Source organism: Pseudophryne corroboree, chromosome 8 (genome assembly GCF_028390025.1).
Source record: "Pseudophryne corroboree isolate aPseCor3 chromosome 8, aPseCor3.hap2, whole genome shotgun sequence".
NCBI classification, from domain to species: Eukaryota; Metazoa; Chordata; class Amphibia; order Anura; family Myobatrachidae; genus Pseudophryne; species Pseudophryne corroboree.
Window position 1 is genome coordinate 261,036,725 of NC_086451.1, and position 914,964 is coordinate 261,951,688.

Sequence of the window (914,964 nt, forward strand, 5' to 3'; positions counted from 1 at the left end):
AGAAATGTATCCTTCCTGGGCAGACAGCATCTTCAGTCGGTATTCACTATTCATGTGGGATATCACATGGTCCGGAAGATACCTGTTTGTGTAGGAATATAACCAATGTCATCATCATACAACAGAGGTTCAGCCAGACTCATGTCACCTCCTGCATTCTCTCAGCCACATCATCATCTCCCACCTGCGTCTATCTGCCAAACCATCATATCTTGCCTGCGTCTCTCAGTCACACCATCATCTCTTCCCAACTTCTCTTAGCCACACAATCATCTCCTCTCAGCGTCCCTCTGCCACACAATCATCTCCTCCCTGCATCTCTCAGCCAGACCATCATTTCTTCCCAGTGTGTCTCTGCCACACCATCATCTCCTCATGTCTCTTAGCCACGCCATTAACTCCCTCCTGCATCTCTCATCTACACTATAATTTCCCGCGTGCATCTCACTGCCATCATCTCCCATCTGCATCTCTCACCAACCCCTTTGTTATGTTGGTGCATTAGAATGCTTAATATTTATAGACACTCCCTTACTAATATGTATAAGCCTTAATTGTGAATGCCAAATTGCTTTCTCACAAATATTTAAAATGCCCACTCTAATATATACTGCAGACGCCAGGCGCATCTTATTACCATATACGATAAAAGTGTGCTGTACATCGCAAAACACTGCATCCCATAAGAGAAAACAATACACCCACACATTATCTGAGCTCCAAAGCTCATTGATGTATATATTTGTTATTAAAGGGATATGGATTCAATATATTACAATGTACAGTATACCTATAGTTACAACTCATACAGTAAGCAGTTAATACATACAGTTACATACAGTTACATTACATACAGTTACAGTTACATACAGTTACATACAGTTACAGTTACATACAGTTACAGTTACAGGCCAGCGATACAATTACCATATATTTCAATGCATCCTCCTCTTAATATCTCTCTCTCTCTCTCTCTCAGCAAATAAATACAGGAACTGATCTGGCAATAACTCCATCATCGTCTCAGACCAAACAGCAACTGACTCCTGTGTGATCAGCAATGTGTTATCTAGTTGGGGGAGGGAACTTACTCATTCATGATGAGTCACTAGTCTCTTTGTATATGTTAAACAGGTTCAGCCTTGGGGATGTCCAAAGGGCTGGCCTGAGCTTCCTGTCCACTACCTGTTTGGAATATACATTGTTCTAATAAAAGTGATTTTAGCTTTTATACATTTAATCATAATTATTTGTTGCAATGTCCTACAACTTAATAACAAGTATCAAATGAATCTACACATTAATCTGGTTGCTTTAATAGTAAATATGACAGGTCTATCTTGCGTCATTCAAATAATACACATACATGACATTACTTCATTATATAATTTTAAATCATCATGATGTCTGGCGCTTGATATTATTATAATTATGTACTGTATGAAATAAGTGTCGAATCCATCTGTGTGGCATGTTCGTGTAAATGCGTGTGTTACCATATATTGCTGTGCTCGCTGCGCGTATTTGCAAGTATATCGACTCATAATGTGTGTAGTTTGTATGTTCTTTTTATGTAATATTTTTGACTTCGACAGTCCACCCATTGGCAGTAAACAATAACTGCCATCAATTATTAACATAAGGAAAAAAAATATTTCATACAATAATCGGTGACCTAGACACAAGTATGTATTAATTTTGCAAATCAGACACTTGTCTATATTTGGGGAAGACAGGGAGGAGGACGAGACATCCTCTATATGCACTCGGCAGTCACGGGAACACTGGTTGGGTGTGGGACAACATTCAACCTATAGAGTATGCTGGGACAGTGCTTTGGCCTATAATGTCTAATTTGCGATGAACATTTCACACATACGTTTTTGTACACTGATGTTTGGATTCGATTGAGGTTCTGTTGGGTAGATGAAGAAGACACAAACAAATCGTGACAGTGACATAAAATTTTAATGATCTACATATTCCTATCATTTTCTGAACATTGTTTCCATTTCTGGAACGTATGCTAGGTCTGTTTAATAATTGAACAAGGGTTATAAGTAGTGTCCTTCCTAAATAACATAAACCTTCGGAGTTTGGGGAGAGCCACTCATAAACCTCTCTTCCACATATATTAATGAGTTCTTTATCTGCAATGTGTGAGTAGCCATTGTCTGATTGTTCCTGATTACCTCTGAACTCCATAACTACTAGACCTTTGATTTTTCTCTGACTTTAACAAACTGATCGGCTAATCCTGGGATCCTATAAGGAAATCACTCCTTCCTCCAGAACCAGTTCCAGTCCCACACTCGACTCCTCATAAAAAAATCTTGCAAAAATAGAATATCCTGAAAGAAAATGTTTGTCAGCGGGAAAGAGAGAAAAGAGAAATAGAACAAAACAACTCTTGTTCATAACAAATCAATTACAATGACTGGTCTTTCTGCAATCCTTTAGTACGCTCAGGTAGTGTTCAACAGTGCCGCCTCTCAGTCTTCACGGAACAGAGTCTCTGGTGATACTTTTGCGATCTCACTCCATTTATGAGTTCCTTCCGGACTATCAACTTTCCTGCAATGGGAATCGTGGACCCAAGTCTCTCTCTCGGCTACTTTCACTGGAATAGTGCTGTCAACAAAACTTGGTATGGTCCTTCCCACCTGTTTATTAGGCAACCTGAGCGTAAGAACAATCACACAGTCTCTTGGTTCACAATCAAGACAGTTAGTATTTGGCATACCAGCAATCAACAGTTTCAAGTTCTTTTGTCAAGTTCTCAAATGCTCGCTCATCTCAAAAAGGTACTGTACTGTCACCTCACTGGTGTATTTCTGATCATTGTGCGGATCAATCATGACATGAGGTTGTCTTCCAAACACAACCCAAAAAAAGACACAAATACCAAAACAAAAACAAATTTCGAATAGGGTGATTCGTTGAGTGAAGATCTGGGAGTGGTTCCGAAGCTACATAATACTAGTGGCAGTATCTATGATCACAATAGTACAATTTCAAGCTTTGCTCCTACTTCTAGGGGTACCATTATCTACACACAAATTTCTGCGCAATTTTTCTTTGCGGTAAATACAGCAGCATCCGTGGCGGCAGGAAATGCCTCTACACAGTTTGAGAAAACATCAGTGCACACCAATACATAACAATAATTCCTAAAGGGTGTTAACTGTACGAAGTCGATTTTTATTTCCTGAAAAGATCCGTCTGCAGGAGGGATATGGGATGGCTCTGTTGGTATTGCTTTACCAATATTCTTCCTCAAACAAGCAAGACAGGCCATTGCTCTCTTACCTGCATGAGAATAGAATCCTGGCGCACACCAGTAGGCTCTCATCAGCCTGCACATGCCCTCTTTGCCTAGATGAGTCAGACCGTGTGCCATCTCAGCTAGACTTGGAAGGTATGCTCTGGGGGCTACTGGCTTACCGTGTCCACCTGCCCACAGTCCTGAGGACTCCTGGCCATAACTTTTTGTCCTCCAGACTGCCTTTTCCTGTAGGGAACACACATTTTTTCATTTTAATTTACTATCGTGTGTTTACAATGTAGAGTACCATGAGCATAACTCAAAAAAAAAAAAAAAAGAAACATTTCTAGAGGAGAGAAAGAAGAAGAAAATGAAAAAGAAAATGTCAGGTTTGCCATTCACCAACAGGCATATCAGTGTCTATACAAAATTTCCCTTCATCAGTATTCCCATTCTCCACCCTTTGTGCATGACAAGGCACACTGCAGTAATACTGGTGTTATCGTGCTGTTGAGATATACTGGGTTTGGGCAGAACTCTGAAGGACCTAGGCATGTGGAGTTTGAACTGTAATTGGGTCCATGTATTGTACCACCCTGTGTGAACGCAAAAGATGAAGAGGAAACTGTAGAGAAACAAAATAGAGGTTGGTGACAGATGAGTTTGTAGAGGTGAAGATTTTTTATAAAAATTTGACAACTGGATTGGGCACTACGGGTAAGTGATTCTCTACTTGGTCTACTCCCAAAAATTATGTGTTTGTCGTATCGCTATAGGGACTATCCCGGCCATCAATCCAGTGTCCTGTCCATCCTAAGTTCATAGGGAACCCGGTATCTGTGAGATAATTTCCTCTACCTGTGATGGACATGCATCTAGAACAGTAGAATGCGACATTAGTCTTCGTAAGTGTCTAACATACTTTGTACTTCCTGCGCGGGAGCATATTATATGTATATCATATCTAACAAAATTAAGTTAATCAGGGGCCATTTCTGCTAGGAAAAAGAAGCAAAAGTTTAGAGGCCCCATCTTAACCCCAGCAAGTTTTGTCAAAGGGTAATGTTGCATTTATTTTGTTCTTCCCATTAGCCGAATCTGTGTTTTCTATATGGCTTATGATTCCTTGCTATATGTCCCTTGGTCCCGTCTATGTGTTTAATAATGTGGCTTGTGTTTTCTGTCTAGGGGATCTATATTGACTATGTGTCCTAATAATCCTACAATCTCTGGCAAAATGCCCTTCCTTCCTACAAGTGTAACATATTATTGACCATTAGGGATCTGGGGTTTGGACTGATGGGTCTTTCCTGTATGTGCCAGTATACTTACCGTCCTCAACCTCTCCACCTGTTGTTCTCTGCGCCTAGCACTATTCTTGTGATGTTCAATAGCACACTTATCTAAGATTAGCTACTGTGACCCCTTTCCAATTTTGCAAAGAAGTCTGCACCCTGACACTCAATGCCTTATTGAGCCCGTCCATTTGCACAGAGACAGCTACCTCCTATTTGCCGAATTAGTGTTTACCAGTGGTCTTATCCAGATGGAGAGTTTTCTATTACTGCAAGAGACAAAAACAAAAAAAAAGTTTAACAAGCTTCTAGGTCATGCGAAGTATTCACTCAATCCTTCTCATCCCGTATTAAGGGTCTGTACATGGTCCAACAAACATTTCCGAGCTCATCTTTACTAGGGACATTACTAGGTATGAATACTTCTTATATGGTAACTGAAAGAAATACCTGGGTGTTACCTTGTCTCTGTCCGCTTTCCTACTGGCAAATACTAATGTGCGGACAGGTTTTTCTCCATTTCTGACGTTACTTTCTTGATTTTTTTGTTTTATTTTTTTTGGTTTTACTATATATGTACACGAATGATACCATACTTACCTGTTCCACTGGTCTCAGCCACTTCCCCCACAGGCTACTGCTCTTCTTTTACCGGTTGGATACTGCTCTGGGTGCATGAGAAATGGCTGAAAACAATCAGGTCACCTTCTCCTCCTAAATAAAACTTCAACATTCATTAATACATATATAGGTTACAGTCATATTTGTCATATTTTTATTATTTTCTATAGTTTGTATGCTGGCCGTAACTGCTTCCACATCTACATATGGCGGTGTACTTGCATTCTCTTTTTTTCTTTCTTCCTACTTGTTTATTGTTGCTACAAGTTCAAACAGTTCTTATATCTTCATTTTTGTCTTATATGACTTTGGTTAGACATACCACCTGCAATACCTTAGGATCAACCTCACCAACCCCTCTTGCTGCCACAGGTTTAAACACTTTGTATGTCTGACCCTTTGTTTTCTGGATTTTATCAGACATATCTTTATCCTTAAGTTCTGCAATACCTCTGGTTCAAAGCTGCCCACCTTAGGGAATGGTACCCTATCTTTGTCAGTCATACAGAACCATTCATTGCAAAAAGCCTCCGTGTGTGAACCATACTTTTCACACATAAAAAACCTTGCTGACCCTCTCGGTCACAATTCTGACCTTCTCGGTCCCAAGTCTGACCTTCTCGTCCCAACTCTTCTTCAGCCTGAAGCCTAGCTACCAAACGCCCACTGCTTGTGCAATTGGATCCCATCGTGGACTTTTTGCCAATAAACGTAATCCCCAATGCACACCGCAGATAGACGGTGAAAGACAACTAGCGCTTTTACTCGCTCCATCTCTGCTGAGTACCACGACTCACTCCAATAGTGAACACCGCGTACCCAGTGAGGCCCTATTGGTTTCTATTTACTGGAAGTGTTAGGAGTGACTTACCTTTTCCAGTAAATATCCGCCGCTGGAGATTTTCCTGAGAGAGACCAGCGAAAACTCCCTACACACTTATACACAAATCACGCTTGCGTATGCTCTATACAGCGCTAATGATACCGCGATTCTACGCAAAAAGCTTGTATAAGGGGTATCAAGTTGAGCTATATATCGCACCCACAAACGCGCGGTCCAATCGCACAGCATATAGGTACTTGTTACCTATCTGCCGTACAACCACGGGTCGATGTACAAACTGCGACCCTCAGCTTGGAGCGTAACAAAAAACCTTTTTACTTCAATACTACACAATGCACAATTCCCTAATACGCTTCTCTGCAAATCTCCTCACGATTTGCGTATTTCAATCTATATTAACGTGAGTCAGCCGCCTCACGCCACCAAGCCTCCACTTACTTGGTGTACACCGGGACCCGATTTCCGGGGTTCTAATCCACTCACATCTACGTTCGCTCACTCGAATACACTTTGGTTTTTCTGTACAGAAAATTTCAATTCATTCAGATAGGCAGCTTTACCCCAGAGGCAATACAGTTTAAACAAAAGTTTTATACTAATCTGCTTTAGAAACCGGGTAGTTTTGTGCTATTGTATTAAATGTCTACTATCCCACCTTTGAACTAAATGACACTATTGTATAATTTGTACTTAGCGCCCGCATTCTTACGCACTTTGCGTAAACACGCGACCGAGCGTGTCTCTTACGCTGCGTGCGCAGTCCTGTACTTTGTCTGGGACACGTATACAAATCCCTGCGTCCGCAATAAAACAAATCACACAGCTCTATAAATGTGAACAATACTAATTACTATTGCCCACTAGACACAACTTGTTCTGTATAAACTTTTATGCAGACCTGCGTTTGTGTCTTTACACTTACTTCCTTAAAATACTGTTATTTCAAATTTACCTATATAGCAACAAATGTATCCTATTTCACACAGATCTATAATATCTCTAGCAATAATCAATAATTTAAATGATATGATTCAGATTGGATAGCTATCTTGCAGAACATACACTGATATAAATAAACACATAATTATTATAATATTATATATATATACCATTTACTGGTCTCATATGAGACACCTTACCTCTTATTTGCATATCAAAGCTATTTGCTTTTCCACTGCTAAGAAAAAGCAGTTACACAGGTTAATTTGCATTTCAATGGCTATTCTACAGCAAGCAGATTCTACAAGTCTTGGAAGGAAAAGGAGGGAAAAAAAACCTTCCTTTCCTTTTTCTATCTGTGTGCAATCCCCTCACTTGATGTAAAGTAATTACGCACAGACAAGAAGGACAGGAAAAAAAAACTTATCTCACTATTTACTCTCACTAGGCCAAATTGAAACTATTTGTAAGTGACTATGGCATGGGTTAAATAAATGCATTGGTAACTCATAAACGGTGCTTGATGTGACCAAGGAAAGCTGATTGTTCTGAGCAGAGTGGAAAATCAGCTATTTAGAAGATGACTTTCCTAAAATGGCCACTGCTCCTCCCTCTTCCACATCCATGAGGTTTACACAAAAGGTTGGACAGGCCATGTGGTTAGTCCAAAATGGAGGACAGACCATGCGGCTTCCTTTGTCACAAAGAAATCACACATTATACAAGCACCAGAAGTTATTTTAGGCCTGAGTTAAAAAAAACTATATCAAGGCTATGCAGCAACTTTTAAATGTACTTTTTAAACCTACTTAACAGATAAACAATCCAATCTGAATCAAAGACAATATGACTTATTTGAACTTTGTTTTGCAACAATAAAAATACATTTTAGCATCTTAAATATTATGAGAAACGCATTGTCCCTTGAAATTTCATATCATTGGCTTACTGATATCACAACAATACACGTGTATGTTATTTTCATCAACGTCGCGATGCATCCATCGGAGCCGGTCGATTACAGCCGCGTTTGTAATGTACAGTGCATCATTAAGACCCTCATATCAATATATTACAATGTACAGTATACCTATAGTTACAACTCATACAGTAAGCAGTTAATACATACAGTTACATACAGTTACATACAGTTACAGTTACAGGCTAGTGATACAATTACCATATATTTCAATGCATTCTCCTCTTAATATCTCTCTCTCTCTGTTAGGCGCCGTGGTCCGCGACGTCCTTGCGGCCCGGCGCCTAGCAACTAGTGACGCCAGGTGTGCGAGCCGCCGGGTCCCTAGCAACGCTGGGACGCCGTGCGCGCTTAGCCGCCGGCTCCCTAGTAACACTGAGCTGCCTGGAGCTGCTGCACGGCATCTTGTTAATCAGGCTCCAAGCATCTGATTGGAGGACTCCCTGCTAAATACCTGCTCAGTGCTGCACACAGACGCCGGTAATAGCTTCCTGCATGCTGCTTTGGTTTGCTGAACGTCTGTTCCTGTCCTGCTGTATCCGGTCATTCCTGTCCTCAGAAGTTCTGTATCTTGGAGTTGTCATCTCATCCCAAGAAGTCGTTTGGTCCCCTGTTGTCCTCAACGATCACCAGAGAATATCGAGTGGTGTTCGTGAGTTGCGGCTCTGCCGTGTGTTGCGGCTCAGCTGCTTTATCTTTATATTCTGTTTCGGAGCATTTGCGGAGGGTTCCGCTTCCACAAGTCCTCTCCGGAACTCGGCGGTGCCGGGTAGGAGAGTGGACAAGTGGATATTTTGGTTGTCCTTTTCCCTGGCGGTTTTTCCGCACATATTCTAGTTTTTAGTTTCTTGTAGCCCCTGGCCTGGTTGTTTAGTCAGAGGGCCCCTTGTTATCACCCTGTCTCGGATTTCCCTTTGTCTCCCATTAAGACCTGAGAGGGCATCGGAGTTGGGCAGACATAATTCGCCCTTCAAACGCGGCTGCCATGGGCTCAAGCAACCATAGTCTCGCAGGGGATTTCTGACAGCACGGGCGAGACAACGGAGTTAGGGCGCCAGGGGCTATTTTCCATTCCCGCTCCCTTCCCCAGCATTACGTTCCAGTGCTCCGGTCCTCGCAATAAGATCTCCTCAGACCAGAGTGCTGGAATCATAACATTATTACCGGCCATACCAAAAACTAATATTAAACAGGGTTTAATTTTTTTTCATTCAGTTTTTGTTAAAGTTCTTTGGCCTCATGAATCCGACAGGTTTAGGGCCAAATCCTGGCCAGCTCTTAGTCAATCAGATTCAAGAACTTACTCAGATGGTTCAGGATCTTTCTCTTCGGATGAGGTCGCAGGAAGATCTTTTGCGAGCCTCCCCAAAGGTAGTCCCTGAACCAAAGATGCATTTGCCCGACCGTTTTTCTGGTGATAGAAAATAATTTTTTAATTTTAAAGAGTCCTGTAAACTTTATTTTCGTTTAAGACCTACTTCCTCTGGTACTGAATCTCAGCGGGTTGGGATTATTATTTCTTTACTCCAGGGGGATCCTCAGACCTGGGCATTTGGTTTAAGAGCAGAGGATCCTGCGTTGTTGTCAGTAGACACTTTCTTCAAGTCTTTAGGGCTCTTGTATGATGACCCAGATAGAGAGGCGTCCGCTGAAAGTCAGCTGCGCGCTCTCAAACAAGGTAGAAATCCTGCAGAGGTTTATTGTACCGAGTTTCGCCGTTGGTCTAACGACTGTGGCTGGAATGACCCAGCCCTGCGCAGTCAGTTTCGCCTCGGTTTATCAGAGTTTATTAAAGACAGTCTCCTCCAGTACCCCGCTCCTGAGACTCTCGATAAACTCATGGAGCTTTCTATTAAGATTGATCATCGTCTCAGAGAGCGGAGGGCTGAAAGAGGAACAACTGTAAGGTCTAGTCCTTGTGTTTATTCCATTCCTGAGGACGTTGAAGAGCCCATGCAGATGGGTCTCTCCCGGCTTTCTCCTGAGGAAAAAACCAGAAGGCAAAATTCCGGTCTTTGTTTGTACTGTGGTGGTAAGGGACATTTTGCTCGTAATTGTCCGAACAAGTCGGGAAACGCCTTGACCAGGTGAATTGTGAGGGGGTTCACCTAGGTCTGCAGCTTATCTCCTCGAATAACTCTCTTTTAGTTCCAGTTAAGGTTTCCTTTGGCAGCCTCAGTTCTTTGGTGTCGGCTTTTGTTGACAGTGGAGCTGCAGGAAACTTTATGGATTTAACTTGGGCTAAGGCCTTAGGCATTCCACAGTTACCATTGGATAGGTGTATCACCATGCACGGCTTAGATGGGAGTCCGCTTTCCAATGGGGTTATTACTCACCGTACACCTCCCGTAGTACTTACAGTAGGAGCCTTACATTCCGAAAATATTGAATTCTACCTAACACATTGCCCAGCAGTTCCAGTTGTTCTGGGTCACCCTTGGCTGGCCTTTCATAATCCCACCATTGATTGGCAGTCCGGGGAGATTTCCCAATGGGGTACATTTTGTGCTAAGGAATGTATTTCGTATCCAGTCAGAGTAGCAGCTATCATTCCAGAGCTCATTCCTGTGGAATACCAGGAGTTTGCCGATGTATTCTCCAAAGGCAATGCGGACATTCTGCCTCCCCATCGGCCTTATGATTGTGCTATTGAGCTAGTTCCAGGTGCCGCATTGCCAAAGGGGAGATTATATGCATTGTCCGGGCCAGAAACATCGGCCATGAATGATTATGTTCAGGAGAGCTTAGAGAAAGGATTTATTAGACCATCAAAATCTCCTTTAAGTGCAGGTTTTTTCTTTGTGGAGAAAAAGGATGGCTCGCTTAGACCATGCATTGATTTTAGAGCCCTGAATAAGATCTCAGTAAAAAACACCTATCCTTTGCCGTTAATTTCTGTACTTTTTGATCAGTTACGTTCTGCTGTGATTTTTTCTAAAATTGACCTTAGAGGAGCTTACAACCTCATCCGAATTAAATCTGGAGATGAGTGGAAGACGGCTTTCAGCACTCAGTCGGGTCACTACGAATATCTGGTGATGCCGTTCGGCCTGTCTAATGCTCCAGCAGTTTTTCAAGACCTCATTAACGATGTGCTCCGTGACTTCCTAGGGAAATTCGTGGTCGTTTATTTAGACGACATCTTGATTTATTCTGAATCGATGGAACAACATGTTACCCAGGTTCGTCTGGTTCTTCAAAAGTTACGTGAGAATCATTTATATGCCAAGCTGGAGAAGTGTGATTTTCACGTCACGGAAGTATCTTTTTTAGGGTACATAATTTCCCCTCAGGGATTTTCCATGGAACCAAAGAAGCTCCAGGCCATCCTTAATTGGGCGCAACCCACCAATTTAAAAGCAATTCAGTGCTTTTTAGGGTTTGCGAATTATTATAGGAGGTTAATTCATTCTTTTTCTGACCTGGTTGCTCCTATAGTAGCTCTGACAAAGAAAGGAGCGGATCCTACCAACTGGTCGCATGAAGCTGAGTTGTCCTTCCGGGCCTTGAAACAAGCCTTTGTCTCGGCTCCAGTCCTCAGACATTCTAATCCGGAGTTGCCCTTTGTTGTGGAGGTTGATGCCTCAGAGGTTGGAGTGGGGGCTGTCCTTTCTCAAAAGGATCCGGAGTCTTTGGAGTTACATCCTTGTGCCTTTTATGTCCAGGAAATTCTCCTCCGCTGATTCCAACTATGACGTTGGTAATCGGGAGTTACTGGCGGTAAAGTGGGCTTTCGAGGAGTGGAGGCATTGGCTGGAGGGAGCAAAACATACTATTTCGGTTTTGACTGACCATAAGAACCTGCAATACATTGAATCAGCTAAACGGCTTAATGCCCGGCAGGCACGTTGGGCATTATTTTTTACTCGTTTCAAATTTATAATCACTTTCAGGCCTGGTTCCAAGAATACTAAAGCTGATGCCCTGTCACGTAGCTTTCTTCCGGTTCACAATAGCAATCCTGTTGTTACCCCCATACTTCCATCTTCGGTCATCCGGGCAGGCCTCACACAGGATTTATTTACCCAGTTAAACCAGCTTCAACACCAAGCTCCTAGATTTACTCCTGCTGGTCGTCTTTACGTCCCTGAATTTTTGAGAGCCACTGTTTTAACTGAATTTCATGACAACAAAGTTTCAGGGCATCCGGGAATCACTAAGACATTGGAGTTAGTCTCTCGCTCAGTATGGTGGCCTAGTCTTTCTAAAGACGTTAAGGAATTTGTTTATTCATGTCAGGTTTGTGCACAGCATAAGGTTCCCCGTTCCTTGCCTATCGGGCAACTTATGCCGTTAACTGTTCCTCTCAGGCCATGGTCTCATATTTCCATGGATTTTGTGGTTGACCTTCCCCTTTCAGCCGGATTCTGAGTCATATGGGTGGTAGTGGACCGTTTTAGTAAAATGGCTCATTTTATTGCTCTTCCTCGATTGCCTTCTGCTTAAGGGTTGGCAGTTTTGTTCCTCCGCCATGTGTTCAGGCTTCATGGGTTGCCCACTGATATTGTTTCTGATCGGGGTCCACAATTCATCGCACAATTCTGGAAATGTTTTTGTGCCTCATTAAAGATGAAACTGTCGTTAACATCCGGTTACCACCCACAATCCAACGGGCAAACCGAACGAGTCAACCAGTCATTAAAACAATATTTGCGCTTGTATTCAGCCAAACTCCAGAATGATTGGTCCGAGTTTCTCCCTTTGGCTGAATTTGCTTACAATAATTCTTGTCATTCCTCCACTAAAGAGTCTCCATTCTTTTCAGTTTTTGGTTTTCACCCCAGAGCCAATTCTTTTTTTCATCATTCTCCAGTCTCCTCGCTAACCTTAACCTCCCATCTCAGAGCAATTTGGAAAAAAGTGCACCTTGGTCTCAGAAAAGCGGCCTTCCGAGAGAAGAAATTTTCTGACAGGCTCCGACGTCCTTGCACTTTTAAGGTGGGAGATAAGGTGTGGTTGTCAACTCGCAACATCAGGCTTCGACAATCCTCGGCTAGACTGGGACCCAAATTTATTGGACCGTTTCTTATTATAAAGAAGGTCAACCCAGTTGCCTTTCGGCTACGTTTACCGAGATCCCTTAAGATTGGAAATACTTTTCACTGTTCCCTGTTGAAACGATTTGTTTCTTCCAGTAGATTTCCTCGGAAAATCTCTCAGGGTGGATCTCCAGTGGATGTGCAGGGACAACAGGAGTTCCTGGTAGAGAAAGTTCTTGATTCAAGAATATCCCGGGGCCGGCTTTATTTTTTGGTTCATTGGAGAGGCTATGGTCCGGAGGAAAGGTCTTGGGTCCTGGACAAGGATCTTCATGCCCCTAGACTCAAGAAAGCATTTTTTTGAGAATTTCCTCAGAAACCTGGCTCTAGGGGTTCGTTGACCCCTCCTCAAGGGGGGGTACTGTTAAGCGCCGTGGTCCGCGACGTCCTTGCGGCCCGGCGCCTAGCAACTAGTGACGCCAGGCGTGCGAGCCGCCGGGTCCCTAGCAACGCTGGAACGCCGTGCGCGCTTAGCCACCGGCTCCCTAGTAACACTGAGCCGCCTGGACCCTAGCAACGGGGACGCCACGGGCGGACCGCGCTCCCCGTTGCAGGGTCAATCTAATCAGTTAAAACATTCACACATTTGTCTTCTGCTCGTGCAGCAAGCCAGCTGCACGGCATCTTGTTAATCAGGCTCCAAGCATCTGATTGGAGGACTCCCTGCTAAATACCTGCTCAGTGCTGCACACAGACGCCGGTAATAGCTTCCTGCATGCTGCTTTGGTTTGCTGAACGTCTGTTCCTGTCCTGCTGTATCCGGTCATTCCTGTCCTCAGAAGTTCTGTATCTTGGAGTTGTCATCTCATCCCAAGAAGTCGTTTGGTCCCTGTCACAACTGAGGGCCTGAGTTGACGGGAGGCAACCTCAGTTGTAGGGGCTGAGATGTAACGGAACCTGGGAGGTTGTATCAGACCCCTAGACATGTAAGTAACATGTAGAATAACTGCCCGAAGGCGTGACCACGACAACCAGGATAAAAGTCAATGATGTTTATTATGACAAACTCCGTAACACAGCAGAAAATAAGAAAACATAAAAGTCAGCAGGGCAATAATACAGTTCCTGGGTACTACAGGGTGGCAAGGGCCACAGGCACTGGTAGTGTGAGACAGTTCTAATAATCTTCTAGTTGGAAAGTCCTTACCAGGCCTGACTGTAGCAATGGAGAGAACCCAGGATCGTACCAGCTGGTGTTCCAGGAAAGGCTGGGCTGCTGAAGATAAAACGGCTGCTGTGGATACTGGCTGGAACCAGACTGTTGTTGGTACGGAGTGGATACTGGCTGGAACCAGTTAAATAATAAACGAACTTGAGAGCGATGAAATAATAATACCGGTGGAGAGTGGTAAACTGCAGAAAGGACACCGGCCCTTTAAGGGAAGCTGTACACTGCTGGAAGCTGGGCTGGAAGCAGGTGATTGACTTGAGAGCGATGAAATAATAATACCGGTGGAGAGTGGTAAACTGCAGAAAGGACACCGGCCCTTTAAGAGAAGTTGTACACTGCTGGAAGCTCGGCTGGAAGCAGGTGATTGCTGTAGCTGGAAACAGGTGAGTCCAGAATGGATCGGAGAGTCAGGCTACACCGCAGATGGAATGCTGGTGCGGGTCTCTATAGCAGAAGTCTGGAGACAGGAGCTGGAACCTGGAAGACAACCACAGGAGAGAGACAAACTGGAACTAGGTTAGACAACCAAAGCACTGACGCCTTCCTTGCTCAGGCACAGCATATTTATACCTGCAGCAAGGAAGGGGTTGGCTAGGCAATTATGCAGATTAACAATACAGACAGCAGATTGGTGGAAATGATCAGATGACAAAATCCAAGATGGCTGCGCCCATGCAGACACTTGGAGGGAAGTTTGGTTTGTAATCCATGTGAGAATTGAAACAGCAATGGCGGCGCCGGCCACAGGAGACAGGAGACGCCAGACTGATGATTGCACATCTAAACCACGCGGGCACAGCGGAGGCCGCGGCTGACGTAATCGCCACTCTGACACTCTGCATGCAGGAACTCAGGGACAGCGGTGGAGGCCGCGGGGAACGCCATTCCAGATGTTACATGGCGCCGCGGTGACCGCGTCTCAGAGTGACAGGAGAGGAGGCAGGAATGTGGACATCAGTGTAACGGATGGGATCCGGTCCTGGAACGCTGAGCCAGCCTCAGGAGGCATCTGAAGGGTAAGTAATGGCGTCCAGATACCCGGATCGTGACAGCACCCCCCCCTTTAGGAGTGGCCCCAGGACACTTCTTAGGCTTTAAAGGAAACTTTGCGTGGAAATTTCGGACCAAGGCAGGAGCATGGACGTCTGAGGCATTGGTCCAAGAGCGTTCTTCAGGACCATAGCCCTTCCAGTCAATGAGGTATTGTAACTGACCGTAACGGAAACGTGAGTCCAAAATCTTGGCCACCTCGTACTCGACTCCCCGTTGAGTCTGAACTTTGGGAGCTGGAGGAAGTGCGGAATGAAACCGATTCAGGATCAGCGGTTTCAACAAAGAAACATGAAATGTCCTGGGTATTTTCAAGAAGGATGGTAACTGTAACCTGTAGGCAACAGGATTGATGACTTGTTCAATCTTGAAGGGTCCGATGTAGCGAGGTGCAAATTTCATGCTGGGAACTCTCAACCTCAAATTCTTCGTGGACAGCCACACACGATCACCCACCTTGAGAGCAGGAACCGCTCTACGCTTCCTATCGGCAAACTTCTTATACCTGAATGAGGCTTTAAGCAGGGCTGCGCGGACGTTCCTCCAGTTATTTGAAAACTGACGCAAGGTGACATCCACTGCTGGAACAGAAGTTGCGGGAAGCGGTTGGAATTCTGGGACTTTAGGGTGGAATCCATAATTAATGAAGAATGGTGTAGAAGAAGATGAGGAATGGTATTGATTGTTGTGGCTGAACTCGGCCCAAGGAAGGAGTTGAACCCAGTCATCTTGAGAGGAAGACACATATATACGGAGGAAGGCCTCCAAGTCCTGATTCACCCTCTCGGTTTGACCATTGGTCTGAGGATGGTAAGCCGTGGAAAACTTTAACTTGACTTGGAGGGCTTGACACAAACTTCGCCAAAATTTGGCTACAAATTGTACTCCACGATCCGAGATGATCTCTTCAGGAAGACCGTGAAGTCGGAAGATCTCTTGTATAAACACTTGAGCCAACTTGGAAGCTGACGGAAGACCGGTGAGAGGGATGAAATGTGCCATCTTGGTGAACCGGTCAACTACCACCCAGATGGTATTAAACTTGTTGCAGATAGGTAGATCGGAAACAAAGTCCATCGACAAATGGGTCCAAGGTCGACGGGGAACAGATAATGGAACCAGTTGCCCCGCAGGCGACTGGCGGGAGACTTTGTGTTGGGCACACTTTGGGCAGGAGGCAATAAATTCCATAACGTCCTTCTTCAGAGTTGGCCACCAGTAGGACCTAGAAATAAATTCAAGGGTTTTCTGAATGCCTGTATGTCCAGAAAAACGGGAAGCATGGGCCCAATGCATGAGCTTCTTCCTTAGAACTGGCTTAACAAAACTTTTCCCTGGTGGAGGCGTAGAGTCCATCCCTACCGTGGAGAATGCCAACGGATTAATAATAGGATGCTTGTCTGCAGACTCGGACTCATTTTCTTGCTCCCATGAGCGGGAAAGGGCATCGGCCTTACGATTCTGAGAACCCGGACAGAACTGGAGTTTAAAGTCAAACCTAGAGAAAAAAAGTGCCCATCTGGCCTGACGAGGATTCAGACATTGTGCGCCTTTGAGATATAAAAGATTTTTGTGGTCGGTAAGTATGGTGATTGAGTGGGAAGCTCCCTCCAACAGGTATCTCCACTCCTCCAGAGCGAGCTTGATGGCTAGCAACTCCTGATCGCCAATGGCATAGTTGCGCTCAGCTGGGGAGAACTTCCGGGAGAAGAAACTGCAAGGATGTAGATGTCCATCTTTGGCCCTCTGGGATAACACTGCTCCTACTCCAACGGAGGAGGCATCTACCTCTAAGATAAAAGGAGAGTCGGTGTCAGGCTGTTTCAGAACTGGTGCAGAGATGAACCGTTGCTTCAGAAGGTGAAAGGCCTGTGTAGCTTCCTCGGACCACTTGGACGGATTAGCACCTTTCTTGGTTAATGCAGTGATAGGCGCCACAATGGTGGAAAAGTCTCGTATAAATTTTCTATAATAATTGGCGAACCCTAAGAACCTCTGGACCCCTTTGAGGCTTAAGGGTATAGGCCAATTCTGGATTGCTTGGAGTTTCTCAGGATCCATCTCTAGTCCGGAACCGGACACAATGTAACCTAGAAACGGAATGGTTTTAACTTCAAACACACACTTCTCCAATTTACAATAGAGGTGATTGACACGGAGACGGGAAAGAACCTCTTTTACCCAGAAACGATGATCTTCGAGATTATTAGCAAAGATGAGGATGTCGTCTAGATAAACCACGACATGGCGGTACAAGATGTCCCTGAAAATTTCATTCACGAAGTGCTGGAAGACTGCTGGAGCGTTGCTCAATCCGAAGGGCATGACGAGGTACTCATAATGTCCGTCACGGGTGTTAAAGGCGGTCTTCCACTCGTCACCCTCACGGATTCGGATGAGATTGTAGGCACCCCTCAAGTCCAGCTTTGTGAAAATAGTTGCACCACTAACTCTATCAAAGAGCTCGGTAATCAGGGGTAAAGGGTATCGGTTCTTGACGGTAATGTCGTTCAGACCTCTGTAGTCGATGCACGGACGCAGACCACCGTCTTTCTTCTTAACGAAGAAGAAGCCTGCGCCGGCTGGAGAAGAAGATGGTCGGATGAAACCCTTCGCCAGGTTCTCTTTGATGTACTCTTCCATGGAGTGTGTCTCAGGCAGAGACAACGGATAAGTTCGGCCTCGCGGTGGAACCTTCCCTGGAATGAGGTCGATTGGGCAGTCCCATTCTCTATGAGGAGGAAGGATATCAGCAGAGGCTTTACTGAACACGTCCGTGAAGTCTTGATATGGAGGAGGCGGAACATCAGATGACCTGGGGAAGGAAGAACAAACAGGAAGAACTTTGGCTAAACAAGTCTCAGCACAGGAGGGACCCCATGCCAGTATTTGCGTAGTCGTCCAGTCAATTGATGGGTTGTGGAGACGGAGCCATGGAAGGCCTAAAACCACTGGATGTGTGGCTCTTGGAATCACTAAAAAAGAAATATACTCAGAATGAAGAACTCCCACTCTCAGACGAACTGGAAGAGTCCTTAAGGAAATGACTGCGTCAAAAATCTTGCTGCCATCCACGGCAGTCAAAGAGATGGACGAGGACAGTCTCTCGGTGGGTAGGGACCACCGTTTAACATAAGCTTCGGTTATGAAATTCCCAGCTGCTCCGGAATCAAGGAGGGCAATGACGTTCCTGTAACGTTGAGCAATTTGGAGCGACACTGGGAGGTTACAGTCATGAGGAGATGGAGAGGAGATCATTACTCCTAGCCGGCCCTCTCCTTGGCGAGCTAGGATCTGGAGTTTCCCGGACGTTTGGGACAGGCATTGATAGTGTGCGACGGAGCTGCACAGTAGAGACAGAGAGACTCAGAGAGACGTCTTCGGCGCTCAGCGGGAGATAGACGGGAACGACTAATTTGCATAGGCTCATCCTTGGATGGAGATGGTTGACGAGGAGGAGGAGCAGAAGATTTAGGAGTAGATGATCTTCCTCGCTCAGTTGCTCTCTCTCTGAAACGTAGATCAACCTTCGTGCAAAGAGAAATTAGCTCATCCAACTTAGAGGGCAAGTCTCTGGTAGCTAACTCATCCTTGATGCGTTCTGATAAGCCATGCCAGAATGCAGCATACAGGGCCTCGTCGTTCCATGCCAGTTCGGATGCCAGGATTTTAAACTGTATAAGATACTGTCCCACAGTACGTGTTCCCTGGCGTAAACGGAGAATCTCAGATGAAGCAGATGTTATCCGGCCTGGCTCGTCGAAGATGCGCCTGAATGTAGCTACAAAGTCAGTATAGGAGGATAGCAGGGGATCAGACTTCTCCCATAAAGGTGATGCCCAGTCAAGGGCTGAGCCACTGAGAAGGGAGATGATATAGGCAATTTTGGTACGGTCACTGAAGAAATTGCCAGGTAGAAGCTCAAAGTGGATTTCACATTGATTGAGAAATCCCCTGCAGAACCTTGGAGATCCATCAAATTTTGCTGGCGTTGGAAGATGAAGATGTGGACTGGAAATGGGTAAGGTGGGTGGGGTTACAGCTGGTGTCACTGTAGTGGACGCACCGGACGTGCCAGGTCCACGGAGGGTCGTTTGAATCCCATCCAGCCGTGTAGAGAGATCCTGGAGACAGCGGATGATGTGGCCCTGTGCAGCCTCCTGATGTTCAAGTCGGGCTGCCAGTTCTTGCATTGGCCTGGCCGCTTGATCCTGGTCTCCGGCTGGATTCATTAGGTCAGTGCTTACTGTCACAACTGAGGGCCTGAGTTGACGGGAGGCAACCTCAGTTGTAGGGGCTGAGATGTAACGGAACCTGGGAGGTTGTATCAGACCCCTAGACATGTAAGTAACATGTAGAATAACTGCCCGAAGGCGTGACCACGACAACCAGGATAAAAGTCAATGATGTTTATTATGACAAACTCCGTAACACAGCAGAAAATAAGAAAACATAAAAGTCAGCAGGGCAATAATACAGTTCCTGGGTACTACAGGGTGGCAAGGGCCACAGGCACTGGTAGTGTGAGACAGTTCTAATAATCTTCTAGTTGGAAAGTCCTTACCAGGCCTGACTGTAGCAATGGAGAGAACCCAGGATCGTACCAGCTGGTGTTCCAGGAAAGGCTGGGCTGCTGAAGATAAAACGGCTGCTGTGGATACTGGCTGGAACCAGACTGTTGTTGGTACGGAGTGGATACTGGCTGGAACCAGTTAAATAATAAACGAACTTGAGAGCGATGAAATAATAATACCGGTGGAGAGTGGTAAACTGCAGAAAGGACACCGGCCCTTTAAGGGAAGCTGTACACTGCTGGAAGCTGGGCTGGAAGCAGGTGATTGACTTGAGAGCGATGAAATAATAATACCGGTGGAGAGTGGTAAACTGCAGAAAGGACACCGGCCCTTTAAGAGAAGTTGTACACTGCTGGAAGCTCGGCTGGAAGCAGGTGATTGCTGTAGCTGGAAACAGGTGAGTCCAGAATGGATCGGAGAGTCAGGCTACACCGCAGATGGAATGCTGGTGCGGGTCTCTATAGCAGAAGTCTGGAGACAGGAGCTGGAACCTGGAAGACAACCACAGGAGAGAGACAAACTGGAACTAGGTTAGACAACCAAAGCACTGACGCCTTCCTTGCTCAGGCACAGCATATTTATACCTGCAGCAAGGAAGGGGTTGGCTAGGCAATTATGCAGATTAACAATACAGACAGCAGATTGGTGGAAATGATCAGATGACAAAATCCAAGATGGCTGCGCCCATGCAGACACTTGGAGGGAAGTTTGGTTTGTAATCCATGTGAGAATTGAAACAGCAATGGCGGCGCCGGCCACAGGAGACAGGAGACGCCAGACTGATGATTGCACATCTAAACCACGCGGGCACAGCGGAGGCCGCGGCTGACGTAATCGCCACTCTGACACTCTGCATGCAGGAACTCAGGGACAGCGGTGGAGGCCGCGGGGAACGCCATTCCAGATGTTACATGGCGCCGCGGTGACCGCGTCTCAGAGTGACAGGAGAGGAGGCAGGAATGTGGACATCAGTGTAACGGATGGGATCCGGTCCTGGAACGCTGAGCCAGCCTCAGGAGGCATCTGAAGGGTAAGTAATGGCGTCCAGATACCCGGATCGTGACAGTCCCCTGTTGTCCTCAACGATCACCAGAGAATATCGAGTGGTGTTCGTGAGTTGCGGCTCTGCCGTGTTTTGCGGCTCAGCTGCTTTATCTTTATATTCTGTTTCAGAGCATTTGCGGAGGGTTCCGCTTCCACAAGTCCTCTCCGGAACTCGGCGGTGCCGGGTAGGAGAGTGGACAAGTGGATATTTTGGTTGTCCTTTTCCCTGGCGGTTTTTCCGCACATATTCTAGTTTTTAGTTTCTTGTAGCCCCTGGCCTGGTTGTTTAGTCAGAGGGCCCCTTGTTATCACCCTGTCTCAGATTTCCCTTTGTCTCCCATTAAGACCTGAGGGGGCATCGGAGTTGGGCAGACATAATCCGCCCTTCAAACGCGGCTGCCATGGGCTCAAGCAACCATAGTCTCGCAGGGGATTTCTGACAGCACGGGCGAGACAACGGAGTTAGGGCGCCAGGGGCTATTTTCCATTCCCGCTCCCTTCCCCAGCATTACGTTCCAGTGCTCCGGTCCTCGCAATAAGATCTCCTCAGACCAGAGTGCTGGAATCATAACACTCTCTCAGCAAATAAATACAGGAACTGATCTGGCAATAACTCCATCATCGTCTCAGACCAAACAGCAACTGACTCCTGTGTGATCAGCAATGTGTTATCTAGTTGGGGGAGGGAACTTACTCATTCATGATGAGTCACTAGTCTCTTTGTATATGCTAAACAGGTTCAGTCTTGGGGATGTCCAAAGGGTTGGCCTGAGCTTCCTGTCCACTACCTGTTTGGAATATCCATTGTTCTAATAAAAGTGATTTTAGCTTTTATACATTTAATCATAATTATTTGTTGCAATGTCCTACAACTTAATAACAAGTTTCAAATGAATCTACACATTAATCTGGTTGCTTTAATAGTAAATATGACAGGTCTATCTTGCTTCGTTCAAATAATACACATACATGACATTACTTCATTATATAATTTTAAATCATCATGATGTCTGACGCTTGATATTATTATAATTATGTACTGTATGAAATAAGTGTAGAATCCATCTGTGTGGCATGTCCGTGTAAATGCATGTGTTACCATATATTGCTGTGCTCGCTGCGTGTATTTGCAAGTATAGCGACTCATAATGTGTGTAGTTTGTATGTTCTTTTTAAGTAATATTTTTTACTTCAACAGAATCTTCAGTGGGACCTCCCTAGGACCAGAGGGATTCTGGGAAGTTGGTGGTCCAGTGTGCAGTGTGTCTGGAGTTGTTGATGGATAAAACAGCACAGCAGTGAACTGACATGTCTCTGTATCCTTATGACTGGATTTACAAACATATGACCAAAACATGGTGCCAGAAGAAGTTTAACTTGGACTGCTAGTGCTCTCAGAGTGTGAAAGAATCCTGCAGCAGTCTGTAAGGCTGTGATACTCAGTGTCTGCAAAGCCTGCTGTGTGCTCCTCTCTTCAAACAGTGAGTAACCATGGATAAACTGGCTCCTCCAACCGGCATGCTGATGTCTGGTAACTTGTCTGAAAACTGGAAAAGATTTAAGCAAAGGTTTAATATATATCTTGTTGCATGTGGAGCTGATACAGAGGCTGACAAAACTAAGGCATCCATTTTCCTCCTTGTGATGAGAGGATGTCCTGGACATTTATAATAGTTTTCAGTTTGATGAGGGGCAGAATATGGTGCTATCTTCTATAATGCAAAAGTTTGAAGATTACTTTGTGCCAAGTAAAAATGTTACATAAAAAAGATATAAGTTTTTCACATGTGATCAGAAGTCTGGAGATCGATTTGATCAGTATGTTACAGAGCTGCAGTAACTCTGTAAAACCTGTGAGTTTGGTGATTTAAAGGATTCACTGATTAGAGATCGTATTGTCTGTGGAATACCTGATAATGGACTCAGAGAGAGACCGCTGAGAGAGCAAGACCTAACACTAGATAAGGCAATGACTATGTGCAGATCTGCAGAAATAACTAGATTTCAAGCCAAAACGTTACACAAGGAAGTTGATGGTGCTGTACATGTAGTGCAGAAGACAGAGCCAAGCAAACCTCCATTCTCAAGAATGAAGCCGTCTAAGCCACAGTCTAATAAGGAAATTTGTAGTAGATGTGGAAATGCTCACAATCCTAAAATGTGCCCGTCTTATGGTAAAACCTGCATGAAATGTGGTAGACTAAATCACTTTGCCAAATGCTGTAAAATGAAAAGTGAAACAACCAAAGTGCATGCTGTTAAACAGAGGAATTCTTTGTGGATTGCATTGAACTTTGCAGTGCAGATAAGAAAGAATGGATTGTCCCTTTAACTGTGAACGAGATTGTCATTCCCTTTAAGCTTGATACTGGTGCACAGGTGAATTTAATATCATTTCGAGACTATAAGACTTTTAGAGTAAAACCTAAAATTCATCCAGCCAAAGTGAAAGTTACAGGGTACACTGGGGAGGAAATTCCTGTGAAAGGTACATGCTTAGTGACACTGAAATATAAGGGACAACAGTTTAAAACATCTCTACTGATTGTGGATAAAAATGTGCAACCGATTCTAGGATTAAGTTCCTGTGAAGTTTTTATGGTGACATCACAAGTAGAAGATGACTGCAAATCGATGTTTACAGAATACATAGACTTGTTTGAAGGTCTAGGTTGTTTGCCTGGAGAGCATAAAATAAATATAGACACACAAGTTTCTTCAGTGATACACCCCTGTAGAAAAGTGTCATTTGCGCTGAGAGAAAAACTGAAACAAGAGTTAAATCGCATGGAAGCCTTGGGTGTGATACAGAAAGTTGATGAGCCTACTGAATGAGTAAGCTCCTTAGTAATTGTTGAAAAGAAAAATGGACAACTCAGAATATGTCTAGACCACAGAGATTTAAACAAAGCTATTAAACAAGAACATTTCAAACTACCAACCAGAGATGAAATCATGTCGCAATTTGCGGGAGCAAAATGGTTCAGTAAATTGGACGCATCTTCAGGATTCTGGCAAATGAAGCTAGATGAGGCCAGCTCAAAGCTTTGTACATTTAATACACCAGAAGGTCGATACAGATTTCTTTGACTACCATATGGAATATTGTCTGCTCCAGAAGTATATCACAAAAAGATACACATGATTTTTGAACATATTCCAGGTGTTGAAACATTGATGGATGACATTATTGTCTGGGGATCTACAAAGGAAGAACATGATTCTAGATTGAGACAAGTAATGGAACTTGTCAAGAAAGTGAATCTAAAACTAAACAAGGACAAATGTGAATTTGGCATGAATACACTTACCTTTATGGGTGACGTGGTCTCAGATCAAGGTGTAAAACCAGACCCAAAGGAAAATATCAGCCATAGTGAACATGGAACGTCCTAACAACAAAGACAACATCAGAAGATTCCTAGGAATGATTACTTACTTAGGAAAGTTTATTTCTCAACTCTCTGAACGAACAGCCTCTCTTAGATGGTTGTTGGACAAAGATAACGAGTGGATGTGGTCACATGAACAAGAAGAAAGTTGGCAAAACTTGAAACAGATCATTACAGAGCAACCAGTGCTAAAATTCTTTAATCCTGCGAAAAGAATAAGAATTTCAGCAGATGCTTCACAATTTGGCTTAGGCTCAGTGTTGTTACAAGAACATGAGGATACATGGCAACCAGTAATCTATGCATCAAGAGCACTGACAAGTGCTGAAACAAGGTATGCTCAGATAGAAAAAGAACTTCTAGCGATCACATATGCATGTGAGCGATTTCATCAGTTTGTGTATGGTCAAACAGTTACAGTGGAAACTGACCACAAGCCATTGGTAGCTATCATGACTAAATCATTACATGACTGTCCCATGAGAATTCAACGAATGCTTATCAGACTACAGAAATATGATGTACACTTGCTGTACTGTCCCGGTAAATACATGTGCATTGCTGATACACTTTCTCGTGCTGTGGACAAAAGTGAAGGTTCCAAAAGTCTGATGGATAAAGAGATAGAAGCCTATGTTAATTTGATCATAGCTTCTCTACCAGTGTCTCTTGCAAGACAAGAACAGATTAGGAAAGAAACTGAGACAGATGACACAATTAAAGTGTTGAAAGATATCATTCTGAAAGGTTGGGCTGCAGAAAAAAATGTGTGCCCGCTGTCTATTCAAGATTATTGGATGTACCGCAGTGACCTTACAGTTGTCGATGGTATTATTTACAAAGGCAATAGGTTTGTCATACCTGCACGACTAAGAAAAACTATGCTGTGCAAGATACATGAAGGCCACTTAGGAGAAGAAAAATGTAAGCGGAGAGCACATGAAGTTATGTATTGGCCAATAATGAACCAAGACATAGCACAGACTACAGCTACATGTGAATTATGTCTTACGTATAGACCAAAACAACAGGTCGAGCCACTGAGTCCTCATGCAGTGCCAGAGAGACCGTACCAGAAAGTTGGCGCAGATTTGTTTGATTGTAATGGGAAAACGTACATTGTCGTGACTGATTAATACTCTAACTACCCTGAGGTGAAGACACCACATACAACTACTAGTAAAGCCGTAATCAATTGCATGAAGTCAATCTTTGCAAGGCATGGTGTTCCTATGGAAGTGTTCACTGACAATGGTCCTCAGTTTTCCAGTGCTGAATTTAGACAATTTGCTGATGAGTGGGAATTTGTCCATACTACGTCAAGTCCCCACTATCCACGCTCAAATGGGTTGGTGGAAAGTTCAGTAAAAACTGTAAAGAGTCTCATGAAAAAAGTTCAAGAAGGTAAAGAAGATTTCTACAAAAGTCTTTTAATCTACCGCTGTACACCTATACAGAATGGACTTTCTCCTGCACAAATGCTGATGGGAAGGAGGATAAGAGCGAATCTCCCGATACATGATGAACTGCTTAATACACATAACTCAGCGTTGGTCAGACTGAGTAAGGAACGTCAACAGGCGAAACAGAAACTGTTCCATGACAGGCGAGCAAAAAGCTTATCTGATCTAAAATCGGGTGACCAAGTTCGTCTCAGAGATCACGAGAAAGGTATTTGGGTGCAGAAAGGTATTGTGCAAGCACAAGTAGCACCAAGATCTTATACTATACGTACAGAGCGTGGAACGGAAGTAAGAAGAAATCGGGTGGATTTAAGATCTCAGCCTAACCATAATGAAGACAACATGACTAAAGAATACCCTTCATCTGACATGTATGATGATCCTTTTAATGGTGAACCAACCACGATTCTAGAAAGGTCCAACATGGTCGATGAAACACAGACTGTGTATGAAAGACCCAAAAGGGAAATACGCAGACCTGAGAGACTCATTGAAACATGTTAGATGATGTTCTCAATATGACGTTGTTAATTGTTGCATTGACGCATACAGGGCTTATCTTTAAAGAAAAGAGGATGTGATGTTAATGTATTAGAATGCTTAATATTTGTAGACACTCCCTTACTAATATGTATAAGCCTAAATCTTCAGTGATGGTCCCTAGGACCAGGGGGATGCTGGGAAGTGGGCGGTCCAGTGTGCAGTGTGTCTGGAGTTGGTGATGGATAAAACAGCACAGCAGTGAACTCACATGTCTCTGTATCCTTATGACTGGATTTACAAACATATGAACAAAACACCCCTCACTTTGTGTGTATCAGCCTCCCCCATTCACTCTGTTCCTTTCAGCCTTCCTCCCTCATTCTATGTCTCTCATCCTGCCCCTCTTCACTCTGTGCCTCCCATCCTTCACTCTGTGTTTCTCCGCCTCCCATCCTTCACTCTGTGTCTCTTGGCCTACTCCCCCTTCACTCTGTGCCCTTCAGTCTGCCCCCCCCCCCTCATTCTATGTCTCTCAGCCTGCCCCCCTTCACTCTGTGCCTCTCAGCCTCCCACCCTTCACTCTGTGCCTCTCAGCTTCACTCTGTGTCTCTTGGCCTACTCCCCCTTCACTCTGTACCTGTCAGCCTAAAACTGAAAAGTGGTGATGTTGCCCCTAGCAACCAATCAGATTATGTCTATCATTTTCTAGGATGCAACAGAGAAATGATAGACAGAATCTGATTGGTTACACTTACTATGGGCAACATTACCACTTTTAATTTTTAGAACCTTTAGTAAATTTACCCCTATGTCTCTGAGCCTGCCCCCCCCCTTCACTCTGTGCCTCTCAGACTTCCCCTTCACGGTCTCTCAGCCTGCCCCCCTTCACTCTGTGTGTTTCAGCCTTCACCTCCCTTGTCTCACAGCCTCCCCCATTCATTCTGAGTCTTTCAGCATTCACCTCCCTTGTCTCACTGCCTCCCCCATTCACTCTGAGTCTTTCAGCCTGCATCTCCCCTTGTTTTGTGTGTCTTGGCACCCCCCTCCCTTCTCCGTTCTCTGGTAGCTGCCCTCACTTGTATGACTATGTGAGTCGGTGGACAGTGAGGCCGGGCATGCACCATTTCTTTGCGGTAGGGGTCAGACAGGGCAGGGAGCATTACTGTGATGTAATGTCGGCATTTTGTTCCCGCCTTTCGGTAGCCCTAGCAAGGTAGAAGGTGGCGGTAAGGGTGGGTCAGAGGTGCATAGTGTGCGGCAAGCGGTACCCGCATATTTGCACCACGGGCGGCTCTCTACATTAGGGTTTACCTGTGCACACCAGGCACACCTTGTTCAAACGCCTATGTATTCTTCACTTACCCGCTGATCTGCCCCTCCATTCTAGACCATCACATTTAGCCCTCTTCTCTTCCCTGTTACCCCAGGCCACACATCACAGGTTAGTTTATTCTTAATCACCTCCCAAGTAAGATTCCTATTTAGGGATTATGTGTCTGCCTGTTTCAATTTACCCTTTGATCTCCGCTCACCTACTTATTCCATTTACTCACAATACACACCTTTACTCTGTGCCCCGAACCAAACTCTTTCCTGTACCCCAGTGTCCACAGCTAATTAAATCTGTCCATAGGACTCACTCAGCAGGGCACCTTTCAATCTTAATGTACATTAATTTTGGACACAACATGGAGATGGGTGCAGGACAGGTGTCTAGGCTCTCCCAGTTTTAAAATAAAGTTAACTGTATTTTGTGTTTTACCCTGCAGCACCAGGAAAGTTCAATACTGGGCTGCATAGCTGTAATAAAAACACACCTATACATTCATCGGGCCAATGACACAATATCAGCTGATAGTATACTGTATGTATATATGCAGGAGGGTTAGCTGATTAATGGCTTAAAAATGCTCCTGCAAACAATCGGATTGGAAGGTCACATCTTATGTGCAGTTTAGTATTTAAATTGCCTAACCTCCCTATCCAATTTCTAGCACAGTGTGTACGGGAGTCACAATGATCGCATTAATGCTCTGATGATTGGAGCGTTTATCTGATCTGCCGAGTGACAGTCATAGTGTGTACCCAGCTTAAGGCGTCTAAATGTGTGGAGCTGCAGCACTGGGAACAATAATTGGTGATGCATCGTCTAATGGGGGTCATTCCAGCACTGCAATCAGATAGTCGCCGTCTATGGGGGAGTGTATTTACGCTTTGCAAGTGTGCGAACGCTTGTGCAGCCGAGCGGTACAAAAAAGTTTTGTGCAGTTTCTGAGTAGGTCTGAACTTACTCAGCCGCTGCGATCACTTTAGCCTGTCCGGTCCAGGAATTGACGTCAGGCACCCGCCCTGCAAACGCTTGGACACGCCTGCATTTTACCAACCACTCCCTGAAAACGGTCAGTTGACACCCATAAACGCCTTCTTCCTGTCAATCTTCTTGCGATCGGCAGTGCGAATGGATTCTTTGTGAAATCCATTGCCCAGCACCGATCCGCTTTGTACGATTCGCCTGCACAATGCGGGGAATACGCAGGCACAGTTTTGCTGAGTTTTGACCTGATCGCAGCCCTGCAAAAAATAGCTAGCGTGCGATCAGGTCGGAATGACCCCCTCTGTGTTGAGTTCCAGCACTGAGCGCCAGACACGCGCTGAAACTTGTTGGCTAAAGACCTATTTGTATGCTGCCCTTATAGTTTTGTTAGTTGTGTGTAAACACACACTATTTTCAGGGCCCCTGTAATTCAATTAAGTTCAACGCGCCCCAACATGCTGCCTGAGCCCCCTGGTTCAATCGGGGGGCGGGGGGGGTTGCTGCAAAAAGAGCTTGCTCTGGGCACCATGGCCCCACACTATGCCTCTGCTTGTACACTATACCACTGCCCACACCACTCCTGCTTTCTTTCTCTTACCTGCATCAGTGGATGAGGCCAGGAAATTTTCTTTTTATCTATGCTGACAATCCAGAGCTGAAACAGATTTCAAGGGTCTGATGAACCATATTTCTATGCAACTCTTCTGCTTGTTTAATACACTGTCCTATTTCATGGCATATTACAGTGAACTTAGGTGTGTGGCCAAATACACAGATTTTTTTTGCACGCCGCTCAGGCAGAGTAACAGGGACTGACTACACGGTCTGCAAGAACTGTGTATGGTGACGGGCGGCAGAAGTAGCCAGATTACAAATATGACGACTAGGTTTTGTAGTATAAAAACAGGCAGACTTCCTGATTTAATGCAGCAGATCTGTACATATATTACTCGTACTTGTTTTCCTATCTCATATGATAAAACGCTGCAGATAAAGTACTGCTCACATTTCTACTATTATCCTCACATATGGTTACAATTTTGCAAAGCTATAACACATGATTAGGAAAGCTAGAACTTCTCTGACACAAGGAGACACATGTTATACAGAACCATGGACAGCGAATTAGAAGTACTATACTGGCCATTTCTATACTATATAGTAGCAATTATGCTCTCTTTTACTATATGTATTTCACACGTAATGCGGTCAGGATCCCAGCGTTCGAGAACCCGGCAGTTGGAATACCGACATCGGAATCCCTACACTGCTCGGAATACCGACGCTGGGATCCTGACATAGATCACATTGCCGGCGCTGGGATCCCGACACTGCTCAGAATACAGATGCCAGGAATCCGACATGGATCGCAATGCCGGTGCCGGGATCCTGAACACTTTACATACATTTTTAGGTACTGTATAGATCCTTTTCTTTGTATGTATGTAAATATTCATGACTGGTGTCTGAACAGAGATGGCATGCATATTTCTTATAATGTACTATTTTCCTTTAATTGAGATCTATCAGATTGTCTTAAATTTATTTATTATTATACTTTTTTTGTGAAGCATTAGCATATTGGCCCTCATTCCGAGTTGTTCGCTCGGTAAAAATCTTCGCATCGCAGCGATTTTCCGCTTAATGCGCATGCGCAATGTCCGCACTGCGACTGCGCCAAGTAAATTTGCTATGCACTTAGTAATTTTACTCACGGCTTTTTCATCGTTCTGGCGATCGTAATGTGATTGACAGGAAATGGGTGTTACTGGGCGGAAACAGGCCGTCTTATGGGCGTGTGGGAAAAAACGCTACCGTTTCCGGAAAAAACGCAGGAGTGGCCGGAGAAACGGAGGAGTGTCTGGGCGAACGCTGGGAGTGTTTGTGACGTCAAACCAGGAACGACAAGCACTGAACTGATCGCAGATGCCGAGTAAGTCTGAAGCTACTCAGAAACTGCTACGAGGTGTGTATTCGCAATATTGCGAATACTTCGTTCGCAATTTTAAGATGCTAAGATTCACTCCCAGTAGGCGGCGGCTTAGCGTGAGCAACTCTGCTAAAATCGCCTTGCGAGCGAACAACTCGGAATGACCTCCACTATGCAGTGTTGGACATTGAAGGGATCATGAATCACATGCAAGTGACACACAATTATTATTATTATTATTATTATTATTATTATTACAATTTATTTATATAGCGCTCACATATTCCGCATCGCTTTACAGAGAATTTTTTGCCCATTCACATCGGTCCCTGCCCCAGTGGAGCTAACAATCTATATTCCCTATCACATGTGCACATTCACGTTAGGGTTAATTTTGTTGGGAGCCAATTATCCTACCAGTATATTTTGGATTATGGGAGGAAACCCGGAGTACTCGGAGGAAACCCACGCAAGTATTGGGAGAATATACAAATTCCACACAGTTAGGGTCTGACGTGAAACAGAAAGGATGACCATATGCATTAATGTAAGTGGTGGAGAACAACTGATAAGACAATTGTAGCTAATAGTGGGGAAATGTACAGGAAACGATAAGGCAGAAAAATTAGTAACTACCAGCTATAAAGCAGTTATTGGTACTGTAACTGGCATTGTTGTGCAGCGTGTGGCGTGTGGAAGGAATGGGGAGAGATAGTGGAAGGTGGAGAAATGCAAGGTGAACCAACCTGCAAAGTGGGAGGGTTATGGTTAGGCTGTGTGCGGTAGGATTAGGTTGCGTGTGGGAAGGTTAGGGTTAGGCTGCATAAGGGAGCTGTGTGTGGAAAGGTTAGAGTTAGGTTGTGTGTGGGAGGGTTAGGCTGCGTGTTAGGGGTTATGGTGCGGGAGGGTTAGGTTGTTTGTGGGAATGGAGGGTTAGGGTTAGGCTGTGTGCCGGAAGGTTAGGCTGTGTGCGGAATGGTTAGGGTGTGTGGGAAGGGAGGGTGTGGGTTAGGCTATGTGTTGGAGGTTTAGGCTGTGTAATGGAGTGTTAGGGATAGGCTTTGTGCAGGAAGGTTAGGCTGCATGTGGGATGGTTATGGTTATGTTGTGTGCAGGAAGGTTAGGTTTATGCTGCGTAAGGGAGGGTTAGGCTGTGTGCAGTAAGGTTAGGCTACCTGTGGGAGGATTATGGTTAGGCTGTATATGGGAAGGTTAAGATGTGTGCGAGAGGTTCAGGCTGCGTAAGGGTTAGGGTTAGGCAGGAGGGTTAGGCTGCATGCGGGAGGATTAGGCTGTGTGTGGGAGGGTTAGGCTGTGTGTGGGAGGGTTAGGTTTTGTGTGGGATGGGAGGGTTAGGGTTAGGCTGTGTGCTGGAAGATTAGGCTATGTGTCGGAGGTTTAGGCTGCGTAATGGAGTGTTAGGGTTAGGCTGTGTTCAGGAAGGTTAGGCTACATGTTGGAGGGTTATGGTTAGGCTGTGTGCAGGAAGGTTAGGGTTAGGCTGCGTAAGGCAGGGTTAGGCTGTGTGCAGGAAGGTTAGGCTACCTGTGGGAGGGTTATGGTTAGGCTGTTATGGGAAGGTTAAGATGTGTGCAAGAGTGTCAGTCTGCATAAGGGTTAGGGTTAGGCAGGAGGGTTAGGCTGCATGCGGGAGGGTTAGGCTGTGTGTGGGAGGGTTATAGTTAGATTTTGTGCAGGAGAGTTAGGGTTAGGCTGTGTGTGGAAGGGTTAGGTTGTGTGCAGGAGGGTTAGGGTTAGGCTGTGTGTGGGATGGTTAGGTTGTATGCGGGAGGGTTAGGCTGCGATTGGCAGGGTTATGGTTAGACTGTGGGCAATAGGGCTAGGTTGGTGCAGGAGGGTTAGGCTTAGTCTGCATGCGGGAGGGTTAGGCTGTGTGTGGGAGGGTTATAGTTAGATTCTGTGTGGGAGAGTTAGGAGACTTCTGAGGAAACAGCCCCATTACAGAGGCTGAGAAACGCGTCAAGCACCGCCTCCTTTCTGACGTCTGCAGACCCCATTCATCTCACATTCGTTTCAACATAAATTGAAAGCAAAAATTCACCAGGGGATTTACAGGCGCTAAGTTTTCGATAATACAAATGCTGCGTCTTCTGAGAGATCTATTAAATACTCAAACATAAAAACACTCATAGTGTAGTTAGCTAGTGGACCTGGAAGACGCTGCTTGAGCTGCTGCAGCCACCAGGAGAAGGTAAGTCAGTGCTGGGACACCAGGGACAATATGTCAACATTCTAACTTGGTCAATGTCAATATTATGACCATGCTGACATTCTCATGTTGACATGATGACTGTCGAAATTATGACTGACATATTGTACCCAACCCAAACCTCCATTCCTCCTATGATTTTGGCGAAGTCCTTTGCCTCAGCACTGTATGGGATCTCCTGTGACCATCTGTCAGCTCAGAGTAGCTTTGTGGTCAGCATCCTTTTCTGTAATCATGTTCGCTGCTGGACACAGAGCCAAGATCCCTATTCGCCATGTTTGCAAAAAATGTAGCTGAACCTGCTGCCGCTATGGGAAATCAATGGAGGAACAGTGATGCAGCAGCAATGACAGTTCAACTTTCTGGGTTCAGCTACTAAACTGAGATACATCCAAGTAGATGTCCAAAAAACAAAACTGACAATCATGACTGTCCTCCAGTGTGACAACACTCAGGGCAGCCATCAGGGGGGGACTATGGGGACTGGTGTCCCGGGCCCTTACAGATGGGGGGCCCAGCCCTTGCTCCTACCGCCAATACCTGTAGAGCTGCACCAGTCTGAATCAGCAGCAGGCCTTCTTAAAACAAGCCTTATCTGCGCATCAGTTCTCTGTAGACCGTTCCTGTAGGTCCACAACGCTTAACCTATATGTAAGGTCACAATGTATGACATTACATAGGGGTGGAGCAGTGCGGCAGAATTTGTTTGGGGGGAGGGAGGGCCCTGTCTATTTTGTCAGTCCCGGGCCCCGCAATTTCTGGTGGCAGCCCTGACAACACTGCTCTGCACTGTGTTTATTTAGTGGGAGGTAATGCAGCTGTCTGTAACTGCTTTCCATATGCCAATATCTGTCCAAATATATAAACTTGGCAAATACATAGTCCCAGTGTAGGGTGTGAGCATCTGTTATAATCAGCTATCTTCTTTCAGTCAGCAGTTTTCTGCACTTTTAAAAGAGGTAGCCTTTGCTTACAACAAATTGAACAAAACAAAAGATGAACATAATTACCAGGCTATGATATCTTTCTCTGGGTTACATACTATTTACCGGTGGGCAGGATGCTGGCTGTCAAGATCCCGACAGCGGCATCCCACCCGCCAGAATGCCGGCAGTGGGGCGAGTGCTAAGAATCCCCTTGCGCGCTCGCCGCGCTCACCATGCTCGCCACGCTGTGAGCTCGGTGGCTTGGTGTGCGAGCGACAGGTTCTATTCTCACTCTATGGGTGTCGTGGAAACCCACGAGTGGGAATAGCCCCTGTGCGCCAGGATTCCGGCTGTCTGCATTGCTGGCTGTCGGGATTCCGGCATCGGTATCCTGACCACCGGGATCCCGACAGCCGGCAAATTGATTGCATCCCCTTTCTCCAATCTGGTTATTTTAGGATGGTAAATGTATTTAGGACTGCACTTAGATCAAGGCAGTGTGGCTCAGCATATGACAGGATGGACAATGTTAATTCTCTAAGCTTAGGGGTTTATTTACTAAGCCTTGGATGGAGATAAAGTGGATGGAGATTGTGAGGATACGGATTCTCTGATCACTCAGGTAAACAGTTTAGTAAAGTGGCAAATGCCCTTTATTGTAAATATACACACACAGTACACAATAACATTAACAATTGTAAGCCAGGATGGTATTTTACTAAGTCCCCACAGTAATTTAGGATTACAGATGCCTGCAATCTCCTGCTGTTACACACTGGCCGTGGTTCTGTGTCCCCCGGTCTAGGATACCAGCTCACAAAGCGTCCTGTGCCACGGATTCTCACCACTGACGGCACCGCAATGCCTAGTCAGTGTCTGCACTTCAGAGGTACATCCTCTCTCTGACCTTCTGACTGACCAGCTTGTGTGATGAATACACAGGGGAGGGTATAACAAGAGGAGTGAGCTCTTCTGGTGAGGGAGAGATCTGCCCAGAAGGTCAGAGAGTGGATGTTTGCACTTCCGCTCACATGCTCTGACCCAAAATGGATGCAGAATGGGGCTGATTCAGGTGCGGTTGCAATGCCAAAGCAATAGCAGAAAGTTTTAGTGATGTAACTGCGAGGCATCGCAAGGGAAGCAGCCATCCACAAGTGAACAGAGACGCCCACCAAAGTGATCACAACTTGCTAAGTAACTGCATACTGCATCGCAACTGTGACGCATATGCGAGGAACAGAAAACACTTCCCCAAACGGCCTTTTGCTGTCACTCATTCTGCAACTAATTCCTAACGGCGAACGGTAATGAAAAGGTATCTGGGCACATGCACAATGTGGCCATGATGCATGCCCAGTCTGACGATAATGGCTCAGTTGCGACAGCATCGAAGTTGCGACCACATCTAAATCAGGCACCATGGCCCTCATTCCGAGTTGTTTGCTTGCTAGCTGCTTTTAGCAGCATTGCACATCCTAAGCCGCCGCCTACTGGGAGTGTATCTTAGCATAGCAGAATTGCGAACGAAAGATTAACAGAATTGCGAATAGAAATTTCTTAGCAGTTTCTGAGTAGCTCGAGACTTAAGGTGCATACACACGGAGAGATTTTGACTATGAGAGATTTTGACTAACTTTTCCCTTGAACTGGCAGTAGGAGATTTTGACTAACTTTACCAGAGATTTTGTCTAACTATGCAAGAGATTTTGGCTATGGGAGATTTTGGCTATCTCATTTAAATAAGGGGATGAGTGGGGGAGTGTCATATATAGGACGATTTTATAGGGTGGCTGGTATTTAAATAGCTAAAAGTAAAAAAAAAAATTGCGTGGGGTCCCCCCTCCTATGTATAACCAGCCTCGGGCTCTTTGAGCCTGTCCTGGTTGTTAAAATACAGAGGAAAAAATGAGTAGGGTTCCCCCATATTTAGACAACCAGCACCGGGCTCTGCGTCTGGTCCTGGTTTAAAAAATACGGGGGACAAAAGACATAGGGGTCCCCCGTATTTTTAAAACCAGCACCGGGCTCCACTAGCCAGGGAGATAATGCCACAGCCAGGGGACACTTTTATATTGGTCCCTGCGGCCGTGCCATTACCCCCCCAACTAGTCACCCCTGGCCGGGGTACACTGGAGGAGTGAGGACCCCTTAAATCAAGGGGTCCCCCCCTCCAGCCACCCAAGGGCCAGGGGTGAAGCCCGAGGCTGTCCCCCCCATCCGTGGGCGGTGGATGGGAGGCTGATAGCCTTTCAAAATGACATAAAAAGAATATTGTCTTTTGCTGTGGAACTACAAGTCCCAGCAAGCCTCCCCCGCATGCTGGTACTTGGAGAACCACAACTACCAGCATGCTGGGAAATAACGGGCCCGCTGGTACCTGTAGTTCCACAACAAAAGAAATATCCAAATAAAAACACAACTCACACACCGTGAAAGTAAAACTTTATTTAAACACACTTACACACTCACACATACTTACCTACATCCCACGCCGCCAATCACGTCCCCTTGTCCAGTAGAATCCAATTAGGGTACCTGTAAATAAAAAATAAAAAAATCCCCTTTTTACACATTACGGCAGACAGCGTACCCCATTTTACACATTACAGCAGACAGCGCAGCCATTGTACACATTACGGCAGACAGCGTACCCCATTTTACACATTATGGCAGACAGCGCACCCATTTTACACATTACAGCAGACAGCGCAGCCATTGTACACATTACGGCAGACAGCGTACCCCATTTTACACATTACGGCAGACAGCGCACCGATTTTACACATTACGGCAGACAGCGCACCGATTTTACACATTACGGCAAACAGCGCACCCATTTTACACATTACAGCAGACAGCGCAGCCATTGTACACATTACGGCAGACAGCGTACCCCATTTTACACATTACGGCAGACAGCGCACCGATTTTACACATTACGGCAAACAGCGCACCCATTTTACACATTACGGCAGACAGCGCACCGATTTTACACATTACGGCAGACAGCGCACCGATTTTACACATTACGGCAGACAGCGCACCCATTGTACACATTACGACAGCCAGCACTTCATACCCAAACAATTCCCACACACACACACACACACACACACACACACACACACACACACACACACACACACACACTTTAAACAACAGCTCTGCACATGCTGTCTAAAATATTCCCCCCACACGCAGCGGCTCCCAGCAGACGTGCCTGGCACCCCCTCACTGTGCAGCCACGGACCTGATACTAATGTGCGTTGCCCGCCCCGGCTACAGGGACGCACCCGGCGCCATCTCCCGCTGTGCAGCCATCTTTCCCCCACGGACCTGACACTACTGTGCGCCCCCTGCCCGGCTACAGGGATGCACCCGGGCCATCTTTCCCCCACAGACCTGACGCTAAAATGTGCGCTGCCGCCCGGCTACAGGGACCCCCCCCCCCCGGTGCTGCCACTACAGAGCAGCATCTTCCCCCTCTCCCCACCTCCCGGACAGACTGGAGCCGTGTTCATACTTACGTATTTAGGAGTGTCTGGAGCTCCGGAACGCTGCTGTGCTGCTGGCTCTTCCCTCGTCTCCGCGCACTGTGACTGAGGTAACTAAATGGGCAGCGGGGAGTGGCTTTGCTTAATGAGATCGCTATCGCTGGGAAAAATCGCTTGTGCAGACAAAATATGAGCCATTTTAACTAACTTTTACAGCGACATAGTCTAAATTGACTTGCCTGCACTGTCTATTTTTCCCAGCGATAGCGACCTGGCGGGGACGCGCATCGCTATCGCTACCTGTGTACACACGGAGCGATATGCACTTACTTTCTGAGCGATTTTGACTATATAGTCAAAATCGCTCAGTTATATCGCTCCGTGTGTATGCACCTTTACTCCTACACTGCGATTAGTTCAGTCAGTTTCGTTCCTGGTTTGATGTCACAAACTTACCCTGCGTTCGCCCAGACACTCCCCCGTTTCTTCAGACACTCTCGCGTTTTTCCCAGAAACGCAAAAGTTTTTTCGCACACACCCATAAAACGGCCAGTTTCCGCCCAGAAACACCCACTTCCTGTCAATCACACTCCAATCACCAGAACGATGAAATTTCTTCGTTAGGCCGTGAGTAAAATACCAAACTCTTTTGCAAATTTACTTGGCGCAGTCGCACTGCGAATGTTGCGCATACGCAGTTTGCGACTAATCGCTCCGTTGCAAAAAAATCTTACGAACGAACAACTCGGAATGAGGGCCCATGTTCATTGGGTTTGCGTCCAACTCTGAATCAGGCCCTGTATAATTATGGGATGTAGTTATTAGTTATTAGTCAGGATACCACCTTATTTGTCAGGAGACTGCCGGCCACAATACCGACGGCTACATCCCGCCCCCTCTAAATCATGACAGTCAGCATGCCGACTAATAGAGACTATTCCCACTCGTGGTATCCTCAGCGCCAGTAAGGTATACCCAACCCATAATTAATGAGTAATCTTTTTGAAATTAATTTATGGTACCAAACATGAACACTCATGAGCACTGTAACAAATATAAAAAATTGCATGTGCACACCTCCATTCACTTGCATCGGTCTTAATATGCAGTGAACGTCTTATGTTGGCATATTTACATTTTAATTTTAAAAAAGTGGTACAGCTCTATTATACCTATCTCCTCCTTATTCAATGGAATAGTGCTAGACCGACTGGCGACATCTAAAGTTTTGTAAACACCCAGAGGCGGATTGGCCATAGGGTTTACAGGGAAGATTCCCGGTGGGCCGGTGCACCCATGGGGCCTGTTTTGTTTGAGGACATGTGGTCCTTTTTATAGACATAATGAATAAGATGCAAAATAATTTGCATATATGAAAATTACTTTGCCACTTAGCCTGTGATTGCAGATGATCTAGTGTATGCTCTGTCTGCCTGCTTGGCTGACATATAAGATTGAGTGAATAGTGATTGGGATACGGTTGGTGTAATAAGCAAGAAAATATATCTTTCTAAAGAATTATATAGTTTCCTAAATTCTGAAGGTGTATCATATAATGTGCTCATAATATTTAATTTTATTTCTTTTTAATTTCCTCCTTGATGCTGGACATGCCCACTATCTGGAAAGTCTTGGGGGGAGGGTGCTGCTGCCATGGCCCATGGCTAGACCTTGCACCTCTGGTGCTGGCCATGTGGGGCCACTAGTGCAAATTTTTCCAGGGCCGCTTTTTGTTCCCAATCCGCCCCTGTACACACCTACACAACTGTTGACGCGATCACCCAATATCAGCTGATCTGCCCGATAATTGCATAGGTGTATATGCAGAAGCGATTGCAATAAACGGCTTAGGGCCTGATTCCAATTTGTAAGCAGTGCCAATGTTCACACAACTGAGTGATTATCAGCATCTTTGCATGTACCACAATCGCAAAGCGCACACGCCATGGTCATTTTAAGATGCCACTCACAGTGAGGATTTAATTGCAAAGTGATTGAATGGAATTGACCCTATGGGGGAGCAAAGTCGCAGGTATGCAGAAAAAGTTTTCAAGGCACGTCTCTACCTAAATCTGGCACTAGTCTCTCAGTTCCTGCGGCCAGTCTGTGTGACCATAGACTCACTCTGGGAGTCGATGTTCCTCATTTCGGTGTCGGTGCTGCATATGTGTACACAGTTGCTGAGGACTTTGTATTGGATTGGTGGGCGTCTCTGTTCATTTCTGGGTGACAGCTTCACTTGCGATGCTTAGCAAGTCTGTAGCCTGAAAGATCGCAGCTGTGTGGGCATGTGCATACAAATAAGAATCAGGCACTTGAAACGAGCTAAGATATCTTTGTGAGAGCCGTCCATTGGAACATGATGTGCAGGAATTGGAGATTTAGTGAGTGACCTTTTCATTTTGGACCATAATACTTCTGAAGAAGTAAAGCATCATTGCTATAAGGGAGGTATTTATTATTGACTTTTATTGGTAGAGCCTGTAAAGGGATTTTGTTTTTATACAGGGTTTGAGGATTATCTCTGGAGTTTTCATTTCTCTGGCAGTTTCAGGTTGCACAATTTTGGAATACCCACACTCTATTATTGCCTTAAAACGGTCTTACAAATGTTGGATCAGGAGTTGCCTCTTATTTGCATTTTAAAAAGTAAGATGCCTGACCTCCCAACCCATTGAAGAACATGCACACAACTAAAATAGCTCCGTGTGTATGCGGTGCACACTGACTGAATAATTGTTCCAAGGATCAGATCGTTTAGCTGATCTGCAGAGTGTGTACTTAGCTTTTTGTTTCCCACCTCCTCCTCTAGGGATCAGGTTCCAGTACATTATGATGCATGCACTACAGTATTTACTGTATATATTTTTCAAGGGTCCCAACCCATGCAAAATGGTTAGGCAAACCAATGTGGCGGCTGGCCACACCCCTAAACATGGGCCCCTAACACTGCATTCTCCCGCTGGGCCCTACATGCCCTAGACACTGAACGGGGGATGTCGCTAGCGATTAGTTATATGGGCCCTCATTCCGAGTTGTTCGCTCGCTAGCTGCTTTTAGCAGCATTGCACACGCTAGGCCGCCGCCCTCTGGGGGTGTATCTTAGCTTAGCAGAATAGCGAAAGATTAGCAGAACTGCTACTAAATAAATCTTTGCAGTTTCTGAGTAGCTCCGGACCTACTCACAGATTGCGATCAGCTTAGTCCGTTTAGTTCCTGGTTTGATGTCACAAACACGCCCTGCGTTCGGTCAGCCACTCCCCCGTTTCTCCAGACGCTCACGCGTTTTTCCCTGACACGCCTGCGTTTTTTTAGCACACTCCTGGAAAACGGTCAGTTACCACCCAGAAATGCCCCTTTCATGTCAATCAGTCACCGATCAACAGTGCGACTGAAAAGCGCCGCAGGATCCACAGCAAAACTGCTAAGTTTTTAGTTAAATAACTAAGCGCATGCGCCCTGTGTGCCTTGCGCATGCGCAATTAGCAACAAATCGCAGCATAGCGAAAATCGGCAATAAGCGAACAACTCGGAATGACCCCAATGGTACGGCAGCTGCACTGCCAATGATCAGAGTGTTTACAGCGGATTAGTAATGCTAGTAAAATCATTAGCATGCCGTTGCCGACCTTTTGCAAGCTTTACAGTCTCCGGGGCTTAAAAAAAGCTAGAAGTATCATATCAGAATGTGGCCATCCTTTTAATGAGTTATTTTGTCAAACTCCCATCTCAAAAGAGGTTTTGAACCTTGCTCACATGCACAAGTCCCTTTAGAAATAGCTTTCTCCCATCTGCAGTACGGATGCTAAATGTATGAGTGTATAATTTAATTTGTTTTTATGTATGTTATGCTAATGGGTGATATGTACTTTTGCAATTTCGTTTGTCAACATGTTTGGCTGATGACAATAAACTAAACTTTGAACTTCTGAACTTGATTACATTCATCACTTGGCTTTCTCCCATTGGACCAGGCATCAGCAAGTGTGTATGCACTTGCCGCATGCAGGGTCCAATCGGTAGCGATGTCAGGCTGGTCACACAATGCAAAGTGTGTACTCAGCTTTAGACAACTGAGAGATTTTTACGTTATTGCGACAATGTTGCAACTCCTTGCAGAAAGCCTTTGTGGTGCAGACAAGCTACTAAATATTATTAATCTAAAACGTAGCTATGTGAGAATGCAAAAGACAAAATCTATAACGTAACTGCACATTTTCTTTTGCACTACTTTACATAGGAACTAATTCAGACCTGATTGCAGCAGCAAACTTTTTCTCTAATGGGCAAAACTATGGGGTTAATTCAGACCTGTTTGCTCGCTAGGTTTTTTTTTGCAGTCCTTCGTTCGCATAGTCGCCGCCCATAGGGGAGTGTATTTTCGCTTTGCAAGTGTACAAACGTATGTGTAGCAGAACTGTACAAACAGATTTTGTGCAGTCTCTGAGTAGCCCAGGACTTACTCAGCCGCTGCGATCACATCAGCCTGTCCGGGACCGGAATTGACGCCAGGAACCCTCCCTGCAAACCCATGGACACGCCTGCGTTTTTCCAACCACTCCCTGAAAATGGTCAGTTACCACCCACAAACAGCTTTTTCCTGTCAATCTCCTTGCGATCGCCCGTGCGAATGGATCCTTCGCACAAACCCATCGCTGAGCGGCGATCCGCTTTGTAACCATGCGACGTGCCTGCGCATTGCGGTTCATACACATGCACAGTTTAGACCTGATTGCCTGCTGTCCGAAAACACAGCCTAGGATCAGGTCTGAATTAGGCCCTATGTGCAGTGGAGGTGGGGCAGATATAACATGTGCAGAGAGAGTTAGATTTGGGTGGGGTGTGTTCAAACTGAAATCTAAATTGCAGTGTACAAATAAAGAAGTCAGTATTTACCCTGCACAGAAACAAAATAATCCACCCAAGTCTCTCTGCACGTTATATCTGCCCCGCCTGCAGTGCACATGGTTTTGTCCATTAGAGGAAGATGTCGCTGCTGCGATCAGGTCTGAATTAGGCCCATTATTTGCAGGTAAGTGCATGGATTTGGAGGCCATGATTATGCTATATGCAGGGGTACAAAATCTTGCACTACCTGACAGAACGAGTTGGTTGCATCAAGGGTGTTCCATGTGTCATGTGCTGTCATTTTCACCAACATGTAAACACATTTTTGGTACATTTAGTGGTGAGTCTCCTGCTTTGTTGGAGGAAGCACAACTTTTTCCACAACAAATGAACTTCATTTTTGGAGACTGTCGGCATAATTTTGAGTCAGACGCAATGTTATATGTTTGCAGAATTTAAGCTATCAATGCATAACATTTAATATTTGTAAATCATTTACTGTAGTTGTCAGTTGGATATGAATTTAAAATGTCTACATTTATGTACAAACAGATTGGAAGAAAGAGAATATAAGGTCCTTTTGGGAAAACTTGCCTAAAAAAAGTTTCATTCATATGAGCCTCTAAATATTGCTGTGTTATTGTAAATAATCAATAGAATGCAAACAATGATATTGGCCCAACAAACAGAAGCAAATTAGGGTCTGATTCAGAGACGGATGTAGTGTCCATGTTCCCGCAGTTTAAACAGTTGTTTGCTACTGCACATGCATGAACAGTCCTGGAAACCCCTACTTCACATGCACGAACCCAAGTGTCCAATAGTATTTGCAATTTCGTACGGTATTGCTAACACTTGAGAAGTGGTTTGTGATCCTTGAGTGTTTCACAGTGGAACATGGGAGGTGTTCTACGTGAGAGCAAAAAGGGGCTATTTCAAGTATATGTGGTGACGGTGTCTCACGGGCAGAGCCGGACTTGGACTTAAAATAGGCCCTGGCTTTAAAAGCACAAAGACCCTCCTCGGTGTCAGCGTCTTGCTCCTGGCATAGACTATTCCCCAGGATAGAAGAGAGAGAGGAGGAATAGGGTGAGATGTGTGTGTGTGTGTGTGTGTGTGTGTGTGTGTGTGTGTGTGTGTGTGTGTATGAAGGAGATGTGTGTGAGAGAGAGAGAGAGAGAGAGAGAGAGAGAGAGAGAGAGAGGTACAGGTACAGGGGAGATGTGTGAGAGAGAGGATGAATATTGGTAGATGTAAGAGAGAGAGAGGATGAATAGGGTGAAACAGGAGAGAGAGGAGGAATATGAAGAGAAAGTAGAAAGAGGAGAAATAGGGAGAGATAGAAGAGAGAGGAGGAATAGGAGAAAGAGAAAGGAGGAATGGGGGGATACGTAAGATAGGAGGAATAGGTAGAGACAGGAAAGACAGAGAATATGGGGAGATGGGAGAGAGAGAGAGAGAGGCGTAATAGGAAGATGAGGGAGAGGAGTAATAGGGAGATTAGGGAGATAGAGGAGGAATAGTGGGAGACATGAGAGAGGAGGAATAGGGGAAGACATGAGAGAGAGAGAGAGAGAGAGAGAGAGAGACGAGGGATAGGGGAAGACACAAGAGAGGAGGAATAGAGGGAGAGGGGAGAAAGATAGGAGAAGTAGGGGCAGATGGTAGAAAGAGAGAAGGAAACAGAAGAGGGAAAGGAGGAATATGGAGAGAAGAATAGGGGAGACGGGCAGTGGCGTGCTGGGCTGAGGGGCAGGGTGGCATGTGCCCCAAAGGCCACAGCCACTTTAACACTTTTGGGCCGGCAACCAACTGACCCATTAGCGCTTGACGTAGTTGCACCATAGCCCACTGAAACACAGACAATCGGATCAAAGCAGAGGCGGAGCAGAGAAGTGCTTGTAAGTAGTGCACTCGAGTGTGCAGGTCAGCAGGCTTTGCTGCTCTCCCTGCTCCACCACCTGTGGTCTGCAGGGCTGGCCCCATGCATATGCATTCTGGGATGTGTGGGAATGCATCTGCAACATATAAATGCTAAGAAATACGGGCAGGTACTTATTCATCATGCAACATCTTCAAGGCATCTGATTGGCTTCAAATGTATTCTGCAGCAGGACAATGACCCCAAACATACAGCCAATGTCATTAAGAACTATCTTCAGCGTTAAGAAGAACAAGGAATCCTGGAAGGTATGATATGACCCCCATAGAGCCCTGATTTCAACATCATCGAGACTGTCTTTGATTACATGAAGAAAGAGAAGGATTTGTGCAAGCCTACATCCACAAAAGATCTGTGTTTAGTTCCCCAAGATGTTTGGAACAACCTCCCTGCCAAGTTCCTTCAAAAACTGTGTGCATGTGTACCTAGGAGAATTGATGTTGTTTTGAAGGCAAAGTGTGGTCACACCAAATATTGATTTGACTTAAATTCTCTACTGTTCACTCACTTTGCATTTTGTTAATTGATAAAAATAAACGATTAACATTGCTATTTTTTAAAGCATTCTTACTCTAGCAACCTTTTTCCACAGTATTGAATATGTGTGTGTGTATATATATATATATATATATCTATAGATATATATAAATCCAGTAAATAGGAGCACTCACCAGTCTTCATAATATTCTTATTTTTATTAGCAGCAAGACATCAAATAGGGGGTGTAACCGACGTTTCGTTCCCAAGTTGAATCTTTGTCAAGATCATATAGCTTACACCCCCTGTTTGATGTCTTGCTGCTAATAAAAATAAGAATATTATGAAGACTGGTGAGCGCTCCTATTTACTGGATTTATATTGGCACTGATGGATCATGATGATTCATCATTCTGTGGAAGTCACCCCAGCATTTGTGGATAAGGCCAGAGTGTGGACTGCTTTGGGAATATATATATATATATATATATATATAGGGTTGCAGGGGCGATGCAGGCTGTATATCGGGTATGCCCCCAGAGTGATGAAAATGGTAGTGCACCGTGAAGCCACTCCCCTTATCCAGCCTTGAAAATTAGGGATGAGGGGCACTGATTCTTTTTCTGGCACAGGGCATCAAAATGTCTAGTTGCAGCTCTGATTAATCAAATCAAATGAATTAAAGAATTGTTATGCTCTGTCTCTGTGAACGCTCTGCCCATTGTAGCCACTGGCAGAGCTCTTACCAATGCGGGTGTCTTGTCTCCCTTTTGTATCAGGTGCTACTTCCAGGGTGTGCTGGTGGACGGGGCATGGCAATGCGTTTCACCTGGCCAATCATACCGGGCTTTATCAGTGCTGTGGCACTTATATCTGTCCATTGGCATTTCTGGCATTTGCAGCAACTACCAGACACTCAGTCCGGCCCTGGTCATGGGTGTGTTGTGAGAGGGGTGTCATGTGCGTGTTATGGGGAATGTCACTGGCGTGTTGATGGGGTGAGATAGGTGTGTTGTGGGGATGTGTCATGGGTGTGTTTTGGGGCATTAATATTGATGATGGAGTGTCTATAACAATTGCACAGAGCCTGAAAGTGTGCATTCCATCGCTCGCACGCTCCATCATATGGTGGAGCACAAAGGGAAGGCTGACAATAGCAATTGCATGTTTCCACAAACACTAGTGAGGGAGCAGCTGCATCACCAACCATCTCTGAATCAGACCCCTGTATCAAAGATTGGAAAAAGCAAATGTTTAAGGAATTTCTCTTTTCTTCTGTGATCACTTTACAACTAATCCCTTAAAAATTACAAATTTACAAATTGAATTTCTCATCATCAACGTGACACTATGTAGCCAGTGACGCAGCTGTAAATATTTATAGAAATCCGTTTGTGGGAGGGAAAATCTAGATTGGAGCTGACTAAACTGTAGAAGGGCACTATCCTTAAATGCTCCGCCTAGTGAGGACAGACCATGGGATACCCATACATGTAGGTTTAAATTCAGGATGAGGGAGGCTACACCAATTAATGACAGGTCCGTCATTGGGAGATGGACGTCCTTCATTGTAGAAACCAATTCGAGCCATGCCTTACGTGCTGATAACGCCACAGCTGAGCGTGACACAAAACGTAGACCCTCTGATTCCGGGAGCCTTAATACATCAGCTAACGGAATCGGGGAGACTAAGCTCCTTTCTAAAATAACCCAGAATTTGGGATTATCTTCAACCATACAAGCACCGGTTTAGGAAAGGATACATGCTATATGATAGGATCGAATATCAGGGAATGCTAACCCCATTTCCGATTTGGGGAGTGCCAATGTGGTCCGGCCAATCTGGGTTTCTTCCCCTTCCAGACGTAATGAATAAATGCTGAGTTAAATTTAGCATACAAGGCCTTAGGGAATCAAAAGTGGAATCGTCCTAAACAAATAGAATAACTTGGGGAGTACCATCATTTTTAAAGCCGCAATGCGGCCCATCCAGGACACGTGATCCATCATCCAGTCAGACAACAACAGGGAAATGTTACTGAGGAGGGTTAAATAATTACTCGATACAAGGTCTGAGACCTTCGGAGTGATCTGGATCCCCAGGTATTTTATACTCCTATCCTGCCATGCATAATTATATTGAGCTTTCAATAAAAGTAACTGAGGTGGACGGAGATTATTCGGTAATGCTTCCATTTTGGAGGCATTCAACTTATAATATGAGACCAAGGAATACTCCTCCAACGTCAGCTGTAATTGCCGAAGCGATGAGACTGGATTTATCAGAGTGAGAAGAACGTCATCGGCGAATAGGCTAATCTTGTACTCACGGCCATGTACGACCGGACCTTGCACTGAGCTGTTGGATCGAATTGCTTCTGCCAGGGGCTCTATTGCTAGCGCAAAGACTAACGGGGATAGTGGACAACCCTGATGGGTGCCATTGGTGATCTGGAACACAGAAGAAAGGATGCCGTTCACAAAAACTCTAGCCGTTGGGTTCGAGTAAAGCGCTTTTATAGAGGAAAGAGCCCTGCCCCCTATTCCGAGCCTCTCAAGAACCGCAAAGAGATATCCCCAGTGAAGTCTATAGAATGCCTTCTCCGCGTCCAGAGAAAGCAAAAGGAGCGGCCGCGAGGACGCGGAGGAGGCATCCAACACATCAATGATCCTCCTGGTATTATCTGGGGCTTGCCTGCCCTGAACAAACCCAACCTGATCACGTCACCAAGGTGGGGATCAGAGGATTCAGCCTAGTAGCTATTAGCTTCGCGTAAATCTTCACGTCGGTGTTCAGGAGGGCTATTGGGCGGTAGTTGACCACCGAAACCGGGTTCTTTCCCCGTTTAGGGAAAGTGAAAATCCTAGCCTCCAACATTTCAGATGGGAAAGTCCCCAATGTGGAGGCTTCATTAAACACCTGGAGTAACACTGGGATCAACATCTCCTGGAAGTGAGTATAGAACTTATTAATATAGCCATCCGGGCCCGGGACTTTATCTACAGGGAGGGCTTTAATAACCCGCCGGAGTTCACTCTCCGACCAGGGGAGTGACAGGGATTGGAGGTCCGCTGACTCTATATGTGGGCGAGACAAATTCTCTAAAAACTGATTAATAACAGCAGGAGTTGGTTGTGGAGTCAAGGGATCGGCTTTCAGGTTATACAGAGAAGCATAATAGGTGGCAAAAGCAGATGCTATGTCCACTGGATCTGTCACTTTTGTACCATGCGGATTATTAATTACCTTCACCCAATCCCTCGCCGTCTTTGCTCTCAGTTTCCTGGCTAGCAATCTGCCTGCTCTAACTCCCTGGACGTAGACCCGTTGTTTCAATCTAAACAGATTCTTCTGAACTTCCACCAGTGCGAGGAAATTCCACTCCTCTCTAACCTTAAGAAGTTCTCGGTATAGGGATTTATCCGAAGGGGTAGATTTAAGTTTATTCTCGAGAACAGCCAGCCTGTTCTCCACATCCTTCTGGAGGGCCGCCCTTTGCTTGCGCAGCCGGGCCGCCGCTTGTATCGCTGACCCGCGGGTGACCGCTTTGAGAGCACACCAGTGCGTGAAGACCAACGTGTCAGCCAGGTCATTAGTGGCTAGGTACATGGCGAGTGTTTGAGTAATGGAGGTCCTGGCCTCTTCATTAGAAAGAAGATGGTCTCCGAGGCGCCATGGACAGGGCGGAGTACCAAACAGAGAGGGATCCCATCTAAGGGATAGGGCGGAATGATCGTACCATGCAACTGGCAGGATAGTAGCTTTTTTAATCTGTTGGAGGGTCCATTTATCCGAGAACATCAGATCGATCCTGGAGTACGATCCATGTACCGGAGAATAAAAAGTGTAGTCCCTACCAGTGAGATTTTTGGCTCTCCAGACATCGTATAATTCGTATTCGCGTGTTAAATGTCTAAACGCCGCAGAATGATCACATTTAGATAGAGCTTTCGGACACCGGTGCTTGGATGTTTTATCTAGGGTCGGATCTAGTACCATATTGAAGTCTCCTAAAAGAAGCAAAGCTTCCGTTAAGCAGGATTGGAGGACGTTACTTAACTTCCGATGAAAGGGGATCTGTTTGGAGTTGGGGGCATAGACTACCGCTAAGGTGACGGGTTTATCATCTAATTTACCTATCAGTACAAATATCTGCCAGAAAGATGTTTGGTCAGTATAAAATTACAGGATTGGGATAGTAAAATGGCCACCCCTGCCTTTTTGCTAGGGCCATTGGACATGTAACATATCGGAAACTTATTATTATGAAATGTAGGAGGAGAAGGAGACATGAAGTGGGTTTCCTGTAGGGTGACAATGTGGGCTTTCAACTTAGCAAAGTGGGAAAGGGCTAATTTTCGCTTATTAGGGGAGTTCAGACCCTTGACATTTAGAGAAAGTATACAGTATACTTTCTCTAAATGTCAAGGGTCTGAACTTCCCTAATAAGTAATAGTATTACTAATCATTGGGAAACACAAAAAAAGTGCGTCTCGGCACTGACCAGTAATAAGATACTAAAACAGGAGTGAAGAGCATACGCCCAAATCTATTACCTTGTGCTGTCTTGTAACAACCGTAAGTTGAGAATAGGAAAAGGCAATGGGGGGTGAAAGGGCAAATATAGAGAAAAGTGGGACTAGAGAAAGGAGACAAACCAGGCACCGTATAGGTGCACCCTTAGACCACCAAAAGCGGTGGCACATTGGGGGAAGTGGCATCTACAGCCACCACCATCACTTTAGAAAGCCCCCCAAAAAAGTAGGAACGGGACTAAGTACAACAGAAGCTGGAATCCCCCGGTGTTCCGCCCCCGACCGAAACAACTCAGGGATGGGACACCGGAGGAGACACATATCTGTGAAACACATAGCCTATCCTCTATTAACTGCAACAACAAATAAAAACAAACCATGGTAATATGGAGAACAATTATCAGACAAACGAACCAGAAAATGGAGTACATATAAAAAAGAAACATGATTCTACTCACGTAGACGGACCCTACATTAAACGTTAGTATCAATAGGAGTCCGTGTTGCAGTCCGCCAATTGAAGTCCTTGTTTGAAAGACTGAGCTAACTCGGGTCGTCTAAAGAAAATAACTGGGCCAATAAACATAGGGGATAACGATATTCAAGGTGATTTACGTATAGTGGACCACTCTTGGGGTATTCTGGTGCATTTGGGCAGCTATCGGAGATTGCCTCCAAGTTCCTCCAGAACCCGGGAGCCTTATCCGGAGAGGTGATGACATTTATATTACCATTTCGCCTGACAATCAGACATGTGTGAAAACCCCAGCGGTACTGGATATTTGCCATCCGAAGCGCTCTTGTGATTGGGGTAAAGGACCTCCGGAGTGCCAGCGTAGCCGCCGATAGGTCCCCAAGGACTTGAAGATCTCCCAATATTGAGCCCGAGGTATCCGCAGCTCTCAGCACCCTTTCTTTAACATGGTAATAATGGAACCGCATGAGAGTGTCCCTGGGTGCTTCCTTCGGGGCCGAACGCACCTTGCAGAGGTCAGTAACAAACTCTGTTAAGTCGGAATTAGCCACGGACTCCGGGATCCCTCTAATCTTCACATTATTCCGTTGCAATCTATCTTCGAGGTCTCCAACCTTACTACGTAGTGCCGTTACTTCTACTTGCAGGTCTTCATGCAAAGAAATGAGGTTGTTGTGGGATTTGACCACCTCTTCTAATTTGCGTTCTAAATGGTCAGTTCGCTGACCTACAGCGTCGACGGATTGTTGGCAGCCGTGCAGAGCCAGTTTAAATTCTTGCAAAATGTCCGATTTGAAGGAGGTTAGTAGCTGCTTCATGGAGCCAATCGTCAATGGGGCATCATCCCCCATCCCGGTCACCATTACCACAGTCGACGGAGATGGGTCTGAAGAGGTATGAATTGCAGCAAGTGGTTTGGATGCGATATCGGTCGCGGGTTTGCCCTTGCCACTTTGTGAGGAAGGCGACTGCTTGAAGAAGCTCACCGGTGGGACCCCGGATGGGTCTTTCTGACGTTTAGGTGGCATTCCGTCTCAGAGAAGGGGAAGATCTGTGGATGCTAAGCACAACAGACCCGGATATGGTGCTATGTTGCAAGTATTGTCCCGTGCCTGGAGTGTCACATTAAATATTTATAGACATATAGAGCGGTGGTGGTGTGAACACATCAATCTGCCACGGGGGCATCACATCCGCGTGTCACGGTCAGTCCGGATAAACCTGCGTCTACTGGGGACCTGCAGCAGTGTACGTATTATATATAAAATACACTGAGAGGGAAAGGCTTGTAATTGCGACCAGTGACCCCTAGATGGTGCTGATCCTGCATGAAGTATACTGATAGAGGGAAATCCTTTCGACCCAGGGTGAAAGGGTTCACAATCTTCTATATAGTGGCCCACAAAGGGGTGTCAGGGGTCATACAGTGCTGGAAGGATCCCAGACTCGGTCCAGCCTAAGGCCTGTTCCTCCCACAGCACCCAGGTACACTACCTCAGCCTGTCTGATGCTGGCAGTGGGATCCAAGATGGCCGCCGTGTCTCCTGGCTGGCTGCTTTGCTGCAGTCTCCCTCAGCCGGAGGTCCTCCTGGCTCACTGTGGCCGCTGTGCTGCTCTGGGGAGGCTTGTAGGGCAAGCTGGTGGTCCGGGAAGGGGCCCGCGCCGCTTCCCGGCACCGCGTCCACGCTATGGAGCTCCAATCGTGGGTACGCGAATCACGCGAGGCCCCGGCTTCTAGATGCGACTAGGCCGCAACCTGCGGGAACATGCCGAGACATTCCCCGGCTCCGCAGCACTCAGCGCCCGGCACAGGGGGTCCCCAGGGAGGCAGATAAGGCCGTTTTAGGAAGCCTCAGTGTGTATTAGCCCCTGAGGAGAAAGAAAACAGGGGAGCTTAGCAAATGCACTGCTGCACTCCTCCACAGCTAGGCCACACCCCATATCCCCTCTTTTCATACATATTTACTTTCAGGGCCAGTTCTAGACCTTGTGGCGCCCCCCATTCAAAACAGGATTAGTGTGCGCCGAAGGTGCGCAGAAAAAAATAGGGACGTGGCTTCATGGGGAAGGGACATGGCCACAGAATAGTACCAGTAAGGGGTTAGGTGCGCCAAGGGGACAAGTTGGTATGTATTTGAAAAGGGGATGATGTGTGAAATGATGGTCAAAAGACTTGTAAATATCACAAAAAGATTATTTTATTAAATCAGAGAAAAAAGGGGGATAGGGGGAGGGGATGATATGGGTATAGATGAAAAAAAGGGGGGGGGGAGTGAATGTCTCGATGGGTTAAAGTAATTGTCTCAAAAATCCGTAATTGGACAAGGTTGGTGGATTAGTCTAGTGTATGAAGGCACTCTGGTCAGTGGCGTCCCACCTTCAGTAGTGCCTATAGTCTTATGATGCTGTCCAGAGCCTGTATATGGTAACTTTGGTTGAGTCAGGGAAAAAATGAAAAAAGTTCTTTGCAGAAAAAAGATTTGTGGAAAAAAGATAAAAGATGGGGGTCCCCCCGGAGGGTCGGTGCGGCAAGCGGTTCTGGTGTATGCTAGGATTAGGTAATGAGGGCTCCGGACATACCGTCCACCCCTAGACTCCGTCAGTGCACAGTGTCGCTCCTTTGAGAACACTGTGACTGGCTGTGTCAGAAGGGGAAGCGGTCACCGTCTTGGAGAGGGAGAAGGACGACTGCTTCTAGCCCTGCTGGGCTATCTGCCGTGTCCTTTCCTCTCCTACAGAGTCCCTTACCTCGTTCACGTAGCCCCGTCTTGTTCCCTCTTGACGGCGGCCTTCTCCGTTCCTCTCCTGCGGGAACATGCCGAGACATTCCCCGGCTCCGCAGCACTCAGCGCCCGGCACAGGGGGTCCCCAGGGAGGCAGATAAGGCCGTTTTAGGAAGCCTCAGTGTGTATTAGCCCCTGAGGAGAAAGAAAACAGGGGAGCTTAGCAAATGCACTGCTGCACTCCTCCACAGCTAGGCCACACCCCATATCCCCTCTTTTCATACATATTTACTTTCAGGGCCAGTTCTAGACCTTGTGGCGCCCCCCATTCAAAACAGGATTAGTGTGCGCCGAAGGTGCGCAGAAAAAAATAGGGACGTGGCTTCATGGGGAAGGGACATGGCCACAGAATAGTACCAATTCACATTACATCTCACAGTTGTGTCCATCAGTCACATTATATCACACAGTAGTACCCCTTATACACATTATGCCATGTCAGAGCCCCTTACATGCATTATACCACAGAAGAGCAGAGCTCCTTATACACATTACACCAGGTAGAGCCCCTTATACACATTACACCAGAAAGAGCCCATTATACACAGTGCGCCAAAGCCCATTATACACAGTGCGCCAGATTGAGCCCCTTATACAGTACACCAGATTGAGCCCCTTATACAGAGTGTACCAGATTGAGCCCCTTATACACAGTGTGCCAGATTGATCCCCTTATACACATTGTGCCAGATAGAGACCCTTATACGGCATGCCAGATTGAGCCTCTTATACACAGTGAGCCATATAGAGCCCCTTATAAAGACTTGGCCAGATTGATCCCCTTAAAGTGTGCCAGATTGAGCCCCTTATCCACACTGTGCCAGGTAGAGCACCTTATACACAGTGTGCCAAATTGAGCCCCTTACATACACTGTGCCAGATAGAAACCTTTTACACACTGTGCCAGGTAGAGCCTCTTAGTAGAGGGAGGTGGTGTGTGTGTCTCTTAGAAGAGGGTGGTGGTGTGTTTGTTTCTTAGGAGAGGGGGTGGTGTATGTGTGTGTGTGTCTCTTAGGAGAGGGGGGTGGTGTGTATGTGTGTGTTACTCACCAGCTTCGGATGCAGCAGGTCCCCCAGCTCCACATAAAACAATCCACCTCCTCTCCTTTTGCAGCCCCATCCTCTCTAGCAGGAGTTGGACAGCACGGTAGCCGTGAGGCAGACACCATGGTGAGGCCAGCGGGGCTGTTAGTGGCTGCTACCCTCCTTCTCTGGCACGCACCCACTGCTTCCACACCGCATGGTGCTTAGATGCTAGTGCAGCTCAGCTCCTCTGCCTCTGGAGTAGCAAGGCTGGGATAATGCCTGAATCTGTCACCATCCCATCTCCATGCTGCAGTTTGTAAATGGCAGCTGGTGGCAGGCAGCGAGGATGACTGCAACTGCGCCCTGAGGTCGCAGCACTCTGGGCAGTAGCCCTGCTTGCCTGCACCTAGAACTGCCACTGTTTAATTCCTCGTAACAGCTTTGTATGACCGTTCCTCAGGGGTGTTTCTGGAGGAGGAGCTAGGGCAGTGCAACAGAGCTCATCAAGAGTAATGGGGTCACATAACTATAGACCAGTATGTCTGACACCTATTGCAGAAAAACTGGACTTATATTACTATATGAACTGGCAACAGAGCAGCATTATAACAGATCAGCCATGTCCAATTAATTGAATTACATTCTATGATCGTGTACTATAATGAATATTGTTTATATGGTTTGAGCAACAGGTTTTGATACAGGTCCACATAAAAGATAACTGTATAAACTAACCTCTTGCCACAAAGTCACATTTAAAACCATCATATGTGACTGACGGCTCTATACTGAAGATTGACATTTCTAAATGTCATATCAGAGATGAGGGATCATTCTGCTGCACAACCCTCCATCTCTTTTATCAACTACCAAGAGATAATCCTAGATGTTCCAAAATATCTAATATATTTGCTTGAGTAGGCTAGGAAATAAAAGAGCTGCATAAACGTGAAAATAGTCATGGTGGGAAATTGGATCAGGATTGAATTTTGCTTTATGAAGTACTAAAGTCTGTGAATAAAGTAGCATGTTTCTGCCCCAGGTCCTCTACCTTTTCATTTATTTATAAACGATGTAGTAACTGAATTTGAAAGTGATGTTTCGCTGTTATGTAATACAGCTAACCCAGAGCCTAATATATGCTCACTGCAAACAGATTTGGACACTTTTCCTGTCTGCGCTGCTTTGATGCAAAAGAAAGTTAGGTGTAGACAAATGTGATTAATTGTAGCTGCTGGAACTGCTAAACAAATGATGTATTAAATTGCACTATAACCAGCTAATTTGTGTGCGCGAAAGACATAGGCTAGCCGCTAGGGCCTGATTCTGAGCTGCATGCAGTGCCGATCTTCACAGTTTTCTGCTACTGCGCTTATGCGAAAAGCCCTAAGAACTCTAACAGCGCATGCGTGACACTGAGGCAAAGCTGTTGCGATGAGGTGCATGGTATCAGAAATGTATTGGAAAAGTGCTGGACGTTTCTGGGTGGTGAATGGGAGGTTGCACGGAGATGGTCTAGCTTATGGGCATGTTATAGGGGTGTTGCAGGCAGTAGGGGCTGCAGCATAGACCAACATTAGCCCTAGGGAAGCCAGATAAAGCATAAACACTAACTGCACCTGTAAATGTTTATCTAATATCGGTGGGTGTCTGCAGGAACACAAACTACCGGGGTATCACAGCTGCTGCAGCCGGGACAGAGCAATCAACGCCTCCCACTTGTATCTACCGGCCCATCAAATTCCCATTAGTTTACACAGTCTGGAGGGCAGCCAGATACAGTATGGAGGCGCCGATTGCTCTGTCCCAGCTGCAGCAGCTGTGATATATGGCGTTGATCCCCAGTGAGTTTGGGTTCCCACAGACACTCGCCAAAATTAAATAAACATTTACAGGTTAGGCAGGATTTCCTCTTCAGAGCAAGACTCATTTTGGAATATATTTGGATGTCACGATTGCTATATGCAAACTGAATGACAGATTAGGATCAAGACATATAAAAGATTTTCTAGTTGGATACTGATAAATACTGGAGTTTGTACTAATCAGTACAGTTTGCAAGGTAATCCTTAGTCCCAAATAATATGGCTACTATTTTGTCAGTATTCAAAAACAATTTGAGAAGATTGAACTGAATGCATTCAATAAAGTATCAGCCACAACCATTAATTAGAATGATTAACAGACTGTTGCTAGGTCATTTATAAATCTGGACAACAGTAAAGGCCCGTACACACTGGTCGATGTATCGGCCGTTCTCTTGAACGGCCGATACATCGCGGGACCGTCGGCCAGTGTGTACGGGCGATACGTCTGTGAACTCCATCGTTCACAGACGTATCGCGTCGGCCGCGCAGCACAGCCGACAGCCAATATATCTAACGATATATTGGCGCGTCGCTGTGTGTGTACGGACGACCGCCCGTACACATGCTGCGGCGGCCGGCGGTGATTGACAGGTGAACTGGGCGGGCGCGAGCGCCCGCCCGCCCAGTTCATGACGTCAGTCCCCCGACGGATCGGGCTGTGTGTATGCACAGCACACTGCCCGATCCGTACATAGATATATCTGCAGATCAATTGATCTGCAGATATATCTAATAGTGTGTACCCACCTTAATGTTGGTAGGTCATTAATAAATCTGGATAAGCTATTTATACAATAAATTGGGATAACAGTTACAGTACATGTTAAGTCATTCATGGACACAACAAGTAACATCTAGGTGACAAGCGTTGGAGATTGACACAATTTTGCGTATTCTTTATAAATAAGAATTAAAGCCCTTTAGAAAATATATTTGAAAACATGGCCCCAAAGTTTTCTTAAGAATATATTCTGGTCCACAGTGTCAAAGGCTTTTGCAAATCTAGGAATAGTCGAATGATTGTTTTTCATTACACATTAAAATTCATGGCCTGCTTTCAGAAAAAGTGTTATTTCTGTAGGATGGTTGAGTTGAAAGACAGACTGAAACACACTAAGGAAATGTGTTATTTTGTAAAACTACGATTTTGGAATTAGTAACATATTTTTGCAATAACATTGCAGAATACAGACTGTATAAAATAGGTCTACAGATTGAAATAATGCTTCAGACACTTTTGTGGATTGGGATCAGTCTAGTTGTTTTCCATGGCATGGAAATTTTTACCAGATCGATTGCATATAAACTTACTGCAACTAGTCTGGTTCAAATTGTTTTTCTGTTTGCGCACTCACATATTGTAGTAAATGTGATCTTGTGAATATATTTTGATATAGGGTAGTTGTTGTGTTGATTGTGGTTATGATTTACCAGTGGCAGAATTGAGCAACATGCAAAGTAATCACTGAATATGTTGGCATAGGAAGTATTGTCAGGCAAGTTTTGCCATTACTATTGCAGCAGTGGGATTTCGGATGGCGAGAGTGCTCAAATACATTATTAATGACCTGTGGGAATTTTGCAGGACTGATTTGGATTCTGGAAACGGTCAAAGTAGTATCAGCTTCTGCTACTGATATGTCTAGTGCATGTCTTCCACCTGGGCCTTCAATCAAAGTGATACTTAATAGTTTTGTTAAGCTTCCATGTATTCCAAAATTGGGTGCAATGGCACCTTGGGGTTCCACAGGGCACTTGTAGAGAAGCCAAGATTTTGTAGTCCACTACAAAACAGAAATTATTTATGGTTTATGTGATAGGCAAAACTAGTATTGCTGGCTGTCAATCAGAAAATACATGGACAGTCAGATGTGAGGAAGATAGATGTATTCAGCTTAAGCATGTCAGCCATTTTGTTAAGTAGCAGCCATGATGTAGACAGTCTAAGTATGCTTTACTGGTTAAATCATAATAATGCTGACATTTCACTGTAAGATCTGTGCGAAGCAAGGTCGTAGCTATAAGTCTTGAAAACATGTTATTAGACAGACTCTGTGTGTTTAGACTTCTGGTGAAGGACAAGTAGGAGGGTGTCAGCCTGAGAGGAGTTATGAGAAGAGATGCATTATTGTTTTGAAATGTGACGTTTATCAAGTGTTCATGCAAGTACCTTTTTCCTCTATATAATGTCATGCTAAATAAAGTGAAGCCAGTCTCATTTTGGTGGACATAACTACATGTGTTGTCTGCTTCCTGGGATTCCCAATCGATTGGTAAACAAAGGGTAACGAACAGACAATTGAAGGAGATTGATAGTAGGAGGTTTATCTCCGACAGATGTGCATCCATAACCACATAATTGACCTCAGGATGACAGGTAAGCACAATTTACATTTTTTATATTTTTCATATTTTTTGCTGAGTATTGCCTAGGGGTGCTGTGAATATGCTGATACTTTAGGGCGCCATGATTCAAGAAAGTTTGGGAACATCTGCCATAAGGTATCTCTGAAGATGTATAAAGCAGTGACTTTGGACGTAACCCAGCTCTGCAGAATGGTGCACTGAGTATCGAACAGCTTTATTCTGATACAGAATCATGGTCCAATATAAACTGGATTCTTAACCAGGTACACTTAGGTAGATCATTAAGACAAATGTTCAAGATTAATATGTTTCAATGTTCTTGTGTACAGGACATCTAGCATTTGTGTACAGGACATCTAGCATTTGTGTACAGGACAAATAACATTTGGGGTCAGTTCAATGAAGTGTGGTACAGTCTTGGTGCCGCCAGACTAGCAGATTTTTATTTGCAGCACCTTAGGGCTGCGTACAAAAATCTACAACTCCAGGGTGAGTCCGGAGGGCGAGTAGCAGGGCTGTTGTCTGAATCACATATACTGTACAACACAGGATTGCTGAAAAGAAATGGCAGTTAGAAATCCAACGCAGTGCATTCGGCTGTGACATGAAGAAAGGACCTGGTCTGTGAGCAATTGTAGAAATTATATGTATTGATACAGTTTTTGGGGTCAAGGTAATTCTGAGTAAAGTCCACATGAACCAAGTGAACTTTTTTTGCATTATTGAAACAATGCTACCTAGAAGGTGTATAACATTAGTTAGGGATTGAAGAGAGGTTTTAGGATGTTGATAGATGACAATACCACTGATCGGATCAGAGAAGGGAAGACAAACTTTCCCAGCTATCAATTCAAATGTAGATGAAGCACAAGTGTCTCCTAGTAGTACATAATCAGGGAAATCCTCTAAACATGATTAAACATCCCCTTTCTTGTCAAAACCAGAATATCTATGACTAGTAATAGGCAAATTATGAATTTTAGTCCAAATATGAAGGGCTATCGTCATAAATCTTCCAATTTAGGTCAATTTCACCTGGTAACGACAGCAACAGGATGAACGTACATGTTTAAAACTTTTTCTTGTGCGGCAGGCATTGTTGACATCTGTTGAACTTACAGGTAGATGGGAAACTTGTTTTCAGCAATTGCTAACAACAGTCACTACAAGTACAAGACTCCTAAGTAAATCAGGATAAATAACTACATAAAGGACCTGATTAATATTTGTACACTATTCAGATGTTAACACAATGGACAGATTATTAGTGGTCTGCGCATACGTTATTGCAGCAATGGTGGCAAAAACAAGGGCAAGTCAGGACCATTTTCAGGGCGTGTATCAGTTTACAACTGTGATCCTGGAAACACATTTCCTGCATCTCAGTTGCTGTGACCATTCTGAATAACCATAGACTCACTCAGGAGTGCGATGTTTGACTAATCTGCGTTGATTCAGTGAATGTGTATGCAGTTGCGGGCAGCTGAGAAGGCTCTTGCGGGAGTCTCTATACAAATCCCGGCAGCTGTACATTTACATATATTCACAGATCCTCTGAATAAAAAATGGCATCTGTGGAAGTATTAGTGTACAGCTAAGAGTCAGACACAAAGTGTATATCTGAGCGCAGGGTTTGTTGTACAGACCTATGGAGGCTGCTGTACTGTAGTTAAGAAAATGAGGTCATTAAAAGAACCAAAATTACAGTTGGTAAAAGTTTTCTAATACAGATCAAACAAGAGAATAGGTCTTATTAGAACCAAGATACAAATGATAATAAGTGATAGAATACTAACAAAATCATGGAATGATTAGAACTGCTGTTCTAAAGAATCTCAAATATGGCTAAATTAGTGACAGCTGGGCTCAGTGGCCCAGTAATGGAGTTAGAGATTGTAACAACAGTGACATTCAGGTTCCGTGACGTGGGTCCAGTAAGTAGAGAGGATGATAGCAGTTGGGCTCATTGGGTCCAGAAGTCGAGTAGTGATAGTACAGATGGGCTCAGTGGGACCAGTAGCTAAATAGAGACATAGTGGCCATGACTGTTGGCCTCGGTGGGTTCAGAAGAGGAATAGATAGTAAATACAGCAATTATTGGGCTCAGTGGGTCCAGTTGCTAAATAGACATGTTAGTGACCGTCACTGTTGGCTTCAGTGACCTCAGCAGAGGAATAGATGGTAAATACAGCAAGAGTTGGGCTCAGTAGGTCCAGCATCTGAAAGTAGACGATACAGCATTGATAGTTCAGCTCACTAGGCCTAGCAGCCAAACATGGGTAATGTATTTACATGGGCTAAGAATTTTTAATCCACCTATTTACATTCTGCCTATATGACAGATGATGAAAAGACTCAGCACCTACTTCTTCTCTTAATATGATTGGTGGTTCCTATGAATTCGAGGTGGGGATCTCTGAGGTTGCCATAGCATACGGTTTATGTACAAACATATTTCCAAGGATGCTATTGCTATATTGTGAAGGCCCCAAAAAATTAGTCATTCAAAATAAGGTTCCTTTAAAATTGCTTGAAAACACTTCTAGTTTTAGATACTGTAAGTACAACTACTTAAGCACCAATATTTATTCTTACATGTTATATACTGTATCGTTTGATCATATGACCATATACATTTCTATACCTAGTTTTGTTCTATAATTGTTTGTTCCCAATTGTAAGGTGCTGTGAAATATGCTGGCGCTATATAAATAAATGTTAATAATATCCACGTATACAGCAACTGCATGTGTTGCATGTTGATCATTCACTCACGGCACATCTCTCCTCACAGCACAAAGTAATTGTAGCTTGCAATATCACTAATTAACCTAATAGCAGTGGTTGGATCACAAACTTGAAAAAGTCTATCATTAGGCAAGCGAAAGACTCATTGGTTAAGAAATGTGATACATGCATAGGTGTTTTGTGAGTCAAAAGAGGTCGGAGATGTATTCCTTAAACAACTGATTCATACTCATCTAACTAAATGTAAAGTCTATTAAAAATTACTTTTTATACGCGTGTGAAACTGACACACATAGGAATAATTATGTAACAGATAATTAACAGAGTTAATCTATCTCTTCTAGAGCAATAAAGTAGTTAGGAATAAGGGGCTATCAGAAGCTCAGCACATGGTACTGGTACCTAGTGTACAGTGTCTCTTGTTCCTCCTGTGATCTCACCTTACTCCAATAAATCAAGCGTTACTTTTCATAATGCAAGTGTGTATGTGAGGACATGGCAGGACACCCTTCAGGGGAATCCGTAGTCAGCAGGAAGAGTAGGTCTCCAAAATCTCTTCCATTGTGCATATTTCTTACATACAACGATAAAACATTTAGTATAATGCTTAGCATTCATATTTAAAGCACAACGGTAGGTTAAGGTAGGTTGGTCAAGGGCCCAGACATGAAGGAGACTTTGGGATCACTATGGCGGCTCATCAACCTATCAAACTGACGCCAACAGCTCTTGCATTCATTACAGATCAATATTTGGCACCCAGTTTCCTGAGGCTTCTATTTGACATCTTGGTTAAGTCAACAGCGGACAATTCTACTTTCCATGGAAGGACAGTTGTATGTTTGTTGTAGAGCACAAGAGTGATTTGACAAGCTTGTCTTATATTGGGTCTACTGGCTTGCACTTTAAATGTGCATGCTTCCCACGTACCAACTTGTAATTTTGCAGAAATGTATATTCAAGCCATATGTGAAAAGGGTTTGTGTTCCTCATGGACAGGCTGGAAGCTTTAAGTGACAGACAATACCTGTAATCGTCTTGAGGTACATAACAGATGAACAAACAATTTATTTTGTACAAAACAGATGCCTAGGCATTGAAGCTGGGCTATTAGTGACATTTAAAAAACATTGTAGGATGCACATATTCTTTTTAGAGCAGTAGGATCCAACACATTTAATTTTTGTACATAAATAAAATATTTAAAAATACTTTAAAAATGCCTTTTTCCATTTTTTTTATTTATCCATAAATATTTTTTTCTCATAAGGCTCAGTGTTTTCTGATAACACTCTAAAACAAATTTTTGTTTTCCTTTACACAAAACTTTTACACTTGTTTGACTGTGCCAAACAACCCTTTATAACAGAACAGAAGAGACAAAACATTTGGAAACAGTAGCTAAATAACAAACCTCTTAGTTCTGACTTTGAATAAAACCAAGCAGTGATGTCAAGGTTTTTTTTGGCTTAGAACAAGAAGTGCAGATCTCCTTTTTTTCTGCATACTAAAAAACATCACAATGATATTGATCTATGTTCAATTCCACCTGTGTATCTTTTGAGCAATAAAATAATAAAAAAAAGAAAATAACTGAAGTGTGATTTCATGCAGAACTTACTGTAGCTACGAGAGATTATAAGTTCCCTGAAATGTAGCCGCAAATAATATATCTGAGCATTTATCAAACAGAAACGTGAGAAGACAAAATAATAATAATAAAAAAACACAATTACAATAATCAATAACACAGAGGATGTTAAGGTTGACATCCCAAAGCTGAAATAAATTTGTTCCAATGTTATATTATATGTAGGCATCATATTTACAAAGGATATGTGAGTATGGAATGGTTGACGATATAACATTTCATTTTGGATTTTCATTATATACAGGGGCCAGTTATCAGAAAGGTGCAACCATTTTTAAAAAAATAAGCTTTGCTCCATTGCAGGCCCTACTTTGTACACTGCTCTGCCTCATCTCTCACACATTCATTACAGACCACAGCTTGAGCTGCCCATATGAGGAAGCTGACTGTGAAACACAGTGGTGACGACTTAAGTGCAGCCCACAGAACACAAAGGCATTCATGGATGAACAATAAACATGGTCCCTTACATGACAGGTTTAGTTAATGAACATTTACACTACAATGCTCCAGGTGTGATGTTTTTAAATATCCTGTACACTCTGTGCATTCTTGTAAAACAGGAATGAGTACTAGGAAATATTAGCAATTGTAGGTTTCTGCGACATTAGGATTCTGCAGGAATAACATTGCTGGAGGCTGATGGCCCACCCCGAAGGCTGGCTGTCAATAACTCCAGCAAAACATCACCACACAAGAAGCAGGGGCTAAGGGAGGTATGGTTGATGCTTTTAGGAAAGCTGGTGAATGAGCAGTAGGACTGAGACAGAGCTGGTGGAACTATCACACATCACCACCAGAGCAATAGAGGACAGGAGACAGATCTGAAAGGCTTTGGCACTGGTTGAATGAGTCTTTGGATGGATTTGGGACCATGCAATGATGAGGCAGCCTGAGGTGAGCAGAGTTCATATAACATGGGGAGTTCTCATGGCACATGGATGAATAAAGTGTTTTCATTAACTTGTGCAGGATTTTGCTTCCTTTCACCAGTGGTTAGGATAGGTTGCCGCAATGCTGTCATACCCACAACTTATGTGCCACCAAATGTCACCAAGATCATTTATACACACAAATTATCTGTACGCACATTTATAGCTTCAGTTATGCTTTGTGATAAGGCTTAGAGAGAAGAGAATAGGGTTTCATTTTGGGTATTTTTTTCAATATATACAGTATCCCTGACAAGACAATCTGAAAGACAGGGATGAAACTAGCAAAGGCAGGTAGGACAATTACTCTAGTACTGTGGTATACACGGATCTTCCTAACCTACCTCTTAGACCAGAAGACTCGAAGCTACAGTAATGTGTGTTTAACATAAAACTAGAATTTAGTTACATTTCTTTATCCATTGAAAGCTATTTGTAGCATCAACACTGAAATGTAAAAAAAAGGAAACACAGGGCTAGATTTATTACAGAGGGAATTTGGGTAGGAATGTTATATTGTTATTAAACTGTTCATACATTAGATTCACTTAAAAATGTAATTACATTTTGTTTCAACTTTCTCTAGCAAGAATCTAAGTTAAGAAAACATTCGCAAACTGTTCCTTGCCCAAAATATCCCCCCATGAATGTAATTATACACAGGCATTGGCATACTATAGTTGTCCTTGATAAAAGTGCTACCATGGCTTACACAAGTCTGACTAACAGCGACTTGATGTTCGAGCATATTAAATTACCTCTTCTTCTATTCAAGTGGCCTGCAATGACTTGATTTTTCTATACCAGGCTTAGGTAACAAATGACTCACCACCTGTTGAGGAACTAAAAGTCCCAGAATACCTAATGCAAACAGGTAATGGTGATTGTTGTTTCCCAACAGCTGGAGTGTCACTAGTTTCCTAAACATTTTGTGAAGAGTTGAGTATGTGTGTAGACTCGCACAATGTTTCACATATAATAACACAATAGCATTTACCACTAATGAGTCATAGTACACTTACAAGATAATGGAGGCTGGTTCAGTGATCTACAACTACAGACCACATTAAATAACATCTAAAATAGCACCAAGTTTGGATAAACACCCTGCTTCACTACCATACTCTACGGCGCACCTTATCGTAAAATAATGAGATAAAAAAATCATATGGTTAATGGGACGCTTTGCTTTAAACTATGTAAGTGATTTTATTAAAATACAAATAACTGAGCAGAGATCTGGGGGCTCACTCCCCAGAGTTTACCTGTATCAGTAATCTGTGGCACAATACAGTTTTGGCACAATAAAACCATAGCATTTGTAGAGCTGTTTAGACTGAAGTAGCTACAGCTTTTATAGTATGTCTAACGTGCAATAATGATTTTCCACATTATGAAGCAGTGAAGATGCTGGTGTAAGCAATAGGCAGGCAGCACATAGGATCCGCACTGGATTACTGTAAAAATAGATTGTCATCCTGGTGCAGTATTCACAGTTACCATCTCCAAATACTAATATAGAGAATCAGCAGTAGATGCTAACAAAGATCACATATGCCTCTGTCACTAAATAAATAAACGACACATATCATCATCAGCAGCTCATAGAAGGCAAATCTGGGAATTAAGTAAAATGTGTGAAGAGGATTTGGGGCTGAATTGCTGCATCTGAATATATTTAAATTATTAGTGTATTTATACAGATATGTATCATTTGGTTAATTTTCAAAATGTGCAAAACTGTAATTAACAAGTCTGTTCAATAATTTCAGAAACCTTTTTCCCAATTTTGCTTCCATCACATGGTTGCAACAGGAAGCCCTTAAGTGATGAAATGTCGCCTAGCTGGGTTCTTATTCCCTGCATTGGGGTAAATTTACTAAGGTGGGAGATTTTTAGAACTGGTGATGTTGCCTATGGCAACCAATCAGATTCTACTTACCATTTATCTAGCTGCTTCTAGCAGATAATAGATATAATCTGATTGGTTGCTATGGGCAACATCACCAGTTCTAAAAATCTCCCACCTTAGTAAATTTACCCCATTGTCTGCTATACCTGGCAGCACTATTAGCTTGTCATAAATGACACTGTTTAGGTTCCATTAAGATGAAATCAGATGCTCTCATCATATAGGACTTAGAAATAGGGGACTCATGTAGAGGTGGATGTGCATCTGTCTCATACTTGTTTACTTTTATGGTCCATGGGGCACGTGTGGGAGGGGGCTTGGTGTCATTATTCACATCACATCATACATCCACGACAAAGTGATTTCCCATGGACAGCATGATCACACCCCTGCTCACTTTATTGGATTCAGGAGTGTGGTCTGCTGTTCTGCGAGTAGACGGGCCCTAATGTCCTACTATGTATGCGCACAAAAAGTATATGCACACATTGGATCACATTTATTGTGCATCTTTCACTTATGAGTGGAGAAGGGAAGGTGTGTACAATAAAGGTGTGTTCCTGTGACAGACATGGATGCAGATACATCAGTCAGGTGGCATACCTCTTGTGGGTGCCGGAGAGCTGCTGCAAATATATACTATGATGATGATGATAACTGCATTATTTAGCTGCTTGCCTATTGGTGCTTCCGGCTAGTGCAGTGGCTATATCATATGGGCTTAATTAACATTTTCATTTGGACTCCTGCAAGAAAGAAGATTGCAGCTTAATTTTTAAATAGGAAAAACAACAGATGTTTGTATTTAAATTAATTTATAGAGTACTTGTGTTTTGTATTTGTGTTACAAATGCAACTTTCATATTTAATATTAACCTCCCTCTCCTGGGTATATAACATTATATTATTAAATTGTTTATGATCAGGGTAACAACTTTCGTCACACTATCAAGCCACATCCCCATGCTATTGTGGGACACAAGCACTTGAATGACTGGCATAAGTCTGACACTAATACTTCTGTAGTACAGCTGGTAGTTCTTGGAATGAAGCTGAATAACCATATACACGTCAATGTGCTTTACTTTATACATGTATTTCCAGTGTATGGTTGGGGAGCAAATGTGTCCAACTGTACATGAGCCCCAGGGCGCTCAGACGAAGTGAGATCTGGAAGAACATTTACTAACCAGCAGGTGGTCAAAGCCGTCGATCATCTATATTTAAAATGCCAATAGAACTAAATGCTAATCAGACTTGCTTAGTATTTATTTCTATGGATGTGTTAAATCCATTAGTCAAAGACGTTCGGGATCAGCAGGTTAGTAAACAGTAAAATGACATTAAATAACACGCTGCTTAGTAAATGTACCCCCTGGACTCATTCTCTCAAGGCTATTTGAGTGAGGGCTGCAAACCTGATACGGTATGATTTCCAGCCCTGTTATCAGAATGCATGGCCTTGCTATAATTCAATCCACAAAATAATATATCTTCATTAACACAGCTGGGATCTCTTTCATCTCATTCAGCTAAAAAATAAGACGGCCAGGTGAAGGGGAGACTTAAAAATGGTGAGAAAAATCAGGGCGGTGTGGATAGGGATACCCTATTTTTAAAATAGAAAACTGAGCCACCCTGTAACCTTGTATTTATCCAGCCCATAAAAACAACAACCTATGACCTTGTTATGCAGCTATAGGATTTTATTCTTACAATGCCTGCCTAATAATCGTTATAGACTTATAACCACTGGCGTCAATATTGTAAACTGTACTGGTGTATTTAATGCAAGTACAAAACGCGTCTGAAGATATAAATCATTGCTTCCAATGACCCTGTACAAACAGGTGATGCTACTCACTTTGGGAGCGTTGTGGCTGTCTGCTCCATTTAATGCATTTAATGCAATTTAAATGCATTATAGTTAATGAAGTGTCCTTCAATGACCTGCAGAACACAAGTAAACAACACATCTGAGATTGACTGGAAATTCCACAGATATTTAAATGTGGGTTTTACACAAAGATCAATCAACAGATGGTACTTGGACTTACAATTACAAGCAGCAGATATTGGGGTGCAGTAAAATATACAGATTGTTGCAGCAAAAATCAGTCAGTGGCTCCTGCTTTATCAGTAGCTCTAAATGCTAAAGTGCAAGTATTTGTGTTATAGTGTACAGTAGAGTACAACTATGTGTAGTAGTCTGTGTGTTAGATGCACTGGGTGCTATTACAGATGCTGCTTCAGGCAGCAGAATCACTAGAACACCCTGTATGATAATACCTGCAGTAACTGCAGAAAATTCCAGGGCACAATTTTCCAGCAATACATATTCATTGTTCTACTGAGGTGACCTGCACCTACCTGGCAACCAGAAATGTAAGACAATGTAGGTAGCTATAGATGGGGAAATGCCCTTCTACATGGTAGTCCATCACTGAGGGTTTATAGGGAACAGGGATCTGAACTATAGATATGTTTGTATTTCTATACAATTACCAGCTTTGATACATACATGTCTTCTTCTACTGTAGGCTTTTAATGCCACAACAGTTAAGCAGAGAGGTAGAGATTCCAGATAAGCATATTTCATGAGAGCTGTTTTGGATGGAAGGTGCATTCATTCTTACTAACAACACTACATTCCCTTACCACAATTTATTACAATGTCAGCATGTATAATCTGGGGATTGTACTGTAATAGTTTACAGAAATCTGCAAACATCAGACACAACTTCTGGAAATAGTGTAATCAGTCTGTGATTTCTTAGCAAATTGCCGGTACTGTAAATCATTGAAGTCATGCTTAAAATGTAAATTGTAGTGTGCTAACTGTATTATTCCTTTTTGTTAAACACATTGTTCACACTAGACTGCAACTTGATAGGACGATTGCCATGGGCTGTGCAAGCAGTCCTCTGACAGGTTAGTAATACAGTATGCTAAAGTTGCTCTGCTTAACTAATATTACGTCGTAGTCAGTAACTTGAGGGACCACATGTACCTTTGTAAGTAAAGGGAGGAGAGTCACACAGGTCAGTTACTGAAAAAATGTCTCAGTTGTGCTCTGATCTGGACACAGTCATTACTGTTATATACCTGAAGGAACATAGGTAATATTATATGAAATCTATAGAAAAATAGTCGTTTTTCAGTCTTATATTGTTTTAGGTTTTAGGTTTAATCCACATAATAGATAACATGCACCCTCTCTGGTGTGAGTGACGCCCACACAGCATTCACAATACATGCTGGTCATATGATTGTCATCAGGTGATTGGTGTGAAATCAGTGCATACTGTATCTGTGTATTGTGGAGCTCATTAACAAAGCACACTCAAAGCGCATGGCAAAACACCTTGGCCAATGGTCCATCCAGCGCGCATCAAAGTGCATGCCCCCCTCTCTCGGAACAGCCTTCACAAACTGAAAGTGCACCTCTAAGTGTGCAAAAGGTATTTAGGAAGTGCACTGTATATGTCCCGTCAAAGTTCAACCTCCAATCCCTTTTCATAGAATAAATATTTCCATTGGTGTCATAAAACACACGCTTGGTTTATCTTACAGTATTTATGGCTTTAAGAAATGATGAGAGCGAGGGCACACTGGAACTGATTTTATTCCATGTACGATTATCATATCACTGTGTGTGGCGTTTCCCATTACATTGGGCAGAGTGCCTCTAGTAATGTCCTTTGCTGCCAAAGACTTTTCATTTGACCCATATTGTGGAGAAGCCCATTTGTAGGAATTGTTATGCAAGAGTCTTATGTGGTGTGTACTGCGTATTCTCTCTTCGTCATAGCAAACATTAGAAAGCCTCAAACAAGTAGACCCACAAAGTAGTGAAGTAACCAGGAGTAAACGGGACTCGCTTCCACTAGCAATCACAAGTGGCCAATCATAAGCAAGCCTATTTGCGTCAGCCATTTGAAGTAAATCGGCAGGTTATTTTTAGAGTGATTTTTTTTCTCCATTTTTTTCATTTGGACTATGAAGGATCAGGAAAGAATTAAAGATCTGTAGAAAGAATGTAATAAAACAGTCTTTTATCAAATAAAACTTTGATTGAAAATTGTGAGTATGCGTATTTCTTTTACATTTTTGGTCATGGCCAGTGTTAAGAAACCTGCACAGTATACAAAAAAGGAACAGCCCTGCTTTGGCCAGAGTGTGGTTGGCTTTCACTGTAACATGGGATCCCACCCTTGAAACCAGCCAAGGACTACTAATGCTTATGGCTGATGCAGCTTATTGGGAGGGAACATCATCTATGTGATTATTATGTACATATACTGTATATGTATTATGTATATTACACAATTCATTGTGCATGGCAAGTGTTTATTGCATTAAAAGTAAAGGATGAGTTCCCAACTCAGTGAGCAGTGACCTGTTGCTGAAGTCCTAATGTGTAGGAGGAATGGCCGTGCATGGAAAGGACGTCCATGGAACCAAACTCTGTCTACTCCTTTAAGTCATTCCAATAATGTCGCGCCACAAAATGAAATCTTGTTCCTGTACTTTCTGTAAAACAAGGCGCACGGGTGGCATGACATCACTCTGTTTATGCTGGTAAATGATCTCCTGTGACTATGAGGATGTCAAGCTTGATAAGCCTCATAGTGTCTATTTATGATATCTCTTAGTAATAGAATATTGCCTGCTAACGTGTATTTATTCTAGATACACAGCTCATGCCATACAAATCATGGGCGGCCCTGCATTACTGCATACTGCAAGAAGGTTTCTCAGTTGTTAGGATTGACAACAGATGTGTTAGCTTATAAAACATTATACCTATATATGACTAAAAAGAAAAAATAACATAATCAGCCACCACGTTATTATTAATTATACAGAGAGAATTATTTTTAACCAGCAGTAAGAGTGGATGCACCTTCAAAAGTCATGACTGAAGCATGAATGAAATAATTTGCTTTTATTTCCTGCTGGTGGTCTATAAAGAGCCAGTCCCAAGGAACCTGGCACAGGGATCTTACGGCACAGTGAGAGGTGGGTACAGCTGGCAGTTGTGAGCTTGGAGACTCCATCATCAAAGTGTTCCAGGAAGAGAGTGTAGCAAGATGATGGGGAGCGGATAAACCAGCCGGATTCTACAAACAAAAGGACAGAAGCACCTTGGGAAAGCAATGTAAGAGATGAAACAAAGGCAACTGTTTAATAAGCTCTGACGCCGTCTTCCTCTATACTCAGGGGCATACAGACCCATTTAAATGAATGAGTCCATACAGTCTGCAGAATGGGAAGATGCACTCCACAGCATATTAAACACTAGAACCAAAGGAAAATATAGCAGACAGGAGAAATATACAGTAAGGACATAGTGTTCAAATATTTTGAGCAAAATAATGTAATTGCTAGTTAAAAAAAAAAAGCAAGGAAGATAAGAAGAGGAGTTCTAGTGATGACTGGTGTTATAATTGGCAAAGAGAATGTAACAGCTTTAAAAGTACTTGTAAATGTGAATTTACAGAGACGCCTATAGGATGCTAAATGAATCAGTATGTAATACTTGTCATGACATATTTATACCTCCAGCCAGCACCAAGACTGACAGCCATTATTACAGTGCGCTGCTGCCCTTCCGGCTAAAGTGCTCTACACAGTACACAAAGAGCCTCAGGGATTTAACACCACAGACGTTATTGCCATTTTGACAAGGAACTATTCCACTAACTGTGTGGCTGGATTCCCCACTCAAACATGGCTTTGGGTTTCACCTGCGCAGAAAGAGCATGCAGCATTTAAGTATACCAAGAGTGTAAGGATATCAAGCAGCAGATGTTTTAACATGGTCTTTTAGTTACAAAGCTCACAGTGACCCCAAATAAAAACAACAACTAATGGCAATAGAAATAAAATTGTGCCAGTTTGTTCACTTAGAAAAGTGGAGTGACAGCATTGTATGGGAGCAAATAAACTAAAATTAGGGAGAAAAAAAATCTTTGGAAAGAAGAAAAAATAAATATTCCCAATGTTATAAAATGTAGCAATCCCTGTGTCATGGACTTTCATCCGTATTCCAGAACATATACAGAACAGGTAAAGCAATAGATACCAAGCAGACTCACTGGGAACTACAGAGCTCTGGCACTGCTAAATCAGTGGGATGATTGATAGACAAGCGAGAAGCTCATTTCGTCTGTTCCTGCTTCTGTATACCCTTCTGAATGAAAACAAATTTAAAGAATAGTAATTCAAAATGCACAGGCAGCTTGTAGTGCTGTCCTTCCGCTCCTTTCCAAAGCTCTGCATCTACTTCCATATAACCTTTAACTAGACTGTAAACGCTCCCTTTTGCTGCTTGTGCCGCAGTGCTTTGTTGAGAACGGGACAGAACGGTTGCTCTCATGTGTGAATGTGACAAGGACAACACCTTCAGGACCAGGGAGACAAAGAAACGAGCTGACAATCCCTCTGGATCTGCAGGTGTTCCTAAATGTGGTTGTGTGAATATCGTGAAATGAAAGCAGGATGTGTATTTTCTTTAGAGCGCTTTCCATTAACCACTGTATTTGCCCCCTGAATTAGGGAGAATGTTCTTATAAGCAAAATGTGCAATTTCCACTGGTAACCAGACACCCCAGAAACATTAGTGGTCACTAACACGGAAAGCAAGAGAGGTCCCAGAGTCCAAGGAAAGAAACAACGAAAGTCTTGTGACCATGAATGAACTCTTCAGAGAGAGAAATTGCTTCATGGAGCTTTTCAAAAGCAGAGCAGTTCCTGTTGTCCGACGGAAAAAAAAAAAAAGATTTTTTTTTCTAAGGAAAAAAACAGTTTAAAGTTCGTTTTCCTGTCTTGTTTTTTTTTTTTGGTCCTTTCATAGTATAGTTGCAACAGTGCTTCTCCGAAAAAAGGTCCATCTATAAATATAATTTCTTTTTTTATTTTAATATTCCTTTCTCAATATATATTTATATATTTATATTTCTGTATTATTTTTTGAAAGGCGTCAACCTGCTGAAGTTTTGCCAGAATGGGGACTGACTTCTCCTGGGTTCAGTGAACTCGAAAACTTGTGGTTGTGATATGCCATCGGTCACCATATACTGTCCTTGGATGGCCCCTGGCTCCTGAGGCGGCGGATATGCTGGAGGGACTGAGCGGGGGCAACTGACTCCAGCTACAAGAGAAAGACACACACCAGTTACTATGTTGTAGGGCAGATCTATAAAAATGGATGGCATGCATAAAAAAGTGTTATGGTTATCTTGTAATTGGACATAATGAAACATTTACCATTTGCACAGTCATCATCAAATGTTGGGTAAAATTATTCCTGTATGTGCATCAATCAATACATATTTATGTGCAGATTTTCAGTACATACACGTGAAATAAAGATTATCCCCATAAATCACCCCATTTTGTATCACATATTTTGCTATATATTAGTTCAATTATCTAAATCAGTGGTTCCCAAAATTTTTGAATCACGGCGCCCTAGAGGATCAGAATTTTTTCTCACGGCACCCCTAGGCCAAACATTTCTTACTGAGAGATTCAGAAAAAAATATAAACTATGTTTATGTGTCATGTGTTAGGCTAAGTTATGTGGTGAGGGACATGATTTGCTTCTGTATGTCCACATAGTTCATGACTGGAAGCCACAAGCACTGGTTTTGCCTATTACATTGACCATAAATAATCTGAATTGGTCTTGGACCACCAACCCAGGACAGCCCTGATCTAAACTATTGATTTTGTATTTTACACTGTTTTATTGTTGGATTGTTTTATTAGAGCTGTATATTACATCGATCGTTCCACTGGAACACATAAGTGGCCTGATTTTGAAGTCGCAATCCTGGTTTTTGAAGACCAAAAGGGACATAGGGTGAATGAAATGGCTTGGCTTAATGGAACAAAGATGCTATGGGTATATTTAGTGTTGATTGGGAGTAAGGCCTAATTTATTCTAATTTCAAACACAGAAAAAGAAAAAAAGAAAACTAAAACATTTTATGAAGAATAGATTTTTAGACACCTGAATAAAAGTACTCATGCTTAGGTAAGTTCAGTAATAAGTATCAATTCCAGTTATAAAAGACGACAGAAGTCATTCCATCTTAAGCCATACCAAAATTAGGAAGGAAATGAAGGAGAGGGTATGGAAGTACCCATAAACCTAAAGCTTCATAGGTCTGAGAGATGGGCACATGTTCTTCAGTGATTCATTTGAAGCTACTGGTCCAAAATGGGATTATCTTTGGACAGGATCAGTCTATGGGGAACCTTCTAAAGAGTGGAGAAGTTTCCATTAGCAACAAATAAGCTTCTAGATAGCATTTATCAAGTACATTCTAAAAAATTATGGGCAGAAGCTGATTGGTAGCTATAAGCAACTACTCTACTTGTCCTTAAACTGAGTGTGGTGGCATTGTGCAAAGTTTAATAGTATCAGATGCCTTCTGTACCAGCATTTATATTGGGCCTTCAAATTACAAATGTTATTAAATAGGTAACCCCACCCCTTAGTTTCCATTGTAATGTTCAGTTTCTTCTCGATGCAATTAGACTCGCCCTGCGACTACATGCAAGTAAGTGTGGCTATATATCAAACATACGATAGCTTTGTATTAGCTGAGTTTTGTTTGCAGCCCCAAGGGCAATATACTGTAGGGCTACAAGAGCGCGAGTGTTGGTGCTGTTGTTGGCATTTCCACACCACTGAAACTGCAACTAGCATCCCGCACACCTATTTGACTCATCCCTTAGTGTTTTAGATGGTGTGTTAAGAAGTAATAAAACTATGCGTTTGTGTATATATTGGATGTTGGTATTTCTTTATTTTTTTTATTAAAGATAATATTGGTAAGAGATGCGTAATTTGGAGGAATTCACTAGATTCTTTTTTTGGATTGTTGACTTTGTAGGCTAACTTTAGAGAAGGATTTCATTGTTTATCCACAATATAAGTCTGTAAGTGAATCTATGCCTCCATCCATTTCTTCATCAACAGATCAGGAATGGTTCATACCTATACCACAAGCGACTTGAGTTCTATTGGAGAAAGTGCGCTATATATATAAAATTATTATTATACCAATATTTTAACTGGATACAATTTTGAACAGAAAGTCAAATGTAGTTCTGAGAGTCTCTCTTGGTCCAGGACTTTAAACCACATGACAGACTAATACCCCTTTCACATCGCACTAAAAACCCGGTATCGACACGGCATATTGCCGTGTCGAAACGGGTCCGTGTGCGATGTGAAAGGTCCTTTGGTGAATTAGCGGGTCGCCTAACCCGGTAATTCAACCCGGTAAAAAAGAAGGGTTATTACCGGGTTGATTACCGGGTCAGGCGCAGTGTGAATGGGAGCCGTTCCGATGCGACACGGCTCCCATTCACAGCATAGGCAGAGGCGGCGCAGGAGATGAGCTCATCTCCCGGAGCCGCCTCCACCCCCGCCCCTGCTGCTGCTGCGCCCTCCGCTGCTATGGCAACCGACCCGGTATATTGCCGGGTCGGAAAGCCAGCAACGGAGCGCAAATGCCGGATCCCACCCGGTAAGTACACGTTTCTCTTACCGGGTAGGATCCGGCATTTGCGATCTGAATGCAGCATAAGGGTATATCATGTAGAGACTGGACTTGGGTTATTTAGTGGGTATATAGTATAATGGCTCATTATGCAACTGTTTGTTAGGTGCGAAACAGAAAATAAACAAAATGTACCTATCAAAAAAATAATGAGATTACCACCAACCATTTTATTAAATAAGAATTTGATAGCAATATTAGCAAGATTTAAAGTGGCCAAAAGTTCTGTATCTAAAAAAAAAAATGTTTTGTTAATTTTAAGTTGTTTTTTTGTGGTCTATTTATCATTAGGTATAACTAGAGGGTATACTTATTACAGAAGTCGCTGGGGACAGAAACATAAAGGCAACGTATTAATAGGCAATTATGCTATAAGAAATTAATTATGTGTTTTCTTTGCTTGGGGTGTGCAAAATATTAATATGCAACACAAGGAATCAGAATGCATGTGCTGTATTGTCATTATAGAGCCTGGCCCTGTGTTAATTACATGTACATTAGCAGTAAAAGTGGTTCACTTGGTCACATGTATTTGCATACTTTAAAGGGACAATATCGGCAAAATGAAGAAAACAGAACAAGATTTAGTGTGTAACACATCACTATGTTTGGCCTCATATTTGCATTCCATCTTTGAATAAAAATGTGAATTTATTAAAATATACTTTATATAGGTCATTATATTGTATTCTGTTGAAATTCTCCTTGACTGGTTCCCTGGAGCAAGATCTCATTTCGGGGCTGCTTACAAATGGCAGACAGAGCGATTAATTATGCAGCTGTAACAGAACGTAATGAATGAAATTATTTCTCTTAGAATGACATCTAAATGAATGAACGAGTGAACTAAACAGATGCATGAGGAAATTATTTGAAATGTTTCCAATGTTTTTGATTGGCTGAGTGATATGGTCCTATGAGATTGGCAGTGAGTCAGTGAGAGAGCTCCTGTTATTTATTTATCTCTGGCCTGCACCAGTGGATTGGGGGAGTGGAAAATGTTTTTTTTTTTTTTACATTACCTTTCTGTGATTCATTTTCTCTTTATACTTGAACCCCTTTTTTCAAGGGACTTTTTCAATTAAATCTATTTAAACATAACTTGCTATATTATTCAATATAGTTTTTTTTTTAGGTATAATGGACAGAAAACACAAAAGAAGTCCTGTAGGCAACACATGTGATCTGTGCCGCTATGGCTGCTGTTTCACAAGTCCCATCATTCTGAGTCTTATATTTCCAAAATAGTGCCCTGTATTCCCAAATGCTTTCTCTATGCTGCCTTGTCTCTGTCGCACATTATTATCCAGGTTATCGCTTAGCACAGTTTGTTTTAACTCCTTAAACAAGAGCATGGATGGAATGGGAGGTACTGTATGAGATCAGACTTCATAGCAGAGAAACGTACAACAGGTTGCTTGTGTTATATACAACCCTTCGTGGACAACATGTGACTCTCTAGTTGTAGAACTTGGCATCCCAGCATATAACAAAAATGCATGTTACTATAAAAATAGACTATTTTGCAAAAAAAGTGCAATTCATTTATCAAATAAAATCCAAATGTAAGTGTTGTAATAATAATTACATTGTCTTAGATTATTCTTTAGATTCAACGATTTATAGTACTGCAGCACATGACGTCAGTATGTTACACAACAAGTGCTGGGAGGAGCACTGAGAGCGGCACGGGTTGGGGATCTATCATGGCGACAGATGTATTAAGCCTGGAGAAGTGATAAAGCAGTGATAAGTGGAAGGTGATAACGCACCAGCCAATCATTACGGGTTTGAAAATTGACAGGAGCTAATTGGCTGGTGCGTTATCACCTTGCACTTAGCACTGCTTTATCACTTCTCCAGGCTTAATACATCTGGCCCATGGTACAGTAACATACAGTAACTAAAACAAACACCAGTTAAAACTCCACGCACCATATGGAATCTAGTGTTCTCCATGGAAAGACTAAGAAAATGATGCTTTCAGAAAAAGTAATAATCCATAAGCCTTCTTGTCACTAATGCTGGATGGGTAAGCACACAAAGCTGTAATAGTACTACAGAATGTCATCTAATAAATGGGCAGCAACACAATTCAGAGCTACATTTACTCTTGCTGGTGTAGTTTTTCTCTTGGCATACACAATTGATGCTTCCAGAGAGAATAACTGGGGCATTCTCTTAAAAAGAAAGAGGAAAAAAAAACCTCCACATGTGACGCCTGGTTTCTCCCAGTAGGAAATTAAAGTTTCATTTGATACAATTCGTACTGCCAAGTTCCTGGCTCCTGAACATGTGAGCGCCAAGTGCCTCCTGTTTTCCTGCAGTGAGCAGCTGCCCGAGCATTTCTCCCTAATAAATATTGCAAGCTGTTTGAGTGTCTGAGAACACATCATGGAGACAAAAATAAGAATAACTGCAGCTTGAACCACTGGGATTGTCTCTAATACCCCAGCATGAATACACAGCCCAGGAGGATTATTACAGAGGCAGGGCGAAATTGGCCTAATCGTTTTACAGCCACCTATGCTGATTTTTTTGTTAGATTTTATATATATATATATATATATATATATATATGTATATATATATATATATATATCTTTATATTTCTTGCAAATGTAATTTCTGCAAATGGGAAAGTATTTGTTACAAAGGGGGTAATTCCAAGTTGATCGCAGCAGGAACTTTGTTAGCAGTTGGACAAAACCATGTGCACTGCAGGGGGGGCAGATTTAACATGTGCAGAGAGAGTTAGATTTGGGTGTGGCGTGTTCAATCTGCAATCTAAATTGCAGTGTAACAATAAAGCAGCCAGTATTTACCCTGCACACAAACACTATAACCCACCAAAATCTAACTCTCTCTGCACATTTTATATCTGCCTCCCCTGCAGTTAGGGTGGCCAATCCCGGGATCGGGATCGGCGGGATCCCGGGATTTGGGGCCAAAAATGCCGGGATTTGAATCCCGGGATTGGAGCCTTCAATCCCGGGATTCACGTGCGCATGCGCACTACTGATTCTTGACCGGGCAGCGCCGCTGAGCACTAGCGCTCGGCTCAGCCTCAGACGCTGCCCGGCCCCGGCTTCCCTGCTGTGTGCGGCGTGACGTCAGCGAGGTCACGCTGCACAGCCCCTTCAGCCATGGCCGCTCCTTCCGCCCTCCAATGCGCCTGCCTGCCAGCCAGCCCTCCTGCCCGCCACAATTTGAAAGTAAAGAGGACTCTAAAGCAGGTGCACTGTGAGTGATACTCACGCTGCGCTGCCCTGCTGCCTGCCTCTGGACCTCAGTGACCCCTCTACTCCATAGTGAGTATTATATATATCTATATATATATATATATATATATATATATATATATAGAATTAATTAATGCTGCAGCACTCTGAGTCTTTTAAACATCAAAGGTGTATTGGAAAAATCACATCATGATTTTTTCAGTACACCTGTGATGTTTAAACGACTCAGAGTGCTGCAGCATTAATTTATCCCATTGCTTCCATCACTTTATTCCCTGAAGCAGAGTGCCAGGCTGTATGTACCATAATATATATATATATATATATATATATATATATATATATATATGTTATACATACACAGTACAATCCCGGGAATCCCGGGATTGAGCATTTTTCAATCCCGATCCCTGGGATTGGAAAAACGGCCCGGGATTGGCCTCTCTACCTGCAGTGCACATGGTTTTGCCCAACTGCTAAAAAATTTCCTGCTGCGATCAACTTGGAATTACCCCCAAAGTACTGAAAATTAAGTTGTAGACATAATACAAGCAATGTCTCAGAGTAAGAAGTTTCCATGCATATATTCTGTCCTACTATTTTCAAATATCCAATGTAGACTGTGACATTGGTTGGAGTTGATATCACTGTTGGTATTTTGCGGCACAGGTCGCAACTCCAACCACATCTGAATTAGGCCCATTGAGTCAATCTGTGCAGATAATTTGTAATTTCTTATTTCTTTTTTTTAACAGTGTCTACATATACTGTACATTTCACAAAATATACTAAAAGCATAACTGGAGAAGAATTTGCCCCATAACAGAACTGTAATGAAGCCTATGCACCATTATAACCTCCACAGATACTCCCCAATAGAGCACAGTTCTAATTGCATTAGTCTGAATTATATATATAGTTAATGGGTTCACTACGATATGCCGGCGGTCGGGCTCCCGGCGACCAGCATACCGGCGCCGGGAGCCCGACCGCCGGTTTACCGACAGTGTAGCGAGCGCAAATGAGCCCCTTGCGGGCTCGCTGCACTCGCCACGCTACAGGCACGGTGGCGCGCTACGCGCGCCACACTATTTTATTCTCCCTCCAGGGGGGTCGTGGACCCCCACGAGGGAGAATAAGTGTCCGTATGCCGGCTGTCGGGATCCCGGCGCCGGTATACTGTGCGCCGGGATCCCGCCAGTCGGCATACTGAAGACCACCCATAGTTAATTGATCCTCATTTCTTTCCATATCCAGTTGTACAGAAAACTAAATCTGCTGGCGCTATACAGGGGCGGATCCAAAAGATAATGAAAGGGGGGGCACCATGATAGGGGAATGGTAATAGTTATATGTACATGCACCTAAGGCACGTGTGCTCCCAGATAAGGGGTGTGGTATCACAGGGGGCGTGGCCTCACAGAATACGCCATCAGGTATTGATTGGCTGTAGGAGCGCATCCTGGTTTATTGCCAATGTTTCACCCTGATGAAAAGGCTGATTGGGCCTTGAAATGTTGGTCACCGGTTCCATTAGTTATGGGCGCCTGGAAGGCACCCCAGCACAATATAATTATTATAGTTTTTAGTTGGTGGTGGCAGGTGCAGCATACCTTGTTTTGGGCACTGTAGTGAGACTCAGACTGCAGGACACGAACTGCAAATCTTTGATTAGCAGAAGCAGCCAGCTGGATCTCCAACAAGCAGCATAAGACATCTGCAGGACAGCCCTCTCACAATCACACGGGCCACCTTCTCAAAGCTGAGCTGAGTGTGACTGCACCTAGCCTGGTGGTAAAGGAAGTGGAGGATGAAGTGCTGGGAGGGCTAATAAAGCCTTCTGTGCCGTCATAAGTAACAGTCTTACTCGATGCTGGCATTTGAACCCCGCGCCTGGGCTGGACTCTGGCCGGCTGGCAGTGGGGGAGGTAGGTTGCAGTGTGAGCAGGGGAAGGCTGGAGCTGCAGCTCCAGCATCCCCATTGGTTACCACACGGACTTGCTGTTAGAGCAGCGGTGGGTCCTAGTGCCTGCCGGCTCTTTTATCAAATCTGACTGACGGAAATAGCAGTAGTGCTGCTGCTGCTGTTCTCCTTTTGAAAAAAAAGAAGTCAGAAACGACAGGGGGGGCATGGGCCCGAGTCCCCCCCCCCCTCTGGCTCCGCCTGTGCCGCTATATAAGTAAATGTCAATAGTTAAATCCCATAATTGCTTGCATACGTTTATCCTGAAGTGATATTAGGTACTGTGCGGCACATAACTTCCTCTGTGATAGGTCCCTTGTGCTGCAGGACCTCATAACACTTTTGTGAAATTGAGCTTACAGTCTAAAATCTCTACTGCATGAATACCATGGATTCATTTTGTTACAAGCCAATTCAAACAGTGGGAGGAAACTGGAGTATGATCATTAAGTCGACTCTAATTAGGTCGACAGTCAATAGGTCGATCCCATATAGTTGACATGGAAAAGATCGACTTGGTTAAAAGGTCAACCGGGTCGACAGGTAAAAGGTAGACACTGGAAAAGGCCAACAGGTACAAAAGGTTGACAAATGAAAAGGTTGACATGAAAAATGGTCGACGGAAAAAAAGTTGACACAGCATTTTGACCTTTTTTGGTGTAGTTTTCTCCATCAAAGCACATGAAACCCCAATTAGTGTACCATGTCCCCCTATACTTCATTCACCCAAAAAAACTTCATTGAAAAAAAATTAAACAAATCCAAAAAACTTGTCGACCAATGACACATTGACCATTTGAACCTGATGACCATTTTACCTGTCGACCATAAGCACTGTCGACCTTTTACATGTCAACCTTTTGACCATGTTGACCTAAAGCCTGTTGACCATACGGGTCAACCTATTGACTGTCGATCTAATTAGGGTCAACCTATCATCTGGATACCAACTGCATCACCCGACGGAAGAACAATATTCACACAGATAGGGCCCTGCTTAGAATCAAGCCATGGCAGTGCCGTGAGACAGCAGCGTTGACCACTGTGCAATCTATTTGTATTATAACTTGATAAATATGTACTTATGCTGTATTTGCCATAATGGGTATGCAATATTCTATAGATGGCAATGGGCAGCTAGGCATACAATGGAGGCTTATCCCCCTTTGTTTTTATTTTAAGAAATGGAGAATGTTTTAAAAAATATGTAAAATTCTGTGACATTCTTGTATTTAAAAAAAAACAAAACCTTGTTTTTCTCAAAATAGGATTTTGGTACTTACCAGGTAAATCCTTTTCTTTGAATCCATAGGGGGCACTGGAGTACTCTTGGGATATGGACTGCTTAGCAGAAACAAAGGCACTGAATATTTAAATTTAGAACTCTCCACCCCTCCATATCCCCGAGTACCTCAGTGTTTTTTACTGAGCCGAACAGGAACTATAGAGAGGCTGACAATGGAGAATTCCTATAACATAACAGACAACAACAAAGTTGACACATAACGTTACTGACAACGAAACAGTTGACACCATAACCGATAGAACCTTATAATTTGAACCAGTCGGTGAAAATGTGTTACCATAAGATCCCCTGAGCTTAATACAACCCAGGTAAAACTGCTCTGGGTGGGCGTCCAGTGCCCCCTATGGATTCAAAGAAAAGGATTTACCTGGTAAGTACCAAAATCCTATTTTCTTTTTCATCCACTAGGGGCCACTGGAGTACTCTTGGGACGTACCAAAGCTTCCCCCGTGGAGAGCTGTTTGACACCTGTAACACTAGGCGGCCAAAGCTAGATGCTGATGCCGCAAACGTATCAAACCTGTAAAAGCCCACAAACGTGTGCACTGAAGACCATGTAGCCGCACGGTCAAGCTGCGTCGTAGAAGCTCCACGACCAGCTGGCCATGACGTTCCCACAGAACCTGTGGGATGAGCTATTACTGATGTAGGCGACTGTAACCTAGCCTTAAGGTAAGCCTGACGTATAGTCAGTTTTATCCATCTGGATAAGGTCTGCTGAGAAGCTGGCCAACCCCACTTGGCAGCATCATAGAGAACAAACAACGTATCCGTATTACGAACTGTAGACGTTCGGGACATATAAACGCGTAATGCGCGTACCACATTCAGAATTCTAGAATGTGCTGTCAACACAGGAACCACTATTGGTTGATTGATGTGAAAAGATGACACTAGCTTTGGTAAGAAATCGGGATTCGTCCAAAGTTCCGCTCTGTCATCAGGAAACACCAAATACGGTGGCTTGCATGACAAGGCACCCAAATTTGAAAAACGCCTTGCCGAAGCTAAGGCTAGAAGAAAAAACGTTTTCCAAGTCAGAAACTTAATATCCACTTGCTGTAAGGGTTCAAAATATGACGACTGTAAGAAATCTGAACCCAAATTCAAGTCCCATGGCGCTGTAGGTGGAATAAATGGAGGCTGTACTCTGAGGACACCTTGCAGAAAAGTGTGTACCGATGGCAATAGAGCCAATCGTCTTTGAAAATAAATTGACAACACAGATACCTGCACCTTCAGTGTAGATAAACGCAGTCCTCCATCCAACCCCGTCTGTAAAAATAACAGAATACGGGATAACTTGAAAGATGATGTCGGAAACTTCCGAGCTTCACAGCAACCTATATACAGTAGGCACGCCAAAATCTGTAATAATGAGCTGCCGTAACCGGCTTCCTAGCTCGTAACATGGTTGGTATAACCGATACTGTAATGCCCTCTCTTCTTAAGAGGGCGGTCTCAACAACCACCCCGTCAAACGCAGCCGCGCTAAATAGGGGTAAAAGAACGGACCCTGTTGTAACAGGTCTGGACGTAGTATGAGTAGCCAAGGATCGTCTGCGAGTAGTCCGCGGAGATTCGAGAACCAAGCTCTCCGAGACCAATGAGGTATCACTAGTATGACTGTGACGGACTCTCTTTTAATCCGTTTTAGCAACCGAGAGAGCAGCGGACAACGGTGGAAACAGATACACAAGGCTGTACGGCCACGCGATTGTTAGAGCATCCACCGCCACTGCCCTTGTGTCGTTCTGGACACATACTGGGGCGTTTGTAATTGTGGCGAGATGCCATCATGTCCACCTGAGGGTAACCCCACCTGTGGACCAACAAGTGAAACACCTCTGGATTTAATGCCCAGTCTCTTGGATGAAAATCCCGACGGCTGAGATCATCCGTCTAGCAGTTGTCCACTCCCGGAATGAACCCAGTTGACAATATGACCTTGTGGTATTCTGGGCAATTGAGGATTCGAGCTACTTCCCGCCTTGCCATGCGGCCTCTCGTTCCTCCCTGGTTGTTGTGTATGCGACTGCCGTCGCGTTGTCTGACTGCACTTGGACAGTCTGAGAGCGAAGCATGTAGTGCATTGTAAATTGCACGGAGTTCCAGGACATTTATAGACAGCAATCTGTCGTGATCCGTTTAGAGACCCTGTCGCTGACCATTTTAAACTACAACTCCCCAACCTCTGAAACTCTCGCCCAGAGTAGAGACACCCTCGCCCCCCTGTGGGAAATCTGCCTATGTGAGGGCGACCACTGCTGTTGAAATGGACGCGAGTGAAAAACCTCCGAACTGAAGCACTTCGAAAGCCCATCATTGTTCCTAATAGGCGAATACACAAATGTACCGATAGTGTGCGTGGTTTGAGCACTAATTGTACCAGATGGCATATAATCTGTACTTTCTGGTGTAGTAGGTAAATTCTTTGATTTACCGTATCTGGAATCATACCTAGGAATTGAAGTCGTTGAGACGGAATTAGATGCGATTGTTTTTGAAGTTGACACTGCAACCGTGGTGTACGTTAGCAGCGCAAGTCGGAGGAACATCTGTTGAAATGGAGCTCTTATGAGCAGATCGTTAAGTATGGAACGATTGTCACTGCCAAGAATCTGAGATGAGCTATCATCACAAACATCACTTTTGTGAATACCCGAGGCGCTGACAAGAGGCCAAACGGTAGAGCCTGAAACGGTTAATGGCTGTGGCGTATTGCCAAACGCAAGAACCTGTGATGAGGTGACCAAACCGGAATGTGTAAGTACGCATCCTGGAGATCAAGCGCAACCATGCAATCGTGTGGCTCCAAATATGCAAATACTGACCGCAGAAAATCCATCTTCAATCTGTAGTAAGTGACTTACTGATTGAGACTGCGACGGAGCCCTCCGGCTTCGGTACCACAAACAGACGGGAATAATAACCCTGACCTTATTGGTGTACCAGGCCTGGAATTAAAAACTGCTGAATCCAGCAGAGACTGAATGGCAACCTGCCAAAACGCCTTATTTCGTCCGACAGAGGCAGTCCTGTCTTTTAACCCTAAATAGCGGATCCATCCATGAGTGGATGGCTGGAAACCATGTAACGTGTAAAGGCGCGCTCCCACAATTGGAAATTCGAGATGGGCTGGGAGCCCGTCAAGCCACTGGCTTGTTGTGACTTTAGCGCCATGGCGTTACAAGGCGTGACTGTTTTTGTACCACAGCCTTGAAAAGACTAAAGGCTTTAAACGCCGGACCAGAGTATTTCCGTCTTGATACCGGAGGAGGCAATGGCTAGACTCCCCCCCCCCCTCCCCCTCGCCTTGGCCTGAAATATCAAATTTAGGACCAAACAACTTCTGGCCTTGTCGTGCTGAAACTAGCGACGATGAAAAGCGAGAAGCGAGGTAACAGGCGGCAGCAGAAGCTTTACAGAGATACTCAGCAGCTTCTCATTAACGATAAGTCTAACGTGATCGTCATTGTTTCCATACATAGAGCGCCCTAGTGACCCAAATGTATCTTGGGTCTTTATAAGGTTTGACACAGACGAATTCACCAATGGCGGATTCTCCCATTTAGATGTCACTGTGTGGAAACGGGTAAATAGACTTAAATCTTAGTAAGATATCCTAAATAAGAAACCCATTGAAGATCTGTCGTTTAGTAAATACGACGGATTAGATGTTAGAGGCTCCTTAGTCTCTGTAAATTTGAGACACTGACTCACTGGTCATTAGCAATGTATGGTTGTCAAAACCCGCACTATCTGACTGCTGGTCTAATGTACCCTCCTCACTCGTAGTTAGCGCTGTGAGGTCTGACATAGAATTGTCAGACTGCAACATAGCAGAAATGTTTAAATTATAAGACCAGTTAAATTAACACCCTGGTACCCAAAGGGAAGTTGGACCTTTGGAAAGGCTGAGACTCCTCCGTTAGAGCTGGCGGAGTAACTTCCGAGACTCCGATCTTACCGCTCCTGTCGAGCGGAGTCAATTTGAATTGCCAATGCTTAACATAGGATCTGGGAATGAACCGGCTTCCGGAGTGGAAACCTACAAAACAAACTGAACCTGTGGTAGATTTATGTACAGACATTGTAGTAAACCTTATTTTTAGTCTGTGCTGGAGCCGTACTCCTTATACAGACAGACAACACAATAGCCAAAGGACAGACACTTGCACGACTCAGTAAAATCTTTACTTAAGGTGTGTAATATATATATATATATATATATATTTATGGCCGAAATACAGTTCACATGGCCAGCCTATGTGAAACCTGAACCAAAATTCCCACTAACACCCCTGCGCCTCCGGTGGAGTAGAGATGTAAGGCAGGAATGTTCTGGAATTACAAACTGGAAGAAACAGAAAGCATGGTTAAAATGGCCCCCATGCCATGCTTACACTGATAATCACAGGACAGGTTACAATACCTGCTGCAGTGTTAATATAGGCTCAATAGACTATTATACAGTGATAATCACAGTCTAGTATACAGTGATAATCACAGGCAGGTTACAATACATGCCTTCAGTGTTAATATAGGCTCAATAGCCTATTATACAGTGATAATCACAGACAGGTCACAATCCAGTGTTAATATAAGCTCTGCCTGCTGACTGCAGTTTAATATAGGCTCTGTATTAATACCTTCTATAGATATGGCAGCCTGTCATCACTATTCTTTCCCTTACATTTTCCCCCTTGCAGCCGCGCTGTAATCAGCCAGGTCCCCCCCCCCCCCTTCCCTGTACTCCCTGTAGCGCTGTGTCTCAGCGGGGAGCCGGGAAGCTCATTGCAGGGAGGCGAGGGACACTTATTTCAGAGCAGCGGAGGTTTCCGGCGTCGCTAACCGAGCTGCGGCGGGTCTCCCCCTCTGAGCGCTGCACTTTCAATACAGCGCTGACGGAGCGCCTGGCGGGAAGACGGAGCGCCTGGGGCGGGCGGTCGGAGCGGGCGGAGAACTTCAGTTTATGGCTGCGACGGGGCTTCTATCTGTAAGCTCCGTCCAGCTGTTGCAGGAGGCAGTGGACCGCCTGTGGCTGTGAGGGTGCTCTTTGTGAGGACCGACACGCTGTTGCAGGAGGCAGTGGGCTGCCTGTGGCTGTGAGGGTGCTCTTTGTGAGGACCGACACGCCATGTGCTGTCCGTGCAGCGGCACTATCCCGGACCCATGTTTTTACAGAAACTGGGAAGGGATGTGCTAAGTGAAAAAGTAAAAATTGAAAAGTAAAAATGAAAAATTAATAAAATCTTCAACAAAGTGTGGGAACTCCACACAAGCCTTGTTAGTGCTGTGAGCACAGAAAAAACACTGAGGTACTCGGGGATATGGAGGGGTGGAGAGTTCTAAATTTAAATATTCAGTGCCTTTGTTTCTGCTAAGACGTCCATATCCCAAGAGTACTCCAGTGACCCCTAGTGGATGAAAAAGAAATAGTGTGTGTGTGTGTGTGTGTGTGTGTGTGTGTGTGTGTGTGTGTGTGTGTGGGGTGGGGGTGGGAGGGGTGGGGTTACATGTAAAGCAGGGTAGCGAACCAGTAGCTCTTTAGACACACTACAAGTCTCAGCAGCCTCATCTGTAATCCAATAGGCTACTTATCTTTCTCTGATTTAAAGAATGGTGGATCTGTACTGTACTTATTGAGAACACTTAGCTGGTGATGTTAGACCGTATTATTTATTTATTAACAGAAGATCTGGTTACCCTGTCCTTGTAAGGAGCTGCTGAGACTACAGCTGCCGTCAGGAGAATGCCAAGCAGCTTTAGCCCATTTGTTCAATAAAAGCAGCAGGCACACTTACTAGTGGCGTGCTGTCACGTGTGCTCACTCAAAGGAACGTCCTACAGTTTGTCTGCAGAGTTCACTTGCTTTACGCATCATGCGTGTCATTACACTGCAAAGTACTGCACAGACAGCTGATGATACTTAAACCCTTTAGTGCCAGAGGGACATACAATTCAATTTAAGCAGTTAATCTAATAGAATGCATCCCTAAAAGGTGATGACATGAGGCATGGTGACAGCCAGGCGTAGCAGTTACTATTGAAGTCTGTAACAAATAGCTCATTTTATGACTGTGTTTTACTTATAGAATCTAATGATAGATAGTAAAGGGAGGTCAATAAACAATGCCAACAAAAGGCAGCTAGCAATATATGAGCATTTGTTTTACAACATTAAGGAGCAGTAATAGAAAACGTTCAAAGTAACAGAAAACGTTCAAAGCTACTGCTATTAAATATAACACACAATACCTATCCTGCGACCAATGCATACCAATAATACACGATGCCCAATAATACATGATGCCTATCCTGTGACCAATGCCTACCAATAATACAATACATGATGCCTATCCTGTGACCAATGCCTACCAATAATACATGATGCTATCCTGTGACCAATGCCTACCAATAATACATGATGCTATCCTGTGACCAATGCCTACCAATAATACATGATGCCTATCCTGTAACCAATGCCTACCAATAATACATGATGCCTATCCTGTGCCCAATGCCTACCAATAATACATTATGCCTATCCTGTGACCAATGCCTACCAATAATACATGATGCAATCCTGTGACCAATGCCTACCAATAATACATGATGCTATCCTGTGACCAATGCCTACCAATAATACATGATGACTATCCTGTGACCAATGCCTACCAATAATACATGATGCCTATCCTGTGACCAATGCCTACCAATAATACATGATGCCTATCCTGTGACCAATGCCTACCAATAATACATGATGCCTATCCTGTGACCAATGCCTACCAATAATACATGATGCAATCCTGTGACCAATGCCTACCAATAATACATGATGCCTATCCTGTGACCAATGCCTACCAATAATACATGATGTCTATCCTGTGACCAATGCTTACCAATAATACATGATGCCTATCCTGTGACCAATGCCTACCAATAATACATGATGCCTATCCTGTGACCAATGCCTACCAATAATACATGATGTCTATCCTGTGACCAATGCTTACCAATAATACATGATGACTATCCTTCGATGAATGCATAATTATAATACATGATGCTTATGCGACCAATGCCTACCAATAATACATCCTGCGACCAATGCATACCAATAATACTGTGACCAATGCATACCAATAATACATGATGCCTATCCTGTGACCAGTGCTTACCAATAATACATGATGACTATCCTGCGATGAATGCATACTTATAATACATGATGCTTATCCTGCGACCAATGCCTACCAATAATACATGATGCCATTCCTGCGACGAATGCATACTTATAATACATGATGCTTATCCTGCGACCAATGCCTACCAATAATACATGATGCTATCCTGTAACCAATGCCTACCAATAATACATGATGCCTATCCTGTGACCAATGCCTACCAATAATACATGATGCCTATCCTGTGACCAATGCCTACCAATAATACATGATGCTATCCTGTGACCAATGCCTACCAATAATACATGATGCCTATCCTGTGACCAATGCCTACCAATAATACATGATGTCTATCCTGTGACCAATGCTTACCAATAATACATGATGCCTATCCTGTGACCAATGCCTACCAATAATACATGATGCCTATCCTGTGACCAATGCCTACCAATAATACATGATGTCTATCCTGTGACCAATGCTTACCAATAATACATGATGACTATCCTTCGATGAATGCATAATTATAATACATGATGCTTATGCGACCAATGCCTACCAATAATACATCCTGCGACCAATGCATACCAATAATACTGTGACCAATGCATACCAATAATACATGATGCCTATCCTGTGACCAGTGCTTACCAATAATACATGATGACTATCCTGCGATGAATGCATACTTATAATACATGATGCTTATCCTGCGACCAATGCCTACCAATAATACATGATGCCATTCCTGCGACGAATGCATACTTATAATACATGATGCTTATCCTGCGACCAATGCCTACCAATAATACATGATGCCATTCCTGCGACCAATACATACCAATAATACATGATGCCTATCCTGCGACCAATGTATACCATTGATCAAGAAAATAAAACAAATGTTTACAGTATAACCAGAATGATAGAAAAATGCCTTACAGTTTATTAACCTGTATTAATATTAAATTTAGTTGGAGTAGACTTTTTTACAACCATTTACTTAAGTGGAAATATTAATGAGCCATATGAGCAACATTCTGTGCTGCGGCCTGCTCCAGCGGTGGTACGTCATTCACAGGTCATACCTTTCTGCTTGGTCACTTTCCGCACAGTCATTGCCGCTTGCCTCTTCTGATACTCGGAGATTTCAAATCCTAAAAGGGGGAGACAGAGCACTGCTGTAACTTCCGAAAAATCACTTTTGGTTTCTCCAGTCCCTCTAAAACAGTCACACTCTAGATTTTTAAAGTCCAAGAAAAGTGGGGGAAGGTGGTCGTGTAACTTACAGTATGTGCATTACACATAGATAGCTTTATTCACATTCTGCAAACCGCTCACACCGAGAGTACCTATCTGGCCAAACATAACAGTGCACTATTATTATTGTACAAACTCTTAGGTATCTCGTTAACTTTCTTTGTGAGTTAATCGCAGTCAAAGACTCAGACATTCATAAAAATAATAGGATTTTACTCACCGGTAAATCTATTTCTCGTAGTCCGTAGTGGATGCTGGGAACTCCGTAAGGACCATGGGGAACAGCGGCTCCGCAGGAGACTGGGCACAACTAAAAGAAAGCTTTTAGACTACCTGGTGTGCACTGGCTCCTCCCACTATGACCCTCCTCCAAGCCTCAGTTAGGATACTGTGCCCGGAAGAGCTGACACAATAAGGAAGGATTTTGAATCCCGGGTAAGACTCATACCAGCCACACCAATCACACTGTATAACTTGTGATACTATACCCAGTTAACAGTATGAAATATAACTGAGCCTCTCAACAGATGGCTCAACAATAACCCTTAGTTAGGCAATAACTACATACAAGTATTGCAGACAATCCGCACTTGGGATGGGCGCCCAGCATCCACTACGGACTACGAGAAATAGATTTACCGGTGAGTAAAATCTTATTTTCTCTGACGTCCTAGTGGATGCTGGGAACTCCGTAAGGACCATGGGGATTATACCAAAGCTCCCAAACGGGCGGGAGAGTGCGGATGACTCTGCAGCACCGAATGAGAGAACTCAAGGTCCTCCTCAGCCAGGGTATCAAATTTGTAGAATTTTGCAAACATGTTTGCCCCTGACCAAGTTGCAGCTCTGCAAAGTTGTAAAGCCGAGACCCCTCGGGCAGCCGCCCAAGATGAGCTCACTTTCCTCGTGGAATGGGCTTTTACTGATTTAGGATGCGGCAATCCAGCCGCCGAATGCTCCAGCTGAATTGTGCTACAAATTCAGCGAGCAATAGTCTGCTTAGAAGCAGGAGCACCTATTTTGTTGGGTGCCTACAGGATAAAAAGCGAGTCAGTTTTCCTGACTCCAGCCGTCCTGGAAATATAAATTTTTAAGGCCCTGACTACGTCCAGTAACTTGGAATCTTCCAAGTCCCTAGTAGCCGCAGGCACTACAATAGGTTGGTTTAAGTGAAAAGCTGATACCACCTTAGGGAGAAACTGGGGACGAGTCCTCAATTCTGCCCTATCCATATGGAAAATCAGATAAGGGCTTTTACATGACAAAGCCGCCAATTCTGACACACGCCCGGCCGAAGCCAAGGCCAATAACATGACCACTTTCCACGTGAGATATTTCAAATCCACAGTTTTAAGTGGCTCAAACCAATGTGATTTTAGGAAACTCAACACCACGTTGAGATCCCAAGGTGCCACAGGAGGCACAAAAGGGGGCTGAATATGTAGCACTCCCTTTACAAATGTCTGAACTCCAGGCAGTGAAGCCAGTTCTTTCTGGAAGAAAATCGACAGAGCCGAAATCTGGACCTTAATGGAACCCAAGTTTAGGCCCATAGTCACTCCTGACTGTAGGAAGTGCAGAAAACGACCCAGCTGAAATTCCTCTGTTGGGGCCTTCCTGGCCTCACACCACGTAACATATTTTCGCCAAATACGGTGATAATGGTTTGCGGTTACTTCTTTCCTGGCTTTTATCAGCGTAGGAATGACTTCCTCCGGAATACCTTTTTCCTTTAGGATCCGGAATTCAACCGCCATGCCGTCAAACGCAGCCGCGGTAAGTCTTGGAAGAGACAGGGCCCCTGCTGTAGCAGATCCTGTCTGAGCGGTAGAGGCCATGGGTCCTCTGATATCATTTCTTGAAGTTCTGGGTACCAAGCTCTTCTTGGCCCATCCGGAACCACGAGTATCGTTCTTACTCCTCGTTTTCTTATTATTCTCAGTACCTTTGGTATGAGAGGCAGAGGAGGGAATACATAAACCGACTGGTACACCCACGGTGTCACTAGAGCATCCACAGCTATTGCCTGAGGGTCCCTTGACCTGGCGCAATATCTAGTTTTTTGTTTAGGCGGGACGCCATCATGTCCACCTGTGGCCTTTCCCAACGGTTAACCAACAGTTGGAAGACTTCTGGATGAAGTCCCCACTCTCCCGGGTGTATGTCGTGTCTGCTGAGGAAGTCTGCTTCCCAGTTGTCCACTCCCGGAATGAACACTGCTGACAGTGCTAAGACGTGATTCTCCGCCCATCGGAGAATCCTTGTGGCTTCTGCCATCGCCATCCTGCTTCTTGTGCCGCCCTGTCGGTTTACAAGGGCGACTGCCGTGATGTTGTCTGATTGGATCAGTACCGGCTGGTTTTGAAGCAGAGGCCTTGCCAGACTTAGGGCATTGTAAATGGCCCTCAGTTCCAGAATATTTATGTGTAGGGACGACTCCTGACTTGACCAAAGTCCTTGGAAATTTCTTCCCTGTGTGACTGCCCCCCAGCCTCGAAGGCTGGCATCCGTGGTTACCAGAACCCAGTCCTGTATGCCGAATCTGCGGCCCTCTTGAAGATGAGCACTCTGCAGCCACCACAGTAGAGATACCCTGGTCCTTGGAGACAGGGTTATCAGCCGATGCATCTGAAGATGCGATCCCGACCACTTGTCCAAGAGATCCCACTGAAAGGTTCTTGCATGGAACCTGCCGAATGGAATTTTGCTTCGTAAGAAGCTACCATTTTTCCCAGGACTCGTGTGCAGTGATGCACCGATACCTGTTTTGGTTTCAGGAGGTCTCTGACTAGAGATGACAGCTCCTTGGCTTTCTCCTGCGGGAGAAACACTTTTTTCTGTTCTGTGTCCAGAATCATCCCCAGGAACAGTAGGCGTGTGGTAGGAACCAGCTGTGACTTTGGAATGTATAGAATCCATCCGTGCTGTTGTAGCACTTCCCGAGATAGTGCTACTCCGACCAACAACTGCTCCTTTTGACCTCGCCTTTATAAGGAGATCGTCCAAGTACGGGATAATTAAAACTCCCTTTTTTCGAAGGAGTATCATAATTTCTGCCATTACCTTGGTAAAGACCCTCGGTGCCGTGGACAGTCCAAACGGCAGTGTTTGGAATTGGTAATGGCAATCCTGTACCACAAATCTGAGGTACTCCTGGTGAGGATGGTAATGGGGACATGTAGGTAAGCATCCTTGATGTCCAGGGATACCATGTAATCCCCCTCCTCCAGGCTTGCAATAACCGCCCTGAGCGATTCCATCTTGAACTTGAATTTTTTTATGTATGTGTTCAAGGATTTCAAATTTAAAATGGGTCCCACCGAACCGTCCGGTTTCAGTACCACAAACAGTGTGGAATAGTAACCCCGTCCTTGTTGAAGTAGGGGCACCTTGACTATCACCTGCTGGGAATACAGCTTGTGAATTGCCTCTAGCACAGCCTCCCTGCCTGAGGGAGTTGTCGGCAAGGCAGATTTGAGGAAACGGCGGGGGGGAGACGCCTCGAATTCCAGCTTGTACCCCTGAGATACTACTTGAAGGATCCAGGGATCCACCTGTGAGCGAGCCCACTGATCGTTTGAGGCGGCCCCCCACCGTACCTGGCTATGTGGAGCCCCCGCGTCATGCGGTGGACTCAGAGGAAGCGGGGGAAGAATGTTGATTCTGGGAACTGGCTGACTGGTGCAGCTTTTTCCCTCTTCCCTCGTCTCTGTGCAGAAAGGAAGCGCCTTTGACCCGCTTGCTTTTCTGAAGCCGAAAGGACTGTACCTGATAATACAGTGCTTTCTTAGGCTGTGAGGAAACCTGAGGTAAAAAATTTTCTTCCCAGCTGTTGCTGTGGATACGAGGTCCCAGAGACCATCCCCAAACAATTCCTCACCCTTATACGGCTCTATGTGCCTTTTAAAGTCAGTATCACCTGTCCAGTGTCGGGTCTCTAATACCCTCCTGACAGAATGGACATTGCATTAATTCTGAATGCCAGCCGGCAAAATATCCCTCTGTGCATCCCTCATATATAAGACGACGTCTTATGTTCGCAAAATAGTATCCCTGTTTGACAGGGTTACAGACCACGCTGCAGCAGCACTATCTGCAGGTCTCAGTCTAGTACCTGAGTGTGTAAATACAGACTTCAGGATAGCCTCCTGCTTTTTATCAGCAGGTACCTTCAAAGTGGCCGTATCCTAAGACGGCAGTGCCACCTTTTTTGACAAACGTGTGAGCGCCTTATCCACCCTAGGGGATATCTCCCAGCGTAACTTATCCTCTGGCGGGAAAGGGTACGCCATCAGTAACTTTTTAGAAATTACCAGTTTCTTATCGGGGGAACCCACGCTTTTTCACCCTTCATTCACTCATTTGATGGGGGAACAAAACACTGCCTGCTTTTTCTCCCCAAACATAAAACCCTTTTTTAGTGGTACTTGGGTTAATGTCAGAAATGTGTAACACATTTTTTATTGCCGGGATCATGTAACGGATGTTCCTAGTGGATTGTGTATATGTCTCAACCTCGTCGACACTGGAGTCAGACTCCGTGTCGACATCTGTGTCTGCCATCTGAGGGAGCGGGCGTTTTTGAGCCCCTGATGGCCTTTGAGACGCCTGGGCAGGCGTGGGCTGAGAAGCCGGCTGTCCCATAGCTGTTACGTCATCCAGCCTTTTATGTAAGGAGTTGACACTGTCGGTTTATACCTTCCACCTATCCATCCACTCTGGTGTCGGCCCCACAGGGGGCGACATCACATTTATCGGCATCTGCTCTGCCATCACATAAGCCTCCTCATCAAACATGTCGACACAGCCGTACCGACACACCGCACACACACAGGGAATGCTCTGACTGAGGACAGGACCCCACACAGCCCTTTGGGGAGACAGAGAGAGACTATGCCAGCACACACCAGAGCGCTATATAATTTAGGGATTAACACTATATTGAGTGAATTTTTCCCAATAGCTGCTTGTATATACAATATTGCGCCTAAATTTAGTGCCCCCCCTCTCTTTTTAACCCTTTGAGCCTGCAAACTACAGGGGAGAGCCTGGGGAGCTGTCTTCCAGCTGCACTGTGAAGAGAAGATGGCGCCAGTGTGCTGAGGGAGATAGCTCCGCCCCTTTTTCGCTGACTTTTCTCCCGATTTTTTATGGATTCCGGCAGGGGTATTTATCACATATATAGCCTCTGGGGCTATATATTGTGATATATTTGCCAGCCAAGGTGTTTTTATTGCTGCTCAGGGCAACCCCCCCCCCAGCGCCCTGCACCCTCAGTGACCGGAGTGTGAAGTGTGCATGAGGAGCAATGGCGCACAGCTGCAGTGCTGTGCGCTACCTTGGTGAAGACTGATGTCTTCTGCCGCCGATTTTCCGGACCTCTTCTTGCTTCTGGCTCTGTAAGGGGGACGGCGGCGCGGCTCCGGGAACGAACACCAAGGCCAGTTCCATGCGGTCGATCCCTCTGGAGCTAATGGTGTCCAGTAGCCTGAGAAGCCCAAGCTAGCTGCAAGCAGGTAGGTTCGCTTCTTCTCCCCTTAGTCCCTCGATGCAGTGAGCCTGTTGCCAGCAGGTCTCACTGTAAAATAAAAAACCTAAAATAAACTTTCTTTCTAGGAGCTCAGGAGAGCCCCTAGTGTGCATCCAGCTCGGCCGGGCACAGAAATCTAACTGAGGCTTGGAGGAGGGTCATAGTGGGAGGAGCCAGTGCACACCAGGTAGTCTAAAAGCTTTCTTTTAGTTGTGCCCAGTCTCCTGCGGAGCCGCTGTTCCCCATGGTCCTTACGGAGTTCCCAGCATCCACTAGGACGTCAGAGAAATTGTCTATTTTGCTTGAAAGTTGCCCTACTACTGTACCTAGGGGACAAACATTTAAGTTTGTCATTTTAAAATGGCCACGTAGAATATAGTGTATATATTGTATGCAGGAGTACCAATCCTAGGCTGTAATATCTGTGGTTGCAGCCTATGACTGGTCATCCCTATTCCACCCCCAGAGTGTCTCCCTACTGAAGCAGAGCAAATTTGCGCCCTGCGCCAGCCCCTGCTGTCATTATGTCACACAGAGGAGGAGGCCACCAGGGAGTATAGGAAGGCCTTAGGACACTCCGGCGGGCTGTACATGATGCAGGGTGTGTGCTAACAGCATCTCCAGCAGTACTCTCGCTCTCTCTGTTCCACGCTCTCTATGTACCCCATCTGTGTCACCCCTGTCTGTCTACCCCTCCCCTTAGAATGTAAGCTCTCACGAGTAGGGCCCTCTTCCCTCATGTGCTTATACTTTTCTTACTTTAATAATCCTCAACTGCCCAGATCCCACAGTTTTTTGACCACCTGGAACTTATCTCTATGTTTACTGATGTAGTTATGCTTAGTTGCCCTGTACTTGTCCTATATTGTATTCAACTGTAAGTCACTGTTTTCCTATTTTTTATGTGCATTTGTACTCTGTAATTGGGCGCTGCGGAACCCTTGTGGCGCCATATAAATAAAGGATAATAATAATAATACTACAGGCTGCAATGCTGTCTTTCTGAGTACCCTTCAGACCAAATGCATGTGTCATGGGGCAGCAATTGTGCCTCCCCAAGGGCCCAGTGCCCTGGGTGACGTCACCGCTCACCAACTCCTCGTCACTTCCCAGGTGACATGTTGTCAAAAGAGTATGCAATTTAGCATTTTAAATGTAGCAAAAAGAGAACGCTCTTTTACTTTGTTAGAAAAAAAATTTAATGTCTTTTTTCATTGGAAAGTATAGTACAGATGCAGTGGCTAACGCAGGAATTCTAGTGGGGGGGTTTTCAAATACAACTGACAATATGCCATTCTGTGGAACATTGGAGCAAGTGTGGGAATCTGGGAGAACGGTAGAAAAACCTAGTAACTACCCTGGACATTAATGTAAATATTAGTATTTTTATACACTGGATACTGTATGGAATACAGTATTAATATTCATAGATTGTCTATAGTATAGGCTGCATCAAACATATTTCAATAATATAAATAAGGCAAGTGGTCAGGAAAAGGTTAAACATACCATAATAAATAAATACACAAACATACTGTAATAGCACCAGCACTGCACATTCTAAGCACACAATCTACCACCGCATGATAAGGCTCCTGTCCCTTTTTGATAAATAGTTTCAGGGAGATTTTGCAGTAGAATGCTCTGCGCCACTGAGAGGGTGTGTCAGTCCCGCTCAAAGGGTGTATCTAGCTTCACCAATGCCACAATGAGGGGTGTCCTAAAGAACTAAGCGCAGCATAATGCCAGAGAGGGTTTGTTTGTGTATGGGTGTCTCTCATTTATATACATTACTTACATACTGTACATTTTTGTTAGCAGTTGGGCAAAACCATGTGCACTGCAGGGGAGGCAGATATAACATGTGCAGAGAGAGTTAGATTTGGGTGTGGTGTGTTCAATCTGCAATCTAATTTGCAGTGTAAAAATAAAGCAGCCAGTATTTACCCTGCACAGAAATAAAATAACCCACCCAAATCTAACTCTCTCTGCACATGTTATATCTGCCTCCCCTGCAGTGTACATGGTTTTACCCAACTGCTAAAAGAAATTCCTGCTGCGATCAACTTGGAATTACCCCCAATGTTCATCTGTCACAGCAGGCAGAGGTGTTTGCATCCCTGCGATGAGACTCTAGGACCCGTTCGGTCGGTAACTGCCAGCTGGATCACGAATGCGATCCATCCCAAATTAGGCCCCTTTTCCTCAATTTTGCTACTGCTTCCTCAATTTTGCATCTTACTTTGCTTATAGTGCACTAGGGGGGTCATTCCGTTCGCTAGCAGATTTCGGTCGCTGCGCAACGATCAGGCAAAAAATCAGCACTTCTGCGCATGCGGCGCAATGCGCACACACGTCGTACCATTACAACGAATGATGTAGTTTCACACAAGGACTAGCGAAGCTATTCAGTCGCACTGCTGCCGCAGAGTAATTGACAGGAAGAGGGCGTTTCTGGGTGTCAACTGACCGTTTTCAGGGAGTGTTCGGAAAAACGCAGGCGTGCCAGGAAAAATGCAGGCGTGGCTGGGCGAACGCAGGGCGTGTTCGTGACATCAAAACAGCAACTGAATAGTCTGAAGTGATCGCAAGCGCTGAGTAGGTCTGGAGCTACTCTGAAACTGCACAAAGTTTTTTTGTAGGTGCTCTGCGATCCTTTCGTTCGCACTTCTGCTAAGCTAACATACACTCCCAGTGGGCGGCGGAATAGCATTTGCACGGCTGCTAAAAACTGCTAGCGAGCGAACAACTTGGAATGACCCCCATGGTACTTAGGATTAGTGTATTTGTAGCAAAGGAATGGTATGAAGTCGCAGATTAAGTATAACGATGCATGCTACAGGTCACTTGTTTTGGACCTGTCTTTTGGCTTTTTACTCATAGGGGCATATCCAAATGGGTTCAAGGTTTTGGCAGCAAAAATGACTCACGCCCAATATTGGATTGCTACAGGTATGTGTGCTACTGATACCCACAGTATCCAAATTAAAAAATTGGTTGCAGTTTTTTTTCCAGCTAAAATCATGTGGGGTGATTTAAAAACAAAAAAAGATTGGATACTTACCTGTTTGTTCCAGCCGGTCAAGTGGTCTATACGGCCCCTGGTCATCTCACCTCCATCTTTTCACTGCAGAGGAGAATGCTGGAAGGGGAGGGGACTGCTTAGAGATGTAGTCCTCCCTGCTGCTACCTCCCTCCAGAAACACGGTGGTCACGCACGCACGCACGCACGCACGCACGCACGCACACACACACACACACACACACACACCTGGTGCCGAAGACCAGCCAGTAGGGATCCAGAGGAAGAAGACACCACTTCAGAAGGTAATAATTAGGAACTAATTAAGGTAAGTGGCAACTTGTAATTGCTTAACTGGATACAGGGGGGGGGGGGGGGGGGGTCCCGATGCGTGTCAAGCACAGCGAGCCCGCAAGGGGGACTCGCTGCTTCGCTATCAGGATTCCAGCAGACAGGATGCCGCTGTCGGTATAGTGGCAGACGGAATCCCATCTGTCGGGATATCATATGTATCCCTTCTTAGGCTAGTCCCTATAAAGCTGGAAGTGATGAAAACATTCCTCCTAATCAGTACAGTGCAGACAATAACCTCTCAGTGCTTATATTGAGTTGCTTCTATGCCCTTTTCCTTAGTTAGTATAGCATACACAAATACATGCCCACAAAAACAAATTAATAAAATGTATATCTACGTGCATTTGCAGATTAGACACTTGTACCTCTTTACTCTTAAAGAGGCGGAACAGGGGAGGAAAGGACAGTCACCATCCGATTATAGTGTGTATCAAAGGAGAAAAAGAAAGACTTTCATACCCATCTGAATATAATAAGGGTATCTTGGCATAATTGCAGGCCTGCACGGAGGCACCGATACACCTGGCAGTAGCCATATTACTTGCAGGTGCTAAGAGCTGATGAAAAAAACATGGATGATGATGAGGCTTGTCATAACAAGCTGGCAGCTTCTAATAATTGATCAAGGCTTCACCTCTGAAGAATGAGAATATTATGTGATTCTGTGGGGATATTTAGCGTACTGTACTTTTTTTTTTGCAGCTTTCATTTATACTGACTGTATTGCAGAGAGTTTATTTAAAGAGAACATTCAGTAATAGCAAATGTGTTTTTCGTTATTAAAACAAATGTTAATCAAATATCTGGTGCTTCTCATCTGAATGGGGTAAGTGTATCTGGCTGTGGCCTGTAAGTACACCTGACATAAGCCAGGCACTGATGCTATTGGTGCAGAGCTGTTTGCATCTTGAGATGCCTTGAACTAAGCATTCAGTAAAGGCATAAAATATGCTATTGTTATGTGTATCTTTTATTTGGAAGTGTTAGCCCTCTAGCATCTACTTAGTGTAAATGGTGGAATTGATATTAATCAGTTATTTGGTGTCCTTTCCTGTGCTTTACAGAACCTACACCAGAAGAAACTGTACGTTCCATTAGGCATGTAATAAGTAGCAAGCTGTCTTTAGAAAGTTTGATGCAAGTTATTTGGGGGGTTATTCAGAGTTGATTGCAGCAGCAAATTTGTTAACAGTTGGGCAAAACCGTGGGGCTACTTCAGACCTGATCGCTGCTGTGCGTGTTCACACAGCAGCGATCAGGTCTGAAGTGCGCATGCGCCAGCGCCGCAGTGCGTCGGCGCTTGGTAGACAGCCGACGGCTGTCTTAGCCCTGCGATCGGCTCTGCCTGATTAACAGGCAGATACGGTCGCTGGGCGGGCCGGCAGTGATTGGTTGCCGTTTAGTGGGTGCGGTCCGGGCAACGCAGGTGTGTCCAGACCGTTGGGGAGGCAGGCCACGGCGGCTGCGTGACATCACACGCAGCCGCTGCGACCCGGGCAGCGACGAGTAGCTCCCTGCCAGTGTGCAGGAGCTGCGCTGGCCGGGTGCTACTCCCACAGTACAAAAGCATCGTCGCTGTGCGATGTTTTTGGACTTGTACAACCGAGTAGGGCCTGACATGCGGGGCTGACTGGCTCTGTGCTGGGCATCCACCCCCCCACGCATGTCAGGGAAGCTGATCGTAGATGTGCTAAATTTAGAACATCTACGATCAGGTCTGAATTACCCATTATGTGCACTGCAGGGGAGGCAGATATAACATTTGCAGAGCTAGTTAGATTTGGGTGGGCTATTTTGTCTCTGTGCAGGGTAAATACTGGCTGCTTTATTTTTACACTGCAATTTAGATTTCAGTTTGAACACACCCCACCCAAATCTAAAGGGCCCTACACACTGGCCGACATGACTGCACAATATGAACGATCTCGTTCATTAATGAACGAGATAACGTTCATATCGTGCAGTGTGGAGGCTCCAGCGATGAACGATGTGCGGCCCCGCGCTCGTTCATCGCTGGTCCCCCGTCGGCTGTACATGCAGGCCAATATGGACGATCTCGTCCATATTTGCCTGCACTTCAATGCAGCCGGGTGACGGGGGGAGTGAAGAAACTTCACTCCCCCCGTCACTGCCCCCCCCGCCGCCGGGTCGCCCATCGGCCGTATCCGCCGTCTGGCAGCTCGGCGGCGGATCGGCCAATGTGTAGGGCCTATAACTCTCTGTGCACATGTTATATCTGCCCCACCTGCACTGCACATGGTTTTGCCCAATTGCTAACAAATTTGCTGCTGCGATCAACTCTGAATTAACCCCTTGCTTCAGACAAATGGTAGTATAGTAAACTTATTACCTAAATGTTTCTCATTGCCACATGCTTCAAGAAATGCAACATACTGAATAATGACAAAAAAAGGCAAATGCAGTGCTTTCTTATTACACTCATATCTATCAGAACTCATTATTGTGTCAAAATAAGCCCACTTACTTATGTAAATAAGGTTAGTAATCCACAAATATCCATTCTTTAAACCTTGCCTACAGACATGCCCATATACAGTTATCTTCAAATCACATCAAATAGACCCATTTAACACACCAAGGGGTAAATTTACTAAGATGGGAGTTCTATTTCAGATGGGATGTTGCCCATAGCAACCAATCAGATCCTACTTCTCATTTATCTAGCACCTTCTAGAAGATAATACCTGGTATCTGATTGGTTGCTATGGGCAACATCCCATCTGAAATAGAACTCCCATCTTAGTAAATTTACCCCCAAGACTTTGTGCCTTAGCTGCATCACAACACTAACCTTAAGTACTTAGGGGGGTCATTCAGAGTTGATCGCTAGCTGCCGTTGTTCACAGCGCAGCGATCAGGCTAAAAATCGGCATTTCTGCGCATGCGTATGCACCGCAATGCACACGCGCAACGTACGGGTACAAAGTCCTTTGTGGTTTTGCACAGGTTCTAGCGACGTTTTCATTCGCACTGGCGGCCGCAAGAAGATTGACAGGAAAGGGGTGTTTCTGGGTGTCAACTGACCATTTTCAGGGAGTGCTTAGATAAACGCAGGCGTGCCAGGTAAAACACAGGCGTGGCTGGGCGAACGCTGGGCGCGTGTGTGACGTCAAAAGCCAACCCTCCAACCGTAGAATCAACGCACACGAACAGTAAGTACAGGGCTGGTCTTGTTTTGCACAAAGTGTGTTTGCAGGCGCTCTGCTGCACAGGCGTTCGCACTTCTGCAAAGCGAAAATACACTCCCGGTGGGTGGTGACAATGCATTTGCACAGCTGCTAAAAACTGCTAGCATGCGATCAACTCGGAATGACCCCCTTTGTACACTGTAAGTGAACTAAGATGCAAAATTATTTTAAAAAAAATAGCAAGATGGATGAAAAAATACACAGTCCAGGTCAAAAGGGCAAAAGACAGGTACAAAACAAGTGACTGTCACCATGCATCGTTAAACTTAATCTGCGACTTTACACCAATTTCTTTGGAATAAAAATGCCACTCTCACTGTCCAGGTTGTGTGAGTTATTTCTCTACAAGCTTTGATAAATACCATCCTAAGTACCTAGTGTACTAGACTAAGGGGGTCATTCCAAGTTGATCGCTCTCGCTAGCTACTTTTAGCAGCCGTGCAAACGCATAGTCGCCGCCCACGGGGGAGTGTATTTTCGCTTTGCAGAAGTGCGAACGCCTGTGCAGCAGAGCGCCTGCAAACACATTTTGTGCAAAACAAGACTAGCCCTGTAGTTACTTATCCTGTAGGATGATTGCTGCGACGAGTGACACGCTAATGACGTCAGATACCCACCCAGCAAACGCCCGGCCACGCCTGCATTTTTCCAAGCACTCCCAGAAAACGGTCAGTTGACACCCAGAAATGCCCTCTTCCTATCAATCTCCTTGTGATCGGCTGTGCGACTGAAAGCTTCGCTAGAACCTGTACAAAACCACGATGCTCTTTGTACCCGTACGTTGCGCATGCGCATTGCGGTGCATGCACAGATTAGCCATTTTTTTCACTGATCGCTATGCAGAGAACAACGGCAGCTAGCGATTAACTCTGAATGACCCCCTAAAAACAAGAATCAAAATTGAGGAAAAAGTAGCACACTGGGGAAAAGGAAAGCAGTCTGTGAAAAAAGGGAAAATACACGTCCAATACGAGTGACCTGCACCATGCATAATTATGCTTTATATGCAACTTTATACTAACTCTTTTACGACAGAAAAACTACTTCTAAATCCCTAGTATTCTATATGCGAACTTAGATGACCTAAATTCCTAGAATTCTATATGCGAACTCAGACGCCCTAAAAACCTAGCATTTTATATTATTTAGACACCCTAAATCCCTAGCATTCTATATGCGAACTCAGACACCCTAAATACCCAGCATTCTATATGCGAACTCAGACACCCTAAATACCCAGCATTCTATATGCGAACTCAGATGCCCTAAATACATAGCATTCTATATGCGAATTCAGATACCCTTAATACCCAGCATTCTATATGCGAACTTAGGACCCTAAATCCCTAGCATTCTATATGTGAATTTAGGACGCCCTAAATCTCTAGCATTCTATATGCGAACTTAGGACGCCCTAAATCCCTAGCATTCTATATGCGAATTTAGATGCCCTAAATCGCTAGCATTCTATATGCAAACTCAGACACCCCAAATTCCTAGCGTTTTATATACAGTTCAAATTTAGACGCCCTAAATCCCTAGCATTCTATATGTGAACTTAGACACCCTAAATATCCAGAATTCTAAATGTGAACTTAGGCACCCTAAATCTCTAGCATTCACTTGGCAAGATTCAAATCTTCTGTCCCCCCCTCCTGCCCCCATCGGGCCCGCCAGCAGTATTCAAATGTTACTGCGATAATCAGCATTCACCCATGGGTGGTGAGCTGAAACGTGCAAAAAGTGACCCGTTTGGACGTCAAAACGGTACTTTTCATGATCGCGCCCATGTGTTTAGTCGGGTTTAGCTGCTTTACGCGGCTAAACCCGTCTCTCATGGGCGCAATCAGCGCGATAACGGGGGGCCATAGAATATCGCCCCGCGGCCTCCCGTCACTTTAGACGGGAGATCGGGGGTAATAAAAGATTTGAATCCCGCCCTATATGCAAATTTAGATGCCGTAAATACCCAGCATTCTAAATGCGAACTTAGACGCTCTAAATACATAGCATTCTATATGTGAATTTAGATGCCTTATATACCTAGCATTCTATATACGAATTTAGACGCATCATAACCCTAGCATTTTATATGTGAACTTAGACACCCTATGGGTGGACTTCAAATGTTTGAAAAGTCGGTTGGGAGTCTGTTTTTTCCTGTCTATTAGATAGGAGAAACTGACTTTTCAAACATTTGAATCTCCCCCAATATGTGAATTCAGACGCCCTAAATCCCTAGCATTCTATATGCAAACTCAGACACCCTAAATACCTAGCATTTTATATACTAATTTAGACGCCCTAAATCCCTAGCATTCTATATGCGAACTTAGACACCCTAAATCCCTAGCATTCTATATATGTGAATTCAGACGCCCTAAATCCCTAGCATTCTATATATGTGAATTCAGACACCCTAAATCACTAGCACTCTATTTGCGAACTTAGACACCCTAAATACCCAGCATTCTAAATGTGAATTTAGATGCCCTACAGTAAATCCCTAGCATTCTATATGCGAATTTAGATGCCCTAAATCCCTAGCATTCTATTTGCGAATTTAGACACTCTAAATACCCAGCATTCTAAATGTGAATTTAGACACCCTAAATACCTAGCATTCTAAATGTGAACTTAGAAGCCCTAAATCCCTAGCATTATATATGTGAACTTAGACACCCTAAATCCCTAGCATTCTATATGCGAATTTAGATGCCCTAAATCCCTAACATTTTATATTTATGAATTTAGACGCCCTACATCCCTAGATTTATATATGCAAACTCAGATGCCCTAAATACGCAGTATTTTATATGCTAATTTAGATGCCCTGAATCCCTAGCACTCTATATGCGAATTCAGACACCCTAAATTCCTAGCATTCTATATGCAAATTTAGATGTCCTAAATCCCTAGCATTCTACATGCTAACTTAGACACCCTAAGTACCCAGCATTCTATATGCGAACTTAGACACCCTAAATCCCTAGCATTCTATATGCGCTCAGATGCCCTAAATACCTAGCATTCTATATGTGAATTGAGATGCCCTAAATCCCTAGCATTCTACTGTATATGCGAACCTAGACACCCTAAATACACAGCATTCTAGATGTGAACTTAGACGCAAAAATGAAGGAAAAAGCAGTAAAATTAAGAAAAATTTCACAGCATGCATCTCATGCCTTATTGGGGGAAAGGGATAGGTTTATGAAAACACATCTGTATATTGATTAAATGTTTTATCCCTCCTGTAAATAATGAATGTTCTTCAAATTATTGATCAATTGTATATAGAGAGACATTTGTGCTGTATGAAAGCTATACACTACAGTAGGAAATATTTTACCCAACATTGATCTCACCAGTCCACACCTTATTTTACAGTGTATCTTGCAATATTAAGTAGCAAGTCCGGTCCTCCCAGCTAGTAGTTAATCTTCTTCATGCTCTTGCCTAGGGATCGCCATCGGTGGGGTGTCCATTGATGGTTGCCATCGATGATGCCATCAATGATCACCATCGATGGTACACAAACCATCTATGGTGAACCATTGATGGTTTGCACCACTCGATGGCCACCACTAAAAGGTGCTGACTGGTCCGCGGACCAATGAAAAACCAGGGGCAGGGCTTAGCGGGTGTCAGGGGTGGAGCTATGCTCCGTGTCCTGGCACCACATTAAAAAAAAAAGTATTTGGTTATACCTTTCCATCGATGGAGGGAAACCATCTGGTTCTCCCCCACCGATGGCAAAAATATTCTACATCGGCCATAAACCATCGATGATTTTTAATCATCGATGGTCGATGGCCATTCCTACTCTTGCCCCAGAGTCATTTTGTAAAGCACTACCTATAAGACTGCTACTGTACTAGTGACATTGATTAAACATACAGAAATTTGGTTTAAAATAAATGAAAAAGAATATAATATTTGCCCATGAGACACATAAATATTAGTATTCAGTCTGCCAAGCACAAGAGTATTACCAATCTTCTCATCTTCCTGCACCATCTTCCTCTCTTCCCGGAAGGCACGCAGCCATCTCAGCTTCTCCTCTAGCTTCTTGGCAAAGTAAAGGTGCATTTCCTCGGTTTCCTTGTTATGCAGTTTAAAGGCATTCTTCACATTCACATTGAAGTCCTCATCTCGTCCATCATCCACCTCTATAACCTCAAATTTATCCATGTCCATGCGACCCTTGTAGTAAAGGATGTCCCTCCGGATCAGGTCCTGTGAGCAGCACAATGGTGGGTTACAGCAAGACACTGCAAGATTATCTGATACAATGTTATATAATGTGAAAAGGACTAAACACCAATAATCTTTAGTACAATCCAGTAGCTCAGTAATGAAGGACTGCTCATCTGGAATATACAGTATTTCCAATTAAAAACTGTTTTTTTTTTAAATGCAATTGTAAATCACATAGGAATAATTGTTCAGCTGGGGGATAAAGCTTCAAGTGATATATTCACTTCAAAGACCATCTTCTTAGCTTTTTAATAAGCTTCATTCACATTGGTTAATCTCTATATACAGTATTTCCTAAACATGCTATCAATAATAATCAGTAGTTACATGTTTATGATGTGAGGATGTCTTTATTTCTATGTCATATTAAAAATATCCTTGTTGTCACCTCCAAGCTTTTCATAAGTGATGATACAACTTTATGCAGCAATTTAACACTCAAATGAAATAGACTTAAAGGTTGGTACACACTAGGCGATGTGCTCTATGAGCAACGTCACCACGTGTGTTCCCTTCCTTCCCTGCCAGAGCGGTCGGCGGCAGTGCGTACACACTGAGGGTTATGACGACAATATCGCTTAGTGACGTCACACCGCGGCTGGGCATGCACTTTTTGGATGACAGTGCTAGCCGCAAAGTGAGATAATTGTGGAGCACGCAGGAATAGCATCCCTCCTCTGCCTGATAATGACACAATGGCTTTTCCCCTTCTCATCTCCTGACGCAATGTTACCTGCTACATGTACAGCAGGGGTGGGGAACCTCCGGCCCGCGGTCCGTATAAGGCCCGCGAAGCCGTTTGGTCCGGCCCACCCGCTCCTCTCAGTGAGACATGCCGCCGCACAGTCCGGCGGCAGCGTGTCTCAGCTGTCACCACACGGAGGAGAGCGCGGCTATTGTCGGGCAGCGGCGGCGTGTAGGACTTGAAACCAGCCGCCGGTTCATGAGCCAATCAGAGCTTGCGGAACGGCAGCCAATCAGGAGCCGCGGCTGCCGGTCCGCGAGCTCTGATTGGCTCTCGAACCGGCGGCTGGTTTCAAGTCTTACACGCCGCCACCCAACATAGCAGCGCTCTCCTCCGTGTCCCCGCCAAAAGGATCTGTAAGCAGGATGGGGACGGGGGGGGGGGGGCATCTGTATACCTGGCACTGTGGGGGCATCTGTATACCTGGCACTGTGGGGGCATCTGTATACCTGGCACTGTGGGGGCATTTGTATACCTGGCACTGTGGGGGCATCTGTATGCCTGGCACTGTGAGGGGCATTTGTATACCTGGCACTGTGGGGGCATTTGTATACCTGGCACTGTGGGGGCATCTGTATACCTGGCACTGTGAGGGGCATTTGTATACCTGGCACTGCACTATTGGGGGCATATGTGTATCACGTCCCATTTTAACTGTCCACACCCATTTTTTTGGCGCGCGCCGGGGCAGACTTGTATGGCCCCCGAAGGATTTTATAAATATCCAAATGGCCCTCGGTAGAAAAAAGGTTTCCCACCCCTGATGTACAGTATAGCTCTATGCTTTAGTGTGCTGTTACATATAACACATACTTCTCAAAAAAGTACAGTCAAATGCACCATGGAGATGTCAGTGTCCAGTTCCGTCCTGTTATTATCAGACACACATAAGAGGTGTATGCCCTGTATGATACTTACCTACTTTATTAAACACCAATCCAGGACTTTCTGTAGGGGAGATGGATGTTGCCTGTGCAGTTGGCAGAGTGACGCAAATAGTGCCATTGCTCAGATTACACTGGCCAATGTTTGCTGAGAATTGGGTCAACATGCCCCACCACCTTCCTGCACATGTCACTAGGACATGGGCGGGATGCGTGAGGGTGACCTGCTCTCTCAGGAATCTTTCGGGACTCCCCGAAAATTGTGAGTCTCCTGGATGTACCATGAGAGGAGGGAAGTGTGCTCTGTACTATACCTTGGTAATTCGCATTGCAGCCAGATCTGAATAGGGTAAATAGTTATGGGTGCAGTTAATTCTAACATACAAGCAAGTAAATTATGTAGAAAATATGCTGCTATGGAGATTGATCCATTAAAAAAATATTACTTTAGGGTATCAATATTAACTTATACACCCAAATTACTGGTACTGTAAGCTAATTTCCAAAGTATTGTTGTTTAATATCTCTGATGCCTTTGGGTTTAAATACAGCACTTATACATGTCACCACCTTTGCAGCATCAAGGTAAACCTCTGAATTATGCAGACCCTGCCTAATACATCAATCACACTTACAAAATAGAGTGCTGTGAAAGACCAATTAATAGCTTCTTTTAAAAGTATGAAAGGTTCAAATCAGTCTCCTGCAGGTAACATGGGTTAAACTTAAAACAGCTACAGTAAGTTTCTTTCCACCAGAAAGCAGCAGAAAAAGCAGTAATGATTTGCCAATGATCTTATTATCAATTGTGTCATGTAAAGTGTCACAAGAAAATGGGTGTAATTCCTTATTGGGTACCAACACTTTGATATTTTTGCAGTTGTGCAATGTTCTAAGCACCAGTAAGGATAACAAATAAAAATATTACATAATTTTCTTTTGTATTTACAGCTAATTATTGGTCACATGGTAAGCACATTTTACCTACTGTGTTCTACCAGAATTCCACATTATAATGAAGCATAAATAATATACATGTAGTGACAGATAGAGATCAGCAGGATTACATATCTGGGCAAATCCTGATATTATAAACGCTATCAATGCATGCATTATTAAACGTCCATACTCTTGTAGGAGGGACAGCTGGTTGCTCAGTTCTTGCTCTTAGCTATGGACATATCTCAGTCACGATTACAAAGCTGCTGATCCAGAGGAAACTACAGAAAAGGAGGTAGGCATCACTGATAACTCCAGCTAAATGTCACCTATTTATATGCTGTCTACAGTATCAGTAGTTGCTTGGTTGTACAGTAATTGATGGGAAATGCCCGATGCCAGACTGGCTAAGAAACAAAGAGGAAAAGGAAAGAAGGAAAATCCTCTCTTGGGGAAGTCATGAAAGCATAAACTGCAATTATTTGGAGCAGATCCAAATGGATGCAAGAGACCATCTGGAATAGAGGTTTCTGCTGTTTTATACACTGACAGGCATGGTGCAGAAGGTTTGTGAGATAGCAAGGTGGCTAAGTGACATATAGCTGAGTGTGCAAGAAGCAACAAATATATCAGGAACTGACAATATAAACCACTGATGCGCCCTATGCAGGATTAAAGATGCACAGAGATACCGTATTCTTCAGTGGAAGAGCACACCACAGTCACATCATGTTGCTGACCATCTCAAATAAAAATCTTTAGTATTAAGCATTTGATGCAGGTGCTAAACAACATTGGGTAGAACAACACAGTATCTATTCAGATGATTGACAGTAACCATGTTGACACCACAATCTTGAAATGTGTCAAGCTGTGGTCGACATCTAAACTGTTGCTATGTGAAACGTCAACAGTCTGAGAAGGCCGTTAGGGTTAGGCACTGCCAGGAGTGTTAGGATTAGGCTGTGGGGGGAGGCTAGGGTTAGGCTGTGGGGAAGAGGGTTAGGATTAGGCTGTGGGGGGAGGCTAGGGTTAGGCTGTGGGTAATAGGGTTAGGATTAGGCTGTGGGGGGAGGCTAGGGTTAGGCTGTGGGGAAGAGGGTTAGGATTAGGCTGTGGGGGGAGGCTAGGGTTAGGCTGTGGGGAAGAGGGTTAGTATTAGGCTCTGGTGGGAGGCTAGGGTTAGGCTGTGGGGAAGAGGGTTAGGATTAGGCTGTGGGGGGAGGCTAGGGTTAGGCTGTGGGGAATAGGGTTAGGATTAGGCTGTGGGGGGAGGCTAGGGTTAGGCTGTGGGTAATAGGGTTAGGATTAGGCTGTGGGGAAGAGGGTTAGGATTAGGCTCATGGGGAAGGCTAGGGTTAGGCTGTGGGGAATAGGGTTAGGATTAGCCTGTGGGGGGAGGCTAGGGTTAGGCTGTGGGGAAGAGGGTTAGGATTAGGGATAGTGAGGAAAATACTCACCAGAATGCTGCTGCTGCTGAGACATCGCAGCCAGAATTGATCCTTGCGTGACCGCAAGGACCTGGATGAAGACCCTGGAGCCACTGCTGCCGCCGGAACAAGGTAAAACAGCACTAGACCACCAGGGATCATCATGTCAACATATGATCCATGCAGACATAGCGAATGTTGACATGAAAACTGTTGAGCAATCATACCCAGCCCTACAGAGTATGCACTATAATATGAAATGTTCCACCATAACTAGAAGCAGGCAGGGTGGGTGGTCATTTATCGGCATTAGAGGCTGCATAATATTACTCCATGAGGAGAAACTCACATTACTGTTACTTTCATTTTCATACATAACTCTCTCATACCGCTTTCACATCGCAATGCCGGGTCGCACCCGGGAATTGAAAATAGGTCCTTCCCAGGTACAACCCGGCATTGGACCCTATCACATTGGCTTCCTGACCCGGTAATATGCCGGGCCAGGTTGCTACTGCGGGTGGGGGGCGGAGTCTTCATCGGGAGCAGGTGCGGAGGCGTTGGGAGATGAGATCAGCAACCCGTTCACACTGCAGCTGACCCGGTAATAACCCTTCTTTATTCCCAGGTTTAAATAGCGGTTCAGGCGACCTGGGAATTCGGGTCTAACCCCTTTAACACCGCATAGCAACCCGCGTCGACCCGGCAAAATGCCGGATTGATACCGGGTTATTTGTGTGATGTGAAAGGGGTATTACTAAAATAACATTTGTCATACACATAACTTAAAGCTTTGGTGTTATAAAGCCAGAACTGATATTCATTACAGAGCATCAGTGTAGCACAGTGTTTGTCATTTTGTTATGTGCAATCATTATGGGGGTAATTCCAAGTTGATCGCAGCAGGAAATTTTTCAGCAGTTGGGCAAAATCATGTGCACTGCAGGGGGGGCAGATATAACATTTGCAGAGAGAGTTAGATTTGGGTGGGTTATTTTGTTTCTTTGCAGGGTAAATACTGTCTGCTTTTTTTTTTACACTGCAAATTAGATTGCAGATTGAACACACCACACCCAAATCTAACTCTCTCTGCACATGTTATATCTGCCCCGCCCTGCAGTGCACATGGTTTTGCCCAACTGCTAAAAAATGTCCTGCTGCGATCAACTTGGAATTAGCCCCTATGTGTGTAATATGTGCATGTTTGTATATGATGTAACTGCTCTCCAAAATATGATGGCATCAAGTTGGCAAACAATGAACATGTTCCATAAAATAAGCTCTGTAGGTGCTGGAATGGGTCTCGTCTTTATTTATAAGTGTGCTCAGAAAGGCATTGCAATTTATTTCTCAGTAATACTGACTTCTGGTACACGTGTGTTATAGTACAGCTTGTATGGATAGTGGGCATGAATGAAACTCTTTGGGGTATATTTACTAAGATTCTTATTTCTGCTTATTTCAGCCAAGATCAATCTCGGCTGACATCGGCAGTGTGAGAATGCAACTTTTTGAGAAAAAACACAGTAATTTACTTAAGTACCGTGTTTTTTCAATTCGATTTCACCGATGTTGGTGTAATTCGTATTGCCGGCTGTGTTTTACGGGAGAGAATAGTAAAACACTGCCAGAATTAACACAATGAAGCCCGGCCGGATCAGTGAGATCCGTGCAGGGCTTCATTGTGTACAGTATAGAAAGAGTTAAAAGGGGAGAAGGGGTCCTTCTCCAAAGCATAACCAGCCCCGGGCTCTTTGAGCCGGTCCTGGTCGTTTAAATACCGAAAAAATTTAGTAGGGTTCCCCGTATTTAGACAACCAGCACCGGGCTCTTGGGCCAGTCCTGGTTCCAAAAATATGGGGGACAAAAGACGAAGGGGTTCCCGGTATTTTTAAAACCAGCATCGGGCTTTACTAGCCAGGGAGGTGATGCGGCAGCCGGGGGACACTTTTATATAGGTCCCTGCGGCCAAAGCATCACTCCCCCCAACTAGTCAGCTGGCCGGGGTTCCATGGGGGAGTGGGGACCCCTTAAATCAAGTTTAATCAAGGGGTCCCCCCCTCAAGGCACCCAAGGGTGAAGCCCAAGGCTGTCCCCCCATCCATTATTCTAATTGTAAAGCGCAACGGAATATGCTGCGCTATATAATAAACTGTTAATAAAATAAATTATAGTCTGTGCGCTCCGCCTGATTGACAGGCCAGGAGCGCACTGACTATAATGGAGGATCGTGGTCCTCCATTATAGTCAATGGTGGGAAAATTGTGATCTGCGGCTAACCACGAGGTTAATTGTGGTCACCCACAAAAGTTTCCCACCATTGACTATAATGGAGGACCGCGATCCTCCATTATAGTCAGTGCGCTCCGCCTGATTGATAGGCCAGGAATGCACAGCCAATCAGGAGAGCGCTATGATGTGGCGCTCCCTGATTGGCTGCTGGGTCCTCTAGTGACAGGAGCAGGGACCTGTATTGTCCCCCGGCTGCAGCATCACCTCTCTGACTAGTGGAGCCCGGTGTTGGTTTTAAAAATATGGGGGACCCCTACGTCTTTTGTCCCGCATATTTTTGGAACAAGGACCGGCCCAAAAGCCCAGTGCTGGTTGTCTAAATACTGGGGTACCCTACTCAATTTTTCTCCGGTATTTAAACAACCAGGACTATCTCAATGAGCCGAGGCTGGTTATGCTTAGGAGGGGGGACTCCACGCAATTATTTTTTTGATTTTTAATTATTTCTGACACTATTACACACAAAAGCATGCATGGATCTCAGCGATACATTCATGACTATCTAAACAAGCCAGCCAGAAGCTGGCTTATTTGAAAGTTAAATTTTTTAACAAATTCTATGCTTTCCCGGCAGTGTTTGGATATTGTTGGCAGTTATTGAGAATGCAAATTCTTAGTAAATTCCCGTGTTGTATAAAATAACAGCAGTGTTTGACCGATGGTTTATTGATTCATATTTTTTTGGATGGCTGTGTATCTCAATACGAATAGCCCCAACCTTGCCGAGATTTGTGTTTAGTAAATTCCCTAGATCACACTTAGAAAAAACTAAAAAACTAAAATGGAATCGGGAATTTAGTAAATTTTCACCATTGTTCCCAGCTTGGAATACTGTAGGTGTAATCTGACTTAATCACACATTAGGGAGTGCTGCCAGGAACAATTACAATGCTTATTTGATAATTACAAACACAAAAATACTGTTTGGTAATTTAATCTTTAAATGTTACTTAAAATCTTTAGAGTATTTCGAAATTGCACAGACATATAGGAATTAATGCAGATTTGGCTGGAATTACTTCCCAAAGGCATGAGTGAGGTTCACATAACAGCCACAAATGTATATACTGTATAAGTAAGGAAAGCTGCACAAGATATAGGAAAGTGGTACCAGCAGCATATGAGTCAGGCTTACCTCAAGCACATACAGTTATACCAATGATTACAGCCATTTCTCTGACGTCCTAAGTGGATGCTGGGGACTCCGTCAGGACCATGGGGATTAGCGGCTCCGCAGGAGACAGGGCACAAAAGTAAAAGCTTTAGGATCAGGTGGTGTGCACTGGCTCCTCCCCCTATGACCCTCCTCCAAGCCTCAGTTAGATTTTTGTGCCCGGCCGAGAAGGGTGCAATCTAGGTGGCTCTCCTAAAGAGCTGCTTAGAGTAAAAGTTTTGTTAGGTTTTTTATTTTCAGTGAGTCCTGCTGGCAACAGGCTCACTGCTACGAGGGACTTAGGGGAGAAGAAGTGAACTCACCTGCGTGCAGGATGGATTGGCTTCTTAGGCTACTGGACACCATTAGCTCCAGAGGGATCGAACACAGGCCCAGCCATGGAGTCCGGTCCCAGAGCCGCGCCGCCGACCCCCTTGCAGATGCCGAAGAGTGAAGAGGTCCAGAAACCGGCGGCAGAAGACTTTTCAGTCTTCATGAGGTAGCGCACAGCACTGCAGCTGTGCGCCATTGTTGTCAGCACACTTCACACCAGCGGTCACTGAGGGTGCAGGGCGCTGGGGGGGGCGCCCTGGGCAGCAATGAAATACCTATACTGGCTAAAAGATACATCACATATAGCCCCTGGGGCTATATGGATGTATTTAACCCCTGCCAGGTCTCAGAAAAACGGGAGAAGAAGCCCGCCGAAAAGGGGGCGGAGCCTATTCTCCTCAGCACACAGCGCCATTTTCCCTCACAGAAATGCTAGTGGGAAGGCTCCCAAGCTCTCCCCTGCACTGCACTACAGAAACAGGGTTAAAACAGAGAGGGGGGGCACTTATTTGGCGATATGATTATATATATTAAGATGCTATAAGGGAAAAACACTTATATAAAGGTTGTCCCTGTATAATTATAGCGTTTTGGTGTGTGCTGGCAAACTCTCCCTCTGTCTCCCCAAAGGGCTAGTGGGGTCCTGTCCTCTATCAGAGCATTCCCTGTGTGTGTGCTGTGTGTCGGTACGTGTGTGTCGACATGTATGAGGACGATGTTGGTGAGGAGGCGGAGCAATTGCCTGTAATGGTGATGTCACTCTCTAGGGAGTCGACACCGGAATGGATGGCTTATTTAGGGAATTACGTGATAATGTCAACACGCTGCAAGGTCGGTTGACGACATGAGACGGCCGGCAAACCAATTAGTACCTGTCCAGGCGTCTCAAACACCGTCAGGGGCTTTAAAACGCCCATTTACCTCAGTCGGTCGACACAGACACAGACACGGACACTGACTCCAGTGTCGACGGTGAAGAAACAAACGTATTTTCCATTTGGGCCACACGTTACATGTTAAGGGCAATGAAGGAGGTGTTACATATTTCTGATACTACAAGTACCACAAAAGAGGGTATTATGTGGGGTGTGAAAAAACTACCTGTAGTTTTTCCTGAATCAGATAAATTAAATGAAGTGTGTGATGATGCGTGGGTTTTCCCAGATAGAAAATTATTGGCGTTATACCCTTTCCCGCCAGAAGTAAGGGCGCGTTGGGAAACACCCCTTAGGGTGGATAAGGCGCTCACACGCTTATCAAAACAAGTGGCGTTACCGTCTCCAGATACGGCCGCCCTCAAGGAGCCAGCTGATAGGAGGCTGGAAAATATCCTAAAAAGTATATACACACATACTGGTGTTATACTGCGACCAGCGATCGCCTCAGCCTGGATGTGCAGCGCTGGGGTGGCTTGGTCGGATTCCCTGACTGAAAATATTGATACCCTTGACAGGGACAGTATTTTATTGACTATAGAGCATTTAAAGGATGCATTTCTATATATGCGAGATGCACAGAGGGATATTTGCACTCTGGCATCAAGAGTAAGTGCGATGTCCATATCTGCCAGAAGATGTTTATGGACACGACAGTGGTCAGGTGATGCAGATTCCAAACGGCACATGGAAGTATTGCCGTATAAAGGGGAGGAGTTATTTGGGGTCGGTCCATCGGACCTGGTGGCCACGGCAACAGCTGGAAAATCCACCTTTTTCACCCCAAGTCACATCTCAGCAGAAAAAGACACCGTCTTTTCAGCCTCAGTCCTTTCGTCCCCATAAGGGCAAGTAGGCATAAGGCCAGTCATATCTGCCCAGGGATAGAGGAAAGGGAAGAAGACTGCAGCAGGCAGCCCATTCCCAAGAACAGAAGCCCTCCACCGCTTTGGCCAAGTCCTCAGCATGACGCTGGGGCCGTACAAGCGGACTCAGCTGCGGTGGGGGGTCGTCTCAAGAGTTTCAGCGCGCAGTGGGCTCACTCGCAAGTGGACCCCTGGATCCTACAAGTAGAATCCCAGGGGTACAGATTGGAGATTCGAGACGTCTCCCCCTAGCAGGTTCCTGAAGTCTGCTTTACCAACGTCTCCCTCCGACAGGGAGGCAGTATTGGAAACAATTCACAAGCTGTATTCCCAGCAGGTGATAATCAAAGTACCCCTCCTACAATAAGGAAAGGGGTATTATTCCACACTATATTGTGGTACTGAAGCCAGACGGCTCGGTGAGACCTATTCTAAATCTGAAATATTTGAACACTTACATACAAAGGTTCAAATCAAGATGGAGTCACTCAGAGCAGTGATAGCGAACCAGGAAGAAGGGGACTATATGGTGTCCCTGGACATCAAGGATGCTTACCTCCATGTCCCAATTTGCCCTTCTCACCAAGGGTACCTCAGGTTCGTGGTACAAACTGTCACTATCAGTTTCAGACGCTGCCGTTTGGATTGTCCACGGCACCCCGGGTCTTTACCAAGGTAATGGCCGAAATGATGATTCTTCTTCAAAGAAAAGGCGTCTTAATTATCCCTTACTTGGACGATCTCCTGATAAGGGCAAGGTCCAGAGAACAGTTGGAGGTCGGAGTAGCACTATCTCAAGTAGTTCTACGACAGCACGGGTGGATTCTAAATATTCCAAAATCGCAGCTGTCTCCGACGACACGTCTGCTGTTCCTAGGGATGATTCTGGACACAGTCCAGAAAAAGGTGTTTCTCCCGGAGGAGAAAGCCAGGGAGTTATCCGAGCTAGTCAGGAACCTCCTAAAACCAGGCCAGGTGTCAGTGCATCAGTGCACGAGGGTCCTAGGAAAAATGGTGGCTTCTTACGAAGCGATTCCATTCGGCAGATTTCACGCAAGAACTTTTCAGTGGGATCTGCTGGAAAAATGGTCCGGATCGCATCTTCAGATGCATCAGCGGATAACCCTGTCTCCAAGGACAAGGGTGTCTCTTCTGTGGTGGCTGCAGAGTGCTCATCTACTAAAGGGCCACAGATTCGACATTCAGGACTGGGTCCTGGTGACCACGGATGCCAGCCTGAAAGGCTGGGGAGCAGTCACACAAGGAAAAAATTTCCAGGGAGTGTGATCAAGTCTGGAGACTTCTCTCCACATAAATATACTGGAGCTAAGAGCAATTACAATGCTCTAAGCTTAGCAAGACCTCTGCTTCAAGGTCAGCCGGTATTGATCCAGTGGGACAACAGTCGCCCACGTAAACAGACTGGGCGGCACAAGAAGCAGGAGGGCAATGGCAGAAACTGCAAGGATTCTTCGCTGGGCGGAAAATCATGTGTTAGCACTGTCAGCAGTGTTCATTCCGGGAGTGGAAAACTGGGAAGCAAACTTCCTCAGCACGACCTCCACCCGGGAGAGTGGGGACTTCATCGGGAAGTCTTCCACATGATTGTGAACCGTTGGGAAAGACCAAAGGTGGACATGATGGCGTCCCGCCTGAACAAAAAACTGGACAGGTATTGCGCCAGGTCAAGAGACCCTCAGGCAATAGCTGTGGACGTTCTGGTAACACCGTGGGTGTACCAGTCGGTGTATGTGTTCCCTCCTCTGCTTCTCATACCTAAGGTACTGAGAATTATAAGACGTAGAGGAGTAAGAACTATACTCGTGGCTCCGGATTGGCCAAGAAGGACTTGGTACCCGGAACTTCAAGAGATGCTCACAGAGGACTCATGGCCTCTGCCGCTAAGAAGGGACTTACTTCAGCAAGTACCATGTCTGTTCCAAGACTTACCGCGGCTGCGTTTGACGGCATGGCGGTTGAACGCCGGATCCTAAGGGAAAAAGGCATTCCGGAAGAGGTCATTCCTACCCTGGTCAAAGCCAGGAAGGAGGTGACCGCACAACATTATCACCACATGTGGCGAAAATTTGTTGCGTGGTGGGAGGCCAGGAAGGCCCCACGAAGAAATTTCAACTCGGTCGATTCCTGCATTTCCTGCAAACAGGAGTGTCTATGGGCCTCAAATTGGGGTCCATTAAGGTTCAAATTTCGGCCCTGTCGATTTTCTTCCAGAAAGAATTGGCTTCAGTTCCTGAAGTCCAGAAGTTTGTCAAGGGAGTACTGCATATACAACCCCCTTTTGTGCCTCCAGTGGCACTGTGGGATCTCAAAGTAGTTCTGGGATTCCTCAAATCACATTGGTTTAAACCGCTCAAATCTGTGGATTTGAAATATCTCACATGGAAAGTGACCATGATGTTGGCCCTGGCCTCGGCCAGGCGAGTGTCAGAATTGGCGGCTTTGTCTCACAAAAGCTCATATCTGATTGTCCATTCGGACAGGGCAGAGCTGCGGACTCGTCCCCAGTTTCTCCCTAAGGTGGTGTCAGCGTTTCACCTGAACCAGCTTATTGTGGTACCTGCGGCTACTAGGGACTTGGAGGACTCCAAGTTGCTAGATGTTGTCAGGGCCCTGAAAATATAGGTTTCCAGGACGGCTGGAGTCAGGAAAACTGACTTGCTGTTATCCTGTATACACCCAACAAACTGGGTGCTCTTGCTTCTAAGCAGACGATTGCTAGTTGGATGTGTAGTACAATTCAGCTTGCACATTCTGTGGCAGGCCTGCCACAGCCAAAAATATGTATATGCCCATTCCACAAGGAAGGTGGGCTCATCTTGGGCGGCTGCCCGAGGGGTCTCGGCTTTACAACTTTGCCGAGCTGCTACTTGGTCAGGGGCACACCCTGGCTGAGGAGGACCTGGAGTTCTCTCACTCGGTGCTGCAGAGTCATCCGCACTCTCCCGCCCGTTTGGGAGCTTTGGTATAATCCCCATGGTCCTGACGGAGTCCCCAGCATCCACTTAGGACGTCAGAGAAAATAAGAATTTACTTACCGATAATTCTATTTCTCGTAGTCCGTAGTGGATGCTGGGCGCCCATCCCAAGTGCGGATTGTCTGCAATACTTGTACATAGTTATTGTTCAAAAATCGGGTTATTGTTGTTGTGAGCCATCTTTTCAGAGGCTCCGCTGTTATCATGCTGTTAACTGGGTTCAGATCACAGGTTGTACAGTGTGATTGGTGTGGCTGGTATGAGTCTTACCCGGGATTCAAAATCCTTCCTTATTGTGTACGCTCGTCCGGGCACAGTATCCTAACTGAGGCTTGGAGGAGGGTCATAGGGGGAGGAGCCAGTGCACACCACCTGATCCTAAAGCTTTTACTTTTGTGCCCTGTCTCCTGCGGAGCCGCTAATCCCCATGGTCCTGACGGAGTCCCCAGCATCCACTACGGACTACGAGAAATAGAATTATCGGTAAGTAAATTCTTATTTTCTTTTGTTTGCAAAATATGAATTCACTATTAGGAATCAATAAAACATCAATGTTTCTCTAGTAGATCGGAAACAACTCTGCTAGAGGATATCTTTGCTTAACCCATTTGCTGCTGAGGATTTTCTCATCCCTGCACTGCTGAGGCTTTTCTCACCCCTGGTCAGAGCCTATTTTGGCAATTTTCCACATAGCAAACTCAATATCAGCAATTTATTTGTAAAGCACCCACACAATGGCGTATCTATAATAGTGATGAGCGGGTTCGGTTCCTCGGAAACCAAACCCCCCCGAACTTCACCCATTTTACACGGGTCCGAGGCATACTCGGATTCTCCCGTATGGCTCGGTTAACCCGAGCGCGCCCGAACGTCATCATCCCGCTGTCGGATTCTTGTGAGATTCGGATTCTATATAAGCAGCCGCGCGTCGCCGCCATTTTCACTCGTGCATTGGAAATGTTAGGGAGAGGACGTGGCTGGCGTCCTCTCCGTTAATTAATCTTGATGCAAATATTTGTGCTTATTGCTTAATTGTGGGGACTGGGGAGCAGCTGTATTATATAGGAGGAGTACAGTGCAGAGTTTTGCTGACAGTGACCACCAGTATACGTTGTCTGCCTGAAAAACACTCCATATCTGTGCTCAGTGTGCTGCATATATCTGTGCTCACACTGCTTTATTGTGGGGACTGGGGACCAGCAGTATTATATAGGAGGAGTACAGTGCAGAGTTTTGCTGGCAGTGACCACCAGTATACGTTGTCTGCCTGAAAAACACTCCATATCTGTGCTCAGTGTGCTGCTTATATCTGTGCTCACACTGCTTTATTGTGGGGACTGGGGACCACCAGTATATTATATAGGAGGAGTACAGTGCAGAGTTTTGCTGACCAGTGACCACCAGTATACGTTGTCTGCCTGAAAAACACTCCATATCTGTGCTCAGTGTGCTGCATATATCTGTGCTCACACTGCTTTATTGTGGGGACTGGGGACCACCAGTATATTATATAGGAGGAGTACAGTGCAGAGTTTTGCTGACAGTGACCACCAGTATACGTTGTCTGCCTGAAAAATACTCCATATCTGTGCTCAGTGTGCTGCATATATCTGTGCTCACACTGCTTTATTGTGGGGACTGGGGACCAGCAGTATTATATAGGAGGAGTACAGTGCAGAGTTTTGCTGACAGTGACCACCAGTATACGTTGTCTGCTTGAAAAACACTCCATATCTGTGCTCAGTGTGCTGCATATATCTGTGCTCACACTGCTTTATTGTGGGGACTGGGGACCACCAGTATATTATGTAGGAGGAGTACAGTGTAGAGTTTTGCTGACCAGTGACCACCAGTATACGTTGTCTGCCTGAAAAACACTCCATATCTGTGCTCAGTGTGCTGCATATATCTGTGCTCACACTGCTTTATTGTGGGGACTGGGGACCAGCAGTATTATATAGGAGGAGTACAGTGCAGAGTTTTGCTGACAGTGACCACCAATATATATAGCAGTACGGTACGGAAGGCCACTGCTCTACCTACCTCTCTGTCGTCAAGTATACTATCCATCTAGATTCTATACCTGTGGTGCATTTTAGTTTTGCAGTTTGCTGACAGTGACCACCAGTATATATAGCAGTACGGTACGGAAGGCCACTGCTCTACCTACCTCTGTGTCATCAAGTATACTATCCATCTAGATTCTATACCTGTCGTGCATTTTAGTTTTGCAGTTTGCTGACAGTGACCACCAGTATATATAGCAGTACGGTACGGAAGGCCACTGCTCTACCTACCTATGTGTCGTCAAGTATACTATCCATCTAGATTCTATACCTGTGGTGCATTTTAGTTTTGCAATTTGCTGACAGTGACCACCAGTATATATAGCAGTACGGTACGGAAGGCCACTGCTCTACCTACCTCTGTGTCGTCAAGTATACTATCCATCTAGATTCTATACCTGTGGTGCATTTTAGTTTTGCAGTTTGCTGACAGTGACCACCAGTATATATAGCAGTACGGTACGGAAGGCCACTGCTCTACCTACCTCTGTGTCGTCAAGTATACTATCCATCTAGATTCTATACCTGTGGTGCATTTTAGTTTTGCAGTTTGCTGACAGTGACCACCAGTATATATAGCAGTACGGAACGGAAGGCCGCTGCTCTACCTACCTCTGTGTCGTCAAGTATACTATCCATCCATACCTGTGGTGCATTTCACTTGTGCGCAGTATATATAGTAGTAGGCCATTGCTATTGATACTGGCATATAATTCCACACATTAAAAAATGGAGAACAAAAATGTGGAGGTTAAAATAGGGAAAGATCAAGATCCACTTCCACCTCGTGCTGAAGCTGCTGCCACTAGTCATGGCCGAGATGATGAAATGCCATCAACGTCGTCTGCCAAGGCCGATGCCAATGTCATAGTAGAGAGCATGTAAAATCCAAATAACAAAAGTTCAGTAAAATGACCCAAAAATCAAAATTAAAAGCGTCTGATGAGAAGCGTAAACTTGCCAATATGCCATTTACGGCACGGAGTGGCAAGGAACGGCTGAGGCCCTGGCCTATGTTCATGGCTAGTGGTACAGATTCACATGAGGATGGAAGCACTCATCCTCTCGCTAGAAAACTGCAGTGCCACTCCTAAATGGGCCAGGTGTTTGTGTCCGCCACTTGTGTCGCTTAGCTTAGTCACAGAGCGACCTTGGTGCGCCTCTTTTTTTCTTTGCATCATGTGCTGTTTGGGGACTATTTTTTTGAAATGCCATCCTGTCTGACACTGCAGTGCCACTCCTAGATGGGCCAGGTGTTTGTGTCGGCCACTTGTGTCGCTTAGCTTAGTCACACAGCGACCTTGGTGCGCCTCTTTTTTTCTTTGCATCATGTGCTGTTTGGAGACAGTTTTTTTGAAGTGCCATCCTGCCTGACACTGCAGTGCCACTCCTAGATGGGCCAGGTGTTTGTGTCGGCCACTTGTGTCGCTTAGCTTAGTCACACAGCGACCTTGGTGCAAATTTTAGGACTAAAAATAATATTATGAGGTGTGAGGTGTTCAGAATAGACTGAAAATGAGTGGAAATGATGGTTATTGAGGTTAATAATACTATGGGATCAAAATGACCCCCAAATTCTATGATTTAAGCTGTTTTTGAGGGTTTTTTGTAAAAAAAACACCCGAATCCAAAACACACCCGAATCCGACAAAAAATTTTCAGGGAGATTTTGCCAAAACGCGTCCGAATCCAAAACACGGGCGCGGAACCGAATCCAAAACCAAACCACAAAACCCGAAAAATTTCCGGTGCACATCACTAATCTATAATGGGTGCAGGGTGTGTGGTTCACATGCGCCTCTGGGTCCAGGGGAGCCCACACTGCACCCATATAATTATATTTACCTCTCAGTAGTCCCATGCAAACTGGCACTGCAGACAGAAATCACTGGGAAAAACTGCCGCTGCACCATTTTCCTGGAGATTTGCACATGCACATTATAAAAGTCCCCAGTACAAGGCACGAGTAACATGTGCAATAGACTCTGGAACAAAGCTAGAGAGGAGGGGGCCCGCACAGGCCCTCCCCACTCAGACTACACCACAAATTATACATGTTTGTTTTTTTAGATGGCTTTGAATTATATATCCTCACACTACCAAAAAACACAACCCGAAATGGCTAAATAAAATAAAAAGTGGGAGATGCTTTGCTGACAGGCCCTGTGCAACTTTGTCAGCATCGGGTGTCTTTAGGGGCCAAATATCGCATAGTAATACAAATAGGACAGACAAGCAGGCTCTGTTAATTAAAATTATATGCGGCATGCCTATATTCTGTGTGCGCCTGCATCAGTATCTGCATACAAAATGGTACGTTACAGTGTTTTTAGGGAATCACTGTAACATAGCATTTTCTATGCAGATATAGCCGCAGTTGCACAAATAATATAGGCATGTCACATATCGTTTTAATTAGCATAAGCTGCGTTTTGCAAATAGCATGCATTTTAATGGAAAAGTTGCACGTAAAGATGCTCGACGCTACCCAGTCATGCCACGGCATGGTGTGACAAGAAGGGCAGTTTAACGTGCAGGGAAGCTAGATGATAAGTGGACACATCTGTAAAAGCAAAATGTGTGTATATTTTTTTTTTAATCACCATCAAGAAATATTTTTATGACTCTTGTTTCTTTTCCCAAATTAAGGGGGGAGGGGCTGGGGGGGTTTTGCCGAGATGGTCAGACAGAAAAAACGGGAAACCCGTGATGATTCGGAAACTTGCCATGTTGTGGGTAGGCTTCAGAAGGTAGGCCAGGGCCCTATCTGCACTGCACGTCATGATGTTACGTGCATTAAAGAACAGTGTGCAAGGAGCCTGCCATCACCACTTCCTTAAAGAGGAGAGGAGCAAGGAGAAGATCCAGGTAAGTGGTGGTGGGGGGCAGTGCCGTAACTAGGTATTTTAGCGCTGTGTGCAAGAAACAGCATTGGCGCCCCCCCCCCCCCCCCTATGCAAGATAGGGGCAGTGCACGCGAAAAATATATAGGGGTGTGGCTTCATGGGGAAGGGGCGTGGCCACAAAATAATGCCAGTTCATACTATGGTGCATAGTAGTCTCCATTATTCAAATTACGCTGCACAGTAGTGCCACTACACCAGGTAGAGCCCCTTTTTACACATTACGGCAGACGGCGTGCCTTTTTACACATTACGGCAGACAGCGTCCCCCTTTTTACACATTATGGCAGACAGTCCTCCTTATTACACATTACGGCAGACAGTCCCCTTTTTACAAATTACGGCAGACAGCGTCCCCCTTATTACACATTACGGCAGACAGCGTCCCCTTTTTGTACACATTATGGCAGACAGCGTCCCCCTTTTTACACATTACGGCAGCCAGTCCCCCTTTTTACACATTACAGCAGCCAGTCCCCCTTTTTACACATTGCGGCAGACAGACACGAGAGAGAGAGAGAGAGAGAGAGAGAGAGAGATACTTACCATCTCTCCCGCTGGCAGCCAGGCTCCTCGTGCTGACAGAGATCCCGGGCAGCCACAGGGGAGAAGGAGGAGGAGGGAGTGGGACTTGAGCCGCAGCAGCGCTATGTCATTGGTAGCGGCGCCGCTGCAGCACTCCCCTCTCCTTCCGCATTGGCTGACCGCTGCTGAGAATGCTGGGATGAGGGAAACGCATCCCAGCATTCACAGCAGCGCCGGGCAGCCAATACGGAAGGAGATGGGAGTGCTGCAGCGGCGCCGCTACCACTGACATAGCGCTGCTGCGGCTCAAGTCCCCCTACCTCCTCCTCCTTCTCTGCCTCCGGCGCTGCTCTCCCTCCAGCGCGGCGCACGGCACCCAGCAGAGGCGGCATGTAATGAGTCAATTTGACTCATTACATGCCGCTGGCCGTGCGCCCTCAGTGTAACTGCGCTGTGTGCCAGGCACACCTGGCACATAGGTAGTTACGGCGCTGGTGGGGGGAATGGTAATATAAACACAGACTGCTGCAGAGATATAGGTGGAGCAACACAGGCTGCCGCAGTGATATGGGAAGGGGAGGGGGGACACAGAGACTGTTGTAGAGACACCGGGGGGTACAGGCTCCTGAAGACACCAGGGGTGTGGCTAAATTATTACCTTGACCCGGGTGACAAAAATTCTAGTTTCGGACCTGCCTTGGCAAGGCATTATATTTCTGGTTCTGATTAATATGATGCACCTAGAGATGTGCAGAATAATGGCTTTATCCATGTCATCCTACAGTATATTAGCTAGGCACAATTGGATAATGGCAAGTACTGCATAAGTTCTGATGGCATTTTCAGAATGACGAGATCTACAATACAGCAGTGATGTGGCTTATACAATGCAACATAGCTCCATTATGATGGTCCAATATCTGTAAATAATCTACCTTGCCTTGTCCAGTTTCTGACTGGTGACACAATGACATATAGCAAACCACATTATACACAGTACTGTGCGCTGTTACCTTTTTACATAGAACCAACTGGTGATCAAATAGGAAGAATACTCTCTGCTGTTGGCGTCCATACGGTTGGTAAATCCATTGCATCTCCCCAGTGTAGATTAGTTCTGAGCTTCTGTCCAGGATATCATCCCCCTGTCGAATACAGAAACAAGTCATCAGTCTCCAAGTAGCAAGAAACACTGGGAAATATCTAGCTGAAAAGTGAGAAACATGAATTGTTTATGGAAATAACATAATGTGCATCACTTTAAGCCCTGACATATTCTTTAACCAATTAAATACTGACAAAAACTTAACTGGAAGCTGTGACCCTAACTCTGGGGGAGATGTACTAAGCAGAGAAAAGAGTGGAGAGGTGAGCCAGTGGAGAAGTTACCCATGGCAAACAATCAGCATTGAAGTAACATTTATAATTTGCATACTATAAAATTATACAGAGCAGCTGATTGGTTGCCATGGGCAACTTCTCCATTGGCTCACTTTTCCCCTCTTCTCACTACTTAGCACATCTCCACCAATGTTTTTAAACAATTACCAGACACAGGTTGTATTATTCTGCATGCAAAAGTCACTACCTGCTCTAATTCTGTATTCTATACAAGTTGCAGCACATTTAATAGAAAGTGAACATGATGGATTTATTAACTTCACTATAAAGACAGGATTCTGCTCTGTCACATATCTTATTCTCTTATTTTCCATTATCTATCATGTTTATCTCCCTTTTCCTTACAGCATCACTGCTCTGTATGGGTCATCACCAATCTAACTCTCCTCTTTTCCAGGATATCTCCCTCCCCTCTCTTTTCTGATTTCTTCACTTTGCCCTTCTTCTCATGATGAATGCTTTGAAAGCTCCTACAGCTACATGAAAAGCACATCAAAAGCACACATGCGCTTTTTCAAGTGTTGAGCAGGATTCCAATAAATAGAAACTTGCTTGAAAAACAGACGTGCAAATCAGAACTGGCTACAGACTGAAAATGGATTACATAAGGTGGTGCTTATGATTTTAATCAGTGCCATAACCAGACATTTTAGCGCTGTGTGCAAGAAACAGCATTAGATCCCCCCAAAAAATAATACCAATTCACAAAATAATACCAATTCATACTACACTGCACAGTGGTCTCCATTATTCAAATTACACCTCACAGTAGCGCCACTTACACACATTATACCAGGTAGATACCCTTTTACACATTATGCCAGGTAGAGGACCTGTCACACATTACACCAGGAAGAGCTCCGTTTTACACATTGAGCCAGGTAGAGCCCCATTTTACACATTATGGCAGGTAGAGCTCCCTTTTACACATTATGGCAGGTAGAGCTCCCTTTTACACATTACGGCAGGTAGAGCTCCCTTTTACACATTAAGGCAGGCAGAGCTCCCTTTTACAAAGGCAGGTAGAGTCCAGAGAGAGAGAGTGAGAGAGAGAGAGAGAGAGAGAGAGAGAGAGGGTTGGGAGTGAGAGAGAAAGGTGGCAGGCAGAGAGACAGAGAGAGAGTGGTGGGAAGGAGACAGAGAGAGAGGGGTGGGAGGGGAAACACCATCCTCCCACACCTGGGTACATGTATATCATAGTGTCATTGATAATACAATGCAAGCATGAAAAAACAAATTTAAATACACCTATGTAGCATAACTTTGAAGTCTTTAAGATGGACGTGCATGCTGGTGTGTACCTAGTGCCATATATAGGGTATTTATATGTTGCCGCAACCAGAAGTGCTGTTAACTCTTGAATATACAGCATTCCTCAGCTACTGGGGACTTGGATAGGTCTAAAACAAAGTTGGGGAAGGGACCTCTGACGTCACCAGGGGGAGGAGCCACGGCCAAACAGGGTGCCCAAAATGTACACCCGCGGGCTCGCTTCGCTCGCCACTGGGTTACTAAATGGAGTAGATGGTGGCGTGGATAGCAGAAGAACTATCTCCCTGGCCTAGCTCCTCCAACTGGTGTCGTGGCTCCTCCCCATGATGTCAGAGGTCCTTTCTCCAACTTGATTCTAGTATCTATCCTGGGGACATAGCATTCAAACCGCTGCTCCTTTATGCAGCTATGGGTCTGGGAATCTTGACTGAAAGTGGGGATTCCATGTATTAATGCAGCATGTGTCAGCAGCACCGCTGCTGTCACACACATACTCGCCCCCTCCCCCCCCCCCCCCCCCCGCAGCAGCAGCTCACACACAGGAGGAGCCTGGGTAAGTCAGCAGATGAGCTGGGAAGTGGGCGGACTGAAAGGGAGAGGGGACTGGGCCTGCAGACGAGTCAGGGAAGGGGACAGACCAAGAGAGGCAGACAGCTACAGCATTGTCTGCTGCTACTGTATGTGTAATAGCCCAGAAAAGAAGTAGCCAGGCGCTGCAACTGGTGATGGCCGACCGCGAACTTACTAGTGCAGCGCAGCCCAGTGGGTGTTGCCAGCGGTTCTGCGCCCACAGTTCTTGTACGCTGTGTGCCAGGCACCGCTGGCACACACCTAGTTACGCCTTTATTTAAATATGATTTTTATCAGAGCATTTGGAAAACTGCTCATACTGTCATCGTCTTCTTATTCTTATTATTATTTTTAGCCATTATATATAGGGTATCACAAAGGGTCCGCAGTGCCATAAAGTATGCATACAAAAGTACAATACAAACAGAGCAGGACACAAATATGATATAGATGGAAATCAGTAACTATATAACTGGCATATAAAGTCCCTATAAATATTACATCAGCGCTGGTTGAACCCGTACGCAATAAGATGCAATGGGAGGAGATAATGACACAAGTAAGTAAAGGAAAGGAAGAATACACAATGGGAGCAAGTCCTCTTGTGTGTGCTTATAATAAATAGGAGAGAGGCAATCAAACATGGATGACACAAAGGGATGAGTCAGTGTTTGGGGAAAAAATGAGAAAAAAGCCAGTCTGAATACTTTTGGAGAGAGATGGAGAGTGAGATAGGTAGAGGGAGTGAGCTTCATTGTTGGGAAGCAGCACAAAACAAGTTTAAGAGGCGCAGATGGGAAGAGGTACTCCGCTCGGAAAGATGCTGTGGTCATTAGAAGAATGAAGTAGGTGGGTGGGAGAGTATAGTGGGAGTGAAGTAGGTGGGTGGGATTGTGGAGGTTAGAGCTGTAGGAGAGAGAGGATTGTATCTGTGCTTTAAGGTGAGTGTAAAGGTTGTGAATCTACAGGCAAAAAAGATCCAGTGTAGGGCTTGGCGGAGAGGGGGAGTATATATATATATATATATATATATATATATATATGTGATGAGCGGGTTCAGATCCTCGGGATCCGAACCCCCACGAACTTCACCCATTTTACACGGGTCTGAGGCAGACTCAGATCCTCCCGCCTTGCTCGGTTAACCCGAGCGCGCCCGAACGTCATCATCCCGCGGTCGGATTCTCGCAAGATTCATATTCTATATAAGGAGCCGCGCGTTGCCGCCATTTTTCACTCGTGCATTGGAGATGATCGTGAGAGGACGTGGCTGGCGTCCTGTCAGTTTCTATGTTCAGTGGGCTGCAAATTGTGCTGCAATTATCTGTGCTCAGTGTGCTGCAAATATCTGTGCTCAGTGTGCTGCAAGTGCAAATATCTACGTTCTCTACCTGAAAAACGCTCCATATCTGACTGTGCTCAGTGTGCTGCAAATATCTGTGCTCAGTGTGCTAATTGCTTTATTGTGGGGACTGGGGACCAGCAGTATAATATAGTTGGAGGACAGTGCAGAGTTTTGCTGACCAGTGACCAGTGACCACCAGTATTATACGTTCTCTGCCTGAAAAACGCTCCATATCTGTGCTGCATTGTAGTATATAGTAGGAGGACAGTGCAGAATTTTGCTGACCACCAGTATAACTATATATATAGCAGTACGGTACAGTAGTCCACTGCTCTACCTACCTCTGTGTCGTCAAGTATACTATCCATCCATACCTGTGGTGCATTTCAGTTTTGCACAGTTTGCTGACCACCAGTATAACTATATATATATAGCAGTATTGTACAGTAGTCCACTGCTCTACCTACCTCTGTGTCGTCAAGGATACTATCCATCCATACCTGTGGTGCATTTCAGTTTTGCACAGTTTGCTGACCACCAGTATATACTATATAGCAGTACGGTACAGAAGGCCACTGCTCTACCTACCTCTGTGTCGTCAAGAATACTATCCATCCATACCTGTAGTGCATTTCAGTTTTGCACAGTTTGCTGACCACCAGTATATATAATATATAGCAGTACGGTACAGTAGTCCACTGCTCTACCTACCTCTGTGTCATCAAGTATACTATCCATCCATACCTGTGGTGCATTTCAGTTTTGCACAGTTTGCTGACCACCAGTATAACTATATATATAGCAGTACGGTACAGTAGTCCACTGCTCTACCTACCTCTGTGTCGTCAAGTATACTATCTATCCATACCTGTGGTGCATTTCAGTTTTGCACAGTTTGCTGACCACAGGTATATAATATATAGCAGTACGGTACAGTAGGCCACTGCTCTACCTACCTCTGTGTCATCAAGTATACTATCCATCCATACCTGTGGTGTATTTCAGTTTTGCACAGTTTGCTGACCACCAGTATATAATATATAGCAGTATGGTACAGTAGGCCACTGCTCTACCTACCTCTGTGTCGTCAAGTATACTATCCATCCATACCTGTGGTGTATTTCAGTTTTGCACAGTTTGCTGACCACCAGTATATAATATATAGCAGTATGGTACAGTAGGCCACTGCTCTACCTACCTCTGTGTCGTCAAGTATACTATCCATCCATACCTGTGGTGCATTTCAGTTTTGCACAGTTTGCTGACCACCAGTATATAATATATAGCAGTACGGTACAGTAGGCCACTGCTCTACCTACCTCTGTGTCGTCAAGTATACTATCCATCCATACCTGTGGTGCATTTCAGTTTTGCACAGTTTGCTGACCACCAGTATATAATATATAGCAGTACGGTACAGTAGGCCACTGCTCTACCTACCTCTGTGTCGTCCAGTATACTATCCATCCATACCTGTGGTGCATTTCAGTTTTGCACAGTTTGCTGACCACCAGTATATACTATATAGCAGTACGGTACAGAAGGCCACTGCTCTACCTACCTCTGTGTCGTCAAGTATACTATCCATCCATACCTGTGGTGCATTTCAGTTTGCTGACCACCAGTATATACTATATAGCAGTACGGTACAGTAGGCCACTGCTCTACCTACCTCTGTGTCGTCAAGTATACTATCCATCCATACCTGTGGTGCATTTCAGTTTTGCACAGTTTGCTGACCACCAGTATATGGCATACAATTCCACACATTAAAAAATGGAGAACAAAAATGTGGATGGTAAAATAGGGAAAGATCAAGATCCACTTCCACCTCGTGCTGAAGCTGCTGCCACTAGTCATGGCCGAGACAATGAAATGCCATCAACGTCGTCTGCCGAGGCCGATGCCCAATGTCATAGTAGACAGCATGTAAAATCCCAAAAAATAATGCACAGTAAAATTACCCAAAAATCGAAATCAAAATCGTCTGAGGAGAAGCGTAAACTTGCCAATGTGCCATTTACGACACGGAGTGGCAAGGAACGGCTGAGGACCTGGCCTATGTTCAAGGCTAGTGTTTCAGCTTCACATGAGGATGGAAGCACTCATCCTCCTGCTAGAAAACTTAAAAGAGTTAAGATGGCAAAAGCACAGCAAAGAACTGTGCGTTCTTCTAAATCACAAATCCCCAAGGAGAGTCCAATTGTGTTGGTTGCGATGCCTGCACCTCTTTTTTCTTTCATTTTTCATTGCATCATGTGCTGTTTGGGGACTATTTTTGGAAGTGCCATCCTGTCTGACACTGCAGTGCCACTCCTAGATGGGCCAGGTGTTTGTGTCGGCCACTTGGGTCGCTTAGCTTAGCCATCCAGCGACCTTGATGCACCTCTTTTTTTCTTTGCATCATGTGCTGTTTGGGGACTATTTTTTTGAAGTGCCATCCTGTCTGACACTGCAGTGCCACTACTAGATGGGCCAGGTGTTTGTGTCGGCCACTTGTGTCGCTTAGCTTAGTCACACAGCTACCTCATTGCGCCTCTTTTTTTCTTTGCATCATGTGCTGTTTGGGGACTATTTTTTTGAAGTGCCATCCTGTCTGACACTGCAGTGCCACTCCTAGATGGGCCAGGTGTTTGTGTCGGCCACTTGGGTCGCTTAGCTTAGTCACACAGCTACCTCATTGCGCCTCTTTTTTTCTTTGCATCATGTGCTGTTTGGGGACTATTTTTTTGAAGTGCCATCCTGTCTGACACTGCAGTGCCACTCCTAGATGGACCAGGTGTTTGTGTCGGCCACTTGTGTCGCTTAGCTTAGTCACAAAGCTACCTCATTGTGCCTCTTTTTTTCTTTGCATCATGTGCTGTTTGGGGACTATTTTTTTAATCTGCCATCCTGTCTGACACTGCAGTGCCACTCCTAGATGGGCCAGGTGTTTGTGTCGGCCACTTGGGTCACTAAGCTTATCCATCCAGCGACCTTGGTGCACCTCTTTTTTTCTTTGCATCATGAGCTGTTTGGGGACTATTTTTTAAATCTGCCATCCTGTCTGACACTGCAGTGCCACTCCTAGATGGGCCAGGTGTTTGTGTCGGCCACTTGGGTCGCTTAGCTTAGTCACACAGCTACCTCATTGCGCCTCTTTTTTTCTTTGCATCATGTGCTGTTTGGGGACTATTTTTTTGAAGTGCCATCCTGTCTGACACTGCAGTGCCACTCCTAAATGGGCCCGATGTTTGTGTCGGCCACTTGTGTCGCTTAGCTTAGTCACACAGCTACCTCTTTGCGCCTCTTTTTTTCTTTGCATCATGTGCTGTTTGGGGACTATTTTTTTGAAGTGCCATCCTGTCTGACACTGCAGTGCCACTCCTAGATGGGCCAGGTGTTTGTGTAGGCCACTTGTGTCGCTTAGCTTAGTCACACAGCTACCTCATTGCGCCTCTTTTTTTCTTTGCATCATGTGCTGTTTGGGGACTATTTTTTTAATCTGCCATCCTGTCTGACAATGCAGTGCCACTCCTAGATGGGCCAGGTGTTTGTGTCGGCCACTTGGGTCGCTTAGCTTAGCCATCCAGCAACCTTGGTGCAACTCTTTTTTTCTTTGCATCATGTGCTGTTTGGGGACTATTTTTGAAATCTGCCATCCTGTCTGACACTGCAGTGCCACTCCTAGATGGGCCAGGTGTTTGTGTCGGCCACTTGGGTTGCTTAGCTTAGCCATCCAGCGACCTTGGTGCACCTCTTTTTTTCTTTACATCATGTGCTGTTTGGGGACTATTTTTTAAATCTGCCATCCTGTCTGACACTGCAGTGCCACTCCTAGATGGGCCAGGTGTTTGTGTCGGCCACTTGGGTTGCTTAGCTTAGTCACACAGCTACCCCATTGCGCCTCTTTTTTTCTTTGCATCATGTGCTGTTTGGGGACTATTTTTTTGAAGTGCCATCCTGTCTGACACTGCAGTGCCACTCCTAGATGGGCCAGGTGTTTGTGTCGGCCACTTGGGTCACTTAGCTTAGTCATCCAGCGACCTCGGTGCAAATTTTAGGACTAAAAATAATATTGTGAGGTGTGAGGTGTTCAGAATAGACTGAAAATGAGTGGAAATTACGGTTATTGAGGTTAATAATACTATGGGATCAAAATGACCCCCAAATTCTATGATTTAAGCTGTTTTTGAGGTTTTTTTGTAAAAAAACACCCGAATCCGACAAAAAATTTTCAGGGAGGTTTTGCCAAAACGCGTCCGAATCCAAAACACGGCCGCGGAACCGAATCCAAAACCAAAACACAAAACCCGAAAAATTTCCGGTGCACATCACTGATACACACACACACACACACACACACACACACACACACACACACACACACACACACACACACACACACACACACACGTTGACTATCCCATATCCGGATATGGTTTTTTTTCTGGATAACAAAATACCTGTTAACTGGATGGTTCCTGGGGGTCCGCAGCGTGTCTGGGGCGCCGTCAGGGGGAGTCCCGGTGGGTCCGGTGTGTCGGCTGTAAGGGTGTGTACACACGGTGAGATAAATCTGTGAGATTTTGACTATATAGTCAAAATCTTATGAAAAGTTAGTGCATATCTCATGGTGCTAGTCAGCTTGCGATACAGAATCGATCCCGATGCGCGCTCCCGTGGGGTCGGTATCGTAAGGCTAGATAGACTGTGCAGGCAAGTCAATCTTGACTATCTAGTGTACAATCTAGTACAAAGTATAGTCAAAATTGGCACTTAGTCAAAATCGTACATAGACAAAATCTCAAGCACAGATAGTCAAAATCTGTACAATCTGTGCTATCTGGGCTCTGGGGGAGTTCAAGGGAAATCGTATAGTCAAAATCGAACATAGCAGGGATCTCACTGTGTGTACACACCCTTAGGCTCTGCGGTGGGCCCAGCGCATCGGTGGGGGGTCCGCATCGGTTTTGGCTTATCCACGGCGTGTCTTGGTAGCAGGGACAGTGAGGGAATGGCTGCAATGCCACTCCCCCCACCTGTCTGTTATTGGCCGCCAGCTTCAGTAATGTCATGACGCCGGTCGCATCATGACGTCATTACAGGCCCAAAATATTCCGGATTTCGGGTACTATATATATCTATATGTACCATTCAATTTAATTCTAACACCACAACACAAGAACTCAAAATTCCTATAGCCACAGGGAAAAATATATTCCTAAACATATTGTAATCAGTAGTCTCCAGGTATTTCATGGTCAAAAGAACTTATGTGCAGTAAAATCTGAGAAGGTTCTATATGTAAATATGGCTGTAATTAGTCTGTCCAGAAGTTAGTTGTTAATACAATTAATGGTTTAGAAAGCATTCATAAACAAATTCAACAGCATTTCATCAATTATTACTGATCTGTCCAGCTGAATCAGCTACAAATCAGATGTTGATATTTCAGTGTAAAAGGCCCTACACATTGAGCGATCCGCTGCCGAGCTGCCCCGACGGGCGACCCGGCGGCAGTGACGGGGGGGGGGGTGTGAAGTTTCTTCATTCCCCCCGTCACCCGGATCCATAGCAGTGCAGGCAAATATGGACGATCTCGTCCATACTGGCCTGCATGCACAAGCGACGGGGCACCAGCGATGAACGAGTGCGGGGCTGCGCATCGTTAATTGCTGGTGCCTCCACACTGCACGATATGAACGAGTTCTCGTTCATTAATGAACGAGAACGTTCATATCGTGCAGTATCATCTGCCAGTGTGTAGGGCCCTTTAGTTGTTAAGATATCAAAAAACATCTTCTTAGATCTATTTCTGTCAAATAATGCACTGTGGTTAATTCTTTAAGCATGTGGCAGACAAACACTGATCACCAATCAGCATAGTTACTGTGTACCCTTTACTGTGCATGTCATTTCACCCATGTATGTAAATGTATTGACAATTATGCACATTGAGAAGTAAAAGTAATTTGGCACCTTAATGTCACTGTGGATGGCAGCGAGTAGTGCGGCTCCCTCACCCTCCTCCTCCCCAGGCAGTGTGCATACTCACCCCACACACAGCTCCGCTCCCGCTGCCGGCATCCTGTGCTCCGATTTGTTTTGGGGCGTGGCCTAATCGTGGGAGGCGTGGTCACGTCCCCTTATGCAAAAAGTTAAATAAAAAATCTTTTTAATGCCTGATCTGAGCCCCCAGCCAGGGTCAATTCGGTGGGCGAGCGTGATCAGTGTGATCAACCCCCCCCCCCCTCCTTACCTGTACAGAAACAGGCAGAGGCTCAGCATTAGCAGCAGCCTCTCTGCCTAACTGCAGCATGTGCTGTGCTCCCAGGATGAGAGCTTATGCTGCTGCCCAGTAAAGTGGGATGGTGATGGGAGTGCGACAGACCATGGTCCCTGCTGGGCCACTCCATAAGTCCCATGCCCGGGTAATTAGTACCCAGTCCCTCCCCCCCTCGGCATCACTGACGATATTTTACATCCACTGCTGCTGGAGTAACGGAGCCTGCGAGAAACCGGAGGTGGAGAAGGGAGAGGAGGAGCAGCGCCCGAGCCGGGACCTCCTGCAGGTACTGGGTTCGCACTGTGGAGGCAATGAGGGCTGTACCTAGCATTAGATGACCGCAGATGGCTGCATATGCAGCCAGATTTGCATTCATCTCTGCACATGTTGAGGGCCGCCCAGCACAAGGCAAGGCTGCCCAGCATGTGTGGCGCCGCCTCCTGATGCATCCACAATTTGATTGAGGACGCATCAGATCTAAGGTTGACCCCTGGCAGTGCAGCCTGGTCAGCAGCCATTTTTTTGGGGGAGCGGCTGTGTGTGATGTCCCGTCCCGCCCCCATTTTTCCGGCGCCAACCCCGCAACACCTTAACTCTGCTACGCTGTCACCTGTCAATCACACTGTGGTCGCATCCATCGGGGAAGCGACTGCAATGTGTGTGGCCTCATGTCCACTGCGCATGCACAGTTTGCTGCCACTGGGAAATTGCGCTGAGGGCCGCTATTGCGGCGGGGTCTCAATGACCTTCATAATGTGTATAATGGACTGTACTTGGCATAATGTGTATAATGGGCTGTATCTGGCATAATGGGTATAATGGGCTCTACTCTGGCGTAACGTGTATAAGCGGCTCTCCTGTGTGGCATAATGTGTATAAGGGTAATACTGTGCGGTGTAATGTGACTAACGTACACTGCTGTGCGGTGTAATGTGACTAACGGACATTGCTATGCGGTGTAATGTGACTAACGGACACTGCTGTGCGGTGTAATGTGACTAACGGACACTGCTGTGCGGTGTAATGTGACTAACGGATGCTACTGTGTGGTGTAACTTGATTAATGGACACTGCTGTGTGGTGTAATGTGACTAATGGACACTGCTGTGTGGTGTAATGTGACTAATGGACACTGCTGTGTGGTGTAATGTGACTAATGGACACTGCTGTGTGGTGTAATGTGACTAATGGACACTGCTGTGTGGTGTAATGTGACTAATGGACACTGCTGTGTGGTGTAATGTGACTAATGGACACTGCTGTGTGGTGTAATGTGACTAACGGACACTGCTGTGCGGTGTAGTGTGAATGACGGACACTACTGTGTGGTGTAATGTGACTAATGGACACTACTGTGTGGTGTAATGTGACTAATGAACACTACTGTGCAGGGTAATGTGAACTGGTGCTATTCTGTGGCCCTATATTTTTGGCGCGCACCTTCGGCGCGCACTGTCCCTGTTCTGAGCATGGCCAAAGGAAACTGTTGCCCTGAGCTCTTCAAGATCTAGAACTGGCCCTGTCGTCGATTTTAAATGTGAATAAGGGGCACTATTACGTGACGTAATATGAATCAGGGGCACTATGTTTGGGTTAATGTGCATAAGATTGTAATAATGCGTGGCGTAATTTGAATTGTGGGTACCATTGTGGTCACGCCGCTTCCTTGTGTGACCACACCCTTTTTTGCAGTGCGCACTATCCCTTTTTTACGGATGGGAGGGCGCAAATGTATTATTTGCAGGGGGCGCCAAACACTCTAGCACCGGCCCTGACTACACCTATAGCCATGTATCCCTGACTTTCCTTTACTAGTTACGTGTAATAGCAACATTGGTCAATTCAACCATAGCTGCATTTACATTTCTTTCAAGTTTCAGATTCCAAACCTGTATACAAAAGAGTGCTTGTGCAGTGCTCTACATGGCAGCTTAATAGCTTTTATGAATTATTTAACCAGTATTTCTTTTCTGGAAGAGGGGTGGGGGGATTCTGAGCGTCTTTAATCCCCTCTGGCTTCGCCTGTGCCAGTTGTTGTTAAGGCAGGCTAGATTGCACTAGTGATACAAACACTGTGCTAGTTTTATTGTGATAATGTACCTGACACTCCTGTGACGTTAGAGGGTGCGACATCACTGGCGTTACATAAGGTCTGTGTGCTGTCATGGAAACTGACACAGGACATATCACTTCCAGAAGACGGAAGTGATGTGCTGCAATTTAATTTCTACAACAAAACACATTGTATATAACAACAAATAGAAAAACTGTGGATAAAGCAAAACCCTATTTGTTTCACATTGAGAAATTCTTTGAGGCCTGGGAATCTTTTATTGATAACTGCTTTAGTATGACTTTGTGGTATGAAACTATAATATTTTTAGCCAATCCTTATATACAATTTAGTTGATACCCTGTATTATCTACAGGGCATTACTTGGCTGCAGGCGATCCTTCTTCTTTTCTTTCTCTCTCTCCTCTTCTTTCTCTTCTGTTTCAATCCTTTCTTTATTTCTTTCCTAATTTTCTCCTTTTGGGAGACTGCTCATAATTTCTCTTTTACTTGCACATGTATACCTATTATACAAAATACTGATATTTCTGCGACTTTTATTTTGACAGTAAAAGACTTCGGCCGTCATTCCGAGTTGTTCGCTCGTTGCCGATTTTCGCTATGCTGCGATTTGTTGCAAACTGCGCATGCGCAAGCACGCAGGGCGCATGCGCTTAGTTATTTAACACAAAACTTAGCAGTTTTGCTGTGGCTTCTGCGGCGCTTTTCAGTCGCACTGCTGATCGGTGAATGATTGACAGGAAAGGGGCGTTTGTGGGTGGTAACTGAGCGTTTTCCGGGAGTGTGCTAAAAAACGCAGGCGTGTCAGGGAAAAACGCGGGAGTGTCTGGAGAAACGGGGGAGTGGGTGACCGAACGCAGGGCGTGTTTGTGACGTCAAACCAGGAACTAAACGGACTGAGCTGATCGCAATCTGTGTGTAGGTCTGGAGCTACTCAGAAACTGCTAAGAATTGTTTAGTAGCAGTTCTGCTAACCTTTTGTTCGTTAATCTGCTATGCTAAGATACACTCCCAGAGGGCGGCGGCCTAGCGTGTGCAATGCTGCTAAAAGCAGCTAGCGAGCGAACAACTCGGAATGAGGGCCTTCTTGTTTTGGTATTCTATAATGTCATGTACTTACTTGATATTGCGATTGTAATATCTATTGCTATTGTAATTAAAATTTTAAAACTCTAATAAAAACATTTTAGAAAAAAAACAAAAACCCCCCAAAGACTACACTTATACAAAGTGATGCTTGCCTTAAAACCTCCTGCACAGAAGATTGCCAGCTGGCACATAGGCTGCTATAGGGCTATTAAAGACTTAAGAAAGCATCTTTTCTGATTTTAAACACCATTTAAGCTGGGAACATACTAGGCCGTCTGAGTGTGTATTGGCAGTTCAAAGGCAGGATGTAATGGAGTGCCAGTTTTTTTTGCGGGACAAACCCGCAACTTCTCGCACATTATAAGGTGCAGGTTTGTCCAAAAACTTGACCAATGTAATAGCCTGCAAGTTTTTACATTTGAGGCTATTACATTGTGTGATGTAGAGAGAGTTTTCTAGAGTGAAAACTTGCACAATGTAATGTGAGTTTCATTACATTGTACGAGTTTGATAGTAGCATGAACAGATCAGTGAGATCCGGGCATGCTTCTGTCTGTAAAAGTAAAGAAGAAGTTAAAAAAGTTAAAAAAAAAGATGAGCAAGTCCCCCCAAAAGCATAACCAGCCCTGGGCTCTTTGAGCCGGTCCTGGTTGCTAAAATACAAAGAAAAAATTGGCTAGGTGTTCCCCGTATTTTAACAACCAGCATCGGGCTCTTGGACCAGTCCTGACTCTAAAAATACGGGGGAAAAAGAATGTAGGGGGGACACATTTGTATAGGTCCTTGCGGCCGTGGCATTACCCCAACTAGTCACCCCTTTTCTGGGGCTCCATGGGGGAGTGGGGACCCCAAAATAAATTTGCGAATTTGCTGAATAGCCTTCCATGCTGATTTTCTGACCTCCCGTACACTTGCTGTTGGGGGTTGATGTCACAGCTGCGGTAAATTCAAATGCCCGCCCAGCTGGGTGTCCTGACTGACACATTAAGTGGCTGATCGGTGTGTATTCTTACCTGGACCATTGCCCATATAGCTTCCTGGTTCTCGCACTCTATTACATTCCCCCCATAAATTTAGTTAATAAATTACCAAAGGGACCACACAAATCTTGGATCATTCAGATCACAGTCTGCTGACAGTGTCATTTATTCTTCTTCATTTTACGCTTATAGACAGTTGTTAGATTTCCACACTAGTTTTATTTATGCTTATAACTTGATAGTGAAAGCTACAATCCAATGAAAACATTTTTATATTGTTATTATTTTGTTATATTTTACAGTTTGCTACTACCAAGCAACCAAAGTCACATGACATAATTACTATGGTGGGTAAAGAGGCTTAGAAATACCCCTCTTGTCAGCATGCTCGTCAACAGTACAATCTCTGCCATCATGTACATGGAGCGAGGACTCTGACGCAATATCAGGTTATACGCTCATTGGAAATTCCCAATTTAAGCACTGAAATGCAAATGCCTTCCAGCTGTGAGACCTTGCAGCCAAATAACTGTATTGCAAAGAGATAACTGAATTATAGGAGAACAGCCCACAAAAATCAGATTCATGCTAAATAGGCAGAAAACTTTAACTACCTATGTAACGCAGCTATGTCACATTTTTTATGTTTAACTGAAACAAGAGCTTGCGCATTCCCTTATGCATCCATGCATAAGCATAGTGCAGCACATTATACAGGCCGTAGTGACAGATAACACTTATTCTTCTCTTGAGTAACTGTCATTTAAGAGAGACCACGGAACTGGCAATTACAATTAATTGCGTTGGTGGTTCTGGAGCTTCACTTAAATGACAGCTGAGTGAGCTGTCAGGGTGACACTAAAGTAGAATGATCCTGCTTGCTTAATTTTTCTTTTGGTTGGTGAATTCACATATCACTACACAAAGTGTAGCTGGGGGTGTCAATGTGCAGGGCTGCCATCAGAAATGATGGGACCTGGGACTAACGAACTTGGAAGGCTCCCGCCCCCCGACCCGTAGCTCCCCCAAAGCTTACCAGAGGGGTCCCGGGAGGCAGCAATGAGGATTGCGGGTACAGGTCAGCTGCCTGCGCGGTGAACACCGGCAGGGTAGGCAGCCACGGAGACACACAGAGCAGCAGTGTGTATTCTTTCTATTGAGCAGGCCGCGAGCCAACTGGAGCTCACGGACCGGCAGCCAATCAGGAGCTGGAATACACACTGCTGCTCTGTGTGCCTCCGTGGCTGCCTGCCCTGCCGGCGCGCACTGCGCAGGCAGCTGGCCTGTCCCTGCGATCCTCATTACAGCCACCCGGGCCCCCTCTCAGCCAGGGCCCAGGACTGGAGTCCCCACCATCCCCCCTTGATGGCGGGCCTGTTAATGTGCCCCAGATGACAGAGGGAGAAGGGTGCTAGCAGGGGATCTGGAGTTACAACTGAAATCTCAGAGAACAGGGAGGGAGGGCAGGCCAGCATACAGTTACTTCGTCAGAGGGGCCATGCTCTGCATCAACAGGCTGTACAGCACCTGTCCTTGCATGGCCCTGCCTAGCCATTAAGAAGACTATAGCAATACTCAATGTGGGAGATAATGAGCGCATGGTTTAGAGTTTTTGCAGTGTCTTGTGTAATATATGGTCATATTTTGGATATTTTTTTAGATGTATATAACATGATTTTGAGATAGATTGAATGTGGGGAGCAAAGGACAGTTCAGAGTGAAGGATGACGCATGGGCAGCGAGCTTGTGGTGTTGGACTGATTGTCGAGTTCTCAACAGTGACAGAGATATCAGTTTGGTAAATACTATACGTTGGTGGAAATATATTTGATTCTGTTTTGGAAATATTAAGTGTGAGGTGGCAGGATGACATCTAAGATGAAATGGCTGAAAGGCATTTAGTGATACTGACCAATACAGATGGTGACAAATCTGGGGAGGATAGGTAAATTTGAGTATCATCTATGTACAGATGATACTAAAATCCAACAGAGCTGATTAGTTTGCCAAGAGATGTGGTATAGATTGAGAAAAGCAGAGTGCCTAAGACTGAGCATTGGAGGTAGCAAAGAGGAGGTAGATTCCGAGAAGCAGACACAGAATGAGCGATTAGATAGGTAGGATGAGAACCAAGAAAGCTGTGTCCTGAAGACCTATGGATTGTAGTGTTTGTATGTAAAGTGAGTGGCCAATTGTGTCAATTGCAGCAGAGAGATCTAGAAGTTTAAGAAGTGAGTAATAACCTTTAGACTTAGCAGTGACCAAATCATTAACTAGTTTAGTCAGTGTTGTCTCTGTGGAGTGCTGGGAATGAAATCCAGACTGAAGTGGATCCCAATAAGTTGTGTGAGTTAAGAAAGTGTGTGAGGCGATGGAAGGCAAGTCTCTTAAGTAGCTTGGAGGGGCATGGGAGCTGAAAGATGAGATGGTTGTTTAAAAGAGAGACTGGGTCAGAATTTAGGTGTTTTTTTGTCAGAATGAGAGAAATGACTGCATGCTTGAACAGTGAAGGAAAGATATCAGTACAGAAAGAGATAGAGATTACAGATGTTAGTTAAGGTTGGGCTGAGCACCGCAGACAGAGCTTTACTTATTTGTGAGGGTATAGGATCAAGAGGAAAGGTAGTAGAGTATGAGGATGAGAGTGTTGATACTTCATCTTCATTCTGTTGATAATTCATGGGATTAAATGAAGACAAGGTGCCAGAGGGTTTAGATAAGGAACTGAGCTGGTCACTGGATGGCCATTTCATCTTGGATCTTATCAATTTTGTTTTTGAAGATCTTGCATATTTATAGTGGCTGGTGGGTTGAGTGAGTGAGGAGTGATTTAAGGTTAGAGGCTTGAGCAGAGATGGGAGTTTGGAATTATGTTTGTTTGGCAGTGTCCAGGACATTACGATTGAAGTGGTAGCTATGGTCTTATATGAGAGGAAGTCGTGTGAGTATGAGATTTATGCCACTGATCTTCTACTTTAAATAAGAGTTTTTGTAGGTGTCTTGTTAATTAAGAGTGCCACGGTTTATATCTAGGCCTATGTGGCGTATGATGGCTAGTTGAAGCCACTTCAAAAAGGGGTATTTTTAGAGTCTGGTGCAGGAGTGATGAATGCAGAAATGTATTACTGCAGAGACGTGGAAAGTTCTTGAAAATTAATAACATTAATTAATTACTAGCATTAATATTTCTGCAGTCTTGAGGAGTATTGATGGCGGAGAGCATGTAGGTGATCTGAAAAAGGGAAAGGGGTGTTAGTGAATTCGTAAACTGAGCATAGTCTGGTGAATACAAGATAAAGACAGTGGCCTTCCTGATAAGTAAAGGGGTCAGTCCATTGGGAGAGGCCAAGAGAGGAGGTTAGAGAGAGTAGTTTGGAGGCATGAGCAGCAGATTTTGCACTTTCAATAGCGATACTGAAATCACCCATGATGATGGTGGAGATGTCAGAGGATAGTAAGGTAGGGAGCCAGGCAGAAAAATCTTCCAGACATTGTTTGGGTTGCCCAGGTGGGCAATAGATAGTCGCAACATGCAGAGAGAAAGGAGTATACATCCTTATAGAATGTACTTCAAATCATGTGAATGTGAGTGATGGAACCTCTGGTAGAACTGAGTATGTGAAAGGCTAGAATAGTAATATCCCAACCCCACCTCCTTTACTGTTACCAGGCCGGGAGGTGTGTGTGAAGTGAAGACCACTGTGTAACAGTGCTGCAGGGGAGGTCGTGTCTGATTGTATGAGCCATGTTTTGTTACAGCCAGCAGGTTGAAGTTGTTAGAGATGAAGAGGTCATGAATGGATGTTAATTTGTTACAAACAGAGCATGCATTACATAAGGTACATTTTAGTGATTTGGAAGGTGATGGGAGACATGTGATGTTTATGAGGTCAGCGGGATTTATATATTGCTGAGAATCAGGTGAATGTGAGTGAGGCAAGTGGTTCAATAGTTCCCATCAAGGCCCAACAACCCACCTCCAACTACAAAGCCTGCAATAAAGCAACACTAAAAGCAAACATTGAGATAGCTGATTAGCAACGCATTAGGAAGTTAAAATAAAGTTTAATTCTAGTACAGATTAATAACTGCTAATACAGTATAAATATTGGCAATGTAATTACCCAAATATAATAAATTCAGACTATATAAGCTTATGGGGCTTTTTATAGCATAATCCACAGAGAGGGATCGGAAGGACTCATCTCCAATACCCGTGGTTAGCGAATGCGCAATACAATGGCTGCACATTAGAAGTCCTGGGTCATAAAACTCGAAAATCAATGTTTCAGAATAGCTGTCCCTGCAGGTAAGTATACATATATACACCGGCATTAAAAAATACATGCAAATAGAGGCTGGATTACTTGGTACATCCTGCTCTGAGGGAGATAACAGGCTAATGTAAATAAATGGTATTATTTGATGATGTAAGGGATAATTAATAATGGTAATTACGTATGTAATTACTGTAAATTAGTTAATTATAATAATTCCATTGAATGGGGTTTATATGATGCTGCTGAAGCAGTTAATACTTTTGTGGAAAGGTTAATTATTGATGAAGGAATAATATTGTACGGTGATAAAAAAATAGGATTTTAATTACCTATCAGTAAATCCTTTTCTTGTAGTCCGTAGAGGATGCTGGGGTCCATTTAGTACCATGGGGTATAGACGGGTCCATCAGGAGCCATTGGCACTTTAAGAGTTTGAGAGTGTGGGCTGGCTCCTCCCTCTATGCCCCTCCTACCAGACTCAGTCTAGAAACTGTGCCCGAGGAGACGGACATACTTCGAGAGAAGGAAATACACAGATAGTGGTGAGAGTCACACCAGCACACACATAACAAAAAGGAAAGCCAAGCTAACCAACTTGGAACAATTCAGCAACGGCTGAAACAACAATACTAAACCAAGTAACAATGCAGGAATATGAAGCACTGGGCGGGCGCCCAGCATCCTCTACGGACTACGAGAAAAGGATTTACCGGTAGGTAATTAAAATCCTATTTTCTCTTACGTCCTAGAGGATGCTGGGGTCCATTTAGTACCAAAGCTCCCAGTACGGGAGGGAGAGCGCTGAGGTTCCTGCAGAACAGATTGACCAAACATTAGGTCCTCAGAGGCCAAAGTATCGAACCTGTAGAACTTAGCAAACGTGTTCGACCCAGACCAAGTAGCTACTTGGCAAAGCTGCAAAGCCGGGACACCCCGGGCAGCCGCCCAGGAAGAACCCACTTTACGAGTAGAGTGGGCCTTAACAGATTCTCTTCACATAAATTTTCAAAGCCCTCACCACATCCAAGGACTTTGAAGGAATTGAGGAGTCAGTAGCCACTGGCATCAGAATAGGTTGGTTGATATGTAAAGCTCACACAACCTTTGGAAGAAACAGCTGATGCATTCTGAGCTCAGTCCTATCTTCATGGAAAATCAAATAGGGTGCCCCTAATTCTGACACACATCTAGCAGATGCCAATGCCAACAGTGTGACCACCTCCCAAGTAAGAAACTTGACATCCACCTTCTGCAAAGGATCCAACCAATCTGATTGCAGGAACTGCAGCACCACATTAAGATCCCAAAGTGCCGTAGGAGGCACAAATGGTGGTTGGATGTGCAGAACTCCTTTCAAGAATGTCTGAACCTCAGGGAGGGCAGCCAATTGTTTCTTGAAGAAAATGGACAAGGTCGAAATCTGGACTTTTATGGAGCCCAAGCGTAGGCCCACATCCACACCTGCTTGCAGAAAGAGGAGAAACCATCCCAGTTGAAACCCCACCATTGGAAACTTCTTGGATTCACACCAAGAAACATACTTTTTCCAAATTCGATGGTAATGTTTAGACGTAACTCCCTTCCTAGCCTGTATTATGGTAGGAATGACCTTTTTCGGAATGCCCTTCTGAGCTAAGATCTGGCGTTCAAACTCCACGCAGTCAAACGTAGCCAAGGTAAGTCTTGATAAGCAAACAGCCCCTGTTGAATAAGGTCCTTGCGAAGGGGAAGAGGCCTCCGATCCTCCAGGAGTAATTCCAGAAGATCCACGTACCAAGCCCTCTTTGGCCAGTCCAGAGCAATGAGGATCGCCTGAACTCTTGTTCTTTTTATTAGTTTGATAATCATTGGGATGAGGGGAAGTGGAGGGAACACATACACTGACTGGAATACCCACGGAGTTATCAGTGCATCCTCCGCCACTGCCTGTGGGTCTCTCGACCTGGAACAGTACCTGCGAAGCTTCTTGTTGAGGTGAGAGGCTATCATGTCTACCTGAGGTACGCCCCATCGGCTTGTCCCCTCTGCGAACACCTCCGGGTGGAGGCCCCATTCTCCTGGATGGAGATCGTGTCTGCTGAGGAAGTCCGCTTCCCAGTTGTCCACTCCCGGAATGAAAATTGCTGATAGTGCCACTGCGTGCTTTTCTGCCCAGAAGAGGATTCTTGTTACCTCTGACATTGCAGCTCTGCTCTTCGTTCTGCCCTGTCGGTTTATGTAGGACACTGCCGTTACATTGTCCGACTGAACCCGAATGGCCTGATCTTGCAGAAGATGTGTCGCTTGTAGAAGGCCATTGTATATGGCCCTTAGTTCCAGAATGTTTATCGGAAGGATGTATTCCAGACTGACCACTTTCCTTGGAAGTTTTCCCCTTGGGTGACCGCTCCCCAACCTCTGAGACTTGCATCCGTGGTTAGAAGGATCCAATTCTGAATCCCGAACCTGCGGCCCTCGAGTAGGTGAGAAGTTTGCAGCCACCAGAGGAGTGAAATTCTGGATTTCGGCGACAGACGTATCTGCTTGTGCATGTGAAGATGTGATCCCGACCATTTGTGTAGGAGATCCAGTTGGAAGGACCTCGCATGGAATCTTCCGTACTGAAGAGCCTCGAAGGAGGCTACCATCTTCCCCAGAAGTCGAATGCACTAATGAACCGATACCCGGGAAGGCTTCAGGACAACCCGTACCATTGATTGGATCACCAACGCTTTCTCTATCGGTAGAAACACCCTCTGCAAATCCATGTCGAGTATCATTCCCAGGTAGTCTCCTTGTCGGCTCCAAATGTGACTTTGGAAGGTTCAGGAGCCACCCAGGAGTAGTCGAGTTGAGAAAGCAATACTCTGCAACAACCTCTCCCTGGATGATGCTTTTATCAGGAAATCGTCCAGAAATGGAATTATGAGTAGCATCATCTCTGTCATGACCTTGATGCTGTGGAGAGGCCAAAAGGCAGTGCCTGGAACTGACAGTGACAATCCAGCAGCGCAAATCTGAGATAAGCCTGGTGAGGCGGCCAGATCGGAATGTGAAGGTACGCATCCTTGATATCCAGGGATACTAGGAATTCCCCCTCCTCCAGACCTGAGATCACCGCTCTCAGAGACTACATCTTGAATTTGAATTCCCTTAAGTAGGGGTTCAATGACTTTAGGTTTAAAATCGGCCTTACCGAACCATCCGGTTTCGGCACCACAAACAGGTTTGAGTAATAACCCTTGTGGTGTAGGTGAGGTGTAACTGGGACAATAACATCTGTTTGGAACAATTTTTGAATGGCTTCCTGTAGGATAGCACATTCTGTCAGCGAAACTGGTAAGCCTGATTTGAAGAATCTGTGAGGTGGGAGTTCCTGAAACTCCAGTCTGTAGCTCTGGGTAACAATGTCTGTCACCCAGACGTCTAGGCCTGATGAAGCCCAGATGTGACTGAAATTTTTTAGTCTCGCTCCCTCCTGCCCGATCTCCTGGCCGTCATGCTGAAGATTTTGAGAAAACAGAACCTGGTTTCTGTTCCTGAGAACCTGTTGGTGCAGGGTTTTTTTTATTTTCCCCGACCACCCCTAAAGAAGGTGGAAGGGGATTTGGATTTTTAAAATTTTGCGGTCTGAAAGGACTGCAGTGTGGACATAAGATTTCCTAGTCGGTGGAGCCACTGAGGGGAGAAAGGTTGACTTACCCGCAGTTGCCGTGGAAATCCACACATCCAATGCATCCCCAAACAGAGCCTGACCTGTGAAGGGTAGGTTTTCCACACTTTTCTTAGATTCTGCATCCGCAGTCCATTGGCGTAGCCAGAGTTCTCTGCGTGCTGAGACCGCCATGGAAGTAGCCCTTGCATTCAGCATTCCAAGGTCTTTCATGACCTCCACCATGAACCCATCAGAACCCTGTATGTGACGCAAAAACAAATCAATGTCACTCCTATCCATAGTATCTAAGTCCTCTAGTAATGTGCCTGACCACTTTACTATGGCTTTCGAAATCCACACACAAGCAATAGTGGGCCTTAAAGCCACGCCTGTAGCAGTGTATAGAGATTTGAGCGTAGTCTCAATCTTGCGGTCAGCTGGCTCTTTTAGGGCGGTTGAACCAGGGACAGGTAAAACCACCTTTTTAGACAATATAGATACAGAAGCGTCTACTATAGTTGGGTTTTACCATTTATTTCTGTCCTCTTCAGGGAAAGGAAAAGCAATGAGAATTCTTTTAGGGATCTGGATTTTTTTCTCTGGGTTTTCCTGGGATTTTTCAAATAAAGAGTTTAGCTCTTTAGAAGCCGGGAAGGTGAGGGAGGATTTCTTTTTTCCCGTAAAATAAGATTCCTCTTCCGGCTCAGGTACCTCCTCAGTAATATGCAAAACATCCCCAATGGCTTCAATCATCAGCTGCACCCCCTTTGCAAGGGATGCATCCCCCCCCCTGCATATCCCCATCACCGTCCCCTGTATCAGAGTCGGTATCAGTGTCAACTTGTATTATTTGGGCAAGTGTACATTTTTAAGGGTATGTAGGTGGGGTATTTGAGGAAGTAGGAGCTGAATGCTGTAAACCCTCTACAGACTTTCTCAAAAACTGCATCTCTTTCTCATTATTTGACATCCTTGATGAAATCTGGGATATCATTCCCCTTAAAGAATCCACCCATGGGGGTTCGGATTCGGAAGGTTGGGATAGCACATTGCAGTCCTGAGTACATGGGATAGACTCCTCAGGAGAAGATACACACTCTGCAGCACATGATACAGAGCCCTTAGACATGGTAATGTGGATATATACACATACACACACACACACATACAGGAAAATGTCAGACACAGTTTCCCCCACAGTACCTTCAGAGAGTCATAGAGAATAAGGAGCCAGCCACACAGTGCCCCAGTTAGCAGTTATTATGATAACAGCCCGGCGCAGACAAAAAAATAACCTTAATAGGTTAAATAGCACTAACTACACTCTACCCCCCTGCTCCCCGTCAGCGTGCTTCAGCGTTCTGCAGGGAGAAAATGGCGCTGGTGAGTGCTGGATCCGCTCTGAGAGGAAGCCCTGTCCCCTGTAATGGCGCGCTGCTTCCCGCACCCAGGTGGTCATTCCGAGTTGTTCGCTCGCAAGCTGCTTTTAGCAGCTTTGCACACGCTAAGCCGCCGCCTACTGGGAGTGTATCTTAGCATAGTAAAATTGCGAACAAAAGATTAGCAGAATTGCGAATAGACACTTCTTAGCAGTTTCTGAGTAGCTCCAGACTTACTCAGCAACTGCGATCAGTTCAGTCAGTTTCGTTCCTGGTTTGACGTCACAAACACACCCAGCGTTCGCCCAGACACTGCCCCGTTTCTCCAGCCACTCCCGCGTTTTTCCCAGAAACGGCAGCGTTTTTTCGCACACTCCCATAAAACGGACAGTTTCCGCCCAGAAACACCCACTTCCTGTCAATCACATTACGATCACCAGAACGAAGAAAAAACCTTGTAATGCCGTGAGTAAAATACCTAACTGCATAGCAAATTTACTTGCCGCAGTCGCACTGCGGACATTGCGCATGCGCATTAGCGACTAATCGCTCCGTTGCGGAAAAAAAAATAACGAGCGATCAACTCGGAATGACCACCCCTATGATTATACTGGCCTGAGGTCTTTAGTACTAACATCGGGATTAGGCCCTGTTATCTGCTTTACCAGTGTTAGGGTGATTTGCGCTGGCCCAGGATGCCCCTCAGCTGCGTCTACATAGATATGTTGCTGAGCCTTCATGGAGCGCAGCCTGACAGAGCTGCGCTCCCACCCTTGTGCCGTCATTCCCGCCGGCGACCCGCTAACCGAGCCGTCGGCGCAGAACTCACCACTATTCGTTTTTTCTGACTCTGTTAGGGGGTGGCGGCCGTGCTGCGGGAGTGAGCGGTCGCCTCGTGGGCTTGCGATCAGCACCCTCAGGAGCTCAGAGTCCTGTCAGCGGAGATAGAGAACCATTAACTTCAAGAGTTGGTTCTTACTCCCCTACTAAGTCACACAAAGATGGGAGGCTGTTGCCAGCAGCCTTCCTGTACCTAATAACTCTTAGAAAAAAAATTAAACTAGAAAAATTCCTATGAGCTCCCCTAGCTGTGACCAGCTCCTTCGGGCACATCTTCTAAACTGAGTCTGGTAGGAGGGGCATAGAGGGAGGGGCCAGCCCACACTATTAAAATCTTAAAGTACCAGTGGCTCCCAAAGGACCCGTCTATACCCCATGGTACTAAATGGACCCCAGCATCCTCTAGGATGTAAGAGAAATACTCTCTGTATTGTATGGTGGTCACACTACTCTGTATTATATGGTGTTCATTGATGCTTTATATATTGTATGGCACAGAGGCGTATCTAGGGTAGGGCGAGTGGGGCACGTGCCCTGGGCGCCTTGGCAGGCCCAGGAGAGGGGGGGCGCCACCGGCGGCCAGGGCATCATGCCCCACTCGCCCCTGTCAACCCGAGATGTGAGGGGAGGAGAGCGCACTGTCTCTCCCTCCCCTCACCGCCGCTGGAAGCCCTAGCAGCTGTATCTGCCCGGGCTCCGGCGTTAGCCAATCAGAGCTTGTGGACCGGCTCCTGATTGGCTGCCGGTCTGTGAGCTCTGATTGGCTAGCGAACCGGCGCCAGACAGCCGCCGGAGACCTGGAGCGGTGAGGGGAAGGAGAGGCGCTGCGCTCTCCTCCCCTCACATAGACACAACAAGCGGCCGGTGAGTGACCGGGGGGGGGGGCGCCGGCGGCACAGAGGGGCATGTAACTGGCACTGTGGGGCATGTATCTGGCACTGTGGGGCAATGTAACTGGCACTGTGGGGCAATGTATCTGGCACTGTGGGGCAATGTATCTGGCACTGTGGGGCAATTCATCTGGCACTGTGGCATGTATCTGGCACTGTGGGGCATTGTATCTGGCACTGTGGGGCAATGTAACTGGCACTGTGGGCCATTTTCAGTGGCCACACCCCTTCTGGAGCGTGGTCACACCCCTTCTGGAGTGTGACCACGCCCATTTTTTCGCAGCGCGCGCCTCTGGTATGGCAGCCAGTGATACTCTCGGCATTATATGGTGGTCCTAATACTTGGTATTATATGGCGGTCACTGTAGTGCACTCTTTATATTATTACAGTCACTGCGATGCTCTATGTATTGTGTGGTGGCCACTGTGATGTTCTTAGCATGATATGGCTGTCATATAGGTAGAGGGTACCTACTACATTATCTTCTGGGAAGGAGGGTAGGGCAGAACCGAGCAGACTCTTAGCCCCATGTGACAGAAAGTCCATGTAACAGAAAGTCACGCATCATCCTTGTCACTTCATAACTCTTTGTTCCCAGTTTTTGTAACCACTCTGTATCTCATCTCCCACTTTATGTATTAGAGCAGGGGTGGGGAACCTTTGGCCATCCAGCTGTTGTTGAACTAAACATACCAGCATGCCCTGTGAGAGTTTTGCTATTTGGCCATGCTAAAACTGTTGCAGGGCATGCTGGGATCTGTAGTTCAACAACAGCTGGAGGGCCGCAGGTTCCCAACTCCTGTATTAGAGGGACATGGCCAGTGTTGGCGATATCATATTCTCTGTATGACACATGAGGGCACAGAGAAAAAAATATGGAGGATATGCTGTTACATTTATTTGGCAACTGCAGATGCAAGAGAAGGGATAAGGATGACCGACAGTGGGGAAGGGGAAAGAAAAGTAAGGAAAGGAACAAATCTGTGGGGTAATTCAGACTGCATCGCTGCAGACAGAGCCGTAACTAGTCTTTTTTGATGCCCTGTGCCAGGAAGAGAATCGACGCCCCCCATTTTTCCAATATGGACACAACTCGCATGCCCTCGTGGACAAAATAAATTCAAGAGAAAGCCCGTGCTAGGATACACACACACACACACACACACACACACACACACACACACACACACACACACACACACACACACACACACACACACACACACTATATACATAGACAACTTTGGGCAACAAGTAATAATCAGCAGGGAGCAAGTCCAGATTACCAGCTGTATATTCTGTGTCTGTGATCAGGGCTGGAGTAATGCTGTCGGAGGCCCAGGGGTAATGAAGTTGTGGGGGGCCCCCACTACTAAAATTCATGCCAAACACCAGAGCAACCCCCCACACACACACACACACACACACACACACACACACCTCATGTGCACAACTGGAAACAAACACACACACACACACACACACACACACACACACACACACACCCCTATCTGAACAGTCACAGAGCAGAAGGTCACCCCTCCCTTAATCCGGCTGTGAGATACTGTAGGTTCTGTTCACAATAACTGCACTCGTAAGAGAAAAATCCCAATTGACCAAAGGTAGTGATGGCCACCGGTGTGGCTACCATTGATGGCTACCATCGATGGTGATATGGCAAGTGACCATCAGTGGTTGACAACTACAGTGCATCCGGAAAGTATTCACACAGCGCTTAACTTTTTCCACATTTTGTTTTGTTACAGCCTTATTCCAAAATGGAAAAAATTACTTTTTTCCATCATACTTCTGCACACAATGTGACAACGTGAAAATGACAACGTGAAAATATTTTTTTTTTTAGATTTTTGCTAATTTATTAAAAATAAAAAAATAAAAAATCACATGTACATAAGTATTCACAGCCTTTGTTCAATACTTTGTTGAGGCACCTTTGGCAGCAATTACAGCCTCAAGTCTTTTTGAATATGATGCCACAAACTTGGCACACCTATCTTTGGGCAGTTTCACCCCCATTCCTCTTTGCAGCATCTCTCAAGCTCCATCAGGATGGATGGGAAGCGTCGGTGCACAGCCATTTTCAGATCTCTCTGGAGATGTTCAATCGGATTCAAGTCTGGGCTCTGGCTGGGCCACTCAAGGACATTCACAGAGTTGTCCTGAAGCCACTCCTTTGATATCTTGGCTGTGTGCTTAGGGTCGTTGTCCTGCTGAAAGATGAACCGTCGCCTCAGTCTGATGTCAAGAGCACTCTGGAGCAGGTTTTCATCCAGGATGTCTCTGTACATTGCTGCATTCATCTTTACCTCTATCCTGACTAGTCTCCCAGTTCCTGCCGCTGAAAAACATCCCAATGGCATGATGCTGCCAGCACCATGCTTCACTGTAGGGATGGTATTGGCCTGGTGATGAGCGGTGCCTGGTTTCCTCCAAACATGACGCCTGGCATTCACGCCAAAGAGTTCAATCTTTGTCTCATCAGACCAGAGAATTTTGTTTCTCATGGTCGGAGACTTTTTCAGGTGTATTTTGGCAAACTCCAGGTGGGCTGCCATGATTTTTACTAAGGAGTGGCTTCCGTCTGGCCACTCTACCATACAGGCCTGATTGGTTGATTGTTGCAGAGATGGTTGTCCTTCTGGAAGGTTCTCCTCACTCCACAGAGGAATGCTGTAGCTCTGACAGAGGGACCATCGGGTTCTTAGTCACCTCCATGGCTAGGACCCTTCCCCCTGATCGCTCAGTTTAGATGGCTGACCAGCTCTAGGAAGAGTCCTGGTGGTTCCGAACTTCTTCCATTTATGGATGATGGAGGCCACTGTGCTCATTGGGACCAACAAAGCAGCAGATATTTTTCTGTACCCTTCCCCAGATTTGTGCCTTGAGATAATCCTGTCTTAGATGTCTACAGACAATTACTTTGACTTAATGCTTGGTTTGTGCTCAGACATGCACTGTCAAGTGTGAAACCTTATATAGACAGGTGTGTTCCTTTCCAAATCATGTCCAATCAACTGAATTTACCACAGGTGGACTCCGATTAAGCTGTAGGAACATCTCAAGGATGATCAGTGGAAACAATGCACCTGAGCTCAATTTTGAGCTTCATGGCAAAGGCAGTGAATACTTATGTACATGTGATTTCATAGTTTTTTATTTTTAATAATTTGCAAAAATCTCAATAAAACTTTTTCCACATTGTCATTATGGGGTATTGTGTGCGAATTTTGAGGGAAAAATGAATGTATTCCATTTTGGAATAAGGCTGTAACATAACAAAATGTGGAAAAAGTGAAGCGCTATGAATACTTTCCGGGTGCACTGTATGGAATGGATGACAGGAGTATATATCAATATAGATATAGACAGGCGCACGTATGGGCGTTTTCTCTAGCAGCTATATTGGGAGGTAGTCAGTCTCCCCAAGAAATAGACAACAGTAAAATGAAAAACAGCGCTAAATATTAGTGATGTGCACCGGAAATTTTTCGGGTTTTGTGTTTTGGTTTTGGGTTCGGTTACGCGGCTGTGTTTTGGGTTCGGACGAGTTTTGGCAAAACCTCACCGGAAATTTTTTGTCGGATTCGGGTGTGTTTTGGATTCGGGTGTTTTTTTCAAAAAACACTAAAAAACAGCTTAAATCATAGAATTTGGGGGTCATTTTGATCCCATAGTATTATTAACCTCAATAACCATAATTTCCACTCATTTCCAGTCTATTCTGAACACCTCACACCTCACAATATTATTTTTAGTCCTAAAATTTGCACCGAGGTCGCTGGATGGCTAAGCTAAGCGACACAAGTGGCCGACACAAACACCTGGCCCATCTAGGAGTGGCACTGCAGTGTCAGACAGGATGGCACTTGAAAAAAATACTCCCCAAACAGCACATGATGCAAAGAAAAAAAGAGGCGCAATGAGGTAGCTGTGTGACTAAGCTAAGCGACCCTAGTGGCCGACACAAACACCTGGCCCATCTAGGAGTGACACTGCAGTGTCAGGCAGGATGGCCCTTCAAAAAAATTGTCCCCAAACAGCACATGATGCAAAGAAAAAAAGAGGAGCAATGAGGTAGCTGTGTGACTAAGCTAAGCGACCCTAGTGGCCGACACAAACACCTGGCCCATCTAGGAGTGGCACTGCAGTGTCAGACAGGATGGCACTTGAAAAAAATAACTCCCCAAACAGCACATGATGCAAAGAAAAAAAGAGGCGCAATGAGGTAGCTGTGTGACTAAGCTAAGCGACCCTAGTGGCCGACACAAACACCTGGCCCATCTAGGAGTGACACTGCAGTGTCAGGCAGGATGGCCCTTCAAAAAAATACTCCCCAAACAGCACATGATGCAAAGAAAAAAAGAGGCGCAATGAGGTAGCTGTGTGACTAAGCTCAGCGACCCAAGTGGCCGACACCAACACCTGGCCCATCTAGGAGTGACACTGCAGTGTCAGGCAGGATGGCCCTTCAAAAAAATACCCCCCAAAAAGCACATGATGCAAAGAAAAATGAAAGAAAAAAGAGGTGCAAGATGGAATTGTCCTTGGGCCCTCCCACCCACCCTTATGTTGTATAAACAGGACATGCACACTTTAACGAACCCATCATTTCAGCGACAGGGTCTGCCACACGACTGTGACTGAAATGACTGGTTGGTTTGGGCCCCCACCAAAAAAGAAGCAATCAATCTCTCCTTGCACAAACTGGCTCTACAGAGGCAAGATGTCCACCTCATCATCATCGTCCGATTCATCACCCCTTTCACTGTGTACATCCCCCTCCTCACAGATTATTAATTCGTCACCACTGGAATCCACCATCTCAGGTCCCCGTGTACTTTCTGGAGGCAATTGCTGCTGGTGAATGTCTCCACGGAGGAATTGATTATAATTCATTTTAATGAACATCATCTTCTCCACATTTTCTGGAAGTAACCTCGTACGCCGATTGCTGACAAGGTGAGCGGCTGCACTAAACACTCTTTCGGAGTACACACTGGAGGGAGGGCAACTTAGGTAGAATAAAGCCAGTTTCTGCAAGGGCCTCCAAATTGCCTCTTTTTCCTGCCAGTATACGTACGGACTGTCTGACGTGCCTACTTGGATGCGGTCACTCATATAATCCTCCACCATTCTTTCAATGGTGAGAGAATCATATGCAGTGACAGTAGACGACATGTCAGTAATCGTTGGCAGGTCCTTCAGTCCGGACCAAATGTCAGCACTCGCTCCAGACTGCCCTGCATCACCGCCAGCGGGTGGGCTCGGAATTCTTAGCCTTTTCCTCGCACCCCCAGTTGCGGGAGAATGTGAAGGAGGAGCTGTTGACGGGTCACGTTCCGCTTGACTTGACAATTTTCTCACAAGCAGGTCTTTGAACCCCTGCAGACTTGTGTCTGCCGGAAAGAGAGATACAACGTAGGTTTGAAATCTAGGATCGAGCACGGTGGCCAAAATGTAGTGCTCTGATTTCAACAGATTGACCACCCGTGAATCCTGGTTAAGCGAATGAAGGGCTCCATCCACAAGTCCCACATGCCTAGCGGAATCGCTCTGTTTTAGCTCCTCCTTCAATCTCTCCAGCTTCTTCTGCAAAAGCCTGATGAGGGGAATGACCTGACTCAGGCTGGCAGTGTCTGAACTGACTTCACGTGTGGCAAGTTCAAAGGGTTGCAGAACCTTGCACAACGTTGAAATCATTCTCCACTGCGCTTGAGACAGGTGCATTCCACCTCCTTTGCCTATATCGTGGCCAGATGTATAGGCTTGAATGGCCTTTTGCTGCTCCTCCATCCTCTGAAGCATATAGAGGGTTGAATTCCACCTCGTTACCACCTCTTGCTTCAGATGATGGCAGGGCAGGTTCAGATATTTTTGGTGGTGCTCCAGTCTTCTGTACGCGGTGCCTGAACGCCGAAAGTGGCCCGCAATTCTTCAGGCCACCGACAGCATCTCTTGCACGCCCCTGTCGTTTTTTAAATAATTCTGCACCACCAAATTCAAGGTATGTGCAAAACATGGGACGTGCTGGAATTTGCCCAGATGTAATGCACGCACAATATTGCTGGCGTTGTCCGATGTCACAAATCCCCAGGAGAGTCCAATTGGGGTAAGCCATTCTGCGATGATCTTCCTCAGTTGCCGTAAGAGGTTTTCAGCTGTGTGCGTATTCTGGAAAGCGGTGATACAAAGCGTAGCCTGCCTAGGAACGAGTTGGCGTTTGCGAGATGCTGCTACTGGTGCCGCCGCTGCTGTTCTTGCAGCGGGAGGCAATACATCTACCCAGTGGGCTGTCACAGTCATATAGTCCTGAGTCTGCCCTGCTCCACTTGTCCACATGTCCGTGGTTAAGTGGACATTGGGTACAACTGCATTTTTTAGGACACTGGTGACTCTTTTTCTGAGGTCTGTGTACATTTTCGGTATCGACTGCCTAGAGAAATGGAACCTAGATGGTATTTGGTACCGGGGACACAGTACCTCAATCAAGTCTATAGTTGGCTCTGAATTAACGATGGATACCGGAACCACGTTTCTCACCGCCCAGGCTGCCAAGGCCTCAGTTGTCCGCTTTGCAGCAGGATGACTGCTGTGATATTTCATCTTCCTCGCAAATGACTGTTGTACAGTCAATTGCTTACTGGAAGTAGTACAAGTGGTCTTCCGACTTCCCCTCTGGGATGACGATCGACTCCCAGCAGCAACAACAGCAGCGCCAGCAGCAGTAGGCGTTACACTCAAGGATGCATCGGAGGAATCCCAGGCAGGAGAGGACTCGTCAGACTTGCCAGTGACATGGCCTGCAGGACTATTGGCTTTCCTGGGTAAGGAGGAAATTGACACTGAGGGAGTTGGTGGTGTGGTTTGCAGGAGCTTGGTTACAAAAGGAAAGGATTTACTGGTCAGTGGACTGCTTCCGCTGTCGCCCAAAGATTTGAACTTGTCACTGACTTATGATGAATGTGCTGCAGGTGACTTATAAGTTAGGATGTTCCGAGGTGGTTAATGTCCTTACCCCTACTTATTACAGCTTGAGAAAGGCAACACACGGCTTGACAACTGTTGTCCGCATTTGTGTTGAAATAATTTCACACCGAAGAGCTGATTTTTTTTGTATTTTGACCAGGCATGTCAATGGCCATATTCCTCCCACGGACAACAGGTGTCTCCCCGGGTGCCTGACTTAAACAAACCACCTCACCATCAGAATCCTCATTGTCAATTTCCTCCCCAGCGCCAGCAACACCCATATCCTCATCCTGGTGTACTTCAACACTGACATCTTCAATTTGACTATCAGGAACTGGACTGCGGGTGCTCCTTCCAGCACTTGCAGGGGGCGTGCAAATGGTGGAAGGCGCAAGCTCTTCCCGTCCAGTGTTGGGAAGGTCAGGCATCGCAACCGACACAATTGGACTCTCCTTGGGGATTTGTGATTTCGAAGAACGCACAGTTCTTTGCTGTGCTTTTGCCAGCTTAAGTCTTTTCTTTTTTCTAGCGAGAGGATGAGTGCTTCCATCCTCATGTGAAGCTGAACCACTAGCCATGAACATAGGCCAGGGCCTCAGCCATTCCTTGCCACTCCGTGTCGTAAATGGCATATTGGCAAGTTTACGCTTCTACTCAGACGCTTTTAATTTTGATTTTTGAGGCATTTTACTGATCTTTTGAGTTTTGGATTTTACATGCTCTGTACTATGACATTGGGCATCGGCCTTGGCAGACGACGTTGATGGCATTTCATCGTCTCGGCCATGACTAGTGGCAGCAGCTTCAGCACGAGGTGGAAGTGGATCTTGATCTTTCCCTATTTTTTTAACCTCCACATTTTTGTTCTCCATATTTTAATGCGCACAACTAAAAAGCACCACAGGTATACAATGTAGATGGATGGATAGTATACTTAATGGATGACGAGTGACGACACAGAGGTAGGTACAGCAGTGGCCTACCGTACTGCTATATACAGTATAATGCACATGGTGGACACTGTCAGCAGACTGCTAAACTACTAGTATAAAAAAAAAAAACCACCACAGGTATACAATGTAGATGGATGGATAGTATACTTTATGGATGACGAGTGACGACACAGAGGTAGGTACAGCAGTGGCCTACCGTACTGCTATATACAGTATAATGGACCTGGTGGACACTGTCAGCAGACTGCTAAACTACTAGTATAAAAAAAAGCCACCACAGGTATACAATGTAGATGGATGGATAGTATACTTTATGGATGACGAGTGACGACAGAGGTAGGTACAGCAGTGGCCTACCGTACTGCTATATACAGTATAATGGACCTGGTGGACACTGTCAGCAGACTGCTAAACTACTAGTATAAAAAAAAAAAGCCACCACAGGTATACAATGTAGATGGATGGATAGTATACTTTATGGATGACGAGTGACGACACAGAGGTAGGTACAGCAGTGGCCTACCGTACTGCTATATACAGTATAATGGACCTGGTGGACACTCAGCAGACTGCTAAACTACTAGTATAAAAAAAAAGCCACCACAGGTATACAATGTAGATGGATGGATAGTATACTTTATGGATGACGAGTGACGACACAGAGGTAGGTACAGCAGTGGCCTACCGTACTGCTATATACAGTATAATGGACCTGGTGGACACTGTCAGCAGACTGCTAAACTACTAGTATAAAAAAAAAGCCACCACAGGTATACAATGTAGATGGATGGATAGTATACTTTATGGATGACGAGTGACGACACAGAGGTAGGTACAGCAGTGGCCTACCGTACTGCTATATACAGTATAATTGACCTGGTGGACACTGTCAGCAGACTGCTAAACTACTAGTATAAAAAAAAAAGCCACCACAGGTATACAATGTAGATGGATGGATAGTATACTTAATGGATGACGAGTGACGACACAGAGGTAGGTACAGCAGTGGCCTACCGTACTGCTATATACAGTATAATGGACCTGGTGGACACTCAGCAGACTGCTAAACTACTAGTATTAAAAAAAAAGCCACCACAGGTATACAATGTAGATGGATGGATAGTATACTTTATGGATGACGAGTGACGACACAGAGGTAGGTACAGCAGTGGCCTACCGTACTGCTATATACAGTATAATGGACCTGGTGGACACTGTCAGCAGACTGCTAAACTACTAGTATAAAAAAAAAAGCCACCACAGGTATACAATGTAGATGGATGGATAGTATACTTAATGAATGACGAGTGACGACACAGAGGTAGGTACAGCAGTGGCCTACCGTACTGCTATATACAGTATAATGGACCTGGTGGACACTGTCAGCAGACTGCTAAACTACTAGTATAAAAAAAAAAGCCACCACAGGTATACAATGTAGATGGATGGATAGTATACTTTATGGATGACGAGTGACGACACAGAGGTAGGTACAGCAGTGGCCTACCGTACTGCTATATACAGTATAATGGACCTGGTGGACACTGTCAGCAGACTGCTAAACTACTAGTATAAAAAAAAAAAGCCACCACAGGTATACAATGTAGATGGATGGATAGTATACTTTATGGATGACGAGTGACAACACAGAGGTAGGTACAGCAGTGGCCTACCGTACTGCTATATACAGTATAATGGACCTGGTGGACACTGTCAGCAGACTGCTAAACTACTAGTATAAAAAAAAAGCCACCACAGGTATACAATGTAGATGGATTGATAGTATACTTAATGGATGACGAGTGACGACACAGAGGTAGGTACAGCAGTGGCCTACCGTACTGCTATATACAGTATACTGCACCTGGTGGACACTCAGCAGACTGCTAAACTATTAGTTTTAAAAAAAAAGCCACCACAGGTATACAATGTAGATGGATGGATAGTATACTTTATGGATGACGAGTGACGACACAGAGGTAGGTACAGCAGTGGCCTACCGTACTGCTATATACAGTATAATGGACCTGGTGGACACTGTCAGCAGACTGCTAAACTACTAGTATAAAAAAAAAGCCACCACAGGTATACAATGTAGATGGATTGATAGTATACTTAATGGATGACGAGTGACGACACAGAGCTAGGTACAGCAGTGGCCTACCGTACTGCTATATACAGTATAATGGACCTGGTGGACACTGTCAGCAGACTGCTAAACTACTAGTATAAAAAAAAAAAGCCACCACAGGTATACAATGTAGATGGATGGATAGTATACTTTATGGATGACGAGTGACGACACAGAGGTAGGTACAGCAGTGGCCTACCGTACTGCTATATACAGTATAATGGACCTGGTGGACACTGTCAGCAGACTGCTAAACTACTAGTATAAAAAAAAAGCCACCACAGGTATACAATGTAGATGGATTGATAGTATACTTAATGGATGACGAGTGACGACACAGAGGTAGGTACAGCAGTGGCCTACCGTACTGCTATATACAGTATAATGGACCTGGTGGACACTGTCAGCAGACTGCTAAACTACTAGTATAAAAAAAAAAGCCACCACAGGTATACAATGTAGATGGATGGATGATATACTTTATGGATGACGAGTGACGACACAGAGGTAGGTACAGCAGTGGCCTACCGTACTGCTATATACAGTATAATGGACCTGGTGGACACTGTCAGCAGACTGCTAAACTACTAGTATAAAAAAAAAGCCACCACAGGTATACAATGTAGATGGATTGATAGTATACTTAATGTACTTAATGGATGACGAGTGACGACACAGAGGTAGGTACAGCAGTGGCCTACCGTACTGCTATATACAGTATACTGCACCTGGTGGACACTCAGCAGACTGCTAAACTATTAGTTTAAAAAAAAAAGCCACCACAGGTATACAATGTAGATGGATGGATAGTATACTTAATGGATGACGAGTGATTACACAGAGGTAGGTACAGCAGTGGCCTACCGTACTGCTATATACAGTATAATGGACCTGGTGGACACTGTCAGCAGACTGCTAAACTACTAGTATAAAAAAAGCCACCACAGGTATACAATGTAGATGGATGGATAGTATACTTTATGGATGACGAGTGACGACACAGAGGTAGGTACAGCAGTGGCCTACCGTACTGCTATATACAGTATAATGGACCTGGTGGACACTGTCAGCAGACTGCTAAACTACTAGTATAAAAAAAAAAAGCCACCACAGGTATACAATGTAGATGGATGGATAGTATACTTTATGGATGACGAGTGACGACACAGAGGTAGCTACAGCAGTGGCCTACCGTACTGCTATATACAGTATAATGGACCTGGTGGACACTGTCAGCAGACTGCTAAACTACTAGTATAAAAAAAAGCCACCACAGGTATACAATGTAGATGGATTGATAGTATACTTAATGGATGACGAGTGATGACACAGAGGTAGGTACAGCAGTGGCCTATCGTACTGCTATATACAGTATACTGCACCTGGTGGACACTCAGCAGACTGCTAAACTATTAGTTTTAAAAAAAAAAGCCACCACAGGTATACAATGTAGATGGATGGATAGTATACTTTATGGATGACGAGTGACGACACAGAGGTAGGTACAGCAGTGGCCTACCGTACTGCTATATACAGTATAATGGACCTGGTGGACACTGTCAGCAGACTGCTAAACTACTAGTATAAAAAAAAAGCCACCACAGGTATACAATGTAGATGGATTGATAGTATACTTAATGGATGACGAGTGACGACACAGAGGTAGGTACAGCAGTGGCCTACCATACTGCTATATACAGTATAATGGACCTGGTGGACACTGTCAGCAGACTGCTAAACTACTAGTATAAAAAAAAAAAAGCCACCACAGGTATACAATGTAGATGGATGGATAGTACACTTTATGGATGACGAGTGACGACACAGAGGTAGGTACAGCAGTGGCCTACCGTACTGCTATATACAGTATAATGGACCTGGTGGACACTGTCAGCAGACTGCTAAACTACTAGTATAAAAAAAAAGCCACCACAGGTATACAATGTAGATGGATTGATAGTATACTTAATGGATGACGAGTGACGACACAGAGGTAGGTACAGCAGTGGCCTACCGTACTGCTATATACAGTATAATGGACCTGGTGGACACTGTCAGCAGACTGCTAAACTACTAGTATAAAAAAAAAAAAGCCACCACAGGTATACAATGTAGATGGATGGATAGTATACTTTATGGATGACGAGTGACGACACAGAGGTAGGTACAGCAGTGGCCTACCGTACTGCTATATACAGTATAATGGACCTGGTGGACACTGTCAGCAGACTGCTAAACTACTAGTATAAAAAAAAAGCCACCACAGGTATACAATGTAGATGGATTGATAGTATACTTAATGGATGACGAGTGACGACACAGAGGTAGGTACAGCAGTGGCCTACCGTACTGCTATATACAGTATACTGCACCTGGTGGACACTCAGCAGACTGCTAAACTATTAGTTTAAAAAAAAAAAGCCACCACAGGTATACAATGTAGATGGATGGATAGTATACTTTATGGATGACGAGTGACGACACAGAGGTAGGTACAGCAGTGGCCTACCGTACTGCTATATACAGTATAATGGACCTGGTGGACACTGTCAGCAGACTGCTAAACTACTAGTATAAAAAAAAAAGCCACCACAGGTATACAATGTAGATGGATGGATAGTATACTTAATGGATGACGAGTGATTACACAGAGGTAGGTACAGCAGTGGCCTACCGTACTGCTATATACAGTATAATGGACCTGGTGGACACTGTCAGCAGACTGCTAAACTACTAGTATAAAAAAAAAGCCACCACAGGTATACAATGTAGATGGATGGATAGTATACTTAATGAATGACGAGTGACGACACAGAGGTAGGTACAGCAGTGGCCTACCGTACTGCTATATACAGTATAATGGACCTGGTGGACACTGTCAGCAAACTGCTAAACTAGTATAAAAAAAAGCCACCACAGGAATGTTTTTCAGGCAGACAAACGTATACTGGTGGTTACTGTCAGCAAAACTGTGCACTGTACTCCTGCTATAGCTGCTCCCCAGTCCCCACAATTAAGCAGTGTGAGCACTCAGCACAGATATATCATGCAGCACACTGAGCACAGATATGGTATGGAGCGTTTTTTTCAGGCAGAGAACGGATAAAAAACTGGTGGTCACGACTCACTTATCAGCAAAACTCTGCACTGTACTGTACTCCTCCTAACAGCTGCTCCCCAATCCTCCCCACAATTATAGTAAAATAAAACAAGCAATCAGATCAACCAACTGTCTCGTATTAGTAGTAGTACGGAGAGGACGCCAGCCACGTCCTCTCCCTATCAATCTCAATGCACGTGTGAAAATGGCGGCGACGCGCGGCTGCTTACATAGAATCCGAATCTCGCGAGAATCCGACAGCGGGATGATGACGTTCGGGCGCGCTCGGGTTAACCGAGCCATACGGGAGAATCCGAGTATGGCTCGGACCCGTGTAAAAAGGGTGACGTTCGGGGGGGTTCGGTTTCTCGGAAACCGAACCCGCTCATCACTACTAAATATATATAATTAAAAACAATTGAATCCACATTTATATAAAACAGTTGTAAATAGGAAACGTTTCTGTTAAAAAACACACACAGGTAATGAATTTATCTCAGGACTTATCGACCAATAAATGCACTTCTTTGGAAAGCAATGTCCAATGTTTATGTGGTAATTACTCACACATGGCCATGTTTTATCAGCAGTAAGGGTATTCCAACTGTAAGGTGTTTCCAAACTGTTTTCCAAATAGGGGAGTCCAATTGATTAAGCTCGTTCGGCGACGGCAGTGGCAATGTTGGATCCTAGTTCACAGATTGCTTTAGCAGGTATTGCTGTTTAGCTGGGAGTTTCCAATTAAATGGATGGTGCTAGGTGGAGCAGTCCAGTACCTGGTGTTTGAAAACTGACGCGTTTTGCCGCTCTTGGCGGCTTTTTTTAAAAGTCCTTTGAAAAAAGCCGCCAAGAGCGGCGAAACGCGTCAGTTTTTAAACACCAGGTACAGGATTGCTCCACCTAGCACCATCCGTTTAACTGGAACCTCCCAGCTAAACAGCAATACCTGTAAAATCAATCTGTGAACCAGGATCCAACATTGCCACAGCCGTCGCCGAACGAGCTTAATCAATTGGACTCCCCTATTTGGAACACAGTTTGGAAATACCTTACAGCTGGAATACCCTTACTGCTGGTAAAACATGGCCATGTGTGAGTAATTACCACATTATCATTGGACATTGCTCTACAAAGAAGTGCGTTTATTGGTGGATAAGTCCTGAGATCCATTCATTACCTGTGTGTGTTTTTTAACAGATACGTTTACTATTTACAACTGTTTTATACACATGTGGATTAAATTGTTTTTAATTATATATATTTAGCGCTGTTTTTCATTTTAATGGAATGGATGACCACTGATGGTTTCATCAACTGATGGGCACCCCTGTTTTTTCACTGACTGAGTCATGGGCCAATCAGAAAATGAGGCCGAGGCTTTGCAGGTTTCAGGGGCAAAGCTATGCTCTGCATCCTGCACTTTGTAAAAAAAATAACTAAACAAAAATTGGTTTATGCTGTTCCATCAATGGAAGGAAACCATCTGGTTCTCCCCCATCGATGACAAACGTATTCAACTTTGACAATAAACCAATGATTATGAATCATCGATGGTCAATGGCCAGCCCTACCCAGAGGCAAAACAGAAAAACAAAAAAGTAAAGCAAAATAATGCAAGTAACTTTGTGTCTGGAACAAACCGTGTTGAAATGCTGGGGAAGCAAATACATTTATATTTTTCTGTGCAAGGTAAATACCGGCTGCTTTTGCATTTAGCCCAAAAATGTTAGCCTACTTTTTAAACTGCAATTTCGATTTTAGTTTCAACACACCCCACACAAATCTTAATCTCTCTGCACATGTTACATCTGCCCCACCTTTAGTGCAACATAGCTTTGCCCAGTTGCTTGTTTTTTTACTTTACATACAAACATGAGTGTAGGAGTGAGCTTGAGATTGGATTTTTGTGTTGTTACCCTGTTCATTTTGTTTTTCTAAAATCCCACCCCAGAGGTGGTTGCTTCAACGCCTCGGAAGTAACAGCTTGGTAAATATAAAGAACTAAATCATTAGAAGGTTTCGATTGCTAATAACACTGTTCAGCCGCATTGTATGAAAGGGAGTTATTTACTTGTGGAGTGGGTGCAGTAATTCCTGATTTAGTGAGTGGCATAGCTGTGTTCTAATTAGGGACTCACAGACTGATTAGCGCTGCAGGCAAGGGGGAGATCAGATGGGAGGGAAAGCAAAAGCAAAGTCTTTTTTTTTTTCCACCAGGCTCCCTTTTTGATGCTTTCTGTTGTTTGAAAACCCTGTTGTAGTCTCTGACTTTATTTTTCTCAAGAGATTTGCTGATCAAGCTGGCCCTGTCTCCAGAACAGCATCTTAGCGGCACGATGCACGGCTTTCAGACCAGCGTTTGATGTGAGAAGGCATGAAAAAAGGACTTTTAAATGTGAGTTTCAATGCCTTACTGGAGAATCTGAACACACATGAAAGCATCTGAGTTGACAGCTATGTAGGCAGTTTTTTTATTATGCACAAAACTGCTTAACCTTTTTGCTGCTGGAAATGGCAGCTCAACTCGAAGATGGTACGGTTGTCGTCAACTGACTATTGATCTCTGTACTTTGCAGAAAAAAAATCCAGTGACTACATGGTTGCAGTATTAAAGGTAAACAAGGCAAGCCCTCAGTTTATGACTGGACAATAACATTTCAGGCTCCTTGTCACCTGCAATCCCTATGTTGCAAGTGAAATTACAGAGAAAACATCTAGGAAAATAACAATTTGTTAGAAGTGACATAGAAAATGAGAACAGCAAATTACTGCCACACAACATGGTGTTAATATAATCAGCCTTCGACAAGGCAACCAATAACGTACGCCTGTTGAACTTGTTTCTGCAGCAGAGTATTTAATTTGGTTTCAATTAGGTTCTCCGGGTCTCTCAGCTGCCAGTCACTGCTGCCTATCAGCTCTGCGGAGGATTATTTGGGGTGCACTGAAGCACACAGCTGTGACTCCTTATTTAGAGGGGACTGGCTTAGTCAGATAACAGATGCCGCTGGGAACACGTCATATATATAAGCCTGGAGATGCAGGGGTCTTCCAAGGGGAAAATTATTCCACACTGGTTGGCATATTAACCCTGCAACCTGTGTTTTAGAATCAATTCTGTAGTAAGAAAGATGTTAAATGTACATGTATAATAAGACAGAAGAGGAAAATGTAGAAATGCTGTTATCTAAACAGTAAATGTCAAAAACGAACAGCTTTACCTCTCCTTAAAAATCTCTGGCTACTGTAATTGTGCCATCAAGGCATTAAAACACTACAAGGTGCTGCCTTAGCAGAAGTACGAGTAATGTAATCATATTATGGGGCCTATACATCAAGTTTTTTTTCTTCATAAAATTATGTAGAAATTGAAGGTTTTGCCTAACTTTATGATTTGTGGCTATGTACTAATAGAATAATACTGGCTATTTCCCAGACATCTCCTGCAGAATGCTAATTAGCACTACAGATCGTAATCCCCATTATTATCAATGGGGACTATGATCTCACCCCATCCCTGTGTACTTACCCATGAAAAGCAAAGCTTTTCTGTGTTTGGCTACATTACTTTACATCATCTCCAGATGGTATAAACATCTTTTTTATCATTTCTTTATTCATCAGGGCATCACCATATCACAAAGCAAAATATACTGTATCAAGAATATAAATAAGTAATTAGTAACATAAAAGCCTATTGAAGGCAAATACACAAAAATAATACAGCATCATTGACTAAAAAGCAATTTCCCCAGAAAGTATTGACAGAAGGCAGTATATTGCATGGAGGCATAGTAGCAGGAGAGAGATCTTTTCCTCCAGCAGCCTCTGTCCAGCGTCAGCCTTGATTACAGAAATTGACACTGTACACATGCGCAGTGTCAGATTCCCCATGAGAAGTTTTTCATAAACTTGAAAAACGCCACCAAAATGACAGAGAAGTACAGTAACCTAAGTACATAGTGGGGATATTTTCATTAAAGGGTCTTTTCATGTCGTTCTACAGTTATGAATTGTTATCTATACAGATGTAGCCACGCTCATCGTTGCAGCAGCGATGACTCGGCAAGTGTGCCCACTGTGTACAGTCCATGTTACCCTATGGAGCATACGCCCGCTGCGATTAGTCACACAGCAGCGCATTCGCACTATGCCGCGATGTGTGCAAACGTATAGCGGCATATATAAGCATGGCTACATCTGTATATCACATCAATTTGATGGTATATGTAGCTTTGCTAAGAAGCAAATCATATATATTCACCTTTCTGGCAAAGTGATCAGAAAAGGAAGGCTCCAGTGATCCAGTCTTCTGCTGCAGTTGGTCGTGTATATGTGGATTTGCAAAACATGTGTTTTATTGTGCATTCGACAGCTGGCTCTGTCTGCGCATGCCCATTGTGAAGTTCTGTGGGGGGCAGAGCGAGACGGCCAGGTGGTAATCGGTGAGCGGGATAGTTGACAATAGGAAAAGAAAAATAACCTGTGGGCTTCGTGCAGTGTGTAGAGAGAAGCATATGCCAGGTCCCATTGCTTTTTCCTCTTTGCCCAATGATCAGGTGGCGGCAGGGCACTCTGAGACACATATATGTAATAAATAATAGACAGATAAATAGATATGCATTTTTGCAGCTTTGGATCTAAGTTGTTGTTCATTTTTGGTTTTGGATTCAGTTTTGGCTGTGACTAGTTTTAGTTTTGTATTATATTTTTTTTAAATATCAAAAAAGCTAAAGTCACATAATTTGGCCCTTTTTTAGAGTATTATTAACCTCAATAACATTAATTTCAATTCATTTCCAGTCAGTTTTGACCACCTCACAATATTGTTTTCATCTGCTTTAGGCCAATGGCTGCAGTGCACTGGCTGATTACTAAACCACAGAACAGCAGCACAAACACAGAGTAGTTTAGAGCACATCTAAGAAACATTGCCACATACTGTAGCAGTTGCAGAAATGAAAAGTGTTGCAAAATGGAATTGTCCTTGGGCCCTTCCGTCCAACCCTTATGTTAGACATTAAAAAGGACATGCACAGTTTAACAAACCAAGCACTTCAGCGGCAGGGACCGCCACTTTTGTGAAGTGCTTGGTTTGTTTGGGCCCCCACAAAACAAACTACCAATGGGCTTAAGGCAGCTACACTAACAGCTCTGCAGTGGCAAAATTTCATTGTCACTACCACCCTCATCCTCACCCTTATCACTGTGTACATCATCCTCACATAATATCAATCCAACATTGCAAAAGTCTCCGTACTTTGATGTAGTTGACAGTAATGGTCTTCTTTGAGGAATTTGTTGTTCATTTTGGTGAGCATAATCTTTTCCAGATTTTGAGGATTTTGAGGAAGTAGCCTCCTACGCCGATCGCTGATAAGGTTCCCAGCTGTGATGAAAACTCTTTCTGAGTACACACTGGAGGGTGGGCAGCTTAAGTAATGCAAAGCCAGTTTGCACAAGAGCCTCAAAATTGCCATTTTTTTCTTTCCAGTAGTCAAAGGCAATGTGACATGCATATTTGTATGGTGTCATGAAAATAGTCCTTCACCATTCTTTGGATGGTGACCGCATCAGATGGAGTTATGGTAGAGGTGTCAATAATTATAGGCAATTCTTTTAGACCTGACCAGATGTCAAAATTCTACACACTGTGGAGTCAGATTGCTTTTACGAACACGCACTGGGGCACAAAGCGTACTGAGATGCAGAATACTGGGGTGCAGTGCGCATAACAATACAAATTATACTATTTTTTTGTGGTTTTTTTTACTTTTTGAATTTTAATTTTTTGTACTTTTTTTTCTTTTTTTTTAACCTACTTCTGATGTGAAGGCAGTGGGTAGGAGTTTGCAGAGTCAGAGACAACTGAGATGCACACTGCACAGCCACTTAGATGGACACTGCACAGCCACTCTGAGATGGACACCGCACAGTCATTTAAAGCAGAACGGAGAGCAGCATACAGCAGTGTGCCTGGACTGGAGTGAAATGGCGTCGTTATATAGACTCCAACACCATGAGAATCTGTTGTCATGAGGATAACGTTTTGCCTCGATTTGAAATCCATGCCTGGTGGGATAACCCGAGCCAGGGCTCGGCAAGACCCTGATCCCGGAAGTTTGGATGCATTCGGATTTCCTAAAAACCAAACCCCTCATCTCTCTCTCTCTCTCGTCCATCCACTTTGCACTGTGCATTGAGGGTCATTCCGAGTTGATCGCTAGCTGCCATTGTTCCAAGCTCAGCGATTAGGCAAAAAAGCGGCACTTCTGCGCATGCGGCGCAATGCGCACGCGCAACGCACTTTCACAACAGCCGATGCAGTTTCACACAAGGTCTAGCGATGCTTTTCAGTTGCACTGCTGGCCGCAGAGTGATTGACAGGAAGTGACCGTTTTCGGGGAGTGTGTGTAAAAACGCAGGCGTGTCAGATACAAACGCAGGCGTGCCTGGGGAAACACAGGCGTCTCTGGCCGAACGCAGGGCGTGTTTGTGACGTCAAAATAGGAACTAAATAGTCTGAAGTGATCGCAAGCTAGGAGTAGTCCGCAGCTACTCTGAAACTGCTCAAATAAATTTTGGTGCCACTCTGCGATCCTTTCGTTCGCACTTCTGCTAAGCTAACATACACTCCCAGAGGGTGGCGGCTTAGCGTTTGCACGGCTGCTAAAAGCAGCTAGCGAGCGAACAACTCGGAATGAGGGCCATTGTCAATGAGACCCGACATATGCTACACTGTGCGCAACGCAGACAAGCTCAGCTGTTTTTACTTTGGTCCCTGCTACTTTCTCTGTAGGTACCTCTGATTGGCTAGACTCAGTGAAGGGGGCGGAGAAGATGGGAGAAGGCAGGGATACAGCAGTCTTCGCTGCTCTTCTCCCCTCAGGAGGATCTTTGCCCTAATGTGATTGCAAGTTGGTTTTTTTATTGCGAAGCGGAAAGCTGAGTTTTTTATGAATCGCTCTCCCCATACTACTGTAAGAGCCACGGGAAAAGCGATACTAACACTAATCAGAAGCATCGCTGGAGAACACTGAGATTTCTCCAAGGGAACCTCTTCTGTGAATGGAGGAAGCAGTGAAAAGCTCTGTTATCACTGATAAAGGGCTTTTCACTGGTACATGAACAGACCATTAAAAATAAAAAAATCCGCCGCAAAACTGAGCGCTAATAAATGTGGCAGTTCTGCGACTATTAATACATGTGCCCCTATAACAGATATGTACTGAATCTTCATTATTCACTACAAACAACCTTGTAAGCTACAGTACGAGATACATTATCACACAAATAACTGCTGCAAGTCAACATTTGTAACATTAGAATACAATCATTTGTGAAGAGTGATTAGGAAAACTGTCATAACTCGTGCAACACAATGCCCAGCATCACTTTCGCTGAAGGTAATAAAAATATTACCAGTCACCTTGAATCTTTATACACTGTAGTAACCTGATCGACCTGAAGCCTTCAGCAATTAAATGTATAACTAAATCCTGTTACTTGTATTTACCTTATTATAAGAGTAAGTTATTCCCTTATTTATGTCAGGAAATGACTATAATTGGTAACAAAAACACAATGTCCTTATTACATTATCCCCATCTCCTATGTGCTCGATGTTAAATGCATCAAATTATTCCTATTATTATACTACATTAAATTATTTATTTTAAATTTAAACACATCTGCAAACTGCATATACATGATATTTATTCATGCTATGAACATGCGCAAAGTGGTCCAGGGATTCTTTTTAAATTACCACAACGACAGAAAATGGTACCATCACCCTCTTGTGTCATTTAAGGTGGTTAAATATAGCTATATAAAACAGGAGAGTGAATAGGGTGACCCCTGGAAATGGAGGTCTGTAATTTAAGACTATCAATCAAGCAGCTCCAGGGTTATCGGATGTGACAGCACCCTATCAGGGTCACCTCTGCTCCCCTATACAATGCAAACTAATCATCTATAAATTGACTGATTCCTTAGATTTACAACTGCCTCTCGAAGGAATTCTTATAAAAAGCTTCAAATCTCGAATAACTCCTAAGGAATGACTGAAGTCAGACTACTATAAAAGTGATTTTTACTTGGGTATAGTTTCTTTGTAATGGTGATATACATTCTGTATTCAACTTAGAACACAGCAGCCAACAAGTTCTTAAGGTAACAGTAGTAGAAGAGAATATGCAGCAACCTGCAATGGCATGGTAAGACATCACCAAATCATGTGGTCTTGTGCCCATATTACATGCCAGACCAATTGAATTATTAATTTCCAGAACCATGTTATGGCTATACTGTACATAGCACAGTCTAACAATTGCAGCCAATAATACACACAGGCTTTAATACATTTACAGTATTACATACTGTCAAATTCTCCATCAATTAGAAACAAAGACACATAAAATTTGACGGCAGATCCGAACCAGTTGGCCCATCTATGCGCACACACTTACATACTAGGGTTCATTGTTTTGTTGGGAGCGAATTAACCTACCAGTATATTTATTTGTGGAGTGTGGGAGGAAACCGGAGCACCCACCCAGAAGAGTACGGGGAGAATATACAAACTTCACGCTGTTAGGGGCATGGTGTTACTCAAACCCATGGCCTCAGTGCTGTGAGGCAATAATGATAACCATTACAGCATCCATACTGCCCACTGCCCATACTGCCCACTTGGAGTGGCAAGCGTCCGAGTTTACAGAGGTCCAGGATCTTCTTCGAGAATGGCCGTATTTTTAAAGCGGCAATCATTTACAAGGCAAAAACAACCTTGTTTTGCCTTGTAAATAATTGGCGCTTTAAAAATACATTTTTTCTTGGACGCAATCCTGGACCTCTGTAAACTCAAACGCTATTACACATACCCCATTTCTGTACTGGTCATAAATGTCCCTTTAATGAATCTCTTTATCTCCTGATTGTGTCTATTCATTACTTCTTTTATAAAGCAGCTACTGTATAAAACACAACGCTGCATATTAATCATAACATAATTATAGTAACTTTTATTTTGTATGCTTTTTCCATTTAGTGCATATTTTGTCTAAGGGTAAATTCTGGATATCTGTGAAAAGGATCCCGACATGCATGTAAATGCCGACGCCCGGAATCCAGACACAAGCCCAGTATTCCCCCTCGGCTGGTGGTCCACACCACCACCCAATGGGTAATAGAATAGTGTAGCAAGCGAAGCTCGCTAGCGGGCCAAATGCATGAGGAGAGCAGTGAGTGCGCGAGAGAGGTCTTGCTGGGCTCGCTGGCAGGATTCTGGCGTCGGTGTCCTGGCCGCCGGGATCCCATACTGAATCCCTGTGAAAGTGAGGCCATTATATCTATTAATGTAAATAGATGAGATTGTATATGTGTATGAATATGCTCTGTTTTGATCATTTCAAATGCAGAGAGCGTTGAAGGAACATTGTGACAAAATGTAATCAAGTGGAAATTTGGAAACAATATTTTTTTTTATAAATCAAGTGTAATCTGCCTTGTATAAACAAGAGCAGGAAAGGATAGACATTTTCATCTATTAAAGCACTGTCAAAGTTTAGCTAGTGATGTCCACTAAAAGGTTCTAATCTTCAATCCAGTTGCAAGAAAACAAATTTCCAATAAATCACTGATTATTGGAGAGATAAACTGTTCCTCTGCAGTTTAATCCCACAAATACACTTAAAAGGCCGTCTTCCTCACCTCCCAGTCCAGGACTGACGCTTGCCACTGTGCGATTTTGTCAATATTTTCCAGTCTCCTCTTCCGCTCATTGATCTGTTGAGTGACATTCCTCATGACAGCGAGAGCTGCTGCCACGTATCTGTAATCGCTGTAGATACAAGAACAACACACACACTTACTTTAGGTATGGGCAACATGATACAATATTTCATGGCCCTGATGTATGAATTTTAAGGGAAGGTGTCACAGTATTTGGCAAGGAAGGCTAGTTGCCATTGGCACAGAACTACTTCATCTCATACACAGCCTTCTGTGGGAAAGGAACGCAAAAGTGGAAAACATCTCCTGTATAACAGCCCCTCCGGCCAGTTTGTCTCTGTGTTTTGTGCAGTAGTCCTATGCATTATGACATTGCATTATATATGACAGCTCACACATATAAAAGCTGGCTGATCAAGAAAACAGGGTATATTTATGAAGCAGCAGCTCTTGCATGCTGACGCTTCTTAGCAGGTCTCAAGTCTAAACTTAAAATTTAAAGCACCACTAATATAAGGTTCAAAACTGGACCGGTCCGGTCCCCAGAGTACCAGTCCGGCTCTCTGCAGCAACATCTGCCATCCTGGACCTTGTAGTGTGCTTCCCCATCTGGGGGTGTCCTATCTGGGGGGATTGATGTCTGTGACAACTGTCATCAGGGAGACGGGATTACAGCCATCCCTTAAAATCCGGGGATCGGGTAAAAACCGGAATGGCCCGGACCATAGAGAGAGGCTGTAATCTCTCCCTTTCCATCTCCCCGGTGACAGCTGTCATAGATGGAACACTCATCGGATGTGGATGGGCGGGAATGCGCGCTTTAAGCTCCACAGTAGGAGCCAATCTGGTCCACTATTCCGGGGTCCAGGCCTTTTCAAGTTTTTACAGAATCCCTGCAAAACATGCCAGACATTGCAAAATCCTCTGTTTCATAAATATACCCCAACTTCATATCGAATCATGGAATATTCTGGGTCCAATGTGGGAATGAACAATATTAGAGTTTTTCTCTTATGGAAGCTGCATAAAGTAGCATGTATACTGTACTACCAAAAATGATGTAGCTCCTGTTTGTGCAGTGCCCTATTTATGTCTTGTATGAATAATGAATATATTAACATCTATTTACTTTGATACATTTCGGTATAGCTTCAAAGGCTTTTGTCTTTTAGTAAGTTTTGTCCTTTGTCTCTGAGAGGTGTCTGTCAATTTTCCTATAAGATGAATACTGTCTATTCTAACTACTATTGAAATGATTAACAGAATAACATAAGAAACTATACTATAATAAAGCAACAAATACACCAATGAGAATATATTAAACATTACCCCCTTGACGGATACATACACACACATTCATCTGCAAAGCATATAATATTTTATAGATAATACCCCCAAATTGGATATGTTATCCCCAACTTAATAAACGTATTGTATATTGAATGATTCCATTCCTGCAAGTAATTTTAAGACAGGGTCTCTGTTCACCCATACCTCCCACCATTGGTTGTTCATAAGCATGCCTAAACCATCAGGCACTCACGAAAATAAGGAATGGTCACACTGTATGGGAGGTGGCCAACAAATCTCATGGTGTGACCTGTCCGCCAGGAGAGGGTCAGCACTTCTGAAATATGGAAAAATCTCAAATCCCAAATACTTTTGGGTCCCAAGCATTTCAGATATGGGAGTCTCAACCTGTACAGTAGTATAGAATCTCTTCAGGTATAACAAGGGGTTGGGTCCAAAATCCCGGCAGTCACAATCCTATTGGTCAGGAGGCCGACAGTAGCATACCAACTGTCAAAATCCCGCCGGATCCCAGTAGATATTTTAACCCTGTTCCTAACCCTACCCGATCCCTCCCGCAATCTAATCCTAGCTGCCTCCACCCTCGCATCCTATGCCTAACCCTCCCCTAGTGCCTAACCCTAACTGCAGTACTTACCATTGGGATTCTGTTCGTTATAATTCCGCTGTCAGTATTCTGACTGTCAGGATCCTGACCCAATCCCATAACAAGGAAGAGAAGGCACACGAAGGGCAAGTCTGCTATAAAACTTGGCTGACTTATTTTTATGTACCTGTCACAATAATACTGTAGTTATACAGGGCTTTAGCAATAATCTGTTATTGGGATGCCGTCCAATCAGCCACTTCCTCTCCTAATTATTCTAGAACCAGCTCACACACCTTTATTACTGCAATGACTGTATAATACAGATTCTGTATAATGAAACCAACATATTTTTAATGACCTAATAACATTGTTTTTGGTATTATTATGTATATTTCTATATTTAAGTGATTGTTTAGGTAACAATGAAAAGGTAAGTTACAAAATTTGCAACAGTCCATGTACTGGCAGGAGCATGTTCTTCTGAAATATTAAGCTGCCAGCTTTCAGTACATTAGAGAAATATGGGAATAACCTCACTTGAGATGTGGGTTGCCACGCGCTTAGTATGGGTGGGTTCTCTCAGCAGCTGCCAGAAAATTGGATAGTCAATCCAAATAACAAACAATATAATATAAAAGGAACATGCAGCGCTATATAAAGGTGTATGCAGACAGGTGTAGATGATAAAAAGTGCAATTTATTTAAACATTACTCGGTATAATTCAATAAAAAATGAGTAGCTAAAGCATTAAAAATAGGAGCTAATATAAATGAATGAAAAACCAGTCTCTGGTAGATAGGACATATAGGGCTGTGATATTATTATCCAGTGGTTAGAGGACCTGCGAGATGTTTATCCTTTTATATGGGAAAGGAATGTTCCACAGTAAATTACCAATCTTGAAGATGGATGATTTCCTTAGCGGAGGTTCAGATGGCACAGATTCCAACACAGATGTGGGAATGAAGATGTGGATTCACAGCAGGTTGGCACACCATGAAAAAAGTCCCAGGCTTTAGAGGTCCACTGTCTGATTGTCTGGATGTCCCCAATAAGTCCGTTTTGTAATCCAAAGTCACAGTTCTGACGCGTTTCGCTGTCACAAGGGACAGCTTTATCAAAGGTACCTTTACAGATACTTTACAGGTACCTTTTATAAAGCTGTCCCTTGTGACAGCGAAACGCGTCAGCCTGTGACTTTGGATTACAAAAAGGACTTATTGGGGACATCCAGACAATCGGACAGTGGACCTCTAAAGCCTGGGACTTTTTTCATGGTGTGCCAACCTGCTGTGAATCCACATCTTCATTCCCACATCTCTGCATTGGAATCTGTGCCATCTGAACCTCCGCTAAGGGAATCATCCATTTTCACGATTGGTAATTTACTGTGGAACATTCCGTTCCCATATAAAAGGCTAAACATCTCGCAGGTCCACTAACCACTGGATAATAATATCACAGCCCTATATGTCCTATCTACCAGAGACTGGTTTTTCATTCATTTATATTAGCTCCTATTTTTAATGCTTTAGCTACTCATTTTTTATTGAATTATACTGAGTAATATATGTTTAAATAAATTTCACTTTTTATCATCTACACCTGTCTGCATACACCTTTATATAGCGCTGCATGTTCCTTTTATATTATATTTTCAGTACATTAGCTCTGAATGTTCACATGTGATTAAACTGTGGGGAATAATATGGTATACTGCAAAGGGCATAATATAGTGCAAGGGGCATTACTGTGTGGGGTATAATATGGTGCAAGGGTCATTACTGGTTGGGACATAATATGGAGGAATTTATTTTTTCCTGCGCTGGCCAATGTCTGGAGGTGCAGGGTAAAAAGCTGGGGTGTATGGTAGTTTTACTGCAAGGACATGCCCATTTTAGTGAGACCATGCCTCCTTTTTAGGGTGTGCACTACTATTTACATCTTAGAATATCTATGGTGGTGGTGGTGGGGGGTGTCGCATTTAATGTTCACACTGGGAGTCAAGTTGTCTAGAAATAGCCCTGGCCCTGTGGACTATAGAAGAGGTTGAGTCTATTATTAAGGATGTCCCTAATAGTATTTCTCCTCGTCCTGATGGCTTTATTAATACTTTTTATACTTCTTTTTCTACTGTTATAGTCCCTATCTTAATACATCTTTTCAATGAAGCCACTGTCTCTTTCCTGATTACTAGAAGCCCAAATAGTCACTAACACTAAATCAGTGTAAAATCCATCAGACTGTAGAAACTATAGGCCCATAGCACTCCTGAATACAGACGTCAAAATATTTGCTCGGCTTATTGCAAACTGACTCTCTCCCCTCCTTCCGCAGCTTATACGTACACCATGGTCAGGTTGGATTTGTGCTGGATCGACACCCGCAGGGTGTTTTCTTTAGGTGCCGATAAGGCCTTTGTCAGGGTTAACTGGGATTATATGCAGTATACAATGTCGCTCTTTATCAACGCCCCTTGGCACGGATGTTTAGCAATAGATTTCTCTCCAACACATTTCCTATTTGCAACGGAATCAGAAAGGGATGCTTCTTTGTATTGGCTATGAAACCTTTAGCCCAAAAAAATTTAGACTCTCCAAGAATTTCCTGGCTACCCAGTTGGCCGCAAAACTAATGTCTTTTTGCTGAGGACATCCTACTTTTTGTCACTAAACCTTTGACCTCCCTTCCTGTTTTACATATTTTCTTAGATAGTGTTATAAACTTAACATATCTAAATCACATTTTTTTTCTCTTTCTACATTGTCCCTTCTCAAGTGCTCCTTTCTATATACCTGGAAGACCACATCTCTCACTTACCTAGGCCTCCAGAGCCCGTATATGTTAAAGATGTTTCTGAATATAATTTATTCCCATTGCCGTCTACACTCATTAATTCATGGGGCTCCTATGAGATCTCCTGGTTAGGCCAAATAGCTGCCTTCAAAATTATACTACTCGCTAAACTAACATATCTATTCAAAACTATCCCTTACCTTTTCCCTACTCACTACTTAATGAAGCTAAGGTTTCCTACATTTGGAAAAACAAGCTTCCACGATTGGCTGCACACAGGTTGACTTTACCACAGGGGTTTGGTGGGCTTAAACTCCCTGATCTTCCCCTTTATCAATCAGCATGCATTCTGGCACAAATCTGCAACTGGTTCCTACCCTCAGGGGCCAGGCCCTGGGTTGATCTGGAGCTAAATGCTTTGACAGGATTCCCCTTTAACAGACCTACCATGGCTCCCGAAAACGACCCGTACACTCCCTAAGTTTTGTCTTTTAACCATTACAGGTACTTTACAGGTTTGAGACGCTAATGTCATCTTTAGAGCAGATTTGGGTTTGCCCTCTAGAAATCTATGGCTGATCTTCCTGATCCTTCCTCTATATCTTACCTTGTGGCTCTCTAGGAGTGTTTCCACTCTTGGCAATCTTCTCTCTGGTGATACTGTATGTCACTGTCTTTCTACCAACTTCAGTTAACTTATGGGATTGCCAATATTGGTGGTTATTCTGAGTTGTTCGCTTGTTGCCGATTTTCGCAACGGAGCGATTAAGGCAAAAATGCGCATAGTACGTAGTGCGCATGCGCTAAGTAATTTAGCAGAAAACTTAGTAGATTTACTCACGTCCGAACTAAGAATTTTCATCGTTGAAGTGATCGGAGCGTGATTGACAGGAAGTGGGTGTTTCTGGGCGGAAACTGACCGTTTTCTGGGAGTGTGCGGAAAAACGCAGGCGTGCCAGGATAAAACGCGGGAGTGTCTGGAGAAATGGGGGAGTGGCTGGCCGAACGCAGGACGTGTTTGTGACGTCAAACCAGGAACGAAACAAGCTGAGCTGATCGCAGTGTAGGAGTAAGTCTCGAGCTACTCAGAAACTGCTAAGAAATATTTATTCGCAATTCTGCTACTCTTTCGTTCGCAATTTTGCTAAGCGAAGATACACTCCCAGAGGGCAGCGGCCTAGTGTGTGCAATGCTGCTAAAAGCATCTAGCGAGCGAACAACTCGGAATGAGGGCCATTGCCCACTATTTATAATTCCAAATTGATCATTGGTTTTGTGACCTAGGTAAATTGTCTGGAGCCCAGTCCCTACTTTCCACGTTATTCATGAGTAAATTTACCTTACAAGCCTCTAAAGGAGATATTTCCTTCTGGTATTTGTATGTACAACCTGTAACTACTGATAAATCTACAGTCCAACCTATGTCTCTAGATGTACTGTAGATGTACTGTACTAACCATATTGCGGTGCATTTCAAACTACTTCAGTTATTGTATATTGTAATTGCATAAAATGTGGTCCTGTTCAAAAAATTTTGGGAGGAAATGCTCAGAGGAAGGTACTCTTTTCTGTGTTATTTTGTGATTGTACAGTGTTTTGAGGTTTCTTGGATTAAGTTTTTGATTTCCGATCTAAAATACTTCAGATAATTGTAAACCCAAATCTGGTTCTTGCTTTATTGAGTTGGTGTCCTCACTCTATTCCTAAACATGAACGTTACTTGACTGAACAAATTTTACTCGTAGCCAGAGCCTCCTTAGACCAAATATGAATATCCCCTGACCCCCCCCCCCCCAATCTGTCTAAAGTGATCTGTAAAATTCAATATATCTTTGAAATTGAGGCTTTTGCAGTTCCCTAGTCTACCTCTCCCTCTCCTCTGATGAAATGGCTTTCATGGCATTTCAATGTTACCAAGGGTGTCTGGATGTGGTGTATATAGTTCCCATTGATGTATTTGTGTTTTGGTGGAAGGTTACAACGGATCTTATTTTGTGTTTGTGTTAGTTGGCGTATGAATCTCTTTCTGTGTTCCTTGTTTTTCCTGTAGTTCTCCAGTAAAGAAGCATGCAACACTCACTGTGTCCTGGTTACATAAAAAAACTCTTACTGAAATATAAGTCACAGATTTAACACTGGCGACAATGATTAAACTCTTCTTCTGCATTGCTCCTGGGATCAGTGGAGCACCAGTGGGCTGACACAGCACAATTGTGGGGTGCAAAAAAGGAGCAACTCATTCAGACTGCCAGCACCACCTACCTTGAATAAAAGGAGCACGTGACTTATATCTTTCATTTTCTAAGGAAGGGAGGACAAACTATAAAGGAAAAATGTCAGGATATATTGGCACAATAGCTGCATTTGATGGTACTACAGAGGACTGGGCTACATATATTGAGAGAGTGGAATTGTATCGTTCTGCTAATTCAGTGCAAGGATACAAGAAGGTACCAGTCTTACTCAGTGTAATGTGTGCCAAAAACAAACAGTTTGCTGAGGAGTTTAATAGCATCCGAGAAGCCAAACAACAAGTCATTTACTGCATTGTGGACATTTTACAAAAGCACTTAAACCCCAAACCATGGGCAGTACGGATGGTGTAATGATTAGCATTACTGCCTCACAGCATTGAGGTCATGGGTTTGATTCCCACCATGCCCTAACTGTGTGGATTTTGTATATTCTCCCCGTACTTGCGTGGGTTTCCTCCAGGTACTCCGATTTCCTCCCACAACCCAAAAATATACTTGCAGGTTAATTGGCTCCTAACAAAAATTAACCCTAGCGTGAATGTGTGTGTGTGTACATGTGGTAGGGAATATAGGTGGTCATTCCGAGTTGATCGCTAGCTGCATTTATTCGCAGTGCAGCGAGCAGGCTAAAAAACGTCAGTTCTGCGCATGCGTATGCGGCGCAATGCGCACTCGCGTCGTACGGGCACAACGAATGATGTAGTTTTGCACAGGGTCTAGCAAAGCATTTCAGTCACACTGGTGGCCTCAGAGTGATTGACATGAAGTGGGCGTTTCTGGGTGTCAACTGACCGTTTTCAGGGAGTGTTCGGAAAAACGAAGGCGTGCCAGGAAAAATGAAGGCGTGGCTGGGCGAACGCTGGGCGGGTTTGTGACGTCAAAACAGGAACTGAACAGTCTGAAGTGATCGCAAGCGCTGAGTAGGTTTTGAGCAACTCTGAAACTGCACAAAAAAACTTTGTAGCCGCTCTGCGATACATTCGTTCGCACTTCTGCTAAGCTAAAATACACTCCCAGTGGGCGGCGGCATAGCGCTTGCACGGCTGCTAAAAACTGCTAGCGAGCGATCAACTCGGAATGACCACCATAGATTGTAAGCTCCACTGGGGCAGGGACTGATGTGACTGGCCAAATATTCTCTGTAAAGCACTGCGGAATATGTATGTGCTATATAAATAACTGGTAATAAATAAATAAATTACTGATTGCTGAAAGATTCAGGTTTCACAGAAGGAATCAATCTGAAAGTGAAAGCATTTCTAAATACATTGCAGAGCTGAGGAAGTTATCTGAACACTGTGCATTTGGAGCAGGGTTATCAGATGCTCTAAGAGACCTTTTAGTATGTGGGCTGAAAAGTGCAAGTATACAAAAGAAATTGCTGGCTGAGCCTGACCTGACCTTAGAGTGAGCACTGTCCATAGCTATTTCAATGGAGATTGCAACCAGGGATGCATCAGAATTGCAACAAAAGGGACCAGAATGTACTCCTAATCCAGTTCATTGGTATCAGAGACAGTCCTGTGTTTGCTGTGGGAAGTCCTCACATGATGCCAGTCAGTGCTGGTTTAGAGACAAAGTGTGCAGAAAATTTAAGAAAAGAGGCCATATTGAAAGGGTGTGCCAGTCGGGGCAAACACCAAACCGCTCGCAAGTATCCAAAGTTCCCGGAAAAAAAATCTACAACATCCCAGGTGCATAAGGTAGCCGACAATAAGTCAGACTCTACTGATAGTACTGGTACAGAAAAAGGGTTATGCAGCCTAGAGATGCACTCTATGACGGCAAAAGAGCATCAAGTGATTTGGGTCACTTTGGAAGTAGCAGGTACTGGACACAGGCTCTGCTCTGTCAGTGCTAAATGCAAGTGATTACAAATGCCTGTTTGCTGCCATTCCTTTAAAGAAAACATCCGTAACACTCCGCACATATATGGGTGAACCGGTGTCCCCATTGGGAAAAATAAAAGTTTATGTGAAATACAAAGGCAATACCCATAAGCTGTATTTGTACATACTTCCACAGGGTGGACCGGCATTATTGGGCCGCGAATGGATAAGGAAAATCCTACTTGATTGGCATTCCATTCACAGGCTACAATCTACTGCATCTGATGTATCCAACAATGACGCAGCTACTAAGGAACTTTCTAAATTATTAGCTGCCGCACAACCCATTTTCCAACCAGGGATAGGCACGTTAAAGGACATTAAGGCCAGTATAGAGTTGGATTCACATGCCGTTCCAAAGTTTTGTAAAGCTCGCACAGTACCTTATGCTATCCGACCAGCGGTTGAGGAGGAACTATGGAAACTGGAAGACTCTGGTATACTCTCCCCAGTGGAATGGAGTGAATGGGCTACGCCCATAGCTCCCATAGTAAAGAAAGACAAAATGGGTAGTTTCTGCATTTGCAGAGATGTCAAAATGACAATAAATTCAGTACTACGGACTGTACAGTATCCTTTGCCTAAAATAGGGGACATCTTTGCAGCTCTCTCAGGGGGTGACCACTTCTCCAAAATTGACCTAGCTCAAGCGTACTTGCAAATGGAAATTGAGGAGGCATCTAAGAAATATTTAACCATCAATACTCACAAAGGTTTATTACAATATAACAGTCTTGTGTTTGGACTGTCTTCTGCCCCAGCATTATGGCAGAGAACAATGGATCAAGTCCTACAAGGAATACCAGGTACGCAATGTTACTTGGATGACGTAATTGTAACAGGCAAAGATGATGTGGACCATTTAAATAACTTGGAAAGAGTATTAACCCGACTACAGGAATATGGACTATAAGTAAATAAAGATAAGTGTACATTTTTCCAAGAAATCATTTCATATTGTGGACCTGTGATTGATAGAGAAGGCCTGCACAAATCAAATGATAAAATTGAGGCAGTACCTACAAGCACCCCAGCCCTAGTCTGTGTCACAACTGAGATCTTATCTTGAGCCTATTTCATTATTATCACAAGTACTTACGAGACCTCTCCACAGTAATACACCAGCTAAATGCCCTACTACAGAAAAATGCACGATGGAAGTGGACAAAAGACTGTGAGAAAGCATTCTCAGAAACAAAAAGATTGATTACATCTGATAAAGTCCTCACTCATTTTGATCCGAAACTACCCATCAGGCTGGCATGTGATGTCTCATCGTACAGCATTGGAGCAGTGTTATCACATCAACTTAGAGATGGTAGCAAGAAACCAATAGCATTTGCTTCATGGTCTTTGACAGTGGCAGAGAAGAATTATGCTCAAATTGACCGAGAGGCCTTAAGTTTAGTATGGGGAGTAAAGAAATGTCATAAATTTTTGTATGGGCCAAGGTTTACATTAATTACGGATCATAAACCATTGGTATCAATTTTTAACCCCCACAAGGGAGTCCCAAACATGACTGCTGCTCGGCTTCAACGTTGGTCATTATTCCTGGGTGCTCATACATACGACATTGAGTTTAAAGGAACAAAACGACATGGCAATGCTGATGGTCTATCACGTTCTCCCTTGCCCCAAAGTGAGGAGGACCGTGGTGGAGACCAACTTGAAGTGTATCACAATATGTTAATGGAACAGCTACCTATTACCAATGACATGATTAATCTGGAAACAAGGAAAGACCCGGTACTATCAAAAGTAATGGACTTAACTCTCAAAGGTTGGCCTAAACATGGCGATGCTCAATTTTACGGGTTTTCGGGCAAGAGAGATCAGCTTTCTGTTGTGTGGGTCCCGAGTGGTAATACTACCTAAACTGCGAAAGAATTTTGGAAAATTTGCACGAGGGTCACCTAGGCACAGTAAAAATGTAGAATCTCACTAGAAGCTACAGTATGTGTGGTGGCCAGAAATCGATGGTCAAATCGAAACTTTGACAAAAGGGTGTGAAGGATGTCAGAGTTCAAAATTCACCACCTTTAGCCCCGTTACCCCTGGGAATGGCCATCATCTCCATGGCAGTGGGTACATATTGACTTTGCTGGTCCATTCATGGATTGCATTTTTCTTATTGCAGTGGATGCTCATTCAAAATGGCCAGAGGTAATAAAGATGAAATCCATTACTTCTGAGAAAACAATTGCTGTGCTGCAAACCATCTTTGCCAGAAATGGCCTACCGGAGCAAGTGTACAGTGACACTGGACCACAGTTTGTGTCCATGGAATTCAAAAAGTTCATGCAAGACAATGGAATTAAACATTTCACATCAGCTCCACACCATCCAGCCACTAACGGTTTGGCTGAGAGATTTGTCCAAACATTCAAAAAAGCTAGCAAGTCCATGCACCATGAACATCTACCTTTGCAACACAAGATTGACAACTTCCTGTTTATATATCGTAGGACGGAGCACTCCACTACCGGTCAGCCTCCTGCGGTGCTCTTTATGCAACGGAACTTGCGGTCTCAGTGGGACTTGATAAACTGGATGTGGGGCGGAAGGTACATAACAAACAGTTTCAATCTGTTTAGCAGAAACCTACTTGGTCCTTCCACATTGGCCAAGAGGTTCTTATCCATGATTACAGAGCAGACAAATGGCAACCGGGAATAGTTTCTTCCAAATCCGGCCCTCTGATGTACGTGATTGAAGTTGGAGGAGAATTTTGGCGTCGACACATTGATCAAATAATTGAAGCTGGGAGGCAAGCTGACTGTACGTTGACAGCTGGACATAGGGGGTAATTCCAAGTTGATCGCAGCAGGATTTTTGTTAGCAATTGGGCAAAACCATGTGCACTGCAGGGTGGGGCAGATGTAACAAGTGCAGAGAGAGTCAGATTTGGGTGGGGTGTGTTCAATCTGCAATCTAATTTGCAGTGTAAAAATAAAGCAGCCAGTAATTACCCTGCACAGAAATAAAATAACCACCCAAATCTAACTCTCTCTGCACATGTTATATCTGCCTCCCCTGCAGTGAAAATGGTTTTGCCCAATTGCTATCAAAAATCCTGCTGCGATCAACTTGGCATTACCCCCATAGCCAAGCCAGTGATGTGGGGGTTTATGTATAGCCCTCTGGAACTGCTACAGAGACTGTTCCTGACACTGTGGAGGAAATGTACCCCTCTGGGTCAGATACAGAGACTGTTCTCAAACCTTCTATGGAGTCACCTGAGCATGAGGTTCCCTTAGTAACAACTGATCCTGAACCCTCTAGTGTGATTTCGGTGAAGCAGCCAGTCACTCTGGGAGTTAAACATTGTTATCCAGACCAAGTTCATAAAGCACCTCAAAGGCTTGATCTGTAGCTTCTGGGGTAACGTATACATTGCATAATGCTAACATTTTTCATGTCTGCATTTATCTAAGTTGGGAGGAGTGTGGTGTATATAGTACTCATTGCTGTATATGTGTTCTGGTAGAAGGTTACAACGGATCTTATTTTGTGTTTGTGTTAGTTGGTGTATGAATCTCTTTCTGTGTGCCTTGTTTTTCCTGTAGTTCTCCAGTAAAGAAGCATGCAACACTCACTGTGTCCTGGTTACATAAAAAAAAACTGTTATTGAACTATAAGTCACAAATTTAACACTGGAGATTGCGCTCTTTGGCGTAGCCGAGCACCTAGTCCCCCCAGGCTCCAGATTCTCCCATGCCATAATGCAGCAACTACAGATATATCCTCATACATCTTTGCTGCAGTCAGGTCAAATAGCCTCTCTTGATACACCAGGTTGCATAAGAATCTTCTATCACCAAGTGTCTTCTCGTGCTTCTTTAATGTGTATTAGTAGCAACACAATATGACGAGAAAACTGTGCTGATTAATTTGATATATGACACTTGTACATCTGTGTGCGACTGAGCCTCTGGATCTGTACAAGAACTGCTACGATGTAGCAGCTTTTTTCCAAAACAAGTTCTCAGACTCAGTCACACACAATACACATACAAGTGTCATAAATCAAATTAATCAGCACAGTTTTATTGTGCATCCTAGTCACATTGCGTTGTGAATAGGACGCATTTTCGACAAATACAACGTTACCAGAGTTGCACAGGAACTGGCGGTTCACTCACGCCATGCATCTAGCGCTGGTATTGAGGCTAGATGTATGAGGACTCATCTGTATATGATTTGGGTTGTACAGCTTTTTTGTCCATCTGAATTTCTATGTTAGCAACCATACTAGTTTTATGTCTCTGCATTATTACTTTGTCTTTTTGTCTGTACTTTGTATGGCGCTCTCCACACTATACCTCCGGATGTTAGTTCTATTGATGTTTAATGTCTGTACAATACCCTCCCCTTTTATCTTTCTGTACCCCCACCTCTTATTCTGTGGTTTATGTATTTGAAAATGTCAATAAAACCATTACTGTAATATATATATATATATCACTTCTAGGGCTGCCATCAGCCTATGCTTTGTACAAGTAATATGCCTGGAAACCGGTATATACAGGCTTCCATCCAGCTCTTCTATCAACACCCCCTTACTGTTATGCACACCAGTGCCAGCAGGAATGTACTGGTGTCTGAACGGAGAGGGATGCAAAACAAATGAACTCACAGACAGACTGGGGAATATGACATTACATACACAGAAGGTGATAGGGTAACAAAATAAACACAAAGTGAACAGAGAAGCCCAAAGGCTAAGAAACTGGGTGTCTCCCTAGTATTAGGAATGCTCAGATGGAAAGAAGCGAGATGTTGTGATTTAATACGTAGAGAACCCGAAATGCTGTTGCTAAGGGCAACAGCAAAACCCTAAAGGGTTACCAACGGGTGTGGCAGTAAACTCCTTGGTCAGAGGTGGAATAATAGACACAAGGAGAGTCTCCACAATCCTAGTCCTCACTTGCAGTGCACTGGTTCAGCTTACTGCCACTAAACTGACACCTGAACACCTTGCACAGTGAGAAAGGATTTTGGCAGGCAAGTCTGAGAATACAGCCGCAAACTTGCTAGGTTCACAGAGTAGCAAAAGAACCCCAGCAGGTTAAACGACTGACTCCAGTCTTACTGTTAGGTCTGGATTGGCAGAGTGTAATACCAAATCCCAAGGCCTATTTGCAGTAAGCAACAAACAAATACAAAGTTTACACAGTACTAGCTAGCTTTCAGGAACTGACTAACCAACAAAGATTCAGCAGCATCTGCCTAACCTGAGAAGAGGGTTTATATAGCAGGTGCTGTCCACGCCCCACTCAGACCTCACAGACTGTGAGCACAAAAACCAGCACCGGATCCCCTGCCGTGCACAGAGCCTGTAACCACTGCACAGCAAAAGACCCGAACCGGAGTATCAGCTACGCTCAGGTTACTCCGCTAGCACTTGTCTCCCGGTTGCCATGACGACGTGGCAGCACAGAGCAGGAGACCCTAACAGTACCCCCCCTCTGACGAGGGGTCAAAGAACCCCTACCACCGGGTTTATCGGGGAACTGCGAGAAGAAAGAGCGTAACAGTCTGGGGGCATGAAGATCACAACTGCGCACCCACGACCGCTCCTCCGGGCCATACCCCTTCCAGTGCACCAAAAATGACAGCCGACCCCGAACCATCTTGGAGTCAAGAATCCTTTCAACAACAAACTCCCTCTGGCCACGTATCAGAAGAGGGGAAGGTCTTCCACTGGAAGAAGGATTACTAATCGCCCGTTTTAAAAGGGAACAATGAAATGTTTTATTGATACCCAAAGAACGGAGTAGATCTAACTGAAATGCCACCAGATTGATAACCCTAGTGATCTTATAAGGACCGATGAACCGGGGGCCTAACTTATGAGATGGCTGTCTCAACTTCAAATTCTTGGTAGACAACCAGACGAAGTCTCCTAATTTGAAGCTGCAGGGTCTTTTCCGCTTATCAAAAACCCTTTTGGTCACTAATGACACAGACACAAGGGCTTTCTTCACTTTCCTCCAAATACCTCTAAGGACCGAAACCACAGAGGAACCACCAGGCGTGGAGTCCAGGGGGTCAAAAGAATTGGCCTTAGGATGATGCCCATACACACAAAGGAAGGGAGAGATCCCTGTAGCAGAGTGAGCCGCGTTGTTATAGGCAAACTCCGCCATGGACAGATGAGCAACCCAGTCAGTCTGACACTTGGAGACATAACACCTGAGGAACTGCTCCAAGGACTGGTTCACCCTTTCAGTCTGCCCATTAGACTGCGGATGGTAGCCTGACGACAAGCTGACAGAAATCTGGAGATCGGAACAAAATGCCCTCCAGAATTTGGCCACAAACTGGGATCCGCGGTCAGAGACCACATCAAGTGGCAACCCGTGGAGGCGCACAACATGCAGCATAAATAATTCAGACAGGCGTCTGGCCGATGGCAGCCCAACCAATGGAACGAAGTGCGCCATCTTCGAAAACCTGTCAACGACAACCCAGATGGCTGTCATCCCCGAGGATTTGGGCAAGTCCACTACAAAATCCACTGAAATGTGGGTCCATGGCTTAGATGGAATAGAGAGTGGATGTAATGGGCCGACAGGAACCCCTCTAGGAGTCTTATTTCGGGCACAGATGTCACATGCCCGAACCCACTGATCCACATCCCTAGCCACCGAGGGCCACCACACCGCCCTAGATAGCAACTCCCGAGTTCTGGCAATACCCGGGTGACCTGCCGACTTCTTGGCATGGAATTCCAGGAACACTCGCTGTCTTAACCTAGGAGGCACAAACAAAAGACCTACCGGAAGGTCTGGAGGAGCCTGCTCCTGTGCTCTAAGGACTAATGACAAGAGGTCCTGGGTAATGCCCACTTTAATACATGATGGGGACACAATGGGCAATGGCTCCTCGGTGGTTTCCTGGATTGGAGCAAAACTCAGCGAGAGTGCATCAGCCTTGATGTTTTTTGACCCAGGGCGATATGTTATCAAAAAATTAAAGCGAGCAAAAAACAAAGCCCATCGTGCCTGCCTGGCATTGAGGTGCTTCGCTGACTCTAAATATGCCAAATTCTTATGGTCGGTGAGAATTGAGACCACAAACTTAGCCCACTCAAGCCAGTGTCTCCACTCCACGAGTGCATCCTTAATAGCCAACAATTCCCGGTTACCCACGTCATAATTCATCTCGGCAGGCGAAAATTTACGGGAAAAGTAAGCACAGGGATGAAGGCGATTATCAGACACCCCCATCTGAGAGAGCACTGCCCCAAATACCAATCTCAGAGGCATCCACCTCCACCACAAAAGGACGCTCTGGATCTGGGTGTCGCAGCACCTTGGCCGAGACAAATGCCCTTTTGAGACGGGCAAAAGCCGCTTTGGCCTCACAAGACCAGTGAGCAACATCCGCCCCTTTCTTAGTGAGTGCCACCAAGGGCGCCACTATAGACGAAAATCCAGCGATAAATCGTCTATAAAAATTTGCAAAGCCCAGAAAACGCTGAAGCGCCTTCAAACTAGTGGGCTGCACCCAATCCAGGACTGCCTGTACCTTGGAACCCTCCATTTGGAAACCTTCTGGGGAGATAATATATCCTAGAAATGCGATTTGCTGAACTTCAAATTCGCACTTCTCCAGCTTCGCCCCAAGCCGGTTGTCTCTGAGTTTCTGGAGGACTAAGCGTACATGCTTCCGATGTTCCTCCAGGGAATGGGAGAAGATTAGGATGTCATCTAAGTATACAACGAAGAATCTATCCAAATATTCCCTGAGCACATCGTTCATGAAGTCCTGGAAGACTGCCGGGGCATTACAGAGCCCAAAAGGCATCACCAAATATTCATAATGCCATGAGTGGGTATTAAAAGCAGTCTTCCATTCATCCCCCTCTCTCTTATTCGGATTAGATTGTACGCACCGCGTAGGTCAATCTTAGAAAAAATGGTGGCAGTACGAAGCTGGTCAAACAAGACCGAAATGAGAGGCAGTGGGTATGAGTTTTTAATCGTGATACGGTTCAATTCCCTGAAGTCGATGCAGGGTCGCAACGAACCGTCCTTTTTACCCACGAAGAAGAACCCCGACCCAACTGGAGACTGTGAAGGTCTGATAAATCCCTTAGCCAAGTTCTCCTGAATGTACTCTGCCATAGCCTGAGTCTCAGGACGTGACAGGGAGTACAACCTGCTCTTGGGAAGCTTAGCATTCGGCAAGAAATTAATGGCACAGTCATAGGGGCGATGGGGAGGTAGTACCTCTGCAACTCTTTTGGAGAACACGTCCGCAAAATCTGCATAACATCCTGGCAATCCTGGCAAACTTAGCTGCGAAAGCCTGACTGGAAGGCTCAAGCAACTCCTGAAACAATCAGTACCCCAACTAAGAATCTCCCCAGAGACCCAGTCAAATTGAGGATTGTGGGCCCTTAACCAGGGTAACCCCAACACCAATGGGGCAAAAGTACAGACAGTCACATAAAAGGACAATTTTTCAGAGTGTGTGGCTCCAATAAACAAAGAAATCTGGCTAGTGCAAGAGGTAATTTTACCCTGGGATAATGGTTCCCCGTTTAACCCACAAATCTCAATTTCCGATGCCAAGGGTACTAAGGGAACAGAGTGTTTCAGGGCGAATTGGCGGTCCATAAAAACCCCGTCGGCCCCACTGTCCACAAAGGCCTCAGTCTTGACAGTTTGACCGAGGATCTTCAAGGTCACCGGAATGATAAAAGTCTTCTTGGGAAATTCTGACTTCTGGCCTGACAGGATATTTCCCATCACCCTCAGGCCCTGAAGTTTTCCGGCTTTTCTGGGCATGATACTACCACATGACCTTTATTCCCACAGTACAAACATAACCCCTGCTGTCTCCTCCGCGTCTTCTCACGCGAGGAGAGGCGGGTAGCCCCAATCTGCATAGGCTCCTCGGAAAATTCCTCAGAGTCTGAGGTTCCCTTGGGAAAGAAGGAAACCTCGGTCTCCCTTTCAAGCCTGTGCTCTCTCAGCCGTCTATCCACCCAAATGGATAACTGCATGAGCTGATCCAAGCTATAAGGCAAGGGATATTGTACCAGTTGGTCTTTTAACTGGTTAGAAAGACCTCTTCGGTACTGGTGTCTCAGGGCTGGGTCATTCCACTGGGTATCATGGGCCAACCTCCGAAACTCCGTACAATAAACCTCAACTGGCCTTCGCCCTTGCTTAAGGATCGAAATCTGAGCCTCGGCTGAGGCCGTCTTGTCAGGGTCATCATACAACATGCCCAGTGCCGTAAAAAAAGCATCAACACTTTTAAGCGACGGACAGTCAGGCTGCAACCCATATGCCCAGACCTGTGGGTCTCCTTGTAGCAAGGAAATCACTATGCCCACCCGCTGAATCACCGACCCAGAAGACTGAGGCCTAAGCTGGAAATATAGCTTGCAGCTCTCCTTGAAACAAAAGAACTGCGAGCGATCTCCAGAAAAACGATCCGGGAGATTTACTTTCGGCTCCTTAACCCCTGAAGGTACTGCTGCTGCGGGAGCTCCGCCAGCGGCCTGCGAGGTGTGCATTTTAATGGACAAATAATTAAATTGTCGAGTCAGGACCTGCACCTGATCGACCACCTGTTGCAAAGTATTTTGACGGGTATGCTCCATATTCCCACAAAATTTCAACAGGAGTATTAGGCTGCTGAATATGTTATGCACACCAGTGCCAGCAGGAATGTACTGGTGTCTGAATGGAGAGGGATGCAAAACAAATGAACTCACAGACAGACTGGGGAATATGACATTACATACACAGAAGGTGATAGGGTAACAAAATAAACACAAAGTGAACAGAGAAGCCCAAAGGCTAAGAAACTGGGTGTCTCCCTAGTATTAGGAATGCTCAGATGGAAAGAAGCGAGATGTTGTGATTTAATACGTAGAGAACCCGAAATGCTGTTGCTAAGGGCAACAGCAAAACCCTAAAGGGTTACCAACGGGTGTGGCAGTAAACTCCTTGGTCAGAGATGGAATAATAGACACAAGGAGAGTCTCCACAATCCTAGTCCTCACTTGCAGTGCACTGGTTCAGCTTACTGCCACTAAACTGACACCTGAATACCTTGCACAGTGAGAAAGGATTTTGGCAGGCAAGTCTGAGAATACAGCCGCAAACTTGCTAGGTTCACAGAGTAGCAAAAGAACCCCAGCAGGTTAAACGACTGACTCCAGTCTTACTGCTAGGTCTGGATTGGCAGAGTGTAATACCAAATCCCAAGGCCTATTTGCAGTAAGCAACAAACAAATACAAAGTTTACACAGTACTAGCTAGCTTTCAGGAACTGACTAACCAACAAAGATTCAGCAGCATCTGCCTAACCTGAGAAGAGGGTTTATATAGCAGGTGCTGTCCACGCCCCACTCAGACCTCACAGACTGTGAGCACAAAAACCAGCACCGGATCCCCTGCCGTGCACAGAGCCTGTGACCACTGCACAGCAAAAGACCCGAACCGGAGTATCAGCTACGCTCAGGTTACTCCGCTAGCACTTGTCTCCCGGTTGCCATGACGACGTGGCAGCACAGAGCAGGAGACCCTTACACTTACAAAACTTATCTTACAAGAGAATGCCCCATTTCCGCCTAATTATGCCTCTGAAATGTGTATGTGGAGCTAAAGCATGCTAGATACGCATGCTAAAGCATGCTAGATACGCTCTTTAAAAAGCTACAGCATATAGCATCAGGCACTATATGTTACTGTATAAATTTATGAGGGCTAATTAACTGTTTAAATAAGACATTATCTCTCTCTATTTATATACCTGCTGTTGATATGAAGAATGGGACTTATGCAACAAGTACAAACAATGTCCTATTGATGTCAAGCCTACTATATGATGCCTGGTACACTCCACCACAATAGTGCGGCTTTTAATCTATATATTACTTGCTGCTGACACTTAGGAGAAGGAAAGTGCGTAGCAGAGAACTGGTAAGAAGAATGCCCTGTCACTGCTGGCGGGTGCCTCAGTTCATCATTTCAGCCTCTATTACACATGTCCCATTCAATCTGAGACGGCTTCTCATATTAACTCATTGATCTTTCTGCCCTACAGACACCAGAGCAGACCAGCACAGACACAGATAAGTTACAAGTGGGGTGTTTTGCCGCTTATATTGTCATCTTGCAGCATGCAGTAACCCATTATTACATCTCCACACAAACACTGACAATTCCTTTTTTTTAAACTGAAAAGGTCATTAATTATAAATTATATAACAAACTATTACTTAGATCAAGAGTGGTTAAATGAGAAATGCCATGACGCTCTGTCTCTATCAAGACTTGCGTTGTATTTGTAAAAAAAAAAAAGTCAGATTCTGTGAGACTGGCTACAAAAAGATGCATTATGCCACGTTGGAGGGATTCCCACCGACTGTCAAGAGGCTATTTAATACAGCAAATACTAGTGCGAGTACTTTCTGCGGCCGAGCAGTAGTAGTAACAGACAGCAGATGATCTCTTTTTATCAGGACCATTACATGTAGCAGAGCTGTGATCATCAACAAATAAAATATGATTAGGAAGGTAGCCCTATGTATGACAGGAAAAGTAATAAATACAAGATGGACCTTCCACATTTCTTCTCTTGCTTTATAATAAAGAGAGACAAAAGGCATCTGCTGTGGGAGCTGTGAGAAGGGTAATCCATCTTCTCATGGAAGATACTGCAGCCAAGTTATTGATTTCAACCTTATGTATTCATTTTATTCCTCTGGGCTTCAAAGCACGTTAATTAAAGGAATGCATCAGGGCAGCTGCCATTGGTGCATGATTAACTAGAGGCCAGCACTGACTTCTAATGAATGGCAGAGCGCTAATAGACGCCTCTGTGAGGGCTATGCAAATAGATATGTTAGCTGGGATAAAGTAATCCTGACAAGGCTGCAGGATCTCTATTTCTGTCTACACACCCATGCTGTTCAGCAGATGCTTGATTTACACCCCAATTCTTCTTTCTGCATACTACAGAAAAGGTTCAGGTGATCTAGTCATGCATTATACCTGTGGTCCTGTGCTGTGTACTTTAGTAGCTCAGCCAGCTGAAGCGGGTACTTGCAGATCTTCTGCACAGGTGTCAGAAGGAAACCATCAATAGCAATATCGATCATTTGCTGCAGTAGTCGGCATGCTTCAAAGAAATGCTGGTACCTGCCATCCTTCATCAGCTTAGAGAGCTCCATGCAGGCATCCAAGTGGTTATTGCAGTACTCAGAGTAGATCCAGAACCCATCTTGCTACAGGGGCAATCAGAGAGTACAGATGATATAAACAGAACTAAAACATAAATACACTTTACATCACATAATACAGTCATTATATCACACAGCAAACAAGGAAGAACCCTATGATGTTTTACAAGCTCTTATATGCTGCCCCTGCAGTGTATGTTTAGGTTTTGTGACTTCCTCACAAGTTTATTATTAATGCTCTAATCCAATTTCAAAGATGTCATTTTATTTCCTTTTTCTGGGAAAAACTAGAGTATTTGGCATATTTATCAAAATTATTTTTACTAAAATTATGTGGAAAAAGGGTGTTTTCACACCCTTTTCACGTCATTTTATTATTACCTTAATGTATTAAAGGGCTTTTGGAGCAGTTTTTTCTTGAAAAACTACTCCAAACCCTTTAATTCACATATTTTAAGTAAGCAGAACGCTTTTGACACGCGAAAACAACGCTATCTGGATATGCCACAAGATGATCACTGTAAAAAAAAAAAGTTTAAAATAAAATAAAAAATACTTTCCTGCACCCAGGGGTTCAGTGATCCATGAGCTCTCTACTCCAGTCAGCTTGGAACTGCATACCTCCCAACTGACCCGATTTTCGCGGTACAGTCCCGCTGTCCCACCCGCGGGCCGCAGTGTCCCGCGGTGGGGGGGGGGCAGCTGGGAAGCTCTGTCTCTCGCTGCCCTGCTTAGCAGAGCAGCGGCACAGCGTCTATTCTGTGCAGACAGAGGGAGAGCGGGCATGCCAGCAGCTCACAGAGCGCTGGGCATGCCCCCTCTGTGATGAAAACGGGGGCGTGGCTCGCGAAGCCACGCCCCTTTCCCTTAGGACATGCCCCTTTTTCGGGAGCGCGTGTCCCTCTTTGTAAGTATGAAAAGTTGGGAGGTATGAGCTGTGCTCCTGCTCTGTGACTCCGGTCAGCTGCTCTGTACTGTAAACTCAGTTTACAGCATAGAGCAGCTGACCGAGGTCACAGAGCAGGAACCCGGCGACCAGCTGACCGGAGGAGAGACTCGACAATCACCAGGTTGAGTGACACCTGTACAGTGTGTTCATGTTTTCGAGGAACTCCTCAGCGAGCCTAGGCTTCCTCTTATGGTCCTTAGACATGTTGGTAGATTAGCTATTGGCTTAATATAATTGTCCCTGAGGGGTAGCAGTTGATTTACTGACAGACACAATACCAATGGTCATAATCCCGACAGCCATTGACCATCAGTCAAAATACAGACATGGTCAAAATACCGACATTCATTATGCCGACATGTTCAAAATGCTGACATAGTCAAAATACTGACATTTGAAATGCCAACATGCGTTTTGAATGAATTTTTGCCCAAAAACAGACTTGTTCATACTTTACCATACCAGTGGACCTGAATGGGGAATATAATAGTGTGTCGAGCGCAGCGAGGCACCGTGCCCGAAGCATGGAGAGCGCAGTGAGCCATGCAAGGGGATGCGGTACACTTAGATGGTGTCCATGTCGACTTTGTCGACATTGACACACACAAAAAAAAACAGAAAAACTCACGTCTATATTTTTACATGTCGCCATTTCAAAAGTCTCTGTTTTGACTATGTCGGCCTTTTGAACATGTCGGTATAATGAATGTCTGTATTTTAACTGTAGTCCAATGGCTGTCGGGATTATGTCCGTTAATAAATTATACTGAACTCGTCCCTGATATGTGGTTTTACCTACCAAGATGGTACAACAATTGCAGTGCTCCACTGCGATATTGACAGATGTGCCCAAATAAAATTCTCTGATTGTAGTGATTGATGCAGAATAGGATTGCACTTTGGGTCTATGGCCCAATTCTATAGGAATATCCTATGACCATATTACCAGGTATTGTTGCTTCCTATTTTACTGTACTGGATGATGCAGATTCTGATTGCACTGTGGGTCTATGGCCCAATACTATAGGAATATACTGTGACGATATTACCAGGTATTATTGCTTTCTATGGGCTCCACTTTTCTCTCTGTGGAATAACTTACATGTTACACGTGTCCTCATACACCTGGGCTCAATACGACATGTGGCGCAAGACGTCTTTTTCATGTGAATGTGCAAATAAATCACTTTACCGAGTCTGAATCTGTACTTGAATCAGAACTTGGCATGAAAACAAGCCTCGGACGCAGCATCATAGCACTTCGAATACAGACTCAGGAGTCTATTTACTAAGCCTTGGATGGAGATAAAGTCCCAACCAACCAGTTCCTAAGTGTCATTTTTCAAACACAGCCTGTGACATGGCAGTTAGGAGCTGGTACTTTATTTACGTCCACTTCACCTCCATCCAAGGCTTAGTAAATAGACCCTTTAGACTCCGTCACACAGATGTACAAGTGACATACAATTAATGAGAGCAGTCCTGTGAAGTGGTTTCACATGAAGACTAAGATGTTCGTGTGAAAAGGACATGAAAAAGATCCTTGGTACAAGCCGTGTCACACTGGACCTGGCTCGCCAAGGAGGGATGTTTAGCACAACTACAGCAATAGTGTATGAGAACACATCTGTTGCTGGTACTCGCACGTTACAGAAATTCTCACATTGATACCCCAGTCTTAATGCACACTAAGCAGCGATAAATCCAGTTTAATATCCATCTATGAATAGGCTTACCATACCATCCCTTTAAACCGGCACACTTATGAATTACACAGGTTCTGCGACTGAGTAAAACCATGTGATATGCTGGATTTAAGTCAGCCAGCCACAGAACCTGTATAATTCATGAGTGTCCAGGTTTAAAGTATTAGTATAGTCAGCCTATCTACACTATGACTATCATAGATCATGTGGCCCGATTTTGAGTTTGGCGTAAAGAAAAAACAAATATCTGTACACCTGGAGAAACCATGCTGCAGTTCAAGGGGTGCAAATACATTTCATTTTCTTGTTTTTGCATGCAGGGTACATACTGGCTACATTTGTATGGAGCCCACAAACGCTGGACAGCTTATTTTTACAATACAGTTTAGATTTGAGTTTGGACATGCCCCTCTCAAAACAAAATTTGCACAAATCTGCCCCACCTGGTTTTTGCAACATGGTTTTACCAAGGTGCAGTTGCTGTATTTCCTTTACTCTCACCTCGGTATCAGGTCCTTTATCACCTGTGCTACAAAACCTGGCACTAGGGTAAGACAGAGCTTCATGACTGTGGCTTTAAACTGCTGAAGTAGAGAGTGCTGCATAAATTCGCAGATCTGCCCTTCAAACCATTAAAAAAAACTCTGCTAGTTCTCTCACCAAATAGGAAATGAGATACATGATGGTCACTGGTTCATTGCAGAATAGCTGAGTTGTCCACTGATATTAAGAAGAGTGATCTATCTCTCAACCATCAGCTAATATCTCATAATGAGGCACATTGATTAAATGCAAATGCTTTGACCTGTCCAGTCCCTGAATGCCTGTATTCTCTGTCAGCATATGGAATCTGTCTCATCAGAATGAAAAATGAGACATAATCACTGCTCATTAAGGACCACTGCCTGTTACTGCCTACATCTGCTACAATCTACAAACACCTTGATGTCATTGTTTAAGTCCAACTATGCAGGGCCGTAACTAGGGTGATACGACATGTGCCACAGCACAGGGCACTGCAAGGCAGGGGTACTGTTCTGCAGGGGTCTACTACGTTATGCAGGCTGTCGGCATGCCGGCAGTGGGGCGAGCGCAAATAGCCCCTTGCACGCTCGCTGCGCTCACCACGCTGTGGGCGCGGTGGTGCGCAACGCTCGCCATGCTATTTATTCTCCGTCCAGGGGTGTCGTGGACCCCCCAGGAGGGAGAATAGTTGTCAGTAAGTCGGCTATCGGGATCCCGGCGCCAGTATGCTGAGCGCCGGGATCCCGACAGCCAGCATATCAAATGCCTCTCGTTCTGCAGCACCTGTAAATTTTCTGTTTTAATCAATTTCACTTGCAACTTCCTCCTCTTTAATCCCCGGCAACCTGGCTGCCCCCATCTCCACTTCACGTACCTAAACACCTTCAGTCACACACTCCTTTATTTAAGGCACACATATAAAAAATAATCTCATACCTCCTGTGCAGGCGCAAACGGCTCCATGAGTAAGGTGTCTTACTGCAATATGGAAGGTCATGGGTTCGAACCCTGTGTATGACACTACTTTGAAATGTGCACTTAACTAAAAGAGGATGTGACTGTTGGTCCTAGGTATGACTGCTAAGAAATGTGTGATTTAAAATAAAGGATAATGAAATTCAATGACAAAGAGCTCTCAAATTAAGTGCATACATGATTGTATCCAAATTAATTTTCTTGGGAGTGTTCTTTAAGTATAGGTGTTCTACAATTGTATATAGCATATTTTTCATGTGGGAGGGGCATCGAAGCAAATACTCTCACTGGCTGCCAGAGCTTGCCTTATGTCCCTGTTTGATAAATATGGGTGGTGGTGGCGCCAATGCTTTTTCTGGCCCAGGGCACCAAAATGTCTAGTTATGGTTCTGCAACCATATATAGCTATGGGATTAGGAATGATACCTTACGCCTTCCATTCTTGCCATATAGGAAGCAATATCTTGACAGGCAGAACTAACACCATATATGAAGCACTGTATGCACAGGTAGAGCTAACACATAAGCTAAATGCAGCTTGCACAGACTTCTATGGAGCCACTCAGACTAATACATCTTTCCGAAGCTGCCAGTAATGAATGTATGAAGTGGCATCTCTTAACTGGAGATACTGACCTCTATCTGACAGCGAGAAAATACTCTGTGACATCTTATACACAGATATCACGCTTTAGCATAGTATCAAGAACATCAATGTATAAATTAACCTATACCAAGCTCTGAATTTATATTTTCCTAAACCATGTACACAAAGAAATGGTTATGATTGTTACTGTGCAGCCCCAGTGTTATTCTCTAGCCAGAAGTTACTATACGTCAGCTAGCATTTTAGGTGAGCATCAGTAGGCTTAATGTTATCCTAAAAAGAAAGAATCTTTTCTTTAACTAATAAAATTGTGGGTGCTGCACTCCGGATACACTGTAGTGACCAGTGGTGGACACATATAGGGCACCCCCTTCCACAACCGTTCTGCTTCTGCCCTCGGAGGCGTAGTATCATTATTTCAGCTCGCTACCCATGGAGTAGCGAGGCACCCACTCCTTTACACAGCTAAACCTACTATGGGCATGATATGCACGATAACGGGGATCATTTTAGAAAGGAGATTGGGCGTGACATATCATTTGAATACCGTACCATAGTGTCACCTTCCAATCCCCTTCCTCTCCCCACACACAGTGGTCTACTTCATCACTGCTTTGGGAACTCCTCCTGTTCATATCACTGACCCCCAACAACTCAGAACATGCCAAACAATGATTGAGGATAGGCTGTGGGCCCAGTGTGGATTTTTACATTTTAGCCTTGTCAGAGGTGGCTAAAGAACAAGCAAGTACAGTTTCTGCTCATCCAAAAATGCAGAATGCCTGTAATACCTGTATGTTACCTGATTTACCTGTATGAAGGCAAATCAGTGCCTTTGCAAAGTGTGAGAGTTATTCATATATAATCTATCATGGTGGACAGCAAAAGGTACTATGAGTAAATCAATATATTTGAAAGGTGACCCTTTTAAGCAGGGTGGACTGGCCCACAGGGGCACAGGGGAAAACCCAGGTGGCCCCCACTGCCTGGGGGCCCATCTCCTCCTCTAGGGATCAGGGCCAGACTATGCACTTGAATTATACATATGTTACTTTATACTGCACAGGACTATGGTGTATTTTCTACAGTGCATTGCTGTTTTTAATCTGGTACATTATCATGCATGCACTAGCAGTATTTACTATATAAATTTATCAAGGGGCCCAGTCCATGCACTCTCTAATAGTTAGCCAAGCCTCTGTGGCGATTTGCCACACCCCTAAATATGGGACCTTACCACTGCAGTTTCCCTGTGTGCAAAGCTTTATGCCCCAATCCGACACTGCTTTTAAGTTTATCTCAGTAGAGCAAGCAGTATACATATTCTTTGCATAGGCCTTCGGTATTGAAAGCTCTCTATCAAAACCTTCTCTTCACTATAGCCTATCCTTCCTTCACCTGATACTATACTACACTCCTAGCCTTACTTTCCCTCACCTGATACTACACTCTAGCCAGGGGACGTGCAGTGAGATAAATGGCTCAGGAGGCATTGGGTAGTGCCAGAGACAGATTTACACACAATATATGAGCCCAATGGTTCATGTGGGCATTATACACAGCTGCAGCAGTATATACTGCTGGAAATGATTTTGATTAGAGATGTGTGGAAAATATATACAGGGGAGGCTCTGCCTTACCTGTTATAGACTTTTACTCCAGAGTTTTGACTATAAAAATAATTAGAATAATAGAAAGGAGATATTTCTAATACAGGTTGAGTATCCCTTATCCAAAATGCTTGGGACCAGAAATATTTTGGATATCGGATTTTTCCGTATTTTGGAATAATTATATACCATAATGAGATATCATGGCGATGGGACCTAAGTCTAAGCACAGAATGCCTTTATGTTTTATATACACCTTATACATACAGCCTGAAGGTAACTTTAGCCAATATTTTGAATAACTTTGTGCATTAAACAAAGTGTGTGTACAGTATATACACACAATTCATTTATGTTTCATATACACCTTATACATACAGCCTGAAGGTCATTTAATACAATATTTTAATAACTGTGTATTAAACAAAGTTTGTGTACATTGAGCCATCAGAAAACAAATGATTCACTATCTCACTCTCACTCAAAAAATTCTGTATTTCGGAATATTCCGTATTTCAGAATATTTGGATATGGGATACTCAGCCTGTATATTCTTAATATTTTTCATGTACTTTATATAGTCAAAACTCTGGTTTATACATTAGTATGACAGGAAAGGCCCTGCCTCACCTGCCTCAACTTACATCACTGCTCTAGCCTATCCTTCCCTCACATGATACTACACTCTAGTCTACTCCTTCCTGCATGTGATACGATGCTATAGCCTACCCTTCCCACATCTGACACTATACTATAGACCAGTGGTTCCCAAACTTTTTTCAGTCACGGCGCCCTAGAGTGTCAGAATTTTTTTCACAGTACCCCTAGACCAAAAGATTCTTATTGACAACTTCAGAAAAAAATATTACATTTAGTAAATTGTGTTTACATACTGTATTATCCTTAGGTTCAGATATGTGGTAAGAGAGAATTAATTTCTGTTTGTCCACATAATTTATGACTGAAAGCAACAAGCACTGGTTTTGTCTATTATATTATCCATAAATAATTAGAATTTGTCCTGGACCACCAAAACAGGGCACCTCCCGCAAGTACCCCTAGGCACCCCAGGGTGCCATGGCATACAGTTTGAGAACCACTGCTCTAGACTATGCTTCCTGAATGTGATACTACTGTATGCTATAGCTTATCCTTCCCCCACCTCATCTTATACTATAGCCTATTTTTCCTACACCTGATACTACACTATAGCCCAGTGGTTCTCAAACTGTGTGCCGTGGCACCCTGGGGTGCCTCAGGACACCTGCAGGGGTGCCACTGGTTAGTGGTCCAGGACCAATTCAAATTATTTATGGTTAATGTAATAGGCAAAACCAGTGCTGGTGTCTTCAATCATAAAAGTTGTGGACAAACAGAAGCGAATCCTGTCCCCTACCACACAACTGAACTTAAGGATGACATAGAAACATAATTAACTTAATTTAATATTTATTTCTAAATTTCTCAATAAGAAACTTTTGGCCTATTGGTGCCGTGAAAAAAATTCTGATACTCTAGGGTGCCGTGATTCAAAAAAGTTTGGGAACCACTGCTATAGCCTATTTTTCCCACTCCTGACACTACACTAGAGACTAATCTCCCTACTGCATGTGATACTACGCTATATAGCCTATCCTTCACCCACCTGATACTACAATACAGCCTGTCTTCCCCCGGTTCATACTACTGTACAGTACAGATTATCCTTCCCCACCTAATACTACACTAATCTATCCTTCCCTCACCTGACATTACACTGTAGGCTATTCTTCCCGCACCTAACACTATGCTATAGTCTATCCTTCCCCCAGCTGATACTGCATTATTGACTGACCTGTGCCCACCATAGCCTACACCTCCCACACATGATACTATGCTATAACTTACTCTTTCCCCACTTGATACTACTATACATTATAACCTATCCTTTCCTCACCTAATACCACTGTACACTATAATGTAGCTTATCTTTCCCCACCTGTTACTACTCCTTCTGCATGTGTTACCTGCTGCATTACCATTCCAATCTGAGTCCTACCAGCTCCTAAGGAAAGGCGTTGGGTCTCTGCGCTCAGTTTAGAGTGTCTAATATGTATGACCGTTGCTGCTGTGAGGGAAGGTATACTCCTAAAATACAGTACCTTCAAGTAGTTTCCATAAAGAAAACTGTAACTATACGTGATATAATAGATCCTCTAGCGCAAAATCAATATAACAATTTTAATATTCAAAAATGGTTTGATTTATTTTCAATATTTTGCAATAAAAGTAAATGTAGGTAAACAGGTAGTAGTTAAAATCTATATAGTGTTTTATAATGACCTAATATCGGTATACAAACATGTGGGACAAACATTCAACATACAATAAAGGTAGATAAGGTGTGAAATAATAGTCTCTTATAGTTCTTTCTATGATACTGTTATGGCCCCTTATTTGTATACCTTGTGGGTGGGAATACACCAAAGTGGCATTTTACTTCTCGCCCCTTCTGGTATGGTTAATTGTTGTTATAGATCAGGTTCATCAATTGTGTAGCAGTCTTTTATAGTGTGTTATGCACACAATCCATGGAAATGTTCCCAAATTCTTCTGATTCTTGCAAATCAAAGTTCTTTAGAGTGGTAAACGTGAGGTAAATACCTTGATTCCACAAAGGTGAGGTGTCTGCCGGCAGACTGAATCAGCTCCTTGTCAACGCGTTTCACCCCTGGTGTGGGGCTTCCTCAGGATCAAATGGGCCTTCGATTGTGGTCGTTGTTTTGTGTCCAGACCGGCGGCAGGTGGTGTGCATTTGTTGAAAACCTTTTCCAACAAATGCACACCACTTGCCGCCGGTCTGGACACAAAACAACGCCCACAATCCAAGGCCCAAAACGCCCAACTACAGGATTAAATGAGGCAATGATGAGGAAAGAACACTCCATTTGATCCTGAGGAAGTCCCACACCAGGGGTGAAACGTGTTGACAAGGAGCTGATTCAGTCTGCCGGCAGACACATCACCTTTGTGGAATCCGGGTATTTACCTCACGTTTACCACTCTAAAGAACTTTGATTTGCAAGAATCAGGAAGAATTTGGGAGCATTTCCATGGATTGTGTGCATAACACACTATAAAAGACTGCTACACAATTGATTAACCTGATCTATAACAACAATTAACCATATCAGAAGGGGCGAGAAGTAAAACGCCACTATGGCGTATTCCCACCCACAAGGTATACAAATAAGGGGCCATGACAATATCATAGAAAGAACTATAGGAGACTATTATTTCACACCTTATCTACCTTTATTGTATGTTGAATGTTTGTCCCACATTTTGTATACCGGTATTAGGTCAATATAAAACACTATATAGATTTTAACTACTACCTGTTTACCTACATTTACTTTTATTGCAAAATATTGAAAATAAATCAAACCATTTTTGAATATTAAAATTGTTGTATTGATTTTGTGCTAGAGGATCTATTATATCACCTACCAGCTCCTAAGCACTGCACTCTCCATGTCTAGACTGTAAGCTCTGACACTCTCTTCTCTGTCTCACATCTGCATGTTCTTTGTCACACTTGCCTGTCCTTGATCTCTTTGATGCATAATTTGTATTTTTATAAAATGTGTAACTTTGTGTGGTGCTGCAGGGTTCCGTGGCAAGCCATCAGAACAAAAAATGTATATTTTTCTTAAAAAAATAAATAATGCAGCTACTATTGATTTATGAAGAAAATCAGGTAATTTAACAATTGTGAATAATTGGTTTATGTACATTGCAATGGTGAGAAATAAATTTACGCATTTTTGCATGTTTGTCCTATTCTGAGTCATACGGAATGTGACTGAATATGTCTTTCTGTGATATTGGGCGTTTAGGTATGGCAACCATGCAGCAACAATGAACTGCCCTGTTTTGTGCATGTGCCGTGTCTGCATATCTATTGCGCCGCCGCCGTGTGATTCTAATCATGTGTATAGGGAAGGGACACCTTTTCTAATGGAGCTGCAGTAAATGGCGGTACTAAAGATGATGATTGTGATGGTTGTTGTAAAATCAATGGGCAGCACAGCTTTCCGTTTTCATATGTACAACACCCGCATCAGCCCAACGGATTCTGGCATTAGCACGAGGTAGTAAATCAGGCAGCCATGGCTTGAACCACAAAGTGGCAAATTGCTAGGATATGGCCAATAGCATAGTTTATAACTCACTAGACATTGCTCTCTCGTGAACGCTATGGGAAACCAGCACCCACAATCAATAATATAGTGGAAGAAGCTGCTTAGTTTTTTGTATCTGAGCACTGTAGACTTTTACTATCTGTGTTATATACAGAGCAATATAAAATGACGACTTAAGGTCAGAAGGATCATATATGCTAAATCAACAAATGCAATCTCTGCAGATTTACGGTTAATATTTCCATTCAGCGCATGAATTTACTGCACCATTCCTTCTTTATAATCCAATATCCCGTCTCCACTTTCTTATCAGTCCTAATGCAATCTCTCCTGAACGCTTCACAGATCTGTCACCAGACCCAGCGAAAAGATACAAATGTATTAAATCTATTCTAAGATGCTGTCACTTCTTACCTCAAACCTATTTCTAAGAACCATTTTCTGAAATTAGTGCTACTGCGTACTGTACTACATGTCTTCCTCTATGGAGAGCATGTAAACCATATCACTGGACCATACGAGGTGAGGCAGAGGATACACATGTGTTTAGAAATAAAGTGTCATGCCAGTGGATACAGACTGCTCTTGTAAAACAGTACTGTGCCCAAAAGCCTCTTACATAATAGTGATCTATTCATTGTAGATAAAAATCTAAAAAAGGGGGAATTATAATTTTCTTGACGTTCCCTGACATATTCACAGATGATGAAGGCCAGACCTGTGTGGCTTATGTAACAGCACGTTAAACTAGGCTGAAACCCTCGGGCATTTAGTCAACTGAAGTGTAATATTCATTCTGCACGCTGGGCCGGCGCATTTTACTGCTCAGCTGCTGTCATTTAGGCAGTGTCAAGAAAGCAGACTCACAGCCATTTCCAGCAGCAGCAAAACTTGTAGCGTTCTTTAACTCCTTTTCTACCAGGTTCACTATTCTGTAACACATTTTATGACTTTGAAATCTAAATTTTACTATAGTGACAGCTAATGTAGTAACTATGTGGACTTCATACAAGATCATTCAGCAATAAAAAAAAATATATATACAGGTTGAGTCTCTCTTATCCAAAATGCTTGGGACCAGAGGTATTTTGGATATGGGATTTTTCCGTATTTTGGAATAATTGCATACCATAATGAGATATTATGGAGATGGAACCTAAATCTAAGCATAGAATGCATTTATGTTTTATATACACCTTATACACACAGTCTGAAGGTAATTTTAGCCAATATTTTTATAACTTTGTGCACTAAACAAAGTGTGTCTACATTCACACAATTCATTTATGTTTCATATACACCTTATACACACAGCCTGAAGGTCATTTAATACAATATTTGTAATAACTGTGTGTATTAAACAAAGTTTGTGTACATTGAGCCATCAAAAAACAAAGGTTTCACCATCTCACTCTCACTCAAAAAAGTCCGTATTTCGGAATATTCCGTATTTCGGAATATTTGGATATGGGATACTCAACCTGTATATTTATACCCCCAAAAAATGAAAAACAAACCCTCCAGGAAACAACACCCTTTGTATGGGTGACATGTCACACAATACCTATAGAAAATGTTCCCTAGCAAAGCTGGGGTGCTCTAGGCTGGCCAGATCTCACAGGAGGAAATGTACTATGGAGATTGTATAATATGTGAGAACAAAATATCCATCACTTAACAATGTAACCAGTTCAGTATCAGTGAGTGGAACATTATCCCCGCACACCTGCTCCAGGCAATAAATGAATGTGTTTTGTCTAAGAGTAATAGATTGACTGAGCTTTGATGGATGGCATGTCGTATCCCTACAGAGGCAGCAAGCACTTAAGCAGCATTTCTAGACAGCAAAGAGTTCATGGTTTTTTCATGGAACAAGAAGTGAGTTAAGGAGTCCTTTAGTGTATGTGTATATTTATATCTTGTTAAATTAAATATGTTGGGTTTTCGAAACACTGTATGTCATTTGTAATGAGTTACGTTGTCTACTGTGGGGGAAGCCTTACATCAAAGTGCTTTTTCATATGACTACTTTTAGATGAGAAAAGGAATGGCTTCACCAAATTTTACTGATCAAAAAGGATATAAGTCATGGGTAAACATGGTGACTACATAAGTCAATGTTGAGACAACTTTAATGTTTTCAAATTCCTTAGGATCTTTAAATAAAAAAGTTGTAAAAAGCCTTGCATACAAGATGGAACGTTCTGCATTTAATCTTACGTGTTCTAGAAAGCATGGTCCTATTTCACTGAGATGTGGCTCCTCATTATTGTACTGCTTCTCCAGATCTCTGACAAAGCCCATCTGGAACCGGTAGATGTCCTCAATGTTCCCAAAGATGACCTTCAACTGTTCATCACTGAACATGTCTCTCCGCTTCCTGCACTGCTTTAAATAACCCTGTTAGGAAGGCAACATGACAAAATATCATCTATATATAATAAAAACACAGCTACAAAAGCAATGAAATACAAGATTAATATTGCAATAATAATAATGATTGATATAGCAAATAACGTGCAGGACATACAGTATTTTGAGTTAAAAAATTAAAATAGTTCTGTGCTGTGCTTTAACCTGAGATGGATTATACTTTCAATATTCAGCTTTGCTAGGTTTTAAGTCAGTGCTGTCATTGCATACAGTAGGTCAATGATTGCTTGTATACCAAGACGCCATGGGGGCAGTTCAATTAAGCGCGATGTTGAATTGTGCCAGGAATGAGAACCTGGAGCTATTCAATTGTCTGCATGGTATCCAGCTCTTAAACCGGGAGATGCAGTTTACCACACCTAAAGCCAGTGATTCTCAGAGTTAAGTGCCGGACGCGATGCTGTTAGTGCAGGTGGTAAGCCCGCAACTAGCATTGCGCTGCTAGATTAGTCGAATTTCTGCTCGCATCTTATGAGGCTGCAAACAGAAATCCTCTAGTCGTGAGTTTACATTGAGATTAATTGAATGGCTCATGACACTCATTTCTGGTGCTATTCAACATTGTGCTTAATTTAATTGCTCCCCTATATACAGTATGAATAGTCTAAATGTTATTACATTTATTATATTAAACTTTACGTATACACATATTGGGGCTGATGCAGAGTGAATTGCAAATCAGTGTGAACATATCTTGCTTGTTGTTTCGCACTGCACATGCTTCAAAGATGAGTGTATTCAGTCGCATCTCCACTTAGGCAAAACGCGCGTTGATGGAAGCACAGACTATGCAGAGTGATGCATGCACATAAATACGCCTTTTTCAGGTGGATCTAATGCACCAGTTATAGGGCTGGTGCAAGCTAGCACTGATAATGATGATGGCCATGAAACCAAGCCTACAGACGGTGGCAGTCTGGCGCACAACTTAGCATACTGTACGGGGAAATATACTCTTAATTCCATGCAATCTATGTGGGAGCAATTATAGTCAACTTGCATTTAACTCCTCATCAGCCTCATAATGTAATGTTTGATACAGGAAACTCGATATGTGTACCCAGCAAAATTGGCAGGGAGCCAGCATTGGCAAAGTGCATACACACTTGCAGATGCCGGCAGCGACGGAGTGATGGCAGCCCTCACTAGCAATGTCTTCTGTCAGCACTGCGCGCAGGGCCGATGGAGGATGTTGCTGATGACCCGCAGAAACACACATCGCCAGCGACATAGTGGGTACACACTAGACAATGTGCCCAATATGTCGGTCCAATCCTCTGGATCAGATGACATATCATTAAGCTTTAGTTTACAAGAGTAGAACGGCAACAAAGTTTATGTAAAACTATAGTGCTTTAACACAGCCAAAAGTAATACAAAAATGTACATAACAAATAAACTTGCAGTATAATTAGTGATCAAAAATAGTATACATATAATAACAAAAGTAACAAGGACAGACAGACATTTCAACCACAGAAACTCACATGATGAAAGATGATTTACCAGCCTCTTTGTATAAGTGACATTGGAGAAGGGTACAGAAGATGCAGAGGAAAGACGTGTGCAGAATATTTAAGGACAGAATCGAATATACAGTGTGAGGCATAAGAAAAGGCTTATATAATAGATGTGATAAAGCAACATTTTGATAATGAGGGCAGTGAAAGGACTACACAGCAATTTAGTTTTTAATCCCGTAAAACACAGGATCTCAAACACGGTCCTTGGGACCCCAAACACCTCACATTTTCCATGTCGCTCAACAGGTACATAGGTGTAGCCATAACTCACTGACACATTTTAAAAGCTCCATCGGAGGAGATAACTATTTCACTTGTAATTCTGTGTGGAGAGCTGGAAAACATGCATGGTTTGGGGTTATGAGGACCAAGTTTGAGAACCTATAATATAAAGTATCTTGTTACAGCATACCATATGCCTTTTTAAGACAAAATGAATATTAAAGGATACAGGGGCAGATGTATTAACCTGGAGAAGGCATAAGGAAATGATAAACCAGTGATATGTGCAAGGTTATAAAGGCACCAGCCAATCAGATCCTAACTGTTAATTTACATATTGGAGCTGATTGGCTGGTGCCTTTATCACCTTGCACATATCACTGGTTTATCACTTCCTTATGCCTCCTCCAGGTTAATACATCTGCCCTACAGTATCATCTTAAAAACAAGAGTTTTTAGCAAATAAGAAAACACTCAGAACTGCCATCAGGTGAATACAGAGTGCACAGCAATAAGTGGTCCAGAATGCCTATGCAGCATAGACTACCTATGGAGCCGACCTTCTGCAGTCCTGCCCTCTGGAAGCATGGAACAGCTCATTTATGGCTGAGTAGTGATTGTGGCGGTTAATATAAAGGTTATAGGTGGAGTTGTATCATAGCTTGGAGGGAGATAAAGTGGAAATAGATCAAGTCCCAACCAATCAGCTCCTAGCTGCCAATAGTCAAACACATCCTATAAAATGAATCTGATTGGTTGGTACTTTATCTCTCCCCAAGCTTTGCTACATCTACCCCATAGTGTTTTATAGTCTGTTAATGAAAACATTCAGAATTTATTTTTTTCAGTCTTGCGAGTGCCTCATGTGCAGGTTCTGTGTTCTCCCCACTTGTATCCATGAAAAAATGACTATTCTTAGACAAACTAGCTATGTGTATTTATTTTAGAGCAGTGTTTCTCAACTCCAGTCCTCAGGGACCCCTAACAGTGCACGTCCATACCTCCCAATTGTCCCGATTACATTGGGACAGTCCTGCTATTGAGACACTGTCCCACTGTTTCTCCTGAGTGCCACAGTGTCCCGTGGGCAGGGGGAAGGTTGGGGAAGCCTTTGATCACCACTGTCCTGCACAGCAGGGGGTGATCCCTGATAGATGGCGTGCACAGTCCAGAGAGATGAGCATGGTGCTGCCTAGCTGCTCGGGGAGCACTGGGCATACCCAAAAATGACATAAACGAAGGGATGTGCCATGAGACCACACCCTCTCATCTGAGGCCACATCCCCATTAAGACAAGGTCATGCTCACTTTTTTGCATGGGAGTCTTGCTATGGACTACTGAATAGTTGGGAGGAATGCACATCCCCTAGTTGATGTACAGGTGCATTAATCATTACTTGCTGACACATTGTAAAAGATCCTCAGGTAACTATTTGATACTGTGATACTGAGGAGATCAGTAAATATGCACTGTTAGGGGTACCTAAGGACTGGAGTTGGGAACCATTGGTCTGGAGGCATTATGGCTTTGTACTGGTACTTTACTTTCAAGCAATGCTAATGGGGTAACAGGGGTGGGGGTGGAAACGAGGGGGAGGGGAGCTGTAGACAGAGACACTGTTTCATTTTTATTGGGGCCCATCATTTTTGTTGGCATGCCAGGACACACTGATTCTCGCTTTGGGCGATTGCTCCTAATTGTTCACTAAGGGCAAGGCGCATGCCAAATCTTTGGAAACCCCCACTTCTCCCCCCCCCTCCCCCCCTTAAAATTAATCTGTGTGTATACTGAATATTGCAGGTACTCTGTAAATGCTGACACTCCTTAAAATGTGCATGGTAGAAATAATGGGGTGGCGTTTTCTAGTAGACCTGCCGTCACGGATCTCCCAAAGGAGATGTAAAAATGTTAAGTCGGCCACGAAACTTCAAAACTGCAATTTTGAGGCTTAAACTATGAAGGCAGAATATCCTATTCAGCAGTAATCTGACTTTCCACTGCTGTTCTGTACAGTATAGCACTGCCACCTTCCTTCTGTATAAACTGTTGAAATCCCTCTTGTATCTTTGGAACAGTATCTTAATGGAAATTCATACAAGAGAAAGGACTAAGAGTAGAATAATTTAAAAAATTGTAATCTCATTAGACCCGCCCTTGCATTAGAATACACCAACCCACACTGCGTATTACTGAAAACCTGTCAATTATTTCCAACATTAGTTACAGAAGCACCTCCCTCCTACATAGTTGGATCGGGGGGGGGGGGGGGGGATGGGGGGGCACTCAGGCCCGTGCCCCCCCTGTCATTTCTGACTTTTCTTTTTTTCAAAAGGAGAGCAGCAGCACTACTGCTATTTCCTTCAGTCAGATTTGATAATAGAGCCGGCAGGCACTAGGACCCACCGCAGCTCTAACAGCAAGTACGTGTGGTAACCAATGGGGATGCTGGAGCTGCAGCTCCAGCCTCCCCCTGCTCAAACCGCAACCTACCTCCCCCACTGCCAGCCGGCCAAAGTCCAGCCCAGGCACAGGGTTCAAATGCCAGCATCGAGTAAGCTTGTTACTTATGACGGCGCAGAAGGCTTCATTAGCCCTCACTGTAATGCACAGTTTCCCAGCACTTCCTCCTCCACTTCCTTTACTAACCATGCTAGGTGCAGTCACACTCAGCCTCAGCTTTGAGAAGGCAGCTTGTGTGATTGTGAGAGAGCTGTCCTGCAGATGTCTTATGCTGCTTGTTGGAGATCCAGCTGGCTGCTTCTGCTAATCAAAGATGGGCAGTTCATGTCCTGCAGTCTGAGTCTCAGTGCAGTGCCCAAAACAAGGTATGCTGCACCTGCCACCACCAACTAAAATCTATAATAATTATATAGTGTTGGGGTGCCTTGCTGGCTCCCATAACTAATGGAACCGGTGACCAACATTTCAAGGCCCAATCAGCCTTTTCATCAGGGTGAAACATTGGCAATAAATGTGCTCCTACAGCCAATCATTACCTGATGATGTATTCTGTGAGGCCACGCCCACTATGATACCACACCCCTTATCTGGGAGCACGCGTGTCTCAGGTGCATGTAAATAGAACTATTACTGTTCCCCTATCATGGTACCCCCCCTTTCATTTTCTTCTGGATCCGCCCCTAGCATGGCAACCAGCTCCAGAGGGGTAATAAAAGAGAGAATTCTGGATATATTTAGTAAAAACATTAACCCTTCACTTATTTTAGATATGTTATTCAGTTCAGTCGTACACAGCCTGTGATATACATGAATATGAAATACTGGCTTTTTTCTTGCTCTTTAATTGAATTAAACTCACTCTGACTTTTGAATGTCTGACTGGTCCTACTGATTAGATGATCCAAATGATCACATTAATATTCTTTTGATGTTTACAAACGGACAGACTGACCAAATAATGGTAGATTGTAATCCTTTGTTGATGCCCGACTGGGCACTTTGGCACTAGGCATGTGTCTGTGATGGGCTGTTTACTGGCAAATCAGCATTGTCCATATCCAGTGTGTTTCTCACTGCAGACTTCCACTCTGCTTCCTTTAGATATTCATGTTATTCATGGGTCAGCTTGGCAGACCTCACCTTGGTTCATGTGTCCATTTATGTGAATTTGTGCCATGATTGAACAAATTTAAATTGCTTACTGCATTCTTCCTGCCCTAAAAAGAGCACACATTTCTAGTAGTAGAACAAATTACAGGGTATTTTATATGGAAAAGCTACTAGTAAAATTTACAACAATTTGCTTAAATATTTCAGGAGAGTAAAGTGAAGATAGTTCATATAAATCTGTGGTCCTTGGTGCAAACTTTTTTTTTATTACACCCAGTAGATTTATAGAGGTAAATTTACTGAGATGGGAGTTCTATTTGAGATGGGATGTTGCCCATAGCAACCAATCAGATTCCAGGTATTATCTTCTAGAAGGTGCTAGATAAATGAAAAGTAGAATCTGATTGGTTGCTATGGGCAACATCCCATCTTAAATAGAACTCCCATCTTAGTAAATTTATCCCATAGACTGATAACAGAATATGAAAGCTTTTAATCAATGTCATGTATCTAAAAAGTTCTATTTTGGTACAGGGAGCGCTGTATATTTCTGTATGTACTCTTCCTCCTTTGCAGAGTGTTTTTCCACATGCTAGTCCTATGCTAATGAAGAAAGACTACCACACTTATTCTTCGGGAGCACAATGCAACTATGGGCCTCATTCAGGTTTGTTAGCAAACCCAAAAAGTTAGCAAATGGGCAAAACCATGCTGTGGGGCAGACGTAACGTGTGCAGAGAGATTAGATTTGGGTTGGGTGTGTTCAAACTGAAATCTAAATTGCAGTGTAGAAATTAAGCAGCCAGTAATTACCATGCACAGAAACAATATAACCCACCCAAATCTAACTCTCTCTGCACATGTTACATCTGACCCACCTGCTGTGAAACATGGTTTTGCTCAATTGCTAACTTTTTTTGGTTTTCTAACAAACCTGAATAACCCCCTATGTCCAGTGATGAGATAGAAGAAAGTAGTTTTTTCTGTGACATTTTTTTTACAAATTATATGATGTCTGATTGCAAGGGATTGGCTTTCAAAAATTAGCAAATTAATGTCAGGTTTTGGGCACGAGTTCTCAAATTCAGTATCCGTTCAGATGGTCGACAATGGTAAGGTCGACGCTCATTAGGTCGACCACTATTGGTCGACACTGACATGGTCTACATGGACAAATGGTCGACACATGAAAGGTCGACACACCAAAAGGCCAAAATGCGTTTTTCAACTTTTTTTTTCATGGAACTTTTTCATACTTTACGATCCACGTGGACTACGATTGGGAACGGTAACCTGTGCCGAGCGCAGCGATAGCAGAGCGAGGCACCTTGCCCAAAGCATGGCGAGTGAAGCAAGCCATGCGAGGGGACGCAGTGCACTAATTAGGGTTCCCTGTCACTTTACGCAGAAAACAACACAAAAAAATGTAAAAACGCTCATGGCGACCTTTTTCATGTGTCGAACTTTCATGCGTCGACCAACTAAATGTCGACCAATAGTGATCAACCTAATGAGTGACCTTAACATTGTCGACCATTCATACCGGAACCCTCAAATTCACCCTATCTTTTCTTGGTTGCACTCTTTTAATCTTTGCTTCTACTTTTCAAATTTTTTCCCCATCTTCTTATGTTTACCATGCAGTTCATTGAGTGCTCAAACAGTTCAAATATAAACAACATAGAAAAACATTAAAAGTGGGAATGTAGATATATCTATGGAGTAGGGTACAAAATCACACTATAATATTACAATGACCCAATGACACATCTGAGTCTGGAGTGGGATGAGAAACTGTATCAGAGAAATCTGATCTAATTCGTGTTAAGTAATCTTCCATCCAGCAGCCAACTACCCAAAATAAACTGCACTGGATTTGTGTTTTAGTCTTACTGTCACATGGAATGAGATTCAGCATTGTAATGTCCTGGAGATACTAGCTTGTGAGGATGCTCTGACCTCTGCAGCATTTTCTAATTATGCTGGCTGCTAGTTCACACTTTCGCATTGCAATAAAGCAGAAGCCATTAGCCATGGGATCCCCGGCAGATGAATGCACAGGCAAAGAAAGGTCAGGGAGCAGTAGGAGGCTGGGACACTGTGAGGTGTTTCCAGACTGGTACAGCAAAGGAAGTTGGGTTACACCTTTCTCGCATCATCAAAAGTCTATAGAAATGATAAACTCAGGATGATTTACAGAAATACTGTCATAAATAGTAGTAGTAAGATTTCTCCTTTCAAGTGCTTAATCAGTGGAGCATTTAGGTTTAATCTGCGTTGAAGTTTACAAAAATTAAAAATAACATGTAAAAAACTTTTTATAGGCATCTATTGTTTTTATATTTCTGCCTAGTAATAACCCTACATTTGCATTCGCACATTAAAGCAGCAACACAACAAAAAAAAAAAAGGTTCACTGTGGAAGTCCGTAAGAAGAATGATGCTGTTTATCTCTTGGTTTGTTCATTTAGACTGCTACTGACAATTCTGCAGAAATTCCAATCTTATATGACTCCTATAGCAACCACAGTCACATAGCACATGATGTAGTGACAGGTGAGGCATGGAATGTCCCCCTGAGCTCTGTTTTCACTGTAATATCTTCCCCACCTCTGTCACTCGGCTGTGTAGCAGATAGACAGAATGATAGCCATACAAGGTGTTTTTGGTTACTTTACTATATGTATGTTGACATCATCCACCACCCTAAATGACCTAGTGAGAAGTGTGATCTCATGGCAGGGCATCTGAACTACTGGTTGAGATACAGTTGGTCAACCACATATGGTCAACAGACACAAGGTTGACATGGATAAAGGCTCAACATATATAAGGTCAACACTGGAAAAGTTTCACAGGTTCAAAAGGTCAACAGGTTCATATGGTTGACATTAAAATGGTCGGCACACATATGGACGACAACTGTTTTTTGTTGTTTTTTTTTCAGGGTTTTTTTTTGTTACTTTTTTTACTTCCTTAACTATCCATGTCACAAATAATAACCTTTAGTAACCTTGTGGCCAGCCTAAGAGCAAGACACCGTGTTTGAAGCATGGCGAGCGAAGCGAGTCTGCAAAGGGACTCTTATCAACTGGTGGTCCCAGATGCCGAAACTATAAACATTATCCCCCACCCCCCAAAAAATAAATTAAAAAAAAATAGTGTCAAAATTATGTTTGTGTCGACCATTGTCATGTTGATCTTTTGACCCTGTTGACCCTTTGACCCTGTCGATCTTTTCTGGTGTCAACCTTTCATATGTCGACCTTTTGTCCATGATGACCTTTTATCAATGTCGACCCTGTTTATGTAAACCATATGTGGTCAACTTAATGACTGTAGATCTAACGCATGTAGATCTTCTCTACTACACCCTTGTGGCTGACATACAAGTTTACCCTCCAGAGAGATTTTAAAAATGAGGCAATGATTTTATGAAAGATAGCTAAGAAAAATTATTAAATGCAAGATTAAAATGTACTTAATTTTTTATTTGAAGAAGAAAAAAAGCCGTTTATTCATTGTTTTAAGACCACATGCTCAATGGCACTGTGTATTTTTTTTAACAGTATTAAGTATGCATGTTTGACAGGTGTTTGTTACTGCTACTTTTTACTAGTGTTTGGAGATCATTGTAATAAACAGAATAAGCACTGAAAGGCTAAACATATACAGACCGCTATCGGACTGCTAATTTAGTCTGGTGTAAATACAGAATAAGAACAAAATGCACATGCATGTTTTCCCTTATTTCTTATTTACCATTTACCTTTCAGAGATCAAAAAAAGATATACAGACTCACACAACATGACCTTGTGATGTAAAAACCAAACCTACAGTACGACTAGACCAAACCCCCAGCTTGCAGTACTGTAGTGTGAGAGGATTATCATACTTACTAACACTGTTGGAAGAACCATGGCCCTCATTCCGAGTTGATCGCTCGCAAGGCGATTTTAGCAGAGTTACACACGCTAAGCCGCCGCCTACTGGGAGTGAATCTTAGCTTCTTAAAATTGCGAACGATGTATTCGCAATATTGCGATTACAAACTACTTAGCAGTTTCAGAGTAGCTTCAGACTTACTCGGCATCTGCGATCAGTTCAGTGCTTGTCGTTCCTGGTTTGACGTCACAAACACACCCAGCGTTCGCCCAGACACTCCCCCGTTTCTCCAGCCACTCCTGCGTTTTTTCCGGAAACGGTAGCGTTTTCATCCACACGCCCATAAAACGCAGTGTTTCCGCCCAGTAACACCCATTTCCTGTCAATCACATTACGTTCGCCGGAGCGAAGAAAAAGCCGTGAGTAAAAAAACTATCTTCATAGCAAAATTACTTGGCGCAGTCGCAGTGCGAACATTGCGCATGCGTACTAAGCAGAAAAACGCTGCGATGCGAAGAAAATTACCGAGCGAACGACTCGGAATGAGGGCCCATGTTAGGTAAATATGGTGTCACATGGCAGACAAAATAATGGCTCTCTGCTTGCTTACTTTTTCTTCAATTACTAAGAAATTTATAGAAACAAGTTAAAGAGGTTTAACACAAAGATTTAAAGGAAAACTTTCAGTAGGTACAGATGTAGCCACCTTTATCTTGACTGGCTGAGGCGTTTGTCCCGATCGAGCATACGCAGCGTACCGGGGCGTAGGGAGGCGCACCTAGTCACAGAGAGGCGTACCTAATCGCACGGAGAGCGTTTGGCGTTACCTTTACATGTAATACCTGTGATCATCCACCAGATGTCGCTTTTTACAATCACCACTGCGCATGTGTGTGGTCTCCCGTAAAATACAATACTGAAATATATAATAAGGACTACTTTACTAATGCATCTCATTACGCTGCATACAGTAAATACTCATTACGCTGCATTATTTAGCACAGTAAATACTCATTATGCTGCATTATTTAATACAGTATATATGGTACAGACGCAAATAGTACAGCATACATTATATGATCCATCTACAGTACTTTATGAATATGTGAGCGTCCAAGTCCCGCAGACAAAACAACATAAAACCAGTAGTGTACACTGTCGCAAATGGACGTGTTAGAAGTTCACTATTGCCTCTTGAGATTAGGAATTTTGTACAGTATGTTAGCGTCCTAATCCCGTAGCCATTATGGCATAATCAAAACCAATGGATTTATTCATCTGTCTGCGGCGAAGTGGTGAAGTGTTCCGCTTCCTATACTCAGAGTCCTGGGTTCGATTCCTATAGTACGAATGCATGTTAGTTTTTTCCAGACACTTTATTATTTTTTTTATTCACATAAACCAGGGCAAAGCTGCAGGAGCGGTTATACTGTTAAGGTTCTATGCACCGTACAGTACACATACAATTCTGTAGCAGGGTAGACTCAATAGAAATGGCTACCACCTATGCCTCCTTGCCCCATGGAGGCCCTAGGCTACAAAGTAAGTAACAGTCCAGATTTTGCAGGCTATGGGGCAATGCTGAAGGAGCGTCACAATCCCCTAGCTAAAATACACAGGGGCGATAGGAATAAGTGAGGTCTATGCACATTACGGTACACCGGACTCGATCGCATAGCACACTGGCAAAATGGCCACCACCCCTGAACCCCCACCATGTGGCAGGCAGCGCTCGGATATGGAGTGAGAGATGGTATAAGTTTTGCAGGCTACGGGGCAATGCTGAAGGAGCGTCACAATCCCCTAGCCAAAATACACAGGGGCGATAGAGATAAGCGAGGTCTATGCACATTACGTTACACCGGGCTCGATCGCATAGCAAACTGACAAAACACAAGTTTTACATAAAGCAGGGCAAAGCTGCAGGAGAGTTTCTACTGTCAAGGTTCTATGCACCGTACGGTACACATACAATTCTATAGCAGGGCAGACTCAATTGAAATGGCTACCGCCTGTGACACCTAGCTCCATGGAGGCACTCGGCTATGGAGCAAGTAACAGCACAGATTTTGCAGGCTACGGGGCAATGCTGAAGGAGCGTCAGAATCCCCTAGCTAAAATACACAGAGGTGATAGGGATAAGCGAGGTCAATGCACATAACGATACACCGCAAAGTTCCCCATGGTTTTGATTATGCCTTTTCTTTGAACACGGTATTTTCCACTGCCTCGCCCTACCCTCATCCCACTTTCCCCTTCCCCCCTGGGAGCCTGCAAAGTACATGCAGTAGACAGGGAGGGAGTTCCGATCAGGTTACAAGACATGTGCAACAGTATACTACTGTATGTAGGAAAATCCCCCGCCCACTCTGATTTATGTGAAACCTGTGTGCACCCTTCCATTGAATGTATAACAAAGAAAAAAAATAATAATAAAGTGAATGTTACAGGAACACATTAAAAAAAAGGTTGGCACTTCCTTCCCATTGGTGTTGGTTTATGCCTTAGGGGACTCGGACGCTAATACTTGTATTTCAAGAGCACGGTATTTTCCACTGCCTCTCCCTACCCCCATCGCCCTTCCCCCCTGGGAGCCTGCACAGGTCATGCAGTGGACAGGGAGGGAGTTAAGGTCAGGTACAATACACAAATGCCGACGATCTACAGCACTGTGTTGCTCAGTTAGTTGCGTCGGAATACACTAATTTATACTCATTACCGCTGTGTATTTGTATATAGCGGAATGAATCGCTGCTGCAGATTTACTTTGATTTATGTGAATCCTATGTGCACCCTTTCATTGAATGTATAACAAAGAAAAAAATAAATAAAGTGAATGTTACGGGAACATATATAAAAAAAAAGGTTGGCACTTTGGGACTCTCAGCGTGGGAGGTGGGAGCCTTCATCGCTAGGTTGGTATGGAAGGGGAGACAATTAGATACCGGAGGGTACCAACCCCAAGTTTCTGTGACCCCCACAAGGCTCATGGCAAGCGTCGGAACCCATGGTGGGTCTGAATTAACGGGCCCATTATAGTCTATGGGAAAATGGGTCCACTTTGCGTACTGATATCTCTGGTTCTGGGTGTCCCAGAGACTCAGGACTGGTAACATACAAAAGAGGAGACTCTTGGCTTTCGGGGTAGACCAACCACTAGTTTATGTGACACTGAAAAGGGAAATGGGAAGCAACCGTGTTTCGGGTCCCCTCCAGATGTCCGCCTAGCTTGCACAGGATGCAGGGTTTCTGGCTAGATAGGAAATACTGTACAGAAATGCTAAGCATGGTAATTTGACATCCAGGAACATAGGGAGGAGTTTTTATCTCTCTCCATTATACTTAGAAAAATTACACTTGCCACTGTACGTTACAAGCTGTTCGTGCTAATTAGTACACTAGTAGAACATACTGTACAGAGATACTAAGGACAGTGATTTGGCATCCACGAAGTTAGGGAGGAGCTTTAATCTCTCTCCATTGTAATCTTTCTAAGTATAATGGAGAGAGATAAAAGCTCCTCCCTAAGTTCCTGGGTGCCAAATTACCGTCTTTAGTATCTCTGTACTTTATGTTCTACTAGTGTACTAATTAGCACGAACAGCTTGTAACGTACAGTGGCAAGTTTAATATTTCTATGTATAATGGATAGAGATAAAAGCTCCTCTGTAAGTTCCTAGATGCCAAATCACTGTCCTTAGTATCTCTGTACAGTATGTTCTACTAGTGTACTAATTAGCACGAACAGCATTTAACTGAATGCCAAATCACCGTACTTAGTATCTCTGTACAGTAAGTTCTATTAGGGTACTAATTAGCACGCACAGCTTGTAACGTACAGCGGCAAATGTAATCTTACTATGAAAAATGGAGAGAGATAAAAGCTCCTCCATAAGTTACTGGATGCCAAATCACCGTACTTAGTATCTCTGTATAGTATGTTCTATTAGGGTACTAATTAGCTGTTCGTGCTAATTAGTACCCTAATATAAAATACTATACAGGGATACTAAGGACGGTGATTTGGCATCCAGGAACTTATTGAGGAGCTTTTACCTCTCTCCATTATACATAGAAAGATTAAACTTGCCGCTGTACGTTACAAGCTGTTCGTGCTAATTAGTACCCTAATAGAACATAATGTACAGAGATACTAAGTACACTAATTTGGCATCCACGAACTTAGGGAGGAGCTTTAATCTCTCTCCATTGTAATCTTTCTAAGTATAATGGAGAGAGATAAAAGCTCTTCCCTAAGTTCCTGGGTGCCAAATTACCGTCCTTAGTATCTCTGTACTGTATGTTCTGTTAGGGTACTAATTAGCACGAACAGCTTGTAACGTACAGTGGCAAGTTTAATCTTTCTATGTATAATGTAGAGAGATAAAAGCTCCTCTGCAAGTTCCTAGATGCCAAATCACCGTCCTTAGTATCTCTGTATAGTATTTTCTATTAGGGTACTAATTAGCATGAACAGCTTTTAACTGAATGCCAAATCACTGTACTTAGTATCTCTGTACAATAAGTTCTATTAGGGTACTAATTAGCACGGACAGCTTGTAATGTACAGTGGCAAGTTTAATCTTTCTATGTAAAATGGAGATAAAAGCTCCTCTGTAAGTTCCTAGATGCCAAATCACCATCCTTAGTATCTCTGTACAGTATGTTCTACTAGTGTACTAATTAGCATGAACAGCTTTTAACTGGATGCCAAATCACCGTACTTAGTATCTCTGTACAGTATGTTCTATTAGGGTACTAATTAGCACAAACAGCTTGTAACTTCCAGCGGCAAGTTTAATCTTTCGATGTATAATGGAGAGAGATAAAAGCTCCTCAGTAAATTCCTGGATGCCAAATCACGGTCCTTAGTATCTCTGTACAGTATGTTCTATTAGGGTACTAATTAGCTGTTCGTGCTAATTAGTACCCTAATAGAAAATACTATGCAGAGATACTAAGGACAGTGATTTGGCAACCAGGTACTTAGGGAGGAGCTTTTATCTCTCTATATTATACATAGAAAGATTAAACTTGCCACTGTACGTTACAAGCTGTTCGTGCTAATTAGTACACTAGAAGAACATACTGTAATACTGTACAGAGATACTAAGGACGGTGATTTGGCATCCAGGAACTTACTGAGGAGCTTTTATCTCTCTCCATTATACATAGAAAGATTAAACTTGCCACTGTACGTTACAAGCTGTTCGTGCTAATTAGTACCCTACTAGAACATACTGTACAGAGATACTAAGTACACTGATTTGGCATCCACGTCCTTAGGGAGGAGCTTTAATCTCTCTCCATTGTAATCTTTCTAAGTATAATGGATAGAGATAAAAGCTCCCCCCTAAGTTCCTGGGTGCCAAATTACCGTCCTTAGTATCTCTGTACTGTATGTTCTGTTAGGGTACTAATTAGCACGAACAGCTTGTAACGTATAGCGACAAGTTTAATCTTTCTATGTATAATGGAGAGAGATAAAAGCTCCTCTGTAAGTTCCTAGATGCCAAATCACCGTCCTTAGTATCTCTGTACAGTATGTTCTACTAGTGTACTAATTAGCACGAACAGCTTTTAACTGAATGCCAAATCACTGTACTCAGTATCTCTGTACAGTATGTTCTACTAGTGTACTAATTAGCACGGACAGCTTGTAACGTACAGTGGCAAGTTTAACCTTTCTAAGTATAATATAGAGAGATAAAAGCTCCTCCCTAAGTTCCTGGTTGCCAAATCACCGTCTTTAGTATCTCTGTACTCTATGTTCTACTAGTGTACTAATTAGCACGAACAGCTTTTAACTGAATGCCAAATCACCGTACTTAGTATCTCTGTACAGTAAGTTCTATTAGGGTACTAATTAGCACGAACAGCTTGTAACGTACAGCGGCAAGTTTAATCTTTCTATGTATAATGGAGAGAGATAAAAGCTCCTCAGTAAGTTCCTGGATGCCAAATCATCGTCCTTAGTATCTCTGTACAGTATGTTCTATTAGGGTACTAATTAGCTGTTCGTGCTAATTCGTACCCTAATAGAAAATACTTTGCAGAGATACTAAGGACAGTGATTTGGCAACCAGGAACTTAGGGAGGAGCTTTTATCTCTCTCCATTATACATAGAAAGATTAAACTTGCCACTGTACGTTACAAGCTGTTCGTGCTAATTAGTACCCTAATAAAACATACTGTACAGAGATACTAAGTACACTGATTTGGCATCCACGAATTTAGGGAGGAGCTTTAATCTCTCTTCATTGTAATCTTTCTAAGTATAATGGAGAGAGATAAAGGCTCCTCCCTAAGTTCCTGGGTGCCAAATTACCGTCCTTAGTATCTCTGTACTGTATCTTCTGTTAGGGTACTAATTAGCACGAACAGCTTGTAACGTACAGCGGCAAGTTTAATCTTTCTATGTATAATGTAGAGAGATAAAAGCTCCTCTGCAAGTTCCTAGATGCCAAATCACCGTCCTTAGTATCTCTGTACAGTATGTTCTACTAGTGTACTAATTAGCACGAACAGCTTTTAACTGAATGCCAAATCACCGTACTTAGTATCTCTGTACAGTAAGTTCTATTAGGGTACTAATTAGCACGAACAGCTTGTAACGTACAGCGGCAAGTTTAATCTTTCTATGTATAATGGAGAGAGATAAAAGCTCCTCAGTAAGTTCCTGGATGCCAAATCATCGTCCTTAGTATCTCTGTACAGTATGTTCTATTAGGGTACTAATTAGCTGTTCGTGCTAATTCGTACCCTAATAGAAAATACTTTGCAGAGATACTAAGGACAGTGATTTGGCAACCAGGAACTTAGGGAGGAGCTTTTATCTCTCTCCATTATACATAGAAAGATTAAACTTGCCACTGTACGTTACAAGCTGTTCGTGCTAATTAGTACCCTAATAAAACATACTGTACAGAAATACTAAGTACACTGATTTGGCATCCACGAATTTAGGGAGGAGCTTTAATCTCAATTCATTGTAATCTTTCTAAGTATAATGGAGAGAGATAAAAGCTCCTCCCTAAGTTCCTGGGTGCCAAATTACCGTCCTTAGTATCTCTGTACTGTATGTTCTGTTAGGGTACTAATTAGCACGAACAGCTTGTAACGTACAGCGGCAAGTTTAATCTTTCTATGTATAATGTAGAGAGATAAAAGCTCCTCTGCAAGTTCCTAGATGCCAAATCACTGTCCTTAGTATCTCTGTACAGTATGTTCTACTAGTGTACTAATTAGCACGAACAGCTTTAAACTGAATGCCAAATCACTGTACTTAGTATCTCTGTACAGTATGTTCTACTAGTGTACTAATTAGCATGAACAGCTTGTAACGTACCATGGCAAGTTTAACCTTTCTATGTAAAATGGAGAGAAATTAAAGCTCCTCTGTAAGTTCCTGGGTGCCAAATTACCGTCCTTAGTATCTCTGTACAGTATGTTCTACTAGTGTACTAATTAGCACGAACAGCTTGTAACGTACAGTGGTAAGTTTAATCTTTCTATGTATAATGGAGAGAGATAAAAGCTCCTCTGTAAGTTCCTAGATGCCAAATCACCATCCTTAGTATCTCTGTACAGTATGTTCTACTAGTGTATTAATTAGCACGAACAGCTTGTAACGTACAGTTGCAAGTTTACTCTTTCTATGTATAATGGAGAGAGATAAAAGCTCCTCTGGAAGTTCCTAGATGCCAAATCATCATCCTTAGTATCTCTGTACAGTATGTTCTACTAGTGTACTAATTAGCACGAACAGCTTTTTTACAGGATGCCAAATCACCGTACTTAGTATCTCTGTACAGTATGTTCTACTAGTGTACTAATTAGCACGAACAGCTTTTTTACCAGATGCCAAATCACCGTACTTAGTATCTCTGTACAGTAAGTTCTATTAGGGTACTATTTAGCACGAAAAGCTTGTAACGTACAGCGGCAATTTTAATCTTTCTATGTAAAATGGAGAGAGATAAAAGCTCCTCTGTAAGTTCCTAGAAGCCAAATCACCGTCCTTAGTATCTCTGTACAGTATATTCTACTAGTGTTCTAATTAGCACGAACAGCTTGTAACGTACAGTGGTAAGTTTAATCATTCTATGAATAATGGAGAGAGATAAAAGCTCCTCTGGAAGTTCGTAGATGCCAAATCACCGTCCTTAGTATCTCTGTACAGTATGTTCTACTAGTGTACTAATAAGCACGAACAGCTTGTAACGGGATGCCAAATCACCGTACTTAGTATCTCTGTACAGTATGTTCTATTAGGGTACTAATTAGCACGAACAGCTTGTAACATACAGCGACAAGTTTAATCTTTCTATGTATAAAGGAATCCCCTAGCTTAAATACACAGGGGCGATAGGGTTAAGCAAGGTCTATGCACGTAATGCTACAAGGCGGGGGTTCATGTGCCTCGGACATTTTGTCACTTTGTGATGTGATGGGGTCTGGTTTATTGTTATGTGCATAGACTTTGCTTATCCCTATCGACCCTGTGTATTTTAGCTAGGGGATTCTGACGCTCCTTCAGCATTGGCCCGTTCTTTGAACGCGGTATTTTCCACTGCCTCGTCCTACCCCCATCCCACTTTCCCCTTCCCCCTGGGAGCCTGCACAGTTCATGCAGTAGACAGGTAGGGAGTTCCGATCAGGTTACAAGGCAAGATTTATGTGAAACCTGTGTGCACCCTTCCATTGAAGGTATAACAAAGAAAACTATTACAATAAAGTGAATGTCACGGGAACTCGGACGCTCATACTGTACATGTATTTCAAAAGCACAGTGTTTATGCATTGTACATACTTTCTTTTACACAATTAGTTGCGTCTCCATACACAATCTTGCGTCTGCATACACAAGTGTTTTAACATGTTCGTTTGTGTCTGTATAAACTTTTTATGTATATTGAGAACTCTCATCGTCTGACCATTGGTCACCATCTATTAACATTAGTCGTCACTGACCATTTGCCAGAGCTGTAGATCAATCCGCCGCTATACGATCGAAAGTACTGGATTAGTGGAGCATTAGCCACCCAGTGGTGGAGATGTGTGATGCATGTGTTAGGGTCTCCTGCCCTGTGCTGCCACGTCGTCAAGGCAACCGGGAGACAAGTGCTAGCAGAGTAACCTGAGCGCAGCTGATACTCCGGTTCGGGTCTTTTGCTGTGCAGTGGTTACAGGCTCTGTGCACGGCAGGGGATCCGGTGCTGGTTTTTGTGCTCACAGTCTGTGAGGTCTGAGTGGGGCGTGGACAGCACCTGCTATATAAGGCCTCTTCTCAGGTTAAGCAGATGCTGCTGAATCTTTGTTGGTTAGTCAGTTCCTGAAAGGTAGCCAGTACTGTGTAGCTTTGTATTTGTTGTTGCTTACTGCAAATAGGCCTGGGGATTTGGTACTACACTCTGCCAATCCAGACCTAGCAGTAAGACTGGAGTCAGTCGTTTAACTTGCTGGGGTTCTTTTGCTACTCTGTGAACTTAGCAAGTTTGCGGCTGTATTCTCAGATTTGCCTGCCTAAATCCTTTCTCACTGTGCAAGGGGTTCAGGTGTCAGTTTAGTGGCAGTAAGCTGAACCTGTGCACTGCAAGTGAGGATTAGGATTGTGGAAACTCTCCTTGTGTCTATTATTCCATCTCTGACCAAGGAGTTTACTGCCACACCCGTTGGTAACCCTTTAGGGTTTTGCTGTTGCCCTTAGCAACAGCATTTCGGGTTCTCTACGTATTAAAACACAACATCTTGCTTTTTCCATCTGAGCATTACTAATACTAGGGGGACACCCAGTTTCTTAGCCTCTGGGCTTCTCTGTTCACTTTGTGTTTATTTTGTTACCCTATCACCTTCTGTGTACGTAATGTAATATTCCCCAGTCTGTCTGTGAGTTCATTTGTTTTGCATCCCTATCCGTTCAGACACCAGTACATTCCTGCAGGCACTGGTGTGAATAACAGTTCAAACACCAGTACATTCCTGCAGGCACTGGTGTGCATAACAGTTCAGACACCAGTACATTCCTGCAGGCACTGGTGTGCATAACAGCATGCTGAGTATCTAGAATCGCTTCAACGCGCCTGCCTGTGATTAAACTCAGCAAGCTAAGCTATCGCCTTAGCGTGACTAAACGCCCGTCTAGGTGGAGAATCGGTCAAGATAAAGGTGGCTACATCTGTAAGTAGGCAAGTAAACAAGTTCTTACCTAATACAGGTTGAGTATCCTTATCCAAAATGCTTGGGACCAGAAGTATTTTGGATATCAGACTTTTCCGTATTTTGGAATAATTGCATACCATAATCAGATATCATGGCGATGGGACATAAGTCTAAGCACATAATGCATTTATGTTTCATATACACCTTATACACACAGTCTGAAGGTAAATTTAGCCAATATTTCTAATAACTTTGTGTATTAAACAAAGTGTGTGTACATTTACACAATTCGTTTATGTTTCATGTACACCTTATACACACAGCCTGAAGGTCATTTAATACAATATTTTGAATAACTTTGTGTGTTAAACAAAGTTTGTGTACACTGAGTCATCAGAAGACAAAGGCTTCACTATCTCACTCTTACTCAAAAAATTCCGTATTTCGGAATATTACGTATTTCGGAATATTTGGATATGGGATACTCAACCTGTATACCAAACACACAGCCATGTACAGACTGTCCAACAGTACCATTCTTGGGACATTAGCATCATTAACCCATGCCCCTTAGGCAGGGCCGAAACTAGGATTTTTGGCACCCGGGGCAAGGCAGTAATTTAGCGCCCCCCCCTTTCCCGTGCGCGTACACACACACACACACTTTGGAATCATGTAAAAAAACACAGTAATAAACAGTTGCCAAATTGACAACTAGCACTGTCAGGGTGCACCCAGCACATACTCCCTAGGAAAATGGACAGGAAAACTAACATGCACCTCAGATACAGTATTGTGGGGGACTCTGAGTGGCCAACTGCTGTAGGACTACAAATCCCAGTTTGCCAGTCAGGACATAGGACCAATTAAAGAGGAGGAGTACCAAATTTCTGGGGTGGGGACACACACAATGCGGGTTATCCTGGCTGCAAAGAGGAGTCCCTAGGACTGGCTGGTGTTATATACCTGATACAAGCCATGCAATCACTGTATCACACATACTGGGGGGGGAGGATTCCAACTGGCCAACTGCTGTAGGACTACAAAGCAAGTTGGAACCTAGGACCACACTTTGAGAGGCAGCAGCTGTCCTTGCGTATAGAGACCTCACCTCAGTGCCCAGACTAATTATCAGCTGCTGCTTCCTTTCACCCTGTCCTTCTCTGGTGGAGCTGCCATGCAGGAAGGGGGAGGCCGGGGGCAGATATAGTTTACACAGGCACAGGAGTGTGTGAACGGCCACCCCCGCCCTATTCATAAGTGTTTTAGTTGCCAGGGGGTTGGTTTCCCAGCAGTCCATATTGGTGGTACTGGGGAGCGGGGACCTGCAGCGAGGGTTCTGGGACCTGGCAGTAGGTAGCCCCTTAGGGTCCTTTCCTCTTCTGGTGGAGCTGCATGTGGGAAGGGGGAGGCACCGTGGAACAGGCCTGGGGGCAGACATTGCTTACACAGGCACAGGAGTGTGTGAACAGAAATGGACCAGCGCTTGGGAAATAAAAAGGGGCATCTGGAGTCCTTGGTCACCACCCTTGCCCCATTCATTAGCATTCTAGTTGCTGGGGAGGGGGGAGTTTCATTGGTGGTGTAGAGAAGAGGGTACCTGCAGTCAGGGTTCCTGGACCCGGTAGAAGGTAGCCCCTTAGAGCTGAGAGGAAGGAGGGGAGGCAGAGTACCCATCTTTGTGCCCTTTCAGATTCTGCACACGGGGCACATCCCCCTTAGCCCCCCCTAGTTACGGGCATGCCTTAGGCGACATGTTTGGCAACAATGGGGCATGCACAGCAATAACTATCTAGTGCCAATCATTACCAGTAAAGAATCAAAATAATTTCAGTCAAAAGGACAAGTAACAACTGCACATAGTTACAAGATGACAGAACTGTTAAATAAAATCTCACAAACTATGGGGATATCCAATTAGCTGCAGGGTTTGCCAAGCGGGGAAAAGCTCCATGTTTTATGCCCAGAGCAATTCAAATAAACATATTTTTCCCTGCGCAGTAAACCCTGGGTGAATGCGCGCTAACCCAATGTTTGGGTGCCAGAGGGTACCTTTTATCGCTGCTCCTGAAGTTGCAAGGAAAAGTGCACCTCTGTGGTTTAACATGCAGGGTAATCCCCACTAATTGAATCAGTAAGCACAGGTAATTAGCTGCTAATTGGATTACTATCTATGTATACTGTTGGTAAGAACTATAATGCAGCAATAACGTGTAAAGGGAAGCCCTATAAAATGTATACATCTAAAGGAACTATCCAATTTTAAAGAATATGGCAGGCCACTTGGGACAGTGCAAAGAACTGGATTATGCATATCCCAAAATCTCAACCCTCACAACTATTGCATAGCAGCCATAATATCATACCATATAATACCATACAAAGACAACAACTGATACAGTAGATATCTATATAGGTAATACATATGCTGGCTTGAAATATATAGAATTACAGCAAACTACAGCATGCATACTACATTTTACAAACTTCATATTGAAACTTAGACATGTGAGGTACAGTATGAAAAATCCATGGAGATATACTAGTGTATTATACATTTTTACAGATTTTATTGAAATTCATGCAGTTTATTGTCTCAATGTACTCTGCAATTAAAGCACAGAACAAATAAAAAATAGAAGATAACATTTTAAAGAATCATTTTATTAAACAATATTGAATATACATTTCTGACTCATCAATGCAGCCCCCTTTTGCAGCTATAACCGCTGGACACATCTTGTGGTATTGTTTCAATAATGGAAATCAAATATTAGGCCTTATTCAGCTTCAGTTGTAATTTTGCAAAATCACAAATCGTCCGATTATCGGATAACTGCATATGCGCTGCGTCAGAGCTGTAATAACATTGCAGGCCCAGTAAGGTGCGATCGCATAGCGATTGCCAGGAAGTGTCCGTTTGTGGGAGGTTACATGGCATTTGTGAGGAGTTGTTGGAAAAATGCTGGTGGATCATAGCCGTTTTCGGGTCGTGTATCTGGCATCAGTTGCAATGGATTGCGACAAAAAAACATAGCGCTGGTGCGACTGCATTCTCATTATTCTGAGTAACCCTGGGTTACTTGTCGATGGCACTTGATATCTGCGCATGCATTGCAATTATGCGACTGTATACACACATTTCCAAATGCATCGGTCTGAGTTTTATGATTTCATTCTTTTCCACAAAGGTTTTCCTGACATACTGTTGTCTGGAGATACGTTTTGAATCATTATCTTGCTGTTGAACAAACCACTGCCCAACTAGGCATAAACCAGAGGGTATTGGGTAAAAAAGCCCCAGATCATCAAGCTTCCTTTTCCATGTTTAACAGTTGGTGTCACACATTCAACAACTTACAGTAAAATTGCACGATGAACCAGAGGGGATACAGTCAGTTTACCTCCAATCAAAATACCAACATTCAAAATCCCGACACCAATTGACCGATGGTCAAAATCCCGACAAGGTCAAAATCCCGACATGGACATAATACCGACATTTAAAATACCGACAAGGTATTTTGACCATCGGTCAATTGGTGTCGGGATTTTGAACGTCGGCATTGTGATTGGAGGTATTTCATACCGATCCCAACCAGAGATTTCCAATTTTGTTCAATTGGTTCGCAGGACCTTTGTTCAGTCTTCAGTAGTCCACTGGAGATGCTTCATGGCCAAGGCAAGTTTCTTTTTTTATTTTGCAATCTTAGCAATTGTTAGGTTCCTGGTGCTCAGAACAAGGGAGATGTTATGAAGCGAGTCCAGAGCACCAGGACGGAATGCTGGGAAAGGGGAATGGAAAGGGAATAGCCCCTGGCGCCCTATCTCCGTTGTCTCACCCGTGCTGTCAGTACACTCTTGCGAGACTATGGTTGCTTGAGCCCATGGCAGCCGCGTTTGAAGGGCGGATTACGTCTGCCCAACTTCGATGCCCCCTCAGGTCTTAATGAGAGACAAAGAGTGAACCGAGACAGGGTGATAACAAGGGGCCCTCTGACTAAACAACAAGGCCAGGGGCTACTAACAAACCTAAAGCCAAAGTATGTGCGGCTTGCCGCCAAAGGAAAAGAACAACAAAGGAAATGCTGACCACACGCCGACAATACTTTTGTGTACCGGCGGTGACAGCATAAGCAGAACCCTCTGCAAAACACCAGTGACAGAAATAATAAGGGAATACAGCGGCCTAAGCCAACGGACGCGGCCGTGCCGCTACTCACGGAACCGGTACGAATACTGGCAAACGGACAGGAACTCCCAATGCTGCTGACACAGACTCTCAGAACTGGAGGACAGGCAGAATCCCAAACGACAGACCGGTGGACACCAAGAAGCCAGAAACTTGCACAGGCAAAGGTACTGGACCTCAGGACAGGAACACCTCACGGCAGGACACGGGATCAGACATAGGAATCGACACAGGGACTGACACAGGAATCGACACAGGAAGCTCAGGAACCAAGCTCAGAACTCAAGCAGACTGAAAACCCAGGAATATCACCAGCATCTGTGAATTGCAAACAGCCAGCATATAACAGAGAGGCCTAATTAATAATCCCATGCAGCTGCCTTGTTGCATGATTCCAAACTGACCAGATGCAATTAGCAGCCAGGTGAGGCTGAACACAAGGGAACAAGCTGCAATTACACAGACTCACCAGCGGCAGCAGACAAGAGTATTCTAAAACAGAGCAACAGGAAATCCTGGCATGCAAGACAACTTTATAAACATAAAATAGGAATGAACCACTACCTGTGGTTCATAACAGTATCCCCTCCTTAAGGGTGAGCTCCGAGCACCCCATGACACCCACGGGGAACATAAACAGAAGTATAACATGAAATACAGAACAAAACTGCAAAACAGGAATGAGCCACAGCCGTGGCTCATAACATTACCCCCCCCCCCTTGAGGAGGGGTCAAAAGACCCCAAAATTCAGACTATCCAGAACAAGGGATACAAAAAAAAAAAAAACCTGACACACTGGTCTAACAGACAAGAAAACAAAAAACAAGTTGTAGCAACAACTTGTAACAGTGCCCTCCCCTTGATGGTGGCCACTGGACACAAGACAAGGAAAAAAAAAAATCTTTTTTTTTTTTTTATCAAGGCAAGAGTCAAAAATTATTTATTTTTCTTTTTCTTCTTTTTACAAAGCTCTTTAGGTCTGACCAAGGTAATTCCCCAAACATTGTCTGAACTGATGGTACCACCCAGCAAGGCTGCGTTCAAATCAGAGACAGGTCTCTTACCCTTGGGAGCTGAACTTTCTGGTAAAGTACTATTATTAGAAGAAGAAGTCAAAAAAGCACATCCTGCAGTCAAAACAACGGGCTGGGACTCTTGTGCAGAGTTTACAGTATTTGGTGGACTCTCAGCAGACAAGACGGGTGACTTAGAGGAACCTGAACCAATTTCTTTGGAACCGTATCTTTTAACAATTGCATCACAGAATGCTAGGGGATCCTGAAGAATGGGATCTTCAGCTTTCATTAGGCTGGTTGCCCACTCAGAAGGCTCTCCTCTAAAAGAATAAATCAGATAGAGCCCAAGGTTTTCTGAAGTGATGCCCAGAAATGGTCTAGACAACATAATAGTGTAATAGTGTTTGAAAAGCGCCAGAAATTGGGCGAAGTCCCCATCAAAGGTTATGGATGTTGAGATATCAGAGTCAGGATCTGTTTCCTTCTCATCTGACTGACTGGAGTGCTTTGCTAGGACCTGGTCACTATTGACCTTACTCGAGGCTGAGACTCTCTGAACCCCACCCGGGGCAGTGACTTTCTGAACCCCACCCGGGGCAGTGACTTTCTGAACCCCACCCGGGGCAGTGACTTTCTGAACCCCACCCGGGGCAGTGACTTTCTGAACCCCACCCTGGGCAGTGACTTTCTGAACCCCACCCGGGGCAGTGACTTCCGGGAACCCCGCTGGGGCAGTGGCCTCCGAGAACCCCGCTGGGGCAGTGGCCTCCGAGAACCCCGCTGGGGCAGTGGCCTCCGAGAACCCCGCTGGGGCAGTGGCCTCCGAGAACCCCGTTGGGACCAGCACCTCGGATTCTTTTACTGGGACCGGGCCGTTGGCGTCCCTGACTGGGATCGGGCCATCGGCCTCCCTCTCTGAGTCGATAATTATCGAAAGTTCTCCCGGGACTATGACTTCCGGGACTTTTGCTGAAGCAATAACTTTCAGATCCTCCACTAATGCTATGCTTCTTAAGTTCTTTCCTGGGGAAGCGACTTCTAGACCCTTCTTTGGGGCTGCGTCTCTCGAGACCCCACTTGGGGATATTACTTCAAAGATCCCTTCTGGGGTTTTGCTTCTCGAGTTCCCTTCAAGAACTATGGTTTTAGAGACCCTTTCTTGGGTTGCGCTTTTCAAGTCCCTACCTGGGGTGACAGCTTCTGAGACCCCTTCCGGTATGGACATCTGAACTATAATATTTGATGTCCCTCTATAAGCTAGGGCATCGGGTACCGCTCCAGCACTCTGGGCATCGGGTACCGCTCCAGCACTCTGGGCATCGGGTACCGCTCCAGCACTCTGGGCATCGGGTACCGCTCCAGCACTCTGGGCATCGGGTACCGCTCCAGCACTCTGGGCATCGGGTACCGCTCCAGCACTCTGGGCATCGGGTACCGCTCCAGCACTCTGGGCATCGGGTACCGCTCCAAGAACCTGAGCATCGGGCACCACTCCAGGACCCTGGGCTACGGGCACCACTCCAGGACCCTGGGCTACGGGCACCACTCCAGGACCCTGGGCTACGGGCACCACTCCAGGACCCTGGGCTACGGGCACCACTCCAGGACCCTGGGCATCGGGCACCACTCCAGGACCCTGGGCATCGGGCACCACTCCAGGACCCTGGGCATCGGGCACCACTCCAGGACCCTGGGCATCGGGCACCACTCCAGGGGCTTGCAACTCCGCTTCCACAGGAACCTCAAGAGAGGAGAAAAACATTCTTTTTTGATTCCTGAATCTATAATGGGGCTCCCTTGCCCAAGGACCCCAATTATAGGACAGAGAGCTTTTTAGTGTGGGTTGTGTGACAAGTACCTCTGCCACAGTAGAGACAGGAGTAGGTCTTGTATCCTGACTCAACTTGGCCAGAGGGCAAGACTCGTCACCACACTTTGGCTTGCGCAACTCACAGGTCTGCAGATAGTGGCCTAAACCCCCACAATATAGGCATAAGTTTAAGTTTCTGCGACGCAGACGCTCCTCTTCTGAGAGCCTGGGCCGCAGAAAACTTTTAAACCTTTTCTCTTCAATTAAACCAGAGGATTCTCTTGTCACCATACTGTGAACAAGAGTCTCTTTAGAGATAGATGTACTCTCAACGACTTCTGGCAAAATGAGCAAGATTTTAGTCAGAAGGTTTTGCAGTTGCTTTAGGGATTGCTGCAAAACTTCTAGTCGCTCTGGTCTCAAAGCACTGAATACAGAGTTCAGGGCTGCGAGAGATGCCTGCAGGGCTTGCATAGTAGACATAGGAGGATTTAAAACTAGACAGGACAAGACAAGACAAGGCAAGACAAGGCAAGGCAAGGCAAGACTAAATTTTGCTAAACAAAACAAGACTTTTTTTTTTTTTTTTTTAACACTGGACTGGATTCTAAACACCGGACTGGATTCTAAACACCGGACTGGACCAAAAAAGAAAAAAAAGTTTTATTTCTTTTTTGTGGTATGGCTGGTGATAATGTTAGGTTCCTGGTGCTCAGAACAAGGGAGATGTTATGAAGCGAGTCCAGAGCACCAGGACGGAATGCTGGGAAAGGGGAATGGAAAGGGAATAGCCCCTGGCGCCCTATCTCCGTTGTCTCACCCGTGCTGTCAGTACACTCTTGCGAGACTATGGTTGCTTGAGCCCATGGCAGCCGCGTTTGAAGGGCGGATTACGTCTGCCCAACTTCGATGCCCCCTCAGGTCTTAATGAGAGACAAAGAGTGAACCGAGACAGGGTGATAACAAGGGGCCCTCTGACTAAACAACAAGGCCAGGGGCTACTAACAAACCTAAAGCCAAAGTATGTGCGGCTTGCCGCCAAAGGAAAAGAACAACAAAGGAAATGCTGACCACACGCCGACAATACTTTTGTGTACCGGCGGTGACAGCATAAGCAGAACCCTCTGCAAAACACCAGTGACAGAAATAATAAGGGAATACAGCGGCCTAAGCCAACGGACGCGGCCGTGCCGCTACTCACGGAACCGGTACGAATACTGGCAAACGGACAGGAACTCCCAATGCTGCTGACACAGACTCTCAGAACTGGAGGACAGGCAGAATCCCAAACGACAGACCGGTGGACACCAAGAAGCCAGAAACTTGCACAGGCAAAGGTACTGGACCTCAGGACAGGAACACCTCACGGCAGGACACGGGATCAGACATAGGAATCGACACAGGGACTGACACAGGAATCGACACAGGAAGCTCAGGAACTAGCAGGAACCAAGCTCAGAACTCAAGCAGACTGAAAACCCAGGAATATCACCAGCATCTGTGAATTGCAAACAGCCAGCATATAACAGAGAGGCCTAATTAATAATCCCATGCAGCTGCCTTGTTGCATGATTCCAAACTGACCAGATGCAATTAGCAGCCAGGTGAGGCTGAACACAAGGGAACAAGCTGCAATTACACAGACTCACCAGCGGCAGCAGACAAGAGTATTCTAAAACAGAGCAACAGGAAATCCTGGCATGCAAGACAACTTTATAAACATAAAATAGGAATGAACCACTACCTGTGGTTCATAACAGTATCCCCTCCTTAAGGGTGAGCTCCGAGCACCCCATGACACCCACGGGGAACATAAACAGAAGTATAACATGAAATACAGAACAAAACTGCAAAACAGGAATGAGCCACAGCCGTGGCTCATTACAGCAATGGCTTTTACACTTTTTGATTTGTCAAACCTGCAGCTCAAAGTTTTCTTTTCCGTTTTTCTCACTATAATAGTAGCAATATACTACTTCACGTAATATTGTTCAAATAATAATTCAGAGGGTATTTCCACAATGCTTTAGTACAGACAGTGGGTTGTAATCCAGTGAACAACAGAAGTTGGGACACTTGTAGAAATTGTTTGCATCAACTTTTAAGGCTTCATTTATTTTCACTGCTACAGAACAGATGCAAGTTCTTAGCCTGTTGCATGTTACCTGAAAATTATTTGTCTATACTCTAAAATTTGCGTAATTTTACAATTTTTACTAAAATAAACTTCTTATTTTTTTTAACCAATAACTTTGTGCCAATTGTGGTTATTCACTGAACTTGAAATGCTTCAGATTCAATAAAAACTGGAAAAATAGGGGTGTTCTTAAACTTTTGAATGGTAGTGTATTTGAAACAAAAACTTTTTTACCCAGCCATTTCATGTATATAATATGGCTCAGTCATAAGAACACAAACCAAAATTGAACAAAGATGAGATATACTACAAAAGTCAGTAATTCCTAGCGCTATTTAAAATACCGGTCTTTCTAGCATTTTAGTAGGGGAGCCAACAGTAAGTCCAGACTCCAATAACCATCACAGGATAAAATATGGACATCTTTTACCTAAGAGACACAACGACTGATGCAAAAGGAACAGACAACAGAGTAAATTAAAGTCAGAGCTCAAACTGACAAACAACAAATCTGCAAAAGGATAAGACAAATGAAAACGAACAGAGAAACAAACAAACAAACAAACAAACAAACAAACAAAAACACCACAAGAGCAACAGGTTTTCATTAAATCCTTTTTGGGGACACAGTATTAAGCTAGTAAATCCAGAGTGCTTCAAACTGGAACAACATTTGCCCATTCTCATCAGGGCCAAAGTACTGTCCACAATCTCATAATGTAGGGTATCCAACAAATGTCTAAAGTTCTTAAAGTGCTGTGCCACTGGTCAATCAACATCTTTACCATTGATAGCCAGTCAAGTGGTAGAATAATGTTGTGCCGTCCTTTCTTCAACTTCACTTTAACTTTCCAACATAATCAACCAACAAGGGCACCTGGGGCATGTCAGGTACAATGTAATTAGAAATCTCTTCCCAGAGAGTGAATATGCAACATTTGGGCCTGTCTCCATATAAATGCAGGTAGTACATTTGTGTTATCCTGGCTGTTTGGTCATAAAGTGGCTTGGTTTATTCTTCACATAGTCACAATGGACTAACAAGTCCTTGAAGTTCTTGACACAACATGGCATAAGTTGTGTGTTCTGCAAATAGGGGATTTGAGCATACATCTTTACTATTAGCCGATGTTCCATCCAATTTTAGAGAGTGATGAACACATGGTAGAGAATCTATTGCCCTTTTTTCATTTTCCTGTAGTCTCTGCTCTGACACGTGGTTTCAGGGTTTTAGATCATGGAACTGATAAAGCTTTTTCTTTTGCCAGAATGAAATATTTCTGTTTGTACCCTCCTCTGAAGAAATGTTCACTCATAAGGTCAATTTGGGTCTTAGTTTCTTTTCCTTCATTCACTAATGTATAAATCTGTATAAATTGTTAATATGGAAAGCCCTTTATCGGAGTCACACTATTTGTAATAGTGTGAAGTTTATTTGTAGATGTTGGCACGCACTGTGTTACCTTCAAAGATTATCCCAACATTGAAGTGATTGATTGTTGTACTCAAATGTCAAATTGATTATTTCACATTTGCATTTTTCACAAATGCATCATTAGATGGAGACCACAGTACTAAAATATTGTGAGTAAAAAAGAGCATGTGTTTAATAAATTCTTAATTTTCGAGAAATAGCTTATTCTCTAATGAGAACATGAAACCATTGTCAAATAGGGACCAACATTATACGCCATAGCAAACCTAGGAGATGTAAGTAATAAGTTCCTGCAAAATAAAAAAAACAAGATTGTGCAACAGTCAACTCAAGAAGTGTCAGGAAAAAAATCAACGCCTGGGCCTTCGCACTTATAACTGTTGTTGAGAAGGATCTCAGTAGCTTGGAGACACATTACATGTGGTATATTGGTATAGGGACTCAAAATGCCAATTGTGCATATTAAACAATACGTAGGCAAGTGAAAGAGGGATTGTAATTAAAGTAATAAATGTTGTACCCTTGAGAAACATACTGTAGGTTCAGACTGAATTACAGTCTGCAGAACGTAGTCCAAATGCTTAGATACGAGCTGGTAGAGTGAATTATGTGAAAAATTACACCTCAGGTAGGGTGTAGAGTAACGGAACTCTGGGGTTGTCCTGTTGCAGGGCTTTACAAGTAGTGGAAGAAATTTTTCCACTCTCCACTGCTTGGGAAAGCCAATTATCCAGCTTTTGTATAAATACCATAGATGGTTTGCCAACTTTCTATATACAGTGATGTAATTAAATTGGGTATACGTCAACATGGTAAGGTTCAATGTCTTGTCTTACAATACTTTTGTCTGTGGGGCATATCACAATATGTGTGTTGGCAGTCAAATTTTTAAACACAATAAATTCCTTCTTAACCCCACTAGTATCGTCTCTATCCAGCATCATTGTAAAGTATTTTATTGCTGCACATATATAAAGTTATAATGTAAAAGTGTTTAGGTGCTCACAGCTAAATTTCCTCCAGCAACATTATATTATATCTGATGTGAGGCATGAGTGAACTGTGTTCAATGCCTTAAACATAAGATGATGAATACAATTACTCACATCATTGGATAAAATGAGGCCTTATTTACATCAAGCCCAAGGAAACTATTTAATGGTAATACAGTGAGACAACATTTCTACATGCATTGCCATATAAAGAGCTGTAACCAGGGGCTTGCGATGGGTCCAACTACTCAAAACAGAAAAATAATGGTGCACATTAATCTGCCAAATATACTGTAGGAGCATGTTTCAACAGAAGAGGTCTTATGATGGCAAGACAGTGACTACCAATATAATGTATATATGTATATACTGTATGTAAAGAATGAATCAGTAACTGCGTTAGTCAGCTCCCAAATATATTCAATTTGTTAAAAAAAAATCTAAAAACAAAACCTATCACAAATATACATCCTATTAATTGAATCACTGTACTCTGACAGGCCTCTTATGGACAGGTAGCCCTGTCAATAAGTAAATTTTTAGTCTGACCATGACTAGTATTAATTACATGTTAGCAAAGTTGAGTATGTTGAGGCTAAATCATTACTTCCTTTACCACTAGAGTGCTCCATCATTATTATTCCTTTGAAATGTGTAAAGAACGTCAGGACTTCCAATATGAAGGTACTGAATGCAAATGGTATCTGCCATGAGACATTCAGCACAGGTTATTTACCACGTTATTATTGTTGTGTATACACTTACAAGTCATCCTGCTTGTATTAGATTCACATAATTTACTGAACTTTTATAAAACCGTTATCGCCTTATGAGTTGGCATTTTCTTTTCTTTTTTTTCTTTTGAAAATATATATTGATGTAAAAAGGGCAGTTCAATCCATTTTATATAAAAGCTCACACACACATACAGATGTGTCCACATACATCTTTGCTATATCTGTCTTTGCTATATCCATGTACGGCACGGTTTTGCATGCTATAGACTCAGAGATTTAGCCATGCCTTGTGATTTTTCTTAATTTGTTTCTTTAATATGTTACTTTATACATATTCTATTATGGCAAACAAAAATTGTAAAATCCAACCACTCGCTACTCATGAAAAACAGCTTAGCCGTGTTTTACATGTTGTGCCAAATTGAGCAAAATAGCAAAGATTAAAGTGGACACATCTGTGTATATATATATATATACATATATATATATATAAAAATGGAATGTGACGTGATGATGACACCCACACATTGAAACACTACGGAATTAGAAGACTGATCACTTACTGTGCAAGGGGCGTTATTCAGTTGTGGAAACAAACCGAAAACGCAAGCAACTGGGCAAAACCATATTGCAGTGCAGGTGGGGCAGAGGGAGTTAGATTTGAGTGCGGTGTGTTCAAACTAAAGTCTAAATTGCAGCAAAAATAAAGCATTTGTGGGCTACATGCAAAAGCAGCTAGTATTTATCATGCACAGAAAAAATATGAATGTATTTCCTACCCTTGCATTGCAAAATGGAGTGCTTAAAACTTGAGTGTTTTTTTTCCTTTGCTTCTAAATCCGATCAAGCCCCATGGGTGGTATACAGATACAGTAGGCTGCAATAATGGCTCATTCCAACCACTCCTAAGGGATGTAGTTATGTGACACAATACCGACCCCTACATCCCGCCCATAGAAATCCTGGGAGTCGGCATGCCAACTAACGGACTACTCCCACTTGTGGGTGTCCTTCGTTGTGCTCGCCCCCCCAACATTCTGCATCCGGAGTCGGGATGCAGACCGCCAGGATCCCGGCCGCCGCCAACACAACCCCATCCCACTCCTAACTAGGTCATGTTACAACAACATTTAACAATACTTTTAGATATTTTTATGCCAAAGCTGAACAGTATGCCCAATATAATGTCCCACATAGAAGCTGATCATCCCTTCCAAACCAAAAACATGCTTCTTGGGTAAGAATCCTCAAATATCCAATGCAAATTTATCAAAGTCTGAGGAAAGCGATGGTCTCTTGTCACACTACACTTTACTGAAAAGCCTGTAATTGATATGATAGTGTCATTGTGCCACAGTGGGTCGTGGCATGTAATCACAGAGATGTAAAAGAAATACCACGCAACAGACGTTTTGGCCCATGTGAGAATCCAGCACCTCACTCATCTCTGATCAGATATAAAAAAGAACAACATAATTATCAAATACAGAGAACATTTTTTCATAACCTATTTAAAGAGGCAAAAAGCAACATGGAAGAATCAGTAATATTTTCCAAATCCACTACAAGTATAACATGTCAGCTTTTCTACTGCAACACAGATGTACAAAGTTATGTCACAATTTGCATCTTAGGATGATGTGTAAAACCATATGACTAATACAATTATGCATTTTATCTAAAATATTTTTTTAAAGGATTTATAATAATAATAATAATAATTATTATTATTATTATTATTATTATATTTTTAAACACACTCCAAAAATATAGAATAACATCAAATAACAGAACCCCACACACCTAGCAAATAAATAAATAAATAAATAAATAAATAAATAAATAAATATGTGAATGAATCAGAACAACAGCAGGGGAGCAGGGGGGGTAGGGAGTGGAAAAGGTTAGATATAGGGATATTCTTTTGACAAGGGGTCATATAGGATATACGGTTATAAAAAAAAATAAGCTGCTAAACACACATGAGCAATAGCAAAGAATGATGCAGTTTGTGCATAAGGCAAAGTTGTACCTGGATGTCACAAACTGTTCCTGTCACAGTCATTATCTCTTTCAGTATTTCACCCTTTATGACCTTATATCTGCACAGTGACTCAGAGTTACAGTTACAGAGACTGGTCGTACAGGTAAACACACACATCCACTTTGAACTCTAGGACAGGCTCTGAAGCATATGATACACAGTAACTTTGACTCCTGTCAACTACATCGTTTAACTCAGATTAGCCACAACTTGGGGACATTACTGTGAAGCTTTTCCTTTTCAATCTGATGCATTTTCTGCCCCACACATCCCAGCCTGCTTGTTCCAATAACATAGTACCAGACCAAACAGCTTAAACAAAGATAAACAGCAATGAGACAGTTAAACAGCAAAGGCTGGTGGAAAAAAAAATCACACACACAATATGTACGTCAGAGCCTACAAAACATTCCCTTGTCTACGCACAATCTTGTGCGCACTAAATAGACTCTTATTTTAGCCTTTCAATGGATAACTCCATTCCCCTCATTTCTGTACATTTGTGTCTTTGCCACATGACAGCTCAAATATCTTCCTCTAAGTAGGGATACTGTACCTCCCTTGTTCTCTGTGGATGGCTGAGCCCATAATATACACCTGTCTCTAAGAAACCACAAAGCTTTCATCAGTGTGATGCAAGCATATGCGCAAATAATGTGAGAAAAATAATTGTGTGCAAACATTAAAAAAAAACCCTGAAATCAATATAATAGGATTTTAATTACCTACCGGTAAATCCTTTTCTCGTAGTCCGTAGAGGATACTGGGGTCCACATTAGTACCATGGGGTATAGACGGGTCCACTAGGAGCCTTGGGTACTTTAACAAACCAATAGTGTGCACTGGCTCCTCCCTCTGTGCTCCTCCTATCAGACTCAGTCTAGAAACTGTGCCCGAGGAGATGGACATATCCTGAAGAAGGATGTAACAGAACAGTGGTGAGATTCGAACCAGCACACACAAACAAGAGGAAAGCCGTGCTAACCAAACTGAACAGGAACAGCAACGGCTGAACCAACAACATTACTTAACGAAGTAACAGGGCAGGAAACACGAAGCACTGGGCGGGCGCCCAGTATCCTCTACGGACTACGAGAAAAGGATTTACTGGAAGGTAATTAAAATCCTATTTTCTCTTACGTCCTAGAGGACACTGGGGTCCACATCAGTACCATGGGGATGTACCACAGCTCCCAAACAGGGTGGGAAAGTGCTTAGGTTCCTGCAGAACTGATTGACCAAGCTGAAGGTCCTCAGAGGCCAAAGTATCGAACTTGTAGAACTTAGCAAACGTGTTTGATCCTGACCAAGTAGCTGCTCGGCAGAGCTGTAAAGCCGAGACACCCCGGGCAGCCGCCCAGGAAGAACCCACAGACCTAGTAGAGTGGGCCTACACTTTAGGAACCGGCAATCCTGCCGATGAATAAGCCTGTTGGATAGTGAGCCTGATCCAGTGAGCAATAGACTGCTTTGAAGCAGGACACCCAATTTTCTAGGAATCATAGAGAACAAACAGCGAGTCAGATTTTCTGTGATGAGCTGTCCTCTTCACGTAGATCTTCAAAGCCCTCACAACATCAAGGGACTTTGAGGTAGCAGAGGTGTCAGTAAGCAACGGAACCACAATAGGTTGGTTGATATGAAATGCAGGCACCACTTTAGGAAGAACTTGCTGACGAGTTCTGAGTTCAGCTCTATCCTCATGAAAAATCAAATAGGGGCTTTTGTGAGACAACGCCCCCAATTCGGACACACGCTTTGTGGAAGCCAAGACCAACAGTGTAACAGTCTTCCATGTAAGAAACTTAACGTCAACCTCCTGTAAAGGTTAAAACCAGTCTAACTGCAGAAACAGCAACACCATGTTAAGATCCCAAGGTGCTGTGGGAGGCACAAAGGGCGGCTGGAAGTGCATAACACTCTTCAAGAACGCCTGAACCTCAGGGAGGGAAGCCAATTGTTTCTGGAAGAAAGTGGATAAGGCCGAAATCTGGACTTTTAAGGAGCCCAAACGTAGGCCCACATCCACACCTGACTGTAGAAAAAGGAGAAAACGTCCCAATTGAAATTCCACTGCAGGAAATTTCCATTTTTAACACCACGAGACATATTTTTTTCAAATACGGTGGTAATGTTTAGACGTTACCCCTTTCCTAGCTTGGATCAGGGTTGGAATAACCTTGTTCGGAATATACCTTTCTGGGCTAAAATCTGACGCTCAACTTCCATGCCGTCAAACATAGCCATGGTAAGTCTTGATATACAAACGGCCCCTGTTGCAGAAGATCCTCTCACAGAGGCAGAGGCTACTGGTCTCCAGGAGCAACTACAGTAGATCCACATACCAGGCCCTTCTTGGCCAGTTTGGAGCAATGAGAATTGCTTGAACTTTTTCCCTTTTTATTCTTCTGAGGAATCTTGGGATCAGTGGAAGAGGTGGGAACACGTAAACCATATGGTAAAGTTTTAAACCCACGAAGTCACCAGAGTGTCCACCGCCACTGCTTGTGGGTCCCTCGACCTGGAACAATAGCGCTTTAGCTTCTTGTTGAGACGAGAGGCTATCATGTCTATCTGTGGAATTCCACACCGACTTGTCAAGGACTCGAACACCTGCGGGTGAAGACCCCACTCTCCTGGGTGGAGGTCGTGTCTGCTGAGGAAGTCCGCTTCCCAGTTGTCTACTCCCGGAATGAAGATTGCCAACAGCGACACCGCATGTCTTTCTGCCCAGAGGAGAATTTTTGTTACCTCTAACATTGCAGCTCTGCTCTTCGTTCCGCCCTGTCGGTTTATGTATGTTACTGCTGTCACATTGTCCGACTGAACTGGAATGGCTTGATCTTGAAGAAGATGCGATGCCTGTAGAAGGGCGTTCTATATGGCCCTTAGTTCCAGAATGTTGTTCCTGAGAACATGCAGCTGCTGGTTTCCTGGCTTTAACTCTATTACCTTTGAAGGTAGAAGAAGAACCCTTGGATTTGCCTTTGAATTTGTCTGTCCGAAAGGACTGCAGAGTTGGAGCAGTGTAGGTTTGCACACTATTGATTTCTTAAAGTGCCCAAGGCTCCTAGTGGACCCTTCTATACCCCATGGTACTAATGTGGACCCCAGTATCCTCTAGGACAGGGGTGGGGAACCTCCAGCTCGTGGGCCGTATAAGGCCCGCGAAGCCGTTTGCTCCGGCCCACCCGCTTCTCTGTGAGACACGCCGCCGCTCAGTCCGGCGGCAGCGTGTCTCAGCTGTCAGGACAGGGACTCAGGAGGAGAGCGCGGCGGATGGCGGCGTGTAGTACTAGAAACCAGCCGCCGGTTCGTGAACCAATCAGAGCTCGCGGACCGGCAGCCAATCAGGAGCCGCGGCTGCCGGTCTGCGAGCTCTGATTGGCTCTCGAACCGGCGGCTGGTTTCAAGTGCTACACGCCGCCGCCCAACATAGCCGCGCTCTCCTCCGTGTCCCGCCGAAAGAAGCAGCGGTAAGCAGGACGGGGGGGGGGGGGGGGATCTGTATACCTGCCACTGTGAGGGGCAATTGTATACCTGGCACTGTGGGGGGCATCTGTATACCTGGCACTGTGGGAGGCATCTGTATACCTGGCACTGTGGGGGCATCTGTATACCTGGCACTGTGAGGGGCATTTGTATACCTGGCACTGTGGGGGCATCTGTATACCTGGCACTGTGGGGGCATCTGTATACCTGGCACTGTGAGGGGCATTTGTATACCTGGCACTGTGAGGGGCATTTGTATACCTGGCACTGTGGGGGCATCTGTATACCTGGCACTGTGAGGGGCATTTGTATACCTGGCCCTGTGGGGGCATTTGTATACCTGGCACTGTGGGGGCAATTGTGTATCTGGCACTGCACTATTGGGGGCATATGTGTATCACGTCCCATTTAATTGGCCACACCCATTTTTTTTATAAATATCCAAATGGCCCTCGGTAGAAAAAAGGTTCCCCACCCCTGCTCTAGGACGTAAGAGAAAATTTATATTGAAATTGACTTCAATTACATCAAAATGATCTTATAGTTTACAACATATAAACTTACACGCAGTTCTTCAATGTAAATATGGTCATATAATATGTGCATCACTGAAATTTGGCCATTTACATGTGAGTGGCCAAACTAGATAAGACCTGGCTGCTTGGCTAAAAGGCTGGCCCCATCAGGGCTATTAGTGCTTCTAGAAGATTGCCAAGCACAGTGATTTCCCATGTACTAACACACAAGCAATGGCCTATTTATTGGACTAGATTATGATAAGTCATCACAGTCATTTTCAGGTCACACACAGTGAATTACTGAACCAGCTGCCTAATTTCATAAATTCAAAATAAAACAAAATCTGAAATATTCCCAATAGTAGACTTGAACAGTTTTTCTGAGTATACATGTGCCAAATACAGTAAGAGTAAAGTTATGGAGATATGACAATGTTATCAGGTACTGAAAACAGGTTAGATGCTGCATTATATTTTACACCAGTCACAGATTTTATACAAGGGAAACCCTGATGCATCCACCGTGCACACCAGCCCTAACAGATTCAGGGCAAAAGAGACTGATTCACCGGCACGTGTCATCTTCCATTTGTGGTATGCATCCTTCAAATAAAGTAGGTTTATTTTTGATCGATCTCACACAATAATTAATACAAATTAACCTTTTCAGGGACAATTTTTTTATTTTAGAGATATATTATTTCAAGGTTTTATATATATATTTTATTGAAAAGATAATACATTTCAAGTTAATAAAAAATTGTTTTATTTATTGACCGATTTACTTATAAATATATACTCAAACTTTAAATAGTTTTGCAATCAAAAATAACCATACACATACTGTATGTGCCAGTATCCATTCTGCTGATTAAAATGATATGCAGCATGCCTATATTCTGTGTGTGACTGCGACTGTATTTGCATACAAAATGCTATGCTACATTTTTTCCTGGAAAACACTGGAATGTGGCATATTTACCACAATCCGCTTTTTTAATGCAGATAAATATTTCTGTTTTAAAAATGTTCACGTGAATTAACTAACAATCTCTTGCCAGGAGATGTGCTCCAATGAGAGCCCACCCTGGCAAACAGCTGGAAGCAGTGCGACTGCATACAGCTACCACTCTGGTTTCTGGTTCAGGCCCCCGGTCCACACTGCAGCTCCCTCAGTAAAAAAAAATGTGAATTAGTAGCCCATAGGCTACTATAGGGTAAAGCAGGCTATGGGGTCTGCGGCTGCTGCTGGAAATGGAGGGGCCACAGCAGATATCGAAAATATCTACTGCAGTCCCTCCAGGGTACATTTGGGGGATACATAATATTTACGGGTATCCCCAAAAATGGCTGTTCTCCGAGAATATCCTGAAACTGTTATTTGATAAATAGAAGGCTAAATAAGCACGAAATGGACCTTTAAAATATAAATTTATACAGAAGATTTCTAGGCAGTTGAAACATTATAAGCTGACTGGTCTACATTGCATATGCACCCTTTCATATGCATCGTGGCAATGCCTGCAGAGAAAAACGCCTAAAGCCCTCCTGTAAGGCCATCCTTCAAAGTGCCCAACAATATCTTCCTGCACAATATGTGCCCACTGGTTTGTATTGCCTTCCCGCCCAACAGTATCTCATCCAACTGAAGAAATGAGAACATGAAAAATAAAAAGGAGGGAGAAACAACCAAAATCCAGCCAAGATGGCTGCCAGGAACACCACCAGCCTTAAATACTCTATAAATAATCCCCCAGGTTCCCTAATAGGCCACTCCTGCCCAGTAGCAAAAAAAAAAAAAAAAGCAGCCTATTCTACCTGAAAACCAGTGACAAAATTCTGACCAATTACAAAAACATTAGGACTCATATAGCCTTAAGCTTTAACATCTCTCGTCTACTCTTATCCTAAATTTCCCAAATCAATATCTTTCCAACACTGTATCTATATGCATTCTCTTTTCTTTTTCCAATCTACCTACATCATTGCACTGAAATAAATACCCTTAGCAGAACTCAACATGACCAATCCTCCACACGTCTGCTCACCCCTCCTCTTACACCACATGTACACAGACCTTATCTACATGTATAGTACATGTAGGGGGGAATACAAATAGCCGTAGTAGATTACCATGGGCTAATTGATCCCCCGGGGCTATCCAATTAGCTCTTAAACCAGCTGTTAACAAGGATTTTTTTCACCTGCCTCAGCGGGTCAAATAAAAGAAAATCCCTAATAAGGGGGATATCCAATTAGCCCCGGTAATTTACCGGGGCTAATTGTCCCGTCGGGGGCTATCTAATTAGCTCTGATAAGACGCGGCACACACTGGCTTATCAGGGATTTTGTTTCACCTGCCTCCGGCAGGCGAAGCAGATTACCCTGAAACAGCCCCGTTTTCGTCCGAAAACGGGGCTGTTTCACACGAAAACACACAGGTTTCACTGAACCTGTGTGTTTTCGGGAGAAGGGTATTTTTTTTTCTTTTTACAGGCGATCCATCTGGATAGCCTTAAAAAAAAAAACAATAGGTGAAACATCGGAAAAAAGTCCAAAAAACGGCAGTTTTTCGGAACAGATGTTTTAGGGGAATAATTGGATATCCCCCTAACTATAACTGGGGGGGGGGGGGGGGTGTGGTTTATTAATAACGAGTGCCACAGCCCTGTTAACATTTGAATCCATTACATTTTCATGGATTCTATGTGTTAACACCTGTAATTTACCGTGGGTAGCTGAATTACCCCCATAGAGTGTCATTATGGTCTTAAGAATATGTTCTGGCAATAAGGTCAAGGCCATAGGCCTCCCGCTGACATAAGCGCACTGGGACCCCCAAACTTGTTCTTTTCCATTATTTTACTAGGGAGGATAGATCATTAATAACATTCAAGATATGAAAATATTATTAGAAATATAAAAAAAAGTTAAAGAATAATTTTATGCTGTCATAGACCTTTACCTAGTTAGACCATAAGGTGAATAACTATTTAGCAAAACAGCAGTTTGCCAACTATTGGGGGTAATTCAGAGTTGATCGCAGCAGCAAATTTGTTAGCAGTTGGGCAAAACCATGTGCACTGCAGGGGGGGGGGGGGGGAGATATACCATTTGCAGAGAGAGTTAGATTTGGGTGGGTTATTTTGTTTCTGTGCAGAGTAAATACTGGCTGCTTTATTTTTACACTGCAATTTAGATTTCAGTTTGAACACACCCCACCCAAATCTAACTCTCTCTGCACATGTTATATCTGCCCCACTGCACTGCACATGATTTTGCCCAACTGCTAACAAATTTGTTGCTGCGATCAACTCTGAATTAGGCCCTATATGATCAGTATCCAGGCAAGAGGTCAGGGCAGACAGCTATGAAAAGCAGGATCAAAACTAGAACCAGTAAAAGAATCAGACTGCAAAGACAGATCCAAAACAAAGGAAACTTTATCTATGATTATATAAAAAAAAAAAAAAAAAAAAGAAGCTCCCCGGGCATTCTGCTACTGATTCAGTGTAGTGTGGTTATGTGCAGGCCTGGCCTGGCCCACAGGGGAAACCACCGGTGGGCCCCACTGCCTGGGGGCCCACCTCCTACTCTAAGGATCAGGTTCTAGATTGTGCACTTGAATTATACATTATACATATGCTGCCTTAGACTGGACCATGGTGTATTTTCTACAGTGCATTGCTGTTATTAATCTGGTACATTATCATGCATGCAGCAACTGAATTTACTGTATATATTTATGAAGGGGCCCAGACGTTGCACTCTCTAATGTTTAGTCAAACCAATGAGGTGGAAGGCCACACCCCCTCAGCAGACTGGCCACACCCCTAAACATGGACCCCTACCACTGCATTCCCCTGGTGGGCCCTACATGCCCCAGTCCAACACTGGTTATGTGATCTATCTTCAAACTTCTCTACCACTAAGGGGTATATTCAATTGAAGGCGAAAGCTGCCGTCTATCGAAAAGACGGCAGTTTTTTACTCTTTAAGGTCGAATCGTGATTTGACCTATTCAATATAACCCCAAATTCTTCGACAAGTTGATAAATTCGACTTGTTGAAAAGCACGTGGATCGGCGGAATAGATGCCGAGCCACGTGCTTGTGTCGAAAACGGGGCCAAAACCGACAGTATTTGTCCCCCTTTTCGACCATCTAAGTCCGACATTAAAAAATGTCAGACTGAGATGTGGGACCCAGAGGAGGAGATGGGGGGGAGCCGCAGGGAGGCGGGGGACATCCGCGGGCAGACAGGGGAGATCAGCGCTACAGCACAGCGCTGGAGCAGGATGTCACACAACCGCGCCGCTCACGGCAGCTTCCACCCGGCTCCAGCAAGTGAGGTCACGCTTGCTGGAGTCGGGTGGACACTGCCGTGAGCGGCACGGTTGTGTGACATACTCCTGCAGTGCTACTGTAGCGCTGATCTCCTCCGTCTGCTGGTGGCTGTCCCCGCTGGTCTCCCCCTCTCCTCCTCTGGGTCCCTCATCTCAATTCGACTTGAAAAAGTCAAATTGAGATGAGATTGAATAGGGGTTGTCGGATCCAGTCCGACAAATGCATGTCGGAATGGATCCGACGCCAATTGAATATACCCCCAAGAATCTGCATGGAGAAGTGACGCATGTCTGCTGCCCCTGACAGGGACTGAGATGCGCTGAGCTAAGGGTTAGCAATGAAGAAAGATTCAGCAGGACTGGTAAAAAGTGTAAATTCTCCTCTATATAGCACAGTATTATTTATTTTTCTCAATGTCAGGGAACTCGCTTTATCCCTGATCTGTTCAGTAGGACCCTGCGATCTATTAGTCAGAGCACAATACTGCAATTTAACACACCCAGCAGCCACCACCCACAATAACATTAAAAAAGGGGTCACGGGTCCTCAACTACCTTTATGACAATTGCACATACTGTAGGCTTGTCAATAACCAGACATCCACACAGTCTTCTAAAAAGCTGCATACTGTACTTCGGCAATTTATCCCCAATTACACAGGCTCAGCAACCAGTGGCGGAACTAGCGGGCGGTGGGCCCAGGTGCGACAAAATGCTTTGCCCCCCCCCTCACCCCTGTAGAGGATCTGATGAGGGGGGACCTGCTCAGGGCCAGAGAAATGGATACCTAGCAACAGTGCCGTAACTAGACATTTTAGCACCGTGTGCAAGAAACGGCATCGGAGCCCCACCCCTGCATGTAAAACATGTGCCGTGGGCGCGCACAAAAATACATAGGGGCGTGGCTTCGTGGGAAGGGGTGTGAACGGTGCACAGTAGTCTCCATTATTCAAATTACGCCGCACAGTAGCACCACTACACCAGGTAGAGACCCTTTTATACCTTATGGCGGACAGATTCCCCTTATTACACATTACGGCAGACAGCGTCCCCTTTTTACACATTACGGCAGACAGCGTCCCCTTTTTTACACATTACGGCAGACAGCGTCCCCTTTTTTACACATAACGGCAGACAGCGTGCCCTTTTTACACATAACGGCAGACAGCGTGCCCTTTTTACACATAACGGCAGACAGCGTGCCCTTTTTACACATTACGGCAGACATCGTGCCCTTGTTACACATTACGGCAGACAGCGTGCCCTTTTTACACATAACGGCAGACAGCGTGCCCTTTTTACACATTACGGCAGACAGCGTGCCCTTTTTACACATTACGGCAGACAGCGTGCCCTTGTTACACATTACGGCAGACAGCGTGCCCTTGTTACACATAACGGCAGACGGCGTGCCCTTGTTACACATTACGGCAGATAGCGTGCCCTTATTACACATTACGGCAGACAGCGTCCCCTTTTTACACATTACGGCAGGCAGATTCCCCCTTTTTACACATTACGGCAGACAGACCCCCTTTTTGCACAGAAAGAAAGAGAAAGAAAGAAAGAAAGAAAGAAAGAAAGAAAGAAAGAAAGAAAGAAAGAAAGAAAGAAAGAAAGAAAATTAATTATACTTGCTGTCTCCGCTGGCTCAGGCTCCTCGTGCAGCTTCTAACAGAGATCCCGATTCCATTTCCCGGGCAGGAGAGAAAGAGGAGGAGGGAGGTGGAGGAGGGAGCAGCAGCAGCGCTGTGTTATTGGTGGAGGCGCTGCTGCTGCTGTCCCAGTCCTTCACCATAGGCTGTTCTCCCCCGCTGTGAATGCTGGGATGCGCTTCACAGCGGCGGAAGACAGCTTATAGTGAAGCAGAGCGACAGCAGCGCCTCAACCAATAAAACAGCGCTGCTGCGGCTCCCTCTTTCACCTCCCTCCTCCTCCTTCCCCCTGTGTCCGCTGCGCTCCTCTCTCCTCTCCGGGCGGCTGTGTACTGCGGGCAGCGTTTGCCAGCAGCACACAGCGGCATGTAATGAGTCAGTTTGACTCATTACATGCTTTGGGCCCCTGGACAGTGGCGGGCCCCAGTGCAACGCACTGGTTGCACTGGCGGTAGTTCCGCCTCTGTCAGCAACACAGACATCCACGCTGTATAGTTGTGTGCCTACTGTTTTAGCAATTAATAACCATTTGTAGCATATTCTAGCAGCCTCGCAACCTCTTCAAAGGATTGGGTTCTGGGAGCATACATGAATTAACTAAACAAAGAAAAAACGTTTTTAATTTTTTTACAAAAAGGCCCAACACTAATGTTAACAAGAAATGGTTACAAAGTACATACAGGCAAGCAATCAAAACAAAAATGACAAACCATACAGTTAACATGCAGCTAAGCTAACCTGTACCAGGAGAAACGAAAAAAATAAAAAAAGCAGACTGCAGGTTGGAAACATCTATGCCAAGCATAGAATCTACAAAGTCTGAGCACATAACAATAGGCAGCCATACCTTTTATCAGCAGAGTACTTCACTTTGGGTGAGGTCACATAAGTCACTGCTGATTGGCTGGATAGATAATTGAGGCTGGGACCCTCCCTGACTTGCTCATATAACTTAAATTCACATAATTGGGCATAACTTCTCCTGCGAAATGATGATCTGGAATATGGGGTGCCCATATTACTCTATGACACTAAGGGGGACTTTTACTAAGCAGTGATAAGAGCGGAGAAGTGAGCCAGTGGAGAAATTCCCCAATCAACCAATCAGCAGCTCTGTATCATTTTATAGCATGCAAATTATAGATGTTACTTTAGTGCTGATTGGTTTGCCTGGGAAACTTCTCCACTGGCTCACTTTTCAGCTCTTATCACTGCTTAGTAAATGTCCCCCTTAATATGATACATTGTGAGGTGGGATTGGTCCAGAGTCTTCATATTTTGGAAACAATGTATCATAAAAATATGCAACTCGCACCCCACCTGTGAATAGACCAGTTATGGAAAACGGAACGTTCACTGTGGTTATGGAAGTAATAATTTTACTTCATAAACAATATCCAATGTGATGTGTTTTTAATCTAGTGTAGTTACCATTTGTGGGAATCTCAATACACATGAGGCCTAACAACGCCCCACTGGTCTACTTTCCTGTAGATGGAAACATAGACAGGACAGGACTGTCCTGTTAGGTAATTAGCCTCTTCTTACGAATTCAATTACTTTTCATGTAAAGACTTGACGTCAACTAAAGGCCTTCCTAGGCTTCAATTAACATTGATAGGCTATTGATAACCTCCTAGGTGCTAACAAGTTTTCCTGTGGCTGTCTATTCTAATAGCTAACAAAGCCAGCAGCCTAAATAAGTCAGTCTATTGACAAGTGTGCAGCAGATTCATAACTTAGACTTATAATAAACATAAAGTACAAGTCCTAATAATGATATTCTATCCTTAATATCTAAATTTCTTCACACTCAGGGGCAGATTTATTAAGCCTGGTGAAGTGATAAAGTGGAAGGGGATAAAGTACCAACCAATCAGCTCCTTACTTCCACGTTACAGGCTGGGTTTGAAAAATGACAGTTAGGAGGTGATTGGCTGGTGCTTTATCACCGTCCACTTTATCACTTCACCAGGCTTAATAAATCTGCCCCTCAGTATGCTACAAATATTTCTTATTCTGTATGAATGGAAGTAATTTCCAAGACATGTTGGACTCTTCTCCAGGAATATCTGAGATACTCCCTGGAGAGAAGATAAAACTCCTGGATCCCATCCATATAATCTAACTCCCCATACAGTATGTGCGGCGTGATGTGACATTACACTGTAGGGGCTAAGAGGTGATGATACAATTCTTGTTACCTTTGCATCCAATATTTTTATGCGTTGTTGTTTTAAAATGAGTGTTTTAACATTAATGATCTTTTTTAGGCAATCCTTCTTTAAGTGAGCAAGAACACCTACAGTGTACTTGTCTGGCTCGCTCAGATCCAGGGCTACAGAGCTGCCCCCAGAAAATAAATCTCTGCCCAACTTGGCAGACAAAACTGGAAATATGTATGGTGGGACGAGTGAAACATTACTTGTGCTTACTAATACTTTTATTTAGTTTTTTTTTACAATTTTGCTCCTAAAGTACTGCTTGTATATTTACATCTCCAGCTCATTTATGTAACTTTATCTCGCAAATTATTGTACCTCCATAGACTCTCAACATCTTGGCCAACTAATCCACGGGGGGCCCTGTAAATGGATTTCATTGGGTAAGGACACAGTCTAAGGTGCTATTCATCAGTTTTCAGAGTTTGCTGAATACCAGGCAGAATATAGTACCTCGCAACTGTCCCGATTCCAGCGGGACCACAAGATATACTTTAATATTATATCTCTGCAGGTTATAAGCAAGGTTGGATAAGAACAAAACTAAGGGCCCTACAGGGCAAGGTCAATGACAGCAAAGATAATTACACAATAACGTAAACTAAGGAAAGCCTAGCAAAAATAATAAAATAAATTATAATAAAATAATCACTAACTACCTTAGTAAGGAAACACTGAAGCCTGCTCTAAGAAATGAGCCTTGACTTTATGGGACGGATATCTGTATTTCTTCATTGCACAAGGCTGACCTGTTTCTCAGGGTAAATGCACTAGGACGTGGACACTAAGTGATGTACAACCATTGGAGGGGAGAGGGGATGGAAGGTTTATCCTGGAACATTTACTTAGCTCACATAAAACAATGTTAGACATATTATGTTGCACCCCACTCATTCTCAAAGCATTCTGACAAGCAGATGTTACAGGGCTGTTTGCTCAGTAAGACATGAAAAAGAGCCTGCAGAAACTGACAGGCTGTCCACAACCAGCGCTAAGTACCATCCTATGTACTCTCAGGGGACTATCGCAAACTTCCATGATGTTAAGTGCTAAGTTTACTGGGCATGAGCGCTGAGAGATTGCTATTTGTCAGTGCCATTAGGTCTATAGTGCTACAATATGCACACTACGATACAGGAGATAAAATCAGTGCAAAGAAATAGAATTTAATCCTGCAGATTTGTATAGAAGTCAAATGTCCAATAATATTTCCAGAGCCCCATCTCTATAAATGTGAGACCTTTACCAAATATAATTGCCAAGTATGGAGACTGGAAAACATTTCTATCCACCTCTTACAAGCACCAGCAGACAGTCGCAGCCACCACAGTGCCAAAGCCTTGTTAAGATAGTGCAACTCCCCCTCTGGGCAATGGGTGAGCTGCGGCCAGACGGCCACATACATTCAGCACAGCATGAGACCGTGGCACCCTGATGGCCAGAGCATGGACTGGTAACACTTTCCCCGCATCAAAGCTGCTGACGACACTCAGTCTCTTGGAGCCAGAGGCGGACCCTGCACACAGGCTCTCTAGGAGATGGGAACAGGAAGAGTGGCAGTCAGATGTCCTGGTGTGGCCCTACCCATGTGCGGTACTTGCTGTGACCTTGGACGCCATAACAGCCCTACTGATGCTTGCTGTGTCACCTGCAGTGCCCTCAGAAGCTGTACTCACTGACACTTGTGCGCGCTGTGTCTTCCGCCCATGTGCGGTACTTGCTGTGACCTTGGACGCCATAACAGCCCCACTGATGCTAGCTTTGTCACCTGCAGTGTCCGTGGAAGCTGTACCCACTGACACTTGCGCGTATTGCGTGTTACGCCCATGCGCAGAAAATGTTCCGGATTAAAGGATGTCCCTAACCCCCTTTAATCCGGACAAATCAAAATTGTCCGGATTAAAAGAGGTTCCGGATCATCGGTTGCCGGAAAATCGGTGGTGTACCTGTATAACAAATTCATGCAGTGGTGCATCCTGATGACAATGTGAAGTGAAACGTTGATCGAAGCTCTCTGTCTCTGTTGTGATTATTATTAGCCTGAGTGCCGCACCACTGCATGGACTTGTTTTATATATTGTGAAGGCACTGGTGAAGGTGATATGAAAGCATGGAGTGACAGACCAAAGATGATATATATATTCTGCTATATATTATGTGAATAAGTTATACATCGTATAACATGTTTTCAGCGAAACTACATTTCTGTAATGGAAGACTGGGCTGACAAACATTTTTGGCATGTAATTTAGAGATTGTAACAATTCTGCCAGTGTATGATTGCCAAGTTAGAAAGCAGTGAAGAAGTCACATGCATACATAGCACTGTGTGAGAAGGAAGCCACAACTGACAATAGGCCATGACATTCCAGAATACAACAGGCTTTTCTAATAACACTTGTATAACTTTATTTAAAAGTGTACCGTCACTACGAATTAACATAATTCAGTACTCTGTCACAAACTATGTGTCATGCTAGCTATTTAAAGGTTGGCTCTTGCTATTGTTTTGGGTTTTGTTTTTTTTTTAAATAAATTATTGATAAAAATCTTCCTGGAATTAAACAAATTCTTAAAAGAGTGCACTTATTGTATGTGTGATTGATGTGATATTCTTTGTTTTCAGACAATTGTTTAAAAATATAAATATGAAACTGCTGAAAATGATCAAGGTGCACAAATGACCGAGGTACAGATGTGCCCTTATACTGCTAGCCTCAATACGTCATGCGGCACGCGAGACACCAGTAACTCGCCAACTTTTTCTTTAAATTTGCATATTATTTGCACCGCAGATGCATGTAAACACCACTCTGTCTGTACTAGAGACAATGGGTTGTGACTTTAACAGCACAGGAAGGAGTTTTAAATACAGAATGTACAAAATCGCAGAAAAAACACAACGCTACTTGGCATAAAAAATGTGGATGCTACATCGTAACACTTCATATACAGATATAGACTCATTCACACACAGATGTCGCATATCAAATTAATCAGTGCAGTCTTGTGACAAAGTTTTTTCACATCGCGAAGCTAAGATGGATATTTGAGTCGCACGGGATCTGGTGAGCTGAGAAGGTCCATTGGGCACGACTGAAGACACATCTGTAGAGTGCAAGGTGCTCTCTAATGGTGCCGTGGTCCTTGATTTGCTGAATTGCATTTAGTTTTTTTTGTTTTGTTTTTATCACGGCATTACAGACTTGCAGAGTATGATGGCAGAGTTTGCAGCAGTAAAGGGGAGAGCCATTCAGATGCACTGGTGAATCTAGTTTTGCAGAGCAATGGAAAAATGAAAATAAATTTGAGCATACAGATGTGTCCATTTACTTCTAGCCTCCCTACACGTCAAACAGCCCTTCTAGTCATCCAATGCAGTGAGTAAAAGGCTGTTTTAAATAACTTCTTACCCCTCCCTTACCCAACCCACCAGCTACTGTCAGTGTGTAAGATCTTGCTTCCTGTTTCAAGGACGAGATTGATAAGATCCGGAAAGAAATGGTAAGCTCTTCCACAGCCAGTGACCTGCTCAATTCCCTACCTGTACCCTCTGGCACCTGCTCTTCACTTGTTCTCACAAATGAAGATTTAGTATCTACCCTATTCTCATCCACCTACTCTACTACCTCTCCTCTTAAACCTATACCCTGTGGCACCTTCTTTAAATCTGTTCTCACAAATGATGATGAAGTATCTACATTCTACTCATCTTCCTACTCTATTACGGCTCCCCTTTATCCTATACCCTCACAAATCAGTAAAGCTCTGTTTCCTGTGCTGATCCCAATCTAAACTAAAATCTGGTTTAAAATCTGGTCAAGCATGTAGTGATTACTCCCATTCAGAAGAAAAAAAAATCTGACCCTATCTCTCTCTCTCTCTCTCAAACTACCGTCCCATCTCTCAGCAACCATGCCCCTCCAGGTTACTTGAGTGACTAACCTACACTTGCCTTACACTTTCTTAATTCACACAATTTATTGGATCTACTTCAGTCAGGCTTTCATTCCCAACACTCCACAGAGACAGCCATGACTGTGAATGATCTGGTCACTGCTAAGTCTAAAGGCCATTACTCACTTTTTCTTCTAGATCTCTTTGCTGCGTTTCACACTGTTGACACTAAAATTCCTGGGTCTTCAGGACACAATCATTTCTGGGTTCTCATACTACTTATCTAATTGCCTTTTCAGTGTTCATTTCTCTTAATCCAGCTCTGCTTCGTTACCTCTATCAGCTGGAGTACCGCAAGACTCGGTCTTAGGTCCTCTGCTTTTTTTTAATATATACCACATCTCTTGACAAACTAATCATCTCTTTTAGATGATACTCAAATGTACCTATCCTCCCCAGATTTGTCACCATCTTTATTGGTCCGTGTCACTGAATGCCTTTATGACATTTCATTTTGGATGTCATCACGCCACCTCAAAAGTATTACAGGTTGAGTATCCCATATCCATATATTCCGAAATACGGAATATTCCGAAATACGGACTTTTTTGAGTGAGAGTGAGATAGTGAAACCTTTGTTTTTTGATGGCTCAATGTACACAAACTTTGTTTAATACACAAAGTTATTAATAATATTGTATTAAATGACCTTCAGGCTGTGTATATAACGTTCACACAAAACATAAATGAATTGTGTGAACGTACACACACTTTGTTTAATGCACAAAGTTCTAAAAAAATATTGGTTCAAATTACCTTCAGGCTGTGTGTATAAGGTGTATATGAAACATAAATGCATTCTGTGCATAGACTTAGGTCCCATCACCATGATATCTTATTATGGTATCTAATTATTCCAAAATATGGAAAAATCCGATATCCAAAATACCTCTGGTCCCAAGCATTTTGGATAAGGGATACTCAACCTGTATTTCCAAAAGAGAAATATTTGTATTTCCACCATCCGATATTATTTATCAGACATGATATTTCTATTCCCTTTGATAACTCAACAATCAGCTCTACACAACAAGCTTGCTGCCTTGGTGTTATCCTTGACTCTGAACTGTCCTTTGTTCCTTACTGTCAATCTGTTTAGATGTTACATACATCTAAAAAAATAGGATGGTATGAATATCCCGGCAGTTGAAATCCCGACAGCGGCATCCCCAAATTCAAAGTTCTGACAGATCCTGGTGAGTATGCTAACCATAATCCTAAACCACCGCTCTCACAGCCTAACCCAAACCCACCCCACCTGCAGCCTAACTCTCACCTACCCCTCAAGCAGTCTAAACCTAACCGCCCCCCACAATCTAACCATAACCCTTCTCCCAGAGTCTAAACCTAACCCTGGTAAAAAAAAAAAAAAAAAAAGCGATAAATACAGTATCTCTTTTCCAGTGGCATTTGCAGCGCAGTCCAAAGTTCAAATAGGGGAGCCACACCTACTGCATGTGAGTCCCGGTCGGTGATGGTTGGCAGTGCTTGTGGTGGCAGTTGTTGTTGCTCCCATATCTGAATTTTGAACTGCACTGCTTATGAGATAATTATGTTTAATAAATATACCCCTCATACACCAACTAATACAGAACTCAAAATAGATCCGGTGTAGCCTTCCACCGAAGTACGTACACTGCAATAGGGAACTATATACAACACTACTACTCCTAATTGCAGACATCAGAAAAAAAGGTTATCACTATGCAATATAAGCAGATGTTTGGCTGATAGCCCAATAACATTGTACTTTCAGTAGAAACTGTAACATTACGTACACCGGCTCTCCCCCACAGACATACACTATCACTCCAGATAAACAAAACACGGACAGGGATATATTATGTGGAAGTAACCAATCAGTTATGTTGCTATGAGTGATGTTTTGCTACTGTGCATGTGCCAAAACCATAATATGCACATGATGAATGGATTAGCGATGGCGTATGCACACTGGACTTATTTGCAAAGTGAGTGACAGGTGGTCAGCAATTGGGGGAGGTAATGGGGCATAGCTATAAGAATGCCAGTGTGTGTGAAAGTTATAGTTAGCCACTATGGCATGCTCGTACTGAGACACATGGGGTGCCCGATGTTCCTGTTCGTAAGTGGCGAATGTGAGAGATGCCAGCAGTGGGCATCTCTATGAACAAGATGGCTTCTGGCTTGGGGGGTAATTCAGACTGGATCACTGCAGCAGCAGTGATCGCAATCTGAAGCCCTTTGTGGACTGCACACCCCGGGAGGCCCAGTGAGATGCTAACAGCATCTCAGGGCTACTATAGTATATGTCTGAGGCGGTCGCGGGAGGGGACGTGCCAACGGCGTTAGAACGCAGTTGGTGTGGCGCGGTCGGACAACGCAGGTGTGTCCAGACTGTTGTGGGGGCGGACCGCGGCAGCTGCGTGACGTCACATGCAGCTGCTGCGACCCAGGACGCGTGGGTAGCTAGGCTGCGCAAGCAGGGAGCTACTTGCCGGGTGGGAAAGCATCACCGCTGTGCGATGTGTAGGGCCTGACATGCGGGGAGGACTAGAACTGTGCCGGGCGTCCCCCCGCATGTCAGAGAAACTGATCGTAGATGTGCTAAATTTAGCACATCTATGATCAGATATGAATCACCCCCTTCGTCCGCTCCATACAAAACTGCAGCTGTACATGCAACATTGTGCAGAGTCGGATTAAGTGTGTGTCTGTGTGTATGTGTGTGTGTGTGTGTGTGTGGGGGGGGAATCTGCGGTGCTGCGCTCCCTTCTAACACCACTGACAGCCAGCCAGACGGAGGGGCAGATGTATTAACCTGTAGAAAGGATAAAGAGGTGATAAAGCAGTGATAAGTGCAAGGTGATAACGAACCAGCCAATCATTACAGATTTGAAAAAAAGACAGTGAGGAGTTGACTGGCATGTGTGCTGCCACCTTGTACTTATCACTGCTTTATCACTTCTTTATCCCTTTTCCAGGCTTAATACATCTGTCCCAGAGTTCTGCAGGGCAGCAGAGCCGAGCGACGGCTAAACAGTCCAATGATATATGAAACTGCAGCCTGGTGATCTGTGACTGGTTGGAGCGTAGGCTACAGGGAAAAAGGGGGCGGGATCCCTGACATGCACATATTTGGCGTGTGGAGCTGGTTGTACCCAGAGGAGGAGAGAAGAACGTGCAAGCTCTCTCTCATCGTGTTCCTCATCACATCTGTCTTTGCCACCAGCACAGCAGTGCAAAAGTAAGACAGGCTGCATTAACTTATTTTGTATGTTACTATAATAATTTGAAGTTAATGGGTCTTTTATATATATATATAAATATATATATATCTCCATATCTATATATATATCCATATCTATACATATATATATATATATATATATATATATATATATATTTTTTTTTATATTTTTTTTATACCTATATATATGTATATACAGACCTAGGGCAGTTTGTAATATATCAACGTTTCAATGCATTACATTTTCTTCAGCATATCCTAAACAAAATGTAATGTACTGAAGCGTTGATATATTACAAACTGGTATAACAAATTGAACTAGGGAAGGATGAGGTAGTTTAGAGATATATCTATCTATCTATCTATCTATCTATCTATCTATCTATCTATCTATCTATCTATCTATATATATATATATATCCAGTCTACCCCATCCTCCCCTGGTTCAATTTGTACAGCGTGTATCAGTTTATATATCAATATAGATAGATATATATACAATATATTTGTATTATTATTTTCATTTTAGACCTTAGGGCCATCCTGTTTTAAGTACCCAGGGCCCCCCAAAGCCTTAATCCAACTCTGACTGTGTGCGCCTCTTAATCAGGCCCAATATTACTAGCACAGCTTGGTTTGGGAAGTGCAGTCGGCAGTATGGGCATCATAGTTTAAATCCATATTTATTGCCAGTGTAACAACCTACACTAAATGAACAAAGTGCCTTCAAATTGAGCACAAGGTCTCGGGAGAACTCGCAGAGCAAACAGCATGAAAGATCCCTCTTTAATTTGATTGAATTGGCCTTATCAGCAAAAACTGGGCCAGTTTTAAGCAACCTAACAGGAAGGCTTCACAGTTTAAGTCTGTCGGGATTTAGTGTACTTATTCCAAGAAGGGCTGAGCTCATTATATTTTAAGCTATGAGTGATGTGATTCCAAAGGTTAATAAAAAGGGACTGTTTTGTGTGTGTGTGTGTGTGTGTGTGTGTGTGTGTGTGTGTGTGTGTGTGTGTGTATATATATATATATATATATATATATGTGTGTGTGTTTAGAAGGAGAGAGTGAGAGAGATAGAAAGAGCCCAGTAAGGGCAAAAGTCGCATTATCATTAAAAAAAGACAGGTGACCTCGGGAAAAGTAAAAGAGAGAAGCCAGCTAAAATCTGAAGTGGTGCGTATGAGAACACCCACTCAGTATGAATGACTGGAAATATATGACACTTTTACACTCCATCTGATGCACAGTGGCGCAGTGTTTGGAAATGGGGAAGCCTGGTGAGATGTTTTGTGAAGCATTTTAATCACTACTAAAACTAAAAGCCACTACCACGCTGCGTTCTGAAAGTACATTAGTCATGTTAAAACTGATGGAATAAATATGGACAGCTTTGTGAATGGCGTTTTCATTGTTGCTCAAACTGATAAATGAGATGTACTGTAACAAAGAAATTGTAGTGACCAACTAACAGGTTTTTAACAGAAGGAGGGATTAGGGATTTTATATTTCTATGACCCCAAACCATTTAAGTGGACATGTCACCTATATACAGAAGAAGCAGCTATTTGTATTTAAAATTAAAATTCTACTAGTGGCATCACTGAGGGATGAGGCACTAGGTGATAGGGGGGATTTCCATGCATTGTTGCAGCATATAACATGGCCATCCCCCATGTACACAATGCGCAGTTGGGGAAAGCAAACGTTGGGGAAAGTGATGTTCAGTTAACGTTCAAATAGCAAACAACATGGAAAGCAGTTGACTTCCAGTCAGGATCCAGCTTTGTGCTTACCTCACAGATATCCTTCAAGTGCTTGATGTAATGACGTTCTGTGCTCATGATTTCATTGATCACATTGGCTCTCATCTGATCCCGGTTTTGGAGGGTTCTGCCAATACACAGGCAGTCGGAACTTGGGTCCAGGTGCCCATTCTGCACTTCGCTGGTCCCTTCCTCCACGCCATCCTCTTGGTTTACCCAGAGCTTCAAAACAAAACGAGTGTGTCAGTTAAGGAAGTGGCACTGTGTCATTGCTCTCTCTTATGTAAAGGAATACACTACCTAATCGAAGCAGGTAGATAGCCAACCAGGACTGAGAATTTCTTACTGACATGTCATTTATACGAGTTCTGTGGCTAATTAACCTGTATAACTCATATTTCTCAGTAATTAAAGCTGAGTTGGAGACACTGCAGAAAGCCCATGTTGCCTGAAGCCCCACCACCTCCAATAGCCACAATATTAGGTAAATTTATATGACTTGATCGTTCTCACTTACAGGGGTAAATGTAATATGGACTGAGTTGCCGGAGGTTTGGGATTTTGTCAGAGAATGGACGTATTTTTAAAGTGGCAATCATTTACAAGGCAGAACCAACCTGGTTTTGCCTTGTAAATTATTGGCACATTAAAAATATGTCCATTCTCGTTACCTTCTGTAACTCGGACCCTATTACAATTTACCCCATTGTATTCATATTAACCTTCTGATGGGAAAAAACAGTCCCCATTCAGCTTCTGCCACAAGCCTATTGTGCTAAGGGGTCTATGTACTAACGCTTGGAGAGAGATAAAGTGGACGAGATAAAGAATCAGCCAACCAGCTGCTAACTGTCAATTTACAGGCTGTGGGGGAGATGTACTAAGCTGCAGCCAGTGGAGAAGTTTCCCATGGCAACCAATCAGCTGCTCTGTATAATGTTATAGTATACAAATTATAACTGTTACTTTAATGCTGATTGGTGGCCATGGTAAACTTCTCCACTGGCTCACTGACCGCTTTATCTCTCTCCAAGGCTTAGAACATAGACCCCTTTACCTATGTCCACTTTATCTATGTACAGGGCTTAGTACATAAGGCCTTATTCAGAGTTACACACACCCACTGCGTGGCCGCATTCAGAAGGTCTGCGCACGTGCAGCGGCTGTGTGTGTGTGCAACCCTTCACCATGCGATCACATCCCAGAAGCATGCGATAGCATGGTGATTGACAGGTGATGGGCGTCCGAGGGTGGCGACGCGGCATTGCGGGGGAGAAGAGCAGGAAATACAGGCATGTAATGGCCTTTTTCGGAGGGTTCGATGATGTTGCCTGCGTTTCCTGCGATCGGAAACATAGCGCCGGACCGGTTGCCTACGTGCAGGGGTTGTCCTCTATTTTGTTTTTTGTAATACAATTGCAATTAAATTGCGATCGCATTGCGGTGCGGTGCCACAAATGTGCTTTCACACCGCAACTCGACCCGGGTCGACACTGCAATAACCCGGGAATAACCCGGGTTATTTTGGTGATGTGAAAAGGGTATCAGTGGGTGGATTAAATCCAGTCAAATTACGTTTCTGCTGAAAAGTCACATCAGTTACAGATTCACTACATCCTGTTTCTGCAGTTGTAAAATGGCCTACAGCTGTCAGCTTCCAATCACATTTACCAGCATGTCAAAAAATTATTCTAACAAGTTTCAAAAGATCATTACTGGGCATTGTAAGTTATATACAGCTAATAGCATATCTGTTCTAGAATTAGGGAATGTTTGTCTCTACGGGGGTACACACCGGGAAATTTCTCCCAGAGATGTGTGCAGTGCTATCTAGCACAGAACACTCAGCACACATCTCAGGACGCTCAGCACACAGCGCAATGTGTAGCAGTCAAGTGAGTGATCTAACTAGATTTGCATGCATGCCAAATCTAGAGCCGGCGATAGTGACGCCCGGGACAGCGCATTGCTGTCGCCAGCACCCTACACACGGAGCGATGTGAGCTTAATTTCTAAGCAATCTAGTCAGATTGCTTAGAAATTGAGTAAAAATCGGTCCGTGTGTACCCCCCTTAAGTGTTATTGTTGTTAACTAAATACTGTTTTATTTTATTTTGTATTTGTACAGGTCTAGAGTGTTTACCTAATTATTTTGTTTCTTTTTGTTATTACATATACACTTAGGAGAAAGCACTTCTTTAACGATATCCCATATACTGTGGCTACTCTTCATTCCACCACCATTTTTCCTCTATTATGTTTGATTTAAATGTTGTCGGTCATTGACTATTTTCAGTACAGAAGACCATGCAGCTAATTTTATTTACAGATTTTATAAAGTATAGAATAGAAAAGAGAAAAACAGGAGATAAACAGAATATCACTTTATATACTGAGTTTGCCAGTTATACATACAGTACCATAGATACATTTAAAAGAGTGTGTTGATTGAATGATGATGACTATATAAGAGTGAATATCTATATATATTTAGTTTAGACATACTGGCCAAACATTCCTTTTTTGGCAGGACAATCTCTTTTTGGCACTGTCCAGCTGTCCCACCCACAAGCTGTAGTGTCATACTGGTCAAGCTACATCTTCACTTTTTTAGCTACTCTGCATGGCACATAACAGTAAGCATATTCTTTTAGTAACAATTTGCACAAGCAAATATTATTCGGATGTTAATGCAGTACTGTTAATTTGCACATTTGACCAGATTCTTGCACACAAAAATAAAACATTTTTTTGCAAATGTAAGCGGCAGCTTCCAACAAAAACTGGTGTCCCTTTAAAAGCAATTGAATACATAACATATGGAATTCTACACACCATATTCTTCTCCCAGCATAATGATCTGTTTCTTTCATTCTATCCTGCTTTATAAGTAGTGCTGCATCTTCTACTAATAATGCAGCACTCCAGTTGGATGGGATGCACTTAATGAGGAATCCTGAATATTTAGTAGACTCAGCTCAAGGAGGGAACAATCGATCCTTTTCTTTAAACACAGCCCGAGCTGATCCTGGGTGCAAATTCCTGCCAAACCCACTCACTATACACAATAGCCCACTACTGCAATGCCAAACCACAAGACAAGGGTCAATAAACTTCTAGCTCAATTTAACTAGAAATCCCTCTTCTAACAATATATCAGTCACTCTTTTTGTTTTACACAGTACAATCTCATTTGTGACTTTCAAGACAAGCCACGCTGCTGTAAATTTAAGATATATTTCTAGCAATGTGTTTGAAATAATACAATTATTTTTTTTTAACATTTCTTTCTTTATTGAAGCATTTCCGTAAAGAAAATATCAATATTTACAGGAACATTGTGGAGAATAATAAAAAAGACATAATGCAATAGATACAAAACATAGTGCATTGTGTAGGGAGGAGTACAAAAAAGGGTAATTTGTACAATGTTATGGAATAACAAATGACACCTACAGGCACGTTCTGGACCTTCAGAGAGACGGGAACACGTCATGACCGCTAGCCAGCGCTAACAAGAGTGATGGGAGGGTCTCTAAGAAAAATCCTGGTTTCATACCAGAGTGTGCTGCGGAAACATAAGCTAATGGCCTCTCTAATATGAGTAGATAGTGTTTCAATAAAACTTTCCCATGTTGCGAAAAAGAATTTGGTGCGAGATTCTTTTTGAAGTGAGGACTCAAACCAATCCATTTGACAAATAAAAAATAGTTTTTCCTTGAACATTTCTAGAGTTGGGGCGGAACTATGAATCCACATGTGCAAAACAGCTTTTCTAGCTGCCAATGAGATTGCTAAAACTAATTTTTTAACTCTGGTACCAGGGGGTATAATGCCAAATATAACCCATTCCGGTGTAAAGGGGATGTAGTTCACTAAATGTTGGGAGGCAAAGCACCAAACTGCTAACCAGAACCGTTTTAAAAGTGGACAGGCCCAAAAACAATGATAAAGATCTGCCGATTGATGGCCACATTTGGGACAAGAAGGATCGCTTAAAAGGCCTATTAAGAAACCTCTGTGGGGAGAAATATAAGACCTGTGAAAGATATTAAGATACATTTCCGTGTATTTAGCAGCGGGGAACATAGCTATTGAGAAATGTAGCATATGCAGTAACCCATCAACATCCAAGTTAGGAAAATCTTCCAACCATTGGGCTATTCCAGTTTTATATGTAGAATGGTCTATTATAGTGTGAAGTTGTTTATAGTAAAAGGAAATAGCACCCTTGGATTGTTCCGGTCGCAATAGCATTCGGTCCAATTGATGATCCCAATCAGTCGCAGGTAATAGTCTGGAAACCGTGCTAACAGAATGTTGGGCTTGAAAAAAAGCAAAGTTCTGGGGGCCAATATATGGATATTTAGATAGGGCCTCCGTGTAAGATAATGGTTTATGGGATCCAGGGTTAATGAGCTGTCCTATACTGCAGATTCCTAGTGATTTCCATTCATTAAAAGGATAGACGGCCTCTCCATTTTGAAAACCCGAATTTTGTAAGAAAGGCAAATGGATAGATAGGTGTTTGTGTAATTTATATTTATGTCTCAGGGATAGCCAAACTTTCCTCGTAGTCATTAGGAGGGGATTATTAGTTAAATCTGTGGAAATCTCAGCATCGGTTAAGTGTAGAATAGCTATCAGGGACACATGAGGAATGAAATTTTGTTCGAGAAGTGAGTCAGTGTAAGTTTGGGTACTAGACAACCAATTCTTGATGTAGCGAATATGGGAGGCATAGCTATACGTCAGGATGTCTGGAAAGTTAACTCCCCCATTGGACCTAGGCTGACCTAATTTAAATAAACCAATTCTCGCGAGCTTATTGTTCCAAATAAATTTCCTAAAGGCCAATGTCATCTGTAAGAGGTCTTGTCTAAAGAGCAAAAGAGGGAGAACTTGTAATGGGTAAAGAAGTTTTGTAAAAGATATAAATGAATTATATTTGTCCTTCCTAAAAAGAAAAGTTGTAAATGGGCCATCGCCCCAAGATCCCCCGTAATTTTAGAAAGCGTTTTCTTAATATTAATATCATAGAGATTTGCGATGTTTTTGGGAAGAAGAATACCCAGATACAGGAGTTTCTTTTTAGCCTAATTCAAAGGTAATTGTGCCGCCCACAAGGGTCTATAAAAGCCTTGTTTCAGATAAAGTACACTAGATTTTTCAAAATTAATAAAAAAGCCAGAAAGAGAGCCCACCCTATCAAGCAATTCTAGCAGCGGTTTGAGGGAGTGTTTAGGATTGGACATGTGTATCAAAACATCATCCGCAAATGCAGTGAGTTTGACTTCTACCGTACCAACCGATATACCTTACAAGATCGGCCAGGAATCAATTATACGAAGTAAGGGGTCAAGGGACAAATTAAAAAGTAGGGGAGATAAAGGGCAACCTTGGCGGGAGCCTCTAGACATAATAATAGGATCACTTCTTGTGCCGCTTACTAAAAGGAAGGTCGTGGGGGAGCTATAGAAGAACTTTATAAGATTAATGAAATCTGGGCCAAAAGTTTGAGTCGATAAAACTTTAAATAAAAAGGGCCAGGATACGTATCAAAAGCTTTCTGAGCGTCAAGGCGGTGGGGTTGTTGTTGGAAGCAATTATAGAAGCAATTACTGTGAGAATACTCTTAACCAGTTGTATGCCCCGGGTGAAACTTAGTTGGTGAGATGAGCAAAGAGAGGAGGAGAATATTTGTAGTCGAGAGGACATCATTTTTGACAGAATTTTAAAGTACATGTATAGTAGAGTAATGGGACGATAGGAACTCAACAATGTAGGGTCGCGTCGGGTTTTGGAATAAGGGTAGTAAAGGCAGCATTAAAAGAGGGATAGGATGGGCATTTTTTATGTATAGTGCAATAAAGTTCTAATAAAGTTGGTACAATGTCAGTAGATAGGATTTTTAAATATTCTCCCGAGAAACCATCCGGTCTCGGGGCTTTACAGGTATGTAGGGAAGAGATTGCTGACCTTATTTCCTCTTCAGTAATTTCCGAGTCTAGAAGGTCAATTTGGTCTGGGTCCAGACTAGGTAAATTGGCTTCCTTTGGCGCATAAGGGAAACTTAAGAGTGAGGAAGTGATAGTACTTTCCTAACTCAAATGGTACAGTGTTTTATTTGGCGTACCCCCACTCACGCAGATATGAAGTAAATTATACACATCAAGGTATCTTTAATAATCCTATGTCAAGATAATTTTGGGTGTCGTACCCCAACTCACACGGCAATGGGAATCTGGACTCCTATCAATGTTTCTTTCAAATATCCTCTCACGATAATTCATAAAAACGTATCCTCAATATGTGATGGCCTCATTAACATGAAAGATGAGAGAGAAATATCCAATGTGTAGTAATTTCTTTACCTTGTATTACATGTAAGATTTACAATTATGGATCATTTCCGTGCCTTGATTGCACCTTCATTCATTCCACCACGTGAAATGTTCTTATGATTTCATGTGTACCACCAACACGTGGGCCCTTCACCAGATTATTAATAAGGTATGCGTACCCCTCACTCACACAATAAGTATAGGTGAAGCTCCTATAACGGTATCTTTGTATATAAGAGATATATCTCATGGGCGTACCCCAACTCACACATAGATATGCAGACTGAATCCCATCAAGGTATCTTTATCTGTTCCTTGTTTCACAATTTGTATCAAGCAGAAACAGGCCTGTATAGCAATTCTGTATGGAAATGCTTAACTCCCAAATGTAGGTCCCAAAATAGAAGAGATGCAACAAGCGGGTCTTACTTCCTCATTAAACATGTGAGTCCCAAAACATCGGTGAATAAATGATCCGCAAAAATGTATTAAATACAAAGATAAACAAATCTATAAAAATTCATCTAAAAAGTCTCTTTCAGAAAAGTGCACATGAACCATCTGATATAAATTATTCACATCAAAGGTAAGTATAAATCCATAAAATATAAGTCAATAAAAAATTCAGTTGGAAGAATGGCTACTCACACAGTGGTCAGTCAACGCGTTTCGGTCTTTTGGACCTTTTTCAAGACATGACCTTCTGTGTGTGAAGCCAGCTATTTATGATGCCTGTAGCCAATCATCCCCTAAACGGAAGTTAATCCGCCGGAAGTGACCTCATTACAATAGTTTACATTCTAATTTCAATTACACCACTGATTAAATAATCAATGTGTAATCCCCACTCTCTAGCCAGGAATCTATTACTGTTTCTGTAACATTTTTTGATCAGTAGAACGTGTTTGTCCTCCCCAGTCTCTTATTTGACTCTTTCGCGAATGCGCAAGGGATTGTGGATGATGTAGTTCAGCGCAAAAATCGTCCCTCCTTGTCCATCTGAAACCCTCTAAATGAAAGATCTGACGTATCTCCACAACACCCAGGACAGTCAAAGGATCTGTAAATGCACAAAGTTCCTATTATTCTAATCTCCTATCTTTCCGAAACCGGAAGTATGCAGTCTCGGTCCTCCGCTGCTAGGCATCCTGGGAGATGTAGTGTTTACCGGTAGTTCATGTATGCACCCTCGTCATTTTGAAGCCGGAAGCCGGAGGTCCGTCCTCTCACCCTCCGTTTGTTTATAATGTTGGAAATTGTAATTTCTCCTCTTCTTCCGTGGTTTGCGCATGCGTCCTCGTCCTCTTAAAGCCGGATGCCAGAGGTCCGTCCTTTCACCCTCCGTTGTTAGAAGTATTGGGAATTGTAGTTTTTCCTCCCAGTTTGCGCATGTGCCTTTCGATTCCATCTCCTCCATTCATATATAGTCCGTGGCATAAAATGTATAAATTCCAATGGCACATACGTCCTTGTAGGTTTAACTCCTTATTCTCCTTCAAAACCAATGGACAGTTCATTCATAGGGAATGGAGTCTCTGATGATATCGTCTAAGGACTCTGGGGATGATGGTCTAGCGGAGTATAGATTACAATAATAGTCATGGAAGGCTCTTGATATATCAGATGTCCTGGTCAAACAAGAGGAAGTCCCAGTCCCTTTAATAGAGACGATATGGTTTCTCCGTTTATAGCCTTTAGTTAGTGAGGCCAATAAACGTCCCATCTATAATATTTATTTTTCATGAAATCTAAACGCGATTGTGCTTGGGAAAGTAGGAAAGTTTCCAATATAGATTTAGCTTGATTGTATATAGTGAATTTTTCCTCCGAAGGGTCTGCCACATATTCAGCAAATGTAGTCTGCAGCGTATGGGAGAGAGAACGATATTGGTCTTTGAATTTTATTACGACCAGACACGTATGAGATGATACTACCTCGCATCACAGACTTCGATGCTTCCCAGAAAAGGACCGGGTCATCCCAGTGGGCAATGTTATTATCTACACAGTCCAGCCAGTTGCGTTTTAAGTATTTCCGAAATTTTTCTGATTGGAATAAATATGCAGGATATTTCCAAGTGCGGTGTGTGGGACCCGTATGTGGCAGTCTAAACGAGAATTCAATCGGTGCATGATCCGAGACCAATATTTCAGCAATATTTGCGGAGGTCACCTCGGATACCAAAGAGTCCACTACTAAAAAATAATCTATGCGGGAGACCGTGTGGTGAACCCCCGAATGAAAAGTGAAAGACTTATCTGAAGGATTAAATAGTCTCCAAACATCAGTCACTTGGAGTCCTAACATAAATTTCACAAGTGTAGACCAAATTGTAGAATGTCGGTTGGACGGAATTGGAGTCTTATCCAAGGTCGGGTCATGCACCGTATTGAAGTCACCCCCAAGTATCAGTGGAAAAGCCTCCCGCTGTTGTATAAAGAAAGTCATCTGTGTCAAAAATTCAGATACCTGAGTATTGGGAGCGTATATGTTTAAAAGTGTGTAAGTGGCGTCTCCAATCTTAACATCTATCAGTAAGTATCGACCATTAGGGTCAGGGACAGTGTTTAAAATGGTGCATGGGAGGTGTCATGCAAAGAGGATAGCTACCCCTCTAGTCTTATTGACATACAGGGCCGAAAAGCAATCACCCAACCAACCAGCGCGAAGGGAAGAACCATCACCCTCCCTCCAGTGGGTCTCCTGCAGAAAAATGATGTCTGGGCTAAATTTCTTAAGGTGGGATGAAACCCTTTGACGCTTAATGGGAGAATTGAGCCCTCCAACATTCCAGGAAAGACATTTGATTGAGTAGTGGGGAGGTGAGTACAGTAAATTGTGGGCATTATTTGCCATCATCCAATCCCAATTTTCGCTGCGCAAAGTCCATAGTACAATCTCATTGATATATGGTGGGGTCCCCTGTCCCAGCGAGCAGGGGTCAACCCACAAAACACAGTCACGGCTACGCGTTCCCATCTCTCCACCCCCACCGCACAGAAACATAACACAAAGAATTGAAAATATAGCAGTTTGAACATATCACAATTACCAAAAAACATAGAATCATGCTTCAATAACCTTTTCTGAATTTTGCTCAAACCAAAAATTTTCTTGGAGGGTCACAGTAACGGCACTGCGACCAACCATTAGAATTAACAAAAAACAAACAGTAAATAGAAAAAGGAGAGCCAGTCTCCTAAATGATAGCATAACAACCATTATCCTAGGAGGGGCATATGAAAAGCAAAACCCCGGCCCCCACCGCCAAATGGATAATAGAACTAAGAAAAAAGAACATCACATATTTCAGCATAAACCTTCAGCGATTGGGAGACCTCAGGGACGATGCTACTGGTGAACTCAGTGGGGAGGGAGAGGGCAAAAAGTGTCTACGGGCCTCGTCTGGGTCATCAAAAAATAAGGTACGACCATTATCAGTGACCCTCAACTTAGCAGGGTAAAGAAGGGCAAAATGTTTTTTTGCGGTTCCACTAGGAATTTGCAAACTGGTGAGAATGTCCTGCGTTTTTGGGTAACCGCCACTGAAAAATCCTGAAAAATCAAGATGCGGTTACCGTCAATGACCAATTTGCCCAATCTCTTATATGCTCGTAATATTATTTCCTTTGTCCTATAATCAAAATAGCGTGCTACCACCGGTCTGGGAGGAGGATTAGGACCATCCCTCTCAATCCCCACCCTATGGACTCTTTCAACCTGGGGAAACTCCATCTTGTCAGAAATACAAAGAGCGGGAACCAATTGAGATGTTAGGTAGTCTCCCAGGAAGGAGGGTTTGACATGTTCCTGTATACCAATAAAACGAAGGTTATACCTCCGATTTCTATTTTCTAGATCATCTAGTATTTCTTGGAGCCCCCGAATCATGCCAATGGACGAGTCAGCCGAGGACTCCACATTGTGGATCGTGTCCTCTAAGTCACTAACTCTCTGCTCCACCTCCGATATTCTCGAAGTATACGAGGCCACTTCTCGTAGGGTGGACTGAAACGAATCCCTAAATTCATCTAATTTCCTATCAATATGGGGCATGAGTACCGAAAGAATCTCTTTAGCAGTTTGAGACACTGGGGGGTCATGTCAAGTTGGGGTGTGGGGTCAAGATCCCCAGCCATATTCATTACGGGTTGCGACTGAGAAGGAGAAGAACCACTGGTCTTTTGTGACTTATTTTTGACCCTATTGTCTGACACAGTCCTATTTAGAAACCTCTCCATCAATTATTAAGTACCTAGAAGGAAGGATCCAGAAGGATCGGACACAGTTCACCAGTAAATAGAAGTATCAGATGAGATACATCTGAAATCGTAAAGTATAACGCCCCAACGGGATAAGTAAAATTTCACATAACAAAATATGAATATCACACCCCCTATCTATAAAGTATCAGACCAACGAGTAACATACTCGGATAGTGTAGGGGAGGTAGTGTTGACACCGAGGTGGTATATATTACAAACAACGGGACAATCGTGAACAAAATAGCTGAGGCAGCAGAATGACAAAAAAAAATTGGTATATATAATAAAATATTACACACACAGAGGCATCAATTGGTAAATAAAATCAATGATGCCTATAACATAGATATAATAGTGGCAAAGCAAGCCAAACAAGGAGTAATAATGAACGGCCACAAGGTGTCCGTGTAAACCAAGCCAACCTGTGGAGAAAGCCTTCAATATATAGGACTACAGTACTATATTAAAGTGGAGACAGGCATAGCCTGTGTAAAAGCAGCGTGGGGAGGAGAGAGTGAAAAAAAAAAGAGGCAATAGCAGAGAAATAGGAATGAGAAGGAAAACTATAGGGGGGCAAGGGCAACACCAGAGAAGGGAATAAATAAAAGGAAAGGCAAGAGAAGCAGGAAGAGTGTTCAGTTAGGAGAGAGTGGAGGGGGCTGAAATAATACCTAACAGACCCCATGGAGAGAGCAGTTTATCAAAGTCTTGGGGTCTCAGGAAGGACCAGGGTCAGTCACAGCAGTGATAGAAGGTTGCAATAGCGCCTCTCTGGAGCAAAACAAACAGCCGTCTGCTGAGGCATATGCATCCACCAGGAGCTCCTCCAGGACTCCGAAGACACAGCAAAGCCTCAAAGGTCCAGCAGTGCGGTGGATGTTAAAACCGTAGGAGCGGGACTCCAAGGACAAAAGTTAGGCATCAGTCCACAAGCATCGGGGGAAGGACGGAGCTGACTATATCACCCGTCCACAGCAGCGGCTTAAAGTAAGGGCCCCGTACGCCAGGAAGGCAAGGTCATCACCGGGGACACCCAGACGGGAAGCGACAGCCAGTCGCAAGCAGCTATTTCTCAGCTGCTTCAATCCGGGGGACACACAAGAGGATCCCAGCAGGGAGGGGACTTCTGGAAGGCAAGGTACGCTTGTATTCAGGGTAGCAGGGTCGGCATGGCCGTACGGGAGGAGTCCAGGCCAGCGGCTGTCAGTCTGTCAGGTGAGCCGCGGGTCGGGCGGGAGCAGAGCAGCAGTTATGGTGATGGAGACCCGATCACCCCAGCCCAAGGGATAACGCCTCAGCTCCGATCCAGCAGTTTCAGGGGTCCCGTGAGCAGTGAGACGGTGATGTATATAGTCGCCCCCTCTGTCATTCACTCCCGTCGGCTCGACAGCAGTCCAGGTACCCCAAAGGCAGCTCCGCGGGCATACGGGCAGGGTCCGAAGTCAGACAGCGGGCATATAGTGAGTCAAGGGGATAGGGCAGCAGTCTCCACTTAGGCCAAAATAGAGGAGCGGCAAGCAAGCCAGTATTGTCCATGGGGGAGCTCAAACGGGAGGGTGGGGAGCGTGGACACTCACCACGTGGCGGATCGATCACGGGCCCAACTCCGGGGGACAGGGCTTCCACCCAGTATATCTCTCCAAAAAGGTTGTCAGTGGGTTCCCCAACGCTCGGGGGAAACAATCCATTAAGTAAGACCCAGAGAGGCAGCTCGAAAGCAGGCAGATGGTGATGGACGGAGCAAGCGTGAGCAGAGCTCAATTAAGATGTGGCCATCTTGGATGCGCCACCCACCGGAAGTCTACAATTATTTTTTGTACATTTTCTCTCTGTTACCCGTTATATACAATGCAGGTAAGATATATGTGACAAAAAAAAAGCATAAATGCTACTTTAATACAAAATATTGAAAACAAAACTAAGGCCCTTTGGGTCTTCATAGAAACCGGAGAGAAGGACATTATTCGCATTGAGATGATCTATAGACCACCAGGTCAGGGGCAAAATTTGGACAGGAACCTATTGCTGGACATCACTAAAATGGCTTCAAAGGGACAGGTCATAATCATGGGAGACTTTAATCTACCTGATGTACATTGCAAGTTCAACTACAAGTGGCAAATTTATAAATTCCTTGCAGAAAGCATCTCTCAGCACTTGTGAGGTAGCCCACTCGCAAAGACTCAATATTAGATTTAATTTTCACAAATGGTTACCTGATACAGATGTGTCCTCTTACATCCTTGCTGCAGTCAAGCTAAACAGACTTTCAAGTCGCGCCATGCCGTCGTGGGACTCGGTAGCGCCAAGCGTCTTTTTTGTGTCTTTTGCAGTGACAATGCCTCTTAGACGCAATGTAAAGCAATGGGATGCACAAACAGCTACTGCTGATTAAAATGATATGCAGCATGCCTATATTCTGTGTGTGACCGCCGGTCTTTAGACATCCGAAAAGATGCTCAGCGCTACCGAGTCACATAGCACTCACGCGTTATGTGTAACGCTACTTGTAGCGCATGGAGCAAAGTTGTAAGAGGACACATCTGTATCAGACATATATGTGGGTGAGCACCTAGGATCCAGTGATCATGATGCAGTATGGTTTAGTATAAAGACAGGGTCCAACTCCTGTCACACAAAAACAAAGGTGTTGGAATTTAGAAATGCTGATTGAAAAAATGATGTTTAAGCGATTCATTGGCGAATTGGAGGAACTTGAAAGGAGTGCAGGAGAGGTGGGAAAAACTAAAAATGCAATACTAAAGGCAACAGACCTTTGTATCAAAAGGGTCAAGAAAAGCACCAGGAAAATGAAGCCAGTGTGGTTCACAAAAGACTAGCGTGAAAGCAAAAAAGTGAAAGTAGAAAATCAAATAAGACTTAAGACAGAGAGTGAGAATTTGGTGGGGGACATTCATAAAAATAAGGTAGATGAAAGTACATTTACATAGGAGAAGGTCCTAACAGGACTCTCAAAACTGAAAGTGGATAAATCAATGGGGCCAGATAGGATACAACCAAGGATACTAAAAGAGCTAAAAGATGTGCTGGTAGCACCATTAACAGAGTTATTCAACCAGTCACTAGATACAGGTGCAATTCCAGAGGACTGGAAAATAGCAAATGTAGTTCCACTGCACAAAAGTGGAAGCAAGGAAGAAGCAAGTAACTACAGACCAGAAAGCCTAACATCAGTAGTAGGGAAAGTAATGAAAAAACTATTAAAAGAAAGAGTTGTGTAATATCTTAAATCAAACAACTTACAGGATCCAAAACAACATGGATTTACTGGTGGGGAACAGGATAGAAACTTTCAAATACACCAAGGGTCTTAAAGTATTATTGTTATTTATTGACAGTTTCTTATATAGCGCAGCATATTCTGTTGCGCTTTACAACTGAGGCAACAGTAATAGAACAAAACTGGGTAATAACAGACAGACCTAGAGGTAGGAAGGAACTAAGCGATGTACATATTAATAAAAAAAAAAAAGGTAATCTCTGATTAAAGTTAAACTGGTACGAGGTAGGGACTACCCAAATACTCCTACGCTAAACCCAAAAGGAAAATACTTTTTTTCTCTCTATAAAGGGACAATAATCTTGAATTGATCAAGCAGGGTTACATTGTTCTCTCAGTAATTATATAATAATATAAGAAAATAGAGAACATAGATTGTATTAGAGCTAAAATTTTATTCTTTTCATTCTCAGGCTGACAGACAATTATCCTACGTCATGCCTAATACGAAAAAAGACCTATTTTAAATAAATAATAATAAAAGTTAAGTTTTAACATTAACTCACTATACAATTCAAAAAGAGTGCGCCACCAAGGAAGCCTTCTTAGGCTGAGACCTACTAGTGGTCTTGCGGAACCCCCTAACCTAGAGATAGGAAGGTCCTGCTCACCAAATTACAATCTATAGGCAAATAGGCATTGATACACAAGGATAGGTGCTATCTATTGCACAATAGTCCTGCCAGATTGCAAAGGTTCTTAATTGGCTGTATGATATGATCACCCAGCAATGTTGGTGAAGGGTCAGGAGGATGTGAAAGTGAAGAAAGAAAAAATATGTGATGTTATGTGTGGACTGTACACAGAGGATGTCATTAGATAGGAGACATTGAAGGTTTGTAGGTGGGCCCAGAATTTGATAAGCTTGTCTGAATAGGTGATTTTTCAGGGAACACTTGAATATTTAGAGACTAGAGGAGAGTCTTATTGTGTGTGGGAGAGCATTCCACAGAGTGGGTGCAGCCTGGAAAAATAGGATTTTAATATACCTACCGGTAAATCCTTTTCTCATAGTCTGTAGAGGATGCTGGGGTCCATTTTAGTACCATGGGGTATAGACGTTTCCGCAGGAGCCTTCGGCACTTTAAGACTTTTCAACAGTGTGAACTGGCTCCTCCCTCTATGCCCCTCCTCCAGACCTCAGTATAGAAACTGTGCCCGAGGAGACAGACAACTTCGATAGAAGGATGATATTAAGCTAGTGGCGAGATTCAAACCAGCTCACACCGCTCAACCATACCGCACAACATGGCATACAACTCAAAACATGCCAACGAGCATGAATAACTTTATAGCAACTGCTGAATAACAATTTAACATGTGATAACTTGTGTAAGAAGAAAAAACATAATGCAGGAAAAAGGAGCAATGGGCAGGCGCCCAGCATCCTCTACGGACTATGAGAAAAGGATTTACCGGTAGGTATATTAAAATCCAATTTCTCTTACGTCCTAAAGGATGCTGGGGTCCATTTTAGTACCATGGGGATGTACCAAAGCTCCCAGTACGGGCGGGAAGGTGCGGATGTTCCTGAAATACTGACTGAACAAATTGAAGGTCGTCAGCAGCCAAGGTGTCAAACTTGTAGAACTCAGCAAACGTGTTTGCCCCTGACCAAGTAGCTGCTAGGCAAATCTGCAAAGCCGAGACCCCCCGGGCAGCCGCTCAGGAAGAAGCCACCTTCCTTGTAGAATGGGCCTTTACCGAAGTCGGTATCGGCAATCCTGCCATGGAATGAGCGTGCTGAATCGTACATCTGATCCAGCGTGCAATAGTCTGCTTAGAAGCAGGACACCCAATCTTGTTGGGGTCATACAGGACAAACAAAACTTCTGTTTTCCTTATCCGAGCTGTTTTCGTGACGTCCTCAAAGCTCTGACGACATCCAAGGACCTTGAAACAGCTGAGGTGTCAGAAGCCACTGGCACCACAATAGGTTGGTTCATATGGAAAGAAGACACAACCTTTGGAAGAAATTGCTGACACGTTCGCAGTTCAGCCCTATCTTCATGAAAGATCAAGTAAGGGCTCTTGTGAGACAAAGCCCCTAACTCAGACACTCGTCTGCCTGATGCCAAGTCCAACAGCATGACCACTTTCCAAGTGAGAAACTTCAACTCCACCTCTTGCAGAGGTTCAAACCAATATGATTTAAGGAACTGCAACACCCCATTAAGATCCCATGGTGCCGCAGGAGGCACAAATGGAGGTTGGATGCGCAGAACCCCCTTCACGAACGTCTGAACCTCAGGAAGGGAATCCAACTGTTTCTGAAAGAAAATGGACAAGGCCCAATCTTAACCCTGCATCCACACCAGTCTGTAGAAATAGGAGAAGACGTCCTAATTGAAACTCCACCGTTGGAGAATTCTTGGATTCACACCAAGATATATATTTTCTCCAAATGCGATGATAATGTCTAGACGTTACTCCTTTCCTGGCCTGAATAAGTGTGGGAATGACTTCGTTGGGAATACCCTTTCGGGCTAGGATCTGGCGTTCAACAGCCATGCCGTCAAACGTAGCCACGGTAAGTCTTGATAAACCAACGGCCCCTACTGTTACGTTCGCAGTACTCGGTACTCAGGGTTTACAAGCCCCAAGCACTGGAATGCAAGCTGCAGTATAAATGGAGCTCGGCAGCACGACCAAGGATCCCTATCTCCGTTGTCTCACCCTCGTTGTCAGCCTACGCCTGCGTGACTATGGTTTCTTGGGCCCACAGCAGCTGCGTTTGAAGGGCGGATTATGTCTGCCCAACTCCGATGCCCCCCGGTCTTAGTTGGAGACAAGGCGTAGACTGAGACGAGGCGATGACAAGGGGAACCTCTAACTAGAGAAGGAAGTACCCAGTTAGGGGTGCTACAGAACTTAAATAAAGTATGTGCGGCACAGCCGCCAAGACAAAAACTACAACAAAGGCAGTGCTGTCCACACGCCGATACAACGCCGCTGTGTTCCGGTGAGGACAGCACACGCAGAACCCTCTGCAGAAAATCCAAAGCAAAAGCAACAGGTAGCTACGGCCTAGCGGCAAAGCCACTACTCACGAAACCGGTACGAATACTGGCAAAAGGACAGGAACCCCCAAAGTAGCTGACACAGGCTCTCAGGACCGTAGGACAGGCAGAATTCCAAACAACAGACCAGTGGACACCAAGAAGCAGGATACTAGATCAGACACAGGCAAAGCCACAGGACTCCTGGACAGGAATGCTTCAAGGCAGGATACTGGATGAGACACAGGCAAAGCCACAGTACTCCTGGACAGGAATGCTTCAAGGCAGGAAGCAGCTAGACAGAAGCTATCACCGGCGTCTGTGTCAGGCAGTGAGGGAGAATATAACAAGGAATTCCTCCAATCACAGCAGGGACCCTAATTAATTATGTGACTCCAAACTGAGAGGTGCAATTAACAGACAGGTGAGGCTAAACACATGGAAACAGGCTGCAATTACACAGACTCACCACCGGCGGCCAACAAGAGACTTCTAAACCAGAGCAAAGGAAATCCTGGCCTGCAAGAGAACTATAACATAAAATACATGAACAGAAAGTGAACAGGAATGAACCACTGCTTGTGGTTCATAACACCTGCTGAAGCAGGTCCTCTCGAAGAGGAAGAGGCCAAGGATCTTCTATCAGTAACTCCTGAAGATCTGTATACCAAGACCTCCTTAGCCAGTCTGAGACAATGAGCATTGCCCGAACCTTTGTTCTTCTTATGATTTTGAGAATTTTCGGTATTAGTGGAAGTGGAGGGAACACAGATACTGACTGGAACACCCACTGGGTCACCAGTGCATTCACTGCTATTTCTTGCGGGTCTCTCGACCTGGAACAATATTTCTGAAGCTTATTGTTGAGACGAGATGCCATCATGTCTACTTGAGGAACGCCACAACTACTTGCTACCTCCGCAAATACTTCTTGGTGGAGGCCCCATGCTCCTGGATGGAGATCGTGTCTGCTGAGGAAGTATGCTTCCCAGTTGTCCACTCCCGGAATGAAGATTGCTGACAGAGCTCTTGCATGTCTTTCTGCCCAGAGGAGTATTTTTGTCACCTCTGTCATTGCCGCTCTGCTTTCCGTTCCTCCCTGATGGTTTATGTAAGCTACCACTGTTACATTGTCTGACTGGATCTGTATGGGACTATCTTGAAGAAGATGCGTCGCTTGTAGAAGGCTGTTGTAAACGGCCCTCAACTCCAGAATGTTTATGTGAAGAAGTGTTTCTTGACTTGACCATCTTCCTTGGAAGCTTTCCCCTTGCGTGACTGCTCCCCAACCTCGGAGACTTGCATCCGTGGTCACCAGGATCCAGGCTTTAATCCCGAACCTGTGTCCCTCCAGGAGGTGAGAACTTTGCAGCCACCACAGGAGCGATATTCTGGCTTTCGTTGACAGGAGTATCCTCTGGTGCATGTGTAGATGCGATCCGGACCACTTGTCCAGTAGATCCCACTGGAACACCCTGGCATGGAATCGGCCATATTGTAGAGCCTCGTAGGCCGCTACCAACTTCCCCAGCAGGCGAATGCACTGATGAATCGACACGTGTGCTGGTTTCAAAATTTGTTTGACCATCCACTGGATCTCCAGAGCCTTTTCCACCAGTAGAAATACTTTCAGTACCTCAGTGTCCAGTATCAATCCCAGAAATGATAACCTCATTGTCGGTTCCAATTGTGATTTTGGAAGGTTTATGATCCAACCGTGCTGTTGAAGCACCTGGATCTCGCTTTTATCAGGAGATCGTCCAGGTAAGGAATTATGTTGACTCCTTTCTTGCGAAGGAGAACCATCATCTCCGCCATCCCCTTGGTGAATACTCTCGGTGCCGCAGAGAGTCCGAATAGCAATGTCTGGAACTGGTAGTGGCAGTCCTGAACCGCAAATCTCAGATATGCTTGATGTGGAGGGTAAATGGGAACATGCAAACAAGCATCTTTGATGTCCACCGACACCAGAAATTCCTTTCCTCCAAGCTGGAGATTACTGCGCTCAGGGACTCCATCTTCAATTTGAATCTTTTTAGACAAAGGTTCAGCGATTTTAGGTTTAAAATCGGTCTGACCGAGCCGTCCGGCTTCGGAACCACAAACAGGCTTGAATAAAATCCTTTTTCCTTTTGTATCCCAGGAACTAAGGTCATTACTTTTTCCTGACATAATTTCTGTATTGCTTCCAGTAAATTTCTTCTGTCTTGAACAGAAACTGGTAAGGCTGATTTGAAAAATTGGCATGGGGCGAGATCTTGAAACTCTAACTTGTAACCTTGGGATACTATTTGTAGTATCCAAGGATCTAGATCTGATTGTACCCAGATCTGGCTGAAGAGTTGTAGGCGTGCCCCCATCTGAGCGGACTCCCGTAGCAGGAGCAGCGGCTGACTTCTGCTCCTGCGATCCTGGTGCAGTTGTAGGTTTCCTACCTCTTCCTGCGAAGAAGGGGGTACCTTTGGCTTTTTTGTTTTGTTTGTTGGGCCGAACGGACTGCATCGTATGTGAATGATATGCTTTCTTTGCAGGTGCCGCTGCATAAGGGAGAAATGCTGATTTACCTGAGGTAGTCGTCGAAATCATGACATCCAGCTGGTCCCGAAAAAGCGCCTCACCTTTGTAGGGGAGTGCTTCAATATTCCTCTTTGATTCTGCATCTGCATTCCACTGGCGAATCCACAGTGCTCTGCGAGCTGAAACCACCATAGCTGAGGATTTGGAACCTAATAACCCAACATGGTGGGCCTGAGTAACGTTCCGGTAGCCATATAAAGGGACTTTAAGGTCGTCTCTAACTTACTGGCAGCAGGCTCCTTTAATGAAGCCGACCCTGGGGCAGGTAAAATGATTTTCTTAGACAACCTAGAAACTGAGGTATCTACCATGGGGGGTGACTCCCACCTTTTCCTGTCTTCCTCAGGGAAAGGGTACGCCAAACGTATTCTCTTAGGAATATTACATTTCTTTTCTGGGTTAGACCAGGAATTTTCAAAGAATGTATTCAATTCTTTTGAAGGAGGAAAAGTTATCACCTGCTTTTTATTTAAATTAAAATAAGCCTTTCCTCAGGTTCAGGTGTTGAATCTGTAATCTCTAACACTTCCCTAATAGCAATTATCATACATTGAATGCTTTTTGCTAACATGGGGTCCACCCCTCTCAAATCCCCAGTGTCGACATCTGTGTCGGAATCTGTGTCTGTGTCACCTTGCATAATCTGCGCAAGTGATCTTTTCTGGGAACTTGAGGGGTCCCATGTGGATGACGTGGAAGGATCAGCAAATAGTACATCCTCCACTGACTTTCTCCAGTATTTTGTCTGTTGTTCAAACTTAGAGAATTTTCTAGAAAGCTTTGACATATTACTTTGTAATTTTCTCACCCACTCTGGCTCCTTCTGTGAGGGAAGGGCCACCACCTTACACTCCTGCGTATCTAAAATGGCTTCCTCAGGGGAAGAGCTCTCTTCATTGTCTGACATGTCACAAACGTGCACTTTCACACCACAATCATACAGGGGAGCTATCGGTGACAGACCCACACTAAAATCTGTCTTAGAAACGCAGAGAGATTTTCCAGTTCACACACTGCGCCCTATATGAAGAGAATTGTATATGTATATTTATTATACAAAACCTTCAGCGCTTTATTTCAATATTAGGCACGCTCACCTAATGTAATAAACACTCCCCCCCCTCTCTATAACACCCTGGTACTTGTTTCAGCGTTGTTATGAGGAGGAACAGTGTCTGTCAGATTTTCTCTGTGACTCTGCATGAGAAAATGGCAGAGTGAGTGTCTGGCAAGTCTGAGGAGAAGCCCCGCCTTCCTGCCTCAGCTACAATGATTTTTATACTGGCTGGGGTTTGTAAATCAGAGGCTATACATGTATTTACCGTTTCGCCAGTGAAAGTAAGGATTTTCCATGCAGCTCAGGGCGCCCCCCTCCGCGCCCTGCACCCTGTGTGTTTTGAGATGCATGCTCACGCAGCTTCAGCCGCTGCAATGTACCTTTTTTGCCACCAACGATGACCGGAGGACCCCTCTCTGCAGGACTCCGGTAATATACTCACCAGTCTTCTGACTTCTGCCTCTGTTGGGGGAAGGGGGGGGGGGGGCCGCAGTGCTGTGGGAGTGAACGCTGGCCAGGCTTGGGCTGTGTTCAGTACCCTTCAGGAGCTAATGGTGTCCTGTCAACGGAAGCAGAACCATTAACTAATTGAGAAGTTGGTTCCTACTTCCCCCCCTAAGTCCCATGAAGCAGGGAAGCTGTTGCCAGAAGCTTCCCTGTAAAATAAAAAAAACCTAACAAAGTCTTTTTCCAGCAGAACTCTGTAGAGCTCCACTAGTGTGCATCCAGTCTCCCGGGCACATTTTCTAAACTGAGGTCTAGAGGAGGAGCATAGAGGGAGGAGCCAGTTCACACCTGTTGAAAAGTCTTAAAGTGCCGAAGGCTCCTGCGGAACCGTCTATACCACATGGTACTAAAATGGACTCCAGCATCCTCTAGGACGTAAGAGAAAAGTCATGTAATTTTGAGTGTGAGCAAGTAATGTGTGTGGATGAGAGATGCAGATTTTGTGCAAAGTGGAGAGGTCAGGTAGGGAGATATTTTAAGATGAGCAGAGATGTATGTAGGTGCAGTTTTGTTAATAGCCTTGCATGTAAATAAAAGTATTTTATATTGAATTACGGTAGAATACCGGTAACAAATGGAGGGACTGAGTGGATCTGCAGACGATAAACCTCTAGCGAGGAAGATCAGCCTTGCAGCTGCATTCAATATGGATAATAGTGGTGAGAGCATATTTTTAGGAAGACCACTCAGGAGACTATTACAATAATCAATGCGGGAGATAACGAGAGCATGGATTAAAGTTTTTGCTGTGTCTTGTGAAACATATTTTGAATATGTTTCTAAGATGTATGTAAGATGATTTTGAGATAGATTGAATGTGAGGAACAAAGGACAGTTCAGAGTCAAGAATGACACCTAGGCAGCCAGCTTGTGGGGTATGGTTGATTGTTGAGTTATCAACAGTGATAGAGATATCAGGTTGGCAACTTTTATTCGCCGGTGGAAATATAATTAATTCTGTTTTGGAAATATTAAGTTTGAGGTGGCGAGATGACATTTAAAATGAAATGGCAGAAAGGCATTCAGCGACACAGATCAATACAGATGGTGACAAATCTGGGGAGGATAGGTATATTTAAGTATCATCTGCATACAGATGATACTGAAAACTGAAGGAGTGGATTACTTTGCCAAGAGATGTTTTATAGATTGAGAAAAGCAGAGGACCTAAGACCAGTGCCGTAACTAGGCATTTTAGCGCTGTGTGCAAGAAACAGAATTGGCGACCCCCCCCCCTCCCCCATACAAAACAGTGCCAGTGAAAAAATATATAGGGGTGTGGCTTCATGGGGAAGGGGCGTGGTCACATAGCTCCCTTTTACACTTTATGTCAGGCAGAGCTCCCTTTTACACATTACGGCAGCAGAGTTCCCTTTTTACACATTAAGCAGGCAGAGTCCCCTTTATACACATTACAGCAACAGAGACCCCCTTTTTTACACATTACGGCAGGCAATATCCCTTTTTTACACATTACGGCAGGCAGTCCCCCTTTTGTACGCATTACGGCAGGCAGTTCCCTTTTTTTACACATTACAGCAAGCAGAGACCCCCTTTTTTACACATTACGGCAGCACGGTTCCCTTTTTACACTGTACGACAACAAAGTCCTCCTTTTTCAAGCATACAGCAACAGAGCACCCCTTTTGTACAGATTATGGCAGGCAGTCCTCCTTTTAACACATTACAGCAGGAAGTCCTCCTTTTTACACATTACGGCAGGCAGTCCCCCTTTTTTACAAATTACGGCAGGCAGAGTCCCCCTTTTTTACACATTATTCTAGGCAGTCCCCCTTTTTACACATTACGGCAGGCAGTCCCCCTTTTTTACACATTATGATAGGCAGTCCCCCTTTTTACACATTACGGCAGACAGTCCCTCTTTTTTACACATTATGCTAGGCAGTCCCCCTTTTTACACATTACGGCAGACAGTCCACCTTTTTTACGCTTTATAGCATGCAGTCCCCCTTTTTTATGCATTACGGCAGGCAGTCCCCCTTTTTTACACATTACGGCAGGCAGACCCCTTTTTTACACATTACAGCAGGCAGAGACCACCTTTTTTACACATTACAGCAGCACAGTTCCCTTTTTACACATTACAACAAGAAAGTCCCCCTCACACATACAGCAACAGAGCGTCCCTTTTTTACACATTATGGCAGCAGAGTCCCCTTTTGTACACATTACGGCAGGCAGGCCCCTTTTTTACACATTACAGCAGGCAGAGACCCTCTTTTTTACACATTACAGCAGGCAGAGACCCTCTTTTTTACACATTACAGCAGCACAGTTCCCTTTTTACACATTACAACAACAAAGTCCCCCTTTTTCACACATACAGCAACAGATCCCCCCTTTTTTACACATTATGGCAGCAGAGTCCCCTTTTGTACACATTACGGCAGGCAGTTCCCCTTTTTACACATAACAGCAGGCAGAGTCCCCCTTTTACACGTTATGCTAGGCAGTCCCCCTTTTTACACATTACGACAGGCAGTCCCCCTTTTTTACGCATTACGGCAGGCAGTCCCCCTTTTTTACGCATTGCGGCAGGCAGTCCCCCTTTTTTACACATTATGGGTGGGGAGGGAAGGGAAAGGAAGGAGAGAGAGAGAGAGCAAGAGAGAAAAAGAAAGAGTGTGTGTGTGTGTGTGTGTGTGTGTTATACTCACCATCTGTGACGAGCTGTCATGTAAGATGCGCCTCTCTTCTTCCGTCTTCTTGCCCTACGCTGCGCACTTCGCAGCGCAGGGCATTGTGGATTGGCTGGGAGAGACGTCATCTCTCCCAGCACATGGGGTATCGGAGGGGGAGCTGCAGCGCTGACCGGCTACCTATGTGAAAGGTACCCGGGCAATGCAGCTGAGGGTTGGCTGGTGACGGCGGGGAGATGCGGCCAGGATGTCACAGTGCAGTGGCGGTGACAGCGGCGGCGGAGCAGCCAGACAGGGGTTGCTGGTGGTCCTGCGCCACCAGCGCATCTGCGCTGTATGCAGGCACCACTAGCACTCACCTAGTTACGGCCCTGCCTAAGACTGAGCCTTGCGGTACTCCAACTTATAGAGGTAGCGAAGAGGAGGTGGAATCAGAAAAACAAACACTGAAAGAGCAATTAGATAGGTAAGTTGCAAACCAAGAAAGGGTTGTGCCCTGCAAACCTAGGGATTGTAGTGTTTGCATGTGAAGAGAGTGGTCAACAGTGTCAAAGACAGCAGAGAGATTAAGGAGAATAAGAAGTGAGTAATGGTCTTTAGATTAAGCAGTGACCAGATCATTCACTACCTTAGTCAGTGCTGTTTCTGTGGAGTGTTGGGCACCAAAGCCTGACTGAAGTGAGTCCAATAAGTTGTGTGAGTTAAGGAAGTGTGTGAGGCGAGTGTAGGCAAGTTTCTCAAGTAGTTTGGACCATGCATGTTACAAATCATAACCTTTAGTAACCTTGTAGCGAGCGAAGTGAAGCAATGCGAGGCACCGTGTCCGAAGCATGATGAGCAAATTGAGCATGCGAGGGGATGAGTTTCTACAAATGGTGGTCCCAGATGAAAAAAATATCCACATTAACCCCAAAAATGACAAAAAAAAGTGTCAACCATTTTTTGTGTTGACCATTTTCATGTCAACTTTTAAACCCTGTCAACCTTTTGTCCATGTTGCCATTTTCCAGTGTCAACCTTTAATATGTCAATCTTTTGTCCATGTCGACCTTGTGGCTGTTGACCAACCATATGGGGTCAACCTAATGAATGTAGATCTTGTATACCACACCCATACAAATGTAGCATAATCAAATTAATCAGTGTAATCTAGCAAAGTAGCTTTGTCGCTTCCGGATATTTTATTTATGCAAATAAGATGTGCATGTTGAGTGAGAAAGACGCTCAGTGCAGCTGATTTGCCCGAGACCTGGCACACCGAGAGAGGCTGTTTGGCACAACTGAAGCTACAGTACAGTATATGAAGACACATCTGTAGTCCGTTTATAGTAGTGTTAAGTAATCATTTCACATATGTCATGTAAGAAATCTGTTCATTATTCTTTTAAAGATGATGTGGATTTATATAGAGATGATACAGTGGTGTACCAATTTAATTGCGGTTGTAAATTTGGATAAAACAATTGTTGTTTTTTAATTAAGATGTAGCTTATATATGGGGAAACAAAGGTACTGTAAGTAGTTTGGAAATCTGATGGGGGCTGTAAATCTTCTATGTCTAAGAGGGAAATTCTATTAGCCCCGATTATTTTTCGCTATTTTTTTTTTTTTACTTTTTGCAATGGGCAATTCAATTAATTAATGGTAAGGTCATGAATCTATGTGTTTTCTGTGCCGCGATAACAAAAACAGGCTATTTAACAGGGATTTTTTTGGGAGCCTGCTGAGATCCCAAAAAATTCCTTATAATTGCTTTGGCCATGCTGACTGCAGGGCTAATTGGATAGCCCTGGGGGGTCAATTAGCCCACAGTAAATTACCACATGTAATTTAATTCCCCCCTATTGTAATTCTTCAACAACCAAAGTTAAAATGTTCATATATAAATCATTCAATTAAAATGCTTCCTTGGATGTTTTTCTTTTGCTTTGAAACAGATAGGTGACAGAACTGAAATATGGGGGAGAGTTTAAGTGTCTATAATAGTCCCTTCACATTTTGGCCTTGACTCGAATAATACTTTATTGTTACATATTGTATCAACATGCAGCGATTTTACACATCAATTTATCAAACAACATTTTGCCATGACAGTGACTCCAGTAATAGCCTATCCCTGCAAACAGTGTATATAGCAGAGGTTCCCAAATGTGGTCCTCAAGAGACCCCAACAGTCTAGGTTTAAAGTATATCCATGCTTGGCCACAGGAGACTTAATCAGTAGCTCAGTCAGTTTGAGTTAGCCATCTGTGCTGAGCCATGGATACACTTAAACCCTGGACCGTTGGGGTGCTTTGAGGACCGCGTTGGAAAACTCTGGTGTATAGTAAAGTTATAGCTGTTGCTATAACTTTACTTTCTGTTAATGAACCAGCTTACACACCATGCATGCACTGCCATCAGGTCACACACAATCTAAGTGTAAGGTGGGGAGTTTGACTGGGCCAGTACACCTGTCAAACCATAACGCAGGTGCCCTATGGTGAGCTCAGGGAGGACAGAAACATCCCATGGAGCAGAAGGGCACAATCTAGGCTGAAAGAGAGGAATTCAAAGATTCTTCTCTGGCGAAACTGTAGCCTACAGACCATAGCAGCTAACACCATCTGAAGATGACCTAGGCTATATGGGCCAAGCTCTGAAAAGCGAAGCTTGCCAGAACTTGATAATTGTCCCAGACCAGTCTCTATGGAGAGTTATGGAGACTGTGATCTTCTACATTAGTTTGTCTAACGCAAGAGATATCTCAGACATCTTCTTCATTTGTTAAATAGTACAGGCAATTAACATTGACTAAACCATGCATAAAAAGTAGAGATGAGCGGATTCGGTTTTACTCGGTTTTACTCGGTTCTCAAAACCGAATCTTATTGGCTCACGGATGTCACGTGTTTTGGATAGCCAATAAGATTCGGTTTTGAGAACCGAGTAAAACCGAGTAAAACCGAATCCGCTCATCTCTAATAAAAAGCCATTTCTGCATGGTTTAAAGATTCAAACATAGAACTATTAGACTCCAACTGAAGGGTACTGAATGATGTAATCTCAAAATGACACTATCTAACAACAAATGTGAAGCTTTACGCCACGTCATAAATTGTATAGAGACCAAACAGTCCAGAGCAGGCTATGGGGTTACTGTATACTATGAAAACAGAGGGAAAGTAAGAGAAATCAATGATCTCTCTCCTCAAATAGAACAAAGCGGTGATAACCTTTTTTGCAGCAAAAAAAGCCAAAAAAAGTGGTTATTGCTGCTTCTTAACTATACCCCTTAGGACTCCATTTATCATCATAATGACTATTGTGGCCAAAAGTGTAGTCTTATAGCAGAATGATAGCATAATTTTATTGCAAAGGAAATGCTCAGCTACATTGGAAATACTCAGCTACATTGGTGAAATATATCAAGCTAATGAGAATGCAGCATGGTCTGGATCATGAATGAAACTGGAAAACCAGCTTAACCTATTAGTACCACTACTTTAATCAAAAGAAAACATAAAAAAAAGTTTTGTCTTTTTAATAAAAAAAAAAGCATTGCTATGTTAAAAAAGTTATTTACAAAATAAATGTTACATCTGGCCTATCAAAAAATAAATACATTTATTTTTGGGTCAACAGTATCATTCATTTTAGAGATTTAAGGAAAAATTATTGGAATAATTATTGTAATAATTATTTCTTCATTTTTCTGCCCGTTAATGCCATCCTCCGAGGTGTTAACGGCACAGGTATACTTGCAAAATAGGTATCGCCATGCAAGACAATGGGGAACAATTTCCAGACATTTAAAAAAATGTTAAAAAAGTTATTTACAAAATAAATGTTACATCTGGCCTATCAAAAAATAAATACATTTATTTTTGGGTCAACAGTATCATTAATTTTAGAGATTTAAGGAAAAATTATTGGAATAATTATTGTAATAATTATTTCTTAATTTTTCTGCCCATTAATGCCATCCTCCGAGGTGTTAACGGCACAGGTATACTTGCAAAATAGGTATCGCCATGCAAGACAATGGGGAACAATTTCCAGACATTTGCCAGAGAGGTTATCACTGGAGGGATGATGTGAAGGGTGATGAAAAAATAAAAAATAAAAAGCTGTTGCTCAGTAAAAAAAAAAATCCTCAGTCATCTATAAGTATGAAAGTAGTGAATGAAGGATAACAATAATGTAGCTACAATGTAGCTACAAATGGCATTAAAGAAAAAAGCATTAATTTTTTTATAAAAAAAGGACCTAAAAACAGGCAAAAACGCCAGCAAATTTGACAAAACGCTTGTATCAGCGGCAAATTCGCCGATACACGTGGTTTTCGACCATACCACATTTCTCAACCAGTCGAAAAAACAGCAGAGGCATTGAATAGGTCGAATGTAAATTCGACCTAAAAATGCAGGAAAAGTGCAGTTTTTTTTATACCCCCCTCAGTCTGTTAATACCAAGTTCTGTACTGTATAAAGTGCAACAGAATATGCTGGCGTTATATAAAACAGGGGCGCCGACAGTACTGGGGGGCCTGGTATAAGGAGGAGGCATGGCCAAATGGAGGAGGCGTGGCCAGACCCCGTGCGGATGCTGTCCAGGGCGGCGGGGTGCAGGATGCGATCACTCGCTACCCACCCACGCAGGGAGAGAAAGGACAGGCTGTCTCTTTCCCCAGCTCAGCACACAGCACTGAGCAGCGAATGATGGGCACGGAAAAGTGACTGCTGCAGCGGCAGTCAGTTTCTCTCATGTACGGCTTTCTACGACGGGGGAGGGGGAGTCACAGGACCTAGGCCCCTTCCGAAACCCTCCAGCAAGCTCAGGTAAAGAGTACCCATTCCCCCATTCTCAGCGCCACTCTATATAAATAAATGTTAATAATACATAAATAATATTAGACTGATTAGGCTGCAGCCAAACAGTCAATAATTTTTTGGGTGAAATATTACTTGTTCCGTTGGGTGCCAGCTGATGCAGTGCTGAACTGAGAGATGACAGGAGATTGGCATGCACTTATGAGAGCTGAAGCGGACAGGATCATGGCATGGAGGAGACCACTCGGGTGTGCAACCTCCACAGCACTTGATGGATCTAATTTCCTCAGATATGTCTTCATCTACAAAGGAGCAGTGCAGAGCTTCTTGCATCACATGAGTTACAGAGTCCCTGCTACATTCTCACTGCCTCACTGCTTGGCAAAGTGCTTTCCCAGGTTGATAGCGTGACTTTGTGGTGGTGATTGGCAGCGCTGTAACTAGACATTTTGGTTTCCTGTACCAGAAAGTGATTGTTGCTCCCCCTCCTAAACGAAAACAGGGACAGTGTGCATTGTAGGTGAGCAGAATAAATCTAGGAGCATGGCTTCATGAGGAAGGAGCGTGGTCACAGAATTATATTAATTCATATTACGTTGCACAGTAACCTCCATTATTCAAATTACGCCACACAGTGGTGCCACTTATATACATTATGCCAGGTAGAGCCCCTTTTACACATTACTCCTGGTAGAGCCCCCTTTCACACATTACTCCAGGTAATGTCCCCTTTTAAATATTACTCCAGGCAGAGCCCCCTATTATACATTACGCTAGGCAGAGCCCCCTTTTACACATTACTCCAGGCAGAGCCCCCTTTTTACTCATTATGCTGGGCAGAGCCCCCTTTAAACATTACTCCAAGCAGAGCCCCCTTTTACACAATACTCCAGGCAGAGACCCCTTTTACATACTACTCCAGACAGAGCCCCTGTTACACAATATATCCTGGGGAGGATGGGGGTGTGTGTGTATGTGTGCTAGGTTATAATTATGTTGCTCTGGAGCAGCAATTACCATCAGCCTCTTCCTGCCAAAATGGTGCAGCTCTTCAGATGCTGCGGACACAGAAAAGGAAGCCAGGAGGGGCGGAGCGTACTGAAAGTACCTATGTGAGAAGTAGCCGGGTGCTGCAGCTACCTAGTGGTGTTTGAAGAAAGGAGAACATTGCATTCAGCATAAAAACCTGATAACATCGGTGGTGGTATCAAGGCTTGGGCCTGTTTTATGGTATCAAGGTTTGGGCCGGTTTTGCAGCAACTGGCCAGGACGACTTGCCATAATTGATGGGACAATGAATTCTGAATTATACCAGAATATTCTACAGGAAAATGTCTGGACATCTGTCCATAAACTTGCATCTCAAGAGAACGTGGGTCATGCAGCGAGACAATGACCCAGAGCACACAAGTCATTCGACCAAAGAAAAGTTAAAAAAGAATAAAGTTAAAGTTCTGGAATGGCCAAACCAAAGTCTAGACCTTAATCCAAACGGAATGTTGTGGCAGTACCGGAAGCAAGGTTGGATAAAAAACAACAATTGGATTCACATATTCCGATATACAGTATACCAAGTGGATCCACATAGAAGTAAATTAATAGATTTGCAATGGATGGACACCAAAAGTATAGGACCTAGTGTGAAAAATATTAAGACAAAATAGGTCAATAGGTCTGTTCCTAGCTGCACAATATTTATATTGGTGTAGTATGTGATGCCGGCGGTTGGGGTCCCGTCGACCAGCATACCGGAATCCCGACCACTGGCATACCGACAGCTGGGCGAGCGCAAATGAGCCCTTTGCGGGCTCGCTGCGCTCGCCACGCAGCTGCTCCAGGGGGTTCGTGGACCCCCTAGAGGAAGAAAATCTGTCGGTATGCCGGCGGTCGGGATTTCGGCGCCGGTATGGTGGTCGTCGGGAGCCTGGCCATCGGCAACCTGAAGACCACCCTATTTATATATGTATATTGGATAAATTACAATAAATTCAACCTTTGGTGGGATGATTATTTCTATAAATTTATAGTGGTAGTGACCAACATTTTATAGGTTTATTTACTATGGATAATAGTACCACAATTAATTACATGACTGGTATATATTTTGATCTTACAACTTGATTTTGCTGTTTCCATATATGTATACTAGTGGAATACCCATGCTTCGCTACGGAATTTTAAGTACTTCCATGTGTATACCTTTAATTTAAAAGGACTGCCTGGTAAACTAATTAGACTTACAACAGGACATGCTCCGGCCGCCGCTGCCAATCTTTGTCAGGCCAAACCTCTGGGTGGGCCTTCCCCGGATTTATGCTGTCAAAAGGCTGGCACTAAGGAGAATGCCTTCCCTGCCCCTTCCTGCCTCTGATGCTGCCCTGCTCAGTGCTGTAAATGCTGGGACATCAGGCCAAGCACCGCCCACTGTATGTTAAATATGTAAGGTTTGCAGGGACAGGCTGACTCTATTCCAAAGAGTTCTATGTCTCCTTGCTTAGCTTCTCACTCTTCTTAGGGCTCCTCCTTTGAGGTGAAAAGGTAAAGATTTTCGTACAACACTTGAGGTCACTGGGAGAGCTGTCGGTACAGCAGCAGATGGAGAACGAATTGACAGAATAGGAGAGGAGTGGTTTAAACCTCAGCTAGTCTGGGGGCAGGACGGTAAGGCATTATGGGAGTATTATTGTTAGCCAATAGGAATGAATGTTGGGGGTAGGTGGAATGGGTTCTTAAGCCTGAGAAAGAGGCTGGGTCAGCCTCTTCTGCTTTTGTCGTGGTAAGGGTGAGTGCTCTACCCCCTTTTGTCTCTTGCTGTGCTGCATCCTAATTTTCTGTGCCATTGTCATAGCTGCTGTTGCTGTGCCCCCTCTGTCCTCTTGCCCGGGATTCTACTTCTGCCTGACATGCCCCGTCCTCGCCGCTCCTCTGTCCCCCCTGCCCACTTCCTTGATGCGGCCCCTACTCGGGAGCCGGCCTCCGGTGCATCGGACCGGAGCGCTCCGCTCGCGGCCGGGTCTGTGCCTGCTGGCGCTGCTGCGGGCGCTCGTTCTCGGGCGCCGCGGCCGCCGTGGGATCCCTCAGGCGCGCCTGCGGCTGCCGTTGGGCTGGGCGGCGGGCGGGTGCGCTGAGAGTCACCAGAGGCTCCCCAGAACATGAGGGGATTGCCTCTCTGGGAGGGGACGGTGACCCTTCCACGGGCCGTCCGGTGAGGCTGGTGCAGTCCGGATCGCGGGCGCGCGTATGCACCCGGGGGGCAGCTGGACTCCCGGGGCGCTCTGACCGCTCTGACGGGGGGGCTCCCAGGGGCCTCTGGTGGTGACGGCGGGGGGCCGGATTGGGGGGGGGAGTTTTCTGGCTGGTGGCAGAAGGCAGCGGGTTCTCCCGGTGGGCGGGGCCAGTGGGGGCCGGAGCGGCTCGGTGGCTCGGGATGCACCGCGGGGCCGACCTGGGTGGCGTTCCGGCGCGGTTCGACCCATCCCAGCTGTGGAACCGGGGGCTGGGGGGACCTCTGGAGCTGCGGCTCCGGATCCCTCTGCCGTTGCGTCGGCACTGTCGGCCATGACGGCGGCGTTTGTGCCATTTTTGTCGACTTTGTCCCCGGGTGGCGTTTCATCGGTTCCCGCTGCCGGCGACGCGGCCGTTCCCCCAAGTGCGTCTGACCCGGCCATGGCGCAGTTTCTACAGGCGTGTCGCAGTCTGGGCTCCGCCGCTGCGTTGCTGGGTAGCACTACCCCATCGCCCGCGGGGGCGTCTTCTTTCATTTCCGCCAGGGGAGCTTCGGCTCCGGGGGCGGTTGTCCCTTCTTTTTCAGGTGCGGATCCAGATAGCGATCAAGACGAGGAGCCGGTCGTGGCCGTCGTATCGCCTTCCGGAAGCGGGCTCGCCGGTGAGTGGGTCGCCGATACTGTTGCTATGTCGCTGGGGTCCTCTTCTTCCTCGTACGGCAGTACGTCGAGTAGATCTTCCTCTTCTTCGTCATGCCAGTCTGCGGTTAGTAGCACCGCGAAGGCTAGGAAGAGGGCTATCAGGTACGCACGACGTGAGGCGCGGCACCGGGATAAGCGATCTCGGAGGAGTAGTGGTAGTTCTCGACGGGAAAGGAGGAGGTGTAATTTGCCGGGCATGGTTCGCTGCAAGTACACGGCAGTCTTGCGGGGATTGCGGGAGAGTTGCGGGAGGAAGATTAGACGGGGGGAATACGTCGACCTCTTTACGTTGACGGAGGACACCAAAAGGGAAGGTAAGGAAGCGCTAGCGAAGGGCGGTATTGGGACTGAGGCCTTTCGATCGTATGACAACTGGTTGGCGGGTTTCTGTGTTTTCGCGGCGTGCTACTTGGAGGATCGCCCTGATGAGCACATGAACGTCATCAGGTATATTCACCTCGTGCATGACATGCAGCGTCAGTCTAAGGACGATTCGTGGCTGCAATATGACAAACAGTTCCGTCAGAAACACGATTGCCTGCACGTCATTGACTTCGGATGCAAAAACGTGGAGGTATGGCTGCGGGTCACGCGAGCGCAAGATGTGAAGGTGGTGGCTAAGGGGACGCCGGTGGCGCAGGCCGCAACGGCGAGTCAGTTTCGGCCAGCGGTGGAGGGTCCGCCGCGCCGCCCTTGGAACGCGGCCCGTTCTCCGCAGCAGACGCCAGCGAAGGGGAAGTGTTTCGCGTTCAACAATGCCACGTGCCCCCCTAAGCAACGGTGTCGTTTTCGACACCTTTGCTTGCGATGTAACGGATCCCACCCTGCTTCCAATTGCTTCCGTGGGGGGCGTCCTGGTGCCAAGGCGGCCGCTGGCCCTGCCGGAAGAGCAACGGGCGGGCTTGCCGCTAGTTAGGGCGCCGTCCCCGGTTCGTTTGGGGGCCATGCTAAAATGGTTGGGATGGTACCCAAACACAGACGACGCAAGATTTCTGCGGGAGGGTTTTGCGTCGGGTTTTCGTTTGCCTGTGGTGGGGGATGTTTTAGTTCGGGCCGCCAGGAACCTGCAGTCTGCCCGGGATTTCTCTGACGTGCTTCGAGGTAAAGTGGAACAGGAGGTTCGACTGGGGAGAATGGCGGGCCCCTTTGCGCAGCCACCTATCGAGGATTTGATTATTTCCCCGGTGGGGGTGGTGCCCAAAAAGGCTCCGGGTAAGTTTAGGCTCATTCAGCATTTGTCTTGTCCATCGGGGTCCTCGGTGAACGATGCGATTTCGCCGGAAGATTGTTCGGTGGTGTATCAGTCCTTTGAGGATGCTCTGGGCTTGGTCCGGGAGTGTGGCCCGGGGGCCCTCATGGCTAAGCTGGATGTTGAATCGGCTTTTCGCTTGCTCCCTTTGCACCCGGAGTCGTTTCGATTCATGGGTTTCTGCGTCGGGAAGGAATACTTCATTGTCTGCCTATGGGGTGTTCCGTTTTGTGTGCCTTTTTTTTTTAAAGTTCAGCACCTTTTTGCATTAGTGCGTGGAGTTTTCTTGCGGAGGTAGCGGGATTGCACATTACCTGGATGATTTTTTGTGCATGGGGCCCGCGCATTCTCCTCGCTGCGGATTCCTGCTGTTCTCGCTGCAGGCGTTGCTGGGGCATTTTGGTGTCCCGGTGGCCGAGGATAAGACGGAGGGGCCCTCTCCTGCTTGTCCTTTTTAGGTATCGAGATCGATACGGTCGCGGGGGCGTGCCGGCTGCCTCAGGACAAGGTCGTGCAGCTTCGGGAATCCATTGCGCATTGCTCGGGACGAAGTAAGGTTACTTTGCGGGAGGCGCAATCCCTCTTAGGTCGCTTGAACTGTGCCTGTCGGGTGATTCCCATGGGCAGGGTTTTTTGCCGGAAGTTGGAGCGGTCCACGGCCGGGGTGTCCAGGCCGCACCATTTTGTCCGTTTCTCGGCAGAGATTAGGCGGGACCTCGCTATGTGGGTTTCGTTCCTGGCGTATTTCAATGGTGTACGGATCTGGATGGCCCCGCTCGTTGATAGTTTCGAATTGCAGTTGTTTACAGATGCAGCGGGCTCCTCGGGATTCGGTTGTTACCTGGACGGGGCTTGGTGCGCGGCCTCTTGGCCCGAGTCTTGGGCGAGGGAGGGGCTGACCGGCGACCTGTTGTTGCTGGAGCTCTTTCCCATCATGGTGGCCTTAGAAGTTTGGGGGGAGCGGCTGCGCAATCGCAGTATTCTCTTCCGTTGCGATAACTTGGGGGTCGTGCACGCGGTTAACAACCAAAGGGCTAAGGCCCTGCGGGTCCTCCGAGTGCTGTCACGGCTCGTGCTAACATGTTTGCGCTGCAATATTCTGTTTCGGGCGCAACACGTCCCCGGGGTAGATAATGGGATCGCCGACGCTTTGTCCAGGAGGCAGTGGGATAGGTTCCGTTTGTTGGCCCCGGAGGCTGATTCGGTAGGTTTGCCCTGCCCTTCTTATGTTTGGCAGGTCATCATGGCGGGTTGGAAGGACTAGCAGAGCTGTCTTTGGCTCCGTCCACTCTCTCTGGATACCGTAGGGCCTGGAAGGAGTGGGAAGACTTTTCCCGTGACAAAGGGCCTAGAGGTAAGAGGGGTCAGAGCTTGTTGCTAGACTTCGTTTGGCAACTCTTCGTAACGGGGAGATCGAGGGCCGTGGTGTCTCGATGCCTCGCCGGGATATCCTTTTATTCTAAATTGAAGGGTATGCCGGATTTTACGAAGGGTTTCCTGCTGGCAAGGGCGCTTAGAGGTTGGGCGCGTTCGGCTCCGGTGCCTCCCGATGGCCGACGCCCTATTGATGCGTCCCTGCTTTCTTCCCTCTTAGGGGCGGTGGCGGGGGTGGCGGACTCCCGTTTTGAAACGCTCCTGTCTCAGCTGGCCTTTTCCATGGCGTTCCATGGTTCATTCAGGGTTTCTGAGCTGGTTGCGGCTTCTAAGAAAACCGAGGCCTTTATGCGGCGCGCGGATGTTATTGTGGGTGGGGGGTCCGTGCTGTGCAGGCTGCGCCGCTCAAAAACTGATCAGATGGGTGGAGGGCATTGGCTCACTTTGACACCATCGGGTGGTGGGGACTGTTGTCCGGTGGCATTGGCTGGTCGGTATGCGGAGGTCAGGCCCTCGTCTGAGGGGTCTTGGCTCCTGCATTACGACGGGTCGCCATTGACGAAGTACCAGTTTACACGGATGATGCGGCGCTGCCTGTCCAGTTTGGGCCTCTCGCCTAGGGACTTCGATTCCCATTCCTTTAGAATAGGGGCCGCCACTTCCGTAGCATCTGCAGAGCGCGCCGTGGACGAAATTAAGGCTTTGGGCCGCTGGAAGTCGGCGGCTTATAAGCGTTACATTCGGCCCGTTGTTGCGTAGGCGAGTTTGTTCTACTAACATGTTGTTTGTGTTACTGCATTGTGTGTTTCAGTTTAGTGTGTTCGTACCGTATTGTTTGTCTCCCCTGTCCTCCCTACTCGGATGGCTAGCTACTCGCCACTGCTGGCAGTGGGGGTCTGGAGTGCTTCGCGATTTTTTGCCTGAACTGACGAACTAATTTGGCTTAATTTATTCAATTCGGCTAATTGGCATCTAATTACAAGTTCCTCAGCAGGTTTTTACGTTTCACCTCCAGCCGAGTTATTCTGTGTTCCCCCCAACCCCCCCCCCCCCTCCCAGCTCTAACCTCCCCCCCTCCCTATTTTTTGTTATTTTGTTTTTCCTTTTGTGTCTTTCTGTTGCTTCGATTGGCCTGAAGCTTGTCCAAGAGGAAAAGTTATAGTTCTCTATTCAAATTTTTTCTTTTTGGCAGATCCTCGTTCTGATAGTTGGTTCCTGTTCTGGGCTGGGTTTGGTTTTACCTCACATATTCACATTTGTTTATCTGTTTTTTCCCCCTGTAGGTTGGCGGGTGGATGTGTGTGATGTGTGGGTGATTGGCCATTCCTATGTTTATTGGGTAGCCAAATTTTTAGCTACAGAAGGGGCTCCTTGCTTTGTGGGCTCGGATGATGTGCGGTGGATAGGTGTGCGTGGTATGCTTTGGCATGACATGAAAGCGAAGCTTATGGAGCAGGTTCGGCGGTTTGGCATCCCCAAACTGTTGGTGATTCACTTAGGAGGGAACAACCTAGGTAGGAGGAAGGCAGTGAATCTTCGATTGGCCATTATTCAGGATCTGCAAGTGATTTCTGACGCTTGGCCAGGCTGTAGGCTTATCTGGTCTTGTATGGTGCCGCTGTTGTGTTGGGGTGGAGTGGTGGATGGTCGAGCGATCAATGTGGCTCGCCGGAAGGTGAATGCCGTGGTGGCTAAGTTTGTGGTGGCCCATGGCGGTGCTGTGGTTTGGCATCAGCGGATCAAGTTTCGGTACTTCTACTTGTTTAGACCGGATGGTGTGCACTTGACAGGAAAGGGACTATCTATATTTTTGGAGGATCTGTTTTCGGTGGTTGGTTCGGTAGGTTAGGGGTATGGTGGCGGTGCATAGTTCTGTAGAACAGAACTTCGCTGTTGGCGGCAAAGAACGGCAAGTTAACATTTGTTGGATTAAAGAGTGAATTGGAGGTCATTTGGTTGTTGATTTTAGGTGCGCTCTCCTTCGCTGACTGGTTTTACATCTGCTGGACCGCCTTCACGGGTGGCAGCCTCATCACCTTCACGGGTGGGTAGTCAGGATGGAGGTTGAGCGGATACCTATTTGTGTGTTGGAAGGTTTACGTAAGTTCTGTTTTATAATGTAGTTATCTATGGGATAGGGTTGTTTAGCCGTTCTTTCTGGCCACCATACTTTAGTTTAATTATTCACAGTTAATAGTTCACTTAAATAAATAGCTAACAATTTCTGCCAAATTCAAGTCTCTGTGTCTTTATTTATTATAGTTAAGTGTTAAGATGTTATGGTTTATGTTACGGACAATCCTAGGACTATATGAGGTTTAAAGCAGTTGCTGACTATCAGCTTTCCTTTAATGCATTTAAGAGTCAAAATATCTATATCTCCCTTTCCTCCTACTGCTCTCTTAGAGGTTCGGCAACATTTATTTCAAGTGACAGGTTAACCTCTGATAATTGAGACACTATCCTCTCCTGGCTGGAAATATGATTGAATGAAAAAATTTGCTGGAATAAGTTATTGTGATGATTATTGTGTTGCGCTGTCTGTGGTGGGACAGTATATATGAGTATATAGGTAATATTTAGTCTTTGTCAGTAGATGTTATGACATACCTTACCTGGTGATAGACTGCAGCATTGTGACTGTGGGTCACATCAGGTTATGGGTGGTTCCGTAATTAGCCTCTATGATATTTAATTATAAAGGTTGAACACTATGTTTTCATATGCATATTTGTTTTTAATAACATGTCCGACCTAGTGGGTTCAGTATGTTTTTTAACGAGCGTGAGTAGTATAAGTGTGTGTGGACCGCCGGAGACCTGATATCGGCTTGCTAGGTAGCCATGGTGATGCTAAAGCGTCCCAGGCTACGGAGACAGCTGCATCTAGGGTCTCTATGGCAACGTGGCAACGCTGCGAGGGGCGTGATCGCTAGCCATTCGGAGGTTTCCGGATGTGAGTGACACGTCACAGCAGTGCGCCACGGAGCCGCAGGCTGGGTCCCGCCGCCTCACGTGTGGTTCATTTGTCAGTGTGGTTATAAGCAGGGTAAGTTAGCACTGTATGTTTGTCTGTCATTTGTGGTGATTATATTGCATATACATCCTGAAGACGGTGAGATGAACACTGAAACGTCGATGATGATGTAATACTGATTATGGTGATTTGTTGAATACAAGCATTTTTTGAAAAATCCTCTGAGTGCCGTTCCCTTCGTTTGGTATAGTAGTGGATACACCACTTTGGACTTGGACACCGGGGTAAGAGACTTTGATATTTTGAGTGCCGGACACAGCAAACATATATATATATATATATATATATATATATGTATATATATATACATATATATATATATATATATATATATATATATATTTGTAGGATCGGAACTCCAGATCCTGGGATCATGGGCCTATGACAACGGATGCTTAGCCAGCCACACCAATCACACCGTACAACTCGTGATACTATATCCAGTTTGACAGTATGAAAACAACTGAGCCTCTCAACAGATGGCTCAACAATAACCCATTAGTTAGCAATAACTATTTACAAGAATTGCAGACAATCCGCACTTGGGATGGGCGCCCAGCATCCACTACGGACTACGAGAAATAGAATTACCGGTGAGTAAATTCTTATTTTCTCTGACGTCCTAGTGGATGCTGGGAACTCCGTAAGGACCATGGGGATTATACCAAAGCTCCCAAACGGGCGGGAGAGTGCGGATGACTCTGCAGCACCGAATGAGAGAACTCCAGGTCCTCCTCAGCCAGGGTATCAAATTTGTAGAATTTTGCAAACGTGTTTGCCCCTGACCAAGTAGCTGCTCGGCAAAGTTGTAAAGCCGAGACCCCTCGGGCAGCCGCCCAAGATGAGCCCACCTTCCTTGTGGAATGGGCATTTACAGATTTTGGCTGTGGCAGGCCTGCCACAGAATGTGCAAGCTGAATTGTACTACAAATCCAGCGAGCAATAGTCTGCTTAGAAGCAGGAGCACCCAGCTTGTTGGGTGCATACAGGATAAACAGCGAGTCAGATTTTCTGACTCCAGCCATCCTGGAAACATATATTTTCAGGGCCCTGACAACGTCTAGCAACTTGGAGTCCTCCAAGTCCCTAGTAGCCGCAGGCACCACAATAGGCTGGTTCAGGTGAAACGCTGACACCACCTTAGGGAGAAACTGGGGACGAGTCCTCAATTCTGCCCTATCCATATGGAAAATCAGATAAGGGCTTTTACATGATAAAGCCGCCAATTCTGACACTCGCCTGGCTGAAGCCAAGGCCAATAACATGACCACTTTCCACGTGAGATATTTCAGATCCACGGTTTTTAGTGGCTCAAACCAATGTGATTTTAAGAAACTCAACACCACGTTGAGATCCCAAGGTGCCACAGGAGGCACAAACGGGGGCTGAATATGCAGCACTCCTTTCACAAATGTCTGAACTTCAGGTACTGAAGCTAGTTCTTTTTGAAAGAAAATCGACAGAGCCGAGATCTGTACTTTAATGGAGCCTAGTTTTAGGCCCATATTCACTCCTGCTTGCAGGAAATGCAGAAATCGACCTAGTTGAAATTTCTCTGTTGGGGCCTTTTCGGCCTCGCACCATGCAACATATTTCCGCCATATGTGGTGATAATGATTTGCCGTAACATCTTTCCTGGCTTTAATAAGCGTAGGAATGACTTCCTCCGGAATGCCCTTTTCCTTCAGGATCCGGCGTTCAACCGCCATGCCGTCAAACGCAGCCGCGGTAAGTCTTGGAACAGACAGGGCCCCTGCTGTAGCAGGTCTTGTCTGAGCGGCAGAGGCCACGGGTCCTCTGAGAGCATCTCTTGAAGTTCCGGGTACCACGCTCGTCTTGGCCAATCCGGAACCACGAGAATTGTGTTTACTCCTCGCTTTCTTATTATTCTCAATACCTTTGGTATGAGAGGCAGAGGAGGGAACACATAAACCGACTGGTACACCCACGGTGTCACTAGAGCGTCCACAGCTATCGCCTGAGGGTCCCTTGACCTGGCGCAATATCTTTTTAACTTTTTGTTGAGGCGGGACGCCATCATGTCCACCTGTGGCCTTTCCCAACGGTTTTCCAGCATCTGGAAGACTTCTGGATGAAGTCCCCACTCTCCCGGGTGGAGGTCGTGTCTGCTGAGGAAGTCTGCTTCCCAGTTGTCCACTCCCGGAATGAACACTGCTGACAGTGCTAGTACATGATTCTCCGCCCATCGGAGAATTCTTGTGGCTTCTGCCATTGCCATCCTGCTTCTTGTGCCGCCCTGTCGATTTACATGGGCGACTGCCGTGATGTTGTCTGACTGGATCAGCACCGGCTGGTGTAGGAGCAGGGATTTTGCTTGACTTAGGGCATTGTAAATGGCCCTTAGTTCCAGAATATTTATGTGAAGGGAAGTCTCCTGACTCGACCATAGTCCTTGGAAGTTTCTTCCCCGTGTGACTGCCCCCCAGCCTCGAAGGCTGGCATCCGTGGTCACCAGGACCCAGTCCTGTATGCCGAAACTGCGGCCCTCTAGAAGATGGGCACTCTGCAGCCACCACAGTAGAGACACCCTGGTTCTTGGAGACAGGGTTATTAAGCGATGCATCTGAAGATGCGATCCGGACCATTTGTCCAACAGGTCCCATCAGAATCCAGCCGTGCTGGTGCAGCACTTCCTGAGATAGTGCTACTCCCACCAACAACTGTTCCTTGGACCTCGCCTTTATTAGGAGATCGTCCAAGTACGGGATAATTAAAACACCCTTTTTTCGAAGGAGTATCATCATTTCCGCCATAACCTTGGTAAATACCCTCGGTGCCGTGGACAGTCCAAACGGCAGCGTCTGGAATTGGTAATGGCAATCCTGTACCACAAATCTGAGGTACTCTTGGTGAGGATGGTAAATGGGGACATGCAAGTAAGCATCCTTGATGTCCAGGGATACCATGTAATCCCCCTCGTCCAGGCTTGCAATAACCGCCCTGAGCGATTCCATCTTGAACTTGAATTTTTTTATGTATGTGTTCAAGGATTTCAAATATAAAATGGGTCTCACCGAACCGTCCGGTTTCGGCACCACAAATAGTGTGGAATAGTAACCTCGGCCTTGTTGAAGTAGGGGTACCTTGATTATCACCTGCTGGGAATACAGCTTGTGAATTGCCGCTAGCACCGCCTCCCTGTCTGAGGGTGCAATCAGCAAGGCAGATTTTAGGAACCGGTGGGGTGGAGACGCCTCGAATTCCAGTTTGTACCCCTGAGATACTATTTGAAGGATCAAGGGATCTACCTGTGAGCGAGCCCACTGATCGCTGAAATCCTTGAGGCGGCCCCCCACCGTACCTGGCTCCGCCTGTGGAGCCCCAGCGTCATGCGGTGGACTTGGAAGAAGAAGCGGGGGAGGACTTTTGCTCCTGGGAACCTGCTATTTGTTGCAGCCTTTTTCCCCTACCTCTGCCTCTGGACAGAAAAGACCCGCCTTTTCCACGCTTGTTTTTCTGGGTCCGAAAGGACTGAACCTGATAAAACGGCGCCTTCTTAGGCTGTGAGGGGACATGGGGTAAAAATGCTGATTTCCCAGACGTTGCTGTGGAAACTAGGTCCGAGAGACCATCCCCAAATAATTCCTCACCCTTGTAAGGCAAAACTTCCATGTGCCTTTTAGAATCTGCATCTCCTGTCCACTGGCGAGTCCATAAGCCTCTCCTAGCAGAAATGGACAATGCACTTACTTTAGATGCCAGCCGGCAGATTTCCCTCTGTGCATCTCTCATATATAAGACTGAGTCTTTTATATGGTCTATGGTTAACAGGATCGTGTCTCTGTCTAATGTGTCAATATTTTCTGACAGTTTATCTGACCACGCAGCGGCAGCACTGCACATCCATGCTGACGCAATAGCTGGCCTAAGTATAATGCCTGAGTGTGTGTATACAGACTTCAGGATCGCCTCCTGCTTTCTATCAGCAGGTTCCTTGAGGGCGGCCGTATCCGGAGACGGTAGTGCCACCTTTTTAGACAAACGTGTGAGCGCTTTATCCACCCTAGGAGGTGTTTCCCAACGTGACCTATCCTCTGGCGGGAAAGGGAGCGCCATTAGTACCTTCTTAGGAATTACCAATTTTTTATCAGGGAAAGCCCACGCTTCTTCACACACTTCATTTAATTCATCTGATGGGGGAAAAACTACGGGTAGTTTTTTCTCCCCAAACATAATACCCTTTTTAGTGGTACCTGTATTTATATCAGAAATGTGTAACACCTCTTTCATTGCCTCAATCATGCAGTGAATGGCCTTAGTGGGCATCAGGTTAGACTCATCGTCGTCGACACTGGTGTCAGTATCAGTGTCGACATCTGCGTCTGCGATCTGAGGTAGCGGGCGTTTCAGAGCCCCTGATGACCTTTGAGACGCCTGGACAGGCACGAGCTGAGAAGTCGGCTGTCCCACATTTGGCATGTCGTCAAATTTCTTATGCAAGGAGTCTATACGTGCACTCATTTCCTTCCATAAGCTCATCCACTCAGGTGTCTGCCCCGCAGGGGGTGACATCCCTTCTAAAGGCATCTGCTCCGTCTCCACATCATTATCCTCATCAAACATGTCGACACCGCCGTACCGACACACCGCACACACACAGGGAATGCTCTACAGAGGACAGGACCCACAAAAGCCCTTTGGGGGGACAGAGTGAGAGTATGCCAGCACACACCAGAGCGCTATATAATGCAGGGACTAACTGAGTTATGTCCCCTATAGCTGCTTTTTCTATATAAATGTACACTGCGCCTAAATTTAGTGCCCCCCCTCTCTTTTTTACCCTTTTCTGTAGTGTAGACTGCAGGGGAGAGCCAGGGAGCTTCCTTCCAGCGGAGCTGTGAGGGAAAATGGCGCCAGTGTACTGAAGGAGATAGCTCAGCCCCTTTTCCGCGGACTATTCTCCCGCTTTTTCCTATATTCTGGCAGGGGTATTTTCCACGGGTGGTCTTCTGTTTGCCGGCGGTCGGGCTCCCGGCGCTCAGTATACCGGCGCCGGGAGCCCGACCGCCGGCTTACCGACACTTATTTTCCCTCGTGGGGGTCCACGACCCCCATAGAGGGAGAATAAAATAGTGTGGCGCGCGTAGCGCGCCACCGTGCCCGTAGCGTGGCGAGCGCAGCGAGCCCGCAAGGGGCTCATTTGCGCTCGCCAAGCTGTCGGTAAGCCGGCGGTCGGGCTCCCGGCGCCGGGATGCTGGTCGCCGGGAGCCCGACCGCCGGCCACCCGTAGTGAACCCATTTTCCACATATATAGCCTCTGGGGCTATATATTGTGGTATTTTTGCCAGCCAAGGTGTTATTATTGCTTCTCAGGGCGCCCCCCCCAGCGCCCTGCACCCTCAGTGACCGGAGTGTGAAGTGTGTGTGAGGAGCAATGGCGCACAGCTGCAGTGCTGTGCGCTACCTTGGTGAAGACTGATGTCTTCTGCCGCCGATTTTCCGGACCTCTTCTTGCTTCTGGCTCTGTAAGGGGGACGGCGGCGCGGCTCCGGGACCGAACACCAAGGACTGGGCCTGCGGTCGATCCCTCTGGAGCTAATGGTGTCCAGTAGCCTAAGAAGCCCAAGCTGGCTGCAAGCAGGCAGGTTCGCTTCTTCTCCCCTTAGTCCCTCGCTGCAGTGAGCCTGTTGCCAGCAGGTCTCACTGAAAATAAAAAACCTAATTTCTATACTTTCTTTCTAAAGGCTCAGGAGAGCCCCTAGTGTGCATCCAACCTCGGCCGGGCACAAAATCTAACTGAGGCTTGGAGGAGGGTCATAGTGGGAGGAGCCAGTGCACACCAGGTAGTCATAAATCTTTCTAGAGTGCCCAGCCTCCTTCGGAGCCCGCTATTCCCCATGGTCCTTACGGAGTTCCCAGCATCCACTAGGACGTCAGAGAAATATAATATGGGGAACACACACACACACACACACACACACACACACACACACACACACACACAATATCCATTCCACTAATAAAGGTGCACTCACCAGGGACATTTTGTTATAATGTTGGCAGCTGTCACGACAGACGCCGCAGAGATAGCCAAAGAAGGAGTCGGTATGGTAGGAACAATGACAGTTGAACTAACTTGGTCCAGCAGAAGAACTGAGATGATTTCAGTAGATGACCGAAACAACCCCATTCTTGGTGTAATGACTCCTCAGCACTAACATGTCATTTGGGAAGATGCTGCTGATGTGAAGTATGGCCATAACCAACTGCCATCACCAACTGCCGCCCGCATGCCATATAGGAATTCTCTATGGCAGAAAACCCCAGTGCACAGCAATATCACTGGCATTTCTTGAGGTGAAAGTGCTGCTGACGTATGAGAAAGAGCCTCCCAAGAGAGATCACGTTTGATCACTAGTATTTGCTGCCAGCGATTCGTCAGTGGCCGGATCTCAGCACACAAACACATCTTTGTTTTTCGTTCCATTTTTCTCTTTTTTAATTTGTGTAGGTACTGTCACCAGCTACAATGAGCCGTAGGGAGTTAGTCCAGCTGCTTGGAAATGGAGGAACAAACCATAACATCAGTGAGACATGGCTGAGGTCAGGACACTGCTGACCATCCAATGGAAGGGGAACAGCTGGACCATCATCTGGAAGGGGAACAGCTGGACCATCATCTGGAAGAGGAACAGCTGGACCATCATCTGGAAGAGGAACAGCTGGCCCATCATCAGGAAGAACAGCACCATAATCAGGAAGAGAAAGTGCTGGACCATCATCAGGAAGAGAAAGAAATGAGCCCAGTGCCAGACATAATGGCTACAGATGAACCGCGTCTGTCCTGTGTGCCGCACAAGGTACTACGACCTGGACATTTTTTCCCATGTTACCTCTAGGACACCAAATTGATGCAGAAGCAGAGGACCCAATCTAAACATCAAAAGTATATAGCAGTGAGCTTGTTACTTTTTCTTCTTCTTTGTTTTAAGATAAAACATTTTTATATGATATATATATATACACACACATACATTTTAAGATCCAGTTTTAAATATAAAGCCAGATTTATCAAGCCTTAGAGAGTGATACATTGCATGGTGAGAAAGTACCAACCAATCAGCTCCTAACTGTCACTTTTCTGTGGGGATGTATTAATCTGGAGAAGGCATAAGAAGTGATAAATCAGTGATAAGTGCAAGGTGATAAACGCACCAGCCAATCAGCTCCTAACTGTTAATTTACATATTGGAGCTGATTGACTGGTGCCTTTATCACCTTGCACTTATCACTGGTTTATCACTTCCTTATTCCTTCTCCAGGTTAAAAAATCTGCCCCAATAAAATATTACATTTCCTGCTTTCTCCCTTCTTTGAGGTAACACACACATCAGAACTGGCAAGATTACAGATAGCACTTTTTGTGCAGGCCCTATGTGGGACTACACAAAGGGCCTGATTTATGTTTATAAGTAAAGCAAAAAAGCAAGCAACTGGGCTAAACCATTGCAGGTGGGGCAGATGTAATATGTACAGACAGATTTAGATTTCAGCGGGGTGTGTTCAAACTGAAATCCAAATTGCAGTGTAAAAATAAAGCTAACATTTGTGGGTTACATGCATAAGCGGGATCAGTACTAAATCCCGCTGGACGGGACCCAGGCAGTCGAAATCCCGACCACACAATCCCTACAGGGGTGGCGAGCGGAACGCAGCCCCTTGCGGGATTCCGGCGTCGGTATTTCGACCGCTGGGATTCCGTCCGGCGGGATCTTAACCGCATCCCGCATAAGCCGCTAGTATTTACCCTGCACAGAAAAATATAACCCAATATAACTAAACAGGAAGGAAAGCTGGTGATTAGGGCTTCTGGTGACATTAGGCAGCCACCTCATGGGTGTGTTGGAAGAGCTGCTAATCTGCTAATTTCTTTTTAAAATGTTGACAGTTACATCCAACTCATTGATAACTTAAGTACTTGAAAATTTCAAATAGTTAAAATTCTCTAGCTTTCTATGTAAGGGCAGATAGCTCAATGAATACAGTGTCTGACTGCAATGCCACAGGCAATGGGTATGAATCCTGGGTATGTCAGCATCTTGAAATGTAATAAAGGACAGGGTGACTGAATAACAAAGAGCTCTCAAGTTAAGATCCTGAATGTTGTATAGGTATTAGGGACGGAAGAGGTGGCTGTAGGAGACAGAGGCGGTCAGGAGATGCTGGGTTTCAAAAAGGGTGTGAGCGACAAGTGAAAGTAATTAAAACGGATACTTGACAAGTGCTGCCAACACCACCCCCTATCCTGCAGCGCTATGTGCAGTGCCACACTCCACACACACCAAATTACGGTCCTGGTGATTGGCACTGATCAAATTGCAACAAGTTCAACTGAAGGTTACAGGTAGCAGGTAGGACACTAATCAGTTGGCGTTTCACCACCCTCATCTGATGAACATTATTTTTATAAATAAAATTATATTTATTAATATGTTCCCGCTATTGTTATACAGAATGTGACCCTTGTAAACGTCTTTCTCTGAACCAGACTACAGGGTGAAGCAACTGCTTACTGAGGATATTAGTTATGAGTGGGGATGGGCACTTCAAGTGCACTAGCCAAGGGCAGCCAGATCCCTTATTCATGCCGGGAATTGTTATACTGTAAATGTAAAATTAAACATTGTCTATTTGGTTGCTACAGGTTACAGCACTTTTTATGCACCCATTTTTATTTCTTTCAAGCTGGGGATACATATAGACATTCTGTATTCAGAGACATATTGCATTTCCTTTTTTCTTTGTTGTAAAGTTAGATCAGAGACACTCATTGGTATCAAAGGGAACCAGTGCACTCTGTGCTTTGGAAGACAAGGCAGGATCACATAGTTCTCTAAACATTAACCTTTCTTATTGGGTTCTCAGTCATCGCTTCATAAATAATGAGCACTTTTTCTTTCTTTTTGCTAATTACTATATCTATGTACCAGCAAAGAGCCAGCTGTCTTTTCACAGTGAGTGCTAGATTTCACAGGATTCAAATCCCCCCACGGGGGAATAGAACCCTGCTTTGGGGAGTTAGAAAACGCTGGTTATTTTTAGAACATAATATATCAAGATATGAGAAGTGGGAACAACATTATGAAAAGGACGCCTGAATCTCCTTCTTTCAGTGTGTAGTTTTATTAAGCACATCTTTAACCATTTATGCAGCAAGAAAACTCTAAAAAAACCAGATGGGTGAAGTATTGAGGAAGTGTATCTATAGGTGGTTTGAAAATATATGAGGTTACAGGCCATATGAGCTTTAACTGACTATTGGTACCTAAATTGGTTTCTGGGTAGAGGTTCACCAAATTGTTCTGTCTAACTTGACTTCCAAGGACCAGTATCTATCTGTTCGCTAGCTGGCATTTCAAGCTTTAAATGATACATATTGTCTATCGTGTATACCATAAAAAAATGACTGGAACAGCATTAAAAATTTAAATAAAGGCACTTTGTACTTGTCAACTATTATTACTGAGCACTGATGTGATATCTCTACCTAGTATATCTATATATTTTAGCAATCTACCACTTCGGGGGTACTTATTAAAACTTGGAGAAAAATAAAATTGTATGAGATAAAGTACCAACCAATCAGCTCCTAATTGTCATTTCTCAAACACAAGGTAGAAGTTGATTGGCCATTACTTTATCTCTCACAATTGTATCTTTCTCTGAGCTTTGATAAATACTCCCTTAGAATATAAGTTCTTCGGCCGAAAAACTGACATTTCTACTTCTTTCGATTATATAAAGTGCTGCAGACATTGATAGCGCAATAGAAATTATACATACTGTGCTTCTTTTATACTCCCATAGGAAGGATATTTGTATTCTGAGGACTATACACTTAAATACGGTAATCTTAAAGCGGCAAATACCTCTCGCTCAGAACACTGCTTGTGCTTGACAGATATTCAGACGAGGGGTAAATTTACTAAGGTGGGAGTTTTTTTAGAACTGGTCATGTTGAACATAGCAACCAATCAGATTTTACTTAACATTTACTAGCTGCTTCTAGAAAATAATAGACAGAATCTGATTGCTATGGTCAACATCACCAGTTATAAAAAAAAAAACCTGCCACCTTAGTAAATTAATTTACCCCTCATTATCTCTCTTCATGTGTCTCTCTCTGTATACTGTATATACTGCTTAAGAAGAAAACATATGTATATATCTGCACCACAAACAACAAAACCATTAATAGCGGTTCCATAGAGCCAGAATAATTAGACTATACAATATGAGTAATACATAATATACAGCTGGATTAATTAGACTATACAATATTAGTAATACATAATATACAGCTAGATTAATTGGTGGGCCATATGTGCTCGAGTTCAACTCATGTTTGTGGCTCCTACTAATTTACAATTCTAAAAGCGCTGAGATGTAACTGCTTACTTATGAAGCATAAGCTGCTGACGTGATATCTTGACAGGGAAACAAAAATAAATATGGAAATCCTTGGTTAAATCCTTAGAGTTTTCCAAAAATAGAAGCCTATTCTTTTGGGATTTGGCAACACAGAAGCTTAACCAGGTCACTGCTGCCACAGAAAGTGGAGACGCAGAGATGTAAGAGAGCTGCTGTATAACTTCCAGCACTATCTGTACTATTCCTGCATACAGGAGAAATCCCCCAGCACGCAGGTATGTCAGAGCTGTCAGTGCAATGTTATACTGAGTACCTTATATATAGAGGGGCAGTGTATACTGACATATATATTTTCTGCATGAAAGCGCACTTGAATGATTTAATTCTTCGCCTGCTTTATAAGGGCATTCTCAGTGTTCCCAGTTCTTGCCAGTGTACAATAAAGGAGCACTGTACCTGTGTAAGTACACACTTTATAGAGTTTTGATTGAAGCTATAAATTATATTGTATACATGGGAACAATGAATACAGGCAACTTTAGAATGTAAGCTCTCACGAGCAGGGCCCTCAACACTTATGTGCTTATCCTTCTCTTGCTTAAACCATCTTCGACGGCACCAAATCCCATTGTTTCTGCCACCCTGATACTTATGTCAGGCTTGTCTTCTGCTGTACCTATGTTTCTTTACCCTGTACTTCTCCTATATTGTCTTCAACTGTAAGTCACTATTTTCCGGTTTTATTTTGTTTATGTACTCTGTAATTGGGCGCTGTGGATCCCTCGTAGCGCCATATAAATCAAGGATAATAATGTTAACTGATCAGTCTGAGGCTATTACAGAATGATAATAGCTTCAATATCTGGAGGGACTGATATATGAGTTGATATAAGCAATATCAATAACAATTGATTATATATCTCAGAAGGGTAATGGTGTTCCCCACGTGTTCAACCAAATTAGTGTAATAACAGCTTGTGACATTACTCACCCTCACAAAGCTGGCCGGAAACCATCCTTCCTCGTCATCGATCTGACCCCACCACCAGTCCTTGTTGGAAGCATCCAGGACCTTGATGACGTCTCCGGCTTTAAACGCCAACTCCCGGTTGGCCATGGTGACGTGATCCCATGCTGCCTCAGCACTTACAATAGATCCACCGCTGATCAGCTGCAAAACAAGTGAGGTATCTAGGGTTACTTTTGCTCAGTCACTTGAGCTGCTATGTTTATACACGGTGATCAGCTTTAGTACAAAACAATGGAGACATATTACAGAACACACAACACAGGACAAGAGACAGGAGACTAGTGTATGCAGCAGTAATGTCCAGCCTAACCTAATATTCACCGCCAGAATTCCAATCAGAACATACCTAAAAAGGTGAATCGCTACCACCGGTTTACATGCAGTGACCTAATTTAGCAGAAATGCGCCATTGTGTAAGGAACCACTATAAATCAGATAGTACTGTAATATATATTAATGTTGTCAAAATTATTGATAAATAAAATAATTGTTAAAAATGACCTGTGAGCAGGAGAACACTTTAACTAATACTATATACAACTGTACATAGCGCAAAGGATTTACAATTCACTGCACTAGAAGTGAATTTACAATTACAACAGCATGTACCATTATAGCCAATAGGTTTCTGACAGAGAGAAAGCGGCATTCATTACACTGTATATACACACAGTGGCTAATGCAGTCATATGATACATGTGAACTTTCAGGCTGCGGAGGCAGCTAGGTCGGCTCAACAGGACGGGGGGGGGAATCGGTATAGATGGGCAGTGTGGGGGCATGAAGGCATTTATGCTCATGTCACCCCCCCCCCCCCCCTGAGCACTTTCACACTGACAGCATGCAGAGGATGAGAGATAGAGGGTGGTGGGAGGGGATGTGCCCCATCTGGCCAGTTCCGGGAGACTTGCCTTTTCAGGTGTCCAGGAGTGCCACCTAATTACCTGGAGCCTCCCGGGCATTCCAAGAGAGTATGCAAGTATGAGTCATATGCAATTCACCCTAAACAGGTGTAACTGGATTCTAACCAAGCGTTTGCTTGGTATGCAGTTGAGTTGCCGGCAGTCGGGATCCCGGCAGTCAGGATACAGATGCCGGGATCCCGACCGCTGACAATTCCGACAGCTAACAGGGGCTATTACCACTCATGGGTGTCCACAACACCCATAGAGCGGGAACAGAACCTGTGGCGAGCGAGCCTGCAGAGTGGCAAACCTGCAAGGGGACTCTTTGCTCTCGCCCTGCTGCCGGCATACTGACGATCAGTATGTCATTGTCGGTGTACTGACGGCCGGCATCCCGATGTTGGTAAATCCTACTGATCCCGTTTGCATGTAGGCAAAGTTCACATAGCGTGTTTCGCCAGAATTATAGGCTGGGCAGAGTTGTGTATACCCATCAAAATGCCTGCTTCCTTTCCACTAACGATAGGGCTGGCACGAAATGAGCAATGATAATATTGCTGGCTAAGAAGCCCAGCATACCGATGGGAGAAACATGACCCCTACAATGTCCTGTGCTTACAATGCTGGAGCAATTGCAGCTGATTTGCCTCCACATTGGGCCCTCAATCTTCTCCCCACCAACATACAGTATAAATCAGACTGTAGCTACAGGTACTAGTTGCCTAACTGAAGGCATAAAATAAAACATATTCATTTGGAACACAAGATAGATGCAAATGTAATTGTTTATATAAATATCTTCATGGTTTTACAAAAAAATCCTAAAAAATCTCTGTTCTTTGATTAATTAATAAAGATGAGTAATTCCTATGAGTAACTTTAGTTGCTTCTGTGAGAGCTAACATGATGTAAGCTATGTGAAGGATAAACGGCCTGTTTGGGGCTGCTTATATGTGCCGTAGTGCCCTTGGACCACTAATCATTGCCTCCCCATAAGGATGCTGCATAGTAATTGCCATGGCTAGTAAATGAAGGAGATGGGCATTCTGCAGATAGTTCTCTCTCTGTTTACATTCCCTGCACAGAGCAGTATGGTGTCAGCTCCCCAGCTCTTCATTCTGCAGCACAGCAGGAAAGGAGAAGACAAGGCAGTGCATCCGAGCAGAGCTAACTATCTCTGGGACAGAAGGCAGCACTTGATAATGTCACAGCCCTCCACAGCCTCCCTTAATCTGTAATACAAGGACGGGCCAGTGGAGCATGCAGCTTGAATCCGGTTCAAATCCCAAGAGCTTTACTACTTGACTCCAGATTAAATACGCTAGCTTCACTGTTCCTGTGAGAAACCAAGCACTACAAACAAGTCTAATTTATGTGGATTCGTCCCATAGACAGATGCATTCCCGATGAATATCTATACTTTGGAAGGTTCACACATAAGTATATGTAAACATAGTTATGTCTGACTTTTGTAAACAGCCTCAGTCTGATAATGTTTCTGTATGAATTAACAAAACTTCTAATACAAGTACATAGCAATAGGACAACTTTTCCTTAAACTGGCTCCCAATCCTGCAAAACTGAACTTGTGAGGAAAGCAGATTCTCAATGTAATCTTTACAAACGTAAAATAATAATAATAATAATAATAATAATAATAATAATAATAATAATAATAAATTAGAGATGAGCGGGTTCGGTTTTACTCGGATTTACCCGAATCTCCTTATTGGCTATCGGACGTCAAGTGTTTTGGTTAACCAATAAGAAAAATCCAGAAAATAAGAAATGGCGATAATTCTGGTGTAAAGAACCGAGTAAATCCGAACCCGCTCATCTCTATAATAAATATACACTCATTCTAGCTAATAAAATTATCTAAAATCTAATGTTTTTAATATTTCTAGTTAATAGATTTACATTTACATTAACTATGTGCTATACATTTATTTGGACATGTATTAATTCTGTTTAAAAATACAGTAGTCTGAATGTCTACATCCTCTCTTCTATTTACTATTCATTGGCTTACTTGGGGCAGCACCGTGGCACAAAAGTTAGACGTGCTACCTCACTGCACATTGTTTCAGTTCCAACAAGGCCACTGTCTCTGAGGACTTTGTGTGTCCTCCCCATACTTCCTTGGGTTTCCTCCATATGCTCTGGTTTCCTGCACAGTGATAAGTTAATTGGCTGCTGACAGAACAAATACCTCAGGGTGGGTATATGTTTCTGTGACAGGTAAAATAGACTGTAAAACGTAATACGCAAGTTCTATATAAAAAGCTGGCAATAACTAAAGAGAAGATGTTACCTTTGATTATGCACATGATGCAATTCTATTGTACTATACAGGGATGCAGTCAGCTTCCCAACAGTCAGGATGCCAATGGTCACAATACCAACAGCAGCATCTGTCAGAATCCCGCCACATTCCGCTAACTTAGGGTTAAAGTACTTACCAATATGTGTAGGGATTATGACAGCTGGGATGCAGCTGTCTGTATTTTAACTGTCGGCATCCTGATCATCTGTATCCTGCACTAAACCATATATATATATATATATATATATAGTATAAAACGTCAGATTTAAGGGGGGGGGGGGGGGGGGGTAGAGTGAAGAAGTTGCCCATAACTAAAAAATCAGCTTCTAGCTTACATTTATCTTGCACAGCCTATAAAGTTGCATCTAGTAGCTGATTGGTTGCTCTTGCAACTTCTCCACTTAATTTCTCTCCAAGGCTTGGTCCATCTCCACCTTATTCTCTTTGCTATAGACTTGAAAACTTATAGAAAATGAGTATTAGGACCATACATGATTCTATTATTTCTGCATAGAGCGTAGCTCATGTGATGTGTACTGAAGCTCCTGAGCATGGAGTGTAGCTCATGTTGCATGTACTGAGGCCCCTGACCATAGAGTGTAGCTCATGTGATGTGTACTGAGGCTCCTGACCATAGAGTGTAGCTCATGTGACGTGTAGTGAGGCTCCTGACCAAAGAGTGTAGCTCATGTACATGTATTGAGGTTCCTGACGCAGCAGTAGTCTCCGAAATGCATAGATGCATTGCAGTCAAATTAAACTTGGCTAATACCAGCGCACTTACTTTATTCCATATATATTTAATACATGCTCAACCAAAAAAAATCACTGAGGGCAAAAGGGCTTGCATTTTGAAGGCGCGTGGCATTTTATTGTCAGAAGTAATTTCACTTTATTCACATCCAGACATTTCCATCCCTTATTACTTTAACAGTCCAAGAAACATTTCAGCTGCAAAGAATATAATTATATTGTCAAATGTGTGTGTAACACTAAATAACATTGTAAGTAATTCTGGACTGCTCTGTCTGGACTTTGTCATGCTTCATAATAAAAGAGGCATTAACTGATGGCCCAGGACATGCGGAGAATAGGACGTTGAAAGGAACAAGGAATATGTAATGAACACCTTCCCGTGGACGAGCCTGCAGGCTGGAGATAACAGCACTTATACTGCCAGGCCATTGTGGAGACAGCCTGCAACACTAGCCAAGTGTGTTGTGCCGAGGAGACAAATCAGCTCCGGCACTCTACAAGAGCAAGTCTGCACATAGCTGACACCTTATTCTCTCCTCTCACCTCAGTTCACATTCATTTATTGTCCTCCCCCTTAAATGGAACACATGTAAAAAAATACAACATGACTACTGTGGATTTGAACGGACAATGTGGCTAGAAACGCAATGCTACACCCATTTCTCAGACTGATAAGATGTAGGTACACAACATTTTCAGCCAGTCCCTAAACCAATTCTGGGATTTAAAATGTACCCCTCCTTGAAGATGATTACTGACTGACTGCTGTGGTGTTGTGTGACCATTCAGAATATTTGTGCACAGAGCATGCATTGAAGCATTCAAAAGAACTCCCACAGTGGCTCAAATCTGAAATTAAATTACTACTACATACTGTATAAATCTGTAACATAAGTTTATAAGTATATATAAACATTTTAAGAGGGGGCGCTCTACAGACTTTCAGAAAATTTTCAAGCAGAGCAAGTTTATTAAAATATACTCAACTTAGACATATCGCTCTTTTTCAAACGTTTTCAGTCCACATGGGACCTTCATCAGGAAACACAACAAAGCAGTCTAGCAGCACACACAAACACACACACACACACACACACACACACTTATTTATTTATATATATATATATATATATATATATATATATACATATATATACATACGCATATATTATAATTTTTTCTATTGCGGGTAGTGGTATTGTGAGTCTGAGTTGCCTGGAAATGTTCATTATAAAGCCAGATAGATACATTATTAAAGTAAAATGGGCGTTCTACAATGCTATTCTACATTTTTCATTTTCTACTGTAATATTGCTGCTAGACCAATAATGACCTGATTTATAATCAGGCTTTTCTATAATCTACAGTCACACACAGAAAATGATTACCACCCACTACACATGTTTCACCAATTAAAATAATACATCTTTAAATACTTCAACGTTGACAGAAGCATCCATCAATTTGAGCTAATTCCACTGTCAAATCCTTACAAGTAGAAAATGAGTATTGATTCAGGGGGGTTTGTGCGCTGTACCACAATCCCAACATCTCTATCTTAACTAGCGGATTTGTCTATATTGCTTTTGAAATACATAATGGTACTTGGCAAGGGTGCCCGCTCTCACACTTTGTACTGATGATGGAGCCCACCACCTCTGAAATTACAATTTGTACAGACATTTCTGGTACCTGTTTTTTCCCTTGGGAGTACAAAATCAAGTTATATGCTGACGACATTCTGCTGATAGTAACAAAGTATACCTACAGCAGAAAATCTATTCCTTTAATGAAATATCCTACTTTAAGTTCAACTTCAACAAATTACTGGCCGCTTTTTAAAAACACTCAACTCCATAAATGACTGATCTCCGTTCATGGACAGGGCAAGCCAACAGCATAAAGATGAATGCTCTACTGAAACTACTGTATGTGTTCCATATGCTTCCAATGGACTCACTGACAATATTTATCAGGCCCTGCAACGTTAAATGACAAAGTTCATCTGGCTGGACAGACGTCTACAGGCGAAAATGTGGATTCTTTACAACACTGCAAAGGAGGATGACCTGAGGATCCTCAACCTAAAACTTTATTTCATAGCCAATGCTCTGGCCCAATGTATTTTGTGGCATTCATCACACAGAGTTTGGGTGGTAATCTAATCTGCAGTCAAAAAAAAAAAAGGTCTCCGTCTTCTCTTTCTGGTTTTCTCCTCAGAGCAGGAGCTCCAAATTCAAAATTCACCTGACAGTAGGATTCTCCCTAAAACAATGCGAAATACAATGTTCATAGATTTTCTCTTGTTTCAGCTCCCTTCACTCCCATTCCAGTTTGGAACAACACAGCCTTCCCTCCTGGCCGTGATCTCAGCCGCAGTGGAGATTCTCCTGCATAGCAGAAAAGTAAGGACAAGTGTCGTATCCTGGATGCAGCTAAGTCTGTGTCAACATTTTCATTTCTGAAATTTTTTCAGCAGGTACTACAGAGGCCGCACCACTGCCTAGCGGTGTTAGCTTGAATCCCTATTTTGGCCATAGGCTTCCTTTAGGAGCTAGTTACCCAGCGCATATTGGTCCTCATTCCGAGTTGATCGCTCGCTAGCTACTTTTAGCAGCCGTGCAAATGCATAGTCGCCACCCACGGGGGAGTATATTTTCGCTTTACAATGCAGCACAGCGAGACGAAAAAGTTTTTTGCAGTTTCTGAGTAGCTCTGGACTTACTCAGCCCTTGCGATCACTTCAGTCTTTTTGGTCCCGGAATTGACATCAGACACCCGCCCTACAAACGCTTGGACACGCCTGCATTTTTCCAAACACTCCCTGAAAACGGTCAGTTGACACCCACAAACGCCCTCTTCGTGTCAATCTCCTTGTGATTAGCTGTGCGAATGGATTCTTCGTTAAATCCATCGCCCAGCAACGATCCGCTTTGTACCCGTACAACGCGCCTGCGCATTGCGATGCACACACATAGCAACCTGTTCGCTGCGCTGCGAAAAACGTCAGCGAGCGATCAACTCGGAATGAAACCCATTAGGCCTGATTTATGTTTGTAAGTAAAGCAAAAAAGCAAGCAAATGGCAAAGTCATGTTGCACTGCAGGAGGGGTAGATGTAATATGTGCAGATAAATTTAGATTTGGGTGGGGTGTGTTCAAACTAAAATTTTAATTGTGGTGCAAAAATAAAAATAATGTGTGGGTTACATGCAAAAGCAACCAGTATTTACCCTGCACAGAAAAAATAACATCCCTTCCTTCTCATTGGTGAATAGGCGGCGTGCAACTACAATTTTAAATCAAGCACTGGCAGCGTGCTCCCTAATTAGAAGAATCGTCTCCTTGAGGTAACCTATGGAATACCCTGCATGAGACACAACACTTATGTGGCTACAGAGGGTGATCGTACACTGCAGCATGGCGGTAGCGTACCCTCTGCTACTGCAGGAGCTCTGTCCCGGAAAACCCTCTGCATCTCGGCCATTAGACAAGAAACAAGACAGCTCCTGCTGGTGACAGCACCTCAACCCACACTGCAGCAAGCGGGAATGCACCCGCTGCAACTGCTCCCAGGAATGCACCCGCCTGACCTCTGAATCTTGCAGTATCCCTCGACTCATTACACCGCTTGTTCTGTACAATGATTTTATTGAGGGGGTGTGGCTACGTCGCTTGGATCTGTCCATGTCCCCTCGGTACCATACTACAACTTTGACCACTGACTGCATACCAATTTGTGCCTTTTCAGGTTCGTTTCTGAAGATACTTTGTGCAACATTTTGCATGCTGGCAATACATAGAGACGCGATTGCTTTGGCTCCCGCAAAACTCAAAGCCTGCCAAAATGTTCAGTCCTCATCCCCTTGAAGTTCATCAGTATATCTAGCACAGAAAAATGAAAATTTTTCATTTGTTTTCATAATCAGTCGCATTGCTCTGAGCAACCCACACTCAGCTTCCACACATCACCTCATGTCCAGCTAACTCTACTGAATATAAGGAGTTGCTTTCTGCTTCCTCTATAAACGGGTGGTCTTCAGGTTGCCGACTGTCGGTATCCCGGCGCCGGAATCCCGACAGCCGGCATACCGACAGATTTTCTCCCTCGTGGGGGTCCACGACCCCCCTGGAGGGAGAATAAATAGCGTGGCGTGTGTACCGTTCCCTGCCTGCAGCATGGCGAGCGCAGCGAGCCCGCAAGGGGCTCATTTGCGCTCGCCACGCTGTTGGTATGCCGGCGGTCGGGCTCCGTTATGCTGGTCGCCGAGAGCCCGGCCGCCGGCATACCATACTACACCCCTATAAACAACAGACTGATACAGGCGCCCATTAGGGGAGAGGTATAGAGCAACAAATAACTGTATGGTAACACAAAGGAAGAGACTGCTTTCTAGCTGTGCCTGTGCATTGTTCTACATTTGTATAAGGCCCTCGCTATCTGCCTGTGACTTCCATCTCATGAACATTTTTAAGTTAACGTCTTCACATTCCCCATTTAATTAACATAACTTACATTACACTTTCCTTTTGAAAGACATCATAATCTAGGAAGCAACAAGTACAGTGCACTTGTCAGACTTGCTTTTATCTTTCTTTCACTAGATAAAGGGCACTGAGCGCAGCACTTTCTGGACTACATTTGAAAAGCTACTATGCAGATTTTAGGCAGCTGATGTAGTGATTTTCAGATAATAGCATCTGCTTTATCAGTGATAAAGAAATCCTGCTATGATCAGTCAATGATGGTATATCACAGTCTGTCTCACACAGTGCAACTCTGCTACAAAGAGACCACTTGCTTGCTTTAGCTTGTACATTATTTTAAATGCACATCTATAGGCTGCACACAGGGTCGGGGCTCTGAAGTTTTTTTCTTGCAATCCAATGAAATGCGTAACCAGCTCTAATACATCATTTAAGCTTGCCAGTGCTTTGCTCCTGAATTATTGTAAGCTCTGTAGGAGACTTTCAGGCAACTGCTGCTGTATGAGTCACTGATTGTATGATGCCTCCTACGCTCTCCTGCCTACCCTGATCTATATTTAGAAATTCAGGCCAAGAAAGTTGGAGGCTTTAACCTCTTTGGTACAACAAACCCTGGTTTTAAAAATGTTGCAAACGGGGTCGTGGAAATGTCAGGAGCTAAAGAAGAAAAAGAGTCAGTGCAATTAGACCTTAAACATTCGGCCAGGCTCACACACATACATAACTTACAAGGATTAGAGAAATGAAAAATGAATTCATTTAACCAGTGGCTGTCTAGCTTTATGTGATGCTAAACTGGCAGATATTATTGTGACTTTGAACAGTATGGAAGATCGTATATTATAATAGATCTGTCAATAAGGAAAGAGATCAGAAGGGAAGGTACGAGTATTTATTACAGTGCAATCCTTCCTGACCTGTAAAAGATTATTTAAAAGTAAACAGCAGGTTTCACTAAAACTCATCCTTTTGTCCCTTGCTTTGAGCCTCACTGTATCTGAGCAATGAGGAAGTCCATGTCTGCACCCGTGAGGTGACAATGCGCCTATTTTCCATGCTGTCAAACTGCAGGCCACTCATTCACTGGTGTCACTGGGAATCACTGATCGGAAGCGGAGAGTCTCTCTGGTGCAATGAGGGATAAATATGAAGTGGCAGGAACGCAGCTCAGAAACGGTAAGCTGAGGGAGAGGCTGTCATAGCCGCTGTGCCTCTGACAAGGGGACCAGGTAAAGCTTCTGACAGGCCCATCAAATTGCTCCAAGATCATTCACACATCAGCTGTGTGACCCTGAGCTTCACTTATTATTTAGGACTGGAGTGACTTCTGCATTATGAAAAATATACAATCAGGTAAATTTGCAAAGCATATTAGAAGCTACTGAAACTGCCTCGGTTGGGCACTGATAGTTTGGCCAGCACTCCTGAAGGTGCGTGTCCACTCTCTGCTTGTGGGAGAAGAGTTCACAACTTACAAGTGCTAGGAGTATAGAGAAGTGAAATATATGATCCTCTGCAACAAGGAATGAGACGTACAGATGGCTAGCTTTCAGCTGGTGCAAAATTCAAATGCCTCCCTTATAGTGCGTGGTCTCCCTCAATTTTTCTGGTTTTCATAATCTTGCTCTAAAAAATGAAATCATATTTTTGGCCTGGTCAGCACAAAACAGACTGACCAACTCTTCAGACTAGACTGTGCAAACTTCTGCACCTCCACATTTGGGTAAATCCAATTAACTTCCGCCACACACAAGAGAGGCATGTTGCCATTGCAACTTTGTGTAAATGCCGTCATGGCACAGAACTTGCGGCCTGCTCTCAACCCAGATCCGCTGTGTCTCTACGCAGCCCTATGGGGCTGCAAACAAAAATCTACAAGTCTGGTGGTACCCTAAGTGCAGCATATAGTCGCACTTACTAAAGGCCGATACTTTGATGCACTACAGTAGAAGCACTAGAGAACTCTAGATGCACTTACGTAATGTTACGTGCATCGTAGAATCAAAGCTTATTGTCATTTTCTATTGTTTATAGTTTGTAAATGACCTCTCCTCTAATGATGTAGTATAGAAAATGTAAAAGTGCAGGCTAAAGCCAGAAAGATAAAGCAATATGCGTAGCAGAAGTTGCTGGAGGACATATACAAGACAAAAAAATTAAAGTTACTTGAAGGTGAAATACCCCATTAGAATCCATATCTCTGCCACTCAATGGCAACAACTTAAGGAGACATAGCGATCAATGTAAGTAATGTTGCGGAAGGAGAAATAAGAGTTACTCCACATAACAATTTTGGGTAGAATGAGCAATAACAGGTATCAAGCCTTAGTTTAACACTTACTTAGCACTAAAAATGCCCAGAATAAAAGCTGTGACAGCTAAAAACTGCTATGATGCAGCAGGAGTCTTATTTTACCTCTTGTAATTAACTGTCTTTCACAACACGTTTTAACAAAATGATCACCACTCTGAAAACATGGCCATATGGATTGATTTTGTGCCGGCAGCCTCGAGGCAGCGGAGCCAATAACTGTTCTGTATTCTCACGCAAGACCATTTACTAGAGCGTGCTGGAATTCAATCTGCGGCTTGTAGTGTGGGAAAGACAATGATTGGCAAAATCTCTGCTCCAGCACTTATTTCTACATAGGCACATACCTTACAAATGTGCCTCCACTACCAGAGGGGGCATCATCAGCAATAAAAAACACAACGGATCTAGTTTAGTGACTGGATGTTAATATATTTTGCAGAGCGTATTTTTTTACGCTGTGCTGGTTTATGAAAGTGACTCTTCCGTGTTGTCCTGTAGGCGCCAGCTGGTCGTTTCAGCTGAATACATTTTCTCTACCTAAATGTGTCATTTTTCGAAGGACGTATAATTTCATTTACACAAAGCCAACAGTACATAAAACATTTGACATGATAACAAAACAGGGGAGGGGGGGGGGGAGTACACAGCTGGCTAAAATATTAGGATTCCCTGCTAATCTGCATTAAAGACAAACACAACCATTTGTGCATACACATTTATGGACAGAAATACTATATGAAAAAGACAGCAAAGTACACTCAGTAAAAGACTGGGTTCCTCACATCCACATATTGAGCACCACTGTAAAAATAAATACTGTACTAAGGGGTATATTTACTAAGCAGTGATAAGAGCGGAGAAATGAGCCAGTGGAGAAGTTGCCCATGGCAACCAATCAGCACCGAAGTAACATCTATAATTTGCATGCTATAAAATGATACAGAGCTGCAGATTGGTTGATGGGGAAACTTCTCCACTGGCTCACTTCTCCGTTCTTATCACTGCTTAGTAAATGTCCCCCTAAATCCATTAGAAATACCCGTTGTTTTGGAACAATGCACATTACCCATTCTGCAGCAATGAGTATAGTATGTCTTATTTAACTGAATGACACCGAAAAGATTTCTTTTATATTTTCTCTTACAGAATCCACCAACATTTGAAGATATTTGAAAACACTACAGTAATACTAAAGTTCTGAATTTGGGGCCTAATTCAGCATGGATCGCATTTGTAAAGCTGTTCGCAGGCAAATGCGATCCATAGTAATGCAAAAGCAGTAAGAGGTGTTAAACACTTCCTTCCTGCATTTGCGATCCCAGCACTGCGACTGCATCATTGCGACCAATGTAAGTCTCAGCTTACTCAGGCTGGCAATTGCAGTCCTTGGCATTGCCACTCCCGGAAAACGGGGTGGCACTCCCCCATTTACGGCAAAGCCCCTCACCGCAAGCGCCTCTGCCTGTCAATCAGGCAGAGACAATAAGAATTTACTTACCGATAATTCTATTTCTCGGAGTCCGTAGTGGATGCTGGGGTTCCTGAAAGGACCATGGGGAATAGCGGCTCCGCAGGAGACAGGGCACAAAAAGTAAAGCTTTAGGATCAGGTGGTGTGTACTGGCTCCTCCCCCTATGACCCTCCTCCAAGCCTCAGTTAGGTACTGTGCCCGGACGAGCGTACACAATAAGGAAGGATTTATGAATCCCGGGTAAGACTCATACCAGCCACACCAATCACACTGTACAACCTGTGATCTGAACCCAGTTAACAGTATGATAACAGCGGAGCCTCTGAAAAGATGGCTCACAACAATAATAACCCGATTTTTGTAACTATGTACAAGTAATGCAGATAATCCGCACTTGGGATGGGCGCCCAGCATCCACTACGGACTCCGAGAAATAGAATTATCGGTAAGTAAATTCTTATTTTCTCTATCGTCCTAGTGGATGCTGGGGTTCCTGAAAGGACCATGGGGATTATACCAAAGCTCCCAAACGGGCGGGAGAGTGCGGATGACTCTGCAGCACCGAATGAGAGAACTCCAGGTCCTCCTTAGCCAGGGTATCAAATTTGTAGGATTTTACAAACGTGTTTGCCCCTGACTAAATAGCCGCTCGGCAAAGTTGTAAAGCCGAGACCCCTCGGGCAGCCGCCCAAGATGAGCCCACCTTCCTTGTGGAATGGGCATTTACATATTTTGGCTGTGGCAGGCCTGCCACAGAATGTGCAAGCTGAATTGTATTACACATCCAACTCGCAAAAGTCTGCTTAAAAGCAAGAGCACCCAGTTTGTTGGGTGCATACAGGATAACAGCAAGTCAGTTTTCCTGACTCCAGCCGTCCTGGAACCTATATTTTCAGGGCCCTGACCACATCTAGCAACTTGGAGTCCTCCAAGTCCCTAGTAGGCGCAAGAAACCACAATAAGCTGGTTCAGGTGAAACACTGACACCACCTTAGGGAGAGAACTGGGGACGAGTCCGCAGCTCTGCCCTGTCCGAAAGGACAAACAGATATGGGCTTTTTTGAGAAAAAAACCACCAATTTGACACTCGCCTGGTCCAGGCCAGGTCCAAGAGCATGTTCACTTTTCATGTGAGATGCTTCAAATCCACAGATTTGACTGGTTTTAAACCAATGTGTTTTGAGGAATCCCAGAACTACGTTTGAGATCCCACAGTGCCACTGGAGGCACAAAAGGGGGTTGTATATGCAATACTCCCTTGACAAACTTCTGGACTTCAGGAACTGAAGCCAATTCTTTCTGGAAGAAAAATCGACAGGGCCGAAATTTGAACCTTAATGGACCCCAATTTTAGGCCCATAGACACTCCTGTTTGCAAGAAATGCAGGAATCGACCGAGTTGAAATTTCTTCGTGGGGCCTTCCTGGCCTCACACCACGCAACATATTTTCGCCACATGTGGTGATAATGTTGTGCGGTCACCTCCTTTCTGGCTTTGACCAGGGTAGGAATGACCTCTTCCTGAATGCCTTTTCCCTTAGGATCCGGCGTTCCACCGCCATGCCGTCAAACGCAGCTGCGGTAAGTCTTGGAACAGACATGGTACTTGCTGAAACAAGTCCCTTCTTAGCGGCAGAGGCCATAAGTCCTCTGTGAGCATCTCTTGAAGTTCCGGGTACCAAGTCCTTCTTGGCCAATCCGGAGCCATGAGTATAGTTCTTACTCCTCTACGTCTTATAATTCTCAGTACCTTAGGTATGAAAAGCAGAGGATGGAACACATACACCGACTGGTACACCCACGGTGTTACCAGACCGTCCACAGCTATTGCCTGAGGGTCTCTTAACCTGGCGCAATACCTGTCCCGTTTTTTGTTCAGACGGGACGCCATCATGTCCACCTTTGGTAATTCCCAACGGTTTACAATTATGTGGAAAACTTCCCCATGAAGTTCCCACTCTGCCGGGTGGAGGTCGTGCCTACTGAGGAAGTCTGCTTCCCAGTTTCCATTCCCGGAATGAAACACTGCTGACAGTGCTATCACATGATTTTCCGCCCAGCGAAAAGTCCTTGCAGTTTTTGCCACTGCCCTCCTGCTTCTTGTGCCGCCCTGTCTATTTACGTGGGCGACTGCCGTGATGTTTTATCCCACTGGATCAATACCGGCTGACCTTGAAGCAGAGGTCTTGCTAAGCCTAGAGCATTATAAATTTACCCTTAGCTATATTTATGTGGAGAAAAATCTCCAGACTTGATCACACTCCCTGGAAATTTTTTCCTTGTGTGACTGCTCCCCAGCCTCTCGGGCTGGCCTCCGTGGTCACCAACATCCAAAACTGAATGCCGAATCTGCGGCCCTCTAGAAGATGAGCACTCTGTAACCACCACAGGAGAGACACCCTTGTCCTTGGATATAGGGTTATCCGCTGATGCATCTGAAGATGCGATCCGGACCATTTGTCCAGCAGATCCCACTGAAAAGTTCTTGCATGAAATCTGCCGACTGGAATTGCTTCGAAGGAAGTCACCATTTTTTTTACCATGGCCCTTGTGCAATGATGCACTGATTTTAGGAGGTTCCTGACTAGCTCGGATAACTCCCTGGCTTTCTCTTCCGGGAGAAACACCTTTTTCTGGACTGTGTCCAGAATCATCCCTAAGCACAGGAGACTTGTTGTCGGGATCAGCTGCGATTTTGGAATATTTAGAATCCACCCCTGCTGTTGTAACAGTATCCGAGATAGTGCTACTCCGACCTCCAACTGTTCCCTGGACTTTGCCCTTATCAGGAGATCGTCCAAGTAAGGGATAATTAAGACGCCTTTTCTTCGAAGAAGAACCATCATTTCGGCCATTACCTTGGTAAAGACCCGGGGTGCCGTAGACAATCCAAACGGCAGCGTCTGAAACTGATAGTGACAGTTCTGTACCACGAACCTGAGGTACCCTTAGTGATAAGGGCAAATTTAGGACATGGATCCCGGTTCGTTATCACTGCTCTGAGTGACTCCATCTTGATTTGAACCTTTGTAAGTGTTCAAATTTTTTTAGATTTAGAATAAGTCTCACCTAGCCTTCTGGCTTCAGTACCACAATATAGTGTGGAATAATACCCCTTTTCTTGTTGTAGGAGGGGTAATTTAATTATCACCTGCTGGGAATACAGCTCGTGAATTTTTTTTTTTTTTTCCCCATACTGCCTCCTTGTCGGAGGGAGACCTTGGTAAAGCAGACTTCAGGAGCCTGCGCAGGGGAAACGTCTCGACATTCCAAACTGTACCCCTGGGATACTACTTGTAGGATCCAGGGGTCCTGTACGGTCTCAGCGTCATGCTGAGAGCTTGTCAGAAGCGGTGGAAACGCTTCTGTTCCTGGGAATGGGCTGCCTGCTGCAGTCTTCTTCCCTTTCCTCTATCCCTGGGCAGATATGACTCTTATAGGGACGAAAGGACTGAAGCTGAAAAGACGGTGTCTTTTTCTGCAGAGATGTGACTTAGGGTAAACACGGTGGATTTTCCAGCAGTTGCCGTGGCCACCAGGTCCGATGGACCGACCCCAAATAACTCCTCTTCCTTTATACGGCAATACACCTTTGTGCCGTTTGGAATCTGCATCACCTGACCACTGTCGTGTCCATAAACATCTTCTGGCAGATATGGACATCGCACTTACTCTTGATGCCAGAGTGCAAATATCCCTCTGTGCATCTCGCATATATAGAAATACATCCTTTAAATGCTCTATAGTCAATAAAATACTGTCCCTGTCAAGGGTATCAATATTTTTAGTCAGGGAATCCGACCAAGCCACCCCAGCTCTGCACATCCAGGCTGAGGCGATCGCTGGTCGCAGTATAACACCAGTATGTGTGTATATACTTTTTATGATATTTTTCCAGCCTCCTGTCAGCTGGCTCCTTGAGGACGGCCCTATCTATAGACGGTACCGCCACTTGTTCTGATAAGCGTGTGAGCGCCTTATCCACCCTAAGGGGTGTTTCCCAACGCGCCCTAACTTCTGGCGGGAAAGGGTATACCGCCCATATTTTTTATCGGGGGGAACCCACGCATCATCACACACTTCATTTAATTTATCTGATTCAGGAAAAACTACGGTAGTTTTTTCACATCCCACATAATACCCTCTTTTGTGGTACTTGTAGTATCAGAAATATGTAACACCTCCTTCATTGCCCTTAACGTGTGGCCCTAATAAGGAATACGTTTGTTTATTCACCGTCGACACTGGATTCAGTGTCCCTGTCTGTGTCTGTGTCGACCGACTAAAGTAAACGGGCGTTTTAAAAAAACCCTGACGGTGTTTTTGAGACGTCTGGACCGGTACTAATTGTTTGTCGGCCGTCTCATTTCGTCAACCGACCTTGGCGCGTGTTGACATTATCACGTAATTCCCTAAATAAGCCATCCATTCCGGTGTCGACTCCCTAGAGAGTGACATCACCATTACAGGCAATTGCTCCGCCTCCTCACCAACATCGTCCTCATACATGTCGACACACACGTACCGACACACAGCACACACACAGGGAATGCTCTGATAGAGGACAGGACCTACTAGCCCTTTGGGGAGACAGAGGGAGAGTTTGCCAGCACACACCAAAAACGCTATAATTATATAGGGACAACCTTATATAAGTGTTTCTTTTTTATATATTTCTAACGCCAAATTAGTGCCCCCCCTCTCTGTTTTAACCCTGTTTCTGTAGTGCAGTGCAGGGGAGAGCCTGGGAGCCTTCCCTCCAGCCTTTCTGTGAGGGAAAATGGCGCTGTGTGCTGAGGAGATAGGCCCCGCCCCTTTTTCGGCGGCCTCGTCTCCCGCTCTTAACGGATTCTGGCAGGGGTTAAATATCTCCATATAGCCCCCGGAGGCTATATGTGAGGTATTTTTAGCCAAAAAAGGTTTTCATTTGCCTCCCAGGGCGCCCCCCTCCCAGCGCCCTGCACCCTCAGTGACTGCCGTGTGAAGTGTGCTGAGAGGAAAATGGCGCACAGCTGCAGTGCTGTGCGCTACCTTAAGAAGACTGAGGAGTCTTCTGCCGCCGATTCTGGACCTCTTCTCGTTTCAGCATCTGCAAGGGGGCCGGCGGCGAGGCTCCGGTGACCATCCAGGCTGTACCTGTGATCGTCCCTCTGGAGCTAATGTCCAGTAGCCAAGAAGCCAATCCATCCTGCACGCAGGTGAGTTCACTTCTTCTCCCCTAAGTCCCTCGTTGCAGTGATCCTGTTGCCAGCAGGACTCACTGTAAAATAAAAAACCTAAGCTAAACTTTTCTAAGCAGCTCTTTAGGAGAGCCACCTAGATTGCACCCTTCTCGGCCGGGCACAAAAATCTAACTGAGGCTTGGAGGAGGGTCATAGGGGGAGGAGCCAGTACACACCACCTGATCCTAAAGCTTTACTTTTTGTGCCCTGTCTCCTGCGGAGCCGCTATTCCCCATGGTCCTTTCAGGAACCCCAGCATCCACTAGGACGATAGAGAAATTCGCAATACCGTGATGTAAACGGTCCTGTGCATGCACAGTTTAACAGTAATTGTGAAACTGCGCTGATGCAGTTGTATAAAAAAGCTGTTTGGCTGAGATGTCAACACAGATGAATTATTACATTTAGAAGTGCCAGCATCACTAAGCAGATGACCTATATAATCTTATACAAACTGGATCAAGACTGGGACATTTTTAAAATAAAAGCAGGATTATTTTATATATTTTAAAAATGCATTTTTCTTGCTAAAACTGGGTTTTGTTTATCAAATCACATTAATGCATGCACTCCTAAAAAATGTATAATGCGTGGTTGCATTACTTTGTTTGCAGTGCTAGAGAAATACTTTTAAGCAGTTTGCAGATGTTTGATCGCAGTAGTTATGACAGAGTGCCTGCTGCTCTAGCCTACAAAAAAAATTAACTGTTGCCGATATTAGCAATGAAGCTAAATTGTTTCATAATTCTCTTCTAATGCAAATTAAGACATTTTAAATATGTGCCCATTTAGCTATTCCCTTTACTAAGCTGAAATACAGAGCAATTACACTGCATCACAGACTAACTCACATTGGGGGTAATTCCAAATTGATCGCAGCAGGAAATTTTTTAGCAGTTGGGAAAAAACATGTGCAGTGCAGGGGGGGGGAGGGGCGGGGCAGATTTAACATGTGCAGAGAGAGTTAGATTTGGGTGTGGTTTGTTCAATCTGCAATCTAAATTGCAGTGTAAAAATAAAGTAGCCAGTATTTATCCTGCACAGAAACAAAATAACCCACCCAAATCTAACTCTCTCTGCAAATGTTATATCTGCCCCCCCTGCAGTGCACATGGTTTTGCCCAATTGCTAAAAAATTTCCTGCTGCGATCAACTTGGAATTACCCCCATTATCCTCTTTTACTACAGCAAATTCACCAGGAGAAAAAGTGACACTGCACTTCTATATAACAGCAATAAAATGGACTTAAAACCCATTTACTGTGCTGACATTTTCATTGATGATACACAAAGCTGTGACATCTAAGCCCAACAGCACCAGGGGCTGGTCTGTGCTCCAATCACGGGGGCACAGCCAGGGGCATTTTAAGAGAGGAGAGGGCCTGCGTGCAGGCTATGTGCGGGCCCCCTCCTCTCTGGCAGCAAGTAGACTCTGGCTTTATGCCCGAGTCTACTGCGTATGTGCAGGTCTCCGGAAACATGGCACCTGCGCCCTTGTTCCTATGACATTTCTACTGCACGTGTGCAAATCACCGGGAAAATGACTGTGCTGGCCATTTTCCAAGTGATTTATGTATTTACCCTCCACAGCACTACAGAGGGGTTAGTATAATAATATGGGTGCAGGGTTTACGATGTGGGCCCCCCTGGACCCAGGTGCCTATGTACACGGTATATCTTGCACCCATGATAGATACTCCTATGGGCACAACACTGGGACCTCTTACACTATCCTGGCTCCACAGCAAAGCAGGGATGCAAGCATGTATATGAAGTGAGTACAAATAAGATAATTTAGGGGCAGATGTATTAAGCCTGCAGAAGTGAAGGTGATAATGCACCAGCCAATTATTACAGGTTTGAAAAATGAGTTAGGAGCTGATTGGCTGGTGCACGATCACCTTGCACTTATCACTTCTTTGTCACTGCTTTATTACTCCTTCAGGACTAATACATCTGCCCCAAAATCATTTAATAATAATGGAAACGTCTTGCTCCAATAGCCTGTTCAATTTGTAATCTACTTTTTCAAATAAAACAATACAGCTTACTATATGCAGCTTTAAGCAGCTGGAAGAAGTGAATGCCACCAATTATACACATTGGGGCTGATACAGGGGGTATTAAATTGGGCGTACATTGCTCAAAGATGGTGCACACGAATCAAAATGCATATATTCGCCTATATTCACCCATATGCAGAGCTGTATTCATCTCGGGATGCAGCCACATCTACTGTAGGTGTTAAGACTGGTTTGCTTCTAGTCATCATAATCATTCACCTGCCCTTTACTATGTGTAAAAGATGCCCCATCACATCCAAGTTCTGTCTCTTCGGATGTAAGTATACATTGTAATGTGTGTGGCACTGCCCGTACTTGCATGCACTCAAGTATTTTGAGGCATTTATGAGTCATGTGCAGTGTGAATTCATGCAAACAGATGCCCAACAAACAGGCGTCGTTCACCTCTGCACCTGTTCCAATGAGCTTTTTTTTTTTATTTGAAGAGGTTTTGGTATATGATTTTAAGAATCACATACAGAAGTAATCAAACACAAAAAGGAGTCATCTGAAAGTCAGAAGTCTAAAGGGAGAAAGGGAGTTTTCTTTAGAAAAAAAAAAAGACATGGCTTATGTGGAAGTCCGTACTGTATACAGCTGAAAGCTACACTCAAAAGAAATTGTATTTCTCTTTCTCTATTTTGAAGATAGTAGCTAATGTGCCTACAATATATTATGTACTGTATTAGTAAAAACATACAACGTAAAATAGGTAAACAAGCAGTTGTCTGAGTGGGACCCGATGCTCAGAACAAATACAGTGTATGTTATGTACTTAGAGTTATTACTATAGTGCCAGCATGTGCCATTGCACTTTAAACCATGGAAGTACAGTGCATTGTGCTGTGAAGTACAAAGTGGGCTTTTTGAATAACATGAGTATAAAGGAAGGAATACTGGGCCTGATTCAGATCTGGTTGGAGTTGCTATCACTGCAGCTTCCATAGAAGCAGCAGTGATAGTACTAATATGGTAATGCAGCAGGGGGCATCATGCGTCCTGCTGCATTACTGATCGGAACTGTGTCCAAGGATGCAGTACTGGATCTTCCCCGGTACCCAGAGCCGGCCTTAGGCATAGGCAAACTAGGCAAATGTCTAGGGCATTTGGTATGCTTAGGGGCACCAGCAGGTTCTGATGATTAAAATGATATGCGGCATGCCTATATTCTGTGTGTGACTGCGGCTGTATCTGCATAAGAAATGCTACGTTGCAGTGTATTCCTGGAAATCACTGTAATGTAGCATTTCATATGCAGATACAGCCGCAGTCACACACAGAATATAGGCATGCTGCATATCATTTTAATCAGCAGAAGTTGCTTTTGCATCCTAGCCACATAGTAATGCAAATAAGATGCATTTTCATAAACAAAAGGCGGCCGACATTAGCAGAGCTGCCAGCTGACTCATGCAAGGCATCTCCTGCAGAACTAGCGGCGGTGCTAGGGGGCACCAGCCAAAATCTTGCCTAGGGCATCATATTGGTTAGGGCCGGCTCTGCCGGTACCAATGGGTGGCTTGCAGAACCCATGGAGATGAGCAAATCACCCTGTCACAGAGGCCTGGATATCTCTGTGCAATGACTGAGATCTCTGGTCTCTTCTCTCCTTTAAACGGCGGCAACACTCCTCTCTCTGTCCCCAAACTGCCAATCACTGACATTCTGATGCTGTCCCTTTGCACTCCAAACATTGGTACTTTGCACATCAGGGCACATTTCCAACCGTATCTGAATCAGGCCCACTTTTATCTGTGGGGGATTACCACGGGCTGAAATTTGATAGGTTGCTTTCAACTTTTTATGTATTTTGTTCATAAAACATATTGTGGTTCTGTCTTTGTCACCATAATATGGTTGATCTGAAGAATTATAAAATATACAACAAAAGGTGGGTGGTCTTTGTTTTGGGTCTGCAAATTTCCCCTTAACATATAAAAAAAAAAAAAGTACCTCTAATGGGTTCATTTTATCATTCTGCCACAAATTAACAGTCCATCTTTAATAATTAATTACCCACATGAATTAATTACCATTACAAGTAACTATGTATTCAACATGAAGCCAGACACAATTTCATATAATTAAAAATAAACATTACCGATTAAGATACATGTAGTCAGTTTTTAAAGACACAGCCATCTACTTAAAATAGAATGCAGCAACAATGTATATACTCTGCAGACGCAATCTGCTGGTCTGTTTCTTAGCAGAACCATCAAACATAAGTGGATTTATAATGAATAAATGATGAGTTCTTCTAGGTTCCGCCCCTCTACTTGCTCTATTTATGGACTCTTGAAAGCCTTTTCATTTTACCACTTGCTTTTAAATGCCCAGTGTGCCTTTTATAAGATAAATATATGCAAATATACATTCATACAGGAGTGCGATGGGCAGACATATATTTGCTTCGTCCACTGAGGAAACTTATGAATGGAAGTTACAAGTAATCTACATCAACAGCTACAGTATTTACCTAATTTCTTAGTTTTACGTTCTACTTTCTTATATCATGTAATGAAAAGACATTTATTTGGCAAGTGAAGTATTTAAGGTTAATTATCGCTTATCGTAACATAAAATAATAATAAAAAAAAGTCTATGAAACAACAATTTTTAAGTTATTTGACAGACTTTGTATGTGATGAAGGTCTGGGCTTTAGCTACGCTATTACAGAACATTGGCCCTCATTCCGAGTTGATCACTCGCTAGCTACTTTTAGCAGCCGTGCAAACGCATAGTCCCGCCCAAGGGGGAGTGTATTTTTGCTTTGAAAGAGTGTGAACGCCTGTGCAGCTGAGCGGTACAAAAACATTTTGTGCAAAACAAGACTAGCCCTGTAGTTACTTATTCTGTGCGATGATTGCTGCGACGAAGGTCCTAGAATTGACGTTAGATACCCGCCCTGCAAACGCCTGGACACGCCTGCATTTTTCCAAACACTCCCAGAAAACGGTCAGTTGACACCCATAAACTCTCACTTCCTGTCAATCTCCTTGCGTTCGGCTGTTCGAATGGAATCGGCGCTAGAAGCAGTGCAAAACAACGATGCTCTTTGTACCCGTACGCCGCTCGTGCGCATTGCGGCCCATACACATGTGTAGTTTTGCCGGTTTTTTAAATGATCGCTACACAGCGAACAACGGCAGCTAGCGATCAACTCGGAAAGAGGGCCATTGTCTTCTTGTACAAAAGTAAGAGCAATTTAAACATGCATGGGATAGACATATCCTTACAAAGAAATAAGGATCAAATAAGGTTTGAGGTAAAAATATGGTAAAAAAAGGGGCAGACTAGATGGGCCAAGTGGTTCTTATCTGCCGTCACATTTTATGTTTCTATGTGGGTTGCTTTTGATCATTGACCTGCGGGGATTTAGCAATTTTTTTTAATTTTAAAAAATGATAACTGTAGCAGTCAATTAAATGGGCCCTGGGAATGGTGGTCAGAGTACCAGATTCTTAGGGGTTTACCCTGTGTTTGACAAGTGTTGCAGTCCCTGAAGCAAAGAAGCATTGCCAATTATTTTGCTATCTCCACTATGCTTCATGTTGTGTTCTTGGAATGATGTGCAATGTTAAGCTTGTGCCAAACACAGCGCCCATCATTTAGGCCAAAAGGATCTATAGTTTAATCAGATCACAGAATATTCTTCTAGTTGGTGTGTGTCTCTCCCACATGCTGTCTATGAAAACTATATTTATACTGTAACTTCCTTTTGCCACACTCCCGTAAAATGCAGATTCTAAAGTGTACAAGCTACGTTGTATCACATTGAAAAGTTGTCCTCTCTCTGCCAAGGTAGATAGTAATTGCACTGAAATTCAATCAGCCTTTTAGGAGCTCCCAAAACACGTCCTCCTCACAAGCATACTCAGTTCTGGTAGACAGCCTATCTAATCAGATTCACAGTTGTACCATAGTCTCCCAATTTATTTATGAGACATCACAGTGCTCTAGGGTATATTGAAAGTCTGTGAAAGCTTTTCCCAATCATCCTCTGATTGGGGATATTCAATAAGCTTTTATTGTATTTGCTTTGAGTGTTCTTGGATCTTCATGGTGGAATTCTTGATTTGAAAGACTGGTGTATTTACTTTCATTTACACTTAAACTGTACACAGGTACTGTATGCACCAATAGTTATTTATATGAACTCTGAAGACAACTCGCTACACTAGGGATAATTTAGGTGTATATTGGCAAAAGTGAATACTTGCGTAATTAGTTATAGCCTGTTTTTTTTATTTATTTGTATAACGAAATAAAAATGTATAACTATAACTTATTTGTGTTAATTAGTGATAAGAATTCCAGAATAAAACCATTTTTAATCCATTATATAAAATACATTGTGAATAATGCCAAATGATATTGCACTGTACAGATATAACCTAGATAAATAAAGACTTACTTTGATTATATTAAACAGAGCTGTTTTAAGGAGTGTACTGATCAAAGCCTGGAGAGAGATAAAATTGTGACAGATAAAGTACCAACCAATCAGCTCCTGTCATTTTTTAAACATAGCCTGTAAAATGTACGGCAGAAGATGATTGGCTGGTAAAGTACTTTATCTCTCACAATTTTATCTCTCTCAAAGCTTTGATAAATACCCCCCCCCCCTATATGTTTAAAGGATAACATGATGTTATGATGGTGATAAGTAGTAAGCACTAAAGCCCTGCATATCAGCAAGGAATAGACATTACATCATATTATAGTAATATTGCAGTATTAAAAAGAAACAACGGTAAAGCAATTTGGCTAGTTTTATTACCACAATCCTATTGGGAATTGCAAAGATTACACTTTTAACTTGCATCATATTTAACAGTGGGGTGAGAGAAAGGAGACAGAGGCAAACAAGGAGGAGTGAGGGAGAGTACAAGTGTGATACTGAGGAAAAAACTTGATATACTGTAGGTAGAGGAAGCAAAATACTGTACAGTAAGTGGCGGGAGAACAGGGAGGAGATAGAGGTAGGTACAGTAGAAAGGGAAGGGAGCTGTAGAAAAGATAGATGAAGGGGGTAAAGACAGAGAGGGAATATATATGTTTTCTGCTAATATATATTACTCATGATGAATATATGCATTTTTGATATCTTTATCATGGGTATATTTTTGTTATGCTTAATATCCTCTAATAAGTACCTCCCCTGCATGAGAGTATACCCTAGTTGAGTGCAAACATTAACTTAGCTATACACAAAAAAAAAAAACATTTTTTTTAATAAACATAAACCACATGACAGATTCCAACTTTGTAAATTCATATACAGTGTGCAGGAACGAAAGATATTCTGAGTTTTTTATTTTAACTACTATAACTAAATATGCATTTATACCGGGCAGCATGTACCATAGCCATTAATATACTTTCATATCTTGCACAGCGCTTTACAAAGCTTATCTTACTGCAACATCTTGACAAACTGTGTATTTCGCTTCTAGATATAACTGAAAAAGTTACCGGATTTATGAAGCTGTCTTTCTCCTAGCGTTCTTATGCTCCGCATACAGTAAATAAAAGCTCTGACTGGACATCCATTGTGTTCTGTAAAGGTGATGCTTGCATCAAAGCAGCCTTGCTATTCTATTCTTTGATAGGAGTTGAATTCTTCCAGCAGTGTAACCTCTCTGTTTGCTTCATTACTGCAGGTACATGCTGTGTTATAGGCCTAGGGCTCCCCTTACAAGAACTCCCAGGTGTCATGCTGCGCCAGGATTGCTGCAGAGATGTCCCTGCCTAGCAGATATTCCCCAGGAGTCTTTGTTGCGGCTGTTTTTCATTATCTAACAGTTCATTGTTGTCTGTGTATCAAGCAGATTTGTTGTTAAATTGTAGTAACAGCAATATATCCTTGTCTATGAGTCAGTGCCTGCTGCTCCGGCACCTGCCTGAAGTCTAGCTCTGTGGTTCTAATGGAAAATGTTCCTGAGGTAGTGTATATGGTTACAGCTAAATCATACTGTCATATTATACAGCCAATGAGAATCTTTTTTTGCTGACCCCAGTCATCACCACTTCAAGCAATCCTCAATGACCAACAAGTCGTGCAGCTACAGTACTCAACATATCATGCAGCCCTAAATACACCGCACATAGGACCCTGTTCAGCTCGGATCGCAAATTTACGCAAACCGGATGATTATCGAATTACTGCGTATGCGCAGCATACGCATTGCACACGTGCACCCGCGGTTAGTGATTATTACTGCAAACGCATTTGCTTCAAAGCAATCACATTTTTCACGCATTCACAATTTCTGCAATGGGCGTTTTTTCTCTATTTCTGGGCGGCAACTATTTGATTGCGGCAAATTCTTTTTAGCAAGATTAGCGATCTAACCTGAATAGGGTCCATAGTACAAATGTATACTGTATGTCCAATTTACAACAAAGTATGCAATGCAGCCCCTTCTGAATGATAAACAATGTAACCCTACTTCCAGGTATACATTGCCGTCCCATACAATTATTAAACAAAGTATCATAATTGATTGCTAAACACAGAAGTATAATCTTATTAATAAGCAATATAGCTTAATTTTATCAGTATGTAATGCAGCCTTCTAATGTAGTGCTGCACTGCACTGATTGATCTTGTCAGATTTCCTACAGAGAAGAACTAGCAAATCAGAGTTTGCTAAAGTTCGGTGAGCTCTGATTACCTGTAGGCAATCACTAGAAGAACAGCAACTAATTTAACCAGGCTGTTTGTTATCATTTAACCTGTGGTGCTTCAAAGCCTACATCCTAGTGGATTCTCTAATGACTCAGTTCCAGACAAATGAAGTGGGAATATGTACATTTTACTGAAAGCCATTACAGATGTCTTACATCCAATCAGGAGGCTGCCTGTGGCATGGGAAGAAACACTGTATTACATGCACCACAGTGACAAAATTGGCTTTCTTTCTATCATCTAGGAAATATAATGGTCTGCATTTTATTCCACTTGGCAGAGGACTTTCAATTACAATACTCTTGTTGAAAATAAGCAGTGAATGCCTATAAAGGGTCCTACACATTTGGCGATCCGCCGCCTAGCTGCTCGACGGCGGATACGGCCAACGGGCGACCCGGCGGCGGGGGGAGTGAAGTTTCTTCACTCCCCCCGTCAGACGGCTCCATAGAAGTGCAGGCAAATATGGACGAGATCGTCCATATTGGCCTGCATGCACAGGCGATGGGGCGCGTGGCCGCACATTGTTCATCGCTGGAGCCTCCACACTGCACAATATGAACTTTATCTCGTTCATTAACGAACGAGATCGTTCAAATCTTGCAGTCAAATCTTGCAGTGTGTAGAGCCAATAACACTGCTTCCAGAAGAGCTGTCCAGGTGGGTGTGGTATGAAAAGTTCACATTCAGAACCTCAGCAGTCAGAAGTTCTGAATGTTGGCAGACAGAATGTTGACATGGCATGCCTATCAACATGACCCTCTCAAGGAGGGACAAATGAAGGAGAGCATGATCTTCTTCATTTGGACATCTGTGTCTTGAAAAATGTCCATGTAAGGCCCGAAACGTCGACATTGTGCTGTTCACCACGCTGTAAGTTAATTAAACATTTGGAACTTTAAAGAAAGAAGTCTGGTGAGTGCTCTCTCTAGTTTTGGATGAATATATATGGCCTACTATGGATGGATTCTGTGGATACGCCTGAGGTGCACCCCAGCAGGATGTTAAATGTACTTTGTGAGTGCCAACACCTTGGATCCTTTATATATATATATATATATATATATATATATATATAAGATAGATAGATAGATAGATAGATAGATAGATAGATAGATACATACATACAATTTATTTCTGTACACCTTGCTTATGTTTTTTGCATATACAGTAAAGATGTAATATTGGGAAAAGCCTCAGACCATGGGGTAAATTTACTAAGATTCGTAATTTCCGAAAAAAGGTCAAAGTTCAATCACGAATGACATCGACAGTGTAAAACTGCAACTTTTTGAATTGATTACGATGGATTTACTAAGCTGTCGTATTCGGGTTTTTCTTTTCTTCCGATGTCGATGTCATTCGTTTTTTTTTACCTATTTTTACGGCAGTGATTAGCAAAACACTGCCGTTTTTTTTTACAATCAATCTCGGCCGGATCTGTGTGATCCGTGCTGGGGTTCTTATTTTTTTTTTTTTTAATTCAACAATGTAAAATCCCCCAAAAAAATGCGTGGGGTCCCCCCTCCTAAGCATAACCAGCCTCGGGCTCTTTGAGCCGATCCTGGTTGCAGAAATATGGGAAAAAAAATGACAGGGGTTCCCCCATATTTAAGCAACCAGCATCGGGCTCTGCGCCTGGTCCTGGTCCCAAAAATACGGGGGACAAAAAGAGTAGGGGTCCCCCGTATTTTTAAAACCAGCACCGGGCTCCACTAGCTGGACAGATAATGCCACAGCCGGGGGTCACTTTTATACAGCGCCCTGCGGCCGTGGCATCAAAAATCCAACTAGTCACCCCTGGCCGGGGTACCCTGGGGGAGTGGGGACCCCTTCAATCAAGGGGTCCCCCCCCCCCCAGCCACCCAAGGGCCAGGGGTGAAGCCCGAGGCTGTCCCCCCCCATCCAATGGGCTGCGGATGGGAGGGCTGATAGCCTTTGTTGTAAAATAAAAGATATTGTTTTTAGTAGCAGTACTACAAGTCCCAGCAAGCCTCCCCCGCATGCTGGTACTTGGAGAACCACAAGTACCAGCATGCGGCGGAAAAACGGGCCCGCTGGTACCTGTAGTACTACCACTAAAAAAATACCCAAAAAAAGACAAGACACACACACTGTGAAAGTATAATTTTATTACTTACATACACACATACATACATACTTACCTATGGCCCCACGCAGGTCGGTCCTCTTGTCCAGTAGAATCCAAGGGTACCTGTTGAATAAATTATACTCACGAGATCCAGGGGTCCAGGCTCCTCGGCAAATCCAGGGTTAATCCACGTACTTGCCAAAAATAAAAAAACGGTGTTCCGACCACGAACTGAAAGGGGACCCATGTTTGCACATGGGTCACCTTTCCCCGAATGCAAGAAACCCACTTTGCCTTCTGGCTAAGTGGGTTTCTTCAGCCAATCAGGGAGCGCCACGTTGTAGCACTCTCCTGATCAGCTGTGTGCTGCTGTCCTCACTGACAGGCAGCACGCGGCAGTGTTACAATGTAGCGCCTATGCGCTACATTGTAACCAATGATGGGAACTTTCTGCCCTGCGGTTGACCTAAAGTGACGTCACCGCTGAGCAGAAAGTTCCCATCATTGGTTACAATGTAGCGCATAGGCGCTACATTGTAACACTGCCGTGTGCTGCCTGTCAGTGAAGACAGGAGCACACAGCTGATCAGGAGAGTGCTACAACGTGGCGCTCCCTGATTGGCTGAAGAAACCCACTTAGCCAGAAGGCAAAGTGGGTTTCTTGCATTCGGGGAAAGGTGACCCATGTGCAAACATGGGTCCCCTTTCAGTTCGTGGTCGGAACACCGTTTTTTTATTTTTGGCAAGCACGTGGATTAACCCTGGATTTGCCGAGGAGCCTGGACCCCTGGATCTCGTGAGTATAATTTATTCGACAGGTACCCTTGGATTCTACTGGACAAGAGGACCGACCTGCGTGGGGCCATAGGTAAGTATGTATGTATGTGTGTATGTAAGTAATAAAATTATACTTTCACGGTGTGTGTGTCTTGTCTTTTTTTGGGTATTTTTTTAGTGGTAGTACTACAGGTACCAGCGGGCCCGTTTTTCCGCCGCATGCTGGTACTTGTGGTTCTCCAAGTACCAGCATGCGGGGGAGGCTTGCTGGGACTTGTAGTACTGCTACTAAAAACAATATCTTTTATTTTACAACAAAGGCTATCAGCCCTCCCATCCGCAGCCCATTGGATGGGGGGGGACAGCCTCGGGCTTCACCCCTGGCCCTTGGGTGGCTGGGGGGGGGGACCCCTTGATTGAAGGGGTCCCCACTCCCCCAGGGTACCCCGGCCAGGGGTGACTAGTTGGATTTTTGATGCCACGGCCGCAGGGCGCTGTATAAAAGTGACCCCCGGCTGTGGCATTATCTGTCCAGCTAGTGGAGCCCGGTGCTGGTTTTAAAAATACGGGGGACCCCTACTCTTTTTGTCCCCCGTATTTTTGGGACCAGGACCAGGCGCAGAGCCCGATGCTGGTTGCTTAAATATGGGGGAACCCCTGTAATTTTTTTCCCCATATTTCTGCAACCAGGATCGGCTCAAAGAGCCCGAGGCTGGTTATGCTTAGGAGGGGGGACCCCACGCAATTTTTTTAGCAAAAATAAGCACTTTCACACCCCTTCCCACTGATATACATGCACGGATCTCATGGATCCCTGCATGCATCTCAAATCACGGATAAAAAAAGCAGGTCTGTTTTTTTTTATGACTTTTTTACGAGTTGTAATTTTTCACGGCAGTGTTTTGTGTTTTTTTGCTTTGCACTTCTTAGTAAATGACCGAGATTCATACTTAAACAGCCGCGTTTTGACCGATGGTGTATTCATTCGTAATTTTTTACCTGAACTAGCAAAAAATTACGAATGCCCTCATCACTGCCGTGATTAGTGTTTAGTAAATGACCGAGATTTACCGAGATGACACTTTGATGAAAAAACGGCATCTCGGTCAAAATCGGGAGCTTAGTAAATATACCCCCATGTTTAAAATAAATCTGTGCATTTTACTGTAAGTCTGACGAATGTTAAATATTGCAATAAAAATTAGCTGAGATCAGGGAAAGCTGCATTATCAATCATGGATGTGAAACCGACTGAGCTGCTAAGACGATTTTCAAGATGGCATGTGAGAACTCACAAGGTGTATATAGAAACGCAGTGCAGTTTATTGAGCATGTAACATCTTGTTCACTGACATAGAGCTCAGCTGTCAGCCATTGCAACATTATCTTGTGAGTAAAGCATCCTATACACTTTTTAAAACTTATAGCGTCAATAAGGACACGGGTATTAAAGACTCCTGAGAGAGTAGACAAGCCTGGCAGATCATGACCAGTTAGGTTGGCAGTCTGGGGGCACGATGGCATGATTTGTGGTGAATCTCATCATCATAGCCCTGCCACACATTGAGCAGCACCTGGATGACCCATATAGAAAGTAAGTAATTATGATATACACACTGTGCTAAAACATGTCATGCACACACATACATGAAGAAGTGTAACTTTGAAATATTTATGAATAATATGATTTAACAATCATTTAGGACTCACCAGATTCCCTTTTTACAGTCTCTCACATTATGATGGTGCCTGACCATGTTTAATAGACAATTTACAATGTACAGTTTGTCTCTATATAGTAAGGTCCATATATATGACAGAAAACAAATAGATTAATATTATTGCTATTTACTTAATATGTGATCAACATCACATTGTTTATTTCTACAATGAGAATTTTTTTCTATACAATTCAAAAAGGATATCAAAGCCAGGGTTATTTTTTAAATGTGTTTTAGTATACTGTAGGCCAGGCTTTTTCAACCAGTGTGCCGTGGCACACTAGTGTGCCGCAACCAGTTGCAAGGTGTGCCGCGAAGCCAGAGCAGCTTCCTGCACCTTCAGAGTGAACTGTTGGCCCGGGCTCTTCTTAGAGGATCAGTCGTGCTCCGGCCGTGACCTATGACTTGAAGACGCGGCAGTGTGATATTATAGGTCATGGCTGCTGCGTCTCACCACCCAGCCAGCCCACCCGCATACACATCTTCCAGTTCCTGCCTGCATACACAACTTTCTTTTCCCACCCACATCCACACCTGCCGCCCACCCGCTGCTCAGTATTCTCAGCACTCCACTATGAACAACCCCCGCCACTGAGGGACAGGAAGAAGGACAGCTGACCGGTATGGGCTGATATTTGTTATTTTATTTCTCCTGTGGGGAACAATAGGATTTGGGGAGAAATGTGATTGATTTATGTGTGAACAACATGATTTATCTGGGGAGCAATGTGATTGATTTATGTGGGGAGCAATAGGATTTATGTATTGAGCCACATGATTTATGTGGGGAGCAATGTGATTGTTTTTTCTGTATAGGCCAATGTATGTGTGGATTTTTTTTTTTTACTGTGAGGGCCAATGTGCGTGGGTTTTTTTTTCTGTGCGGAACTGATGGTGTGCCTTGGCAATTTTAAAATATTGTTCGGTGTGCCGCGAATAAAAAAAGGTTGAAAATAACTGCTGTAGGCACTGTGCTCTTATTTATGTAAAATCCCCTCTGTCCAGAAAACGGGTGTGGTATGAGTTGCTGGCGGCCAGATCCCGGCGGGCCAGCATACCGGCGCCGGGATCCCGACCGCCGGATTTCGGACAGCGGGGCGAGCGCAAATGAGCCCCTTGCAGGCTCGCTACGCTTGCCATGCTGCGGGCACAGTGGCGAATTACGCGCGCCACGCTATCTATTCTCCCTCCAGGGGGGTCGTGGACCCCCAAGAGGGAGCAAAGTTGTCGGTATGCCGGTTGTCTGGATTCTGGCGCCGGTATACTGTGCACCGGGATCCCAACAACCGGTACACTGAATACCGCCCCAGAAAACTGTATGTCTCAAGCATTATGGATAATAATTTCATACCTGTACTACAGTAGATGGATGTTATATACTGTAGCTAAAAATGCAAAGCATCTTGCAAACATATGAAAACAACATCCTCTCCCCAAACTGCACCTTTGCCTCATTCCACCTGAACCCTCCCTCATTTTCTCCACCTCTGAGGTCCACTCTATCCGCCTCTTCTACCCCATTCATCTCCATTTGGCGGTCATCTATTGACACCCCAGCCCCTCCTCCCCATTCCTTGACAACTTTGCTGCCTGGCTTCCCCACTTCCTCTGCTCTGATCTCCCCTCTATTTATTTATTCTTTATTACAAGTTATTTATATAGTGCACACATATTCCGCAGAGCTGTACAGAGAATATTTGCCTATTCACATCAGTCCCTGCCCCTGTGGAGCTTACAATCTATATTCCCTACCACATATACACACAGACACATTCACGCTAGGGTTAATTTTTGTTGGGAGCCAATTAACATACCAGTTTATTATTGGATTGTGGGAGGAAACCGGAGTACCCGGAGGAAACCCACGCAAGTACGAGGAGAACATACAAACTCCACACATTTTGGGCCATGGTAGGAATTGAACCCATGACCTCAGTGCTGTGAGGCAGTAATGCTAACCATTACACCATGCATACTGCTCTATCATCCTCGGCGACTTTAACATTCCTATTGACATCACTAAACCAGCATCCACTAATCTTCGTGCCCTCTCTTCCTCCTTTGGCCTATTTCAATGGACCTCTACCTCAACTCACAGTCTCGGCCACTCTCTTGATCTTGTCTTCACCCACTGGTGTGATCTGTCTGACTTCTCCAATTTTCTCTTCCCCCCTCTCTGACCATCATCGACTCTTCTTTACCCTCTTATCTCCTCCTGTCCTCCCCATTTCCAGACCAACCATCACCAGACCAGATGCAATCTTGGGTCCCTTGAAACCGCTGTCCTGTCCTATCCACTTTCGATACACTCCTTTCTCCTCTATCCACCATGGCCTGACCCAAGCAGGTGGCCTCCTTCTATAACTCCACTCTCCCCTCTGCACTTGATTCTGTTGCTCCTATCTCCTCTGTCTCCCTCCACCGTTCTAAACCCAACCCACTCCAAACTGACCCATTTCCTGCAAAAATGTTCACGCACTGCCGAGCGTCTCTGGAGGAAATTCCAGTGGCGGACTTCCTCCATTTCAAGTTTATTTTGTCTTCCAAAAGCTCTATCCTTTCCCTCACCAAGCAATCCTTTTTACAATCACTAATTTCTTTTCAGTCCTCCAGTTCCCACCACCTCTTTCATACTTTCAATACTCTCCTTCGACCCCCCTCCCTTCCACACCTCCCTCACCACCGCTGACTACCTTTCCTCCAAAATTGAAGCTATAGGCCATGAAATCTCCCCTCGTCAGCCTTGCCGCCCCCACCGTCCCCTCCCTCCAGTAATCCCACCTTGTGTTCCGTCCACCCCACCACAGACATGGAAGTCCACTCACTCATCTTATCCTCTCCACATGCCTGTTCACCAGCTACCTCTCCGACAAGCCCATCCTAGATCCTTTTCAATCTGGCTTTACTCCCTACACTCCACTGAAACTGCCCTTGTCAAAGTCACCAATGACCTGCTTTTTGCCAGGGGTCAATTCTCTCTGCTCATCCTCCTGGACCTCTCTGCTGCCTTTGACACTGTAGAGCATCCTCTTCTCCTCCAGACCCTCCAGACTGTTGGCCTCTCCAGCACTGTCCTTACCCCACTAACCACTCCTTCTCAGTGTCTGCCTCTTGCTCCACCTCACCCCCTTCCATCCTCTCCATTGGTATCCCACAGGGGTCTGTCCTGCGCCCCTTTCTCTTCTCCCTGTACACCTCTTCCCTGGGTGCGTTCATAAGCTCCTTCAGATTTCAATACCACCTCTATGCTGATGATATCCAACATACCTCTCTTTTCCTAACCTCTCCCTCCTTGTTCTTTCTTGGGTATACAGCTGCCTTTCTGCCATCTCCTCCTGCATGTCTGAGTGCTCCCTGAAGCATGTTGACAACACTATCATCTTTCCTGCTCCCCAACTCCACTGCTTGGGTGTCACTCTTGACACCTCCCTCTCCCCACATTCAGTCTCTGGCTCAATCCTGTCGGTTCCAGCTACACAACATCACTTGGATCAGGCCGTTCCTCTCCCAGAGTGCAACTAAACTTATTATCCACACACTGGTCATCTCACGGCTCGACTATTGCAACATTCTCCTCACTGGCCTCCCATGCTCCCATCTTGCTCTACTCAATCTATTCTGAACTTCGCAGCTCGACTTATATTCCTCTCCCACCGCTCTACATCTGCCACTCCTCTTCGACAAAACCTACACTGGCTCCCATTCCCCTACAGAATCCTCTTCAAACTCTTCACATACAAGGCCCTTACTAACTCCACTGCTCCCTACATCTCCAACCTCATCTCCCTACATACTCACTCCTGCCCACTCTGGTCGGCCAATGACCCTGGTCACTGCATCCCATGCGTGAATCCAAGATTTTACCCTGTGCTGCCCCCCCTTCACTGGAACAAGCTCCCTTGCTCTATTAGACTCTCCCGACCTTGCAAAGCTTCAAAAGGGCACTGAAAACGTACTTGTTTATCAAAGCCTACCCTTCAGTATAATCTAGTTTCGAGGCCACTCTCCCAACCCCCTGCCTCATGCCTTGGCCATCTTCGGCTCTCTTATTTCCAACCATTCCACTGCCTTTCGCTTGCTCGCACCTCATGCCATCTCTCTCCCCCACCCCCTAGATTGTGAGCTCCTTGGAGCCGGGCCCTCTTCCCTCCTGTTCCCACAACCCTCTTCTCTTACACTTCAATTACAGTCTATGTAGAAAATGTCTATACCTGCATCTCCTCTCACTCATCTCTTCCAATGGCTGCCTGCCCCCAGTAGTATGATGACAACTTCTTTGCATTCTTTCATCTCGGCTGTATTGTGGTACTGAGAACTGCGTTGCTAATTGATACCTGTGCTGTTTTACTTTTTCTGTTACTGTAATGTTAAATTCTGTGTATGCTGTATTGTTCTAATGTTTGCCATGTGTACGGCGCTGCGAAACACTTGTGGCACCCTATAACTAAAATGTAATAATAATAACCATGCTTCTATCCATGGTTCCACCAATCTGTTCCTGTATACAGTATTGCTTTTACCCAGGGCACTTGCTGACCAATCTATCAAACTGGTATTACCTTGCTGCAAGCTAGCATTACATTGCTGGAAACACACGGGTATGTTATGCCCAACAATTAATTAAGCATCAATACGCAAGTTATTTCAGGAATATTATGTAACTCAATATTGCACTAATTTTGATATACATGATTATTTTAGCATGTATATTACACTAACTGTTCTACTCGTTCTTCGCACGGGAGTTTCTGATTTTCATGGTTGTAAAAATAAATGAGTGTTACAAATTTGGTAAATCTATATAGCTATAAATTTGATGTAAGTGAATATTAATCCATGGTTCTTGGCATTACCAGAGGAGCACCCGTAGTAGATACGGTAAAAAGTGACAGGACCATTTTTGTAGTTTATTAAATTCTACACTCTGGAGGTGCAATCCAAATTTTGATCTGATTGTTCGTTTCAGGGTTATCGTTCATGCAATGCAAGGCACGCATCGGTAATGATGTCATTATGTCAACCCCCTTTTCATCCCCTTAGGGGAGGTTTATTAAAATTCTAATTACGTAGATTTCCTATTTCCCATCTGAAGGTATATTAATACCTATATTAAATGTCAGCTTCCTAACGTATCGGGAAGTAAGAGAACTAGTGATGAGTCAGTCAGTGAGTGAGTGAGGGCTTTTACATTTATATATATATATATATATATATAGATGGCTTCAAGGAAACATCTTCTGCTTTACCTTAGCAAGGTACTCACTTTTTTAACACTGTAGTTTTGTAACAGATGGTACCAGAGGATTGCCTGTAATTGTAAAGACACCTAGTCATTCTAGCTTTTCTTCAGGATAAAAATTAGTGAATACAACATTTCTGTTGTTTTATTTTGCAAAGTTCTAAATATTAAATTTTGCGAGCTGTGATACAACTGGTTATCACTGAAAACATTTTCGCACAATGCAATAAAGCTAGCATTGTCCACAACGCAGAAAGGTCTGATAGTGTCATCAGCAGGTGAATAATGCCATTAGTCAAAGGCAATATTTATCTCTGCACAGTAAAGATCCATCTGTCTTACAATGGCACAATATTAAAAGATTTATAAGTGATACTGTGCGCTAAGAAATCGCATGCTGTACATATCATCTAATATTAATCTCCTGCTAGGGGAAGGCACAGGACTTTTCTGTCTCTCACAAAGATTTAGCTTCAGATATGTGTCACTAATTGACATATAACTCTGCAAATGTGTCACTCTGTTATACAACCCAAATGTATTTCATTAATATATTTGTAGCACCAAATATAGCATATAAACTTATTGCTATCTCTACACAAGGGCCGTCATTGAGCAATGGGTGCATATATTTTTTTGCTTGCAATTGACAGGTTTCAGCGTTGAAGAAGACAAGTAAGAATTGGAAACAGGAGTTGATGAAGGATGATATAATTAAACATTTTGTTTGGATGGACATATACTGGGAATGGACCTCTGTATGTACATTGCTGGGAAATACTGTGTATGGTATGGGTCATTTATAAAAATGTTGGACTCCACTGGTTGCCTAGAATTATAACTAACATAGCTGGACCACTACATATTGCCTCTAAATACTCCCTTTAGGAAGGACATAATGTGGAAAGCTCAGAACATGGGATATACAGTATAAGATTCATGGACTTTGATATCATCAATACAGTCCAAGAATAACTTTTGAGAACTTTCAAGATTCTTAAAGATACAAAGTGTTCAAATTGCAGCAAAGATGGGAGGTTGGCTTTAGGGTTCAGGATGATTTAGAAACCTTTATTGATACCATGGAGGACTGTCCTATGACGTTTCTGGGTCTTCTGAAAGAATTTACAGACTGACCCAAGGTGAAAAATCTTATAAACCTTGTAAAGGTGCATACACATGCTGCGATTCTTGCTAAATGACGATTTTGACTTTGCGATTTCCCTTGAACTCCCCAGAGCCCAGAACCACTGATATTGACTATATGTACTTGTGATTTTGACTATGTCTGATTTTGACTATATGCAATTTTGGCTATACTAGAAACTACATTGTACACTTTCTAGTCAAAATTGCCTTGCCTGCACAGTCTATTTTTTCTTGCGATACCAAACCCGCAGAAGTGCACATCGGTATTGCAAGCTGTATACAAACTGTGTGATATGTGCTAACTTTTCTTACGATTTTGACTATATAGTCAAAATCATAAGCACACATAGCACCATGTGTATGTACCTTAAGATGAGAGATAGCACAATCAAGACGTGCCAACCAGTGGATGTTGAAAATCAATTTGACAGGATATAATGGGGGGTTTCAGAGTATAAACTCAAGTAAGGAAAGTTATGCAAACCCATACTGGCAAATGAAGGGCCCAATAGTGCTCCATCAAAGCCAGGTCTAGAATTTTTGAGATTTTGTCACACTATTTTCTAATTCAAGCAGAACATACCTAAGGTGCCCTGGACAACTTCATTCTACATCCACTCCATAGAGCTGTTAGCATCTTAATTTGAAATTTCCCTGATGTGACCGGTTTACTATCTGTTGCCAGGTACTGGTAATATTTGTCAACAATTTGCTTATTTATATCGCCAACCCAACTCCTTTAGCCAATTATCAAACTTAAATATGATCTCACCACATCTGACAACCTTAAGTGGTGCTTTTCTTTTTAAAAAGGCAGCCGTCCACTTACTTTATCCAATAATCTAGAGATTAATACTCCTAGTAATCCAAATAAATTTTGTACAAGTAACTTTGAGAACACAGTGCTATGATAGCCAATGGACTGAAGGGTGTACTGAAGAAAAGAGTGGCTAACTGTATCAAAAGAGGATGAATGTTCAAGAAGTATTAATAAGAGAAGTAAGACTCTGTGAGCAAATCATTGATCACTTTAGAGAAGGCAGTCTTGGTGTGGTGTAGTGTGGAAGTCCAATTGCAGAGACTCGAGGTAAGGAAGGAGTGTCTTGCAAATTCTATATCTACTTCCTTTCTTGTCCTTTTGGTACTTCCAGAGAATATATGAAGGGTTCAGCTGGGTTCACAAGATCTCTAAGTTGAGCTTTTCCCTATAAACTAGGCCTACTGACTGCAGAAGGCTTGGTGTTCCATACCTCCATCTTACTAATGAGTAGTGAACATAGCTACATTTGTAGATTATAATTACAACTGAAGCCTAAAGAACTGTGCTAATATATATTTTTCATTCTTGCAAATTCCACTGTATGGGTGAATAGAATAAGACATTTAAGGCCTAATGCTGGCCACACACTAGAGCGATCTTGTATATGAATATATACAATGCACGACCCCGTGGGTTGAATGTCGCATCCCCAGATCATATGTGCAGGCCATAGTATCCGTCGTAATTGTATGCACATCGTATGCACATAAGATGCATCGTACGATGGAGCATATGATCAGCGTCCTTTTAAATTACTTTTTTTTAGTGATCATGTTCTTAGATGAGGCATAAGATCGCACGACAGATCGTATGCCTCATCGTATGTAAAATAAACACCAAATTGTGTGCCTGGGGCTCCAAGGGGGATTGAAGGGAAATTAGCTGGTCGTACTAATGTAGGGCCAGCATTAGTCATCTCTATGCGTACCTTTGTACCTCAATCACACTCAACTGCAGAAACAGCATCTGCAGCATGTTTGAAGGAAGCCACATCTGACATTCTCTTATGTGATGTGGTGGGGCCACATAGAAGAGAAAGGTCCAGGCTACCATAATTAATAGTAAGTATTTTTGGTTCCGGTTATCATATCTCCTCCCTACTGGGAAAAAAATACTCAGAACTGTACAGCAATTTAAGGGACAGCATGATATGTTAACCCTTGTTTGACGCTGACACTTATGGAAATTCACCAGGATACTTATCTTCAATGTAAACTTATGGCTCAGTTAATAGCTGCACCTTTATTTACACATATCTCTCTATATCATTTTGCTGGCTCATTATGTCATGATGTATCACGTAAGGCCTATATAAATGGCAATTCTCTATAATACTGCTACTTTTCTTTTGCTGTGTAAACTCCTCTTTCTCCTTTCTTTCCACCCTTATTTATTGTCCTAATTTTGAAAAACAAATTGCAATAAAGAAATTGCAGAAGTGAAAAAAACCATTTAATACAAGAAAGTCAGTGGAGTGTGTATGGTAGGCCAGCCAGCTGAAGCTTGAGTCATGGAAGGCCTTGTGGCCTTTCAAAAGCCTCTTCATAATCAACTGGCTTGTAATAAGCTTCATTTTGTCATTTACAATACCCAGTGAAATAATACAGCCTCTAAAACATCACAAACATTTGTGCCCTTCTCTTGTTCACAATATATATGTTTGTCAGTGACCTGGCAAGCTTTAAGTGTTGAAGGTTTTGCAAACAATGTATTGACAGTCTATCTGTTATTTGTCCTCCCTAGAGCTTCATTTCCAATTCTACTGCCAACCCATAACAATTAAAAGAAAGGCGTGGATTTTAAGCTGACAGCACATCAATTCCTGGGGCAGACACTTGTAACATGTTTCCTTTAGTATATTCATTGGTATTCATTTTGCATCTATGAATTTGAAAGACGTAATTCACGTTCACCAAGAAGCAGTGAGGCTCACCACAAGCTGACTTTCCATTTGTCATATTCCCCATCCTTCCTTGTAATGTTTTATTACCAGAGAGGTGATGTGCTCTATCAACAGCTTGAGAGCCCTGGGCTCTTCTAACAAACCCTTTCACTTCTGGTGGTAATAAATCGTCCGGGGCAACTGACTTCTTGAGCTATTTTTGTGCAATTAATTATAACTGCCTTTACCATACTCTCAGTGCTATGCTGTCCTTTTAGTTTCCTAATTGGGTTCCCCTAGGATACAAAGTTTGAAAAAGTATTGATTTGAAGTGTAGGCTAACCAGTATAGGAAAACAGCACATGCTCCTAATATGTTTTTGGAACCCAAATGCACGTCCTTTCATTAAACTATGTAAATAGTAAAAAGAGAAGTGATTTATCAGTAATTAAAATCAGCTATAACGTTAAAGACTTGTACAAAAAGTTCATGCCCAGTAACATAAAACAAAATAGTAGGCGGACAAATGGTCAAGGGCCTAATTCAGATCTAATCGCTCACTAGGTTTTTTTTGCACTGCTGCGAACAGATAGTCGCCCCCCCCAAGGTGGAGTGTATTTTTGCTTTGCAAGTGTGCAAATGCATGTGTAGCAGAGCTGTACAAACAGATCTTGTGCAGTCTCTGAGAAGCCCAGGACTTACTCAGCCGCTGCGATCACTTCAGCCTGTTCGGGACCGGAAATTACGTCAGGAACCCTCCCTGCGTTTTTCCAACCACTGCCAGAAAACGGTCAGTTGCCAACCACAAACGGCTTCTACCTGTCAATCTCCTTGCGATCGCCCGTGCGAATGGATTCTTCACACAAACCCATCGCTGAGCGGCTATCCACTTTGTACCTGTGCGACACAGGTCTGACCTGATCCCAGTGCTGCAAAAAACGCTAGCAAGTGATCAGGTCTGAATTACCCCCTAGGTGTAAGGTGATTGCCAACTAGATGACTATAAGGGGCTGGGGTTCCAGATGGAAATTAAGAGGGCCACATACCACTCCTTGGCCACCTGCTGGCCTTCACTGTGGTACATGCTAGTTAAGATCATAGCATAATATTTGTGTCGCAAAGATAACATAGGGTAACATAACTCTTGATAACATTTGCAGTGTAACTGTCAGCATTTACTAACAATCTTTGGGGACTATTAAGTTGTTGGTTGGATGCAGATTCGTGTCACTTGTGGTGTGCTCTGTAAGGACACAGGGCTCCAAATTCCATAACATAAGAAATGTTCTGTTTTCCATAGGTAATTTGTATTTCAGTAAGAGAAAAAACATACACTGACAATTGAATCCAGTAAATATAGTAAGAGTAACATAATTGTTTGTTAAAAAGTTACATTATTAAATTAAATATTTAAAGCAACACTTGCAGGAAAAATAACACATTAGTGGAAAAACCTTAATTCACGTATAACAATCTAACTTGATTAATCCTTAATAAGAAGATTTTAGCTGGCATTTCCTTATCAGCTAATCGCAAACTGAAATTAGCAGATTTATTAGAATGATACCTATGCACAAAACATACAGTGATTTAATACACTAATTTGCAGATTTATGCACAAAATACAAAGAGTATAATTCAAATAAACTGTCAGCATGGTATAAGGTTAAAAATAACCTATTGCTAAATCACTACTGTGGATATCTTGTATGTCGGATAACTTGCAAATTACTTTTTTTTTATGTAAATTGATGCATGTTGAGAATAATCATTGAGATAGAAGGCATTAAAACTGTTGACGTTATCATCCAGTGATAGAAGCCGCACCAAAAATCGGAGATTTCATGCATGAACAGCTAACAACCGAAACCTGGGGTGCCACATAACCACTCTGACAGCATCAGAACAACATTTAATGAGACTTTACTGTTAAAATCCTCATCATCATCCCCATTATCATTATATTATATAGGTCAAATTTAAAATAGGTTAGCAACTATTTATGAGTTTTAAAAAGTTAAAACTTGAATGCAACTGAGTAGTATTTGTACAATAATTTTCTATAAATTCATGTAGCAAATTCAGTATGCTATGCAACAGCGAAATCAGATAACTCAGCAGAGTACAAGCCAAATATGACAATTTGGTATATATGAAACCAAAACCCTGAGAAGCAATGTGATTAGGTATCCTTGAGCATGGAGGGTGCTTCTTTCATTTACTTAGTAATAAATAAGTTTTAGAAGAGATGCAGTACATTACAATACAAATTTCATGAATGCACAGTATAAAGCAGTGGTTCCCAAACTGGGTGCTGTGGTACCCTGGGGTGCCTCAAGCCACGACCAACTCATATTATACTTCTATTCAATGTAATTGGCAAAGTCAATGCCTGTGGCTTCCACTCATAAAATATGTGGACAAACAGAAGCAAATCCGAGGCCTCACCTCATAACTGAACCTAAGGATGACATATAAATAAACACAATGTACATCATTTTATACTTTTTTCTGAATTTCTCAACAAGAAACTTTTGGTCTAGGGGTGCCGTGAAAAAAAATTCGATACTATACGGTGTCATAATTCTAAAAAGTTTGGGTACCACCGGGTAAAGTATTAGTTTTGTAGAAAAAAAGGAAAAAGATCTGCTCAAAGTGGAGAAACACAATTCTCCTTGTACTATGGGAGAAATTCTGAGTTGATCGCAGCAGCAAGTTTGTTGGCAATTGGCCAAAACCATGTGCACTGCAGGTGAGGCCGATATAACATGTGCAGAGAGAGTTAGATTTGAGTGGGTTATTTTGTTTCTGTGCAGGGTAAATACTGGCTGCTTTATTTTTACACTGCAATTTAGATTTCAGTTTGAATACACCCCACCCAAATCTAACTCTCTCTGCACATGTTATATCTGCCTCCCCTGCAGTGCACATGGTTTTGCCCAACTGCTAAAAAATTCCTGCTGCGATCAACTCAGAATTAACCCCTATAAACACACAAGAGTTTGCATTGCTATCTCACTGTTCCCACTTTGCAAACCCAATGAATGTTATAGCTTGTAAATTATATAGAAAATGCATGTCCTGTTTATAGTTTGTTACTTTTTATATACATGTTAAAAAATACATCAGGGGGTATATTTACTTAAGTACAGGTTTATAGAAGTGGAGAAGTTGCCCATGGCAACCAATCAGTCACTGTTGGCAAGAATGCCAGCCTTCCGGAGTACGCTACCCACTCCACAGCCCACACCGCTGTCCTACGGGACAGATTCAAAATCAGCCACCACCATCCAGCAGCCAATGGGAGAGTACTGATGTCCGAAATCGCTATGTAAGATGCAGATTGGGTGGATCACAGAGGTCTGTCTGTGTAACCCTGGCTGCAGGTTTGATTGACATTCCAAGACTCCAATGAAAAGCAGGGCCAAACTACCCAGAGAGTCATTCAGCCCTGGCCACCTCAGCGGCCCGCAGCACAGTTTGTCGTTGGCGGCAAACTGCACATGCTCAGCAGCCACACAGCGGTTCCATAAAAACACACACATTGCGGTCGCATCCCCGATGGATATGAAACGCAATGTGATTGACAGCGGTGGGAGTTTGCAGGGCGGTTATGCGGCGTTAGGGGGGCTGGGTGAACGGGGGTGGGCCGGGACACACACAGCTACTCAGATAAAAAAATGGCCGCTGACCACCTGACAGCGCAGCCAGGCTGCACTGCCAGGACTCTACCTTAGTTCCGATGCATCTGCAATTAGATTGTGGACGCATGGGGAGGCGGCCTCACACATGTTGGGCAGCCTTTCCTTGTGCTGGGTGGACCCCAGCATGTGCAGAGATGAACGCAGATCTGGTTACGTATGCAGCAATCTGCGTTCAACTCCGAATAACCCTTTCCCTCCCCTCCCAGTGCCAATAATCCTGCTATGTGTATAGTATGTAGGAAGGATGGGAGGCAGAGGGAGAGGGTGTTAGGGGTGACCATCTCCACACCCTCCAAATCCAGTGACCAGGGCACACACCCCCAAGTCACGGCCAACATGATTAAACCATTCTAATACAGCTTGTTACATCCAGTTAAATTGCAGTTATTTCATTGTATTGTTTGACGCATGCTTGGCAAAACCTTACTTATTGCCTGAAATATTAAGGTGTAAATATTGCTGCTAATAAATTCACATAGTGCTGATCACTGTGTCTGTTTCTTTGTGTGGGTGGATGGACCAGATGCTATGATGAACATTTCTACTCACAACTATTGATAGTAACAGTAAAAGGAGTAGCATAAATGTATATACTGTTTTTAAAAATCTTACTTTAAACTACGGATGAAAAGAACATATAAATTCATAAAAAACAACCTGCACATACTTGTCTACTGTACAGTATGACAACATGTATTATTCAATTCTTTGCATTTCTTATCAGAGCAAAAAATAATGGGGACCTTGCTGGTCAGCTATAAAGGACAGCTGGAAATGACAGAATGCTCCTGACTGGAATAGTGCAATAGTCCTCCAGTCAAGAGCCATCTATTAATCCTACAGTAGCTGTGAATTGGGTTAGACATAATTAGGGATGCAAACTAGCAGAGGTTTCCACCAATTACACCACTAAGTAATGGGTATCCAGGCTCCAGGATATTGAACACTACTAAAGTATTGGTCCGGGGGCAAGGTGTAAAACCCCTATAAATAGATATACTGGACAGTTTAGACATAATTAGGGATGCAAACTAGCAGAGGTTTCCACCAATTACACCACTAAGTAATGGGTATCCAGGCTCCAGGATATTGAACACTACTAAAGTATTGGTCCGGGGGCAAGGTGTAAAACCCCTATATATAGATATACTGGACAGTTTATTGTGTATGCCTATGAGAACCATGTAAACAAAACATTAAGTACATTATGTGGCTTTGATCTATGTCAGTGTTTCCCAACCGCGGTCCTCAAGGCACACTAACAGTCCTGGTTTTAGTGATATCCAGGCTTGAACACAGGTGACGTAATTAGTACCTCAGTTATTTTGATTTAACCATCTGTGCTGAAGCCTGGATATCACTAAAACCTGCACTGTTGGTGTGCCTTGAGGACCGCGGTTGGGAATGCCTGATCTATGTAATAATCGATAATGGCATATCCTGAGACAGACATGCGCATTCTCTGTTGTGGCTGAGGTAAGTGGGGTGGGGCCAGGCTTATTTGACCTGGCATATGCCAGAACCAGCTTACTAGTATAAATATATTTTTAACACACCTTAATGGCAATTTATGTTTCAATGATATACAGCGAAGTGCCTGTGGAAAGAAAAATGTGCAAAGATATATTACTGTAAAATGCGGCAATGTACGCAACCGGACACTGTGATGATGTCTCACAGCATATTGCATACAAATGAATTCCTGCACTCATGTTCATGGAAAATCTGCAGCATACACTCATAAAATAGAACAAAACAATAACAGCAGTTCCTTAATCTTTATTGGTTTGAAGATAGAAAACGTTTGCATTAGGAAAAAAGATTTCATTGCAATAAGAATTTAGCTTAGGAAACATTTCTGAAGAGAGTGCTGAATCAGTACGAGCGCCAATGGAATCATTATGAGAGCCTCCTGTGGCAGCACAAATACTGTACACGGAGCAGGAATCTATAAACTAGTTCGCTAGTAAGCCACCAAGTGTCCATACAGAGTTCAAGCCATAATGAGTTTAGCTGCTCGCTTGATAATCCAGACACACATGAGAAATAAGATGATCTCCTCATAAAAACAACTTGGAAACTTGACCATTTTGGAAAGCACAAAGACACATATCTGAAAGGCTGCGTGCCTCTTGGGCAATGCTTACTACAGTAAATTATTACTAGAAATACAGTGAGGGGGTCAAAGGAACATGCATTTGCATCATCAATGAGACCATTTATTTATTAGCTACGAGAATTATACCCCTTTCAGACCGCCACCTATGAACATGGGTTATGGGCACATGACCGCGCATAACCCATGTTCAGGTGCGGTCTGAAAGGTGCAGAGGTTGAAATACCGGGTCGAGTGACCTGGTATTTCAATTCTGGTCATGAGCTGGGTTGAACACGTCTTCAACACGGCTCACTGGGGCAGATGTATTAACCCGGAGAAGGCATAAGGAAGTGATAAACCAGTAATATGTGCAAGGTGATAACACACCAGCCAATCAGCTCCTAACTGTTAATTTACATATTGGAGCTGATTGGCTGGTGCCTTTATCACCTTGCGCATATCACTGGTTTATCACTTCCTTATGCCTTCTCCAGGTTAATACATCTGCCCCACTGTGCGGTGTGAACGGGAGCCGGGTCGATGTGACCCGTTTCCCATTCACTCTCTGTGTACGGGCGGCGCTTGGAGATCATGTTATCTCCAAGCACCGCCCCGCCGCTTCACCGCTGACGTCACCAACCCGGCAATGTGCCGGGTTGCAGTCAGCTGAGGCGGGTTGCACACTGGAAGCTCCCGTGTCAGGCTCCCGTGTGTGACTTGCCTCAGGCGGTCTGGAAGGAGACACCAATTATACAGCCTAGGGATCACTAAATATTCTGCCTACCAAGTAGACGCACAATTGTCCCAATGCTGCCACGTCACACTTTCCTATGTAAATCAATTGCAAACAAACATTCTGATCACATGAGATTTACGCCCCAATCCAATTACTTAGATTTATATACTATGATTTGTTAGGAGGATAAATAGGAATGCCATTATTGAACTCTATCCACAGGTCACATGTTGTAGTAATAGTTTATGGTAAAAGGTTACAGCTTGTATTTGACACTGTGGAAACAACTCTTTCCTATTCTCTGCCTGTATACACAACTCAACCCCCCTCCCCCCCCCCTCGCCCCGGCTCTCACACGCCTTTGCCTAACAGAGACAACCGTGCATATTGTCTTCCTCACATCACTGTGCTTTTCTGTACTGTACTGTAAGTTCATATAAAACCAATAAAAACACTGAATGCAGCTCAGGGGAGAGTGAAAGTGATCCTGCACTTACTGTATAGGATACGGTGAAAAGGTGGCTTTGTACATAGTATAGGGATGAGCAGATAAGGGATTGGGAACTAGATGAACCTCTGTTGGAAGTTGGTAGAGATAAGATTTCTGCATCTACTGTACCTGTAGTTTAGTAAATTGAATAGAGGCACTTATGCATTTTATACACAGTATACATTATATAGACATATGGAACTAATTTCCCCTGCCATTATATGATCAATCCTATATAATAAAAGACTAACGCTGTTTCTCACCTCTATGGGGGGTATTCAAGTGCTTTGCGCGCCAGCAGCCACTAGATGGAGCCCGATGGAGCAATTAAAGTTTTGCACCGCTTGGGCGCACACAGCCGCTCACATTACTGTTATGTTGTTCCGTAAACAGAATCAGAGCAACAACTGATTTAGCTAATGTGCCGGTAAAACAACTGAGTTCCCTCCAAAGGTCATGTACCCTGTAAAAGTTAGTACTCGTGTATGCTACAAAGTCATGAAGATTTTGCATGGATTAAATTGTCTATGGCACTGAATCTAAAAGTGTTTGCGAAGTGCACAGGCAGACCAATGGCCGCCATGAGACATCTCAGTCCTAGTGCTAAGGAGGAAAGTGGGAGAAACCAATAATGTGGGGTTGTGGTCATACTATGCTGTGAATATCCGGCCTTCTCTGCAGATGCAGCACTGATGCAAAGTATTGGCTTGGTGGTAAAGGTGGCATGGCCACACCATATTGAGGGCCTGTCTGTGCATCTATGGCTTGCTCAGAACCCCCTCTCTGCAACCTTGACTGTACATCTGCAACAGATAGCGAAGTAGTGCATTCTGATACATTAGAAGTGAACTCAGTGAAAACTATGTCAAGAAGGCAAACAGAGAACATGATTTGCAGGAGAAGATGGGTATTTATGATGTTAAAAGAAGCAGAAAAGTTCAGGAGGATGAGTGGCCATTAGACTTCCTTGTAAATAGATCCATAAATCAATGTTGGGGGTGGAGTGCAAATCTGATTGCAGAGAAGGTTGTTAGAGGAGAGAAAGTTAGATGGAGAATGTAGGTGTAAGATCTGACAACAAAGAATATAATAAAGAAAATATATATCTAAAATACTGTATAATCTATTAAGCATTTCAGATAGTAATCTGAGTAAAAGCAAGGAAGAGTACATGGAGCAAATATATGCATATACACCATGCACAACATACATAAACAGGCAATGCTGCTGAAAAGATACAGAGTAAACTGGAGAGAGTAGAGACAGATGGTGGGGAATTCAAATGGAGGAAAGGGAGGGTTCCTGGGATATGATTTGGAAGGTATATCAGAGTCAACTGAAGGAGAATCCACCATAAGAGAGTTTCAGGTTACATAGTGGCAAAGCAGATATGTCAGCTTTATGTAATGGTTGAGGGATTTTGATGGAAAAGACTGGAAGCAGATGGGTAATTGGAGGTGTACCGGTAGTTTTGGGGTGAAAAGTGGAGCAATGCCTATTTGTATTCAAGTGGGAGAAAACTGTATTGCTGACCCAACATATGGCAATCAGATTAATATCCTGGATTAAACATCCCGATAATGCAGTCATTAACAATTATAGCTAAACGTAACACATCTTGTATGCAATATCTCTGGCTTGGTCTGCGAAATCTAGAAACGTTTCTTGTCATACTGTGCAATGTAATGTGTTTATAATGAGGGGGTTAATCTAGATAGTTCAGTGCTTTCTTGTGATCCAATGGTGTTTATTCCCAATTAGCATGTCAGACCAAAATAGAAATTCAACATATGATGCTGCTCAAGCTGATATGTAGGAAGTGTCAAAGTAAAACAATGTTGTGTTTATCAGGCAGGAGGGGCGGTAAACAAGTGAATGAAATATTTAAGCTTCTCCATTCCAAATCCATACTATAACATAACACTTTATCTGTGATAAAAAGTATAACAAATAAAGAAGACTGTTTCTGGAGCTACTCGGCCTTTAGTGTCCGGACATCTTCCTAAATCATATTGATATGTGGCAGGATATATTATCTATCTTATTTCATGTAGTTCAAGTAAAGAATGCAAAACTACATTCCGCATTTATAAAATCCAGTTCTCTAGGAAAAGCTTTATTTCTAGGTTAATACCCACAATTAAAAAATACTCTCATGCTTTGCAGACACAAATGTCTCTGATTTGCCTTTTTAGCTGTCCATGAGATATCCCACAAGTAACGGCAGACAGGGGACTGTATGGATTATAATGAAACACTAAGCTTTATTACAATTTTGGAAACAAACAGACGATTTCAGGAACCTAATTGAGCAATAAAGGATGTCCCTCATACAATATCACATTTTACTCTCTATAGATATCAGATGGGGGATGCCCCCACATCATTCTGGATGAATGAGAAGGAAACTTGGCTTCCAATCCTTCATGAAACCAGTGAAAGCACATTTCTAAAAATACAGTTACTTTAGAAAATGTTTGCAAATAACCCTGAAATCTGCTTAAGATGTTAGAAGCTCCAAGGTAGCGATCTATCTCCTTATAGCCTCAGGCCAGTGGCGTATCTAGAATGGGTGCGGTATGTGCAGTATACACGAGTCCCCGGGGTCTAGGGGGGTCCATGCCGCACACCCTGCATCAATTTTTTAAATACTCACTTCTTTGGAGTCCTGCGCTGGTGGAAGCATCTCTCAACAAATCTCCAGTAAATGGCATGGCGGTCATTTTTCTGGAGATTTGCACATAGGCAATAAGGAAATCTCTGGGAAAATGGCTGCTGGGCTCCCCTAGTGCTCAGTGCTATTTTATCAACCATATTCTATCGATCTATCTCTATTATATCAATCAATTTATTTAAAATGAGACTGGGCACCTTATGGTAGTCAATCTTAAAACCGTAAGTTAAGAGCACATCCATTTCAACCATTTCATGTGATTTTCTATACAGCGCTTCTGTAATCTGTGAAAATTTAGAATCCTGCAATAATGATCAAAAGGCAAAACCTAATAATAGGTATGTATAAGGGCAGCATTAGACACATGTGGACATATACTGTAAGTGTGTAAATGATTAAACCACTGCACAAACAATCAGATAATAAAATAGAGTCCTTACCATTATTAGGACGGATCATGCAAGGCGGGTTCAGTATGATTGACCGCCGGACGGGATGCCAGCGGTCACAATTATGAAGCTGGCATCCCAATCAAATCCCGACAGGGGCGAGGTAAGTATAGTCCCCTCTCCTCTACCCCCCATCCCTAACCCCCCCATCGCCAAAGACTAACCCCCTCCCGTGTGGCGCCTAAACCCGACCCCGCTCCCTACTCCGGCCCTAACCCTGTCCGGCCCGCTACACTTACGGTCGGGATGTCAGCTGTCGGAATTCCACCATTGGTCTCCTGACCCTGTTGGGATTCCACCATCAGAATTTTGACATTTGTCGGGATTCCTTCGTCGGGTATGCTGCCCTGGATCCAGTCAGCAGTCATCTTAACTGCATCCCCCTGAATCAGTTGCAAATTTCATTTTCTCTACTTAAGTTACATAACTTTACAAATTAAGTATATTATGTATATTTATATTAAGTATAAGAAATATAAAAAATAGTCCTTTCATCCCAAATGATAATAAGACTTAAAAATTGATTATAATTATTTTATTAGTTGGTAACACGCAAAAATAAGATGATAAGATGAAAAACGGAAGTCAAATTAAATATCTGTAATTGCCTTGTGCAGCAGAAGAGTACTGTGAGGGTTCTTACATGTAGTGTGATACATTTTTGCGTGCAGATTTTTCAACGGATTAAAGACTAACATAAAGAATATATAACATAATCTAAAAAGTTCATAGTTGCTAACTGCCTCAATTTCTAGCTTCCTTGATTTTCAATATTACTAGCCATAAATGTATAAAATAGTCTATTTGGCTTTAAACATTGACTAAATGCACAATATTCCCTCTTTTGACCATGAAACCAGTGTCATTCTGTCTGCCTAAGAGTGCACTACTTAATAGAAGAAAATCTAAAAAAAAAAAAACTACTGCATAGCAAGTAGTGGAAAAAATCAAACGTAATAATAATGCATTGAGCAACCCTACCCACCCCGGTTAATTTGTAAATCAGGCAGTTTAGCATGTTCATTAACCCAGCCAGCAAGATAAACATAAACAACTCAACTAAGCCACTAATTGTAGCCGCTGCCACCAGACTTTAACACATCAGTGCTTTACAACAGGAAGAAGCGGCGGTGTAGGGCAAGTGGCTGGTGGGAGAAGTATTCAAGTAATATATTGAGATGGCTTTTATCAGTCCTTCTTCCAAGTAAACTGGACGTAGGGAGGAGACATTTTTTTACTACAGGTTTAAATTGTCTAGGTACAGTATACTATAAACTAAACTCATCCACCACCTTGTGACTCAAGTTGCAGCAAGAAATTAATACCCTTACTCCAATAAATTATAAATAAAATACGCCTATCTAAGGACAGGAGTTGGCAAGTGAATACATTAATTTGAATCATGCTGTAAATTCTCCACATTCTATGTATGACGATGCACTTACCTAGAAAAGTAACAGTGAAAATAGCAATTATTTATTAGAAACTAAAATAAAAATAATAAAAATAAAAACATTCCTGTGAAAAGGAGCATAAGACATCCATGCAATGTCCATATCATCATCATCATCATCATCATCAATCTAAAGGTGGATACACACGGCATGGTGTGTAACTGAACAACACATCGTGCCCGGTGGGGAAAGGGGGGGGGGGGGGGGAGCATCGGCAAGTGCATACACAATTGCCGATACCGACAGCGACAAACAGTGGTGGGGCTGGAGCTGGGTCCATACTGCATTCTGCAGCATGGCATCGCTAGCGACAGCCTCAGATCTTTTTACATGTACAAAAGATCGGAGACTGTCGCTAGTGACCTGCGGGTGCACACATCGGCATTGTCACTGTTCATACACACGGAACGATTTGAATGATTGGTCGTTCCCATCGATCGGGAATGCCCACATCATTTGTCAAATCCATCCGTGTGTATGCACCTTAAAGGTGGCTACACACGAGAAGATATATCTGCAGATCAATTGATCTGCAGATATATCTGTGGACGGATCGGGCAGTGTGTTGAGCATACACACTGCCCGATCTGTCGGGGACTGACGTCATGAACTGTACACGCCCGCCCAGTTCAGCTGTCAATCACCGCCGGCCGCCGCAGCATGTGTACGAGCGGTCGACCGACCGACGTGCCAATATATCAGTAGATAAATTGGCCGTCGGCTGTGCTGCGGGGCCGACGAGATACGTGCGACGTGCCAATATATACGAGATACGAGTGACGTGCCAATATATCAGTAGATATATTGGCCGTCGGCTGTGCTGCGGGGCCGACGAGATACGTCTGTGAACGACGGAGTTCACAGACGTATCGTCCGTACACACTGGCCGACGGACCCGCGATATATCGGCCATTCACGAGAACGGCCGATATATCGGCCAGTGTGTACGGGCCTTTAGGCACCACATACTGTATATTTCAAAGCACCAGTCAGGGTTACAAATGATACATAATCTAATCACAAATAAATGAGAGAAAGTACAAACAATGTTGATGAAGGTGATGCAACAAGTGTAGAAAGGACCGCATTCGTGAAAGTTTCCAGTCTAGTATTCATTAATACTGCACAGAGTGGTAGAATTTCTTTTTTAAGCAGTGTGCACCATATTCTGAAGTTAATACACACATAGTGTCACTAATGCATGTGCTGGTTGGAGAAGATTTTCAAATGTTCAGTGTTTTTTTTAAGCTGTGCATCACACTTCGGAGCTGATGCAGAGTTGAACAAGAACCAGTGTGTGGAGCGTATCGTGCATGAATTTGTACAGTGCAGACTCTGAGACTGGACGCACACAAGTACGAGTGATGGAGAGTCACACACATTTCAATCGCATCTACACTTACTACCGAAGAAGAGGGACTGGGTTGTGATGGGGTGTTCTCATGTAGGCAATGGTCAGAAAGGTTGTGGTAATGTGAATGCTGCTGACGCAGGCATAGGCGAAGTAAAAATACGCCTCTTTGGACGTTGATCTTTTGCACACAAGTATATGGTAGGTGCAAATAAATGCTGATGATGATGATGACTAACAGCAAACCAGACATAAATGCTGCGCATGGAGATGCACTGGAAGTCTGCCTATGGATGAGAACACGCATTTTTCAGAGCACGCTTCTTTTGAGAAACATACAAACAATTAACTTCTAACGCTGCATCAGACCCTTTATATCTGTATGTAGGATTATAGAGTACAGTAAAATAGAACACTGTGTGGGCAAATTACAGCTACATCATTCAGTCATGCATGACACACAAACTGAATGCCCAGCAATGCCCAGCAATGGGAATACATTTTTCTGCTATTAAATGAAACTATATATATATATATATATATATATATATATATATATACAGTTGTGCTCATAAGTTTACATACCCTAGCAGAATTTGCAGAGCCGGCCCTAGCCAATATGATGCCCTAGGCAAGATTTTGGCTTGTGCCCCCTAGCACTACCACTGGTTCCGCCTCTGACCTTGCACCTCTTTCCCAGCACCATCACCCCTCATCCATAGCAGTCCTTATTTTGGGGTTTGTACCCCCTATATTTTAAATAGGAACAGTTCGCACATTTGGCGCACAGCCCAAAAAGGGGTATGTTTTTGCTGGCAAGGGGCATGGCCACACAATAGTAACCCCAATTACGCCGCACAGTACTGCAACTTTATTCACATTTGATCATGCGATAGTGTCTATAATTCATATTACATCCCACAGTAGTATCACTTTACCTTATAAACGTTACTCCTCACAGTAGAGCCCTTATTCACATTACATCACACTGAATTGCTCCTTATTCACATTACACCACACCCTATTGCTCTTTATTCACATTAGATGACACAGTAGTGCCCTTTCTATACGCAACGCTACATAGTAGAGCACCATATACACATAATGCTTCACAGTAATGCCCCTTACACATATGAGACACATTATTAATGTTCTTATAAACATAATGCGCCTTACACATTATGACAACCTTTATTAATGCCCTTTTACACATAATGTCCCTTACACATATGCCGCACATTATTAATGCCCTTATACACATAATGACACACAGTACCCCCTACACATTTGCTGCACATTATTAGTGCCCCTATACACATAATGACACACATACAGTAGTACCCTGTTACACATGTGCCGCACATTATTAATGCCCTTATACACATAATGACACATAGTGCCCCTTACACATAAGTTGCACATTATTAATGCATTTTTACATGACACACATAATGCTCCTTACACATATTCTGAACACTACTGTACAACCAACCTACTCACATGCACACAACACTCACACTGCCACTAACACTGTTACCTCTGCCTCTGCTTGAATACAGATGTGTCCTCATAAATCTTGCCTCAATGCTAACGTCGGGCACATTTTTTTAATGAAAATGCATCTTATTTGCATTGCTATGTGGCTAGGATGCACAAGCAGCTTCTGCTGATTAAAATTATACGCAGCCTGACTATATACTGTGTGAGACTGTGGCTGTATCTGCATATGAAATGCTACACACAGAATATAGGCATGCCGCATATCATTTTAATCAGCAGAAGCTGCTGATGCCCCATGGCATATCAAATGCCCTAGGCAATTGCCTAGTTTGCCTATGCCTATGGCCGGCTCTGAGAATTTGTGATTTTATGGCCATTTGTCAGAGAATATGAATGATAACTCAGAAACTTTTCTTTCACTCCTGGTTAGTGGTTGGGTGAAGCCATTTATTGTCAAACAACTGTGTTTACTCTTTTTAAATCATAATGACAACAGAAACTACCCAAATGACCCTGATCAAAAGTTTACATACCCCAGTTCTTAATACCGTGTATTGCCCCCTTTAACATCAATGACAGCTTGAAGTCTTTTGTGGTAGTTGTGGATGAGGCTCTTTATTTTCTCAGATGGTAAAGCTGCCCATTCTTCTTGGCAAAAAGCCTCCAGTTCCTGCAAATTCTTGGGCTGTCTTGCATGAACTGCACGTTTGAGATCTCCCCAGAGTGGCTCAACGATATTGAGGTCAGGAGACTGAGATGGCCACTCCAGAACCTTCACTTTATTCTACAGGGTGTGTAAACTTTTGATCAGGGTCATTTGGGTAGTTTCTGTTGTCATTATGATTTAAAAAGAGTAAATACAGTTGTTTGACAATAAATGGCTTTACCCAACCACTAACCAGGAGTGAAAGAAAAGTTTGTGAGTTATCATTCATATTCTCTGACAAATGGCCAGAAAATCACAAATTCTGCTAAGGTATGTAAACTTATGAGCACAACTGTATATATATATATATATATATATATATATATATATATACAGTAGCGGATCTTGCCACGGGCAAGCAGGACTTTTGCCCGGGGCGTCGCCTTTCGGAGGGCGCCGCACCATGGCAAGATCCGCTGCTGCTGTGCCACCCGCTGCCGCTGCCCGCTGTGAAGGGAAACTAGACGCTACGCATCTAGTTTCCCTTCGTCGGCTGCCCGTTGTGAAGGGAAACTAGACGCTACGCGTCTAGTTTCCCTTCATGGAGAGGACCTTTACTGTTATAATGTGCGGTGCGCGTTGACGTCATCGCGCACCGCACAGCAAAGGTCCTCTTCGTGGAGAGGACCTTTGCTGTGCGGTGCGCGATGATGTCATTGCGCACCGCACATCCTACTACAGTACAGGGGGCGTAACTGACCACGCCCCCTGTATGAAGCCACGCCCCCTAATGCCACCCGGGCCGCAAGAAGCCCCGGAACTGGCCCTGTATATATATATATATATATATATATATATTTATTTTGTTTATGAAGAAAGTGCTGGGGTGGCTTCCAATGAGGGAGGAATCTCACTCCAATATATTTCCAAATTAAGGGAGCACTCACCAGTCTTCAAATAGATCAAAGCAATTTATTCAGACCATCAGCATATAGTTTATGTCGACGTTTCGGTCACAATTCTGACCTTTGTCAAGATACCAGTGCAATGAACTAGTGTTACCTATATACCCATATAGATCCCTCCCTCCAATTAATCAAAGCAACTCCCCCACACCCCACATAACAAACAATTACATACAATAGACACATATTAAAACCAAGAGGTCACTATATTTTATTCTACCCCTTTCTTGGCAATCATTCACTTACCCACCCTTGCAGCCAACAAACATTTATGCAGTAAAGATCAGTATATGCGGCGTGCGTCCCACCGCCGGCCGTACTTCCGGTCCGTGGAACGCAGCCTTCGCATTAACATACAGGATATTACCATCTTAGCCGCGGGTCACGTGATCGGCGCTACATACAGAGAGGTTGGCTACATATTATGCAGTGAAGATCAATATATATGGCGTGCGTTCCACCGCCGGCCGTACTTCCGGTCTGTGGAACGCAACTTCCGCATTAACATACAGGATATTACCATTCCAGCCGCGGGTCACGTGATCGGCGCTACATAGCGCTGCCTAGTAACAAGTACATCAAGTCTAAATGCGATACAAAAGATGCATCTTAAAGGTGCATATATTCGTGTTACACTACTAATATACTATTGGCAATACACTATAATATAGACCAGCCTGATCAAGTTATAAATATTTGAAAGAAACACGAGTATATATACATCTCCAGCTAGGGCTGCAAAGGGAGTAAGTGTATAACAGGGGGGAATAACCTATAGTGGGTATCATTATAAATTCCATCATGTAGCAGCTTTTAACCATATTCGATCCCACCAGCATACATAATGAGTCCCATACAAATCACTAAAAAATATGATTTGTCAGGGATCCCCCGTATGCACAGTAGGATCCTATTTCACATCACAAAACTTCGGTTTCAGAGCATCGTATAGAAAAAAATGATAACCGACGACAGGAACATCAAAAAAAGAGAGAAAAGAAAAAAGAAAAAAAGAAAAAATATTACAAAAAAACAACCATGGAGCCATGGCAGGGCTGTCATTCCAGGAAAATACTATAGTGTATTGCATCATTGAGGCCACGAGGTCGTATTGTATCCAGTCTATGGATCCACGCTGCTTCGCATTTCAGTAGTAGTTTTGCCTGATCCCCACCTCTCCTGGGCATCTGAATAAATTGCTTTGATCTATTTGAAGACTGGTGAGTGCTCCCTTAATTTGGAAATATATATATATATATATATATATATATACAGAAGTCATACCGGCACTCCCAGAGACGACAACGAGTTCCTTTGCTGCGGTGCCCTCCAAGTCAGCAATGTGACTAGCATAGGTAATGAATGAACGGCGGCACTCAAGCAGACTTAGTCGTTATGAAGATAAAATTTCCTTTAATCGGCGATTAAAGGAAATTTTATCTTCATAACGACTAAGTCTGCTTGAGTGCCGCCGTTCATTCATTACCTATATATATATATATATATATCTTATAGATCTGTGAAAAACATTCTTAAATCTCTAACATACACTCAGTATCGCTTTTTTCCCAATAGTTTTATTGTTGCCAATAAGTTGTTTCCCCACAACAGCTGGAGCTGCATGCAGTTGCTGTAGGCCATGTGCAAAAGTATATATTTTGTATGTACTGTAATGTGTTCCTTACTACAAAGAACATTCTAGTGTAGGTAAGAAGCAGATTTCTATCAGGCTCTGCAGTTCTGCCCAGCCATGCTTACATATTTTACCACACAGGGAGACAGAAAGGGACTTTTTTATTAATTTATACATAGCAAACTCCTGTTATAATAGGATTTCAACGGTGATTTTCCAAGCACAAACAGAGAGCATATGTCTGGCTATACGTTAGGTTACAAAGCTCTGTGTCCTAAACTGACTGCCCAAAGTCACAAGAGAAAACAAATATGATTCAAATGTTTAAAGGGAAACCGTTATAAATTAAAATAGTATACAAAAAAGAAAAGAAAAGTAAATATACAGTGAAGTTGGTTTCTCAAGGGCATTTATTATGTGCAAATAGTGTGCATGACTACAGTGAGCCACAATGAGAGGAAAACGTCTCTGCCTGTCACTGTACTAAAAGTGTTGGCATCCACCTATTATATAATCTTGTATGGTGTCCATCTAGAGCAAGTGGAAATGGACACCATGCCATGGCAGATGCCCCTTGGTAGTGCACACATGGGTAAGAAGCACTTAACTGCAGACTTACCCTCAGGACAGCCCAAACCCACTGGAGAGAATCTCCAAGATGAGACCAGGACCAGAAGGACTATGACTGGTTGGGTATGGACTACCTGGACACAAACATCATCCTGTGGACTGCCTGAACCCAATGGTGAACATCCACAAGATGTGAGTGGATCAGGTCAGACAACTGTACCCCAACATGTCCCACCTCCTCCGTCTCCCACATTTTGCCAGGACAGCTGCAGGAAGCAGAGGAAGACCCTGATTAATAATGATTGGGACTTACCATTTACTAGTCTATTATCCCTTCCAACTAAGCAGGAGGATTTTTTGCCACAGCCTCTGTTATAGTCATGGTCAAAAAAGAATAATATAGCACATAGACCATCTGATCTTGAAGTCAACAAGCTCTTTATATAATTTGGTTGCAAATGCAGCACCCTTTATAAACATGCAAATTGTCAAATAAATCATAAAAATAATGCAACGTTACTATGTAAATTACATTGAAATAACCAGGAGCAGGAGGGAGATGCAGAGGGAGAGAAGGGTGGACAATTGAGAGAGGGAGAGAAAGAAAGAGAGAGGCAGTGAGAGAAAGAGAAAGAGGGGAAGGCGAGAGAGAAAGAGTTGAAGGAAAGAGAGAGAGTAGGGGGAGAGATAGAAAGCGACAGGTGAGGGATAAAGAAGTAGAAAGGATGGAACGAGAGATGGGGAGGGAGAAGGGGAGAGAGGGATTGGGTGAGAGCATGTGCATATCTACAATGAGCTCAGGGTGTGCACATTGTATACTTGTATTTCAGTCTGAACTACAGATATCTTCGAGAAAATGGTGCAGGCACCATATTTCTGTAGATCTAAACATGTGCAGCAGACTTTGGTGCAGTGCTTTAGCGTATTGTGGACATGTGCAAGCAAGAGAGAGAGGGACCCACACAGAGACTGCACACCAGTGACTCCCTCACTTGAACTGCTCTGGCCCCAAAACCCATTCAGTGACTTTGATACTGTGTGCTTACATTGGGTACAGGGTTACTGAGTGACAAATTGCCTTCCCCTCCCTTTGACTAACCATGTCTTGATATAGTGAGCTGCTTTATTCTCGCCCTGTCTCCTTATGCTACCATATCTGTCATTTATTGACGTATGTTGTTCCTAAAGTAGCTATATAAATTTAAATTGTATTGCACTTATGACTTGTCAAGTTACACTATTACTATGTACTGTATATTCCTTGAACAGTGCTGCAAAAAAAGTTTGCTGCTTTAAAAATAAAAGATCATCATCATCATCATCATCATCATCATTGTATTGCAGAATAGGCTGTGTTATGCCAATATGTTTTGACTTCAAACATAAAAAATAATATAGATCAGCTGGATGTAAGTGAGCCTCTTGTAGTGCACATAATTCCTGTCTGCTTTCCTTCACTGAAGTATGGTGTGCTCATTCAAACTGTATGTGAGTTTTACTTTCAGCCATTTAAAGTGTTACATTAGGGTCTCTTTAGGATATTTTTTTTTAAACTAAATAAGTAACAGTCAGGGGGCGACACAACATTTTTGGTTGGGGGGGTAAGATATAATGTAATTTTTGGTGCCCCTATAATGCTGAATGTCGCCCCCTCAGGGGCAGCTGGACTTACTTGTCACATACCCTACCTGATGACAGAGATACCTATCTCCCTCTCTCTTTATCTCTCTCTTTCTATCTCTCCATCTATCTATCTATCTATCTATCTATCTATCTATCTATCTATCTATCTATCTATCTACAGATGGAGCCACGCTCGCCGCGTCTGGGGCACGCCCATTCACTAGAATGAGAGCGTCTCTGTGCACTCCCAGTGGGGCTATGCGGATGGATCGCCTAGTCACGCCGGGAGTGCACGTATGCGATGGAGCAGCACCAGATGCGTGCGGCTCCATCTGTATCTATCTACCTACCTATCTACAGTATCTCTGTATACATACACATGCGCACACATTTATGTAAAAAATAGTATAGAGGACACTATGGGGAATGCAGATAATAGTGTATTAGAAGAAAAATACAAAATTAAGGGGCCCATTTACTGTTTATTGAGGTAAAGACTCGATAAATAGAATTTCTTAATGCCATTATTCGGACAATAACAAATGAATTTCCTAAAAGTTATATTAAAAATCACAACTAGGAACAGATGCTTTGATAGGAACCTATCCCGGCAATGTGTAAATTATAGTGATTGCATTAACTATCACTTCATTTTATGCTGCGGGCTTACTGCACATGTGTGGCCCTTAGACAGCGCATACATCAGTGTCTGTTACCGGGGAAGGATCTGGTCATTCCTTTTTCCGGTAAACTGTGCGATATGTAGCCCATAGACTACAATGGCTAGCGCCATCACAATTGCGATGGGAAAAAGCAGCAGGAATAAAACACCTGTAATACTTTCAGGGGATACCTACATTTTAAGGGTATCCTAACTTTTAGGGTGATTTCCCACAAAATGTGCATAATAAATATGCCCCAAAAGCATAACTGTAACATGTGAGTGACTTAATGTAGAAAAACAAAGAGACAGGATCCACTCATAGCTCACACCCGGGCTGAGGCTGTGCATGGAAAGTAGTGAGACTTTACAAGGTACATTTTCAGGTGAACCCGGTTGGAAGTGGAGGAGGGTCAGATTGGAAATGGGGGTGGAAAGGGAGTGGGAGAACAAAGGGGAACTAAGGGGGAATAGGTGAGCAACATATGAAGTGGGAGGTGAGAAGGGCATAGAGCTGGTCCCAGACAAGGGGCCAGCCCACAGTAGCTAGCCACACACTATAGGGGTTGAAGCTGAGGGCAGGTAGGAGTAGGGTCCTGGATGCAGGCAGAGAAGGGCTATGGAGAAGGATGAGGTGGAGCAGTCGAAAAAGGGTATTATCTCCATCCTGACACTGCCCATATTAACTACAGATAGTGGCCGCACTGCACCCCGCTACCCAGTAATTTGACTGGCGTCTCTCAAATATTTGGGAGTGGGGGGGAGCCGCCCCCCTACTCTCCGTGTTTCAGGTCAGATCTACAGTCTGCCAACGTGATTTTTCAGGGATCAGTGCCAGTGGCCATGCATCTTCATGCAGTGCCAAAATAAAAATAATAATTATTTTATTTATATAGCGCTCTTTCTCCAATAGGACTCAAGGTGCTTAACAGATACATAGCATAATATAGTACCAAAACAATGAAGTACGGAGCAGCTTTTCATAAAATACAGAAGCACTTAGATACTAAAGGGACATTATGGAAATGCTTGAGTAAACAGGAACGTCTTGAGTCTATTTTTGAAGGATTCTATAGTTGGGGCCTCTCGCACTGTGCGGGGAAGAGAATTCCTTAGTCAGAACCGCATGACTAAAAGCTTGACTCCCAGATGAATTACGGGAGATTCTAGGTACTGCTAAAAGTCCTTCATCTACAGATCGCAGTAATCAAGTGGGGCAGTATGGAATCAGAAGCTGCTTCAGGTACCTTGGGCCCTGGTCATGTAGTGCTTTGAAACTCAGTAAACCAATCTTGAAGATGATTTGCCATCTTACAGGCAGCCAGTGAAGGGAGTAGAGGATGGGTGTTATGTGGCTAGAACATGGCTGGTTGGTTAACAGCCCGGCAGCTGTGTTTTGCACCAGCTGTAAGCGGTGCAATTCTTTTGCTAGGAGACCAAGGTAGAGGGCATTACAGTAGTCTAATCGAGATTATACAAATACATGTATGACTTTTGGCAGATCATCTGAGGGAATTAAGTGCTTGATTCTGGCTGTGTTCCTCAGGTGAAAGAATGAGGATTTGATTGTGGCTGATATCTGATGTTTAAGTGTCAAGCCACCATCCAGGACAATGCCAAGATTCCACACATGAATTATAGGTGGGATTGATGTGATGGAACCCAGGAACCCATACACACTGGGGAGCCCCAAATAGCTACAATCTTAGCCCCAATGGTGCTTTCTCAGTTGCCAGATGAGAAGCACAAACTGAGGTAAGGCAGGGTAACTAATTGGGCAGAGGACCACAAAATGGTGATGTTGGGAGGGTGTGGCAACTTTGTTGGTGGGAGTCACCACAAGTTAGTTGCCCTGGGGTCCCCACAAACGTTAATCCATCGCTGTCTTGGTGTGCACTAGGCAGACAGAAAGGTGCACTTGTGCATATAAAGGGTTGCTCCACATTTTTTGTGTCTTGTACATGAACTTTATGCTTAATTAATGTGTACCTTGATAAAAAAAACTAACACTATTAATATCAGTAAATTCTAGTATTTATATCCAAGGTTGAAATACAAATATAAATGTTATAAGTTTTCTGAACTCAAACACATGGACTTTTCAGGCAATATCTGAATAAGGCCCTCAATCCCATCATCAGCATTCTCTATGCTGAAAATGTGTTTTAGTCGTACTGAGAATAGGATGAACCAAGAGACTGCTGATTAATTTGTTATGCGACTCATGTACTATGGACTGTATATTGTATACTGTATCTGCGTACGACTGAGTCTCTGAATCTATACATGAAGTGCTATGATGCAGTGACAGCTGGGTTTTTTCCATGTCAAGTCCATAGTGTTTCGTATATACAAACTCAGTTGCACACAGATATACAAGTGTTGCATATAACATTAATCAGCACAGTCTCCTAGTGTGTCCTAGTCACATCACGTTGCGACTAAGATGTATTTTCAGCAAAAACAGACCCCTGACGCTATCTGAGTTGCACGGGACCTGGCGTCTCACTCGCGCCAGGCATCTCGTGCTGCATGGCGTATTGCGGATAGATGTATGATGACACATCTGTACTGTAGGTTTGAAATTATTATTTTTTTGTTTTATTCAAGATGAAAAGACAAAACATTCTTTTTTTCCCCTAAAACATACAGTATCTACAGACATGCTACAGGTGGCACATATACTGTTGCCAGTACTATTACATATATTGTATCACTGATTGAAGGGATTTTCTATATCTTAAATAAAGGTTTTGATATAGTAAATAATGTAATTGTACACCTACACAACAATCAGGTGGAACATATACCATGATAACTGGGTAAATCTTTGCATAGTTATAGGTAATTATAAAAACAGCTACTCTGACATCTATTGACCATTTGCTACAATGTTGCTGCTATGCAGAAATGTGTAAAGTTTTACAGTGTAATGTAGGAGGTACTGTACATTTAGTCGCTGTGTATTGCTTTCAGAGCCGGCCTTAGGCATAGGCAAACTAGGCAAATGCCTAGGGCATTTGGTATGCTTAGGGGCACCAACAGCTTCTGCTGATTAAAATGATATGCAGCATGCCTATATTCTGTGTGACTGCGGCTGTATCTGCATATGAAATGCTACGTTGTGTGTATTCCTGGAAATCACTGTAATGTAGCATTTCGTATGCAGAGACAGCCGCACACATAATATAGGCATGCTGCATATCATTTTAATCAGCAGAAGCTGCTTGTGCATCCTAGCCACATAGTACTGCAAATAATATGATGCATTTTCATAACCAAAAGGCACCCGACGTTAGCAGAGCTGCCAGCTGACTCATGCCAGGCATCTCCTGCAGAACTAGCGGCGGTGATAGGGGGCACCAGCCAAAATCTTGCCTAGGGCATCATATTGGTTAGGGCCGGCTCTGATTGCTTTCTATCATTTGCCAATATCTACGTGGAACAAAGATATATTATTGCAAACTAATTTAAGATTACTTGAAAGACAATAAAATGAATGGAAGAATATATTAATATTCTGAATAAGAATAGGAAACAAAAGCAAATTGTTTAGTCTTTTTTACTGCATGTCACTGGGCAGACTATACAGTACAGTAGCCTAAGTGTGTGTGTGTGTGTGTGTGTGTGTGTGTGTGTGTGTGTGTGTGTGTGTGTGTGTGTGTGTGTGTGTGTGTGTGTGTGTGTGTGCGCGGAGGTGGACTCTGATAGTGACACTCCTCTGCTGTGTACAATTGTGCTTTGTTATATGCACACTTGTACTTTTCTCAGGGCTGCAAAAGCAGTAACTATTACAGCAAGACTGTGCTCTACTATGACCAGGGCCAGACTGGTCTCTTGACACTTCTGACAAATGCCAGAAGTAGCGTTGGCCTGATTTACTGGTCTGGCGTAAAACCTTGACCGCGCTCCATTCTTGTGCGCGTGGAATGCCAGTCCATCCCTACCTATGATTGCCATAACATAACAGGCGTCCAGAAAAAGATTACTTCAGGTTTCCCAGTATCTGAAATAAAGGAATATCAATATCATGCAAAGTAAGAGAATTTGTATTAGACAGCTTGTCACACATACACATCTGACATCAGAGTGTATGGTTATAGAGATGAGCACACAAAGTAAGGATACTACCCCCCTGGAAGCAAAGTACTGTACTGCAAAGTAACAGCAGACCAAAAAAGCACACTAAAGGGTAAAACCATGGGGGTCATTCCGAGTTGTTCGCTCGGTAAGTTTTATCGCATCGCAGCGATTTTCCGCTTAGTGCGCATGCGCAATGTTCGCACTGCGACTGCGCCAAGTAAATTTGCTATGAAGTTAGGTATTTTACTCACGGCTTTTTCTTCGTTCAGGCGATCGTAATGTGATTGACAGGAAGTGGGTGTTTCTGGGCGGAAACAGGCCGTTTTATGGGAGTGTGTGAAAAAACGCTACAGTTTCTGGGAAAAACGCGGGAGTGGCTGGAGAAACGGAGGAGTGTCTGGGCGAACGCTGGGTGTGTTTTTGACGTCAAACCAGGAACGACAAGCACTGAACTGATCGCAGATGCCGAGTAAGTCTGGAGCTACTCAGAAACTGCACAGAGATGTCTTTTCGCAATATTGCGAATCTTTCGTTCGCAATTTTAAGAAGCTAAGATTCACTCCCAGTAGGCGTAGGCTTAGCGTGTGCAAAGCTGCAAAAAACGGCTTGCGAGTGAACAACTCGGAATGACCCCCTATGTGCACTGCAGGGGAGGCAAATATAACATGTGCAGAAAGAGTTAGATTTGGGTGGGGTGTGTTCAAACTGAAATCTTAATTGCAGTGTGAAAAATAAAGGAGCCTATATTTACCATGCACAGAAACAATATAACCCACCCAAATCCAAATCTCTCTGCACATGTTAGATCTGCCCCACCTGCAATGCAACATAGTTTTGCCCATTAGTGTGCTTTTTCGATTTTCTAACTAACCTGAATAACCCCTTAAATTAGCAAAAAATAAAAGCAGGAGAAGAAAAAGACATGGCTATGAATGTATCAATTTAGAATTCCTACTTCCTATGAAGAAAACTAAGATCCATGGATATAAACATAGTGGATGGAACAAATGCCGTGTTATTTGTGTGTTGTAACCCACTAATCCTGTTAATCCATATATATCATGGGTTTAAATCTGAAAGAAGACATCTAAATTCAACATTTTATGTGAAAAAAAAAATCCTGATTATTCTGCAATAAATTAGAATAAATGGAGACCATACACTTATAAATAGTCCCTGTACTTCCACTATGAGCCAGTTTTTCTGGGTGTAGCTATCTATTCTCCCTCCAGGGGAGTCGTGGACCCCCAAGAGGGAGAAAAGGTGTCGGGATTCCGGCGCCGGTATACTGTGCGCCAGGATCCCGACAGCCGGCAACCTGAAGACCAGCCAATTTTTCTCTAAGTAGATTTGTACAGTGCTGACTACAGCTACTAGTTTAGTGGAACTGATGTAACAGGCATTATATTGCAAAACCTGTCTCTATACCTGCCAATGTCCTGCATGATGTAAGCACTACTATAACAGATGGTACAAATTTTACTCCTTATAATATGTTACAATTAGTGATGAGCGGGTTCGGTTCCTCGGAATCCGAACCTCCCCGAACTTCACCCATTTTACACGGTTCCGAGGCAGACTCGGATCCTCCCGCCTTGCTCGGTTAACCCGAGCGCGCCCGAACGTCATCATCCCGCTGTCGGATTCTCGCGAGATTCGTATTCTATATAAGGAGCCGCGCGTCACCGCCATTTTCTCTCGTGCATTGGAGATGATAGGGAGAGGACGTGCAGCATTCTCTCAGTTTCTGTGTTCAGTGTGCTGCAAATATCTGTGCTCAGTGTGCTGCAAATATCTGTGCTCAGTGTGCTTGCAAATATCTGTGCTCAGTGTGCTGAAAATATCTACGTTCTCTGCCTGAAAAACGCTCCATATCTGTGCTGCATTGTAGTATATACTAAAGGAGGACAGTGCAGAATTTTGCTGACTAGTGACCACCAGTATTATATAGCAGTACGGTACAGTAGTCCACTGCTCTACCTACCTCTGTGTCGTTAAGTATACTATCCATCCATACCTGTGGTGCATTTTAGTTGTGCGCAGTATATTTAGTAGGAGGACAGTGCAGAATTTTGCTGACCACCAGTATATAATATATAGCAGTACAGTACAGTAGTCCACTGCTCTACCTAGCTCTGTGTCGTCAATTATACTATTCATCTATACCTGTGGTGCATTTTAGTTGTGCGCAGTATATATAGTAGGAGGACAGTGCAGAATTTTGCTGACCACCAGTATATAATATATAGCAGTACGGTACAGTAGTCCACTGCTCTACCTACCTCTGTGTCGTCAAGTATATCCATACCTGTGGTGCATTTTAGTTGTGCGCAGTATATATAGTAGGAGGACAGTGCAGAATTTTTCTGACCACCAGTATATAATATATAGCAGTACGGTACAGTAGTCCACTGCTCTACCTACCTCGGTGTCGTCAAGTATACTATCCATCCATACCTGTGGTGCATTTTAGTTGTGCACAGTATATATAGTAGGAGGACAGTGCAGAATTTTGCCTACCATCAGTATATAATATATACCAGTACGGTACAGTAGTCCACTGCTCTACCTACCTCTGTGTCGTCAAGTATACTATCCATCCATACCTGTGGTGCATTTTAGTTGTGCGCAGTATATATAGTAGGAGGACAGTGCAGAATTTTGCTGACCACCAGTATATAATATATAGCAGTACGGTACAGTAGTCCACTGCTCTACCTACCTCTGTGTCGTCAAGTATACTATCCATCCATACCTGTGGTGCATTTTAGTTGTGCGCAGTATATTTAGTAGGAGGACAGTGCAGAATTTTGCTGACCACCAGTATATAATATATAGCAGTACGGTACAGTAGTCCACTGCTCTACCTACCTCTGTGTCGTCAAGTATACTATCCATCTATACCTGTGGTGCATTTTAGTTGTGCGCAGTATATATAGTAGGAGGACAGTGCAGAATTTTGCTGACCACCAGTATAAAATATATAGCAGTACGGTACAGTAGTCCACTGCTCTACCTACCTCTGTATCGTCAAGTATACTATGCATCCATACCTGTGCTGCATTTTAGTTGTGCGCAGTATATAGTAGGAGGGGACAGTGCAGAATGTTGCTGGGTTTTATGACAGAAGGACCCCAGGCTTGAATCCCACCACCTATGTGGACATCCACTGAGATTGAGTATAACTACTAATTGTCTTAGCGGTGTATACACATCCCCTATTCCATCTAAGGGGTATGAGTGGAAGTGGCCTTGCCTGTCGATAGGGGGTTCCTTGTTTTTATTGTTCTGTATTTTTTTCACTGTTGGGTGAAAATAAATTGTGTTTTTAAGAGAGAACATGCAGTTGGACTTTTAATATTGCATGAAAGGCTATATCTGGAATACAGGAAAATCCCGGTGAAGGAAGGAGTGCTAAAGATACCTTTTGGTGCATATAGGGCTCCTTATAAAGGTAAGCCATGTTTTGATGGATGGATGCCATTGGTATAACTGTATAGTGCATGGAAGAAGTGAGAAACTCTTGAAAGAAACCTTTATGGGAACATAGGGTTTGTGAACAAGGTTAGTCTCCGTGACAGAACAGGATTGCAACAAACAGATTGAGGACTTTCTCATATATGGTGTTATATTCTGTTTCTTAGAAAATTCCCAGGATATAAGGATTTCGAGTTTTATGTAGCAGCGCTTGGAGATCGTTCATCATATGTATCTGTATATCTAAGAAGGAAGTGGTGTTCTATTGGACGAGTGCCAAGCTGCAGCTAGGGCGCAAGTCACTGTTTCGTTTTCCAATACAGTATGGTACAGTAGTCCACTGCTCTACCTCTGTGTCGTCAAGTATACTATGCATCCATACCTGTGCTGCATTTTAGTTGTGCGCAGTATATAGTAGGAGGGGACAGTGCAGAATGTTGCTGTGACCACCAGTATATATATATAGCAGTACGGTACAGTAGTCCACTGTTCTACCTCTGTGTCATCAAGTATACTATGCATCCATACCTGTGCTGCATTTTAGTTGTGCGCAGTATATAGTAGGAGGGGACAGTGCAGAATCTTGCTGTGACCACCAGTATATATATAGCAGTACGGTACAGTAGTCCACTGCTCTACCTCTGTGTCGTCAAGTAAACTACAAAAGTTCAGTAAAATTACCCAAAAATCAAAATTAAAAGCGTCTGATGAGAAGCGTAAACTTGCCAATATGCCATTTACGACACGGAGTGGAAGGAACGGCTGAGGCCCTGGCCAATGTTCATGGCTAGTGGTTCAGATTCACATGAGGATGGAAGCACTCATCCTCTCGCTAGAAAACTGCAGTGCCACTCCTAGATGGGCCAGGTGTTTGTGTTGGCCACTTGGGTCGCTTAGCTTAGCCACACAGCTACTTCATTGCACCTCTTTTTTTCTTTGCATCATGTGCTGTTTGGGGACTATTTTTTAAATCTGCCATCCTGTCTGACACTGCAGTGCCACTCCTAGATGGGCCAGGTGTTTGTGTCGGCCACTTGGGTCGCTTAGCTTAGTCACACAGCTACCTCATTGCACCTCTTTTTTTCTTTGCATCATGTACTGTTTGGGGACTATTTTTTAAATCTGCCATCCTGTCTGACAATGCAGTGCCACTCCTAGATGGGCCAGGTGTTTGTGTCGGCCACTTGGGTCGCTTACAGGGCCGGTTCTTGCCCTTGCGGCGCCCCGGGCAAAAGTTAGGGGCGTGGCTTAACATGGGGGCGTGGTCAGTCACGCCCCCCATTTGTAGCGCCGCTGAAAAAAAAAAAAAAAGTATACTTACTGTACCCCGCTCCTGTTTCCAGACCCTGCAGACCGGCGCCGCTCTTCTCCTCGGATCTATGGGAGAGACGTCAGTCATGACGTCTCTCCCATAGCACAGCATAAGCGCTAGAGGTCAATTATGACCCCTAGCGTCTATGCCACAATGCTGTGCGGTGCGCGATGACGTCATCGCGCACCGCACACCAAAGGTCCTCTCCATGAAGGGAAACTAGACGCTTAGCGTCTGATTCCCTTCAGAGCGGGGGAGGACCAGCGCCACGAAGGGAAACCAGACGCATAGCGTCTGGTTCCCTTCTCACAGCGGGAGGGGGGGCACAGCGGTGGGACACTGCTGGGGCGCACACTGACAGTGGAGGATCTTGCCATGGTGCGGCGCCCTCCGGATGGCGCCGGCGCCCTCCGGAAGGCGGCGCCCCGGGCAAAAGTCCTGCTTGCCCGTGGCAAGATCCGCCACTGGTCGCTTAGCTTAGTCACACAGCTACCTCATTGCACCTCTTTTTTTTCTTTGCATCATGTGCTGTTTGGGGACTATTTTTTAAATCTGCCAGCCTGTCTGACACTGCAGTGCCACTCCAAGATGGGCCAGGTGTTTGTGTCGGCCACTTGGGTCGCTTAGCTTAGCCATCCAGCGACCTCGGTGCAAATTTTAGGACTAAAAATAATATTGTGAGGTGTGAGGTGTTCAGAATAGACTGGAAATGAGTAGAAATTATGGTTATTGAGGTTTAATACTATAGGATCAAAATTACACCCAAATTCTATTATTTAAGCTGTTTTTGAGGGGTTTTTGGAAAAAAAACACCCGAATCCAAAACACACCCGAATCCGACAAAAAAATTTCAGGGAGGTTTTGCCAAAATGCGTCCGAATCCAAAACACGCCCGTGGAACCGAATCCAAAACCAAAACACAAAACCGGAAAAATTTCCGGTGCACATCACTAGTTACAATACTTCATTTAACGAGGCAGCGGGATATCAGCTAGCACACATATAACAGATTTTCTATGACATACACTCCAGTCTACTGTCACCTGGCCCTCGCGTGCTATATCCTAATAGCAGCTTCTAGTACCCTCCTTTCATAATGGTATGGGGGGGAATAAATTAGGAACAAACCATAAAGGTTCTGAATCAAGGGATGTCAGGTTTATTTAATCACTTAAAAATCATGAGTGTATTGCTATAAAAGTGAAGAGCCTGGGAACTGGCAACAGAAGTCACACTGGCCAGTTGTATTGTGACTAGAAATCTATAGAGATATACATGCTATTGTAACCCATGCCCTCTGATAATGTCTGTTGCTTCACATTAGTCTATTTGTAAAGGTTGAAATAAAATAATAGAGGAAAAGCACACGGAGCCAAAAAGGAAACTATTGTTGTTGCTAGCAAGCCAGAGGATTGAGGTGAACCCTGGAATGACAGAATTGGTGCATTCTATACTCCCCTGTGCAGATGCTATGAGCAGTTCTTGAGCTACCTTGTGTTGCAGTGTCTATAGGGAGATGCAAATTGCCATGGCAACAGGTTTCTGTGAGGGGGAAAAAAGCTGTACACATATCCTTGAAGAAAATACTTATAGCTAACATTCTAGCTTCAGCTCTCATTGCACTCAGTGTATCATTTGAACAGCAATAGGTTAAGTATTGTAACCTGTGTAATATATTATAAGCCCTAAGAACAATGAAACAGTTAACTGGCTGCACATTTGCAATTAGCTGACTTTAGGAAAAATGCGATTACACTTAGCCAAAAACCTAGCAATGGTAATAAACAATGACAGTACCTGTGTCATACACCTCGGTATCGTAAACATTAAAACATTCTCCCAAGCAGAATATATGATGTGATGGTGAGGATAAAATATAGCCACATAAAGTGACAAAAGACACCATGAGAGGTATTACATTGTTCCCAAATGTCGCAATGACATGTCTGTATGGGGGTAATTCCAAGTTGATCGCAGCAGGAAATTTTTTAGCAGTTGGGCAAAACCATGTGCAGTGCAGGTGTGGCCGATATAACATTTGCAGAGAGAGTTAGATTTGGGTGGGTTATTTTGTTTCTGTGCAGGATAAATACTGGCTGCTTTATTTTTACATTGCAATTTAGACTGCAGATTGAACACACCACACCCAAATATAACTCTCTCTGCACATATTATATCTGCACCCCCCTGCAGTGCACATGGTTTTGCCCAACTGCTAACCAAAATCCTGCTGCGATCAACTCAGAATTACCCCCTATGTACAGGTGTTATCAAGGATCACGTTAATGTATATGAAGGTATCTCTAATGCATTTAAATACCATGGCCCACCTCAAGATCAATGTCATGTAGCTTTCTAAGCAGGGGAGTGCTTGTCTGGCAGAGAGAAAATAGCTGCAACATGCTCCCTAGTGCATTGATATATACAGTGGTGGGAACCACTCTATGCACCTGTTATGACGTATTCTTTGCTTTATGCTATATAGCAAAGAATAAGGCTGATCGTGATGGGAAGTGTTCCGCATCACATGACCTTCTCTGCATAATGCAGGGAGGTCACACAGCACATCTAATCAGAGGAGGAGGGAGTGTAAGTGCCGTCTGTCCCATATAGAGCCCTTGAGTCCTTTTCGGGTCACGGAGTGAGGAGTTACACGCATACGTTTTTAGCACTGTGTCTGCTCTGCAGCTGATTGCACACAACTACAGGTAGTCCAGAGTCCTATGCATCTCAGTATCATCTCCACCTACAGCTGAATGGGAATAACTGGGCTGCAACGGGATGCGGTCATGATCCCGCCGGACAGAATCCCGGTGGTCGAAATACCGACACCGGGGTCCCGACCAGCACAATCCCGACATGTTCTCCCTCTGTGGGTGTACATGACACCCATAGAGGAAGAATAAATTAGTGCAGGCGGCGTGGCGAGCGCAGCGAGCCCGCAAAGGGCTGCGTTGCGCTCGCCCCCCTGTCAGAATTGTGCCAGTCGGGATCCCGGTGTCGGTATTCCGACCGCCGGAATCCCGTCCGGTGGGATTTCGTACTGATCCCGCTGCAACAGAGATTTCTCTTACGTCCTAGAGGATGCTGGGGTCCACATTAGTACCATGTGGTATAGACGGGTCCACTAGGAGCCACTGGCACTTTAAGAGTTTGAGAGTGTGGGCTGGCTCCTCCCTTTATGCCCCTCCTACCAGACTCAGTTTAGAAAATGTGCCCGGAGGAGGCGGTCACAGCTAGGGGAGCTCCATAGGAGTTCTTTTAGTTTTATTATTATTGTTAGAGTTTAGGCACCGGGAGGCTGCTGGCATCAGCCTCTCTGCTTCGAGGGACTAAAGGGGGGAGTAGTGTCCGCCCTGCGGGGTCTGAGCCACTATCTCCACTGACAGGACACTGAGCTCCTCAGGGGATTGAACGTTCGCCGCCACAGGGGATCGCTCAGCCCAGCAGCATGCTGCACCCCCTTACAGAGCCAGAAGATCAGTGGCGAGTTAGTCACCCGCCCCCCTGGCAAGCAGGGAGCTGCTGTGAAGATGGCGGCAACAGGGTAGGGAGCGCAGTATTAACTGCGCTCTGGGGCTCAGCGGTACATGGTGCGATGCTGTGAGGGGCACCCTGAGCTAGCGCCTACACCCCACACTGTCCAGCAAGCCCCTCAGGGTCCCAGGATCGCTGCCAGCACAATTCCTCAGGCCAGTATAATCTTCAGAAGAGCGGGAATACAGCGCCATGAAAGGGGGCGGAGCTTCTCCCCAGAGCGGACCAATTTTCCTGCCTGCAGAAGCGCTGACAGGGAGAGCTGAACCTCCAGATCAACTCCAACTGCCTTGTACGGTACATGGGGGTTGTAGAAGGGGGGGAGGCTGTATATCTATACTGTGTAACCTATTAAGGTGCACAGTAAGCGCTAGATAAGGGTTTCACTATATCCTGAAGCGCTGTGTGTGGGTTGGCTCCAATCTCTGTGGCTCTCTTGGCATTCTTGGGGGGAAACTCTGTCTGCCCCTTCCCTGTGTGTGTGTGTGGAGTGTTTGTTGTCTCCATAAAACTATGTCCAGGGATTCTGTGTCATATGCTGCGGAGGATAATTCCTCTCAGGATGATCCCATTCCATGTAATCAGGATTGCACTGTTTTAGCGCAGGTCCCTGCAAGAGAGCCTGAGTGGTTAGCCTCTATCAAAAGTATGATTTCTCAGATTTCTACTCGGGTTGCACAAAATGAAACTGCAACTCAGGTCTTACAGAACTCTATGGCGGTTTGGTCCGGTTCTGTTCCCTCAGGCCCTCCTAGTGTACACTCTCATAAACGTGCTCTTGCCCAGATTATGCGGGATGACACGGATACCGATTCTGACACAGCAGATGGTGATGGGGATGTGCTGCGGGGGGCGGCATCTCTTGCAAAAGGGGGTGCAGATGATGATTGAGGCCATTAGAGATGTGTTGAATATTGCAGATACAACACCTGAGCAGGTTGAGGAGGCTTTCTTCACTGACAATAAGAAAACCTTGCTAACCTTCCCTGCGTCTAAGGAATTAAACGCTATATTTGAGAACCCAGAGAAAAAATTTCAGAACCCTAGAAAGGTTCTGGTTGCTGTTCCCTTTGCTGAGGAGGATAGAAAAAAATGGGAAAACCCGCCCATTGCTGACGCGTCTGTCTCCAGACTGTCCAAAAAGGTGGTTCTACCCTTTTCAGGATCTACTGCGTTAAAAGAACCGGCTGATCGCAAAATTGACACTACGCTCAAATCCATTTACACGGCTTCGGGGGCGATATTACGTCCTACTATTGCCTGTGCGTGGATTTCTAAGGCTATAGTAAAGTGGTCAGGCACGTTACTTCAAGATTCAAATACATTGGATAAAAGTGATGTTGAATTATTTTTACGTAACAGTCAGGATTCTGCAGGATTTATGGTGGAATCCATGAAAGACCTGGGTTCGATGGCTGCAGGGATATCTTCCATGTCTGTCTCGGCTCGCAGGGGACTTTGGCTGCGCCAGTGGTCTGACGACGCGGAATCCAGGAAAAGTGTGGAGAACCTACCCTACAAAGGTCAGGCTCTCTTTGGGGAAGCATTGGATGCGTGGATTTCCACGGCAACCACGGGTAAGTCACCTTTTCTTCCCTCAGCAGCACCTGCTATGAAGAAACCCTTTTTTGCAGCTACGTCACAATCCTTTCGGGCTGTCAAATCAAGAAAGTCCAAGCCGTCTAACACCTTCTTTAGAGGAGGTCTGGCAAACTCCAAGAAATCTGCTGCTGCTGCAGGTTCCCAGGAGCAGAAGCTCGCTTCAGGCATGTCAAAGTCCTCAGCATGATGTTGGACCACGCGGCCTGGAGGTAGGGCAGGTGGGAGCAAGGCTCAGATGATTCAGCCACGTCTGGGTGTCGTCCGGCCTAGACCCCTGGGTACAGGATATTGTGTCCCAGGAGTACACTCCACCTCACCGATTCTTCAAATCAGGCTTGCCAGTTTTGCTGGCAGACAGGGCTGTCCTACAGGAAGCCATTCAAAAGTTGGAAGAGTCACAGGTCATTGTGCCAGTTCCACCTCATCTGCAAAACAATGGTTACTATTCGAACTTTTTTGTGGTACCAAAACTGGATGGTTCGGTCAGGCCCATTCTGAACTTAAAATCACTAAACCCCTTTCAAGCTTTTCTCCGATTCGCCGCATCAGGCTTTTCTCTGATTCGTACTGTTAGACAGTCATTTTCAGTTACAGGCACTGCCATTCGGCCTCTCCACGGCACCACGGGTGTTCACCAAGGTGATGGCTGAGATAATGGTTCTCCTCCGCAGACAGTGGGTGAATATAATCCCGTATCTGGACGATCTGCTAATAAAGGCATCGTCCAAGGAGAAGCTGTTGCAGTCCATTGTTCTCACGACTCATCTGCTTAGGGAACACAGTTGGATCCTGAATCTTCCAAAGTCACATTTGGAGCCAACCAGGAGGTTGTCCTTTCTGGGAATGATCCTTGACACAGAAGTGCAGAGGGTGTTTCTTCCGGAGGAGAAAACGTTGGTGATACAAACAATGGTACGGGATGTCCTGATGGTCCATCAGTGCATTCGCCTTCTGGGGAAGATGGTAGCCTCTTACGAGGTTCTGCAGTACGGGAGGTTTCATGCTCGGCCCTTCCAACTGGATCTACTAGACAAGTGGTCGGGATCTCATCTACACATGCACCAGAGAATACGTCTGTCGCCGAAAGCCAGGATTTCACTTCTCTGGTGGCTGCAACTACCTCATCTTCTGGAGGGCCGCAGGTTCGGGAATGAGGCTTGGGTCCTTCTGACCACGGATGCAAGTCTCTGGGGCTGGGGCGCAGTCTCTCAGGGAGAAACCTTCCAAGGAAGGTGGTCAAGTCTGGAATCAGGCCTGCCAATAAACATTCTGGAACTAAGAGCCGTCTACAACAGTCTTCTTCAAGCGGCCCATCTTCTGCAAGATCGGGCCATTCAGGTGCAGTCGGACAATGTAACGACGGTGGCTTACATAAACCGACAGGGCGGAACGAAGAGCAGAGCTGCAATGTCAGAGGTAACAAGAATCATCCTCTGGGCGGAAAAACACGCGTTGGCGCTGTCAGCAATCTTCATTCCGGGAGTAGACAACTGGGAAGCGGACTTCTTCAGCAGACACGATCTCCATCCAGGGGAATGGGGACTCCATCAGGAGGTGTTCGCGGAGGTAACAGATCTTTGGGGTGTACCTCAAATAGACATGATGGCCTCTCGTGTCAAAAAGAAGCTGCAGCGGTATTGTTCCAGGTCGGGGGACCCACAAGCCGTGGCGGTGGATTACCTAGTGACTCCGCGGGTGTTCCAGTTGGTGTACGTGTTTCCTCTACTTCCACTCATTCCAAGAGTTCTAAAACTCATAAGGAGAACAAAAGTTCAGGCAATCCTCATTGCTCCGGACTGGCCAAGAAGGGCTTGGTACACGGATCTTCTGAATCTACTGCCAGAAGAGCCGAGGCCTCTTCCTCTTCGGGAGGACCTGCTGCAGCAGAGGCCGTTCGCTTATCAAGACTTACCGCGGCTACGTGTGACGGCATGGAGGTTGAACGCCAGATGTTAGCTCAGAAGGGCATTCCGAACAAGGTTATTCCTACCCTGATACAGGCTAGGAAAGGAGTAACGTCTAAACATTACCATCGTATTTGGAAAAAATAAGAATTTACTTACCGATAATTCTATTTCTCATAGTCCGTAGTGGATGCTGGGACTCCGTCAGGACCATGGGGAATAGCGGGCTCCGCAGGAGACAGGGCACATCTAAATAAAGCTTTTAGGATCACATGGTGCGTACTGGCTCCTCCCCCTATGACCCTCCTCCAAGCCTCAGTTAGGTACTGTGCCCGGACGAGCGTACACAATAAGGAAGGATCTTGAATCCCGGGTAAGACTCATACCAGCCACACCAATCACACCGTACAACTTGTGATCTGAACCCAGTTAACAGTATGATAACAAAAAACGAAGTAGCCTCTGAAAAGATGGCTCACAACAATAGTAATAACCCGATCTTTGTAACAATAACTATGTACAAGTATTGCAGACAATCCGCACTTGGGATGGGCGCCCAGCATCCACTACGGACTATGAGAAATAGAATTATCGGTAAGTAAATTCTTATTTTCTCTAACGTCCTAGTGGATGCTGGGACTCCGTCAGGACCATGGGGATTATACCAAAGCTCCCAAACGGGCGGGAGAGTGCGGATGACTCTGCAGCACCGAATGAGAGAACTCCAGGTCCTCCTTAGCCAGAGTATCAAATTTGTAAAATTTTACAAACGTGTTGTCCCCTGACCACGTAGCTGCTCGGCAAAGTTGTAATGCCGAGACCCCTCGGGCAGCCGCCCAAGATGAGCCCACTTTCCTTGTGGAGTGGGCCTTTACAGATTTAGGCTGTGGCAGGCCTGCCACAGAATGTGCAAGTTGGATTGTGCTACAGATCCAACGTGCAATCGTCTGTTTAGACGCAGGAGCACCCATCTTGTTGGGTGCATACAATATAAACAACGAGTCAGATTTTCTGACTCCAGCTGTCCTTGAAATATATATTTTTAATGCTCTGACAACGTCCAGTAACTTGGAGTCCTCCAAGTCGCTAGTAGCCGCAGGCACCACAATAGGCTGGTTCAAGTGAAAAGCCGAAATCACCTTAGGGAGAAAATGAGGACGTGTCCGCAGTTCTGCCCTGTCCGAATGGAAAATCAGATATGGGCTTTTGTATGATAAAGCCGCCAACTCTGAAACTCTCCTGGCTGAAGCCAGGGCCAATAGCATGGTTACCTTCCATGTAAGGTATTTTAAATCTACCGATTTTAGAGGCTCAAACCAATGAGATTTGAGAAAATTCAAAACTACGTTCAAATCCCACGGTGCCACTGGAGGCACTATTGGGGGTTGTATATGTAGTACACCTTTGACAAAAGTTTGTACTTCAGGCACTGATGCCAATTCCTTCTGGAAGAAGATTGATAAGGCCGAAATTTGAACTTTAATGGACCCCAATTTTAGGCCCATAGACAATCCTGCTTGCAGGAAATGTAAGAATCGACCCAATTGAAATTCTTCCGTTGGAGCCTTCTTGGCCTCACACCACGCAACATATTTCCGCCAAATGCGGTGATAATGTTGTACAGTCACTTCCTTTCTAGCCTTAATCAAGGTAGGAATAACTTCCTCTGGAATGCCCTTTTCTTTTAGAATCCGGCGTTCAACCGCCATGCCGTCAAACGCAGACGCGGTAAGTCTTGGAACATACAAGGTCCCTGCTGAAGCAGATCCCTTCTTAGAGGTAGAGGCCACGGATCCTCCGTGAGCATCTCTTGAAGTTCCGGATACCAAGTTCTTCTTGGCCAGTCCGGAGCCACCAGTATTGTTCTTACTCCTCTTTTCCGTATAATTCTCAGTACCTTTGGTATGAGAGGCAGAGGAGGGAACACATACACTGACTGGTACACCCACGGTGTTACCAGAGCGTCCACAGCTATTGCCTGAGGGTCTCTTGACCTGGCGCAATATCTGTCCAATTTTTTGTTGAGGCGAGACGCCATCATGTCCACCTTTGGTTTTTCCCAACGGTTCACAATCATGTGGAAGACTTCTGGATGAAGTCCCCACTCTCCCGGGTGAAGGTCGTGTCTGCTGAGGAAGTCTGCTTCCCAGTTGTCCACTCCCGGGATGAACACTGCTGACAGTGCTATGACATGATTCTCCGCCCAGCGCAGAATCCTTGCAGCTTCTGTCATTGCTCTTCTGCTTCTCGTGCCGCCTTGTCGGTTTACGTGGGCGACTGCCGTGATGTTGTCCGACTGGATCAACACCGGCTGACCCTGAAGCAGCGATTTTGCCAGGCTTAGAGCATTGTAGATCGCTCTTAGCTCCAGTATATTTATGTGAAGGGACGTCTCCAGGTTTGACCACACGCCCTGGAAGTTTCTTCCCTGTGTGACTGCTCCCCAGCCTCGTAGGCTGGCATCCGTAGTCACCAGGACCCAGTCCTGTATGCCGAATCTGCGGCCCTCTAACAGATGGGCACTCTGCAACCACCACAGGAGAGACAACCTTGTTCTTGGTGACAGTGTTATCCGCTGATGCATGTGCAGATGCGATCCGGACCATTTGTCCAGCAGATCCCACTGAAATGTCCGTGCATGGAATCTGCCGAATGGAATCGCTTCGTAAGAAGCCACCATCTTTCCCAGGACTCTTGTGCATTGATGTACTGACACAGTTCCTGGTTTTAGGAGGTTCCTGACAAGTTCGGATAACTCCCTTGCTTTCTCCTCCGGGAGAAACACCTTTTTCTGAACCGTGTCCAGAATCATTCCCAGGAACAGCAGACGAGTTGTCGGGGTCAATTGAGATTTTGGAAGATTCAGAATCCACCCGTGTTGCTGAAGCACTACCTGGGTTAGTGCTACACCGACTTCCAGCTGTTCTCTGGACTTTGCCCTTATCAGGAGATCGTCCAAGTAAGGGATAATTAATACGCCTTTTCTTCGTAGAAGAACCATCATTTCGGTCATTACCTTGGTAAAGACCCGAGGGGCCGTGGACAAACCAAACGGCAGCGTTTGAAACTGATAATGACAGTCTTGTATCACGAACCTGAGATACCCTTGGTGTGAGGGGTAAATTGGGACATGCAGATAAGCATCTTTTATGTCCAGGGACACCATGAAGTCCCCTTCTTCCAGATTCGCTATCACTGCTCTGAGTGACTCCATCTTGAACTTGAATTTCTGTATGTACAGGTTCAAGGATTTCAGGTTTAGAATAGGTCTTACCGAACCGTCCGGCTTCGGTACCACAAATAGTGTGGAATAATACCCCTTTCCCTGTTGTAGGAGGGGTACCTTGACTATCACCTGCTGAGAATACAGCTTGTGAATGGCTTCCAAAACCGACGTCCTTTCTGAGGGAGACGTTGGTAAAGCAGACTTTAGGAACCGGCGAGGGGGAGACCTTTCGAACTCCAACATGTAACCCTGAGATATTATCTGCAGGATCCACGGGTCCACTTGTGAGTGAGCCCACTGATTGCTGAAAATCTTGAGTCGACCCCCCACCGCTCCTGAGTCCGCTTGTAAAGCCCCAGCGTCATGCTGATGGCTTTGTAGAACCCGGGGCGGGCTTCTGGTCCTGGGCAGGGGCTGCTTGCTGCCCTCTCTTACCCTTTCCTCTGCCTCGCGGCAGATAAGACTGTCCTTTTGGTCGCTTGTTTTTATAGGAGCGAAAGGACTGCGGCTGAAAAGACGGTGTCTTTTTCTGTTGGGAGGGGGTCTGAGGTAAAAAAGTGGATTTGCCGGCAGTTGCCGTGGCCACCAGGTCCGAAAGACCGACCCCAAATAATTCATCTCCTTTATATGGCAATACTTCCATATGCCTTTTGGAATCCGCATCACCTGACCACTGTCGCGTCCATAAACTTCTTCTGGCAGATATGGACATCGCGCTTACTCTTGATGCTAGAGTACAAATATCCCTCTGAGCATCTCGCATATAAAGAAAAGCATCCTTTAATTGCTCTAGAGTCAATAAAATACTGTCCCTATCCAGGGTATCAATATTTTCAGTCAGAGAATCCAACCACACTACCCCAGCACTGCACATCCAGGCTGAGGCTACTGCCGGTCGCAGTATAACACCAGTATGTGTGTATATACTCTTCAGTGTAGTTTCCAGCCTCCTATCTGCTGGATCCTTGAGGGCGGCTGTATCAGGAGACGGCAACGCCACTTGCTTTGATAAACGTGTGAGCGCCTTATCCACCCTAGGGGGTGTTTCCCAGCGCGCCCTAACCTCTGGTGGGAAAGGGTATAATGCCAATAACTTCTTGGAAATTAGCAGTTTTCTATCTGGGTTAACCCACGCTTCGTCACACACGTCATTCAATTCCTCTGATTCTGGAAAAGCTACAGGTAGTTTTTTTTTACCCCCCACATAATACCCCTTTTTGAGGTACCAGCAGTATCAGAGATCTGCAAAGCCTCCTTCATTGCCGTGATCATATAACGTGTGGCCCTATTGGAAAATACGTTTGTTTCTTCACCGTCGACACTAGATTCATCTGTGTCGGTACCCGTGTCGACTGACTGAGGTAAGGGACGTTTTACAGCCCCTGACGGTGTCTGAGACGCCTGAGCCGGTACTAACTGGTTTTCCGGCCGTCTCATTTCGTCAACTGACTTTTGTAATGTGCTAACATTATCACGTAATTCCATAACTAAAGCCATCCATTCCGGTGTCGACTCCCTAGGGGGTGACATCACCATTACCGGCAATTGCTCTGCCTCCACACCAACATCGTCCTCATACATGTCGACACACACGTACCGACACACAGCAGCCACACAGGGAATGCTCTAATCGAAGACAGGACCCTCTTAGCCCTTTGGGGAGACAGAGGGAGAGCTTGCCAGCACACACCAAAAGCGCTATAAATGTATATAAACAACCCTAGAAGGTGTTGTTTTTGATATAAGCGCTTTTAATATATCAATATCGCCAAATTATGCCCCCCTTCTCTTTGTTACCCTGTTTCTGTAGTGCAGTGCAGGGGAGAGTCCTGGGAGCCTTCCTCACCAGCGGAGCTGAGCAGGAAAATGGCGCTGAGTGCTGAGGAGAATAAGCTCCGCCCCTTTTTCGGCGGGCCTTTCTCCCGGGTTTTAAGAAAACTGGCCTGGGTTAAATACATACATATAGCCTTAATGGCTATATGTGATGTATTTATTTTGCCACTAAAGGTATTTAATATTGCTGCCCAGGGCGCCCCCAGCAGCGCCCTGCACCCTCCGTGACTGAATCAGTGAGACGTGTAGCAACAATGGCGCACAGCTGCAGTGCTGTGCGCTACCTTCATGAAGACTGAGGAGTCTTCTGCCGCCTGCTTTCCGGACCTCCGTCTTCAGCGTCTGTAAGGGGGATCGGCGGCGCGGCTCCGGGACGAACCCCAGGAGGACCTGTGTTCCGACTCCCTCTGGAGCTAAGTGTCCAGTAGCCTAAGACTCCAATCCATCCTGCACGCAGGTGAGTTGGAAATCTCTCCCCTAAGTCCCTCGATGCAGTGATCCTGTTGCCAGCAGGATTCACTGAGATTTAAACCTAAAAAAACTTTTTCTAAGCAGCTCTTTAGGAGAGCCACCTAGATTGCACCCTTCTCGGACGGGCACAAAAACCTAACTGAGGCTTGGAGGAGGGTCATAGGGGGAGGAGCCAGTACGCACCATGTGATCCTAAAAGCTTTATTTAGATGTGCCCTGTCTCCTGCGGAGCCCGCTATTCCTCATGGTCCTGACGGAGTCCCAGCATCCACTAGGACGTTAGAGAAAATATGTATCTTGGTGTGAGTCCAAGAAATTTCCTATGGTGGAGTTTCAACTGGGACGGTTTCTCCTCTTCCTGCAAGCAGATTTCGGCCCAATCCATTTTCTTCCAGAAACAATTGGCTTCCCTCCCTGAGGTTCAGACTTTTCTGAAGGTGTTCAGCCTCCCTTTGTGCCGCCTACGGCGCCCTGGGATCTTAACGTGGTGTTACAGTTCCTCCAATCGGATTGGTTCGAGCAACTACTGGAGGTTGAGGTCAAGTTTCTCACATGGAAGGCTGTCACTTTGTTGGCCTTAGCTTCTGCTAGACGTGAGTCGGAGCTAGGGTCTTTGTCTTGTAAGAGCCCCTACTTAATCTTCCATGAAGATAGAGCTGAGCTCCGGACACGTCCGCAGTTCCTTCCGAAGGTTGTGTCGGCATTTCATATCAACCAACCTATTGTGGTGTCAGTTTCTACTGACGCCTCAGTTTCATCAAAGTCCTTGGATGTTGTAAGGGGTCTGAAAATCTATGTGAAGAGGACTGCTTGTCACAGAAAATCGGACTCTCTGTTTGTCCTGTATGATCCCAAGAAACTTGGGTGTCCTGCTTCTAAGCAGACAATCTCTCGCTGGATCAGGTTCACTATCCAGCATGCGTATTCTACGGCAGTACTGCCGTGTCCTACGTCTGTTTAGGCCCACTCTACTCGTAAAGTGGGTTCTTCCTGGGCGGCTGCCCGTGGTGTCTCAGCTTTACAGATTTGCCCAGCGGTTACTTGGTCTGGGTCGAACACGTTTGCAAAGTTCTACAAGTTCGATACTTTGGTCTCTGAGGACCTGAAGTTTGGTCAATCAGTTCTACAGGAGCCTCCACGCTCTCCCTCCTATTCTGGGAGCTTTGGTACATTCCCATGGTACTAATGTGGACCCCAGCATCCTCTAGGACATAAGATAAAATAGGATTTTAATTACCTACCGGTAAATCCTTTTCTCGTAGTCCATAGAGGATGCTGGGTGCCCACCCAGTGCTTCGTGATCCTGCAGTGGTAACTTACTTCAGTACTGCTTAGTTTTTGGTTAAGTACTGTTTTGTTACTTGGTAAGTAATATTGTTCAGCCGTTGCTGATATTTCAGGCTACTTTTCTTGGTTTGCCTTGTGTGTGAGCTGGTGTGAATCTCGTCACTATCTGTGTAAAATCCTTCTCTCAAAGTTGTCCGTCTCCTCGGGCACAGTTTCTAGACTGAGTCTGGTAGGAGGGGCATAGAGGGAGGAGCCAGCACACACTCTCAAACTCTTAAAGTGCCAGTGGCTCCTAGTGGACCCGTCTATACCCCATGGTACTAATGTGGACCCCAGCATCCTCTTCAGACTACGAAAAAAAGATTTACCGGTAGGTAGTTAAAATCCTATTTTTACATGTAGGCTAAAGTTAGAGATGGGCGGGCATGTTAAAGGTGCTGATAATGATATCGGCTATTTGAACTAGCATATAGGTTAGGGCTCTTCGGAGGCCTATGTAGGAGCAACTCAGCATACTGACAAATATCCACATTTAGAAGCTGACTTAAATGGGAGTCTGCAGGTGGGGGAATCTGGGAGTTAGTGGGATCGTAGTGTCATGTACAGTAGGAGTATTTTATGGAATACTGGAGGTCTATGCATTCATACTTGCCTACTTTTATGGACCCCCTTTGCAGGAGATGATGTCCAGGGGCCACCTGAGGGGGGCATCACACATACCCCCACAGACACACACACACCTCTGCTGCAAATGCTGTGCTTCATGGCACTTAGCAGTGCGGGGCCCATCCTCTCCACTGGATAAGTGGACAGGATCCGACAGGCTGCTCTGTATGGTTGGATGAAATCCATTAAGTTGCCCATCATTGATTGATCTACCATCAATTTAACTGGTAAGGCTTGTCTGCATTCTGCAACAATAAAATATGTATTTCTGATTACAAGGGTCTCTATTACTCTTTTAGGTTCAGTTAGGTTCATCCTGAATTACATAGTTACATAGTTGATGAGGTTGAAAAAAGACAAATGTCCATTGAGTTCAACCTGTATTATAAAATGTAATATCATTTAAATATTGTATCCCTGGATATTTCTTTCAATTAGAAATGTATCTAGTCCATTTTTAAACTTATTGATTGAGTCCACCATTACTACCTTCTCTGGCAGAGAATTCCAAATCCTTACTGCGCTTACTGTGGAGAACCCTTTTCTCTGATGTGTATGAAATGTTTTTATTCTAACCTCAGGGGGTGTCCTCGTGTCCTGTGTAGCCTTTTTTTGATAAACAGATCGTCAAAATCGGTAACAGACATAAACCATATTTGCCTACTTTCCCAGAATGCCCAGAATTCTGAAGAGTTGCACAAATGATGGCATTGCAATGAACAAGGGAAGTGGGTGGGGGGAGAGGTTGATGGCTTGAATTTCGTCATCACACCACTTTCACCTCCCCTCTGGGATCACATTAAGAAAGGGCAGCAGAAGTAGGCAAGTATAAGTAGATAGAGGGACCTAAATTCTGTGGGAAAAAAAATCCAAGCATTTTATGGTACAGCTTATATGTTATACTAGGTGATTCATCGCGCCCTTAACCCTTGCACGCCCTTGTGGCATGCAATATTTGTATTATATGGAGTATTACCTCCAATCATAATTGTGTGAGTGGTTACATATTGCACGGACAAAGGGCATGCGATGGTTAAGGGGTCGTATCCCCTTGCAATGGCGTGAACAGCGCACACAGGGCCTGAATATTCACCTAGTAGGTGCTGTGGTTGGGGGAGTGGCGGGTGTGGAGGAGACACGGATGGGGGAAGGGGTCCGGGGGTGCACAGCAGGCAAGCAGCCAGTCACTATTGTTAGCGCTGGTATCCCAACGCGCCGCATTACAGGGAAGAAGATGCACTCAATAAAGTACAGCTCCCAGCAGCCTTTAGCGCCAGAATGCTTCGGCGCTAAAGGCTGCTGGGAGCTGTAGTTTATGTACTGCTTCTACTTCCCTGTAATGCGGCACGTTGGGACACCGGCGGCGGCGCTAACAATAGTAACTGGCTGGCTGAACTGACTGACTCGCTTAATCAATGTAAAAGGTGAGAGTGCTGTGAAGTGTCAGTGACACTGTGCACTCACTGAACTGCACAGCACTGTCACCTTTCACATTGATTCAGCGTCCAGACATTACCCTCCGCGATATCACCCATTCTATCCATTACATTAGCCATCTTGGGGCTTCCAGGCCAGCAACCCAGGTGCTGTGTTGCGGAGTCAGGGCCTCTGGGCATGGCTGTGGTGAGGAGGCACTTCTGTGGCATCACGCGCAGAGGAGGCTCCGCAGCTCAGAGAGTATGCAGGGAGTGGGGATTGTTGATGCCGGAGGGGGCAGGCAGACTGGCAGCAGGACATAGGACGCTGCAGTAAAAGGAGTCCCCCCCTCCCCCCCCCCCCCTATCTACAGCGCAGAGGCTTGCTGCAGATGCAGTGGCATAGCCTCCAACTGTACCTTTTTAGCAGGTACAGTACCTTTTTTTTATGGTCTGTACCGATTTTTGGCTCTCCAAACTTCCATTGAAAGTATAGGAAAAGGGGCGTGGCTACACCACTGTACCCGTGGCCACGCCCCCTTTTCAAATCTGTACTGCTTTTTATGTGTAAATTGTTGGAGGATATGTTGCTGCAGATGCAGTGGGCCTATTTTGGAGTGTGGACCTAAAGCTGCAGCTCTATCAGCCCCATTGTTAATCCTGCTCTGGGAATACACAGCAGCCAAAGGGCAGAGCCTCCCATTGGATGTAACCTGTGTGGGAGGGCGTTTCTTGCCCAATCAGCTGTGGACTGGGTGTGATAGACCTGCTCCTAACCCAATGAGAGCTCCTAGCCATGCCCAGAGTTATACACACAGTCACAGATCTGAACTGTTATACAGGAGAATATTAGGGAAAGTTTGAGAACTTTTACCATGGAGCAGATACAGAGCTGCATCTACAGACTAAGGTGGATATTGAAATTGGCTGCAACGATTGCGGGTGTAAAGTGACGCCGCCGGGGGCTGTCTAATTAGACCCGATAAGCCGGAACGTGCCGCGGCTTATCTGAGATTTTGTTTCACCTGCCTCCAGCAGATGAAGCAAAATGCTCGATAACAGCCCCATTTTCATCCGAAAACGGGGCTATTTCACCCGAAAACACACAGGTTTCACTGAACCTGTGTGTTTACGGGTGTAACTGCACTCGTTACCGGTCGAGCTAATTAAATACAGTAGCCTGACCGCAACACCCAAAAAAAACATCGGGTTTTTTTACTCCCGATGTCTCTTCGGAGGCAGAAGACGATAAATCGGACAATTTGTCATTTTGAGCCGAATCAGAATGATAAATCATGAACACACTATCGAGCGCTCTTCTGCATCGTTCATCACATCTTCAGATCTGCCTGAAGGTGTCATTAAAGGATTTTGGGCCTAATTCAGTAAGGATTGCAAATTCTGCTAATTAGCAGAATTAGCAATCCTTTGGATCGCATGCTGGGGGACGCCCATCGCTGGGCAAGGCCGACCAGCATGCTGACCGGCGCCTCCCCCCATTCAACAAGAAGAAATTGCGAACGCATTGCAATTTCTGCTTGTTAGCAGAAACTGAAGATGACTCCTGCCGGCGCAGCTTAACTGCGCCCGCAGGAGGCCCGCAGTCATATTCTTGATCACGGCGGCTGCGTGTGATGTAACGCAGCCACCGTGATCACGCCCCAAACACACCCGTTTGGCCACCTCTACCCCCATTTACGCTGCACCGCCCCCTGCCCCGCGACCACCTCTGCCTGATTGACAGGCAGAGGCGGACGCATTTTCAGAACCCCCCCCCCCCCCGCCAGAAAGTGCAAGCGCTGCGCATGCGCCCGCGGGGAAATCGTAATAATTCCGTCTGGATCGCGATTTGCGATCCACCATGAATTATCTCCTTTGTTCAGATTGGCTAGTGTATACGCACTACCGGACACACACACACACACACACACACACACACACACACACACACACACACACACACACACACACCACCTCCATTTACCTGCACAGTAATTCCAACAACAAAAAACTGACCCATCACCTACATCAATAGATGTGTTACTGATGAGCTGCAGCCACCTCCCTCTTCCTCAGGTCCTGGTGGCTCCATGGTCCTCCTCCATCTACAGCCCACCCCTCCTGGTACTCACACATGCTGTGTCTGTTGGACAGCATTCATCCCCTCTTCAGGGCCCAGTAGCTTCCTTTTCCTTCAAAGCATATGTGAGGTCATGCTATCACCGCTGCCGAAGTGAAGAGGAGCCATGAAGAGGAGCAGGCTCTGTGATCTTGAAGACAAGCTGAGAGGGGGCTGGAGCAACAATAGAAGTGGGGTAGCTGCTGGAGGGATACAGGGCATGGAGCTGCTGGAGGGACACAGGCGGGGAGCTGCTGGAGGAACAGAGGCAAAGATGTATATAAGGGGCACTACTATTGTGGGCATTATGTGTAAGAGGCACTACTCCTGTGGGAATTCTGTATATAAGTGGCACTACAACTGTGAGCATTGTGTAAGGGGCACTACTACTGTGGGCATTCTGTATATTAGAGGTACTACTACTGTGGGCATTTTGTGTATAAGAGGCACTTCTGTGGCTATTATGTGTATAAGTGGCACTACTGTGGTCATTATGTGTAAGGGGCACTACTACTGTGGGAAATGTGTATAAGGGGCACTACTGTGGGTACTGTATATAAGGGGCACTACTCTATGGCATGATATGTATAGAGGATACCACTGTGTAGTGCAATGAGCAAAAAGGGCACTACTGAGTGATGCAACCTGAATAAGGGGCATTACTATGCAGTATAATGTGAATAAAATTGTGCTACTGTGTTGTGCAATTTGAATTGAAAGTACTATTATGTGACCATGTTGCTTCTTTGTGAGATCAATGTCCCTTTATAACGTATGGGAAGTAAGGCACTCATTTACTGTTTGCAGGGGGGGTGCCGAAAACACTAGCACTAGCACTGGCTCAGCTTAATGTTAGGAGAGGAAGGGCGGGTGGCTGGGTAAATGAGTTCCACCACCTCTCCACGACCACTTTAAGCCCTGGGTGTAATGTTAATAAGATTGTACTACTGTTTGGCATAATTTGAATTGGGAATACTATTGAGTGACCATGCCCCTGCATGCAATCCCTTTATTTCACAGGTGTGGGGGAGGTGGGGGGGGGGCAGTTCCACCACCTCTCTAGTACCACTTTAAGCGCTGCACACACACATATGTACACTGTAATGACAGCACAACCAATAGTAGGTAAAAGCAGCCCTGGTGCCATCTGTGAATACCCCCAGCACGGGGTCCGATATAGGAGCAGTAGTCAGGAGCACTCTATAGATATGCTCAGGTGAGCAGCCAACGTTTTGAAAGTTTAATCTTTTGTTGTAGTGACAACGAAAGATTAAACTTTTGGAACGTTTACTGCTTACCTGAGTGTATAGTTTCATTACTATATATATATATATATATATATGGATGTATATACATAGTAAATGACCGAACAATGCAAGACATAGCGTTCAGTCATTTGAAAGATTGCATAGTGTGTCAGCACTATATTGTTTGTTCTGGTGTTCAAGGGAAATCGGGATAACCATTGCGTCTTGTTTGTACATCATCTAATGTGTACCCAGCTTTAACTAGCTGTCAAAAGATAACAGAAAGTGTATGCTGGATTCACAATGTTAGGACCACAAAACCATTTCCATAGTTTGCACAGTTTGCTCTGTTTAGAACAGTCAGGGCCAAACTGACACTCAGCCCCAACTCATCCAAAGGACCAACTAGTACAGTGGTTTCCAAACTTTTTTGAATCGCGGCGCCCTAGAATATCAGAATTATTTTCACGGCACCCCTAGGCCAAAAATTTCTTATTGAGAAATTTAGAAAGAAATATTACATTAAGTAGATAGCGTTTATATGTCATCCTTAGGGTCAGTTGTGTGGTGAGGGACAAGATTTGCTTCTGTTTGGCCACATATTTTATGACTGGGAGCCACCAGCACTGGTTTTGCCTATTATATTGACCATGGACAATTTGAATTGGTCCTGGACCACCAACCCAGGGCACCCCTGCAAGTGTCCCGGGGCACCCCGGGGAGCCACGGCACACAGTTTGGGAACCTCTGATCTAGTACATTCTTGCTACATTCAGAAATGACTACAACAAATTTATGACAGGTAAAGCATATTTAAAATGGATCAAAAGTTAGCGGGAACATTGTGTCACATGACCAACCTGCCTCTTCCTGGAAATAGAATTGGTTCTTATTTTGACGACAACCAAGCCTCAGTTTGGGCAATGAGGGTTTTAATAGCAGCCAGTAGATGAACAAGTGTAAAATGTTTTACTGCTGAACACTTTCCAGATCTGATAGCTGGCAACTTATTACCATGACTACAGTCAGCTAAGAAGACTCAAGGCTGCATCTGCAATGGCTGCTGTCCTTAATGAGGAGGAATAAAACATAGACTGAAATCCTGCTGTTTATATCATCTTTTTACTAATATGTCAGCTAAGACCTCACACCAACCACTACACGTGCAAATGTTCCTGCTTGGCCCTGACGCTTGGACAAAGCTTATCATATTTAATTTGGTACTTCATTTTCAGGGAAATCGATATAAACCAAGTAAAAGTAAAGCAAGCAATGTAAGAGTGAATCTCTGTGCCGTGAGGCAAGAGAAAGTGGTAGAGTGTGGTATGGTTTACTAAATAAGTCATCTTTTGTTTTTACATAGATATACCTAGCACATTACACCAGTTTCCAGGAACACTGAGCTGCTAGACTGGTGCATATGTCAGGTTTGGTGCACTTTAGAAGCAGGATTGCCAGCAGTGTGTTACAGTGTGTACATTTTGTTCTGTCTTATACCAAATGTACAGTACAGTAGCTGGGTGGTAGTCACAGGTCAGCTGGGCCAAGAAGGGAAAAAAATGAAAGCATGACTTAGCAAGTGTTGATTTGAGAAGTGTGCATGTATAAGAAAAGACTATAAATAATTATATGCTTGCCTGGGAAAATCTTGCTTTTAACTAAAACTTGGGAATAATGGCCCTCATTCCGAGTTGTTCGCTCGGTATTTTTCATCGCATCGCAGTGAAAATCCGCTTAGTACGCATGCGCAAAGTTCGCACTGCGACTGCGCCAAGTAACTTTACTATGAAGAAAGTATTTTTACTCACGGCTTTTTCTTCGCTCCGGCGAACGTAATGTGATTGACAGGAAATGGGTGTTACTGGGCGGAAACACGGCGTTTCAGGGGCGTGTGGCTGAAAACGCTACCGTTTCCGGAAAAAACGCAGGAGTGGCCGGAGAAACGGTGGGAGTGCCTGGGCGAACGCTGGGTGTGTTTGTGACGTCAACCAGGAACGACAAGCACTGAACTGATCGCACAGGCAGAGTAAGTCTGGAGCTACTCTGAAACTGCTAAGTAGTTAGTAATCGCAATATTGCGAATACATCGGTCGCAATTTTAAGAAGCTAAGATTCACTCCCAGTAGGCGGCGGCTTAGCGTGTGTAACTCTGCTAAATTCGCCTTGCGACCGATCAACTCGGAATGAGGGCCAATATCAGTTAACTAAAGTGCACAATGGCCATGTTCGTGTCATCTAGCAGTTGTTATAATTCATTCTGATAATACCTGCCCCTAAATGGACAGTGTAATTATCTGAGTATTCCAGATGAGATGTATATTTGTGAAGACAAACTGAACTAATTATTGTAAATGATAAAGTAGATGGAAAAAGGCAAAATGTGTTTTTATTATATACATTGTTTCATTGTCTGTTTATTAAACTCTGGAGAGTATAGGGCATTATGGATATGCTCAAGATGATGGTATGGTGTGATAGAGTTTGGCCTGAACATTTATATCTAATGTTTGGCATATACAGTATCTTCATACATCTTCATACAATAAGCCACACAGCGGGAGATGCCTGGCGTGAGTGAGCTGACAGATCCCGTGCAACTCCGTTAGCGTTGTGCATTTTATTTTTGACAAAAATACAATATTCGCATCCCTATGCCTATATTCTGTGTGCGTCTGCGGCTGTATCTACATACGAAATGATACATTACAGTGTTTTCTAGAAATACTCTGTAGCGTAGCATTTAGAATGCCGCAGACGCACACAGAATATAGGCATGCCACATACCATTTTAATCAACATAAGCTACTTGTGCATCTTATTGGCATCATTTTGAGAATAAGACGCATTTTAATAGAAAAAGTTGCACAAAAAGACGCTTGGCGCTACCAAGTCACACCACAGCATGGCATAAGTAGAAGGGCAGTTTAACTTGCATGGAAGCTAGATGAAGGTACATCTGTACAATTATCTAGGCGATCTGCCGGATTGGATTCAAATTTATATTGGCTGGATCGCTTGGATAATTGTACTGTGCATTCGCGCGACCGATCTTAAAATATTGATCGGTTGGACATGCCGTAGCGTCTACCATATCCGTCAGATGCAATATTTTTGGAGTGCAGGTCACTTGGGAGGAACAGATTTCCTCCCTTGTGAAGGAACCCAGATATTGGGGCCATATACACTGTGCAATATCTCAAAGTATATGATCACAGTATATGCTGGGTTACAGGCTATCAGGTAAAATGTTTGTCGGCCTTGCAGGTATTTTATCAGACCAGGTATGCCCACCATACTTAAGCAGAACAGTGAAAAAAACTTAACTTGTACCGACTGTAATTGGACAGTAAGATTTGCACTCAGCATATACTGTAGAACAGGAAAGACAGTAACACGCAGTTGTCCCCTTTTAAGTAAAAAAATAATAATAATACATATCTACTACTATATAAAAGTGAAAATGTATCCTTCTGTCTGTATTTCTAAATAAATCTACAGTTTACAAGCGAAGATCGTGAAATTTGACATACGAGCATATTAAAACACGGCAGAAGCAACTAAAATAATTAGAAATCCCTAGCACCCCTAGGGGGGAAGACAGCAGCACAGAGTATATCAGCAGACAGCATAACTCCGGAACTGCTGGAGCAATGTACTCAGAAATTGGTACACATATGCCTTACTATCTGGCAACAAACACTGTGGGGGTCAGACACCCCTAGCACCCCTAGGGGTGGGACAGCAGCACAGAGTATGTCAGAAGACAGCATAACTCTGGAATGCCTGCAGCAATTTACAACAAACTTGGTACACATATGACTAAAGGGGGGTACACACGGAGAGATCCGTGCTTAAAATCTGAGCAATCTTGCTAGATTGCTTAGATTTTAAGCACGGATCTGCCGTGTGTATGCCCTCCAGCGATAGCGATGCGCGGCCCCGCACATCGCTATCGCCGATGCTAGATTGAGCTGCATGCAGGCTCAATCTAGCGGGTCGCTCACTTCACCGTTGTGTGAAGTGAGCGGCCCCCCGTCGGCTTTCCCCCTCGCTCAGCACATCGCGCTGTGCTGAGCGGGGTGAGAGATGTGTGCTGAGCGGTCTGTGTTAAGATCGTTCAGCACACATCTCTCCCGTGAGTACCCCCCTTTACACTCTGGAAACAAACTCTGTGGGGGTTAAACACCCCTTGGGGTGGGACAGTAGCACAGACTATTTCAGGAGACAGCATAACTTCCGAATGCCTGGATCAATTTATAACAAGCTTGGTACACATATGCCTTACAATCTGGGAACAAACACTCTGGGGGAAAGACACCCCTAGGGGTGAGGCAGCAGCACTGAGTATTTCAGCAGACAGCATAACTTTGGAATGCCTGCAGCAATTTACAACAAACTTGGTACACATAAGACTTGCACTCTGGGAACAAACACTGTGGGGGTCAAACACCCCCTAGCACCCCTAGAGGTGGGACAGCAGCACAGAGTATGTCAGCAGACAGCATAACTGCGGAAGGGCTGGAGCAATTTACACCAAACTTGGTACACATCTGACTTACAATCTGGGAACAAACTCTGTGGGGGTTAGACACCCCTAGGGGTGACGCAGCAGCACTGAGTATTTCAGCAGACAACATAACTCTGGAATGCCTGCAGTAAGTTACAACAAACTTGGTACACATATGACTTACACTCTGGGAACAAACACTGTGGGGGTCAGACACCCCTAGCACCCCTAGGGGTGGGACAGCAGCACAGAGTATGTCAGCAGACAGCATAACTGTGGAAGGGCTGCAACAATTTACACCACACTTGGTACACATCTGACTTACAATCTGGAAACAAACTCTGCGGGGGTTAGACACCCCCAGCAGTGGGACAGCAGCACAGAGTATTTCAGGAGACAGCATAACTCCCGAATGCCTGGACCTATTTACAACAAACTTGGTACACATATGACTTACAGTCTGGGAACAAACACTGTGGGGGTAAGACACCCCTAGCCCCCCTAGGGGTGAGGCAGCAGCACAGAGTTTTTCAGCAGACAGCATAACTGTGAAATGCCTGGAGCAATTTACACCAAACTTGCTACACAAATGACTTACACTCTGGGAACAAACACTGTGGGGGTAACACACCTAGCACTCCTAAGGGAGGGACAGCAGCACAGAGTATTTCAGAAGACAGCATAACTCCCGAAGGCCTGGACCTATTTACAACAAACTTGGTACACATATGACTTACAGGCTGGGAACAAACAATGTGGTGGTAAGACACCCCTAGCACCCCTAGGGGTGAGGCAGCAGCACAGAGTTTTTCAGCAGACAGCATAACTCTTTAATGCCTGGAGCAATTTACACCAAACTTGTTACACAAATTACTTACACTCTGGGAACAAACACTGTGGGGGTAACACACCACTAGCACCCCTAGGGGTGGGCCAGCAGCACAGACTATATCAGGACATGCATGATATGTCAGTGATGACAGAGCTGCATGTGACATGGTCAGTGACATGATGTGAGGAGGGGAATGCAGGTAGCACAAACCCACACACTGAGAGTTATATAGTGGAAGTAGCACGGTCCCCCAGCAGCACAGAGTATATGAGGAGATACATAATGTGCTGCGCTATATAATAAACTCTAAAAAATCGATAATTTTAAAGGGGCACTGACATGATGTGAGGAGGGGAATAGAGGCAGCAGGAAGCCACAGACTGAGAGTTGTATAGCGGGAAGAGCAGGGTACCTTGGGGGACCAAAAAGGGGTCCGGCCACTACACAAAGTGCGTCAGGGAAGCAAGATATGCCTATATACTAGATCTCCAACCAACGTAAATTAACGAACAACTATCATTCGCATTTACCATCCTCATCCTGTAGCAAAGCATGGGTAATCAGCTATCTACAATGTTATTTATACTGTGTGTTTAATATTTATATTTATTTTTGTAAACAGATATTTTTAAAATCCCGGGCATCGCCGGGGTACTCCAGCTAGTATATTATAAAAGACAAAATCTTTCTGCTTCAGTTGTTTAAAGAGCATGACTGTCCCTGCAAATCTGGGGAAACTGATAAATATGTACATCTGATTGAAAATGATCAGTAGATTTCATGCCTGCAAGCATAACCATTTCTGATTCTTGTCTTTTTTTCCCTAAGGAGTCTATTTATCCATACATGTCGAAAGGATAGTTTTCTAACGCTACTTATCACAGCAATATAAAAACACCTATCAATATGATTTCTCAATACAATATATGGACACAAGCAGTATGGCTTAACTCAGAGGACATGTGCAAGAGTGACCCGTGCTTTCAGTTTCACTTTTTGCATGGAAAAAATGCTATTTTTTTTTAATTGAAAATATTAGGCATAGGAAAAAATTAAGTATAATCCAATAATGAAGCCTTTTTTTTTTTACTTCTGCCAATGCCATACAGAGATGGCGATAACTGAGGAAGGATTGCGGTGATGCTTGTAGTGCTGTGAACCTTGTTAAATAGACTTCCCCTTGCCATGCACTTTACTATATAGGCTTCTTGCACTTTACTATATAGGCTTCTTGCACTTTACTATATAGGGTGGGATGCATCAAACATTGCATTTTGAATGTGATGCATCCCGCCACTGATTTAATGCATAGCGGCATTTATTAACGCCATATGCATGAAGACTTAAGCAAATGGCATCTCTTCCGATAAGAGCTGTACTCTGCAGTTTGTGGATTTTCGAGTTTTTGTCGGACGATGCGCGCGCTAGAGGGGACACTGGGAGGGATCTGATTGAAACCCTCTCAGTGCTCATCCTGAAAAGAAGCCCATAGACTTCTGTAAGGCAACATTATCTACAGATGTCATTGCCTACAAACCCTGGAATGTATTGCATTAAGGAATTTGGTGCATATGCAAAATGTGGCCAAACCCCTAATAACAGCATTTTCAGAGGTTTGACCGCAAAATTACAGTTGTGTCTATGTTCCCTTCGTGATCTGATCAGGACCAGGAAGTGAGAGCATGGTAGGGCAGTAGATAACTTCCACCCTTACAGCACCTAAATGTTTTCTCCATTCTCCATTCGTTTGAGGTTATTTTGTTTTTTCTATGAACCATTGGACGCTCACCATGCATCGGGCTCGGTGTCTCGCTACGCTCGGCACAGGTTACTATTCCAAATAGTTTGTGACATGGACCCAGGGGCTTATGGGAAAGGTCCTTTCCACGAAGGGAAACTAGACGCTACCCAAAATTACCTGTGATGTATCCTCCCCATAGCATACCTCTCAACTGTCCCGATTTTCGAGGGACAGTCCCGTTTTTTTTGGGTCTGTCCCGCTTCCCACCGCGGGCCGCAGTGTTCCGCGGTGGAGGGGAGGGAGGCAGTATGGAGGCACCTGTCAATCATTGCTCTGCCTAGCAGAGCAGCGTTGAATAGACGCTGTGCGCATGCGCAAAGCGTCTATTCAATGGAGACAGAGGAGAGGGGGCATGCCAACAGCTCACAGAGCGTTGGACATGCTCCCTTAGTGACGAAAAATGGGGGCGTGACCAGTTATCGCAGCACCACCACAAAGCCACGCCCCTTTTGAATAGGCCATGCCCCCTTTTCACCGTGCATAACTGAAGTATCCCTCTTTAGTGAAATTAAATGTTGGGAGGTATGCCATAGTGCCCTTACTCTTTGTGAGTTACATGATTTCTGCAAGAGGAAGTTTAATTTTGTTTCTAGACCATTATTCCATAACTATTCATACTTGACCATTTATTTTTTACAAAAATGCAGATAGTGACTTGTACCAAAGACTACAATTTATGACATGCAAAGCTTTGCAGTACTGTGAATGACTACATACAAACACAACAAGACATACCACCGGTGGCCAAAACATTGTTTTTACAATACCAAAAATCCAAGAATAAAAGCAGTATTGATTTAGCGGCCATAAAGTATCCTTACTTTAAATGCCACCTTGTAAAATCCAAAAGGCAAAGCAAAGAGTAGGTGTGGGGCTGATAAGACTTGCATTTTGGATTCGAGTCACAGAACCTGTGCAGCCCCACTGTGTACTGAGCAAAGATAAAGCTCTGCATCGCTTTTCTAAATAAAAACCCAATTCTAGATCCAATCACCTTTAGCTGATAAAACACAAGAGCCCTGGAACCTGGTCTTTTTCTTTTACTTGATATGAATTCAGGACAGCATGCCAGAATTTTCCACACAAAACAATTGTGGCTTCTTTCAGTTATTTTGCTACACATGAGCCTGACATCTTCCCCGTGCCATCCTTTACCTTGCAAGTGCTGACCATTTTATGTTTTGTGCACAGCTTTTCACGTACTCTGTGACAAATGTCAATTAGCATCCTAATTAGCCTGTGACACCCTTTACATCATTAACCCCCCCCCATTATAGCTCAGCTTTTCTCTTTCAGCACAGGATTCACTATTGCACCATGTGTACACACAGCTTCATCTAAATAGATTGACTTGAAAGAAGACAAGTTGTGACAATCTAACTGGCAATTTATCACCCGCTGCTTCAAAAAATGGCCCATCTTTCTAACGATACATGTAGAAGATACATGTACATGTCCAGTTTCTTCAGTCCTATTTTTCACATATAAGACTGAACACTGCAACCTAACCCAGCTAGGAAGCTAGGAAGTTTTAACCCTCACCATAAAATAGGTGACAATGTGTTGAAAGGTCCCCTTAGACAGTGAAAGGGTTAAATATGAAACACACACACACACGCACACACACACACACACACACACACACACAAGGTTTAGGCAGAGATAATATAGCAACGTCATACATATCACAGTGAGTCCATGGTGAGGCTCGGTAGCATTGCGAGTTTGGTACTGTACTCTCTCTCTCTCTCTCACAGGCTTCTGCCGACAGCTCACAGGAATAAATCCGTTTAACGAGTGCTCAGGAAAAACATGAGAATCACGTTCACCAGCAGTAGGACGACGATCACTGCAAAAACCACCACAGTTTGGACATCCAAGGTCATAGTGCAGTGCAATACATTATAATGATCAAGCTGAGGGGCTGGAAGATTTTGAGGTGTCAACCTTTGCTCTGCAAAACTGTCCATACATCCACCATGATAGTGTAGAAAGGGGACATAAGGTTTTCCTCCCCCTTCACCGTTATTTGTCCCCCTCCCCTCTTTAATCTTTTTTTTTTTTTCTTCTTTTTACATCTTTGCTCCAATCACTTATGGAGTGAAGAGAGAGGGGACGTCTGCTGGGACTTGAAAATGCAGAAATCTCTATCGGAAGAAAAGAGTGTAGAGCTGCCTGTGTCTCTTCTGCGTTTTAATTGGATTCCGTGCAGATAGGGCTGTGCATGAGCTGAGCCCTCCACAGATTTGGAAGCTGCTTCTGGTGCTGATGCGGCTCTGTGAGAGAGGCAGTGGCAGTGTCATGCAAGGCAGGCTGGACGCATGCTAAGCAGCAGGCATAGGGATTCAGCTGTCAATCAGGGAGCTGGGACCAAGGATGGCGATTAATCCTTTTTTTCAAGGCAACAGTGGGCATTATAAGATGGATGAAGTTGCTGCAGTGCATACAGAGCATCGCTTTATGTCAGCAAGGGAGGAATACATGGGCACAGAGAAAAAACAGAGAGGGAGATATTTGTGTGAGAGGGAAAGGGGGATGCAAATTATATACTGTACAGTAACTCAGTGGGGTAAGCATTAAGGAACATGAACCGCAATAGAGGGTAAAGATAGGATTGGGTGTGTGGGTGGGGGTGTGTGTGTGTGTGGGTGTGTTTGTGTGTGGGTGTGTGTGTATGTGTGTGTGTGTGTGTGTGTGTGTGTGTGTGTGTGTGTGTGTTACTAAGTACAAGACAGGTACTTACAGGTATAAATAATATGGGGGCAGAGCAATGTAAGCAATGTCAGAATTCTAGAAGAAATAAGTGGATGAGACTTCCCTAGGCAACCCTCCTATAAGCCAGAAATGCAGGCTTGCTAAAATGGCTTGAAGTAATTATAATAAGAATTTACTTACCGATAATTCTATTTCTCGGAGTCCGTAGTGGATGCTGGGGTTCCTGAAAGGACCATGGGGAATAGCGGCTCCGCAGGAGACAGGGCACAAAAAGTAAAGCTTTCCGATCAGGTGGTGTGCACTGGCTCCTCCCCCTATGACCCTCCTCCAAGCCTCAGTTAGGTACTGTGCCCGGACGAGCGTACACAATAAGGAAGGAATTTTGAATCCCGGGTAAGACTCATACCAGCCACACCAATCACACCGTACAACTTGTGATCTAAACCCAGTTAACAGTATGATAACAGAGGAGCCTCTGAAAGATGGCTCCCTACAACAATAACCCGAATTAGTTAACAATAACTATGTACAATTATTGCAGATAATCCGCACTTGGGATGGGCGCCCAGCATCCACTACGGACTCCGAGAAATAGAATTATCGGTAAGTAAATTCTTATTTTCTCTATCGTCCTAGTGGATGCTGGGGTTCCTGAAAGGACCATGGGGATTATACCAAAGCTCCCAAACGGGCGGGAGAGTGCGGATGACTCTGCAGCACCGAATGAGAGAACTCCAGGTCCTCTTTAGCCAGAGTATCAAATTTGTAAAATTTTACAAACGTGTTCTCCCCTGACCACGTAGCTACTCGGCAAAGTTGTAATGCCGAGACCCCTCGGGCAGCCGCCCAAGATGAGCCCACCTTCCTTGTGGAGTGGGCCCTTACAGATTTAGGCTGTGGCAGGCCTGCCACAGAATGTGCAAGTTGGATTGTGCTACAGATCCAACGAGCAATCGTCTGCTTAGACGCAGGAGCACCCATCTTGTTGGGTGCATACAATATAAACAACGAGTCAGATTTTCTGACTCCAGCTGTCCTTGCAATATATATTTTCAATGCTCTGACAACGTCCAGTAACTTGGAGTCCTCCAAGTCACTTGTAGCCGCAGGCACTACAATAGGCTGGTTCAGATGAAATGCTGACACCACCTTAGGGAGAAAATGCGGACGAGTCCGCAGTTCCGCCCTGTCCGAATGGAAAATCAGATATGGGCTTTTGTAAGATAAAGCTGCCAGGTCTGACACTCTCCTGGCCGAAGCCAGGGCTAGTAGCATGGTCACTTTCCATGTGAGATATTTCAAATCCACATTTTTTAGTGGTTCAAACCAATGAGATTTTAGAAAGTCCAAAACCACATTGAGATCCCACGGTGCCACTGGAGGCACCACAGGAGGCTGTATATGCAGCACTCCCTTAACAAAAGTCTGGACTTCAGGGACTGAAGCCAATTCTTTCTGGAAGAAAATCGACAGGGCCGAAATTTGAACCTTAATAGATCCCAATTTGAGACCCATAGACAATCCTGATTGCAGGAAATGTAGGAATCGACCCAGTTGAAATTCCTCCGTCGGAGCACTCCGATCCTCGCACCACGCAACATATTTTCGCCAAATGCGGTGATAATGTTGCACGGTTACTTCCTTCCTTGCTTTAATCAAAGTAGGAATGACTTCTTCCGGCATGCCTTTTTCCTTTAGGATCCGGCGTTCAACCGCCATGCCGTCAAACGCAGCCGCGGTAAGTCTTGAAACAGACAGGGACCCTGCTGAAGCAAGTCCCTCCTTAGAGGTAGAGGCCACGGATCTTCCGTGATCATCTCTTGAAGTTCCGGGTACCAAGTCCTTCTTGGCCAATCCGGAACCACTAGTATCGTTCTTACGCCTCTTTGCCGTATAATTCTCAATACTTTTGGTATGAGAGGCAGAGGAGGCAACACATACACCGACTGGTACACCCAAGGCGTTACCAGCGCGTCCACAGCTATTGCCTGCGGATCTCTTGACCTGGCGCAATACCTGTCCAGTTTTTTGTTGAGGCGAGACGCCATCATGTCCACCATTGGTCTTTCCCAACGGGTTACCAGCATGTGGAAGACTTCTGGATGAAGTCCCCACTCTCCCGGGTGAAGGTCGTGTCTGCTGAGGAAGTCTGCTTCCCAGTTGTCCACTCCCGGGATGAACACTGCTGACAATGCTATTACATGATTCTCTGCCCAGCGAAGAATCCTTGCAGCTTCTGCCATTGCACTCCTGCTTCTTGTGCCGCCCTGTCTGTTCACATGGGCGACTGCCGTGATGTTGTCCGACTGGATCAACACCGGTTTTCCCTGAAGCAGAGGTTCTGCCTGGCTTAGAGCATTGTAGATTGCTCTTAGTTCCAGAATGTTTATGTGAAGAGACGTTTCCAGGCTCGTCCACACTCCCTGGAAGTTTCTTCCTTGTGTGACTGCTCCCCAGCCTCTCAGGCTGGCGTCCGTGGTCACCAGGATCCAATCCTGTATGCCGAATCTGCGGCCCTCCAATAGATGAGCACTCTGCAACCACCACAGAAGAGATACCCTTGTCCTTGGAGACAGGGTTATCCGCTGGTGCATCTGAAGATGCGACCCTGACCATTTGTCCAACAGATCCCTCTGGAAAATTCTTGCGTGGAATCTGCCGAATGGAATTGCTTCGTAAGAAGCCACCATTTTTCCCAGGACTCTTGTGCATTGATGTACAGACACCTTTCCTGGTTTTAGGAGGTTCCTGACAAGCTCGGATAACTCCTTGTCTTTTTCCTCCGGGAGAAAAACCTTTTTCTGAACCGTGTCCAGAATCATCCCTAGGAACAGCAGACGAGTTGTCGGCATTAACTGGGATTTTGGAATATTCAGAATCCACCCGTGCTGTTTTAGCACTTCTTGAGACAGTGCTAATCCCATCTCTAGCTGTTCTCTGGACCTTGCCCTTATCAGGAGATCGTCCAAGTATGGGATAATTAATACGCCTTTTCTTCGAAGAAGAATCATCATCTCGGCCATTACCTTTGTAAAGACCCGAGGTGCCGTGGACAATCCGAACGGCAGCGTCTGAAACTGATAGTGACAGTTTTGTACGACGAACCTGAGGTACCCCTGGTGTGAGGGGTAAATTGGAACGTGGAGATACGCATCCTTGATGTCCAAGGATACCATAAAGTCCCCTTCTTCCAGGTTCGCTATCACTGCTCTGAGTGACTCCATCTTGAACTTGAACTTCTTTATGTACAGGTTCAAGGACTTCAGATTTAGAATAGGTCTTACCGAGCCATCCGGCTTCGGTACCACAAATAGAGTGGAATAATACCCCTTTCCTTGTTGTAGAAGAGGTACCTTGACTATCACCTGCTGAGAGTACAGCTTGTGAATGGCTTCCAAGACCGTCTCCCTTTCGGAGGGGGACGTTGGTAAAGCAGACTTCAGGAAACGGCGAGGTGGATCTGTCTCTAGTTCCAACCTGTATCCCTGAGATATTATCTGCAGGATCCAGGGATCTACCTGCGAGTGAGCCCACTGCGCGCTGAAATTCTTGATACGACCGCCCACCGCCCCCGAGTCCGCTTGAGAAGCCCCAGCGTCATGCTGAGGCTTTTGTAGAAGCGGGGGAGGGCTTCTGTTCCTGGGAAGGAGCTGCCTGTTGCTGTCTCTTCCCCCTTCCTCTGCCTCGTGGCAGATATGAATATCCCTTTGCTCTCTTGTTTTTAAAGGAACGAAAGGGCTGCGGTTGAAAAGTCGGTGTCTTTTTCTGTTGGGGAGTAACTTGAGGTAAAAAGGTGGATTTCCCGGCTGTAGCCGTGGCCACCAAATCTGATAGACCGACTCCAAATAACTCCTCCCCTTTATACGGCAAAACTTCCATATGCCGTTTTGAGTCCGCATCGCCTGACCACTGTCGCGTCCATAAACTTCTTCTGGCCGAAATGGACATAGCACCGTGATGCCAGTGTGCAGATATCCCTCTGTGCATCACGCATATAAAGAAATGCATCCTTTATTTGCTCTAAAGACAGTAAAACATTGTCCCTATCCAGGGTATCAATATTTTCAATCAGGGACTCTGACCAAGCTACTCCAGCACTGCACATCCAGGCTGTCGCTATAGCTGGTCGTAGTATAACACCTGTATGTGTGTATATACTTTTTTGGATATTTTCCATCCTCCTATCTGCTGGATCTTTAAGTGCGGCCGTCTCAGGAGAGGGTAACGCCACTTGTTTAGATAAGCGTGTGAGCGCCTTGTCCACCCTAGGAGGTGTTTCCCAGCGCGCCCTAACCTCTGGCGGGAAAGGGTATAAAGCCAATAACTTCTTTGAAATTAGCATCTTTTTATCGGGGCCAACCCACGCTTCATCACACACCTCATTTAGTTCTTCTGACTCAGGAAAAACTATAGGTAGTTTTTTCACACCCCACATAATACCCTGTTTAGTGGTACCTGTAGTATCAGCTAAATGTAACGCCTCCTTCATTGCCAAAATCATATAACGTGTGGCCCTACTGGAAAATACGGTTGATTCGTCACCGTCGCCACTGGAATCAGTGCCTGTGTCTGGGTCTGTGTCGACCGACTGAGGCAAAGGGCGTTTTACAGCCCCTGACGGTGTTTGAGGCGCCTGGACAGGCACTAATTGATTGTCCGGCCGTCTCATGTCGTCAAACGACTGCTTTAGCGTGTTGACACTATCCCGTAATTCCATAAATAAAGGCATCCATTCTGGTGTCGACCCCCTAGGAGGTGACATCCCCATATTTGGCAATTGCTCCGCCTCCACACCAATATCGTCCTCATACATGTCGACACACACGTACCGACACACAGCAGACACACAGGGAATGCTCTTAACGAAGACAGGACCCCACTAGCCCTTTGGGGAGACAGAGGGAGAGTTTGCCAGCACACACCAAAGCGCTATATATGACAGGGATAGCCTTATAATAAGTGCTCCCTGTATAGCTGCTTTTATAATATAATTTTTGCCACTATTTTGCCCCCCCTCTCTTGTTTTACCCTGTTTCTGTAGTGCAGTGCAGGGGAGAGACCTGGGAGCCGTCCTGACCAGCGGAGCTGTGTAAGGAAAATGGCGCTGTGTGCTGAGGAGATAGGCCCCGCCCCTTTTCCGGCGGGCTCGTCTCCCGCTCTTTAGTGGATTCTGGCAGGGGTTAAATATCTCCATATAGCCCCCGGAGGCTATATGTGAGGTATTTTTTTGCCAAATAGGTTTTCATTTGCCTCCCAGGGCGCTCCCCTCCCAGCGCCCTGCACCCTCAGTGACTGCCGTGTGAAGTGTGCTGAGAGGAAAATGGCGCACAGCTGCAGTGCTGTGCGCTACCTTTAGAAGACTGAGGAGTCTTCTGCCGCCGATTCTGGACCTCTTCTTGTTTCAGCATCTGCAAGGGGGCCGGCGGCGAGGCTCCGGTGACCATCCAGGCTGTACCTGTGATCGTCCCTCTGGAGCTGATGTCCAGTAGCCAAGAAGCCAATCCATCCTGCACGCAGGTGAGTTCACTTCTTCTCCCCTAAGTCCCTCGTTGCAGTGATCCTGTTGCCAGCAGGACTCACTGTAAAATAAAAAACCTAAGCTAAACTTTTCTAAGCAGCTCTTTAGGAGAGCCACCTAGATTGCACCCTTCTCGGCCGGGCACAAAAATCTAACTGAGGCTTGGAGGAGGGTCATAGGGGGAGGAGCCAGTGCACACCACCTGATCGGAAAGCTTTACTTTTTGTGCCCTGTCTCCTGCGGAGCCGCTATTCCCCATGGTCCTTTCAGGAACCCCAGCATCCACTAGGACGATAGAGAAAACACTCTATGCAAAGTACAATTTGTAGCAAACACTTCCCACTGCAGTTCAGCAATTCTGTAACCAAAGGTCATATTCCCCCACAATACTTCCAATTACATCAACTACATATGAGATAACTGTAGCAGTTCTAATCAGGAAAAATCCTGTCACAAATCCCACAATAGAAATACTCTAATTATATTCAGTGTTTCTCTATGGGAAAGCACTGCATAAGAAATAACTAGTAACGGGTTGAGACAAGAATATCTACTGCAACAGCAGACAAACTCCCTAATCAGGTTGCCTTTGTAGGCCAAGTAATGACAGAGGGGCATGTTCGACAGAACTGCTGCATAGGCAGGTTTTACACAAGCAGCTTATGGGCCCAAGAGCAAAAAGCAGGTCAGTCAATTAAACAGCATATTTATTTAGCTACAGGGATGAAACAAGACGCTGCAGTTTTATGTCATGGGACAACATTATAGCTTATTCCATTTGTACAATACTTACAAAGAAAAAAATTAACAATAATAATAGTACTACTACAGTATAATAGTTCTGGGACTTATAGGCCCTACACATTAGGTGATATAACTGAATGATATGAACGTTCTCGTTCATTAATGAACGAGAACTCGTTCATATCGTTCAGTGTGTAGGCACCAACAATGAACGATGTGCGGCCCCGAGCTCGTTCATCGCTGGTGCCCCGTCACTTGTGCATGCAAGCCAATATGGACAATCTCATCCATATTAGCTTGCACTGCTATGGAGCCAGGTGACGGGGGGAGCGAAGAAACTTCACTCCCCACGTCACCTCCCCCCACCGCCGGTCGCCCGTCTGCCGTATCGGCCGCCGAATGTGTATGGCCCGTTAGGCAGACCTACAAAGGGAGGGGGTGGAGGGGGCCACGAGTGGGGAATAATATCAAATGAAAAAAAGAGCACAGTCAAAATATCTATTATTTAGAAAGTTGTGAACGATGACTCAGGCCTACTTTATCTATACTATTTATGGAAAAGTAACAAAGTGAAGAAGATTGACAAACTTTGTCATGTAAGAACCAGGAGAACTGTAGTATAGTAATTGACATAATTGAGGTATGACTGTTGGTAACAATAGCAACTAGTTTTTAGAGATGAGCACTAGATGAAAAATGTGCAAGATTAGTCACAGAATGTACTCAGTCCATCTCTAGCATGGAGAAATCGGAATGCAGAGAACAGGAGTAAAAGTGTAGGTATAACGTTAAATAGTTTGGGATAATAAGCTTAAGGCAAGCAGATCAGGAGTGGACAACATGGTTCTCCAGCCAGGGTTGAATCCCCAGGTGGGCTCCACTGCCTTGGGGTGTACCTCCTCCTCTAGGGATCAGGTTCCAGACTGTGCGCTTGAATTATACATGTTGTGTTATACTGCACAAGACTATGGTGTATTTTCTACAGTGCTTTGCTGTTATTCATCTGCTACATTATCATGCATGCACTAGCAACATTTACTATATATATATATATATATATATATATATATTTATCAATCAAGTGCCCCAGACCATGCACTCTCTAATGGTTAGCCAAGCCATCTGGCCAGAGCCCTAGACATGGGTCACAGTCTTAGACGTGGGCCCCAACCATTGCATTCCCCTGGTGGGCCCTTCATAGGGACAGATTGGGATGAAAAACCAGCCTGGGAAATTTCTGGAAGCAGCCCTATTGGGGGGCGGAGTCTGTGGAGATGATGGCCTGATTTGGAGTTGGACGCAGTTGCGTCTGTGCCTTTATACTGATGCTGCAGTAAACCCCTTCCCTGGTATACATACATGTGTGGGAATGTGCAAGGCCTGAGACCCCCGCTGTCAGTGTGTACAGATGCTGCAATCAGGCTTTGTGCATCATAGACGCCACCATCGGTTGCACCACTGACACTTTCACCATCCCTATGCTAGGTGCAGATCATATGTCTGAGTATGGCCTACAGTGTGCGCAACTCAGCATCTCTGTATGCAGCCACTATTAGCAACACGTCCGTGTCACTCCTATAACATGCTAAATCTGCATCTGATTAGCCAACCCCCTGTAACATTTTTAATACACTTCTTTGTGGGTGCGTCTGAATTCATATCGCAAATCTTTACGAACTCTGCCACCACGTCTGACTCAGAATCAGGTCCATAATGCTGTATACTATGCCATAGCGGTGCTTGCAATATGAAAGAACTACTCGCATTCCTATTTTCATAAAAAAGTGTTCAGCTTAGCATGTAAAAAATAATAATTAGTTGTTACAAAGAAGACCTAATGAGTTTAGGTCCCCCAGTCACAAAATGTCAAAGTGGCCCCAGTTCACAACATGCCATGAAGTGCCACCCCCTTGTGTCTCTTCAGCCTAATCCCTTTGTCTCTCAAACCTCACCCCCTCTTGGGGAGACTCCAACCTCATTATCTTCTTTGTCTGCCCAGTGTCATCCTCTTGCATCTCTGTGGCAGTGCCATCCCCAACTGCGCCTCTCCAGTGCCATCATCTCCTAATGCGTCTCTACAGCCCAACTGCGCCTCTCCAGTGCCATCATCTCCTAATGCGTCTCTACAGCCCAACTGCGCCTCTCCAGTGCCATCATCTCCTAATGCGTCTCTACAGCCCAACTGCGCCTCTCCAGTGCCATCATCTCCTAATGCGTCTCTACAGCCCAACTGCGCCTCTCCAGTGCCATCATCTCCTCATGCGTCTCTACAGCCCAACTGCGCCTCTCCAGTGCCATCATCTCCTAATGCGTCTCTACAGCCCAACTACGCCTCTCCAGTGCCATCATCTCCTCATGCGTCTCTACAGCCCAACTGCGCCTCTCCAGTGCCATCCTCTCCTAATGCGTCTCTACAGCCCAACTGCGCCTCTCCAGTGCCATCATCTCCTAATGCGTCTCTACAGCCCAACTGCGCCTCTCCAGTGCCATCATCTCCTAATGCGTCTCTACAGCCCAACTGCGCCTCTCCAGTGCCATCATCTCCTCATGCGTCTCTACAGCCCAACTGCGCCTCTCCAGTGCCATCCTCTCCTAATGCGTCTCTACAGCCCAACTGCGCCTCTCCAGTGCCATCATCTCCTAATGCGTCTCTACAGCCCAACTGCGCCTCTCCAGTGCCATCATCTCCTAATGCGTCTCTACAGCCCAACTGCGCCTCTCCAGTGCCATCATCTCCTAATGCGTCTCTACAGCCCAACTGCGCCTCTCCAGTGCCATCATCTCCTCATGCGTCTCTACAGCCCAACTGCGCTTCTCCAGTGCCATCCTCTCCTAATGCGTCTCTACAGCCCAACTGCGCCTCTCCAGTGCCATCCTCTCCTAATGCGTCTCTACAGCCCAACTGCGCCTCTCCAGTGTCATCCTCTCCTAATGCGTCTCTACAGCCCAACTGCGCCTCTCCAGTGCCATCATCTCCTAATGCGTCTCTACAGCCCAACTGCGCCTCTCCAGTGCCATCATCTCCTAATGCGTCTCTACAGCCCAACTGCGCCTCTCCAGTGCCATCATCTCCTAATGCGTCTCTACAGCCCAACTGCGCCTCTCCAGTGCCATCATCTCCTAATGCGTCTCTACAGCCCAACTGCGCCTCTCCAGTGCCATCATCTCCTCATGCGTCTCTACAGCCCAACTGCGCCTCTCCAGTGCCATCCTCTCCTAATGCGTCTCTACAGCCCAACTGCGCCTCTCCAGTGCCATCCTCTCCTAATGCGTCTCTACAGCCCAACTGCGCCTCTCCAGTGCCATCCTCTCCTAATGCGTCTCTACAGCCCAACTGCGCCTCTCCAGTGCCATCATCTCCTAATGCATCTCTACAGCCCAACTGCGCCTCTCCAGTGCCATCATCTCCTAATGCGTCTCTACAGCCCAACTGCGCCTCTCCAGTGCCATCATCTCCTAATGCGTCTCTACAGCCCAACTGCGCCTCTCCAGTGCCATCATCTCCTAATGCGTCTCTACAGCCCAACTGCGCCTCTCCAGTGCCATCCTCTCCTAATGCGTCTCTACAGCCCAACTGCGCCTCTCCAGTGCCATCCTCTCCTAATGCGTCTCTACAGCCCAACTGCGCCTCTCCAGTGCCATCCTCTCCTAATGCGTCTCTACAGCCCAACTGCGCCTCTCCAGTGCCATCATCTCCTAATGCGTCTCTACAGCCCAACTGCGCCTCTCCAGTGCCATCATCTCCTCATGCGTCTCTACAGCCCAACTGCGCCTCTCCAGTGCCATCCTCTCCTAATGCGTCTCTACAGCCCAACTGCGCCTCTCCAGTGCCATCCTCTCCTAATGCGTCTCTACAGCCCAACTGCACCTCTCCAGTGCCATCATCTCCTAATGCGTCTCTACAGCCCAACTGCGCCTCTCCAGTGCCATCATCTCCTAATGCGTCTCTACAGCCCAACTGCGCCTCTCAAGTGTCATCATCTCCTAATGCGTCTCTACAGCCCAACTGCGCCTCTCCAGTGCCATCATCTCCTAATGCGTCTCTACAGCAGCATCTACCTGCATCTCTCCGGCCTCATCTCCCCTTCAGCTTCTTGTTGATTCCAGCTATCTCTACCTGTCCATATGAACTCTCTCTCCCTCTGTTTGTATCGTGCGCCTCAGTAATTGATCCCAGCACTTCCGGGTATCACAAGTTGGGCATGCACCTCAGCCTGAAGCTAGAGCCCAATGGTGTGCCCTAGTGCTGGCTTCCTTGCAAATAAGCTGACCTACACAGCACCACAGTTTACACATATTTACACCACTGTGGCTGCCTGCTGTCCTCCTGAGTGTAGGCTCTCCTTCAAAGTCTCCTGTACAGCTGCAGCCATATTGTGGGAGATTTAAAGTATGCCCAATCCCTATACAGTACTCTTGGCTACAATGTTTTTGGGAGTTGATGCTAGCAGAAAGTGGCAGCTGGCAACAGCAGAGGGGGTCTGGGGGCTGTGTTAAGCCAACAAAGGGAGTGAGGGTCACCAGCCATGTGCCAGCCTAGCGGGAAATGTCTCAAGTTTTCGATGGGCCAGTCTGACACTGTCTCGAGCTATTATATGGCTACACCTTTAACATATTTAATCAGCAAGTTCTCCACCCAATGGGACATATTTACTAAAGTGCAGGTTTACCGAATTGGAGATATTGCTCATAACAACCAATCAAATTCTACTTATTATTTATCTAGGTCACAGGGGTAGCCAACCAGGTCCTCTAGAGCTACTAACAGTTCACGTCTTCCAAACCACCTAGGTGGTGCACAGGTGTAGCCATTACTAACTGTCACATTTTCAAAGATGTTGTGCATTCATTCCTAACAGACACATTCTACAGATCCACAGGTGGTCTGGAAAACATGAACTGTTGGTAGTTCTCGAGGTCCAGGATTGGCTACCCCTGATTTCTACAACATTCTAGAACAGCGGTGGCCAACCTGTGGCTCTTGAGCCGCATGCGGCTCTTTCTTTCTTTAAATGTGGCTCCCCACACTCAAAGTCACGTGATCACAACAGATCAGGACAGGCAGCAGCATTACGATAACTGAGAACTGAGGGAGCCAGATACTGGAGGTGAGATACCCACTGGCAAACAGAGGACACATAAGGGGCTGCTGCAATGGCACGAGGTGTGTGTGTGTGTGTGTGTGTGTGTGTGTGTGTGTAGGGGGGTGGGGGGCTGTAGTGACACATGAAGGTGCTGGCTGGAATGACACAGCAGGATACTGGCTGCAGTGACCCATGGGGGAGCTGAAGTGTATTATGTGAATGTGGCTTTTTCAATATATTTTATGTGGATCTTTCTTTCTCAATTTTATGTGGAAGTGGTTTTTTAAATGTATTTTATGTTGGCTCTGGCTTTAAAAATGTCTTTTGGGTGGGTCTGGCTCTTTAAATGTCTTTTTTTTACCTGGGGCGTGGCCTAGAAGGCACAAGGGCACACCCCATTTTGCATGTGCGCTTTCAACTCAATGTCGGCTCTTTGAAGTGCCTAACAAGATTTTTTGGTTGGACACCCCTGTTCTAGAAGATTATACAGTAGGTAGAATCTGATTGGTTGCTATTGGCGACTTTTCCGCTTCTGTAAACCTACACTTTAGATATGCTTATCAAAATGCAGAGACAAAACAAGAGTCATGACAGAGGAAAGCGGACTAAACTCAGATCGCGAACAAGAAAATGCAGACTTTTAGGCAAATCTGTTCCAATACAATTTTAACCTGAGTTGTATTCTTCAGGGTGGTTTATATAATGCTCTGACTAGAATAAGATGTGCATTGTATCATACCTATAATAGCCACCCCTATATAATACCCACCTCACACAGAGCAAAGGGAGAAGTTTGGGACACCTTAAACTGATATTTCCTACATTTCATGCATGCTGCTCATCATCATCCTAGCACCACAAGAATAAGAAACAATGCTGTTTACATTGCATTCATTTCTGTAATTTAATGTATTGCAATCACTACTTCTAATTCAGATAACAAAAATATAGAAAAGCACAAATGCAGGACCAAAAAAACTTTGTTCTAAAATATTAACCACTTATCCAGTTATGCAGCATTAAACTAACAATGTATAATCCACAAATTGGAATGTAGAATATCAATATTATTTGTTATTGGCACCAATACCGTGAAGGTTAACCAGAATAGAAACTATTATACTATATATAAATTATTTAATTATTTATGCCCATTAATATGGGCAATGAAAGAGACAAAAATATTTTTTTCATTACCCCACTTAGAGTAACAAAAAGATGCAGCATACGCTTACTATGTAGCAATGCCGGGGGGGCATGCAGGGAAAATATTGGCTGCTTTCACAAGTAACACAGAAACGCTGGCCACTTTTGTTTTTAAACAGTGATTTATAGTTCAGCTAGGACTTGTTCCCCTCCCCGATTTAAATCTGTCCGCTCATTTTAAATTATCCCCCACCCTGAGGCTGAAAAATTTAAATTTCTAAATGGATTTCTTCTAACGCTAAATGAGGCCCAATGTCTTCCTAACTCTATGCTTAATACAGAAAGAGAGGACAGAAAGTGGGGATTACTTTAACTTAAAAAGTCCCCTCTGTCCTCTGTCTGTGAATAGACACTGTGCGCATGTGCAAAGCGTCTATTCACCGCAGATCTGCTAGTGACATGGAGCCTCCCAACTGCACCCCCTACCCACACACACTGCGGGACACTGTGGCCCGTGGGTGAAATAGTCCCAAAAAAACGGGGCTGTCTCGTGAAAATCAGGACAGTTGGGAGGTATGGTCATGTTATCACAATTACTGAGTTACTATAACATGGGCGGCCACAGGTTCTTTTGCTATCCAAATAGCAGCACAAAATTGGTTGCAGTAAATTTAAATACGATTTATCGCTGTTTTTTCCTTTTTTTTTTTTTTTAAAGGAAATTTTATTGAGCAGAGTAGAAAAAAGTAACACCAATTCACACTCAATATCTCCGTTAACAAAATATCATATATGATAATATAGACAAGGAATCGGAGATAAGGCCTTAAAGACAACAATAAAAATCAGGAAAGGTGTAACGTACCAAAATATTGAAAGATTGTAACAATTTTTTCTATATAGGGGAGAGTAATCAAATTGACAGTCAGAAAGGCGCATAATAAAGAAAAGGAAATTGCAGATGAAACCATTACAAAGTACAATAAAGAGAACCGAAGAAAAAAATAGAACAAGGGAAGAAGGAAGAAAAGCGGGAGGAAAAGGGAGAGAGGGAAGCGGGAAGGATAAATGGAGAGTTAAAGGAAGAAAGAGAAGAGAAGTAGCCAGCCGAGGCGTCTGCGCATCAGTATCACGAGGTGAAATTAAATGGTTGCTAAAGGGGGTTCGGCCTCATAGTAAGTGGTCCAAGGTGACCAAACACGGACAAATTGAATAGGATTATCATGAATAACTGAGGAGATTCGTTCCAGTCTGTAGCTTAACCAGATAGCGTTAATAGTGGCGGGTAGGGGGGGAGGAGTAATTGACTTCCAGTTTGCTGCAATTTGGCACTTAGCTGTATTGAGTATATGAGTGATCAATTTATGTGTGGCCGATAGGTCTAGCTAATAGTGAATAGAAAGGTGAAGGGGGCATATCAAAATCAGTAATATTTTTTATTAACTTATGTACTTCCTTCCAATAATGACTTATACAAGGGCATGTCCACCAAATGTGTAAGAAAGTCCCTCTTTGGCCACATTGAAACCAGCAAAGTTTCGACGCGGTGGAATAAATAGTATGGAGGTGGGTAGGAACGAGATACCAGAGTTTATATGCATTCTCTTTTATACGTACAGAGATCGAGCATTTCGATATTGCCTGCTTAATTTGAGACCATTCTGCAGGAGTGAGTTCCTCGCCTACATCTTTTTCCCAGGCCAATTCATGGGCTTCTTTGGGGGGGGTTGGTTGTGAGATAGTAGTAGTTGATACAGGGAGGATATGAGTCCCTTAGAAGACTGATGGTGACAGCAAAGAGATTCAATGGCTGAAGTAGATGTAATCGAGGGAGGGCGCTCGAGCGAGTGATAAAAATGGCGGAGTTGTAGAAATTTATGAAAAATCTTATGGGGGAGATTAAAACGGGATTGTAAACTAGCAAATTCTGGAAAGGTGTGTAGAGGGGCAATATCCAAAGGGAATAAGGGATTATGGTTAGTCCATAACAAGAACTGACGGTGATCTATCCCTGGGACGAAGGCAGGGTTGTTCCAGAGAGGAACCAAAAGTAGATGAAATGAACGGAGCTTGTAGAAACGTGTGCAAAAATCCCAGATGGATAATGAGAACCGTATGGTAAGGAGGAGGGAGATAGAGGTCGGTCGGTGAGAGGGGGGGCACCATAAGAGGGTAGAAGGAGAATAAACAGAGTGTATGAGGTTCAATATACGTCCACTCTTTCTGATTCGCATGCCAATGTACACAAGAGGATAAATGGACAGCTCTAAAGTATTTAAGGAGATCATGAATACCCACACCTCCAGAGGTTTGGTGTTTCTGTAATGTGCGCATTTTAACCCTCGGTTTCTTACCCGCCCATATAAAATTCGAAAGCTCACGCTGTAAATGCTTAAGGGTCGGAGTGTGGATGTGTATAGGGAGTGTTTGCAAAAGAATACAATAAGCAGGGAAGTATGTTAATTTTGACTGCTGCAGTGCGGCCGAACCACAAGATGAATTGCTTGTCCCAGGCCGAGAGATCCGATCTGATGGAAGCTAGCAATCTCGGGGAATTAGCAGTGTACAGCTGGCTATATGATTTCGTGAGATAGATACCCAAGTATTTAAGCTTGCTGGGTTGCCGTCGAAAGGGATATTCAGTCTGTAACAATAGGAGATCTGAATGCGGCACAATGAAATCTAGAAAATCCGTTTTATCTGTGTTGATATTGTAGTTGGTGTACTGGCCATAGGTGCGAGCCTCATCAAACAGAATCGGAAGGGAAATAGTAGGATTAGTCAATGTCAAGATCATGTCATCCGCATATAAAGCAATCTTATGATCTGAGCGTCCCATCACTATACCCGTGATATTTTTATTTAGTCTGATCTTCATGGCCAACAGTTCCATGATGAGGGCAAACAGTAGGGGAGAAAGGGTGCAGCCTTGACGGGTGCCATTTATAATTCGAAAGGGTTCGGATGAAAGGCCACTTACCAAAACCGACGCCGTTGGGTGATGATAAAGGGATTTAACTCCTTGGCGCCCTCAAATCCCATAGTAGAGAGAGTCTGTTGCAAAAAAGACCATGGTACTCTGTCAAAGGCTTTTTCAGCGTTGAGCGTCACCACCAGGGCCAGCACCGAGCGGCTTGTTGCTATATTAATGAGGTTTATTAACCATCTTGTATTGTCGGATGCTTGTCTGTTGGGAATGAAGCCTACCTGATCTGGATGGACCAAGGATGGCAGTATAGGGGCGAGACGCATGGCAAGAATTTTAGCAAAGAGTTTTAGATCAACATTCAGAAGAGAGACTGGCCTATAGGTTCCTAGCTCAGTGGGATCCCTCTGGGGTTTCGGGATGACTATTATATTGGCCTTGGTGGTGGCGTCATTGAGCGAACAGCCCTCTAACAGTGAATTGAAAAGGGGGCGAAACATGGGAAGTAGAGGTTCAGTACATTTTTTGTAGTAAAGAGCAGTGAACCCGCATGGGCCTGGCGCCGCAGAGCGGTGTAGTAATTTAATAGTTGCTCTAATTTCCTCGCTGAGTTAAGAGTCTGAAGCTGAGTTGCAGATAGTTTAGGTAAAGAGCAGGAGTCTAAGTAATGGTGATAGAGGCCAGATCCGGAGCCATGGTAGCTGGACCATGGGAGAGGTTATAAAGTGATTCATAAAACTGCCGGAACTGTCGAGTCATGACACGGGGGACAAGAGTGGTACTTCCGTTTAGGCATGTGAGTGCGTGAATACGATTATGGGTGCGTTTGGTGAGGCGTTTACAGGCTGGTAGGGTGTCAGCTTTATCAGACTTTTTGTAAAAAGTTTGACGAACCCACAATAGCGTCTTAGCTGCTTTTTTTGAAAGAATTTGTGATAACTGGCATTTGACAGCTAAGATCTTCAAATAAGTGCAGTGTTTGGGATACCTGGGATGGAGATCAGTCAGGGAGGCTAAAGACGTTCCAATATGCGAGCCCGTTCCGCTTTTTTGTGCGAGACTGCCAAGCTGATAAGGGTACCTCGAAGGGTAGCCTTATGGGCTTCCCACAGGGTGGGAGGGGGAATATCAGGGGTGGCGTTGGTGCTAAAAAAATCCGTGAGAGCCATAGTGAGATCCACAACATTGGACTGCTTTAAAAGGAGGAATTCGTTGAGTCGCCATTGACGGGTAGGTCGGGGACCGAGTTGGGCTGAAATTTCCAATTCAATGGCTAAATGTTCGGACCAGGGTATAGGGAGGGTATGAGCACCAATAAGAGTCTGGATAGTGGCGTGATCAACAAAAAAAATAATCTATTCGAGTGTGTAGCTCATGAGGGGGGGAATAGTGCGTATATCCCCTACCAGTGGGGTATTTAACTCTCCATGCATCGTAAAGATCATTAAGGGCAAGTTGTGAAAGAAGCAGCTTAGAAGTTTTGTCATATTTAGGGGGAGTATGGGGGGAGTGAGACATATCGAGTTTGGAATCTAAGATAGTATTAAAATCTTCTATAATAGTAAGCCCTCGGGGCAGCTGTGCAAGGCGGTTGAAAAAGGTAGCGTAAAGAGAGCCCTGTTGACCATTAGGGGCATACACTGAAGCTAAAGTGATTGGGACTTGGTTATATGTCCCAGTGAGAATAAGAAAACGGCCCTGTGGATCTGTGATAGTATCGTGTATAGTGATAGGTGAGTTTCGGTGGATCGTAATCACAGTGCCTCGCCTTTTTGTAGTCAGAGGAATAGAATACAGTTGGATATTGTTTGGATGAGAGAGAGGTATGAGGAGTTTTGAGGTGAGTCTCTTGTAGCATGATTATATGAGATAGATGGTGGTGGAAATATTGTATAGCCATGGCTCTCTTAGTGGGAGAGTTGAGGCTGTTCACATTAAGAGTCAAGATTGACAGCTTCATGGGGGGGGTCAAAATACAATGAGTAACACGGTAAAAGAGAGCAACACCTCGACTGGCTAGAAAGGCAAAGAAAAGGCCACTAAAGGGGCCAAAGAAATGGAGAGAGGAAGGAAGAACAGGGAAAGAAGGAAGGTGACCTACTCCTATAGCGGGGACAGGTCTGGGGTGAAAAGAGGGAGTGTTGCCAAGACACGTCCATCTTCTGGAGGCATGGGTGAGAAAGAACAAGAAAATACACAAGGTACGGAGTATGAAAAACATACTAGGTTAGTGTGGACATGAGATGACCTGAGAAAAAGGACTGAAGCATATATACATGTGTGGACAATGAATAGGCAATATCTGGTGTAAATCATAGTTACAGTACACACTAGAAGCTAGGAAAATAGAACAGAGTGAGGAAGTGAAAGATAGGTAGAAAAGACTGCAGGCTTAGAAGAAACCATACTAAACGTATCTCATAATGAGACAACTATAAAAGGGAGAAAAGGCGAGACCTAACAGTAAAAGAAAAAGTAACACTCACGTAGCAAACATGGAGATGAGAACTTGAAGGTAAAAACTACAGGGAGTATACACTATAACATCAGGAGTGCTCCAACTACAGAGCCAACTACAATGTAGGGAACATCAAAACTTCACATATAAAACAGTGAGTAAAGATCAAGTTATAACTTTCGGAATCGTAGCATAAAATCTCAGAACGTCAAAACTACGCAAACAGGATACTGAGTGAAGATCAAGTTATAACTTCCATAGCGACAATAGGTGAGGTGAGCAAAACAGTTAGGCCGTGGTCCAGTCTTGGGATGGAGCCACGGGTTTGCGTGGAGGAGCAGCTTGTTGTCGGTTGAGTTCCGGAACATCGCCAAGGAGACCAAACAACTGCAACAGAGTGAGGTGCACCATTTCTTGTAACCAATAGCTGGAAGGGGAAGCCCCACTTGTGTTTGATAGAGTGGGTTCTAAGAGTTTTAGTGATGTTAAGAAGATCTCGATGTTTTTTAAGTGTCGATGGGGCTAAGTCCTGAAACAGTTGAAGTTGAGACCCTGAGTAGGTGACACTTGAGAGTCCCCTAACAGCGGTCATGATCTGCTCTTTTGCCTTAAAATAATGAAAGCGGAGAATAACATCTCTTGGAAGTTGGGTAGAAGGCGGTTTGGGACGGAGGGCCATGTGAGCTCAGTCAAGATGTAGAAGATCTACAGAAATGTCAGGAACCAGATGGAGAAATAGACCCTCTAGGTAAGCAGGTAAAGAATCAGCAGTCTCCGTCTCCGGTATATTGCGGATGCGGATATTGTTCAGCCGAATTCTGTTTTCAATGTCCTCGAGGTAGTCTTTATAAGACTCCAGATCAGCCCTGAGGTCTGTGAATTTCTGATCCATGACGCTCTGGTATTGGCAGATTTCATCCACTTTTTGCTCGAGGGTGTCCGTCCTTGAGCCAAGGTCAGCGAGTTCGGACTTGAAATCTGCAGGGGCAGACCTCATCTCTGATTGTATCATTTTAGTGACTATAGAGATCACATCATTAGCCGACAAAGGGTCATCAGCGGGGGACACGTTAGCCATAGTTGAGGTATCTGCTTCTGCAGGTAGCTGAAGGAACTACTGGAGAGGTGTTTTGCGCACTGTAATCACAAGGGCAGAGAGAGTGGAAAGTGCAGGCTGGGAGCAGGTGTAACAGGGACTCAGTGGTGCTGCTGCCGGAAATATAATAGCAGTATGGTAGGGGACCCAGCATGGCATGCAGGGGCTGTGGTGCAGTCTCCTCACCTCCCTGTAAATGGCCGCCGCCCGCGCCCTCCCAAGCAAGCTCTGCCCCAGACCTCTGAATCTCCCGGCCAATGGCACAGCACAGGAGAGAGCTGGGCGGAATCTCCATCCAGGCAGTGTGCACAGTACATCCCCGCACTGTGGGAAGGAGAGGACCGCGGCTACAGGCTTCCATGCCGGCCGCGCTCCCTGCACGGGTGCGGCCTGGTACCCGAGACTGCGGCTTCCAGCTAAGGACTAGGCTGCGACCTCCGGGATCTAAACACTGCGCCCTCCAGTCCCGCGAGCGGCACTCTCCAATGCAGGGAGAAGCTATACAGCAGCGGCCGTACGTGGGGAACCAGGCCCGACCCCTGGCAATGTTTGGGGAACTGATTACCGCAGGTAGGTGCCGGATCTCTCAGAAACTGCCCACGATCAGTTAGGCAGCTAGGCCTTGCCCGCTGATGTTTTTTCTTGCAGCTTCAAAGCATGTGCAAGGTCATGGAAAATCCCTATTTTAAGGTACAAATGTTGATACTTAGTTCAAAACCCTAAAAAATGCATGTCATGTTTGGGGTGATATTATCCAAAGTATACAATAATAGGTTAACACATGTGGGACAGGTATATGGGAGTGTTGTATACAGTAGATGGGACAGTGACTTAAAATGATGCAAAAATCACCTTTTTTTACGAAACTCTAAATATAACTAGAACATTTATTTTTTTACTTTTGTTACTCAGGGAGCCTATTATGGGAGGATCTGCGACCACTGCTGCGTATTTGCACAAAATTGCTTTGATCTGCGTTGCCCCCAGTGAGCATCTCAATACAGTTCCAGGTGGCTCCAGCATTAGCATATTGTCGTACATATTTGCAGCTGTGAATGTATTAGTGTACATCTCATCAGGTCCATAGTTTATTGATATAGTAACAGTTATTTATATAGCGCCCCTTAATTATGCAGCACTTTGCAGAGAATATTTCAGTCATGTAATAGGAAATGTGCAGGGATAGACTGTTGTATCTTATTATTAGGCACCGGATTTTTAGGATCTAAAAACTTTTAAATATTTAAGTTTGGGAATTTATACATTGTATAAAAATAAAACAAAACCATGCAACATATTATTATGTTTGAATCACTGTGCCTTTATTACAGGTGTTTCCTGCTACCTCCTTGCAGCGTTTGCTCCCGCGATGTGCTATGCCGAGGGATGCTGCAATCCATTTGCAGATGCGGCTTCCCATAGAAGGTAATGGATTGTTTGTGCATGTGTACGCTTGCACCCGCAAACCTTGGGATCCGGCAGTCGCGCTTCGCAGACTATGCAGCAAGGACGCATCTGCATCTATGAATTGCATATGAAAATTACTCAATCCACAGATTTCCACAGTATTGTTATATAGTTTCAACTTAAGTAACAGAATTAGTTGTTTTTAGGTCTAGCAGTCAAAATAGGTCATTATAGGTACTAACACCCAGATTAGGTCATTTTAGGTCCTGTAGAAATTAATTATGTTATTCCCTGGTACATAAAACAGAAAAGGAAACTGAAATTTTGATTGTAATGGGAAAGGGTTAGAATAGGTTCGAACCCAAGAATCCTGGGCTTACTTATTATAAATAGCTGACCACTTTTCTCATACATACTGTATGTGGCCTAAATAGAAAGAGGCATTTATTAATGCACAGATTGTCCTATATAAGCACAAACGCCTACGTGAACCACTTCATAGGGATCATTGATCCGTATTACCCCTTGAGGCATTCTCATTAAAGCAATAGGACTTGCACAAGGCTAAAAAAAAGACACTAATGCCTCCTTGCAGCCTTATTAAATGTAAGTTTTGCAAACATCAGATATCAATAGATGCCCTGGATACAGTACATTAGGTTACTATGGCATGTGTAAAAATAATACCAGTGAAACTACAGTAATGGGCCCTACACACTATGCGATCCGCTGCCGAGCTGCCCAAGGGCGGATATGGCCGACGGGCGACCCGGCGGCAGGGGGGGGGCTCGGGGCAGTGACGGGAGAAGTGAAGTTTCTTTTCTCTTCCCGTCACCTGGCTCCATAGCAGTGCAGGCAAATATGGACAAGATCGTCCATATTGGCCTGCATGCACATGCGACGGGGCACCAACGATGAACGAGCTGGTGCCTCCACACTGAAAGATATGAATGGTATGTTGTTCATTAATGAACGAGATCGTTCATATCTTTCAGTAATATCGCACAGTGTGTAGGGCCTATAAGGCATACTTGGGGTAATGGTCCCATTTGAAAGTGTTCCATCTCTATTAGATATAATGCACTGTGTCACTGATCTGAGTCGCATATAATGCCAATGTTCAAGGAATTGAGTGATTTTTTTTGCTATGGTGTGTGCGAGAATCCCTAAACACTCATACGGCACATGCATCCTATGATGTGCATGCAGTGCTGCAGTTTCAATAAAGATGCATGTTATCAGTAATGCTTTACAAAGGTGATAGGCGGTGACTGCGACGTGACTATTCAGGCGCACAAAAACTGTCTCTCTGAATGCGTGTGTTATGGGAGTGCTGCCGGCGTGTCACCAACATGCAGGGGGAGGCTTGCTGGGACCTGTAAAATACAATATTAGTCTAACTTTAATTCAGATGTTATCAACTTGGCACCCACCACCCATGGGTGCCAGGGAATAGCCCCAGTCTTCACCCTAACTCTGGGGGATCTAACTCTTGGGGACCCACCTCTTTACTGGGGGAATCCCCTCTTCCAAGGAATCTCAGGGCTGGGGTGACTGGTTGGGGTGGCTCAAATGCTGGTCCTGGAAATACTGGGGGACCCCTATGCATTTTCCTCCCATATTTGCAGCACCAGCTCAAAAGGTGCTGGCTCATTCAAATGTGGTGGAGTCCATTTCCCCTTCCCACCCACCCCCGTATTTCTTGGACCAGGACTGGTTCACAAAGCCTGGTGCTAGTTTTGCTTTTGGGTGGGGGTGGGGGGGCCGGGACGACGGCACACGCCATTCTTTTCACAAAAAGTAAGCTTTAAATTCACTTTAAACACGAATGCCTGCATGGATCTCACTGATCCAAGCAGGCTACACAGCAAACACGCTTGCTAAAATCAAGTGCATTGATTTGGTGCACTAAGGTGATTTTGATGTGAGTTTGAGCAATTTCACAAGACCGATTCTTAATAAATTTGTGATTTACATTGGTACCAATGTTATTTTTCTGATGTGTGTTCTGATGGTGATTGTCGCGATTTTGTGTGGGAAGTCGAGTTTGACAAATGCGAATTCCATGTGAATTGGCCCTTAGTAAATTAGCAATTTGTAAAATCGATCAAAAATGATTCTTAATAAATTCTCCCCCTAGAAGTCTATTGGTGGCCAAAAGCAAAGTACCTGAGGGGTATATATGGGTTCAATATGATTTACCGACGGTCGGTATGCTGGCCGTCAGTATACCGACAACGGCATCCCGGAAGTCAGTATGACGGCAGCGGGGTGAGCGCAAAGAGTCCCCTTGCGGGCTCGCCACCCTGCAAGCTCCGTGGCTCACTGCATTCGCCACAGGTTTTTTTCCCACGCTATGGGTGTCGTGTACACCCATGAGTGGGAATAGCGCCTGTGAGCCAGGATTCTGTCAGTTGGTATTGTCAGCAGTCAGGATTCCAGTGTCGGTATCCTGACTGTCGGCAAATTAACTGCATCCCGTATATATATAAGTCGATGTACAAGTTTTGGACGATTTTGTGTTTAAGGGTCACACATTTATCAACAGAAGATTTTTGACATTGTGGAATTTAGACCCTGAAATCAACCAAAAATCAACCCAGATCGATTTTTAACGAATACACCTCTAAAGCCCACATTTACTAACAGATGATTTTTTACTTTTTTTTTTTAAAGAATGTCAAAAATCATCTGTTAGTAAAGTAAATGTTTGATTTCAACCTTGAAACACAAAATCTATCAAAATAATAATAAATAAATAAATAAAAATCAATCAACTTCGACCAAAATCAACTTTTAGTAAATACTGTGTACCCCTGGGACTCTTTAAGCAAATTAATGCACTAAGGGGCTAATTCAGGTCGGATCGCAAATCGCAACGCTCCATTTCCAGGGAGGTGACGGAGTATTGTGGGGGCGGAGCGACGCGAACATTGGGTGGTGCGGCGTGAACGGGGTGTGACATCACATGCAGCCGCCGCAATGTGTAAGATGGTGCCGGGTCTCCTGCGGCCGCAGCTAAGCTGTGCCGGCAAGAGGCATCAATAATTTTTACGATGAAGGAGAAATTGCAAGGCGATCGCAATTTCTGCTTCATCAAGGGGTGAGGCGCCGGTCAGCATGTCGGGCGGCCTTGCCCAGCGATGCGATCCAAAGGATAGCAAATTCTGCTGATTGGCAGAATTTGCTATCCTTACTGAATTAGCCACTAAATACTCTGTGCTGTATAAAAATGCCTACAAGTAGATTTGTTTGTGCCATTTTTGACACTTCTAAAAATGTTTTAAAGAAACACATATAAATTCCACCAGCAAGTCAACACCCCCATAAACCTGCCCCACATTATTTAATACATTATTCTGCACTTTTCAAAATATCATCCCAGAAATGACATGTAATTATTGGACAAATTAAGCTAATTAAAGGCTTAATTAATGCCTAAATACTCATTGGGGGGTGGGGGGGATGGGTGTTTTGAACCAATTCTTCACATATTTACCTTAAAATAGGGATTTCATTCGGGAAGTGGTCACCGTACCGACGCAGGAATCCTGCCCAGGTGAAATCCCGACAGTTGGCATGCCGACTGACAGGGACTATTCCCGCTCGTGAGTGTCCACCACAACCATAGAGTGGGAATAGAACCTGTGGCGAGCGCAATGATCCCGGTGTCGGTATGGTGACTGGCGGTATGCCAACCGCCAGTAACCCATACCCAACCCCTTAATTCAAGTGACAGTAGCTGGGTTACGTTATAGCCTTTAGCTGAAAAGCCAGTCAATCAGACACTTTTCTTTCAACCCTTGTAGCGTTCACACTACAGGCGACAGAGGTCACACTAGGGAAAAACCCTGGTCTATAGCATGGTCATGGACCCGAGACTTCAACCCGGTTAATTTCTGTTCACACATAGTAAAAACCTGGGTCAAATCACATTCACGGGCAAAAACCCGGGTTTCTGCTCTATGTTTGAAAGGGGTATAATTGAATAGCTAAATGTTTGAGCCAGCCGTGTTAGATTTTTACGACAATTTAAATGTCTGTGGTACAGTTTATTGATATATCCAAATATACTGTACATGAATCAAACTACTTTTCTTGACTTTAACACAACTGATTTCAAAGGTCAAATGAGCATTAACAGCTTTTACCTGTCTAATGCTCAGTGAGTGACACAATGACACTGAAAGTGACACTGGTTTCTGCACATAAATGCAACGTTAATAAATCTTCCCTAATTGTTAAAATTCTTCATTGTGTTGATAATGTACCAAACATCCAGTGAAGAATGTATGGAATTTTGGCATTTGTTTCCTATCAATTTAAAATCCTTACTACCATTAAGATTTCAAGCTAGTATATCACACAAACATGGTCCTATCATGTCGGCAAAATGCAATCTTAAGCAATGTTACATATCTGCACGAGTATCATCAAATATCATACTTGCAGACACTATTTTTCTCCTCTGTGAGACGACAGAAAGGAGGTTCAGGTGGTTAGTACAGGTGTGTTGTGCCACAAAACTCTTAATGGTGGCCCCGCTGCTCACTGCAGTGATATCTGCCTTCAAGCAGTAATGTGTGTGGGGGGGGGCTCAATGATGAAATGCATCATCAAGACCCAAAACTGGGCACTGGATCTGGGAGGCTTTTTAGTATCCCAGATATTCTAGGAGAGTAAGAAAGTATAACAAATATACAATTCCACGGGAGGAATGCATTAAGCATCCAGAGCCGGACTATTTATAGCAGGACCGAAAGGGGAGGCTGTCCCGGGCCCCCACACATATCCAGCCTCTCCTCTGCTACTAATATAAAACCGGAGTACAGCATTAAGGTGTCTCCGTTTTTTCCCTCTTCGGCGGCTCAGCTTTTCCCTGACAGCGGCTGCCGAGGAGCTTGACTGCAGTCAGAGTCTCGAGGGATGATGTAAAATCTTGCGAGACACTCACTGTCTAGAGCCGCGGCCGAAGCAGCCACAAGAGCTGAGTAGTGGTGTACTCAGCGCTTGGCTTGGTCGGACATCAGAGTCTCGTGAACATGAACAGATGAGTCGTCTTCAGTTTGCCGGCTGTTGGGACACCCGGCATTCCGACACCTTTTCTCCATCTTGGGGGTCCGCAAGGGGCTCATTTGCGCACGCCCAGCTGTCGGTATGCGGAGGTCGGGATTCTGGTTCCGGTATGCTGGCCAGCGGGAGCCCGGCCGCCGGCATACCATACTACACCCGAACAGATAGGTGTTACTGATGAAGTTTCACCGGACACACACTATACAGTATATATATAAGAGGCAAGGCTCTTCCTCACCCCACCATACGTCACTGATATATATATATATATATATATATATAGTCCCATAAGAAAGAACTGGCGCCTCCGTTTTCTACAATTGAAAGTCTTTATCCAAAACAGAGCAATATTAAATAGACATAAATGTGCAATAAAGTCAAGTTGATAGGTCAACAGCTATTTAAGTGCTCAAACAGCACCTTCCTGATGGTCCATATGTGCAATGTGCAATTGTATATACATATATCTTGTTGTGGATAGCCCGGCACTCCAATATTGCTGTTATTAATACCCAGGTGCCCTCTGTATCGAAATTAACATAGTAGAAGCAAAGGCACTCTGGGTATTGTATGTGAAGAAAATTGTATTCAGATAGGTCACGGAAACATCAAACCAATGTTTCGGGGCTCACAGCCCCTTTGTTGAGGCTTGTACACACCTTGACAAAAGGGCTGCGGGCCCCGAAATGTTGGTTTGATGTTTCCATGATTTATTTGAATACAGTTTTCTTCACGCACAATACCCGGAGTACTGCTGTTTGCTTTTTCTATTTTATATATATATATACGCGAAAGCCCTCACTCACTCGTCACTAATTCTTATGTCCCAATATGTTAGGACGATGAAATTTAACATAGGTATTCCGCAGGTGGGAAATAGGAAAACTACGTAATTAGAATTTTAATAAACCTCCCCTGAAGGGATGAAAAGTGGGTTGTGCTGCGTGAACGATAACGCCCAAACAGACAATTGGATCAAAATTTGTATAGCACCTACTGTGTGTAGAATTTAATAAACTACAAAAATCGTCCTGTCACGTTTTACCGTATCTGCTACGGGTGCTCCCTCGGGTAATGCCAAGAACCATGAATTAATATTTACTTGCATTAGGACATCTCAAATTTACATCTCTACAGATTTACCACATTTTTAACACTCATTTATATTTACAACCGTGAAAATCAGAAACTCCCAAGTATATATGAATTTGAGAAATTGCACATGGCTGCCCAAAACGTTGCTGTCTGTATCCTGATGCAGTCTTTACTTTTCACTATAATTTTTATATCCTGGTACCTGCAATTTTTGGATTACAGTCTATCTATCTATCTATCTATCTATCTATCTATCTAGTATTAAAGATCCAGAGCACTAAGGTCATGGGTTTACTTCTGACCATTGCCCTATTTATCTGTGTGGATGATGTACCAGTGTGCAGGGATCTCCTTTTCAATATTATAAATGTGTGTCACGAATGAGTTTTCTGACACATTTCTGTATGCACGTGCTTTGCCAGGTGTCAACAGTTTTAGAGCATTATTCAATAGAGAATTCATTTCATGAATCAACATTTCCATAGTATACTATGGTAACTCAGAGTCATAGGGTATTGACTCATTAATGTGAATTTGGATCCAATAGGAAGCTTTGGACATTTAGAACCATTGCATATACAGAAAGTAAAAAAAGTGAGTAAACAAAAGCTAAAATCATTTACAGTTTCATATAATGTGTAGTAACAATGATCTGTATGGAGGGTCTGTAGCGCCTCAAATGTGACAAGCACTTTGCATAATCCCTTTGGATTATTCACACATCACTCCGTGTGAGATCAGTACAATCTCATTCACTACGGATTATTTTATCAAACCAATAAAATGTATTATAGCTGAAAGCAGCCACTGCTCCAGAATCCATATGCAGAGCCTAAACCTCAGATCATGACACTTTGCCAATAGAATATATTTTATTGATATCACATCACTAGTCTTAATGACCCACACAATTATCATAATTGTGTTTAATTTTAAATGTGTCTAGATACACCTTTGGACCGTTCATCAGCAAAGATTACTGTGCAAATCAGAAATCACTATTTGCGACTGTTTAATGACTAACGCTAGGCCCAGAAGAAAATACAACATATATTTTGCTACAGAAGAAGCAACGTTCTCAATCAAGATGAAGTGAGAATTGCATCAGTCACCAACACATAGGGCCTTCATCCTGTTACTAGGACAGCTATGGTAACAGTGAAATTAGTGATGTACTGGGGAAGCATTCCCTCCTAGCAACAGATGTTTGTACAGGAGCTCACACTGGGAAGTGAGCTGGGCAAGAGCTGAGGTTGTGTTAAAGCGTTTATGCTTCATCTGTAGTCTACAGGAGTAGTGCACGCATTGTCTTGCTTTTATAAAAAGATGGAAAGTTCACCTAATTCCTCTGTTTTAGGGGGATGCAAACAGCATATACATATATACTGTATATATGACATATCTTCTATATATGATGTTTCTGTTGTAAACTAAGGCCTCTAGTGTGATCTTGTGATTGTGTTTCAAATTATCACAATACTGTCTTCAGTCCTATTGGAGAAAGAGTGCTATATATATATATATATATATATATATATATATATATATATAAATAAAATATTACTATTATTATTATTATTATTATTTGTATTATTATTTATTATGTACCTAACAAATGCAATATTGCACGCACACAAAAGGTTTCTAATTATGTTTAGTCACCAAATTAAATAGAAGAAATTCTAAAACCACAACCCATCATGTGACATCATTTGTCACCCTATGACATCACACCTAGTATACAGGCAGGCAATAACCTGTACAGTAATGTGTAATGTGAGTTCACTCTGCTTGGCCACATATCCATATCCACATCTGCAGACCAGTGTGAGTAACCACTATCATAAACCATTATTTTATGTCTGATTATTTAAGTGATATGCATGGCTACTGTAAATCTATAGGTATATAGAGTAGACACAGGAATACATACTAATATCAATATCTGAAGCTACACACTAACATCTATAATACTAAAAACCTAATTAAAAGCCAAGAATCTTATTATACCAAAACCTTAACACATCTGCTACTGTACCTCCCCTTTTGCAGCATTTATTAACTCTACATGGTATGTGCTGCTTCTCACACAAAGCCCCGAAAGCCAAACACTGCCAGCAGCCCAGTGGAGCTGCCTCTATTTTTAGCTGCAGCTGTCAGTTTCACGGCTGTGTGAAGCATCATCCTTTGGCTGAGTGGTTTGTACAATGGGAACAGGTCCCCTCAAAAGAGTAGAATAACCCATTCTGAGCCAAAGGAGGCCCGCAACACCAAGAGTGGAGGAATTACTGCAACAGCATCACAAAAACAGACAAGCAACAAAGCAAGTAGAGGTACCTAAACATAGCAAAGTATCCTTACATTGGTGCATGCTCTTGATACCTCAATATGGGATGAAGAGTCTAGCAACCTCCCTCTGCACAGAGATGCATCTCCATGTTCTGTAGAGCCAGAAATGATGTGTATAAAATGGCTGGAGCTTAGCCCCGTAGATCTGCGCTGCCTCTCAGAGAGAAGGGTAGAGATAGCAGCAGCTACCTGGACTCACCATCCCCTCTCTGCCGCTGGTCCATGCAAGGTTCTGTCGATCCATCCTGAGCGATGCTTGTGGCCCCTTACTCCCAGGTTTTAACCCCCTCAATGACAGCTGCAGTGTCACATCTGTCTCCCTCTGTGTTATTACCACATTGGCTCCTAGCTCTGAGGGGTTTTCTTGGGTGTTTGAAGGAGACCCTTTTGCTTTGTGTGTCTCTCACTCTCTCTTACACACACACATCCCCTCCCCCTCTCCCTGTCTCGCTCTCTTTCCCCTCCTTCTCACCCTCTTTATTCTCTCTGACTTATCAGTTTACATTCTTTTCTAAATATTGTACCATGTTTTTAAATGTCATCACAATTTTTATATTTATATTTTCCTACAGTTTTATGTTCTCTGGTCCAATAAAAAAAATATTCTAATCTTTTTCATATGTATTTTTTTTAAAGAAAAAATTATTTCTAGATGTCATAATTAACAATTAACAGAACCCACCCCTCTGATTTGTTCTCTTAGCTGAGTAATTATATATATATATATATATATATATATATACAGTATATATATATATATATATATATATATATAAAACACAAATTCCCAAGTGCGCTAAGATGGAATGTATTTACACACTTCTTCAGGCGATAATTTCGTCAGAATGTAGACTGGAGGATATTTAAAACTGGGGACCTGTAACCGACACCCCTCACCAAAATAGTCACCCAAACAAGAGGCCAATCGGCCAATTAGTAAAAAGTTGTTTTAATAACATGTAATTGAACATATGAGTTTTTACACAGTTCACAATATAAAATTATATGAATAAAATACAACCAAAAGAATACACAGCCAACACGTTTGTGAGATGGATCCTAGATACCCCTCACCTTTTGCAAGGTGCGAGCTCGACAGGGAGTATCTTCACATATATATATATATATATATATATATATGTGACTATATGGCTGTATATACATTGTATAGTGGATGTGCATCGTCTGATGAAGCAACACCAGTGAACCTGGATGGGTCAGTCTGAATGCGGACTAGGCGCAAGGTTTGCACTGCATCCACAAAAATTAGATTTGGTGGATGAGGAACAGCATTGATTGGCTTGTTTGCACATAAAAAGACTGCATTCCTGGAGGTGCTGAAGATTGGACATTGCTTTATAATTTCAATTGCTCCTTTTGCATCCTCCAAGGGATTTTATGTGAAGAAAAAAATCACACTACAAAAAAAATAAAAATAAAAATCATCTATTACAGACAATGTGATGTGCCCCTTGCTCTTATGCTTTATTTAAGGTATAATACTGGTAAAAGCAAGATTATATATATATATATATATATATATATATACATACATACCTCCCAACTGTCCCGTTTCCAGTAGGACAGTTCCGCTATTCGGGCACTGTCCTGCTGTCCCACCCGCAGGTCACAGTTTCCTGCAGGTGGGGGAAGGTTGGGAGAGCCTGTGATCACCATTGCTCTGCCCTGCAAAGCAGCCAGTAATCAATGAATAGATGCCATGCGCATGCACACGGCATCTAACAGTGCAGGGCGGTAAGGCGGGTGCTGCTCTGGGAGTGCTGGGCAAGCCCCCAAAATAATGAAACCGGGGGTCATGCCACAAGACTTCCCTCCCCCACCCGATGCTCTGGCCCCTTTTATTGAGCATGCCTCCAACCAGCAAAGGTCCCACGTAGAAGTTGGGAGGTATGGATAGATAGATAGATAGATAGATAGATAGATAGATAGATAGATAGATAGATAGATAGATAGATAGATAGATAGATAGATCTTAGCAAATGTAATACTGCTTTAAATTTTTTTTACATATATCTTTGTCAGGCGGCACCTCCGGATGGGGCTTCCCCGGATTGATGCGGTCAAAAGGCTGGTGCTGAGGAGAATAATCCGCCTCCTTCTCTGTCCTGTCCCGCCTCTGATGCTGCCCTGCTCAGTGCTGTAAATGCTGGGACGACAGGCCAAACTCTGCCCGCTGTATGTTAAATATGTAAGGTTTACAGGGATAGGCTGACACTATTCCAAAGGGCCCTAGGTCTCCTTGCTTAGCTTCTCACTGTCCTTGGGGCTCCTCCTTTGAGATAAAAAGGTAAAGATTTTCGCACAACACTTAAGGTCACTGGGAGACTCTCAGTACCCTTTACACAGCAGATCAGCAGTTGCTAACTATCAAGCTTTCCTTTAATGCATTTAAGAATCAAAATATCTATGTCTCCTTTCCTCCTATTGCTCTCTGAGAGGTTCGGCAATGTTTGGTTCAAGTGACAGGTTAACATCTGATAATTGAGACACTATCCTCTCCTGACTATAAATAGGTTGGTTAAGTACTTATATCTGAAATGTATATATATAAAAGGCAAATACCACTGACTCATCACAAAATTTCCTAAACCATAAAGCTGCACTTCCTTGCCAGTGGCAGTTGCAGAGCAGTCCATTATTCAAATAGGGGAGCCATACTCAGCGATGTTTGACAGTGTTTAAGGGCGGCAGTTGATGTGGCTCTCCTTTATAAATAATGAAGTGCTCTGCCAATGCAAAGAAGTCCAGGAATAGAGCATTGTGTCCTCCCCCCTCCACGACTTGGTTTCACCGGCACCATCCATACATTCTTTATAGGCCCGGCTGGGTGGGCTGCCTTAACTCTCCTCTGTGAGGTGGGATTTTGCTCACCCCTTTTAACCCCTTTGTGGGTGGAGTTTTGAAAAAAAACAACGTTCTTAGTGGGTGCCTACGTCACAAGCTACTGTCCAAATGTCAAGTTCCTAGTCCTTATGGATCAGGAGATTTTGTGATGAGTCAGTGGTATTTGCCTTTTATATATATAGATGCAGCAGTCTAAAAATGATAGGAGGTAAAAGTGAAGTTTATTTTATTTTTTCCACTATGGGCCTGATTCATGGACAGATGCAGTAGTACAGCGGTAGCGACTGTGCTAAATTATTCTAATGCAGCAGGAGGCATCTTGTGCAGGTTACTCAGAATGACCTCTGCAACTCCTCTGCAGCAACAAGTAAGTTTATGTTGGAAGATGCAGACCCTGGCCTCAGTACTTTGTGAAATAGGGGCTATCACTGCCCCCTCCCCACTCACCAAGCACCTGATGTCTCCAGCTGAAGTGCATGCGAGGACGCAGGACTCAATCTGCACACGCGCAGTTTTTCGAACATCGGAAAACTGTATGAACATCGCCTGTCCATGAATCAGGCCCTGTGTGCTGTCTATATGAGTCCAATCCCACAAGTATTCTGGCTGGGAATTTGCACTTGGGCACCTCCCAGAATCATAGAAGTACAGTTGGCGTGTGTGAATATGAGTAAAACAATTAGATGTAGTACCTGAACAACATTAATTGTGCAAATATCATCATACTCAGTGGTTTACAGTAGCTGAACCAGTGACGTGCGGTGAGGTCAGTAGCTGGGGAGGCACTGGCAGCTAACCAACCGACCCCCCACCCCCCAAATGGATGGAAAAAAAAGTGTAGTCCCCCATACATCACTAAAACCAGCAGCAGGCTGACCCAGCCAGGGGGGGTATTGCCTTGGCAGGGGAGACACTCAGAGTGGGGTCCCCCTGCCATAACATTACACAGCCCCCCTAGCCAGTCAACCCAGGGCTGGAATTCCTCCGAAAGTGGGGCCCCCAAAAAATAAAATGGGGTCCCCTGTCCCGAGCAACAACCAGCACTGGGCTGATAGCCCAGTGCTATGCCCCGCACGCCTGGTGGCGGTGGGTGCGGGGTTCATTGTATGCTAATATTGTTCTTTACAGGCAGCCTGCAGGTCCTAGCAGGCCTGCCCCAGCATGCCGGCACTTGGAGAACCACAAGTGCCAGCATTCCCGGACATAAAGGGCCCGCTGGCACCTGTAGTCCGCCCGTAAAGAAAATATTAAAATAAAAACACCACACGTTTTAAAAAAAAGTTTTATTATTCAGGGTCTTCACCTGGGGGCCTTTAAGCTCTTTTTATGGCTGCCGCCTCCCCAGGGCTTCCGGCGTCTTCACCTGGTGGGCGGCGGCCTTTAAGCTCTTTTTCATGGCCACTGGTCATCCAGGACTTCCACGGCATCTTCTGTCTTCAGGTGCTCTTCACTGCTCCTCCTCCGCCGTCGGACTGACGCCACTGCCTCGCGCTGAGGGGGCGGGGCAATGAAGCAATGAGCCGTGACTGGCTTGCGGTGGCCATCTTGAATTTAAAAAATGATGCTGAGAAGCCATTTTTGAAATGGGTACCGCTCCGCTGCCAAACTCTGAACAATGCCTGCCGCTATGGCTATTACCTCCGCCGCGTCCCGCTGCCACTGACGCCCGCACCTCTTCCGCGTCCCGCCGCCGCTGATGACCGGATCTCCGCCACGTTCCGCCGCACACCACACAGTGATGACAGTGGATCCAGTGACGGATCCACTGGCCAATCACTCTGGCCTCACTAACAGGGGTGTGCTTTCATGGGTTGAAAGCACGTCCATGTATCAAAGCGACACTTTAGTAGAAAATAGATTTTCAATGGGCTTTTACTGCCCATGGCTTGGCCCGGCCCCCGCCTATCCCCCGCTTCTGCCCCTGTCCCATTGACAACAGGAGGCACCACGATTGGTGCCTCCCAAACACATTTAAACTATTAATAATGATTTCACTAATATAAAGGAGATACTTATGACACAAAATCTGTGTCATAAATATCTTCTTTGTATTATTTTAATCATTAATGACAGGGGAGGCCCTGCCTCCCCTGAATGCACATCCCTGAGCTGAACATGTTTTCAGAGTGTGAAATGCATGATGGACAACAGCTTCCCATATTTCATCATCTGCCACTTCAAAACTATTACAATGGCAAGATTTGGAATTTTTTTATTCCAACTTAAATTCTTCAATGGTATTGAAAAAGGAGATTTATGGTAAGACTTACCATTGTTAAATCTCTTTCTGCGAGATACTCTGGATTCCACAGGGAAAAACATTGGGGTGTAGAGTTGGATCTTGATCCGAGGCACCAACAGGCTAATGCTTTGACTGCTCCCAGTATGCACAGCACCTCCTCCTCTATATGCCCGTCTCCTCTATATCCCCGCCTCCAGGCACTGGAGCTCAGTTTTGTTAACCAGTCCAATGCAGTAGCAGGCAAAAGAGACGACAGTAGTTAGTAGCCACAGATAACCACATTCTCATGACAGGAGAAGGTACCAGCGTCTAATGCCATACAAACCCAAAGAAGCTAAGTGCGCAGGGTGGGCGCCCCGTGGAATCCAGTGTACCTCGCAGAAAGAGATTTAACAATTGTAAGTCTAACCATAAATCTCCTTTTCTGCAGCGGGGTACACTGGTATTCCACAGGGAATAACATCGGGGATGTCCTAAAGCAGTTCCTCATGGGAGAGGACACACTGTAGCGGGCACAAGAACCCAGCGTCCAAAGGAAGCATCCTGGGAGGCGGAAGTATCAAAGGCATAGAACCTGATGAACGTGTTCACTGAGGACCACGTAGCCGCCTTGCACAATTGTTCTAGGGACGCGCCACGGCTGGCTGCCCAAGAAGGTCCAACAGACTGAGTAGAATGGGCCTTGATAGTAGCAGGAGCTGGAAGTCCAGCCTGTACATAAGCTTGTGCAATCACCATCCTAATTCATTTGGCCAAGGTCTGCTTATTCGCAGGCGAGCTACATTTGTGAAAACCAAAAATGACAAAGATAGAATCAGACTTCCTAAGAGAGGCGGTTCTCTTCACATATATATACGGAGAGCCCGTACCACATCCAAAGACCGTTCTTTGGAGGACAAACCAGGAGAGATAAAGGCCGTAACCACAATCTCTTGGTTAAGGTGGAAAAGACGACACCACCTTAGGCAGATAACCAGGGCGAGTTCTAAGAATCGCACGGTCACGGTGAAAAATCAGAAAAGGTGACCGACAGGATAAGGCTCCCAAGTCCGAAACCCTTCTAGCAGAGGCAATAGTCAGCAAAACTAAAACCTTAAGTGTAAGCCACTTAAGGTCCACAGACTCAAGAGGTTCAAACAGAGACTCTTGTAGGGCATCCAGAACAACCAACAAATTCCAAGGAGCCACAGGAGGGACATAGGGCTGAATTTGTAAAACATCCTGAGTGAAAGTATGAACGTCGGGCAGAGATGCAATTTTTCTCTGAAACCAAACCGACAAGGCTGAAATATAAACCTTGAGGGAGGCCAGCCAAAGGCCTAAGTCCAGGCCCTGTCACAGAAAAGCCAAAAGTTTGGCAGTACTGAACTTGTATGCATCATAATTCTCATCCGCACACCAGGTGAAGTAAGAATTCCAGACCCTATAATAAATCCGAGCTGAAGCCGGTTTCCGGGCTTTCAACATAGTTTGAATGACCGCCTCAGAAAATCCTTTGGCCCTCAGAACTGAAGCTTCAAGAGCCACGCCGTCAAAGCCAGTCAGGCCAGATCCTGGTAGTCACAAGGCCCCTGACGAGGAGGTCTGGGCGTTGCAGAAGTAGAAGAGGACGCTCTATCGAGAGACCCTGCAGGTCTGAGAACCAATGCCGTCTGGGCCACGCTGGAGTGATTAGAAGTAGTATTCCTCCTTCTTGCTTCAACTTCCGTAGCACCCTGGGCAGGAGTGACACCGGAGGGAGCACATACGGCAGCCGAAAGTTCCATGGAATTGCCAGCACATCCATGAACGCTGCTTGAGGATCCCTTGTCCTTGCTCCGAAGACCGGAACCTTGTGATTGTGCCGAGAAGCCATCAAGTCTACATCTGGTAGGCCCCACTTGTCCACTAGGAGTTGAAAGATTTCCGGATGAAGGCTCCAATCTCCGGCATGTACGTCCTGATGACTGAGGAAGTCCGCTTCCCAGTTGAGGACCCCCAGAATGAACACTGCCAATATGGCTGGCAGATGGCGTTCCGTCCATAGAAGATTCTTTGACCCTTCCATCATTGCCATGTGGCTTCGAGTGCTGCCTTGATGATTTATGTATGCCACCGTGGTGGCGTTGTTCGACTGTACTTGAACAGGCCTGTTCTGTACCAGAGGCTTGGCCAGTTTCAGAGCATTGAACACTGCTCGCAACTCCAGAATGTTTATCGGAAGGGGAGATTCCTCCCTGGTCCACCGACCCTGAAGAGAGTGTTGATCCAACACTGCGCCTCCAACCCCACAGACTGGCATCCGTTGTTAGGAGGACCCAGTTGGAGATCCAGAAGGGACGACCCCTGCTCAATCATTGGTCCTGGAGCCACCAGCTCAGAGACAGACGAACTTCCGGAGTCAAGGAAATCATGTGAGACCTGATCTGGTGAGGCAGGCCGTCCCACTTGGAAAGGATTAACAGCTGCAGAGGGCGAGAATGAAATAGAGCGTACTCTGCCATGTCGAAAGCAGACACCATGAGGCCTAGTACTTGCATCGCCGAGTATATCGACACACGTGGGCGAGATAGGAAGCATCATATCTTGTCCAGAAGTTTCAGGACCTTCTCCGGAGACAAGAACAACCGTTGGTTGTGTGTGTCCAGTAATGCCCCCAGGTGCACCATGCTCTGAGCAGGGGCCAGTGAGGATTTCTTCCAGTTGATGAGCCACCCGTGGGCTTGCAGGAATTGGACCATCAGTTCCAGATGATGGAGGAGAACCTCTGTTGAGTTCGCCAGGATCAACAAGTCGTCCAGATATAGCAGGATCCTGATACCCTGACGGCCGAGAAGGGCCGTCATGACCTTGGTAAAGATTTGCGGAGCCGTGGTCAGTCCAAAAGGCAAGGCCTGGAATTGAAAATGTAGGTTGCCAATAGCAAAGCGCAGATATTGCTGATGCGACATGGCAATAGGTCTATATAGGTAAGCATCCTCTATGTCCAGGGATACCATATAGTCCTTGGGTTCCAAGGCCAGAACAACAGAGCGAAAAGTTTCCATACGGAATTTGGATACCTTCACACATTTGTTCAGAGAATGGGCCGGGAGGATCCATTCAGTTTTGGAAATAGGAACAGCGTTGAATAGTTTCCCCTGCCTCTCTGAACCAAAGGCACCGGCACTATCACTCCTGTGTCCAGGAGGGATTGTACCACCAAATGTAGAGTTTTTGCTTTCAACGGATCCGAAGGGATATTTGTCGAGCAAAACTGGCAAGGGGGGCGTTTCTTGAAAGAGATGGTGTATCCGTCAGCGACGACTTCCCTCACCCAGACGTCTGAAGTGGTTTGTAACCATACCTGGGCGAACCGCAGAAGTCGGCCTCCCACCCTGGGGTCCCCCATGGGGAGGTCCGCCCCATCATGCAGCAGGCTTGTCTGGTTTGGAAGCAGGCTGACAGGCAGCCCAGGAACGTTTAGGTTTGAGCTTAGAGGTTTTGGAAGTGCAAGCCTGTTTTGGGTACGCCTGACTGTGTGCTTTACTTGGAGGTCGAAAGGAACGAAAGGTGGTACTCTTAGCCTTCGGAGCCGAAGGATTAGTACTCGGCAGACATGCAGTTTTAGTTTTAGTAGACGCTAAGTCAGCAACAATCTTGTTCAGACTTTCCCCAAAAAAGATGTTTCCCTTAAAAGGGATCACCTCCAACGCCTTTTTGGAGTCCAGATCCACAAACCAGGACCGCAACCACAGAATCCAGCAAGCCAGAATGGACGTAGTAGACGCTTTGGCCACCAGCACCAGAAGCCGCCTCCTGAATATAATGACAGGCTGTGGTAATATATGAACGACATTGTCTGGCATTATCAGAAAAATACACATGTAGCTCCGCATCAACTTCTTGAACCCAGGCTGCAATAGCTTTTGCAGCCCAAGAAGCTGCTATAGTAGGTCTATGTACAAAACCTGCAACAGTGTAAACAGACTTCAAACAACCCTCCACACACTTATCCGTCGGTTCAGAGAGGTGACGGTAGTGACAGACAGAGTAGAAGAAACCACCAGACGTGCGACATGTGAGTCCACCTGAGGTGGTGTTTCCCAAATTTTACTTAACTCTGCAGCGAGGGGATACCGAGCTAGCATCTATTTAGACACAGAGAATATCTTTCCTGGAGACTCCCAGGATTCCTGACGTATGTCAACTAAATGTTCAGAATGTGGTAAAACTAATTTAGTAACCTTCTAACGTTTGAACTTATCAGGTTTCTTAGATGTATCTGGAGGGTCATCAATCTGAAGAATAAGTGTGATAGCCTCCACTAGGTCAGGAACATAAACCTGTGTTATAGATTCCTCATCAGAAGCAGCTGCATCAGTGTCTGATGGATCAGTATATTCCCCATCTTCATCGGATGAAGTATCCGAACCATGAGTGGATTGTGAGGAAGAAATTGCCCGCTAAGATAACCCTTTGGTCCTAGGAGGGCGAGGGTTAGGTGTTTGTTTAACCAAAGACTGATTTAATTGCTGTAACAGAGTTCACAAACTATCCGCCCATGGCGGATTAACTACAGGGACAATATGCGGCTCTAATGGCACAGGAGGTCCCACAGGGGGCGTAAGTCTCGTTACCAGCATAGTCAGCATATTAGAGAAAGCAGCCCAAGGTGGGTTTTGGTGTGCCACCGATGCTGCAGGCTGACTAAGGGGTGCAGAACACCCAGTACCTGGACCCTCAGCTGAAATATTTCCCTCAGGTAAAACCGTGGCGTCAGCACTGCATGAGGCAGGAGCGTCCACGGAATTCCCGCCCTGTGTAGCAGACATTACTTGGAAACATAACCTTAGGGCGACGTAGTGCAATATAGCCAGACAAACGCAGTACCATGGATTTAAGCGGTATAGGGTGACTGAAATTACACCGAGAAAAATACCAAATAGTACATCCTGTGAAACACTATATATATATATATATATATGACCCTGACGCAGTTAGCCCCCCTCAGGGTACAGAATATAGGGATAGCAATATGTGTGAGATACACAGAATGGAAACCACACAGCAGCTACTGGCACACACATTGGCCCGTCTCCAGAGACCGCGTCCGGATCGCGATTTCGGCAGGGTCCCGCCTGGGGGACCCTCTTACCTCCTCCCTAGATGTGCGGCCACGCGATCCAGGAAAGCAGCGGCAGTATGTGTGTGCCTGATGAAACTGGAGTGCCTCCGCTGTAAGTACTCGGCAACCAGGGTGCGGAAGTATACCGCGCCGGTGAGGGAGCCCTTGAAGTCTTCTTTCTTCTCAGAAAAGTTCTTTTTAGGGATGCTTAGAGCAGCCCATCCTGTTAGCTGCCTGCACTGCAGGCACCAGCTTACAAACTGAGCTCCAGTGCCTGGAGGTGGGGATATAGAGGAGGCGGTGCAGTGCATCCTGGGAACAGTCAAAGCTTTAGCCTGTTGGTGCCTCGGATCAAGATCCAACTCTACACCCCAATGTTATTCCCTGTGGAATACCAGTGTACCCCGCTGCAGAAACTAAAATATTCGTTATTTTTGTCTGTGTCGGTATAGAACCATATCTATTTACATTTTCCCAGTGAAATATCTAGCTCTGTTGTGTTAGCGATGGAGCTGTGTAATACTGTCTAACTTATTCAGGCCCAAAAGTATGGGGGAAACGAGGGGAAAACGAGGGGAAAAAAAGCAGAAGTGTAAGGAAGAAAAGTCTGAAGGGATTTCTTCTCTGCCTGCACCATCAAAAGCCCTTTGGAATCTGTTTAAATGAAACTAGGCATATCATACCCAAAGAGGTTATATTGTGTGACTATAAGTCATTCATGGTTATTGTTGGTTAGATACAGGGACATATTAAGAGAAGAGGGGGCCCATGTGCAGTCTCCGTCCGAGCTACTAGACTCTAGTGCTGTGCCAGAGTCTGCTGTGCATGATTTTCCTACTGTGCATGAGCAAAACGTAGGGAAAATACCACCACCACATTTTCCCAGTGATTTGTGCATCGCTGCTGCTGCCAACGTGGGACTCCAAAGAGGTAAGTATTCAAGAAATGGGTGCAGAGAGGGTGGAGTGGGCCCCCATGGACCCAGGGGTCCATGTGCGCCACACACACTGCACCCATTAGAGCATAGTTACCTACTTTGCTGCCTCCTCCTCCGGGAGAAGGCAGCGTTGTAGGTGTATGGGAGGCGTGGCCGGCACAGGATAGGCGGTCCGGGGGCGTGGCCGACAGCAGGATGGGCGGTCCGGGGGCGTTACATCAGGGTCGCGTCATCATGACTCCGCCCCCCGCTGTGCTGTGCCGAGAAACGAGCCGCTGCATACAGTGTCCAGCTGTATATATGCTCCTTTTGCCAAGTAAGAGGTTTATATTACTGCCCAGGGCGCCACCCACTGCGCCCTGCACCCTTACAGTGACTGGAGTATGTGAGGTGTGTGGGAGCAATGGCGCACAGCTGCAGTGCTGTGCGTTACCTCAGTGAAGATCATGAAGTCTTCTGCCACCTCTGAAGTCTTCTTTACTTCTCATACTCACCCGGCTTCTATCTTCCGGCTCTGCGAGGGGGACGGCGGCGCGGCTCTGGGACGGACGGCTAGGGTGAGATCCTGCGTACCAATCCCTCTGGAGCTAATGGTGTCCAGTAGCCTAAGAAGCAGGACCTGCACTCAGAGAGTAGGGCTACTTCTCTCCCCTCAGTCCCTCGATGCAGGGAGTCTGTTGCCAGCAGAGCTCCCTGAAAATAAAAAACCTAACAAAATACTTTCTATCAGCAAACTCAGGAGAGCTCACTGAAAAGCACCCAGCTCCTCTGGGCATAGTATCAAACTGAGGTCTGGAGGAGGGGCATAGAGTCCCCAGCATCCTCTAAGACGTTAGAGAAATGATATGCAGCATGCCTGTATTCTGTTTGTAATTGCATATGTATCCATACCTCCCAACTTGTGGCTGTAAGAAAGCGGGACTCTCGCGCGGCGAAGCCGTGCGTTGACCCGAAAAGGGGGCGTGGCCTCACACATGATGGGTGTGGCCTCACTCGAGTGGGCGTGGCCTCGTCAAACGGCCCGTTTTTCTGCCTTTTGGGAGTGCCCAGCGCTCCCCGAGCAGCTGGGCAGCCCCCGCTCCCCTCCTAGCTCTGAATACATGCCGTGCGCGTGCGCACAGCATGTATTCAGTGATCACCGGCTGCTTTGCAGAGCAGGGCAGCGGGTGATCAAAGCCTCCCCCCAACTGCCCCCCCCACCCGCGGGACACTGCTGCCCGCGGGTGGGACAGCGGGACAGGGTCCGAATAGCGGGACTGTCCCGCTGAAAGCGGGACAGTTGGGAGGTATGTGTATCTGCAACCGAAATGCCACATTACAGTGTTTTCTAGGAAAACACTGTAGCTAGCATAGCATTTTGCATGCAAAACAGTCGCAGTCACACACAGAATATTGGCATGCTGTTTATCATTTTATTCAACAGAAGCTGCCCCTGCGTAATATTGCATTACATTGGGTCTAAGACGCATTTTCGTGGAAGAGTCTACAGAAAAAAAGACGCTCTGAGCTATCAAGTCAGCACTCACATGTTTTGTGTAACGCGACTTATGGCGCGCAGAGAAAAGATGTAAGAAGACACATTTGTACTTTATGCTTTCTGTGATTTCTAAGATTTTTAGAAAGTGTTATGTATGATTTTGACATTCTTTTTATTAAAATGTATATTCATTTGATTTGCCCAATAATGAACAAAGCATATTTATTTATATGAAAATATATGAAAAACAGAATACTTCATGGTTAGATACACTGTAAAAAGTATGCTTATAGCAGTAGTAGGCCTTAGAAAGTTGCAAAACTAATGATAACACATTAACTATTATTGGAAGTCTGAGGGTACTAAGTATCTACTATGTATGTAGAAAAAACAAAACTCACACTGTTTTTAAAAATCCCTTTTATTTGAGACATTTAAATAATGAAGTAAGTTTCCTTTTCAGCTTTCTTTGTCTAGCTTCTGTATCTAGTTTTCTACATACCTATCTATATTTCTTATGTTATTCTATATGATCTTTGTTCATCTTATCAATGTATCTACAGTATTTATATGAGTTATTTTATTATATTTACTTTATCTGGTAATTAAGCAGCCATTTGGTCACAGATGGCTGGCAGTTAATATCATGTACCATTTGAACTCTCATTGACAGTGATTGCGCTGAGCTGAAAAAAAATTGTGGGGCCCAGGGACTCCTCAATTTAAAAGGTTGTGATCCAACTCCACTGTAAGTGTGGGTGGGTGGGAGTCCACTTCCCCATCTTCCTGTGTGCAGAGAGCTGGCTGAACTCAGGGATGGAGAGCAGGCTGCTGGAGGGGCCCCCACACCAACAACATGATGGAGGCAACAACACTGTTGTAGCAGCCAGGAGAGTCACAGCTTTCACAGCAGGGAAGTTGTGCAAAGCCCAAGGCGGAGGATGCAGAGGAGGCACTAGAGAGCCGGATACAGAGCATTGGAGGTAGATACTACAGGCTGCATGGCAATTAGCTGAAGAGACACTGCAGGTCACGACATTCCCAGTCTCCACCCTATTTATATTATTAGATGCACCCACAACAAAACCGCCCCCCCCCCCTTCACCACCCAGCCAAGCCTACAGATAGATTGTGGAGTGCCTAAGCAGCTGCACCCTAAGCCCCTCCATTTGTATTAGTAGGTGCACCCGGGGCCACTGCACCAAACCCCCTACCTGTTTGTTTCAGCCACCCAACCAACATACCCCCCTGCCACTAACCCACCACCGGCTAAAACCAATTTCATCAAGGAGTGCTGCCTGGCACACTTTCTTCTCCTCAGCTCCTTGTGTCGCTTGTAGTACATCAGAGCCTCCTTGCTGGATGGTGGGGTACATATTCTATGCTGCCAGGGTCCATCTTCTAATCTGCCAGGGTCGCCTTTAAGCAATAGTCCAGAGCCGCCAGTGTCAATGTAGTCCCGGTCCCGCAGCTGCTGCATCAGGAAAAGTGCCAAAGGGCTGGCTCCTCCTCCACTTTATAGTCCTCTCTACAGCTGGGCAAGGGAGACATCAATCATTAAACCTGTAGCCAATACCACTGGAGCGTGTCTCCGGGGACCCACCTATTCTGAAAAAATGAGTCCCTGTTCCTCAATTTCGGGTAAAATATGTGTTATAATGCATATTTGCAATCATTGATTGATTTGAGGTTATTGGAAATAATGTTCTCAAAATTATAACCATCATTTAATTGCATACAATTATAGAGTACACAAGCTATTTTGCTACTTAATTGCACTGGAGTATGCCGCACATGCCATTTATTGACTAGTGGGGCAGATGTATTGAGCCTAGGGAAGTGATAAAGCAGTGATAAGTGCACCAGCCAGTCAGTTCCAATATGTAAATTAACAGTTATGAGCTGATTGGCTGGTGCGTTATCACCTTGCACTTATCACTGCTATATTGCTATCTCATATCTCAAACACCTCATCCAAAATAAAACAGTAAAGCATAGGCAAACCGTTGCTATATGCAAATTAAGTAAGCCTTGTATAACCTCTTGCCAAAAATATATTTTGGAAAATGTTTGAACCATCAATGGAACCATAAAACCCAATATCAATATCTACACCTACTAACAAAAAAAGGACAACAATTTTATAAATATCGTCTTCCACAGGAAGATGAAAAACCATCCATATACTGTAACACTGCCATCAATAGCAATGAAATTGAGGAAGCAGCATCTTTATAAGAATACTTCAGTGGTTTTCTGCCAATTTTCTTCCCTCAGTTTCAACGTCACAATTCCTTTTCGTTGGGAACAAATAAATTTGCAGGACTGATTGGCAATTTGGACAGTAGAAGTGTAACAAGTAATGATGTCATTGATTGATCCTCTGCCAAAACCCTAAAATAAATGAAGAAGAATTGTTTTTCCCTCGTGATCCTAACCCATGTCAGAAGATTACAGATAAATGTAGAAGGAAGCAAATGTAGTCAGACTGTACATACTGTGCTGAATATGGCTGAATGTCCACTTTAAGTGGACAATGTGTCTGGCTATATACAAGTGCTCTCTGGTAGAACAGTATATACTTTATAGTTCCACATCACTGAAGAGCAGTACATATAATATAGAACAATAATACTGTATGTAGTAAATAGAATATCAATGTATACGGGACTATGTAAAACATACTCCAAAACCAGACAAGTTAATTTACCTCAGAGTGACAATCAGGTGAACCTATGAGAATTTGCTGTTCCAGGCCATGGTGATTCTTCAAAAATGCAAAGGAAAGAAAATAAAGGTGGTATGGAAATTATACAGGAAATATGTTGAAAAAAAATATATTAACATCATTTAAATAAGATTCAGTTTACCTTTTGATGGACATCCAGGTATAATCATTGAGTTTCTGTGGGTAACTCCTTAACTTGATGGAAAGTTGCTTGACCCAACACTTGCTGCCCTAATGCCATAAGCGGATGGATTCAACACAGCAAACTCCTGTCGACTCTTCTTTTTTACAATATTAGAATGAATGACTATTAAGGTTGTTTAAACCATCTGGCTAATCAAAAATTGCACATTTCTTCTGGCTCTCTCTTTAACATGCGAATTCAAATAGGACAAAAACATGATTGTATGCACTGTAACTGTGAATAAACCCTCGGAGCAGCATTAGAGTAGCATTAGCAGTGACTCAGCTCTTCATTAACAAAAAAAAAAAACAATGTGAAAATCTTGAGTTAGGATCATCATATTTTATGAAAACATGCAGATATCAAACAGGTTGTGTGTGTATGTATTTTACAAATGAGTATATAGCTTTTGACAGTAGTAATAGACAAAGCAGATAATATAATGGGAATAAACACTTGAGATGCAGTAATAAACATAAGGAAGAGAAATCCATACACAGTGGAGTCATTCAGGATGACAATTTCATTGAACTGTACTAGGGTTTTGGAATGAATGAGGAATATTTAAAATATAATCAACCATTTACTCTAGGTTTTATGAACTACAACTTCTAACACGAAATAGGGCATTTATTACAACAGGCTAGCCAGTTTTATGTTGTGTAAGGGTAAAGGTAGAAATAAAGAATTGTCATTCTAAATTGCCATACACAAACATATACACATATATGCATTTACTACATTCACAACAATGCACAGTATAAATATAGCTGTTTGTACTTGAATTATTGCTGCAGTTAAAACAGATATCCATTCAATTTGTTTAATAGTCTCCAAATAATATATCACAATTTTCAAACTAATATGAATATAATTTGAAACATTAAGGGGGGTATTCAATTAGCCGTGATGATTACCCAGCGACTAATTGCCGGCAAAATCCCTGCATGGCAGGGAAAGGATATTCAATTAAATAGCCTTTTTCACCAGCCAAAAGGTTTTTCCAACACGCAACCTAATTTTGTGTTTTTTTCCATGCTGCGAGGTTCAGTCTGACTGCTGGTATTCCCCGCTAACTGATCCCTCCGGCACGGCAATTCCCCCCTAAGACTGATTTACAAAAGCGCAAAAGTGCAGTCATGCAGTATATATTCTCATTTGTGACATCACACATGTCTTCTATATTATATATTCTTGTGAGGATGGAACCTGGACCCGTTGAAACTGTTTGGCTGTTGGAGTAACTAAATGTACAGTCTTGTCCAAAAATTGTCCCTTTGATTTTGATAGCATCTTTCTAATGCAGTGCACTTGTTCTGGGGGTGCACATACTGTAGGGTAATATTGTGCTATATTGCTAATATGCCTGGTGATGTCACAACAAGCAGAACACTCAGACTGTTTTAGAATTGCATTAATGTATAACAGAAGCAAGTCTTCACACCTGTCTCTTGCAGTAAATGGAGAACAACGGAAGATGTACATTTTCTCTATCAATTATATTAACACAACTCTGGTATTGACTGTACTAACCATGTGATGTGTGTTTTAATGTTGACTAATGTGAGATACTGTATAACAATAATATAAAGTAGAATTACTCCAATAAATAAAATGTATGTATGTACTAGAGATGAGCGGGTTCAGTTTCCTGAGTACCGAACCCCCAAACTTCATGCTCCGAGCCCGGATCTGAGTCTGACTCGGGACTTCCCGCCAGACTCGGAAAACCAGAACCAGGCAAAATGTCATCATCCCACTATCGGAATCACGCGGGTTTTGGATTCCATATAAACAGCCGCTAGGAGAGTGAGGGAGACAGACCACTGTCTCTCTCTGTGGGTGGTGGCGTCAGGTGGGGTAAGTGTGTGCTCTGTAGGGGTGCTGCTGCAGTCACTGTGGTGTAACTGTGCTGTGTTAGGGGTGCTGTCCTGACTGACAAGGGTGTTTCATGTGCTGCAGCTGTACATGGGTGTTGCTGTCCTGGCTGTCACTGTGTTGTACAGGGTGCAGGGGCACTGTCCTCCTGTATGCTGGAAAATATAGGGGTGCTGTTGGCCCTGCATGTTGTAAAAATTCCAGGGTGCAGTTTTTAAAAATTAAAAGCACCCCGCTACTGTATGCTTTAAAATATAGGGGTGCTGCTGGCCCTGTATGTTGTAAAAATTCAGAGGTGCAGTTGTTAAAAATTAAAAGCACACTGCTCCTGTATGCTGTAAAATATTGGGGTGCTGCTGGCCCTGTATGTTGTAAAAATTCAGAGGTGCAGTTGTTAAAAGTTAAAAGCACATGCTGTAAAATATAGGGGTGTTGCTGTTCAAATGACATTACACTGGCCCTTTATGTTGTAAAAATTCAGAGGTGCAGTTGTTAAAAATTAAAAGCACACTGCTCCTGTATGCTGTAAAATATCGGGGTGCTGCTGTCCCTGTATGTTGTAAAAAATTCAGAGGTGCAGTTGTTAAAAAATGTAAAGCACACTACTGTATACTGTAAAATACAGGGTTGTTGCTGGTCAAATAACATTACCCTGGCCCTGTATGCTTTAAGTATACAGGGGTGCTGTGAAAATAAAGGGGCACTGTTCTGTGTGCTGTAATAATAAAGGGGTGCTGTCCTGTGAAATAGAGTACAACAATTTGGAGGAAATATTGAGAGTGAGGGTGTCACTGTAGACGTACACCAGGATGAGGAGAATATATAGGTATAGCTGGAACTGAGGAGGAAGTTGACGATGAGGATTCTGATGGTGATGTGGTTTGTTTGACTAAGGCACCAGTGGAGACAGTTTATGTCCGTAGGATGAGAAAGCCCATTGTCATGGGTAAAATACCAAAAAAGCCACCTCTTCGGTGTGGAATTATTTTTCCACAAATCCGGACAACAGGTGTCAGGCCGTGTGTTGCCTTTGTCAATCCATAATAAGTAGGGGTAAAGATGTTAACCACCTAGGAACATCCTCCCTTATACGTCACCTGCAGCACATTCATCAGAAGTCATTGTCAAGTTCAGAAACTTTGGGTAAGAGCGTATGCAATCCACTGACACCTAAATCCCTCCTTCCTCTTGTACCCAAGCTCCTGCAAGCCACACCACCAACTTTCTCAATGTCAATTTCCTCCTCAGGTAGAAACGTCACGTCAGTAGTCCTGCAGGCCATGTCACTAGCATGACTGATGAGTCCTCTCCTAACCGGGATTCCTCCGGCGGATCCTTGAGGGGTACGCTTACTGATGATGCTGCTGCTGCTGCTGTTGTTGCTGCTGGGAGTCGATCATCATTCCAGAGGGGAAGTCGGAAGACCACCTGTACTACTTCAACTAAGCAATTGACTGTCCAACAGTCCTTTACAAGGAAGATGAAATATGACAGCAGTCACCCTGTTGCAAAGCGGATTACTAAGGCCATAACAACTATGCTGGTGTTAGACGTGCGTCTGGTATTCGCCATTAGTACAGCAGAATTTAGACAGTTGATGGACGTACTGTGTCCCCGTTACCAAATCCCATCTAGATTCCACTTCACTAGGAAAGCGATTCCTGGAGTGTACAGGGACATTAAGAAAAGTGTCCTCAGTGTCATGAAAAATGCGGTTATACCCAGTGTCCACTTAACCATGGACATATGGACAAGTGGAGCAGGGCAAACTAAGGACTACATGACTGTAACAGCCCACTGGGTAGATGTATTGCCTCCCACAGCAACAACAGCAGCGGCACCAGTAGCAGCATCTCACAAACGCCAACTCGTTCCTTGGCAGGCTACGCTGAGGATCACCAGATTCCGTAAGAGGCATACCGCTGACAACCTCTTACGGAAACTGAGGGACTTCATCGCACAATGGCTCACCCACTTAGACTCTCCTGGGGATTTGTGATATCAGACAACGCCAACAAAGTTGTGAGTGCATTACATGTGGGAAAATTCCAGCACGTCCCATGTTTTGTACATAATATTAATTTGGTGGTGCAGAACTTTTTGAAAAATGACAGGGGCATGCAGGAGATGCTGTCGGTGGCCCGAAAAATTGCGGGCCACTTTCGACATTCAGCCACTGCGTGCTGAAGACTGGAGTGCCAGCAAACACTCCTGATCCTGCCCTGTCATCACCTGAAGCAAGAGGTGGTAACAAGGTGGAATTCAACACTCTATATGCTTCAGAGGATGGAGGAGCAGCAAAAGGCCATTCAAGCCTATACATCCACCTATGATATCGGCAAAGGAGAGGGAATGCACCTGACTCAACTGCAGTGGAGAATGATTTCCGTGTTGTGCAAGGTTCTCCAATTCTTCGAACTTGCCATTCGTGAAGTCAGTTCAGATACTGCCAGCTTGAGTCAAGTCATTCCCCTCATCAGGCTTTTGCAGAAGCAGCTGGAGAACTTGAAGGAGGAGCTAGGATGGAGTGATTCCGCTAAGTATGTAAGACTTGTGGATGGAGCCCTTCATTCGCTGTGCCAGGATTCAAGGGTGGTCAATCTGTTGAAATCAGAGCACTGCATTTTGGCCACCATGCTCGATCCTAGGTTTAAAGCCTACGTTGTATCTCTCTTTCCAGCAGACACAAGTCTGCAGAGGTGCAAAGATCTGATGGTGAGAAAATTGTCAACTGAAACAGAACGTGACCCGTCAACAGCTACTCCTTCATTTTCTCCCGCAACTGGGGCTGCGAGGAAAAGGATAACCTTTCCTAGCCCACCCACTGGCGATGATGCAGGGCAGTCAGGAGCAAGTGTTGACATATGGTCCAGAATGAAGGACTTGCCAATGAATACTGACATGTCTACTGTCACTGCATATGATGCTGTCACCATTGAAAGAATGGTGGAGGATTATATCAGTGACAGCATCCAAGTAGGCATGTCAGACAGTCCGTATGTATACTGGCAGGATAAAGAGGCAATTTGGAGACCCTTGCACAAACTGGCTTTATTTTACCTAAATTGCCCCCCCCCCTCCACTGTGTACTCTGAAAGAGTGTTTAGTGCAGCCTAACCTTGTCAGCGATCAGCGTAGGAGGTTACTTCCACAAAATGTGCAGAAGATGATGTTCATCAAAATTAATTATAAATTCCTCCAGGAAGACCTTTGCCAGCAACTTCCTCCAGAAAGTAGACAGGGACCTGTGATAGTGGATTCCAGTGGGGACGAATTAATACTCTGTGAGGAGGAGGATGTACACACTGAAAAGAGTGAGGACTCGGAGGATGAGGATGACATCTTGCCTCTGTAGAGCCAGTTTGTGCAAGGAGAGATGAATTGCTTCATTTTTGGTTGGGGGATTAATTGCTTCTTTTTTTGTGGGGGACCAAACAAACCAATCATTTCAGCCACAGTCATGAGGCAGACCCTGTCACTGAAATGACTGGTTTGTTAAAGTGTGCATGTCCTGTTTATACAACATAAGGGTGGGTGGGAGAGCCCAATGACAATTCCATCTTGCACTCTTTTTTTTCTTTGCATTATGTGCTCGCCTAGTTTTAAAAACTGCCATCCTGTCTACCACTGCTGTGCCACTCCTAGATGGGCCAGGTGTTTGTGCCGCCCACTTGTGTTTCTTAGCTTAATCATCCAGCAACCTCGGTGCACCTCTTTTTTTTCTTTGCATTATGTGCTCTTTGGGACCTAGTTTTTAAAAGTGCCATCCTGTCTGCCACTGCAGTGCCAATCCTAGATGGGCCAGGTGTTTATGCCGCCCACTTGTGTTGCTTAGCTTAGTCATCCAGCGACCTCGGTGCACCTCTTTTTTTTCTTTGCATTATGTGCTCTTTGGGACCTAGTTTTTAAAAGTGCCATCCTGTCTGCCACTGCAGTGCCAATCCTAGATGGGCCAGGTGTTTGTGCCGCCCACTTGTGTTGCTTAGCTTAGTCATCCAGCGACCTCGGTGCACCTCTTTTTTTTCTTTGCATTATGTGCTCTTTGGGGCCTAGTTTTTAAAACTGCCATCCTGTCTGCCACTGCAGTGCTACTTCTTGATGGGCCAGGTGCTTGTGCCGCTCACTTGTGTTGCTTAGCTTAGTCATCCAGCGACCTCAGTGCAACCTTTTGGCCTAAAAACATTGTAAGGTGTGAGGTGTTCAGAAAAGACTGGAAATTAGTGGAAATTAATGTTATTGAGGTTAATAATACCGTAGGATCAAAATTACCCCCAAATTCTGTGATTTTAGCTGTTTTTGTGTTTTTTTCAAAAATCATCCAGATCCAAAACTAAAACCCGAAAGGGTGGTTTTGGCAAAACCAATCCAGATCCAAAACACGAGCGGGGATCCAGATCCAAAACCAAAACACGAAAAGTGCCCACTGCACATCTCTAGTATGTACTGTATGTATTTAATATGGGCTTAGTTGCATATAAAGAATTAGTCCTGGAGCATTGCTTTTACATGGTAGATTTCATGTCAGTAAAGTCTGGTCAGTAAATTAAAATGATTTTGTATCAAGGTTAGGATACATTTATGCGTAGAAATAAATGGTGACAGGGAATATGTTTTGCCACATCTAGGACTCCTTTAATCCTTTAAACACATTTGGTTTTTCATGTGTTGACCTGTTTTCTATTTGACTTAACGACTCAGTCAGGAACATCTGAATTAGCAACTCATTCAGGAACCACTTCTTTCAGTCGCTGCACTAGGTTGCACTGAGAATATGGAGACACTGATGGCTGTAGAAAGCAGTGAAGATCTGGTTGTAAAAATGCCTGATAGCATACCTCCCAACTGTCCTGATTTTCGCGGGATAGTCCAATATTTTAGGGACTGTCTCGCTGTCCCACCCGCAGGCTGCAGTGGAAGGGTGGGGGGCAGTTGGGAGGCTCCTTTCAGTCACTGTTCTGCCTAGCAGAGCAGAGGTGAATAAATGCTGTGCACATGCGCACAGCATCTATTCACGGGAGTCAGAGAGACTGGGGGCATGCCAGCAGCTCACAGGGCGCTGGCCATGCCCCCCACAGTGATGGAAAATGGGGACGTGGCTCGCAATCGCGGCACTCCCACAAAGCCACACCCCTTTCATATAGGCCCTCCCCCCTTTGTTGGTCGGGCTCAGCTTCGCCACGCCAGGGTGTCTCGAGAACACCTCCCAATGTTGGGAGGTATGCTGATAGAGTGAAATGTTTTCTCTTGGCAGTAAAGGGTATCCATGCTTAACCTAACAACTATTACAGTCATCTATTGTTTAAAGTAAAATAGCAAAGCATTATATAGATAAAGGGGGTAATTCCAAGTTGATCGCAGCAGGATTTTTGATAGCAATTGGGCAAAACCATGTGCACTGCAGGGGAGGTAGATATAACATGTGCAGAAAGAGTTAGATTTGGGTGGGTTATTTTATTTCTGTGCAGGATTAATACTGATTGCTTTATTTTTACACTGCAAATTAGATTGTAGATTGAACACACCCCACCCAAATCTAACTCTCTCTGCACATGTTATATCTGCCTCCCCTGCAGTGCACATGGTTTTGCCCAATTGCTAACAAAAATCCTGCTGAGATCAACTTGGAATTACCCCCAAAATGCAGGGAATTCAATTAGGCGCAGGGTTTGCTGCTCTGGGAATAGAGCCAGCTTTTCACAAATCTGCTTTTTTTCGTGCACTAACCATGCAACCCGTGCAACTAACCTGTGCAAAGTACTGGAATCTATGACCCTCTCTGCACATTAAAATGCAGTCTGCAATGCATTTAATACAGATTTTTCCTTACAGCTCCTGGGGGCTTAGTGCGCAGGGTTCCTGCAGTTTACAGAATCGGGCAGCGCGTTCAATTAACTGCGGTGTGAACCCCCGAGCCTATTTAAATCTCTCCCAATTACTCTTTGCACTGGGCATACAGGAAAAGAGTGGTTTCATCTTCTTGTCGGAGTAGGACATTTTCTGTCTTGGTTATACAGGCAAAATAATATGGAAAAGGCACTGAAGGCAAATAGAGGCTTTTGTTAAAACTTACATTGTTCAGTTTCAGGGCTGTACTGAGGGCTGAGCCACCAGTACCAAGGACCAGGGTGTAATGTTCGAGGATGAGCTCCAAATGCTGCCCCAGTGGCACCTTGTTTGTGGGGTGCCTGGAGAGGAGCCAAGTGTACGTCACAGCCGAAGTACCACTGTATAGCACTGTTAACCATACTTGCATATTTTTTTTAACTTCCTGTCTGGAGGGGACATCCAAATGCCAAGTGTGACATGAGCACTGCAATTCCCATCATCGATCTGGCCCAGTTCGCCAAAAGATAGAGGCTGGTGAATCCCCAAAAATCATGAGACTCTGAACATTTGGGGAGAGTAGGCAAGTGTGGTATTAACATGACAATTCATTACAGCTCAGTCAATAGTAAATAAAGCATCACATTTCCACTACATTACAGCTGACTGCCACCTCCCACACCATTAGGACAGAGTCCTGATAATCTGATACAAATCACATACCCTCCAACTGTACCTTTCTGGCAGGTACAGTACCTTCTTTTAATGGTCTGTACTGTTTTTTTGGCTCTCCAAACTTCCATTGAAAGAATAGTAAAAGAGGCGTGGCCACGTACCCTTTACCCGTGTCCACGCCTGCTTTTCGAATTTGTACCGATTTTTATGTGTAAAATGTTGGAGGGTATGGAATCAAACTGCTGAGATTGAGTTGTTGTTGTTGTATCACTGGACCTGCCCCTGTGTATGAAACAAACTAATCCACACTGTACATTTCTACAGACTGCCTGCTGTCAGTCACTGCTTGTTCAGTTCCTAGCATAGCAACCTGCAGCAAAGGAATGAAATAATCAAATATGTCTACCACACACTGATGGGCTATTTATCATTCGTTGGTCTTGCAACAGGATTTAAATGTCAATTTTTATTGTCTAAAGGCAAATACCGCAAAAAAAGCCAAAATAAGTAAACACCTAAATATACTGTATAGTAACTCCAGTTAATTTATGTATAATACAGTAATACAAATATAAATGTCAAATTGTGACTTTCTTGGTATTTATATTCTGTCCATAGTTTAAGCATTTTCCTGTAATTAAGTTGTTGTTTTTTTACAGGATGACACATATCACCAACCTCAGTCTCAAATATCCCTTTTCTTGCAGAATTTGCACTTGCTGATACAATCACTTTATCAGATGGCGAGATGTAAAATGTGGCTTTGCACATGTTAACCTTCACACTGCTGAGGAAATGTTTGTCCAATAGGCACGAGGCATTAAACACTAACACTGGGCTTTGACAATGGGTCTCAAAATGTGTGCTGTAGCACCCTGGGGTGCCTCAGGACACTTGCAGGTGTGCCTTAGAGGTCCAGAACCAATTCAAATTATTTATGTGCAATGTACAGTAATAGGCAAAACCAGTGCCGGTGGCCGCTAATCATATAATATGTGGACAAACAGAAGCAAATCTTGTCCCTCACCACACAACTGAACCTAAGGATGACATATAAACACAATTTACTTAATTTAAAATTATTCAATAAGAAACTTTTGGCCTAGGGGTGCCGTGAAAAATATTCTGATACTCTAGGGTGCCATGATTCAAAAAGTTTGGGAAACACTGTCTTGTGAGTTAACAAACACGGAGCAAAACAAGATAGCATGTTACTTCTTTACTTTCAATCAATGTAAATGAAATCTGATTTCACATTCAGAATTTACTGAAAAAGACATGCCTGTTGTAAGGTGATTTAATATAACAACAATTGAATGTTATTATGTACTATACTTAAGTTGTAATTTTCGATTGAAAGAAAAATATAAAATATATGGTTAAATATAGCAAATAAAAAACTTCCTTGATGACAAAGAGTGGCTGATGCAGAGGTGAGCATAAGTCCATTTGCATCTGCATGGGTCCACCCTGTACATGCTTCGGATCCAAGTGCGCAGAAGTAAGGTGATCTACAGTTGGACGCGTATAGTCGTATTGCCACTTGTGACTGAGAGGTGCTGCTCTGCTGTGGTGAGTCTTACATAGCCTACATTCAGTAAATGTGCTTGTCTACAGAACTGCAGGTTGTACAAATGAAATACACCTGTTATTGTATGTATTATCTGCACCTAATTCAGGGCTGTTGCAAGTGCACACATGATGTTGGCAAGTATCACAGCAAGTTTATGCAGAGGTCCAAGTCGGGCCAGCCACATAACTCTTAGGGCCTAATTCAGACCTGATCGCTGCTGTGCATTTTCGCACAGCAGCCGATCAGGTCTGAACTGCGCATGCGTCGGCACCGCAGTGCACCAGTGCATGCCAGACAGCCGGCAGCTGTCTCAGCCCTTCCATCGCCTCTGCATGATTGGGCGGGAGGGGGCGGGCCAGTGGTATTTGGCCGCTGTTTAGGGTGCACGGTCCAGGCAACCCAGGCGTGCCCGGACCATTGGAGGGACGGGCCGCAGCCGCTGCGACCATAACAGAGATGAGTAGCTCCTGCCAGCGTGCGGGAGCTGCGCTGGCAGGGAGCTACTCTTCTGGTACAAAAGCATCGCTGCTGTGCGATGCATTTGTACTTGTGCAGGGGAATAGGGCCTGACATGCGGGGTGGACTAGCCCTGTGCTGGACATCCCCCCGCATGTCTGTGTGACTGATCGTAGATGTCCTAAATTTAGCACATCTACGATCAGGTCTGAATTAGGCCCAGGGCCGGCGACAGGGGGGGTCAAAGGGGACACCTGTGATGGGCCACAAGGATCAGAGGGGCCCCACATATATGCCACTTAGTGTCCGGCAGGGATGTGAGCAGGGAATCATCATGGAGTCATTGGGGAGAGACAAACTGTGGTGTTTGTGGGGGGAGGAAGGAGAGATATACATATTTATATATCTGTATACTGTAGATAAATATACATATATATATATATATATATATATGAAAAACACAAAATTCCCAAGTGCGCTAAAGTGGAACGTAATTACGCAATCCTTCTAGTGTTCACAGGAATGTAGACTGGAGGATGTTTAAATCTGGGGACCTGTAACAGACACCCCTCACCAAATAGTCACCCAAACAAGAGGCCAACAGGCCAATTAATACAAAATTTTTTAATAACATTCAATTGAACATATGAATTTTTACACAGTTCAAATTTTAAAATTGTGTCAATAAGTACAACCAAAAAAATATACAACCAACACGTTTGTAGATGGACTTTAGATACTCCCTCACCTTTTACAAGGTGCGAGCTCGAAAGGGAGTATCTTCACAAGTTAGGTTGCGATTTTCTGACAAATCCAACGCGTTTCGTCTTAACGACGTCATCAGGGGCAACTTGTTTGGGGAAAAAGAAAATGATGTTCTATTTGAGAAAAACTGCTAATATAAATTGGAAAAATTGTATATATACATATACATACATATATATATATATATATATATATATATATATATCCAAAAGAATAACTGGCACTCTGGAGTCTAAGCGAATAGATGAAAAATAACTTTTATCCAAGTCAACGTTTCGGGGGTCTTAGCCCCGTCGTCAGGACATAACAGTACAGCATACACTACATAATGAAAAACTTACCCCACCTTTGTACCCCACCGCCAGTGTGTGTCCGCCCGCGGTCTTTCCCTTGACTTCCGCCCGCACAAGTACATATGTGGTATGCAATAAATATCTACCAAATATGGAGAAAAAGACTAATTTGCTCTCGAAGAGTTTATATAAAAAGGGTCATAACCTAAAAAAAATTTAAATAAATGTGAAAACCCATTCTTAGGTGTGTTTTTGATGGAACTACTGAGATGTTCTTTCTTAATAGTATAGATGGTAACTAGACATACCTCAAATGTAAAATTAAAATCTCCTATATCGAGACTCAGTGGATGGAACTCTTATATCAGGGCTCCTGGTTGGAGCTTATATGATGATCCTTCTTAGAAGTATATTCTGTTAAAATGGGTGTTTTTTATGCAAACTACCTAATGGGAAGGAAAGGGAAATCCAATATGGACCAATTTTAAACAATTTTACCACCTCTTCAGTTCTATTAATTAATCATGGGAAATAACATACCTTAAAATTAATAGGACATAATTCCTTATAGAGTCACCTAGGGAAATTATTGATTATAGTCTCTTAGGAGTGTTGACAACCATATGTCAGCGTTTTTGCAAACTGCCTAATATATATATACAGGTTGAGTATCCCTTATCCAAAATGCTTGGGACCAGAGGTATTTTGGATATCGGATTTTTCTGTATTTTGGAATAATTGCATACCATAATGAGATATCATGGCAATGGGACCTAAATCTAAGCACAGAATGCATTTATGTTTTATATGCACCTTATACACACAGCCTGAAGGTAATTTTAGCCAATATTTTTTATAACTTTGTGCATAAACAAAGTGTCTACATTCACACAATTCATTTATGTTTCATATACACCTTATATACACAGTCTGAAGGTCATTTAATACAATATTTTTAATAACTGTGTGTATTAAACAAAGTTTGTGTACATTGAGCCATCAGAAAACAAAAGTTTCACTATCTCACTCTCGCTCAAAAAAGTCCGTATTTCGGAATATTACGTATTTCGGATATTTGGATATGGGATACTCAACCTGTAATATAATTTTTTATTAATTGGCCTGTTGGACTCTTGTTTGGGTGACTATTTGGTGAGGGGTGTCTGCTACAGGTCCCCAGATTTAATCATCCTCCAGTCTACATTCCTGTGAACACTAGAAGGATTGCGTAATTACGTTCCACTTTAGCGCACTTGGGAATTTTGTGTTATTCTTGTATGCCTTTGAGGTCTCCCAACAAAGATCTCTCCCGTTGTGCTGCTCCCAGGTTGGCGCGAGATAAAGATACTATTGTGTTTATATATATATATATATATATATATATATATATTTAATAACAGTTTATTATGTAGCGCAGCAAATTCCGTTGCTCTGAGGGGGCCCCAGAGATATCACTGTACCGGGCCCCAAGATGTCTGTTGCCGGCCCTGATTAGGCCCCTAGTCCAGACAAATATACACATTTATTTCTGTGCGCATAATGCTTCTTCCAACATACATAAACCTATACACAGACTATGGAATCAGCATTGCATATACAGCATGTAAGGAGCCACATAACTCTACAGCACTGAAGCAATACTTTTGCTACTCTTTCTGGCAGTGAAAAAGGTAATGTCAGGCATATTATCTTGGTCCTCGTTTGTCACAGATTCTTGCTCTGTATGTAGTTTAGGATTGTGATTTTTTTTTTATTCACTGCGACTGTATTCATAAGGTTGGCCAGAGTCCATACCTGACGCCTGCTCCTGCACTGATGGGATAATGACCCAGCTCAGGTGTCAGTCGCTGCCAGATGTGATCTAATGACACCTCCCCCATAATAGGGCCACAGAAATTATCTTTTCTCCTCTGTGAATCCAAATGTACCCAGCTCTCCATTCTCAGCAAATCCCCTGCTCACAGGGTAAATCAAGCTGATAATTGTAGCCCATTTGCTTGGCACCCTGCCTGTCTATTAACTTCTTCACTACTGTAGAGGCCTGACACCCACTTTGACGCTTTGCAGTCACAAACACAAATCAACTGGAGGAATTTATAACTTGGAAAAAACACCCACAAAATAAGAAAATAAAAATGCAAAATAAACAGATGGCAAGCTCGGACAGTTCATTTGCATAATTACCCAGTGGAAGGCAGGTAGCAAATGGCATGCAATTTTAAATTCTATGAAGACCCAAAAGTGCCAGTTACAACAACCCTGCATTTTCTTTTTTTCTCTCTGCAAATATTGGAATGCACTTTGGGGGTAATTCAGACCTGATCGCTGCCGTGCGTTTTTTTAGCACAGTGGGCAATCAGGTCCAAACTGCACATGCGTATGCACCGCAATGCGCAGGCACGTTGCATGGGTACAGAGCAGATCGCCGCTAAACGATGGGTTTATGCAAGGGATCTGTTTGCACAAGCAATCGCAAGGAGATTGACAAGAAGGCGTTTGTGGGTGTCAACAGACTGTTTTCAGGGAGTGTCTGGAAAAAAACAGGCGTGTCCATGCATCTGCAGGGAGGGTTCCTGACGTCAATTCCGGTCCCGGACAGGCTGATGTGATCGCAGCGGCTGAGTAAGTCCTGGGCTGCGCAGAGACTGCACAAAATCTGCTTGCACAGCTAAAATACACTTCCCCTGTAGGCGGTGACTATCTGATCGCAGCAGTGCAAAAATCGCTTGCTAGCGATCAGGTCTGAATTAGGTCCTTCGTGACAAAAAAAAACATATCTGTGTAATTCAAGATAATGGTAGCATATGGATAATATAAACTTTAGATACAGTGAGTCCAAAATAAAACAGGCACCATTGGTTAATTGCAATTGATACTGAAATTATAAATCCTAGCACTACAAATCCCAGCAAATAAAGTCCCATTATGCCCTCCCATGCTAGAACTTTCAGCTCCACAACAGTGAAAGAGCCGCAGGCTACCTAAGTCGGTATAGATTGTGTTTTCTTCAAAGAAATCGATGATCCCTATTTGAGCTCCTTTGACGCTCCAAGTGTGCTCTGTTCACTGCACGGGGAGCCACCATATTGTACAGAGTGGAATATAATTTGTGACTTTTGTCTCTGCTCACTAGTTCCACATCGCTGCAATCTCTGTTACAAGAATGCAGTTATTTACACTTCATTTGTGTACAATTCAGACAGATTCAGTGTGTCGTAACTAGAGATGAGCGCCTGAAATTTTTCGGGTTTTGTGTTTTGGTTTTGGGTTCGGTTCCGCGGCCGTGTTTTGGGTTCGAACGCGTTTTGGCAAAACCTCACCGAATTTTTTTTGTCGGATTCGGGTGTGTTTTGGATTCGGGTGTTTTTTTCCAAAAACACAAAAAAACAGCTTAAATCATAGAATTTGGGGGTCATTTTGATCCCAAAGTATTATTAACCTCAAAAACCATAATTTACACTCATTTTCAGTCTATTCTGAATACCTCACACCTCACAATATTATTTTTAGTCCTAAAATTTGCACCGAGGTCGCTGTGTGAGTAAGATAAGCGACCCTAGTGGCCGACACAAACACCGGGCCCATCTAGGAGTGGCACTGCAGTGTCACGCAGGATGTCCCTTCCAAAAAACCCTCCCCAAACAGCACATGACGCAAAGAAAAAAAGAGGCGCAATGAGGTAGCTGTGTGAGTAAGATTAGCGACCCTAGTGGCCGACACAAACACCGGGCCCATCTAGGAGTGGCACTGCAGTGTCACGCAGGATGGCCCTTCCAAAAAACCCTCCCCAAACAGCACATGACGCAAAGAAAAAAAGAGGCGCAATGAGGTAGCTGACTGTGTGAGTAAGATTAGCGACCCTAGTGGCCGACACAAACACCGGGCCCATCTAGGAGTGGCACTGCAGTGTCACGCAGGATGTCCCTTCCAAAAAACCCTCCCCAATCAGCACATGATGCAAAGAAAAAGAAAAGAAAAAAGAGGTGCAAGATGGAATTGTCCTTGGGCCCTCCCACCCACCCTTATGTTGTATAAACAAAACAGGACATGCACACTTTAACCAACCCATCATTTCAGTGACAGGGTCTGCCACACGACTGTGACTGATATGACGGGTTGGTTTGGACCCCCCCCAAAAAAGAAGCAATTAATCTCTCCTTGCACAAACTGGCTCTACAGAGGCAAGATGTCCACCTCATCTTCACCCTCCGATATATCACCGTGTACATCCCCCTCCTCACAGATTATCAATTCGTCCCCACTGGAATCCACCATCTCAGCTCCCTGTGTACTTTGTGGAGGCAATTGCTGCTGGTCAATGTCTCCGCGGAGGAATTGATTATAATTCATTTTAATGAACATCATCTTCTCCACATTTTCTGGATGTAACCTCGTACGCCGATTGCTGACAAGGTGAGCGGCGGCACTAAACACTCTTTCGGAGTACACACTTGTGGGAGGGCAACTTAGGTAGAATAAAGCCAGTTTGTGCAAGGGCCTCCAAATTGCCTCTTTTTCCTGCCAGTATAAGTACGGACTGTGTGACGTGCCTACTTGGATGCGGTCACTCATATAATCCTCCACCATTCTATCAATGTTGAGAGAATCATATGCAGTGACAGTAGACGACATGTCCGTAATCGTTGTCAGGTCCTTCAGTCCGGACCAGATGTCAGCATCAGCAGTCGCTCCAGACTGCCCTGCATCACCGCCAGCGGGTGGGCTCGGAATTCTGAGCCTTTTCCTCGCACCCCCAGTTGCGGGAGAATGTGAAGGAGGAGATGTTGACAGGTCGCGTTCCGCTTGACTTGACAATTTTGTCACCAGCAGGTCTTTCAACCCCAGCAGACCTGTGTCTGCCGGAAAGAGAGATCCAAGGTAGGCTTTAAATCTAGGATCGAGCACGGTGGCCAAAATGTAGTGCTCTGATTTCAACAGATTGACCACCCGTGAATCCTTGTTAAGCGAATTAAGGGCTGCATCCACAAGTCCCACATGCCTAGCGGAATCGCTCCGTGTTAGCTCCTCCTTCAATGCCTCCAGCTTCTTCTGCAAAAGCCTGATGAGGGGAATGACCTGACTCAGGCTGGCAGTGTCTGAACTGACTTCACGTGTGGCAAGTTCAAAGGGCATCAGAACCTTGCACAACGTTGAAATCATTCTCCACTGCACTTGAGACAGGTGCATTCCACCTACTATATCGTGCTCAATTGTATAGGCTTGAATGGCCTTTTGCTGCTCCTCCAACCTCTGAAGCATATAGAGGGTTGAATTCCACCTCGTTACCACTTCTTGCTTCAGATGATGGCAGGGCAGGTTCAGTAGTTTTTGGTGGTGCTCCAGTTTTCTGTACGTGGTGCCTGTTCGCCGAAAGTGTCCCGCAATTCTTCTGGCCACCGACAGCATCTCTTGCACGCCCCTGTCGTTTTTTAAAAAATTCTGCACCACCAAATTCAAGGTATGTGCAAAACATGGGACGTGCTGGAATTGGCCCAGATTTAATGCACACACAATATTGCTGGCGTTGTCCGATGCCACAAATCCACAGGAGAGTCCAATTGGGGTAAGCCATTCCGCGATGATCTTCCTCAGTTGCCGTAAGAGGTTTTCAGCTGTGTGCGTATTCTGGAAAGTGGTGATACAAAGCGTAGCCTGCCTAGGAAAGAGTTGGCGTTTGCGAGATGCTGCTACTGGTGCCGCCGCTGCTGTTCTTGCGGCGGGAGTCCATACATCTACCCAGTGGGCTGTCACAGTCATATAGTCCTGACCCTGCCCTGCTCCACTTGTCCACATGTCCGTGGTTAAGTGGACATTGGGTACAGCTGCATTTTTTAGGACACTGGTGACTCTTTTTCTGAGGTCTGTGTACATTTTCGGTATCGCCTGCCTAGAGAAATGGAACCTAGATGGTATTTGGTACCGGGGACACAGTACCTCCAACAAGTCTCTAGTTGGCTCTGCAGTAATGATGGATACCGGAACCACGTTTCTCACCACCCAGGATGCCAAGGCCTCAGTTATCCGCTTTGCAGTAGGATGACTGCTGTGATATTTCATCTTCCTCGCAAAGGACTGTTGAACAGTCAATTGCTTACTGGAAGTAGTACAAGTGGGCTTACGACTTCCCCTCTGGGATGACCATCGACTCCCAGCGGCAACAACAGCAGCGCCAGCAGCAGTAGGCGTTACACGCAAGGATGCATCGGAGGAATCCCAGGCAGGAGAGGACTCGTCAGAATTGCCAGTGACATGTCCTGCAGGACTATTGGCATTCCTGGGGAAGGAGGAAATTGACACTGAGGGAGTTGGTGGGGTGGTTTGCGTGAGCTTGGTTACAAGAGGAAGGGATTTACTGGTCAGTGGACTGCTTCCGCTGTCACCCAAAGTTTTTGAACTTGTCACTGACTTATTATGAATGCGCTGCAGGTGACGTATAAGGGAGGATGTTCCGAGGTGGTTAACGTCCTTACCCCTACTTATTACAGCTTGACAAAGGGAACACACGGCTTGACACCTGTTGTCCGCATTTCTGGTGAAATACCTCCACACCGAAGAGCTGATTTTTTTGGTATTTTCACCTGGCATGTCAACGGCCATATTCCTCCCACGGACAACAGGTGTCTCCCCGGGTGCCTGACTTAAACAAACCACCTCACCATCAGAATCCTCCTGGTCAATTTCCTCCCCAGGGCCAGCAACACCCATATCCTCCTCATCCTGGTGTACTTCAACACTGACATCTTCAATCTGACTATCAGGAACTGGACTGCGGGTGCTCCTTCCAGCACTTGCAGGGGGCGTGCAAATGGTGGAAGGCGCATGCTCTTCACGTCCAGTGTTGGGAAGGTCAGGCATCGCAACCGACACAATTGGACTCTCCTTGTGGATTTGGGATTTCGAAGAATGCACAGTTCTTTGCTGTGCTGCTTTTGCCAGCTTGAGTCTTTTCATTTTTCTTGCGAGAGGCTGAGTGCTTCCATCCTCATGTGAAGCTGAACCACTAGCCATGAACATAGGCCAGGGCCTCAGCCGTTCCTTGCCACTCCGTGTGGTAAATGGCATATTGGCAAGTTTACGCTTCTCCTCCGACAATTTTATTTTAGGTTTTGGAGTCCTTTTTTTACTGATATTTGGTGTTTTGGATTTGACATGCTCTGTACTATGACATTGGGCATCGGCCTTGGCAGACGACGTTGCTGGCATTTCATCGTCTCGGCCATGACTAGTGGCAGCAGCTTCAGCACGAGGTGGAAGTGGATCTTGATCTTTCCCTAATTTTGGAACCTCAACATTTTTGTTCTCCATATTTTAATAGGCACAACTAAAAGGCACCTCAGGTAAACAATGGAGATGGATGGATTGGATACTAGTATACAATTATGGACGGGCTGCCGAGTGCCGACACAGAGGTAGCCACAGCCGTGAACTACCGCACTGTACTGTGTCTGCTGCTAATATATAGACTGGTTGATAAAGAGATAGTATACTCGTAACTAGTATGTATGTATAAAGAAAGAAAAAAAAACCACGGTTAGGTGGTATATACAATTATGGACGGGCTGCCGAGTGCCGACACAGAGGTAGCCACAGCCGTGAACTACCGCACTGTACTGTGTCTGCTGCTAATATAGACTGGTTGATAAAGAGATAGTATACTCGTAACTAGTATGTATGTATAAAGAAAGAAAAAAAAACCACGGTTAGGTGGTATATACAATTATGGACGGGCTGCCGAGTGCCGACACAGAGGTAGCCACAGCCGTGAACTACCGCACTGTACTGTGTCTGCTGCTAATATATAGACTGGTTGATAAAGAGATAGTATACTCGTAACTAGTATGTATGTATAAAGAAAGAAAAAAAAACCACGGTTAGGTGGTATATACAATTATGGACGGGCTGCCGAGTGCCGACACAGAGGTAGCCACAGCCGTGAACTACCGCACTGTACTGTGTCTGCTGCTAATATAGACTGGTTGATAAAGAGATAGTATACTCGTAACTAGTATGTATGTATAAAGAAAGAAAAAAAAACCACGGTTAGGTGGTATATACAATTATGGACGGGCTGCCGAGTGCCGACACAGAGGTAGCCACAGCCGTGAACTACCGCACTGTACTGTGTCTGCTGCTAATATATAGACTGGTTGATAAAGAGATAGTATACTCGTAACTAGTATGTATGTATAAAGAAAGAAAAAAAAACCACGGTTAGGTGGTATATACAATTATGGACGGGCTGCCGAGTGCCGACACAGAGGTAGCCACAGCCGTGAACTACCGCACTGTACTGTGTCTGCTGCTAATATAGACTGGTTGATAAAGAGATAGTATACTACTAATATTATATACTGGTGGTCAGGTCACTGGTCACTAGTCACACTGGCAGTGGCACTCCTGCAGCAAAAGTGTGCACTGTTTAATTTTAATATAATATTATGTACTCCTGGCTCCTGCTATAACCTATAACTGGCACTGCAGTAGTGCTCCCCAGTCTCCCCCACAATTATAAGCTGTGTGAGCTGAGCAGTCAGACAGATATATAATATATATAGATGATGCAGCACACTGGCCTGAGCCTGAGCAGTGCACACAGATATGGTATGTGACTGACTGAGTCACTGTGTGTATCGCTTTTTTCAGGCAGAGAACGGATATATTAAATAAACTGCACTGTGTGTCTGGTGGTCACTCACTATATAATATATTATGTACTCCTGGCTCCTGCTATAACCTATAACTGGCACTGCAGTAGTGCTCCCCAGTCTCCCCCACAATTATAAGCTGTGTGAGCTGAGCAGTCAGACAGATATATATAATATTATATATAGATAATAGATGATGCAGCACACTGGCCTGAGCCTGAGCAGTGCACACAGATATGGTATGTGACTGAGTCACTGTGTGCTGTGTATCGCTTTTTTCAGGCAGAGAACGGATTATATTATGTACTCCTGGCTCCTGCTATAACCTATAACTGGCACTGCAGTAGTGCTCCCCAGTCTCCCCCACAATTATAAGCTGTGTGAGCTGAGCAGTCAGACAGATATATATAATATTATATATAGATAATAGATGATGCAGCACACTGGCCTGAGCCTGAGCAGTGCACACAGATATGGTATGTGACTGAGTCACTGTGTGCTGTGTATCGCTTTTTTCAGGCAGAGAACGGATTATAAATAAAAGTGGTGGTCACTGGTCACTATCAGCAAAACTCTGCACTGTACACTACTGAGTACTCCTAATGCTCCCCAAAATTAGTAAATCAAGTGTCTCTCTAATCTATTCTAATTCTAAACGGAGAGGACGCCAGCCACGTCCTCTCCCTATCAATCTCAATGCACGTGTGAAAATGGCGGCGACGCGCGGCTCCTTATATAGAATCCGAGTCTCGCGATAGAATCCGAGCCTCGCGAGAATCCGACAGCGTCATGATGACGTTCGGGCGCGCTCGGGTTAACCGAGCAAGGCGGGAAGATCCGAGTCGCTCGGACCCGTGAAAAAAAACATGAAGTTCTGGCGGGTTCGGATTCAGAGAAACCGAACCCGCTCATCTCTAGTCGTAACACTGATCTAACACACTGGGGTATATTTACTAAAATTCGTATCTGTGTCGATTTGGAGTGTAATTAAACACGAATGACATCGAATGTGTGAATTTGGAACTTTTTGTTTTTTTTACGCCTCATTTACTAAGCTGTCGTATTTTGATTTTTCTCATTTTTCGATGTCGATGTCATTCATGTTTTTTAAAGGTAGAATGCGGCCGATTTTGTGTTTTTACGGCCGTGTTGGGTTTTTTTTTTTCACGAATGCGTCATTTGTATGTTACGGCAGTGTTTCTCTGTTCCCGGCCGCAATTTTTTTCTAACTTTCGTTTTTTTGTCACTCGTCCATGATTGGTTTGTTTCCTGATGGAGGAGTGTCTGATTACTATGAAACCGCCCCAAACCGTCCGAACCTCGTGGGTTTAACTAGTGGAGAGGTGAGAGGAAGTGGTGTTTGGTGTTGGTGAGTAGTTTGGAGTATTTTGTGGTTTGTAGGTGGTTTTTTGCGATTGCTGAGTGCTGTACTGGGTGTGTAAGTAGTCTTGTCATACTTGTTGTGTAGTTATTTAAAAGTCTGTTTACTTTTTTGTCTTTGTAAAAAAAAAAATCAGTCTATTGTCATTGTGTGTGTGTGTGTGTGTGTGTGTGTGTGTGTGTGTGTGTGTGTGTGTGTGTATGTGTGTTTGGTGTGTGGTGTGTAGTGGAGGAGTGTGTTGTGGTTTTTTTTTATAATTGTTATTTGTTGTTTGTCCTGAATATGTCCCAGTCAGAGGTGAGTGAGGTGGAGGAGGTGAGTGAGAGGGAGGAGGTGAGTGAGGCGGAGGAGGTTAGTGAGGAGGAGGGGGAGGTTGCTGCTGCGGGTTCGAGTGATAGTGACAGTGATGGTGCTGTGGCTCTGCAGCCACGCACCACTACAAAGACTGGGCGCAATGTAAAGTTCAGCTATGCAGAGAATGTTGCATTGGTGCGGGAGCTGATGAAACATCATCAGCAGCTGTTTGGCCATGATGCTGCCAAGGTACCTTTACGCAGGAAGAGTGTTCTGTGGGGGAAGGTAGTAGCGGCAGTTAATAGTGAGGGTGTGGTGAGGAGGACCGAGGACACGTGTCGTAAGCGTTTCTACGATATCAAGCGCCGTGTCAAGGCGAAGATGGCCAAGGAGGCAAAGTCTGCCAGGCAAACAGGGGGTGGCCATCCCTTCAGAGCGTCATATCGGGATTGGGAGGAGCCTGTGCGGTACCTTATTCCGTCAGAAGTGGTTGGTGCGACTTATGTCCGGGATTCGGATTGTCCAAGGCAGGATGGTGAGTTTGTGGTACAATATTTATATTATTTTAACATAGGTGCTTTGTCCTTAGTTGTGTGAAATGTATTGTAGCTGATTCTGTTTGTAAGTGGCTTAATTATTGAAATTTGTTGGTGATGTTTTTTTTAGCATAAATAGTTATGTAGTTTCCCTTTGTCTTTAGAAGTTAGCAGTTGTCCTGTCCCTTTTGCAGCATCAAAAAAAATTTATTTCAATTTTTTTGTTTTTGTTTTTTTTCCCATTTAAATGAAGTGTGACTTATGTGTTTTCATGAATGTTTAATACATTTTATTTAATGTTTTTTTGGTTAATGTATGTTGTTGTGGATAGGCCTTTGTGTGCAAGATGTGATTATTGACGCAGAATAATTTTTTATTTTTTTATGGATAATAATATATTTGTTTATTGTGAGTTATTTGTGGCTCCAATTTTTATGTTTCTAACAGACTAATATTCTTGTTGTGTTAAAGTTCCACGGTTGGTTTTGTAGTTGTTTAATATTCTTAATTATGCATCTTAGGGCAGGCATGTCCAAACTGCGGCCCTCCAGCTGTTGTGAAACTACATATCCCAGCATGCCCTGACACAGCTTACCATTCTCTGACAACAAAACTGGGTCAGGGCATGCTGGGATATGTCGTTTCCCAACAGCTGGGGGGCTGCAGTTTGGACATGCCTGCCTTAGGGTATGGATTGTTTGTTGTAATTGGTTCATGATTAAAGTATACACACCCAATGAAGTCAGCCAGAAAAGCATAAGCCAAGTTTAGTTTAATTGTCGTAATGTTCTTCATATGTCCACATCACAATAATGTTTTGGAGTAAATATGTATTCACAATATAATGATCATAAGGTCAAAATTCCTATTTCAACAGTACGAAAGAGAGCCAGCATAGCCAGGACACAATCCACACTGGCAAGAGATGCGGATGCTGGCGATGCAGGTAAGAATGTTGTGGGTACACATATTCTGTAAACACATAGGGCTCTATTCAAGAAGCAGTGAAAAGAGTGGAGCAGTGAGTCAGTGGAGAAGTTGCCCATGGCAACCGATTAGTGGCTCTGTATAATTTTATAGTATGCAAATTATAAATGTTACGTTAATGCTGATTGGTTGCCATGGTCAACTTCTCCACTGGCTCACTTCTCCACACTTTTCACTTCTTCATGAATAGACCCCATAGAAAGACAGAATTATAATGTTTATATTATCCCATAGGAACTTCATCATCGCACCGCACTCTACTAAGACGACATTCGCAGGGGTCTGGCAGTCTCCAGAAGATGGGTAATATGAGACGCCGTCTTGAGGCGGTAACTACACCCGCATCCTCACCACCACAACAGCGCATCTCAACTGTGTTGGCTCAGCCACCAGAAGCCATTTTGGCCAGTCCACAAAGCGATGAGCCACAATCCCCTCAGCTGTCTGGTGAGTAAACCTTATTTATTAAAATTAAATGCATTTTCCACAGTGTTTTTCCAAAAAAAACTAAAGCACACACTCATCCTTGTAGTAAGCAACACCAGCAAACACATGTGGGTAACGTTACAAAGATGGGACTTCTATTTAAGATGTTATGTTGCCTATACCAACCAATCCTATTCTCCGTAACATTAATACAGCACCTTCTCGAATATAATCCCTGCAATGTTATTGGTTGCTATGGACAACATCCCATCTTAAAAACAAATTCAATCTTAGTAATTTGACCCCATGGTAAGCATTATTTCGTGGTACACATCTCAAATTAACAATATGCGCTAAATAGGTGTGGCCACTTATGGCAACCATATTTTTAAGTATATGTTTTTTCACTATAATTGAAAATGTTTACTGGGAAAGACTGACAACCTTTAACAATGTATGAGTGTATTGTTGTACACATTTAATGTATTCTGTTTTTTGGCCAAAAGGAAGCTTTAAACAGAATATGTAAAGGGTGTAATGTAGCATTTTTACATTTCTACGTGTTTGACCATTAAGTTAAGCTCATAGCCCAACATTTACCTTAAAGATTGTTGTAATGCATAGGGAACCAAAGAAGCCACATTTTTAAAATATAATGTACAATATAATCATAAGTTTAGCCCACACTCTATTTATAATTTTCTACATGCATATTAAGAAGTAATGCATGTTGTCGTAAAGCACAATAAAAGCAGAAGCCCAACAGTAACTAAATACTGGCTGTCTTCAACCCCATACAGATTCAGACATCATGCCCCAGGATACCCAGCAGGAAACTGACTTGCAGCAAACTTTCACACTACACCTGCAAGCAGTTGATCCGAACCAGCCAACCACGCCGACTAACATTACTCCCCCACCCCAAACAATCCCTACCCAACAATTGAGCCCAACACCACCCCAGCCACAAATGGGACAAGATTTTTGGTCCAGTTGGTCCACACAACAGGCCCAACACTATGCCTGTCTGCAAAACCACAGCCAATACCTTGCCAGTCTGCCACATCATCTACCGAGACTGAGTAGAAACTCAGGCAGACTGATTGTACAACTTGGCAGAGTGGCCAATAGCATGGAACAAATGAGAGCAGACAACAGCCAAATGATAGGAAGCTTTCAACGCATCATGGACGAACAAAACCGCCAGCAACAAGCCCTCATACAACTAATCCAGAACAATCAGCTAATCACAGAAAGCATGTCCAGAATAGTCGCTAAAAACACAGCCGCAACAACACAACTGACAGCAAGCATCAACAACCTAAGCCAAAACATCAATTTGTTGGCAGCCCAGCAACAAGGCTCAAGCTCGGGGACAACCACCCCTAGCCAGACCCCAATTTCCTCCCCAGTTAGGCGATCAAGCAGAACACGGCCCAATGTGCCAACAGAATCCTCTGCAGCCAACAAAAAAACAACAAAAAAATGAGCAAGCAACAAAAAAAATAATAAAGTTTTGTCACATATAACTCACGATTCTAGATTTGTGCCCAACACAATTATAGTGTTTAATATAATAAATAACTCAAATGCTATATGTGTAATGTTTAATTTGTTATTGACTGACAGTGTAATCTGAAAATGTTATTGAGTACTTGTAAACAACATGCCTAATATCAAACAAAAACGCTTCACAAACATAATTTATAAATACATATATTTTATGTTTGGGGTTAGCCAATATTCAGTTAGATAAATTAAGACTTACCTGTAAAATGACGCATAATCAGTTACTGGCTTACCTGCCTCCCTACATCTGTACTCACACAGTGGCAAGATGTTTCTATCTCCTCTACTTTCTGACTGTTTACTTCATGTGTGCAATCTATGGCACCCAGCACATTGGGCATGCCTGCAAGCTCATAGAAAGATACCCTGACTGCATGCCACTACGACTCCTGGGTAGGGAAGCAGACAGAGGCATCTATGTGTGGATACAAAGCATCCCAAACCTGAGTGGACATTTCAAAATATAAGGCGAGTGTCATGACGTGTTTAAAATACAATACTGTGTTATATTACATAACAGAAGCACAACTTAGACACAGAGGAGTATGTATGTGTTAACTTACCTGATTAGAAAATTTAGAAAAGGTGGCCTGTGAGATAGAAATTACATCGCCAGTCACAGCGTGAAAGCTGACAGTAGCCATAAAGTGCAACACAGCCAGGAGTTTGTCCAGGCCTGAGACAGAGAGAGAGCGTGCTGTCTCAGGGTCTAGGTCCAGTTTAACAAGGTCATACAGACGGGAACCAATGTTGGTATGTAGCCAGAACATCTGTATGAGCTGGTCATCGGCCAATGCATTAAAGTTTAAACGCCCCCTAAAAAAACGAGCCCTGCGCAGCCTCCACGGAACCTGGACAACCTGCTGACCATGGTCAGTTTCGTGGCCCTGGTTTATTGTAGCCTGCTGGAGCACTCTCAGGTATCCCACAGGCCAAAAAATAACTGTACTACACACGGCAGCAGCCATTTCAGAGTGAGAGATGTTAAAAATGTGCTTGTTTCCCTTTTAAATGACCAAAAATGAAGGTGTGATGAATGTAGAATTGAAAACACATGTAAACACGCTTCTCAAAAGCAGGTCTGTTTTTGTACGATTCGCTTTTTTTCACGGCCGCCAATGCACTTTCACGGTAGAGATTTCAAATACGAATGCATAGTAAATTACCGAGTTGTATTCCTAAACAGCCGCGTTTGACCGATGGTGTATTCATTCGTATTTTTTAACTTTGACTTCCAAAAAAATACGAATGCCCTCATCACTGCTGAGATTTGAGTTTAGTAAATTCCCGAGATGACACTTTGAAGAAAAAACAGCAAATCGGTCAAAATCGGGAGCTTAGAAAATATACCCCACTGTCTCTTCCGGGCTAGTGGTAATGAATATCATATGTATATATATATATATATATATATATAGCTAGATAGATATATAAAGATATATACTGTATTTTTTCTAACTATTTCCCTGCAAGACCAAACAATAGGGGTGTCTCCCTTACGTACTGCAGTATTGGTTTGCAGGTTTTCCTCATAGTCTCAGTATTACTATTACTTACAGGCAGGTCCTGATTAGGGGTTCCAGCCGCACTAGGCTAATAATGAAGTGGCAGCCCCCCTGCTACCAATTTTTTCACTCATATTCAGCTAAAAATCTGTAATTATGTATCAAAATTTAAGACAGATACAATTATTGGTTGCCGATACAAATAGTATTTTTTTTTATTCTATAGAAACAGAGACTAATAACAATTATACGAAATTATACATTAAATATAGTCATCAAATTTACCATTTACATCAACAGTTTACATCAAGCTCCTTTTTCTTGCTTTAGAGGCGTTAAACTTTTTGATTATGGGGTATCTTCAATAAAAGTCGGATCCATTCCGACATGCATTTGTCGGAATGGATCCGACCAGCCCTATTCAATGAGCGGCTAAATCCGACTGTCGGATTTGGCCATTCCCGGTGTCTTGTCCTGCTGCTGCTGTCAGCAGCTCCCCATGTGTGAGATCACAGGGAGCTGCTGGAGGGAGCCGCACTCAGCCGTGTAGCCACCTGCCGGCCGAGGAGCGCTGCCGGGAGACTAGCCGCCTGCCAGCTGGTGAACGCTGCCAGAGAGAGGAGCCTGACTGGGGGGACGCCCGTCAGAGAGGAGAGTGTCTTCCACCCACTGCGGCTCCAGCTGCCCACACCGGTAAGCAATCTCTCTCCCTCCCTCGCCCCACTCCCCGTCTGATCTCCTCAATCCGACTTTTTTTAAAGTCGGATTGAGATTGTTGGAAACGGGGCCAAAATCTGTCGGATTTGGCCCCGTTTCTGACAGAAGCACGCGGATCGGCAGCTATTCCGCCAATCCACGTGTTTTCCAACAAGTCGGAAATTCCCAACTTGTTGGAAAAAACAGCCCCTATTGAATAGGTCGGAACCCCTTCTGACCTAAATCAGTCGGAAACTGCCGTCTTTCCGACAAGACGGCAGTTTCCGACTCTTATTGAATATACCCCTATATCATCAAACTTCAAGTTCTGCAGAAAGTCACTTTCAATGAATAAGAGTGCAAGAGTTGTGAGGCACCGCGCTCTGCTGCTGAAAATTGCACCCTGATTGCCCTCTCAGCGTCCTGGAGTGGAATGCCTACTGCACATGTCAGATTCTCTGTCATCGCGCAGCAGCATAAGGAGGGTGGAGTGAGGAGGGTCCAGATGCGTAATACGCTGCAGCTCAGGCAGTGCTCAGCAGCGATGATGACTGAATCATTCATCCCTGCACTGCAGACTGTCTGCAGCAGTGAATAGGTGAGCGGCACAGACAATTACAGTGCCAGCGTTAGGTACAGCTGCACTGATGCAGGATCGCTCAGTAGAGAAAAAGAAACCTACAGTGCATCTGGAAAGTATTCACAGCGCTTCACTTTTCCCCCATTTTGTTATGTTACAGCCTTATTTCAAAATGGAATAAGTTAATTTTTTACCTCAGAATTCTACACACAATACCCCATAATGACAACATGAAAAAAGTTTTTTTGAGATTTTTGCAAATGTATTAACAATACAAAAGTAAGAAATTGCATGTACATAAGTATTCACAGCCTCTGCTCAATACTTTGTTGATGCACCTTTGGCAGCAATTGCAGCCTCAAGTCTTTTTGAATATGATGCTACAAGCTTAGCACACCTATATTTGGGCATTTTTGCCCATTCCTCTTTGCAGCACCTCTCAAGCTCCATCAGGTTGGATGGGAAGCGTCGGTGCACAGCCATTTTCAGATCTCTCCGGAGATGTTCAATCAGATTCAAGTCTGGGCTCTGGCTGGGCCACTCAAGGACATTCACAGAGTTGTCCTGAAGCCACGCCTTTGATATCTTGGCTGTGTACTTAGGGTCATTGTCCTGCTGAAAGATGAACTGTCACCCCAGTCTGAGGTCAAGAGAGCCCTGGAGCAGGTTTACATCCAAGATGTCTCTGTACATTGCTGCATTCACCTTTCCCTCTATCCTGACTAGTCTCCCAGTTCCTGTCACTGAAAAAACATCCCCACAGCATGATGCTGCCACCACCATAATTCACTGTGGGGATGGTATTAGCCTGGTGATGAGTGGTGCCTGGTTTCCTCCAAACATAACGCCTGGCATTTACGCCGAAGAGTTCAATCTTTGTCTCATCAGACCAAAGAATTTTGTTTCTCATGGTCTGAGAGTCCTTCAGGAGCATTTAGGCAAACCCTCGACGGGCTGCCATGTGTTTTTTACTAAGGAGTGGCTTCCATCTGGCCACTCTACCATACAGGCCTGATTGGGGGATTGCTGCAGAGATGGTTGTCCTTCTGGAAGGGTCTCTTCTCTCCACGGCGGAATGCTGTAGCTCTGACATAGTGACCATCGGGTTCTTGTTCACCTCCCAGACTAGGGCCCTTCTCCCCCGATCGCTCAGTTTAGATGGCCGGCCAGCTCTAGGAAGATTCCTGGTGGTTACGAACTTCTTCCATTTACGGATGAGGAAGGCCACAGTGCTCATTGGGACCTTCAAAGCAGCAGATATTTTTATGTACCCTTCCCCATATGTGTGCCTTGAGACAACCCTGTCTCGGAGGTCTACAGAGAATTCCTTTAACTTCATGCTTGGTTTGTGCTCAGACATGCACTGTCAAGTGTGGGACCTTATATAGACAGGTGTGTGCCTTTCCAAATCATGTCCAATCAACTGAATTTACCACAGGTGGACTCCATTTAAGCTGTAGGAACATCTGAAGGATGCTCAGTGGAAACAGGATACACCTGAGCTCAAATTTGAGCTTCATGGCAAAGGCTGTGAATACTTATGCACATGTGATTTCTTAGTTGTTTATTTTTAATAAATTTACAAAAATCTAAAAAAAAACTAAAACTTTTTCACGTTGTCATTATAGGATATTGGTGGTCATTCCGAGTTGTTCGCTCGCTGCTATTTTTAGCAGAATTGCTAATAGGCTAAAATCCAGCAGTTCTGCGCATGTGTATGTACAGCAGGGCGCACGCGCTAAGCAATTTTACACAAAACTATGCTATTTTACTCACGGGCGAACAAAGCTTTTCAATCGCTCTGCTGATCGTAGTGTGATTGACAGGAAGTGGGTGTTTCTGGGCGGAAACTGGCCGTTTTCAGGGAGTGTGCTAAAAAACGCAGGCGTGCCAGGTAAAAATGCAGGAGTGGCTGGAGAAACGGAGGAGTGGCTGGCCGGACGCAGGGCGTGTTTGTGACGTCAAACCAGGAAGTAAACGGACTGAGGTGATCGCAATATAGGAGTAGGTCTGGAGCTACTCAGAAACTGCAAGGAAATACTTAATAGCAGAATTGCTAATCTTTCGTTAGCAATTCTGCTATGCTAAAATACACTCCTAGAGGGCGGCGGCCTAGCATGTGCAATGCTGCTAAAAGTAGCTAGCGAGCGAACAACTCGGAATGAGGGCCATTGTGTGTAGAATTTTGAGGCCAAAAATGAATCTATCCTATGTTGCAATAAGGCTGTAACATAAAAAAATGTGGAAAAAGTGAAGTGCTGTAAATACTTTCTGGATGTACTGTAATTAATCTATTGTTCCGGCAGCTCCAAGCAGAGGCGTAACTAGGGATTTCGGAGCCCAGGGCAAGATGAAGAGTGGCGCTCCCCCCCCCAAAAAAAAAAACCCAAACAAAAAACACACACACACACACACAAAAAGAAGCATGTGCGCGCCCCGAAAAATGGTCGTCGACACGCACCAGAAGGGGTATGGCCACTGAAAATGGGGCGTGCCAACATGACTATCACCTAGCCCCTGTGTCTCCTCTCAGCACACTATCACCTACCCCTTGTGTCGTCTCTCAGCACACCTTCATTCAATTTTTGCACAGTACGCATGCAGAGTCCCCATTTTACACAGTGCTAGATACACAATTGCCCCACAGTGCCAGATACACAGTGCCCCACAGTGCCAGATACACAGTGCCCTACAGTGTCAGATCCTCAGATACATATTGCCCCACAGTGCCAGATACATATTGCCCCACAGTGCCAGATACAATGCCCCACAGTACCAGATACAATGCCCCACAGTGCCAGATACAATGCCCCGCAGTGCCAGATACAATGCCCCACGGTGCCAGATACAATGCCCCACGGTGCCAGTTACATGCCCCACAGTGCCAGTTACAATGCCCCACAGTGCCAGATACAATGCCCCACAGTGCCAGTTACAATGCCCCACAGTGCCAGTTACAATGCCCCACAGTGCCAGATGCATGCCCCACAGTGCCAGATACATGCCCCAGTGTCAGATACAATGCCCCACAGTGCCAGATACATGCCCCACAGTGCCAGTTACAATGCCCCACAGTGCCAGATATATGCCCCACAGTGCCAGTTACATGCCACATAGTGCCAGTTACAATGCCCCACAGTGCCAGATACATGCCCCACAGTGCCAGTTACAATGCCCCACAGTGCCAGATACAATGCCCACAGTTCCAGAGACGCTGCGCTCTCCTCTCCTCACATTGCAGCGGGACAGGGGCGGGTGGGCATGATGCCCTGGCCGGTGGTAGCCCCCTCTGCTGGGACTGCCAAGGCGCCCAGGGCACGTGCCCCACTCGCCCTGCCTTAGTTACGCCTCTGGCTCCAAGTTAAATTGATTATTAAAAGCTTAATTAGCCATCTGCCTGTCCACCTTAAATTGCAGATCTAGCACTTCTAATAGGATCAATTAATCAATAATGTCAAATTGGCAGATTTGTTCCCTCTACAACGTCATCCAACAAACCCCCAATAGAAGCAAGCCATGGACTAATTCTTATTATTGTAATGGTAACAATGGCCAGGATGATCAGTAATGTGTCAGATAATGAGAGTGGGAGGTATGTAAGTAACATATGCTGTACCAGGGGCATCACTCAAAACGAGGGCGTGGCCTAGCACGAGGGGGCATGTCCTCGCGGCCGGACCCCATTTTCGGCACGTCAGGGGGTTAAGGAGATGCTGTCTGCCTCTCGGGGAGTGCCTCTATGCCTCATACATGCCCACTCCGTCCCCCCGTCCCACCCTCATTAAGCCTGCAGTGTGGGGCCCCCGTCACTGTGTGTCTCTCACCTGTGTCCACTCCTCCCGGTGCTCCGGGCCCGGTGTGCGTGTGAGTGCGCGGCGATGCCGTTCTCTAACTCTCGCACTGAGGGTGAAGCAGCGGCTGGTCTCTCGCGCACAGGCCGAACGTGGTATCCACTGATTGGATGCTGTGCCGGCAGCTGCAGCGTTATCCGAGCGCGGGGAACCAGCTATGCAGTGCTGGCTCCTACACAGTGCCAGGAGCCAGGTGCTGCACGTATTGTTACAGTGTAGCACTTGGCTCCTGTCACTGAGCAGGAGTTGCCATTTTGGTGTCACTCCTCGGCGGGTGACACCCGGGTGCGGGCCGCACCTCCCGCACCCAACTTGTGACGCCACAGTGCTGTACTGCAGAGAGTTAGGGACTGCTGATGTTTTTATTGTAAGAGATGAGAAACTTTCCCCTCTTTGTCCCTGTAAACTGGGCAAATGGTCCTTATAACTCTTTAAAAAACATTATTACTATAAACTAAACTAATAATAAACGTATAATAACTAATACACAAAGTTTAAAATAAGAATTTACTTACCGATAATTCTATTTCTCGTAGTCCGTAGTGGATGCTGGGAACTCCGTAAGGACCATGGGGAATAGCGGCTCCGCAGGAGACTGGGCACAAAAGTAAAGCTTTAGGACTACCTGGTGTGCACTGGCTCCTCCCCCTATGACCCTCCTCCAAGCCTCAGTTAGGATACTGTGCCCGGACGAGCGTACACAATAAGGAAGGATTTTGAATCCCGGGTAAGACTCATACCAGCCACACCAATCACATCGTACAACTTGTGATCTGAACCCAGTTAACAGCATGATAACAGAGGAGCCTCTGGAAAGATGGCTCACAACAACAATAACCCGATTTAGTTAACAATAACTATGTACAAGTATTGCAGACAATCCGCACTTGGGATGGGCGCCCAGCATCCACTACGGACTACGAGAAATAGAATTATCGGTAAGTAAATTCTTATTTTCTCTGACGTCCTAGTGGATGCTGGGAACTCCGTAAGGACCATGGGGATTATACCAAAGCTCCCAAATGGGCGGGAGAGTGCGGATGACTCTGCAGCACCGAATGAGAGAACTCCAGGTCCTCCTCAGCCAGGGTATCAAATTTGTAGAATTTAGCAAACGTGTTTGCCCCTGACCAAGTAGCTGCTCGGCAAGTTGTAAAGCCGAGACCCCTCGGGCAGCCGCCCAAGATGAGCCCACCTTCCTTGTGGAATGGGCTTTTACAGATTTTGGCTGTGGCAGGCCTGCCACAGAATGTGCAAGCTGAATTGTATTACAAATCCAACGAGCAATAGTCTGCTTAGAAGCAGGAGCACCCAGCTTGTTGGGTGCATACAGGATAAACAGCGAGTCAGATTTTCTGACTCCAGCCGTCCTGGAAACATATTTTCCGGGCCCTGACAACGTCCAGCAACTTGGAATCCTCCAAGTCCCTAGTAGCCGCAGGCACCACAATAGGCTGGTTCAGGTGAAAAGCTGACACCACCTTAGGGAGAAACTGAGGACTAGTCCTCAATTCCGCCCTGTCCGAATGGAAAGTCAGATAAGGGCTTTTACAGGATAAAGCCGTCAATTCTGACACGCGCCTGGCCGAAGCCAGGGCCAACAGCATGACCACTTTCCATGTGAGATGTTTTAAATCCACAGATTTAAGTGGTTCAAACCAATGTGATTTGAGGAACCCCAAAACTACATTGAGATCCCAAGGTGCCACTGGAGGCACAAAAGGAGGCTGTATATGCAGCACTCCCTTGACAAATGTCTGGACTTCAGTAACTGAAGCCAGATCTTTTTGGAAGAAAATCGACAGGGCCGAAATTTGAACCTTAATGGACCCCAATTTGAGGCCCATAGACACTCCTGTTTGCAGGAGATGCAGGAATCGACCCAGTTGAAATTCCTCCGTTGGGGCCTTCCTGGCCTCGCACCACGCAACATATTTTCGCCAAATGCGGTGATAATGTTTTGCGGTCACATCCCTCCTGGCTTTTTGATCAGGGTAGGGATGACTTCCTCCGGAATGCCTTTTTTCTTTAGGATCCGGCGTTCAACCGCCATGCCGTCAAACGCAGCCGCGGTAAGTCTTGAAACAGACAGGGTCCTTGCTGGAGCAGGTCCCTTCTTAGAGGCAGAGGCCACGGGTCCTCTGTGAGCATCTCTTGAAGTTCCGGGTACCAAGTCCTTCTTGGCCCAACCCGGAGCCACGAGTATAGTTCTTACTCCTCTTCGTCTTATAATTCTCAGTACCTTGGGTATGAGAGGCAGAGGAGGGAACACATACACCGACTGGTAAACCCACGGTGTTACCAGAGCGTCCACAGCTATTGCCTGAGGGTCCCTTGACCTGGCGCAATACCTGTCCAGTTTTTTGTTGAGGCGGGACGCCATCATGTCCACCATTGGTTTTTCCCAACGGTTCACAATCATGTGGAAGACTTCTGGATGAAGTCCCCACTCTCCCGGGTGGAGGTCGTGTCCACTCCCGGAATGAACACTGCTGACAGTGCTATTACATAATTTTCCGCCCAGCGAAGAATCCTTGCAGCTTCTGCCATTGCCCTCCTGCTTCTTGTGCCGCCCTGTCTGTTTACGTGGGCGACTGCCGTGATGTTGTCCGACTGGAACAGCACCGGCTGACCTTGAAGCAGAGGTCTTGCTTGGCTTAGAGCATTGTAAATGGCCCTTAACTCCAGAATATTTATGTGAAGTGATGTCTCCAGGCTTGACCTCAAGCCCTGGAAATTTCTTCCCTGTGTGACTGCTCCCCAGCCTCGCAGGCTGGCATCTGTGGTCACCAGGACCCAGTCCTGAATGCCGAATCTGCGGCCCTCTAGAAGATGAGCACTCTGCAACCACCACAGGAGAGACACCCTTGTCCTTGGGGACAGGGTTAACCGCTGATGCATCTGAAGATGCGATCCGGACCATTTGTCCCGCAGATCCCACTGGAATGTTCTTGCGTGGAATCTGCCAAATGGGATTGCTTCGTAGGAAGCCACCATTTTTCCCAGGCCCCTTGTGCATTGATGCACTGAGACTTGGCCTGGTGTTAGGAGGTTTCTGACTAGCTCGGATAACTCCCTGGCTTTCTCCTCCGGGAGAAACACCTTTTTCTGGACTGTGTCCAGGATCATCCCTAGGAATAGAAGACGTGTCGTCGGGATCAGCTGCGATTTTGGGATATTGTTAACCCGACTACCAACTGTTCCCTGGATCTCGCCCTTATCAGGAGATCGTCCAAGTAAGGGATAATTAAAAACTCCTTTCCTTCTGAGGAGTATCAACATTTCGGCCATTACATTGGTAAAGACCCGGGGTGCCGTGGACAATCCAAACGGCAGCGTCTGAAACTGATAGTGGCAGTTCTGTACCACAAACCTGAGGTACCCTTGATGAGAAGGGTAAATTGGGACATGGAGGTAAGCATCCTTGATGTCCAGAGACACCATATAATCCCCTTCTTCCAGGTTCGCGATCACTGCTCTGAGTGACTCCATCTTGAATTTGAACCTCTGTATGTAAGTGTTCAAAGATTTTAGATTTAAAATAGGTCTCACCGAGCCGTCCGGCTTTGGTATCACCAACAGCGTGGAATAATACCCCTTTCCCTGTTGCAGGAGGGGTACCTTAATTATCACCTGCTGAGAAAACAGCTTGTGAATGGCTTCCAATACCGCCTCCCTGTCGGAGGGAGACGTCGGTAAAGCAGACTTTAGGAAACAGCGAGGGGAAGACGTCTCGAATTCCAATTTGTACCCCTGAGATACCACCTGAAGGATCCCGGGGTCCACTTGTGAGTGAGCCCACTGCGCTCTGAAATTCTTGAGACGGGCCCCCACCGTGCCTGAGTCCGCTTGTAAAGCCCCAGCGTTATGCTGAGGACTTGGCAGAAGCGGGAGAGGGCTTCTGTTCCTGGGAACTGGCTGTCTGCTGCAGCCTTTTTCCTCTTCCTCTGCCACAGGGCAGAAATGAGGAAGCTTTTGCCCGCTTGCCCTTATGGGGCCGAAAGGACTGCGCCTGATAATACGGCGTCTTCTTATGTTGACAGGCTACCTGGGGTAAAAATGTGGATTTCCCAGCCGTTGCCGTGGCCACCAGGTCTGATAGACCTACCCCAAATAACTCCTCCCCTTTATAAGGCAATACTTCCATATGCCTTTTGGAATCCGCATCACCTGACCACTGCCTCGTCCATAACCCTCTTCTGGCAGAAATGGACAGCGCACTTACTCTTGATGCCAGTCGGCAAATATCCCTCTGTGCATCACGCATATATAAAAATGCATCTTTTAAATGCAATATAGTCAGTAATATACTGTCCCTATCCAGGGTATCAATATTTTCAGTCAGGGAATCCGACCAAGCCACCCCAGCACTGCACATCCAGGCTGAGGTGATTGCTGGTCGCAGTATAACACCAGTATGTGTGTATATACATTTTAGGATATTCTCCTGCTTTCTGTCAGCAGGTTCCTTAAGGGCGGCCTTATCAGGAGACGGTAGTGCCACCTGTTTTGACAAGCGTGTGAGCGCTTTATCCACCCTAGGGGGTATTTCCCAACGTGCCCTAACCTCTGGCGGGAAAGGGTATGATGCCAATAACTTTTCAGGAATTATCAGTTTTTTATCGGGGGAAACCCACGCTTCATCACACACTTCATTTAATTCATCAGATTCAGGAAAAACTACGGGTAGTTCTTTCTCACCAAACATAATACCCTTTTTAGTGGTACTTGTAATATCAGAAATGTGTAAAACATCTTTCATTGCCTCAATCATGTAACGTGTGGCCCTACTGGAAGTCACATTTGTCTCTTCACCGTCGACACTGGAGTCAGTATCCGTGTCGGCATCTGTATCTGCCATCTGAGGTAACGGGCGCTTTAGAGCCCCTGATGGCCTTTGAGACGCCCCGACAGGCCCAAGCTGAGTAGCCGGCTGTCTCATGTCATCAACTGTCTTTTGTAAAGAGCTGACACTGTCTAATTCCTTCCATAAGCTCATCCACTCAGGTGTCGACCCCCTAGGGGGTGACATCACCATTACAGGCAATTGCTCCGCCTCCACATCAGTTTCCTCCTCATACATGTCGACACAAACGTACCGACACACAGCACACACACAGGGAATGCTCTGATAGAGGACAGGACCCCACTAGCCCTTTGGGGAGACAGAGGGAGAGTATGCCAGCACACACCAGAGCGCTATATATAGACAGGAATACCACTCTATAACGTGCTTTTCCCTTTATAGCTGCTGTTATTATCAAAACTGCGCCAAATTAGTGCCCCCCCTCTCTTTTTTACCCTTTTCTGTAGTGCAGGGCTGCAGGGGAGAGTCAGGGAGACGTCCTTCCAGCGGAGCTGTGATGGAAAATGGCGCCTGTGTGCTGAGGAGATAGGCTCCGCCCCCTTCTCGGCGGCCTTTTCTCCCGCTTTTTGGTGAATTCTGGCAGGGGTTAAAATACATCCATATAGCCCTGGGGGTTATATGTGGTGTATTTTCGCCAGCCAAGGTGTTTATATTGCTGCTCAGGGCGCCCCCCCCTAGCGCCCTGCACCCTCAGTGACCGGAGTGTGAAGTGTGCCTGAGGAGCAATGGCGCACAGCTGCAGTGCTGTGCGCTACCTTGTTGAAGACTGATGTCTTCTGCCGCCGATTTTTCCGGACCTCTTCTTGCTTCTGGCTTTATAAGGGGGCCGGCGGCGCGGCTCTGGGACCGGACTCCGAGGCTGGGCCTGTGTTCGGTCCCTCTGGAGCTAATGGTGTCCAGTAGCCTAAGAAGCCCAAGCTGGCTGCAAGCAGGCAGGTTCGCTTCTTCTCCCCTTAGTCCCTCGATGCAGTGAGCCTGTTGCCAGCAGGTCTCACTGAAAATAAAAAACCTAAAACTAAACTTTTTCTAAGAAACTCAGGAGAGCCTCCTAGAATGCACCCTTCTCGGCCGGGCACAAAAATCTAACTGAGGCTTGGAGGAGGGTCATAGGGGGAGGAGCCAGTGCACACCAGGTAGTCCTAAAGCTTTACTTTTGTGCCCAGTCTCCTGCGGAGCCGCTATTCCCCATGGTCCTTACGGAGTTCCCAGCATCCACTAGGACGTCAGAGAAAATAAGGTGTTATTTCACTCCTTAGTGTTCCTTATAGGATTAAAATAGGGCAGGGCGCCGGACTCCGGGGGCATATTGGCGCGTGCGCGACCGAAACTGGGGCGCGGCCATGTAAATTAAGGGGCGTGGCCATGTAAACGTCAGTTTAGTGGGCGGTGCGGCCCACAGACGTTGCTATAGGGGGCGTCTGTGGCTGGCGACGTCACTGTTGGGGGCGTGCCCAGCACCGACGGAGGTGCTGGGCTTCCCCCAGCTCTCTCCCATAGCGTGAATGGATGTCGTGCGCATGCGCACGGCATCTTTACAAGCTGGGAGGGCAGGAAGCGGGCGGCTGTTCTAGCAGGGCGCAGCAGAAGGGGCAGGGTGGATTTTGCCTTTAAAAAATCGGGCAGGGCGCGGCGCCCTGTTAAAACAGCCTAGCGTGAACACTACTCTAGTGGTGCAGCTGGTATAACCTGCAGCCATATATTTAATTACTGTATCTGTCTGTTAAGTGCTGCAGAAACCACTGGGATGATAAAGTATGAACAAGTCAGTTTCGATGAAGAAACCATGAAAAACGCATGTCGACTTTTTGACCTGTCGACATTTTAAATGTCTGTATTTTTAACTTGTCGGTATTTTGACCATGTTGGTATGTTGACCGTGTCGGTATTTTGACCCATCGGTCAATGGGTGTCGGTATTTTGATTGTCGGGATTTTTATTGTAAGTAAATTGACTGCATCCCAACTGTAACAAATCTGCTCAGCACGTGTCTGTGAGAGAGGGGGCACGCACAGATTCTGCACACGGGCTCACTCCTCTCCTGAATTGCCTGTGACTCTAGTGCAGGGTGGGGAACCTTTATTCTACCAAGGGCCATTTTGATATTTATAAAATCCTTCGGGGGCCATACAAAAATTATCAACTTAAAAATTAGCCCGCCCCCAGTAGTTATGATCCCAGTACATATGCACCCAGTAGTGCAGTGCCAGATACACATATGCACCCAGTAGTGCAGTGCCAGATACACATATGCCGCCACAGTGCCAGATACACATATGTCCCCACATTGCCAGATACACATATGTCCCCACAGTGCCAGATACACATATGCCCCCACAGTGTCAGATACAAATATGCCCCCACAGTGCCATATATGTATCTGGCACTGTGGGGGCATATGTATAATATGCCCCCACAGTTCCAGATACATATATAAGGGGTTAAAATGAGTTCTGCGCTGTAAATGAAAAGCAGCTCAATTAATAGGGGACTAGATAAATTAATGTGATTGAGCACTATTGTAATTGTGTGGCACCTGAAAAATAAAACTGGTTAAACAAATGTTTGCAGCTCTTTTAAAGACAATTTTTGTAAAATCCAGGATTTCCATTCAGTTACAGTGTCGCTGTAGTCCCTATCTGTCCCTACCTCTTATTTGCCAGCGGGATTCCTCAGTCGTATGTGTGGAATAGACTGTCCGCGGCTCCCCATGTGCGGCTGCCGTTAGCGATCAGATTGCGGGCCGCGGGATGATGACATCACTCGGCAGAGACAGAGGTGCTGTGGCGGCGGCTCTCGTCCGGAACGCCTGGCTGCAGCTCCTTTCCATATATGCCCCCACAGTGCCAGATACAGATATGCTCCCATGGCGCCAGATATGCCCTCATAGTGACAGGTACACACATGTCCCACTCCCCACAGTGCCAGATATGTACCCACAGTGTCAGATATGTCCCCACAGTGCCAGGTATACACATGTTCCCTACCCCACTGTGCTGCTCACTGCTGCTGCTCCAGTGCTCTGGCTGCTGGCATTCTGCTGCTGCCGCTTAGTGTGTGTTTGTGTGTATCAGGGGAGGAGAGTGCAGCGTGCGCCTCTAATGCCCCTTAGTGCTCAGTCTGGCAGCAGTGTGTGTCATCTGTCAGGGGTCAGGCAGGGAGGAGAGCGCAGCTAAGTCAGGCGACGGTGTGTAGGACCTCAAACCAGCCAGGGACAACTCCTGATAAGTACCGCTACCACTGCTGTTACCTTGTATGATATAAGGGCCCCTGATTTCCTATATCAGTATTACATCTGAGTCACCTGTGTTCACTGAATAAACCTGCATTACTGTTTAAGTCACTACGTGTGTGGACTGATGTCACTGCACCAGGCAATTCCAATACACTCTGCCAACAGGTTATGGGCCCAGTCCCGCACCCCAGACCCGTGTGTGCCTGAAGAGTAACCTCCTGAGTGCTTTTAAATAATCACACTGGCAAAGTTTAAAGTGACATTTTATACGTGCAGAAAGGATGTATAGCACAGGACACAGCATGAACTTTGCTAAGCTGAAATGTTCAGATAACTATGCTACATGGAAGTTTGCCAGCTTAAGCGGGAAAAGTTGTGGAAGGTTACTATAGACCCAGGAGCAGGTCCAAACCCAGATGACGTAGACAGAGCCATCAGGACGATAGGTTTGGCTGTGGAGCAGCATGTTTATTCAATAGTCAGTGGGAAAGTGTCAGCTAAGGACATGTGGAAAGCCCTGCAAAATGCATATGAAGATAAAGGACTAATGAGAATAATACATTTGAGACGCATGCTATATGGAACGAAACTGCAAGGACATGAATGATTACATTGATAAGTTATTGTCAATAGCTCAGCAGTTGGCATCTGTGTGGGCACAGGTGGACGAGGAAGAAGTGGCAATGGCTATGTTACAGAATCTGATGCCAGAAATTGATTTTTTGGTGTTTGCGTTAGAGTCAAATGACACTAAACTGACAACAGAGATTGTAAGGGCCAAGTTGCTGCAGTTCCAAGAACGTATTCCAGTCGAGACCATAGCTGAGGGTTCTGCCTTGATCACAAAGAGCACAAAGTTCAAAAATGACAAATTGAAATGTTTTGTATGTCACAAGATAGGACATAAAGCTTCAGATTGCTGAATGAGAAATTCCAGTGGTGCGCAGAAGCAGCGTGACAAGCCAAACGGGTCAGCACTGAATGTAGCAGACAGTCACAGGAAGGATTGTTGGTACATGGACTCAGGGGCCACTGGACATTTCAGTTGCTATAAGCATTGGTTCAATTCTTTAACACTGTGTGTTCCCACTACAGTTACAGGGATTTGAAATAAGGTCCTTACTGCATCACAAGCTGGTACAATAAGAGTACGTTTAAGAATTGGAGGAGAAACAGTTGTTACAGATATCCAAGATGCATTGTACGTGCCTGATTTTGGAAGTAATCTCATTGCTATCAGTGTCCTGGGGAAAAAAAGGCTAGAAAGTCCAATTTCAGAAGGGCAAGTGTATGGTGCAGAATAAAAAAGGGACTGTTATTGCTTCTGCAACCCAGTGCAACCAACTAGATGTCCTGGACACTGAGGAGTGTACTGCAATGATGGCTACTGAGGAAAAACAGTCAATGGAGCTGTGGCACAAATGATTGGGTCATCTGGGATATGACAATGTCCAGAAACTGCTAGATGGAATGGTAACAGAGATCACCGTGAGCAACGCTGAAAGACCCATGTGTGAGAGTTATTTATTTATTATTGTTGCATAAAAGGCAAACAAACTCGCAACCCATTTCCAAAGTCAGCTAATAGAGCAGACACCGTTCGCTCTAGTGCACACAGACGTGTGTGGTCCAATGAAGGAAGAATCAATCAGTGGCTACAGGTATTTCATGACTCTCATTGATGACACCACAAGAATGACACACGTGTACTTCCTTAAAGAAAAGCGTGAAGTGTTCAACAAATTGTGGAATACAAAAACCTGGTGGAAAATCAGACAGGTCTGAAACTAAAGATCCTGAGATCAGACAACGGTGGAGAGCATGATAACAAAGTCTTAGCCGCATTCCTTAGGAAATATGCATAAGCATCAGCTAACAATTGCTTACACACCGGATCAGAATGGCATGAGTGAGCGGGCAAACTGCAATTGTTGAAAGAGCACGAACTATGTTAAGTGATGCTGGCCTGGAAAAAGCCAAGTGTCAGTCATCTTTGTGTCTTCGGGAGCAAAGCTTTTGCACATATACCAAAGGAGAAAAGGAGAAAACTAGATCCAAAATCTATAGAATGTATAATGCTCAGATACTGTGATGAAAGCAAAGGATACAGATTTTGGGATGTTACAAGTAAACGTCTTCTTAAATCCAGAGATGTGGTATTCTACAAGACAGCACCACAAACTGGAGAAGTGGAGCAACAACAAAATGTATTATTGGATGTACAGGCAGCAGAAAGCGTGTCTGAATCTGAGAGTGTCAAAGCAGACAACAAGTCGGAGAACAGAAGTTCCATGAGGAGCAAGAAAGGTATTCCAGCCAAGAAATACAGTGAGGAGTATGCAAACATAGCTTACTGTGAACCTCAAAATATACAGGAAGCAAAGTCAAGCAGTGATTGGACAGAGTGGAAGTCAGCAATTGATACAGAACTGTCAGCACTAAATGATAACAGTAACATGAAGTATGGTTGATAGACCAAGCGACCGTAAAACGATTACAAACAAGTGGGTTTTCTGCAAGAAGTTGAATGCAGACGGGACAGTAGCTCATTACAAAGCCCGCCTTATTGCCAAGAGATATATCCAGAAATATGAAATCTCTTACCGAGAGATCTACTCACCAGTCGCAAGGTATAGCACCTTAAGGTTAGTGATTGCTATTGCTACACTACATGATCTACTGTTATATCAGCTAGACTTTGATTCTGCATTTCTGAATGGAGAGTTAGTTGAGGAAATTTACATGGGGCCACCTGAACATTATGATATGGACATATTCCAAAATGGGAAAGTTTGTCTTTTAAAGAAGTCACTATAAGGCCTCAAGCAAAGTGGTCGTTGCTGGTATGTAAAGTTGGATGCGGCTTTACTAGAAATGAACTTTGTTAGGTCAGTGACTGATCGCTGTCTATACCACAAAACTACTGCCTATATCAGTATTTTATCTGAGTCACTTGTGTTCACTGCATTACTGTTTAAGTCATTAAGTGTGTGGACTGACGTCACTGCACCAGGCAATTCCAATACACTCTGCCAACAGCTTTAGGGTCTATTTATTGCTCAGAAGCACTCAATCCATGAGGGTCTGAAAAAGTGACAGCGCTCTATAGTGCACATTGTGTTATGGTTACCTTTAGTAAGAAAGGGGCAGTATTCCTGTACCACAATTACACAAGATGCATCTAGCACTGCACCATGCAGTCTGAAAACTGTTTGGTATTATAGCAGAGAACCATGTGATTTTATGGCTGCCAGGGCATACAATATGAAGCAATTATGCCCCAATCAGTAAACAGAAAAAATGAAAACCTATAACACTGAGTTGTTCTTGTGGGTTTAGAATTTTCAAGATGTTTTAACTAAGCACTGTCCCACCCGTTACCAACCACATTAAGCATGTATTAGCAAGAAGTAGTGGTCTTACAGATGGATAACCACTAATTGTGCATTTAAGGTGCCATTTATAAAAGGCCTGGCACAAAGGTGCTAGTTTTAAGCCAGAGAAGGCAGCAGGGTGGCATGGTCACATGGGATGTGAAAGCAGCGGGGTGACATGGTCCAGCTGGCTGCAATTGCATCCTTTGTGACTGTACCAATTAAGTGGTTGAGAGTAATAATTTTATGCTGTGCATAAAGCTGGAAAAGGTTAAAAAAGCATTTCTAAAAGCTGTGGTGTTCATCAGTCCACAGTAAGTAAAATTGTCCATACATGGAGAAAGTTCAGCACCGCTGCCACTCTACCTAGGGTTCACATACTTTTCTTGAATGTTTTCAAGATATACTATCATAGGTTCCAATGTGTTGCCACAATGGCACAATATAATTGTATCTATTCCATAAAACTATACAAAATGTACTTGAACAAACTTAAACATAGATCAATTATTCCCAGCCAAACCGGCACATTCCCAAAATATATATTGGTGTGGTTACAAAGGGGCAAACCCCTCCAGGATTGCGTGGCTAATGAGTGTGATTAAGAAGCTTCATTGAAATAAAGAGGATATGGGTGAGGGAGGGCTCCCTGGACTGCACACCCTAATTCTAAACATAATGAGAGGTGCTATCATGCTGGTACCTGTAGTTCGACAGAGAAAAGAGAAAATGCAGATGCATACTCCAATTACTAAACACTGCTATTCAGAATAATTATATAAAAAACTGTGCAATATAACATTTATTTTTTATTTACTTATTACTTATTTATATTAGCACACATATGTTCCACAGTGCTTTACAGGGAATATTTGACCATTCACATCAGTCCCTGCCCCAGTGGAGCTTACACTCTATATTCCCTACCACATTTACATGCACACACATTCACACTAAGGTTAATTTTGTTGGGAGCCAATTAACCTACCAGTATATTTTTGGATTGTAGGAGGAAACCAGAGCACCTGGAGGAAAACCACACAAATACGGGGAGAATATACAAATTCCACAAAGTTAGGGCATGGTGGGAATTGAACCTCAGTGCTGTGAGAGAGTAATGCTAACCATAATACCATCCGTGCTGCCCACGGATTAAGTGTTAAAAATATAAACCACTAATAAAACACCTCTTAACACCTTAACTGCAGTGTTCACTAGTGTGATGCCTTGGGGCGGTTGGCTTGTGCTGGCCTGGGAAGGTCCCAAATGGACGCAGCATCTCAATCTTGCTGTGGCTTGAGGAACTGCGAGTGACAACACAGGATCCGTTCTTCACATGCACCGACTCGCGACAAGCGTAGTATGCACATTATCAGGTTGGCGTTCTACTCTGAATCAGGTCCAAAGCCTGACCTAGGTCAACTAACACCTATCCCAGCTGTGCCTCAAATGTTGCTCCCCTATGTGGTATATAAAAACGAAAGTTCAAAAAAATATTAATTAGAAAAAAAAATTGCCTTATTTTTTTCAAGGTGGGATAATTCTGTATGCAATCAACCTGTAACACACATTAGAAAATGTTAACAATAGCAAAACAGAAATGTGGTCAGGATGGGGCCTCCTTGCCCCTCTGTTAAACATTTCTGGAAACAAAAAGGTGGCTGGGGTCTACTTTTGGTAGTCTCTGTAGTTGCTAGGAAAACCATTTTGCAATGCTGGATACAGGAACGTCCTCCCACAATGAGCCTTTTCCTCTTAATGTTATATTTCGAGTTTTGAGTGTACTGTGTGGAGGCCTCTCTTTTTTTAACTTTAGGGAAAGTTTATTAGATTACCTGCCATCTAGGATCCGTACCCAAATATATACCTGCTTTAGAACTACAGCGTGATATGAGACACAGTTGTTGTTGGATGGCCCCTCTGTTGGGTTGGGATCGGGTGACCGGCGGTGGTGTTCCACGGCAGTCAGCATACTGACACCGGAATTCCGTCCGCCAGATTGCCAGCAGGGGCACAATGAAGGCACTCGGTGGCTCGCTACGCTCGCCACAGGTTCTGCTCCCACTCTATGGGTGTCGTGGACACCCATGAGTGAGAATCGTTCCTGTTAATCGGCATGCCAACTGTCAGGATTTCTAGCAGTCGGGATTCTGCGGTTGGTATACTGACCAGCGGGATCACGACCACCGGTCACAAGATTACATCCTCTTCTGTTCTACTACCAACCCCACCGCCTAGAGCATAGGCCTGCAAACTCGGTCCTCATTACCCCACACAGTGCATGTTTTGCAGGTAACCCAGCAGGTGCACAGGTGTATTAATTACTCACAGACACATTTTAAAAGGTCTGCAGGTGGAGTTGATTATTTCACTTGTGACTCTGTGAGGAGACCTGCAAAATATGCACTGTGTGGGGTAATGAGGACCAGGTTTGCAGACCTATGGCCTAGAGCTTTAACTCTGGCCCTTTCCTCCTTCCCCCTTACTTCCCTCTCCCCCTCTTCTATTTTTCCCCTTTCAGTAGAGGATCTGCACCCGGGAAACATTGCCCTCATCAAGATAATATTGAGGGCTTAAGCAGAGAATGATTTCTTTGACATTATGATGCTATTGCATTTGCTGTTCGTCCATTATAGTTACAGTCAAGAACTACATATAAGAGTCTCTATTAGTTGTGATGCATAATAAAAAGTAGCTAAAGAAAAAACAAACAGCAAAACAAATCAAATCAAGAAGTGTATAATGTACGTGAGATTTGTCTCAGTGTGATAAAATGACAAAGGATGAATCATGGACACATTTATTGTGTAGCTTAGTTGCCATTATCTTTGTTAATTTTCCCTTGCATTACAAAGTGTGAGGGAAAATTGTATGGGTCATTAAGTCGACCACAGTTAGGTCGACAACCCTTAGGCCGATCACTATTTGTCGACATGCAGTAGGTCGACATGGTCACTAGGCCGACTTGGTCAACAGGTCAACATGGAAAAGGTCGACATGAGTTTTTTGACTGTTTTTGGTGTTGTTTTCTTCGTAAAGTGACGGGGAACCCCAATTAGTGCACGCTTCGCTCGCCATTCTTCGGGCTAGGTGCCTCGCTCAGGTTACCGTTCCCAATTGTAGTCCATGTGGATCGTAAAGTATGAAATAGTTAAAAAAAATGAAAAAAAATGTGAAAAACTCATACTGACCTTTTTCAGCGGTGCAAGTATGCGAGTACGCTTGGGTACAGAGTGCCCTTAAGAATTTTGCAGCAGGTACGCAGTACCCCCTGGCACACACTTTACCATTACCACAATTATAATGTGCCACAAAGCAACAAGACCATGGTGCTTGGCAGCATGATGGCTCCTCCCACTTTGTCAGGGTTACTGGGAGTGCGACAGTGGCTGTATTTTCCTAAATATTGTTATTAAATTGGGGGAATTACTATATATTTCTATTATACTGGAGGTAGCACTATATATTTCTATTATACTGGAGGTAGCACTATATATTTCTATTATACTGGAGGTAGCACTATATATTTCTATTATACTGGAGGTAGCACTATATATTTCTATTATACTGGAGGTAGCACTATATATTTCTATTATACTGGAGGTAGCACTATATATTTCTATTATACTGGAGGTAGCACTATATATTTCTATTATACTGGAGGTAGCACTATATATTTCTATTATACTGGAGGTAGCACTATATATTTCTATTATACTGGAGGTAGCACTATATATTTCTATTATACTGGAGGTAGCACTATATATTTCTATTATACTGGAGGTAGCACTATATATTTCTATTATACTGGAGGTAGCACTATATATTTCTATTATACTGGAGGAAGCACTATATATTTCTATTATACTGGAGGTAGCACTATATATTTCTATTATACTGGAGGTAGCACTATATATCTCTATTATACTGGAGGTAGCACTATATATTTCTATTATACTGGAGGTAGCACTATATATTTCTATTATACTGGAGGTAGCACTATATATTTCTATTATACTGGAGGCATTACTATATATTTTTAGCCTTGCCTCCAGATTCCCCCCCCCCCAAAAAAGGGACTGTCGTGTGGCCACGCCGCTAGTGTCATGTAGCCACTCCCACTAGCAGCATGTGACCACGCCCCTCACAACACATGACCACGCCCATTTTTTCACTCAGTACCACTAAGACAATATTTCTACTTGCACCACTGACCTTTTTCCATGTCGACCTAGTACATGTCGACATATTAACCATGTTGACATATTGACCATGTCGACCAATAGTGGTCGACCTAATGACTGTCGACCTAATGACCGTATCCCGAGGGAAAAATTTGCAAAATCTGTACTGTAGTAGACACTAATGTACTGATCACAGTGATGTTCAGCGCATATTTGCCTACTCTACCGGAACGGCTAGGAGGTTCCCAAAAATCATGTGGCACACCCGGCCACCCGGAAAAGTGGGCAAGTCTTCTGCACTTTACTTGCACCCTAGGTGCTCTCCCATACTAACCTCTGCAGCCGTCCATACTGAGAAGAAATGTGGCGGGGTGATGAAGCAATTTGCATTGAATCGTGTAATCGTATCATCTATATACTGTATTATGCAATCGGCGCCCCCCGCTTTGCAAAGCTGGCAATGTGGGCACTGCATAGTGAGGGGTGGGGCTGCGATGACATGATCTTGTCTCCATGCCACTAAACCACGCCGTTTTTCCCCCTGTTGAGCCATGCAAATCTTGCTGGAAGTAAATCCCTTCTAATACCCTTTTCAGACAGAAATGTCTGAAAGTCCCGGCAGTCGTTTTGCCGGGACCTGCCTGACCCCCCCCACCCCCCCCTTCACAGAGACATGCAAATTACCGGGTCGAAAATTTTGACCCGGTAATTTGCAGATCAACACGGGTATTTTGTCTGTGTGAAAGGGTCAACCCGTGTCATAATTCCCGTGTCTCCGACAGTGGTAAATTCCTGGGTCGAAGTCCCGGGAATTACAACACGGGTTGACCCTTTCACACAGAAAAAGGATCGGCGTGTTTCATGAAATGACCGGGTGGAACTGCTTCACCCGGTAATTTCACTTTCTGTCTGAAAGGGGTACTACAGTCTACCTCAAGATCAAACATATATCATTTCACTGTTACTTCTGTATGCCAGACCTACCAATGTTCAGGTGCTTTTCATTTGTGCTGTGTATTATTATGTAGGGCAAGTGTTATCCACTAAATATTACAGGCTGAATGCATTTCAGTAATTTGAAGCCTTTATTAAGCAGAATCAATAGGATAATTACTAGGATGTTGGCTGCTACTGACACACCTGTCCCAGTCAGACTGTAATTCAGCTCATGAAGCAGAAAAGAATAGAAAAGAAATAAAGGTGAATGACAATTATCAGGAAATGTCCATCTTTCATCTGGATAAAATAATGTTCTACTCTATCTGCTACAGTGGAATACCTGGGTTACTGTCGTGATAACCCGCGTCACGGCTCATTGGAAAAGGGTTAATCTAGGTGCAGTGACCCTGGAATCCAACCTGGCTAATGGGCCCTACACATTTTACGGCAGACGGGCGACCCCGGCGGCGGGGGGGCAGTGACGGGGGGAGTGAAGTAACTTCACTCCCCCGTCACACGGCTCCATAGAAGTGCAGGCAAATATGGACGAGATCATCCATATTGGCCTACATGCACAGCCGACGGGGCACCAGCGATGAACGAGCGCGGGGCAGCGCATCGTTCATCGCTGGTGCCTCCACACTCAAAGATATGAACGATATCCCGTTCATTAATGAACGAGATTGTTCATATCTTTGACTTTTATCGCCCAGTGTGTAGGGCCTATAACTTGCAGAGTCAGTTCCAAGAAGGACCTGGCTTAAGGGGCAGTGTAAACTGGTAAACCAGGTCATCCGACCTGGCTCCCGTTTACACCATGGGGAGATGTACAGTGGGGGTGCTGCTTCCTGCAGAGCTGTAACACATATGGGGGTGGGTTCAGTGACAGCGGGCTGGGGGGAGGGGGGGGAGGCGAAGCTGGAGTCTCTACTGCCGCTGAGAGACTCTGACAGCTACTGCAATGTAAAGTGGTAACACTGATGCATAGAGCAAATGGTCACAAAAGCACCGTTATTTTCAATCATCTATATACAGTATTGTGCAGTGTAACACATTGCAGGAATATCAAAGTCTGAAGTAATGTATTACTGTAGTATGTGTTCCTATCACTTTGGCAGGTGCACCCTTGATCCCAGAGTTTATAATCAGAACGGTCAGTGGAAAATTGGGTAACCCACTTGAAAGGTCACTGAAAGGGCAAAGTATAAGTTGATGAAGTTGTACCAGCGCAATCTGCAGTTTCCAAAGATAGTCAAATACCAGTCTAAGAAAGATGGCAGTTGTAGTTAGCATACAGGGCCTGATTCAGAGGTGCATGCAATGTTGATGTTTGCGGATCTGAGCAATGTTGTCTGGACTGCGCCTGCGTCAGTCGCACTGAACACATGTTGCTGTTGATTAGCAGTGAGGATCTTTTCGCAAAGTGATTGACAGGTAGTGAGCATTTGTTCGAGGTAATAGGGGGTGACGAATCAAATATAGCCATGTCGCAACCATTTTGGTTGCGTGTTTTTGTTCGCAGTTATAAAAGCTCCAGTGGCTTACTTGCGACTGAAATTCTGCGCAAACAATGCTGTGTCTTTGTACACAAGCAGCAAATAAGAGACACCGTCAGTGGTCGTCTCAGTACAAATACCAGTGGCTGCTTCAGCAGAATATTTTTGCAAATCCACTGCATACGTATATGAGGCTGCAAATGCATTTGTATCCACCTCTGATTCAGGCACTCAGTCTGGAAGCCAGAGTTAATATCTATTTGGGTGACAACTATTAAATGAATAAGAACTGACTGTCCTATACATAAATGTAATAAAATGAATAAATGTGTTCCTATCAGTGTACCATTCCCCAAATACACTATAAACAAAGAAAAAAAGAAAAAGAAAAGAACACTTTGGTTGCTAACGAACTAAAAAAAAACATGGAGTGTTATACCTTAGACTCAAAAGAGGAGCATTATGGGTGGAGGCTACTACTGTTTCAAAATATGGGTATTTAGGAGCTCTGCTGATGTAACATGGGTATTTAGGAGCTCTGCTGATGTAACATGGGTATTTGGGAGCTCTGCTGATGTAACATTGGTATTTGGGAGCTTTGCTGATGTAACATTGGTATTTGGGAGCTCTGCTGATGTAACCTAGTTGTACTGTTTTTTGTTAGGAATTCAGATCCCCAGAGAAAGAACACCAAGGGCAGCTGTGTTTTACTTTCCCTTGAAAGAATTGCCTGCTGAATGCTACTACCCACACACAGACATCTCTCTTTACCTGCCAGATGCTACCGTCCCCCCTCCCACCTCTGCGTCCCTCTTGTCGAGTTCTGCATTAAAATGTCCTGTTGAGCGGCTTTCACAATGAAGGGATGTGGGGGATAACGAGGAGCTCATGAAGTGATGTGCGACTAAAGGAAACCTCCGTGGTAGAGAGAGAATCCAGGAAAACTGACTCACAACAATGCTCCCCACACCCCCCTCCAATGGCCAGGGTTTAGCCACAGGCCAACAAGAAAGGTTTAATTAAAGTTCAGTTGATGGGATATTGCAGCTTTCACAAATCTGACTGTTGGTTTGCTTTTTTTTTAACCCATTAATTGCTAAAAGAATGAAAAGCCAGCTGAAATACAATGACAAGTGCTCCCTCCTCCCGACACTGATGGGATAAAGATTAACTGCAGCACATCTCTATGAAATGTCTTGGCTCTGCAGTTTCCATGGTGATAGATCACCCGTTACCAGAGTGGTACCCACGCTGGCTTTTCATTGGCTGTTAGGCAAACACACACTGTTGCAATGCAAGGAGCGTGAGTGGCAACAGGGGGTCAATTGATTCCCAAAACCTTCAGAGACACCTTTGTGGGAGGATTTAATACTCAACAAACAGCGGCTTTACACAAAGCAAGGTGTGTGAAATCATAATGAATCTCAACTCTCTATTTGCATTTAGTTTAAAAAATGACTTTACCCCAGGGAATTGGCAGTGGAAAATTGGGTGACCCACTTGAAAGGTCACAGAATAATCCATGTAGATGTCAGTGAAGGTGGTCCAGCACAGTCTACAGCATAAGAGGATAGAATGGGCTGCAAGATGGGAGTTGTAGTAAACAACCAGTGACTGCATACTTTTAAGTGAAGTCTGTTAGATTAACCAGTAACTAACTCCCTTACACATGAATGCAAATGTTAATTACATAATTACAGAGCTCAGATTACATAAGTGCATAGAGAAGACAGAGGGGAGAGCTCTGGTCATGAGAGCATACACTCTATAAGGGCTATGGGTGGACACAAAGAGGGTAAGGGGATAGCTTTCGTTTTTAGGTGAGTGTGTGGGTTATGGTTGGGGATAAGGATCTTATGTTTCGAAGGGGGGGGGGGGGGGGGGCACCTGCTCATTTGTGCAATGCATTCACAGCCATGCAGCGGCTTACCCATAGAAGCTAATGGATCGTGGAGGGGCCGTATATACACTCACACCCATGAATCTCGAGAGTTGTCAGTTGCGCTGCATACGCTACTCAGCAAGGTTATAATATGACACATCTGCATATATGAATTACATGTGAAAACTACTCATTCCACACATTTCCACAGTAAATTTATATAGTTTCAACTTAAGTAACAGAATTAGGTCTTTTTAGGTTCTAACAGTCAAAATAGTTAATTTTAGGTACTAAGACCCAGATTAGTTAATTTTAGGTCCTGTAGGTATTATGGGCGATATCCAATTAGTCACGATAGTGCCTGAGCCGCGAAAAACATGTTTTCGCATTTTTTTCACCCCATCCAATTGCTTTGTGCGAAAAAAAAACAATGTTTAATGTGAAAATATATAGGTCCCGCGAAAAGCTGCAGATCTATGTATTTTCGTTGTACGTTTTGAGTAAAAATGGTCACTTGTCGGGGATTTGGCTTTGCCTGCCTGTGGCAGCCGAAACCAATTCCCTATAAGTGCAGGTATAGAGGGATAAGCGCCAGTTCTCATGGATAATAGTATAGACTCCCTGGTGAACCAATTAGCCGCCATAAATTACGGCGGCTAATTGGATACCGACAAGTATATTATTCCCTGGTACATAAAACATAAAAGGAAACTGAAATTTTGAATGTAATGGGAAAGGATTAGAATAGGTTAGAACTTAAGAATCCTGGGCTTACTTATTATATTACTGAAGACAGAGCTGCATGTTCCACAGGTAGTGTAATAATATGAACAGGCATATGGAAGCAATAACAGTTACAAAGTGTCAGGAACAGGCAGGGGCGTTTTAAGAGAGGAGGGGGCCCGTGTGCAGACTCCAGGTGGGCCCCCTCCTCTCCATGGCGCTGTAGGCTCCAGCACTGCGCCCGCCATGGTCCAGTAGCAAATTTTGTATTGCGCATGTGCAGCGGCCATTTTTGATGGAATTTTTGTCACGGCTGCAGCGCCCGTCATGGGACTTCGGAAAGGTAAGTATTATAACAACATGGATGCAGAGTGTGCACCCATGTTAGAAACGCCAATGGGAACAGGGTTCCCTAACATCACAAAAGCATTAATGTTAGGCTCCTATCAAACTGGTGCAGGAAACCAGTAGTGTCAAATTCATAACGAATACACAAAAATATAAAAGCTGCATTCAACTAAATAGAATCTAAATCAATAGAAGCACCAATCATAGGGGGCTATTCAGACCTTGACACTCTCTTGATAATATCGCAAACAGCTGTGTATTGATCGCCTGCGCATGCACTGTGGCCGCATTGCGCATGCGCTGTCAGTCACAATGGAATTGCATCCCGGAAGGATTTAATCGCAATGTGTTTGACAGGTGGTGGGCGGTCAGGGGCGGCGATGCTTCATTGGTGGAGGAGTGGTGCAGGAAATGCAGGCATGTCCTGGCCATTTTCAGGGCGGCCAGATGACGTTGCCCGCGGTGAGCCTGTATACACAGCCTGGGTGCATATACAGGGGTCGATCTCTATTTGCAGCTTTCTGTGATGCGATTGCAATTGAATTGCAATCGCATCGTTGGGCAGCGCTACACATGCTGGGCTGCCCACAGCATGCGATTTTATTAGTAGCCGTATTTGCTATTTTAGCAAATCTGCTACCGACTCTGAATAACCCCCTTAGTTCTCAGCTTGATCCGATGGAATCCAGCTGTTCTTTTCTAGAGGGCCATTTTTTTACAGGGAAATGTGCCAGCTGACCAACTGGTAATCTTATCTAACATGATTAGTGGGTAGTCTGTAAGTAATGTTTTTTTTCAACGTTCATGTTAACCAACTCACACCAACTGCCGAGAAACTGGGTGATAAGGCATTCTAGTCCTAGCACTGATCCTAATATTAGCGCACACTTTTGTCCTCACGGCAGTATGCTGCAGGGTTTATGCTCACTTTGCAGTTTAAGCTATGGCTTTTTTTTCTTACACATCCCTGTTAAGTATACTATCCTGGCTGTAGTGATTGACCAGGCCCACCAGATGTCCTGGGACCGACCTCTCTGACAGAGAGGAGAGGGCCCGTGCTGCTCATGCCACCGCCCGCCACCGCGATGCTCCGCCCACTTTTCATTACCGAGTTCTGGCACTGTCAAAGGAGGGGGAGAGGACGCTGCAAGCTTCTATTGTAAACGTCCCTCCAAAAATTGCCGCCGCCTCAGGCTCCTCTAGTATATTTAATAATTGTCTCCTCTGAGGTGGCAGCCATTTTGGCAGAGACTTTTCAATAGAAGCTTGCAGCGCACTCTCCCCTCTCCTGTGACAGTGCCAGATCGCGGTCATGAAAAGGGGGCTGAGCTACATGAAACAGAGGTGCTGAGCTACACAGGAACAGGCTGCTACAGCTCCGGTCAGCCTGTGATAGGTAAGTTGAGGGAGAGCGAGTGGGAGAGAGAAAGTGTGTGTGTGTGTGTGTGTGTGTGTGTGTGTGTGTGTGTGTGTGTGTGTGTGTGTGTGTGTGTCTGTGTATGTATATATATATATATATATTGTATGGTTTATATATATATATATATATATATATATTTCTCCAGCTCCGGCACTCCGCTGACATGTATAAAATTACTGCGCCCGGTGCCTTCCACATAACAGCCTGGACGGCTGTACATCATATACTCCTCCACTGGCGGCACTCCAAGGCTATGAAAAGATGACAATAGTCGGCTGTTTGGGCAACGTTTCAGCGCCCTCTTAATTTATGATTTCCATCACCTGTGTTGAACTAGTTAAATGATAAGAAAGCTGTTTCTTAACAGGTGATGGCAATAATAAATTAAGAGGGAAGTCCAGAAACGGAGCATATTGTACCTAGTGGGGCGGGTCATGTTGGAGGGTATGTATATAATATATTTTTTTAGGGAGGGGGGGCTGCCTATTTTTGCGAGCCCCGGGCCCCAGAACTTCTGATGGCGGCCCTGTGAGTGACGATGTAGGATAATAGCAACAGGATGCAACAACTTGTTTTGTTTAACTTTAGTTATTTTTAATGCTGTTGAGAAACCACATTCATTTAAGTGAAACCGCATTGTTGTAAATGCATTGAGAATCGATTAACAAGTGGTTACACATACATTAACGTGAACTAGATAACTTCCTGTGCATGTTTAAAAATGAAAAATAATCACCCATGCATTTACAGGCTTATACTGATTGTGAGCACACCATGTGAAAACTGTGGTTCTACTAAAGCAATTACTACTAACACTTATATTATTACATGATAATAACAATAACTTATGGTGCTAACCTAAGGTATTATTATTATCCTTTATTTATATGGCGCCACAAGGGTTCCGCAGCGCCCAATTACAGAGTACATAAACAAATAATCAAAACAGGAAAACAGCAACTTAAGGCCCGTACACACTGGTCGATATATCGGCCGTTCTCTTGGACCGTCGGCCAGTGTGTACGGTCGATACGTCTGTGAACTCTGTCGTTCAAAGACATATTGCATCGGCCGCGCAGCACAGCCGACGGCCAATATATCTACAGATATATTGGCGCGTCGCTGTGTGTGTACGGGGCAGGCGGCCGACCGCCCGTACACATGCTGCGGCGGACGGCGGTGATTGACAGCTGAACTGGGCGGGCGTGTACACTCGCTCGCCCAGTTCATGACGTCAGTCCCCGACGGATCGGGCAGTGTGTATGCTTAACACACTGCCCAATCCGTCCATAGATATATCTGCAGATCAATTGATCTGCAGATATATCTATTAGTGTGTACCCACCTTTACAGTTGCCGACAATATAGGACCAGTACAGGGTAAATAAACATAGCTACATCAGCAGATTACACTGGAATAAGTATCAGGTGGCAGAGGATTGCTCGATTTGGTGCAGTTGAAGATTATTAAAGTAAGAAAAAGGATAAGCACATGAGGTAAGAGGGCCCTACTCATGAGAGCTTACATTCTAGGGGAGGGGTAGACAGACAGGGGTGACACAGACGGGGTACATAGAGAGCGTGGAACAGAGGGTTAGGATGTGGTTTGGCTGGGTTTGATGAGAAGTGGGTCTTGAGAGCCCGTTTGAAGTTTTGTAGAGAGGTGGAGAGTCTGAGGGGGAGAGGTAGGGAATTCCAGAGAAATGGAGCAGCATGTGAAAAATCTTGGAGGTAGGAGTGGGAGGAAGTAATCAGTAGGCAGGAGAGTCGGCGTGCATTAGCAGAGTGTAGAGGACGGGTGGGAGTGTAAAGGGATATAAGATCAGAGATGTAGATGGGAGAGGAGTGGGTGACGGCTTTGTAAGTGAGTGTGAGAAGCTTGAAATGGATTCTGAAAGGGAAGGGGAGCCAGTGAAGGTCTTGTAAGAGAGGAGAGGTGGACGTAGTGCGTTTGGTAAGGAAAATGAGCCGGGCAGCAGCATTGAGGATACATTGGAGTGGAGAGAGGTATTTGTCAGGAATGCCAGTCAGGAGGAGATTACAGTAATCCAGTCTGCAGATGACTAGTTAGTGGATAAGAGTCTTATAGCATCCTGGGTCAGAAAGGGTCTGATCCTGGAAATATTTTTTAGATGAAAATGGCAGGTTTACGAGAGGTGCTGAATGTGTGGTTTGAAAGAGAGGGAGGAGTCAAGGATTACTCCAAGACAGCGAACTTGGGGGCTAGAGGAGACAGTAGTGCCATCAATAGATTATGAGATTGTAGGAGGTGAGGTTATGCGGGAGGGAGGGAGGGAAGATGATCATCTCGGTCTTAGACATGTTAAGTTTAAGAAAGCGCTGGGACATTCAAACAGAGATAGCAGCGAGACAGTTGGAGATACGAGTGAGGAGAGCAGGGGAGAGGTCTGGAGAGGAAAGATAGATTTGAGTGTCATCAGCATAGAGATGATATTGGAAACCAAAAGAACTAATGAGCTTACCTAGTGAGGACGTATAGAAAGAGAAAAGAAGAGGACCAAGGACAGAACCTTGGGGTACACCTACAGTTAGTGGAAGTGAGGGGGAGGTGGAGTCATGAGAGGAGAGCGAGAAAGAATGGTCAGAGAGGTAGGAAGACAGCCAAGAGAGGGCAGTATCACGCAGACCAATGGAGTGAAGGATTTGCAGTAGGAGAGGGTGGTCCACAGTGTCAAAAGCAGCAGAGAGGTCAAGAAGAATAAGCAGAGAGTAGTGGCCCTTAGATTTAGCAGCATGGAGGTCATTGCATGGTTTTGTAAGGGCAGTTTCAGTGGAGTGGAGAGGATGGAAGCCAGACTGGAATGGGTCAAGCAGTGAGTGTGAGGAAAGAAAGGAAGCAAGGCGGTTGTAGACAATACACTCAAGGAGTCTGGAGGCAAAAGGGAGGAGAGATGGGTCATTAGTTAGAGAGAATGTTTGGATCAAATGTAGGTTTTTTAAGAATAGGAGAGATGAGTGCATGCTTGAAGGCAGATGGGACAGTGCCTGATGAGAGGGAGAGATTGAGAAGGTGGGAAAGATGAGAACAGGCAGAAGGAGAGAGGTAGTGGAGGAGGCGGGAGGGGATAGCGTCAAGTGGGTAGGTTGTGAGGGGACAGGAACGAATGAGGTCGATGACTTCCTCACCAGATGCATGGGAGAAAGATGTCAAAGTTGGTGAGAGGGATGGAGAGGGGTGGTAAGGGATGGGAGGATGCTGGTTGCTGATGGACTGGTGTGATGTGATGTCCTGACGTATGGAGTCAATTTTGAATTTGAAAAAGTGGCAAAGTCAAGAGCAGAGAGTGAGTAAGGGAGACAAGGTTGAGGTGGGCAGAGGAGTGAGTTGAGAGTGGCAAAGAGGCGCCGGGAGTTGGAAGACTGGGAGGAGATGAGGGTCTTGAAGTATGACTGTTTAGCAAGAGAAAGGGCAGCACTGAAGGATGAGAGTATAAGTTTGAAATGGAGGAAGTCTGCCTTAGAGCGTGATTTCCTCCAGTGTCGCTCAGCAGTACGTGAGCATTTTTGCAGATATCTGGTGCATTTGGTGTGCTAGGGTTGAGGTGTTAATTTGCGAGGGTGAATAGTGGTTGGTGGAGCAACAGAGTTAAGAGCAGAAGTAAGGGATGCATTGTATATGGTAGTGGCTTGTTCAGAGCATGAGAGAGAGAGAATAGAAGAGAGAAGTGAATCAATCAGGGAGGAAAGTAATGTGGTGTCAATAGACTCAATGTTACGCTTAGTGATGGTAGTCCTAGGAGGTAGAGATGGGGAAGCAGAGAGAGATAGGTTAAAGGAAAGCAGGTGGTGGTCAAAGAGGGGAAATGGGGAGTTGCAAAAATCAGAAATATCACAACGGTGAGTGAAGACCAGATCCAGTGAGCTCCCATTCACATGGGAGGGTGAGGAGGTCCACTGGGAGAGACCAAGTGAAGAGGTGAGGTTAAGGAGTTTAGAGGCATGGGATTGTGTGGGGATATCGATAGGGATGTTGAAATCACAGAGGATAATGGAGGGAATGTCAGAAGAGAAGAAGTGAGGAAGCCAGGAAGCAAAGTTGTTAATGAATTTGGAAGCAATGCCAGGGGGGGCGGTAAATGACAGCTATTCTAAGATGGACTGGTTGGAAGAGGCGTATAGCATGGACCTCAAATGTAGAGAATGTAAGGGATGGTTCTGGTGGTATGAGTTGGTAGGAGTAACTAGAAGGTAAAAGGACCCCAACACCACCCCCATGGCGACTCCCAGGTAGGAGTGTGTGTGTGTGTGTGTGTGTGTGTGTGTGTGTGTGTGTGTGTGTGAATGTGAGGCCCCCAGCAGAGAGAGCAGCAGGAGAAGTAGTGTCAGAGGGAGTAATCCAAGTTTCAGTAATGGCTAGTAGGTGCAGGGAGTTGGAATTGAAAAGGTCATGAGTGGGGACCAGTTTGTTACAAACAGATCTGGCATGAGATTATCAAGGTTGCTGTAGCGATGAGGTGAGATTAACTTTGAGGGCAGGGATGATGAGAGAGTAGTGATGGTGTGGGTGCCTGAGCTAGGAGGGGAAACTGCAGGAGGGGAAACTACGGGAGGTGGACAGGGAGGGAGTTCAGTATGATGTGGATGGGGGTGTGGGGAGGTGACAGGGAAGGAAGGGAGGGAGCAGGGCAGAGTTGTGGAGTAGCAGGACCATGGGGAAGAGGTGAGTGAAAGTGGGGTAACAGGAAAGGAGGGGAAAAGAAACATAGGGTTGGAGGGGAGACAGAGAAGGGGAGAGAGGAGGAGGTGTAGGAGACTAGGGGGAAGGATAAAAGTGTGAACAGGGGGCAAGATACATGAATAGGTAGACACTGAGGGCGGGATGTATTAACATACATCGCCGCCCCTCGCCGGTTACCGCAGCGATGTTGATCGCATATGTACTAACATATGCGATCAACATCGCAATGCGGTGACGGAGGCCCCCCGCGATACCTGTTAGGTGGTCTGCGGGGGGTCTCCATCACCTCCCGGGGGGTCTCCATCACCTCCCAGGGGTCCCCACACAGGCTAGATGTCGGGAAGCAGCAGCAGGCTGCCCCCGGCGCCTCCTCCTCCTCCCCCCTGCAGCCGGAAGGACGTCCGGCTGCGTTGCTAGGGGGAGGAGGAGATTACCTTCCTGGAGGAAGGTAAGCTGGGGGGGAGGGGGGTCGGCGTCTGCGGCGGTGTCGACGGGTTGCGGCGGTCGATGAAAAGAAGCCCATAGGCTTCTATAGGGTATCGCCATCCAGAGATGGCGATACCCTGGACGCCAAAAACGCGGCGGTAGGGTGTTAGTAAATATGAAAATGCGGTAAAACCCCCGTTTTCGGGGGTTTTACCGTATTTTTGCTTTAGTACATCCCGCCCTGAGTGATGTGGGGAGTATAAGAAAACCTTGACATGGTGTTAAGTAGGTAAATAGTTTGAGGGAAACTGGAAGTAGGAGTGGAGGCTGTAAGAGCAGAAGAATTGCAGAAATGCAGATAAGAAAAGCAGTGCAGGCTCAATGGGTGTAGATTTAGTTTGAAGTAAATCAAAAGCGAAGATAAAGTGGGTGCAGCAATGTATTTGGACTGTAAGAAATGAGAGGATTGTGAGAGGGTTAAAAAGCAATGGTAATTCTGTAAGTTTTTTTAAGTGTTTGTAGGTAAAATTGCATTGGTGCAGCTGTGCATAAAAAAAAAACAAATTACAAAAATACAGATACAAGCATTTGTGAAATGGATGGTTTTTGAAATGTCCAAGTCAGGTAGTTCCGTGCTATTTAATCAGATGCAACAATCAGGAGGTGAGTGATATGAAGAGTAAGTGACTCGTATTTGTTATTAGTTCTTCAGTTTCCTATGTTTTGTAATGGCCCCTACACACTTTGCAATCGGATACGGCTGACGGGCGACCCGGCGGCAGGGAGGCAGTCACGGGGGGAGTGAAGTTTCTTCACTCCCCCCGTCACCCGGCTCCATAGCAGTGCAGGCAAATATGGACGAGATCGTCCATATTGGCCTGCATGCACAAGTGACGGGGCACCAGCGATAGACGAGCGCGGGTCATCAGCGATAGACGAGCGCGGAGCCGGGCATCGTCCATCGCTGGTGTCGCCACACCGAAAGATATGAACAGTATCTCGTTCATTAATGAACGAGATCGTTCATATCTTTCAGTATTATCTGCCAGTGTGTAGGGCCCATTAGATTGGTGTGCTTCTGTTTTCATTCTTTTTCACTTCGATTGAACGCTGATGGAATGCTGCTGTTATGTGTCAATTTTATCACACTTTGATAAAAAAGCACACTTCCAGAATAAATGCACAGCCAACCGGCTTTGCACAGCCTACAGGATAGAACTTAAGTAGAGAAAATGAATGTAATACACTTATATGAAGTCTTTCATTTTAGGTGTTTTAGCAAAATAAACGCAATGAGCTACTTTGAAAGCATACCTCCCATTTCTCTCAAATTGGTGGGCCAGTCCCAAATGCTGGACTTCAACAGAGGCAATTCTTACACAGAAATGGATGAAGTCTTGCCCAAAATTGGGCATTTTGGGAGGACCTGGGTGGGCTTTGGGCAGATCAGGGGAAGGACTTATTTTACCTTGATTGTGCATGTTGGAATGTTGAGTGACATGTGAATGTGTTATACTAACTATGATGTGTACCGTGGAATGTGAATTTCCTATACACGTACAGACGTGTCCTCATACATCTTGCCTCTGAAGTGCAGGGGGGCATGCTGGTGTGCAGTGAGATATGTTGGCATACAAGGGGGTATGTTGGTATGCGGGAGGCATGTTAGTATGCATGTGTGCTATTAAAATGTTTCCCTCATGCAGTGAAACATAGTTTTGCTAAGGTGCAAATTAGCTTCTTTTTTTTTCTTCTTTGCTCTTAATGCATAGAATAATTACATGTTAAAATAATAAACACATAATGTATTTACATGAATGCTAATATTGCATTCGTTTAATTGCTGTATTAGTTAAAAAGAATTGTCAAAATCCGGGTGATGTTTTTCCTGTCCTATTCAGGGGAGGTCGTGGGAGGGGGATAGGCTGATTAGGGAATTGAGGCTTCAGTTGAAATAGAAAAAACAATAATGTAGCATACCTCCCAACATGACCCTCTCCAGGAGGGACACAATGCTCTGCTTCTGGACTTTTCTCTTTATTTATGATTGCCCTCACCTGTTTTGAACAGGTTAATGGATAAGAAAGGTGTTTCAGCACAGGTGATGGCAATCAAACATTAAGAGAAAAGTCCAGGAGCAGAGCATTGTGTCCCTCCTGGAGAGGGTCATGTTGGGAGGTATGATGTAGTAGTGCCCAGTAAACACTCCATGCTGCACTGGAGCGCTTTTGCACTGTCATTGTGCGCAGAACCGAATTACCCATCATGCAGTCTAGGCTGAGGTCTAGGGACAACCATATAAATGGTATTAAATTATTTTATAAATAAACCCTTCCTTATGAACAAGCAGAGCCCAGTGACTGGGATTGCTATTCCTGGTGCCATGTCTCTATTGGCTCAGTTTCAATCACAGGAAGAGCATAACTAGCTGGACTTGGTATCATTATGACAGGGTGACTCCCATCATCATCATCATCACCACGTATTACTCCAAAGAGGCTTAGGGGTCTATTCATGAAACAGTGAAAAGTGTGGAAAAGTGAGCCAGTGGAGAAGTTGCCCATGGCACCTGTCTCTACTCCTCCCAACTCATGACAGCGGGACTGTCCGATTAAAATGGTGATGGTTGGGAGTTATAGTTATGTTGTACTAACATGCTACTGTTTTACTACTTTACTAAGCCTTGGAAGGAGATAACGTGGACGGAGATAAAGTACCAGCCAATCGGCTCCTAACTGTCATTTTTCAAACCTAGCTTGTGACATGTCAGTTATGAGCTGATTGGCTGGTACTTTATCTCCGTCCACTTTATCTCCATCCAAGGCTTAGTAAATAGACCCCTACGTGTACAGCAGTTTAAAGTTTATTTAAAAAGTATGTGAGTATGGTACGTAGCTACAGGCCCGTAACTAGGTGTGTGCGGAAGGGGTACCGCACATAGCGCTGCAGGGTAGGGGGCGCTGTTGGGAGCACTTCTCAATTGCCTCTTTTAATTACTTTCACTCGCTGCTTCCCCCCTTTTTGAAGTCCAGCATCTCCTGATCGGCCCTGATTCCTACCCCCACCACTTCTGGGGGGGGGGGGGGGGGGCGCACCAATTCTCTCTCTGGCACAGGGCTCCAAAAACTCTAGTTACCGCTCTGCGTAGCTATGTGAGTGTGATCTACTGAATGACTGAGTCAGACTGATTGATCTGTAATTTTGCAGTGTATGGTTTACTTTTAAATGTTCTTATAAAGCAGAATAAACAATAAAGTTTAATTACAAAAAAGCATCTTAACAGGCATTAAAGGCTATCAAGTTCCCAGCCACCGCAAGCAGCAGTATGGTTATGTTGATGGTTAATCCAACTGCTAGAGTTAAACATGAACGGGTTAAACTGACTGAAACCATACAAAGACAGCTATTTGCACAGGGCAGAATCTGGTTTCCAAGTGACCTTTATTGGATGTGTCCATGGCTGCCTGAACTGCTGGGGTACTATCAGCTCTCTGTGTGTAGACAGTCACAACTTCTTGTTTTAACAGAACACTATTCTTTTAACTTTTCCTCAGCCGCTTTCTGTACTCCCACACTCTCTTTAATTAGAAGCTGGTTGCTAAGAAATGCTATCTGTTGCTACAGCCCACAGCCCCGTCCTAACACAGAGTTACTAGCACTGATGCATTCACTCATTCGCTCATGTACACAGGCATTTAACACTATTGGAGAAAAACAAAAGACAGCAAAAAACAAGTGTCATCCTATCCAGCCAGAATGATTTCCACTACGTGTACGCTTAAAATAAAATAATAATAATAACAATAATATGGTGCACAAACATTAAATTTGCTTATTCCCTTCTTTGCTTCCCTTATTTGCTTATGAACCATTTGGCTCATATATTATGCATACCTCCCAACTGTCCCGATTTTTGCGGGACAGTCCCGTTTTTTTTGGTCTGCCCCTCCTGCGGGGGGGGGGGGGGGGGGGGGGGGGGCAATTGGGAGGCTCCCTATCACTCGCTGCTTTGCACAGTTCCGAGCAGAGCAGCAGTGAATAGACGCTGTGCATGTATAGCACATGTGGAGTGGTATGGACACAAGTACAAGTGAGAAACAGGGACAGTGTGACTTTTAATAGGGGAGATTGTTGAGTGGAAGAGTGAATCATGTATTGGCGATCATATAGGTGGGTGTGGAGTTTATTTCACACACACATTCACTCGCACACTAACGCTGGCACAGTCTGGCGCAGTTTCTTTCAAACAAACTTGTAATGCCTTTAGAAGGTTGTCATGCAAGACAATACTACTCCTGACTTACAAGTAATGATGTTTTTTAACACACTAAACAAAAAAAATGCAGATTGGTCTAATTTTTGTGTCACTATTTGCAAGCTTCCAGTCTCTGATGCAGTCTCAATAATGCCAAGGAACATCCTTATAGGAACATCTGATTTACTGAAGCTATTGAAGACCCCAAGCCATGATTTATCTCATGACCTCAACCTTAAATCTACTTTGATTTACAATCATATTGTCAAAATAATTGACAAATTAGGTGGGCATACACACACACAAAACTTAAAGCCGCCCATACACCTAAAGATTTATTGTCCAATTTGGCTGATTAGAAAGAAAATCTGGTAATGGATGGGAGCAAATGAAATTGACCATTTTCGTTCCAACCAGCCAGATCGGACAATAAATCTTTAGGTGTATGGGCAGCTTTAGTGATGCAAATATGGGAACAGACTGACAATCACACAAGTCAAATCTGATGCACACACTGGTACAGTCACTGCCACACCAGCGCAGTCTGAGCTGGAGAGGAAATACTGATAAGGAGGTGAGTTACTTGATATACACTGCTCAAAAAATAAAGGGAACACTAAAATAACACATCCTAGATCTGAATGAATGAAATATTCTTATTAAATACTTTGTTCTTTACATAGTTGAATGTGCTGACAACAAAATCACACAAAAATGATCAATGGAAATCAAATTTATTAACCCATGGAGGTCTGGATTTGGAGTCACACTCAAAATTAAAGTGGAAAAACACACTACAGGCTGATCCAATTTTGATGTAATGTCCTTAAAACAAGTCAAAATGAGGCTCAGTAGTGTGTGTGGCCTCCATGTGCCTGTATGACCTCCCTACAACGCCTGGGCATGCTCCTGATGAGGTGGCGGATGGTCTTCTGAGGGATCTCCTCCCAGACCTGGACTAAAGCATCCGCCAACTCCTGGACAGTCTGTGGATGGAGCGAGACATGATGTCCCAGATGTGCTCAATTGGATTCAGGTCTGGGGAACGGGCGGGCCAGTCCACAGCATCAATGCCTTCGTCTTGCAGGAACTGCTGACACACTCCAGCCACATGAGGTCTAGCATTGTCTTGCATTAGGAGGAACCCAGGACCAACCCCACCAGCATATGGTCTCACAAGGGGTCTGAGGATCTCATCTCGGTACCTAATGGCAGTCAGGCTACCTCTGGCGAGCACATGAAGTGCTGTGCGGCCCCCCCAAAGAAATGCCACCCCACACCATTACTGACCCACTGCCAAACCGGTCATGCTGGAGGATGTTGCAGGCAGCAGAACATTCTCCTTGGCGTCTCCAGACTCTGTCACGTCTGTCACATGTGGTCAGTGAGAACCTGCTTTCATCTGTGAAGAGCACAGGGCGCCAGTGGCGACTTTGCCAATCTTGGTGTTCTCTGGCAAATGCCAAACGTCCTGCACGGTGTTGGGCTCTAAGCACAACCCCCACCTGTGGACTTCGGGCCCTCATACCACCCTCATGGAGTCTGTTTCTGATCATTTGAGTAGACACATGCACATTTGTGGCTTGCTGGAGGTCATTTTGCAGGGCTCTGGCAGTGCTCTTCCTGTTCCTCCTTGCACAAAGGTGGAGGTAGCGGTCCTGCTGCTGGGTTGTTGCCCTCCTACGACCTCCTCCACGTCTCCTGATGTACTGGCCTGTCTCCTGGTAGCGCCTCCATGCTCTGGACACTACGATGACAGACACAGCAAACCTTCTTGCCACAGCTCGCATTGATGTGCCATCCTGGATGAGCTGCACTACCTGAGCCACTTGTGTGGGTTGTAGACTCCGTCTCATGCTACCACTAGAGTGAAAGCACCGCCAGCTTTCAAAAGTGACCAAAACATCAGCCAGAAAGCATAGGAGCTGAGAAGTGGTCTGTGGTCACCACCTGCAGTACAACTCCTATATTGGGGGTGTCTTGCTAATTGCCTATAATTTCCACCTGTTGTCTATTCCATTTGCACAACAGCATGTGAAATTGATTGTCAATCAGTGTTGCTTCCTAAGTGGACAGTTTGATTTCACAGAAGTGTGATTGACTTAGAGTTACATTGTGTTGTTTAAGTGTTCCCTTTATTTTTTTGAGCAGTGTATATATATATATATATATATATATATATAAATCGTTTGCTCCAATATGGCAATTGCTCACTGATTGGTGTATAGTAGTATAGTAAACTAATAAAGACTATGCTACGCTGTTACATGAGTTCTCAAACTCGGTTCTCGGGACCCCAAACAGTGCATGCTTTCCAGGTCTCCTCACAGAATCGCAAGTGAAAAAAAAAATAGCTCTACCTGTGTATCTTTTAAATTGTGTCAGTGAGTAATGAATACACCTGAGTACTCTCTGGGTGACCTGGAAACATGACATGTTTGGAGTCCTGAAGACCGAGTTTGCCCACTGCAGATGAGTTTTGGGATGAAATTTCTGACGTGTTAGAATGGAGGGAGATTACATTTCTGGGCTTTTGGAACAGATGTAGACAAATACCAATATTAATAAACTGAAGTAGAATGCTCAAGATAAGACTGATCTGTCCAGACAGAAAAAATTACAAGTAATACATTGTAAGGAAAAAAAATTGCCTGCATAAACATGAAGTATCTTACTCTTCATGGACACAAACACTTGTGTATCTAGTCTCCCAGGTGAACCTGTCACTGCTAACAGTGGAAGGCTGGGTGTAATGTTCCCTGACAGGCAGAAATAGAACAAAGGCAACTTTTCACCAGGAATTAGCTTCAGTTGTGGGGAATTTGGAAGTGACAGACATGTGACACAACAATTACACATTTTCTGAATCTGCTAGTGGACAAATATGGTGGTTATAGAAGCTAGGAATTATTTTTTTTTAAAGATCTCTTTCCAGGTGCTTCTGACTAGTGAAGGGGTTTACTGGGGTATACTTGGCCGTATCACCCTATGGAAGCACCCAAATTCAACCTGCACATCAGCTTTACAACTACATGATCTGATGATGCTATTAAGTCATGAATAATGTTAATTCTGGATTTAAATAGGGAGATCACCACAGTGAGGGCTCCTTAATTACAGTACATTAATCAACAGCCATTTTGCACCTGACATGATTGGCGGGATGTAATGCAGTCCGAGATTGCTGGAGGTGCGGGTTGCTAGCCAATCTCTGACATTATTTTAAAGGGACAATCACTTGCAAAGTATGGTTTTGCGATCTTGGACTGCATTACAGCCCGCCAGATATATATATATATATATATATATATATATATATATACATACAGTACCAGACAAAAGTTTGGACACCCATTCTCATTTAATGGTTTTTATTTATTTTCATTTTTTTCTACATTGTAGATTAATACTGAAGACATCAAAAATGTTCTAAACAAAAACGTGTTAAACAAATCAAAATATGTTTTATATTTTAAATTCCTCAAAGTAGCTCCCTTTTGCTTTGATGACAGCTTTGCACACTCTTGGCATTCTCTCAATCAGCTTCATGAGGTAGTCTCCTGGAATGGTTTTGAATTAACAGGTGTGTCTTTTCAAGAGTTAATCTGTTGTATTACTTGCCTTCTTAATGTGTTTGAGACTATCAGTTGTGTTGTGCAGAGGTAGGGTTAGTACACAGTAGACACCCCTATTTGACTACTGTTGTAATCCATATTATGGCATGAACCACTCAACTCAGCAAAGAGAAACAACAGTCCATTATTACTTTAAGACTTGAAGGTCAGTTGATACGGAAAATTTCAAGAACTTTGAATGTATCCTTTAGTGTAGTTGCAAAAAACATCAAACACTATGATGAAACTGGCTCTCATGAGGACCACCCCAAGAAAGGAAGACCAAGAGTAACCTCTGCTGCAGAGGATAAATTCATTAGAATTACCAGCCTCAGAAACCGCTACTTAACAGCACCTCAGATTAGAGCCCACATAAATTATTCCCAGAGTTCAAGTAGCAGACAAATCTCAACATCAACTGTTCAGAGGAGACTGCGTGAATCAGGCATTCATGGTCGAATTGCTGCTAAGAAGCCACTACTGAAGATGAACAACAAGAAGAGAATTGTTTGGGCCAAGAAACACAAGGAATTGACAATAAACCACTGGAAATCTGTACTTTGGTCTAATGAGTCCAAATTTGAGATTTTTGGTTCCAACCGCCTTGTCTTTGTGAGACGCAGAGAAGCTGAGCAGATGGTTTCTGCATGTGTGGTTCCCACTGTGAAGCATGGAGGAGGAGGTGTTATGGTGTGGGGGTGCTTTGATGGTGACACTGTTATTGATTTATTTAAAATTCAAGGCACACTTAACCAGCATGGCTACCACAGCATTCTGCAGCTCCATGCCATCCCATCTGGTTTGCGCTTACTGGGACCATCATTTGTTTTTCAACAAGAGAATGACCCTAAACACACCTCCAGGCTATGTAAGGGCTACTTAACCAAGAAGGAAAGTGATGGAGTGCTGCGTCAGATGGCCTGGCCGCCACAATCACCCGACGTAAACCCAATTGAGATGGTCTGGGATGAGTTGGACCGCAGAGTGAAGGAAAAGAAGCCAACAAGTGCTCAGCACCTCTGTAAACTCCTTCAAGACTGTTGGAAAACCATTCCAGGAGACTACCTCATAAAGCTGATTGACAGAATGCCAAGAGTGTGCAAAGCTGTCACCAAATCAAAAGGGGGCTACTTTGAGGAATCTGAAATATAAAACATATTTTGATTTGTTTAACACTTTTTTGTTTACAACATAATTCCATATGTGTTCTTTCATAACTTTGATGTCTTCAGTATTAATCTACAATGTAGAAAATAATTAAAATAAATAAAAACCATTAAATGAGAAGGTATGTCCAAACTATTGACTGGTACTGTATATATATATATATAGATCGATATATAGAGATAGATAGTTAGACAGATAGATAGATAGATAGATAGATAGATAGATAGATAGATAGATAGATAGATAGATAGATAATAGGATTTTAATACCTACCGGTAAATCCTTTTTTCTTAGTCCGTAGAGGATGCTGGGGTCACTTCAAGAACCATGGGGTATAGACGGGATCCGCAGGAGACATGGGCACTTTAAGACTTTCGAAGGATGTGACCTGGCTCCTCCCTCTATGCCCCTCCTTCAGACTCCAGTTTAAGGAAACTGTGCCCAGGGAGACGGACATTTCGAGGAAAAGGATTTATTGTTAAACCACGGTGAGCATCTTACCAGCTCACACCTCAAGCATGCCGCAGAACGTGGCATTCAATAGAACACAAGCCAACGGCATGAAGAATTTTCAGCACTATGCTGACAAAATCGTAACACAACCTGTGTGAAACCACAACCAATAACTGCAGATACAGTACGCACTGAAACGGGCGCCCAGTATCCGCTACGGACTAAGAGAAAAGGATTTACCGGTAGGTATTAAAATCCTATTTTCTCATACGTCCTAGAGGATGCTGGGGTCACTTCAAGAACCATGGGGTGTATACCAAAGCTCTAGAACGGGCGGGAGAGTGCAGATAACTCTGCAGCACCGATTGACCAAACTTAAGGTCTTCATCGGCCAAGGTGTCAAACTTGTAGAACTTTGCAAATGTGTTTGACCCTGACCAAGTAGCTGCTCGGCAAAGTTGCAATGCCGAGACCCCCTGGACAGCCACCAAGGATGAGCCCACCTTTCTAGTAGAATGGGCTTTCACCGATACCGGTAACGGCAATCCAGCCGTGGAATGAGCGTGCTGAATGGTGTTCCAGATCCAGCATGCAATGATCTGCTTGGAAGCAGGACACCCAACCTTGTTGGGAGCATACAGGACAAACAGAGCCTCTGTTTTCCTAATCTGAGCCGTTCTGGTGACATAAATCTTCAAAGCTCTGACCACATCCAGAGATTTTGACTGAGCGAAGGCGTTAGTAGCCACAGGCACCTCAATTCAGCTCTATCTTCCTGGAAGATCAAATAAGGGCTCTTGTGAGACAAGGCCGCTAACTCAGACACCCGCCTTGCAGATGCCAAGGCCAATAGGATGACCACTTTCCAAGTGAGGAATTTCAACTCCACCTTCCGGAAAGGTTCAAACCAATGTGATTGAAGGAACTGCAACACCACATTACGATCCCAAGGTGCCACTGGAGGCACAAATGAAGGTTGGACGCGCAACACGTCTTTCACGCAAAACTGAACTTCAGGAAGTGAAGCTAATAGTTTCAGAAAGAAAATTGCCAATGCTGAAAACTGGACTGAAAACTGGACCATAATGGAGTCCAACTGCAGTCTGCATTTCCCCCAAAACGCCCTAACTGAAACACTTCCGTTGAAACTTTCTTGGATTCACACCAAGAAACATATTTTCTCCAAAAACGGTGGTAATGTTTAGACATTACTCCTTTCCTGGCCTGAATAAGAGTGGGGATGACATCCTTGGGAATACCCTTTCGGGGTAGGATTCGGCGCCCAACAGTCATGCCGTCAAATGTAGCCGCGGCAAGTCTAGGTACACACATGGTACCTACCGTAGTAGGTCCTCGCGAAGAGGAAAAGGCCCAGGATCTTTTAATGAGCAACTCCCGAAGATCTAGCCACCAAGCCCTCCTTGGCCAGTCTGGGGCAGTGAAAATTGCCCGAACCCTTGTTCTTCTTATTATCCCGAGAACTTTTGGGATCAGTGGAAGTGGAAGGAATACACTGACCGGAATAGCCACTGGGTCACCAGAGCATCTACTGCTATTGCCTGAGGGTCTCTCGACCTGGAACAATTTTTCTGAAGCTTCTCGTTGAGACGAGAAGTCATCCTGTCTACTGGAGGAACTCCCCAAAGACTTGTCACCTCTGCGAAGACTTCTTGGTGGAGGTCCCACTCTCCCGGACGGAGATCGTGTCTGCTGAGGAAGCATACTTCCCAGTTGTCCACCGGAATGAAAATTGCCGACACAGCCCTTACATATTTTTCTGCCCAGAGGAGGATCTTCGTCACCACTGCCATTTCCGCTCTGCTTTTTGTTCCGCCTTGCTGTTACCTTGTCCAACTGGATCTGCACATGGGCCCTCATTCCGAGTTGTTCGCTCGGTATTTTTCTTCGCATCGCAGTGAAAATCCGCTTAGTACGCATGCGCAATGTTCGCACTGCGACTGCGCCAAGTAACTTTACTATGAAGAAAGTATTTTTACTCACGGCTTTTTCTTCGCTCCGGCGATCGTAATGTGATTGACAGGAAATGGGTGTTACTGGGCGGAAACACGGCGTTTCAGGGGCGTGTGGCTGAAAACGCTACCGTTTCCGTAAAAAACGCAGGAGTGGCCGGAGAAACGGTGGGAGTGCCTGGGCGAACGCTGGGTGTGTTTGTGACGTCAACCAGGAACGACAAGCACTGAAATGATCGCACAGGCAGAGTAAGTCTGGAGCTACTCTGAAACTGCTAAGTAGTTAGTAATCGCAATATTGCGAATACATCGGTCGCAATTTTAAGAAGCTAAGATTCACTCCCAGTAGGCGGCGGCTTAGCGTGTGTAACTCTGCTAAATTCGCCTTGCGACCGATCAACTCGGAATGAGGGCCATGGTGATCTTGAAGAAGATGTACCGCCTGTTGAAGGCCGTTGTAAATGGCTCTCAATTCCAGCATATTCATGTGAAGGCAGGCTTCCCGACTTTAGCATTTTTCTTGGAAGCTTTTCCCTTGAGTGACAGCTCCCCAGCCTCGTAGACTTGCATCCGTGGTTACCAGGACCCAGTCGTGAATCCCGAACCTGTGTCTCTCTAGTAAGTGCGAGGTGTGGAGCCACCACAGGAGCGAACTCCTGGCTTTTGACAACAGGTTTATCTTCCAGTGCATCTGTAGGTGGGAACCGGACCCCTCGTCCAACAGGACCCACTAGAACACCTTGGCAAGAAACCTGCCAACTGATTGGCCTTGTAGGCCGCAACCATCTTTTCTAATGTATTGATGGATTGACACTCCTGCTGATCTCGGAATTTGTATGACCAGACTCTGGATCTCCAGAGCCTTTTCCACTGGAAGAAAAAACTCTCTGTAGTATCTAGTATTATTCCCAAAACCGACAACCGCGTCGATGTGCCATCAGTGATTCTGGCAAGTTCAGGAGCCAACCCTGTTGTTGAAGAACTGTCAGGGAGAGTGCAACGTTTTGCACCAACTGGTTTCTCGATCTCGCCGTTATCAGGAGACCGTCCCAGTACGGGATAAATGTGACTCCGTACTAGAGAAGGAGAACCATCATTACCGCCATCACCCTGGTGAAATTGGTAATGACCATCCTGAATAGCAAACCTCAGGTAAATCTAATGCTGAGGAAAATGTAATTAGACCTCCTTTATTCTTTTTTCAGATTGGATCTCACTGCCCTGAGAGATTCCATCTTGGATTTGAATTTCTTTAAATAGAAATTAAGGGATGTCAGATTTAGGATTGGTCTGACCTAGCCGCCTGGCTTCGGGAGCACGAAGAGGCTTGAATCACAGCCTTCTCCTTATTGTGACAGGGTACACCAGGACCATGACCTGATCCTGACACAACTCTTGTGTTGCGTCGCATACTATCTCCCCGTCCGGAGGAGAACCGGTAATAATGAAGAATTGGTGAGGGAAAACACCTGGAAACTCCAGTATGCACCCTTGGGACACTATTCGTAAAACCAACGGTCCAAGTCCGTTCCAGGACTGACTGAAAAGTTTTAGACGTGGCCCCACCGGTGTGGGCTCCCGCAAGAGAGTCCCAGCGTCATGCGGTGGATCTGGCAGAAACAGAGGATGATTTCTGCTCATGTGACCTTGAAAAGGCTGCTTACCTCTTCCCTTTTCTCCTTCCTCTACCTGCAAAAAAAAAAGGGGAATCCGTGTCTATTGGGCCGACATGACTGCATCTGACAATTATGCGTCATCATCCGTTGTGAGGGAACATAGGCCCAGAAGGTAGACTTACCAGCGGCATCTGCCTAGATCAAATTAACTAGGCCGTCACCAAACCAGGCTTCACCCTCATCGGGAAGAGACTCCATATCTTCTCGGAGTCAGCCGCAGCATTCCATTGGTGGATCCACAACGCCCTCCTAGCCGAGACCGCTATGGAATCGGCCCGCGAACCCAAGAGTACTCTATCCCTTGCAGTCACACGATAGCATGCTGCAGCGTCCTTGGTATGACCCAACGTAAGGCGTATCCCATCTCTCCCCAGGGTATCTATAACGGATGACCAGGCAACCGACCATTTTTGAATACTACTACTCCCCCATGCGCATGTAATGGCAGGTCTAACTGACGTACGCGTGGACACATAACTAGAACATAACGTAGCTTCCTACATATGATTCGCTGGCTTTGTGACAGGGCCCCATGCAGAACAGGGGGTGACACCCACTTTATTCTATCCGCGGCGGGAAAAGAATAAACAATCGGAATCCTCTTGAGGATTTGAAACCATCTTGTCAGGGCTGACCCAGACCTTCTCAAACAGAGCGTTCAGCACATGAGAATGAAGAATGTTACTTCAGCAGTATTATAAATTTATATATATATATATATATATATATATATATATATAAATATTTATACATACATACAAATATATACATATATACACATATAGACCCCTTTGTTCGGAACAGCAGGGTCCACAGTGACGTTAATACGTTCTTATTATGCACTAATCATGTACAAAATGCTCCTTTTTTTCGGATCTCATCAGGAAACATTATGGTCGACACAGGAATTAGCATCTGTGTTGGCATAAGGTAGTAGTAACTGGGCAAAATAACCTGCTTGCGACCCAGAGGGGTCTGAGGGAAATACATATATATATATATATATATATATATATATAGTAAGGTTGAATAAATCGGTGTAATAGACACAGAAATATCTATGGATGTCTTGTTCATAGCTATATATATATATATATATATATATATATATATAAACTCCACAAACACTCTCCTCCTGCCCTAATTGGTTTCAAAATAGGCGATTAGGTATAGCTATCTCTAGGATGGGCTGCCTGGTTCCTCTGAGTTCCTTGTTAGGAGGAACTGAGCAAAGAAAATAGAGTACAGAAAAAGAGGAAAAATGGCGCCCCAGGGGTTTACAAATACCCTTATACAAAGACTATTGCTTAACAGGATTTGCAATCAATATTTATACAGGTTTTTAAAACACATAACGGACTGTACTTTTCATAAAAATTTATTAAAACAATTATACAGAAACATGAAGTATATCCATCATTATTACATGTACATTATGATGTAGTTTCTCCTACAGAAATCCATCAATAGGATATGGAGGAAAGAAGGCAACCTTTCTGTTGTATCCTTATTCTTCCTCATTAAATATTCGGAGATAACATCAACAAGAAATACAGTAACCCAACGCGTTTCGTCTAGGAACTAGACTTCATCGGGGGTGCGTCTTAGATAATAATGTCTATCCAAAAGAGTGATAGGCCTAGATCATTGGCCGAATAGGTTCATACGTGGGCTTCCAAACATCAATGAGGCGTGAAATAAGGGCATAAAGTCAGCCTCGTGAATCTGGTAACTCAGATTACGAAGAGCTCAAAAGGGAAGCATTCGTATGAAAAAAAGAGGAATCGGCAACTTCATGCACACATGGAGGACCTCAGAAGTCACAATACAGGTGAAAAATGCAGAAATCTATACAGAGTCCTTATGGTATCCTATGGATATGATACCTTCCAAATAGTGATCAGCAGTGAGCCAGTGATCATGCAATCAGAAAGGGCTATATATATATATATATATATATATATATATACATAGCCCTTTCTGATATGCATCACATTAACATGCAATTTTTTAGCCAGTCATATATTGGTGGTGCCGACAGGGCCACCCACCCGCGTCTGTGTCCCTAATATAGTTTTCACTTGGGAAGAACATTCATCCACCTACATGTTGACACACATGTACCAAGTACCATCAGGAGTCGGCGGTGCCGACAGGGTCACTATCACAGCCGTTTGTGGGAAGCACTCCGCCTCAGACATGCTGACACACGTGTACCAAACATGTCAGAGAGACACAGATAGAATTTGCCAACTCATAACCCAGCGCTTAATCAACAGTTCTGAACACTATAGAATGCCCCCAAACCTGCAGCACGCTCATATTAAACATATATTGCACCAATTTTACTGTGCCCCCCCGTTTTGCACCCTGATACTTTCAGCAGTGTGAGGAAGGACCAGCGTCTCTGCAAGAGAAAATGGCGCTGGCTGTGTGAACTGTGAGGGCTAAGCCCCGCCCCCGTAATGGCGCGCTTCAGTCCCGCTATTTTTTGTTAAAATCTTTATACTGGCGGGGGTTAGGACAGTGCCCCTGCACCTATGTCCCCTGTTGCCAGTCTTATATTGAGGTATTTATGCTGTCCAGGGCAACCCCCCCCCCCCTTGGCGCGCCCTGCACCCTGTAGTGCCTCTGTGTGGGGGAGCATGGTGCGCAGCGTGCGATCGCTGTGCGGTACCTCAGAAGCCGTCACTGAAGTATTCTTTGCTTCTTCTACTCACCTGTCTTCTGACTTCTGGCTCTGCAAGGGGGGTGACGGCCGGCTCTGGGAATGAGCCCCTAGGCGAACCTAGTGATCAAACCCTCAGGAGCTAATGGTGTCCTGTAGCCAAAGAAGCAGAGCCTTGAAACTCACAGAAGTAGGTCTGACTTCTCTCCCCTAAGTCCCACGAAGCATGGAGACTGTTGCCAGCAATTCTCCCTGAAAATAAAAAACCTAACATAAGTCTTTTTCAGAGAAACTCAGTAGAGTTCCTCAGAGTGCATCCAGTCTCAATAGGCACAGATTTTAAAATGGAGTCTGGAGGAGGGGCATAGAGGGAGGAGCCAGGTCACACCCTTTGAAAGTCTTAAAGTGCCCATGTCTCCTGCGGATCCCGTCTATACCCCATGGTTCTTGAAGTGACCCCAGCTTCCTCTAGGACGTATGAGAAAGATAGATAGATAGATAGATAGATAGATAGATAGATAGATAGATAGATAGATAGATAGATAGATAGACATATACACACATTTGTATAATTTAGAATAGAATACAAATATACCATCAGAAATGTAATATCACATAAGATTTTTGAGATATTTTGAGAAATTTAAATAATAAAATGAAAGTATTTGAGACAGCACAGACGCTAAAAGTCACTAGATCACTAAGAAGTGGCCAGAGAAAGAAACCTACAGTATGTTGCTGGAGAGAAAACGTCAAGTACAATCCATTGGTTGAGCTGCATAAAATCATTTTACCTCCACTTCATTAAGGGGGTCATTCCGAGTTGATCGCTTGCTAGCTATTTTTTGCAGCGCTGCGATCAGGTCAAAACTGCGCATGCGTATGCACCGCAATGCGCAGGCGCGTCGTATGGGTACAAAGCGGATTGGTGCTGGGCGATGGATTTAACGAAGAATCCATTCGCACAGCCTATCGCAAGAAGATTGACAGGAAGAAGGCGTTTATGGGTGTCAACTGACCGTTTTCAGGGAGTGGTTGGAAAAATGCAGGCATGTCCAAGCGTTTGTAGGGCGGCTGTCTGATGTCAATTCCGGGACCAGACAGGCTGAAGTGATCGCAGCAGCTGAGTAAGTTCAGACCTACTCAGAAACTGCACAAAACTTTTTTGTACCGCTCAGCTGCACAAGCGTTTGCACACTTGCAAAGCGAAAATACACTCTGCAAAAAATAGCTAGCGAGCGATCAACTCAGAATGACCCTCTAAGTTGGGCCTAATGAAGAATTTCATGAAAGCTCTGGATAAAGAAGGCCAGGCTTTCAATTATCTTAAGCAAACGTTTCCCAAGTTGAGCAAAGCAAAGCTAAAACAATGCATATTTGTTACCCTGCAAATATGGAAACTGCTTACAGATGAAATATTTAATGCTAAACTGACGGAAGTTGAGTTTGCTGCTTGCTCCTTCTTCAAGGTTGGTGTGTGTGGATTCTTAGGGAACAGAAAAGACGCCAACTACATGTCCATCGTGAATGAACTATTGGGGTTGGGCATGAATGAACAGCGGTCATCATACCGGCGCTGGGATCCTGGCTTTTAGATGCCCGGCAGCGGGGGGACGGGGATGGGGGGGAAGGTGCGAGCGGAACGAAGCTTGCCACAGGTTATATTCTAACTCTATGGGTGTCGTGGACACCCACGAGTGGGAATTGTCCCTGTTAATCGGTATGCCGACTGTCGGGACTGTAAGGGTGCGGGATTCCGGCTTTCGTATTGTGACTGCCAGTCTCCTGGCTGCCGGTGACGTAACTACCTCCCAACTATTGGACAACTACAAGAATATGGGTTGTAGAATGTCACTTAAAATTTACTTTTTATATTCCCATCTAGACTTTTTCCTGGCAACCAGTGTAGTGTAAGTGATGAACTGGGGGAACGTTTTCACCAAGGCATTCTGATGGATGACCAATGGAACCCTGCAATGATGGGGGACTACTGCTGTTTCCTTTTTAGAGAGACTCTGTACAAACAGAAAACAACAACACACTATTTCCCTAAAGCAAAGTCACTTTACACTTTGGAGCTAAATTATCAACAACTTTTAGCTACAGTATTTAAAACTTGTTGCGTATGATAAATGGTGCTTCAGCCAATCAACTCCCAACTGTCATTTTTCAAACACATGACAGTTAGGAGCTGATTGGCTGGAGCACCATTTATCATATGTAACAAGTTTTAAATTATTAAAACTCACTGATAAATGGTCCCCTTTATCTTTTTTAAACAATGACATTATGGCTAATTTGGATTGTTAAGCGTTTCTGCAGTTTAGTTTCTGCAGTTTTTAAATGTTTCTGTAGTTTTATTAGTATTTTACAAATGAATACGATGAGAACATTTCAACTCTATAGAGATTAATTTACATTTTCACTTATCTTACTTTTTTCAGATATAGCTATTACTGCTATAGTTATTTTTGTGTATCGAAAAAATGTGACATGATAGAGAAAATCAGATTTTTCCACTGAATTCATTATCCCTAAATTAGGTGAAAACTAATATTCACATGCCAGACACAGAAGGGTAAATTTACTAAGGCGGGAGTTTTTTTTAGAACTGGTGATGTTCCAATCAGATTCTATTTAACATTTATCTGGCTGTTTCTAGAAGATAATAAATAGAATCTGATTGGTTGCTATGGGCAACATCACCAGTTCTAAAAAAAAAAAAACAGAGTTTTTTCAAATTTGTTGAGTAGTGTTAGTAATGTTCCCATTCAGTTTCACAAAAAGTCTCCAATAAAGGAGTTCAGAAAAAGTCACTAGGATAATGACGTCAAACCCAAATTAACTGCGCATGCAACGGTCTTCTATCATAGTTACCCAAAGCCAAACCACCATTAGAGGAGGGGAATGACCAGGGTTCCTGAAAATTGGAGTGTATCGACCCCATTTCCTGGGAGTACAAAGGCCAGGGTCTGCATCTTCCAACGCAGATTTCCTGGCCTCGGCTATGGAGCTGTGACGGCTAATCTAAGCAGGGCCGGATTAATAATGGGTCTGTGCTGTGTCCTAGGCCCTGATTTTAGTCCGCCCTGCACCTCCAGCATTAATAACTCCCCTCTCCGGCCGCGGTGCCTCCCTGCTAACGGCGCGCCCAGACCCCCGGGCTCCACACCACAGCACCTGCCGCCTGGAAGCGCATAGATGGGGAAAGGACGAGCAGAGTGTGTGACTCTGCGAGGGGGTAATGCCTGGATGCTGCACACATTTTACAGGTGAGTGTGCTCCACTGTGCGGTGTCCGTACCCCACCCCCTCCCCGGCCCATTGATGTGTGTGTGATCAGGGTGTCACCACTTCGTGCTGGTCACATCCACCAGGACCCCCATAGTTTCACGCCTCCTTCACAGAGCCGGCCTTAGCTATAGGCAGGCTAGGCATTTGCCTAGGGCATTCAAGGATGTCTAGGGGCATCCAAGCATGTCCCTGCAGTATCTCATGCTGAGAGGGACAGTCCGCAAACTGTTACTTTCCAAATGTATTCAATCAGTACTTGTATACACTGCTGTTTACATTTGTAAAAAAAAATGCACACTGTGCCTTAAACTTCCTCTGACATGCTTGAATGCCCCTGACTTGTGAGACCTCAGACAGACAGCAGAAGTCCAGTAAATGCAATTCCTGGACCTGTGACATTTTACTGACTATATAAGGTTATTACTGAATGGCTTCTTATGATAACACATGTGTATTTTGGAAGACTGCTTCACAGAAACCTGACATCACCTATACTGCTTGTGCACATGGGGGAGGGGGGCCCTGCCATCTTGTGTGTGTCCCTTATCCCTGTGCAAACCCCAGGTGTCTGCAGGGACATAACATGGGCAGTGATCTCCCCACACTTTATTTCCTAGTCAGTCCATACCGTAAAATTCCCCTGCCATCTAGCACTGTAACGTGGTCAGTAAGTTGCGTTGTGCTATTTCTATATGAAACATCAGTGCAGCGTGACTTTCGGACACATCAGACTGGAGGGCAGAGCATTTAGCTCCCACAGTATAAAGTAAAGGGCATGCAGTTAACGGGAGTAACAGACACCAGCAAACACACTGAATAGTGAAGAGAATGGACAGTTTCTACATGTTTGATACTGATCTTTTTGTATAACCAGCAAGTGCGGCAGTATCTGTGGCAGTATATGTGTATTATGGGCATTACTAATGTGGGGCATATGTGTAAGGTGCATTACTGTGTGGCATTATGTGTATTATGGGCATTACTAATGTGGGGCATATGTGTAAGGTTCCTTTACTGTGTGGAATTATATGTATTATGGTCATTACTGTGTGGCATTGTGCAGAGTTGAACTGGCCCACAGGGTAACCCCCCGGTGGGCCCCACTACCTGAGTGTTGCAGGTACAGATGCAGAACTAGCGGCGGAGCTAGGGGGCACCAGACAAAATTTTGCCTAGGGCATCAAATTGGCTAGGGCCTGCTCTGCTCCTTCACCTCCTCACTGTGGATTTTGGTCAGGCACACAGCCGAAGAAAAATACTGCCCTCCCTACCACACCGCGTCTGTCTATGCCCTCCCTATCACCTCGCGTCTCTATGCCCTCCCTATCACCCCGCGTCTCTATGCCCTCCCTATCATCCCGCGTCTCTATGCCCTCCCTACCGCAATGCGTCTCTCTATACCCTCCCTCTCACCCCGCGTCTCTATGCCCTCCCTCTCACCCCGCGTCTCTCTATGCCCTCCATATCACCCCGCGTCTCTATGCCCTCCCAATCACCCCATGTCTCTCTATGCCCTCCCTACCGCACCCCGTCTGTCTATGCCCTCCCTATCACCACGTGTCTCTATGCCCTCCCTACCGCACCGCGTCTCTCTATGCCCTCCATATCACCCCGCGTCTCTCTATGCCCTCCCTACCGCACCCCGTCCGTCTATGCCCTCCCTATCACCCCGCGTCTCTATGCCCTCCCTACCGCACAACATCTCTCTATGCCCTCGCTACCACACCGCGTCTCTCTATGTCCCCCCATCACCCCACGTCTCTTTATGCCCTCCTTACCGCACCACATCTCTCTATGCCCTTCCTATCACCCCGCATCTCTATGCCCTCCCTACCGCATGGCGTCTCTCTATGCCCTCCCTATCACCCAGTGTCTCTCTATGCCCTCCATATCACCCCGCATCTCTATGCCCTCCCTAACGCATGCGTCTCTCTATGCCCTCACTATCATCCCGCGTCTCTCTATGCCCTTTCTATCACCCTGCGTCTCTATGACCTCCCTACCGCTCCACGTCTCTCTATGCCCTTCCTATAACCCCGCGTCTCTATGCCCTCCCTACCGCACCGCGTCTCTATGCCCTCCCTATCACCTGCATCTCTCTATGCCCTCCCTACCACCCCGCATCTCTCTATGCCCTCCCTACCACCCCGCGTCTCTCTATGCCCTCCCTACCGCCCACGTCTCTATGCCTTCCCTACCGCCCTATGTCTCTATACCCTCCGTACCACCACGTATCTCTCTATGCCCTCCCTATCACCCCGTGTCTCTACGCCCTCCCTGCCGCACCGCGTCTCTCTATGCCCTCCTTACCACACCTCTCCATGCCCTCCTTACCACACCGCTCCATGCCCTCATTACCGCACCACATCTCTCTATGCCCTCCCTATCACCCACGTCTCTCTATGCCCTCCCTATCACCCCGCGTCTCTCTATACCCTCCCTACCACCCCGCATCTCTATATGCCATCCCTATCACCCCGTGTCTCTACGCCCTCCCTGCCGCACCGCGTCTCTCTATGCCTTCCTTACCACACCTCTCCATGCCCTCCTTACCACACCTCTCCATGCCCTCATTACCGCACCACGTCTCTCTATGCCCTCCCTATCACCCACGTCTCTCTATGCCCTCCCTATCACCCCGTGTCTCTATGCCCTCCCTATCACCCCGTGTCTCTATGCCCTCCCTGCCGAAGCACATCTCTTTATGCCCTCCCTACCGCACTACATCTCTCTATGCCCTCCCTATCACCCCGCGTCTCTATGCCCTCCCTACCGTCCACGTCTCTCTATGCCCTCCCTGCCACCCCACGTCTCTCTATGCCCTCCCTGCCGCCCGCATCTCTATGCCCTCCCTACCACCCTGCGACTCTCTATGCCCTCCCTACCACCCTGTGTGTCTCTATCCCCTTCCTACATCTCTTTACCACCCTGTATCTCTATATTCTCTGCTTACTATCCTGCATCATTATATTCCCTCCCTTTCACCCTGCGTGGAAGCCAATCCCGGGCCATTTTTTCAATCCTGGGTATCGGGATTGAAACGTGGTCAATCCCGGGATTCCCGGGATTGGCTTTTTGCTGTGTGGCCGCCCCTTCGCCCCACCCCGCCCCGCACACATAACTCACCATACACCAGGGGCGGGCGGGGAACATATATTGAACGCTGCTGACGGCTCCGTGCAGCGGCTGACTGCGCAGCGTGACCTCTCATGCTGCGCTGGGGAGCCGGAACACGGAAGCCGGGCAGCGTCTGAGCATCCTGTGGACGCTCAACGCTGATCCCTCAATCCCCAGGATTGGAGCTTCCAATCCCGGGATTGAATCCCGGCCATTTTTGGCCGTAAATCCCGGGATCCCGCCGATCCCGGTCCCGGGATTGGCTACCATACCTGCGTGTCTGTCCTTCTACATGCCGGAGGCGGCGTGGCCTAAGGGAAATGGTGCGCGGCCTCGCGGCAATGCCGCAATCACGAGCCACGCCCGCATTTTTAATTACTGTGGGGGCATGCCCAATGCTCTATAAGCTGCTGGCATGCCCCCAGTACCCCCTGTCTCCCATGAATAGGATGCACACCATGTTTAATCACCACAGCTCTGCTAACAGAGCAGCAAGCGGAAGGAGCCTCCCAACTGCCCCCATCCCCCCCACCCCACCCCCACCGTGGGACACTGCTGCCAGTCAGGAGGTATCTAATAGGCCCTGCAAAAATTTCAGCTCCAGGCCCATGAGGACCTTAATCTGGCACTGAATCTAAGTAGCCTTAGGCTCACTCAGATGGCTGATGCTTTCGCAGAGTGATCTGATGCTGTGTCTTAGGACACAGCAGCAGATCACAGAAGCAGCCAGGGGGTGAATATAAAATGCAGCAGCAGATCACAGCCAGTAGGTGGATATAAACACAAGACACCTCCTGCTGCAGTAGCATATTTAAACATTGCTGCTGTAGCCAAAGATGCAGCAGCAACAATGTGAACTGCGTCCATCTGTGAATCAGGCCTATAAGACGGACTCAGGGTATGATTCAGAGATGTACGTAAACCGATGGTTTATTTACAACTCCGCTATTTTCTGTGCTGCGCATGCGCAGGAGCCGTTCTGTGCCTTTGCCGAAAGGTCTTGCGTTGTTGGATGCAGTGCCCCAGTGATGCAGCATGATTGATAAGCTGTGGCCATTTGGTGACGGCAGGAAGTGTTATCCAAAACAGAGGTGTGTCGTCTCTGCTTTGTAAGAGTGCCAAGGCAAGTGTCTGTGTTGTCCGGCGCAGATTTCCTGGCCTCTGCAGTGTGAATTCCCCGGCCATGAGTAACCTGTGAGTTACTCTGATGGCCAGTGTTCACGCAGAGTGATCCCATGCAGCATCTTCAGATGCATCGGCAGATCACACAAGCATGCAGGAGGCATTCATTAACATAAGACGCCTCCTGCATCATTAGCATATATTCGCACAGCAGCTGCATCCAAAGATGCCGCTGCTGTGCTTATTGTGTCCATCTCTAAATCAGGCCCTTAGCTGTATTTTGCAAATGCTTGGCCATCATACGTTTAGACCAATCGGAAGAGTAGGCTGTGGCATACCCTCCCTACCACCAGGAGCACAACTTGTTTACATTTGCAGTCACTTTAAGCTTTCCTATTGTACATTGTGGAGTACATCTAAGCTGCCTAAATGAGGTAAATATTATCTCTAGCTCACAGAAGAACTAATTTTAAATATTTTTAGTGGTTGCAATCACTGGTGACCTCTAGTGGTCGCAGAACTTCCCATTGACACTCATCTGATTACACAGTTACAAAAATGATCTCTAATATATTAAATGTAAGTGGATTGTTAACATAAATAGTGATTTCATACTACGAAATGTCCACGGCTTATGTATATGTAACATTTTGAAAGATACTCCCACATGTCATTGGCATGTACTGTATGTAAACAACATTCACTCAGACAGATACAGGGTTAAATTATTTGTGTCTAGCAAACCGGCTCTTGTAATGAGTTCTTTCTGGTTGTATCGCGGATATGAATTGTCAGATTACATCTCTAGATCAGGCTCACACCTCCCCGCCAGTCACTCTGGATTATCCCTCTTTTGTAGAAAAGATAATTTCTCCTCAATGCCCGTTCAGCACTTTTGTCATTAAAACAGTGCCTGGGGCAGGTACCTTGCGTGGGCTGCTGTAGAGACGATGGAGGCTGAAAACAGCCGCAATCTCACAGGTCTGCCTGGCTGAGCCTGGGATACATCTTCCTATACTATACTCTGCAGCCCATACATACATACATACAAAATGCCAGCAATACTTAGAATGATACTACAAAATTCTGAGACTATGCAGAGAAAATACACTTTTTAAATGCACTTGATCATGAACTAGAAAGCGCAAGTTCTTAACGAGACAGAACCGACTAACATATCTCCCTGCTAAAGTTTACCTATCACCAGTCAATTTGTGGGATGAACAAGTATTGATTCTCATGATTCACTAAGAGCTAATGACATGACTGCGATACAGATGTGTCCTCATACATCTAGCCTCAATAAGCCATGCAGCGTGAGATGCCTACTAGCACGAGTGAGCCGCAAGGTCCCATGCAACTCTGCTAGTGTTGGGCCACTTTTTTGATGCAATACGACTAGAACACAAACGGAGAATGTGCTGAATAATTTGCAATGTGAAACTTGTATATTGTATGTGACTGAGTGTGTATATGAAGCAGAACAGAACTTGTATTGGAAATAAGCTGTGGCTGCTACATTGTAGCACTTTGTATACAGAGTCAGAGACTCAGTCGCACACAGATATACATGTGTCATACATCAAATGAATCAGCACAGTCTCCTGGTGCATCCTAGCTGCATCGTGTTGCGTCTAAGAAAAACGCCCAATGCTAGCAGAGTCTCACGGGACTTGGCACGCCCAGAGGGACTGTTTGTCACAACTACAGCATTGATGTATGAGGACACATCTGTGTGAGGCACGGCAATGTACTTCAAACCTTTATTGATGTCATTACATTGAGCAAGTTGCTTTAAGAGGCGCTAGAACCAAAGTATTACCACAAATGTAATTTTAATGCAAATTCAAATCCAGTTTGTGATGATTAGGAGGATTGCCTATATGTATGGTTATAGAGAAGAAGTTTGACTGGGTAGATAATAAAGTAGAAATAAAGTATTATTTCCACATTCCCTAACACACACCTAGACCCCTCCCATATCCTTGAGACAGTGTTTTAACAGTACCAGAGGCTGAGATGAAAGAGAGTTGAGCTGCTAGACATTACTACCTCTGTATATCATAGGCAAACACAAGGTAGGGGGTTTCAAGCTGCCCAGAAATCCCCCCTTCCCCACATCCTGGCCAGTGGCCACTACATGCAGTATAAAGGGCGGAATGGATCATCGCACCAGACAAAGAATCTGGTAAGTGGCTTACCATGATCATTGGGCCTGCATACTGTATGTCTGAAGTACTGTATTACATAAACTGCACTTTGCTTGGGGTAGACTATAGCTTGTTACAATGCTGCTTATTTATGCTTCTTTCATGGGCTGGTGACAATCACTCTAAAAACATTTGGAAACCTCCCTCCAGAACTTTTCCATTTTTATTGTTTGGTCCATGAGTATGTATGGTATACAGTACATAATGTCTGTTTCAAAAGTGATTCTCCTACAGTGATCCATATGAAATGTTTGTTTATAAAATGGTGCTCCAGAAACAATAAAAAAGAAACATGAGGGTGAAGGAAAGGGGGACAAATTGTACATTTTTTATTTGGTCTCCCCATTCTCACCAGTGCCAGATTAAGGGCTATATGGGCCCGAGGATGAAAATGATTAAGAGTTTATGCTGAAAAAGGGAGGAGCTATGACCAGTGCTGTGTGGGTGTGATCAGTACTGTGTTGGGTGTCCAGCTCTATGTGGGCATGGACAGTGCCCCTAAATACATAAAAACAGGAGAATTGCATAACGTTGTGAAAATGAATAAAAAAATAAGATTTTAAACCTACCAGTAAATCTTTTTCTCGTGGTCCGTAGAGGATGCTGGGGACTCCGTAAGGACCATGGGGATAGACGGGCTCCGCAGGAGACATGGGCACTTTAAGAATGACTTTAGGTATGGGTGTGCACTGGCTCCTCCCTCTATGCCCCTCCTCCAGACCTCAGTTAAAGAAACTGTGCCCAGAGGAGACGGACAGTACGAGGAAAGGATTTTTGTTAAACAAAGGGCAAGATTCATACCAGCCCACACCATTCACACCGTATAACTTGTGATAAACTAACCCAGTTAACAGTATGAAAACCAACATAGCATCAGTCGGAGACCGATGAAAACTATAACATAACCCTTATGTAAGCAAAACTATATACAAGTCTTGCAGAAGTAGTCCGCACTTGGGACGGGCGCACAGTATCCTCTACGGACTACGAGAAAAAGATTTACCAGTAGGTTTAAAATCTTATTTTCTCTTACGTCCTAGAGGATGCTGGGGACTCCGTAAGGACTATGGGGATTATACCACAGCTCCCAAACGGGCGGGAGAGTGCGGATGACTCTGCAGCACCGATTGAGCAAACATGAGGTCCTCCTCAGCCAGGGTATCAAACTTATAGAACTTTGCAAAGGTGTTTGAACCCGACCAAGTAGCAGCTCGGCACAGCTGTAGTGCCGAGACCCCTCGGGCAGCCGCCCAAGACGAGCCCACCTTCCTAGTGGAATGGGCCTTGACCGATTTTGGTAACAGCAATCCAGTCGTCGCATGTGCCTGCTGAATTGTGTTACAGATCCAGCGAGCAATAGTCTGCTTTGAAGCAGGAGCGCCAACCTTGTTGGCTGCATACAGGACAAACAGTGCTTCTGTTTTTCTGACTCTAGCCGTTCTGGCCACGTAAATTTTCAAAGCCCTGTCCACATCAAGGGACTCGGAATCCTCCAATTCTCGCGTAGCCACCGGCACCACAATAGGTTGGTTCATATGAAAAGACAACACCACCTTAGGCAAAAATTTCGGACGGGTCCGCAATTCCGCTCTATCCATATGGAAAACTAAATAGGGGCTTTTATGAGACAAAGCCGCCAATTTCGACACTCGCCTAGCCGAAGCCAAGGCTAACAACATGACCACTTTCCAAGTGAGATATTTTAACTCCACCATTTCAAGTGGTTCAAACCAGTGTGACTTAAGGAAACTCAACACCACGTTAAGGTCCCAAGGCGCCACCGGGGGTACAAAAGGAGGCTGAATATGCAGCACTCCTTTCACAAAAGTCTGTACTTCTGGGAGAGAAGCCAATTCCTATTGAAAGAAAATGGATAAGGCCGAAATCTGAACCTTAATGGAGCCTAATTTTAGGCCCACATTCACTCCGGTTTGTAAGAAGTGAAGGAAACGGCCCAGATGGAATTCTTCCGTAGGAGCATTCCTGGCCTCACACCAAGAAACATATTTTCGCCATATACGGTGATAATGTTTAGCTGTCACGTCCTTCCTAGCCTTTATCAGAGTAGGAATGACCTCATCCGGAATGCCCTTTTCCGCTAGGATCCGGCGTTCAACCACCAAGCCGTCAAACGCAGTCGCGGTAAGTCTTGGAACAGACAGGGCCCCTGTTGCAACAGGTCCTGTCTTAGAGAAAGAGGCCACGGATCTTCTGTGAGCATCTCCTGCAGATCCGGATACCAGGCCCTTCGTGGCCAATCTGGAACAATTAGAATTGTCCGTATTCCTCTTTTTCTTATTATTCTCAACACCTTTGGGATGAGAGGGAGAGGAGGAAATACATAGACCGACTGGAACAACCATGGTGTCACTAGGGCGTCCACAGCTACCGCCTGAGGGTCTCTTGACCTGGCGCAATACCTCTGCAGCTTTTTGTTGAGGCGGGATGCCATCATGTCTATCTGGGGCAGTCCCCACTGACTTGCAATCTGTGCGAAGACTTCCTGATGAAGTCCCCACTCTCCTGGATGCAGGTCGTGTCTGCTGAGGAAGTCTGCTTCCCAGTTGTCCACTCCCGGAATGAACACTGCTGACAGTGCGCTTACATGATTTTCCGCCCAGCGAAGAATCCTGGTGGCTTCTGCCATTGCCACTCTGCTCCTTATGCCGCCCTGGCGGTTTACATGAGCCACTGCGGTGATGTTGTCTGACTGGATCAGAACTGGTAAGTCGCGAAGCAAAGTCTCCGCTTGACGAAGGGCGTTGTATATGGCCCTCAGCCCCGGGACATTGATGTGAAGACAAGTCTCATGACTTGACCAAAGACCCTGGAAGTTTCTTCCTCATGTGACTGCTCCCCAACCTCGGAGGCTCGCGTCCGTGGTCACCAGAACCCAGTCCTGAATGCCGAACCTGCGGCCCTCTAGAAGGTGAGCACTCTGCAGCCACCACAGGAGAGATACCCTGGCCCTGGGGGACAGTGTGATCAACTGATGAATCTGTAGATGTGACCCGGACCACTTGTCCAATAAGTCCCATTGGAAAGTCCTCACATGGAACCTGCCGAACGGAATGGCCTCATAAGATGCCACCATCTTTCCCAGGACTCGAGTGCAGTGATGCACTGACACCTGTTTTGGTTTTAATAGGTTCCTGACCAGTGTCATAAGTTCCTGAGCCTTTTCCGTCGGAAGAAAAACCTTTTTCTGGTCCGTATCCAGAATCATGCCCAAGAAGGTCAGACGAGTCGTAGGAACCAGCTGCGACTTCGGGAGATTGAGAATCCAGCCGTGTTGCTGTAACACCTTCAGTGAAAGTGACACGCTGTTCAGTAACTGCTCTCGTGATCTCACTTTTATGAGGAGATCGTCCAAGTACGGGATAATTGTGACACCCTGCTTGCGCAGGAGCACCATCATTTCCGCCATTACCTTGGTGAAAATCCTCGGGGCCATGGAAAGCCCAAACGGCAACATCTGAAATTGGTAATGACAATCCTGTACCGCAAATCTCAGGTATGCCTGATGAGGTGGATATATGGGAACATGAAGATACGCATCCTTTATGTCCAGAGATACCATAAAATCCCCCCCTTCCAGGCTGGCGATGACCACCCTGAGCGATTCCATCTTGAACTTGAACCTTTTCAAGTATAGGTTCAGGGATTTTAAATTTTAAATGGGTCTGACCTAACCGTCCGGTTTCGGGACTACAAACAGGGTTGAATAATATCCCCTCCCCTGTTGAAGTAGGGGAACCTTGACCACCCCCTGTTGAAGATACAATTTGTGAATTGCATTTAACACTACCTCCCTTTCTGGGGGAGAAGTCGGCAGGGCCGATTTGAAAAACCGGCGCGGAGGCACCTCTTCGAATTCCAGCTTGTAACCCTGAGAAACAATTTCTATTGCCCAGGGATCCACCTGTGAGTGAACCCAGATGTGGCTGAAAACCCGAAGACGTGCCCCCACTGGGGCGGACTCCCTTAGCGGAGCCCCAGCGTCATGCAGTGGATTTTGTAGAGGCCGGGGAGGACTTCTGTTCCTGAGAACTAGCTGTGTTGTGCAGCTTCTTTCCTCTTCCCTTACCTCTGGCAAGAAAGGACGCACCTCGTACTTTCTTGTTTTTCTGTGACCGAAAGGACTACATGTGATAATGTGGCGCTTTCTTAGGCTGTGAGGGAATATAAGGCAAAAAATTGGATTTACCAGCTGTAGCTGTGGAGACCAGGTCCGAGAGACCTTCTCCAAACAATTCCTCACCCTTGTAAGGTAAAACCTCCATATGCCTTTTTGAGTCGGCATCACCTGTCCATTACCGGGTCCATAGGACTCGTCTAGCAGAAATCGACATAGCGTTGATTCTAGAACCCAATAGACCAATGTCTCTTTGAGCATCTCTCATATATAAGACAGCATCCTTTATATGTCCTAGGGTCAATAAGATGGTATCCTTATCTAGGGTTTCAATTTCCGCTGATAAGGTATCCGTCCATGCCGCTACAGCGCTACACACCCAGGCTGACGCAAAAGCCGGTCTGAGTAAGGTACCCGAATGCGTGTAAATGGACTTCAAGGTAACCTCCTGCTTGCGATCAGCAGGATCCCTGAGGGTAGCCGTATCTTGGGATGGCAGCGCTATCTTCTTGGATAAGCGTGTCAACGCTTTGTCCACCCTAGGGGAGGATTCCCACCGTATCCTGTCCGTTGGCGGGAAAGGATACGCCATAAGAATCCTTTTGGGAATCTGCAGTTTTTTGTCTGGAGATTCCCAAGCTTTTTCACATAACTCGTTCAGCTCATGTGAGGGAGGAAAAGTTACCTCAGGTTTCTTTTCCTTATACATGTGTACCCTCGTGTCAGTGACAGGGGGTTCCTCTGTGATATGCAAAACATCTTTTATTGCAATAATCATATATCGAATACATTTAGCCAATTTTGGCTGTAACTTTGCATCATCGTAGTCGACACTGGAGTCAGACTCCGTGTCGGTATCTGTGTCTACTATTTGGGATAGTGGGCGCTTTTGAGACCCCGAAGGTCCCTGCGACATAGGGACAGACATGGGTTGATTCCCTGGCTGTTCCCTTGCTTCAGCTTTGTCTAATCTTTTGTGCAATAAATTTACATTAGCACTTAATACATTCCACATATCCATCCAGTCAGGTGTCGGCGTTGTCCACGGAGACACAACATTCATTTTCTCCTCCTCCCCCTGAAAGCCTTCTACCTCAAACATGTTGACACACGCGTACCGACACACCACACACTCAGGGAATCCTCTTATCTGAAGACAGTTCCCCCACAAGGCCCTTTGGAGAGACAGAGAGAGAGAGAGTATGCCAGCACAAACCCAGAGCTATATGACCCAGTTAAAAACACTATATAAATATATGTTTTGCCCAGTAGCGCTGTTTGTACATATATATATGCGCCAAATTATGTGCGCCCCCCCCCTTCTTCAAAACCCTCTTTCACCATGGAATAAGCAGGGGAGAGTCCGGGGAGCTTCCTCTCAGCGCTGTGCTGTGGAGAAAATAGCGCTGGTGAGTGCTGAGGGAGAAGCCCCGCCCCCTCGGCGGCGGGCTTCTGTCCCGCTCAAATATACTAAAAACTGTCCGGGGCTCTTTATATATACAGTGCCCAGCTGTATATATATATATATATATATATATATATATTTATTTATTTTTGCCAAAGAGAGGTTTATATGCTGCCCAGGGCGCCCCCCCCCCTGCGCCCTGCACCCTTACAGTGACTGCCGTGTGTGAGGTGTATGGGAGCAATGGCGCACAGCTTCACCGTTGTGCGTTACCTCAGTGAAGTTCATGAAGTCTTCTGTCGCCTCTGAAGTCTTCTTTTCTTCTCATACTCACCCGGCTTCTACCTTCCGGCTCTGTGAGGAGGACGGCGGCGCGGCTCTGGGACGGACGGCGAGGGTGAGACCTGCGTACCAATCCCTCTGGAGCTAATGGTGTCCAGTAGCCTAAGAAGCAGAGCCTTGAAACTCACAGAAGTAGGTCTGCTTCTCTCTCCTCAGTCCCTCGATGCAGGGAGTCTGTTGCCAGCAGGCTCCCTGAAAATAAAAAACCTAACAAATATACTTTCTGACAGGAAACTCAGGAGAGCTCCCTGTAATGCACCCAGTCTCCTCTGGGCACAGTAGTAAACTGAGGTCTGGAGGAGGGGCATAGAGGGAGGAGCCAGTGCACACCCATACCTAAAGTCTTTCTTAAAGTGCCCATGTCTCCTGCGGAGCCCGTCTATCCCCATGGTCCTTACTGAGTCCCCAGCATCCTCTAGGACGTAAGAGAAATACAAATGTAACATTAATGATTTATGGCCAACTGTGTGGCCAGCTAGGCAGCTTTATCATCATGCTACCATGATGATGGGCCTATTTTTATGTGGAGGCCTGGAGCTGTAGCTCCACTCGCCCAATTGTTAATGTAGCCATGAACAGCACTATTCTTATTAGAATTATGTAACCCTACTTGTTTCATGGTATGACCATGTTCCCTGACTCATTCCCACTTACATATGGCAGGAGCTGCCAATGGCTAATGACACAGCTCCTTCTTATATAGGGTGGGGCAGGAGGGGAGCCACTTCACAAACATCTGTCTTAGGGGCTAATTCAGACCTGATCGCTGTTGTGCCGATCAGGTCTGAACTGCGCATGCGCCGCAGTGCGCATGTACATGCTAGAGATGCTATCGGCTGTGCTATGCTTTTGTACTTGTGTGGGGGAAAAAGGGGGGTAGGGCCTGACATGCGGGGCGGTATAGCCCCGTGCTGGGCGTCCCCCCGCATGTCAGAGTAAATTATCGTAGCACATCTACGATCAACTCTGAATTACCCCCTTAGCCTTGCATATATTATTACAATTTATTCTAAAAATAGGGATTTGGAAACTACCCTTTAGAATCCTGTAAGTGCCCCTGGCTTTATTTACAGTATGTGGACCCAACCCAACCCATGTAACTTTGTGGTTTATATTATATGGACTATAGACTAGTTTTTAAAAAATGCTGGTATAATTTATATGAACATTAATTTTGTGAAAGTCATATTATAATTTATGATTTTTATATTCTTTTTTACAAATTAATTTTCTGATTTTCATTATTGTCAACCCATCTGTGGCGTACTTCCAGCAACCCACAGCCCATTCAGGAAGTCATGCCTGTTATTGTCTATTACCAATGAATGCTGGTCACCACCAGCAACTGTGCAATGCAATGCACACACTATTAAGTACAACTTAAGTAAATAAGATGACATCTGAAGATATAATGCCAGACAAAATTCATACATAAGATGTAACGTGTAGGGTTTATCTGCAGAACATTCTGGATGCTGTATATGGCACTTTGGAGATCCAGGAGTGCCCACTTTTCTGAGTATTATACATATCTTAAAAGGCAAAGGCAAGCAATTTGTTTTACAATGTAACAAGAGACTAACCAGTTATTATGTCAGTGGAGTGTGGTAGAGAGTGGGATACATGCTAGCCCCCTTAAAACCAGGCTTTTGTACAGAACGCACCTGGGTCCAAGTTATGTCTGAAAGGGTCTTCCCGGGTTGAGAGTCCTAAGTCTGCAACCCTCATTGCTAGCAGTGTTTTTTACCGATGCTCGCAACCTGGGTAGATGACCTAACTTTGGTCTGAAAGGTGCAACCTGGGTCTTAGTGACCTGGGTAATGTCTAAAATAAATTAATTGCCAAGGAACAACAGTGTATGGAGATGAGATCTATGGTGGCAAATCCCGGGATCGGGATCGGCGGGATCCCGGGATTTAGGGCCAAAAATGGCCGGGATTGGAAGCTCCAATCCCGGGGATTGAGGAATCAGCGTTGAGCGTCCATAGGACGCTCAGACGCTGCCTGGCTTCCTTGTTCCAGTTCCCCCAGCGCAGCGTGAGAGGTCACGCTGCGCCGTCAGCCGCTGCAGGGAGCCGCCAGCAGCGATCACAAGATGTTCCCCACCCGCCCGCCCCCGGGATATGGTGAGTTATGTGTGCGGGGCGGGCGGGACAGGGTGGGGCGGCCACATAGCAAAAAGCCAATCCCGGGTATCCCAGGAATCCCGGGATTGGCCATTTTTCAATCCCGATACCCGGGATTGAAAAAATGGCCCGGGATTGGCTTCCCTAATGAGATCCTCTCCAAGCACCCACTGAATGCCGGAAGACCTGGGTCCGGGAGGAAGGGTGATGACCTGGGAATAACAATGTGTGAAAGGGCTAACCCCGGCTTTAACGTGCTCTGTGACCCGGGCCCTAGCCAGGTTGAAATTGGTAATTATGTTTGAAAGGGGCTTCAGAGAACCATCTGGCCCCACTCCACAGAATTTATTAGCCAATTCAATAACTTTATTACCAGTTCCAACAAATTTCAATATCATTCGTTCACTTAGTACACATTGGGGGAGATTCAATGTTTGAAAAGTCAGTTGGGAGTCTGTTTTTTCATATCTAATAGACAGGAAAAAACAGACTCCCAACTGACTTTTCAAACATTTGAATCTCCCACATTAAATTAATCATTCTGCACTTGTGATCCTGATACTAATTAAATGCTAGATGCAAACAACAGTAACTGAATAGCACAGAACAAACAATCTTTTTAATTTCTTGCAAAAAGGTACAGTATATTTTACTTTAAAATGTGTACGAGCATTAGCAGGATTAAGATTTTTAGCTATGTGGGCTTCTACTTAGAATTCAGGCTGTGAAGTAGAGTTTGGAACAGAGGTAAACTTAGTCCTGTGAGTTCCTTATCTGCCAACTGACAAACCTCACTTTACATGACAATCTGTGCTTTTAATCCAAGCAAAGAGCGTTCAGTCTCTTAAACAATCCAGTTGTGAGACACACGTTGATCATAGATTTTGGCTGATAGTGAATGTACGTTTTATTTTTATTTTTTATCAGTGCCTTGGGTGGGAAGTAGATACATGAATAAAAAAAAAACTAGTTTTCACGATTAATGGAAATCAGCTGCAGCCCTAACCTGCAATTACATTTCTACTGCAATCGCAGTTTTAATGGAGTAAGTGAATGTGCCCCATCATTATCATCTAACTAACAATGATCGGCTATTCAGGGAACATCTGTGCCCCTGCGGTGTACCCCGTGGCATGCAACCTTGTGATGCTGACCATACCGTGCATGGAAATTGTCATTACAAACTATGTTTCAGCTCATAGAAGCAGTCATACTTGTTAGCAGAAGCGCAACAAATTGAAAAGCACAATGCATGACTGCATAGGAAGTCTTCCATGAGCATATTCATCCATCACTCAGTGTCGGTGAAAGTATACGGACTAATGAGATAATCAGCTTTATTAAGGGGCTTAACTGAATCAGATGCTCCAATTAATGAGATGACAATTTGGTATGAGTATGATGGCCTTGCCCATAAGAATGTTTGTGGAATAGAAAAGTAGTGCAGAAATACAGTATACAGCCTCTCTCGATATAGTGGCGGTATTTAAACACCCTTTCCATACAATGGTGGTCATCCCAAAAATAATTCCAAGAACTACAGTAGGATAACACCTCATTTCCAGTGTATGTGATCCCTTTCTAAGGATGACATAATTCAAGTTTAATTATACTGTAAACTGTATAATGCAGCACAATAAGGAAAGTAGAAAAGATCTACCCTATGTTGCTTGCGACCAATATGGGGCGTGGTCTAAGGAACAGGGAGCGTAGCTTTGCAGGATCGGAAGCCACGCTCCCGTTTAGGTCATTTAGGGGGCATGCCCAGTGCTCTATGAGCTGATGGCAGCCTCCAGTACCTCTGTCTTCCGTGAATAGATGCTGTGCGCAGAGTAGCCAGTGACAGGAGCCTCCCAACTGCCACCCCAGCCCACCCCACCGTGGGACAGTCTAAAAAAAAACGGGACTGTCCCACGAAAATTAGTTGGGAGGTATGTTTTATTGTTTTTCAAGTTACATACAGTGACATGTTTATTAATAGTCTTGTTATTGCCCAGAAAATTAACACTCCTTATGCCATTTTGCAGCAATTTGGAATGTTTTAGCACCCTACAGATCAGTAAGGGACTCCTTTCTGTGATATCTACTGCGTTTTGCGGATGCTAAGTTGCAGTAATAGATAAATCATGCTGAAATTGCTGCTTGTACATAATTTTTGTGGGTGAAACCTTTAATAAATAAGTCCCATGCAATCTCAAGTGAAACAGGATTCAGAGGAAACGCAGGCGTGCCTGGGGAAACGGGGGAGTGGCTGGCCGCAATGAGAGGGCAGGGGCTAGAAGAGACCATGAGGGGGCAGACTGTGGTAACCCGCCATATGCCAGGAGATACAGATATAGATATATTGGAGCAGATATATAAATAGATATATAAATTAGAAGGTTAGGGTGTGGGGAAGGAGGGCTAGGGTTAGGCTGACAGTATTTCAAACAGTCGGGATGCCGGGGTTGGTATTATTACCACCGGCATCCCGTACCTAACCCATATATAGATAGATAGATAGATAGATAGATAGATAGATAGATAGATAGATAGATAGATAGATAGATGGAACTGAAAGTCTTGCTGCAGAACATATGCGCGCTTATGTGCTTAACATTCTATTCCATAGTATTAAAAAACAGTTGCAATTTGTTGTCTTGATTCTGTAGTATCCTGTTGTGGCTTACAATAATCGTACAATAGTCTATTGAAAAACACAGCAGGAAACTATTGCAGAACAGGAAGTCAATAGTGTATGAAAAATAGCTTCCCCTTTAATATTTTTATTACAGTGTACAGTATATACAGTGTCATATAGAAGAGGTTAGGTTTAACAGCACATAAAACACAAATTCTCTTTCTAATGTAAGGAATGAGTATTATTTATATGACTTTCCTATTGCTATGATATTAATTAATAGTAGGTAACAGAAGATATATCTGCATGACAGAAATGAAATAAAAGTGGAAAAATAATTTCTGTCTTCATGATAAAATGGAAAATTAGTCATGACCTTTTAAGCCTAGTACATAATAGGCGATCCCCGCTGACACCGATATTGGCGATGGCGAGGTCCCAGCGGTGTTACCGGCATGCCGGCGAGGAAGGGAGCGACGGCAGGGGGGGTGCAGCGGGTGGGAACGATGACCATACTGCATCTGCAGCATGGCTGTCATTAACGAGGACCTCCCTTGTCTGTACATGTTCAGACGAGGGAGGGGGTCGTTAACGACATTGAGTGTACACACTGGACGAGATTGTGAAAGATCTCTCAGATTGGCACTTCTAACATAGTAACATAGTTTCCGAAAAAAAAGACAATTTGACATAGTTGAAAAAAGACAATTTGTACATCGAGTTCAACCTATTTGTGATCTCCTACGCTGTATTATTTTTAGGAATAATTATATCTGTTGCTAATGTCGGCCGTTGTGTTTATTCCTTATTCCTCTTTTTTTATAACTATAGTGCGTGACTACGCACCATAACCCTGTATATCCTTATCCATTAGGAATTTATCTAGCCCATTCTCAAAAGTGTTGACAGTGTCCGCCATTCAGGGCCGGTGCTAGGGTGTTCAGCGCCCCCCTGCAAACTATAAATTTGCGCCCGTACTTTACAAAGGGACAGCGCACATAATGTTTAAACACATAATGCTCCCTGTAGTAGTGGGACTTACACACGTAACGCCCCCCTGCAGTAGTGATGCTTACACACGTAACGCCCCCTGTACCAGCGACGCTTATACAAGACGCAGTGACGCTTACACACGTAACCCCCCCTGATGCAGTGACACTTACACACGTAACGCCCCCTGTACCAGCGACGCTTATACAAGACGCAGTGACGCTTACACACGTAACCCCCCCTGAAGCAGTGACGCTTACACACGTAACGCCCCCTGTACCAGTGACGCTTACACACGTAACGCCCCCTGTACCAGTGACGCTTATACAAGACGCAGTGACGCTTACACACGTAACCCCCCCTGAAGCAGTGACGCTTACACACGTAATGCTCCCTGCAGCAGTGACGCTTACACATGTAACGCACCATGTAGCATTGACGCTTACACACGTAACGCCCCCTGCAGCAGTGACGCTTACACATGTAACGCACCATGTAGCATTGACGCTTACACACGTAACGCCCCCTGCAGCAGTGACGCTTACACACGTAACGCACCATGTAGCATTAACACTTACGCACCGACCACACAGCCGCCTTGTTTGCCAGCAGGGCCGGCATCAGAATTCTTGGGGCCCGATACACAGATATCTCCCCCCCCCCCCCCTCGGGATGTAGTTATGTGACCGGCGGCTCATATTACCAATGGTTACATCCCGCCCCCCTCTAAATCCCGACATTCGGCATGCCGACTAGCAGTGATAATTCCCACTTATGGGTGTCCACAACAACCATAGAGTGGGAATACTGAGCCTGAAGCGTGTCGAGCTTGTTGCCCTCCCCACCCCACTGCGCGGGCATTCTGCCGCCGGGATCCCACGGTTGGTATGCTGACCGCTGGGATCCCCAACGGCGGTAACACATACCCAACCCCCACCCTCGGCATCCCCTCCTCGACACACATACATATATATTTATTTATATACATACATACATCATATTTACACACATACAGGACCTAACTTGAATACAATGCCCACAGTATTTGTATGTGTATATATATATATATATATATATATAATATAGTCAGGACATACAGTATATATATATATATATATATATATATAAAATATAGACAGGACATACAGTATATAATATAGACAGGACATACAGTATATATATATCTATATATAAAATATAGACAGGACATAGAAACGGCGGGACTCACCAGATCAAGAATGTGTATATAGGGACAGCTGAGCATAGTACTGGGGCTGCGAGGAGTTGCTGCAGCCTATCCCACACACTACCCTTGTGACCAGCGGAAGGCTGGGCACAGTGCATCCACGAATGCTGGGCTCCTCACTGACGGCGCCGTGCTGGTGGAGAGAGACAAGGTGGGAAGGGCAGCGCAGCGTCACAAACAGGCTGCACCAAGTGAGAGGGTAAGCGGGGGAGAGGGGGAGGTCGAAGCAGCCAGGGTCTTATTTAAGTAAAGTGATTGGCGGGCGGGCGTTCAGGCGACATTTTTCATATGGGCACAGTACTGCAGCACTTGATCCCCGGGGGCCCCTCTGGCTCTCGGGGCCCGGTACACACTGTGAGTCTGTGACAGGGAAGGAGGAGAGGAGGCTTCATGATGCCGGCGCCGCTGCCTGTCATAGAGTTTGACAGGCGCAGCAGCCGGCATCAGCAGGACAGGGGAACTCAGCGCAGGGATGTAGAGCGGGTAGAGCGCCTCTCCCTCCTGGCTCCTACCTGCACTGCATCCCTTTGCTGAGCGGTATGCGCTGGGCCTGCCGCCATTACTACTCTCTCAGACAGGGAATTCCAAACACGTATTGTTCTTACTGTGAAAAAACGTTTTGCCTCTGTGTGCCAAATCTCCTCTCCTCTAACCTAAGCGAGTGTCCAGGTGTCCCCTGTGTTGATCTTACCAAAAACAGATCCCCCGCAAGCTCTGTGTATTGTCCCCTTATATATTTGTAAATGTTGATCATGTCCCCTCTTAGTCTCCTCTTTTCCAGTGTGGACATGCCTAGCCTTGCACGCCTTTCCTCGTATTCCAAGATCTCCATTCCCTTAAATAGTTTGGTCGCCCACCTCTGAACCTTTTTTAGTTCCTGGATATCTTTTTTGTAGTATGGTGCCCAAAATTGTACACAGTATTCAAGATGAGGCCTCACTAGCGATTTATATAATGGGTGTATAACACTCTCATCCCTTGCATCAATTCCCCTCTTAATACATGCTAATACCTTGTTAGCCTTCTTTGCTGCAATCCTACTTTGAGTACTGCTGCTTAGTTTGCTATCTATGTGAACACCTAAGTCTTTTTCCAGTACAGAATCTCCTAACATCCACCATAGTTTAATCATATAGGGGGTTATTCAGGTTTGTTAGCAAACCAAAAAAGCAAGCAACTGGGCAAAACCATGTTGCACTGCAGGTGGGGCAGATTACGGGATGTACTAAGCCATGAAAAGTGATACATTTCACGGTGATAAAGTACCTGCAAATCAGCTCCTAACTGCCATGTTACAGGCTGGGTTTGAAAAATTATAGTTAGGAGCTAGTTGGTTGGTACTTTATCACCATGCAATTTATCACTTTTCAGGGCTTAGTACATCTGGCCCATGTGATTTGAGAGATTTAGATTTGAGTGGCTTATATTGTTTCTTTGAATGGTAAATACTGGTTGCTATTTTTACACTGCAATTTAGATTTCAGTTTGAACACACCCCACCCAAATCTAACTCTCTCTGCACATGTTACATCTGCCTCACCTGCAGTGCACATGGTTTTGCCCAGTTGCTTGTTTTTTTTGGCCTTCTAACAAACCTGAATAAGGCCCATAGCACTTGCTTACTTAGAATACTCCCGGAGAGGAGAAACAACTGGGCGCTTAGGGGGCAAAGCCAGGCTTCCACGGGCACTTGGGGAAGGGCAGCCACTTCTACATCATTAGGCCCCTCCCCTGTTATAACTGCTGCAAATCATGGGTCTTTGAGGAAGGGATGGGGCTAAAATGACAGCAATTTGCCTAATTTTAGGTCTGCCTCTCCATATGGAATGCGATTCCCACCATTATCTCCCTATACTGCCCGCTTCACAAGGACTAGGTGGTGCCATAATGACATCTCTGAAAGCGGATAGAACTGCGCCATGTGTGCTAACAATATAGAATATAGTGCTATATACAGATGTAGCTGCACTCTCTAGTGCGGATCCATCGCAGGCGTGCACTCCCGGCGGGGCTAGGTGATCCGGCGCATAGCCCCGCTACGGGAGTGCACAGACGCTGCGATGGGTACGCCCAGTCACAGACAGAGCCACGATTAGCGTGGCTCCATCTGTAGTGTACAACTCATACTTGCCTACTCTCCTGGAACAACTGGGCAGCTCCTGTACTCCTGTAAATCCCCCAGAAGAGTGGGTAAGACTCCAGGAACTACCCATCAACTCTGCCGTCCACTTCCAGAGTGAAGTGGGCGATACAGGCAGCCGATTACCTGATTTGTGTTGAATTGTGTGATCATCTCCATGCACCTTGCTTTACAATGCCAGTAACTGTGGCATTGTCTAATGTGGTCATGATGACGCCATTGCGCCAGTGTACCCTTAGCACCACCTACTACTGCTATGCCCCCCCAGTGGGGGCAGCCCGTAGGATGGCAAGCATGATATAGCTGCATGCTGCATCTCCCAAAAGTATTACATTTTGCTCGTGATCACCTTCAGTATTTTGTAATTAATGTCTCAAATTATTCACACACAGCTATGCATCAGCATGTGTGTAAAAATGTCCACTTTACCCTCCACACCACAGGCCATCAGATATTTAAATCTGTAATTACATTGCAAGATCAGTAATTACATTGGGAGTCTCCATTCCCTGAGAGCTTAATCCTAATTATTAAAAACCTTCACTTCTTTTTGCCAACAAGAACAAAAAAGAGAGGCATCACAAAAGCAAAAGTTAAACAAAGAAATTAAACAAAATAGTAAATACAACATAGCCATATATCAATAAAATACACAAGGGTATCCCTTCTGTACCCCAAAGAAAATACTTTCCAGAAGGAGACACTAACATAATATCAGTCACACAGGTTTCAATACATTTCACTGTGTAACCATTTATCACATACTTCAAATGTTTTTGTCTTTTCATAATTGTCCTTAGAAAATCTGCTATAAATTGTATTCTAAGATATTTTATAATAGTATACTATTGTCCAGAACTGTAGCCTAATCTAGTGTAGGTAACTGGATGAGAAAACCTGAAAAACAATTATTTTCACACAATGCCGTCTGTTAGCTGTCAATCATTCAATGAATTGGAATAAAGGCAAAACACTTAAAAAATTGGACTTTTTGTTTTTAATTCACTGTGCAAGTCACATTTAGAAAACGCAAATGTCAATACAGGTTGAGTATCCCTTATCCAAAATGCTTGGAACTGGAATTATTTTAAATATCAGATTTTTTCGCATTTTGGAATATTTGCATACCATAATGAGATATAATGGCAATGGGACCTAAGTCTAAGCACAGAATGCATTTATGTTTCATATACACTTTATACACACAGCCTGAAGCTAATTTTAGCCAATATTTTTAATAACTTTGTGCATTAAACAAAGTGTGTGTACATTCACACAATTCATTTATGTTTCATATACACCTTATACACAAAGCCTGAAGGTCATTTAATACAATATTTTTAATAATTTTGTGTCTTAAACAAAGTTTGTGTACATTGAGCCATCAGAAAACAAAGGTTTCACTATCTCAATCTCACTCAAAAAATTTCGTATTTCGGAATATTCCGTATTTCGGAATATTTGGATATGGGATACTCAACCTGTACTAGTTTTCATATTTTCTCTAAACTCTAATGTTACCTCCAGAGATTTAATACAGAAAAATGTGTATATATTTCATGTACAGTATGGTGGCCTTTGCATTAGACTTCCATAGTGTCTCCTGGAACATTAACGACCAAGCAGTAACTTTGAAAAAGAAGGTAGGAGATAATCAAGTCTTGTATAATAAATCATACAGTGGGAATGAGGATTCAAATTGATTTTCTGACACTACAATGACTGAAGGCGAGTACACACTTTTGCGATCATCCGCCTATCAGGTAAACGCTCCCAATCAGACAAGCAGGGACGTTTCTAGAGATGGGCGAGCCGTGCAATCACACGAGGCATCTGCGGCCAGTGTCTGCACAGTATTCCATGTGGTCTGCACATGATGCTGCAACAAAAGGGGGCGGCAGCATGAAAAGTCTCATTAAAACTCCTGAAAATTAGCAAGTAGTGTGGCATAATTTGTAATGGGCATAGTCATTACTATGTGAGGCGTAATATGGTGTCAGTGGCATAACTGTGGGAAGAGGCGCATAAGGAGAGGAGGGGGCCCAATTGCAGTCTCCGATTGGGCCCCCTCCTCTCTGACAGCGCAGCAGACTCTGGCATTGTGTCAGAGTCTACTGTGCATGCACAGGTCTCCGGGAACATGGTGCCCAAATTACGTTCCCGGGGACAGCTCTATTGCGCATGTGCGAATCACCAAAAAAGAGCCACGGCCGATGGAGAGGTGAGTATAATTTAATGGGTGCAAGGTGTGTGGGGCCCACGTGACCTTGCACCCACTGTAGATATGCAAGCGGCTGTGGGGCATAATATGGTATTAGGGGCATCACTTTGTGGGGCATAATATGGTGACAGGGGCATTACTGTGTGAGGCTTAATATGTGCACAGGGCATTACTGTGTGTGGCACAATATGGTGCAAGGAGCATTCTAGAATAAGGCATAATAAGGTGTCAGGGCCATTACTTTGTGTGGAATAATATTGTATCGGGGCATTACTGTGTGAGGCATAATATGGTGTAAGGGGCACTGCTATGTGGGGCATAATATGGTGTCTGGGCATTACTGTGTGGGACATAATATGGTGTCAAGGGCATTACTGTGTGAGGCATAATATGATGCAAGGGACATTACTATGTGGGGCATAATATGGTGCAAAGGGCACTTAATATTATTAGGGGCATTACAGTGAGGCATAATGAGTATGGGGCATGATGGTTTGGTGCATAATGTGTAAGGGGCATTACTATAAGGAGGAAAAATGACAAATAATGTAAGTGGCATGAATCAGGATTTTTTTTCCTGTGGTGGCTAATGTAGTCTTTTCCTGCAAGAACACGCCCATTGCAGTGAGGTCATGCCCCCTTTTTGGGCACACACAAATGTGTCATTTTTAAAATGTCTATGCAGGTGGGAGCGCGCATTTTTTTTTTCTACTGTACACACTGGGAGCCAGCTTGACCCCCTTTGAGCCCCGTGCAAGCCACATATACACTATCGCATTGTGCTAGAAACTGTTTAATGTGTTCAGGCTTCTATGGGATCTGGAAGGTCAAATTCTAACATATTAAACAGCCCAATTAGATGCGAACTCCCGGTCCCAACTGTTGCATGAGCGTTGTAAGACGTTTATCGCTCTCGCTCTTGCAACCGTCCCACATATACATCTATACAATGTATAGGTGTGTACCTAGCTTAACTTGCAGGAACTATTATCTTCATATCATATTCCCTGGTTGCAAGCTTGCGCACAGGTCATAACGGTATCATATGCTTGCTCTGCACAAAAAGCTGTCATTGGTGCTAGGAGAATTTCACTGAAGCTCCTCTTGAACACATCATGAAATGTTGTACTGATAGAAGATTCAATTGTAATTTGTGAGCGAGCTCAGTTACGTTATTGGCCATTCTAAAGCTGGCCATTCACTAGGTCGATAACGTGTACAAATACACAATTTTGGTGGATCGTGTGCACATCGTGCATGTTTTGGGTACAATTACGATGCAATGTGCGGCCCCGCAGGTCGAATGTTGCATCCTCAGATCATACATGCACCCATATTATCTGTCATAATCGTATGCACATTGTATCATGTGTTATGCACATACAATGCATTGTGCGATTTTGAGTGGCATTTCCCTGGACTTTTTTTTTTGTGAGGCACACAATGGATCGTTTAACGATGGGTTGTTAGCACATTGTGTTACTCGTGTTGTCTGGGACTGCCGGGGAGTTCAAGAGAAATCGTGATACGACTCGCAGTACCGGTTTTGATACACTTCTGGATTCCTTTACTGTTATCAATGTCCATATTTGTCGTATACTTTATACATCATGTCATTTTCTGAGACTGTTATTATTCTATATGGAGTGTAAGTTAATTTATAGGAGTATATAATAGTAAAATAAAATAGCATAATGACCATGTACTGTGCTCAATTTCTATATGTCAGTAAAATGGTAAGACTATGGGGGTCATTCCGAGTTGATCGCTAGCTGCCATTGTTCGCAGCACAGCGATCAGGCTAAAAATCGGCATTTCTGCGCATGTGTATGCACCGCAATGCGCAGGCGCGTCGTACAGGTACAATGAGCATCGTGGGTTTGCACAGAGTCTAACGAACATTCCTGTCGCACGGCTGAACGCAGGAAGATTCACATGAAGTGGGCGTTTCTGGGTGGCAACTGACCATTTTCAGGGAGTGTTTGGCAAAACGCAGGCATGGCTGAGAAGACGCAAGCGTGGCTGGGCGTTCGCTGGGCGGGTGTGTGACGTCAAAAGCCGTCCCTCCGTCATTAGAATCAACGCACACGAAGAGTAACTACAGGGCTGGTCCTGTTTTGCACAAAAAGATTTTGCAGGCGCTCTGCTGCACAAGCGTTCGCACTTCTGCAAAGTGAAAATACACTCCCCGGTGGGCGGCGACAATGCGTTTGCACAGCTGCTAAAAACTGCTAGCGAGCGATCAACTCGGAATGACCGCCTATATGTTAGAGATGAGCGGGTTCGGTTCCTCGGAATCCGAACCCGCCCGAACTTCATGTTTTTTTTCACGGGTCCGAGCGACTCGGATCTTCCCGCCTTGCTCGGTTAACCCGAGCGCGCCCGAACGTCATCATGACGCTGTCGGATTCTCGCGAGGCTCGGATTCTATCGCGAGACTCGGATTCTATATAAGGAGCCGCGCGTCGCCGCCATTTTCACACGTGCATTGAGATTGACAGGGAGAGGACGTGGCTGGCGTCCTCTCCATTTAGATTAGAAGAGAGAGAGTGAGATTGATTTTAAACAGAGACACTTGATTTACTGGAGCTTAGGAGTACTGTAGAGAGTGCAGAGTTTAGTAGTGACTGACCACAGTGACCACCAGACAGTGCAGTTTTATTTAATATAATCCGTTCTCTGCCTGAAAAAAACGATACACAGTGACTCAGTCACATACCATATCTGTGTGCACTGCTCAGCCCAGTGTGCTGCATCATCTATGTATATATCTGACTGTGCTCACACAGCTTATAATTGTGGGGGAGACTGGGGAGCAGTGCCAGTTATAGGTTATAGCAGGAGCCAGGAGTACATATTATTAAAATTAAACAGTGCACACTTTTGCTGCAGTAGTGCCACTGCCAGTGTGACTGACCAGTGACCTGACCACACTGACCACCAGTATAGTTAGTAGTATACTATATTGTGATTGCCTGAAAAAGTTAAACACTCGTCGTGTGACTTGTGTGGTGTTTTTTTTTTATTCTATAAAAAACTCATTCTGCTGACAGACAGTGTCCAGCAGGTCCGTCATTATATAATATATGCCTGTCCGGCTGCAGTAGTGATATATATATATTTTTTATATCATTATTTATCATCCAGTCGCAGCAGACACAGTACGGTAGTTCACGGCTGTAGCTACCTCTGTGTCGGCACTCGGCAGTCCATCCATAATTGTATACCACCTACCCGTGGTTTTTTTTTCTTTCTTCTTTATACATACATACTACATCTCATTATCAACCAGTCTATATTAGCAGCAGACACAGTACAGTAGTCCACGGCTGTAGCTACCTCTGTGTCGGCACTCGGCAGTCCGTCCATAATTGTATACCACCTACCCGTGGTTTTTTTTTCTTTCTTCTTTATACATACATACTACATCTCTTTATCAACCAGTCTATATTAGCAGCAGACACAGTACAGTAGTCCACGGCTGTAGCTACCTCTGTGTCGGCACTCGGCAGTCCATCCATAATTGTATACCACCTACCCGTGGTTTTTTTTTCTTTCTTCTTTATACATACATACTACATCTCTTTATCAACCAGTCTATATTAGCAGCAGACACAGTACAGTAGTCCACGGCTGTAGCTACCTCTGTGTCGGCACTCGGCAGTCCATCCATAATTGTATACCACCTACCCGTGGTTTTTTTTTCTTTCTTCTTTATACATACATACTACATCTCATTATCAACCAGTCTATATTAGCAGCAGACACAGTACAGTACGGTAGTCCACGGCTGTAGCTACCTCTGTGTCGGCACTCGGCAGTCCGTCCATAATTGTATACCACCTACCCGTGGTTTTTTTTTCTTTCTTCTTTATACATACATACTACATCTCTTTATCAACCAGTCTATATTAGCAGCAGACACAGTACAGTAGTCCACGGCTGTAGCTACCTCTGTGTCGGCACTCGGCAGTCCATCCATAATTGTATACCACCTACCCGTGGTTTTTTTTTCTTTCTTCTTTATACATACATACTACATCTCTTTATCAACCAGTCTATATTAGCAGCAGACACAGTACAGTAGTCCACGGCTGTAGCTACCTCTGTGTCGGCACTCGGCAGTCCGTCCATAATTGTATACCACCTACCCGTGGTTTTTCTTTCTTTCTTCTTTATACATACATACTACATCTCTTTATCAACCAGTCTATATTAGCAGCAGACACAGTACAGTACGGTAGTCCACGGCTGTAGCTACCTCTGTGTCGGCACTCGGCAGTCCGTCCATAATTGTATACCACCTACCCGTGTTTTTTTTTTCTTTCTTCTTTATACATACATACTACATCTCTTTATCAACCAGTCTATATTAGCAGCAGACACAGTACAGTACGGTAGTCCACGGCTGTAGCTACCTCTGTGTCGGCACTCGGCAGTCCGTCCATAATTGTATACCACCTACCCGTGGTTTTTTTTTCTTTCTTCTTTATACATACATACTACATCTCTTTATCAACCAGTCTATATTAGCAGCAGACACAGTACAGTACGGTAGTCCACGGCTGTAGCTACCTCTGTGTCGGCACTCGGCAGTCCGTCCATAATTGTATACCACCTACCCGTGGTTTTTTTTTCTTTCTTCTTTATACATACATACTACATCTCTTTATTAACCAGTCTATATTAGCAGCAGACACAGTACAGTACGGTAGTCCACGGCTGTAGCTACCTCTGGGTCGGCACTCGGCAGTCCGTCCATAATTGTATACCACCTACCCGTGGTTTTTTTTTCTTTCTTCTTTATACATACATACTACATCTCTTTATCAACCAGTCTATATTAGCAGCAGACACAGTACAGTAGTCCACGGCTGTAGCTACCTCTGTGTCGGCACTCGGCAGTCCATCCATAATTGTATACTAGTATCCATCCATCTCCATTGTTTACCTGAGGTGCCTTTTAGTTGTGCCTATTAAAATATGGAGAACAAAAATGTTGAGGTTCCAAAATTAGGGAAAGATCAAGATCCACTTCCACCTCGTGCTGAAGCTGCTGCCACTAGTCATGGCCGAGACGATGAAATGCCGGCAACGTCGTCTGCCAAGGCCGATGCCCAATGTCATGGTACAGAGCATGTCAAATCCAAAACACCAAATATCAGTAAAAAAAGGACTCCAAAACCTAAAATAAAATTGTCGGAGGAGAAGCGTAAACTTGCCAATATGCCATTTACCACACGGAGTGGCAAGGAACAGCTGAGGCCCTGGCCTATGTTCATGGCTAGTGGTTCAGCTTCACATGAGGATGGAAGCACTCAGCCTCTCGCTAGAAAAATGAAAAGACTCAAGCTGGCAAAAGCAGTAGCACCGCAAAGAACTGTGCGTTCTTCGAAATCCCAAATCCACAAGGAGAGTCCGACTCCAATTGTGTCGGTTGCGATGCCTGACCTTCCCAACACTGGACGTGAAGAGCATGCGCCTTCCACCATTTGCACGCCCCCTGCAAGTGATGGAAGGAGCACCCGCAGTCCAGTTCCTGATAGTCAGATTGAAGATGTCAGTGTTGAAGTACACCAGGATGAGGAGGATATGGGTGTTGCTGGCGCTGGGGAGGAAATTGACCAGGAGGATTCTGATGGTGAGGTGGTTTGTTTAAGTCAGGCACCCGGGGAGACACCTGTTGTCCGTGGGAGGAATATGGCCGTTGACATGCCTGGTGAAAATACCAAAAAAATCAGCTCTTCGGTGTGGAAGTATTTCACCAGAAATGCGGACAACAGGTGTCAAGCCGTGTGTTCCCTTTGTCAAGCTGTAATAAGTAGGGGTAAGGACGTTAACCACCTCGGAACATCCTCCCTTATACGTCACCTGCAGCGCATTCATAATAAGTCAGTGACAAGTTCAAAAACTTGGGCCGACAGCGGAAGCAGTCCACTGACCAGTAAATCCCTTCCTCTTGTAACCAAGCTCACGCAAACCACCCCACCAACTCCCTCAGTGTCAATTTCCTCCTTCCCCAGGAATGCCAATAGTCCTGCAGGCCATGTCACTGGCAATTCTGATGATTCCTCTCCTGCCTGGGATTCCTCCGATGCATCCTTGCGTGTAACGCCTACTGCTGCTGGCGCTGCTGTTGTTGCTGCTGGGAGTCGATGGTCATCCCAGAGGGGAAGTCGGAAGACCACTTGTACTACTTCCACCAAGCAATTGACTGTCCAACAGTCCTTTGCGAGGAAGATGAAATATCACAGCAGTCATCCTACTGCAAAGCGGATAACTGAGGCCTTGACATCCTGGGTGGTGAGAAACGTGGTTCCGGTATCCATCATTACTGCAGAGCCAACTAGAGACTTGTTGGAGGTACTGTGTCCCCGGTACCAAATACCATCTAGGTTCCATTTCTCTAGGCAGGCGATACCGAAAATGTACACAGACCTCAGAAAAAGAGTCACCAGTGTCCTAAAAAATGCAGCTGTACCCAATGTCCACTTAACCACGGACATGTGGACAAGTGGAGCAGGGCAGGGTCAGGACTATATGACTGTGACAGCCCACTGGGTAGATGTATGGACTCCCGCCGCAACAACAGCAGCGGCGGCACCAGTAGCAGCATCTCGCAAACGCCAACTCTTTCCTAGGCAGGCTACGCTTTGTATCACCGGTTTCCAGAATACGCACACAGCTGAAAACCTCTTACGGCAACTGAGGAAGATCATCGCGGAATGGCTTACCCCAATTGGACTCTCCTGTGGATTTGTGGCATCGGACAACGCCAGCAATATTGTGTGTGCATTAAATCTGGGCAAATTCCAGCACGTCCCATGTTTTGCACATACCTTGAATTTGGTGGTGCAGAATTTTTTAAAAAACGACAGGGGCGTGCAAGAGATGCTGTCGGTGGCCAGAAGAATTGCGGGACACTTTCGGCGTACAGGCACCACGTACAGAAAACTGGAGCACCACCAAAAACTACTGAACCTGCCCTGCCATCATCTGAAGCAAGAAGTGGTAACGAGGTGGAATTCAACCCTCTATATGCTTCAGAGGTTGGAGGAGCAGCAAAAGGCCATTCAAGCCTATACAATTGAGCACAATATAGGAGGTGGAATGCACCTGTCTCAAGCGCAGTGGAGAATGATTTCAACGTTGTGCAAGGTTCTGATGCCCTTTGAACTTGCCACACGTGAAGTCAGTTCAGACACTGCCAGCCTGAGTCAGGTCATTCCCCTCATCAGGCTTTTGCAGAAGAAGCTGGAGACATTGAAGGAGGAGCTAACACGGAGCGATTCCGCTAGGCATGTGGGACTTGTGGATGGAGCCCTTAATTCGCTTAACAAGGATTCACGGGTGGTCAATCTGTTGAAATCAGAGCACTACATTTTGGCCACCGTGCTCGATCCTAGATTTAAAGCCTACCTTGGATCTCTCTTTCCGGCAGACACAAGTCTGCTGGGGTTGAAAGACCTGCTGGTGAGAAAATTGTCAAGTCAAGCGGAACGCGACCTGTCAACAACATCTCCTCCTTCACATTCTCCCGCAACTGGGGGTGCGAGGAAAAGGCTCAGAATTCCGAGCCCACCCGCTGGCGGTGATGCAGGGCAGTCTGGAGCGACTGCTGATGCTGACATCTGGTCCGGACTGAAGGACCTGACAACGATTACGGACATGTCGTCTACTGTCACTGCATATGATTCTCTCACCATTGAAAGAATGGTGGAGGATTATATGAGTGACCGCATCCAAGTAGGCACGTCACACAGTCCGTACTTATACTGGCAGGAAAAAGAGGAAATTTGGAGGCCCTTGCACAAACTGGCTTTATTCTACCTAAGTTGCCCTCCCACAAGTGTGTACTCCGAAAGAGTGTTTAGTGCCGCCGCTCACCTTGTCAGCAATCGGCGTACGAGGTTACATCCAGAAAATGTGGAGAAGATGATGTTCATTAAAATGAATTATAATCAATTCCTCCGTGGAGACATTCACCAGCAGCAATTGCCTCCACAAAGTACACAGGGTGCTGAGATGGTGGATTCCAGTGGGGACGAATTGATAATCTGTGAGGAGGGGGATGTACACGGTGATATATCGGAGGATGATGATGAGGTGGACATCTTGCCTCTGTAGAGCCAGTTTGTGCAAGGAGAGATTAATTGCTTCTTTTTTTGGGGGGGTCCAAACCAACCCGTCATATCAGTCACAGTCGTGTGGCAGACCCTGTCACTGAAATGATGGGTTGGTTAAAGTGTGCATGTCCTGTTTATACAACATAAGGGTGGGAGGGCCCAAGGACAATTCCATCTTGCACCTCTTTTTTCTTTTCTTTTTCTTTGCGTCATGTGCTGTTTGGGGAGGGTTTTTTGGAAGGGCCATCCTGCGTGACACTGCAGTGCCACTCCTAGATGGGCCCGGTGTTTGTGTCGGCCACTAGGGTCGCTTATCTTACTCACACAGTCAGCTACCTCATTGCGCCTCTTTTTTTCTTTGCGTCATGTGCTGTTTGGGGAGGGTTTTTTGGAAGGGCCATCCTGCATGACACTGCAGTGCCACTCCTAGATGGGCCCGGTGTTTGTGTCGGCCACTAGGGTCGCTTATCTTACTCACACAGTCAGCTACCTCATTGCGCCTCTTTTTTTCTTTGCGTCATGTGCTGTTTGGGGAGGGTTTTTTGGAAGGGACATCCTGCGTGACACTGCAGTGCCACTCCTAGATGGGCCCGGTGTTTGTGTCGGCCACTAGGGTCGCTTATCTTACTCACACAGTCAGCTACCTCATTGCGCCTCTTTTTTTCTTTGCGTCATGTGCTGTTTGGGGAGGGTTTTTTGGAAGGGCCATCCTGCGTGACACTGCAGTGCCACTCCTAGATGGGCCCGGTGTTTGTGTCGGCCACTAGGGTCGCTTATTTTACTCACACAGTCAGCTACCTCATTGCGCCTCTTTTTTTATTTGCGTCATGTGCTGTTTGGGGAGGGTTTTTTGGAAGGGCCATCCTGCGTGACACTGCAGTGCCACTCCTAGATGGGCCCGGTGTTTGTGTCGGCCACTAGGGTCGCTTATCTTACTCACACAGTCAGCTACCTCATTGCGCCTCTTTTTTTCTTTGCGTCATGTGCTGTTTGGGGAGGGTTTTTTGGAAGGGACATCCTGCGTGACACTGCAGTGCCACTCCTAGATGGGCCCGGTGTTTGTGTCGGCCACTAGGGTCGCTTATCTTACTCACACAGTCAGCTACCTCATTGCGCCTCTTTTTTTCTTTGCGTCATGTGCTGTTTGGGGAGGGTTTTTTGGAAGGGACATCCTGCGTGACACTGCAGTGCCACTCCTAGATGAGCCCGGTGTTTGTGTCGGCCACTAGGGTCGCTTATCTTACTCACACAGTCAGCTACCTCATTGCGCCTCTTTTTTTCTTTGCGTCATGTGCTGTTTGGGGAGGGTTTTTTGGAAGGGACATCCTGCGTGACACTGCAGTGCCACTCCTAGATGGGCCCGGTGTTTGTGTCGGCCACTAGGGTCGCTTATCTTACTCACACAGTCAGCTACCTCATTGCGCCTCTTTTTTTCTTTGCGTCATGTGCTGTTTGGGGAGGGTTTTTTGGAAGGGCCATCCTGCGTGACACTGCAGTGCCACTCCTAGATGGGCCCGGTGTTTGTGTCGGCCACTAGGGTCGCTTATCTTACTCACACAGTCAGCTACCTCATTGCGCCTCTTTTTTTCTTTGCGTCATGTGCTGTTTGGGGAGGGTTTTTTGGAAGGGACATCCTGCGTGACACTGCAGTGCCACTCCTAGATGGGCCCGGTGTTTGTGTCGGCCACTAGGGTCGCTTATCTTACTCACACAGCGACCTTGGTGCAAATTTTAGGACTAAAAATAATATTGTGAGGTGTGAGGTATTCAGAATAGACTGAAAATGAGTGTAAATTATGGTTTTTGAGGTTAATAATACTTTGGGATCAAAATGACCCCCAAATTCTATGATTTAAGCAGTTTTTTAGGGTTTTTTGAAAAAAAAACACCCGAATCCAAAACACACCCGAATCCGACAAAAAAAATTCGGTGAGGTTTTGCCAAAACGCGGTCGAACCCAAAACACGGCCGCGGAACCGAACCCAAAACCAAAACACAAAACCCGAAAAATTTCAGGCGCTCATCTCTACTATATGTACAGACTTCAGACTGAGAATGTTAAAATGCAAAGATTCTAGGGCAAATATATACCCTAGTTAATTCTTAAAGAAATCTCCATGGTAAGAGGATGGACAACTGTCTCCAAGTGACAAGCTGAGCAATGAGTTCTAGCAAATTGCAAATGTTTCCTCTATCAGATTCGCTATTTGTGTGTTATGTTGGACTTACACTCATATGTACAATGTCTGTCCCTGTTGAATCAACTCACAATGAGTCTGATCATGGAGGATAACAATTTCTTTAAATAAATACTTTTAAAACAACACTGAACTTGGAAAAATGAAGATCTGGTAAATATACTGTACCATGGCCCTCATTCCGAGTTGTTCGCTCGCAAGGCGAATGTAGCAGAGTTACACACGCTAAGCCGCCGCCTACTGGGAGTGAATCTTAGCTTCTTAAAATTGCGACCGACGTACGCGCAATATTGCGATTACAAACGAGTTAGCAGTTTCAGAGTAGCTCCAGACTTACTCTGCCTGTGCGATCATTTCAGTGCTTGTCGTTCCTGGTTGACGTCACAAACACACCCAGCGTTCGCCCAGGCACTCCCACCGTTTCCCCGGCCACTCCTGCGTTTTTTCCGGAAACGGTAGCGTTTTCAGCCACACGCCCCTGAAACGCCGTGTATCCGCCCAGTAACACCCATTTCCTGTCAATCACATTACGATCGCCGGAGCGAAGAAAAAGCCGTGAGTAAAAATACTTTCTTCATAGTAAAGTTACTTGGCGCAGTCGCAGTGCGAACATTGCGCATGCGTACTAAGCGGATTTTCACTGCGATGCGATGAAAAATACCGAGCGAACAACTCGGAATGAGGGCCACTGTACCCAATTTCTCCTTTACTTGCTTCTCCTTATCTAATTTTATTCTATAAATAACAAAACTTGTCAAGATAGGATTTTTTAAAATAATAATGATCTTCTATATAATAGCCCTGTGACTCTGTGCCTGCATTTCTAACGCTGGGCGGAGTCACAGATGTGGGCTAATCAGTGACGGCTGCCAATGAGGAGAAGCTCTGCCACACACCTTCTCGGCGCACATGTCCCCAGTCTTCCGACCAAGGTCCGGTGTAGAGGCATCCATCATCCCCCCGGTCCCGCGCCGAAGATGTGAGGGCGGGAGGCGACTCTCCGTCTGACGCCAAGCGGCTCTCACTCCCGCTCCCCGCCTGAGCCCCGGCGCCTGTCCCCTGCCGCCTGTCACAGTACCCTGCTCCGCCGACACAGCCCTCCGTTCGGTCCTCACGGACTTTTTGTAACCTGCAGTTGCCGCTGTTACATTTGTGGTGAAAAAAGCATATTTGGTCAGTGACTATGGGCCTAATTCAGACCTGATTGCTCCTCTGCAAATTTGCAGAGGTCTGCGATCAGATAGTCGCCGCCCAGACAGAGTGAAAGTGCAAGTCTGCGAATGCATGCGTATGCCGTGTTAAAACTTCGCCAGATATCGGACAGCTGCAAATCCGTTCGCAACTCAATCATCATCTAATTATTTTTCCAGTCTGTGCGCAGCCCAGGACTTACTCCTAGTGTGACAGAATCAGGCTGTTCGGAGTCGGAGCTGACGCCACACACCCTCCCTGAAAATGCTTTGGCACGACTGCGTTTTTCCTGATACTCCGAGAAAACGGCCAGTTACCACCCCCAAACGTCCGCTTCCTGTCAATCACCTTGCGTACGCCTAAGGATCGAAATGTTTGCATCATTCTGTCGCTGTTTGGCATCGCACCTGCGCATTGCGACGTATATGCATGTGCAGTCATACGATAATCGGGCACAACAGCGATCAGGTCTGAGTATGCGGTTAGCATACAGCTTGTCAGGCTCCCAGATGTCACAATACAGATGCCGGGATCCCGACAGGGGCACCATACCGCCGCAAGTATACCAGCGAGATTAATTAATCCACCTCTATGGGTGTCCACAACACCCATAGAGGGAGAATAGAACCTGCGGCGAGCGTAGCTCGCCACCGAGCCCACATCATGGTGAGCCCACAAGGGGCTTCTTTGGGCTCGCCCCCCTGCCGGCATTCTACCCCTTGGAATGCGGATTTCGGGATACTGACATACGGCATCCCGGGAGGCGGTATTACAGACCGAACCCCAGGTCTGAATTAGGCTCTATATCTTCCCGCAAACAGCAGTGGAAATAGAGACACCGACAGCAGGTTGTCAGACACAAAACAAGACGTATTTTATAAATTAAGTACTAACTTTGACAGATGCATCATAGTGACGGTAGCAGCCTTATTTTATTCAGTGGCAATACAGTACAATCAAATATGTTTATCACAAGAGCGATGAAACCCATTAGGGTTTAAGAGTAAGATTAATTTTAAAATGGTTTATATGTACAGTAAGTTCTGTTAGAACCCCATATACAGTAAGTGAAACTAGTAAGGAACAGGGACATATGAACTTTATAAGTATTGGAAGCATTTCAGTATAGACGGGGGAAATGCATCTTTGATATGTATTCAAGGAAGAAAAGCTTCCTCGTAACTGTCTATCTTTACAGTATGATTGCTTATATCCCCAAAGTAATTAATCAGCGCCCAGCCCATTCATTTCTTTGAGGTTCCTAACTGAATCTTAGAAGACAGAGAGACTGCGACTGTGTTTTCGAGATCTGCAATGCTGCCATGTAAACCAAAGCAGCGTGTGAGAGGAAAGTAGCTGATGGGAGATTTGCACCCACACAGATGACGACACAACAGCATCTGAGGCTGCCTTAGTAGGAGAAAAGGGGAAGGTGCAGGGATCCCTGTGATATTATTTCAGCTCTAGGGCAAGCTTGAAGGAATTATCATGCTGTGTTCCTATGTTGCTTCTTACAAGCTCTTGTCATCTTTCTTTCCAATCCTCTCATGGTTTTATGTAACTGTTTAAAAATTGACCAGGCTTCTTATCCCTGACTTAGCAGGGATGTGTCTGTACATCCATCTGGCACAAAGGCCTGGAAGGATTCCCCAGGAAAACACAGAAGAGATTGTAAATTCAAAGCTGTGCTGTGTGCTCTGAATATCCCTCAACTATAACTATGAACAAACTGCAATGTAAGACACAGAGAAGCATGATAAGGCACTTTCCCGCTTCCTGATAAACCTGCAGTGTAATAATTATGCTTTCTGGGCAACTGACATGCACCTAGATTCCCACAGAGTAAAGTAACTCAATCTCCAACCATACAGGCATCACCATTTTGCAAATAAGTGAATGGGGATTATACTTGTGAAGACAATGAACACAATCTAAAGTGAGCTATCTTATATATATATTTCTCTATGTAATAACTATTGCCCTACATCAGGCATGTCAACCTCAAAATCCCAACTGGGCAGAATAATCAAGATCTACGTCTTGTGTGGGTCACAAGAAAAAGAGTCTTATATGTCTTATATATTATTGTGAGCTGACAGATATGTTATTCCCCCTCATATATCACTGTACGGTCCCCTCTCCCCTATATAATAATGCCACATATCAGCATGTGTTGGGGGTTCTCTCTCTATATATATATTGTTCTCATACTTCTTTCTGACTCTGGGCGCACCACCAAATGGACACATTAGTATTGATACGAGTTGTATCTAGACTGTCCCACTTTGCTTAAGTACAAATTAATATTGCTATACTACTAGTGCCTAGTCGCCCCTTTTTACTTAAATATATCAGTGTGTGTCGGGAGCTGTGAGATTTCCCCTCATATATCACTGTGCAGTTCCCTCTCCCCTATATAATAATAATAATACCACACATCAGTGTGAGAAAACAGCTGTGTTATTCCACCTCATATATCACTGTACGGACCCCTCTCCTCTTACTTTATTTAATATATATATATATATATATATATATACCGTATACTCGAGTATAAGCCGACCCGAATATAAGCCGAGGCAGCTAATTTTACCACAAAAACCGGGGAAAACGTATTGACTCGAGTATAAGCCTAGGGTGGGAAATGCAGCTCTAGACGTACACAGCCCTCATAGTGCCAGATATGCCCTCATACTGCCAGATATGCCCCCACAGTGCCAGATGTGCCAGATATGCCCTCATGCTGCCAGATATGCCCCACAGTGCCAGATATGCCCTCATGCTCCCAGATATGCCCCACAATGCCAGATGTGCCAGATATGCCCCACAGTGCCAGATATGCCCTCATGCTTCCAGATATGCCCCCACAGTGCCAGATGTGCCCTCATGCTGCCAGATATGCCCCACAGTGCCAGATATGCCCTCATGCTGCCAGATATGCCCCACAGTGCCAGATATGCCCTCATGCTTCCAGATATGCCCCCACAGTGCCAGATGTGCCCTCATGCTGCCAGATATGCCCCACAGTGCCAGATATGCCCTCATGCTGCCAGATATGCCCCACAGTGCCAGATATGCCCTCATGCTGCCAAATATGCCCCACAGTGCCAGATATGCCCTCATGCTGCCAGATATGCCCCACAGTGCCAGATGTGCCAGATATGTCCTCATGCTGCCAGATATGCCCCCACAGTGCCAGATGTGCCAGATATGTCCTCATGCTGCCAGATATGCCCCCACAGTGCCAGATGTGCCAGATGTGCCCTCATGCTGCCAGATATGCCCCACAGTGCCAGATATGCCCTCATGCTGCCAGATATGCCCCACAATGGCAGATATGCCCCACAGTGCCAGATATGCCCTCATGCTGCCAGATATGCCCCACAGTGCCAGATATGCCCTCATGCTGCCAGATATGCCCCACAGTGCCAGATGTGCCAGATATGTCCTCATGCTGCCAGATATGCCCCACAGTGCTAGTTACTTACCCTCCATCGCTCCCGCGCTGTCTTCTGAAGGAGGGACACGGAGGGCACAGCGCGCTCCTGTGTCCCTCCTGCATCTCCAGCGGCTGTCTTCTGAAGGAGGGACACGGAGGGCACTGCGCGCAGCTCTCCTGTGTCCCTCCTGCGTCTCCGGCAGCAGCGGCGTGTGTGTGTTAAAGGAAGTGCCAGTTCGTGCACTTCCTTTAACACACACACGCCGCTGCCGCCGGAGACGCTGGAGGGACACAGGAGAGCCGTGCGCTGTGCCCTCCGTGTCCCTCCTAAATACTGACTCGAGTATAAGCCGAAGGGGCTTTTTCAGCACAAAAAAAAGTGCTGAAAAAGTCGGCTTATACTCGAGTATATACGGTAACAATAGCTGGATAGATCTCTGTTGGTGAGACATACACTCACAGTCTTCAGCGTCCGCATGGGTACTCTCAGGGCGTCTTCACTCCTCCCTCCTCACAGGAGACATGTGATATAACATAATCTCTGAAGGCAGGGTGGGCCGGTGGGTAAACCAGCCCAGAACCCAGCCTCCTCTCCTCCTGCAGCAGCCATGACTGGGTGCAGTGGGCAGTGCTGTTAGTGGTAAGCCCGCCCAGAACTCAGCCTCCACACCTCCTGCAGCAGCCATGACTGGGTGAGGTGGGAGGTGCAGACAAGTGGGGCAGACAAGTGGAACGGCCGGACGAGGATGCAGTGTGGGCGGTTGGAGGCGGACTTGGTTAACTCGTTCCAGCCCGAGTTAACCTGCCGCATAAGGACCCCTGTCAGCCGATGCGGTAGGGGCCGCATGTGGCCCGCGAGTTTGACACCCCTGCTCTACATCATATCTTCAAATCTGTCTCTATATCTAATACCTATTGCTATATCTATTTCTTTATTTCTATATATCTCTATTTACATATTTGTATACTCTCCCGCAATATCCGGAAGACTCAAGAATTTCAGGAAATCCATCCATCTCAAACCAATCACTTTAGCATACAGCGCAAAGGAATATGCTGCCCTATAAAAGGAACTGTTAGTAAATAAATAAACACAGTACCTATCTCTTTATTTCTACAACCTACTTAACAATGAGACATAACCCCTTCAGCATTTGCTAGAGGGGTTATGTCCTCCTATCAGTTTTTAACAAACAGCATTAAACTTATTTTACTGCTGTTTGCCCCTGTCCTGCTTATGTCCTGTATAGATGGCAAGAGCAATACGGTCCCCAGTGCCAGCAATGGAGACTCAGCACCAGCCTTTCTGGCTACAGCAAACCCTTCCAAGAATTGCCAGGTCCCTGCTGGGTAAAAGAGTCATACAAATGCACAAACTGGAGGACACGCATGCGTAAGATACAGCAGCCCGTAGCTGTGAACGGTAGGCTGCCAGCGTCAGAACAGAGGATGCCGCCGAGGAGGACCATTCCAGAGAGTAGAGTAATGTTAGTATATGTTGGTATCACCGCAATAATAAAATAAATATGCCGCTGGTTATAAGTTTTGTTATTAAATGGGGCCCTATTTATCATCAGTATTTTCCCATGAGAAGCAAGAGAATTTAGGAGGATGGTCAATTAACCAAGGTACATTACCGTGGGTAATGATATCGCCCAGGGCTATCCTATTAGCTCCGATAAGCCAGTACTAGCTGCGGCTTATCTGTGTTTTCCTGTACTGCACTGGGTGCCGGCTCCTGACAGCTCCCAGTGCTGCGCTGCACCTCTGTCTCCCCCCGATCACATGACAGCTCCCCCATCATGTGACCACTGCCAGGACAGTGGAGGAGGGTGGATGCGGGTCATGAAGCTGCCCCAGCTTCCCGAGTGCTGGATGCCGGTTCCCGGGCCGCGGTGAAACCAAATTCCCAGAAACAGGTGCTGGTTCCCAGGCCTCGGGCAGAAACTGGGTGCCGGTTCCCAGGCCTCGGGCAGGTGAAACCAAATTCACAGAAACAGTCCCATTTTCAAGCAAATACGGAGCTGTTTCTTACGAAACCTGTGTGTTTTTGGGAGGCAAGCTGTTTTTTTATGGGCGATCCTGACTGGATAGCCTGTAAAAAACACATCGGTGAAGCATTAGAAAACAGAGTGAAAAACCCCCCAATGTTTCATCTCCTGTAATAGGATACTGCCCTTAAGGGGGGAGCATAAGGAGAGATCCGTGCTTAAAATCTAAGCAATCTGACTAGACTGCTTAGAACTTAAGCACGGATCTCGTGTGTATGCCCCACAGCGATAGCGCATCGCTATCGCCGGTGCTAGATTGAGCCTGCATGCAGGCTCAATCTAGAAGGTCGCTCACTTCAGCATTGTGTGAAGTGAGCGCCCCCCCCTTCCTCGCTCAGCACACATCGCACTGTGCTGAGCGGGGAGAGAGATGTGTGCTAAGCAGTCTGTGATAGATCGCTCAGCACACATCTCTTTAGTGTGTACCCCCCTAAGGGGTCTATTTACTAAGCTGCTCCTACTGCTGTTGGCTGTCCCCCCATCCAGCTCAGCCACCCAGCATTACGGTGAAAAGGGCATATCAGTGCCCAAGGTTTAGTACATATCTCTCTGCATTAAATAGCCTCCGCTGCGGTAAATAGGAAAAACCGTGGCGGTAAGCATTAGTACATCCCGCCCCCAGCCTGTGACATGGTATTTAGGAGCGGATTGGCTGGTACTTTACCTCCGTCCACTTTATCTCCATCCAAGGCTTAGTAAATAGACCCCTAAGAGAGTTCCAATTTAATTGTTTAAAAATGTTTTTCTACAGATTTTATTTTCCATATTTGGACTACATCAAGTAAAAGCCTTTTTTATGGTATTTAAAATGTAGAGGGATTGTTGGTTGGGTGGTTAAAATATAAGGCCAGATGTAATGCTGCCCGAGTCCGGCGGCTGTGTGGGATGCCGGCCGAAGTCTTATGTTTTTTTTAAAGGGGCAATCACCTACAAGGCAAAACCATGCCTTGGAAGTGAATGCCCCTTAATAAATGCATCCGAGTTCGGCTGGCATTCCACACGGCCGCCGAACTTGGGTGGCATTAAATCCGGCCCATAGTTTTTGACCCATGACCTTGGTTTTTCTTTCCTCTCAAAAAAGACAGCCCCTCTCTCTTTCTACACCTGAAAATTTGTCACCATAGCTTACCTCTCCATTTCTGACTACAGATGTGTCCTCATACATCTATCCTCAATATGCCATGCACCTCGAGATGCCTGGTGTGAGTGAGCCGGCAGTTCTTGTGCTACTCTGCTAACGTTGGGTATCTTTTCTTACCAAAAATACGCCTTACTCGCATCGCTATGTGAATAAGACACACAAGGAGTCTCTGCTGATTAAAATGGTATGCAGCATGCCTATATTCTGTGTGCAACTGCGGCTGTATCTGCATACAAAGTGCTACATTACAGTGATATCTAGGAAAACACTGGAATGTAGCATTTTATACGTAGATAAAACTGCACCTGCACCGAGAATATAGGCATACCGCATATCCTTTTAATCAACAGGGTCTGCTTGTGCGTCCTCTTCGCATAGTGAAGACACATGTTCGGGGACGGAGGGGGGGAAATGCACAAAAAGACACTCAGGATTAGTAAATGCGCTCACGACTAGATGCGACTAGAAGAGCTGTTTAACGTGACTGCAGCAACAATGATATAGGACACATCTGTATTTTCTTTTCTAAATCCCCTTCCACCATTGTGCATGGGTCTAAAGATACTATACTTCAATGTTAAAGGCCTTAACAGCCCCCAGAAACATAACAAACTTTTACCACTCTTAATATGTATAAAGGAAATTTAGTCTATCTCCAGGAGACCCACTTTTATGTAACCTCCACCCAGAATTGTGCTATAAAGCCTATCCCACCACCTGCAGTATCATGCCTGTGATTCCAAGAAAAAAAAAGGAAGGCATTGCTATCCTCCTGCTTTCCCCATTCTGGTGGGCATACCCTAATAATCCCTATGTACCCTATACTACTACTGTTAATGTATATGCTCCCAATCAAGCCCAGTCTGCCTTTTTCATTAGGTTGGATGCTCTCCTCTCTCATATACAGCAAAGTGCCCTCGTTATGTCCGGTGATTTTAATGCTGTCCTCAGAGTTTGCTGGTTAAAACCATTTGGTTTTATTAAAAAAAGATATAAAATAAATCAAATTAAAGTCTAAAACATTACTAATGCATGAGAAACATTGATCAAGGTTTTTAAAACATGATTCAATTTTTTTTTCATAAAAAAATTGTCAAAAAAACCCAAACCTGGTTTAAACCCCAAACAAGTTTTTTTTTCGTTTTTGTCTTTTTAAAAACCTGTTTTTTTCCAATCCTGGCTGTCCTGAAACCTCCATTAGATAGGTCTATCTTGGGCCACAGACTTCGGCAAGATGGCCCTTCGCAGCTCAAAGGCACTTCTCGGTCTCATGAAGTCCCAGATTCGCTATGACTCTTGGTGGCTTCTCTATGATACTGGCAATTGCTAAATCCTACATGTCCACTCGCCTTAAAGAAACCTCTTATAAACAATATTATCGCTGGTACTACACTCCAGTATGGCTCTCTCATATGTTTCTCTCTGCTGGAGGAACAGTGGCCTTTGGGGGCCCCTCACTCATGTTTGGTGGACCTGCACTCCATCACCTGTGATACCTGTACTTACTATCTCTGTTTGACTCATGCGTGATGGGAGGGTTTTACCTCCTTGCTCCGATTCTTCCGTCTTGGACATCTTTGTATAGGTACTTTTCTTTGTACCGCAGGTTATTGAATCGCCCCCAAACAGTGGTGTACACAATGCAGCACATTTTACATCTTTCATACATGACCATCTTTTTCCATAATTTCACATCTTTCATACATGACCATAATCTTCTTTCCTTCTCTATCATTTGTTACTCTTTAGTACAGTGATTTTCAACCTTTTTTCACTCGCGGCACACTGAACAATATTTTAAAACTGCCAAGGCACACCATTCGTTCCCCACAGAAAAAACAAACAAACAAACACACATTGGCCGTCACAGTAAAAAAAAATCCACACATACATTGGCCTACACGGAAATAACAATCACATTGCTCTCCACATAAATCATGTTGCTCCCCACATGAATTATTCACATTGTTCCCCCCATAAATCCATAAATCCTTATTCTCCCCACATAAATCCTATTGTTCCCCACAGGAGAAATAAAATAACAAATATTAGCCCCTACCGGTCAGCTGTCCTCCTCCCTTTCCCTCAGTGGTGGGCGTTGTTCATAGTGGAGTGCTGCGAATACTGAGCAGTGGGCGGTCGGGCAGGTGTGGATGTGGGTGGGCAAGGAAAGCTGTGTATGCATGCAGTCATTGGAAGATGTGTATGCAGACAGGTGGGCTTTCTAGGTGGTGAGACACGGCGGCCGTGACCTATGATATCACACCACTGTGTCTTCAAGGCATAGGTCACGTCCAGAGCACGACTGATCCTCTAAGAAGAGCCCGGGCCAACAGTTCACTCTGAAGGTGCAAGAAGCTGATCTGGCTCCGCGGCACACCTTGCAACTGGTCGCGGCACACTAGTGTGCCACGGCACACTGGTTGAAAAAGCCTGCTTTAGTAGATTACAGAAACATTCCTGTGTAAAACAATGAATCTCGTGGGTTTGGTTATTCCTTAGGAGACATAACCTTCATTTAATGACCATGTACTGTATATGCTGGTGCAAATGAAGGGATCTGAACTTTTGACAGGACAATAATAACATGCAAGCAGCAACAGGTCTATTTATTAACAATTTAACAATGTGATGCTACACTGTATTCATTGCCCTGGGATATTATAATAAGGTTTCTTTTTCCCTGGAATATCCCATCCATTCTATAGGAATTAATGCAAATCAGACGTGAAACACGTCTGCATTTGTCAGTTTCGGCCTTTATGTCACATGAAAAATACTGCAATGTGTACTATGTTATTATGGAAATATGATTTATGAAATTATGTAAAAATATTGCTAAATATAACATCCTTAAATATGATAAATACAGTGTTTCATTATTAAGAACTCACTGTATTCTAGATAGTAAAGCACTTTTTTTTTTTACATATGTAACTAATTAAGTGTAATCTTTTCAGAATTTTTTTTTCATAGCAGATACTTAACAAAGAATTGGACCTTGACATCCCACCATAGTGGTCACTGTAGAACTATGTACGACTTGCGATGCTCGTGCATTACTCAAGTCCGTTACTAGGCAACAGATACAGCGCAGCTTCTGTTCTCTCAACTTCTGTGCTCACTGCTAAGCAATGGTTTCTCTTTTGCTTCAGAGAACAGTACAGGTGCCTGTGCTTAGTTCCTGATCTTGTGATTCAGAGCTGAACCTGCTGACTTCTCTGACACTCCGTTCACACTGTCAGTGCCGGGTCACACCTGGGAATTGGATACGGGTCCTTCCCGGGTGTGACCCAGTACTGGACCTGTGCAATGTGAACGGGGTGGCTTCCCGCCCCTTGCCATCTGGTGGGCGGGGCCAGGGGCGGCATCGGGGGTGGCGCTGGAGAGGACATCATTACCAGCGCCGCCTCTCCCTATACTGTGAACAGGTGCCGGGTCACATCGAACCGGATAACCCATTTGCACTGCGCCTGACTCGGTAATAACCTGGGAATAATCCTTCTTTATTCCCAGGTTAAATTACCGGGTCAGGCGACCCGGGAATTCAGCAGTGATCTGTTCACACTGCAGAGCGACCTGTGTCGACCAGGCAAAATACTGGGTAGATGCAGGGTTTTTGGTGCAGTGTGAATGGGGTATTATTGGTTCTAGAGGCTTTTAAAGGCTCCCTCTTCTGTGTGCCTGTGTTGGCAATAGCTCTGCTGACACATTGTGCTGAATCTTTGTTCCCGTGAAAATTATTTGTTGCTTTTGGATTCTGTTCTGTCTCCCAACCTTCAACTGACATGTTGACTGGACTTTGCTCCCACTTGCTCCTTCCCCTGACCTTGGATGATTAACTGGACACTGCTGTTACCCACTTCCTGCCCTAACCTCATCAATTTTATGGACTTCCTTTTGCCCACTGCCTGCCCTTGACTGGACTGCTCATTGCCAGCATTGACCTCAGACTATTAACTGGACTAGTATCCAGTCTGTCTAAATATAGCAACTGGTACATCAGACTGGAATTCAGTTACTGGATCATCACCAACTGTGGTTGGGAATTGTTTGTAAAACACGCACGACTGTCATTTTAAAAAGATTTGGTATTCAATGGTAAAGAGCACATGTGGTAAAATGTAGATTCCTTTCAGGTGCCTGGTAAGAAACTCCTGTGTATTAATGACAGTGGAAACATACTGGCCTCTGAAAGAACTGATTGGAAGCATCTTGGCCATAGCTATCATTATTGGGGTGGTTTTTGTTTGTTTTTTGCTATTAGCCAAACCTGCTGCCCAACACTTTTGATAATTAACACAATTTTATTTCACAATTTTATATCCAGCTTATAAAAGTATCAGACGTGTATATAAAATTAAGACATACAACATGAATACAAAATTAAGTACATGTTGAGTATCCCATATCCAAATATTCCGAATTATGGAATATTCCGAAATACAGAATTTTTTGAGTGAGACTGAGATAGTGAAACCTTTGTTTTCTGATGGCTCAATGTACACAAACTTTGTTTAATACACAAAGTTATTAAAATATTATATTAAATGACCTTCAGGCTGTGTGTATAAGGTGTATATGAAACATAAATGAATTGTGTGACTGTAGACACTTTGTTTAATGCACAAAGTTATTAAAAATATTGGCTAAAATTACCTTCAGGCTGTGCGTATAAGGTTTATATGAAACATAAATACAGTCTGTGCTTAGACTTGGGTCCCATCGCCATGATATATCATTATGGTATGCAATTATTCCAAAATACGGAAAAATCTGATATCCAAAATACTTCTGGGCCAAAGCATTTTGGATATGGGATATTCAACCTGTAATACCCCATTTCCACCAAAATCCCAGGTATGAACCTGGGATTTGTAATATGGTTCCAAACCGGGACAGACCTTGTTCCCACTGCGGCTCCGACCCGGGTTATTCCCACATCGGTGCAGTCTCTCATCTGCCGGCGCTTGGAGGGGAAAAAAGTGCCCCAAAAAGGGAATCATTTTATTTGTTAGCCATGGCTAATGATTCTTCTGAGTATTAAATAATCATATCCTGTGAGCACCTCCAACTATGTGATATAATAGGACAATTGTATGGCTGTGAATACATTGGTTACCTAATAAAAATCTTTTAAGAGACACGGCAGAGTCCTGTGCAGATCACCTTTTACCCGTAAGATGTATCACTAAACAAGACAACTAAAAATAATTAAATACGACATAAGAAAGTACAAAATGATTGTAAACTTGTGTTACAAATACTCCAGGACAGTAATAAATCACATATCACATGGCTCATAAGGTTAAGGTTTCAGTTAGGATTTGGGGTTAGAGGGGCAGCTGTATTACAAGGCACTAAACGTTCCAGTATCTTTTTTCCTGCTTCACATCTATACCTAGGAGAAGCAGGAAGCAACAGCAACAAGATGTATGAACATCTTGTATCTTGACAATTGCAGGAGCGTTACAAGCCATTTATCGGTTAACACTCCTGCATTGGCCGCCAATTGTATAAGTGCGTGTCCAGTTTTAGACTAAGGTTTGCAATGTTTTTTTTTTTACACATTGTGATTTATTTGTAGTGGAGAGTATGGTTAAGTTTAGGGCTTGGTTAGAGTGCCCTGAACCAAACCCAAACCTAACAAACTCTGCATGACTGTTTTTGTTGATAAAGCAGAAATATGTCTCTACTTCAGGCATTCCCAAGCACGGTCCTCAAGGCACACTAACAGTGCAGGTTTTAGTGATATCCAGGCTTCAGCACAGGTCAGTTAATTAGTAGCTCAGTTATTTTGATTTAACCATCTGTGCTGCAGCCTGGATATCACTAAAACCTGCACTGTTAGTGTGCCTTGAGGACCGTGGTTGGGAATGCCTGCTCTACTTATTTATACATATAAAACAAATATTAAATGGTTGACACACCTTAGGTCGACACCTGAAATAGGTCGACATGGCCAAAATGTCGACATGAACAATGTCAACATGGAAAAAGGTTGACATGAGTTTTTAAAAAAAAATTGTTTTGCTTTCTCCGTAATGTGACCGGGAACCCCAATTAGTGCACCGCGTCCTCTCGCATGGCGAGCGAAAATTGTGCAAGATTAACGTTCCCAATTGTAGTCTACATGATCGTAAAGTATGAAAAAGTTCAAAAAAATGAAAAAAAAATCGGAAAAACTCATGTTGACCTTTTTGCATGTCGACCTTGTTCATGACGACTAATTTCAGGTATCGACCTAAGTTGTGTCGACCAATTGGTGTCGACCTGGAGTCCGGATACCGAGTAATTGACCATTTCAACAGGTCTGAAAATATTACTGTCTGTCCTTAAATGGAAAACTGGGTTTAGTTTTAAAAAAAGGTTATCACACATCAGGCATAGTGAAACTAAAATAGTAAAAGGATAATTTTTTTTCTACAAGCTCAATTATTACAGAAAAGCCTAGTGAAAACAACTACTGACTTGCTTCAGACCTACAGTACACTCCAATGGCTACCCTGCAAGCCACAGCTCCACTTCAGACAAATGGCTATCACATAGACTAGAGGCCCCTTACCAGCATAAACTAATGGGCCCTACACATTGGCCGATCCGCCGCCGAGCTGCCCGAAGGCGGATACGGCCGAACGGCGACCCGGCAGCAGGGGGGCAGTGACGGGGGGAGTGAAGTTACTTCACTCCACTCGTCACACGGCTCCATAGAACCACAGGCAAATATGGACGAGATCGTCCATATTGGCCTGCATGCACAGCCGACGGAACACCAGTGATGAACGAGCGCTGGTTTTGCCCATTAGAGAACACATTTGCTGCTACGATCAGGTCTGAATTAGGCGCACAGTCTGCTAAGTTGAGGATGACTGACTATGAGTAAATTGTGAGTTTGTCAATACAGACTTACGAGGCTTCATGACCATTCAGAGAACTACAGATTGTGGAGGTCTACATTTTCTGAACTCAGATAAACAAACTGAACATAATCGCAAGTATAAACCTTGATCTTTTGAAAAAATGGTTAATTTTGCAATATTAATGGAAAGACTTAGGTCTGTATACATGAGTAATCCTGCAATAGTACTGCAAATGGTACAGAAAAAAAATGGAAAAATATTGTGCTCAAATTTTTATTTATTTATTTCAGATGTTGTTCTACAAATAATCTCCAAGAGACTGGAAAGCAACCATCAAATATGCATAATATTATATAGCGCATGCAATCCCCGGCACTCCGCTTGTCCAGATCTACAGGTACTCTATAGACCAGATAGCTGCTGCTATAGCAGACCCTGTTTTATACAGCACCTGTAATTACAGTAACTTAAAGTACAGTAATCTACTGTACAGAACTTACAGTCCCGGATGTTCTGGAGGTGTCCAGGGGTCCTCCTCACGAGGTCACTCCACCTCCTCTTGAGTGACCTCACCGTCCTGACCCTGTTGAAATCATGCAGGATTGCGCTACTGGCCCTCCTGTATGCCCTCAGCTTCTCCTCATTGCTGGCGAGAGCTCGGTCCCGCCAGCGAACGAGAAGTCGCAGCTCTCCCATGCTGTAGGGCCTATCACGGTGTGCTGCCATTATCCCACAGCATGGAGCATACAGCATACAACGTCAGAGACGTGCGTTTGAGACATGCGTCCCAGGTTGTTCATTTTGCGGCTGTGATGCAGGACGTCAATACAAGTACAGTAAACTGGTTTATACTGTGCAGTATTGTGTGCAACGGCAGACAGTTACAGTAGTTATGGAAACTGTTCTTTTCCTGTGCGCATAATCATATTCAAACTTCCCGTTGGTTTTGATTATGCCGTAATGGCTTCGGGATTTGGACGCTCATACTCTGCAATACAGTACAGTGTGTCCCTAACATCAATGGACTATAGTTTGTAACACATTCTATAACTGTAGCTGTAACATGATTTGCATCTGTATATACCATTTATATTAATCGCTCATTCTACGGGAATTACATATAAATTCACAGAACCCTAACGTCATATGAACCTTTGTTTCACATGATCGCTTGCGTCTCTATACACTATTTAAATTGATTGATTTATTGGTTAATATTTTTTTTTGAGTGACAACAGAGAATGAATAATACAGCACTCCCTGTCTGTGAAATGAGCAGGCTCCCAGGGGAGGGGGAAGGGGGAGGTGGTTCAAAGACACTGCAGATACTGTATTGTCTTTGAACACAGTATTTAGCAACCACCTCCCTCCTACCCCTTCCCATGGGAGCCTGCTCATTTCACAGACAGGGAGGGAGGCCAGGTTACAATAAATTGACAACACAGTATTATACAGTATGTAAATGAAGAGCTGATAATAAGTGCAGTCGCTTTGATAGAGACACGGGCTCTTGTGTAAATGTTAGCAGTGATCCCTTCTCATACAGTACAGCACAGATTCTCTAACGTCAATGAACTACAGTATTGCTCGAACAGTTAGTTCCGTCTGTATACACTAAACTATTTATACTTAATGATATATTTACAGGACCTCATTGCCGCTATTTTAGATAGCGTAATGAGATGCTCCTGCCACTTTGTTCTGATATATGTAAAACCTGTGTGCATATTTCTATTGAATGTGAAGATATATTACTATAGGTTAAAAGAAAAAAATTAATAAAGTGTCAGGAAAAAATAAACATGCATTCGCACTTTGGCAATCGAACCCGGGACTCTAAGCATGGGAAGCGGCACACTCCACCACTCAGACACAACGCCTCATGACAGATACACAAGCTCATGTCTAAATGTAAGCAGTGATCCCTTCCCATTGCTTTGTGATTATAGTGGGGCTAAGGGACTTGGACGCTCATACTGTACAATATACAGTAGTATATCCCTAACATCAATGGCCCATAGTTTCAACACGTTCTATAGCTGTGGTTCTAACATGATTTGTGTCTGTATACACTATATTAACTGCTCATTCTACGGGAATTATAAACTAACAGAACCCTTACATCATAAGAAAATAAGATTTTACTTACCGGTTAATCTATTTCTCGTAGTCCGTAGAGGATGCTGGGACTCCGTAAGGACCATGGGGAATAGACGGGCTCCGCAGGAGATAGGACACTTTAAGAAAGCTTTGGACTCTGGGTGTGCACTGGCTCCTCCCTCTATGCCCCTCCTCCAGACCTCAGTTAGGGAAACTGTGCCCAGAGGAGATGGGCAGTACGAGGAAGGATTTTTGTAAATCTAAGGGCGAGATCCATACTAGCCACACCAATCACACCGTATAACTTGTGATACACTACCCAGTCAACAGTATGAACAACAACATAGCCTCGGTGAAACCGATAAACTATAACATAACCCTTATGTAAGCAACAACTATATACAAGTCTTGCAGAAGAAGTCCGCACTTGGGACGGGCGCCCAGCATCCTCTACGGACTATGAGAAATAGATTTAATGGTAAGTAAAATCTTATTTTCTCTAACGTCCTTGAGGATGCTGGGACTCCGTATGCTTGGACTCCGATGCTGGGGATTATACCAAAGCTCCCAAACGGGCGGGAGAGTGCGGATGACTCTGCAGCACCGATTGAGCAAACATGAGGTCCTCCTCAGCCAGGGTATCAAACTTGTAGAACTTTGCAAAGGTGTTTGAACCCGACCAAGTAGCAGCTCGGCACAATTGCAATGCCGAGACCCCTCGGGCAGCCACCCAAGAAGAGCCCACTTTCCTAGTGGAATGGGCCTTAACCGGTTTAGGCAATGGCAAACCTGCCGTAGAATGCGCCTGCTGAATCGTATTACAGATCCAGCGAGCAATAGTCTGCTTTGAAGCAGGAGCGCCAACCTTGTTGGCCGCATACAGAACAAACAGAGCTTCAGTCTTCCTGATTCTAGCCGTTCTGGTCACATAAATCTTCAAAGCCCTGACCACATCCAGGGACTCGGAATCCTACAAGTCCCGTGTAGCCACAGGCACGACAATAGGTTGGTTCACATGAAAAGATGAGACCACTTTTCGCAGAAAGTGAGAACGAGTCCTCAACTCTGCCCTATCCACGTGAAAAACCAAGTATGGGCTTTTATGTGATAAAGCCGCCAATTCTGAAACACGTCTTGCCGAAGCCAATGCCAACAACATGACCACTTTCCACGTGAGGTATTTCAACTCCACAGTTTTGAGTGGTTCAAACCAAGGTGACTTGAGGAAACGTAACACCACATTAAGATCCCAAGGCGCCACCGGAGGCACAAGGAGGCTGAATATGCAGCTCACCCTTCACAAAAGTCTGTACTTCAGGAAGAGAGGCTAATTCTCTTTGAAAGAAAACGGATAAGGCCGAATTTTGGACCTTTATGGACCCTAATTTTACGCCCCAAAGTCACTCCTGTTTGAAGGAAGTGAAGTAGACGGCCCAAATGGAACTCCTCCATAGGAGCAGCTCTGGCCTCACACCAAGAAACATATTTTCGCCATATACGGTGATAATGTTTTAACGTCACATCTTTCCTAGCCTTGATCAGGGTAGGAATGACCTCCTCCAGAATCCCTTTTTCCGCTAGGATCCGACGTTCAACCGCCATGCCGTCAAACGAAGCCGCGGTAAGTCTTGGAACAGACAGGGCCCTGCCGCAGCAGGTCCTGCCTTAGAGGAAGAGGCCACGGATCTTCTGTGAGCAACTCTTGCAGCTCCGGATACCAAGTCCTCCGTGGCCAATCTGGAACAATGAGGATTGTTCTGACCCTGCTTATTCTTATTATTCTCAACACTTTAGATATGAGAGGAAGAGGAGGAAACACATAGACCGATCTGAACACCCAAGGTGTCACCAGAGCGTCTACCGCTACCGCCTGAGGGTCCCTTGACCTGACGCAATACCTCTTTAGCTTTTTGTTGAGACGGGATGCCATCATGTCTATTTGAGGCAGTCCCCACCGACCAGTGATCTGTGCGAAGACTTCTTGATGAAGTCCCCACTCTCCCGGATGCAGGTCGTGCCTGCTGAGGAAGTCCGCCTCCCAGTTGTCCACCCCCGGGATGAACACTGCTGATAGCGCGCTTACATGGCCTTCCGCCCAGCGTAGAATCCTGGTCGCTTCTGCCATGGCCACTCTGCTCCTCGTTCCGCCTTGGCGGTTTATATGAGCCACTGCCGTGACATTGTCTGACTGAATTAGAGTCGTTTTTTCCCGAAGCAATTCCTCCGCTTGACGCAGGGCGTTGTATATGGCCCTCAACTCCAGGACGTTGATGTGGAGACAAGTCTCTAGATTTGACCAGAGACCTTGGAAATTTCTTCCCAGTGTGACTGCTCCCCAGCCTCGGAGGCTTGCGTCCGTGGTCACCAGGACCCAGTCCCGAATGCCGAACCTGCGACCCTCTAGTAGGTGAGCACTGTGCAACCACCACAGGAGAGATACCCTGGTCCTGGGAGACAGGGTGATCCTTCGATGCATTTGTAAATGGGACCCGGACCACTTGTCCAAGAGGTCCCATTGAAAAGTCCTCGCATGGAACCTGCCGAAAGGGATGGCCTCGTATGAAGCCACCATCTTCCCCAGGACCCGCGTGCAATGATGCACTGAAACCTGTTTTGGTTTTAATAGGTTCCTGACCAGAGCTATGAGCTCCTGAACCTTTTCGACCGGAAGAAAAACCTTTTTCTTGTCTGTGTCTAGAATCAGGCCCAAAAAAGTTAGAAGCGTTGTAGGGACTAGCTGGGACTTCGGTATATTGAGAATCCAGCTGTGTAACTGCAACGTCTTCATGGACAGAGACACGCTGTCCAGCAACTTCTCCCGAGATCTTGCCTTTATGAGGAGATCATCCAAGTGTGGGATAATTGTGACCCCCTGCCTGCGCAGGAGCACCATAATTTCCGCCATTACTGTGGTGAAAATTCTCGGGGCCGTGGACAGCCCAAACGGTAACGTCTGAAATTGGTAGTGACAGTCCTGCACTGCAAATCTCAGGAACGCCTGATGAGTGGGGAATACCAGAACATGAAGGTAAGCATCCTTTATGTCCAGGGACACCATCCAATCCCCCCCACTCCAGGCTGGCGATGACCGCCCTGAGTGATTCCATTTTGAACTTGAACCTTTTCAAGTACAGGTTCAGGGATTTTAGGTTTAAAATGGGTCTGACCGAACCGTCCGGTTTCGGGACCACAAACAGGGTTGAGTAATATCCCTCTCCTTGCTGGAGATGAGGAACTGTGACAATCACCTGTTGAATATACAATTTTTGGATTGCTGCCAACACTAGCTCCCTCTCTGACGGGGAAGTCGGCAGAGCCGATTTGAAAAACCGGCGAGGAGGCAAGTCTTCGAATTCCAGCCTGTATCCTTGAGAAACAATCTCTAATGCCCAGGGATCCACCTGCGAGTGAACCCAGACGTGGCTGATAAACCGAAGACGAGCCCCCACTAGATCTGCCTCCCCCCGGGAAGCCCCAGCGTCATGCGGTGGACTTTGCAGACGCAGGGGAGGACTTCTGCTCTTGGGAACTAGCTGTGTGCAGCTTCTTTCCCCTGCCTTTCCCTCTGGCAACAAAGGACGATCCCCGTACCTTTTTGTTTTTATTGGAACGAAAGGACTGCATTTGATAATGAGGTGCCTTTTTTGTATGCTGCGGGGGGACATAAGGTAAGAAATTCGACTTACCAGCCGTAGCAGTAGAGACAAGGTCTGAGAGGCCGTCTCCAAACAACTCCTCCCCTTTGTAAGGCAAGGACTCCATATGCCGCTTTGAATCGGCGTCTCCCGTCCACTGTCGGGTCCACAAGAGCCGCCTAGCAGAAATAGACATAGCATTTATTCTGGAGCTTAGTAAACAAATGTCTCTCTGAGCATCTCTCATATACAAGGCAGCATCTCTGATATGCTCTATGGTCATTTGAATGGCATCCCTATCTAAGGTGTCAATCTCCGTAGATAAGGAATCTGACTTCGGTTCTTCTGCCTCTGTGAGGAGAACGGCAGCGTGGCTCTGGGGGTGGAAGCCCAGTAAGAACCTGTGTTCACCCCCTCTGGAGCTAATGGTGTCCAGTAGCCGAGGAAGCAGAGCCTATCTTAGACAAGAAGGTCTCTCCTCAGTCCCTCGATGCAGGGAGCCTGTTGCCAGCAGTGCTCCCTGTAAAAAAGTAGAAAAAAAATCCAAACAAAAATGCTTCTAGGCAGAGAACTCAGGAGAGCTCTATGCAGTGCACCCATCTTGCTCTGGGCACAGTGTAAAACTGAGGTCTGGAGGAGGGGCATAGAGGAAGGAGCCAGTGCACACCCAGAGTCCAAAGCTTTCTTAAAGTGCCCTATCTCCTGCGGAGCCCGTCTATTCCCCATGGTCCTTACGGAGTCCCAGCATCCTCAAGGACGTTAGAGAAACTTTGTTTTACCCATTCACTTGCGTATGTATACACTATTATAATTGATTGATTTATTGGTTAATTTTTTGGCGTGAATGAATGAATAATTTCTGCAGAACAGAGAATGAATAATTTCTGCACAACATGGTATTTAGCCATCACCTCCCCCCACTCCCATCCCCCTTCCTCCCTGGGAGCCTGCTAATTTCATAGACCGGGAGGGAGGTCAGGATACAATAAATGTACAACACAGTACTGTATGTAAATGAAAATCAGATAGAGAACTGCAGTCACTTTGATAGAGACACAAGCTCATGTGTAAATGTTGATCACTTCTAATTGGTTTTGCTTATGGACGCTCCCATACAGTACAGCACCGACTCTCTACCGTCAATAAACTACAGTCTACGGGACCTCATTGCCGCTGTGCATTTTATATAGCGGAATGAGACGCTCCTACAGATTTACCATGTTTTATGTAAATTCTGTGTGCACACTTCTATTGAATGTGAAGGTATATTACTATAGATAAAAAAATTTTTTAGAAAGTGTCAGAAAAAATAAACATGCACTCGCACTTTCAGAATCGAACCTGGGACTCTAAGCATGGGAAGCTGGAAACTTCACCACTTGGCTACGACGCCTCATGACATGTACATGTACATAAGCCCATGAGTAAATATAAGCAGTGATCCCTTCCCGTTGGTTTGTGATTATGGTGGAGCTACGGGACTTGGATGCTCATACTGTACAATACATATATATACTTTAACATCAATGAACTACATTATTGCTTTAACACATTAGTTGTGTCTGTATACCCTATTTTAATATATTGCTTTGTCTACGGGACTTGGAAGCTCACATTCACTAAGTCACTGTCTTCACGTTTTGCTTATTTGTTTACTCTGTAATTGGGCGCTGCGGATCCCATGTGGTGCCATATAAATAGGATAATAAGAATAACAATAAGAATAACAACACGGCAATGGACAAGTGTTTGAGTCTGTATCAACTTTTTTTTTTCTCTCTACGTCTGACCATTGGTCTGTGTGTACAGTATACAGTACATTAACATTACAGTCGTCACTGACCATTTGCCAGAGCTTGTAGATCAATCCGCCGCTATTTGCACTAAAGTACGGGATTAGTGGAGCATTAGCCACCCAGTAGTGGAGATGTGTATTGCATGCTGAGTATGTAGTCGTGCCTCAACACGCCTGTCCGTGCTTAAACTCAACAACCTAAGCTATTGCCTAGGTGCGACTAAACCTCCGTTTAGGCGGAGAAACTGCAAAGATAAGGGAGGCTCTATCTGTAAATACTGGCTGCTTTATTTTTACACTGCAATTAAGATTTCAGTTTGAACACACCCCACCCAAATCTAACTCTCTCTGCACATTATATCTGCCCCACCTGCACTGCACATGGTTTTGCCCATTAGAGAAAACATTTTTTGCTGCGATCAGGTCTGTATTAGGCCCTTAGTTTGTTTATTATCCTTAGCTATAAAAGGCTGCATAATGCGAGTTTAAATCCAGTTTTATATTTTAAAACTATGGTCCTAATTCTGAGTCAGACGCAATGCTAATATTTTGTGCAAATGGTTTCGCTTGCAGCTAAGAAGCTAAACATTTGTACAGTGCCTGTGTCCCATAGTGTGTAAACAGAGTCAGAGCAGCTATTCGGATGCACAGCCTCAGAAATGTATTGGAAATATTATATTAGGTGTTCCTGTTCCTATTCAAACACATGGAGATGGACTTTTGTATGGGCATGCTATGGGAGTGTCACTGTCATGTCGCATAACTGGCTGTGAACTCAAGCAAATGATGTGTACTTTCAACTTTATGTATTCCAGTCAGACACCTAACACATAGAGCTAGTTGCTTCTATATAGGAAGACTTGTAATTCTAAGTATATGAAGCTAGTTGTAATGGTCAATTTAAACCACTGCAGCTAATCCGATCTATGCAGTGTGCAACCACACACTATTACCAGTTATTTATATAGCACACACATATTCCGCAGCGCTTTACAGAGAATATTTGGCCTTTCACATCAGCCCCTGTCCCAATGCAGCTTACCATCTATATTCCCTACCACATATACACACAGACATTCACGCTAGGGTTAATTTTGTTGGGATACAATTAAACTGCCAGTATATTTTTGGACTGTGGGAGGAAACCGAAGAACCCGGACGAAACCCACGCAAGTACGGGAAGAATGTGCAAACTCCACACAGTTAGAGCCATGGTGGGAAACAAACCCATGACCTCAGTGCTGTGAGGCAGTAATGCTAACCATTACACCATCCGTGCTGCCCATGCATCTAAGTACTACAAACCGTTGCAGCTACAAGCGCACAGCTACAATGGTTTAAACCATTACGACTATCTTCATACACAGTAGTTTGAATGACTAAGTTTCCCACATGAAAGCAGATACCTCCGTGTGTTAAGTGACTGACTGTATTATGTGAGGTTGAAAGTTTAAGTTCTGTGTATGGCATGCAGAGCAATGTGTATTTTAAATACAGTGAATAAGCAAAGGTGCATATATCCTGTATGTATGGGCATGGGCACAGGAGGCAATCAGACAAACATATCTGCCCCAATCCCCCAATACATCAGTAGAACATTGGAAAAACATGCGATGGTGAGGAATATTGGTTCCTCACCATTGTAGAAACCATCAATTCCACTAAGTTTTAGTTTAATTAGGGTGGAGAGTTAAGGTTAGAATTAAACTAGTCTAAATTAGACCCTGATCCTAAAATACCAAGAAGCTATGCTTGAGAGATCAGCTGCCTGTCACTTGGGAGGTAGAAATGACTCTTTCTAGCGCAAAGATCTAGATTCAGGAGCACACCTGCAGAGAGAAATGTAAGCCATCTTTCAAGTTACAGCAGATAAAACTTGGCACCTTACAGTGTGGTTGGAAAATGACCACATACAAGGAGAGATGCAGTCGCTATATGACTTACTGTCTGTCCTTAACGGTATTTGCCTTTTTAGGTTAATACACACACACACATTAAATTGCAGCCGCTCATGTTTAAAATTGCCGTAAGTTTAAAAACTGAATACCACTACCACAAATTGCCACTAGGTGCAAACAAGATTATCCATTACGGTCTCTGCACTTTAATATGCTTGTGCTGTACTTAGTAAATAAAGCTCTCATAGATATTCTTTGTGAGTTCATATTTTCTAAGTTAGATAGATGGACAGGCAAAATGAAAACGCATAGACACAAAACCAAACAGTACTATAGCTTGGTTCAATCAATTCTAAATCTATTGAAGAATGCAGCTAAGCTCTTTGAATCTCATTTTAGAAAAGATTATACAATATTCCAATAATATAGTGTGTACTCATATTTACTCTGTGGGAATAGAAAGAGACAATCTCTCCAACAAATCAATTTTCTTTTTAAAATATGGAACTTCTATCACATTAATGTAAAACTGTACACCTGTCAGGAGTTGGAAGAAAGCTTCTAGAGGATCATTTTACAAATTCTTTTTCATTTGCCAGCTAAATACTTTAGGATAATCATCCCAAAATAATGTTTCTTTTTTAGTTAAAGTGTGACTAAAAAGCATTGACAATCATTATGGCTTTAATATAGTATATTACTGTACAATGGGAATATGTTTTAAAATATCTAACTTGTGGGGGAACTGATATAAAGTATCCAGCTATAAGCTAAACTGTTCACTGAAAGAAATTATATAATATTGTAAGTTCCAATGAGGCAGGGACTAATGTGAATGACAAATATTCTGTGAGCAATGCTGCTTTATATGGTTGAGCTATATATATACCGTATAAACATATTAATAAATATCCATTTCAACATTTTAGTTTTTCCTCAAAAAATACAGCTTGGTTTATTGTCATTTATAAGACTTAAGTGAAACTGTGACTGTCTTTATTTATGGGTGTGGTTCATCAAATCGACAGTGTCTAGGTCGACAATGTTTAGGTCGACCACTATAGGTCGACAGTCACTAGGTCGACATGGATGGAAGATCGACAGGGTTTCTAGGTCGACATGTGCTAGGTCGACAGGTCTAAAGGTCGACATGAGGATTTTTTTTTTTGTGTGTCGTTTTCTTCGTAGAGTGACCGGGATCCCAAATTAGTGCACCGCGTACCCTCGCATGGCTCGCCATGCTTCGGGCATGGTGCCTTCGCTACGCTACCGCTTCGCTCGGCACACTTTACCGTTCCAATCGTAGTCCACGTGGATCGTTAAGTATGAAAAAATTCAAAAAAAGAAAAAAAATGTGAAAAACTCATGTCGGCCTTTAGACCTGTCGACCTAGCACATGTCGACCTAGAAACCCTGTCGACCTTCCATCCATGTCGACCTAGTGACTGTCGACCTATAGTGGTCGACCTAAACATTGTCAACCTAGACACTGTCGATCTTCAGACCGGATCCCTTTATTTATATGTATAACCTTTTGTGTTTCATTTTATCACATTAGTGAACGTGTACCTAGGAATAAGTGTTACCACAGAAATGTAAACAGAAGGTACAAAAGACATAACATTAAAAGTATAGTACAAAACCCAAATTCCGGCACCACAAGGAAGAATCAAGTCCTTTTGCTTGAAGAAAAAGGCTGTGTACCCTGCTAGAGGAGAGGGAAGACTACTGTAATTGGAACCTCTTCTGCAATCTCATCTCAAAATCACTTTTGCATATTTGTGCATAAAATATGCAGCTGTTGTAGTATTTAATCCCTGCAAACACCACAAACCTTCCAAATCCATATGATTTCCCATAAAACTAGGTGCATTACTGTAAAAATAGTTACATGCAGTACTAAAAACCCCAAAACATTAGCAGTGCCATATTGAATTTTTGCAGTTCATTAATGACCCTTGGGTCCCTTACCACAAAGCATGTAAACGGGAATAACAGTGGAACTCAATTACTCCAGTGATCCAATACCCACTAGCAATTGCAATCACACGTATTTGATGCCGCTGTTTTTGGATGTTCCATTGACTCCAGTGACCCTCCCATAAGCAAGCTTTACCAACACGTAAAATGCAATGCCCGTTGACATGCAGCGCTAACACAAGGCCGATCGTTAACCAGCCTCAGAGTCAGAAAATCGTTTTTCTCAATGCTCTTTTTAGCCTTACTTATAACTAAATTGGTATATCACAATGCGATTTAATGACAGTACCCAATTGTTAATACTGGGTTATGGTGTAACGTGACAGTGGCTCTCTCATGTGCTTGGATTTCTTTTTAGGAAAAGGGTCTTTGGGACATGATGAGAATCAATGAGAGTCATAAATCTTCAAAGACATGGACATCTCTTCTTGTTGTAATCAGGTCATTAACGCCCACGCTCTACAAGTCTGTGTTATAATTCCACTGGGGTCGCTACACCTCCTGGAAAAACAGATGCAGCAAGCATAAAACAAAGCGGAAATGCACGTATGTAATTAAGCCCTCAACTGTTGCAGCCAGGAGACTGCGTGCACTGGGATGTTAATTAATGGTAATGAGTAACACTATTTAACTATTTACTAATCCATGACCTCCACTTCCTACATAAGGAGTGCTTGTAATTATTGCATTGACTCCCATTGCAAAGACCCTCATCAAACAGGTGTGCTCAACAGGTATGATTCGAGGAACTACACATCCCAGCAAGTTGTACTGCATTTGCTGATTATGTCAAATGAATTTCATGATTGAATAGCCTAGGTATGATTCGAGGAACTACACATCCCAGCAAGTTGTACTGCATTTGCTGATTATGTCAAATGAATTTCATGATTGAATAGCCTAGGTATGATTCGAGGAACTACACATCCCAGCAAGTTGTACTGCATTTGCTGATTATGTCAAATGAATTTCATGATTGAATAGCCTAGGTATATTGAAAAAGGGTGGTTTTTTTTTGTATGTTTTTCTCTTTGTAGAGATTAAGGGGTATATGCAATTGCGGTCGAATTCGCGGCAATTATCGCCGTTTTTTAATTCGACCAAATTCGCCAGGTGAATCCCGGCAGGTGCCTGCCGGGATTCACCATATTCAATGAAAAACGGATTCGCCAGAATCGCGGGCGAAAATCGGCCGATTTGGCGGATTTTGCCGCGATTTTAAAAAACGGGAAAAAACGTGAAAAACCCGAAAAAAAAATGGCGTGGGGTCCCCCCTCCAAAGCATAACCAGCCTCGGGCTCTTTGAGCTGGTCCTGGTTCTAAAAATGCAGGGGAAAAATTGGCCAGGGATCCCCCGTATTTTTAAAACCAGCACCGGGCTCTGCGCCTGATGCTGGTGCCAAAAATACGGGGGACAAAAAGAGTAGGGGTCCCCCGTATTTTTAACACCAGCATCGGGCTCCACTAGCTGGACAGATAATGCCACAGCCGGGGGTCACTTTTATGCCGTGCCCTGCGGCCGTGGCATCAAATATCCAACTAGTCACCCCTGGCCGGGGTACCCTGGGGGAGTGGGGACCCCTTCAATCAAGGGGTCCCCCCCCCCCAGCCACCCAAGGGCCAGGGGTGAAGCCCGAGGCTGTCCCCCCCCATCCAATGGGCTGCGGATGGGGGGGCTGATAGCCTTTGTGATAATAAAAAGATATTGTTTTTTCCATTAGTACTACAAGTCCCAGCAAGCCTCCCCCGCAAGCTGGTACTTGGAGAACCACAAGTACCAGCATGCGGGAGAAAAACGGGCCCGCTGGTACCTGTAGTACTACTGGAAAAAAAATACCCAAATAAAAACAGGACACAGACACCGTGACTTGTACAACTTTATTACATACTGCCGACACACACATACTTACCTATGTTGACACGCCGACTGCCACGGTCGCCGACGATCCGAGGGTACCTGTGAAAAAATTATACTCACCTTCCAGCGTCCAGAGGTACATCCACGTCCAGAGGTAAATCCACGTTCTTGGCAAAAAAACAAACCGAACACCGATCCATACCGGACTAGAAAGGGGTCCAATGTTTTCACATAAGACCCCTCTCCCCGAATGCCGGGACATCACGTGACTCCTGTCACTGACGTCCCTTCAGCCAATCAGGAAGCGCTACTTCCGTGGCGCTCACCTGATTGGCTGTCCGCTGTCTGTACTGTGACAGCGCATCGCAAAGCCGCTCCATTACTTTCAATGGTGGGAACTTTGCGGGTAGCGGTGGGGTCACCCGCCAGTCAGCCGCTGACCGGCGGGTGACCTCACCGCTAGCCGCTAAGTTCCCACCATTGAATATAATGGAGGGAGCTGTGCGATGCGCTGTCACAGTGCAGACAGCGCTCAGCCAATCAGGTGAGCGCAACGAAGTTGCGCTTCCTGATTGGCTTAGAGACCTGTCAGTGACAGCTGTCACTGACAGGTCTCATTCGTGGAAAGGTGTCCCATGTGTCAGCATGGGACCCCTTTCAGTCCGTTTTTGGTGCGGGTATTTGCGTTTTCTTATTTTGCCAAGTCCGTGGATTTATCTCTGGACCATGGTTGAGGTGAGTATTTTGAACTTTTCTTTACAGGTATCCGTGGATTCTACATGGAGAAGAGGACCGATGTCGGCGTGTGAACATAGGTAAGTATGTGTGTGTCGACGTATGAAATAAAGTTTTACTGTCGACGGTGTGTGTGTCCTGTTTTTATTTGGGTATTTTTTCCCCAGTAGTACTACAGGTACCAGCGGGCCCGTTTTTCTCCCGCATGCTGGTACTTGTGGTTCTCCAAGTACCAGCTTGCGGGGGAGGCTTGCTGGGACTTGTAGTACTATTGGAAAAAACAATATCTTTTTATTATCACAAAGGCTATCAGCCCCCCCATCCGCAGCCCATTGGATGGGGGGGGACAGCCTCGGGCTTCACCCCTGGCCCTTGGGTGGCTGGGGGGGGGGGACCCCTTGATTGAAGGGGTCCCCACTCCCCCAGGGTACCCCGGCCAGGGGTGACTAGTTGGATATTTAATGCCACGGCCGCAGGGCACGGCATAAAAGTGACCCCCGGCTGTGGCATTATCTGTCCAGCTAGTGGAGCCCGATGCTGGTGTTAAAAATACGGGGGACCCCTACTCTTTTTGTCCCCCGTATTTTTGGCACCAGCACCAGGCGCAGAGCCCGGTGCTGGTTTTAAAAATACGGGGGATCCCCTGTCAATTTTTTCCCCGCATTTTTAGAACCAGGACCAGCTCAATGAGCCCGAGGCTGGTTATGCTTTGGAGGGGGGACCCCACGCCATTTTTTTTTATGATTTTACCCTTCCAGCATAAAAAAAAAAAAATATATTTTAAAAAATATATAAATAATATTTGTGCCTCCCAAAAAAAAAAAAAAGTACCTAATCCCTTCTAATATAAATAGATCTGCTATTCCCAAAAAAAAAAACACCAAAAAAAACATGTTTAAAATTTTTTTATTTGTTTTCACCCTCCAAAGTGTGGCGGATTGAAAATGACGAATTTGCTGTCTAAAAGCACTGCTGTCGAATTTCAAAACTTGAATTGAATATGCTTTGGTCGAATTGCAGCACTTGTATCATTGCAGAAAAGTCGAATTTGCAAAAATTCGAATTTCAAAAAGTCGAATTTTGAAAGTCCGTTTTTTGGTCGGAAAGCACTGGATTGCATAGGGGAATTTTTTTTTTTGGTCGAAAATGACCCGAAATTCGACAATTTCGGGAATTCGACCACAATTGCATATACCCCATAGTTGGCTGCCTTATTGGTATGTAATGTATGTTTTTCTAAGCTAATTTATGGCCTTAGTTTAAAGGGGGATGGTTTTGGGTGGAGTTTGCAATCATTGCATTCACATGGATATTTTTCCTATTTGAAGTTGAGTATACGGCTGGATAGCCATCGGCTGGATGTGCTTCCATAGAAGTGCTGACATAAAAGTGTTATTATAAAAAATAGCGTTATACCTGCGTTAAACCGAAGGAAAACAGAAGGAAAACATCAACACACCAACACTACCACAAAAGGACTGCCTTAATGCCTCAAAAGTATGTAATTCATCTTATGCATATCATCTGTTTTTAAAAAAAACTATGAAAAGGCATCCCCAATCTGCTCACTACAGTTCTCTCTTATGCAAACTTATGTATGTTTCTTTATGTAATGATTTCTTGAAAATGTCATTGCATGTGTGGGGAAGTTGCTCAGTGAAACAGTTTATTATTGCATACTGACTGGTGATTACCTCCTTTGAACATTTACCCATTGTGGTCAGGTGTACTATGTATTTATATTTAGTAAGGTATAGTCATGGTGTAAGGACAGAGTATGATTACTGATTAGTAAAAGAAAACAAATACTGAGCAACATCCCCAAACAGGTAATTTCAACTTTAAACTTGTCATTTATTTTGTACGCTCTGGACATGGCTACTACTAACAAATGCACAGAAAAAATTCTTAAAGCTATGTCTGCAAATGCTAGGAGCTTAGGAGACAAAATTCCAGAGCTAATTGCGATAATGACAAGGGATAACCTGGATTTTGTGGCAATTACAGAGTCTTGGTGCAATGAGAATCATGACTGGGACTTAGCTATACCAGGATACAATTTATTTAGGAAAGATAGAATAGGAAGAATAGGAGGAGGGGTAGCAATGTATGTGAAAAAAAGCATAAATGCTACTTTAATACAAAATATTGAAGCCAAAACTGAGGCCCTTTGGGTCACCATAGAAACTGGGAAGAAGGACATTATTCGCATTGGGGTGATCTATAGACCACCAGGCCAGGGGCAGGATTTGGACAGGAACCTATTGTTGGACATCTCTAAAATGGCTTTTAAGGGAGAAGTCATAATCATGGGAGACTTTAATTTACCTGATGTAAATTGGGAGGGGTCTTTTGCAAGTTCAGCTACAAGTGGCAAATTTCTACATTCCTTACAGGGAGCATCTCTCAAGCAATTGGTGAGGGAGCCCACTCGCAAAGACTCAATATTAGATCTAATTCTTACAAATGGTGATAGGATATCTGATATATATGTGGGTGAGCACCTGGGATCCAGTGATCATCAAGCAGTATGGTTTCGTATAAAGACAGGATCCAACTCCTCTCACATAAAAACAAAGGTGTTGGATTTTAGAGATGCAGACTTTGCAAAAATGGGGAGATGTTTAAGTGATTCATTGGCAGACTGGAGGAACTTGGAAGGAGTGCAGGAGAGGTGGAAAAAAATTAAAAGTGCATTACTAAGTGCAACAGACCTTTGTATCAAAATGGTTAGGAAAAGCACAAGGAAAAGGAAGCCAGTGTGGTTCACAAAAGTAGTATCAACTAGTGTGAAAGCAAAAAAGATGGCTTTTAGGAAATACAAACAGACTCAAAATAATAACGACAAAGAGGTGTATCTGGACAGACGGAAGGATGCTAAGAAAGTGATCAGACGTGCAAAGGCAGAAGCTGAGGAGAAAATGGCCCAGTCAGTAGATAAAGGGGGCAAAACTTTTTTTAAGTATATAAGTGAAAGGAGAAAATCAAATGGAGGAATAATAAGACTTAAGACAGAGAGTGGGCATTTGGTGGAGGGAGACAAGGCAATAGCAGATCACCTAAATAATTATTTTTGCTCAGTATTTACTACAGAAGAAGGGATGGGGCCACAGTTAAATTGCAAGGACATTCATAAAAATAAGGTAGATGAAAGTACATTTACAGAGGAGAAGGTCCTAACAGAACTTTCAAAACTAAAAGTGGATAAATCAATGGGACCAGATGGGATACACCCAAGGATACTCAAAGAGCTAAAAGATGTGCTGGTTACACCTTTAACAGAATTATTTAACCAGTCACTAAATACAGGTGCTATTCCAGAGGACTGGAAAAGAGCAAATGTAGTTCCACTGCACAAAAGTGGAAGCAAGGAAGAAGCAAGTAACTACAGACCAGTAAGCCTTACATCAGTAGTAGGGAAAGTAATGGAAAAACTATTAAAAGAAAGAGTAGTGGAATATCTTAAATCAAACAACTTACAGGATCCAAAACAGCATGGATTTACTGGTGGGAGATCATGCCAAACAAATCTTATTGACTTTTTTGACTCTGTGATGAAAATAATAGATCAAGGGGGAGCTGTAGATGTAGCATATCTAGACTTTAGTAAGGCATTTGACACTGTCCCACATCGCAGACTGCTAAATAAACTTGAAAGCCTGGGGGTGGATTATAAATCAGTTAAATGGATAAGAACCTGGTTGCAGGATAGGAAACAGACAGTCGTAGTAAATGGAGTGCAATCTATGGAGGGAAATGTTACCAGTGGAGTACCCCAGGGATCTGTACTTGGTCCAGTTCTCTTTAATATCTTTGTTGGTGACATTGCAGATGGTATTGAAGGGAAGATATGCCTTTTTGCAGATGATACAAAGATATGCAACAGGGTAGACACACCGGGAGGGGTCAAACAAATGATTAATGACCTAGGTAGGCTTGAGAAATGGTCAAGAACGTGGCAACTACAGTTTAATGCTAAAAAATGCAAAATCATGCACTTGGGTCTCAAAAACCCAAAGGCTAAGTATAGTATCAAGGGTACTATAATGGAAACGACTGAGGAGGAAAGAGATTTAGGAGTCACTATTTCAAGTGACTTGAAGGCAGGAAAGCAATGCAACAAAGCAATGAGAAAGGCAAGTCAGATGCTTGGTTGCATAGGGAGAGGAATCAGTAGCAGGAAAAAAGAAGTGATAATGCCACTGTATAGGTCATTGGTACGGCCCCATCTGGAATACTGTGTCCAGTTCTGGAGACCCTATCTCCAGAAGGATATAAATACATTAGAGAGTGTACAAAGAAGGGCAACTAAAATGGTGCATGGCCTACATCACAAAACTTACCCGGAAAGGCTAAAAGATCTTAACATGTATAGTTTGGAGGAGAGAAGGGAAAGGGGAGACATGATAGAAACTTTCAAATATATAAAGGGTCTTAACAAAGTTCAGGAGGGAAACATTCTCCAAAGGAAAAGAAGTATTAGAACTCGAGGGCATACATTGAGACTGGAGGGGGGGAGGTTCAGGGGAAATTTAAGGAAAAATTACTTCACAGAAAGGGTAGTGGATAAGTGGAATAGCCTCCCATCAGAGGTGGTAGAGGCTAAGACTGTAGGGCAATTTAAACATGCTTGGGACAGGCATATGAATATCCTTACAAAGAATCAAGGTTAAAAAAGGGTTGAGATTGCCTAAAGGATAAAATAAAAAAGGGGCAGACTAGATGGGCCAAGTGGTTCTTATCTGCCGTCAAATTCTATGTTTCTATGTTTCTATGTTAAACAGATTTTACAAGTGTTACACTAACTCACAAGAGACAGCAGGTGGGCTGAATTTAGTGCACTCGGAACTTGATCAAGTGTAAATGGACTATTTATTAAAATCCACACGAAAAAATATATGCCCCAGATTTGCTTAGGAAAATATTCAGCTGAAGCCACTTTCTTAATTGATCTTCTTTCTATGTGTGCCCAATTAACTGGAAATAAAAACTAGGACTTGAGCTCTGAGTCAGTGCAGCAGTATTTAGAAGACATGGCTAACCCTCAGCTATCTTCAAAGCCTAGTTATCTTCAAAGGATTTTATTTCCCTCTTTCACTTAGAGCTCAGCAAAAAGAAATGCTGAAATAATTTGATTTTACGTTCATAAACCTGTGTCCCTGGCTGGGCATGCTGCGCAATGTGCTGCCAGCCCGTGCACTAGAGGTAATCTCTTGTCTTACTCCCACACTACAGTGCACCTGATCTATTTGTATGCAGCTGAGATGCTGTTTGATGTAGTTATCTCAATGGTTTGCCCCCTTAGGATGTGTCATACTAATCGCTCTCAAAAATAGCTTCTCCTCACCCCAGCTTTATGAAGGTTCAGCACTTCTACCCCACAGCTAGCGGGAACCCAGCTGTACAATGATTTGTTGTAGACCACGACAGCTGTATTCTTAACGCTTTCATGTCTGTAGGCATTGGTAATGCCATACTCATCTACAGTGCACATCCTGATCACATTCCGTGACCTCACTACCAAAAACATTGCTTGAGTATTAAAAAGCTATAGAAGAAACAGATATTTCACGTTCCCAACTAGATGCTTAGAAAAAAAATAACTACTGCAGACTTTATAGAGCACTAATGGAGCTTTCATGAATACTAGGAGCTCTGGAAACAGCTAGTGTGAAAGGAAACCGCAGATATATGTAAATACTAGAGAAAACTTTTCGGGTTTTGGTTTTGGATTCGGTTCCGCGGCCGTGTTTTGGATTCGGACGCGTTTTGGCAAAACCTCCCTGAAATTTTTTTGTCGGATTCGGGTTTTGGATTCTGGTGTTTTTTTTTAAAAAAACCTCAAAAGCAGCTTAAATCACAGAATTTGGGGGTCATTTTGATCCATAGTATTATTAACCTCAATAACTATAATTTCCACTCATTTCCAGTCTATTCTGAACACCTCACAATATTATTTTTAGTCCTAAAATTTGCACCGAGGTCGCTGGATGACTAAGCTAAGCGACCCAAGTGGCCAGCACAAACCCCTGGCCCATCTAGGAGTGGCACTGCAGTGTCAGACAGGATGGCACTTCAAAAAATAGTCCCCAAACAGCACATGATGCAAAGAAAAAAAGAGGTGCACCAAGGTCGCTGGATGGCTAAGCTAAGCGACCCAAGTGGCCGGCCTCCCTCCACATTTTTGTTCTCCATCTTTTAATGTGTGGAATTATATGACAGTAATATATCAACAGCAATGGCCTACTGTACCGTACTGCTATATATATATATATATATATATATATATATATATATATATATAGCAGCAAAGAAGAGGCGGCACTCGGAGACTTAAAAAGTGCAAATGGTTGTATTACACAAATAGACTGACGTTTCTGGGTCAATATACCCCTTTGTCAAAGTGAACATATATATATATATATATATATATAGGACAATGGATAAGGTGTTAAAAGCGACCAATGGTGTCACATACAATATAGGGAGACCAACTTACGTAAAAAAGATATACAACAATTTATTCATAAACAAATCACACCAATAAAAAATGAAATGTCAAAGCCACAGATAAATAGTAAAAAGTAAAAAATCTAAAAGAAAAAAAATCTCTGGAGCTGGTTAAAAATACAGTTTCTACCTCTAAAAATACATGAGTGATAAAAAGGACAATGAAAGAGAAGGAATGCACAATACTGTAAATACCAGTATCAGAACAAGTAAAAATGATAAAAAAAAAGGATAAGATATCTTAACTTAAGAGGATGGGTTAAATCTGGTAGCACACGACGCGTTTCGTCCTTTCTGGACTTCATCAAGGGTGGTCAGCACAATTCTGCACTGTCCTTCTACTCTATACTGCGCACAACTACAATGCAGCACAGATATGGATAGTATACTTGACGACACAGAGGTAGAGCAATGGACTACTGTACCGTACCTCCTACAATGCAGCACAGATATGGAGCGTTTTCAGGCAGAGAACGTAGATATTTGCAGCACACTGAGCACAGATATTTGCAGCACACTGAGCACAGATATTTGCAGCACACTGAACAGTGAACACAGAAACTGAGAGAACGCAGCCACGTCCTCTCGCTATCATCTCCAAAACACAAGTGAAAATGGCGGCGACGCGCGGCTCCTTATATAGAATATGAATCTTGCGAGAATCCGACAGCGGGATGATGACGTTCGGGGGCGTTCTGGTTAACCGAGCAAGGCGGGAAGATCCGAGGCTGCCTCGGAACCGTGTAAAATGGGTGAAGTTCGGGGGGGGGGGGGGTTCGGATCTCGAGGAACCAAACCCTCTCATCTCTAGTAAATACATAAACACACATAAAAAGTGTCCTCATACATTATTTCTGGAGTCGGGCCAAATAGCCCCATTAAGCGCACTAGGTACCGCGAGACTCTGCTAGCGTCGAAAATGCATCAGTCACAATGTAAATCGTGTAAGTCACACCAGGAGACTGGGCTAAAAAACTTGAAATGCGACACTTGTTTATCTGTGAGCGGTTGAATCTGAAACTGTATACACAGCGCTATGATGCAGCTCTGACTGGTGACAGCGGTCACTACTCACACACGAGTTACCAGGTTTCTAGAAGTCCTGCTAGTGGTAGCCGGTGTTCTGTCATGCTGAGCAGGTGTGTGTTGTGTGTCTCTCTGTAGTGTTAGATATATATATATATATATATATATATACATATACACATACTGTACATCTGGAATGGACAGGCTATAATGATGCTGCACTGTATACATCAGTACCGGCACGGGTAAGTTCACCAGTCCCCAGCTAGTCTGGGGGTAGAGGACACCAACAGCCACCAGCAGCTGTCCGGAGGAGTCTGGGCGAGCCTCCACCGGAGCGCAGTATGTATAAAGCAGATGAGCCAGCTACCTGCCTTCTCCTCACCTGCATCATCTGCAGCCCCAGTACTGACCCCTCCTCCTCCCAGTCACCGCACTGCTCACCCCACACAAGGTCTCACCCCTTCCTCCCGGACTGATTCATCTTCTCCCCTCTTCTGGTAAGTGCCTCCACTCTGAGCACTGCGGGACTGTCTGGTGGTTCCTGCATCTGTTTAATAGTTATTGCTGCTACTTGCTGCTGAGTCCCGGGATGGCAAGTGACCTGGGGTTGCAGGCAGCGGCAAATGCAGGATTTCTAGAGGAAGGGGGGTTTCCAAATGTCAGTCCACAATCTCCTACTCTGCAGAACGTTGGAGCAAGTGCGGGAATCTAGGGGAGCGGTAGAAGAACCTAGTAACAACCCTGGATATTAGTGTAAACATTGGTCTTTTTTTACACTGGATACTGTATGGAATACAGTATTAATATTTAACACTATAGATGGTCTATAGTATAGCCTGTATCAAACAAAGTGGTCATTAAAAGGTTAAACATACCACAGTGAATAAACTGCACGATGTGGCGGCAGCTCTAGCAATATATATATATATATATATATATATATAAAGGACGTGTGTGTGTGTGTGTGTGTGTGTGTGTGTGTGTGTGTGTGTGTGTGTGTGTGTGTGTGTGTGTTCCAGCATAACTCTGGGATGCCTGGTGCAATTTACACCAAACTTGGTACACATATGACTTACATTCTAGGAACAAATACTTTGGGGGTAAGACACCCCTAGCACACCTATGGGTGGGGGTGGGAAGGGGGTGACATGTAAAAATCCATAGTTTTCAGCATAACTCTGGAATGCCTGGAACAATTTACACAGAGGCACACATGGGTAGGGGCAGAGGCACCCACGTGTAAGGGCAGAGGCACCCATGGGTAGAGGCAGAGGCATACATGGGTAGGGGCAGAGGCATCCACAGGTAAGGATAGATGCACACACAGGGACGGGCAGATGCACCCACGGGTAGGGGCAGAATCACACACGGGTAAGGGCAGAGACACCCACAGGTAAGAATAGAGGCACACATGGGTAGGGGCAGACGCACACACGGGTAGGGGCACAGACATACGGGTAGGAGCAGAGGCACCTACAGGTAAGGGCAGATGTGCACACGGGTAGGGGCACAGGCACACACGGATGGGGCAGAGGCATCATTTAGTTTTGAAGCTAAGCAAGGAGACCTAGGGCCCTTTGTAATAGAGTCAGCCTGCAAACCTAATGTATTTAACATACAGCGGGTGGAGCTTGGCCTGTCGTCCCAGCATTCACAGCACTGAGCAGGGCAGCATCAGAGGTGGGACGGGACAGAGAAGGAGGCGCATTATTCTCCTCAGCACCAGCATTTTGACAGCATCATTCCGGGGAAGCACAGAGGAGCGGCCTGACAAAGATTGGCTTTATTCTTTAAATTCTGTAGCAAAGCATGGGTATTCAGCTAGTCATATTATAAACCATTGCTATTGTCATAATGTGAGACAATTGTCAAGAGGAAGGGGGTATCTGAGCAACTGGACACCCCCAAACATACTGCGTTTGCTTATGGCATCATAGTAAATGGAGGAGGGGGGAACGAGTATTCAATAGATGGCAGGAGCAGTATATGAAGGAGGGTGATGCCCTGTATATAGGGGGCACAATATTTCTAGGGGTATGGGATAATCGCACGGTTTTCTGATGAATGCAAAACTGTACATGTGCAGGAGCTTTACTGCATGTGTGCAGTTCGGATCCTGCGCCCTCGCATACAGCTGCAGATGTCAGGTTAGCAACAGAGCTACGGCCTGAGGGTTACTCAGATGACCAATGTTCCCAAAGAGTTATCCAATGCTGCATCCCAGGACACAGTGGGCTGATCACAGAAGTAGCCATCTGGCATTTACGCCTCCTGCTGCAGGGTTGGGTATGGAATCCCAGCGGCCATGATCCCGATGGTCAGAATGCCGCCGCCGGGATCCCGGACGCCAGAATGCCGGCAGCGGGGTGAGCGCTAGAAAGCCTCTTGTGGGCTCGGTGGCTCACTGCGCTCGCTTTGTGGACACCAATAGCCCTGGCGCAGCTTTCTGCATTTTCAGTGGTCGGGATCCTGGTGTCGGTATTCTGACCAGCGGGATCCAGACCGCCGGGATATTAACTACATCTCCTGCTGCAATAGCGTCATGTAGCACAGAAGCAACATATAAAGACTACTGTGCTCCAATGTGCATCCATAAATCACACCCCATAGCCTTTAAAGTGAAAATAACCAAAAATAAAACACTGCACCAAAAAATCTTCACCAGTTATATTTTCTGGTCTTTTTATGTTTACCATTCATATATATGCAGCTAAACAGGTACGATAGTATTATATGGGAAATTAAAATAAAATAAAATGCATATTATAGTATAGCATGGAAAGCTCAGTATTGGTTACTGCAGAAGCATTAATAACTTTGTAAAGTGTTTACAAATTGTACATAACAGCCCACTAGTGGCTTCCATATATTTGTGCTGCCAGCAGCCTAACTATGTCCCTCATTCCGAGTTGTTCGCTCTGTGATTTTCTTTGCATCGCAGCGATTTTCCGCTAATTGCGCATGCGCAATGTTCGCACTGCGACTGCGCCAAGTAAATTTGCTAAGAAGTTTGATATTTTACTTACGGCATTACGAGGTTTTTTCTTCGTTCTGGTGATCGGAGTGTGATTGACAGGAAGTGGGTGTTTCTGGGCGGAAACTGGCCGTTTTATGGGAGTGTGTGAAAAAACGCTACCGTTTCTGGGAAAAACGCGGGAGTGGCTGGAGAAACGGAGGATTGTCTGGGCGAACGCTGGGTGTGTTTGTGACGTCAAACCAGGAACGAAACTGACTGAACTGATCGCAGTGGCAGAGTAAGTCCCAAGCTACTCAGAAACTGCAAAGAAATTTCTATTCGCAATTATGCGAATCTTTCGTTAGCAATTCTGCAAAGCTAAGATTCACTCCCAGTAGGCAGCGGCTTAGCGTGTGCAATGCTGCTAAAAGCAGCTAGCGAGCGAACAACTCGGAATGAGGGCCTATATACTCTGGCTACATTATATAACGTACATGAAAAAATTATTTGTGTATCACAATTTAGCCAGTTGTACATATGACAAATGGCCAAGGCAATGTCCAGTCAGCACTGATCTTGTAGGAGACGTAGGCCTGGGAAAATATTACAAACAACTGTATTATGTCAAAATAACTAATATATGATTTTGTATTATTGTATTACCTATGTTTAGCACTCATTAAACCATAACTGGATTTATCTAATTGAATGACATACTATATATATATATATATATATATATATATTTATTATTATTTTTTACAAACAATTACAAACATTTGAATGGTTGTTGCTGGGCTCACAAGCATATGACATTGCAGCAACAGAACACTGTCATTTTGATGTGTCAGTTTCACAACTTTACAGTATATCAACAAGTCTTGACAACGCAATTAGCAATTGTCATTGAACTTATTAGTGAAAACCTTTTCCAATGTAATATCATTCGGAATCCGCTCAGCCCTCTGCTTGATGAATAAATAATGATCAGTTGGCTAACCCCTCTAAAGAATCTTTTTCTTCTCAATTGTTAAGAATATGTGTTTTCCACAGGAAATCCTGCACATTAGTCATACACCAAAGACATTCTCTCTGCTTAATGTTTCTTACAGTATATCACAATAATAACACAGGAAAAAAGCTCTGTGCCCTTGCTGGGTGTAATCCTCACTTACCTCTGTGGGTGTCAGCGAAGACTTCCATAAATTATTTACAAACATTGTAAGGATAAATAAATATGCTGTGATACAAATGTAACATTGTTAAACAAAACCTGACACCCCTGGAGCGACCCAGGAGTTCAAAAAGTAGGATAAATAAACTATACATTGGTTTATTAATAAAAAAACATCAAAGGAATTCATATAACTTCTTTGCTGTGAAATGTCAGTCAATTTTCTACACAATGTGAAAGGACGCTTCAAACGTGTGGTGAGGAAATAAGACTTATGGTGTGTACACACGGTGAGATTTTTTCTTCCGATTCTGACTATATAGTCAAAATCGGAAGAAAAGTTAGTGCAGATCACAAGATGACAGTCACCTTGCCATCCCGATTCGATGCCGATGCGTGGTCCCACGCGGTCGGCATCGGAAAAAAAGATAGACGGTGCAGGCAAGTTGACTATCTCTATAGAAGAGATAGTCAAAATTGACACTTAGCCAAAATCGCACATAGCCAGTATCGCAAGCACACTCATTATGTGCTTGCGATACTATGTGCCGCCCCGGCCCCTGTCGCATAGTGAGAATCGGGCATAGCCCGAATCTCACCATGTGTACACACCCTTAGAAATATATTAATATGGACAAGAGCACGCCTATTTCTTGATTTGTTAGTTACACAGATAGGGGGTAATTCAGAGATGGATGCAGAGCTTGCTTCCGCAGCCAGATCTGCGTCCATCTACTCACATGCCGGGGGGCCACCCAGCACAGGGCAAGGCCACCCAGCATGTGTGTTGCACCGCCCCGCGATGCATTCACAGTTTAATTGCGAACACATCGATTAGAGGACGACCTGTGCCTGCGCAGCCTGGCTGTGCTGGCACGCGGTCTGGCACCATCTTCTGCCTCACAGCTGCTGCAGGTGACGTCACGCAGCCGCCCCGAAAATGGTCCATACACACCTAGTTTTGTCCGGACCACGCCCACCAAACACTGCGTCGACGCCCTCTTGACGCCCAACGCTGTCAATCACTATGTGATCGGATCCTTCCAGGATACAATCACTTGGTGAAAGGTCACGCAGGTGCACATGCGCAGACCCTATGGATTTGGCCGCACCATCTCTGAATAACCCCCATAGTGCTCTATCTCCCAACTGTTGAAAGCACAGGTTGAAAAGGTTAGATTGGTTTTAAATATATTTTTCAGCAAAGTGTCATGAGAGCAGAAATTATGTAATTCCATTAGCATCCCTATAGTTAACATTGCGGGCTCAGAAAACATCTGATACATAGTACAGAACAATGTACCATTTTAATGTGGAAGTTTCACAACTTTATTTAAATCAGCAAGTCTTGACAAAACAATTGGTAATTGTGAGTGGAAAGATCCACCTTTCTTTCATACTTTATAACACCCCGTACAATACATAAAAAAAAAAGTTATTATCCATTATGGCAAAACAGCTTTTCCTATTTCGCCCAAATCTGAGTCATTGAGTCAGATATGATATGCAAAGACAAATGATTCCTCATTTAGCTACTTCATAATGTATATTTTCTGTTAATAATAAAATAAAACAAAATAATGAAATTGCTCTTAAAAAAAAATTGTATGTATGCATTAGTGACATTATCTGAAATGTTCTGCTGTGCTTATGGAGAGCATACATTTTACATATTATTAATATGGATGACAACACTACAAATGCCCCACTCTCATACCTGGTGTACTGGCAGCTGATGTGATCCAGGATTTAAAGCCTTCCATCTGCTTCTTCCCTTTCTGCTGTCTCTCCGGACTTCCAGAGTCTTTGAGCCTAGATCAGCTTCTCCTAAGAGAGAATATACTGTTATCTTATTATTCACAACTGGTTCCTCCAAAAACCCAAATGCCATTCTTGTTTGCAGTGTTCAGTCTCCATCTGCCGACTTGAAGCATACTATTGTGTTTGAGAAGTGATGCTAAACACAATTTCCCACTAATTTATCTATCCCTCACATACAGTACAGGCAACCGCAGACATTCAGCACACCTGAAAGCATATACTCACTACTATACCTTCTACCACCTACCCAATACTTATTGTGCTCACAACATCAATATCAACACAAAAAAATGTCCTAACTTTTTAAATATGTGACCATTTAGAAAAATAAAATAAAATATGTGAAGCAGTCACAGTTATCAGGAGTATTTCAGATAACGAGTTCTTATTAATACTGTGGGGATGTTGTTGTAGTTCCCAGGACCGGAACCTGACAGTCAGCATCCCGAATGTAAGTATGCCAGGAGGGTTAGGGTTAGGCTGTGACAGTGAATTTACTTGTAAGGAGCAACGTCACGTAGCATGACCATAAATGTCACCGCAAAGATCTTGACGTTAGCTGTTTTCCAATACAGCTGGTGTCCTATATGACATACCTTCATCTGTGCTCATTTGTTTTCTTTTCATCCATCCAACTTGATCAAGCCCAGATGGGGTGCTTTGGGACAGAGGTAGCGACACACATCTGTCAAGAGGGAACTTGAATGATGGGGGCACTGTGAGTGGAGTGGGAGGCAGTCGCAAAGGCTGGAGTAAGGAATGAGAAAGTGAGGGCATTACACCGTCAGACAAGGTGTCATCTAATGAAGCAATCTCACGGTCTATAAAGTTCACTATGTGTCCCTTCATTATTCTCTAAATGTTTATCTGGTTAACGTCTAACAGTTACCACACCTATCTCATCTCAATGGGAGTCTCTTTTCTCTAAGAGTCTAATGTTTACAATGTCTTGTGAAAAAATGTTTTTTTTGGCACTTATTTCAACAAGAAAAAACAACCAAAATACATTTTAATATGTTGTGCAAAGTGAAATATTACTGTACTTTGCTATCTATTCTATTACAGAAACAGACAATCCTTTCTTTGTAGTGTTTTGCGCTGCTCCTGCTGTTTAGTATTCTATAACACAGCAAAGAGGGCAAGACTCTAAATATAATAACAAAAAAAAATCATAAAACATCTCAAATAATTAATATGCAATGTTAAAGCTATATTCCATGTAAAACAGAAAAAAAGATAATTTTAGCTCAATTTATTGTGTTTGGTGTTAGTGTTACACATGAACATGTGTCTATTTAATTACTATAACAGACTAAAATGACTTTTCATTAAAATGCTGTGTGTGTAAAAATGACTGTTCATCTGACTTTTTCAATGACTGTTCTTCTGTATAAATACAAGATACTATATCAAATAATACAAAAAAAGAACAATATAAAAGATGATACACTACTGGATGGGGGTAGAAATTGGAGTTCTCACCGGAAGGATGTTTTGATCTTTGGTTATTAGACCAGAAGATAGAGGCACAGTTTTGCCAAACCCATTGATTTTCTGGTCTGCATCAGAGTTACTGGCAATGCTGGTGTCGCTGTCTGAGACATCATTAGCACCGGTATCATGTTTACTAGGTATTGGCTCATCTTCTTCAGATGCTGTCTGCAAAATATCTATGTTCTGCCCTTGACTCAACCCTGTGACACCAAATGGGATTGGCATTTCCTCCTCTCTTGAAGTATCAAGTCCATTGTGCCATTGTTCCTAGAGAAGATAGAGGACATAACCATCACATTAATATAACCATAGCTAGTGGCAAAATATAGTAATAACCAGTTTTCACAACTCTTTTCTCCTACAGATGTGTCCTCAAACATTGTGCCTCAATACGCCATGCAGCGGGAGACGCCTTATGTGAGTGTGCCGACAGGTCACGTGCAACTCTGTTATCATTGGAAATCTTTTTTGCCGAAAATGCGACTTATTTGCATCACTGAGCAGCATGAATGATATGCGGCATGCTTGTATTCTCTGTGCATCTGTGGCTTCATCTGCGTACAAAATGCTAGGTAACGTACCATTTTATATGCATATACAGCCACGGTCGCACACAGAATATAGGGGGTCATTCCGAGCTAAATTTAGCACAGCTACAATCATAAACTCAGACATGCGGGGGGACGCCCAGCACAGGGCTAGTCCGCCCCGCATGTCAGGCGATGTGGAGTTGTGTGTCGCTGCCGCTGGCCGCAGCGGCTGCGTGAGACGTCACGCAGCGCTGTGTGCTGAGTTTGTGTGCTGAGTGTTCTGTGCTAGATCACTCAGCACACATCTCTGGGAGAAATCTCCCTGTGTGTACGGAACTTAAGATTCCAAAAGGGAAAAACAGAAGGATTCAGCAGACATAGAAGAAAAGATAAACCGAGCCATTAAAAGAGAAAGAAAGGGATAGCTTTAGCTTCAGACATTACCTGTGTACTTCCTTAAGTTACATTACAGAACTATCAATACCCATAATCGTTATAACAGCAACACATACTATAAATTGTTCACAAACTTAAGCAATAGACAGTGCTTCTGTATTATTAAACTGAATTTCAAGTCTAAAGTATCAGGATCAGACATTCGCCTCCTGTATGATGTACAGCATTTGTACGTATGTAACAGACACCTTCTGTACTTGGCACACTGTATGCTGCAGTTCCATAAATAGTTGAGTGAGAAAATCTATTCCCAGGTCAGCATCTCCATCTACCTCTCAAAACAAGACCAGAGATAATAAAAGTGAGTGTTCCAGGGCTGTGGGTCTGTCTCTTAGAATATGTATCTATATATATAACTACAGGTCAGGCTTGCACTTAGGCTAAACATACTGTTGCGATCTCCAAGCTTTCTGGTAAAGTGACCAAACATTTTCATGCTTGCCAAGCAAGCTAAAATGGGGCTTTTTGGAACATTTTACAAAGCAGCAGTTATAAAATTTCAAAGAAGAACATAAATGCTGCAGAAATGGCTAATATTCTAATGGTTTATTGTAATAACAATAATATACTTCTGTAGACAACTGAACATTAAAAAAGTTATTAATTTAAAACAGTACAAGGACCATTCCATTACAATTAGGGGTATCCAATAAGGCACGATGAAACATTGGGTGCAAAAAACATCAGTTTTCCGTGATTTTTCCCAGTGTTTCACCAATATTTATTTACAGGCTAATCAATTAGCTTGCCCATACAAAAGTACATTTTTTCACAAATACACACAGGTTCAGTGAAACCTGTGTGTTTTCGCAGCTGCAGCCCTGAAAACAGAGTTGCGTCCTGCTGGGATGTTGTCCAGCCTCTCTGAGGAGGTGAAACAAAATCCCAGATGCTGGTTTATTGGGGCTAATTGAATAGCCCCCGGGGATACAATATCCTGTGGTAAATTACCATGTGTAATTGGAAACTCCCCATAGAGTGAAAATGTCCTACATGTGGCAAGGTAAAAAATAATCTGTAGCATGTATCTTTCGAGTTGTCAACATAGGTTGATAAGATCAATTATACAATAGCTCTTTCTTATAGGTTTTCAGAATTTGGATTTGAGAGAAATTATCAAGTGGAACTTTCCCTTACAAAATATTAGTGGACTTGGCATGTACCATACGTGACAAGTATGGCTCTTTGATATTACATCCATCTTTTTAAAAGAAAAAACTTCCTTGTGATAAGTTTTAACAAAAATTGTTATGTTAACACTTATACAAATTAATTATACTGTACGTGACTGTGAAATGGCCTACAATTGTTTTATTTATTTACTAAACCATTGGTCCAGAACAGACTTTTGAGGATCCATTTTGGTGTCAATATGAAAGCAAAGCTCATAGGGGGTCATTCCGACCCGATTGCACACTGCAGTTTTTGCAGCCGTGCGATTGGGTCACAACAGCGCATGCGTGCGGGCCGCAATGCGCAGGCGCTGGACTGCAAAAAAAACACAAGTGAACGATCAGGTCTGAATTACCCACACTGAGCGATGTGCATGCCCCCACAGTGATGAAAATGGGAGGGGTGGCTCGCGATCACGGCATTCCTGCAAAACAACACCCTTTTTGCCAAGGTCAATCCTCCTTTTTGGGTAGGAGTCTCTCTTTGACAGGACCAAATGTTGGGAGGTATGTTATAGAAAGGAGACCTGTTGCAAAGTGAGGTCACTCTGGGACATTCTCCATAGGAATGAATAAGGCAGTACTGATTGGTCAAAACCTGTAGTCCACCTGCAGATGTTAGGAGACGCCATAGCGGTTCACAGGTCTGGTGGTTCCCGGTCGTTGCTGGGCGACTGGGACACCATGTCACGACAGCTGCAATGGCCAATGGTCCAAACTGTTTGTAGGCAACTAGGACTTTCTGTGGCCGCACTGCCTGTTGGTTCCAGCTGTTACTATGCAGCCTGGATGGTATAAGGAACCCGGTGTTTGGGATGCCTGCAGTCAAAATACTGCCAACCCAAACAGCGGCGACCTGGAGGTCAGGATCCCGACAAAAGGTATTAAGGAGACTATTCCTAATCCCCAACCCCTCTAACCCTCCTTTCATGCAGTCTGACCCTAACCGCCCCCCCCCCCCCATGCAGCTTAACCCTAACCCTCCCCAGGGGTGCCTAAGTCCTCCTCCCTGCAGCCTAAACCTTACCCCCCCCCCCACCACCACCACCATCACCCACCCGTGGTTTACCTCTCCGGTGGCCCTAGCAAATCCTCATTCGCTATCCTGGTGCCAGTATAGTGATCAATGTCACCGGATCCCGATAGGACAACTCCTTTGTACCTGCAGCTGCTCAGCTGCAATGTAATTAATTTCAAAGGTCCTGTTTCTGTATGTGCAGCTACTCAGCTGCAGTGCAATCAATTGTAAGGGGTTTGTCCCTGTTCTGGGGTTGTGACTGGCCAGAGGTTATGATAAAAGGCAGGTGGCGTTTAGCCTTCCTGCCAGTTATAGCTTCTGCCCTGCATGAAGTGACTTGCCCTGCTACTGCTGGTCCTGTGGAACTCTGTCGGATTATGTTGTTCTTGGGGAGAGGGAACCCCATTTTCTGGTGGTCCCTCTTCTCTAGGGACTCTATTCCTGGGCTGACCAATTGAGGACTGGTTGCAGTTATGGCAGGAAGACCCCATGCTTTGTGTCCCCCTGGTTTGACCTCGTGCTGGTTATTGTAAAGTAGGAGGATGCCACACCATTTCCCCCCCTACTTATAAATACCAGTTTAGACTCTGAGGTCTGGGGTTGATTAAAAATTGAGGAGGGAACTATGATTTTTTTTAAATTTTTTATTTATTTATATATATATATATATATATATATATATATATATTTATACTGTTAAAGCTTATTACAAAAACAAAGCCTGAACAGATCACTCACATGCCAAATACAGGTCTATTATTTGGGTGGGTTTGCAGTCGGCTTTATGGCAGGTTCTTAATCTGTCGCATAGTAGATTCGGTGGTTCTAGTCTTTTAACTAAAAAACATTGATATTGAGTAGATGTTCTTTTGTGTTCTAAAGTCTACATTATCGTCAGATTCCCATTGGATTTGGCTTTAGTACAGTAAATAAGCAGACTGCAACCTGCTGTGAATCTGCTGAAAAACCCAAATACGACGCTCCCTCATGTGGCCAAGATGGTGACCACACCACTGAAGAGGTTAACCCTATTGCCACGGTGCCATCTTTAAAAAGACGCTAGGCACCAATTTTAAATGTCTGTCCGGCACTAGGCGCTATTTGTTTAAACCAAATGTATTTTTATGTAATTTCAGGTGACACAGCCAAAGACCATCTCCAGCGGCTGCAACAATGCTGGAGAGTCACTGCAGCCAGGACTTAATACCGGGGCTGCAGGGCTACGAGTGGCAGAAAGCTGAGGCCGGGAGCCCAAGCACACCCAGAGTTAAAGCCACTCTGTGCCAGCTGTTGTCTGCGACTAGGCAGCGAAGTGTGCAAAGGGCTCATGCTGTGGCATTCCGGTGGCATGCTCTTAACCCCCAGTGCTCTGCACAGTGAGCAGTGTAAAAGAAGAGGGTCTGCAGCCAGGACATTGTTCCAGGGTGCAGGACTGTGTTAGTAAAGCCCAACGCACAGGATAAAACAAAAACAAATGTCTACATGTTTAAAATAAAAAGTATTGAAAATATGGTATGTTGTAAGGAACTGCAACCATATTTAAAATATGCCTGTATGTACTTAGAGTAAAATGCACTTACTTATCTCCCTGGTAGTCTAGGAGGAATAAGAAGTTCTGTATGGGCTGCTGCCACCGCCCCTCCCCACCTCCTTCCAAAGACTCTGCCTGGGGGATCTTGTTGCCCATCTTTGGAACTCGGATTTAGATAGAGATGATATGTTGGATCCCTTAGCAGAAACCTGGAAGTTAGTTTTCAAGGGAACTATCCTCCACTTTACAAGTGCCGGCACCTGTCGATTATCACCTAGGGTGGGCTCATGCATAGAGAAGTGACCACTGTCCATTATGGATAATGATAAAAGTGTGCATGCCAGGCACATGCACTGATCTTGATTGGGTAAAGACCACAGGGCAGACCTCCCCCCTGTGGTACTGTGTGTTGGAATAGGATAAAAAGGGGCTTTCAAACCTTATTTTGTTTATATCTTCTGTGACATCCAGAATTGTACTGTTACTGAGCGTCTGGATGTTGCGATAACTCCAAGCAATATCTGCCATGGGAAGAGTCTTTTTTAAGACTTTTTGAACAAAATATCTTGCTTTTAAGAAGAATGCATCTGTATCCTGTGACCAACAGAATTGTGCCAAATGCCACTCTGTTCTTTGGCAGTCCTGTATAGAGCACAGTGCCTCTAAGCTCACACCATCTGCCAGCTACTGTGCAGGGACCTAATCCATGGTGAGGGACCAATGGAAATCAGCCGTCAAAAATCAGGAGTGACAGCAGTGTGTCCACGCATACATATCAGAAAGTGGTTCCAGATGCCGAATGTAGGAGCCTGATGGTGACAGCAACTTACCCCCTAATTACGCTGTGGGTGGAGTCAGTAACAGGCGGTTATTGACGCTAAAAGGGAATCCCCTAATAGCCCAAATCCAGTGGGATTAAACAAATCTGTAGTTGCTGGTGCTACATACAGTCATACTTTTGAAATCACTTTGCATAAGAAACCCCATTACTCGTCCACAATTCCCAAAGATGACCTGCTCCAGTGCCCAAATGCATTTACACAGAGTAGAGTAGTGAAAGTAGGTGTGTTGTTTAAATGCAGCACACAGCTAAAGGTCCATACACATTAGACGATGTCGCTCTGTGAGCGTCGTCGTCGTCTGTTTCCCCCTCCCGGGCCGGCCGGTCGGCGGCCGACTGTACACACTGAGCGATATGACCGCTCATATCGCTCAGTGACGTCACGCCTCCGCCAGCCCTGCATGCAGGTCATGAACGACAGTCCAGATCCTGTATGCATGCCCTACCGACAGTGACGATCATTGCCGACCCGCGGGGCCGCGCATCGGTCGTCGCTGGCGGCATACACACTTGCCGATAAAATGAGCAACGTCGCTCAGGGAGGGGGAAAATGAGCGACATCGCTCATTTTATCGGCAAGTGTGTATGGACCTTTAGTTCCATCACACAATAAGGAGACAGGAAAAAACAAACATCCAACCAACTTTTCAAACAATTGAATTCCACCCATAATCTGAAGGTCATTTTATGAAATATTTTAAGATTTTTTTTGCATGAAACAAAGTATGTGTACATTGAACTATCAGAAAGCAAAGTTGTCACTATCTCAGTTGTGCTAAAAAAAATCAATCCATATTTCAGAATATTACGTATTTCAGGAATTTTGGATATAGTACACTCAACCTGTACCAGTTTTACCACTACCATAGTGTAATAAAAAAAGATCTTGCCTCCTTAACATAATTAAAAAAAACGTGCCTTAGTCTCCAAAAGAAGTTATGGTGCTGTAATGTTATTTCCCCCACAAAGAAGGTTGCTAACTTCCAAAAATGTAGTTATTTTTTCCTGAATAAATAATTACCTTGAATCTGAAAGACAACGCCAACTGCTCGCGAAGAGCCAAATGAGTGCCTAGTAAGCCCACCTACTGTACTTAACAGATAAGCAGCCAATCAGGAACGACAGGCTTAGTAGAGTAGATGTATTAAGCCTGGAGAAGTGATAAATCAGTGATAAACAGTGATAAGTGGAAGGTGATAACGCACCAGCCAATCATTATGGGTTTGAAAATGACAGGTAGGAGCTGATTGGTTGGTGCGTTATCACCTTTTAGCACTGCTTTATCACTTCTCCAGGCTTGAAACATCTACCCCACAGTCATTTGCTGACATTAACTATTCGGAAGAAATGCATTAGTCTATGAGTGTTTTCATTGTTGGTCCATATAGATTACATCGGATCAATCCAAAATAACAATTGCATTTAAGCATAGGCGTGCGCAGAGGGGTGCCTGGTGTGCACAGGCGCCCCCTAATGTCCAGCAACCCCTACATGCCTGCACATTAGGGCAGTGCAGCACAGCGATCCCCGCAGAGCCTGTGCTATTTCTCGCTGCCAGTAGTGCATTTACCGGTATGCTTGTTGACTTCCTGGGATGCGCTTCTGGAGAAGCTCAGGCAGTCTGGGCAGCAGGCTCCTCTCTTACAGAGTACTGCATGAGCCGCCGCCGCGTCTCTGCTTATCTCCCTCCTCCTGCATCTCTTGCCCGGCTGCGGTGACCCTGCCGGAGCCACTACACGTCCCGCCACGCCTGACTGGAGGGACCGCGGAGCCTCCTCCAAACCTCCAGGTAAACTGCTCTCCCATTCCCTCCCTCCCTCCCATGCCCCTCTCTCTATCCCCCCATGCCTCTCACTCTCTCCATGCCACCTCACCCTTCATACCACCCTTCTCCATGCCTCTCACTCTCTCCATGCCCCTCTCTCCTCATGCACCCCCGTCCCAATGCCCCTCTCGCTCTTCATGCCTCTCTCCTTGTGCCCCCCTCTCCATGTCTCTCTCTCTCCATTATATATATATATATATATATATATATATATATTGCTCATACTGTGTGGCGTAATGTTAACTTTCGCTCATACCATGTGGCATAATGTAAATTTAGGTTTATACTGTGTGGTGTAATGTGACTTTTGGCTCATACTGTGTGGGGTAATGTGACTTTTGGCTCATACTGTGTAGGGTAATGTGAATTTCAGCTCATACTGTGTGGCGAAATGTGAATTTCGGCTCATACTGTATGGAGTAATGTGATTAAGCCATGTGATTTTACTGTGAGAATGTAAATTAGTGCTAGACATGTCCCTGGGCGGTGAAAGACACACCCAAAAGGCGGTGCTAGACATGCCCAAAAGGCGGTGCACCCCCTAATATAATTACCTGCGCACACCTATGCATTTAAGTATTTATTGAGGCAATGCACTACAGAAAAATGTATGAGTGAAATAATATAACATTTAACAATACTGCCAAATAACTTTTTTTTTTATTTCTGTGACAATTATTTAGTTCAGAGACTAAAGGGGCACACTCATTTTTTTATTATAAGGAGAGACAAATTTTATACTAAAGGGGCTAACAGTTAATGAGAATGTGATTTTAGCAATTTAAGTAAGCGTATGTCCTGCTGCCGATGTACATGCTGGTATACTAGCTGGCCTGTAGTACTAGATAAAGCTTAGCGCTATTTAGCATTTTGTCATCAACTCTAGAGGCAGATTCAATTAGCCGCAAAAGATTTGTTGTTTTCTTTCTGTGGAAAAACAGCATTGAGTACAGGGGAGAGAAATCACTGCTTTTAGTTCACAGCTTCAAAAGTGGCTGTCACTTTTTAAATGTTTCTACACTATGTAGACAAAAGTGATTGGACATCCCAGCGCCATCAAAATGGTGTGTTCCTGCAGCAGACGTGTTTGTGAATGTATAAAACGGTTAGAGGAGCACTGATTAGATAATTTAATAGGAAGTGGGCCAGATGCAGTAAGGTCACCTATTCTTTTGGGGATCCGTGGAACTCCTCAAAAATTCGGTAGCTTTTCAGTTGCTCGAGGAGTGTAGGTAAGTATGACTTAGCATAGATCACACACTGTAGAATTAATGTGTGATACTGGCGGGACAACCACAAATTCTCTAATTGAATTGCATGTGTTGCTCTGATTTTGTTTGCAGAAATACCATGTGATGTCTGAAAATTATTAATCACAGCGCAAAGTTCCAAGCAAACTGAATCTGGCCCTAGATATGAGGACCCAAACATTTGACACAATCTTTTATAGAGGGTTTTTAGTAAATCTCTTTTTAACCTACAGTAGGTGATGTAGGGTACAATCTGATGTTCTACCAGGCGATTTGGCCTAAATCAAATGCAGTTTAGGTGCCCTGGACAGGCACACATTGCTAGCAGTTTGGGTTTTCACCCTGCACACTGATGGTATAGTAAATCCTGGAGCATGGAGGAGACAACTGCTGGTGATGTGGAATAATGCTTTTTAATACCCCCCCCAGGAGTTCATGTAAAATGCCTTATATACAGGCTACTGTCCAGGCCACGTTTTAGATTCAGTCAAACACAATATTTCTCAATTTGAATTCATGCATTTACAATTTAGATTTTATCTGTTAGGCCTGAAAAGCATTCATTATTCATTACCTTATGATCAACAGTCTGGATATGGATTGCAGCACACAGTCCAAATACATGGCAAATTCTCTAAATCTCTGAAGTTTACTAGGACCAGCAGATGGTGCTATGCTACAATACTTTCCAAAGTATTTCTGTGCTGGATCTCTCTATCCTATATATTAAATCAGTCAGAATGACTGTTGGTGTCGTTTTCACAAGACACTTCCAGACCTAAAGGCACCTATCTCTTTACTGGAAATAACAATGTAATACTGGCAATTTGCTGCAATGAATTGAAAACCTGTGATGCACAGTGATCAAGAAGTAATTGTGTACAGTAAAACATCCCTGTACTGTGATTCCTCAGGACATCACTTCTCCATAATTGCAGGATGCTCTGTGTCCTCGGAACATTATTCCTTTCTCTACCAGTACAGCAATCAAGTGAATGAACTATCAGGTGCTTTACAGATTACCCCAGATGGTTATTGAAAATAATGGAAAATTGTTTTTCATTATACAGTATGACTATACAGTAGCCTGACAATTGGCACAGCCTATATACACAAAACAGTGCTGTACTCTACTGATCATTATATACCTTACAAATTATTATCTTTATGCAGTACCATAAGATATGTTAGATGATTATAATCACTTTAGTGACTAGATAATTTTGTAGACTATTATTTTCTAACTATTTCTTGAATCATTGAGATTTTAAAGTACACGTGTTACCTGTTTACACCTGAGTCAGCCATTTTGTGGGAGGAGTCAATATTTAGGAGAATACAGCTAATCATTTCACAAGGAACCAGTAACATCACCAGTGACTCTGCCGACTTCACTGGATAGTCTGCAGCTTCACTAATAAGACGGCTACCTCTATTGACTTTAGAAAAACGCTATACTTTAAATAACGTTATGAATTTTATTTTATTTTTATAAATGAAAAGTGCTCCCTCTCAAAACAAGAGCAACATATTTTTCCATTTTTAGACAAAACATATATAACACTAACCACTTACATAATATCATACCAGTGAATCAGAAGAAAATACTTAGGTGCAAGTCTATCACACTGGAGATAGTTGCAACAGTAATTAGGTTTATTTTAGGACTACTTCATGATTCAGAGGTAAACAAAAAGAAGCAATAAATTAACCTTGGCAAAACCATGTATATTAAAGTTATCTGGGAGGGATAAAATTAAAATGATACCAAGTACATTACGCTAATGTATCCCTCTCCCCTGCTTTCCTCTCCACCCTTTAACTGATTTTCCCACACCATTACCCAAGGCCATAAGTAGGGCGGCGCTGATGGTGCTTCGCACACCGTGCAGAAGCACTATGGGCGCGATCTGTAACTACCTAGCGCCCGCATGAGTACAAATGCTGTATCTAAATCTAATTGATATCCGTCACCCGCACAGCCGGCTGGAGATCTGTGAGAAGGAGAGCAACAGTGATCTGCCAGAAGACATCACCTCCAGCCCATGCCATGCTCTGCCCCCATACCACTGCTGGGGAGAAGAAGAGCGGGCTGCACCATCACCATCAGGTGTCCGGTTGCTAGGGCCACCCAGCTAGCAGGCTTGTGACAGGGAAGCAGGCTACTGAGGCGGCCACAGTGGGTACACCCCCCCCCCCACACACACGCAAACTTCTCACCAGTGGACAGCTGTCTGTCCAGTCACAGTGACGTATCTTTCACCTGGCAGAGGTTGCGGTGACAGCACTGGGGATGGCGAGGAAGGTACGATCTCTTGTAGGAGTCGGCAGTGGGTGAATGAAGTACATGCATGATGCATGATAGTAGCAACGGGTGTCCCAGCTGCCATGTCCATGGGTATATAACACCCGGAGTAATCTATGTTATATACAGTGCCTTTGTAGTGTGCCCCGGGTATATGGTCTTTATATAACATTAGGGTGTATGGTGTGTACTGTGCTGCAGCTGTCACACATATAACAGCAGCCTCATTATTCTGCCAGCACAGTGCTAATATACAGTATGTGCTGTAGTATAGTACAGTATATAACAGTATTTATATAGGTATTGTATTAGCACATGGTACATGACCATGGCATGGCACACCATCATCACTTAAGCAGCCTGGAGGTAAACTTTCTCCCTGTTTTATTGCACATATGTACCGGGGTCCACATACACTATTACTCCTGTGGGCATAACATGTGTAAGTGACACAACTACTCCTGTGGGCATAACGTGTGTGAGGGGCACTACTGCTAGTACTCCTGCGGGCATAACATGTGTAAGGAACACTACTACTGTGTGGGAATTACGTGTGTAAAGGGCACTACTACTCTGTGGGCATAACTACTGTGTGAGCATAACATTTGTAAGGGGCACTATTGTGTGGCATAATGTGACTAACAGACACTACTGTGTGGTGTAATGTAAATAAGGGACACTGCTGTGTGGTGTAATGTGACTTCCCCACAAAGCTACATCCCTATATTTTTGATGTGCACTAAAGGGCATAGTACATGCGTTCCACTATCATCCCAAGAGGACGCAGGCTTAATTGTTTCTAGCCTTCTAGGCCACAGTTAACAGCCAGCCAGACCCTGAGTACTGCTGTTCATATCACCTGACTGCGATCCAGCCAATCACTAGCCAGCCTGACGCTGCTCAGCCAATCCTGGCTGGTCTTGGGATATATAATCTAGCCTCTGACTCTCAGTCATCGCCTGTACAATGTCTAGATCAGTCATAACTGAGTGAAGCTAAAGCTGTGCTCCTGATGCATTTATCCTGTTATTCTAATGGTGGTTTTGTTCCTGAATGTTGGACAGATCTCCACACCTGTGCACCCTACATCTCAGGCTGCACAGGAATTTCCAGCCTGTTTCTGTTATCTGATCTAGCGCCACACCTGTGTAAACCTTATGACTGGCTGTACAGTTAAATCCAGTTCATTACTGGTTCCGTTCCTGATTATCCACAGCTACTATCCATCCCGGCGTTCGGTGTGCCTCTGGTCCTGCTATCATCTGAGTGCTCCCAGTTCCTGGACTTCAGCGACAACCCAGTTTAAGCCTGGTAAATACACTGCCAAGTTCTGCCACTCTAGCATTCTGGACTACAGTTACCAAGTAAGGAGACTGTAATTTTCTACTAACAGTACCTATTCAGTATCTTCTCTGCTACATCTACTACCCTGTCACCAGCACTAAAGTTCCTGATGGTCTAGTGGGTACGATCCAGAATCTCTCTGCCGAGACCCGAGTTCGATTACCGGTTAGGGAAGCACCTTTCTTCATGCCAGGAGGTCTCATCAGGCATGCAAACTTTACCTATACAGCTCCAGATACCCATACAGACTTTTCTCTGACACTGGCTCCACAAACAAACATAAGCGTGACAATGTAGCAGTGATAAGCCCTGTATCAGTGATAACAGGGCTTTTCACTGGTTCCTTCCATTCAGAAAAGGCATTACCATGCCCCTGATTAGTGTAGATGCTAGTGTATGAGGAGAGTGATTCAGAGAATTACAGAAAGCTCAGATTTCCATTTCACTTCTCAAAAAAATGTCCACCCGTGGATGGCGCAATGAGCCTCCTGATTGGAGAAAAGCAGAAAAAGACTGCAATTTACACTTCCTGCCTGCCTCTTCCCGTCTTCTCCACCCCTTCACTGTGTGACCAAGAGAGGAGGGCAGGGGGAAGTTAGAGAGGAAGTAGGTACAAATAAGATATGTAAGAAGGAATGGGACTGGAAGAACGGAGGTGTGATGAATGTAGATAGGTGAGTGTGCCTGATAGCTGAAAGTGGAAGGGAGATAGTAGGAAAGCAGATACAGGGGTCTATTCATGTAGTTCTGCGGACCATGGGGGTAATTCAGACCTGATCGTAGCAGCAAATTTATTAGCAGCTGGGTAAAATCATGGGGGTCATTCCGAGTTGATCGCACGTAGCAACTTTTTGCTGCCCGTGCGATCAACTAGACACCGCCTATGGGGGAGTATATTTCTGCATAGCAGGGCTGCAAACGCTTGTGCAGCCCTGCTATGCAAAAAATGTTTCCTGTAAAAGAAGACCAGGGTAAGAGTTACTTACCCTGTGTGATCGATCCAGCGATACATGTCCCGGAATTGACGTCAGACATCCGCCCTCTAAACACCTGGACACGCCTGCGTTGGACTCACCACTCCCCGAAAATGGTGAGTTGCCGCCCGGTTCCGCCTTCCTCCTGTCAATTTTCTTGCGGTCGCTGCTGTGACCGCTTTCCTCGCTAGTGGCATCTCTGCCTGGCGATGGCCGTCGCCGGGCAACAACGCGCCTGCGCAATGTGGCCGCCGCGCTTGTGCAGTTCCGACCCGATTGTGCGGCTGCGAGGAAGCACAGCGTGCAATCGGGTCAGAATAACCCCCCATGTGCACTGCAGATGTGGCAGATATAACATTTGCAGAGAGAGTTAGATTTGGGTGGGTTATTTTGTTTCTGTGCAGAGTAAATACTGGCTGCTTTATTTTTACACTGCAATTTAGATTTCAGGTCCTTCAAATCGATGGAAACTGATGGATACCTGATATGCAGGGATGTGTTTATTTTACATTTATAGTTTTAGAAAACTGAACAGAAATCAAACATTAATTTAAAAAAATCAAATAAAAGGTGTGTGTTTTCTCTGCCTTAATAATTGTGTACTGTATGTGAACACTTATTTACACATTTCTCTAATTAAAACCACAGAGAGCATTCACCTCTATCTGGAAAATATATACTAATAAATTAACTACTTGGAGCAGCTTAAGTTTTATAGTAGTGAAACTAGTAGCACCCGTGGAAAATATTCAGGAGTCTTAATGACAAGTTTTCCAAACTGCAAAATAATAAATATACACCCCGGAATGGCCATAGTATTCCTTGATGGCAGTGGACTCTTTTAGCAGGATAATGCCATGACAAAGAGTTCAAGGTGTTGACTTGGCCTCAGAATTTTCCAGATCCGAGTTCGAGTCATGGAGGCCTCACTGTCACAACTTACAAAGGCTTTCTATTGCTCCATGGTCCAGTTCTGATGCACTGATGCACTGTAGGTGCATTTGTCGGTGAACAAAGGTCAGCATGGGCAGTCTGACCAGCCTGCGGCTACAGAGCCCCATATGCAGCAAGCTGAGATGCACTGTGTGTTCTGACACCTATTATAGCCAGCATTAACTTTTTCAGAAATTTGTGCTGTAGGACTGGACCAGACAGGCCGGCCTTCACCCCCCATGCCTTGGGCACCCAGGACCCTGGCGCCCCTTCCCTGCTGTCCTTTCTTGGACCACTTTTGGTAGGTACCACTTGTCTGTTCTATATGATGTAAGTGCCATGGCACTATTTGGATTCTTTCTCTTTCTACCTAGGTAGGTAGGTAGGTAGGTAGATAGAGAATTACTCTTTGATGGGTATGAGACTCAAGGTCGACAGTGTCTAGGTTGACACCCATTAGGTCAACACCTATTGTTCGACAGTGGCTATGGTGACACTAGAAATAGGTCGACATGGCAATTAGGCCGACATGAACAAGGTCAACGTGAAAAAATGTCGACATGAGATTTTAAAAAAATTGTGTTGTTTTCTTTGTGAAGTGACGGGAACCCCAATTAGTGCACTGTGTCCCCTCGTATACCAATCCCAATTGTAATCCACGTGGATCGTAAAGTATGGAAATGTAAAAAAAAAGAAAAAAATTGAAAAACTCATGTCAACCTTTTTGCATGTCGACCTAATGGTCATGTCGACCTATTTCTAGTGTGGACCTAGTCACTGTCGACCAATAGGTGTCAACCTAATGGGTGTCTACCTAAGTGGTGTCGACCCAGAGTCCGGATACCCTCTTTGATATAGACTAAAAAAAAAAAATACAGTTTAACAAGGGTTTTAATAAAACATTACCTCTTCTTCACAAGATGAAGCTGTTGCTGACAAACTAAAATGAGATTCACTGCATTCAAATACATCCTCATCTTGTGTTTCAGGGAGACTTGATTGAGACATAAAAGAGTTTTCAGGATTCCCTTCAAAAACACTATCCAGCTGTGACTCATCTATAGTTTCTTCATGAGAATTATCTGATGAAGTATCTGAGCTCATATAAGAACCATTGGTGCTAGGCTGTTCCACAGCCTGTGACAATAAAAATTTTGCTTTTGAAGATTCTTGATGACCTTCATCCATGCAACAGGTGCTATGCACGTGTATTGTATCATCAATTGTTTGTGCAACTTTGCACACTGGGTCATCTGGTTCTACTTTTGCTGCTGGAAGGAGTGACATGTCCTGAACTAATAGATTATCCTGGGCATGATTCTCCCAGCTGCCTGAATCGGGAGATTGAGGGAGTTTTGAAGAAAAAGTCAAAGCGTTCTCATTTTCAATGACCAGAGGTTCTTTAAGAGAGGAGTTCAGTAATCTGGCAGTGCGTGGAGTTGACTGAGAAACCTGATCCTCTGATGTAGAAGACCTGGAAGAGCCTCTCCATTTTCTAGCTGCTACTGCCATGTTACTGAAAAACTTAAAGACCCCACCAAAGTTTTTGGATTTGCCTCCACTGGCAGTATCAGATGCTTTACCCACATCAACACTGTCCTCAAACCTTTGATCTGTTTCAGCAGAGGCAGAATGTTCTGTTGTGTTCTCTATGTTTTGGAATGCATTATGTGGAATTTTATCAAGTCCCTTTGAGTTATCTTTGCTGGCAAGTGAAATCCCTTTTAGATAGCTCCACATATCTGAACTTCTGCCCCTGCGATGTTCTGGGGGAATTTTGAGTCCTCTTCTTTGAAGTTCTCCTTCAGCAATAGTTGAGCTCTTAGTGCCCATAAGTGCATGCCTACGACTGCTACCCATGCTTTCATTGTCCATAAGTTCAGTTTTGCCATTCATTCCAACACTGATATCCCTTAACCATTTGTTCTCAGTAGATATACATTCAGAGATGCTAATATTTAATTCTACATCTTCAAAAGAGGAGTCTAGGTCATCAATATAACCTGCATAGGAATGTCTGTATGGTCTTTGTCCATCAGCATATTTCCTTGTTCTGAACAAAGCACTTGGGATTGTAAGTTCTATATCCTCTGATGGTTGACTTTGGGACTTTGGTTTGGAATTTTGTACTACTGAATTTTTGGAGAAAGTTGCAGAACGTAATCTTTTAAAAGATCTAACTTTGTCCATGAAAGAGAGCTTAGGCTTGGGCTCACTAATTTCACTTGTGAGAATCATAGACTGTGGCCTCTTGCTACGCCCAGAGCTTGCTCTCCGTCTACTCACAAAACTCCAGATGCGGGTTCCTTTAGCTTTCTTTTCATATCTATGTGTGTTATGGTCCATCTCAAGATGGGTGGAGACCTCACCCACTTCACAGTGATCAAGTTCACAAATTGCCATATTGTCTGTATTATTCTCCTTGGGGTAAACCTGAAAGCTTCTATTCATGTACCCATTGAGAATCACATCAGAGTGGTTGTTTAAATCGCCATTTATAACTTCCATTGCTCGCTGTCCTGCCTTTCACCACATCCCATCACCATCAGGTGCAAATGCTATCGAAGAAAGCTAAAAAAAACAAAACAAGAAAAAGCAAAAGTAAATTTAAGAAATATAATAGGCTAAACATCATTATCACTTACTGTTAAAGGTCAATAAACAATTAGAGCATAGAGCAAATAATTAGTTAGCTACATATCCTGAAATACATGTAGATTGCTCTACTTGTATTTTACTCAGCAGCAAATTATTTGCAAACTGAAAAATTAATCTAGTTATATAAGTTATATAACAGAGTAAATTACTGTATATATATATTTATTGTACAGCAGCAATTCGCACACACTTAAGTTAAACAAGTAGAGGGTGCCAGGTCAGGAAATTCATTCATAAACTGTACCGCAGGAGGTCCACATACCACAAACAACGGAAGAGCAGCACACCATCATTTAGAAAAATAGAAAAACAATATTTAATGAAAAAAACATCAGGTCTTTAGTAAAAAAGCAGCATTATACTCATCCAAATATTAAGGATGTGGTCAGTAAACAGATACATGTCCATCCCAAATATGCTGATCTTCCGTTGTTTGTCCTATGTGGACCTACTGCGGTACAGTTCACACATATATATACACTGTTAGGGCAATAAGGATTTGGAATTCCTTGCCAGGGAAGGTGGTAATGGTGGACACTGTAAATCCATTTAAAAGGGGATTGGATGAATTTCTGATTGAAAAGGATATCCAAGATTACAACACTTAAAATATTGAAGTTGTTAATCTGGGTGTAACGTGATTTGTAGTTGTTAACTAGTCATAAAACATTTTTCAGCAGATACATTAAAATCAACTAAACTTAATACAATAAACAGGTTGAACGCGATGGGCATTTTGCCTCTTTTCAACCTCGAATACTATGTATATATATATATTATATATATATATATATATATATATACTGTATATATATATTTCCAACAGCTGTCCGGCACTCGTAAGCGGAAGAAAGTACGTGCTGGGGTGCCCTCCTTGTGGGGTTTAGCCCACTGTGCAGAGAAGAGGGTAGATCAGGCGGCACTCACCAGACTCCAAGCAATGGATTTAAATACGTGTCATATTTATTGACATCTGACCGACATGTTTTGGAGAATAACCTCCGTCCTCAGGGTCCCTGAGGTTATCCTCCGAAACATGTTGGTCAGATGTCAATAAATATGACACGTATTTAAATCCATTGCTTGGAGTCTGGTGAGTGCCGCCTGATCTACCCTCTTCTATATATATATAAACTATGGGGTACCCAATTGCGCTAAGTGGAAATCCAAAGCGGCACCTTTAGAAGAACCTTTTGTTAGCCAAGTTCAAAGAAAGACACATAACAAACAGATCTGAGTGCGCTAGTTATTAGTTACAGTGCATCCGGAAACTATTCACAGCGCTTCACTTTTTCCACATTTTGTTATGTTACAGCCTTATTCCAAACTGGAATACATTCATTTTTTCCCTCAAAATTCTACACACAATAACCCATAATGACAACGTGAAAAAAGTTTTTTGAGATTTTTGCAAATTTATTAAAAATAAAAAAACTAAGAAATCACATGTACATAAATATTCACAGCCTTTGCTCAATACTTTGTTGATGCACCTTTGCTAGCAATTACAGCCTCAAGTCTTTTTGAATATGATGCCACAAGCTTGGCACACTTATCTTTGGGCAGTTTCGCCCATTCCTCTTTGCAGCACCTCTCAAGCTCCATCAGATTGGATGGGAAGCGGCGGAGCACAGCCATTTTCAGATCTCTCCAGAGATGTTCAATCGGATTCAAGTCTGGGCTCTGTCTGGGCCACTCAAGGATATTCGCAGAGTTGTCCTATAGCCACTCCTTTGATATCTTTGCTGTGTGCTTAGGGTCGTTGTCCTGTTGAAAGATGAACCGTTGCCCCAGTCTGAGGTCAAGAGCGCTCTGGAGCAGGTTTTCATCCAGGATGTCTCTCTACATTGCTGCATTCATCTTTCCCTCTATCCTGACTAGTCTCCCAGTTCCTGCCGCTGAAAAACATCCCCACAGCATGATGCTGCCACCACCATGCTTCACTGTAGGGATGGTATTGGCCTGGTGATGAGCGGTGCCTGGTTTCCTCCAAACATGATACCTGGCAATCATGCCAAAGAGTTCAATCTTTGTCTCATAAGACCAGAGAATTTTGTTTTTCATGGTCTGAGAGACCTTCAGGTGCATCTTGGCAAATTCTTGGTGGGCTGCCATGTGCTTTTTACTAAGTAGTGGCTCCTGTCTGGCCACTCTACCATACATGCCTGATTGGTGGATTGCTGCAGAGATGGTTGTCCTTCTGGAAGGTTTTCCTCTCTCCACAGAGGAATGCTGTAGCTCTGACAGAGTGACCATCGGGTTTTTGATCAACTCCCTGACTAGGGCTCTTCTCCCCCGATCGCTCAGTTTAGCTGGCCGGCCAACTCTAGGAAGAGTCCTGGTGGTTACGAACTTCTTCCATTTACGGATGATGGAGGCCACTGTGCTCACTGGGACCTTCAAAGCAGCAGATATTTTTCTGTACCCTTCCCCAGATTTGTGCCTCGAGATAATCCTGTCTCGGAGGTCTACAGACAATTCCTTTGACTTCATGATTGGTTTGTGCTCAGACATACACTGTCAAATGTGGGACCTTATATAGACAGGTGTGTGCCTTTCCAAATCATGTCCAAACAACTGAATTTACCACAGGTGTACTCCAATTAAGCTGTAGAAACATCTCAAGGATGATCAGTGGAAACAAGATGCACCTGAGCTCAATTTTGAGCTTCATGGCAAAGGCTGTGAATACTTATGTACATGATTTTTTAGTTTTTTAGTTTTAATAAATTTGCAAAAATCTAAAAAAAAAACTGTTTACATGTTGTCATTATGGGGTGTTGTGTGTAGAATTTTGAGGTAAAAAAATGAATTTACTCCATTTTGGACTAAGGCTATAACATAACCAAATGTGGAAAAAGTGAAGCGCTGTGAATACTTTACGAATGCACTGTATGTTCCAATCTTAAACCATCCACAATATAATGATTATTTAAAGGTGAAAAGTTTCAAAACATATATAATAGTAAAATATTACTTTTGTTTCTGTAAAATGTATTCGTAGTAGCATCAAAATACACAATAAAACATACAGAGACTGTGCAGTTTCACAGAGAAATGCTTTGGGTTATGTGGTTCTTAGTCAACATGGATTTAGCATATGACACAGAATCTTCTATAGGAAGAAAAGATGTTGTCCGCACAAGCCTAAAAACGAACCCAGACAAAAATAACTATAAATCAAAGGACAATCACTAAATAAATGACACTTATACCCCAATTTCATATATCATGCACTTTTGTGCTTTTATGTTAATTAGAGACACTGGGGGGTGCTCCCTGAGAGTTAAGTTAAACTATTTCATAAAAATATACCAAAGAAAGGTAGACAAGAACTCTCCTAGAATGGGGCACTCAAAGAGTGTTATAATGCGTGTGCATTATAACACTCTTTGAGTGCCCCATTCTAGGAGAGTTCTTGTCTACCTTTCTTTGGTATATTTTTGTGAAACAGAATCTTCTATGTCATATGCTGAATCCATGTTGACTAAGAAACACATGAAAAACTGAATGTAAACCGAATAAATCCCAAAGCATTTCTCTGTGAAACTGCAGATTCTCTGTATGTTTTTTTGTGTATTTTTATGCTACTACGAAGAAATTTTACAGAAACAAAAGTAAGATTTTACTACTATATATGTTTTGAAACTTTTCACCTTTAAATAATCATTATATTGTGGATGGTTTAAGATTGGAACATAACTAATAACTAGCGCCCTCAGATCTGTTTTATATATATATATATATATATATATATATATATATATATATAAAATGATCTACTGTAAATTTATATCAGAATTCAACTGGAATTCACCTATTCATGACATTCACGTTATCTGTAAAATTACCCATATGCTCCATGCTGTATCTCTAGTTTAATAGCTGATTAACAGCACTCTAAACTATAAAGTGAGATTTGGGGTGGGGATGGGGGTTCCGACACAGGGTGTGAGTACCAGTATTAACTTTGTCAACTAAAATTTTGACTAAAAGTAATCGTTGGTGTTTTATTTCAGGACTTAATTGTAATAATGATGTAAATATAAACATTTAAACAACAAATAATATGGCAAATTCCGTGTTCATGATGCCCTGACAAATGACGACGAGACAAAAATAGCTGGATCTGTTGTGTTCGGGCACCTCACTGGAGCAAGCAGGCTACTCTAACCTTCCATGCCATGTCTCCCTTAGCCGTCCCTGCCCGGGTGAGTTGAGTAGATAAGTAGAAAAATTAAATATACCGTACATTAATAGGACACACAAGTCTCAAAGTTATTGTTCTACAACAGCTGTTAAACTTTGCATCAAAATTTAAGCTAAACAATAAACGTATGGTAATATATACTGTATACTAGTAAAAGGTGTGCCCTGTGCAAATTGATAATGAATAAATGGTGACAAATGCTTAAACTATTATGATGTAGGAGAATTATAAGTTTTGCCACTATATAAACTACAGCTGTAGCCATGCTCATCTTGCCGCGACGCAGCATGCTGCATGGCGCACAGGACTGTGACTATTCACAGCCGGCGATCACTACACTAATTCCATTAGGAATTAATAAAGCATTCACTGGCTGCGAACAGTTGCAGCCCAGCATGCCACGCCACAAGCGGTGTTGCGGCATGCTGCATCGCAGCAAAGATGAGCGTGGCTACATCTGTAAACGTGGCTACAAAAAGAAAATAATCTAATAGTTAACAGCAATTACTGTAGGACAGACTGGAGCAAGATTAATTGTTATACATGATATTTAATGATTTTTCTTTTTTGGTACCAGTTGAGATTATAACTGATGGTTGGGAGAATGTGGAGTACTATAGCCAGTCTGATAAACTAAAGCAACTCATTCACGGCAAGAGAGAGTCCAGCTAGTGTGACCGGTCGATGACCACACACACACAGCCAGTTTCTGCCAATCCCAAATGACAGATGGACATCTGTATCAATTTGTGTAATGGGCATAAAGGGTAATTAGGTATTGATTCCAGAGCGCTGTAGACACAATTACTTTCTCATTTAACTTTCTCGGTGACTGTAAATTGCTTGTATGCATTTCATGGCAAATATTGATATGTATAATGCATTAACAGAGCTCATGAATCACTGTGATAATGTCATAAAGCCTAAATTCAAAGTGAATGTATTAACCGAAGAATAATAGTTATCAGAGGAATTCTTAGTTTACATGGGATATTTATTTCAGAATATTTCAATTTTTACTTCATGTTGGCAACATGCTATATTTAAAACCCTGTTTCCATGTTGAATTCTCCATGTGTTTCAGACTCTAGAGATCAGAGGTACTGGTGATTACAGTACAACTCTTGCAATTAAAAAAATAAATAAATCAACTATAGTGCATTGGGTACATAAAGTCATCTCTTCTGATGTATTGTCAATTAGGACATTTTTTACATTATCCTCACATATCAAAATAAGGTCGAAACTAGTTAATTCAGTATTAAGTTGTCTGCATGGTAAAATGTGTTAGATAATGTCCAGCACTGCATGTGAGGTTATCAGCCGACTTATATACACAGTGCGAAAGCTGGATGAATGTCTATGACTAAGCCATCCAAATACATCCAGATATGTATAATATGTTCTTCAGTCACTGCAAACTAACGTATTGGCATGTATAGCAAGTTTAATGTCTTTAAAATGCAATTAACTAATTGTAGATTATAGTTTATATTAAAAATATAATGGTACTTCTAAAGCATTAAAATACTAGTACAGTATGCAGGTGTTGAGACCTGCAATAATGATATACAGTATCATCTGACTTGACAAAGTGAAAACATTTTACTTGCTGTTTACTTAACAAAGGGTTTGTATGCAATTAATTAGCTCAGTTTTTTTGCCTAGGTGAAAAAACTGAGCTTTTCGTTATTCTTAGAGCGAATGGGCATTCGCCCTATGCAATAGCAGGGCCAGATTTTTGCCTAGGCGATAAATGCGTCAGGTGCGGGGGGAAAAACTGGATCGGCGAAACCACGTGTGTTCCATGGAAATCACGGGCCATTTTCGTCGGTTTTGAGTAATTTTTCGTCAATGCCTTTTCACTTAAAAAAAAAAGGTGAAAAGGCACTCGCGAAATAGCCTTCAAAACGGACGTAAACGCCCGCAATTGAATACTCAGTGGGGCAAGTTCATTAGCTCCGAAATGATCGGCGCTAATTGCATACCCCCCTCAGGTGTTAATTATACACATTCCGTTGCATTTTCAAAGCCAGGTAAATGTGTTTTAACCACTAAAATACCCCCAAAATTTGATGATTTAAAAAAAAAAAAGAGAATTAATTAGGTCACAAATTTTTAAAATAGGAGCTTGGCCTAGGAAAAACTGTTTGTACATGGATAAGCAACTGGCTGGACAACAGGGTACAGCGAGTAGTTGTCAAAGGGAAGTCTTCAAGCTGGACACCAGTAGTCAGTGGAATACCATATGGGTCCGTACTTGGGCCACTACTGTTCAACATATTTATCAATGACCTAGAAATAGGCCTGGAAAGCACTGTTTCAATCTTTGCAGATGATACTAAACTGTGTAGGGTAATTAATTCAGAAATAGATGTGGATTCTCTGCAGAATGACTTATCTAAACTTGAAATCTGGGCATCTAAAATAGGATTTTAATTACCTGAACGGTAAATCCTTTTCTCGTAGTCCGTAGAGGATGCTGGGGTCTATATTAGTACTATGGGGTATAGACGAGTCCACCAGGAGCCATTGGCACTTTAAGAGTTTAATAGTGTGGGCTGGCTCCTCCCTCTATGCCCCTCCTACCAAACTCAGTCTAGAAACTGTGCCCGAGGAGACGACATACTTCGAGAGAATGAATTACACAGATAGTGGCGAGATTCTTACCAGCTCACACAACAGGCAAATCTGGCCAACATGCCGGAACAACTCAGCAACAGCTGAAACAGTACTGAAACAGTAACTAACGCAGAACTTACCTAGGAACCAGGCAGTACTGAACAACAAAAACCAAAGCAGGAAAACGCAGCGCTGGGCGGGCACCCAGCATCCTCTACGGACTACGAGAAAAGGATTTACTGTTCAGGTAATTAAAATCTTATTTTCTCTTACGTCCTAGAGGATGCTGGGGTCCATATTAGTACCATGGGGATGTACCAAAGCTCCCAGTACGGGAGGGAGAGCGCAGAGGCTCCTGCAACACTGCTTGACCAAACTTGAGGTCATCAGAGGCCAAAGTATCGAACTTGTAAAACTTGGCAAACGTGTTCGACCCAGACCAAGCAGCAGCTCGGCAAAGTTGTACAGCCGAGACACCCCAGGCAGCCGCCCAGGAAGAGCCCACTTTACGAGTAGAATGGGCCTTTACAGATTTTGGACATGGCAATCCTGCCGTAGAATATGCATGCTGGATGGTGAACCTGATCCAGCGTGAAATCGACTGCTTAGAAGCAGGACACCCAATTTTCTTGGGATCACAGGGGACAAACAAGGAGTCAGTCTTTCAATGACGAGTTGTCCTCTTCACATAAATCTTCAAAGCCCTCACAACATCCAAGGCCTTTGAAGCAATTGAGGAGTCAGTAGCCACTGGCATCACAATGGCTGGTTGATATGGAAAGCTGATACAACCTTAGGCAGGAACTGCGGACGAGTCCTAAGTTCCGCCCTATCTTCATGGAAGATCAGATAGGGACTCTTCCTGGATAAAGCCCCCAATTCCGACACGCGTCCATGTGAGAAACTTGATGTCAGCCTCCAGCAGAGGCGCAAACCAAGCAGATTGCAGGAACTGAAGCACCACGTCCAGATCCTAGTGAGCCGTCGGCGCCACAAAGGGGGGCTGGATGTGCAGAACCCCATTCAAAAAGGTCTGAACCTCAGGGAGGATAGCCACTTGTTTTTGGAAGAAGATGGACAAAGCAGAGATTTGGACCTTGATGGAGCCCAATCTCAGACCCATATCCACACTTGCTTGCAGGAAAAGGAGCAAACGTCCAAGTTGAAACTCCACCGCAGGAAAATTATTGGATTCACACCAAGAAACATATTTTTTCCAAATACAATGGTAATGTTTAGACGTTATCCCCTTTCTAGCCTGTATCAGGGTAGGAATAACCTCACTCGGGATACCTTTCCGAGCTAAGATCTGGCTTTCAACCGCCATGCCGTCAAACGTAGCTGTGGTACCTCTTGATAAGCAAACGGCCCCTGCAGTAGCAGATCCTCCCGAAGAGGTAAGGGCCTTGGATCCTCTAACAGAAGATCCAGCAGATCCGCATACCAAGCCCTCCTTGGCCAGTCTGGAGCAATGAGGATTGCCAGAACCTGTGTTCTTCTCACCAGCTGAAGAACCTTTGGTATCAGAGGAAGTGGAGGGAACACATACACTGACTTGAACACCCACGGTGTCACCAGTGCGTCCACCGCCACTGCCTGTGGGTCTCTTGACCTGGAACAGTACCTCCGCAGCTTCTTGTTGAGGCGGGAGGCCATCATGTCTATGTGAGGAACCCCCAACCAACCGGTTACCTCCTCGAACACCTCCGGGTGGAGGCCCCACTCTCCAGGATGAAGATCGTGGCGGCTGAGGAAGTCTGCTTCCCAGTTGTCTACTCCCGGAATGAAGATTGCCGACATCGCCACCGCGTGTCTTTCTGCCCAGAGGAGGATTCTTGACACCTCTGACATGGCAGCCCTGCTCTTCATTCCGCCTTGTCGGTTTATGTAGGCCACCATGGTCACGTTGTCCGACTGCACCTGAACAGCCCGATCCTGTAGAAGGTGTGCTGCTTGCAGAAGGGCGTTGTACACGGCCCTTAGCTCCAGGATGTTTATTGGGAGAAGGGATTCTTGATTCGATCACCTTCCCTGAAAGGTTTCCCCCAGAGCAACTGCTCCCCAACCTCTTAGACTTGCATCTGTGGTTAAAAGGATCCAATGTTGAATTCCGAACCTTTGGCCTTCCATAAGGTGCGGAAGTTATAGCCACCAGAGGAGTGAAAGCCTGGCCTTCGGAGACAGGCGTATCCTCTTGTGCATGTGTAGGTGAGAGCCCGACCACTGGTCCAATAGGTCTAGCTGAAAAGGTCGAGCATGAAACCTGCCGTACTGCAAAGCCTCGTAGGCGGCAACCATCTTCCTCAGAAGACGGATACATTGATGAACCGATACCCGGGTAGGTTTTAAGACATCCCGGACCATTGCTTGAATCACCAATGCCTTCTCCACTGGGAGAAAAACCCTCTGCACTTCCGTGTTGAGATCATTCCCAGGAAAGACAGCCTCCTTGTCGGCTCCAGATGAGACTTTGGAAGGTTCAGGATCCAACCGTGCTTCCTGAGCAGCTGTGTCGTGAGCGCGATGGATCGCAACAACCTCTCCCTGGACGACACCTTGATCAGGAGATCGTCCAGATCTGGAATTATGTTCACCGATTGCTTGCGGAGGAGAACCATCATCTCCGCCATCACCTTGGTGAAGATCCTTGGTGCTGTGGAGAGGCCAAACGGCAGTGCCTGGAACTGATAGTGATCGTCCAACAGTGCAAACCGGAGATATGCCTGATGTGGCGACCAAATAGGAATGTGGAGGTAAGCATCCTTGATGTCCAGTGACATCAGGAACTCCCCCTCCGTGAGTCCTGAGATAACAGCTATCAGAGATTCCACCTTAAGTTTAGAATAGGCCGTACAGAGCCATCCGGTTTTGGTACCACAAAAAGGTTCGAATAATATCCCTTGTTCCACTGCTGAGGTCGAACTGGAACAATGACCTCTGACACCATCAATTTTCTGATGACCTCCAGAAGAATTGTTCTGTTCGCCAGCAGAGCTGGCAAGCCTGACTTGAAGAAACGGTGAGGTGGGGGATCTTGAAACTCCAGTCTGTACCCCCTGGACACTATATCCAGGACCCAGGGGTCCAGGCCCGACGACACCCAGACATGGCTGAACTGCTGGAGTCTTGCCCCCACCTGACCTTCCTCCAGGCCTAGCTGTCCACCGTCATGCGGAGGACTTAGGGGTATCAGAAGCGGGATTTTGGGCTTGGGGTGCCTGCGGGAGCAGGTTTCTTTCCTTTGGCACGACCACCTCTGAAGAAGGTGTTCGAAGGCTTGTTCTTTCTAGACCTCGCGGCCCGAAAGGACTGTGACGTGGCTGGTGTAAAAGGCTTCTTCGTAGCCGGTGCAGCTGAGGGGAGAAAAGGAGACTTACCCGTGGTAGCCGTGGCAATCCATGCATCCAGCGCCTCCCCAAAGAGAGCCTGACCCTTGTATGGTAGGCCCTCCACACACTTCCTGGATTCCACGTCCGCAGACCATTTGCACAGTCAGGGACCTCTGTGAGCCGAGACGGACATGGAGGGGATCCCCGCAGCCATGGAACCCAGGTCCTTCATGGAATCCACCAGGAACCCTGCAGAATCCTGAATATTACGTAAAAATAAATCAACGTCACCCTTGTCCAGCGTAGTCGATTCCTCCTGCAGAGTGACTGACCACCTGACAATAGCTTTAGCAATCCAAGCACAGGCTATAGTAGGCCGCAATATAGCCCCTGAAGCCGTGTAAATGGATTTTAGCGTAGCATCCACCTTGCGATCTGCCGGGTCCTTTAACGCGGTAGATCCCGGGACCGGTAATACCACCTGCTTGGACAGCCTGGATACAGAGGCGTCGACTATCGGCGGGTACTCCCATCTCTTCCTATCTTCCTCTGGGAAGGAAAAAGCCACCAAGACACTCTTGGGAATCTGGAATTTCTTTTCTGGAGTTTCCCATGCCTTTTCAAAGATAGCATTAAATTCTTTGGATGCCGGGAAGGTGAGGGGGGGCTTCTTATTTTCCGTAAAGAAGGCCTCCTCCATCTGTTTCGGTGCTGTGTCCGAAATGTTTAAAACATCCCTAACAGCCTCAATCATCAACTGCACCCCCTTGGAAAGTGATGCCGTCCCCCTCAACACATCCCCATCACCGTCTGCAGCATCAGAGTTGGTGTCCGTGTCATCCTGTAAAATTGCAAGCGCACATTTATGAGAATGTACCGCAGGGGACCCCGAGGAGGCAGAATCAGACCATACCACCATAGAGGACTGGAGGACCTGAGTGGCATGCTCAGTCCTAGCAACTCTATCAGATATCTGAGAAATAGTCCCCCTCAGAGAGACTAACCATTCTGGCTCTCTAGCAGGGATCTGCGCTTAAACAGTGCAATCCTGATTACATGGAATGGAGTCTTCCCGGGAAGACAAATCCTCTGCAGCATATTAAACAGTGTCCCTAGACATGTTGTCCCACACACTCAAACACCCCACAAACACACAGGGTATTATGTAGACAGAGTTTCCCCCCAAGAATGGCGAGACACAGAGATTGGAGCCAACCTACACACAGCGCTTTTCAGGTAAAGGGAGTCCCTTCCCAGTGCTGACTGTGTCCCTTAATAGGTGACACAGCCCTTAAGCAGCCTCCCCTCCATTCTACAGCCCCCTGGTACCGTACAGACTGCTGGAGAAAGCTCTGGAGGGATCTGGATCCAGTGAACCCGTGACTGCAGGCAGGAAAAATGGCGCTGAACGCTGCTGGGTAGCTCCGCCCCTACAATGGCGATGTCTTCCCGCTCACATGAGGATTATACTGGCCCGGAGGATTGTGCTGACCTGGATCCGCAGACCCCGACATGCCAGAAACGACCAGTGAAGGGTCCGGGGCTGGCCAAGGGCGCTCCCTCCTAGCGCCGCACCAAGGTACCGTTGGGCCTTCCAGGAGCGCAGGTAAGACAGCGCTCCTGATCCTGTAGCCACCCTCTTCACACTGTATCCCCGCTTGCAAGGGGGGACAGTGACTCACTCGCCACTCTTCAGCTGCCGGAGCGAGCGTTCCCCTGCGGCGGGGCGCGATCAGACCCCTCTGGAGCCAGCGTCCAGTCAGCGGGAGACACTGCTCCACCCCCCACCCCACCCCAGTCCCACGCTGCAAGGAGGCTGTCGCCAACAGCCTACCTGTAAGATTAAAAAAACCTGAAAAGGAAGAAAAAAACTCTTTACCAAGAGAACTCTGTAGAGCTCCCCTAGCTGTGACCGGCTCCTCCAGGCACATTTTCTAAACTGAGTCTGGTAGGAGGGGCATAGAGGGAGGGGCCAGCCCACACTATTAAACTCTTAAAGTGCCAATGGCTCCTGGTGGACCCGTCTATACCCCATGGTAATAATATGGACCCCAGCATCCTCTAAGACGTAAGAGAAATGGGGAACGAGGTTCAATATAGAAAAATGCAAGGTTATACATTTCGGGACTAAAAACAAACTTGCATCCTACATATTAAATGGGGAAAGACTAGTGGTAACAGTTTTGGAAAAAGATTTGGGGGTACTCATTGATAATAAGCTTAATAACCGTATACAATGTCAAAGCGCAGTAAAGAAGGCAAGTAAGGTGCTAGCGTGCATAAAACGGGGAATTGAGACAAGGGACGAGGATGTAATTCTGGCGTTGTACAAATCATTGGTACGTCCGCACCTGGAATATTGGCCCTCATTCCGAGTTGTTCGCTCGCAAGCTGCTTTTAGCAGCTTTGCACACGCTAAGCCGCCGCCTACTGGGAGTGAATCTTAGCATAGTAAAATTGCGAACGAAAGATTAGCAGAATTGCGAATAGACACTTCTTAGCAGTTTCTGAGTAGCTCCACACTTACTCGGCATCTGCGATCAGTTCAGTCAGTTTCGTTCCTGGTTTGACGTCACAAACACACCCAGCGTTCGCCCAGACACTCCCCCGTTTCTTCAGACACTCCCGCGTTTTTCCCAGAAACGGTAGCGTTTTTTCACACACTCCCATAAAACGGCCAGTTTCCGCCCAGAAACACCCACTTCCTGTCAATCACATTACGATCACCAGAACGAAGAAAAAACCTCGTAATGCCGTGAGTAAAATTCCTAACTGCATAGCAAATTTACTTGGCGCAGTCGCAGTGCGAACATTGCACATGCGCAATAAGCGGAAAATCGCTGCGATGCGAAGAAATTTACCGAGCGAACAACTCGGAATGACCACCATTGTGTTCAGTTTTGGGCACCACTGTATAAAAAAGATATCAGGGAAATTTTTCTCTGGAACCAAACCAAAAAGGCAGAAATATGAACCTTGATGGAGGCCAGACGAAGGCCCAAGTCCAGGCCCTGTTGTAGAAAGGCCAAAAGTTTGGCCGTACTAAACTTGTAAGCATCATAATGGTTAGTGGCGCACCAAGCAAAGTAAGAATTCCAGACCCTATGATAAATCAGAGCTGAAGCTGGTTTATGGGCCTTCAACATAATTTGATTGAACGCCTCAGAGAATCCTTTTGTTCTCAGGAGTGAAGCTTCAAGAGCCATGCCATCAAAGCCAGTCTGGCCAGGTTTGTGTAGACACAAGGGCCCTGAACAAGGTCTGGGCATTGAGGAAGTAGAAGAGGACGCTCTATCGAGAGACCCTGCAGGTCTGAGAAACAGTGCCGTCTGGGCCATGCTGTATCGAGAGACCCTGCAGGTCTGAGAAACAGTGCCGTCTGGGCCATGCTGGAGCGACTAGAATTAGTATTCCTCCTTCTTGCTTGAACGTCCGTATTACCCTGGGCAGGAGTGACACCGGAGGGAACACGTCTAGCAGCCGAAAGTTCCATGGAATCGCCAGTGCGTTCACGAATGCTGCTTGAGGATCCCTTGTCTTTGCTCCGAAGACCGCAACCTTGTGATTGTGTCGAGACGCCATCAGGTCTACATCTGGTAGGCCCCACTTGTCCACTAGGAGTTGAAAGACTTCTGGATGAAGACTCCACTCTCCGGTGTGCACGTCCTGACGACTGAGGAAGTCAGCTTCCCAGTTGAGGACTCCCGGAATGAACACTGCCGATATGGCTGGCAGATGGCGTTCCGCCCATTGGAGTATTTTTGACACTTCCATCATTGCCATGCGGCTTCGAGTGCCGCCTTGATGATTTATGTACACCACTGTGGTGGCGTTGTCTGATTGTACTTGAACAGGCCTGTACTGTACCAGTGGTAGGGCCAGTGTCAACGCATTGAACACTGCCCGTAATTCCAGAATGTTTATTGGGAGGAGAGATTCCTCCTCGATCCACCGACCCTGAAGAGAGTGTAGCTCCAACACCGCGCCCCAACCTCGCAGACTGGCGTCTGTTGTCAGGAGGACCCAGTTGGAGATCCAGAAGGGACAACCCCTGCTCAACTGTTGGTCCTGGAGCCACCAGCTTAGTGACAGACGAACCTCCGGAGTCAAGGAGATCACGTGAGACCTGATCTGATGAGGCAGGCCGTCCCACTTGGAAAGGATTAACCTCTGCAGAGGGCGGGAATGAAATTGAGCGTACTCTACCATGTCGAAAGCCGACACCATGAGGCCTAGTATTGCATCGCCGAGTGTATCGACACTCTTGGGCAAGAGAGGAAGTATCTGATCCTGTCCTGAAGATTCAGGACATTCTCTGGAGACAGAAACAGTCTTTGTCTATGAGTGTCCAGCAGCGCTCCCAGGTGCACCATGCTCCGAGCAGGGACCAGCGAGGATTTTTTCCAGTTGTTGAGCCACCCGCGGGCTTGTAGGAATTGGACCGTCAGTTCCAGATGACCGAGGAGAACATCTTGGGAGTTCTCCAGTATCAGCAAGTTGTCCAGATACGGCAGGATCCTGATTCCCCGACAACGGAGATGGGCCGTCATCACGGCCATTACCTTGGTGAAGATCCGAGGGGCCGTGGTCAATCCAAATGGCAAGGCCTGGAATTGATAATGTAGATTGCCAATAGCAAACCGCAGATATTGCTGATGCGACATGGCAATAGGAATATGCAGGTAAGCATCCTGTATGTCCAGGAATACCAAATAGTCCATTGGTTCCATTGCCAGTACAACAGAGCGCAGAGTTTCCATACGGAATTTGGATACTCTCACAAACTTGTTCAATGATTTGAGGTTGAGGATAGGCCGGAAAGACCCATTTGGTTTTGGGACTAGAAACAGGGTCGAATAGTAACCCCTGCCTCTCTGAGACAGGGGTACTGGCACTACTACTCCTGCAGAAGTCGGCCTCCCACCCTGGGATACCCCAGGGGAGAGGCCCGCCCCTTCACACAGCAGGCTTGTCTTGTTTGACAGTAGGCTGACGGGTGGCCCAGGATTGTTTAGATTTAGGCTTAGTGGTTTTGGAAACACGAGCCTGTCGTGGATACACTTGACCCTTTGCTTTCCCTGGAGGTCGAAAAGAACGAAAGGTGGTGATTTTACCCTTTAGAGCAGAAGGATTAGTATTAGGGAGACACGCAGTCTTGTCCGTAGCCAAGTCAGTTACAATCTTGTTCAGATCCTCCCCAAATAGGATGTCTCCCTTAAAAGGGAGCACCTCCAAGGTCTTTTTGGAGTCCAGGTCCACCTTCCAGGACCTCAACCACATAATTCGACGAGCCAAGATAGACGTAGTAGAAGCCTTGACTGCCATTACTCCTGCGTCAGAGGCCACATCCTGAATATAATGGGAGGCTATTGTCTGGCAGTGACAGAAAAATCCTGAGGCAGCTCATCTTCAATTGCCTGAACCCAAGCTTCAATTCCTTTTGCATCCCAAGAGGCTGCCATAGTGGGTCTATGTACAGCACCAGTAAGAGTGTAAATAGACTTCAGGCAACCCTCCACACGCTTATCCATCGGTTCCTTCAGCGAGGTGACATGGTGACAGGTAGAGTCGAGGACACCACAAGATGGGCTACATCAGAGTCCACAAGCGGTGGGGTCTCCCGTTTGTTACTCAACTCCGCAGGGATTGAGTAATGAGCAAGCATCTTCTTGGACAGGGAAATCTTCTTTCCTGGAGACGCCCAGGATTCCTGACGTATGTCAATTAAATGGTCAGAGTGTGGTAAGACTACCTTAGCGACCTTCTGACGTTTGAATTTATCAGGTTTCTTAGACGTAGAAGCGAGTTCAGCATCATCCTCCATTTGGAGAATCAGCTTAATAGCCTCCACTAGGTCAGGAATGTCAACCTGTGTTATAGAATCCTCATCAGAAGCAAATGTATCAGTGTCTGACAGATCAGTATATTCCCCATCTTCATCAGAAGAATTGTCAGAAATATTTGTGGATTGGGAGGAAGAAATGGCCCGCTTAGAGGACCCCTTAGCCCCTTTCGAGGGGCGAGGGGTAGGTTGAGCAATCAAAGATTGATATAATTTTTGCACCTGAGTAGATAGTGAATCCGCCCATGGCGGGTTCACCACAGAGACAATATGTGGCTGAAATGGCACAGGAGGGCCAACAGGGGGCATGAGACGCATCACCAGTGTAGATAGCATATTTGAAAATGCTTCCCAGGGTGGTTCCTGAGCAGCCACAGGTGCTGTGGGCTGGCTGGGAGATGTATGACACCGAGTGCCTAAACCAGTAGCTAAACTTCCCCCTCAGGTAAATCCGTGGTGAAGCACTGCATGATGCAGGAGCATCCATGGATTTCCCGCCCTGTGTACCAGACATTATAAGGAATGTAGCCTTAGAGCGCGACAGTACAATATAGCCAGACAAATATTATACCTGCAAATAACCCCCTGTGTTATGTGACAGTAAATACCGAGCACAAACAGAGGATTTAAGCGGTGTGAGGTGACTGAAACACACAGTGAAAAATACAAAACAGTATATCCTGTGGAACATGGTATATGAGACCATGACACACTTAGCCCCCCAGGGTACAGAATATAGTGATAGCAATATGTGTGATACACAGAATAGAAACCACACAGCAGCTATAGCCCACACAGCCACAGGTACAATGCAGAAATTATTACATATAACCAATAAAACTGCACTCGACTAGTAATACTACATATAGAAATGTATGTATACAGATATAACAATGCACAGTAAACACTGGATGTATATCACAGAATACTTGTACTAAATATTCATATAGAAGTGCACTTGTTCTTAACTAACGCTGTCTAAACGACATGTAGAATACTTAGGTGCCCTGTAAATGTACAGCGCTGATGAGGCAGGCGGCTTTACAGAGGAGACAGTGCCCAGCAGTCCCAGGATCAGTCCCAGGATCTGTGTAATGGTGCCCAAACGCTGACAGGGAGTGAGGGAGAGAGAGAAATGCAGCTATAGGGCGGGAACACCTACTGTAGATGGCGCCTGGAGCTGGGGGAGGGGCTACAGGTCAGCGCCTTATCCCCTCTGCTGGACTTCACCACCGGGTACTATGAAGCCTATAACAAACGGATTTTTGTAAATCCGACCTGTGCTCCCTGCCCTGGTGGATATAGCGGGGTCCCTGCATGGTTACAGTGTCCACGCCAGCGGCGTGGTCCGTCGCCTGGGACCGCGACCAGAACACAATTTACCGGCGGGTGCCACCTGGGGGACCCTCTTACCTCCTCCCTGAAGTGCAGCCACGCGATCCAGGAGAGCAGCAGCGGTGTTGTGTGCCTGATGACCGGAGCGCCTCCGCTGTAAGTACCCGGGAACCAGGCCGCGGGAGTATACAGCATCGCTGACGGAGGCGCAGCACAGAATGTCAACATGACATACACTGCAACTAGTGCTTGTGCTGCGGCCCTTAAAGTCTTCTAGAAAAGCTCTTTTCAGGACTGCCTAGCGCAGCCCCCCCTGTTAGTGACCTGCACTGCAGGCACCAACTTACAAACTGAGCTCCAGTGCCTGCAGGCGGGGATACAGAGGAGGTGGTGCAGTGCATCCTGGGAACAGTCAAAGCTTTAGCCTGTTGGTGCCTCGGATTTAGATCCAACTCTACACCCCGATGTTATTCCCTGTGGAATACCAGTGTACCCCGCTGCAGAAATAAATATATATTTTTATATATATATATATATATATATATATATGTATATATATATATAATAAGGTTTTACTTACCGGTAAATCTATTTCTCGTAGTCCGTAGTGGATGCTGGGGACTCCGTAAGGACCATGGGGAATAGACGGGCTCCGCAGGAGACATGGGCACTTTAAGAAAGAATTTAGATTCTGGTGTGCTCTGGCTCCTCCCTCTATGTCCCTCCTCCAGACCTCAGTTAGAGAAACTGTGCCCAGAAGATCTGACAGTACAAGGAAAGGATTTTAGAAATCCAGGGCAAGATTCATACCAGCCACACCAATCACACCGTATAACTTGTGATAAACTTACCCAGTCAACAGTATGAACAACAACAGAGCATCAGTGCAACCCTGATGCAACAATAACATAGCCCTTATTGCAGCAATAACTATATACAAGTATTGCAGAAGAAGTCCGCACTTGAGACGGGCGCCCAGCATCCACTACGGACTACGAGAAATAGATTTATCGGTAAGTAAAATCTTATTTTCTCTAACGTCCTAGTGGATGCTGGGGACTCTGTAAGGACCATGGGGATTATACCAAAGCTCCCAAACGGGCGGGAGAGTGCGGATGACTCTGCAGCACCGAATGAGCAAACACAAGGTCCTCCTCAACCAGGGTATCAAACTTGTAGAACTTTGCAAAAGTGTTTGAACCTGACCAAGTAGCCGCTCGGCACAGCTGTAATGCCGAGACCCCTCGGGCAGCCGCCCAAGAAAAGCCCACCTTCCTAGTGGAATGGGCCTTAACTGATTTTGTCAGCGGCAATCCAGCCGCAGAATGAGCCTGCTGAATCGTGTTACAGATCCAGCGAGCAATAGTCTGCTTTGAAGCAGGAGCACCAAGCTTGTTGGAAGCATACAGGATAAACAAAGATTCTGTTTTCCTGACCCTAGCCGTTCTGGCTACATAAACCTTCAAAGCCCTGACCACATCAAGCAACTCGGAATCCTCCAAGTCAGTAGTAGCCACAGGCACCACAATAGGTTGGTTTAAATTAATAGATGAAACCACTTTTGGCAGGAATTGTGGACGGATCCGCAACTCTGCTCTATCCGCATGGAAAACCAGATAGGGGCTTTTATGTGACAAAGCCGCCAATTCTGACACACGCCTAGCCGAAGCCAAGGCCAGTAGCATGACCACCTTCCACGTGAGATATTTCAATTCCACCGTTTTGAGTGGTTCAAACCAGTGGGATTTCAGGAAACTCAACACCACGTTAAGATCCCAAGGTGCCACTGGGGGCACAAAAGGGGGCTGAATATGCAGCACTCCCTTCACAAACGTCTGAACTTCAGGTAGAGAAGCCAGCTCTTTTTGAAAGAAAATGGATAGGGACGAAATCTGGACCTTAATGGAACCCAATTTTCCTGACTGTAGGAAGTGAAGGAAATGGCCCAGCTGGAATTCCTCCGTAGGGGCATTCCTGGCCTCACACCAAGCAACATATTTTCGCCATATACGGTGATAATGTTGAGCCGTCACGTCCTTCCTAGCCTTTATCAGCGTAGGAATGACCTCATCCGGAATGCCTTTTTCCGCTAGGATCCGGCGTTCAACCACCATGCCGTCAAACGCAGCCGCGGTAAGTATTGGAACAGACAAGGCCCTTGTTGCAACAAGTCCTGTCTTAGAGGAAGAGGCCATGGGTCCTCCGTGAGCATTTCTTGCAGATCTGGATACCAAGTCCTTCTTGGCCAATCCGGAACAATGAGTATTGTTCTCACTCCTCTTTTTCTTATGATTCTCAACGCCTTTGGTATGAGAGGAAGAGGAGGGAATACATAGACCGACTGGAACACCCACGGTGTCAACAGGGCGTCTACAGCTATCGCCTGAGGGTCCCTTGACCTGGCGCAACACCTCTGTAGTTTTTTGTTGAGGCGGGATGCCATCATGTCCACCTGTGGCAGTTCCCACCGACTTGCAACCTGTGCGAAGACTTCTTGATGAAGTCCCCACTCCCCCGGGTGGAGGTCGTGCCTGCTGAGGAAGTCTGCTTCCCAGTTGTCCACTCCCGGGATGAACACTGCTGACAGTGCACTGACGTGATTCTCCGCCCAGCGAAGAATTCTGGTGGCTTCCACCATCGCCACCCTGCTCCTTGTGCCGCCTTGTCAGTTTACATGAGCCACAGCGGTGATGTTGTCTGACTGAATCAGAACCGGTTGACCGCGAAGCAGGGTCTCTGCTTGACGTAGGGCGTTTTATATGGCCCTTAGTTCCAGGACGTTGATGTGAAGGCAAGTCTCCTGACCTGACCACAGACCTTAGAAATTTCTTCCCTGTGTGAGGCTTGCATCCGTGGTCACCAGGACCCAGTCCTGAATGCCGAATCTGCGGCCCTTGAGAAGGTGAGCACTCCGCAGCCACCACAGGAGAGACACCCTGGCCCTGGGGGATAGGGTGATTAACCGATGCATCTGAAGATGTGATCCGGACCATTTTTGCCAGTAAGTCCCATTGAAAGGTCCTCGCATGGAACCTGCCGAAGGGAATGGCCTCGTATGATGCCACTGTCTTTCCCAGGACTCGAGTGCAGTGATGCACTGACACCTGTTTTGGTTTTAATAGGCCCCTGACCAGTGTCATGAGTTCCTGAGCTTTCTCTATCGGGAGATAAACCCTATTCTGGTCTGTGTCCAGAATCATGCCCAGGAAAGGCAGACGAGTCGTAGGAACCAACTGCGACTTTGGAATATTTAGAATCCAGCCGTGTTGCCGTAACACTTCCAGAGAACGTGCTACGCTGATCAGCAACTTGTTAGGCGCAGCGGTCCGTAGCCGGCCGCTGCCCCTTCTCCCCTTTCTGCACGGCGCCTGGCAACGCTAGGGACGCTGTGCGCGCTGAGCCGCCGGGTCCCTAGCAACGCTAGGGACGCCGTGCGCGCTGAGCCGCCGGGTCCCTAGCAACGCCAGGACGCGTGCGTGTTGAGCCGCCGGGTCCATAGCAACGGAGACGCCACAGGCGGACCGCGTTCCCCGTTGCTGGTGTTTAATTAATATGCACTACACATGTTCTCTGGTCGTGCAGCAAGGCAGCTGCACGACATTGTGGGTAATTAGGCTCTGGACTCTGATTGGAGGGTTCCCGGTTTTAAGCCTCCTCAGTGCCTCACACAGACGCCGGTGATAGCTTCCTGCATGCTGCTCATGTTTGGTGAACGTCTGTTCCTGGTCTGCTGTGCCCGGTCTTTCCAGTTCTCTGAGTTCCTGGGTCTTGGTGTAGCCGTCTATTCCTAAGGAGTTCTTCTGGTCCTCGTTTACCTGTGGCAGTCGATAGAGGATCTTGCTTGGTTTCGTGAGTGGCGGCTCCACCGCGAGTTGCGGCCTAAACCGCTTTATATTATTTGCTGTTATTGGAGCATTTGCGGAGGTATCCGCTTCCACAGTCCTCTCCGGTACTCGGCGGTGCCGTGTAGGAGAGTGGACAAGTGGAGTATTTTGTTGTTCTTTTCCCTGGCGGAAATCCGCGCATACTTTAGTTTCAGCTTTGTTAGTAGCCCCTGGCTTTGTTGTTCAGTTAGAGGGCCCCTTGTTATCACCCTGTCTCGGTTCACTCTTTGTCTCTCATTAAGACCTGAGGGGGCATCGGAGTTGGGCAGACGTAATCCGCCCTTCAAACGCGGCTGCCATGGGCCCAAGTAACCATAGTCTCGCAAGAGTGTACTGACAGCACGGGCGAGACAACGGAGATAGGGTGCCAGGGACTATTCCCTTTCCATTCCCCTTTCCCAGCATTACGTTCTGGTATTCAGGTCCTACCGTATAAGATCACCCCTGACCTGAGTATCAGAATCATAACACAACTGCTATCTTGACCTCGCTTTTATGAGGAGATCGTCCAAGTATGGGATAATTGTGACCCCCTGCTTCCGCAGGAGCACCATCATTTCCGCCACTACCTTGGTAAATATTCTCGGAGCCGTGGAGAGACCAAACGGCAACGTCTGAAATTGGTAATGACAATCCTGTACCACAAATCTGAGGTACGCCTGATGAGGTGGATAAATGGGGACATGAAGGTATGCATCCTTTATGTCCAGAGACACCATAAAATCCCCCCCTTCCAAACTTGCGATGACCGCTCTCAGCGATTCCATCTTGAACCGGAACCTTTTCAGGTACATGTTCAGGGATTTTAAATTCAATATGGGTCTGACCGAACCGCCCGGTTTCGGTACTACAAACATGGTCGAATAATAACCCTTTCCTTGTTGAAGGAGGGGAACCTTGACCACCACCTGTTGAAGATACAATTTGTGATTTGCAGTTAACACTATTTCCCTCTCTAAGGGGGAAGCTGGCAGGGCCGATTTGAGGTATCGGTGAGGGGGCATCTCTTCGAATACCAGCTTGTATCCCTGAGACACAATATCTATTGCCCAGGGATCCAACTGGGAGTGAACCCACTTGTGGCTGAAATTTCGGAGACGCGCCCCCACCGGGCCTAGCTCCGCCTGTGGAGCCCCAGCGTCATGCGGTGGATTTAGTGGAAGCCGGGGAGGACTTTTGTTTCTGGGAACTAGCTGTGCTGTGCAGCTTCTGTCCTCTGGCCCTGCCCCTGGCAAGAAAGGACGCACCTCGGACTTTCTTGTTTTTCTGTGATCGAAAGGACTGCATTTGGTAATACGGCGCTTTCTTCGGCTGTGAGGAAACATATGGCAAAAAAATTGACTTTCCAGCCGTAGCTGTGGAGACCAGGTCCGAGAGACCCTCCCCAAATAATTCCTCACCCTTGTAAGGTAAAACCTCCATGTGCCTTTTTGAGTCGGCATTACCTGTCCATTGCCGAGTCCACAGGACCCTTCTGGCAGAAATCGACATAGCATTTATTCTAGAACCTAGTAGGCTAATGTCTCTCTGAGCATCTCTCATATAAAGGACAGCGTCTTTAATATGCCCCAGGGTCATTAATATAGTATCCTTGTCTAAGGTATAAAGTTCCTCAGATAAGGTATCCGTCCATGCTGCTACAGCACTACACACCCAAGCCGACGCGATTGCCGGGCTCAGTAAGGTACCTGAATGTGTATCAATGGACTTCAGGGTACCCTCCTGTTTTCTATCCGCAGCATCTTTGAGGGTAGCCGTATCCTGTAACGGCAGGCTACCTTCTTGGATAAGTGTGTCAAAGCTTTGTCCACCCTAGGGGAGGATTCCCAGCGTAACCTTTCCGTTGGCGGGAAAGGATACGCCATAAGAATCCTTTTGGAAATCTGCAGTTTTTTATCTGGAGATTCCCAAGCCTTTTCACATAACTCATTGAGCTCATGTGAGGGGGGAAAAGTTACCTGCGGCTTCTTTTCCCCATACATATGAACCCTCCTGTCAGGGACTGAGGTTTCCTCTGTGATGTGCAACACATCCTTAATAGCTATAATCATGTAACGGGTGGATTTAGCCAATTTTGGCTGTAACCTTGCATCATCGTAATCGACACTGGAGTCAGAATCCATGTCGGTATCCGTGTCAATAATTTGGGATAGTGGGCGCTTCTGAGACCCTGTCGGCCTCTGCGACATAGGATCAGGCATGGGTTGGGACCCTGACTGTCCTGAGGCTTCAGCTTTTTCCAACCTTTTATGTAAGGAATTAACATTATCATTTAAAACCTTCCACATATCCATCCAATCAGGTGTCGGTGCCGTCGGCAGAGACACCACATTCATTTGCTCCCGCTCTGCTTCCACATAGCCTTCCTCATCAGACATGTCGACACAAGCGTACCGACACACCACACACACAGGGAATGCCCTTTTTGAAGACAGTTCCCCCACAAGGCCCTTTGGTGAGACAGAGAGAGAGTATGCCAGCACACACCCCAGCGCTATATAACCCAGGAATAAAACAGTAACTTAATGTTAACCCAGTAGCTGCTGTATTTGTGTTTTTAGCGCCTAATTATGTGCCCCCCCCTCTCTTTTTACCCTTTTTCTACCGTGATCTGCAGGGGAGAGCCTGGGGAGCTTCTTCTCAGCGGAGCTGTGGAGAAAAAATGTCGCTGGTGAGTGCTGAGGGAGAAGCCCCGCCCCCTCGACGGCGGGCTTCTGTCCCGCTAAAATACATATCTTTTTGGCGGGGGCTCATACATATATACAGTGCCCAACTGTATATATGTTTACTTTTGCCAACAGAGGTCCATATGCTGCCCAGGGAGCCCCCCCCCCCCCCCCCCCCTCCCTGCGCCCTGCACCCTTACAATGACCGGAGTATGTGAGGTGTGTATGGAGCAATGGCGCACAGCTGCAGTGCTGTGCGTTACCTTATTTGAAGAACTGAGTCTTCTGCCGCCGATTTCGAAGTCTTCTTTGCTTCTCATACTCACCCGGCTTCTGTCTTCCGGCTCTGCGAGGGGGACGGCGGCGCGGCTCTGGGAACGGACGACGAGGGTGAGATCCTGTGTACGATCCCTCTGGAGCTAATGGTGTCCAGTAGCCTAAGAAGCAGGACCTATCTTCAGAGAGTAGGGCTGCTTCTCTGTCCTCTGTCCCACGATGCAGGAAGTCTGTTGCCAGCAGAGCTCCCTGAAAATAAAAAACCTAACAAAATACTTTCTTACAGCAAGCTCAGGAGAGCTCACTAAACAGCACCCAGCTCGTCCGGGCACAGATTCAAACTGAGGTTTGGAGGAGGGACATAGAGGGAGGAGCCAGAGCACACCAGAATCTAAATTCTTTCTTAAAGTGCCCATGTCTCCTGCGGAGCCCGTCTATTCCCCATGGTCCTTACGGAGTCCCCAGCATCCACTAGGACGTTAGAGAAATATATATATATATATATATATATATATATATAAATGTGGCTGTGATCCAGTCCCATTGCTTTCCCTCCTTGGCTCACATCTCACCTGGAGGTGTGATCTGGACACTGGCTGGGTGCTGCTGCATCCTCCATACCTCTCTCCATACCCTGACCCCCCCTCTCATGTACCCACTGTCATGTCCCTGTCACCCCTCTCTCCTGTCCCCTCAGTTCTGTCCTGTTCCCCCTGTCCTGATCATATGACCTCTGCCCTGTCACTGTCCTGTCCCCTCTGTTCTATCACCTTTGTACTGTCCTCACTGAATTGTCCCAGTTCCCACTGTCATATCCCTGTCCCCTCTGTCCCAGCGCTATCATTCCCTTCTCGTGTCCCTATCCTCTCTGACCTTGCCCTGTCACTCCTCTCTCCTGTCCTCTCTGTTCTGTCTTGTCTCTGCTCCATCTGTCCTGGTCCTGACAACCCTGTTCTAGCCCTGTCCATGTCACCTCTATCCTGGCCCTGTTATACTTATGTGCTGCCCCTGTCACCTCTTTCCTGCCCTGTCACCTCTGTCCTGGTCCTGTCCCCACTGTCATGTCCCTGTCACCTCTTTCTCCAGTCCCTTTTATTCTGTCCAGTCCCTTTTCCCTCTGTTCTAACGCTCTCCTCGTCAACCAATGTCTTCATTACCCCTGCCCCCACAGTCACCCACTATCTCCCTATCTTCCTATAACCCTTTTTTTTTTTTGTGTGTGGGGGGGGGGGGGGGGGATGGGGGAAAGGGGCGGCTGGACCCCTATATCCACCTCTGGGTAGCCATCTACCTTAGGAGCTAGGCTGTGTAGGTGTAGGGCTAAACATGCAAAAGCATTGCCGCCGTGGGATGCTTTCGCATGTGTGTAGGGGGATGGAAGGGGGGGTTCCGGCAAGCGGGGCGGACTTGCCCTGTGCTGGGCGTCCCCCTGCATGTAGGTGTAATGGATCATAGGTGTGCGATTTTTCGCACAACAAAGATCCATGCTGAATTAGGCCCAATATGCAGAGAATGATCAGGAGTTTTTATCAAGGATACAAGACTGAGGAATATTAACACAAGCAAAACATCAAAATGGTGACGTTAAGGCAAACCAGATGCACTTTTGTGTACGTTGAAACCATTAATAAACCACTGAATTGTGTAAAAAAAAAAATTTGTTTATTATATGAAGCTATGATGTTCCTTCTCATGATGAGTACTTTGTCTGCCTTTATTATAAACTACATTGGAACCAGCACAAATGGGTACTTTTAATTCACCAGTGCTGCTTTCCACCAAACAGGAAGTAGAGAAACAGGATGTTACAGTAACACAACAGAGATCAGAATTCTAGGATCAGTGATCTATAGGAGTAATAGCCAATGCATTTGGTTTCTTCACAAAATGCAGGTGTTGCACTGTGTAATTAAGGGATATATTTTAGGCAACATGGATGGTGTAGTGGCTGGCATTACTGGCCCTCATTCCGAGTTGATCGCTTGCTAGCTACTTTTAGCAGCCATGCAAACGCATAGTCGCCGCCCATGGGGGAGTATATTTTCGCTTTGCTGGAGTGCGAACGCCTGTGCAGCAGAGCGTCTGCAAACACATTTTGTGCAGAACAAGACCAGCCCTGTAGTTACTTATTCTGTGCGATGATTGCTGCAACGAATGACACAGTAATGACATTAGATACCCGCCCAGCAAACACCCGGCCACGCCTATGTTTTTCCAAACACTCCCAGAAAACGATCAGTTGACACCCATAAACTCCCACTTCCTGTCAATCTCCTTGCGATCGGCTGTGCGACTGAAAGCGTCGCTAGAACCTCCACAATGCTCTTTGTACCCGTACGCCGCGCGTGCGCATTGTGGTTCATACGCATGCGCAGTTTTGCAATTTTTTTAACTGATCGCTACGAAGCGAACAACGGCAGCTAGCGATCAACTCGGAATGAGGGCCACTGTCTCCCGTCACTGTGGTAATGAGATCAGTTCACTCGGTGTGGAGTTTATATGTTCTCTTGTGCTCGTATGGGGTTCCTCCATGTGCTACAGCCTTCAATAACAGTCCAAAAACATAATGATAGTGTGTATGTGTGTACATGTGACAGCGAGCATGGATTGTAAGCTCTGCTGGTGCAGGGACTGATGTGAATGATGGAAATATTCTCTGTAAAACAGTGCATAATATATGTGTGTGCTATGCAAATAACGGTTAATAAGTAATATCCAGTATGTTAGCATCCCTTGTCTACTAGAAGACTAGGATGGAATACAGCCAGACTAATGTCATTCATGTACACAAATCCTGAAGTGTGAATGGGACTACTATGATCGCTACAGCAGAGGTGGTGCCTAGGTGGTCCCTGTTATATGTTTTCTGATCCTCCCCAATGGTAGCTCAGTAGGGAGCCTTTTACGGTGGTGTTTTATGCTTTGGGATCGATTCAATTTATTTCAAAGTTAATAGCGCTGGGAAGGAGGTTCCATCGCTATTCAATTCAGCAAGCTGCTTTGTCCGAGAATGCCCATACTTGTGCCTTAAACAGGGTGCCCCGCCCCGATGCCATTTGTGCTGCACAAGGGCACAGAGCAGCATCGCAGCACTAGTTTTGTTGGATTTCTGGGGTTGCAAGCAGAAATCCACTAGCCGTTAACCTATAGATCTGGCACATTTCCCGGAATCTGTGGATTTCTAGCTTGGCTAATTGAATCTGGAATAAAATCTGAAATTGCATGAAGGGAGACAGAGTCACTCCAAGGGGCCCTACACACTGGCCGACCCGCCGCCGAGCTGCCCGACGGCGGATACGGCCGACGAGCGACCCGGCGGCGGGGGGGCAGTGAAGGGGGGAGTGAAGTTTCTTCACTTCCCCCGTCACGTTACTCCATTGAAGTGCAGGCAAATATGGACGAGATCGTCCATATTGGCCTGCATGCACAGCCGACGGGGGACCAGCGATGAACGAGCGCGGGGCCGCGCATCGTTCATCGCTGGAGCCTCCACACTGAAAGATATGAACAAGTTCTCGTTCATTTATGAACGAGATCGTTCATATCTTTCAAAAAATCGGCATGTGTGTAGGGCCTATAAGGCAATATTTTGAAGTAAATAGTTCCATTAGAGTCTCCTCGGATAAGGTGATAAAAACAAACAGAATCTCACTCCATGTAAAGAATAGGAACTGAAATCACTAAAATAGGTTGACCAGATGGATCAGTCGGTTCTTGTCTACTGTCAATTTCTCTTTTGTATGCTTCCTATATATTGATGATCAATGTTAACATACTCCCAGCAATTGAAATTGCCTCAAGTTTCAACATTCTCTTATTATCAATCTCACCACTTCTTGAATGTAATTAACTAACTGAACAAAAAAGCAAGCATGTAACTGTGGAGACATGTCCGGGCAAAGATATGTCAAAATATTGCCGACAGTGATCCTTTCTAAAACAGTGCTAAGAAAACTGAGAAAAATCATTAATCATCTCACAAAGATGATAGAAGAAGTTCATGTAATACGGTATAACACATTCACATCAATTCCTGCTCTACATAGAATTCATTTTTCCCGCATGGTAATTGGAAGGGAAGAACAAGCTGAGAGGAATACTTACTACTACATTTCTAGACTTGCAGATTAGAAAACAAGACAGGCAATAACGTAAGTGTAGGATAAACTGCAACGCCTTATCCAAAGAATCATAAAAGTTGGAGTGGGGCTTACGCAATTTGCTCCTGGAGCAAACCATGTTGCAAAGCCAGGGGTGCATTCAAGGAAAATACTGACATGCATGTTGCAAACAAATACTGAACAGCATTGTTTTATATCACTGAAATTGAGAATTAGGCTAGGACACTCCTTCCCAACTCTAAATTTCACTGCATATTGTAAACACGCCTAACCTACCATACTTGCATTTATGCCAAGTTGCAAATTTGATCCTATTTGCAACTTTTTGATTTGCTCCAAACTCAGCATAAGCCCGTCACCATCAATGGTACCATTGGTGGTTAACCTCGATGGTATAAAACCATCGACGCACCAATAAGGAAATAAAACTCACCATGGGGAGGGCAGGGACTCTATACCGTGTATGGTGGAGAACCAGTGGATCTTCGCCATCGATGGCAAAACCATTGGTGTTTAATCACTGATAGTTTCTAAGCACCCACTGTTTCCCTCACTTGTCTTGTTTGTACCATGTAATTTCTATTAATTTTTAATGTAAAGGTTTTCAGAAAATGTTGTAAAAGTATTAAACTTATATATAATTCTCTTTTAAATAAAATGATATCCTGTTGCAGCTATGCTCTCTTTTACAGCTAAACACTACTGTACGTGTGTAAGCAATGTTCACATTTGTGGGATTAGGAATTAGTGTGTAGAGAGGTGGCGTGGGGGGCAAAACAACTGGGAGTGGGATCCCCATGCCATTGCTGTACTATTATAGCATATTTATTTTCCCAAATAGTATACCTGAAAATATAGGGGGGGATATTTCATGCTGACCAGTGTGAGGGAGTGGGGAAAAGATGGTGACAGTGGTAAAACTGGACCTGGGTGGGTTTTTTTTAAAACTTGTCCAGATCCTTATAAGACATTGCAGCAGTAGAAGTGGTCACATGGGTATCATTCAAAAGACCAATTAGAAGCAGGCACCATATGAAGGGAAAATGAGGATGCCAGGCAGAAAGGGCTGCTCACAGGAACTACACAAGATTTCTTTCTTTACAGTCATTTATACAGCATACACATATTCCACAGTGCTTTACAGAGAAAATGTGGTCATTCACATCGGTCCCTGGCGCAGTGGAGCTTGCAATCTATATTCCCTGCTGCATGTACACACACATACAAACACACACACACACGTTTACTAAGTTTCACTTTTTTTTCAGAATCCGTTTAACCTACCATTATGTTTTTGTAATTTGGAAGGAAACCAGAGTACCCAGAGGAAATCCACGCAACACTCCATACAGATAGGTCCATGGTGGGAATCAAACTCGAGCCCTTATTGCTATGGGGCACTAATGCTAAACACTGTGCCAAATGTGATAGTAATTTGCATTATTTACCATCAGGGGCGGATTGGGATGGAAAACCAGCCCGGGAAATTTATGGAAGCAGCCATAAATGGAGTGTGGTCTGATGAGGGGGTGGGGTCTGATGAAGGGGGAGGTATCCCTCCTTCTAATTGTACGCAACTGTGGCCTTCCTTGCATCTTTTGCTCCAGACCAGGGTCAGATTGGGAACTAAAAGTGTCCCTGTAAACTTTTATAGAAGTGGCCCGACGTGAGCAGCACTACTGCTATAACATACCTTGTAGCCATCATACAGTCATGGCACTGATTTTTAATCTATATTAAATACATTTATGGATGACTCCTAAATATACTTATTCTAAATACCAATATTCAACATTATAGCCAGAGTATTGAAATGTGGAGCTCTTAAAAAAAGGGTCACAGCGAAATAACCAAAACAATGTAAACATGAGTGCAAGATGAAACAAAGAACATAGAATTTGATGGCAGATAAAAAATACATGGACCATTCAGTCTGCCCTTTAGTGTTAAGGTATTAGTGTAAAGGGGGTACACACGTAGCAATTGGGGCTCAGCGCGATGAGTGCTGAGCACGATGTGAGCTTAGCAGACATTGCAGCGGATGTCTGTACACACGCTGCAATGTGTGCTATCCCGATCCTAACTAGACCGCAAGGCTCAATGAGAGCCTTACACGGGTATACTCACGGACGATGTGTGCTTAATTTCTAAGTGATCTAGTCAAATTGCTTAGAAATTAAGCAAAAATCTCTACATGTGTACCCCCCTTAAGTTTATGGGTTTTGGTATTAGGGTTAGTATAGTGGATTGGGATAAGGTATTAGGGTTCAATTAGTGGTTTGGATTAGGGTGAGGTTTGGGATCAGGGTTGAGTTAGGGTCGGGGTTTAGGGATGTTAGGGTCAAGATTAGTGCAGGAAAACTTTGCATCCCAGATTTATTATTATTATGCTTTATTTATATAAGGTCACAAGAAATCTGCAGCGCCCAGTTACAGAGCACGTAAGCAAAACATAAGCCTAAGCAAAACAAGAACAAAATGACTTACAGTTCAAGACTATACACTGTAGAACAAGTACAGGGTATATAAACATAGCTGCATCAGCATATGACACTGAAATAGGTATTAAGGTGGCAGAAAACCAAGGAATTTGGGGAGTAGAAGATGGTTTCAGTAAGATAAGGAAACCACATGAGGGAAGAGGGCTCTGCTCATGAGTGTTTACATTCAAAAGGGATGGGGCAGATAGACACCCCTGACACAGATGGGGTAGACAGTAACATTCAAAAGGGATGGGGCAGATAGACACCCCTGACACAGATGGGGTAGACAGTAAGCATGGAACAGAGTGTTAGGATGAGAGTAGGCTGAGTTTGGTGAAGAAATGAGTCTATAGAGCCCATTTAAAGTTTTGTAGAGAGGTGGAGGGTTTGACAGGGAGAGGTAGGGAATTTGAGAGACAGGTAGCTGCACATAAAAAATCTTGGAGGTAGGAGTGGGAGGAAGTAGTCAGTGGGCAGGAGAGGCGGCGTGCATAAGTGGAGCAGAGGGTAGGAGTGCAAAGGGAGATAAGGTTAGAGATGTAAATGGGAAAGTAGTGGGTGAGGGCTTTGCAAATGAGTGTGAGAAGCTTGGATTCTGAAACGGAAGGGCAGCCAGTAAAGGGCTTTTAAGAAAGGGGAGGTGGACGTAGTACGTTTGGTGAGGAACATGAGCCGGGCTGCAACATTGAGGATAGATTGGGGTGGAGAGAGGCATTTGTCAGGAATGCCACATATGAGGAGATTACAGTAGCTCAATCTGGAGATGACCAGTGAGTGGATAAGGGTCTTAGCAGCATCCTTGATTTGAAAGGGTCTGATGCTGGAAATATTTTGAGATGAAAACATCAGGTTTGTGAGAGATGCTGAATGTGTGGTTTGAAGAAGAGGGAACAGTCAAGGATTACTCCAAAACAGCACACCCGGGAGGCTAGAGGAGATAATAATGCCATAAATAGATAATAAAATTGTGGGAGGTGAGGTTGTGCGAGAGGGTGGGAAGATGATCAGCTCAGTCTTAGATATGCTGAGTTTAAGAAAGCACTGGGACATCTAAAAAGAGATAGCAGATAGACAGTTGGAGATACAAGTGAGAAGAGCAGGGGTGAGAGGTCGGGATGAAAGGTAGATTTGAGGATCATCAGCATAGAGATGATATTGTAAATCAAAAGAAAGAATGAGCTCACTTAAAGAGGATGTATAGAGAGAGAAAATGAGAGGACGAAGAATGGAACCTTGAGGGACACCTACTGTTAGTGGAAGTAGGAGGAAGAGTCATGAGAGGAGTCAGAGAGGTAGGAAGACAGCCAGGAGAGGGCAGTATCATGCAGACCAAGGGAGTGAGGTATTTGCAGAGTGTTGAAAGCAGCAGAGACGTCAAGGAGAATAAGCAGAGAGTAGTGGCCCTTTGACTTAGTAGCAAGGAGGTATTTTCAGACTTTCGTTAAGGCAGTTTCAGTGAAGAGGACGGAAACCAGACTGGAATGGGTCAAGCATTGAGTGGGAGGAAACAAAGGCAGTAAGGTGGTTGTAGACAATACACTGAAGGAGTTTGTAGGCAAAAGGCAGGTGAGAGATGGGTCGGTAGTTGGAGAAGGTGTCTGGATCAAGAGTAGGTTTTTTTAAGAATAGGGGAGATGAGTGCCTTGAAGCAGAGGGGACAGTGCCTGACTAGAGGAAGAAACTGAAGAGGCAATATGGGTACAGAAACATAGAACGGCAGATAAGAACCACCTGCCTCTAGGTTACTAGATTTTTACATCAAACCTTATTTGATCTTTATTTCGGGTTGGGTTTGGGATAGCAGTGGTCGGGATTCCAGCAGCAAGCATTCCGACTCCAGGATCCTGGCCGCCAGAATGCCGGCTAGGGGGCGAGTGCATCAAAGCCCCTTGCGGACTCACTGTGCTCATCACACTGCGGGCACGCTTTATGGCTGTCGTGGACACCCACGGGTGGGGATAGCCCTTGGCCTCCTGTCGGCATTCGGTATGCTGACCGCCAGGATCCCGAGCGCCAGGATCATGACTACATCCACTTATTTCTTTGTAAGAAAATCCTTATGTCTACCCCATGCATGTTTAAATTGCTCTTCTGTCTTAGCCTCTGATGGGAGACTATTCCACTTATCCACTACCCTAATTTATTTATTAACAGTTTCTTATATACCCCTTCTGTGAAGTCATTTTTTCTCATATTTCCCCAGAACCTACCTCCCTCCAGTTTCAGTGCATGTCTTTGTGTTCTAATACTTCACTTCATTTGAAGAATGTTTCCCTCCTGGACTTTATTAAATCCCTTGATATATTTGAAAGTTTCTCTTCTCTGCTCCAAACTATACATATTGAGATTTTTTAGTCTTTTTGGGTAAATTGTGTGATGTAGGCCATGCACAATATTAGTTGCCCTTCTTTGTACAGTCTCTAATGTGTTAATATCCTTCTGAAGATATGGCCTCAAGAATTGAACACAGTATTCTAGATTAGGCTGTACCAATGACAGTGGCATTATTACTTCTTTATTTCTGCTGCTGATTCCTATACATATGCAACCAAGCATCTGACTAGCCTTCCTTGCTTTGTTACACTGCCTTTAAGTCACCTGAAATAGTGACTCCTAGATCCCTTTCCTTCTCAGTGGTTTCCAGTATAGTGCCATTAATACTATATTTAGCCTTTGGATATTTAAGACCCAAGTGCATGATTTTGCATTTTTTTTGCCAATAAACTGTAATTGCCACACTCTTGACCATTCTTCTAGTTTGTTTTACCCCTCCTGGTGTGTCTACCTTGTTGTATACCTTTGTGTTATCTGCAAAGAGGCATACTTTCTCTTTAATGCAAATTGCAATGTCACCAGTAAAGATATTGAAAGCATGGGTCCAAGTACAGATCCCTGGGGTACTCCACTTCTATCATTTCTCTCCTGTGAATGCACTCCATTTACTACAACTATCTGTTTTCTATCTGGCAACAAAGATCTTATCCATTCAACTATCTTAGTATCCAATCCCATGCTTTCAAGTTTATTTAGCAGTGTCAAAAGCCTTACTAAAGTCTAGATAAGGTATGTCTACGGCCCCACTTTTATATATTACTTTAGTCACCCAGTCAAAAAAGTCAATAAGGTTTGTTTGATATGGTCCCCCCCAGTGAATCCATGCTATTTGCGATTCTAGGATCCTGGATTTCAGATTATATACAACTCTTTCTTTTAACAGTGTTTCTATCAATTTCCCTACTAATGTTGTAAGGTTCACTGCTCAGTACATGCTTGCCTCTTCCTTGCTTCCACTTTTGTTCAGTGGGACTACGTTAGTTTTTTCCAGTCCTCTGGAATTCCTCCTGGAGCTAGTGACATGCAGAAGGAAAGAGGTAGTGGAGGAGGCGGGAGGTGATAGAGTCAGGTGGTAACGTGGAGTGTGGCAGACGACACAGATGAGGGCCATGACGTCCTCACCAGATACATAGGAGAAAAATGTCAGAGTTGGCAAGAGGGATGGGGAGGGGTGGTGGGGGAAAAGAGGTAACTGGTTGCTGATGCTCTGATGGGATGTGATGTCCTGATGTATGAAGTCAATTTTGGATGTGAAATAAGTGGCAGAGAGTGAAGAAGGGATATGAGGTGGAGGTGTGCGGATGAGGGAGTTGACAGTGGCAAAGAGGTGCCGGGGGTTAGAAGACTGGGAGGAGATGAGGTTCTTGAAGTAATAACTGTTTAGTGAGGAAAAGGGGAGCACTAAAGGATGAGTTTGAAATTAAGGAAGTCTGCTTTAGAGCATGATGTCCTTCTCTGTCACTCAGCAAAACGTGAGCATTTTTGCAGATATCTGGTGCTTTTGGCCCTCATTCCGAGATGATCGCTCGCTAGCTATTTTTTGCAAAGCAGCGATCAAGATAGTCGCCGCCTCTAGGGGAGTGTATTTTCGCTTTGCAAGTGTGCGAACGCTTGTGCAGCCGAGCACAAGCGTTCAGCCCTTGCGATCACTTCAGCCTGTCCGGTTCCGGAATTGACGTCAGACACCCGCCCTGCAAACCCCATGGACACGCCTGCGTTTTCCCTACCACTCCCAGAAAACGGTCAGTTGACACCCATAAACTTCCTGTCAATCTCCTTGCGACCGGTTGTGCAAATGGATTAGTCGCTAGAAGCATTGCACAGCAACGATGCTGTTTGTACCCATACGTCGCACGTGCGCATTGCGGTGCATATGCATGCGCAGTAGTAACCTGATAGCTGCGCTGCGAAAAATGGCAGCGAGCGATCAACTTGGAATGAGGGCCCTGATGTGCTAGAGTTGTCGGTGGAGCGACAGAGTCAAGAGCAGAAGTAAGGGATGCATTATACAGGGAAGTGGCTTGTTCAGGGCATGAGAGAGAGAGAGAGAATAGGAGAAAGAAGTGAGTGGAATAGGGAGGATAGGGAAGTGGTGTCAATAGCCTCAATGTTACGTTTAGCGATGGTAGCCTTAGGAGATGGTGAAGCAGAGAGAGATAATATAAGAGAGAGCAGGTGGTGGTCAGAGAGGAGAAATTGGGAGTTGGAGAAATCAGAAATATCACAACGTTATTGTACCGGATTCAGGGTATGTGCCCCAGCCTCCCAGAAATAAAAGTTATGCCCTACTGAAATGCAGGATGTATTTATATTTTGTGAGAGTTCAGGTTATATTTTAACACATCTATTGTGCAAATACAAGTAAAGGTATTACAGTGATTCTGTGTGGGAAAATGGGTGATTTGATCAATAATGATAGATGTGTAAAATAAAAGTATGACTACCTTAGTAATTAGTACTCCTAATACATTTCCCTCAGGAACAAATTACATAAACAATATAATGATACCAAACAAGTTCTAGTATTGCCAAATAAAACAAATAAAACCTACATAAAGGATAAAAAAATGGGCAGACTAGATGGGCCAAGTGGTTCTTATCTGCCGTCAAATTCTATGTTTCTATGTTACTTTGTTTTTCTATGTATGAGAGAGGCAGACAGAGAAAAGTGTAATAACATAAAAATCACGTGGACAAAGGGAAAGGTAATCTGGTCTATCGGCCATATATTAAAAGAACACTGTAATGTACTTTTCACTGATCTTTAAATTGCTATGGGGTGCTACCAGGGGCAGATTGGGATCGAACACCAGCCCAGGAAATTTATGGAAGCACCCCTATTAGGGGCGGAGTCTGTTGAGGGGGAGGGGTCTGTCAAGAGGACGGGGTCACTCCTCAATGGTCCTGATTCTGAGATAGACATAGTTGGGGCCTCCTTTGCTTTACGCTATGCTAATGTTTACCTGTGACTTTATTCATATGCTGCTACAATACCCTTCCCTGATATATATCTTTATGTCTGAATATACAAGGACTGATATGCCCACTTTCAGTGTCTACTGGCACTGCAGTAATGCCTTTAATCTACTTCTGATTTTATTGATTTTACGTTCTACAAACCCCCTTTTTTTAACCTTATATGTTTCAAAGTACAAGGAGGGGGAGCACACACTGCATAGAGCACAGTACAGGGAGGGAGCACACACAAGTAGTGAAACACAGACACAGGGGACCAGCACAGCGGAATCTGTCCCAGTGGCCAATCTGCCCCTGATTACATACATAGCCACCAAATTATTACAGAAATAGCGAAATAGCACCACATTAAGATATAGCACCGCATTACACAAATAGCACCACATAACACGAATAGCACCACATTACATGTATAGCACCGCATTATACAAATAACACCACATTACACATATAGCACCTCATTACACAAATAGCACCCCTATACTTGATTTTCATTAGTTCAATTAGATCAGGCATGGTACCAAAGGATTGGCGAATAGCTGAGGTAGTGCCTATAATTAAAAAGGGAACTAAAAATAATCCTGGAAACTATAGACCAGTTAATTTAACGTCTATAGTGGGTAAAATATTAGAAGGCAATTTAAGGGATAGCATTGAGGATCATCTACAGGCAACTAAGTTTATTAGCAAAAGTCAGAATGGGTTTGTAAGGAACAGATCATGCATGTCAAACCAACTTAATTAGCTTCTACGAGGAAGTGAGCGAGAATCTTGACCAAGGAAAAGCAGTGGACGTGGTTTACTTAGATTTTGCGAAAGCCTTCGATACAATGCCTCATAGGAGACTGGTCCACAAATTAAGGGAACTTGGCCTAGGAAATACCATTTGTACATGGATAGGTAACAGGCTGGATAACGGTACAACGAGTAATGGTCAATGGGATATTCTCCAGTTGGGCACCAGTAGTCAGCGGAATACCACAAGAGTCAGTTCTTGGCCCACTGCTGTTCACTATATTTATCAATGATCTAGGAATAGGCCTGGAAAGCACTGTGTCAATCTTTGCAGACGATACTAAACTGTGTAAGGTAATTAATTCAGAAACCGATGTGGAGTCTCCACAGAATTAAATCGTTAAACTGGAAATCTGGGCGTCTAAATGGAAAATGAGGTTCAATATAGAAAAATGCAAAGTTATTCATTTTGGGACAAAAAACACACTTGCATCCTACACTCTAGATGGAGAAAATATAGGGGTAACTATGGTGGAAAAAGATTTTGGGATGCTCATAGAAAATAGGCTTAATAACAGTACAAAATGTCAAACTGCAGCAAAGAAGGCAAATAAAGTGCTTACGTGCATTAAAAGGGGCACTGAGACAAAGGACGAGTATGTAATCCTGCCGTTGTACAAATTGTTGGTACGTCCGCACCTGGAATATTGTGTCCAGTTCTGGGCACTATATTATAAAAAAGATATCGGGGAACTAGAAAGAGTTCAAAGGCGAGCTACTAAATTGATTAAAGGGTTAGAGTCGCTGGAATACGAGGAGAGGCTTACTAGGCTAATATATACACACTAGAAAAGAGGAGACTAACAGGAGACATTATTAATATCTTCAAATATGTAAAGGGTCATTACAAGGAGCTAGCATTTGTTTACTAAAAAAACTCTGTATAGGACGCGGGGGCACTCGCTGAGGCTAGAAGAGAGAAAATTCCATACACAACGTAGGAAAGGGTTCTTCATGGTAAGAGCAATAAAGATTTGGAACTCACTGCCGGAGAAGGTAATAATGGCAGACTCTGTAAATGCATTTAAAAATGGATTGGACAAATTTCTAACTGGAAAACGTATCCAGGGCTTTAGCATTTAGCATATTGACATTAAAATTATCTGGGAGTGGTAGGAATCATTGCTGTCAATCGGTACTAAACATCAATTCAGCAGGCACATTATAATATGAACAGATTAATGTAGAATACAGGTTGAACCCGATGGGCATTTTGCCTCTTTTCAACCTCACTGACTATGTAACTATTACACAGGGGTGTTTCAACAGAGGACGGGGACTGTGTGCACCTCCAGATGGGCCCCCTCCTCTGTACGGCGCTGTAGACTCCAGCATTGTGCCAGAGTCTACTGCGAATGCGCAGGTCTCCGGAAACATGGCGCCCGCCATGATCAGGAGACTAATTTGGCTACTGCGCATGCGCGGTGGCCATTTCGGTGGCGATTTTCAGCGCAACCACAGCGCCCGATGCTGGGTGGGGTGGGCCCACCTGGAGCCAGGGGCCCATGTGCCCCCCCTGAACCCAGGGGTCCATGTGCACCGCACCCATTGCACCCATTATAGAAACGCCAATGGCATTACATATGTAGCCACTGCATTACATACGTAGCCACTGCATGACATACGTAGCCACATTTATGACATAAATAGGCTCATCATCATGGACAGACATTGGGCAGCTATAGGGCTAAAGGACTTTGCATTAGAGATTGTCCCAGGGCTGGCTGTGAGTGCTGCCTGATCAGCTGGCATCCTGAGAACAAGGTACGTCCTGCTCCTGTCCAGTCCCCAAACCATACACTGTGACCGGGGACGCCCTAACCCTTACACCAACATGATACTGCAAATAATGTAATTAAAAATAACCTCTCTCCCAGGTCCTTCAGTGCTCAGTCGCCGTTCTGGTCAGTTCAGTGAGAGTGCGGGAGCTAAGGTAGCGGCGGGTGTAGTGACCCCGGCTCCGACCATCGCTTGCTGCTGCTCCTGGGCCGGGCTTATTGAAGAAACCTTTGGCTGGGGCCAGGGAGAGGATGCTGCTGGACTGGTTAACTTTCTCCAGGACCGATGGTCGAACAGCTTCACCACTTTCCACGGCTAGCGGCACCCGGAAGTGCTTGCTAGCCTAATTTCCGGATTGCGTTCCAATGAACCGCAAGTACTGGAAGCAGTGTGAGCCAGCCCAGCCTGAGTGTGAATCAGCCTGGCTGAGGGGGATATGGGACCAGCCCATCAGAGTATGTCATGTCCTGGTGGGCCAATCTGCCCCTCGGTGCTACTAATATAGATATGCCATCATTTCATATGGAGAAATACTGCTTGATAAAGCCAACTCTTTTATCTGGTGCCAATTCAGAGAACAAGAAATGGAATGGTTACAGTTTAATCTGCAGGCAATCAACGGGTGTCTGCTATGTATTGCATGCCCCTGTCAGAGAATGGGTTAATGGGTTTAGGAATCTGTCAGGATTGTGCATTGGTCAGTCAGCAGTGTGCAGCTGCAATGATGTGTGACAGTGCCCAGTGTTTGCACAGTGACCTTTTCATGTACATGCACTGGGCTTTATTCATTGACACTCTTATCTAACAGGATCTGACTTTTGCACTACAATGGTTAAAATAACAACCATCCCACCCTCCAGTGGATGTCTGACCTGCAGATATCCAAAAGAAGTAATGCTCTTATTCATATTCATGGATGACATCTCGCCACCTCAAACTGAATATTTCAAATACAGAGTTAATTATATTTCCACCGGCCAATAGTAGGTACCAACCTGATATCTCTATCACTGTTGAAAACTCAACTATCTACCCTACCCCACAAGCTCGCTGCCTAGGTGTCATCCTTGACTCTGATCTGTCCTTTGTTCCCCACCGTCAATCTGTCTCAAGATCATGTTACATGCATCTAAAAAACATATCCAAAATACGACCATACCTTACACAAGACACTGCTAAAACTCTAATCCACGCTCTTATTATCTCCCGCATTGATTATTGCAATAGTCTCCTAACTGGTCTTCCCAAAACGAGACTCTCACCACTACAATCAATTCTGAATGCAGCGGCGAGGCTTATCTTCCTCGCTAGACGTTCATCGTCTGCAGATCCACTCTGTCACTCCCTCCATTGGTTACCTGTACTCTACCGCATTCAATATAAAATACTTTTAATCACACACAAGGCCATTAACCAAACTTCACCAATGTACATCCCTTCGCTTATCACAAAATATCTCCCAACCCGACCTCTTCGCTCTTCACAAGACCTGCGTCTCTCATCCACACTCATTACTCGCTCCCACTCACAACTGCAGGACTTTCATCGGGCTGCACCCACTCTGTGGAATGCCCTACCACGCACAATAAGACTCTCCTCTAGTCTCCAAACCTTCAAGCGTTCCCTGAAAACTCACCTCTTTAGGCAAGCGTATCAAATTCCAGAACCGCCCATATAACTTTCATAAACCTTCCTATCAAATTGCATCCACTCTGGACAGTCCACACATATCCTCACATGTCTTCTCATTCTATGCAATAGATAGCACATTTCCTTGTGTACATATGCCTATTTCCCTATAGATTGTAAGCTTGCGAGCAGGGCCTTCCTACCTCTATGACTGTTATCACCCAGTTTGTTATTGTTATTTTAAATTGTAAGGCGCAACGGAATTTGCTGCGCTATATAAGAAACTGTTAATAAATAAATAAAATAAATAATTAAGGCTGCTTAAGATATAATTCTGTGTTATGACTAAAGCTAGGTACACACTATGCAATAATTTGGCCATATCTGCCAACTTACTGGCTGCCCCTTCTGGGAGGGGGCAGTCAGGTTGGCTATGCAGGTGTTCGTGGTGCGGAAAAATGCGTGGCTTGGGGGCATGATCTCATCATTGTGGCCAGTTCCTCAACTACACGATTCAGTTCAATTCGCATCATCGCTCACCAACACCGCCCACTTCCCGCCCATGGGCGGAAGGGGTGTGACTCTGGGAGACATGACCAATCTTTCAGGTTTCTGGGAGTGGCACTCCAGATTAAGGAGCCTCCAGGACATTTTGGTACAGTAGACAGGTATGAATTAGGCGCAGTACACACGGGGAGAGATGTGTGCTAAGCAATCTGTCACAGACCGCTCAGCACACATCTCTCCCCCCGCTCAGCACTCAGTGTGATGCGTGCTGAGCAAGGGGAGGGGGCACTCATTTCACCCAGCAGGTGAAATGAGCGATGTGCTAGATTGGCCAATCTAGCACCGGCGATAGCGACACGCGGGGCAGCGCATCGCTATCGCTGTGGGGCATACACACGAGAGATCCGAATCTAAGCAATCTAGTCAGATTGCTTAGATTTTAAGAACGGATCTCTCCGTGTGTACCCCCCTTTAGGCTGCAGGGCTGCTCAGGCCAGTTTTATCTGATATCTGATCTGTCCTTCTACACAATATATGTTGATCCCAATCTGTAATTATGGTGTACATTTCTTGTGTGTACATGAACTATGGCTTTGTAAACATGTGAAAGATTTAACTCACAAGTCACGATTTTCTGAGAGTTAAACGGTCTTGATAACATTTGATTTCCACTGTGCACACTGCTGATCTGTTCCTATCTGAATGATTTATGTACTAAACATCAGCAAAGGTGACATTTTTAAATGAACTGTGTCTCACACAGATTAGTTTTAAATAGGCTGCCTGCTTTATACTAGCCTACTCTCCTGGAACTGTGAGATCCCCAAGAGTAGGTGGCCTTCCCTCATCCTACTAACTTCCTAGTCAAGCCAACAATAAAAGTGCATATTTTTTGACAACAACCCCTCTTCATAGCCCCACAGTCCATTAAGATGCAAGGGGGTATGGCCTAATTAAACAAAGCCCCACCCCTATCACCAGTCTGCTGCAGCTCCCCTGCCTGCTTCAGCCAGAAAAAGAAATCAAAAGTTGTCAAGTACACTGTATGGACTGGTTTTAGTCAGGATGATAGAGGCCACAAAACACTCAAGTAGAGCTGCTAAATGGTCATGTATCAAAGATACAGAGAGCAGGATATACTAAAGGGAAAATGCTGTAAAACCCCCATTTTCGTGGGTTTTACCGCATTTTAATATGTACTAAGACCCGGACGCCGGTTTTTCGCAGCCAAGGGTATCGCCATCTTTTGATGCCGGTACCCTATAGAAGCCTATGGGCCTCTTACCGCCAGCCGCCGCATCCTGACGCCCACGCCACCACCCCTCCCCCCAGCATACTTGTGTTCAGGCAGACCTGGTCCCGGAACCCAAACTCCTCCTCCCCCTAGCAGCACAGCCGAAGGACCCTCCGACTGCAGGTAGGAGGAGGAGCTCGGGTCTCAAGTCTGCCTGCTTGCCGGTGTCTGGGAGGTGCGAGGTATCGCTAAGGGTCTCTGTCACTGCATTGTGATATTAATCGCATATGTTAGTACATATGCGATTAGCATCGCTGAGGTGGGCGGCGAGGGGCGGCGATGTATTTAATACATCCCGCCCAGAACCTGGTTTTGACTTTTAAATGACTGCAGTTTTAAAAATCCGAGTGTACGGCTCGAAGGCTGTTACATAAGCCACTATAATGGGAAATCCATATTTAAAAAGCTACATTTCTTCAAGTGCTAGAATATTTCAGAAATAATTGTACTAACATACTATGTAAAATGTCCCATGCCTTTGCATTCCATGTTATCACATTTTGTTACTTCCATATTCCAGCTTGCATTTTAGGAGCAGCAAAGGTGGCCTTGAGGTGGGGTACAACTATTTAAATTCCCTTCCTCCTCTCCCAGCTGAATCTAATCTATCATCATTTTACTATTATGTAATAAGTTTCAATTCATAAATTAATTAACAACCTGTGGCTAAATTTACCATTTAGCGCTTTTTAAAGCTGCTGCATCTTCAGCAGCTTCAACCACTGAATTTAAAGGGGTAATAATTATATTCAATACAAAACCAGTGTTTTTTTCAATGAATAGTGGGCGAAAACTACTGAAGAAGTGGCGGCTGTGAGAAGAGCTGTATAGTAAATTTAGCTCTAGTCCCCTAGTGAAAAAACATGTACATATAAATTGAGCAAGCAAGTGTGCAAATGATGACATCACTTTTATTTGCAGGCTAAGGATGTCCTGGCTGGGCTTCTGCATATCCGTTTTTCTCCCTAAGAGGAAAAAAATGGAAGGAAGTAAGAGAATAAAGAAAATTCTCAAGAGACTAAAACAGGGCTCACTTAACCCCATATACACCAGGTTAACTGGCAATGTCTTCTTCTTTTTTTGTCGTTGTGGCAGTGAAAGAGTTCTGCCATACAGTGATGATGTCATCCAGTCTCCCTCTGTTCTACTCTACTAAGAAGTAGAAAAAACAAGCAACTTCCGTACTTACAAGCTCAAGCTACTTGTTTCCCATGGCAGACAGGAAACCAGGACTAATAGACCGGCTCCTCCACCTTTTGGCATCAGGACCTACGCGTGTTTTTTATTTACTTCATAGAAAAACAGTTGCAGAGTTCCCCTTTATTCAAAGATCTGTGACATAATGCATTCATGCACAACACAGGCATTAGCTGCAGGCTGCAGCTTACTTTTCCACTAGCTCTTTTAAACACGGGTAAATGCGCGGGGGCGTGCATTTACCCGTGTTTTTCCCTAGTGGAAACGGGTCCCCCGGCAAATTCCCGGATCAAGTGATCCGGGAATCCTACCCTGGTAGCTAGCCGGGTTGAACACGTGTTCAACCTGGCTAGCTGTCCAGTGTGAACGGGAGCCGTGTCGAGGCGACACGGCTCCCATTCACAGTGCATAGGGAGGGCGGCGCTGGGAGATCATGTGATCTCCCAGCGCCGCCCCTGCCGCGTCACTAGCGCGTCACCAACCCGGCAATTACCGGGTTGGTGAGCGCTGTCTGCAGGGGGCTGTAGCACGGGTCGCAGCCGTGTCAGACGACACGGCTGCGACCCGTGCTACGCTAGTGGAAAAGGGGTATAAAGAGATAACATCTTGAACATAAGTTCTTGTATCACGACTGAAATTAAATAGTTTGGTGAATCTCAAGGGACACTAATAGGGCACAAAAAGTTGGGTTACATTCTCTTGTACTTTTATTCTAAATTGTGAAATGTTCTTACATATCTAAATGATCATGTAGCAATAGTCCACTAGCAAGCATTGTTATACTAGGCATCTCTACCCAAAATGTATGCAAACTGTCTTTTTTAATGGTTATCAACTGTAAATGCCCTCAGTGTTATGGACAAGCTCATTACATACAGTACGTACTTACTGCATTATGATTCACTTGGTTATCTCTATCCAGCTTTGTTGTATTACAGCCACCGATGGACAACAGTCCAATATTGTCTAGCTGACACAATATGGTGAACAAGTGATTGAATTATACACACGTTCACTATTCAATCATGAAATATATATATTTGTTCTAATACTATTCTGTTCCACCACGAGACCCATAGATTCATCACCCCAACAAACTTCCAAATTGGGTATCAAACCTTGCAGTGGGATTTGCCCTGTGCCCCGACTTCCTTTTTATTTCCTACATTTCTTGAGGAGATAGTCGATGGAAGATACATGAACTAAAACCCCATTATTATTTATGTACTGATATATTGAGGTGAGTGAGCTCACTAAGGTGAGTGCTGGGCTCTCATTATAATATAATTTAAGCAATGTTGTCACTGGCCACTGCAACCTGGCCTGGGGGTGGTTAGTGCAGGTGTGCACCCCATTCCTGGGTATGGTAAGTGCGGTGGTTTCCTTTCTATGTATATATTTGGTTAATTTTTAATTAATCTTTCTGTGAACATAGCTTTCTCATGCATCTCTTCTAAGCTCATTTACTTTAAACTTGTGTCACCTGCTTCCTTGGTGGTAATTTAGAAGCTGTGTTGGTGACTGTCTCACATTTAAAAGCCATGCGTTAGTTGGAAGGGGAGCTTTACACCTTGAAGCTCACTTTTGATTGGAATCTGATGTGATAGCAGTGGCCAGGTTTTTAAAAGTCTAGGGGGTCGATTCAATTCGGCAACTTATGAATAGCGCCGGGAATTAGCTCCCGACGCTATTCAATTCAGCTGCTAGTTACCCGCAATTGTCGGGAATTCTTCTCTCATCCCCGGGGGATGAGAGAAGAAACCCGACAAAAGTGCTGCCTCGCGGCCGGCGCGAGGCTGATTCTGTCGGGAATCAGCCTCGCGCCGGGGAGTTAAGTCGGAGAATGCCTGTTCTCCCGACAATTCAACCTGTTTAGTCGGCGAGAACGGGCTTTCGCCGACTTAACTTTAGCTGAATTGAATAGCGCCGGGAGCTAATTCCCGGCGCTATTCATAAGTTGCCGAATTGAATCGACCTCTAGGTGATAGAGTAGGACTTGCAGCGAGATGGGGTCCCTTGATGTTGGGCTGCAGGCTTAAATGTATTGTACAGTCCATGAACTAAAACCCCATTATTTATGTACTGATGTATTGAGGTGAGTGAGATTACTAAGGTGAGTGCTGGGCTCTCAGTATAAGATAGTTGATGGTGCAATCTGGGCATTTGGCAACTGATAAACAGCCAGTAAAAGGGAATACATTTCATTGATCTACTTGTTGTATAGTTGTGCTATACTTCTGGGTTAAACAATGACACAACAAACAATGCAATGGCAGATTGGTGCAGATTGGTGTTTGACTCCAATAGAATCAGTTTTAGTTTTGATATGGCAATCACATTAAGGGGGGTACTCACGGAGCGATATTCTAAGCAATCTGACTAGATTGCTTAGAATATCGGCAGGATCGCTCCGTGTGTAGCCCCCTCGGCGATAGCGATGCGCGGCCCCGCACATCGCTATCGCCGCTGCTAGATTGGCCTGCATGCAGGCCAATCTAGCGGGTCGCTCACCTCACCCGCTGGGTGAAGTGAGCGGCCCCCCCGTCTCCCCCCGCACGCTCAGCACAGATCGCGCTGTGCTGAGCGGCAGGAGAGATGTGTGCTGAGCGGTTCGCTCAGCACGCATCTCTCCTTGATCGGCCCGTGAGTACTGGGCTTTACTGTAGCAGCTCATCAATAGTTGGTCTCTTTAGGCTAGGGATGGGGAACCTTTTGCCCTCCAGCTGTTGTTGAACTACACTTCCCAGCATCCCTTGCAATAGTTTTAGCATGGCCAAATAGCAAAACTGTAGCAGGGCATGCTGGGATGTACAGTTCAACAACAGCTGGAGGACCAAAGGTTCCCCACACCTGGTTTAGGCCTACTGAGCAACCTAAAATAACAAATAGCAAATTACCATAATATGGTAAACCTTCTTGTTTAATTCTATGTCTTCAGCAAATGCATGTTTATTGAAGAACTTAGAAAAATACAATAACCAATGTATTAAAAAGATAACACATTTTAATTAATCTTTAATTAAAAACTATATATTGCATGCCAACAAAATAACAAAACGTTTGCGAGCAAGTTAAGTTTACTAAATCAATATTTCAACTTTGCAATAGGATTAAAATACCAGTGATGGGGACCAATGCAGTGAGGTGTACCAACTAAAGGACAACCTCAGTCATCATATTAACTAAGCCTTGGATGGAGGTAAAGTGGACGGAGATAAAATACCAGCTAAACCGCTCCTACTGTAGCTGTCATTTTTCAAACACAGCCTGTGACATGGCAGTTAGAAGCTGATTGGCTGGTACTTTTTTTTATCCATCCAAGGCTTAGTAAATAGACTCCTATGTTTCTGGGGAGATGTGGCTTTGCAACTATTAAAAAAATCTAATTGTTATACTACAAAATAATTTTAAATATTGTAACATTACTAAGATTAACGATAATAATCAGTCCATTGAGGTAATCCAAAGAATCAGAGATATTAGAAAAAGAAAGTTACTTAGGAAACATAAGTATATAGGAAATGAATAGACAAATGTATAGAGCTGGGATGTAGTCATCATGCCGGCGTTCACAATCCAGATGGTCAGGATGCCAGCATCGGATTCCCGACACCTGTCGGAATGCTAGAGCCGAAATCCTGACCTGCCAGGATCCCTAACGTAAGTATGCTGCGGAGGGTTAGGCTACGGGTGGAGGATTAGGTTTAGGCTGCAGGTGGTGGGTTAGGTTTAGGCTGCGGAGAGGGAGGGTCAAGTTTAGGCTGCGGAGAGGGAGTGTTAGTGTTAGGCTGCGGAGAGGGAGTATTAGTGTTAGGCTGCGGAGGGGGAGGGTTAGGGTTAGGCTGCGGGTAGAGGATTAGGTTTAGGCTGCGGGTGGTGGGTTAGGTTTAGGCTGCGGGTGGTGGGTTAGGTTTAGGCTGCGGAGAGGGAGTGTTAGTGTTAGGCTGCTGAGGGGGAGGGTTAGGGTTAGGCTGCGGGTGGAGGATTAGGTTTAGGCTGCGGAGAGGGAGTGTTAGTGTTAGGCTGCGGAGGGGGAGGGTTAGGGTTAGGCTGCGGGTGGAGGATTAGGTTTAGGCTGCGGGTATTGGGTTAGGTTTAGGCTACGGGTGGTGGGTTAGGTTTAGGCTGTGGAGAGAGAGTGTTAGGCTGCAGAGAGGGAAGGCTAGGGTTAGGCTGCGTAGAGGGAGTTGCTTCATGATGATGCTACCTATAACTTTTCTTTACTCTGTGGCATACTTTGTATGACTGAGATTCCTCTGATGGTAATTATTTGCTGATGACCATTTTATTAATGTAACTACTGCTTACACCACTATACTAATGACAGCCAAATTAACCTTGGACCCATACTGAAGTGCATACCAGTGACATCCGGTGAGGGGAGCACTGACTAATTACACCCTGTGCCGTACCCCCCCCCCCAATTATTATTATTAAAAAAACATTGTAGGGTTCCCCATGTTTAACAATAACAAAACAGCGTGGGGTTCCGCTTGTTTAACAATAACCAGCACCAGACACAACCAGCCAGGGTGATAATGCCATAGCAGGGAGACCACTCAGTTGCCATGACATTAACCACCCCAAACCAGTCAGCCCAGGGTTGGAATTCCTCGGAAAGCGGGGACAACCCAATTATAAAAAAATAAAAAAATGCGTTCCCCCCTCCCGAACAACAACCAGCACTGGGCTTATAGCCCAGTGCTATGCCCCGCACCCCTGGTGGCGGTGGGTGCAGGGTTCATGATATAATATTGTTCTTTACAAGCAGCCTACAGGTCCCAGCAAGCCTGCCCTGTGAACCACAAGTGCCAGCACGCCCAGACATAAAAGGCCCACTGGCACCAGTAGTCCGCCTGTAAAGAAAGTATTAAAATAAAGACAAGACACCTAATGTTGTAATGGTTTATTATGCAGGGTCTTCACCTTAAAGCTCTTTTCCATAGCCGCCGGCCACCGCATCTTCTATCTTCAGGAGCTTATCCATGCTCCCTCCCCGCAGGCGGACTGTCAGCCGCTGCCTCGCGCTGGCTTTTATAAGTCAGCCAGAGAGGGTCGGGCGATGATGCGGCAAGCCGTTATTGGCTCACGGTGGCCATCTTGGATTTCAAAAATGGCTCTGCGGTGCCCTTTTATAAATGGGCTATGCTGCCAAATTTTGCTAGCATGTTTGACAGGACTTGGATTCTCTAGGATCCAAACCTGCCACCATGCACATGGGTACCATTTCCATTGCCCGTTACCACCACCGCTACCAATGCCGCTACCCCGGCCGCCACCCACTAAATTTACTGCTGCCACCAACAGTACCCGCTACCACCGCCGCCACCCGCTACCGTCGCCAAACCCCGCGACTCTGCAGTGCGGGGGGGGGGGGTGAGCAACCAGCACAGCACTGACAGCCGGTTACAGTCAGTGCTGGATCCAGCTGTCCAATCACAACTGCCTTAGTGACAGGAGCTTGCTGTCATGTAGGCTGGAGGCACGTCCCTGTCACTGAGGCACTTACAGTAGTGCCGCCTCTACATAGTTTTTCAATGAACTTTTGCAGCCCGTGCCTTGACCCCGCCTTCTCCCCGCCTCAACTCCTTCACAATGTTTTGCGGGAGGCACTGCTCTCGCTGCTTCCCACCCAGCTATGCCTGCAACAGCACAGGGAAATGATTAGAATAAAACAAAGAAGATATCTGACACAAAATCTGTGTTATAAATATCTTCTTTGCATTATTGTAATCATTATGACTGCACATCCCTGGTGCATACAGTATATGAAGAATATTCTACATAATGGGGTATATTCAATTGAAGTCGGATCCATTCCGACATTCATTAGTCGGAAAGGATCCGACTTAGGCTATTTAATGTCATCTCAATTCGACTTTTAAAAAAGTCAAATTGAGATGCAGGAGCTAGATGGGCGTGAGCCGCGGGCAGACTGGGGAGGGCTGTAGCGCTGCTCTCCCCAGTCTGCCCGCGGCTCCCCCCCCGTCTCTCTGCCTCACAGTCTCCACGTCCCTCCGCTCCCCGTCCCCGCTCACGGCAGCGTCCACCCGGCTCCAGCAAGCGAGGTCTCGCTTGCTGGAGCCGGGTAGACGCTGCTGTGAGCGGCGGCTGTGACATCCTCCAGCACTGCTCTACCCCCGTCTGGCTGCCCGCGGCTTTCCCCCGTCTCCCCGCGACTCTCCCCCCTCTCCTCCACAGTCCCTCATCTCAGTCCGACATTTTTTTATGTCTGACTGAGATGGTCGGAAACGGGGCCAAATCCTGTCAAATTTGGCCCCGTTTCCCTCAAAGGTACGTGAATCGGCAGCTATACCGCCGATTCACGTACTATTCGACAAGTCGAATTCCCAGACTTGTCAAATAAAAGCAGCTGGGATTGAATAGTTCGAATCATGATTTGACCTTAAAAAGTCGAAAACTGCCGTCTTTTCGACAGACGGCAGCTTTCGACCCTAATTGAATATACCCCATAAGGATCCATGTGCCTGGAGTGTAAAGAGCAGGCAATGGACATGCAAGGCATTTAGGTTCCTATTATGTTTGATTTCACGCAGCCAGTTACACTATTTAAAGCTTTTTCAAAACAACTGTTATAACAATTATTTATTTGCTAATATTTTTATTTCATTACACAGTGTAATATTTAAATGATACATTAAGAACAACAATGTGGGTTATTTACTTTATTGCCTTTCTATTGTAAGGAATGACAGATTCTGGGAAAGAAATTAAAAACATTAATGATTTGGCCAAGCATTCTTACTATAATATTGAACAGTCATGAATTCCACTATTGCTTATATACAGAGCACACAATGGGGGTAATTCCAAGTTGATCGCAGCAGGAAATTTTTTAGCAGTTGGGCAAAACCATGTGCACTGCAGGGGAGCCAGATATAACATGTGCAGAGAGAGATTGATTTGGGTGTGGTGAGTTAAATCTGCAATCTAAATTGCAGTGTAAAAGTAAAGCAGCCAGTATTTACCCTGCACAGAAACAAAATAACCCACCCAAATCTAACTCTCTCTGCAAATGTTATATCTGCCTCCCCTGCAGTGCACATGGTTTTGCCCAACTGCTAAAAAATTTCCTGCTGCGATCAATTTGGAATTACCCCCAATATTCATACCGTCTTTTGAAAGTATTACTAACTGGGCAGAAGACTGACAGTCCAGATTAGATGTTTGGCAAGATAAAGACACAGCAGCCAGTCTGAGAATGCAGTCATTATCATATAATTGCTAGAGAAGGATATGATCGCCACCCTTATAACAGCAGCACTGCTAACATCCAATCAGTGGGCAGACGATCTGTTGCACATTTCTCAATGTGTCATATTTTTCTCTGGAGATTCTAGTGGCAATATCTCAATACTAACATAAGCTTTTATGAACTGTCAGTATTCTAAGTGTTATGATAATGCCAAATGTAATGACAACTGGGTGAGCAGGAGTAACAAATTGCCTCCTATAAAGTTTGATGTATGTCCTTTGTTTTATAAACAGGTGCATTCGGCAACACATTCTATTCTCATTGATTTGAAAGAAGCCTCACATGTCTACTCTGCTCTCACAGGGGGTACTATGTAAAGCTCGGTCTGTAGAATCCATCCCACTTATCTCTGGAATTCTCCTCACATCCTGACACAGATGCTGTCAAATGCATCTCCTGAAATATTCTGTGCTGCTGTGAAAATTCTCATGTTCAGATGGAAGCAGGTAACACACAGACAGACAAGAAACCAAGAATGATAACATAAATGTACAATGATCTTAGTGAAAAACACATTGGAAAAATGTCTGCTACTTCAGTGATATTAAAAGAAATAACTAACACAAATTTACCCTGACACTGAGCAGCAAATTGTCCAAGTGGCTGTGTGTATCATTGTCTCTCCACATACCAGATTTTACTGTAAAGGGCTCCATACACTACAACGATAATACCCGATTTCATCCGATTTCGACCTTGGCAAATCGGATGTGTTTTACATCCAATCCGATCCGATGCACGGTCCCGTGAGCATCGGATCGGAGCCCCTAGGTCGTTAGTGCTGCACTCATGATTTCTAGGATCCCACCGGCATGGCTGGGATCGCATAAGATACATCATATGCAAAAGGACCGCATACGATGTATCCTATGCGCTCCTGCCACCCGGGAGACTGTCGGGCGGTTCAAGGGAAATCTTATGCGACATGAGGGTCCGACATGTCGCTGTAGTGTATGGGGCCCTTAAGGACCAAACTACTTTGAGCCAACATTGATGCTCCCATGATAAATAATCCTGAGGTATTAACCAGTGACTGGATAATAGTTTTATGGATTCCTAGGAAGTGCAAGACGGAGTTTAAAGTTTCCATAAAACTGTATAAGGCTATGCTCTAGCTTGAACTAAAAAAAGGAAATAATACTGGGGGTTGAATAATCTACTACCACTAGTCTCTGGTTTAAATAGTTGCTTGTCTGCAGCAAGTGAGAAAACATTTTGGGCCTAATTCAGACCTGATCGCTGTTGTGTGAAATCACACAGCGGCCGATTATCGGATGACTGTCCATGCACCGCAATACGCACGCGGGTCGCAAAACAGTGGCAGGATAGTGCAGAAATTTTGATCGCTAGGCGTTTACAAGGTGATTGACAGGAAGGAGACGTTTGGGAGTGTCAGGAAAAACGCAGTCGTTCCGAAGCGTTTTCTGAGAGGGTGTGTGACATCAGCTCCGGACCCGATCAGCCTGTTTGTATCGCACTACAGGAGTAAGTCCTGGGCTGCGCAGAGACTTTAAAAACCATTTGATAGTGAGTGAGTTGCGAACGGACTTGCAGCTGTCTGGTGGAATTTTTGCATGCCGTATACATGCATTCGCACACTTGCACGGGGCGGGTTTTCACTCTCTATGGGCGGTGGCTATCTGATCGCAGACTGCTGCAAAAACGCACTGCAGCGATCAGGTCTGAATCCGGCCCTTTGCTAAAAGTCTTATTATGAACAACAGAAACAAGAAATTTATGTCACTTGACTAATAAAACAATGGGGGTAATTCCAAGTTGATCGCAGCAGGAAATTTTTTAGCAGTTGGGCAAAACCATGTGCACTGCAGGTGTGGCAGATATAACATTTGCAGAGAGAGCTAGATTTGGGTGGGTTATTTTGTTTCTGTGCAGGGTAAAAACTGGCTGCTTTATTTTTACACTGCAAATTAGATTGCAGACTGAACACACCCCACCCAAATCTAACTCTCTCTGCACGTGTTATATCTGCCTCCCCTGCAGTGCACATGGACCCTCATTCCGAGGTGTTCGCTCGTTATTTTTCATCGCATCGCAGCGATTTTCCGCAAACTGCGCATGCGCAATGTTCGCACTGCGGCTGCGCCAAGTAAATTTGCTAAGAAGTTTGGTATTTTACTCACGGCATTACGAGGTTTTTTCTTCGTTCTGGTGATCGGAGTGTGATTGACAGGAAATGGGTGTTTCTGGGCGGAAACTGGCCGTTTTATGGGTGTGTGTGAAAAAACGCTGCAGTTTCTGGGAAAAACGCGGGAGTGGCTTGAGAAACGGGGGAGTGTTTGGGCGAACGCTGGGTGTGTTTGTGATGTCAAACCAGGAACGAAACTGACTGAACTGATCGCAGTGGCAGAGTAAGTGTCGAGCTACTCAGAAACTGCTTAGAAATTTCTATTTTCAATTTTGAGAATCTTTCGTTCGCAATTCTGCTAAGCTAAGATTCACTCCCAGTAGGCGGCGGCTTAGCGTGTGCAATGCTGCTAAAAGCAGCTTGCGAGCGAACAACTCGGAATGAGGGCCATGGTTTTGCCCAACTGCTAACAAAAATCCTGCTGCGATCAACTTGGAATTACCCCCAAAGTAGCTGCCTTGTGTCATGAATACAAATAGGTGTCTAATAAAAGTATTTTTAACATTTATTTGTAATAAGCACAATGGAACATATAAAATGGATTAATTTACTAACAATCTAAAAATCAATTATACAGATTATTTGATCAACATGAAAAGAACCACAGTTGATAAATTGTAAATATGGCTCCTAAAATGCAACGCTAAAATAACCTCTATTAGGACCATAAAATAAATTAATGGATCACGTTATCATCAGATTCTCTGTATGTTAGCTACAGTAAGTATTATTTGAGTCTCCTAGGCTTAGGTGATATATGTCGGCACATTATTTCTTTCAACTAGTGGAGTCACTTTACTGCAGTCAGCGTCACTCTACTTGGCTTTAGCTAGTAAGAACATCAGGGGCAGATGTATTAACCTGGAGAAGGCATAAGGAGTGATAAACCAGTGACAAGTGCAAGGTGATAAAGGCACCAGCCAATCAGCTTCTAACTGTTAATTTACATATTGTAGCTGATTGGCTGGTGTGTTTATCACATTGCACATATCGCTGGTTTATCACTTTCTTATGCCTTCTCCAGGTTGATATATCTGCCCCTCAGTGTGCACGGTTCAGAAGTCCGTCCTGGTATGGACACGAGAGGCTTTATTGTAATGTGCGATCTGAGGGTATCTTGGTTCCATTACCCTGATAATTAGGACAGGAATCCCGTTTGCCCTTTCATAACATGTTTCACTCTCTATGCAAACTCTTGTTAACGCATTTTGTTCTCCATTATGGCTTTTACCTCTTGAAAGCTGTATAAATCTTTGGAGGGCTTTAACCCCTATACCAGACAACAAGAAGGTACTGTGCTGACTTTTATCACCTAAGCATGAGAGACTTGGGGTCTATCCAATTAGGTGCGAGTTGCTGTTTTCTCCCCAAATTCGCATTGCATATTCATTTTGCAATCCAATTAGAAATTTACACTGAACCAGTCAGAGTAAACTCACATTTTTCTGTTCGCACCTCACTGAGGGTGAGAGATATTAGGGAAAATATTTATTTTAAGGTTACATATCGGGACACAATGCAGAACGCTTTGGGTAGCCCACCCTAATGACTAATTAGGCATTTGGAATTTTTCAATTAGATTAATTGGGCCAATAATTACATGTCAGTTGTGGGAGTAAAAAGAAAATGGCCTAAAATTACACCAAAATCAACTTTTTCGTTAGATTATGCACCCCACATTTAATGAAAACATTTACTTAAGCAAAAAATAATTGCTTTTGATAATTTCTTTTAGCATTTTTTTTACTTTAAAATGGTGGCAAATTACCCCACAAGCATCTTTTTTTCTATTTTTCGTTTGCATTTTTCGTTTAATTCCTTTATAATGAAATAAAATTAGTAAGCTTTTGCATTAATTTAACTTTTGTTTAAAAAAAAACCCACAAATAATAAAAACTTGATTTTTGAACTTGACTGGAATATTAGTAGGTCCTGGTTTGTTATTATCTTTTATTTATATGGTACCACAAGGGATTTGCAGCACCCATTCCAGAGTACATAAACAAATGAGCAAAAGAAGAAAAAAACACTTACTGAGACAACATAGGACAAGTACAGGGTATATACAGAAAACCAGGGGTTGGGTGCTATCAAAGGGAGTATTGAGTATAAGATACTCAATTATAAGATACTCAACTAGCTCTAAAAACACAGGTAAATGCACGGGGTCGCGCATTTACCCGTGTTTTTTTCTAGTGGAAAGTGATCCGGGAATCCTACCCAGGTAGCTTGCCGGGTTGAACACGCGATCAAGCCCGCCAGCTGTGTAGTGTAAACGGAAGCCGCGTCGATGTGACACAGCTCCTGTTCACACTGTATGGAAGGGCGGTGCTGGGAGATCATGCGATCTCCCAGCGCCGCCCCTGCCGCGTCACTAGCAGCGGCACCAACCCGGCAATATGCCCGGTTGGTGAGCGCAGTGGTAAAGGGGGCTGAGCACGGGCCGCAGCCGGGTAGCACCCGTGTCAGGCTCCCGGCTGCGACCCATGCTCATAGGTGGAAAAGGGGTATTAGTAAGAGAAGGAAAGGCCCGTGAGGGGAGAAGGCTCTTGCAAGCTCACAATCTAAAAGGTGAAGGTGTACATTTTATAAGTTCAGTTGTGTGCTTGTTATGAATAAATGTTAAAACGTATATATTTTGTATTCATAACACAAGTCAGCTACTCTGTTTATAATTATGCATCATTACCAAGAGCCGGGAATCTTTTTGATTATACTCTATCTTGAACCTTCAAACGGATAAAGCCAGACTAATATCAGCCTATATGCTGCTGAATTACTTTTTTTAGGTATATGTTCTGCATCTTCACCAATAAATAGAGTGCACACTGCTAAAAAGAAGCATGCACAGATAGATATATATATATATATATATATATACAGTGTATATTTCGTCATATGCAGAACTATATGCATCTCGAGATGCGACTACATGTGCGCATGCACCTGGTTTGCTGCAAGTTATCACAAGTGCGTGCTTGCACGTGTCCTGTACATGGTGCAAAGTATACACCTCCAAAAATATTTTCACTTACATCCATGTTTGCATAGAACTCATTTGTACAAACAGGATACAAGGGCCATCCCCGGTGGGCCCAACAGTCCCCACCCCCAAAGGTCAAGTTCTACACAGTATACTCGAATTATACATTGCTACTCTAGTAGAGGGTAATTTATCTGATAGAGCAAGACCATTGATAAACATGAGTGCTTGGTTCACTTCTTTAGAAACTACATCAAGATTCGCCTACTGGTTGACATAGCATCTGTGGTAGCTGGCCACACCCCCACTGGAGGCTGACCACACCCCTTAAGCATGGGCCCCTACCACTGCATTCTCCTGATGGGCCCTTTTTGCACCAGTCTGACACCGTGTATAAACACACCATCACTGAATTTTACCAGTTCTGTCTCTACGGTCATTCGTATAATGCGATAGACGTGTGCAGTTCACATGTTCAGTAATGGGCCCTACACACTGGCCGACATTACTGCACGATATGAACGATCTCGTTCATTAATGAATGAGATAACGTTCATATCGTGCAGTGTGGAGGCACCAGCGATGAACGATGCGCGGCCCCGCGCTCGTTCATCACTGGTGCCCTGTCGGCTGTGCATTCAGGCCAATATGGACGAGATCGTCCATATTTGCCTGCACGTCTACGGAGCCAGGTGACGGGGGGAGTGAAGAAACTTGACTCCCCCCGTCACTGCCCTCCCCCCCCCCCGCCGCCGGGTCGACCGTCGGCCGTATCGGCGGTCGGGCAGCTCGGCGGCACATCGCCGAGTGTGTAGGGCGTATAAGAATTCATGCAAGTTACACTCCGCAAACTAGCATGTATTCAACTCTGCATCAGCCCCAAAGCCTTGTTCTTAATACACAAATAATTATCCCCATATATGCTTGACAGGTCATAGTGGTGGAATTAGCATTCAGGCCCGCCATCAGGGGGGTGCTGCGGGTAAAGCTGTCCCAGGACCAGCCTCTCTAACAGAGAGGAGAGGGCCCGTGCCGCCATCTGCCCACCACCGTCGTCCATCCCCGTCTTCCGTCACCATCCGCAGCAATCTAATGGAAATGTCCCTCTCAAAATAACCGCCACCTCAGAGGAGACAGTTATTAAAGATACTAGGGGAGGCTCTAGTATCTTTAATAACTGCTGGCTCTGAGGCGGTGGCCATTTTGGGAGGGATGTTTTCAATTGAAGCAGGTAGGCACGAACAGTCTGCACTGCAGTGGCAGCTAGGGGGATGGGGGTAGAGAACCCCCTGGCAACATGCAGAACCCCTGACAATGAGCAGAACCCTCACAACAAGCAAAACCCTCACAATGAGCAGGCACTGCATAATTAATGTGGGGACATATGATGGTGACAAGGGCTTAATGTTGGGGGCATATTATGTTGTCAGAGGCATTACTGTGTGGGGCATAATTTGGTGACAAGGGCTATGGTGTTGCTCAGTATGTGCATATGTTTTTTTAATATATATACAGGTTGAGTATCCCTTATCCAAAACTCTTGGGACCAGAGGTATTTTGGATATGGGATTTTTCCGTATTTTGGAATTATTGCATACCATAATGAGATATCATGGCGATGGGACCCATGTCTAAGCACAGAATGCATTTATGTTTCATACACACCTTATACACACAGCTTGAAGGTAATTTTAGCCAATATTTTTAATAACTTTGTGCACTAAAAAAAGTGTGTGTACATTCACACAATTCATTTATGTTTCATATACACCTTATACACACAGCCTGAAGTTCATTTAATACAATATTTCTCTGACGTCCTAGTGGATGCTGGGGACTCCGTAAGGACCATGGGGAATAGCGGCTCCGCAGGAGTCTGGGCACAAAAGTAAAGCTTTAGGACTACCTGGTGTGCACTGGCTCCTCCCCCTATGACCCTCCTCCAAGCCTCAGTTAGATTTTTGTGCCCGAACGAGAAGGGTGCACACTAGGTGGCTCTCCTGAGCTGCTTAGTGAAAAGTTTAGTTTTAGGTTTTTTATTTTCAGTGAGACCTGCTGGCAACAGGCTCACTGCATCGAGGGACTAAGGGGAGAAGAAGCGAACTCACCTGCGTGCAGAGTGGATTGGGCTTCTTAGGCTACTGGACACCATTAGCTCCAGAGGGATCGAACACAGGCCCAGCCATGGAGTCCGGTCCCAGAGCCACGCCGCCGCCCCCCTTACAGAGCCAGAAGCAAGAAGAGGTCCGGAAAATCGGCGGCAGAAGACATCCTGTCTTCACCAAGGTAGCGCACAGCACTGCAGCTGTGCGCCATTGCTCCTCAGCACACTTCACACTTCGGTCACTGAGGGTGCAGGGCGCTAGGGGGGGGCGCCCTGAGCAGCAATAAAAACACCTTGGCTGGCGAAAATACATCACATATAGCCCCCAGGGCTATATGGATGAATTTTAACCCCTGCCAGAATACACAGAAAAACGGGAGATAAGGCCGCCGAGAAGGGGGCGGAGCCTATCTCCTCAGCACACTGGCGCCATTTTCCCTCACAGCTCCGTTGGAGGGAAGCTCCCTGGCTCTCCCCTGCAGTCACTACACTACAGAAAGGGTTAAAAAAGAGAGGGGGGCACTAATTAGGCACAGTATTAAAAATACAGCAGCTATAAGGGGAAAAACACTTATATAAGGTTATCCCTGTATATATATATAGCGCTCTGGTGTGTGCTGGCAAACTCTTCCTCTGTCTCCCCAAAGGGCTAGTGGGGTCCTGTCCTCTATCAGAGCATTCCCTGTGTGTGTGCTGTGTGTCGGTACGTTTGTGTCGACATGTATGAGGAGGAAAATGATGTGGAGACGGAGCAAATTGCCTGTAATAGTGATGTCACCCCCTAGGGGGTCGACACCTGAGTGGATGAACTGTTGGAAGGAATTACGTGACAGTGTCAGCTCTGTATAAAAGACAGTGGTTGACATGAGACAGCCGGCTACTCAGCTTGTGCCTGTCCAGACGTCTCATAGGCCGTCAGGGGCTCTAAAGCGCCCGTTACCTCAGATGGCAGATACAGACGCCGACACGGATACTGACTCCAGTGTCGACGGTGAAGAGACAAATGTGACTTCCAGTAGGGCCACACGTTACATGATTGAGGCAATGAAAAATGTTTTACACATTTCTGATAATACGAGTACCACCAAAAAGGGGTATTATGTTCGGTGAGGAAAAACTACCTGTAGTTTTCCTGAATCTGAGAAATTAAATGAGGTGTGTGATGATGCGTGGGTTTCCCCCGATAACAACTGATAATTTCTAAAATGTTATTGGCATTATATCCTTTCCCGCCAGAGGTTAGGGTGCGTTGGGAAAACCCCCTAGGGTGGGTAAAGCGCTCACACGCTTGTAAGAACAAGGGCTCTACCCTCTCCTGAGATGGCCGCCCTTAAGGATCCTGCTGATAGAAAGCAGGAGGGTATCCTAAAATGTATTTACACACATACTGGTGTTATACTGCGACCAGCAATCGCCTCAGCCTGGATGTGCAGTGCTGGGTTGGCGTGGTCGGATTCCCTTAATGAAAATATTGATACCCTAGATAGGGACAGTATATTATTGCCTATAGAGCATTTACAGAAGGGCAAGGGGGCAAAAGGTTCCTCATTTCTGCCCCGTGACAGAGGGAGAGGAAAAAGGCTGCAGAAATCAGCCAGTTCCCAGGAACAGAAGCCCTCTCCCGCCTCTGCCAAGCCCTCAGCATGACGCTGGGGCTTTACAAGCAGACTCAGGCACGGTGGGGGCCCGTCTCAATGAATTTCAGCGCGCAGTGGGCTCACTCGCAAGTAGACCCCTGGATCCTTCAGGTGATATCTCAGGGGTACAAATTGGAATTCGAGACGTCTCCCCCTCGCCGTTTTCCTAAAGTCGGCTTTACCGACGTCTCCCTCTGACAGGGAGGCAGTTTTGGAAGCCATTCACAAGCTGTATTCCCAGCAGGTGATAATCAAGGTACCCCTCCTGCAACAGGGAACGGGGTATTATTCCACACTGTTGTGGTACCGAAGCCGGACGGCTCGGTGAGACCGATTCTAAATCTAAAATCTTTGAACACTTACATACGGAGGTTCAAATTCAAGATGGAGTCACTCAGAGCAGTGATTGCGAACCTGGAAGAAGGGGACTACATGATGTCTCGGGACATCAAGGATGCTTACCTTCATGTCCCAATTTACCCTTCTCACCAAGGGTACCTCAGGTTTGTGGTACAGAACTGTCACTATCAGTTTCAGACGCTGCCGTTTGGATGGTCCACGGCACCCCGGGTCTTTACCAAGGTAACGGCCGAAATGATGATACTCCTTCGAAGGAAGGGAGTTTTAGTTATCCCTTACTTGGACGATCTCCTGATAAGGGTAAGATCCAGAGAACAGTTGGAGGTCGGTGTAGCACTATCTCAGGTAGTGTTGCGGCAGCACGGTTGGATTATCAATATTCCAAAATCGCAGCTGGTTCCGACGACTCGTCTTCTGTTCCTAGGGATGATCCTGGACACAGTCCAGAAAAAGGCGTTTCTCCCGGAGGAGAAAGCCAGGGAGTTATCCGAGCTAGTCAGGAACCTCCTAAAACCGAGCCAAGTCTCAGTGCATCAATGCACAAGGGTTCTGGGAAAAATGGTGGCTTCCTACGAAGCAATCCCATTCGGCAGATTCCACGCAAGAACTTTCCAGTGGGACCTGCTGGACAAATGGTCCGGGTCGCATCTTCAGATGCATCAGCGGATAACCCTGTCACCAAGGACAAGGGTGTCCCTCCTGTGGTGGTTGCAGAGTGCTCATCTTCTAGAGGGCCGCAGATTCGGCATTCAGGACTGGGTCCTGGTGACCACGGATGCCAGCCTGCGAGGCTGGGGAGCAGTCACACAGGGAAGGAATTTCCAGGGCTTATGGTCAAGCCTGGAGACATCACTTCACATAAATATCCTGAAGCTAAGGGCCATTTACAATGCTCTAAGCTTAGCAAGACCTCTGCTTCAAGGTCAGCCGGTGTTGATCCAGTCGGACAACATCACGGCAGTCACCCACGTAAACAGACAGGGTGGCACAAGAAGCAGGAGGGCAATGGCAGAAGCTGCAAGGATTCTTCGCTGGGCGGAAAATCATGTGATAGCACTGTCAGCAGTGTTCATTCCGGGAATGGACAACTGGGAAGCAGACTTCCTCAGCAGACGCTCTGGTAACACCGTGGGTGTACCGGTCAGTGTATGTGTTCCATCCTCTGCCTCTCATACACAAGGTACTGAGAATTATAAGATGGAGAGGAGTAAGCACTATATTCGTGGCTCCGGATTGGCCAAGAAGGACTTGGTAACCGGAACTTCAAGAGATGCTCACGGAGGATCCGTGGCCTCTACCTCTAAGAAGGGACCTGCTCCAGCAAGGACCCTGTCTGTTCCAAGACTTACCGCGGCTGCGTTTGACGGCATGGCGGTTGAACGCCGGATCCTGAAGGAAAAAGGCATTCCGGATGAAGTCATCCCTATCCTGATCAAAGCCAGGAAGGATGTAACCGCAAAACATTATCACCGCATTTGGCGAAAAATATGTTGCGTGGTGCGAGGCCAGTAAGGCCCGACGGAGGAATTTCAACTGGGTCGATTCCTACATTTCCTGCAAACAGGAGTGTCTATGGGCCTGAAATTGGGGTCCATTAAGGTTCAAATTTCGTCCCTGTCAATTTTCTTCCAAAAAGAACTAGCTTCAGTCCCTGAAGTTCAGACGTTTGTAAAAGGAGTACTGTATATACAGCCTCCTTTTGTGCCTCCAGTGGCACCTTGGGATCTCAATGTAGTTTTGGGGTTCCAAAAGTCACATTGGTTTGAACCACTTAAATCTGTGGAGTTAAAATATTTCACATGGAAGGTGGTCATGCTGTTGGCCCTGGCCTGGGCCAGGCGCGTGTCAGAATTGGCGGCCTTATCCTGTAAAAGCCCTTATCTGATTTTCCATTCGGACAGGGCAGAATTGAGGACTCGTCCTCAGTTTCTCCCTAAGGTGGTTTCAGCGTTTCACCTGAACCAACCTATGGTGGTGCCTGCGGCTACTAGGGACTTGGAGGACTCCAAGTTGCTAGACGTTGTCAGGGCCCTGAAAATATATGTTTCCAGGACGGCTGGAGTCAGAAAATCTGACTCGCTGTTTATCCTGTATGCACCCAACAAGCTGGGTGCTCCTGCTTCTAAGCAGACTATTGCTCGTTGGATTTGTAGTACAATTCAGCTTGCACATTCTGTGGCAGGCCTGCCACAGCCAAAAATCTGTAAATGCCCACTCCACAAGGGAGGTGGGCTCATCTTGGGCGGCTGGCCGAGGGGTCTCGGCTTTACAACTTTGCCGAGCAGCTACTTGGTCAGGAGCAAATACGTTTGCAAAATTCTACAAATTTGATACCCTGGCTGAGGAGGACCTGGAGTTCTCTCATTTGGTGCTGCAGAGTCATCCGCACTCTCCCGCCCGTTTGGGAGCTTTGGTATAATCCCCATGGTCCTTACGGAGTCCCCAGCATCCACTAGGACGTCAGAGAAAATAAGAATTTACTTACCGATAATTCTATTTCTCGTAGTCCGTAGTGGATGCTGGGCGCCCATCCCAAGTGCGGATTGTCTGCAATACTGGTACATAGTTATTGTTACCAAAAATCGGGTTATTGCTGTAGTGAGCCATCTTTTCTAGAGGCTCCTCTGTTATCATGCTGTTAACTGGGTTTAGATCACAAGTTATACGGTGTGATTGGTGTGGCTGGTATGAGTCTTACCCGGGATTCAAAATCCTTCCTTATTGTGTACGCTCGTCCGGGCACAGTATCCTAACTGAGGCTTGGAGGAGGGTCATAGGGGGAGGAGCCAGTGCACACCAGGTAGTCCTAAAGCTTTACTTTGTGCCCAGACTCCTGCGGAGCCGCTATTCCCCATGGTCCTTACGGAGTCCCCAGCATCCACTACGGACTACGAGAAATAGAATTATCGGTAAGTAAATTCTTATTTTTAATAACTTTGTGTATTAAACAAAGTTTGAGTACATTGAGCCACAGAAAACAAAGATTTCACTATCTCACTCTCACTCAAAAAAGTCTGTATTTCGGAATATTCCGTATTTCGGAATATTTGGATATGGGATACTCAACCTGTATATATATATTTACGTATTTACTTTTTATTTATTTTTATTTTTTTGCCTATTTTGTCAGTCCCGGGCCCCACAATTTCTCATGGCAGCCATGTTAGTATTTATAACATTCTTCCGAAAGGACACTATAAAAACTAAAAGGTACAGTACATCCGGAAAGTATTCACAGCGCTTCACTTTTTTCACATTTTGTTATGTTACAGCCTTATTCCAAAATGGAATAAATTAATTTTTTCCTTCAAAATGCTACACACAATACCCCATAATGACAACGTTGAAAAAGTTTTTTTCCCACGTCGCATTTGTTAGCTAATGGACAAAACCATGTGCACTGCAGGGGGTGCGCAGATATAACATGTGCAGAGAGAGTTAGATTTGGGTGGGGTGTGTTCAAACTGAAATCTAAATTGCAGTATAAAAGTAAAGCAGCCAGTATTTACCCTGCACAGAAACAAAATAACCCACCGAAATCTAACTCTCTCTGCAAAAGTTATATCTGCCTCCCCTGCAGTGCACATGTTTTTGGTGGTCATTCTAAGTTGATCACTAGCTGCATTCGTTCGCTGTGCAGCGATGAGGCAAAAAAATGAAATTTCTGCGCATGCATATGCGGCGCAATGCGCACGAGCGACGTACTATTACAACGAACAATGTAGTTTCACACAGGGTCTAGCGAAGCATTTCAGTCGCACTGCTGACCGCAGAGTGATTGACATGAAGTGGGCGTTTCTGGGTGTCAACTGACCGTTTTCAGGGAGTGTTCGGAAAAACGCAGGCGTGCCAGGAAAAATGAAGGCGTGGCAGGGCGAACGCAGGCCGTGTTTGTGACATCAAAACAGGAACTAAACAGTCTGAAGTGATCGCAAGCTCTGAGTAGGTTTTGAGCTACTCAGAAACTGCACAAAAAAACTTTGTAGCCGCTCTGCGATCCTTTCCTTCACACTTCTGCTAAGCTAAAATACACTCCTAGTGGGAGGCGGCATAGCGTTTGCACGGCTGCTAAAAACTGCTAGCGAGCGATCAACTCGGAATGACCCCCTTTGCCCGTTAGCTAACAAATGTGCTGCTGAGATCAGATCTGAACTACCCCCACAGACCTGTTTGTGCTTTTCCAAATCATGTCCAATCAACTGAATTTACCACAGGTGGACTCCAATTAAGCTGTAGGAACATCTCAAGGATAATCAGTGGAAACAGGATGTACCCGAGCTCAATTTTGAGCTTCATGGCAAAGGCTGTGAATGCTTACATGCATGTGATTTCTTATTTTTTTATTTTTAATAAATTTGGGAAAAATCGCAAACATTTTTTTGCCACGTTGTCATTATGGGGTATTGTGTGTAGAATATTGAGGGGAAAAAATTAATTTATTCCATTTTGGAATAAGGCTGTAACATAACAAAATGTGGAAAAAGTGAAGCGCTGTGAATACTTTCCAGATGCACTGTATATCATGCTCTCAGGGTATAACATTAATGCTGTGCAATATTCTGGTCCTATAGAAATAATCACTCAAACTGTAATAATGTTTTTCCCTCTATTTTATTGATTTGGAATATAAGTTTATTGGGGTAATGCAGTCTCTGCACAACCCAGGACTTATTCAGCCGCTGCGATGATCGGGGCCGGAGCTGACATCACGAATCCTCCCACAAAACACAGAGTCCCTCCTGCGTTTTTCCAGACACTCCCTGAAAACGGTCAGTTGCCACCCACAAAAGCCCTCTTCCTGTCAATCTTCTTGCAATTGCCAGTGCGATCCGATTTTTCGCACCATCCTGTCACTTCCCAGTGTTCCCTGTTGCTGCGAGCCGCCGCGCCTGTGCATTGCGGTGCATTGCAGTGCATACGCATGCGCAGTTCAGACCTGATCACCTGCTGTGCGAAAACGCACAGCAGCAATCAGGTCTGAATTAGCCCCTATGTGTTTATCTAGACTCTGTCCTCCCCAACACTGCTACATTAAAGGCCCATATAGACGGGCCGATGCAGGAGAGATGTGTGCTGAGCGAACCACTCAGCAAACATCTCTCCCGCCGCTCAGCACAGCGCGATCTGTGTTGAGCGTGCGGGGGGAGACGGGGGGGCGCTCACTTCACCCAGGGCTGCGCATCGCTATCGCTGTAGGGGGTACACACGGAGCGATAATGCTGAAATTCTAAGCAATCTAGCCAGATTGCTTAGAATATCGCTCCGTGGGTACCCCCCTTAACTCTCTGCACCTGGGGAACAGATAACATTCTCAGCTAATTAGCAGTGCACCACACTGAACAATGACCAGCCACTGGTCACTGGGATTGAGAAAGAAAATGCTAAAGATACAACTGCAACACCGACAATAAAAATGCAGAAATCTAGACTTTGGGAAATGTTATCAACACAAAAAAATAACTATGCAATTCATCCAAATAATATGCAGTTTATATGCTAATTTCCCATTAAATCACTGGCTGCGACTGCTTCTCAAAATAGAATATCAGATCACCAATCTTCATAGAAGGTGATGAATATAAAGGTACTGATTGCATATAGAATTTTCTATTGAATAACATCTGGAAGAATGCTCATAGCACACAAATACTATTAACATTTTGTACAGGGGCTATAAATAGATAACTATTTAGATCTATTGTTCTTCTAGGTTAAAAGAATACCCTGGAGTTTTCCTTTTGTGTTACAATGCAGAGCCTGCAGTCTGTCCAACCTTTTAACCTTTATTTTTCAAAGCACTCCTCATATTATTGTTAACCCTTTGCCTCTGGGAGCTGAAATGAATTGTTCTGTATGCATTTTAAATAAAAAAAAAATACATATTTAGCAACAATGACATCAAAAAAGTTGAAGCAACAGTAATGCACATTAGTTTTAACCCAGGTAACTTCATGTGTACTCTGGCCATTGAACTTTACTTTGATATGCTGAAAAGTGGCATAAGAATACATTTGCACTGTTTCTCTTGAATGCTGATATTGTGCTCTATGATAGTGGATGACAAATACTGTAACAAAGTCTTGACTGCTTGCCTGAAAAAAATGTGTGTATTCACCATATGCTGACTTGGAATACATATAATATATACCGGTTGTCGGGATGCCGGCTGTCAGTATCACAACAGCAAGCGCAGCGAGTTCCCTCACGGGCTCGCTGCACATGCCACGCATCGGCCCCTTGGCGAGCTTTGCTTGAAACTGGTTATATTCCCACGAGCGCTAGTGTGTATAAGTTATGAAATAATAGTGAAAAAATAACACGTATAAAAATGCAGAAATATGCACAAATAACAACCAACGCGTTTCATAGCCGTTGGCTACTTTATCAGAATAAAGTAGCCAACGGCTATGAAACATGTTGGGCGTTCATTGCACTCTAATGGGCATACAGCTACACCGCCACTGCCAGCAAGTGCAGAACGATTTTACCAGTACTGGGACTTGTCATAACCACTGTTCCATTCGGAGATGACAGGAGAGCTCACTGTAGAGAGGCAGCTAAAATGGAAAATGAAAAGCAAATCGCTATAAAGAGTAAAACCAACCCTAACATTTTTTTTAAATACATAAACGGTAAAAGGTTAAAAAAGGAGAATATAGGTCCATTAAAAGATGAATCTGGAGTATTGATAAATGATGATGAAATAAAAGCAGATATACTGAACACATTTTTTTCATCAGTGTTCACCAGAGAAGAACTGATGGTGGGAGAAGAGCATAACAATTGTGACAGTAATGATTCATGGTTAGATACTTGTTTAAGTGAAGAAGTAGTCCGGGAGAGACTAAGCAAAATTAAGATTAATAAATCACCTGGTCCTGATGGACTTCACCCGAGGGTTCTTATGGAGCTTAGTTCACAACTAGCACAACCCCTATACTTGATTTTCAATAGTTCAATTAGATCAGGCATGGTACCGAAGGACTGGCGTATAGCTGAGGTAGTGCCATTATTTAAAAAGGGATCCAAAAATCATCCGGGTAACTACAGACCGGTTAGTTTGACGTCTATAGTGGAGAAAATATTGGAAGGAATTCTAAGGGACAGCATACAGGATTATCTACAGACCAGCATGGATTTGTGAGGGACAGATCATGTTATACTAACTTAATTAGCTTCTACGAGGAAGTGAGCAATAATCTTGATCAGGGAAAAGCAGTGGATGTGGTCTACCTAGATTTTGCAAAAGCCTTCGATGCAGTGCCTCACAGGAGACTGATCATCAAATTAAAGGAGCTTGGCCTAGGAAAAACTATTTGCACATGGATAAGTAACTGGCTGGATAGCAGGGTACAGCGAGTAGTGGTCAACGGGAAGTCCTCAACCTGGTGCCCAGTAGTCAGTGGAATACCACAAGGGTCCGTACTCGGGCCACTACTGTTAAACATATTTATCAATGACCTAGAAATAGGCCTGGAAAGCACAGTGTCAATCTTTGCAGATGATACTAAGCTGTGTAAGGTAATTAATTCGGAATTAGATGTGGAGTCCTTGCAGAATGATTGATCTAAACTAAAATTCTGGGCGTCTAAATGGAAAATGAGGTTCAATACAGACAAATGCAAGGTTATGCATTTCGGGACTAGAAACAAACTTGCAGCCTACATATTAAATGGGGAACGTCTAGGGGTAACAGTATTGGAAAAAGATTTGGGGGTACTCATTGATAATAGGCTTAATAACCATACACAATGTCAAAGCGCAGTAAAGAAGGCAAGTAAGGTGTTAGCGTGCATAAAACGGGGAATTAAGACAAGGGAGTCGGATGTAATCCTGCCGCTGTATAAATCATTGGTACGTCCGCACCTGGAATATTGTGTTCAGTTTTGGGCACCACTGTATAAAAAAAGATATTGGTGAACTCGAAAGGGTTGAAAGGCAAGCTACTAAACTGATTAAAGGCCTAGAGGGACTGGATTACGAGGAAAGGCTTACTAGGTTGAATGGGTATACACTAGAAAAGAGGAGCCTAAGAGGAGATATTATTAATATCTTCAAATATGTAAAGGGACATCACAAAGAGTTATCAGAGGAATTATTTATTAAAAGAACACAGTTTAGAACACGTGGGCACTCGCTGCGGCTGAAGGAGAGAAAGTTCCGAACGCAACAGAGGAAAGGGTTCTTCGCTGTTAGGGCAATAAGGATTTGGAATTCCCTGCCAGGGAAGGTGGTAATGGCGGACTCTGTAAATGGATTTAAAAAAGGATTGGATAAATTTCTGAATGAAAATGATATCCAAGGTTATAATATTTAAAATATTAACGTGGTTAATCCGGGGGGTAATATGAGTTATAGTTGTTAACTAATCATAAAACATTACTTCAGCGGGTATGTTAGAATCATCACAACTTGATACGGGTTGAACACGATGGGCAATTTGCCTCTATTCAACCTCAATTACTATGTTACTATGTTAAGATTAGAGTCCCATTCCCACTCTCTTATTGATCTAAGACTGCCGAAAAAAACCCATAAAGCTCTGAAAAAGGGCATAAACATTAATATGCAAAAAAATTGTAACTTTTATCTCAAACTGCTTTTTTTAATTTGTTTTTATGAAATGTCATGCTTGTGCCTTTTTACACATTTATTATTTTTTCACTATTATTTCATAACTTGTACACACTAGAGCTCGTTATTTACTCAATTACTATCTACTTCCTTAACTGGGCAGCTCAAACACACATAGCGTGGCAGTGCTTCATTAAACTCCATACACCAGGAGGGGTGAAACAAATGACTGAGGATCTAGGTAGACTAAAGTAATGGTCAAGAACATGGCACCTATAGTTTAATGCTAAAAAATGCAAAATCATGCACTAAGGTCTCAAAAATCCAAAGGCTAAATATAGTATCAACCAGGGACGGACTGGGGACTCCATCCAGCCCTGGCATACGTGAGCGCTCGCACGAGAAAGAGGGCGCGTGCGCCGTGTAAAGGGTGCACGGACACTGCAAATGGGTGCATGTCGCGAGTCAGAGGGTGTGGACCCGCGGCACGCCCCCTATTGCTTAGTAACAGGGCACGTCTGGCAGCGGCGGCGGCACCAGGGGACAAACCAGAGAGCCAGGAGTTGCGCTAAGCATAGCCTTCCCGACTCTCTGTAGACTGGACCGCCCCACCAGCCCATCGGCCCTTCTGGCATTTGCCAGAAGTGCCAGATGGCCAGGCCGGCCTTGGTATCAACGGCACTGTAATGGAAACTCCAGAGGAGGTAAGTAATTTAGGAGGAACCATTTCAGATGACTTTGGGGCAGGTAAGCAATGTAACAAAGCGATGAGGAAGGCAAGTCAGATGCTTAGTTGCATAGGGATAGAAATCAGCAGGAAAAAATAAGTAATAATGCCACCGTATAGGTCAGGTTCTGGAGGCCACATCTTTAGAAGGGTTCAGTATGATTGCCCGGCAGATGAGATGACAGTGGTCACAATACCGGCGTCGGCATCCTGATGTTTGAAATCCCGACAGTGGTGAGGTAAGTATGTCCTCCTTCCCTCCTGCCCCCTAACCCTCCCTTTCCACAGCCTAACCCTAACCTCCCCCTTAGTGCCTAAACCTAACCACCCCCGGTGGTACCCAACTCTTACCCCACCCTCCTTCCTCCACCTGCTGCCTAACCCTAAACAACCCTGCCCACCAACAGCTAACCCTAACCTCCCCGGGTGGTGTCTAAAACTCATATACACCTAGCAACTAGTGTGCACAGCAGTCTGTAAAATATATACTGAAAACTGACATTGTACTAATATTCAACATTTTTTATAATCCAAAATACAATATATCACAGAGAGCAATGTTCTACATCATACAGTCCAAACTCAAGATATATCACAAAGGCCAATGGCCGACATCATACAGGCCAATATACTGTACAACATATCATACAGACCAGTAGTGGCTCTTGCCATGGGCAAGCAAGCTTTTTGCCCGGGACGCCGCTACCCCAAGGGTGCCGCCGCCGTGGCAAAATCCGCTACTACTGACACCCTCTCCCCGGCTGCAGCAGGCGCCGTGGGCTGTGTGGGCGCCCGCTGCAGCCAGCGTCGTTGACTGACGCTAGAGGTCATAATTGACCCCTAGTGTCAGTGCGGCGCTGCTATGGGAGAGAAGTCATGATGTCTCTCCCATAGAGAGGAGCCGGCAGTGGCCAGAGACAGCAGCAGCGACAGCGATCCGAAAGCAGGAGCGGGGCTGGTAAGTATTGTTTTTTTTGTTTGTTTCTCTTGTTTGCAAGCAGCGCTACTACAGGGGGCACAACTACAGGGACCACATACTGGGGGCACTGCTATGGGGGAACAGCTACTGGGGGCAAATCAAATGGGGGCACAGCTACTGGGGGCACTACTACAAGGGACACTGCTACAGGGGGCATGCTATGGGGGGCACAGCTACTGAGGGCAAATCTACAGGGGCCACAACTACTAGGAGCACAACTACAGGGGGCACTGCTACAGTGGGCACTGCTACTGGGGGAACAGCTACTGGGGGCACAGCTACTGGGGGCACTACTACAGGGGGAACAGCTACTGGGGCAAATCTACAGGGGGCACAACTACTAGGGGCATATACTGGGGGCACTACTACAGGGGGAACAGCTACTGGGGGCACTACTACAGGGGGCACAGCTACTGTGGAACAGCTACTGGGGGCAAATCTACTGGGGGCACAGCTGCTGGGGGCACATCTACTGAGGGCACAGCTACAGGGGGCACAGCTGCTGGGGGTACAGCTACTGGGGGCACATCTACTGGGGGCACAACTACTGGGGGCACAAGTACATGGGGATAACTGTGGCCGTGCCCCTTCCCTATGAAGAAGCCTTCGGCACGCACCAACTCTATTTTGCCATTGGGGGGCACCACAGGAAACTTTCGCCCTGGGCGCCACAAGGTCTAGAACCGGCCCTGATACAGACCAATGTCTGACATCACACAGAGTCAATGTGTGAAATATTACACTCAGACACTGTCTGATATCATACAGCCCATTCTTTGATATCACACAGCTGAAAGTCCGACACCATACAGAAACAGAAAAATATATGACATATCATACAGTCAGACGTCCATCATACAGTATACAACCTCGCTAGAGCCATTCTCAGAAGCCACTCTCTCCCTTACTTCCCTGTGCGGTACTTCAGTGATCAAACTAATTTCTACCAAGTAACAACACAGAAAAAAACTTGAGCAGAGATAGACCTTGATGTGGCCAGCAGTCACTGTCTGATCAGATAACTGGAGCTTTTATAATCTCTGTTCTCCTGACTTCATGTTGCAAGACATATTAAGTCAAGCACATTAATCCTTTTGTTCTTCCTATCTCAGTGAGATAACACAGATAACACAGATAACCCACTCACTAAAAAGAGGGATTCCTTTCCAATTCCAGCCACTCATGTATGTAGAATTTGTTATGAAAGAACTGAGGGGGTGATTCAGACCTGATCGCTCTTGTGCGTTTTCCTAACTGCACATGTGTATGCACCGCAATGTGCACGCACGTCGGACAACTTCAACGGGCATCGCCAGTCAGCGACGGAAGGGTGCGAAAAATCAGAACGTACGGGCGTCCGCAAGGTCTTTGACAGGAAGAGGCTGGCTGTTTGTGGGTGGCAACTGACCATTTCCAGGGAGTGTCCGGAAAAACGCAGGCGGGATCAAGCGTTTTCAGGGAGGGTGTCTGACGTCAGCTCCGGCCCCGATCAGCCTGTTCTCATTGCACTGTAGGAGTAAGTCCTGGGCTGCACAGAGACTGCACACACTGGATTTTTGCAGCTCTGCGTACACATGGGATTGCAAACTTGTATGGCGAATTTACACACCCTCTGGAGGCGGTGACTATCCAAACGGAGGAAAGAAAACTTTGCAGCCCAGCGATCAGATCTGAATCAGCCCCTGAGTGCAATCAGTTCCCCAAATTCAATACACATACAGCACTGTGCAAACATTTTAGGCAGGTGTAGAGAAAATGCTGCAAAGTAAAGAATGCTTTCAGAAATAGAAGTGTTAGTTTATTTTGCTCAATTAACAAACTGCAAAGTGAATGAACAGAAGAGAAATCTAAATAAAATTATTAATATCAATATCTAAAACAAATTACCCTTTGCTTTCAAAACTGCATCAATTCTTCTAGGTACACTTGCACACAGTTTTTGAAGGAACTCAACAGGAAGGTTGTTCCAAACACCTTGGAGAGCTAACCACAGATCTCCTGTGGATGTAGGCTTGCTCAAATCCTTCTGGGCGGGATGTACTAAGCGGAAAATGCGGTAAACTCCCTGTTTACCGCATTTTCCTGATGTACTAACCCCCGGCCGGCAGGACAGCGAAGCCTATGGACTATAATCCCAGACAGACTGGATGAAGTTGAGATATAAAATGATGCGTGGTGTGGTCACGGGATCGCGGAGTGGCATAGTTACTACTACCCTGCCCTCCAAGGCCCCTGCAGAGGCCTGTGCCTGGGTAATTTTTACCCCCTTCCCTTGGCTCCCCTGATGGTAACCAGTGTCAATGTTCTATATTATCCCTTTGATAATACCCAACCCTCATGGCAACAACAGTAGATTCATCCCACCCCAAGTGACCCTGTTACTATATACTGATCTAAGCCTACTAACCTACTAGAGTGAATCCAAGTTATATCTTGTTTGTTATACCCCTTTCAGACAGAAAGTGAAATTACCGGGTGAAGCAGTTCCACCCGCTAATTTCATGAAACACGCGGGTCCTTTTTCTGTGTGAAAGGGTCGACCTGGGTTGTAATTCCCGGGACTTCGACTCTGGAATCTACCAGGGTCGGAGACACTGGAATTATGACAGGTATTGACCCTTTCACACAGACAAAATACCCGTGTTGATCTGCAATTTACCGGGTCGAAATTCTTGACCCGATAATTTCCATGTTTGTGTGAAAGGGGGGGTCAGGCAGGACCCCGGCAAAACGACCCGGCACTGAAATGCCAGGTAATTGCCGGGACTTTCAGACATTTCTGTCTGAAAGTGGTATAAATGGAGCATATGCAATCCTTGTGAGAAATGCCAAGAATAGTTTGTGCTCCATTTACAAACAAGATATTGTTTAGAAACTCTTTAAAAACAAAAAGAAATCTGGTACCTAATGCCAATGAACACCATTTGAAAGTTTTGTATAACAAGGTTTTGGATGAAAAGGCGAGTACCTGACCGTCTCCTGCAAGTAAAACAATGATGTCTTCAGAACCACACAGCGTGTAAGCGGTGACAGCAGTAATGCACAGCGCTGTCTAAGACATGTGCTTTGCTAGTAACCACTTATATCTGGCTTTAAACTGTCACTCACACAGCTGCTATGCAAGACTCTGCATGATCCAGACACAAATCTAGACACGCTTTCCAGTGTTTCTAGTTAAGCAAGATAGCTGCATATTTACATGAGCAGAATTTCTCCCTGCATATTATGAAAACATTTAAAATTGCTTGATGCTCCAAGAACTTGTATTGTATAACTCAATACTTACGCTGCAAGTTTGCAACAGAAAGTTGGGGTATGTAGGGCCATCCCCTAACATTTTAGCAACTATTAACCCCTAAGTAGCTGTAAGTGTCTGATCTATTTTAAAACTTGTTTTTGGTTGTTCAATATAACGAGCAATGTAGGACACAAGTGCATCCCCTCCCCCAAAAATGCTGCATCATTCTCTGTTGCCTGAATATTCAAAATACCTAAGCAAATCTCTATCAGAACAATGCTGTGGCCTGGGAATCTCTAACTGCACAAATACAGATTCATGTTGGTAGTTTCAAGGGAGGTGCACACATAGGGGGTCATTCCGAGTTGTTCGCTCGCAAGCTGCTTTTAGCAGCTTTGCACACGCTAAGCTGCCGCCTACTGGGAGTGAATCTTAGCTTCTTAAAATTGCGAACGAAAGATTCGCAATATTGCGATAAGACATCTCTGTGCAGTTTCTGAGTAACTCGAAACTTACTCTGCCAGTGCGATCAGTTCAGTGCTTGTCGTTCCTGGTTTGATGTCACAAACACACCCAGCGTTCGCCCAGACACTCCTCCGTTTCTCCAGCCACTCCCGCGTTTTTCCCAGAAACGGTAGCGTTTTTTCACACACTCCCATAAAACGGCCAGTTTCCGCCCAGAAACACCCACTTCCTGTCAATCACATTACGATCACCAGAACGAAGAAAAAACCGTGAGTAAAATTCCTAACTGCATAGCAAATTTACTTGGCGCAGTCGCAGTGCAGACATTGCGCATGCGCACTAAGCGGAAAATCGCTGCGATGCGAAGAAATTTACCGAGCGAACAACTCGGAATGACCCCCATAGTGCTATGTTACTGTTGTTGCTGGCTGCCTGGACAGATTATATTCAAATGTCTATATTAAAAACCTATCAGACAGACTTTCGGACATACATGGAAGATGCACAAAATTAGAAGAATTCTCCTCAACTCCCATGAGAGCAGGGAATTCTCCAAGATCTAGCCATGGGGTGGAGTAATAAAGATGCAAATCACGTCACAATAACCTTTGCACTTGCCACTCAGAGCTCTGCTGGGATGTCCTGGATGGTAGCTCCCAAAAGTTGGCAAGTATGCTTTCAGATCTTGCATCAGATACATATGGAAAACATTGTTGCATTTTTGAAAACCATTAAGAAACATGATGCTGAATGTCATTTAGTTACGAGGCTAATTTGCATTAAGCCTGTGCAACAATTAGCCATCATTTATTTCAAGCATCTTATGGCTTAGTGAAAAATCTTAGGGGTCAAATCAATTCAATGAACTGGCACTGGCGAGTCATCATGGCAGCAGCTGCACTTTACGGTGGCCTGAACTCGTACAATAGTGCTCACTGCCTGCAAGCGGTACGGTTTGAGTGCCGTTGCCGGCATTGAAACGCAGTGGCAACAATTTTTATGTCATTGTATATTATTAGTAGAGATGAGCGGTTTGGATTACCTCAAATCCAAGTGTGCCCGAACTTCCTGTAACAGAGTCAATTCAAGCTGAGGCTCAGGTTTTCCTGTCAGACTTGGATTCCAAATTGAGGCAAAAGCTTCACTGACACTGAATGGGGTGTTGGATTTTACCTGGGGGGGGGGGGGGAGGGGGAGCAGTCCTGCAGCCCATAGGTAAAAGTCGCCACTGTATGTACTGTTCTGGCGCACTGTACTCCATCTAATATGGTCATCATGCAAAAAATGGTGGCGGGTTATTTTAAGGACAGCGTACAAACAAGTATATTACAGAGTCCCTTTGACTACTGGAAGGAATAAAAAGGCAATTTGGCTTTGCATTACGTAAGCTGCCCACCCACCAGTGTATACTCAGAAAAAATTTTCAGCACAGCCGAGAACCTTGTCAAAGATCCTCAAAATGTGGAAAAGATGATGTTCATCAAAATGAACTACAAATTCCATGAGGAGGAGCCTTACCGGCAATTACATCAAAGTACAGAGACTTCTGTAATGGAGAACTCCAATGGGGATGAACTGATATTGTGTGGATATGATGTACATACTGATGAGGAGGAGGATGGTAGTGACGATGGTATCTTGCCACTGCAGAGCTGTTAGATGTTGCCCAACAGTGCTCACTGCCCGCGAGGGGTACGTGTTCGGGTGCCATTGCCGGCATTGAAATGCTGTGGCAACGATAACTCACACACTTTGCAAACATAGGATTGACCCCATAGTAGTGAACAGTCGCTGAGCTGTAAGTGTAATGTAAACAGAGGCATCTTGACTTTCTATTTTTATGTCATTGTATTTTATTAGTAGAGATGAGCGGTTCGGATTACCTTAAATCCGAATGTGCCCGAAGTTCCGGGAACAGAGTCAATCCATCAATTTCACCACACAGCTTACAATATTGTTTACATCCAATTTAGGCCAAAGGCTGCAGCGAGTGGGCTGGTTACTAAGCGACAGAGTAATGGCACAAACACACAGCAGTTTACATAGCACTTCTATAAAAGATTGCCACACAGTAGTGGCAGAAATTAAATGTGATGCAGGACCAAGCACTTCAGCGACAAGGACTGCCACATTTCTGGCTGAAGTGCCTGGTGTGCTTGGGGCGGGCCTCCACAAAACAAGCTACCATTGGGCTTATGGCAGCTAACTGGGTAATGACTGGAAATTAATGTTATTGAGGTTAATAATACTGTAGGAACAAAAAAGGACCACATTTTGTGATTTTACCTTTTTTTCTTAAATTTTAAAAAATACAAATCAAAATCAATTAGCCGGAAGTAAATTACTGCGGTAAATTGAATTCCCCCTTTAGTTACCCACCGTTGTAAAATTAGAATGTAACATTCATGCTAGCAACAGTGGCGCTGAGACAGGGGGGAGACGGTACAATTACCTGGGACCAGGTCTGATGGGGGTGCCAAGTCGTCCGTCTCCCCCCCCCCCCCACCCCCCCCTCCCCCCACACACACACACATTTTAACTGGAAGTAGCAGCTGCAGCTTTTCTTTTCAGCCCAGCACACATTGCTGGCCAGGGAAGTGCTTCAAATACAATTTTTTCTGTATTTTTTTCTAAGGGTGCATGGCCACGGCTCCTGTGATTAGGCCATGCCCCCTGAAAAGTACCTGGGCCCGGCCAGGCTCTCTACTGCCCTGGCTGGGATGCATGCCATGCTCCTGTGAGTGGGTACTTCTTATGTTCTAGACATGCCCCCAAAGAGGTGTGGCCATGCCCCCATCATGTGTGGTCCTGCCCCCTCCAGTAGGGGGTGGCGGGTGGGGTGGAGTCCAGGAAGTTGTTGTACCGGGTCCAGGATTTCTCTTGGCACTCCTGGCTAGCAAATGCAGAGTGACCAGCATTTGTTACAAGCAATTTCTCCAGCTTTTAAAACATTTTCTAAAATGTTGCAATGAGTTTAGCAGCAGTAAATCCATGTAGATAGAACAAAATGCATTCTGAAACCAGAATGCAAACAGACCACTAAAGCACCACTTGCAAATAGTAGTACTAGCAGTGTATAGTGGTTTCTTGTCTTGACCAATACATTTAGTGGTCAATCCAATTAGGTGCGATTAGTGAGTTTGTTTCATGAAACTCGCATACTATGCACAATGCGCGCACCAGAGAATTCTCTGATTCAATTAGAAATGCATACTCAATGTACTCACAGTAGAGGTTTGTGAATTGTCTGCCAAATGCTATGTGAGAAATGTGCATGAAAAAGTTGGGTAACCTTCCTAGACCCCCAAAAAGTGTCAATTTCATTTGCAGAGTTATGCGGAAGGCTGTTACTATGCATGGAGGTTTGTAAACAGTGTTAAATGGCTGATATGTGCATTCAAAAAAATGACAAAAGATTATAAAAAGCAATAATTTTTCAAAAAACTGAATTACATTTGGGGTACATAAAACAACAACAAAAAAGTTGATTTTGGGGTAATTTGCAGCCATTCTTTTTGCTAGTTACAGCCATACCATATGTACAACACTTAGGCAAATGCAAGGTGGATTTCCAGCCAACCCTGAGACCACCCTCTAGGCCAACAGCTTAAACCACGAGCAGAATAGCTATATTCTGATTCATTACCAACTTAGAGAGGAAGCACAAACTGGCATGTAAACAATTATGTAATTTTTATGCTAACAGCTAATTGGAAACTTCCACGTGGCTAATTAGTCCCTTTGGGGTCCAAGGTGTTCTGCATGGAGTCCCAACATTTTAACCTTAAAATAATGATTTATCCTTCCATCTCTTACCCTCAGTGACATGCAAAAAAATAAGATTTTACTCACCGGTAAATCTATTTCTCGTAGTCCGTAGTGGATGCTGGGGACTCCGTAAGGACCATGGGGAATAGACGGGCTCCACAGGAGACTGGGCACTCTAAAGAAAGATTTAGGACTATCTGGTGTGCACTGGCTCCTCCCCCTATGACCCTCCTCCAAGCCTCAGTTAGGAACTGTGCCCGGAAGAGCTGACACAATAAGGAAGGATTTTGAATCCCGGGTAAGACTCATACCAGCCACACCAATCACACCATATAACACGTGATAGGAACCCCGGTTAACAGTATGATAACAATTGGAGCCTCTGAAGAGATGGCTCACAACAAAACCCGATTTTTGTAACAATAACTATGTACAAGTATTGCAGACAATCCGCACTTGGGATGGGCGCCCAGCATCCACTACGGACTACGAGAAATAGATTTACCGGTGAGTAAAATCTTATTTTCTCTGACGTCCTAGTGGATGCTGGGGACTCCGTAAGGACCATGGGGATTATACCAAAGCTCCCAAACGGGCGGGAGAGTGCGGATGACTCTGCAGCACCGAATGAGAGAACTCCAGGTCCTCCTCAGCCAGGGAATCAAATTTGTAGAATTTAGCAAACGTGTTTGCCCCTGACCAAGTAGCTGCTCTGCAAAGTTGTAAAGCCGAGACCCCTCGGGCAGCCGCCCAAGATGAGCCCACCTTCCTTGTGGAATGGGCTTTTATTGATTTAGGCTGCGGTAATCCTACCGCAGAATGCGCCAGCTGAATAGTGCTACATATCCAGCGCGCAATAGACTGCTTAGAAGCAGGAGCACCCAGCTTGTTGGGTGCATACAGGATAAACAGCGAGTCAGTTTTTCTGACTCCAGCCGTCCTGGAAACATAAATTTTCAGGGCCCTGACTACGTCCAGCAACTTGGAATCCTCCAAGTCCCTAATAGCCGAAGGCACCACAATAGGTTGGTTCAAGTGAAAAACTGAGACCACCTTCGGGAGAAACTGAGGACGAGTCCTCAATTCTGCCCTATCCATCTGGAAAATCAGATAAGGGCTTTTACAAGACAAAGCCGCCAATTCTGAAACCCGCCTGGCCGAAGCCAGGGCCAACAGTATGACCACTTTCCACGTGAGATATTTTAATTCCACAGTCTTAAGTGGTTCGAACCAATGTGATTTCAGGAATGCCAAAACCACATTGAGATCCCAAGGTGCCACTGGGGGCACAAAAGGAGGCTGAATATGCAGAACTCCTTTGACAAAAGTCTGAACTTCAGGCAGTGAAGCCAGTTCTTTCTGGAAGAAAATCGACAGAGCCGAAATCTGGACCTTGATGGACCCCAATTTGAGGCCCAACGTCACCCCTGCTTGCAGGAAGTGTAGGAACTGACCCAGTTGAAATTCCTCCTTCGGGGCCTTCATGGCCTCACACCAAGCAACATATTTCGGCCAAATGCGGTAATAATGTCTTGCGGTGACATCCTTCCTGGCTTTGATCAGGGTAGGGATGACTTCCTCCGGAATACCCTTTTCCTTTAGGATCCGGTGTTCAACCACCATGCCGTCAAATGCAGCCGCGGTAAGTCTTGGAACAGACAGGGTCCCTGCTGCAGCAGGTCTTGTCTGAGCGGCAGAGGCCAAGGGTCCTCTGCCAGCATCTCTTGAAGTTCCGGGTACCAAGCTCTTCTTGGCCAATCCGGAACTACGAGTATGGTTTTCACTCCTCGCATTCTTATTATTCTCAGTACCCTGGGTATGAGAGGTAGAGGAGGAAACACATAAACCGACTGGTACACCCACGGTGTCACTAGAGTGTCCACAGCGATCGCCTGAGGGTCCCTTGACCTGGCGCAATATCTTTTCAAATTTTGTTGAGGCGGGATGCCATCATGTCCACCCGTGGACATTCCCAACGGTTTACCCGCATTTGGAAAACTTCTGGAAGAAGTCCCCATTCTCCCGGGTGTAGGTCGCCCATCGGAGAATCCTTGTGGCTTCTGCCATCGCCATCCTGCTTCTTGTGCCGCCCTGTCTGTTTACATGGGCTACCGCCGTGATGTTGTCTGATTGGATCAGTACCGGCTGGTTCTGAAGCAGGGGCCTTGCTTGGCTTAGGGCATTGTAAATGGCCCTTAGCTCCAGAATAATTATGTGAAGCGAAATCTCCTTGGAAATTTCTTCCCTTTGTGACTGCACCCCAGCCCCGAAGGCTGGCCTCCGTGGTCACCAGGACCCAGTCCTGTATTCCGAATCTGCGGCCCTCTAGTAGATGAGCCCTCTGCAGCCACCACAGCAGCGACACCCTGTTTCTTGCCGACAGGGTTATCCGCTGTTGTATCTGTAGATGGGACCCGGACCATTTGTCCCACAGGTCCCACTGGAACGTCCTTGCGTGGAACCTTCCGAATGGAATTATGCTTCGTACGAAGCTACCATTTTTTTCAGGACTCGTGTGCTTCCACTGGAAGAAACACTCTTTTCTGGTCTGTGTCCAGAATCATTCCCAGGAACAGAAGACGTGTCGTCGGGACCAGCTGTGACTTTGGAATATTGAGAATCCAGTCGTGCTGTTGTAGCACTTCCCGAGAGAGTGCTACCCCCACTACCAACTGTTCTTTGGACCTCGCCTTTATCAGGAGATCGTCCAAGTACGGGATAATAAAAACTTCCTTCTTGCGAAGGAGTATCATCATTTCGGCCATTACCTTGGTAAAGACCTTCGGTGCCGTGGACAACTCCAACGGCAGCGTCTGGAACTGATAGTGACAGTCTTGTACCACACATCTGAGGTACTCCTGGTGAGTAGGGTAAATGGGGACATGCAGGTACGCATCCTTGATGTCCAGGGAGACCCTGTAATCCCCCTCGTCCAGGCTCGTAATAACCGCCCTGAGCGATTCCATCTCGAACTTGAATCTTCTGATATAAAAGTTCAAGTATTTTAAATTCAATAATTTTTTTATTAGAGTTTTAAATTTTCCAAGAACGTTTCACACAACAAAAGAAAAACAAAAACAAAAACATACATACCATTACATACATACTCAATATGCACAAAACAACTGCACATATACAGAGCACATGGTACATCAATTATATATAATACCTCCTATATCGTATAATCTCAGATGGACTATTCTTGAGAGTATCGCATCACAAACATATATTTCGGAAACAGACACCAGTATATCAGAGCAAGCACAGTAGAATACACTAAGTTTCTGCAAGGCCGGCCGCGGGGCAACCACCCCCAAAGTGTACCGGGACAAAGTAAGGAGAAAGGCACATGGCAGGATTTTATGAATCCTTGAAGTATTTAGACTCTATCCATCTGCCCCAAATTGTACACCATTTCCTCTCCACCTTCCTCGCCAGGAACACAAATTTTTCGTGTGCGACAGTTTCGTTGACCAGGGCTATCCAGGCCTTAACTGTCGGGGCCTCACCCGCCAGCCACAACCGGGCTATACAGACTCTGGCCAGAGCGCATAGGTTGATAACATATCTTCTGCTAGGTGGGTCTAGAGCTTCCTCGTCCACTATCAACAGGGTACATAAAGCAGGTGTGCATATGGCGGAGGGGACCCCCGTATCACCTATAATGCGTATGACAGCCATCCAAAAACGAGACACGCCAGGGCACACCCAGAGCAGATGCCAGAAATCAGCACCTGTGGTTCCACACTTAGGGCACTGGGAGCTGTGAGATCCCCCAATATGTGCTAACCTCACCGGGGTCATATATACTCTATGCAGGATATATAGTTGTATTTGTTGGTACCTGGCAGAGGAAGTGGAGATCCGATGGGCTCCCATAGCGGTACTCCATGCATCGTCCGACAACATACCCACTTCCGATTCCCACTTTCCCCGGAGAGCAGTTAGAGGATCCGTATGATGTAGCTGCAGAATACGGCCATATATCTTAGAGACCAAGTGTCCCGAGTCTAACGTCTGCAGCATTAGTTTGACAGGGGAGTCAACAAGGATCGGAGGGCCATCTGGGAACTGGGTAGCCAAAGCGTGTCTCAGCTGAAGGAATCGATAAAAGAACCCCGAGGGGATATTATGTGCCTGTTGAAGTTGTTGAAATGAGGTAAGGGTCCCATCACTATATATCTGTCCCATGGAGTGTACTCCCCAGTTACCCCACACTTCCCTAACCTGAAGTTGACACAACTGCGGCAGCCCGTACGCGTTATCCAGTGGGGTATCAGGATCAATACCCTGGCCCCGCATCACAGAGTGCACCAATTTCCATATCAGGATGGATTGTTTAATCAATGGCAATGTGGACATTTTGACGCTACCACACAAGAGCAGCTGCAATGGGGAGCCCCCAGGGTAGTCATGGTGCAACATCAGTGAGTGCAACGCCAGGGCATCAAGGTCGGTAATCCACTCCCAGACATGCGCCAGCTGCGCAGCATAATAATAAAAGCGGAAGTTGGGGAGGGCCAAACCCCCCATGTCCCTTGACCTGGTCAAAGCATCTAATCGCAGACGTGCCCGCTTACTAGCCCATACTAGGGAGGAAAGTAGCCCATTTATTTGTTTAAAAGTCTTCAGCGGGATATAAACGGGAGATTGTTGGAGAACATACAGAAGTTTGGGCTGGAAGACCATTTTTACCATATTTACCCTCCCTGTGACTGTTAAGGGTAGTTTCCCCCATACCTTCACCCGACCACGGAGATACGTTATTTGTGGAGTGATATTTAGGGAGGAGAACTTTTGAGGATCATTAGATACCCATATGCCCAAGTATTTGAATGAGTCCACCCACCGCAACGGAAGAGCCACCAATGGGAAAGCAGGAACCTCCCCCCGGAGTGGGATAATAAAGGATTTCTCCCAATTAATCAGGAGCCCAGAGTATCGCCCAAACTCAACAATAATTCCCAAGATCCTAGGCATAGACTCAGCATAGCGATCCACGAATAACAGAACATCATCGGCATATAGTGCCACCCTGTCCTCGCGGGCACCCACCCTGAAGCCAGTGATCCCCGCATCCGCCCTTAGGAGGCAGGCAAGGGGCTCAATGGCCATAGCAAATAGAGCAGGGGACAGTGGGCAACCCTGTCGCGTACCCCTAGATAAAGGAAAGGAATGAGACACAAAACCGTTAATTGCCACTCTCGCCAAGGGAGAGGAATACATCAATTGAACATATTTAATGAAGTTTGGACCTATACCGAATCTACGCATAACTTCCCACAAATATGCCCATTCTACGGAATCGAAAGCCTTAGCGGCGTCCAACGAGACGACTATGGAGGTGGTGGGGTCCTTACAGGGGAGTTGTAGATGGATAAACAGACGTCTAAGGTTAATGGATGTCGACTTATTGGGCATAAATCCCGTCTGATCCGGATGTATAATATGAGATATGACTGTATTTAATCTGCCGGCCAGAACCTTAGCCAATATTTTAATATCAGTGGGTAAAAGGGATATAGGGCGATAGGACTCAACTCTCCTAATATCCTTATCTGGTTTAGGGAGAACTACAATCAAAGCCTCCGCCATAGACGGAGGGAGAGACTCCTGTGCAAAAATTTGGCCGTAAAGCTCTAGAAGGCGAGGGACAAAAAAATCCAGATGGTGCCCGTAGACCTCTGAAGGTATGCCGTCCATGCCGGAGGCCTTACCACTAGGGGAGGCCTTAATAGCAGCCATAATCTCTTCGGGTGAAATAGGCGCTTCCAGTAGATCACAAGCCTCGCTGGACAGGGTGGGGAAGGAAACAGCGTCCAAATAATCATTGAGATGCAATTGAGTGCACTCCAGCTTGGATTCATATAAGCGGCTATAATAGGACACAAATTCAGCCGCCATTTGTGGGGTCTGAGTTAGGGAAATGCCATCAGAATTTAAAATCTCAACCACTACATTAGTAGGTCTGTCACCCCGGGCCAGGGAGGCCAAGTACGCCCCCGGCCTATCCCCCGTAGCGTAAAATTTATGGGAGGAGAAAAGGAGTCTATGCTGAGTCTTCTCCATTAGATAATCCTTCCATTCTCTCTGAGCCGATAACCAGGCTAACTTAGAACTATTCAAGGAGTCCTGCAAGTACTGCAATTTTGCGGCAACATTCTGGGCCTCCAACACCATCTCCCGTTGTTTATAAAAGGACTTCAAGTTAGCTACCCGTTTAATCAAACTCCCTCGCATAAAGGCCTTAAACGTGTCCCATAGAATAGAGATAGCAGTTCCGGCACTATTTAACTCAAAGAATTCCCGCCATGTGGCCACCAGGTCAGAACCATCCCCCATGTGGACAAGCCAGAACGGGTTAAATTTCCATACAGTCTGGCCCCTAGAACAATTAAAATCTAAGGTAAGAGTCAAAGGGGAGTGATCCGATATACCCCTAGTTTCATACCTAATATCGCCCACCCGGGGAACCATGTCGCTCGAAAGGAGGACCAGGTCAATCCTGGAGAACGAAGAATGGGAGTGAGAGAAACAGGAGTATTGTCCAAGAGACGGGTGTCTCAACCTCCAAGGATCAACCAGGCCCAACCCCGACACCACATTGGCAAAAGAGAGATTCCCAGGGCATGCAGTCGACGGAGACCTAGACAGCCTATCCATCGCTGCATCTAGCACATTGTTAAAATCCCCGAGGCAAATAACCGATATCCCGGGGGAAGAGGCCATGAACCCGGCAGCCTTCTTAAGTACTTCAGGGGAATAGGGAGGGGGCACATAAACCGCCAGAAGAAGGACAGGGACGTAAAATAATCTACATTTTAGAAACACATATCTCCCCCACGGATCCGTCTGCACAGATTCCAGCACGAAGGGGACGGTCCGCTTAATGAGGACTGAAACTCCACGAGAGGCAGAAGTATACGTGGAATGGTACGCCCATCCCACCCAAGGCCTTTTTAGTGACAGAATCTTATTCCCCACCAAGTGTGTTTCCATAAGGCAGACTACATCAGCGGCACAGGTTTTAATCTGTCGGAGTACCAAGGACCTCTTAACTTTGTCACTGAGACCCCGCACATTCCACGATAACACTTTAGTCCCAGCCATAGTGCATCAAAAGTAGAATAAATGTAGTACCCCGCGGCCAGCCCAATCCACCATGCTTATGCTCAATCACCAGATACCAATACTCAGATAATACAACAATGAACCATGTCCACGTACACCATACCTCTCCACACACATTAGAACCATAACCCAGAACCCTCCCCCACCCCCCTCCCTGTATACCACCCCCAACTTGCAGCATACTTGGATCCCAAAACTAAACACAAGTACCCAAATTCAAATACACAGCTTTCGTAGCACCATTAAGTGGTGCAAGTACACCTTGATCGGGCCAAGAATATAATGACTCTCGGGAGAACAGAGATAGCCTCCAGCCACCAACACCCCCCCCCCCCCCCCTATCCAGATAGGAGGGGAAATCACAGACATCCCCCCCCCCCTGGGTCTGTGCATAACTAATACAAAACAGCATACCTGCGTAGACAAGAGCCAACATAGCGAACTGTGGGTGTAACCCCCCACCCCCACCCCCCAGAGACAACAGGGGATAACAGAAATTACAAAGCCTACCTGAAGCATCGATATAAACAAACGAGTGGTCACTCGACCTGTCGTACCTGTGATAACAGAGTAATGTGACTAGGATACTGAAGTATAGAGGACAATGACCCCAGTTCAACACTCCCGCAGCCTATTACCAAATATTAATTAACACGCATGTACTACCCACATAAATAATAACAAGAGGAGCACATAAGGAGAGAAAAAGAAAAGGAAGGACATAACTAAGGCAATCATGGTAGAACTAGCATTAAAGTTAGGTCGGAGACTCAGGGATCTGCGAGAGCACGTCTTGCCGGAAATCGTCTATCCAGCCACGTCGTGGCCTCACGGGGAGTCGTGAAAAACTTTGTTTCTCCATCAGCCACTACTCGTAACTTAGAGGGGAAGAGCATGGCATACGGCAGGTCAAGTTCACGGAGCCTCCTCTTAACAGATATGAACTGAGCCCTGTCCTTTTGTACATCCACGGCAAAGTCTGGGAAGACTGATATGGGCAATCCATTCCATTTCAAGGGGCCCTTAGTACGGGCCAGCCTTAGGACTGTGTCGCGGTCTCGGAAATGGAGGAACTTAGCAATAAAGGTGCGAGGTGGAGCCCCTGGAGGCAGCGGACGCATCGGAACTCTATGGGCCCGTTCCACGGTAAAGTAAGGTGAGAATTCCTCAGTCCCAAAAGCATCACGGAGCCATTTCACAAGAAATTCTTCAGGAGTTGAGCCCTCCTCCTTTTCCGGCAAGCCAACAAAATGGACGTTATTGCGCCGCAAGCGACCCTCCATATCCGTCAGTTTTTTGCGCACCTCGGTCATTTGAGATTCCAAAACATCAGTGCGCCGACCCAGCGGGCCGACGGAGTCTTCGACATTAGATATACGGGTCTCAGCTTCGCCCACTCGCTCCCTCACCCGCTGAAGGTCCTGATGTATAATGGAGAGATCAGACTGCACTTGTCCAATCTTGTCCGCCAGACGCGTCTCGCTGGCATTCACCGCATCTAGTATTCTCTGCAGGGTAGCATCGGGATGGTCCGAGGAGGCGGAACTATATGCAGGAGACGGTGGTGCAGATTCAGATCCAGCATTTTCACCCCCCCGACGCTGATTGCCAGGATTTCGGACAAATTTATCCATTGCGCCCGCCGCCGCGTTACTTTGGCGGCCGCGCACCATTTTAGACAACACGGTGTCGTTCTGCTCAGCCGAGCAAATATATCAAAGCAAATATAAGTAAGCAAGAGGGGGGCGTCCACACCAACACCCTATAGAAAGGTCAGCGGGTTCAGGGCAGAGTATGAATATGTATAGTTAAACAGCAGGGCCAGGGACTCCGGATATATTGTGCATCCGCCTGATGGAGCAGAGTGCCAGTTATTCCCCCTTAATCAGAGCCGTGCAGTGAGGATACACAGGCCCTCGTACTAATCTCCAGGCAGGGTGAGTTCAGGAGCAGCTAGCCAGAGGTGTGCAGCGGGGGGAGAGGGGGGAAGGGCACACGCGACCCAACAGATTTCCAGCCAGCCCAGATATGCCCCTACAGAGCCAAGTGTCCCTGATGGCTGCAGCTGGCAGGGAGAGATCGCAGGAGGTACACTTCCGGTCCTCCGGGCCCGCGGCAGCGGAGGGTGGCAATCCGGGCAGCCTCAGCTATGGCTCTTGTCCCCCAGCAGGTGTACAGGGCGGCAGTCGAGCTCTCCCCCCTCCTCTCCACAGATGCGCGGGCGGCGGTACGGAGCCGGAGCCGAACTTCCGGTCCCCCGAGCGGCACTAATCTGCGGCGGTGCAGAGCGCCCCAGGCGCCGCAGACTCCTCCAAGATCCCGGCAGCGGGCACTCCGGGTGGCAGGTAGATGTCCCTCACCTCTCCTCACGAAGAGACGAGCAGCGGCGGAGAGCGGGAGCCGAACTTCCGGTCCGGGGTCAGCGCGAGGCAGCCGCTCCAACGCCGAGCAGGGCCCGCCGGGTAGATAGGGCTGCAGAAGTTAGGGGAACACAGGCATCCAGCCCAAATTTACTCCGGAGGGGCAGAGGGCATTCATGCAGGGGTGACCTAGATTTCAGACCCAGGGAGGGAGTCCAGGATGTTTTTTCAGGATATACTGGCTGGAGAGCTGCACTGTGCAAGTGCTACTCCATGCTCGTCCAGGCCACGCCAAAGTTCAAGTATTTTAATTTTAAGATGGGTCTCACCGAACTGTTCTGTTTCGGTACCACAACCATTGTGGAATAGTAACCCCTACCTTGCTGAAGGAGGGGCACCTTGACAATCACTTGTTGTGATTATAGTGTTGAATAGCCACCAACACCGCCTCCCTGGCAGAGGGAGGTGCCGGTAAGGCAGATTTTAGGAAACGGCGGGGGGAAGAATGTCTCGAACTCCAGCCTGTACCCCTGAGATACTACTTGAAGGACCCAGGGATCCATGTGAGAGAGCCCACTGGGCGCTGAAATTTCTGAGACGGGCCCCCACCGTACCCGGGTCCACCTGAGCAGCCCCAGCGTCATGCTGTGGACTTACCGGACGCAGGGAGGACTTCTGCTCTTGGGAACTAGCTGTGTGCTGCAGCTTTTTCCTCTTCCTTTGCCTCTCGGCAGAAAGGATGAGCCTCTAGCCCTCTTGCTTTTCTGGGGCCGAAAGGACTGTACTTGATGATACGGTGCTTTCTTTTGTTGTGGGGTAGCCTGTGGCAAAAAAGTCGATTTCCCAGCAGTAGCTGTGGAAACGAGGTCTGAAAGACCATTCCCAAACAGTTTTACCCCCTTATAGGGCAAAACTTCCATGTGCCGATTCGAGTCGGCATCGCCTGACCATTGCCGAGTCCATAACCCCCGTCTGGCGGCAATGGACCTAGCGCTTATTTTTGATGCCAGCCGGCAAATATCCCTCTGTGCATCACGCATGTATAAGACCACGTCTTTTATATGCTCTATTGTCAGCAAAATATTGTCCCTATCCATAGTTATTTTCCGACAGGGAATCTGACCACGCAGCGGGAGCACTGCACATCCATGCCGAAGCAATGGCTGGTCGCAATATAATGCCCGAGTGTGTGACTATATCTTTCAGGGTAACCCCCTGCTTTTTATCAGCAGGTTCCTTCAGGGCGGCCGTATCCGGAGATGGTAGTGCCCCCTTTTCTGATAAGCGTGTAAGCGCTGTATCTACCCTATGGGGTGTTTCCCAACGTGACCTATCCTCTGGCGGGAAAGGGTACGCTGCCAATAACCGTTTAGAAATTATAAATTTCTTACCGGGGGAAGACCACGCTTCCTCACACACCTCATTTAATTTCTCAGATGCAGGAAAAACTACTGGTAGTTTTCTCTCACCAAACATAATACCCTTTTATGTGGTACCTGGGGTATTATCATAAATGTGTAATACATTTTTCATTGCCTCAATCATGTAACGGGTGGACCTATTTGGAGGGTACACTAGTCTCATTGTCGTCGACACTGGAGTCGGTATCCGTGTCGACATCTGTTTCTGCCATCTGAGGTAGCGGGCGTATTTTAGAGCCCCCCATGACATTTGAGACGCTGGAACAGGCACAAGCTGAGTAGCCGGCTGTTCTGTGTCGTCGACCTTTTGTGTAAGGAGTTGACACTTTCACGTAATCCTTCCATAAGTCCAACCACACCGGTGTCGATCCCGCAGGGGGTGACATCACATTTACAGGCATTCGCTCCGCCTCCACATCATTATCCTCCTCATACATGTCGACACAGCCGTACCGACACACAGCACACACACAGGGAATGCTCTGACAGAGGACAGGACCCCACAAAGCCCTTTGGGGAGACAGAGGGAGAGTATGCCAGCACACACCAGGGCGCTATATATCACAGGGATATCACATATAAAGAGTGTTTTCCCTTATAGCTGCCTATATATATTGTATATATATAAATTGTGCCCCCCCTCTCTTTTTAACCCTTTCTGTAGTGTATTGACTGCAGGGGAGAGCCAGGGAGCTTCCCTCCAACGGAGCTGTGAGGGAAAAATGGCGCCAGTGTGCTGAAGGAGATAGCTCCGCCCCTTTTTTGCGGACTTTCTCCCGCATTTTTATGGATTCTGGCAGGGGTTAAAAAGCACCTATATAGCCTCTGGGGCTATATATGGTGCCAGTTTGCCAGCCAAGGTGTCAGTATTGCTGCTCAGGGCGCCCCACCCCAGCGCCCTGCACCCATCAGTGACCGGAGTGTGAGGTGTGCATGAGGAGCAATGGCGCACAGCTGCAGTGCTGTGCGCTACCTTGGAGAAGACAGAAGTCTTCAGCCGCCGATTTTCCGGACCACCTTCTTGCTTCTGGCTCTGTAAGGGGGACGGCGGCGCGGCTCCGGGAACGGACGACGAGGTCGGGTCCTGTGTTCGATCCCTCTGGAGCTAATGGTGTCCAGTAGCCTAAGAAGCCCAAGCTACCACCACTTAGGTAGGTTCGCTTCTTCTCCCCTTAGTCCCTCGATGCAGTGAGCCTGTTGCCAGCAGGTCTCACTGAAAATAAAAAACCTAACAAACACTTTCTTCCTAGGAGCTCAGGAGAGCCCCTAGTGTGCATCCAGCTCAGCCGGGCACAGAAATCTAACTGAGGCTTGGAGGAGGGTCATAGGGGGAGGAGCCAGTGCACACCAGATAGTCTTAAATCTTTCTTTAGAGTGCCCAGTCTCCTGCGGAGCCCGTCTATTCCCCATGGTCCTTACGGAGTCCCCAGCATCCACTAGGACGTCAGAGAAATGTGAGTTTACTCTGACTTGTTCAATGCGAGTTTCTAATTGGATTGCAAAATTAATTCAAAATTTGCAGAGAAAACAGCAACTCGCGCACCTAACTGAATTGACCCGTTAGTCCCATAGGATGCGTAACAGGTCTACCCTCTCCATCACTATATCCCCACTATACATGCCTCACTATCCCCTGACGTGCTCTTGTTTCTAAGTGAGCACAGATGGTGACAGAGAAAAGACTGCCACTGTGGAAACCTGTTATCAGGACATTGATACCTTTCAATTTTTTATTTTAATGTAGTATATTATATGGATTATCTGGTGGATTTATGAAGCTGTTAGAGGGCTTCTCTATAACCACTAAATCAAATGTTATACAGACAGATAGATAGATAGATAGATAGATAGATAGATAGATAGATAGATAGATAGATAGATAGACAGACAGATAAATAAATAAATATTAACATTGTTGTTTTTTTTAAAGTAAGAGGGTACAGGAAAAAGAAGGGGAAAACACTGTGGGGGGGGGTTTACAGGTACATGTTGCACATTAGAGATGTCACACTTCATCAAACCATAGTACAGGTTGAGTCTCCCTTATCCAAAATGCTTGGGACCAGAGTATTTTGGATATGGGATTTTTCCGTATTTTGGAATATTTGCATACCATAATGAGATATCATGGTGATGGGACCTAAATCTAAGCACAGAATGCATTTATGTTACATATACACCTTATACACACAGCCTGAAGGTCATTTTAACCAATATTTTTTATAACTTTGTGCATTAAACAAAGTGTGTCTACATTCAGACAATTCATTTATGTTTCATATACACCTTATACACACAGCCTGAAGGTCATTTAATACAATATTTTTAATAGCTCTGTATTAAACAAAGTTTGTGTACATTGAGCCATCAAAAAACAAAGGTTTCACTATCTCACTCTCACTCAAAAAAGTCCGTATTTCGGAATATTCCGTATTTCGGAATATTTGGATATGGGATACTCAACCTGTATAAGGTTTGTAACTGTCATTAAAAGACAAAAGACGGTAAGTATTATTCAGAGTAGAAAGACAATCACTGGCATACTGTAAGGCATGGAGCCAACGTGGAGTACTCCAGCTGAACTACTTCATTAATGGAGGTCTCCAGATAGTACCATTCATTTATTATCTTTACATGACTTTAGATATCATGGAAACATACATAGAAACACAGAATTTGACGGCAGATAAGAACCACTTGGCCCATCTAGTCTGTCCCTTTTTTTATCCTTTAGGTAAAAGACTTTGTTTAATATATATTTGCCTCTATTCAACCAACCTGTTTTGGGAAAAGCAGTAAAGATGAAGACACTTGTCACAACTGCGGCAGTGGATAAACGCAAAGGACACACAACTGCTAAGAACTGTATAAAGACTATTACTGAGGGTGGTCACAAGTACCGAATGTTGAACAAATTAAGACCACAGCTCTCGAAATACACAGCCCTCTGCTCCAAAACCAAAATGGCAAGCATTCTTACCAGGATTCCCAGAACATGAATCAGGCGATAGATGACAGGCATATGCTAGGACGGGTGTGGATCATTAGATCGACAGTGTCTAGGTCGACAATGTTTAGGTCGACCACTATAGGTCGACAGGGTTTTCAGGTCGACATGTTCTAGGTCGACAGGTCAAAAGGTCGACATGAGTTTTGTTTTGTTTTTAAATGTTGGTGTCGTTTTCTCCATACAGTGACCGGGAAGCCCAATTAGTGCACCTTGTCCCCTCGCATGGCTCGCGAGCTTCGGGCAAGGTGCCTCGCTCCGCTACCACTGCGCTTGGCACAGGTTACCGTTCCAATCGTAGTCCACGTGGATCATTAAGTATGAAAAAGTTCAAAAAAATAAAAAAATTTGAAAAACTCATGTCGACCTGTCAACCTAGAACATGTCAACCTAGCAACCCTGTCGACCTTGAAAACTGGTCGACCTAGTGACTGTCGACCTATAGTGGTCGACCTACACATTGTCGACCTAGACACTGTCGATCTTCAGACCAGATCCCGCTAGGACAGATTGGATGGAATTTAGGTTACATAGCCATTTTAATTAATACACATTGTGAAATTAGTAAGTGAAATTAATGCAGAGAAATATTTTTAGGAAGTGAATGATCAATGCGTTTATAGCGCATATGTAATAGATGACACTGGAATGTCTATAGACTATAATAGTGCAATTTTTCAAAGTAAAGTGCTATCTAAGAAATAAATGGGACAGATAAGGTCCATTACAATAATATATGTTCTTGTAGTCTGAAGTTCTCTGTGGCTTTTAAAGGTAGAGGAGGGGGTAGGAAATGGCATCTCTTCTGCCCTGTAAAAATACCCTTGTGGAGAAAGGAATTTCAGGGTCAGAAGGCGAATGTGTTATCAGATGTCCGTGAAGAATCTCCTCTTATCTCCTTGCAGCAATAGTTTAAAGCAGTGTTTGACAGTGACATATAGAAAAGGCCATGTCCAGCCATTGAGAATGACTTGCTGCTGCTGCTGATATGGTGATAAGGAATTAGAAGCAGGTCAGAGAAAAAAATTTAACAATTGCTGGTGCCAGTTCCAAGAGAAAACCATTCATTGGTCACAGTGCCTCTTCATCATGCAGAGACAGCGGTATGATTGGGCCACAAATGGCTTTTTCAGGGGCTCTTATACTAATGGGTGAGAACCAGACATGGGTGTCCCAATGGTCCACTTTATGCAAATCTATTAATTACTAATCATGTTTTAAAATTATTATTGCATGCATTATAATCATTAGGATTGTTACTGGAGTGATGTCTACTAATGCCTGGTATTTTTTATTATTGTGTTAATGCCAAATAAATGTTTATAATATAATAACAATGATATTGTTTACTCGTAAATAACTTCAGTTAAACCACTAAAAAGTAAATACATTACTAACAACAAGCTGAATTCTAAAACTGATTCAGACATATTGCACCATGGGAAATACTAACTCCCTCCCCACTTTTGGTGGTGGTAGTGGACCACAATGAGAAAGTCCTGTGTAATGTGTCCTCCCTTGTGTCTTTTGCCAAACATTATACCAGTGTTACAAGCAGAGTGACCTGGTGATATCACCTTTATGCAGGCCCAGGTGCTGCAGCCGATACTAATGCATACCTTTGTGCCTGATGCAGTGTGAGCACTACACAGCTTAGCCTAGTGTACAGTACCTTGCGTGATCTGTTAATGTACAGAAATCCACCGCACTCGCCATTCCTAGGAATGGGGTGCACACCTGCTCTCACTATTCCTAGGATTGGGGTGCACACCTGCTCTCACTATTCCTAGGATTGGGGTGCACACCTGCTCTCACTATTCCTAGGATTGGGGTGCACACCTGCTCTCACTATTCCTAGGATTGGGGTGCACACCTGCTCTCACTATTCCTAGGATTGGGGTGCACACCTGCTCTCACTATTCCTAGGATTGGGGTGCACACCTGCTCTCACTATTCCTAGGATTGGGGTGCACACCTGCTCTCACTATTCCTAGGATTGGGGTGCACACCTGCTCTCACTATTCCTAGGATTGGGGTGCACACCTGCTCTCACTATTCCTAGGATTGGGGTGCACACCTGCTCTCACTATTCCTAGGAATGGGGTGCACACCTGCTCTCACTATTCCTAGGATTGGGGTGCACACCCGCTCTTGCCATTCCTAGAATTGGGGTGCACACCCGCTCTCGCCATTCCCAGGTTGGGGTGCAGTGTCCTGTGACCACATTGTTTAACCACTCTCAATAACTGATGATTTTTGTTGCAAAAAAAGGCTCAGAAATTGCCATGGTTTTTTTGTTTTTGGTTATTAAAAAACATTAAAAAGTATTTTTAATAAAATGTTAAAATATTTTATTTAAAAACAATATACCTAGGGTGTGTCCATAGGCCCCCTTCTGCCCATGTCCATAGACCCCTATTGTTAATGTAAAATTACTTCCCACCCCCCATCAGAAATAGCAACCCCCCTCCCCACCACCAGTGGCAAAAGATCCCCAGCCTTACGTACCTCCACACCTTTGGTGGTAATAGATCCCAGTGGCAGAGCCCTCTCACCCCAGTGTCAATAGGCCCTCTGTTGTTTAGTGGCCCCCCTCCAAAGTGTGTCATTTTTTTTTCTTATATTATCCCCCCAGCTAGTAAAATCTATTTATGGGGCTTCCTCTATCACTCCACTCCTCATGTCAAGTGATCACCCCCCAGTTACCACCCCCCCCCACCTCACACCCGTATAGCCCTGCAACCTCACCTTTTTGCAGAGATAGCACAGCGTGGGGTAAGGGAGACTGATCCTCAGTCCACCCCGTCGCAGCTGATTTCTGCACACGCAGAGATCAGCATAGACATGCTGGGAAGGGGAACAAGCACTTTTAGTTCCAGCACATGTGCTCCGGAGTGCATCTTGCAAGGCATTCTGGGGCGCAATTTCGGGAATGACGTCACTCCCAGGGGGCCGCTGCAACAGGAGAAGGTCCGTTCTGCACTTATGCAGAACAGATTTCCTCCATTTAAAACAGGGGACACACCGGGCGAACCGGATGTATGTGATGCAACCAAACCAGGTGACGGACTCCTGTCTGTGGTTTCATCACATATGTTAGTGCCAGACAAGTGGTTAAATAAATTAAAAATAAAGAGCTCAGCACTCATCATAGTAAACTCACTCACCTTAATATATAAATAATGGGGTTTTGGTTGATTGATGATCTGTTATGCTTATGGCCAGTACATACCTCACAACTTTAGGAACGAAGAAAGAGGAAGTCTCGGCGCAGCCATGCCTGGCTGGGAAAAGTGGGTGTGTCCTCGGCAAAGGGGGTGTGGCTACATGGGAGTGCCATGATCACGTGCATGCATGCATATGCATTGACGCAGATTCTGCACTTTTATGAGTGAAACATAACGTGGATGGTGCATTTTAAAAAGGCCAAGGACATATAGGCCATGTTTGCGCAATTGGGAACATATTCATAAAAGAGAATTATTTACGCACCTGAGAAAGTCGTATTACTTGTGGATCTTTACAGCATGTTATAATACTGACAGTTGAGCTGCTTCTTTGAATGCCTTTAAGCATTTAGTATTAGTACGTAAGAATGGGAGTAATTTCTGCTTTATAAGAAGTGTGTGTGTGTGTGTGTGTGTGTGTGTGTGTGTGTGTGTGTGTGTGTGTGTGTGTGTGTGTGTTATTTTACATAAAATTAATGGTTTACAGCATGGGTACTAGTGGGAAGTGTCTGTGGCATGTTCTTGGCATACACTCGACAAACTACTTCTCAGTGTGTGACTTTCTCAATCCTAATTTATGATCATTTTGCAGCCAATTTTGCTTCAGCCACAGTGCATCTAATACTATGTGATGCTTTAGTTACTTTTAGTCCCTGTTTGCCTTGAATCTGTTAGTAAGGAAAATAGGAGAGGCCTATTGGAGCTGTGTTTTAAACAAAACATTTTTTTTTCAAAAACCACATAAAAATATATACATTTTTATAACACAGTCTCCTGCTTGATACCCTAACATTTTCCTATGGGCTATATAATACTTATAATAATCACATCATAGTTTTAGAGATTTTGAATATCTGACAAAACACCCCAAAGGTTATATAACATTTACAAGGGTTAAGGGCCCAATTTGTCACAATCCACATACATAATACAGATGTAATTAGTTATTTACACCTACAGATGTAGCCACTCTTCCGCTGCAGTGATGCAAAGCAACCGCAAAAAGTGTGCCTGTGAATGGGTGTGTACATGCGTTCGCAAGTATACGTCCACAGAGGATGCATGGTACAATCGTACCTGCGACTACTATTCTTACTGTGGCATTTAATTCACAAAGTAAAAAAGAAAAAATGTCATGAGAAGTTAGCATAGGTCTCATGCCCGGGCACAGGCTTCTAAAAGAGCCCCCGCCGGTGAAGAGCAGGACTCAGTACTGCATACACATGGTCGCTGGCAGGTGCATGCATCAGTGTGGACTGACAGAGAGGGATCTGCTCTATAGTAGCCCTTCAGATGGCATTAGCAGCCAAGACCAAGGCTTGGTAAATCTGACAGTTCAGCAGCCCTCACAGAATCCTATGGGGTCTGCTTTGCGGTCAGCAATGGCGGAACCGTGGCAGAAAGCCCTCACTTCTTAATACTGGGGATCATTAATATTTGGAGGTAGCCCACGATAACGTGTGTTTTCAGGGGATAGCCTGCAATTAAAAACATAACTAGACATCGGCCTGATTAAAAGGATTAAAAATGTAATTTAATAAATAGGACTTGATTACATTTGCACTGAAGCTGATAAACGTTGCAGCACAGAATAAAACAAATGGAGCCCCCTGTAGCATGTGGTGACTTTTTACTATGTGCAATTAGTCACAGTAAAGTCTCTTCAATAACATCAAGGCTGCAGGTGGCACAGTTTCATCTCCAAGGCAAGTTGCTGATATGACATGGGTTGTAACGTTGACAACAACCAGACCTCTAAAAGACAGTAAAATCGCCCAAAGAGATTATGTCTGGCAGTTACAGCAGCCGGGTACTTTCATCTGGCGGGTGATCATGAGGGCAGAGTATGTACTGGGCTGACCAGCAGTGCAGAATCTTAGATAGATCTGGCAGTGGAAAATAATAAATATATCAATTATACATTATAATGGATTAGTACCCAAACTAATGCACCTTTTCTGGGGAATTCTATAATATATAAATATACTGTGTATATAATTTCAATTACTGTAGAATAAATATATATTCTACAATATTCATTGGCCCAGCTCAAACATATTCTTATTGACCATATTCCCACCTCAATACGACACTAATCCCGTACAACGCAAGTTGAAGTTTACATCATTTTGTCCCCTGATCAAGTGGACTGCTACATTTGACATTTCTCTACCTGTTTCATACATGAGTGCTATGGTGCCAGATCAAACTGGCCACTTAGTGTGTTTCCTTCCTTTTGTCTTCCTTTTTCTTCTTCCTTCATCCCTTACAGTACAGACGATCTATGTTATCTTTTGTACAAGCACTTATATGACTGTTACACTAATGTGCCTACCTACGCTTTATTGCATATACATGCCTATAGTTTATTGTCTATCTGTATATTTTAACACTTTGTGACTTGTTCCCTTGTGTTTTGTGGCAGAGCGCTGCATGGAGGGCCGGGGAGATTTGTCAGCGGCTCCACAGAGGCGGCCAGGCATTCAGACGCGTCGCCGTGACTACGGGACACGTCGCCATGGTAACGTGAGGGGAAGCCGACTGACGTCACCGGAAGTGACGCATACGCAGCTGCGGGGGGCGGAAGCGGACGCCGGTCCCGGTTCTCCAGCGGCGTGATGGCTGTTCCCCTATTTAGGTAAGAAATCTATGTTTGTTAGTCTTGTTAGCTATTCTTACCCAGCATTTCATGCCTGCCTTGAAAACGGTGCTTGCAGCACCGAAACGTCGGCCTTGTCTAGGCATCCTGTAACTTTCTAACATGCTTCAGTAAAAAGCCTTATTTTGAAATTGAGTGCCGCAGTCTCCACGTTCACTATTCACCACTTCTACTGAGGGCACCAAGGAGCAACTTTTTCCAGCACGGAGTGACGGTTCATACCAGTTCTGTATTCTCGGGAGCTATTGCCCCCACTCGGAACCGAGCACCCATTGCCCAGCATCCAGTTCTGTGGTTTACACAGTCCTGGTTTTTACATTTCCAGCAACCATTTTTCCATCTGCCCACACACACAAGATGGACATGACCAGCACCACAGCAGCACAGCCTCACACCATGGCCAGCGCTTCCTTCCCTGCGGGATGCAAGGGCATGCCGGTCACCAAAGGATACACACACCGTTTCACTGACGAAGAGGCGGAGGACATCCTATTCAAGGACGACTGGCCTCACAAGGACTTAACCCAAACAGCAGAGGAGATTTGTGAGCAACTTATCAAACTAAAAAAACGCGAGACAGATTACCTGATGCATGGAATATCGCTCACCAAATATTACAGACAGCAAATGATTCCACGAGGGTTTAGAGTCCGGAACGCACCCACCATAGGCCGCTACAATCCTGACTTCTGTCAAAAATGGATTGGGATTGTCAACCGATGCAGTTTTGACCTTATGCTTTTGGTAATACAAGAATCGGACCGGGAATTAAAGTCAGCACACGACAAAATCTCCAGGCTGGAGATTTCAAACAGTACGGTCCTGAAGAGTGCCTCCAATGTCGATCTATATCTATCAATTAAAACAAAAATTGACCTGTATCAACAGGAATTGGTGAAATTCAAAACTAAAAAACTGGAAATGGTTCAGAATGATTATGACTCTAACTGAGTCTACCACTGGCTGATGGGAGGAGATGGGCGCCCAGCAAGAACAGCCGGGCAAGGGTCGAAGCAAGGTTGGCGCAGAAGAAGAGAACTCAGGGGACGTGAGGCCCCTACATCAAACAGTGATAGCGAATTTGCCACCCGTGAATCAGATGACCCTTTGGAAGGACCTTCGGCCCCTTTAGCCACAAGCACCAAAAGTCAGCCAGAATCAAATTCAAGTACCAAGCCACCCGTCGCGGGGGCCAAAACGAGAGGCAAAGGCGAAAGCAGCTCTCAAAAGACCAAGAAAAAATAATTTACAATTTGTCCTCACGAGTACTCACTGATCTCGAGGAACAAGTCCTAAACAAAGTGTCACGATCCGGGTATCTGGACGCCATTTCTTACCCATCAGATGCCTCCTAAGGCTGGCTCAGCGCTCCAGGACCGGATCCCATCTGTTATCCTGATGTGTACATTCCTGTATCCTCTCCTGTCACTCTGGGACGCTGTCACAGTAAACGCCATATTACACCTGGCATGGCGTCTCCCGCGGCCTCCGCCGCCGTCCCTGAACTTCTGCATGCAGAGTGTCTGAGTGGCGATTACGTCAGCCGCGGCCTCCGCTGTGTCCGCGTGGTTGGATGTGCATCTGTCAGCCTGGCGCCTCCTGTCTCCGGTCCCGGCGCCGCCATTACTGTTTTCATTACCACGTGGATTACAAACCAAACTTCCCTCCAAGTGTCTGCATGGGCGCAGCCATCTTGGATTCTGTCAGCTGATCATTTCCACCAATCTGTTCTCAGTATTGATAATCTGCATAATTGCCTAGCCAATCCCTTCCTTGCTGCAGGTATAAATACACTGTGCCTGAGCAAGGAAGGCGTCAGTGCTTTGGTTGTCAAACCTAGTTCCTGTTTGTCTCTCTCCTGTGATTGTCTTCCAGGTTCCAGCTCCTGTCTCAAGACTTCCACCATACAGACCCGCACCAGCATTCCACCTGCGGTGTAGCCTGACTCTCCAATCCATTGTGGATTCATCTGTTTCCAGCTACAACATTACCTGCTTCCAGCCCAGCTTCCAGCAGAGTACAGCTTCTCTTAAAGGGCCGGTGTCCTTTCTACACTTTACCACTCTCCACCGGTATTATTATTTCTCTGCTCTCAAGTTCTACATTTCAGCTCATATTTCATCGCTCCCAAGTTCATTTATTATTTAACTGGTTCCAGCCAGTATCCACTCCGTGCTAACAACAGTCTGGTTCCAGCCAGTATCCACAGCAGCCGTTTTATCTTCAGCAACCCAGCTTTTCCTGGAACACCAGCTGGTACAATCCTGGGTTATCTCCATTGCTACAGTCGGGCCTGGTAAGGACTTTCCATCTAGAAGATTATAAGAACTATCTCACACTACCAGTGCCCTGTGGCTCCTGCCATCCTGTAGTACCCAGGAACTGTATTTATTCTTTGCTGACTTTTACGTTTTCTTTTACTGCTGCTGTGTTGCGGAGTTGTCATAATAAACATCATTGACTTTTATCCAAGTTGTCGTGGTCACGCCTTCGGGCAGTTATTATTCATGTTACTTACATGTCCAGGGGTCTGATACAACCTCCCAGGTTCCGGTACATCTCAGCCCCTACAACTGAGGCTGCCTCCCGTCAGCTCAGGCCCTCAGTTGTGACAGTAAGCACTGACCTAATGAATCCAGCCGGAGACCAGGATCAAGCGGCCAGGCCGATGCAAGAACTGGCAGCCCGACTAGAACATCAGGAGGCTGCACAGGGCCACATCATCCGCTGTCTCCAGGATTTCTCTACTCGGCTGGATGGGATTCAGACAACTCTCCGTGGATCAGGCGCTTCTGGTGCGTCAACCTCAGTGACTCCAGTTATAACCCCACCCACCTTACCCATTTCTGCTCCACGTCTTCATCTTCCAACGCCAGCAAAATTTGACGGATCTCCAAGATTCTGCAGGGGATTTCTCAACCAGTGTGAGATTCAGTTTGAGCTACAACCTGGCAATTTTCCTAGTGACCGTACAAAAATTGCCTACATTATTTCTCTTCTCAATGGCTCAGCCCTTGATTGGGCATCACCGTTATGGGAGAGGTCCGACACCCTGCTATCTTCTTACACTGCATTCGTCTCAACATTCAGGCGCATCTTCGACGAGCCAGGCCGGGTAACCTCAGCTTCATCCGAGATTCTCCGTTTACGCCAGGGGTCATGTACTGTAGGACAATATCTGATACAGTTCCAGATCCTGGCATCCGAACTGGCATGGAACGACGAGGCCCTGTATGCTGCATTCTGGCATGGCTTATCTGAGCATATTAAAGATGAGTTAGCTACCAGAGACTTACCCTCTAAGTTAGATGAGCTAATCTCACTCTGCACGAAAGTTGATTTACGTTTCAGAGAGAGAGCAACTGAGCGTGGAAGATCATCTGCTCCAAAATCTTCTGCTCCTCCTCCTCGCCAACTGTCACCAACTAAAGATGAGCCCATGCAAATTGTCCGTTCCCGTTTAACTCCTGCTGAGCGCCGAAGACGTCTCTCCGAGTCTCTCTGTCTGTATTGTGCAGCTCCGTCTCACACCATTAATGCCTGTCCCAAACGTCCGGGAAACTCCAAATCCTAGCTCGCCAAGGAGAGGGCCGGCTAGGAGTAATGATCTCCTCTCCATCTCCTCAAGATTGTAATCTCCCTGTCTCGCTTCAAGTTGCTCAACGTTATCGGAACGTCATTGCCCTCCTTGATTCCGGAGCAGCTGGGAACTTTATTACCGAAGCCTATGTTAAACGGTGGTCCCTACCCACCGAGAGACTTCCTTCGTCCATTTCTTTAACTGCCGTGGATGGCAGCAAAATTTTTGATGCAGTTATTTCTTTAAGGACTCTACCAGTTTGTCTGAGAGTGGGAGTTCTTCATTCCGAACTTATTTCTTTTTTAGTGATTCCAAGAGCCACACATCCTGTGGTCCTGGGCCTTCCATGGCTCCGTCTTCACAATCCTACAATTGATTGGACGACTACGCAAATCCTGGCATGGGGTTCCTCCTGTGCTGAGACATGTTTGTTTAAAGTATTGCCTGTCTGTTCTTCCTCCCCCAGGTCGTCTGATGTTCCACCTCCTCCATATCAAGATTTCACGGATGTGTTCAGTAAAGCTTCTGCTGATATCCTTCCTCCTCATAGAGAATGGGACTGCCCGATTGATCTCGTTCCAGGGAAGGTTCCACCTCGAGGCCGAACTTATCCGTTGTCTCTGCCTGAGACGCATTCTATGGAGGAATATATTAAAGAGAACCTAGCAAAGGGGTTCATTCGACCTTCTTCTTCTCCAGCCGGCGCAGGCTTCTTTTTTGTAAAAAAGAAAGATGGTGGTCTGCGGCCGTGCATCGACTACAGAGGTTTGAACGACATTACCATCAAGAACCGTTATCCTTTACCCCTGATTACTGAGCTCTTTGACAGAGTTAGCGGAGCTACCATCTTTACAAAGCTGGACTTGAGAGGTGCATACAATCTCATCCGGATCCGTGAGGGTGACGAGTGGAAGACCGCCTTTAACACCCGTGACGGACATTATGAGTACCTCGTCATGCCCTTCGGATTGAGCAATGCTCCAGCTGTCTTCCAGCATTTTGTCAATGAGATCTTCAGAGACATTCTATACCGTCATGTCGTGGTCTATCTAGACGATATCCTCATTTTTGCCAACGATTTAGAGGAACATCGTTTTTGGGTTAAAGAGGTTCTGTCCCGTCTCCGTGTCAATCATCTCTATTGCAAATTAGAGAAATGCGTCTTTGAAGTCAAGTCCATTCCGTTTCTAGGGTACATTGTGTCCGGTTCCGGACTAGAGATGGATCCTGAGAAACTACAAGCAATCCAAAATTGGCTGGTACCCTTAACCCTCAAAGGGGTCCAGAGGTTCTTAGGGTTCGCCAACTATTACCGAAAGTTTATACGAGACTTTTCCACCATTGTGGCGCCTATTACTGCTTTCACTAAGAAGGGTGCTAACCCGTCCAAGTGGTCTGAAGAAGCCATGCAAGCATTTCATCTTTTAAAACAAAGGTTCATCTCTGCGCCTGTTCTGAAACAGCCTGACATCGACTCTCCTTTCATCTTAGAGGTGGATGCCTCCTCCGTTGGAGTAGGAGCAGTGTTATCTCAGAGGGCTAAAGATGGCCATTTACACCCTTGCAGTTTCTTCTCCCGGAAGTTCTCCCCAGCTGAGCGCAACTATGCCATTGGCGACCAGGAGTTGCTAGCCATCAAGCTCGCTCTAGAAGAGTGGAGGTATCTGTTGGAGGGAGCTTCTCATTCAATCACCATACTTACAGACCACAAGAACCTTTTATATCTGAAAGGCGCACAATGTCTCAACCCTCGTCAGGCCAGATGGGCACTTTTCTTTTCCAGGTTCGACTTTAAACTCCAGTTCTGTCCGGGCTCTCAGAATCGCAAGGCCGATGCCCTTTCCCGCTCATGGGAGCAAGAAAATGAGTCAGAGTCTTCAGACAAGCATCCTATTATAAATCCGTTGGCATTCTCCACGGTAGGGATGGACTCTACGCCCCCATCAGGGAAAAGTTTTGTGAAACCGATGCTAAGGAAGAAGCTCATGCATTGGGCCCATGCTTCCCGTTTTGCCGGACATACAGGTATCCAAAAAACCCTGGAGTTTATCTCTAGGTCCTATTGGTGGCCAACTCTGAAAAAGGACGTCTTGGAGTTTATTGCATCTTGCCCAAAGTGTGCTCAACATAAGGTATCCCGCCAGTCACCTGCGGGGCAACTGGTTCCACTATCTGTTCCCCGTCGACCATGGACCCATTTGTCGATGGATTTTATTACAGATTTACCCATGTGCAACAAGTTCAATACCATCTGGGTGGTAGTTGACCGGTTCACCAAGATGGCACACTTCATTCCTCTCACCGGTCTTCCGTCAGCTTCCAAGTTGGCTCAAGTATTCATACAAGAGATCTTCCGACTCCACGGTCTTCCTGAAGAAATTATCTCAGATCGAGGAGTTCAATTCACAGCCAAATTCTGGCGAAGTTTATGTCAAGTCCTCCAAGTCAAGCTAAAGTTTTCCACGGCTTACCATCCTCAGACCAATGGTCAAACCGAGAGGGTGAATCAGGACTTGGAGGCCTTCCTCCGCATCTATGTGTCCTCCTCTCAAGATGACTGGGTTCAATTACTTCCCTGGGCCGAGTTCTGTCATAACAACCAGTATCATTCTTCATCTGCTTCAACACCATTCTTCACTAACTTTGGATTCCACCCTAAAGTCCCTGAGTTCCAACCGCTTCCAGCAACTTCTGTTCCCGCAGTGGATATCACCTTGCATCAGTTTGCCAATATCTGGAAGAGCGTACGATCAGCTCTGCTCAAGGCATCGTTCAGGTACAAGAAGTTTGCGGATAAGAAGCGTCGAGCACTTCCTGCTCTCAAGGTGGGTGATCGGGTATGGTTATCCACGAAGAATTTGAGGTTAAGAGTTCCCAGTATGAAGTTTGCACCTCGCTATATCGGTCCTTTCAAGATTGAACAAGTCATCAATCCTGTTGCTTACAGACTCCAGTTGCCTCCCTTCTTAAAAATACCCAGGACATTCCATGTTTCCCTGTTGAAACCGCTGATCTTGAATCGGTTTCATTCCTCACTTCCTCCAACTCCGAAAGTCCAAACTCAACGAGGCGTTGAGTATGAAGTGGCCAAGATCCTGGACTCACGTCACCGTTACGGTCAACTACAATATCTTATTGACTGGAAGGGTTATGGTCCTGAGGAACGTTCATGGACCAATGCTTCTGATGTCCATGCTCCTGCCTTGGTCCGGAGATTCCATTCCAAGTTTCCTCAAAAGCCAAAGAAGTGTCCTGGGGCCACTCCTAAAGGGGGGGGGTGCTGTCACGATCCGGGTATCTGGACGCCATTTCTTACCCATCAGATGCCTCCTAAGGCTGGCTCAGCGCTCCAGGACCGGATCCCATCTGTTATCCTGATGTGTACATTCCTGTATCCTCTCCTGTCACTCTGGGACACTGTCACAGTAAACGCCATATTACACCTGGCATGGCGTCTCCCGCGGCCTCCGCCGCCGTCCCTGAACTTCTGCATGCAGAGTGTCTGAGTGGCGATTACGTCAGCCGCGGCCTCCGCTGTGTCCGCGTGGTTGGATGTGCATCTGTCAGCCTGGCGCCTCCTGTCTCCGGTGGCCGGCGCCGCCATTACTGTTTTTATTACCACATGGATTACAAACCAAACTTCCCTCCAAGTGTCTGCATGGGCGCAGCCATCTTGGATTCTGTCAGCTGATCATTTCCACCAATCTGTTCTCAGTATTGATAATCTGCATAATTGCCTAGCCAATCCCTTCCTTGCTGCAGGTATAAATACACTGTGCCTGAGCAAGGAAGGCATCAGTGCTTTGGTTGTCAAACCTAGTTCCTGTTTGTCTCTCTCCTGTGATTGTCTTCCAGGTTCCAGCTCCTGTCTCAAGACTTCCACCATAGAGACCCGCACCAGCATTCCACCTGCGGTGTAGCCTGACTCTCCAATCCATTGTGGATTCATCTGTTTCCAGCTATAACATTACCTGCTTCCAGCCCAGCTTCCAGCAGAGTACAGCTTCTCTTAAAGGGCCGGTGTCCTTTCTACACTTTACCACTCTCCACCGGTATTATTATTTCTCCGCTCTCAAGTTCTACATTTCAGCTCATATTTCATCGCTCCCAAGTTCATTTATTATTTAACTGGTTCCAGCCAGTATCCACTCCGTGCTAACAACAGTCTGGTTCCAGCCAGTATCCACAGCAGCCGTTTTATCTTCAGCAACCCAGCTTTTCCTGGAACACCAGCTGGTACAATCCTGGGTTATCTCCATTGCTACAGTCGGGCCTGGTAAGGACTTTCCATCTAGAAGATTATAAGAACTATCTCACACTACCAGTGCCCTGTGGCTCCTGCCATCCTGTAGTACCCAGGAACTGTATTTATTCTTTGCTGACTTTTACGTTTTCTTTTACTGCTGCTGTGTTGCGGAGTTGTCATAATAAACATCATTGACTTTTATCCAAGTTGTCGTGGTCACGCCTTCGGGCAGTTATTATTCATGTTACTTACATGTCCAGGGGTCTGATACAACCTCCCAGGTTCCGGTACATCTCAGCCCCTACAACTGAGGCTGCCTCCCGTCAGCTCAGGCCCTCAGTTGTGACACAAAGGACTATCTTTCGTCCCTACCAATAGGCATAACGATCTGAATTGGAACATCGAACTGCATCAGTTTTCAAGAAAATTGAGACTTCAAGAGTTCTTCCAGAACTCTGAACCCTTACAACAAAACTCACCCCTACAGGTATTTCTGTCTAAACGTAGCACCTCCACCTTTGGTCCGTCATCTTCCAACAGCTCCATCAAAACATTCACGCGACTCATGGACGACTCCGTCCAGAAATTCGTTCAGGCACAACCAAAATTACATTACAATCTCAGCCGGTTAGAACATCAGGCCTTACGCAATCTGTCGGAATACCGTGACATCATTGTGCGCCCCGCCGATAAGTTTGGCGCCATTGTCATTCAAAATTTAGACGACTACATGGCCGAGATTGACAGACAACTTGCCGACGGGGAGGTGTATCAACTACTGCCAGGCGACTCTACGATTCAGTATCAAACGGAACTGCAGGACATTTTAAAGGCAGCACATCAGCAGGGGATCCTGGAGTCCAAACTCCTTAAAGCTCTTCAACAACCCTTTCCAATTAGTCCTGTTTTATACACCGTTCCAAAAATTCACAAGAATCCAACTCATCCACCTGGCCGTCCGATCATCTCGGCTCGAAACTCGCTATACCATCCAATTTCCATGTATTTAGACTGTATTCTACAACCTCATGTTATCAGTCAACCAACTCTCATCAAGGACACAACCGACTTTCTACAACAACTTTCAGCAATTAATAACATCCCTGATGCTAGCATACTGTATACATTGGACATTAACAGCCTATACACATCCATTCCACACATCCAGGGCCTTGCGGCAACCAAGTAATTTATCAATCACAATAGATCGATGACTTGGATATTGATTTGTTTATGCAGCTGTTGGAATTAACCTTAACCCGAAATTACTTCATCTACAACGGACGCTTCTATAGACAACTGTCCGGTTGTGCAATGGGAAGTCACGTGGCACCCAGCTATGCAAACATATTTATGTTTCAGGAAGAATCTCAGATGTTCTTCAATAAAGATGAATACAAGCGATACATTTTGACCTATATGCGCTACATCGACGACCTGTTCATTATTTGGACAGGGAGTGAGGAACTGCTGGACCAGATGATTGAGGACATCAACCACCGTGACTCTACCATTAAGGTCACCCATCAGCATAGCCGCTCTACCATTCATTACTTGGATGTACTGGTAACACTTGAATCTGGCCAGTTACACACTGAGGTTTATTCCAAGCCAACTGATAGGAATACCCTACTGCTAGCATCAAGTCACCATCCCAAACCCCTCAAACGTGGTTTGCCTAAGTCCCAGATGATGAGGGTTGCAAGAATCGCGGACGATCCAGCTACCGCTGCCAAGGTATCGATGCTACACTCGATAGGTTCTTAACTAGAGGCTATAGTTTGAACCTTTTGAAACAACAAAAAGACGAAGTGTTATCTATGAGTCGCAGTGAACTGCTACGTCCCAAAGTTCGTACCAATGAAGCAGTGATTCCATGGAAAATGGCCTTTACTACCTCCAGTCAAGTCGTCCAAAGAGCAAGTCGGGCCTTGTGACCCATAGTAGCGACGGATAAAGAAACAACATGCTTTAGACAAAAACGTCCTATGCCTTGTTTCACAAGGGGCAAAAATATCAGAGATATGGTGGTCCATACGGACATCACGGGTTTCAAGCAAACCCAAGTGCAACCCCACTTCATGACAAAACCAGCAGGTTGCTACAAGTGCCCTAGATGCACTACTTGTACCCACATGATCACCGGCAACTCCTTTAAACACCCACATCAGGACCGGAGTTTCAAGATCAAACATACACTATCTTGTTTATCCACGCACGTGGTGTATATTATCATCTGTCCCTGTCACATGTATTATGTGGGAAAGACCACTCGCACCGTCCGGGAACGCATGGCTTTACACCGTTCATCCATCAATAAGGCACTTAAATCCAAGGTGGCTGATCAACCGGTGGCTCGCCACTTTCTTGCAGAGGGACATTCATTGGCCCAGCTCAAACATACTCTTATTGACCATATTCCCACCTCAATACGTGGGGGTGATCGTGACGGCCAGCTACTTAGATGTGAAAGCAGGTGGATTCACGTCCTGAATACAGTATCCCCCTATGGAATGAATGAACGCCTCAACTGGAATGTCTTTGGAGGACACTAACCCCGTACAACGCAAGTTGAAGTTTACATCATTTTGTCCCCTGATCAAGTGGACTGCTACATTTGACATTTCTCCACCTGTTTCATACATGAGTGCTATGGTGCCAGATCAAACTGGCCACTTAGTGTGTTTCCTTCCTTTTGTCTTCCTTTTTCTTCTTCCTTCATCCCTTACAGTACAGACGATCTATGTTATCTTTTGTACAAGCACTTATATGACTGTTACACTAATGTGCCTACCTACGCTTTATTGCATATACATGCCTATAGTTTATTGTCTATCTGTATATTTTAACACTTTGTGACTTGTTCCCTTGTGTTTTGTGGCAGAGCGCTGCATGGAGGGCAGGGGAGATTAGTCAGCGGCTCCACAGAGGCGGCCGGGCATTCAGACGCGTCGCCGTGACTACGGGACGCGTCGCCATGGTAACGTGAGAGGAAGCCGACTGACGTCACCGGAAGTGACGCATACGCAGCTGCGGCGGGCGGAAGCGGACGCCGGTCCCGGTTCTCCAGCGGCGTGATGGCTGTTCCCCTATTTAGGTAAGAAATCTATGTTTGTTAGTCTTGTTAGCTATTCTTACCCAGCATTTCATGCCTGCCTTGAAAACGGTGCTTGCAGCACCGAAACGTCGGCCTTGTCTAGGCATCCTGTAACTTTCTAACATGCTTCAGTAAAAAGCCTTATTTTGAAATTGAGTGCCGCAGTCTCCACGTTCACTATATATATATATATATATATATATATATATATATACTTTTTTATATATATATATATATATATATATATATATATATATATATGTATATATATATATATTTGTGTGTGTATATATATACATATATATATATATATATATATATAGAAAGAATCGGCGGCACTCCAGGACTTAAAGTTTCAAAAAGTGGTGTACTAAGACATCACAAATACAGCAATTTCCGACGTTTCGGGGCCCGCAGCCCTTGAAAAAGGGGCTGCGGGCCCCGAAACATCGGAAATTGCTGTATTTGTGATGTCTTAATACACCACTTTTTGAAACTTTAAGTCCTGGAGTGCCGCCGATTCTTTCTATATTTATCCCTGCTTCATCACGGAGGGCACCTGGGCCAAACATTGGATGTTCCTAGGGAGTGCCGGGCTGTTCCAAATTGCATATATATATATATATATATAAATCCAAAAAATGAACGGCACTGGAGACAATATAATGCACTAAAAACGTATTGTACAGACATTTTTAGTGCATTATATTGTCTCCAGTGCCGTTAATTTTTTGGATTTGCATGAGGTTTTTTGGAACTGGCACGGAGCAAGCTGTCTGTAAGAGCCTGGGAGTGCCGACTGATTTGCAGGAGTATATATATATATATATATATATATATATACACACACACACACACACACACACACACACAGTGATGGCCAAAATTGCGGACACTTTTTGACATTTTTATGTTTTTCAACTTCGAATTCTTATAAAAACTGTTTCACTTCACGCGGTGCAAACTGAATGCTGAATTCAACACAATAAACAGAGATCAAATATTTGCATTACAAGGGAAGTTATGCTACTTTCAGTCAGACACAGAAGCACAGATGCGTGATATTCAAGAAGCAGATCGTTCAAAAGTTTGGGGTAACCCAGACAATTTCTGTCACAGTCCAGGGGCAGCGGCCGCCGCACTTACCCCTGCGTGGCTCCTGGTCTGTTTGGCGGTCCTCACCTCCGGCGGTCCTCGGGTCCCAGTGTCTGGCTGGCACGGCTCCCGGCGGTTCCCCGGAGAGTGGGCGCCGCCATGACAGCCGGCGTCACGTGGGCGGGGAGCAGGTGACGTCACTACCCGCTTTACCAATCCAATAGAGGCGGGAGATTCAAAACCGGACGCCGGGAGAGCCTCGGCGCCTGAGTATCGTCTCTTTACTGAAGTGGATGCCAGAGCTCCCATACGCAGTGTGTTCCCCCGCAGCTATACTCCAGTACTTCTAGCATTCAGGGTGTCTTCCTGCAGCACAGTCTCCAGTGATCCGAACAACTTGTGTGTTCCTCTGCAGTGCAGTTGCCAGCGTTCCCTGGATTCAGCGTGGCCTGCGGGCTGAACCAACTTTAGTGTTTCCAGCGTTCAGTGTCATTCACCATCGCTCACAAGTTCTTCATTCATCAGTGTCTTTAAACATCGCTCACAAGTTCTTCATTCATCAGTGCCTTTAAACATCGCTCACAAATTCTTCAGTGTCATTCACCATCGCTCACAAGTTCTTCATTCATCAGTGTCTTTAAACATCGCTCACAAATTCTTCAGTGTCATTCACCATCGCTCACAAGTTCTTCATTCATCAGTGTCTTTAAACATCGCTCACAAATTCTTCAGTGTCATTCACCATCGCTCACAAGTTCTTCATTCATCAGTGTCTTTAAACATCGCTCACAAATTCTTCAGTGTCATTCACCATCGCTCACAAGTTCTTCATTTCATCAGTGTCTTTAAACATCGCACACAAATTCTTCAGTGTCTTTCACCATCGTTCACAAGTTCTTCATTCATCAGTGTCTTCAAAACATCGCTCACAAATTCTTCAGTGTCCTTCATCATCGCTCACAAGTTCTTTATTCATCAGTGTCTTTAAACATTGCTCACAAATTCTTCAGTGTCTTTCACCATCGCTCACGAGTTCTTCATTAATCAGTGCCTTTAAACGTTGCTCACAAATTCTCCAGTAGCCTTTGACATTGCCCACAAGTTCTCTTTCTTTCATGTGTCGCTGTATTGCTCCCTTCCCATAATAAAGTTCCTCAGCATTTTTCACCAATCCTAACTATCCGAGTCTTATATGAGGAAAACCTATGTCCGACCATCCCTGCTCCGACCCAGCTGTGGTTCCTTTTACCCGACCATCGGAAGAACCCCCGAGTTCACAACATCCCCAACCCAGGTCAGTGACAGTATACTCAGGCCACATGGACCCGGGGGATCGGAACCCAGAAGCAAGCGCCATCCAGGACCTGGTTTCCCGAGTTCAAAGTCAGGAGGCGGCACAGAGCCAGGTGATGCAGTATCTCCAGGAGTTGTCCGGCCGGCTGGATCAAATTCAGGCTTCTCTGGCATTAGTAGTTCCGGCTCCAGCTCCAGTACCCGCTCCAGTGGTTGCCCCTAGTAATGTTCAATCCCTGTCTGGAACCAGATCACGCCTTCAGCTTCCCACTCCTTCTCGCTATAATGGGAATCCAAAGAATTGCTGTGGTTTTCTCAACCAATGCGAGGTACATTTTGAACTTCTCTCACACAACTTCCCCACAGATTGGTCCAAGGTGGCGTACATTATTTCCTTGCTTGAAGGTTCAGCGTTGTATTGGGTGTCTCCGTTATGGGAGCGGTCTGACCCGTTGGTTTCCAGTTACACCAATTTCATCACGTCATTCCGAAGGATCTTCGATGAGCCCGGCAGAACGACAAGGCTCCCGTTCAGTGGGACAGTATGTGATTCATTTCCAAACCATAGCCTCAGAACTGCGCTGGAATAATGATGCTCTCCGGGCCGCTTTCTGGAATGGGCTCTCCGACCGTCTAAAAGACGAACTGATCACTAGGGATCTGCCAGATTCCTTAGAGCAGTTGATCTCACTCTGTGTAAAGGTGGATCTTCGTATGCAGGAACGGGGTGGCGAACGTAGTCGGTCAGAACGATCCAGATTCCGGTCTCTCCCGTCTAAGCAAACGGTTACCCCAAGTCCAGACGAACCTATGCAAATTAATCGATCTCGGCTGTCCCCGGAAGAACGACAGCGCCGTCGTGAAGGTAGACTCTGCCTCTACTATGGAGCTGCGGATCACTTTCTCAAGTTTTGTAAGTCCCGTCCGGGAAACGGGCAGTCCTAGCTTGTTCCGGAGGAGTCGAGTTAGGGGTTACATCTAAACCTTCTCTGACAGTGGACTGTTTACTCTCCGTGTCTCTTTTTTCTGTGTCTATAGCCAAACCCCTTTAAGGCTCTGCTGGACTCCGGGGCTGCAGGGAATTTTTTTTCTCTTTCTTGTGTCCAAAACCTGGGTTTACAGTTACAGTCCGTCGAACGACCTATTACATTGACTGCTATCAATGGTACCCAAATTTCTAATGGTCTTATTTCAAGTCGCACAGTGCCAGTCAAGCTGCAGGTTGGAGCTCTGCATCAAGAACATCTGGAGTTCCTAGTGATTCGGGAGATGCCTCACGATCTGGTTCTTGGCCTTCCGTGGCTTAAAATACACAACCCTCACGTCGACTGGAAGTCGTCACAAATAGTATCCTGGAGTTCATTTTGTCATTCTAATTGTCTCACTCCTGTCTACCCACTCCGTGTATCTTCCAAGTCGGATGAGGAGCTCATTCCGGAGGCCTATCGGGAGTTCACAGACGTGTTTTCGGAACTGGCGGCCGATCAGTTACCACCCCATAGACCCTGGGACTTTCCCATTGAGCTCATCCCAGGGAGATGCCACCCCGGGGACGCACTTATCCCTTATCATTACCCGAGACCCAAGCCATGTCGGACTATATCAAGTCTAATCTGCAGAAAGGATTAATTCGCCCCTCTACCTCCCCGGCGGGAGCAGGCTTCTTTTTTTGAGAAGAACAAGGACGGAGGGTTGAGACCATGTATTGACTACCGTGGCTTAAATGATATCACCATTAAGAACAAATATCCTTTGCCGCTCATCACGGAGCTATTTGATAGGGTTCACGGAGCCCATGTTTTCACCAAGCTCGACTTAAGGGGAGCCTATAATTTGATACGTATTCGACAGGGGGACGAATGGAAGACGGCTTTCAATACCAGGGACGGGCATTACGAATATCTGGTAATGCCGTTTGGCCTCAGCAATGTCCCTGCCGTCTCCGAGATATGTTATACCTAAGTGTAGTGGTATACTTGGATGACATTCTGATATTTTCTAAGAATCTCACAGAGCACAGAGTACAGGTCAAGGAGGTACTTCTTCGTCTACGAAGGAATAATCTCTACGGCAAGATCTCCAAATGTACCTTTGAGGTTCCTTTAATTCCATTTCCTGGTTACGTCATCTCAGGTACGGAGCTTCGCATGGATCCGGAAAAACTTACTGCTATTCGGGACTGGACTCAGCCTCTTTCCTTGAAAGCGGTACAAAGATTTCTGGGTTTTGCGAATTACTACTGGAAATTCATAAAAGGGATTCTCTACCATTGTGGCACCAATTACTGCCCTAACCAAAAAGGGGTCTGACCCAAGTCACTGGTCTTCTGAAGCTGTAGCAGCGTTCGCCCGGTTGAAAGCAGCCTTTATGTCCGCTCCGGTACTTCAGCAACCGAATTTTTCAAAACCATTCTTCTTGGAGGTCGATGCTTCCTCAGTAGGCATCGGTGCCGTGCTTTCACAGTACTCCTCTGACGGGAAGTTACATCCATGTGGTTTCCATTCTCGCAAGTTCTCTCCTGCTGAACGAAACTACACCATCGGAGACCAGGAACTCTTGGCAATAAAATCTGCCCTGGAAGAATGGAGATATCTATTGGAAGGTGCTAAACACCTAATTACGATTTACACCGATCACAAGAACTTGCTGTATCTCAAGACAGCCCAGTGCTTGAATCCCCGTCAGGCTAGATGGGCGCTTTTCTTCACTCGATTCTCGTTCATCATTAAGTACCGGGCCGGGACTTTTAACACTAAGGCTGATGCTCTATCTCGTTCCTTAACGGCTTCGGATGAGGAGAATTCCGTTGGAAAGGCTTTGATTCTTAGTTCAGTTTCTATTTCGGCAGCTCCCACCGCTTTGGGTCCTCCTCTTGGGAGAATGTCTGTACCAGCTAAATTTCGACCGAAGTTGCTGCAGTGGGCTCATACCTCCAAGTTTTCCGGTCATCCTGGAGTTCAAAAAATGTGGGAGTTTCTACGAAGGTCATACTGGTGGGACACTATGAAGAAGGACATACAAGATTATGTCAACTCATGTCCTCAATGTGCTCAGCACAAAATTCTCCGTCTGCCTCCTGCGGGGTTGCTTCATCCACTGTCCATTCCTAAGAGGCCTTGGACCCATATTTCTATGGACTTTGTCACCGAATTGCCCCCCTCCAAGGGTCACAATAACGTCTGGGTGATTATTGACCGCTTTTCTAAAATGGTACATTTTGTTCCTTTGACCGGGTTGCCGTCAGCTCCTAAATTGGCTTTGTTATTTATCCGGGAACACTTCCACCTGCATGGGTTACCTCAGGAAATAGTCTCTGATCGGGGGGTGCAGTTCACTGCAAGATTCTGGAGGGCCCTCTGTTCAGCCTTACAAATAAAACTTAAGTTTTCATCTGCCTACCATCCTCAGACCAATGGGCAAACTGAACGCGTCAATCAAGATTTAGAGACTTTTCTCCGCGTTTATCTCTCTCCTGCGCAAGATGATTGGGTGGAACTGTTGCCCTGGGCCGAGTTTGCCCATAATCATTTGTACCACTCTTCCACTGGTGAGTCCCCATTCTTCATTAACTATGGATTCCATCCTCAAGTTCCAGAATTACCCGTCTGTCCTCCGGAAGATGTTCCTGCTGCAGCCTCTACTCTTCGGCACTTCAGCCAAATCTGGAGTAGGGTTCATGTTACCCTCAAGAAAATCTCCGGCCGCTACAAATTCTTTGCGGATAGGAAGCGACGGGCAGCTCCCCAATACAAAGTTGGTGATAGAGTATGGCTCTCTACCCGCAATCTCCGTTTAAGAGTGCCCGCTATGAAGTTTGCCCCGAGGTTCATTGGCCCTTACCCCGTGTTGCAAGTTCTGAACCCGGTTGTCTGCAAATTGGGTTTGCCTTCCCACTTTCGGGTGCCAAATTCCTTCCATGTTTCTCTCCTTCGTCCCCTTATTTTAAATCGGTTCCATTCAGAGTCCCCTAGGCCAACCTCTGCAAAGACTGAAGCCGGAACGGAATTTGAAATCAAAGCTATTCTTGACTCCCGTTATCTTCACAAGAATCTGCAGTACCAGGTAGAATGGAAAGGTTATGGCCCTGAGGAGAGGAGCTGGGTTAAAGCTACTGAAGTTACGGCTCCCCGACTGGTGCGGATCTTCCATTCCAGACATCCAACAAAGCCCGGGAAGTGTCCAGGGGCCACTCCTGGAGGTGGGGGTACTGTCACACGCCAAAGGCAGCTGCCGCCGCGCTTACCCCTGCGTGGCTGCTGGTCTGTTTGGCGGTCCTCACCTCCGGCGGTCCTCGGGTCCCGGCGTCTGGCTGGCGTGGCTCCCGGTGGTTCCCCGGAGAGTGGGCGCCGCCATGACAGCCGGCGTCACGTGGGCGGGGAGCAGGTGACGTCACTACCCGCTTCACCAATCCAATAGAGGCGGGAGATTCAAAACCGGACGCCGGGAGAGCCTCGGCGCCTGAGTATCGTCTCTTTACTGAAGTGGATGTCAGAGCTCCCGTACGCAGTGTGTTCCCCCGCAGCTATACTCCAGTACTTCTAGCATTCAGGGTGTCTTCCTGCAGCACAGTCTCCAGTGATCCGAACAACTTGTGTGTTCCTCTGCAGTGCAGTTGCCAGCGTTCGCTGGATTCAGCGTGGCCTGCGGGCTGAACCAACTTTAGTGTTTCCAGCGTTCAGTGTCATTTACCATCGCTCACAAGTTCTTCATTCATCCGTGTCTTTAAACATCGCTCACAAATTCTTCAGTGTCATTCACCATCGCTCACAAGTTCTTCATTCATCAGTGTCTTTAAACATCACTCACAAATTCTTCAGTGTCATTCACCATCGCTCACAAGTTCTTCATTCATCAGTGTCTTTAAACATCGCTCACAAAATCTTCAGTGTCATTCACCATCGCTCACAAGTTCTTCATTCATCAGTGTCTTTACACATCGCTCACAAATTCTTCAGTGTCATTCACCATCGCTCACAAGTTCTTCATTTCATCAGTGTCTTTAAACATCGCACACAAATTCTTCAGTGTCTTTCACCATCGTTCACAAGTTCTTCATTCATCAGTGTCTTCAAAACATCGCTCACAAATTCTTCAGTCTCCTTCATCATCGCTCACAAGTTCTTTATTCATCAGTGTCTTTAAACATTGCTCACAAATTCTTCAGTGTCTTTCACCATCGCTCACGAGTTCTTCATTGATCAGTGCCTTTAAACGTTGCTCACAAATTCTCCAGTAGCCTTTGACATTGCCCACAAGTTCTCTTTCTTTCATGTGTCGCTGTATTGCTCCCTTCCCATAATAAAGTTCATCAGCATTTTTCACCAATCCTAACTATCCGAGCCTTATATGAGGAAAACCTATATCCGACCATCCCTGCTCCGACCCAGCTGTGGTTCCTCTTCCCGACCATCGGAAGAACCCCCGAGTTCACAACATCCCCAACCCAGGTCAGTGACAATGTCGTGTTTTACATGAAAACTCACTTTTATTTATTAAATGAGTTGCAAAATGAATAGAACATATAGTCAAGACATTGCCGAGGTTAGAAATATTGATTTTTATTTGAAATAATAATTTTGTCCTTCAAACTTTTCTTTCATCAAAGAATGCTCCTTTTGCAGCAATTACTGCATAGCAGACCTTTGGCATTCTAGCTGTTAATTTGTTGAGGTAATCTGAAGAAATTTCATCCCACGCTTCCTGAAGCACCTCCCACATGTTGGATTGGTGTGATAGGCACTTCTTGCGTACCATACGGTCAAGCTGCTCCCACAACAGTTCAATGGGGTTGAGATCTGGTGACTGCGCTGGCCACTCCATTACAGACAGAATTCCAGCTGCCTGCTTCTTCCCTAAATAGTTCTTGCATAATTTGGAGGCGTGCGTTGGGTCATTGTCCTGTTGTAGGAGGAAATTGGCTCCAATGGAGAACTGTCCACAGGGTATGGCATGGCATTGCAAAATGGAGTGATAGCCTTCCTTATTCAAAATCCCTTTTACCTTGTACAAATCTCCCACTTTACCAGCACCAGAGCTGCTCCAGACCATCACATTACCTCCACCATGCTTTATAGATGGCATCAGGCACTCTTCCAGCATCTTTTCACTTGTTATGCGTTTCACAAATGTTCTTCTGTGTGATCCAAACACCTCAAACTTCGATTCGTCTTTCCATAACACTTTTTTCCAATCTTCCTCTGTCCAATGTCTGTGTTCTTTTGCTCATATTAATCTTTTCCTTTTATTGGCCAGTCTCAGATATGGCTTTTTCTTTGCCACTCTGCCTAGAAGGCCAGCATCCTTGAGTCGCCTCTTCACTGTAGACATTGACATTGGCGTTTTGCGGATACCATTTAATGAAGCTGCCAGTTGAGGACTTGTGAGGCGTCTATTTCTCAAAGTAGAGACTCTAATGTACTTGTCTTCTTGCTCAGTTGTGCACCGGGGCCTCCCACTTCTCTTTCTACTCTGGTTAGAGCCTGTTTGTGCTGTTCTCTGAAGGGAGTAGTACACATCGTTGTAGGTAATGTTCAGTTTCTTGGCAATTTCTCGCATGGAATAGCCTTCATTCCTAAGAACAAGACTAGACTGTCGAGTTTCACATGAAAGTTCTCTTTTTCTAGCCATACTGAGAGAATAATCGAACCTACAAATGTGATGCCTAAGATACTCAACTAGCTCAAAGGAAGGCCAGTTTTATAGCTTCTCTAACGAGCAAACCCGTTTTCAGCTGTGCTAACATAATTGCACAAGGGTTTTCAAGGGTTTTCTAATCATACATTAGTCATCTACCGCGATTAGCAAACACAATGTACCATTAGAACACTGGAGTGATGGTTGCTGGAAATGGGCCTCTATAGATAATCCATTAAGAACCAGACATTTGCAGCTAGCATAGTCATTTACCACATTAACAATGTATAGAGTGTATTTCTTATTAATTTAATGTTATCTTCAGTGAAAAAAAACAGTGCTTTTCTTTAAAAAAAAAGGAAATTTCTAAGTGACCCCAAACTTTTAAACGGTAGTGTATATATACATATATATATATATATATATATATATATATAAATAGAATCAGTATTAATTGTCAGCGCATGGGATCCTGGCGTGCATAGTACCGATGCCAAGATACCAAAGAATGAAATCCTGACAGGGGTGAGTATGGGGTATTTCCCCCTCTCCTCTACCCCCTAACCCTAACTCTCTGGTCCCACAGCCCAAACCTAACCTCCCCCCTTAGTGCCTGAACCTAACCACCCCCTGGAGTTGCCTAAACCTAACCCCCCTTCCCCGCTGCCTAAACCTAACCCTCCCTCCACCTCAGCCTGACCTTAACCTCCCCCGGAGGTGCCTAACCCTAACTCTCTCTCGCCGAAGCCTAACGCTAACCTCCCCCCCCCCCCCCCACAGCCTAACCCTCGGGGTGGCGACTAAACCTAACCCCCCCCCCTTCCCATCCCTAAACCTAACTCGCCGGCTGTTGTAATGATCTGGATGCCGGCTGTCGGGATCCCGGCATTGGCCTCCTGCCCCTGTCAGAGTTCCGACATCGGGATTCCAATGGGTATCGGGATTCTGGCGTCGGTATTTTGAATGCCGGTATCCCGACAGCCAAGATACAAGATATTCATTGCATCCTATATATATATATATATATACAGTATTAGCTGTTCTACCCGTTCTTCGCACGGGAGTTTCTGATTTTCACGGGTGGAAGATATGAATGAATGTAAAAAAAATGGTAAATCTATAGAGATGTAAATTTGATATGTCTTGATGTTTTAGTGTGCTTGGGGAAACCAAGAGGGGGGGAAAGCCCCCCCCCCCTGTCTGCTGTTTGTCTGTGACCCCTCCCCCTTTCTAGCACCTAATATATAATTATCTCCAGGAATGATAGAGCAACTGCAACTGTTTGTCTGCATGTGTGAGAAAGGCATTGAATGGGAGCAGTATTTGGAAGGCATGCTGTTCCCTGTAGTGCTAATGGGAGATCCTCGGGGAGACTCACGGGTAAGTTAGCTCTCTGTCTGGATGCGTTTTAGTATGAGTCTTTATCATGAGGCCTTACTGTAGACAAATCACATGGCACTATGTGGGCACTGCTATTATACAGTGTTAGGACTGCTGATATCGGAGAAGCCTTGATGTGGCTCATCAGCTAAACATGTCTTTGCAAACGCATGCGACCAATTCTCTGAAATTCTATTACCAGATAGGTTCAGGTATGGTTACAGGTAATTTTTTAGTGTGCTGAGGGGATACCGGGGGAGGAAGCACCCCCCCTCTCTGTTTGATGTTTTTCTGTGACCCCTCCCCGTTTCTAGCACCTGATATATAATTATCTCCAGGAATGATAGAGCAACTGTCACTGTTTGTCTGCATGTCTTAATGTAAGTAAATATTAATCCACGGTTCTTGGAGTTACCCGAGGAACACTGGTAGCAGATACGGTAAAAAGTGACAGGACCATTTTTTGTAATTGATCGAGTTGTCTGTTTGGGCGTTATCGTTTACGCAACTCAAGCCATGCATCGGTAATGACGTCATTATTTCAAACCCCCTTTCGTCCCCTTAGGGAAGCTTTATTCAAATTCTAATTACGTAGTTTTCTTATTTCCCACCTGAAGAATACCTATGTTAAATTTCAGCTTCCTAACATATCAGGAAGTAAGAGAATAAGAGATGAGGGCTGCCGTTTCTGATTTTCATGATTGTAAATATAAATTAGTGTAAAAAATCTGGTAAATCTATAAAGATGTAAATTTGAGACTTCTTAATGTAAGTAAATATTATTATTCAAGGAATTCATGTATATCCTACATACTATAATGTGTTCTATTTGAATGAGAAGTGAGTTACGTGTCTACCTGTACCTCTGTGAAAATTAGGACATTCCTCTGATATGTATGTTGCCCAATTCAGAAAAGTTACCATCTGTTAAATGCTTTCAGTGGTAAACCGAGGCAACACAAGAGCCTCATTGATGCTTTAAAATTCTCTTCGTTCAGTGAATACTATCTGGCCATACCACTCCAAATACTGCACCTTCATTGTCCAGACAGTAGGATTCCTCTGATCTGTGTTTACAGGGTGTTTACTTAAGAAATGGACTGACCATGGATCATTTTGGGATATTTCTCTGTTTTAATGATCTTCAGAAAAGGACACTAGAAATGAGTACACGTTCCCTGCTTAGAAAACAACTGAAAATAAAGTAAATTATTAAGATAAATAGAAAAGGTAACCATGAAGGAATTACAGACAACCCTACATTACTGAATAAAAGTATAACTGGGTCACTAAATTTACAGTATATCTATGGTGCGCTTCCCATTATACAGTACATGGCAACCATTATTTATACAGTTTGTTTTCTCGCATGTGTAAAAATGTGTAATCTCTGCTGACAAATCTACCACAGCCACCCTCTGGCAAACAAAATGCTTCCCATGTCCACAACAAACAGAGATTTTATCAATAAATGTTATCATTGATACTACGACATAATATAATTCTAATAATATAATCATTGTCCCTTCAGTGCAGCACTGACACACAAGCTTTATACCATTTATTTACAGTTGTAACGTACATTGGAGAGAACATTTCCAGACCTTATAAGTAGCTCCTAACATATCATAGATCATCGGACCTGTGCGGTCCTGTCCTGTGACAGCTCTTGCACTAACTGTATCCACAAAGACTACACTTGCTATGAACTTTTAGCTGAATCCCAGCCTACAACAAACCCACATATACTCGACATAGTGACCCAGACTGTGCTTCTATTAAAGAGTATTCAGTTACACTGTCTATGCCACACAAAACAATTATTTCACTGTATTTGGTTCCATATTACTTGTAGTATTAGTAATAATGGTTGTTAAATTATGATCATGGAAATATAACAATCATTATTGTCTAGGGATAGGGAAATATCTCCCTAAGCATGGTTTCAATAAATTAGGGGGCACCACATTTGAAAGAGATCACCTGTAATCACCAATGTATTCTATAGATGGTGGGCTCCCAATGTGATCTCTCTCCCTTATAAACATGTAGGCGCTGTTGTTTAAAATAGGGCAGACCCCTCTTTTAAATTATATGCCTCCTTAGCCATTATTGTCTGGTGAATACCTGTGACTACAGAAAACATACAGCATATTTTCCATGGATGAGGGCACTTTATGCGCCTATTCATCATTAAAGTGAAACCTGCACATGTGGGGGCATCCACATTTGAAAGAAGGGAGTCACCTCTTCCAAACAATATAGCCACTTAACTGTTGTCTGGTAATAATCTGTAATCACCAACCGTTGTCACCTTGCCCTCTGTAAAAATTACATTTTCCATAGATGTGGTAGGGCACATTCTCACCTTCACTTGGTGGCACCCTTGTTTGAAAGAGGAGAACTTCTCTTTCCAATGATGTACCTCTTTATTAGTATCTGTCTAGTGACTAAAACAGCACACGTAAAATCAAATTATCTGGACAGGAGGATCCAGGGTTGGACTGGCCCACAGGGATACAGTGGAAACCACAAGTGGGCCCTAATGCCTGGGGGCCCACCTACTCCTCTAGGGATCACGTTCCAGACCGTAAACTTAAATTATACATACTGAATGTTACCTTATCCTGCACAGGACTATGGTGCATTTCTGGTATTAATGTGGTACATTATCATGCATGCACTAGCAGTATTTGCAATATATATTTATCATGGGACCAAGACCATGCACCCTAACTAGAGACTGGCCTCACTCCTAAACATGGGCCCTACCACTGCATTCCCCCGGTGGGCCCTTCACTGGGAGGATCTAAGGTACAGATATCCCCCATCTGGAAGGATTCTTCTCATTTAATGCAGCAGTTTCTCATTTAAAAATTTTGTTGGCATATCAAAAATAAAACAAACAAAAAAATGCAGTATCTTCATGAGTAGATTTGTCATATGAAAACCTACACACAGAATCCTGCTTGTTGCAATTTTGGAAAGGTGGATTAATCCCAAACCAAGAACCTAATTCTATAAAAAAATAAAAATGTGATTTTAGTTCACATTTTTGAAATCTCAAGTAAAAAAACACACCTTTTCAGCCATTTTGGTTATATTTTAGTTGACTTGTTAAACAGGGCAAAAGACTCATGTGTTTTTTTTTTTTTTTCTGAAACTGCAATGTCCAGCTGTAATTAGCATAGTTACTGTATTAAAAAATCAATTATATAGATGTTGGCATGAGATGAGCACAAAAGTTGAAAAATGGCTTCAGCACAGACTGAGAAAACCTTTAGCAGTGAAGGTGTTGAAAAAAAAGGGACACTGGGACAGTCCTCCTGGGAGGTATGTATAAAGATGGAACCAATCTATAAATGTGTCTTTTTAGTATAGTAAGGGGCCCTACTCACTGGCCGACCCGCCGCCGAGCTGCCCGACGGCGGATACGGCCGACGAGCGACCCGGCGGCGGGGGGGTAATGACGGGGGGAGTGAAGTTTCTTCACTCACCCCGTCACGCGGCTGCATTGAAGTGCAGGCAAATATGGACGAGATCGTCCATATTGGCCTGCATGCACAGCCGACGGGAATCCAGCGATGAACGAGCGCGGGGCCGCGCATCGTTCATCGCTGGAGTCTCCACACTGAAAGATTTGAACGAGTTCTCGTTCATTTATGAACGAGATCGTTCATATCTTTCAGAAAATCGGCCAGTGTGTAGGGCCTATAAGAGACTTGCAATTACGTAGCATGTTTACTTTGTATAGCAATGCAAATTACAAAGTGGATGGACCCTGCTCTCCTGCATGCTCCAAAGAAGCTACAGAGAAGAAGCATTAAAAATGCAAGCTGCTGGTCAGACACAGTATGGCAGCTGGAGAAGCTCCTTCAGACACCTCACTATTTCAATACTTTTTCTCATATCTGTCCAGTGTCGGACTGGGGTATGAACTGAAGGGCCTACCGGGGAATGCAGAGGTAGGGGCCCATGTTTAGGGATGTGGTCAGTCTCTAGAGGGGGTGTGGCCATCCGCTACATTGGTTTGAATAACCATTAGTGAGTGCATGGGCTGGGCCCCTTGACAAATCTATAAATACTGCTAGTGCGTGCATGATAATGTACCAGATAAATATTGGCAATGCACTGTAGAGAATACGCCATAGTCCTGTGCAGTATAAGGTAACATATGTATAATGTATAATTCAAGAACACAGTCTGGAACCTGATCACTAGAGGGGGAGGAGGGGTCCCAGGCAGTGGGGCCCATCGGTGGTTTCCCCTGTACCCCTGTGGGCCAGTCCGCCCCTGTGTCTGTCTGACACTGCCTCTTCATTCATGTTATGTTTTTTTGAGTTGCATAAGATATGTTTTAAATTAAAAATGAATATGTAAGTGCACAACTTTAGTGATATTCATTTACTCTGGGGTTTTGAGAACAAATGCATCCACCTCCAAATAGCCCCTCTCGTGTGCACTGTTTATATCCAACTGAGGTGTTCAAAGAGACAGTACCAAGAACAATTTGGCACCTGCATTAAGTATGTCATCACCTGTAACAGATTCTGTCAGTGGCTGACTGCCAAAGTCAGGCTCTACTGGCACAAGAGGTTGCGAAAATGAGTTTCCTGGCCAAGAATCCAGATAGATAGAGAGCGCAAGACTGTTCACAAGGAATAAGGACAACAAGGGAAATACAGGAGAAAAATTATATAAGATGTTGAAAGGTGATGTAAACAGTAGTAAAATTAACAAATGTGATCCTTGGGCTTATGTTTTCTACACTGGCTAATTTGCAATGAAGTCATTCTTTGTAATGTACACGCCAAGGTACTTAATTTTCTTGGAGCGCCAAGAGAAGTTATAGTTAGCAGCTAGGAGAGACCTGGCATTCTCATCAAGATGCAGTGGAAGGGCTTCCGATTTGGAGTAATTAATACGATATCCAGAATAATGAGAGTATAATGAAAGGGTTTTAAATAGGTTAGGGATGGATATATTGGGAGAGGAGATAGTCAAGAGGACATCATCTGCGAATAATGACAATTTGAATTCCTCCTCACCGACATGGATGCCTTTGATATCGGGGTTGGCCCTAATCATACACGCCAGAGGTTCGATCGTCATGGCAAAAATTAGTGGAGACAAGGGACACCCCTGGCGTGTACCGTTACTGATGTGAAAGAGTTGAGAGTCCTTACCGTTGACCCGAACTCTAGCGGAAGGGTTAGAGTAAAGTGCCTGAATGCCTTGAAGTAGACTTCCCCCCAGACCGAATCTGCGTAGAGTGGCAAACATGAAAGGCCATAGTATTTTGTCAAAAGCCTTCTCTGCGTCTAGTGAGAGAAGGACGGAGGGCATTTTAGTTTTGTTAATAAGATGAACCAGATTAATAGTTCTTCGTGTATTGTCTCTGGCTTGTCGGCCTGGGATGAAGCCCACCTGGTCAGCGTGTATTAAGCGCGGGAGGACTGGGTTTAATCTTAAGGCTATAATTTTGGCGAATAACTTAATATCGTTGTTTAATAAGGAGATGGGGCGGTAGCTGGCACAGGAGTTGGGATCTTTTCCAGGTTTATGTATTAAGACTATTCGTGCCTCTAAGGTACGGGGTGATAGAGGATTACCACTTAGGAAACCATTAAAAAGTCGGCAAAGGTGGGGCAGAAGCTTACCCTTAAATTTCTTATAATACGTAATTGACATCCCATCAGGACCAGGGGCCTTACCCGGTTTCTGAGTTTTAAGTGCATTCTCTATTTCTTCGATAGTAATCTCTGAGCCTAATTGGGAGACTGTCGCGCCACTCAGTGATGGTAGGTTACATTTGTCTAGGAGGGAGTCGATTCCCCTATCAAGTCTCGGTGATGAGGGGGGGGGTATTTTCCGAATTGTACAACAATTTATAAAATTCCTCGAATTCACCCAGAATGCGGTCAGGATCATGGGTCAGAGCCCCTTGTTTGGTGCGGATGGATAGGATATTTTTAGAGGAAATCTGAGCCCTCAACTTTCTGGCTAATAGTTTGTCCGCCTTATCCCCTTTTTCGTAGTAGATCTGGTTAAGACGTCTAAGGCACATTTCAGTCTTATGAGACAACAGTAAATTAAGTTTGCCTCTGATTTTAAGTACCGACTCAAAATCAGCAGGGTCTAGGGAGGACTTATGCACTTCCTCCATTTGGTGGAGCTGATTAGATAACTCTAGAATCTTTTGGGAGCGCTGTTTGGCGATCCCTGCCGCAGTCTGGATGAAGTGACCCCGGAGGACCGCCTTGTGTGCCTCCCACAGGGTCATATCGGATATGCCAGGGGTTTGGTTCTCATTGAAGTAATCAGTTAATACCTGAGTAGTTTTCTGTAACACGTCAGGTTGTTGGAGGAGGGCATCGTTAAGCGACCAGGAGGGGGGGGAAGGAGTGCGAGCTAGCCCAGTCAGAGTTAGGGAAATCGGGGCATGATCAGACCACGTGATTGGATAAATACAGCAGTTCTGAATTCTAGATGTTAGATCCCTTCCGACCATAATCATATCGATTCTAGTATATAGATTGTGGACTGGGGAATAGAACGTGTAATCCTTAATTAGGGGATCGACAACCCTCCAGGAGTCAAATAGAAGGTGATTTTTAAGCAGCGACTGTAGGGCTCTAGAGTTGCGGGTGCTGATATGGGACTGGGACCGTGGGAGGGGATGGGAGCGATCCAGACTATGGTGTAGTATGGTGTTAAAGTCTCCTGCTATTAAGAGGTCACCTTTCCTACATTGGGCAATTTTGGAGTCTAAGGAGGCAAAGAACGAGGCCTGGTTAATATTGGGAGCGTAGACATTGACCATGGTGATAGGGACATTATTAAGTTTACCAACTATAATGAGAAACCTACCGCGTTTATCCTTAATGATTCGGTCTGATTCCAAATGTAAATGAGCGGGGATCAGAATGGCAAACCCTCTTTTCTTTTGAGTGCGATCACAGGCGTGTATGGCAACAGGGTGGCGTCTAGAACGTAGTTCGGGGTGGGAAGTCCCTTTGAAATGCGTCTCCTGAAGGAATACCAGATCTCCCCTCACCTGTTTCAGAAAGAGAAATAACTTGGTCCTCTTTTGAGGACTGTTGAGACCCTTTACATTGTAGGATATTATGTTAACTGACATACTGTTATAAGTGTAAGTATAGCGTGAATGATCTTAATGAACCTTAAACAGTCCCCCTGGGGAACAAGGGAAACAGGGGGAAGAGGAAGAGCGGGAAGAGGGGGAAGAGGAAGAGGGAGAAGAAAAAGGAGAAAAAATTGAGAAATCAAAAAAGTCACAAAAAGACATTTAAGAAACTGTAGGATAAACAAATAGAATTGACCGAGCCACTGACCCATTGTACGCTGCGTACGGGTCCGTATGTTTGAGCACCCGTATGGGGAGTTTAAGGGAGAAGAGGACTCCCTCATGCTCAAGACTGACTATGGAGGCTCGGTTGAGGGCGCGGCCCCGGCCACCGGGACGCCCACCAATTAAACATATGGGGGGCGACCAAGGGGGTCGTTGCAACAACCCGCCACAATGGACCACAATTGGAATGATATAAGTAAATAAATACTCTCAGCTCAAGAAAAGAATCTTAAACCTCTAAACTAATTTGTAAAATAGTAACATTTAACATATAGTGACCCATTAGCACATCTATGTAGATACTTTCACGGCGGGTCATGGCTTGTAGAGGTTTTCTCCAGAACTGTCGACCACAGACGTCTAGGCGCTCGTTGAGGGAGGGGTAAGTTTGGAGAGTGTCGGAGATCTGGAGCATCTCGTGGGGAGGAGGGTTTGTTAGCCTCCGGGGGAGGCAAGTTCAGTCTCAACAGGAGCCTGTGAGCCTCTTCTTTGGATCGTGCCGACAATTTCTTCCCATCCAGCTGCACAATTAAAGCAAAAGGGAAGCCCCATCTGTAGCGAATTTGGTTATTTCTGAGGATTTGGGTGTACTCCCTCAAATCGAAGCGCCTCTTGAGAGTAGTAGGGGATAAGTCCTGAAACACCAATAGCTTATGTGATTCGAATAGGCACACATCTTTATTCCGGGCAGCTGACAAAATTCTCTCTTTAGTTTTGAAATAGTGACAGCGTAAAACTACGTCTCGTGGGGGAGACGAGGTTGAGGGCTTTTGACGTAGTGAGCGGTGGGCTCTGTCCAAAAGGAACTGCTCACAAGAAATGTCCGGTAGGAGGTGCTGGAAGAACCTGAGGAGAAAATCCTCCAGTTGGGCTGGTTCTACTGACTCTGGGATATATTTAATGCGCAGGTTGTTACGTCGTGCGCGGTTATCAGCGTCCTCTTGTTGATCTTGGAGTAGGTAAATATCCTCCTGCATAACTTGAACCGAGTGCTCCAACTCCTGTTGGAAGGTGATGACTTCATCGATTTTCTGTTCCGCCTCATTAGTGCGGGCCCCAAGATCAGCTATCTCAACCTTAAGGCCGGAGATGGCTTTGTGGATCTCCGAGTGGAAGGCCTGCTTCAGTGACTTCATTTCCGTTAAAATTGAGGAGAAGCAATCTTTCATGGAGGGGTCAGGGGTTGACGAGTCTTCCTCAGATTCCGAAACCAGGTCAGAGGGAGGGGCAATTGGAGGTTTGGCCGCACTAGACTTCATCTTGGCTATAAAGGTCGAGATTTCCGCCGAAGCTGTGGCTTTCTTAGACTTGGATTTAGATTTAGGCATGGTGTAGGACAGTCCCGAAGATGGTGAAGGTCATAGGTCAGAGCTGAGGTATAACGTAAGTAATTAGCGATCCATCAGGTAGGCTGCATAGAGATAGAACATGAAGCATGAAAAGACCCCCCGGGTCGCACCCATAGGGAATTCAGCAGGACATTTCTCCGCTTGAAGGGATCATGGGGGACTGGGGTATCGTATAGAGAGAATCACCGGCATTGGGCAGGGGGGTAGCACCCCCAGGCAGCCGGCCGTAGTATAGAAAGAGTCCAGTGCCCCGAGATAGAAACCGGGTACCCCACTCGCATATGGTTACAGGCGGCACCTAGGGAGGAGAGTGAGCGAGAGTGGGCCCAGTGAATGAAGGTCCCACAAAAAGGGCCAGGGGGGTACCTCCCGTGTACAGGACCAGGTCAGATGTTGGAGAGAGGGATGGGGTGTCAATATGTGTGGGACCAACCTCAACTCAGGACCTCCAGGTGTGCCCCGCAATTTCAGCGCTCAGTGCTGTGGATCCAGGAGGGAAGGGGAGCAGGGCACAGCAGCCAGGGGGAGCACGTCCACAGAGAGCCCCAGAGCTTGTCCCTTCTGATTGCCCCGGGCCGGAATATCCACCCCTCGCCGGGTGCAGGACGCAGAGCTGACAGCCGACAGCACCGGAGGACGGGAGGCAGCCCCCAGAGAGGACCCCAGTCGGAGCCGCCGTGGGGCCGCACGTCACCCGCCGGACGGCCGCGGAGGAGGCGTTTGCGGTCACTGGCTGTGGCTGGACGTGTCCGGAGCGGGAGTGGCAGCGGGTAAGCGTTGGTGGGGGAGAGCAGGAGTGCGGTGTTCCGCCGGGTCCCGCAGCCGCAGTCCCTCCCAATGAAGTCATTCTTAACATGACATCTCAATTGTAAGGTAGTGAGTTAACCATGAAAGCTTTATTAGCTCTCTGTGGCAGATTTTACCTAGGGCCTGCAACCCTTTCCGCAAAACTTACCACCAGCCCCCAGTGAGTACAAGCTGCCACAAGTGGACTGGCAGTGGCTTCCCTTTGGAAGCTCTTTCTGCTATCGACACACTAGGCTCCTCCTGGGACTGCCAGTCTACATCTGATTAGCAGAAAGAGCTATCCCCCCAGTCTTAAGGGCCCTACACACTGGCAGATAAAATGCACAATATGAACCAGAGGCGTAAGTTATTATAAGACGCCCGGAGGCGAAAAAGTTTATATTCCCCCCCCCCCCCCCCACACACACACACATATCTACATACTCACAGTCACATACACATCTATACAAATACACCCACACACACACAGCCACATTGACACACACACTGTCTCCCACCCTGACACTTTCCTCCATCAGATATCGCATCTCAACTGCCTCAGTGTCAGCATGCAGGAGCTGGGCAGCGGCGTTGTGGGGCAGAAGCTGAATCCAGGCAGCGGCGTTGTGCGGCAGGAGCTGAAGCCGGGAAGCTGTGCTGTGGTGGTGCAGGAGCCGGGTAGCGGCACTGTGAGGCGGGAGCCAGCCAGCCGTGATGTTCTCAGGCTGAAGCCGGAGCTGGGTAGCTGCGCTATCGGGCGGGAGCTCAAGAGACGCTGAAGAGCTGAGAGCTGAAGAGCGGTATAATCCTGGAGCCGGGCAGCCGCACTTCTCAGGGGGCGGGAGCCGGGGTGTCATTCAGGAGACGGGAGCCACAAGCGGACAACCACACTGTCGGAGGCAATGGAGAAGGTGCCCCCTTCATTGCTGGAGCCCGGCGGCATCAGACTCCATTGCCTCCCAGACTTCCGCCACTGATATGAACGTTCTCGTTCGTTAATGAATGATAACTCGTTCATATCGTGCAGTGTGTAGGACCCCCGCTCGTTAATCATTGGTGCTCCGTCGCTTATGCATGCAGGCCAATATGGATGAGATTGTCCATATTAGCATGCAGTGCTATGGAGCCAGGTGAACACCCATCACTCCCCCCCCCCCGCCAACGGGTCGCCCGTCGGCCGTATCCGCCGCCGGGCAGCTCGGCGGCAGATCGGTAAGTGTGTAGGGCTCATTAGCTTGCTTGTAGCCGAAGCAGTTCCTAAAAGACGTTTAAGTGCATATTCGCATTCACACAAGTAAAGACTGATAGGAACATGCTGGTGGATGGTGAAATCCGATTTCAGTAACATCATGGCATCATTAAGATCAGAAGTCAATGTAACGGAGTCATAGCCACTTAAGGGGAATAATAAGATTTTAAACCTACCGGTAAATCTTTTTCTCCTAGTCCGTAGAGGATGCTGGGGACTCCGTAAGGACCATGGGGTATAGACGGGCTCCGCAGGAGACATGGGCACTATAAAGAACTTTAGAATGGGTGTGCACTGGCTCCTCCCTCTATGCCCCTCCTCCAGACCTCATTTAGAGAAACTGTGCCCAGAGGAGACGGACAGTACGAGGTAAGGATTTTTGTTAATCTAAGGGCAAGATTCATACCAGCCCACACCGTATAACCTGGACTATACGCAACCAGTTAACAGTATGAACAAAACAGTATCAGCCAACGACTGATCTTAACTGTAACATAACCCTTATGTAAGCAATAACTATATACAAGTCATGCAGAAAAATGTCCGCACTGGGACGGGCGCCCAGCATCCTCTACGGACTAGGAGAAAAACATTTACCGGTAGGTTTAAAATCTTATTTTCTCTTACGTCCTAGAGGATGCTGGGGACTCCGTAAGGACCATGGGGATTATACCAAAGCTCCAAACCGGGGGGCAGAGTGCGGATGACTGTGCAGCACCGATTGAGCAAACATGAGGTCCTCCTCAGCCAGGGTATCAAACTTGTAGAATTTTGCAAAAGTGTTTGAACCCGACCAAGTAGCAGCTCGGCAAAGCTGTAAGGCCGAGACGCCTCGGGCAGCCGCCCAAGAAGAGCCCACCTTCCTAGTGGAATGGGCCTTTACTGAATTTGGTAACGGCAATCCAGCCGTAGAATGAGCCTGCTGAATCGTGTTACAGATCCAGCGAGCAATAGTCTGCTTAGAAGCAGGAGTGCCAACCTTGTTGGCTGCATACAGGACAAACAGTGCCTCTGTTTTCCTAACCCGAGCCGTCCTGGCTACGTACATTTTTAAGGCCCTGACTACATCAAGGGATTTGGAATCCTCCAAGTCTCCCGTAGCCACAGGCACCACAATAGAAAGAAAACATCAAACAACAACAGATGAACTACTTATCAATATCAACTGCATATGCAAATTTATCACCCTCCAACTTTCACTCTGTGAACACTATGCAACCCATTTGCAAAAAAGAACATATGTAAGATCTGGTTTCCATCCATAATCAGGATCACAAAGATCTTCTTTGGGACAATTGTGAGTTCATCTTCTCATCTACAAACACTTAAAAAAATCTAACAGAATTACCATTGTTTCTTAACCCTCTCACAATCCTTTCATTTCTTACAGCCGAAATACATTTCTGCACCCACTTTATCTACGCTTTTGACTCATTTCATACTAAATCTACACCCATTGAGCCTACACTGCTTTTCTCACCTGCATTTCTGCAATTCTTCTGCTCTGATTCCCTTACAGTCTCCTCTCCTACTTCCACTTTCCCTCAACCTATTTACCTACTTAACACTATGTCAAGGCTTTCTTATACTCCCCACATCACTCAGTGTCTACCTAATAATGTATCTTTATCCTTCCACCCTAGTCTCCTACACCTCCTCCTCTGTCTCCCCTCCATCCCTCTGTTTCCTTCCCCCTCCTTTCCTGTTACCCCACTATCATTTACCTCTGCCCCATGGTTCTGCTACCCAACAACTCAGCCCTGCTCCCTTTCTCCATTCCCTGTCACCTCCCCATACCCCATCCACATCACAATGACCTCCCTCCCTGCCCGCCTCTTGCAGTTTCGACTCCCAGCTCAGGCACCCGCACCATCACTACTCTCTCATCATCCCTGCCCTCAAAGTTAATCTCACCTCATCGCTACAGCAACCCTGATAATCTCATTCACATCTCTCCCACAAACTCATACCCCCTATCCTGCGCCCTCTGGAATGCCAGATCTGTTTGTAACAAACTGGTCCCCACTCATGACCTTTTCATTTCCAACTCCCTACACCTACTAGCCATTACTGAAACTTGGATTACGCCCTCTGACACTACTTCTCCTGCTGCTCTCTCTGCTGGGGGCCTCCCATTCACACACACACCCCGACCTGGGGGTCGCCATGGGGGTGGTGTTGGGGTCCTTTTACCTTCTAGTTACTCCTACCAACTCCTACCACCAGAACCATCCCTTACATTCTCTACATTTGAAGTCCATTCCATACGCCTCTTCCAACCAGTCTATTTTAGAGTAGCTGTCATTTACTGCCCCCCTGGCACTGCTTCCAAATTCATCGACAACTTTGCTTCCTGGCTTCCTCACTTCCTCTCTTCTGACATTCCCTCCATTATCCTAGGCGATTTCAACATCCCTATTGACATCCCCACACAATCCCCTGCCTCTAAACTCCTTAACCTCACCTCTTCACTTGGTCTCTCCCAGTGGACCTCCTCACCCTCCCATGTGAATGGGAGCTCACTGGATCTGGTCTTCACTCACCGTTGTGATATTTCTGATTTTTCCAACTCCCCATTTCCCCTCTCTGACCTGTTTGATTCACTTCTCTCTCCTATTCTCTCTCTCTCATGCCCTGAACAAGCCACTTCCACATATAATGCATTCCTTACTTCTGCTCTTGACTCTGTTGCTGCACCAACCACTATTCACCCTCGCAAATTAACACCTCAACCCTGGCACACCAAATGCACCAGATATCTGCAAAAATGCTCACGTACTGCTGAGCGACACTGGAGGAAATCACGCTCTAAGGCAGACTTCCTCCATTTCAAACTTATGCTCTCATCCTTCAGTGCTGCCCTTTCTCTTGCTAAACAGTTATACTTCAAGAACCTCATCTCCTCCCAGTCTTCCAACCCCCGGCGCCTCTTTGCCACTCTCAACTCACTCCTCTGCCCACCTCCACCTCGTCTCCCTTCCTCACTCTCTGCTCTTGACTTTGCCACTTACTTCACATCCAAAATTGACTCCATACGTCAGGACACCACATCACACCAGACCATCAGTAACCAGCTTTCTCCCATCCCTTACCAACCCTCCCCATCCCTCGCACCTACTCTGACATCTTTCTCCCATGCATCTGGAGAGGAAGTCATGGCCCTCATTCGTTCCTGTCCCCTCACCACCTCCCCACTTGACCCTATCCCCTCCCGCCTCCTCCGCTACCTCTCTCCTTCTGCTTGTTCCCATCTTTCCCACCTTCTCAATCTGTCCCTCTCATCAGGCACTGTCCCCTCTGCCTTCAAGCATGCACTCATATCTCCTATTCTTAAAAAACCTACACTTGATCCAAACACTCTCTCCAACTACCGACCCATCTCTCTCCTCCCTTTTGCCTCCAAACTCCTTGAGCGTATTGTCTACAACCGCCTTTCTTCCTTTCTTTCCTCACACTCACTGCTTGACCCATTCCAGTCTGGCTTCCGTCCTCTCCACTCCACTGAAACTGCCCTTACAAAAGTATGCAATGACCTCCATGCTGCTAAATCTAAGGGACACTACTCTATACTTATTCTACTTGATCTCTCTGCTGCTTTTGACACTGTGGACCATCCTCTCCTACTGCAAATTCTTCACTCCATTGGTCTGCGTGACACTGCCCTCTCTTGGCTGTCTTCCTACCTCTCTGACCGTTCATTCTCTGTCTCTTCTCATGACTCCACCTCCCCCTCACTTCCACTAACTGTAGGGGTACCCCAAGGTTCTGTCCTTGGTCCCCTTCTCTCTCTATACGTCCTCACTAGGTAAGCTCATTAGTTCTTTTGGTTTCCAATATCATCTCTATGCTGATGACACCCAAATCTATCTTTCCTCTCCAGACCTCTCCCCTGCTCTCCTCACTCGTATCTCCAACTGTCTCTCTGCTACCTCTTCCTGGATGTCCCAGCGCTTTCTTAGACTTAACATGTCTAAGACAGAGCTGATCATCTTTCCTCCCTCCCGCATAACCTCACCTCCTACAATCTCATTATCTATTGATGGCACTACTATCTCCTCTAGCCCCCAAGTGCGCTGTCTTGGAGTAATCCTTGACTCCTCCCTCTCCTTCAAACCACACATTCAGCACCTCTCACAAATCTGCCATTTTCATCTAAAAAATATTTCCAGGATCAGACCCTTTCTGACCCAGGATGCTACTTAGACTCTTATCCACTCACTGGTCATCTCCAGACTGGACTACTGTAATCTGCTCCTGACTGGCATTCCTGACAAATACCTCTCTCCACTCCAATCTATCCTCAATGCTGCTGCCCGGCTCATCTTCCTCACCAAACACACTACGTCCACCTCTCCTCTCTTACTAGACCTTCACTGGCTCCCGTTCCCTTTCAGAATCCATTTCAAGCTTCTCACACTCGCTTACAAAGCCCTCACCCACTCCTCTCCCATCTACATCTCTGACCTTATCTCCCTTTACACTCCCATCCGTCCTCTTCGCTCTGCTAATGCACGCCGACTCTCCTGCCTACGGATTACTTCCTCCCACTCCTACCTCCAAGATTTTTCACGTGCTGCACCACTTCTTTGAAATTCCCTACCTCTCCCCCTCAGACTCTCCACCTCTCTACAAAACTTCAAACGATCTCTCAAGACCCACTTCTTCACCAAACCCAGCCAAATCTCATCATAACCCTCTGTTCTACGCTCTCTATGTACCCCATCTGTGTCACCCCTGTCTGTCTACCCCTCCCCTTTAGAATGTAAGCTCTCACGAGCAGGGCCCTCTTCATGTGCTTATCCTTTCTTACTTTAATAATCTTCAACTGCACCACATCTAGCAGTCTTCTGCCACCTGATACTTATTCCAGTGTCATCTGCTGATGTAACTATGTTTATTTACCCTGTACTTGTCCTATACTGTCATCAACTGTAAGTTGCTGTTTTCCTGTTTGATTATTTGTTTATGTATTCTGTAATTGGGCGCTGCGGAACCCTTGTGGCGCCATATAAATAAAGGATAATAATAATAAATAATAATAGGTTGGTTCATATGAAAAGATGACACCACTTTAGGCAAAAATTGAGGACGAGTCCTAAACTCTGCTTTATCCTCATGGAAAATGAGATAGGGGCTCTTATGAGATAAGGCCGCCAATTCGGACACCCGCCTTGCAGATGCCAAGGCCAACAACATGACCACTTTCCAAGTGAGAAACTTTAATTCAACTGTTTGAAGAGGTTCAAAGCAGTGAGATTTTAGGAACTGTAACACCACGTTAAGGTCCCATGTTGCCACTGGAGGCACAAAAGGAGGCTGGATGTGTAGCACTCCCTTTACAAAAGTTTGGACTTCTGGGAGAGAAGCCAATTCCCTCTGGAAGAATATAGATAGGGCCGAAATCTGTACCTTAATGGAGCCTAGCTTTAGGCTCATATCCACTCCTGTCTGTAGAAAGTGGAGAAAACGGCCCAAGTGGAAATCTTCCGTAGGAGCATTCTTGGCTTCACACCAAGATACATACTTCCTCCAGATACGGTGATAATGTTTCGCCGTCACTTCCTTCCTAGCATTTATCAGAGTAGGGATGACTTCTTCCGGAATACCCTTCCTCGCTAGGATTCGGTGTTCAACCGCCATGCCGTCAAACGTAACCGCGGTAAGTCTTGGAACACGCAGGGTCCCTGCTGCAACAGGTCCTCCCTGAGAGGAAGAGGCCACGGATCTTCTGTGAGCATCTCCTGAAGATCTGAATACCAGGCCCTTCGAGGCCAATCTGGACCAATGAGTATTGTCCGTACTCTTTTCCGTCTTATGATTCTCAATATTTTTGAGATGAGAGGAAGAGGAGGGAACACATAGACCGACTGAAACATCCATGGTGCAACCAGGGCGTCCACCGCTACTGCCTGAGGGTCCCTTGACCTGGCACAATACCTCCGAAGCTTCTTGTTGAGGCGTGATGCCATCATGTCTATTTGAGGAAGTCCCCAAAGACTTGTTATTTCTGCAAAGACTTCTTGATGAAGACCCCACTCTCCTGGATGGAGATCGTGTCTGCTGGGGAAATCTGCTTCCCAGTTGTCCACTCCCGGAATGAATACCGCTGACAGAGCGCTTACGTGATTTTCTGCCCAGCGCAGAATCCTGGTGGCTTCCGCCATTGCCACTCTGCTCCTTGTCCCGCCTTGGCGGTTTACATGAGCCATGGCTGTGACGTTGTCTGATTGAATCAGAACCGGTAGGTCGCGAAGAAGATTCTCCGCTTGTCGTAGGCCGTTGTATATGGCCCTTAATTCCAGTATGTTGATGTGCAGACAAGCCTCCTGGCTTGACCACAGTCCCTGAAAATTCCTTCCTTGTGTGACTGCTCCCCATCCTCGGAGGCTCGCGTCCGTGGTCACCAGAACCCAGTCCTGAATGCCGAACCTGCGACTTTCTAGAAGGTGAGTACTCTGCAGCCACCACAGGAGAGACACCCTGGCCCTGGGGGACAGGGTTATTTTCTGATGTATTTGAAGGTGGGGGACCCCGACCACTTGTCCAGAAGGTCCCACTGAAATGTCCTCGCATGAAACCTGCCGAAGAGGATGGCCTCGTAGGCTGCCACCATTTTTCCCAGAACTCGAGTGCATCGATGAACCGACACTCTTTTTGGTTTTAGCAGGTCTCTGACCATGTTCTGGAGGTCCTGGGCTTTTTCCATTGGGAGAAAAACCCTCTTCTGTTCTGTGTCCAGAATCATGCCTAGGAATGATAATCGAGTCGTTGGAATCAATTGCGACTTTGGCAGATTTAGAATCCAACTGTGCTGTTGTAGCACTCTCAGGGAGAGCGACACGCTTTTCAGCAATTGATCTCTCGATCTCGCTTTTATCAGGAGATCGTCCAAGTACGGGATAATTGTGACACCCTGCCTGCGCAGGAGCACCATCATCTCCGCCATCACCTTCGTGAAAATCCTCGGGGCCGTGGAAAGCCCAAACGGCAACGTCTGAAACTGGTAATGACAGTCCTATACAGCGAATCTCAGGTACTCCTGATGAGGAGGATATATGGGGACATGAAGGTATGCATCCTTTATGTCCAGTGACACCATAAAATCCCCCCCCTTCCAGACTGGAGATCACTGCCCGGAGCGATTCCATCTTGAATTTGAACCTTTTCAAGTACAGGTTTAGGGATTTCAGATTTAAAATGGGTCTGACCGAGCCATCCGGCTTCGGGACCACGAACAGGGTTGAATAGTACCCTTTTCCTTGTTGGATTAGGTGAACCGTGACAATCACTTGCTGTTGACACAGCTTTTGAATTGCAGCTAACATTACTGCCCTCTCTGGGGGAGAAGCTGGCAAGGCCGATTTGAAAAATCGGCGAGGGGGCACCTCTTCGAATTCTAGTTTGTAGCCCTGGGATACAATTTCCATCGCCCAAGGATCCACGTCTGACAGAACCCAGACCTGGCTGAAGAGTCGAAGACGTGCCCCCACCGGTGCGGACTCCCTCAGTGGAGCACCAGCGTCATGCGGTGGATTTAGTAGAAGCCGGGGAGGACTTCTGTTCCTGGGAGCTAGCCGAAGCAGGCGTTCTTTTCCCTCTACCCTTACCTCTGGCGAGGAAGGATGAGCCCCGACCTCTTCTGGACTTATGCGACCGAAAGGACTGCATCAGATATTGTGGAGTTTTCTTTTGCTGTGGGGGAACAAAAGGCAAAAAAGTAGATTTACCCGCGGTAACTGTGGAAACCAGGTCCGTGAGACCTTCCCCAAATAAAACTTCACCTTTGTAAGGTAAAACCTCCATATGCTTTTTTGAGTCGGCATCCCCCGTCCATTGGCGGGTCCATAGGGCTCGCCTAGCAGAAATCGCCATGGCGTTGGCTCTTGAACCTAGCAGCCCAACGTCTCTCTGAGCGTCTCTCATATATAAGACTGCGTCTTTAATGTGACCTAAGGTCAATAAAATGGTATCCCTATCTAGGGTCTCAATGTCAGCGGACAAGGTATCTGTCCAAGCTGCAACCGCGCTACATACCCATGCCGATGCTATTGCCGGTCTGAGTAAAGCCCCCGTATGTGTATAAATAGATTTTAAGGTAGTCTCCTGTCGGTATCTGTGTCTGCTATTTGGGATAGAGAATGTTTTTGAGACCCTGAAGGGCCCTGTGACACATTTAAAGCCATGGATTGACTCCCTGTTTTTTCCCTGGACTCTGCTTTGTCCAACCTCTTATGCAATAAGGTCACATTTGCATTTAAAACATTCCACATGTCCAACCAATCAGGTGTCGGCGTTGCCGACGGAGACACCACAATCATCTGCTCCACCTCCTCCTTAGATGAGCCTTCCGCTTCAGACATGCCATACCGACACCCCCACACACACAGGGATATTTATCTGGAGATAGTCCCCCAATAAGGCCCTTAGGAGAGACAGAGAGAGAGTATGCCAGCATACACCCAGCGCCAACTGACACTGGAAAACAAATTCCCAGAATATATAGCGCTTTTTTATATAATTATGTATAATACACTCACTGCGCCTCACAAGTGCCCCCCCCTTCCTCTTTTTAGCCCTGTGTCACCGTGTTCAGCAGGGGAGAGTCCGGGGAGCCAGCGTCTCTGCAGTGCTCTGTGGAGAAAATGGCGCTGGTTAGTGCTGTGGGACCAAGCTCCGCCCCCTCCAGCGGCGGGCTTCGGTCCCGCTCAATTTTATAATGCTGGCGGGGGATTTATATAACTACTGCCTCAGCAGCCTATAATACTCCTATGCCAGCCATAGAGGTTTATATTGCTGCCCAGGGCGCCCCCCTGCGCCCTGCACCCATCCGTGCCTGCTAGTGTGTGTTGTGTGGGAGCAATTGCGCGCAGCGTTACCGATGCGCGCTTACCTCCGGGAAAATCTGAAGTCTTCTGCCACCTTGAAGTCTTCTTTTCTTCCTATACTCACCCGGCTTCTATCTTCCGGCTCTGTGAGGAGGACGGCGGCGCGGTTCTGGGACGAACAGCGAGGGGAGACCTGCGTTCCAACTCCCTCTGGAGCTAATGGTATCCAGTAGCCTAAGAAGCAGAGCCTATCACTTAAGTAGGTCTGCTTCTCTCTCCTCAGTCCCACGATGCAGGGAGCCTGTTGCCAGCAGTGCGGGCTGTCTAGGGGGCTAATTAAATAGCCCCGCTGCTTCAATTAGGCTGCGGTAATTACAGCGGCTACTATAATTGAATTCCCGCTCAGTGTTCTAAAATAATTTTTAGTACTAATGTCATAGGACTAATTTTCCATCTGTCAGCAACTGAGAACAAGCTTTATTTTTTTGAACACTAAGAGACTTAAGGTGGGTACACACTAGGCGATGTGCTCTATGAGTGACTTCGCCTAGTGTTTCCCATCCCGAGCCAGAGCGGTCGGCAGCAGTGTGTACACACTGAGCGATATGCAAACAATATCGCTCAGTGACGTCGCTCCGCGGCCGGGCAGTGCATGCAGTTTTTGGATGACAGTCCAAATTGAGCTGCATGAATGGCCGACAGCAAGGGTCATTAGCCTAAAATATCACTGTACTGTATATGCTAAAACTAAAAGCAAATTTGTAAGGAGAGAAGATTATTTATCATGGACCATCAGGTACATTTTTAGAAGGTTATGCCTGCTGTCAAGATTGTCCCTGCTGTTACCAGGGGTGATGTCTCTTTTGCATCCAATTAAGCTGCTCCATAAAATTGGCGATGTTGGGGTACCGTATTCTACCGTGATGTCTACAGCGATTATCTCAGAGAACTGAATATGGGCCCTCATTCCGAGTTGATCGCTCGCTAGCTGCTTTTAGCAGCCGTGCAAACGCTAAGCTGTCGCCCTCTGGGAGTGTATCTTAGCTTAGCAGAAGTGTGAACGAAAGGATCGCACAGCAGCTAAAAAATAAGAATTTACTTACCGATAATTCTATTTCTCATAGTCCGTAGTGGATGCTGGGGACTCCGAAAGGACCATGGGGAATAGCGGCTCCGCAGGAGACTGGGCACAAAGTAAAAGATTTAGGACTAGCTGGTGTGCACTGGCTCCTCCCCCTATGACCCTCCTCCAAGCCTCAGTTAGGATACTGTGCCCGGACGAGCGTACACAATAAGGAAGGATTTTGAATCCCGGGTAAGACTCATTACCAGCCACACCAATCACACCGTACAACTTGTGATCTGAACCCAGTTAACAGCATGATAACAGAAGGAGCCTCTGAAAAGATGGCTCACAACAACAATAACCCGATTTTTGTAACAATAACTATGTACAAGTAATGCAGACAATCCGCACTTGGGATGGGCGCCCAGCATCCACTACGGACTATGAGAAATAGAATTATCGGTAAGTAAATTCTTATTTTCTCTAACGTCCTAGTGGATGCTGGGGACTCCGAAAGGACCATGGGGATTATACCAAAGCTCCCAAACGGGCGGGAGAGTGCGGATGACTCTGCAGCACCGAATGAGAGAACTCCAGGTCCTCCTCAGCCAGGGTATCAAATTTGTAGAATTTAGCAAACGTGTTTGCCCCTGACCAAGTAGCTGCTCGGCAAAGTTGTAAAGCCGAGACCCCTCGGGCAGCCGCCCAAGATGAGCCCACTTTCCGTGTGGAATGGGCTTTTACAGATTTTGGCTGTGGCAGGCCTGCCACAGAATGTGCAAGCTGAATTGTACTGCAAATCCAACGAGCAATCGTCTGCTTAGAAGCAGGAGCACCCAGCTTGTTGGGTGCATACAGGATAAACAGCGAGTCAGATTTTCTGACTCCAGCCGTCCTGGAAACATATATTTTCAGGGCCCTGACTACGTCCAGCAACTTGGAATCCTCCAAGTCCCTAGTAGCTGCAGGCACCACAATAGGTTGGGTTAAGTGAAATGCTGAAAACACCTTAGGGAGAAATTGAGGACGAGTCCTCAATTCCGCCCTGTCCGAATGGAAAATCAGATAAGGGCTTTTACAGGATAAAGCCGCCAATTCTGACACGCGCCTGGCCCAGGCCAGGGCTAACAGCATGACCACTTTCCATGTGAGATATTTTAACTCCACAGATTTAAGTGGTTCAAACCAATGTGACTTTTGGAATCCAAAAAAAAACTACATTGAGATCCCAAGTGCCACTGGAGGCACAAAAGGAGGCTGTATATGCAGTACCCCTTTTACAAACGTCTGAACTTCAGGGACTGAAGCTAGTTCTTTTTGGAAGAAAATTGACAGGGCCGAAATTTGAACCTTAATGGACCCCAATTTCAGGCCCATAGACACTCCTGTTTGCAGGAAATGTAGGAATCGACCCAGTCGAATTTCCACCGTCGGGCCTTACTGGCCTCGCACCACGCAACATATTTTCGCCAATTGCGGTGATAATGTTTTTGCGGTTACATCCTTCCTGGCTTTGATCAGGATAGGGATGACTTCATCCGGAATGCCCTTTTTCCTTCAGGATCCGGCGTTCAACCGCCATGCCGTCAAACGCAGCCGCGGTAAGTCTTGGAACAGACAGGGTCCTTGCTGGAGCAGGTCCCTTCTTGGAGGTAGAGGCCACGGATCCTCCGTGAGCATCTCTTGAAGTTCCGGTTACCAAGTCCTTCTTGGCCAATCCGGAGCCACGAATATAGTGCTTACTCCTCACCATCTTATCAATCTCAGTACCTTGGGTATGAGAGGCAGAGGAGGAAACACATACCCTGACTGGTACACCCACGGTGTTACCAGAGCGTCTACAGCTATTGCCTGAGGGTCCCTGGACCTGGCGCAATACCTGTCGAGTTTTTCCCAACGGTTTATAATCCTGTGGAAGACTTCTGGGTGAAGTCCCCACTCTCCCCGGGTGGAGGTCGTGCTGAGGAAGTCTGCTTCCCAGTTGTCCACTCCCGGAATGAATACTGCTGACAGTGCTATCCCATGATTTTCCGCCCAGCGAAGAATCCTTGCAGCTTCTGTCATTGCCCTTCTGCTTCTTGTGCCACCCTGTCTGTTTACGTGGGTGACTGCCGTGATGTTGTCCGACTGGATCAACACCGACTGTCCTTGAAGCAAAGGTCTTGCTAAGCTTAGAGCATTGTAAATGTCCCTTAGCTTCAGGATATTTATGTGAAGTGATGTCTCCAGGCTTGACCATAAGTCCTGGATATTCCTTCCCTGTGTGACTGCTCCCCAGCCTCGCAGGCTGGCATCCGTGGTTACCAGGACCCAGTCCTGAATGCCGAATCTGCGGCCCTCTAGAAGATGAGCACTCTGCAACCACCACAGGAGGGACACCCTTGTCCTTGGTGACAGGGTTATCCGCTGATGCATCTGAAGATGCGACCCGGACCATTTGTCCAGCAGGTCCCACTGGAAAGTTCTTGCGTGGAATCTGCCAAATGGGATTGCTTCGTAGGAAGCCCCCATTTTACCCAGAACCCTTGTGCATTGATGCACTGAGACTTGGCTCGGTTTGAGGAGGTTCCTGACTAGCTCGGATAACTCCCTGGCTTTCTCCTCCGGGAGAAACACCTTTTTCTGGACTGTGTCCAGGATCATCCCTAGGAACAGAAGACACGTCAACGGAACCAGCTGCGATTTTGGAATATTGAGAATCCAATCGTGCTGCCGCAACACTATCTGAGATAGTGCTACACCGACCTCCAACTGTTCCCTGGATCTTACCCTTATCAGGGAATCGTCCAAGTAAGGGATAACTAAAATTCCCTTCCTTCGAAGGAACATCATCATTTCGGCCATTACCTTGGTAAAGACCCGGGGTGCCGTGGACCATCCCTACGGCAGCGTCTGAACTGATAGTGACAGTTCTGTACCATAAACCTGAGGTACCCTTGGTGAGAAGGGTAAATTTTGACATGAAGGTAAGCATCCTTGATGTCCCGAGACATCATGTAGTCCCCTTCTTCCAGGTTCGCAATCACTGCTCTGAGTGACTCAATCTTGAATTTGAACCTCTGTATGTAAGTGTTCAAAGATTTTAGATTTTAGAATCGGTCTCACCGAGCCGTCTGGCTTCGGTACCACAATAGTGTGGAATAATACCCCGTTCCCTGTTGCAGGAGGGGTACCTTGATTATCACCTGCTGGGAATACAGCTTGTGAATGGCTTCCAAAACTGCCTCCCTGTCCGAGGGAGACGTCGGTAAAGTCGACTTTTGGAAACGGCGAGGGGGAGACGTCTCGAATTCCAATATGTACCCCTGAGATATTACCTGAAGGATCCAGGGGTCTACTTGCGAGTGAGCCCACTGCGCACTGAAATTCATTGAGAACGGGCCCCCACCGTGCCTGAGCTTGTAAAGCCCTAGCGTCATACTGAGGGCTTGGCAGAGGCTGGAAAGGGTTTCTGTTCCTGGGAACTGGCTGATCTCTGCAGCCTTTTTCCTCTCCCTCTGTCACGAGCAGAAAAGAGGAACCTTTTGTCCGCTTGCCAACAAAGGACTGCGCCTGATAATACGGCGTCTTATTTTGAGAGGCGACCTGGGGTACAAACGTGGATTTCCCAGCTGTTGCCGTGGCCACCAGGTCTAAAAGACCGACCCCAAATGTCCCCTTTCAAAGGCAATACTTCCAAATGACGTTTGGAATCCGCATCACCTGACCATTTTACTGGTAGAATTGGACAACGCACTTATACTTGATGCCAGTCGGCAATTATTCCGCTGTGCATCATGCATATATAGAAATGCATCTTTTAAATGCTCTATAGGCAATAATATACTATCCTTATCTAGGATATCAATATTTCCAGTCAGGAAATCCGACCATGCCAACCCAGCACTGCACCTCCAGGCTGAGGCGATAGCTGGTCGCAGTATAACACCAGTATGTGTGTAAATACCTTTTTTTGGATACCCTCCTGCTTTCTATCAGCAGGATCCTTAAGGGCGGCCATCTCATGAGAGGGTAGAGCCCTTGTTCTTACAAGCGTGTGAGCGCCTTATCCCCCCTAGGGGGTGTTTCCCCAATGCATCCTAACCTCTGGCGGGAAAGGGTATGCAGCCAATACTTTTTAAGAAATTATTAATTGTTATCGGGGGGAAACCCACGCATCATCACACATTTTATTTCTCAGATTCAGGAAAACTACAGGTAGTTTTTCCCTCACCGAACATAATACCCCTTTTTTGGTGGTACTCGTATTATCAGAAATGTATAAAACATTTTCCATTGTCTCAATCATGTAACGTGTGGCCCTACTGGAAATCACGGTTGTCTCTTCACCGTCGACACAGGAGTCAGTATCCGTGTCGGCGTCTGTATCTGCCATCTGTCTGACGGCCTATGAGACGTCTGGACAGGCACAAGCTGAGTAGCCGGCTGTCTCATGTCAACCACTGTTTTTTTTATATAGAGCTGACACTGTCACGTAATTTTCAACAGTACATCCACTCAGGTGTCGACCCCCTAGGGGGTGACATCACTGTTACAGACACTCTGCTCCGCCTCCACATCATTTTCCTCCTCATACATGTCGACACACACGTACCGACACCCAGCACACACACAGGGAATGCTCTGATAGAGGACAGGACCCACTTAGCCCTTTGGGGAGACAGAGGGAGAGTTTGCCAGCACACACCAGAGCTCTATATATGTATAGGGACAACCTTACAATAAGTGTCTATCCCTTATAGCTGCTTATATCTGTTATTTTGCCAAATAAGTGCCCCCCTCTCTTTTTTACCCTGTTTCTGTAGTTGCAGGATGCAGGGGAGATTCTGGGAGCCTTCCTACCAGCGGAGCTGTGTGGGGAAAATGGCGCTGTGTGCTGAGGAGATAGGCCCCGCCCCCTTCACGGCGGGCTCTTCTCCCGCTTTTTACTGGAAAACTGGCAGGGGTTAAATACATCCATATAGCCCAGGAGCTATATGTGATGTATTTTTCGCCAACTAAGGTAAATTCATTGCTTCCCAGGACGCCCCCCCCCAGCGTCCTGCACCCTCAGTGACCGGAGTGTGAAGTGTGCTGAGAGCAATGGCGCACAGCTGCAGTGCTGTGCGCTACCTTATGAAGACAGGAAAGTCTTCTGCCGCCGATTTATGGACCTCTTCTTGCTTCAGCATCTGTAAGGGGGCCGGCGGCGCGGCTCCGGGACCCATCCATGGCTGGGCCTGTGATCGTCCCTCTGGAGCTAATGTCCAGTAGCCTAAGAAACCCAATCCACTCTGCACGCAGGTGAGTTCGTTTCTCTCCCCTAAGTCCCTCGATGCAGTGAGCCTGTTGCCAGCAGGTCTCACTGAAAATAAAAAACCTATTTAAACTTTTACTCTAAGCAGCTCAGGAGAGCCACCTAGATTGCACCCTTCTCGTTCGGGCACAAAATCTAACTGAGGCTTGGAGGAGGGTCATAGGGGGAGGAGCCAGTGCACACCAGCTAGTCCTAAAGCTTTTACTTTGTGCCCAGTCTCCTGCGGAGCCGCTATTCCCCATGGTCCTTTCGGAGTCCCCAGCATCCACTAGGACGTTAGAGAAAATAATTTTGTGCAGTTTCAGAGTAGCTCCAGACCTACTCCTAGCTTGCGATCACTGCAGACTATTTAGTTCCTGTTTTGACGTCACGAACACGCCCTGCGTTCGGCCAGCCACGCCTGCGTTACCCCAGGCACGCCTGCGTTTGTATCTGACACGCCTGCGTTTTTACACACACTCCCCAAAAACGGTCAGTTACCTCCCAGAAACACCCACTTCCTGTCAATCACTCTGCGGCCAGCAGTGCGACAGAAAAGCGTTGCTAGACCTTGTGTGAAACTGCATCGGCTGTTGTGAAAGTACGTCATGTGTGCGCATTGCGCACCATACGCATGCGCAGAAGTGCCTTTTTTTGCCTGATCGGTAAGCAGCGAACGAAAGCAGCTAGCGATCAACTTGGAATGAGGGCCATGGCCCTTCATTCAGCTGCTACTTTTAATAGACAGGAAAAGCCACACTCTCTGCTTCTCTTATAATACCCTATAGAAGTGAGGACACAGATGGTGTGGTGTGGGCTAAAGCTAGCGTTACCTCTGTGCTGCTCGGCCTTCTGACTTCTTCCTCCTAACTCAAACCATCCCCCAGCAAAGAGGTAAGCGTCCCCCAAACAGACACAGACAATGAGGGCAAAACTTATGCAAACGTATTCTGAATTTATTTCTAGTAACCCAAAATTACTGATATAGGTCACTGCTATAGAATAAAAGGTTTGCTTCAGTAAATAAAAAATAGCAAAAATGACTATAACACATGCTAGTACCCTTTTTCAAATGATTCCTTATAACTTAAAACAGTGTATCTATTGTTGGTTACAGTTAACTCTTTGTATACATGTTGGGGCCCTTAAAATGTATACAGAACTGAGGGTCAAACAGCAACGTTACAGCACTGATAGCTAGAAGCAGAGGGGGTCATTCCGAGTTGATCGCACGCTAGCTACTTTTTGCAGCCGTGCGAACGCATAATCGCCGCCCACTGGGGAGTGTATATTTGTTGTGCAAGGGTGCGATCGCATGTGCAGCCGAGAGGTACAAAAATAGTTTGTGCAGTTTCTGAGTAGCTCAGAACTTACTCAGCCCTTGCGATCACTTCAGCCTGTCCGGTCCCGGAATTGACGTCAGACACCCGCCCTACAAACACTTGGACATGCCTGCGTTTTTCCAAACACTCCTAGAAAACGGTCAGGTGACACCCATAAATGCCTTCTTCCTGTCAATCTCTTTGCGATTGGCTGTGCGAATGGATTCTTTGTTAAATCTATTGCACAGCAATTATCCGCTTTGTACCCGTACGACGCACCTGCGCATTGCGGTGCATGCGCAGTAGTGACCTGACCGCTGCGCTGCGAAAAACGGCAGCGTGCAATCAGGTCGGAAAGACCCCCAGTGTCTCTATATCACAAGCAGGGGTATATGTATTACCCTTCCTTATGGGGGGAGAAGTGGTATGAGCACAGGTTATATGCACTGATCCCGCTTCTCCTCCACGTATGACAGCGGCTGTCTATGCAAAGTAACAGGAGCACTTTGCGTCCCTGTCATTATCGGCACTGCTATTTTTTAGATATCACGCTGATATGCAGGGCAATGTAAGAATAGTTATCTCCACATCCAGGGAAAGCACTTTCCCTGGCTGTGGCAGCTGCAAATGAGATCTTGCGATAGTAGCACATGCGCACTGGAGACGGCCAGGCAGGGAGACACAGCGTATCAACACTAAGCTGATGCGCTATGGTCTCAGCTGGGGATAACCGGAGAGGGGGTTTCACTCCCCCCTCTGGCAAACAAGAGGTCATACATGTTGTTGATGTTCCTTACTGCTTAGCCTTGGTAATGAGGCGAAGTAGTAAGTGCTATAGCAGCATGATCCATGCCGCTATAATATATCTCCCCCATAGAATTTCTGTGTAATTATAATGGGATCCTCTCACCAAATGAGCTACTGTAAATCAAGATACAGCTTCCCACTTTCTATTGGTGCTACAAGATGGTCTGTGTTTCTCCACAGAAAATATCTCTCTTAAATACTGCCATTCTGCTCCTACCAGTCCCTATCTCTCTCCTCTCTCCCCTGCTCAATGTCGCCCCAGCTCTGCTCTTTCAACGGCCCCATCTGTCTCTCCTTTAACTGCTCTGTTTTTAAATCAACTTTATTAAAATGGCACTGGCCTGCTCACCCCTTCCCAAAATGGCAACTGCCAGGTATCACACTCTCACTTCCCCAGCAGACTTCTAATCTTTCCTAATACTGTAGCATTGCCATACGCTCAGCTCAGTCAGGTATAGGCCGGAAGCTGCATGGAGAAACATCAACTCACATGACTGAGCCGTGCCAATGGCACTGCTGTAAAGGCTTGGGAGGAAGCTACCTGTAACACAGTTATCTCACTATTCTATTGTCATCATCTCCATGTATTTCCATAAATAGGAAACACTCTGCCACTATTACCAACACACTATCACCCTGAGCTTCTCCTTTCCCACATACCATCTCCTAGTATTCCCCCTTTACCTGCCACCTACTTCATGAACTCTAATACCGCCTCCTTGAGCACCACCATCCTTATTTCCATCACTTTGAACAATTCCTTCTTACGATCATTTCCTTAGACCTCCCCCCTTCATTACCATCACCATGAACTATAAGATTGACAGAAACTACCATAAACTTTCTGTATGTTGGTTTCTGTACATAGGGGGTCATTCCGAGTTGTTCGCTCGCAAGCGGATTTTAGCAGATTTGCTCATGCTAAGCCGCCGCCTACTGGGAGTGAATCTTAGCATCTTAAAATTGCGAACGATGTATTCGCAATATTGCGATTACACACCTCGTAGCAGTTTCTGAGTAGCTTCAGACTTATTCAGCATCTGCGATCATTTCAGTGCTTGTCGTTCCTGGTTTGACGTCACAAACACACCCAGCGTTCGCCCAGACACTCCTCCGTTTCTCCGGCCACTCCTGCGTTTTTTCCGGAAACGGTAGCGTTTTTTCCAACACGCCCATAAAACGGCCTGTTTCCGCCCAGTAACACCCATTTCCTGTCAATCACATTACGATCGCCAGAACTATGAAAAAGCCGTGAGTAAAAATCCTAACTGCATAGCAAGTTTACTTGGCGCAGTCGCAGTGCGGACATTGCGCATGCGCATTAAGCGGAAAATCGCTGCGATGCGAAGATTTTTACCGAGCGAACAACTCGGAATGACCTCCATAGTGTGTTGGCAATCAGAGGGGCAGAAACCAATGGAGCCCAGCTCCACTGGAGTAGGGTTGACACCATTCTGGGATTACTCTGGACAGTCTGGGAATCAGAATATTTGTTTGCAGTCCAGAGTGCAGGTTAATCCTGGACAGGCACCGTCTAGAAAGAAAATAATCGTTATGGTAGACTTACCGTTGATAACTCTATTTCTCCAAAGTCCATAGGCTCCGCAGGATAACATTGGGATATGAGGTAGCGACAGTGGATTGGCACCAAACGATCAAAGCTTTTGGTGTCCCAGAATGCAGCGGGCCCTTCCTTATAACCCTACCTCCTGGCTCAGGAAATTCAGTTGTTTTCCAAAGCTCAAGGCAGGAGCATCATAGAGAGCCCTAATCAGGCGAGAAGAACACACATGCACACCCTTCTGTACAAGAAGGAAGAGGTTAGTAAGTGAAAGGATCCTCAAATCAGGTGCGTCAGGGTGGGATCCTTGTGGATCCTGTGGACTTAGGAGAAACAGAGTTATCAACGGTAAGTCTACTATAACGATTATTTCTCCTGCAGAGCCCACAGGTTATCCAAAGGATAACATTGGGAAGTGGACGCTCCTGATTGGACAGGAGAATCCTTTGCCCGAATGCAGCGTCCTGAGAGAGGCAAAGGTATGTATAATGTCTAATGAATGTGTTAATTGAAGACCATGTGGCTGCCTTACATATCTGTTCTGCTTAGGCACCACGTTGTACAACCCATGACAGACCTACCTTACGAGTAGAGTAAGCAGACACATTAGTCGGAACAGGGAGATCAGCTTGAGAATATGCTTCTGAAATCGTCATTCGAAGACACCTCGCCAGTGTCTGCTTGTCAGCAGGCCATCCTCTCTTGTGACATCCGTAGAGAACGAAAAGAGTGTCTGTTTTTCTGATGGCACTGGTACGATGCATGTCGATCCTTAAAGCACGGAATACGTCCAATGATGCATCTCCCGCAGAAAGGTCCGGCCCTTGGAAGGCCGAGACTACAATTTCTTCGTTTAGGTGGAATTTAGATAACACCTTAGGAAGATACCTAGATTTGGTTCTGAGAACCGCTCTATCTGGATAAAAAATTAAAAAAAGAGGACGACATAACAATGCCCCTAAATCTGAAACTCTTCTAGCTGAAGCAATAGCCAGTAGAAAGAGAACTTTAGCTATCAACCATTTAAAATCCACTCGTTTTAGTGGTTCAAATGTGGCAATCTGAAGGGCCTTTAGGACTAAACTTAAGTCCCAAGGCACTGTAGGAGGAACAAAAGGAGGTTAAATGTGCAGCATTGCCTAGTAAAAAGTGTGCACATCCTCTAGGTTAGCAATTTTCTTTTGGAACTATACAGTCAATGCTAACACTTGCACTCTAAGCCACCCTTAGACCTTTGTCCATTCCTAACTGAAGGAATGCTAGGATTCTGGAAACTCTGAATGACCTAGGATCAAATTTCCGGTCACTGCACCATTGAATATAGGCTTACCATATTCGGTGATAAATGCGAGCTGAGGTAGGTTTCCTTGCTCTGAGCATTGTTTGAATTACCTGTTGTGAGTATCCTCTTGCTTTCAGAATGGAAGTCTCAAGAGCCACGCCGTCAAAGACAGTCGATCCAGGTGCTTGTGACAGCATAGACCCTGAGACAGTAGATCTGGACATTGAGGGAGTAGGAATGGAGCATCCATCGACAACCTCTGCAGATCTGTGTACCAATGTCTTCTAGGCCAAGCTGGAGCTATTAGTATCACGGCGACCCTTCCTTGTTTTGCCTTTCGCATCACTCTGGGTAACAGGGCGATTGGTGGAAACACATAGGCCAGATGAAAGTCCCATCTCACTTACAGAGCATCCACAAAGATCGCTTTGGATCCAGACGCTATTAGTGTACACAATTGCCCCGTGAACCTACAGTGAACCCAGACGCCCAAGTGAACACCGACGCACCAGCCATACAGCTGCCTGTGCTGTGACTGGGTCCTTTTAGATACACAACATCTCAGACGAAAGTGGGAACTCAGTTCATGACGGGAAACTTGGAGGAAACTGGTCATGAACCGAGGGGAGGGGCGACCAATGGAGCGTCTTACTCCCCACTGCTGACATCAATCCTAGGGATTGCGGCCTCATACTACTCCTGTAGCCTATGATCCCCAAGGCCTAACGCTGGCGCACCCGAAGTGGCAGCCAGCCGCGTCAGCGACTGTTTGGTAGCCTCCATCCCGAAACAGTGCGGCTGTGTCTTGCGTTTCCCCTACTAAGCGGAACCGATGCCTTACCTTCTTCCCGTGCTCCGGCCACAGCCTGATAACGTCTGCCGGACTTGCTAGTACATCCTACAGAGACGCCCGCCGAAACAGCACTGTACATGTGGGTAACCGTTGTCGCGACCCCGGCTAGGAGTTGTTAGAGCGACTCTTTCTAAGGTATGTATAAGACGCTTTTTAGAAGATCGCTCAAAAAATATAGAAAACTATAAAAATAGAATAAAAAATAGGATTTTAATACCTACCGGTAAATCCTTTTCTCCTAGTCCGTAGAGGATGCTGGGGACTCCAAAAGGACCATGGGGTATAGACGGGATCCGCAGGAGACATGGGCACACTATAAGACTTTTACTGGGTGTGAACTGGCTCCTCCCTCTATGCCCCTCCTCCAGACCTCAGTTAGATTCTGTGCCCAGGAGAGACTGGACACACACTAGGGGAACTCTATTGAATTTCTCTGGAAAGACTTAATGTTAAGTTTATTATTTTCAGGGAGACCTGCTGGCTACAGGCTCCCTGCAGCGTGGGAGTGAGGGGAGAGAAGTCAGACCTACTTCTTCTGAGTTAAGGGCTCTGCTTCTTAGGCTACTGGACACCATTAGCTCCAGAGGGTTCCATCACTTGGTGCGCCTAGCTGCTTGTTCCCGGAGCCGCGCCGTCAACCCCCTCACAGAAGACAGAAGAAAGAAGCTGGGTGAGTATTAGAAGAACAGAAGACTTCAGTGACGGAAGAAGACTTCAGTTATAAGAACTGTGCCCAGGGGAGACGGACCTTTCGAGGAAAAGGATTTTTGTTAAACTAAGGGTGAGATACATACCAGCTCACACCACAAACACACCGTACAACTGGATTAGCAGGAATACCAGATAACAGTATTAACGAAAAAACAGCAACAAGCTGAACATAACCGATACACAACCGTCGTGTAACCGAAAACAACAACCAACAATACAATTGAAAGTAACAGTACGCACTGGGATGGGCGCCCAGCATCCTCTACGGACTAGGAGAAAAGGATTTACCGGTAGGTATTAAAATCCTATTTTCTCTTACGTCCTAGAGGATGCTGGGGACTCCAAAAGGACCATGGGGTTTATACCAAAGCTCCAGACCGGGCGGGAGAGTGCGGACGACTCTGCAGCACCGATTGAGCAAACATGAGGTCCTCCTCAGCTAGGGTATCAAACTTGTAGAACTTAGCAAAAGTGTTTGAACCCGACCACGTTGCTGCTCGGCACAGCTGAAGCACCGAGACCCCTCGGGCAGCCGCCCAAGATGAGCCCACCTTCCTGGTAGAATGGGCCTTTACTGACTTCGGCAACGGCAACCCAGCCGAAGAATGAGCGTGCTGAATCGTATTACAAATCCAGCGTGCAATAGTCTGCTTGGAAGCAGGATTTCCAATCTTGTTGGAAGCATACAGGACAAACAGAGCCTCCATTTTCCTAACAAGAGCCGATCCGGCGACATAAATTTTTAAAGCTCTTACGATATCAAGAGATTTTGGCACTGCCCCAGCATCCGTAGCCACAGGCACCACAATAGGTTGATTTATGTGAAACGAAGAAACCACCTTCGGCAGAAATTGTTGACGAGTACTCAATTCCGCTCTATCCACATGAAAAATCAAATATGGGCTCTTGTGAGACAAAGCCGCCAATTCTGACACTAGTCTGGCCAAAAGCATGACCACTTTCCAAGTGAGAAACTTTAACTCAACTTTTCGCAAAGGTTCAAACCAGTGAGACATAAGAAATTGTAACACCACTTCAAGATCCCACGGTGCCACGGGTGGCACAACCGGAGGATGGATATGCAGCACTCCCTTCACGAAAGTCTGAACTTCAGGAAGGGCGGCCAATTCTTTTTGAAAGAAAATAGATAAAGCCGAAATCTGCACTTTGATGGAACCCAATTTCAGGCCTGCATCCACGCCTGCTTGCAAAAAATGGAGGAAACGACCCAAGTGAAACTCCTCTACAGGAGCTGTTTTGGCTTCACACCACGACACATATTTTCTCCAAATACGGTGATTATGCTTCGCCGTGACCTCCTTTCTAGCCTTAAGGAGAGTGGGGATGACTTCCCCGGGAATACCTTTACGAGCTAGGATTTGGCGTTCAACCTCCACGCCGTCAAACGCAGCCGCGGTAAGTCCGGAAATGCACATGGCCCTTGCAGTAACAGGTCCTCTCTGAGAGGAAGCGGCCAAGGATCTTCTATGAGCAATTCCTGAAGATCCGGATACCAGGCCCTCCGTGGCCAATCTGGAACGACGAGTATTGCCGGAACCCTTGTTCGTCTTATGATCCTCAACACTCTTGGAATGAGAGGAAGTGGAGGGAACACATACACCGACTGAAACACCCACGGAGTTACCAGGGCGTCCACTGCACTGGCTTGGGGGTCCCTTGACCTGGAACAATACCTCGGAAGCTTCTTGTTGAGGCGAGACGCCATCGTCTATTTGAGGAATTCCCCAACGCCTTGTCACTTCTGCAAATACCTCTTGATGAAGATCGTGTCTGCTGAGGAAGTCTGCTTTCCAGTTGTCCACGCCCGGAAGGAAGACTGCTGACAGAGCGCTCACGTGCTTTTCCGCCCAGCGGAGAACTCTTGTGGCCTCCGCCATTGCTGCTCTGCTCTTTGTTCCGCCCTGGCGGTTTACGTATGCCACCGCTGTTATGTTGTCCGACTGAATCAGGACAGGTAGACCGTGAAGGTTTTTCGCTTGCAGAAGGCCGTTGTAAATGGCTCTTAACTCCAGAACATTTATGTGGAGAGAAGATTCCTGGCTTGACCATTTTCCCTGGAAAACCTCTTCCTTGTGTGACTGCACCCCAGCCTCAGAGACTTGCATCTGTGGTCAGCAGGACCCAATCCTGGATTCCGAACCTGCGTCCCTCTAGAAGGTGAGAACTTTGCAGCCACCACAGGAGAGAAATTCTGGCCCTGGAAGATAGACTTATTTTCCGGTGCATGTGCAGGTGAGACCCGGACCATTTGTTCAGCAGGTCCCACTAAAACACCCGGGCATGAAACCTGCCAAACGGAATGGCTTCGTAAGCCGCAACCATCTTCCCTAGCACTCGAGTGCATTGATGAATTGACACTCTTGACGGTTTCAGAATCTCCTTGACCATGGTCTGGATTTCCAGAGCTTTTACCGCCGGAAGAAAAACTCTCTGTAGTTCCGTGTCTAGGATCAGGCCCAAGAAGGGCAGCCGAGTTGTCGGGATCAACTGAGACTTTGGCAAATTTAGAATCCAACCATGATGCTGCAGAACCGTCAGGGAGAGTTCCACATTTCTTAGCAACTGCTCTTTTGATCTCGCCTTTATCAGGAGATCGTCCAAGTACGGGATAATTGTGACACCCTGCTTGCGTAGGAGTACCATCATTTCCGCCATTACTTTGGTGAAGACCCTCGGGGCCGTGGAAAGCCCAAACGGCAACGTCTGAAATTGGTAATGACAATCCTGCACCGCAAATCTCAGGAAGGCCTGATGAGGAGGATATATCGGGACATGTAAGTAGGCATCTTTTATGTCGACTGACGCCATAAAATCCCCCCCTTCTAGGCTGGAGATCACAGCTCGAAGAGATTCCATCTTGAACTTGAAAGTTTTCAAGTATGGATTGAGGGATTTTAGGTTCAGGATCGGTCTGACCGAGCCGTCCGGCTTTGGCACGACAAAGAGGCTCGAATAGAACCCTTCCCCCCGTTGGGACGGGTAACCGGGACAATGACCCTCTGTTGACACAGCTTTTGCATCGCAGCATTTACTACTTACCTTTCTGGAATAGAAACTGGCAAGGCTGATTTGAAAAATCGGCGGGGGGGGGGGGGGGGCATCTCCTGAAACTCCAGGTTGTACCCTTGGGACACTATGTCTAAGACCCAAGGATCTAGGCCCGATTGAAACCAGACCTGACTGAAGATTCGGAGACGGGCCCCCACCGGCACGGACTCCCATAGGGGAGCCCCAGCGTCATGCGGTGGACTTGACAGAGGCGGGGGAGGACTTTTGGTCCTGGGCGCCAGACACAGCAGGTGACCTTTTTCCCCTTCCTCTACCTTTTGAAGCGAGGAAGGACGAGCCCCTTCCTTTTTTGTATTTATTGGGCCGAAAGGACTGCATCTGATAATGGGGCTCCTTTTTCTGTTGTGCAGGAACATAAGGAAGAAAAGATGACTTACCCGCAGTAGCGGTAGACACCAGGTCAGCGAGACCGTCACCAAACAAGACACTACCTTTAAAAAGGAGAGCTTCCATAGCTTTCTTGGAGTCGGCATCAGCATTCCATTGAAGAATCCACAGCGCCCTCCTGGCCGAGACTGCCATGACATTGGCCCTTGATCCCAAGAGGCCAATATCCCTTGCCGCATCCTTTAGTTAAGCTGCAGCGTCCCTGATATAACCAATAGTCAAAAGAATGTTATCCTTATCAAGGGTATCCATGTCAGATGCCAAAGTATCAGCCCACTTAGCAATAGCACTACTCACCCATGCCGACGCCACGGCAGGCCTGAGGAGTGCACCCGTAGTGACATAAATGGCCTTTAATGTCGTTTCCTGATTGCGATCCGCAGGATCCTTGAGGGCAGCCGTGTCAGGAGACAGAAGCGCCACTTTTTGGACAGTCGGACAGAGCCTTGTCCACACTGGGAGATGACTCCCACTTCTCCCTGTCGTCAGACGGGAAAGGATATGCCATAAAATTCTCTTGGGAATCTGCCACCTTTTGTCAGGTGACTCCCAAGCCTTTTCACAAAGAGCGTTCAGTTCATGAGAGGGGGGAACATCACCTCAGGCTTTTTCCCTTTAAATAAACAGACCCTTGTATCTGGAACAGGAAGTTCCTCAGAAATATGTAAAACATCTTTAATAGCCACAATCATGTACTGAATACTCTTTACCAATTTTGGATGTAAACTGGCCTCACTGAAGTCGACACTGGAATCAGAGTCTGTGTCGGTATCCGTATCTGCCATCTGGGTAAATGAACGTTTTTGTGACCCTGAGGGGGCCTGTACCTGAGACAAAGCATCTTCAATGGATTTTCTCCACGTTTGTGTCTGAGAATCAGATTTATCCAGCCTCTTAGACAATAACGCCACATTTGCATTCAATGTACTCAACAATTCACCCAATCAGCAGTCGGCTGTGCCGACAGATTCACTCCCAAATCCTTCTCTGCGCCCCCAGTAACTTCCTCCGGGGAGGAGCACTCAGCCTCAGACATGTCGACACACGGTACCGACACACACACACTCACACTGGCCAAAGGGGACAGACCCACAGGGAAGCCTGTAGAGAGAACACAGAGGGAGTATGCCAGCTCACACCCCAGCGCCCATATACTACTAAAAAATAATATATGATGTCTGCGCTGTTTATATATAGCACCAATTGCCTGTGCCCCCCCCCGTTTTGCTCCCTGTACTTGTAAGGAGAGTGGAGGTCCGGGCCAGCGTCTCTGCATGCACTGTGAAGAGAGAAAATGGCGCTGGTAAGCTGTGCGGCTAATCCACGCCACCTCTCAGCGCGCTGTAGTCCCGCCCAAATTGAAATTATTATACTGGTGGGGGTTTCATATATAGTGCCCAGGCACCCCTAATATGCGTTTTTGCCAGTGAAAAAAGGCTCCAGTAACCTGCTGCCTAGGGTGTTCCCCCCAGCGCCCTGCACCCTGTGAGTGCCGTTGGTGTGTGTGTGGGAGCATGGGGCGCAGCGCGACCGCTGTGCTGTACCTCCGTTACTGAAGTCCTCTTCCATCACTGAAGTCTTCTGTTCTTCTAATACTCACCCAGCTTCTTTCTTCTGTCTTCTGTGAGGGGGTTGACGGCGCGGCTCCGGGAACAAGCAGCTAGGCGCACCAAGTGATGGAACCCTCTGGAGCTAATGGTGTCCAGTAGCCTAAGAAGCAGAGCCCTTAACTCAGAAGAAGTAGGTCTGACTTCTCTCCCCTCACTCCCACGCTGCAGGGAGCCTGTAGCCAGCAGGTCTCCCTGAAAATAATAAACCTAACATTAAGTCTTTCCAGAGAAACTCAATAGAGCTCCCCTAGTGTGTGTCCAGTCTCTCCTGGGCACAGAATCTAACTGAGGTCTGGAGGAGGGGCATAGAGGGAGGAGCCAGTTCACACCCAGTAAAAGTCTTATAGTGTGCCCATGTCTCCTGCGGATCCCGTCTATACCCCATGGTCCTTTTGGAGTCCCCAGCATCCTCTAGGACGTAAGAGAAAAGCTTCTGGCTGCTAATAACCAGCAGCACATTGACCATGGTTCGGCTCCTGCCGCACCAAACAAAAAACTGATTTGCCTGAGCAAGGAGGAGGGGTTATAGGGATGGGCCCGTTGCATTCTGGGAGGCCGAAAGCTTTGATCATTTGGTGCCAATCCGCTGTCGCTACCTCATATCCCAATGTTATCCTGTGGATAACCTCAGGGCCGGATTAACAATGGGGCGGATGGAGCTGCAGCTCCAGGCCTCCCTATGAAAATAGGCCCACAGGAGATTGGCAGCATTGACAGGAAAAATGTTTTCCTATCACATGCTGCCAGCGGCTGTCCTCCCAGGCCCCTATGCGAACCCTGCTGAGCTGCCGCCTCCCCTACCTGCCCGGGAGAATGTCTCTTGAAACCGGGTCCCCAGCATTAAAAACAGCGGTGCAGTGAGGAGCTCCCCAGCCCTTCCTGCACCGCATTACATCACATAGGTTCCACCCCAGGGGCGGAGCTAGGGGGAGGAGCCATGGTAGATGCAGGATGATCTGAAACTACATCTCCATGAACGGGTTAGGTAAGGCGGCTCGCGGCCGGCGCTGATTTTCCTGCTCAGCGAGTCTGATTTACAGCTCGGATTGGCAGCAGCATTTGGTTGTTTCAACAGTGTGCTGTGAGCTTTGCTGCAGAGAGGACACTGGACTGAGGGGAAAGCAGGATGCCTGTCATACTTTGTAGTGTCCCGCAGCAGATTTAATAAAAAAAAATGTAATTGTTATAAAAAAAATGCCATTCGATGTGTGCGCCGCTGGGGACTTGCAGAGGCTATGTTGCAGCACTGCCCACATAGCTCCTACCTCCTCCCGGTGGCCCCCCTAATAGGACTAACATTGATCTTCAACAGGTGAAAGGAAAGTAATAGAAAGAAACAGCTGTTTGTGATTGCCTTAGTGGGGATGGAGGGAGAAGTATAATGAGGAAAATGCTGTTTGGAATAATTGGGTTAGCTAATTATGGTTAGACGCACTCTGTATTATGTGGCGTCACAGACGCTCTCTGTGTTATGTGGCGTCACAGACGCTCTCTGTGTTATGTGGCATCACAGACGTTCTCTGTGTTATATGGCGTCACAGACGCTCTCTGTGTTATATGGCATCACAGACGCTCTCTGTGTTATATGGCGTCACAGACGCTCTCTGTGTTCTATGGCGTCACAGACGCTCTCTGTGCTATATAACGTCACAGACGCTCTCCGTGTTATATGGCATCACAGACGCTCTCTGTGTTATATGGCGTCACAGACGCTCTCTGTGTTATATGGCGTCACAGACGCTCTCTGTGTTATATGGCGTCACAGATGCTCTCTGTGTTATATGGCGTCACAGACGCTCTCTGTGTTATATGGCGTCACAGATGCTCTCTGTGTTATATGACGTCACAGACAATCTCTGTGTTATATGGCGTCACAGACGCTCTCTGTGTTATATGGCATCTCAGATGCTCTCTATATTATATGGCATCACTGATGCTCTCTGTATTATATGGCGTCATTTGTGCTCTCTGTATTATATGGGTCACTGATGCTCTCTGTATTATATGGCGTCACTGATGCTCTCTGTATTATATGGCATCACTGATGCTCTCTGTATTATATGGCGTCATTGGTGCTCTCTGTATTATATGGGTCACTGATGCTCTCTGTATTATATGGCGTCACTGATGCTCTCTGTGTTATATGGCGTCACAGACGCTCTGTATTATATGGCATCTCAGACGCTCTCTGTATTATATGGCGACACTGACGCTCTCTATATGGGATCTAGCCGTATAGAGACCATCAGTGTGTGCCAACTACATGGGACTGCTGCAATGCCCAGCCCACATGCTCTGTAGTCCAACTACACATGACTGCTGTCCTGATTACTGCACTACTGCAATTTGCTTCAGGAAACTGCTGCGATCTATTTCGGATGAATGGTTCAACCCTAAAATAGTCCATTTGAACACCTTGGGATACAAATTAAAAGTGCAGATTACTGTAGGTGCTTTTGTATGCCATTAAACATACCAGGACCCTATATTCGTTGCTTAAGATGGCTGACATTTTTTTAGGTTAAAAGATAAATTCATTCCCACTTTTATGACCAAATTTTATTTTATTTGTTCAATGCACTATGTCATATATTTGTTATTACTGTTTACATAATTGTAACATTTTATAAACATACATATCTTGAGTTCTACTCATATTACTGTATCAGACGTTTTTCTTTTTTTTGTCACGTTATCAAGCGGCATTTCCTTTTGTTCATTTGTAGACTTTCACATTACACTGTTAATTTAAGCATAGTGGGGAAGGCAATTGAGGTGATTGTAGAACGGTACTAGCCACAGTCCATAACTCAGACCACAGCCCCTTTTCAGACTACATCACTAGTCACACCCCCTGCGGGGGCAAACAATAGGCCCTTCAGAAATGTCAGCTCCAGGCCCATGTGGACCTTAATCTGGCAATGGATAACCTGTGGACCCTGCAGGAGAAATCCTCCTCTTCCACACACACATGTTACAGCTAGGAACTTAATGACATATGCTTGAGACAGTGGGGTACTGGAAAGATACTCATGATGAAAAAATTACAGTTACATATTCATTAACTTAAATTGTTCGTGCTATATATAAAAATATTTACAACATAAACATATAAAAATGGAATATATATAAGACAAAATAGTTTACCACATAAGGACTAAAAAAAATATTGAACATTTAAAGGAATCTGATGAACTGCAACATAAACACAGGAATGTTACTGGTAAGAGTAATATCTGAAAAGAAAGTTTCTAGCTTTATTTGCAGGCTTCAGCTTGTACAGGAAAGAACTGAGAAAAATGTTAGCATAATTTTAAGAAATACAATCATAAATAATCTGTGTTCTAACTGAAACATCAAGTATCAATGCGCCATTATTCTGGAACCCGACAGTCTGTAAATCATTGTTCTGGTACCCCGATGGTCTGTTTACCATTGTTCTGGGACCCCAATGGCCATTTTTCTGGAATGTCAAGTGTCAATGTACAGACTACAAGTGTCAGTGTACCATACTGTAGGGACAACAAGGGCTCGATTTTATTAGGTGCGAGGTGGCTCTCCCTTTGAGTAAGTCTTGCCATATGCAAAATTTGGTTGCAACCCAGTAACATTGCATACAGAAATCAGTAAGGCCAGAGTAAGATCGACACAAGATAGGGGCAAGAAGAATGCCACTGCCAATGTTTCGTCCCCCTCTTATTTGACTCAACCCCCAAGTGTCAGTGTACCACAGTCCAGGGTTTCCAAGTGTCAGTGTACCATGAGGGTCATTCCGAGTTGTTCGCTCGTTGCCGATTTTCGCAACGGAGCGATTAAGGCAAAAATGCGCATGCGCATGGTTCGCAGTGCGCATGCGGTAAGTATTTTAGCACAAAACTTAGTAGATTTACTCACGTCCGAACGAAGAATTTTCATCGTTGAAGTGATCGGAGTGTGATTGACAGGAAGTGGGTGTTTCTGGGCAGAAACTGGCCATTTTCTGGAAGTGTGCGGAAAAACGCAGGTGTGCCAGAAAAAAACGCAGGAGTGTCTGGAGAAACGGGGGAGTGGCTGGCCGAACGCAGGGCGTATTTGTGACGTCAAACCAGGAACGAGACGGCCTGAGCTGATCGCAATCTGTGAGTAGGTCTGGAGCTACTCCATAGTCCAGGTATTCCAAGTGTCAGTGTACCATAGTCCAGGTATTCCAAGTGTCAGTGTACCATAGTCCAGGTATTCCAAGTGTCAGTGTACCATAGTCCAGGTATTCCAAGTGTCAGGGTACCATAGTCCAGGGTTTCCAAGTGTCAGTGTACCATAGTCCAGGGTTTCCAAGTGTCTGTGTACGATAGTCCAGGTATTCCAAGTGTCAGTGTATCATAGTCCAGGTATTCCAAGTGTCAGTGTACCATAGTCCAGGGTTTCCAAGTGTCAGTGTACCATAGTCCAGGTATTCCAAGTGTCAGTGTACCATAGTCCAGGTATTCCAAGTGTCAGTGTACCCTAGTTCAGGGACCATAACTGTCAGTGTACCATAGTTCTATTACTGTACGTGTCAGTCCACCATCATTTTTAGACCCCAAGCGTCATTGTACTGGGGGGGGTATAAACCTAAATCATTCGGCATCCCGGCTGTTGGGATTCCGGCACCGGGATGGTGAACCTATTCAGGATGCCGATGTTGACATTCCGAATAGTGGTGGGATTCAAACGATGGAATTCTGACTGCCGCGATCCCGACAGCCAGCATCTTGATCGGATTCCCATGTGAGGTGCACACATTACCCATACATGAAGTAGTCCAACATCACCCTATGGGGGCGGAAGGCAAAATGAGTGATGTTGACGTGATGCTTGGTGCGATGTGCTGCATGCTGTTCCAACAGCATATGACATGTACTGCTTCAACATCGCATTAAGGCGGTTATTCAGGTTGGATTGCAATTAGCAATCCAACTGCAAAAATTGCAAAAATTATGTGGGCGCAGAAAAAGCGAACGCCTCTGCCTTTCAATCAGGCAGAGGTGATTGCGGGGCGTGGGGGCGGCAATTCTACATTTCCTAGGGCAGGAGGCAGCCCTAATTTCTGCTTGATAAAGGAGGGGGGAGCGGCGGTCAGCATGTTGAGCAGCCTTGCCCTGCGATGGGCGGCCCCCAGCATGCGTTCTCATGGATTGCAAATTCTGGTACTTAGCGGAATTTCCAATCTAACCTGAATCAGTCCCAAAGTTGTATTACCCTCCATGTGTCCCTATAGATTGTAAGCTTGCGAGCAGGGCCCTCCTACCTCTATGTCTGTCTGTTTTTGCCCAGTTTGTTCTATTACTGTTGTTCTAATTGTAAAGCGTAATGGAATATGCTGCACTATATAAGAAACTGTTAATAAATAATTAATAATAAATAATAAATAAATGTGTCAGTGTAGCATATTTCTGAAACAGTGTCAATATGCCAAAGTTCAGAGACTTCAAGGGCTAGTGTGCCATTATTTTTGGGATCTCAAGAGAGGCTGCTCCCAATATAATGCATTGCATATCTTAGTAGGGAAACCACGAAAACAAATATGTGGCACACCACTGACGTAGATCAGAGATTTTACATATTTGCACATGTGAATACATCAGATAAGTATTATGGGCTGATATAGAGTTGGACACATTTTAGGCAAAAGATCTAGACATATAGGGGGTCATTCCGAGTTGTTCGCTCTGTAAATTTCATCGCATCGCAGCGATTTTCCGCTTAGTGCGCATGCGCAATGTTCGCACTGCGACTGCGCCAAGTAAATTTGCTATGAAGTTAGGTATTTTACTCACGGCTTTTTCTTCGTTCAGGCGATCGTAATGTGATTGACAGGAAGTGGGTGTTTCTGGGCGGAAACAGGCCGTTTTATGGGCGTGTGGGAAAAAACGCTACCGTTTCTGGGAAAAACGCGGGAGTGGCTGGAGAAACGGAGGAGTGGCTGGGCGAACGCTGGGTGTGTTTGTGACGTCAAACCAGGAACGACAAGCTCTGAACTGATTGCAGATGCCGAGTAAGTCTGGAGCTACTCAGAAACTGCACAGAGATGTCTTTTCGCACTATTACGAATCTTTCGTTCGCAATTTTACTATGCTAAGATTCACTCCCAGTAGGCGTAGGCTTAGCGTGTGCAAAGCTGCTAAAAACGGCTTGCGAGCGAACAACTCGGAATGACCCCCATAATACAGCAAAAAAAGACACATTTTGCGCTGCTTGCAGATAGCTGTATTTCAAAGGGATCAATTTAATTTGCTTCCTGTAGGGATCCCGGGGGTCAGGATACAGACGCCGGAATCCCACCAGCTAGCAATGCCGCCAGTCCACGACACCCATGGAGTGGAAATAGATCCTGTGGCAAGCGCAGTGAGCCACCGAGCCTGCAAGGGGACTAATTGCGCTTGCCCCACTGCCGGGATACTGGCGGCCAGGATGACGCTGTCAGTATACTGACAGCCGTAATCCCGGCCGCCGGTAAATCATACTGAATCCATTTCAGAAAATGTCCAGCTCTGCAATGGTAGAAATATGAGCCAGTTTCATGCCAGGATAGTATATGCACCTGGTTTACAGCAGATGCTGCTTGACAAAGTTAGTAGTATACTATAGTTACAGCACCTATATGAAAGTATACTCAGAAGAGAAACTTCAGTGCTATAAATGTTTACAAGACTGACATCAGAAGTCACAATGTCCTAAGTTATTAAAAAAGTTTTGATCAACTTATTTACAGTACCCTACTGTATATGAACTGTTATGGGATATCAAACCCAGTACTTTTTCCTTCTTTATTATATCAGTGACTACAGATGTTTCAGCGTGTTTGTGAAGTTAGCCATGGGACATCTGAAGACTTAGCAAAGCTCCTGTTTATAAATGCTATGCTAAGTTTACATGTATAGAGGCAGCATAGTTACAGGAAGCAGTGATATCTGGCAATGTACTGTAACTTATCCTAGAGCTATCTAGAGCTACGTGATTGAGTTTGCCACTTTTACCACCTAAGCAGTAATCGGGTTTCTTTAAATACCTGGTATATTTAATATTCATCTAGCACCTTTATGTCTGGTTTTGTTCTGTTTAAATCGATAAAACACAGGATGGCCTTGGATGAATAGCTGTCACAGCCTTGGATGAATAGCTGTCACATACAGTATTGCACAGAGGGCCGGATTCAGAGATCTGTAAACATCGGAGATGCCGCACTGCACAGGGCTAATTCTGTAGGATCGCTCGTAGTGCCCCCAAGCCGCAGCCCTAAAATGGCTGTTGGTGATCCGATGCTGCTTCTTCAGGCGCAGCACTAGAATTTGAGATGCAGGCAGGAGGCGTCTTTTTCCGTCAGATGCCTCTTGCAGTCATTAGCATATTTTCGTACAGCAGCTGCGTCCAAAGGTATAGCTGCTGTGCAAAAGCGTCCATCTCTGAGTCAGGCCCAGAGAACCTGAACACATCTGTTGCAATCTGACAGAGCCATAGTTCCCAACTGTCCTTTATTTCATTGCCAAGCAGAGGTATTGGAATGGGTGGGGCAAGGGGGAAGCTCACTCCCTCCAAACATGAGAGGCGCCGGCCAATATACACAGGAGGAGCGATGTGCGGTCAGTATAAAGACCGCACATCACAACCTCCGTGCAGCGCAGGGACCAGGGAACGGCGCTCCTCCATCCCAAACTCCCAGCAGAGCAGTGCCAAACTGCCACCAATCGCGGGAGTTTTGGGGGCGTGACCTAATGCCGAAGAGTGCCCGCCTCCATGAGAGACCTGTGGCTGTGCTGCTGTGTAATCAGGACAGGTACAATAGTGCCTCTCTCACTCCATTTCTCTCCCTGTCCCAATCTCTCTCCCTAACACTCTCTCTCCCTCCTCTCTCTCTCTCTCTCTCTCCCTAACACTCTCTCTCCTCTCTCAATACTCTCGCTCCTCTCTAAACAACTCTAGCTTCTCTCTCTTTCTCTCTGACACTCTCTCTCCTCTCTCTTTCTCTCCCTAACATTCTCTCTCCTCTTGCTCCTCTCTCTCCTTGACACTGTTTGTCTCTCTACCTGACACTGTCCCTTTCTCTCCCTCACTCTCCCTGACACTTAAGGTCCATACACACTTAACGATATAATGAGCGACGTCGCTCATTTTCCCCCTCCTTGAGCGACGTCGCTCATTATATTGTTAAGTGTGTATGCCGCCAGCGACGACCGATGCGCGGCCCCGCCGGTCGGCAACGATCGTCGCTGTCGGTAGGGCATGCATGAAGGATGTGGACTGTCGTCCACGAACTTCATGCAGGGCTGGCGGGGGCGTGACGTCACTGAGCGATATGAGCGGTCATATCGCTCAGTGCGTACAGGCGGCCGCCGACCGGCCGGCCCGGGAGGGGGAAACGTTAGACGATGTCACTCACAGAGCGACATCATCTAATGTGTATGGGCCTTTTTTTCTCTCTCTCTCTTTCTTTCCCTGACAGTCTCCCTCTCTCTTCCCACCTCCTCCCCACCATGGTGCCGCCTCCATTATGTCCCTGTAGTACCGTCTCCTGCTCCCTGTGGTTCCGCCCCCAGGGGCACCAAATGAGGATCTATCTTGCCCGCCCCCAGCCCATAAATGTTCTGACACCCCTGTTGCGAAGCCCAGGTTTTAAGGGCTTTTAGAAATGCCTTTTCTTGGAAATATCTGTGATTTTCAATACTAGCCAACTGAACAATATATGTTATCTTATTTTGAATATACAATGCTTATTGCCTGAGCTTTGTAGGTTTAATATTTTTTTTTTAAAAGAGTATTTAGTAAAAAATTAAATCTTTGTACTAAAGTTTGCCTGTCTGCCTGCATTATGTGGTTTCATATATACCAGGGGTTCCGAACTTAAGTACCACCAAGTCATGTTTTGCAGGTTTCTTTATTCATGCACAGCGGAGTTCATCTATTTTGCTGAGTCAGTAATTAACTATCCCACCTGCTTCCATAGACAGAAATCCTCAAAACATGACTTGATGAGAAAACTTGAAATTTGAGAACCACTGATGTACACGGTACCAGACTACCAGCAAGTAATCCAGGAAATTATCTAAAAATGCAAAAATCTATGCAAATACATTAGAGAGGGGATATACAACCGGTAAAACTTAACTATAAGCAGAGACCAGAAGCATGTCAGACAGCACAATGGACTGCAACTACAGAGGTCAGAGCACATCAGAAATGAACGAGACTAGACTAATGGGCCCTACACACTGGCAGATCCGCTGCCGAGCTGCCCGATGGCGGATACGGCCGACGGGGGACCCGGGCGGCGGGGGGGCAGTGACGGGGTAAGTGAAGTTTCTTCACTCCTCCCGTCACCCTGCTCTATAGCAGTGCAGGCAAATATGGACGAGATCGTCCATATTGGCCTGCATGCACAAGTGACGGGGCACCAGCGATGAACGAGCGCGGGGCACCAGCGATGAACGAGCGCGGGGCCGCGCATCATTCATTGCTGGTGCCTCCACACTGAAAGATATGAACGGTATCTCATTCATTAATGAACGAGATCGTTCATATCTTTCAGTATTATCACCCAGTGTGTAGGGTCCATAAGGGGTGATTCAGAGTTGATCATAGCTGTGCTAAATTTAGCACAGCTATGATCAGGCACACTGACATGCAGGGGCACAGCGGCGATGCTTTTGTACTTCAGGAGTAGCTCCCAGCCAGTGCAGCTCCTGCGCGCTGGCCGGTAGCTACTCATCGCGGCCCGGGTCGCAGTGGCTGCATGTGATGTCACGCAGCAGCCGCGGCCCTCCCCCGGCACGGTCTGCGTTGGCCAGACCGAGCCCCTTAAACGGCGGCTTCACGCCGCCGTCCCGCCCCCTCCTGCCCAGCGACTGCCTCTGCCTGTCAATCAGACAGAGGCGATCGCTAGCTAAAGACAGCCGTCAGCTGTCTGGCATGCGCCAGCGCACTGCGACACCGGCGCAGTTCAGGCCTGATCGCTGCTTTGTGAACACGCACAGCACCGATCACGTCTGAATTAGCTCCTAAATCACAGACCAGAACCAGGCTAGACAATGCAGTGGGACTGCACATCAACCAGAGTACTGAAGCAGGTCAGACAACGATATGGGACAGGATTACAATTTGACACCATAAGAAGGTCTACGCCCATGTTTCAGAACAATATGGTCAAGCAATATCCAAATACCATTTTTGTAACTACAGTTTTACCTCGCTGAACTTAAACATGTGCTCGTACAGCAAAATTGTTTTATATGAACTGTTTACTTCACACTTTTCATTTGTGGAAACCAGTTGTTTTAAAAAAGTCCATTAACCAATCTCCTCAGGTACAAGTTGTCTCAGATTTGCCTGTGCGGCAATGCGTGTGGAGGCAATGCGTATGAGAGTCTTACTAGAAGTGATGTGCAGCTGACACGATCTTGAATAAAGACTTTACCTTGGATTCATATAATCAGTGCTTACCTGGTTCTTAGATATTATGAGATTTTAATTCTGTCTCCACAATTCAAACATTTGTGTAATGTAATTGCCATCCTTGCTTTGTTATGCTGCTTATACTGATTGCATGCCACTATATTTAGCAGACTATAGGCCTGACTCATGTTTGTATGTAAAGCAAAAAAACAAGCAACTGGGCAAAACCATGCTGCAGTAAATCATACATTCCGACATTCTGGCTGCCCCCTCCCGAAGGAGGCAGCCAGGTCAGCAAAGTGGGTGGCGTTGCGCAGCATGAGGAGGCGTATCTGGGGTGTGGCATGCGGCTGTGGCAGTGAATGGGGGCAGGACCAGAGCATGGCAGCTGGATCACGTCATCATGGCCCCGCCACAGAATGCCAAGATTACCGGTATTGTGAGTGAGGGGACGCGATTCAGCCAGACACCAACAACTGCGTCAGACTGCTGATGACTGGAGGTGGGAGGCGTTCAGTTGGGAGACCTGCCCACTCTTCCGGGAGCACCACCTGCTTTTTCGGGAGACTCCCGCCATTCCAGGAGAGTAGGAAAGTATGCAGTAAAAACTGGCTGCTTTTGCAAGTTGTCCACAAATGTTAGATAGCATAATTTTGACACTACAGTACAATTTAGAATTCACTGCAAATAAGATTTTGGACACACCCCACCCCATACTTGCCTACCTGACCCTCTCCATGAGGGAGAAAATGCTCTGTTCCTGGACTTTCCTGGTAATGTATGATTGCCATCACCTGTGGTGAAACACCTTTCTTATCAATTAACTAGCTTACCACAGGTGATGGCAATCAGTAGCGGATCTTGCCACGGGCAAGCAGGACTTTTGCCCGGGGCGCCGCCTTCCGGAGGGCGCCGCACCATGGCAAGATCCACCACTGTGCCCCCCGCTGTGCCCCGCGCTTTGAAGGGAACCAGACGCGTAGCGTCTAGTTTCCCTTCATGGAGAGGATCTTTGTTGTGCGGTGCGCGATGACGTCATCGCGCACCGCACAGCAAAGGTCCTCTCCATGAAGGGAAACTAGACGCTACGGTCTAGTTTCCCTTCATGGAGAGGACCTTTGCTGTGCGGTGCGCGATGACGTCATCGCGCACCGCACAGCATAGTGGCACAGACACTAGGGGTCATAATTGACCTCTAGTGTCTATGCTGTTCTATGGGAGAGACGTAATAACGTCTCTCCCATTGATGGAGGAGAGGAGATGAGCAGCGCGGCGCCGGCGGAGGAGGTCTGCAGCGGTCTGGATCAGGAACGGGGATAGTAAGTATATATATTTTTTTTTTCTTTCAGCGGCGCTACAGGGGGCACAAATGGGGGTGTAACTGACCACGCCCCCATTTAAAGCCACGCCCCTATACTTTGCCCGGGGCGCCACAAGGCCAAGAACCGGCCCTGATGGCAATCATACATTACCAGGAAAGTCCAGGAACAGAGCATTTTCTCCCTCATGGAGAGGGTCAGGTAGGCAAGTATGCCCCACCCAAATCTAAATCTCTGCACATGTTGCATGTGCCCCACCTGCAGTGCAACATGGCTTTGCTCAGCTGCTTTCCTTTTTTTGCTTCACTTACAAATATGAATGGCTTTTATCAACTTTGCCAAATTTATTAACAGGTTAATAAAGTTTGGCTCAGAGTCCTTTACTTTCAGCATAAATGCAGCATTTGGAGAAAAGACACCAAAAACTCTGAGAAAGTCTAAGCAGGGGTGGCCAGACTTTTGGAGTCGGCGATCTACTTTGAAAGCTGAAAAGCTTTTGCGAACTACCTAGGTGGGATAATAGCACACGCCGCAGGCGCGTGCCCCCAAAAGGGGCGTGGCATAACAAAAAGTGGGCGTGGTATAACAAAAAGTGGGCGTGGTATAACAAAAAAAGGGACGTAGCCTTGCTGCACAGAGTGTAATGACTGTCTCGCACGAATAACACATTGGCCTCCACAGGTAAAAACCTCAAACACATATACCCCCACTGTGCCAGATACACATATGCCCCCACAGTGCCATGTGCACAAAGTGCCAGATATTCCCCCACAGTGCCAGATATGACCCCACAGTGCCAGATACAGATATGCCCCACAGTGCCAGATATGACCCCACAGTGCCAGATACAGATATGCCCCACAGTGCCAGATATGACCCCACAGTGCCAGATAGATATGCCCCCACAGTGCCAGATACAGATATGCCCCCACAGTGCCATGTGCCCACAGTGCCAGATATGCCCCCACAGTGCCAGATATGACCCCACAGTGCCAGATACAGATATGACCCCACAGTGCCACATATGCCCACACAGTATCACATATGCCCCCACAGTGCCACATATGCCCCCACAGTATCACATATGCCCCCACAGTGCCACATATGCCCACACAGTGCCAGATACAGATATGACCCCACAGTGCCATGTGCCCACAGTGCTAGATTTGCCCCCACAGTGCCAGATATGCCCCCACAGTGCCAGATACAGATATGCCCCCACAGTGCCACATATGACCCCACAGTGCCAGATATGCCCCCACAGTCCAGATACAGATATGACCCCACAGTGCCATGTGCCCACAGTGCTAGATATGCCCCCACAGTGCCAGATACAGATATGCCCCCACAGTGCCATGCCCCCAAAGTGCCACATATGCCACCACAGTGCCACATATGCCCCGACAGTGCTGCTCACCACTGTGTATGGAGAGCGCAGTGCGCTCCTCTCCTTCCTGCCGCCCTGCCTCTCAGTCTTGTCTCCGGTGGTGACGGCAGCGTGTATATCTCAAATCAGGCGCCGGTCCGCGAGCTCTCATAGGCTAACGAACCGGCGCCTGATTTGAGCTATACACTCTGCCGTCACTGCCGGAGACCAGGCTGAAGGACAAGGCGGCAGGCAGCAGAAGCGCGCGCTGCGCTCTCCTCGCCTCGCCTCGGGTGGATGGGCGGCGGATCGCGATCGACTGGTCGCATGTCCGCGATCAACCAGTCGATCGCGATCGACTGTTTGGCCACCCCTGGTCTAAAGCATTCATTGTAAATGCTGCATCTCCCTACTGAGAGCAGGAAAAGGGAGAGTAGAAAATCAGGAGCACGGAGCAAGGGTAATTGTGAGTGGGTACAGGTGAAGCAGGAAAGCAGGAGTACAGGGCAGAGATCACTGTGACTGAGCACAGGTGTAGCAGGAAAACTGGAGTACAGAGTAGAGATCATTGTGAGCTGGTACAAGTAGAGCAGAAAGCAGAAGCACAGGGCAGTGGTCCCTCCTGCATTCTGCTTAGCGCGAAATCCAATATTGCACCTTTCTAAACAACGTTGGCGAGGACAACCACTATGTAAACACATTTAGGATATAGTAATACACATCTTTTATCCACACCGGGCTTTAAAAAAGAGGATAGTACTATTCTCAGTAGAAATGGTCTCCATTCATTGTGTCCTTATTGAGCTTCAAAATTCTGTAGTGCAGTATTGCTTTTGTCCCTAGGGTTCCCATATCTTACAGCAGTCGATGCGCTTCGGTCTAAATTACCATTATCATGTCTTAGAGCGAAACGTGTTGACTACACATCAGAGAGACTGTCACCTATCTAAGCCCTTATCCCTGTGCGTTGGGTATGGTATGCTGATGGCCGGGATCCCGGCGGTGAGCATAGAGATGCCGGGATGCCGGCCGGCAGAATGCTAGCAGGGGGGCGAGCGCAAAGAAGCCTCTTGTGGGCTTGCTGCGCTCACCACGAAGCGGGCTTGTCATGGACACCCACGAGTGGGAATAGACCCTGTTAGCCGGGATTCCAGCTGTTGGTATTATCAGTGGTCGGGAGTCCGGCGTCGGGATCCCGACTGCCGGTAATGTACCGCATCCCATCCCTGCATGTGTATTTTGCTACATTTGGGTGAATCTTTATTTATTTTATGTCTGTTTTTACTTGTGATCATAAGGCGTAATACTGATCACATTTTATTCATTATAGAATAATATAAACATATAAATACAACGTTGCTCAAGGCTGGATCTTATTAGAAGCAATGCTATACCAAGAACATGGTACACAATTCCACTTCAGTAAATCCCAATAGTTTGCACAGAAGAACAACAGCTGTGCCCCCATGGTCAATTTCCATACTATCTCGCATAGATATTGCACTACTATATACCAAGTTATCACTAATAGTACACATATTTTCACCGTTTGGTGGGTGGAAGGGGGGGCGCACAAGCAACAGCACTATTATGCATGTGTCTAACTCAGTGTCAGACACTAAATTTAATATTGTAAAAATATTCATCTGTTGTATTTTCTGAGTTTTTTCCCTTTACATGCTGCTTCATCCAAAATGTGAGAAAAAGCTCAGAAGCTGCTTGTCTGAAGAAGCCCTTAACTAGCAGGATATGCAGCTCCAGAAAGCAGTTCCTATTGTGTTCCTATCTCAAGTACTACGCAAACAGCAGCAGACTCCAAGAGGGGTGTAGTATGTTATGCCGGCGGTTGGGCTCCCGGCGGCCAGCATACCGGCACCAGAATCCCGACCGCCGGCATACCGACAGCTGGGCTAGTGCAAATGAGCCCCTTGCGGGCTCGCTGCGCTCGCCACGCTGCAGACACGGTGGCATGCTATCTATTCTCCCTCCAGGGGGGTCGTGGACCCCCAAGAGGGATAAAATCTGTCGGTATGCCGGCGGTCGGGATTCCGGCACCGGTATGCTGGTCGTCGGGAGCCCGGCTGCCGGCAAACTGAAGACCACCCCTCCAAGAGGACTACTCGGTACGTTTCTATTGATTACAACTCTCTTAATACAGGTTGAGTCTGCCTTTTCCAAAATGCTTGGGACCAGAGGTATTTTGGATATGGGATTTTTCTGTATTTTGGAATAATTGCATACCATAATGAGATATCATGGTGATGGGACCCAAGTCTAAGCACAGAATGCATTTCTGTTACATATACACCTTATACACACAGCCTGAGGGTAATTTTAGCCAATATTTTTAATAACTTTGGGGGTCATTCCGAGTTGTTCGCACGCAAGCTGCTTTTAGCAGCTTTGCACACGCTAAGCCGCCGCCTACTGGGAGTGAATCTTAGCTTCTTAAAATTGCGAACGAAAGATTCTCTAAATTGCGACCACACACCTCTTAGCAGTTTCTGAGTAGCTCCAGACTTACTCGGCATCTGCGATCAGTTCAGTGCTTGTCGTTCCTGGTTTGACGTCACAAACACACCCAGCGTTCGCCCAGACACTCCTCCGTTTCTCCAGCCACTCCCGCGTTTTTCCCAGAAACGGTAGCGTTTTTTCGCACACACCCATAAAACGGCCTGTTTCCGCCCAGAAACACCCACTTCCTGTCAATCACACTCCGATCACCAGAACGAAGAAAAAACCTCGTAATGCCGTGAGTAAAATTCCTAACTGCATAGCAAATTTACTTGGCGCAGTCGCACTGCGGACATTGCGCATGCGCATTAGCGACTAATCGCTCCGTTGCGAGAAAAAAATACCGAGCGAACAACTCGGAATGACCCCCTTTGTGCATTAAATAAAGTTTGTGTACATTCACCCAATTCATTTATGTTTCATATACACCTTATACACAAAGCCTGAAGGTCATTTAATACAATAGTTTTAATAACGTGTATTAAACAAAGTTTGTGTACATTGAGACATCAGAAAACAAAGGTTTCACTATCTCAGTCTCACTCAAAAAATTCCGTATTTCGGGATATTCCGTATTTCGGAATATTTGGATATGGGATACTCAACCTGTAATTTCATTTATGGGTGTAGTGCTGTGAATAGATCTGTATATTTATACATAAAACATACAGAGGGAGATTTAATTAACCCTCGTGGCTAATTGTCAGCCCTGAGCTATTCAACTAAGGGTAGCTACCCCATGTGTTAAGCCCCAGAATGTGCACTTAAGGGGTTATTCAGAGTGGTATGGGACTCAGGGTCGACAGTGTCTAGGTCGATACCCATTAGGTCGACACCTATTGGTCAACAGTGGCTAGGTCACTATAAATAGGTTGACACAACCATTATGTCAACGTGAACAAGGTCGACAAGAAAAAAGGTCGACATGAGTTTTTCATGTTGTTTTGGTGTCGTTTTCTACGTAAAGTGACCGCTTAGCTCGCCATGGTTCGGGCAAGGTGCTCCGCTACCGCTGCGCTCGGCACAGGTTACCATTCCCAATCGTAGAATGAAAAAGTATGAAAAAGTTCCAAAAAAGAAAAAAAATGTGAAAAACTCATGTTAGCCTTTTTGCATGTCCACCTTGTTCATGTCGACCTATTTCTAATGTCGACCTATTCACTGTCGACCAAAGGGGTGTCAACCTAATGGGTGTCGACCCAGAGTCCGGATACCATTCAGAGTTGGTCGCAGATTTTTCAATCTTAGCACAAACTGCGACCACTAAAATCACAGCACAGGGCAAGGCTGCCCAGCATGTGTGGTGCCACCCCGCGATGCGATCGCAATTGAATTTTGATTGCATCGCAAATACCTCAAATAGAGGTTGACCCCGCCTATCCCAGGAAATGCAGGAGACATCGTCGAACCGCCATGAGAATGGACATGCACGCCTGCGTGTCTTGCTCTACTCCCCCAACAGCGCATCACCCCCCCCCCCCAGACGCCCGTCAACCACTTCTGGGAAGTGATCGCATAGTGAAGGGTCGCACACGCGCCCTGTAGCCACTGCACGTGTGCAGACCCCCAGGATACGGCCATGCGTGCAGATTTTTCATCACAGTTTCAGGAGCTTAATGTGGGGTTCATGGGTTAACACACCTGACCCGCGGGTTTACTGCACAAGGAAATAAATTGAGTAAATTGAATAGCGCCCAGCAGAGCTTTACCCCGTGGGTAATTGAATCTGCCCCATAAACTTGTTGGTGCAATGTATATTTCTGCATGTAGACAAACCTGCTGCAAATATTTTAAGGATAATTTAGAGGCACATACATTCAGAGCTCCACTCCCTATATTCCCTTGTTCAAGGTTCTCATATGTTTCTCTAACCAAAGTTGTCTAATTTCAGCAGAGATCTGTCCTCTATTTATCAGAGATATCTGGTGTGGCCCGTCCTTTTTACATTCAGGAGATACTTACTTTCTGCGAGCATCCCCCCAAAAAAACAGTTTTCCCACAAAATATCTTTGGTAAATATGCCCATTATTCCTGACATCTGCAGTTCTTAAATAAACTGAGTTTTTACGAATATTTCTTATACGCACTTTGCTCTTTATGAAGGTAAGAAACGTTTTTTTTTTAAATCTGTCCTCTGTGTCCTTCAATGGGGTCGATTCAATTCGGCAACTTATGAATAGCGCCGGGAATTAGCTCCCGACGCTATTCAATTCAGCTGCTAGTTACCCGCAATTGTCGGGAATTCTTCTCTCATCTCCGGGGGGTGAGAGAAGAAAACCGACAAAAGTGCTGCCGCGCGCCCGGCGCGAGGCTGATTCTGTCGGGAATCAGCATCGCCGCGGGTAGTTAAGTCGGAGAATGCCCGTTCTCCCGACAAAACTACCTGTTAAGTCGGCGAGAACGGGCATTCGCCGACTTAACTTTAGCTGAATTGAATAGCGTCGGGAGCTAATTCCCGGCGCTATTCTTAAGTTGTCGAATTGAATCGACCCCAATGTCATCTTCTAAATATCCAATTGTCCTCAATTTTCCCAATCAAATTATTTAAATAACTCAGCCTAAAACGCACAACTTACTTTTGTATCAAGTTCAAAAAGAGGAAAACGTAACACTTTCCTAGCTTACTCATTTAGGGGGAGATGTACTAAGCCTTGGAGAGTGATAAAGTGGAGAGAGATAAGTATCAGCCCATCAGCTCCTAACTGCCATGTTACAGGCTGTATTTGAAAAACGACAATTACAGTAGTAGCTTGTTGCTTTGTACTTTAACTCTTTCCACTTTCTCTTTCTTCAAGGCTTAGTACATCTGCCCCTTATCTAGATATGCCAGAGTACCCACTGGGACTAAAACAGTCCCTGTAAAGCTGGGTACACCCTGGGCCTAGTACCCACTGGGTCTAACAGTCCCTGTAAAGCTGGGTACACCCTGGGCCTAGTACCCACTGGGTCTAACAGTCCCTGTAAAGCTGGGTACACCCTGGGCCTAGTACCCACTGGGTCTAACAGTCCCTGTAAAGCTGGGTACACCCTGGGCCTGATCTAGATGCGGTCACTAATGCCTACGCAAATGCACTTTTTAAAGTTACAGAACTGCGAGAAAACGCAAGTGTAGCAGCCACCCAGAAAGGACAGAGATGCCCACCGGAGCTATCGTAACATCTCAGAAACTGCGTACTCCATCGCTACCGCCATGCAGATGCAACTCCCTGACTGGTCTATCATCTTGCAGAATGGCCACAAGAGATGTGACGCTGGCGCTATGTTCTCTGTGTGCGAGATCAAGTCGGACACTGAGAAATGCCCAGAAAATGGTCACGACATGCCTATGTTTTTTGCTGCCACTCATAACCTCCCCTAAACGGTCCCTCCCTGTCAATTACTTTTCGATTAATTCCTCATTGTAAGCGGCATCGCAAAGTACCTTGGTGTGTGCACAGTGTAATCGCAACACATGCGCAGTCGATCGATGATTACTCCACTGCATTAAAAAAAAATCGGCATTGCGATCGCATCTGAATTCAGGGCCATTATACGATATATTGTGCAATACTGATACTTTCGACCAATCTGCATGATCATCATATAGTGTGTACAGTATGCACAATCTGTTGTTCCGCTGTCCATTATTGAATCGTCCCACTGGATATGCTGCATGTCCAATGGGATGATTCCATGGCCGACGCAGTGTTGTAACTTGCAGCATGTAAGGATACATTGCACCGATGTACAGTGGAACGTTTAGTGTGTGTGGCGATGTGATGTATGGTTACATTGCTTTGCCGCATCACTGGGTGACACTGTCTGAAGGTCTGTACCCAGCTTTACAGTCATTGCGCACCCTGCCAAATTTAGTAAACGGTACATGGTGTTTATGTAGATAGCTATTTTGTTAGCATATTTTTTCTTCTCTCTTTATCTAATCAAACTCCACGCACAAATATTTGTTTTGTTTAAGGTGGAATTATCCTTCAATTGTGTAATTTATGACTTAAAACTGCATTAAAACAGCACCTATGTATAACGTCTTTCCTCTGCCCAGTTGATGGAGCTCAGGGAGCTGATCCATGCAACCGTTGTTCGGTGGTTCATCTCAGATACCCTTGTAATGCAGTGCGACTAGGTGTCAGAAGGTGGACCAATCAGGAACTGCAATCATGGAGACTACAACTTTTGATAGGCCCTTTCACTCTACTCGCACTATGCAGACATTTTAAAGTGGTGATAGATACTGTAGATAAAATAGATAGACAGACAGACAGACAGACAGACAGACAGACGGACAGATAGATATTACAAAGTTATGGCAGCCTTAACTATTGATTTATTTACAAACCAAGTATTTGCTGTTTTTCTAGGTGAATTAAAAAAATGACCACAGTTGAGCGCCGTGGTACCCTGGGGTGCCTCAGTACACTAGCAGGAGAGCCCAGGGTTGGTGGTCGGAGACCAATTCAAATTATTCATGGCAAATGTAATAGGCCAGACCAGTGCTGGTGGCTGCCAATCATAAAATATGGGGACAAACAGAAGCAAACCTTGTCCCTCACCACACAATTGAACATAAGGATGACATATAAACACAATTTACTTTTTCTAAATTTCTCAATAAGAAACTTTTGACCTAGGGGTGCCGTGAACAAAAATTTTGATACTTTAGAGGGCCGTGATTTTAAAAAGAAATTGAGAACCACTGTACTAGCCAGTTAGTAAAGAAATATTTTTGTGAAAATTATACCAATGTGTTTATTGCTAGTAAAAATGAGATTAGTAAAAACGTCTAACGACGTCCAACAGATAATCAAAGTATTTCTGGTATTTGTGATCCGGCGTGACCCACATGAAAGTGTAGCTGCTTGTTTCCTTATTCAAATGACTGCTTGCAAATCTATGAACAATAAACCAGGCTGCACTGAGAGATACAGATAGAAGTAAACCTAAACAAAGCTGGCTGGGGTACGAGGTCTCCTGACAAGTTTACAAACATGACAGATCCCAGCCCTGACTTCCACAGACAGAGGAATGCAGCTGCCCACACTGACTGTACCAGGCTATATGCCTGGCATGGGGAGGGGGGGGGGGGGGGGGGGGCATTAGTAGTGGCCCCTGACGTTTATGCTACAGTACCTTGTACCTAGTGAAACAATGACATGCCTGGCAGACATGCACATGTCCTACATACCTACATACAGTGCCCCATGTCCCATAGAGTGCCCCGTGACCCATTTATAGTGCCCCATAATATACAGTGCCTCATGTCCCATATACAGTGCCCCTGTCCCATTTACAGTGCCCCAAGCCCCATACACAGTGGCCCAAGCCCCACACACAGTGCCCCGTACCCCACTTACAGTGCCTCATGCCCAGTGTCCCATGCCCCATATACAGCGCTACTGTAGTTACCTTAGCAGTGTGCAGCAGGGGCAGATCCCGATGAGCCCCATCAGGGAAGAGTCTGCTGTCACTCACAAACACAGCAAGCTCCGGCCGGCACGGCTGGGACTCTGCAGCAGGGTGCGCGTCTCACTGGATCATACTTCCAACAAAAGTTTTCTTTTGCAATGAGCGCAATAATCCCGGCGTTGTCCCCATAAGGATTTGTAGAGAGATGCGACAAAAGAAACAAAACCCGTCACTTGCACCTATGTATCCAGCAGTGCGATAATCCTGCGAGTGTCTGATGGGAATCCACGTGTTCCCCGGAGACACGGCCCGGGGGAGAGGTGGGAGCTGTACCCAGGGGTGTGGAGCGGAGAGCTGTCTGACATGAAGTGTATGGCAGTGCTGGGCTGGGCTGCATTGAGAGGATCAGACACTGTCACACTGAGCACAGAGCCTGCTCTCACCTCACCAATAGCAGCCAGCACCGAGTATGTCATCAGACCCTAATCAGGGATCTCCAAAGGCACAGTCAAAACTTCCTGTCAGAAGAATGAGCCCATGGGCTTTGTTGTTTCTACATTTCAGGCTGGTGACACCACGGCTAGTGTCGCTCATTGTTTTCAGCATGATGACTTTTCAATAGTTTAAAAAAAAAATCTATATATAATAATTTATGACGTACTCTACGACAGTGATTTTCAACCTTTTTAGTTACACTGCTCCCCACATACAATACATTAGTCCCCACATATATCATTCATACTGTATTGCTCACCACATAAGCTACATTGCTTTCCACACGAAAAATAAAATAATAAATATTGGCCCCTACAGTCATCTGTCCTCCTTTCTTGTCCCTCGGTGGCGGGGGTTGCTTATACCGCTTTCAGGGGCAGATTTATTAAGCTCTGTGAAGTGATAAATTGGAAGGTTATAAAGCACCAGCCAGTCAGCTCCTAAGTGTCATTTTTCAAACCCAGCCTGTGATATGGAAGTTAGGATCTGATTGGCTGGTCCTTTAGCACCTTTCACTTTATCACTTCACCGAGCTTATTTGGGGGTCTATTCATGTAGCATTGAAAAGCCCTGTTTTGCTTTAAACAAGGCTTTTCTCTGCCTACTGCAATTCACAGAGTGGGTTACCGTGGAGAAGTCTCTGACTTCTCCAGTGGTACCCCCGCTCTGTGCCTGAATCGCATCACCATACCTTTGTATGATGAGTGCGATTCATGAGTGCTGCTTTCCGCTTCTCCATGGAGTTCAGGTCTGCCATCTCAGGACGGCGTAACCTGAACTGTAGTGCGGAGATGGCAGGGAAGCTCAGTACTTCCCTGCTCTCTGCTCGGCACCTCGCGCTGGCTCTGCCCCCGACCTCCCAGCAACCACTGCGGCCTGCCGGGAGGTCAACACCCTGCGCATGCGCAAAGGGACCCGCCACTGGACTCCGCGCATCGCTGGGAAGGACCGCTGGAGATGACCTCACCGCAGGAGCCCCAGACACCGCAGCGCATCGTCGGAAGGGTGAGTATACATGAATTGCTACTTATTACAGCTATACAGCGCATCAAAGCAATGCGATGTATAGTGATAAGTAGCAATTCTGTTTTCGTTTTCTACATGAATAGACCCCTAAATCTGCCCCTCAGAATGTACCAGCAGTATGGATGGTGTAATGGTTAGCATTACTGCCTCACAGCACCAAGGGCATGGGTTTGAATCCCACCATGACCCTAACTGTGTGGAGTTTGTATATTCTCTCCATAATTGGGTGGGTTTCCTCCCGCAAACCAAAAATATACTGGTGGCTTCTGACAAAATGAACCCTAGTATGACTGTGTGTACGTGTACATGTCAGTGCCGTAACTAGACATTTTAGCGCTGTGTGCAAGAAACAGCATCAGTGCCCCCTCCCCCCTATACAAACCAGGGCCAGGGCGCACCAAAAATATAGGGGCGTGGCTTCACTTGTAAGGGGAGAGGCCACATGGCTCCCTTTTACACATTACGGCAGGCAGAGTCCCCCTTTTTACACATTACGGCAGGCAGAGTCCCCCTTTTTACACATTACAGCAGGCAGAGTCCCCATTTTTACAAATTACGGCAGGCAGAGTCCCCATTTTTACACATTACGGCAGGCAGCGTTCCCATTTTTACACATTACGGCAGGCACAGTCCCCATTTTTACACATTACGGCAGGCACAGTCCCCCTTTTTACACATTACGGCAGGCAGAGTCCCCATTTTTACACATTACTGCAGGCAGAGTCCTCATTTTTACACATTAAGGCAGACACAGTCCACATTTTTACACATTATAGCACAGCTTGCTGGACACATCAGGACACATGTTGCAGTCACTAACCTGGGATCCCGCCTTGTCCTCCTCCTCCGCGTCCACGTCCGTACACGTGGCACTCTCATCAATCACGGCTTCCGACAACCAGGCCGCACTGACTCCTGTGCTGCAGCCCCACTCACCCTTGTCAGCAGCGCCAGGAGCTGAGTGGCCGGACAGTGACGGGGTAGGCGAGGTAACGCCCAGTGCACACTGCATACAGGGCAGAGGCGGGCGGGCGGGAGGCGGCGTTGATTGACACTTCAGTGTCCTGCAGCTTGTATAGTGGGTGCGCTAGCCGCTCAAAGAGCAGAGGGCTGAGCGCACACCACATACAGGTCAGCGGCGCATCACTGGTGATGAGCGAGTGACACTTGCGAGAGCGGCCGTGCGGGTGTGCTGGCAGATGGTGCGCCCACAGTGCATTTGCGCTGTGGGAAAGGCACCAATGGCCCACACCTAGTTACGGCACTGGTACATGTGGTAGGGAATATAGATTGTAAATTCCACTTGGGCAGGGGCTGATGTGAATGGTCAAATATTCTCTGTAAAGTGCTGTGGAATATGTGCGCGCTATATAAATAACTTGTAATAAATAAATAATACTGTTAGTGCTGTGAGAAGAATGTCTACCATTATAAGCTAGAGGTACATTGTGTGGGTCCTGTAAATTTGATAAGGAGCATAGGCGCCCACTCTTCAGGAATGCCTAATACTTGTGATTCCATTATACCCCTTTTCCACCAAACTTCCGAGTCCTGTTACCCGCGAATCTGACCCTGATAGCTACCAGGGTCAAACCCATAAAGTACATGGGTAACTGTGCTGTGTAAATGCGCGACCTGGGTCACCAACACTTGGAGATGATCTGCCACTAACCCAAGTCCAGCCTGTGGTGTGAATGGGGTTTCAAGCTGCTGTGACATGGTTTGAAACCATTCTCAACTACAGAGGTCGGACCTGGGATTTTTTGGGGGTTTTGATGGATAACTAATGTGTCACTGCATGGCATTTTTTAGTCATATACGGGGGGGAAGTGGTCATTCTTGACTACTTTTTAAACATTCTTTTTGTGATATTGTGAAAGAAAACCTGTGCCCCTATGTGCACAGAGTTAAATAAGGTGTGTATGGCTGCATTTGAGAGGCGTGCTATAAAATTGTGCTATGTCCAACGTTAAATTAGCTCCAGAGCAGTGGCACGGGGCATAACTTGATCTATCTACCCATCTCATACTTGCAGACTTTGCTGCCTGGGGGGGGGGGCAGCATGGTTAGCGTATAGGGGGTGTGGCCAGCACACAGGTAGGCTGACCAGGAGAGTGGTCGTACGATTGCATCATCATGCCTCCGTCCCCTGCTCTACAGTGCTGAGAAACAGTCACTGTATAGAAGGGGCGCGGAGCTACGATGATTCAATTCAGAACGAATTAGGGGGGTCTGTGGGGCCGGAAGCGTAACCCAATTTTCTATCTATCATTCGATCGATCAATCGATCCATAAGTCACAAAAGAGAGTGATGCAGCAGTGATGAATGGCGATAATGTGCAAGGTTTAAAATATAGTAATATATCACAATCGCCTGCTTTGGCAGAGATAGGAAGTAACAGCACTAACCATTTGAAAGTTAAGGTATTAGGGTATAATAGCTGCCACTTTACTGCAGGTACTAATACTGCACAGTGGCATATCACCTTCGTTCAGGCTTTGTTAAATTGCAGTGATAGTAATGCAGGAACTAGTACCACTTTTAGCATTTTTCCCATTAACAGGGAAATATTACCATGATCAGTAGTGTCTTTACCGGGGTTTTGATGTTGTTGTTGTTTGTTTTGTTTTTTATTTTTTATTTGAAATTGAGTAATAATGTTATTTCAGCTTTGTTTTGTTGGCTTTCATGTTATGTGCCATTTTAAGTTGGAGTTTTAACAGGGAAATGACAGGGATTTTGAACTAGGAAAAACTGTCAGAGACCAGGAAATGTGAAAATATACACTCTGATAGATGAATGCAGGAGGGTGAATTTCTCTCCAGGGAGTCCAGTAAGACTACCCATAATTTGGAAATCAGGGAGAGTAGTCTAATATGCTGTAACTGTATGTACAATATGTTAAGGGGGGTACTCATGGAGCGATATTCTAAGCAATCTGACTAGACTGCTTAGAATTTGAGCATTATCACTCCGTGTGTAGCCCCCTCAGCGATAGCAATGCGCAGCCCCGCGCATCGCTATCGCTGCTGCTAGATTGGCCTGCATGCAGGCCAATCTAGCGGGTCGCTCACTTCACCCGCTGGGTGAAATGAGCGGCTCCCCCCCGTCTACCCCCGCACGCTCAGCACAGATCGCGCTGTGCTGAACGGCGGGAGAGATGTGTGCTGAGCGGTTCGCTCAGCACACGTCTCTCCCGCATCGGCCCATCTATATGGGCCTTCAGTTTGATTATCCATACAATCAATCCATATTTGTTTTATCACACAGACTGCAAGTTGACATACTAGTCATGTTTACACCAAAGATTACTATTTTCAAGTGACTAAAATGGTTATAGTCAAAATTGTCCTACTGGAACCCATTAAAGAGCATCGCATGTGAACTGTTATCACAGTAGACATTGACATCAGGGTACCAATTTTAAAACATAGTGTCCCTTCTAATCCATTTTTAAAATTTATTTTTTCATAGAAGTTGTTTCAAAATACTGGACAATGGGTGCTCACCATGACCTGTGCACAGGGGAAGCCAGGTGATATAGTGGTTAACATCACTGCCTCACGGCACTGAGTGGGTTGGGTATGAAATAATGGTGGTTGAGATCCCATCGGTCAGCATCCCAACAGCGGAATCCCGGCGGTCCAAATGCAGACGAATGCTGGTGAGTATTCTAAGACTAACCCTAGCCCTAACCCAGGGCCGTAACTCCCAGAAGCAATGGAGTCTCCTGGCTCTGGCAGTGGCGTGCGGTGAGGTCAGTGGCTGGTGAGGCACTACAGCCATAATGTAACGCCAGATCCTGCCGATGACCCCTACCGCCGCCGAGCCAATGCCCGCTACTGCCTCTGAGCCGATATCTGCTGCCACCGCCAATGGCTTACAAACTTGCCCACCATCAACTGACCCAGCCCTCCGCCACTAATTTGCATCTCAATCCGATGCCGCCAATGCCCGCTGCCTGCCTGCTCATCATACTTGTGATATATTGTACATTTTTATAGAAAAAAAAAAAAATTAGTGTTTGGGACTGGGAAGGGAGTGGGAGGAGGACATGAATGCAATTTTGTTGTCCAGGGCTTCCATTAACTTAATGGAGAAGGGGCTGAATGGGTTAAACAATGCAAAAAAAATGCGTGAGGTCCCCCTTCCTAATTATAACCAGCCTCGGGCTCTTTGAGCCAGGCCTGGTTGTTTAAATACTGGGAAAAAATTGGACAGGGGTTCCCCCGTATTTAGACAATAAATACTCTTAGACCGGTCCTGGTTCCAAAAATACAGGGGACAAAAGATGTAGGGGTCCCCCGTATTTTTAAAACCAGCACCGGGCTCCACTGGCCAGGGACATAATGCCACAGCCGGGGGACACATATATGTAGATCCCTGCGGCCGTGGCATTACCCCCCCCAACTAGTCACCCCTGGCCGGGGTTCCCTGGAGGAGTGGGGACCCCTTATATCAAGTGGTCCCCCCCTTCAGGCACCCAAGGGCCAGGGGTGAAGCCCGAGGCTGTCCCCAGCACCCCTGGGCGGTGGGTGCAGGGCTGATAGCCATAAGTGTGTATAAAAAAGAATATTGTTTTTTGTTGTGGAACTACAAGGCCCAGTAAGCTTCCCCTGCTTGCTGGTACTTGGAGAACCTCAAGTACCAGCATGCGGTGAAATAACGGGCCCGCTGGTACCTGTAGTTCTACAACAAAAAAATACCCAAATAAAAACACAACACACACACCGTGAAAGTAAAAATGTATTAAAACACACACACTCACACATACTTACCTACATCCCACGCCGGTCATGTCCACTTGTCCATGTAGAATCCAATAGGTGGTTCCTGTAAAAATGAGAGAGAGATTACTTACCTACATCCCACGCCGGTCATGTCCACTTGTCCAGTAGAATCCAATAGGGCCGGTACCTGTAAAAATGAAAATTATACTTACAAACGAAGTAATCCACAGGAGGAGAGAAAGAGAAATGGAGAGAAATTAATGAATATTATACACTCGCTGACGCGGGAGGACGTTAGCACAGACAGGGGAGAGTGCTGCTGCTGGCTGGGATGATGGAGCAGGCTCCCCCAGTAGTTGTGAGCCCAGTAGCTGCACCCCCAGTAGCTTTGCCCCCTGTAGCAGTGCCCTGAGTAGTTGTGACCCCTGTAGTTGTGCCCCCAGTCGCTGTGCCCCTTGTAGCTGAGCCCCCTGTAGCTTTGCCCTTTGTGGCTCTGCCCCCAGTAATTGTGACCCCTGTAGCTGTGCCCCTTGTAGCAGTGCCCTGAGTAGTTGTGCCCCCAGTCGCTGTGGCCCCTGTAGCTTTGCCCCCAGTCGCTGTGCCCCCAGTAGTTGTGACCCCTGTAGTTGTGACCCCAGTCGATGTGCCCCTTGTAGCTTTGCCCCCAATAGCTGTGCCCCCTAGCTGTACCCAGAGTAGTTGTGACCCCTGTATTTGTGCCCCCTGTCGCTGTGACCCCAGTCGCTGTGCACCCTGTAGCTTTGCCCCCAGTAGCTGTGCCCCTTTTGGCTGTGCCCCCAGTAGTTGTGACCCCTGTAATTGTGCCCCCAGTTGCTGTGCCCCCTGTAGCTGTGCCCCTTGTAGCTGTGCCCCCAGTTGCTGTGCCCCTTGTAGTTGTGCCCCCAGTTGCTGTGCCCCTTGTAATTGTGCCCCCCAGTTGCTGTGCCCCTTGTAGTTGTGCCCCCAGTTGCTGTGTCCCTTGTTGTTGTGCCCCCCAGTTGCTGTGCCCCTTGTAGTTGTGCCCCCAGTTGCTGTGCCCCTTATAGTTGTGCCCCTGTTGCTGTGCCCCTTGTTGTTGTGCCCCTGTTGCTCTGCCCCCAACACAAACACATAAAAAAAAAAAATACACACACACATACTTACCGCTCCTGCAGCGCTGTCCTCCGTCTCTGTCTGCCGGCTCGTCTCTACTATGGGAGAGACGTCATGACTCATGACGTCTCTCCCATAGTAGCGCTGCTCAGACACTAGGGGTCAATTATGACCTCTGGTGTCAGTCAGCGGCGCTGGCTGCAGCGGGCGCCCACACAGCACACGGCGCCTGCTGCAGCCGGGAAGGGAGATCGCTAGTGATTGGACAGCGGTTCCAGCACTGGATCCGCTTGGCCAATCACATCTGGGGCAGTGACAGGGGCGTGCATTCATCGGGGCTGAATGCACGCCCCTGTCATTGAGGCACCTGTAGTGGTGCCGCTTCACCATTCATTTTCAATGGGCTTTCACAGCCCATTGCTGCGCCCCGCCCCCTGCCCGCCCCCCGCTGCTCGGACATTTAGTGTTAGCAGCGGGAGGCACCTCTCCCGCTGCCTCACACCATCACACGCAGCCGTAGCAAGAGGGGAAAAATGATTACAATAATAAAAGAAGATATTTATCACATACTCTGTTATAAATATCTTCTTTTTATTATTTTAATCATTATGACAGGGGAGGCACTGCCTCCCCTGCCTTCCCTGACTGCACGTCCCTGGCCTCTGGGCATCTGCATGTACAACAGCACCTGTGTGGTACGCAGAGGCAGGGGTGTATCTAGGGGTCCGAGCGACCATGGCAAAGTAAGGGGCTGGCGCACCCCCCCCCCCTTACACACATTTGGAATAAGGTGCGAGTATTGGAAATGGGGCATGGTCTTGTGGGGGAAGGGTGTGGACACAATAGTACTTCCAATTCAAATTATGCCACACAGTAGTGTCCCCGATTCACATTACACCGCACAGTAGTGTCTCGTATACAGAGCCGGTCTTAGGCATAGGCAAACTAGGCAAATGCCTAGGGCATTTGGAATGGCTAGGGGCACTTGCAGATTCTTCTGATTAAAATGATATGCAGCATGCCTATATTCTGTCTGTGACTGCGGCTCTATCTGCATACGAAATGCATTACTAATGTGCGGCATAATGTGTATAAGGTGTACTACAGTACTTGGTGGCGAAACGTATAGAAAGGGCACTACTGTGTGATCTAATGTGAATTAAAGAGCAATATGGTGTGGTTTAATGTGAATAAGGGGCACTACTGTGAGGAGTAACGTGGTATTACTGTGTGATGTAACGTGAATAAGAGACACTATTGCATGATATAATGTGAAGTTGCAGTACTGGGTGGCATCATTTCAACTGGGGGTATTATTGTGTGGCCATGCCCCTTCCCAGCAAGAACACGCACCGTTTTGGGCTGGCACTGAGTGTGCACACTGTTCCAATTTAAAATATAGGGGGTAGGAGCACCAAAATGAGTACTGCTATGGGTGAGGGGTGATGGTGCTGGGAAAGGGGTACAGGGTGACAGGCGGAACTAGTGTCTGTACAAGGGGACACCAGACAAAATCTGGCCTAGGGCATCACTTTGGTTAGGGCCGGCTCTGCTCGTATTCATGTTACACCATCCCTCCCCCCTAACCCACCTTTCCCACATCCTGACCTTAACCCGCTTCCCCCCCCCAAAAGCCTCTTCAGTGGTGCCTAACCCACCCTTCCTAATCTCCCTCCCTGCAGACTAACCCTAACCCTCCCACCCTCGCAGCATAACCCTAACCCTCCCACGTGGCTTGCCAGTGGAGACTTTGGCACCAACTCGATCCGGATTTTGGCATTCTGCATCGCTATCTATGTTGGGATGCCAGCATCAGCATTCTGAGCAGTGTCGGGATGCTGGCGTCAGCTTTCCGACCGCCGTGATGCCAAACGCCGGCACCTTGACTGCATCCTGAATGAAATGCTAATGAGATGCTGGGAGATGAGCCTCAAATGGACCCAGCCATTAACCAAACACCATTAGTTGGATGGTAGAAGTGCTTCCTGTTAGAAGAAACATCAGGGTGCCATCACTTCCAAGATAAACTGATCATTATACAATTAACTGATATACATTTCCTTGAACCTGGCCTTGAAATAGGTAAGATTTGTATTTTCTTTATTACACTCAACAAGTTAAAGTTTTCGCTTACTTACTACTTACTTACATCTAACATGCATGAAAATCGTGTAGTTTTCCAGGTACTACAGTCACTTCTCCCAAACACTGCCACTTTTATATTCTCTTCAACAACAAATAGATCTATAGCACTGTGCTATATAACAATTGCTGTGTACCTGGTGAGAGTCTGTTACTGCCGGCGCGGCCCTGGTGTCCGTCAGCACCGCACTGCACTAGTGATAAGACTAGTGTCCAGCAGCACAGCACTTGTACTCAGACTCACAATAAACTACAGTTCCCAGCAGCCCTTGCTGCCGGGAGCTTCCAGCAACAAGGGCTGCTGGGAGCTGTAGATTATTTTGAGTCTGATTACAAGTGCGGTGCCTTCCGGATACCGGCGCCACTCAGCAGTAACACACTCTCACCAGGTACAGTCTGACAGTACTGCTTTTCTATCCTTTGGCCGTGGGTGGCACAGCCAGGCGGCGCCCCCTTCTTGCCTGGCGCCCCTGGCAAGTGCCATCCTGGCCAATAGGTAGATACACCCCTGTGCAGCGGGGTCCAAGTTTCTCTGTAGACCAGCTGAGAGCACTATATATATAATTATGTAACACACACACACACACACACACACACACACACACACACACACACACACACACACACACACACACCATATTTGTTTTCTCTTTTTGTTTTTTAAAGGTGGAGGGGGCACCAAACTACAATTTGCCTCTAGGCGACTGGGATGAACTTATGCCCCTGCCCTAACGCAAACCGTCCCCCCCTGCAGCCTAACCCTATCCTTCCCCCTAGTGCTTAACCCTAACCCTAAAACTAACTCTAATCCTAATACTTACCATAGGCATCCGACAGCATTGTGAGCGTCGGAATTCTGACGGTCAGGATCCGGACTTCCGAGGGCCTTACTACATTCCCACTGAGGTCATGAGTTCAATTTCCAACAAACTGGACCATATAGCCCACCAAGAGCTCTTGCATTACCTGGTGGGCCATTTTGTAATATGTAACACTTCTCATGTATCAAATTCCTAACTCCCTGTAGATTATACCAGAGAAGGATCCTCTTTATCTGTCTGTTATCACCAAGCCGTATTTTATAATTGTTTTGTTCCTAATTTTAAAGCGCAATGGAATATGATGCTATATAAATAAAAGTTAATAATAAAGCTCAACTAGGGCAGAGACCGATGAGAATGACTAAAACATTCTCTAGTGCTGCATAATATATAAGTGCCATATAAATAGCTATTAATAAACACACTATGTGAACACATTTAGCTGCACTTTTGATTATAGTTTTATTTTCACTGCTGACAAGACACAAATCATTACACACATACATTTAAAGATTTTATTATGAACAACTCTGAAATCTCAAAGTAGCAGAAAAAAATAAAATATAAAATTAATCTTATAGGAATATTTTAATAAATATGGTACATTTTCATTACATTAGTTGTACCACAGAGGCCACCACTATATCCAAATGAAGGCCTCAAATAATGAAGGCTTCAGAGTGGGTTAGCTGATGGGGAGACAGGGCTGACACATTTTGGCAAGTCTGCATGTGTTATTATATATTAATAGCAAGGGATAGCATCACTTGTATGTAGAAAACTTGACTCATCCAGAAACAGAATCATGCTCATACATAAGCAGTGTTTAATCAAGGAAGTTCATTTAACCACCTATGCTTGGTGTGCCAAATTCCCTTTAGACAAGTGTTGCTGTCCCTTGCCTCTACTACTTTCCCTGGTCGCTGAAGTTGTATTCTCCCTGGATGCTCATGTTACTAAGCATAGAGTGTTAGCTATAAGTTCTTTTACTTTTTTATGTTATAGGTTGTATCAGACAAATAGTCATACTATCCATTATCTGCCCATAACATGTCTTTTTGTATAAAACCACACTTTCACAATAGTATGTATTCATTCTGAATATAATTTGGGATTGTCCTGTAAAAATCAGGACTGTGGGAGTTACAGTACGTATTCAGGATTTTGAAAGTATCAAATGGGTAATATACTAATCTAAGTTATACTGGTTGCCTAAAGGCTCATATAGACGGGAGAGATGTGTGCTGAGCGAACCGCTCAGCACACATCTCTCCCGCCGCTCAGCACGGCGCGATGTGTGCTGAGCGATGCGGGGGAGAATGGGGGGCCGCTCATTTCACCCAGCGGGTGAAATGAGCGACGTGCTAAATTGGCCTGCATGCAGGCCAATCTAGCACCGGCGATAGCGATGTGCGGGGCCGCGCAGCGCTATCGCTGAGGGGTGTACGCACGAGTGATCTGTGCTTAAAATCTGATAATGCTGATTTATCAACAGGAATGAAAAGCTATACCTTATACACACTTTAAATACACTTTACCATGATGCCGCTGCGGCCGCTAAACTTAATACACACTCTACGCACCTTTTACGCACTTTGCGTACAGAGCCCCATACCGTGTACGGACTTTGCGTACAAATGCCGCGCTGACGGTACAAAGTACACACAGCGCGTACACACCCAATGAATACACTTTAAACCTTATACAGCAATGCAATGCGATACTAATACACTTTAAACCTTAGCAGGGAAAGGAAGACACGACACCAGTCTGTAGTTAAACCACTGGGTTCGGACACTACAGCGTATTATTGCTGAAAGGGGGTTATAATACAAACAATACAATACAACAGAATCAGGGCCGGTTCGAGGGCCCTCGGCGCCCCGGGCAGGGAATGGGGGCGTGGCTTAATACAGGGGGCGTGACCAGTTACGCCCCCTGTACAGTAGAAGCGCCGCTTAAATGCTGAGCGGTGCGCGATGACGTCATCGCGCACCGCACAGCAAAGGTCCTCTCCACGAAGGGAAACTAGACGCGTAGCATCTAGTTCTCTTCGCGGAGAGGACCTTTGCTGTGCGGTGCGCGATGACGTCATCGCGCACCGCTCAGGAAAGGTCCTCTCCGCGAAGGGAAACTAGACGCTACGCGTCTAGTTCCCTTCACAGGGGACCACAGCCGGGACAGCCGCAGAGCCGGGGGACACAGCGGGCAGCGGAGGGCACAGCAGTGGCGGATCTTGCCATGGTGCCGCGCCCTCCGGAAGGCGGCGCCCCGGGCAAAAGTCCTGCTTGCCCGTGGCAAGATCCGCTACTGAACAGAATAATGGCTACAATCAATGGTACATACGTGATTGGATTCGCCGCGCTACCCAGATCTGGTCCTCGGTCATCTGATAGATAACTTTGTGAGTCTTGTGTCAGACCAGGCCTGCAGCATGCTCTCTTTATACAATTCTTCCAAAACTTAACACAATGGATACTGTAATCTCTTTGTCCATTGGACACAGGGATGGTCATTTACAGTACAGGAGAGGTCATAGGTCGGTTTGAATAGGTGGGCGATGTCTGTTCCAACAGCTCTTGTGGGTGGTCTCCTCTGGATTCCCGCCGCATAAATAATGTACAGTAAATACAGTTTATATCTATATTCTGCTCCTGCACATAACTATCCGCAGGAACATGCGATCTTCCTCAACCCAACACCGGAATATTACCCTTAAAATACCATACAGCCGGATACCAAACACCACCTTATAACCTTGTTCTGTCCCCTCCTATCCTGTAAAGGTGAATCCCTTTGTTCTGAAACCATTTAAACTGCTGTAACTTGCTGCTGTGGTGCAGGGAGGCTATGTGTAAAATGTGCACTATTTGGATTAAATATGTAATGTGTTTTGATGGCTTTTCCATGCGTTCACAAACTCTACCGTAAATACTCATACCACGCGCTAATACGCAGGTCCGCGGGAGCGACCATATGCAAATTGCGAATATGCGCACGCACGGCAGAGCAAGTATGCGCACGGAGGCCATCTGTGTGTAGTTTGTACGTAATGTATGTACTGCAATATTTTTCGACTTTGACAGTCCACCCTTTGGCAGTCACCAATAACTGCCACGATCTAATCACTAAACAGAAAAATATCTATACAATATCTACAGAAGCTTGGATGATTGGGGAGAGTTGTAGGTGGGAAATGTATGACCTAGTGGGATAGTAAAAAGCATGTATGTATGAATCCATGTCTGAGGGGCATGTATCATCGTGCCGTATATGTTCTAAATAAGCTTCGAGGTACTGCAAAGTATACATTAAATCCTTCTTATCCCGTATTAAGGGTCTGTAAGTGGGCCAAAAAACACTACCGAGCTCTTTTCGGCTTCTTGTTCCAACAAATTGGGTGCACATTTAGTTGATGATACATGAAGGGGGAAACATATGTGAGTGTTAGTATATGTGGATATCACCTGTCGACTATGTGTGCCATTAACTGAAGGTTGCAGAGAGGAAGATAAGACACATATATAAAAATACATTTACATAAACATTTTGGATAATGCTGATGTCTTTTTCGGGATGGATGTATCTGGGCAGAGGGGGAGACAAAAGAAAAACAGGTGAACGAAACAGGCCATGAAATTCATTTGCAATCCTTATCATATCACTGTCTCTTTGGATGGGTCATAAATTAAATCTGCTGCTGTAATAGTACCCTTGCTCCTTAGACTCATCAATTTTGTGCCGTGCCTGCGCCGCGTCAGAATTCGAACACACCTAAATATCGAACCAATAATTATGACGACTCCCAGGATACAAAGGAGAAACTTCCCTACACTCATGATGACATTTTGAGCCCACTCTCCTAAACCTGAGAACCAATTGCGTGGGTTCAACCATGAGACCCAGCCGGTCAGTTCATTACTCACAGTCGCTAAGGTAAGGTTGTGCTTCCTCCTGAACTCCCACTTCACCTGCAAGATATCGTCCATCTTTTGATCGATGATCTCCGTGGGGTCGTCAGTGCTGTTCGTGATATATGTACAGCACTTTACACCATATTGAGTTGCCAGAGAAACACAGTACCCACCTGTCACGGCTGTGACATAATTAAGTACCATCCTGTGCTGGATCAGTTCCTTCTTGTAGGCTTGTAACTCCCTTCCCGTATACCTGAAGGTGTCGTCATACATCTCAGTGATATTATCTATGAAGTTTGCTAGCGCATGGATATACCTATAATTTATAGTTCCTCTGGCTGTACGGGTGATGTCTAATGCGAGAAGGAACTGAATCCCGGTGGATTCGTAGATAAAATCAGAGGCTGCGTGCTCTGTCCTATCTATGAGGTGTCTCTTGATGATGTGTTCATAGTGAGTATGAGTATAAGGAGCCTGAGCACTGCGGTGAACGTCTTTCATCTTATCATGGGTTATGGTCATGACCTCTGGCAGTACTCTCCCAATATAACACAATCCATCTGAGCTTGGGGCAAGCCACTTGTACGCCTTCCTCCCACATATGAAATAGGCATCATCTGGGAGAACATAGGGGACAACATATAACATTACCATATTACAAATTTTCCAAGTAAAGAAACCAATCCCTAGTTCTCCCATCTGCTCAGTACAAGTATCGGGCTGGATGATATGATCACAATACCCTGTCGATACTTTTCCAACCCACATGGTCTTGCTTCCACGAGTATACCTATACCAATAATACCTCCCACTTTTGGCTATTTGGCGTACAAGTTCAGAGTCTATGGGCATCCTATCTGCTCTGTGTGAAAAGGTCATTGTCTGGTTGTTCCACGTCACTTCCCAATTTCCAGGTTTTAGGTAATTGGAAATATTAAAGCACAATAAGGACCTGTCTACATGATAGTGGTGGAGCTTCAAACTAGGGGGCCTAGAAATATTGAATTTCTTGTCCACCGGTCTCCCACCCCGTAATTTGAGTACCTCATCTATTGCTAAAGGGTATGGTACCAATCCTGACTTGCTCTGACCTTGAGGTACTTGTGAGCACACCCAGCATTCTGTCTGGTTTAAGACCTTACCCACTAGTGAGTGGTAATCACTCAACGGATGACGGTCCATGTCGATATTAAGGTTGGACTGACATCTCTGGATGCACCCATCCTCAACTATATTTTCACAATTCCTGCAGATACAATTTTCCTCAGACAATAACCCCTCACAGTGCCTCCGAGCTCCCTGACTACCAGAGCGCTTACTGATGCTATTCTTTACTTGAGCGATGTGCCGCTCCTGAGATCCTACAAATTCATACTCGTCATCAGAAACCATTCCAGATCCCTGCCGACCTCTCTGGGGCCCTCACCAAAACAAACTGTCCTGATTAAAACCAGAATTACTAACAGAACCCGAAACGCAGTCTCTTGTGATCGATCCATTTCGTTTGGGGAAAGGAGGAAAATAAGGAGAAAAGAAAGGAAAATGCAGGGGGAGGTGAAAAAAAAAGAAAATGATACAACAACCGTTCTAGATCTGTGCTCGGATGCCCTTCAACAGTCCTGCCTCTCAACCTTCCCGGAACAGACACTCCAGTGATACAAGGTTTTCTACACTCTGCTCTTTGTCACGAGTTCTCTCCGGGTCAGCGACCTTCTTGCAGTGGGACGAGTGGACCCAAGTCTCTCTCTCGGCGACCTTCGATGCTGTCGTGCTGGTTAGCAAGACTTGGTATGGTCCTTCCCACCTGTCTATGAGGCAACCTGAGCGTAAGAAATTTCGAATCATTACATAATCCCCAGGTTCAATGTCATGACAATTACTGTTCGGTAGGTCAGGAATCACCAGCTTTAAATTTCTTTGTTGATTTCTCAGCTGCTGGCTCATCCCAACCAAATATCTCACAGTCACTTCGTTATTACATTTCAAATCATCCTGGGGGTCTATCATTACATGATGTTGTCGACCAAAAAGAATTTCAAAAGGTGATAGGTTAAGGGGAGACCTGGGGGTGGTTCTGATACTGTACAACACTAGTGGCAAAGCTTCTGGCCACAACAATCCAGTTTCAGCCATCACTTTGCTCAGCTTGTTCTTAATAGTGCTGTTCATTCTCTCCACCTTCGCACTCGCCTGTGGTCGGTACGGAGTATGCAGCTTGCTATTAATTCCCATCAGTTTGCACATGACCTGAAAGACTTCACATGTAAAATGGGTACCCCTATCGCTTTCAATTATTCTAGGGATACCATATCTACACACAAATTCCTGCACAATTTTCTTTGCAGTGAACGTAGCAGTATTTGTGGCAGCAGGGAACGCTTCTACCCAATTGAAAAATACGTCAATACAAACTAACACATATTTTAAATTTCTACAGGGTGGTAACTGCATGAAATCGATTTGTATTACCTGAAAAGGTCCGTCTGTTGGGGGGATATGGGATGGCTCTGTTGGTATTGACTTACCAATGGTCTTCCTCAAGCAAGTAAAACATGTCATTGCTCTCTTACCTGCATGAGAAGAGAATCCTGGCGCACACCAGTAGGCTCATACCAGCTTACACATACCCTCTTTGCCCAGATGAGTCAGACCGTGTGCTGCCTCAGCTAAGCTTGGAAGATATGCTCTGGGGGCCACTGGCTTACCTTGTCCACCTGTCCACAGTCCTGAGGATTCCTGGCCATACCCCTTTGACCTCCAGACCGCCTTTTCCTGTAAGAACACAAATCTTTTCCATTTTAATTTACTATCGTGCGTTATCAGTTGTGTGAAGTAAACCATCTCTGGATGAGAGAAGAGAGGGATATAGTAAATAAAGAAGAGAAAAATGTCAGATTTGGAAATGTCAGGTTTGGCATTCACCAACAGGCTGTCACACCATCACGCATATCCCCCAGTCTCCCTTCACCAGTATTCTCATTCTCCACCCTTTGTGCATGACCAGGCACACTGCATTAATACTGGTGTCCTTATGCTCTTATACTGGTGAGATATACTGGATTTGGGCAGAGCTCTGAAAGACTGAGTAGGCATGTGGCGTCTGAACTGTAACCCTGTCGGTGAACGTAAGAGATGAAGAGGAAACTTTGAAGACAAATCACATAGAGTTTAGTAACAGATAAGTTTGTAGAGGCAAGGAAGATTTTACAAAATTTGACATCTGGATTGGGCACTACGGGGGAATGATTCTCTACTCTGTCTGCTCCCCTAAAAAAAATTCTATGTGTGTTATATCTCTACTGGGACTATCCCAGCCATCAATCCAGTGTCCTGTCCATTCTAAGTTCATAGGGAACCCGGTATCTTTGAGATAATTTCCTCTACCTGTGATGGACATGCATCTAGACCAGTGAAATGCAACATTAGTCTTCGTGGGTATCCAACATACTTTGTGCTTCCTGGGCGGGAGCACTCAATATGTATACCATCTCTAACAAAACTCCTGTTAAGTTAATTAGAGGTCACTTCTGCTAGAGGAAGAAGCAAAAGTTTAGAGGCCTCCTCCTAACCCCAGCAAGTTCTGTCAAAAGGGTAAAGTTGCATTTATTCCGTTCTTCCCATTAACCGAATCTGTGTTTTCTATATGGCTTGTGATTCCTTACTATATGTCCCTTGATCCCGTCTATGTGTTTAATAACATGGCTTGTTTTCTCTATCTAGGGGTCTATATTGGCTATGTGCTCTACTACTCTTACAATCTCTAGCAAAATGTCCTTCCTTCCTACAAGTATAACATATTCTCGGCCTTTCTTACCCCCAGGGTTTTGGGGTTTAGGCTGATGAGACTTTGGTGTAAGAGCCTGTATCCTTTCAATCCTCAGCCTCTCCTCCTGCAGTTCTCTACGCCTAGCAATATTCTTATGGTATTCAATCGCGCACTCTCTAAGACAAGCTACTGTGGCCCCTCTCCAATCAAGCAAAAATGTTTGTACCCTGTCCCTTACTGTCTGATTGAGTTCGTCCATTAGTACAGAGACAGCCACCTCCCTGTAATTCGCATCGTTCCCTGTATCTGATACCCCAATGTATCTATCTATTATTTGCAGGGCCCGATGGAAATATTCAGATGTCATTTAATTTTCCCTCTGTTTTATGGAGAAAATTTTTCTCCACTTAACAGTTGTGGGGAAATACAACTCTAGTTGCATGTTAATTCGCTCTAAGTTCTCCTGATTGTGTTTGTCAGTCATAAGACTATCCAACTCTAATCTACAATCAGTGATAAAATTATTATTTTTTTAGTTTTATTTTTTTATTTTTTTGGTTTTACTATATATGTACATGAATGATACCATACTTACCTGTTCCACTGGTCTCAGCCACTTCCCCCACAGGCTACTGCTCTTCTTTTACCGGTTGGATACTCCTCTGGGTGCATGAGAAATGGCTGAAAACGATCAGGTCACCTCCTCCTAAATAAAACTTCAACATTCATTAGTACATATATAGGTTACAGTCATATTTTTCATATTTTTATTATTTTCTATAGTTTGTATGCTGGCCGTAACTGCTTCCACATCTACATAAGGCGGTGTACTTGCATTCTCTTTTTTTTCTTCCTACTTATTTATTGTTGCTACAAGTTCAAACAATTCTTATATTTCCATTCTTGTCTTATATGACTTTGGTTAAACATACCACCTGCAATACCTTAGGATCAAACTCACCAACCCCTCTTGCTGTCACAGGTTTAAACAATTTGTATGTCTGACCCTTTGTTTTCGGGATTTTATCAGACATATTCTTATCCTTAAGTTCTGCAATACCTCTGGTTCAAAGCTGCTCACCTTAGGGAATGGTACCCTATCTTTGTCAGTCATACATTCCCATTCAGACAAAAAGTCTTCAGCGTGTGGACCATATTTCCCACACATAATAAACCTCGCTTACCCCTTGGGCCGCGGCTCTTCTGTCAGGATCCGTTTGGATCTCCCATTGTGAGAACATGTTAGCAGGGACTGATGTTCATGGTATAATAGCAAGTTTATTAAGCACTGTACAACTGTAAACAATAAATATAAACCAGGAGTAACTAGAGAACTCAAAAAGAAAGGGAAAACTGAGGGGACATAGGATACCAGGAGACTGTGAATACACGGGATGCCAGGATTGCACTATGGTAGCTGGATCACAGGATAGCAACAAGCTGAGGAAATACAGGTTACCTGAGTACTGGGAGAATGCAGGCCAGCTACTCAGTTCTTTAACCATAGGCTGAGAGAATACAGATTACCTGAGTACTGGGAGAATGCAGGCCAGCTACTCAGTTCTTTAACCATAGGCTGAGAGAATACAGATTACCTGAGTACTGGGAGAATGCAGGCCAGCTACTCAGTTCTTTAACCATAGGCTGAGAGAATACAGATTACCTGAGTACTGGGAGAATGCAGGCCAGCTACTCAGTTCTTTAACCATAGGCTGAGAGAATACAGGTTACCTGAGTACTGGGAGAATGCAGGCCAGCTACTCAGTTCTTTAACAACAAGCTGAGGGAATACAGGTTACCTGAGTACTGGGAGAATGCAGGCCAGCTACTCAGTTCTTTAACAACAAGCTGAAGGAATACAGGTTACCTGAGTACTGGGAGAATACAGGCCAGCTACTCAGTTCTTTAACAACAAGCTGAGGGAATACAGGTTACCTGAGTACTGGGAGAATGCAGGCCAGCTACTCAGTTCTTTAACAACAAGCTGAAGGAATACAGCTTACCTGAGTACTGGGAGAATGCAGGCCAGCTACTCAGTTCTTTAACAACAAGCTGAAGGAATACAGGTTACCTGAGTACTGGGAGAATGCAGGCCAGCTACTCAGTTCTTTAACAACAAGCTGAAGGAATACAGGTTACCTGAGTACTGGAAGAATGCCGGTCAGCTGCTCAGTAGTCCATTAACTATGAGCTGAGATATTGCAGCCTTAAAGATAGACTTGATGAACTGGCACAGGAGTGCTTGTGAACAGAGGATAAATAGCAGCTTCCCAGGTGCAAACCACAGCTGCACATAACTAGATAATCAATGCTGCCAGGTCACAGAGTGGGAACTGCTAGACAGACCAGGAGGCAGAGAGTGACACCTAGAGGCAGAAAGGATATATGGCACGGATCATGACAGTACCCCCCTCCTCAAGGGCGGATTCCAGACGCTCCACTAATTATTTCTTCTTCTTTCTCCTCTTTGTGGATTTCCCAGTAGGAACAGTAGACTGAAACTGAAGAAAACCAACAGGTAAGCTGATTGCTGGAGTCTCTAAGTTAGCAACAGGATTCTCGGATGAACCAAGATAGATAGGAACCTTAGATGACCCCGGCTGGGCAGGAACCTCAATTGGGACTGAAGACTGGTAAGACCATGAATTGAATTTCTTAATTACCACTTCACTGAAGGCCACAAGATTGAGAAGAACTGGGTCATTGGTTTCAATTAGTGGACTAACCCATGCCAAGGCTTCTCCTCTGAAGGTCAGGAATAAAAATTTAACTATGTTGGATGGAGTAATTCCGAGGGAAGGATCTGTCTCCATCATGGAAAGATATCGATTAACTAGTGCGAAGTATTGCGTTAAATCTCCATCAAAGTAATCCAAAGATGGAGCGTTGGATGAATTCTGTGAAGTGGAAGCTTGACTTTCTGGAAACGTTGGAGATGGATCATCAGGACACTGAGGATGGGACAGACTTTCAGGAGACTGGTCAGAAGTATATGATAATTCTAACCGAACTTTGACTAGAGACTTGGATGGCACTTTTTGGATTTGGTCCTTCCTGGAAGTCCTGGGGGACTGGGCTGTACCCAAATCGTGAGCCAACAAGTTAGTAGTAGGATAAGAACCCAGGACTACAGCAGTGCCTACGTGCCTAGACATATGGCCTGTGTTGTGAAAAGCAAAGGTGCTAGATTCCTCTTCTGAGATTGGCATAATGCTCAGAGCCCCCTCCTGGGGCTGGATTAAGGCAGACGCCCCCACTTCACTGGGCTGGACTAAGGCAGACGCCCCCACTTCACGGGGCTGGACTAAGGCAGACGCCCCCACTTCACGGGGCTGGGCTGAGGCAGATGCCCCCACTTCACAGCGCTGGGCTGAGGCAAGAGCCCCCACTTCACGGGGCTGGGCTGAGGCAGACGCCCCCACTTCACGGGGCTGGGCTGAGGCAAGAGCCCCCTCTTCACGGGGCTGGGCTGGGCTGAGGCAAGAGCCCCCACTTCATGGGGCTGGGCTGAGGCAAGAGCCCCCTCTTCACGGGGCTGGGCTGAGGCAAGAGCCCCCTCTTCAGGGGCTGGGCTGAGGCAAGAGCCCCCTCTTCACGGGGCTGGGCTGAGGCAAGAGCCCCCTCTTCACAGGGCTGGGCTGCGCTCTGAAGACTCTCTGGCTGGGCAGCGCTCTGAAGGCTCTCTGGCTGGGCAGCGCTCTGAAGGCTCTCTGGCTGGGCAGCGCTCTGAAGGCTCTCTGGCTGGGCAGCGCTCTGAAGGCTCTCTGGCTGGGCTGCGCTCTGAAGACTCTCTGGCTGGGCAGCGCTCTGTAGACTCTCTGGCTGGGCAGTGCTCTGTAGACTCTCTGGCTGGGCAACGCTCTGTAGACTCTCTGGCTGGGCAGTGCTCTGTAGACTCTCTGGCTGGGCAGCGCTCTGAAGACTCTCTGGCTAGGCAGCGCTCTGAAGACTCTCTGGCTGGGCAGCACTCTGTAGACTCTCTGGCTGGGCAGCACTCTGTAGACTCTCTGGCTGGGCAGCACTCTGTAGACTCTCTGGCTGGGCAGCACTCTGTAGGCTCTCTGGCTGGGCAGCACTCTGTAGGCTCTTTGGCTGGGCAGCACTCTGTAGGCTCTCTGGCTCTGGACCCTTGGAACCCCTTCCTGGGGCTGGACCCTCGGAATCCCTTCCTGGGGCTGGACCCTCGGAACCCCCTCCTGGGGCTGGACACTCTGAAGTACCCCCTCCTGGGGCTGGACACTCTGAAGAACCCCCTCCTGGGGCTGGATGCTCTGAAGAACCCCCTCCTGGGGCTGGACGCTCTGAAGAACCCCCTCCTGGGGCTGGACGCTCTGAAGAACTCCCTCCTGGGGCTGGACGCTCTGAAGAACTCCTGGGGCTGGACGCTCTGCAGAACCCCCTCCTGGGGCTGGACGCTCTGAAGAACCCCCTCCTGGGGCTGGACGCTCTGAAGAACCACCTCCTAGGGCTGGACACTCTGAAGAACCCCCTCCTGGGGCTGGACGCTCTGAACCCCTCACTGGGGCTGGATGCTCTGAACCCCCTCTTGGGGCTGGACATTCTGAAGAACCCCCTCTTGGAGCTGGACATTCTGAATAACCCCCTCTTGGGGCTGGACATTCTGAAGAACCCCCTCTTGGGGCTGGACATTCTGAAGAACCCCCTCTTGGGGCTGGACACTCTGAAGAACCCCCTCCTGGGGCTGGATACTCTGAAGAACCCCCTCCTGGAGCGACAGGCTTGGAAACTCCTCCTCAGGCAACAGACTCGGAAACTTTAAGTGGAAGACCAGTTTTGTGATAGATGGTATTTAAAGATTGGAGATGCACTTTGCCCCCATTCCTTGGTTTTCGAATGGGACAAGTTAGAATAAAATGTCCTTGACCCCCACAATACAGGCAAAGTTTATTGTCTCTATGATACTGGCATTCTGTTTCTGAGAGGCTAGGTCGAGGGAAACTTTGGAACCTGCCTCTTGTCTGTGGAAAAGAGGTGCCCCTAGCATGCCTAGTCCATGGGTCAGAAGAAAACCCCTTTTCTGGAGCCATTTTACTGGGGTCCACCAGTCTCCCCAGGAATTCAGGTAGAATGCATTGAATACTGGATACTAAAGTCTGTAGCTGATCTAACTTTCCCTTTAAAATCCCCAGTTGTAAGAAATCTAAAGAAGGTGATGTCCTGGGAGCTGAGGGGTTAACGAGCTGTGAGAAAACTCTCTCAGGCAGACTGCAATTATCTCCCCTGCTGTTTGTTTTTGGCCAGTTCATACTGTCAGAATCCGTTTGGATCTCCCATTGTGAGAACATGTTAGCAGGGACTGATGTTCATGGTATAATAGCAAGTTTATTAAGCACTGTACAACTGTAAACAATAAATATAAACCAGGAGTAACTAGAGAACTCAAAAAGAAAGGGAAAACTGAGGGGACATAGGATACCAGGAGACTGTGAATACACGGGATGCCAGGATTGCACTATGGTAGCTGGATCACAGGATAGCAACAAGCTGAGGAAATACAGGTTACCTGAGTACTGGGAGAATGCAGGCCAGCTACTCAGTTCTTTAACCATCGGCTGAGAGAATACAGATTACCTGAGTACTGGGAGAATGCAGGCCAGCTACTCAGTTCTTTAACCATAGGCTGAGAGAATACAGATTACCTGAGTACTGGGAGAATGCAGGCCAGCTACTCAGTTCTTTAACCATAGGCTGAGAGAATACAGATTACCTGAGTACTGGGAGAATGCAGGCCAGCTACTCAGTTCTTTAACCATAGGCTGAGAGAATACAGGTTACCTGAGTACTGGGAGAATACAGGCCAGCTACTCAGTTCTTTAACAACAAGCTGAGGGAATACAGGTTACCTGAGTACTGGGAGAATGCAGGCCAGCTACTCAGTTCTTTAACAACAAGCTGAAGGAATACAGGTTACCTGAGTACTGGGAGAATGCAGGCCAGCTACTCAGTTCTTTAACAACAAGCTGAAGGAATACAGCTTACCTGAGTACTGGGAGAATGCAGGCCAGCTACTCAGTTCTTTAACAACAAGCTGAAGGAATACAGGTTACCTGAGTACTGGGAGAATGCAGGCCAGCTACTCAGTTCTTTAACAACAAGCTGAAGGAATACAGGTTACCTGAGTACTGGAAGAATGCCGGTCAGCTGCTCAGTAGTCCATTAACTATGAGCTGAGATATTGCAGCCTTAAAGATAGACTTGATGAACTGGCACAGGAGTGCTTGTGAACAGAGGATAAATAGCAGCTTCCCAGGTGCAAACCACAGCTGCACATAACTAGATAATCAATGCTGCCAGGTCACAGAGTGGGAACTGCTAGACAGACCAGGAGGCAGAGAGTGACACCTAGAGGCAGAAAGCATATATGGCACGGATCATGACATCTTCAACCTGAACCCTAGTTAAACGTCCCTTACTTTAGCAACTGGCTCCCATAATTGAGGGCCTTTTTCCCACAAACACCAAAATACCCAATATAAGGCGATGGTGAAAGTTCTCCGAGCGCTTCCACCCACTCTCCGCCCACGTTTGCCAGTACTACCATACACTGTTGATAGTGAAGGCAATGTACCCAACTTAGGGCTCCTATAAGACCTTACAACACCGTAATTTCTTTCGGTGGAAGTTCTGTTTGGAATATTTTCCTGAGAGAGGCAGCGAAAAATTCCTTTTCGGTATCTTTCAACTGGAATTGTTTGTAGGGTGAAAAACAGAGAAATTAGATAACTATCCTTCACCCTTTCCAGTGAAGCCCACCAGGGAGATTTCCTGACGTTGTCAAAGAAAAACCTCTTTTGTCTATGCAATCACGTCTGCGTATGCTCTCCCACAGCGCAATGTTATGAGCCACGGCTGTGGCTCATTCCTGTTTTGCATTTTGGTTATGTATTTTATGTTATACTTCTGTTTCTGTTCCCCGTGGGTGTCATGGGGTGTTCGGAGCCTACCCTTAAGGAGAGGGTACTGTTATGTACCACAGGTAGTGGTTCATTCCTATTTTATGTTTATAGTTGTCTTGCAGGCCAGGATTTCCCGTTGCTCTGGTTTAAGAAGACTCTTGTTTGCTGCCGGTGGTGAGTCTGTGTAATTGCAGCTTGTTCCCATGTGTTCAGCCTCACCTGTCTGTTAATTGCACCTCTCACTTGTGCAGCAGGGCAGCTGCAAGACATAATCAATTAGGACTCTCTGTTATATTCTGGCTCAGTGCAATACACAGACGCTGGTGATAGTTCCAGTGTTCTTGAGTTCTGAGCTAGTCCCTGCCAGTTCCTGAGCTCCTGTCTAGCAGCTTCCAGTGTCGGTTCCAGTGTCGGTTCCAGTGTCGGTTCCTGTGTTGGTTCCAGTGTCTGATCCCGTGTCCTGCCGTGAAGCGTTCCTGTCCAGAAGTCCTGTGGCTTTGTCTGTGTCTGGTCGAGTATCTGGCTTCTTGGTGTCCACCGGTCTGTCGTTTGGGATTCTGCCTGTCCTCCGGTTCTGAGAGTCTGTGTCGGCTACATTGGGGGTTCCTGTCCGTTTGCCAGTATTTGTACCGGTTCCGTGAGTAGCGGCTTTGCCGCGTCCGTCGGCCTAGGCCGCAGTATTCTTTGGTTATATTTTGTTACTGGTGTTTTGCAGAGGGTTCTGCTTATGCTGTCACCGCCGGTACACAACAGTATTGTGTCGGCGTGTGGACAGCATTTCCTTTGTTGTTCTTTTCCTTTGGCGGCGTGCCGCACATATATTTAGTTTTAGGGTTGTTAGTAGCCCCTAGCCTTCTGTTTGCTTTAGTTAGAGGTCCCCTTGTTGTTAAACTGTCTCGGTTCACGCCTTGTCTCACTCTAAGACCTGGGGGCATCGGAGTTGGGCAGACCTAATCCGCCCTTCAAATGCGGCTGCCGTGGGCCCAAGAAACCATAGTCACTCAGGTGTGAACTGACCACACGGGTGAAACAATGGAGGTAGGGTGCTAGAGGCTATTTCCACACCACACCTTATTTCAGCATCACGTTCTGGTGCTCTGGACTCACTACGCAACATCTCCCTTGTTCTGAGCACCAGGAACCAAACATTATCACCAGCCATACAACAAAAAAGAAACAAAGCTAAATAGTAGTTTTTTCTTTTTTGGTCCAGTGTCTTGTCTAGAATTCAGTGTTTAGAATCCAGGCCGGTGTTTAGAATCCAGTCCTGTCTAGAATTCAGTGTGCAGAATCCAGTCCGGTGTTTAGAATCCAGTCCTGTCTAGAATTCAGTGTGCAGAATCCAGTCCGGTGTGCAGAATCCAGTCCGGTGTGCAGAATCCAGTCTTGTCTTGTCTAGTTTAAAAAAAAAAAAAATCCAGTCCAGTCTTGTCTTGTCTAGTCTAGTTTAGTCTTGTCTTGTCTAGTTTAAAATCCTCCTATGCCAACTATGCAAGCCCTGCAGGCGTCTCCCTCAGCCCTGAACTCTTCTTTCAGTGCTTTGAGACCTGAGCGACTGGAAGTTTTACAGCAATCCTTAAAGCAACTGCAAAACCTTCTGACTAAAATTTTGCTTATCTTGCCAGAAGTCGTTGAGAGTTCATCTACCTCTAAAGAGACTCTTGCTCACAATATGGTGACAAGAGAATCCTCAGGTTCAGTTGGAGAGAAAAAGTTTAAAAGTTTTCTGCGGCCCAGGCTCTCAGAAGAGGAGCGTCTGCGTCGCAGAAACTTAGATTTATGCCTATATTGTGGGGGTTTAGGCCACTATCTGCAGACCTGTGAGTTGCGCAAGCCAAAGTGTGGTGACAAGTCCTGCCCTCTGGCCAAGTTGAGTCAGGATACAAGACCTACTCCTGTCTCTACTGTGGCAGAGGTACTTGTCACACAACCCACACTAAAAAGCACTCTGTCCTATAATTGGGGTCCTTGGGCTAGGGAGCCCCATTATAGATTCAGGAACCAAAGGAGAATGTTTCTTTCCTCTCTTGATTTTCCTGTTGAAGCAGAGTTGCAAACCCCTGGAGTGGTGCCCAATGCCCCGGGTCCAGGAGTGGTGCCCGATGCCCGGGGTCCTGGAGTGGTGCCCGATGCCCAGGGTCCTGGAGTGGTGCCCGATGCCCAGGGTCCTGGAGTGGTGCCCGATGCCCAGGGTCCTGGAGTGGTGCCCGATGCCCAGGGTCCTGGAGCGGTGCCCGATGCCCAGGGTCCTGGAGCGGTGCCCAATGCCCAGGGTCCTGGAGCGGTACCCGATGCCCAGAGTCCTGGAGTGGTACCCGATGCCCAGAGTCCTGGAGTGGTACCCGATGCCCAAAGTCCTGGAGCGGTACCCGATGCCCAGAGTCCTGGAGCGGTACCCGATGCCCAGAGTCCTGGAGCGGTACCCAATGCCCAGAGTCCTGGAGCGGTACCCGATGCCCTGGGTCATAGAGGGACATCGAATATTATAGCTCAGGTGTCAATACCAGAAGGGGTCTCAGAAGCTGTTACCCCAGGTAGGGACTTGAAAAATTACAACTCCAGAGAAGGTGTCTAAAACCATAGTTCTAGAAGGGATCTCGAGAAGCAAAACCCCAGAAGGGATCTTTGAAGTAATATCCCCAAGTGGGGTCTCGAGAGACACAGCCTCAGAGAAGGGTCTAGAAGTCGCTTCCCCAGGAAAGAACTTAAGAGGCATAGCGTTAGTGGAGGTTCTGAAGGTTATACCTTCAGCAAAAGTCCCGGAAGTCATAGTCCCGGGAGAAGTTTTGTTAATTATCGACTCAGAGAGGGAGGCTGACGGCCCGGTCCCAGAGAGGGAGGCTGACGGCCCGGTCCCAGAGAGGGAGGCTGACGGCCCGGTCCCAGAGAGGGAGGCTGACGGCCCGGCCCCAGCGGGGTTCCCGAAGGCCACTGCCCCAGCGGGGTTCCCGAAGGCCACTGCCCCAGCGGGGTTCCCGAAGGCCACTGCCCCAGCGGGGTTCCCGAGGGCCACTGCCCCAGCGGGGTTCCCGAGGGCCACTGCCCCATAGGGGGTTCAGAAAGTCACTGCCCCGGGTGGGGTTCAGAAAGTCACTGCCCCGGGTGGGGTTCAGAAAGTCACTACCCCAGTGGGGTTCCGAGGGCCACTGCCCCAGGTGGGGTTCCGAGGGCCACTGCCCCAGGTGGGGTTCAGAAAGTTACTGCCCCAGGTGGGGTTCAGAAAGTCTCAGCCTCGAGTAAGGTCAGTAGTGACCAGGTCCTAGCAAAGGACTCTAGTCAGTCAGATGGGAAGGAAGCAGATCCTGACTCTGTTGATATCTCAACATCTATAATCTTTGATGGGGACTTAGTCCAATTTCTGGCGCTTCACAAACACTATTACATCATTATGTTGTCTAGACCATTTCTGGGCATCACTTCAGAGAACCTTGGGCTCTATCTGATATATTCCTTTAGAGGGGAGCCTTTTGAGTGGGCATCCAATTTAATGAAAACTGAAGATCCCATTCTTCAGGATCCCCCAGCATTCAGTGATGCAGTTATTAAGAGATATGGTTCCAAAGAAATTGGTTCAGGTTCCTCTAGGTCACCCGTCTTATCTGCTGAGAGTCCACCGTATACTGTAAACTCGGCACAAGAGTCTCAGTCCGTTGTTTTGACTGCAGGATGTGCTTTTCTGTTTTCTTCTAATAGTAGTACTTTGCCTGAAAGTTCAGCTTCCAAGGTTAAGAACCCAATCTCTGATTTGAACCCAGCCTTGCTGGGAGGTACCATCAGTTCAGACAATGTTTGGGGAATTACCTTGGTCAGACCTCAAGAACTTTGTAAAAATAATAAGAAGAAAAAGAAATAATTATTGACTCTTGCCTTGATATATATTAAAAAAAAAAAGAAAATATTCCCCCCCCCCTTGTTTTGTGCCCAGTGGCCACCGTCAAGGGGGGGGGGGGGGGCACTGTTACAAGCTGTTGCCACAGCTTGTTTCTGTTTTCTTGCCTGTTAGACCAGTGTGTCAGGTTTTTTTTTTTATCCCTTGTTTTGGAAAGTCTGAATTTTGGGGTCCGTTGACCCCTCCTCAAGGGGGGGGGGGGTACCGTTATGAGCCACGGCTGTGGCTCATTCCTGTTTTGCATTTTGGTTATGTATTTTATTTTATACTTCTGTTTCTGTTCCCCGTGGGTGTCATGGGGTGTTCGGAGCTCACCCTTAAGGAGAGGGTACTGTTATGAACCACAGGTAGTGGTTCATTCCTATTTTATGTTTATAGTTGTCTTGCAGGCCAGGATTTCCTGTTGCTCTGGTTTAAGAAGACTCTTGTTTGCTGCCGGTGGTGAGTCTGTGTAATTGCAGCTTGTTCCCATGTGTTCAGCCTCACCTGTCTGTTAATTGCACCTCTCAGTTGTGCAGCAGGGCAGCTGCACGACATAATTAATTAGGACTCTCTGTTATATTCTGGCTCAATGCAATACACAGACGCTGGTGATAGTTCCAGAGTTCTTGAGTTCTGAGCTAGTCCCTGCCAGTTCCTGAGCTCCTGTCTAGCAGTGTCTGTCTAGCTGCTTCCAGTGTCGGTTCCAGTGTCGGTTCCAGTGTCGGTTCCTGTGTTGGTTCCAGTGTCTGATCCCGTGTCCTGCCGTGAAGCGTTCCTGTCCAGAAGTCCTGTGGCTTTGTCTGTGTCTGGTCGAGTATCTGGCTTCTTGGTGTCCACCGGTCTGTCGTTTGGGATTCTGCCTGTCCTCCGGTTCTGAGAGTCGGTGTCGGCTACATTGGGGGTTCCTGTCCGTTTGCCAGTATTTGTACCGGTTCCGTGAGTAGCGGCTTTGCCGCGTTCGTCGGCCTAGGCCGCAGTATTCTTTGGTTATATTTTATTACTGGTGTTTTGCAGAGGGTTCTGCTTATGCTGTCACCGCCGGTACACAACAGTATTGTGTCAGCGTGTGTACAGCATTTCCTTTGTTGTTCTTTTCCTTTGGCGGCGTGCCGCACATATATTTAGTTTTAGGGTTGTTAGTAGCCCCTAGTCTTCTGTTTGCTTTAGTTAGAGGTCCCCTTGTTGTTATCCTGTCTCGGTTCACGCCTTGTCTCACTCTAAGACCTGGGGGCATCGGAGTTGGGCAGACCTAATCCGCCCTTCAAACGCGGCTGCCGTGGGCCCAAGAAACCATAGTCACTCAGGCGTGAACTGACCACACGGGTGAAACAATGGAGGTAGGGTGCTAGGTGCTATTTCCACACCACACCTTATTTCAGCGTCACGTTCTGGTGCTCTGGACTCACTACGCAACATCTCCCTTGTTCAGAGCACCAGGAACCTAACACACATATGACACAATGGTATCACGTTGTGCCTGCAGAACACACGGACATGCGATGCAATAGCACAGCCTATAGATACTAGTTATCTACATGCCCTACGATTGCTGTAGACCACCTAGCCTAGACCACTCCAGACCACTTCAGACCACTTCAGTGTATGGGATCACTAAGACCACTTCAGACCACTTAGACCACTTAGTCACGCAAGGTAGCGAACCCTACGCCACCGGGCCTCTACTAACCCAGTGTTACCACTTCAGATCACTTAGACCACTTAGACCACTTAGACCACTTAGTTCCTGGGTTCAGTATCCACTTACTACTACGTTCGCTCACTCAAATACACTTTGATTTTTCTGTACAGATTTTTTTTTTTCATTCAGATTAGCAGCTTTTCCCCCAGAGGCAATACAGTTTGAACAAGAAGTTTTATACTAATCTTTGGAAACCGAGCAGTTTTGTGCTATTGTAGCGTGGCTATTGTCCCACCTTTAAACTAAACTACACTATTGTGTAATTTGTACTTAGCGCCCATATTCTTACGCACTTTGCGTAAACACGCAATCGTGCGTGTCTCTTACGCTGCGTGCGCAGTCCTGTACTTTGTCCGAGACACGTGTACAAAACCGTACGTCCGCAATAACACAAATCCCACAACTTCTATAAATGTGAGCAATATTAACTATAATCGCTCCCTAAACACAACACACAGTTTCTTTCTGTATAAACCTTTACAACTAGGCCAGACTGCGTTTGTGTCTTACACTTACTTCCTTAAACATTTATTTTTAGATTTAACTATATAGCAACAAATGTATTCGGTTTCACACAGATCTAAATGAATCTAGCAATCTGAGTGTTATGGCAACAATGTGAGAGGATGTACACAGAGTATGGGTGCCTTTGTTATGTACGCTTTTGGTGCCAGAAAAAAAAAATCACAGACTCTTAAATAGCTTTTTTCCTGTTTACTTTATGGGTTCTACCAGCATCCCTACAAACTATACAGAGCAGACGTCATCTAATCAGCAAACAAGTAGGGTTTTCAGTGCATCCACCGACCAAGAAAAGGTTACGTAGGATATTTTCAGTCCGCCCCTTTGCTGATAGATTAAGTCTGCTGTGACCTGTTAGGCTGTGGGTATGTGGAAAACCGGACGATGCCCCCAATTGATAATGCTGATTTATCAACAGGAATGAAAAGCTATACCTTATACACACTTTAAATACACTTTACCATGGAGCCGCTGCGGCCGCTAAACTTAATACACACTCTACGCACCTTTTACGCACTTTGCGTACAGAGTCCCGTACCGTGTACGGACTTTGCGTACAAACGCCGCGCTGACGGTACAAAGTACACACAGCGCGTACACACCCAATGAATACACTTTAAACCTTATACAGCAATGCAATGCGATACTAATACACTTTAAACCTTAGCAGGGAAAGGAAGACACGACACCAGTCTGTAGTTAAACCACTGGGTTCCGACACCACAGCATATTATTGGTTACAATACAAACAATACAATACAACAGAATAATGGCTACAGTCAATGGTACATACGTGATTGGATTCGCCGCGCTACCCAGATCTGGTCCTCGGTCATCTGATAGATAACTTTGTGAGTCTTGTGTCAGACCAGGCCTGCAGCAGGCTCTCTTTATACAATTCTTCCAAAACGTAACACAATGGATACTGTAATCTCTTTGTCCATTGGACACAGGGATGGTCATTTACAGTACAGGAGAGGTCCTAGGTCGGTTTGAATAGGTGGGCGATGTCTGTTCCAACTGCTCTTGTGGGTGGTCTCCTCTGGATTCCCGCCGCATACATAATGTACAGTAAATACAGTTTATATCTATATTCTGCTCCTGCGCATAACTATCCGCAGGAACATTCGATCTTCCTCAAACCAACACCGGAATATTACCCTTAAAATACCATACAGCTGGATACCAAACACCACCTTATAACCTTGTTCTGTCCCCTCCTATCCTGTAAAGGTGAATCCATTTGTTCTGAAACCATTTAAACTGCTGTAACTTGCTGCTGTGGTGCAGGGAGGCTATGTGTAAAATGTGCACTATTTGGATTAAATATGTAATGTGTTTTGATGGCTTTCCATGCATTGACAAACTCTACCATAAATACTCATACCACGTGCTAATGCGCAGGACCACGTGAGCGACCATACGCAAATTGCGAATATGCGCACGCACGGCAGAGCAAGTACGCGCATGGAGGCCATCTGTGTGTAGTTTGTACGTAATGTATGTGCAAAAATAAGGTATAAAAATACCCAAAGGTATTTGGGCGCTGTGAGGCGAGTTGCTTAGCTAAGCAGCAGCCAATAATACGGGAAAGTCACTCCCTGGAGGGAAACTGTAAGAAAAAAGGAGGCTGCGCTATCAGAGGAAAGAACAATGTCAATCACTAAATGTGTAATTTAAAACAATTTATTAAAAAACTACAATTCATTAAAAAGCAGTACTTCTGTGCAAGATAATATGCCAAATATATGCAAAAAATGGGTTTTACCAATTATATGCAAGAGTTGGAGTTTACCCAAGGTATTGGTACAGGACTGATGGTTTATATTTTATAGGATCCGTTCCACATTTTGCCCATGAATGATACGTCCAGTTATAATCCACTATGGAGAGTCCCTTTTAGATGGTGATTAAGAGAGTCCATGAAAAAGTTCCATATGCCGCTAGAGGGTTAATGCAGTGTCCCATAAATGGTGAATACCTCATGCAGTGCGGAGATAGGATGGTGCCTCTCTCGGACTCCTCTGGATAGCTGGTCAACGGTTTGGGCTGGTTCGGGTCCAATTCAAAGATGTCCTGTTCCGAAGGGGAAGTGACTGACGCGTTTCGCTGCATAGACCTTGCAGCTTTTTCAAAGGTGTACTCTGCTGTCTGGGTTTTGGCTTTATATACCCTAGACAAAATGGTGGCTTAATTGGCACCTGGATGCACATTTCCTGTTTAACACTGACATATCTCTTTCTAATCATTAAAACAACAAAAATGTGTATAGGAGACAGACCTACTTATATGGGAAAACCTATAGTGATGTAAGACCTTTATTTCAACTGCTAATACATACTTTTCATTTCCTTGAAAATTTAACATGGAATACATTGGTCCAATCAAAGGATTTGTTTACTACTTTGTAGTCATGGAAACCTTTCCAAACATCATTTCATAGGTTGGATTGGAAATCATATGATCAATGTCAGTCATGTGACTGAAGTCACATGATAAGTGGAATATCATCTGATGTACTTACAGAGTGTATAGTGAATAGAGTGCTTTTTATTTTTGAGTTTATGAGCAGTGGCAGCTACTGACTAATTAAATTAATCTCTAATTCATAACCCTTCTGGTGGAAATGCCACGGAGGTCCGGCGTCTACTCCCGGACTGTTGTCATAGCAACCGCAACCGGAAGTGACGTGACGTCTAAAGCGGCCAATGAGCGTTCCCGAGCCGTTGCCATAGTGACGCGGCTCGGGCTGGGCGGATGGTAATCCCCGTGTAACTGGAGGCTTAACTCCTCCCCTCCCCATCACCATGACGACGCGGCCCTTAGCCGCGTCCTCCTCGGCCGGGTAGCTTGTTCTTGTATGGGAGACATACATGTCACTTCCGGCCGGTACCCATGGAGACCCCAGCTAACTCGTCCTTCACGGGCTGGTGTTCACGTAAGGACGGGTAGCTGGATCTTGTGTGTGTAATATGTGTGTCACTTCCGGCCGGTCCCCATGGAAACCCCAGCTGACTCGTATTTAACGGAAGAATTATAAATAAGTAAGCAGCTGAATGTATGTACTTTTGGGCCGGTAACCATGGCAACCATATAAAGCTGAATATGCTTAAAGGTTCTCTATTTTACACTCAAATAATTTTAATGTATACATGACTCAATGGCTGCTATTCTGGAAACCTGCTTTTATCTAATTGAGCCAGCAGACATCATATAGACAGATCATATACAAGACTGAATCACAAATATTAAACCATTGCACCTCATCTAGGGGAACTAGTGGTTTATACTTAGAGGCTCTTAATATCAATCTTATGTTATGAAAATCTGAATCAAACAAACAGTTTATTTGCTAATAGGCTTAAATCCCTAACAGCTGGATACATCGGGAAATAAGTTATTTCTCCAAGTAGAAAGGACAGGAACAATAGATTGAACGGAATATATGTATTATAACTTGGTGCCTAGTAATTTTCTTTTTAGATTACTACACAGAAATCTAGGTCAGCCAAGAAATAACAATAAAATATTTCTATGGCTGGCAAGATTAAAGACACCTGAGAAAGAGGACGGAAACAACTCGATATATAGAAGAAGGAATTTTGGTACAGAGAGAATAGGAGTAGTAGGCTGAATTAAATAGAAATATTAGGCTTAATGCCTATGAAGCGGAAGGGAGTTCATGTTTCTAATTAATTATTAATGGAAAGATGTGAATCCACAATAATTAGTCTTTATATTAAATAATCATATTCAGTTCCACTGCCTCATTGAGGCCATCTGGGTGAATAGAGCCCATCCTAAACATCCAGTAGACCTCCTGTTGGCACAATTTTTTGAAACGATCTCCTCCCCTATTTGTCATGGGAATATGTTCTATCCCTATTATTTTGAGGCTTTTAGGGTCGCCATTGTGGTGGTCATTGAAATGTTGAGAGACGCTATGTGTGGATACTCGATTTAGAATGTTCCTACGATGCTCGAGAAATCTAGTACGAAGTTTTCTGGTGATGCGGCCTACATAGTAGAGACCACAACCACACTGTAGGATATACACAACGTATGTCGAATTACAGTTAATATGACTTCTAATTTTGTATTGTTTTTCCCCTTTATCGGTTTTTACATACTGTGTTTTCTCTATATACTGACAAGTAATGCATCTAGTGCTACCACATCTGTAAAAACCCGTTATTGGAGAAAGCCAAGGATCTTTACTGAAGGTTGTTTTTTTCTCAGGCCTCAAGTGGCTGGGAGCTAGGGAGTTCTTTAAGGATCGCCCCTTCCGAAAAATAAATGTGGGTTTAATTGGAAGAATATGCCTTAATAAATTATCTTGTTTTAATATACTGTAATTTTTCTTGATTATAGATTTTATCTTAGGGCAGTAATCATTATAGGTAGTGATAAAAGCTAGATGGTATTCTTTATCTCTTTCAGGGTTGTTACTTGATTTCTTTTCTTTGGATAATAATAGATCTCTATCTCTCTCTCTCACCTCTTCTAATGTTTTATGTAATATAGATGCAGGGTACCCCTGATGTTCAAAGGACTCTACCATGTGTTTAGCTCGTGGTTCAAACAACTTTAAGTCAGAGCAATTTCTTCTGAGACGTATCAATTGGCTCCAGGGTATGCTTTTTTCCAGGGTGGGTAATGTGCACTGGAAAAATGGAGATAGGCATTTGATCCTAATTCCTTTGTATAATTGGTAGTGTGTATTTGTCCATCACGTGCCTCTAAGTTCAAATCAATAAAATTAATGGAGTGCGGGTGGTACTGGTGCGTGAATTTTAAATGATAAGAGTTCTGATTAAGTGAATTAACAAATGCTTGTGCCGAAAGTGCATCCCCATCCCAAATAATAAATAAATCGTCAATGTACCTGCCATAGAGGACCAGGGCCGCGCCATCCCCGCCGCCCCACACATGTTGGTCCTCGAATTGACCCATGTAAAGGTTGGCGTAGCTAGGCGCGAACCTGGTCCCCATGGCGGTACCCAGAATTTGTAAATAATGTGAGTCCAAAAACAAAAAATAATTATGACGTAATATAAATGAAATGGAATCTATAATAAATTTTTGATGGATATCAGTAAGGTCTCCATCTTGATTAAGACGGTTAGATATAACTGACAACCCTTTTTGGTGCGGTATGTTCGAATACAGACTCTGTACATCCATGGTGAGAAAGGCATATGAGTCTTTCCATTTAATACCTGAGATTAGTGACAAAAAGTGAGTAGTATCTTTAACGTGAGATCGGAGGAAAGGAACCCGTGGCTGTAAATGTGAATCAACATAAAACGAAAGATTAGAAGTGAGGGAGTGAATACCTGAAATAATAGGGCGCCCAGGGGGTGAAGTGAGGGATTTGTGCATTTTGGGTAGGTGGTAGTAAATGGGGATGACTGGATGTTCTATGTAAAGAAACCGGAATTCTTCTTTGGAGATGATTTCCGAGACCATCGCATTGTCTAATAGTTCTAAGAGTTCAGATAGGAATTCCTTGGTGGGGTCTTTTGGTAATTTGATATAAGTGCAGGGATCTTCTAACTGTCTTTTTGCCTCTGCTATATAATCAGTTCTATTTTGGATTACGAGGCCACCCCCCTTATCTGCCTCTTTGATGATAATAGTGGTGTCCTTGGTCAGATTGGTGAGGGCTTTTCTTTCCTGTTTGCTAAGGTTAGATTTGTATTTCTGGGGCTGAGAGTCACTGCAGAGTTTTTTGAAATCTTCTAGTGTGGTCTTGTAAAACATGTCCACACTAGATCCCATATCTTTAATTGGATAGAATTCCGATTTTTGTTTAAAAAGTGTCCTAGATACATCAAATATTTTCTGTGAAGACTTTGGTGAACTTGTATTTAGTTCCTCCAAAATCTTCAGAGCTAGTTCATCACCTTGATCCAGCAGAATCGGCATAGCTACTTCATCATTCTTCTTTAAAGTGGATTTGGCAAAAAATCTTTTGCGGCATAATGTCCGTATGTACCTATTTAATTCCACGAAGAGGTTAAATATATTTGGAGTAGATGAGGGGGAAAATTTGAAACCCCTATTAAGGAGGGTAATTTCTGCATCTGTTAGTACTTTTGAAGAGAGATTAAATATAGGGGATTTTAACTTATCCCTATTTTTATTGTTTTTGTGCTGTTTCAATTTCTTGAATTTTTCTTCCCCCCCCCCCCTCTTCTTCCTCTGAATCTAAACTTCTTCCTCCTCGTTTTTGTTGTAAGTGATATGGGGTTCGGTTCTGAAGTGATCTGGGGGGAAGTGGTTCTAAAAAAACCTCTGGTTCTGTCTCGTATGATCTTTGTGAAGGGGCCACCATTTTAGGTCTCGCCCCCATCTCCTGCCTTTGTGTGGAATCTTTCCTTTGTCCCTGTTCTTTACTGGTATTATAATGATGAGAATAAGTTCTCTGTCTACTCATTGGTCCTTGATGTCTTTCTGTAGGTGAGGGTTCATTTTGTGTGTATTGATCATTTGCCCTAGATCCATATTTCCAATCATTAGTTCTCTGGGACTTTCTTCTACCCTGTGTCTGATTATATCTTGATAGGTAGGATATTTTTTCTTTATGTGGGTCCCTGCTATACTCCAATCGCCTCTCTTTGTTCTGTGTTTTGTAGGACCTAACTGTCCCACTTTGATAATCTTCTCTATCACGTTTAAATTTCTTACATTTTGTGTCCAATAACAAATGTTCAAATCTATTCAACTTTTCCATAACATTCCTGTCCTTTTCTTTACACTCATTGGTGTTATTAAAGGGTTCTAATTTCTTTTTTAAAGCCTCAATTTCTAGTTCAATGTGTTCTGTTTTCTTTATACGATATTTTATAACCAAATCCATAAGGGTATACGAACATTTGTCTAAAATATTTTCCCATTCAACCTGGAATTCGGGGTTGTTCTGAAATATAGAGGGTTTGAACAGTCTGAGGCCTCTTGGTATAATTTTATTATCTACATATTTCTGCAAATTTGTGCTGTCCAACCAGTGTTTCATTTCGGACTTAAGGAGGTCTTCCAATTTATGGAAGTCTTCCACCAAATTAAATTGGGGCTCAGATTTATCACCTCTAATCTCAGAATCAGTATCCCATCTAGCAAGGTAGGTCTGTCTCCTATTTGCTCTTTCCTCAAAGTTAGCAAAGCAGCTCATCTCTGCAGCCCGAATGAGACTTATGTGTAGATGCAAAAATAAGGTAAAAAAATACCCAAAGGTATTCGGGCGCTGTGAGGCGAGTTGCTTAGCTAAGCAGCAGCCAATAATACGGGAAAGTCACTCCCTGGAGGGAAACTGTCACTATGTCACTATGGCGACGGCTCGGGAACGCTCATTGGCCGCTTTAGACGTCACTTCCGGTTGCAGTTGCTATGACAACAGTCCGGGAGTAGACGCCGGACCTCTGTGGCATTTCCACCAGAAGGGTTATGAATTAGAGATTCATTTAATTAGTCAGTAGCTGCCACTGCTCATAAACTCAAAAATAAAAAGCACTCTATTCACTATACACTCTGTAAGTACATCAGATGATATTCCACTTATCATGTGACTTCAGTCACATGACTGACATTGATCATATGATTTCCAATCCAACCTATGAAATGATGTTTGGAAAGGTTTCCATGACTACAAAGTAGTAAACAAATCCTTTGATTGGACCAATGTATTCCATGTAAAATTTTCAAGGAAATGAAAAGTATGTATTAGCAGTTGAAATAAAAGTCTTACATCACTATAGGTTTTCCCATATAAGTAGGTCTGTCTCCTATACACATTTTTGTTGTTTTAATGATTAGAAAGAGATATGTCAGTGTTAAACAGGAAATGTGCATCCAGGTGCCAATTAAGCCACCATTTTGTCTAGGGTATATAAAGCCAAAACCCAGACAGCAGAGTACACCTTTGAAAAAGCTGCAAGGTCTATGCAGTGAAACGCGTCAGTCACTTCCCCTTCGGAACAGGACATCTTTGAATTGGACCCGAACCAGCCCAAACCGTTGACCAGCTATCCAGAGGAGTCCGAGAGAGGCACCATCCTATCTCCGCACTGCATGAGGTATTCACCATTTATGGGACACTGCATTAACCCTCTAGCGGCATATGGAACTTTTTCATGGACTCTCTTAATCACCATCTAAAAGGGACTCTCCATAGTGGATTATAACTGGACGTATCATTCATGGGCAAAATGTGGAACGGATCCTATAGAATATAAACCATCAGTCCTGTACCAATACCTTGGGTAAACTCCAACTCTTGCATATAATTGGTAAAACCCATTTTTTGCATATATTTGGCATATTATCTTGCACAGAAGTACTGCTTTTTAATGAATTATTGTTTTTTAATTAATTGTTTTAAATTGCACATTTAGTGATTGACATTGTTCTTTCCTCTGATAGCGCAGCCTCCTTTTTTCTTACAGTTGTACCTAATGTATGTACTGCAATATTTTTCGACTTTGACAAATCTAAGCAATCTAGTCAGATTGCTTAGATTGTAAGCATGGATCTCTCCGTGAGTACCCCCCTTTACACATGACTAGCAATTAGGGAAGCCAATCCCGCCCCATTTTTGTAATCCTGGGATTCAAGATTAAAAAAATTATAATAATTTAATTGTTGGATTGAATTTCCCTCCTGCCATTACTCCCATTGGCGTTTCTATAATGGATGCAATGTGCGTGGTGCACACGGGCCCCTGGGTACAGGGGGCCCACACCGCACCCATGTTTTATGTCTTGCTTTTCCGAAGTACCCCGTTGGTGCTGCAGCAAAAAAAAAATCACAGCCTACATGGCCACCGCACATGCGTAGTAGTGATTAGTCTCTGGAACATGGCAGGTGCTATGTTTATGGAGACCTGAGCATGCACAGTAGATTCTGGCACACTGCCAGAGCTTACTGCGCTGTGGAAAGGAGGGGACCCATCTGGAGTCTGCACATGTGCCCCCTCCTTTGTTAAAACGCTCCTGCGTTCCTCCTTTCCTCCCTGTCATCCATCTTTCCCTCCTGTACACTATGCTATTCTTCCCACCTGTGTGCCACAGGATATCCTGTCCTATGATGCAGCTTCTTTCAGTCATTGATTGGCTGGGAGCACGAGGCACAGAAATTATGGCATTGCGCACAACCTATAAGTGATTGAGCGCAGCTGCATTATGGGACTCTATTCTGCGGGTAGCTGGGAGCGCCTGCAAGGACCAGATAATGCAACCAGAATAAAGAAGGTAAGTATTACACCACTGGAAAGTTAGGGGTCCATCTAATGAGGTCACCTGGCCATGGTAAATCGGCCCACAGTTTTGGGCAGAAATTGTGCAAAGTACCTAAATTTTGGAGTTTACAATAATTGGTCGGATAACCAGTGTTCTTTGTGCCTAGACTGTGCACCTGCAGTTTTCCTTTTTTCTGTGTGGTACTACAAGTTTCAACATGGCAGCACCTCTCATTAGGTTTAGAATTAAGGTGTGCAGTCCAGCTCCCCTCCCCCCCCAATATATTACTATTCTCGTTCCACTTATAAAAACAAAACAATAAAGTATGTATATGTTGATAAATTTGCCAACTACGCATGCTATTCAATTTCTCCAAGCTACTAGACAGTAGACAGACATACTATCATGTGTTATGTTTTTACATAACAGGAGATTTCCAGACAGGCGGAGTCTGGATTCATCACTGTCATCTTGTAGCAGAGATTGCTCAGCATTTCTCGCTGCAGAGTAGTGACAGGAGGAAATATATATGACATTATAAAAGTCAAGGTGCATCACTTTTTAATTTCTTGTACTCGTGTTAAGTGGCACCTTCTGAGACAGGTTGGGCAGCTCATGCTCTGGGACACTGAACTTGCAATAACTGGCACAATGCCAGTGCAATTTACCTCACCCTGACTCCTAGACTGAATGTTTTGGGAAATAGGCCAAGCTTATAAACGCTTACCAAAAAATACTTTCCTCTTTGACATCCTGACTCACCATCTTTAAGATTATAACAATTATAAGAGCATTGCATATTTATTCTGTGACATGGAAATAAAAAAACACACCAGAGGAATATTTATCAAAGTTTGGCAAGAGATAAAGTGGAGATAGATAAAGTACCAACCAATCAGCTCCTAACTGACATTTTTCAAACTCAGCCTGTAAAATGACAGTTAGAAGGTGATTGGTTAGTACTTTATCTCTCTCCTTTTTATCTCTTGCCAAGTTTTCATAAACATCACATGCTCCAATATTCTACCAGCACACTGAAATGGCTTGTCCTGCTGCAAAATGTGACTTTTGCTAAATTTTGCTGCAACTTCACTTATCTCTGCTCATAAGCTTTGAATACATAGGATAACGTTCCAAAATCAATCACTGGATATAAACAAACCTTACAATATTTCCAATTGAAAAATAGGGACAAATTAAGCAGTACATTCGCTCTCCCCAAATCATTCCCATTACTCCTATAGTCTACACCATTTCACTGGACCAAAAGTGTCACAGGTGGCGAGTATAATGCTGTATTATCCTGTTTACAAACTGCCATTACAGTCCAGGTTTTACGGATGTCCATGCTTGAATCCAGATGGTTAAATCAACTGCCTGAGGTACAGATGTGTCCTTACTTGTTGTTGCCCGCGATGCATACTGTAGCGTGGTGTGCGGCCGTGTGAGAGCTTGTGGACGCAGCATGCTGCGCCACAATGGGACATGCTGTTATATGCAGCAACAACATGTAAGGACACACCTATACTAATTCATCTTTGCCCAAGCTTGGATATCCTTTAAACTGGTCTGCCATCAGGGCCATTGCTAGGGTGTTCGGCACCTCCCCCCCCCCTTCCTCGCTAACTATAATTTTGCATCCTCCCTCCCATAACTCATATAGGACATCATGAGCCTTCGGCATAGTAGTGTCCCTTATACACGTTACACCACACAGTACTGCCCCATATACATGTTACGCCACACAGTGGTACTCCTTATACACAATCTCATCAGTAGTGCCCCTAATACACAATACCCACAGTAGTAGTGCCCCTTACACATAAACCCACAGTAGTATTGACCCTTATACACATAATGCCCACTCCATTAGTACTCATTACACATAATGCCTAAAGTAGTGCCGCTTACACACGGTATCCGTTCACATGGTCGACCATGTTATGGTCGACAGTCATTAGGTCGACCACTATTGGTCGACATTGACATGGTCGACATGGACACATGGTCGACACATGAAAGGTCGACATATGAAAAGGTCGACATGAGTTTTTTAACTTTTTTTTCTTTTGGGGAACTTTTCCATACTTTATGATCCACATGGACTACGATTGGAACGGTAAAGTGTGCCGAGCGAAGCGGTAGCGGAGCGAAGGCACCATGCCCGAAGCATGGCGAGCGAAGCTAGCCATGTGAGGGGACACGGTGCACTAATTGGGGTTCCCAGTCACTTTACGCAAAAAACGACACCAAAAAAAGTTAAAAAACTCATGTCGACCTTTTCATATGTCGACCTTTCATGTGTCGACCATTTTCATGTGTCGACCATGTGTCAATGTCGACCATGTCAATGTCGACCAATAGTGGTCGACCTAATGACTGTCGACCATAACATGGTCGACCATTCATACCGGAACCCTTACACACATAATGCCCACAGTAGTAGAACCCATTACACACAATGCCCACAGTAGTAGTGCCTATTACACATACTCCTCATAAAGGCCGCACTTACTGATGTCTGGGCCACCTGTCGTCGACCAGCCTACGTCCTCACCTCACCTCATGGCGCGTATTAGGAAGGCTTCAAAATAGTGTAACATTGCTTAGTGATTTCTAGATATACCTCTGGTATTCACCATCTTTACTGTTTCTCTTTCATATTGCTTACCCCAGGTAGTTATCTCTGCCACACATACAGTATGCTTCATCACATCAATCTCACATTACACTTTCAGCTTATATAACCAATAGACAATCCTAAGAATATGACTGGCAAGGACAACTGGGTGCTTTTATCAGGGAAATCTGCAGTCAAATTACTTTCTTGGCAAAAAGTAATTTTCTTCTTATTGATACTCAGCAATACACAAGAGTGGCACCTTTATTGGTGTCATTTTTAATTCTTCTAACTAGTTATAAAAATGGGAAGAAATCAGTGTAATCATTTCAGAAATTAATAAAATCAGCGTCTGAAGATTTGTTCAGAGCACCAGTTCTTGTTTCTGAGTGCAGGTACCTTTTTCAAAGAAAAGAAAACTGTTGTTAATAGTTTTATCAATCACGAACCTAACAGATGAGAGCAATTGACCAATTTAAGTAATGATTTAATTAGAGAATGGAACGGGAAAAAAAAAGTAGTATTTCACTTGAAATTCTAGAACAAAAGTAAAAACAGGTTTGCACATACAATTTTACAGGTCCTATGTACTAGACAGAAAAAAAAACCCTGACCTTTTTTGCAACATATTTTATCATGGGCCTAAGGGGGTCATTCCGAGTTGATCGCTCGCTAACAACTTTTTGCAGCGCTGCGATCAGGTTAAAACTTGGCAAAACTGCGCATGCGTATGCACCGCAATGTACAGGCACGTTGTACGGGTACAAAGAGGATCGTTGCTGTGCAATGGATTTAACGAAGAATCCATTCGCACAGCTGATCACAAGGTGATTGACAGAAAGAGGGCGTTTATGGGTGTCAACTGACCGTTTTCTGGGAGTGTTTGGAAAAACGCAGGCGTGTCCAAGCGTTTGCAGGGTGGGTGTCTGACATCAATTCCGGGACCAAAAAGTCTGAAGTGATCGCAGCGGCTGAGTAAGTCCAGAGCTACTTAGAAACTGCAACAAACTTTTTTGTGCATTCGGCTGCAAAAGCATTCGCGCACTTGCAAAGCGAAAATACACCCCCCCATAGGCGGCGACTATCTGATCGCAGCACAGCAAAAAGTTGCTAGCGAGCGATCAACTTGGAATGACCCCCTAAATCAGAGTTGATCGCAGCAGCAAATTTGTTAGCAGTTGGGCAAAACCATGGGGGTAATTCAGAGTTGATTGCAGCAGCAAATTTGTTAGCAGTTGGGCAAAACCATGTGCACTGCAGGAAGGGGGGGGGCAGATATCACATGGGCAGAGAGAGTTAGGTTTGGGTGGGGTGTGTTCAATCTGAAATCTAAATTGCAGTGTAAATATAAACTAGCCAGTATTTACCCGCACAGAAACAATATTGCCCACCCAAATCTATCTCTCTCTGCAAAAGTTATATCTGGAACCCCCTGCAGTGCACATGTTTTGCTCAACTGCTAACAAATTTCCTACTGCGATCAACTCTGAATTACCCCCTATGTGCACGGCAGATATAACATGTGCAGAGAGAAGCCTAGGTACACACTATACAGTTATCTGTCAGATAATCTGCCAGATTTAGCTGGTTGGAATGAAAATTTGGTAATGGATGAGAGCAAATGGTAATCGGCCATTTGCTCCCAAAAACTGCAAAATGGACAAAAACAGTCTTTTTTTGTTAGTTTTCCAGTGTTTGGGAGCAAATGGTTGTCATTTGCCCTCATCCATTACCAGATTTTCATTCCAACAAGCTAAATCTGGCAGATTATCTGCTAGATAACTGTATAGTGTGTACCTAGCAGATTTGAGTGGGGTGTGTTTAAACTAAGGGGGTAATTCCAAGTTGATCGCAGCAGGAAATTTTTTAGCAGTTGGGCAAAACCATGTGCACTGCAGGTGTGGCACATATAACATGTGCAGAGAGAGTTAGATTTGGGTGGGTTATTTTATTTCTGTGCAGGGCAAATACTGGCTGGTTTATTTCTACACTGCAAATTAGATTGCAGATTGAACACACCACACCCAAATCTAACTCTCTCTGCACATGTTATATCTGCCTCCCCTGCAGTGCACATGGTTTTGCCCAATTGCTAACAGAATTCCTGCTGCGATCAACTTGGAATTACCCCCTAAATCAGGCATTCCCAACCACGGTCCTCAAGGCACACCAACAGTGCAGGTTTTAGTGATATCCAGGCTGCAGCACAGGTGACTTAATTAGTAGCTCAGTTATTTTGATTTAACCATCTGTGCTGCAGCCTGGATATCTCTAAAAACCTGCACTGTTGGTGTGCCTTGAGGAACGTGGTTGGGAATGCCTGCCCTAAATTCTAAATTGCAGTGTAAAAATAAAGCAGCCAGTATTTACCCTGCACAGAAACAAAATAACCCACCCAAATCTAACTCTCTCTGCACATGTTATATCTGACCCCCTGCAGTGCACATGGTTTTGCCCAACTGGTAACAAATTTGCTGCTGCGATCAACTCTGAATTACCCCCCCATGTTCGCATGAATCAACATACAGTAAAACACAACAAGGAACCATATTATATAACCAATAACCAACTGTTTGAAAGAATTTTCTGTACCAAGTGCTGCTAAGTAAGATTTCCTATTGCTGGCCAGCGCAGTGCCAGGAACTCTTGTTTTACCCCTACAGGTATTACTTACCAATAAAATATTGCCGGTGCAGCTGAGGAATACAGGCTGGCACTGGTAAATGTACTTCTAACCAGTCTCAGAAGCCTTTGTTTGTGCATTACCTGGCTTTGCTGTGTTCATACAGTACATATGCAGTGGCCTGGAAGCCCAGACTTCGGCTTCCTATTCCACTTTCCATAAAAAATATGATGCAGAATAAATAATGCCATATACGTATACAAAACAGAGAGACATTTGCTATTGGAGTTAAAAATAATATAGTACAATTCGGTGTGTACTGTATATAGTGAATAAAAACATTTAAGCTTGAAGCTCATCGTCACGGGACCCCAATTTTTTTTTCTGCAAGTCCCTAACCAATCATATATGCTCAGCACACCATTACATTGCAGTTAAATGTACTCAGCTCCCAGTTACAGAGGGGAACATCGGGGTCCGACCAATAACGCAAGCTACACAGCCACATATGACGCTGAATTCTTAAGGGCGTCATCTCCCGCCACCGCTGCGCAGAATGATACTTCACTGTCAGTCTCCCCGCAGCTTCTGCTGCCCACCAGCACCTCCTGGTCACGGCCGGCGCCACTAACTAATCCTCTTGTAGCAGCAGCTCTGTGGCTACTGCTGCGCACCTTTCCCGAGTCCTGGTGTCTCAGTCCCCTCCACTACGCTTCCCCCACCAGTCCCCGCCTCTCTCTAAGTCGAAACAATCCATTGCGAATGGCCTGTGCATGTGAGCAGTGCGGTGCGGGGCTCAGTAAGCGGCAGCTTTGGCCTGAACTGCTCCTTGTCTGCTGCACAGCGCACCCTTCTCCCGGAGTCTGTGTGCTCGTCTCAGCTCTCCACAAGCCCTACAGGGCCGAGTATGCCTATTGCAAGAAGTGCAGGGACAGTTACCGTGGGGGAGAGTAGATGGAAAAGGAGCAGCAGTACGGCGTTGGGCTACAGCTCATGATGCTATAGATGTCCGGCTGCCCAAAAGCAGGGCCGTCTTAACAGCAGTGTAGGCCCCAGGGCAAAGCAATGCACTGGGGTCCCTGCCCATCCTCCAGCAGTGGGGGTGGGGGGTGCTATCCATGGCAGCTTTGATGTCCCGCAGGTGGTAGGGGGTGTTCTATTTTCCGCTCAGCATGTAGGACCTGGAGCAGTATTTCTGTGAATTACTCCTTTACTGCACAGATGGCGGGAGATGGGGCGGGAGGGAGAACACTAAACTGTAGAAGGGGTCATTGAGCTGAATGAAGGGGCCCTGGTACATGATTTCCAATGTGGTAGGGGGTGTTTAATATGCAGGGAAGAGAAGGATAATGGGCTTAATATTCATCAGTTCCTGGAAATAGATTTCTTAGCTTTCACATGGGATAAAACATTAGAAAAGTCCCATCTTTCAGGAGGTATTGGGGACTTGAGGATCAGAGTTCAGGAGCCAGCGCAATCCACTGATGAAAATATAAAACTGCATACCAGGCATGTGGAGCTGGATCAGGGACCAGCTGCTGGAAGTTTGAGATCTCTGGTTCTGGGCATAGCAGAAACCAGCTGCCAGTGTCCTCTGAAAGGGGAGAGTCTCAGCTTTTGGAGTATATCCTTAGAAAAAGTCAGCCAGAACCCGAGATATCTGACTGGGAAGAGCAATTAACAGGCTTGGATGGGGACCACTGCTTTGAAGTCGGATGAAGTCAGATATCTCTGGTTCCCCAGGGCCGATTTTCAAAAATCTACTACCCCTGGAAAAAGGGGAACCTCATCTATCAGCCCAGTGCCATCTACTAGACTATCTAAAAATTAAATATGCCAGTTGTTGCTAAACTAACATTTTCATGTTTGGTCAAATAGCAGTACTTAATGGAGCATTGTGTATTTCTAAAAAAGCAGGTGAAGATTGGATTAGTGGAAATTTTCTTTTTATTTTGCAATTTTAGGGGCATTTAACAATGAGCGATATTCTTGTTTTTCACTATATTTTAAATGATGCTCCAGCCAATCAGCTCCTAGCTGTCATGTGTTTAAAAAAATAAGAAAATCACTCATTTTTTAAAGTTGCCCCTTAATTTTGTTTCAAATAGGTAACTCCCCTTAGCAACTGGTATACTTTATGCATAGTCTACATTATCCAGTATTCCCTTTCTTTACATGAGCAAAAATTCCAAAATATCAGACAACAAAAGACACATAAATTAAAGAGGCAGAATTCCCAATGAGAGGAAAGATGTTGGATTTACAGGAATTCTGTAAACTAAACAAACAGTGTGTTCTTCCCTGGTCTGCAGTGTCCTTTCTTCTGAAGACAATGTGACAACTTCCTGTTGTAGCCATCACTGTGAGTGGGGGAGGCAGTGAGTCATGGACAGCAACATGACAAAGTAGCCAGATGCCAACATGGGCGGTAGACAATACTGTACATGCCTTATGGAGTTTGAAAGACAGAGGCATAGTGAAAGTTACCTATAAAAGAGAGAAATTAATACAATTTTAATATTGATCAATTAAATCAGATGGACGATCAAGCAAAGTCCAGTAACAGTTGACTTGCAGAACGTATGCTAGAAGGAGCATTGCGTTATCTATTGTAAAACACTACGTGACCCCTCTATACATAGTTTTATCTTTTGTTCCTCTGTTACTGAGGTAAAGTATGTTGTGATGTTAGAGAAAGGTTATTTTTGGACAATCATTGTCTTGTTCCCCTCCTCCTCTAGTATCCCCCTTTCCTGTTCTTCAGACTCGCCCTAAGCCTCCATAAGGAGGAAATCTCTCTGCTGTGTGTTTACTTAGTGCAAGCAGTCACTAGAATTAGCCTGGTAATCTAGAAGGTATTATTACGGACAAAATGCATTAAATAGCACCAAAATTATTTGTTGCACTGTAGTGAACTGCACGTATGACTGTAAAATATGAATATATTAAGCAAAATAGACAAACACTGTAAAGTGTAACAGTGTGTTGTGTTTATATCCCACAATTTCCTATACACAGTGTACTGCATTCCCAACTGGGAAAGCAGGAAATATTAATTCACATCTCTGATCAGCAGAAACACAGCTTGATCCGTACTCACCACAATCATTCCTAGTAAGACCACACCCAATATCTGATGAAGAGCCCCTCTAACTGTGACAATCTGAATCATTCTCACCACATCCTTGTACCTGTATTTATTTAACTTAATACTGAGCCACTCTGCAGCTATATGGATATTCCTGCTGAATGTGATCTAGGGGTGGAATTGGAAATAGTAGCATGTATTATTTTCTGAATAAGAACATGATCGAATCTTGCAGCAGTCCAACAGGAAATATGGGGAAGGAAATTGCATGGAACCAAAGCCAGATTAAGAGCCCAAGGGCAAGGGGCCTTAAGTAACATAATGGTTTGGGTCCCCTACACCCATCTGTTAGTTAAAAAGAAACAAAATGTAAAAACTTGTTATGATAATCTGAGGCCTACAGTGTGCCCTGGACCATAGGCATGTTGAATGATTCTGCAATGTGTGAAACTATTGGCCATGATTTAACCTGTTGACGGTTTACTTACAAATACAATTCTTTTAGCACAATCTCAAATAGCGCTCACTATAACAAAGATATGAAGTCACCATACATAATATGGACCAATGTTCATATGATGATACACTGTCCTATAAGGTACCGACAACCTTAATGATGAGATGATGCAAGACTCCTCTTGTTTGCTGTTAATCCTGATCCCACGTGGTTAGGTCTCCCAATTGGAATAGGAATAAAGAGAAGAGAAAAGTATATAATATAATACAGCCTAAATATAAAGTTCTTCCCTTGTTCCGCCACCGTGATAAATCCAGATGGATGTGTCCATCACCTCTTATTTTCACTATTTAAAGAATGCGCACCCTACTCACATCTGAGTGGGGTAAGTGTCTCCCATAAAGGTATCTTTTCCCGCTTTCTACTTCAAGAAGGTGTCGGTATCTTCTACAGGGCCACCTCAGTGATGTATATAAGGTGTGGTAATGATTGAGCGAACCCAACTTACTGCTAACAAAAGCTAAACACAGATTTTGGGCGTACCCAACTTACTGTTGTCAGTACGTTGACTTTCACATAAAGGTATCTTTACACCGTCACTTCTCTTTTTTCCTCTCCTTTTAACTCTAAATCCCAGATTTTTGTATTTTGGGGAAGGAAAAAATAGTTTTCAGACATGAGAAAGCCCATGTGCCAATTTCCGTGGGTCTCCTCCGCCCTGTAAAAATGGCACCAGCACATATGCAGATGACAACAAAGACTGGCACTGCGCATGGGGCCTGATTCAGGTCTGGTTGTAGTAGTGCCACATGCCATAAAGTACCAATGTTCGGTACTTTACACATGCGCTGTACCTGTACCATACATGTGCAGTACGGGTCTGTGATGTCAGTCGCACTACAGCAACAGACTGTCAGTGATTGACAGTCTGATGCTATTTGGGGGCAGGGAGGGGGTGGCAAAGGCCTTTGTTTCTCAAACTGGTGATGTGTCTACGCCGTTGTGTGGGAGGGACGAGGCCAGGATCTCTGTCTGAGGACGGAGATTTTGTGGCCTTTTTGTTGTTGTTTCTGCTGCAGACGGCTTTCAGAACCCCATGGGTCATGCAGTCAGCCGATGGTGCCGGAGATAATCCGATACTGTGCTCTAGAACGCAGTTCGGATCAGTAATGCATGTAGGAGGTGTGATGACTCCTGCTGCATTACCATATTACTGCTAACACTACTGCTTCCATGTAAGCAGCGGCAATTGCACCTCCAACCACATCTGAATCATGACCATGATCCATATATCTAGCAATATCTTTGAAATGATGTCGCTGGTACCATATTTTCTTAGAAATCACTGGAAAAATTGATCTGGTAAGTAAATGAAATGTGTGCAGAATGTGGGGTGCGTGACTTTCTTAAGTCAGGTGCCCATATGCACCTCATGTCATTCACCTATTATTGATAATGGCACTGGTGTTGCGTATAGAGCAGGACTGGACAACCTGCAGCTTTCCAGGTCCTGTGAAACTCAATTGCCAGCATACACTGCCGGTCATCGGGGCTCCCTGCTGCTGTGACTTCCAGTGCTGTAAAGTGAGCTGTCTGTAATAATTAACATATTTAATGTGTTATTTTGTTCGGTTGGTGTGAGTTCAGTCAACAATTTCATAATATAACTACGAGCTTGGAAGTAAAGCAAACATAGGAAAGCATAGGTTGGGAAACAATTCCTTGAGTCGGGATAAAGCAAGAACAGATGTAAAATCCTCATTCAAAAACTGATATACTAGACGTAAACCCCCAAGGTGACAAGTTCTAAAAACTACATCCGTGTTACCTCCTTGGAAATCACGATTATTAGTCAATGGCAAAAAAAGGAGCGAGTATTTGTTAAATTAAATCTTTTACGAGAAGTACGCCAAGCCGTGTGTAGTATGTGTTGCCGGCGTTCGGGCTCCCGGCGACCAGCATACCGACGCCGGAATCCTGACCGCCGGCATACCGACAGCTGGGCGAGCGCAAATGAGCCCCTTGCGGGCTTGCTGCACTCGCCATGCTGCGGCCACGCTATCTATTCTCCCACCAGGGGGGTCGTGGACCCCCAAGAGGGAGAAAAGTTGTCGGTATGCTGGCGGTCGGGATTCCGGCGCTGGTATGGTGGTCGTCGGGAGCCCGGCTGCCGGCAACCTGAAGAACACCCCATCTGGCCATATAGGGGGCATACAGCAGGGGATTTTCCTTTATCTCCTGTGGGAGGGAAAATATCGGCATATGTAAAAGTGCCACTAATGAAATTCCTGGGAGAAATGCCTGGCCTAAGGTCCGGTGTACATAATTATCGACTCCTCCCACCCAGTCCAGAGCGTATCTTAGGTTAGATACTAAAGCGTAATCTTAAATATTTGGTAGGTTAATGCCCCCCAACAACAAAAGCTGCTGTAGTTTAAATAATGAAATCCTAGGTCGTTTTCCCATCCATATAAACTTACTAATAGCCCTATTGATAGATGTAATGTCATGATTAGTAAGAAGATAGGGTAGCATCTGGACTGGGTAGAGAAGCCGTGGGAAGGAGACCATTTTAAACAAATGGTCTCTACCAATCTATTTACTACCAGAGAGAAAAAGAAGACTCTTGTGCGGGTGCACTCTTAGAATAGTCAAAAGACGACTGTAGTATTGAAATGTTAAAACATATGAATTTAATGATATATACTAAAAAATAACAGTTGTAGTATCCAGTGAAGACATACAATTTAACAAACAATTAAATGAACAATAAACACTTAATAAAAATCCGTCACACAGAATGGTCTCTTTTTGATTGCTGATGCTAATAATACCATATATCGGGGGACCAAATGTGTTGCCCGCAAACTTAACCAGTCGGAAGGCCTACCATGCCAGTAGTGTAAGCTTGTGAAAATATTACCCTGTAAACTGGGTAAAGTGAATATAAGTTGTACCCTTGATGGTAAGTAAAAGTTGAATGAGACTGTGGTCTAGGAATAGAGGTGCTTGAAAAGAAGAAAAAAGGAGAAAAAAGAGACAAAGACCAGAGGATAAGAAGGTGAATCTGCTGTCAGTGTTAGGCTCAGAGCCAGAGGCGTAACTAAGGTAGGGCGAGTGGGGCACGTGCCCTGGGCGCCTTGGCAGGCCCAGCAGAGGGGGGCACCGCCAGCGGCCAGGGCATCATGCCCACTCGCCCCCGTCGCGCCGCAATGTGAGGGGAGGAGAGCGCAGCTTTTCTCCCTCCCCTCAATGTCCTCACCGCTGCTGCCAGCAGCGCTGCGTGTGTCCGGGAGACCGGCGTTAGCCAATCAGAGCTTGCGGACCGGCACCTGATTGGCTGCCGGTCCGCGAGCTCTTATTGGCTAATGAACTGGCGCCACATAGCGCCACATAGCCATAGCCGCTGCCGGAGCCGCCGCCGGAGACCACATAGCCGCCGCCAGAGCGTTGAGGGGCACGAGGGGCGCTGTGCTGCGCTCTCCTCCCCTCACATAGCACAGAAGGAAGGAAGCGGTGAGTGACCGGGAGGGGGGGGGGGGGTTTGGGGGATCTTATATCTGGCACTGTGGGGCATGTATCTGGCACTGTGGGGAATGTAACTGGCACTGTGGGGCAATGTAACTGGCACTGTGGGGCATGTATCTGGCACTGTGGGGCATGTATCTAGCACTGTGGGGCATGTAACTGGCACTGTGGGGCATTGTAACTGGCACTGTGGGGCAATGTAACTGGCACTGTGGGGCATGTATCTGGCACTGTGGGGCATGTATCTGGCACAGTGGGGCATGTATGGCACTGTGGCTATTGTAACTGGCACTGTGGGGCATTGTAACTGGCACTGTGGGGCATTGTATCTGGCACTGTGGGGCTCTGTATCTGGCACTGTGGATCTGACACTGTGGGGCATTGTATCTGGCGCTGTGGGGCATTGTATCTAGCGCTGTGGAGCAATATGTATCTGGCACTGTGGGGCGCTGTATCTTTCACTGTGTATCTGGCACTGTGGGGCACTGTGTATCTGGCACTGTGGGGCACTGTGTATCTGGCACTGTGGGGCAATTGTGTATCTGGCACTGTGTAAAAAGGGGACTCTGCATGCGTACTGTGCACAAATTGAATGAAGGTGTGCTAAGAGACGACACAAGGGGTAGGTGATAGTGTGCTGAGAGGTGACACAGGGGGTAGGTGATAGTCATGTTGGCACGCCCCATTTTTAGTGGCCACACCCCTTCAGGTGCATGGCCACACCCCTTCTGGTGCGTGACCACGCCCATTTTTTCGGTGCGTGCACATACTTCTTTTGGTGTGTGTGGTTTTTTTTTTGGGGGGGTGGGGGGGTGGGGGGGGGCGCCACTCTTCATCTTGCCCTGGGCTCCGAAAACCCTAGTTTTGCCTCTGCTCAGAGCATAAATGCCTCCGGCCTCTACTACACCCGGTCTTCCTGGGGAGTTGCCCAACCCAGTACTGACCAAGCACACACTGATTCGCTTCCAAGATCAGACAGATTTGGGCGTTTACAGTGTGGTATGATAGTAGGGGTACAAATACCCTGGTTGCTCTGGTGTCACTGATGAGAGTTCATATAGAAAGTATTATAGACATGACTCAAAATAGAAGAAAAAAATATATAATAATGGAAAATTAACGGATGGGAAAAAAGAGGATCTGCTGCCAGCGTTAGACAGAGGTATACAGGCAAATGCCCATAGTCAATGCATCGCTGGTGAGAGTCCTGAATGTGAAAAAAGGAAAAGAAGCAGAAAAGAGTAATAGGAGAGCATAGATGAGGATAATATCTTGGCAAATTCAAATGTATAAGTGAGCTATATCTGTTCACACAATAATGTATCGCATTAAATATACACCTCAATTCATACATTTTAACAACAAGAAAGCTCTGCTATTTATGGGTAATCTTGAGTGAGATGATATTAGGATACCAAATATAGTGGAAAAATATATAAATTAAATTAAACACATAGTTCACAGGTATGCATACACATAAATACACGCACAGGGAGTCAAATTGTCCTCATGTGTCCAAGATTAAATGTGTGATTATAGCCACCAATAACGTAATCCAGCAAAGATTAACAACCTAACATTTATATATCCGGTTGCCTGGGCAATTGAGCAGAATTAAATAACAGTATATACATAAGTGCTGAAATTATATATCACCATATGGGTGCTAAGTAATGGTGACAGAATACATTGTTCACTGACTGTGACTCAGTGATCCCGGGCTGGGGTAGGAAAAGTCAGGTATGGGCTGCAAACAGGCTGCTCCGAGCTGGCATCAATACAGAGCTGGTGTAAAAACTGAGTCCCGGTTCTACCTGTGTGTGACTGGGCTGATGGAGACGTGACAGACGGAGGAGGGCTGGTTGCAGCGATACCCAGACAGATGGAGCAGCTGTGTGCGACTGGATACGTGGCGGCGTGGCTGGCGGAGGCGGCTGTTGCGGCGGCGACCGGACTGGTAAGGCGGCTGATGAGGAAACCTGACGGAAGACGCGTTTCTCCCTGGGGGCTTGCTCACTTCCTTCATCTACCAATGTATGACAGCGGCAGATGTTTCCATTTGTCAAAGTCATTTTTAATTTGGTTAATAAAATAAGAGACATTTACTGAATATAAATCAGACAACTTCCCAGGAAATCTCATTCCTAGATAAATTAAATATTCTTGGGCCCAACAAAAAGGAAATGGTGAGGTCCATCTCAGTTTAGCATCAGCATGGAATGCTAAAGCTTCTGTCTTATCGAAATTAATGAAAAACCTGGATATCATTTGAAAGTCTGCCAAGATCTTTTGCAGGCCTGGCATAGCTGATTTGGGATTGCTGATGTATAATAATAAGTCATCTGCAAAAGCCGAGACCTTGATTTCCTTATCCGCTAACTGTATTTATCATTGAAGAAGGTACGAATTAAAGGGTCTAAGGCCAAATTGAAAAGTAGTGGTGAGAGAGGGCATCCCTGACGTGTTCTTCTAAACAACGGGAAATACAGTGAATTTAAGCCATTGATCGTTAAATGTGCAGTAGGGCAGGTGTATAACATTTGAAAAAGATCTATAATGCTTTTACCAAATTGCTGTGTGTGATGTACTCTAAAGGCCCGTATTCACAGGCAGATGTGGGAGAGATGTGTGCTGAGCGAACCGCTCAGCACACATCTCTCACACCACTCAGCACAGCGCGATTTGTGCTAAGCATGCGGGGGGGGGGGGGGCGCTCATTTAACCTGCTGGATGCAGGCCAATCTAGCACCAGCGATAGTGATGCGCGGGGCTGCGCATCGCTATCGCTGAGGGGGGTACACACGGAGCGATCATGCTTAAACTCTAAGAATCTGGTCAGATTGCTTAGATTATCGCTCCGTGAGTACCCCCCTTAAGAATATGGGACCAGGAAACCCTATCAAAAGCCTTATCGGCATCACAACTAACTATAATAGCGTCTTTATTATTAAACTGATTAATGCAATGTATGGCAGCTACCAACAAGGGGACATTGTGCACGGAGTTATGTCCTTTAACAAATCCATTTTGTGCAGGGTGTAAAATTCTGGGAAGAATGGATTGCAGACGTTGGGCTATTAGTTTAATGAACAGCTTTAAATCCTGATTCAATAAGGATATCGGTCTATAGGACTGCACATTTGTGGGATCTTTTCCATATTTTGGAAAGACAACTATCCTGGCTTCAGTAAATCCCGGGGGTGGCGGCTTACCAATAAGTAAGGAATTAAATAAAGATATAAGGTAAGGCAGTAATTGGTCACGGATCATTTGATAATATTCAGCCCCAAAGCCGTCCGGGCCCGGGGATTTACCCTTAACCAAAGATTTGATACGAGGGGACAGTTCCAATTTAGTGACAGGAGCAGTTAATAATTCTCTTTCCTATTGTGTAAGTATCGGCATGTCTGCCTGCTGAAAGAAATGTAAGCCCTCAGAAGGAAAGTCTGGTGGAGCAGCATATAAATGTTCATAATATTTCTGCAATATCTGCGAAAACTCCTCAGGATCTGTGACAGATAATCCAGAGGGAGTATTAACTTGTAAAATATGAGATGGGGTTGTATGAGAGCGAATTAAATTTGCCAACAGCCTCCCAGATTTATTGCAGCCTTGAAAATATTTATCACGTTGGACATCATGGGTGAATTGGGCTTTCTCCATGCACAAGGTGTCATACAATTGCATAGTGGCCAAATATGTTTGTCTATTATCATAAGCAGCCGCCAACTGTTTGCTATAATCTGAGATAGTAGCATTCAATTTCTTTTGTTTCCTGGGCACATACTCCATTATTTGGCCCCTGACCACAGGATTAGCTGCTGGCCAGAACAAATTTATATCATCAACATATTCTCTATTATCCTCAATATAGGTCAGAACTGCTCTCTGTAAGTAGGTACGAAAATCTGTAGATTTGGCTAAGTAGGAGGGGAATCTCCAATTGTATAATGTCATTATCGGATCTTTTACAGATAAGGTGAGCCATACCGGCGCATGATCTGACAAGGCTATAAGATTGTTGCCGGAATCCATTACTTTGTGATAAATGGACCTTGATATTAACCAGTAATCTATTCTTGAAGAAGTATGGTGGGTGTGAGTAAAAGTTGTATTCGCGAGACAACAGATGTTGACACCTCCAGGGATCACAGAGTTGCAGACAATCAGTATTGACATAGGGGAAGTATAACTCCCTTCACTATGCTGGCCAACCCATGAAGATCTATCCAACCCTCTAGAGTGAACACAATTAAAATCCCCACCTATGATTTGTTCTCCCTCTACCCAAGATTGAAGTTTCGAATATATAGTTGTAAAAAACTTTTGGTTTTGGCCCGTAGGAGCGTATACTGCAGCTAAAGTGTACATTGAACTGAACATAAAGAGTGTTATGAAAATAAAATGACCCTCTGGATCCGGCCACACATATTTTATGACATATGGAAGATTCTTGCGAAACAGAATTAGAACACCCCTGCGTTTAGCAGTAAAAGAAGCTGCCATAAATTCCCCTATCCAGGAATCCCTAAGGGTATTAGGATCTTTGATATCCCAATGTGTTTCCTGTAAGAACGAGATATCTGGTTTAAGACGTTTCAAATGATTTAAGATCTTGCGTCTCTTAACCAGGGATTTCAGTCCCTCAACGTTCCATGAAACGAATTTCAATGAGGATTGCACCCAAGTTGAAGAACTAACTGTAAAAGTTATATCTAACCAACACCTTTCTTAGTCCATGACACAGTTAAAGAAATTAGTAGTGATAGTTTCCAACCCGTTCCAGCGAGCGAGTCATGAAACAGTAGTAAATGCCTGAAAAAGTGTGCCAAGCCTGTACAGAAAATAGGTTTCCTAAAAACTATAAAAGGAGTAACACAGAAAAGTAGTTTAAACATTATTAGAACCCAATAGAGCAGTTCCCCGAACTGCATCAGAACCAGCAAAATTATTCAGTGTCCCATGAGAAAAGTTTGAAAATCTGAAGTGGGAGTGAAAAAAACCACGGGAATGTGCCACAACAATAGACTTCCTGAAAGTACATTGACCCTTAGGTCTTGTCGTGTAAATCCTAATAATTGAAAAGTTATCAAAAATCAGAAAACGTGAATCATAAACCAACCATCCTTGTCTGCGGGCCACAATGATGACCCAAGAGATACGTAAACAGCAACATAGTGAGAAAACATGAAAAGTTAGACATACATATAGTCGGAATGTAAATGGACTAAGGGATTTAGTAGCAACAGAAAAAAAATGTTATCAGTCAGTATATGACATAGTGGAAGCAGCTGGAGCAGAAAGATAGTCTATAAAGTTATTTGCGGCCTGAGGAGTGTCCAGAAAATATGGTCACCCCTCAGACCCGTAATTTAGCTGGATAAAGCAATGCAAATTTGCGGCCCAATTCAAACAGTTTCTTACATGCAGGGGCGAATTCCCTCCGTTTCGCGGCCACTAGGAATGAAAAATCTTGAAACAGCAACAACCTGTTACCTTGGTAATAAAGAGAACAACCTTTCCTGTACGCTTCCAATAAACGCACTTTGTCTGTGTAGTTAAGGATTCTTAAGATAACTGGTCTGGGTCTGTCTCGGGACGACTGCCTGTCCGGGCCAACTCGGTGCACTCTCTCTACCAAAAATGGACCAGTTGCAGGCATACAGTCCAATTCACGTGGTAGCCATTCCGAGACCAATGACATAAAATCGGTATTTTTGACTGATTCCGGCAGGCCGATGATGCGTACATTATTTCATCGGTTGCGATTTTCCAGATCTTCTAGCTAGTCATGGAAGGAGGCAACCAGCTTTTCCTGTGCAATAATAGCAGCCTTAGACGTCGAGAGTTCATCCTCCCAATCCAAGATTCTTTGTTCTGCCTCCGAAAGTCACTGATCATGTTGCATGAGCTGGGTTAAGGCAGAATCAATCGAGTCTTTTAACGGCGCTAGTTTCTGATCCAATAATGTCGCAAGGATAGTGGTTATTTCTTGTGTGGATATGGAGCCAGTAACTGGAGAGGGAATCGGAGCAATATCTTCATCTCCTGAGATGTCTCCCGGTCTCATGACTGGAGAGGAGGGGGAGGAGTTAGATGTATTACTTTTCCCACATCCTTTATTTTGGCCCCCTTTTAGGCCTTTCTGCGACTTAGCCATAAATTTGTCCATGGTGGCAATGAATATAGAAGAAAAATATAGAGAATCACAAATATAAGGTCCCACTTGTAGTTTTAATTTGTTTTTTTCCGTTCACGATAGCGTGAGAAGGGAGATGGCAGGCGATAAATTCACAAAATAGCAGTGCACTGCCTTTCTGTCCAGCAGCAGTAGGCAGCACACCCTAACCTGTAAGGTACTTACATACATACCTACATCATTGTTATTTTATTCAAGTCCCTGGATTACTTCATAAAAGAAGAGGACATATCTTCACTGGATTGGTTGTAAGTATAATTTTATTTTTACAGGTACCCCGTGGATTCTACATGGACAAGTGAACGTGATATTCAGCAGTGAATGTAGGTAAGTATGTGAGTCAGTGTGTCTGAATAAAATTTTACTTTCACGGTGTGTGTCGTGTGTTTTTTTTGGGGTATTTTTTGTTGTTGTAGATCTGAAGGTACCAGCGGGCCTGTTATTTCCCCGCATGCTGGTACTTGTGGTTCTCCAAGAACCAGCTTGTGGGGAGGCTTGCTGGGACTTGTAGTTCTATGACAAAAAACAATATTCTATTTTTACACAAACAAAGGCTACCAGCCCGGCACCCACCGCCCAGGGGTGCCGGGGACAGCCTCAGGCTTCACCCCTGGCCCTTGGGTGCCTGGAGGGGGGGACCCCTTTATTTAAGGGGTCCCCACTCCTCCAGGGAACCCCAGCCAGGGGTGACTAGTTGGGGGGGGGGGTAATGCCACGGCCGCAGGGACCTATATAAAAGTGTCCCCTGGTTGTGGCATTATCTCTCTGGCTAGTGGAGCCCGGTGCTGGTTTAAAAAATCCGGGGGACCCCTACATATTTTTTGAACCTGGACCGGATGCAGAACCCGGTGCTGGTTGTATAAATATGGGGGGACCCTACGCATTTCCCCCCCTGTATTTTTTCAACCAGGACCGGCTCAAAGAGCCCAAGGCTGGCTATGCTTAGGAGGGGGGACCCCACACAATTTTTTTTTACATTTTTAAGGCAAACAGACCCTTTCCCACAGATAAGCATGCACGGATCTCAGTGATCTGTGCATGACTATCCAAACATGCCAGGAAAAAGCAGGTCTATTTTTAAGCTGCTTTTTTTAACGAATTCTATGCTTTCCCGGCAGTGTTTGGCTATTGTCGGCAGTGATTGAGAATACAAATTCTTAGTAAATTACCGAGTTGTATCAAATAACAGCCGTGATTGACCGATGGTTTATTCATTCATATTTCTGACCTCTGCCGTGAAAAACAATACGAATAGCCCAACACTGCCGAGATTTGTGTTTAGTAAATTCCCGTGTTGACACTTTGAAAAAAAAAAAAAATCGGACAAAATCAGGACTTTAGTAAATATACCCCAAGGTTGGGTTTTGTAAGAATAGGTGAGACAAGAAAGAGCATGTTTGAATGGTGAGGGAAATTTGCCAGGAGACAGTGATAGGTTGAAGAGGTGAACAAGGTGGGAGAAGGCAGTGTGGGAGAGGGAATGGAGGAGGCGGGAGGAGAGTGACCTGATTTACTTCAGTAACATAGTGAGATTGCAAACCTGTGTCTATTTAATAAACAGTAAATCAGTTATTTTAATAAGTGCAAAAAAATTACAAAATCCTGTTACGTTTCTCCTATTATATTGCACACTGGAGATTAATGAGGTGCAGTGAGGTCAATGGCTGGGGAGGCACTGGCTTGTATCAGACATATTTATACACACGTATATGAGTTGGTGGTGAGTTTTCACTATAAAAATAATTAGAACAGCAAAAAGAGCATAGGAATAATATAAAGTTCATATTTATAAGTTATAACTATTTTCTTTGTATTCCATCATATTTATAAGTTAGAAATATTTTCTTTGTATTCTAATAATTTTTATACTCAAAACTCTGAAGTGTACTTCTGCAGTACGGATGGTGTAATGGTTAGCATTACTGCCTCCCAGGACTGAGATCATAGGTTTCATTTCCACCATGGCCCTAACTGTGTGGAGTTTGTATGTTCTCCCAGTACTTGCGTGGGTTTCCTCTGAGTACTCATGTTTCCTCCCTCAATCCAAAAATATACTGGTAGGTTAATTAGCTCCTGACAGAAATTAACCCTAGTGTGTAAGTGTGTGCATGTACATGTGGTTAGGGCAGACTAGATGGGCCAAGTGGTTCTTACAGTATCTGCCGTCAAATTTGATGTTTCTATGACAGGTGAGGCTCTGACTCCCTTAACTGCATGTAAGTGCTGGAGACGCCTCGTCCAGTTAACGTTGCAGTTTATAGCAGTGTAGTCAGCATTTAGGGCAGAGCCGGGTTAAGAGGGGGGCCCCAGGGAAAAGTACCCCGGGCCCCCTTTTTAAAAGGCCCCCCCCCCCCGCAGCTGCCACAGATCGGATCTCTGATCCGATCTGCGGTGCTGCGCTCCCGGCTCCCGGGAGCCCGGCGCGGCGGCTCCACATGCAGGGCAGTTGAGAAAAAGCTGTCTCCACTTTCCTGGCAGCGGCGCCGCGGCCGCACGTAGGGACTGTGTAGCGTGTCCAGGAAGGACAGCTAAGCGACGGCTCAGCTGTCCAATAATCTGTGCAGCAGCAGCAGCCTGTGGCTCAGCCATTGGCTGGGCGCGCAGGCTGCAGGGAACAGGGAAGGCAGCGCATATGGAGCCTTCCTGCGCCCAGGCAGCACCCCTATACACTGGACCTACCAGCATCAGAGCAATAGTTGTGTGTGTGTGTGTATATATATATATATATATATATATATATATGTACATACATATGTACATATATATACACACACACACACACACACACACACACACACACACACACACGTGTATATGTGTATATATATATATATATATATATACACACACACACACAGTATATGTCAACTTATACACCAACGTTTCGGGGCTTCCCGTGCTGCCCCGCCACCGCCCTCAGTCCTTCGCCACACAATCGCCTCCTCCGCACCATGCCGGCCACAGCCTCTGCATCCACTGCACCGCAGACCACAGCATCCTCAGCACCGCCGCTACTAAAGAGGTAATCTTACCCTGTTGCCTTTCTCTCTCCCTAGTCCCTACTGTATGCCCTTGCTGTCCCTCTCTCTGTTACTCTCCCTGTCCCTATGTCCCTGCTGTTACTTTCCCTGTCCCTCTGTCACTCTCCCTGTCCCTGCTGTCACTTTCCCTGTCCCTCTGTCACTCGCCCTGTCCCTGTGTCCCTGCTGTCACTTTCCCTGTCCCTCTGTCACTCTCCCTGTCCCTGTGTCCCTGCTGTCAATCTCCCTGTCCCTGCTGTCACTTTCCCTGTCCCTCTTTCACTCGCCCTGTCCCTGTGTCCTTGCTGTCACTTTCCCTGTCCCTCTGTCACCCTCCCTGTCCCTGCTGTCACTTTCCCTGTCCCTATGTCCCTGCTGTCACTCTCCCTGAATTTTGCCTCATTCCATGTGGCATAATGTGAATTTCGGCTCATTCAGTGTGCTATAATGTGAATTTCGGCTCATTTAGTGTGCTATAATGTGAATTTCGGCTCATACAGTGTGCTATAATGTGAATTTCGGCTTATACTGTGTGCTATAATGTGAATTTTGGCTCATACCATGTGCTATAATGTGAATTTCGGCTCATACAGTGTGCTATAATGTGAATTTCGGCTTATACTGTGTGCTGTAATGTGAATTTTGGCTCATACTGTGTGCTATAATGTGAATTTCGGCTCATACTTCAAATTTACCACCCAATTGTAATTTTCTTTGCAGTAATTAAAGACGTTATGATTTTAATTTGAGATTTTAGGGCCCCACTGTCTTAAGTACCCCGGGCCCCCTGAAGCCTTAATCCAGCTCTGATTTAGGGGGCTATTCAGAGATGGACGCAGTCTTTAGTAAATCGCAAACAGCTGCTTTTCGGCCATCTGCACACTCGCCGCGGATGCATTGCGCATGCCCGGTCTTTCATTATGCAATTGCATCCTTCCGGATGCAATCACAAAATGATTGACAGGCAGTTGGAGTTCAGTAGCGGCAATGCGGCATTGGTGGGGAGTGGAGCAAGAAACGCAGGAGTGTCTTGACCGTTTTCGGGGTGGCCTGATGATGTTGCCTGCATTCCTGTGAATGGAAACATGATGGCGGTGCACCTGCATACGCAGCCTGCCTGAGTATGCAGGTGGTCATCCACTATTTTGATTCCTGCTGTGTTATTGCAATTGAATTTAATCCTTAGCAGTTTTTGCTAAATTAGCAAATGCGATTGTAAAAACTGCTAAGGACTCTGAATAACCCCCTTAATCCCTATGTAAATTGCATGTTTCTATATTGCATTAATTACACTTTTCAGCCAGTCCTGAGATATCAAATCCATAATAAAAGTGGGTGTGGCCAGAGCTGGATTTCCTGCAAGGCAACCAAAGCGTTTGCCTAGACCCTGGTGTGTCCCAAGGGCCCGGCTCCCGTCCCATGGACGGGTTATGAGCCCCATGAAATTCAATCCTGCTCACAAGTGCCGCAGCTGTCAGCCCAACCATGGCTTTCTCTGCCCTTTGCTTCTATGGCCACTGGAGCCTCAGAGTGCTGGAGCTTTTGCAGGGAAGTCTCCCCCCCCCCCACCCACCCTCTGTGGTATGCTCCATTCCCAGAAGAGCACTGCAGGAGCACAGGTGCAGCAGATGTCATGTGGCGGACCTGCCTGCACTACCAATCTGTATCTGCTCACTGAGCATCGGCCAGCGCCACCCAGCTAGACCCAGCCAGCCCAGGTCCCCAGCACTGCAGCTGCCAGACCCAGTGCCACTGTGCCACTACTGTAGCATCACCCAGCAACACAGTGAGGAGCCTGGTACAGACCTGTGTATAACAGATGTGTTGCATTTCTTTTATGACCAGAAGGGCCAGTTTGGTCGCAGAGCGGTGGGTGGGTTTCTGAAAAAATACATGGGCATTACTGTGTGGCATAATGGGCATTATGGTATGTGACATAATGGGCATTACTGTGTGTGGCAGAATGGGGGCCCCAAACCAGTATCGTGCCTAGGGCCACATGAGGTCTAAATCTGGCTCTGATTGTGGTGCATATAGACTGACCTATGTGTGCTGACCATTTTTGCTGGATTTCGCTCTTATTCATTGTCTGGCTTTGGATTTGGATTTGCCAAACCGCCGTGACTGGTTTTCGATTTGGATTTGTTTGAAAAATGTATTAAAAAAGCTAAAATCAATTAATTTGGGCCTTTTTGTTCCTAGAATATTATTAACCTCAATAACATTAATTTCCAGTCATTTCCAGTCAATTTTGACTACCTCACAGCGTACAATATTGTTTTCACCATTATTGGGCAAAGGCTGCAGGGACCTGGTTGGTTACTAAGCAACAGAGCAGCAGCACAAACACATGGCAGTTTATAACACATCTATGAAACATTGCCACACAGCAGTGGCAGAAATTAAAGATTGCGCAACATCCTTGGACTCTCCCTCCCACCCTTATGTATGATATTAAAAAGGACAAGCACAGTTTAAGAAACCAAGCACTTCAGCAACAGGGACTGACACTTTTGTGGCTGAAGTGCTTGCTTTGTTTGGTTCCCCACAAGACAATTTTTTGGAAGGACTACCTCCGATCACTAATGAGAAGGTTGATGATGGTGTTAATTACATTATAATCTTGTAAAATACATTTATTGAACTTTCCGTAAATGACGTAACTTGAGGAGATACCTAGATGGCTAACAACCCTACCTCTACTAACTTTGACCTCACAAATGGAGCAGATGCCTTCACAAACATTTTCAGGATTTGGGTAAAAATAATCCCACACCCAGGAGGTGGCTTTTTTTTTGTTTTATTCCCAGGCATCACAATGGCTTTCTTTTTATCACAGACAAGAACTGCAGCCACTGGTGGCTGATTTACACAAACAACATCATCAATATCCTCATCTTCAGTGCCAGATAGTAGTAATACACACATATCCCCCTCATCCTCTTCCACTTTCACACAGGAATCCTCAATGTCTATTATGACCTCATCACAGTCTTTAGTTGTAGTGCTCCCCACATGTGCAGATGGTGCAGAAATGGTGGAAGGAGGTGAAAGAGGCTTCTCTATGAAGACAGTGTAAGAAATGTCAGACTCACACATAGCTGATGTGGACACCCCTAAACGTTCCGTTTGACAGTTCTGAATGCACAGTTTGTTCTACTGTCTTAGTGGTTTTCATTTTTTTGACACCTCTTCTAGACTCTCAGTGAAAAGTTCTTGCATCATTATGAGAGACAAAAGATGATTCCTCTGTGACAGTTGCAGAACCACCACTCACTCACAAATACAGGCCAAGGCCTTTCCTTGCATGTGGTGAATGGCATGTTGACAATTTTATGTTTTTTTGCACCAAACCTTCCCTTTATAAGAGGTGTCTTTTTCTTTAACACTGTATATTGGGTTTTTGATTTTAGATTGCCTGACTTAGACCCGCTGTGCCCTTGTGCATCGGCTTTAGTAAATGACGCTGCTGGTCTAGCATCTTCGTCATGACTGGTGGCAGCAGCTGCTGCACTAGTTTTTGGTTGCTCTTCTCTAAACTGATTATCCATTTGTCAAGTCGCAGCTCACTGCGTGGATCACATGACTTATAGATGCACGTGAACAAAATGCACCTGAGTAAAGCATAGTCAAAGCAGCACAGTACAGTGCAACACATAGCTGCATGCAGCACACAGTCACTATTAGTCTGGAGTGTCTGGTCGGACACAGTCAGCCCAAATATCAGAGAATAGCGCAGTGTGCCCCAATACAGTCACTATACTGCACATCCACTTCGAGCAGTCTGGAGTCTGGACACAGCACAGCCAAAACTCAGAGTATAGTGCAGCATGCAGTGTGCCCCTATATACACTCACTAAACTGCACAGCCACTTAGTGAAGTCTGGAGTGTCTGGAGTCTGGACACAGCACAGCCTAAACAGCAGAGTGTAGCACAGCATGCAGCGTTCCCTATATACATTGTTATTACAATACTTCAGCCACGTAGTGAGGTCTGGAGGGATGTGGTATACAAGTTAGACAGGTAAAAGATACAGAGTCATTAGGTCAACACCATGTGGTCGACAGTCATAAGTCCAACAGGGTTAAAACTTAAAAGTCCAACATGGTCAAAATGTCGACACAAAAAAATTGTTTATTTTGTGTTTTTAAATATCCCCCCCCCCCCAAATTTGTTGAAATTTGTCCCCTCGTGGGCTCGCTTCGCTTGCAACAAGGTTACTATAGGTGATAGTTTGTGACATGAATAGTAAATGGAAAAAAAAAGTTGTAAAAGCATGAAAAATCGCTAGAAAAAAAGTGTCGATATTTTGACTCTATCGACCTTTGACTGTCTGACTTTTGACCCTGTTGGACTTTTGGCTGACGACCTTTTGATTGACGGACTGTGACCCTATTGGACTTTTGACCCTATCGGTCTTTTGATTGTTGACCACATGGTGTCGACCTAATAATGACTGTCTATTTTTTAACTATCTATCAACCGCCTCCCATCTGTAATCTGGACACAGGACAGCCAAAACAGCATATAATGCAGCAAACCAGGGGCGTGCAGTCAGGAGAGGCAGGGGAGGCAGTGCCTCCCCTGTGATAAGAAGATACTTATGACACATATTCTGTGTCATAAGTATCTTCTTTATTGAATCCTAATCATTTTACTACTTTAAATTACTTTGGGAGGCACTGATAGCAGTGCCTCCAGTGGATAATGGGAACGGGGACAGTGCGGGGGGCGGAGCCTATCACTGGGCTGTAAAAGCCCATGAAAAAACATAGGGAAAGCGGCACTGTTCCAAGTGCCTCGCTGACAGGGACACTACCCCCCATGTCAGCGAGACACCTGTGGTTGGACAGCAGATCCAGGGCTGGATCCGCTTGTCCAATCACCCACATGCGGCGCTGGAGGCGGCGGGTCCCGGCGTTAATGATAGCCGGGAGTAGCGGTGGGCCTTCAGCATGTGCGGCTCTCCCTGCTCACAATCCCCCCCCTCCGTCCTCCTGCTCCCGCTCACCTCACTACCAGCAGCGGCGGTCCTGCGGAGCATGCAGCTCTCCCCCCGTCCTCCCCCTCTGGCTCTGTCCTCTCGGCTCCCGATCACCTGACAGGCAGCAGCGGTGGCCGTGCAGTACGTGCGGCTGTCCTCCAGGTTAGTTCGCGTCTTTCTCTCTCTCTCTCTCCTTTCCCCCTCCTGTGGATCATATGTCAGTACAATGTTCATTGTTACAGGTGCCTCTACCCCTTTGGATTCTACTGGACAAGTGGACGTGACCGGCGTGGGATGTAGGTAAGTATGTGTGAGTGTGTAAGTGTGTTTTAATAAAATTTTACTGTCACGGTGTGTGTGTTTGTGTTTTTATTTGGTTATTTTTGTTGTTGTAGAACTACAGGTACCAGCGAGCCCGTTATTTCCCCGCCTGCTGGTACTTGAGGTTCTCCAAGTACCAGCAAGCGGGGGAGGCTTGCTGGGCCTTGTAGTTCCACAACAAAAAACAATATTCTTTTTTTACACACATGGCTATCAGCCCGGCACCCACCGCCCAGGGGTGCTGGGGACAGCCTCGGGCTTCACCCCTGGCCCTTGGGTGCCTGGAGGGGGGGACCCCTTGATTTAAGGGGTCCCCACTCCTCCAGGGTACCCCGGCCAGAGGTGACTAGTTGGGGGGGGTAATGCCACGGCCGCAGGGACCTACATAAAAGTGTCCCCGGCTGTGGCATTATCTCTCTGGCTAGTGGAGCCCGGTGCTGGTTTTAAAAATACGGGGGACCCCTACATCTTTTGTCCCCCGTATTTTTGGAACCAGGACCGGTCTAAGAGCCCGGTGCTGGGTGTCTAAATACGGGGAACCCCTGTCCAATTTTCCCCCCAGTATTTAAACATCCAGGACTGGCTCAAAGAGCCCGAGGCTGGTTATACTTAGGAGGGGGGACCTCACGCATTTTTTTTTATTTTTTTTTAACCCATTCAGACCCTTCTCCATTAAGTTAATGGAAGCCCTGGACAACAGAATTGCATTCATGTCCTCCTCCCACTCCCTTCCCAGTCCCAAACACTAATTTTATTTAATTTTCTATAAAAATGTACAATATATCACAAGTATGATGAGCAGGCTGGCAGCGGGCATTGGCGGCATCGGACTGAGATAGAAATTAGTGGCGGAGGGCTGGGTCAGTTGATTGTGAGCGAGTTTGTAAGCCATTGTCAGTGGCAGCGGGTACCGGCTCAGAGGCAGTAGCGGGCATTGGCTAGGGGTCATTGGCAGGATTCGGCGGACATTATGGCTGTAGTGCCTCACTAGCCACTGACCTCACCGCACGCCACTGCAGCAAACAGCAGCATGCATTGGGTGAAATGGCGCCAAATGGATGCATTGAGTGAAATGGAATCCAAGTCCGCGAGAATTTGATGCCGGGAAGATGACAGTCAGTCTCGACGTGTAATCCGAGTCTGGCGGGAACATTACCAATGTTCGAAACGGCTCAGATTCCAAGCAATCCGAACCGCTCATGTTTACTGGCTTCATGTGAATTCAGTTTGGCTGTACTCTGTAACATACAGATTGCAGTTATGTATGATGTGTTGGGTGAATAGGAGAGAAATAATCACTGCCTGAGGTGGGAGAGAGATCCGTGCTAGACTTGTGTGACGTGGTAAGGCTGTTTTGTTAAACAGTTGCATGACACGGCTTCGGGCCTTTTTTCAGTTTATGGTTACTTTCACCTTGGAATGCATTACTGGAATTAAGACAAAAATATGATAAAAACAAAGGGGGTCATTCCGACCTGATCGTAGCTGTGCTAAATTTAACACAGCTACAATCACTTACACTGACATGCGTGGGGACGCCCAGCATAGGGCTAGTCTGCCCCGCATGTCAGGACGCCACCCTTTCCCCCGCACAAGTACAAAAGCATTGCACAGCAGTGATGCTTTTGTACTTGAAGAGTAACTCCCGGCCAGCACAGCTTCTGCGGCTGACCGGGAGTTACTTTTCACTGCCCTGAGTTGCAGCGGCTGCGTGTGATGTCACGCAGCTGCTGCGGCCCCCCCCCCCCCCCCGCACGGTCCAACCACACCTGCATTGGACGGACCGCGCCCACAGAATGGCGGCCAAATGCCTCCGTGCCACCCCCTCCTGTCCAGCGACCTCCTCTGCCTGTCAATAAGGCAGAGTCGATCGATAGGCAACGACAGCCGTCGGCTGTCAGCCATGCACCGGCGCAGCATGCGCAGTTCTGACCTGATCGCTGCGCTGCAAAGAACTGCAGCAAGCAATCAGGTCAGAATGACACCCAATGATGGGTACATACTCATAGGCAAATGCAGAGGGGTTTCTTATAGCCCAGAAACCCCCCCCCCCCCCCCTGTTGGCAAGTGGCTCAAATTATGACAATAGCAAGAGTATATTATATGATTACTAGTGCTGCTGCCACATAATGCAGTTTAAGGCACAGAGCGGAGCTGCTGCACAAGCCCAGTGGTAGCAGCTTCTTCTACCAAGTTTGCTGTGTGTGGGGATCTGAGTTCTCAGTCAGTGCACTGGACCAGAGAGTAGCTACAAGAAAGAAGAGACAGGAGTCTTACCATGAGGTGGAAGAATGTGCAGTACTGCTTCTATTATGTTTGTGTATTTATTTATTGTATGATTAATCTTTTCCTGACCACTTAACTTATATATATATGTATATTATATAAATGTTTAATGCAACCTATACTATAGACCATCTATAGTGTTAAATAATACTGTATTCCTTATAGTATCCAGTGTATAAAAAGGCCATTGTTTACATTAATGTCCAGGGTCGTTACTAGGTTCTTCTACCACTCCCCCAGACTCCCACACTTGCTCCACTGTTCCGCAGAGTGGGACATTGTGGATTGCATTTGCAGTCCTCCCTCTGGAAATTCTGTGTTTGCCACCAGGGTTCCCTAGTCCAGATTGGGAAAGGGGTGGTGCTTTTGTTTTCAGTCTAATCATATGGTGGCTCCTAAGGCCAATGTACTTCATGCTCAAGGATGGACTGAGGGCCTAACGGGGGTGCGCAGGCAATAAAGATGGGGACGTGCTGCGAGTCAGGGGGGCGTGGACGCCCCCATTTCCATGGAGATGGGAGGTGAGGTAGGGGAGTAGCCAAACCAGAGAGCCAGAGGCTGCGCTACACTCAGCCTTCCTGTCTCTCTGTGTGAAGTGCCAGATGGGCAGGCCGGGCCTTCTCATGCATAACTAAGGAAGTAGGAGAACAAATAGGACATACTTTTCCAATCTGGACAATTGCAGACCTCTCAACTGCCCCACTTTTGGCGGGACATCCAGATTTTTTGGGCACTGTCCCGCCATCCCACTGCAGCACTCTCACTCACCTGCTACTCTGCACAGCATTTATATGTACTGTAGAGGGAGAGGCTGTGGGTAGCTCAGCATAATGAGAGATGTGATGTGCTATAATTCCACCAAAGTGGTCAGCAATGAGGGCATGATGCCCAGTACAATGATGCGCAGCATCCCTTTTCGAAATAAGACGTATCTCTGTATATACTTACATAGCTGACAATTCTGTGTACATGACACGCATTTGGAGCACACATCCTACATTTGAACGCCCTGCTTACACCCAGTTACACTCACTATGCAAATGGAGATGTCCCAATAGTTGTGTATTATCAGGAACAGATCATGTGCAGTGACAAAAATACAGTAGATCTGTCTAGACTTGTGTGCAATCGGCTACATGGCTTTTATCTACATATTAAAATCAACTGCTAATAAAAATGATGTCATCACATTGCCATGAAATGACAGCTGGCCTGAACTCTGACCCCTCCCACCAGTGTCAATGATGTTACTTAAACATATCTGAAGTCTCCCAAAGATGGGCCACAGAGCACTAAAGACAGGGAGGCCCCTATGAGCCTTCACTTAAAGAGACACATATGCCCAGAGTTACACCTAGACTCACACACAGGGGAATATTTATTATTCAATGGATAATTAAAATGATGCAAGAACAGACTTTTTAATTTTGAATTAACTATTTCTAGAACCATCAGATTATGCAAGATGGCTGGGCTGTTTACGCTGCAGAGGTCAGGAAATCAACATTCCAAAACTCAGAGCCTGGCCTCACCACTCCCAGAAAATGAAGGTGACCCCCCCCCCCCCCCATTTTTTGGAAACTCTGCCAGCTCTGCCCACCCCCAAGCGCCAGTAGCATGTCAATCAGCCTGTAGCTGGGGGCACTGCGTGTGAAGATGCAGGACCCCATTCTGCACATGCGCAGCCGTTCCACAATCAGAGATTTACCTACATCTCCAAATCAGACCCATTGATGGTACTCACTTTAGTTTTAGGATTCAGGATTAAATTAATAAAATGCATAATATTCCAAACTCATTTATTGCATCTCTTAGCTGCAGTTCTGTAACTGACTTACAGCTTGACCACATACACTCACAATGTTTTTCCACAAATTGTAAGCTGACAAATGACAAGCCCCACTTACCGTACTTACCATACATGTGCGACCAAACAGGGGACGGGTCTCATGGAAAGGGGGCAGAGCTTTTAGGCACCCCCGTTGCCATCATTGAGGGGGCGTACCCAGAACTAGGATGCCCCCAGGCTGTCCCAGCACTGGGAATGGGTACTGTGCGCATGCGCATGTCATCTATTCACCCACTCCTTACTTGCTGCTCTGCTTGCACTAGAAGTGGTGTGTGCTCCCCCACCCCACCGTGGACACTGCAGCCTGCGGGTGGGACAGTCCTATTAAAATTGGACTGTCCCACTGAATGCAGGAAAGTTGGGAGTTGGGTACTTACTGTGGTTTATTTGCAAGTAAACTAGAGATAATAAGGGTAATTCCAAGTTGATCGCAGCAGGAAATTTTTTAGCAGTTGGGCAAAACCATGGCCCTCATTCCGAGTTGTTCGCTCGCTAGCTGCTTTTAGCAGCATTGCACACGCTAAGCCGCCGCCCTCTGGGAGTGTATCTTAGCTTAGCAGAATTGCGAACGAAAGATTTGCAGAATTGCGAATAGAAATTTCTTAGCAGTTTCTGAGTAGCTCCAGACTTACTCAGCCATTGCGATCAGTTCAGTCAGTTTCGTTCCTGGTTTGACGTCACAAACACACCCAGCGTTCGCCCAGACACTCCCCCGTTTTTTCAGACACTCCCGCGTTTTTCCCAGAAACGCCAGAGTTTTTGGCACACGCCCAGAAAACGGCAAGTTTCCGCCCAGAAACACCCACTTCCTGTCAATCACAGTACGATCACCAGAACGATGAAAAATCCTCGTTATGCCGTGAGTAAAATACCTAACTTTTGTGTAAAATAACTAAGCGCATGCGCTCTGCGAACCTTGCGCATGCGCAGTAAGCGACTAATCGCAATATAGCGAAAATTGGCAACGAGCAAACAACTCGGAATGACCCCCTATGTGCACTGCAGGGGGGCAGATATAACATTTGCAGAGAGAGTTAGATTTGGGTGGGTTATTTTGTTTCTGTGCAGGGTATTATTGGCTCACTGATGTCACGTGTTTTGGATAGCCAATAAGATTCGGTTTTGAGAACCGAGTAAAACCGAGTAAAACCGAATCCGCTCATCACTACTAAATACTGGCTGCTTTACTTTTTCACTGCAATTTAGATTGCAGATTTAACTCACCACACCCAAATCTATCTCTCTCTGCACATGTTATATCTGCCCCCCCCTGCAGTGCAGGTTTTGCCCAACTGCTAAAAAATTTCCTGCTGCGATCAACTTGGAATTACCCCCATTATTTCTGAGGTAAGAATGAACTCACAGGGCCTAATTCTGAGTTGATTGCAGCAGCAAATATTTTAGCAGTTGGGCAAAACCATGTGCACTGCAGGGGGGACAGATATAACATGTGCAGAGAGAGTAGATTTGGGTGTGGTGAGTTCAATCTGCAATCTTAATTGCAGTGTAAAAATAAAGCAGCCAGTATTTACCCTGCACAGAAACAAAATAACCCACCCAAATCTAACTCTCTGCACATGTTATATCTGCCTCCCCTGCAGTGCACATGGTTTTGCCCAACTGCTAAAAAATTTCCTGCTGCGATCAACTTGGAATTACCTCCACTGAGAGCAAATCAGAACAAGACGAAAATAGAAGTACAATTTCCGTTAAACTCATTGGGACATACGTAAAGGATATTTGAAAAGACAAGTAAACACTTTCTTCCAGCTCTTACTGATGCAATTTTGACTACTTCATGTATACATTGGAGCAAATGTTGTTTGCTGTTGAGTCTATAGAGGAGATCATTATGTCTACACAATACTTCATGGCTGGTCTGGATCTAAATTAATACTTCTAAGGGGTGAAGAGAAAATAGCATTTCAACTCAAAATACACACTTGTGGAATATACTTTTTTTTTTTTAATTTTTTAAATACAGTGTAACAGTAGAATAAAAACTTTGCATACATTCTCAGCAATATTCTTCCCAGAGGTACAACTGGCAACAGGAGATTGGTTGCCATCTGTGACTGAAGGGAAGTGTAGATCGCTGGGGGTAAATTTACTAAGATGGGAGTTCTATTTAAGATGGGATGTTGCCCATAGCAACCAATCAGATTGCAGGTATTATCTTCTAGAAGGTGCTAGATAAATGAGAAGTAGAATCTGATTGGTTGCTATGGGCAACATCCCATCTTAAATAGAACTCCCATCTTAGTAAATTTACCCCCTGGAATGCTGATTTCTGGGCCTTTTTTTCACAGTCGAGGAAAGAATTTATCTGCACATTGATGAAGTAATTTTATGTGTGTGCATAGTTGCACTTTATTAAAAGAAGGTAAAACTAATCTAGATTTGCAGCGGGTTGTAAATCTCGGGATACTGTCCTTAGGTCGACAGTCATTAGGTCGACCACTGAATGTCGACATGCATTAGGTCGACATGGTCAATCGGTCGACATGGTCATTGGATCGACATGTACTAGGTCGACAGGTCAAAAGGTCGACATGAGTTTTTCAAATTATTTTAAATTTTTAGGATCTTTCCATACTTGACGATCCACGTGGACTACGATTGGAACGGTAACCTTGCCCGAAGCCGCGAGCCATGTGAGGGGACACGGTGCACTAATTGGGGTTCCCCGTCACTTTACGAAGAAAACAACACCAAAAACAGTCCAAAAACTCATGTCGACCTTTTCACCTGTCGACCTAGTACATGTCGACCTAATTCCCATGTCGACATAATGCCCATGTCGACCTTTAGTGGTCGACCTAAGTTGAGTCGACCCAATGACCCATACCCATAAATCTCTGTGACTGTGTTTATGTCCTATATTGAAAAGGGCAACTCTTTTTCTAGCTGTATCTTGCTAGTAACAGCTTTACCCTATATAAACTCCTAGTTCTGAGAGACCAAGAAGATGATGAGATAAGCTTTAATGTTTATATATTGGTATGCAATATCTATATGGGGTGTGATATGCGTGACCGGCGGTCAGCATACCTCCGCTGGGATCCCGACAGCGGAATGCCGGCGGGTGGGCGCTTGGTGAGCACAACAAGCCCCTTGCAGGCTCGCTCCACTCGCCATGCTGCGTCTTGGACACCCACGAGTGGGAATAGTCCCTGTTGGTCGTCATGACGACCGTTGGGATTGTGAGGGTGCGGGATGTAGGGGGAGGTATTGTGATCGGCGGTCTCCTGACCACTGGTCACATAACTACATCCTTCTGTATGTTTGCATGTAGTAGCAGTGCAGTTAACATATTCTTGTTGTTGTTTTCTGTTGTTGTTATTGGTGGTCATTCCGAGTTGATCGCTAGCTGCATTCGTTCGCTGTGCAGCGATGAGGCAAAAAAAACGGCACTTCTGCGCATGCGTATTATTACAACGAACTATGTAGTTTCACACAGGGTCTAGCGAAGCATTTCAGTTTGCACTGCTGGCCGCAGAGTGATTGACATGAAGTGGGCGTTTCTGGGTGTCAACTGACCGTTTTCAGGGAGTGTTCGAAAAAACGCAGGCGTACCAGGAAAAATGCAGGCGTGCCAGGAAAAACGCAGGCGTGGCTGGCCGAATGCAGGGCGTGTTTGTGACGTCAAAACAGGAACTGAACAGTCTGAAGTGATCGCAAGTGACGAGTAGGTCTTCAGCTACTCTAAAACTGCACAAAAAAACTTTGCCACCGCTCTGCGATCCTTTCGTTCACACTTCTGCTAAGCTAAAATACACTCAAGTGGGCGGCGGCATTGCGTTTGCACGGCTGCTAAAAACCGCTAGCGAGCGAAAAACTCGGAATGACCACCATTATCCTTTATTTATATGGCACCATAGGGTTTGGCAATGACTTTCAAAGTGCATATGCAGAAACAATACAAAAAAAACAAGAAAATAATGAGGCAAAATACTTTCAGTACAAAACGTTGCATATGAGATACAAGATGACTTAAGAGGAGGCTGCTACATGGATTAAAAAAAAAACCTCTGCCATTCCCAGTAAAAAATACTTTTACAAACTAAAAAAAAGTTTGTAAAAGTTTTTTTTTTACATTAAAACACACATAGACTAGTTTTACTGACGCACACTGCACTAATACACAGATACCCATACTGCACTAAAACATGCACTTATTAAGAAACACAATAACACTACTCTAACACACACCTTTCATTCCCAAACACTATAAAACAGGTACCCAAGCTTTACACTATTATGAATGATTATAAATATTTTTAATTATGCTTTCACAGCGGGCAACAGCAAGGTCGGTTTGTGTAGTCACAATGGAAGTCAGTGTTAGTCAAGTGAAGTCTTTGTGGCTAAGGGGTACATTTACTAAGCAGTGATAAGAGAGGAGAAGTGAGCCAGTGGAGAAATTTCCCCATCAACCAATCAGCAGCTCTGTATCATTTTATAGTATGCAAATTATAGATGTTACTTCAGGGCTGATTGGTTGCCATGGGCAACTTCTCCACTGGCTCAATTCTCCGCTCTTATCCCTGCTTACTAAATGTACCCCTTAGAACCCAAAATGACATTTGTGCTAATTAATTAATTGGTTTGCTCTTACATAAATATCAGTGGTTTAATGTATCAAAAGATAGGTTTATTTTTCATTGCCTCATAGATTTTACGTGTTGGCGGAATACACTTTAGTTTACTCGCATGCCACACATGCCCTATAAAATCATGCAGCTTGACCTTCCAATAACAGTCAGAAGATAAATCTTAGCAATGCTCAGCCTCTGGGGGACAGTTCAGTGTGGAGAAACATTCCATCTATGCCAGTGGATAGAGCTCTCTCTGCTAGAGGCTGACAGAGAGTAAAGATCTCTGCTGGGTCATATCAAGCATAGTGCTGCAGCAGACAGGAGACAGATGTATGAGTCAGCAAGGATGGGTACGTTTTGTCACATTAGTTGACGCTGGATCACATCTCCTTCCCAGGATGCTAAGCTATTCAGCATCATGGGAAATGTAGTCCAGAAACAACTAACATGTTGTTTCATTGGTTGGATAAAGGAACCCAGGGTCTAATTAGACCTGATCGCTGGGCAGCGATTTTTGCACTGCTGCGATCAGATAGTCACCGCCTACATGGGGAGTGTATTTTAGCTGTGCAAGTGTGCGAACGCATGTGTAGCAGAGCTGTAGAAACAGATTTTGTGCAGTTTCTGCGCAGCCCAGGACTTACTCAGTCGCCGTGATCACATCAGCCTGTCCAGGACCGGAATTGATGTCAGGAACCCTCCCTGCAAACGCAAGGACACGCCTCCATTTTTAAGACACTCCCTGAAAACGGTCAGTTGACACCCACAAACGCCTTCTTCTTGTCTATCTCCTTGCGATCGCCCGTGCGAACGGATCCATCGCACAAACCCATCGCTGAGCGGCGATCCGCTTTGTACCCATGTGACGGCGCCTGCGCATTGCGGTGCATATGCATGCGCAGTTTGGACCTGATCGCCCGCTGTGCAAAAACGCACTGCAGCGCTAAGGTCTGAATTATCCCCATAGTTACTTATGTAAGAGCTTGGAGCTGTGCGTGTTTAGTTTAATCTTTGATATGTTACTCATACTTCTTGTGTCAGATATATATCCATCCAAACAAATCCAGTATATTCCTCCTGTCTGTGCTTTGCAGATGTTCAATGACTAGAAGAATAGACAGTGTGGAATTCACCTGATGCTCACCACCCTGTACGTGTGGAGACTCGTACTGTCGCTGAGCCCCGGAAACTCCTATTACAAGTTATCTACGTCAACCAGTGCTTACATAGACCCATGTGCTGCAGGTTGCAGTTTTCAATGAAAACTAAGTTATAACAGGTTAAATATATAAAGATAGATCTTAACAACCTCTTTTGTTTTATACTTTATACATACTTACCTACTGTGCAGCATTTTCTCCAAACCTGCCAAAACTTTCCAATCCCCTACAATTGGGCAGGTTTACATATTACCATGTATGTGAAACAATGAAAATCATCTGTATTGTATTTTTTTATAAATATGCTTTAGTACCTCTGTTTTTATACCAAGAATAAATATTCAGGTATCCAACTCAATGTTAACAGTTTATTTTAAAAATTTAGAGTGACCATTTGTAAAAAGGGTATAATACCCATCAGGGGCGGATCCAGAAGAAAATGAAAGGGGGAGCACCATGATAGGGGAACGGTAATGGTTATATTTACATGCACCTAAGGTACGCGTGCTCCCAGATAAGGGGTGTGGTATCACAGGGGATGTGGCCTCACGGAATACACCATCAGGTAATGATTGGCTGTAGGAGCGCATCCTGGTTTATTGCCAATGTTTCACCCTGATGAAAAGGCTGATTGGGCCTTGAAATGTTGGTCAATTGTTCCATTAGTTATGGGAGCCTGGAAGGCTCAATATAATTATTAAAGTTTTTAGTTGGTGGTGGCAGGTGCAGCATACCTTGTTTTGAGACTCAGACTGCAGGACACGAACTGCCCATCTTTGATTAGCAGCAGTGGTGCAAGTAAAAAAATGTCTTACGGGTATTGTGTGCGCGCACCGAACGCGCATGCTCAAAAAATGGGTGTGGCCAAATGCCACATGGGGTGTGGCCAATGAAAATGGGGGCGTGATACACATATGGAGGAGGGGCAGATACACGTATGACCCCAATAGTGCCAGATACACGTTGCCCCACAGTGCCAGATATACATTGCCCCACAGTGACATCGCACCGCAAGCTCTGATTGGCTCACGGATCGGCGCTGAATTAAACTGAGACACTCGCCAGAGACTGAGTGGAAGGAGAGGCGCAGGCTGCGCTCTCCCTCCCTCACATCAGCGGCGGTGCGGCGGGTGCGGCGGGGAGCAGAAGTGGGAGGGAGGGAAGAGGAGCGGCGGCCCGTCGGTGTGGGTACGGCGTACCCACGGCTAAATTCTTACGGGTACGCCGTACCCACCCGTACCCACACACTTGCACCACTGATTAGCAGAAGCAGACAGCTGGATCTCCAACAAGCAGCATAAGACATCTGCAGGACAGCCCAGTCACAATCACACGGGCCACCTTCTCAAAGCTGAGGCTGAGTATGACTGCACCTAGCATGGTGGTAAAAGAAGTGGGGGAGGAAGCGCTGGGAAACTGTACGGTGCAGTGAGGGCTAATGAAGCCATCTGTGCCATCATAAGTAACAGTCTTAATTGATGCTGGCATTTAAACCCCGCGCCTGGGCTGGATTCTGGACGGCTAGCAGTGGGGGAGGTAGGTTGCGGTGTGAGCAGGGGGAAGGCTGAAGCTGCAGCCCCATTGGCTACCACACGGACTTGCTGTTAGAGACGCGGCAGGTCCTAGTGTCTGCCGGCTCTTTTAGCAAATCTGACTGATGGAAATAGCAGCAGTGCTGCTGCTGTTCTTCTTTTGAAAAAAAGAAGAAGTCAGAAATGACATGGCGGGAAGGAGGAGGCACGGGCCTGAGTGCCCTCCCCCTGGATCCGTCTATGATACCTATCAAGGGATTAACCCTGTATTAGTGTTTCATTAGCGCACCTGAAGTAACCCCCCCATTTACATTACTATTTCAGTCTCCACCAGCAGGGGTCTACCTGTAAGGTGCTGCTTAGATTATATGTTAGCACGGTCAAAAGGGGATTTGTTTGATATAGATATATATATATATATATATATATATATATACACACATATACAGAACATATAGGCAGCACTCAAATATAACAGCCCTTAAACCGGTTTACGGGATTTAAAATACAGACAGATTCCAGCAGATTAATTCAACGTTTCAAAGCTTTATTACCTCATCATCAGGATATAAAACATAGACAATGGGGGAGATTCAAATGTTTGAAAAGTCAGTTGGGAGTCTGTTTTTTCCTATCTAATAGACAGGAAAAAATAGACTCCAAACCGACTTTTCAAACATTTGAATCTCCCCCAATGAATACTGACCTTATAAACATTACCTCCCCACGTGCACCGCCAACTGCCAGGTCCAGTGACTGACGCCCACTGATGACATCATCACACTGCTCCCATTGGCAAGGCTACAGTAAACATAAAGGACGAAGTGATAACTCTCCCCACATGCTGTTTAACAGAGCAAAGATCTGAATCAGGGGCATTAAAACAATAGTTTCTTAAGAATATAAACAATGCAACATTATAATTAATCAGGTTTGTAGTATCAGACTCATAAGTATTAAATATTTATCAACAGAATCCGTAGGGCATAATACAATACAGTCAAACATCTTTTACCGCATATTCATATTTATAACAAATAATAGGATTTTAATTACCTGCCGGTAAATCCTTTTCTCGTAGTCCGTAGAGGATGCTGGGGTCCATTTTAGTACCACGGGGTATAGACGGTTCCGCAGGAGCCTTCGGCACTTTAAGACTTTTCAACAGTGTGAACTGGCTCCTCCCTCTATGCCCCTCCTCCAGACCTCAGTATAGGAACTGTGACCGAGGAGACGGACATTCTCGAGAGAGGAATTACTATTAAACTTGTGGCGGGATTCACACCAGCTCACACCATCCATAAACAACATGTCGGCTAACATGGCCTTTAACATAAGTCATGCCAACCAGCATGCATAACGCAACAGCAACAGCTGTTAACATCTGAACACATGAAAAATGTGCAAAAAGATAAACATAATCAGCAGGAAAAATGAGCACTGGGCGGGCGCCCAGCATCCTCTACGGACTACGAGAAAAGGATTTACCGGTAGGTAATTAAAATCCTATTTTCTCTTACGTCCTAGAGGATGCTGGGGTCCATTTTAGTACCACGGGGATGTACCAAAGCTCCCAGTATGGGCGGGAAAGTGCTAATGTTCCTGCAGAACTGACTGACCAAATCTTAGGTCGTCAGCAGCCAAATTTATAAAACTTAGCAAACGTGTTTGCACCTGATCAAGTAGCAGCTCGGCAGCTGAGACCCCCCCGGGCAGCCGCCCACGACAAAACCCACTTTCCTTGTAGAGTGGGCTTTTACCGAAGTCGGTAACGGCAATCCTGCCGTGGAATGAGCGTGCTGAATGGTACCCCTGATCCAGCGCGCAATAGTCTGCTTAGTAGCAGGACCCCTAATCTTGTTGGGGTCATAGAGGACAAACAAAGATTCTGTTTTCCTTATCCTAGCCGTTCTTGCAACATAAATCCTCAACGCTCTGGCGACATCCAAGGATTTTGGGACAGCTGAGGTGTCAGAAGCCACTGGCACCACCACTGGTTGGTTGATATGAAAAGAAGACACAACCTTCGGAAGAAAGTGCTGACGTGTTCTCAGTTCAGCCCTATCTTCATGAAATATTAAGTAAGGACTCTTGTGTGAGAGAGCTCCTAACTCAGACACCCGTCTGCCTGAGGCCAAGACCAATAGCATGACCACTTTTCAAGTGAGAAACTTCAGCTCTACGTCTTGTAGAGGCTCAAACCAGTCCGATTTAAGGAACTGCAACACCACATTAAGATCCCATGGCGCCGCAGGAGGCACAAAGGGAGGTTGGATGCGCAGAACCCCTTTTACGAACGTCTGGACCTCAGGAAGAGAAGCCAATTGTTTTTTAAAGAAAACTGACAAGGCCGAAATCTGAAAATTGATAGATCCTAATCTCAATCCAGCATCTACACCCGCTTGTAGAAACAGGAGAAGACGTCCTAATTGAAACTCCACCGCAGCAGACTTCTTGGGTTCACACCAAGATACATATTTTCTCCAAATACGATGGTAATGTTTGGATGTTACCCCTTTCCTGGCCAGAATAAGTGGGGGAATGACTTCATTGGGAATACCCTTACGGGCTAGGATCTGGCGCTCAACAGCCATGCCATCAAACGCAGCCGTGGTAAGTCCTGATAAACTAACGGCCCCTGCTGAAGCAGGTCCTCGCGAAGAGGAAGAGGCTGAGGATCTTCCAGAAATAACTCTTGAAGATCTGGATACCAGGCCCTCCTTGGCCAGTCTGGAGCATTGAGAATTGCTCGAACTCTTGTTCTTCTGATGATCTTGAGAACCTTTGGAACAAGTGGAAGTGGAGGGAACAGATACACCATCTGAAACACCCACTGGGTCACCAGTGCATCCACTGCTATTGCTTGTGGGTCTCTCGACCTGGAACAATATGTCGGAAGCTTCTTGTTGAGACGAGATGCCATCATGTCCACTTGAGGAACGCCCCAACGACTTGTTACCTCCGCAAAGACTTCTGGGTGGAGGCCCCATTCTCCTGGATGGAGATCGTGTCTGCTGAGGAAGTCTGTTTCCCAGTTGTCCACTCCCGGAATGAAAATTGCCGACAGAGCTTTTGCATCTTCCTTGGAAGCTTTCTCCTTGCGTGACTGCTCCCCATCCTCGGAGACTTGCATCTGTGGTCACCAGGATCCAGGCCTGAATCCCGAACCTGTGTCCCTCCAGGAGGTGAGAAATTTGTAGCCACCACAGGAGCGAAATTCTGGCTTTCGCTGACAAGATTATCCTTTGATGCATGTGGAGATGCGACCCTGACTACTTGTCCAGTAGGTCCCACTGGAAGACCCTGGCATGGAATCGCCCATATTGTAGCGCCTCGTAAACCGCTACCATTTTCCCCAACAGGCGAATGCACTGATGAATTGATACTGTTCTTGGTCTCAAAAGATGTTTGACCATGCTCTGGATGTCCTGAGCCTTTTCCACCGGTAGAAATATTCTCTGTACCTCGGTGTCCAGTATCATTCCCAAAAATGATAATCTCATTGTCGGTTCCAACTGGGATTTTGGAAAGTTGATGATCCAACAGTGCTGTTGAAGCACCTTCAGGGATAATGCTATATTCTGGAGTAGCTTGTCCCTGGATCTCGCTTTTATGAGGAGCTCGTCCAAGTATGGAATTATGTTGACTCCTTGTTTGCGAAGGAGAACCATCATCTCCGCCATCACCTTGGTGAATATTCTCGGAGCCATGGAGAGCCCGAACAGTAATGTCTGGAATTGGTAGTGGCGATTCTGAACCGCAAACCTCAGGTATGCTTGATGTGGTGGGTAAATGGGGACATGCAAGTAAGCATCCTTGATGTCCACTGACACCAGAAATTCCTTTTCTTCCAAGCTGGAAATCACTGCTCTCAAGGATTCCATCTTGAATTTGAATCTTTTCAAATAAAGATTTAGAGATTTTAGGTTTAAAATCGGTCTGACCGAGCCACCCAGCTTCGGTACCACAAACAGGCTTGAATAAAAGCCTTGGTTCCTTTGTTCGGCAGGAACCAAGGCAGTTACTTTGTCTTGACATAATTTGTGTATTGCGTTCAGGACATTTGTGCTGTCTTGAGCAGAAACTGGCAAGGCTGATTTGAAAAATCGGCATGGGGAAGGTCTTGAAATTCCAACTTGTAACCTTGGGATATTATCTGTAAAATCCAAGGATCCAGGTCTGAGCGAAGCCAGACCTGGCTATAAAATAGTAGACGTGCCCCCACCCGATCGCACTCCCGCAGAGGAACCCCAGCGTCATGCTGTGGCTTTTGCAGAAGTAGTTGTTGACTTCTGCTCCTGGGAGCCTGAGGGTGTTGTAGGTTTTCTACCTTTTCCTCTCCCATTTCCTGTGAAAAAAGGGGTAGTTTTAGCCTTTTTGTACTTGTTGGGCCAAAAGGACTGCATAGTATGAGAATGATAAACTTTTTTAGCCGGTGCAGCTGCCGACGGCAGAAATGCTGACTTGCCAGATGTAGTAGTTGATATCATGGCATCTAGTTTCTCTCCAAAGAGGGTCTCACCATTGTAAGGGAGTGTCGAAGTCGAAAGTATGGTACACACATCACGTACAAACACCACACAGATGGCCTCCGTGCGCGTACTTGTTCTGCCGTGCATGCGCATATTCGCAAGTTGCTTATGACCGCTCATGGGGTCCTGCGTATTAGCGCGTGGTATGAGTAATTACGGTAGCATTTGTATTCACACGGAAAAGCCACAAAGACATATCTCATATTTAATCGACATAGTGCACAATGTACACATAGCCCACATGCACCACACCAGCAAATTATACTTGTTTAAAAGTTACAACAACAAAGGGATTCACCTTTACAGGATATGAGGGGACAGCATTAGGTTAGGAGGTGGTGTTTGGTATCCAACTGTAGGGTATTTTAAGGGCAACATTCCGGTAGCAGTTTGCAGAAGATAGCACACTCCTGCACATAATTATGCGCAGGAACAGGATATTAATATTATACTGTATTTACTGTACTCTGATTCTCGGCGGGAACCCAGTGGAGACCAATTGCAAATGCACCTGGACCAGGTATCGCCCACCTATTCAAACCAACCTATGACCCCTCCTGTACTGTAAATGACCAGCCCTTTGACCTATATGTGAATAGATTACAGTTTCTATTGTATTATGTTTTGGCCAAATGTATAAAAGCCAAGCTGCCTAGCCGGTCATTCACTCTCTCTGAAGGTCATCTAACTTGATTGACTGAGCACCGGGACCGTGTGGCGCTGGCAAAACATAACGTATGTATCATTGATTATAGCCTTTTCTCATATTGTGTCTGTATTACTGTTGTAACCCCCTTTTAGCAAATATATGTTGGTGGGTCGGATCCCAGCATTTTAAATACAATTGGTGTTGTGTCTCTTTCCTGCTAAGGTTATAAGTGTATTTTCAGCCACACGTGTAGCTGCATAGTGCTCACAGCGTGTCGGTGTGTGTGTATGCACAGCGTGTACTTTGTACATCCGTTGCGGCGTGTGTACGCAAAGTGCGTATGCGGTACGGGCCTTTGTACGCTAACTGAGAAAAAAGTACGTAGGTTAAGGATTACATACAGCGGCCGCAGCGGCTTGAATTTCAGTGTAAAAGGTATTGCTTTTAGTCCTGTTAGTTAATCAGCATTAACAGGAGCGCCTCAATATTTCTTTTGGATTCTGCGTCAGCATTCCATTGTTGGATCCAGAGCGCCCTGCGGGCTGAAATCGCCATAGCAGAGGCCCGTGAGCCCAGTAAGCCTACGTCCTTCATAGCCTCAACCAAGTAACCTGCAGAGTCTTTGATATGACCTAAAATTTGCAGCATGTCATCTTTATCGACCGTGTCAATATTAACAATCAAGTTATCTGTCCACTTTTCAACTGCATTACCTACCCACGCAGAAGCAATTGTGGGCCTGAGTAATGTACCCGTAGCAATATAGATTGACTTTAGAGTCGTCTCTAATTTGCGGTCAGCAGGTTCTTTTTAATGAAGCTGACCCCGGGGCAGGTAAAATGATTTTCTTTGACAACCTAGAGACTGAGGTGTCTATCATTGGGGGTGACTCCCACTTACGCCTATCCTCTTCAGGGAAAGGGTATGCTACCCGCAACCTTTTAGGGATAGCAAATTTATTTTCTGGGTTAGCCCAGGATTCCTCAAAAAAGGTATTTAAGTCCTTAGACGGAGGAAAAGTCACCACCTGTTTTTTATTTAATTTAAAATAATCTTTTTCCTCATAGTGGAGGTGTTGTGTCAGGAAATTCCAACACCTCTTTTATAGTGACTATCATACATTGAATGCTCTTAGCCAGTTTGGGATCTACCCCCCTCAAATCCCCAGTGTCAACGTCAGTGTCGGAATCTGTGTCAGTGTCCCTTTGCAAAATTTGGGCCAGGGACCTTTTCTGGGAACTGGAGGGGTCCCGAGTGGATGTTGTAGGTGAATCAGCAAATATAGCATCTTCCACAGACTGTCTCCAATGCTTTGTCTGTTCTTCAGACTCAGAGAATTTCCTTGCTAGTTTAGCCATATAACTCTGCAGCTTTCTCACCCACACAGGCTCAGAACACTCTTGTGCCTCCAAAATGGGTTCCTCTGGGGAACTACTTACTCTAGACATGGTACACGCGTGTACAGTCACACCACTCACACACACGGGAGCTAATGGGGACAGACCTACACTAATGTCTGTCAGAGGGACCCAGAGGGAATTGCCAGTCCACACCATGCGCCCTATATGTATTACATACAATGAATATACATATAAACCAAAACAGTGCTTTATATCCAATTATGTGAAGCCCGCAGACTTCAATAAATTATGTGCTCCCCTCCCCTTCTATAACACCATGGTACTTGTATCAGTGATGTGTGAGGAGAAGCAGCCTGTAGGATCAGCGCTCCAGCATCTCTGTGAGGAGAAAATGGCGCCAGATGAGTGTTACAAGCAATTCTGAGGTGAAGCCCCGCCCCCTGTAATGGCGCTGTTCAGCCACAGTAATATTTATACTGGGGGGGGGGGGGTAGTGTACATCAGCGGCTCACATGTATGTACATTTTGCCAGTGAGAGTAAGGATTTATCATGTCCCTCAGAGCGCGCCCCCCTGCGCGCCCTGCACCCTGTGCTGAGAGACATGTTGCTGCGCAGCGTCCCACTCTGCGCTGGTACCTTTATGCCGCCATGATGACCGGAGGGCCCCTCTCCGCAGGTCTCTGGTTAATACTCACCAGCCTTCTGACTTCTGGCTCTGTTAGGGGGTGGCGGCAGTGCTGTGGGAGTGAGCAGCAGCCAGGCAAGGGCTGTGTTCAGTACCCTTCAGGAGCTAATGGTGTCCTGTCAGCGGAAGCAGAGCCATTTAACTAACTGAGAAGTTGGTTCCTACTTCCCCCCCTAAGTCCCACGAAGCAGGGAAGCTGTTGCCAGCAGGTTCCCTGTAAAATAAAAAACTTAACAAAGTCTTTTTCAGTCAAACTCAGTAGAGCTTCACTGATGTGCAGCCAGTCTCCCGGGCACATTTTCTAAACTGAGGTCTGGAGGAGGGGTATAGCGGGAGGAGCTAGTTCCCACTGTTGAAAAGTCTTAAAGTACCGAAGGCTCCTGCGGAACCGTCTATACCCCGTGGTACTAAAATGGACCACAGCATCCTCTAGGACGTAAGAGAAATTAGTGTTTAAACAAACAATTACAAGAATTATCCATAGGTTATATCTCAAAGAGAGTTAACTGAATTTTTCAAATAAAGCAACGCAAGCTCACATTGGAACAATTTTATTTTTTAACCCTCGATCACGCCACTTCTGGAATCAGGAATATGTAAAGTTGATAAACCATGTTCTGCACTAACAAAGTGGTGTGTAACCAGATAATCGCTGTCCCCAGTTTCAATAGCTTACTTAATAGCAGAGCGATGCATCATCATTCTTTCTCACAAAGTTCTTTCACTTTTCCTTACATAACTGAGTCCGCAAAGCAGGTGCTGAACTGCCGGAGACAATGGAGCCAGTTGCCGTCAGGCTCCAGACCTGAAGGGGGCACCTGTACTCCATTGTACCTGAACAGTGAACTTCCTGCTACTGGGACTTATGACGTTAACCGCCAACATCACCTGTGGTCCGGTGCCGGAGACAACTGTGAGGGGGTGTTGTGTGGGAAGGGGTGGGATGAAGCGTTGCATGCACTGACCATGATTGATAAAGTTTCGTCAACAGTGGTACTAACGGGGAACTGCCATCCTGTTTACTGCCTACACAGGCAAGCCCTGCCCCTGCTCCTACCTATCCTCCTCCTCTGCTGCGGCTCGGACCCGCATGGCCAGCTGCTGCATGATCCCTCAGCCGGCTACTGACAGCACGTAGTCCCGGGTGGGAGAGCCAAAGGAGACTACAAAGAGCAGCACAAAGGACCTAAGGCCACAAGTCAGGTAGGGGCTCACCCACCCAAGAGTAGCGGGCAGGGTTTGCTCAGATCATCACAGATTTTCCGCTCTGCCGTGCCTGCTGCTGTAGGACAGTAATGATTCACTTACCCTGGATATAGAAAGAAGTTATATAACAAACAGCGCTCTTTGGAGATAAAAACAGTACCCAGAATAAATAATAGAGCGTTTACATGCACATTAATTTTTTTTTGCAAATAAGCACCCTAATGTTTTACAAATAGGATGCAGATGGTAGATATTTCAAATAAAACTGGTTTTCACCGTCCTTATATAGAATCTGTACACTATATAGTGTGCCCACCTTACACACAATATATAGTTAGTGGTAGACACACATAGAGGCAGAGAATAGATGCAAAACCTCGAGTCCTTAACCAACAGATGAAAGGGAGAGAACAAGTGTTTTTGATCTTTAGTCCAGCTTTCCATCTTAAAGGACTCGAGGTTTTGCCGAACGCCGAGCTGTGTGCCTTATGTGGGGATATATTTGATATGCTGTTTGTCAACATATGTTTGTAAGTGCATCTATGTATTAAAACTACCCCTTTTAAAAAAGGATCATTGCACTATTCTCTGCCTCTATGTGTGTCTACCACCTTCCATATATTGTGTGGAAGGTGGGCACACTATATATTTTACAGATTCTATATAAGAACGGTGAAAACCAGTTTTATTTGAAATATCTACCATCTGCATCCTATTTGGAAAACATTGGGGTGATTATTTGAACATTTTTTTTTTCATGTGCATGTAAATGCTCTATTATTCATTCTGGGTACTGTGTTTATCTCGAAAGAGCGCTATTTGTTATATAACTTCTTTCTATATCCATTGTTTCTCTAGAGTGTTTTTGGATGTACACTCTTGTTACATATACTATAGCTGCACTTTGTGGATTTTATTGCACATTGATTTTCTCCCTCTTTTTCACTTGATTCACTTACCCTCGCAATGCTGGATTAATTGTATGTAACCCTGAAAAGTCTGCAAGCATGTAATCTCGCAGCATTAATCCCTTGTCCACATGACTCTTTGGGCAGTATTCAAATGATATATCACGCCCTATCTTCTTTTTAAAATGATCACCGTTATTGTGCAAATCACGCCCATAGTAACCAGGTTTAGCTGTGTAAAGGGTTGGGTGCCTCGCTACCTTAGGGATAGCAAGCTGAAATGATGATACCACACCCTCGAGGGCAGAAACAGAACTGGTGTGGAAGGGGGTGAAAAGAATTGAATACTGCCCTCTGACTTTTCTTACATTTATGTACCCCAGAATCTTGTTAGTTTTAGCCTTGTCCTCACTATTTTTTTGTATAATGTCACATTTGTATTCTGTTATAACCATTTACTTATTTCTGCATCACCCTGACTACTGTGTAACATATGAATTTTGACCCTACCGTGTGTAACATGACTATGGGCCCGATGGTGTGGCATAATATGAATATGGCCCCTTCCGTGTGGGAGTACTGTGTGGCATAATATGACTATGTACCATACTGTGTGGCATAATATGAATATGGGCCTTTCCGTGTGGCATAATATGAATATGGGCCTTTCTGTGTGGCATAATATGAATATGGGCCCTTCTGTGTGGCATAATATGAATATGGGCCCTTCTGTGTGGCATTACTGTGTGGCATAATATGAATATGGGCCTTTCCGTGTGGCATAATATGAATATGGGCCTTTCTGTGTGGCATAATATGAATATGGGCCCTTCTGTGTGGCATTACTGTGTGGAATAATATGAATATGGGCACTTCCGTGTGGCATTACTGTGTGGCATAATATGAATTTTGGCCCAACGGTATGGCATAACATAAATTTGGATCCTATGGTGTGGGCCGGGTGGCATACAATGAATGTGGGCCCTACGATGTGGCATAGCAGTGTGGCTCAATATGAACTTGGGTCCTACTTTGTGGCATGTTTTGAATTGGGGGCAGGTATGGGCATATGGCAGAATCTGCTGACCATTGAAAGGGCATGTGTGGTGGTCTGATTGAAGGGGCATGTGTGGGGATTTATAAAGTTTTTCTGGCTCTTAAAGTATTAAGTTGCCTCATAGGTTTTGTAAAAACTTGTAAAAAATGCTCTGTAGTATATGACGATCCCTTAAATGATCTCTGTAGTATATGACGATCACATAAATGGAGAAGCAGTTAGCTTCCTGGCGAATGGGATCCCGGTGGTCAATATACCGACACTGGGATCCCAAAGGAGGACGCAATGCCGGGGTTTACATACCGAGGGGAAGGTTAGGTTTAGGCAGGAGAAGGAGGGGTTAGCGTTAGGAAGCAGGGACAGGAAAGTTAAGGCTAGGGACCGTGGAGGGAGGGTTAGGTTTAGGCACATAGAGGGAGAGGTTAGGGTTAGGCATCAAGCGGGGAGGGTTAGGTTTAGGCAGCGGGGAAGGGAGGGTTAGGGTTAGACACCAAGTGGTGAGGGTTAGGGTTAGGCACCACTGGGGAGGGTTAGGGCTAGGCACCCCCAAGGGAGGGTTAGGGTTAGGATAGGGAAAAGGTGAGCGTTAGGGGTCTTAATGGGGGCTGTCGGGATTCTCATGGATGAGATGCCGCTGTCGGTATACTGACAGCCTGCATCCCGTCCATCAGCAAATCATACTGATCCCCATAAATGCTGTAAGCAGCAGCCGGAAACCGGAGTTCACTCCTGAGCTCCGGCTTCTGGCTCAGAAAGTGTGCGGCTGTGCGCTATGGGAGAGACGTCATGACGTTTCTCCAATAGCTGCGAGAATCGGGTGCCAGATGTAAGCAGCGGTCTGGAAGCAGGAGCGGGGCTGGTGAGTATTGTTTTTTTTTTTTGTGTGTGTGTGTAAGCACTAAGCAGCACTACTAGAGTGGGGAACTGGGGGCATATCTTCAGGGCAGCAAACAAACTGGTGGCATAACTACTGGGGGCACACCAACTGGGGGCATAACTACTGGGGGCACACCAACTGGGGCATAACTACTGGGAGCATAACTATTGGGGGCACACCACTGGGGACATAACTACTGGGGACATAACTACTGGGGGAACACCAACTGGGGGCAAACCTACTGGGGGCAAACCTACTGGGGGCATATCTACAGCGGGCATAACTACAGTGGGCATAACTACAGGGGGCATATATACTGGGGACATAACTACAGGGGCATAACTATGGGGGTATAACTACTGGGGGCAATACTAATGAGAGCATTGCATAGGGGGCACTTAATAAGGGGCATCACTCCTGGGGACATAACTTCTGTGGGCATTATGTGTATCTGGGGTGCTACTACTGCGGACTTTGTGTATTTGGGGCACTAATGTTTGTCATAACATGAATAAGGAACACTACTATGTGGTGTAATGTGAATAAGATTGTGCTACTGTGCGGCGTAATTTGAATTGGGGATACTACTGGATGACCTTTTCTTTTCGAGGCCACGCCCCTTTTGCAGGGTGCGCAATCCCTTTACTTCACAAGCGGGGGGGGGGGGGAGGTGAATTCCTCCACCTCTCTAGGGTCACTTTAAGCACTGACGATCACATAAATGCTTTCTGTAGTATATGACGATCACTTAAATGCTCTCAGGATTGTATGGGTGGGTGTAAATGGGCGGGCTGCAATGGGATAGGTTTGCTATGATGTGCTGATAAAATTGCAGGCACTGTTACCTACAGTATCACCGCTTATCATTAAGTGACCCCGCTTTTCATTAAGTTGATATGTTTTATTACTACATGTGCTACATGTGTAATTGGGAAAACTTGCATAATGTAATAATAAACCGTTGAAAACGTGAATGTGCTCTGACATGTAAAAGAACCTAATACTCAGAGCATAAATATTATTTTTTTTTAAAACCACCACAATCTGTTGACACCTAAGGAGACCACTTCCTAAAAGCAAAGATGTACGTTTTTTTTTTATTTAATTGTTGTTTTTAATTAACAGAAAGTATTGATTATCTGCTGTATGGATTTACATTTATTTATTTTTGTCCTTATGTAGGATTTAAGTTTATTCTTAAAACCCCCCACAGCAGTACGTATGGTGTAGTGCAGAGCGTATTAACAGAGAAGGAGGCCCGTGTCCATCCTCCTCCGTCTGGGCCCCCTTCTCTGTAGTTGGTGCCTGTCAGCGCAATAGAGTCTGAGCACTAGAGGGGCACAGACTCTATTGCGCATGCACAAATCTCTGGGGAAATGGGGCAGTGAACATGTTCCCAGAGACTGTGGGTTAAGGTGGTACCACAGTAATATATTTCATTTCGTACTCAAACACGTATTGTGCAACACTGTTGGTGAAGGTGATACCATAGTAATATATTTTATTTCATACTCATACACGTATAGTGCGACACTGTTGGTGAAATTAAACCGCAGTGTTTGATTACTACTTCTGACTCTGACCACAGTAATATATTTCATTTCATACTCAAACACGTATTGTGCGACACTGTGGGTGAAGGTGGTTCAACAGTAATATATTGTATTTAGTACTAATACACGTATTGTGCAACACTGTTGGTGAAATTAAACCACAATCTTTGATTACTATTACAGTATATTAACATTTTATTTATTAATGCTTTCTTAAATAGTGTTGCATATTCCGTTGCGCTTTACAATTGGAAACAAGAAAGAAAAACAAACCTGGGTAATAACAAAACAGTCATAGAGGTAGGTAGGCACTGCTCACAAGTTTACAATCTATAGGATTACAATATATTTCTAGCTCATACACGTATTGTGACACTGTAGGTGGTACATTTTTTATACAAATTGTGGTGTGTGTTGTACCCCACTTTGTTCGTGTTTCTTGATACTTGATAGATATGGAGGAGAGCAGGAAGCACATCCTAGTGCTGCAGCTGCTGCCACCAATCATGAAAATACAAGTCTGTCAACGTCACCTACTAAGGCCGATACCCAAGGGCATGGAGGGCTTAAGTCAGGGCATGTAAAGTCAAAGAAGCAATATAATTTTACAGTGGTAAATAAAAAAACATCAAAATTAAAGTTAGCTGCAGAGAAACATAAAATTGACAATATGCTATTCACCACACAAAGTGGCAAGGATAGACGCAGGCCTTTGTCTTTATTTATAAGTGGTGGTTCTGCAACTGTCAGTGAGGCATCTTATTCTGCTTCTCATGACTATGCAATAACTTTTCACTCAGAGTCTAGAGGAGATGTCAAAAAAATTAAAACAACTACTGCTTTAAGTGGAATAAACTGCATTCAGAATCATCATGCATTCATGAGGAATCTTTAGTTATATGTCAGGAACACTCCAAAGGCAGGGTACAGGCTCCACAGGAAGCTACCACCGTCGGGAAAGCGCTGCCCTGACTCCAATAAAAAGGCCCTGCAGCCCAATGAGAGGAGACCCAGCATCCAAGCCCCCCGGACCCTGATCATCGCACCTGTCTCTGGTCACGCAGCACACAGCGTCCCGGCTGCTTAGCTACAGCCGGGATCGCAGTGCAGGGCGGCCGCCTGGCGTCCCCGGTTGCCAAGCAACCAGCTGGGGACGGAGAGCCAGGGGCGTAAGTGACGCGCCGGCCCAGCTGCCTAGCAACGGCCAGGAGACGGTGCGATGTGCTGCCGCCCCTGACAGTACCCCTCCCTTGAGGAGGGGTTAACGAAGCCCTAAACCCATGTTTAAGAGGAAATTCTCTAAAAAACATCTCTTTCAGTTTCGGAGCATGCAAATCCTTGTCCCGGACCCAAGATCTCTCCTCTGGGCCGTAGCCCTTCCAATGGACCAGAAAATAAAGCTGACCACGGGAACGCTTAGAATCCAAAACCTATTCTACCAGGAATTCCTGTTTACCTTGAACATCCACGGGAAGCCTACCTCGGATAACTTTCCGAGGGAATTTCCTGGAAAAAATATAGGGCTTAAGCAGAGAACAATGAAAGGTGTTAGAAATTTTAAGTGAGCTTGGCAATTGCAGCCTAAAAGCCACTGGATTGACCTGTTTGATAATACGAAACGGCCTGATTAATCTGGGTCCCAACTTAGCCAAAGGTCGTCAGAGTTTGATGTTATGGGTTGACAACCACACCTTGTCTCCCAACTTAAAGGTGCATGGACATCGGAACCTATCCGAAAAAAATTCTCCCGGAATGCAGCTTTCTTAAGAGCAAGGTGTACCTTCTTCCAAATAGCACTGAGGCGGGAAGTTAAGGCCAGGGGAGAAGATGGACAATTAGGAGTATTGGAGTTGGCTCTAGGATGAAAGCCAAAGACCAAAAAGATTTGAGACACCTTGGTGGATGAATGACAGGCATTATTGTAAGCAAACTCAGCCAGGGGAAGATAGTCCGACCAATCGTTCTGAAGCTTGGCAGTATAAAGACGCAGATACTGCTTCAGCGATTGGTTCACACGCTTCGTCTGCCCATTGGACTGTGGATAGTATCCAGAGGTTAAACTGAGTCTCATGTTTAACGATGAGCAAAAGAGCTTCCAGAAACGGACCGAGACAATATCAACGGGTAATCCATGGAACATGAAAATATGACAAAGGAACAAGACTGCCAAAACCTGAGCGGATGGCAATCGGGGTAAAGCAATGAAATGGGCTATCTTGCTAAATCGTTCCACCACCACCCAGATCACCTGAAAACCAGAAGAGAGTGGAAGATCCACCACGAAATCCATGGAAATGTGTGACCATGGCCTGACTGGAATGGCTAAAGTTAGGAGCTGCCCGTGACACCTTGTGCCTAGCACAATCTTGAAAAGAGAGAACAAACTCCCTAACATCCTTGGAAAGATTAGGCCACCACACCGAGCGAGAGAGTAACTCCAACGTTTTAGCAACACCAGGATGGCCAGCAACTTTGTTACCATGAAACTCGGCAAGGACAATGCCTCTCAAGAACTCTGGAATAAAGAGATGGCCAATGGGAGAGTTACTGGGAGCCTGTTGCTGAACCTGAACTAATTGTGTGTGTAAATCCTGTGTGAGGCCAGTCCGGATAAAGGATGCCGGAATAATAGGAGTGGCAGGAGAATGGTTATCGTGAACAGGGAGAAAACAGCGTGACAGGGCATTGTCCTTGGTGTTCTTAGAAACGGGCCTGTAGGTAATGATGAAATTGAACCGAGTAAAGAACAGCTCCCAGCAAGCCTGTCGGGAATTAAGCCGCTTAGCTGACTCAATGTATTGTAAATTCTTGTTGTCTGTAAACACAGTGACGGTGTGCTTTGCTCTCTCAAGCCAGTGCCTCCTTTACTCAAAAGCCCACTTGACCGCCAACAATTCTCTGTTACCCACATCATAGTTGGTCACTGCGGAAGAGAATTTTTTGGACATGAAAGCACACGGATGAAGCATCAACGATTTGGGGTCTTCTTGAGACAAAACAGCTCCCACCCCAACCTCAGAGGAATCTACCTCCATGATGAAAGGAAGATCAGGGTTGGGGTGTCTAAGGACAGGAGCAGAGACAAAGGCCTGTTTCAAAGCCTGGAAGGCACGCTCGGCCTGAGGCGACCACTTAGAAGGATCGGCCACCTTTTTAGTCAAAACCGCAACAGGTGCAACTAACTCGGAGAAAGCATGAATAAACAGTCTATAATAATTAGCAAAACCAAAAAACCTCTGAATAGCCTTCAAGTTGGTGGGTTGAGCCCAATTCAAGTCTGCCTGGAGTTTTTTAGGTTCCATAAAAAACCCTTCCAGAGAGATAATATATTCTAAAAAGGACACGTCTGTAATGTGAAAATCACATTTCTCCAACTTGGTATACAAGTGATTCTTTCGCAATTTTTGAAGCACTTGCCGAACATGGAAACAATGCTGTTCCGGAGACTCCGAATAAATTAAGATGTCATCCAAATAAACTACCACGAATTTCCCCAGGAAATCGTGAAGGACATAGTTTATAAGATCCTGAAATACTGCAGGAGCGTTTGACAGACCAAACAGCATCACAAGATATTCACAATGTCCGGACTGTGTACTAAAAGCCATCTTCCACTCATCCCCAGATCTTATTCGGATGAGGTTATACGCTCCTCTAAGGTCAATTTTAGAAAAAATTACAGCTGTGCGGAGTTGATCGAACAACACAAAAATGAGAGGTAAGGGGTAAGTGTTCTTGACAGAAATCTTATTCAGGGCCCAATAGTCAATGCACGGCATAAGAGATCCTTCTTTTTTTTCAACAAAAAAGAACCCACCACTCAAAGGGGACTTTGAGGGCCTAATAAACCCCTTTTTTAGACTTTCCTGCACATAGTCGTCCATGGCCTTAGTCTCTGGGCCAGACAGTGCATAGAGTCTTCCTTTAGGCAAAGTAGCACCAGGAATGAAGTCAATGGCACAGTCATAAGACCGATGGGGTGGAAGAACATCTGCATTTCCCTTGGAAAAGACATCTGCATAGTCCTGGTAAACTGCTGGAATAAGTTCTGAAGCAACGACAGCGACGCGTACCGCAGTTGGAACCCCACCTTGAAATTTCCCCAGATTGCCAATCAATGGTTGGATTATGGATGGCAAGCCAGGGGTGACCCAAGACTAGAGGCACGGCCGGACAATGGGTGAGAAAAAATTCAATTATTTCAGAATGCAACGCACCCACCGTCAAATGCAATGGTGGAGTCTGATGAGTAATTATCCCGTTAGAGAGAGGGTCACCATCTAGACCATGGTAATAGGTATACAAAGCTGGAGCTGCAGAATTCCTAGAGTTTGAGCCCAAGTAAGATCCATGAAGTTCCCATCAGCTCCGCTATCAATAAATACTGAAACAAAAGAACTCTGACTCCATGAAGATATTTCAGCAGGTACTAGCAAGGAATCATGTTAGGAGACTAATTGAAAACCAAAGTGAACCCCCTCAACTTTCACTTGGTCAGGGCGTTTCCCTGCTTATTTGGGCAGCTGCGCGCCACATGTCCCTTGCCGCTACAGTATAAGCAGAGCCCTAAATTCAACCTTCTGGTTCTCTCTTCAGAGGAAAGTCGGGACAGACCCACTTGCATGGGTTCCTCGACATCCTCAGGGAGAGCATACACACATGGACTAGGCCTAAAACTAGCCCATCATTCAGTGCTCCGCTCTCGGAGACGGCGATCGATCTTAATAGCAAGCTCCCTGAGCTTATCCAAAGTGACTGGAGCTGGGTACTGAATGAAACTATCCTTGATCACCTATGACAAGCCGAGGCGAAACTGACTAACGGTGAAACTCAGTACAATATGCCTCAGCGGGATTTTTACCCTGTTTTAACGCACGTTAATGGCTCTCTGCAGATGCTTTCCTATCCGGATCGTCATACAACAGGCCTAAAGATTTAAAAAAGGCATCCACCGTGAGTAACGCTGCGTCATCGGGTTTTAGCCCAAAGGTCCAAGTTTGTGGGTCCTCCTGAAGTAAAGACATAACTATGCCCACCCGCTGGGATTGTGAACCTGAGGACCGGGGCCTTAAGCGAAAGTAAAGTTTACAGCTCTCCCGAAAATGTTAAAAATCTTTTCGGTTACCCGAAAAGTGGTCGGGTAGATTCATCTTGGGTTGTGGGGCTACACTCGGGGAAGTTCGCAAAAGATCCTCCATGAGACCTTACCCAAAGGGTAAGATCCTGCATCATCTGAGTGAGATTCTGGATCTGACTGGCCAATACCTGGCTGGGATTCTGACCTTGCACTGAAGGATCATGAGGACAGAATTTCAAGGCCACCCTGATTGTTTTGTGGCCGGTGATAATGTTATGATCTATGTACTCGGAACCTGAGAGATAAGGTGGCGATAGATGAGCTCTGAATACAGAAACGTGGTGCTGCAGTACAAACTGAGATTCGCAGCAACCCCTAATGGAAAACCCTGACTTTGTTGTCCTTCCCTAGTGGTCGGTTAATGCCTGCAAGACTGTGGTTTCTTGTGCCCACGGCAGCCGCGTTTGAACAGGTGGATTAGGTCTGCCCAAACTCCGATGCCCCCTGGTCTTAATAGGTGACAAGGCGTTAACCGAGACAGAGAGAGAACAAGGGGAAAACTAACTTAGACAGACATAAAACGAAAGGGGAAACTACAGAATATAATAAACTAATTCACGTACGGCGCGGCCGCCAAGAAAAATCCGTAACCAAAGTAACGCTTCACAAATGCCGAATACGAATCCGCCGTAGTTCGGCAAGGACAACAGTGGTGGAACCTCCGCAGAAAACACAACAACAAGATAATTAGGATAATATGGCTTCAGCCGTAAGGTGCGGCAGAGCCGCTACTTACGACATCGGAAAAGGTGCACGTAGAAGCAACAGGACCCCAAGGCTAAAGATTCAGGATCACTAGACTGGAAGGCTGGAACAGATTCCCAGGACCAGGCCCCAGAAACCGGGACACAGGATGCAGGAACGAACTGGCTGAAAGCAGGAACACTCCAGAGTCAGGGTACAGGCTCCACAGGAAGCTCTCACTGGCGGGGAAGCACTGCCCTGACTCCAATAAAAAGGCCCTGCAGCCCAATGAGAGGAGACCCAGCAGCCCAGCCCCCCGGACCTTGATCGTCGCACCTGTCTCTGGGCTGCTTAGCAACAGCCGGGATAGCAGTGCAGGGCGTCCCTGGTTGCCAAGCAACCAGCCGGGGACGGAGAGCCAGGCGCAAAAGTCACGCGCCGGCCCCGCTGCCGCCCCTGACAATAGTGTAGCTAGCGGAACCTTTCTCTCCCTGTGCCTCGGAAGTTAATTGGCGATTATTTCTGTTCTCAGTCCGTGTTTAGAGTTCTTTAAGTAAATACATGTTTCACACAACTCCGATATCCCATTGTACAATAATAAATATGGTGTCAGAATAGTGGCAGTGATGGCTCATGGTCTCTGCCAGATTGATCCTCTGATTCTTAAGGAGCACAGCTTGGACTCTTGGTTGGCTGCAGTTCTGCAAGGAGTAGCATGAGTAATGCTAAGAAGGTCCAAGAAGGTAAAGCTTACATAGGGCTGTTTCTTCCATTGGGCTCAATGGGCAGTTACCCAATGCACCCAAGGTTGTAAATGCCTGTGGCTGCCCCCCCCTCTGCTGGTCCGCTGCCAATAGCACCCCAAATCCCCACCCAACATCAAAGAAGCCACCAGTAGCACCCCTCCCCGGGTGTGGTATGGAAGGTAGATAGAAACTAGGTCGACAGTGTCTAGGTCGACCACTATTGGTCGACAGTAACTAGGTCGACAGGGTCTCTAGGTTCGACAGGGTCTTTAGGTCAACATGGTCTAGGTCGACAGGTCAAAAGGTCGACATGCGTTTTAATGTTTTTTTGGTGTCATTTTCTTCATAGAGTGACCGGGAACCCAAATTAGTTCACCGTGTCCCCTCGGGCAAGGTGCCTCGCTCCACTACCGCTTCGCTCGGCACAGATTACCGTTCCAATCATAGTCCACATGGATTGTTAAGTATGTAAAAGTTCAAAAAAGAAAACAAATCGTGAAAAACTCATGTCGACCTTTTGACCTGTCGACCTAGAACATGTCGACCTAGAAACCCTGTCGACCTAGTTACTGTCGACCAATAGTGGTTGACCTAGATAGTGTTTACCTAGTTACTGTCGACCTAGATACCGGATCCCCCCTTCCCCAGGGCCAACACCACCATTAGGCAGCTATCTAAGGGCACCAGCCCTTGAAGGTCGATGCTGGGTGGAACAAAAAATTAAGGATGTGACAGGATGTGTGCTGCACTCTCCATGAGGGATGTGAGGCACCTGCTCCCTGTTCAACGGGTGATGGATCTGCTGGGCCGGAGCAACATGTCTAGGGCTGTCCCCACCTCCTCCTCCTTCTACGCTTGCTTCTTGCCTCGGTGACCAGGGTGGAGATCCCCTTCCTCTGATGGGACCACATGCTGTGCAAGGAGCTGCTGGAGCCTGAGGAGGAGGCCACAGCCAGGGGCAACACCTTCACCCGGGGAAGAACAAGAGCGGCAAGTGCTTCCCCAACCACTGGCTGATCTGCCCCCACTCTTTGAAGCCACAGCATCAGCCAGAAGGACAACCACGGTCAGTGTCTCGCACTTCAGCCGTTTGTCAGTCAAGAGGTTCTGCTGCAGCTGCTTCTCTCTAGTACCTGGTGTGTAAAAGTCACCAACGCTCTGCTGATTCCATAGCTGAAGAGTTTTGAACTTCCACTCGCATTAGTGTTAGTACAAAACTGTGCGGCAGTAGCTTTATGGAATGGGTTTTCTATGGCCAAGCACCTGCATGCAAGCCTCACATCACCAAGTCCAATGCCAAGCGTCAGGTGGAGTGGTGTAAAGCACACTGGCACTGAACCTTGGAGCACAGGCGGATCCACTGGGGGGGGGGGGGGGGAGTCACTCGGGCCCGTGCCCCCCTTATCGTTTCTGACTTCTTTTTTTCAAAAGGAGAACAGCAACAGCACTACTGCTATTTCCATCAGTCAGATAAAAGAGCCGGCAGGCACTAGGACCCACCACGGCTCTAACAGCAAGTCCATGTGGTAACCAATGGGAAGGCAGCTCTAGCCTCCCCATGCTGACCCTGCAACCTACCTCCCCCACTACGAGCCGGCCAGAGTCCCACACGCGCGGGGTTCAAATGCCAGCATCGAGTAAGACTGTTACTTATGACGGCGCAGAAGGCTTCATTAGCCCTCACTGTACCGCACAGTTTCCCAGCACTTCCTCCTCCACTTCCTTTACCACCATGCCAGGTGCAGTCAAACTCAGCCTCAGCTTTCAGAAAGCGCCCCGTGTGATTGTGACAGGACTGTCCTGCAGATGTCTTATGCTGCTTGTTGGAGATTCAGCTGGCTGATTCTGCTAATCAAAGATGGGCAGTTCATGTCCTGCAGTCTGAGTCTCAGTGCAGTGCAAAAAACAAGGTATGCTGCACCTGCCACCACCAACTAAAACTTTAATAATTATATTGTGCTGGGGTGCCATCCAGGCTCCCATACCTAATGGAACAGGTGACCAACATTTCAAGGCCCAATCAGCCTTTTCATCAGGGTGAAACATTGGCAATAAACCAGGATGCCCTCTCACAACCAATCATTACCTGATGGCGTATTCTGTGAGGCCACGCCCCCTGTGATACCACACCCCTTATCTGGGAGCACACGTGCCTTAGGTGCATGTAAATATAACTATTACCGTTACCCTATCATGGTGCCCCCCCCCCCCTTTAATTTTCTTCTGGATCCGCCCCTGCCTTGGAGCAGTGGAAATGTGTTCTGTGGAGTAAGGAATCACACTTCTCTATTTTGCAGTCAGATGGGTGAGTCTGGGTTTGGAAGAAGCAAGGAGAACGTTACCTGCCTGACTGCATTATGCCAACTGTGAAGTTGGTGAAGGAGGGATAATGGTATCGGGCTGTCTTTCAGGGATTGGGTTAGGCTCCTTATGTCCAGTGAAGGGCAATCCTAGTGCTTTAGCATATCAAGGCATTTTGAACAATGGTATGGGGTTGTCTTTTAGGGTTTAGGTTAGGCCCCTTATTTCTAGTGAAGGGCAATCCTAATGCTTCAGCATACTAAGGCATACTATTTTGAACAATGCTATGCTTCCAACAGTTTGGGGAAGGTCCTTTTCTATTCCAACATAACTGTGCCCCAGTGCATGAAGCAAGGACTATAAAGACATGGTTTGATGGGCTCGGTGTGGAAGAACTTGACTGACCCACACAGAGCCCCAACCTTAACCCCATCGAGCACCTTTGGGATGAACTGGAACGGAGATTGTGTGCCAGTTCTACTCGTCCAACATCAGTGCCTGATCTCATAAATGCTCTACAGAATGAATGGCCACATATTCCCACAGAAACACTCCAAAATCTTGTGAAAAGCCTTCCAAGAAGAGTGGAAGCTGTTATAGCTGCGAAAGGGGGGCCGACTCCATATTAAAGTATATGTATTTGAATACAATCTCATTACAGTCTCTGTTGGTGTAATGGTCAGGCGTCCAAATACTTTTGTCCATATAGTGTGTGTGTGTGTGTATATATATATATATATATAAATTTCAAAAAGAGCTGGCACTCACCCCAAATATATTGCTCCGGTGCCCTCTGGAATGGTAAATGTAGGCAAAAAGTGGAAACATGCAGCGGCACTCAGAGACTGATCCCAAAAGTTAAAGTGCAAAAGTATATTTTTTTCATCCATGAAAAGCAGCAACACAAAAGGTGACCTTTTGTGTTGCTGCTTTTCATGGATTAAAAAAATATACTTTTGCACTTTAACTTTTGGGATCAGTCTCTGAGTGCAGCTGCATGTTTCCACTTTTTGCCTATCTATATATATATATATATATATATATATATATATATACATATACACTGCTCAAAAAAATAAGGGGAACACGTAAACAACACAATGTAACTCCAAGTCAATTACACTTCTGTGAAATCAAACTGTCCACTTAGGAAGCAACACTGATTGACAATCAATTTCACATGCTGTTGTGCAAATGGAATAGACAACAGGTGGGAATTATCGGCAATTAGCAAGACTCCCCCAATAAAGGAGTTGTTCTGCAGGTGGTGACCACAGACCACTTCTCAGCTCCTATGCTTTCTGGCTGATGTTTTGGTCACTTTTGAAAGCTGGCAGTGCTTTCACTCTAGTAGTAGCATGAGACGGAGTCTACAACCCACACAAGTGGCTCAGGTAGTGCAGCTCATCCAGGATGGCACATCAATGCGAGCTGTGGCAAAAAGGTTTGCTGTGTCTGTCAGCGTAGTGCCCAGAGCATGGAGGCGCTTTCCAGGAGATAGGCCAGTACATCAGGAGACGTGGAGGAGGCCGTAGGAGGGCAACAACCCAGCAGCAGGACCGCTACCTTCGCCTTTGTGCAAGGAGGAACAGGAGGAGCACTGCCAGAGCCCTGCAAAATGACCTCCAGCAAGCCGCAAATGTGCATGTGTCTACTCAAACGATCAGAAACAGACTCCATGAGGGTGGTATGAGGGCCCGACATCCACAGGTGGGGATTGTGCTTACAGCCCAACACCGTGCAGGACGTTTGGCATTTGCCAGAGAACACCAAGATTGGCAAATTCGCCACTGGCACCCTGTGCTCTTCACAGATGAAAGCAGGTTCTCACTGAGCACATGTGACAGACGTGACAGAGTCTGGAGATGCCAAGGAGAACGTTCTGCTGCCTGCAACATCCTCCAGCATGACCGGTCTGGCAGTGGGTCAGTAATGATGTGGGGTGGCATTTCTTTGGGGGGCCGCACAGCCCTACATGTGCTCGCCAGAGGTAGTCTGACTGCCATTAGGTACCGAGATTAGATCCTCAGACCCCTTGTGAGACCATATGCTGGTGCGGTTGGCCTTGGGTTCCTCCTAATGCAAGACAATGCTAGACCTCATGTGGCTGGAGTGTGTCAGCAGTTCCTGCAAGACGAAGGCATTGATGCTATGGACTGGCCCGCCCGTTCCCCAGACCTGAATCCAATTGAGCACATCAGGGACATCATGTCTCGCTCCATCCACCAACGCCACGTTGCACCACAGACTGTCCAGGAGTTGGCGGATGCTTTAGTCCAGGTCTGGGAGGAGATCCCTCAGGAGACCATCCGCCACCTCATCAGGAGCATGCCCAGGCATTGTAGGGAGGTCATACAGGCACGTGGAGGCCACACACACTAATGAGCCTCATTTTGACTTGTTTTAAGGACATTACATCAAATTTGGATCAGCCTGTAATGTGTTTTTCCACTTTAATTTTGAGTGACTCCAAATCCAGACCTCCATGGGTTAATAAATTTGATTTCCATTGATCATTTTTGTGTGATTTTGTTGTCAGCATATTCAACTATGTAAAGAACAAAGTATTTAATAAGAATATTTCATTCACTCAGATCTAGGATGTGTTATTTTACTGTTCCCTTTATTTTTTTTTGCAGTGTGTGTATATATATATATATATATATATATATATATAGATTTCCAGCAATGACAGCATTCAGAGATTTTTTCAGCAATGAAAGTGTATTAAAGCAATTGACGTTTCGGAGCTGCAAGCTCCGTCCTCAGAATACACACCACAATACAAAAACGAACAAACTTACCCCCTTATGTAGAGACCCACAGCCCCGTGAACATCGTCTCTGTACTTCCGCCGACTCGAGCGTCCCGTCTCCTCGTGCTGCAGGCGCCACGTCATATCCGGGAGCCAGCTGAGCGGTTGCCTAGGAAACAACCGCATGCGTGTCAGCTGCGATCAGCGCCACGGAACATCACTGACGGGCTGGCAATAATTGCATGAGGGAGGGATCTATCGGGGGGAAGAGAGAGAGGGAACAACACACATGTTAAAACATACAAAAAAACACACATATAAAAATAAATGAGCACCATACACTTTATATGAAGCAAGAGCTGAATATATGAAAATACTCCACATAAATGTAACCAGACCACTAAAGCCTACCAGGCCTATATTAGACAAGAAAAGTTATGGACAACGTAAAGGGTTAGATATACTTTACACTAGAGTGTTCCAATTAATCTTCTCATTAAGACCACCTGGGGAAGTAGTTCCCAATCTGGTGATCCACCGGGCTTCTTTAATTAATAATGTTTTAGCCCTATCCCCTCCCCTAAGTGTCACGGGGACATGGTCAATGATAAAATAACGGAGAGATTCTAATGGATGACCTGCCTTCTTAAAATGTTTGGCCACAGGTTGGTCAACCAGTTTCCCCTCAAGGGTCAACTTGATTGCCGATCTGTGGGCAGCCATCCGTTCCGAAAATTTCCGGATGGTTTGCCCCACATAGAACAACCCACACAGACAGACAATAATGTATACGACATAGGTCGAAGAGCAGGTGAGAACAAATCTAATGTCATATTTCTTCTGGCCATGGGGGTGCTGAAATGCTTTGCAGTTAAACATAAACTGGCAAGTGGCACAACCAGTGCACAGATAGCACCCCGGGGCTTTATAATAGACATTCGGAATTTTAGGGGCTCCCATACCCGTAATATCGGTTTTAACAATACGGTCCCTGATATTCCTACCTCTTCTAAAAGCCATCATGGGTGCGGATTGCTTAAGACTCTTAAGATCTGGATCAGTGGCGACTATAGGCCGAAGAGCCCTAGTCGCACGTCTCATGATAGGATTAGAGGTAGAAAAATCACAGGGAAATGGAATCCTAGATTTGCGCTTTCTGCTGACAGGGACCAAAAGCGATTGTCTGGGCATCAGTAGGACCTCATCTTTTTGGGCCAATAGGGACTGTTTGTCATAGCCACGAGCCAGAAATTTAGATATAAGGACATCTAGTTCCCTGTTGAGGACTAAAGGATCACTAATGATCCGAGCTAGACGCATCATCTGTGAACGTGGTAAACATTTTTTGAGCGCTTCTGGATGGAAACTAGAGGACGTCAAGAGGGTATTCCTGTCAGTAGACTTATGGAACACATTGGTACTTAATGTACCATTATTAACCTTAATTGCTACATCCAGGAAATGTGCCTCACTGGTGCTGCAAGAAAAAGTAAATTTAATGGGAGAGTCACCAGACTTTATGGTGGCCATCAAATCTCTAAAAGCATTTTCGCCCCCAGTCCATAACAGAAAGATATCATCAATATAGCGACAGTATAATAGAATACTGTCGCTAATATTGTGATCAGAAAAAAATATCTTTTTTTCTTGTGTAAACATATATACATTTGCGTACGACGGGGCCACCGGGGACCCCATCGCACATCCCCTCAGTTGTAAGTAGAAACTACCGTCAAACAAAAAATAATTACGACGGAGAGTCAATTCTAACAAGGTCAGAAAAAGATCATGGTTAAACACATCTGTGGAAAGAAACATGTTTAAAAACGAAGACATAGCATCTGTAGCACAGTTTTTGGATTCCATTATCCAGCCGTTCCTCCCTCTTCAATCAACATTCCTGAAAGATACCACCTCCTTCTTGCTGAAATTACAGGGAATTGGCCAGCTCCCGGAAGGGACACTCCTCTGTTGTTTAGACGTTTGTAGTCTATATACTGTGATTCCTCACGTAGAAGGATTGGCTGCTATGTTTTCGTTTTTAAACATGTTTCTTTCCACAGATGTGTTTAACCATGATCTTTTTCTGACCTTGTTAGAATTGACTCTCCGTCCTAATTATTTTTTGTTTGACGGTAGTTTCTACTTACAACTGAGGGGATGTGCGATGGGGTCCCCGGTGGCCCCGTCGTACGCAAATGTATATATGTTTACACAAGAAAAAAATTAATTTTTTTCTGATCACAATATTAGCGACAGTATTCTATTATACTGTCGCTATATTGATGATATCTTTCTGTTATGGACTGGGGGCGAAAATGCTTTTAGAGATTTGATGGCCACCATAGAGTCTGGTGACTCTCCCATTAAATTTACTTTTTCTTGCAGCACCAGTGAGGCACATTTCCTGGATGTAGCAATTAAGGTTAATAATGGTACATTAAGTACCAATGTGTTCCATAAGTCTACTGACAGGAATACCCTCTTGACGTCCTCTAGTTTCCATCCAGAAGCGCTCAAAAAAGGTTTACCACGTTCACAGATGATGCGTCTAGCTCGGATCATTAGTGATCCTTTAGTCCTCAACAGGGAACTAGATGTCCTTATATCTAAATTTCTGGCTCGTGGCTATGACAAACAGTCCCTATTGGCCCAAAAAGATGAGGTCCTACTGATGCCCAGACAATCGCTTTTGGTCCCTGTCAGCAGGAAGCGCAAATCTAGGATTCCATTTCCCTGTGATTTTTCTACCTCTAATCCTATCATGAGACGTGCGACTAGGGCTCTTTGGCCTATAGTCGCCACTGATCAAGATCTTAAGAGTCTTAAGCAATCCGCACCCATGATGGCTTTTAGAAGAGGTAGGAATATCAGGGACCGTATTGTTAAAACCGATATTACGGGTATGGGAGCCCCTAAAATTCCAAATGTCTATTATAAAGCCCTGGGGTGCTATCTGTGCACTGGTTGTGCCACTTGCCAGTTTATGTTTAACTGCAAAGCATTTCAGCACCCCCATGGCCAGAAGAAATATGACATTAGATTTGTTCTCACCTGCTCTTCGACCTATGTCGTATACATTATTGTCTGTCCGTGTGGGTTGTTCTATGTGGGGCAAACCATCCGGAAATTTTCGGAACGGATGGCTGCCCACAGATCGGCAATCAAGTTGACCCTTGAGGGGAAACTGGTTGACCAACCTGTGGCCAAACATTTTAAGAAGGCAGGTCATCCATTAGAATCTCTCCGTTATTTTATCATTGACCATGTCCCCATGACACTTAGGGGAGGGGATAGGGCTAAAACATTATTAATTAAAGAAGCCCGGTGGATCACCAGATTGGGAACTACTTCCCCAGGTGGTCTTAATGAGAAGATTAATTGGAACACTCTAGTGTAAAGTATATTTAACCCTTTACGTTGTCCATAACTTTTCTTGTCTAATATAGGCCTGGTAGGCTTTAGTGGTCTGGTTACATTTATGTGGAGTATTTTCATGTATTCAGCTCTTGCTTCATATAAAGTGTACGGTGCTCATTTATTTTTATATGTGTGTTTTTTTGTATGTTTTAACATGTGTGTTGTTCCCTCTCTCTCTTCCCCCCGATAGATCCCTCCCTCATGCAATTATTGCCAGCCCGTCAGTGATATTCCGTGGCGCTGATCGCAGCTGACACGCATGCGGTTGTTTCCTAGGCAACCGCTCAGCTAGCTCCCGGATATGACGTGGCGCCTGCAGCACGAGTTGACGGGACGCTCGAGTCGGCGGAAGTACAGAGACGGTGTTCACGGGGCTGTGGGTCTCTACATAAGGGGGTAAGTTTGTTCGTTTTTGTATTGTGGTGTGTATTCTGAGGACGGAGCTTGCAGCTCCGAAACGTCAATTGCTTTAATACACTTTCATTGCTAAAAAAAACGCCTCTGAATGCTGTCATTGCTGGAAATCTACTTATGATATGGACATGCACCTGAGGAAGCTGCTTCTATGTTTGTGAGTGCCGGTATTCACTGGATGGATATAATTGTGCTGTTCACAGCACCCGTTACCTGGCACCACCACCTGTTGGTATATACCTTTGGGAGACATTCCCCAGCCTGAGTGACTTTTTTACTGTTATATGTATGTGCACCTATTTTCCTTGCCTGGTGTGAGGCAACGCTGAAGACGTGATGTCAGCCTCACAGGAACTTCCGGGCTGCCGTAACTTAGTGGTCACAGACACTGGGGAGACATTCAGCTTTTCTGAAGCTGAAATTGAGCAGATTCTCTCTAAAGAAACTCCTATCTTGTCTGATAAATCACTTGACCCTGAGTCTTTGTACCATCAAATCTGGAAATTGAAACGCCGCGAGATAGACTTCTCCTTGCATGGCAGCACCTTGTCGGAGTATTATCGTGAGCACAAAATTCCACGTGGATTCAGGGTACGCAACGTACCTACTATAGGACGCAATAACCCTGACTTTGTCCGACGTTGGATCGCGATACTCAACAAGTGTGCGTTCGACTTGATGATTTTAGTCATTGATGAAGCTAACAAAGAGTTGTCAATTACCAGAACTAAGATTGAAGTATTTGAAAAAGAACAATATGCCACCCTTGAGGAGGATCGAACCCAGGATTGGATCCTAAAGCTGGAGAATCAGTGTTTACAATATAAAAAGGACCTCCAGAAATTCAAAAGAAATAAGAAACTTACGGTGGATACCGACTATGAGGAAAACCAAGTATATCGATGGTTGTCGGGGACAAATTCTTCTGAATACAACAAGAAACCACTCCGTATGAGAAGACCCTGGTTCCGGAAGTCGAACCGTAAAAATGTCTCCAATCAATCTAGTTCAGAGAGCGAATTTGCCACCTCTGAGCTGGATGAAGGTGTGGCAACTACGAGTGCCCCTTTAGAGGGCAGTTCACGAGATTCCGTAACCCCCATAAAATCTCTGCCACCCGCAGGGGTGGCCAGAACAAAAGGGGTAAGAGCCGTGACACAACGCAAGAACCGTTGATTTTTAATCTGTCCAAACGCACTCTTAGTAACACCGAAGTGGCTGTGCTTAATAAAGGATTAAGTTTTGTTCCCACCAGCCTTCACGATTCCTTTAATTGGTCGAGAGACCTACATGCTTTTTCCCGTAGACTTCGCCTTAAAGAACATTTCCAGGACAATGCGGAGCAGACTGAGACGTCCATCTTTTCCAACTTCCTTAGAAGGGCTTCTAGGTCTACCTTTGACCCATACTCTACGAACGCCTCGCTGAAATCATTCCACAGGCTTCTTGATGAGTCGATTAATAAATTTACATCTGCTCCTTCTAAGATTAAGTTTAATCTTTCTAAAGATGAGTCTGCTGCCCTGACCGCACTGGGGTCCTATGAGGACATTGTGATCAGACCCGCCGATAAAGGCGGGGCCATTGTGGTGCTTGACCTGGAATATTATAAAGCAGAAATCTATTCTCAACTGGCGCAGGAGGAAGTATACCGTAAGCTGACTACCGATCCTACATCTCAATATCAGAGAGAACTGGAGTCTATTTTGCAAATGGCTGTACAGGAAGGAAAATTGCCTCTGAAAATGCTTAAAGTGTTATTCATACAATACCCCAAGGTTCCAATACTCTATACCTTGCCTAAATTGCATAAGCATAGCTCAAAACCTCCTGGAAGGCCAATTATTTCGGCCCCTGATTCGCTGTATAGATCTGTAGCACAGTTTTTGGATTCCATTATCCAGCCGTTCCTCCCTCTTCAATCAACATTCCTGAAAGATACCACCTCCTTCTTGCTGAAATTACAGGGAATTGGCCAGCTCCCGGAAGGGACACTCCTCTGTTGTTTAGACGTTTGTAGTCTATATACTGTGATTCCTCACGTAGAAGGATTGGCTGCTATGTCTTCGTTTTTAAACATGTTTCTTTCCACAGATGTGTTTAACCATGATCTTTTTCTGACCTTGCTAGAATTGACTCTCCGTCGTAATTATTTTTTGTTTGACGGTAGTTTCTACTTACAACTGAGGGGATGTGCGATGGGGTCCCCGGTGGCCCCGTCGTACGCAAATGTATATATGTTTACACAAGAAAAAAAGATATTTTTTTCTGATCACAATATTAGCGACAGTATTCTATTATACTGTCGCTATATTGATGATATCTTTCTGTTATGGACTGGGGGCGAAAATGCTTTTAGAGATTTGATGGCCACCATAGAGTCTGGTGACTCTCCCATTAAATTTACTTTTTCTTGCAGCACCAGTGAGGCACATTTCCTGGATGTAGCAATTAAGGTTAATAATGGTACATTAAGTACCAATGTGTTCCATAAGTCTACTGACAGGAATACCCTCTTGACGTCCTCTAGTTTCCATCCAGAAGCGCTCAAAAAAGGTTTACCACGTTCACAGATGATGCGTCTAGCTCGGATCATTAGTGATCCTTTAGTCCTCAACAGGGAACTAGATGTCCTTATATCTAAATTTCTGGCTCGTGGCTATGACAAACAGTCCCTATTGGCCCAAAAAGATGAGGTCCTACTGATGCCCAGACAATCGCTTTTGGTCCCTGTCAGCAGGAAGCGCAAATCTAGGATTCCATTTCCCTGTGATTTTTCTACCTCTAATCCTATCATGAGACGTGCGACTAGGGCTCTTTGGCCTATAGTCGCCACTGATCCAATTCCGAATGTCTATTATAAAGCCCCGGGGTGCTATCTGTGCACTGGTTGTGCCACTTGCCAGTTTATGTTTAACTGCAAAGCATTTCAGCACCCCCATGGCCAGAAGAAATATGACATTAGATTTGTTCTCACCTGCTCTTCGACCTATGTCGTATACATTATTGTCTGTCCGTGTGGGTTGTTCTATGTGGGGCAAACCATCCGGAAATTTTCGGAACGGATGGCTGCCCACAGATCGGCAATCAAGTTGACCCTTGAGGGGAAACTGGTTGACCAACCTGTGGCCAAACATTTTAAGAAGGCAGGTCATCCATTAGAATCTCTCCGTTATTTTATCATTGACCATGTCCCCATGACACTTAGGGGAGGGGATAGGGCTAAAACATTATTAATTAAAGAAGCCCGGTGGATCACCAGATTGGGAACTACTTCCCCAGGTGGTCTTAATGAGAAGATTAATTGGAACACTCTAGTGTAAAGTATATCTAACCCTTTACGTTGTCCATAACTTTTCTTGTCTAATATAGGCCTGGTAGGCTTTAATGGTCTGGTTACATTTATGTGGAGTATTTTCATGTATTCAGCTCTTGCTTCATATAAGGTGTATGGTGCTCATTTATTTTTATATGTGTGTTTTTTTGTATGTTTTAACATGTGTGTTGTTCCCTCTCTCTCTTCCCCCCGATAGATCCCTCCCTCATGCAATTATTGCCAGCCCGTCAGTGATGTTCCGTGGCGCTGATCGCAGCTGACACGCATGCGGTTGTTTCCTAGGCAACCGCTCAGCTGGCTCCCGGATATGACGTGGCGCCTGCAGCACGAGGAGACGGGACGCTCGAGTCGGCGGAAGTACAGAGACGGTGTTCACGGGGCTGTGGGTCTCTACATAAGGGGGTAAGTTTGTTCGTTTTTGTATTGTGGTGTGTATTCTGAGGACGGAGCTTGCAGCTCCGAAACGTCAATTGCTTTAATACACTTTCATTGCTGAAAAAATCTCTGAATGCTGTCATTGCTGGAAATCTACTTATGATATGGACATGCACCTGAGGAAGCT

At 45.1% G+C, this 914,964-nt stretch overlaps 2 protein-coding genes across 9 annotated transcripts; both read right to left on the reverse strand.

The window, feature by feature from the left end:
• Positions 1–69,551: 69,551 nt before the first annotated feature.
• ARHGEF9 (Cdc42 guanine nucleotide exchange factor 9) lies at positions 69,552–804,663 on the reverse strand. Of its 8 annotated transcripts, XM_063937199.1 has the most exons (14): positions 804,279–804,467; positions 625,314–626,978; positions 610,217–610,495; positions 609,331–609,481; positions 608,631–608,740; positions 310,984–311,163; positions 261,524–261,715; positions 206,369–206,548; positions 193,405–193,637; positions 172,517–172,646; positions 124,619–124,750; positions 105,274–105,517; positions 88,992–89,060; positions 69,552–71,774 (listed from the first exon to the last, which is right to left on the reverse strand). In XM_063937199.1, the coding sequence occupies exons 2-14, from the start codon at positions 626,913–626,915 to the stop codon at positions 71,587–71,589; spliced, it is 3,690 nt and encodes a 1,229-aa protein (XP_063793269.1). In that variant the 5' UTR covers positions 626,916–626,978; positions 804,279–804,467; the 3' UTR covers positions 69,552–71,586. The 8 variants fall into 8 exon arrangements, with proteins under 8 accessions (XP_063793269.1, XP_063793270.1, XP_063793271.1 ...); XM_063937200.1 differs by lacking the exon at positions 88,992–89,060 and having other exon boundaries at positions 804,279–804,663; XM_063937201.1 differs by lacking the exons at positions 608,631–608,740; positions 609,331–609,481; positions 610,217–610,495; positions 625,314–626,978; positions 804,279–804,467 and adding an exon at positions 438,625–438,856.
• LOC134948920 (uncharacterized) lies at positions 408,605–409,205 on the reverse strand. Its single transcript, XM_063937207.1, has one exon. It carries the CDS (start codon positions 408,782–408,784, stop codon positions 408,605–408,607), a length of 180 nt encoding a protein of 59 aa, XP_063793277.1. The 5' UTR covers positions 408,785–409,205.
• Positions 804,664–914,964: the final 110,301 nt, after the last annotated feature.

What these genes read in the sequence shown, in the direction of transcription:
- LOC134948920 (XM_063937207.1), bottom strand. Translation starts at nt 408,784, where the DNA reads ATGGACAGTTTTGCAGAGCAAAGGTTGACACCTCAAAATCTTCCAGCC.
- ARHGEF9 (XM_063937199.1), bottom strand. Translation starts at nt 626,915, where the DNA reads ATGGAAGTTATAAATGGCGATTTAAACAACCACTCTGATGTGATTCTC. An exon ending in CGTCAGTCCTGGACTGGGAG is followed by an intron (nt 124,751 to 172,516) that starts GTGAGGAAGACG and finishes TGTATTCGACAG; the next exon opens with GGGGATGATATCCTGGACAG. An exon ending in GAAAGTGACCAAGCAGAAAG is followed by an intron (nt 71,775 to 88,991) that starts GTATGACCTGTG and finishes TTTCTCTTGTAG; the next exon opens with CTGGAGTCAGTTGCCCCCGC.